Genomic DNA, 1132616 nt, shown 5'->3' with positions numbered 1-1132616 from the left:
AGGGACAGGTGGTGTGACACTCAGTCCCGGCTGCGAATTACAAAGCCAGTCTTCTCCGCCTATTAGTTACCCTCCAGGTGCAAAAAAGCTAAAACAACCTTAGATTGCAGCTGGTGATAATGAAGGTGTTGGAAGCTCAACTACATTTATCCGTGGAGTACCCTGGCATAATATCCTTAATACTAAAATACAAATTTTAATTTATGATTGTGCAGTTGATAGGGGCTGATTGTTGTTGTGTATTATTGCATGGGAAATGTAGAGACTATACCATTTAACGAAATTTTCCGAGAGCCTAAGGTGTGCAAGGTTCTGAGACAGACCTTGAGGATGTAAACGAGAAATGAAATAAGGCTGGAGCTTACAGTTGAGGAGGAACTCAGAAGATAGCGTTGGCCCTGTCAATTTTCAGAACCACATTTTCTCTATCTTTTCTCAGGTTTGAGATAGGACACAGAAATAATTGTGGGATGTGTTTTCAAACTCAGGAACAGAAGGAAAGTTGTAGTTATGTCAGGAACAACATACTCTAAGAATGACAGAACAAGGGACTTCCCAGGTGGTGGAGTGGTTAAGAATCTGCCTGCCAAGGCAGGGGACACAGGTTCCATCCCTGCTCCAGGAATGATTCTGCATGCCATGGAGCAACTAAGCCCACAGGCCACAACTATTGAGCCTGTGCTCTAGAGCCTGTGAGTTGCAACTACTGAAGCCCCGGCAACTACGGAAGCCCCCGTACCTAGAACCTGAGCTCAGCAACAAGGGAAGCCACCGCAATGAGGAACCCACACACCACAACAAAGAGTAGGCCCCCCGCCCCTTCACTGCAACTAGAGAAAGTCTGCATGCAGCAAGGAAGACCCAATACAGTCAATAAATAAATAAGATGACAGAATGTGTGAGAATTTGTATCTTTCTCATGAATTAGGAGGAAACGGTGGAAATTTGACAGTATCACAGATAGTGGATAACCCCACATCCTAGTCTGTCAGAAAATCCTGTGAATACTATCTTCAGAATATGTCCAGAATCCAGCCACTTCTCACTATCACCACTGCCACTATTCTGGCTCAAACCACCACCATCTTTTGTCTGGGTTACTGTTGTAGCCTCCTATGAACCTCGTATTTCCACTCTTGCCCTCTTCACATTATTCTCAAAACTCAGTGGCCAACTATGGAAAAGAGTTGGGAGATTCCTTAAAAAACTAAAAATGGAACTACCATATGACCCAGCAATCCCACTACTGGGCACATACCCAGAGAAAACCATAATCCAAAAAGAAACATGTACCATAATGTTCACTGCAGCACTATTTACAATAGCCAGGACATGGAAGCAACCTAAATGCCCATCAACAGATGAATGCATAAAGAAGATGTGGCATATATATACAATGGAATATTACTCAGCCATAAAAAGGAATGAAATTGAGTTATTTGTAATGAGGTGGATGGACCTAGAAACTGTCATACAGAGCGAAGTAAGCCAGAAAGAGAACAACAAATACCGTATGCTAACTCATATATATATGGAATCTAAAAAAATGGTACTGATGAACCCAGTGACAGGGCAAGAATAAAGATGCAGATGTAGAGAATGGACTTGAGGACACAAGGTTGGGACAGGGCAAAGGGGAAGCTGGGACAAAGTGAGAGAGTAGCATTGACATATATACACTACCAAATGTAAAATAGATAGCTAGTAGGAAGCTGCTGTATAACATAGGGAGATAAACGATGATGGGTGATGACTTAGAGGGCCAGGATAGGGAGGCTGGGAGGGAATCGTGGGAGAGAGGAGATACGGGGATATATGTATAAATACAGCTGATTCACTTTGGTGTACCTCAAAAACTGGCACAAGAGTGTAAAGCAATTATATTCCAATAAAGAGCTTAAAAAAACAAACAAAAAAACCCTCAGTGGCCAGCATGATCCTGTCAGATAATGTCAGTTCTCTGTGAAAAACACTTTAACGGCTTCCTTTCTAACCTATGAGGTCCCTTATGACCTAGTCTCCTGCCATCTCTTTGGTCTCATCTCCCACTGCTCTCCAACTTGGTCTCCTCCAGACACAGCTGGCCTCCTAGATATTCCTCAACTATGCCAAACACTGTTTCACTTCATGACCATTGTAATTTGGGACTTCTCCTGCCTGGAATGCTCCACCACCCCCCACCCTCAGCAGCCACCCTGGCCTTAAGTCCACAGGACTAGCTCCTTCACTTCTCAGGACTTAATCTAAATGTCACTCCTCAGTGAGACCTTTACTGGCCACTCAATTTAAAATTCCATTCCTTTCTCAGATTTCCTATCCCCTTTCTCTGCTTTAGTTTTTTTTCCTTATCATTTAACATTATGTAATTTATTATATATTTTACTGATTTATCTTGATTATTGTCTGTCTCCATCCCTAGAATAAAATTTCCACAAATGCAGTGATTTTTGATTGTTCACTGCTATATTTCCGGCAACTAGAATAGTGTCTGACACCCAGTATGTACTCAATAAATTATTTGTAAGTTAATGAATAAGTAGATAATAGAAAGCATGTATTTTCAATGATAATTCAAAGAAAAACAGAATGATATAAAATGGGCATGTAGATAAGGAACACATCTTCAGGTTAAGCACCTGATATAGTAATAAGCAATGAATCCTTTGCATTCAGAAGAGCAGTTCTTGCAACATATGTCCTAAGGAAAAAGCATGTAAATGAACTTTATATACCTAACTTCCTTGCATACCTTCCTTAACTTCCTTATATACTTAAAACTCTGAAACCTGCTTTCCAAGTTTCAGGTTGGAATGCATAAATGCATCTGTTACCTCTGCAAATTTCTAATTTTTCAAGTCACTGCAGTTTAAGAACTGTAATTCTCAAACAAAGACCCTTAAAAGATGTTTCCAAGTCATATGTTCAGCATCTAAAGAATTTACTCTGAATGTTTTTACTAAAGCATGCATAATCAGATTGTCCATTTTCATATTTTGAAGAAACCAAGATGTATTATTTTATTAATTCCACAGCTATTTATTTATATATGAGACAGGGCTTAGTGCTTTTAGAGTACATAAAAGACAATACTTATCCTCAAGACACTTACTGACTAGCATGGCGGGGTTATACATAATACAAGTTAGATGATGACGTGCACTAAAGGTATACCTCCCTCTTCAACATTTCTTTAAACTTAAGAATTCTAAACATAAACAATTTGATGCCCCTGTAGTTAGCCCATCTAGAATATTATTTCATTGCTTACTTTAAAAACAATTTTTATGTTCAGCCTACCAGTATTTTCTTATGGATCATTTTGATTTATAAACATCTTTAGTGATAAATACTATACAAAGGTGCATATCAATTCATTCAAAGCATTTTTAAAAAGCTATTCTTTGTGCACTATTAGGCGTGAAGTGCTCTTGCTAACAAATTCATGAAAACAAAGAGTTTATCTCATTTCTTACAAAACTAGTACTGCCATCAGCTTCTTTTACCATTCCCGCCTTTGCAATTATTCACCATTATCAAGCTTTGTGCATCTGCTTTGTTAATTACTGATTCATACTACGCCTGCTTAGTATTTCCATTGGGTACAGCATCTGCAGCTGTCCACTTGGCTGCTTTTGAGTCAGCATTGTTTTTACATATCCGCCAGAACAATGAACAATTCCATCTTTTTCAGAAACTTTCCTTTATACCTATTTCCATATATACTCCACTTTCAAAGCACTGATTGCAAAATAGTTACAAATTTATAAAACTGCTTTTAATAATTTATGTTTATCTCTAAGGATACACCTCCTTCCTTTTTAAAGTTTTACTAAAGTTTTTCAATAATAGCCAAGAATACTATTGTAGTTATCCTACTGCAGCATTATACTTCACTTTTTTAATGGTTATTTTTATGTTCACTACCAGCATTGTATTGTGGATCATTTCAATTTCTGATTATCTTTAATGATGCTTTCCATTAAATTTTAGATACAAAAATGATAGGAAAATAGATATTTTCAGAGAAATATTGGTTTTTTATGTGTGGTGGGATTTTATGTTATGGGTAAGGAGCTTATATTTTTCAATGACTTTTGTTTAACTCATATGTTAATGTGTATATTCCATGTACAAACTATTGGTACTTGGCAAGCTATTCATAGTCAATGGAGTTTCAGGACAAAAAAGTCAGTCAAAAACATCTCTGTAGAAAGACAGGATCAGATTTTTTTTTTTAAGAAAAAAGATCAACATCTTCCTTTTTAAAGGCTTAGAACACATTTGATCATTAACCTGGGTAGTAAAGACTAATAAAGAGGAAAAGAGATGGTGAAGACTGGAGAAGTTTGCTAATAAGCACTACTAGTGCCGGTGGAGAGACAAATAACTATAATATTTCATCTCTATAGCAAAAGTGCATTTTGTTGAAAGCAGATCAAGTATATATTATGCTTGAAACTGAGAAAAACTAATTTCTTCAGGAGAAGTTATCTCAGTAACTAAAAAAAATACAGAACATTAAAATAATATTTGTTTACTTTTAGATTTCAGATGAGAATTTTAAAAGAATGAGGGGAGGAGAAGCTTCTAGAAAATACTTTTGACTTTCCTCCCTGTTCTCTTGGAAACAATTTACAACATTCTATGTCATTGGAAATATATGAACTGAGGAAAATTAATCTGCAGCTTGCCATTATAAAAGAACAGAGAAACTCTGGTTGCAACATTCCAGATTCTAACAAGCATTAAAAGAAGCCTCAGGGCAGCTGTAAACAATGTTCCTTGACTCATAAAAGAAAAAAAAGCCAGGGAAAGTTGGTTTCTGTAGCTTAAAAAATTTTTTTCCAGGGCAGTTTGAATGCTTTTGGGATATATGTACTGAGAGAATGGAATGTTTTCAGTGTGTCTGTTTCAAGAGAATGAAAAACATGAAGTGGAAGCCAAATCAAAGAATGCCTTGTGAAACTGCCTCTGTCTTTTCACCTCAATGAAAATAGAACAGCATAAAAATCCTGGGAAACGCTGTGATATTTTTTTGATAGGATGTTTTGTTGTAAATGACTGAGGGTGGAAGGACATTTTTTATTAATCAGACAACAAAAATATTGCCTACCTTAATTACATTTTGAAGAAATCAAGATGTACATTAATTTACTCCTTCCACAGATATTAAGTATTTATGTTACTACTGGTAGTAAATATGTAAATATGATATACATATATTAGGCACTCTTTGTGCACATACATCAGGGATGCTGTGGTGAGTAAATCAAAGAGAGTCCCAGTTCTCCTGGAACTTACAGTGGGAGAAACAAATAACAATCAAGTAAACAAATGATGTAATATCAAATATAAATAAGTGCTACAAAGTACAGTAAATCAGGGAAGTATACTAGAGATGGTGACTTGGAGTACGGAGGGGTCAGGAAAAGCCTCTTTGAGGAAGTGACTTTTGACTTGAGACTTGAAGGATAAGAAAGAGTCAGCCATGAGACATGGCCCCTGCTTTGGTTACGGGGGTTGGAGGGGGAGAGACAAGCATTCCAAGTAGAGGGAATTGCAAAGGCAAAAGCCCTGAGATTAGAGTGATCTTGTCCTGATCCTGGGGCTATGTGAAGGTCAGCGTGGTTAGAGTCCAGTGAGCTGGGGGAAAGTGAGAAGATCTCAGAGGTAGGCAGGGGCTAAGGAAAGGAATTTTGGACTTTTTTCTAAGTACAATCAGAAGCCACTGGTGGATTTAAAACAGGGCAGTGACATAATGTGGCTTTTTTTTTAAGAGATTGCATTGCCTGCTCTGAGAACAATGGATAAGAGGATGAGAGTGGAAGCAGAGAAACCAGACAGGAGACACCTGCAGTAGGTCCAGTGACAGTGATGATGGCTTAGAGTGGAATGGAAGCTGTAGAGAGGGAGAGAAGGAAAAGATATATTTGGAGGCAGAGTTGATGGTAGGTTGGGTATGTGGATAGAGTAGGAGGAAAGGAAGAAGGAAGTGAATATGACCCATAGGTTTTTGGCTTGAGCAACAGAGTAGAGTGGTGCCATTTATGGAAGTGGAGAAGATTGGGGAAAGAATAGGTTTAGTGGGCAAATTCCATTTTGGATTTGTTAAGTTTAATACACTAGTTAAAAGTCCAAGTCAAGATTTCACATAGGTGGTTGGGTATTAGTGTTCAGAGTTCAAGGAAGAGATCATACCAAAGAAATAAATTTGGGAACCATCAATATACAGATGGTATTTTAACTGAATGAACTGATGAGATCACCTGCGGAGTGTGGTTAGGTAGATAAGAGCACCCACGGTAGCATTTAAAGTTCTTAGTTACTTAGCTGTGGACCAGGGGAAAAGGAGCCAACAAAGTTACACACACACACAGATCTTCTTCAACTTACGATGGGGTTATGTCCTGATAAACCCATCCCAAGTCAAAAATGCATTTAATGTACCTAACCTACCAAACATTATAGCTTAGCCTAGCCTAGTCTACCTTAAACATACTCAGAACAATTATATTAGGCTACAGTTGGGCAAAATTATCTAACACAAAGCCTATTTTATTATAAAATGATGAATATCTCATGTAATTTATTGAGTACTGTACTGGAAATGAAAACCAGGTTGTACGGGTATTGGTTATTTACCCTCCTGATCACATGGCTAACTGGGAGCTGCATCTCAGTGCAGCTGCCTAGCATCACGATGCAGCTTATTGCTAGCTCACGAAAAGATCAAAATTCCAAGTACTGTTTCTACTGAAAGTGTATCACTTCTGCATTATTGTAAAGCTGAATCATCGTAAGTTGAAGCACCATGTCAGGGACTCTGTATGTACACACACACACACACACACACACACAGAGAAATGTATACATAACTATATAACTATAGCTGCATATGTATGTATATGTGTGTATGTATATTTACAGCTTTTTTTCTGAAGTGTTTAGCTTGCAGACATGATACCCCTTTACCCCTAAATACTTCAGAGTATGTATATGTAAATATATGTGTACAGTTGACCCCTGAACAACTTGGGGGATTATGGGTGCTGACCCCAGTGCTGACAAGGACCCACGTATAACATTACACAGCCCTCCATATCTGAGGCTCTGCATCCATGGATTCAACCAATCACAAATCATGCAGTACTGGAGTATTCATTGAAAAGAATCTGAGAACAAGTGGACCCATGCAGTTCAAACCCATGTTATTCAAGGGTAAATTGTATATATATATATGTAAATATGTGTATATCTATATACATAGATCGATCTATCATCTATCTATCTATCTATCTATCTATCTATCTATCTATCTATCTATCTATCTATCTATCTATAGAAAAGAGTGTGAGAGAGAACAAAGCAAATGTAAAATGTTAATTATTGGGAATCTAGTTGAAGGGCATTCTGGGATTACTCCTTTTTTTTTCTTCTCTATGTGTATGTATATAACTTTTGCAACTTTTCTTTAAGTCTGAAATCACATCAAAACAAAGTGGAGCAACTTGAGTACTAAGTTGGAAAATGAACTCACTGTGGCCTAGGTGAGCAATCTTATAAGACATGATATTCAGCTGGACTCATATTTGGATAACCAAAGTTGTTGGTAGGGCATTCTGGTAGCAGGATCAGGGTGAAAAAGCCATGAGTGTAGCACAGTAAGATATGTTCAGGAAACAATAAGTGACTGAAATCTGTTCTTTGAGCACTTTCCTTGGCATTGAACATCAAGTGGGCTTGAAAGCCACTTGCAGAGTGGAATGGGATGGGAACTGGAGAGAGACTTTGATGATAAGGATTCAAATGGATAAAAATAAAAGGATTCTCAGCAACATTAAAGGTTCAATTAGTTGGAATAAATGTGAAATGAAGTTGGGTCGATGCTCAGCAAGCCAGGAAAAACAGAAAAAGTAGAAGGTTAGATATCGGCAAATTAAATGCAGCAAGAAGGACAAGGGCCCAAGGAGAATGGTATTGATATGGTTTCCCTTGAGGTCTGGCTGGGTAGGGAGCAGGTGAGGCATAAAGGAGGCTGAGCAGTGTTTGGAGAAGAGACCTGGGAAGGGCCAATGAGAGGTTCTGGAAATCTTTGACTAGTCACAAGCATCTTGGTTCCTCATCTGCTATTTTAGGGGGCTGAATTAGGTGATCCCTGCCAGCTCCTACCTTTTTTTTTTTTTTTTTCTTTTAACCTTGCTTGGTCACCATTTAGGAATAGATGAACTACTTAGCATGTGGCCTCATAAAAAAGCGCAGGGTGGGAAGTCAGTGTTAATACATAGGCATGGGTACAAATGAACTCTAACTTTTTACTTTGACCAAAACTTGGGAATGGAGAATGAACTGAAGATTAGAGTTAGAGGGGACTTGCAGTTTTTAGTAGGTGAAAGCACCAGTGGAGAAGAGATAAGGATTTGAGATTATAATCAGGAGGCCAGTTTCGGGATTTGAAATCTTGGAGATGGAGCACTTCCTGGTGGTGTTTAGCATCCAAGTGTGGCCATACATGTTGTGGACAAGTAGAAGAGAGGAGGAGGTCAGTAGAGTTGGAAGGTGTGCAGAATGGTGAGGTCAGAGTGTAGGAGGCTGTGGTCACTGAGAATTCATCAGCAAACATTTTTTGAGGGCCTAGTACCTGCCGGGCATGAATGGTGCTGAGGAATGGGGATGGTGTCAGGCTGTGAAAAGCAGGGAAGAAAAGAGGGAAAGCAGATGTCATGAACACCAACATCTGGAAGGGCTAATAAGCCAGGGGGGGAACCAAGGTCTGGAAAGAGTATGTGAGGAGAAATTTTTGAAGTGTTTGGCAGATAAAGAAGTTCATGACAGATGTCAGTGGAGTGAACCCTCTTCTTGTTTCAGATTTAAGGGGAAGATCTTGGGACTTCCCTGGTGGTCCAGTGGTTAAGATTTTGCATTTCCACTACAGGGGGCACGTGTTCAGTCCCTGGTGGAGGAAATAAAATCCCACATGCCCAAAAAAAAAAAAAGATTTTATTTTTGATGTTCAATGAAGAGATTTTGATGTTTATGAAACATGGACTTCTGCTATTTTTTAATATTTAAGAGTTTTTTTTTATATGGGATTGCTAAAAAATTAAAAAATAGGTTCTGCGAATACAGCTATGAGAAATTTAGGCATGGAAAAGTAAAGATAGCAATATGTATATTATAGTGTGATAAGTACATAAAAGAATTCTTCATCTTTAAGAAAGGATTTACGTAGTCCTTTAAATATGAATTCTCTTAGTACCTATTAACCATTAGAGAAAGTAAAAAGATTAGAGCTGTATACATTTTGAGAACACTCCATTGAATAAAAGAAATATGACCAGTTATATTGGTTTTTGGAAACAATAAAATATGTTAGGAAGCAATCACACAATCTATTTTTCCTCATTTTGGAATATGAAACATTTTCATTGATCAATTAAAAAAGAAAAAAAATCTGATGCTAAAGACAATTAAAACTGTTTAAACCCTTAAAATATGATGCTAGTGACCATTACTAGCAGATACTGTAAAAAATAAAATAGCCCTTTTAGTAACATGTATATAACATCTTCTGACGGTTCTTATTTTTTCATTATAATAAATGTGTAAAAGAAGTGGCCCTTCAGCCAGATAACCTGAAGTAGAGAACTTGACCTTAATCCTTCTTGCCACTGCCTTATGATTAGATCTTGGCCTTTTAGATTCCTGTAAAAATAAGAATGTTTAGATCATTGTTTTATTCTGTGAATGAAATGAGAATGTGTGTGAATGTACTTTGAAAATTTAACTGTATGTACATAACATATGGAGTGTCCTTACTGAAGTAAATGCTTTCAACTTTTTGTGTTTTTCAGCCCTCCGTCAACTTATCTGTGAAAACATGATTACTATTTCCTTGGTTGAAAAGAAAAGATCTTGAAAGGGGCAAATATTCATCTCCTAGGGCTACCATTAATCTCTAGTTGTCTCTTCTTCACAGCTTTGATTCTATTCTTAAATTAATATGATGAGCTGTGGTCTTTACCTAAATAACTTGGGAGATTGTGGTTTTTATTTAAATAACTAGAGAAGACCCTTGATGACTTTTAGAATATTAACACTATCAGGCCAAACTGTATAATCTGCCAATAGTCATGTGAATATATTATTTTCTTTCCTAACTTAGTAGTTAAAAAATTTTTTAAAGCAATTTTAAGAGAAAAACATGGTTGCTATTTATTCAGCACTTTACATATAGCTCAAGAGCATATTTACATTATTATTGTGTCTTTGGTGATCAAAATAAATAAATTAACTGAAATGCCAAAATCATAAACAGGATTTGAAGTCAGGCAGATCTGGTTCAAATTATTAGGTGATTGACTTAGACCAATCACTTAGCCTCTCCGTATTTCAGTTTCTTCATCTCTAAAAAAGGAATAATAGTTATCTTACATTCATTCATTCAACAAATATATACTGAACTCGTGTGTCCTGAAGGTGCTAGGTTACAATTACAAACATGACAAGTCCCTGCCATTTCATCACTTACAGTCTAGTAAAAGAGGTAGATGATAAACACGTAACTAAAATGATCCCACATAAGTGGCATATGCAATAAAGAAAATATAACAGAATAATAGGATAGAACAGAATAAGAGAACAGAATAACAGAATAGGAGGGGTGTGGCCACCTGATTGGACTAGTCTTCTTTGAGGAGGCAGCACATTTGAGCTTAGACCCAGTTAATGAGCAGCCAGCCATGGGTAGATCTAGGAATATCCAGGGGATGGAAAGTTCTTGAGGCAGGAAGCAATTTGGCCTATTTTTATGACTAGAAAAAAGGCCTATGAGGCTGGAGATTAGTGGGGGAAAAAATGGAGAGTATTGTGATATTTGGGGAATATTAGGATACTAGGAGAGGCAGGCAAGGTTCAGATCATGTAGTGCCCTGTAGGTATGGTAAAGAATTTGGATATTATGCTAATTACAGCAGAAGTCATAAACTGGCTTGAAACAAGAAATTGACACTGCACAATTTACATTTTAAAAAGCTCCCACTCTGTGAGTAAATTGCTAAAACTAATGATTGCTTAATAAGTTTGCAATAATCATGTTCCTGTATATCAATAACAGTTTAAAAATATAATTTAAAGGATATCATTTATAAAAGCAATAACAACAAAAAAGATACATAGGAATAAATTAAAGAGTTTAAAGATCTTTATGGAAGTACATTATAAACATTTTTGGAAGATATTAAAGTAGGCTTAAATTAATGAAGATATATCCATATTCATGAATGGAAAGCCTTGATATTACAAAGCTGTCAATTTCCTCCAAATTATCTGATAAATTCAGTACAATTACAATTAAAAATCTCAAGAGGATTTTTTTATTCCTTTGTGGTGCTTGACAATCTGACCCCCAAATTTATATGGAAGAAAAAGGGGACAAATTAACCAAGTCAATTTTTAATTTGCTCTATCAGATATCAACACATAATGAAAACAGTTCGATATTAGGTGAGGAATAGACTAATAAACCAGTAGAACAGAATAAAGAGCTCCTAAATAGACCTACATACACAGGAAAAGTTGGTATATAACAAAAGTGGCATTAAGGTCAATGGGGAAAGGATGACAATTAAACAACTACTACTAAGACATCTGGTTATCCAAACAAAAAACAAGATTGGTCCAGAAAATTTAAAGACAGAACCTTGAAAAAGCCATGCTTTTTATAAGAAAATATGAGAGAATATATTTACAACCTCAGGGTAGGGAAAGGGAAGGATTTCTTGGGACATAAAAAGCACAAACCCTATTAGAAAATATACATATATTTAATTACATTAATAGTAAACATTTCTGTACACCCACGACATCCTAAAGTAAAAACACAAACCATAAACTAGGAAAAGGTATTTACCAGCCAAAACACCAGAAAGAGTTATTTCCCTGGAAAATAGTAAACAAACAACAAAAGCCTACAAATCAATAAGAAAAAGCAACCGCACAGAAAAATGGGCAAAGGATATGAATTTGAAATTCACAGAAAAGGAAAACTGAAAGGCCAATAAACACATGAAATAATGTTTGCTTCCATTAGTATTATAAAGCTGAAGGGAATATAAATTGCTACAGTCATTTTGAAGAGCAATTTATTTTTAATTTCTGGCAATAATATTGAAATATATTTACTGAAATGATCATCTAATTCCTAGGTATATTACTCTAGAGAAAGGTTTGCATGTATGTATAAGGAGACATAAGAATATTCATGGCATCGTGGGGTCTTTGGAATGAAAAATTGGAAATGAGCTAAATGTCCGTTAACAGGATAATGGACACATAAACTACATGTATGTTAATAGAACAGAGCAGTGATAATGAGTAAAGTGCAGCTATGCCTGTTAGTGAGGATGAGTCACATAAAAAGAACACTGAGAAAAGAAATCAATTGCAGAAATTTATACTTACAATAGAAATAAAATGTATGTAAAACTACATATTGATATGGATATATATGCAGATGTAATGAAAGTGCATGCGTTTCATGGGAATGATAAACATCAAAATCAGAATAGTTTTACCCCTGGGGAGTAGAAGATGAATGCGATTAAGGAAGAATACACAGGAGACTTCAATTATAAAATTACATATTTTTTAAGCTAGGTGGTAGGTACACGGTTATTTGCTCTATTTATTAATTTTTTGGTAGACTGGAAATATTTTATAACACAATTTTCAAGAGAAGAAAAGTAATTCTAGCTTACAAACTGAAGCATGAACTAGCAGAGGGTAAGAAGAGAAATAGGGAGAACTGCTGGGGGATAGTTGCAGTATTCTGAGAGTAGACTTGAGTCTCTAGCACAGCTTCTGGCATACAGTAGGTGTTCAACAAACTTCAGTTACTGCGCGGTGGTTGCTATTACCATTCTTATCAGGGTAAAGACAGGGAGATTGTGAAGAAAGATAAACTAAATGCTTGGGGTAGTTATATTGAACTACATGCTTTGTTTATCTCTTTTAGTCTTGACTAGGATCTAGTTATAAAGAATCTAAGGCTCACAGAGGCCAAAGCCGGAAGGCACAAGGCTTCATAAATTTCTAACGACTCATTTTCCAATGTTGTGTAAACTTCCTCCTGACCACCCCTCCACCCCCCACCCCCCCACCGCCAAAACACCCACCACTTTCTTGTCCAGCACTTGAAAAAAATTCAAGCATCTTTTCTCTTTGGTTCATAAGCAGCATATTTTGATTTCGATATTAATAATTCAATACACCAAACACTGAGATAGGGGCTTATTACTTATTACACAATACTTTTGTATCTCTTTCAATTTTTCATCCGATACTCCTAACAACTCTGAGGAAGGCAGGGCAGTTGATTTTTCCTGTTTTACAGATGAGTAAACTAAAATCCAAAGAGGCTAACCTGGTGACCATGAACTTCATGGAATCATATCTTAAACAGTTTGTGATTGTGTGGCATTCTTCAGCTTTAATTGTATTTTCAAAGGAGACTATGACTCCCCAAAAAGGTTTAAAAAATAGAGTTACATGATTTGCCTAAAGCCTAAGGTCACATGGTCTTGGTGGAGCCAAGACCTCAAGGAATTTCTTCTTATCCCACACTCAGAATTCTTTCCATTACAACGTATAGCACCAAAATTCAAATTAGAGATATTATTGGTGAAATGCTTTTTGTAACATTTACTGACTGCTAGGATGGAAACGTTATTAAATATACCGAAACTTTTTACTTGGGAGAAATAGTTTTGTTCTGTTCAGCCGTTGGGCAGTCACTCAGCAATCCACTCAGTGTTACAGACGAACAAGTCAAAACCTGTTTATTGTCTCTATAACAAGCCCTAGTACAGGCTTATAAGAAATGAATGTGATACCGTAAGTATAAAATGTATTTTACAATTCTCAGTAATCTATAGAGAATAATCACAAGACACAGCTTGATTCAGTGGTGGAAAGCAGACGGTGAGCTGAGAATGGCATTTTCATTTCTCCTGGACCAGGTGCTTAATGTCTCAGGGTCTCCCTTCTCTTAGCTGTAAAAGGGAGGTTTAAAGTGGGTAGCTTCTCAACTCTAACACTGCAGGCAGTTAGATGGGATTAAAATAAGAAGGGATGACAGGAGTTTTGTGTATAAACTCTTCACACCCTGTCTGTTAATGTTAACCTTATTTTCCCAATTAGAAAGGCCAGTTCCCAAGGCCAAAGGCCAGTAGCTAACTGGTCATCAGCCCCAAGTCTTCAGTGGCCCAACAGATCCCTCAAGAAGGCCAAGCCTGAGTCCCCCTTGGAGTGAAGCGGGGGCAGGCGGGCAGGCAGATGGAGAGAAAGCTATGTAAGGTCAGAGGTCCAGTGGGATTTCAAACAAAAGGGCCCTTAATCCTAGATTTAGGAACGAAGGAAAGCGGAAACGTCCAAGCCCAGGCTTGTGCAGGGACCTGCTAAAACAGGGTGGGGTGTGAGAGCGTCTGGGGTGGGGCTTTGGGCCGGGAGGCAGTTGAAGGGCCGAGCGCAGCACCCACCGCCGCGCCTCCGTCCCCCGGGCTAGGCTGTCACTGAAGCGGTACTGCCACCCTTGGGAACCTCCCGGCCCCGGCACGGCCACGTGATCCAGCGCCGGGGCGGGGAGAGGCGAGCTCGGCCCTCGCCCCGCCCCGCGCGCATGCGCGCGGCTCCGGGCGCTGAAATTCAAATTTGAACCGGCGCTGGAGGCCGAGTGTGACACTGGAGGCTGTCGGGGAGAGGAGAGCAGGTTGGGAGAGTTCCCCTGCCCCGGACTTCTTGTTTTCTCCAAGTGACACACTGAGCCGGCACTCACTTCTTTTCTTTTTCTGAACTTGAACCACCGTTTCCGTCGTCTCGCAATCGACACGCGAAGCCCGGGGCGATGGACCCGTTTACCGAGGTGAGAAGACTTGCGGGCCCAGCCAGCCATGATCCCTCTCGGCCCCCACCCTCCCTTCCCACCTTCTGTCAACCTCGGCGCCCACCGGGCGGAGAGCGCGTGCGCGCGCCTGCGCACAGTGTCGTGCGGGGCCGGGCTGGGGAAGCCGGGAGCGGGCCGCCGGTTTTCTATGTTCTGCCGCGGCAGTTCGTCTGCGGTCTTCTTGTTCTTATCCTGCAGATAGAGCTCTGAGGGGAAGGTTTTGAGTGTGTCCTCAGTAGCAGCAGTGAGAAAACCTCCCGTCAGCCCCTGTTGGCATATGCCCCTCTGGCATGGCTCCCTGTGCCTTCCGAGCGTGAGGTGGGCCCTGTCGAAACGGATCCGTTTGGAAGTGAAAGCCTGGCGGACTTGTAGGGTGGAGTCGGGTGGCCGAGTGACTCAGTGCAGTGTGTGCAGCCGCCGCCTGGAAAGGGAATGGAATGTGATTTGCGGGGTTCGGGTGGCCCGCAGAGGAGCCGTGCATTTAAGGATGCTGTGAACTAAATGACAGCAAAGCGGTAAAATAAGCCGGTGTCTGAAACCATTGTATCCGTTCCTATAAAGTCAGTAGTTCCTTCAGATTCTGTTGCTCAGCTAGCAAAGAAGATTCATACCTGAGATGGACACTAATTGAAAAGAAACAGTGCTAGCCGGATACGTACAAACCAAAATTAATAGCCTACGGTTTAAAATAAAACAGTAAAGAAATAAACCTTTTCTGGGTATGTTTATGGAGCACAACATTACAGCAATACTTCACTCATCTTTTGTTCTTTGGAAATTAAATATGGATTAATTACATCGTTATTGTGTCGATTATTTGTCTAGCTTTGGATTCTTGTTGCAAATGGACGTTGACACACTCAGGAATTTCGTGTGGCCGGTTGTCCACTCCCTTTTCTTCCAGGACAGTTCCTCATTTTTTAGGTTGTTGTGCAAGTTTCAACTCAAAAAATAACAGTTGTTACGAAGCTGGCCTAAAAATGTCTCTACACTAGATTGAAAAATTGAATGGGGAGTAGTAATACCTTTCTTTTCTTTTCTTTTTTTTTTGAGATGTAGTTACAATCCCGTAAGTCTGAGATATTAAAAGTTTCAACAATTAGAGTTTACTTGTGCTCAAACACTACAGTGTTTAGTTTTGTTAACAAATTCTCAGTCATCTTTGGGGGAAAACATCTTGTTAACCATAAATATTCTAACAGAAAAATCCTGAACACATTTTTGTATTAGCTTTAAAGAATAGAGCTGGTCGTGTACCACATATTTTTCACTTAGTTAAAAATGAATATATTCATAAAAGGAAGTTAAAAAGGATATATTATGTTACAACTTAGGATTTTTTAAAATATTAGCCCTGTGTGTTCTGAATATTTTCATTCTCCTAAGTGACAGGAACAAAGCATTTTGAAAGTTGGCTGAAAATTGTACTTTATTTTACTTTAAAATGTTATTCTAAAGCTAGTACAAATCTCAGTTGAAAGAAACTTTTATTTAAAAGAAATTTTTCATTTTAGAATGTGCTCAGAAATATGTATGGTTTAATATGTATGGTTTTCATTATACAAAGTTAGATCGGTTGCATTTGAAATAAACAGCTGTGACATCTTTTCCTTAATTGGTAATGAGTGAACAATTTGAATTGGTTCCACAGATTAGGTGCTTAATTATAGCATTCATAACATTTTTGCACAGTGAAACTAACTGATTCAGTTCCTCATCTGAAAAAAAAATGAAGGTCTGTTAAAATGACTTTTTCATGCAGAGTTCCTTATCAGAACCATAGAACATGGAAAATTGTTTGAGAGAACTATTTTCTCAGTTTTCCCAAAGGTGATTCTTAACCATGCCATCCTACAGGCATAGGAGAGAGATTAATTCATTACATTAATGCTAGGGCATTAGGGATTAATTCTCTTGGTAACTCGGGTTGAGAAAGGCTAAAACCATCCTAAACTCTTGTTTCCTCAGACAAGGTTGTTGTGCAGTGGTTCTCCTCCCTGCTGTCACTAGTGCTGTTCTGGTACACTCTTCCTCTCTCTGCCTCTTCTGCAAACTCTGTTTTAACCTGCAGCTCACAGTTTGATGCCCCTTTTTCAGAGGGGAGATCACCTTTCACAATACTCATCTCATTTGCATCTATTTACCCACTGAGCATGTTTTCTGTTAGAATGTAAGCTTCATGAAGATAGGACTGTTGTTTCCTATTCAGAGATGTTTCCCTAACATGGAGCACATCCAATAACGTTTTGCTGAATTGACACGGAAGAGAGCCATTCCGTGCAAATTATTTTACAGGCAAATAATTATATACAACAGTAACTGTTAGGGCATTTCAGCAATATTGTTTTCTTTATTGTAGAAAATTTCAAATATAGCGCATCCACCACCCAACAGCACATGGCCATATTGTTTTACTGTATCCCCCTCTAATCCCTCCCATTGAATGATTTGGAAGCAAAGTCTAGAGATCATGTAATTTTATACATAAATACTTAAGTATTTATCACTGAACACTAAAGACTTAAAAAGAATCATCATAATGCTACTATCACACCTAAAAAATTAACAGCAGTTCCTTAATATGATCAAACATTGTCAGTGTTCAAATTTCCCTGTCTCATGTTTTTGCAGTTTGTCTGTCTGAATCAGCATCTAGATAGGGTCCACAGGGCCATGTCTTCCTAATATTCTTCATGGACCAACCGGAGATAAAAAAAAAAAAACAAACCCATCTTGATTTATGGATGAACAAGCAGTTAAGGCACATATTTATTATGATAATCAGCTGATAGTATTTAAAAACTTATGTTGATGGTATGAATTTGGTTAGTTCTGCTGATAAGTTCTTTAAAAGAGCCATTGGATTTAGTTAAAAGATAGTTTATAGCAAAGTAGTTAAGAGTCCAGACTCTGGAGCCTGGTTCTGAATCTTGTCTTGCCACTTCTTAGCTGTGTGACCCATGGCTTGTTATTTAACCCCTGCCTTGGTTTCTTCATCTGTAAAACAGTAGTAAAAACAGAATTTTACCGAATCATATTTTGAAGATGAAATGAGTTAGTGTGTGCAGATACTGAAAGTATTCTATATTAAGTCCTGTGTAAGCATTAGTGATTGTTGTACTTGTTAGCTGGGTTTAAAGCCATAAATTTACTACTCAGGATGCCGGTATTAGCCTTTTAGTCTGAAGATCTGCTCACACATGATGGTCCCAGTCCAAGACTAGCATAGGGAAATCCAGAGCTAGGTATGCCAAGTCAGAACTTTCTATGTAGGAACCTTAAAAGAGAAAAAGCTACAATTAAAATACATAAAGCATCTTTTCTTGTGATATAAATAGACAAACATACTATCACTGTTTTGGATAGAGTTTCTCTAATTTTCCAAAATTAAGTGAAATCTCTGTGAAGATCTGGGAAAGAATGCTGCTAGAGCATTTTGAAAATAATAAGTTAATTGTTATTGAGTCTCCTCTGTTTAAGAAGGCAAGAAAATCAGTAATATCTCCTAAAAAAATTTCTGTCAGAGATAGTTTGAGGGATTTGGGGCAGAAATTGCTTCAGGACTGTATGCTTCAGTTATCTTAGATTCATCCATGTGCTTGAATCTTATTTCCTGATTATGTTAGTAATTGTAGGTGGTTTTATTTTTTTTTAATGCCTCTGTTATTTGAAGGAGGTGTGATATTTGAAGGAATGTACCTTATAAATAAAAGATCCCTTGAATTCCTCATACACTGTTATAAGGAAGGGTGACTTACATTTATTGAGCTGTTGAGTTGATGTATTTTAGATGCATCATTTCTTTTACCAATTTCTTTTATTAATATAATCTTTGGTTCTTATTAGTTTTATATTACAGATTAGGGAACTTTTTTGCCAATCTAATTTGTTTTAATCTTGAATTTTTTGAATCTAATGTAGCGATAGAACACTTGTGTAGGTTTGAATGGCAAAACCACATTCTTTTGTGACCCATTGCTCATAGTAACTGAAGATATACTGACTCATAAGTCTTCTAACTGACCAGAATGGAATGTGGGTGTGGCCATGAATGAATGAATATAATTAAACTCGTTTTGTATCTTGGGAGTGATATATTTTATTGTGGGGGAAATTATCAGACATATATGAATTTGTGTAATCCTATCACTTTTGAGTTTGTTGAAGACTTTTTTTTAAAGTGTGAAGGTCTTGTGTTTTGGAAGGCGTTTGGCTCATAAATTACTCTTTCAGTGACAGCATTTAGATTTAGTGTCACTTCTTTCAATGAGAAATCATTCCTAAGTAGAGAGTTGTGCCTTCTTCCAAATTTAGCTCATGCTTCTTTTGCATACTCAGAGGGATTAAAAAAATTATTCTATTTTAAGTAAGCAATTAAAAAGGTCAGATGGAGTTTAATTTCTTAGTCTGCACTGACTGCTATATCTGTGTTTGCAGGGCAGTGTATAGACTCCAGCGAGTAATCTGCATATCTCCTTCTATGGTGTTCATTTGAAAGAGAATGAATTGTTTTACAGAATTTGGTGTTTGTTATACCACACTGATTCAAATAGGGTATACGTTAGGGTTAGAAAACAGTAGTATTTATGATTCTGTGGAATGGCCAAGATTGCAACTTAAAACTATTTTATTGTATATTGATATTTAATTAAATAAAACATATGATTATTTTGGTTTATTTTTCTCTTAGGAAGTGTCATGTTTTCAAAGGACTATTATGTCAGCTATCTTTTGCTTTTTACCATCACCCCAAATCTTAACTGTTTTGATGCTGTAACAAATTACTACAAATTTGCTGGCTTAACATCACATATTTATTATCTCCTGTAGGTTAGAAGTCTGATGGTTTTGCTGGTTCGGGTCAAGGTGTTAGCGGGATTGCTAGGCTCCAGGGGAGGCTCTAGGGGAGAATCTGTTTCCTTGCCTTTTCCAGCTGATAGAGGCCACCTGCATTTTTTAGCTTGTGGTCCCCTTCCTCCATCTTCAAAGCCCCCAATTCCATCACTGTGACCTCTGCTTTGCTTGTCATATCTTCTCTGACTCTGACCTTCCGGGCCTCTCTTCCCTCATAAGGACAATTGCCCTTATGAGGCTCACGTAGAAAATCCAGGATAATCTCTCCATCTCAGGGTCATTAACTTAATCATGTCAGCAAAGTCTCTTTTGCCATGTAAGGTAACATATTCACAAGTTCATGGGATTAGGACAGTGAACAACTTTGGGGGACCATTATTCTGCCTACCATAGTGGTTAAAACAACCGCCACGTTATTTCCCATGAGTCAATGGCTTAGCATTTGGGCTCAGCTGGGCTGGGCTTCTGGTGTCCCCTGCGGTCATATAGGAGTCTGCAGTGATATACAAAAGATCTGGGACTAGATGATCTAAAATGGCCTTCCTCTCAGGTCTGGTGATTGATGCTGGCTGTCAGCTGGGCCATGTGTCTAGCAGGCTTAGCCTGGGCTTCTTCATGTGGAGGCAGTGTTACAAGAGTAAGAACCGAAATTGTAAGACCTCTTGAGGCCTGGGGTTGGAAGTCACATACACAGTATCACTTCTGCTGCGTTTTAATGGTCAAAGTGAATCATAAGGCCATCCCAATTCCAATACCTTTTGATGGAAGCAGAAAAAAATTTGTGGCCATTTAAAATCTCATACAACTAATAACACGTTTTATTCCCCCTTTAATGTTCATACTACATCTGTAATTAAATTTTGACATGGAGGTGCTCATTTGGTGAATCTTAATTATTTAGGATTTCACTTTTGAAATGTATTTAGCTATTATTTAACTAATAACCTGACGGCAATTAGCAATTTTAGAAGATACATGCATTCTTTGAACCTTTGACTAAACTTGTGTTTTAATGCTCTGATATATTGTATATGTAGAAACTGCTTGAACGAACCCGTGCCAGACGAGAGAATCTTCAGAGGAAAATGGCTGAGCGGCCCACCCCAGCAGCAAGGTCTGTGACTCACGCCAAGCGAGTCAGGGAGCCGCTTTTGGAAGCAAATAACCAGCAGCCCCTATCTGGTGGTGAAGGTAAAAGGCTTTGTGGGGAAAAGTAGAATTTGCATTTTTTAAAAGGAGATAAGCCCCAAACATTTTATTGTGCATGCAGAAGAACCAAGGTCTTTGGGAGACAAATGTAATAGCCTCTGGGGGAAAGATCAGCCTTTTATTGTATTCCAGGCCTATTTTATTTGGTTGGCCAGAAAGTTCATTTGGGTTTTTCTGTAAGATTGGAAAAACCTGAACAAATTTTTTGGGCAACCCAATATTAAACCTAGAACCTATTAGGCCAGAGCAGAATTTCTAACAAATATTTCAGATTAACTGATTGAACTTTATTTTCCTCATTCCAAAATTATCCTTAGAACCCCTAAGGGAAGAATAACAAAGGAGCATTGGAGCACTTATACTGGCTGTGGTGTAGAGTTTTTCTATCCCACCAGTGCCAGAACAGCTGACCACCAGGTTCAAGTATGTCTCTGGCATGAGAAGGGCAACAAAAGGTAGACCTGCCTTCAAATGCTTGAAATTTAATGAGCCTTTTCATCCTCGCAGGCTGGGCACAACGTATAGGTTGTTAATCTGCAGAACTGGTGAAATGGTGAAATTAAACAGAAACAAAATTAAACAACCCCCCCCCCCGCAACAAACCCAAATGCACCTGAAACTTGTCTTATTCTTTCCTAAATCCTGGCATCCTCAGCCTACATCAGTCAGCTGGCTTAATCTTTTCCTAGCATTTGGAATAATCTGGAGATGATAATTTTCCTTAGTGGAAATTTAAAATACACACAGAAAAAGAGTATTACAGAGGGCAAAACCAATATTACAAAAGAGATGAGGGCATAGTTCTGGCTTCCAGTTATTTTGTAAGCTAACCATAGAATGAGAATTGATTTTTGTGGTTTAATACATTTTCAAGGGAGGGAATACCGTATATATTACATATGAAAATAGAGGCCTGGCTCCAGTCCAAGATCTCTTCACTGTGGCATGGGTTTATGCAGTCAAATATTGAGTACTATGTACTTGAAAACTAGTGATTACAACTGTATTTTTGGTGCTTAAATGGAAATATTTACTATTTTATAGAAGAAATGTAAACTTGAGGAATTCTTTATTTCCAGGTAGTGGAGCTTGTTAAATAGGAACACTTCTAAAAAGTGATTAGAAAAAAGTAAAAAAAAAAAAAAAAGTGATTAGATAAGTTCATTGAAAATATACCCTTAAATGAATTGCAGAAGATTGGGAAGTTTCATGATGTACATTTAATTAGATTGATGTTTATGAGGGCAATGGTGACTTCCCACTAATGATACTTCCCACTAATGATACTTTGGCTACTATGAGAACAAGAACACATGTTTAGACAGCCAGTGAAACTGACCTCCTATGGAATTTACATCCCTACCTTTTAAGTACTAGTTTTCCAGGACATATATTAAAACTCGTTCTTGGGTAAAAATTATATGCCTTGTGTTTGGATAGCTCCTTTTTTAGGAATTTTTAATTTATTTTATAGGTGTTCATGGAAGTTTAAAATGTAAAATATTGTTAAACACTTGTGCCGATGAATTTGTTTGGTACTGACCAGATAATACAGTCCTTTTTTTGATTCTCTGCCTCCTAAACCTCAAGCCAGGTGCCCTTCTACCCTTGTTTACTATTGTTCATGAAAGGTGGTTTTTAAAAGCAGAAAGCTTGTTTCTACTGTCGCTAGCTCAGCTGTATCACTTTAAGCAGGTAACTTGCATTCTGTAGGCCTGATTTTTCTTATTTAAAAATGTGGTGACTGGGCTGTATGATCTTTAAAATCCCTTAGAACATTTGCTTATTCTGTGTGTGTGCACTTTTCATTTCCTAGTGTCTTAAGACCACGTAGAATTTTATACATGTATCTTGAGGATGTTATCTGAAGATTTTTTTCGTTAAGATTTTTTAAACCATAAATTATATGTTTGCTTAAAGAGAAATCTCTCATGTCAGATTTCTAAGTTACTGAAAGTAGAATTTTACGTATTTCTTGTGAGTAAAATCATTTAAAGGAATAGAGAGAAATTGTTTTATTAATTTTTATCTACTGTAAGTTTTTCATGCTGTGAGAAATTACAGGATTTTTATTTTTTATTCTTTTGTCCTTTTTAATCTAGAGAAATCGTGCACAAAACCATCACCATCAAAAAAACGCTGTTCTGACAACACTGAAGTAGAAGTTTCTAACTTGGAAAATGAAAAACCAGTTGAGTCAGCTTCTGCAAAACCTTGTTCTCCGAGTCCTGTGTCTCCTCAGGTGCAGCCACAAGCACCACAAGCGCCAGCTGGTGTCAGTGATTCTGTGTCCCCCCTCGGTGTGAGGAGAGGGCTAAACTCAAGATTGGAAGCAACTGCAGCCTCCTCAGTCAAAACACGAATGCAAAAGTTGGCTGAGCAGCGGCGCCATTGGGATAATGATGGCGTGACAGGTATAAACTGTGTGAGTGGTGTGGTCCTTAACTCGGTTTCAGTATGATGCAGCTGGGTATGTTGAAAATTGTATATATCGGTTAACACATGAAAGGTAAATGCTTTTGCTCTATATGCTGAGTATCCATTGCTCGCAAATGGTTTGTATATCAATATATATTTATCAGTTGGTTGTGTTCTCATTGAAGTAGATGATGATGAGGTTCTTAGACTGGTTCACAAAACCCTGATCTTGTAACGGAACTGTCTTATATTTGCAATAAAAACAGTAGAGAATAAACTATATTCTTGGCATTATCAGCATTGCTGACCTTCAGCTGTATATTCAAGAAATCCTATTTCATGGATTCGCTAATTAAATAAACTTGAGTGACTAAGGTGTGCAATGCTTAGGGGAGAAAGAAAAGTTCAAAAAACATTTATCGAGCACCTACAAAGCATGTTTTCATGCTAAGATGCTGGAGACAGATAAAGTGACCTGATCTTTGCCTTTCATGGGCCTGTAATCTGATGGAGAACTTATCTCCTACCTTGTTACAAAAAAAGCCTTGGGATGACTTACAAAAATACCTATATTAAAAACGGGAAAAATGGAGAAATCAAAGTGAAGAGAAGGAAAAACAAAGTGAAGGGTAAAGTTAGTTTAAATACAGGCCGTAAGGTCCTTCTCGCTTGCTCGAGATGGTTTTGAACTTGCTAGCAGCCAGTGCAGAGAGGTGAAGCACTATCAGTTACATGACTAATGTTTATAAAATTAAAAAAAAAAAACACCCCAAAACAGCATGATTGGCACTAAGACCTAGGAGAGCTTTCTTCCCTGGGTCCTAAAGATAACTTTGTGGAAGCCACTAAAGGTGTAAGGTTTCTCAAGGTAGACAGACAGCTGGCTCCAGGCTCAGTTCAGTAAAAGCAGTTCTACAGTGAGCCAGCACAGTGCAGGCAGACAGCTCAGTGGTGGCTGGGCCTGACCCGAGGAAGCGTTCTGCAAGCTTTGGCTTTCAGCCCAGCTCCTATGCATCAGAGTCATTCAGACCATTGGATTGGAATCTCAGTGCAGTGGAGCCCTGCGGGGTGCTTTTTATCTTTTTCTCTTTCTTCCTTCTTTTTCTTCCTCCCTCCCCTCCCCTCCCCTCCCCTCCCCTCCCCTCCCCTCCCCTCCCCTCCCCTCCCCTAGCTCTGTAGGTAATTCTGACATGTAGCCAGAATTAAGACCAAGTGATCTGAAGGAATGGATGGGCTACATGTATTTCAGGCAGTCTTCCACACATATCAATTCTTCTAACTGAAATTTTAATAAGTATTGGATAGCGAAGCATTTAAGATTATTCCTTCTGGCAGTGATGATAATCTCAAGAGCAAACACTGTGTGAAATGCTAGGCATTCTAAATATTTTTAAATTCTAACATAGTATAGCATTTAATTCTTACAACAATCTTATGACATACATACTGCTTTTTCTTCATGCTGTAGAAGAGGAGACTGGGTTCGGAGAGGCTAAGACACCTGCCCACAGTCAGCAGCTAAAATTCAAACCCCAGTAGTTTGACTCTAGGACTCAACTTTTATGACCTGCCTGATGTTTTTGGGTGTGTTAACAGGGTGCTGATAGTTTATGTTGTCAATTATAGCTATTTATTTTAGTAGTGGGTGGGGCTAACCATGCTTCTTTATAATGTCTGAGGAGGCTAACCAGTAAATGTGCCTGAATAGAAGGATGTCCCATTTTGGTTTTGTTGGAAATATCTATGGGCAGTGGAGTGGAGATTTTCCTTTTAAAAAACAGAAAGAGGGTTGTGATTTAGTGCATGATCAAGAGAACAACCAAGGCCCTAAACATTCTAGAGAAGAAAGCATTGCAGCAGTGATTTTGAATATGTTGAAAGCAAATGTTAACAAATGCCTACCTCGTCCTTGAAAATAAATCTCATTAACGCATCTTAGCCTGTCTAATTTTAAGCACTGAAATTCATGAATAAAGTGTTTGCAATGAATGATTTAGTGAGTACTATACAAGATTGTGGGGATAGCCAATTAAAGGTTTGAGGGATTATACTAAAATATAATTCATCTGAAGCCTTTCTTTCTGACAAAGAATAATTAGAGGAGCTAGAGGTCTATTAAGCTCATTCCTAAAACATGAGAGTAAACTGTCATCTGCTTAGAGGATAGTGCTTATTCTAAGGAAAATGATGAAGGTACACAAGAAGGTATTGTAGAGAAGGTGGTTGTCAGGGAAGCTTTTCTGGAGGAGGCAGAGGCAATTAACCTGAACTTTGAGGGGCAGCTAGCTTCAGACAGTGGAGATATTCTAGGCAGAAGCAACACAGTGTATAAAAAGCACAGAGGTACTATGAACATAGTGTGTGTATAAAGAGTAGGTATTCTGGTATACAGTTCATGTGGTAGAGAAGCAAGAGATAAATCTGAAGAAAGAAGCAGGGTCTAGAACATATAGAATTTAACCAGGAGGTGATGGGGAGGGACTGAGAGAGTTTAAGTAGGCAAATGTTTTAGAAAGATCACTCTGGCATCAGAATTGAGGTGGGATTGATTAAGTTAGAGATTCAAAGCAGGAAGACCATTTAGAAGGCTAATGTTGTAATTCAGGCATAATGATGAAGGCCTGTGAAAGTGAAGAGGAGGCTGGACTTGAGAGATTTAAGAGAAACAATCTGTGGGACTTGATGACTGGGTGGTGGGTGGTAAGGGAAAAGGGAGGAAGAGGCATGGTGAAGAGGAATGTGTTTGGGGTAGTTTCTTTTTTTTTTAAATTTTTATTTATTTATTTATTTTATTGGCTGTGTTGGGTCTTTGTTGCTGCATGCCGGCTTTCTCTAGTTGCGGTGAGCGGGGGCTACTCTTTGTTGTGGTGCACAGGCTTCTCATTGTGGTGTCCTCTCTTCTTGCAGAGCATGGGCTCTAGGCGCGTGGGCTTCAGTAGTTGTGGCACATGGGCTCAATAGTTGTGGCGCACGGGCTTAGTTGCTTCGCGGCATGTGGGATCTTCCTGGGGCAGGGATTGAACCTGTGTCCCCTGCATTGGGAGGCAGATTCTTACCCACTGCACCACCTAGGAAGTCCTGGGGTAGTTTCAACTTCAGATATATTATTTGGGGTGCCCGTGGGATAGTCAAATGGAGGTAGTTGGTAGTTGGAAGGAAACTATGAAGGATAGGCCCAAAGACAGAACTAGTAGAGGATGATGTCACAAATGGAAATACAAGGCGTGCAAAGTGTGTAGGCTTCTGGTGAAAGTAGCAAAAACAACTTCAGGGCAGTGGTGTAGGCAGAAGGCAGGTTGAAATGAGTTGAGTGGTGAGTGAATATAGTGCAGGGAAAAAGGGACAGTAGTTAAAAGGGGGTGTACATTGATGAGAGTATGTTTGGTTTTAGTTTTAAGATGAGAGAGGCTTGAGCATACCTATGTGTAGGAAAAAAGTGTGTAGAAAGGAAGAAGAGGTTATTTGGAGCAAGATCCCTGAGAAGGTTTTGGAGGAGCAGAACTGAGCATTCAGGCAGAGGTATAAGCCTTGGACAGTAGGAGAGAGATCTGTTCCATTGACTGAATTTGTGGAACAGAAAGTGCCATGAACTTTGGCTGCCCTATATACTCTTTATGAGTACGGGCCTTCATAAGTTAAGCATTGCTTGTTTGAGATTTATCTCCAAATGAAAAACATATTAGTCTAACCGTGTGCTAGCCAATACCATAACAACTAGCCATATGTAGATTTTAAATTTAGGTTAATTAAAATGAAATGAAGTTTCTTATTGCTCTTACCACAATTCAGGTGCTCACTAGCCATGTGTGGCTAGTTGTCACTGTGTCAGACAGCATGCATATAGAACATCTCCATCTTTGCAGAAAGTTCTGTTGTACAGCCCTGGTCTAATCTGTTTTTAAAACAAATATGTCAAATATATAATCTTAAATTGTGCAGTGTTATGACATCATGAATGAACCCTGAAAATGTAACCTAAATGTATGGTGTCTTATAGATTCATAATCCATCAAATAATTGGAAAAAAAACAGATGTAACAAAATATGTATTTTATAATTTGGATTAAGTATCTGATTTGAAAATATATTGTCAAATTTAAGCAGTTTGGTAGTTTTAGGCATATGAGAAGTTTTTGGTTTTTTTTTTTTTTTGAGTGATCCCTTTATAACACACACCTATAACTCATGGGTTTTAACTTTTAAAACATTTTCAGATGATATATCCGAAAGCTCACCCATCTCAGCAATACCATCAGAGGAAAAGACTGCCTCTCCTCCCAAATCATCCCTTTCAGATGCCTCAACAACTCCAGTTGGGAGAAGGGGCCGTCTGGCCAACCTTGCTGCAACTATTTGCTCCTGGGAAGATGATGTAAAAAACTCATCTGCAAGGCAAAACAGTGTACAAGAACAGCCTGGTACCACTTGTTTATCCAAATTTTCCTCTGCAAGTGGAGCATCTGCTAGGATCAATAGCAGCAGTGTTAAGCAGGAAGCTACATGCTGTTCCCAAAGGGAAGGCGCTGCCTCTTTGAATAAAGCCTCATCCTTGAGTGCTGTGGGTGCGTCTTTGAGTAATGTTGCAATTTCCAGCTCTGGGGTAAGTAAATGTAATTTTGGTCTTTGGAAACCTTTTTGTTGTTGTTACAAGTAATAATTTATTTATATATGTAGGTATGTATTTTATAACATATATATAGGATGTTTATATGTATTTTTAGAGTATTTCATAGAAAGTAAAAATCATAAATTTGGTATTGTATCCCAAAATAAATTAGCAATTGACAACTAAATGACACTGATTTAATGTAATCCCAAAGTATATACTATAGAATGGTGTAGCCTCTTAGTCATCAGGGAGAGCCTGAAAATTATTTTCTCTATTAGAATGCTCCGTGTATGTGTATAAATACAAGAAAGACATCAAATATCTCTGAAAACTAGTAGCTGTAGTTTACCTCCAGAAGGCAGTTGTCAAGGGTGAGCACGATACTTTCACTGTATATCCTTTTGAAATGTTTGAATGATTACCTTGCGTTACCCATGTGTTATCTCAACGGTTTTTAAAAACGATATGAAAAAACCAAAAAAGAAAAAAATGTTGTGTTTCAGAGCCAGGTTTTGGAATTAGACAGACCTACATTCAATCCCAGCCCTGCCACATAATTAGAAGTGTAGCTTTGGATAAGTTACTTAATTTTACAAAACTTTATTTTTCCATTTGTAAAATGGGAAAGAAAGGGTTATGGGAGGATTGAATGAGATAATGTGCATAGGGCACTTAGCATGGTGCTTGGCACATGGTAAGTATTTAATAACTTATAATTCACCTTTGAGTTCATTATATGATTTTGTCAAATTAATATTGACAATTAAAATACAAATATATATGTAATTTGACCTAATACAATTAACATTTATAATGGTACTAGTGTGATAATATGAAAGAAATTATTTTTTAAAATATTGAGTGACCCTATCCCTCATAATAAATTACCCATCAGTGTCTTATGCAGACTAAACTACATATTATAATTTGAATAATAGCATTTTCTAGGTTAATTTTTTTTCAAACCTTTCAAAGTGGTTTGATCTGTTAGAGAGCAAGACAATTTTTTTCATGAGTTTACATAAAGGCTACCGAGCATATAGGGTTTGAATTGTCTTTTTAATAGGATTTGAGTGCTTTTTATAGAACTACGCTTTAGATATTGTGAATGTTGTTATTTACCCTAAGTATTATCATGTTTCAGAAAGTTGCTTCTTCTCCAGTGAAATCTTCTACTACATCCATCACCAGTGCTAAAAATTGTGAGGTAGAAAATCCTGAACTACTTCAAAAAACCTCTGTTAGTCCTCTGAAAACAGAGGTATCGAAACCAATTGAGAAGTCAACTGTATCCCGGACAGTTCGGCACAAGGAAGAATTAAATAGAGATATTTGTCTGCTATCTAAACCGAAGGACAAATCTGCAACACCAGGTTATGTATTTTTAAAACATCTGAAGTACTGCTGACTGTTTTCAGGGTGTCTGTTCTTAGCATTTTAAATATCCAATTGTGAATGGTACAGTGTTGGTTTGCCAGGGCAAAGCCCGAATGTATCAAGTGAGATGTCTTCAAAGTCAGCTTTAATTGATCAAATGAATATTCATTAATGTAGACTAGCTCTGTTACTGGTCAAAGTGTTTAACTTGTTACTTTTTTTTTTTTTGTCTGCGTTGGGTCTACATTGCTGGGCGGCACGGGCTTTCTTTAGTTGGGGTGAGCAGGGGCTACTCTTCGTTGTGGTGCGAGGTCTTCTCATTGTGGTGGCTTCTCTTGTTGAGGAGCGTGGGCTCTATGCGTGCAGGCTTCAGTAGTTGTGGCACCTGGGCTTCATAGTTGTGGCTCGCAGGCTCTAGAACGCAGGCTCAGTAGTTGTGGCACACTGGCTTAGTTGCTCCACAACATGTGGGATCTTTCCGGACCAGGGCTCGAACCCGTGTCCTCTCATTGGCAGGCAGATTCTTAACCACTGCGCCACCAGGGAAGTCCTCTCCTATACTTTTTGATGCAGATGTATGTGGAGAGCGTATATAACTGGAAATCACATTTTAAGTCTATAATGGAGAAACATTCCTATAACCAAGTGTGCAGAGCTGTGCTTCTCAAACTTCACTATGAAAGCACCCTTAGTAGCAAAGGGAGGGAAATATGTATACAAATGACTCTACTCCCATTTAATTTATATATATGTATGTTATGTGTGAGTGTCTACATATGAAAATTCAATTTTGTTAAAGTAAATTGATGCTCCAGGAAGTCCGTATTTATCTCGTGGTGACTTATACCTTCTGTTATACGTGCTGTTGGTTGAGGACTAAAAACTATGGTTCAGGTATATGGTAATATAGTTTACTTTGAGCTGTGTTCTTTTTTATTAGAATTGCTTTTGGAAAGACTGTGTTGATTCTAAATTTTAACTTCTTGAAAATACAATCTCTCCAGAAACAATAGTGCATGATATAAGAGAAGTAGATGGAGAGATGAGAGTGGGGAAATGCCATTAGTTATGGGGTAAGTAGAAACCAGCAGTCAGTTTCCAGATGAGCCAAAATGAGAATTGGAAACAACAGCAAAATCCCCCCACGGAATTGGACCATGACTCCTAATTTTCTAAAGACTTGTAGCGTAGATATAAACGACATAAATAAGAAGCATTCTTTTCACTATTCTTGGCTACTGAATATACCCAGAATCATTAACAGGGTCTCAGAGATATTTAATTTACATACTTCTCTGTATTCTTAATGGACTCTAGTTTGAGATATGGGATGAAGTGGTAGTAAGTGATATGTTGAGTCTTCAAACTATGGTCATGGATCAAATTCTGCTCTTCACCTGTTTTTGCAAATAAAGTTTTATTGGAACACAGCCATGCCCATTTACTGTCTGTGACTGCTTTCATGCTTCAATGCAGAGTTGAGTAGTTGTAACAATGGCCATATGGCCTGCAAAGCCCAAAATGTTTACTCTCTGGCTATTTATGAGAAACTGTTTGCCAGTTAATCGTATAGGTAACCTCCTTTTATGTAGTACAACCCTAGCATTCTTATAATGGAGATGATTTTATATCCCATTTGTTCTATTTTAAATGTATCTCATACTAGTTCAAATGAGTACTATTTTAAGACTTTGTAAAATTAAGACATCCTTTGATGAAGTAAATTATCCCTAATTTTAATTTTTGAAAGAGAAAAAGGATTTAATCACTGGATTTTCATGTTAGACTTCCTAAAAGCAAGAAAATAAATTGGGCTGTAGAAATGTTAGTAGTTGGGTTATCATGGCCAGGATAACTGGTGGTTAGGGTATATTATTAATGCACATACAGTAAATTTCCTATCATTTAGGTTCTGATTATTTAGTTTAAGGGTTTTCTAATCCCCACTGTCCTCTCATTCTACCTTTAAAAATTCTTCTTTTTCATCTTTTTTTTTTTTTAAAGAATTAAATCCTATAAAACATTTTAGGACATGGAATTAAATAGTGTAGTAAAAAAAAATTTTTTTTTTAGTTTTTTGAACTATTTTCCCTCTGTTTACTTTCTGAATGAATATTCCTAGTAGAATCAAAGCATTTTGGTGCTGAACTGGATTTTAGAACTTTTCCCATAGAAATCATAATTGTTGCTTATTCTAAATAGCTTCCCCAAAATGTGTGTATTATCTTTAGGAGGAGTGGGAATTAAGCCTTTCCTGGAACGCTTTGGAGAGCGTTGTCAAGAGCACAGCAAAGAAAGTCCAGTTCGTAGCACACCTCAAAGAACTCCCATTATCACTCCAAACACAAAGGCCATACAAGAAAGGTTATTTAAGCAAAACGGATCTTCATCTACTACTCATTTAGCACAACAGCTCAAGCAGGTATGGCTTAGTGCTTTTAACATTATGCATTGCATGGTCTTAGCACAGAAATCTCGAAGTCAAACTGTGAATTCTGACTCCAGTCTTTTTGACTGGAGATAAATAGCATCTTGATTCTCTCTATCACTTATTTCAAAGTAGAAATATTGTTGTCCTATATTCCATGTGTATTGTGAATTTTTTAATCTTAAAACTGAGGACAAAGTTAGTCGTATTTGAATATTATTAAACATACTTTTGGCTCCTGTGTAAAATAGAAATTTTGATGGTTTTAGGAACGTCAAAAAGAACTAGCATGTCTTCGTGGCCGATTTGACAAGGGCAATTTATGGAGTGCAGAAAAAGGCGAAAACTCAAGAAGCAAACAGCTAGAAACCAAACAGGTAACGTAAACAGAAAATGTAAAAGTGAACTTGCTACCAAAGTAGTGCTGGGATATAACTTGTGGTTCTGTATTGTAAAATAATTCTTTATATACTCTCTTGTTCCAGTTAACTATTCAGCTTTCCATTCATAAACTCCTTAAATGTTCATACCAACTTTGTTTCTCTTGTGATATTTTGCCATTTAGTGGAACTTTTAGCCATGTTTACTGATGACCTACTTAAAGTCAAATTTAAAAATTATTCTCATTCAGTTGATTACAGACTCCTTTTAACATTCTATTTAGATGCTGGTTTTCAAATGTTTCTTGGAATCTACTTTTCTTATTAATGATTATATATCTCTCCCCAAATACCATACTTTTAGACTATCTGTAATTCTTTGTCACCACATACCTCCCAGACTAATATTACTTCTGGTCAAATTTCATTGATAAGCCTTCAGCAAAATCCCTACTGTGTTAAACTGTCTTCTGTTTCATCTACATCTCTACTGTGTACAAAATACTGTTAGGAGAGATATACATATATATATTTTACTTTCAATTTTATTGAGATATAGTTGGCATACAGCACTGTATAAGTTTAAGGTATACAGCACAATGATTTGACTTACATACATCATGAAATAATTACCACAATAAGTTTAGTGAACCTCCATCATCTCACAGATGTAAAATTAAAGAAATAGAAAAAAAATGTATTTTCCTTGTGATATGAACTCTTAAGATTTACTCTCATAAGATACAGCAGTATTAATTATGTTAATCAGGTTGTACATTACATCTCTAGTACTTATTTATTTTATAACTGGAAGTTTGTACCTTTTGACCACTTTCATCCAATTCTTCCTTCTCCTACCCCCTCCTCTGGTAACCACAAAGCTGATCTTTTTTTCTAGGAGTTTGTTTGTTTGTTTTTTGAAGTATAATTGACCTACACCACTGTGTTAGTTCCTGCTGCACTATACAGTGATTTGCTGTTTCTGTACATTACAAAATGATCACTACAGTAAGTCTAGTTACCATCTGTCACCGTACAAAGATATTACATTATTATTGACTGTATTCCCAGTGCTGTACATTTCACCCCTGTGACTCATTTATTTATAACTGGAAGTTTGTACCTTTTAATTTTCCTGTGTTAGGATATATTTTTAAGCTAAAAATAATAGAACTATATTTAACGTGGGTACCAGTAGAAATAGAATAGTGCATTTAACTGTATTCTTTGAGAAGGATCTATTTGATTTTCTTTTTTTATCAGTCCCCTTGCTTAACAAATCATGTTTCCCAAGTTCTGCTCTCAACCTTTTTTTTTATCTCACTTCTGGAACATCTCTTTCCTGTCCTCATGTCTAGCTTCAGTCAATTGCAGAAGTGCTGATAATGCTTGGCTATTCTGCCCTCACCTCTCTCCTGAACTCTACTTGAGCTTTGGTTGGCTGGCAAAGCTTTCCATGTTTGCTGGAGTATCTTCCTCCCTTGTGTGGTCTCTGTTCACTTATCTGAAACAGTCTGACAGTCCCTCCTTAGCTCCTTCCTCTTGTTACTGTGTCCTCCCTCCTCTGGCCTCTAGCACATGCACACATAAGCACACACACATCCAGGGATACATCTTCTAAGTATGTCACCAAGCTGCCTTGTCCTCTGTATTTTCCCCTGCCATTGCCTTAATCATTACCGTAGCTTTGTGTGAACACCCTGCTTTTAGTCTGGCTACTCTCCAGTCTATCTAACCCACTGCTGCCAGAAAAATATTTCTAAACAGCAGATAGGCATGTATTCCCTTGCTTAAAATCCTGGAGAGCTTCCCATAGCCATCGTCAGAAAAATGTCTAAAGTGCTTAGCTTGATATCTGGAAGCATTCAGAAATCTGGCTTCTCCTCACTGCTCTGCCTCATGTGTGCTTCAGTCCTGTCATGCAGACTATTTTTGGTTTCTCAAATGTACTTATGTTTTCAGATGTCTTTGTCTTTACCTTGCTAGTCTCTGGTGAGCTCCTGCTTCATTAAGAACAGGTCAAACTTTAATTCCCTCTGGAAATTTTTACTTGGCCCGTTTCCCAATCCCCCTCCTGCTTTTCTGGGCCCGTGTCATCCTGTTTTCACCTCACTGGAATATTTATCTTCCTATAATTGTTTTAACTTTGCTTTCCATCACTGTCTATGAGACTCTTATTCATCTTTATCTATGTTCTTGGTGTTTGGCTCACAGTAGGAGCTCAATAAATTTGTCTTTGGAAGAAGAAATGAATGGGCTAATCCTTCCTATTAGCATAGAGCAAGCTATTATCTGTGATCTTAAAACAAAAACAACTCTTTTGATCTCCTGTACCCCTCCCTTTCTTTGCCTCCTTTTCATCCAGACTCTTCCAAAGGAGTGTCTCTACTTGTGTCTTCCAGTTTTTCTCTTCCCTTCTCTCTTGATCTCTCCACTTAGCTCTCAGCACTGCCCTTATCAAATGCACCAGTAATCTTCAGTAATCAATTTCCAGGTGTTTAACTTGACCTATTAGCAGCATTTGACACTGTGAATCTCTTCTGTTTGAAGCACCTTCTTCATTTGGTTGCCAGTATATCATAGTCTCATGGTTTTCCTTCAACATGTCTGGAAAATATAGAGCAACAGTTCTTAAATGATTTTTTGTTTGTTTGTTAAATGATTTCTGATAAACCTGTGGAATCCCTCCCCAGACAGTTGCACATATGCATGTAAAGAAAATTCTGGACATGATAATGGGGAGTTCAGGGGTCTCCCCACCTCAGAACTTATCTGTGGTACCCACAGAAAGAGCAGCCTAAGAGATGGGAGGAAAAATCAGTCAAGTGTGGTGTTACTAAAGTCAAGGGAGGAAAGAGCCTTTCAGAAGGAAGGAGTGGTCAGTATTGTCAAGTGTCTGTTGTCAGACGTAGACTGGACTGAGACCACTGGGTTTTAAAATGAGCTAGTTGTGACTTAGCAGAGCCTTTTAGTGAAGTGAGGGTAGAATGCAGGTAGTAGTGGGTGAAGAGCAGAGGCCAGGAGTGTAGGCAGTTCTCACAAGTTTGTTTCTAAAGGGGAGGGTGCGAGGAGGTGGTGGCTAGAAAGGGGTGAGGAAGTGGTGTGTGGTTTGTATTGTGGTTTGTATTGTATTGGTTTTGCTTGTATTTGTTTTGAGCTCTCTGAGGAGACTTAATTATTTTTTCCCCAGTATGTGGCTTTCACTTGAATTGGTTTATCTAAAGCTGAACTCTGATGTGAGTTTCCATTCTCTCTTGCCTACTGGCCTCTAAAAAACATTTTACATACTGTAAATTACCAAGAACATGAACTAGCACCGAGGGTTTTTGTGTTCTGAACATGGCTGGACCCTTTCACATTTATTATCTGTTTTGTTCTGAGGAAGCTTATGTAGAACAATGACTCTTGTTTCATTTAATAACATGTAAAAAAGATAAAATTTATAGTTTTGAGAAATAAAATTTCTCTCTTCATTTGCTTTTTGCAGGAAGTTCACAGTCAGAACACTCCCCTCAGAAAACAAGTTGGTCCAAATACCCCATCATTTCCAGTAACAGAAAAGGTGACAGAAAATCAGACACCAGCAAAACCTTCTAGTATAGAGCACACAGGTAAGAGTTTTCTATTTCTACTTCCTTAAAATGTAGATTTCAGTCTACCATAGTTTTGGAAATTGGATTGGAAAGCAGAAATGCTGTTCTAATGTAAAAAGATTCATTTCTTCCTTTACTTTTTCACCTCTAGCCACGCAGTATGCTTCTTCCTTAGTTCTCTTTCCAGAGTAAGAACTCATACTCTTGAGAGTGTAAATTACTATAACTATTTTTTGGAGAAAAATTCAGAAATATCTATTGAATTGTAAAATGTGTGTGCTCTTTAATTCAGCTTCTTTGCAAGTGTTTCTGTAAGTTGAATTCTTAGAACTAATGTACACAGATATATGTACAAATATATTAATTGTAGCACCATTTGTAATAGTAATACGATTTAAATAACCTAAATGTCCATCAGTAGAAGACTCTAAATAAATTGTGCTAAATCCATGTAATTAAGTATTATGTAGCTACTTAAAATGAATAAGGTGGCTTTGTATGTGATGACATTTAATATATCATAGTTAAATTTTTTTAAAAAGTGGTAAAAAACGTATTACTGAAATTTGCCATCTTAACAGTTTTTAAGTGTACAGTTCAGTAGTGTTAAGTATATTCACATTGTTGAGGAACAGATCTCTGGAAGTTTCATCTGGTAGAACTGAAACTCCATACCCATTAAACAACAACTCCCCTTTTCCCCCGCCGCAGCCCCTGGTCACCAGCATTCTACATTCTGTTTCTATGAATTTGACTGCCTTAGATACCTCATATAAGTGCAATCACATACTATTTGTCTTTTTGTAACTAGCATATTTAATGTCCCAGGGTTCATCCATGTTGATATGTCACATGTCAAACGTGTGATAGGACTACCTTCCTTTTTAAAGCTGAATAATATTTCCTTGTGTATATATACCATATTTTGTTTATCCGTTATCCATTGATGGACATGTGGATTGCTTCCACCTCTTGGCTATTGTGGATAGTGCTGTTATGAACGTGGGTATGCAGATATCTGAGACCCTGCTTTCAATTCCTTTGGCTGTATATCCAGAAGTAGGATTGCATGATCATGTAGTAGTTCTATGTTTAATATTTTGAGGAACTATTATGCTGGTTTCCATAGTGGTCACACTATTTACAATCTTCACCAACAGTGCACAAGGTTTCCAATTTCCCCACACCCTTGTCAACACTTGTTATTTTTTGTTTTCTTGATAGTTGCCATCCTAATAGGTATGAGTTGTTAGCTCATTGTGATTTTGATTTGCATTTCTCCTATGATTGGCGATGTTCAGCATCTTTTCACATGCTTGTTGGCCATTTGTATATCATCTTTGGAGAAGTGTCTGTTCATGTCCTTTGCCCATTTTTAAACCAGGTTATTTGATTTTTTATTATTGAGTTGTAGGAGTTCTTTATATATTCTGAGTATTAACCCCTTGTCAGATATATGATTTGCAAATATTTTCTCACATTCAGTAGGTTGCCTTTTCATTCTGTTTATTATGTTCTTTGATACACAGACTTTTTATTTTAGTTGAGGTATAGTTGATTTACAATATTATATTAGTTTTAGATGTACAACGTAATGATTAAACATTTTTATAGATTATACTCCATGTTAGTTATCATAAAATATTGTTCCATGTGCTGGACAATATATCCTTGAAACTTACTTATTTTATACATAGTAGTTTGTACCTTTTAATCCCCTACCCCTACCTTGCCCCCTCACCCACAAAAGTTTTTAGGTTTAATATAGTCCTATTTGTCTCTTTTTGCTTTTGTTGCCTGCTTTTTGTGTTATACCCAAGAAATCATCACCAAATCCAACATCATGAAGATTTCTTTCTCTCTATGTTGTCTTATGGGAGTTTTATAGTTTTGAGTCTTACATTAGGTCTTTAATCCATTTTGAGTTGATTTTTGTATATGATGTCAGATAAAGGTCCAACTTAATTCTTTGCATGTAAATACCCAGTTTTCCCAATATCATTTGTCCTTTCCCCATTGAATTATCTTGGCAGCCTTGTTAAAAATCATGTATGTGAAATTTTGACCATATATGTGAAATTTGATTTCTGGGCTCTCTCTTCTTCTCTGTTGGTCTGTATGTCTATCTTTATGCTAGTATCATACTGTATTAAGTATTAAGCTTTGCAATATGTTTTGAAATCAGGAAATGTCAGTCTTCTAACTTTGTTCTCTTTCAAAATTGCTTTGGATATTCAGGGTCTCTTGAAATTCCATTTGAATTTTAGGACAGACTTTCTATTTCTCCGAAAAGTGCTGTTGGGATTTTGATAAGAATTGCATTGAATCTGTAAATTTCCTTGGGTAGTATTGACATCTTAACAATATTATGTCTTCCAATCCGTGAACATGGGATGTCTTTCCATCTATTCGTGTTTTCTTTAATGTCTTTCATCAATGTTTTGTGCTTTTCAGTGTACAAGTTTCTTAATTTCCTTTTCAGATTGTTCATTGTTAGTATATAGAAATGCAGCTGGTTTTTGTGTGTTGATTTTGTATTCTGCATCTTTGCTGAATTTATTAAGTCTAACAGGTCTTTGTGTGTGTGTGTGTGTGTGTGTGGAATCTTTATAGTTGTCCATATATAAGATCATGTTATCTGTGAACAAAGATAATTTTACTTCTTTTAAAATTTGGATTCTTTCAATTCTTTTTCTTGCCTGTTGCTCTGCCTAGGACTTTTAAAAAGCTATGTTGGATAGAAGTAGTGATAGTGGGCTTATCTCTAGCTTGTCTTGTTCCTGATCTTAGAGGAAAAGCTTTCAGTCTTTTATTATTAAATATAATGTTAGCTGTGGGCTTCTCATATGTGGTTTTTATTATGTTGAAGTAGTATTTTTCTATTGCTAGTTAAGTGTTTTTATTGACACTTTTTTTAAAAAGTGAAAAACAAAATGCAGAATAACATGTATAGTATGATCACTTTCTGATGAAACGAAAGGATAAATACATATGTATACACAGGGGGAAAACTGGAACAATCAACAATAACCTGGTAATATTGGTGTCCCTTTTCTCCTGGTGGGGAAAAAGAGATCAGAAAGTTAAGAGAAGACAGGTGCTTTGGAGGATTCTCTACTTTAACATTTCTTGATTTGAAATGTGTAATTTTATAATCAGAAAAAAGACACATAAAATTCCTTAACTGAAAAATTTTAAGTTTTTATGTATATTCATATGGTTTTTCCTAAAAATTTTTTAGGTTTTACTGAATGTGAAATGACGAAGTCTAGCCCTTTGAAAATAACATTGTTTTTAGAAGAGGAAAAGTCCTTAAAAGTAACATCAGACCCCAAGGTTGAACAGCAGACTGGTTGGTTTTCATTGTTTTCATTCTTTGTTTCTTGTTAACTGTGGACAAACTAGGAGAATTAATATTCTCATATTTAAATATGCAGTGTTCTATATTTCAAAATGTCTTTTGATTTTATAATACTCTTTTTTTTTTTTTTTTTTCAGGTAGGAAATACTCTAGCTTTCATAAAATACAGTACTGTTATCTTTAGGTCCCAAGGCCCTGTGAAAGTCTGGTTAAGGCTATCACTCACTTTCACAGGGATAGGAAATGTGCTACCCTTCTACACTCTGCATGTATGATTAGAGGAATCAGTGGCCCTTGAAGATTATTTGTGAACCTTGCCCTAAGTGGTGTTAATATTTTCCTATTATTGACTGCAGTGTGAAAGGGCAGTTCCCAACAGTAGAAAAAAAATTATTTGAAAGAATATTTTTTGTAAATCTGAAGCTTTTGGCTATTATCTTGCAGTTTGAGTTCTTAATATTCTTCCTTAAACCCAAAGCATTGAATCAGCTTTTGATAGTTTCCACCTTCATTACTTAGAAAACGTTATTGATACTTAATAGTACTCTATTTCATTTTGTTTCTTTGAGCTTTTTTCCTGTTTATTGAGTAAGCATATGAATGAATGTTAGGTTTTCTCTGTTATCCCTTTAATTCTTAAAGGTCTGAATCACAATATTCACCTACTGAAATATTTTTCAGAAGCAGTACGTGAAATTGAGATGAGCGTGGTTGATGATGATGATATCAATAGTTCAAAAGTAATTAATGACATCTTCAGTGATGTCCTAGAGGAAGGTGAGCTAGATGTGGAAAAGAGCCAAGAGGAGATGGATCAAGCAGATGCAGAAAGCAACGAAGAACAGGAAGATGCCCTGAATATCTCCTCAATGTCTTTACTTGCTCCATTAGCACAGACAGTTGGTGTGGTAAGTCCAGAGGTAAGAAAGGACTAAATGTAAACAGGCCAGGATATAAAGAAACTAAGTAGAATTGGGATCTCCTTTTGTTTTAGTTGGTGCATAGGAATTTGGCATGCTATAGCCAGGGGTATTTTGCAAACCTGATGTTAATTCTCTTAAAAGAGAGCTTAAAACTCTTCAGTGGTTTCCTGTTGGCATTAGGTGAAATCCAAACTGTAACATGGCTTAAGAGGTTAGACGTTTGGGCTCAAATCTTGGCTCTGCTATTTACTGATGTTTATTGGTCAGGTTATTTAACACCTTTGCCACAGTTAAATGTTAAATTAGGTTAAAAACAGTACCTATATCATGAGGTTGAAGTGCATATTAAATCATTAGCATATTAGTATTTAGTACCAGACAGATAACTAACATTTATTGAGAGCTAACTCTACTGTTATTAGCTATCACCTTAAATTGAGTAACTGCAGTTTTTTTCTAAATTGATTCAATTAGAAATATTCTTTAAAGAGAGTTATAAGTGTAGGCTTCAGCTGTCTTTGAACTTTTATTCTTACACATTTTAGGAACTTACTTTAGTTTGCCTTGTTTTTATGATGAATTGGTCGACTTATTGGATATTTATTTTTTAGTAATAGAAAAGTCATTCAATTCCTCAGATTTCTCATTTAGAATCAATGTCATCCATAAAATCTAATATCTGGATGTGCCTTCCTGCAGAATTTAGTTTCTTCGCCGAGATGGGAATTGAAAGACACCAGCATAAGTGATGAAAGTCCAAAGCCAGGAAAATTCCAAAGAACCCGTGTTCCTCGAGCTGAGTCTGGTGATAGCATTGGTTCTGAAGATCATGATCTTCCTTATAGGTGAGAACATCTTGGAAGACATTCACTCACTAAGGGTCATGCTTTAGATTGACATAACAGGTTTTGCTATTTATAATTATAGTGTTATTAATATTAATCTTTATAAAACTTTGAAATAGCTTTGGTCCGCCTCTCTTTCACCCAGTGGCATTTTCCATTCTAGTTAAGTGTTCTACTGATATGTTGCAATATCAATATTAAATTCTGCTGATATGCTCAATAAAGGATAGTGCTTAGTGTGTTGCTGGACTTCTAATAGAGTATAACTTATTTCCTGAAGCATTGATGCATATAGATCTCAAAGAGTCAAAGAAACAGACCGTCCTTCAATAAAGCAGGTGATCGTTCGGAAGGAAGATGTTACTTCAAAATTGGATGAAAAAAAGAATGGCTTTCCTTGTCAAATTAACATCAAACAGAAAATGCAGGTATGTACTGTGGAAAGGGGATTTGGAATGTTGATAGCATGAGATGGTGAGCTCCTTGAGGACAAGGGCCCAGCCTTATTCATCTCTGTATCCTGAGTGACTAGGACAGTGTCTGGCATTTAGGAGCTCAGGAGCTCACTCCTGAATTCAGTTTGTGAAAAGCCTCTTTATTGGAAAAGTTGGAAATGTGTTTGATATTGCTGAAATATTTATTTTTAAGAATGTTAGTTATATACACAAATGAGCCTATCTATGAAGCAGAAACAGACTCACTGACGTAGAGAGCAGACTTGTGGATGCCAAAGGGGAGGGGGATGGAGGAGGGATGGATTGGGAGTTTGGGATTAGCAGATGCAAACTATAATATATAGAATGGATAAACAACAAGGTCCTACTGTATAGCACAAGGAACTATATTCAGTATCCTGTGATAAACCATAATGGAAATGAATATGAAAAAGAATGTATATGTTTACTGAACTTTGCTATACAGTAGAAATTAATGCAACATTGTAAAGCAATATACATCAATAAAATAAATTTTAAAAAAAGAATATTTGTCATAGATATCCTTAAAGTATAATTATAAATTAGATGATGGTGTAATGTGAAATGAATTTTGCTCTTGGAAGTTCTTTTATGCTAAGGAAAGCATTTAAAAACTTATACATGTAATTGAAATAAAATGGATCAGGTAATTTCTAAATCTCTATTTTGTTGGATATAGCCCCAATTATAATTTTAATGAGTTGAAAGAATGTTTATATTTTGATTATTATAGCATGTTAAATGTTTTTGGTACATAGTCTGGAAACTTGAACAGTGAAACTGTAACGTTTTGCCTTTCCTCTCTGGAGATTTTGGAAATTACCCAGTTGGATAAATTATAATTAAAGTTTAAATGAAGTGAAAATGGTGATTAAAATTTGAGTTTTTTCTCCTCTTATTGGTTTCACTAGGAACTCAATAATGAAATAAATTTGCAGCAGACAGTGATCTATCAGGCTAGCCAGGCTCTTAACTGTTGTGTTGATGAAGAGCATGGAAAAGGGTCACTGGAAGAAGCTGAAGCAGAAAGACTTCTTCTAATTGCAAGTACGTGTGATACACCTGAAACAATTCAACACAGTTTCAAACCAGGAAAAACTCATTTTGTCTAGTATATTGAGAAATTTCTAATTTTCGAGAAAGGTTTTTTGGATAATCTGTTTCAGCTGATCTGTTTTTTGTTTGTTTCTCATAAGGTTTGTGAAAACACTGCATGTAAAATAAAGTATAGTTTTCATGAAAGGGTGAAAGAACCTGGAATGCATTTGAAGAAATGTAAAGCGTATGCTAAGAGTGATTACATGAATATATTTATGCATGTGCGCACACACACACACTCTATCTCTGTACCTGTCTATATATGTATTGCTAAAGACAAGTATGTGAATTTTGTTGTGTGTGTATGTGTGGTGATGGATGACAGGGCATGTTAGGATGGAGAGGTTAACCATACAAGAAAACTGACCAAAAGTTGAAGTGTTAAATGATAAGGATTTTGTGAACAGTTGAGCTATCAAGGTTTTACCTAACTATCTACCATCTATTTATAAGAAGGAGGAGTTACTGATTTTGTCTTTGGTGTTGTGTACAATTGCCACGAGTGCATTTTCTTGAATTGGTTTCATTTAGAAACAATTGCAGTTTTAATATTTGAAATATTAACTTGCATATTTCTACATAGCTGAGAAGAGAATACTTTTGATTGATGAGTTGAATAAATTGAAGAATGAAGGGCCTCAGAGGAAGAATAAGGCTGGTCCCATATCCCAAAGTGAGTTTGTGCCTTCCAAAGGATCAATTACTTTGTCAGAAATACGCTTGCCTCTAAAAGCAGATTTTGTCTGCAGCACAGTTCAGAAACCAGGTATGGTGATTTTTATTTACTTCTAGATCATATGTTAAATTATGAACCTCACCTAGATTGGAATTGTGCAAATGGGAACAAGTAGAGCCTGCATAAAGATGCAAGGCTTGTATCTCGGGCTTTTAGTTCCTTTTATGTAGATGTGTGTGTAAAAAAACCAAGGGAAAATTTCATGTATTGTCTTACTGATCCGTACAATAACAGACATGGCTCTAACTGAAAATAAGGCTTATTAAACATAATATTGAACATAGAATAAATTATTAAGATGAGTTATTCTGACACAACAGACCATTAAACTTTCATTAATTTTATTGTGGCAAGTATTAGGCATCTACAAGAACTTACTTTATTCTATTTAAAATTCATTCCATTATGGAAATTTGTTCTATGAATCCTGAATTACTGGTTGTGGGAGTGAAGAGCACCATAGTGTAGATACTTATTTTGAAATTTTATTCCCTTTATCCCTCTAGATTGAATAAATAAACTTTTCTAAGCAATGTATTCTACTTAAAATCATATTTAAACAAAGTGGGTAAAGGAGGTTATGGCACTAGTATCTGAAAAACAGGGCAGGATGGTAACTTTCACAGGAATATAGTATTTTAATCTCAGTTTTGAAATAATAAACCAGATTTACCTTTTTGAGATATATACTATTAGCTAAAGAATTTCAGGTCAATAGGTAAAATTTGAAGTCAGCAGAAATTGAGGAATGTGTAGTGAAGTTATTTCAATTCACAAAATAGGAAGAGACCTTGATGATGCTATTCCAGGAATATGTCTGTCTGCCTGTGTCTTGTCTTTTCCTGTCTAGAAAGTTGACTTTAGAAAATTTTAAACAAATTTTATATAAATCAGTTGCAGTATTACTTTATTCGTTTGGTCTTCCAGAATGCTGATTAGCTAAATCTGATTTTGCTTGTGCTTATTAGGTAATGTGATTATTTCTTACAGATGCAGCAAATTACTATTTCTTAATTATACTAAAAGCAGGAGCTGAAAATATGGTAGCCACACCATTAGCAAGTACTTCAAATTCTCTTAATGGCGATGCTCTAACGTTCACTACCACATTTACTCTGTGAGTAAATCAACCTTTTGATGGTTCAAACATATTTTCCTTTTTTAATAGTGTTAATACAGTCTAAGCATACAGGTAGAATTTATAAATCTTTGAAATGTATGCTCATGGTTTTTGTATGGACAAATAACCCATTTTTCAATTTGTGGATTTAACTCTTTTATGTTTCTGATCTTTTCTTCCATTGAGTAGCATGTTTCTCCTATGTGACTATAGGTATTTCATGTTTTGAAATGTTTTAACATATATATTTACTATACACACACACAAAATCTGAATCACAATTTTTTAATATATGCTTTAAATCTCTTAATGTACTTAAAATTCAGTCTCAGTGAAAGACATTTGTATTAGTGTCACAGATTTATTTTGAAACTAGAGGCAAAATCTAGTTTGGAAAAAAAATTACTTTTATTTTATTTAGGATCTTGAGTTTTAAAAACTGAAGGAAAAAAACAAAAGCAAAAAACTGAAGAGAATGACCTGTATTATAGGAAAAAATACTGTTTTTACCAATTTTTATATTCTTGAGTAGTTTATAACTATTTTTTTTAGTTTTAAAACACAGTGAATTCCTTTATTTACTTTCAATCTTGTAACAGTATTTGTGGCATCTTTTTTTTTTTCTTATTGGAATATAATTGCTTTACACTCTTGTACCAGTTTTTGAGGTACACCAAGGTCCATCATCTGTATTTATACACATATCCCCATATTCCCTCCCTCCCTCGACTCCCCCCTGTGGAATCATTTTTAATGGCATAATTTGGTATTTTTATTTTTCCAGGCAAGACGTGTCCAATGACTTTGAAATAAATATTGAAGTTTACAGCTTGGTAAGCAGTTAAAGCTTTTTAAAGTGACTAACAATGTATTTTTCTTAAAGATACCCAATTTTAAGTTAACTATGCTTTGGATTTGTGTGTAGATACAAAAGAAAGATCCTTCAGGCCCTGATAAGAAGAAAAAAGCATATAAGTCAAAGGTGAGAATGAAAGAAACCTAGTAAAAATATAATCAGAAATAGGAGATATAATGTTAGTTTAAAATTGTGTATGCTTTTTAATATAATAATTATCAAGCCTTTGGGTTGTTTTTATGCCTCAAATTTCTAGTTACTGCATTTAATAGGTTTGAAAACTGAGAATAAACTTACAGTGAGTGACTATGACCCTAAGTATAAGCTACCGACACACTCAGGCTAGATAATTCTATTTTCTCTGTATCTGCTTGACAACTAATTTAAACTTTTCTCAAGCTTTTCCTCTGAATTCTTGTCTTACTAACTCCTCTAAATCAGACTTAAGAATGATGTGGTCGCCGTATGAGGACTAGAAATGGCTTTGTTTTTCTCCTTCCTAGCCTTTGCTCTTTTGTTTTTTCTAAATCATCATTTAAAAGAATTTTATTTAGCTTTAATGGAAAAGGAATAACAGCATGGTTAAAGCCTTAATAAAGGACTCAAGTATAATGTGTTGATATTTAAGAATTATTTTCTCTGTGGGAGAATCTCAAGTTTGGTTAGTTTTAAGCTCTGAATCATAATGTTTAATAGGAAATATACTAAGTTATCTTTTCTTCTAGGCTATTACTCCTAAGCGACTTCTCACATCTGTAACCACAGTAAGTAGAGTTTCTAAAAAGTTGAAGTTGCTTGAGAAATCTTCATCTTACACATATGATTATAAATTGGTTAACCATTTCTAAACCCTAGCACTTTGGAAATCTTTAAAATATCCTAAAAGGAAAAAATAATATTTTCTGAAATGTAGGCCTTACAGTGTTAAAGAGTTTTGTACTTAATATTTAAATCTTTGTTATCAAATAAAGAAAATAACTTATGTTCTTCTCCACACCTTTTTTTTTCTTTTTTTTAAGAAAAGCACCCTTCATTCTTCAGGTGAGTGGATCTTGAACTATTTGAAATGTTAGAATAAGGAAAAGAACTAAGTAGTTGCATACTTAATATGTATAGCCATCTCATAAACACTTTATGAGTGTTTATCTTAGTCTCCTTTGAGTAGTATTTTCTGTATGGTTTTTAGTAACATATAAGATTACTGGCAAGAATACCCTGCTGTCTGAAACCACCACAGGCCATCAAACATCACATTGCTCAGGCTCTAGCAGGCAGTATGTATAGCATACCTAGTCACTTGACAACTGTAGCAGGTAGCATTACTCTTCAGCCTAGCTTCTCTTGTTCTGTAGATTTGTTTTATACTGTCCATACTGAGGAGTTTACCTCTTTTAACTGTACTGATCATGATTGGCATTGTATCATGTCAGAAAAGGATCTTTCTAGTTCACTGGGAACTTGAGTGCCATTAAGCCAGGGAAGACTTCCAGAGTGGCATTAGGCCTAAATTTTCCAAAGGGGATTAGGATTGAGCTGGTTTCACTCACCTTTGGACTTTTGATCTCTGTTTCTTGGCACAAGAGAATAAGAAGATAAAGTCCTGCTACTCATTATGTCATCCTAGACTACAGCAATGAAGTTTTTCATATCTTTTATAGGAAAATTGCTTTTTATGTACACATTTTTAGGTTCTATATCTTTAAAAACACATCTGTCTCAAATGTTAAGGAGTGCCCATACCTCACTTAAGTTACATGTAAATACTTAACAGTTTTCTTTCATTAGGAAATATGCTGATGTTTTCTTATTCCACCCCCCACTCAGCCCCCATATGTAGAGATAGAAGAAAATAAAGCAGTTTTTTCCTGTGGCAGTTTAATTTCATTCTATTAGGGTGGAGTGAGTAATTGTTATTTATAGTTACTAAAGGCACTCTGAATTAAACGTCATTTCCTTTTTCTTTAGTTATGGCCAGTCTTAGTGCTGTGCGTACCAGCAACTTCGCCCTTGTTGGATCTTACACACTGTCATTATCTTCAGTAGGAAACACAAAATTTGCTCTGGACAAGGTAATCCAAATTTATTTATTTATTTATAGAAAAATTAGTTAAATGGAAATGCCCCACCCAGTACTTTCAAGTATTTGAAATCTTTGAATATGTATGTTTTTAGAATTGTTCATTTTAATTAGACATGGGTTTATCTGCATGATATATTTTTCAATGTTGGAAGTACTTCTCCCCTGTATCTTAATAATTAAGTCTTCAAAGCAGCATATACTGGTTTATTCTGTGTCAATTCTGACTAAGGAAGTATTGCTTCTTGCGTATAGATGTTAAGCTTACAGTTTTAAATATAGTTTCTTGCCCGTTTGAAACCAATATTTTGAAATGACTAACATTTTTTGGACTTAGTTTTGACAAGATAGGGAAAGATAGGCTAATTTCTTGGAAAGGTACTCATGAATCTAAGGGATTTTCTTCCCATACTTTCCTCTCCGAGTTTAAGACTTCGTAGTTCAGATCTGTGTAATATCACTACTGTATTGAGTGCTTTTTCACCACACTGTAAGGACTAAATATTTAATAGCTAACAAGACGATTTTAAGTAGTAAGAGCAGTAGAGGCAAAGTTTAGTCCTAGGTTTGGTTCCTGCTGTATAATATGGACTGTTTAAAAATATTATGAGATTTCTGTAGTCAGACTATAGAGATGTTTAAAAAAATTCATGTAACTTTTTTTTATTTATTTATTTATTTTTTTAATTATTTTTTTGGGGGGGTACACCAGGTTCAATCATCTGTTTTTATACACATATCCCGGTTCATGTAACTTTTAATTTAGTAATTCAGCTAGTTTAACAAATTGAGTGATTCTGGGTCTTTTTTTCTCTTTGTCTTTTATTTTGTTTGTTTTAGATAAATTATGATGTAAAAGAGCGAGAGCTACTGGGCTATATGTTCCAGGAAAAGGTTGCCATATTTTCTTTGCTTGAAACTAATGAGCTTAAAAATCAGTTCTTATGTATTTGTTTTACTAACCACTCTTGTGTCTTCTTGGTTATTTTGAATAATTAAGGACATCATGTAAATTATTCTTTCTTTAGACCCTTGTAGATGGGCATCTTTTTCTTTACTCTCATAATTCTTTAAAGCTTTCTTTAAAAGTTCCCTAGTTTTTTTTCATGCCTGTTTGGTATTGGGGCTCTTTTTTTCATGTTATAATTCTTTAAGATTCTATAGTCACTTCAGCATTGATTTTTCTGGGTACCAAAATGCCAAATTAATAACTATGTCTAAAACTAAAATGTATTCAATATTGTTGATCTCCTCTCTATTGAAAGAACTATTGGTGATGTTTTAAGTAAAAGTTGAAAACTTTTATGGTCTTAATTGGCTAATAGGTATGTTGCTATGTAGATGATGCTCTGTTCATTAATTTTAAAATTAAAATTCATTTAGTGGTAAAATTATACTAAATAAAATCATATATTTTAGAAGGTCTTTTTAGGATTTTTAATATCTTTGTGAAGATCAATTGCAAGCATTTTGTGGATTTATAGAAATGCTAATTTGCAAAATGCTGGATAGTATATATTATTTTTTATTTTAAATTCTTAAAACAAGATTTGCAAATTAGGTAAACATAAAAACTAAGGTTCTGTGAACTGTATGCCTTACTCAGTGTTGTCACATAGCCAATTTCTATATATGTAAGAGATTTCATCGATCTCTAAAATGAAAGAAATTTCAATAACGTTAAATATAGACTGTTCTTTAAAAGTTTTTTTCACTGCCATTTTAGTTTAAAATGTCACACAAATTAAAAATAAATTATATGTCCATTCTCAATAACTTTTTTGAAATTATAACTTTAAATATCCAACCACCTGATCTGAGTGTAAAATCAAATCACGCAATTTAATTGATTGTGTCCAATACTGTAAAGTCTCTTCCTGAATCAAATACAATACAATTTAGATGTAAAATTTGTCACAAATGTGCTTTTTTGAGTGGCAGGGGGAGCAAATATTTGTTCTAATATCTTGTAGTTGATTTAGGAGAATATTAAAATACTTAAATTTAGATGTTCTTTAAATTGGTGGGAAAAATGGAAAACCTTCCATACTCACATAGTAATCCTATTTGATTAAATTTGTGAGAGTAAACAAGTCTCCCATATCCTGCCAGAGACCATCAGTGCAAGGGAGCATTTGCTTATTTTACTGGTATCTTGACCAATGAAGACAAGTCCTGGGGTTATCTCTGAGATCCCCTTCAGAATGCAATTTCTTTTGAGGTTAACCCAGAGTGTTTGCTTTACAAATTTAGGATACCACTAAATTTGCTTTTTCATTTGAGGTTATAGATAGATATCTGATGTAAAGTCTGCCATCCTGGAATTTAAATTATGAATCTCAATGAGTCACACTCTCAAATCCTTTCTTTGAATAGAGAATCCAAAATAGTCATAGTTTTTACTATACTTATATGGATAAAGGGAGAAGCATATCCTACAACTCATCTTCTGACTTTAAGAAATCTCATAGATATTTATACCTTCTAGGAAATAGAAATGTCAATTTAAATAGTATTAGGGCAAACAACTGTGTAGAATTTTGAGGTTGTAGGAAGAGTAAGTAGGTGTTCTGATGTGTCCAAAGCTATCCTGGTTTATGCCTGTTAGTCTGGTATAATTATTAACAGGTATAATTATTCTCGCTCAGAAATATCCTGGCATATAAAAAATTACACAGTCATCCTGATTATAGGGTACATTTTATAACTCTTAACAATAATCTTTGAGGTGTTGATAATTTTAAAAGATCATTTTGTTAAACAGAAAACAGAATAGAATCATACGTTTTCACGTCTCCCAACTTGACAGGGTGTAGTAACATGGACTGTTCCATGAGTATTCTCAGTTCACTTCAGGACAAGCTTCTAACCAAGAATATTGTCTACTTTTCACGGCTGTAGAGTAATAGGGAACATTTTCTCCTCAACTTTCTGAGATTCTTCTTACCAGGAGCATTCTCTGGGCTAAATGGTAGAATTCTATTAAGTAGCATTGAGAGGCTAAGGAACTTAACACGGACAGCGTGGAAAAGAAAATGGCAAGGGAATTTATAACAAGTACAATAATGAGGCATATGATGTTTTGACTCTACATTATACATGCATTTGAAATTCAGAAAGTTGAAGGTTTATTTTATGGAGTTGGTCTATTGAAATCTATACTTTTTGGCCAAAAATCTCCTCTTTAACTTCTCTTTCTTAGGTTGGTTGATTAAATTTTTGGAAACTGACCTTATAGTAAAAACTTTCAAATTTAGACTGAACTAAGATTATTCCAGCCAGGGTGTCATTCTTTTTCACTGGGCAGCAGGAATGACAGAATAAAGCATCCCCGTTCCTATCTTGACCCAGAAGTCAATATGACTTTAAATATATGGATGTTACCATTTTACCCTAATGATACAACTTTTCCAATTGAATTTTCCTAATATTTGTAATCTCTAATTCACATTGAAAATCATTTTACATTATCACATATACTTAAGCAGCTTTTATAATTTAAAAGATACTTTTGACATGAGGTCTCTTCACTATTAATATACTGATAAGAATGATTTACTTAAATATATTTCTAATGTGACTATTTTAATGCTAGACAGAAAGCATAATTTTATTAGGAAGAAAATATCAATCCCTCAAACTTCCAACTAGTAAGAACAACATGTCTCAATTTTAGGCACTTAGTTTTTGTTTTGTCAATTTCTGCTTCATGTATTTTAAAGCTGTGCTATTAGGTGCATAAGTATTTAAGATTATTATATCTTCTTGATGAATTGTTAACACTTTATCTCTGGTAGTTGTCTTTATCTTAAGGTCTATTTTGTCTGTTATTAATAGAGTCATATCAGCTTTCTTATGATTAGTGTTTATATGGCATATCTTTATCCATTCTTTTTTTTTTCCCCTGGCTGTGCCATGCAGCATGTGGGATCTTAGTTCCCCTACCAGGGATCGAACCCATCGTCCCTCCAGGGAATTTGCTCTTTTTCCATTCTTCATTCTCAAGCTATCTGTGTCCGTCTATGTCAAATTTGTGTCTCATAAGCATATTTTATGGTCATATTTTGTTATTCAGTTTAACAAATTTTTGTCTTTTCATTAGAGTGTTTAGTACATTTATATTTAATGCAATACTAATCTGGTTGGGTTTAGTCTACCACAGAGCAAGCATACGTATAGTCTACAGGCTAAATCTGGCTCTTGGCCTGTTTTTTTGCTGTTGTTGTTAAGTTACTTTTGTCACAATTAATGAACCAACATTGATATATTATTATTAACTAAAGTTCAGCAGCCTGTTTTTGTAACTGAAGTATTTGATACAGTCATGCCCGTTTATGTATTGTCTGTGGCTGCTTTCATGCTACAGTGGCAGACTGAATAATTGTGGCAGAGACCATATGGTCTGCAAAGTCTAAAATATTTATTGTCTGGCCATTACACAAAAAGTTCACAGACCCTGGTGAATTTTTTGTTCTTTGTTTTTTATGTCTCATCCATTCTTTGTCCATTTGTTTTTCCTTTCTTGACTACTTCTAATTGAGTATTTTGGTAATCATTTTTATCTTTTCTATTGGCTTTTTAGCTATACCTTCCTGTATTCTTTCTCAGTTATTGCTAAGGATTACAATATGCATCCTTAGCTATTATTATTACTATAGTCTATCTTGAGATACAGTTATTCCACTTCATGTACCTTACAATAGTTAGACCCTTGCAACAATATAATTCCATTTCTACCCCATTATATTTTACTACTACCCTTGTTATAAACCCCAATGCACTGTTATTTTTTAATCAATTTTTAAAAGAAATTAAAAAATATATTTTAAAGATGTCATTTATATTTATCAGTTCTTATGTTCTTCATTCCATCTTGTAGAGCCAGGCTTCCATCTGGAATATTGCCTTCTCAGGAAGAAGATTTTTTTGTTTGTTTGTTTGTTTTTTAATGTCTTGTAATATAGGTCTGTTAGAAATGAATTCTCTAATTTTTGCTTATCCAAAAATCTTTCTTTACATTGTCTTAATTTCTGAAGGATATTCTCCTTGGATATAGACTGCTAGGTTGGCAGGTTTTTTCTTTCACCCACCCCTTTATTTCATTCATTCATTTATTTATTTATTTATTTTTAAGCTCTTTTTTAGAATATAATTGCTTTATACTCTTGTATCCGTTTTTGAGGTACACCAAAGTGAATCAGCTGTATTTATACATATATCCCCATATCGCCTCCCTCCCTGTCCTGGCACTCTTAAAGCATCACCCATCATCAACTTGATCTCCCTTTGTTATATAGCAACTTCCCACTAGCTATCTGTTTTACATTTGGTAGTGTATCTATGTCTATGCTACTTTCTCACTTCGTCCCAGCTTCCCCTTCGCTCCCCGCCCCTCAGCCCCGTGTCCTCCAGTTCATTCTCTACATCTGCATCTTTATTCTTGCCCTGTCTTGGGTTCATCAGTACCGTTTTTTTAGATTCCATATATATGAGTTAGCATACAATATTTGTTTTTCTCTTTCTGGCTTACTTCACTTTGTATGACAGTCTCTAGGTCTATCCACCTCATTACATATAGTTCAATTTCATTCTTTTTTATGGCTGAGTAATATTCCATTGTATATATGTGCCACATCTTCTTTATCCATTCATCTGTTGATGGGCTTTTAGGTTGCTTCCATGTCCTGCCTATTGTAAATAGTGCTGCAATGAACATTATGGTACATGTTTCTTTTTAAATTATGTTTTCCTCTGGGTATATGCCCAGGAATGGGATTACTGGGTCGTATGGTAGTTCCATTTTTAGTTTTTTTTTTTTTTTTTTTTTGGGGGGGTACACCAGGTTCAATCCATTTTTAGTTTTTTAAGGAACCTCCAAACTGATTTCCATAGTGGCTATATCAACTTACATTCCCACCAGCAGTGCAGGAGAGTTCCCTTTTCTCCACACCCTCTCTAATATTTATTGTTTCTAGATTTTTTGATGATGGCTATTCTGACCTGTGTGAGGTGATACCTCATTGTGGCTTTGACTTGCATTTCTCTGATGATTAGTGATGTTGAGCATCTTTTCATGTGTTTGTTGACCATCTGTATGTCTTCTTTGGAGAAATGTCTCTTTAGTTCTTCTGCCCATTTGTGGATTGGGTTATTTGCTTTTTCGGTATTAAGCTGCATGAGCTGCTTGTATATTTTGGAGGGTAATCCTTTGTCCGTTGCTTCATTGACGAGTATTTTCTCCCATTCTGAGGGTTGTCTTTTTGTCTTGTTTATGGTTTCTTTCACTGTGCAAAACCTTTTAAGTTTCATGAGGTCCCATTTGTTTATTCTTGATTTTATTTCCATTATTCTAGGAGGTGGGTCAAAAAGGATCTTGCTTTGATGGATGTCACAGAGTGTTCTGCCTACATTTTCCTCTAGGAGTTTTATAGTGCCTGGCCTTCCATTTAGGTCTTTAATCCATTTTGAGTTTATTTTTGTGTACAGTGTTAGGAAGTGTTCTAATTGCATTCTTTTACATGTAGCTGTCCAATATTCCCAGCACCACTTATTGAAGAGGCTTTTTTCCATTGTATATTCTTGCCTCCTTTGTCAAAGAAAAAGTGCCCATATGTGCTTGGGTTTACCTTTGGGTTCTCTATTCTGTTCCATTGATCTACCTTTCTATTTTTGTGTCAGTCCATACTGTCTTGATCACTGTAGCCGTATAGTATAGTTTGAAGTCAGGAAGCCTAATTCCTCCAACTGCATCTTTCCTTCTTAAGATTGCTTTGGCTATTCAGCGTCTTTTGCGTTTCCATACAGATCGTAAGATTTCTTGTTCTAGTTCTGTGAAAAATGCCGTTGGTAATTTAATAGGGATTGCATTGAATCTGTAAATTGCTTTGGGTAGTATTGTCATTTTCACAATATTGATTCTTCCAATCCGAGAACATGGTATGTCCCTCCATCTGTTTGTATTATCTTTGATTTCTTTCGTCAGTGTCTTATAGTTTTCTGCATATAGGTCTTTTGTCTCCTTAGGCAGGTTTATTCCTAGGTATTTTTTTCTTTTTGTTGCAGTGGTAAATGGGAGAGTTTCCTTAATTTCTCTTTCTCCTCTTTCGTTGTTAGTGTATAGGAATGCAAGAGATTTCTGCGCATTAATTTTATATCCTGCTACTTTACTAAATTCATCGATTAATGTTAGCAGTTTTCTGGTAGAATCTTTAGGGTTTTCTATGTATAATATCATGTCATCTGCAAAGAGTGACAATTTTCCTTCTTTTCCATCAACACTAATTTGCCTAGGTGTGGTTTTCTTTGTCATATTGGGTAATTTCTTTATCATACTAGATTTCAATGAACTTTATGGAGCTGTAGTTCATGTATTTCATACTTTTGGCAAATGCTCAGAAATTATCTCATCAAATATTTCTTCTGCCCTGTTTTCTCTTCTTTCTAGGACTCCAGCTAAGTGTATGTTGGACTCTTGACTATGTTCCTACAGGTCTATGACACTCTTTTTAATTTAATTCTTTTTTCCTTTGTGTTCCATTTTGGATCATTTATAGTTACCAGCCTATGCGTTCATCTATCTTTTTTTCTAGTGTGCCCCAGTTTCCTGTAAAGCCCATCCAATGAATTATTCAATTTCAACTTTTTTTTTATTCTAAAATTTCCATTTGGATCTTTGTTAGGGCTTCCATTTCTCTGTTGAAATTCTCCCTCCTCTCACCCATTTCTATCTCTTCCTCTAAATTCTTGAATAAATTATAAATGTCTTTGTCTGTAATTCTGAAATCTAAATCATCTGTGGATCTGCTACTGACAGAATTTGTGTTGTTTTCTTTTGATTAAAGGTCACCTTTTCCTGCTTTTCATGTCTTGTAAAACTTTTAAACTGTAGGCTAGATGTTATTTTATAAAAGAGCAATAGAGACTGAAGTAGGTGGTAATAATACCCTCTTGTCTCTCAGACAGTATAATCAAAAGTTGAGCTGAGATAGGGCTTTAGTTAGTTGGGTTTAACTCATTTCAAATGCCTTGAGAGTGAAGTTAGGCCCCACCTTTCAGCAGAACTTTGAGATCTAAGTTCTGAAAGTCTGCAAGATTTCTTTTTGTTTTCCAGATCTGTCTCTGGCTTGTGGCATTAGCATTTACTCAGCAAAATTATGGGGAGTCGGGGAGATTGACAGGTAGGGAGGGGTATCTCTGCCCTTGGGCTCTTTGAGTTGCTCATCTAGGTAAACAGTCTTCACTCAGCTGTTAAAGGCTTAACTGGTTTTTCCTTTTCCCTGCAAAATTCATTGTCTTTGGCCAGTATGCTCCTCCGTCAGTCCTTGCTCCCAGGGAATAAAGTGGCCCCCCCTGATTTGGCTCACCCAGGAAGGGTACATTCTTTTTTTTTTTTTTTTTTCAAGGCTTGATTTATGACCAAAGTGTGATCTATCCTGGAGAATGTTCCATGTGCACTTGAGAAGAATGTGTAATCTGCTGTTTTTGGGTGTAAGGTCCTATAGATATCTATTAAATCCAGCTGATTTATTGCATCATTTAAAGCTTGTGTTTCCTTATTAATTTTCTGTCTGGATGATCTGTCCCTTGGTGTAACTGGGGTATTAAAGTCCCCCATTGTGATTGTGTTCCTGTCGATTTCCTCTTTCATAGTTGTTAGCATTTGCCTTATGTATTGAGGTGCTCCTTTATTGGGTGCATATATATTTATTTTTTTAAGAACTTTTATTGAGATGCAGTTAACAGACAATAAACAGCATATATTTAGAGTGTACAATTTGGTATCCCAGTCTCCCAATTCATTCCCCCCCAACCCTCTCTGCTTTCCCCACTTGGTGTCCATGTGTTTGTTCTCTATATCTGTGTCTCTATTTCTGCCTTGCATTTCCTCTTTCATAGTTGTTAGCATTTGCCTTATGTATTGAGGTGCTCCTATATTGGGTGCATATATATTTATTATTGTTATCTCCTCTTCTTGGATTGATCCCTTGATCTTTATGTAATATCCTTTCTTGTCTCTTGTAACATTTTTTATTTTAAAGTCTATTTTATCTGATATGAGTATCGCTACTCCAGCTTTCTTTTGATTTCCATTTGCATGAAATATCTTTTTCCATCCCCTCACTTTCAGTCTGTATGTGTGCCTAGGTCTGAAGTGGGTCTCTTGTAGACAGCATATATATGGGTCTTGTTTTTGTATCCATTCAGCCAGTCTGTGTCTTCTGGTTGATGCATTTAGTCCATTTACATTCAAGGTAATTATCAACATGTATGTTCCTATTACCATGTTCTTAATTGTTTTGTTTTTGTTTCTGTAGGTCCTTTTCTTCTCTTACATTTCCCACTTAGAGAAGTTCCTTTAGGATTTGTTGTAAGGCTGGTTTGGTGGTGCTGAATTCTCTTAGCTATTGCTTGTCTGTAAAGCTTTTGATTTCTCCATCAAATCTGAATGAGATCCTTGCTGGGTAGAGTACTCTTGGTTGTAGGTTCTTCCCTGTCATCACTTTAAATATATCATGCCACTCCCTTCTGTCTTGCAGAGTTTCTACTGAGAAATCAGCTGTTATTATGGGAGTTCCCTTGTATGTTATTTGTTGTTTTTCCCTTGTTGCTTTTAATAACATTTCTCTGTCTTTAATTTTTATCAGCTTGACTACTCTATGTCTTGGCATGTTTCTCCTTGGGTTTATCCTGCCTGGGACTCTCTGCACTTCCTGGACTTGGGTAGCTATTTCCTTTCCCATGTTAGGGAAGTTTTCAACTATAATCTCTTCCAGTATTTTCTCAGGTCCTTTCTCTCTCTTGTCTCCTTCTAGGACCCCTATAATGCGAATGTTGGCACGTTTAACATTGTCCCAGAGGTCTCTTAGGCTGTCTTCAGTTCTTTTCATTCTTTTTTCTTTATTCTTTTCTGCATCAGTGATTATCACCATTCTGTCTTCCAGGTCACTTATTTGCCCTTCTGCCTCCATTAATCTGCTATTGATTTCTTCTAGTGTATTTTTTTTAGTTTCAGTTATTGTGTTGCATATCTCTGTTTGTTTGTTCTTTAATTCTTCTAGGTCTTTGGTAAACTTTTCTATCTTTGCATCCAATCTTTTTTCAAAGTCCTGGATCATCTTTACTATCATTATTCTGAATTCTTTTTCTGGAAGAGTGCCTATCTCGTCTTCATTTAGTTGTTTTTCTGGTGTTTTATCTTGTCCCTTCATCTGGTACAAAGTCCTCTGCTTTTTCATTTTCTCTATCTTTCTGTGGCTGTGGTTTTCAGTTCCACAAGATGAAATACTGCTGATACTGCTTGATACTGCTGTCTGCCCTCTTGTGGAGGAAGCTATCTGGGAGCCTCCTGTGTGCTTCCTGATGGGAGGGACTGATGGTGGGTAGGGTTGGGTGGGCGGAGCTCAGTAAAGCTTTAATCTGTTTGTCTGCTAATGGGTAGGCCTGTGCTCACACCTTGTTGGTTGGTTGGCCTGAGACCACCTAGCACTGGAGCCCACAGGCTCTTTGGTGGGGCTAATGGCGGACTCTGGGAGGGATCACACCAATAAGCACTTCCCCAAACCCCTGCTGCCAGTGCCCCTGCCTCCTCAGTGAGCCACAGCTGCCCCCCACCTCTGCAGGCAACCCTCCAACAGCAGCAGGTGGGTCTGGTTCAGTCTCCTATGGGGTCACTGCTCCTTCCCCCTGGGTCCTGGTGAGCACATTTTTTTGTGTGCCCTCCAATAGTGGAGTCTCTGTTTCCACCAGTCCTGTGGAGGTCCTGCAATCAAATCCCACTGGCTTTCAGGGTCTGATTCTCTGGGGATTCCTCTTCGCGTTGCTGGACTCCCAGGTTGGGAAGCCTGACGTGGGGCTCAGAACCCTCACTTTAGTGGGTGGTCTTCTGCAGTATAACTGTTCTCCAGTTTGTGAGTCACCCACCCAGCATTTATGGAATTTGATTTTAATGCAATTGCGCCCCTCCTACCATCTCATTGTGGCTTCTCCTTTGTCTCTGGATGTGGGGTGTCTTTTTTTTGGTGAGTTCCGGTGTCTTTCTCTCAATGATTGTTCAGCAGTTAGTTGTAATTCCGGGCGCATATATATTTATAATTGTTATCTCTTCTTCTTGGATTGATCCCTCAATCTTTCTGTAGTGTCCTTTTTTGTCTCTTGTAACATTTTTTATTTTAAAGTCTATTTTATCTGATATGAGTATCGCTACTCCAGCTTTCTTTTGATTTCCATTTGCATGAAATATCTTTTTCCATCCCCTCACTTTCAGTCTGTATGTGTGCCTAGGTCTGAAGTGGGTCTCTTCGAGACAGCATATATATGGGTCTTGTTTTTGTATCCATTTAGCCAGTCTGTGTCTTCTGGTTGATGCATTTAGTCCATTTACATTCAAGGTAATTATCAACATGTATGTTCCTATTACCATGTTCTTAATTGTTTTGTTTTTGTTTCTGTAGGTCCTTTTCTTCTCTTACATTTCCCACTTAGAGAAGTTCCTTTAGCATTTGTTGTAGGGCTGGTTTGGTGGTGCTGAATTCTCTTAGCTGTTGCTTGTCTGTAAAGCTTTTGATTTTTCCATCAAATCTGAATGAGATCCTTGGTGGGTAGAATATTCTTGGTTGTAGGTTCTTCCCTGTCATCACTTTAAGTAGATCATGCCCCACCCTTCTGTCTTGCAGAGTTTCTACTGAGAAATCAGCTGTTATTATGGGAGTTCCCTTGTATGTTATTTGTTGTTTTTCCCTTGTTGCTTTTAATAACAATTCTCTGTCTTTAATTTTTGTCAATTTGACTACTCTATGTCTTGGCATGTTTCTCCTTGGGTTTATCCTGCCTGGGACTCTCTGCACTTCCTGGACTTGGGTAGCTATTTCCTTTCCCATGTTAGGGAAGTTTTCAACTATAATCTCTTCCAGTATTTTCTCAGGTCCTTTCTCTCTCTTGTCTCCTTCTGGGATCCCTATAATGAGAATGTTGGCACGTTTAACATTGTCCCAGAGGTCTCTTAGGCTGTCTTCAGTTCTTTTCATTCTTCTTTCTTTATTCTTTTCTGCATCAGTGATTATCACCATTCTGTCTTCCAGGTCACTTATTCGTCTTTCTTCCTCAGTTAATCTGCTATTAGTTCCTTCTAGTGTATTTTTCATTTCAGTTATTGTGTTGCATATCTCTGTTTGTTTGTTCTTTAATTCTCCTAGGTCTTTGGTAAATTTTTCTTGCAACTTTTTGATCTTTGCATCCAATCTTTTTTCAAAGTCCTGGATCATCTTCACCATCATTATTTTGAATTCTTTTCCCGGAAGATTGCCTATCTCCTCTTCATTTAGTTGTTTTTCTGGTGTTTTATCTTGTCCCTTCATTTGGTACAGAGTCTTTTGCCTTTTCATTTTCTCTATCTTTCTGTAGTTTTCAGTTCCACAAGATGAAATACTGCTGATACTGCTTGATTCTGCTGTCTGACCTCTTGTGGAGGAAGCTGTCTCAAGGGTACATTCTTCATTGGAATTTGGTCCATTAATTTTTTTTTTTGCTGTACAAGTTTTTGACAACTTTAAGGAAAATAAGATATTCTTAGTTTATCCATTGTTTTCTTATTGTTACAGTAGAAATAGTGGTCTTTTGTGACCTTTCACATCCTAATTGTAAGCGAGCTCTGAGCACCTAATGGAAGTAGAACTCCTTTCTGTGTATCCCCCTAACCAAGCACACTAGGGTATGTTTAATGGATAGAATTTGGATATACTTTTGTGTGTGTCTCTGTAGCTCGCAAATCAGCCATGGTTGGGAGTGAAGAGTCATTACATGACAGTAATTGTATCTGGTATGGATATAGGACATTCTAGACCTTCTTCATATTGAACTTAAATGTCTTTTTCAGATAGATTTCAACATTGACTTTCACTACTCGGTCTATGCTTGTGGCTTTCTACCCTCTCTGTAGTGCAGACTTGTGTTGGATACAGGGTCCCTAATTTTAGAACTCTGCCTGGAAGTGAAATGGTACAAGCATTTGATAAAAATTATCATCATGAAATGTATTAGCTCTATATTACATACATTATAGAGCAACTTTATTGTTATCTATGTATAACCTACTAGGTAATTATTACTCAGATAACTTTTGTTCTTTGGGGGTAAGTTTATATGTGTGTGTATATATGTGTGGTTGTATATGTATATGATGTGGCATGTATCAGTACTTCATTACTTTCTATGGCTGAATACTATTCTATTATGTTATATACTACAGTTTGTCCATTCATCTGTTGATGGACATTTGGTCTGTTTCTTTCTTGGCTATTGTGAATAATGCTGCTATGAACTGGTGTGTATGTACCTGTTTGAATACCTGTTTTCAGTCTTGGGGGTGTATATCTAGGAGAGGAATTGTGTTGTTATATGTTAATGCTGTCTAACTTTTTGAGGAACCACCAAACTGTTCCTCATAGTGCCTGAACCATTTGACATTCCTGCCAGTAATGTGGGTTCCAGTGTTTCCACATCCTTGCTAATGCTTGTTATTTTCCATATTTTTGATTATAGCCATCATAGTAGGTATGAAGTGATACCTCATTGTGGTTTCGATTTGCATTTCCCTAATGACTAATTTTTGGGGTTTTGGGTTTTTTGTTTGGTTGGTTTTTTTGTTTTTTGTTTTGGCTTAAACAAAAGAAGTTTATTTTTTTTACAGTTCTGGAGGCTAGAAGTCCAAGATCAAGGTGTTGGGAGGGTTGATTTTTTTTCTAAACCCTCTCCCCTTAGCTTGTAGACAGCTGTCTCAGGTATCTTCACATTGTCTTTTCTCTGTGTGTCCAAATCTTCTCTTTTTATAAGGACACAAGTCACATTGGACTAGGGCCCATCCTATTGAACTAATTTAACCTTAATCACTTCTTTAAAGACCCTGTCTCCAAATATTGTTGCATTCTGTGGTATGGGGAGTTAGAACGTCAACATTTGAATTTGGTAAGGGATGGGCAGGGGACACAATTCAGCCCTAACACGGTTTCAGCTATAGCATGAGTTTGGGGGTTATAAATGTTGGAAACATGCTTGTATCTAAGGAATAAGAAAAACTTTGTAGGTACAGAATGAGTCAACTTTAAAACAAGCAATAAAAAAAGTGCTTTCAATAACATATTGCTGGTTTTGTATTTAGCTTATGTTTATCTTGGTTCAAAGCAATGTGCTTCCAATAAAAGAATCAGATTCTTTTTACTCATTCCTCCTAAATGGTTCAGGACACAATGGCAGCCTGAGGTTTCCGTTGAAATCTTCATCCTTATCCTCATCTTCATGATCAGTGTCATCATTATTGTCAGGCTAACAGTTATTACCTGACAACTGTTGATGCTGAGCATCTTTCCATGTGTTTGTTGGCTATTTGTGCATCTTTGAAAAAACATCTGTTCAAGTCTTTTGCCAATTTTTAAGTTGGATTGTTTGGAATGTTTTGTCTTGTTATCACTGAGTTATAAGAGTTCTTAATGTATTCTAGATACTAAACCATTATTAGATATATGATTTACAAATGTTTTCTCCTGTTTTGTACATTGTCTTTTCATGTTCTTATGCTTTGATACACAGAAGTTTAAAATTTTTTATTGTGATAAATAATACATAACATGAGATCTACCCTCAACAAATTAACTGTACAATATTATTAACTATAAGCACAATGTTGTACAGCAGAGCTCTAGAGTTTTTTCATCTTGGATGACTGAAATTCTATACTCATTGAATAGCAACTCCCTTTTCCCCTCTCCTACCAGTCCCTGACAACCACCTTTCTTCTTTCTGCTTCTGTTGAGTTGGCTACTCTTGATACCACATACAGATGGAAGCATGTAGTATTTGTCCATTTGTGACTGGCTTATTTCACTTAGCATAATATCCTCAAGGTTCAAACATGTTGTAACACTTGGCAGGATTTCCTTTTTTATGGCTGAATAATATTCTATTGCTTGTGTGCACTACATCCTGTCACCCCCACTCCCACCGCCCCCCCCCGCCCCCAAACCCAACTCCACCTCCTTTTTTTCGATAGGAGTATTTGGGTATTATTTGACAAAACACCATTTTTTAAGCAAACACTTACTGAATCTCTGGATATGATTTGGCAATAGGATATGGAAACAAACATGAGAAAGACATGATAGTTGATCTCAAGGATCTGCTGTGCAGAGGTGTGGGGCTGTGGGTTATGGCGCATAAAAAAATATACATTGGGAGTTTCAGGGCCTAAGAGACAAACTTCAGACTCTGAGAACAGGATCTGGATGGCTTAGGGTGATTTTCATACACAGAAATGGGGAGAAAGGAGACTATACCCCATTTTCTTTGTTCAGCTGTTAATGGGCATTTAGATTATTTCCACCTCTTGGCTGTTATGAAGAATGTGGCAATGAAAATGGGAGTGCAAATATCCCTTTAAGATCCTGATTTTGGTTCTTTTGGATAAATTCCCAGAAGTGGGGTTGATTGATTATATGGTAATTCTACATGTATTTTTTGAGGAACCTCCATACTGAAAAGGTTTTCATTTTGATAAAGTTTAATTTAGCTCTTTTTTTTCTTTTGTTGCTCATGCTTTTAGTATTATATCTGAGAATCCATTGCCAAATCCATGGTCATTAAGATTACTCCTCTGTTTTCCTTCTAAGGGTTGTACAGTTTTAGCTCTCATATTTAGGTCACTGATCCATTTTGAGTTAATTTTTGTATGTGAGGTGAGGTAGGGATCCAACTTCACTGTTTTGCATGTGGCTCTCCAGTTTCCCCTGCACCATTTGTTGAAAATGTTGCCCTTTCCTCATTGAATAGTTTTGGTACCCTTATTGAAAATCAGTCTGGCATATATGTATAGGTTTATTTCTGGACTCTTAATTCTATTACTGTGGTCTATATGTCTATCCTTATGCCAGTACCACACTGTTCTGATTACTGTAGCTTTGAATTGGTTTGAAATTGGGAAGTCTGATTCTTTCAACTTTGTTTTTCTTTTTCAAGATTGTTTTGGTTATTTGGGGCTTCCAGCAATTCCATGTGAATTTGAGCATCAACTTTTCCATTCTGCGGTTCACTGTTCTTTATTGCTAAATAATATTATGTTGTATTAATATGCCAGTTGGTTTATTCCATCTTCTATCAAGTATATTCTGTTGATAGGGAATGAATAAACACATGTATTCTCTTCTTATAACTGTGTTTTCTTTATCACGTTACTTGGGACTTAGGGTTCTGTTTTTAATCAAACTCTACATTGAATGAATTTATTCTTCAAAAGCATTTGTTGCTAAGGAACCAGTGGCTTTTTGGCCACCTATTTTATATTCCAGCTTTAGAAAATACTGTGTTTTCGAGGCATAATATTTTCTATTCATGATTTATACATGTTTTATCAAGAAAAACTATTTTACAAATAATTTACTTTCTTCACAGGTACCCTTTCTATCTCCTTTGGAAGGTCATATTTATTTAAAAATAAAGTGTCAAGTGAATTCAAGTGTTGAAGAAAGAGGTTTTCTAGTAAGTTACATCACTGGATCTATATTTTCTTTTTTCCATTTTGTGAAGTGTAAACTTGGTTTCACATAGGAATGAAGGTCTGTGTGATTAAGTGCTAAGTTGATTCAGATTTGTTGCATGTCCACTATATGCCAATCACTGTGCTGGTGTTAGAATATAATAGCCCACAAAAAACAGTCCCTCCACTCAGAAACTTATAGTGTAATAGGGAGAAATACAAGTGAACAGTTAAGTACAATACAGTACTATTGTGGGAGAAAGCATAGAGTGCGTGGGTGTAGATTGGTAGGACACCAGGTCTTAGGTATGGGTGAGAAGGCTTAAAGAAAGCTGCTGGAAATAACTTGTAAATTGCTAGCTGAACAAGTTAGCCAGACAGAAGAGGGAGAAGTGCTCCAGATGAAGGGAAAAGCATGTACAATGGCCTGAAGGGCCCTTCCCTCTCTCTCCCCCACCAGAGAAAAAGATGATACATTTAGATAGTGGCAGGTATTTCAGGGTAGCTAGAGCTTAGAAGTCTGAGTGTGTGTGGAGGAGGGGCAGTAAGTGGAGTGACTGGGGAGGACGGTGTGGTTAGGGGAAATGGGACCAAGTGTTAGAGGACCTTTTAAAGACTTTCAACTTTATCCTAAAGTTGGTGGGGTACTCTTGAAGGATTTTTAAGCAGAGGACTAACATCAGATTTGGACTTTAGGAAATTCATTCTGACTAACATGTGGAAGTAGACTGGGGAGTGGTGGCCCTGAAGACTAGTGAGGAGACTGAGTTACTCCATGAGAGAGGGGATGGGGGCTGGCATTCAGGGTGGAGAGAAGCACCCATCGTGGAGAGGTGAAGGAGGAAGAAGGGCAGACCCTAGTGGTTTGGCAGGGGTGGAGAAGCAGAAGTAAGGATGTCACCCAGATCCCCGTCTTGCACAACTTGTTGGGTGGCAGTGATTCTGCTGAGATAAGGGACCTGGGGAAGGAGCAAGCATCCATATTTGGGGTGGAAAGTATTTTTCCCCCAAATTTTATTGTGGAAAATTCCAAACATACAGCCATGTTGATAGAATTTAACAATGAACGCCAGTATACCCAGCATCTAGATTTTGCCTTTAACATTTTTTACTGTACTTGCTTTATCATGTATCTACTACCTAGCTATTCTTCTAGCCAATCCTAAAAATATCATAATCTGGGCGGAAGAATTTCAAAGTATATTATTGATATTAGCATGTTCCCCTGAATCTTCAGTGTATATCCCCTGAGTTCTGACACAGGCATACATCTATGTAACCAAAATTTCTATTAAGATACATAATATTACCCCAGGAAGTTCCCTCATGCCCCTTGTCAGTCAGTCCCCACCCAAGGTAGGAAGTTTTAATGAGTTAAGTTTTAAACAACTTGAATTTTAGATGCCTAGAGACATGTTTCAAAGGTTGCGTTTGGAGCTCAAGATAGACATTTTAGATGAGATGACGGTTTGGAAATCTGCAGCAGAGAGATAGTCATCAAAGTGCAGGCTCAGTTGAATAACCAGAACTTTAACATTGAAGCCACAGATCTAGGAAGAGAAGCTCTCAAGGGAGACTACAGGGAGGACAGTGGGGAATTTAGTGTCGTGGTTGCCAAGGGAAAAGTCTGAAAGAGGGAGTGGTCAAGTTTGATAAGGATCTATTAGAGACTGTTGGACTTATTTATGAGGTGGTCATTCTGGTCTTGCTGAGAGCAGGAGCTAGATTGCAGATGGTTATAAAGGGAGTGGAGGGTGAAGGAATGGGAGTGCAGCAACTCTTTGAAACAAAGTTTGGCTGCAGAGGGGTGCAGAGAATGTGGTAATTACAGAGGCATGTAGGGTGAAAGAAGGATTTTGTTGACATTTTATTAAGTTTGGAGAGACTTGAGCATCTTTAAATTCAAATGGGTAACTTCTAATAGGGCCAAAGAGGGCAAAGTTAGAAGCAATGGGGAGCCTGCACTAGGGTTAAGGAATAACCCATGGAACAAGGTCATAAGAGTGGAAACAAATAAGACCCAAGCCACGGTTCATGATCTTGTACAGAATTATACTTTTTCCATTGTCAGAGGAAAAAAAGTATGTGTGTAGTACTGTGTACTTCTGTGTAGTATACACAGAAGATTGTGGGTGTGGTGCAAGAAGTAGAGAAAATCTAATAGCTTTGGTTTTCTTTGTGAAGCAAGAATTCGAACTATACAAAAGATACCGCAAATCAATTTGCAGTTGCTGACAAAGGGCACAGAAAGAAGAGCTAGATTGTATAGAAAGTCCAAGGAGCCAAGGTGACTGTAAATCAGACTTCATAGCTTTTTTCACATGTAAATCCAGCAGGTGGCACTAGATATTCTTAGAAAACTGTTTTTATAAATTTCTGACTTGAAGACAGTGTTTACTTACTGACCTTTTCCTTTAGTGTAAATATTTCCATATTTTACTGTAGATACCTTTAGCACCTGCTAGACTCTTATAACATTCATTTGCCTAAAATGTCTGACCTATTTAATTTTTGAGCTGGGCTCTTAACTACCTTAGAGTTAGATCTTTTCAGATTTACTCTGTCTTGAATCCAATAGCACATTCTTATCACGTCCGCACTTACAGAAATGTGGTAAAAGAAAGTTACTCAGGACTCCCCCAAATAACTTCTGCCCCCTGTCTAAGCAATGCCTTTTATTACTTCTAACCTCTATAAAAAACAGAGGTGGTAATTGAAATTAACGTTGCTTGGTTTAGTTGCTTGGTTTAGTTTTCCTTCCTGATGCGCCAATGACAACTGAAAGGAAGGAGACTACAACCATTCTAAAATGGTGCTAGTCTAGCTCTGCCAAGACTGATGAGCAGCAGGAAAAGTTCGTTCTGGTTTAGCTAGAAGTTTCCAGTTCTGCTTTGTGATTGTGTGTTGTCATTTTATTTCTTTGGCCTTCAGTCTCCCCAGCTATAAAAATAAAAAAGCTGTCCCCTTGTTATTTTTCTCTGATTATAGTATGGGGTAATGATAAATTGTATTATTTTTATCCATCAAATTTTTCCTTTTCAATTACCTTTATGATGTAAAAGGTGAACATAAACGCAAAAGGGAGCTGGTGAGTCCTTTGTGCTAACTTTGCGCTCGAGATTGAAATAACGAGATTCCTGACCTTGATAAAGAGTAGAATAAAAATAAATTTAAATACTTTAAAAAAAAAAGAAAAAGAAAATTGTGCAAGTAGATTTTGAAGTATGAAATATGTCAACATACTGAAGTTTAAGGTATAGAAAACATTTAATTGACCGTCAGGTTTCTAAAGTCAGTATTTCATCGACTTTTCCAGACCATATTTGAAGATGTTAGTGGTTTTGGTGCCTGGCATCGAAGATGGTGTGTTCTTTCTGGAAACTGTATCTCTTATTGGACTTATCCAGATGATGAGAAACGAAAGGTAATGTAATATTGATGGTCGGTGGTGAAAGCCCTGACTGACTTTCAGGTCATATTTCATGTAGGTGCTCCCTGTGGCCCCCATCAGACAACCAAATTCCCCATTGTGTATATTTACTAAGCCATTAAAAATATTCTTGTTGAAAGACGAGTGAGTGTGTGTATGAGTGTGTATTTGTGTAAAAATTTTATATCTTATACATTCCCTGTGATTTGACCACTCTTAAAAATACTTTAAGGCATGTATTTTTCTTTTTTTCCTGGAATGTTTCATAATATTTTTTAATTGACATTTTTAGTCAGAAATATGTTAAATTCACTTTATGTGTAATTAACAGTTGATTTACCTAAATCTGGGATAAAACAGAAATGGAAAACCACCATAGGAATATAGTGGTTTTGGTTTTGTTTCTAAAATTTGATAATAGAATTTTATGTAATACATTGCATCTTATTTTTAAAGAATTTGATGTTATTGGCCAAGTATGGTAATTTATTATCCAAAAACTGGGAAATAGAAATAAGCAGAATTATAAAGTAAAATCTATAACAAATAACTACTGTTCATATTTTGGTTGTGTATCCTTCTAAAGTTTTAAGTGAATAATATGTAATAATTGTATATCCATTTATGAATCTTTTTTAAACAGAAAGTATCATGTTTTTTATAACTTGATTTTTACTTGATTATATCCTGATATCTTTTCACATCAATAAAATGTATCTGTGATATTGCATTAGATAGCTATATATATTACATTGTAGCCATGTAAAATTTTATTTTAAAATTTATTGTGAAATATTTAGAACATTCAAAAAGACATTAAAGAAAAAGGTAATTTCCATCCACTTCTGTGTTATCAATCCAGTTAAAGTTCCTCATGTAATTTTCTCTCCCTCATAGAGATAACTCCTATCCGGAAATTATTTTGTTCATATGTATTTCTTTAAATTTTTATTATATATTATATATAAGCAGTATATTATTGCAGTTGCATATTTTGAAGCAATATTCAAATAGTATCATACTGTATATACTATTCTGTAACTTGCATGTTTGGAGTTAACATGATTTGTGAAATTATCTAGGCTGGTGTGTGTGGTAGCTCTAGTTTGTAGAGCTCTAGCCACCTTTCCTTATACTAAAGTATTTTATTAATGTATCACAATTTATCCACTTCTCCTATTTATGGACACTTAGATTATTTCCAAATTGTGACTGTTATAAACAGCTCTGCTATGACATAGCTACACGGATCAGAATTTCTTGAGTTTGTATCTAGTAGCAGATTTGCTGTTTTGTAGGGTTTTGCACATCTTCAGTTTAGCTAGATTTTGTCCAGTGATTCTTGAAATTTATTGTACCATGTTCCATTCCCATCAGGAGTAGGAGTATAGGAGCATTCTCAGTGTTCCACATCCCACCAACACTTGATATGTCAGCATTTTAAACTCTTGTCAGTGTGAGGGGTGTGAAATGTTCTTTCACTGTGTTTTTATTTTGATTTTCCTTGCTTAAGCATTAAGAATAAGTATGTTTTCTTATGTGTTTTGGCAGTTTATTTCCCTAGTCTTTTGCTTGTCATGTTTCAATTTATCTTTATAGTATCTTTTCATAAACAGAATTTTTTTAATGCTAAGATAAATCTGTCAATTTATTGCTTTATTGTTTGCTTTTTTGAGTCTTAGTTAAGAAAACCATCTCTATAATTATAATGATATTCTCCTGTATCTCCTTATAACTTCTAAAAATTATAAAGATTTATATTTCACATTTAATTTACCTAGAATTAATTTTCCCCCCCAATCTGGAAACCCAATTGTACCAGCACCATTGGATGATCCATTCTTTCCCCACTGATTCACGTGCTGTTTCTAGCTTGTATCAAGCGATCGTTATATATGTAGGCCTATATTTAGGCTTTCTATTCTGTTTCCTTTGGTCTGTATCCTTCAGTCTCAATTACCATAGCTTTAAAATAAATCTTAGTGTCTGGTAAGGTAAGTCTCCTAACTTGTACTTTTATTTGATAATGTATTATTTACTCTTGCCCTTCTTTTTACACACACGCACACGGAAAAATATGTACCTATATATTTAACTTTTTATAGTTGAAAATGTTCAAATGTACACAAAACAGAGGGAAATATATTGAAATCCTGGCTTCAATAATTATTTTCATGTTTCTTTATCTCTCCACAGCACACACAGTTTTTTGTTCTTGTTGGTTTGCTGAGGTATTTTAAGGCAAATATCACACTTCATATTATATCATTTAACCTGTATGAGTCAAGGCTACCGGTTCCTAACATTGGTTAAGGAATGTTAACATCCCCAAGGAAGCCAGATTTCACTCTGACTTATTTTGCCCTCTCTTGCCCTCATTGCTTTTGGTCTTTGAATGTTGCTTTTACTTTCTCGTGAGTTCAGTTATCTAGCATTTGGGGGGTCATGGGAGGACTTTCAGACTATTTAGTCTGCCATACTTGCTGCAGACATAATGTTATTATTTGTTTAAATAGTCCCCTATTACTGTCATTTAATTTGTATCAATCTTTTCACTTTTATGAAAAAACAGTAACTACACCTATATAAACATCTTTGTGTACCTATATATTTACTTAGGATAAATTTCTTTTAGGTGAACTTGTAGGATCAGGATATGCCCATTTGGAATGTTTTTGATTGCTGTTATCAAATTGTCTACCAGTAGTAGACTGTTTTTTGCTTTCACCAGCAATGTATGAGAGTTTCTGTTACCCCCCCGCCCAACCAGTCAACATAGGTTATTACCATTCTTTCCAGACTTGACCAATCTAATGTTTAAAAATGGTATGTTTCATTCTAATTTCTTTTTAAAATTACTAATACAGTGAACACTTCTATTGGCTGTTTCTAAATTGTGCCCCATACTTGTACCTTTTCCTATTTTTCAGGACCATTTAGTATCATGAATTTTTATCTTTGACTGTCATACCTTAGAAATGACATGGCTTCCGACAATCCAAAGCAATAGTTTAGCCTGGTCTTTTACAAAATATTTACAGATGAAATACAATGTCTAAGTTTCTGTTTATAGAAAGGGAGGAAGTAGTGGTCTATATACGAAAGGTGATTGAATTTGTTCCTAATTGTTAGAGCTGATTAATGGGTACATAGAAGTTCATTATGCCATTCTTTTTGTTTTGGATCTGTTTCAAGTTTTCCATAACAAGAGTTTGTTTTTTAAGTTGGCTTAGAGCTCCAGTTGACATTTTTGGTTTCTATTTTTATGTCCAGCAGGAAACAATAATAAATATTAAATATGTTTCTCTAAACTCAGTGTAATTAAATTTTAACTTTTAAATTAATGGCTTTTTAATTTTAAGTTTGTATCAACTTGAATACTGCTCAGTGCTTACTGACTTAACTGGTCTTGTTTATTTTCTGCTAATCATGTTTTCTTTTTAATTTGATTTTAAAGAATCCCATAGGAAGATTAAATTTGGCCAATTGTACCAGTCGGCAGATAGAACCAGCCAACAGAGAATTTTGTGCAAGACGTCACACTTTTGAATTAATTACCGTCCGACCACAAAGAGAAGATGACCGAGAGACTCTGGTCAGCCAATGCAGGGATACACTGTGTGTCACCAAGTATGTATTGGGCTATAAATATTTCTATCAACTAAGTAATTGATTGCCCGCTATGTTCTTACCACTGTAAGAAATATCAGAGATGATTGTTGTCTTTGAAGAGGGTACAGTCTTTTTTTTTTAATTTATTTTAATTTATTTTTTATTGGCTGTGTTGGGTCTTTGTTGCTGCACGCAGAGTTTTTTTTTCCCTCTGGTTGTGGTGAGCAGGGGCTACTCTTCATTGTGGTGTGTGGGCTTCTTGTGGTGGCTTCTCTTGTGGAGCATAGGCTCTAGGTGCATGGGCTTCAGTAGTTGCAGCATGTGGGCTCAGTAGTTGTGGCTCACAGGCTCTAGAGCATAGGCTCAGTATTTGTGGTGCGTGGGCTTAGTTGCTCTGTGGCATGTGGGATCTTCCTGGACCAGGGCTCAAACCTGTGTCCCCTGCATTGGCAGGCAGATTCTTAACCACTGCCCTACCAGGGAAGTCTCAAAGAGGGTACAGTCTTAGTGAGAAAACAGAACACACACACTTCAGTAAGAGAGTAATCTAATAGCTAAGTTAATATAGTTAAGAAAAACACAGAATTCAAGTTATATCTTAGTTTATCATGTTTTCTAGTATACTCACAGTATAGCCGTTTGCAAGGCAGTTAGTTAATATTCTTTGGATTAAATATGAAGATTTCGTGTGTAATTGAGAAGTCAAATGTTATTTATTAAAGAGACTTGACACATCCCTTCCTGTCCATTCCCAAAATACCCTTGATTAATCAGGTGACTTACAAAACAATTTTATTCTACTCTGCAAATTTCTGGTTGGAGATTAACAGTGGGAGTGTCACTTTTTGTTAACCCTAAGCTTATTCTAAGAGGCTAAGATTCTCTTGCTTGGATGCCCAAGAGAAGCTTGCAGGCCAACTTCAACTTACGAAATTGTGATTAGGGACAAAAGTTAGAATACGACAAAATCTCTGTTTTAGACAGAACAGGAGAGGCAAATTGGATTTATAGTCACTTTCTTTAGTAGCTATCCTGTCCGTGGTCGCTGTCAGTGAGGGAACCAACCAAAACTGAGTCCCCAAGTACTTCCTGACCACAATGGCCCTTTTTAAACATTACTCACATTTTTCATATAATCTTATCTTTTACATAAACCCTCCAGACTTCAGTGTTCTCCTATAGTAGAAAGAGTTATATCACATATTGCTCTATAGTTCACTTGCATGCAGTTTTTCTCATTATGACATTATCATAATTTGAGTGGACACTTTATCCAAGCATTTGAGAGAGGCCCATTCCCAATTCAGTCTTGGCTGACTCTTTAGCTTTGCTTCTTAAAACTTATTTCACTTTTTGATCACATATTTTGCAGAGTATATGTGTTTTATAGTTCTGCATTCTCCCTTGCCATATTTATATGCTTATCCCCAGGGCCTTTTTGACCTATGCCTTTTATCTAAATTTAATGCATCTCATTTTTATTTCTACTAACTAACCTTGCTATCTTTCCCTCCTTCAATACAAAATATTTATCATCTGGTCAGTATTGCCTACTTTGAAATATAGATTACACATTTGAATTAGAAATGCTTCATCACATGGGGAGGCAGTATTATACAGTTGAACTTTGAAGTCAGCAGACCTAAGTTTGAGTCCTGACTCAGTGACTTACCAAATGTGACCATGGCAAGTTACTTAACTTTGCTGGCCCTCTGAAATCTCCTGTGTCAGAAGAGAAGAGTAAAGTCCACAGAGTGACAGTAGAGGTTAATGAGTAGACACACTTAGCATGGTGTCATGCATACGGAATGAGCTCAACGAATGGTCACTGTCATTATTGTAAGTGTCGTGTTCTCTCTGTTGACTAATAGATGATCAACTCACTGCTTATTCACGCTTATACCATTTCTAGTACCAATGGGGAGAAATTATAGAGATGTAGAATGAGTACAATACAACATCCTTCTAACACCTGGCTGTCCTCTAGAAGAATGGTCTGGCTTGTGAGTTAGGGAGTTCCCCTTTCCCCGACTCTTGCCTGCCCCATCAACTAGTTATTCAACTTGTAGCTAAATATGGATGCAAAGACAAAATTCCTGATGTGAACAAAGAGATTAGGACAGACAGAGTCTTGGGATCTGCAGATCATTTATAGTAAATACTATGCTCTGCTAACACAGTGGGACAAAAATAATGGGAGACAGTACAAGATAGCATTATCTGTAAGGCCAGGTGAAGGTCCATGCATCTGTGATTCTGGCTCTTGGGGAGCCTGAGTCTGAGGGATCTGGGGGGCTCCCGTTTTCAGGCCTGTGGTGCACTTGCCTTTCTAGGAAGTGACCCACACTTGGTGGCTGTCTTGCAGCACCAAATTGCCCAGTCAGTTCACCTGTACAAGATTAGTTACTGTCTTTGGTGTGAAACTCCATCATTTCCCAAATGTAATCAGTGTGTGTTATGGTTCAGCTAACCAACCTATAAGACAATTTTCCTTCATTGTAATTGGAGAAGCACTTTACTATGGGTTTCTTGATTTAGCATCCATTAAAAGATGGTGAAGAGTTACTTCTTTTACTGTTTAGGCTTTTTTCTCCCCCTAGCAAGAGTACTTGGAGATACAGAATGAGGGAAAGGATCCTGATCTTTTTGTTTGTTCCTGTAGGAACTGGCTGTCTGCAGATACCAAGGAAGAGCGGGATCTCTGGATGCAAAAACTCAATCAAGTTCTTGTTGATATTCGCCTCTGGCAACCTGATGCTTGCTATAAACCTATCGGAAAGCCTTAAACTGTGGGACATTTCCATGTCATATAGAGGTTTTCTGACCTATGCCATAAATGTATCTTAAGAGCATCAGTTTTGCTGGTTGCATTTTATGCTTTAAATACAAAAGGGTATGTGCCAATATTCATTCACTACATATTATGCAGTATTTATATGTTTTGTATGTAAAACTTCACCTGATTTCTCTTCTGTTATTATAAATGATTGGAAGAAAAAATTTATTATCGTTGATTTTGCTAAATTTTAATTTAAAAGCCTCATGTTCCTAGAAAATTATTCATGATAAAATATTTTAAGTAAGGAATTTTGAGTTGTCATCTTGGGGCTGAAGGTCTCAAAGTAGAAAGGTCTTCCATGGTTGGAGACAGAAACCTCCAACTTGATCATTCTTTCTCTAACTTCAGTATTTTTTTCTAAAGGTTGTGGTCATTTATTGATCGTGATATACCTTGTTAATAGAGTACTGAAAAAAATTCTAAGGGACTTTTCAGAAACATTTAGTAATGGAGGTAAGAATTTTTTCAAAATAGCAAATGTTATTAGTTTGAAGCTTAAGGCTGCCTTCAAATAAGAGATATGGATATAGGGGATATTGTGTGAGATTTGGGGGTTAAATGTTTTATTTAGAAGACTTAATAATCACATGGTTTACATTTACTCAGTTACTATAAATGCTGTGTGGTGCACATTTTCATGGAATACAGGCTTTTAAAAATAACTATTTTTGCTATATAGCTTACCGACTCTTCAAATATACTTGGCAAATTAGTTCTTTCTGCTCCTGTAACAAGAACAAATGTAAATTGAAGAATCTTTATATAAGAAAAGTAAACTTTACCAAGCCGCTATGGACTAATACTTTGCTTGCCTAAATTCTGTCTTTTTTTTTTTCTTCCACATCCATGTATGACGGTGTCTAGAAACCCATTATGAAAATCACTTGAAAAGCTGTTAAGTCATGTATTACTTTTAAAAGCCTAATGCCTTTTTTTAAATTATAAAATATTGTAAATGTAAAGCATGGTCTCCACTTTAAGTACACGTTCAATTTCTTCTCTGAATTCTTAAAATTATTGATGGTCTCATTTATAAACACTAAATTCTGTCACCTCCTGTCATTTTATTTTTTATTCATTCAAATGTTTTTTCTTATGTATATTATAAAAATATATTTTATGGTCTACCTAAATAAATACTTGCAAATGGCTTAAGGAATCAGCTGTTTAAGAAATACTATTAAATGTGCAATGCGGCTGCTCTGCACCCTAGGCTGCGAGCTTCTTGAAGGGATTGTACTGACTTCGTGAGGGTATTTCATTCCTCTTTTTACCTCTAGCCCAGTGCGCAGTTCATTGTGTGTTCTTAGAGTCACTGTTGAATGAGGACGTGGATGAAGGATCCGTTTCTCAGGTATTTCAGTAGAATATGGTACTTGGGCACACATTTGAGGAGATGGAGGATGATTCCCAAGTGCTCAGCAGAGACTGAGCAGATAAGTAACATCACCAGCTGAAACAGGGTATAGGTTTGGTGGGATTGATGACAGGGTCCCTTTTATTTATTTGTAGATTTGTGCTTATTTTTGAATAGGCATTATATGTTGTTATACAAAATTCAGAAGACACAAGTTAAAGTGAAAAGTATGTCTTTTGCTCTTGTCACAACCACTTTTGCCAGTTTTGCAGTGTCCTCCTAGAGAGATTCTGTGCATATTACATCAACATATTTCTATTCTTTTGTTCATTAAAAATATTCCATAGTTTGTTGTAAGTTAAAGGAAAAAAGCACAACAGTATTCCTTAGCAAATATTATATCTTAGTATATGTATAGAGGGTATATAAATTTTAGTTTTAGAAGAAATTTAAGGTGATTGTGGAACTTATGTTAGAAATACCTCATAAAAAGGAACCCTCTTACACCATTGGTGGGAATGTAAATTGATACAGCCACTATGGAGAACAGTATGGAGGTTCCTTAAAAAACTAAAAATAGAACTACCATATGACCCAGTAATCTCACTCCTGGGCATATACCCAGAGAAAACCATAATTCAAAAAGATACATGCACTGCAGTGTTCATTGCAGCACTATTTACAATAGTCAGGACATGGAAGCAACCTAAATGTCTATCAACAGAGGAATGGATAAAGAAGGTGTGATACACACACACACACACACACAATGGAATATTACTCCACCATAAAAAGGAATGAAATTGTGCCATTTGCAGAGACATGGATGGACCTAGAGACTGTCATACTGAGTGAAGTAAGTCAAAGAGAAAAACAAATATCATATAATATGGCTTATATGTGGAATCTAGAAAAATGATACAGATTAACTTATTTGCAAAGCAGAAATAGAGACACGGGTGTAGAGAACAAATATACGGATACCAAGGGGGGATGGGGAGTGGGATTAATTGGGAGATTGGGATTGACATATATACACTATTGATTCTATGTATAAAATAGATAACTAATGAGAACCTGCTGTATAGCACAGGAAACTCAGTGCTCTGTGGTGACCTAAGTGGGAAGGAAATCCAAAAAAGAGGGGATATATGTATATGTAGAACTCATTCACTTTGCTGTACAGTGGAAACTAACACAACGTAAAACAACTATACTCCAATAAAAATTAAAAAAAAAGAAAAATATCTCATAAGCAGTGGGAAATACTGCTCTGAGAATTTCAGTATCCTCTGCCTAGGGGGATTTTTGAAACCATTGGAGTCGATAAAATCATCCAGGGAGCATGATGTGGAAAGGGAAGCAAGAACAAAAAGAACATGATCTTTAGCGGAAAAGTGAAGAAGGAGTGGCTGATGATTTCCTTCCATGAGAGAAATACAAGAACAATGTCTGCTGAGACCAAAAAAAAGGATCTTAAGATTTGACCACAAAATCAAAACATGGGTTAAAAAAACAACTGAAATTTGGAGTGGTCAATTTGATAAAATGGTTCAGATGAAAAAAGGTTACACAGAGGAAAAGAATGACAGAGTTGACTACATAAAAAATTTCCTTCCTATCAAATTTAAACAAAGTTCAAGCGAGGTTAAAACATAAGTCCTAGACTAGGAAATAATATTCACAACATATTTAATAATCAAAGAATTAATACACAAAATATATAAACAGCTCCTTTGACTGGCTATCATCATTTGAGCATTTACTATATACCAGGTGATATTCTTGGTATTTTGCATGCATTAGCTCATATAATCTTCACATGACCTTATGAAATAGGCATCAAATGAGGAAACTAGAACTTAAGTAACTTTTCTAAGGCAGCATGCTTGTTAGCAGATGGGAGACCAGGATTTGAACCTGGAATCCACATACTTTATACTACGTGGATGTTTCTCAAATTAATAAAAGGAAAATTTAACTTTTAAAAAAGAGGGGCAAATAATACTAGTAGGAAATGCACACACACATATATGCAAATCTGAAGAACCAACAAATGTAAAAATGATATTAATAAACAAAAATACAAATTTAAATGGCAGTGGGTTATTGGCCCTTGAGTTGTTGGAACTAGTCAGTGTTGCTGAGAAACCCATATTCTTGGGTGAGAATAGAAACTGCTACAGCCTTCTTGGATGGCAACTTGGTAACCTCCAGTAATCTCTGTGCTAACACACAGGATCAGATGGTCAAATCAGGCTTGCAGCTATCAGAGATTTTATCCATATAGATCTTTACTCATAATTTCAATAACATAGCAATCAAGGCACTGGCTAAGCAGGAAGTCTGCGAACTCCTGCATACCTCCTGGATCTTTTATTCCTACTTTGGACGAGTAATAGGTAAGATCTCATGTGAGGTTTGTGGGACATCTCACAAAGCAGGGAGCCTGGAGGTGAGGCAACATTGCCATTTTGTATCCTATGTAGTTATATAACTTGTGTGACATTCTCCGTTCTCTGGAGTCTTGCCTCATGAATCCACAAATTCTAAGTTTATTTGCCATAAACAATTCTTAACCAGCCACATCCTACTGAGAGCATTCCATAGATGAGATCTCTTAGCAAATATCATTAGTCTATTAGCCAGGAGGTCCAGTTTTCAGGACATTTACAAGGAATTTATGTGTCACCTGCCTTCTCTCTTTCCTCAGAACCAAAGGCCAGGTACTTTAACTCCTTCCTCCCCACTATCCTCAGATGAAATTTCTGGTGAGCAAAGATACGAAAAAGGATGATCATTATGACACTGTTTTTAAAGGGGAAAAATAGAGGTAAACTAAAGTTCCATCAGCAGGAAAGAAAATTGGAAACAATCTGCAAACCCATTAATAGGAAATCACAGTGCACCCTTTTTACAAAATGCTATGCAATGTTGAAGAAGAAAAGGATATATATATATAACTTTCCAGAACAACTCATGGGAAAAGGAGATATGACATGCAACATGTATATGTAACATGTGTAATATGTAGATGAAAGTGTAGAAGGAACCACACCAAATTTTATATGGGAAAGTGCAATGGAAAGGGTGGGCATTGCACTGGTGGAGAAATGTTTTGACTTTTGACTCTGTTTCTAGAATGTTTGATACGTTTACAGTGAAAATATTTTCATGTTGCTTATGTTCATGCACTTATGAACTCTTTAAAATTTAAAATCAGAATGAAACAGAGTAAGTGGAAGACTGAGTAGAGTCTACAGGTCATTGGATTGAGAAGGGAGGCACATTGGGACAACAGTTTGGTGGGGAAATATTGAGGGAGGATATTTGTTACTACACTGATGGGGCAGAGCCAATGGTGAGGGAGGACTTGAGGATAGTGGTAAAAAGGAATATAAGAGATGGGGGAGGATGAATTTGTGAAGCAGGATGAAGGGTGATAGGACCCAAATGATAGGTGGAGTTTAGACCCCATCCCAGCAGTCAGCATGTGTCATAGAACTGTGTGAATCAGTATTGAAGAGCACCCAAACTATGCAATCATGTAGGACTGGACGATCTGTAGGCTTTACTCTCTCTCTCTTTTTTAATTAATTTATTTATTTTTATTTATTGGCTGCATTGTGTCTTCGTTGCTGCATGCGGGCTTTCTCTAGTTGAGGTGAGCGGGGGCTACTCTTTGTTGCAGTAGGTGGGCTTCTCATTGTGGTGGCTTCTCTTGTTGTGGAGCACAGCCTCCAGGCATGCAGGCTTCAGTAGTTGTGGAGTATGGGCTCATTAGTTGTGGCTTGTGGGCTCTAGAGTGCAGGCTCAGTAGTTGTGGCACACAGGCTTAGTTGTTCTGCGGCATGCAGGATCTTCCCAGACCAGGGCTCAAACCTGTGTCCCCTGCATTGGCAGGTGGATTCTTAACCATTGTGCTACCAGGGAAACTCTGTAGGCTTTGCTCTTTACTCATGAAATATGCTGGCTACTGGGAGCCATGTGGAGGCACGGGCAACTACAATGTGGAAAATTGCACAACTGTTTCAAATATGAGGCCAGAGCATGACCAACTATAGCAGAGAAGGAGACTCTGCAAAAGCATCTAGGGCAGTAGTCTCTAAACCCTAACAGTTTATACCCTAAAAAGTATCTGAACCCTAAAAGACTGTATGCCCCCTGTCCCATTTTCAGAGACCACCAGCAGACCCTGCCACTACTTCCAACTCCTTCATTTTGGTGAAAGGGGAGATGTGAGAGCCACCTGACTTGCAAAAGGTTTTGTTATTCTGCCTCAAGAGTCCAGGAAAAATGCTATTTGAATGATCCCTTTTCTTTTAGTTTTGGGAGGTTTTTACATATCAGGAAAATGACGTGGACTCTACTGACAACAGTATGTGAGTCTTGTTACAGCTGCTCAAGGGTGGAAGTCTTAGTTCCCTCATTGGCCTTTGCTTGGATAGTGGTGGAGTCATGTTTTGTTCTGTGGTGTGTGGCTGGGATAAGGTGGTTGTCATCTAAGTTTTCTATCTTGCTAGCCTGCCTGTTTTCTGGTCCTTCAGCTAAAAAGAGAACCAGCTTTTCTTGCTGCCGTTGGCCTCTCTGGTTGCCAGTTTCTCCAGCATCCAATCCAGAATATATCACACGAAAACTAGAGCACTCACCATCATGTTGTTCCTTGGGTCTCAAGTTCTCTAGATGGGCTACCTTTTTCTTTCCACCTTTCAGAATCTTCTGGTGTTTATTTTATATATAACGCCCAGGGCTTTGGCTGTACTTACAGGGTGGAATAGGGAGAAATGCATCTATTCCATCTTGGTCCCACTGATGGAGTTTTAACAGTCTGTAATATCCAGAGTTCTCAAGCACATCTTGTGGGCTTTATTATGTTAACTTAAATGATCCTATTATGGAATAAATTTTTTTCTTTAATTAATTCTATCAAGAAGTGTCCCCAAAATGATGAGTTTTTTTTAATTGCTTAGGCAAGTTTGATAGATTAAAGTGTGTTTGAATATCTTTCCATGTGTTTAATTGGTCCTATGTATTGCTTCATTTTGAATTCCAAATTTGTGTCATTTGTCCACATTTCGATTGTTCTTATTATTTCTAAGTTTATATGTTAGGGAGATTAATGTTCATTTATAGGTGGCTGCATCTAAGCTCAGTTCCTTTACTAGGTGAGCATTTTTCAGTTGCAAATTGAATATTCTAGTACCTACCACATAATCTACTGGGAGCATTAAATAAGACAATAAATATTAAGGCCTCAGACCAGTAAAAAGGCAAAGAGCAAATTCCTGATAAGTGTCAGTGATTGTTTATTGTGGAATTAGCTGCCCACGAAGGTCTGGACAGAGGCAGACATAAATCTGATTAGGCTAGCTGTCTTCCCAACACCAAGATTTCTGTTCTTGCCATCTGAAGTTAGAAGTTGCTGGGAATTTAAAAGTGTCTAGAAATTCCCTCAGCAACAAATAACACTTTATGGCATTTATTGAAGTTTTGTCACAGAGAAAATAACAGTAATGATACAGTTTTAGAATTGCCTCCACTCTTTAACATCTTTTTCTTGTTATCAAGACTTCCTTGAGAAGTTAAAACAACTTTTACTCTTATAAAAGTGGAAAATGGATTTAATCTGCTTTCTTCCAAAAGTTAGATTTTTTCTGTGAGTGAAGTGATTAAAAAAATATGTACTTCACAAGATTCATAGGTTTGGGTGTAGTATATGAGGTTTAACAAAGTGGGAGACTCCAGGCTGGAAAGAGGAAGACTTGGTATAGAAAATTTATTCTTATGGGAATACTGTAGATGTTCCATATTACCTATTATTTTGCTCAGTTCTTAGAAGTGTTATGTGCCCCTTGGGACTGATAAACAAGGTTCAGTTTGCTTGAAATAAACATTATAGGGAGAGAACCTTCCCACCTCTGATAGATTGTTGTGGAAATATGTAATGAAATCTTAGAATAATGTGAAGCCCCAAACAATGTAGTCTAAATCAAAGCCAATATTAAAGTTGATGAGAAAGAGATACCAGCGCTTTAACTATCCCAGTCAAACGAAAACATTTAGAAATGTAGGAAATCTTATATAAGAAATCTTCTGAGAATAAAAATCAAAGGAAAAACACAAACAGGTCAAATCATTTACTTACTTTTTGGCTAGTCTGTTGAGAAAGGAATAGCATAATGGAAGAACACACGTTGGCACAGAATTCCAAGCTAGGAAAGAAAAGAAAGACTTAAGCATAAGCTCCTTTTCTACAACCTAATTCTATGCTTAATATTTTCAAACTACTTTATTACTCTGAGCTGCTGGTTTCCTGATTTGTAAAATGAAAACAAAACTCTGAAGGTTTTGTGATTTGAAAATCTTTTATGAAGCTTGACCTGGGCATGCAGCTGTCGGCCCCTTAGTGGAAAGTTATTGCTCCTTAAGTGACGTGATGATCACACTGAACATGGTGTGTGGTACACAGTTGGACTCAATAAATGTTTACCGAATAAATTGCATTAAACCAATTAAAATCTATTGCTAATTTGAATGTGGCCTGGCATAAATTACACATACAACTTGCCTATAAAATTAGCAGGTAGCATTAGGAGATCTCTCAGGGTCATTACACAGAATTCTAGTGCACCAAGTTTAAAAAATGTATTTTAGCAGTGGCCCAGAGTTCCTTTGGGGTAGCAGATATCCTTGTTTTGGAAAATGCCTTGAAAGGTGCGGTGAAGACTATAGTGATCCCCTCTTTCTGTTGTGAAAGAGTTCAAAGAATGTCACGTAGCTGCTCAGAATAAAGACTACATTTCCCAGCCACCCCTGCAGGTCATAGTGGCCACGGACTGAGTTCTGGCCAATGGGATATAAACACAAAGTTAGTAGCAGCTTTTGGGAACCTTCCTTTACAGACACTGGCCTGTGCCCTTTGCACTTCTCTGCTCCATCCTTCTTCCAGGTGCCAGCACCATATGACTTGAGGAAGAGAGCCAGGCCCTTGGGTGTGGAGCCACCTGGGAGCAGAAATGTTCTCCATCTGTTTGTACCAATGGCAACTATTGTCATGATCTGAACCTCACGTCTTGTTGAGCCTTGGGATACATTTTCTCTTTGGTCCACAGTCTTCTCTTGAGACTTCCTCTTCAAATCTGCCTTCTGTCATTCCTCCTGCCCACCTGCTCTTGGCAGGCAGTTTTCCATGATTCTCTTGCATTTCTGCACAACTTGCATTTATCTTGCAAGTTTGTACTAGACTATCTTTCCACGGATGTTGTATAGTGGAAAGCCTTGGAAGATAAAGACTTGTCTGCCTCTGGAGCAAAGAACAGGTTTACTTACAATCTTGGAAGACAGTGTGTTTTTTGAGAGCAAAAAGCAGACATAATGCTCATTATAAAAGATGCAGTTTTCTTAAATGCAGGGTTCTTCTCCTGCAATGTAACCCAGAGCATGTGCAGGTGTCCTCTGGTCCTCTTTGCATTGTCCTATGGGAATTAGGGCTTGGGAAACCAGCACAAATGCTGATACTCTGATTACCATTATTGCTGTAAGTAATACAGTCCTTTGTCCCTAACCCAGGACTGTGTCTTCCTTCAGCATCCATGAAGTAGAGGCCTGTTGACTGGTTAGCCTGCAAGAAGGATAAAAATCTCAGACCATTTGTCTGTCTGAGTTTGTCTTATCTGCTTCAGTTTCTAAACCCCAACCTAGGGTAAGTATGGAGATGCAAGAAAAACAACACCCCCCCCACCCCGCCCACCGCCCTCAAAAAAAACACCCAGGTTGTGAGAGGCAATGCTCATCGAGGACTGATTGAAGGACAAACATTTTTAATGTTACCCTTGGGACATGTGCTTTCAGTTCAGGCACTTGTAGTAATTATGTTTCCATTTTTTTGCCATCTGCCTATTTTGATGGACATGATAAGAAAGAGCAATGGGGAATTTACTGTTGTATACGTCGTTGGTCATTGGGATAATTTCAAGGACACCAACTACAACATTATGTGGTGTCCTTTTTATGAGTGCCCACGGGAGAAATTTGTCTCAGGTTTTAAGAAAAGCTGCATTTCTGTTGAACAGCTGTGGTGTGTTTGTCCTGTGGACACTATAATTCCTGTAACTGATGGTGTATCTCAGTTGGAAGAAGGAGTCAAATTTGTGGTCTAGCTCTTAGAATTAATTGAGGCCAGAGAGTAGGCATTTCATATACTGTTTACCCCAGGTTGTTTTCTTCAACCTATTTCCTCATTTATTTATTTTTATATTGTTGCAATATACCTATTTTTCCATTTTTATTTTAATCACATTTTAAGGGTCTGATATTTCTACAAAGTTTATTATAAGACCAGCACCTCCTGTCTCCCTCCTTCCCCTCCCCATGGCTTCTTCATCCTGTCTCTTCCTCCTCTGTAGTTTAAATCCTGGTTTTGGTGAAGCATCTGAGAAAGATTCTGGGAGACACAATCATGAGAGCTAACTGGTCTGATATCATTAGTATACCATCATACTTCACTGGTAATTTGGCCAATTATAGAATTCCAGGCTAGACATAGTTTTTCCTTAGACTTTTGAGGACTTTGTTCCTTTGGCTTTTGGAGTCCAGAATTTCAGCTGTAAAGTCTAAAGCCTTTCTGATTCTTGAGCCTTTGATGTGACTTTTTTTCTCTCTGGAAGTTTTATTGGGTCTTTGCTCCACTATTCTGAAATTTCAGGAAAATGATGTGCCTTTCAGGGGGTCTGTTCCCATCCACTGTGTTGGGCATTTGTAATGTGAGAACTCATGTCCTTCAAAGAAGGACATTTCTCTCTCTTTCTTCAGTAATCTCCTCTCCTGCATTTTCTGAATTCCCGATCTCTTTAGTGATTTTATTTAGATTTTGGAACTTCTGGGTCAGTCTTCTCATGGCATTTCATGATTCTGGTCTTCCTTCTCTTTATTATTAAGTTCTGTTTCTTATAGGATCTCAATGTATTAGTTTCCTATTGTTGCCATAAAAAATTACTATAATCTTAGAGGTTTGCAACAGTACCCATCTATGATCTTAGTTTCTAGGAGTCAGAAGTCTAGGCATAGCATGTCTCAGCTGGGTCTTTGCTTAGTGTCTCACAAGGTGGAAATCAAACTGTTGGCTGGTTGAGCTCTTATCTGAAGGTTTGGGGAAGAATCTGTTTCCAAGCTCATTCAGGTTGGTGGCAGAATTCCGTTCCTTATGGTTGTAGGACTGAAGTCAGTCCCCTTTTCCTCACTGGCTGTCAGCCAGGGGCTGATCTTTGCTCTTAAAGGCTGACCACATTCCTTCTCATGCTTTCCATGAACACCTGAGGCCCCTACACTGCAGAGCCCTCTCATGCCTCAGATCTCACTTACTCAATCTTTTGAATTGCTCTTCTGTAGTTAAAGGCTTGTGTGATTACATTGGGCCTTACTTGGTAATCCAGGATCATCTCCCTTCTTTAGGATCAGCTGATTAGTAACCCTAATTCCACTTGTAAGTCCCTTCACAGTAGTAGTTAGATTAGTGTTTGCATAACTGGAGGGTGGGGATCTTGTGGGGACATTTTTGGAAGTCTGTTTATGACATTCCTCAACTGTACATTGCAGCTATCTTGTTTTCTGAATATTCCTTATTATTATTATTTTTTAAAAATAGCATTCTCTTCTTGGGACCTGTGGAAAATATCTTCTCTTCCTTTGAAGATCTTAGTGAGATTTTTTTTTTTCTTTTAAGTTCCCTCCTGCCCGTCGCCCTGTATTTTCTGTTTCCTCTAAGTTTCCTTCTTCTGTTTGTTTGTTTGGGGCTTTCTTTTCTCATGTTAGAGGCTGTCGCCAAGTGTTCAATGTCAGTCCATGGCTTTCTGTCCATGTTTATGAATGAGGGACTAAATGCAGATTGCACACTCTGTATGTAGCAGGCTCCACTGAAGTATCATGGGGTGGCACATTTCACTGGGGGGCCTACAGTGTCAGGATATGTGGGATTTTTCTCTATGATGGTTAGACTCTCCAGAGAAGAATGTCCAAGTCCTCAGTGGAGGACCTGGCTGCCACTGAGGGAGGGGCCTGGGAGCCCGTCCACATTCAGTGGACAGGCTTCCCAAGTCCTCCTGTTTCCAGTGTAGTACCTCAAACTTCACTCTGCCTGGTGTTCTGGGGCAGAGTTCTCCAGCTCACCATTTTCTCAAAATAAAACTAGACCATTTTGATGAGGTCAGGGAGGGGATCTACTGTTTCTTAACAGATTTTTCAAGCCATCCTCCTGTTTTCAACTCTGATTTTACCCTCAATTTCAGAGGTACCAAGTGCTACTTGTTTCTGAGATTTTGTGAAATTCTGCAAGCCAGTGCTGGTGATTTCTGGGCTTCCCATTCTCTGATTTGGCTCCTGGCTGTCTTGAGTTGACCAAGCCATCTTCTTTTTTACCACTTTCCACGTGCTGTTGCTGCTGTTTCCACTCCCACTGACTGTGTAAATTATGAGTCTCTTTTTTTTTTTAAAGATTTTTTTTTGATGTGAACATTTTTAAAGTCTTTATTGAATGTGTTACAGTATTGCTTCTGTTTTATATTTGGGTTTTTTGGCTGTGAGGCACGTGGGATCTTAGCTCCCCAGCCAGGGATCGAACCTGTACCCCCTGCATTGGAAGGTAAAGTCCTAACCACTGGCCTGCCAGGGAAGTCCCTTATGAGTCTCTTTAACACAGCTCCATCGCTGTCCTTTTTGTGGGCTTCCACAAAAGAGCCAAGGTAAACACATCTGTCCAATACACCATCATTTCTCAGAAACTCCACGCCTTCGATGTAGGGTTTTATTTTTAATGGAAAACCTTAAATCCTTTTTGGAATGTGATTAAAAAAATCAATTTGCTAAATTAATTAATCATGTGTCTGGGAGTCTGGGAAGTTATTTAGCTTCTGAGATGAATTTCATTTTCTCATTTGTAAACCTCCTGATAAGTTTGCTATAAAGATACAGTGTGACAATATTTGAGAGTACCTAAGACAGTACTTGACATGCAGGCAACATTCAATATATGCTTGCTGAATGAAGGAATAAAATGCATTCACCTGAAACTAAAAGAAAAAAATATATTGGGAAGTAGATGTGGTGAGCCAGGGCTTGATGTCCACATGTGGTGCCCAAGGCAGAGCAGCAACATGGCACGCCTCCAAACCAGCGGACTTTCCATGTTTGCTCAATGTTTATTCAGTTGGTGGTTGAAGGGAAGAAATGAATTTTCTCTTTAAAACACTGTATATCTCTTTCTTTCAAATTAAGGGCTTATTATTTAGACTAAATATAACACAATATTTTAACTTCCTTAGAAATGTCTTTTATCTCACAACTCTTCCACCACTCATAACTCCGTAGCATTATTCGTGTTCACTAACAATAAAAAAGTACGAATGAATATAGTTGCAAAGTTTCTCTGACTTTCACAGTGGCAAACGTTTTTAATTTTTTTGGTAGATATTGTATTCCTTCAGTTTTATTTTTCCCCGAATCAGACAATGTTTTGGGAGGTCTATTAGAGGAAAAACATATACAGTAAAGCAGGACCCTCATTCTTTGTCGATAGCACCAGGTCAAAACTTACCAGGTGCCAGAGATTCAGGTGACTTTGTCCTCATTATAGGACTGTCAGCCTATCCGCGTTCTATCACTGAAGGAGAGGCTGAAACAGCACAGAGCAGTTGGCCTGTGGGAGGATGGCTTTTCAAATGCCCACTTGTACTTTGGGGAATTGGTGAGAATAGGACCCATTAGTTTCCCAATAAACAAGAAACTATAGGTAGAAATCTGAGCTAACTGGCACAATATTTCCTCCTATTCCAATGATGTCTTAGTACCCATTATGGGGTGGCATCGTGGACAGCTGCCAGCCTGGCTTGCCCCTTGATCTAATTCCACCCTCAGCCTCTGAGTTTTTTACTTTCCCCACCTGGTGCCCAGTGTCCTGATAATCTCTGTCCTGCACTCGATGAAATAGCTATCAGTGACTTCATTCACACTCAGGTATAAGCGTTTGATAACAGCATAAAGACCTATGTTTCTCATCATGTTTGGAACTTTAGTAAAGTTCCATACTTCCAGCTATACAGTCGGCATTTATAGGGTGGATTTTTAGTTATCAGCCCAAAGAAGAACATTGGTCAGAGTGACTATTTTCCATTGTCTTTGAAATGCAGACTGTAGACCCCCCTCTTCCCATTCTCTGGCCCTGCATCACTCCATTTGCTCCGAAAACACCTTGGATCACGTAAAGGTAAGCTCCAGGGTATGTTTTCCATTTAACACTATGAATCACCTTTGATCACTTCCTAACTCCTTATTCTGCCCCACAGCTAACTTTCCAAATACTGTTTTTGCTACTTTTTCTTCCATTTTCATCTCAGCCTCTCTTTAAGTTTATTTGGCTGACTCTATTTGGCTTCTGTGGGCAGTAATCCTAACTTTCCACTCTGGCTAAGCTTCCTCAGATGAGCATCCTCCCTGATTTCACTTGGGCTCCTATCTTGACTTACCCAGGTCTTATGAGTGGGGCTTGGGCAGCATGTGAAGCCAAGCCAGGATATGCACTGGAGAGCCCCAGTCACGTAGAACACATTAAATGCTAGGGTAATGCTTAGACAATCTGTCTGAGGGACATTGGCTTATCTTCTGGGCTGCTGAACCAATGGTGGTATGTACTGCTAGATGCCTACCAATATTCACTCTTCTTTTCTTGTATTAGAACCACTGTATAACTTGGCAAGGGGTAGGTGATTTGAAGGAGGGACAATGTGCTCAACTAAATTTAAGACTACATCTCCTAGCCTTCCTTATATCTAGATATGACCATATGAGTTGGTTCTAGTCAATGATATGTAAGAAAGACTCATGAAAAGGGACAGACATTAGGGAAATGTTTTTTTCTCCTTCCAGCTCCTCAGAGTAAATGCAAGATGACTGGAGCTGCAGCAGCCATATTGGATCAAGAGGATAGAGACCGTGTCCTGAGCCTAGTAAAGCATAAAGATAAAATCAACGTAGGTCTCTGGTAGATTAAGGATGTCACCACACCTTAGACTATCTCTGAACTTCTCTTATGTGAAGATTATAAACATTTGTGGGTTTCAGTCATTGCCACCTTGGGTTTTCTGTTATATGTAGCCAAAACCAAGCCAAACATGTATACCAACAGCTTCCCTCCCCCTAATTTGATCTTGTTGCCACCTCTGAAAGGGGGAGGAATGCCTCTATTAATGATGACAGCCAGAGTGTTGGGTTACTCTTCTAGGCTATTGTTGCCACCACTGCTGTTGAAGCAAAATTGAAACACATTGTTTTGCTTAAAGTTATAACAACATCAATGGCCATAGCTTCCAAATCCCAGGTACCCCAAAAGTTGGCATCTACCAACAATATCTAGGCACTATTCCTTACTTCCACCCTTTACCTATTGAAGTGCACACAATGTTTGCACACATGCAAAGATTTGAAAATCACTTTATCAAAATACAATGATTTGAAATCACTTTATCAAAGTCAATGTAGGAATAGACCTTTAATGGGAACTCGTAGATGTGTGCTGAGAACAGTCTATTGTTCAGATTTATTCTTCCCCCAGACTTCGACATTTAATTTTTAAAAATTTTCAAAAATATAGAAAAGTTGAAAGAATGTTACAATGAATTTTACTCATATCCCTACCAAGAAGATTCAATAGCTGTTAATATTTTGCTACATTTGCTTTATCTACACTTATATACATTTAAAGCTAAATCTATATCTGGAGCAACTTTTTTGCTTGCCATTTGAAAGTGAGTTGAGACATCATTTTTTTCACTCTTCACATATTCTAAATTTCCAAATTGTGTTTTATGTGATCATGAGAGGGCCAAAGGCACATTTCCCAAGTGTTTTCAGCCCAAGAATGTGTGTAGCTTAGAAGAAGGTCTTCAGCTTTGGTGTGGGTCAGATGAAGGAAAAGTATGAAGAAGCAGAAGAAGCAGTGTGACAAAGTGAACAGCAAGGGTATCTGTATTTTGTTGGCCTAAAATAGGGAAATATTTCCTTTGTTCCTAAAATACTGAAAATCCAATGAAACTCCACCAAATCAATTCAAAAACAGCTGAGCCTATAATGTTGACTCCTGGATAATTCTACAAAGCCATTGTTAAGTAAGGTGACCAACCTGTCCTGGTTTGCCTGGGACTTCCTTGGTTTTAGCATTAAAATCCTAGGAGAGCCCTCTGTCCTGGACAAAACCAGATGGCTGGTTACCCTACTTAAAATAATTCTCTGACTAAACCTCCCTACAGAAGAGTTGGCAATTTTTTCTCCATTCACTTAACAAACCCTTACTGAACAGCTGTTGGGGTGGCCCCTGGTCTGTGTAGTTGACTGTGGCATGGTCCTCGCTCTGCAAGGACTTGACACTAGCCCCCGTATTTGCCATGGGTAGTTAAAGACAAATCTCTGTGTTTTAGAATAGAAACTTCTGTTCTCTTCAGAGTTGCAGGTAGAAGAAAGAATGGGAATGGCTTTACGGAGAGAATAATCTGGATACCTAAATACACTTTGTTCAATTGTGGGGGGATTTAGCTGTCTTAACTTTACATTTCCAACCACGGTTTCTTAACACAGAAAAGTTGGTCAGGAAGGTAAACTTGTGGCCACAATCTCTTATTGTCTCCTGAGAGCCTTCAAGCTATTAAGTTGCCCAGTGCCCTTTGACGTAAAAGCAGGTTTTTCACAACCCAATAGTCCATTTGTGGAAAAAAGCCAATGACAGATTCCTGGAAGGTTGTGCTTATGACTTAGAATCAGTGTCTCTGTCCCTGAAGAAGGTGACAGTGTCACAAGTGCCACATTCTAGGCTTTATGGCCTTGGTAGCTTATTTACGAAAGGGTGCTACTTCTGAGGCAGGAACGTGTTGGCAGCCACCAGGTCTTCTTCTTTTAAAATGCTGAGGGCCGTCTGATCACTGCAAAGCGAGGTGTTGGGTTTCTTCATGCTCCTGTTTCCAGCTCCAGCCCAGCACCCGGCTGGGAGGAGAGTCTCACTGAAGTTGTTGGATCACATAGATTTGGATAAAAAAGGGAAAAAAAAATTTAGATCATTTTACTAAGTATAAAGCACAATTCAAAAATATAAGACACAAATAACTTTAAACTACAGCATGTTGTGAGCTGGTGAGATTGTAGGGAGTAGATGATAATTCCTGGTGAATTTATCTTCTGCTCTGATTTGATTAGGCTTCTGTCGAAAATAATTAAGCAAAGATGCAAAGATTACTACTGTTCCCTTGTTTAACTAAACAAACAAAACTCCCAAGCAAAAATGTGAAGAGCCTAAATTTGCACATTTTTACCTCTCTTGAGCTACTGTGCATTCCGCCTCTGTGGGTGAAAGGCCAGTTCTAAGCTTCAGTTTCTCAAATTCAAAACCTCGGAGGAATCCTATTACTAGCTCCCCTTCACGGAAAATAGCAGCCTCTGTTACAAAAGCTTAAGAGCTGTCAGTAAACTCTCGCTTGGGGACAACGACATTCACTCACGGAGCCTGTCCCGTGCTCTTGTCTGACTCTCACAACTACGATTATTCCCTGCGGACAGGGCACTACTATTATTCCCACTTAATGGATGAGGAAGCTGAGCCTCAAGGAGCTTATGCGATTTGCTGAAGCTCATACAGCTAGTAAGTGATTGAAGCTAGGTGTTTTAGTCCCCAAATCAGTGGTCATTCCATCAAGTTCTCCTATTTTACACTGGAGACACGATGACTGATAAAGCAGAGTTTTTGAGAAGGTAAAAAATTGTTGATTTAAAAAAAATGCACAACATGAGAGCTGCAAGTTTAGTTTTATTTGGGGCAAAGTGAGGACCGCAGTCCGGGAGACAGCATCCCAGTTAGCTCTGAAAAACTGTTCTAAAGAGGCAGGGGGGAAGCTTAATATATATGTGGTTTTGGTGAAAGGGAAAAACATGCAGTCAAGCACATATTGTTTACAGAAGGTGGCTGCTCGTCACGAGGAGCAGTCGTCACCATGAAGGATTTTAGTGTTTTTTTTAGATTTGAGGAGATACAAGCATTGGGCTCATAAAGCTGGCTCCTGAAAATATCTGCCTATCTAACGACCTGTTCTGCCAGTTCTTCACAGAGCACGGAGTGCCTCCTTTCAGCTCTCCACCCTGAACACCTTTCAGGGGGGCGTTGGCAGGCAGCAGCTGCAGCAGCACAGGACTTAATCTTTGTAGAGGTAGATGGCGAGTGCCAGCTGTAGTTGACAAAATCATGACTCTTAATATAAGATGAACATATGTCAAAGGTTTTCTGTAACTCACTAATTTTTTTTATATATATTTATTTATTTATTTATTGGCTGCGTTGGGTCTTCGTTGCTGCACACGGGCTTTCTCTAGTTGCTGCAAGTGGGGGCTACTCTTCATTGTGGTGTGGAGGCTCCTCATTGTAGTGGCTTCTCTTATTGTGGAGCACGGGCCCTAGGCGCGTGGGCTTCAACAGTTGTGGCAGATGGGCTCAGTAGTTGTGGCTCACGGGCTCTAGAGCGCAGGCTCAATAGTTGTGGCGCACGGGCTTAGTTGCTCCGTGGCATGTGGAATCTTCCCAGGACAGGGCTCGAACCCGTGTCCCCTGCATTGGCAGGCGGATTCTTTACCACTGCGCCACCTAGGAAGTCCATAACTCACTAATTAATGAGGGAACTGATAAGACATTAAGGCAGTTTAAAGAGCATTCAAGAAGTAAGATATTTCGAGGCAGTGTTTGGTGAGGTTGCTGGGTTAGATACAAAACTGGTGAATGTCCAACAGGACAATAAACTAATGTCTTTGAGGTTTTCTGTTGTAGTGAGCACAAATTATGATCTCCACTGAACAAAATTCTACAAATTAACCTCTGTCCCCAAAGGTTTGTGAAATAGCCCAATGAATTAGGAAGTTAAGCCCAGCATGAGACTACAAAAAACCTTGTAATCTTCTTTGCCTATTGACGAGTTTCAGATAATTTCAGATGGTCTTTCAAATATGACTTTTGATTGAATTTGACAGATACATAAGAAAAAAAAACTGTTTCCTCCCTTTTAAGGAAGAAGGTACTTGTGCCATTCTCCTTACACACTGTAGAGTTTCCTTTCTTATGCCATTACTGTTGTTGATACCTGATACAGTACTATTGTTGACAGGTGATACACACGCCAGTTCAAAACCTGCAGGAAATCTGTCATCAGCTTTCCTGTGTAAAGATAAAGCTGTGAAAAGCCTTCACATTTGGTAAGAAAACTGAATTTTGAAACACCATATGATTATGACCCAAAAAGTCTTATGTTCTTGTAGTAATTCACTAAATTTCTAATTAATTGAAATTCTAAGGACAAAAAGTGGATCTTTTCCTATATTAGACAAATAGTATTTACCTGATTAGATTTCTCTGCTATAGTGGAAAGACAGACCAGAGTTGGACTATCTGACTGGTGCCAGTTATGTTAACTTATCTGAACCTAGTTTTATGATCTCTAAACTGGTAATAATGGTAAACCACATGCATTCCTCAGTTTAAAAGTATTATTAAGTGTTTTTTTAGTCTCTGTATCATAAGTAGCAAAATGTTTAACCAAAATATAACTGGACCATTTTGATTTTTTAAATATCTTGCTATTTTCTGATAAGATCCTCTTGGGGGATGTAACTGCGTTGACCAACTAGCCACAGCTGATGAGAGTCCATCCTTTTAACTGCTCCAAAACGTTAGAGGCTACCTTATAAAAGCTGATACGGTATGTGTGTGTATTTGACCTGATAGAAGATAACCCCAAACGTTACGGTATTATTGCTCTGAAAGAAGTTAATTGGTTTTATGTTGAACCTGACGGTCTGATTTTTGCATTCATTTTCTCACTACTATAGCCTTGTTTCTCGAATGCTCTTCTTGCCAGCTCTTCTGTCTTCCTGTTGATCCCCTCATTAAGTAAAGTAAAGCTTTGCTTTATGTTTCCTAATCGTAAGAATAAGGTTTTTTTTTTTTGTCAGTTTGAGCATTAAGCTTTTAAAAAACTAAATAGAAACAAACAAAAAACCCCGACAACCCAAACTTGATTCCAGAATCTTTGAAGAATAATACAAACTTTCACCGAATATTCCCAGAGACAGAGTGGAGGGCATCATCACGCCAAACTGCCAAAATATGCCTGTAAGTTTCTCTGTCTCCCCAAAGTCCCAGACATGTCTGTAGCTGCCTAAATTCTGTTTGTCCCTCTCCCAACTCACAGTCCCCACAGTCCCCAAGCTCTGCTCTTCTCACCTCTCCCCTCCTCTGGCAGACACACCCGAAGGCGACCTCCACGGAATGACATTGAATTGCAAAATCTTCTCCTTGGGTGAGTGTGGAAGGAACCTGTGACTTGTTTCTAAGCAATAAAATACAGCTGATGTGATGAGATGTACTCCCGAGATATCGTTTCATTATCTAAGACTGTTTTAGCGGATTGGAAGGAGACTCTCCTACTGGCCTCAAAGAAGCCAGCTGCTATGACATGAACTGTCTGCGGAGACAGCTCTAGGAACTGAGGGCCTCCATCCTGTCACCACCAGGAACTCAATTCTGCCAACACCCACGTGAGCTTGAAAAAGACCCCAAGTTCCAGGAAGGAACATAACATGACTAGCTCTCCATGCCGCCACCCTAAGCCAGCGAAGCCAGCCTGGACTTGATCCTTTGTGAGTAGATCAAGTGAGATAAATCCACAGTGAGAAAATAAATAGGTGAGGTTTCAAGCTGCTTAGTTTGGGTTAATTTGTTACAGAGCAAAACCCTCTAGCCTTTGCATTCCCATAAACTTCCCCTTCTCAGGAAAACTAAAGGATCTTCCTCACCACCACACTCCTGAAAAGCCAGGGAGAGAGTGTGTGTGTGTGTGTGTGCACGTGTGCGTGCACACACATGCATCATAAACATCATAAGTCTCATTCACTGCCTCACTATATGAATCTGCTCATCCCCCTGGTAAAATCTGTGGACTAATAACCATCCAGATGCCAGTAGGCTGCTCTCCAACACGTGTGTGTATTTCTGCTTCCACAAGCAAATGGCAGAAGAGTCAATGTTGTTTGTTCCCAAATCCGATCATATCAGTTGTAAATGTTATTGTAAATGACATAGTTAAATATGACATAAACTGAAAGAGGGAAAAGGGAATTTTTTTCCTATGAGAACTATGAGAGGTTCTATAATGAAACTGCTGTCATATTAAATAGAAAAGAGGAAAATAATAGAAATCTAGAAGGACATTGCTCTGAGATTACTTCACAAGTGTCTTTAAATTCTGGTTCTTTTTAGGGACCTGAACATTGCACGTTGGTTGTTTATGTAAGGAAGAATCTGTATAACTCATTTGGCACACTTCTGCTCAAATGAAAGGCCTTGTCCTTACAATACGTTTGATGAATGAAAATGAATATTTGAGATGTGTGTGTAATCTTTCATAATGCTTTCCCCACTTTAATTGACTTTTTCAATTATTTGATTGTGTTAGATAAAAGGGCTCCTTTTGAATTTTAATTTTAACATTTTTCCCACTGTCACAATAAGATTACATACAAGAAATTCTGTTTTTTAAGAAAAGGAATGTTTTGAGCTTACTGGCTAAAAGTATATTAGGAAAAATCTAAGACCTTGTCATAAAGCTAACTCTTGAATTCTACTGTTTATCTTAGAGGAGCAACAAAAATGGCTGAAAAAAAAAAAGTTAAATGATAGGTTTGACAACAAAACAGGAAAGTCATCTCCAGGCGGTGGCTCTTGATATATTTTCAAATGAATAACATAAGCGTTGGAAGATACTAGTATTGCTGACCCTGGCAAAGAATAACTGGCTGTTGTGAATTAATTTATAAAAGGTAAATAACAGAGGATTCCCGGAGAGGACTTCCTCCCTCCCTCCCTCCCTCCCTCCCTTCTTCTTCTTAGATCTATGGTTTATAACCCCTATTTATCTTAAGGCATAATGAGATTCCAAACTTATTCCTGATGGCCAATATAAGCACCTACAATGATCATATCACTGGAACTAAAACTCCAGACAATTGGTTTACCAGTGGGGACCAGTTGAAACTGGGACATTAACTTCACTTTTGCTTTGGATTTATATAAAGAAGGGCTCATGACTATTGCTAAGAGCATTAAGGATCCGAATTTGGACACTGCTTGAAGGGTTGCCTGTAACATTTCTATCTGTCTTTAGGCAGGCCTTTGGAGAAGACAAATACCTCTCTTAGCCAAGGGAGTATTCAAAGTCCTGCTCCAGAATCTGCAGAAAGGAGGCTATTAGGAAGTGGGAAAAGAGCATAGTAGGAGATTTGCTTCTTTACGAATACTCATGAAATTGGCTTTCCAAACAATAGACTCCTTCTTGGGCTCCAAGCTCTAGACACCTGCCCCTTCTTGCCCTGGCCCACCTCCAGCCATGCACCTCCTCTGTGAGGCCAAGGGGACATGCCCACCCACAGCCTGCACCTCCGCTCCAAGACCACGCTCCGGGCCTCCGGGTCCTCGGAATCCCTACCCAAAAGGCCAGAGTCTGCCTGTGGGGGCTGTGCGAGACTTTCTCCCTGGTCACGCTCCCAAGGATCGACCATGATGCCTGTGCTTCCTCCACTCTGAGGGGTGGCTGTTCGTAGGCTGACATGAATAGAGCTCGGAGCTGTGGGTGTCTGCATGTGTGAATGCAGGGCCCCCTGAGTTTGGTACTGAGGGAGCGAGAGAGATGGGGGCAGCTGCGGGCTAGAGGCTGCTCACCACCTTCTGATGTAGAGCTCTGAGGAACCCACAATTTCTAAATTTAGCCTGGAATTCCAGGTCCTGATGAAGGTATATTTATCATGGCATTAGAATAGAACATATGCCCTTTATTTAGCAGCTTGTTGGCTAAATTTATATTTTACATATACTTTTCTATAAATGGTACATAGGTCTTCACTGTACTTTGTCCCACACTCTGCATTGCTGATAAAAATACAAATTAGTACAACCCCTACGGGGCAAGCTGGCAATATCTATCAAAATTTGGAGACACTGCATTGGGAAATGTTCCCAGTGTTCTCCTTACTTGCTGCAATTGATAAATCTTTCCTTTTCCTCCTCCCCCAAATCTATCAAAATTATAAATGTGTACCCTATGGCTCAGAAACCCCACTTCTGGAATTGCACAGATGGATTTGTACAATTGCAAAATAAAACCTATACAATGCCAGTTTGAAATAAAAATTGAAAACGACACATTCATCAATAAAGGGTAGTTAAATAAGTGAGGGTACATCCTGATGGAATATCACGCAGCTGTAAAAGAAGACGTGGAAGCTCTCTGTGAACTGATGTGAAAAGATTTTCGACATTTGCTGTTAAACATAAGAGTAAGCTACAGAGAAGAGAGGGAGAAACAGTGGACTCATATTTGCTCGTACTCGCAAAAAGGAAGATTGGGAAAAATGAGTAGAAGTTACTACTTGCGTGTATATGGGGGTGTGAGCAAGATTACATACCTTTGTATGTTATTTTTATTTTTCAACTCCATGAATGTCTTACCTATTCAAAATATAGGTATATGTTTTTCATATTTTAAAAATAAAATGTTATTTATTTTTATTTTTCTAAAAGTTAACAAACAAAATACTTTCCATTTTTATTTCTCAAAGGAAGAAATATACATATTATAAAAGAAAACTGATTTCCAAAATGTGGCTTGAGCCCTGGAACTCTCAATGAAATGAGCACCTGTGTAAGCCAAGGCAGGCGGCCCTGCCACTGGCGGGAATCTCTGTCCTTACCCGGTCCCAGGCAGGCGGGGGCTCCTGGGCCCACCATAACTGCACTGTACCCTCACTCTGCCCCTCAGTCCTGGGACCCTCCCACCTGCTGTCCTGCCTCTGCTTCTCCCCTCCTCATAGCTCCCCTGACCTCCTCTCCACCCAGGGGCTCAAGCACAATCTCCTAAAGAGGCCAGAAGAGGGGGCCCTTGAGCAGCTTCTCCTAAACCCAGGGCCTGGTTACCCTCTTGGAATGGGGTGGGGTTGGTTGCCAGGAAAAAGCTCTGAGAGCACAGTCTCCTTCATTCTGATTCTTCTGCAGCAGCAAGCACTGAGCATGACTGAAAATCAGAATAAATTCGTGTACTTTACATTGATGAGGAGCTGCTCTGGGGGAATCTAAAAGCCTCTTCACAGCCTTTTTGGCTGAGAACACGGACTTAAAGAACTCTCCTGTTTCCAAGAAAGCCACTGTTGGGAGGGAGTTGGCTACTTCTGTTCAGCACCCAGGAGGGGCCTCCGGAGGCCTGAGGGAAGTGCATGGAGCAGGACTGTATCCAGGAGGCCTGGGTCTCTGGCCACCGCCCTGGTGGCAGCTCCCAGCCCAGGCCTCTGAGGGGTCCATGGCCCCATCCTGGGCAGAAGCTGTTGGGAGCAGCACAGAGGGAGCCACTGAGGCCCAGAAACTCAGGATAATCTCCAAGGGATGCTGACTCCCTCTTCTCTAGGACTCAAAGCAGCATGGGGAGGAGGGGCAGTCAGTAGGAACACGTTTGGTCTAATGAATTCCTTCCTACCCAAGGACCTGTGAGTTTCCCTGCTCTGAGGGGGCATGGGGGCTCGAGCCTCCTTGGCTGTGTCTCAGAGGAGAAGTTGGAATTTTAACGGGGATGGGGTGTGTGGAGGGTTGTTACTATTGCTCCAGGTGAGAGCAACACTGGCCAGGGGCAGGGGATTTTTATGCCATTTTGCACATTCAAATATTGTATGTTTTAGTTTATATCCTATTTGTTTTCTCCTTAGTTCATCACATCCTTCTTTTCTGTCTCACTGAAGGATAAAGAGCAGGCCTTTAACAGACTCCATCCAGTCTCTTGTCTGCTCAAAGGGAACCGAGTGCAGGGATGTAAGCCTGGGACTGGGCATTGACCTTCACTCACGACGGGGCTCCTGCTTGTCAAGGTCCAGCTTCCTGGCTGTTGCCTTTGGTCTGAGAGACTGAATATACAAAACAGACAATGACCAGACTACATGTAAGAATAGAACTCTGGCCCACAATCTGTAGCAACCAGCCGAGAAAACCAGCTCATTATCTGCAATAAGCAGCCCGGGAAGCCAGTTTGCTATCTATGAGTCAGACTTGTAGAAAGTCAGACCATATCTCTAGTAACTGCTCCAGGAAGCCAAACAGTAACGCCTGTAACAATTGACTCCAGGTGGCCAGGACTTGATTAATAACTGACAGCTTCCCTAAATTTGGTCCCCAATTCCAATTTAGGACCAACCTGAGAAAGCTAAATACACACTCCTAACCAGTCTTAGGATGCTGTGCTTCTAGTTAGCCTGCCATAGCTTCCCATGCCAACTGCCTCCAATCAGGGCACACCTGGAGCCTTCCCCTTTTCAAAATCTTTCCCACTCCTCTGCCTGCCTTTGAGTCTCGGCCAACACAAGTGAGAGAGGTGGTTGACTCCCTTGCTGTAGCAATCCCTGAGTAAGTTGCCTTTGTCTGTTTCATATTTGGGTAGCCTTTGTTTATTTCCACGATTGCCACAGTTTTCCAAATCTCCCTAATTCTCACATCTAACCCAAAGGCAACCCTTGAATGCTAACAATGATTACTCAAAATATTTGTGTCTTTATTATTTACTTGATACACGTAAATTCTTTTTAAACTTTTCTGAGGCAGAGTAAAAGGATTAAAAGTATTTGAATGTTGGGAACCTGGAAGTATACACACGTGTGTATGTAATTTGATTCTTATAAAATAGTTCCTTATAAAACTTTTTCATGTGTGTTTTCTTTTAACGTAAACATGACAATATCTCAGTCTACTGGTGTGAATTTACGGAGTTGATTATAGACATTTTGGGAGGAGGTCGGTACTGGAGAAAGTAACACTGGTTTGTTGATCAATAACCTCTTTCAGTTTAAGGACTGAGTTTATAGCAGCTGAAAGCGGTACTGGCATACTTGCAGTTTTCAGTTTCACCAGATGATGGCGCCCATAGTTCTCTGATAGGTTTGCCAAGCTGCTTCAGTATCCGCTCAAGCGGCATCTGAGAGAGATTTTAAAGACTGGTTACCTACACTGTTAACCAAATTAAGAATTTTACTATTAATTCAGCTTTATATGCAGTTAAAAATGAGTATAAATGTATAATATCGTAAGAACAATTCATGTCAAAGAATTAAGCAGCTTGAAATGAATGGAAAGGTACTTATTTCCTGTAACTGTACTCACACTTTAATTTATATAACTTTCAAAAACCAGTTTCCACAAATCAGATCTTTCAAAATTTCCATTTTCTTGCCATTTGCTGCTTTGTAGGCCAGCCATTTAATATTAAAACTTGCTCAGAAGTTGTACTCTTTAATGCACATACTAGCTCATCAGGTAATTCCTCTAATTGAGTTGTTTGCTCCTAAGCTGGGCGGCAAAGTACAAGTTGCTGGTCTGTCTTCTCGGCTTTCCTGGTGGTCTTGAGCCAAAGGTATGGTCATTTTCTTGTCTCCTCTTCCTTGACTCCCCTCATTTGTTCAATGGTGTCTTCTGAACAAGAGCGACCATAATTATTTTTCCTTCTTAAACTCTGTATCCTGGAGACTCAAGGACTGCTTGGAGGTAGTAGAAGGCTGTGCTCAGAAACTGTCTTCTCTTTTGGAAGATGACCCCAACCTCACTTACATCACAATCAAAAGCAACCACAATCAACTCACAAAAACTCTTTTAACATAAGTTGAATGCATACATGGGGGGTCTTGATGTGCCATGAAGTGGGCCAGGAAATTTATAAAGTACTAATAGAATGAGGATGTCATATAGGTTCATAATCCTCTATCTGAAATTCTTGGGGCCAGATGTGCTTTGGAATTCAGAATGCTTTGAATTCATAAAGTTAATCAGGTGTACATACCACATACTATGTAATACTCCAGAAGAGTATAGGGCAACTCTCCATAATCAAAACATTACTACTTCTGCAAAGAAACATGAATGTTCACATTAAGTAGGATGAAGACTAAATGGCCTCATGTCAGGTCATGTCAGGTTTTGCCTCCAAATGAGTTAAGAAAAACTTTTGGATATAGGAGTTCTTTGGATTTGGGGAATGCAGATAATTTATTGTGGAGCTATTTCAACTAATCCTCACAGATGTCCTATGTTAACCATAAGGATATAAGAATATGGGGAACCTGAGGGTCAGAGTGATTAACTAACTTTCCCCAGGTCACACAGCAGAGCCAACATTCAAACCTTGGCCTGACTCTAAAAGGCAAAATATTGCATTGTCTCCCACATTTACTGAAAATACTAAATATTCTAAAATACTAAAAACACTTTAACTTTTTTGCCAATTTTGTTTTCTTCACCCATATTTTCACTATTCTTTATTTTCTTTGGGGTCTGTGACGGAGAATATGATGGCATAGTGAACTGTTCCACCATGATGAATGGAGGTAAAGCCCCACCCCGCTGGCATCTTCATGGAGCAGCCTTGCCTGGCTGCAGTGCTGCAAAGCAAACAGTCAACACTGCAAATGTCAGATTTTCCAGTGGTTAGAGATTCCCGTTGTGCCCTTGATCCACAAAGCTAATCAGCCTTGACGTTGTCAGCAATATAATCCAGCATCTAATTAATGTCTCACACTTTCTTTTGCAAAGTTTGCACCAGCCTGGCCCCCATAAAGGGATTTGTTTCTTTTTTTTTTTTTAAGAACATTTATTGAGATACAGTTAACAGACAATAAACAGCGTATATTTAGAGTGTACGATTTGGTGTCCCAATCTCCCAATTCATTACCCCCCCAACCCTCCCCGCTTTCCCCACTTGGTGTCCATGTGTTTGTTCTCTACACCTGTGTCTCTATTTCTGCCTTGCATTTCCTCTTTCATAGTTGTTAGCATTTGCTTTATGTATTGAGGTGCTCCTATATTGGGTGCATAGATATTTATAATTGTTATCTCCTTTTCTTGGATGGATCCCTTGATCTTTATGTAATGTCCTTTCTTGTCTCTTGTAACTTTTTTTATTTTAAAGTCTATTTTATCTGATATGAGTATTGCTACTCCAGCTTTCTTTTGATTTTCATTTGCATGGAATATCTTTTTCCATCCCCTCACTTTCAGTCTGTATGTGTCCCTAGGTCTGAAGTGGGTCTCTTGTAGACAGCATATATATGGGTCTTGTTTTTGTATCCATTCAGCCAGTCTGTGTCTTCTGGTTGGTGCATTTAGTCCATCTACATTCAAGGTAATTGTCGATATGTATGTTCCTATTACCATTTTCTTAATTGTTTTGTTGTTGTTTTTGTAGGTCCTTTTCTTCTCTTATGTTTCCTGCATAGAGAAGTCCCTTTAGCATTTGTTGTAGGACTGGTTTAGTGGTGCTGAATTCTCTTAGCTGTTGCTTGTCTGTAAAGCTTTTGATTTCTCCATCGAATCTGAGTGAGATCCTTGCTGGGTAGAGTATTCTTGGTTGTAGGTTCTTCCCTTTCATCACTTGAAATATATCATGCCACTCCCTTCTGGCTTGCAGAGTTTCTACTGAGAAATCAGCTGTTAACCTTATGGGAGTTCCCTTGTATGTTATTTGTCATTTTTCCCTTGTTGCTTTTAATAACTTTTCTCTGTCTTTAATTTTTGTCAACTTGACTAATATATGTCTTGGCATGTTTCTCCTTGGATTTATCCTGCCTGGGGCTCTCTGTGCTTCCTGGACTTGGGTAGCTATTTCCTTTCCCATGTTAGGGAAGTTTTCAACTATAATCTCTTCCAATATTTTCTCAGGTCCTTTCTCTCTCTTGTCTCCTTCTGGGACCCCTATAATGCAAATGTTGATGTATTTAACATTGTTCCAGAAGTCTCTTAGGCTGTCTTCAGTTCTTTTCATTCTTTTTTCTTTATTCTTTTCTGCATCAGTGGTGATCACCATTCTGTCTTCCAGGTCACTTATTCGCCCTTCTGCCTCAGTTAATCTGCTATTGGTTCCTTCTAGTGTATTTTTCATTTCAGTTATTGTGTTGCATATCTCTGTTTGTTTGCTCTTTAATTCTTCTAGGTCTTTGGTAAACTTTTTGATCTTTGCATCCAGTCTTTTTTCAAAGTCCTGGATCATCTTCACCATCATTATTCTGAATTCTTTTTCTGGAAGGGTGCCTATCTCCTCTTCATTTAGTTGTTTTTCTGGAGTTTTATCCTGTCCCTTCATCTGGTACAAAGTCCTCTGCTTTTTCATTTTCTCTGTCTTTCTGTGGCTGTGGTTTTCAGTTCCACAAGATGAAATACTGCTGATACTGCTTGATATTGCTGTCTGCCCTCTTGTGGAGGAAGCTATCTGGGAGCCTCCTGTGTGCTTCCTGATGGGAGGGACTGATGGTGGGTAGGGCTGGGTGGGTGTAGCTCAGTAAAGCTTTAATCCGATTTGGTGGGCGGAGCTCAGTAAAACTTTAAATCTGCTTGTCTGCTAATGGGTGGGGCTGCGTTCACACCTTGTTGGCTGTTTGGCCTGAGGCCACTTAGTGCTGGAGCCCACAGGCTCTTTGGTGGGGCTAATGGCGGACTCTGGGAGGGCTCACACCAATAAACACTTCCCAAAACCCCTGCTGCCAGTGCCCCTGCCTCCTCGGTGAGCCACAGCTTCCCCCCCACCTCTGCAGGCAACCCTCCAACACCAGCAGGTGGGTCTGGTTCAGTCTCCTATGGGGTCACTGCTCCTTCCCCCTGGGTCCTGGTGAGCACATTTTTTTGTGTGCCTTCCAAGAGTGGAGTCTCTGTTTCCCCCAGTCCTGTGGAGGCCCTGCAATCAAATCCCACTGGCTTTCAGAGTCTGATTCTCTGGGGATTCCTCCTCTCGTTGCTGGACTCCCAGGTTGGGAAGCCTGACGTGGGGCTCAGAACCCTCACTTTAGTGGGTGGACTTCTGCAGTATAACTGTTCTCCAGTTTGTGAGTCACCCACCCAGCATTTATGGGATTTGATTTTAACGCGATTACGCCCCTCCTACTATCTCATTGTGGCTTCTCCTTTGTCTCTGGATGTGGGGTGTCTTTTTTGGTGAGTTCCAGTGTCTTTCTGTCAATGATTGTTCAGTAATTAGTTGTAATTCTGGTGCTCTTGCAAGAGGGAGTGAGCACACGTCCTCCTACTCTACCATGTTAATCCTATCTCCGGGATTTGTTTCTTTGAATGGGGACTTGAGAAGTCACTTGGCTTAATAAAATTGTCAGCAGGCCAGGGAGGAACTGTTGGCTTTATTCTGTACATTTTCTGAGGATGGAAATGAATTAAGATAATTGCATTTTAAAACTGTGCTTTCAAGGTAATTCATGAGCCATGTTCTTTTTTTTTGCATCCTAATTATCCTTTTTCTCTTTTCCTTTACGTCTTTCCTTCTTCCAAGTTATGAGCCCATTTATACTCTAAAGTTTAGGAGCTTACATTCTATTTTTTCTCTGATGTTTCTTTCTTGTAATTAAACCAATGGCTTAGCAATTCCATGAACACAAAACTCTTTTTATATGCCTGTAAAAATATTACAGTTCACAATAAACTGTGAAACATTTTGATGGATTCTTCCAGTGACCTTTTATAGACTTGCAAGATTCATTCAAAAAATGATTCATCTATAGGTGTGCATATATCTATATGTCATCCTTAAGGTATTAAAAAAATCACCCTTGACTTATTTTTATAAAGGTTAATAGCAGAACAGGTATTAATGCATACACACTTAGCTTCCCTGTCCATAAAATTTATACAAATCATATTGTACTTTAAATATATTACAATTTTATTTGTCAATTATTCCTCTATAAAACTGACCCCCCCACAACTTCATACACATTTGGATGGCTGTTATTTAAAATGAACAAAAAATGGAAATTAACAAATGTTGGTTGAAGATGTGGAGAAATTGGAAGCTTTGTGCATTGCTGGTAGAAATATAAAATATTGCAGCCATTGTGAAAAATAGTTTCGTGGTTCTTCAAAAAGTTAAACATGGAATTATCATATGATCCAGAAATTCCCCACTCGAAAGTACATACTCAAAAGAATTGAAAACAGGGACTCAAACAGATACTATTAGGCCAATGTTCACAGCAGCATTACTCACAATAACCAAAATGTGGAAGCAACCCAAATGTCCATCAACAGATAAATGAATTAGAAAGATGTGGTTATATACATACAAGCTGAATATTGTTCAGGTCTAAAAACGGATAAAATTCTGATACATGCTAGACATAGATAAGCCTTGAAAACATAATGCTAACTGAAATAAGCCAGACAAAGAAGGACAAATATCACACGATTCCACTTATATGAGGTACTTTGAATAGGCAAATTCATAGCGACAGAAAGTAGAATACAGTAGAGGTTACCAGCGACTGGGGAAAGGAGGAAATGGGGAATTATTTTTCAATCAGTACAGGGTTTCAGTTTGGGATGATGAAAAAGTCCTGGAAATAGATAGTGGTGATGGTTGCACAACATTGTGAATGTACTTAATGCCATTGAATTGTAAATTTTAAAGTGGTTAAAATGGAAAATATTGTATATATTTAAACAGAATAAAAAATGAAAAACAGGCAAAAGAAGAAAGTTTCCATTTATTTCAATTTAAAAAATATACTTAGGGCTTTATTATATATATTTTTTTATTGAGATATAATTTACATGTAACATTATATTAGTTTCAGGTATACAACATAATGATTCAATATATGTATATACTGTGAAGTGGTCACCACAATAAGTCTAGTTAACATCCATTACCACATATAGTTACAATTTTTTTTTCTTGTGATGAGGACTTTCAAGATCTCCTCTCTCAACAACTTTCAAATACACAATACAGTATTATTAACTACAGTCTCTATGCTGCACTTTACAGCACCATGACATTTATTTTATAACTGGAAGTTTGCACCTTTTAACCACCTTTACCCATTTTGCCCATTCCCCACTCTCTGCCTCTTGTAACCAACAATCTGTCCTCTATATTGATGCGCTTAATTTTTTTTTTAGATTCCACATATGAGATCCTACGATATTTGTTTTTCTCTGTCTGACTTATCCCACTTAGCATAATGCCCTTAAGGTCCATTGATGTGTTGCAAATGGCAGAATTGTCTTCTTTTTTTACAGCTGAATAATATTTCATTGTATGTATATATAACACATTTTCTTTATTCATTCATCCATCAATGGACACTTAGTTTTCTCCCCGTGTCTTGGCTATTGTAAATAATGCTGCAGTGAACATGGGGGTGCAGATATCTTTTCAAGCTAGTGTTTACATTTCCTTCAGATAAATATCCAGAACTGGAATTGCTGGATCATATGGTAACTCTAGTTTTAATTTTCTTTGAGGAACCTCTGTACCGTTTTCTATAGTGGCTGCACCAATTTACATTCTCACCAATAGTGAACAAGAGTTCCCTTGTTTCTACATTCTTACTAGCATCTGTTATTTCTTGTCTTTTTGATGATAGCCATTCTAACAGGTGTGAGTTGATATCTCATTGTAGTTTTGATTTGCATTTCCCTGATGATTAGTGATGTTGAGCACCTTTTCCCATCTGCATGCCTTCTTTGGGACATATTACTTTAGGGCATAATGTTTTCATGCCCTAAGAATCCTCTGTGCTCCACTTATCCATCCCTCCCCCACCCCCAACCACTGGCAACTATTGATATCCATAGTTTTGCCTTTTACAATATGTCATGTAGTTGGAATCATATAATATGTACCCTTTTCAGGTTGGCTTCTTTCACTTAGTACAATGCATCTAAGTTTCCTTCATGGCTTTTCATGGCTCAATAGCTCATTTCTTTTTAGTACTGAATAATATTCCATTGTCTGGATGTACCACAGCTTATTTATCCATTCACCTACTGAAGGACAAATTGCTTCCTAGTTCTGGCAACTGTGAATAAAGTTGCTATAAAAATCCAAGTGCGTGGGGGCAGGATGAATTGGGAGATCGGGATTGCCATATATGCATTACTAATAAGAAAAAAATATCAAATTGTACACTTTAAATATATGCAGTGTATTGTATATCCATTATATCTCAATAAAAGTTCTTAAAAAAAGTCCATGTGTAGGTTTTTGTGTGGACATAAGTTTTCAACTCTTGGGTGAATACCTAGGAGGAGGATTGCTGAATTGTGTGGTAAGAGTATGTTTGGTTTTGTAAGAGACTGCCAAATTGTCTTCCAAAATAGCTGTACCATTTTATATTCCCAGCAGTAGCGATGAATGAGAGGTCCTGTTATTCCACATCCTCACCAGCATTGGGTGTTGTCAGTGTTTTGGATTTTCATCATTCTGATAGGTTTTCAGTGGTATCACATTGTTTTAATTCGCAGTTCCTTAATGACATGTTGTTGAGACTCTTTTCATATGCTTATTTGCCATGTGTGTATCTTCTTTGTTGAGGTGTCTGTCTAGATTTTTGGCTCATTTTTAAATTGGGTTTTTCTTTTTCTTCTTCTCAAGTTTTAAGAGTTCTTTTGGATAAGAGTCCCATATCAGATATGTATTTTGTAAATAGTTTCTCCCAGTCTGTAGCTTGTATTCTCATTCTCTTGATGGTGTCTTTCACGGAGCAGATGTTTTAAATTTTAATGAAATCCAGCTTATCAATAGTTTTTTTCATGGATTGTGCCTTTGGTGTTGCATCTAAAAAGTCTTTGTTAAACCCAAGGTCATCCAGATTTTTTCCTATGTTATGTATTATGGTTTCGTGTTTTACATTTAGGTCTATGATCCATTTCGAGTTAATTTTTGTGAAGAATGTAAGGTCTATGTCTAAAGTCTTTTATTTGCATGTGGGTATCCAGTTACTCCAGCACTGTTTGCTGTTGTTTTCCACTGGCTTCTTTCAGAATTTATCTTTTATTTTCTGCAATTTGAAAATGTTATGCCTCTGTGTAGCTTTTTTTTGTGTGTGTGTGTGGTGGTGGTGGGGTGCTATTATCCTATTTGTTGTTCTCTGAGTCTCCTAAATCTGTGCTTTGATGTCCAACACTAATTTGGGGGAAATCCTTAGTCATTATTGTTTCAAATATTTCTTCTGTTCTTTTTTTCTCTTTCTTCTCTTGGTATTCCTACTATGTGTATATTACATCTTTGCCATATCTGAGTTTTGTCTGATGCTTGCTCTGTCTCTTCAAACTATATTTTTGTTTTTTTCTGTTTTTTGGGTTTTTTTTTTTTTTTGCGCCTTTTAATATGTCTTCTAATTTTTTGTTGAAACCCAGACATGATGTACTCAGTACTAGTTTCCATGGAGGTTTCTGCTCCAGTAAGTTGTAATTCTCTGTATCTGTCTATCTCTCCAAATTTGTGGGCAGTGATTTGCTCTGTGACCTCAAATTTTCTGACAGATCTAAGAGGAGTTGTTGGTTTTCAGTTTGTTCAGCTTTTTACTTGTTATTAGGATGGAGTGACAACTTACAAACTCATTATACGCCAGATCAGAAACCAGAAGTCTCTCAGTGCATTTATTTTGTATTTATCTAATTATGATAGAAGTTGAGCATATTTTCCTATTTTCCTATGTGTAAGGGGCATTTGATCCTTCTGCGAACTTTGCCTATTCATATTCTCTGCCAGTGTCAACTCTGAATTATCAGTTTTTTCTTATTTATTTTCAAGAACGCTTTATATGTTGGGGAGAAGATTAGCTTTTTTTTTAAAAGCTCTTTATTGGAATATATTTGCTTTACACTCTTGTACCAGTTTTTGAGGTACACCAAAGTCAATCAACTGTATTTATACACATATCCCCATATTCCCTCCCTCCTGCGACTCCCCCCTCACCCTCCCCGTCCCAGTCCTCTAAGGCATCACCCATCATCGAGTTGATCTCCCTTTGTTACCCAGCAACTTCTGACTAGCTATCTATTTCACAGTTGGTAGTATATATATGTCTATGTTACTCTCTCACTTAGTCCCAGCTTCCCCTTCGCCCCCCGCCCCCCCAACCTCATGTCCTCCTAGCTCTTTGTTTTTGAAATGAGTTGCATTCCCCCTCCTCCATTCTTCCATTTGTCTTTTGGCTCTACTTATGGTATATTTTTGCCTTACAAAACTTTTTACACTTAAGAAGTAGATTTATAAATATGTCAATGGTTTCTAGAATCTGAGTCAGGTGAGGATTCTAAAGGATTTTGAAATGCATGAAGGCAAAGAGGAATTATTTACTAGTATTCAAAACACCATCTTCCATAACCACTGCCTTTTCCCAAGGGAGTGGCATTCTTTGTCTTAAGAGTAGATTACTTGGCAATCTTCCTAATGAATCCTGCCGTGTGAAAAGATAGACCTCAGAGGAGTAAGGTAAAGAGGGGACAAATAGTTTGCTCTGCATAATGAAGTAACAATAGGTACATTTCCAGGAGTACCTCAGACAAGGGCTCAAGGGAGGAGTTGAGGGTGAGCAGACCTGACCAGTATGCTAGGTGGCAGTGAGCCTGGAGCAGGGGACCCAATGGAGGATTTCCAGGTGGGGTGGGGGTAGGGCGTTGCAAGCCAGGGATGTGGGATGCACAGCTTTATGCTGTCTTCTATACTGGTTACGCTACAGTGCAACCTCCTGCATTACTCCCCGAATATTAGAAAGTATGCACAGACACAGTTAAAATAAAGAGAGTGGGGTGAGGTAAGATCAAGAGAGCAGAAGCTCCAAACAAATTTCCACAGAGGCTGATGAGAGCCTGGAGCCTGGGTGAGTCAGGAGTTACTGTGAGACAAATTCTTTCCCCCAATAGCCTAGAGCCACAGTTTGCCAAACTTGGTTATACACGAGATTCACCAGAGGGATGTTTTTAGAATCACAAACGCCTGGATTTCACCCAGACCAATTATATTAGATGCTCTGTAGGTAGAACCCAGGCATCAGGAAGCTTTAGAAAGTTTCCCGGGTGATTCTGATGTACAACCAGTGTGGAAAACTATTGGTTTAGATCAGTTCTTCCCAAACTGAAGTGCTTCCCAAACGATTTGAAGTGTGCAAATAAATCACCTGATGATATCGTTATAATACAAATTAAAAATCATTAGCAGGTGGCCCAGATTTTGTATTTTTAAGAAGCTTCTGGTCTGAGAACCACATACCCTGAGTAGCAAGGGATGTAGGTAGCTGACATGTGGGTTACTGGTATTGCTCAATTGCCTTCCAGGAGGGTTCTAATTTACTCTGAGTTGAGACTGCTCCGTGTCCTTCTATATCCATCCTCCCTTCTCTCCTGGTAGCAGAACTTCCTATTTTCAGCTGCACACTTGGCTAGACCGAATTTTTAGCCTCCTTTGCAGCTGGGTGGTGATGTGACTATCCTTGACCTACTGAGGCGCCAGTAGAAGTCACTGCGGGGGCAGGGGGCGTGGCCATTCCTCTCCCCGCCCTTCTTCCCGCAGGTCCTGGTGCAGCCAGGCCGCAGCTGCCCAGGAAGACTTCTTGAGCCACGAGGTGGAGGCTACTCGCTGAAAGTGGCAGCAACGAGAGAGAAGGAGCCTGGGTCCCTGACAACACGGAAGTATTGCTCTTGCCCTGCACCACCTACCACTGGAAATCTTTTATGTGGGAAATAAGCTTCTCTCTCTTTTTTTTTTTTTTTTTGGGCACACTTGCTCCGCGGCATGTGGGATCTTCCTGGAGCTGGGATCGAACCCGTGACCTCTGCATTGGTAGGCGGATTCTTAACCACTGCGCCACCTAGGAAGCCCCAAGCTTCTCTCTTTTTAAAGCATTGTTCTTTTGGATTTCACTCATAAGCAGCTGACCCTAACCCTAGAGATACTTATGCCCTCTGGCAGATTGTGTGTCTGTATCTTCCCAACCATGACAACGGGCTGAGCTGGATCTTGAAGGATGAGTAGGAGTGTTCCAGTCAGAGAAGGGAGGGAAGGCTGAGGAGACAGCAGGTGGAAAGACATAGAGCTGTGAGAGGGCTTGGCCTGTGTTTGGTTCACTGCTGTTGTAGAACAGCCCCTGGAAAACTCAGGGGCTTGAGATGAGAAGAGTGGACAATATCCCATGGTTCTGGCTGGGAATGCCTAGCCGGCTGCATCCGGCTGGTGGAGGGCTGGACTGGAAGTTCAAGAAAGCCTCTTTCACACCTCTGACCTTGGTGTGGGCCGGGGGGCCCGGGTTCTTCTGTGTGTCCTCTCTCTTCTACATGGTGTCTCATCCCCCAGGGCCTCTCTCACAGCAGCATAGCCTCGACTTCCCTCCAGGGTGAACGTGGCATCTTGGCCTCCTTAGTGTTAGGCCTGAATGTGTCTGTCTCACCTGCGCCTCCTTCTCTGGGTCAGGCTGGCTTGGAGGGGCGGGCATAGATGCTGTGGAAGGAGCAGCACACACGGGTAGGGAGGGCAGCCAGTGGAGACTTACCCACTGCCTGTGCTTGTAACCACAAGTTTCCTGTGGCCAGGATGTAGCCTAAAACAAATGGGTGGGAAAAGAGAGAGCCTGCAGAGGCCCGGGCTGTGTCTGTGGATGAGTTCCGGTTTTGCTCTGCAGACAAAGCCGACTCCAGCCAAACCACACCCTGGTTGTAGAGACAATGAGAGTTGATGGATCACTCATGTTGTACAAGCGTTATCTTACATGATATAGGCGGGCTCACCTTGTGGCTAACAGCATGGAGCCTGGAGCCAGACGGCCTGGCTTCAGATTTCTGGTTCACCATTTATTAGCTGTGCAGTCTCCAGCAAGTTACTTAATTGCGCTCTGTTTCTGTTTCCCTATCTGTAAGAGCAGATAATCATGGCAGACCTGCCTTATGTAGTTGTGAGGATTAAGTGAGGAATACATCACGCAGCCCTCTGTAGGCATCAGCTCTTGTCGTTAATGCTCCCAGTGATGCTGCGAAACAGGTATTCTTGCTCTCATTCAAAAGAGAAAGTAACTGAGGCACCAGGAGCTTAAACCCAGACAAGTGACTCCAAAACCTGGTGCTTCCTGAAGCTCCCACTGATTGTGTTTTGATGTGTCTCCCAACTGCAGGAGGCAGCAGGACAGAGTTTTGTTCTTTCCAGGAGACTTATACGAGGCTGGAGTCTCCACCTCTTACTCCTCCAAAGCTCTCTGCTCGCCTAGCCGCCTCTCCCAATGGCCAGGCCCCGGCTGATATTTGCAGAGATACAATGTGGAGATCAATGTAAAAATGCTAACACCTGGGGTTTCTCTGAGCCTGTGCAAACTGTGCACTTCAGAGGGTAGAGTCCTCAGGGGAGACTGAAAGCCTCTGGGGTCTGGAGTGGCCTTGAGCATGGGCTGCCATGGAGGCCCTCGGTGCGCCCTCTCGCCCATCTTTCTGCTGCCGTTTATTGACTGCAGCTTTGTGAATCCGTGAGTTACATCTGCAGCGCTCTGGGGCCGAAAGGGTTCCTGTAAATGGTCCACGTAATTAATTATAAATGAAGCAGCCAGCCAGGAGCACAATGCCCAAAGAAATCCCTAGCAGGCCGCATTGTGTGCTCTTCATTTCTCCTCTGCATTTCTCTCCATCCAAGAGCCTCAGGAGTGTGATCCTCTTTAACAACAAATTCATGATGATGAGGCCATTATTTTTTGATACTGAGGCTTTAAGAGGCAACCCAGAAAGAGGCTTTAAAAGCAACTTCTCCCCATCCCCCCTTTACCCCAAGCAAAGGACCCGATTAGAAGAGCCCTGGCTTGTATGAATATTTATACTAGAACTTCTGCCAGATCAGATTTGAGGAGTTCAACCTGCCGGGCAAACATGGATTCAGTACTCAAATTTAATGAGAGACTGACATGTTAATAGCATATTGATACATCCATTCATCAAGAAATCCATACATGTGTCTCGGGGCCCAGGAGAGGTGCTGCTTTTGCCATTTTCAGTTCTCCCAGAGAAGCTGTTGCTGCAATGAGAAGAATTCTAAAGATATCCAATTTTATACAAAAGATGGGTAGTAAAGATCCTAGTCTGAATATACCTGGGAAATTCTTCTCTTGACACTGCTGGTGAGTCTGTTAGAGGCTAATTCCTCTAAACAGCATCTCCCAAGGTGTTTCTGTAGAGCACGACGACCATGGAGTGTTAATAGCTCTCGTAGAAGGAGAAGGGGCTCTAGGTCAAAAACGTTGGGTAGATAATGAGCCGGACACACTTCTCTACCACAGAACTTTCACCCTGTGACTGCCTAGGAAGCAGAGAAATTCTGCTGTGCTTGAAGACTTTTTAGACTGTGGGGTTCTTCCTTCTCAAAGTAACACATCCCAGAACATACAACTTTGTGTGTGTCATGCACCCCCTTGTCAGACTGGGAAGGCTGCGGATTCCTCCTCAGAATAACATTTTTAAGTGCAAAAAATAAAACACATAGGATTACAAAGGAAAGCGTTTGTATCGAAACCAAATATCACACTACTAAAAATATTTTGAAATATTTAAAAATGGGCATACATTAATATATGTACTTTTTTAATGGGTCTAATAATTACAGGTGTTTCAAAGTACTGATGGCCATAAATGACATTTCAAATTATGGTCATTCCTCATTATTCACAGATTCTATATATCTGTGAATTCACGTACTTGCTAAACTGTATCTGGAACCCTCAAATCAACGTTTATGGCACTTTTGTGGTCATCTGAGCAATGAGAAATTTCAATCGCCCGACCTGCACGTTCCCAGCTGAGGTTGAAAAAGGCAGGACTCTGCCTTCTCGTTTCAGCTCTCACACTGTAAACAAGTGTCCTTTTCACAGTGTATTTACTGCTGCCTTTTGGGCATGTTTATGCTTTTTGTTGGTGACTTCACTGTTTAAAATGGTCCCCAAGTGCAGTGCTGAAGTGCCACCTTGTGTGCGTAAGTGCAGGAGGCTGTGATGTGTCTTATGAAGAAAACAGATGGGTAGTTAAGCTTCATTCAGATGCCAGTTGTAGTGCTATTGGCTGTGAGTTCAATGTTAATCAATCAACTATAAATTAAATAAGGTGTCTTTAAACAAAAACCACACATTAAAAAAAGATGGTTGGTAATAGTGTTGTGACCAGAGGCTCACAGGACTGTAACCCCATATTTCCCCTAGGAGCAGTGGTTCAGCATTTGCCATCCAAGGTGACTATAGAACATAACTGCCCTGAGTAATGAGAATTGACTATATCTGCAACAAATGTAATGTGATGGGAAAATATTTGTGACAGACAGCTAAGAATACATGTGTAAATATACAATGTTTTGTAAAAAATACAGTGTTTTATTGCCTTTGTTCATAATTAATGGAAATGGTGAATTAGAGGGTAGTAAAGACAGTTTTCCCCGTTCAAGTTCATAGGCACTCTTAATTCCGGGGGAGGGTGGTACCCATAGGCTTCAGTTCAGAATCCCTTCTCTAGTGGGACTAACTTGGGGAGAGGGTAGAGTGAGACAGCTGGTGCAAATTCCTGGGGGCTCCAGTCCCTGGTATGTAGCATATCAATACAAGTCTCAGATAAGATTTTTTTAGCTGACTTGCTCTTGCTAGGTGGTCTGAAATTTTTTTGCACTAGGGGCTGAACCCAAAAGTCTCTACCAAATAAAAAATGCCCAGGGGTGGGGGTGGGGATAGAAGTTCTTGATAATTATTCATGTGGAAAATGAGGAGCCCCATTTCAATAGCAAAAGGTAAGAGATCTTTAATCTGAAAATAGGAGAAACAAATGACAATATAGTATTGGGATGTTTAGATGGAGATCATGCCCAGAAAGGAATCCCCTGTGTTGATTTCTTTTCTTTCTTACCCTTCTCACCACAAGGAGTGTGATTCAATGGGGCTAATTCAAATATGTCAAAAAAGAGGCCCCTTTTTTTTTTTTAATTTCCTAAATAGCAAGATATAAGGACATGTGCCCTGGAGAGCAACTGTAATATTTTCATTCATTCATTCATTCATTCATTCACTCAGTGCTACTTATTGCACCTCTCATGGGCCAGGCATTGTTGTAGGGCTGTGGATACAGGAGTGAACCTAACTGGCTAGGTTCTCATCTCCTGGAGCTTCTGTTCAGGTTCTGGTGCTTCTCTCCAGGAGGCCACTCCAGGAACTGGGGAAGGGGATGGAGAGGGATGCAAACCACCCCAAGAAAGCCCTTCAGGTGCCTGTCAAAGGACAGCACACACACACACTATGATTCTGAAAAACTGGAGGCTGAAGACAGTAGCTCAAGGGGCACCAGCGCAGAAATACGGGATAGAAGCTGTCCCCCATGGCTCTACTACAAATCCTGGACACTCAAAAACTATCAGAAGTATATACAACGTCTTATAGGGACAGAATGTCCCCAAGCCAGAGAGAAAGACATGGTTGAATTTCAAAGAAAGAACACGTCTGGATTGGGGTATAGGAAAATGGAGGCAGAAGTAGACAGGCCTCACCCACGGGCTCCTGACCCAGGGGAGCGGGCCGGGCCTGGCCTGGGACTCCAGTTCTTGTGGAGACAATAGTTGATACCTAGTATTTTGTGCAGTAATAGTATTTTGTAAAAAAAGTGAGATGGGAGCACCATCTTCTCCCACCCCTTGATTTCTTGGTGCTTTGTCCCAGGAATGAGGTCTGGGCTCAGACCTCAGGTACCTCCATCCTCCCATCTGAACCTTTTCAGGTGGAGAATGAGGAAGATGGAACTGGTTAAATTATCCCCAAGATGGGGGTTTCATTCCCTAAGAGAATTTAAATGTGAAAAAGAGGCAGGGACAGAGAAGACATCTAGTGGGGGAGACATGAGGTGGTCAGACTCAGGAAGATCCAGCCTGGGAACCCCCTCCCTAGACCCTCCAAGTCTCCCTATACACTCCCTCTAGTTTCCCTCAACTTTAAAAATAACTCTGTTCCTTCAGGGCCTTCTGGAAAAAGATCAGGGCCTAAAATGAATTCTCCGTCCCGCCAATAACAGCAAAAGCGGTACAAGATTATCGGCTTCACTAGTACTTGGAAATAAAAATTAGGAAAGCAATCAAGTAACTTGAAAGCATTTTAAACAGAGGGGGGATTGATAGAATTCTTTCTAAAGCAATACAACATTTTAGCGCAGTGTTCTCTGGGTATGTTTGGAGACTGAATGATTAAGATTTCAGATTAAAAAAACAATAGCAAAACAACACTACAACAAGTGTTGGTATTTTAGTCCTTAGAAATGAGATGTTGGAATTCTGGAACTGGGAAGAGACGTATATATCAGGTGTCCACAGCCTGACACCTCCACACCTCCCACATTCAGTCTATACTCTGAGTTTGTATTTCCTGCTTGAAACAAGCAGCCTCCTTGGGGCTTGTTGGTCCCCTGTTGATCTACCTCCTGGGGACATGCACTGGTCATGCTGAGTCAAGGATTCTGCCCAGGTGACAGAATTTAATGGGTTGACAACATTTTAAATGTGTTTCCCCACCCCAAAATGATGTTCACACAAGCCTGGCAAATTAATCTTGTGAGCAGAGATGGATTTACCATAAGTCTTAGAAAGATGACGTTTTAGGATTCCTTCCAAAGCCCTGGAAGGGGCCCCAACAATGAGTTTACATGGTCCTGTGCTTTGTAAAATTTGCAAAAGTAAGATACTTGAAACACTATTGCTTCCTCTCTGTCACAATTTCCCTTATATCTTGTGGCTCTGGAAAAGCCATGGGAATTTTGGGGAAGTTGAAATGGATATCCATTTAGGTTGGGTTTAGATTGGACTATTTACATGGTTAGCTGTCATTTCTGTGCACAGTTAGGTTACTGCTTGCCATCCTGGTGCAGGAAAGGGCTTCCAGGTACGCCTCTGTTGTCCACCAGCACCATGACAAAGGTGCAGGGCTAGGGGTCAGATCACAGTAAGAGAAAGTGTCCTACAGCTCCCAGCACAGGAAGTGGGTGTCGAGGTGGACAAGCAAGGTGTGACATGCACAAAGCCGGAAGCCAGTCTATGTAAGGTTTTCCAGTCATTGATATGATGAGTGGGAGATTTCATTCACGCTGGTGCCTAGTCAAAACAGAAGTATTCATACCTCCCTATCAGAAATAAATAAATTTAAAAATAATAAAACAATGAAGCATACACAATTATACACACACTGTTGTTATAATTTTGTCTTTATTGAGACAAAGATTTGGGTGCAGGTGGTTTTTTGGGAAGCTATCCCCAAAAGTGGGAAAGGGGAAATGAGGAGAGTGACATGAGAAAGGAGGAAGAGTCATTTAAGGCCATTGCTCCTGTGTGCAAAGGAGGATGATTCTACCGAGATCCCCTGAGAAGCACACAGAACCGAGCACTAAAGGAAGAGGCTGGTCCCTTTATTCACCGGCTCCTGGTACCCCTGGCTGGAACTGCCTCACACCTCTGGGCTGTGTCAAGCAAGCTCCTGAGGGCAGAATGTAGAAAGATGGGCCTGCTTGAGGAGCGATGCTGGCAGCACAGAGACTGCACCCCATATCCAGGGCTGCAACCAGAGATGGGTGGAGGAAGTGACACTGATGAGAACTGCGTGCAATAGAATTTATCAGAATTCCTGTGCTTATCTGGACACAAAGCTTTACCAGCACTACAAATTGGGTGTGTGTCTTTAATAGCTTCTACACAAAATAAATTTGATTGAGGTCTTCTCAGTTTGACAACAATCCTAAAAATTTACATGACTTTACCATGAGTTGCGTAGCTGAAAGAAACTTCTAAACTATCAATAATAAGCAATGATTTTCTTCTGTTCTATCTGTAGACAATCATATCACAAAATCATTATTGTAGGAAGTGATCAGATTATATAGCCAGAGAATGTAAGAAAATCTTTGAAAGAAAGAAAAATTTTCATTTTTTCCTAGACTTTGTGGAGCTTATGGTATTTGTCAACTTCTAAAAATTCGTAACTTGTTGTGATTTCTTTTCTCATTCTAAATAAATATTCAAGTTTGTACCTAATTTTCTGTTTATAGTTTTGTTTTCTGGTATGAGAGCCCTTGGCAGCCAGCCAGCAGCCTTCCTAGGAAGAGTCATCTTGTATAACAAAGGGAGTCCAACTCGAGGATGGAAGATGCCTTAGAGGACTGGGGCGGGGAGGGTGGGGGGGACTCGGTGGGGGGAGTCAAGGAAGGGAGGGAATACGGGGATATGTGTATAAAAACAGATGATTGAACTTGGTGTACCCCCAAAAAAATAATAAAAAAAGAAAAAGAAAGAAAAAAAAAAAGTGAAAAAAAAAAAAAAAAGAAATCGACCACAGTGGAAGGATCAGTTCCCTGGCACACCAAGACCCTGGGTAAGTTGCTGAACATCAAATATTTTTTATTTGCTTTTAGAACTAGCCATTCAAGGGTGTAGATAAATACATTCTTGCTTGGAACAGCACCCCAAGCACTTTATTCAAGGTTATTTGAGGGCTAGAGGGGCACTGATCCCAGAAGCACGTACAGTCACACCATCATTTAGATAGGATCTTTTTTTTTTTTTTTTTTTAGATAGGCTCTTTTTAAAATTTTTTTAATTTTTTTTTTTAGATAGGCTCTTAAATGAGAGAAAAGCACTTTGCAAAGATGCTGCTGAAGAGGGTCCTGTGAGTTTTTGACACAGCAGCCCCCATAACTGTTTCTTGAATGAGTTTACCCAAGTTTCTGCCTCCCTGAGCTCCCCAGGAGCTCATGTCCTGGGGGACTTAGTGCCCCCCTTGGTCTCCAAACACCTGCTCAATCTGGGGGTTGAATGGATTCTCCTTTCCCAGGACCTGGGGCCACTGGAGCTGTACCTTCTTCCAGAAGTGGTCTGCCAACAGCTGTAAAGCCACCTGCAAGAGAGGACCCAAAGGAGGAGTAAAAGGGAAACTATAACAGCACACGTGAAATCTTAGAGGTGTGGAAGAGAATGGTGTAGTGGGGAATGACGGGTGCCTGGCAGGGCTGGGGTCCTGAAGGAGGCTGTAGAGCATGAACAGTGCGGCTGGAGTGCCAGGGTGAGGAATGTACAGGCTTAATTCACAACAGGCCTGTCCCTGGCTCTCCTGCCCTGATGCCCGCTCTCTGGTTGCAATGTCGTGCGTCCCTTTATTCACGACGTCAGCAGGATCCATTCTTGGTTGCTCAGTCCTCTGGCTTGTCATTAACATGCCTTTGATGAGGAGTCTTTCTCTGCAGATAATGCCCTCATTTGGCACATGGGGCCTTCAGGCCCCAGATGGCTACATCTCCACGGGGGTTGGGGGGTGGGGGGTGGTTAACGCTGAATGATAAGAGAGATGTGAGTGTTGAAGGCCTCGGAGGGGGACACATTGTTCATGATGTCCCTGACTTTATTCAGAAGCACATGGACATTGTCTTCAAAAGGCACATCCTGTTCATCATTCCAATAAGCAGCGCCACCAGCCCCCTGTGTGATGCTGGGCAGCCCTCTGTCGCTCTCTGGGCTGAAATTCTCTCACTTGCAAAATGAGTAAATGATATAAAAGCTTATTTGGGTCTAAATTGTGTGTAAGATTTTAGCAGTTAGAAAAAAATAGAACTGGTGGAGTTGATACATTAAATATCCCCAGTATTTTAATATGTTCCTGAGCCTGCTGAGGTAGACCCCAAATTCCATCCATCCAGCAACGTAATCTTGATCACACCCATGTGGTGTCGAACACAGACACACACATGCACCCCCCCCACCTGCCACCAGCACACACAACACATACCCCGCCCCCCCCAAGTCACTCTCAGACCTAAAGAGCCTGACTGTCAAGCCAGCAAGTTTTCAGGTAGGGTCTGATCATCTCCCATACACTAAGCAGTCCATGTCTTTGAACACAGAGGACTTGTTTTGGGCTGTTTTTCTTGCTGCTTCTCAACAAAATACGCTGCTTCCAGGTCTGTGGAAAACCACTGGCTCTTCTTTGTTTCCTGCCTTTCATCCTGATATACCTAAGCAGTCTTCCTAACAATTATGCGGCACAAAGGCGTTTGTGGTCATTGGTTTCCCAGTCTGAATTAATAAGGGAGGAGATGGGGATGAGGATAAGCAGAGGAAAGTTAGAACGAAAGAGCTCAGATTCGAGCATGTGGTAACTATTTGGTTTGAAAGCCATTAGTTGGCTGTCACTCTAATAGAGATTAAAATATTCATGAGTGTGCATGGCTAACAGTTTGGATCTAAAATGAGAGTGGCACCGGCATTACTAAACTAGACACTTGTGATGAAATGAGCCACTACAGTTATTCATTCATCTGAGAAACAGTTATGAGCACCTACTGTGGGCTTCTTACAACCAACCTCCTGTTGTAACTCCCATGATGCACTGCACAGGGTAAGCCATCTCCTTACTCCAAGCGAGCTGTTCCTTGAACGCAAATATCTTTTGTGCTTCCCTATTCACAATTAAAAATGTTAATGCAATAGCTATTCATTTGAGAGAAATATTAAAAGACAATTAAGCACAAAGAAAAACAGAATAAAAGTCATCTTAATTGAATAGAGATAGTCGTTGTCAACATTGAGCCTTTCTGAGGCACACACACACACACACACACGCACACACATTGCATCCTCTAAATATTTTATAATCTGATCTTTTTGGTATAAGTTACACACAGTGAAATTAACTCTTTTAGGTAAACACTTCCATGAGTGTTGACAGATGCATTCAGTTGAGTAATCATCCCAACAATCTCCAACCTGCTTTTATTTACTTTGCTCTATATTACAAACATATTTCTGTCACGAAAGGTAGCTCTGTATCATTTTTATTTGCAGCACGATATTCCATCAGATAGATGCAAACTAATTTATTTCACTGATGGAGATTTTTGCCACACATCTCCCTAACATTTGTCCTCAGGACAGGGGTGGAGACAGGTTCCTGCTGCCAGTGTGTACATCTGCAGCCCAGGAGGGGTCCACAGGCTGCCTCATTTACTCACCCTACTAGACATATGCATGGAATGAAATCTGGTCCAGCAGGATGCTAGGTAGGGTATGTGGAGTCTGGTTAAGTGGAATATTCTGGTGAACAGGGTCAGGCCCTTCCTTGTCTTTTCCTTTGCAGTTGACTCAACTGCCTGTGCTCTTGCAGGGCCCCAGCCGCAGAGCGTCCACATGGTTGCCATGTGGGCAGTGTTGCTTTTGTCCAGGTGCCACACAGCAGTAGCAGGTGTGGCCCTTCCTCTGGGTAAGTCCACATCTGATGGACACTGGTGCTGTTCTGCAGGCACCCCTGCAGCCCCAGTGCCTCTTGGGGGAGTTGCCACCCACCCATCTGCCTGCTGCTGCTACTCAGAAGCTCGTGGTGGCAGAGCCATGTGACGGTCATTGGTCCACTGTGAAGTTTTCTCTTTGAAACTCTCATAGAAGAGGTGACAAAGCAGGGCAACTTAACACCCCATTGTCTTATATCAGTTTTTGGTGAAGCAGTTCTTTCAGCTATTACTTGCAGCCCCTGATCTCCCTAGGATTCAGTCATGAGTCCACGGAGAGGTGTGTTGGAGGGGACCTGATGCTGTTTCTTGATTTGGTGCTTGGTGACAGCCACCATATGGCTCTTAGAATTTCTCTCCCTTCTGATGACAGTTTAAAATTGAGCCACACTTCTTTGCTTAACCATATTTGTACTTATGATGAGTTCTTCCCTAGGAAAGTACCGCATCCTCCAAGAAAATACACCACGTCAGATCCGGCCCACATGCTCACGAGCTGCTCACATATCCAGATGTGACAGAAGCCCAGCGGTAGTCATGGCTGGACATCACCCGAGACACCTCCACACTCCCACTTCGTAAGCTAATTGTATATATTTTGCTACAGAAATGGAACTCTTTAGTAAGACAACCATAAAAACAAACCCTAAACAGTAACTACATTTTTATAATATTTTTAAAGAAAAAATGCAATTCAGAGCAAGAGTATATAGATTTTACCAACAGTTTATCATGACTTGATACCTTTTAAGTTGAACTCTTGCTAAATTTAACTCTGGGGTGCCATCAGACCAAAGTAAAAAATCTACTCTGAATTTATTTTTCTTGCAGGAAGAATACTTCCAGGCTGTCTTGTAAGATTGCTTTTAAACACCTGCAGGGAAGCCCTCACCACAGGGAGGGCACAGAAGTTTTATTTCTCTGGCCTCTTTGATCTGTCCAGAAACACAGTCTATTGCACCTGGTTACTTTTGGTCCCAATTAATTTTAAATTTGTAAACTTACAACATAACAGTGGTGTAAGATGTATTTAAAAACATTTAAGCAAAAATGTAAGTTTCCTGCTCCAGCCCGTCTGTGCTGATTCATTGTGTCGGCACCAAAACCACTGCTGCCAGTTGGTGTATAAAGCAAACTGAACAAACATGGTCCCTGATGCACAGGTGGGCCAGCCTGAGTGAGGGTTCCCTGACCCAGAAGGCCCTCCCTCTTCCCTCTTCCTACTGCCAACGTAGCTGCCTTTTTTGAGGGGCTCCACCAGTCTGCCAAGGACCTTGGGTTCCCAGGGACTTACATGTTGAGACAAATAAAGACCTACTAACTTATTTAAAGCCAATCCACTGATTATATATCAGAGGTCTGCTTCCAGCAGTGTACAGGGGTCACAGTTCAAGAAAGAAGAGGGAATTGATGTCATGGAAAACTCACTGCCTGCAGGAAGAGTTTTAAGAAGATGTTTTGAGTTGCTACTTGCATGAGGAGAGGAGGCTGTTTTGCAGAGAGCTTTGTTGGGTGAAGCTTCTATGGCAGGAGGTGTTAGGGATGTTTAGCTGGGTGGTTCTGGCATAGCCCAGGAAACCAAACTTGACGTATGTTTGTGGCTCTTTCAAAATTTTCTATTTACTATTGTCTGATTTTAGGCCCAGAGGCCTTTTAAGTGCCTTTTCAGATACTCAACTCTGAAAAGATTTTTAAAAGTGGGTGTTTGAGCAGGTAGAACTGATGCAGCTTCCACAGGCCACAAATCTGGGTCTTGGGTCTTTGCAATGATATTTCTTTTCTAAGACAAACTTTCTCTGCAATGTGTCAGCAGTTTGACTGCTATTCCCAACTCTCAGATACACCTGCTTTCTCCAGAGGCATCTAGTCTTCTCCTAGGTCTTCTTTCCAGTTGGTCCTGCTGTGATGGGCAATTGTTCCCGCTTTGTGGCAGTCACACCTGTGTAATCCCTCTCCTTTGAGTGTGGTGGGACTTGTAACTTGCTTTTAACTTCTAGAATATGGCAAAGGTGATGGAATGTTACTCTGTGATTACGTTGTGTACAATCTGTCTTGCTGGCAGACTCTGTTGCCATTTTGCACTCATTGAGGAAGCAGGTCACTCAGGTGACCTCTGAGCAACAGCCAGCTAGGAACTGAGACCCTCAGTTCAACACGCCTCAAGAACTGCATTCTACCAACAAACATGTAAGTTTCCAAGTCAAGCTTTCTGATGAGACCCAGCCCTGGCAGACACCTTGATGGCAACTTGGGAGAGACAGTGGAGCAGGATACCCAGCTAATCTGTGCCTGGCTTCCTGGCCACAGAAACTGTCAGATAAGAAATGTGTCTCCTACACTGTTGGTGGGAATGTAAATTGGTGCAGCCACTATGGAGAACAGTGTGGAGGTTCCATAAAAAACTAAAAATAGATCTACCGTATGACCCTGCAATCCCACTCCTGGACATACATCAGAGGAAAACATGGTCTGAAAGGATACATGCACCCAATGTTCTTTGTAGCACTGTTTACAATAGCCAAGACATGGAAGCAACCTAAATTAAATTCCTCTGTCCCTCGACAGAGGAATGGATAAAGAATATGTGGTATAAGTATCCAATGGAATATCACTCAGCCATTAAAAAGAAAGAAATAATGCCATTTGCAGCAACATGGATGGACCTAGAGATTGTCATACTAAGTGAAGTAAGTCAGACAGAGAAAGAGAAGTATATCACTTATATGCAGAATCTAAAAGAAATGATACAAATGAACTTATTTACAAAACAGAAACAGACTCACAGACTTAGAGAAAGAACTTGTGGTTACCAGGGGATAGTTAGGGATTTGGGATTGACATGTACACACTGCTATATTTACAATGGATAACCAGCAAGAACCTACTGTACAGCACAGGGAACGCCGCTCCATGTTATGTGGCAGCATGGATGGGAGGGGAGTTTGGGGCAGAATGGATACATGTATAAATACGGCTTTGCTGTGCACCTGAAACTATCCCAACATTGTTAATAGGCTATACTCCAATATAAAATAAAAAGTTTTAAAAAAAGAAATGTGGGTGGTTTTTAAGTCATTTGGTATGCAATGATAGATAACGAGAATACCTTCTCAGTCTTAATTCTCTTTGATCTTTTTCTTCATAATTTGATCCCTTGGGCCAATCTCATCCCTGCCAATGTCTCCAGCTCTCAGCTAGAAGCTGGTGATTCCTCAACCTGTGTCACCAGGCCAGACCCCCCTCCTAAGATCAGAACCCACAGATTTGATCGAATGGCTGGATATTGTGCAGGCACCCCAAATTCAGAATGTTCAAATCTGCTGCTTCTTCTGAGTTCCTTGACCTGATATTTTCACCTCCCTTCATCCAGTTGTCCAATCCTGTGAGTCATCTCCCTGCTACCCACCAAATCCAACCAATCAGCAAGTCTAGCATTATATACTCTTTTATACCCCACCCCCCTTATATTGAAGAAGATATTTCTTGAAATTCTGGTTCTGCATTTTGGGAATGAGATGACAAAATAAAGCGGTTGTCAGTCTATTGATATACAGGAATTTTTCTATGCTTATTTATTTTCCATTAAAATATAAATAAAGAATTTAGATGGTGAATATAATCTGGCTCAAAAATTAATATCTATCAATCATAAATTCGAACTGTTCAACACAGCCCATGTATATACTTAAACTTGTCTCCCTGAGAAAATTGGAGCAGTTGAATCAGTAGTGATTACACACTCCTCCTGCTTCTCTGGCAGAGTTTTAGGAAGAAATAGGCCAATAAAAAATTAAGCCTGCTCAACCCTTGGTGGTGAGGGGCCAGGATCAACTGTTTTTGCTCAGCTGTACAGGAATTGGTGAGGGGGCCCTTGAAAGAGGTCTGAGTCTACTCTTTTGGTTGGTATTTTGTCTGTGCCCTAAGGATGAGGCCCTGAGACTCAGCCTTGCCCATCTGGCTCTTTCAAGACGGAAAAGACGTGGACTCCCATAGCTGCCCCATGGTCTAGAAGGATCCTTTAACACTGCTTCTGCTGTAGGGCATGCCATCGGGAGGAGAGTATGCAGGAACATCGGAGGCTCCTCTTCAAGGCTTCAAGTCACAACCCTGTCTGGATGGTGCTTACATCTGTATCTCCAGCTCAGATCCCTTCCTGAGCTCTAAGCTTGTATATTATCTGCTGCAAGGACATCCTGTAGGCTCTTTAAATGCAACATGTACCAAACCTCAAACCACCCCATTTCCCAAAAAGTGTTCTTGACCTCAGCAGGCAACGGAATCATGTATCCAATTTCCCAAGTTACAAAAGAAGTGTGAGGCTTAGCATCTCTTTCTCTTTTACCTTGACATCCAATAAATAACCATATACTGTTGATTCAACTGTCTGACTCTCTCCAGTACAGGCCTTTCTCTTTCTCCTCACTCTCACTACCTCTGTTCAGGCCGTCACCCTCTCATCACACAGAAGCGTCCTCCAAACAGGTCTCCCTCCTTCTGGACCAAATCATTCTCCACACTGCTACCACAGGGATCTTTTTAGAGCACAAGTCTGGGTATTTTTCCTTCTTGCTGAAAAACCTTCAATGGCTCCCCATTCCCCACAACTGAAAAGGTCAAACCCCATACGGACCTTATGTGATTTGTCCCCGAATATCTCTCTCTCCACTCCACTCTCACGTTTTATGTCCTAGTCACACTGAAGCACTTTTATTACCTCCAATGTGCCATGCTTTCTTTCATATTCAGGTCCTTGCCCTTGTACTTCCCTTGGCTCAGAACATTTCCTGCGGCCCCTCCCCTCTTCCTTTCACCTGACTGGCTCATGGTCTTAGTTGAGTTCCCTCCTCTGAAAATCTTTTCCTGCACCCCTCTCTCCCATCCCACCACCCCTATAATGCTCCCACAGCACCCGTGCTTACACAATTGGAAGCACTGACTACTTTACATTTAATTATCTGTTGACTTGTCCTTCTCCCACTCTACCCTGTAATCTCCTTAACTGGCAGGGGCGGCTTCTTGTTCACCCTTGACTTATTGTGTTTGATACCGGGTAGGCACTCCGTAAACACTCTGGGATGGCAATTTGCCATCTAGACTGCTCAGCCTAACATCCGTGACAACGAGGCGGGCTTTCGGCATATCCATCCATTGTCACCCACTTGAGATGTGGCTCCACCACTGCTGCCCACGCTATCACCCACCCCCAGCACGTGAACAAGTCTCTCAGGAATGACATGAGATTATGACACATACCGATTTTCAGCTTTTGACTGTTCTCAACAATCAGTTATCGGCAAAGCTGTTTGAGTGCAAGAAAGAGCCCCAATTTGACAGACCTTGAACCCTAATACTATTCTAAGAGTCAGGGACAGAATAGTCTTTTGACAGATCAGACGAACATGTCCCGAGGGATACAGCAAAGCTGTCTTTGACCCTCTTCTTCTTAGTTTGTCCCTCATTACCCCCTCTCTGACCATCTCCTCTCGTCCCCATGCTCTGTAAAGTCAGAAGGGTAACGTCCTGTGGTGTACAAAGAATGACAAGAACTAATACCTAATTATTGCCAGAAATAAGGTCTCCACATTACGTACTCTAAAACCAAACACATCATTTTTTGCGCAGGCAGGGGTGGGGGGGCAAACTCTAATATTTTACCAGCTTCTAGCCAGTCATTCTCTTGGATCAACCCATCCACATGATACACAGGAAACTTAGATATTCTGAGGTGCATTATATAGATTTTTTGGGTTGTTATTTAACACAGTAAGATGCACGTTTAATACTCACTTTAAAATTTACCCAGCATCTGTGGGACTCCCCTGTCCACCTATCTGACCATGGCGTGGCACTCTTTTGAGACAGTTCTTAGCCCTGCCCATGGGTACTCGTGGGACCTGGAGCTCAAGGGGAGGGAGAACTGTGGTTCCCTCCAGGCTTCTGAGGGGATGACCAGCCCTCCCCGTGGCCTGGCTGACCGTGGAGATGAAGGCTCTCAGGAGGGGCCCTTGTCAATGCCACAAAGGCTGCGTCAGGAAGCCTCCAGCTGCAGAGGATTGCCTGTGGGCAGATGGCCCATCCCTCCTGCAGGGGCCTGGCTTTCAAACTCTTAGAAGTGGCAGAGCTACTCCCCCACTACTTTTTCTGTTTTTTATGTAAAGAAATACATGGGCAAGTCCAGTATGTAGAACAGATAAAAGCGAACTTCCCTGGCTGCAGCCAGGATGATGGACAGGGTGAGGGCAGGAGGGGACCGCGTCCCACCCTCCAGCTCCCCTGGCTCTGTGAAGAGGCCAGAGTAGAGCTACTTTCCAGGATTGGTCCTTGAAATCCTAGGTGAGAGACAGCTCTCACTGCACAGTGTTGCTAAGGACACTGTTCTTCTCTCATATAGTTCTTCTTTTCTAGAAGGATCCATAGAAGAAATATCTCACAGGGTTCACTTCTAGGAATCCTTTTGATTATTTTGAGTACTTATTTTTTATCTTCTGAAGACCATGGCTTATGCTCCTCTTTGCATCAGCCTCTTAGAAAGCAGGGGGCTGATTTTGTGTGCCCTCGTGGGCAGTGGCTTAGGACTTCCTGGGACACATTATGAATTGTAGACATTAAGTTAGGAATTCAGGTATCATTGCTACCTTATTTTCTTTTTACTCTGATTTTTGCTTATTTTATTTATATTTTATCAATTTAATTTAATTTATATTTACTTATCTTCTATCTTACACATGTGCGTACATCACCTCAAATTCTTTCTGGAATAAAACAGGATAAAAATGAACTCATGGATTCATAATTATATTAAAAAAATAACACAAGAGATAGCCTTCAGCACTTACCTCATTAGGGTGGAATCCATCCACGGGTTCGACGAGCTGCCAGGGCTGCCCGCCTTTCTTTTGCCACTCCTCTGTGACTGCAGGGTGCGAGCACACGCGTACACACACACACACACACACACACACACACAGAGGGTTAGAGACATGCTTTCACAAGCAACAATCAACACCCAAGAGCAAGGGCTGTGAAGTTGCTCCTTCTGGGCTGATGCGTACCCAGCCACGTCTGCCTCTGAGTCATCATTTCGGGCTGGGGGCTTTCTGAATAGAAATGATCTTTCCATCGTGTCATTATTTTTTCTCTAACTCAGGAAGAAAAATGTGTGAGAGTGTTGGATGAATGTGGCTTGTAGAGTGAGGAGGATGGTGAGGAAGGGTGAGCTCTAAAATATTCAACATCGAATTAAGTCCATCTCATTTCTCAGTGGCCAGGAGGACAGAATTTCAGGAGCAGGAGGAAAATATTAAACATTTTGCTAACATCTCCTTTCACGGGCTGCCATTTCCAGACACGGCCTGCATATGTCAAGCAATCCTCATTAAAACTCACACAGTTCGTCGGAAATGTAATTACCTAAAATGATCTCAACATCACAGTTCGAGTGAGTACGGCTACAGAGAAAACATTAGGAGCCCCGAAAGGATGAACAGTCATAAAACTGTCCTTCAACCGAGGTGACACCAGGAACGTCAGTTGCTCCAAGGCAACAGCATAATGAACTCTACATTATAATATCATACAGTCAATAAGAGCTCCTCAAGGAAATGTCACATCCCGGGAGAGCCTGCAGAGAGGAGACTGTGAAGCCTACCGCTCCCAGTGGAGCCCATGCCCTCACTTCCCTGGTGTCCAGAGAGGGGGGCAGGCACAGCGGAGAGTCCTGCAGTCCTTCCCTCTTCACTCCACAAAAGCTCAAGGCAGGGAGCTGTGCCCTCTTGCCCTCTTTGTTTCTCTCTCTTTTGCCCCAAGGGAAGGAATGGGAATGCTATTAGGGGCTTTGACTGGAAGAGAAGCTGGACTTTCCCGGAGCTGAGTCAATACTATGCTGCTTTTGTAATTAGTCCTCATATCACGCCAGGCCGTCCACACTTGCTACCCAATCCCTGTCCCCAGAGGGGCTGCAAATACGGCCGCCCTTCTCAGAGCACAGGAAACAATTCCTGCTGGTGGTTTGGAGTCCTACACTGGATCACCAGTTCCTGTTGGCTTTTTCCCTGCCAGAAAGTCCACCACTGAGCCACTCTCTTATACTTTGTGTCTGGGTTTTATTGGAGGTTGCTAGAAGAAGCAGCGATTGGAAAGTGGTCTTTGCATTTCTTGTGAAACTGAAATTGAGGGCATTGTCTACTGTATCCTCTGCATGTGGTCCCAAGGGAGAGATTGCTTCATGTTGGTAAACCGTGTATCTCTCTGAAGAAATGGTATGTTATCTGCTCTTCTGATAGGAAGCTCAGAGTGACAGTGATGCTGCAACCACACGAACCCTTATGAAGGCTGATTTGTCCTGCTGAACCAGCTTGCAAACCTCAACAGTTTCCTGCCGCTGGCCATAGGTACGCCGTGAAAGACAGAGCCTTGGGGGAAGCTTGCCTAGCTCTAGCTTCAGTTTGACTGGCTGTTCTGTTTTTTAGGCCATGACCTTGGAAGCGGATTTTCTGCTTCAGGTTCAATTCTGGCTGCTCCCCCTTCCCCTCTGGATCTGACACTTTGAAGCACCTGTGGGTCCCTCCTGTTCTCCTGGGTACGTCATGCTGTTCCAGCCCAGTGCTGCTCATCCTGGCTCACCTGTCACACATCCCCCATGCGTGGTTCAGGCTTGATCCCATGATGTAGGATATTTTCTCATATGATTATTGTGTCTGTGAGGGTTATTAGTCATTGAGTATCTGTAGACCTCAGAATTATAACACTTATAGGAAAACTGAGTGACTCACAGGCAAGAGTTTAAGGTTTTACCTGTATTAGTAGTGCTAGACAAAGTGACCCTTTTTAGTGTGTTTATCTCAGGGTGAAATTTTGCTTTCTTAGAATAAATGCAATACCAGATGGTGGTCTCAAATTCTTCCCTGCTTTGGAGTGGGAGGTCCAAGCCGGGTATTATGGTAAGTTGGTCAGTTCCCTTCCTACCTGGGACCATAATTAAAAATAGGTAAATAAATTCCCACTTGTTCTTTGGAACAGCTGAATTAAAGCTCTTGAAAGATCATGAATGATCTCTTTGGATTTGGTACCGGATGTATTTCCTTTATTTGTAAATTCAGAGAAACTCTGCTAACGACCAGGTTTTCAGAGCAGCAGTAGAAATCATAGAAGATGCATAGAACATTTGGTAGCTCTGTGAGGAACAGCAACATTAGCAGATATCTAAGAAGAGAAATCTGGATTCTGGTCAGCACCATGAAGTCACTGGTCATTTTTAAAAACATATGCTTGGGGGAGGGGAATGAAGAATCAGGTTGACGCCAACTGAGTTGCCTTAGAAGCTGAGGGCAGCTGGTGGTATATTTAAAGTGTCAATGAAAAAATGGCCTTGTCAGCCAAGTGGCATTTTCCTCCCTCTGTTTGGGAGGTGTGGTAGAGATGAAGAAAAAGGACATCACCTGCTCAAGCTGGCATTTCTTGAAGGGAGAAAAAAATTGCTGCCTCTCTTTAGCTCATAACCAGTTGGAGGATGAGTCAGCAAGAGAAAAAGAGCCTTTGAGGTGAGCAGTCATCTTTTGGTGCTGAACCGAGGCTGTGAGAGTGGAGAACAGAGAGGTCTTGTGTCTACCCTCAAGGGACAGGGACCCTCAACTGTCGTTTGCTCTGTCACAGGGTGTAAAGTTGTAAATTGCATGTGAAAAGTGATATTTGTGATGCAATAATCAGGTCAAATACAGTAAAAAAATGAGAGCAGAGATCTTCATGTGACTAGTGAGACTGCAGATTTAGTAAGTGACTCTGTAGGGTTTTTATTTCTGATAAAAGGAGACTGTGTGATAAAGAGATGCATTTCTACCATGGCTTCCTGTGAGGAGCTCAGAGGACGCATAGGCTCAGTTGGTGATGGGGAGGGTTAGACATTGAAAAAGAATAAACATTTATTATCCATCCATCATAAGCCCTGGAAGTATGTAGTAGGTGCTTTACATATAGTGATGGTGGTGGTGGTGGGAGGATGTCAGCTAACAGATATCAGAGTCCTCACTTTATGACAAGTGCTGTCTCAATCCTTACATAAATCCCACGGTTTAGTTATTTCTACATTACACAAAAGGAAATTAAACCTGAATGGTTATTTCATTTGCTCGAGGTTACACAGCTATTCTGTGTCTGAGTTGAGATAGGAATACAGGTCTATCTGGTTGCAAATTCTGGGCTCTTTGTATAATAACACATTCACCTACATGAGGTAGGCCAGATTTCCAGGATGATGAGCTGCCCAGGATAACCTCTGTGAGAGGTTATCCACGGAGATGGATCTGGGAGTGCATGTGCCCTCTGCCTACTCTGGAAAATGCTAAAATCTCAAGGTAGGCATTCCCTTTGCAATAGTCTAACATTGGGTGTAAGTTAAGACCTTACCACAGTTCCTGAAAACTAGATAAAAATTCCTTCTCTTTCAGCAGTGCACATGGTGGCATGTAGCTATTAAACACGATGCTATGTGGGATGTTTCTGGAGGCAGGTCCCAGGGTACCATTTCCTCTGCCTCTGCTCTCCCTCCCACTGTGTCTTCCCTAGTGGAGACTAACTTCATATGCAGAAGGCAAAGAAGGCCCTGTACCAAAACTGGACCTTTGCATGTATTTTTAATAAAATTACAACATCTCAGGAAATTCCTTGAACTGTTGATGAGAATTGCCAAACAAGGAGAGATGCCTAGGAGGTTTCTCAGTACGGTGACCAACAGCCACGTTGATGTAGAATGTTCAGTTTAACTGCACTTTTTGCTTTTTTATTGCATTTATTTTTGTTCTGAGGATAAGAAGGTGCTGAGGAACCTCTGCTTCTAAGCATGTGGAATGCTGGCCAGCATGGGGTGCAGGAGAAAGCCCTTCTCTCTGTATCTTTCATGAAGAGAAGGACTGTTCTGTTTTGTTAACAGTTATATTCCCAGCACCTACACAGCACATAGCAGGGCTTAGTAAAAATGATGACTGAGTGACCAAGTTCTTAATCTTGGAGCATTATAGGAGCCCCACTTATTAAATTTTAATGTGTGTATGGTTCATCTGTGGATTATGTACAGATGCAGACTCTGATCAGGTGGGTCCTAATTAGGAGTGGGGCCTGGGGCTCTGCCTTGATAACCAGCCCCCAGGTGCTGCTCATTCTGAACCATGTGTTGAGTGGCATGGGTATAAGGGATGGTGCTCTTTCCTGGGTGCTGGCTACGTACCAGGCATGGCATGCAGGAGGCTTACACATTATTTCCTATAATCATCACAAAGATCTGTTTTGTAGATTTGATAACCCCATTTCCAGGTCTGGAAAGGAGAGTTTAGAAAAGTTCAGGGAATCACCAACAGTCCCAAAGATAATAAATGACAGAGCTAGAGATTACTATGGAAAATGAAAAAGTCTCAAGTGTATGTTAGGCATTATTATATTTTGAAAAACTTTATCTATATCCAAGGTTGGTGATGATCAAATACCACTTGGTGGTGCATTTGTTTACAGCAGGAATTCATTAAATGAGGCTTTAATTCAGCATTTTAATGAGAGGTTATTTATCAAAATGTCTCTCCCCATGAAAGAAATATGTATCACCTAGGCAGGAAATCTAGTTAAGGGAGATCAGTCTTGTTGAAAAGATGTTCAGAATTGAAGTACTAGAGTCTACAATGCAAAACGTGTCAGCTAATGTCATATTTGATAATTCATGATAGCCATCTGCCTCATCCCAGATGCCTGGGCTGGGGGAGTTGGTGGTGGGTACATAGAGATGATAAACTCTGTATGAGAAATCATCCATCCTTTACATACACTGTAAAGCTTTTCATTAGCATCATCTCAGCTGGCAGTCAATCAACAGAGGCTTTTCTCGTGTATAACAATTGCTGAGCGATGAAAATGGGACTGGAAGGATTAAAGTCAATAGATAATAATTTTTCAGAGTCAAGATGTGAAGGATAAATCCAGTAATCACGCCTGCTTTCTTGTGGCCCCTCATCAGCGACCCCAGCGTTTGGACAGAATGCTGGAAAAGCAGCAGTAGTGTTCTTTCCAGAAAGCTGGGATCATGTGCTGTCCACTTTGCCACAGGCATCTGAAGCCCCTCCCTTTGAGACTCTGATTACTTTCACCATGCGTGGGGTCTGCGAATCTGCCTTGTTTCGAGTCCTTGGGTAATCCAGTGCCCACTAGGAGAGGCACTGTCTTATCCCTCATTCCTGTCACCCTCATCTTAAGCCCATCTGTAAGCGGGGCATTGCTAAACAGTCAAGAATAAGTTAGATGATTCCATTGACCTGTTGGCTCCCAGCCCAAAGCTGTTTCCAACTGCTCACCGGCTCTATCGCTTCAGGGATTCTAAAATAATGGTGAAATGAGGCGATGCTACGCGTCCACCTTTCCAGAAAGAGTCTCACATTATCTTTTTTCAATACTCAGGGCTATTAATGTGTCAGAATGGGCAGAAGCGACCCTGCCCAATCTCCGGCCTGTTGGCCTGTAAACAAACACCTTGCCCAGGCAGCCTCTAAATGGCAGCTGCTGCTTTTGTCTTGTGTCAATACCTAAACCAAGCAAGACTTACTTTTTTGGAAGTCAAAATCCATGTAGAAGAGATTGAAGTGCGTAAATTTCTGGCTGGTGGCCATTTTTTCCAGCGTTTTGGAGAGTTGTTTTGCTCTCTGAATGCAAAAGAAACAGGGGGAATTTCATGAATCCTAGACTTGGGCTTTAGGGAGACAATTCAGGCAGAACAAAGAAATCAATAGTCCCCACCCCCACCCCCACGGCACGTCATCAGCAGAGAGCAGCTCTTCCTATTAAGTTCCGTTCATGCACAACTGGCCAGTGAACATACAAAACTGCTAAAATTCATTAGGAACCAAATCAGAGCAAATTAAAGTAATAAGATACCACTTTCTCCCCATGGGATTGGCACAGAAAAGATGAATAATCCTGATAATAAAGAGTATTGCCATGGGATCTGTGATTGAGAATGTCAATTTATTTAACCTTTCTAGACAGCAGTATGGTGATATGGATCAAATCCTTACACATGGCATACTCTTTGACCCAATAATTTTCTAAGAATTTGTCTTAAGAAATAGACATGGTATACGAAGACATACATCTTTATAAATACAAAGATTCATCACAATGTTATTTATCATAGTGGAAAATTGGAAACAACCCATATGTCCAACACCAAAGGATGAAATAAATCATGGTGCATTCATATGCTCTATATTCTTAAAATGATTACAGAATTATGATGCGGAAGAATAATTATGAACATCAGAAGGCATAATACAATATGTGTATTCTGACACTGTGTAGGCAAAAAACCCAAACTATCTATGAAAGTACTATTGGAAAAACATACATATAATTTAATTTTGGGTGGTGGGATTTTGAGTGATTTTTGTTATTGTTTTTTGCATTTGTTTTACATTCTCCAAGATTTTATTAAACTGAAATATATTTCCTTTAAAATGTTTTAATAAATTCCTTACAAAGAGATGATTTACCATCTGTGAAAGAAACGTGGGAACCTTTCTGAGACAAGAAAGGAAGGCTCTAGGGCATCTGGTCCTCTCTTACCTTGGGAGAATTTCAGTTCTGCGTACACCTAACCTTGCTCACTTCTTTGCCTCTACAAATACACCTAGGACCAGCTTTCAAAGGCATGTGTGCGTGTGTGTGTGTGTACACGCATGTGTACCTACAGGAGAGACAGGTATACATAGAGACGGGTGACCAAGAAACACAGCAAGAATGATAGACTCAGCAAAGCAGAAGGAGAGAGACAGGGCGCCCCACATTCTCTTGGCTTCTCAAGCATCTGGGGGTTCAATTTTTTTTATTCCCCAGCTTGGAGGCCATCACCCTGCCAAAATCCCAACCCCAGTGAAAACCCTGCAGCAAACATAGGGAGAGAAGGATCAAAGACTGTATCAAAGGGCCTGCAACAGCCCTACCTCTGAAGTGAGAGTCCGGAGCGTCTTGTTGGAAGTCATCCAGCTGTGGCAGGGGCTGACCTGAGAGCAGGAAAACACTTTGATTATAGAAGAACAGTGCTGGGCACAGGAACGTGGCCTTGGAGCAAGTCAGTGTGAGCTCACCTGGAGACAGTTGAGGAAGGAGTAGAAATGCGCGTAGGTCACGTCCTTGTTTAGCTGGCCTGGAAGACAGAGGGATCTGGCATGTTGCATGCACGCAGATATAGCAGCCACCTAGGGACCCTGGTGGGTGAGCCTGCCTGCCTTGCAGAAGGCTGGCACCTCCAGGGACCTGCCCTGGCTTTGCATTTGGCTTTGCTCTTGAAGATGCCTGTGCTTTCCTTCTTTCTGAGCCCCCTAGAAATTCAGACATGGAGCTGGGGACAGGCCCCAAGGAGTTTACTCCCATCCTGAGCTCTTGCCATGGGCTAGGGCAGGGTGCGAGGGGCCTGACCTTATCTGGACCCCAGGTGGAGGGACACAGGGCTCTGTATGGACCAGAACACCACTAACAAAGGACCTGGCAGCGCAGTGGCTTTCTCCTGGCAATGTAGGAAACGCCACGTCCCCGGGGGCCCAAGGAGCATTCCAGGTGGGAGTTGACCAAATCTGCCTTTTGTGTTTATGAAACACTCAAGTCTGAGCCGATTATCCCATGCGGAGGACCTGGCAGGACACTGGTGTATCTGAAGGTCTGGTCATGCGCTGTCCTGCAGTTTGGTGAACTGGTTTTCCGCAAGTGCTTGTGCAGCCGTCGGATGGGGGAGGCTAGCACCTTACATCCCTCCATGACCCAGTGGTTGTCTTATCTGAGTCCTCATTAGCAGATAGACTCTATTTTTTTGGTGCAGGTTAAAGAAGTACAGAAGCATAAAGTGGTGAGCGCCAAATGCGAGTTCACACAGAGCCTTTCCAAACTTCAGCCGTAGACCCAGAATCTGGGGGCGGTATTTACTTTCTCTTCTCACCTCCCACCCCTGCCCCTTCCAGCGTATCACCCCCCCACCCCGCCCCACCAAAGAGGCAATTCAACTTTCATGCTGTGGCTGAGACACAAAATCCAGGCTCTCCCAACTCTCAGGGGTGAATGACTGATGCCTTATCCGTGAACACTTCTCTCATGCTCCAAAAAATAAAGGAAAATAATAGGGCCTATCCCCGAGCAAAGAGAAAGATTGAAGGTGATAGAACACAGTCTTATTTTTCACTTATACCTCAGATCGGTTAGACTGAAAGATAGATTCAATTTTCTTGTCATAGAGGAAAAATATGTTATCTCTCTGTGTGGGTGAGTGAATCCCAGGACTGGAGAACCACAGGCTTATTATTGCCATCAAAGTCACAGTGACATGCTGGGCCTTCTCTGTGCTCCAAAGGTGTCTGCATTTTCACATTTGAGATGAATCCCAAGCCACTGGCTTCTGTCTTCACTTTCACTCTATGGGCTCCACACGGAGCCGTGAGCCCCATCTTTTTCCAAGATCCTGGTTTCCATTACCGAGGCTGCTTTCCCTCTGTTTTGTGTGTGTGCTTTTGTAATTTGCCTCTTTTCTGTATGTGCGCTGCCTGTCTCAGCTCAGCCTGGCTGCAGCGGCTGACACCTGCAACCTGCGTTCCCCACCGTCCGTCCTCCACGTGCAGGATGACTTGGCTCTTGCCCCCTGCTGGGACAGCCCCTGAGTGGCAGCCTTCCCTCTGTCATCTTGTTTCTTTGATGGGACTAGGGTCTTGTAATTGACCTTAGGGAGCTTGGCTGGGGCCCTGACACCCTGCTTGGCCCTGACTCTCACCCGGTAGGCTCTCTCTTTCTTTCCCCTGCCCAGTGGATGAAGTCTCTTCAACCTGCGGGAGGTGGTACCTCACGTCTGGCCATAAGTAACACTTCTGCACCCTCTCCCTCCCCACCTGCAAGACTGGACTGCTCTGATATCCAGAGGGACTCGAGTTTATCTTGCTCCTGGATACTGGAGACTCCTCTGCTGGCTCCTCTTTGGGGGCTGAGCTGAGCCTTATAGCATTCCAGCTTACTCCCCTCCTGCTACTGTCCTACTGCTGAGGTCCCAGCACATGTTAGGGTGAGACCACAAGGCATATCCTCCTTCTGGACATTCTCCCAATCCCTGTTCCTTCCCCTCCATCTCCATGCTATTCTGGCACTGGCTCTAACTGGACCAGGTTGATGGAGGGGAAATTCTTAGCTGAGCAGGCAGGTCTGTGGACAGGATAAGGGCACATTAGCTGTAGTTAGAAGAAAATTGGGAAAGGTGTAATGGGTTGGTTTCCCTTTCTCTGGTATTTCTGCCTGTTAAAGATTAGGGCGTCTCTGGGGCTGGTCATGTGGAAGGTTGGCTGGGAGAGCTTGTGATGGGCTTATGGTTGAAAGATGGGGAAGAAGGAAAACAGTTCCTATGCTTTTCTCCACTGATTGGAACTGTCAGTTAGACATTCGCTCTTTCTTTTTATGTATTACTTTTTATCCCTGTTACTTTAAAGGCATTTTTCCGTATCAGGGAGCCCTGATATAAAGCCTGATCCTACCTACATGTCATACCTACATGCAAAGAGGTGGTATCTATGACTCCCTGGTTACAAAGTGAATCTGGTGAAGAAAGGTGGTCCTGAATGCCCAGGACAGGGGCAGGAGGGATGTCCCGCAATGATCAGGAACGATCAGTGTGTGTGTGTGTGTGTGTGTGTGTGTGTGTGCGCGCATGCATGCGCACGTGTGTGTGCGTGTGTGTGTGTGTAAGGGGTGGGAGCCTGTGGGTTGGCCCGGCGGATGCCATATGCTCCCTCTGAAGATCAAGGGTATGTTCTACCCCAGCTACTATAGAAGCAGCTCGTGTCTCAGTCGTGTGTAAGTTCTTCAGGGCAGAGTCTTTGGCATTTATTTAATGATGGGACCATAATTGAAATTTTAGCTACCGTAAGAGCTTAGTACCAACAAAGATCAGCCACACCTTCATGAAATACCATCTGAGTGTATTAAACCTTGGTAAAACCACATGAATTTAGAGAGGGAGGAAGCCAGTAATAAAATAGAAGGTATACTACAAGGTATTTTAAAATACATTAGGTTTCAAGTTTAAGAGTAATTGGGACAAAACGAAGTTATTGCTGATGTTTGTGGCCGAGGTGCTTCAAGAAAGGCTGACTCGCAGACTTCTTTGCAGCCAGCACGCCCAGATTTCTTGATCATGGCCTGACCCTTTGGATAGCTCCTGGAACGCATGTGGCTTGTGCAGCTGTCATCGGCCTTTGGTAATTTCACTGTCAGGATCTATATGCTGTTTGTCCTCTCAGAGGACAAGGACTTCCTCTTAGTATTAATTTCACCCTCAAAGCACATAATAAGTATCTCAGACATATTAATGGAAAGATTGCCCTCCTCATAGACTGTGCCTGAGAAGACTCATTCCTGGTCAAACATAAACTTTCTTGAAAGATCTATGAAAGTATGATCCTAATGCGTGAGACTTACTTTCTGGTAATTCCTCAAAAAGACAAAACATTCTCACCAGGAATTTCAACTGCCGGTAGAGACTGTGGGGCTGCACAGCCCTTGGCAGCCAGGCAGTGACTGGGTGGTGACTCACAAACAAGGCTAAGAGCAACGATGCTAAGAGGGACTCCTAGCTCCTTCCTCCCTGGCAGGAGTCAGCAAGACACCCATTCTTGTCCTGGGCCTCCACTACCTGCTGAGCTGATGCTGTGGCATTTAACCTTCTCTTTCCTGAATGGTCAGCCTGAATTCCCACCTGTTCTACTGAGGCAGCAGAGAATATAATCACTGACTCAGGGCTTCTCCCCCGACCCCTTTTGCTCCCTGGCCTCTTTCTTAATCCTTGAGGGTGGCTAAAGTCAAGTCTACAGAGTATCATCATCATGTTTCTTGGCTCAAAGGCAGAAATAAATGGAACCCTGCCCTGCTTTATTTGCTTGTATGACCCTTAGCACAGCGTCTCGGAAATCAGACTCGGGTGTTTGGCTATTGATTAAGATGAGATCCACCCTAACCTGGGCAGAGCAACCAAGCCTTGAGGACCCAGCATTAACCTGCTTCACTGCTGGTTCCTGGCTCATGGGAACAAAGATCCGAAGATTGGATGTGGAGCAGGGGGCAAAGGAGACAATGTGAGGGCAGCAGCCCCCTGTTCAAGCTCCTCATCTTACGTGAGTCAGAAGCCTGCCAGAGAAGGAATGAGGATGCTGGGTAAATCCCACCTACTTCCCCAGTCTGTCTAGGAAGGACCCTGATGCTTCGTTGAGGAATTTATGATTTATTTCCCATGGCAACCAGGCAGCAGCGATAATTTAGGATATGAATAATAACTGAAAAACATTAAACAAATTTTAGGAGGTTTCAACTTTCTCCCTAATTGGATTCCCTTCCCCCCAAACTAGGGTTGTTTATATAGAACACACTTGTTGCCCTTTTTCTTTTTGTGCTGCGAAATGCTAGTCTAGATCAGCAGCTGGAGGGAGGCTGTTTGAGGATAAGGCAGAACCTAGAGTGGGGTTTCTCAGCCTTGGTACTATTGACATTCTTGGTTGTGGGGGGCTGTCCTGTGCATTGTAGGATGTTTAGGAACATCCTTGGATTCTAACCCTTGGATACTAGTAGCACCCCGTCTCCAGGTGTGATATGATAATGGGTGGGGGTGGGTGGGTTGCCCCTGGATGAGAACCACTGACTGAGAGAGTCCACCAAGTGATTGACAAGTCCCTTGATCAATCACCTTTTTCCTTTCCTTGCTTTCTTCCAAATTACATGGAGTCATTTTTACATACTATGGTTGAGTCAAAGGAACAGCCTGGCATCTCTGAGAAAATTTATGGAGGCACTCTAACCGCAGTTCATGGAAAGGGAATGGGATTTAAAGTCAGAAAACCCAAAGTCAGGTCCCTATTTGTGTGACAGAGTAAATTGGGAGCACATCTTCCCTGCCCCCAACTTCCCTTCCCCAAGCATTTCTTTGCATGGGAGAAATTTAGGAATCTGAGAACATCTGTTGGGGGAACTGAACTTTTCATCCTCAATGGCTCAAAGAGACATTCTCAGCCCAAGTGGTTGTCCTTCATGTGTCCAAGGCAACCCAGAATGGAGTCAAGTTCACTGTGTGATCATGTTATCATTTCTAAAGGGCGTGGTCAAAGCCATGTGAATAGGAGGAACATGCTTTCCTCATAAGAGGCTGGACAGTGTTTTCTTGGAATAATATTTGTGGCACACTTGATAATTGAAGAGGAAAATGACTTCAGTCTCATTGGTGGGGAGCCTGGAATGTGGACATCTACCATTGTGCCTCAGTGAAGGGATCCTAGTGAAGGGGCCAGAGCCCTTTGAGAGCTGATTAAAGGGTCCCTGCTCTTTTCTCATGTGGAGAGGGGTGGAACTTCCTGAGGGAGGCAGTAGGCAGGTTGGCTTAAACAGGAACTGCAGGAGGAGGACAAGAGGGAATTGAATAGACACAAGGATGTTATATATGCAAGGGAAAGCTCTCTACTTCCACCCACTAAGGAAGGCACAAAGGAAGGAGTTTCAGGTCTTCCCCCTCTGAACTGCTCACCTGGCTCATAAGGAACTGCTTAGATCTCCAGAGCACTATAGTGCCTGGGTGCTATTGCTTGGGTTGGTCTAAGGAGGTGGCTATGGCAATACCAGGAATGGGGCAGCTTCTTTCCATGAGAGACTGGCCCAGGTGATGTTGATATGGGGCTGAGGAGATGGTGCTCAGGCCTCTTCTTGTAGATGCCTATCAGAGGGGCCTGAGGCCAGCACTCCTCATCCCCTCTCCCTGCTTAATTTTTACTAGTAACAGTTATCACCCTCTGACTTTTAGAGTCTTTCTCCCATTGGAATATAAGCCTATACTGGCAGAGATTTTTGACTATTATGTTCACTGATGGTTATACAGAGCCTAGAACAGCACCTGGCATATAATATTTTTTGAAAGGACATTCCTTCCTTGAAACACAGAAAGAGAGCCCTGCTACACCCAGCTTACATACACAATCAGCTGTGCAACATTTGGCAAGCTACCCAACCTCTCTGAGCCTTAGTTTTTTTCATCTATCAAGTGGAATTAATGGAAACATCTCAGAATTATTTTAAGGATCAGCATGTCAGCCCTTCCCAAGATGAAGTACTACTACTTTCACATCTGTAAAACATCTGGCATGTTAGAAATTCTATTAGACATTTCTTGGAACTTTAAAACATTTCAGAGCCAAGGAGTCCAAGAGAGTGTAGAAGCAGGGAGCAAGCCCTCTGGAGGACCGTGTTCTACAGAATTTTAACTGGCCACCAGGGTGCACAGAATTCATTAGAATCCTGGCCACCAGGGGGCACTCACCACTGAGGTTTGGAGAAATCCTTCCCTTTGTCCCCTTCCTGTCTCTTGTCTGGGCTTCACCAGCTCCTTCTAGATTTCACCTTCAGTGGTGGAGTTTTAAACTCTTACCTTTCAGTTTATCCTAATTCTTTGCCAGATAAGATCTGCCCTTTCTGACTTTGCATCTGGTTCTGGCCAACTTTGGATACTGCCTTTAGATCCTCTACCTGGGTGCTCTTCCCTTCATCAGTTCTGGTGGCATTTTAGGTGTATCCTATACGGTTGAAATACATATATTTGAACTGTGAATACATTGACATTGTTAAAGAGTAAAAGCATTTCTGATACCGAGAGGATGATATCTGTTGTGCAAATTATCCCAGAGAAAGGTTCCATCTGCTAAGCCATATAAAATAACATGGCTTCCGTTCGGCAGGTGGGAGTCTAGATACTGCAGAGTGTGCATGACCTTCGAATACAGTTTCTCAGGAGTGGTCATTTCTGGGACAGGATCACTGTTCCTGTTGGTAAAAGAAACAGAAAAAATCTTAGTAGATTATAAGGATAAACGCGTGCAAATACAAGACCCATTTCCCCCTGCCTCTGACACGTGTGCGTGTGCGCACGTACACACACACACACACACACAGAGTAGTTATTGGTGTCATTTGCAAAATATTTCTGATTTCCAGACTCCTCTGTGGTTGGGTGGGCCATTGACTGGTCTGGCCTATGCGTTGTGAGCAGAAGTGACATGTGTTGTGTTTGGTTGTATGAGAGCCTCTAGGATGCCCTTTCTCTTTGCCATGACTCTGGGCAATGTTCTCGAAGGCAGCTGCTTCACCAATCTGAGTCCTGGAACAGAGCTCCATGGTGATCCCTGATGGACAATGTAGCGCAAGTGAGTAAATATTCATTGCTTTATGCTACTAAGATTTTAGGGGCTGTTTGTTTCTGCAGCATAATTTCACCTATCCTGACTGTTATACACAGATAATGGAATCAAAGGTCTCTGCTATTGCTTATTATTTGTTTGACACTTTGAGCTCTGCAACTTGGTCTTTAAAACTTTTCACGTGTATTACAGTCAGGGAAATGAAATATCACTGAGAAATGAAGTGACATTATATATACACATCCTTCCTTTCTACAATGAATTTGAAATTTCATGAATTTCTTGATGAACTGCTATTCCAGGCTATACCCTGCAACAATATCTGTCAACAGATAATTTCCAATTTTTAATCACTGCCTTTCTCTATATAGTAGTGCTGTGCTCATAGAGGATATTTGAAATTTTAAATTATATTTTTATCTTCTTGTTCTATAAAAGAGTAAAAACAGAAAAAGAAAGTTCTGAAAGTAGTTATAAGAGCATGGTCCTAAAATCAAAGAATTAAACCAAGGATGTAAATCATAAGTGAGAGTAGCAAAGCTTTAGCCTCAGTTAGACATTTATTGAATGGTTATCTTATTTTCATTTGGTTTGGAAAAGAGCAAAAGTGAGGATTGTACAAACTGCTGGAAATACGTCACTGAAAGTTCCATTTAAATCTCCCTCCCGGGCTTCGCTGGTGGCACAGTGGTTAAGAATCCGCCTGCCAATGCAGGGGACACAGGTTTGATTCCTGCTCCAGGAAGATCCCACGTGCCTCGGAGCAACTAAGCCCGTGTGCCACAACTACTGAGCCTGAGCTCTAGGGCCCATGCTCTGCAACAAGAGAAGCCACCACAATGAGAAGCCCGTGCACTGCAATGAAGAGTAGCCCCGCTCTCCACAGCTAGAGAAAGCCCGCACACAGCAATGAAGACCCAAAGCAGCCAATAAATAAATAAATAAATAAATATATTAAAAAATAAATAGATAAATAAATAAATAAATCTCCCTCCCTTCCTGCCTTCCTTCCCTCCCTCCCTCCTTCCTTTCTCGCCCTCTCTCTTTCCTTCTTTCTGTTTAAATGGCAAGGTATAAATACGGATTCTAGAATATTTTTAGGCTTTAATATATGTCTATAATTGTTCATTTTTGTACCATTGACTTTTGTACAAGACTTCAGGAACATATCAAATTTGAATTAAGATACTAACCTGTATTAACCTGGAAGTAGAATATAGAATTCTCTTTAGGCTTTAAACTGCCTGTGTTAACCTAAATGGAATCATTCTGTAAGTGATTTTCTATTTTAAGTCCTTAAAATTCCAGATTTACCTAATGATCCTGTAGTGGATTAAATAGCATCCCTTAGTATGTGACCTTATTTGGAAACAGGGTCTCTGCAAATGTAATCAATTAAGATGAGGTCACACTGGATTAGGGTGGGCCTTACATACAATGACTAATGTCCTTTTGAGAAGTGGAGAGACCCGCACTCAGAGGGAAGAAGGTCATGTGAAGCTGGAAGTAGAAACTGGAGTTAAGCTGCCACAAGCCAGGGAATGCTGAGGATTGCAGGGATCCACCCGAAGGATGGAAAGACCAAGAAGGATTTTTCCCTAGACACTTTAGAGGGAGCGTGGCCCTGCTGACACCTTGATTTTGGACTTCTGGCCTCCAGCACTGTGAAAGAATACATTTTTCTTGTTTGAACTCACCCAGTTTGTGGTGCTTTGTCACTGCATCTCTAGGGAGTTTGATACAGATTCCAGGCCAGAAAAAGTAAGTTCATTACTCACAAGCTGGACCTGAGACATAAGAGACATGGGAATAGGGGAACAGAAAGAAGCCCCTAGGGGTATCCACTATTGTCAGTTTTAAGGGCGCCGCTTCTAAATGGATATTGGTGTTGTCATTTTGGAAGGAATTTTTCAAAACGTGTCAAAATTTGAAGTTAGCTTAACTTTGACCTTGACATTTCTCTTTTGGGAAGTTGTCCTATCAAAACATTTCCACAAATGTGCAAAAAAGTACATACAAGTATTACAACATTTCTTGGAATACAGTAAAGTTGGGAAAAGCTAAAAAGCCTGGCTACATAAATTATAGTAGATCCATGCAGTAAAACTCTATACAGCCATTAAAAAGAATGAAGTCACTAGATACAGGTGGTAGCTGCACAAGATTCTGAATGTACTCAATGCTACTGAACTGTTCACTTTAAAATGCTTAATTTTACATTATGTGAATTTCACCTCAATAAAACAAAACAAAACAAATTTAAAAAATAATCTGTGTATTAATGCAGAAAAGACTGCTAAAAAGTACTGTTGATTGAAAAGAACAAATTACAGAGCAGTGAGCATAATATTATTTCATTTCAAAGAACATTAATCAGTCTGTAAATTAGAACTTTCATAGAAAAAAATCTGGATGCAAATACAGGAAACTGTCTCTATTGGTTAGCTTGGAGCAGAGTGGTGGGGAGGGGGTGGCAGGGAGTGATTCTGGGGAAACTTTCCCTTCCTACACCCTGTATTATTTCAACTTTTCACAACAGATGTTATTTTGTAATCAGAGAAACAGTCAAAATGAAAGGGGTTCTCATATCATTTTTATTCTTTCTAAAATGAGGAAGAAAGCTAAGTTTTAATGGGAGGGGCAGAAAACATGGTAATTTTCTGTCATTTCCCCTCTACCTATTTCACTTAGTCAAATACGTAAAATTACTTTTCACATCGCCGCTGCCCAGAGGGTGACAGGCTGACCATAGGTGTGAGGGTCACACGGGCCGGTCTGTGACGAGCAGCATGTCCCCACACGGAGGAAAAGGTGGAGCGAGTCTGATGTTTGAGGCATTGGTTGAGGTTGGTGCATGTGCTTCTACATTAGGTAATAAGCTCCCTGGGCTCTCTGGTAGAGAGAACGAGAGATAGGAGGAAAGAGGAGAGGATGTCCCATTTTACAAAATCCTAGCATGTAGAATAGAATGCTAAATCATGTTTTTCATCACTTTGGGAAAAATTACAGAACTTTATGAATAAAAAGCTCTAGAGCCTGCATAAAAAGCACTCAGAAGGATTATTTGAGAATAGGTTGCCTACCTACTAGGGGCAAAAGGCTGGTAAGGCTTTGTCTTGATTTGCAGATGCACAGAAGCACTAGAAGGACCTCAGTTTGTGAAGGGGATTCAGGCAGCCTTGTGGGTTTGTTCAGACCAGGAGAACCCACCCAGAGTAACCAGGTTTTATCTCCACTGTGTGTTTGGAGTGCGACAGCGGGGGTAAAACAAAGCAAATTGGTAAAGCTAGCATGCACATCTATTAACTTTTGTTTTGGCATTTCAGCTTTTCTTTTCTTTTCTTTTTTTCCTGCTGATACAACAGCACTTTGGCACAAAGCAATTATGCTAAGCTAAGGCTCTCCAACCACCTAAAGGCAAGATGAGTTAAGATGGAGCAAAGTCTCCTATATCCCTATTTACTGATAATTTTTTGGTTAGAGACACAACTCTGATGGTAAACAAAGAATCTCAGCTAATTTGCATTTATGAAAGGGCACCCTGCAAATTAAGCAAGCATAAACAAAATGGCTAACTGCTAAGTGAAATCAGAATGGAAGCCTTGGTGTTCCTGCTGGGAACATTCTCCAGTCACCTTTGTTCCATCATGTACAGCTAAATAATTTACACATGGGCATTGCCAGGTAAACCCTGTAGTGTGCAGAGCAAAATTAACCAATTCTTGGTTTAGGCAAGAGCAAAAGGGTCTAAGTGACGGGTGGTGGGTCACCTCCTCTGGACGCCATAGACGGTCTCTCTGACCTGTCCCTGTAAAATTTTCAGTGTCATTTTGATCTGTGTACACTCTCTCCTCCGGTGATTTTTGAGGGGACTTAGTGCTAGTATTTTGGAACCAAAGAGTCCCGGTGGTTTGGGAAACACCTCCTAGGCCTTCCTTGTTGTCAAAGCCTAAATGGGCTGAGCTGGAAGTGTCTAAACCTCTTCACCTGGGTTCTCTGGAGCCTGCATCAGGTCCACTTTGCCATTCCGGGTCTGCCTGCTACCGCAGTGCCCTGCACCCTTCCTCACACACCAGTGAGCTCATGCCAGTCACGCATGGAGAGGTGAAGGGATGGGCGTGCGGGGCTTACACGGGAGAAATAAGACAACCAGGTTGAGAGGCATGATGCTCATGCGAGGAAAATAATGAGAGAGAAGATGGTACCCAGCACCACGTTCTCACATGTCAGGAACACGCGGGTGGACTTGGAACAGATAAAAGACCTTGCTTTTGGGGTGGCTCAGAGTCTGTCCTTGTCCTAATGACCTGTGCCTGATCCTGCAAAATAAGCCTCAGGACTTGGGTGCAGGGCCAGCCGTGATCATTTCATTACCCTGGCAGGTGTTCCAGCCAGATTTCACCTGGCTGATGGCAGCTGTGTCCTCTCAAGGAAGACGGCAAACAGCCTCTGCAGAAAACGTTGCCCAGAATCAGAGCAAAAGCCCAGAGACTTCCCGTGGTTGAGTACTCAGATTTCATCAACAGCTAGCTTTCGTGCTTGCGAAACATCCAGGTGATAGAGGTAGCCCTAGGCCCACCAGCTGTAATCCCATTACTGATCTTCCACCCAGTCTCCTTGCGGAGGCATCTGGACATAGACTGGGAATGGGGGGGTGGGGGAGAACTCACTGGGCTCGCATTACCTGCTGCGTAGAGATCCTGGGTCCCCTAAAAGAGAATGTGGCCTGGAACATGCTGGCTGATTGAGAAACTCCTCATTATTCCTTTGGCCACCCACACCTCCACCGGGGATGCTGGGAGAGAAAATTCCTCTGTGCAGCAGGAGTTCTGTCCATTCCCCTCTCCGCTGGTTTTCTACCCTTGATTGGAGAGAATGGACTGTGGCCTGGCAGTCCAGGCTCCTTGGGGTCTGTGATCTGTCAGCACCTTGGCTGCTTCCTGTTACTGCAGTGCTGAGCCACTGTCCTGGGTGATGTCTGAAATAACTGGCATTGCAGAGAAACGCTTGGGAGCCGGCGACACAGACAACCTCTGTAGGGTGGCCCTGGCTCTCTCCATTAGGTGAAAAATGTTCAATTTACAATGTCTAAGTCCACTATAAAAAATGGAACCATGTCTATGTTTGTGGCTAGTGTTAGATGCTTCTATATTTTTATCACATTTCCAGTAATTACAATGTTCTTTTCAGGGATGTCATGTTGGGATATTGGGGAAGGCGTGTCATCGTTCTTTATGATTTGAGGCTCTTGAGGCCATTCCTATTTCTCATTGCTGCCCTTGCTACCCACACCTCTGCTGCTCACTCATATGTGCCCTATTTCCAGGATTTTTTCTCCTGTATCACTCACATTCTACAGCTTTTGAAGGCAATGATAGGAAAAGCCCAAGGAAGTTGGGTTAACTTAGGCCAAATTGAATAGAGTTACAACGAGAAAGCTAAGTTTGTCTATTTTACCTTTCTTCTGGAATTCCTGATGCTAAAAGCTGTCTTGCAATCATGACCTTCATTCATTTAACAAGTATTTATTATCTACGTGAGTTTAGAGAATTGAGAAAGAAGCATGTAGTTGCATTATTTTAGTAAGTTAGCATCATCATAAAGAAAAAAAAAAGAAAAGAAAAAAGTCAAGCAAATATCCTAAACGTTTTTTCAGGACAGACTTATTATGCAATTCATCGCTGGCTTGAGCTTTTATGAAATCACTTTGCTCTTTTGGGGTAATCTCCTCCACCTTGACATCCTGGCAGATGGGGAGGTATAGTTGCCATCTGTCTTTATTTTTCTAACCCCTCCACAGGATGTTGCAAAGTGGGCACCGCAGGGACATCCCACACTGCCAACTCCATTCTTTCACCCAAATGCTTGCTGTTTCTCTGCCCAGATCCCCGGCAGGGAGAGAGGCTGGCACAGGTCTCTGGCTGATGTCTGCCTGCCCTTTGGCTCTTTGAAAAGGAAGAGCAGGACTGGGCTGGGGGGGCCTCTGCATGTGCAGCTTCTGCTGAAACTGCAGTTTCAGGGGTTTTGAGCTCTTCAACGAAAAGACTCTTTCTGCAGGTGTTTTTTACCCAGTATGACCAGCGTGTTCTCTGTCCGCTCTAGGGGGACAGGATCCAGAGGTTGGAGGGGCACTGGCTGATCTGACCATAGGTTTGTTCCATTTTGTGATGGGACTGGGCGCTGAAGCTCATTGCTTCTCCAGGTCAGGGACGGTGGCCTCTTTGCCATTGTATCCCAGAGCTGGGCACAGAGCTTGGCACATCATAGGCGGTTGGTACATACTTTTAAAAGTGCATGCATGAAAGACAGCAAAGGAGGCAAGTGTGGACCATAGAAAGAGCACAGGATTTAGTCAGAGAACCTGGTTGGACTCTCAGCTTTGCTGCTCAATAGCAGCAGAGGCAAGTTCCTTGGCAACTAACCTTGCCAAACCCCACTTTCCTCATTTGTAAAGTGGAACAATCACATTTGCTTCTTAGGGCTGCCATGTGGATGAGATGATATAGAGAGTGGTGTGGCTCTTGGCTCATGGAAGGTTTTGGGGGCTGTTTGCTACTTACTGGAGAGTTCCAGGTGGCTCATCACAGAGCTACCTTGGGTCCCCAGCATATAGCCTTTGCAGACTTGGGATCCTGGGGACAGTGGTAAACCAGCCTAGGGGCTGCCAAGGCAAGGCATATCAGTATCTCTGGATCACAGTGTGTTATCTCCTGCCCTGAACTCACTTCACTGATTAGGTCTACACCTCCTTCACCATAAGAGTTCTGGCACTCTCATGGAGGTGTCCATGAGATACCTTTCATAATATTGAACCATGTTTTTAGCACAGGCTTAGAAAGCTTGGTGAGCAAAGTATGAGAAAGCAAAAGATGGGCAGTGAACAGGGTGGCCTGCTTCTAGCACCTCTCGGGTTGGAGTCTGGCTCTGCCGTCAGTCAATTAATTGGGCAAGTCACATCACCTCTCTTGGCTTTGCTTTTCTGTTTTCTAAAATGATGGGTGGGTGGTGACTGGGGAGTTGTTTTAGATCTGATCTCACCTTTTTTTTTTTTTTGGCCATGATCACAGGACAGATGGCATTCACATGTGTGGCATGTTCTTAGGGGTACGCACAGGCTTTGAGAAGCCTTCCAAAATGTTGTGGGGGGAACAAAGGCATTCAACATTCTGAAATCACTACTGATATTAGCAGTTTAGCAAAACTACTTTCTTACTATGCGCCATGGGCATAAATGGGCTTGGCTGTGAATTATGTGCAGTTTCTTTGCAAAGCTCCAAATCTATGCTGTCTCGACCACACGGGTAAGTAAATCAGAATATAAGTGAGGAAGCTGTTCTTATGGGGTAGCTGTGATTTTGCCTTATTTTATTTAAAAAGTCATGATTCTCAATCTTGGATTTTTGGCTAGCAGTAGTGTATTTCTCGTGGTATAACTCAGAGTTGATCATGACACACTCATTTGTTATGAATCAGAGCAAAGAATTAATGGATCAGATATTTTTGAAAGGGTCTTTCTGCTTTGCAGCTTGGTTATGTTGATTTCACATGTGTCTAGGACTTGCTAAGTTAGGGAAATTCAGGTCAGCAGCAGGCTACTGTAATGGCGTGGATCAGGAGGAGAGGAGGGGGAAACCCAGAGTCGAAGCGTCTCCCAAACTTTTCTCAGTAACTCACCCATTGCAGACGTCATTTCCAATCATGGCATATATGACAATGGCTGGTTGGTCCAACAGCTGGTTCCTAGACAAACTGAGAAGCCGTAGATGGAATCTGAATGTCAAGCGCTTGGAAGCCTAGCTGTGAAAGAATCTTTGTACGACCATCCCCTTAGTAACTTTTTGCTATTTTTCTTTCATTCCAGTATCACGTTCCCATTTCCCCTCTTCTCTATAATCTTTAACTCACTTCTCCATTAGGAAAAGACCACATAAATACATAGAACTAAGAAGAGATTGAAGTCTCCAGTAGGGGGACACACTACCATATTTATAGCATCTTTCACAGCATTTGTCATCAATAAACACAGGTCAGTTATCTGAGTTACTTATGTCCAGACGTGTAAGACATTAGTACAGCTGTGGACCTGTAGTCGACTTTGAAAAATCAAAGGTTTCTCAACGTTTCTATTCTGGATACTCAAGGCCTTGCTTCTGAAATTTAAGTCCAACATGAGCACAAAATTGTTTTCTAGTTCATAAAGCAGGAATAAGAAACAATCTTTTTTTGTCTTTTTGAGATACTTTGGCCAGACTTAAGTTTTACCCACTTTGTCTGCATTTTTATGATCCTTTTTTAAGTAAAGTAATGTAAATTAATCACGTCCTATGGTCATTGGCCCAAGAAGTGATAACTTCCCAGTGTTTGGAGAGTGACTGACAAGCCCTAGATGCTCAGTATAAGTGGTTACTGGGTAACAACAGAGAATTTTTATTCATTTTTCAAAATAGAAACCCAACTTAAAAACAGCTTCTCATATCCCTCCTCCTTCCACTTACGTTTCTATAAATCTCTCCAGGCTTTGGGACGATGCACCTGAATAATTAAAATTAAGAAAATAATTAAAGTTAGTAAATTCAAGTCAGCACTATCAGTATGAGAGTCTGACTGACTGACATCATGGAAGAAGGATCACTGCACAGTCACAGGTCATCCAAACCATCATGCTGACGGGAATGACATCATCCTGCAACTCTCCTTAATGGGTCTTCTATTTATGTGGCATTATATTAACATAATCATAACATTTTCTGGTTCACAGGCTTTAAGGCATTTCCTAAGCATGAATAGGTACATTTTCTAGTAGATATGAGAAAAAGATATACATCTATTAGCAAAGATAGAAACTACCCAAAAATTAAGGAATGAGTTAAGGGATGAGAGGCACAGTAAAAAGGATTATTTGAGAACTGCCCATCTCTCTAGAAATCCCCACTTAATTGCCTGCTGGTATTCCTGCTCACTGCTGAGGCTCCTCCTGACTGGCTGACCTGTGCAAGGTTCAAATTGTAGAGTTGATATGTTTCAGCTCTCGTAGTGACATGCATGACCATCCTTCCCCCACCCTTGTTACCACCTGTAATGCATCTCTTATATGAAAATTGTATGTATTGAATACTCATTTTATTGCAGACACTCTGTTAAGCACTTATATTATTAGTTCATTTAGGCCTTGGAACCACAGTATGAGATAGGCATAGTAGTATTCCCATTTTATAGATGAGGAAACTGAGGCTCACTTAAAAGTGACTTGCCCAAAGCCACACAACTAATCATTTGGAGAGCTGCAATTCAAACTCAGTCCCTTCTGTGAGGCTGAGCTCTGGCTCCCTGTGTGACATGGCTTCTCTAGACTGGGCGTCTAGAAAGAGTGAACCTAAACAGGTTTACTGTTTCTTTGTCCCCTGGAAGATAGTCTGCAGTAATTAGTGAGTAATCCTCAGGTGGGTGGTACAATTCAAGGGGCAAGGAAGATTTTCCTGTAGCTTCCAGGCTTGGAAGCTTGCGGGAAGGCCAGTGGGTGTTCTTGCAAATTCACATAGGAGAAAGGGCAGTGCACAGCCATGAGGAGCATGCTGGCCTGTGTCCCCTCACAACCATGTGACCATTATATATTTGTGCCACATCTTCTTTATCCATTCATCTGTCGATGGACACTTAGGTTGCTTCCATGTTGTGACTATTGTAAATAATGCTGCAATAAACATTGTGGTACATATGTCTTTTTGAACTATGGTTTTCTCTGGGTGTATGCCCAGTAGTGGGATTGCTGGGTCACATGGTAGTTCTATTTTTAGTTTTTAAAGGAACCTCCATACTGTTCTCCATAGTGGCTGTACCAATTTACATTCCCACCAACAGTGCAGGAGGGCTCCCTTTTCTCCACACCCTCTCCAGCATTTATTGTTTCTAGATTTTTTGATGATGGAACCCTTCTGAAATGAAACTGAGCTATTTGTAGTGAGGTGGATGGACCTAGAGTCTGTCATACAGAGTGAATCAGAAAGAGAAAAATACCGTATGCTAATGCACGTATATGGAATCTAGAAAAATGGTACTGATGAACCTAGCGGCAAGGCAGGAATAGAGATGCAGATGTAGAGAACGGACTTGAGGACACGGTGGGGGGGAGGGGAAGCTGGGATGTAGTGAGAGAGTAGCTTTGACATATACACAATACCAAATGTAAAATAGATAGGTAGTGGGAAGCTGCTACAGAGCACAGGGAGATCAGCTCGATGCTTTCTGAAGACCTAAAGGAGTGGGATGGGGAGGGTGGGAGAGCATATGGGGATATATGTATACATACAGCTGATTCACTTTGTTGTACAGCAGAAACTAACACAATACTGTAAAGCAATTATACTCCAATAAAGATGAAAAACAAAAAACAAAAACAACCATCTGACCATGCGGAGACTGCCTCCTTTTCCACATAGAACTAGATGCAAGCTGTAAGGGCAGCACTGATGTTCTCTTGGCTGATTCAGGAATGTTAGTACAATAAAGGAATATCACTTTATTTCCTCTCTTATTGTGGTAAAATATACAACACATAAACATAAACACTTTAACCCCTTTTGAGTGTGCAATTCAGCGACATTAAGTATTGGGCTGGCTGAAAAGTTCGTTCAGGTTTTTTCACAGTATCTTTCAAAAACCCTGAACGAACTTTTTGGCCAGCCCAATACATTCATGTTGTTGTGCAACCATCACCACTACCCATCTCCAGAATTTTTTCCATCTTCCCAAATTGAAGCCCTGTACCCATTAGAGAATACCCCTCTCTCAGTCTCTGATAATACTATTCTACTTTCTGTCAGTATACATGTAACTACTCTGGGTACTTCGCATAAGTGGAATTGTACCACATTCGTCTTTTTGTGTCTGGCTTATTTCATTTAGCATAACGTCCTCAAAGTGCTTCCATTTGTAGCATGTGTCAGAATTTCCTCCCTTTTAAAGACTGAGTAACATTCCATTGTATGTACATATCACATTTTGTTTGTCCATTCATCTGTTGATGGGCATTTGGGTTGCTTCTACCTTTTGCTATGGTGAATGTTCTGCTATGAACATTAGTGTGCAAGTATCTGTTTAGGTCCCTACTTTCAGTTCTTTTAGGTAATTGAAATAGTTGGACCATATGGTAATGCTATGTTTAATTTTTTTGAGGAATCGCCATACTGTCTTTGTTTCCTTTTCGCCGTGAGGTGGGGTAGTACGAAACATGCACGTGGACATACAAATTAAAGGCAGTCAGTCCATCTCAGCATGCATGCGTTCATTCACCCTCTCCACTCACTTGCTGAGCACTTGCCATGTGCCTGACACATAGTAGGGAATCAGCAGATGCGTGGGACACAGCCCCTCTACCTGCGGGTTGGCATCCGCGGGGGCAGACACGTAACGGAGTGCCGGTGGAAGGTTTAATGCAAATCCAAACCCAGAAAACGCAATGCGATTTGAGCCTAGTATGTCTTCCCAGAGAAGGTGCCAGACTTCACAGCACCGAGCGACCCACGGAGAGACGCACAGTATTTCTGGGTGTGCGATGGCTCCTCTTGTTCCCGAGAAGGAAGGGAAGGAGCGTAGCCCTTGGGAGCCTGCGGTGGCTCCCTCCTGTCATCAGCCGGGCCCTTCATTCCGTGCCAGCCCGGGGACTCTCAGCGGCCCATTTTCAGTAAGATCATAAAGCAGAAGGTGTTTAATTCTCACTCTTTGATTTTTCTCTTAATGAGACATGAAAACGAATGAAAGCTCAAGCCATGAGTGGGAAAAAAAAATGAAAGGACCAGGTCAGGCCAATAATTTCCCTCATTATCCAGAGCACAACTGGGAACGTGAGGTGCGGAGCCCCCACAGAGCTGGAGGAAAATGGAAATGAAAGCCTGTCACGGCATGCCACACGGGCGCCCCCTGCCCGGGCCCACACCCCCACATCCCTCTGCTGCTCAGGACAAAGATGGCGGGCCAGGGGCACCGGCTTGCCGCGGATTTAAAAGCAGCCATGACAAACGTCCACCCAAGGAGAGAGGAAGTGCCCATATGTTTATTTTTTCCTGGTGGGTGTTTATAACAGGAGCACAGAATTTTATTCTCTCCAAAGTTGTGGCACCTTCCGTAATTTCCATTTCCTTTTGGAAACCTCAGTTTTATGAGATTACGTAATGAGTTTACATAATTCCCAAGTCACTTCCCCTTCTTAGTCCCCCCTTCCTGTTGTTCTGCTATCCCTTTGCCAGCCCCATCACCATTTACTGTCTCTCCCCCTCCCAAGCCCTATTTTCTCTCTCCTCCTGTATATAGACTTCCTCTTGGCTGCTGATTTTGTTGCTGCTGCTGCTACGATTACAGAAAATACTTAGTAAAGCAGTTGGAACTGGAAGGTGTGAGCAGGAGAGAAAGCTCCTAGCCTGTAGGATGTGAGAAAGCAAGGTGAGCATTTGAAGAACTGGCGCTACCCATAAGAGGTCCATACCTGGTCTCTACAATGATCGTTCAGAGAAATGGAAAAGTTTTGACTATGAAATAGGGACATTTATTTATTTGTCAAGGTGATCCAATGGAGAATCTACCTGTCCTCAATTAGGAAAGAACAGAGTCCTTATTGGTCACAAAAGTCTGAATTCTGGCTCGTTCAGTCCCTTTTAAATAAGACATAGTGCTTTGCAAGTACAGAAGGGTTTCCCATAATCTCAGCATTTACTGCTTTCATGAGTAAATTTTAACTTACATTTCCACTGCTGGATCAGTGTTGACCACAGCAGCAAGTTCTTCATATTCTGGACATTTGAGTCAACTGGTAAGACACTCTTAATGGTCTTCTAAGTGAGCCTGTAATTTTTTGTTTCTGTGCCTGGCCCAGAGTAAGTGCTCAGTCTCAACTTCTTCATGGAAAGAGATGGGGTATATGATATATAGTGTAATAGGCTTTCATAAATTAATTCATTCAGCAACATTTATTGAGTGCTTACTATGTGCCAGGCATTGTAATAGATGCTGGGAACACATCAGTAAATACAAAAGATATTGTCCCTATTCTTATAAAGCTTAAAGTTGTTAATAAGTAATGAACATCAAGTGTTAGGGATTCCAAGGAGCCCTGAAGAAGCGGTGAAGCTGAGTATGGAAAGAAAAGTAGGTGTTTCTTCACTTGAAGTCCTAAGAGAAGAACTTGGTAGCTAATGCCCTATAAAATACCTGATGATTTCCACACATGACTCAGAAACAAATCTCTAGTTTAGTGCCATCTTTGTTATAATTCTCTCAATAGGACAGGGGCATAATCCAGGTTTCGAGTCCTGAAGATTATATAATTTGGAGGACCTTCTTTAAGGAAAAGAACACAAAGCACAAAAATGAGACCTGATCTAAAGAGAAGCCAGGGTGGAAAGAGACAAAAGCCTTAATCAATTGTGGTTAAATATCTCAAGTTGGTAAATCCATATGGTCACCAGACAAGTGAGGCTACAGCCTCACTAGCCCTATAACTCTGCCTCTTGGCAATCTGTAGATGTCAAGTATAAAGTCTTGGAGCATCAGTGCTGGGTGGGACCTTTGACAGCATGCAATCAGGTAGCCCACTTTACAGAGGAGGCCCAGAGAGGAAAGAGACTTGCTCAAGGTCTAAGCAGCATCTCAGCTCGTAACCCATTTCGGGTACCAATTTCATGACAGACATTAGTAATGACTGAAATAGATGATTTCAGCTCTTATATGAGAATATGAATTTACAAGATCTAATTCTTATACGCGAACTTGTAAAAAGGACCACGAGGTGTATTTTACAACCACTGCTGTAAAGTTTTTTGTCAGATAGTTCCAACATCTGACATCTGTTAGTTTTCTTTTCCCACGTGAGTTGAGATTTTTCTGGTTCCTTGTATGCTGAGTCATTTTGGATTTTATCCTGGGCATCTTGGGTATTAGAAGACTCTGAGCCTTGCACTTTTGTCTTATTAGGCAATCTACCCAGTTAGGTTCAGGTGGCAAGTTCTAACCAGCCTTCTGGTTATGATTTCAATGTCAGTTCCACTCTCAAAGCCTCTGTAGTAGTCTGATTTGTCTCATGTCTGTGCCACTGAGTGGTCATTCTGGGACCTGGGCAGCGGTCTATGTTCAAGTTGAATTCTCAGAGTCTTTGGTATGCAGTTAAGGATCAGATCCATGCATGTGTGGCTCAAGAGGAAGCCCAGGGGTTCATACACAACTTTCTGATGTTGCTTTCCCAAGCTCCTCCCTCTCTAGGAGCTCATCGGTCCTTTCTAGTTCCTTGGGGTTCCCCTTTGATCCTTAAGCCCCAACGTTCATTCCCCTACTCTCCTATGTGCTTCTCACCAATTAACTAGAGATGAGAGGCCAGGGTGAGAAAATAAGCAATAAGGGATGTGCCCCACCCTCCTGGGAGCACAGCTCTTCTAACTAGAAAAGCTGTCCCCCACCCAGAATTCTAGGCACCTCCTCACTGCTGCTCTGTCACTGGAAGAGACTTCTTTCCCATTGCTAGAGTGAGAATTAGAGGGTTTCTTCTGATGCCATCTCTGCGTGCCACTGTCCTCTTCTGGGTTTTGGGCAGCACTGAGTCTAGGTTGGGAGATATCAGAGGACAACAAAACGCCAACCTCACTGCTGGTTTGGCTGAACTCCTCATTTCTGGTTTCCTTCTTCAGTTGGCTACTATTTACTTTCCAGAGTCCTCCAATACCTTTTCCATATATTCTGTCCAGGTTTTATAGCTGCATTCGGTGGGACAGACAGGGTGGAGTCTGCTTACTCCATTATACGTGGAACCAGAAACCTGAATGCATTACAGAGAGTATAAATCGCTCGTGAAAAATGTGGTGTCATACACTGACCTAAAATAAATCTAATAATGTCACTTAACTCATTATATTTTAAATAATGCAGATTTTGCTTATAAATTTAGGAAGCATTTTGAAGAGCACGATTAGTATAATCCAGTTAAAAAATCAGCCATGAGAAATTTAAATTCCTTTTTTTCTCTAAAAATGTTTGCTTGTAAAAAGCAGAAATATTCAGACTAATACACTGACCTTCAGCTCAAAATACTAGGCACTTAATAATTGTTTGTTGTGGCAATTTCTGATGGTGTTTCTATTACTGAAAGTGCTTTCAAATTCACAGGTGTGGTTCTGAAATTCTGTGACAAACTAGATAAATGATTCCCCCAAACATATATTTTTAAAAGAATATAATAGCCTTTCCAGAGCGGCTCTAATCTACCTCCTAGTCTCAAAATTTGGCATAGCTTCACAAGTATCCTTCAGCCATGCTGAACTTGTCTCTCCTTCTTCCCCAAAGATATTTTGCCCTTGGAGCATCTATGTACTGAGTCACCATCTCCCCATGGGTTTTGGATTCCTACTTTTTTCTGCAAGGCTCTCTGTTCAAATGTATCTTCTCTGAAGTTTTCCTCTCCTTCTCCAGGCAGAGTTAAATGTCTCTCACCTCCAGAGGCCTCAACCTACCTCATTTTAGTGTCATTTTTACAAGAACCATAATTGTTTCCTTTTTTGTCTCTCTTTTCTGTTTACTTATGATCTCCTGGAAGGCAGAGACTTTGTCTTGTTCACCTTTCTGTTTCTAGCATCTATTGCAATATTGGAGAGGAAACAGACGGAATGGTGGGGCAGAATCAAATGGAAAATGAGGGGAAGGGAAGTAAAAGAGAAGACCAGAGGTAAAAGGCACATCCCAAGATGCTTTGAAACTGACAAAAAACTGGCAAGTTCCTTCAAACTATCAACAGGAGTAACAGTGAACTTTCCCTATGACGTTCTTTATCTCAAGTCCTAAACAAAAGGGATCAATTGAAAGGAGACCCCTTAGGACTTCAGGAGCCCTTGCCATTAACAATTACATACAAATGTGTAAGATATTTGCTTCTGAATTTGCCCTCTGCAGGTGTGCTGATTCAAGAGGTACAGGATGAGAATCTTGACCTAACAGAAGAACCAAAAGCATACACTCTTCATATTATAATTGCTGTCAGATGCCCTGCTCCTACTTAGATGAATTTCATGGAACAAGCATAAGGCAGGAAGGGCTGCATAGATAAATCCTAAGAAATAGTCCCCCCGGAATCAAAATGTCTCCATTCTTTAATGATTCTTTGAAATTCCAGAAAGTATTAAAAATTGGAATGACGTCCTCTAATAAAAGGAGGGAAATGTGTCCCTCTGCTTAAAATGTGTCACACTGAAAGGCTTCTCTTTCAAAAGTTTCTATTACAATTAAACATCGTATCTTGGAGATACTTTTGGTCTTTGAGAGAGAGAACAAGTTTTGATGCCTGTAGCCCTATAGTGTATCTGTAAGCATCTGCATTTGTCTCAAGCATCTCAAAAACTGGTATTAAAATATTTCTTTGTTGTTGTGACCACACTGAATCATGGCTCTCAAACAGAAATGTCCTAGTTGTCTTGCTATAAATAATTTCTCTTATCTCCTCTCACCATCTTGGGTTGAGACCAAATATTCTACCCAGTGGTTAGGTTCACCAAATAATTACTGGGGGCCTATTTCTGTTTGGCAAAGGTGACTTCTTTGCTTCTTCCAATACTGTGGCTTTAAAAAATTGTCTTGAAATTTTCATTTTGAAATTATTTCCAAAAGTCAAAATATTTTACAAAAAGTTGCAAAAATACAACAAAGGGTTTGCACATACCCTTTCATCCAGATTCCCTAAATGTGAACGTCTTTCATAATCATAGTACAGTGATTAAAATCAGGAAATTCACATTGGTACGATATATTGTCTACAGACCCGATTCAAATTTTACTAATTGTGCCACAAATGACCAGGGCCAGGATCCAATTCAGGATCACATGTTGTGTTTAGTTTCATGTCTCTTTAGCCAATCTGGGCTGATTCCTTAGTCTTTCTTTGCCTTTTATGACCTTGACACTTTTGCAGGGTACTGGCCAATTATTTTACAGAATGTCCTTCAATTTGTGTTTGTCTTATGTTTCTTCATGATTTAATTCAGGTTATGACTGAATACAGGCAAGACTACAGTAGCAGTTGCTCAGTTAAAGGTACAAACCCTTTTTTTCTTCTAATACAGAGATCTTAGGGGATGGGAGGGTGTATAATAATAATAAGCTCTTGTATGAATAATTGAATTCAGCTAAGCCTGGATTAATACTCATTTGTAGTTTTTCTCTTCATCCTTCTTTTACTTTTTCCTTGCCTCTTTTCCTTTCTGAGAGGACCACTTTTGATAAAGAAGGCTGACACAGAATGCCGGATCAAGGTATCTAAGTCTGATATTTAGCTGCATCCAGGGCAGGTATTGGTTGTCCTAGACAGCAAGATGGTGGCTTTAGAGGCTAGAATCCAAAAGGGGGACAGTGTGGCATGATGGGGAGCAGGGACAGACATGTTCTGGTGTATCTGGTAGGAGACAGACACGAGTTTCCACTCTTCCAAGCTAATGGTCCTTGGGCAATTTAACTTTTCTGAGCCTCAGTTTTCACATCTGTAAAATAGGGTTGCTGTGTGGCTTGAATGGAGATAGAGCATGTAAAGTACTTAGCATAATGCCTAGCTTAGAGAATGCACTTTCTATGGACTGAATATTTGTTTCCTTCCAAAATTCATACACTGAAATCTAATTCCTATTGTGATGGTATTTGGAGATGGGGCTTTTGAGAGGTGATCAGATTGTGAGGATATTGTGCCCTTATAGGAAAAAATGTCCTTCTAAGAAGAAGCCAGAGAACTGGCTCGCTCTCCTTCTGCCATGTCTTCAGGGGATGCAACGAGAAGTCAGCAGTTTGCAAACTGGAAGAGGACCCTCACCAGAGTCTGCCCATGCAGGTCCCCTGATCTCAGACTTCCAGCCTCCAGACCTGGGAGAAATACACTTCTCTTTATATACTACCTACTCTATGGTACCTTGTTAAAGCAATCTGAACTAAGTAAGCAGTACTAAACATTAGCTAAAGTCTATAAAAGTAATAATAACAATAGTAACTCAAACCACTCTCCAGCTGAATCTGCCCATCCTGTTAACTGATACCCTGGAAGACGGTGCCCTGACCACCAGTCTTTGGCAGCATTCATGGATGAAAGACCATTAGCTGCCTGGGGACTGGAAGGATGTCAACCTGTTCCTTCTGGCTTGGAGTAAGCCCTGAATAGTGGTGTCTCTGTGCCCAAGACAAGCTCCTTTGACAGTTCTTGGGCTTGTTAAGGAACCAAAATCCTCTCGATCAGGTCTAAGTAAAGGAGCAGGATGGATTTCTTCCCCATGTCTACTCTTGTTAGAACATTTCCCAGAGGCAGCTTCTGTCCTTCTGCTGGATGCCCAGGACCTGGTCAAGTCTTTGAAGCTATTCCTCAGTTTCGCACCTTCTGACATGTTGTGCATCGAAGTACTAGTTCACTTTCCTGAGAATATTTGCTGACCATTATACTTGGGACAGGATTGAACTCTCAAACAGCCACAGGAAAATCCATGTGTGAAGGGAGCAGAGAAGAACTGTGGCCAAACACACAGCACATAATTCACCTGAAGGGGAGGCCACTACTTAGCACCAACCCGTGGTTGCCAGGCAGAGTGTGGCTGTGTTGCCAGAGCGACTGAAGATAAATAGGAAATTGGACTTTTATGTAAAAGCTCTTGATTTTTAAATATCAGCAATAAACTGTATTAAAAAACAAATAATAAAATAAAACAAACATGGAGTGAGCCAGAGGATTGCCAGTCTAAGATGCTCTAATTTAGAGTGTCTAAATCGTAGAGCTTGGATGGATGTTGATTATAAGGTTTAAGTCCTTTATTTTAGGGAAACTGAGGCTCAGAATATGGAAGGGCTCACTGAGGTAATAGAGCCAGCCAGTGAGGGGTCAGGACTTGAACATAGTCTAGGTATGCATTAGCATTTAGTCTTTTTAGTCTTTTTATCCTCTGTGTCTATGACAGTGACTGGCACTCAGAAATAACTGTAGAATTAATGAAGGCATGAAGGACCAGTCTGATGAAATTGGGGCTCACCTCTCCTGATCTTTCACTGGAGAGCATCAAGAGAGTTGCATTATCTTGTGGGGTATGAATAAGGTGGTCTTCTTTCTCATGTGATTTACATGTGAATCACATGTGGTTCATCTTTGAGCTGTCATGTGTAGGAGGAACAATCCAAGAGTCATGAGAAGGAGCCCTGAGCTGGCCTCACAGTTGTCATGGACACAGCTCCCGCATCATGTAGAACTCCCCTCTCCTCTTCCACCTCCTCCCCTCACTCTGATTCTGCTCCAAGGCCTCCTCTTCAATTTGCTTTAGAAACTCTTCCCTTACCCCTTCGCTGCCTGACTTTCTCCTTTCCTCCCCATCCCACCCACTTAGCCTTCCTAAGACTTTATCCTGTAGATGGTCTGAATATGAATACCACATGCTGCCCTGAATGTTGCCCCCATTTTCCTAGTGTCTCCAGGTCTGTCAGATTCTCTCCCATTCTCCAGATGGTTTAACCAAAGGCTAAACAAGGGAACCAGCAAGATGAAGTTTTTTGGGGGGTGTGAGGGATGGAGGGTGGGTAGAGAAGATGTTCAAGATCGAATTTGGTTTGTGGCAAGGGGACCGGGGTGGGGCTGGGTAGGTGAGGCTGCAAGCACATGCACTTTCACAAATGTTAAAATTCTCCCTTTTTCTTATCTATATACTTGCAATTAGTCCCTTGCTCCCCACTCTCCCACTAAGTGGGTGAGCATATGGGTACACAGAGCGGGGCAACCTCTCACTGTATGGATGGCCGCCTCCAAGAACACGTGCTCTTCAGCACTTCCGACTTTCTGAAAACAAAACAACCCCAAGGTTTTGCCAAACTTGCAAAAAAAAAAAAAAAAAAAAAAATGAGGAAGGCTGCCAGCAAAAAAGACATTCTATTTCAAGTTAGTAAAGTCCTGTTTGCAACCTGTAAAGAGATCCTTGGTGCAGCCCCTAAGCCAGTCAAAGCGCCCTCCTCTGCAGGCTGCGTGGCCAAGGAGACTTAGGGCTGGGATTTGCTTGTTTCTTAAAGTGGATGAGTCTTGTTTACTTTAGAAGTAGATGCCTTATGAATTTTTATTTACTTTAAAATACATATTGATATTGAACCTCATGTTAACATTTGTTTTTCTTCTACACTTTATTTTAGATGAAGCATAATCTTGTCACTCGTGGTTTTTGCCCACCATGGAGGGATTCAGGTTGGCAAAAGATTACTGTGTGTGCTTTTCTTCTCTTCAAAGGTTAAGCATAATTCCTGAGAGTTATTTAGTTAAAAAAAAAAAGTGTGTCGGGTTGACAAGTCCCTGCTACGTGCAGCAGAGGCTGCGCTCAGGGCTGGGGGTACATATTTGGTTCCTATGCCGCTCACCCTCACCATCAGACTGGGAAGCCAGACTTAAAGCAAATGACTCAGCTACAAAAAAGGAAATGCAACAACGCAGGCAGGGATAAAGGGCTTCACGGAGGGCTGAATAAAAGCTAATATTTACTGAGTCCTCCCTGAGCATGAGGCCCGAGGTCCGAGACCTGTGATGAGGTCCCAAAGGCTGGAACATGCAGCACGGGTACAGGAGGTGATTTGGGGTCCACAGCTGAATTCTGACTGGCATCCACGCTTGAAGCTCTAGTCTCTGAGGGGTGATCTTTGCTGGGGAGAAGGTGGAAGCCCTCATCGCGCAACCAGCCAGGGCTTGTTCTCCAGCCCCTTCCATCCACAGCTCCCGTCTCTTGCCCTGCCCATCCTTAGGGGTCCTCCACTGCCCCACCCTCAGCTCTTACACCCTCACCTTAACCCTGCCCTTGCCTGTTGTCTCCTCCAGCCTCTCTAGGGGAGCCCCGAGCCTGCCTCCCAGGCTGCACCCACCTCCCATTCCCCAGGGCTCCCTCTGCAGTCCCCTCACTTCTTCTCTATCACTCACCCCAGCTCCCCTCTGTCAACCTTCTACTTGCCATCTACCAGTTTCCATCACTGCCGCCTCCTATCTCTAGCCCAGCTTTTTCCTCCCAGAGGACGCCCCCTTCTTTCTGACAGATTCTCTAGGTGGGGCTGGCTGCCCCTCACCCATCCTCACTACTTCCTGCTTGCTACGGTCCCCAGGGGCCAGGAAACGCAATGCTAGACGCCTCTCTTTCTTCCCTTGAACTCTGGGAGCCACAGGCTTTCCCATCATGGACATGTGTCTTTTAAATTAATTTTTGATTTTTCTTTCTTTTTTTTTAAGCTCTTTATTGGAATATAATTGCTTTACACTCTTGTACCAGTTTTTGAGGTACACCAAAGTGAATCAGCTGTATTTATATATATAAATCCCCATATCCCCTCCCTCCTGCAACTCCCTCCCACCCTCCGTGTCCTGGCCCTCTAAGGCATCACCCATCATCAAGTTGATCTCCCTTTGTTATACAGCAACTTCCCACTAGCTATCTATGTTACATTTGGTAGCGTATATATGTCTATGCTACTCTCTCACTTCATCCCAGCTCAAATCTACTTGCTTCTTTAAAAAAATTTATTTTGAAAAAGTGACTGATTTTTTAAAATGCTGAGTAAATAACAGGCAGGTGGTGGGTGGAGTTAGCAACAACGGTGGATGGCCAGGAAGCACTCTATTTCCGCATTCAACCTTACCACAGCCCAGTGAAGTTCAAGTATGCACTGCTATCACCCCCACTTTGCAAAGGGGACCCCATCCGGATTTTGTGATGAATTCCTTCATGTCATGTGATGTAGTTTAAGGCATTGACTTTATTGGGAAAAAGGCAAACTTACAAGGCTAGGTTTGTCCCCTGAACCCCATCATCACACTGAGTTTGGGTGCAACCTTTTCCCCAGGAGAATGGGGTGAAGAATCCCACTGGAGCTGGTTTGTTGTCTAGGCAACCACGAACGAGATCCCGGCATTGCCTTGGGCAATTGTGGTCATTGAACCGTGATCTCCATTTTATAGATGCAGAAATGGACCAGAGAAATATAACGATTTGTCCAAGTCACGCACCAGTTCCAGGGCCTAAATTCAAAACCAGTCTGCTATTTTATGCGCAAAGGGAAAAGATTTTATGAAGCAACAAGGAGGGGAAGGCATCTGCTCTCTGTTCTCTGGGCTTCAGCTTGCATCTCTGAGAAGTAAGGTGGTGCTCTGTGAGGACCCAGCCAACCCCATGGTGTTTTGACCCTCTCCCCCTTCACTGCACCTCCTCCCCCATCCAGGCCACCATATCGGCACGTTAGGAGCTGCAAGGGCTGCTGCAACCCACCTCCTCTGTGGATTGTAAAGAAGGTTTAGCAAGAATCTTGCTGTGCCTAACCTCCCACGTCAATGAATTAATACCCAAATTAAAATGACTTCGACAGTTTACATTTACAAATGCCTTATAATCACTGGCAATGGTTCATGGTAGAGGTATCTACAGAAATTTTTGAGATCTTGCATATAAACCTCAAAAGGAAATTAACTCCTATTACACGATTTGTAAGAAACGCTTTCATGTTCCATTCAACTCTTTCTTCCCTTTTTCCTCTTTCTCTCTCGCTGGTTCTGAAAAATAAGTGTAGCCATAAATATGCAGGCTGTAGAAAGCTGACTTTTTCTATATCTAATAAAAACCTTGGGGAGTAATTGAAATAACTTGGCGCTGGTAGCCAGGTTACATGCTGCATAATATCAAAGGAAAAATCCGTAGTGAGGAGAGGAGCAGAAAACAGGAAAAGTGGCTGGAGAATAAAGCCAGAACATTAAATAATGAGTAACTATGAGAAACGTAAAAAAATTTTTCTTTAGAATTACATCCTTAGAAAAATAGTCAAGAAGCATCTTCAAAGAAGTTATACTAGACAAAGTGTACACTCTCTATATTTCTAAGGATCGTGAATTTAAAGAAAATAAAGGAAATACCACCCCCCTGCTGCAACTCCACCCTGGCATCTATTCATTAGATAAAAGTCTGACAGAAGCCATGGGTTTCAATCAAATTTTGACACGCATGTTTTTTCATGATTAGGATCTCCTCCCATCTCCTTTTTCTCTTTTTACCTTCACAATCTGAATTTTAAAGAAATGCTGTCAAGACAGTGTACCACAAAAAGAGAGATGTCTACTATAAATTGTACCAAGTACTTTTCAGAGAATTTTACTTTGGTCTTTTTGATTTTACAAAAGATGGCTGCATTCATTGTGGGAACAAAGTGACGTTGAGATGACATGTCTGGGTCTTGTGAGAGAGAAATGCTGGTGTTATAGGCACATGGGGAGAGAGCAGCTTCCAGCCTGTGTTTCTGGCCAAATCCTATTCCTTATTCTGCACCCTAACATGTACCCCTGGCTGGGGACCTTGGGCAAATCCTTACTGTTCTTTCTTTTAGTTTCCTTCTAGGTTTTTGTTGTTGTTGTTGTTATTTCTATATAAAAACCAAAATCTGTGGGAAACAGAAATGTAAAAAAAAAAAAAAAAATGAAAGCAATCACTCCTAATTTATCAAACATAATGATTTTGGTGTATTTTCTACCAATTTTCCTATGTATAGCTAGTTTTTTCTTTTCTTTTAAAAATATAGTAGGAATTAAATTATGCCATCCAATTTTATATACTGATTTTTGTTTTGGTGGTGTTTTGTCTTTTTAAATAGAAATATATGGACTTTTAACCCTTATTTTTCTAGAGCTGCGTAATATTCCACACGGGTATTTTTGTGTTCTTTGTTTTTTACAGTCTACACTGACAGAGAGCTTTTGACAGCACTGGAGATGTTTGAATATCTCATCAAAGGAGAAGAGAGAGAGCAACGAGGGGTCAGCATTCACTCTGTGTCTGTGACCATTCTCAGCCAGGTTCGATGACACCTTTCCAATAAACTGTTGGTCACATTCACATGCAGAGAGACAAGGCTGATCTCTTCCTGGGGGTCAATCTCAGACCACAGACCAGTGACTGTATTGTCTTTGTTGGTGTCTGAGTTGAGCGAGACAAGCTGGGTACAGATTCTAGCTCCGCAACTTCCTATTGCTGTGACCTGGACAAGGTTCTTGGTTCTTGCTACGCCTTTGTTTTCTCAGCTGTAACAGTGAAGATATCATTACAAATTCTCAATTCTGAGAAATCTATTTTAACACATTTGATATTGGGTTGAGAGCTGCAATCAATGTGTACATTATCATTTTTCCTTCCTTTTCCCTCCCTTAACAGTCTGCAGAGCTAATACAATCAGTGGTATCTTAGGACTGAAGCAACATAATATGTAATATGTAATAGAATAAATACTTGCTTTATATTTTGTTGAAAGGATTAGGTGGAATATATACATAAATTGTTCTTAGCATTTGGTTAGAGATCAACAATCAGCTATTACTTTATTAGTAAGGAAAAATTGTGTTGTCCTTAGAATAGAACATTTGTTCTGTGTGGAATATGTATCATAAAAAAGACATTATTCATAGGTCATATATTTAGATAAAACCTGTACTGCGTGGAAAATTCCTTAATGCTCTTGTTGATTAGAGACGGCATAGGGATGGCAAATAGGTTTAACTTTATGTGCCAAGTCGAATCTGTTGACGATGATTGTCAGGTGTGCTGTGTTGTGAGCCTCGCTGAGGCAGAATCTGAGTGTAGCAGACAAGAGTGCCAAGGTGGATTAGTAACATCTTCCCCAGGCTTCGGAAGATGGAGTGGCAACACTCACACTAAGTGTTTGCCATCTCTATATTATGTGTCACAAAACATTAGTTGGCAGCTCATTAGGCACCAGCCAGGCCATGGTTTATCAATCAGGAGTTTCATCAAAATCTTGTGGACTGAATTTGGGTCCAAGGTGGGAGATGAGAACCACACAGGAAAGAAACAAGCCCAGAAGACACAGATGTGTGAGAAACATGGGAAGCTGATCGAGACCTGAAAGTTATGACAACACACTCTGAAGACACGTTCCTTTTTAAAATGGCTTTGGGGGATTTCAGCCACAAACTCTTAGTTATTTTTCTTAAAACTCTAACCCCAGTAGAAATGTGGGAGACTTTGCACCACAGGGGAGGGCAGAGTCTTTGCAATGATTTCGCTCAGCGCTTGTTCTGCTAATACTCACTTAGGTCTTGCCTCCTGGCCCTGATGCCCTGCACCTTGGCCTTTCTAGAACTTTGCTAATGGATGACTGAGGCGCCCCCGTGGTCTTTGCCTTAACTGTATCTTGTCCTGTTCTCTTTTGCTGTGGGTAAAGGGCTCTAAACCCTGGGCCCTTCTTTCAAAAAAGGAAGTGGTATTGGAAAGGGAGACTGTTCATTTTATTCTATGTTCATTATAATCTACTTCTCTGCTTTCGCAGTGCTTGTGAAATAAAACCAATCAGTAAAGACACATTGGTGAAAGTTTAAATGGAACGCTACGTACCATTTTTTGCAATATTCTGGTAGTCCCTGTGATTGCAGTGGTTTCTTTTCCGTAAACGAAGGTAAATAGAGTTTTCTTTAATTCTGAAACAAATATATATGTGCATATTTAATGTTAGGACATTCGCACGATCGAGTTAAAAGAAAAATGCTTTTATTGTGATTTTTTAAATGTGAAAATGAACTCAGGAAATCAAATCTCTGCACATTTTCTCTAAACTGTCAGTACATTATTAGGAGTTGTTACAAGAAACAGTTCTACAAATTGGGTTGCACTGATGTGATAAGATTAAACTTTTCCTTATTTTATGAAGACCGCCAGTCATCCCTTTCTGACCTTTTAACCAAGAACTGCTGTTAAGTCTCTTGAGCAATTGGCCATTTTTACCAACTCGGTTATTTTGAAGCTGACCATGTTCCCTTTCTTCTCTTGGTTGTTGTAAAGCTGTGGCAGACACTCCTGTCTTTCAGATCCATTTCAGTTCAGCCATTTTAATAGAAGTTTTAGTAGGACATGTGTCTGCCTTGAATGATAACTGCTTTACTCAGCTTCCCTTGCAGCTAGGAGTGGCCACTTCACTAAATTCTGGACAATAGGTGGAAGTAGAAGTACCCAGTGACAATTTCTGGGAATGTATTGGCAGGAAGCAATTGGCAGGTGACCCTTGCTTAGTCCTTTTCCTCCATTCTGCTGCCTATGATAGGAATGCTGTCATTTTGGACTACGGGGATAAGTTCTACCCTTAGAAAGCAGAAAGATGAGCTGGAAGGGCCCTGGATCCCTGAGGACCAGTGGAGTTGAGCTCCCGTATCAGATCTGGATTGCACATGTGAGAGAAATAAACTCATCTGTCATCTTATTTAAACCGCCTATACGCTGAGTTTCTCTGTTACTTACAGCTGAATCTAATACTAATGGACACAGATTTTAGAGACAAATTTTCAATCAGCATCAGGCTATAATTGCACATATTTTAAGTCACTTTCTTGGCTTCTCTTTGTCCATCTTTGATTTTCTATCTTCTTTTGCCAAACTTTAATTTAAATGTAATTTAATGTTATATTCTCTATACTTTTATAGGCTTCCTAAAATCCCTTTTGCAACAAGACCAGGTATAAACTAATGAATAATAATTAAACTCAGACATATTCCATTATTTCTCAAATGTATTTTATCTTCTTTTCATTATAATAAACTTCATATCTCACAACCTTACACAAATCACCATTTATTTTTAAGTGTTATGTAAGTCTCACTCACTGTATTACAGTGCTTGCCAACTGTCTCAGTGCTTCAGGTTTGGGCATTTGGAATGTGCTGCAAGTAGTGTTCTTTCTAAAGTCTGAGAAAACTAATAATAATAGAAAACAAACTTGTGGTTACCAAAGAGGAAAGAGGGAGGGAGGGATAAATTAGGAGTTTGGGATTAACATGTACACACTACTATATATAAAATAGATAACCAACAAGGACCTACTATTTAGCATAGGGGACTATACTCAATATTTGTAATAACTTATAAGGGAAAAGAATGTGAAAAAGAAACTAAAACAACACTGTAATCAACTATACTTCAGTTAACCACCCCCCCCCCCCCGCCAAAGAAACTACTACTAACATTTCTTAATAGAAGACCAAGGTCTCTGAGCAATATTTGAACTGTGGAATTTTTGCTTTGTGGTAGAGGTTTGAGGTGAGTGATTTATTTTACTCTTTAAAATCAAAGCTACCCAAGCACACAGTTTTAAAAATCAAATTCATTTTATTTGAACAATGTTTATTGAGTCTTACTATGTTCTAGGCACTCTTCAAGGCACCTGGATCATACTGGTAAATGAAAAAGACAAAGATCCCTGCCCCTGTGTTCTTGACATTTTGGCAGGGAAAAAATCCACTAAATATCATGAGCAGGCAAATTATGGGGCATGCTAGAAGACAGTAAATGCTATGGAAAAAAGAGAGGCAGGGGAACTGCCACTTTAGGCTTAGAGTGGTCAGAGCAAGCCTTATTGAAAAGGTGAATGTGAGCAAAGTGGTGAGCCTTACAGAAAAAAACAGTTGAGCTCTTTATGTCTATAAGGCCTGTAGTGATAAACAGCAATCTCACACTCCGTTCCTCCCCATTGCTCCATCCCCTGCAATTAATTTCAGCCTCATTTGGCTAAGTCTTTTCATATTTCCTCTCTTATCTCTAAATAACATACTTTCAAGGCTACTTCTTGATGTTTAGTCTTTGGCATTATCTATTCACTTCCCACCACCAAGAGGAGGATTTAGCTATTCACAGCAGATCTACGATTGCTTTTTCTTCTCTTCACAACTCTTTCGTTTCCCTAGAGTTAATAGCTGCCTTTGTTTCTTTGTTTAATTTTCTTAAGTATTTATCATCAATTCACCCTTAAACCTTTTCACAGTTGTTTGATCTCTTTTTAATATGCTCTGATATATCAGATAGTTTATTAATTTCATCTTCTTCTGGATATCTTTCCTGGATCCTCTTGCCCTCTCACTCTAGCGCACAGCAGATATCCTGGGAGCTCCCTTCTTCATATCGTGGGGATTCTCTTCACTCCTTCCTGACTTGTTAGATATCCTATTTCCTGGAAGACCACATTTTTCTTATTCTTGATGGAGAGTACTTTTAAGTAACGTTTGAAGGTTGTGTGTGAAGTAACATTACTTTTTTTGCATTTGTATGTCTGAAAATGTTTTTCTTTTTGACTTGGTGAGGTGTAGGGTGGTGAGGTTTTGCTGGTGAGGTAGAGGGTGGGCCCAGAAACACAGTTTGCACTGTAAATACAAATACAAATAAGGACTAATAGGACTTGTTGGGGAAAAACTTCAAGTAGAGAAGTAGCATGGTTCACCTGGTCCCTGAACTCTCATAGAAAGGTGTTTTTGACAGGACATAGCTAGACTAGACGCATCTAGCACACCCTAAAAATTTTAAGGAAAAATAGGTTCTGGTGTTTATAAGTTGCTATATAATAGTAATAGTAATAATAATAATAATAAATTTCTGAGATAGGTAATTGTTTTATTGAAAAGAAGTTCCAAATGAGATGAATCAGCTTCTTGCTAAGTACCAGTAGGAAAGAGGAACTAGGTCTCCAGAATTATCAGTTTGCCTCTTGACTGGTGTAGTAGATTTAAGGATGGCCTCATTATCTTTGACAGCCCTACCCTTAAATCTTGGCTGTCTTGTTACTTCTTCGACCGATAAGATATGGTGGAAGTGACACTATGTCAGTTTGGGCCTGGCTTTTAAGATTCCTGGCATCTTTGGTCTCTTGGAGCCCTGGCCACCATCTAAGAAGTCTATCTTTCTGGAGACACCATGTAAAAAGGCCTTACAGGGGAAGCAACCTTACAGTGGAAGCAACCTTACAGTGGACATCACCTATTGATGTCCTTCAATAGGTGAACAGACAAACCATGGTACATTCATATAATGGACTGTTATTCAGGAATAAAGGGAAGTGACTTATCACACCATGAAAAGACATAGAGGAAGCTTAAGTGCATATTGCTAAGTAAAAGAAGCCAATCTGAAAAGGCTACATACTGTGTGATTCCAACTATGTGACATTCTGGAAAAGGCAAAACATGGAGACAGTAAAAAAAATCAGTGGTTTCCAGGGGTTAAGAGGAAGGAGGGGGTATTAATAAGTGGAGGACAGGGGCTTTTTAGGGCAGTGAAACTAATCTGTACGGTACTGTAATGGTAGATATATGTCATTATGCATTTGTCAAAACCCACAGAATGCACAACACAAAGAGTAAACCCTAATGTAAACTATGGACTTCAGTTAAGAATAATGTATCAACCTTGGCTCTTCATTTATAACAAATGTGCCACAGTAACCCAAGATGTTAATAATATGGGGAATTGAAGACGCGAGGGAGTATATGGAAACTCTCAGTACTTTCTGCTCTAATTTTTTTCTGTAAACCTAGAATTGTTCAAAAATTAAAGTTTATAAAAAAAAAAAGCCCTACCTGCAAAGGTTTACCCAGCTAAACCCAGCCTCCTGGTCATCCCTTCTTAGGCACCCCTTCACGTGGGTGAAGCCCTCTTGGACTCTCCAGCCCAGCACTAAGTGAATACTGTCGTGTCCATGGTCAATGTCACATGGAGAGGAAGAATTGGCCAACCAAGCTCTGCCTGAATTCCTGACCTCCTAAACTGTGAGGTATAAAAATGGTTTGTTTTAAGCCATTAAAGTTTGGAGTACTTTTTACACAGCAATAGATATCCAGCATTCTTATAGAATTCTAGGTTAATATCATTTTCCCTCAGAAGTTTGAAGGACTCGATCTGTTGGCTCCTGGCCTCTCAGTGCTGTTGCCTGAAGCTGTTCTGTACCTCAATCCTTTGAGAATCTGCGTAGCATCTGTTCTAAGTGTTCTGAAGCATCATGATGACAGGCTTGGTGTGGTTCTATTTTCATTCAGTGTTAGACACCCTTTCAACCTGGAAATTCATGTCATTCAGTTCTGAGAGGTGTTCTTGAATTGTTCCATTGATGATTTCTACCTTTCTTGGAACTCCTATTATTTGGATATTGGGTCACCTAGACTGGTGGTCTCATTTCCCTGGTTTTTCTGTCCTAGTTTTTATCTCTTTGTCTTTTGTTCTGTTTTCTGGGTAATATCCTCAACTTGGTTTTTCAATATATCTATGAAATTCATCTTATGTCGCTAGTATCATCTCCGAATGATCTTTTTTGGTCTCTGAATATTTCTTTCATTTTGGTATAATGTTTTTATTTCATGAATGTAATATCTCCTCTTATCTTTTTGAAGATACTCATTTTAGTTATTTTTATAAGTAGGATATTAATTAAAGTTAAAAAAATTCCCCCTTAGAGCACTGTCTCTGTTATCTTGTTTTTCTCTTTGTTTTTGTGTTATTTTTCACATTTGAGGTTTTTCTCAGATATCTGATGATCTTGGGTTGTTGGCTTATGTTTAAGAGTGGAAACTAGTTTAAAACTCAAAAGCTGATTACAAAGTGGGCCTGCTGGATGTGACTTGCTGTCCATGGTCCTCACTAGAGGGTAGGCTGGCTGGGCCTTTCTCGGGGAATCCCTGCTGTCAGAGTCTTTGGGGCTTTCCTCTTGGGATGTGCAGATTCCCCAGAGAAGGGTCTTCTAGTCTCCAGCTGGGTTGCCAGCCCTCTGGGGCCGGGGACCTCAGATTCAGCATGCTTGTGTCTTAGGAAGGTGCTCCTACCTGCTTTTGTCTGGTGTCTCCCAGTCCAGAAGCTCTTATGATTTTAGCATCTCCAGAGAAAAAACCATAGTCTTACATCAGAATAAGGGAAGGGAAGAGATCTGAGGATCTAACTACTTCTTCAGCAATCTTTCAACCAATACCCATTTTTAACCTCACTTTCATTTCGAGAGCTACCATATGAAGCCAGTTCCCAGGGCTTTTGGGGTTCTGCAGTGTAGACTGGGTTGCTTCTCAGCTGTCCCTCCTCTTAGTTTAGAATGCAACTTTCCTTTTTTTTTAATTTTTAAAATTTTATTTTTATTTTATTTTTTATTTTTATACATATTTATTAGAGTATAATTGCTTTACAATGTTGTGTTAGTTTCTGCTGTGCAACAAAGTAAATCAACTGTATTTATCCATATGTCCCCATATGCCCTCCCTCTTGACCCTCCCTCCCACCCTCCCCATTCCACCCCTCTAGGTCGTCACAAAGCACCAAGCTGATCTCCCTGTGTTATGTAGCAGCTTCCCACTAGCTATCTATTTTACATTTGGTAGTGTATATATGTCTATGCTACTCTCTCACCACGCCCAGCCTCCCCTTCCCCAACTGTGTCCTCAAGTCCATTCTCTACTTCTGTGTCTTTATTCCTGCCCTATCACTAGGTTCATCAGTACCATGTTTCTAGATTCTGTATATATGCATTAACATATGGTATTTGTTTTTCTCTTTCTGACTTAATTCACTCTGTATGACAGACTCTAGCTCCATCCACTTCACTACAGAAAACTCAGTTTCATTTCTTTTTATGGCTGAGTAGTATTCCATTGTATATATGTGCCACATCTTCTTTATCCATTCATCTGTTGATGGGTATTTAGGTTGCTTCCATGTCCTGGCTATTGTAAATAGTGCTGCAATGAACATTGTGGTACATGTGTCTTTTTGAATTATGGTTTTCTCAGGGTATATGCCCAGTCGTGAAATTGTTAGGTCATATGGTAGTTCTATTTTTAGTTTTTTGAGGAATCTTCATGCTGTTTTCCACAGTAGCTATATCAATTTACATTCCCACCAACAGTGCAGGAAGGTTCCCTTTTCTCCACACCCTCTCCAGCATTTATTGTTTCTAGATTTTTTGATGATGGCCATTCTGACTGATGTGAGGTGATATCTCATGGTGGTTTTGATTTGCATTTCTCTAATAATTAGTTATGTGATGCAACTTTCTTGAATCAACTAAGTCAGTTACCACTTGTCCTTCTACTTTCTGGCTTCCAACATTTTGTGGCTGTTGGCTCTTCGTGTTCTCTTTGTCCTTGTGGACAAATTCATTTACCATCATTTTAGTGGGGTTTCTCAAGGAAGAGAAGTAAATGCTTTGTTCAATCTCTATCTTACCCAGAAGGCTGAAATGAATACTTTATACACTGCATCATTTATGCCCTCTGCCTTGACTATTTTATTATATTTTGAAAAAGCAAATAGGAAATGGACATTAGATCTGAGTTCAATACTAAAATAATTTCACGGTCAATAAAGAGGGGTTAGTTTCCTTTGGGAAAGTAACTGTTACCAATATTTAGCCAGAAATGTATTTTGATAATTCTAAAAATGGAATTTATGTACTGAAATATTATTTTGCTCTTGACCTGATCATGGAGAGTGAGTAGTGTGGATATTAATATTATAGATACAGTTAGTTGCACCTTTCATTACAGAAAGGACATAGAAATCTTTATCAACAGGCGAATAGTTCTATTACTATTTCTGACATAAATAGCATCTAGAATTTAGGGATTAAGATTTTGTAATACTAAATACTAGAAACTATTTCACCTAATCAAAGTTGCTATTTTCTTTCACCCCCATTCTTAATACATAATCTCTGTTACAAATTTCAGGAATTGCATTTCTCACGCAGTGCTCTATCTTAGAGGGATCAATACAATATGTTGAGAAGCTTGTAATACAATATTTGAGATGCCTATAAATTGAGAAGATGGCTTAATAGAAAGTTATTTATATACAAGGTCAGTGGAACTAGTAGAACTTGAATTAATAGGCTAAACTGAGGACACCGTGCACAGTGAGGGTAACTGTGATCACCACTGTGGTTTCAAACCCCCTCCTCTCGCTCCCCTCTCCCTACTTGGACTTAAGTTTCCCATCTGGTCTTTATTTCTCTCTTTTTCCTCTATTGTGCGTCAAAACCCAGTCCAGTGGGTTAGAAAGAGGTGACAGCTTCAGTCCTATAATTTGAGGGGTGCAGAGAAGGAGTGCTTGAAAGTTCCCTTCCTCACACCTTCCCCAGCGTCTAATGTATGGACGTCCTCAGATTAGGAGTAGGTTTAGAGAGTCACCATATTAAGTTCCCAGTTTTATCAGCTCCATCTATTGTAGGGCCTGGGAAGTATAGCCGTTTCACTGAGGACACACTAGTCACATTTATATTTCTAATACCAAAATTCAAAACTAATCTCAGAATGTCTACTAGTTGCTTTCCCCAACAGGGGCGCAGGTAATACAAAAAAAACTTTCTCTGGGAGCCTTCTAATGACCTCCTCACCTCCCCCCCCCAAACTCCATTTCACTATGGCTGAAAGAAAAACAAAACAAAAGAGAGTAAAATTAAGAACAAGCCTCGAGAATAATGCAGACAAATTAAAAGGGTTGTTTTAAAACTGAAAAAATTATCACCTCCTCTATAGATTCCTAGCAGAACCCACTTGGAGAAAGGCAACAAAACAGTTTCCCAAAGAGCTCAGCATATCAGAGGTTTTTGGGATAAACTGAGTGAAATATTATTCAAGCAACAGTGATGTATCAGATCCTGATAAAGTTTCTAAGTCTACTTCTGACTCTCTTCAGCAGCACACCTAGTTTGGGTATAAATTCTGAGACCCTATGAAGCTGAATGAGAATAAATCACACACACAGAAAGACTGGGGCTTGGAAGGCTAGCAACAGGGTGAGTGAGAGATAAACGGTAACATTTGATGTGAAGGGTTAGGACAGGGGAGTGGATTGCGATAAAGCTGGATAACTTAGAGACTACACAGGCTTTATTCAGGGACCTCTACTGCTAGGAAGTTTTAAGAAAAGGGTGGATAACTTTCTTTCCAATGTGGATGGAGGTCAGGCCAGCATGGGGCCAGGGAGATGGATTAAAGAACTTTTAAAATTCCTCCTAGCTCTTTGAAACTAGCCACATCCCAGAGCCCTGTGTAACCCCTAATACACTGCATCACAGAAGAACCACAATTTCAGCATCAGAGAGAGATAAACATGCAGAATATGACTCGTTGTGTATTCAGAGAGTCTGGCAATGGGCTAATTATGCAGGGGGGCTTGCAAGGGTGAGGATGACTGCAGAGGAGGTCCTAGGAGTTCAGACATGAAAAGATTAGCAAGACAGCATGATGGATTTTGAATTTGGAGCAGCAAAATAGTACAGGGAAATAGACTTCATGGGCATCATGTTCAATAATTCATGAGCTGTTGTGCTCGCACAAGGCTTCTCACCTGTTAACGTTCCACTAAGATTCCCTGCTCTGCCTTCTCTGAGCTTGTGGCCTTATAGCTTTCTCCATCCTGGCTTTTGCCAGCCTCAGATTTGATTCTAGGCCACTGTATCAGGGTAAACATGAAACTGTGATTGAGGGATTTAAGCCTGTGGATGCTTATAAATCTGAAGAGATCATTTGTGGCATAGAAGAAGATTGTTTTAGTAATCTCAACAGTATTTCTCAAAGGATGTTCTGTGCAATGCTAGTTTCTTGAGATGTATTTTTCTCATAAAACACACATACTTTCTACATAGTTCTGTAGTCAGATTAGTTTAGGAAATGTTTTATTTTATACCTTGGAGATATACAAAGCTTTGGGGGCTTGTTGAAGGCTCTGATAAACCTTACACTGAATAAACTTGTTTCCCTTTATTTAACCCAGCATTTCCAAACTTATTTGACCAAGGAATCTTTTTGAAAAGTGTGCTTAATACCTTTTAACATCCTTTGGAACTAATGTTTCACAGAACAGTTTTTGAAGAATATTGATGAACTATCTCTGTGATCTATATTTGAGCATCATAAGATGGCCTAAAATCTCAAGTTCAGTCAGTTACAAGAATCCTACTTGAAAAATTTGGAGGGTGTACATTTATTCTGATCCATCTAGATAGCTGCAAAATTATACCATTCCGGTCAAAAATTCACATCAATGTTTAATTTAGCTGCTATTGACCAAATAACAGATCTCTCCTTTGTTTTGTTCTACCTGACTACTGAATTGATAATTTTACTTTAAACTTATCTTCTCCAATTGGTTGATTGTGCAGTTATTTTAATATTGTGATGAATGTTGCTAATTTCTCGTAGAACATTTATTATAGAACACACTTAGAAGTCCAAGGGCTTAAGCTACACTGATTTATTTTTATCTGCATCCCGTTATGCAGCTGGTGATTCAACTCTTGCTGTTTATACTCCTCCTCCCTTGTCCCTGGTGTTTTCCCTGAAATGTTAATTCTTGCAAATCTGATTTGATTTAGGCAATCTGAGAAGATGCAAGGGAAGGAGGTTTGTAGATTGTACTGCACTCTGTAAATGTAAAGTGATGTCATTATAAACTTAGTCAGTGATTCTTTTATTGAGTACCTGCTATGGTGCTACACACTGTGCCAGGGGCTAGGGCTCCAGTGAGATGTCAAGTCTGATTCCTGCACTAGAGATGCTCAGAGTCTGGTGTGGGGTGGGTGGAGTGGGGAGACAGTGAGTAAACAGTTAGGACAAGGGAGATGACATTGGTATTGACGGGGCAAAATAGGAGCACAAGAGAGAACCATATAGTCAGATGGGGGTTAGTAGGGAGAGGCTGTCAAAAGGAACTGACGTCACCCTGACTGGTGGTTGCTGAAACATGAAAGGGGGTAACTAGATAAGACAAAGATGAGGTTAAATGCCTATGAAAAATTCTCAAACTCACTAGTAATCAAGAGGTTACATATTAGAACAGCAGTAAAATATTTTTTGTTAGACTGGAAAAAATTAAGAAAATGGGCAATACTTGGTATTGACAAAGCTGTGGGAAAACAAGTATTCTTATACAGTACTTGTGGGACTGTAAATTGGTGTAGCCCTTCTGGAAGGATTATAAAAAATTAAAAATGTATACATTCTGATTCAGCAATTTTTTTCTAAAGACATTCTCACATGTAGTCATAAGGAGAACCATAGAATGTTCATTACAGTGTTATTGGAATTAATGAGCTTTTGGAATTAAGTTGATTGTCCATCAATAGGAGAATAAAACAATCATACTATGAAATACCATGCAGAACTGCACAAGAATGGGAAGTGTTTCAAGAAGTATCATTAAAGCACTAATTTATAGTATGTTATGTACAGTATGATGTCATTTACAGGAAAACCCCAACAGAGCATTTATTTCTTTATGCACAAATACACAGAAAGGGTCTGTAGGAAGTGACACTAAATTGATAACAGGGCTTTCTTCTGGGAAAGGGAATGAAATTGGGAGAGGGCTTTGGCTTTTTACATTACATACCTCAGTATTTTTTGTAAAATAAAAATGTATTCATGATGTGAATAAATAAATTAAAAAATAAGTAGGGTCAAAGGAGACGTCATCGCAGTGGAGAGATGTGTCAGTACACAGCAGGAAGAGTCCTGGGCTAGGAGTCTCCAGATGGTCCTTCCTGCCCCAGGCAGCACCTCCCTGTGCCTGCATTCCATCCCTTCCTGCTTTGTCTAAGACCTGTTCCTTCTTTTGTCTGCCTTTCTCCCTCTTTTGCTCTTCCTATCTCTATAAGCATGCTGTGGGATTTCTCATCTAAAAATGTCTCCTTTGTCTCTTACTCCCCATCAGCTATCACCTCACGTCTCTGCTCCCTTTGACAGTAAAACTTGCTGTGAGTTGTGTATGCTCACCTGCATTTACTTCATCACCTCCTGAACCTATTCTTTCCAATCAGACTTCCATCTCTGCCCCACTGAAACATTTCTGGTCAAAGTGTCCCGGTGATCACCGTGCGGACACCCAGTGGTCCTTCTCAGTTCTCATCTTCCTCTTCCTCTGGCACCATCTGGCTGATAGGCCAGTGTTTCTCCCTTGGAAACACTTTCTTCGCTTGGCCTCCAGGACACTAAATGCTTCTAGTTTTCGTTCCCCTTTGAGGGCTGTTCCTTCTCTTCCCTAACCTCTACATGTTGGCCTCCTCCAGCCATTGTCCTCAGCCACATTTTTCACACGCCTTCCCTGTAACAGAAGTTTTCAAATTTTTGCTCTCAGGACCACTTTATATTCTTAAAATTGCTGAGGAAGCCAGAGAGCTTTTGTTTATGTGAGTTATAGCTGTCAATATTTACCTAGTAGAAATTAAAACTTAGAAATTTGAAAGATCATTTAGTTATTAATCATTTAAAATAATAATAATAAACCCATTACATGTTGACATAAATGAAATGTTTGTTTTCTGAAAAAAAATATTTTCCAAGCCCTCCCCCTATTAGTGAGAAGAAAGGCATCATTTTACCATTTTGCAAATCTCTTTAGGGTCTGACAATGTGGATAGAAGACAGCTGGGTTCTCACATATGCTTCTGCGTTGTTTGTTGTGATATGTTCTTTTAATGGAATTATATGAAGAAAATCTTGTCTTAAATATACATTTAGATAGAAAGGGAGTAACATTTTAATATCCTTTTTAGATAACAACTGATAGCCTTCTTTGATTCTACACCAAAACTCAGTAAGCAGTTGTTTCTTAAAGCCTGATTAGTTGCAACATGGAATCTGAAATGGACTTTTTGCACCATGTTACATTCAAGTGCATTGATCTAGCTTGTACTTTGAATGGACCTCTCACCAAGGCATGATTTCATATACCACACAGTGGTCATGTAGAAAATATTGGTTGAGTGAGTTCTGCAGATGTTCCAAATGTTGATACATCTTATGATACAATATTGAAAAATCATGCTTGTTGCTAGCACCATGTATCTCATTAGAAAGGACCTGGAATATTAAGAAGCTGTCAAGTTCATAGTAGAAGATACAACTTTTCAAAAATTCTAAATTTTCTCTGAAAGCTCAAATTTTATGATTGGCAACCAAGACTGTCAGTTGTTTTCCTTGAAGTGGCAAGCTCATTTCCTTCATTTTAGATATAATACCTGCCATATATCCAAGTCTAAATAACTATAATTTGTTTCCAGTCTTTTTCAATAAGAAAGGTGTTCCATGAAAAACTAATTCAGTTCACCACTCCCTCACACAAGTGCTTTTCCTCAGGACAACCGTCATATTTTGTTATGCAGCAGAAGTGCTCTATGCATATGTTCCGTTTCATCAGATGAAATCATTAAAAATCATGTACTTATTTTAATAAAATTAATGATTTTTTTCCTACTTTATAAGTGACATTTTCCAGGGAAGATGTCCCGCCTTTTTTAATCCAGGAGGTGTGGAGGTGAAGACCACAGTGACTACTAGCTTAGTTTGATGCTACTGCTTTAATTCATGCTCAGATGTCAGTAGTTTTTTATGCGCCATTGCTTTTTCACAATTGGTTCAAATGGCTACACGGTGCAAAAGGCAACTACTATTTTAGCATTGCTGTGAAAATAGTTTTATCCTGTGAAGCCCCTGAAAAGGTCTTAGAGACCCACCCCCAGGGGTCCATGGACCACACTTGGAGAATCACTGATGCAGACTATCTCCCACTCCAATCAGCCTCACCCAGTCTCAAAATGACCAACTCTCTGGCTAATTATTTGTTTTGCAAAGTATAATTACAAGATGGCTAATCACTTGCAATTATATCACATGTAATTTTTTAATAATGGATTTAATAAGGTTATTAAGCCCATTAGTGCTTCGTACTTACATGTCTTTTTTTTTTTAAACAGGAATTTAGGTTAGCAAATCTCAGCTGCAAATCCCTTCTCTCCAATGTTATGTGTTTAATGCCCCAAGTGACTTGGTTTGGAGTTATACACTGCTTTTCATATAATGTCTATTGGGTTGGAGAGAATAGGTAACCTTTAACACTCAGCTTCTGGGACACCTCTCATCAAAGATGTGTGTTTAAATGTCCTTGAATAGCATTACTGTGCCACTTATAACAATGGCTTTGTCTATCCTTTCTAAGCATTTGCTCTGTTTCTGGCCCAAAATAGCAAATTTAAGTCAGAAGCAGAGGGAGCAACAGTTACTCTAGAAAAGTCCATCCAGTTTGCACCCACTTATGTTGACCCACTGGTCTCACTCTTATTTCTCTAGCTTCGTATGGTAACTTTGGTCATCGTTTTTGGTTCTTTTGGCTTCTGTGACTTTTTAAAGGCTATCTGCAGCCTCTTACTTTTTTGTTTTTAAATTGTGACTGTTGCTCTGTTCTTCTGCCTCCCAGCTTTGAAGAACTTCTCTATCATTGAGCCCCGGCAGGCAGAACTCCACTGACTGGACCGACTCCTGGCCTCGCGTTCAGAAGGGGATTTGGATAACCCTTTCACCTGTAAACACAGACGTCTTCCTACTCTACCACATGAAACTCACAGTGCTCTGGAATTTTAGATTTTGCTTTTTTGTTCCTCTGGTTTTATTGAGATATAATTGACACACATCACCGTATAAGTTTAAGGTGTATGATGGGATGATTTGACTTACATCCGTCATGAAATGGTCATTACAATAAGTTTAGTGATCATCCGTCATCTCTTACAGATACTGCGTAAAAAAACTTATTTTCCTTGTGATAACTCTTAGGGTTTGCTCTCTTAACAACTGTCACATATAATGTATAGTAGCGTTAATTATATTTATCATTTTGTAAATTACTCCTTAGTACTTATTTATCTTATAACGGTAAGTTTTTACCTTTGTACCTTTTGACTGTCTTCATCCAATTCCCCCTCCCCCTCCCCTCTGCTAACCACAAATCTGATCTTTTTCTTTTGTTTGTTTGTTTGTTTCCGAAGCATAATTGACCTATAACACTCTGTTAGATCCTGATACACAACATAGTGATTCGATATTTTTATGCATTTCAGTGATCACCATAAGTCTATTTCCCATCTATCACTAAACAAGGATATTGACTGCATTTCCCATGCTGTTCTCTTCATTCCTGTGACTTATTTATTCTGCAACTGGAAGTTTGTACCTCTTAATCTCCCTCATCTATTTATATCTTGCTTTTAAACAAGAAGTTCTTCCTTCCAGAAGTTTTGGTATTGTTTTTTTATCCTTCTGCATGGGTTACTGGGCCTTGGCTTCTTTAACCTAAATAGGATTTTCCTGTTACATTAATTGCTTTTGAAAGTGATCTGAAGACAAATAACTAATTTTAAGCTTTAAAAAATACTTTTTTCTTCTCAGAGTTCTCCCTATTGTCAGGGTGCCAGCCCCCAAGCTGCCAACCTCACAGAGGGTGGTTTTGTTTTTTGTTTTTGCCTTTTACCTACTCAATTTCTTTCAGAAAGCACATGGTTTTAAGGGATATTACTTTTTGAATTTTCCGAAGCCTGAGAATCAAGAGAACAGATTTTATTAAGGTTGACTCAACTGAAGGATGTAAAGATTTGTAGAACTAGGTAGTTAAGTTTCTCTTTTAATACATGCATGTCATTTCAGTTAGTTACACTCACCTCATAAAGGAGATATTAAACTTTGAGGGGATAGAGGGCATAATGGAAGAAGGAAAGGAAAGCAACTATCTTCTCTTCCAAACGACATCTTTTTGCTTTCAAAGGTGCATTTCCCAAAGAACACTGTTAATGCCCAAAGTATGAGGCTGATCACAGATAACAGGAGGCACGTTCCAAGATCCAGCTGAACAGAGAAATCCACAAATTCTATCCATGTTGATAAGCATTTGGACTCAAAGGGACATTGCTCAAAACACCTACGGCAGCTGCCACATCTCTCACAAACGCTGCTTCTAGCTCAATATTCTATCTATTCTCCTGATTCTACCAGAAGAGGACCCCCATCCTATGCCAATCTCTCTTTAGTAATTTTTACACATTTCATAACTCTTTGTTCTTTTAAGGAGATTGGTCTAGCACAGGTTATCTGCAGGTATAATTTGCATGAGAGTATATGAGATAGTTTAACAGCAGCTACTGCTGCAAGGGACATACTGAATGGTGACACACAAGGACTGTTACGCTGCTGTGTTTTTGCTTAATGGAGGATCCATTGCAATTCTGATTCCAGACAGAGAATTTTCTTTTCTATCAAAAGGAGTTAAATATATTCTTCCCCATTCCAGCTAAATGGCAGAGAACACAGGCACAGTACACAGAAACAGGTGGCAAACCAGCAGTAAGAGAGAGATGACTAGATAACTTGGGCCTCTACAAATGTACAGAGGAAAAAAGCCCTGCAGGGCAGGTGGCCAATCAGCTGAGGTGCGTACCTCCTTGGAAATACAGCCGGTAAGGACAATGCTTAGAGTCAACGTCGAGCAAGTTGCAGACTGTTTTGTAAACAGCAATACAGAGCCTAATACAAGAAGGTGCTAAGTCAGCATAGACTAGCTCAGAATAGAGATGATTTTCACATAAGCCGCACCTAGGTGGTTCCTTCCTTTGTGCCGTGGGTTGAGAATCTCTCTGCGGAGCCCTCATAAGAATTATAAACCATTTGTGTCTGAAGACTCACAACTTTTCCTATCCCTTTCACCCTACTGCCTTTCTCCTAAGGAAGATCTGTCTGCCTGCTGGGCTGTGATGGGATGATGGGTGGAAACTGCAATGGGATTGGTGAGCTGGCAGGATTCCACATTGATGAAGGAGGAACCCTCTGGTCTGAGGACAGAATAGATGCAGAAAAGGAGAGGGACACTGGCTCCCACTGCCACTGCCCAGCAAAAACTGAAAGCAACTGAACAGAGTCTGCTTGGGAGCAGGTGCTAAGTTTGGGTGGAAACTTTTGGAAAATTAGATTTAGGAGACGTGGGGCAACTATTGGTGGGTATGAGCTGTAAGTGGAAAAAGACGAGGAAACAAGTTTTCAGCATGTTAGCTGCACATGAGAATGGATTCCCCTTTCATTCTTTGAGTGTCTCCAGTGAAGGTTTAAACTATTTAATAATTAATCTTAAACATCAGACTGGTAACTCTTCAATGGCAACTTCATGAGGCTTTGGGGCAAAAGGTGAGGTTCATATGTAAATTTAAGCTTCCATTAAAAGTACGGTAAACTGTACCCGTTTCTCATTCATCACGAACTCCTTTTGTTATTGTCATAAGAGTCTGGACTTAGAGAAATTTCCAGGTACTTTTACACATAGATAGCTGGATCGCGTGGGTACTTAAGTAATATTGTCTCAGTTTTGATGTTGACAGTGGGGAGATAAACAAGACTGTTGTCCAGAACGCTGCTTCAGCCGGGCTATCTCTGGACATGTTCCAGGTGACAAAGCCCACAACAACTGCAGCTGAGGAAAGAGGGCCTGTGGAAGGGGCTCAGGGACCCAGACCACTGGGGGTATGGGGGCCCTAGGAAGTGACAACAGGCACAGGATCAACGTCTGAAACAATGCATGCCAGCTCTCCACGTGGGGTGGGCGTCTTTGGTTCTTGGTCATCTCCTCATCCTAGAGCTACACTCTCAAACAAAGAGAAAGTGGCTAAAGAGGGCCACGTTCCTGCAGGTAGAATGAAAACAGCACATAAAGGTTGGAAGTCATGAGTTAGGAGTGCCTTGACTTACCAAATTATTCTCTGGTACAATACAACACCAGGTTCCATGACAGAAGATCCTACAGCTTCTTATTCAGGTGTGGCTTTGGTCGAGTTTCTTAGCCTACCTACTTAGCCCTTAGATTCCTCAGCTTTGAAATGCAGAAAACAATACCACTCACCTCACAAAGAGATGAAATGAGAAAAATCTCTAAATGACTCTCAGTACAGTGCTTGGCATGTAGGGGATGCCTCATGAAGGTTACTTCCTACTATCTCTATTTATAATACTGTAAGTATTGTTATGCTAATGACAAGGACTAACCTAATTTTTTTACATGATTGAACTTGAAAAATCTACACCTAAACATGAAAACATGTCTTCTACTTTCCCTTATAAGGGAAATTATGATTTCTACATAAATATGAGTGCGATTTCCTGAAGTTTGGTTATCTTTTCTAGCTTCGTCTCTACCTTTTTCATTGCCCCAGTCTCCTAAGTCCTTTTGGGTTTGGGGCCTTTGCCTAACACCCCCAAAAGGAGGTGGCTGTTGACCATTTCCACGAATTCTTCTTCCATTGGCCCAGGTAGCTGTGTGTTGACAGCTGTCTTTTGGCACATCTAACTGGTATTATCATTGTTTGCACATTTGTCTCTTCTGCCCTCCTTGATTTTTTTAAAAGTTAATTAATTATTTAACTTATTTTTGGCTGTGTTGGATCTTCATTGCTGTGTGTGAGCTTTCTCTAGTTGCGGTGAGTAGGGGCTACCCTTTGTTGGAGTGCTTGGGCTTCTCATTGTGGTGGCTTCTCTTGTTGCGGAGCACGAGCTCTAGGCTCAGTAGTTGTGGCACACAAGCTTAGTTGCTCTGAGGCATGTGGGATCTTTCTGGATCATGGCTCAAACCCATGTGCCCTGCGTTGGCAGGTGGGTTCGTAACCACTGAGCCACCAGGGAAGTCCCTGCCCTCCTTGATTATAGTTGACTGCAGAGACAGGATGAACCTTATTTATCTTTGAAATATCTATAGCATCTGTGCCTAATTAGGTAGTAAGTATTTAATAAGTATTTTTAAAATGAGTGAGTAAAGGTAACAATAAATTATTCATGATATGCGATGTCCTCTATTCAATAAAAAAATGAAGTGCTCTAAACATAAATGGCTCTCTCCAGGCCCCGAGTCAACACCCAAGCACACATAGCACACTGGGTTTGTGTGTCACTCAGACTGGCCATGCATCGTCTCTACTTTTAAATCCAGAGCATTAAAGCCAGGATGATTCTAGGACCTGGAGACTTGCCTATTACCTTTTAAAATGTTAGTATATGAGAGTAAGCAAGTAAACTTCTTTGTGTCTTGAGTCAGAAAAATTTAGTGATGTGCTTGAGTATTTTTCATCAGAGGTCAACTCTAGAGCCCCTGAGCAGGAATACTCCCTCCTTGCCAGCACGGATAAAATTTAATTTGCATGACACTTCACTGCACAATAGACTCTATATCAGTGGTGGGTTTGTTGTATGTCACTCATGTTCTAGAAGCAATTTCTAATAATTCTCATTTCAACATCTCGGGAACAAGCCTCACCTCCTGTTGTTTCCTTACATAGGCATATTGAAATGTTTGAGGGTGTGCAAACATACATACCCACTAGTGGAGTCCAGAAATCCAGTAGTGCCAGAGACTTGGGGCCAGTCGAGCTCATTGGTAAGAGCCATTGGTAAATTGGAGAAGGAGTGCTAAAGGAAAAATAATGTAGTAATTATCAAAATGATCACTTGTTTCCTATAAGGAGTAAGATTATCTATTGCGCAGGCATTGCTCTCTGTCTGCCTTTCTCTTACTCTTTCTTAATCTCTTTCTTTAAGGGCCTTTGCATTTAAAGCATATGCCTCTTAAGGTTAACCATCATCAGGAAATTCACAAAGATCAGCATCATTCATGAACTGGCTTCCATTCAGCTCCTGGGAAAAATGTAGAAAGCATGGCATTCATAATCATCCCTCATTTGAGAGAGATGCTTCAGTAGACTAGCAAACTTTCCACTCTTTAATTTCTGAGATTTTTCCATTTTTAAGGCTAGACAATCAGAGAATTGATTGTTTGGAAAATAATAATACCCAAGCCTCCAGCAAAAATGCCCTCCCTGAGTTCAAAGCTATGCCTTCAGTCATTAGGATGGTGCCTCCTGACCTCCTTGGGTGGGTGGGGGTCCTCAGACACCTTTGAAATACCTACTTGTGGTTCCTTTCTTCATGAAGATGCACATATACTCAACATGGCCTATGATTTCAAGGGGTTCACAGAACTCCTGCACCTCTTTCACAGACTCCTGTTCAAGAACTCCAGACATGGAGTGCTGACAAGATTAGAATTCCTTTGAACCACATTCTATGACTTGTGCAAAATCACAGAAGAAAAATGTGCCAGCTATGTCTCCTAATTGTTCCTCCTCCTCTGGTCTAATTCCTAGAGAAAGCTTATCTACACTGACATGTTCAGAATAGGGTTGCCAGATTTAGCAAATAAAAATACAGATGCCCAGTTAAACTTTTTTGTTCTATAAACAAAATGTGGTATATACATTCAGCAGAATACTATTCAGTCTTAAAACAGAAGGAAATTCTGACACATGTTACAACATGGATGAACCTTGAGGAAATTATGTTACGTGAAAGAAGCCAGTCACAAAAAGACATATACTGCATGGTTCTATTTGTATGAGGTATCAAGAGTGGTCAAATTCAGAGAGACAGAAAGTAGAATGCTGGTTTCAGGGACTGCGGGGAGAGGAAATGGGGAGTTGCTATTTAATGGGTAGAGAGCTTCAGTTTTGCAAGATGAAAAGTTCTGGAGGTTGGTTGTATAACAATGTGAATATACTTAAAGCTACTGAACAATATGTTTAAAAATGGTAAGATGGCAAATTTTATGTTATGTTTATTTTACCACAATTAAAAAATGAATATGCAAAAAATTGAATTGAAATTAAACAGGGAATAATTTTTAGTATTAGTGTGTCCTGGGCAATATTTGGAACACCCTTATACTTAAAAAAAATTTGCTGTGTATCTAAATTCAAATTAACTGGGTGTCCTGTGTTTTACCTGGGAATCCCAGTTTGGATAAAATCCCTGAAAGGCAATGATCCCTGTTGGCCTTGGCTGACCGGAAACCTTGATGCCTGGCAGCAGGTAGTAGTTTATCTCAGGAAAGAGTGTCATCTCTTCCATGTGCCCTGTGTTTCTCAACCTTGAAAACCCATGCCCCCTCTGCATGAACAGAAAAGCCTCAAGTCCACCTCCAATCTTATTTTAAAATGAAAAAGAAATTAAAGATAATGCCTAAAGACAAATCACATCAAGGCAATTGTAGTACTGAGTATGACTTTTCAGGAGGACTATGGTCCTGCTCCCTCTCACTTTCTCACCCACGATGATCCTTATCTTGTCTCCTAAAGAGAATCTGAATCTGGAGGCTATGAGGGAAGGAAAAGCCACATTTCTCTCTCCTTAACCATTCAAAAATGTACCTTTACTGTTTTCTCTCATTAAAAAGTAGTATGTGCTTGTTATAAAAATTCAAACATTATAGTAATTTACAACGTGGAAATGAAAGTCCCCCATCACCTCCCCTCAACAAATAGCTATTACGAGATAACTGCTATTAACACTTTGTATTATTTGTATGTATATAACTTATAATCAAATCTACTCATTCTTCCTACTGTCAGAGTGTGTGATAGTTCCTGCTATCATACAGAGAATGAGTACTCAAAAGAAATAAAATAAAATTTGTATTTCTCAATTTTGTACTGTTACTTGTTGACTGTGTTCCCCCAAAAGTTGGGTTGAAGGCCTAACCATCGACATCTCAGAATGTGACTTTATTTGTAATTGGGTCATTGCAGATGTAATTCGTTAAAATGAGGTTGGAGGAGGAAGGGTTCCTAGTCCAATATGACTAGGGGATCTTATAAGAAGAGGAAGAAGAGACACGGATACTGGGGGAAGACCACGTGAAGAGGAAAGCAGAGAGTGGAGTGATGCTTCCACAAGCCAAGGAACACCAAGGGTTGCCAGTGGTTACCGGAAGCTAGAAAAAAGGCATGGAACACATTCTCTCTCAGATTCCTCAGGAGGAACCAACCATCCTGCTGACATCTTGATCTCCAACTTCTGGCCTCCAGAACTATGAGAATGAATTTCTGTGGTTTTATGCCACCCAGTTTGTGGTACTTTGCTGTGGCAGCCCTAGAAAACGAGGACCTGGCCTGAATTGGACAATTTGCTTATAGTTCTTGTGATTCAGGGGTCCAAGATGTAAACCCTTCTATTGTGCTGACTTCTCAAAGTAAGTCATATAACAAATATATTCCACATGCAGAGGTTATCCCATGGTGCCCTGCACTCTTTTCCATGGCTCTGTGAGCTTCCTTCACTCCCCTTTCCTCAATTACCTCCTCCTTGCACATACCAATCCCAAGGTCTCCAGCCTTATTCTTATTCCAAGTGTGATTTCCAGCACAGTGGGGGCTGGAAGTGGATGGGAGCTGGTCAAGAAGGATGGCTTCTTGGGATACATCTGTGTTTTTTATTTATTCCTGTCAAAGGAGCAGAAACAAACTCATGGAAAGGAGTTTCCCAGTAAGTCCTGGAGGACCATGCAATTCCAGTGACTGGCACTTTGTCCCCCCTTAGCAGGAAGCACCCAGGACTTTCTGCTCAAAACTCCACCATGGTAATGGTGGAGTTTTGAGCAGAAACTCTCTTTTAGTTTCTGTTCCACCTGACACTATAAATCAAATGTTTTCTCTGTTTTTTTTTAATCTTATTTTTTTCCCTAGGTCTTTCTGCTTACAATGTGTGTTTGCTGTAGGATTTGAGAATATTCAATTCTGCTGGAGAAGACAAGAAAAACAAATAGGATAGATGAAACTCATAAGATGTGTTAAGTAGAGATAGTGAGAAAGCAAGTGGTTTGAGAGATGCAGGCAGAATTTATGAGCTGTGTGAAGTAAGTTAGCAACCTGTAAAAACATGTTAAAACCTAAAAGAATGATACAACACTCCCCCATACTATTCTCTCATCTTTTGCTCAGTCATCTGCACAATGACAACCCCAAATTTGGGAAACTGGGTTGGAACTAGGCTTCTAATTCTGGGTGGATCTGCTCTCCTTTTCAGAAGAAGGAGTTAGGCAAGAACTCTGCTGACATAGGGAGGTGTGTCTGATACCCTCTGCAGCCTGGAATAACTACGGCAGGGATGGTAGTTCTGAAGTGTGCCAGCAAAATGGGGAAAGGGCTCTACTCTAGAAATTAGGAGATCTGACTTCTATGTCTGGCTCTACAAATACAGTAAAACTTCATGGTTTGGATATGATATACTGGAAATGGGTTCTATGCTTCATGCAGCCACCATTCTCAATCAGGGGTGGGTAAAAAAAATTTATCCCCCTGGTGGGGGAAGAAAAGGCGTAGGACGGATGAGGAAATGGCCAGCAACCCTATCTTGAGAAGCGGGGTCTCTATGTCCCCAGAATTCTCCCAGCTCAATCTCTCTGGATCAACCTGAAGAAATGGTCTCAACTACCTGGGAGAATCCTGGACTCTGCTTTCCAAGAAGCGCTCACCAGCCCTGGAATCATCCCCACCAGGAGTGGACAGCAGCTGGTTCTGAATTACAGCTGGGACCTTGGGTGGATTTGCATCCCATAATTTGAGCCCTTGAAGGCCCAGGAAGGTCAACTGCATAAGTGTATCCTGGTTATTTGATTAACTTTGAAAAAATGCAAATCTGTGTTTTCCTGATTACATATTTTAGGCTTCACTTATGGTGTTATGGCAAGGTTTTACCGCTACTAGCTGTGCAAAATCAAGGAAAATGTAGCTTTACCAGTGTTCCAGTTCTGATGTCTCTGATTATTACCCTATCTTCTTCAACAAGACTGTTGGGAGGATCAAAAGACAGTGAGAGAAGCAGGTTGTCAAGCAGAAGCCCTACACTTTGTAAAGCATCATATTTAGGATGGATCACCTAGTATCTCCCTTTCCAAGCAGATTGTCCCAGGTTTTATTGCCAGATAATAGAGAAGATTTGAGCAGACAAATGGAAGCCTCAGCATATTTTTTCTTCCTTAGTAAATTTGATAGATAAAAATGAGAAGTAACAGTCATTAATAGCAAAAGTTTTATAGACCCTAGCAAAAAGAGAATGTTTAAGTCATATCACATTAAACACTAAAAGCCTTATTCACGCAACATTATACTCAAGATATTTCAGGCATTTAAGGCAGGAAAATGCAAATTAAGATCTCCCTCATCAACTCCTGCTTATTCCTCTTGAGCATTTATGTTCTCAGGAAACTCATCTTAAATGTACCTTAAATGTACATATGTGGAAAGACAATATTTACTAAAAATTTTTCCAAACTTGTAAACAGCATCAGAAACTCAATGAGTATTAAATAAACTACTGCATTGCTTCAAATTTTCTTCTGATTTTATCAATGACATAAAAATGTTTTATGTCATAACTGGCAAGTGTATACCATTTTTGTGTAATATTTTCATTTAACTTTACTTTGTGTGTGTGTGTATGTGTGTGTGTATTTCCATACTTTGAGAAATCCCACTGGTTCTCATTTTTAATTAATATTTAGTATATAAAATATTTTGGGCTTAGGAATATTTTAAGCCCTAGATTCAACAAGCAACTTATCTTTGGGTTTCTTAAAGCCATCTTAAGTGAGAGAAAGAGAATAATGACACCCACCACGCATTCGTCTGGTTCTGCCAGCCCTTCAATGAATGACAAAGGGAATATTCTTGGTACCTTTATTTCACTGTTTATATTTGAGCCCTCCCCATGAAGCAATGCCTTGCACAGTGTATTCCCTTTTTGAATACTCTTAAATGAGTTAGACCTAAATTGACTATATTTTCAAATAGTACAAAATCACTTGGAGGAATCTGCAGTTACCTGCTGTTGGGAAAAAGATGTGAAAGATACCATCATCAGTTTAAAAAGTCTTTTAAAAAGCTTATTTCCCAGGAACTAAACTCTCAAAGCAAAGAGGTTTTGTTGTTGGCCTTTTGATAATGGAGCAAGGGTCTCTCGGTCTGGGAATCAGAGACAACGGCTACCTGCTGAGCATTCATCCAGAACACGGCCAGTCCTGTTTGGTCTGCCGTTATTTCATCTGTCCTGCAGGTGGCGCAGGTGAGGCTTTTCTCTCGCCTTTTCATCCCACAGTGCTACCCCACTACCTCCTGCCTTGGCAGGCCACGCCTCACCCCCGCTCCCCGCCTTAGTGTCTTTTCTTATAGGAATACCAAATTATGAAACTTTAAGGGTCTTCCTTGATTCTCACACACATGTTCTGGTCCCGTTCTTTAGGCTTTGCTATGTGAATAAATCCTATAAACGAAGGTACACCCGTTTTTGGTGCTTGAATGTGCTGTTTCCCAGGTAACATTTGCATTTTAAGCCAGGGTGGGGAAGGGAACATAATATCAAGTTTCCGAGACAGGAAACTTACACTCAACTTCATCCAACGACTCTGTGAGGCAGGGCTTAGTCTTCCTCCCTCTCTATTCCACAAACACTTTTTGAGCAGCTACCAGGCATCAGAAGCCAGATACTACCTCTTAAACAAGAACAAGTACCCAATGCCGCAACCTTAGAAATGCTGAAAAAGGCCCTTTTAAGATGGCACCTCCTGTCACTGGTTCTGGTCCGCGGAAGATTTCTGTGTTTTCTGTCGGTGGAAGAATTCCTTACACTGGGCAGCAGGGCCCAGAAAAACTACTGCAAAGAGAACTTAGAGGGAGTTTGGATAACTAGCCAAAGTCACAGAGCTGGTGAATAGGGAGGCTGGGATTTGGACCCAGGTTCTGGTGGAACTAGGAAAGGAGAGGCTTGGAGCAGGCAGGGCCCCTCATGTCCTCAGCTTTTAATAGCCCTCTTGTATCTGGTCCTTGCTTTTCCCTTAAGCTGCTAGATCTCCTGGAATCACAACATTGGCTAAGCTGGGTTTGCTAGTTGTTGAAAATGAGGCTTCCTGGTTGCCTGCTGTGGGGATGGTCTCTCAGACACTGCCTCGGGTAAAAAGTTTAGAGACCTAGAGATGACTCTAAAGTTGCCTCCAACTTTTCCTCTTCCATGTTTCTCTTTTATGGAAGCCATGCATAACTTGTAAAGAATGAGAATGAGTGTTTGGGGGATAAATGCTGAAATGATTGTGGACCCTACACAGACACCTCCATACACACGCCACTCACGTTCCCAGGGCCTCTTGTGGCCTGACACGTGCTGGGGAAAGGCGGCCACAGAGAGCAGTGCACCTGGCTGCTCTGCACGTATATATTCCAGCAGGGCCTGGCAGATGAAGTTCTGGGAGAACAAGGAGATAATATATCATCGGGTTTCTACCTCTGTCATCTCAGGCTTAACTAGACCAGGCAGCTAATGCTTTGATATAGACAACTTCAAGAACATAATGTAACTCTGAATTGGATTTGTAAACTTTAGAATCTCATGTGCAACGAGATGAGTCTGCTGTTGAGGTCCCTGTGGCCCTATAATTCATTAAATACAGAGAGCAAGAGAGAAACACAGCAAGTGCCAGCCTGGCAATCTGTTGACCACTGTGCCTTGTTTGTGGATCTCACAGTCTGGAGGGGCACTGGAAATAAACACTTCCTAGCTGAGGAACCTGGAAGACGTCCCTTAACTTCTCTACGTCTCACTCAGTTCCTTATCTATAGGATGGACAAATAACAGCATCTATATCACTGGGTGGTTGAGAGGATTAGAAAAGATAATCTTTGCCCAAAGTTTTAACTTGTAAGGGCTCAGTAAAAGTTAGCTGCTAGTGGTATTGATCAAAAGGCCAGGGTAATCGAAAGGATACCTATTCCACGTGTGGAGATTTGGGGGAGGACGCTTGAAAGAAATGATATCCAATGTAAGTCCTGTGAGGTTAGTAAGAGGGAGGCAGCCGAAGAGGGGCAGGGGAAAAGCATTTAAGCATTGGCTATGCCGTGTGCTAAAGGCTGAGTTCATCACATTACATACCAACAAACTCTACCCCTCCCCCAACCAACCCCAAACACCAATTATGCCAGTTATCTATTGCTATGTAACAAATTACCTCTGAAGTCAGTAGCCTACAACATACTACATATACACAGATCAGTAACAATAATGGCTCATCTCCTGGGATGTCTATTCAATGCGCATTTAAACTTCAACTTGAGCTAAATAAGTAATTTTCAGAGGAAGTGGGTAGCATTTCATCTTTGACCCTATGCCAGTCCAAAAATTTGTGGAGCATTGAAGATATATAGTCAAATAAAGAATTCTAGCAAATATGACTAGTAAATATAAAGAGGACAGAATGGCAGGCAACAATCTTTCATCATTTTGCCTGAAAATAGCTCTTTTTATTTTTTTATTTTTAGCTTGTCAGCTCCTTTTAGTCTTTTTCCTTTTCCCCTTTCTATTATTTATTATTTAAGCTCTAACCCCATGATTTATTTATTTAATGAATGGAGGGATGCGTTTATCTTAACTGCCCCATATCCAGTGAAAATGCTTTGTGTAGTTGGACTTTTTCTACAGAATTCAATTCCTTCCATCATTATTCCCAGAGAAATTGGAGAACTGTATCCAAGTTCATAAAAGAGAGAAAACGAGAGTTCAACATGTCATGTTCTTAGTCAAAGAACACAAATCAATCTTTCGTGGGGCCAATGAAAAAGATTCTTTGACTAACAGAAAAAATAACTCCTCTGAGGGCCAGAAACAGGCAACAAAGGGTGCATATCATAAAAGTCCTCTCTTGAGATACCATCATTGGATTTTGTTAAGTTTTGGTCATTTCTGAAGCAGTCAGGCTGCCATTTCTCTGAGGTGGGATAGTTTTCCTGTTTTGAGAGGTAAAATCCAGTCTTTTAGTCTAGAAAAAGCCCCAGGCCCACAGTCAAGCTACAGAGGTGAGGACAGGGGAAGCCGTTACTATGGCACCTAATGACCAGGCCTGAGCTGGGCTCTCCAACCCATGATCTCACTCATAAAAATGATCTTCTTTTCTTTTTCCTGTTTCATCTCACACCAAGAAGCTGTCAAAAAACCTCACTCTTTCTATCCTTCCAACCTGAGTTGGTGCTGCAGCCTCTGGCCAGGGTCCCTCCCTCCTCACACTCCCCCCACCGTCTGCAGAAGTGTACCCCAGAATCTCATGGGGAGCTTCTTTAAAACATGGATCCTGTTCGGGTAGGTTTGCGGCAGGGCCTTAGAATCCTTATTTTTTAAGAAGTGCCCTAAATGGCTGCAGTGACGGGCCAGGCTTGGGAAAGGCTGCTCTTCAGGCTACTGCAGCTATTCCACATCATCCTCCATGGGGCACCACCCACTGTCCCAGCCTCTTCTCCCAGCTCATCTCCCACCACTCAACCACCTGTGGCCCCTCAGACCTCCAGGCTTGTCACAAACTTTTCCTCCTCCATCACTGTCTTCATTGATCAATTGCTACTCGGTGGTCAAGCATTAGCTAAATCCTGACCTTCTTGACTGCCCTGACTTTCCTCTGCTAGGTACCCTTCTCCGACTCTCGCCACACCTTATTATATGAGAGGAAAGCACATTTCCATCTTAAGTCACTAATTTGGAGATTCTTTCTTTCACAGAGGCTGAGCCTATACACCACTTGATTAACAATTAGTCTTATAAGAAGGGCTGACTTACCCTCCCTTCTTGCTGGCTAATACGTTATCAGTATGAGATCATGACCTCTTTGGTTCTCCTTTTTTTTTTAAGAATTGAATTATAGTTAATATACAATGCTGTGCTAGTTTCAGGTATATAGCAAAGTGATTCAGTTATACATACATACATACATATACATATATATATACACATACATATTCTTTTTCAGATTCTTTTCCATTATTGGTTATTTTAAGATATTGAATATAACTCTTTGCACTACACAGTAGGTCCTTGTTGTTTATGTATTTTATATAGAGTAGTGTGTATATGTGTATCCCAGACTAATTTCTCCCCCCATCCCCTTTGATAACCAAAAATTTTTCTTACATCTGTGAGTCTATTTCTGTTTTGTAAACAAGTTCATTTATATCATTTTTTAGATTCCACTTTAAGTGATAGCATATGATATGTGTCTCTGTCTGACTGACTTCACTTAGTATGATAATCTCTGGGTCCATCCATGTTGCTGCACGTGGCATTATTCATTCTTTCTTATGGCTGATAATATTCCATTGTGTATACATATTCTTTGGTTCTTCTTGATCTACTTTCTTTTGGGTTCTTTATCAATTAGGTTTTAAATTCTTGGTGAAGCTGTCCTCAATGTCTGCTTCTGGAATCTTTGGAACTTGTATTTCATAATTTTCCTCTAGGAGTGATGGTTTAGCTCCTACTTCTGACCAATTCTTCAGTCATAGCCTTCACTAGGAAATCCCCAGGAAACCATACAGAAGCCAGTCTTGACCCCCAGGCCTTGGCAAGGGCTGGGCTGGGTAATCTCTTTCCTCATCATTCCCCCAGGAGTGGCATGGAGGGAACTCGTCGAAGGAATCAATGAATGAATGCTATGTAGCAATCCATTCCAACCATCCAAAATTATTTTTAAATGCTAGAATTGTCCTCTTCCCACATGCCAACTGATTCGAGATTCTACACGTTTCTCCTATGAAGAGTCACTTCCACGAAACGTATTTTATGGCTGAGGAGCTTGAGGGAGAGTGTAGCAAAATGGGAGATATGATTAACTAGAGGGCAAGAGATTGTTCTCTGGTCCTAGCAACACACTGGGTTGCACAGGTGTTTGCTGACTCACGCTGCCTCTCTAAGCAGAGATCTCTATCTAATGTGCTGGGGGAGCAGGCATGTGGGCTGAGTAATTATAAATGCCTTTCAGAAGTATGGAGCTTAAAATAATTCCCTCTTGTAGTTTTTCATCACAACCCGTGTTTATGTCTTTTTAATTCTTGCAGAAGGCAGTGAGGGCTAAGATCACCGGTGTTTTCAGAAGAATGAGCCTGCAAGAGCACCTGACTTTGCTGGCAGGTAAGAGACCCAGATGTTCACCTTGAGCAAGAAGAAAAGGGCATTGAATTGATCAGGACTCAAGACAACAGCCCGTCTGGCCTGTGCCCGTGAACAGGGAAAAGGAACACAAGAACATTCTGTTTCTTGTGGCCTGATTGCTCTTGGAGAAAAGGATTCATGGTGCACAGAACTCTCTTTTTCTGACGGAATAAATGAGAAATAGCTAGGATTGGGGCTTCTGTCCTCATTGTTTAGCATCTTTAATCTGCCAGCCTGCAGGATGTCTGAGGAGCAGAAAATGTAATTTTGTCCAGTTTTACTAAACAACAGCCTTTCCTCATCTGAAAAAAATAATGTAAAAAAGTACTCTAACTCTTAATATTTCTGGAGTTGACATGAAGTTAGTGGGGGTAGAATGTCCGTATTTTATTATGCACCATGAAAATCAGCCTTTATGCTTAATGGAAGCTTTATGCTCACCGATAAATCCAGAGAGCGGAGGCAGAGCGGGTTAGTGGGAGGCAGAGCGGGTTAGTGAGAGGCAGGGTGAGAGCTCAGATACTGCCTGTGTTGTCTGTGGGCTAATAAAGAGTAGCCTAGCCTGATTTACAAAATCATCTCAAAGAAAGGAAAGAAATGCATAGGGGCTTCAAAGCTTGGAGCCGCTTTGCTCTCGGGTGAATATGCATTTTCTGCAGCCAGATTAAGGATTCATTTTGTCCTTGACACAGCACGAAATTCAATCTGTGCCTACTTACCCTACAGACAACAGCCTGCCAGGGGTCGTGCTACGATTTTATAATAGTACAGGCAACAGCCTTCGCTAGCAAAATAAACATTTGGGAAATTGTATTTCAGAATTGCTTCTCCTTCCTTCCTCTCCCCGCCCCCTCCCAACCCCCAGCCCGTCATGCAATTCTGGTTCAGTGAAATGCCGCATTTAATATTTTGGAAATAATTTTCAAGCAGATGGGAGAAGAGGCAGGAGGGCAGCATCTATTGTTGGTCTTGATGATCTATCTACCCCCCTTCTTTTGTAACAAAACAACTCAAGCAGTGATCGTTTTTCCTTTGAAAGGAAGAAAAAAAAGACAGCATGAAAGTGTTTTCAGATTTGCTCTTTGTTTTTCTTTGAAAACTTTCTAAGTTGAGGTCTTCTGTGTGATATGGGAAGCTTATTTTGAACCTGACTACTAAGGACATCTTGAAGAGATGCTAAGGTTTTTTTAAGGAGGAAGAGGGCAGAAAAGTCTTTCTGCCTCTGGCAGAGTGAAGCTCAGAACGCTTTGTTTCTGTGGAACCACGAGGGTGATTCTTCACACTCTCTTTATTGAACTACAAATATCTTTCCAGATGAATACACTCCTAATCTAATTAGCTGTAAACAGGCCTCTCGGGTGCCACATTGCTTTAACTAGAGGATGGCGTGAGCAGGAAGGGAGAGGGGCTGGTACAGGAAAGATACCCAACGCTGTGGATTCCTTTTCGATGTGCACAGTTGGGATAGGGTGATGTATCTACAGGAGTGTTTTCTGCCTTATAGGGAGACAAAAGCAAAGACATGTTGACTAGTCTCATGAAGGGCAGAATGGCCTATTATGAACAATGAATACTTGTTTTTCTACAGCACTTACTGCTCCTCCCAGAATACGATTTACTACTTGGCACAGCAAAGAAATGGCACCAAACAGGCTGGGGGTTCCTGAAGGGTCTTGGTTGATAACATGCATTCCCACCGTCAGACCCCAAGAAAGACCACCCAGCCAAATGTTCACTTTGGAAGAGGCGGTCCCACTATGGTTCCTCGTGGAACCTGAGATTGTGGAGGGTCTACAGGGTGAGGTTAAGGGTCAGCAGGTACTTTCATGTTTCACAGTCAGTGGTACAGAATCCAAATTCAGAACCTCTGTCTGCTGAACAGGGTGGAGAAAGGTCACACAGCTTCATTTTTAAAGACAACTTCTGGTTGTTACCCTCTTCTGTCATTTTGGGAAGGATTCCTGAAGGCAGTTGAGGAGGGGACCATCTGGCATTTGGTGAATAGCGGCCGGTGGGGGTGCTCCCTGGGTGAGGCAGGTCCCAGGTTCATACGGACCTAAAGAAATGAGGCTCTACTGGGTCAAGGCCATGCTGACCACCAACCAGGCCTCTGGTTCCACGGGGCCCACGGGGTTGAATAATCACCACCGGCCTCTGACTGTGGGAAACAGCTGTCACCTGCCGGTCACCCAGCCTCGAGCCAATGCATAAGATTTCTGCTGCACTTCAACCCCCTTAGATATCCTGCTTTCTGGTGCCCAGTGCTGACTGGAACTGATTCCAGACTTGATATAAAAAGGGTTTGAGCGATTGTGCTGGGTAAACACCAATGGCCTCCAGGCTCCAAGCCCTCTCCTCTATTCTCTGCTCTGCGCTATGGGGCTGCACTCTGCAAACTACACTTCCCAGACTCCTCTGCGTCTCCCTGCCAATGAGAGGTGCAGGTGGGAAGTGGGCGAGTGGGGGTGAGAGAAGGAGAGGAGGAACTATTTTCTGGTGTCTGGTTGTGGTCAGCATCCCTCAGCAGCCTCCAGCCTCCTATGCTGCTTCCAGCTCCTCTCCACACTCCTCAGTGGTTCAGTAGCAGCTGGTCTGTGTGCCTTCAGCAGTCAGAGCACAGGCTCTGCAGTGGTCCAAGCACCAGCTGCACCCCTCCCTCTAGCTTCTGGTAATATCCCTTCCTTCTTCCTCTTCCCTAGTCCTGGAGTCAGCAGCTGCTTCTTGCAATGATTAATATCTGATAATTTCAGCATCCCCCTTTCTGTTCCAATACCTGTGTAATAAGTTCTCTGTATTAAATCCACCACTGTAGCCAATCCCCTATATTAAATCCCCTCTGTTGGAATGCTTTCATTTTCCTGACTGACCCCTGATAAATGTTGACTCTGACAGTGGCAAGAAACGCAGTTTAAAAGGGTTCCACTTGCTGAATTAGCCAAAAGGTTGAAGGGTTTCTCCCTTTGTGGCGACATCACTAAAAGCCTCTCAAATAGGGGAACCTGTGGGCAGAGTGAGGGCTGAGGACAGTCTGATGGGCAGAGATACTCCCTTAGGGAACCTCACACATTCCAATGTGCTCCGGAAATATTTGGGTTGAAAGACTAGCCCATACCATGCTGATGGCTTCCCCATTTCACCCTATAATAGTTTGTCTTAGAGTGCAAGCTCTTCCCTGGCATTGCTACATGTGAAGAATTTTGAAAACTACACTGCAGTACCCCCAAACCACATCTTTCTTTTGTAAATCCTCAAAGTTTGGACATTGGAGGCAGTGGGAAAACTCTATGACAGTGGTTCTCAAAGTACAGTCTGTGGACCCCTGGGGATCTTTGAGATCCTCAGAGAGTGTTCTTGAGACCACTATTATCATCGTAATACTAAGACTTGATTTATCTTTTTCATTTTAATTCACTCGTAAGGGTACAATGGAGTTTTTAAGAGGCTACATACATGGACACAGAAACAGACTGAAGGCAGAGCACATATGGGAATCTAGCTGTCTTCTATCCAGATATTAAAGCGATTCACAAAATAAGATAAGAATGCTATTATTCTACCTTTTTTTTGTTTTGGAAAATAAATTTATTTATTACAGAAATATGTTATTTATGTTAATGTGTTTCTTATTGTTATTGTCCAATGAATTAATAAATCCCATTGTGGAGTTGGTGCATTCTCTTCACCCTCACTAGTCACTTAAATTTCAAGCTCTATCCAGCCCCTGGTCATCAGGAGTTTAACCGCCACATTGAGGTCAAATCTAGGCCATCCTCTCCAGGATTTTCAATGGCCCAGGCCGGCTCTCCCTTCCTGGGGTCCGTGTCCTTGCCCCAGGACACACACTCTTTCTGTCCTGCTGCCTCAGTCACTACCCTTACATCACTCACAAGAGTGTCAGACTCCAGTTTTTTTGACCCTAGTCTCCAGAGACACCTGTCCAAGTGTCTTGGTGACTTCCTACAGGGAGGGGAAGCATCCCACCCTACCCCCATGGGGACAGCTGAGCCCCACTGCCATCCCGACAGTAGCCATTCCCAGCCTCAAGCTGTAGGTTACAGAAATGGTTTTCACTCCCTTCTTCTGCAGGTCCTGCCGAAGTCCTTCTAATATTTGGCTGTGGAAGGTGGGAATAGTTGGCTCACATTGTCTTGGGGTCTCATTTAAAAGTTAGGTAGAAATAAATAGTCCAATTTTTAACATGTGTTATAAAATCATCCTGAATTTCTAAGCTCACATACCTCATGTCTGCTAGGCACGGTACTTACACATAACCTGATTCTCTGTGCAAATGAAGAGACTCTATAGATAATAAGTTTTAAAAACTGGAAGTTTTTTTTTTTAAAGGAGCATTTTAAAAAATGTTCCATATATGAGTGAAATCATATGGTACTTGTTTTTTTCCATCTGACTTATTTCACTTAGCCTAATACCTTCAAGGTCCATCCATGTTGTGGCAAATGGCAAGATTTCATCTTTTTTTTTTTTGAATAGCTGGGTAGTATTTCATTGTATATATGTACCACATCTTGTTTATCCTTTCATCTACCAATGGGCATTGGGTAAAGGGGGTCAACTGTAGGGTGACAAATGGAAACTAAATTTTTGGTGGTGAACATGCTGTAGTGTATACAGAAGTTGCAATGCAATGTTGTACACATGAAACCTACATAATGTTATAAACTGATGTTACATCAATTAAAAAAATAAGTTAAAAAAAAGGAGTGTGATCTATATTAGCCAGAAAATGAAGCCATGAATCAGCTTACTATCCAGTCATGGATTATGGGTTGTACACTGAAAAGGATACTATGAAACACTGACAAGTGTAATGAGTAAAAAGACTAACTAGATGTGTAAAAATGATTATTATTAGTACTAATTTTAAAAAAAGGAGAATTGCCAACTGCATACCTGCTATTCTTGTGACTACATAGTGTGTATGTGTGTGTGTGTGTGTGTGTGTGCGTGTGTGTGTGTGCGCGCACGCACATAGTGGAGGTAGAGCACTGGGGAAGAATGGAAAAATACTGAGAAATGTCTAAGATAGTGGGGGTAATTTTTTTTTAATATTCCCAAAATTGGTTCTAATATTGACTTCATATCTTCTTTTTTCCCCAAGAAGAAGAATATTAAAAGAATATTTCAAAACCAATCGGATACTCCAAAATGTTAAAATAATTCTCTCTGGGTGGTAGCATGAGGGGCATTTTAATAATTTCTTCATAATTTCTGTATTTGCTTATTTTTATCCACTGAATATTTAACATTTCTAATTAGATAAAAGCAACAGAGCAAACATTCACTCTTTTCCCTCTCTCACTATTGGTCTTGGCCACGTGACTTGCTTTGGTGAACGGGTCGATGGTGGACGTGATGCAGCAAATACATTTGTGTGGGGGCCCTGCCTCTTGCACTTCTGATGTTGTCATGAAAAGCACATGCTCTGGATAGATTGCCCAACCAAATGAGAGACTTGTGGAGCAGACCTGGACCCAACCTTCAGCTTGGAGCTAAGACCAACAAGAGCCCAGTGTAGAACAGCTGTGTAAGTGAGAAGAAATGATGGTTGTTTTAAGTCATTGAGATTTGGGGTGGTGTATACAGCATTATTTTGACAATAACTCAGTGACAAAGCTTCATTTTCAGTGTCAACCTTCTGAGCAAAATCTCTTTTATTTTTCTTCTCCCCTCTTTCATTCTTAACAAATGGTATCCCACAGAAGTGGCCCAGGCTGGGAGTACCTGGGCTAACTTTTAGCTTGGAGAGGACTGTTAACCTGGAGAGACATTTTAAGAACCCTAGGACATCAAAGGCTTGAAATAGATGACTAACACTAAAACTGTGGTGTTGTCTCTACCATCAATAGCATTGTCGACATACTGATGAAATTCATGAATCCCAATTACCCTTATGCCCGATGTGGGCTCCTCATCAGCCCTACATCATTGCCATTCTCATAGTCGTTTATCAGCACCACTTATTTACTGCCAAAAAGGGATGGGTGTGGGGTGGGAAATAACCCAAACATAAACCGACAACTGCTGATCTGCAGTTCATTTGTTGTGATTTCAATTCATTGGTTCTTACAAATAGCAAATAAAAGATTGCTGCAATCCAAATTCCAATCATCTGGACTCCAGGATGGGGCTGGCTGCTGGGTTTGTGGGAGTGATTTCTTTAAAATGTCTTCTCAATGGATTGTTCGTTCTCTTCCCTAGAAACTTAGCACACTGCAGAGCGAGCTGCCAGCTCCAGTGAGAGGCTGTCCTCCCTGGGAGAACCTAAAGTGAGAGGCACCCATCACCTCAGCCTCCAGAGGCCAGGTGTGGGATAGGAAGGTCAAGCATGAGGACATCGGCCAGCTGGCTAGCTACCACCACTGCACTGCGTGAGCTCTGTGTCAATCTACTTTTGTCTGGTTTGAATCCAACACACAGTTTCCAAAGTATTTTCACAGACCTTAGCTCCCTGAAGTACCTGGCCTTGCCTGAGATGGTTCCTATCATCATCTACAGAGTTTCTGGTTAGGTGGCTTGATCAAGATGACAGGAAATGGCTCTGTACCTCTCAGCTGTGTGACCTTAGGCAGTCTACTCAACCTCTCTGAGTACTTGTCTGGAAAGTGAGGCTATGTTGTAAAAACACCTACCTCAGAGGGCTTTTTTTTTCTTTTTTAAGACTTTTAAAAATGTGGGCCATTTTTAAAGTCTTTATTGAATTTGTTACAATATTGCTTCTGCCTTATGTTTTGGTTTTTTGGCCGCAAGGCATGTGGGATGTCAGGTCCCAGACGGGGGATGAAATCTTCACCCCCTGCATTGGAAGGCTAAGTCTTAACCACTGGACTGCCAGGGAAGTCCCTCAGGGGGCTTTTATGAAGATTAAAAAAGTAATGCTTTAGTATTCTTTAGCTGGTTTCCTTACCTATTTGCTTAAAAACCAAACAAAGCAAGCCCTCAAATGTTTGGTACATACATAACAAAAATTCATTGAAGAAAAATTAGAAAAAAAGCTACCCAGAATCCTAGCATCCGAAGGCATCAGTGTTAACATACTGATCTACAACCTTCCAATTATTTTCTTTGTTTGCATACACGAACACACGTATATATTCATAAAACTGGCCCATATATTACCATCTTGTAGCTTGGTTTTGTCATGTAACAAATTATCATAAACATATTTTCTTGCTAAGAAATGTGTCTCTAATATGTGTATCAACAGTTGCATAATATTTCATTTTATGTATACAATATATTTTTACATATCTAATCCCCCCTTTTTATTTTGAATTTCTTTTTTCATTTTTGCTCTTATAAATAATTCTGATCTATACTCACGTACATAGATTCTCGAGCGAATGACTGCTTAGTTTTAAAGAGAAATCTTCAGAAGCAGAATTACTTGTTAAAATCACGTTTTTTAAAAAATTAATTAATTAATTAATTTAATTGGCTGTGTTGGGTCTTCGTTGCTGCACACGGGCGAGGGGGCTACTCTTCGTTGTGGTGCATAGGCTTCTCACTGTGGTGACCTTTCTTGTTGCAGAGCACAGGCTCCATGCGTGTGGGCTTCAGTAGTTGCGGTACATGGACTCAATAGTTGTGTCTCACGGGCTCCAGAGCACAGGCTCAATAGTTGTGGCGCACGGGCATAGTTGCTCCGCGGCATGCGGTATCCTCCTAGGGCAGGGCTTGAACCCGTGTCCCCTGCATTGGCAGGCGGATTCCTACCCACTGTGCCACCTAGGAAGTCCCAAAATCACATATGTTTTAATGTCACTTTATACATATTGTTAAGTTGCCTTTCAGAGAAGTTCTAGCAACTTAAACTCTCATTAGTGGTGAAGGAACATGTCCCTTTCACCATACTCTTGGTAAAGGTAGGTCTTTATCACTTTTTAACTTTTGCCTGTTTGACAGATGATAGATGATATCTTGTTGTTTTAATGTTTTTCTTTGATTACTACTGAAGATGAAAGTGTTTCTATATTTGTTGGTCATGTTCTTGATCATTAAAAAGTTAAATTGTTTTTTCCTTATTGATATGCAGGAACTCTTTGTTATTAGAGGATTTAAATTTTGTCTTACATGTTATAAATATTGCTCTAGTTTTTCATTTGTCTTTTAATTTAAGAATTTTTGGACACTGCATACATTTGAAGATTTTGTGTAATTGAATCTAGTAATACCTTTTTTTTGGGGAGGGTCTTGCTTTTATAATACCATACTCAGAGAGATTCGAATAATTCTTAAAATAATTTTTTTTTCAGGAAAGCATAAATCTGTTATGTTTTCTGAATCTTTGACTGACTGAGAATAAGTTTCTGTGGCCCTCATGTAGGAACAATATCTTGGCAGTTGCAGCATTTTTGACACTATCCTCAAAATGTTGTAGAGGCCATTCCACTATTTTCTGAAATTTACTGTTGAAAGATGTCTGATGTCAAAAGGATTTTTCCTCCTAGTATGTCCCCTGGTTGTTTGTTGGGCAGAATGATTGAGAGATTTTTCTTTATATTTTGAATAAAATGGAAAAGCAGACATGACGAGGAGAGTCTATTTTATACTCTCTGGAGTTTCAGTGGGGTTTTGATTAAAGCCAAGGATTTCTTCAACTCAAGAAAATTATCTTGTATTGTTTATTTGGTCACCACTTCCTCCCTGTCTGATGTGTTTTCTTCTTCTGGACTTCCTATTCAATCTCCAGGACCTATCTCATATGCTTCTTACATGAGTTCCAGAATTTCCTTGGTTGGCTGACTGGTTTTCTCACCCTGTTTTTTGCATTGTCCAACTTGCTAGTCAGTATGGCCATCACATTTTTACATCAGGCAATTATAATTTCACTTAAAATTAGTCTTGCCAAATCGCAGATTGTTCCTTATTCTTGAGTATAACCTCCTCAAATTATTGTTGAGAATCTGAGTTTAATATCTTACAAAATTCACTTTCCTGTAGCAAGCTTTTTTCAAGAGTTCTCTTCTTTGGAGACCATGAACATTTTTTCTATGTTCCAATGCCTCTTTGTCTGCTCATCCTGCAAGGGAGGTCTGTGTCTGCCCAGCTTTAGAACATGGGAGAGCTTCAATCAGAGAGTGTTCAGGTGCGTGTCTGATTTCTTCAGTGTGAGAAAAGAGGTCAAGGAAGAATGTATAATTCCTGTAGTTTAGTTTCCCTCATCAGTGTTTCCATTTCCTAGGAGGTTGAAGAGAGAACCACGTCCCGATGTGGCCGTACGACAAGGGCTTCCCCACTGTGCCCAGGTTTCCTTTCCACCTGGCAGGGGCACCATCCTCCTTCTCTAATTGACAAGATAGCTCTTGTTATGCGCCTGTTGTTTCTATCACATTGTTTGAATTGAAATGGCTGTGGATGTGCCTTTTATGGAAGATTGTGCTGAGAAGGGAAATTTGCACCTGTTTCAAATTGGCATCACATTTATAGAGAGCAGGGGGAAACAAACACAAAGGCCAGCACATTCGGGATGATTACTGCCAAAATGACTTACCCAAGACATCTGAGAAGCTGTGATCCAATCGGGAGGGATGTGAAAATGAGCCCCAGCTGAGTCTGCCAGCAAAATGATCCCCCGGGGCTGTGAACCTAGGTGGAACAATTCATTTGTATTATTTATGCACTCAAGTAGTTTGGAGCCTCCAGATTGGGTGGCTAGGTGAGCACATCCCCTGGTGCGTATTCTGTGACTAGAGCATCATAACATTGATGCACTGCCACTGTGTGGGTGCTGGGGAGTGAGGGGCACAGCGTTTAGGAGCTGAATGAGATTTCTAGGCCATTGAAACTGCCAGCTAAGCAGTACAGCTGCAGGTGTGTTTCCTAGCTCAGCATAAAACAAACTGCTGTGCAACATCTTGAGGGAATGATGGATGGAGAAAAGCATCAAAACTTGATCCAAACTCAGAAATACACCCTAAATTTTGGTTCTTCTGAGAATTGCTTTCTTGGAAAACACACCCATTTCTGTTATAATCCACTTTAGGAATTAGTAATCTTATGGAGCAATTTTGAGTTTTCAAAGGTGTTATGGTCTCTTAAAATCTTTAATCTATATACACAAAAGCACTGGATGGATGGTTATGGCTGGTTAATGGGGAGAGGGAGAGAGAAAGGTCTCTATGCAGCCCTATATGTTTGGAGGTTAAGAATCACTTAATCTGATTCGGAGGCCCATCTACACGAATCGTTCATCTGGGGGCGATGCATGTGCTCTTCCAAATTCCTTAAGATCCTGAAAGAATCAATCAGTGCCTCCCAGAGTCAGCGAGAAGAGCCTCCTCTCCCCACTTCCGAACCCCCCGAATCAAGCCCAGGATGGCCCAGCCTCCTTCCAGCACCTCCCTATCTTGGGACAGCTAGCACTTGGCCACACAAATGGGGACCGAGAAGGCCCAGGACATTGAGGAGGGGTTGGGATTTGGGGAATCCAAGAGGCTTCCCCCAGTGACCCCAGGGCCTCACACCAGGATTTCTCCTAGATTTGACTTTATTTATTCATTTGTCTCCTTGTTAATGCATTCCTTTATTCATCCAACAAGCATTTCTAAACTGCATAACTGTGCGTCGGGTCCTCACATTTTCTCCTTCTGACAGCTTAGAGACGATTAGACTTTAAGTTTATTGAGGGCAAGGACTGTATCACACCTGCCCATAAAAACTCAGAGCCAAGTACAGCCCTGGTGCATAACAGGAATAGGAGTTCAGGAAATATCTGTTGAATGAATGAATGAATAAAGCAATGAATGAAATGCTTCTAAATGTTAGGGGAAAGCATTATCGAAACATAAAACAGTGGTGCTACCATAGGGTCTTGTTTGAGACTCTTTGGGCATAACCAGGACCATGTTTTTAGTACTGTGTGGGTGGTAATAGGTTTCTCCTAAGGGTACGGGCAGTCCAGGTGTCTGTGGCATTTGGGCATTTAGAATACAGAACTTTTGGTAAGGTATTTTTGGGAATTCTCAGTGGCTATCACTTGGAGGTCTCCTTCAAGTCACCCAGTTATGAGTCTTTAGCCCAGCTGACACAAGGACTCTGTCAGTACAAGTCGAAGACATCTGACCTTGTAGTGTATTGAGAAGGACACAGAGAAGATTGAAAATGATCACCTCCACTTATTTTCTTATTTGGAGAAGTGCTGGATTTCAGTTACCTTGTTATCTATCTTACTACAGCCTTTTCTAATATTATCATTAAAGTTTCCAGTCCCCCAATAAAGGAATCAAACAAATTCAGTTTTGCTTTGTCTAGATTCTGCCTCATTTTTCTATAATCTTTTTCATGTCTTTTTCTAATTTGTTGCGAAAATAAATGTAAATTGGTCAACATTGTAGCATCAGGCACTTTTTTACTTGGGTGGTCTGTTCACTTCAATTTGACTCAGGCTAGGAAAGAATATTCTATTGGAGTAAGTACACTGACTTTTACAATTCATACCTTCACAGAATTTCTTCTCGTACGGAATTCCATCTTTTGGATCAACACCCTTTAAAAGAGAAATGATGAGATTAGCAGTTTACTTTTAAATTTATGAGACACATACACAAAATCCTTCCCAAATGGCTTTAAAAGCACAAAAGCAAATCAGTAGATAAAATCCCTTAAAGTCTCTTGAGCCCTTAATCTAACATAGAAGCATGTAAGTGAATTGGGTTTTAAGAAACTGGTGGCAGGAATAAGGAGAGATCCAGAAACTGGACCACCTTGTTCGGAAGGGTGCAGGGCAGGGCTCTGAGTGCTGGGAGTGCCACTGGGAGGGAGCACTGAGGATACATTCCATGACGGACACAGGGGCAGAGTGGGTTTAGCAGTCTCTGAGCTGGAGCTCTAAGTGTCCTGACATCTCTAGTGCCTAAAGATTGATGCTTCTAGAGCAGTGATTCTCAACAGGGCTGATTTTGAGGCACCCCCCTCCCCCACCCCGCCTCTGCCCCACAGCCATCCCAAGGGACTTCAGGCAATGCCTGGAGGCATCTTTCATTCTTAGGACGAGGGGAGGGGGAGCTACCAGCATTTAGCGGGGAGAGGCCAGGGATGCTACCTGACCATCATACAATGTACAAGGCAGCCAAAACCATAAAGAATTATCCCAAATGTTGTTATGATGAGACTGAGAAGCCAACCAAAAGCGAGGTTGAGGCTGTGAGTGGGATGGAGTCACCATAGCTGAGGGTACTACCTAACATTTAAAGTTAAGTCCGTGCATTCGTGGAGCAGCTGGTCTTTGGAAGGTTCAAGCAGTGTCTGGATAGCTTTAAAATATATGTATACATAGTTTATTTTTATTTTGTTTGTTTTTTTCTTTTGTTTGTCAAACTCTGGTCTGGAGAGCACTGGCATTGCACTAGATATTAATGGTAATAACCGTATTCTAGGAAGAAAGAGCCTGATGGTCAGAGATGTATTAGAAAACAGTGTGTTCACTCTCTTGGTCTTGGGGGCTCCCAACATGCATTAAAACATTAAAGATGCTGAGAAATTCAGAAGTGAAGAAAACTGTTCAGGCTTATTTGACCCAGTACTTTCTAAACTTGGCTATAGTTCGCCTCTCCCCATTCCTTTTGACCTCTCACTCAACACTCGAGTTCTTGGACACAGTTTGGGAAATGTTGGACTTGGTGGTTGTAAAGTCCTCTCTGAGTTTATGATTTTGTGCTTCTGTGGGTCATTTTTCCTCCATGGAAAGGGATAGGTATGAAGGTCATGTGTCTTTCTCCTATTACTGATGATAAACTCTGAGCTCCCTGGGCTCCTGGTGGATTTCCATTGGTCTAGCACAGTCTCTTATTGGCCTTCCTTATGCAGGCGGGATCCCATATCAGAGGCAGGGATGGGGTCATGGAACCAAGACAGCAGCTTCACACATTAATAAACCCCCTGTGTCCTCCAACATGACAACTAAGCTTGCCTTTATCAGAACAAGAGCTGCCTTAGTGGTCTTGACACCCTGATACCTTAAGAGCTAGGGGAGACGTCTTCCTCTCCTCATGAAAAGGTGGTGTGACTGATGGTAGGGTGGGTGGTGTGGGCTACACTGGGGTACAATCTGTCTTGCTCTCCATAGCCCAGAAGCCATGGACAGTCAGTGTCCTGGAGAGAGGAAACTATTTACAGAAACTTCCTCCTCTTCATCCAAGCAGACAAATGAGGCAACCATTCAGAGGCAATTTATCTTGACTGGGGAATCTTAAACTTCAAGACTCCTTGTTTGTATGATCCCTGCCTCTTGTGTGAGTACTGGGAGCAGCTGGGAGCTATAGAGTGTTTTAGGTGGAAAGGAGCCAGGCTGCACACGGAACAATATTTCTACATAAGCACGCCTGGTAAACTGGAAAAGACATCTCAAAAGAAGGACTTGAAATTCCAAGACTCCAGGAATTTGTTAGGATTTATTTCATTGTTATAATTAATTATACTGTTATACTTGATTTTGTGTTTGTATTTGGCATTTTTTTTCTTCACGAGGACCCTTCAAATTCTATAAACTCAAAACCTCACAAAGTTTAGGTCTTCTGCCATTGCCGTCCTCAGATAAGTGTTCGGCTTTTCTCCTTCCTTCCCTTTACTGGAAGCTGCTAATCTATTATTCATAGGGAACGGGGGCACCAGCCTTAGATGCCCCAGGATGTGGGTAGTGGCGTAACTACAGGTAATTTCCACTCTGCCTGACTAGCCTTATGAAATAGAAAAACACGGCTGCAATGCAAAGGTGACAGCACGCGGTTTGCTCCATGCGGTTGCTGTAAAACTTTGCTAACACCACTCTCCATTTAATTTCACACTGTTCCAAACAGAATAAAGGGATTAGAGGTGAGTGACCCTAAGCAAGACGTCTAGTGGCTGTGACTGAGAGAGCCTCAACTCTCATTCCATCGTTGACTCTCTCCACATGTGATTGGATTCTATGCCCCTCTTCCAAACAGCAGAAAAAGAGTTAGTTGCATCAGTCTACCATCTTCTTCCTTAGGTCTGAATAAAGCAAAGAGGCAATGGGCTTTTAAGGAGGGCGGAAAGCAAGAGAACAGCGTTAAATGTGACTTTCATTGCTTACCCAAATGCCATTACAGTTTGAATCCTGATCTGCATCCCAGTTGTCTGGCCTACGAGGAAAACATCGACATTGGTCTTTGGCATGTATTTATCACTCTGAGTGTCAGCTTCGCAAATGAAGGAATGAATGAATGAGCGCTACACCAAGTGCCATTGATAGACAACAGGTTCTTCAAGGAAAAGTGCCACACACCACTGTGTGCTGTGGCACACAGAAGCCTCACTTGGCCTCTTTTCCATTCTCTTGGCTTCGGATATTTGCCAGGAACTGTGGACCAAATGTAGTCTTTTCATGATGGACTATATTCCTGGGTGGTATTGTTGTGGAATGGTGCCCAGGAGCATAATGAACGCATCTGCAGTCCATTTTATTTAGACAGGTGACACCACTACCGTTGTGCCTCTGAAGTCCCAGACATCTGGCTAATGCTTTGGCCCTGTAGTCACAGCTAAGATGAAGGCTGGCATATCCAGTCTGAAGCCTGAGATGTGATTGGCTGAACATCAGCCTGGGACTAAAATGTGACCTGCACTCCACTCACTGCAGCCCTCGCCTTACTCCTGGTGGAAGAGGCAACTCGTCCTGGGCCCAGGGTTGCCTGTAGAACTCGTGCCGGAGGCTGGATAAATGTCCACGATAACCTGTCTACTCACTTGTTTCTCCCACTGGACTGTAAACTCCTAGAGAGGAGGCCTATTTCTATCTGTTCACCACCCAATGGGATGCAGAGTGCTTGGCAAGGCTCGAGGAGCATTTTTTTGGGCAAATGAATGAACAAACACTTTCCATCAGTTAGGACATGGAAGTCCCTTCTCTCTGTAAGCACGAATCCCCTAGGCGGTGGGAGATAACTGTGCCTCCTGCCTCACTTTCAGGAGGTAATTTTCAGAATCAGTGGCCAGGAGAGACGGTTACCTTCTGCCCGGGTGTACCATCTTGTTGTTGTCATCACAGTCTCTCCCTCGCCAGTGAAAGCCCCGCAGCGTCTGAAATTGAAGAGCACACACAGGAAGGGTCAGTTCTGCTGTGGCGTCATCCACGGTGAAGGCCAATCAGAGCGGTCTGAGGGGCACTGACATCTGCTGTTCTTAATTCAAGTACAGTCTAGGAACACTAGAGATCCCTAAGAAGATTAAGATGAATATGCTAAGACCTCCTGTGTGAGGTGAAATGCAACGTGGTACCCAGGCCAATCACAGGCATAGTGTGTGTGTATGTGAATGTGCGTGTATATGTGTGTTTGTATGTGCTGTTGGGTGTGTGCTGATAGTGAATGTGTGGGGGTGCATGTGTTTGAATGTGCACATATGTGGGCATGTGTGTATTCGCATGGGTGGTTATGGTAATGCATGTCTTACACACATGTGTGTTTGTGTGTATGTGTCTATGTGCATTTCCACAGACGGCAGGACCATCCAACTCCCTGAACTTTCCCTATTAATCAAGAGTCTTCTCAGGCTCCGAAACAATTGGTTTATTTGGTCAATGATTAATCATTTTACTGGATAATTAAAAAATCTCTAGCCAAACTGGTTAATTGTGTGGATTTGTTATATTTTTGACATGTCTGATGTGAAAGAATCGAGTCATGATAATATCAAACAATGTTTTTATTCTCACATTTCCAGGTAGAGCATCTGGGATCCCACCAACTTTGGAGAGTTTGCAACATCTGTTATTTGCTCGTTGAATTTCACAGAGAACATTGTGACATCCTAAGTGTTCTAAATCAAACGTGTACACAGACATAAAGACACACACATACACACACACATATCCTCTAAAAAAGTAAGCTAAACTGTGTGTAAGAATTTTGAAAATAATTCACAACACTTTTCAAGATAACTGTTAGCCCCATGGAGAATTCCAGCTGCTAATGGCTTCAGGAAATGAAAACAGTCTAGGGCTAAGATCCACTTTGATGATCCATGTGTTAGTAAGATACCAAAAAGTCTGTAAACATCATAAAATGGTATATTATCAAATTAATAATACCTTCAAATGGCATCAATCTTGTCTTATTAAAGGAAAGAAATTTATAGGAAGAGATGCAATATTTCATGAACATCGGGTTACTCTTAACAATACTTACTGGGAAAACACTGTATTTGTCTGAATCTGCATCCACGTATGGCAAGGAATTTTGTAGAACGCTAGAAGAAAGAAAACAACACACCTGATGAGCTACGACCAAAGAAATTGTGTTTGTGAAAACAGAGACATTTTTAGATATGGTTGTGTTGAGTTTATGTGACAGAACCCTGTTCCAAAAATAAAATTAAGGACCAAAATAAAAAATTTAAAAAATAAAATAAAAATAAAATTGAGTACCAGCCAAACTTTGTTCATCCCAGTTCTCCACTCAACAGAACAATTTTCTCTCTGATGTTTTACTTGACTTATACTTGGAAGTAAAATATAACGAACTCAAGTTATAGAGAGCATGGGATATGGCTGTTGAGGTCCTCAGGAAAGATGGAGACTGAATTTTTGGTCCAGTCAATGAGCTCAGTACTACAGATTTTACACATCTGTGATAGAAGTCTTTTCTTAAGATTCTCCTCTTTTAAACCACTTATTCTGAGAATTGTGAAGTCTTTAGTTGTCACTCCCATTTAAGAGCCTGGGAAACCAAGGGCTCTGATGTGATTGATGGCCAAGCAATTCATGCCAAAACCATGGACAACTCCCCGAGCAAGCGTTTCCCCCGAGTCCTCACTACCAGGTTTTCCCAGCTTCCAAATGGCGAATACTGTTTTCCCTCTAGGAAAATCACTTATAGAGTAGCAAGAAAGTGCTGTCATATGGCAGGATGAGGTTATTCTTAGACCCTAGAATATAGAGAGTAATGTTACCCTTTATAGGATTTAGTAAATGGTCTTTTGAGTCAAGAGCTTCTCAGCAGTTCTGAGAGCCTCAAGGCAAGTGAATTTAGCCAGAGCCAGCATGGAGCCTAACTGGTGGTGTGAAGTCTGTCTTATGAGCTCTGGGATGGTGGACCCATTGGAAGTCCAGTTATAGACCTCTTGGGAGATGACATCTCCTGTAAGACTAGGTAGTTTTTTCCCATGTACATATTTGACCTTGACCTCTTGGATAGCTGTTTTATGTTTCTAGTTGAGGAAGGGAGGAAAGGAGCGCACGCGCGCGCGCGCGCGCACACACACACACACACACACACACACACACACACACACACAGAAGGAGAGGGAGAGAGAGAAAAAGAGAAAGAGAGGACGAACAGACCCAAACAGCCGTATTTTCAGTCTGAGAAAAGGTGCTGGGTGAAAGGTCTCACTCAACAATGCCAGAGCTATCCCTTCCCACCTTTGCCATCTTGGGGATGAGAGTTTGTCCTTGAAGGGAGGAACAATGAGTTGTCTCTAGAATTAGAAATTTAGCTCATTAAATTAACCTTTACTTGCTTATTTTAAAGGCTCAAAGGGACTAACCAAACCATATATTCTAGACACGAGAGGGTAGATTGGTCATCCTAAGTCGCATAAATTGTAATTTACATAAACTCCACAATCCCTTATTCATAGCCCTCAAGTTCAAACAGCTCTGAAAACCAAGAGTTGTTTCTTATTTTCAACTTTGCAGCTAATTAATTTGGTGGCAAAACTTGACCCAAAACTTGACCCAATTCGTAAGCTCTACCCTGCTTACTGTGACTGTCCATATATTTCACTGCTGAAATACAAATGTGTTTGATCAGGAGGTGCTGGGGGTGTTAGGTGAGTCATGGTATATGCGCCACATGTTACATTCTTAAAATCTGCGAAATTCTGAATTCGAAATGACATCTGCCTTCGAGGTTTTGGATAAAGAATTGTTGACTTTTACTGCTATTTCTTCTGCAAAATTATATTCAATTTGATAGCTATGTATCCTTACAGGTATCTGGTTGTATGCTGAAATATTCATTCATTCATTCACTGCACAGCTATTTTTGAAGACCCTTTCCTATGCCATACACCATGTTAGATATTAGGGATGAATATAAGATACATTTCCTATGCTAGAAGAGCTTAACGATGGGTGGGAGAAAACAATGCATCCATAGACAACCACAGTGCTATGGAGAAAATTCTACCAGAGGGTTGTGCACCCACAGGGAAAACATTTCTAACTCTATACAGGGAAGGAGGCGATCTTAAGGTGAAAGCTAAAGGATGAGAAAGCGTTTGCAAAGCAAGTAATTGGGTGATGCGGTGTTCTAGTAGGAAGGAAAGCCCCTTAACCTAGCTCTAGGTTCTGCAATTAGACTTCTTGGATTTGAATCCCAGGTCTGCTGTCTACTTGGCATGTAACCTTAGGCAAATTATTTAATCTTTTTGTACATCTGTTACCTCATTTGGAAATGAGGCCAATGTCAGTACCTGTTTCCTAGGGCTGTTGCAAAGACTCAATGAGTTGTTACATGTGAAGCAAGGAAGACCTGTGCTAAGCATGTGATAAGTATTCACAAAACATTATCTCTTTTCATTATTATGTGCTATGTTAACAGTTATTCCAAGGATGGTTTCTAGGATTGGGCAAACAGGAGTCAGGTGTCTACGCTTATGATAATTTAGTTTCTGGAGACATCCCGAATTCAATCCATGGACTCTCTGGATTTTCAGCTTCCCAGCTACACAACGTTCCATCCAGGTATGCGTGCCTGTTATTTTTAGGTATTTTTACCATAAGCACCATTGCAGCAAGCATTTTTGCTGCAAATGTTTTCACTACGTAACTAATTGGCCATAAGAGAATTTTGCCATAAAAGGTGAAATGACTGGTTGATAGCTTGATTTATATCATACAAAAATCATGACAGATGGTGATGATTTGCCCCAAGAGCTGGTTTCTGATTTTGAAACACTACAATGGAGGAGAAAGTGGCTGAGGGCCTGAAACTTGCAGATTTTAACTCACATTTCCCATAGAACTTTGGAATGTTTATCAACAGACATGTTACAAGATGCCAAAGACACACAACAGTGTAGCGACTTTCACAAAGCAATAAAAACAGGTATAAATACACATCCTAGTATTTGGAAACTGACACCTCTCCTAATGAAGGAAGAAATTTTAGCAAAAAAGAAAAAGTGTGATGCTGAATGAGGAGAAGCCTCAAGAAGCAAAAACAACGTGCAAAATACTAAGAATAAAAGACCAGGGAGACAAGTGTTTACGTACAAGTCACGAAATAAGATCAGTCACTTGTACAGTATTGCCGTGAAATCTACACAGACAAATATATTCAGATATTTTGTATTTAGCAATAAAGTCTCTTTAATTTTGTAATTTTCATGTTTCATGATGTCCTTTTAAACTTCTCTCTTTTATTTTTCATTGTTTTCGTCTTTTATACAAAAATTGCCTCATGGCTAACTAGTTACGTGGTGAAAATGTTTGTGGCAGCAAAGATGTTTAAGGCAGAGAGACCTACAGCAAGAATACCTAGAACCCAGTTACCACGCTGGCTGGTGCAGCTGATCACCTGCTTGCTGCTCCTGCCCTGTGACTGTCTGCGGTCGGGCTAGCAGAGTTGACCCAGTGAGCAATTGTGATTGCAGCGGAATGTCACTGGTTACATAATAGTGAGCTATTCAAGCTCAAAGTGCCTAAAATTATGTCATGAAACTGGGGCATGACAGCAAAAGAAAGCTAGGGAGAATAAAGTTTCCATGTGTATCTGCCTCACATTTGAGTCCCAGGCAGTGTTCCAAGGCCAGCGTGGCTGTTTCATATGCACGTGGATGTGTTACATGCATCCCTGTAAGACGACATCAGAGCAGAGAAAACCATGGGAAGATACATCCTGACATCTTTACGTGGCTCACCTTGTGGTAGGGACAGGGAATGATGTGGGTGGAAAGGGCAGACATGGACAAGAAGGAACAAATGATAAAAAGCAAGTCATGATGAATTTAAAACACAATTAACAGTGGATATGGTAGTCTGTGTGAATTTATGTGAAATAATACATACGCAGGTTCCTGCATTTGGAAATTCAATAAAAAGAATAAATTATTAAGAGGGACCCTCCTGACCTACCACTGCTACAATAGAAAATAGGCAGTATATAGGCACTGTGAATTCTGATCAAAACAAAACAACGACAAACTTGATTGCCCCATGGTAGTAGCCTGGTATTCTATACGTTTGTTTTTCTAATAAAGTAGTGCTTTTTCTTTATTTATTCCCTCGTTTCTTAACTGAGTTCCTACTAATGCTAAACACTGCGGTAGGAAACAGGGATTAAAAAGTTTACTAAGAAATGGTATCCCCGCTCTCCAAGAGCTGTCAGTGGGCGTGGGAGACTGATGGGGAAGCAGCCAGAGAAGCACAGGGTGCAGGAGCAGGCACCAATGTGCGTGGAGTACCGAGGAGGCCAGCCAGGCGGCCGAAGCTAGGCTGGGGGCTGGAAAACTTCCCACGGTGGAGACACCTCTGCTGTATTTGGAAGGCATTAGACAAAACAGGGACAGGGAGAGGCATAGAGCCAGAAAGGCATTCTTACTGGAGGGATTTTATGGAAGGATTATGTAACAGAAGACACATAGGTCTTTGTCTCTACCACCTGCTGACTGTGCTAGTGACAGAACTGACTTGCTCATCTGAAAGCTGGGCTCCAAGTCAAGGGACAGACAATGTAGTGACTCTAAGCCTTAACTTTATAACCAGGCTGCCAGGTTCAAACATCATATTTACCCATGACTAGCTCTGTGACCTTGGGCAAATGACTTTACATCTTTAAAAGGGGATTAAAAAATGGCATCTGCCTAACAGTGTTGTATATTTATAAGAGTTCCTGGTGCAGAGACAGTATCAGATAATTTTTACTTATTATTATTACTTAGCCACAGGTTGTTTTAAAGAATAGATGACGCTGCATTTACATGTGCTTTATAAACCATATAGCACTGAATAAATTGTAAGATGGTATGAATTATACTAGAAGCACAATGATTTTTAGAAAGAAGAAAAACACACTGCTTTTGCTTTTTCATAAAAGAATATCCCTTTTAAATTGGGCCAGGAAAATCCCTGGCCACAGATGCCCTTGAATTCAGTTTTTCAAAGGTGATTCAATTGAAGAGTTGTCATTTTGGGTCCTGGGGGCCCACGTTTGACTCAGGAAATGCAATGATGCTTTCAGCAAGGAGGGGACAGGGGTCTCAATTCAACGAGAGCTAGGCTTGATGAAACGTTCGGGGGCCTGGGGACCTGGCTGCATCTTAGCCTCCCAGCATCTCCTTTCACATCCGATATTTCCCCTCCACTCCTTTTATCCTGATGCTCTCTACCTCCACCTCTATTCACGAAGAACGGTGTTGATAACTGTTTCTGGGATCCAGGCCAGCACTTTGCACAGCTGGCTTGCAGCAGCTCATGTGGGCAGATGAACCAGGAAAAGTTTTTAAACTCTTGGATCCCTAAGAGGCTCTGAATGTGGGTCAGAAGCACAGCCTCCTCCTCTCCTGAGATACTTTCAAAGCAGACAGGGATGCTCAGTGGGTTTAGCTTCCACGAGGCTCATGAGATGAAGGATGGAGGAATGTAGGAAAAGTGCCTCTATTGTGGGTTGAATTGTGTTCACCAAAAAGATATGTTGAAGGTCTAACCTCTGCTCCCTGTGAATGTGAACTTACTTGGAAAAAGGGTCTTTGCGGATTTTATCAAGTTAAGTTGAGGTCTTTAGCGTGGACCCTAATCCAATATGACTGGTTGTAAAAGGAAAAGCCAGATACACAGGGAAGATGGCTACATATGAAGAGGGAAGCAGAGGTTGGAGGGACACAGCTGCAAGCCCAGGGTTGCCAAGGATGGACAGCCACAGCCAGAAGCTAAGAGGAAAGGAAGGATTTGACCCAGAGTCCCCACGGGAATCTCCGAGGGAGCAGAGTCTCAGAGGACCTTGTCAACACCTTGCTTTCAGACGTCCAGCCTCCAGAACTGGGAGACAACACATTTATGTTGTTCCGAGCCATTTAGTTTCGTTTGTGGTATTTTATTACAGCAGCCCTAGGAAACTAACACAGCTTCTCAGTCCAGATGTGTGGCCTGACTCTCACCTCTAGAGAGTTCTTCCCTCTAACCCCTCACAATGAGAGCCACGATAGACCAGAATGCACTCAAGTGATAGGAACTGCCTGCGGGAGAGTGGGAATAAAAGCAACAGGGGCCAGGGCAGATGGTGTGGTCCCAGGGAATGGCTCACAGCGAAGGAACATTATTTTGAGTCATGAAAGCATCATCTGTACATGTAGCATCTGTGGTCTGGCTTCTGAACTAGAACGTGAGTGCTGGGAAGGACACAGTCAACCAGGAGCCTAGGAACGTGCCACGCTGTCCCACCAGGTCTCAGGCCAAGGAGTCTGCATTTTTAAAACTTTCCAAATGGACCTATAGCTTGAGTTTAGACAAGGGGAAACTGAGGCTCAGAGACATTAAGTGGCTCAGTCTTCAAAGCTGGCTCAAGAGGCAGCATTGCACAAGAGTCAAGAAAGTGGATGTTTCCAAGGAACAAGTGGGGTCCAGTATGCCTGGGGGTATATCTTCAGTCCTCGTGGCTGGGAGAAGTTCCTTCTGTAAGACTCAGTTTCCTTCTCTGTGAAATGAGAATAATGATAATCCCTACTTCATGGAACTATAAGAACTCAGTGCAGAAATGCGTTGAAAGTTCAGCATCTGGCCCCTGCAACAGTGCCGTACACTGCCTGGCTGCAGCCGCTGCCGCAGTCACAGGGGAAACAGCCGAGGGGAAGGTGGCCCTGTGTTACTTTGGCTCTTGGTCCAATGTGCCGCTCAGGACACTGTTCCATCTTTTAATGTTTTGGACAGTGATTACTACAACACCCAGCACAACCTCAGACTCAGAGTGCAGCTGGAGCATGGGCTTTTATAATGAGACAGGAGGGCTTGGAAACTCTGGACCATACCTCTGCGTTCAGAACCCTGTTCATACATATTAGAGCTAGATTTTTTTAGGTAATATATTGGAGTCTGTGAAAACAAAGGTCCCTTTTCAGCCTTGTGAGTGCCTTGCCTTAAAGATGCTCAAAGAGTCCCTACTGTAAGAGGTAGCTGAACTTGTTTGTATCTTACACAGCAAGAAGGAGCTGTCATGTCCCCAAGTGCGGTGCGAGCATGCACTGAGCCACTCACAACCTCACTTAGAGGTTCCAAGATGCTAGTATTCAGCGTATTTTCAAAATAATTTGTTCTGTGCTGATTTGCCTGCTAGTTTCCATACAAGTCATGAACAAGAAGCACTTTCACCTTCAGAAAGATGTCTTTTAACTTGAAGATCATTTTAGTCATTAGAAAACAGAGACAACCAAAGATGCTATCACCTGCCAGTGGTCAGGAAGGGGAACTTGTATACGTACAATTTAATCTTCTGACAGATCTTGGCCAAAAATGGGAGTGAACAAATATCAAAGCCATTTCTGGAATATATCTGGAGAGAAAAAAAAAGTGTTGTTTAGTTAAAGGGATGATTCTCCAACTTCTGAAGGCCCTTCCTCTTCTCTTGGCTCCACAGTTTGGATTTCTGGACTCTTCCTTCTGCAGAATCTGGGCCATTTTACTTAATCAAATTTACATCTTGCTCCTGTTTCCATGCTCTATATTGATTCCACCAGTGTGCCTTTGTTCACGCTGGCTCCTCAGCCTGAAGGCTCCCCTCCCTTCCCCCAGCCAGCTAGTTCCACCTTCACCTCTTTTCCTCCTCTTCCCAAAAGGGTCTGGCCCACCTTGGTCCTTTCTACTCAGACAACATTCCTCTCCTTACTGTCCTCAGTGGCTTTAAAAAAGGATTTGAAAATAAAGACCTGTCTCAAATAAAATAATTCCATCCTGTTATGAGATAAAATAAAGACTAAAAGGCGAGATACCAGCTTAGGAAGAAGGAAGAAGGAAGGCTCCTTCCCTGGGGGATGTGGGGTGGGAAGGAGGGATGTATGGATGAAGCCCCTCCAAGCTTCCTGAACAAACGGATTTCAAACAGCAGTTTCCATAAGACTTTAGCTGTGGGATAAATTAAAAGCCTTGGCTTTTTACTAAGCAATGCTTTTAGAAAGATTGAGGTTCCCATGATGCTTTTCTCAGACAAAAGGAAAAAAACAACAGGGTAGAAAAAGTTAGGAACCAGCATTTATCAACAAAGGGAGAGATAGACAGGAATCCCCTGCTTTTCAAAAATTTGCTTCACGCCACTTTGCTTCTATGAAAGACCTAGGTTACTACCTATTTTCATGAACTGAAAGAAATCCAAAGAAGACTTTTGCTTTCACAAAAAATGCAAAAAGCAAAAATAATGTTCATCATTTGTTCTGCAGGAGCCAGTGGAGAGGCAGCGAGCACCCTGAAGAGTTGAGAGGGGCACCGCCCAGCTCCTTCCCCAGGTACCACACTGAGCATCTCAGCATCAGGCCACCATAGCTTTGAACTGTGTCCGTGAGACTCTGTGCTTAATCTTGATTTATTTTGTGCATCTATTAGCAAGATATGTCCTAAGGTAATTGCTTCTTAGCCTTAGGAAAGACTTCATAGCAATGCTCTACTTTTGGATAGCGGGGAAACCTGTAGTGATTCCTGCTACCCTGAAGAGTCCTTCAGATGGCTGTGAGTGGTATTAACAGTGTTGGTAATATTTTAACACTAGCAAAGGTGAACAGGTAACCTTTTCTGGCTATAAATAAGGTTTTTAAGGATCTTCATGATGTCTGCCCAACTTTCTAGGATGAGGAACGGAGCCACTAGCATGCAAGATTTGGAGACAGAAAAGACTGTCCTTGTTGTCACGGAGCTTACTGTCTAGTGGAGCGTAAAGGTGGAGACCCCAGCTCTTAGGATGCTCTGGGAAGTCCGTGGTGGTCCAGGCATTAATATGGCTTTCTGGGAACTAGAGGAGGAGGCAGGCGAGGGCCCAGAAATCAAATAGGAAGGAGGCAGGTGGGAAGGAAGAGACAGATGCACTATGCTTTTCAACTCCAAGTGCAGCTTGCAGACTTGCTACAAATGTAATTTGTTGGCTCCCCTCAATCTACTGAATCAGAAAGCCTGGGGTAAATCCCAGAAATCTGTGTTTTTATAGCCTCCCAGTCATTCCGATGCTCACTACGTTTTGAGAACTACTGCTCTAGGTTCTAGTCGATGAAAGTGTGACCACCAGCCAGGAGCATTGAGGCCATCCAGGAAATTTTAGGAATAGAGTCTCTGGTCCCACAGTTGACCTGCTGAATCAGAATCTGCATTTGAACAAGGTCCCGGGTGGTTGGAGTGCACACCAAAGCTGGAGAAGCACGGCTGCTGGTGGAGGGAGCACCCTCACAGTGCTGTGGGCGTATGAGCAGGGCTGGCGTCTTGGGGGGACCGCTAAAACTTCGACCTCACTGGAGCTTAAGGAACTGGGAGAACACGGTGAACCATGGAAGGAAGGAGACATTAGGACAAGCCTAAGATGCTGCACTACATGCTATCTTGAGGGCAGTGGGGGATCCTGGAAGGTCTTAAGCACAAGGATCACATTTGTGTTTTGGAAAGATATCTCTGCAGGTGACATGAAGGCCTGGAGGAAGCAAGGTGAGACAGAGAGACCTGTTGGCAGATAATGGCCCCAAGACCTGACCCCAGGGTTTCTAACCTCGGCACTATTGCCATTTGCTCCTGAATAATTCTTGGTTGTGGGATATAAGGTGGGAGGAGGGAGATGGTGGTGCAAAGGAGGGGTGTTTAGAGACCTGGTCACTGATTGAGATGAGCAGTGTAGATACACTGTGAAACAAACACCAGCATGCAATTATACCACAACACTGGTGGCAATTTGGAAAGAGACACATTCTAAGACCCAGAGTCAAAATCAGATTGCATTTGAATGTGTGAGCTACTCCTTTTAATATTTACTTTAATCTGAAGGCTTTGGTCTAACTAACCTAATGGCAATGCAGATTTTAACACTGATAATAACCAAGATATCAAAAAATGTATACGGACAGCCTAAGAAGCGCCACACAAGAGGTACAATGGCATCAAATGTTATAACTGCACAGCTGTTGACTGTCAAAATGCAGCCTGAAGGCTGCAGCTGCCTTTGACATTCGTTGTGCAGAAATTGGGTCTAGGATGTGGGCAACAGATGATGCAACTAGTCCAGGGACCCCCAGAAATCCTTCTGTTAAGACAGAAGTTTTGATCATCCAGCCTTTTCATCACACAGCGTGGGAAGAACTAACCTCTTCTTACAAACTTGCAGAGGGAACTTAGATGGACACAGAGCTGCATTGCAGAGGTTCTCACTTGCATGTCCCTTTCAATTCAAACCTTATTAGACAGAGGCAGAATGTGGGCTGTTATTAACTCAGCAACGGATTTAAAACACCACATCTGGCTGCATGGAATCCCATCTGAAATGAAAGTCTCAAATCTGCGCTGTCCCTGGCCACAGGAGTCAGGGCAGCATCCTTATTTTGTCATCTATTTAACCCGCTTCTGCTTGCATCTGGAGCTTTGGAAGTTAAATGAATACAGAACAACAAACGGGTTCAATAAATGAAAATGTGGTGAATGGGGTAAGTAGGGAAGCGTAACCTCTCTTTTGTACACAGCCAACTTAAAATTGAATTTCTGCCTGATGAAGAGCTTTTAGACTATTGTCATATATTATTTTACTTGAATTTAATGTGGATTATTTTACTTGGGGCAAGTTTGAACAGCAGCAGCTTTTAAAGGCTTCCCAGATGGTTCTATTGAGTAGGTAGGTTTGCGATCAGGGCCATCACGTACAGTTGTGTAGGTTGTGCACTGCATGCTTCTAATATTCACGTAGCCTGTGATGTGAATGGTTCTTCCTGAAATTCTGAGTCCTGAGGAGGGCTGGTTGAGAGCTATTGGAATACCGGGAAAGGGTTGAAACTTGGAAGAAGCCTAAACCTGGATTTAAATGGTGGGTTTCTCACTTACTAGCTATGTGGAGTGAAGGAATTACTTAACCTGTCTGATCCTTAGTCCTCTCATCTGTAAAATGGGGTTCATAACAAAAATATGCTATCAACTTTGTAGGAGTTTTTGTGAGAATTAAATAAATTGATGCCATAACTCAGGTATTCTAAACCCTTAGATGCTCAGTGTTCTGCCAAATCAACTAAGACCCCCCTGAGGAGTATCTCGGGGCCTCTTTGAGATGCAGATCTTCTCTGGAAAGTTCCTTTCCCTTCAATAACACTTAATTCATCCAGTCTGGGTTCTCCATCTGATGGGCTGTGCAAATGACATGCAACCTACTGTGTGTTTCTCTCTGCATCTGGCTAGGTCTACAGTTACATCAGCCATCACAATGGAATTAACTGCAGCCAATATCTTCTGAGCAGCTTTTCAGTGATGCTTATTTGCATTTCCTGATTATTTTTTCCTTGATAGCTTTAATCTAGAGAGTAAATAAATTGGAGGATGTTTTTGAGGAGGTTTTTTTTTTTTCTTTTAATTGTCGAATTGTTCAGTTGATTTTCTTTCTTTTTTTTTCTTTTTTTTTTTTTTTGGCTTCTCGAAAGGAATGATTGGAATCCTGCCCCATGAATTATGTTTGCAATTCTGGTGACAGAAATGAAAAATTGTAAAATCCTAATTAACCTTTGAGTTAATGCCAAGGCAGTTTGTGCTAGTGAAGTAAACAAGGCCCTGAGAATAAGTTTTTACATACATGTTGAGAAGAATAAGAGAAAAATGGTATTATTCTCCAGTCTGTTTAGAGTTCTGAAAGTGGTGGTCGAGGGTTTCATGTGATGTTTCAATTTCTTATTCAATCACTTAAGCAGATTAGCTGAATGAGCTATGGCCGGCCTTTAATTAGTCACTGAATTAAATAATAATTGATGATGCAGGCATTGCAATTGATTAATCAATTGTGTAGAAATGCCCGCGTATTCCCATCCAGCATGCATCAGCCTTGTTCATAAAAACCCATGTGCCCCCCACAAGTAGGGTTGCCAAATAAAATATTGTACTGGACCTACTTATACTAAAAATTATTCATTATTTATTTGAAATTCAAATTTAATTGGGCATCCTCTATTTTTATTTGCTAAGTCTGGCAAGCCAAGCCATGAGGAATTTTTCTCCCTTTCATTTCCATGTTGCCAAATCAATACTACTTTGAATATATTGCATCAGGTGAAACATGAGCTAGGCCAGCAGGGAGAAGCCAAGGACGAGGGCCTTGTCCTCTCATCTCTGATGAATGCTTCCTTTCTGCCAGGACCACTAGTATTAGGGAGACACTGTTGTTTAAAGGTTTACCAGACTTCCCTGGTGGCACAGTGGTTAAGAATCTGCCAGCCAATCGGGACACGGGTTCTATCCCTGGTCTGGGAAGATCCCACATGCCGTGGAGCAACTAAGCCTGTGCACCACAACTACTGAGCCCACGCGTCACAACTACTGAAGCCCATGAGCCTAGAGCCCATGCTCCACAAAAAAGAAGCCACCGCAATGAAAAACCCCCACACCGCAATGAAGAATAGCCCCTGCTCGCCACAACTAGAGAAAGTCTGCACGCAACAATAAAGACCCAACACAGCCAAAAATAAATAAATAAATAAATAAATAAATAAATAAATAAATAATAAATCTTTAAAAAAAATAGAATAAAGGTTTACCTCTAGGGCCCAAGTCAAATACTTGACTAAATGATAAATGATTTGAACTAGGCATTCTATTAAATAAAACTATGATTGCCAAAAAGGAAAAATTAGGGGAAAGGAATATTAATGGTGATGATTTTAGCTAGCATTTACTGAGTGCTTGATAAGTCCCAGGCATGACACCAGGCACTTCACACACATCAACTCTCTTAGCCCTGACATCCATGCTTTGAGAAAGGAACACTGCTATTGCCCCTATCTCACTGATAGGGAAACTGAGGCTCAGCCTAGATAACATATTTAGAAAGTGGAGGAGCAGCAGGATACAGCCTCCTCCAACATGGTCTCCTGGAGGGCACCAGTTCTCAACAGTGAGTACCAGAGGATATTTGGCAATGCCAGGAGCCATTTTTGGTTGTCATGACTATGGGGGGAGGTTGCTGGCATCTAGTGGGTAGTGGGCATGGATGCTACTAACATCCTACAACGCCCAGCACAGCGCCCACAGCAAAGGATTATCCAGCCCTAACTGGGGTTGAGAAGCACTGCTGCAGAGAGAAGGGAGGAGAAAAAAGAGGAAGGGGCTCGTATTCCTACTTCAATCGCAATTCAGCTGTGGCATGTTGTGCTGTGGGCTTGCGTCTGGAGTAGCCCCTGGCCTTAGGAGTGTGACAGCAGGGGTCAGAGGGAGGTGACAGTGCTGAGGAAAAGTGTGGCATTCGCCCAGTCGGTCGCTTACCAGAGCTGGGGATTTCTTCACAATCTGTCTTGCCTTCTCTAGTGCAAATTTCCATGTCTCCTATAAAAATAAAGTTAGACAATATTACAACTTGTGTCCCATTTTTCCTTTCTGCATGTTTTCCAAAGTTAGGTTTTTTAAGCTTGTAACTTAGCAATAAAAGAATTATTCCATAGCTTTCTGATAAAATAATTCACAAGAAAGCAATTTCATGTTAATAACTCTCTTTATTAAGGGATTTGCTCTGTGCCAGATGCCACGCTAAGCACTTTGCAAATATTATCTTAGTTAATCTTCACAGCAACTCTGAGAGATATGACCTTTTTACAGATGAGGAAATTGAGATGCAGAAAAGCTAAGAAACTGAAGATCTCAGCGCCAGTGTCTGACAGTCACACCACCTGAACCTCTGTCTTCCTGCCTGCTATGCTAAACTCAGTAACTTGTCTTTGGATCTGAAAGCCCCAGAGCAGGAGGCCGTCAGCAAACAACCTAAGTGCCTTGTGCTGCAGGACTGAAGACTGGATGACAGCTTACCATTAGAGCTGACTCCATCTCTTGTTCATCTCCTTTTCTTCTGGTTTGACATCCCCATTTCTAGAGCATCCAAGGACATCTTCTGAGTTTATGTTGCAAGTATAAAGAGTTAGCTAATTATTACCAATAACTATTGTTATGGAGCTCCATATTTGTGTATTTGTGGGAGGGTTGGGAGAAAAGTCACCTGGGGCAAGAGGTGGAGGAGTTGGGGGATGGGAAGCATTCGCTGACAGCACTGTATCCCAGAACTTTTGTCCCCACTCCTCAAATGTCCTGACCCTGCATATTCCTCCTCGGGCTGCCTCCCATATGGCCCTAATAGAACATGGGTGATGGTCTACATGCCTGAATTCACACTCCAGCTCTGCTGCTGACTTAAGGATTCTGCTGAATCCTTAAGCTAGTTATTTTCTGAGCTCCTCAGTATCCCCAGAATTCCTTGACATATAAGAAAGCCCTATTTTCATTATCTGCAAGGTGGGAATTATAGCTACCGACCTCATAGGGTGCTGTGAGGATTACAGGACATCATTCATGTCAGGCCTCTAGCCCGGGGCCTGCCCTGATGGCCCCTGCTCAGTCATTGACAGGTTGATTGGAAAACTATCTTTCAGCCCCCACTCTCCCTTCACCCAAATCAGTAGGGAAGCTGAGGTTCAGGGAGAGTGCTATAGTTCTCAGTCTAACTGGGAACATTGCTAAGCAATGTTCGGGTACTGGGATGGGACTTGGAGATGGCTGGTCAGCAGGAGAGGCCTCTTGGGAGATGCTGGCCTTTGCTGCTCGTGGATGTTCAGGACTTGAGTCCCTACTTGACTACTTTGCATGTTCTTCACCCCGGGAGATGCCTTTCTCCACCCTGGAGCTCCGTGTGTTCTGAAGACCTCAGCCACATTGCGAGAACATGACAGGAGGTGTGACTGCTCAGTAGGAGCCTGGATTGGAGTGATTTTTCCAGGAGCTTCTTTAGGAAGGAGGGTGGCAGAGCCGGCTGCAGCTTGCCCTCAAGGGGCTGGCTCTGAAACCCTCTCCCTAGTGTCTGCCCCAAATCGTATTCCACTTGCTCAAGTTCAAAGGATGGCAAGCCGTGGCTGTTGCGTCAGAGGCAGCAGGTCCGCTGACATCTAAGAGCGCATGTTAGCAACTTGAGAAAAGAAGCTGTTCTCCAGGTAGGTCTGGTGGCCAGGATGCCCTTGTACAGTGTATGCTTCTTAAACCATTGAAACACTACTGCTCCAGTTGATGAGCAGTTTGTCCCTGAGTTCCTGAATGTCCCCCATCATTGCCCTGGCCATCCAGCCTCTCCCTAGGACTCCCCAGACCTCTTCGTGATCAATGTAGGGGCCAATGTCATGGTACAGCCTGGTGGGCATCTTCAGACCTTGTTCCAACATGGAACATAGTTCCAACAGTGTCCATTCTCATTGGCTGGCAGCAGGGTCAAGACAGTTCATTACAATCCTCATTTTTAAAACATTGATGTCTTTAACAGAAAGACTGCTTGGGAGAGGGCCCCATTCAAAACCTGACCTTACTTGACTGCAAGTTTGTCCTTTTCTGAAATTTTGAAAAATCCTGGAAAATTTCCTATTGTATCAAGTTAGTATCTCTGGTAGGGTCATTATAAGACACTAGATCCAGGTGCAAATTCATGTTGTGGTGTCCTTTCTGGCTGCCCTTGTTAGCTTAAAGTTCATTCTCCACAATATTGAAGGTGGAGTTCCTCTGCCTTAATTATGGGTCCCCTGCTTCCCTGCTTCAGAAATACCCCTTTGTATTTTAAGGCCCATCTTAAGCATCTACAGGGCCTAGCACAGTTCCTGCTACATAGTAGGTGCTTAATAGATATAGACATAAAACAAAAGAAAACATTTATGATATTGTGCTAAGCAAGGAAAAAACAGGCTATCAGATTTTACACACATAGAAAAAAAAATCCTGCAAAGAAATATGCCATAATAACTATTGTTGATAACTTTTCCTTTTGGTTCTTTTCTGTTTTTTCTAAAGAGTCAATAATGAGCACAAATTCCGTGATGCATATATTTTAAAAAACGAACCCAATACATGTTGCCCTGTTTCTTATTAAAAAAGAAAATGATGTGTTCCCAGCTCAGGGATGTGGTGAGGACCCTGGAGATCTGGGGCTGAGCAGACACCACTGCCCTCTCATAGTTTCGGGCTGGCAAGGAAACACCAGGAACAAGTACAGTAAACACAGTAAACAAAGGTGAGATGAGCAGACAGAGGGCGTTGGCAACATCGTTTTAGGAGAGGCCACTCAGATGCCCTTCAGAGAACTGATCTGATTTTAATCCAGCTCAGCGGTCAGGGGAGATCAGTGTTTAATGAGGGATAAAGACAAGCAAAAAACCCCGAAAAACAGAAACATACAAACAGAAAACAAACAAACAAAAAAAACAAAAAGAAGAAGGAGGAGGAGGAGGAGAAGAAGAGAGAAGGGCTTCACCAAATGCCTTCTGATCCCCTTAGTGGTGGGCACTATTGCTGCTTCTGGGGTCCTCCCTGGCTGGAACCCTCAGGGCAGATTCATCTGGTCTTGGCTTGACCAGAGCACCACTGTCTCCCACAGTTTAAGTGCACTAATACCAACATTAAAAAAATAATAATAAAATAAGTGCTTTTAAAAAAATGCTTTGGTAAAGCTAAATCCTACGTATTGGAAAATAGACACTGTAGGATACAGTGGAATGCAGATATAATAATAGATTCCACTCAAAGGCCAGACATGCCACTGTTTGATAAAAAATTATAAGCAAAGGAGCTTCTTACATTTGTCTTCCTACTTAATAGAAATGGTCTCAAAGCCCTTTATGTCCTTTTCTCTGAACTCTTCTAGTCTGCCTTCTACTGGAGTTATTGATACACCTACTGCCTCCAGTGGGCAGTCAAGTCCTTGGGGATGGCTCCTTTCAAACCTGGCTCCACTTGTAAATCAACTTATGCCATTAAACTTGGGGGTGAGGAATGGCGTATCCTAATAAACTTCTGGAAGAGATCTGGAGTAGATCAGTGATCTTTTCCCCACCCCCAAACGCCGTCATAAATGCCTATTCTTTGACAATAAAAAACTCAAGTCTAAAATCATTCCACGTCCCAGGGGCTTTCGCCTTTGTGGCAGCCTGTCAACTGCTGTCAAAGTATGACGTGAACAAAAGGCATTTTCTATAATTTTCAAATCTACTGCTGCTATAATTGATAGCAGAGAATCCGATCACTAAAAATTATTCCCTGTAGAAACTCATGCCTAAAAATACTATTTTTCTTTATTTTCTTCACTCCTGAGCATACCAGAATTCAACTCTTTAACATCATAGAACCTGAGAAGGCCCAATTTGTGACTGTGTTCTGTCCAATTCACCAATATCCTGAAATGTCAAGGGACCTTGTGTTGGGTTCTGGAGCTTCCCCTGCGCACTACATTCTCTGCATGTTTTCCCATCGTGGTCCATATAGTGCAAGTGTGCTTTGGCTGAAACATTCGAATATTTAGGAAATGCCTTTCTAAATAGTATTCCTTACCACAAAGGGGCTCCGATCCTTGAATATGTTAATATGTGCTGTGGCTCTCCCAGGGGGGCATTTAGTTTACAGATTTCCCAAACTTTTAAAACTTAACATTTTTCTTTTCTGGCACACCGATTAACATCTCCCAGAGCGGGAGGAAAAGCAAGGGTTTTTGTGTCAAACAGGTCTGAATTGAACCTGGACTGTGCTACTTATTGGCTCTGTGACTTTGGGTAAGTTATTTATCACTCTAGCCTCACTTACCTCATCTATAAAATAGGGATAATAGTAATTATTACTTAACCCTTTCTACATTGTAGTCTTACCACAGTTTGCTGTCAATCTTGTCTCCCCGGCTATAAAACTCTTGACAAGAAGGATTGTGTGTCATTCACTATTACATCCTAATATATCATTCATGGCACAACACATACTTAATAAGGACTTGTGGAATGAATGAATGGAATGAATGATTGCACAAAGAAGTGGCTGGCTGAATGAATATTTCTTTCTCCTGTTATTATCAATCATATGCTTGCGACTTCGCTTGTCCCTGGGTTATGTGAAATTCCACACCAGTGCATAGGTGCTTGGCATGCAGAGCCGGAGCTCTCCAACAGCCATGTGCTCCTTCGCATTGTCATCCACACTCCAGGGGAGCTACACCTGCCATTCTCCTGAGCCTTGGTGACCTCATCAGTCGTATTATCTGGCTGTGTTAAAATTTCAGGCATACTTGCTTCTTGGGAAACAGCGTGGCAATGGTGGGAGAGGTACTGGAGTCCAGAGACCTGAACCACCAGCTCTGCTTGCAGATGATCATGCTTAAATTATCTAACCTCTGAGCCTCTGTTTTCTATCTGTAAAATCGGATGTAAAGACACAAAGACATTCATTAAAGCTGATTTGTTTGCTTGTCTTAACGACAGGCAAAGGGGGCACATTGTAAGCAACGTGAAAATGAAGATGATTGCTACCTCTCCTTGGTAACCTTTTCACTGTCAGCAATCTAGCCTTTAAGCCATTGTTTCTAAAGTATGAGGACCACGCTTCCATCTTCTGAAAAATTACAACTTCAGAATGGAGGGTTCAACTGTACTCAGTGGTTGAAGAGAAAGTTGGAGAGTAGATTGTGAGCCGGGTAGAAAACTCTCCTGGTTGGAAGCCGTAATGATGTTTCTGACTCCGAGAGCAATCATCTGAGACATAAGCAGATTCTCCATCAACAATGGAGGGGCTTCGTTCTGGAAGCACTCATTTGATCCTGCAATTTGTTACGGTCAAATCTTTTCAGCTTCTCTTTACTTTCTCCCTTTGATTGTAGTGTTTCCTCATTCCAGCCTCAAATCTCCTTCAGAGTCTATTTAACACTCTCATGAGTGAATCACAGAGGAAACCATCACACAGGCTCACACAGATAGAAGCCCTCAGCCTAGGGGCTTACAGCCCAAACAAGCAGGGGTATGTATATTGCGTTTCTTGAAAATTCCAAGGACAGCATGGCATGGCTCCCTAGCAGTCTGCAGAAGGTGAGAGGCCAGCCCTTTGCTTGATCATCAGAGCACACCGTGGCAGATACCCATGGTGGCTTTGCTTGTATAAGCTTTTATCAAACAGTGGCATGTCTGGCTGGAATTTGCTGGTTTAATATTTTTTTATCCACATTCCACTATAACCTACAGTGGCTATTTTCTAATACATAGGATTCGGCTCTACCAAAGCCCAGAATGATTTTCATGTTCCCATACTTCCCAGCTTTATGACTTTTAGATATATAGGAAAAAATGAAGTCAGTTCATGTCATTTTCTTCTTCAGGGGACCAAAAAGAAAAAAGAGAGAGAGAGAGAGAGAAAGAAGAAAGAACTGTCTGTAAAGGTAACAGAAAACACCACCACTTTTGATTGCATTCCCTTCCATCACGAAATGTCTTTTCTTCATACATATTTTGTCATCAGCTAACTTTCCTCCTTTTCTTCTCCTGGACCAGTTCTGCATTGTGAAGCTATCAGTATCATCAGCACATTTAGTCATACTGTCTCTATCCTTTCCTCCAGGAAACACCTGTTAAAAAGAAGTCTAATTTTAAATAGCACTATTCCCACATCACAACTTTTCCTGACATCATTATTCTTTGATTTTACTACCACCAGCACCACCACCATCACTACATACTTATAGAGGTTCTTCTCTGTATCAAGTTCTCTGTCAGGCACTGTCAGGCACTGTGTATACCATACACCTACTCAGCAAGGTAGGAACATTTTTCCTTTTCTTTAAATTATTTAATTTATTTATTGGCTGCGCTGGGTCTTCATTGCTGCACACAGGCTTTCTCTAGTTGCGGTAAGCGGGGGCTACTCTTCGTTGCAGTGTGCAGGCTTCTCACTGCGGTGGCTTTTCTTGTTGTGGAGCACAGGCTCTAGGCGTGTGGACTTCAGTAATTGCAGCACATGGGCTCAGTAGTTGTGGCACGTGGGCTCATAGTTGGGGCTCGAGAGCACAGGCTCAGTAATTATGGCGCACGGGCTTAGTTGCTCCATGGCATGTGAGACCTTCCTGGACCAGGGATGGAACCCATGTCCCCTGCATTAGCAGGCAGATTCTTAACCACTGCACCACCAGGGAAGTCCTGAACAAACAGTTCTTAATCTTACTTTATAGTTGAGAAATCCACAACCCATTACTGTTTAAGTGAATTGTGCGAGCCATCACAAAGAATACTTTTGTTTCATTTTGACAGTTTCTTCCCTAGTATCTGGGCATGTGCACAAGTTCTCCATGGCTGGACTCCGTGGGCTTTTCTTATTGTTTGATATAGTCATGCTCTTTAAACACATGATCTCTGGTAAATAATTGGGTTCATCAGATAGAAGGTGTGGTTCAGTCGTTGGGCTGTCTTGGGTCAAGGGCTTTGCAACACACTATTCTAATTTTTTACTATTATTCTATTTGCATTCAGGTTCCTAGATCAGTCTTGCCTAACGTGACACAATTAATCTTTCTTTATCTTAGTTTCCTACTGTTGCTATAACAAATTACCACACATTTAGTAGCTTAAAAACAACACAAATTTATTCCTTTTTTTTTTTTGGCCGCGCCATTTGGCGTGTGGGATCCTTAGTTCCCTGACCAGGGATTGAACCCGAGCCCCCTGCAGTGGAAGCGCGGAGTCTTAAGCATGGTACCACCATGGAAGTCCCCACAAATTAATTTTTTTATAGCTCTGGAGGCCAGAAGTCCTGAATGAGTCCTAGGAAGCTAAAATCAGGTGTCCGCAGGACTGGGTCCCTCTGTAGTTTCCAGAGGGAGAGTCTGTTTCTTGCCTCTTTGGTTTCTAGCAGCTGCACACGATGCTTAGCTGATGGCCTCATCACTCTGACCAATACGTCCATTGTCACATTTTCTTCTCGCATGCTGTTCCTCCTGCCTCTCTCTTATAAGGACCCTTGTGATTATCTTGGGGTCATCCAGATAATCCTGGATAATCTCTCCATCTATAGATCCTTAACTTAATCATTCTTGCGAAGTCTTTTTTGCCATGTAAGGTGACGTGCACAGATTCTGAGGATTAGGATGTGGGCCTCTTTGGGGAGGCCATTATTCTGCATACCGCACTGCTAATCCAACAAATATTTATAGGGCTTTCCCTGGTGGCACATAATCCGCCTGCCAATGCAGGGGACATGGGTTCAATTCCTGGGCTGGGAAGATCCCACATGCCGTGGAGCAGCTAAGCCTGTGTGCCACAACTACTGAAGCCTGAGTACCTAGAGCCCATACTCCACAACAAGAGAAGCCTGCACACGGCAAAGAAGAGGACCCCCTGCTCTCCGCAACTGGAGAAAGCCCGTGTGCAGCAACGAAGACCCAACGCAACCAATAAATAAATAAATAAATTTATAAAACAAAACAAACCAAAAAACCCCAAATATTTATTGAGCAATTAATACAATTAATATACACATTGGAATGTGCTGGGCTCTGGGAAAAGCACAGGGAACTTGAGAAATAAATCAGCTAGATTATCTGCTTTCATGGAGTTTACACCTGAACAGAAGGGGCAGACATTAAATGATAATTTTATGGTTGTTTATCTTATTGTACAACTGCTTAATTACAATTGTGATAAGTTCTGGAAGCACGGAATGCCATGAAAGGAGAGGAATCCTAGAGGACGTAACTTAAGTTGGGGTATCAAGGAAAACTTCTTAGAAGAAATAACTTCTGATCTGAGCTCAGATGTGGGTGATTAATGAAGATGAGGTCCAAGAGTGGAAGCTGAGAGACCAAAGATTAAAACTTTAAAATTCAAAGTATCTTTTAGAACTGTTCAAATTCACTAGGGTCATTAGCTTTTCTTGAGCTAAGGGAAGAAAGCATATTCTCAAGAGAGAGGTATATTTGTCATTATTTTTTAACTTCTCAAAAGCAGGCAAGAAACATTTCCAAATTTGAATACCGTATGAGTATCTTCCTTGGAATTATCTGATTTCTTCTACTTATCAGAAGTCAAGGGTAACTTAACATTTGCACTATTAATGCTATCCACCGAAGATTCCTGAGATCTCTAAGAGCTTAACGACACCCAAATAATAGGCTTTAAATAACTCTAAGTAGATATACACTCCAGGATTCCAAAAAATGGCTTAAACCGAGATACAGCTTGGAATGTCTCTCAAATTCTTTGAAATGCTGGGAGAAAAGATTGAATAGCAGACTATACACCCAAGTATGGTGTTAAATGCTGTTCTCAGTTCTATTAGAGTTTTAAACCTTCAAGTCTTTAGGGAGCAATTTGATTTAGTGGTCTCTGATATTTACAGCCTATGTGTTTCTGTGATAATTTCTTGTCTAATGATCTTCAAAGAGTTTTGTGGAGGCAAAATACGTAAGAGGTAGATGGAATCTCATTTAATTTACACTTTTTTAATTACGAGGAAAGGATCATCCTTTCCCCTACATTTTTGGCCCTTTGATCTTTTTTGTCTATCATTTTTTTGTGGCCTTGGCTCTGTTTTTTCTTTTTGATTTTGTAAGAGCTCTTTGAATCATACAGAAAATAATTCATAGTGTGGCATATTACAAAAAAATTTTCCCAGTTTTCCATTTGTCTTTTGACTTTGTATATGCCAGGTTTTTACTAGTTAGATGTATTCATATTTCCCTCTGTGACTTTGGGATCACAAATTATGAATAAAATTGCTCAGGTTTTTCTTCTTTTATGGTCCCATTCTTTATGATTCAACCCTTAATTCATTTGGGATTTATCTTGCTATAAGGAGTAGATAAGCATCTAGCTTAAATTTTATTCCCAAATGGCTAGTCTTTAATCCCACCCATTTACTGAATAAGCCAGTGTTTTGCCACTGATTTGAAATGCTATTTTTTATCAAAAATAAGAATCTCCAATGCATTTGGGCTTATTTTTAGACACTATATTCTGTTCCAATTTAAGCTTTTAAGCTGACTTTTTTGCATCTAGATGGCTATGTTCCCCTGTAATTTATCTCATTGCTCATGATTTCCTGAGATGTTTAAAGAGGAACTTCAGAAACATTGTCACGTAAACAACTCCACAACCAACAATTTGCTTGAATTTTGATTTCTATAAAATTGGGATAATGGAATAACTTTGCGATTGTGTGGGAGGATTTTAGATGATGTATGATAAGTACTTAGTCCAGCTTTTGGTATGTTGTAGCCACTCAAATTGCGGTTGTCAATTGCCTTTTATTTTTCAGCCCCTGATGTGTACCTATCATACAATAGGGGCTTAGTAAATGTATATTATGAGATAAGAGAATGACTGTCCATGCCTTGAAAGCCTATCAGTTTCAGCCAAGGCTCTTTTCACCCTAGGATCATTTCTGGCCTCAGTTATCAAGGATATGATTGTCTTCCAGGCACAGCTATGAGTTTATTAAGTGAGGTAATTTGGAAAACTTTATTAAGCCTTCCAGAATACTAAGGTACATACAAAAAAATGTTCCAAAGCTGTAGGTTATTCTTTCTTGGATGTATGTTTTCTTCAAAAATAACATTTAATTTTTCTAATGTTTTGCCAAGTCACAGTTGAAGAACAGCCATCACCCAAGAAGAATATTTCCTTAACCCAAAACTGATAATTACACAAATGGCTTATTTTTTCTTTAATAATTGTTTTCTTCCAGGCCTGGGTTTGTGAGAAAACACTCACATACTATATAGAGTTAGGGTGGAGAACAGGAGAAGAGCAAATACAAGCTGGGTAGGTTGACCAGACAATTGAATGAGAAGAGAAGCTTAATTTTTTCTATTTAGTTCAGGTTTTGAGCTACTATTTTGCTAGTGTTGTCCACGGTAGTAGCCTTGGAGGCTCCAATGTAACAATGATGACAGAGGAAGTAATTTCCTTTCCTTGTTTGACACAGAGATTCTGTTAAACTGAGTACACTTAATTCATTTTTATGTTCTACGTACCTGCCACAAAAAAGCCAAGTCATAATACAGAAAGATTAAAGAAATGTACCCAAACACACACACACACACACACACCCCATGTTGAACAAAACTGAGCTCAGGATGAGAGATTACTTTTCTTGAATAAAAACTAAGGAATAATTGCTGGTTGCTAGAGAGCATTTTGGTTTTAAATAGAGGAGATGATAAACTCTAATCCTCTTGCCAATTCTATCTTACTGCTTGTTCATTGATTTATTTTATTTTAAAAAAATTACCATTTATTGAACATATACTTGATTCCAAGAAGTGTGGTAGCCTCTGAGAATATGCCTCCAAAACTCATTCAAGTTGGGGGCTCCTATTATAATGAACTCTAGGCTGTTGCAGTAGGGGAATAATGCAGAGGTGCATTTCTGGAACATAACTATGGCCTTGGTCAGAAAGGAGGACTGGAAAGGACAGAATGGATGCCCGTGATGAGTCATCTGGAAAATCAGTGGCAGGAAAGGCCCAAGTCTAGGTAGATGGATCAAGACATCTTTTTTTTTTTTTTAATTAAAAATTACTGTATTGCTAAAAAATGGGATCAAGACATCTTAAGGCTTAGGCTGGGTCTGTTAAAAAGATAAAGAAGAAGATGCACTGGGAGTACAGATACCAGCAAGTGTTGGGAAGCAATGTAGACAGAAGGAGCATTATAAAGGCGTTACTGTCCTATTTTATAGAAAGAACTGGGTTCAAATGTAAGTCCATGCATTCAATACCCATCTATTGGGCACCCGCAGTGTGCCAGCCTCTTATACCCATACCAGGCAGTGGGGAGAGACAGCTGGCTCAGGTATAGTCCCAGCCTTACAACTGCAGTCCTTCACTCAATCTCATAGAGACAGACACTTAAGCCAATGACTAAAATACTACACGGAAAGTGCAATGATAGCTGTTAGGACATGGTATAACAGGGACAATGAGGAAGTCTAATCCTCACTGGAGTGGGAGCACAGGTATCCAATGGTTTCTTGGAGAAGGTGACAATGGAGCTGGGTCTTAAAAGATGACTCGGGGAAAGGGCATTACAGGCACAGGGGGAAACAGAGCAAGGGTAGGAGGTGAGACCCAGCCTTTGGACAGGCTAGCTCATGGAACTCAGGCTTTGTCCCGGCCTTGATGGATGGCTTTAGGGATTTAAGCAGGAAAGGGAGCACGGTCAGATTTGCATTCTGGAAACACCACTTTGGTGTGTGGATTTGAGGGTTTCAAGGCTGGAGGTAGAGGTATCAGTTACAAAGTTGCTGCAGGACTCCATCCTAGAAATGATAAGCCCCTGAATTAGGCACATGGAATCAAGGATGGAGAAAGGGGACAGACTAGAAAGAACCATTTAGATGGGTGAATGGTGATTTCAAAACTGAGATACAGAATATGGGAGGAATAGCTGATGTGGGGAAAAGCCAATAATAGTCCAGTTTCTGACGTTATGCTCAAGGTGTCTTTGGGACCTACAGATGAAGAAACTCAGCTGGAAGCTGTAGGCACTGGCTGAAACTCTGAGGAATGTTTTGAGCTTTATTTGTGAAGCTTAATAACAAGAGCAAACATTTTGTGTGATTACAATGATCAGTCACTATTCTAAGAATTTTCACACTTTAATTTATGTAATCCTCACATTAGCCCTTGGAGGTAGGCTCTACTATATTCCCCATTTAACATGTGAAGAAATACAAGGAAGTTAGGTGATATATCTCAAATCACTCAGAAAGTACGTGGTGGGGCCAGGGTCACTGACCCCCCCACAGGCTGACATCTGAATCTCTGTGCTTAGCTGCCAGGCTGTCCTGCCTATAATCACTCAGGGAGAAAGCCTGGAGTGAGCAGAGTCTTGGCTGGGTGGGTCCTGGTGCTTAGGAAGGGAAGGGTAACCCTCAAAGAGACAGAGTAGTGCAAGCAGAACCAGGAAACGGCAGAGGAGTTTCGAGAAGGGAGTGGCAAGCAGTGTCAAAGGCAGCAGATAATGGATAGGAATATTTTTGGATTTGATGTTTAGGAGGTCATTGGTGGCCTTAAGGAGTGGTATTTCATTAGAGTGATGGGGTAGAGGCCAGCCTGCAGTCGCTTGAGAAGCAAATGGGAGGTGAAGAAAAGCTCTCCTCTTTTAAAAAGTTGCTGGCTGCTGCTGCTGCTGCTAACTAACCCGGATTAGTACTTATTACACGCAAAGCACTGTCCTAAAACTCAGTCCCCTGCCCACCCCCAGACGATATGTATGTATGCGTATAAATACACAGAGAGATATATATGAAATTGTTAAATATTCATAACAACCCTATGAAGTCTGAGTATTAGCTCCATTTTATAGATGAAGAAACTGAGGCCCAGAGCGACTGAGCAACTTGCATAAGGAGAAACAGAGAGTAAGAAATGCAGCCAGGCTTTGAGCCCAGGGGGTCTGACTCTAAGATCTGTTCTCGAAACCACCATTTTGAACTGCTCCTCAATTAGAGGCAGGAGAGAAATTTAGACTGTAGCTGGAGAGGAATGGGGGTCCTGGGAGGTTTATTTTTATATTCAACTTTTGGAATGGGAGAGACCTGAGCAGGTTAATAGGTATCCTCATTTTCTTCCTTGGGTGTAGATAACTTCAATGCCATCTTGCCCAATTAGTATAGTGTTATGAGGAAATGCATACAAAAGGAGTGCACTCTAAATAGATTACTTCTAAAACCTCCAATTTCCTCAGCCCTTCTAAGAGGCCTTATTCCTAGGGGACTGGAGACTAGAGACCGATCAACAGAGTTTGTTAATGAATCCGTGAGAAGGGGCAGAAGGCGAGGAATCAAGGATAATGCTGGGGGTAAGTGGAGACACGTGACTTTGGGTGTCTGGGAAGCTACAGATGACAAAGAAAAGGCCAGCAGCAGGAGCAGAGTTGGTACTTTCAGGCTTGTTGATGGCAGCTTTCAGGCTGGGGCCAACAGTTCTCACCCTTCAGTGTTTATTTGAAGCTTTGCAGAAGTGCGGCATCTCATCCCAGGAATACTGAACCAGATGCACTGAGGTGGGACTCCACACATATTTCTGAAAACTGCTTCACATTCTAAAGTAAGCTAGACCTTTTACACTCTGGTATATTCCACTGAGACCAGATAAACCTTCACAAGAGAGGAGGTAAGGCAAATACATGCTCACAACTGCCCTTCCCAACTTATCTTTCATTTAATAAATCTTATGAAGCACCTACTATGTGCCAGGCATTGCACAGTCCTGGAAACATGATGGTAAGCAAGAAAGACATGGTCCAGGGGCTTCCCCGGTGGTGCCGTGTTTGAGAATCCACCTGCCAATGCAGGCGACACAGGTTGGAGCCCTCATCTGGGAAGATCCCACATGCCGTGGAGCAACTAAGCCTTTGCACCACAACTACTGAGCCTGCGCTCTAGAGCCTGTGAGACACAACTACTGAGCCTGTGAGACACTACTACTGAGCCCTTGTGCCACAACTACTGAAGCCCAAGTGCCTAGAGCCCGTGTGCCACAACAAGAGAAGCCACCGCAGTGAGAAGCCCATGCACCACAACCAACAGTAGCCCCCACTCGCCACAACTAGAGAAAGCCCATGTGCAGCAACAAAGACCCAACACAGCCAATAAATAAATAAATAAATAAATAAAATTAAAAGAAAGAAAGAAAGACATGGTCCCTGTGCTCAAGTGCTATGCAAGAAACAAAGTGTTGTGTGAGAGCATCAAGGAGACCTTTTGCGGATGGGCTTTTCAGGGAAGGCCTGTGTGAGGTGGAGGTGGAGAAGGTGCTGACCGTGCAGAGAACTGGAAGGGTTCCGGGCAAAGGGCCCACGGACTAGGCACTGAGGCAGGTAAGGCCTGGTGCGCCGGGTCAGCGCTCGCGCCATTCCTTCCCGAGGAGACCCCAGCCCTTCTCCGCTGAGGTTTCTGTTCCTCTTTGCACCCTCTGTGAGAACACTTGTCTCTTCATCATAGTTTGTTTACAAGGCTGCCTCCCTTGCTCAAATCACTATTTGCATCGTAATTCCTGCCTCATTTGCTGGGATACTGTCCCACATAATTCATTCTCTATAAATATTTGCTACCTGAAAAAAAGAAAAAACATTCCTTCTGTAGAAGCTGTAGGACTTTAGGCAAATCTTTTGATCCTCTAGGTCTCAGGAGACTTATTTATAAAATGGGGGAATCATACCTGTCCTGCAGATTTGTGATAGTTAAAAGAGGTAGATTATTCAGGGTGCCTCGCAGTGGGGCTGGCACACAGTACGTGCTCAAGAAATGTTTATTGAGGCATGATTGACTACCTGAGTCACTGACTATATGACTTAACTGGTAACGAGAAAGTTGGGATCCTTGTGCAAGAGTCTTGGAATTAAGCTCTTCATAACACTTCGTTAAAGCTAAAGCCAGAACTGTGTTTACTTTCTGACACTGAGAACTGGCAACTCTGAATATGCTTCGTAATCTATGCCAAACACAGGTGTGCTGATGTGAAGAGATGTGGGTCTGAAGTCTGAAGCCGCAGGTTGAGTTCAGGTTTTACTCACTAGGTATGAGACCTGGGTCAAGACCTTAAGCCTCAGATGTAAAATATATTTGATAACTATACATATAAAATAGAGTTTGGCCCTGTGATACTATGCTAAAGTTGGAGACATCAATACGAACTCATGTCCACACACACACACACACACACACACACAGATGGATAGATTCATAGGTTACCTACATATATACACACTTTACTAAACTCTCCTCTAGGAGTATTTAGAAGCAATTTCATCCCAGTAACAACATACACATCCAGCAACCAGATCTTAGTTTCTAAACACCATTCTCCAATGAAAGGAACCAACTCTCCTTAGAAAACGGTGGATTTTAGGGTTGGGGCCGAAAAAATACAAGATGACGCTGGGTTATCTGGTATTACCAGAAAGTAAGGAAATTCTAAAGAAAGAAAGGAAAAAGAAGAAGAAAAGGAGAAAGGAAGAGAGAAGAAAGACAACAAGCAAAGAAAAAAAAAAAAAAAAAAAAAAGGAATGGAATGGGCCTGTGTCAAAAAGACAACCCGAAAGAGCTCACAGTAGCCAAAGCTGAAAAAGTCTGAGCAAGAAAATAAGTAACATAGTACTATCACTTAAAGTATAAAATACATACACACAAGTCTGTATTGACATAAATGAATACTCAAATACATAGATAGGGAAGAAGAGATACATCTTTGCAGAAGAATACCAAATAATATATGTAGATACTCCCTTCTCCAAGAGGTGAGCTTACAGCCCCCATCCTACTGAGTGTGGTTTGGACTTAGTGACCCATTCTAAAGAACAGAGAAAAGGAAAAGCGAAAATCCTGACTTTCTTGTAAGGAAACCTGGCAAACGCCACCTTAACCAGGTGATCAAGGTTAATGTTCCCCTGGATGTCCTGTGGGTATCATGTACCCCTGATAAAATGTGATGAGAAGGGTACTTAGCCTCTGTGGCATTCCTTAAAAACAAACAAACAAACAAAACCCTCTGTCAATGTAAAAACATCAAACAAATCCAAATTTGATGGACATTTAATGAACATACTTATTTTTAACCAGTACTCCTGAAAATTATCAAGGTCATGAAAAACGAGGAAAGATTGAAAACCTGTCACAGACTAGAGCAGATGAGGGAGACACTAAATACAGCGTATGTCCTGGGTTAAATCCTGGACAGAAGAAGCACATTAGCAGAAAAACTGGTAAAATCCAAATCAGGTCTGGAGTTCGGTTACTAGCCAAGTATAAGTGTAATGCTGGCTTCTTTAGTTTTGACCAAGTAATGTTAAAATGTTAACATTAGGGGAAACTGAACTTGGGTGAGGGTGTATGGTCTGTGGCATCTTTACAGCTTTTCTGTAAACCTGAATTATTCCAAAATAAAAACTTATTTAAAAAAACGGAGTGTGGGGACAATTAGACGATAAGGTATCTGAAAGCACATTGCAAGCCCACAGAGGTGAGCACGTCATTATGGATGGAAGGGCACTGTCCATTGCACAGAATGAAATTTAGTGATTAATGAATCTTAGAAAATGTTAAATTTCCAGTCCATCTATAAGTTTTTTCCTAAACCTTACTACCTTCCATTAAAAGAGATGCCAGATATTTTATTTGACACAATGTTTAAAAAATATAAAATCCTGAGGTCAGATTGTTTATTCCTCAGCTGAACAAGAATTTGTCCTGTGTCACTTTCTCATAGAATGTGCTAACTTACTCCTTTGCAAACCCATTTATGTCAGCTTCCTGGTAGTTTAGATTCCAGGGAAACACGAATTCTGTGCGCCTGCACACACGCCCACACACAGCACTGGGGAGCTTCTGGTTCCTGCAGAAATCGGATTTACTGTGGGAAAAGCTGTTGCAAAGTCTGGATTGCTTTCCTAAGGCAGCAGGTTTCTTTCACATTCATTTAAATGGGTTGGAGGCCCCAGGGAAATAGGAGAATCTATCTCCACTAGCGCACACATTCTGAATATGATTCTCTTTTGATGTGGATCGAAGTGGCATGAAGTAAGTCTCGAGTATGCCTTAGAGATGTTGGTAAAGGCGGCCTGTCCCTGCAGCTCAGGGGTGGTGAGGAAGGGGGTCTGTTCAAAGCCACGGGGTGTGTTTGGGGATCTCAGAGTTAAGGGACCCAGGAGGGAGCAGCATAAAACTGAGGAGGCTCCAGGCTGCACCTGGCCCACTCGGGGCTCGTGCACTGTAACCCTCTGATCTAAAAACGAGCGGTTTAAAGCAACGGAAGAAACACAGAAGGAAACCACATCCAGTTTTCAGTTGCAGAGCTGTGGTGTCAGGATGGTGCTTCTGTACATGTGCACACAGACACACACCGGCCGCAGGCAGGGCCGTGCTTTGTGTGCAAATGAGAGAAGGAGTGATATAAATAATTCCCCCAAAGTAGGTAACACAAAACCATCTGGGGGGTCTCCACAAGACAATCTGCGATTTTCTTTTTCCTCTCCTCTCCTCTTCTCTCCCTTCCCCTCCTCTCTCCTTTCTCCTTGTCTTGTCCTCCTCTTCCCTCCACTCCCCCTCTTCCCACTCCATCCTCCTGGTGCCCTGAACACTGTAGATTGTTTCTTGCTTTAATTAATAATGGATGGAGTTTGTCATTTTTTGGCACATGGTAGAGAAAGATATGAAGATGTGACTAAAGGACTGGCAAGAAATGGGCTGGAACTTCATCTTCGCTGTAGATGTTGAACATGGGTTCATTGCAATCCCTATATGCCGTTCCACCTTTCACTTTTGGCCCCACTAAAGTCAGAAACCTGTGGCTCTACACTGCAGGACTTCCCCCCTACAAGCCCCTGGAGCAGAGAGACCCCTTTGTCCCTCTGCTCCATAGCATGCATTTCACAGGGACAATGGCTTGCATCACACTACATTTTACTAGAATCTGAAATACATGAAAAGCAGGACATTGAGGGTGCGGAGTCTTGCTTATGAGGAACTAGCTGGCCCAGGAGCAGCTAGCTTGACTCAGAGTAACAATACCCCAGGGTATCAGTGAGGCATAGGGCACAGTGGTAAGAACTTGGGCTTTAAGGACAAACAGACCCAGGGCTGAATCCTCTCTTTGCCACTTACTAGCTGTGTAACCTGGGCAAACTCCTTGTATTTTAGTCTCAGTTTCCTCATCTGCAAAATAATTACACCCTTAAGAGCACTGCCAAATGAGATCACGCATGTGAAGTGCAGAGCCTGGTACATTACTCACATACCAAGTATGTGCCTGGCATGATGGAGGCGACAAAGATGAGCAAGATGCAGAGCTGCTGCCTGGCGCATTTACCTTCGGATAAGGAAATCTACGCAAACTTAGCATCGTAGTGTCTCTGTGCCTCCCTTTCCTCATCCGTAACATGTGGGCGACAACCATACTTATCTGAGATTAAATGATTAATATACATGAAGCATTTAGAACAGTACTGGCACATTGTATTACTCGAAAAGGTATTTCATGCTGACGGCTGAGAGGAGCGTTAACATTTTGTAGAGAGGATCAGGAGTTATTTTACAGAGATGGTGACAGTAAGATGAGCTGGAAGGATGGGCTTGGTGTTGATGGGGAATTCTGGTAGAAAGAATGATTAAGAACAAATGTGTAGACTGGGATGGGGAGGGACTCGAGGGAGGGTGGGGGGGAGTCAAGGGAGGGAGGGAATACAGGGATGTGTGTATAAAAACAGATGATTGAACTTGGTGTACCCCCCAAAAATAATAAATAGATAAATAAAATTAAAAAAAAAAAGAACAAATGTGTAGGGGTGGGAATTGATGTGGGTTTAAAGGGGAGCCAATCACTCCTTTTTGGCTACAGCATGAGATATATAAGGATAATAGTAGAGGTCCAGGAAGGCTTTTTGAGTATCTTAAAATGCTAAGTGAAAACGTGTATTTATTGCGTAGGCAGTGTGGAGGTCATAGGCTGAGGGAAATAATATGATCAGAGGTATCACTGGGAAAATCAGTGTGGCCATGAAGTCAGGACAATTATAATTTCCATCAGCAATGCAAATGAGAAACTAGCAGCACTTCATTTGTTCATTCAATGAATTTTTTTTTGTTATGTATAAAACATCATCCTAGACATTGGGTGTACAGAGATGAACAAGATAGAATCTGACCTTCTGGAGGTTACAGCCCAGTGGGAGAGCCACACAGACAATCACGCAGGTATAGCATTCAAGACGAGGCAACTTCAAAGAAAGAGCCTACAGGAGCTTTGACAAGAGGACTGTGTAAAAAGAGTCAGGGATGGCTTCCTCATTCTTTAGGCAAAGATTTTGGGGTGGGGTGACAAGATTGTATCTATCTTATAGAAAGACAGTTCTGGCATCTGTGTGGAAAATTTATTGGAAAGAGGGCAAGAGCAGGTTTTGTTGGACTAGTTGGGAAGCTATAGCAGGAGTAACATCAAAAGATGGTCTTGTGAATACTTCATGCAATGATACTGTTACTTGTAGTAACACAGATGACTCTCACAGAGGAAAGAAACCAGACACAAAAAAGAATATACTGCATTCTTCCATTTATGTGAAATTCAAGAATAGAACTTTATATAAATGAACGAATCTGTGGTGGTAGATTTTAGAGTAGTGGCTCTAATAAGGGGTTATTGACTGGGAGAGTCATGAGGAAGGCTTCTGGCGGGCTGGAAATTATATCTGTATCTTTACTACTAATTCACACCTGCTTTGTAGGTGTAATCTGTGTGCCGTGGGAATGAAAAGAAGGTCTGATATGTACCATTAAAAAAAATACATACTCAAAATGTAATGGTAAGGGGGAAGAGTAGATAAAAATTTGTACGTACGATATTATCATAACTCTCAAACAAATTAACATAATTTATTTAAAAATTAAAAGAAAAGCATCCAATATTTTAACATTGGTTATTTCTGGTGGTGGGATTTCAGCCGACTGCCGTGAAGAGACACCCCGAGGGGACTGTCAAGAAGCACCGACACAAAGGTTGAGACCCCGACCAACCTCTCTGAGTGAGGGACGGGGCATGTGAACCCCAGTGCTGGTCGTTCCCAGAGGAGTGACTTTCAGCAAGTTCTGCAACATTTTTAACCCTCAGTTTCCTTAGTCTTAGAAAAGGGGTCATAATGGTGCCTCCGTGCCTGGGCTATTTGGGGGACTAAACAAGATGAAGAGTAAGCACAGTGAGTGCTGAGTAAATATCAGTTATTGCTCTTGAAGGAAATGGTGGAGGCAGAAAAGGATGAAGCCGTCCACATTTGTACCAGCTGCCCCTCTTTTCTGGGTCACGTGTAGAGACGGGGGTTGGCGATGGGGATTTGAGGAGGAGGGTAGAGGTAACTGACCAGGGAGCACACCTAGCTGGGGTAGAAGCTGAACATTTCTGAGATGAAATCCTCCAACTTCCTCCCAGCCAGAAAGGATGGTCAAAATGGTTCCGAGTTGGGAATTGAAAAGGGGGTGGTGATGGGAGGACAAGGAAATGCTATTTTGAGTATAAATTCTACAGAGTATAAAAATGATGTCATTTTAAATGGGATAGTTTAAAGTTGAACATTTTGTGACTATGTATAGCTATGAGTGTGAAAATATATAAAATGATGTTATTTAAGGAAATCACAAAAACCCATATCACTTGCCTTTGTATATACAGACATGTTTCTTCTGTACATTCAAACAGTGAATATTATAATACTATATTCACATGCTATTTGAATACACAGGAAAAAAAATCTTTAATTAAAATTTAAAAACTCTTCTAGAAATCAGTGGAGCTCACAGCTTCTCAGGTAGAATTAAGAGACATTTAACTGGCACTGAGTCAATGATCAAGGTAGCATGAAATGCACGTGTACCCCAGGTATTTGCAACTTTTTCTACCTGCTCAAAGAGACAGGCTTATGATACTTACTATTGCCAGTCAGCAAAAGCGTGTTCATTGGTTAGGCCAAAAAGTGTTAAAATGACTTTATTTCAATAAGAATAAAAAGGAAGTTAGAAATAAAACAGAAGCCTGTTGTGCTATATGTAGAAAGGCTACAATCCTGGGAAAGGGGGCATAGAATTTTACTTTGTTTTATTTTATTTTACTTATTTTATTTTCATAGGAAGTTTCTGAAAATCATTATTTTGAGGCCTAACCAGATCTAATATTGTACTCTTATTCATGGCATGAGCAGGAAATTGTGTCAGCATTTGCCTGTCTTCATCTGCATTCCAATTAAAAATTGTCCAATATGATACAAGGCACACACAGTATTCTGAAGAGCTATCTCTGAGTAATAATGATACTGGTAACAATTATATTAGCTACCTTTTTTATTAATACGTATTCATGCAGCAGGTATTGTGCTAAGCATTTTATATGTATTAGTTCACCTACTTCCCCCAACAAATCTATAAGGGAGGTATTTTAGGTATTTTATTAGTCCCATTTTACAGATGAGAACAATAAAGCTTAGACTAGGGGGACCAACTGCCCAAGTTTTCCCAGGATGTGGGACTTTCAGTGTTTATACCAGGAAAGTCCTGGGCAAACTGCATGAGTTTGTCACTCTGAAAAAGCAACTTGCTTGATTTTTAAGGGATGGAAAGGGATTTAATCTCTTCTCACCTTGGCTGGCCAGATTTCCTATGTACTGCCAGCCCAGCTCTAGATTACAGTCTAAAATAAACAGCAAAGGCATTCTTTGGCAGCGGGTGGGGGAGTGATCTAAGTTGAAGTTTGGGAATATTATTCCAGGCGATGTAATGGAAAATATCATTTTGCCAGTCCCTGTCCCCAAATCACTGAGCCAGTGAAGTTGAACCTCCCTTTACAACATTTCCGAAGGGCTTGCATGTCACCATCATCTGACATTCAGAGTGAAAAACCACTCACCTTGGGAAGAGGATAGAGGTGACAGAAGGGTTGGCCAGGGTCCCGTTTACAAAACTTCAGGGCGTGACACACCACATCAGCAGTCATATTGGCTGTGAGCCTGGAGGAAAACAGGGCAAAACAAAGGCTATTTAAAAGTTCTCCGGCATTAGGAAACAGAAGTTATTTCAAATGAAGGTAAATCCCCAGAATGGATTCTAGCATGGCCTTTGAGTCCAGGCCCGTGTAGCTACTGGATCATAACGGTTTCCTGCCACTTGCTCTCTCCTACTTTTAGAATGAGGTCCTGGGGGCGGGGAGAGGGGGCCCACAGCACTGGTCTGTGAGCCAGACTCTCACGCGGACACCACGATGCTTTTCAGGAGAAGCCACAAATACAACTGAGAAAGGAAAAGTGGACAGGGGTGTAATCTGATGGGAACAATATTTTAAAATTTGCTGAGACTTATAGCAAAAAATATTTATGATATAGCCTTAAACACCTAAGATGATTTGCTTAGATGTAATCCAAATCATCTCTTTTCCTTTTAAAGTAAATATATTTCTTTACCTTTGACTTTCTCCCCTGGGGATGGTGTAAAGCTCGTGCTCTTCAAGCATTTTGGTTTCTGTCTAGGTTTGAAGGGGCTAACACAAACCTTCCATATTCATTTTCTACCTGCCACCCCCAACACTCTTCTTAAGCCAAGAAGAATGAGTATACTGTGCTGCTTCAAATGAAGGAACAAGTCATGTGTGGACTTTCAGTAACTTTTCCAAGTAAATTATTGATTCAAATTCAAACGACAACAACAAACACAAAGAATCCAGAAACATAGGTTGGTAACATCTAGGGACTAATCTTGGAAGGACTGTTATAGATTCTAGAAGCTACGTTTGGGGGTTTCTTCTCAGCTCACTTGATCACTTAATTGTCCCCCTTCACCTGTAGGGGTGGATTCCTGGCAACTGTGTCTATACTTCATATCTATTGCCAGTTGATTGGACCTCATTGGACTACAGTTCAAGTAGGACCGATCATATTCTCCCTTAGGGAAATTTGGAATTGGTATTAAAAAGTCTGACTTCATTCTGAGCTGTTCCAAGAATAGCAGGAGTTATAGTGACTGGGGACTGCAATGTCGTTTCCTGCCATGTGGACAGAGCATTTGGAAACCTAGTCTGTAGGATGGGGTTCAGGGGGCAGAACCCAACGTGTGCAGTGAGGAAGACTGTGTTCCTAGTGGACTCCCAGTCCTGTTCCAGCTCTGTCTGAAGCCTGAATATTTTCCTGCCTTTAAGTTCCGCGACATGCTTTAGGTTCCCTTGTAATAAATCTACTCCAATACCCTCCCCCTCTAACTAGTACAGTGACTATCTCTGTAACTACTACAACACTACCACCTTTCTTCTCTCCCTGACCCTCCTCCTCCTCCTCTTCCTTCTACTTTGTAAGCAAAACTAAGTTGTTTCTGGGGGTTTTTTTTGACTGAAGGCAGTCACAGCCCACACACGGGCCAGCTGTTGAAAAGCACTGGTCAGCTTGGCAATACTTGGTCCCTGTGATCAGGGCCGGGTTGTTAAGTCATTGTTTCTGCTCCCTGGCTTCATTCCTGTTTCTGCTTTATTTCTCCAATAACCATTCCACAGACCCTCCATTAGGTCGTCCACTCCTCCAAGGGAGTTTTCTACCTGGACATGCAGAATAAACAATAAGATTCAGAGAGGTAAAACAAAAACGAGGTGCAAAACAAAACAAAAATACATACACACACACACAAAAACCCAGAAAAGCACCCTGGTTTCACTTGGTGTGCATAAGTAGCACTTTCAGTGGTTGCTGAACATTAAAGTATCTTTAAAATCTCTAATAATCTTAACTTTGGACTACCAAAAAAAAAAATGTGCTAGGAAGGGCCTTGAGAGTTAATTTATATCATGAACCTTCTTGCAGAAAGAACTGCCCCATATTAATGAAAAGCCTATTGGAGAAAGAGGGTCCATCTCAGAGGTCTTTAAATATTTTGATGTGATCCAGCAATCCCACTCTTGGGCATCTATCAGGAAAAGATGAAAACTCTAATTTGAAAAGACACACGCACCCCAATGTTAGTAGCAGCACTATTTATAATAGCCAAGACATGGAAGCAAGCTAAGTGTCTATCAACAAGTGAATGGATAAAGAAGATGTGTCATATATATATGTGTGTGTGTGTGTATACACATATATACATATATATATGACTAAAAAAGAATTAGACAGTACCATAAAAAAGAATGAAATTGTGTCATTTGCTGTAACATGGATGGACCTAGAGATTATCATACTAAGTAAAGTAAGTCAGAGAGAGAAAGACAAATATTATGATATCACTTATATGTGGAATCTAGAAAACAGTAAAAATGAACTTATATACAAAACAGAAGTAGACTCACAGACATAGAAAAGAAATTTATGGTTACCAAAGGTGGAGGCGGGGGAAGGGATAAATTAGGAGTATGGGATTAACAGATACACACTACCATATATAAAATAGATAAGCAACAACGTTTTACTGTGTAGCGTAGGGAACTGTAATCAGTATCTTGTAATAAACTATAATGGAAAATAATACAAAAGAATAAGTGTGTGACTGAATCACTTTGCTGTACCCCTGAAACTAAGACAATATTATAAATCAACTATACTTCAATAGAAAGAAAAGAAAAAAATATTTTAATGGTCACTAGTATGTGAAAATATAGGCTGGGATCATGGCCTTCAAATTTCATTCCAGCTGCATGAGACTAACAATGTGACTGGCAAGATGGCATTTCAGCCTTTTGTGAGCACCTGAGTTAAGAGGGGAATGTGAACTCACCATGAGTCATCTGCTTGGCTCCAGGGTTCCTTCATGGGAGGTAGAGGGGAAGGTAACTAAGCTGTGGGACAAGCTGTTTGTGACACACACAAAGTCCATTATCAAAGTAATGTTACCAAGGGTCAGTAAATCAGGAGAGGGTGGCTGTTTTCACACATCTGTTCTCAACTTAATGGTTCATTTATTTAACTGATGACTGCTGTCTTTGTGGGGATCTGGTATTTAGTGGATTCAGGAGGGTGATAAATAGGGCTGTGCCTAATCTTTTTTTTTTTTTTTTTTTTTTTTTTAACCGTAATGCCAATATCCCATCTGTGGCAATTCAGAACCACCAGAGCCAACTCATCATCTGGTGTCCAAGACCTATTCTCTTTCCCCTGTAAATAGAGTACAATTTCAAGTAAGTGAACTTGAATATGGGAGTGAAGATGGGGGCCCCTCATTCACAGAGTGAGCCTGGTGTTCTCTGAACTGAAAAATAGCGGAGGGGAACTGGGCATATGGTTTCCCTCCCAAATCCTCTCAGATCAGAGCTTTATCATCAAAAGGCTGGAAGTGAGAAACACTCCTTTGGACAAGAATAGAAAACGCTGATCCTCATACGTCCAGACACGTGTAAGACCGTGAGAATGTGCAAGATGCAAAGAAGTGGCAAAGCAGCATGTGTTCTCTTGACCAACCTTGGGATAGAAGGCCTAGGCTCCACATAATTTGTGAAGTCCTTAGGAAATCTCCAAACCCATAATCACTATTTCCAACCAACATTGCTTTCTTTTTCCCGGAGTGGCATGAAGACCAACATGGTCACATTTCCGTCTACATCCTTTGACTACCTTTACAGGTAACAGAGTTGTTCAGGAGTGAGTCATGTGGGCAGGAAGGGTCAACACATTCCGCGGAGCTAATTAACAAGTTTAATTAGGATCATGGCCGAGGAAGTCAGTGCTGACTGTCATTACCATAAATCGAAAGAAGGGAGCAAGGTCAGGGTTAAGTTTGAACAGACAGGTAGAGTGATAGCCTATGGCGGGGAGAGGACAGGGCCTTTCACACATGGACGCTCTCACATTTAGACCTTTGACATCACTTTCAAAGGAGGGTGTATACATAAATATATAGCTGCAGAGATCCACGCACAGCATTGAGAGGAGGTCTTCCTCACACAGCTTAACACTTTTATATCACTTCTGGACCATACTCTTTAGAGTATGCTATGAATTTAATCATTCCCAGAAATCTTGCCATTATCTTGTGAATAGCTCAGTTGTATTACTTCATGTTTTTGCTGTTTAAAAATTCATTAATTACATTTACGCTGTATCAAAATTGTTATAAACCCTGTTTTGCATTTTTCTTCTAAAAGTGTAGTTTAGTTAGTAGTTTAGGCCTCTCCTGATCTCTGAGAGCTCCTAAGTTTGAAATGTAAGACTTTATGATTGAGAGCATAAATAGATACCACAAAGCAAGGTGAGATGAGCCGAAGACCAGCAACAGGTTTGCTATGGCCACATTGGGCGCAACGGAGGTCAAGACCAGTGGGACCGAGCACCTGGCTGCTGGCTAGGCTTGGCTGCTCCTGGATGTAGCATCGCCCTGCCTGACCCAGGTTCTTGGGGGAAATGAAATGCCCGAGTGCTCGGGTGTCCCACTTCCTAACAACATCCTGTGGTTTGCCTGTGGGCAGGAAATGTAATCGCTGAATAATTAGTCCATGAATCATTGAGAATTGACTGGCATGACATAATGAGGAAGGATGCCCTCTGGGTTGGGAAACACATTTAATATTGGAGCCTGAAATTCAAGGAAAACTAAATCATAAGATTGTCATTTTCAGTGTCTACATCAACCCAGAACTGCATGTCATTGATTAAAACAAGCTGTAAGAAGAGGCCACCATGGGAAGAGAGATTTCTATCAGCAAGCAACTAATATGGGTCCTGGAAAATTATACACAAACAAAACTAATAGTGGTCGGGACCATGAAGGGGGATCATTTATTACATTTGTCTTTCTTCAAAGTGGCTTATCCCATACTGATGAGAATTAGTCATCTTAAGACTGAATCATCTCAAAAAAAAAAAAAACTTTCCTCCTCTCCCCACTACCTACTCAGGGAATGACCCTCTTTCAGTGGCTTGCTGGGCCTATTCTTTCTCAATGCTCTGTCCATTTGTAGTTTGAGATGGGGACTGTTTCTTGTACAGTCCATACCTGTAGTACTTAGTACAGTGTCTGTCCTCTCTTTGGTCTCATGCTTCACTGGCTCTTGCACTCAGCACCCTCCAGTCAGGTACAGAAGAGCAATGGGTTTCCCAGAGAACCAGGCCACTTCCTTATTACTCCCAGCACATATGGTAGCTAATATCTGACATCCCTTTTGGGTATCTGTGTGTACTGCCCTCTTTGGCTTCTGTTCCCTGCTCTAGGCCCAGGAAAACCTCTCTGGCCAAGCTGATGTTTCCCCCAGAGCACCTGGCTCAGACTAGGTGTGTAAACAGATTCATTGACTAGGCTGTATTTCTTTCTTTCCCTCTTTTTTTCTATCTGTTTTTATATGTTCAAGTAATTTTCTTTGGATCGGTCTAGTCATAGTTTGTCTGTAGTAATAATTTTGTTTTTAAAAAGAATTAGTCAATTTAACAAATGCTTATCAAAGGCTTTCTATGCTCAAGTATTGCACCAGTCCCTGGAGATGCAAAGTCCCCTCCTTCTCCTTCCTCCCTCCCTCCCTTCCTCCCTTCCCTCCCTCCTTCCTTCTTTCCAGGTGTTCAGTATTTTGCTTAAGTATTTTGCTTAAAATGAATAAATGCAGTCTTAGTTCTCAGAAGTCTTTCAATCTAGTTAGCAACTCAAAAAAGTAAATGGAGAATTAAATTACAAACTGATGTGATAAGTGCTAGCTGTGCTAGTGATTTGCACATGATAGGAAGAATGTGTGTGTCTGTGTGTCTGTGTCTGAGTGTTGGGGGTATCCATCTTAGCCTAGGGAAGGCTTCCAGAGGAAGTGATCCTGGAGTTCAGGTCCAAAGAAGTAGGACTTGTTTGGGGTACAGGTTTTGGATGTGCCAAACTGAGGGAACATCTCATGCAAATGTCCTAAGACGAAACCCTTCTGATGTGTGGGGAGAATTACAAGTGGTTTGAGTGTGGTAAGCTGCGGAGCAGCCAGGAGTGAGACTGAGAACGTCCTCAGGGGTCAGTTCATAAACAGCTTTATGTAGGGGGCTAAGGAGTCCTGCAGAGGGTATGAAAACTTTTATGTTGGAGATTGCCATAATTAGTTTTGCATTAAAAAGCTATTCGGTCAGCTGGAACGTGGACTATGGACGTGCAGGGCAATGGGCAATCCTGCAGAGCTGGGGTCCCATTAGGAGGCAGAGGCTGTAACAGAGATATGCGCTAAGAAGACGGGGTCCCTGCCTTCCCAACACGCCCCGTCCAGGGCCCGTGAAAAGTCACCGACCACAGTAGAGTGAGGTCAATATAAAGAGAGGCAGGTGCACAGCAAGAGGGAACACGGATCATCCCTCTGGTCGGTATGACCTTAAGTTCCTTTGTCTTTAGAATTATGTAACCGCAGGCTACCCTGTTGTGGGGGTAGCTTCTATGAGCCACTCTGCTCTGAGGCTAACGGCATATAAAAGAGGAAGCAGGTAAGAATGTTCATAGCAGCACTGGTCATAAGAGAGGAAACCAGAGGACGCCCCAAACACCCATCGATGGGAGAGTGAAAGGATAGACTCTTGTAGAGACACAACGGAATATTCTGTGCAGTCAGCGTGCATGAACTACAGCAGGGACAACTCTATGGATGAATCTTAGACATAGAAATTTAAGTGGTAAGGGTCGTGAGCAAAGTGATCCTCTCTTCAGAAAGTCAGGAAATAACTCCAATTTAAAAATATGCTTTGAAGGAATGTATAAAATAAATACATTATTTATTATAATGGGTTTTAATATTTATTATATTGTCATATATTATTTTTATGATTATAATATATTAATAAAATACATATATATATTAAATTACAGAAAAAGGAAGGCAAGAGAAAGACGAACACGGGATTTACTACTCACGTGGAGAAAAGCATGAGAATGAAGAGAAGGACCACGTGGTTAGGGTCTGTTATCGTCAAGGTCCTAGACTTTTCTTTGGGTGGTAGGTTTGGAAGTTACAGTATTCAAAGTAACCAGGTAAATAACTAAATAAGAAATACAAGGAAGCCATGCACGGATCCTTGATGAGAAAGTGCCATGAACAAGAACACGATTTATTTGATCCAGTGCGCTGAGCTCAGAAAAGAGAAAAGAAAGAAAGGAAGCAGACAGATAATGATAACGGCGCACAGGTGGGATCCTGAGGGGCTGCGGCTGGGGAGAAGGCCAGGAAAGCAGTGGGCGGGAGGAGAGAAGGGAAGAACCTGAGAAGCACGTGGCCGAAGGACCCAGGAGGGAGTGTAGGGAAAGCTCAGGAGAAAGTGTCAAATGCCTGTGTCCAGCCACTAGGATCCCATCTTTTTTGGGATGGTTGGTGAAATTCTTTCTGAAGGCCTCTTGGAGAGAAACTGAGCCAGGTTGCCACACTATAATTCAAGGGGAGCCTTTGCCTAGGATGACAAAGGATCTGAGTCAGGCTTGAATTTTCCACTATTAACAAGAACTGGATAGAGCTCGCATCCTTGTACAATAAGTACGTCCTGCTGGAAATGGAGCCAGCTGCCTCCCAGTTTTCCTCCTCCCCACCATGTCCCAGCAACAGAATCAGATTAACGTGCTGGCATACTCACAGTTTTATTATGTCTCGTCCAAATTTGCGTACCACTAAAGAGCAGGCGGTCTTCAAGAACAGTTTTTCTAAGAAAAAGCAGGGGAAATTATTTTTTATTATGATGAATTTAACACATGAGTTAATAATGATCTTTACTAGGAACCGAAGCTGAGTGCTTAATTTATCATTAATTCAAGTGATTAATTGTAAGGGTTTTGGGGAAATGTTACAGTTAACATATCCCTGAAAATATCATTTCCATCTCAAGTTTATGTAAATGCCACTTTGTTTACTGTACATGCTAAAGACCACTAATTTTTGATAAAAATACAGTTAAATTCTGGAGTCTCGTTTTCTTTTGTACAGCAGGGAACGTCTGAATGTTGGTGAGGATCTCATTTGTTGATGATGAGAGAAACAGGACTTGCTTTAAAATAAATAATCTGAAATATTGCTTTGTTAAAAATATTCTTTGGTGTTCATTTGGAGGAAAAAGACTAGACTTTGGCTATTTAGTTTTTGTTGTTGATATTCCAGAGATTAAAGGATACTGACTGTCATAGGTGTCTCTGTATTGCCATCTGCACTAGAGAACACACACACTCACATGTAAACCCACTACTTAAACAATCTCCTTCCTCCTGCTTCCCCTGTTATGAGAGCACAGGAAGGCTTTGTGGCTTGATCTGTTTGCACAAGGAAACCTGTTAACTCTCCGGTCCTGTTTCTCCAGTTTGTCAGCCTCAATGGAACCCTGATAATTCCATGGAGGACTTTAGCATGGTTAGGACAGACAGGAAACCCTCCCTGAGAAGAATTTTTGTTGTCATGCTTACCTCAAACTGGGCTACCAGTTGCTTGGAGAGCAGGGTAGTGAAACAACATGATAAATATGAGAACTGTCTTAGGTACGTCACTTTTACTCAATGGTAAATAATGTAAATATTACTTTTATATTAAAATAGTTTTGTGAGATTTTTTTTTTGCAGTAAAGCATGAGGCTTCAAATACATTATGCTTTTGAAGTAGGAACTTAAAAATAATCTCACATTACTATTGACCTTACAGAAATAAAAAGAATGAGAAGGAAATATTATGACATCTTCCTGGCAGCAAATTAGGTAACTTAGACGGAGTGGACAAATTCCTAGAAAGACAAACTGCCAAAACTGACTTAAGAATAAATAATCTTTTTTTTTTTCAGTCTTTTTTCCAGATCTTTATTGGAGTATAATTGCTTTACAATGTTGTGTTAGTTTCTGCTGTACAACAAAATGAATCAGCTCTATGTATACATATATCCCCATATCCCCTCCTTCTTGAGCCTCCCTCCCACCCTCCCTATGCCACCCCTATAGGTCATCACCAAGCATCTAGCTGATCTCCCTGGGCTCTGCAGCAGCTTCCCATTAGCCATCTATTTTACATTTGGTAGTGTATATATGTCAATGCTACTCTCACTTTGTCCCAGCTTCTCTCTCCCCACTGTGTCCTCAAGTCCATTCTCTGCATCTGCATTTTTACTCTTACCCTACCACTAGGTTCATCAGTACCACTTTATTAGATTCCATATATACGTATTAGCATATGATTAAAAAGACAATCTTAATAGACATATAACAAGGGGTTAAATTAGTAATCAAAAATGTCCCATATAGAGAAGCCCAAGACCAAATAGCTTCACTGGTGAATTACACCAAACATTTTCAAAAAGCATCTGAATGGATATTCTACAAAGAAGTTATACAAATAGCCAATAAGCACATGAAAAAATGGTCAACATCATTAGCTATTAAGGAAAATGTAAATAAGAGCCACAGTGAGATACCACTGCATACCCACAATGATATGCTAGAATAACAATGACAGATAATAACAAGTATTGACGAGAATGTGGAGAAATTAGAATCCTCAGATTCTGCTGGTGGGAATACAAAATGGTACAGCCACTTTGGTAAACAGTCTGACAGTTCCTCAAATGGTTAAATATAGAGTTACTATGTGAGCCAACAAGCCCACTCCTAGGCCCAAAAGAATACAAATATTTATATACCCACACAAAAACTTGTACATGAATGTTCATAGAGGAATTATATAAAATAGTGAAGAAGTGGAAAAAACTCAACCCAAATGGCCATTGACTATTGAATAGATGAGCAAAACGGGCTATCTACACACAACAAAATATTATTCAGCTGTAAAGAGTAATGACTTTCTGATACTACAACATGGATGGACTTAAATACATTTGCTAAATGAAAGAAACATATTTGTACAATTCCATATATATGAAATGTCCAGAATAGGCAAATTCACAGAGACATAAAGTTGATTAGTGGTTGCTTAGGGCTGGGGACAACGGATGCTTGGGGAGTGACAGCTAAGGGCCATGGGGGTCCTTTTTGGTATAATGAAAACGTTCTTAAATTTGTGGTGGTGATGGATGCACAACTCTGTGAATATGCTAGAAGCCATTGAATTATACACTTTGAGTGAATTGTATGGCATGCGCATTAAATATCAACACAACTGGTATAGAATAAAAACAGCACCCCTTGAATGCTCCTCTTTAGGGGTGTCAAGAAGTTCTGATGCCCCAGGACTCAGAGACCAGGGTTTCAGCACTGACTAACTGGCTCTGACCTTGGTCAGGCTGCTTCCCCTTCTAGGGTTCAGTTTCCTCATCTGAAAAACGTTAGCGTAGAGTTCAGTTCCCTTCACTGCACTGTCTTGGAGGCTGGGAGGATTATGTAACCCACATTCAAAATTACATGAACTTGCAAAGCACTTTGGAAATGAATTTCCAGTATCATTAATGCAGAACTAGTTTAGCTGAGAGCAGAGCAATTTAAAAATTGACACCAGGGTGTTCTTTGATACACTTGCAGTGCTGCCTGAGAGGCAGAGAATATTTTTCTTCTTTCTGGTAAAATAAGAGGTGTTTGCATGTGTGTGTGTATTTTTTTCTAGAACCTTGTTTTGCTCAAGTTGAAGTGAGTGGTGGCAAGAGTCTCCTCGCCCTTGGCGCAGGGCCATCTGAACAATCAGTTTCTTCACATGGATTCTGTGCTGGTTAAGAATGAGAGGCTCCTGCAGAGATGGCTAATGCGGGACATGAGATGGACCTCTGAGAGCTAAACTCTAGATCAACACAGAAGGGTGCAGAGCAGAGACAGGCAAAGTTTCTAGAAAAAGCCAGATAGGGCCCAGTTAGCTGTAATCAGATGGTAACCTGTTATTGCTACAGCTGAAGAAAAGACTGACACTAACATAGTGCTAGTAACCTATCTGATGTAAAATGTGTACAGTTAAACTGTGCCTGGGACCAGGAAGGTACAAGAGCAATCCAAAGGACTTGGAACAGCATAGGGGGAAAAAAAAAAGTGTGGCCATTCCCAAGGGCAAAGGAAGGTTAAAAACGGAACAACTGCACAAGCATCATACATTAGGTGTATCCATACGTGTGGGTGTAAATAAAACCCAGAACATTCCAGGCTGTAAGTCACCCTTATATTTATCATCACTTCATTTCTCATAAGAAGCTTTTGGGGGGTGGTGGTGGTTATTTTTACCCTCATTCTATGGGAAGGAACTTAAGGTCTAGAAAAGCAAGGCTTGCCCAAGAGCGCAATGGTTCAGTAAGAGATTAATATCTTTTACCCCCAAAGTCCAAACCGTTCTTAGTATGCGTTTCAGGGTACTTAGGACACTTTATTTGATGCCTCCTCTAGCTCAGGTATGGCAGGTATATGCTAACGACTGCTTAGAAATTTGAAGCACAGTGAGAGGAGCTGACCCCTGAGATAGTTTTGTGGCTAGGTGTTCTGGGCTGCATGTAGATTTTCAGAACCTACAGAATGTGAGGAGAGTTGCCGTCCTCCTTTGACGCCAACGTGAGTTTTTAACTCTCATACCCCATGGAGATCAGTTTTCTGCCCTGGTGCCCTAAGAAAGTGAAGTTCCAGCAGGACTCTGAGGGCATATGAGTCTGCTGACCCCTAGTGAGCACGATTCCATTAATCATTTCTCCATGAACAATTCTGAGATTCTTCCAAGGTGTTTACGAATGAAGGCCAGAGGCAAAAGCAGTGGGTGAAACTGAACGTCAGAAATACTTTGCTCAATTCGAAAAAATTGTCTTCGCAGGCACAGGAAAGGCCAGCATGATTTGCTGAGTGATTATTCTCAAGAATGTTGCTTGCATGCTTTCTCTTCTAAGGTGATGTTTAATGTACGTGTTTAGCTTTGGAGGTAAAAGCAGTACTCCTTAAAAATAATTTTTAAAATAATAACTGTTGCTGTGCGTAATTTGACGTCCCCTCTCTTCCATTCTCCTGACGCACCAGACAGCTGGCAATACCGGGTGCAGGCAGGCACTGTGAACTAGGCCTGTTATGTTTTCCAGTAGGTGAAATCTTTCGCTAAGGGTCAGACTATCTTTGTCACGCTATACAATTCATGTGACCATTCTGTACACTCTTCCGCATCCCCAAAACGGAAGGAGTAACGCTGACCCTTCCTTTATGTCCGCCAGGTGAAAGAGCCTTTAATCTGAACTGAGTACTTTATTTCCGTCCAGACATAACATTAATTAATAAAATGAAAATAACACGAAGTAGTCTTATTAATCCTTTAAATTTCCTCCAGTTGAAAGGTAACCCACTATTGAAAATTGTAATCCCTACTTTGCTTCCCTTGGTGAAGTGCCAACTACTATTTTACCAGAATCTGACTTTCAGCCTCTCATTTTACTTCAGCAGACTCTAAAATTTTCTGTTATGAGTCAGAAGGAGCCAAGATGGAACCCTGAACACCAGCAATCTTGGTTCGAGTTGCTTTATATTTTGCTGGTACATTAGGACAGGATCACCTGAGAAATAAGATTTTTCACTCATCCTTTCATCTTTGAACAACACACCTTTGCCTAAAAAGAGAAAATCAAACTCAAGGTACAAATGGTGATTTCTGTCCATGTGACCTATTACACAGAAATGACAGCCAATCAAAATGTCTTAAAAATAATTATGACTATTTTTTTTACTTTTTATAAAATGGTAATAACATTTTCCTCTTTCTCTAATTCAGAGATGTGGAAATATAAAGTAAGGTTATAATATAGATCTCGAATGTCCAATTAAAGGGGGATGGATAAATAATATATGGGATACTTATATGGTGAAGGACTATAGTAATTAAGTGGCTTGACCTAAGTCTATATATGTCTTGACATGAATAGACCTTAAAAATACAATGTTGAGTAAAAAGCAGAAGTTTCAGAGTGGTATATACAGTAAACTTTGATGTAAAGTCCCCACAAGGGAGGATTCTGGGAAGATGGTGGTGGAGGCAGCAGAGTTTTGGAATTTCACTGAATCTCTACCAAAAAGAAAAAAAAAAAAAAAAAAAACAGAGCTTCTGGATAGGAAAACCAAAACCCCAAGGACAATAGTTACAACAAAACTAAATATCTCCACGAGCCCCAAAGTACAATTAAGGCAACGATAAACCACTCACAACCATGAGACTTAGGGATTATCAACATCAGTGTGGGAGAAAGCTAAAGGAAGCAATGAGATGAGTAGGAGAATCTCCAAAATAGCCCAGAGGTATTGATGACAAAGTATGGTGGGCCAGTTAGGAACCTCAGCTTAAAATGGTGTTGCCCGCTGCAATAGCAGATGAGTGCAAGGGACTCAAGATTAGAAGGACTAAGGGGCTTGAGTGGTCAGGCATCTATTGTACAAAGTCTAGAAACTGATCTACAAGAGCTCCCTTCCAAGACAGAGCCCACACTGAAAAGAAACTGCTGGGTTTGGAACCAAAATTGAGTTGGATAGAAACAAAGTGAAGAGATAATCCAGGTAAAAGTGGGCAGGGGTACAGAATCAGAAAATCTCAAAATGCAAGCAGCCATGTGTTTATGTATTTATTTATTTATTTTAACACAACATGAAAACAGTGGGAGAAGGAGTTCTGTGCATTTGAAGAAGCTACCTTGAGCCACTTCTCTTTCTAAGAGTTTTGGAAAACTAATTTCACATAAAAATGAGCAACAGAAATGTATCTAGGTCAACTCCCATACAAAGTTATTATAAGAAGAAAAAAAAAAAGAATAAGGTACAGAATTACATCCTTACAGATAGCAAAAGCATGCCAGAAGATCATGCCAAAAAAAGGATTAAAACATAACAGTATTTCAAAATGAGCGAGAAGCATTAATAAAATGGTATGACATGAAAGAACAACAAAAATCATCAGAATTGGAAAAACTCAGATATGGAATAAAAGAACTCAGAAAAGAACACAAGATTATAAAAGTAATAAAATGTAAATTAGAATGAACACAAAAAGAAGGGAATATAATAGCTGACATCTTAAGAGAAATAGAAGATGAAAAAGGAAAATTTTCAAGATAAAAAATAAATGAAGTGATAAAAAGTATTCATTCAAGAGACAGGCAAAATTATGAATACAGGCAAAGAAGATTTAAAATATGGATTTTAGAAATCCCTGACAAAGAAAACCAAATCAAGGAAACTGAGCAAATATTAAAAACTTTCCTGGAATTATAAAAAATGTACTTGAGACCACAAATTAGTTTAAAAATGAGAGAATGAGAGCACACTGTATGCCTGAGAACATCAATCTACAATAACCGACACCAAGACATAGTCTAGTTAGATGACTAAATTTTATAGAAGAAAAAAACAATCCTTTGAACTAGGCAAAAACAGCAAGTGACATAAGAAAAAGAAAATTAGATTATCATTAGGCTTTTTAATAACATATTTAAGACACTTAGGGAAAGAAATTGTGTGCCAAGGATTTTTATATCTGGAAAAACACTGACTTTCAAGTATAAAGGACAAGCCTGCTTGTTATCAATGTGCAAGAATTCAGAGAAGATTGTTCCCCTGAGTCCTTCCTGAGGCATGAACTTTAGACAGCAACTCAGCTAGAGAGATATCTGCATAAGGGCTGGTGGTGAACATCAATCTTACAGTTGCTGATAGAACTAAAACTAAAAGAGGGTGAAAAGGCAATGTATATATTGTATGGAATGGCCACATAATCAAATAATACAGTACAATGATTGAAAAGGGTGGAGAAATGGGAAAATCATATTTGAAAAACAATTTTTAGCAGACTTCCCTGGTGGCTCAGTGGTTAAGAATCCTCCTGCCAATGCAGGGGACACAGGTTTGAGCCCTGGTCTGGGAAGATGCCACATGCCGCAGAGCAAATAAGCCTGTGCGCCACGACTACTGAGCCTGTGCTCTAGAGCCCACGAGCCGCAACTACTGAGCCCCGTGTGCCGCAACTACTGAAGCCCATGTGCCTAGAGCCTGTGCTCTGCAACAAGAGAAGCCACCACAATGAGAAGCCCGAGTGCTGCAAGGAAGAGTAGTCCTCGCTCGCCATGGCTAGAGAAAGCCCGCACACAGCAACGAAGACCCAACGTAGCCAATAAATAAATTAAAAAAAAAAAGGAAAAGAAAAACAATTTTTAACTGCTCTCAATGATTATACTTATAAAATATATTAACAGTAGTAGTGTTAGGATTGACATCCCAAGGCTGTTATGTGTATAAAGAAGGATAGGTAAATGAGTAATTGTGAGATATTTTAATTCTATCAACCCCCTTGTCCTTGAGAGTTAGGACTTTGAGTGTGGAAAGAAGAAGATACAGCTATGATACAGAAGAAACTAAGAAAAAAAATCCTGCAGTCCAGAATTTGAATTTGAAGTGTCAGTATGAACTCATATATTTTATCTTAAAATAATATCTGTGAATGTATGTATGCATATTTTCTATCACTGTCAACTGAAGAAGTCTAGAAAGAATGACCAACTGAATAGCAATGACATTCCTATGCACCCAGATTGTGGTCCTAATACTATTTCCCACTAAGAGAAAACAGAACTTCTAAGAGAAATGACTGATTTCAAGTCTGGGGTTGGAAATGTATAAGATAGGATAGAAGAACTTGTCACACCAGTTAGTGAGGAAGCTATCTAAGATTATTTAGACATGTCAAAAGGACCCAGGAGCCAACATGAAGAAGTTCCTACTGGTCAAAGATGAGACAATTTGAGCTTCAGAGGGATAATAATGGGAGTAGACTGAAACTCACCAAATGTGCATAAACTCATGAGTTCATAATGATACTTTGAAGAAAACCAAGTGACTACTTTGGGATGATACTACAAAGGCAATGAATTATTTGAAAACTGGCAAGTAAAGCAAAAGAGTCAAGCATTTATCTTGCCTTTCTTAGAATGAATAGTACCATTAGCAACTGTGGCGAAAAACATCTCTAAGCTATGATGAAGATGAGGGAAAATGTCTCTAATATATTTCCACTACTAAATGAAATAAAATTGATAAATTAGAATAACACCGTTTTGCAACCTCCAATGAACTAATAGACCTAGTCATGGGGTATCAACAGCTGCTAATGCCACAAAAATAAAAGAGAAAACCACTTATGATGGCCTCCTGATGAAAGAAAAGCACCATCACTTATAGCCTTCCCAAAGAAATAAAACTGGAGTCTGATCAAGCCTCTGAATCCAGCTGCCAATTTTCAGGAAATACAGAGCACAGAGAAACATATTCAATTATACCACAGGGATGCCATCAGCAAAATGCAGAAACTCTACAAGGCAGATTCCACAGCTAAATTACAAGGAAAAGGAAGGGATGGAAAGGAAACTGGTAGATTAAAATCGACTTAAAAGACAAATTAAAAATTTAAAAACTGGGCAAGACTATGGTGTTTGGAGATACCCAGTTGGGTGATAAAGCTATAAAGCAATACAAGGAAATGATTATAGTAATACGCAGGATGTTGTTTTTATTTTTTTAGGGGGAAGGAGGAATTTATGATGGGATGAAGCATGTGGCTGGGCCTTGTGGAGTAGCTACCTATCTGTTCCTTCTTGACCTGGGCTATGTTTACAAGGGTGTTCACCTTTCAATACCTGATAAAGTTATACATTTATTTTGTGTGCTTTTCTACATTTGTTTCCTTTTACCAAGGAAAAGCTAAAAAATTAGCCACAGACAATACTACACATTGTCTATGGATTCATACAAATGAATGTAAAAGTATAAAATTTTCCAGAACCAATACCCATCAAGTTCATATGAGTGGTTTCCTCTAGGCAGGTGGTAGAAAATGGAACTGGGGGTGGGGGAGGCCAAAAGGCGTTTCAAGTTTATTTGTCACATTCTAATTCCATGAAAGAAAGATGATGTAACTATGCCAAAATCTTAGCAATGGTCAAGATGGGACATTGCAAACACATGTGTTTGTGTATTATCCTCTCCCAGTCTTTATTTTTGAATTCTAAAAATAAAAAAGAGCTTATGAGTGTACACTGTGACTATATGTAATAAATTCTCTGAAAATGTTTTGATGCCATTGACACAATGTCTGTTAAATCAAAGATAAAATCGTCGAGTCCAACTACCTTACTTGAAAATAATAATGTAGGTATGTTTGAAAAATTAGTTCCTTAACATTAAGTGAATGAAAATTTGACTGTCAAAGAAGTTTATTCACTGTGATTGTACACCTAACTGTATTCTATAGGAGAGAGAGTCAATATTGTCCTTCTGCTGACAGTAAAAAAAACTATATGATTTGTTTAGACCATCAATCATTTCCTTCTTTTGCAGAATGTCTAAGGGATTTTATTAAGATCCAGTTCAAATCAATGGAATGTCCCCAGATTATTTTCCCATTTGGAATTTTAAGATCCATTGTCTTCTCAGCCTAAATAAAGCTCTGTGTTAGAACGGATGTGGGTGCATCTGAGAATGTGTATGTGGTTAAATTAACATCAATCACTAAATATTATTCATTATTCATAATTTTGACCTTCTTGGTACTTAAGACCATGATCACCAGGTGGGAAAATCATTATAAATGTGACACATAAAACAACAATCAGCTTTTCTACGTTTTATTACCTAAATTCCACAGTAATCTCATTCTGCCATGACAGAAAATGAATGTCAGGGGGAAAAAATTGCCTCGAGTGTTTTTTTGTGTGTTTCTTTTAATTTCTATGAGCCCCATAAGAATATCAACTCACAGAAATAACACAATCAGATTTTCCTCCGTAAGCACATGTAGAGGATAAACTCACGCATGATGGCTTATGAGTGAAAAAAAAAAGCTGACCCACAGTCAAGTGAGCCTTTCGGTATTTACCAGGGAAGTAGCTGCACAGTCTCTCCATCGAGGTCTGGACTGTTGAGTTGTGAACTTGAGCAAGCTGTTCAATGATAGACACCATCAGCACACACCCTGCAGGAGAGCAGAAGAGAAGTCAGCCGTGTCACATGGAAAGCTGTGCTGGAGGATTAGGGAAAGAAAGGGGGTATGTGTTTGTCCTTAAAAACACAAACCTTTCCAAAACAGAGAACTTTTCTTTGCCATGCTTTTCATAATCGACTATGTGTGGGGATGCACTGAGCTGCAGTGTAATATGAAGTGTGGTAAGAAGATTGTGCGTTTAGGGGTCAGAAAGACTGGTTATCAGCTTACGTTTGTCACTTGTAAGCTATGTGACTTTGGGGAAGGAATTGAATCTTGCTTTATTTCCATTTCTTTTCGATCACGTGGGAGAGGGGGTGCCGTTTACAGGAGACAGTGTGTGGAAGACAGCCAGCACTGAGGAGAAGCTCAGTGGACACTGGCTCCTTTCCTGTCCCCTCTCCCTCCCTTCTGCGATAGACGGTTGCACTGTGAATAGGATCATTCCTGCCGGACACATTCTCAGCCTGTGACCTGGGGTTAGATTTTTAATTGTAGAAAAGCAGTGAAAATTGCCCAACATTTGGAATCAGAAGACCTGGGATTGAGTCCTGCCCTTGAATCTTGGACTCACCATCCATCCTTTCTAAGCCTCGGTTTCCTCAAATTAACAGTGCAACTGAAGGTGCCTTGAAATCATAACACTATTGTAAAATATTATTTTACCTCCCAGTGATACAGCACTCTGCTTGAAAGCATGTACCAATATAAGTATCTAGAAGGAAACTTGGATTAAATTAGGAGTATATTCCTTAAGCTACCTTGATGTATAATAAGTGTGAAGGCTCAGAACTGCTAGGCTAACACCCTAGAAAGTTTCTCTCACCAGGCTTGACCTTCTAAATTGCTAGGGAAGCCCAAATCTCCTTTATCCAAAGGGAGGGGACTCCCTTCTATACCCAGTGGGTTGGTTGGTCAAAGATCAATAAATCTGAGAAGAAATTGTTAGGCTTCACTGAGATAAGAGGAGTGGCACTTATTAGCAGAGATTGGCTTCCAAGGAGGCAAAAGAAGGATTACATCCAAAATAAAGAAGTTCCAGGGTGCCTGGCCCAGCAGTAAGCTCCCTATTATCCATCTGCTCAGAGAGCTGGGAACCCAAGTTCACATACAGTGTCATTAAAACCAAATTCCCATTAGGAATCCTTGAGGCAAAGTGGCTGATAACAGATGTGAATAGTACAATTGGATGTTTCAAGACAGAAAAAAATTAAACCCCCCATAAAATGAGAACTTGCCAACAAAGAGGGAGAGATTTTCACCTTTCTAGACACTGCAACACCCGACCAGGCTCTGGCCTCGGTTGTTCTGTACCCTGCAGTAAAGCTGGGCAAAGCTGGGCTCCCCAGAGCCGAGAAAGTTCAATCTTGATAACTATAGTCTTACAGCTCTGGAAGCACCTACCTCTGGGGCGTTTACCAACATCCATTACCAAGGCTGATTAGATGTGCTTTTAACCTCATCCATGCATTGAGGGTTTTATTGCATTGCAATGAATTCAGTAGCTGGTACTCATTAGCACTTTACAGTCTAAAGAGCATTTTCATATATATTTTGTTTTATTTTAAAAACTTTTCAAAAAAGATAGATGTCATGCAATCTCATTTTAGAAAAATTTTAAAATACACAGCAGTGTAAAAAAGATAAACGTCACTTAAGTCACCCAGAGATAAACTAATTTCACTTTTATTTTAAATATATAAAATATATTTAATATATGGGAATATTTTCCACATTTATAATATACTTTTACACCTTGATCTATGTCTCTGCTAATCACTTGCTAAGTTAGGTAGAGCTAAATACATTGTAATAACTGCAATTGAAAATAATTATGAATAATTACACTGCAATGTGACAAGAGGATGCAGTGTGGTATAGTTGAAAAGGGAAATGCTTTGGAATAAAAAATAAACTTTTTTTTTAATGAGGTTCAAATACAGGATCAGTCACTTAAAATGGTGAAACTCTGAGCAAGTTACCTACCCTTCTGGAACCTCTTTTTAAGAGTTTAGAACCTCTTTTTAAGAGTTTAAAGTTAGAGCATAAGTTCCTTGAGGACAGGAATGGGGTCTTGCTATCTCTAATTTTGAATGCCTGGCACAAGGGTCTGGTTTGGAAGGAGATAAGAGATGTTGGCTGACTTGAAGCGAACCGACTGGAGAGCCACCGAGGGACACTTCCGTTGTCACTTGCTGGGGGCCTCCATAGGAAAGGGTTAATGGCTGTCACTGAATTTGTGTTCTGGCTCAGTCCTCTCACTGATGGCATTGCTCACTCTTTGTTCCATCTCATTACAGGACATGGCTCCACTTCTCATCCTGGTGTGAAACAACCAGCACCCTCTCTTAAGTCAACCAGCAGATTCTATAGCAAATGGTCACGATGTGCGGTTCAGGATCAAAGAAGAACGTGGTGGAGATTGGGTCGAGATCTTATATAGCAATTACTTCATACAGAGTCTTATCAATGAGCTGCAGTATTCGGCACCCAGAATGGACTTGAAACACAGGTACCTATTTGTTTTCATCCTTGTAGTGGAAGGATGAATGCAAAGAGAATTGTGCTGCTTGAGACCAAACTGCTTCTTTGTACTTATAGATATGTGCTTTTATTTTACTCAGAGTAACCCAACAAGGACTCATGACTTTTGTGGCTCCTTAGCGCTGCTGGTTAAAATTGGAAATTAGGTAAATAAAAAGGAACCAAAAAAAAAAAGCTGTCTCTGAAGATGGGGTGGATCTTGCCACTATTGCCATTCTGCCTAGTGAAGAGTTATTATGATCAAAAGCATCCTGCAGAAAAGCAGGTAATGGGGCTTGAAATATGTAAATGCCCATGCTGGGCTCAGCTTTGATGAGTTCTGCTCACTTGGACATCCCCACCCATTTCCAGCGAGCTCAACTCCCCTTGGATTGTTAATTTAGGGTCTGCAGTGAGTTGTGTCCTGAATCCTTTAGCCGCTAGAATGGAGAAATTGACTTTGCTATAGTTTCTAATAAGAGCTTTTACTGTCTTGACAGGCTAAAAAAATGTTTTCTTTGGAGAAATGCATGGGCAGAGTAATTCCTCCCATTATAGACTATTCTTTGGCTGCTAATAAAAGGCCTGGGTCTGCTAAAGCAAGTTTGTCCAAGCTACTGTTCATTTAGGAAGTGATGAGAGTGGGTGAGAACTATGTATTTTGCTCAGTGGTCACCATCTGAAATCTCCCATATGGAAAATCTCTCCTCACCTGGCAACTGAAAATAGTGAGTATAATAGAAACAGACACACTTGATATTGTAGGAAAAGAAGCAAATAGGCCAGAATACAAACACCTGCCGCAGGAATCTGCTTCTAGACACACATCTCAGGTAGACTGTGGAATGTACCACGGAATCCTTTTGAAATGAAACAGAACTCTTGAAACTCTAATTATAATCATATCCGTGCTGGCTGGAAATTTGACCGACTGCAGAGAGCGGTCTATTAGATTTCCCATTTGTCTGAAACCTACACTTCATTGAGAAGCCTCGAAAGCACCTGGCAGTTGTCAGAACCAGGGTCAGTGTGACTACACTTCCTTTTTGACCCTGAGTTGGGGCATACATAATTCATCACATGGCTAGAATGTTCTCTGCAGATTTCAAAGAGTTTTGCATACATTATCATCTCATTCAAACTTCACAACAACTCACAGATGTAGGGATCATTCTACCAGCAATCAGAGGCTCAGAGAGGTTAGATGTCTTGCCAAGTATGTAGCTAGTGAGCAGGGGAGCTGGGACTGGAATACAGTACCAAGTTCCTTCTCAGTGCCCGCCAGGCACCATGCTGAGCTGTGAGTACACGCTGAGAACAAACCGATATGATTCCTGCCCTCTCAGAGATTATACTCTATTAGGGAAAAGAGACTGTAAACAAGTAAGCACGCATGCAATTATAAATAATTTGGGGTATTATGAAGAAAAGGAACAAGGTGAAGTAACAGAGGGCAATGAGGACGAGGGCGGTATAAACCTTAGCTAGAGCTGATAGAGAGAGAAGGCTTCTCTGAAGAACACACACAAAATGGCTAATATAATGGAAAGGAGCAAACAGGGTGAGGAGCATGGCAGTCTTTGTAGGCAGGAGGAGCTGGTACCCACTTGACGGCCAAACTGGGAAAACCTGACATTAGGAGATGAGGTGCAGGCATAGGAGGAGGTCAGGTCTGGAGGGTTTGTAGATGGCAAAAGAGGTAAGGAATCAACCTGAGAGGAATGGGAAACTGTGAGTGGGCTTTGAGGAGTGGGTTGCTGCTATTTGATCTGTGTCTTTAAAATATTATGCCGGCTGTCATGAGGAGGAAGGACCTTAGAGGGCAGAGGTGGGGGCAGAGAGATGAAGAAAGGCTATTTTGGTCCTGGAGAGAGATGATGGCTGATTGGATAGAGTAATGAGTGGCAATGGGGATGGAGGAAAATGGATAAATATGGGATCTGTTGTGGAGGTTGACCTGATTGGATTTATTAATAAATTGATGAGAAATGTGAGGAAGAGTGAGGATCAAGGATGACTCTTTTGTTTCTGGTTTGGGCCCTAGAGAGGCATAGAGTACAAGTTTTAGAGTTACACCACACCTGGACTTGGGCCCCTCATCCCTGTTGGACCAACATGACATTATCAAGCGTATTCCCCAATCTGAACCCTCTCTCTCCACTCAATGCCCCTCCACAAACACCTAAATTCTGTTCTTAGATTTCCCTAATTGGGTGGGAACAGGGAATATAGTTTTATATGTTGTAATTCTAATCAACAACATTTATCCCAGACCCTTCTCATGTTGGAGAAAGAAAAGAAAATAAGAAAGAAAGGCAGGAAAACAATCACCTAAAATGATCCTACTGCCAGCCTTGTTTCCTGAAGATATTAGTTACCAAGCCAGAGATGGTAGCACACAGCCCAGGTGTGAACACTGCACCTTCACTTTTTCTTCAGCTTTCTCTCTCAGTCTAGACATGGATAGGGAGAGGGGGTAGGAGAAGAAAAGAGAGTGGAAGTGAAGAAAGAGAAGGGGGAAGCTATGGTACAGCAGAGAGTGAAGAATTTGGGGGTCAGACAGACCTGGGTGCAAATCTTGCTTCTATTACCTACAAGTTGTTGTATTTGGCAGGATGGTTAACCTCTCTGAACCCAGATTTTGGTATCCGCAGAATAGAATAATAAATCTCCCTTGTGTGGTACATTAAAAATGGCCACAGACTTTTTACACTTCCTCCCATGAAGAGGTGATGTCTATTTTTCAGGCCTTTGAATCTGGCCTTGTGACCTTGCTTTGATCAGTAGAATGCAGAAGAAGTGACAGCATGTCAGATCCAAACCTAGACCTCAAGAGGCCTTGCATCTTCCATTTTTTCCATGTAGAAGTTCACAGTGATGAGCGTGAGCTAGCCTGCCGAAGAGGCTACGTGAAGGGAAACCCCAGTAACAGTACGCCAACTACCAGATTTGTGAATGAGGCCGTTCTAGATATCCAGCCTCTCTCACACCACCATCTACCAATGAGTGCAGCAGCAGACGTGAGCCTAGCTGAGACCAGCTAAAGGATCACCGAACACTGCCCAGTCAAAAACTGCCAACCCACAGGATTGTGAACTAATAAATGATTGGTGTGTAAGTGTGCAGTGGCTTGTAATTCAGTAAAGCCTATCTGAAACACCTGGCAAAAGTGTTATGAGGATTAAGTGACACAGCACATAAAATGCACACCACATGATGTGCATTTGCCTGGCATGGAGCAAGCGTTTAACAAATGTTAGTTTTTGTCCCACCTGATGAGGCCACCATAAGGCAAAGATGCATTCTCCATGACTCTTTTAAAAATAGAAGCTCAGAAACTGTTTTTTGAAAAACATGTTGTATTATCAACAATCTATTTACTTTTCTATGGTTGAATTTTGCTTTATTGCAGATATCTTGTATTTTCAATATATTTGGGCAGATTAGGCTCTGTGTCCTAACCCAACCATCACCTGGAACGTTGCTTTTATGAGAAAGTGCTCAGTGAGTTCCAAACTGCCAGCTCTCTGAAGAACATCGGCAGTGAGAGAGGTGCTATATTGGACAATTACTCGTGAGATCAAGGCTAAGGACATCCAAAGGAGAGCAGAGCCCAAGCAAAAGCAGCGAGAGGAAATTAGCAGACTATGCTGAGAAATGCAAAATGGTTGGCTTGGCTACTTTAGAAATATATAAAAAATTAATAATAAACACATGAGAGTGAAGAGCCATTCCATCCTGTTCTCATTCAACACGTACTGACTAGCACCCACTTTGTGCTCAGAAGCTTGAGGATACAAAGGAGAATAAGAGAAGACAAAGGGCAATAGGGAACACTGGGGATTAAGTGCTTGGTGGAGGGAACTGTTAGTGCTTTGGAAGCACAGAGGAGGAAGAAACTAACTCTGCCTTGGGTAAGCAGTGACAGCGTGCCGGAGGAGCTGCCTGTTAAGTGATGGGAGGATGTTATTCTACAGAAAAAAGGCAGGAAAGGCCTTCAAGAAGAGAGGGGTAGCATTTCTAAAGACTTGGACATGAGAAGAAGAGTTGGCCAAGACTAGAGTCCAGGCTCCATGGGGAAGGATGAGCGAAAGAGTTAGGAAGGCATTAGATCATGAGGAGGCTTGAAGGTCAGGTGACAGAGCACCGGCTTCATGCTCTAGAGTGCAGACCAATGGTTTTCAAACATTTTGCTCTGAACCCCCCAAGGAAATTTGAAAAACTATCTACACTTCTACATTTTAATGGATGTTAAAATATTATTAATGGATATCAATTTTATTAGTTGCAAGATTCCAGGAAGATTGTAAATATTGCAATAGAAATATTACATTAATCTTCTATATGTTTCTAAAGGAATCTAAATATTATAGTGACTTATACCTACTCTCACCAACTTAAAAAATATATGATCAAATTCTTCTTTCACAGTGAAAAATTTACATGATAATTCCTCTCCTTGAATTCATATTTCATTGAAAAGTCTCCTTCATTGAATTTTTCTTCCACTAGAGTTTTATCCCAACGTGATGTATTTTTATGGTTGGAAGTATTTTTTCACACTATTATAGTTCTTAACACTAAAAATATGTATATAATTTAAACAAAAACTTTAATTTCTTGTGAATAAAACACTAAAAGTATTAAAAAATTCTTCTGGATAGAGTTTTCTTTATTAGTAAAATTAACTTATTAAGCAATATGTATTGCCAATTTGATAAACAATTTCTAAATAATAAAGGTAAAATTTTCTTGGCATCACATCTTTTAATGAGATGGTTGGGCTATTTAAATTAGTACCTAAATCTGTTGAAAAATATTATTTATTTATATAAATAGACATGTTCATGTCAAGTATCTTGTCTGTTTTTCTTTTTTTCTTTTTCTTTTTTTATTGAACTATAGTTGACTTACAATGTTGTGTTAATTACTGCTGTACAACAAAGTGATTCAGTTATACATATATATATATACATTCTTTTTTAATATATACTTTTCTATTATTGTTTATCATAGGATATTGAATATAGTTCTTTGTGCTATACAATAGGACCTTGTTGTTTATCGATTTTATATATAAAAGCTTACATCTGCTAACCTCAATGTTTTTATTTTTCATTTTTAAAGAGGTAAGTGCTGAGAAAACATGCTTACTTAAATAAGTAAATGAGAATGGAAGGACTTTTTTTATGGTACTGTCACCCAATTCTTTAACTCCTTCTGAGTTAAATGTCAAAAATCTGAGAGTGATGGATCATTGAAAATTATCTGTCTCCCTTCAATTGTTTTGAAAGCAAAGAACTAAAAACCACCTGACTTGCAAAAACATTTGTTACCCAATCAATGGAGTCTTTCACTTTCTCAATTTATGAGAAATATAAAAAAAAGTTTTACTAAGACTTAGCTTTTAATTTTACCTACTACAATTTTGTTTAGAGAGACCTGTTAAGACCTAATATACTCAGAAAGAATTGGCAAGTTGAAATATTATTCTTTTCAATACACCTTTGCCTATACAATATTTTAAGTAAAATTCTTTATTTTACTGCATACTTCATAGATATTTTTGTCAAATGTTGGTGCTGTAGATTTAGTTCACTCAAACTATGAAAAAAGTCCTCTGTATAAACCCACAAAATCAGATCTTATTATCAAAGAAATTAACCAATCAGATTTTCTTTCAGAAGAAGTATGACTTGATTTTTCCAATTACTTCTATATTTGAATTCTAAGATAGAGACAGAGGATGGATGGATAGAAAAAGATGGATGAATGGGTGAGTGTGTGGATGGATGAATGAATAGATGGATGAATAGAAAGAAGGGTAGACAGGACTTCCCTGGTGGCACAGTGGTTAAGAATCTGCCTGCCATGTAGAGAACGGACTTGAGGACACGGTGGGGGGGGGGGGCACACTTGGGGGCACGAAGGGGAAGCTGGGATGAAGTGAGAGAATAGCACTGACATATATACACTACCAAATGTAAAATAGATAGCTAGTGGGAAGCTGCTGCATAACACAGGGAGATCAACTCCATGATGGGTGATGACTTAGAGGGCTGGGATAGGGAGGGTGGGAAGGAGTAGCGGGAGGGAGGGGATATGGGGATATACATATAAATACAGCTGTTTCACTTTGTTGTATAGCAAAATCTGACACAACAGTGTAAAGCAAATATATTCCAACAAAAAGCTTAAAAAGAAAATAAAGTACCCCCCAACCCAGGAAATATCTAAAAAAAAAAAAAAGAAAAGAATCTGCCTGCCAATGCAGGGGACACGGGTTTGATTCCTGGTCCAGGAAGATCCCATGTGCAGCAGAGCAACTAACCCTGTGCACCACAATTACTGAGCCTGCGAGCCACAACTGCTGAGCCCATGAACCACAACCACTGAAGCCCACATTCCTAGAGCCTGTGCCCTGCAACAAGGGAAGCCACCGCAATGAGAAGCCGGCACACAACAATGAAGAGTAGCCCCTGCTCGCCACAACTAGAGGAAGCCCGTGCACAGCAACAAAGACCCAACGCAGCCAAAAAATAAATACAAATAATAATAATAAATTAAATTAAATAAATAAATACAAGAAGGGTAGACAGATGATGAATAAATGGATAGACAGGTGGATAGACAGATACGTTTTATCCACAAACTCACTTGCTGACTTGAAATGTTCTCACCTGCCAGCAAAGGCTTATACTGAAAAATGTCTTACAAATGTTTTGTTGAAAGAAAAAGATGTTTAACTTTAGATTGTCTACTTACCAGTTCAAATTTAGAAATTAATCAAAACAATAAAACAAGATCCAAACTCTATAAATAAAAACCTAGATTGTTTTGAAAGGAAATATACCTGAATATCAGCAGTGATCATCTGAGTTTTGGGATTACAATTGATTTTATTTTTTAAAAGTATTCTGTATTTTTAAAAATGTCTATGAGTCATGTGCTCTTTTATAACTAGAAAAAAACTAATAAATTGTATTTTATCAAACAATTTCTCATTGAATAAGCTTTTTAATAGTTGCCTTCTACCTCAATATGTTTTAGGAAAACATGAAAAGACCTTTGGACCTTTGTTCTTTCAGCTCTCTGCTAGGTGTTTTCACAAACTATATCTCATTTAATCCTCACAGCACCCTCATGAGATTGGGACCTCCCATTTTACAAATGAGAAATAAGAGGCTCAGAGAGATTAAGCAATATATCTAAGTCCTTTCAGATAAACTGTGATTCAGCTGCTCACTGGCTAGCTGGTGATTCCAATCCAGATCTACTGAACCTTGAAATTTATACTCTGCTGAGTGTTACACTACATACATTAAAATTTTGGATTTTGAAAGTGAAAACTCTCAATCATGTGAATTAAAATAGTCATTGCTATACCGAAGTCTATACGATTTGTGAATATTGTTTCCCAATATTCTTTTCACTTTCTGATGATGTTTTCTGGAGAACAGAGTGCGTAAATTTAATATAGTACAAGTTACCAATTTTTTCTTTTTGTACAGTTCTTTTGATAGCATGTCTAAGAGTCTTTACCCAATCCAAAGTCACAAAGATTTTCCTCCTGCACTTTTTCTAGAAGTTTTAATTTTAGCTTTTACTTTGACCTCTATGATCTATTTTGAGTTAACAATTGTGTATGATTTGAAGAAAGGAATTAGATAGTGTCAGTTTTCCAACAGCGTTCTTCAAAATTTTTTGACTATTCTGGCTTCTTTTCATTTCCATATAAATTTTAGGATTAGCTTGCCAGTTTCTGGCAAAAAAAAGGATGATACAATTTTGAATGGAATTGTGTTTTGTCTGTAGGTCACTGTGGGGAGTATCGCCACCTTAACATTACTGAGTCTTGTGATCCATTAGTGGGAAGCATCTCTCCATTTCTGTAAAGCATCCTTTAACTTTTCTCAGCAACATTTTATAGTTTTCTGTGTAGAGTAATTTCTTTTGTTAAATTTATTCCTAAGTATTTTTATTATATTGTGAATAGAATTGTTTTCTTAATTTCAGTTCTTGAATGTTTGGTGCTAATATAAATAAATATAATTGATTTTTTATATTAATCTTGCATCCTGGAGCCTTGTTAAACTCTTATTAATTCTAGTAGTTTTACTGTAAATATCTTAGGATTCTCTACATTCAGGAATGTGTTGTCTGAAAATAGACAGTTTTACTTATTCTTTTATTTGAGAGCCTTTATTATTTTTCTTTCTTTATTAAACTGAGTAGAATCTTCAAAACAATGTTAACTACAAGTGGTGAGAGTGGACATCCCTACCATGTTTCTGATTTTAGGAGGAAAGCATTCAGTCTTCCATCATTAAGTAGGTTAGCTGCAGGGTTTTCATAGAAGCGCTTTATCAAGTTGAAGTTCCTTTATCTTTCATAACTTGTTGAGAGGTTTTAACATGGGTGGGTGGTGGATTTTGTCATAATTTTTCTATTTCTATCGGGATGATAATGTAGTTATAGCCTCTATTCTACTAATTTGGTATATCTTATTAATTGATTCTCAGATGTTAAAACAACCATGCATTCCTAGGATAAACCCCACTTGGTCATGGTGTATGACCCATTTTATATGTTGCTAGATTCAGTTTGTTATTATTTTATTAAGGGTTTTTGCATCTATGTTCGTAAGGGATATTGGTCTATTATTTTCTTTCCTTGTGATGTCTTTGTCTGGATTTGGTATTAGTGTAAAAGAACGATCTGGGAAGTCTTCCTCTTACATTTTATGAAAGAAAGAGAATGTATTCAAATGAGTTGGTGAATACATTCAAGGTTGCAGCTAGTTCTCCAATTTCCCTCAGTTTTCACTTTTCTTACGATCTTTCAGGTCTTCCCAACACATGTACAGTTTCCCAGTCAATCAGGGATATTGACAGGGAGACCTTATCTTAGCCCTTCTATGACACTCATATTACCAGGGTCTCCCTACTAAATTTCTGGCTGATTTTCCATGTCCCATCTAGGGACAAAACCTTGAGCTAGTAAAGCTGCAGTTTCTCCTCGTTAATTCCCAATGGAGTCCATCAGTTTTAACCAACAAAGCCCGGTATCTTTGAATCCTGGTTGAATCAAGTCTGCTGCATTAGCAGTAGACCTGCTGGTTTTTGCAGCCAGTTCCACAGTGATGAAACTACTATTCTCATTAACTAAGCTGAGGGCAAGTGTGGATGGAGCAGACTCAGGCAAAAAGGTCACAGTTTCACTGTTCTTCCTGAAGTTCAAGCAGTTTTTCAAGAATAAACATTCCTCAATTGATTGTGTGCCATTGGTTGATTGTTAGTGTCCTGAAGAGGTCACTTGTGACAGTCTTTCCAGTTTTATGCTTGGCCTTTCGCACAGAGGACTCACCAACCCCTCATGCCATCATAATCAGAATTCCCTCTTGCACTTGTTTATATCTGAAGGAATCTGGGGGTTATGTTTAATAAAATAAAGGGCACGTTAACCTGCTGTAATTGGCATTTGAATTTTGTTAAACTGTGGGAGTCATACTGTAGACGATGGACTTTGTCCCCGTAAAGAGTTAGATGGGAACTTTGTCCTCTACACTAACATTGAAAAACAACTACTTTATGAGAGAAAGGATATGGTAATGGAGTAATTTGTTTTCCTTTCCAGATTCTGAGTATGAAGTCCAGGAAAAAAAGTTTGATTATCAACCCCCTCTCCCTCAAAGGCAAAAGCAAAACAAAACAAAACAAAACAAAACAAAAAACCCTTCAACCCACAGCTTACTCTTTATCTACTAATTTCCACGATATAGTCACGTCTATTTGGTGAGTCACTTTGGGACTAAGTCACAAAAATTCTCTGCAATACTCTCTGGTGTTTAGTTTGAAGAAATGCTTTTTAAAGCATTTCTGTGAGTGATAGGCATTGAAAAAAAATTACAACTCATTTGTAACCTCATCACTCACAGATAACCCTACAACCACTATTGCCATTTTGTTGTTCCTCCTATCTGGGAAGAGAGCTGTATAAATAGAGAGATGGACACATTATAACTCTATGGGGATTTTACTCTGCTTAATGCTTTGCAACATTCTTATTTCCCCCTCTTTCTCATAGTACATTTAAACTATGATCTAGTTTACTGCCCCCCTTCCCTCCAAAAGAGAAATTTATTCACTTTTTTCTTGAGGAAAAGCATACTGCCCTCTTGGAGTCTTTCAGCTTTGCTCATTTTGGGACCTTTCCCCAGAATTGTGGTCCTCTCTCTAGCGTGTCTCTGTGGTCTTTCTCTTCAGGGTTATGACCCAGAGCAATCCAGGAAAAAAAAGAAGGCAAAGATGAATTCAGTGAAAATTAAGATGAACAGAAACCTACCATCTGTGCCAAGGTTGGGGTTAAATTCTGTGATAATCTAAAAATCAAAATAGGGGATTAAAGAGAGGGGAAGTGTGACGAGTGAGGGACAAAATGCAGATGGGGCCGCAGCTGCAGCCGGGAACCAGTGGGCGCCTGGCTGCACCTTGAGGGTCTGCAGGACCCGCCAGGCTGGAGGTGAGCAGCGGGTCCGCAGGGGGTGACCGTGGACTCTGTCGACACCAGCCCACGAGCTGCACCAGCCATGACACGCCACTGTGGGAGCTCTGAGGGCCGAGGACCGTAAGCTTCAGGTGATATACAAGCCCTCCCCGAGAACTGAGCGCAACCCTCAGAGAGGGGAGACGGAAGAGAGCCCTCAATTATCCGGAGAAGACTAAATCTAAACACCCGAGTGGAAAGATGACATGTTTTCTGCCCTCAGCAGCAACAGTGGTGGCTTATGAACAAGTGCTCAGGTACAGAGAAATAGAGAAAATGACATTTCTGTACATGTACATTGTGATCACAAATTTTCAACCTTCTCTGCTGGCTCTGTCTAAATCTTTCCTATTTTTTTCAGTGACACTGTCGTTTTACCATTCAGGCTGGCTGAAAGCTTAGGATCACTTCTTCCTCTTTATCATTCAAATTATAAAGTCCTCTCTGACCACTGTGCCTGTGATGTGGGGGTGGGGAGAGGAGATGTTAATGGACTCGGAAGGCATTTTATATATTTAATCAAACATGAATCAGATAAAAGGATTGTTTTTTTTTAACTCTTTAAAAACTTCCTGAGCACCAAATAGTGCTTAAAAAAAACCCCAAAACTCAATTAATTTAAATATCAATGACTTAGAAACATAAGGATTGCTTTGCCCCTAAATCACCCATGTAAAGAAAATGATGTTTTGCAAAAATGAACATGACTTTTATTGATTTCATAACATTTGAAAAGTGGCTGAAAGAGGCCCTGACTGTTCCAGCACGGTAGAATCAGAGTTTGCTTAGTGATCAAATGGAATGTACAATTCAGTGCAAAGGAATTATGGTAAATTATGGTAAATTGTGGTAAATGGGAAAGAGGCCATTGCGGCTTTGCATAGCTTAGTTCTGATTTTGGAATATGCTCAAGGCCATGCCCTCCAGATCTGCTGTCTGGTTCCCCACTGCAAAGGCTCCTCTTGGTATAGGAGCTGGGAGTGTTTGCTTACAATGGGGGATGGGGATGCTGGCTCTATCATTCAGTAACTCCTACGGTGGCTCCTTGTGGAGTATCTCTCCAGTCACAAAGAGTCCCCACTTCCGTGACAGCTGCCCCCTTCCTCCACGACCCTGGCAGCCACATCTGCACTGTGAGCTCTTCTCACTCTCCCCTGCCTCTTATTCAGTGATCTAAAGACTTAGCCCAGGTTCTCTCTGCCAGGAGGTTAGACTGACAACCAGAAGAAGAGTCCATCTCTGTGTGGGTTGACCTCTTACGCGGAAACTCTAGACTGTGGGAGCCAATGAGTTGGAAGGCATGTGGTCCTGCTTTTCATCTGAAAATTGTTGGGATTCATAGAAGCCCAACTGGCAATTCCTCCTCTTCTCCTGCCCCCTCCATGAGGCTCTTCCTCTTACCACCAGCTGTGAGTGAGTTTACTTCGCTGCTTCCTAAGACGCTTGCACATTTGGCCAGTGACTAAGGGCATCCTCAGGTCCCCTTTCAGGAGACACCTCCCACCCCCACAGTTGCTGGGGGTGTTGGTGCTGAAAGCGCATACTCGATCCACAAAATCATGGTGTGACAAAATGGTTATTTTAAAATTTCTTATGCAATAATAGATAACCAGAACAACCGCATCCTGGAATCCCCTCAACACCTCCTTCTAACTCTCCATGCCTCATTGGGAATGGGGCACGGAAGGCAATGAGTATCTTATGTCGACTTTACAGAGGTGGAAGGCCAAGTGTTTCAGATGCCACAACCATTCTAGAAGTAGAACTGATTTCACTAAAGTCTTTCTCAAGTGTATTTCCATTTGACAAGCTTTAGGTGTTTGTTTTGAGAAAATAGAAGGTGGTAAATAATTATTTGATGGAACCAAATAGTGGGTGGGGATAACCTCCCAGGCATGGATCCAGTGGGGCCACAGTCCTCTGCTTCCAGTCCTGTGGAGGACAGATTTGCAGGGAATCTGGGTCTTAAGGTTTTAATTTAAAAGAAGACTTTGAAATCAGAGTTGTGTTCCTTAACATGCATAATGACTGGAAATCATGGTTTTTCAGGAAATAGGACTAATTCAGATATTTTTCTGTACTGTCTCCAGAAATAATTTATATGGGTCACAATCTGTGTCCAACTTTTCATTTGTAAAAGAATGGCCACCATACTTATCCCTTGTGTTCTTTATCTGGCTTCTTAAACCAGGATTTTATTTTGAGATCTGCACATTGAATAATTACTACTCAGGCTTCTGAGTATCCTTGTCTCCATGCACTGACCCATTGAAAGCCCTGACCCTGTTCTGGAATCTCCAGGTAAAACATGAGTTTCAAAAGTCTTACCCTACTTTTGCTCCTCTCCAAAACAAACAAAACAAAACAAACAAAAACACCAAACAACAACAACTTGGAAATAAAACACTTCAATAAAAGATAAGTGAAAGAGCCATATCTCAGTCAATATTCAATGTTTCTAGGTGACTGTCCTTTTATTGCCAACTCCGGACTCACTGAGAGAAAGAAGAAAACAAAGACTGTTGAATCCTTACTGTGTGCAAATACCATAAATTTACATGCATGACCTCAATTCTCACAACATCCCCATGAAGTGGGTATTGTAAGCCTGGTTTCAGTAGGAACACAGAGGCATGGACGTGTTAAGTAAGTTGCTCAAAGTTTCAGACTGTAAGGGACGGAGCAGAGGCGGAGGCGGTAGCAGTAATGCAAAGGTCAAAGTCCATCTTCTTTCTACTGTGTAATGCTGCCCACTGTCCTGAAAGGCAGTGAGAATTTCAGACTCTTATAGTTGCCCATCCAGGCAGAAAAAATTCCAGTCACCAATGAGGTGGAAGACTTTTAATTCAGACTAGCAACTGTATATAGTTGCATGCTTCTATACACACAGATGCGCATATAGTGTGAACGCTTACCCTAAGACTCAAAATGTTCTATGCTGGTGAGGTTTTTGGTGCCTTATTTGGAATCTTGTAGCTATGGATGTCATTAAATGGGTGATTTACTATGTAAGCCAAGTATTTGACCCCATGATGTCCACATTAAAAATACATAGAATATTTACGTACCTATACAGACACGGCCATTGGAGTGTCTGGTGCTGGGCTGGTTGTCATAGGCTGGAGAGGCCGAGGTGTGAAGGGTCAGGAGAAAGAACACAGGAGCAGCCGTAAGGATTTTCCAGGGAGACTTCATCTCGGAGCTATTGCACCAGGAGACACCAGCCTGGCCACAGAAGCTGCCGGCTAAGGGATGCTGACGTTGAGGCCGAAGAAAAGATCAGTCTCTCTCCCCTTCTATTCTGTCCTCTGACACACACACACCACACTCACATACACACTTTTCACTACGGCAGAACACTGAGAGAGGGCTGCACTGGCCTGGGTCTGGGAAGAGCTGGAGGAGCCCCTGGCACCCAGTTCTTCTAAGCTACGAACTGCAGGAAAAGGAAAAACCCAGGTTGCAGCGGCGGCAGCAACACGCCTTTCTTCACTTGCCGGCTGAAGTCCGTGACCGTGAGCCCCAGGAACCTCGAGGTCTGCCGGAATCGTCCCGTGGCCTCGTTAGGAGGCCCTTCCTCTTTTGTTCTTGCAAAACAAAACTAAACTCAAAATAAAACCGAAGAAGAAAACCTCAACCACAAACACCCCACCCTTTAGCAATTTGATCAGGAGTGTTCACAGACTGTAGAAATTATAATCCATTATATTCAGAAGTTATTCAGTTTTGCTCCAGTTTTATATGATGAGGTTGGGCTTCTTATATTGTTGCTAAAGAATATTCTGGTCAAGTAGTTATTTTCCTCTGGAGAAATTGGATTATTCCCTGAAGGGTCGAGTTTTCTCAAGGCTGTTCATTGGTGTTCAGAAAATGAACGATGGGACAGTAATGGGGCAGTCAACACGGCTGGATTTTCAATCTAATAAGAAAAGAGATGAGCCGAAATTAACGAATTCATATTTACTTGGCTGTGCACGACGCATCTCTTTCCTCCAGAATTTCAAAGTGTGTTTACATCCCTCACCTGTGAATGCTTTGTTCATTTTTAAGAGACTGATTTTGTATTTTGAAGATGAGAGCTGAACGCTAGGTTTCCAAGAGGAGACAAAAATAAAAAACAAGCAAACAAAAAAACCCCAAATTAAAAACTAAACCAGATCTTAGATAGAGAAAAGACATATAATCTAAACGCTTTGTTCTAAAATAAGATACAGCAAAGTCACAAGCCATTCTCTGACGAGATAAGGGGCAACGTGTCACAGTCTAGGTAAGCCTGGGGGATCATGCAATTAATAGTCTCCCTGTTTAGGCTCTGAGAAAAGCTAATAATAAACTTTATGAAATATTATAAAAGGGAGCAAAATTGGTAGAGATTTCTCCTCCTGCTTCTCCTCCTTCTTTTACTTAAGGAATAGCGTTTTAAGCAGCAGGTAGAATTTTAGAGTTGTGTTCTTTCCAGGATGTAGGAAATACCAATTTTTATGGTTTGAAGACTTCTTGTGTAAGCATCAGCTTAACAAATGGCAATTTGTCAAATCTCTGAATCTGCAGCAGAGATGTCACACACCGGAGTGTTTCCCTACTTAAGCCCCCAGCACTGGTTGGGCCAACGAATGCCATGGGTGTCTCTGGTCACCATAGGCCCCTGGCTTCCTTTGAGGCTGAGCTACTGGTTCACAAGGTCTCTGATCCTGTGGCCAAGGGAGGCTCTGGAGGTCACCAGGACCAACAGAGGGGTCAGGGCCAAGAGAAATTCCAGAGAATTCCTGGGGAGGCAGGATAGTTGAGTTATTCATAGTACTGACTACAAAGACAAAAAGACACTTGTTCAACTATCCTATCCATTGTTCCCTTCTGAGTCATGTATTGGACCAGTGATGGAATCTTCCCATACTTTAGTTTCCTCATTTATATTGGAATAATAATATTTGTCAGGGTTGCTGGAAGGACTAAAATAGATGATGTATTCATATTATAAAGCAGTGTGCCCAGCAAGAAGTGTTTGGTAAATCAAAGCTTTGGTTATTATTCCAGCAGGAGTAGGATGAAATCTGCACCCCAGACCAGATTTCGAGAGAATTCTAAGACACCCATGGTAGTTGCAGGCCAAGATATAGGAAAATGACACTGGCTGCATTTACTGATGGCCACATTTATTGAACACCTTCTGTGTGCTGGGCAGCCCTCCAAGAACACACAATCTAGTTTGTTAACCCACAGGTGGGTGAGGAATTTTCACAGCTTTGGAAAGAGTATTTATTCCAGGCTCTGGGCCTCCTGAGGGCCTCCTGGTCTAGGTTCCTAGCTGTGAGTAGGACTGGGACATCTCAGGGTGAGAGGAATTTCTCACTGTTAGGCTGTGTGCACGTTTTAGGCCCATGGTCATGTGTGTGTGACTCAGGCAATTCCACCCACAAGCACCCCAGGGGTGGTGGTCCTGAGGCAGCCTGGGATGCTCGGGTTTCAGGCGGGGCTGGCTGCACTGGGAATCCCAGGCCTAGCTGTGCAGCACTGAGCCAGTCCCTTACCATCTCCAGGGCTGAGATTCCTCAGCTGTAGGGGAATGTCATGGTAGTATTCAACATATAGTAGGTTCTCTAAACGAAGGCAATTTTCATGCTTGAAAGGTAATTTCTTACTTGGCAGGGTGGAAAGAGGAACACAGAAATCAGGAAGCGATTTTGCTAATTGATGCTGAAGGGAGTTCATGTGCCCATATACCACTAAACAAATCCTCCCTCCAGTCGCCTAGGTGGAGGTGGAAGGCTCCTACCATTTGTAGAGACATCCCTCAGATGGCCTGGTCTCATCTCCCCCGACGCGGCTGCCTGTGCTCAATGAGCACTGAGTGCACATGACCTAGGATCTCTGCACAACTAGCTGAAAGGCCCTGGACCTACCTACAGTTTCTAACAACTTGTTAGACCCTGTATAACGTCCCTTGAGGATGCCTGCTGTCTGATGCTCCAATTCTGATTTTCTCAAAATCTGCTCTTGGGAAATGAGATTTCTTCCTTGAAGCACTTTGTTACTTGGCTCAGAGAGTTTCGACTCAAATCAATGTCTGTCCTGCTGCTACAGAAGGATGAGGGCTTATAATTCTCGAATGTTACACCAGTGATTCCGGCTTGTTCTGTTTGAATATGCTTCCTAATTATTTTTCGAACTGCGTTGGCCTCAACCATCTCATTCACAGAAAGTTCTTTAATCAGAAAACAAAGAAACAAACAAACACCAAAAAAACTGACCTGGGTGACAGGACATCTTGCAAAATGTGGTACTGTCAAAAGCGCCTCTTCTCTTTGACTTTCTCCTCTTTCCAACATCACGGGTCCCTCTCCTTATTTCTGGCTTCCCGGAATTCTCTGCGGTGACCCTCAGTTCACACCAAGTCCAGATCCTTTGCTGACCCCTCCTCCCCAGTCAGAGCTTATTTATTCTACCTCCTATCTCTGTTCTCTGCTAGGGAAGCAGTAAATTAACCCACGACAAGGGTGCATGTTGGCTAATTAAGAGTTCTGGGCTTGGGATCAGGGGAACTTCCATCTTCATCATGGTTTCACCACTTACTAGCTGTGTGTGCCTTGGGCAAGCTGACCCACCTCTCTGTGTATCAGCTTATTTAACTACAAAGTGGGGTATGTGATGCCAATATTATTGGGAAATTATGAGAATTAAAGAGACAACATGAGTGGGAAAAAACCTAACAGTAAATGTTAGGTAAATTTAAAGCTAAAAATGAACACTATCCTTCTCAAGTATTGGAATTTTAACACGTTTTGCTTTGTATATTTTCTCAGAATCTTTCAAGGGATGTCCTCTTTAGTAATGCACTTTAGATACAAAGTAGAAATTCAGAACACCCCAGAGAAGTGGCCAGGTGGGTAATATCCCTGGTAGGAGAGAAACTTGCAGAGGTAATGCAGGAAGTAACCACATGGTGGGAGAGAATGTGGAAACCCACCTCCCAAAAGGTGCACTGGTAGCTTCCAACAGGAAGAGACCCCCTCTGGAAAATAAGCCAGTGACCCTGTTAACAATGTAGCAATGGCAGCAGTGCAGAGTGACCCAGACACACAATGCAAACTGTGCTCCAACACTCCTTTCCCACTCCCCTTAAACCCCACCCACTTATTCCTGCACTCTGAGGTTCTTAAGATTTTTAGAGATACATTCACACTTGCTGGCAGGGGTATGCCATCTTAAGGAGAGTGAATTCTATTAAATAGAACTTCTTCTGTCTGCCGGGCACCTGATAGTAAATTTGGGAAAAGGATCTATTAAAGGCACGTCAGTTGCTTTTTATAAGTGAGGCAGTAGAATTTGGACCCGATGCAGTAGGAAGGAAGTGGGAGCAGAGAAGGGAGAAGCAGGATCAGATGAGACACTAGGCTTTTCCCAGCTGAAAAGCCAAGAGAGAAGTGCTGGGAGGTGGAACGGCAAAAAGATCTGAGCTAATAGGAATTTCTGATATAGGTAAGTCGTTTGCTCTGCCACGTGAGAGATGATACTTTGCCTAGAGCCTGAATAGATTCTTGTGGAAATCAATGAGGAAACGAGTTTCATGTTTGGATCAGAGCAGGGAAGAGCAAAGAAGGTACAGGTAGTAACAGGTGCTGAGGCAGAGGGACCAGAAATTTACCTGCTCAGGGATTCACGGGTATCTTGCAGAGGGCTTTGGTCTCTCACATGCTATAGATAGATTGTCATATGCTTTAGATTCCCATATCCTATAGACTTGGGGGAATGTGGGCTTAAACTACTTTTACCTAGATCTCCAAAGTAAAGTTGAGTTTGAATGTACATAACAGAAAAAAGTAAAATAGACATAGCTGAAATAAGCTTGAAGCTAATTCATTCATTCCTTTATTCATTTTTAGATAAAAGAAGTCCAGAAGAAGGCAGTTCAGGGCTGTTATGGTTGTCTTATGGTGTCTTCAGGCACCTAAGCTTCTAATTTTTTGTCCTACTATCCTAGAACTAGTAGGACAGAAAATTTTAGACCTAAAATGGCTAAAATAGCTGCTAGGGCTCCAGCCATCATGTCTATGTTCCAGAGCAGCAGTATAAGAAAGCAGAAGAAGGCTAGTGAAGCTTATACATTTCCTTATGGAGAGTTTCTCCCTGAATCTCCACCAACACTTCTGCATACATCTCGTTGACCACACCTGGCTACAAGGGATGCTGGGAAACAGAGTCATATGACCACTCCTAACTAAGGGAAGCTGGGTCAGGTAGTCTCTATTCTGATGGCACATGCTCAGCTAAAAATCAGGGTTCTAAACAGAAGAAGAAATAGAATTATTGGGAGGCAACTGTCTACTATGTGTATTATACATAAACATACGTGAATATTTTTCCTTCTCAATTGAATATGTTTGATTACCTTGCATTCTGAGTTTTGGGAAGGTGGAATGAGGCACACTGGCTTGTCCTGTTCTTCCCAGTGGGGTTTTCTTTGAATTATGGGCAGAAGATGCTCCCTGAAGGCGCTTTTCTCTCCAAGTCTTGTCCTGGACAGCTTATGAAAACACACATTGGCAAAAACCCTCATGAAAATCACAGCTAAGACTGAAATGAGGCAGACTAACCTGCGGTCAAAGGACTATCGCAAGACGGTTCTGACTGACTGCAGAGTTTGCTACTACATTAAAAAAACATGGATTAGTTAAATCACTTCTGGGGATATTTTCATGGAGAAAACCTAAGTAAAATGCACTAAGCTTCAAGCTAACCGTGATCAAAATGCTAAAAGCAGCTTCAAGGCTCATGTGGAAGGTGCAGGACATTGCAGTTGCAGAAGGCTAGAGCAGTCATGGTTGAATGGTCTGAGAGGTGGAGTGACTAAATATAAGGTGACTTTGAGAACGTGCCTTGAGCTAAGTGTAAGTATTTTACTGCATAAAAATATGCACATGGTGAGCAAAGAACGATTTATTAAAGGCTACTTCGGAGTTCTGCATTTGGTTCAAAGGTCTCTCCTTGATATTTCCAGGAACCGTGTCAAAAGTTAGTGGACAGACAGTAAAGGGAGAGGAGAGAAGATCATGAAATTGCTTCACATGGTGCCTGGCACAGAGCAAGTGCTTAAAATATTGCATCCAAATCCACATCCAACCTCCTGCCAAGTGCTTCCAATGGGAGGGTGATGGAAGGGAAGAGAGGGTGGGGATGAATATACTTTTATAAATTTTGGAAAATTAATAACCAGAATAAATATATCCCTACATGACCTTAGTTAAGATAATATGGGCTTTTAAAGAAAAAGAGAAATACAGGGAGTACAATTAAAGATAAAATTGGAGTTGAAGAAAAATAGTAACTTAGTCAAAACCACAATAGATCACATTATCCTAATGCTTACAATCCATCAAAGCTCTCGATGGTCCACCAAATAAAGAGTGAACTCCCTGGAAAGGCTCACAAAGCTTTTCATCATCTGGAGACTTCATCCCTCCAGCCACATTTCTAATCACTTCCCCTTGTGCCCTATGTTCTGGTGGCACCAAATTACCAGTGATGTCTGGTAATATGGGTCAAGACATGCCTAGCTATTCATGCCTCAGTGCCTTTGCATGAGCTTTCACTCTGCCTGAAATATCCTTCTCCTTATCTTCCAGGATAAACTCTCCTTCTTGTTCAAGTTCACCTCTTCTCAAAAGCCTTCTGCGTCCCTTGCCAAGCACAAGTGTTTGTTCCATCCTCAGTACTCCCAGGATACTTCAGGCAAGCCTCCACTGGCCCTTGACTCTGTGGCATGGCTATTAGTGAGGGCAACTGGTCCCCCCCGCCCCCCACCAACAGATGCTGAAGGCAAGTTATTTAACTCCATCACTGTAGAACATGCACCTGACTCATGACAGGTATTCAGTAAATGATCATGGTGGGTGGGAAAGAAGCAAGCAAAAAAAAAAAATTTAAAGATATTATAAGAAATACTATGAAAAATTTAAAGATATTATGGTAGTACAGTGGAACAGATGAAGATTTTTAAAAAATGTTCTCAGGAGTATTATGCAAAAGGAAGAGCATTAAAGGCAGTAAATTTGGGGTTCAGAACTAAACTTTAGTGCAAATGCTGCGGAATCAGATCAGCAAAGGATGCAATAAGGACTGAGCATCCGAGTTAGGATTTGAGAGGCAGTCCCACAACTGTTTAGAGAGAAAACAAGAAGCAAGAGTGTTATGTTGTCAGGGGGTGAAGTCTAGATTTCCTCCCAGTTTGTCATGGTTTTTGTAATAAGACGGCAAAGTTGATTTCTCTGCGGACTGCAGACCTGACCAGTTTGCTCTGACCAAGAGTGAGCCTACTTCAGACCCCATCCCTCTGTCTTCTGGGACTAGACTCTTGAAGGCCATTGATTAGACCATCCGCTCCCTCAGCTTTTCTGGAATACATTTCAGGAGTGATTTACCTCTTCAGAGGCACCACCTCCTCAGTGCTCTGTAGCATCAACACCTTCACCCTCCCAGTATTCCAAAAAGAATGGGACCATCTAACCACATGTTTCCCATAAAATGGCTCCTTTGAAGGTATCTTCCTGCAAACTGGCAGTTAAGGCACCCAGCTGGTGCCTTGTTTTAAAAGCTCTGGTGAGACATCTCTCCCAGGAGGTTAGAACACCTTATGGCTGCAGGACATAAGATAAGAAATCCACTTAGTTTTTGAGTCAGAAAATTCTTTTCCGCTCCTTGATGTGAGAAAGTGCTCAGACTTTAAAACAGACCTGCGGGTTTAGAAGGCGGGCCTGACTCAAGACACGCATGTGGAAATGATCCCTGCCAGGCTTATACCAAAGACAATCCAATTGGCACATAGCACCGTGAAGACGTCCTTGAATTCCACTGTGCAGGGAAATAGTTCATTCTCAGTCAGAAAGAGCAGAAACCTATCATCCTGTCATTGTTCGCTTTGAAACTTAGATCTTTTATTTCCATGGAATCAGAGGTCCTAAATTACATGATTATGAATGGAAAGAATCAGGTAGTGGCCCTTTCTTCCCATTTTCTTTCATATGTAAATTTTAATAAAAAATAAGGAAATACTACATTGATGAAAGACAAATTTTTTCAGTGAACAGCTTTCAGACTTTCAGCATGAAAACAATTATAATAAAATATGAAAAATTTTGATTTAATGCTAATATGTGGCTTTTAATAAAGCCAGATACATTCCTTAGTAGTGGTAAAACAAATTAAAAAGTTAGCCTAATTTAATTGGACCCACAGTCTTCACAGAGGTCCAGAAAACTCTTTTTTGAGTCATTCAATTCAATGCATATTTATTGATTACCTATTATTGATCAACTTATGGCCAGACAAGGTTGTAGCTGTGGAAGTTAAGAAAACTCACAAAGATTCCCACCCTCAGTGAGTTTATATTCTGCGGACTCCCAGTGGACTCAAAGTGCCATGTGGCAAATCAATTTATTTAAATATAGCTAAATCACTTTTGCTTTTTGTCATTACTCAGTCACATGATTAGAACAGGCAACTGTATGGAAAGCCCCTCCTTGGGAAACTCACAAACCCACTAGTTCCACAGGGCCAGAAGCTGGCATTCTTTGTATTACTCTGCCCTTGAGCAGGTACTGAGGCAGATCTCCAGTTTGCATAGATCGGTTCCTATGTTGACTTTTAAGTACATTTCATAGATAAAATGAAACAACTTCTTGTATCAGTAAATTAATGACATGAGGCCTTTACTCTGTTCCTTATTGATCACCTGATATAAAATATCTTCCATTTTATAGAGTCACAGACACCTTTGGGAATCTGATGAAAGCTATGGATCCTCCTCCTTGGAAAAAAGCACATACATGAACACACTAAATTTTACATGCGATTTTTAAAACATCACGGATCCTTGAAACCCATTTATTTACTTTCTGGGGGTTCATGGATCTTAGGTCAAGAACCCAAGGTTTGGAAGATCTTACTTTTCTCAACTTCTTATTCTGTATTCCGCAGAAGTGAAGCTCCCATGAACTGGCATTTTCCTCTTTAAACTTATCCCCTTGGATTGAGAAATTGTGTAAAGTTTGGGGCACACCTATTTGCATATTAGCGTCATGATGTAAGCTGTTCCAGTTGAGAAAGAGCGGAACAGCGAACTTCAGCCCTATGTCTGGCTGCTGTCATGAGGCAACGTGTGGGAAACCCAAGACCAAGGGCTGAGCTTTCCCCACTCCAGATGCCATATACTAGCTTTTATTTCTTCTCTCCGGTTTGTAGCAGTAAAGCCAAAGTTCTTTTGTATATTTACTTTACAATATCCGGGTGAGCTTTTTTATTTCAGTCTGTATTCCTCTTTTTGTTTTTCCTAAAATCTGCTGAATACCTTATCTTGGCTATTCAGAGAACAGGTAGTGGGCTGTCTCCCTTTTCCCTGCCATGAGGGAATACTTTCAGAGGATAAAATGGTGACATTAATTTAGAATTGGTTATGAAAATCATTTTTCAGTGCGGTAGCCTGGATAATGGCCCTCCAAAGATGTTCATGTCCTAATCTGGGAATATGTTACCTTACATGGCAAAAGAGATTTTGCAGATGTGATTAAGTTTGAGATCTTGAACTAGGGAGATTACTTTGAACTACCTGAGTAGGCCCAACATATTACGAGGGTCCTTACAAGAGAGAGGCCGAAGGGGTAAAGTAAGAGTAGGAGATGTGACAATGGAAGCAAAGGTTGGAGTGAGGTGAAGAGGGGGTCGCAAACCAAAAATGCAAGCAGCCTCTAAAAGCTGGAAAGGCAAGGAAACCGATTCTCCCCTAGAAGCTTCAGAAGAAACGCAGCTCGGTCAACACTGAGTTTAAACTGCAAAACCCAGTTTGGATTTCTGAGCTCCAGAATTGTAAGAAAATAAATTTGTGTTATTTTAACCTACTGTTTGTTATTATTTGTTACGGCAGCAAAAGGGAACTAATACAGTCATTGACTACGTCATTCGAAAAGAACAAAGAGGTGAAGTAGGAGCAAGATTAACCTTCCTGAGGAAACTACTTGTGCTGTGTCCCCTGAAACATCTGAACTGCAAGGTGCCTGGAGTTTGTCCAAGTGAACCTGCTTGTTTCTCCTCCCTGACTGACTAGATGGCCACACCTTCACAGGTTTTGTGTGCACTTCTCATAGTCTTTCTGTCTCCTCCCTCACTTCTTACAGTGTCCATGCTTCCCTGCTCTCATTTGATACCTTCATCCTTTTGTGGGCTGAAAACCAAACAAATTATGATTCACTTAAAAAAAAAAAAGGCTTTGAATGAGAGCTCAAGGAAATCTATCAAAGGACCACAGGATCTTTAAAGGTTTTACTGTGGCACCTATTTTGACCCTAAAAGTTCTGTAGTTTGGCATCTATGTTCAGAAGAGTTTGATCTTCTGGATAAGCATTCCTCTGTATTATTAGATACAAATCTCCCAAGTAATTTTATATCAATCAGTAATTACCATGGCGCCATGCCACACGCAGGTGAAGAGAAAGTTAACTGGAAGTCTCATTCCCTTGTGTTGCCTTGTGCATCCTGACACAATCTGAACCTCAGTTTCTCTCCTGTAAAATGAGCTTCATAGCACTTTCTCTCTTCTTTACTTGATTCTTACAACTGCCAGATGAGATATTATATGAAAGCACTTTTAGTTTTAGCTGCAAAGCCTGTAGAATAATGTTTGATATCAAAAGTCACAGCAAACGTTTTATTTTTCTCTACTAGTGTTTGGATATATCAAGGTTTTCTTTAGGTCGTTTGGTAGAAATTCATTCTTCCATCATTCATTTGTTCAGGTAATACTAGATGAGCATGTTTATATTTTTGTTTTTGGTAATCGCTGACTCTTCATTGTCCTACAGCTTTCGTATTGATTGAAACCTAGAGGATTTAGCACATAACCTTTGCCTAGGGTGGCCAGGCCTCGAGATTCACTGGCCTAGGTAAGTGGAAGAGAATGACACAAGAGGGTTTCAGATCAGACAAAAAGGAGAAGGGGAAGCCTGTCCCTTCTAAGCCAGCAAAGTAGAGGAGGAGGACATCAGAGACAGATGATCAAGCAGTCGCATATAATACAACTTCTCTTCCTGCAGCCAAACTGAGGGTGTTAGAAAGATTGCGGGGGCAGCCGGGAGCAGGGAGGTTTTCGCCCTGCTTGCTGTTGGAGGCTGTGAGTGGACACCACCCCACAGAGGGAATCTCTCAGGTGCGTGAGGTGCCTATGGCAGAGTAAAAAGTGTGATGCAGCAGATCTGGGAGGGAAGAGGTCTGAATTAGAACTCCCTGGTTTCTTTCCCACCACCCTGAAATCTCATTTCCCCACACCCAGATGCCATCTTGAAAAGGAGGAAGCAGGGGGGTCTGGGAGGTTGAGTTTTTAATCCAACAGACCTGATCACCCCAGACAGAGAACTGAAACTCATGGAGACTGAGATTTCACTCATTGGCATGTTTAAAGCAAAACCTCCACGCACATTATCCACACGATGAAAGGAAGATTCCATCATTAGTAGAAAATAAGGAAGCTGTATCTTATTCACATAAGTTGGCAGTGTGTGCAATTTTTGACCCCAGTTAACATGGCAACAGTAACAAGAATGAAGGGGTTTGTAATGGGGGGACCCAGTCCTTGCCCTTGAATAAAATCAATTAGTTCAGGCTTGTGAGTGACCACAGGCTGAAGGACTAAAGGCCATAGAAGAATTATGCCCTGGAGAATGGAAGAATTATCCCCAGGAGAGCCAGGGAGCACAGAGCCAAAATGTGGCTCCGTCAGGCAGCAGGGGGGCTTCTCCGAGGGGGTTGGTGTGGTTACAGGGGGCAGGGAACGCGGTCACCTCTTACAGGGAGTGAGGCTCTCCGAGGCCATGAAACTGAGCTCTTCTGCTTGTAAGTCACAGGAATCCGTGGGAACCAACTTGAGCAAAACCTAAATTTCAATGGAAGAGTATTACAGAAGCTCCGGGTGCCAAGAAGATTCCTTGCTGTTGTTTTTCTCTGAGGCTCCTCTTCATTCTTCCCTTTGGCTTTGGACTATCTTCCTTTCCCGTGTTCAGCCCCGAAGGCCACCAACACGCCTGAATGAGTGTACATGTTGCAGGGTCAAGTTTCTCTTTGTCTCAGTCCAAATTCTTCATTTACCTCCTCTAGACCCATCAACTCTGGCTGGGAGAGAGTGCGATCCAGTGCAAAACCGCTCCCAAAGCCCTTGTTGTGGATGGGAGGGGAGGGGCCAAGTATGAGCAAGAGGGATAGGCGCCTCCCTCCTACCTGGTACTCTCGCCACTGAATTCAGCAAATTCTAGAGCGCAGGTAGAATGGCTGGGAGGAGGGAAGTGGCGGTGCCCAGGAGAGAGCCCGGTACCCATGGACTTGGGAAAGCGGAGTTAGCGCTCTCCTGGCTGTAAGTCAGGAAACGGAGCTGCAGGGGGTGGCTGAAGGACCACGGGCACATTTTATCTCACTTTTTTATTATATCATCTTAAAGAAATTAAGTGAAACTGTCAGTGAGGAAAACAAAATTAATAGTGGGGAAATAATCCAAAGACAGAAAATTGGTTAAACCTTATACTGGGATTTCACAACAGGTTGGTATACTGGTTTTCTCACAGCTTCTTAATGAGTCTTAGGGAAAAAATTGTGGTATAATTTTAATGTGATTTTCATTGTTGTATTCTCAGGTCATCCTGAGAAGTTTCTCATGATGCTAAATTGTTCGTTTTTATGAGAAGCTTGCAAAAATAAAAGTATAAGTACTGGGGTGTCTGAGAATTTGGGGGAAGGGGTGGAGAAGGTAAGTGTGGGGAGAAAGTGAGAAGTGGCCAGAAAGACGGGCTCTCGCTCTACTCCATCCTAGCCAGAAATGGAAGTACTTCTGTGTCTGGTTTTTAATTGATTCATTGTTAGAGATCCATTCACATTTCAAGATGAAAAGTGTAAAATATTTTGTGTCATTTTTATGGATGTTTTAATTTTTCTGCCTTCACATTTTGAGGTATGAGATTGCCCACAGCAAAATGTGCGGATCTTAAATGTGCAGTTCAGTTAGTTTTGATACATGTATATTTGCGTAACTGTATCATTTTATTTTTAAATATATTTTCTTCATATGACCTAACTCAATCAACACTAAAATAGCTTTGGCATAATAGTCAAGATTCATAAATCAAATGAATTTTCATAATTTGGAATTTCACAAGGTATATTGAAGCAACTGTGTGAATTTCCATTTTAATGCCATGTTCCCTACACCAAGCACACAACCATGCCTGGTTCATAGAACATGAATAAATTTCTTCTAGACTGAAGTAAATTGTTGGCTTTACTTGTAAAATTAAGTTGCTCAAGTCTTTGCCTTCGGTAATAAATAACTCTAAGTTTGGCAATTTTGTTTGAGTTATTTTTTAATCACTTTTTATTATAAAGGTAAATCACTTTTATTGTTCAAAAAAGTACAAAGGCTTCCCCTCAAATGTCCTCATCAGCAAATCTATTCTAGATATAACCAGTGTTTATAGTTTGGTATATACTCTCCCTCTCATTTTATGCATGTAAATTAAAAAAAATATTATCATACATTTTTATAAACTGTTTTCCCTTTACATTTACAAATAGACATTTGTCTCATGTTAACAATTATACTTCCACACTTCCATTTTAAATACATGCATATAGTATATTGCATGGAATTTACTTAAAAAATACCCTTTTGTTGAAACGTTGGATTATTTCCATATATTTGCCATTAAAACCCACACCATGTTATATATTCCCAAAGTAAAAACATTTTCCAATCCACTAATTATTTCCTTAGGATAAAATTATACCATTGCAATTGCTCAGTCAATGTTATACACATTTTTTAAAAGACTGTTTTTCATATAGTAAGGTTTCCCATGAGAAATTCTTTGCCAATTTGGGCTTCATCAGATGCATAGGATAGGTCTTAATTCTCCCCTCACTTTACCAACAAAGGCAGAAAATATGTCATTGCTTTAATTTATATTTCTTTTGTAACTGTTGAGGTTGGACATTTCCCCCTTATGTTTATTCTCTCTACATATATTTTTCTTTTTAAAAATGCCTGTTTATGTCTTCTTTATCTTTTTGGACGACTCATGTGTTTCTTACTGATCTGTAACAGCTGTTTGTATATTATATATATGGAAACCATTGCACTTTTATATATGTTACAGACACCCTTCCCTGTTTATCATTTGCCTTGCATCACAGGTCAGCCCTTCAGAGTCCCAAGCATGGTGTGCAAAGCAGGAAGGAGGATCTGAGAGAGCTGAGGCTAGAAAGTCAGACACAGTCCAGCTTGCCTAAGGGCTGGCTGCTCATTAAAAGGACCTTGGAGGCTCTACTGAAGAGGGAGAGATTTAAAAATATCTGGGGAGTGAAGTCTTCAGGTTTTGCTGACTAGATGAGGGATGTGAGAGTGAGGGCCTTCTGCCCAAGACAGTGAGGTGGAGAGGGATGCCTTGAACGAGGTGAGGGCCACCAGGTGGAAGCAAGCTTGGGGGGAAGGTGATGAGTGTTCTATAGAGTTATCGTCCTGGCATCGTCTGCAGCACCCAGGTCTAATGGGCCTTCAGAGCCCCACAGCGGAGCTCAGTCCCTGGCACATAGTGGATGCCCAGTGGGTCGGGTTTACTTGAAATGAATTCATTGTCAGCCTGCATCTAGTAGGATGTTCTACACTTTGGTGCCTTTTGATCTCTGTGCTTGGTGCCAGTGCCTCACAACTGATTTTAATAATCTCAGTTCTGCCTCTTTGGAACCTACAGATCCCAAAGAGAATAAAGGTTACAGATGACATTCCATTTACATCTAGCTGAGGGCCAGGACCTTCCTAGGGGCTTTGTTTCTTTTCTTTTTCTACTCTGGGGTTTGTGTGGCTTTCCTGACTGAGGTAAGTGTTTCTATGGTTCTGCATGGATTTCCGGCTAGAATCCAACACGTGGCTTTCGCCCCTTTTTAATCTTCAGCAACTTCTCTGGCTTAGGTGGAGCCAAAGAACTCTCTTTGTGAACACTGTGAACTCTCTTTCAGCCTCAGAGGAATTGGATGGTCCCTAGAGAAGGCACTGCTCGGATCAGCTGTGGCACGAAATGCCACCACCGCACAGCAAGTGCAGGGAGCGGCAGGTCATCCCGTGGGTGCTGGTGAGTGAGAGAGGCAGTGCTCTAACTCTGGGGGAAAACAAATACCAGGGGGCTGCTGGGTGAAGGGATGCGGTGGCGAGTATAAGAGCGATGGCTCTAAGCAGAAAAGCTTGTGGGAAATTCAGAACGAAAGCTACTTAATTCTATAGTTTCCAATATTCACAGCTATTATAAAGCTCACATTTGGGCTAATTCTACAAGTTATTAATCATCCCCTACTAGCTGTGCTGGATCTGTGATCACATTAGAGCTCCACGAGCAATTAAAACTCCCCCTTTGCATGTACAACGGCCTGACTATAAATCTCAGGAGGGCTGGTTCATGTAGAAGAGGCGGCCACCTCAGTTCTCTACCTGAGACACCCAGAAAGCCTGCACACATCTACTCTCCATTCATCCACTCACAAACAGCTCTAAAAATTAGGCAACCTGTGGGCAAGCAAGCTTCTTCTTAGGTGCTAGAGAAGGCTTGGAGGTGGGAGGAAGCAATGTGGTCTATCCCATAAGTAAACTTTGCATCCCTTTGATATTTCGTACTCCCTCTTCTTTTCCCTTCACACTTAAAACATTATTGGGCACCTACTTTGTGCTATGCCATGCCAGCCATGGACAACTCAGAGATGAATTAAAACACAGCCCTTGTCCTGGAGAAGCCAATGGGCAGGAGGAGGCCAGAGGCACATCAGAACTTAGAATTCAGTGCCACTGTTGCTGTATAGATGCATGAAAAAATCCCACCAGATCACAAAAAAAAAGGATGCAGGTAACTCCATGTGTTGGGGCTGCACAGAGGTCTGTGCAATGCAGACTTGTACAGGTAAGAAGGATTTCAGCAAGAGGAAAGCATGGAGGGAGAAGCTGTGAAGGGGAGGGAGCTTCGTATACAGATACACAGAGGATTCCTGAAGACAGTGGCTGGAGCACAGGGTGCCCAGCAAGAGAGGGCAGAGCTGAGAGTGGAAATGTAGGAAGACTGCAGCATGGGAAGAATTTAGAGCCACACGTGTGCATTTTCTGCTGAAGAAAGGAGACGTACTGCCCCTTGGGTCATTAGGTTGTGTGTAGAGGGGGCTCTGGAAGATCATGCAGAAGTGCACAAGGCATCGAGGGTTACTTCCCATCCTTTAAACAGACAGTGGCAGTAAAAACTGAAGAGTTTGTCCTATTAGTTTCTCATTCCATTTCATTTTCAACATCAAATATTTATGCAGTCTCCGTAGGGAAGTGAGTCCCACAGTCAGTGAGGGGTAGGAGATACAGAGGTTAATCAACAAACACAGTCCTTGGGTCTTTATGTTTACAATTTAAAATGGAAACACATCAGAAGAATTAATAGTAGGACAGATATGCAACATTTTTGTTAATCAAATGTTAGCTATAAGGCTTTGCTATGTGATTTTGTTTGCACCTTAGCTCAGTGGCTTTCAAATATTTTTAACCATGACCCAAAGTAAGAAATACATTTTATGCTGTGACCCAGAACCCATAAGAAAATTTCATCAAATACTATTGAGATGTACTCTGATATTTTATATCCTCTTTTATTTTATTATTTTTAAAAAATGCTGATCACTGACCCTCTAAATTGATTTCGTGACCCACGGCTGGGTTATAACTTGTGGCTTGGAAACTCCTGCCTTCCCATGTCTTTGAGGGGGTGATGTGTGTGTAGGGGAGGAGAATGAGATCACGGGGGGGGGGGGGGGGAGGGGAAGAGGGAGTATGTCCACAGTGAGGAAAGGAGCGGTGTGAGCAATCACTGAAGTAACGTTCTGTGCCGAAAGAGGGGAGTGAATGACCAAGGGGACTTCGCTAAGAAGGGGGATTTAGTTGCTCCAAATTAGGAGACAATTTTTTGATATCTGGTAAAGGTATAGAGTAGCATGGATAAAACTATATGTGGAACATAATATAGTTTTAAAGAATAATGAATATTTTTTTAAAAATGATTGAGTGATGAAATAAGTGTGAGAAATGTTAAAATTTATATTCCTAATTTGGAAGGCCACGTAACATATTTAAAGAGCTGAAAACATTTCCAGCAACAAAATAATTTTATCCTTTTTAAAAAACCCAGGATTTAATTTGTTACATTAAAGAACTGTTTCTGTTCTGTCTTATTACCATCTCGCAGAGCAATTTGGGAAATGCAGGTAAAGACAGGCATCATTGCAGAAGACAAAGCTGAAGGTGCAGAGTTGAATGGGAGAAGGTTTGTATCCATGGGGGCCTTCCTACTTGCGAAGGATCTAAGCCAGGCAAGTATTTTCTCTAAAGGGCCAGGTAGTCAAGACTGTAGGCTTTGGGAATTCCCTGGTGGTCCAGTGGTTAGGACGTGGTGCTTTCACTGCCGTGGGCCCGGGTTTGATCCCTGGTCGGGGAGCTAAGATCCACAAGTAAATAAGTAAATAAATAAGGAAGAAGATTGTAGGCTTCGTTCACTGTTGCAGCCACTGAGCCCTGCTACTGTACTGTGCAAGCAGCCATAGACAATACCTAAGAGAGTGAGTAGGCTGTGTTTCTGTTCAGCTTTATTTATGGACATGGAAATTTGAATTTCATATAATTTTCCTGTGTCAAGAAATCTTATTCTTCTTTTTATGTTTTTCCCAACCATTAAAAAAATATAAACACCGTTCTTAGCTTGTGGGTTATACAAAAACAGGCAGCAGGCTGGATCTCATCTGTGAGTCATAGTTTACCAGCCACTGGTCTGCATCTTTAGGCTTTGCCTCTTGGCAACTCAAGGAAGAGTCCAAGAGTCCAAGTGAGGACCCAGGGAGGCCAGGAGGCTGGCATTTGGGGGAGTCCATGCTAAGGAAAGCTGGCGGGAGGACAACTGAGCAGCTTATATCTGGGTTACAATTGTGTTATAACAATCAGGAGGAGGGAGACTACTATTACGAGTCAGTTGCATTAGTTATTGTAACACTGGCTGCTGAAACACCCCTAAACATAATAAAAGCCTATGTCTCACTTTCCAAAATAGGCGTTTCTAGTGATCAGCTGGTGGCTCTCCTCCAAGTGGAGATGAAGGGACCTATGTTTCTTCCCTTCTGTGGCCCCATCACCTTTATCACTCAGTTCTCCAGGCACTGTGGTCCCCGGCATTAGTCTAGAAGGGAAAGAGCTTGGAGGATCTTGTGTGGGAGGTTCTTATGGATCAGGGCTGGAAGTGTCAGGCTTCACTTCCGCTCACATTCTATTGGCCGGAACCCAGTCACATGGTACAGCTGACAGCAAGGGAGGCTGGGAAATACAGTCTTACCTGTGTGGCCAGGAAGAAGAGGAAATGCATTTGATGAGCACCAGTCAATGAAGAAGTAGGGAAGGCGTGTTCCGATAGAGGAGGTAGCATAAATGAAGGCACGGAGGGGGAGAACGCCGAGGTGAAACAGGAAACTGCAAGCCATGCTTTGCGGTTGTCAGAAGTGTTTGCGGAAAGGAGAGGTCAGAGATGGGACGCCCGTGGTACAGTGTTCAGCCCTAACCACCCCCTCCCCCAAACTCCACCTTGCACAGGACAAGAGAGGGTTGAGGCATTTAATGTGAAGAGTGAAATGAGGATTTTTATGGGATGGGTGGGAGGTGCTCTCTCCTCTTCTCTTGTCTGCCTTCAAAGCAGTGAGATCAGTGATGGCAGAGTGGGTGTGGGGAAGAAGAGGCCAGGAGCAGCGTGATCAGGCTCAAGTTCACTTAGGTTCCAAACCGCTAGGCTCTGCCTCGTCACGTGCTTCCTGACAATCCAGTGTCTCAGTGCAATGGACAGAGACTAGGAGCCCACGCTCCAGGTGTAAAGAATCAGCATTTGGTTGGCATATTCTCTGCCTTCTTTCCCCACAAAAGCTTCAGAGGTACCAGTGGATGACTGGACAGAGAAAACGGAGGCAGGCACACCCACCTCGTGCTAAAAGCTTTCTCGGCTCTTGCTGTGCTGTTTTACCTCCTCTTTTTTTCAAATGCCTAGAGAAACAGTGCAGAGCCTTCCAGGGAGATTGCGACATCCTCCTGCGAACACGATCCAAGCCCAGGGTGAGGTGTATTAGAGGGTGAAGGAACCAGCCATCTGCATTAACTAAGTCTAGTCAAGGAAATTGTTTCTGTCTGCCTGGGCCTGACAAATCAATCGATCTATCTCACTGTTCCCTGGGTTTCCTGAGAGCAAGCTCTCAGCTTTTCTGTACAAATATATCTCCGTATTGAGCTTGAGTAATAGACAGGAGGTTATCAGCGATCATATGAGAAGAGATCCTTTCTCTAACATCACTTCTCAGCCCTAAACTGCTCTTATCCACGCAGCTTAAAGGGAGGACCTGCCTTTTTACACTAAGCTTCCCTCCTTTCATGATGTTGTCCCTGTTGTTCCTCATAGGCTGCACAGTTACACCACTAAAGGACACTGGCTGATGCCACCATCTCCCTTCCAGACCCTGTTCTCTCTCCCTGCATCCCCTTCAATGATGTTCACGCACCTTCTTCTTAGCCTCCACTCCTGCCTCCATCAAGTCACAACCGAAACGTCCGAAAGCCACTTGAAATGGTCCAGGCAATCGTGGACAGGGCCAGCTATGTAACATGCAGGCCCCTGTGCAAAATGAAAATGCGGGTCCCTTGTCCAAGAAGCAGGGAAAAAGAACCATATGTTGATTTTGTCATGCCATGAGTAATGGGAGAGGTTTAGTCCTCCTGTTTTAGATTGCTAGGGCTGCTATGGCATCTAGTTATAACAAGATGCCACAGACTGGCTGGCTTAAACATGAGAAATGTATTTTCTCACAGTTCTGGAGGCTGGAAGTCCAACATCAATGTGCCAAAAAGTTTGGTTTCTCCTGAGGCCTTTCTGCTTAACTTATAGTTGGTTATCTCTTTGCTGTGCCCTCACATGGCCTCTTCTCTGAGTGTGGGCCTCTCTGGTGTTTGTTCCTCTTTTTTTTTTTTTTAGTAAATTTATTTATTTATTTTATTGGCTGTGTTGGGTCTTTTTTGCTGTGCACAGGCTTTCTTTTTAGTTGCGGTGAGTGGGGGCTACTCTTCCTTGTGGTGCGCGGGCTCCTCATTGCCGTGGCTTGTCTCGTTGTGGAGCACGGGCTCTAGGCGTGTGGGCTTCAGTAGTTGCAGCACATGGGCTCAATAGTTGTGGCTCACGGGCTGTAAAGCCCAGGCTCAGTAGTTGTGGCACATGAGCTTTGTGGCTCTGCAGCATGTGGGATCTTCCTGGAGTAGGGCTCAAACCCATGTCCCCTGCATTGGCAGGCGGATTCTTAACCACTGCACCACCTAGGAAGCCCTGCTCCTCTTCTTACAGGAACACCAGTCTTGTTGGATTAGGGCTCTACCCTGTGACCTCATTTCACCTTAATTACACTTCTTTAAAGGCCCTATCTCCAAATACAGTTGCATTCTGATGCACTGGGGGATAGGGCTTCACCATATGAATTTTGGGAGGACACCATTCAGTCCATAACGCTCTCCAAAATAAAATGTGATGTTGTCACCAAATGAAGGGGAAAACGCTGCCAGGCAGGCAAGAACAACAGATGGCCCCAACCTTGCTCTCTGGACCCTCATCATAGCACACATGTGTTTGCTCGAGCCCTTCTTTTTTAAAAACTGGTACAATTTTGTTTTTTAATGGTATAAATGTATTAGGGTTGAGGGAGGAGATTTAGAGCCTAAAGCAGTGATGATTCTTCTCGGTTAATCTCAGACCCATTCCCCGCCCCCCCCCCCGCCCCCCCCCCCCCCACTGTAACACTACAGGCTGAGAGAAGAGAAATAGATTCTGAGCAAAGTGGGGGAGACTCAGGTTTATTAACTCGACCACATGGACCCATTTCAAGTGTTGGTCACTTTTCCTCATTAATCTTTAGGGTAAATGATACATTGATACTTCTGTGAGGCTTATTAGAACAACTAAAAAATTCTTCTACTGGCTCTCTCTCTCTTCTTGACATAAATTAAATCTTCCCTGGTGCCTCCCTCTTTCTCTCCTCTTTCTATAACTCAGCTTTGTCCGAAATCCTCTCTTTAAGACCTATGAAGGATTAGAGATTTATCACTAGTATGTCAGCTCTTAGGTTACTTTCTTCTCTGTCTAGCTCTTCCCCATTATCCACACTCATTATTTGCATTCAGCAACATATATTTATTGAACACCTACTTTGTACCAGGCATTGTTCTGGGTAATTTGGAGACATCAGGGAACAAACCCGATGAAGATGTCTATGTTAGGAGAGCTTACTTTCTACCAGAGAGATAGAGAGAGAATACACCATAAATACAATAAATAGGTAAATCACATATGGTAGATGATGATGATGCCTTGGGAAAAGAAAAGGTAGAGCAAGATAAAGAGGATGGGGAATCTCAGAGCTTGGGGACATATTGTTATATTGAGTGCTCAGGGTGGGTCTCTTGATGAAGATGATGTGTTGGATAGTCTCTGTTAGCCCTTCCAGATCTATTACTTGTCTTTCATCCTGCTCTGTGCTCTGGGAGGATGACCTATTTGGACTGCACCAGTGGACCCTGTTGCTCTCTGACTTCCCATTGAGTTGGGCCAAAGAACGATACTGGCAGGGCATTGGAAGGCAGTAATGCATTGAAGTCAAGGTATTTACTCCTCTGGCTACCTCCTCGCTAGGTTGCAGGTTTGCAGTGGCTACAATCCTTACTGAAGTTTACAGCTCTTTCTGGGTTCCTCCCTTGCGTTCGATGGGGTGCTCCCACTGTTGCTAACCCTGTGGTTCTTCTCTGTCCTTTATTGGTTTCCATTAAATCTGCCCACATCTTTGTAAAATGTCCCTTTATTACACTCTCCAATTACCCCAGTTTGAACGTACTACTTGTTTCCTGCCAGAATCTTGACTTACATAGTAATTAGTACTGAGAGAAGTGCCCCCAGGATACAGCCTCTTAAAATGAGATTCTGTGACTGGGTTGCCTGTATTTGAGGAGCGTATAGATAACCTCCACAATGGGAGGAGAGGGAAAGGGATGAGACACTGATGATCCTTGGCATGCAGAAGTGTCTCCTCTTACCCAATTCTCGTCCTCTGGTTATTTTCCCACTCCCTGAAATTATAGCGAGAACTGAGGTATGCAACTGGCAGAATACTCACATTAGTTCCCCATGGTGTGGAATGAAGATTATATTGATAGGAAGAGCCAAGTAGAAGCCCCAAAATAATCAGCTTAAGGCCATGTGGCATCTATGGAGGAACTGCAAAGATTAATGCCATCATCAGAGACTTAGGAGGTGCAGAGGTGATTATCCCTACCGCATTTCCATTTAACTAGTCTGTTTGGCAGGTGCAAAAACCAGATGCGTCTTGGAAGATAATTGTAGATTGTTCCAGACTTAATCAGGTGGTTATGGAAATCACAGTTGAGGTTTTGGATTTGGTATCATTATTGGAGCAAATTAATAATCACTCCCAGCACCTGGTTTTTAGCTACTAGCATGCAGATGCTCTTGATAGACAAGGGGAAAGGTGGCTGTCAATCACTCTCCTTCCTCAGCTACATTGGTGCTTGTTCAATGAGCCCGTGTATAGAGTGGTAATAGAGACAAAGGTTGAGGCTCAACATGGATTTCTCATTCCCAAGGTTGATTTAGCGAGAGCCACTACTGATTGCCCAACTTTCCGACAGCAGAGGCCAACTCCAAGTCCTACTTAAACACCATTCCCTGAAGTAGGCAATGATTTATCCTCACGGGAATAGATATATATATATATATATATATATATATATATATATATATATCCCAGATACACATTTGCCTTCATTTCTCAGAGTTCTTCTGCTGGCATTCCCACTCATGGGCCTACAAATGGTCCATTGACATGGTATCTCACAAAAAGTTGCAGCCATCTAAGGTACTTATTTGGTGGTGAAGGAGGTGTTACAAAGGGCTCTTGACTTTGGCACTCACTACTCTCTCCTGTTACCCAGAAACAGATGGCTTGATAGATTACTGGAATGGTCTGATGAAGATAGTTCCTTACAAGAAGGTGCCCTCAACCAGTGGACAATATCTGGTGCCATCTTCCCTGGAACCAGAGTGCACGGGGCTAAGAACCGTGAGAAATGAGAGTGGCTGGAGTATGTTTGATGGTATTCTTATTTCAAGATCTGTATTCTAGGAAAGAATATTCTGCCAAAAAACAGAGTCCTAGTTCAATTAAACTGGGGGCTGAGCCTACTCCCAGGCCATTTTCAGGCTCCTCTTACCACTGAACTAACAAACAAAGAAGGTGGGGAGTCATCACTGTAGTGGCTGGGGGAATTGATACTGGGATCTTGTAAAACTAATTTCTGAAAAGACTAGAATAAATTCACAATCAGCTGAAATATATGTTTAAGCAAACTGAAGCCATCAAAGTATCACAAAAGGAAGTGGTTAATGTAAAATATATCATCAAGGACTTCTTCTTTGGAGAAACAGAAGGTAAAGTCCCTAGAGTCAGTAGGTAATTATACTATTCTCTCTGTTCCAAGAGAAGTATCTTCCAAGATGTTCTCCCATCCTGGCGCATATTCCTTTGGAATCTGCAAGGTTTCCACAGCCATCTTTGTCGTTTGTTCTTCATATTCAACATAATCTTTATTCATAGCCACATCAGGGTTTGATGATTGGACCATAAAGTAAACATCATGCCAAAAACATAAAGGCTTTAGCCAAGATAAGAAATTGCCAAAAATTCTTGTTTGGGGAAGAAGGTAGTTTTTTTTTTTTCTACTGGCATTAATGTTCTGCTGCTCTTTGCTGCAGGATGCTTTAAGCAGCATGATTCTGCAAAAACACTGCACTGACTTGACATCAGCAGGAATTATCACTGAATCCCTTGGCCTGCTGGGTATTGGTCTGCCAGACATGGTGTGACTGAGACTCAGTGGTGTCAAGGTCATGCCTCAGGAGGAGTAAAGCAGTATCCGTGAGAAGACAGCACTGTCTGGAAGTTGGGTTATTGTCCATCATTGGAGACAGACAGGTTGGCAAGGGGATGATCTGGCTGTCCTTTGGCTGAGTGTGTACAGTCACATCCAGCGAATCTGCAAAGCTGCATTAGGAACCAAGGGCAAAGGAAACCTGTGATTATACCAGCTAGACTAGACCCATGGCTATAGTGGTTTCAATAGTCACATGAGTGCTACTGCCAGCTTTTACGATGGAGCTACTGCCCAGCCCTGCCATGCTTGGCCAGATCCTACAAATTTAAATGGACTTTGATGATTATGCCCTCACTATCGATATCTTCTGACAAAGGCAATATTGCCTGTTGCTTGCGGCTTGAGTTAAGTATAAAAATCCTAACTCTAACATCTACCAGTTGTGGGTCCCAAGGCCAGTTACATAATATTTCCCAAATTCTCAGATGCTCACAAGAAAAAAAAATGGGAATCATAGTATCTACTTCACAGGGATGTTTTAAAGATTAAATGAGATCATGCTTGTAAAGCACCTCCAATAGCATCCAGGACATAACAAGGCTCAGTAGACTCTAGTGGTGTCGATCAGCATGGTTACCACCATGAAGGCAGTTCCTCCAGAGGCCAGACGGGCGGAAGATTCAAATAGCCTTGGGACTGGTCTTCTTTTTCATGCATCTTTCACAAGCTAGGCTGGGCAGGAGCTACACTAATAGAGATGCCAAGATGGTGAAAATGAGAGATACCTATTTGAGTCATTGGCATTGAGTATAGTCAAGACTATGAGCACTGAAGACCCACCTGTATGAGAAAAGGAAGAGATATAACATATGGCATGAATACTCTTAGGAAAATGACCAAAGTTAGAGGAACCAGAGGAACCAGAAGAGGCAGAAGAGGGGAGAGAGACAGAGAGAGAGAGACAGAGAGAGAGAGAGAGACAGACAGACAGACAGACTGGGAAGAGAGCCTGAATGGTATTTCCAAAGCTAAAGGAGAAGGGATTTACAGAGGTAGTGGTTAGTAGAAAGATCATGTAAAATAAGGACTGAGAGAGTTGTTGAATTTGGTGGGAAGGAGGTCTCAGTCTCATCAAATGAGCAGTTTCCATGTAGTGGCACATGTACCAGTCAGGGTTCAATTAGAGAGGCAAAGCCAGTAGGATACATATGTTGATTATAAACATTACAAATTGCAAGATATGTATTATAAATTATATAGTAATTATAAGTATTAATATGAATGTATTAATTATTGATTAGCCTAGCCTATCAACTAGTGTTTCTAAGAACTTTGGTGAGAAAGTGGGAAATGTCTGCAACAAGAAAGAGAAAGAACCTGAAGAAATATATGCAACGGACCATTCCAATGAAGAGCAAAAGTATGAAACTGCGGTTAGAGAGGATACGTAGAAACAAGACTTCGGTGTTGTCAAGGGAAGGACTTGGTGCTGGGAAGGGCAGTCCACTGTGGACCCTGAGGCTCCCTACATACTCCTACTGGCTATGCCCAAAATGGAAGGCTCTGACCACTCTCTACCTAGAACACGTCTCAGAGTTGTGTTTGCAGTAGGCAGTCTTGAGAGAGAAGGTAACATCTCCCCCAGACAAAGAATAGGCTTGCTTCCACTTGCTATGAAAGCAGCAAATCCTCTAATTTTCATGTCCCTCTCCCGTACTGTAACCATGACATGTGTGGGTACCCACCATGGGCTCTTTTCATCACAGTTGTGAGGCTTGGTGAGAGCGTTGGGGTTGGTAACCAACATAAACCAACGTAAACCTCTGGCTACTGCTTCTGCCGTGAGTAATAAAGTCCTTGGTCCCTGACTAGGAGTTTTGTGTCTTCTGCCGGCACCCATAGAAGAGTAACAGTCTAGATTATTCACTTTTAAGTAGGGTAGAATCCCAGACCCTTCATGATTCTTGACATGCAGATGAGGAGACACAAACTCCTATTAACTACTGAAAGCACTAGACTTTAAATCTGGCAGAAAACCACTCGTAACTAACTTTTAAAAATTTAAATAAATTCTGGGATTCTTTAAAATATTGATGGATTGGTTCTTATAATCTGGAGTGAAAACTAGGCATATCCTCATCTAACCCCCAGAATCTACCTTCACCTGTGTTATCAGTGTGTGGTCTAGTGGTTCCGTTGTAGAATTGTAAGACCTGGGCTTGAATGTAAGATTTGAGCCTTATTTTCCTCAAATATGAGACTGGGACACTAATACCTGACCACCGCAATGTTGCTTCATGGATCAAATGAGAGTTTGTGTGGTACACAGGTGAGATACTGTGGACACCTCACAAACATTGGTTCTCTCTTCTGTCTCATCCTGCTCTTAACTCATACACAGCCTTAGAACTGTTTTCTAGTTTTTGCACAGAGTTTGCATATGTTTCTACTTAAACCAGTGACGTTCCGTATTGTCAGCTCTTTAGATACCTCATAGAAGAGTCAACCATTAACTGAGTTCCATATTCTTCTCTCAAGAGTTCAGCTACTTATGGCTTAACATTACCCTCTAGTCTCAATTTCAATCCATAGTCTTTTAAATGTGCTGCTTTCTGTGTAATAAATGCCATTGGCAAGCACTTAACATTTACAAAGAGCGCTCACATTTCTCATCTCAGGCGAGCGTCCCTCAGTGCATCGTGTTATATATTACAGCGGGATCAGAGTCGTCCACTCTGCAGATCATTAAACGGAAATGTGAATGCTGTCACCCAAGATCACATCTTACCAAGGTCATTGGTAAATGGCGGAGCTGGAACATAAACCCTGGTGCTCTGACTCTGAGTCTGGTTCTCCTCTCACTTTGTCTTGCTGCTTGCTGCATCCACTCTTCTCTCTTCCTTTTCCTGTTTTGCCCGCCTCTGGGCTGGATTTTCTGAGGTCTCTTTTTGACAACGTTTTTGCAATGACCCTGTGTATTCGCCAGGGCTCTTTCAATTTCAAGCGACAGAAAACCCACTTAAAAAAGATTTATTGGTTCATGTACAGGAAAGGATGGGGAGTAAGTGGTGTCGGGCAGTGCAGGATCTGAGGGCTCACAGGTATCATTAGAGTTTTTTCTCCTCTCCATTTCTCTGCTCTGCCTCTTTCTGGTTTTTAGCCTCATCCACTTCCTGCAGTTGTTTCCTTTTTGTGGTAGCAAGTATGGCAGGCCATCGCTTCTATGTATGTCTCTACTGCATGCTCCATTTGAGTCATATGCCTATTCATGGGACCAGTCATTGCCCAGGGAGTGATTTATTGTGACTGGCCAGGTCAGTGTCACATGTCTATTCAATCAACCAGAAGTTGGGGTTCTCTGTCTGGCAGCTCACCAGAGTCACCTGATTAGAACTGGAGAAGCATGGCTCAGAGGAGAAGAGTAGGGGAAGGGGACGCCTGAGAGCAAAGCAAAACAAAAGAAAAACAAAACCCCACAGATGCCAACCAAACCTTACATTCTAGATTGTCATAGATAATTCACATTTCAAATATTATAAAAACTGATATATATTTTCTTTGAGTTTTCACTTGAGGTTTTATTTTTTGCAATAAAGATTATCCACTAAATTTTATGTGATTTAATTTAATACCCGTGAAAGCCTTTTCATAAAAATAAATTAAAACTCAGGAGAAAACACATTTGTCAGACCACACATCCCAATTTGGAGCTCAGTAAACGTGGTCTTGGTAAGTGAGGACAGCAGGGTCTCTGGCAGGAGTGTCTGTCATCCCTCCACCTGCCCACCTACGGGACTCCATTTCTTGGCGGGGAAGCCAGCCTGCCTGAGCACTCATTGAATATATATTTAATGGTGTGACATTTACACGGTGCCAAGGAGACTTTGAAATGACTAAATTTAAAATAGATCTTAATACCTAGAGCAAGAGAGAGAAAGCAGAAGGAAATGAAGTACATTCTGTGAGTTTAAAAGACACGTTACAACAGAGCTAAAATCAAATATGCCTGCAGATTTCCGAGAGACATTTATTGTTTCACTTTGTCTTTTTCCCTCTCCAGCCCAGACATACTAGGCAAATTAGTGAGCGATAATAACAATGATGGTATTATTAATGGTAATTAACTCCTGTTTATGGAGTGCTTACCATGTGCCAAGCACTCTACCAAGATCTTTAGATATAATATCTGATTCAATCCTCAAAATCACAGAATGAGTATTATCCCTATTTTATAAGAGGAGACTGAGGTTTAGGGAGATTAAATATTTTGTCCAAGTTCATTCGGCTGATAATACTACTTCTATTAGTTTCCGATTTCTTCTTTAACAAATTGCCACAAATTCAGTGGCTTAAAACAACACAATGCCATTCTGGAGGTCAGAGTCTGAAATGGTTCTCACGGGGCTAAAATCAAGGTGTGGGCAGGGCTACACTCATTTCTGGAGGCTTTAGGAGAGAATCCATTTTCTTGCCTTTTCCAATTGCAAAATGCTGCCCATATCCTGGCCTCTTTCCAATCCAAGCCAGCAACATTGGATTCAGTTTTTCTCACATGGCCCTCTCTCTGCTTCTCCATCTTCTGCCTCAGTCTTCCACTTCTAAGGACCCTTATGATTATCTTGGGCCAACTGGGATCATCCAGGACAATATTCTTATTTTAAGGTCAGCTGATTAGCAACCTTAATTCTGTCTGCACTACTACCTTCCTTTTGCCATGTAGCTGAACGTAGTCACAGTTTCAGGGGTTTAGGACATGGACATCTGTAGGGGCTATTATCCTGCCTTCCACAACACTGTCCTGGTTATTCAACTCCTGACCATTCTAGTTTCTTCCTTACTCCTGATCCTTGAACTAGGCTTTTGAACCCCTAGCCCCAGCTCACTCCCACAACACTCTGAAGATGCTGGCTACACTTCCAGCCTCTGGCTCTTTAGGCTCCTGGTACTTCTGCTAAGATGGTTCAATCTCAGACACATGTACACACATTCGCAGATACACACAAACTTCGTCTAGGGAAAGTTGGAACATCACGAGCTTCCCTGACTCCTCACTTAGCACACATTTGTTGAACCCCAACTATATGGCAGAGGTAAAAGATAGACCCTGCCACCAGAATGTTCATAGTCAGAGGGAAGACACATGGGACAACCAGTGATCACAGGACCTTGTGGTAAAAAGCACAAGGTGCTGTGCGGACAGAAAGAAGTGGGGTGAGGAGGACCATGTTAAGGAAGGATTTAAACAGATGGCAGCATCTGACCAGAATCCTAAGGCACAAATAGGAGTTATTCAGGCAGAAGACAGAGGGGAGGGGGACAGATTTAGACAGAGGAAAGAGCAGGTATATAAACATGGAGGGTAAGAGAGCGTGGAGCACCTGGAGAATTCAACAAGCCTGGTATGGATGGAACACAGAATCCAACTGGAGATGAGGGCAGCAACGGCATGAGGGGAAGGCATTTAATTAATTAGAGACAAGGTTAGAGTAGAGCAACAAAGGACCCCAAAATACAATACCCAGATAAGACAGATTTTTATTTCCTTCTTACATGACTATCTTGCTAGACTAGGTGGTGGGTAATTCTGCTATATGAAGACATTTGGGAGCTATCTCATCCCTCTATCTTTGCACAGGTGAGGGTGGGTCACTGTCATGTCTGGTTCCAGCTTAAGGGGTTACAAAGTGAAGTCTGGGGCAAGCAATTTCCTTTTAAACAAGTAAGGCACAAACTTCATCCCATGGCCACATCTATCCTTTTGGGAAATGCAGTTATTAGCTGGAGAGTGCCAGGAATCTAGAGGAGATGGGTTATGGGGGACAATAAACAATTTGTCACAGTTTGAGAGGAAGGCAGGGCTAGGTTAAGACATTAATGGCCATGTGACAGCATTTAAATTTTAACCTTAAAGCAATGGGATGTCGTTAAGGGATGACAGATTTAATTTCAAAAATGCAAATTCCAGCATAAGCTAGGACAGTAGACTGGACAAAGATAAGATGAAGATATGGGAATTCCATTTAAGATGTATTTAGCAGTAACCCTGGGCAGAAATGATAGGCAAAGAAAAGAATCGATGGAATTGAGAGCTAGTTGGAGAAATCGACTAGGCTTGATGATTGCTTTACTGTGGAAATTGGGGTAGAAGAAGGAATTAAAGATAATTCTAAATTTTCTGTCTGAGTGAATGGAGGTGGCATTCACTAAGATATCTAACTAAATGGAGAAGTAAATTTGGACAGAAAAGAAATAAAATGAGGCAGTTAGATTTATTTTTTAAAGCTCAAGAGATTGATCTGCCCTGAAGATACAGGTGTGACTCTGCCCAGCGTATAAGTGGTCATCCAAACCATGTTCGTGAATAAGATTTCTCAAAGAGAGAGCATTAAGTGAGCAAAGGCCCACTTAGAAAGTTCCAGAGATGGGACTTTTCAGAACAGAAATATTTAAGGTGGCAATGTGGAGGAAAAGCACTCCAGGAGGAAAACTGAGAATGTGCTTCAAGAATAGCAGCAGGAAAACCAGGAGACAGCATTTTGCGGAAGCAAATATAGGAGAGCTTAAAAAAATGAGGATGTGCTAAATTGTTAAATTCTGCAAAGAAGTCAAACAAAATAAGGGCTGACGACACAGCTGATGGTTTTGGCATTAAAAGTTCGTCTGTTTGGTGACAAGAGTCTCAGCGGAATGTTGATACAGAAGGGGGTGGAGAATTGGAGATAAGAAATATAGACAATTCTCCAAGACATGTGGATTTGATTGGATGAAGACATATAGGGTGGTAGCTTCTTCTTTTTCTTCTTCTTTTTTTTTCAAACATGGAAGAGCCAGGAGAGGGAAAGATTGAAGATAAATGTGACCAAAGAGTAATTAATGAAATAAAATGATTAGAAGGACGGAGAGAAATCAAAATGGAAGAAATCAACTCAGTGACAAAAGATAGACCAGAGCAATAAACCAAACCATTTTTCCCCTCAGTTGAGACACTTAGAGAAAATGCTAGAGCGGCCATCAACTGTCAGCGTAAAGGTGAAAGACAGTAAACCGAGGGAAGTGAAATCCATCCGTGATCTAAGGATTTATTTCTGGTTTGGAAAGTTAGCACAAGGTGCAGGACATAAATCAAAACCTGTATGATTAGGCAGTTTTCATGGTTTAGTCGATTAACCACCAGGCAAGATTACAATATGAGTTGAGTCTAAGTATTACTATGAGAAGTAATTAATTCCCTGCAGGTACAACCAGAATTCGCTCTTAACAGAGCGAAGAGATGAATTGGAATGTCAATTTGCTCTTTTCCATTCCTCTTATACCCCTCCCCCCACAAGTGTTTTCCCCTAAAGTGGATTCCGTACTAAATCATCTTAATGATGGGCCCTCTCTGACTCAGTTGTTTCTCTGCCTGTGGCATCCTTTTCCGCTTTCCTAACTCACCGAGTTTCACTCTGTTGTCTAAGCATTTCTCTGGGGAGCTTTTAGGAGTCTACATCCTAATTTCATTTTAGTATCTTCATTGTGTTTTTTGCATTATATCAATAGTCTGTTAGTTTTAGACTTTGCCTCATGGTACCAAGTTGATTAATATATGATTTTCAAAATATAAGTATGCATACATGCAACAAAGCACATCACAGTCCATAGAACAAAGAAGCAGTTTGTGTTTGCCTACAGGCTGCAAAACCATGCAGTATAGTAAGCATTGAATCTATAAAGATGATGGACTTGGTTCCTGCCCACCTCAATGATGTTTGTAAATTTCCCAGAACAATGCTGAGTTCATCACAGGTACACATTCAAATGCTGATTTTCTTTCTTCCTACACTCCCTCACAAAGTTCTCTATTAAATGGGGGAGACAAACATAAGTAAATACTTATAAAAGAGGGGAAAGGAGCTTTAGAGAGATGGAACTCCATACGCAAAGGAGCAGACACATGAAAAAGCACATAGCATGCAAAGAAGAGTGAGTAGAAACAAGTCCACTCTGCAATGTACTCCAGAGCCTTGTAGATTTGGGGAAATCATTTTACCAAAGTTTATTTTTGGGGGGGATGGGAGGGCACCTGGATTAAGGTATTTTGTTTCAAGAGATCACCAAATAAGGATCTAGGCTATTAAAGTTTGCAGCAGAGGCCATTTTTCTTTCTTTCTTTCTTTCTTTCTTTCTTTCTTTCTTTCTTTCTTTCTTTCTTTCTTTCTTTCTTTCTTTCTTTCTTTCTTTCTTTTTTTTGCCAAATATAGTCTAGATTTCATTCCTCAATGTTTCTTGGTGGCAAACTCATTGGTAGCATTTGGGAAACACGCTCTGGTGTATGAAACCTACCTACTAGCCTTGTAATGCTGGTCAAGTTGTAAAACCTCCCCTCCTAAATTGCACAAAGTTGTTTGGATTAAATAATATAACCATATAAAGTCCCTTGGCACATAGTAAGTGCTCAATAAATGGTTGTCATTTTATTGTTATAATTATCATTATTACTAAATTCCTTTCTGGAATCTGCTTATGATATGTAATTATCTAACCAGTGGAAAACAGTAATAGGAATTTCACTTAAGTACTTAAATGCTGGAATTTCTCATCTTCTTTTGCAATTGGATTTCCCCCCAGCTTTATTGGTGTATAATTTACATATTTACAATAAAATGTATGTATTTTAATGTAAAATTTAATGTTTTAGAAATTTTATTCAGTCATGTAAGCATGCCAAAAATTAAGATATATTTTAATTGACCTAAAAAAAATTTCTCATGCTTTTTTTAGTTGATTCCTTCTCTCAACCTCCAGCAGCAGGTAACCACTGTTCCGACACTATAGTTTTGTCTTTTTTAGAATTTCGTATAAATGGCCTCATACTGCGTATAGTCTTTTGTATCTGACTTTTCACTTAGCACAATGCTTTTGCGATTTATTCACTTTGTTGTTTTATTGGATGTTCTGCTCCCATTTGTTTCTGAGTTATATATCATAGTAAGGATGTACAACGACTATTTATCTACTCACCAGTTGGTGGTCATTTGGATTGTCTCCAGTTTCTGACTCTTATGCATAATGCTGCTGAGAATATTAGCAGACAAAACTTTCTGTAGATGTATGTTTTCATTTCTTTTGGGTAAATGTCGAGGAGTGCGATTGCTGGGTCACTGTGGCAAGGGTAAGTTTAACTTTATAAACTCTATCATCATCCTTCCCAATGTTGCTGTATCATTTTGGATTCCCAACAGCAGCGAATGAGAGTTCTAGTTGTTCTACATTCTTGCCAACACTTGAAGTTGACAGTCGCTTAAGTTTTAGCCATTCTAGTGGGTGTGTTGTGCTATCTCATTGTGGTTCAGTTTGCATCTTTTCATATGCTTTTGGCCATGTGTGTATTTTCTTTTGCTAAGTATCCATTTAAATCTTTTGCCCATTTATATCAGGTTATTTGCTATTTTATTAACTTGTAAGAGCTTTTAAAAATGTATACTAGATATAGTCACTTAATCACGGATATGGTTTGCAAATATTTTCTCGCAGTCTAAGGTTTTCTTTTTAATATTTCTAACAATATCTTTTAAAGAGCACACGTTTTTAATTTGGATGAGGTCGTTATCAATTTTTAAATGGTTCACACTTTTTGTGTCCTGTTCCAAGAAATCTTTGCTAAACCAGTATCACAAAGACGTTCTATATTTTCATATAGAATTTTTAGTGCTTATATTTAGGTATTTGATCCATCTTCAGTTAATTGTTGTACATGGTGTGAGATAAAGTTTGAGATTCTTTTTTTCCAGTTGTTCCAGCACCCTGTGTTTAAAAATCTATTTTTTCCCTCTTGATACCTTTGTCAAAAATCAATGAACTACATATATATATATATGGATCTCTTTCTGCATTCACTATTTTGATGTATGTGTCTAATCTTATGCCAACATCACAATATCTTAATTACTGCACATTTAGAGTAAGTCGTCTTCAAGCTGATAATGTAAGTTCTTTACAGTTGCTTTTGTTTTTTTCAGAATTATTTTGTTCATTCTAGCTCCTTTGCATTTACCTATAACTTTTTATAATCCACTGGTCAATTTTTTCAAAAATAAATCCTGCTGGGACATTTATTGGGATTCCTTTTATTCTATAGTTTAATTTGAGCAGAATTGTTTTCTTAACAATATTGATTCTTTAAACTTATTAAAGTAATATATCTCTCTACTTATTTAGGTCTTTAAAAATTTCCCTGGTTATCTTTTGTATTTTACAGTGTACAGGTCTTGAAAATCATCTTTTGTCAAACTTATTCCTAAGTACTTTTTTATGCTACTGTAAATGGAGTTTTTTTAAAAAATATAATTTTCCAATTGTTTGTTGCTAGTGTATCAAAATACAATTTATTCATGTGTATCAGTCATGTATGCTGTGATCTTGCTAAATTCTCTTATCAGTCCTATTAGCTTTTCCTGCTGCTTCCTTAGGATTGTCCATGCTCATGGTCATGTGATCTGCAAATACATACAGTTTTATTCCTTCCTTTACAATCTGTCTGTATTTATTTATCTTTCTTACATTATTGCACTGAGTAGGAGCTCCAGTATGATGTGGAATAGAAATGATACGAGTAGAATTGCCTTCCTCCTGATCTTAGAAAACAAGTCTTTCAATATTGAGTACTGTGATGGTTACTTTTATGTGTCAACTGAATTATGCTAAGTTACCTAAACATTTGATCAAACTTAAGTCTAGATATCACTGTGAAGGTATTTTTAAAGATGTGATTAACATTTAACTCAGTAGACCTTGAATAAAACAGATTACCTTCTGTACCATGGGTGGGCCTAACCCAATTAGTTGAAGGCTTTAACTTACTAAAACAGGTCCTCTGAGAAAGAAAGAATTTCGCCTCCAGACTGCTAGCAGACTTCAGCTGCAACAACTCTTCCCTGGGTCTTCAGCCTGCTGGCTTCCCTGTAGATTTTGGACTTGTCAGATCCCGTGGTCATGTATACCAATTGCTTTAAATAAATAAATGTATGTGTATATGGTGTGTGTATGTGTACACACACACACACACACACACACACACATATACATTCTATCAATTCTGTTTCTCTGGAGAACCTTAGTGCAACTTTGATATTAGCTGTGGTCTTTTCATAGATGTCCTTAAGCAGAGGAAGTTTGCTTCTATTCTTAGTTTGCTAAGATTTTTTTTTTTTCAATCATGAATGGGTTTGCATTTTGTCAAATGCTTTTTCTGAATCTATTAAAATGAAGTATTTGTTCTTTAGCTTGTTAATATGATAAATTACATTAATTGATTTTCAGATGCTGAACCAGGCTTGCATTCTCAGTAAAAACTCATTTGATCATAACTTACTATCTTTTAAATATATTGCTGGAATCATTTATCACAATTTTGTTCAAGGATTTCTATGTTTATGATCATGAGAAATATTTTTCTGTGATATTTTTAGGATATCTTTGTCTGTCTTAATATTGAGGCAATATCACAGAATTAATTGGAAAATATTCCTTCCTTTTTTTAAATCTCTAAAAGAGTTTATGTATGATTAGCATTATTCCTTACTTATATTTTTGATAGAATTCATCAGTGAAGTCATTGGGGCTTGAAGGTTTCTTTGTGGCAGGGTTTTTTAAATTACAAATTGAATTTCTGTAATTGATACAGAGTATTCAAATTTTGTATTTATCCTTGGGTCAGTTTTGGTAATTTGTGACTTTCTAATTTTTTACATTTCATTTAAGTTGTCATATTTATTGACATAAGTTATTCATAATATTCCTTCACTATCCTTTTACATCTGTAGGTTTTGTTCCCATTTTCACTCTCAATGATAGTAATTTTTGTCTTTTCTCTTAATCAGTCTAGCTAGAGATTTACCAATTTTATTTGTCTTTTCCGAGAACCAGCTTCTGATTTTAAAGAATTTTTCCCTCTATTTTATGTCTATTTTCTATTTCATTGATTTCTATACTTATCTTTATTATTTACTTCCTCATATTTAGCTTTAATTTGCCTCTTTGTTTAATTTCTTAAGGTAGGAACTTAGATCATTGATTTTATACCTTTCATCTTTCCCAGGGCTCAGTGAAATTTTTCCGTAAATGTTCCCATAGTAAATATGTTAGGTTTTGCAGATCACGTATGATCTCTGTTAATTCTTTTTCCTGTTCTCCTCCTCTTCATTTCTTACAACTATTTAAAAATGTGGAAACATTCTTAGCTCACAAGCCATAAAAAACAGGCTACATGCCAAATTTGTTTGAAGGGATGTGCTTTACCAAATCCTCTTCTCTTCTAATATAAACATTAAAACACATCTTTTCCTCTAAACACTTCTTTAACTGCAACCAACAAGTTTTGATATAATGTATTTTTATTATCATTCAAGATATTTTTAATTTCATTTGTGATTCATAGAATATTTAGAAGTTTTTTTTATTATTTTTGAAATTTAAAGGAGTTACCTACTGTTTGTGGTTTCTAATTTAATTATGTTATGAATATATTATACATATATGATTTAAATCTTTCCGAATTTATCTAGGCTTTTTTTATGCCCAGCTTTTGGTCCATCTTGATGAATAAATCACGGCACTTAAAAAAAATGTGTATTTTGTAGTTGTTGTGTGTGTGTTTTATAAACATCAATTACTGTATAGTGGTGATAGTTTTGTTCAGTTCTGTGATTTTACAATTTTCTTACCTAGTTTTTCTATCAAAGACAGAAAAATAGTGTGGTAAAATCGACAATTATGATTGTGGAATTGTCTGTTTTTCCCTTTGAATCTATAAATTTTTGTTTCATGTATCTTGAAGCTCTGTTATTAGACATATACTTTATGGTTGCTATGTCTTCCCAATGGATTGCGCTTTTAACATTTTGAAGTGTTCCTTTTTAGTTCCAGTAATCATTTTTGTTTTGCAATTTCTTTTCCCTGATATGGATATTGTTACTTTGGCTTCCTTATGTTTATTGCAGCTTGTTATATCTGTCTTTTTTTAAAAATTATTTATTTAATTTATTTATTGGCTGCATTGGGTCTTTGTTGCTGCACACGGGCTTTCTCTAGTTGCTGAGAGTGGGGGCTACTTTTCATTGTGGTGCACGGGCTCCTCATTGTAGTGGCTTCTCTTGTTGTGGAGCACAGGCTCCAGGCACGTGGGCTTCAATAGTTGTGGCACACGGGCTCAATAGTTGTGGCTCACAGGCTCTAGAGCACAGGCTCAACAGCTGTGGCCCATGGGCCTAGTTGCTCCACGACATGTGGAATCTTCCCAGAGCAGGGCTCGAGTCCATGTCCTCTGAATTGGCAGGCGGATTCCTAACCACTGCGCCACCTAGAAAGTCCATTCTATCTTCTTTATGGCTCAACGTCTGTCCCTTTTTACTTCTCTGTCCACTTTTCTGCTGCCTCCGTCTACTTCTCTACAGATCTGTCTGCCTCATAATATCTTCAGCTTTATAACTTTTGCTCATTGCCGACTCTCTGGGTTTCCTGCCTTCCTTCACTTATTTACTCCACAAGTAATATTACTATTGCTGCTGTTGATACTACTACTTGTCTTGCACTCTTAATACCACTCACATAGCACCTACTATGTGCCAAACACTGTCCTAACGCTTGACATGAATTCACTCATTTAATTTGTTGAATATCTGCTACACCAGACACTGTGCATTTGAGTGTGAGTCTATGAGGACAGGGCTCTTTCACTCTTGCTTACTACTTTAACCTGAGCACTTACCACAGTGTTAGGCACGCAAAAGGTGCTAATAAATCTTTTTTTGAAATTCATGAGCCTCTAGCTATTTTGCACTGAAATCTCCCAAAGAAAAGTTCTAGCTAATTTGATAATCACTCTGCAACAGACAGGCTCCCTGCCAGCAGAGATGTTAATCAAGCAGCTCTCTGAGGCTTGGGCCATTTGTACCATCTATAGTGAATCTATGACTTGCTAGGTTGTAACCAGGATTAGTGGGGTAAGTAGTACAAAACGCATGGTGACCTATGAATTCTTTGGATGGGAACAGTAAAGAGAGCACGAGCCACCCACTAGAGACATTCAGCCGTATACAGAGGCACTCTCGTGCATATTTGTGAAATGTATTACACATAGAAGAGGGTATGGGATGCATGTCTCCTTTCATTTTTACCACTTTGTATTCATTAGAAAAAAGAAATGTTCAATAAAATATTAACTAGTGCCTCAAGATTACCCTGTCAATATTGCAATGTGTGGGGAAAGGGCTTTGGGTAGCAGACAGGACCCAGGTTTCAGCAATGGATTGAATGGATTGAATATATAGATCCTATCCCTTCAAAACTGAGCTTAATCTATGATTATTGTATTTTTCTGTAATCACAGCTGCAGCTCAGAGGTAAGAAGGTTAAGCAATTGCCCTTACACTAAAATTTTCAGATAATAACAATAAAGCTGCTATCGAAGTAACACGCAGTTATAAGGATTATCTTTCACAGCATTGTGTAAAATGGGGAATATTGGAAAGAATCTGATATCCAACAATTGAGAACTGGGTAAGCAAACAATGGCAAATTCATGCAACAGAATGTTTTTCAGCTATAAAAATGATGCTGTGGAAGGGTAGGCAATAACTTGGGAAGATATTAAAACATTAAGTGAAAACAGTAAGTTATAAAACATCTACTTCTGATTAGATTTTTGCTAGGAAATACCTACCTATTCACTTAGCTACCCATCAGTCACCATCTACTGAAGGATATAGTCCTTCAGTGTATGAACTGGTTGTCTCAGTACGGAAAGATTATGGGTCATTTTATGTTTTATTTTCCTTTTGCTTACCTTTATTTATACAGTATTTTTTTTTCTTGGTTGACCATTTCTTACTTCTTAAAATAAGAAAAGTAAATGGAATGTATTATAATGAGAGAGAGTAAGAGTGAAACAGAGTGAGTGCCAGCATGCTAGCGAGAGTGTGTCTGGGAAAGAAGAAAAAGTGCATTAACTCAGAGATGGACTGGTGTCTCCAGGCTGCCACCTACCCTAACCGTGAACATGAGCTGGCTTTCACCCTGCCTCCTACACTAAAACAATTCAAACCATGTTCCTGACAGCTTGACTAGGATGACTAGTCCTTTTGTTTATGAAGTGTCTCCCTGTTGCTTGTACCTGTAACCCGAAGTCAACTCATGCATATATCTGAACTCCACTTGGACCCCACCTCCCTCAATCCATGTAGTTATGATGTAAGAAGATTTTGTTCTAAAAGTAGGAAGTTGGACCATAGATGATTTACCAGACTACATCAATTTTTTGATTGGTTAGGACCGCTTACAATACACATACATACACGTAGAAACTTCCAGTCCATAGCAGAGGTACAAGCTAATTGCCAGTTGTCATTTACTAATGCTCTTAATTTTTTTCTTGACAGCTAGATGAATTTTTTCAATTACATTACCTGCCCCTGACATATAGTATGTAAACATGAATGTAAATTTTTGTATATTGAAACTTATATTTAAGTGAGGTCTCAATAATTGAGATTTTCACATTTGGGGAAGTGATTTTTATATTTATAGCTTTATTCTTTAATGTTAAAAATTATACATTCAAAATTATTTTAAAGCTGGTTTTCTAATTCTTTTCATTTATCTAACTATTTCATTTGTTAGGATAATGAAAAGTGAAATTTAACTTGCCTGGTTCAACTGAAGAGTTTAATGAAGACATGGTGCTATGGGCTGAATGTTTATGTCACCCTGAAATTTATATGCTGAAATCCTAAACCTCAATGTATTAAGAGGAGAAGGCCTTTGGAAGTGGTTAGATCATGAATGGGATTAGTACTCTTACCACTAAGAGAGATTCCCTCATCCCTTCCACCATAAAAGGCTACAGCAAAACCAAACCAAACCAAAAGCAGCTATCTAGGAAGTGCACTCTCACCACAGAATCTGCTGATGCTTTGATCTCAGACTTCCCAGCCTCCAGAACTGTGAGAAATAAATTTCTGTTATTTAAGCCACCTAGTTTATGGTGTTTGCTTATAGCAGCCCAAATTCACAAACACAAATGGTTTACTAAGATGTGGGCAGAATTGAAGAAACCAAAAAGGATATGGAGACAGCCAGGAACTAACAATGTAAGAAATTGTTATTATTAGCCTTAGACCTAAAGGGGAAAGAGGAGGAAATAATGTTTCTGGAACCCAGTGAGAGCTGGTATGATGGAAGAGGGGCCACCCCATGGGAGCTGTGGTTGTGGAGGGCACAGCCACACCAGAAGTGAAGTGCAGAAGGAGAGGGGAGTGGGAAGAGGTACTCGTGTTTCTCTTTCCATCTTGCAACCTCCCATTGCCTGTAGCCAATGGGCAGCCATGCAGCAAAAATGCCTGGATGATGCAGTCTTTATGGGGGTCAGGATGGAGATCAGCTGAAGAGGCTGAAGAGCAGAGAATGAATGGTAAGGGGGAGATGAAAATAGTGTATTCACTTAACAAATAGTCTTTTTAACTGATTGTTATGTTCCAGACTTTAGGCTAAGTGTACTTGACACGCTAACCTTTGTCTGGGATTTGTAAGTAGATCTACTGGGCACAGATCTAGAGGCAATTTCTTTTTGCTTGAATATGATTTTTCTTTACAGCACTTCAATAGGGGTAGCTCTGTGTGGATTAGACTTCCAATGAGGTTTGCTACCTTTTGCTTCTGCTTGCTGTTCTACATAATAGCACACATTGAAAAGCCGTAAGTATAGAACAGGCACAACTTCTTATAATTAAGCCGAGGAGTAAAATACACAATTGAATTTTGGAATTTTACATAAGGGAGTTTTCAAGGCTCTTTGTTGGCTTTAAAGAAAAAGCACAAATAAGGACGCAGAACACAGGAGACAGGAGGCAGGAACAAAAGCAAATAACTTAATGAGTTATTCAAAGGGGAATTCACAAACTCTGCTTCCTGAAGCTTTAATGAGAAAGATGAAGGCATTTGGGTGAGTAGTTCATATTATTACCAGGAATGTGTTGTATGGAGAAAGGCAAAGGATTCTGAAGAAGAAGGGTGCTGATAAAAATTCTAAATCAGAAATTAAAGAACATCATCCAGAGCTACACAATCCAGTCTGTGGAGTATTGCAGGGACTTGCATTTCTCTCTTCTACCCTCTGGCAACTTCAGAGGCCATTCCTTTGCTTTTTAAAGCACTAGGCTCTCCCTTTCACTGATAGAGGCTGAGCAAAAGAATTTAGATAGTACAAGTGTATCTTGTATCACAGTTGATTAGTTCCTTTGTTACTTTACATAAATTGGTGTTTCTTAATGAATGTATGAAGCTTGGGAGTTAGAATGTCCATCTTCTGATTCGGGTTCGGCCACTGTGTAAACTTGGGTGAGTCAATTTCTCAGAAGCTCAATGTCCTCATCTGTGAAATGGGGGTGATGGGTGGGGGCCAACTGGAAAACAGAGGTTTCCCTTGGCTTTGGGAAATCATTGATTACATGAATTGTATAGAAAATTGTAATGTACATATCTGTGTTCATGTTCCCACTTGTAAAGAGAGTATCAGTGTGTTTCACTAGATTCTCCAAGAACTTTGTGGTCCCTAAAAACTATTACGTTAACTTAAATAAGAAAACATTAGATAAATCCTATTTTAAGCTAAAAACTTCTACAACTTCATAAACATCTTTGGTTTAGATTGTAATTTACAGAGCTGCCTCAAGTCCTTCCCTTGAGCTTCAGTTGGCTTTGCCAATTCTAGGTCTAAGTTTCTACTTTCTTCCCCATTTTAATGATCTATAAACACGTAAATCAAATTCTTAACAAGGACAGAAGCCATCAAATACATGAATATAAACATTCACATTTAAATGATTATTTTTATGATGTGAATATATATGCCCTATTTTATCTGTTATAAAAATCACCATTTTAATATTTGGTTTCTTATAACTTGCAAGGAATGGCAGCTTGAGATATTTAAAAGAATTTCAGAGTAAAAAAGATCTTGCAGCAGCGTTGTCCAAAAGCACTTTCTGAGATGATGGAAATGTTCTGTAAGCTTGTACTGTCTAATAGGGTGACCACTTGTTATACCTTTGAGCACTCGAAAGGTGGCTATTGCAGCTGAGGAATCAAAATTTTAGTTTAATTTAATTAATTTAATTTTAGTTTAGTCACACATGACCTATGACTACCATATTAAGCAACACAGTAATAGAGAATGTCCCGTATGACCCATACCGGGAGCTGAAAGTCTCATAACCCCCCTAAGGCAGGGGTTCTCGACAGCAACACTATTGAGCGGGGCCAGAGAATTCACTGTGGGGAATGGGGAGGAGGGCTGTCCTGTGCATTGTAGGGTGTTTAGCATCCTCCCTGGCCTCTACCCACTAGGTGTCATTAGTACCCAATCCCCAGTCGTGACAATGACTTCAGACATCCCCAAATGTCCCCTGGAGGGTATAGTCACCTCAGTAGGGGAACCACTGCCTTTGAGTCAGTTGTCCTTGAGATTTCTCTTGAAAACTTCCAGGGACCAGGCATTTCACCAGGTAGACCAATTCCATCTTGAGTTCTTGAAATTGTTAGGTTATTCCATATATATGGCTGCCCATAAATTATTTTCTCTCCTCTTCGCACTTGTTGGCAACTTTGGTAAGCTGTTTGTTGAGAAGGAAAGTGGAAATGAACAAGCTTGTTGAAATATGTATTAACAGGAAACAATACATAGTGGTTAAGAGTGTGAGCTCTAGACTAGAAAGACTGGATTCAGTTTCTAGCTCTGTCAGCAATTAACTGGGTGATCATTTGCAAGTTAATTCAGTTCTCCGTTTTAAAATAAGAATAATAATAGTAATCAGAGTAGTTTTAGGATTAAATAAAATCACATTTATAATATGCTTGGTTATTATTACTACAAGTAATAACAATGATACCATTTTACTTTCCTGTTGTGCTAATAGTTGTTAAATATTTTATCACATGTGATCCTCCCAGTGATTTTGTTATTCCCATTTGATAAATAAAGAATGCTGATGCTCACATAGTTTAAGTGATATGCCCAAGGGCACGCTTGGTAAAAAAGCTGGGATTTAAATCCAATTCATCCACTCATATGTGGAATATAAAAAAAAGTTAAAACAAATAAACAAACACAAAATAAATGGACAAACTAAACCAAACAAAAACAAACACATAGGTACAGAGGACAGAGTAGTGATTACCAAAGGGGAAGGGGTGGAGGGGGAGGGTGAAATGGGTAAATCAGATCAACTGTATGGTGACAGATAGAAAATACACTTTGGGTGGTGAGCACATTACAGGATATATAGAAATAGAATGTTATACACATGAAAATTATATAGTGTTATAGATCAATGTTACCTCAATAAAAATAAAAAAGTAAATCCAGTTCACCCAATACCAATTTTAGTGTTCTTTCTGCCATACAAAAAGAACTCTGCCTGATCTCATGATCTGACATTCTTTGTGAGATATCAGTCTATGTGCTCCAGGTACGGAGAGTTTTACACAGTGATCAGGGATTTATGTAACCCTTGGAAAACCCAGGGTGCAAAGGTAAGAGAAGCCACCAGCCAAAGATCTCAGCCTGAAACACTAAATAAAGCCAGAAGTTCTCAGGAGCCGGTGGGAAGCTCCATCTGCCCAGGTGTCTAGGTACAACCACCTCTGCAGGATAAAGGCCTCTGCTTCTCATCTTCCTTCCAAGTCTCTCACAGATGCTCTAACCTGGATCCTGTGGGGAATGGCATTCTGGGAAATGTAGTTCCTGCTTTGCTTCTGCAATGCAGAGCACACCTAGATGGGGATGGTGGCAAAGCTGAACTGACAAGCAAAAATCCAGCACACAGCCAAGGGATTCAGTCAGTCACAGGTAGATTATAGGAGTCAGGGTGACCTGTGGGAAAGTTCTTGAGTCCCCTTTGGCACCATAGTTATGGGTGGGCAAATTCCTTCACCTCTCAGGCTCCTTGCCTATCAGGATTATGGAAAATAACACTAACTAAATGATTCTCACAGAGTCTGGAACACAGTGAATGCTCAGTATTGGTTCTTGGTCCTGCCAGCTTCAAACAGACTCATGTATTCTGAGGGCTATTTGCCCTTAGCATTCTTACAAAGGGCAAGGCAAATACTCTTTGAGCAGAGATGACTGGTGCCCCAATATCCACTCCTCCTTTTTCCATAATGATAGAGGCCCAGAGGAAGATCACATTTCCAGCCTCTTGTGAAGTCAAGCCTGGCCATAGTTTTTCACCTGTGGCTGTAGGTGAGGGAGTGATACATGCAAATTCCATGCCTAGTCTTTGAAAGGAACTGGACCTACACCTCCCACCTCTCTCTCTTTTTACTACTTGGGGTGCAGCCACATTGATGAGAGCCAGGGCAGCGTTTTAGACCATGTGTGGGCTGGCAGCCATGGACTGAAGGCAGCAGAGCACCAAGCAGAGGGAACTGGGCTCTTTGTGCCTCTGGGACTGCTGCGTCCACCAAGACAGCTTGGGCTCAGACTACTAGGTAAGTGAGAAATAAACTTCTGTCTTGCTGCGATCCCTGAGGTTTCTTTGCTGTAGCCTGTCCTCTAACTATAAACAGTTGGATTCAGACACTTCTCCATGATTCCTCAATTATGATATTACAGCAGTTTTCTGTAGGGGTGTGAACGCTCACTTGAGACGGATTTCAAGCCAGAATGGCCAATATCTCACTTAGCCAGCTAGTTGTATTTTGAAAGACAAACCCTGAAAATGGTGGGGGAACAAAAGAAGTGCAAAAATGGGAAGAGGCGTGAGCGTCAGAAACGAACTCGGAGCTTAGATGCCCTGCAGGGGAAGCAGCGGCCCTTTAAAGCAGCAAGGTTCTCTGCCCAGGATGACAGGTGGGCTGATAAGAAGTGCACAAGTCAGTGATATTTCCTGGTTTTCATGAATACTGCTGGTGTTAAAAAAAAAAACAAACGACTGATAGAGCAAAACTTCCCTCAGCTGATGCCTGGGTGATCATCTGTGCTTAGCCAAGTAGCACACATGCTTCCACCAATAATCATAATTTAAAGATTGCAAGTGATAAAAGCATCACACTGAAATATCTGTTGCATTTACAGACACGAAGAACTGGAAGGTACCGCCACAGTCATTGGGATCTTGGCTGGCACGTTTATTGTGGCATTAACTACATCGTAACCTCGTCAGTTGTATAGATGTCCTTTCTCTAGACTGAGCCCTCTGTGAATTATTTGCCTTTGTACCTTCTGCTCCTAGGAGGGTTGATAAATATTTAAATGGTTGAATCTGTTCAACCGCTTCACTTTGTAGTGACTTGTTCAAAGTCAAAATTAATAATAGAAAAAAAATCTGCTTTCTTTTTTTCTTCTAAGTGGAGAGTTCTATTTCTATTTTTCCCATGGCCTGGATGGTTAAGACAAACCTCTTATTAGGAGTGCTATAACCCAAATCCACGTATACACACAAGCACAAAAAACACAAACCCCAAACAGCTATAAACACAGCGGCCCACACAAAATATGTGCAAACACACATGTGGGTTTCACACTTGAATTTCAGGTAAACATTGAGTACTTATTTAGTAAGATCTAAATATTGCATACACAAATACATGTGAGACACACTTATACTTAAAGTATTCTTTGCTGTTTATCTGAAATTCAAATTTAGCTGTGGGACCTGTATTTTTATCTGCTAAATTTGACACTAACACAAACACTCATAGATACACCTTAGAAATACATACAGACACACATAAGCAAGTACACACACAAATATATTCACACTCCTAACAGAGTCTGCCACTACCAAAGTGGTCATTAGAACACGAGTTGGAGAGCTGGGGAGGTGTCAAGGAGGCTTGGGAATGAAGCAGAAGGCTGATTCTCTGCTTCTGGTGATCTGCGTGGAGGAGGTAAAGGGGATCCTATTCTTCGGTGATAGAAGTAGCTGCTTTAGAAAGGACGCACCACCCCCGAAGATACACACACACACACACACACACACACACACACACACACACACACATCTCAGCATCTGTAACATCCATAACAGTTCCTTCTGCATGATTTTGTAAAGAGATTCAAGCTCTGGAGAGGAGCTTTTTTTCCCCTAGAAATCTATGATGCTGAGTTTACAACTATGCTTGGCAATGAGTGATAGGTGGGTTTGCATGAAATTCAACCTATGTTTAGGAAGTCACCATGTGCCCCTAACTTAGCCTATGGGTAATTCATGACTCGACTTCATTGCTCCCAACCCCATGACCATTTTCCACTATACATCCATTAATGTCTGTTGAATTCACCTCAGAAATGTCTTGGTTAGGCTTTTTGCCCTCCATTCCCATGGCCAAGGGCCTTCCTTAGCCCCTCACCATCTCTCACCTGAGGATGACCTCAGTCCCTACCGCCTGACCCCCAAACTACCAACTGATTCATCATCTGAGAAATTACCAGAATGAGGCAATAATGTGCAAATAATAATGCTCCTCCCTTCCTCGAACTACTTTGATGGGCATTCCATTTTCTGCATCATATACCCAGACACAGCATGGCCTCCAAGGCCCTTCTCTATCAGAAGCCATTCTGACCTCTGTTTCCACCTTTCACCTCAGACATTCAGTCTGGCCCCACAAAAATGAATTATTTTTCTCAGGCACTTCCATTGCTCAGCCTTTCTCCCGTTATTCTTCACCCCATTTCCTGCCTAGTAAATTAATTACACTTCAGATCAATATAAATATCCTCTCCAACCCCATCCCATACTGCCATCCACTCCAGTAGAATTAATCACTTCCTCTTCTGGGCACCCAGAATTTTGCATATATGTACTTCTTTCTCACTTACCATTATAATTATTAAGAAAGATCTACAATCCACTCTCCTCCATAAACTTGTGAGCCCTTCTGGGTCAGAGGTTAACTCACCCCAATTCCAGCATCTCGAAGAAAGGTTCATGAATTTCTGATGCTGAGTTCTGACTTTGCTTTCTTCTTTTGATTCTGTGACCTATTCCAGTAGAAAAATAGGATTCTCCCAATGGAGAGCTCCTGGAGGACTGGGGAATCCTTTGAATATATTCCAGAATCAGCTTTTTAGTTTTTTTGCAACTCGCAAGTTTCTTTAAACTTAACAGAAACACTTCATTTATTTATTGTAAATCTTTCTCCCTTAATAATAAAAGCATTAAATGCTATGAATTTCTCCTGAGTCCAATTTCACTAGAATGTGGTATAGTTATCATTAGTATTTCCTAAGTAGCAACTGCACTTTTGATTTATTCTTTGATTCCAGAGCTATTTAGGAGAAATATTTTTTGAGTTTCCCAAAACTCAAAACTTGATGATTTTTGCCTGTTTATTTATATTAAGATTTCTAAATTTTGTGGCTCCATCACCAGCATCTAGCATACTGCTTGGCAAATAGTAATGCCCATTAAATAGTGGGTGAATAAATGAATACATGAGAAAATGGCACCTGTAGAATTTCTTGAATTTGTTGATGTATTTTTAGCTAATTTTGGTAAACCTTGTAAATGGTTTAGGGATAATTTTAAAGAATGCATTCTTTTGGTAGGGTAAAAAGCTCTGTTTATTTATTAATCAACTTAAGTGTATGTTTCAGAGCTTCTAAATCCTTATGTATTTTTGTCTATTTGATCTCTCAGTTTATGAGAAAAAATGTTTAAAGCATTCCATCACATTTTGATAAGTGCCAAAAGTACTGTAGAGATTATTATATTTCTGGGCAAGACTTAATGTGAAAACATTTTTTTAATACATTTATTTATTTATATATTGGCTGCCTTGGGTCTTCATTGCTGCACATGGGCTTTCTCTAGTTGCAGCGAGCAGGGGCTACTCTTCGTTTTGGTCCACAGGCTTCTCATTGCAGTGGCTTCTCTTGTTATGGAGCACAGGCTCTAGGTGCGTGGGCTTCAGTAGTTGTGGCATAAGGGTTCAACAGTTGTGGTTCGTGGGCTCTAGAGCACAGGCTCAGTAGTTGTGGCGCGCTGGGCTTAGTTGCTTCGTAGCATGTGGGATCTTCCTGGACCAGGGATTGAACCCATGTCCCCGGCATTGGCAGGTAGATTCTTAACCACTGCACCATCAGGGAAGTCCCAATGTGAAAGTATTTTAAAAGCAACAGTATAGAGGTTTGATGGCCTCAAAAGACAGAGTCCAACCAAAGCAAGACGAGGCTAAGCAGATAGTACCCAAATTGCTTTACTCTCTCTGCTAAGAAAGAAAAAGAACTGTTTTTCCCTACTTGAAACTCCCAGGTTAGTCTAGTTTCCTTAAATAGAAGGGGGGCACAAGAAGTTTGCCTTGACAAGCAGTTGCCGTTGATGGGCTCTACCAGGTGGCGAGTTCAAAGAGTTGGAATCATGTCCCCTTTTATTATTTCTCCTGGGGTGGAATTAGAGGGCCTAAAGATGACATCGAATCATAATGCTATCAGATTTGAAATGCTAAGGGACCATCTTTATTTGTTTGTTTTTTCTTTTTCTCTAATAGAAACATTAAACAGCAAGCAAGCATCATTTCCAGACAGAGGTAGAGTGCTTGAAGGAATTTGGCAAACATTACATGGTCTCTCTGGGAAAGAATATGAGGTTGGAAAAACTGCCACAGTTTATTAATTCCATTTGTTTTCAAAGAGAAGGGTGGTTCTTCACATGGCAATCCTAAAGAGCCCCAGTGCATAAAAAGAGATTTTCCGAGAGTTTTCCTATAGCACATCCCAGCTGTGGCTTTTTGTTTTTCTTGTCTTTTTGTCTTTCTGTTTGTCTATTTGTGGGTTCTGTTATTTGGCATGGAAAGGGGCACACCTGCTGTATTTCCATTGTGAGTTGTAGTCTTATCCATTAAAAATAGGTTCTTTTTTTATTTAGTCCTTTTGCCTTAGATTCTGCCTTGTCAGATAATATTCACTTGGTAGATCTCTGCCCGCTTCCTTCATTTAAGACCTTCTGGTTATTTGCTATTAGATGTATCTCTTAAAAAAAAATCTGGTAATAATGTGAGGACACTTGTTTTGTAATAGGGAAAGTAATCTGTATTGTTTGATCTCATTCTTGCCATCTCTAAGAATTTAATTTTTTTCTGTTTCTACAGTAACATATGCTTTTTCACTTTTAATGTTGTATATTTCTATTCTTCTTTGTTTCCTTCATCTGCTTAGAATTAAATCTATTTATCCATTGTTCTGTTTCAGATTTATAAATTTCAATGTATATATTGATTATTCTTTTTCTTAGATCAATATCGATAAAAGCATAGTCATGTATTCTTATTCATTTTGAAATGTCTTTGCTATAGCTTTGGCTTTATGCCATTAAAATTTGGGGTTCATTCTAGTTATTATAATCACTTTCTAAATCATCCTTAACTGCACTTTTAATTTCTTCTTTGATTTCAGTGTTATTTAGCTGTGTTTTTTCAGTTTCCAAGTAGAATTTTAAGAAGCCATTTGCTATTAATTTTGCAGTTTTATTGCACTGTCATGAAAAATCGGCTAGTATGTAGTCTCTTGGAATTATTGAGATTTGCTTTGTGGCCCTAGATACCAATTTTCATAAATATACTCTGGACAGTAATAAGTGCAATTCATGTTAGAATGCTAGATGAATGGAGAGATAGTAAAGATCCAGGCTTCTAAATTATATTAACTTTTTCATATCCTTAGGAATTTTCTCTACTACTCTAGATTCTAGAAGAGGCATGCTAAAATTTCCTATTAGATGTATTTTTTGCCAATTTCTCCTCCCAATATAATTTTAACATTTTAATGCTATGTGATTCAAAAAATAGATTCAATCACTATTTATGAGTATTACATCTTTATTATAATAAATACACTTCAAAAATATAAACAAACTCCTTTTGTCCCATTTAGCAATTGTTTCTCTTTATTTCAACTTTATTTGGTATTATTATTGCCATCCCTACATTCTTTTTTGGCTCAGTGTGTCTTTACCCAACTCGTATTTTTAACCTTTCTTGATAAATTTTAGTTAATTTTAGTTGAGTCTCTGGAAAATCCTATATACTTGAATTTTTTTATTTAAATTGGAATTTTTTTGTTTTTAAGACTTCTATTTAATATATTCATATTCATTTTAGTAATTAATTTCTATCACTTCTATTTTGTCATCTTATTTTGTACTTTTATACATTTCCCCTCATCTTTCACTTTTTTCTTTTCCTGCTTTTTTTCACATTGCCAAATTTCCCTACTTTCTTTTTCTATTTCTTTAGAAACTAAAATTTGTGATTTTGGTCTACCAGTGACAGTCTTTAAACTGAAAAAGGTATATTTTCCAATTAAGATATTGTGTCTTTTAGATACCTGCATAAACTGTGGGAGATTAGCAGCCTCACATTTTCTCCTTCTTTCCTACCGCCTCTCCTTGATTTTGCCAATAGACGGTGGACTTTTCATCCAGGTTAATAATAATAACTTTTAAAATGTCATAAACATTAAATGTAAAGAACTATTCATTTTTAAAATTGAAGTGTAGTTGATTTACAATATTGCGTTAGTTTCAGGTGTGCAATGTGATTCAGTTATGTATATTTTTCAAATTATTTTCTATTATAAGTTATTACAAGATACTGAATAGTGTTTCCTATGATATACAGTAAATCCATATTGCTTATCTATTTCATGTCTAGTAGTTTGTATCTGTTAATCCTCGACTCCTAATTTATCCCTCCCCTCTTTCCCCTTCAGTAACTATAAGTTTTCTATGCCTGTGTGTCTGTTTCTCTTTTGTATATGGATTCATTTGTATTATTTTTTAGATTCCATATAAGTGATATCATATGATATTTGTCTTTCTCTGTCTGACTTTCTTATTAAGTATAATATTCTCTAGGTCCATCCATGTTTTAAAGATTCTTCTTGGCATTTGCATTAAGCTTTACTCCAAGCTAATATTAATTTAGACTAATTCAAAATTTTACTTATTTTATTGCTTATCACCATTAATTTCCTAAGCAACCTCCAGACTCCAGTTCTTGGCTTGGAGAATTTGTGAATCAGGACTTCTTCACGTAAGTTTGAAGGAAAATATGTGGATTCTATGCTTCTTAGTTCTTGCATGTATGAGACTCTCTTCTGATGCCCTCACAGATGCTAAATATCACTTCATCGGATGCAAAACCCTTAGGTCACAATATTTCCCTCTCAGATGCTCTGGTTATTCTCTGTTGACTCCTGGCATTTGAAGTTTTTAAAGAAATCTGGTGCCAACTGAGCTATTTTTATATTTGAACAACCACCTGTTTTTAATCCTTGAATGCCTGTAAGACTTCTTCTTCTTTTTTTTTTTTTGTCATTTAAGTTTAAAAATTCTACCATATAAATGTGCATTTCTTTTGCCTGGTATTAGAAACCCTTTTGCTCTGAGCTTCTAGTCTTTTCACACCAAGGAATTTTTCTTTATTTGTTTAAAAATTGCTTTCCCTCCTTTGCTCTGTCCTGTTTCTGGAATTTCTCTTTCATATAAAACACACACACACACACACACACACGCACACACAATCCCCTGGGCTACTTTTCAACTTTTTCCTATTTCGGCACATTGTGTTAATTTCTTTAACTTTTTTTGGCCTGAGTTTTGGGAGCCTTAATCTCATCTTATAAACTCACGTGTGTCTATAGTATCCCATCTGCTGAGGGAAACTTTTATTGTATGTTTAAAGAGAACAAACTATTGACTTACTTTTAATAACACACAAAGAGCAGATTAATTCCTCTCATTGATAAAAGTTAAAGCAAGTCAAATAAAATGAAAACTGCCCTTAACATTTCCCCAACTTACTTCCCTTCCCCAAATTTAAAAGATGTATATATGTTTCCATATTTTTTTCCATGAATTTACATCCATATAGGAATGTATGCTCATTTTCCCACTATTATTTGCATGGAAAATTTCTATTCATACTGTTTTGTATTTTGCTTTTTTTCATTCAACAACAGTTAGTGGAGGTCTTTCCACGCTGGCTTAGGTCAGGTTTCCCGGGAAACGGAAGCTGAGACGGAGATTTGTGTGTAGGAGGCTCATTAGCTACTGCTCTTCAGAATAACACCTGTGGGAGAGTAAAGGGAGCAGGACTGATGAGAAGAAGGTCAACTGCAACGCAGCCACAACAAAACCCGCAGCTATCTTGCAGGGAGCTGTGGAGTCCCAAACTGAGATTGGGGGCCTTTATCCACACTTGGACCAGAAATTGGATGTGAACTGCTCCCAGAGGGGCCATGACCTGGTACAAGTTAGCTTCTGCTTGGCCAAGGACAACTCCCGGGGAGGGATTCAGCTTTGAGACATTAGCAGGGAATCCTCTAGGCAGATGAGGAAATAGTCTCTCCATCCTGAAGGGGGAACACAGACGAAACATTACAGCACCCACCACATATACCAATACTTACAGGTCTAACATTACTAAATGTGTGTGTGATAACTTTGGGAATAAGTAGATCATCCAAAGAAGAATACTCTGTTCTAGTGACTGCTCGTTGTGATAGTGGACCAGAGGGTGTACACGCTGTCCATTTTGACTGAGATGCTACTGATACAATAAAAGTATTTAACATGAACATTTTCAAACACCAAAAGGTAGAGAGAAAAGAACAATAACACCCATTTGCCAGCACCTGGGTTCAAGAATTTTCAAAATATTGCAGCATTTTATTTACTCATTTGTAGTTGTTGCTGTCGATTCTCTTCTGACCTAGGCAGCCCCTTCTCTCCAGGCTTGTTTTATGTGGGGCAGTTGTTTTCAAAAATGTCCTGCAGCCTTGTGGTGTCAACTGACGTGTCCTTTCTCCCTACACCCATGTTTTCTGTAAGTGGCTAACTTTTAAAAGATTCTGTAAGATTCTGTTTCACTTGGTTTTGGCCAGAGTCCACTAGAGGTGGAGCTGTGCGCTTCCCATGGCATCACATCTGGAGGTGCAGAATGCCCAGATGAACTGCTTTAAGTGATGCTAAGGTGATCACCAGCACCATTCGTCCTCACTTCAGCCTGAGCGTTCCCTTTACAAAGTTCTCGGCAAATTTTGCTCCCACAAAGCCATATTGTCAGAATTAGCCCATGCATTTAAAATCCACTAACCAAGTTTCTCATGTCCAAGTTATATTTTCTCTCATCATCTTGATCCTCTTTCAACAGGATAACATTCTCCTGCATCCTGTCAAGATGCTGAAAATACGTGTTTGAAAAATGTATTTGTATGTGGCTGTTTTCAGTTTGTTGTGTATTTTTCTTAATTTCTTATATAAAGCTCCTTTCCTCTGAACCACTGAAACTTGTCAAACATCTGGTGATTTTTCTTTAGAGAGAGACGTCTCTCTTGCCGAAGTAGGGATAGCTGTTGTGATTTCAGTCCCCGTAAAAAGAGACAGGCATTTCAAAGGTGGTGGAAGGGCTACAGTCAGGTGGTGAATAAACTGCGCTCTTGGTACTTATGGGTGGAGATCGGCCGCTGCCCATGTGCCCCAGCGAGTCTCCTTGCACGGGGGGGGCTCCTCTCTGCTGAGATTGTGGGTACTGGGGGCTCTGAACTTGACCTCTCCACCTTCCAGACTGTTTCTTAATTTTTTATATTTTTGTCATGGAAATTTGGGAGGAAAGGGAGTTAAATATGGGGTCTCCCATAGACCTCATCAAATTTACCAGTTTAAACAAGGAAACCATTATTTATCAATATTTATTTAAAGGCAAGTGGATCAGTGAGCCATAACTTTTGCTTAAAGGCTATACAATGCTCCAGTTAGAACGTGTGTCAAAAGAGTGTAAACAACTCCTGTGCAGTGTAAGTTTTATTGTCTTTTAACATATTTACTTCTTCTTTCTCTCATGTGTGGGCTTCCCAGGGCCATTTCACAGCTCTGTCTTTCACAGCAAGATGAAAACTTTTACTGTGGAATAGAGGTGTTCATCATCTCCCTTACACATCTTAATTCCCCACTGAGCTCCAAAGTCACCAATGGTCTTTACTTTTTTTTTGTAAGAGTGGAGCACTACCTGAAGCTCATCTCTCTGGAGACTTTCCTGTCTTTTCCTCTGTTGCCTTTAAATAGCCTTTAGTATGGTAATGTACAATGTCTGTCTCCCACTGCTCCTAATTTGGGTTTTAACTTCATCTAAGTAATTGATATAATCTATCAATAAGAAAGCCAGATTGATATATCTATATATATCTATCATCTCTCTCGCTCTCTCGCTCTCTCTCTCTCTCTCTATATATATATCATCTATCATCTGTCTGTCTATAAAGTTCCTGACACTATCTATCTATTTTTTCCTTTTGAAAATATTCATGAAAATAAAACATAGATGTCACCCGTTAAGTAGGTTTCCTAAGTCACATCCATCCATTACTGTGCCACGGGCTGAGAAATACTTTGCACTGGGTCTTGCTTTCTAAGGGACTAACCCTAAACCATTTAATTTCAATCCAGTATCATCTTTACTTTTTCAGAAAGTCCCGCCATAATATGACTGCATGATGTAAATATGGCTAGTGGACTCACAAATCAGGGAATCACGTGACCTACCCACTGTGTTCTCATACAAAGGTCAAGATTACACAAACCCCTAAGAGGCCGACATGGCCAAGGGAAACTTTTAAAAAATCATCGTAGAAAATGAGAATGAGAAGTGGAAATAAGTTGGACTTTGGAGTCCAATTTCTTCCTCAGATTTCAGCCTTGCTGAGTCTCAGTTTGCCCTTCTACAGAGTAGGGAAAACAATATTGCCCAGAACAGGTCAAAGGAGGGTCTCAGCTAAATATCTGCCCAAATCCCCATCCTCCGTAGTTGTTAAATTTTTTTTCCTGCACAAATAATTTACTGGAATCTGCCTTACGGCTTTTCATTGTGAAAGTAGTTTTTAAAAAAATGATCTTTGTGAGCACTGAATGTGTGTCAGGTTCTGCTTTAAGCGTGTTACCCGCACTGCTTACATGTATCCTCCTGACAATCCTACCAGGTTGGTACCGTCATTATCCCTGCAGAAATAAGTGAAGACCAGCCAAGTGGAAACAGAGGCTGTTCCGGCCTCCTGCAGAGAGTCGGCCCCCATCGCCAGCATCCGGCAGAGACTCCGGGGCAGTCAGGGGCATGGGGAAGCTATCAAAAGGAGCAGCCTTCATGTCTGCTCTGATTCGGGGATGTGGGCCTGGGGATGCAGGAGTTGGGCTACCGAGAAGTAGGGAATCTCATGTGATTTGTTTGGGGGAATATATAGCTTTCTCTGGTTGGTTGTGAGTTGAAAGGAAGGACAAAAAGCTAGGGAAGCTGGTGGTCTTGGCTACATCCTGACAGTTCTGGAGCAATTGCTTGCACAGGTGCTGGTTTGGCTCCCTGGGCGGGTTGCCATAGAGGTAGAAGGCCAGGGTTCTACTGTCATACACGGTTTGACCAGTTTTTGTTTATTGTCTCTCATTCTTACATTACAGTTGAGGAACAGAGAACTTGAATTCTGGCTCCTTCCTGGCTACTGGCCACAGCATTGTAGCCAGGAAGGGCGGAGCTGGGATTTGACGCAGGTGAGTCTGATGCAGAGCCAGAGAGCAGGTCACCAGGCTCCACTTTGGTTCTGCCTGTCACCTGGGGCTCTCTGGCTCCTTCCCTTGCTAGTATGTGATTCAGAGCACGTGGCTTACTCTCTTTGCCTCCCTTTCCTCATCTAACTGGAAGAAAAAACAGCCATCTTCCTTGCAGGGTTTTTATGAGAATTTAAGGAGATAACAGCTGTAAAGTACCTGACACGTGATAGACACTGTGAATATGTGTCCTACTTCTGAAAGAACAAAAATGAACTTTGTAAAAATAGGTAGGTTTGCTTGTAAGATAGATAATTATTTACATTCCCAAATCTTTTTATTTGTTTGTTTGTTTTTGACAAGGACATTTGGGAAGTTTATTTGAAACATATTTCAGGCAGCTTTTCTCTGAAAAGAATAAGGTTTACGGTTGTACACGCCCACTACTGCTTTTAATAAAATGTCTAAAAACGTACCCATCATTTCTTCAAATCTTTTTCGTTGAAATTGTCACAGCTTGACGCCATCTCTGCTATTTTCCTTACTCTGGCAGCCCCCATAGAAGCATCTGCTTTCTCTTTACAGAGCCAAACCCTCAGACCATGAGCTGGTCTGATGAATTAGAAATTACCGTAGCAGGATGCCATCCCCAAACACAACAGTGAATCTTTTTTGTCCTCTCAATAACTAGCTCGTATCCCCCAAGTTAAAGCATTTGGCCTTCATAGTTGGCTTATTTCAGGTCCAATCGGAGACCAGTAATTTGCCTGGCCACATTGCTGGCTACTGGAGGGGCTGCCTGAGCTACTTGGGGAATAAATGGCCCAAACCAAACGTCTGAGAATCTTGGGGAATCAAAATGCAGAAACCTTGATATTTATAAGAAAATGGCGTTGAGCTCACAGGGACAGAAAGCACAGGGGCATAAAGGTTGGATGAGACTTAACGAGTTATTCAGAGCTGAAACCTACTTGTGGCTTTGCAGACTCTCTGTGTAACCTGAGTGGATCACAACCTTCTAGAGAACAGCACTCACCTTCCCAGATTGCTATGAGGTTTAAATGGAATAACAGATACAAAGTGCCGTAATAAACTCCACCCACCCCGAGAGTGGCATGTTATTTTCCAACAGCCATCTTACCAAATAGTACAAAGATTCCATAAGGTAATTTATCAGTGTAGACCACAGCCAGAGGCATAGATTTAGCTAAAGTTACCATAAGACCCTTTGATTTTCTAGAAAACAAAAGTGCGAGTCTGGTTCTTTAAGCTGGGTCTAGATGCGCACTGTGCACGGGGGGTGGAAAGCAGCCAGGTCAGCGGGCTCTGAGAGACTATCTGGGAGAAGATGAGACTGGCTTTATTCCTGGTGTGCTCTAATGTATTGGGAGGAGATTCAGAGAATTGATGGACAGTCTGGGTAAACACAAAGAAAACTAAATTTAAAATCCACAACTATTTGTTTTCATTTCATGGAAAACACATAGTTGTGGATATTCCATATAGCTCATTGAGAATAGTGTTTATATGGTTATAATGTCAATATTAAATATTGAGTTAATAAAAGTTTTGATTCAAGTATAGTGGAATTTGAGGAGAAATGTGTATGAGAGAGAGAGGAGAGAGGTAGAAAGAAGAGTAAAAAATAACTAAATCCTTTTTTCTATAGTAGGTAGTGATTTACGCTGCCTAACACAGGAAAATCACACGCGGTGCTAAACGAGTATGTCACTTATTGAAATACAGCTAAAAAACAAGAGCAACCGTTTAAAAATTTGCAAAAGGTAGTCTCCTAGAAATAAAAATGTGGGATTGTGGGTGACAAATAGGGGATTGTTTTGGTTTGGTTTGATTTTGGTAATAATTCTGGTAGCACTATTTGACTCCATATGTATACATGTCTAACTTTGATAAAAGTAAAAACTAAGTTATAAAAATTATGGTATTTGATCTGGAGAAGTTCAGTGACAGTATCCTTCTTTTCCATGGTAATTTATTATTCTGTATGGACTCCAAGACTGAGTAAGGGAGACAAATTCTTCCTGCATGTGATCACACAAGTATATGTATTGTGCGTGTGTGTGTGTGCGTGTGTGTGTGTGTGTGTGTGTGTGTGTGTGTGCACATAGGCATCTGTGTGTTCATGGGCTTGCTAACATGTGCTTGTTCACTTACACGTGCTGCAATGAAGGGAGATTCATACATATTAATGCAGACTGCCTTGTAAGAAGCGAGAAGGTAAATAATGTGATGCTTATTAAAAAAAGACAAGAAACAATCTAAAATAATGGAATTCATTACAGGAGCCATAAGCAGAGATTACATTTAAAAAAATATAACTAAACAGTTCTTCTTTAGAATGTAACAGCATTGCTTAGATGAAACAGTTGAGGATATGGAAACGAATAATTGTTTACTTGGCATTTATTTTCTATAAATAGAGAGATCTGATAATTATCATTGTTGAAAACGATCTATTATTCATTATAAAACTTATAAACAGGATTAACAAGTTCTTGTCAGTTTCTAGAACAAATCAATGAAGGAAGCACTGAAGGAAATAAATATTTAAATGCCATCTGATATTTTTAAAAAGAAAATTTGTATTCAAAATGTGTAAATTGGGTTTATTAAAAATGAACAAGAGTCTTATAAAGATTTGTGCAGTAGCATGGTGTTGAAGACTTCTGCATACTCCCAGAAAGAAACAGGCTTTGTCAAGATAGAATTCTGGAAGGGAAATGTGCACTTGATTTGAACCCTGGAATTTTAACTCTCACTGTCTGCTGGGAACCACATAGACCTAGAACTTTCTAGCTCAGGTGGGATGGAGATGACCAAGGATGAACCCACCCATGAATGAAAACCACATATGGCTGACATACATGTACACACATATATTTAATAAACTACCAAAAAATAGGCAGTGAACTGTGATGTTAATCCCTGGCTACTTCTCTCTGAGAAAGTAATACAGCTATCCTTTGCCAGTTCCTTTCCTGGGTTTTAAACATTGCACTTGACTCATAAAGAAGATGACCAGTTGTTCTCCCATAAAACTTTATTAAGACGTCTTAGTATTTGGTTGTGTTTCCTACAAATACCATGTTTACATTCTGGATCTTCATCACTGATTTCTAGCATGGGCATTGCTTGCCTCCAATTCACTTGGCTGATACTAGCCGTGGGTGTAGATTCTGTGATTTTCTGCTCTGGCTGTGACACTCCATGCTCTCAGCTCCGATGACCACGTGCTTGGCGTACTGTAACAAGTTGAAGGATGCTTTAAATTCCTTTAGGAGGGAAAATCCATTTCTGGGGCTTGGAGCTAGAGATGAAATCTTGTTGTAAAGAAACACGGGCATCAAGATATTTTCTATGCAGCACCATCACAACCTCCCAGGAGCAGAGATTCGGCATGACACTGCTCACACATTCCAAACTTGGTATCATCCAGCTTGCAGGAGAATATTTAACCGGTTCTCTTTTCTTCTTTCCAAGCTGGACAGATGATTGTATAATATCAGCAGTTGGCAATTTCTCTGAGGTGTGCATCCGCATTGGTTTACCCATTCTCCTGTCCTCATATTCTGGCAACAGAACTCCCTTTACAGTTGAGAACCCATTCTATGAGATTTAGGAGTCTGATTTCCCCATCTTCTTGCCCCACAGAGAAAGGAAAAAGATGCACATTAGGCATTTAGAGAATAGAAAGAGGGGGAAAGCCAGTGTGGCAGGAAAATCCACCCATAGGATTTTACCCAAGTAAGAAGTTGTAGAAACAGGCAGCATCTCATTTGCTTCCAGGACCTTGGTCTTAGCACCTATGAATTCTTTTTTTAAAATTAACTAATTAATTGGCTGCATTAGGTCTTCATTGCTGCACACGGGCTTTCTCTAGTTGCTGCTAGCGGGGGCTAATTACTCTTCGTTGCAGTGCACAGGCTTCTCATTGTGGTGGCTTTTCATTGCAGAGCATGGGCTCTGGGCACGTGGGCTTCAGTAGTTGTGGCACGCAGGTTCAGTAGTTGTGGTTCATGGGCTTAATTGGTCCATGGCATGTGGGATCTTCCCAGACCAGGGATTGAAACTGTGTCTCCTGCATTGGCAGGTGGATTCTTAACCACTGCACCATCAGGGAAGTCTCAGAATATAGGAATTCTGATATGACTTTTAATGGCTCTTTATTACTTCCTACTTTTATTTTAGCCTACCCCGACTGTTTCCAAACTTGTTTGATGATCAGGCTCAACTGAAGAACTTTAAAATGAAGAAGATTAACAAAATGAATCCAAATATTCTGGAATGAGATATAGGAAATGGGTATTTTTCAGAAGCTGCCCAGAAGGTTCTTAACAGCCAACTTCATGCATAAACAATGGCATCCATTAATTAAATCATGAATTAAGTAATCAAATGTCTGATCACTGCAGAAATGTGAACCTCTGACAGAGTCACGTGATGTTTGACAGCATCCATGTGCATGCCAGCTGCAGGGTCTGCCTTCAGCTCATGCTAAAGAGAGCAAAATAAACTCCACTTCCCACTTTACTGAGAAGGCTGAACCTAGGACAAACACTGATGTTACAGAATAGAGATGCTCCAGTTGCAGAGCAGAGAGGCCATATCTTAGAATAGAACCTGGTTGAGGATAAAAGTAATTGGTGGTTAATGTTTTTGAGGCTGTATTGGAGAGAAGTAAAATCTCTTTATCATTGAAAGTATGCATAATTAAAGTGAACAGTGAAATAGTTCATAAACTGAGGATGTGGGACTTTGCTTCAAAACAGATATCTCATGGCAGGTGACCCTGGAGTAAGAATAGAACAAGACCCACCACAGATGGCTGGTAGATGTTAGACTATCCAGACAGGAGAGGGAGCCAGACCAGACCAGAATGGAGAACACTCTTTGCCACACGGGTAGCCAGCCTCCAAGATGACTCCCAGTGACGCCTGCCTTCTGGTATTTACACCCTGGTGGAGTCCCTCCCACACAGTACCTGGTTGGTCTGTGTGACCAACAGCGTATGGCATAAATGGTGATATGTCATTTATGAGACTAGGTTGTGCAAGGCTGCAGCTTCTATCTTGGACACTCTCTCTTCTGCCTGTGCTCTTTCTCTCTCCTAGACCATCTGCTCCAGAAGGAGCCATGCTGTGGGCAGTCTTCTGGAGAGACCCACATGGGGAGGAACAGACGCCTTCTGCCAAGAGCTGTGTGAGTACGCTTGCAAGTAGATCCTTGAGCCTTAGTCAGTTCTTCAGAGACTGCAGCTCCAAATGACACCTTGGATATAATGTAACCTCATGTGAGTCCTTGAACAGGAGCCACCTAGCTAAGCCACTCCTTGATTCCTGACCCTCAGAAACTATAAGATAATAAATGTTGAGTGTTTTCACTTGCTAAGTTTTGGAGCTATTTGTTACAAAGCAATAGATAACTGATACATGAAGCCAGCTCCACGATGAGGAGGGTCTATACACTTATTATCAGAAACTACTCTCCATCTCTAGAACTTATATATTGATGCTTTAGTCAATTAAAAAATTTAAAGTACATTATTTATATTGCAGAATGTTGGCCAGTAATTCTTACCTAATCTATTTGTCACTATGATTCATTTATTTATCAAATATTGAATCACCTACAATACCAGATCCTGTTTCAGGCTCCATGAATAAGGCATGAACAAAAGTGACAATGTCCTTACCCTCATGCAGGGTTCATTTTATTGATGACCATAAAAATTAAACACACAACTTGAAAGGTAACTTCATGTAGTGACAACTTTCATGAAGAAATAAACATATATATTTCATAAATAAACATAAATAAACATGTATATGCTGTACACCTGAATCACTTTGTTGTACACCTGAAATTAACACAACATTGTAAATCAACTATACTCCAATAAAAAATAAACACATTTTAAAAAATTTAAAAACAAAGAAATAAACATGTGAGCCAGATGAGAGTAACTAGCTGTAGGGCAGGGGTGAGGCAACATCTCTTGATAGGTTGGTTGGGGAAGGTCTCTCTGAGAAATGGAATTAGAGCTGAGATCTAAGGGTGAAAAAGAGTAAGTTGAGAAGGGCCTGGGAAGAGAAGCCCAGGCAGAAAAGAGCAAGACCAGGGCCCTATGGTGGTAAAGTGGACTGGAATGGAATATCATCCTTACAGAGTCCCTTCTACCTGACTGAGGATCTCTAGACATTGTGCCCAGGTGAGTAGACTTCCCCTCAGCATGTTGCTAATTCACAGCACCCATGTGCTTGCCTTGGCACATTGCTAATCAAGATTTCTCTTCCCTCCAACATCCCTGGTGTCCTTTCTGAAGAGCAAGAGGAAATATTCGTTTTACTGGGATACTGTTTCACAGACTAGCAAAGAGATGGTATTATCCACTTTACTAGACAGTGGAACTCCCTGATGCTTCACACATGGTAGTTTTTAACAAGCATTTTTTAATATTCTTAGCTCCTTATCTATCTGTTTCTTCCAAACTTTGAGGAAATTGAGAGTTTTGGAGACAAGATCAAGCCATTCTCTTACTCAGTCTCTGGGGAAGCAATTCCATGGCCCTCAATCTAGCACTCCACACCTGCTGTGTGGATTAAGGAGTACTGCTGGGGCAGACACATGTCATTCTGACCCGTGCCTCTCATTCCCTTGCTGTCGCTAATTCTCCCCTTGGTCCCATTTTGTGATTCTTTCCATGCTTCGTAATGAAGTGTGCTCAGAAAGCTTCCCATCCTTGGGAGACGCAGCTGCTATGCTTTGCGAGGGTGTGAGACCCTCTGATGTGCTGGCTAGCTATTCTGAGCACCCAATGAATCATTCCTTTCTTGACAATCTGGTTGTGCAACTCTGCCTGATCATATTATTTAGCAGCAGATAATTTGGAGGGAGAGTAGGTTTTGCATTTGCAGCATGATGCAGTATCAGAATCAATCATCACTATTAGCTTGCTGCAAATACTGTGTATATCAGTGTGAGCCGGGAAGGCACCATGACCCTTGGGGAGGAGCTGGCGTCTGTACAATCTTTCTGTTCCATGTGATAGTGCAGTGCATTGAAAATCTGGCTAATTTCTCTTTCTTGCCCCCTAGGCTCCCTGTGACATAAATTACAGTGATGTTCAAAGTGTCACCAGATTGGTAATTGAAAGGACACTTGGCATGTTCAAGAAGGGTCCAGATAGAGAGACAAATCTATTGGAACATTGTTGAGCTATTCTTGCTAGAAATTTCCTTACTCCTGCTTGGATGGTTACAAACTGACTAATAGAGTCATGAAATATGGTTTATATTTAGACAAAAATCCGGAGATTAAGAAGTCAAAACAAATTGTTTCCACAAATGAGGATGATGCACAAGCTGGAAAGGAATTTGAGATACAATCAGAACCACAAAGTTGAGAGAAAACCAGATTCTTTTAAGGCTAACAGAGAGAAGTAATTGATTTCTGCTAGGTGTCAGCAGGTTGTATGTTATGATTTGTTCCTTTGTTCTTATTTCCATTTAGGTGTCTCTAATATATCATGTGCCTTTCTTGATGGGGCCATAATGGAGATATATTCACCATTTAGTATAAATTTGATCATTAATAAACATTTCAATATCAAACACATCAATATCAAGGCTATTAAAACACAATCTTACGAACTTGCTGTAGGAATAGCTTTCTTAAACATGGCATACAAAAAAATTACTAACCATAAAGGAAAACATTTGTAATCAGGACTACATTAAAATTAAACATTGAAAAGACACTTCAAAAAAGAAGGCTTTACAAAGCAATCTTGAGAAGGAAAAATGGAGTTGGTGGAATTAGGCTTCCTGACTTCAAACTATACTACAAGGCCACAATGATCAAGACAGTATGGTACTGGCAAAAAATAGAAAGGAAGATCAAAGGAACAGAATAGAGAACCCAGAGGTAAACCCAAGCACATATGGGCACCTTATCTTTGACAAAGGAGGCAAGAATATACAATGGAAAAAAGCCTCTTCAATAAGCAGTGCTGGGAAAATTGGACAGCAACGTGTAAAAGAATGAAATTAGAACACTTCCTAATACCATACACAAAAATAAACTCAAAGTGTATTAAAGACCTAAATGTAAGGCCAGACACTATAAAATTCCTAGAGGAAAACATAGGCAGAACATTCTATGACATCCATTAAAGCAAGATCCTTTTTGACCCACCTCCTAGAATAACGGATATAAAATCAAGAATAAACAAATGGGACCTAAGGAAACTTAAAAGCTTTTGCACAGCGAAAGAAATCATAAACAAGACTAGAAGACAACCCTCACAATGGGAGAAAATATTTGCCAGTGAAGCAACGGACAAAGGATTAATCTCCAAAATATACAAGCAGCTCATGCAGCTTAATACCAAAAAAGCAAATAACCCAATCCACAAATGGGCAGAAGACCTAAAGAGACATTTCTCCAAAGAAGACATACAGATGGCCAGCAAACACATGAAAAGATGCTCAACATCACTAATCATTAGAGAAATGCAAGTCAAAGCCACAATGAGGTATCACCTCACACCAGTCAGAATGGCCATCACCAAAACATCTAAAAACAATCAATGTTGGAGAGGGTGTGGAGAAAAGGGAACTCTTCTGCACTCTTGGTGGGAATGTAAGTTGGTACAGCCACTATGGAAAACAGTTTGGAGGTTCCTTAAAAGACTAAAAATAGAACTACCATATGATCCAGTAATCCCACTCCTGGGCATATACCCAGAGAAAACCATAATGCAAAAAGAAACATGTACCATAATATTCATTGCAGCACTATTTACAATAGCCAGGACATGGAAGCAACCTAAATGCCCATCAACAGATGAATGGATAAAGAAGAGATGGCACACATATACAATGGAATATTACTCAGCCATAAAAAGGAATGAAATTGAACTCTATGTAATGAGGTGGATAGACCTAGAGTCTGTCATACAGAGTGAAGTAAGCCAGAAAGAGAAAAACAAATACTGCATGCTAACTCATATATATGGAATCTAAAAAGAAAAAAATGGTACTGATGAACCCAGTGACAGGGCAAGAATAAGGGTGCAGATGCAGAGAATGGATTGGAGGACACGGGGTGGGGTGGGGGTGGGGGACGAAGGGGAAGCTGGGACGAAGTGAGGGAGTAGCATAGACATATTTACACTACCAACTGTAAAATAGATAGCCAGTGGGAAGTTGCTGTATAACAAAGGGAGATCAACTCGATGATGGGTGATGCCTTAGGGGGCCAGGACAGGGAGGGTGGGAGGGAGTCGCGGGAGGGAGGGGATATGGGGATATATGTATAAATACAGCTGATTCACTTTGGTGTACCTCAAAAGCTGGTACAAGAGTGTAAAGCAATTATATTCCAATAAAGAGCTTAAAAAAAAGAAAGAAGGCTTTAAATGGCCAATAACTATATGAAAACATGCTGAACTTCATTAGTCATTAGGGAAATATTTAAAAATACAATGTGATACCAGTTTACCTCCACCAGAATGTCTAAAAATGAAAAAAGATAATACTCTCTGTTGACAAGGATGTGAAGCCACTGTAACACCCATACACGGAGGGTGAGATTGTAACTTGATATAGTCATTTTGGAAAGCTATTCCATAGTATCTATTAAAAGTGAACATACATACACCTATGAGCCAGCAATTCCACTGCTAGACATATAACCAACGGAAATGTTTACATATATTCACCTAGAGACAGTGAAGCACTATGAGAAAAAGCCACAAATTAAAACCCAAATATCCATCAACTATAGTGTTTACACAATGGAAAACCATATAGCACTGAGAAAGAATCAGCTATAACTACAGGCCACAACGTGGATGAATCTTACAAATACAGAGTTGAGTGAAAGCAAGCAGACACAAGAGACAGCATGGTGTAGGATTTCACTTGAATAAATTGCAAAAACAAGCAAAACTAATCTGTAGAGTTAGAAATCTAGATAATGATTCTATTTGGAGGGTGATTAGGGACTGGAAAAGGGCCCAGTGGGGCTTCTGGGGTTCTGGTAATGTTCTGTTTCACAATCTGAGTGCTGGTTCCTCACTCGGTAAGAATTCATCAACGTGTATAATTATCATTAGTGCAATCCTTTCTGGGTGTATTCCATGATAAATTAAAAGCTAACATTGAAAACCCTTCACAGATGAATGGATAACAAAATGTGGTATATCCATGCAATGGAATATTATTCAGTCATAAAAGGAAGTGAAGTGCTGACACATGCTGCAACATGGATGAACCTTGAAAATGTTCTGCTGAGTGAAAGAAGCCAGTCACAAAAGGGCACGTGGTGTATGCGTCCTTTTATATGAAATGCCCAGAGCAGGCAAATCCATACAGACAGAAAGCAGATTAGTGGTTGCTACAGACTGGAGGGAGGACACATGGAGAGTGATTACTGATGAGTACGGAGTCTCTTGTGAAGGGCTGAAAATATTCTGGACTTACTGATGTTGCACAACCTTGTGAATCTACTATATCACTGAATCGTATACCTAAAAAAAAAGAACCTTATCACGTGTGATTTATATCTCCATTTTTATAAATCCTCTGCAGTGTTGGCGTATTATATGCATAAGCCTGCATTTCCACAACCATCAAGGCACGTGCATTCTTTAGTGTATTGATTAGCTGACACAATCTGTCTGGATCATTCACATTATAGATTCCACATTAGTTCTGACTATCCTGGGTCAGAAATCTTAAATTTTTCGTTTATATGGAGCATGGCATTGTCATTGAAAGCTTTGTGGACCGAACTGTTTTAAATATTTAAAGCTAAACCAGTAGATTGGGGCTGGTCAAGTGTTATGTGCATTGAAGAGCATTAAAGCCCTGCTATTTCTAATAATGTGTTTTTCATATGCCCATAAACACATCTGTTATAGAATGTTTGTCTATAATAGCTCATCCAGTAGGAAAAAGTTAACACTTGCCTAATGAACAGACATAAAGTTCTCAAAGTTGTTCATACTCTTTGACCTAGTAATCCTACTTCTAGGAATTTATCCTAAAGAGATAATTAGAGATGCTTACTCAGAGTAAATGCCCAAACAATAAGGGAAGAGTAACGAGGGGTGGAGGCAGGACATTGCAACACACAAGAACAATTCTGGGCACAGAGCCTGAGGGAGTCAACCTGCTCACGCCATCCCCACCCCCCCCCCCCCCCCACACACACACATTCCCTGGAGTATAGAGAAATGCTGATAATGGGATTTCGTAAATGTTGAGCCAGACAAGCCAAAGGCACTAATCCAAGTAGTCCACCAAGTATGTGACAGCAGATATCCTCTCCCCTCCCTTTTCTCCTGTCCTCTTCAGTCTTCTTGCTATGCTTATCCCAGTTGCTCAGGGATCGACCCTGGCTAAAATCCCTAAAGACAACACTGACGAGCTTTTGGCCTTGATCAGTTAAAGTCAGCCGGTGAGCTTTGATCCGGAAATCTCTCTAGAAGTGGCATGGGGCTGTGTAAATAAATGTTTGGAAATAGGACAACGAAAGTTGTTGGAGTGTTGAAACAAGGACATCCTCACTCATTCGTGTCAATGAACTCTGCCAAATATTTGATCTCCATCCTGTAGACACGTAGAAGCTAAGTGAGAGCAGCGGAAGGAAGAGAAATTGGGCAACCTCACCCCTCCTTGTTTAGCTTCTTATTCTTTGAAGAGGAACATGGCAGGGCCAGAGCAGGTGAATTTCCTAGAGTGGTACTCCACGAATTCTAACTCTGTCTTAATGTAGCAGGAGACAATGTCAGTATTTTAGAGGCTATGTACTTGTAACTTCCTCTGCTTTCTATCTTAAAGTCAAAAGCGATTCGGATAGCATAAGAAAACATCCAAAGGAGTGTGTAATAACTTTAAAAATTATTTGATTAAAACAATTGTTTAAGTGTAGTAAATATTTATTATTTAAAAAGTTATATTTGCCCCACCATTCTGTCTCACTCCCCAGAAGAAACAATTATTCATAATAACGTCAGTGGTTTTGTATATACCTACATGTGGCTATAGATAGATAGATTTTCCTACAATAAAGCAATTGTTCTCAAACTTTAATGTAAGTGATCATCTGGTAAGCTTGTTAAAAGGGAAAAGACGTCTAATTTCTGTTTTGCATGGGAAAGAGGGGAATTATTTCCAGAATCTTAATGTAACAACACAAACAACAACGAACAGTGGGAGCAGTGATAATGTTAAGAATAAATTTAAAAAAAGAAATTAAAAAGGGAAAACCTAGTAAAAAAATGATTGTGAGAGACAGGCTAAAAATTTAAGGGTAGAAATTTTGAAAATGAATAAAAGAAATAAATATGTTTTAAATGAATCAGTCAAAGGATTAAAGTAAAAATTCAAACACGCAAGGGGCTGGATTTTTAGAGATAAAAATTTAAATGCCTTCAGCTCAAAAGCTAAAATGAAAATCAAAACAGATCCAAATTTATGTAATGTAAGTTAGAGTGTTAAAAATAAAAACAAAGAAAAATAATAAAAAGGGAAACTCTGGCTCTGAGATCAGAAGGTTAAATGTTGAATGGGAAAGCAGTTAAATAAGACTAGATACTTCAAAAGGAGGAAAAGCACACCAAAATGACATAACAAAAACACATTATAAAGTTGAGATATTAGAAATAACGATAATAATATCAACAATGAAAAGCGTTAGCAAACAAGTTGCTGCTGGGGGAGGCTGTGGAAACTTCTGGGCTCCAGGCAGGGGTCTTTTAACTGCGAGACTGAGGTCTTGATCACTGAGCTTGACGCTCAGAGCTGCAGCCCAGATGCTATTCCGGAACTCCAAGGCCGAGTCCCTCTTGTCAATGCCAATTTTTGGTGGGTCTGCAAATGCAATGAAGAAACCAGGAGCCTCCTTCCTCTCCTTCTATTTGCCCCACAGCCCAAAATCTTACTTTAAGACCCTGGCCTGCCATTTCCTTATAGGTCACCTTCCCTAATCTGTGTAGACAACGGAGCAGGGATCCGGCGTGTTGAAACAATCAAGGTTGTGGCAGGGAGAGCTCGTCTTCTCTCCTGGCACAGGTCCTGGGGTGGCTCTGGGTACTCAAACCTCCATGACCTAAATTGAATCACCCATCTCCCCCCAGACAAGTTCTCCCACCTCGAGTTCATTCTGCTGTTTAATGTGTAACCATTGCCCTAAGCAATGAAGCAAGCCACCTCACAGGCACTCTGGACTGCTCCCTCGAGTTCCCTCCCACAACCAATTGGCTACCAGATGCTGCCTCTTCTACGATACCTCCCAAATCTCTCTCTTATCTTCATCACCTCTATACTTCTCAAGCCCTCACTGTAAGTGAGATGGGTCTGAAGAGATAAGCAGAGTTTTAAGGTTCTTGTTTGGGTTCTGGGAATCCATGAAAACAGTAGTGTGCAGAGATGTGCGCTCTCTCAAAGGCGAGGATAAAGAGGAGCTGGGAAAACTGAGAGTCAGAAAAGAGACTGATTAGCACCGGACCCAGGCGGATGTGCAGATGCCAGAATTAATTCCACAGCACTGGCTCTGCCCGGTGCTGCCCCACTTGGCACACTTTTCTGAGTGTGGTGTCATCTTAAGCATCAGAGGTGGACCGTCCGCCAGCTTCTCCATTGATTGAAGAGGGTCTGGAGAGACAGTCTGCAGAGTTCCTGTCTTGCTTAACACATGTTTTATTCAAAGGAGGACCAAAAGAATTGAGAGACAATGGAAGGCTTGGGGCCAAGATGCTTTTTAATAATCGGTGTCAGTCCCTCTCGCCTTTATCCTTCCACAATGGAGCAGAGGCGGCACAGATCACATATTACTGCTATTAATACAGGAGGCTTCACGTCAGGGGAGCGCAGGATACGACCCAGAGCCTTTTCTCTTACTAATCTGATTAGATACTCCATCTTCAGCTATTCACGGATTCAGGCCAACACTTAGACACCACGGCATTTCTGGGCTCCTGAGGAAAGCACTGGGGCTTACTTTGCATCAAAGCACTTTGAGTTTAAGACTCTGTGAACTGACCGTGTCTGGAGGGGGTTACAGAGGTGGGAGACGAACACGTGTCAACAGAGACTTCTGGCAGCAAATTCCAACATTGACATCTCCAGGAAAACACCGCCGCTTGTTTGAAAAGCAGTTCCACGTGAATGTCGTGCTGACGGTAATCAGATTTAAAATTAGCCTAAACATGCCTTCATCAAGGGAGGCTTAATTACAGGGCCCAATCAGTAGACAAAATACTGCGATGACAATTTTGCTGACAAAGTAATTCTAAACAAACCATTTCAAAGTGGGTAAAATCTTCTCCTTGGAGTCACTCAGGTTTTGAAGTCACTCAAGTCTTCTTCCCTTCAAACCCATCTCCTCATGCTCCAGGCTTTCTGATTTTAAGTGCATAAATTTAGAATTTGTAAGATTTCCTTTCGCCAAACTCTAGGAGCTCTTATTTTTTTGGCTGGATGTAGCATTGTGGGGTAGGGCACACTCTGTTTACCTGTTCTGTGGTCCTGGGCAAGTTACTTATCTTCTCTGAGTCTCGGTTTTCTCACCTGTAAAGTAAGGGAAAAAGGCTTATTTTGAAAGACTGTCCAGAGGTTTAAAATAAATGAGGTGTGTGAATCCATTTCTATTTCCTTTCTCTTTCCCAAACCCAAATGGTTCTGGGCGCTCTCTGCCCTGATGTGCTGAGGGACATAGCTGCTAGAATTTTTTTGTTGTTGTTGTTTAAATTTTTTTTTAAGCTCTTTATTGGAATGTAATTGCTTTACACTCTTGTACCAGCTTTTGAGGTACACCAAAGTGAATCAGCTGTATTTATACATATATCCCCATATCCCCTCCCTCCCGCAACTCCCTCCCACCCTCCCTGTCCTGGCCCCCTAAGGCATCACCCATCATCGAGTTGATCTCCCTTTGTTATACAGCAACTTCCCACTGGCTATTTTACAGTTGGTAGTGTAAATATGTCTATGCTACTCCCTCACTTCGTCCCAGCTTCCCCTTCGTCCCCCGCCCCCACCCCACCCCGTGTCCTCCAATCCATTCTCTGCATCTGCACCCTTATTCTTGCCCTGTCACTGGGTTCATCAGTACCATTTTTTTCTTTTTAGATTCCATATATATGAGTTAGCATGCAGTATTTGTTTTTCTCTTTCTGGCTTACTTCACTCTGTATGACAGACTCTAGGTCTATCCACCTCATTACATAGAGTTCAATTTCATTCCTTTTTATGGCTGAGTAATATTCCATTGTATATGTGTGCCACCTCTTCTTTATCCATTCATCTGTTGATGGGCATTTAGGTTGCTTCCATGTCCTGGCTATTGTAAATAGTGCTGCAATGAATATTATGGTACATGTTTCTTTTTGCATTATGGTTTTCTCTGGGTATATGCCCAGAAGTGGGATTACTGGATCATATGGTAGTTCTATTTTTAGTCTTTTAAGGAACCTCCAAACTGTTTTCCATAGTGGCTGTACCAACTTACATTCCCACCAACAGTGCAGGAGAGTTCCCTTTTCTCCACACCCTCTCCAACATTGATTGTTTCTAGATGTTTTGGTGATGGCCATTCTGACTGGTGTGAGGTGATACCTCATTGTGGCTTTGACTTGCATTTCTCTAATGATTAGTGATGTTGAGCATCTTTTCATGTGTTTGCTGGCCATCTGTATGTCTTCTTTGGAGAAATGTCTCTTTAGGTCTTCTGCCCATTTGTGGATTGGGTTATTTGCTTTTTTGGTATTAAGCTGCATGAGCTGCTTGTATATTTTGGAGATTAATCCTTTGTCCGTTGCTTCACTGGCAAGTATTTTCTCCCATTGTGAGGGTTGTCTTCTAGTCTTGTTTATGGTTTCTTTCGCTGTGTGTTTAAATCTTTTATTGGATTATAGTTGACTTACAATGTTGTATTAGTTTCAGGTGTTCAGAAAAGTGAATATATATGTTTTTATATGTATATATATATATATATATATCTCCATTCTTTTCCAGATTCTTCTCCCATACAGATTATTACAGAAAATTGAGTAGAGTTCCCTGTGCTATGCAGTAGGTCCTTATTAGTTATCTATTTTATATCTAGTAGTGTGTATATGTTAATCCCAACCCGATCTCCTAATTTATCACTTCCCCTCACATTTCCCCTTTGGTAACCATAAGTTTGATTTCGAGATCCATGAGTCTGATTCTGTGTTTTAAATAAGTTCATTTGTATCATTTTTATCAGAGTCCACATATAAGTGATGTTCGTCTTTGTCTGCTTTACTTCACTTAGTATGATGATCTCTAGGTCCATCCATGTTGCTGCAAATGGCATTATTTCATTCTTTCTCATGGCTGAGTAATATTCTGTTGCATGTATGAACCACATCTTTTTTATCCTAGTATGCTGCTGGAATTTTTTTTAATGATTTGCAAATAGGATGATTTTGCTTGGTGTCAGCAGACAGAAGCATGTCCCCTGTCCCCATCCCTATACTGTGTTTAGTGATTCTGAACTGGGAGAATCTTAATTGTGCCCCCTGCCCAAGGTAACATTTGGAAATATCTGGAGACATTTTGGGTTGTCACAACTTGCTGGAGGGGGGTGGGGGGGGAAGAGGTACCACTAGAATCTAATGGGTAGAATCCAGGGATGATGCCAAACACCCTACGAAGCACAGGCAGCCCCACATTACAAAGGATTAACTGGCCTTAAATGTCAGTAGTGCCAAGGCTGAGAAACCTGGCCCTAGGGGATGGTATATATTCTTATTCATGAGTTCCTTGAAGGTAAGGAAGGAATATATATATGTCTTCTTTTCTCATAGAGAGGGTTTGAAAGAGAGTTAGGAAAAATACCCAAATGGGATTTCTCTTGTTACTGAGTGTAGGCGGAAGGTCTCTGTTCAGCCTGAGGTGGCCTGTATTTCTTTCCTGTTTGGTCTTCAAGTTGGTCTCTGTTAACATTTCTCTAATACCCTGCATTGTCTCATTTCCTTTCAACTTGAAGTATTTCCTTCAAATTTCTGAATTCGACATATGGAATTTACTTATGTTGTTATCCTTCTCATCTGTTCATACTGGACACTGAGAAGCACAGAACCATGCACACAGGAAACTTAGAGAGATATCTTGGTGTGTGAAGTTGAGGCTGCCCAGACTGACCAAGGGACTTTTCTAGAAGTCCTGTTAGTGGCCACATGAAATAAGATGCTAAACATTAGAAGAAGCTAAGTAGAATCACTGGATGAGACCCCAAGGAATCCTGGCTATAATGAGGGCAGGGTTGTATGGACAGACTCATTTTCCCTGGTTGATTCCATTCCATTGATGATACAAATACATGTGGTATGTTCCCAGCTATACAGCACCTCTCTCTCTCTCTCTCTGTATATATATGTGTGTATATATATATATATATAAAATATAAGGAGAAATGCTTGGACGGGCCGTATATTAAAATGTTAATGCTGGGTACCTTGATTAGACGTCATTTTTTCCTGTATACATGCTTCTGAATATTTCAAATTTTCTATGAGTATTTTATAAATTGAATAACAGTAGACACAGTTTCAAAAAAATTTGAAGAGCCATTTTCAGCACATCTGCCTGAACCTTATATTCTGAGGATTTCTCCCCCTCTGTAAATCACAAGTTAGATGTTGGAAGCTGCTGCTAAGAGATAAATTGCTCTCCCACCGCCCCAGCTGAGAGTCATGTCTGGGTAACAGCTGCTTCAGTAATGACTTATTTGGTGATAGATGAATTCCTGGTTGCTTTACAGATGTTGAAATCACTTTGGCCAAATGAAATCGCATGTATACCTGTTCATTTCTCCTCACTCCTCTCAAGGCGGGTGTGGGAAATAGCCCACAGTGGGGCAGAAAGGATGGCGTGACCTAGACTTCCTGTCCAGAGGCAGCGTCAGCCTTGGGTGCTTGCTCTTGGAGAGCTGCACAAAGCTGGCAAATGCACCAATGCAGCAAAACTGCCCCACAGCAGACTCTGCTAGGGTATGAAACTCCACTCCCATCCTGGCTCTTACTCCCTCTTTTACTTTGCTTTCTGCACTGAGAGCAGATTGCTCTTTTCCAAATGTAAACAGAAAAATGCAAAATCCAGTCTTGAAAAGGAATGGTCTCACTTCTCAGAGGACCACTACTCTGTAATGGGGGAAGTGCTGGAAAGCTGTTTATAGGAAAACCCACGGATGCTCTTTGTCACAGGGAGCGATTGATGGCACTCGCTGAAAAAGCAAATGGACGGCTCTTTTTTGTATTTGGAGGGATTCCTCATAAGTTCTGGGCAAATATGTTGGAATCTAACCTTAAAGAGCTACCCTGGCAGCTTTCAAGAACCACAATGATCCCAAAGAAAATGGGGAGGTAGCTAAAAAAACTTAGCTAAGAGCAAATATAAAAGAGAGAGCTGGGCCAGGAAGAAAAGAGTTGTAGAATCCAAGGTAAATCAATCAAGGTGTGTAGGGAATTTAAAGAACAGTGAGGAAGTTCTTTTACAACTTATGAGCAGGGTAAGGCATTACAGATCCCTGGTGAAAAGTCTAGGAGAATTGATGCAGCTGGAGAGACCTGGTCAGGTGTGAGGCTGAGCAAGTGACACGTGGGCTGAGGGACCACGACAGTGACCGCAGGACCTTAAGCAGGCTGGTATATGGTGCACAGCTCATAAAGCTTCTAGAGAAGCCTCATGTTTCAGAGGTAAGGGATTCCACCAGCAAAATGTAATGACCTGCTTCCCCCCATCCAGGAGAGAAGCGTGAAGTCCCGAGTTTAGGATCAAAAAACTGAATAGCATAAGCATCAGAGGGTGAGGTCCACCACACATTGTCCTTTTGAGTCAGTAGAGGGCATGGAGTCAGAGAAAGTCCCAGGTTCAACTCTTTCCTTACTCTGTGACCTTGGGCAGTGACCTAAACTCTCTGAGCTTTGGACTTCTCATCTGCGAAATAGATAACACCACCAGCCACCTGGAGAGGGAGATGATGTACTGCAAGGAAAGGGTGTAGCCTGATGCCTGCTGACCAGGTGGTCAGTATGTGGTAGTCAAAACCACACAGGCACCACACTTCTCATGTCCAATAAAGGCAGATACAGAGAATTTCCCGTGATTTCTGGTGCCGAAAGGAATACCCCTTGGCTTCCAACCTTGCTCCTGCTGGTTCTGCCCGACTCCTGCATGTTGAATGTTTCCACTTTTAGCTCTATTGCTGCAGGTTGGGCCACTGATCTTGGTTATCCAGGTAATATCCTGGGTCTGGCCACTTGTTCACCATCCACCATTACCATACAGGAAAGTGGGGGTAAGATCTAAGTGGTGGAAATAAGACTTAATGGCACTTCACAAAGAAAAAATGTGAAAGGTATACTGACAACAAGATCCACATGGTCAGCAGCTAGCCTGGGAGGAGGGATGGAGTGTGGCCCGATTCTCAAACTCAAAGGGATTCAAGTGGACATGTGTTTGAATTTTTGGCATCAGAAAGGTCTAGCTATGAGTATTTACTATTTACAATTTTTTGAATATTTACTGTACTCAAGACACTGTCCCGTGGAACATATAAACATAATTTAATATAATCCTTCATTAGTTGTTATAAAAGAATTGTATAGATAAAGTTTTACAAATCAGGAAATAATTAGGTCACACAGCTGGCAAGCATTGGAATTGGAAATTGATGCAGGATTTCACAGCTTATATTTTCTTAACTGTGCAACCATGACATTGCTCCAAAGTCAGGCTTTTCCTCAACACACATGTACATTCTCATTTTCTCTCTCTTTCTCTCATATGTATGTGGGGGTTTTTTTTTTGGTATCGTATTTTGTGCTTTTGTTTTTCAAAATTGTATTTACTAGCATCACCTTGATAAATCTCTTAGAGTTTTTGGTCAGTAGTATTACCTGGTTCCAAAAGTGAAGTGAAGTGAAATGAAGTAAAATGAAAATAAAATAAAATCGATTGTAATCTTAGGTTTTAATTATGTAAAACTTCTCTGCAAGTTCAGCAAAGTCTTGTTTGCTGGACTGTCACAGTTATAGAACACTGTGATTTGTTTCAAGTGACATTTTAAGTGGAACACCATCAAACCAGAGTTTATTTATTGAAGGTGAGCTACAAACCATGCGTCTTAATCTGTTCAGGCTGCTATGAGAAAATACCACGGACTGGGTGGCTTATAAAAACAGAAATTTATTTCTCACAGTTCTGGAGCCTGGAAGTCCAGGATCAGGGTGCCAACTAGGTCAGGTTCCAGTGAAAGTCCTTTACCAATTTGCAGTGACATTAGATATTTTCATCAGTCATAACATGGTAAATTACATCAACGTTAAAGAGTATTACAAAATCACTTTCTTTTCCATAGCTTTTTATCTTCGATTTTACTTGCCTGATATTTATTTTCTCCTTTCCTGCCATCTTTTCTCCCCATGTGCACCGCTGTGATTTTGTATCTGTTGGTGTATCTTGCTCATCGCTGTATTTTCAATTATTCCATGTCATTTTATTTTAGGCAGATATCTTGTACCAGCATTTGTCCAGATTTTGCTTTTTCAGGCAATCTGGGAAAGATCTGGTCTTGTTTCTATTTTTGTATTTATACATTAGGCTTCAAAAGTATATCCTTTTGCCTTTAATTTTTCTGTCTTTGCAATGGTGATCAAGTTTCACTTCTTTAACAGCACACACATATATTCTTTTCGGAACTCAATTTAATCCTAGTAATTTGATTGATTGATTGATAAGCTCAGCCCTCTTAAAAGTGAGACACCTTTACTTCCAGCTGTAAAATAAATGTCACACGATGTAATGTACAGCACAGGGAATAGAGTCAATTATATTGTAATAACTCTGTATGTGACAGATGGCAACTAGGCTTATCGTGGTGATCATTCTGTAATGTAGAAAAATATCAAATCACTATTTTGTATACCTAAAATTAATATAATATTGTATGCCAATGAAAATTCAATAATAAGTAAATAAATAAATAAATGGATGGCTTGGAAAAGGAATTAAGGAGAAGCTGGAACCAGAGAACTTGGATTCAGACTCTAGTTTTGCCACTTCTGTTTTGGCCAAGTAACTTCTTCTAGTAAGGTGTTACTGCTGCCTTTGCAGAATGTGATAATGATATGGTACTTACATAAATTTAAAAAAAATTTTTTTAAAAAGCGAGGCACCTTGGACACATGTTTCATCTAGTCTCCCTGCCTCTAGATCCACTTTTCCACAACTTGCCTTTTGTGCTGCTGCCGGTATGAAAGTGGTGATCTTAAAATGCAAATTGTCGTCACTCTATTTACCTAAGTATCTATGTCAGTGTCCCCAGCTCCATAAAACATATAGTTCCAACTTCTTGGCCTGCCATTCAAGGTCCTCACTCTCTTTTCCAAGATTATCTCTATTTTTCTCTCTCCCACACTCATGTCTGTTCCAGCCATAACCCATTTTCTCTTTCTATTGCCTCATGCTGTTACCCCTTCCAGAAAAGCCCTCGATCAGTCCTCTTAGAAAGTGCTGATAGAGCGGGTTAGGTGCCTGGCACTGGGCTCAAGGTAGGGCACAAGAGTGGTGAGAACAATTGGCCAGGTGCCTTCCTTCATGGAGTTCCCAGCAAGTGAGGATGTCAGTGGAAGCTCAAACAATGACCACAGGGTAAGTAAAAGTGACTGTGGGAGGACAGAGCAGGAGCCCCCAACCTTGATTTTGATGTCCAGGGAAAACAATGACCATACTGGGACCCAAAGGATGAGTAGGGAGGGAGCCTGGTCTTCATTCTTTTGTCACCTGGTGGCTGCCTGCTCATCCTTCCAACCCTCTCAAGCCTCACTCCCTCCAGGCAGAAGCAGTCACCTCCTGCTCTGTGTGCTAGCTCAGTGTTCCCTACATTCTGGTCCTTTTAGCCACGGATTGCATTTATATGTCTGTCCTTCCTGCCCTAGGCTATGAGACTCTGGAAGGCAGAGTCACTTCTTTTTTACTTTGTATCCCTGTGACCTGCGCATAGTGCGTAGTGAGTGCGTGATGAAAGTTCAAGGGGATTCAGTTCCTAGATCCTGCTCTCCTGTGCCCAGCACCTCTCCTAGCCCTGGACCCACCTCGCGCATTCCCGAACCTCTTTCTCTGGCCAAGCTTTCCTTGGTTGCTCGACTCCCAGACTCCTCTTCTGATTCTTCTATGACTTTGTCCCTAAACTGATTCCAGAATTCAGAAGGCACCTTCTCTGGTACCTGTTTGCTTCCATCCCTCAAGGGGATGTGGGGGTAATTCTTTTCATTCCACAAAACAGAGTGACAGAAATATAGCACCTGCTAAGAATGTTTATTGAAGGTGTTACGTGCTTTTAATGGCATGTTCTCTCCGAGATTTGGTGTCTGGGAAAGGATATTTTCTTATGAGGTGATAGAAATTTAATTTAAAAAATGAGAGCTATATGTCCCAATTTGCTTCCTTTTTTACACTGGCTTCCAGGAAGCCCAGATTTAGATTAATGTTCAAGTATATCAGCTACACATCATGTTTCTGGTAGAATTATCTCCTTCCTTCATCTGGGCGTGTTCTGATTATTTTTCTGAATTAAGAAAAAAAAACACAACACAACTTGAAGTGTTCATTTTACATTTTACGGTCAGAAAAAAATGTAATTCTATTAAAAGAAAAATATAGGGTGTAACTATATTTTCATATGGAATTATACCGTATATCCTCCACCTACAAATTCACAAGTTTATTTTAAATTGTGGTTTTATTGCAAGTTACCACAAATATTTCTTTCAAGAGTATGTTAAACTATACTAAAGATCATTCAATCACTGTGTGTCGTAAGGAAAGGAGAGAAGGTGAGGGAAGGAGAGGGACCAAAGGGATGGGAAGCGATTCGGTAACTGAATGATGACAATTTCCAGCTCCCTCATCCACAGGCTCCTCAAGTCATGAGGTTTCCATTTGATGAACGAGGTAAAAGGCTCCCATTTCTTTGACTGGAGAAGTCCAGCAAACTGTCTCCTGATCTCCCCTCGGTATCTTTTCCTAAAATCTCCCGTTCCTCCTCTCTTCCTGATTTTAGGTAACAGCCTGGTTATCTGCTTACTCACCCATCCCAGAAACTCAGACGTCATTGGCATTCTTCTCTCTCCTACACTTAAAAAGCAGCTAAAGCTACTCTTTAATGACTTTTCTCTTCTCCCCTTTCCCATCGTTTATACCGAAGTCTGGGGTCAAATGGTTCTTGCTTGGGACGATGTCAATCATCTTCTTGCTAATATCTCTACTTTCAGTTTCTCCCACTCCAATCTTTCCCCCACATGGGTATTTTGTCTTTGTGATATTTCTTTTTTTTTTTAAACTTTTAATTTTATATTGGAGTATAGCCGATTAAGAATGTTGTGATAGTTTCAGGTGCACAGCAAAGCGACTCAACCATACGTATATATGTACCCATTCTCCCCCAAACTCCCCTCCCATCCACATAACATGGAGCAGAGTTCCCTGTGCTACACAGAAGGTCCTTGTTGGTTATCCATTTTAAATATAGCAGTGTGTACATGCCAATCCCAAACTCCCTAACTACCCCTTCCCTACACCCTTCCCCCTGGTATCCATAAGTTTGTTCTCTAAGTCTGTGAGTCTGTTTCTGTTTTTGTAAATACGTTCATTTGTATCATTTCTTTTTAGATTCCACATATAAGGGATATCATATGGTCTTTGTGATATTTCTGAATGGCAAATCTGACATCACCCCTCTGACTCTTTTCCCCTCAAGTAAAATACCTGGCTGACCATCTCAGGTTTTTCATGACTCCCGCCTCTTACGTCCTCTGCAGTCTTCTCTCCCTTGCCCACCCATGTGCATCCTACATACTGGGCATACTGAATGCTTTACAGATTTCTTGAAGAGTCACCAGTTTTCCTGCCTCCAGGCTCTGTTTGTGTGTTTTGCTCTACTTGGAATGTTTATCCCTTGCATGGTGAACTTCTTCTCTCTTTGAAGCCTTTTGATTCAAGTTTCTACTCCTGTCTTGGTTTCCCTTACCCCATTTTCAAGAGTGTTGATTGAGCACAACCTCCTTTCTACTACTCTAGGTTGTACCTAGTTATATAGTATCATGTCCACACTGTGTCCCAATCATGTGGTTTTATATTTGACTAAATTACTTGATTATAACTTCCTTATTTTACAAATTTTTATTCTTGTTACATTCCTAGGGTCTAGCTCTAAGCATGTTTTTAATTATTATAGAATGTTTTATTTCCTTTAAGTAAAAGGTTTATATTAATTGTAAAGATTTCATAACTAAGACAAAATGGATAAAAGGCATGTATGTCAATAGGGCAACTGCTCAGTTCATTACAAAAGAAGGTAGGTAGGAAATGCTTTAGTTGCTAACTGGAAGGTGGTTTAGAATCATTTTGCAAACAGACTCAAGAAGCATTCAGCCTTGCATTTTTTCTCCTGCAATAATCAGATTTTCCTACCTTTAGTAGTCACTTTTGAGTTTGAGAGTGCCAATTCATTACCCTCCCAACATATACAGGTTCTGAATAAGAATGAGAGGAATTAAAGTATATGTAGATTAAAATTCAACGATCAGTTTTATTTCAGGTAAAGCTGAATTGGAGAATGCAGCTTGGACTTAACAACAAAACTGGGCTCGTCCTTCAGTGCTCCCTCGGCTTTGGCTGATTTGTCCAGGCTTAGAAACCTGTAGCAATGGGAGCTGAGCTGGTTGGGAGAGGCTCACTGGCTGGGAAAGTAGTCTTGGGCAGCCTAGGTTGAGAAGATGAGGTGGCCGAATGTGGACAGCTACCCTGCACCATATTGCCGCAAAATGAAAGAATGATGTCACACTCTCAGGATCTCACTAGTCCTTGAGAGAAGAGTCTATGGGGAGGTAGCAGAATGCTCTCCTTAATATCCCTGAAAGGGTTAGTTTCTATTTAATGCATCAAAGCAGGAGCACCAGAAGAGAGAAGGGCTGGTTCTTCCTAGCAAGTGTCATAGGGTGGATCAATCTCTTAAACTCAGAGTCCCAGGACCTCAGATACCTTGGTCCAAAGAATTCACCTTTTTATAGATGGAGTCTGGTAATTCCTAAGTAAAAAATGGTATGACTCTGTCTGCTTTCTTTTACTTAACATTTATCATTTTATCAGGATGATGGGTAGATCAATAAATGCCCCTGATGTGAAGGACATATGTGTTAATATCATCAAAGCTTAATGTAAAGGAAGCTTCAACTTGACACTCAGGTGCGAGTGCTCTGATGGGAAGCATAATCGCTTGGGAATTACTACGGATTATAAAGGAGGTTTTTTTTCCCTGCGATTTACGGAGGGCTCATGTCATCTCAACCCAGGTCAATTTGTAATTGCACATCTTGGTGACAATAAAGAGCAGTGACCTGAAGGCATCTAACACTTCTGTCGTGAGTCGAGAGTGGCTTGTGCTGTGAATTCTGCATCACTTGGACCTTTACGATATCCCTTCCAGCCCTCAGAGTTTATGATCCAGATACACCTCCAATGGAACTAACCTCAGAAAAAATCCTTTGCTGGGCTCTGACCCATATTTCATTAATTCGTAGTTAGATTTATTTAGTTCTGGCTTGATTTATTTCTGGTCTATGCATCTGCATTCTTTTCATTTGCTAACTGTGCTCCTTCAAAGTGTGATGTGTTTCACTTGGTCAGTTCTATAAATTACATAATGGTAAGGAAAAAAAATAAGAAAGTCGCTGTCAGGAGGCAACAGTGTAAAAAATGCATAGATCATATTACTACACAGTGGGTCTGATTTTTTTAGATGACTTGAGCTGGTCTTCTTAGAAGGATCATTCTTTACTGATGCCCAGAGCCTATGGTGACCCAGCAATGGTCAGGAGTCCCCTAGGCCAGTGCTTCTCAAACTTAATTTGCACATGCATCGCCAGATCCTGCAGGGCTGGGGTGAGGCAGAAGATTCTGCATTTCTAACAAGCTCACAGGTGATGCTGATGACTGAGCAGCAAGAACCTAAATTACCAAATAAAAACACCAGCTCCCCAACTCATCACAATTAATTTTATTCCACAGCATGTTTAGGGGAGTGTTATTCTCAGGGATATGTTTAGGATTCAAATAATTAAAAAAAAAACCTGGAAAGTACACACATTTCTGTATCTCTTCATTAAATATATATCTGTTTGGCAAAAAATGTTAGACTCTTTTGTACAAAAACAAAGCAAAAAAACAAAAAACAAAAAACAAACCAAAAAAACCAACTACCCCCCCAAACCAACAACCCTGAACCCTTGCAAACTGTCAATACCTTTAATAATTACAACGATGTAAACCTGGATGCTTGACCATCCTGTGGAACCTGTGTTGCAGCAGAACCCCCAGGAGAAGGACCATCAAACCCTTAGATAGCAACCGCCTGTCATCGAGGCTTTTAGATTTAGTACGTAAGAGATGGAGCGAGATGACTGATTTCACCATTTGTGCTTTCAGCTAAGAGGCTGGATGGGTGTGTGTGGCAATGAAGAAGGAGGTCTGGGCTGCGGCGGGGAGAGGAAACCCAAGACTAGCTGGGAGGCAGGAAGGGTGGTACCGGTCCCAGGGCAGACGTGAAGTGGGCATGGGACCCACAGACTGTGTCTGGAGACCCAGTGCTGGCGAGAACTAGGATGAGGCTGCCGCTGCTGTTCTTGGAACCAAAGAGGAACAGGGCAGGCAGAGGCTGGGAGGGCGAGGGAGGGGGCTTGGAAGCAGATTTCAATTCACATGGAACTGGTGGTGTGAGCGGACTCGAGAGAGAACGGGAGCGAGGAGGTGGTGTTTGGTCTTCTCAAGTAGCTAGGCTGTTTCTTCCAGACACAGGCCTCGGGGCACACCCCTGGGTCTGGCTGCAGGTTTGGGGGTGGTCTGGTCTGCTGGCTTTCAGCCTCCAGGAGGAGAGGACTTGCCTGCCAGGATGAAGATGGAAGGGCCGTTTGGCTCTCTTACTGGTGGTGGTTTTGCTTTTCTCCCACCTTAGGCTGCAGCAACGGGAGGTGACCTAAAGCAACGGAATCTAGAAACAGAATCAGGGCGGTGAGCAGGTCGCCGGGGAGGAGCAGGAAAACGCCGCGGCTAGAGGAGGTGAGGCCAAAGAAGTGTGGACCACAGCTTCCCTTTGCCACAGCGGATGCCAAGGCGTGGGTGCGCTTTCATTCTTCTCTCCTGTTAGCTAGATCTTCCAGTTTTGGAGGAGGGGGCTTCTGGGCCCGGGCGCTTCAGTTACAGTCATAGACGAAGTCATAGTTGCTGGGCTCCTTGGGGATGGGGGGAGGTGCGTCGGGGATCTGAATGTTTTCCAGGTCCAGGAGGCGCAGCTTGATTTCCATGCTGAGCAGTGTGTCCAGGTCGTTTCGTGTCAGGTCACTCAACATGTCTTTCCCCAGCAGGGCGTTCAGCCCGTCTGTCCAGATACAGTACTGTTGGGAAAGAAGGTGACAATGAGAACTACTGGTGACAATTACAAGAGGAGTAACAACAGCTAACACTTCCTGATCAATCAACATGGGCTAGGCTCTGTGCTAAGTGCTTTGCCTACATCATCCTTTAATAGTCACAGAATCTCTACACACTTGACACTTCTGTGAGCATCTCTGTTTTACAGACGAGGGGACTGAGGCGATGAGAAATTGTCACTTGGTAGTATGTGGAGTGGGTGGGATTTGAACTTATGCAATCTGCCTCCAGTGCCAGCACTCTTCTGTGCAAATAATGCCTCCCTGCATAGCAGCAGGAGGACTTGAGTATTTTGTGCCTGTGCAACACAATATCTCTAACATCCCACCAGTGAGTCAATGAATTGAAGGTATTGGTAGAATATATCCCAGCACTCCCGGACTCAGCATCAGGTCAAGCTTGTTTCTTTCCGGACTCTAAACATAGTTCCTAATCTAGTAGTTAATCTCTGCCTATCCTGTCTGATTCCCAGCACTCACAATGACAGCCCAATCCCACCCTAGGGCCAATGGTAGCCCCGCCTTTGCATTTCTTAGCAAAAGGTCTAGGAAATAGCTGAGTGCTGCCCAATGTCTGGTGGGCAAAATGGCTAAAATTATTCGGTGATCTTAATGGAAGGTGGTTTGGCTGCCAGTCTAGGGAGCCCTTCTGCCTGGGTCCCCAGTTTCCAAGGTTTTTCTCCTCCAGGTCTCTGGAGCTTGGTCCCTGGGGACATCACCTGTTTTGGAAAGCACTCCATAGTACCCAACTAAGAATCTGGTTATTCCCCTCTCATTAAAATTAATCACGTCCTTTGACTCTCTGGTAGGCTATGAACTGTGCTTTGTTTATCTGAGGACCTGCCTTGCTTTTGTCAGTTTTCCTCCAGAGGCTGAAACCCTGCCCTGCCCTGGTATTAGAGCCATGGTACCTGGTGGAAGAACTAGCCTCTGCTGCCAACGTCTCAGAAAACTGCCTGCGTTCTGGATGCTCTGCTCAGCTCCCCTTTTAGGACTAGTCCTATGTATGGGACTAGGATGTCCTAGTCCTATATGGGACTCCTTTGATAGCAATTTCTCTGCTCTTCCTTCTAGAACATACTCTAGACTCCCCCCCGCCCTGCCCCCTTTGCCTTCATTGGGTCAAGTTGCAATTCCAGACCCTACTTAGCTTGGCCTTTGCACTGTGGTTACCTGGGCTATGTTCCAGGATATGATAGCAGATCTCAACATAAAAGTACTACAAGATGGCAAGCAGTATACAAATCTTAAGTCATAGTGAGGTGATAGAAATCTACCATGATGCGCATTGGTGGTACCACTTTTTAAGCCAAAGAGGTGTACCATGGGTGTATTACGAGGCCCATGTCTGAGTAGTGCAGCCCTGAACTGTAGAGCTTTGGTTCTGCCTTGGCTATGTGATCTCAGTCAAAACATTTAACCTGTCTAAACATCAGCTGAGTGCTAAGGGCTTTCTGGAAGTATTAGCGTCCTCATGGATACCTTAGATAGATTCCAAACACATCTAAACATTTGTTTCCTCATAAATAACTTTGATGAAAATAGATACCCAGGACCTACCCTGCAGATACTGATCACATGGATCTTGGGTCAGGAAATTTTACTTAGAAAAGCTTCCAGCTAATTCTGATGTACCTCCAGATAGGGGCACCACTGAACCCCATGCTCTTTAAGGCCCCTTTCAGCTCTGGTACTGTTTCATTGTAAATCCCTAAGTGCTGGGGATTACTGCTCTTTGTACACAGCCTTCCCAGTCCTGGCTAGCTTCTTAGTACAGGTTAATTTAACCCGCAGGAACACTTCTGTGGTGCTTTTCTTTCAAGAAGCAGCAAGTACAGAAAATTTTATTAAAAAATACATCAACCAATAAATAAAAACTCTGTAGTACTGAATCTGAGTTGGAAGCATCAACATGAATTTATGATGTATTTTGTCCTTAAAAACCTTAACTCCAAGCTCTGTCTACAAAAAGACCTGAAAATAATGACCAACCCAGTAGTAATAGGCATATCTAATGTCCAGATTCTGGTTGCTAAATACCAAAAGGAGCCAAATTTCTATAGAGAAAAGGCAGGAAATGTACAAGATGAACCTGGAATATCTTGTCATGCCAGAATGCCTGAACGCTGCCAAAGGCATCTGTCAATAGGACTCAGAAGCCAGCCAGAAGGTGTTCCTACTTGCTCTAGATAAGACCATTTGGACACTGATAATGGCAATAACTGCAACCTACTGAAATGCGAATATGTCAAATCCATAACTTCATAATGATACTCAAACACCAAAAATCCTTCATTGGTCTCCTTTGAAGATGATCGTCATTTTGAAAACTGGTAAAGGGACTCAAGTGTTTATCCTGCCTATCATGTGTGCACTATTTAACCTCAGGGTAACCAAATAGTTGATGCGGCCAGTTTCTCTTTGTGCAACTGTAATAGAATTGGAATATCAACCTTTTCCAACATCTAATAGATACAAGGATCTAGGCAATAATCATCAATGGCTGCAATCATCTCCAAAAGAGAGACCACAGGACATCCTAGAAGAATACAACACAACTGATGCTTAAAGTAGAGCCTGAATTTGACTCGCCATCTAACTATCACTTAACAGGAAATACAGGAGGCAGATAAACATGTGAAATGATAGAGCAGGTTATGGTAGGCAGAATAATACCCTCCTTTTAAATAAGAGCATGTCCTAATCCCTGGAACCCATGAGTATGTTAGGTTACACGGTAAAGGGAATTAAGATTGCTAACCATCTGATCTTAAAACAGGGATCTCATCTGGGATTATCTAGGTGGACCCAATGTAATCACAAAGGTCCTTAAAAGTGGAAGGGGAAACAGAACAGGAGAGAGAGAGAGAGAGAGAGAGAGATTTGAGTGTGGAAGAGGAGGTCAGAATGATGCAGTGTGAGGACTCAACCCGCTGCCGTTCCTGAGATGGATGGAGGCAAGGACTGAGCCAAGGAGTGTGAGCGACTCTAGAAGTGCAAAGGGTGAGGAAACGGATTATCCCTTAGTCCAGAAAGGAGTTCAGCTCTGTTGTTACCTTGAGTTTAGCCCAGAAAGACCTGCATCTGACCTTTGACCTCCAGAACTGTAAGATAATACATTTATGTTATTTTAAGCCACTAAATTTGTGGTAATTTTTTACAGTGGGCAAGGAAACTAATACAGAGAATTAAAATCAGCAAAATCTAGACTATTGGCAATGCTACCAAACAGATGAGCTGGTTCTTTCAGTGAATAAATTGCAAGGGAGAAAAGCACATGCACACGTTCACGAGAGAAAGAGAGAGAGAGAAGAATGAATAGATTTAAGGAAACTGAAGAAACACGTGAACTAATTGTTATGTATGGATCTTATTTGGATTCTGATCTGAACAACATATAAAAGAAAAAAACACAGAAATGAAACAGAGAAATCTGAAAACTGACTGCATGTCATGGTATTATAACATTATAAAATTGGGTGTGATCATATATGGTAGTTATGTTTGACTCTTTATTATTTAGAGATACCCATGGGAATATTTACAAATAAAATGATATGATATATGGACGAGCTTCAAAAATACTCTGGGGTGTGGCAGCTGGGTGTGAGTCAGGGTGTAGTTGAAATCTAATTGGCCATGAGTTGATAACTGATGAAGTTGGGGGATGGGCGTTGGCAGGAAGTCGTGAGTCCAGGTCCTGCTTTCGTCCTTCCAAGCTACACAGTGCAGGGTCCAGAGAGAAGACATTTCTGGAACAAGACACCTACAGTTTAAATCCCAGCTCTATCACTGACTACTTGTTTGGTCTTGGGCAAGTTTTTTAACCTCTCTGTGCCTCATTTTTCTTTTTTATAAAATGGGAATAGCATTAGTTTTGTTTCTTTTAGAGTTATAGAATGAGGATTAAGAGAGGTGAAGCACATAAAGCACTGACTGGTCCCTGGCATGGAATATTCCGGTTATAATTACTATTATCGTTACTATTGTTGAGTTCTTCAATTTTGGGAGGCCTCTCTTTCCTCCTTTGACAAATGAGGATGTCTTTGACGGAACTTTCTATTTTATGAAGCAATTATGCAAATAAAACGAGGTGATAGATATGGAAGTGGCCTCAAGAAATTAAAAGTATTCACAAGTGCATGGTATTTTTCTCCTCACTGCAGCAATAAAAAGCGGCAGATATGAATAAAAATTTGGCAGTCCCAGAACATTTATCCTTATCTGGAATTAATGTACACTGGGAAAACCAGCCTTGTATAAACTTAAATAGCACCCACAGTTCTATTATTTGAAGTTGTTTCATATACATCTGTATATATCTTGAATACAGTGGCCTGTGTACAACCACAATTTCATTTAAAAAGAGAAATGGTAGGACACAGTATCTATTTTCAGGAAGATGAAGACAAAGTCATCCCCCTCTGTGAACAAAATGTCAAGCAACACAGAATTATATTTAAGCACCACTCTAAATGCAGGATTTGCATCTAATCTTTCTTCTCTCTTTGGGATATACAATTTTATTCAAAAGCTTCAAACCAGTGAAAAACAAATACAGAATAACTTCTAAATGAGCTAAGTCTCTCAGGGGAAATGGGGAACAAAATTCAAATTCTATTAAAATGTTCGTTCCTCTCTAAAAGCTTTTTATGTAACCACATAGGCAACAAAAATTTGAATGATATCATCTAAAAATAAGAGTTTCAAGCATGATGTTGGGTTCTAGTTTACGGGAGAAAAAGTAAAATCAACCATAGCTGCTACTTCATCTTACAAATGCACTTTCCTAGATTTATGCTAAATATTTTAAATATAGCTGACAGCATGCTTCAAGAAGAGAAACAAATTATACATATAGCAAGATGTCAAAAAGGAACAGAAGTGTCTCAAAAATAAAATTCCAACAGCATAGACAGCCCTAAACCTCTTAAAATAACTTAAAGAAACATGGTAAAAAACCCACTTCATCAAATGTTTTAAAGAATAGAAATAAGTTTATCATGGGAAAATTCTGACCAAAAACTAAATATTCGATTAAAACCAAAGCTATAGCCAGGGCTGATACTTCCTCTAGGTCAACAACTATGCCCTTACTGAGTATGAAGCATTTGTACATTCTTCTTCTTTACTGTAAACTCTTTATTTTAATTTTATTTATTTATTTATTTATTTATTTATTTATTTATTTATTGGCTGTGATGCATGGCATGTGGGATCTTAATTTCCCTACCAGGGATCGAACCTATGCCCCCTGCATTGGAAGCACGGAGTCTTAACCACTGGACTGCCCAGGAAGTCCTTACCGTACACTCTTGATCAAGCTAGGAAGAAGCTGAATCTTTTATAACTTGCAGTTTTTTGAGAGGTTTCCATTCTATTTCAAGTCAACAAGAGGTACCTTTTGTCATGACTTTTCTCAGGTAGACTTTTTTTAAAAATGAAATTTTTTCTTTCCAACATTTTTTACCTGCTTGTTTTTCTTGAGAAAATATGACACTCTCTCATAAATTAACCTCACTGAGACCCTTACCTCATGCTTGTCAGGAGCTATGAAGTTCAGTTGGCAGTTTGAGTCATACAAGATTGAGAAAGCAAGTTCAAGCACCTCCTACAAGAGATTAGAGAAAACACCACATTGAGGAAAATTGACACATTTGTTTTGCAGTTACAAATGGCTGCAGGTTGAACACAGAATAATGTCTACAGTGTGTCAGGCAAGAGGAGCAGCAGTGAGGCGGATGGGAGGAAGGAGCATGTTTTTCAAGGTTCACAACACAGTCCCTTCTCTCTGTTCAGGGGAGGTATGCATGAACCATCTCATTTAATTCTCCAGACAGTACATGGAGCAAGTGTTATCATTCCCCTTTTAGGGGAAAGAGCTCAGAGAGGTTAAGTGAGTTGTCCAAGGCCACACAGCCCCAAAGCTGTGCTACTCTTCTATCTTCAGCATCTCCCTCCCAGGGAGACCATGGAAAACAGTAAACTCTTTCTCAATCAGCAGCATGTTGGGCTGCTCTATCTTCTAACATTTCCAGGTTGACAGATATCCATAGGGGTATAAACCTGCTAAAACATGGAAGCTACATAGGAGGTAATGAGGTTTATGAATGAAACCAATATCTGCAGGTAATGTGTCTGCCCTTTGACCTCTGAACTACTGTAGAACAAAGGCTACACAAAACCTAGTTTTATCCTATGGTGGCTGCAGGGTATAAAGGAGAGCATGGGCCCAAGTGGCAGAATAGCTGGGGTCGTTCATTGGTGAGCGTCTGTTCCTTTGAGTGTCTGAGTTCATTCACAGTACAGACTATCAGACCCAAAGGACCAAGGACTAAGTGATGCTGTGATTTCATTGTAGCTGAATGACCTTGGCTGAGATACTCAGTGTCATGTCTAGTATGTATGTTAAAATATGCTTCTTAAATTATATGCACTGTACAACACTGGGTACAATGATTATTTTATAAGACTGAGCAGTCAGCAGGGTACAACAACGGAAGATGAGAGTCATTGCATATCTCAACCCCGTAACAACACCTAACTTGCAAAATGAGCCAAATGAGTCCACATGGGTGCTGTGCATCACCGTAACACATGTGCTAGCCTACCTTCTTCCTCTGTGTCTTTATTAGGCACCACTGATGACTGCCCCTTTCCCTCGTGCTATGATCTGGGAGCTGCACTCTCAGTAACTACCCACAGGCGTTTTTTCTTAGGGAGGTAGATCTCTCCACATTATCCTCTTCCTCAACACCTGTCAGAGGATTTGCCTTTGGCCAGTAACACAGCAAGAATTCCCCAGAAAGAAGACGGAAGACCGAAAGATGAGATTTCAGAATTTCAGATGAGAAAGACTTCTTCTAAGTAAACTCCAAAGGCCCACCATTAACTGGATGCCTCTGCTGGCACAGCCAACCATCAGGCTAGTTGTGGCTTTTGTGGATTTCATCTGTGTCCAACTCGCCTCTAGCCATCCCCTCATTAAGGGAAAGCAGCTCCTGCTCTGAGCCCAGACCTACCAGTATCTCATACTCTCAGGGCATCCTCGCCCTACAAGAAATAGAAACAAATGAAGGAAAGCATGCTGAGTCATAGAATGGGATGTATTCTGCAAAACTACCCTCCTCTGCATTTTTCATTTTTTTCTTCCTTAGTATTCCATTCAAGCCTGCTCAGTAAAGATCAAAAATATTAAAAAAGAGTTTGCCAAAAAAAAAAGAAACAAAAACAATTTTCCCATAAGTTTGGCATCTCTTTCGGGTCTTTTAGTTTATAGAAATAGTCACGGGCCCTAGCAGTGGTACTAGGCATACACAATTGGTGTCATCCTTTTAAAAAAGTCAGTAAGGCAATCCATAGCAAGAACCAGGGGTCCCACTCCTGGGGTTATTCTTAAAAAAATTCAAAAGGAAGCAAAAGCTGTAAACACCATTATCTGTAAGAACATAATGTGAGAAACTGAGTGTCCTCCCTTCTTTGAGTAAACCATTAAAAAAAAATCACAAATTAGCAGCACAGAGGAATATATGCAGTCAGGCGTTCAGTATAACTATGAAAATCTGATCTTAAGTGAAAAAAGCAAGAGAACATTATATACATACAAATCACAATTATGAAACCTGTCTACCTGTGGTTGGAAACTAGAAGCGAATGTGTGAAATGAAAATAATTATGTTAAGGTGCTGGGATCACAAGCGATTATTTTCTTTTAAAAACCTGAAAGCATTTTTTCAACAAAATGTTAAACTCTAATCTCATAAATTCATAAAAATTGTTCTTAGATGAGAAACATTGATATCAATGATGTTAGTGTCATTCATTAGGAAAACTCTCTGACTCATACTTGAGAGATTGGAGAGAAAGGAGAGGGCGGGCTTTGCTTCTGGACACCCGGTCAGTACGTTACAGCAGCAGCAGGTGACCTTCGGAGGTCAGTAGGAAAAGGTGAAATTGACAATGGATTTCCAGCTGACATTGGACCATGACGGCCGCTTTGCTTAGGGCAGGTGCATGGCTAATCATCCCCTTGCTTACGACAGCAGGTGTGAGCATCACCAGAGCCCAGACGTGGCCTCTTGACTAGGTGCTGAAGTCACTTGAGACCAGAGTGTCAGCATGGTTGCCCCCTGGGACACTTTCTCTTCCTCAGGGCATGGAGCAGGAAGCAAGAGGGGGCCTGCGAACTTTGGGTTTTGCCCTTCTGAGGCATTTACAAGTGAAGACGTCAATGAGCGGAGCTGTCATGACCTAGGTTTCTGATAAACACAGGCAGGAAATAGGAAATTCGTGAGAATGTCAATCCCCACTTTAATTTCACCAAAGCTGCCTGGGAGGAGTTGGAGGAATTACTTGTCTGACCCGCATGTCTGCGTTAAAGGCTGCTATCACTTATAATGAGTTTTATTGACGTCTCTGGCCGGCTGTCATTGAGGCCTTGGTGGAGGTCAGCTCTCCAGCACTTAGAGCAGGCAGGCTGCAGAGATGGTAGAGACGGCCTCTCAGGCTAACACTCCATAAGCTGCCACCTGTCCAAACTGTCTGCGAGGGAGAGAGGGGCCAGGGTGTGGTGGAGTAAGCAGTCGTGGATCTGGGGCGGCGTCCCCCTCAGGGGCTTCTCATCACACATCACAATGCTTTCTTAGACATCTGATGCTCTGGGCCTTGCTGCTCACTACCTAAGGTCTTTTATTCCCTCTGGATTTAAGTCAGTGAAAAATCACATCCAGGAGCAGCTTATTTCCATCCTCTGTTCCACTAATGCACATCTCCCACCCCACCACGTAGAGGAATGCCTGGGATAGGCGAGTTCTGGGGTTAGAAGATATAGGAGGAACTGATCCCATGGCCTCTGACCCCATGCTCAACCCACGGGCCCTGGGACCAGAGACAAAGGCGTGTGTGGTCAGGGGATGCTCAGAGAAATTCTGGGCATAATAGTGCCTTGGTTTGGGTATTGCCATCTTCCAAGGGTCAAATGATGGGTTGACTGAATACGAGAGTAGAGTCTTATACAACATATTTTTGGTGTATAGTGTTGGCTGCCATTCCTTACATTGTTTTGGGGTGACGCCTCATTTGACCATCTTGCTTGGCATTCACTTTAATTATGCTGGTTCTCCAGCATCTATCTAGGCCATCTTTTTATTTTTTAAAAAATTTATTTATTTATTTATTTATTGGCTGTGTTGGGTCCTAGTTGCTGTGCTCGGGCTTTCTCTAGTTGCGGCGAGCAGGGGCTACTCTTCGTTGTGGGGCGTAGGCTTCTTATTGTGGAGCACGGGCTCAGTAGTTGTGGCTTGTGGGCTCTAAAGTGCAGGCTCAGTAGTTGTGGCACATGGGCTTAGTTGCTCCGCGGCATGTGGGATCTTCCCGGACCAGGGCTCGAACACGTGTCCCCTGCATTGGCAGCCGGATTCAAAACCACTGAGACACCGGAGAAGTCCCTAGGTCATGGTGAGGTCAAAGCATCTTGATTAAAGATGTAGGATATAACTTGGAGTGTGTGTGTGCTAAATATGGCCAGAGAAATAGATTTCATAGCTATGAAGCATTGTTTCTCATTTGTATACCTATGAGTTTGCGTTTGTATTTTAGAAGGCAAATCAGTCATTCATATAGCATATAATAAGAGGATTTTGTCTTCTGTAAGCAACTGTAATGTTCTCGTCCCCATCTATCTTAGCATTATCAGCCAATAGTTCCCCAACCCATTTTTTTCTCTCTGTTGTCACCAATCCTATGCTCTGAATTTAATGTATCTCAGTCAGAGGATACTCTTTCAGGTGTCAAAAGGCCCGGCGTGCCTTTTTACATATTGTTTCCTCCTCCTAGAAAGTCTTCCCTTCACATTTTCTTTTCAAAATGCCTTAGAGGACTGGGATGGGGTGGGTGGGAGGGACTTGAGGGAGGGTGGGGGGGGAGTTGAGGGAGGGAGGGAATATGGGGATATGTGTATAAAAACAGATGATTGAACCTGGTGTACCTCCCCCAAAAATAATAATAATAAAAAAACAAAAAACAAAAAAAACCACAGCTCAGACATCATTTCCTCCATGAGGCTTCTCAGGTCTCCCAGGCTCTCTTTGTATTTAAATTTACTGGGGCATAGGCAGCATTGGATTGTAATTGCATGTTGATACTTAAGTCTTATATCTGCTAGACACCCAAGGACAGGGGCCAGGTCGTATTTATCTTTGGATTCCCAGCACCTGGCACAGGCCTGGTATAAAGAAGATACTCAATACATTATGAGTATGAATGAGGAATGAAGTAAATTTGAATAAAAGACTTTTTGGTTAAGACCAGGGGTTTGAAGCTGATGCTAGAACATCAGCTTCTAGTATAATCTGCTTCTTATTTCAGGTACAAGAATCATGCTGGAAAAATGAAAGCTGAGCTCTGGACATGGTGAGATGGAAGCTTCTCTCATGTCAAATATATTCCTATCCCTTTCACTGAGATCTGGTCAGATCTTCCCTCTGGTGATTACATGTTAACTGTTGAACTCATAAGGCCCAAATCAGTGGGATAAGTACCAGAAGTGCCCACTTTCAAAAATACAGCAACAAATCAACTTTATTTTATGAATCACAGAAGTTTGAATTTAGAATCCTAATCCTTGAAAGTCAGATCCTCCAGTTGAATTTCCATTCACCCATGATAATTCTTTTCGAGTGATAGAAATTTCCTAATCTCTCTGTGAAGAAGTCAACAATTTTTGTGTCCATAGAAATTTGTCTGTTGCACCAACCTCTTCTAAACATGTTCGACTCTAAGCTCCGGAGAACAGGGCCATGTCAGCCTGTGCATCACTCTGTGCCCAGAACCCATTCTGTCTCAGGTGCTCTAATGCTGACTGAGTGAGTGACTATGGACAAATGCCTCTGCCTCAAGGAAAGGATCGGTTCCTTTCCTTTTCTATTTCCAGGGCCTTAGACTGTGCCTGGCATGTCAGATGTTGCATGAGTGAGAAGTACTATCAGTTACCAACATCTTGCTATTAACAAGTGTCTCCCTTAAAGATGCTAATGTCCCAGTTTCCCCTGTTCAGTAATGAAGCTAATGGACTGTGATGTGGCATAAAATGTTAGAACCTACTGTCTCCCTGGTAAAACTGCAGAGCCAGCAACACGCCATGGTTGCTGCCCACTGCCGTGCACTGGCAGACCCCCTGTGCACACATTTTGGCCAACTCTCCTTTTAAGCTGCATGTCTCCACTTTCCTATCCAGAAGTCCCAGAGGTAGGGGGGAGCAGGCCTCCGAGCACTGGGGAAGGGGTGTGGGTGTGGGTGGGTTGAGGAAATAAATTATTAGAACAGTGGGTTTCCTTTCTGCCTTTTGACGTTTTGCCTGATGAACCAGATGTACGAACACTATTAACACTATAAGACAATTTTCACATACATACAAATGAAAGAGCCAGGCTGGTAGAGATACAACTCCTTCTCTCAGTCCTCAAGGAGCCTAGAAGAGCTGGGAGTGGCTGGAACATCTTGGCCAGTGAATCCCAGGAAGTAGCCTCCATTTGAAGTCTTATTTATGTGTTGATAGCAGTGTGTCCCATTATCCATCCATCCACCCATCCATCATCCATCTGTCCATCCATCCAATTTTCTATGTGTCATTAACAATTTTTTAAAACAAATGTTGGAAATGTCATTTACTTAGTTTGTTTTGTTGATCTCCCCTAAAGGGAGAAGAATCTCATACAAGAAGGCCAAAATCACCCACACATATCCTAGGCTCAAATGAGATCATCATTTCCACACCCGTTTTGATACTGGTAACTTGTATCTTCTTTCATTTTCTCTTGGTTAGTCAGGCTATACATTTATCAATTTTATTTATCTTTTCCAAGGATCAAGTTTTGGTTTTGTTGATTTTCTCTACTGTTTTCTTGTTTTCAATTTCATTGATCTCTAATATTTATGTCTTTCCTTTTGCTTGCTTTAGGCTTAAATTGCTCTTTTTTCTCTAGTTTCCTAAGGTAGAAACTTTATTGATTTTAGATCTTTCCTCTTTTCTAATATACACATTTAATGCTATAAATTTCCCTCTATGCCTGGCTTTCACCACAACCTACACATTTTGATAAGTTATATTTTAATTCTACTTAGTTTAAAACATTTTGTAATTTCTCTTTAGACTTCTTTGAACTATGGGTTATTTGGAAGTATGTTCTTAAATTTCCAAACATTTGAGGGATTTTCCATCTATCTTCCTGTTATTTATTTCTAGTCTAATTCCTCTGTGAAGTAGAACAAACTTTGTATGATTGCTCTTCTCTTAAACTTAAGATGTATTTTATGGTCCAGAATGTAGTCTATCTTGGTGAGTGTTTCTTGTGAGCTTGAGAAAAATGTGTATTCTGTTTTTGGGTGGGTTTTCTGCTAATGTTAATTGGATCAAGTTGATTGATGGTGCTGTTCAAGTCATCAATATCCTTATTGATTTTCTGTCCACTTGATCTATCAATTACTGACAGAGGGGTACTGAAGTCTCCAGGATAATAACGGATTGGTGAATTTCTCCTTTCAGTTCTCTGTTTGTCTCATGTATTTTGATATCTTTGTCCATCCCAATACTTTCACCTATCTTATTTTTTATATTTAAGTGGGTTTCTTGTAGAAAAACATATAGTTGGTCTTGCTTTTTGTCCACTCGGACAATCTCTGTCTTTTAATTGGTGTATTTAGACCATCGATATTTAAAATGACTATTGATATAGTTAGATTACACCTGCCATGGCTGTAACTCTTTGCATGTGTTGTTTCTTCTTTATTGTTTATTTTCTCCTTTTTTATTTTGTCTTCTTCTATTTTGAGTATCCCAATTCTTCCCTCCTGTCCCTTGTGACTTTACCATCATTCATTTCACTAATCCATATGCTATAATAATCTAACACATTTTACTATTATTATATTAAGCAAAGAGTTATCTTTCTGATGAATTAATAAGAAAAAATATTTTTATTTTACCTTCACTTATTCCTTCTCTGACACTCTTCCATTCTTTATGTAGATTCAAGTTTCTAACCTATATAATTTTCCTTCTGGCTGAAGAACTTCTTGCAGAGTAGGTCTGCTGGCAATGAATTCCCTTGGTTTTGTTTATCTGAGAAAGTATTTCTCTTTCACTTTTGAAAGATAATTTCATTGCATATAGAATTTTAGGTTGGCGGGGTTTTTTTTTTTAACACTAAATATTTCACTCTACTTTCTTCTTGCTTGCATGGTTTCTGATGAAAAATCTACTTTAATTTTAATATTTGTAATTCTATTGGTAAGGTGTTTTCCTCCTCTAGTTTAAGATTTTCTCTTGTCTTTCATTTTCTTCATTTGGAATATGATATGCTTAGGGGTGTGTGTGTGTGTGTGTGTGTGTGTGTGTTTGGATATCTATCCTGCTTGGTATCTTATAAGCTTCCTGGACCTGTGGTTGGATATCTATCTTTAATTATGGAAAGTTCTTGGCCATTATTGATTCAGTATTTCTTCTATTCCATTCTCTTTCTTTTGGTATTTTAATTAAACATACATTATACATTTTAGCAATTGTTCCTCAGTTCCTTGATGTTCTAATTTTTTTTCACTGTTTTCCTTTCGGCATTTCATTTAGGAAGTTTCTATTGACTCATTTGCAAGCTCACTAATCCTTTTGTCAGCCATGTCAAATCTACTGATGAGCCCATTAAAAGCATTCTTTACTTCTGTTACAGTACTTTTTATTTATAGTCTTTCCTTTTGATTCATTTCTAGAGTTTCCACCTCTCTGCTTACATTACCCATCTATCCTTGCATGTTGTTTACATTTTCCATGAGCACCTCTAATCCTTTTAAACACAGTTATTTTAAATTCTCTGTCTGATAATTCTAACATTTGTGTCGTATTACAGTCTGGTTCTGATGATTGCTTTATTTTTTCAGGCATTTTTAAAAATTGATTTTTGGCATGCTTTTTGTTGAAATCCAGACATGCTGTATCAGGAGAATACAGGTAATAGGAAGGAAGACACACAGACCTTTAGAGTGATGATTTATGTTAACCTAGCAAGGAGTTGGGATATGTTAAATGTTTGTTATATCTACAAGTGCCAGAGGCTTCAAATGCCTCTAGTGTTTCTGTTTTCGTCTCCTCTGCTGACTTTGAACTTCCCTAAGTACTCCTCCTCAGAGAGAGGTTGTGTCTTGCAGAACTTTCAGTTATAATCCAGTGTTACTATTTCTGAGTCCAGTTGGTACAGTGGAAGGATCTGGTGAGGGATAGCGCTCTATAATTTTCCAATTAAAACTCCATCTTTTGTGGGTCCCCTGTCTTGTGGCTGTCACCTTCTCAAGTGTATCTCCAGTAGTATAGCTTTCCCAGTAGTATAGCTTTCCCAGCAGTATAGCTTTCCCAGTAGTAAAGCTAAGAATTTCCTATTGATTTCCTTGAGGTTCTGTTGATTACATCTCTCCCACACCCAACCCCGCGGATGAGATAAGAAGTCTAAGAAGGGATGCAATCGGAGAAATCCCCTTTCCTTAGCTGGGATAAAGGTCTGGAGAACAGGACTTTGTTATGGAGAAGGCTCTGTCACATTCCATGGTTACTCACCTCTTTCCCCTGCCAGAGCCATGATGGGGGTGGGTTGTGTGCGGAGGGGACTCTCTCTAAGATCTTCACTGAGAGAATCTGTTAGAGTCATTGGAAGTAAAGCCTATGAAAGTACGCCCCCTGCCCCCACAAGACTGCAGCCCTCAAGAAGTTCTCACTCTCATGCTAGCCATTATCAGAATTGCAATCTAAATGATCTTACAGTTTATGACTCCAGTAGATGCGGCTTCAGGGGAGCAGATCTGGCTGTGACTCTCTGGATGTCCCTGACTCTCCAGATTCCATGGTGGTGGTCTCCCCTGTAACTTCAATCCTCTTGGTAGTTCTAAGAAAATTGTTGATTTTCACTTTATTCAGCTTCTTCTTACTACAAGCACAGGAGTGACAACTCCTAGGCTCTTTACATGTTGGGGTGAAACCAGAAGTTCCTTCACACCTGTTTTATATAATTATCTGTCCCTACTCAGAGTGCCTGAGCCCTGGCAAGTTGCTTTGCTGCCAGCTACACCCCTCCTCACCTTCTTTAGGTTACAGACTGTTGTTGCTGCCAGTTTCCCCACATTGTGTCCTGCTCAGCTCCAAGTGTTATATAACCACGGGGACCTCAGCTGGAGCTTAGCAGAGCCGGTGCTCCCCAAGACTGTACTCTGATATCAGGTGGTCTTGAAGGAAGGCAGCCCCATTGTAGGCGAACCATGAAGGCAGGGGACTTGCTGCTTTAGTTAAGGATGCTCTTCTGGAATCTGATGAGCTGCTGAATCCCTGTTTTCCCACATCGTGGAGAAGAAAGAAATGCTGTGTAATAGATGCCCTACAGACCCTAAGGCATGCCCTTATACAGCTCAGTGCTTTATATGATAGTATTGTGACAGGCCTGACACAGAAGGAATTCATGTGGACTTGAGGTGAGTTATACTTACGTAACTTAAGAAACAAAGATCTTGTATCCTTGGCTTTTTCCTCTCCCTTTTTCCTTCCTAAACAGTACTTTTGTAGTACTTTTGATTTTCCTTAACCATAGACAGCGTAACCTTTGCAGACTTGGCTTCGCCTTTGTCTTACAATGATTGAAATTACAGGGCAGGCATTATTCACTTCAACCCTGATTGATAAATAGGATGTGTATAATGTTTACACTCGTCTTAGATGCTGATGCAGCACAATAAAGCAGGAACATATTGATCTATGTGATTTTTGCTACCAAGGTGTCTGAAGCATCCAGATCAATCTGATTAACTTTGTTCATGGATGGATACTATGGATGGTTACTATGTATCGCAAGATGCCAAGAGGCGACAAAAACTGGCTCCCTGATGGCCCCTCGAAGGGCAAATGCCTCCAAATTGGGGGCAAAGGAAATTCCTCCATCTTTTCAGATAATGCTGCCTCCTATACCCTCTGTTATGGAATGTAGGCTGAACAACATGACGGGGAGGGTGGGAAATACTGCAATGTGAAGAGTATTTAAGCAATATACACCTGTGGGAACATTTTCTCCCTTAAGCTGGGTTTGAACTGTTTCACAATATTTCCCATGATGTTGAGGAAGATCAGGCCTTTAAAAGTTTTCTAAGATTTTTTTTGAGTCATCTGGTCTCTCTTTCCTTTCCCAGACTTCACTGAGATCCCAGGGGAGTATCTAAGAAAGAGAAAATGGAAGAGAAAGGGGTGGAAGAGCGGAAGGGAGAACATGAACATAAACAGGAGGTAGAAGAGGCCCAGAGGATGGATGGAGATGCGTGGAAAAGGCTTGAGAGAAGACTGGTGACAACAGTGAGAGGGCAATTCCTAGGGCTGTACGTAGACAGGAAGTGAGAGAATGTAAGACATGGTGGGGATTGGACAAGGGATCAGTGAGAGAAAGAATAAGACTAAGAGATGTAAAAGGAATGAGGAAAGGAAAAGGAGCTGAGTTTGAGATGTGTAACTGTGTGTGCATGCGCACGCACACACACACACACACACACCCCAACCACACAAGCGTAGCTGCCAAAGAAGGGCTTGGCCCACTGTAGTCAATAGCTATGTTGTGCAGACAGAACTACTCGCAATAATTTGGAAATCATACCTTGTTTTGTTTATGGGCACCTTTCTCTTTCATATGAGGGCAGTCCTTTCCCGTCACCACAGCTTTGATATCTGCCACCGGAACTGCAATTCATAAGAGAAAATGAAAGTAACTACATCATGTGACAGCTTAAGCGTCCATCAAGTAGCAGGACTAAGCATCGAGTCTGCTGCTATGGCTGCCATTCCCAGACACTACCGCAAGAAGAAAAAAGAGGTGAAAAGAAAAGAGAAGTCAAGCAGTGTCCAGGGCTAAGAACTAAAATATATCCTTATATCCTGGTAAAAAGCATCACCGGGGAGAAAAATCTATGTTCATAAGTAGAATCTGGTTCAATAAAACAAATACCTAAAAAAAGACCAAAAACAACAAAAACCCTACCATATTTGCATTAAAAGTGATGGTATTAGAAGCATCTGTAAAAACAATACTAATAGCGGTACTGATACTGATTTTATGGAAGGCATCTATGTGCCAGGCACTTCCTACAGATCCATATCTCTTGCTACAGTAGCTACAACTCTTTAGTTTCTGAGTTTTGGATAATGAGGGGAAGTAACCTTATCACAAAAAAATTTATCTGAATCTAAACCATCCTGAACTCTCACTCTCCAAATTCTCCCTCTGACCGTCTCATTACTTCTCACAACCCTTCTGTGAGGCAGGTTTTAAGATTCCTATTTTATGGACAACGAAACTAAACTCAATTAAATAAAGGGAACATTCCTTTCTTAGAGGGAAATGGTAGCTGGTATTTTTCTTGGAAATCCTGAGAATAATGCACTTAGATAAAATGATGTTCTCTCTCGTCTTACTCAGGTCTTGGGGGAAGATAAAAGATGTGGAAAGGTTTGGGCCTTTAAAGCTTTTGTTAAAATCATCTGTTGGAGAGAAGGCAGTAAAGTGGTTTGGAACCTTAATTTTAAAAACTGCGAAGTCATCTGTCCCTTTCCAATTCCTCATCTTTCATTCCCGCAAGGGGCTGTGAGTCTAGGGGCTCACTTAGGATCTGCAGAAGTTTTGGATCATCAATTCCTTAGACTCCTCTAATGATGACGACAATGAGAGATTTCATAATTAAAGTTCACCTACTTTTACTGGGGCATTGGGTTGTAAGGGTGATATTTAGTTGAAGATAAAATTATAAAATATATAGAATATCAAAATGATACAACAGGAACGGTCTTTAAAAGCTAACATTTTTTTAGGTACCCTAAATTTGCTAAGAACTTTGTCCAAATCCGCGATACTTTTAGAGCTCTTTCAAACCCTAGAGAAGAGTGGGGCTGGGATGAACTCCTCCAGGATTCTCTGCAGGCACCCCCTATCTGTCCCACCACATCTGCCCCTTCAGCTTGCAGTCCTGATTCTAGATCTCTTTGGTAGACATGACGTGTAGTCACTAACAACTGCCTTTCCTCTCCTTCTGGGAATATGGGAGACTATGTCCCAGCAACTTTTGCTGTTAGGTGGGGTCATACAATTAGCTCTAGTCCATGAAATGTGAGAGGAAAGGGACTCTCTCTTGGCTGAGGCAGTGAAAAGTCCACGCCCACCAGCCTCTCTTCTCCAGCCACAGGGACTGATCAGGCCACATGGTCCATCCAGATGGCACGCCTCTGGGGCGGCAAAGCGGCCATCAGCCCGTGTCCCTGTGGTTGTGTGGAGCAGTCCTTGGAAAGCCCGTGTCAATTACGTAATGTGAGGACTGAGAAATAAACTCTTGTCCTGAGCCACTGAGATTTGGGAGGTTATTTATTCTGGTAGCAAAATGCAGCAATGCAGCCTCTCCTGAATGACATGGCCCTTGACCTTGGACACCTTTCCTCCTCTGCCTGGCCGCTAGGGATTGGCATCTTCTTGTAGACAGTCCTGTGACTCCCGAACTCGCCTTTGATCACGGCCACTGACTTCAGTTCTCCTCAAACCCATTTTCAGAACCAACAATCAGCCCTGTTCTCAGTGGCCGATCTGGCTTCCCAATCACTGCCCCGGGAGGAGGTATTTGTGCATTTTGGGAAGCTGGGTTTACTTTGGGTTCACTTGTCAATAGAAAATCCACTACCAAAGAGAATTTGTGATATAATAAACATACCGACTCCAAAAACCTTCTCAAGCTTCAGATAGAGTTTGAGTCACAAGCACCCTGTAGAAAGCTTTTGTTATATAATATGTAACATGGTCAATGAACTAGAGAGAGTGCCTACAATCTACAAATAGTAAGTTACCCCTTGGCTTTGAAAACCCATCACATGGAACAAGACAAGAGTAACACTAAAGTCTGTTGTGGGAGCAGTCTTCAGAATCTCTAAGGAGAAGGAATCAGGGGAGAAAAGTCACTCTCCCACCCTGCTTGTGGCATTATGTATTTAATGTAGTTTATACGCATTGTCCCCTGTCAAGGAGACAATCTGCTATATTACTCACAGGATTATGGCTAGAAGGAAAACACAAAATTCTAAAAATACAGCATGGCTTTTAAAGGTTGCTCTTTGCATAGTTTGTTTCTAGATGCACTGGAAGATTAGGCATCAGAGGGCTAAAATGCTGTCCTCTCTAAACCCACGAGCAGAATCAGACTCACATCTCTTGAATCTACACTCTAAGAAGGCAACAGATGGCCCTTGATTACTTCAAAGCAGGGCTAGTGTTTCCATCAAGACTTTTTTTTGTAGGAGCAACATAACTAAGTGGGGTTCAGAGATAGGAGAACCAGGAGGGTCACCACTGATTCCCCACCCCCCACTCTAACTCCTTGGGGCCTGGCCTCATTTCCTTCAATGCTTTTTTCAGTTTGAGCTGGATTGAGACAATCTAATTCAACATTCCCATTTTACAGATGGGAAGGCTGAGGCCTAAAGAGAAGAAATAAATTATGTAACGTCACAAAGCTAGTGAGAGACAGAGCTGGGACAACTGCTCTTTCTTCTATTCCACAGTCCCTTGCTAGGCCAAGACTTTCCCCTATCTTTGGAAGGTGTCAGCCCCCCAGATCATGTTGAACACAGCTTCAGAAGTGGTTATCACTTCAGATATGTTTAGGAGACTCTTTGATTTCTGGTATCTATGGAAGGCACTTTAATTGTGACTTAAAACAAAAATGCCATTCAGAAAGTAAATGCAGCCACCATGATAAAAATTGTTCTAACTTTCACCCCTGGGAGCCAAGTTGAGGCAGAAATCACCCCCAGGAAGTAGCCAGTAAGCCATGAGCATTTGTTGTATACACAGCTCCATCACGTAAGCTCCTATGGTCAGAGTCACAGAGGAGGGGCAGGCTGATCACAGCACAGTTGAGTAAAGAATCTGGCCTCTAACTTGACAGCCTGGAGTGGTTGGAAGGGCTGTGCCTTTAGAATCACAGAGCCTGGATTTGAATTCTAGATGTACCTACTGGCTATACCACTTTGGGCTTAAGTTCTTGGAGCATAAGCTTCTTTCTCCACAGTGTAGAAACTCTAACATCATCCATCTCATAGGCTTGCTCTGAAGTGCTGGAGCTAAGATCGTTGCTGACTTTGAATCTAGGTGGTCTGGAGCAGTGGGGAAAAATCTGGGCCACGGAGTTGGACGGCTGCATTCAGAGTTTTGCTCTATTATTTACTAGACATGTGACCTTCAACAAGTTACTTAATTTTCTGTACCTCATTTTCCTAACCTGTAAAAGAAGGGCAATGATATCTATCTCTTCAGATTGTGGGGAAGATAATTTATTATGTAGGGCTCTTAGCACAGTGCCTGGCATAGAGTAAGTACTCAAAAAATGTTATTTGCAATTATTCTCATTATCAATAATCAAAGTTAATTCTCTCTGCAGACTGAGGGGCCTGAATTATTCACCAGGCTTCAATGACCCAAATTGCCTGCTGTGCTTTGCTGTGGCCACTATGCCTCTTCTCTGCTGTAATAGGCTTGATGGCCTTGTGTGAGGGCGTGAGCCCTCTCCTCCTGGCCCCTTTGATGTGGGAGTGAAGAGCGCTGGCCTAGATTCTTTCAAAGGGAGGCTCTGAGGGGCCCAGGCGCTGCTGGAAAGCAGAGGAGTCTGGTGTTTAGCGGGGGTGCTGAGAGCCTCTAAACCTGGTGGGAGGAATGTGGGGCGGAGGGAGGTAAGGAGATGTGGATTTTCAAGGGCCATGTTTCCTGCCTCACAAAAAGAATATGAGAAGAGAGATTTTCTAAACCTTTAGGCACGAAGACAGCTAAGAAGAGGCCCTTAATCGCTACTCACACTCTCTGGATTAAGAGGATTCAATTACACTATTTGATTCATCAATATCTCAATATTCAGCACTGATTAACTTAAGGAGTGGAAGACAATTTTCCCCTTGGTCTCAAGAGAGGGCAATCATACATGGCGAGAGCAATGGCACTTGAAATGAATTAAAGGAATGTGTCATTTTCTAGTGGAATGAGGTTTTTGACTTTTAAGGGCTCCAAGAGGATGGACTATTTTGCCCTAGGCAGAACGCACAACTGGAATTAAATTCAAACCATGTGGCAGGCCTGAAGCAGCAAACTTTAGTTTCCTAGGCTGGGACCTTCTCATCTCAAGCCCATAATAGTTTCATTTCAATTTATTACATGAACATACCCCCTCCCTGGCACACATGTGCATACAGATATAATCTCCTCAACACACACATCCTCCACCCCCCACACACAGCCTCCCACATGCACACACCTGCACAGGTATGCATTCTTGGTTTACTTGCAATGGATAAAGTGTTTACAGAGCAGCTCTTCTGGAACTCTGAATTACTGGACTTCAAAGGCCGCAGAGGAAAGGAGTGAACAAGTTTCACAGCCATCATCGGAGGGACTGTTGCAACCCTTTCCCAGAACCAGCATCACTCCATGGCTATGAGCAAAGGTGTTTGGAGATGTGTAGCTCTGTCCTGGCTCTTCTGCAACCACCCTGGCAAGCTGGCTTTCCCTGGCATCAGCACTCCGGTTTCCAGCTCTTGGGGGTGCAGGCCCCGGGAGAGCAGGCGGGGCATCGTTTGTGGACAAGCCATCCCTACTCAAGGCTCAGGTGCCGTCCCTGCCTTGACCTTCCCTAGGGGCAGGGCTACCAATTTCCTGAGCGGCAGAACCCAGAACTGGAGAGAATGAGAGTCCTGCATTTAAACCTGCAATCAACGCCAACCTAGCGCCTATCTGTGGGTTGAGAAGTGGATTCAAGCCCTATAAATGTGGAGATAAATTATACATCCAGTGAGTGGGAGAGATGATCCACTGGGCCACGTGGGTTAGGAATGAATCCAGCTGTGTGCGGTTTTTTTTTTTCCTGCCCAGATACTTTCCCTATTTCCTGGTCAGGTTAAGAACCAGACAGTGAAAGACTTCATACAGGGCTTGTGGTTGCTTTGACCTCTAACTCTTCATTTTACCACTTTAGAGCAGTGATTCCCAATGGCTGGCCTCTGGACTGTTCTGAGTTCATGAGGGAGGTTTCATCAGTGAGTTTTTCACCAGTTAATAGCAAAAAGGAAAATGAAGACACTGCTGTGAGGTTTTCATATAGCTAATTTAATTTAGTGCAAGGGACTGTCCTTTATTCCAAGATTAGGCCTTTCTGGTCTTTCCTCTTTTGGGGATCAAGAGCTCTTTTTAAAATGAAAGGAATGTGATACTAAATTTTACTCAGATTTCCTTTTTAATAGCCTTTATGTCTGCCAAATCTAAAAGCTGGCAACCCACTATCAATTCACTTTTCTTGTTCTTTTAAAATTTTTATGGATTGATGAAAGCCAAATGTAGGCACTCACTATGAAGCGTATAGGGCAATATCTAGCCCCACAATTCGCACTTTGGGTGTGTGTCAGAATCGCCTGGAGGGTCTGTTAAGACAGAGATTGCTGGCCCCATCCCCAGAGTTTCTGATCCGTCAGGTCTGGGAGTGAGGATCTGAGGATCTGAGAATCTGCATTTCCAGTAGGCATCAGTGCCGCTGCTGCTGATGGCCCAAGGACCACACTCTGAGAACCACCAGCCTCGCTCGTCCGTGCTGGGAGGGGAAGGCTTTCTGAGACCTGAAGGGAGGGTCCTTACTACAGGCAGAGGCCTGGGATGACCCCATAGCAGGAGTGCACAGACACTGCCCCAGACCCTGCAGTACTGGGTTTCAGATTTCTTTCTCTACCTATTAATAGTGCTAATAACGTGGGCTGAGGAGGCAGTGCTCCCATAGAGGAAATAAGATTGCTTTCTGAACTAAATGACACTACAAAGACCACACTGTCCCATTTTTAAGCTGGAGGAAGAGAGAACGTTCCAGGCTGTCTGTCTGACATGTCAGCACAGAGCCTGAGTGTGTCAGGAATTTGCCACGCGTGGTTTATTTCCCCCTGTGATGGCCATGAGCTGCAAAGAAGACAGTACAGATGTGATTTCCACGGGCCCCGGGGTGACAAGTGGGAAGGTGCTAGAACTTGGGCATAAGGATTCTGTCTGAGACTTGCTTATATGACTCACGGCAGGGTCAAGGTGACTTCTAAAATTTATTTAAAAGTGTCTTTACCTTTTTCTCACTCTTTGATTTCTCTATGTGAGATGTCCTCTGAGGCTATGTCTGACTTTATCTCATTTCTCTTCCAAATTGACCCATTACCTTTGTGTATTTTAATGTTTCTATAATACTTTGTTTAATTTGTACCCGTAACGCTGTCTAAAAAACCCTGGAGCCTGCTTTGGTGTTGGGCTAAAATAATGGAGCACATCACCGGCTCTTCAAAACAGACGTACAGAAATAGCAGATCGATTTGTATAATATGTATTTCGGGGAATATTTAGCAAACAATAGAATGTTACTGAAGTAAATTAGCCATATTTGGACTTGCCATTAGCTCTACATTATACGCGTGGAACACACCAAACTGTAATGAATACAAGTGGTGGGGGGTCAAGCATATGATTCATGTGAAATTATGCGGGGTCCTCAGAAAAAGACGCTTGACAATCAGGTTTATGTTGGTTTTGCTCCTCAGAACAGCACCTGGACAAGTAAGGTAAAAGTGGGTGTTTGAACCCCAGGTTTACATCTTTTAGGAAAGATAGGTGAGCATTCCTTCTACACCCTCCCCTGTTCAGTCCCAAACCCAAAATCCGTCAAGGTCTTGTGTTTGATGAGAGAGGGCTCGGGCCAGGACTTAGCAAGATGAGACATATCCAGTGGGTTTACTTAGGGTGACAGTCTTTCTGCATGATATTCTATGACCAGGAAACGAACAAACGACCAAAACTCAGGCCCCCTACACAGGGGAGACACTTACGTTTGTCCTGCAAGGAATCGTGGGGCACTTCTCCCTGAGGACTTTCTTCCAAGTCTCCATAATGCAGGACCTTGTGGTTTGGTGAAAGCCGACAATACCAAAACTTGTCTGGGGAAAAAAAAACACAAATATACCAGGTGAGTGATTCCGGTTTCCAAAAAATACTGACATCCTTATTTCCTCATAATCTCGCCTGGGAGAACACACAGTTCCTTTGATTTTAAGTCTTCAGGAAGGAATGAATTCTAGAGCTCTGGCAGTCAGTCCCTTCTTGATTTTGATATTTAGTTAGCTCCTGTCCTTCTTGGCACCAGGTATCACTGGGAAAATAATCAAATCCTTTGAGGACAATGGCAAGAAGGTTTCTGGGGTGGCAGCTTCCAGAGGGTTATTTCATCAGTATCTACAATGACTAGGGGGTTATTCCTTATTCAGGTGGGCCTGATAAAAGTGGGGAGAGAGATGAAGAAAAAACAGCTGTTGCAGAATTTTCCTGCTTCCACTTTCTTCTGTGAGATTTTAAGACTGATGAGATGGTTGTGCTGTATCTCAGTTGGCATATCAAACCCCTCACCCCTGAGGCCTATACACACAAACTAAACAATGAATACATTGTTGGGAAGCTAGTGATACAGGCAAGGGGTAGAATTCATGAGGAAATATACTAATAGTTCAGAAATTTATCCAAGAGTGAGGATACTGCAATCATCTCCTCTCTAATTCCTAGAGTTTAGTTCTCTTAAATAGGCATGACCAGTACCTCAGGATCATTCTTATAAATAACCCCCTCAACTTGACTTCCTCTGCCCCCTGCAACATAATACAATTTTTTAAATAAGCTTGTGAGGTAGTGAGAAGAAGGTGAAGAGTGCTTTTTCTAGATAAGAAACTTAAATTGTAACAGCGATCTTTGTGCAGCTCTCAGGGCTATGCTTAGATGCTGCCTCCTCCGGGAAGCACTCTGTGATTACTGCAGCCAAAGGTACTCTTCCCATCTTCTTAGCTGCTCCAGCATCTCCTTCAATCATTGTTGCTCCCATGTTAAGCCCCATTATCTGCCATAGACCCTAGGCAAGCAACTTGCCCTAGTGGGTGCACTGTGAAAGGTTACTGTCAGAAGAAGAGGACTCCAGGACACTCATCAGCCCTGACAGTGTGGATAAGCCAGGGCTCTCTGATGACAACCACTGTCTTCACAACCACACTGCACCAATCCCTCGGCACAGTGCCTGGCATGTAGAAGCTACACAGTTGGTACTGGCTAAGTTGATAAATGAAGACCCAAGGGGACTCAGTCAAGATGCTGAAGGCACAGAGCATCCATGACCTGTAAACCCCTTTGTGACATTATGCAATTGGCAAACATAGTGGCCTTGGTCAAGTCACCCCATTACTGTGTCTACAAATACAAACTGTTTTGAAGCCACTCTGACCAAAAAGTTCGCTATAACGTTTAAGAAAAATGTTCTTCTATCTAAAATTGCTTTCACTGTAAAAGCATGTTTTAACTACAATTCTTTTTGTAGAGAAGACAGTTTTAAAACTGGAGGAAAAAGCCACACAGTGAACAAAGAAAACACCCAAGCTGGATCCACAAAAGAAAAATGCCCCTGTGATTCCTTTTTCATCTATAAACAGGATTTGAGAATTCCTGAATGTAGTCAGAATATGGCAATCCATATATTTAAAAAAATCTGAACTCTGATGGAAAAATTTGAGAGGAAAGAAGAAGTTATTTGATGAGTAGTAAAACATCTGGAGTTGCTAAATTTTCAAAATTCTGCTTCATACACACACACGCACTCAACACAGGTCATTTTTCTGGGAGAACATTTCAAAGGGAGAAAATAAAGTTATTCTTTGAATAATTCATAACTGTGTCATTTAGGCATTTTTCCATGAGGAGAACACATTTTGGAATTTGACTTGTAATTCACAACAGGGATTGCAATTCCAAAGGAGCGGGCCAAGCTTTCGCCACAAGCACCAACAGTGCTCTTGGGGGCCTGGCATGAGAAGCTGTAGAGAGTTCTTCTCCCCAAAGACCCTTTCACCTTGTCTAAATGAACTGTGAAGACCACAGAGCAAGCTGGAAAAATCTGCTATACAGCTTTCCTTCCCCTGCTACCTCTGAGGTGGGACTTTGGCTAAGCAAGCAACTGAAAAAAGGTGACAGAAAGCTGGGAAGGAACTCGCTGAGCTGTAGTGCTTGGACACACTGGTCTTCCTTTGAGAAAGGTCTTACTTAGCCCATTCTTTCTAGAAATCTCTCACTTCTGAAACTGGGGAAACTCGAGGGACTGGCAGTGGTAACCTGAAGCCCAAGAGTCCATATGGCCCAATCAAAGAACATCAGTCATCCTCAATATATTTGGGGGAACATTAGGAAATTTAAGTGGTACAAACATATATTGTGGAGTAAAATGCACAGATTACATTCATTTGTAATACTTTAGAAATTTGCTGCACGTACTTTCATAAGTTGTCTATTTAATAGGTTAATCTATTTAATAGGTTAAGTCTATCTCGCCAGTGAATATCTTTCTGCAGAGTGCCTACAATGCTCACAGCACTCTACTGAGTGTAGCAAAGATCATTCGGATGAAAGGCAGACATGAGGGACAAAGCCAAGAAGCTCAAGGAGAAGGAGCTCCCTCAGCTTTTAGTGGCAACTTAAAGAAATACAGTGGAAACACTTGTTTCCTAGGACTGGGAATAGGGACAGGGACACAGCAGCTCTGCCTGTACTGTAGGGGAAACAGGAAGAGGGAAGGTCTCTTGAGCCACATACTCCTACATTCAGAAACTATTGAAAACAGTGGCTATTTATCAGGGTTCCGGGAGGCAAAACAACCCATCTTCCTTGCAATGCTGTGGTCACTGTTTGTTTAAAGAAACACAAGAGGCTACCTGGAACCTTGCCATAACAATATGGTATACAGTCGACAGGTTTTCCTCCTTCCAGAGGCTTAAATTCTTTTGACTTTCATGACACCACCGTCTTCTGGTGTTCCTCCTACCTCTGGCTACCTCTTCTCTTAGCCTGTAGGAGTTCCTCTTTCTCTGTCTACTACTAAAATAGTAGAGAGCGAAAGATCGTGCATCATTGATGTGAGTGATGTGTTCTGCTCTTCCCATCAAATTGGAAGTCTTGGATAGATGATAAAATATTAGAAAAGGGACTGAAGGGCTTGGGAAGGTTGTTTTGACTCATAAACAAATGGGTGGACACTCAGCCAGTATCTCCCTCAGGATAAAGGACGGAGTCGTTAGCTCTGGGAAGGTTTAGAGGCATCGTAACTTGTGTGTGTCTGTCTTGAAGGCAGAGCTGCTATAAAGGAGAGCAGAGATGGCAGCTCCGACCAGCACAGCACACTGACTAGTTGGGTGAGACAGTTTCAGTGTCAGCCACCAGCGGCAGCTTGATTTGCAGTTTCTTTTATGGTAAGAAAAATGTGTATTTTCTATTCAAAACCCAGCATGACGTTACTAGTTTCCCAATCCCTCTGGGCAATGAATGAGTGGATTGTGTCACTAAAAGCAATTAGCAGGAAGCAGTGAGAACATTAGCAAAGATTGTTTACTAGCATTTAAAGAGAAAACAGGAGCTAATATAGAGGTCTTTCAGTCAATTACAAATGCTAGTATGTTAACAGCCATCTTTTCCTTCCCCAAACTCAAAAACTGAAAATATGGAGATAATTTTGTGCTTCACTCTTTTTCTGTGTGTGTGTGTGTGTGTGTGTGGTGTGTATGTGTGTTTGTGAAGGATGAGAGAGAGAAGCTGGTTTCAAAGCTCACAGACTGCTAAGATCTCCAGGGCTGATTACAGTTATTCCCAATGTCACAGAGATCATCATGGAGCTAATCACCCATGACAACTGTAATTCTTGCAGCAACCTCCGATAGAACTTTCTGCAATGATGCAAATACTCTGTTATCAGCTTTATTCAATAGTAATAGAAGAGATGTTGAATTTTCTTTAATTTTAGTTAGCATAAATAGGCGCAGGTAGCTACACCGAACAGCGCAGCTCATCGTCTGTCTTCATATTCAGGCTGGAGACGAGTGTGGGGTCAGCCAGCAGGTGTTTATGGGAGACAGGCAAGCTGGATAATAGCTCCCATAGTTGAGTAGGAAGTGTGGCCTGTAAAGTGAGGCGCAGGGCACAGCAAGAACTGAGTCCTGATCAACTCTGCCCTGGACTCGGGGGGTATCTTTGTCTTGTGTGCAAAGCCCACAGTTGGCAGCTGGCTGCTGGCTCAGGGGGCTCCGAGAGTCCTGCGTTTAGGAGACAGGTGACCTTTACTAAAGTGAATTCTTAGGGCACTTCTTCTACGATTTTTGGGTCTTTTCTAGGTTAACCTAAAATGTGCAAAATCTTCAGTGTGCTCAGGGGAAGAAATGCTTCCTGCCTGGGGTCAGACCTTTCCAGGTCACAAAACAGGAGGGACCCTAGTAATGTTTTTATTTACTTATTTATTTATTTTTAAATTTTATTTATTTATTTTCTAAATTTACTGGCTGCATTGGGTCTTTGTTGCTGCGCATGGGCCTCCTCTAGTTGTGGAGAGTGGAGGCTACTCTTCCTTGTGGTGCGCGGGCATCTCATTGCAGTGGTTTCTCTTATTGTGGAGCATGAGCTCTAGGTGTGTGGGCTTCAGTAGTTGCAGTGTGTGGGCTCAACAGTTGTGGTTCACAGGCTCAGTAGTTGTGGCGCACGGGCTTAGCTGCTCTGTGGCATGTGGGATCTTCCCAGACCAGGGCTCGAACCCGTGTCCCCTGCACTGGCAGGCGGATTCTTAACCACTGCGCCACCAGGGAAGCCTCCCCAGCAATGTTTTTAAAGGAAATGTCATTTTCCAGGTGATGAGATACAAGATCTCTCTGTTGGTCCAGTAAAGGAAGACAACTATAGATACAGAATGAAGGTCATGCTGCCTTTCAAATCTTCCTCACTTCACTGAACATTCTTCAGAATGAGACACTCTTGTTATGATTCACAATTCTGCCTCCCTGGAGACTCTGCTTTCACAGCAAAGATAACTCCAGAGCCCGCAAGTCATTTTAAAGATGGTTTGGCCTAACTGATGCTTTGGAGTCACACAGACCTGAGTTACACACCTGGCCTTGACACATCAGCTATGGCGTCTTGGCCAAATTATAAAAAGCTTCGGGACCCCTACGGTTCCTTTGTTAAGTAATACTAATAATTATATGAGTAAAACATATATAGAGTATCCATCATGCACTTTTCACAGAGCTGGCTCTCAAACAGTAGTGCCTTCCCAATCTTCTAGTCAGCAGTAGCCCCTCTCATTCACCCTACTGGTCCCTCCACACTTTGAGAATAATGATGATCTGTTATTTTGATCTATTGAAAAATGTCTTTTTCCTTAAAATAATCTGGCTTTTCTTCTTTGGAAAATACACATTTATTTCTATCTGCCTTTTTGTAAAAATGAGCTATGATAAGGTTTAATTAAATATTAAAAGAAACTTTCAATCAAAGAGGAAGAAACAACCTGCTCCCCAGAAGGGTCCATATGGTTAGTGAAATGGCCTGAAGGTACCACTCAGCTCTAAGTCAGGTCTTCTGAGTGTGCTGAAAGCACAAGGCAGGCACATCGCCCTTGGCTGCAGCGTGGGAGCGTGCAAACTCCGCTGGGTCCATGTTTCACTCACCACTGGGTTCCAAATTAAGTTTGTCATGTTAATGCTTACAGAAGGGAAACTGGTCAACATAACGGACAGTGTCTTCAACGAGAAGCAAAAGTTTCACGCTATCATTTCTTGAAAATGACACGCCAATGTGTAGCCCTGGGCTCTTATCAAGACTATTCAATGCAAGTGATTCTGAAAAACCCTAACCTCTGAAAAGAAAGGAAAATAGGAGGCAGTTCCTGAGACTGTAGATTCTCATGAAGCAAATAATGGCTCAGACACAGACAGCTTCTGGGATTTCATCTTGACTCTCTTGAGAAGCCCAGGGAACACGGAAGCAAGGCAATCTCATTATGAAGGATTGTGAACAAGAGGTTTTCACACTCCACAGTGAGTGCAGGACAGAATGAAGCATTATGTGACAGCCATTGCCAATCTATGGCTTGTGTGTAAAAACCTATATTCTGAGTAACTGTAAGTGAAAATTAATATTAAATATCATTAGTGAATGTTTGACAATGTGCTGAGCACCAAGTGCTATACATGCACGATTTTATTTAACTCTTGCAACAATCTGATGTAGGAACTGACATTATCCCCACTTGACAGATGAGGAAACAGAAGTACAGAGAGATTTATTGGGTTGCCCAAGGCTACCCAGCTAGTGAGTGGGGAGGCAGGGACTGGAATGCAGCTGGGTGTGTCTCCCGTGATTTACTCCCTCTCAGTTCTGCTGTGGCCAGAATTCCCAGAAATCCAGACTTGTATGTATCTATATTGGACTAACCAAGTAGCAGAGCTGCAGATGAGGCAGGTGGAATGATGGGGAAGTAGCACCTCGGGGGTCTTCTAGCCAAACACGGCACAGTAAAGGGCTCTACACCTGCTCCTCTCCTTTCCAGTCCTGTGGGACAGGACGCTCTTTCCTATTTTCCCCTATACAGTTAGTAGTTAAATCCACTCATCTGTGACTGCCTCACTGTTGGGCAAGTTTGGGGGAGTGTGGTCACGCACGGCCCTTGGCGCCTGTGCCTGCCCTTGAACCTGGGACGGCTCCTGGCTGCCCCCGTCTGAGCTCTCACCTCTCCCGAAGGGAGTAAGATGATTTTACACCATGTCCTCATTAATGTGTGTAAATCGAAATGGAATGTTTTGATGGGGTGATAGGAAACCAATTTCAGCACAGTCTGCTTTGCATCCCTATTTTTAAGCACACAGAGTTAGCCACCAGATTTTAAATCAATTTACCAAACACCAAAAAGCCTTCCTTTCTTCACTTGGAAGGATGATTTTATACTAAACACAGATGGTCGTGCTCCCTAGGGAGTTTAACTAATAAGTTTATAATCTAGATGCTAATATTTTTTTGCTCAGTAGGTAATTCATTTTTAGAAAACTGGAAAAAATTGCATATTTGGGACTAACACCTCTTTAGCCAAAAAAACCGTAATTATGACATCTAGAAAGAGGAGTATTCAAGTGGAATCTACCCATTTCAGCCTAGAAAGGGAGTTGTGGAGTAGACTGGAAGGTGAAACTGGGTTCTCTGAATTAGGTTCCGAAGGATTCTAGCTAGGCACGAGGGGAGGCGTTTGCTGGCATGTGTCGATTTGCCATTTCTCCCCTCCCCCCATTTCTGTGCCTTTTGCCCGATGTTAAATAAGTAAAAACGTTATAAATCACCTTATGTGGGCAATATATCCTGAATATTGATTTTGCCAAAGGCAGTGAGGAGATCAGGGCATATAGTAGACAATCTGGCTAACTGAACTATTCTCCCACTTCACAGACGAGAAGTTGTGGCCCTGAGAGGTCACATGTCCTGCCTAAAGACACCCAGGTGGTTACTTACAAAATTGAGAAGCTTAGAACCAAGTCTATGTACCCCCAGCTCACTGTACTTTCTTATAGGGTCTTCCAGAATAAAACAGTAGCTACCATCCCTCTCCCCTCTTTTTTAAGCTGCTTTATAAGAGCTGCATTCATGACCACCTTTCCTCCTCACAATAACTTTAGGAAACAGGCACTGTTAACCACACTTCAGATGGGGAAACTGCCCAAGGTCCCAGAGCTGGACAGGGCAGAGGCAGGATGGCACCCACTTCGTCTGACTCCAGGGCTCTTGTCCTCCCCCCTGTGCCACACTATCCTCTTAGAACAGCATTCACTCTGAGGAGGGTGCCCAAGTGCAAGGACTGCAGTGAGGAAGGAGGGGGTGAGCCGGTCCCCCAACGGCTGAATGGGAGAGATGAGTTCCTTCATCCTAGTGCACGTCTCTGTCAGTGCCAGCTGTAACGCAGCCCTTTCTTATTCCGCCCGTTGTCCTCTCCTGAGGCCCAGCCTGAAGCTCACTCTCATGGTTTCTCACCCTCTGGGAATGACCTGCATTTTCATTCGTCAAGGAAGTTCTGCTTTTGGACATTCCTTAATGTGATTTTTAATGGCTACATTCGCAATAGTTTGAATGTACTCAATATTCAGCACAAAGCCATTAAAACTAAACAGCCGGGAGGATGGCTCGGCATAAACACGAAGTGATGTTTGTCATTAGTGGGTGAGCTCCATGTCTGAGCAGGGCCTCCATCGGGTTCCAGAAATACCTGCCAGGGTTTCTCTGGGGCCAGAACTGACGTTTGCTCTTGGTACAGTTGCTAATGCTGATGCTTGTTCCTGGCGGTTCCCTCATCTCTTCACCTTTCCCTGAATCTCACCTTTCAATTTTATTTTCTGACGATTTGTTTCTAGGACAGTATGATATGATATGAGTACCTTAACTTTACAATGAGCAGTATGTCACAAGCAATCAAAGGACTTTACTTCTTCGGCTAAGAGACAGCTGGAAAGGCTTTCCACCTACTGGAACTAGTCTAATGGCACCCATTTTAATTTGATATTTTGGGATTAAAATTTGTAGAGACAATTCAGAAATTTGTCTTGCAAGATTATGAACAGTGATTCTATCCCACTTTGGTTCACCGTCACTTGTATCCACAAATAAAATAATTCTGACCCGGAAGAGAATCAGTATGGGGATTTGAAAGTAAGGGCCATCCATGCTGAAAATTTCAAGATCAAATCCAACAGCGGGTGCCAGCTCTCAGATAGCATAGTGAATCGTTAAAAGTTAGGGCCATAGAGCTGCTGGAGTATAAATCCCTGCTCTTCTGTGACTCTGGGCAAGTTACTTCATACCTCATTGCCTTAGTTTCCCTATCTGTAAACTGGGCATAGTCACAGTAGCTACTTCTTAGGATTACTGGGAAGATGAAATGCATTAACATAGGTAAAGTGAGAGCATGGCATGTGGTAAGCTCTCAACAATGTGAGCTGTTTTTGAACCACTACTGGCAGACTTCAGGCGTGAAATGGCCCAGATGGCTCTTCAGTTCCATGGGTCTTCTGGCGATTCTAGATTTTGATTCTCCCTGGGTGTACATGGGAAATCAGAACTTACCTGGACTGCTATTCCTGTCCCGAGTACAATGCTGCATCCCTACCTTTAAACCAACACCCATGCCCATGTGAGTCCCCAGGAAGCGGGCCGCTGTTCCTCATTGCTGGGTCTGGAGTGGCCCCAGACAATACCTTGCCTCCGCCGGCAGTTGAGTTTCCTGAAGCAGGTCCCTTCCACGAGGCGGTTCAGGCGTTGCTGTTTGATCAGCTCCAAGATTTCTGGCTGAATCTTCTCCTTTAGTTCCCTGTGAAACGATAAACACATATTTCACAGTGCACCTTGAGAACAGCACGTGGCTGAAAGGGCACCATGGGCAGATGGGGCAGGCGAGTGCGAGCTGCATCGTTTCACGAACAGCCTGATACCTCCCTACGTGGTGCTGTAGAGAAGCGTTTACTAAGCATCAGTGGAAAGGGTTATCTGTTCTAATAACACGATAGATTCTCTGACATTTACAGAATACCCACAAGAGTACCAATCACTTCAGTGACGTTTTTCTAGACCAACGTCTCCTGAGAAATTTCTTCTCTTGGTTTACAACGTCCCAGGTATAAATTTATGCAAAAATTCACTCAGCTCTGCCGAGACAATGAATCTCTGGCCATAATCTACTCCCTTCAGCAGATAAATTCCTAGACTACATTTGTGATCTGACCAAACAGGGATATCGGACAACCACACGATGACTATTCCACAGCAAACACAGTATCGTGCAAAGCACAGGACCACATTTTGCTTTTGATTCTATCACTTACAAATAGGAACAACACATCATCCCAGATTCTAGCCCACAGAGATTGGGGTAATGAAAGGATAAATTGAGGATTACTTGCATCTTGTCTCAGGCTAATACAATGTAATTTAGGTTTAGATGCACTCTGCTGTAAAGATATGATAATATAGTGCAATAGGTTTTAAATCTTTTTATTTCCAAGAGCAGAAATTTTTTTATCATACAAAATTTTCTGTAGTGCCCTAGCATTTGAGTCCAGTAAAGCTAGAGTTGTTCTAGTTGATGATGTATAGAGAAACCCAGAGTCCAGCCCTCAGAGAAGTGTTGAAAGCACTGACCCAAACTCAGAAATGAGGACTTCAATCTAGGCTCTGCCCATGATTGGCATTTCATGTAGCTCTTGTAAGTCTCACTTTCCTCATCTGTAAAATAGGAATAAGAATCTTTCCTTTCCCAAAGGAGACAGTGCGAGTGTGAGTGAGCCGTAAGCACTGGGCAGGAATGCAAGGTGTTACTGAATTTGCTTTGATAACACTCTCTCCTTTCCTCAAGCCAAACATTCCCTGTGCCCATATTACATTGTAGTCAAGGCTCACATTTTCATCAGCTTCAGCCTTAAGCTGGGCTCACTCTGGATTGCAAGCAATCTATCTTCACATGGTATTCTGTTTCCAGGTGCGGAAGGCACAAACACTCGGTAAGTGTGTGCTACGAGCCAGGCAGTGTATATGCAATTTTAGCTCATTTGACATCCCTTCCTTCCTCCCCACAAAAACTCCGCAACTTTTGGGAACAGGTATTAATATCATCATTTCCATCTCACAGATGGGGAAACAGCTTACAGAGGTGAAGTGCTGAATAGGGGACACACTCAAGTGTTTCTGGTGCCAACTGCTTCTATTTACCCATGAGAAGAAAAAAAAAGGAATGAAAAGTAATGTAAAAGGATCTGGCCATCTAACAAGGTATTCTAGAAAGCTGTTAATATATATTTTGGGCTTAAATGGCCTCAAACGCTCTGTCATTTGATCCTGTTCCAACTAACTATTTATAAAACCTAATATGGAAACTCAGCCCCAATGGTACAGCTCGGTGCATTCGCTTTACTTGCATTTGCTTTTCTGATGCAGGTCTCACAGGGTCTCATCTCAGGCTTTCAGATGACTAAAACTATCTATTATCAGCATTCAGCTTTTGTAGAATGGACTCAGAAAATTGTAGCTTTGATGAACCTTGCTCTGAAAGGAGAATAAGATGGGGAATTGCCAGGGCATTCACATACAACAATAAATCACCGCTCCTGGCTTCCAAGCTGGGGCGACGGGGCGGGGCAAATCATGGGAGGGAGAATCTGGGAATTTCATCAATTCTTAGGTTAGAGATGTATCTTTAAATAATAGTTTTACTAGGCTAGAGTTTAGTTATTAAAATGGAGATGAAGATGCAGAGACGAGGACCAAAAGGAGGAAATAATTGAAAGAACTTAAATGATTTATGATTTTACTGTAAGACCCAGATGTGCTCATCCTGACACACTCCATTACGAACCATCTTCAGGGATGGATTATTGGAATAAGTAGATCTGCTGCTACAAGTCGCCTTTTCTTGTTATGAACCCCAAAGGATTTCAAAACATGATTAGGCAATATTAGGCGGTGAGGAAAATGGAACAGCTTCCCCCACCCCCCCCAAGTGATAGCCTCTTCTTTCCCTGCGAATGGACTCAGTAGCTACAGAATTCACTCGTATTAGGGAAAAAAATGTATGTAATCCCTACATGGTGTTTCTGTGAATGAGATATGACCTCTGGGGTAATCCAGCTAACAACCATGGGCGCGACTTGGGTTTTGAAATTCTCAGCTTGGGGCCAGTGAGGTCAAGGTCATGGATTTACTGGCTTTACTTTGATAGCTATTCCTCTAATTCTATCTAAAAACCCTGTAAATAAATAAAAAGAGGAAGATTAAAGGAGGCAGAATAAAGGAGTGTGTGAAGAGCAATGTAAAGTCTAGCACTGCTTCCAGAAGAAAATTCCAAGTCCAGTCCAGGCCCAGTGAGGCCAGTACCCCATGCAGAGGGCAGACAGCACCACTAGACTGGTGAGACTCCTTCCTGGACCTGGGGTCTGCCCCGCTGAGCTGCCATCTGCTGTTCATCTAGAACAGAGGCTGGCAAACTTCTTCTGTAAGAGGCCAGAGAGTAAATATTCCAGACTTTGTGGGTCATACACTCTGCTGCAAGGACTCAACTCTGCCATGGTACAGGAAAAGCAGTCAACAGCAGGTAAACAAAGGAGTGTGGCTGTGTTCCAGTAAAACTCTATTCACAAAGACGGAGAGTGGGTTGGATCTGGCCTGAGAGCTATAGCTTGCTGATCCCTGATCTACAAGGGCTCTGGGGAGACTCTGGGCTGAGCAACAGTGTAATTGTGGAACACTTCGCGAAATCTTGCACAGGGGCCATGCTAATCTTCTCTATATCGTCCCAGTTTTAGTATATGCACTGCAGAAGTGAGCACCTCTGTATCCTCTTTTAACATGCTATAGTCTTATTTACCACGTTTATCATCTATTTCTCCCCACCAAAATATAATCACTACAAGGGTGATAATTGGGTTTGCTCTCTTCACTGCTGAATTACCAACACATGGAACAGTACCTGGCAAGTGGTAGGCACTTGATAAGTATCCGTCGAGTGCACTGAACACTGGCATTGGCTATGAGGGCCGTGAGCAAAGCTTGTGGCCAATCTTCAGCAGGGATGCAGTTTTGCAGGATAGGTATTGGCCTTATTTCTGGCTCTATTTACTTTTACTTTTTCTTGCTCACCTACTTTTATTGTACATTCTGAGACAAGACAGGGAATAAACAAATATATTCACAGTGTCAGTTTTACCATTTACATATTGATCGCGTGACAACTTGTTAAATTCTGGTTATCAGCTCATAGTAAGAGCGACCATTTCTCTGAGTGGATGTTATGTACAGGGCACATGCTAAGCATTTTTCATGCACTACTTCAATGAGTCCTCCTAACAACCCAACGATGTAGACACTTCTATTAAATTCATTTTTACACACGAGAAAAACAGGCTTAGAATGGGTGGCAGAACTTGACTAAATAGCCACATTTGCAAGTGGTGGCCTTGGAATCTGGTCCTAGGTCTATTAGCCCCTGGGTCTAGATTTTCCACATTTTGCTTCTCTGCTTCCCTGGGGTTTGTCCCTGCAGCTCCTCTTCCCTCAATATCATGGTAAATGACCTAGTTTGGGACTATTCAGGCTTTTTATATCCATTAACTCGGATTAATTGTGTGGATGGACTCATCTCCCCCTGTAAAGTCACACTAAGCAGAAAATAACAAATACCTCCTTCTGAAATAATTAGTCAAGTGCTAAGAAATAAAACAGAGGTTCTTCAACCCACTGAACACACAGCCTCCCAAAATATTTGTCCATACGGAGTTTGCATTTTTCTTCTCAGGAAATATAAACATTTTATAAAAACGAGACATGTGCCCAAGAGGTCTTCGTGGTGCTGAGATCTGCCTCTGTACTATGTGCAGCAGCCAGGCGATGGGGAGAGGGCGGCCAGCAGGGTTCCACACCAGCGGTCAAGCCCCGGCCAAGCCACTGTCTCTGTCTGCAAAGTGAAAAGCTTGAACTGGATGACCTTAAAGGTGCTTTTCAGTTCTAACATTTGAATATCCTAACCCCCGAGGTTGGGTTAGATGCATCTCCTGTGTGCTCTTGAGACAACCCACCTGCTTGTGCTTCCGCCCACCCGGCACTAAGCATAGTCCCTGATAATCCCTCCAAAGGCCAGCTTTAAAGCCTGGCACAGGGACAGCCAGGTGTCTCTGTTCTCTGTCTGTCCCAGCATCACGGGCTGGACCTGGCAGGTAGGAGTCACTCAATACCTATTTGTTAAATGAATGAATAAATCAATGAATGCAAACAACTATACATGGTCTATGCCTTTTCTTTCTTGACTTGGGTTTATCCCATGAGTCGCTGTGACAGCATTTAGACTTCATGCAACCACACAGCGAGTTCCTGTCTAGCAGATCATCTGACAGACAGAGCCTCACTGGAGAAGAAGCTGGAGGCTGGTACTTTCCTGCCTGTTTCAGGGGCTGAGATAATGACCAGGCTGCTTCATGGCCTCCACCGTGAAATGCTACAGCTCTGACAAGTCTTTATGACTTTACAGCAACTATACCCAGGGCTGCAGTGGACCATGGTGCTTTTAGGTTCCGTGGCTGAGTGATGATGCCAATGTCACAAACATACAGAAGATTTCCTTTATATTTGCATGGCTTCTCTCTACATGATAGGCGTAAAGATAAGAGTTTCTTGTAATAAAGGGAAAAGAAACTTCAGAATGTCACAGGCAAGGTCTTGGGAAGTAAAGATATGAAGCCAAAGCAGGTGCAAAGTGTTCATACTTGACAAACAGTTAACAGTCTTATTCGGAACAAAGTCATGGTCAGATATTAATTTGGAATTACTTGCTCTTAACTGAAGTGGTTCCTCAAGTCTCTCTTTAGGTTTTAAGATTTGTTGTCAAAAGGATAATAAAATCTCTTTGTGTTCACACATCTGCTGAAACAGACATTGTGAAATCCAACATTTCAGTACTGTAGGCCCTGGGATGGGGCAAGGCGCCACTGTCCCTCCTTGCAAGAGAGACTCTGCCTGCATCAGGGATCACCTCACATCGGTCAGAATGGCCATCATAAAAAAATCTACAAATACTAAATGCTGGAGAGGGTGTGGAGAAAAAGGAACCCTCCTACATTGTTGGTGGGAATGTAAATTGGAACAGACACTATGGAGAACAGAATGGAGGTTTCTTAAAAACTAAAAATAGAGCTACCATAGGATCCTGCAACACTACCCCTGGGCATATATCCAGAGAAAACCATAATTCAAAAGTATACATACACCCCTATGTTCATTGTAGCACTATTTACAATAGCCAAGACATGGAAACAACCTAAACGTCCATCGACAGAGGAATGGATAAAGAAGATGTGGTACATATATACAATGGAATATTACTCAGCCATAAAAAAAAGAATGAAATAATGCCATTTGCAGGAACATGGATGGACCTAGAGATTATCATGTTAAATGAAGTAAGCCAAACGGAGAAAGGCAAATATTGTATGATATCACTTATATATGGAACCTAAAAAAAAGAATGATATAAATGAACTTACTGTAAAAATAGAAATAGGCCCACAGACATGGTTACCAGGTGGGGTGGGGGGATAAATTAGGATTTTGGGATATACACACTGCTATGTATAAAACAGGTAACCAGCAAGGACCTACTCTATCGCACAGGGAACTATACTCAATATTGTGTAATAACCTATAAGGGAAAAGAATCTGAAAAAGTATCTATCTATCATCTATCTATCTATCATCTATCTAACTATCTATCATCTATCTATCTACCTATCTATCTATCTATCCATCTATCATCTATCATATATATATATCCATCTATCCATCTATCATCTACGTATCATATATATATAACTGAATCACTTTGCTGTACACCTGAAACTAACACAACATTGTAAATCAACTATATTTCAACAAAAAAAATTTTTTTAATTAAAAAAAAAAAAGAAACTGCATCTCCAAGGAGTCAGTCATTTATTCAAAGTTCTTTCTGCTTGATATTTGGGGCTTACCCTCTTCTAGCTGAGGACCAAAGCAAAACCCCAGCTCTGCTGCTCATGAGAGCTGCCTGCAGCCCAGTGTGGGTATGGTTTAGGTTTTACACAGATGTGAGCCACCAAAGGCCCTGAGGCAGCATTTCCCCTCCCTTGCTGCCTAATTTCATCCCCACTAAAGCCTGAAGTTCTGCTCCACAGCTTCTAATGGTGCTTATTAAAGCTTGAAAACAAACACAAAGTAGATGCTATAGCTTGGCTACGGTTTTTTTGTGCACTTTTTTAAACTTCATCTTAGTCTTGCACTTGGCAAAGGAGCTCTGGTAGGGTAGATTAAGAATTAGCTAAGGGATCAGTGGGCTGGAGTTTAAGTCCTGGCTCACCCATTTGTCAACAAGGTCCTCCCCTCTCTAGACTATATCCTGGTCCTCGAATGGGAATAAGACTTGCCTACCTCACACGGGTATGAGGAAATGAAATAGCATGAGGAGGTGCTTTGCAAATTGCCAAGCATTAAACATGTCAGATATATGAAAGCAAGAAACAGAATGGAAGAAGAAAGGAAAAGTATTAAAGAATTAGAGGTTTAACATAAGTTTCATGACACCAGTGATGTAAGCTGGCTTCATAGGAAAGCTCAAAATAAGCTGTATTCAGTCTTCCAAGGAAAGAATGAGAATAAATGTCAAACACTTTCCTTACCCTCAGTCCTGTTTCCTCTTTCCTTCCCTATAAATTATAAAGGTAACAAAACTGACCCAGCTCTTAGAAAAGGACAAGGGAGGATAAAGAAGCCAAAACTAAGAAAAGATAAAGCAAATAAAACAGTCTAAAACAGTGTCCATGTTCAAGGTTTGGAACATCTTAAAGATGGAGATTGGTGAAGTTACACAACTGTTTCAACTGCATTTGATGCGAAGTCCTATAGAAAGAGGCCCCCTGATTCTCTGCCTTAGGCCTGTGGGTTGATAGTCACAAGAGCCATATGAGACATTCTGACTCAAAGCAGAGCCAACGGGGCAGGGAGAAGGCGGGTCTCTCTCTTCCCGTCAAGCTCGGTCTCCCTCCTTCCTACCCACTCTCGACACTTCAGTGTTCATAATGCTTTCATTATTGGTAGGTCTCACTCTGGCTGCGGAAGAGCATCTTGCCACTCAAGGGTACCTACACAGAATATAGCTTCATGGGCCAAAAAAAATTGTTCCAAGTATTAGAAAAGGTTCCAAACTTTTCAGCTGCAAATCCTTAGGGGAAGTGTCAGTAACTGGGTCACTTCTTGGTTTAGATCCTCCAGCCAGCACAGGTCCCCACCTCCCCCCTAGCCCACCCCTGCCCAGCCTTCCTCAAGGAGTTGTTGAGACTTCAGGAACTGAATAGAGGTGTTCTGCTGGCTTTCTGTAAAGAGCTCACAACACAGCCCAGCTGTGTGATAGGCTTTCTCTCTAAAAATGGTGTTTCCGAGCCTTTGACAAGGTAGAGGGCAGGGGTAACTTACAAAATTGGGCGAGACTGGAAATCTTCCTGGTTCATCCTCTCAGACTGGCGAATTTTCAGGATCTCAGTGTAGCTCAGGTTCTGCAGTTTGCTCTTGAACTGGTCCAGGGAGCTAGGCTTGGTTGTAAGAGCTCTCATAACCTGCTCCTTCACCACCTGCATTACCTGTGAGATGAAAGGAAGACCATCATTTTCCTGGGGATTGACCTTCCCTTTCAGAAAAGTCTTCCACAAATAATGGCTCCCTATCCCCTGATCCCCTTCGCTGGCTCTCTCAGCCCTAACCTTGGGAGTGCTTTTCCAAAGAGTCAACTACCATGATGTTTAGCTTCCATTTTCTCCTGTATTGCTGGAACCGCAAGGAAGGAGGTGGACTGACTAACTTTGAATTGGGGGGTGGGAGACAGGGTGGGAGGATATATACACATTCATTTGCTCGGTACATTATGTGGCTATAAACAATGCAAACTCAAGAATGAAAGAAGTCCAAGCAACAGCTAGAAGTCTGCATAATCACTATTTTTTTCCAGGAGAAAATCGCTGAGACACAATTAACTGTGGAAGTTTAGTTGGCACTGGTTCAAGCGAATGTGAAATAATACCCACACCCGCCCCTCCTGGATTGCTTTCCCCATGTAGTGAAGGCCTGAGTGTTCATACAAATGATGTATTTGGAAATGGGCATGTGGTATTGCCTCTTTGAGCCAGGCACTAAAAAAAGATGTCTATTGAATTGCAACAAACATATCTCATTGGAAGCTTCGAGAGAAAAGAAGAAAATGGTAATTGGCTGCTTCAGGACAAGTCCAGCCCATGAGGAGGCAATTAACCATCGCCTCTATTAATGTGGATTCATCTTCGTCAGATCAGAGCAGGAAAAGGCCAAAAAACACGCAGAGGCATCCTAGAGACTGTAATCTTGCTGCTTCTTTTTTTATCCTCCGTTACAAATGAGAAAAATTGTTACCCTTCATAATGTACCTATTATGTGCCAGATACTATGGAAGGTGCTTTATATACATTCCTTCTCTCAATCCACTCAAATCCATGAGGTAGATATTATCACCATTTACATTTCCATATGAAGAAACTGAGGCTTTGAAACATTAAGTAACTCGTTCAAAATCATACAGCTGATTGGTAGGTGGCAGAGTTGGGATTTGAATCTAGGGCTGCAAACGCTGTATTACACTACACCCCATACCACCATTTTTGGGGTTGTTTGCAACTTAAAAATAAGACAAAATCACAAATGCACCTCACTTATCTGCTAGGTTCTATGCCAGGCACTTTGCTGTTCATCACCTCATTTAATCTTCTTTCCAATACAGTAAAGTAGGTGTTTTAACCACTATTTTAAAGATAAGAAAATGGACTCAATACTCTCTAATAACCTCTATGGGAAAAGAATCTGAAAAAGACTAGATATATGAATATGCATAACTAAACTGCTTTGCTGTACACCTGAAACTAATGCAACACTGTAAATCAAATATACTCCAATATAAAATAAAAAAAACGTTTTAAAAGATAAGAAAATGGAGACCGAGAAGGATTGAGAACTTGTCCAAGGTCACACATATCTAGTTGAATTCTAAGATATCCGTACGGTGGACAGGGCATACACTGGGTGTCGAACAGCCCTGGGGTACCTCTCCTGTCATTATAAATGTGATCTCAGTATGCTCCTATGGCTTCTAATCAGCTGTTCATTTCACAATTCACGCATAGTAGATACTCAGTAATTGCTCACTGACTAGTCCCACCAAAATGTCAGTTTCATGAAATGTTATTGTAACAGAAGTAACAATTTTACAGCATGGAAAAGACTGCAGCAAGCCAGAATTTTCAAACCTGACAGCCAGGTGATGGGAAAATCTTTCCACCTCAGGAGATACTAGGCAGCTGAGATACCCTTCAAACACTGGACAGCCCCTTGCACTGTCTGAACTCTGTTTAATGGTGCTGCCTCTCCTTGGATGGTGTTGGTTGCTTTCTCCAAGTGGACCTCTCTCCTACAGCTGTCCTATCACATAAGGACCTGTCCAATGATCTGCTGGGGTCTAGAGGCATTGGGGGGCAGAATAAGAAAGCGAATCCTCTTTGGTAGCAAAACTAAACACGCCTTCAGAAAAACCTGAGCATCAGGGGAACCCACAAGCCCATGAGTCACCTCAGCTCAGGGATGCCCAATATCCTCCCTCTTTAGTCATCTGCACAGGCATTGGCTGCAGTGCCCTCGTGCACCCAGGGATCCCATGCCAACCACATTTTCCTTTAAGTCACCTGAACATGGCTGAACCAAGGGTAAGATGAGTCATAGGTGGCTGGGAGACAAACAGATCTATCTATTTTCCAGTGATATCAATCCTCATTTTTCCTTATATGCTTCTGACCTTTAGGAATCCGTGTCCACAGTAAGAATAGCCTCTACTGATTAATTTCCAAAATATATAAACAGTTCATCCAGCTCAATATCAAAAAAGCAAAAAACCCAATCAAAAAATGGGAGAAGACCTAAATAGGCATTTCTCCAAAGAAGACATACGGATGGCCAAGAGGCACATGAAAAGCTGCTCAACATCACTAATGATTAGAGAAATGCAAATCAAAACTACAATGAGGTATCACCTCATACCAGTTAGAATGGGAATCAGAAAATCGACAAACAGTAAATGCTGGAGAGGGTGTGGAGAAAAGGGAATGCTCTTGCACTGTTGGTGGGAATGTAAATTGATACAGCCACTATGGAGAACAGTATGGAGGTTCTTTGCAAAACTAAACATAGAGTTACCATATGACCCAGCAATCCCACTACTGGGCATATACCCAGAGAATATCATCATTCAAAAAAACACATGCACTCCAATGTTCATTGCAGCACTATTTACAATAGCCAGGACATGGAAGCAACCTAAATGTCCATCAATAGATGAATGGATAAAAAAGATGTGGTGCATATATACAATGGAATAGTACTCAGCTGTAAAAAGCAACGAAACTGGGACATTTGTAGGGACATGGATGGACTTAGAGACTGTCATACAGGGTGAAGTGAGTCAGAAAGAGAAAAACAAATACCGTATATTAACACATATGCGGAATATAGAAAAATGGTACAGATCAACCGGTTTGCAAGGCAGAAATAGAGACACAGATGTAGAGAACAAACATATGGACACCAAGTGGGGAAAGCAGGGAGGGTTGGGTGGGAATGAATTGGGAGATTGGAATACCAAATTGTACACTCTAAATATATGCAGTTTATTGTATGTTAACTGTATCTCAATAAAAGTTCTTAAAAAAAAAAGAATAGCCTCTACTAAGTAATCTATTTGCATTTTTAAAAGGGCTACCTGGGAAGCAATATGTTATCATAAGAAACAAATCTAATGGCAGGAATCTCAGGAAACTTCAGAAGAAAATGTGAAAGATGACAGATCTATATCATCCACTTATCTGCATTGTCCCGTAGGCACCACTGTTCTCAGAGGACCTGCGTGCCATGCTTGCCCTGTGAAGAAGGAGGCTGCTGGTGACAACAGTGATATAAAGGCATGAAGGCAGCTGTCCTCCAGACCACTGACTCATGGGAGTTTCTAGGATCATGGCTGGGTTGCTCTCTTCACTATAACTCAACTAGTTATAGGCTTACTATAAATCAGACTGTATTGATAGAAGCTATTAATAAAAATTTGCTTGAGAAGCATTATTTGTGAAGTCAACACAGCAAACGCTGCTGAGTGCTTACCATGTCTCTATACTGGGTGAGGCACCAGGAGTTTAAAGATGAGTAAGGTATGGCCCTTGCCTTCTGTGAACTAAGGGTATAACGAGAGCCAGGATAGGCAAAGATCATGAGAGCAGAAGTGTGGACGTGACAGAGCAGATGGACTGACGAACATTGTTGGCAGGTGGGAAGGTATTTCAGAGAAGAAGACATCACATGGATTTTGCAGTAAGAATGGGTAGTCAGTGGTGTGGAAACAGGAAACTACCACATCTCGGAACCTGGGCTGTATCTGAATTGGAACCAGTTACATAAACATTGTTTCATACCCCCAGTGTAATGGCAGAGAGGAAAATTTCCAGTTGACCTTCCACCTGATCTGCTTCTTTTTTTATTCAGGCAAAATGCTAAATTTGGGATGCTTCACAAATTTTGAAATTGTGACCATCTCATATCATGCAGTATAAATAGTGGCTAAATTTGGTCAAAGCAGAATTATAACACTTTGCAGTTTCATGTGAGGGGCACCACAGGAGCTGCCCCTTTGCTCATTTAGAGAAACTCGGAGTTGAGCCGAGGAGATAATTGTCATCTCCTAATGTTATTTGACCTTTTGGTGGGAGGCAGGGCATGTATGAGAGACAAAGATACAACGACTTGAATACCAAAAATGAAGAAGGGATTTTAAAATAGAATCAGGTCAATGCTGAGAGAGTTTTAGAGCTATCTCCACTTCCCTTGTTTTACAGATAAGGAAACAGAAGTTCAGAGGGCCAGGTGATTCCCCTACTTCATGTGTTTCTTAAGGGGCTGTCAGAGATGACAGTCATCAGACCACATGTGACTAGACACAGTGATGATGGTAGTTAAGTGGGCATGCATGAACTGACCAACCAGCATCCTTCTCCAGAATTTTCTGACATGAGACAGAGCTGAAGCATGCTCTCTTCCCCTCAAATTGAGAACTGTAAGCCTGTCCCTTCACATGCAGGAGACTGGGCGATAATGAGACCAATGCCAGTAGAATAAGACAGAAGAAAGTTAGAAGTGTGTGTGTGTGTGTGTGTGTGTGAGAAAAAATGTGTTAATAACGGTGAAGCCATATTCAACCACAAAGTCAGTGGAAACCTGACATTTGCTGGTTTGGTTACATAAGCCTTTTTTCTTAAAATGGTTTGAATGGGATTCTTGTCACTTTCAACCGAAGATCTCAACAAATACACATAATAAAGCATGCAGTAGTACCAGCTTATGGGGCTGAGATTGCCCAGATTGGAGACAAAATAGAAGAAGGAAACTGGATAGAAACAACAAAGCTACTTTGATAAGAAACAACTTAAAATCATCTTCATTTATGTGCTCATGGTTGTACCTTTGCATGGAAATGATGATAATCCGTTATGTAAGTATGGGAAACTCTTCAGCTCCTACTTATATCTTATGCTTAAAATCCACTGTTAGAGTTCCATTTCTCTAGCTTAAGACTTTTATTCCTGCTAGGTGTAAGCATCCAGAAGTGGAACAATCCTTTAAATCCCCGACAATCATTTACACTTCAGTTTGAAGAAAATATTGCCCATTTCCTAAGAGGAGGTTGATAAGACAGAAGAGGTCTAGAGGGCACTGGCCCCAGGGAAAGGGACACAATGGTAGGTATACAGCATAGAACAGCAGCCAAAGACTGGTTTTGCCTACTTCACAGTTTTGTTTGGCACTGGCCATTGACCATTGTTCTATGGTCACTCCGTGTGCCAAGAGCGATGACCCCTGCAATAGATGTCATTTTTTTTAGAAGGGATAAAATAGATGGGTCAAATAGTTATCTATTCCTTTGCAAAGTAGTTTCTACAAGAACTAGAATTAATGGCATAAAGTCTCTGTCAATGCTCTGTGTTTGCAATTTAAGTCAAGACACTCACAGCCACATCCTTAACTCTGTCCTCTTTGGAAACTATCAGACCTTTAATCATTGTTTGAAAAACCCACAGATGGTGTTGCAGAAGCATCAGCAAATCAATGAACTTAAAACTTCTTAATTACAACATGTGCTTGCACAGACATCAAAGAAAACATACTCTTAGAATCTGAACTTGGTATTGACTGATTATTTAATCAAGGTCTGAACCGTGTATTTCTGGAGTTTTCCCAGCACATGTTTGCTATAATAATGTCACATTACAAAAGAAGTAGGGGTCCCACGAGACACCTGTACTTCAAATGGAGAAAACCTTTTGGCTCCTTGGCAGAGTGGGTTAAAGGTATAAGCACTGGGGATCCCTGAGTAGAACGGAGCATGCTGTTGGCCTAACTGTGCTCTGCTTCCATTGTTGTTAATGAGATGTGCTCGTGATCCACTGAGCCGCCACGTGCTGCTGGTCCCATCAGCTCTTCGGCCCTGCCTTTAGAGCCACACCTCTACCCAGCAACATTCATCTATTCATTCAACAGCTGTTTTGTGAGCACCTACAATGTGCAAGGCCCTGTGAGTGAGTGCTTCTGCTGAATGGACTCCTTGTCTGGGAAAGTGAAAGACTTGCACATACTGGCAAGTGATGTCACAGTGGAGCAAGGGCAAGGTGTTCATCCCCCAAATACTTACTGAGCCCTTCTCAAGGGCCAGCAGGCTGAGGGCGCAGTATGGGGACTTTGGCTGGGGCTTAAGGAGAGGCCAGATGTGGACACGATGAGGTGCAGGGAAGGAGCCAGTCTTGGTGGAAGAAACAGCATGAGCCAATGCTCAGAGGGAGGAGAGAATGGCTCTGGGTGGGGAAGAGTGGCTGGTGGTTTCATTTAGCTGGAGAAACGGCTTGGGGCTGTGAGGTAAGTCTGGGCAAACAGTGGGTGGTTTTGTTGGGTAAGATGAAAAATGTGGATTGCTTTTTTCTGGTACTAATGATAAATCACCAGAGGATTTTGGGGGGTGTGATGGAATTCAATAATATAAAGTATGGAATCTTTTTTAAAAATAAATTTATTTATTTATTGGCTGTGTTGCGTATTCGATGCTGCTTGCAGGGTTCCTCTAGTTGCGGTGAGCGGGGGCTACTCTTCATTGTGGTGCACGGGCTCCTCATTGCCATGGCTTCTCGTGTTGTGTGGCATGGGCTCTAGGCCTGTGGGCTTCAGTAGTTGTGGCTTGTGGGCTATAGAGCGCAGGCTCAGTAGTTGTGGCGCACGGGCTTAGTTGCTCCGCGGCATGTGGGAACTTCCCAGACCAGGGATCAAACCCATGTCCCCTGCATTGGCAGGCGGATTCTTAACCACTGCGTCGCCTAGGAAGCCCCTAAAGTATGGAATGTTTATTCCTGGTCCATTTGGGGAAAGGAGGGATGTCAGACAGTATTGTTGCTGGGACTTGAAGGAGGATGGGAGTTACAAGGTGAGGAGGAGGAAGAGGGAATCCAGGTGGAGAGACCGGCAAAAGCAAAGGCAGCAGTAGGCAGTGCGCGACTCAGGTTATTAAAGAACATATGCTTTTGGAGTCCACGTTGGTAGTTTTCAGCAAACAGATGGGTACTGGTTTCAGGATAGTTTCACAGCCGTTAGAGCTCAACACACACACAGTTTTGAAGTCAGGCTGCTTCCTCAAGACATTCAATCCCTCCCAGACTCATTTTCATCATCTATAAACTGGGAGAACAAATGATTTGGGATTCATCAGCTTATTGTTAATGAGGTACAGCCTAACATCCTTTACGGTACAGTATAGATAGCAAACACGAGTTCCCCTTCTCAAGCCTTAGTTTGCTTACCATAAAGTGGAAGCAACAGTACAGAGTTCACAGGGTTGTTGTAAAATCTAAACAAGATGTTGCATGCAAAGTACCTGATACATTCAATGGAACCTACTAGATTCACAACACATGTGAGTTCCCTTACCTTCTGAGAATGAAATTATGTCAGAGGTTTCTCCTATAAACATATTCCCAGATCACATCTCTATCACCTGGAAACTTGCTCGAAATTCAACTTCTCAGGCGCACCCCAGACCCACTGAATCAGAAACTCTAGGAGCAGTGGGCCCAGGAATCAGTGTTTCAATAGCTGCTTCAGGTGATTCCGATGCACCCTCAAGCGGGAGAACCTCTGATCTCAGCAGACATCCAGCACCACTTCTGAGCCTTCAGTATGGCCTTTATAGAGATTCTTGTCATATCCCTGCAAAGCAGTTAAGTTCGTGATTGGTGTACTTTACCGCATCTAGATTGTAAATCCCCAGAGAGCACGCACTGTTTCTTATTTGCACTGTGTCACACAGTGCTGAACAAGTATCTTCCAGACTGCAGTGACTGATATGCTCAATACCAAAGGCTCAATACCAATACCTCAGGCTCCTACCTTTCATCTGTAGAATTCAACAAATGCATCCTTAACAGAATTGTAAGACTGCTAACATGGTTTTCAAAGAGCACTTTTATACAGCCTAAAGAATAACGTCTGTGGCTTTGAGATGGTGTCTTACGGTTACAGAGATCATTCTGAGCTTCCATCCGGAGCTGAGCTGGAAAGGGCTGATCTGAAGCCGAGTGGAGGGTTTCTGGAGAAGCCACAGCAGTATACCACTGAAGGGGGCGAGGGTCAGTGCTTACAAAAAAGTTCAATTTACCCAATCTGTGGTGCCCATTAAATGGATTTATCTCCACGATGAAGAGAAAAGGCTGTCTTGGTGAAGACAGATGCCAGTGTAGTCCGGCTTTAAAATGACTCATGGGGGAGAGTTCTCATCCCTGGACTTTAGGACTGGACCACTTTTCTTCCCAGAAATGTTCTTTACACAAAACAAAATGATGGAAGGCTCACGAGGACCAAAAAATTGGAGGGATTCTGCCTGGAGAGAGGTCTGGGGGAAGGACGACCCCAATTGCTCACGCGTAGGCAGGATACCTTCCTGGAGACTAGCATCACTTTGGGGGGCCACTCGCCAAGGTTAGAACATGGGGACAAGTGCTCTTGCCCAGAAAAAGTTCAAGAAGTTCGGGTAAAAGCTAATGACTAACCTGGCAGGGACAATTATTGACCCAGATGTAGGCTGTCGATGCCTTCCTCCACCCTCCAGAGGTCTTTAAAATTAGGAGAACGGGAAACTAAAGATGGTTATTCTTTGTAGTTTTGCCACAGCTGGGGAGTGGGCTGCCTAAACCAGCCCAGGCGAACGACAGTTTTTGCTAAGTAGTGTCAAGTGTATTAAATGAAGGCAAGAGGAAAACAAAAATGCTTTCTGGGCCCAGGGAGCAGCATTTAAATTTTCTGTATTTATTTTGGGCAGTTTGGCATAGAGCAGAGGCTGGCAAGGTTGGCCCTTCTTTTAAAGGCCAGATAATAAATATTTTAGGCTTTGTGGACCGTACAGTGTCTGTAGGAACCACTCAGCTCTGTTGTAGTGCCGTGAAAGTGGCCACAGACAATAAGTAATGATGAGTATGGTGGTGTTCCAATAAAACCTGATTTGACAAGACAGGTGGTGGGCTGGGTATGGCCTGCAGGTGGCAGTTTGCCAACCCCTGGTATCGAAGAAAGACGCCTGGCTGAGGGTTAGGCAGCGCTCATTTCAAAGTCTGCCTCCGTCCCTCACTTAGCTGCGCAAATTGCTCCAGCTTCTCTGAATTTGTTTCCTTGTCTATAAAGTGGAGGTGAATATCTTTAGTTAGGATTAGAAGACGCACAGCACTTACCCCAATACATTACACCCATCATTATGAGGCTTCCTGTGAATCACGATCTTAAAGACAGCCTATCCAAGGAAAAAAGCTTCCTGGCAGCATGCAAACAACCTCATGACAACCTGGGGGGTTCAAAACATCTGCAGGGCAATTCAAGATTATACTTAGGCTGCATTGACTAGAATTGATTCAGACAGATTAAAGAGTTGTTCTTTCAAAGTGCTCTCAACTCTCCCTCTGAGTGGTTTCAGGGGCTGGAGGATACTTTGGCCATCTTTGCTTCCTCCTGCCAGACCTCCCATGGGACTTTGACCAGTGCAGTCCTCTGCTGAAGGGCCCAGCTTTCCAGGGCCCCTTGGGGTCAGGCTTAATGTAAATGAACAGAAACTGTTATGAAATCACAGAAGGTCAGCTCAGCTGGTGTGCAACCGCCAGCCCATTCTCGATTCACCACGTGTTCTCAATTATACCAGATGAATTTGAAATAGTTTGTTCATTAATAAATGCAAAAAAGTGCCTCTGCACTTCACAGAGGACGTGGTCTAATCCTGGCATGCGATAAGCATAAGAATCAGCAAGTTACTTAAGTTCTTACCACCTCTGTTGCTCTGGTGCATCTCTAACAGCCCTCTGAGCTCTGAGTTCCTGTGGGCATCCCTCTGAGGGGGTGGCGATGACCTAATTCTGAGCCAAAGGCCGGCGCTGTGTGTGACGCGGGCACTGAGGTCACTGTAATGATTCTTCTACAAGTTAGCATTTTCAAACCCAGAAAATACTAAGCTTGTTATGCATCACGTCAAAAGCCAAGATATGTCCCTAAGAGCTGAGAGTAAGAATAGTTCACTGCAGACTGGGACTGTCCATTGGTTTAACGCCTCCCAAGTTAGAATCTGGAATGCAAATTGCTTATAGCCAAGCCTGTTCTCGGGCTGCCGTGTATCCGTGCTCGTAATGCAACTCTGGGTTACATCACGTCTTTGGTGAGTGATGAAAAACTAGGTAGCAACGATCAAAATGATGGAACTGCCCGGGCTTGGGGAACCTGAATGTTCATGAAAGTTGGGAATTTTGCTCTGAAGATTATAGTTTTCAGGAGTGGTGTGATGTTCAGTTACCTCTTAATTATCTGTTCTTTTCTTCTACTTCACATCATTTTCACTGACCCGTCCCTGGAGCCCTGGCCCATGACCTGCCCTGGTTTCCCACCAGCCTCTGATTTCAACTCTGCTCCTTCCAGTCCCTCCTCACAGAGGCTGAACTTTTTCCAAAATGCAAATCTGATCCCATCATTTGCCGGTTCAGCATTGCCAGTGGGTGAAGACCAGCTCCTCTAGTGGGACCACATGGGCCCTGGTGGTTGCCTTCCACCCCTCCCCTGAGCTGATGCCTCCTACTTGGCATCACCTGTCAGACCCCATGATCTAGCCACACTGAGATCCTTTCAGTGCCTTGAACTTCACCCTGTGCCTTCATTCGTGCTCTTACTCCCACCTGTGACTAATGCCCTCCTTCTCATACCTGCTCATTCTTCAATTCTCATACCTGCTCATTCTTCAACTCTAGATATCCATCTCTGACCTGCTGCCCTCCCCCTGAAGGCAATGTAGGACCACCTATTATCCCATCATAGGACTGTTCCATACTGTGTCCTCCTTGGTTACTCTTGTATAACCAGAGTCTGCAGGATCCAATCACATAGGAACTGACAAAATGTCTGTTTAATTTATGACGGATGAACTCAACAAATGATTAAAAGAAAGAAATAGCCTCAAAATCAGTAATTTCCAACCCTCAGTCTACAGCGAAATTTAAAACATACCTTTGCCTGGCTTCACCCCCAGAGATTCTGCTTCTCCTGGTCTAGAATGGGTTTTGGATACTGATCATGTGCTACAAAGCCCCCCAGGGGGTTCTAATGTGCAGCTGGGGTTGAGGCTACTGGTCTAAATGGGGAGGCATAAGAAGGTAGAAAGGGACTATGACGGTTGCCGTTCCAGGGAAAAGAGAAAGGGACATGTCACCTTCCCTCAGAAATGTCAGTGTAACTTACAGATAAGGGAGGCCAGATCTCAGCTCCTTACTGCCCTCAGTTTCCCCAAGGGGTGGCCTTCGGGTACTAGCTACAGTGTGGACAAGATGAGTGCTCTCACCTGGGACAGGTAGGAAGATGGTCAGGAGAGAGTGTCTGCTCTGAGCATGCTTGGGCAGGGCTCTCAGAAGCCACCTCCACTTGGGGGCCAGGCCACTTTCCTTTGGCTTCTTCTTGCCAGGGCAGCCACAGCTACCATGATGTAAGCATCTGCCTACCTGGCTCAGGTGCTGCTTAGGGGCCCGCTTTAGCAAGGGCAGCTGTCGTCTCCCCAATAAGCCCACAATCCCCTGGGCAGCAATCAGCATCACTGTTTCCAGATACAGGGCAGTAGCCCTAGTGTCAACCCTGAGTGGGCAAGCCTGTGGTTATCAGTATCCAGACAGGTCTGGGGAACCTGATGGAGGACAATTATTAGAGAGAGTATGAAAGATGACTTTTCAAACTCATCCTGAGAGCAAAGCAGATGGCACTGGAGCAGTTAGAAAGGGAGCTAGCTGCTTGGCACTGCTGTTTCTTTGCTCAGAACTTCCCCTGGTTTTAGCTACAAATAAAGTAGGAATCAGATGGCAGGAGGTAGTGATGCTCAGGCAGCTTCAAGCATCCTGAGAATCTGATCATAATCCAAACTGAGAGCTCTGAGGGCTTTGCCATCAGCCCATTATACAATGCCTGATCTGTGGTTCTGCGCAGGTGCTAACTGGGTGATTTCACATTCCAAAGTCTACGACACAGGCACTAACAGCTGCCCTGCTCCTCATGAGAAGGCATTTTAATTTAAGGTTTCAGGCATCTTTATAGCCAGCAAAAAAAATATAAACTTTTCAACCAGCAATTCATCTTAAAATCAATTAGTGCTGGGTTTGTTGAAAAACAATGGATATGGAAGAAACATCCTTCTCGTTTTCTTCAGCATCCACAGGAAGCCAGTTCAAAGGAGGAGACAGAAAAGGTGAGGACTGGGATCACTGTCTTCTCTCTGCATCCTGCCCTTGAGGGGAGAGAGATCAAGAGGCCAATAGTCGTGTGACCAAGCTTCCTCTCCCTACTGAAACGGGGAACCAAATTAACACAGCAATCAGCCTGGATTTGCTGGTTAGCTAACTGAAAGCCCGGGTGGACAGCAAGAAGCTATTTTCACCAGTGTCTGAGGATGTAGGCCTCAGGCAAGCAAAGTCCACGCCAATCACATTAGTGGGTGGCATTTAATCCACAGCTTTGAATAAACAACATGTCAAGCACGTCAGTCAAAATATGTGACCATGTGTAGTGAGAGAGGCAGAAACCAACAGGGCTAGTCTTCGGTCAAAGAAGGTTGAAACACTCTTTTCCAACAGGGTTTGGGGAAAATGACTACAAATTTTTAAAAAATTCTGGTTGGTTTTCTAACGCTCATCTACCAAACTCAGCCATACTTTGTCAAGCATGGGTGTTGACAGCAAAGACTCTGGCAAATGTTCTGAAAGTTACAAAGAATGACCTTCCCAATGGGCCAGTCTCCCAAGCTAGAGTTGCTACCAAGGTGCTGTTCTCTTACAGCTACAGCTGTCCTGGCCGACTGTGCTGGGAGTGGGAATGGACTGCCTCTCCTGGAAGCTCCTCAAAAGCAGGGGAGGAACTTCATTGAAGAAGTAACTGAGCCTGAAAGGAGTTTTCTTTTTTAAGTTCCACAATCATGATGCCCAAATACACAGTACTAAACTATAAGCAACTCCCTATGTCTGTTAATGGATAAATGGCATCCACAAATACCCCTTTAAACATCACGGGCTGTTTACCAACAAATCTGCGATCCACTCACTGCCCTTCTTCACTCATTCATAGCTAAAGCACGAAGAAAAGCAGTGAATGGTAACCGTCTGCTCATGTGTTGATCTCCTCCCATGTGTCCCAACCCCTGTGGATGGTGGGATTTTACCCAATTCATTTCTGTGTGTCCAGCATCCAATATGAGTTTCATAAATATTTGTAGAGTGAAAAAATATCAGTGGGCACAGAAAAATCAGCCCCAAACTACTGTAAAGTTAGTCACCATTCAGAAATAAATGCATTGTCTGCTGTCCCACATGGAAGGTGAATCCTGAAGCCTCGCACGTTGGGCTCTCCCAGCATGCTTGCATAAGCTGTTACATAGGAACAAATGAAAGGGGACAATCTGCCCCTCTGGAAGGGAGATTTAATGAACTTTTCATAAGCAGACTGCTCAGGCGAGACCACAGGGAACACAGGGTGGGAAAGGCAAGGTCTGGCTTCTGTAAATCAGCTCTGCCACCAGGCAAGGAGGCTGAACTCAGAGAACTTTGGAATCACTGCTTCGGCATGTCACTCCGGAAGGACAGTGCCACCAAAATGACAGTGTTGGTGGATGCTCCCCAGCAGACGGACCAGGCGGGGGGTGGGGCGTGGAGATGGCCAAGCGGAAGGACTTACATTTGGCAGCGCCCACTGGTCTAAACATATAAGGAAGGAATGTTCTTGCTACCCCTCCCCAAATACTTTCCCCTTTTTAGTATGCACCAAATTAAGAGTGCGATCTTTTTCTTCCCACTCAGTGGTCTGATTTCATAAAAAAGTAATTATAAACTTTAAAATTATGAAATATTTCAAGCAGAAAATAATACAGCAGATACTCAAATCACCCACCATGCTAATTTTATTTGTCAATATTTTGTCGTATTTTTTAGATGTCTTTTTTTTTTAAGATATAAAATGCCATAGGTGTCATCCTTTCTTCATTCTACTCCTGCCAGAAGTATATTCTTCCTGTAGATATTTTTATAATTCTACATATGCCTGTATCTATAAATAACAATGTAGTATTTTGTTGTGCTTTTACAGTTTTAAGCAAATGGTATATCGAATGTTTGTTTCTATAGTTTACAGTGTGGTATTCTAAGTGGACTCTTCTTTGTTGAGAAATTTAGAACACTATGGTATGCATTTTAATTTCCAAATACATTCAGCTGAATTATCAACATCTTCAGAGTAAATATGTTTTTATTTTCTAAATTTTATCTAATAAGTTGTCAATTCCTGGTATTGCATTGGAAGATTTAGAAGTACAGTTGACTGTCAAACAACACGGTTTGAACCGCACGGGTCCGCTTCTTCGTGGATTTTTCTCAGTAGTAAATACTGCAGCACTACATGATTCACAGTTGGTTCAATCCTCAGAAGTGGAGCCATGGATATGAAGGAACTGCCCACACTATATATGTGGTTCTTTGACTGTGCAGAGGGTTGGCACCCTAACCTCCATGTAGTTCAAGGGTCAGCTGTCTATATTCAGTCCTGTATTACCTCAGCTAACATTTATTAGGCATCTAATATGTGCTAATCACTGGCTGAAGTGCTGGCAACACAAAGAACCAGATTCAATGCTCACTCTTTCAGAACTCAAAGGCAGTTAGGGGGAGGCAGGTGTGTAAACAAATAGTAACAGTGGCCTTCAATAAGTGCTCTCATGGTTATGAGCTACAAATATAATTTGGAGGCAGGAAGGTTTTTATGCGTACAAATTTGTTTCTGTTCTTGCCTGACCGCTTCGAGGACCTCACTTCTCAGAGTGGACTGAAATTATGCATTCACTACTGGTCTCCCAGTAGGACCTTGAGGCCTTTGAAGGGAGAGACCATACCTCATTTTTCTTTTTATCACTGGTGGATTTTAAAATTTCTCATACCTGGGAAATTTCCCCCTTAGTCTAGGAAACCGAAGGTCAACTTGACGGTATTTCTGAGTTACATGTTTAAAAAGATGATTTTTGGCCCGTCTCTGTGAAGGCTGGGGTCAAATCCCTGGGATGGTTTTAAGCAGAGGGAAAGAGAGAATTTATAAGAGTAGCAATGATAGATTAACTCTAGTTAACACACTGCTATCCCAACATCCTGCTGTATTTCTCCCAGATGGTTGTAAATTGGGACATCTCATAAATCCCCAGGCTTTTCCTTTTCCATGGCTGGTTATTACAGAGTCCCAGGGCACAAGAGCACTTTCCAAACTAAAAGAATTGTAAGCCATTTATTATCTTTAAAGGAGAACCTGTCAACCACCATGGCTACAAAGCTCAGACAATTAAAATAGCCCAAAGTGTCCTGATTCTGCAAAATCCTTAGAGTCATTTGGTGGTTTGGAGCTAATGCACCCAAGAAAGATCTGAAATGGTTCTTGTGTTTTTCCACTGAATATCTCTCCCTTTCTGTTCATTCACTATATTTCTCTCAGTTGGATGAAAGCAGCTATTGCCATAGTTTCCAGAAATCCACTGGGGCTGCAATGCTTTCACCTGCATGTGATTCGTCCCCCCCTCTTACTGATGGGTCCTTTGGAGAATATAGCAATTTAGTTGGCAATTATAAAGGCATATACACCATCATTCCTCTCTCCCATGACAATGGCAGACATGACTAATCTATCATGGCACTTTTTTCTGCTGAACCAGGACTCTGTCTGCAGGCAGTCACTACCAATCAACTGAATTTGGTATTCACAACAGCACCCATCCTTCATCTCTGAAGGAACCGATGTTGATCAGCAATAGTTAATCTTATCTAACACAACTGACTGCTAAATAACTTTGTATTAGATTTTCTTAAAATTCCAATGCCTCAGACCAAATTACTTGAGAATTAGCTCAAGTTCTTTCAGGGTCTGAACTCGTGTTCAATTTTATGTCCTTGTGAAATTTGTTCAGTCCAATAGCTAAACAGTATTTCTATCTCACGATCTTGGTAACTGAAGCCAATATTAACACCTCTGGAAATGGTGTACTTTCCAGGGTGAGGACTTAGTCATGGGCTTTAGAACAGGGCCAGACACTCAGGAGGGGCTGACACATGTTTGTTGAATGGATAAAATAGTGGGAAGACATGGGTCTTCTTGTTGAAACTGCAGACCTTCTGATGTTGAGCATAAGCACCTTTTCCCTTCTTTTCCAATTTCAATTAGCATGAACATCTGACAGCTGAAAACTGCAGTCCAAGAATTTTCTGGGGATTACAGGGGAGGAAGATGATATCTATTTTGCCCAGTGGTGTCTGCTGATGGGATAAACAGAACCACTGTCTCCTAAAAGGAATGCTTAAGGACCTGCAGGAGCCAAAGACTTTAGAAGCAAAAGGGGACAAGTGTCACTGAAGATGGTACAGAAGATGACAGTCTTTTGAAACCAAACTTGAAACTTGGTAACTTCAATTAGTTGGTAGCCAACCAATTTTCTGTGCAGGTTGGTAACTATGGGCTGATATGCACAGGTGCACAAGGGTTGATGAAATACGGGAAAAACCATGACACTGAAAATGTTACAAAGTGTTTACTGGTATTTGTTCAGACTTCTTTTTCTATCTCATATTGTCAAAGTGACTTTTCCTTCTGTTTCATCTGCTTGGCTTGTAAAATTGATAAGTTCTTGCCCTTAAGGCCAATAATTTTGCCCAAACCAATAACTATATTGTCTAAAAGTGGAGGTGAGGTCTGTAGAAGATCTCAGGAAGGATCCTGGAAGTTATAGGAAAATTTAATGCTAGCAATAAATAAATAAATGGATGACTAAGTGAATAAAAAAAGACAAGCAAATAAATGGGAGTGAGTTACAACTGAAGAGCAGAAGCATCTCTCCACAATACAACCTGCCGTGCCCCTCCTTCTGCATAAGGCACTGCACTAGCCAGTGGGAAATGGGGGTGAGGCAGGCAGAGAGGTACATGACTGAACACATGTAAGACATGATACATATGATATAACTTCAGAACCCTGGAATTTTTGATTGGGCAGAACTCTAGAGGTCAGGTTGCAGCATATACCAAGGTAGGATTAGGTGATTTACTCAAAATCACACACTAGACAGCAGGATAGCAGGGATTTGAGCCCAAAGCTCCTGACTCCTAGCTGGCAGGGGAGACCACTTCCAGCTAGGGTGGTTAGGAAGCACTGTATGAACAAGGTAGGTTCTGGGTGGGGTCCCTCAGGACGGGTATGATTTAGATCTAAAGAGAGAAGTGAGGGGGGTGGGCTTTCCAAGCCGACAGTAAGGCAGTTGCTCAAGATTGCCTTCACTTTAGTGAAAGGTCAAAGGAAAACAGTGAGCACTAAAGTCAGGCAGAACTGGGTTTCATTCTTGGCTCTCTCACTTTTACAATCTATGTGTCCTGGAGCAAGTTTCCGAACCTCTCTAAGCCTCAGATCCCCAGTAAATTGGTTATTATAGTATAGACCCTGCAGTGTGGTGTAAGGATTAAAGGAATGTTTGTTGAGCAGCTTCTATGAGACTCAACATGCATGATGGCTATTGTTTACGCTTATTCGCTTAGGGATAGGGGTAGGAAGCAAGCTGTGGGAGACAGGCCAGGATCAAACTATAGACGCCTGTAGCTGCCAAGCAGAAGAATCTGCACTGTATCTCACAGGAAGAGATGAAAAATTAAGATCTTTGAACAGAGGAACAAAGTCATAAAGTCAAACATTAGTAACTAACCCAGGACACCTGGTGCTTACCTGGCTTTGCATTTTTCTTCTTGTCCTGTCTGCAGTGTAACCTTGGGGTCATCCTGTCATCTCTGTATTTTCTCCTCCAAAATGGATTTGGGCATCCTTATAACTTTTGAATTGAGCATGTTGGATGGGCTAGTGAAAAAATGCCCTCTAAACAAGGGGTTTATTTATCTTTAGGAAATAGACATTCCTAAAGTCTCTGGCCAGGAGTTGCCAATGGAACTTCAGAGATGTTTTCTGTCAGTTCTCTGTCAGTAATCAGGAGAAAAGATCTGTTCTAGAAAGGACAAAATAATGTACTGTGCCCAATTTTGGCATGCCACTGAATGGACAGGACTCCAATCAGCACTGAGACATTTTCTCTATAACTTCAAGATCAATCTATCACCCTCATCGTCCCATCTAAAGGATAGAAAGAGGCAACATAGAGAAATTTTGAGTAAAGAAATGGATGCCAAACCAACATGGTGCAACAAGTGAATGAAATGAGAAGGAAAAATAAGATGTACAGAAGGCAAGAAAAACACTAAAACCCCTTGTGTGTGTATGTGTGTGTGTAAAATTCATGCTGTAAAGAAAATGTAAAGCTATAAATGTTTGCTCTTTGGCATAAGATCTTCAAAAGGAACATCTCAAGATACTGATATGAGTGCCTTTTGTCTGAAGGTGTGGTTGGGAAGAAGGTAGGCTCCAGAAACAAGTTTACAAATGGTGAGACCCAAAGCACAGAGAAATGACAGTTGTACAAGCACATCAGTAACATGCCTTACACAGAATCTGGGGTGCCTACCAAGAAACCACACCCCAAGGCTTTTTTTTTTTTTTTTTTTTTTTTTACCGCAGAACCTGCCTCTTCCCTAGTTAAGACAATCAAAAGTCATACTGATGTTTCTAAATAACTCCCTTCTCTCAAGAGCACACCTCCTGTGCTCCCATCAGCCAAGTTCCAGCTATCTGTCTTTGCCTAACTTGGTTTCTAAGATGGCTCTGAGAACGGCTCACTCCGCACACATCATTAATCAGTGCTAAACTACACAGGCTGCAGCCCCAGCTGAGAGGGCAGTGGCTTGGCTCCTCACCCCAACACCTAATGAACAAGCGTGAGTGACGACCACTGGGGAAACACCTCGCAAAGAATGCAAGTCACCTAAATGAGTCTTGCTATAGACGTTACACTTAGGAAGGCTGTCTGACAAATATTAATATCTAAATTGTTTCAGACATACAGCAATTTTCCAATGAGGTGAAGCTTGCTGGCTTTTATTTAAAGGGTTGAACTGTAAGAAGGTTAAAATTTGGGTCATTTACCGTATATATCCAGCGATTTGTGATACTGGGTAAATGGATCTAAGCTATAACAATTCCCAACCAGTAAAGGAAACTTAAGCATGGCTTTGTCAGTAGTTTTGTTAAAAAGGGACACGAAAAGGCCCTGAATTACAAGAAAAGGTGCCTGCCATGTCTATGTCTTATTAAGAAATGCTCATGCTTTAGGCAAAAAAGACGGCATGCCCTTGGAAAATCATCCTTTAAAGGCAGCACGTTTATTATCTCTAATATTAATGCTACCAGGGATTGGGGAAATCGCAGGAGAAAGATAGGAACCAGTTACTGAGCCACATCCAAAGGAATTTATTTTTGAAATTGCCATAATATTAATGATAGCTAAACCTGGTAAGGGACAAACCCTCAGGATGTTCTAGGGTATATACTGACCCATAACGGGCAGGGTGAAAGAGATAAATGAAGTTGAGAGAAAACTGGAACGCTGAGCGGTAACTAAGTGGGTCGTATTCTGTCTCACTTTATTATTTTGATATATTTCTTAAGGTCCTTTAGCAATATAGAGTGGGGATATCATAAGTCTTACAAACAAGGAGATCTTCAGTAATTTGCTTGTCATCTCTGAGTCTTAATTTCTAAATTAAGTTAGAAAAGCCTAAGTAAGCCTGAACATAGATAGGAGCATTCAGTTAGAAAGTGTAAATGAAAGTATCTAAAATGAACACTAGTTTCCCCTTTGTTTTTCTTCACACTTACGTATGTATCACTTCTACCTTCCATTAAAGCTTATTTTGTACATCTTTGTTAAGTCGCCAAAGTTTCTCAAGGTCAAGATTAGTCCGAGTATTTACCCCCACAGCACTTTGAAGCCCGCTCAGGAGGAGTGCAACAAAATGCTCACAGAAAAATGACTGAAAGGCTCAACCCATCAGATAAGGGGTACCGCAGCACGCACGTTATGAGCTCCTGGGTTCAACACCTCTATTAACACAATGATCACACTGTACGTAATTTATAAATCTACATTGGCCTCTTTCATTAGACTAGAAACCCTCAAGGGAGACCTCGTCCATAACAAGTACTCAATAAATACTAGGTGACAGACTCCTTTAATGCACCTTTGTATCTATTTGGGGGACTCTGTTGCTAGGAAGGACTATTTAGTGCATTAGAGGAGAGGAATGCAACATTCCTCAGCGGGAGGACAAAATGTGTAAAAAAGTTTATTTCACAAGAACATGGATATAGCTTGTAGAAAGAGTTAAAATGTGGAGACGGAAGCTGTGGATGTTTATATTCTTGTGAAAACAAATGTGAGTTGAGTTCTGGACACAGATATAGTTGAACCCACTTGAGCGGAGAATACAGTGGAAGATGCAGCGAGGCTGTCCTCGCAACAGGATCCTCACCTTATGATGACCATGAATAGGGACCAGAAAGACCACATTCGCGTCAGTAAATAGTAACAGAGTCTGAACAACTTGTGTTCTATTAGCTCTGCCTTGGGGGAAGTCTGGGGAGGAGTTTATGACACAGGCAAAGAATGGGGTGGTGAGAAAAGATCTAAGTAGTATACAGAAGAGTTAAAATGAGCCTGTGTGCTCCAGGTTCTAGGTACTGCAATTGCTTGTCAATCTCCTATTTTCTTGTGCTGATAATAAACCCTGTAGTTGCAACTGGACTCCTCCAATCATATAGCAATAGTAGAGGATCCTTGACAGTCAATCAGTATGTGACTTGGCAGCTCAGAGATTTGTATGGAGTTTTAAAGCTCCACGTTCCATTTAAAGCAAGGAGTGTTAACTTGGAGCTCCTCAGATTAGTTGAAATTGTACGTCATGTTTCGTGAACGTGTGCGTGTGTGTTTTTTCACCCACAGGGAATCCATTGCTGTCATCAGAGTTTTAAAGTTGGTCATGATGAAGCCCCAAAGAACCACTGATTTAAAGAGAGTAGCATGAAAAAAAAAAAAAGCAAACCAGAGCAAAAGCTATATTTCTAGCTTTGATACAAACAGATTTCTCTGTCTATAAAATGTTGCCTTAGAAGTGTCCCATAAACACCTCTCATACAACATTTCTAAAACTCAATTTATTATTTTCCTCTTAAAACTGTCCTGCCTGGAGCCTGCCCTATAAAGATTTATGGAGTCCTCCTTTGGACCAAAACTAATGAAGTCATCTTGGACACACCTTTCTCTTCCTTAACCTCCACGTCCAATTGTCAAGTTGTGACTCCACCTTCTCCATGTTTCTCAGCTCTGTGCTTTTCCTTCCACTCCTACTTTCTCTGCCTGTTGAGCTGCCCCATTCCTCATCTGGACTACTTCAGCAGCCTCCTAACTCACCTCCCTCACTCCATGTTCAACGCCTCCCGTCCCTTCTCCACAGTGTTATAAACAACACAAATCTGATCACTTGGATCCAGGTACTCAGTAGCATAAAAGCTAAACTTTTTAATGTCAGAAAAGATGTCCTCCATCACAGGGCCGCTGCCATTTCCCAGTTCAGACACTGCCTTCTAGAAACACCAAGTTACTGGTGATTTCCTTGTTCTTCTATATTGATGTCTCTTTTTGAAATGCTCCCTTTTTAATGGGCTAACTGCTCATCCTTCATGCAAGCAGGCTTGTAACCCCATCACAGCCCTGATCTCATTGTATTAAAAGGCATAGTTCAAGTGAACATCCCCTCTACTTCCCACCATATTGTTGTATTCTTTGGGCAAGGACACGTCCTATTACTTGTGTTAGCCCCAACACCTAGCATATTGCCTAGCCTCCTGAGAATCTGTGGTGTACTCATTTTCTTCTGGTTGGGGGATCCTGAGAGCATGATGGCTGCTCTGAAGGCTTGGTCAACAGAGCTAGCTGTAGGGAACTATCTTGAAGGGAAAACAGTTCACAATTAAAGGCTCTGCTTTTGACATGGAGAATATCAAACCCTGCTTCATTCCATGAGTCCTGCCCCTCTGATACTGTCCTCAGTGTCAGCCAGTGGAATGACAATTCAGTCTTACCTCAATTTTTATATGCACCAGCTTCTCCCAACATATAATATTATTCTTCATCAACACAGCATTGTTTGTGGCCAAAGAAGCTAAAAACTTGCATGTGCTATGTCTAGGTGACTCTGCTCAATCTCCTTATGCATACATTTGTTTTTCAAAACTAAGGCTCTTTTATAAAGTTTAAGGCATCTTGCATCTGAATTCACTTACGTGAAATAGGGATGATAAAACCTACCCCCTAGAGTAATTAATGTAAAACAGACAATACACATGAAAACACTTTATAAAGTGTAAGGTGTTATGCAAACACATGTTCTTGCTCTCCATCATTTTACAATGATCAGAAACATTTGAGTAAACTGCCTCTTGGTGTAAAATGCAAGAACCCAGAAGTACAAGCTGTGAAAAAAACAGTTTCCATTTCACAGAGCACCAGTTTCATTTAAAGATTGGCCCTAGTAATAAAAGGCTCTAGTAATAAAAGATTACATATACCTAGTTTTGGTAATTGTCTTGCCTTGCTCAGGACACTAGTCATAATATATGCATGTGTGAAATAAAACTCAACAATGTTATTCAATATATTTATTCTTTTATTTAAGAAATAGGCAGGGAAAAGAGTGGTTGTGTACTTTGAGGGCTTCTGTTCGGAAGAGTGAAAACAAAGATAACCAAAGCTGACACCACATTTGGCCCCTGTTTGTGTTCCAGATGTACACTCTCTGCGAAGAGAGAAGAAACTTTGAATCATGCAACCTCCTCAGCTTGCAGCCCAGAAAGAATTCATGAATGAAGAGAGAAAGCCAAATTGAATCAACAACTTTGGAGAACCAGAAGGCTGGACTGCTGTTTTCCAATCTTCCTATTTGAGGCAAGACCAAAAATAGCATGGGCTTGTGTTGGAAACCCAGGAAATCAAAGCAGGAAAGATGCTAACAGCTGAGTCATGGCAAATGACCTCATCAACAAGGAGGCTGAATGTGGCTATAAATGACAGATGATGTGGCTTGATCCAAAAGCAGGAGGTAAGGACCAGGGGGAGGGAGAGGACCAAGGCATCAAAGTGATGCCCAGCATGAGACAGATGACTTATGAAAAACTTCCTTCCAAATATAACTGCTTGAATTAAATTCAAAGAGGCTGATTTTTAAAAGATGCAATGTTTATATGGAGGCATCCTTATGCAGTGGGAAGAACCCTGGTTTTGGAGCTGGAAAGCTTTGAGCTCCAAGCTTTTCCACTTAATCTGACACAGTTCAGTTTCATCACCTCTAAAATGGATATAATAATACCTCCCTCCCAGAGTGGCTTAAATGAAATGAGGTACCTAGCATGGTGACTAGACCAGAGCAGGTGTTCAATAAATGTGTGGAGTCTCTCTTTCTTTCCCCATCAGACAAGAAGCTTAGTGTAGCCAATTCTTGTGATGTTACTTTCTTCTCTAACCATTCCCAGTTATAACATCTTTGCACGAACAGAGAGATTAGACATCATCTAGTTCTACCTGCGACCCAAGCGGGTGATAATCTCTACCATCTCTTGACATATGGCCCTTCAGCCCGCCTGCTAGAACAGGTGCTGCAAGATGGAGCTTTAATTGTGAGAAAATTTTGCTGCAGCTGTTAAAATATGTCTACCCCCACAAGGCTTTATAAATTTAAATAATGTCAGTGTTTTTTAAAATGTAAAGCACTATATAAATATAACATAAGCAGAGAGATGAAAATGTATCAGTTTATATTAAGTAGTCTGGTTCACTAAGGCAGAGCTTCTCTCCCACTCTCCCTTTATCAGTAGAATCCCTTTTCAAATAGATCTTACATATCACCCAATACACACAACAAATAAAGGCAAAGCTTGATTGGGTTAAATTGGAGGAAAGGGCCCATGTTTAGCACCCTTCCAGTCCCCAACTCCCTCCCTCATTTCTCTTATATACTATGAGACCCTCGAGCTGTACTCCAAGGCTCCTTGGAGAAAGGCAGCTTGAAATCACCTGCTTTAAGGAGAGACAGAGCCCTGATATCAGCCTTGTACTTTCCTAGAAAAGGCAGAGACATCACAGAGAAAGGACTGGTTTACAGTGTTATTTGAGCGAAATGGCTAAATTTGAGTCCAAGTAGTAATTAGCTTAATGAAGGCCAAAGCTGTAATTACGACCAGCCTGGTTGTAATGCAATTTGAGACACTTTGCAAGAATCGGGGCAGAAAGGAAAATTCAGTGAAATCTGAGAGATACAAGCTGCAGACTGGAAGTTTTGAGAGATCTCTGAGTGAAACCTCACAGAATGTTTTTAGTGCAAGTAATAATTGATTGGTTTAAAAGTATTGTGATCACTACGACTCCATTTATTAACAGCTAATTATTCATCGTTTCAAATCCTGCTGTTAACTGATAGTGTGAGCTTGGGTATCAAGATTGGGGTCGCATTTCCTTACCTACAAAAATAAGAATCAAATCCTTATCCTGGGTGGGAAAGTACTTCATAAGAAAGATCCTAAAATCATTAACCATATGATGAAAAATTGTTGGATTTACCTACATTAAATGGTAAGGATATTTAAACAAAATATTGGTAAGTTATCAGACAACTAACTGGGAGTTAATTACTGCAGCAGCCAGAGCTGACAAAGGGTCAATATCTAGAATATAAAAAGAAATAGAAAAGTGGATAAAGGACATAAAAATGCAATCCTTAGGAGGAAAAATCCAAATAGGTAAGAAGCACATGAAAAGAAGTTCAAATTCACCAGTGATCCAAGGTATGAAAATTAAAACAACAATGACATGCGCTCTCAACCATGAGAATGACCAAATATCCACACCAAATGTTGGAGGGGATGTAGGGAGGTGAGAACACTCACGTGCTCTTTCCATTTAGGAAACCAATCTGAAATTAATATGCATATATCAGATGACTCCAGGACCCAACTCCGGGGTATGCATCCCAGAAATAATTCTCACACAGGTCCCCAAGGGTTACACAAATAAGGATGTTTGTTGCAGAATTTTTTTGTGACAGTGGGGATTGGGAGGTAGCATGGGTGTATATCAACTGGAAGGATAGAAATAAAATGGAGTGAAATGCAGACAATGAAATATTATGAAAATGGGAGTCTACACTCCCAGCTCAGGTAATGGGGATCTACCTGAAAATGTAATGTTAAGTAAAAACTAAGAAGCATTCTTACTTTTTATAGCCTATTTGTATTATAGATTTATCATTTTTAAAAATAACGATATACACATACACAAATAATATGATATATTTTATAAGGACACGTGCATTTGAGTTCCAGCATATTTAGATAGTTCTCTATTGGGAGGGGAACAGGTTTGGGAGCAGGGGTGAGGAGGAACAATAACAAAATAAAAGGAAAATCTTCAAGTCCATTCTCTACATCTGCATCTTTATTCTTGCCCTGTCACTGGGTTCATCGGTGAGGGTGGGGGTGGGGGGGAGGGGAAGCTGGGACGATGTGAAAGAGTAGCACTGACATATATACACTACCAAATGTAAAACAGATAGCTAGTAGGAGGCTGCTGCATAACACAGGGAGATCAACTCCATGATGGGTGATGACTTTGAGGGCTGGGATAGGGAAGGTGGGAGGGAGTTGCAGGGAGGGGATGTAGGGATATATGTATAAATGCAGCTGATTCACTTTGGTGAACCTCAAAAACGGGTACAACAGTGTAAAGCAATTCTATTCCAATAAAGAGCTTAAAAAAATAAAAGGAAAGTCTTACATGGACTTACGGTGATAAGCTATGGACTGAGGAGTATGCAGAACTCAAATCTGAAGGCCGACTCTTAAAATGTTGGTGAGTTCTTGTGAAGATTAAGTGAAATCTATAAAACGAATTTCCTGGCAATATTGGAGGTGCTCAACACCTCTTTGCTTCTCCCATGACTGTTAGGAAATATAAGAGGGATGGAGTTTTCTTTCCTTAGTTTCTCTAATAATTTAATCAATGAAAATAAATGAAGTCTCAAGAAAATGAGGTACCAAGAGTAGGACTCAGATATGGGTATAGAAGACTGGTTCTCAAACCTGGGTGCCTATCAGAATCTCCCAGAGCGTTTACAAAAATTACAGATAACCAGGCCCCACCCCTACATCCCCCAGAACAAAGTGGATCATCATCTCTATACAGGGAGGCAATGGGGACCAGGGCTGGGGTCTGAAGAGCAGAATTTGAAAAGCATTGCCTTCGTGCCTGTCTGTCCACTATGATCTCAGCCACTCATGTTCTTTGGATTATTGCTTTTAAAACCTTCAACATCTTTTGCTAAATAAAGCAGCACTGAATTGCTCAAAAAGAAATATATTTCAAAATATATGACTAGTGTGTACAGTATGGTACTCCATCTGCTCTTCCAAAATACTTGAGTTTTAGAAAATAATGTGTAGATAGGTCTATAAATTGCTACCTCCCACAAAACAAAGTAGATTCGCTTCAGGGGGTATGGGAAAATATTTTTTCTTTTGCTTTATCCTTGGATAAAAGCTTATCTGTAAGAGCAAGCAAACATGTCTTCATTCACTCATTCAGTCATTCAGTCAATACCTGAGGATGGTTCAACTAACCATAGTAATTTGGCATCTGTAATAAAAATAACTTGCACAAATTTAGCAACTTTCCTTCTTCTCGCTCAATACTCAAGCAAGAAAATGTGCATCCTGGGTTGGAAGATCCCAGAAGGCAGAGAATGCCACTCTCTCTGTCAGATGTCACTGTGTGTTCATGGACTCCAGAATTTGGTTAATAATGACTCAGACAATCATTCTTTTCTATGATTCTTCTCTTTCCCACAGCATTTAGTGCCATGCAGTCTCTGCCTTTTCCAGTGCTGTTCAGATTCTGGCTGGAGACCTTTGAGCCTTAAGGCTATCCCTGATAAATTCCTGAACCAATCTCTCTCACCAGTGAGTGAGGCTTGGACTGGCTCAACAGAAGCAGCATTTAGTAAAATAGGACAAATGCGGGCTTTGGAGTCAGAAAACTCTGGGTTTGAAACTCGGCTCTGTCATCTACTGACCGAGTCTCGGTCTCTTCATCCATGAAATGGGATAATGACATCAGCTTTGCTGGGTTGCGGTGAGCATCACATAGTGAATGTACAATGCCTGGAACAGAGTGGACCTGGAAAATACAGAGGTGAGGGTGCTGCTGCTGCAAGTGTATTGCTACAAACCCAGTATCTAATACCCAGGATCTAGTCCTCTTATGCGAGCTCTGGCCCCCCAGTGCTCACAGAGCTCTAGTTCATTTCTCCATGCGTTATGATTCATGCTGGGCTCAAGTAGAAGAGTTTCTGCAATCTGAGCTCTCATGAAATGGAGCCTTCCCTGAACCTCAATACCATCTTAGCTGCAACTGGAACAACCTATCTGGCCATTTCCAGCCCTCTTTCCCTAGAGGCCTAGCCCCTGTCATCCCTAAATCTCTAGCCAGTGTCTGAAACTGAGATCTTAGATTCTGTGGACCATTCAGGGCTATACTGTGTTACTACTGGGAACTCTCCATGGGGTGCCAAAAGCCCACCACCCTCTTTGGACACCAGCAGTAATCTGATCAGGATGCTTGGTTCTTCCCTCTGGGCATTCTAGCCTGGACTAATAAATGTCTAGTAGCTTTCTCCTCCAAGGGCCAGCCTTAGACTCCATCCTGTTGCCTGGCCTCTAAGACCCAGAACTCACCCCTTCTATTCTGTGTAACATGCCCGTTGGCCAAGCCACTCAAGAGCCAACATATAGGGTTCTGGACTTACTCAAAAAAACACTTGTTGAATACAAGAGTCAGTGATTCCATGAAAATGAATGATGGAGTGAATGCAGTGCGTCACTCCTCATTTCCAAATGAGACTTGGATTGATTGGGCAGCTGGTCTGTTGCCCAGTGCAGGCAACCATCACCTGGCACTGCCTCTGAGGAGAGACGCTGACCTCACGTAGCTCTGAAGGACTCATGTTTTCCCATTCTGCTGATTTGTGGATGTTTAAAACAACTGCCACGATGTCCAAAAGTAAAAACAATGTTCTTTAAAACTGAATCATAACATAGTGTTCAGTTTATATCCTAAAACATAATCTCTCACCCAACATATTACTTTACATATCTACATAATGGAATTCATGCATATATATGTGCACATATTTTAATGAATATCAATCGATCATTATGGTTTTATGTATGAAAGGTTTTTTTAAAATCTGGCATAAAACATATGCATATCAAATCACTCTCCAAAATGGTAATTTATGAAAGAATTTTCCATGTTGTTTTCTGCCATTTAACTTTTCTGTCGTTAGATTGATTATCTTGTCTCTTCTGAAGTGTCACTTCTTTTGAGGAGTCCTTTCTGACTCCCCTACGAGTCGCTCTGTTCTCTGTTCACACAGAGCTCTTTTCATAGGCTCAGTGAGCATGTTGAGATGATCAGTTTCCACGTCCTTGAGAAGCAGTGCTGCCTTGTGGTTAGGAGCTGGACTACTGGACCAGACCTGCCTTTAGAACTTAGCTCTGCTACTTACTAGCGATGTGGCCTTATCAAGTTACTTACTGTCTCTTGGCCTCAGTTACTTCAACTGTACAGTGGGGATAATAACGGTAACTCCACCTTAAAGTAATAATAACAACTGTTGTTGCTGTTATTGCTACCGCTCTTATCACTACTACTCCCCTCCTAAGTAGCCTGTGACCCCTTGACAGCTGACGAGGTCAAGAATCAAGTATAGTCACTGGCATACTGTAGGCATTCAGTAACTATCAAATGAGTCTCCAAAATCCCTTATTTTCAACACAGAAAAGTTCTCAAAATGTTCTTCAGTGGAGCAAAGGTCCAGATACGATTCTGTTTTAGTCTGTGTGAGTTGTTACAACAACATACCACGAACTGGGTAGCACAGAACCAATAATAGAAGTCTATTTCTCACAGTTCTGGAGGCTGGGAGTTTAAGATCAGGGTGCCAGCATGCTGGGTGGGGCCCCATCCCGGTTCATAGCTGGCATCTTGTCATCGTGTCCTCATATGGTAGGAGGGGCCTGAGATCTCTGTGGGGACTCTTGTATAAGAACATTAATCCCATTCATGAGGGCTCTGCCCCCATGACCTAAGCATCACCTTCCAAAGGCCCCTTTCCTAATACTATCACCTTTGGGGGTTTAGGTTTCAACCTATTAATTTTGGGGAGATACAAGTATTCGGACCATAGCAGATTCAGGATAAAAATCCCCCAATTGTTGCAGTCATTTATCTTTCAAGTTTGTATATCTCTTGAAAAAGTCCTCTGAAAAGGGATCACATTGACTCCAGGGCATTTTCTGGGCTTCAGCAGTGCTCAGGTAAGGTCTCTTTAAAGAGTGGTAGGACTTCTCTGCATGTGCCAGATATCCTTCCCTGTCTTCTGGAACTTTCCTCATTCTCCATTGAACACTGAGAATTCTCTATATTTGCTCCTTGCTAATTGTTTTTTTTTTTTTTTTCTTGTTCCCTTATGAGAATGAGGCAAATTTCAGGGAAACAAAGTAGGGTATCTATTTACAGGAAAATGGTTAAAAGTTCCAATAATAACAAGTAGGAGGTCAGGTGTCCAACTGTCCAACTGAAGCAATTTAACACAAGAGAGGGGGCTAAGTTGAATGATCTATTCTTGAAAGCAAATCTCCTGATTCATTAGCTATTTTACTACGAATACATTTTCTCTCAACCCCCAAATTCACAGAAGCTCATGAACTTCTATTTATTATTTTACTTTGTATCCTTAAAAAAATTTTTTTTAACTGTTTTTCCCTTTTAAACTCAGATATCACAGACTGAAGAAGAAACAACAGATAATTGAGTTTCTTTTATCAGCCTCCTCCACCAGGCACTTTAAGAGACATTTTATTTATTCCTGGCTTTTGGGAAAATTTCAGCCTACAGATTATTTGTCATTTTTCTCCTTTTGGTCAATTTGTCATTATAATTAGCTTTATTCTTGGATTCTGGGATCTTTTCCTTATGAAAATGAAGAAAGCTTCCCCAACATGACAGAGAAGGAAAAGAAAAGGGAAACGAGGAAGACAAAGAAAAATATGAAAACCTCCATCTTATAAATGACTATGGCTTAATGATTAGCCCGCTTCTGCTGGGAAGGCATCAAGGGGCAATGGTGGCTGAGTTCCAGGCCACAGCACACGCTTCCCTTGTGGATGCTGCACGTGGCTCTCAGCAGGAACCAAGGTCTAAAAGCCTCCCTTTCACATGTGTCTTTCATGACAGCTTTTAAAACGATGGCTGAGGGTTAGCTTAAAACTTCATCCTAATGACATGCTTCCTATGGAAAGCGTTCTTGGAGCCTCTCAATGTACCTTCCATCTTTCTTAAGAGGGATGATAAGTAAGGAGAACCACAATTAAAGTAGTCAAGGAAGGCGAATGGGAAGAGGATGTACTGAAGATGGGCACCTCACAGGCATCCGCGGATTTCACTCTCACAGCCCTCAGTGTGGTCTGTCTGGGCTTCCCTACAGGCTGTCCCTCCCTCCATCAGGCCTTCCCTATTCCCAGCACATGACTATGAGAGCATGTGCAGAGGAAACAATAGATGAGATAGTTATCTCACTGGACTGTGAACCCCTTAGTGGTGGAACTATACCTTTTTCTTTTCTACATCCCCTGGAGGCCAATTAATTAATTAGTAAAAATAAAGAGAGGTTATTCAAACTCCCAGAATAGAACACAACTTTGAGAACTAATGGGTTCGTTAACCTAACAATGAGTGACATTTCTTCTGAATTTGGACCCACATCTTGCAGGAAAATCTTCTATGTCAATATTACATCCTCAGGTCGAAGAATAAAGGTAAAGAGGAAACTCAGTTTCAGTTTAAAGAAAACAGTCCCAATGATGCCATGGCAACTGAATATCACAGAAGAAGGGAAACCATGACAAAAACCCTGTGTTGATTGGATTTGCAGCAGCAGAGGACCTGGTCTGTGGGCTTAGAATTGGCTAGGCTTTCCAAAGAGGAAGAAGTTGGGTGGTGACCTTGGAATTTTCAAGGCATCTTCTGGAATTTAGAACCTCAGTGAATACATTAAAAACAAAACCCAAAAAACAACCACTCTTCTGAAGAACAGCAAATTCTAAATTACTTCTTTGGGACTGGGATCATGCATTAATTCACTCAATTACATTCAGGGGGTTTCTACTTTGTTGTCAGTATTGGAAATTGAGAGAGGAACATAAATAATTGCAATATATCATGAGAAGAACCATACTACACCATAGGTTACTAGGCAGAGAGGTAGCACCAAAGATAAGATCTTTTGAGTTAGGTCAGGAGTGATGTGTAAGAATTTCCCAGGTAGAAGCAAAGAGAGGAGGGCCATTCCTGGCAAAGATATGAAAAAGCCTGGCACGTTTGGAAAACTGAAAATAGTTCTGTATAGCTGGAACATAGACAGTGAGGGAACTGGCCAGAGGAAAGACTGGCGATGACGTTTCTGCAGGCAAATCACAGAAGCCTTCTGTTCCAGGCCAAGGAGGCTGGATTCCTCCTGCAGGCACCACCAAAACCTCTAAACAAAGAGTGAGATGGCCTTCTGAGCTGTGTATCAGAACACTCGTTAATCTAAATTCTAGCTGTTCCAGCTAGGTTTCACTTCCAATTCTCAATTTAGATCATACTAAACATTTAGATCGCAGACTGTTGCCCAGCAGCCCTGGTCTTGGCTTCATGTGTTAGCTCATCTTTCCCAGGAGAAATGTTCTTCTTTCTTCTTTGGAGGTATGTCGGATCTGAGAGCAAGAAGCTTGCAAGTCCACAGGTTGGAGCCTGTGGCTACTCAGTATGAATCACCACCACCTTATCCATAGGTGCTTCGGAACGAGAGTAAAAGAAGTCTAAGCTGTATCAACCAATGAACCAAACAAACAACACAAAATGAACAAAAAAAAGCCCCGAAACAAAAACCCAGAACCACAAAGATCTCAGGACACATAGGTCCTCTTGACACTCGCTTAAACACACACACACACACACACACACGTAAACAAAACCAAATGGAAACACAGTGGAAATGTGTTTCCTCCTGCTGAAACAGCACATTTGGCAAACTTTTCCTTAAGGAACATATAGTTGGTAAATACGATGCAAATATTTCATGACAAGAACAGTATGCATTAAACTTACTACGTCTTGTAGGGAATGAGAGGAGGGTGCAAAGCATTTCTTCTGGGAGGAGATGAGAGAATGGAGGGGAAATGGTGCCCCCACGGGGTGGAGACGGGGATGCAAAGTGGGCATAGGGGAGACCAGTGGTCTGGGGGACAGCGGATCACTGAAGAAAACCTAAATTCAGGGGCCATGGGAAAGGTTGTGTTTTCTGGGCAGTGGTCTCAACTTGGGATAATTTCGCCCCCCATGGAACGTTTGGTAATGTTTGGCCACCCCAACTGGAGGTGGGGAAGTGTTATTGGTATCTGTTGGGCAGAGCCCAGGAATGCTGCTACGCATCTTACAACACACGGGACAGCACCCCACAGCAAAGAATGAGCCAGCCCCAAATGTCGATAGCACTGAGGCCGAGGAACCCTGAACACCTTACAAAGTTCCCTGCCTGCACCCATCCTTGGCTGCACTTTGCATGGCTGCGTTTGAAGACAACTGCCAGCAGATTTTTTAAAAAACACTGTAAGGTCTAAAAATAAAATCATTTTTATACTTCAAGGAACAAACAGAGCGATCATTTTTTTTCATGACTCCCTCAGTGCCTGAACATTTCCACAGGCTGGGAAGAGCAACCCTGTCTTCTATACACAGCTCCCAGCCTCGCGGATCCTCCGTGGGCCAGGCCTCGCGGGGCCTTTCTGGGCTAGCTGCTGCTGCAGCAAAAGATAAGACCTTAGTTTATGAAAGGATGCTATTCCCGGCAGGGAATGGCCAGAAATTTCCAGGAAAAGCGTCCTTCCTCATGCCCAGCATCCCTCCCACCCCATCGTTCATTCCCTGGCATTTGGTCCCTGTATGGCCCCCTACTCACTTCAATTTTCTTGGCCCCGATTCTGGGCCCAAAAGCCCAGCAAGCTTTTCCGCCTTTTCTTTTCACTTTTCCCCAACTCCTCTGATTCTGATTGCAAAGACAGGCTGGAAAATGAATTTTCTAACAAGCAATTTTTTAAAAGGCAAAAGGTCCATGTGCCATTAAGAATTCGGAGCCCGGCCTGGCTATTACCTCCGACAAATCACCCCCTCGTAATTTTCTTTGAACAAATGTCTGTGAGGGCTGCCAGGCTGCAGCAGAAATTTGTTTAATGACGGTCTCTGGAAAACTAAACACTCTGAGCCATGGTGATGGATGCATCTCCCTCCCAGCCCCACCCCCATGGCCTCTTTCCCAACCCAGACCAGCAGCCACACGGAGGACGAAATGCGGATGAACGCCCTGGGCCAGAGGCATCCATCTCGATCTCGATTTTACGTGTGTTCCGTTCCTTCCCATTTCCCTCTGAGTCCCCTTCATCTTCATTCCTCCATCCCCAGAACCCAGCGCAGCACCGGCTTGGCTACAAACGCAGGGTAATATTTTTACTTTCCTGCCCTCCTTTTCCTGACCGAGTTATATAAGGAAGATCCCGGCTGCCCAAGGCAAGGAGGTGGAGGGAGGGAAAAACTCTGAATTCGTGACCGACCGAGACTCTGTCCTCATTTCTACCCTGCTGTGTACGCTTCAGCGCAAGTCACTGTTGTCAGGACAATGGTAGGCTGTTCCACGGGAAGGCAGGACTGTCCCCTTGTTTTACAGAAGAACTAGGCTTGGGCCCAGAGTGACTGATTCAAGGTCACACATTTTGTTAGTGGCAAGATTAGGGCCCAAGTCTCACTGGATTCTGGTCTCTGAAGAGTGTGGTGGGCAATTTTTCCTTTTGTCTGACATGTGGCAGGGTTAGGGTACGTCTGTGCGTGGCCCCCAGAGTCCCATGGGGGAATCGACCCACTCAAACCAGCACTGCTCTTTACCTTTTCAGCTCTGGCTTCACTCAGAATTGCACTTAAATCTCACATGATTAAACCTTCCCCTTGCCTCCTTCTCTCCTTGCTGTGAAGAAGGAGAGGATGGAGAGAAACCCAGTACTCAGTGCCTTATTCTCACTCTAAAGAAGGCTGCATTCATGTGTGCTTTCAAGACAGAGGGGCAAGTAGGAGCCATATGGTCTGCTCTTGGTAATTGGCACTTTCATGTCACACCTGACTTTCTGAAGCCCAGAGGTTGTCCTTCAATGTTTCCAAACTATTATGTTCAAATTCCTATTTGACTCTCATGATTTATAGTTCTCTATGTATCTAATGTAATGGAATCCCGTAATTCATTGTGTTTCCTGCTTTTTAAATTAATTTTTTCCCAATTCCACACACGCTGGAGAAGAAGAAACTTGTTCTGAAGCAGGCAACAAACAATTAGCCCTAAAGAGACTGGTCCCTACGAAGTTGTCTGTAGGTGCTTAGATGCCCAGTCTTTTAGTTTCAAAAATTATAACAATAATACTGCCACTTAAAGAGCATTTACCATGTACTAGGCAGAGTTCTAAATGTTTTATGTGGTTTAATTCATTGAATTGTTTCAACAACCCTAGGAGGTAGATACTATTATGATCCCCATTTTACACATGAGGAAACTGAGGCAACTTACTTAGGGTCACACAGATAATGAGGGGCAGAGTAGGGATCTGAACGCAGATTATTTGGCCCCAGACTCTTTAATCACCAGGCTACCCTGCCTCAAGAGATGCTCTTTGGTTAACAGCCAAGCAAAAATACAAAGAATAGATTGGGAATTTATAAACAGCTGGCAAATTCAAGATTCTTTGCCTAACCTAGTGTTTCCTCACACTTGTTGGACCGCAGAAAACTTCTTCCTGTTATACCTGCTCACAAAATCCTGAACACACATTCCGTGGGAGGTAATTTAGAATCTGCTGCTCAGCAACAATCCCACATAGAAGAATTCTTGATTAAATTAGTGCCAGTAAAGTCCCCCAGTCTTCCTAGGCCGATTCTCACACTGACACCAAAGGGGGAGCTATAATAGCCTTCCCCTGAGAGAAGTCATCGGTAACTGTTGACAGTGTGGCTTCATTATGCTTCTTGCTGTTGAAAAGCCGTGCAGATATTCCAATTAACCTACTAATTTCCCTGGATTCACTCCGCCATGTTTGGCAGAGTATCTAGAAAAGCGTAAAAGATTACACTCTATTTTTCTATCAAACAAAAAAAATGGGGGGACCAGGACTTGGGAAAGGACCAAGGAGTGACTGAGACATTTCATGTGTCTGTGTTCCCCTTTTCTTTCTCAACTCCCCTTCACACAATGGAAATTGCTGTTCTCATTTTCCCTCTAAGTGGATTTTTGTTTCCAATTTAAAGAATCTGAGTGACTGCTGCCAGACACATTTAGGCCCTCGCCACCTTTGGCAACCAAAACCCACGTCCCAGCCAATGGGAGAGAAGCAGGAGGATGGGCCATGCTGATGGACGTGGCATCCTCGGAATATGGCTCCGTGTCTCCCAACTGGGGCGGTTGCTGCTGTTGCTTTTTTAAGAAATCAATTTCCAAGCTTCCCTCGTGGCACAGTGATTAAGAAACCGCCTGCCAGTGCAGGTGACAAGGGTTTGAGCCCTGGGCCGGGAAGATCCCACATGCCGTGGAGCAACTAAGCCCATGTGCCACAACTACTGAGCCTGAGCTCTAGAGCCTGCAAGCCACAACTACTGAGCCCACGTGCCACAACTCTGAAAGCCCACATGCATAGAGCCTGTGCTCTGCAAGAAGAGAAGCCACTGTAATAAGTCCCCGCACCTCAAAGAAGAGCAGCCCCTGCTCTCCACAACTAGAGAAAGCCCCTGTGCAGCAACGAAGACCCAACATAGCCAAAAATAAATAAAAGAAATAATAAAAAAATAAATTAAAAAAAACATCAATTTCCATTTTTCACCTGTGAGAGGGACCCACAACCAAGTAGATTTACTCAAACATTGAAATCACCAGTTGTAAACCCCAACAGACAGCTGTGATTTGGGAGTTTCCAGGTGGTTTCTGAGCTCTAAGAGGGATGTGTGGGCACGTGCACGGACACATGTCAGGCAGAGCACGGATCCAGTGTGATGTATGGGCACGTGCACGGACACATGTCAGGCAGAGCTCGATCCAAATTCTAAATCCACCACGTTGTAGTTGTGCAACTTTGTGTAAGCTGAGCACAAACTTTCTCATAGGTATCTTCAAAGTATAATTTTGCAAATTCCTTTTTGGTGTGGTTTGAGTAATTCTAGAGCTGCCTTTTCTTGTTCCCAGGACCAGAACACCCAAACACAGTACAAGACACAGAGCAGTAAACAGTGAATGAATAAAGCCTATGTTTATGAGTACCCAGTCGTCCCCCAGTGTCACTGGGTGTTCCACTTCTCTCTTGCACCTGCAGTCTACTACATCTTATTGGTGACTGGGATTACACAAAGCCTGAAGCTGGAGTAGCAGATTTGGAAGCTTACAGTACACAGGTAGCCCAGAACTGCCCACTGTGGCACCACATCCAGTTCTACTTTTGGGAGATAGTACCAAGCTGTTTTTTGGTTTTTTTTTTTTTTTTTTTTCAAAACACATGCCCTTCCTCCCATCCAATGAGTATAACTCTAGAAACCAAACTGGAAGTTCTTACTAGAGTATGAATGATTGATAGAGGCCCACAGGTTATTTACATATTTAAAGGAATTGGTTACTTCTTAGAACTGTCATTTCAACTTCTGTAATAGGCTCAAGAGGGAGAGATTTGGGGGTTCAAATGCAGCAAATAGGTGACGGGCTCGCAACTCTTCTGAAAAGCCAGACTTAAATTCAACCTGAATAAATCATAACAATCAGCTTCTGATTATTCAGAAATCCAAACTTCATCTCTTTGTGCTTTATCATTTTCCTTGGGTGTTGGTAAATCTCTGAAAATCTCAAAAGGCAAATGAGGGAAAAGAAGATTCAGAAGTTTCATTTTTTTGCCACTTGTTAACCAATAAGATAAGCTCCTTTGGTTCAAGTGAGGCTTCAAGATTAACTCCAGGATTCATAAATGTGTCTTTCCTCTGCCCCAGAAAACAGAAAGCTGGCTGTCTCTTGCCACCTGCACTTTTATCCAAGAACAGGATTATTTTAAGACATTCTGAATCTCCTCCTACCTTCCACCTTGCAGACTCCAGGGCCTTGACAGTAATGCTTACCCTGCTCCATCCAATCAATAGGACTTCCAGCAAATCATTCAGTGTAACCAGTCAAAAAGAACCATTTGTATAAATCAGGTGCAGAAGGCAATTCCAACAGCATCAGTGACATATAAACAGCATTACATATTTGAAAAGTTGAGTCTCTGATAAGAATGGTGTATTTTGCCATCTTTTTTTAACCCTGATCCAGGAAGCACTGACAAGAAAAGCAGCAGGGCAGTGACACCCTGCAACCAAAAGATAATGTCAGCATCTATTTCAGGCCCTGCTTGGTTCCCACTGCCTGGTTAATAACACCTGCCTCTAGAGTGGGCCAACCATCCCCCATCCCTATTGCCAGTCCTGACCATAAATACTAACTATGGTCTAAAAATGCAGCCAGTCATCCCACCCATTGGGCTGCTTGGAGAGGCCCCAGGGCATCAGACAACCCCTGCTGAAGAGCCCTTTCCTACTAGAGTGAATGTGAAAGCGCTTTTCTGAATGGCAAGAATGTACAAAAGTGTACATTCTGTACGTCTGACACACACAGAGCCGCCCAGTGTGTGTGTACACTTGTGCACATGCACAACCGTGAACCATGCAGGGCAGGAGTTGACAGACAGCAGTGGCAGCACAGTCACACTAGCCACTGACAACCAGCACTCATGGGGCATTTTCTCCAGCCAGCCATTGAGCTAAGTGCTAAGTGCTGCCCTAGTAACAGAGATGTTATCATCTTCACACTACCAAGAAAAGGCAATTGAGAGAGGTTTAGAACTTTACTCAAGATTGCACAGCTAGTAAGTGGCAGACTGGGAATCAAACAGACGATGCACAAGACACCAAAGCCCAGACTCTTTACAACTGTCTCCGGGGACTGACCTCAGTGTGGACAGCGGCAGACTTGGGTGTGGACTCCCTTCCCAATGTCCAAGGCCAGTCATATTGCTGAGCTTTGCCCTCCCCTCCTGTGTGGATGGAAGAGTAGGTGCTGCCATCGCTTAATTCCCTAGGACCGTGTCTCCCGTTGAGCCTCCTGCCTCCCATAGCCGAGTTTTCTGAAAGAAGGTGAATATATTTCAGGACACCAGTTAGACAATTTCTCACTCCAGGTTGGAATTGAAACTGCCATGTAACTATTTCTTAACAGGCAAATACACCATGACCCTCAGCATCACCTTCTAAACCTTTACTGAGCCCCTTAAAGTCCTCCAGCTCAGTTCAGTGTGGTCCAGCTCTTCATGGCTGGGACCCAGTCAATACTTGTTGAGTGAATGAAGAATGAATGGTTCAATCAGCTGATGAATTTAAAAGAGGTTATGTCTTAAAGTCACCGTAGCAGAGCAATATAAAAGTAGCTGGCAAAGGTGTACTGAAATATTAAGTATTAAAGTCTATGGGAGCCAAATCCATCATATTGGTTTCCAAATGCACTTAAAAAAACACCACGGGCTATGAGTCCCCTGGTTACAGGCCAATGCTTATCTGGTCAATGAGTGGCTCCCAAAGTGTAAGTAAGGAGGTTCATCAGCTTTGCACACCCCTTTGGGAACAATTGAGAAAATGAATAGTCTGCGGCTGCATGAGATCCCAGTGACCTAATGAAATAATGCATTTCCATTGGGGCCTAACTCATGTTTGGGGAGTATGTTGTTCATTAGGTAGCATCCCTGCTGTGAGGAGAACTGGTCAACCCAAGGTGAAAAGAGGTGGGAAACACACCTAGTCAGTGAGCAGCCATGAGCGCGATTCCTCTTTCTTTCTCTTGCAACTGAACTGACTACCATGGTGTGAGGGATTCCCCAGCCCACGGGCTAGCTGCCGTTGACCAGGGAGTAGCCATGGCCCTGGATGTGTCTAGGAATTCTAAGTGGGCTATTTGGGGCCCAAGGCAATTTTGTTAATAATATCAGTAGCAGGTCAATGTTGGGCAATTCAAAAGCTATATTTTGCTTCCACATTACAGATTCAGTGAATTTTATTCCGCACTCATATACTGTAATATTTTAGGATGTGCCTTTTTTAAGATGAAAAGAGTTGAAAGCCTACCACCTTACAATTCCCTCACGTTAAAGCTATTTTAAATTTCCTAACCTTTGAAGGTTCATTTCTCTCATGCTATCGTTAAAATTACTTATGCTTTTAATTTGCTGAGTTGCATTTAGTGGGAAGCCTCCCAAGCCACATGTCATGCTTTGTTACTCATTCCTGTGTTCCAGGGCACTGCTCCCCATAAGAGTAAGCCATAATCGAAATGCCCACTAAAATAGGATGAAATCAGCTACCAAGCGTGCTCAGGTACGTCACGTTTTCATGTGTTGTGTTTTTAGAAACATCTCACTGATTTTTTAAAATAAACTTTACTCTCTTTTCCCCTCTCACTGAGAAAGTCTATCATTCTAACCATGTCGTATTTGTAATTTTAACTCTTTTCCAATCAGCCAAGTGAAAAAAAAATATCAGAGCATGTTCTCCACTATGGCAAGGGCATGCTTCCTCCCCTTCTGCACAAGGAGGGCATATAGGCAAATTCAGTGGACCTTTTCAGACAGACTCACCTGTGAGGTGAGAATGTGGGCACTTTTAATTTCTTTCTCTCTACCCCCATCTCCATCATATTATTAGTCATTGAAAGGGGTCAGAATGACAATGAGTTTCTGGCTTTCCTACTGCACTTGATCCATTAATGTCAACAGTTGATGCTTTTATTCTTAATGCAGAATTTGAATAATGTGAACACTCTGGACACTAGCACACTACTGAGCACCCTCCTACAGTGAGAAAGACTGATGCAAATTTGGAAAGCAAAAGGCAGCTTTTGGGGATTCATCCCAAAAGGTCCATCTCCTAGGACTAGTACTAGGCTGCCTGAGCTGTAAGAAGCACTACTGGGAAGGGGGCCTGTCAGTATGAACTCATGGCCTTAAATAAAGCCCATTTTCTTAAGGTCTCAGTTAATCACAACACTAATATAGACTCTGCAGCGCTGTTGTAGCATTAAATGACAAACACACGGACAGCGCCTAATGGCACATCCAACACATAGCAGGTCCTCAACACATGTAACCTGAACACAAATCCAAAATGTGAGCTGTGACCTTGGGCACGCATACGGTAACCTCCATGAAAAGGAGAACAGTCTTACCTACCTTACACATTCCTTTCATGACCGTCTGTATGTATCAATTAGTAACTGAGCAAACTGTATGTGCCAGGAACTTTTGTGTATATGTGTCTCTCTTTAAGGATGTGACTAAGCATCAGAAAAGTTCTCTATGATACAAGGTATTGTTTCAGGTAACCAGATACTATACACAAGAAGTTACATGGGTCCAGGTGGCAAACATGTGCTGAGATGCAAGATGACCTGCTCTTTAGAGGGTAAACCTCATTCACTCATGGAACATTTTTTGTGGGTGTGTCAGGAAGCAGGCAAGGCACTATTAGACCCAGTTTAATGAAACACAGCCCCTGTCCACACAGGGTTCCCACACCATTCTCAGCTCAGTTCCTTCAGAATCAGTATTAGTTTCCTTCTTTTCCTTCCCCAAGGAGATCTCTGATTAACTGGGAGACAAATGAAAATCAGTTCAAGGATTGGGTGATAAGTGCTAAAAGAAAGGAGTGTGCCTGATATACTTCTGTCACTTTCACATTTCATGGATGGAGGGGGAAAACGTGTATTAGGATCGAGCCATCTATCTACTTCTAATTGGGTACCTTGAAATGCACAGATTAAAACTATCATAAGTTCAGACTCCATTAATTGAAAGTTTGTGTAATTTAGAAAAGGATTGATTGTGCTTACTCTTGTAGAGGTAAGGAGGGAAAGAGAGTGCTAAGGAAATACTAAGTAAAAGAAAGTTGGAAGGTTCTACAGGGTATATGTTTCTGTTGATTGAAGAGAGTGGGCTCAGAGGACCCAGAAAGCAGAGGCAGAGGGCAAAGACAAGAGCTGATTTCATTCTTTTCTTTATGTCTTAACATCCAGTAGTCTCTTGGATGTTTCTAAGATGAAGTTTCCCCATAATTCTTCAGTCTGATGAGTCAACTTGACAACACTGTCCTGTGACATCCATCCATCTTCGAATGCCCAGCCCCAAGCTCAGAGGCTGCCACAGAAAAGACTCTGTAAATGTTTGTGGACTGGACTGATGAATGGGAAATGCCTGCTTCCCACCTCAGGGTTCCTCCTGGGGCTGCAGAGACAGTGGATGGAGAAAAGCCTTCCCAGAGCTGGTGTTCCAGCCAAGGCTCAGGGATTTTGTCTGGATTTGCCCCCCAAAGGCAAAAACAATGATTTCTGCCTTATTTTTTTTTTACAGCAGCCCAGAGAGGCACTACTGTGATAGAGGCACATCAAGGTGCCCATTTGGCTTCATTAACCCTGGTCTCAAAGAGTGTGTGGGGCTGGAAATTACCTTTTATGCCACTCGCCGTACTTGCAGAAAATTTACCAGTCCAGGCTGCAGGCTGGGAATGGCTGTATTCCAAGTTCACTTAGATATGACTATTCACAATGTCACAGACTTTCTATAGCTGGAATTTTGTAGGAACAGAGTGCAACTATGACATTTTCAAGGACACTAATCCATTTGGTTCAAGACACCCCAGCTAGCAACGACTAGTCACTTTCTTCCAAGTCATTTTCTTCTTGAAGAACGGGGAGGACTCTAAGTCTATGTTCTTCTCTTGGAACTCGGGTGTGGGAAGATGAACTGTAGCTCCCACCAACCTTCAAGGTGAGAAGTTAGTGGTGAAATCACAATTGTATGAACACCAGTGACCCAAGCTTATCTATCCATACCTTAAAAACTCTCTGTGAAATACTTTCTGTGCTCCGGTGAGCTACAGTGAGAGGTGTAGGACCTCTAGAAGCCCTTGGGAGAAGAAAGCTCTGGAATCAGGGCAGCAGGATGACGATAACCCTCTCATGCAGGCAAGGACTCCATCTCTGTGAGAAGGGCGATTCCGTGGGAATCTTCCAGACACATGAAAAACGTGGGCAGTCCTGGGGTCTCCAACTACTAGGCAGAGAAGGCAGGGAGCTAGAGAGCAGAATGCAGGGGCAGGGGACAGTCCCAGCCACACCAGAGGCCTCATGGTTTCAGGGCTGTGATTTTTACACTGTGTTCAAAAGGGATGGAGGGATTCACCTCAGAGGACCAAGGGCTAGGACATCAAGCGTCCCCTCCTATTTGAGTGAGAACAGCTCTGCTTTTAAGAGTTTTCCCTTAGACTTCCCTTTTCTTTCTCTTTCTTTCTTTCTTTCTTTCTTTTTCTTTCTTTCTTTCTTTCTTTCTTTCTTTCTTTCTTTCTTTCTTTCTTTCTTTCTTTCTTTCTTTCTTTCTTTCTTTCTTTCTTTCTTCCTCTCTCTCTCTCTTCCTTCCTTCCTTCCTTCTTTCCTTCCTTCCTTCCTTCCTTCCTTCCTTCCTTCCTTCCTTCCTTCCTTCCTTTCCCTCCCTCCCTTCTTCCCTTCCTCCCTTCCTTCATTCTTTGAAACATTTTGACTGTGGAAATGTTTCACATTTGCAAGTCTAGCTCTCCTGGTAGGATCCCAGGAACTTTGGGTGGATACAGGGCTACTTCACTACTGTGGGAGTGAAGCCAGAGGTTGAGGGCAGGTCTCACTCTTGGAGGAAATGTATAACAACAGGAAGAGAGAGTAAGGTCTTGTAGAAACTGGGATAACATGACAAAGAGCAGGAATGTGGAGAAGTGGGGACAACTCTGATGGCAAGTTGCATTCCTGGCACCCTGCAAATCAGGCTTACTATATGCACATTTAATTCAGCCCTTCCCCCAACAGAGACAGCGGGATCCAGGCTGTTGAAGTACTTTCCCAGGAGCCAGAGTGGTCTGAGGAGTGGACAACATCTACCTTTGTTTTAGAAACTCTGCAGGTAGGGAAGGGCACCAGCTTTACAGCATTCACACTATTTCCCTTTCCCTGAATAAACCAAACCAAATCTGGTGGGAGTACCTTCCAAGGGAAAAGAGAACCTTCAGGCATGGCTAGGTAAGGCCAGGAGCTGTTTACTTCGGGGCATTATAAAAGTTAATAACTTTCGGAATATTTATGCTTTGGATGCAAGTAATTGAAATGATTGAAATGGAAATGAAAACATGTGCTTTTGATGATTAGGAGATGAAAAAAGAAACAATTAGCATGAAGGTTAATAACAGGCAAAACAGTTTTTTTTTCCTTGACAATACAGAAGCTCTCAGAGGAAACGTCCTTGAAAAACTTTTGGATTTTGCAATGCTCCACTGGTGTCGCTAGACAAAACCTGAAATAGCCAAGCGCCAGAGAAATGCTAAAGGAAACTTTCAGAAGTAGTTCAACTAAGGGTTAGAGACAAAGACCCAGGCCATCCCCAAGGTCTGAGAGTGAGGACATTCCTTCTTCACTGCTCATCACTTACGTGAGATGCTGGGCACGCAGGAAAGTTTCAGTTCTTCCATCTCAGACATTAATTGTTCCTGCCCCACCGTAATAGACACCACCACCGTCTCATCACTTCAACTTTCTCCTGAGAGGTTGTAAAGGTTTTACTTTCTCTCTCCCAAAAAAGAACCCAATACCCAACTGGTCTAACTGTAATTTGGAAGGAGTACCTTTCTCTCCTCTCTCTCTGTCTCTGTCTGTCTCTTTCTCTCTCTCCTTCTCTCTCTCAGATATCCTTACTTGGTGAGCCAGCCTACCTGCTATCTTGCTCAGAGTGCATTAAAGCACAAAAGGAAGCTATAATCCAGTAGTTCTATTGAGGCTGTCTATTCAGGTGGGAATCCATCCTCCCAGCAAAAGCCCTCCTAGAATTCTCTCTTGACACTCAACACCTCAACAGCCTTTTTCATTCACAGAAGCACATCACATGAGGCTCTTGGCACTCTTATAAGAAGGTGCACAATCAAGGGTGTGGAGACCAAGTTTCTAAGAAGCCAAGATAATATAACTACTCCAAAAAGGACACACAGAGCTCAGCCACTCCAGCAAGGGAACTGGTGGTAGCCTGCTACATGAGAAAGTCAGAACATTTGGTGTTGAATGTCAGTCTAACACTCACAAGCTATGATTTTGGAAAGAAGTGATTAACCTCCTTAAATCTTAGTTTTTCATCCGTACACTGGTCCTGCTGAGGTGGACGTTACTGGCGACTTACATAGTGATCGCTTTCTTCTCCTTCCTAAGAGGACCCTAATTTTATTCAGATATCCACCTACCCTCCGCACAGTCCTTGAACCCAAGTTAATGCTTACCTTGCCACTCTGACTGCAGGTGCAGATCTGATTGGTCTGAGATCCTTCCCCCCCCCACCCCGCCTTTTTTTTTTTTTTTTACAGTATTTGGTTCAGAACATGGTGTGAGTTCAAATTCAAGCCAAGGAGACAAGCAGAGGTTTGCCTGCATGCCTCTATAAATGCTCTTGCTCCTTCTGGCATTAGATCCTAAAGCGACTTCTCTCTCTTTCACGGGATGTGGTGTGGGCAGTGTCCAGCACTAAAGCTGCCACGCAGACGAGGGCCGAGCCCAGGGAATCACAAAGCTGTAGAGCCCGAGGAATCCAGAGCTGCAGCCCCTGGACTAAGTCAGCCCTGAAGTCCACATCTCTAGCTTCTAGTTACAGGAGCCAATACAGTTTCTTCTTGTTCAAGATAATTAACAACTGCAAATTTTCTGTTACTTGAAAATTAAAGTATATAAAGCAATAGATGTCTATTAGAATGTTGAGGAAGATAAATAAAAAATAAAAAAGGGACGTGCTGGGCTTAACATAAGACTAAGTACAGGGAATGTATTCAAAACATGATAGTTCCTTTCACTGTAGTGTCTTTTCTGGCTACACTGCCTCACCTCGATTAAGGGATTCCCCCAGAAGACCCATTTTGGTTTTATTCAAGCACAGGGACATCACTGGCATTATAAACGTCGAGAGGCTTTGTTTGTTCATTGGCATGTCTAGGAAGTGAGGGTGCTGAGGGCGGGGAGAAGAACTATATCCAGAAAATCCTTAGTGTCTGTTATGGGTTGAATTGTGTTCCCTCAAATACAAATCACAGTCCTGACGCCAGCACCTCAGAATGTGACCCTACTTGGAAATATGGTCATTACAGATGTAATTAGATAAGATGAGGTCACACTGCAGCAGAGTGGACCCCCAGTCCAATATGAATTGGTTTCCTTATGAGCAGATGGCAATGTGAAGACATAGGGACACAAGGAGAATGTCATGTGATAACAAAGGAAGAGACTAGAAACATGCAGCTGCAAGCCAAGGAACTCCAAGGATTGCCAGCAGAATACCAGAGGCTAGAAAGAGGAAAGGAAGGCTTCTCTTACAGGTTCCAGAAGGAGCATAGCTCTGTTGATACCTTGATTTTGGAATTCAAGGCTCCAGAACTGTGACATAATAAATTTCCACTGTTTTAAGCCACCTGGATTGTGGTGCTTTGTTATGGCAGTTCTAGGAAATGAATACAGTGCCTATTCAGAAACACTTAATGGAAAGAAATCAGGAGAAAAGCAAGCATTTAAAATCATCTCTCTTTTTAAAAACTTTAAAATGTTATTGGGTGTCCTCTATTTATGGTAGTTTACGTCAGGTTGCTGAAAGTCTAAAATTTTGTCTCTAAAAGCATCCCAGTAGCCCTTACTTAAAGGTACAATCAAATGAAATTAAATGCAGCAGTCAGGTGTATAAAACAGATAAAAGTGTGGCTCCTACAGTTGAAGGAAGCTAGGGAGATTCAGACCTGCTGAGCCCTCCAATAAAATCATCAGGGTGCCAAAGCACTCAGGGCGAGAAATACTGTTCTAGGGGATGCAAACAATGGGTGCTTATGGCCACTTTCAGAAGTACAGTAGGAGTTCTCTCAAGTGACTGCTGTGTAACTGACTTGCCATATTAAGAAATGCTCTGCTTCCTTTCTGTTCATATGCTGACTGACACCCAAGCTGATACTACAAGCTAATCATCTAATTGCTGGTACCCTGTGCTTCCGCTTCTACCAGTTGTGATGTGAGATTCTGATCTGCCAGTTATACTTGTTAGTGTTTCTGCCAGTTATACTTGTTAGTGTAATTATGCAATTTGGTCGCATATTATATACACTGATGAAATATGGGTGTGAAAAAAAAATGCTCTAAGTTGCACGCTTTAGAAGACTGGGGGAAAAAGTTGCTAAAACAAAAATCAAACCCTCTGTCGAGCCAGGCATGAGTGGGTCAACCACAAAAGACTGGACCATTCTGTACTTGGATTGCTTCCTAAATGCATTCAAGATCTCATCCCACTTTAAGATAAACTGAAACTGGAAGTTGCAGATGATGCCTTTTAGGCATGGTTTATCTAAGAATGGTCGTTAAAAACTCCAATCAGCAAACCTAAAAAATGCTTTGGTTTCACATTAAAAATTGGTGAATTAATATGCATTTATATGTTTTAAGTTAAAGCAAAATATTTAAGATACATTTATATCGTTATGATTAATCATAACCATTTTCATGGTCTTTTTTTTATTAACTAATCAGCTGCCAGCTCCTGCTGCATGGGGTAAAAGGGCCCTTACTGCAGTTGCTTGATTTGTGATGCTGTGTTCTTGGATGGACAAATGGACAAAAAAAAAAATTGTTTTTTTACCTTAGTTGTCATCAATGGCCACCTAGAATGTAAGCTCAAAGAGGGAGGGAATGTTTGTCTGCTTTGTTCAGTGATGCTCATTTTTTAAAAAATTCTATGTTTCAAAACATCATAGACATTGTTAACTTCTAAAAAAGGAACATGTGTTTACTTGCATAATTTTTAAAGCTATTAAAAAAGGAAAATGACCCATAAATCACTTCCAGTTGGTTATAATTATACCCTACGCATGAGTTTTAGGAAGGACTTTGCTGATTTCCTGGCCATATCATACCTAGGTCAAAAAATCTGTCACTTACTAGAGACAGAAGTCTTAGACCTACTCCCAGCCCTAAGCCAGTCATGTGAGGGCCAGAACCCTTAGAACAGCTCTATCTACAGGCTCTGCATGTTTTACCTCCTGCAAGTAAAAGTCTACAGAGTGTAAATCCCACTGCAACTTGGATTTCTGTTTTTATTCCATTCACTTACCAAGAGCTGTGTTTTCTGAACATCCTCAAATATGATGTGGTAAATAAAACATATCAGCAGTACTGCAGTGGTTCCAGACTGTCTCATATGCACACAAGTGTCCCCATCCCCATTCAGATTGCAGTTAAACTCTTTCCCTGGGGAGCTGCACCCACTAAGAGAAAGCCAGGCCAAGAAGGAGAGAGCAGGGAGTGCCACAGCCCACCCTCCTGCTTTTAGGAGACTGGGAGACTCAGGCCCGAGGGGCCAAGTGGCTGGCCCATGATATACACGGCATGGTATCTGATCTAGAATGAGAACTCAAATCTCCTGTTCTAATCTTCACCATACTGTATGCCCCCAGCAAAAGAAAACCAGGAAGAAGAATCAAAATGAGTGTGAATGCGTTCTTAGGGCCACCCTGTCCTTACATGTGGCATGCACCCAGTAAATACTGGTTGGTTTGACTTGCTGACTCCACAGGTGGCAAAAGGCTGCAAATCGTTCGGTGTGTAAATCGTCAAGACTTTGTAAACGAGAAGAATCTGGAGTGGCATATGCTGCTGGCATCCTCCTAACCCCATTAGCAGCTGGGCAAGTGGAGAGCAAAGAGACAACCATTTCCCAGTTCTGAGGCTGTTCTCTCTGGAGGGACTTTCTAAAGGAGAACACTGCCTAAATTGGCAATTAACCCAAACTTAACAAGGGCTTACAGTCACAGCAGGGCATATCTGGTGAAAGCAACCTCAGATAGAACAGGCCATGGAGAGCCTTCCACACTCAAATTGTAGGAGGGAAAGCGATTGGCTGGTGGCCTACAAGTCTTTTATTTATGAGGCTGATTATCTCTACAGTGGGCCTTAAAGAGAATGGAGAACCACAAAGGCAGCCACTGAGGCTACTCTTCTGGATGGTTAGTGTTTGTCTCTTTGTTAGCCCCTGAGAGGGTGACACTTAGTGATCTGAAGCACAGGCTTGGGCAAGAGACATCACCGTTTGAAATACTGGTTCTGATGCTGGGCAAGTTATTTAGCATCTCTTAAAGCCTCAGTTCCTTCATTTGTAAACTGAGGGGAAAATGTAATAATAACAATAATAACAGTAAATGAATAATCTTAAGGAGATACAAAAAACTCTCACCAAGGCAATCATCTGCGAGTCTAGCACATGCTTGCTCTTTGCTAGGCGTTGTGAGGCTCTAAGAAGCACAGCACAGAAGGAGTTTCTTCATGAGCAGGGGAGCTAAGCCAGGTACACAGTCAGCTCTTGGGTGAGGTGGAACACCATACAGGCACAAGAGAGGCACAGCTAACGTGTGATAAGAGGTTGGGAGAAGGAAAAGACAACTTCTAGCTGTGGAATTCAGAGCAGCCTTATGAATAAGGTGGTGCAGGCCCTCAGCTATGCGGTTCATGAAATATCCCTAACCAATGTAAACTCAATTCCAAATTAGTTTCCAACTATATAGTATATTCTTGGAATACATTCCATTACTCTTATCCATATCAGTAAGAGAAAAAAAAAAAAAAAACAACAGATTTCTCAAATATCAGCTAAGTAAAGACCATATAGGAAAAAACCCTACTGCTTCAGTCACCTTCACTTACTACTTTATGGTATGTATTGACACTCTGTACAGTACTTGGTATCTGGCATTACCTATGACACCATGCCTTTCTACTAGCACAAGTATAAAAAGCTAAGGGTAGTTTCTTTAGAATTCTTTGCATCCGCATTTTTCAGAATATGCTTTGGATTATGCTAGTTCCATGATATGCTAGGTGGGGTAGGGGAAAGGCAGTTGGATAAGAAGGAAAGAATTTTGTGATGTATGGTTTTGAGAAGCTTCATTTTTTATATCCCCCTCCTGGAGGCTCACTATAGATATTATCATATACGAGTTAAATCTATTCAACTTACTAAACCTACGATATCACAAACATATGGGTCATGTAAGACTTTTTATCTCCTAGCTTAGCACATACTAATTTTCTAGTTCATCATGGAAACTGTTGCCTTGAGCACCTGGCATGCAATGCCAAATAGTCATTAGAACAGCATGTCAAACCTAAACCCATTCAGGCAATCTGGAAGGAAAGTCTGTGGCTTCCGGCCTTGCGACCTTGTGACCACGCCCAGGGAAGATGATCAAACACGCATTTCCAAAGGGCTTCACTCACCCTTTTCATCTTCTCTGCAAAACACCCGCATGCAACCTTTCACAACACCTTGTGAGGTGGGCCTTCTATCTCTCTCCTTTTCACAGGTGAGCAAACTAAAGCTCAGAGAAGGTAAACCAACGTGCCTATGACGGCACAGCTGGGAGGTGGCAGTACTTGAGTTCTGTTTCCTAAGCCTTCCTGGTCACTCTACCCCAGCTACACTGGATTCACAATAGTGCTAGAGGGCCAGCATCACCTTAGTTTAGTGCTGGGTGATTCTAGGGAATAAGGGTTTTAGGGACAGAGGTAAGTAGGAATCTGTAATTTACACAAATCCAATGGACTATACAGTCATCATCTCACCAAGAGATAGTCAGAGACAGATTTTTTTAAGGTGCAACCGTTCAAAGCACTCCCCAGTTAGGCCAGATCTCCACACATTGGTTCATAACCTGGTGGACACTGACCAAAGAATCGCAGGGTCACTGAGTCACACCCAACCCTGACTCACTAAGTAGTCACCTCCTCTGCCACATTTAGAGAATCTTTCCTGTTCTGCCAGGAAGAGCAGCTGCATGTTACTTCTAAGACCCCTCAGCTATACCTGGAAGAAACAAAATGATTTTTCCGAAGCATCGGTTAACAGCCCTTGAAATAGAAACATGAAGTAATTACAAGTGACAGTCCTCGAACTGTGCTAAGCCTCAAAAGCGGTGCTTTCTTGGTCTCAGGAGACAGGTTGGTGCCACTACCATCTGAGGAAACTTACGATGTGGGATGGGAATTTCAGGAGAGTTATGGAGAAGACGTTTTCCTTGCTGTAGACAACGGATCGTCTTCGTTACATGAAAACCATAGGTTTACACCATGAACAAGAAAATAAATGGCATGACCTATGCCTCTTAAAGGAAGGACTTCCGTCGATGGTGGGTTCACTGTGTTTTAGCTTGAAGGAGTCATAACATGAGGTCACACGTGGCCTTGAATGCTAATTAGGAGATTTACTGCCCCAGCCAGGCCACTTTTAGGCTCTGTGAAAAAACCTACACGCGTGACAAACACTTGCTGAGAAAAGGAACACACAGTACAGGAAGCCTAGGGGTTGTTATACTAACTGGTAAGATGCTCCCAGAAGGAGGGAGGAAGACGCCCAAAGAGCTGGAAGAAAAGAGGTGGTTGTTAGAACATACCATGGAGAGCTTCCAGAGTTCGCCTACAGGGATAAATTGCCATGACAATCCACCTTCAGATCACAATAGCAGCAGGCTGGCCTAGCAGGACAGGGCACTGTGACAGGGACCTCAGCCACCTGTGGAACCTGGATTCCCTTCTCAGAGGTGCTCCCTATGAGTTAATATCCCCTTATTCTCTTAGAGCTCCAGGTTCTTCATTTGCATAGGGTTGGTCAAAAAGTTCGTTAGGGTCTTTCATAATATCTTACAGAAAAAAACAGATGAACTTTTTTGGCCAACCCAATACATCAGGGGCAGCCTGATTGCATGGTTAGAGGATGGTGAACACGCAAATGAGAATGAAACAAATCCACCAAAGTCCTTCCAATGTACACATTCATGATCACTTACTTAGAGGGGTTATGTAGTTCTGGGATTGTCAATGATATTTTTTCTTTAACTACTGAAACAGTTTCAAAGTAGCATTGGTGCTTATATAAATTCAATCTTCCTTGCCCCACATCCGCTCTTAAGCTCTGCCTTAGCTAAAGTACTACACTAGTCCTAACACAAGGTTAATCACCTTCTCCTTGTCAATAGCCCCTCTTGGTATTCTGGATCATCATTCATTCAATTGCTTCTGTCATCAAATTTCATTAACTGATATTGCCAATTTGATTGGAGTTCTGGGGGCAAAGACAGTCTTGGTCCTACTTCTATCCCTAACATCTGGTATAGGATCCAGTATACAATCACTGCCTAAGAGAGTTTGAATGAATGAATGAATGGAGTATATATCAACATCTTGAACTAGTGAAGTGTATTATATGCCTTACTAGGTAAACAAACATATTACTTTGGATTTTGGGGAATATTTTGCAATTTTTTTTCAATTAAAGAACATATGTTCATAACAGAAAAGAAACAAAACCTTAACTCCAGCTCTGCACAACACTCACCTCCTCTCCCTCCTGGGGTCTCAAAGGCTTCCCTTCTGGCTTTGTGTGGAAATTGGCACAGGTCCCCTCTTGGTGAGGCCATATGTATCAGACAATAGTTGCGCAATCCTTTATGAAGATGCCGATGATGTGGCTGATTTCATAATTAATAAAATGATCAAGGAACTGGTTCAGAAAGGCACAGGGAGAGTAAGAGAGTGGGATGGAGGGAGCAAGCGCCCCAGGCAGGGCATCTTTTCTCAGTGCCATGTGATATTGTCATAAGCACACACTGAACACGTCTACCATACCGTTCGAGGCACTTTACATATATTAATTATTTATTCATCACAGCAACACTCCCCACTTTAAACATAAGGACCTTTAGGCACAAAAAGGTAAGGAATTTGCTACAGATGGCAGAGCAGGGAGGTGAACCTGGCAACGTGGCTCCAGAGCTCCTGCTTGTAACGGCGACATTATACTGCCTCCTGGACGTCACGATCCTGAGAATTTGATGATTATTTCCATCTGTGTTTTAAAAATGAGGAAGCTGAGATTCAGAGAGACTCAAAAACTTGCTCAGAGTCTGCCGATTCACATAAGGAGTGCACAACTCAAAATGAAGTCTGTCTGATTATAAAGTTCGTGTACTTTCCACTATCCTACTGGGGCCTCCTGTATAATATGCTCTCTCCTTCTCACAGCTTTAGTGGAAGATGACTCATTATTTTCTATGCTGAACACCGTGCTCAGCTATACTATTGACTATCAACCTACAATTTTTCCCAGGAAGAATTTTTCCAGTCTCTTCCCCAACACGGAAATGAGATTCCCTGATAACCAGAGCTCATCAAGTCAGCTCCACTCCCCAAACATTGACCAAACAGCCTCCTGGATGCCAGGGATACTGTACAGCCTGCTCGGGAAGCAGAAGGCACTGGACAAGACTGGCCTAGGGGGCGTTCAAAGCCCTTACTGGAAACATTGGCCTTTACCATGGAGGCAAGACTTGGGAGAAAAAGCCCCAAACCCCAAACCCTAAAAAACTAGTAGTCCTTCTGAATGTGGAAGGATAACTAGAAGGTAATCCCCGAAAAAGAAAAAGCCAAAGAAAACTGTGCTAATGGTGATCGGTTGCCTAGGAGAGGAATGAAAAGTCCTGAATTCACTCTGTGAACACAGAGCACAGCAAATACACATGCTATACGTCATACTGATGTCTGACTCCTGTCTGCGTTGCTCTCCTCTCTCGGGATAAGGCTAAAGGGAAAAACCACAGACAGCTCTGCTCTGGGTGGGACACCAACATCGCTTCATTATTCACATGTTATTTCCTCCTGCAGTTGTCTGCAACATTGTTCCTCCTAATTTCCTATTTCAAACTGTTTAATTGCACCGTGTCTATTATTATCCTTTGCTTTCTCAAAACTTTTGTAGAAGGGGAAAAATAATTATTTTTTGATCACTATTGCTCTCTTAGGCACTTCCTAGAATTGGACTCAACTTATATGATTTATACCTTGTCTAGTTCCAGAAGGGACTAAAGAGGCTTACAATAGAATGCACTAAACCAATGAGCCCGCAGAAATAAAAAGAAGCAGGAAAAAACAGCAGGGAGGGAGGGAAGTACAGGCATACCCCAAATCAGAGCCCAGCCACAGCGACAGAGCGTTTAATTTAGCACGAAGCTTTCTGGGCATCCTTAGAATATTCATTTAGAACGCCATCCCTTCAATCCGCATTATTTCAGCTATGGGGTCTTAGCCCGATATTTAAGACATAAGAATGCCTCCATGTTTTTCCAGCAGTGGCTCACTACATTCCCGTTGGCTCTTGGATGCGGTGACGTGGCCACTGGGCAAATTTCCCCATCGAGATGTCTTGCTGGTGTCAGTGATTCTCCCCCCCGCCCCTTCTCTTTCAGGTCAGCATCCAAGGCGTGTCCACACACAACAGCCCAACGTCTGCCCTGAGCCCTTGAAAGCACTATTTTTAGCAATGCAGCCACATAGCACACAATCCAGAGTGACTATGTGTCTCACGTCACCTGATTTTCGTTTCAATAGGACCAACTTAAATTAAAACAGGCCAACCTATCTCCATATCACACAAATTCCCACTCTGACTGCAAAACCTGAAAAAGTGGCATTTTAAAGAAACCCCTTTGGAATCCTGGAAGGAAAGGCACGGGGCGGGGGGGGGGGGGGGGGGGGCAGGTTATTGAAATGACTGATTTCTGCCTTTCCCCGCCTCTGCCTGCCAAAGGAGGATGGGACGGGGACAGGCTGCCGGCACAGCAGAGGCGGCCTGAGCTCACAATGAGAACAGCAAAGCTGACAGCTGTGCTTTTCTGCACTGAACACCCTGGGAAAATCAACGCTTGGGCAGCCCTGCTGCCATCTGTGGAGTTTCTACAGCAGACAGGTTATTTATAGAAACCTGTTTGTGCAAAGCCAATATTTACCTGTAGGGGCTGTCAAAATTTACAATTCATCTATGCCATTAGCCTGCTGTTTTCCCGTCAATAATGGAAATTTCCATCACCAGGAAGAGAGACTTGGGGTAGCTACAAGGGCTACACTCCCTCCCAGTAGGTAGAGGCATGAGTAGTATTAATGGCGACAGGGAAAGTGTATCTGCTGTCCAAGTGGCCACTGGACCCTCCTGCTATGCTGTGAAGATAAAGGGTTGTCAGGACAGAAAAGTGGAATTCTCCCAGTCAATTCTTTGTGGTTGAAGATTCAGAGCCACCCCCGGCTAAAACCAAAATGGCATTTGCTGCAACAACCTCTGTGTGTGTGTGTGTGTGTGTGTGTGTGGTGTATGTGCATGTGGTGTTATGTGTGTGTACATGCATGTGTGTGTATACAGGGGTGTTCGTGTTGCTCTGTGACTTTCAAAGGAAGACTGATAACCATAGCAGGGGTGGGGGTGGGTGGTTTTCCATAAAAACCTACAATTTCCTCCTGAAACCATCAGGAGCTTCTGTTTTTCACTGAAAACAGCTTTCTCTTCTACTTCTCTAATCATCCTCTCCAGTGTCTTTTGTGAGTTTGCCTTCATCTGCAGGTCCCTTAGATGCAGTTACAGACGTAGAAAACAAACTTATGGCTCCTGGGGGTAAGGGAGAGGGATGCATTGGGAGATTGGGATTGACATACACACACTCCTATATATAAAATAGATCACTAATAAGGACCTACTGTATAGCACAGGGAACTCTACTCAATACTCTGTAATGGCCTATAGGGAAAAAGAATCTAAAAAAGAGTGGATATATGTATACGTATAACTGATTCACTTTGCTGTACACCTGAAACTAACACTACATTATGAACAACTATACTCCAATAAACATAAAATAAAATTAAAGAAATAAATGCAGGTGCATGGTCCTGGGTCCTCTTTCTCTTCTCACTCTCCACCTTCTCCCTCAGTGGTCTCCTTTATTCAAATGACTTACAGTTTTTCTCATGCTTATGACACTAATTTTATCTCCAGCCCATTCACTTACCTTTGCTCATTAGACCCTCTAGCTTTGCATAGGACATTGCTTCCATGTGACGGTACCCAAAGCACTTCCCACCGGGTTCAGAAACTGAACTCATCTCTCCCCCAAATCCTGGTTTGCTCTCACTCCCCTATTCTCTATCTTCACTCTCAATTATGTCCAACAAATTATCCAAATCTGTGGATTCCACAACCTAAACATCTTTTGACTCCATTCCCATTTTGGCCACTACCTTGATTTAGGCCCGTATCATGTCCTTCTTGCATTAGGCAACCACCTCCTAAACGGGTCTCTCCTCTGGTCATCTGGGATTTTTCAATCCAGAGAGTTCTTTTTCTAAAGCATAAATATGACCATGTCTTTACTTGACTTAAAATATTTCTGTAGTCTTCATACTCCTGGGACAAGGCCCGGACCCCACAGCAGGTTGTACAAGGCCCTTCTCAAGCTGACCTGGCTACCTCTGCTGCTGTACTTCTTGCCTCTCACCTGCTCACACGCTGACCAGTGATCTGGAAGCATCCACAGGGGAGCATCCATCTTCCTCCGCCTGGAATATCCCACAAGCACCCCCACCCCCAGGATTGCCCTCCCCCTTTGGGATGTAGCCCGAGTATATCAATTAAATAATATGATAAGATTCATGAAAGTAGGGCTCAAGGGACAGAAGATAAGCAAACACTTGTCTATGACAAACAGTCAAGTGGAGGATTATGTGTTCTTTGACTTAATTGTCGCAGCTTCTATGACAGTTCCTAGCATGCAGTAGATGCTTGAGAAATGCAGATTGAATAGATAAGTGGTAAAAAGTGGTGAAAAACATAACTAGAATGAATAAGATCTTGATTTTATATGAAATTTATCTTAGAACAGCTTATAAGCACTTTAGAGGACATTCTGTCCTTAAAATTGTTTGGTGAGATAGATGGGGGAGAGGGAGAGGGATTTGCTTCCATGCACTGATGGGGAAACTAAGGCAACATGCGGGATCCAAATGCACATGACTGTGTGCAGAAGAAGCCAGACTCCTTCAGCTTCTGAAGGAGCAAGGAGTACTTCATCTGGCATCTGGTTAGTAAGTCAGCCCTGTACAGGCGCTTTGCATACATTATCATTTTATCATTACTTAGAAAGGTTCTACAACGTAGATGAGAAATACAGAATTTTCATTATGGCCAACTAGATGCTCCATAAATGGGCTGGGCTTACTTACCTCTGACCTGTCTGTCTACCACAGACCCCAGCTCTCCCACATCACCTCACCTGGTGCCTTACACATCAGTGGAGGGCAGGGGATATTTGTTGATTTCCACGGAGACTCAGACAAAAGCTGGAATTACAGGTGGGATTTCTCGGAATTTTCTCATCTTGTTCCTCTGACAAGAGACCAGCAGACAAGCACCATTTCCCAGTGTGGACGCCATACCCTCTTCTGGTGGCAGGCATCCAACCACGCTTTCTTATTCTGTCCTCGTCACGTGGTACAGCTCAGGGTTTTCCCACCTCAGCGCTACTGACATTTTGGTGCAGATAATTCTATGTCACGGAGGCTGTCCTGTGAATTGCAGGGTGTTCAGCAGCATCCTTTGCCTCTACCTGCTAGACGCCAATAGCAAACCCCACCCTCTCCCACCCCCACCCAAACGTGACATAACTGTCTCCAGATACTGCCAAATGCCCCCTGTGGTATGTCTCTCCCCCTGTTTGAGAACCAATGGTCTCATACATTAATCGCATAGAACGTAAACATCCTTCCGAAGCAAATTCCCAGAGTTCTCTGACTAAGCTGATTCTACTGGATCAGCTTCTCAGCTTTTCAGGTCATGGTTCTTTTGGTCAGAGTTCCCAAGCTCTCTATCCACCCCACGCTTCTTTACATCTCCTGATAGCCTCCCTGTCTATCTCACCACTTTTTTCAGAGTTTAATTCTAGAAGACGAAGCCACCGGCACATCCCAAACAGTCACAGTAAATGAAGAACAACATACTATGCACAGTGTACAAACAATAAGGCATGTGCACAGTTGGAGGTGATTGACTCCTGACTGGCTGGATTGGCTGACATGCCCATGATTCACAGGTGTGAGAGAGGAGGTGACATTTCCTTTAGCCTCATGAGCGAGACTCAGGAATTGAGCAGCCCACAAGCAGCTTTTTATGTAACCGGCCCACCATCTCTGCAGGACATGCGAAGAGTTTAAACATCTGTTTTCCTTCCTATTCCCTCCTGCAGTTCGCTGTTCATGGCGGGTAACTGGGCAAAGGGTCGCTCACCACGGAGCCTCAGATTTCCCCAATTTCCTCCTTTGCTCCTGGCCACTCCTGTCTTCTGGCTTCTATCTTTTGGTTCAACCCCCACTGGATTCCAGGGCAGGCTGTGCTTCCTGGCTCCAGGCAATTCACCTCTCTTTTCTCTACTTCTTTTCTCCTTCCTAAGGTGAAGGTAACAGGTATGCACCTCTTAGCAAGGCTGGGGACTGACTCGGTCCTTTTCCAACAGGAACACGGCTCTACATGCAGACATAGCCATTTTGGTATTCCTCAGACCTTCATGCATACAAGACACTGTGCCTTAGGGACACAGTCCTTATGGGGATCAGTTCAGGGGCTCTTCTGTCAGGGGTCTGGTTTGGACTGAGGATGTAGCCCTTGAGTTAAGCTGAGGATAGGCCCCAGGAAGCTGTTACGGTGGGGTGCCTGCCCAGACAGGCTGGGGAGGAGGGGTGTCTGAGACAAAGGCCAGGAAGGCATGTTTACCCTGCTGCCCCTCCAGAGCAGTAGATGACGGCTCCGTCTGCCCACTTACACAAGACAGAAATGGAGGAGTCGGTTGTGACCCCTCCCCACTGCATAACGACTCCCCACCCACAGCCAGACCATCCACGTCTCTCTAAAATACATCTTGGAATTACTTTCTTACCTCTATCTTCTACTGACCAGTGTGTCAGCCTCCTAACGGGTCTTCCTATTTCCACTCTTAAGCCACTCCAGTCCAGTCTGGGCTCAACAATGGAGATCATCTTAAAAGTTATTCCGATCAGTGCGTGGTATTGCTTATAATGCTTCAGTGGTTTCTCACGTTACCTAAACTAAAGTCCAACCCCCTCACCCGGTCTATAAGAACCTGCGTGATTTGATCCCGACCTGCATCACACACATCATCTTCTGCCACTGTCCGCCTCACTTTGCTCTGGCCAAAGCAGTCTTGATTTCACCTCCCTGAACAAGTGAAGCTCTTTCCTGTCTTGGGTCTTCTGCACCTCCTGCCTGGAATATACTTTCCTCTACACACTTCCACATAGCTACTTTGTTAAACACAGACCGCCTGGGCCCACTCCAGAGTCTCTGAATCAGAGGTCTGGGATACAGTCTGAGAATCTGTATTTCTAACGGGTTGTAGGTAATGCTGTTGGTACTGGCCCAGGGACCACAGCTTTCCCTGACCACACTGTTCGAAAGAAGGTTTCCCCACCTCTGGTAGAATCTGTCTCTGCCCTTTTGTGTTTACTTCATAGCACTTCTTATATTGAGACCATTTTGCCTTGTTGACTCTCGTTTTGCTTTCACGTGTCTTCCCTGCTAGACTGTAAACTCCATGAGGGCAGAACCATGTCTCTTTGGCTCAGCATTGAGCCCTGGTGACTGGTGTAAGGCCCAGCACATAAGTAGATGCTTGATAATTACTTCTTCAAAGAATAAGAACACAAAGGGGGATTTAAAGGCCAGAGCAAGAGACTCTGAACTCAAAGACCTCTATATGAAATTAGCAGGTAGATTGGAGCAGGAGCTGACTGGGAACCAGGGAGGAGGGACTGGGAACCAGGGAGGAGGGTCTGGGCACCAGCAGCATGTGCCCAGGTGAGGGGAAGTGACTGGTGAACAGGTGTGTCACTCTGGCAAAGCCACAGCACTTACACGCTCAGTGTCAGGCAGAGGCCCATTTCCACCCCGGGGGCTGCCATCTGGCTCAGGGTAGAACACAGATCCTGAGAAGAAGCTCCCAGAGGATCCAGGCAGATTTGAACGGAAATCGGTCAAAGAGGTCATCAGAGGCCCTTTAATTAAATGTTCTGCTTGGCAACTTCTTAGTGATCTTTCCCTGTCCCTGGGGGGTCAAACGTAGCACGTGGTCATGGGAGGTGAGAGAGAGATGCAGCCAGCCACGGAAGCTTCGGTGGCATTTTAATGAATGCTCCAGAGAGAGAGCGGGGTAGGCAGACAAGAGCAGTGAAAGATGACACTAATGAATCTTATCCAGCTGTGCGGGTTTATGTGATGAATGCCCAGCGCAGAGCAAACGTTTGATTAATAAGACATCCCCTCCATACCATCGCTCTCACCTTCGAGGCTCCAGGTAAATGGGAGATTGTAAAGGGACTGGGACGCTTTTAAGCAAGGTTGAAAGAAAAAGCAATCACTCTAGGCTCGGTTATGAAAATGAATGGAGGGAAAGTAGGAATTGTAATGGTGCTTTAAAAAAAAAGAAAAAAGAAAAAAAAAAAGACCCAACACATTCTTTCCCATCACAGAGAGTCTCAAGACAGGTCCACTTACATAAGAGAAATTCTACTGGCATGTGAATAGATGGGGAGGAAAAAATATAGACATCATAGAAGACTGGTGTTCTTTCCACTCTTGGAGGAGACAAATCTCTTTGTTACCCCCATAGCATTGCTTAGGGGACCCAAAGAAAGATGATGGTACTTTCATGACATTTCCTAATCATGAGGTCAGGTGCCAAATGATGGAAAATAGGTACTGCCCTCTTCACATAAACATGAACATCATACAAAAGCCCCCAATTAGCCACACAATTATTTTTTAGATCTGCAGTTAATGTCTGAAAGCCCTGACTGTTACAATCGGTTAGATATATTTGCTTATTACACAAGTATGTAAATTCAATGTAATTAAGTTAGAAAGAATAGAGAGCAATATTTTAAACACTGATCCTTAATCCTCCCAACTACAAAAAAAAACGACTATTAAAATTTTTGGTGCATACCTTTCTAGAAGTTTTCACGAGAGTAGTTTTAGTATAATATTGTACATATTGTTTTAAAAACCTTTTTGATATAACAACATAAACACTTTTTCCATATAAATATCTTTGCTGATGCATTGTCCGCTTTCAGGAAAACACAGTTTTCTATTTATTTAACTTTTTTCCTATTGCTGAACATGTAGGTGGGTTTCTAATTTTAGCCTGTATGAAATGGACACATGGAGAGTCTGGCATCTCATCCGTGTGTGTGTTACCATGGTGCTGAATGAATGACTAGATTTCACTCTTCCTTGCTCCAGACCTGGGACTGTATGGGGTGTGTGTATGTATATGTGTATGGTCACCTCGAGGGGAATTTTGGAAAAAAGAGAATTAAATGCTTCAATACAAAGTTACTATCTTTATTCAGAAGCTAATAGACTTGTACTGAAAAGTTTTTATGCTCTTGACTCCACGCCTAAAACTTAGACCCTTGCTCTGACTCCTAGGCAGGCTTTCCAAAGACACTGCTGTTGCTCATAAGGGCGTAAACACACAAGCTGCTGGGAGGCAGGAGCGCATCACAGTCTGGATGGAGAAGCCCACGCAGCAGGCTTACATAGAGCATTAAGCCATCTTGCTTTATCTTCATAGCGATGCTGTGAGCTAGGTGTGTCATCCTCATTTATGGCTGAGAAATGGAAACTAGGAAAGTAGAGGAATTGCTGGAGGTCACAGAGCCACTAAGTATCAGGATTAGGGTTCAGACTCAATGCTTAGAGCACCTTCTACTGGTGATGGCAGATGCTCTCGGGGCAGGGCTGGTGGAGAAGGACGGGAGGGACGGGCATCTCTGGAAGGCAGTTAGGCTGATTCTCACCAGGGAACGCTGCTGCCAAATGAAGGATCAACATGACGGGAAGGGGATGAGCAGGCCCAAGGGCAGGAGCCTGTGCTCAGTAGCAGGTAGGGTAATTGAGTCTTCGATCCTCCACCCCAAACACAATCACAGGACCTCAAAAAGGTGGTGCCTTCTTGATGTGGCTTAAGGTAGTGAGGCAAACTTCAGTGTGGCATCCGGTCAAAGAGAACCTCGGAGCTCAACAAGGGGCATGTGCACGTTCTCTCGGAAGGTAAGAATCCAGGGTTTCATGAATAGGCTGGGTGCCTTCCAGCCTCATAATTCTGGGTGAATGTATCTTTTCAGATCTTTTGGAACCGCTTCTTTAAAAATGGTCTTCTTGAATCACTTTCTTTGGGATCACACAGGGTATTTGCTTAAAAAGCAGATTCCTAACGTATCCCTATTAAATCCTACTGAAATTCTGCAGGTAGTTCCCAAGATTTGGCATTTTTACAAATATACCAGGTGAGAAATGTTTCTGGACCCTAAAATTTGAGAGTCATTCTCTAAGTTCATGGTACAAATTACAACCTTGGGGGTCTTTTTTTTTTCATTTATTATTTTTTTTGACATACAATAAACCGCATATATTTGAAGTATACAATTTGATTTTTTTTTCTTAATAGTAATGCATATATGGCAATCCCAATCTCCCAGTTCATCCCCCCCCAACACCCCCTGCTGTCCAAAGTTCACAACCGAGAGATCAGTGTCACTGTCAACTCTCCCATCTATACGTGCTGTCTGATGTCTCAAAACAATTCATGGGTCCCCCTACACAGAGGAAGGAAAAAGCACCAGGAAGCCACGTGACTTTAGTCTGGGTCACATAGCTACTAACTGTTCACACTAGGAAATAAACCCTCCTTTCTTGTCTCAAATCCCTCTGCTTCTCTACACTATCTCATCTCTCTTGATTCCCACCATTTCACCCCTTGGTCTCATTCCCCAAAGATGGAGAATCCATTTGTAAGAACAAATTCCCAAGTAAATGTGCTTGGAAAAACAACATGTTGAGCCGGTATAAAGGCTTCCTTTATGAAAACACTCACCACACAAATTATTTAGACTCATCATAGAAAAATGGTCTAATTCCATATTATTTCAGTAAAATAATTTGATTTCTGAACGCCTCCGAGTAACAAATAGAAATGAGTGTTCTTCATAATGCCTCGGAAACATTTATACATCTTTTCATCTTCCCTAAATTTGTCAAAGGTACGGTGCAAAGAATCCCGATCCGAGTTGTGACATCTTTCTGCCCCCTGCTGCCTCCCGGGTCCCAAAGGCTACCCTATTCATGCCTCCAGTCCTCTGCTTGGACTGTGGCTTTCTCTTTGAATTCTCTCTCAGATGATCTCTACCCCATTCCGATGAATGTGGCAAATTCTCAATTATCTTCCAAAGTCCCAGCTCCCCCTCCCCCATCCCTACCCACTTTCTTTCTTCCTCCATGAGGATAAACTGTTCTCACAACCTCTACTTAAGTCTAATGGAATTCAACAGGGTAATTGGTTTATGTCTGTCTCCACTGCTAGACCATTTGATGCTTGAGACAAGATCCTTTTTTCATTTTTATGTTTCTCTCTCTCTTAGTCAGTGCCTGATGCATAAATAGATGTCTGACAAATTTATCTCTCAATATCTGTTCCCTTTTTCAAAACTTCTTTTGTCTAGGGTGTCCTTAAGGCTATAAACATCTTGATTCAGGAACAGGTCAGAACAAAAATCAATAATTCTCTCCAAATTCTGAACTTGCCTTTTTCTCCTTTTTGAGAGAAAACAATTAAGTCAGAAACTTTCCAAACAAGGCCTTGGTCTCTTCTATATACAAGAAGTAATTTTAGACCCAAACGCCATCAGATCAATGTATTAAACATTTGTAAAGGACAATTCTGAAATCTGCTAGATTGCATATAAGAAAAAAGGGCAATTTACCCAAGAAGTCTTATTTGTAAAATAAAACTGTAAGCTTAAAAATGCACCAAGTCATACAAGAAAACTAATTAGACCTTACGACTACCAAGTGAGGTCATCTTGCAACAGCCTGTAGAGACAACGCTTTTGAGCGGTTGTTGGAAAGACTATCATCAAAAATATGTGGTGCCTGCATACAAATCATCAGCCTACATACAAATCATCAGCTGGGCAATTTTTCAATGACTACTTTGAAAAGGGAAAAGCAGGAAAGCTAAACTTATAATAGGTAAATAATGAGTGGTCTGTAGGTTTGATTATAATGCAGGGGAAACGAATGACAAGAAATAATTAGCTGAAGCAAGTGTCTCCTGCCCTTCCACATTAGCTACTTTCTCTGGTAGTCTGAGTTTCCCAAGTCCCAAATGTCTAGTGGTGAGCAAAGAAAAATATCATTTCCAAGTTACATTCCAAGTAATGCTGTCAATTTCCCACCAACTGTGATCTCCCCAAGAGATAGCCAAAGCTATTGAAATGCTGTCAGCCTTGTTTCTGTGGAGAGGATGGCACCAGCTCTTTTCCAATGTAAATTTGAAGTGCTCTCCGTAAAAACAGTATGTGATGAAGAATTCAACCAACCTAGTAATTCTGAAATACGTTCAGGCAAAGACTCCCCCAAATCACTGGATGGTGATTTTCTAACCTAGAGAAGATGATGGACAACTGAGGCAGTATGGTTGCTGGAAACCTTGAGGTTGCTCTTGATAGGATAGAGGCAAAATCCCTAGAGCTCTGTAGCCCCTGTCAGACCACTCTCCTTGCATCCAAGAAATCCTCCAAGTGTTCCTGACTTCTGGTGCAATTTCTGGCTCTCCCTTCTCCAGTTCTTCCCACCTCCTCATGAGAACCACCAAAGAGACCAATCCCAACAAGCAACTACTTCCGGTACTTGGTATCCCAGTCTCTCTGAGACTCCACCAGAATCAGCCTGTCACGCTTCTCAATCCTGTGTACCTCAGTTATGACTCCAGCTCATTCCCCATCACCCAGACCCTCACAGATCTGCAGTCCCAAAGGTTGTGCTTGTTCCCTAATCTGCTTGAAGCTCTGGCCACCCCTCCTGTCATTTCCAAACCTTTCCAGTGTGCCCCCTGAAACCCAAGGTCTGTCCTCGGTAAATTCTCCCGTATCTTCTCTAAGCATTTATTTCTCTTTCTTGCCCTGATGGAAATCTGGCTGACTTTCCAGGAGTTTGTTTCTCTTGTAGACCTCTCAAGTTCTTCCTCCTACCTCCTGGTCCTACTGATCTTGGAAGCTGGATAGGCTGTCCACCTTGCTGCTCCTTGCTGCTTTGAGACCGCTGTCCTTTCTGCTCCCTAACCCCTGCCCAGGTCCTCTGAGATGCCTGCCATCCGACTATACTACTCACTATCCTGCCTTATATTATTTACTCTCTTCCTGGTCATGCCCACAACTTATTAAAGACTTTCTTACCCTTCTTTCCCTTTGCCATTGTTTTGTTACCATTCTCAGCAATTTCAATATCCTCACAGAAGATCCACCCGACATCTAGCTTCTTAGTTCCATGGCCTCTTCAACCAATGATCTTGTCCATTATACACCCCAAAACCAGTCTTTGTTGTGACTGTGTCCTAAATATTGCTGATACAGAACATTTGCCAAAGTCTCAAGTTTACAACTGCTATCTCATGTTTCCAACTCACTCTTTCTAACATCTCTATTCCAAACATTCTTTGAACCTACTGTGACTTTTGACATTGCCATCATTTCCTTCCCCATTCGTGTCTTTGCTTTTTTACCTAATTTCTATTCCATTATAGTTATAATGACTCACTCACATTTACTCCCAAATACCCAGCACCTCTTTCCTGCATCATATTTCAGCAAAACACTGATCTTCCTTAAATCCTATTCTCTGTCTCTGCCCATCTGCGCAGTTAAGTGACTGGAGGAAAGCACACAATGGTGCTATCTGGTGTCATTTTAAGTCTATTACCTCAACTAACAAGTGAGTTCTTAGTTCTGTTGGCAATCCTACTGTACTTCCCTAGTTGATTCACTCTTCATAGCTTCTCCTCCATTTGCAAACCTGCAAGGCTCCACCCCTTCCTTCTTAGTTTTTATCAGATTGATTCTCATTCCACTAAGAAACTAAAACCAATCACAAGAGAACTCTAATTAGGCAGTGAATTAGAGCTGAAACTGCTTTAATCATGAGCACCAATGACCTCCATAAGGCCTGTCCTGATAGATAATTTATAATCTTCATTCCACAATAGCATTTGAAACAGATGATTACTGCCTTTTCCTAAATAGTCTTTTTCCTCCCGACACTCATAATACCACATTTTGTTGCTGTTGTCTGTGTGCTTCCTATTTTCTTCTTAGTATCTTCTGTTGAGGTTTTTTTTTTTTTTTTTTCATCTTTCTGATCTCTAATTGCTGAGAGTGCCCTGAGTTTGGTCCTTAGACCTCTATCTTCACTCACTCCCTAGATGAGCTAGCAACTCTCAAATTATGTCTCGGGTCCCAACCTCTTCCTAGGAGTCACATGCATCTATTGCACTGTTCTCTCCACATCTGCACTTGGATGTCTTTCAGGCATCTCACATCCAACAGGTCCAAACTCAACTCCTTCTTCCCTCATCCCATCCCAGTGTTCCTCATCTCCATAAACGATGCCATCAAAACCCAGAGTCCTCCTTGGTTTCATTCATCCTCTCCTACCCCACACCCAATCTATCCCATCCAGTCAGCATACCCTACTGGCTGTGCCTGTGACACAAATTCAGACTGTGGCTGCTCTTTGTCATCTCCAGCCCTCCCAGCCTAGGCTCAGCCACCACCCATCCCGTGCCTGGTCAGCAGCAGCAGCCTCCACATCGGCCTCATTTCCCCGTGACTCCTCTGCAGTTACAGCCATCCTTTAAAGCCCATCAGATCCTGTCACTCCCACGCTCACACTCTCCAAGGCTTCTGTGTCTCACTCAAAACAAAAGCCAAGGTCCTTACCACAGAGTACAAGGCCCTGCGAAACCTGGCCCCTGGCTAGCTCTCTGACCCAGTCCCCTAGCACTCTCTTCCTTATTCACTGCCCTCCAGGCACACCGACTGCCTTGCTATCTTTTTAAAACACCAAGCTTGCTCCCATCTCAAACCCCTTGAGTCTAATCTTCTCTCTTCCCAGAACGCTCTTTCCCTGCTATAATTACATAGCTTTCTCTCCACAGCTCCAGGGTTACCTCCTCACAGAAACCGCCCAAGAGAATGCCAACCAAAAAAGCGGCCCCTACCTTTCTCTAACCCTTTAGCCTTGTGTAACTTTTTCCTATGACGTTGTTACTACTTGACATGACATTATCTATCCATATAGCTTGATAAATGTAATTAATTATATTTTTATATGAATTATTATCACATAACTAATTATTGGAAAAATAACCATATACCAAACTGAAAATGATACTTTAAAAAGGCAATTTGGGGACTCCTTGAAGTAGATAAGATTTTGATGAAGATCAGTGCTATTCAAGGTGTGGCTGTAGAGCAGTGCTAGTCTATGAACTGCTTGAGATCCAACCACATCAAGATAAAGAGCTTGCATGAAAATGCAGGTCAGTGCACTGCTTCCTTCATTCGAAAGTCTTACCAGGGAAAAGGCATAAGCTGAACTAAACTGTGTGCTTAATGACATAGCTGACTTACATTCTGTTGCAGAGGAGTTATAAAGAGCTCACTGACCAGAACTTGAGTAACACTGATGTAGATCATCTAGCCCAGTGTCTCCCACAATTTCTTACCTATGGTTTTGAAAACTATTTTTTAATCTCTGAACATACCTGGAGATAATTAAGTGTGCTATGAGGAAGTCGCCCCTTCCACATATATAACATATACATTAGCGACAATTTTGGAATATATGTATTGATGATATGTATCAAGAGGAGGAGAGAGGATAGATATGAAAGAAGACAAAACAGATTTTCTATTGAGAATCATGTTGCAATGTACACAGCATGATAAATTGGATAAATCGGGTGGGCTAGAAAAATAGGTAATCTCTACTATTACAGGCTTCCTTCAGGTTGAAGATCAAATTTCTCTCTCCTTTTATATCTCCACAGAAGAGTATATTACACAAATTCTTCACTCTGGCGTGCAGACATTAACTCAGCAGATATTTACTGGTGCCTACCATGAACCTGGGGCTGGGGACCCAGTTGGAGCAAGACAGAGATTCTGTCTTCACGAAAATTACATTTTCGTGGAGACAGAAAGAAAAGTAACCAAAATCGTGTTAAAATCCCAACTCTGTATCTTCCAGGAGTAATACTAATGATATTAATGACTATATAAGGTGTTCATATTACCTGGCACCAAAATTAGGGAGCTTTAGTCCACCAAACTCCCTGAGGATTAGCAAGTGATGAAATAAAATAAACCTCTATTATAGCAATATCCTCTTCAGTCTCACAAGTGTACTTTTTCTTTAAAAACTTCATTAATCCCAAGAAAACATACAACTGTTCCAAAATCTTTTTCTTTTCCTTTTTTTAAGTTTGATGATATTTATAAATATCATTCTCAAGAAGAAATGCAAAGAATTCAGCAGCTTTAAAGTATTTCTCTAAGAAAGCTAAATTTTAAACATCTTAATTAAAAAAAAAAAAAAGTTCCGCATGGTCCTTTAACAAGATTTAAACAAAATGCCCTCTTGCTCCTCTACCCCACAGAACAATACTTTATACTCTGGACTTTGATGCAGCCAATCATGAAGTAGTCTCTGGAGTCAGTCTCTAATTTCCACTACCTGTTTTGTATTAGCCAAGAAGAAAAAAATCCTGACTCAGCAGGAAAAAAGCTTTCATGTCTTAAAAATTGTGTCACTTAATTAAATTAGGCTTCCTAAATAGAAATGATTTTCTAATCTACACTTGCAAACATGCTGCTCTTTGGCAGAATGCTTTTGAAAATGTTTCCTAAAATACTCACTTTGTGCTGGATAATTTTAAGCTGTGGCTAAGCAAAGTTTCCAGCTGTAGCTGGCCTCCTGTTCTAGAGTGGGTTCCAAGCAGACCAGTGCTTACTCTGCGCCCATCCTGTGATTCATGAAGGGCCAAACTGCTTGCGCTGAAATCACAGAGGAGGTTTGAAATATACAGATTCTCAGGACTCAGCTCAGGTGACTTGGCCCAGAAACAGAAGCCTCTGTGCCAAGCTGCAGGGTCAGAATCTTACTAGAAAGCAATGTGGCACATTACAAACTTTGAGGTAGAGTGTGGCATCCTCAGATTTACATTAAAATGAAGTATGAAAGATGGATTAGAGGGTGAGCCAAACCCAAGAGGAGGAGAGCATTTAGGAAATTCTATAGGAATCCAGGGTCAGTGATCAGGGCCAGATAAACCAAGTGGGAGGAAGGCAGTGTGCATTCAGGACATGTTTTGGGAGACAGAACTTAAATAACCTGGTGACTAATTGGATGTGGTAGAACAGAAGGAGTTGACAGTGTTATCCATACTCTGGCCTGGGTTATTGATTTAAGGTAATTAACGGGATTGGGGTGGGAAGAAAGGAAAAACAAATGAAAATCTAAAATTCAGGGATTCGTTCAGTGCTTTGAAGCCCCCTTCCTTCTGTATAAAAGATAACTCAGCATTGCCTGCAGTTAGAGTCAATCAGCAAAGGTCTGAAGGAAAAGGTTTGGGTATGTATGTGACTCTTAGAACTAGGATAGTTACTCCAAATCACTATTCTCTCTGCTTCTAGAAAAATATTACAGAAAATTGAAAAAGAGTGAAAAGATGTATTTTAAAGATTGTTCATCCAGCATTGATTCTAACATTGAAGTAACCTATGTGTCAACTCTAGAAGATTGGTTAAATAAATAATGACACATTTGTATACTAGAGTGCCAGGTAGCAATTACTAATGACATCAATGTCTCCATGTTTAAAGAGATGAGAAAAGGGGACCACAGAACAGTATAGATGATGTGATCCTCTCCCAATACACACACATAGAAAAATGTCTGAGAGTACATAGAATAAAATCAACGGTGTTTTTATTTGGATAGATGAATTATAGGTATTTTTCCTTTAGTGATGCCTACATTTTCTATTATCATCTATAAACATGAATTAGTTTTATATAAAATATATTATTAAAAATATTCTTTTTCCTATTAAAGAAAAAAAAGCACTATTCAATTTTCATAACAGTCAGTTTTTTACCTACATATTTGATATTCAAAGTACATGTGTCTCTTCAATTAACAAAGCAGGACACCTGCATCCCAGTCTCTGACAAAGAATCACGTTTGAACTGAATGAGGACCAGTTCCTCCTTGTGAGATGAGTGAGGGCAGAGAAAGCCAGCCTACCAGAGCCTGCTCTGTTGCCCTGCCCCTGAGTACTGTGTGTTAAGTCCTTGAATTATGGAAAAGCTATAAACCTGGCTGGTTACTTTAACTCTTGCCTCTAACCATGAAATTCTTGCAGCGCCATACTTTAATGCTGTACCAGTGACTGACACAAAATTCCATGAAAGCCCTTTTCTAGAGACTCTGAAAACTAACTTATATTTATTTTATATATCTTACTTTGCAGTATAGTTATTTGTGTAGGTTTGCTGTGCACCTTATTAAACTGCAAGCTCATGGAAGGCAGAATTTATGTCTGATTATGGTTTATATTCCCTAGAGTGTCAATAGTTTGCATATATTAGGTATTCAACATTCATAAAGAGAATTATTGATGTTTCTTGTGTGAGACCCAATGGAATACATTATGTTTCAAATTTATTTTAGAAGTTTCTTCCCTTAAGAACGGATAGGCTTCCCTTTTAACTAATCAGAATTACATAAGCCATCATTTTCTTTTTTTTTTTTTTTACCCTAGCCCTGAGGAAACACAGAACTACATTTTAAATTCCCAATCCCACTACCTATTACTTCATTCTCCCTCTAAATGGTCTTGAGCTTTTATTTGAAAGGACCTGTGTTTAGGCATCATATATGTAAGTTACCTCAAAGCCATTTAGGAAGTTGATGGAATAAACATGTAAAGAGCTTAATCATAAGTGGTTTAATAATAAATAATTAAACCAAGATTAAAAGTAAATTTAAAATAAAATGAGAAATACAGAATTTCTGTCATGGCCCAGCAGATACTCCATCGACAAGCTTCCTTACCTTTGACCTCTCTGCCTGCCAGAGCCCCCCGCTCCTCCACATCCTCGCTGGGCTCCAGCTGCCTACCTGTCAGACATGCCTTGAATACCCTTGCTGCCGGGCTTTTAAGAGTTTTCTTTGCCTGGAGCACTCCCAAGCTCTGGATGTGGCCACTCTTCCTCAGCATTCTGGTTCCTTACCTGACTGTTCTTCCTACGTTAGCCCTCTCCCTAGAATCCCACCCTTTGTCCATCACTCTTTATTTTCTTCATAGCACCAACTCCCTCCTGGTTGCATGGCTGTCCCCCTCGCGGTCTCTCTGAGAGCAGATCTTGGTCCTTCCTATTCACTGTTGCATCCCCAACGCCTAGAAGAGGGCCTGGCTCATAACAGGCCCTGAAAAAAAAATCTGTCCCACCAAAGAATGAATGAATAATTAAAGGCATTTCCCTCCCTAGGTTATAAAGAATAAACCTACTTCTTTCTCCCAGAAGACTGTTTTCAAACTCGACTATGGGGAGACGTAAGAGAGGCATTGGAATAAAAAAGCTCAGGGGGCAATATCTGAGATGTCCAACCTCATTTCCATCACAGAGCTGTACTTTCATGTGCTTTATAAGTAGCGGTCCACTCTGTTTACAATAAGGATTCTCTGGCTAAAATAAATTTTGAAAAGCAATGATCAACATAAATAATAAGACTGCAGAAGAATCCTGTCTCTACTTAGTACTAAAAATTGGAATCGAGTTGCTATAAAAAACATAACCCTTATTACTATATGTTGCAGTGTAAAGATGGCATTGGAAAGATTCAAATGCTACTGAAATCCATTCAAAACATCATTTCCTCTATATTACATTAACATCTCTTTGAAGCATCACATTTGCCTGTATGATATGACCTTAATTGGAACCAGGCATATCTCCCCACATGAGGAGTGCTGGGTTATTAAATATATACTGCTGGATAGAATGCTTACATTTTCATGTCTTGATCCCCCCATACTGCCTCTGTTAGTATTTCTTTCTTTCTTTCTTTCTTTCTTTTTGTTACAGAACGCCTTCAAAGAAAAGCTCTGAAGGAAAAATGAATACAGTTCATTTATTTTTAAACTCTGCCAAATCATCTCAGTCAGGCAATAGAAAAGAAAAGAGGAAAGTGCTTGGTGTAATAGAGTCATATTTTTTCTGCAGCTCTTCCATTAATTCTCAGGACCTCTGCCTGCCTTCCTTTCAGAATGCAACCCCATTCAAATCTTACATTATCTTGCCACTTTCAGCTGTTCATTACTGCAGAAGTCATGCCACAATGGCATTCTGCCAACCTGAGCTTTAATGTCACTTTTATACGACCTAACTGTATACCTTGGAAACCACTTGTGAAATGGGAACGAGACCTGAATCGATGGTTAGCTCAAAGGTTATTTATATTTGGAATCCTTTGTGTAGCACTGAATATTAGGACTACAGGTTTTTCAGGTGGGACTCCATAAAACTCAATCCACATACGTTGCTCCTCAAATAATGCCATTTCACATGATAAGAATACTTCTTCTAGAAGCAGAGGCAGCAATGGACATCGCCTGTCTGTGGTTCTTCAACAAGCAGGCTTTTCCTCTCTTAATCAATAATGATGACAAACCTATTCTCTAACACTTTACACGTAGGTGATAAATGATTTGGGTAATGTGTTGATACTAATATGAATAGCCTCCTCTTCCCTGCAAGTACTATTACAATGAATTGAATAAATGTGCCATTTGACAGTTTTGGACAAGGAAGTGGTGAAAAGGGATCACTGAAGACTGCAGAGAAATAATGAAAAGAAACTTTGACCATGAAACAAATTATTCTACAAAAGGGACCAGAATAGAAACACTGGTTAGAATTAAGGCCAGTTTTATTTGAGACCCATTAACCATCTGAAAAACATGATAAGCAGCGTGTTGATGAAGTCAGCAGGCTGTTCTGAATGGGCTGGCAATCTAGGAACTGGAGAGAGAAATCTAAAGTGTGGAAGATGTTTAAAAATATGAATGGAGAATAATGAAGCAACAATGCTCAGGTACAACCGCCTTGTTTGTAATTTACACTCCCATATATTGACAGGTAGCATAAGGAAGAAAGGTAGCAGCAAACGTTTTCACAGGTGCTCACTGTACAAACACCTCTGACTTCTATGCTTTTTGGAAATTAATACTAAGTTAGTTTATAAGAATTTCTTCTCACATTGCCTATCTTTTCTAAATCATACAAGGATATATAACCTAGGTCAAGAGACCCAAACTTGAGTATTTTAATTATATGGGATGCTTGCTAGAAGAGTAATATATATTCTGAGTCACACTTCTGACGTGGAGCCCAGCAATATGTTTCATTAACAAGTGCCTCCATTAACCCAGGCTGGCATCGGTTTTCAGCCCTGGCTCTTGTGTAAGCCATTTTAGGAGATTTGTTAAATTGCCGCTAGGGGCAGCGTTTGCCAGATCTTGTGTTTCTGGTAAAGGGAGTGTGCTTATTGCTTCTGGAAGCTCAGATTTGCAGAAAGAAAGGATAAAGGGGCTAAAGGAGGAAAAGGAGTCAGTGTTCCTGAGTGAGTAAAAGGTATTTTTAGTAGAGATTTAAATATCTGGCAAGGAACAGCTGACTTCCTGGGGATTAATGATAAAAGGCATGTGATGGAAGCACTGGGACATCAATGACCTCAGGTTTTGGAGAGAGAGCATATCCTAGCTAGAACCTTCTCCCTCCACCTCTCATTCATTCCCCCTTCAAGGAAATGGGAACCACACACACTACCCAGTGAACATTAGAGTTTGTGGCATCCTCAGTCTTGATGTACATACATGCTTTTTGTATGCTTTACCCAGTAACAGTAGCATTTTGTCACCCATCAAACCCATTAATGTTTTAGTCACTTAATGCCTGTTTTTACCTCATTTTCTATGATAAGTTTTTTAAATTCATGTTTCCTCTATATTTTCTTTAATAAAATTGTCAATGGTTATTAGTTATTTAATAGAAGTAGTTCTTGGATTCACTTATTGTTTCTATTATTTCTCTATTTTCTAGTGCATTATTATTATATCTTTCTTCTTGGCCTTTCTTTGTTCTTTTGTTGTTTTCTAATTTAAGTCCTTAGTTCATTTATTTTCATTCTTTCTATAAAATCAATGATTTTTAGGGCTATAACTATACCATTTGAGGACAGCTTTGGCTGTATCTTGTAAGTTTTGGCATGCCATGTTCTTATTTTCACCATCTAAATAGCCTCTTTTATTTCCTTTGACTCAAGAGTTATTTAGAAGCCTGTTACTTTCAGAATTTACTAAGGACATTTGGTTATGTAACACATTTTTTTAAAAGTTGCATGGATACTTGAAAAGAAGGCATATATTCAGGGTAATATACCTAGTGGTTGACACTTAATTATGTTTTTAAAATATCCTATATATTTTATTTGAAACATAATATAGTAATAATGTAATGATGTTTTATCACAGCTATATTTTTGTCCATTCTTTTTTTCCTTCACTTTTCCTTTCTCTTTTGATGATATCAATATGTTGTGAATAAAGATTCATGACTATTTTTATTATTTTAGTTTAAACATTATATCTACGAAGTGATTCTCTGTCCCATTTGATGCTTTTAGGCTTAATTTCTTCTTTGATGTCCATATTGCTGTTCCTATTTTCTTTCTCACCAACTATAATTTTCCTTCAAAATTTTTGTCTATCATTTACTTAGGTGGTTATTTTGTGAATAGAATGTGATTATATATTGTTTTCTAATTCAGCTTAAGATTTTTATCTTTTCTCAGGAAGTTTAACTTAGCATGTATAGGGCCACAATGAGTGGTAGTTGTCATCTTTCATTTCCTTTCTAGCTCTGTGCTTTAATTTGGTGCACATCAGAATCACCTGAGTAAGTTGCTGTTGGTGGGGGGGGGGGGGGGGGGGCGGTGTGTGTGTGTGTTATTTTTAAACACACTTAATTAAGCCTCACTTGCATTTTTGGTTTATAAAGTTAAGGTGATCCATGGGCTGGGTCTCTCAATTTTTAAAAGAATCAATAGGTGATTATAATGTGCGCCAAGGAATGAGAATCACTGCTTTAAATATTTCCAGAACAAACTCTAAATTACATTTCTCCAATAATTAAATTAAAAAGTAAACACACTTTCCTACATTGATAATATTGTAAAAGGTTTTGATTTTTACTATTTTATCAAGATTTATATTTTTTTAAGAATTCACTTTGATGATTAAGTTAAATAAATATAAAAGTCAATTTATACTTACAGCAAAAATAAGTACAGAATAACATCATATTAAAAATAAAAGTCCTCTTCTGGGTTCCCCAATCTCATCCTCTAGCGTTACCCATTCTTGACATTATCTTATTCATTTCCCAGACTCTCCTTACATGTATATAAACACATATACATTCACACACCCAACACACACACAGACACACATAGACACACATACCAGGGATCATATGCTGTGTATTGCCCTCCTACCTTCTTTGTTCACTGAGAAATATTTCCTGGTCATTTTTCCTGTCAAGCATAGTTCATTCTGTGTAATTAACTCATATTATCATTAATATGGTTTGGGGAAGCCCATGCAAATGTAGAGTGCCGTGCTCTTCACCGTGGGATATTTTTCCAAACATACTAGTGACTAGTGACATCCTCCTGAAGCTCTCAATTTTGTTATTAACTAGATAATACTGTTCATTATGGTTTACTGTCTTGTAAGCTTTTCACTCTTTTCTAAGATCCCTGAGAGCAAAGCCTAGACTGTGTTCTCTTTGGATTCCTCCCATTTACCAAAGACACTGCTAGGTACTTAGTATTCCCTTGATAAATGTTTTGTTGAATCAATAAATATTGATGACAGTGTAAAAAGACCACACTTTTACTACTTTTCTGAAATGAGAGTTAAACTATTTCTTATTTTCTCTTTTCTCAAACGCAAGAACAAAAACCAAAACCCAGTGACTTAGGTATGTGGTTGTTCAATGTCAGAGCTGGTGACTCAGTCTAGAATCCTTTCACCAGAACTCTGCCCTGTGGGATCAGGAAGAAGCAGTGGTCACTCAGAAGAACACAGATGCATCGTGTAAGGCTGCCAGTGAGAGGAGACATCAGGGGAGAAGCCAACAGAGCTGGACACCAGGATGGGCACACCATTCCAGCTGTCACTACCAAGTGGATGGTCCCGCCCCATGGAGAAGTTCCCTGTAGCTACTGAGGACTTACTGGTGAGGCTATCTATGATTTTACAGTGTGAGAATAATTTCGACTGAAGGGAGCTTGAAAAAAATTAGCTGAAGAGGTCTTCTTTAGCAAAGAATGAAAGGACTAAAAATTTTGAGTTTCACCAAACACTATCTAAGAGGATATGATTATTATCTACTAGTACTTAGCAGGCCTTAGCACCAAGGTGAGGGATGAACTATATAAGGTGCTTTATAGAGGTACGAGAAACTCTTGGCAGTTAGTAGTAATTAAATTACATTGAGAAAAATTCCTTTTCAGCTGGGCATCTAGGAAAGTCTCTTTTATCTATTACGCAAGGGTCCCAAAGGATATGCTTAAGTCATTTAAAGTCAAACTGGGCCAGTTATTTCAGGACATAAGAGAAAAAATAATTTTAAATGGGCGAGGGGGGTGGTGTTAGGAAGGGAGGAGAGAGCTAGTTTAATTAGTCACATTTTTCCTATTGCTTTGAAGGGTTGTAGACACCTCATTTCCAAATCTAGCTGCGAAAGACATCATCAAGATTCTAGTGACTCAGAAAAGCAATATCATCGAGAGACCTAAGTAAGCTTGGAGTTATTTACCCTTCCAAGAATTTACTTGGAAGCGTGTTTGGTCAGCTGTGCTTGGCTTCTGTGACTAGCTGTATTTGTCCAAAGGCTAATTAGCTCGAAGGGTAAAAAAAGATCATTGAGTTAATCCATAATCTCGAGTGACTGATGAAATCTAACTGCCAACTGGTACCAGAGCAGACACTTTTTCTTTAAAGGATTAATAAGGGATGCTGGCTATTCTCAAATATTAGCCTTTCCAAGAATAAGACAGGATAAAATGAGAAAAGATGATCAGAGATTTTTTTTTCAAAACCCCCCTTCAAATATGTATATGGTAATTTCACAAATAAAACTTCTAGAATTCTAGAGGAGCATGCAGGTAGTACTTACTAGGTGGTTCACAGGTCTGGGGTGGTCTTAGGCAAAAGGTGTTCTTTTGGTTTCCAATAACAAACATTTCATTGTTGAGTATTTACTATGTGCCAAACACTAAGAGTTTTATGTTATTAACTCAGTTCGTTCTTACAATAACCCAACAAGGCAGGTACTATTATTCTTCTATTTAACGAGTGAGGCTATATGGGCCCGAGGTCACACAGGTAGTGGGATTTAAAACCCAAAAGCTCTGGCTCCAGAGTTTTTGATCTTAAATGCTCTGATGAACTGTCTAAGGGAAAGGAAGGAGACTAGGGGCCAGGGCCAAAGTCTCCCTGGTTCTAGTCCCCCATCCTTAGATGTATTCTGATAACAGCTTGTATCTTCTCCCTGTCTCTTTTCACATTGTTTTCCCTCAATGCATGTCTTACCTCTGTACCCAAACTTCCCCCTTTTTTTAAGGGACACCCGTCATCTTGGATTAGGGCCCATTCTAATGATCTTGTTTTAACTTGATTACCTCTGTAAAGACCCTGTCTTCACATAAGGTCACATTCTGAGGTGCTGATGGTAAAGACCAGCATATTTTTTTGGAGAAGGACACAATTCAACCCCTAACACGTATCAAGGTTGGCTAGGCAGGTTTAAACGTCTGCTTGTCTGGTACACCCCACAGTCAGTGCAGCTGGAGCACAGCACAGGCTCCCATCAGGCCTGCAGGTACATCCTGAAAAGCCCAGCCTTCTATTTTCTCAAAGGGCACTGCTGGCTGACAGAAGGGCGAATATAGGGCCTTGTGAAGGATTTTCTGATCTGTAATACTGAGCCCAGATGTTTAAAAAATCACTCTTTGGCACTGTCCTATTAGAGTCCCACATTTCCATCAGCTAGCGCTCAAGGCTGTGGGAGAACAGCTTGATTGAAGGGTGAAGTACACACTTGGGGCTCAGTCTGCCCCATGAGAAGGAAACAAGCTCTCATACATCATAGGATGGCCTTGAACTATGGAAAGATACAACCCTGATCCTGTCTTCTATGTCAGTGGTTTCCTAACTCTCTATTTTTAAAAATCTACATACTCCCTTACACACTATTAAGTTGACTTTTGAAATTTTTTTTATCAGAGTTGAAATAGTTGCCAGGAATATAATTTTCAGTGTATTACAATATGTATATTTAAAAAATAAAATGGTTGCATCACTTTTTAAAATATATCCTTGGATATACATACAAGAGTGATTGGATAACCATAATTGTTCATTTAAACATATATGCATAAACTCTTCTTTAATAATTGGAAATTTTACATCCTCATTTTTCTCCTTTAATACAGGCCAGCAAACTTTTAATATAAAAGGCCAAATATTATTTTAGGCCATCCAGGCAGTCTCTGTCATATCTAATCAACATTGCTGTTGTAGCATGACGGCAGTCACAGGCCATACATAGAAAAATGGGCCTTGCTGTATTCCAATCAAATTTTATTTACAAGACTAGGTCATGGCTTGGATTTGAGTCACTCTTGCCAACCTCTGTCCCAGAACTCAAATTCCCATTGTACTTCCCATTTTCCCCATTCTATACAGAATTTTATCATAATAGAATTTCATGCTTAAATGTCAGCTCTTAATTATGCTATCATACTTCTATGAAACAAAAACATATATATGCATTCATATGTGTACATATATCAACTTGGAATGGATATATATTTTGGAGTCAGATAGATCCAGATTTGAACTTCACCCTGCCACTTACTATATGAATCATAAACTAACTTTTCTCTGTTTCTTTATCTATAAAAGGGGATATAATGCCTTTTAACATTGCTCTTAGCACTGTACTGAAACTATGTTAGGAAAATGGATAGAGACGGAGAATCAGCAGTAAAGACTCCCTGATTCCTGACCTCCATTCAGCCTTTGAGTATTTGGGGATGCACTTTTTGGTAAAAACTTGTATCCTGATAGACCATGGCATGTGGTTAATTTAAAAATAACAGTTATACTAAAAATACTTCTTAAAGGTTTTGGAAATTCCATTAAGAGGACCTATGCATAGGCAAAGTGCCTAGCACAGAGAGGGCACAGTTCATATACCCACCAGACAAGTGTTTCTGACATTGCTCTGGCCTTGAAGCAAGTGACTGGGAGTGAGCTTATGAAGGACAATTAACCAGGGATGGGAGAGAGAGACAGATCACCACACACAGTTAGTGTGATATTGCATAGTTACCTACAGTGCTGAGATTTTGGGCTAAGAGATTTTCCTATCCACTGCTATTTATACCTCTACCCGGTGACATGGAATTGCCACAGTTCTCGATCACCAGAGTTGCATTCTTTTTCCTTTGACAATTCTAACAGTTCATAAACCTTTGGTAAAGTGAAAAAAATTTGGTTCATCCAAATTTCACCTTGTAAGTTGTTCTGCAAAACTAAGATAGTGTACAGTTCTTGAGTTTGCACTTATAGTTCAGATTTTCTTCTGTGTTCATTTCCAGCAAGGCCACAAAAGGAGGCTGGGAGGAAGGAAGGCAGAAGGTAGGGCAGTTATTGGCCAATTTGTTTTCATCAATTTCCTTCAAGTTGTTTTCAAACAGCTCTGACAAGGCCCCAGTTTTTGAAAGTGGATATTTATTCTCTATGTAAATGGGCATGGAAATAAATGCATAAGCGAATGCATGAATGAATTAATGAATATATAAAGAACTAGTCTGTTGGGAATTGTTCTTATCATAGCCTCTGTATTCTGGGCAATTCCAACTTTGACACTAATGGCTGCATGAAAAACAAACCTCTGTGCAGGTTAATCCATAGATCTTCATAGATGATCTATGTTCACAGATAATACCAAGGCCTAGTACTCACACACAGTAGGCATTCAGCAAGTATTGGTTGTTGAATAAACTGAGAGAGCAAGGCAATGTGGCCATCATCCCTTGTTAACAAAGACATATTAGCAAGCCAATTAATTTCCCTGGGCCTCACTTTCTTTACCTGTGATAAGGTAGCTGCATGCTGCTGCCCTCCTCTCCCTGCCCATGGGACCACTGAGCCCAGATGTAGAGCCCTGGGCAGCCATCACCAGTGCACCCAAGCTGTCACCAGATGAAATTTATTTGCCATCCCAGGACTCAGGTTTCCTCAAGATCTAGGATGCTATGGGATTACAGTAAATAGATCACCAGATGTTCTAAAGGAAGAAATCACTCCTTCTTCCCTCTTGACAGAATATGTAATTCAGGGGGTGTGAAGTGCATGGCTGGCGGTTGTGGAGGTGGGTAGGGCAGGGGAAGAAAGCTATCAAGAAGTGGCTGAGAGCTTGCATATAGAAGAATCCAAAATATGCATGTTTTTCAAAGCTTTTATCATGTTTTCAAGAAGAAGGACAGAGTTGGTGCTGTATGGCAAAGGCTTGGCTATCCAGAAAGATTTACGGACCATCTGCAGAGACCAAGAACATCTTGACTTACAAATGCAAAAGCCACCAATTATTTATGGCAGTTCACAGCCTCCCTGAATGCCACAAAGCATCTGCCTAGAAGCACAATATCGTTTGATCTTTACTGGCTTCCAAAATCAGGAAAGTATATATCACTATCCTGGAGCTTCTGGTACTCTGCCTCCAGAAACATCTTCCCAATTATCCCTCCTCAAAAAACAAAGCTGAGCTGTTAGGAGATATTAGATTTGAAATAATAATAGTAATACTTTATGTTACAATCCACAAAGCTCATGGAATATGTTAATTCATTTGTTCTCTAGACATTTCTGCATGTCAGATTAGTGTAGATAATATTGAAAATCTATATTTTATCCATGAAGAGAAAAAATACTAAAAATTGGAGAGGTAACATGGAAAGACCCAAATCTTGCTAATGGCTAAGCTGGGAACTTTACCTCAGGCTCCTGGTCCTAAGTGAAGTGCTCTTTTCTCTCTGCGTGGCCTCCAGTGCTAGCAGGAGTTGGGTAGTTTCTGAGGATTTAGGAGAATGGTCTGAGAGCAGAGAGCATGCACCCTTGTTGTCCAGTTAGAGACTCTTCCATAGCCAAAGAGCTGAGCTAGACATTCTACAAGATATGAAAAATAAATGGCTTCTACCCAAGGAATGTAATCATACTATTTTCTCATTACATAGTACATTACAACATACTAATCATTCACACAGACATCCCTCTAATTTTCATTCAACAGCCCTGTGAGATATGCACCTTTATTTCCATTTTTACAGAGAAGGAAAACTAAGATTCAGAGAGGTTAAGTAGTCATCTACATAGTGCTTGGGAAAGTTAGGGTGGACAGGGATTGCCCATAAGGTGGTCTTTGCAAATCTTGCTGGGTCTCATTTGCAAAGGCGTTTGAGCCTGGCTCATGGAATCTAGAATGGGGGCTTTGCCCCTTGACCTTCGCCACTCTCTAAAGCTGCTATCACTGTTGTGGGTACCAGAGAGAGTGTCAATGGGCAGTATCAACATAACACCCCTAGAAGCGAAGTCTCAGATTAAAGCCTTAAATATTGAGGAGTCTAGATCTAGGGACAGTACCAGTGTTGGTGGCTTTCAGACATTTCCTGCTTTGATATTACTTTTTGTAAATGATAAAGCCTCTGAAATTCAGATTTCACATTGCTGGCCCATTAGAGATGAATGGATTCCACCTTACCTGCTGGGACCTACTGACTGGCTGGCTATAGTTAGAAATGATTTGCCCCAAGAGGCCCTGGCTGTATGAAGCCCATTAGCTGATGGGTGCTTTATTCCAACCAGGCAAGTGGATGTTAGCATGGCCTCAGATGCTATCTCAAACATTCAGCTAGAAGAATTCCAACCAAGTCAGAATGAAATTTTATTTCATTATGCTTCCAGGTCTGGGAATGATGCCAGTGAACTGCTCTCCTTGACAGGTCTCTCATCACTTATAGCTCAAAGGAAGAGAAAAGTGAGCTCCCAAAGCACCAGGCTGCAGCTCTCCTTGTCAGATGGCAACACCTCCATGGAACAGCTGAGCAAGGGAATGAGCAGAGAACTGCCATTCCCTTATCCTTGGAACCCTGCATACTGATGATACTTCCCTGTCTGTTCCTTTCCAAAGTCTCACACAAGGCACAGGGCTGAGGAAAGGACCTAGGAAAGGGATGAAAAATCAGTTTCAGCTGTAAGCCAATTCCGATTGCTTGGCAGTGGTTGACTTAGTGCTGTGTTAAGAAGGATTCCAAGGCTCTAGCTGGGTACAGTGGGAAAGACTGCTATGACCGATGGAGCATGGGCCCTGGAGGATAGATTGTTTCGAAGCTTGACACATGCATGACCTTGGAAGTCACCAAGTCTAAACTTCTCTTTACCCATGTGAAGATGCTGAGGAACATAAGGGTTAAGTGACTTGTAAAATTTAATTCTTAAACTAGAGACAATCCAAGACTACTGCTCTGTCATTTATACAAATACTTTCCTAGTCCTGGATTTCTAGAACATCACAGATTGTTTGAAATACTCTAGAAAGTTAGTGAACTTCAAAATCCTGTGATAATGCAAAGACAATTATTATAATGATAATTTTACTTAACGTAGCATACAGCTATCTCCCAGTGTCTCTGCAACCACTGAAATCCCACAGCACTTCTTTCTGCTCATGATTGAGTGGATTAGCCCTTGGCTTGGCCAAATATTGGCAGATTCACAAAGCAAGTCATCTTGCTCTTAAGATTCAATCCTGCCTATGGTTTAATCTACTTGGTTTGCCACTGTTGCCTCAGAAAAAATGACTAAGTCACGCCGTGAAAGGAAAGAAGTTGCAAAAGACCCACACAATTTAATCTAACAAACATTTGTTGAGTGCTAAAGTGCACAAGGTATTCTCCTTGACAATTCTGTCCAACATGCTAGAAATGGATAGAGTTGAACCAGAAGGCATCCCTGATACTAGGGATGGTATTGAACTATATGGATTTTTTTTTCTTTCTAAATGTTTTGTGTTATTTCTAAAAGTGCTCTTTATTAATGGAAGCTTTAAGAGTACCTAGCTTGGAGTGAGCTTTATCCTTCCACTTGCAGATTTGGTTGAAATCGTCAATGCTGGACATCTGTAGGAGGCTGGGACTGGATGCCTCTAAGAAGGCTTTACAGCATGATTTTGATCTAGTTATTGAAAAGGTTGATTCTGTTTTCATGGTTGATTTTATATTAAAAAAAGAAAATTTTAGATGATACTATCTGATATTGAAGGTAAAGATTTTAGGACCAAATTAACTAGAAGAACTATTCAGTCAATAATTTCTAGCTAAACAAAATTAGAATAATTGAATAAGACAATATCAATTAAATCATCTCTTAGCCTCAATTTATACTTTTCTTCATAAAGAATTATCTGTTATCAGCAGAGTTACTGTCTTAATTTTGTTTGCTTAGCTTATTATTAAAAGGAAACCCACGTTCCCTGAACATACTGAGTAGAAGAAGATAGTTCCAAAGCACAGAGAGTGGCAAGGCCAAGATATCTGGGGACTGAAAAATGCCACAGATGGTATGTTGACTTTCTGTAATGGGAAATGGCACCAAACAGTATAGGGGAATTAAAAGGTGTGCCATTTAATTTAGCCAAGATTTAGCCACATGCTGGGTTTGACACATGCAATGGTTAAAGGCAAAGGTAAACACATCTGTGAATACTAGTGTTCTGTTTCTTTGCTACCAGGGCAAGTCTGCCAGGTCCTTAATGGAGATAAAAGAGAGGAAGGTGTCATAGCCTGATGAGGAAGTGAGGAAAGTAACTGGCCTAGTGTCTGAGATGAGTTCTCCCAGGGTCCAGCACTACACTGTCCGGTAGAGTAGCCACTAACCACACATGGCCGTGGGAACCTTGAAACATGGCTAGCGTGACTGTGCAATTGAGTTTTTTGTTGTTGGTTTTGCTTTTTTGTTTGTTTTTGAAGTTTTAAATTTTATTTAATTTTAGCTAATTTAAGTTTTAAAATTGATTCTTCAGTTATTGGAAAACTCTGAAGTATGTTTAGAACAACTTCCGTTCCTGAATCTACTTTTGTAACTATAAATCTTGTGAAATCTAAATACAGACTTCCCATGAAAATTCAGTATCCAAATTGTGTTGTGCTGTAAGTGTACAATATATGTCAGATTTCAAAGATTTAACATGAAAAACTGAATATAAATATTTTGTTAATTTCATAGTTGCATATTGAAAGAATATATTGGACATGGGTTAGACAATGTATATTATTAAAATGAATAGATCTGGGGTTTTTGTTTTTATTTATTTTTTAACCTTTTTAATGTGACTACTAAAAAAACTGAAATTACATACATAATTTGCATTGTATTCCCGCTAGACAGTGCTGGTCTAGAAAGGGATCTCCTGTGTTGTCCCTGTAGGACATCATTTACTGAATAGTTATTAAAATTGTCTTCTACACATGTACATGCATGGTGTAACAGTAGAAACTACATAGTATTAGGCATGCATAACAAATAATCCATGTTTTAAGAGCTGCTACTAAGATCCCTGCAGATTCCTTTTCCATATAGCAATGTGAGCTTGCTTATGTGCTCTGGTCTTTCGTTTCTTTATGTGTCAAATTGGAAATTTTGAGATCAATAGTTTTTCTTTTTCCTTCTAGTAGCCTAACCTTCCCTTTCATTTTTCATTAGTGAGTCTTCAGTGGGGACTGCCAGTTTAGAAAACAGATAGAAATGGAGATGCTCTGGTTAAAGTGGGAGTTGAAAACTCACCACCTCCATCCACATAACCCCAGCCCCCTCGAGGACCCCAACTCTAATGGGTATATTTTGAAATCTATGTCACTTGATGATTTCCAGGCCTAATCTGAGTCTTCAGTTGCTCCATCTTTGCATGTCCACAGTCACTACCTGGAATTTCTTTCTAAGCTGGGATCATCACTCCTGTTTGCCAGGTCTTCATAAAGCATGGTAGTGTAGCCCTGGTAATTCCCACAGCCACTGCGGGTCATGCAACCCCCAAACTGGCTGCCCTATTGTTCTGGTCCTTCATGACCCTCACTATTGCTATGGCAACTGCAAACCATTCCCGACAAATGCAAGTAAAGGGCAGCCATGGAACTGGTGACCTTCCACCTTTCACAGATGGCCCAGGAGGAGCTGGTCTCATATAGAAACTGACCCAGTTCGTACCAGTCACATAAAGGCTCTGCAGAAGAAGGTGGCACATCACACAGGAACACAAGGGGGCAAACAAATGCAGCATTTAGGTGATAGGTTTTTACTTAATTCAATTTTTTTTTTCTTAAATGGCATTATTAATAATTCACCCAACCACCCCAAAGTGCCTTTCTAATTTGACTTACATTACAGTATAAGATGACTGTTTAATTCAGCTCCCTGTGGCAGGACTCCACTAGCCAGACTGATAGCCTGGGAGACCTCCTTCCCCTACCCATGTAGACTTTGCCCACCCATGAATGCAGCAAGCAAGCAAATCAACGTGTGTGAAAACACCAAGCACTTGCCAGTTTCTAGCTAGATAAACATAAACAAGTTCTTTAGATTTTGGGGACTCTGTTTCCTCATCTAGAAAATAGGGATACAGATAGTCCTGTTGGGATGTTATAAAGATTCAGTGTGTAATTACATCTACATAAAATTTATTGAACAGTGCCCAGCACAGAGTTAATGCTTAAGGCAGGTTAGTTATTCCTGTTGTGATTGATTTTATTTCAATTGCTGGGAGAACTGAGGAATCCTATGATTCCAATTCCCAATGCTGAATTTCAGGGATTGGATTCAGCATATTTATATTTATTTTGACTTATGTTGGGAAGCTCCGACGGTCACTTGAAAATCTAAGGGAATTCACTTTTATCTTTCCATTTATCTTTCTAATGTGTCCCACATCCCACAAATGCCAGGAGCAGGCAGTGGGAAGAAGCCTTCTCTCCCGGGAGCAAACAGAACAGTTACAAGCATGCGTTAATTCTGGTCCCTGAAAGAGCATTTTCATTTCAAGTCTCATAACTCTAGCTTCACCAACCCACCAAACTCAGGAGTGAGAAAACCACCGTGATCTAGAATCATTTCCAAAACTTCTTAATTGAAACCTTAAGTGAGAATGGTCAGGACTTCATTTAGGTACTGTATCCACTCCTTAAGCCAGCAGTTAATTGAGACAGGGCTGTGGCAGTATTCAGTGGGCCCATTTGCAAAAAGGAGATAATGAACTTGAGAGCACAATAAAGTCTTGGCTAGTCACCCAAGGCAGAGGTCTTACTTAACCCTGAAATGGGCTGTCACCAAATCTTATGTGATTAGGCATAAGTGTATTTTCTTCAGGACAGGGAAGAGTTTCATAGCTTTCAAATTCTTAGACTTCCATGATCCAAAATTAGGCTAATAACTACTCTTAATTTTTTTTTAACAGTTTGACTGCTTCCATAAAAGGCTGTTTCTTCTCTCATTCTTGCCAACAGGTGCCAGCACTTCAGTCATGTCAAGTGACACTAGTGGGGGATAGAAGAGACCAAAAGAGGATGGATGGTCATTCTAATGAGATGACTGTCACTTAATGCACTAGAAACCAGACCTCCTCCAAATTGTGCCTGTATTGAGGTATACTGAGGAGTGAGATGCAGCAGGGAGAGATGCTCACACTCACCTCCAATCAGGTGGAATTCTCAATCCAGCACACCATCTTGAGCATCTTGGGATCACAAGACAGCCTACATTTCTAGAGAGGTTTCAGCTAACAAATAGGACGCTGACCTGGTCTGGCCACGTTTCCCCTGTGTTGTGTGCAGTCACCCAGAGTTGGGAAACTCTCTATCTCCTCCAGAGAGTCAACCCCATCTCTTCACTGATCACAAAAGTAGAAGGTCTCTCCTAAATACCCAATCGCCCTCACCCTGCTTTTGAGTCTTCTACAGGCAAAGCCTTCCTAGTTCTTTTGTTTCTCTACCCGTTCATCACAGAGCCCATTTAGGACACAGCAAATTCCATTGTAGGGCCGTGTGAAGACCCACAACACTCTTCTGTCAATAGGACATTGCTTTAAAGGACAAGCCAATAAGATTTCCCATATATGACTATTTCACGTGCATGTATTTATGAACCAGATGATAATGTTTTTTTTCTCTTTTCTTCTCTCTGTTATTTGAACTCAAGTGGACTGTAAATAGAAGACATCAAGTGTGCCGTCAGTCTCCCTGGCATGTAACAGAGGAAATCACATTTAAAAAAAAGTAACGGTGGAGAAGCCTCAACATCAGCAGAGACACTGGGGAGAGGTTCTTAGAACTGGAAGCCCCAAGATCAGCCCCCACTCTCTGCACCCAAACCGAAGGCAATGCCTCTCCTCTCCATGTTAGAAAGGATCATAGTTCCTCTGAAATCCTACATTTGAGTGTAGTGCTTGAGTTCTGTCTTGCCACATATATTTTTAAGTTTGCAGCCAGAAGGGTCCCTAAAGGAAAAGAGTTTCTCCTTTCACATGCTGCCCCTCCATTGCCTGTTTACAGCACTGCTTTCTTATTCTTCCTTCTTCTACCCAACACAATTGAAAATTTCATCACCAGTATCAGAAAATTAAACCCCCGGGAACAGAGCAGTAGCTCAGAGCATCCCTTCTCTGGCAAAGAGCCAATCCTTGAATACAACTTTGCAAATCCTCTCTGGTTTAAAAGGATGCAAAACGGAGTCATTTAGAAGCACGGTTTTTGACAGCTAGAATCTCTTTGACTGCACTCTAACTCTTTCTGCAATTAATTTTTTAAAAAGAGAGAGAACATATTTCAATTTGGAGACTGGTTTCACAAAAGAAGAAAGGGATACAACCTAGCTCAGTTGCACACTTCCCGAGCAGAGAACGGCAGCGCACCCAGAAGAGATGCTTCTTTCTGTGGCTGAGGGTCTGAAGAAGTGTTTGACAGACCATTGTAATAACATCTCTTTTCACAATACAAATACCAGCAACACACTCACGCAGCTCACAGATCAGCTCCATGCCTGCACCTTCCTCTTCCCAGCAATGCACAGGGTTGACTCTTATAAATTTAGTTTTAAGAGCATCTTCTTTTGAAATGGATCAGTGCCCAGGGAGACAATGCAAAACTCCACTTCTCGCACTGATCCTAACTAGACAAACCAATGTCCCAGTGTAATACACAGTCAACTACAAATCCAATCATACCCACGCGATGCATGCAGCCTTTGGAATACAGACACTCACACACCACGGGAACCCTAGAATGCTCGTTCTTCCATGTGCTTGTTCCAATTCACAGTTTTCTCGGCAGACAATAGGACGAAGCTACATTTTAGCTCAGGCTGCTAATACCAGCGGACAGATGTGTAAGACTGAGGTTTACTCACCAAGCTCCCGTAAGTCCATCTTTCCCAACTATAAATACTGCTTCTGAGCTGCTGTTGCCACCAAATGACTTAAAGTCGACCCCCAGAAGAACAACGTGCTGGAATACCAGATGGTTCCTGAGTAAGCTTGTTCATGAAACAGGTTTCCAGCTGAGCCATGTGAATGGAGACCCGCCGCACACCTTTGAATGGTATACACTTCAAGTCCAGAAGAATAAGCATGTAGCTTTGCTTATGTTTATGGAGCTGGAGCCCAGGGGTGCTCCGATTGGCAGGAATTGCAGAAAGATCAGCCAATCAAAGGGAGCCTCCATTTCAGGGAAACTCCTGCTCATTTATTTAGCATCTTCAGAGATCATCGGCTTTTCTAGGTAGAGCTTTTCTCTTATAGTATCACAGGAGAAAACAATAACTTCATTTAATCTTAGTGCCCTATGCTCTTTCATCAATACAGAGATAGCTCCTCTTCTTGGTACTCCTCAATACTCTCCCTTTTCTTATAAAGAACTAAAAACAAAAGAAAAAGAGGAAAAAGAAGAATAAAAAAGAGCTGATGGTGGGCTGGAGGTAGTTCATATTCATCAGCCTCCACCTTTTTGGGAGAAAGGAGGGGGGAGCTCCCGGGCTCAATAATTACTGATTCTGTTGCCATGGAAACAGACTGGCTGCAGCGAGTTGGATTCCTGTAGAACAGCTGCTGCCAGGCCCATAATCAACTGCAATCTCATCTCTCCCCCTCCCTACTTTTATTTGATTGTGTTTGCTTTCTCCCTCCCTTTCTTCACATACAGTATTTGTCCAGAAATGTCATGCAACAGCCCCACTCTGTACACACAGCACACGCACGCCAGGGGTGCTCACATACCCAGCAATGCTTTCCTGCAAGAGTGAATCCCAGCAGGGTTCCCACGGGAGGATCCATACCCTGATTCCTACTCAGGATGTAAACAAACACACACAGCCCCTCCTGTGCCTCCACCTCTGATTAAAATTTACTGTAAGTTATCTAAAGACCTTAAAAGTATCTTTTAAAATATTTGTCATCTGACAGCCCTAAAAGCCCTCAAATAAAAGTCTGTAATGGCATTTCTCCGAGGGCACTCTGGTGGTTCCTAGCAAACCTTTGGAATAAAGGGACTAAACCGGGTACTTGCTTAAGAAAGCTTGCACAAAGCATTTAAGCTCAGCTTCTTCTCTGTATTAGCACCTCTCCAAGGCACCCTGAACACTGGGGAGGCCCCTGGGGATTTCCTCGGCCCATTTACATTCCCTCTGGCTCCTCCCTCGCTTGTTCCAAATTCTCCTGCTTGCATGACCAGAGTTAATGTCACACTTTGGATATGCTGCTATATTTCTCTCTAACAGCAGGGGTCGCCTCTGAGCAACAAATGGCTGCTTGGTCTGGTCAGACCCAGGATGGGGATCAGATGGTGGTAACCTCACACGTGGGTCTGTGGGAAGCCCTCCGTTCTACAGAAACTGACTGAAAATGGCAAATGTCAAAGAAGGCTGTGATTCTGGCTTAAGCTGTGAGAAAGGAATTATTCTCTGTCCCATCATCATGAATCTCAAGGAGAACATTTTCTTTCCTAATGGTCTCTGCAAGCCTGGGGCCCTCAAACGCAGACCAGGCTCCTGAGCGAGCTGAGGCCGGCTCTCTGCGTGTCTCTGGCTCTTGGAGCCAAGGTGAACTATTCACTACCACACACCCAGAGTCAAATAAGCCACAGTAGCCCTGGACCTCCTTTATTCCTGAACGACCCTTGGTCCAAACCATCTGTCCCCAAGTGCTCAGTTCTGGCTCAGCAGTCTTGATGTTGTATTTGCCCTTTCAAGAATCTGAGTCCTGGCTTTCCGTTTTGTCTCTTTGTGCCACTGTGAGCTTGGGAAGGAATTCTCACCCACGTTCTGCCTCGCAGGCACCCAGCAGCCTTTCTCAGCTCTGTCCAGACTCCCTCCCTCCACACTCCAGGGGCGTCGACATCTCAGGTTTCCTCTACCACTCTTCTGGAACCTTCCTAACATCACCTGTCTACCTTCTTCTGCCATGGGACACCTACCCTTTGCCCTCTCACCCTCCTGAGACTGTTCAAATTGCCACTGTTTTTATGCAGAAACATGTCATTCCAACCAGGTCTTCCCTGGTTGGAAAGTTAACCAAAATTTAATCATTTGTGTCACAAATATTTAGTGAGTGTTTATGTGCCAACAACAACAACAAAAAAAAACAAAACTGTGCTAGTGACAAAACAAACTGGCATGCTTTTTGCGTTACAGCACAATGACCCTAGCAGAGGACACAGAAAACTATTAAAATGTAACTTCCATATGGAGATGAATGAGAGCGATGTGCTGTGAGCACAAATAATGAGAAGACGGAACTCAGTGAGGTGAGGAAGAATAGCTTGGAGGAAGTGATATTAGAGCTAAGATCTAAAGGAAGAGTAAAAGTTAATGAATTGAAAGTGAGGGGAACAGTGTCTCAGACATAAGGAATAATACACACAAAGGGCCTGCTTAGATACACACTGCCTCTGACGGAGGGTGGCATCTTTGAAAACCTGAAAGAAGCCAAATGCGGCTGATCAGAATGAGAATGATTAAAAGGATGGTGTGAGATGAGCTTGGACAGCAAGCAGAGGCCACACCTGCACGGTCCCAGAAATCGCGTTCAGGAGTTTGGTTTTTATCCTAGACACAATGACAAGACACTGAAGTACTTCACTAAATGACTCCCTGCCCCCACCCCCCAAACACACATACATACCTCAATATATTCCCCAGTTAATCTCAACAACAAGTTAACATGATACCAATCTGATTGAAACAGGCTCTTTCAAGGCATCCATAACTTGTTGGCCTGATCTAGCTAACATTTATGAAGCAGTGAATCGTCCACGTAGCACTTGATCTGGATTAACCAATTTAAGCCTCACAGCAACCCTGTGAAGCATACAGTGTGAGGAAACGGAAGCATAAGGAAGTTAAGTAACTTGACCAAGGTTACAAAGATAAAAAGCGGCAGAGTTGAGATGCGGACAAAAAGATTCTCACTCCGGCTTCTTTAAGGGAGATGTACAGGGACACCTGGATCAGAATCACTTGGACTTCGCGTTCCTGGGATCGCGTTGCCTCCCTCCTAACCCACAATCTCGGGAGTGGAGCTGAGGAACAGTCTCCCAAGCTCCCCAGAGGATTCTTATATACACCACAGCTTGAGAATCACTGCTGAGAGAGGTTCAGGTGAAGGAAAAAAAGACTAACCCTAAATTAATCTTTAATGGATAAAATGGAGAAGGGCATTTTTTTTGAGGGGGGAGGGGACCTCACGACTCCAAGCCACCCCAAAGGACCCATTTACGTCAGAACAAGGTTACCTTCCTTTGATGGATTATCGGTGTTCAAGTGGAGGGTGGGTACTGTAGCACATTCAGCTTGGGGCTCAGTAGCTATGCTGGTGAGCATGTATGTGAAGAAAGAACGTGGGCGCTCCTGAAGACCAGATGCACCAGGTAGTTAGAGATGCTATCAGATGTGCCAGCAGGAAAACAGGTAGATCACATATTATTGTGGACTCTATGAACTGTGAACTGTCATAAATGTTCTCTGGGTAATTTTTTTTTTTTTTGAGAAAATTCATTTTTAAGACAAAATTGCAAGGAACACAGAAAACATTTTGTAGCCTTCAGTCTGATCCACCCCTCACCCCTACCCCCCACCCCCCACCCCCATTTGAAAGCTAGCAAGCAGGCACTCTGGTTCACCTAGCTAGTCATGGTTTTAGTTCTGAAAAATAAGCAGCTTCATCTACATTTCCAGAGGGGTCGCTTTATACAGAATAGCTACAAAGCCTTTGGAAAATCTTCCCAAATTTTTTCCTGTGGAACTTTGTCTAGTAGTTTTGTTACTGAGATTGCAGACTGGGTTAGTTAACTTGGCCATTATTGGGTGTTCTTCCCTTTCTAGGCTATGTAATGAAAAGAACATGTACAAGCTTAGAGAGCTGCTGATGGATGCAAACTATTATACAGAGAATGATAAACAACAAGGTCCTACTCTATAGCACAGGGAGCTTTATTCAACATCCTGTGATAAACTGCAATGGAAAAGAATATGAAAGAGAATGTATATATAACTGAATCATTTTGCTGCACAGCAGAAATTAACACAACATTGTAAATCAACTATACTTCAATTTAAAAAAAGAGAGCTGCTGCTGAACCTCAAAAAAAAATGGGAAACCTAGATTTTATTGGCTTGATATTTGAATTTCTGCTTATCAAGTCCCCAAGAACCAGTATGAAGCATACATTTAATGGACTTGCACTCTAGAGGCTCAAAATGTATTACTGGTACCATATCATCAGGCTTCCGAACACATTCAGATTTATTATGTGCTGTCTACAGACAGGAAAATCGAATCACAGCGTCAAATACCTGGAAAAGTCAGGGAGAAATAATCACGCCCTGGGCATCTGAATAAAATCAGAAGAAATCTCTTTCCATTTCACCCCCACATTACAGCCTGTACTCTCTGATCTGTTCCAGGTAGGCACTGATGGTACCATTTATCCTGCATTTTCCTGGGGAAGATTCAAGCTAATTAAATTCTATTCCTTTCCATAAACATGATTTATTAAATGTATGATTACCAAATGTGATGTAAGTCATATAACTTTGTAATACTTTAAAAATAAATACACAAATCAAAAAAGAATTCCATTAGGTGACAATGTATTGAATATTTGGAGATCAGAAAATATAGTGACTATTGTGAAGTAATTTCTAAACTTTCTGTCTACACTTTCCTTAGTCTACCTACAGGTTTTAACAAAATGAGCACCATTTATACTGGGCATTTAAAAGAGAGCTGAAGAAGCCTCCACTTACTGAGTTATAAAGAGGTGGCACTAATAGCAAATTCTTCTATTTGCCAACTCCTGGTCCCAACCAGATTACTTCCACAAGCTGGGCATCAGTTTCATCGGGATGCATGTTCACTGTTGTCAATGAATGTGATGGTAATGAGCTCCTTAATTCATGACATGGCTACACTAGTCCAATTTTTGTTTGGTTGATTCATTCTTAAGAGGGAGGGAGGTCATTAGGGTCAAATTGAGACACAAGTAAACTTCGAACAAGTAGGATGCGTAATGCACAAGGCTTACCTCCAGCTACATCTTAGCCTTCCTGAGGCACCCCGCTCCCTGCTGAGCCTGTGAACATGAGAACACCCATACACTGACTTCACTTCCACCCTGTCTAACAGAAACAGGTCCAGTACAGACTGGACCAGACCATATCCCCCAAGGGTGTGAGGTCAGAAGTAAGGATTCTGTCCTAACAGATCAGAAGTGTAATTACTGTTGGTCCATTCAATAGCTTTATTTCATTCCAGAGATGTTGAGAGATATTTCTCTAGTTGGTTGGGCTGACCAGTATATAGTTAGCTCTGATTTTTTTACGTGGTGTATTTTAAAACCAAAACATGCAAAACCTCAACAAAACATAGTTCAGATAACTTTTACATATCTTTTTATCCTCAAGGGGAGACAGATAACCATAATAATATTCCGTAGACAAATACCCATCCACAGACAGCTGCTTCTCTTTTTCTCACCCTCGTGATGAGGTGATGGAGCAGAACTGACAAGGCCTGCTATAATGTCACTGTATCTTTAGGTCCCAGGATGCTAAGCTCTATGTGATGTAGCCTCAACGTCCGTGGGAAGATGAGAGAAATAATAGCAAATGCATACACAGAGCCTACAATGGGCCAACAGCATCATAATGCCCATTTTCCAAAAAGGATACTACGATCCACGATGTTTAAGCCGAATGTCCACAGTGGCCATGCAGTAAGTGGTACTCAGGATTCAAAGTCAGGTGTCTGTCTGTGAAGTCCCATGAGCAGCATACTACACCATGCCTCAGAACTCCCATAAGAAAGGAGTCTAGAGCCTGTGAGACAGTCCCCCTAGCATCCTAAGACTGAGTTATATTTTGTAACTCACATTATGAAGGATTAGTGTGAAGAAGTTTATGTCCCTGAACTTTGCTACTTTTTTATTTCCCTTAAAAATGCCTAAAATATAAGCCAAACCTACAAACACAGAAATAAAACCAGATCCACAAAATGCAAACATCTCATAAACAAGTCTCCAACCCATGTATTCCTTCTTCCCTCTTCCAGAGCACTGACTTCTGACAGGTAGTAGCCATGATTTGCCTTCATAAGGCTGGAGAGTCAAGTTCTAGAAGTCCTTGGGGTGTGAAGGACTTTACCAAATGGAATGAGCTGACCTGAGAAGAACGTGGGGGCCAGAAGAGCAAGGCCTCATATGATGCATCTCTTATAATTCTGACTGACTTTAAAGGAATAGTTGGTGAATTCTGAAAGCTTATGGCTTTGCCAGCTCAAATTTTTCAAATATACTGTGGAAGTGCATTCCAGAATTGCAGGCTGATGAAAAGTCATGCCAAAACGAAAAATGAAAATGCCAAAATCCTCAGCTCAGCCTTGCCAAGCATGTCCACTGGCAATATGGTGGAAAAAAACTACTGGGCCAATGGTAGGTTATTCTTTAGAGGATGCAAAATGGGAAACCGCTTCTTCACCATTAGGAAAAGGGACGCTTCTGGGCGGTCATAACATTCTTCTTGATTTTCAGCTCCAATGCATAAGTAACCCTCTCCCAATTCTGAAAAACATAGATTTTCACATGAAAATAATTCTACCTTTTGAGAAAAAAATTAGTTTCTGATATTCTCAATAAAAGGACCAATTTCATTGCAGTTGGTGGAGATTAAATCTATTGTTTCATCAAATGGTTAACAGTTGACGCCCTCACTTTCTCTACTCTCTGCGCACAGACTCGCAGATAAACTATGTGTCCTGGGCTCCTGTTATAGCAGGGATTACACTGCAACAGAACAGGTAAATGCGGGATAAAGGGGAAGGATGGAGGGTTTGCTGGGCAAAAGGGAAACCAGGAAGATCCAGAAGATAAGTAGATGCAGTTTACTCAGGGAAGGAGGGAGGAAGAGGAAAGCACAGAGATTCAGTCAGTCAGTTTCCCGGAGGTCATGATCTGAGAGGTGGAAGGGGATGGGCAAAGCAGGAGAGTCTGAGGGCCTGGAAGAAGGTCCAAGAGGTCTGTACAGATCCAGAAATGAAACCGCAAGGTGAGGACACCCAGAGGACCAAGGGCGTCACCCCATGAAATTCTAGGCGGAGTCCTGTTTGAACTCAGTTATTTTTACTTTGTCCCTTAATAAACAAGCTGGCTTTGTCAGAAGCCAGTCACATCACACCACGTACCCAGCATTTCAATATCAGCAACAACCCAGCACCTCTCTAGGAAAGCCAACTCCGAGTGTGACCACTCACAGCAAACCGGCATTGCCACCACGTGGACAGGCTTATTCTTAAACTCAGTCCTTCAATATCATCAGCTTGTAAGAGCCAGATTGCTTGCAAACTGTTCTCTATTCTAATTCCAATTAAAGAAAGCTTTGAAATGTGAACCATGACCCCTAGGCAAATGATATTAACAGGTTATTCCCAACTCTCACAAAGAATGAGCTTTGCAATCTAATTTGTGCAGCAATTAAATTCAGACCAAAGTATAATTTTATTTTATTGCTCAGTACTTGCCTGCATTTTTTAAGCCAGTAATTGCAGGAAGGAGTTAATTTGATAATATAAATAAAAATTGGCCCCGAAGGGCAATAACCAATCCGTTTAAATGCAAAAATGCTCTCCCTCCAAGGCATCCCACAGCAAATATGAAACATGATTTCCAAAGTGCATTGCCCATAATTCTCTTAATGCAGTGACAAGCATGAGAATTGTGAAGCAAATATTTTAAATAATGACATCTGTTCACCTGTGAATAAGTGCTCTTGTTTATATTTTGGGGGAATCTATTGTGTGTCAGGCATCTCAGTTCTGTACATACACTGAAAAAATACCTTTCACAAAAATGTCCAGTTTTTAAGTAAGGTATTGGGCCTCCACTCATTCAACTAATGTTTAAGAAGTACTTATAATGTGCTTCTTCATGTTTTTTCTTTCAAGTCTTGGGAACCCAAGAATACAGCCTTAATATCTTGAAAGCAATAGAGTTCCATTTGCTAAGTTTTCTCTTCATGTATTCATTTTATTTCATGTCTTCTCCCAGTCACTTCTGTTCTGCTCACCTGGTAAGCTTCTATTCATACATTAAAACCCTCCTAAGTAGAGTCCTTCTCCTATATAATCCGTCCTTTGAATTATTTCCATATAATATGTGGGCTTTTGCTATTGCACATGGCATGTTATTTTGTAATTATCTCTTTCCAGGGCTGTGCCCAATGCTGTGAACTCCTTAGAGTCAGATTTATTCACACAACACTAGGAATACCATCTCTACATGTCTCTGATACCTTAGCCAAAATTACAAAATCTTTTTGCAAACCTTTACACTTAGGGAAGTGATAAAATTCTTCTGAGTACTTCTCTGTCATTCTACCCAACATCATGGATAAAGTTATGAGATGAGGATATCTTTGAAAACATCTCAGTGACTCATCTCATGCTTTCTCCCATCCCTTCCTCCTCCCACTCCTGCATCCCCAGACTCAGAGAGAAGAGGGTGCACTGGAAAGCAGTCGGAAACCTCCCCTTCGGAAACCCATTTTACAAGCAGCCCAGGTGCTGGGACCTGCTTTGTCTGTGATCTGGCTCACTTTTTCAAGGATGTCACATCTGCTCAGAACATTTTTCCAGTTAATGAGTCTTCCTCAAATGGAGCCTCAGAGGTTTTGATCTTAGTACCAGTCAACTTCAGGCTGAAGATGCAGGGCACTGGCTCAGCTGGCAGAGCTGGCTCAACCCCATGCTTCATTTTAAGGAAGAATAAAGAAACTTAGCCTGAATTTATAATGTGGAGTGTGCAGGTCAGATAATTCCCTCTAGACCTGCACCAGTTATCAGACCACAACTGGAGCTTAGTGACAGTTCTGTATCCCCATATTTTAAAGTTGTTTTTTAAAATACGACTGTAAGAACATACATGTTCAGTAGAGAACATGCTTAACATTATAAACTTAATAAAAGAGAAAAAATTAAATTAATCGCACTGTGAAGAAGAAACCATTGTTAAAATCATTCAAATTTAATGTTAAAACCTTTTTAGTTCGTATTTTCACTTGGTTAAGATACAATGGTGCATCCTGTTCCCCCACTACATATAACATAATATTAAAAAATGTTTTCTTATATTTAAACACGATTCACAAATGTTATTTTAAATGACTGAAAAATTTGACATATAAATAAATGTGTCCATAAATTAACTTATCATGTTCTCATTGCTGACTTGTTGGGTTAATTTTCATTTTCTTGCAGCTGTAAATAACGATGACATGAACATCTATACACAGACCTTTCGTTTTTTCCCCCGGAATGTCTATGATTCTACATAGCTGCATTGTATTGCATGGCTTTATAAATGAGGTCATCAATTGTCTGCGAATTTCCCAACAGGAAATTTGTCCCAATATGTTTCTTAAAATTCTGCTGAAATGTCAAGGTTTCTGCCAACAAAGTGGTAGCAAGGAACCCTTTAATGTCACTGTGGATGCCAATTTCTCCTTTCCTTTTTGCAGTCTTCCGCCCATTATAAACAAGGGAGGAAAGGATGGGAGGTAATCAGCTTCACAAAGAACTGGAGGCTAGGTCTCCCAGGCTCAGCCACAGCCTGGTTTGGATTGTGAATGTGTTTGTAGCATCTAAGGCCCTGGTCTCTCCGCAGGAGCACAGGCCAGCACGAAAAATCAATTGGCTTTTGTCTGGCACTAAATACCACCAAAATAAAATCTAAAGGTGTTTTTAAGGCACATACACACACACAATTTCTTTTCTTTCTCCCCTGGAAGTGCCTTAATTTTTTTCCTGGTTCAAGAAGAAATTGTCACTCTGAAGTGTCACTCCGTCTCCTGTCTCATTTTAGCCACACAATAATACTTTTCACTTAAGAATTAATTTGTTCTATACTTTGCAAAGTTTGTTCTGGGATGTGCTTTCTCATTTTAAAACATGATTATCTTATTAAAAAAAGAAACTTATGAGCTTTTTTTTTTTTCCATTAGTGGCTGGATAAAAGTGCAATCCACACAACGTTTGTTGAGCACCAGTGTAGTTTTCCGGCGGGCATCTTGGGATAGAAAGGTGAGACATAATTTGTCCTTACTCTCAGGAGCAGAGTCAAGAAGAAGAGCGTGCAGATAACTAACTATAATCTAAGATTGAGGTTTTAAATGGATTCTTCCGGGATTCCACAGTGTTGCCTCAAGGTAGCCATGAGGTGGGATAAGGGGTGGTCAGGGACCCGTTTGAACCAAGTTAACTGGCTAAAAGAAGTTTTCAAACTCAGGTATGGCCAAGCATGTTACATGATACAAGAAAGAGGAAAATAAAGTGTAGCTAAAAGAAAAAAAATTAATTATGCCCCTTCCGAGGGGTTCTGCAGAACCCATGGGCTAGGCCTTGAAGGATGGGCAGAATTTCAACAGAAAGAGTGAAGGATCTTTCTTGTTGAGGGAACGGGTAAAGATAGAGACCTGGACATGCAAGGCATACTTGGGGAGCCATCAATTAATGTGATTAATTACAGGTTAGTAGGGGGTGTTTTGCAGGGTACAATCAGCATGTCATTTAGAAAAGTGGTTCGCAATAGAATAGAGGAGCTTTTTTGCTATCATGCTGTAAGAAGAAGAAGCTGAAGGTTTTTGAGTACGGATGTGTTGTTAGAAGAACTGTTCTAGAAAGGTGTTTCTGGCAGCTAGGGGAAAGAAAACTTATAGATGGGCTGAGTCCAGATTCAGGGAGAACATTAAAAGACAAACATAGTCTCCACATGTGCAGCAATGGTGGCAGGAAGCAGGGTAATAGCAGTAAAAGCCAGATGACCCTTTCTCCTACACTGCTGGATCCATAGACTCTGGGGACCTGTCAGGAGAAGAGGTGAGGAAAGCCAGGCATCAGTCCAAGGTTCCAAGTCTAAGAGATGAGCTGATGGATGCCTGAAGATGAGAGGCTGTGGGCGGGGAGGAAGAGGTGATAGGAGAGCAACAAGAAGGACCAGGGGAATGCCTACGCTTAAGGGGTCAGTGAGAGGCGGTCGCAGTGCTTTAGGAGTCAAGGAATGGAGAGGATCTCAGGAAGCACAGGTGGGGGCACGAGCCAATGCTTTAGGGCCACAGAACAGGATGAACATGGGGAACAGGCTGTCAGACTTGACACTCGGGAGGTGACTGCTGACCTAAATAAAGCAATTTCAGTAGGTGGACTTGGGTGAATGTCAAACCACAACAAGTGGAGGAGGTGGGCAAGGAGATGGCAATCTCTCCTGGAAAATTTGGCAGTGTAGGGAACAAAAGAGACTGTAAAGAACTTGAAAGAGGAACAGGGGTGAAAAAAAGCATTTTTAAGGATAGGAGAGGTTTTTAGGTGAAGAGAAGAAACTGAAGAAGGAGGAGGGAGGACGCCAATAAGTATGAAGGAGTAAGGGATAAAAGATTTATTTTTATAAAATTTTTTGATGTCTTTTTCATCAGAACGGAGATTCATAACAATGTGACTTCTTTCCAGTCTTAAATTAGAACAACTCAACGATTTCTCTCATTCCCCACGTGCCTCTTAGAAATCATATCTTTTGTGGCTAAAGAGGTTTTCAAGTATTCAAAATGTGTATTAGTGCGTTTTAGAGTCATATTTCTCTTCTTGAGCTGTTATATTTTTAGTTACCTTTAAAATTTTTTGGCCTAAAATATCACTAGTAACTGGAACAACAATTATTTTATTTCTTCCTTTAATATGTATAGTGTATCGTATATATATCTTGTGTATGTGTTCATTTCCAAAGCCACAGTAAGATAGTTTTTAAGAAGAGAGTGGCTAACAGGGTCAAGTGCTCCAAAGAAGACAAATAAGACTGAGATTTAAAAATGTCCATCAGAGGTCATTCTTGACGTTGTCAAAACTGGTGGCTTTTGTGACTAAAGAAGTTTTCAAGTATTGACAATATAATTTAGAGCTTTTTAGAGTCCTATTTCTCTCCTTCCGCTGAGTTATATTTTTAGTGAGGGCAGAAGACAGGTTGCAGTGGATTAATAAATTAATGGGAAGGAAAAAAGAAATGGTACATAGAGACAACTATTTGAGGAAACCTGGCTTGAGGGGGATAGAGAATTGAGAAGGAGTTTTTTTAAATGCAAGAGATTTGAGTACATTTTTATGTTGGTGAGAAGACAGCACCCAAGAAGATGAGACTGATGATGTGAAGATTAGAAGGGGGACTGGTGAGTAGAGTCCTGGAGCAGGTATGAGAAGGGAGAGAATTCAAAGCACAGAAGGAGGAATCCGTCTCAGGTGCCACCTCTGTCTATAAAGGAAAGGGGTGGTGAGTGCAGGTGCAGGAGAACTGCCCAGGGTCATGTACTAAACTAAAGCCAGAACTGGACTAGAATTCACGCCTCCCACACCTCATCTGGAGACTGTGTCATCCTCATGGAGGTGGCCCAAGTGCTTTATGTATATTAGGATAAAATATAAAGAATTTTCAGTTTTGCAATTCAGAAACAATCAAATATTGGCCATTTCATATGATCAAGTTCATATTGGCTCATTTAACCCTCCCAACAACTATATTAAGTTTCAACTATATTATTTCATAGATGAAGAAACTGAGAAGCAGAGCAAGGTAATTAATCCGCCAAAGATCACCCAGCAAGGAAATAATGGCGCTAGGCTTTGAAACCCACTCTTTGGGTTCAGGGTCAATGCTCCTGACTTATTGAACTTATTGACTGAACTTCTTCCTTCTTTATGAGTTTCCAAACACTCCTCTGGATGCCTCAGCCATGGGAGGGGGTTGGGAGTGGAGAGGTGAGGGCAGTGAGCGGGTGGAGATGGGAAGCCAAGGCTGAGGCTGGGTCTGTGGCAGCTTCTGGGCTCTTTTATCAGCCAAGTCTGTCCTAAAGAGTTCTACAACTTGAAAGTTTAATGAATACAGAATTTTGGTAAACTGCATCAAAAAATCATCAATATCTTTTATTCACAGTCTTCTGTTTTCTGGTATGGGCACCAGTGAATTTCACCTGTATGAAAAAATTCCAAAACAACGCTACATTCCTGACTAACTGATATCTGATTAGTTGAGGCTTGGAACAAATATCCAGAGTTGCCCAGTGCCCAACAAAACAAGCCATGTAGCTTTTTCTAACACACTTGAGGGCAACAGCATCTCCACTTTATACTTACTTCTTATCGCAATAGACACGTTAATAGGAAGAGCATCTCTGAGATGCAGTTCTTATCCTTTCCTGCTTCTGCTTTAAGAACACACAGCGGTCTGGGAGCTTTCGGACAGAATCCCATGCTCTGTGATTCAAAAAATGGAAATTTGGCATTATATGCCAATGACATTTACTTCTGTGGCAGCTCAAGCGGCAAAAAGCCATATGCCATACACCTCGAATCCAGCCAAGCCACGCAAATGGATATGTGAAAGAGAAATAAGGAAATCGGGACCAGAAGAGTTCCAGGGACTTGCTTGCCTCCAGCACTTTAAACACACAATCACTATGGCAAGAATCAAATCTTCCTACTCTTAAGAGACTCTTGAGGAATGCATTTTTTTTTAATTTAAGAGAAATTTGGAAGGTAAAGGTAAAATACAAGAGATAATTTTTGCAAACTGCATGATGTCATGCTTACTATTTGACAGGCTATACAGGCGCATGTTTCTTGGATGCGCTCAGGGAGGGAGCAGTCATCTAAATGGGATGGACTGCCGGGAGGCACATCTATCTTCTGCACTGGAAAGTCTCTTGGTGGCCATTTTGTGAAAGGATAAATGCCATTATTGGCATTATTTTCCCCAGTGGCCTGGAAACAAGACTGGGGGTGGGGGGCGGGGAGGAGGAATAGAGTACTCCCCAAATGACCAAGGCATGTGAGTTAAGCAGATCTAAGAGTGATATAGGAAATGAGTGAAGGTGAAAAAATAAAACAGAGGAATTTTTTAACTGGGGGGGGGTCCAACCACTGTGCTTGGAAAAAAGAAATTCAGTTTATTTTGCAACTGTTCAGTGTCTTTGAGGCTTTCCAGTCATCTCACATAAAGCTACAGATGTGGAAAAATAATTTTCATTTTTATTAAGAAATGAATGGCAAAATCCATATGTACTCCCTCAAAGTTTTGACATTTGAAGAAGAGATTTGGAAAAAAGGGTCTAGAAGTGTTTCTCAATAAGGTCTGCTGGAATTGGGGGCAAGAAAATTCTTTATTCTATAGAATTACAGAATACTTAGTACCTATAGTCTCTAGGAATAGAACAACAGTGACCATCCCACAAAAATGGTATAAATTAATTCAGCTTATTGGCCAGGTGGGCTATTATCAATACTGAGTGAATTAAACATTTCTGGCCATTTATTCATTCAACATTCAACCCCAAATAATTGGGCAGATACTACTAAAAAATATCAGGAGGACATTAAGGTTTAAAGCTATAGTTCCTGCTTCCACTGACATATTTACTTAATATAGAAAGATAGATTTGTAAATAAACTACTACACTATAGCTCAAAAATATTTTCTGAAAGAAATTTTGAATTCCATGCTGTGGAGACAGAGGTGCAGAATTTCACTCTTAATGAAAGGGTAATCATCTTACTGAGGTGGCACTTGTGCAAAATCCTAAAGTAGAATTTCAACAGGCAGATGCAGGAAGTCATTTCTGGCAGAGGGAAGGAGGATGAGCAAATACCTCAGCTAGGAAAGCATGATGGCATAGGCAAGGAAGAGTGGGTAGTTCAGGATATGCAGAGCTTAGGACAGGTGCAGGGTGAAGACACCGGGATGAAGCAGGAAAAGTATGTTAGGATAGTTAAAGAGAAATCTGAACAACTTGCTAAGATTATGAAACTTTATAAGGCAGGCAATGGAAAGCCACAGATGTGGATTAAAATCAAGTATGGTATGGTCAGACCTGTGCTGAGGACATTCAGAAAGTGGGAAGGTTTTGAAGCTTGGAGATAAGTTACTGCAATAGTTGGTTTCTTAGTCAGCTATTACCAGTGCTGTGTAACAAATAATCCCAACAGCTAAGAAGCTGTTCTCATACTCACAGGTATATAGGTCAGCTATGGTAGCTGTTTTAAGCTATAATTCTGTGGGCTAGCTGAGCAAACTGTAGTCCATATGCCTCATTCTGGGACCTACAATGAAGGGGTAGTGCTGCTCAGGTTATATACTTCATCTCATGATGAAGCCAGAATACAAGAGCCCAACCCAACCACAGGCTTCTGTTCATTTCATAACCATGAACATCTCACTGGCCTAAGCAAATCACTTGACCAAGTCAAAAGTTGAAGGGCAGGAGAAATACACTTCACTCACCATGAAGTCATGGCAAGGATGTAGAGATATACCACTCCCATGGAGCAACAAAGAACTGCAACCAGCCATTCAGTCTACCAGATTTGGAGAGAAGAAGACTATCTAAGCCAAGGCAATGATGAGAAGGCAGAGGACCTAACAGTTATTGTAGTGACTTTGGTCACTGACTGTCTTCACAAAGAGGGACTAGTCCATAAACTTTCAAATAGAAACTCACCAGACTGCCATCTCCATGAGGGCAGGGAACCATCTGTCTAGTTTACCTCTGTATTCCTAGTGCCTGGGGCAGTGCCCACTACATTGTAAACACACAATAATATTTGTTGAAAAGATGGACAGCATTTAAAGTTTAGGTTGGATAGTAACACTATTAACCAAAAGTGAACCACTGATGTGGCCATGCTGTGTCTATGATGGATGTGGGACAGGAACACTGAATATATTCTATATCCCAGATACTGAGTAGATCCCGAGAATACAGAAAAAGCAAGGCTCTACCCACTAGAAACCTGACAGTTAGACAACTGAAGTTCACTGTGGTAAATTCTAGGTCTAGGTATTCACAAAGACAGAGCAAGGGGAGCACTTGAAGGAGATCTGAATGGGTTCTTGCCAAAAGCAATAGTTGAGGGCTTAAGAACTTTCCTAGGGAAGGCGTTGGCTGGGTGTGGGAATGATATTTGAATTGATTACCTACCTAAATGACTTCCTCCCATATAGTTTCACTGAGCACGCATTATTATTTTTAATTTTACCAGGACTGCATGGAAAATACACAGAAACAACAAAAGAAAGGAGAGAGGAAGGACAGGAAAAGAAGAAACCAGCAGTTTGGAATTCTCATCTCTCAAATTCAAGTTTTCATGTTGATTTTTCTCTCTAAAACAATCGGCTGGAGAAACTGCTGTAAAATTGAGCCTCACTTTTGTACCCTCCTTTGCCTCTCAACTTTTGCTCCTGCTTTTGACCTGTTAGACCTGGTCACTTATGTATCTACGCCTGGAGATGGCGTGGGCAGGCCAGCATCTGGTGTTGAACCATGCAGGCAAGTGCTTTAGTTTCTATTTGGGAAAATGAAGGTGGATAGTCTTTGACCCATCATCACTCACCGCTGCTCAGATTAAAAGCATGATTTTGAAAAACCTGTACAAGCATACAACTAGTGTAAATGAGCAATTGAATTATGCATGTTTAAACAATTAAAGAAATATTTTAACTCCTGACCCCCATGATCTGGTATTTTTTGCAGGGAATATTTGGAAATCTCATTTGGGATATTCTAACTTCTCCCACCTCTTGTATCGGAGTCCTAGCAAATGGCTTCTGATGCTACCATCTCATTCTGACTCTTCAGTAGCTAGGGCTCCTCTTTGCCCTCCATCCGCCACCGCATCTCAACATCTGGTACCCTCAGTTGGAGAGAAGGAGCACCTATATGATACTACCTTAGGTACTTCTGTTTTTACCTTAGGAAACACATCCCTCTGTAGGAGTGTGTTCTCAACTCCCTTTTAGCATAATTTACTTTACAATTTCATGATATTTTCTATTAAATTAAAATGGACTTGGCAGTTTTTGAGAGATTCCCAACTAACGGTACTGTTCTTAGATTTCCAACTCTGTTTCCCACCTGCCCTTTAATTTAAAATGCCTAAATCTCATTATGCTTAGCTTAAAATGTAGGTAATTTCCTTTTAATTGGACATACACTAATAAAATGGTTTCTGTGTCATCATCAAATCCCTCACATAATCCACCATGGAATGTGGAATTCAGGTCATAGGAACCAGTTAGCAATTCACACAGAGCCCCAAAGTGTAGTTAATAAAAGAGAAAAGAATTTTCAAAATCGTTGAATAGAGTTATAGAGAGCAGTTAACTTAAAGAGTTGTCATTATTTTCATGTTTAGGGATGGTCTGCAATTGAACCAAGGAACTGATGTACATGGGATGTAACATACAACATAGAGAATACAGTCAATAATATTGTTATAACTCTGTATGGTGACAGATGGTAACTAGACTTATTGTGGTGGTAATTTCAGAATGTATAAAAATATTGAATCACTATGTCATATACCTGAAACTAACATGATACTGTATGTCAATTATAATTCAGCAAAAATACACGTATAGTTTAAAAAGGTACTGATGTATCTCTGTTCAGCAGAAGAACCTATCAATTCTTTGCTTCTTTTCACTGGTAAGTCTCAATTTAGCACATATTACACATTCAAAGAAAGATACACTGACTCTAGGGAGACCTTGGAAATAAGAGCCCTGAGCCACACCCTGTGTGGTACATGAAGGAACCCCCAAGATGTGTATTCACTATTGTTAGGCTTGTCCCAAAATTATTCATGAGACTTAATGACAGTAAATATTTTTATAAATGCTCCAATTATATTGAATGTCGATAAAGCAAAATATACTAGCAGTATTTTCAGCCAACTAAACCCAGTCAACCTTCAAATACATTTTAAACAGTTTAACCATTTTTATGGAAATTACATGAACAGAGTCACCAAAATCTAATTCTACCTGGATGACTCAGGATCCTCATATAAAACCCCTTCGTAAGGAGACACGTCCAGGCTGTTAGTGGCACGACCCCAGGACAGTCCCTGGAAATGAACAACTTTACGGTCATCCCTGTTTTCTCATAAAAGTTGCACAGACCCTGTGCAGCTGGGATCATTAAGACGGCACTCTGAGATGGACATTCCATTGTTAATCATTAAGTCTGAGGGAGAAGCCTGAAAATGTTTTGCCATCAGCTTTGCCATGAGTATCCTTTTCCTTTTCAGAGGTATTTAGAGTCCTGTGTCACCTGGTGTTTGCACCAGGCCAGACTGAGCCAAGTAGTTTATGTGCCTGACACGGTCCAGGGCCCGGAGCCCGCCTAGCCATGCTAATGTTCCTGCCCCTGCCTCACAGATGAGGAATCTGAAGCTGAGAGTGCTGAATCCCTTGCACAAGGTTATCCGGCTGGCAGTGGGGGACCTGGGCTTTTAAATGGCCAGTGTGCCCACCTCTGAGATTCAGCTAAGCTCCTGCACCACCTGCAGCACATCTTTGGGCAGGCTCCGGAGAGCGTCCCACACCTCCACAAACCTGCACAACAGGGCTTCCTCCTCACTTAGAAATTTGTCCCCACTGTGGTCAAAATCCCCTTTTTTTGTGGCTAAACCAAAGTTCAATGGCTCTCCATACAGAGGCATGGGAAAATCTATATTTAAAGATATTTGAACTAACGACCTTGGGAAATCAAAGCAGCTCAATTATACTGCACAACCAAGTGCAAATTACTGTTTGCCTGTTGAGATCAACACCTCCCATTTGTATGGGGCAATTTACAAAGCCCACCTTTGAGGGCCTAACTCTCACCGTGATTCAAAGAAATACCTTTGCTATTATTATCATTCTTGTTATTACTGCTACTCAGCTTACAGATGGGAAGGGACTTGGTGGCTAAAGGACATGCTCAAGGTCACACTGCTGGTGAGGGGCCAGGCTGGGGCTGCCAGCAGAGTTTCCTGCTGCTCTCAGCCTGGGTTCTTTTCTCTCCACCTTGCATTCTCAGTGGGGCAGAGGACAGTGCACCTGGGGCAAAAATTGGTTCTTGGAGGAGCAAAAATTCTTAGCCTTCAAATGTATAAAGCACACCTGTGCATACATTATATAAACAGATAACAACATATCTGCATAAATTTCAGGAGGAGGGTGATTAGGGGAAAGATATCTATTAAAGCTCCTTAATGGGGTTGTGATGCAAAAGAATTGGAGAAATATTGCTTCACACCACAGCGGTCTCTCTGTCTTGGTCAGGACCATGTTACCTATAATTAATATATTTCCTCTTAGAAAGTGTACACTCTGGAATCTATTTAAAAAGATACTTCTTGAAACAATAAATTAGTGCAGTAAGTCTCTTTCTTGGTCTTTCCGCTGTCCCTAGACCACATAATTGATATTGATGAGGACATGCTGTGATTACTGTCCAACGGAAAGTGGCAAATTACATGAAAAAGGGTAACACTACCTTAAGTGGATACCTTAAACACACTCAAACACATTCAAACACACACACACACACACACACACACACCATTTGCTACCTATCCAACAAGAAACATCAAAGGAAAAAAATAAATCTATTCATATAATACATTTGCTTCAAGAGGAGATTCAATTTCCTTCATGCCAAACCTAAAGATCTTTGTGAAACATGAGAAGCCTTTTGAATAAATACTTGTAAATGGCCCAGACAGCTGAAAAATGGATAACCTCATACGACATGAGGGCCCTTTAAAAGACTTCTCCTCTACTTAAATATTCATGTTTCAATTAAAACGTACACCTACTTTATTAACCACACCAGGCCTGGGTTCAGATCAATAACAGCAGCACTAGATGGAATTCTAATGAAGATAAACAACGCCGAGTCCTCCCCAGCTCCCCCTGGGCACAGATGCACAAAGCCTCCTTTCACAACTTGCTCCAAGATATTTTACAGTCACCTGCCTCATGCAAATGAGGAGATTCATGTTTATTCATGGTGAGAGTTACAGACCACCTTTCATTCCCTAGGCCAGCTCAGCTAACCAACAGAGCGCCTTCTGCACCACTAGGAGGTTGCGCTGGCCTAGGAAAGGGACTTCTGAATATCCAATTGTCCCCTGAAAAGCATACATAGAAAGTCAGTAAGCTGGAAGCAGTTTGGGAAGAAAACATATTTCCCTTTTTCATTCATGCAATCACTGCCTTTGAGCTTTCAAACAATCTCTTTTCTATACCACACCATAATTCATTAGATGTGACTAGTTAGAGGTTATTTTCCATGGAAAACCTTCCAGGGGACTTCTCAGGATGTTTCCTCCGTCCTGTGTCCTGCTCTCCAATTCTTGCTACTGAATTGAGATTTTCACCCACTGACTCGGAAGAAGCTGGTAGCTTAGCCAGAGGCAGCTGCAGCTTTGTTTGATGGGCCTGGGTTCTCCCCATGCACAGCCTCTCCTCTTTTAAGGGATGGTTTCTCATCTGTGAGCCTAAGAATATAAACTCTATCGTGTGTGCTTTGCTTATTATGCTGCCGGGTAATGTTTATCTCTCCAGAGTGTCTACATTTTTCTTTTCTTTTTTTAATTTATGTTTTTTAAATTGGGGTATAGTCGTTTTACAATGTTGTGTTAGTTTCTACTGTACAGTGGAGTTCTCTATGCTATACAGCAGGTTCTCATTAGTTATCTATTTTATACATATTAGTGTGTATATGTCAATCCCAATCTCCCGATTCATCCCACCCCTTGGTGTCCAGATGTTTGTTCTCTACGTACACCTCTGCCTCTATTTCTGCCTTGCAAACCAGTTCATGTGCACCATTTTTTTAGATTCCACATGTATGTGTTAATGTACAGTATTTGTTTTTCTTTTCTTGAATTGCTTGACACTGTTTGACAGTCTCTAGGTCCAGCCACGTAGCGTGACTACATTTTTCAAATCATTAGTTTCTTCTGTTTGGGTAAGTTGAAAGCATAGCGGTCATCTCATCTTGATTTTTAATACCCACTTTGATAGCATCTGAGGTAACACTAATGCTATGAGCAAATATTTTGATGGTATCTAGAAGGTTCAGCCGTACCTGGAGAGGTCTGGGCAACTAGGTAATTGCTGGAGAGGCCTGAGCTCCTGCCAGACATTAAGTACATGAAAACTGTGGGACCTGCTGCTAATTTTCAGGCTGCTACTCAAGGCTTGTCCCATGGAAAACTAAGGTACCTAATAAAGTTGTTTGGAGAAAGACACTGTCAAATTTCCAGCTTAAACCTTATTTCCAGCAAAGTTAAATGAGTTGTTTAATTCAGTTCAGAACTTAATTGAGGGTACACAGACAGCTTCACTTTTCTTTCTTCCCCCTTTTTAACATAATGGCCAAAAGATGTCTTCTTGTGAAAAGGGCAATTTACTCATATTTTGCAGACGGGATTTATCTCATTACATAGAAAAGGAACGCTTTATGACTACATACACTATTTTACTTCCTCAAAGTCTTTTTACACTTATTATGTCAATTTAAGATCACACCACCATAAGAGAAAGTGATGGAATACTGGTATCCACCTTTCTGTTTTTAAATTTTCAGGCATAGAGCTCCTGAGTAGCAGAGTCAGGATTAGAACCTGGGCCTTGCAGACCGACAGACACACTACTTCATCAGTGCACGCCATGAGTTGGAGACATGTTACGTGTGTCAATTGATGGTAATTCTCTGGACACAATTCACCTTTAGTGATCAAACCTACCTTACTAAAAATCTTCATCGATACCGTTGGCTCCACCCCAAAGATTTAATTGGCATGTGGTGCATTTGGGCACTGGGATAACAGGGCTTTCAAAAGTCCTCCAGGTGATTCTAACGTATAGGCAGGTTGAGAAACGCTGCTACACACAGATAAAGATTTTGACGTGTATACCCTTGTTCGAATTTTTAAAGTCGAACAGTCAGCCACAAAAGCTTTAAATGAGATTCCCATACCTGAAATAGCCAAATCACCTGCATCCTCTTTCCTCACCGTCACCCCCCACCCCCAGCTCAAAAATAAAGGCTCCAAAGAAATGATTACGGGGCCACTTGCATGCCGAGATATCCAGCTGTGGTTTAGCTCCTCTCTAACACCCATGACAATGAATAATGCATGCTCTGAAATATTGGTAATAAGAGGCAAAAGCATAGAATACAAACTCAGTGGCCTGAATCAATGGATTACTCTGCAAAGACAGCTATATTGAGAAACTGAAAGTACTTTTTAAAGCATAAATATTTTAATCACTCTCTAATTCTACTTCTCTTGAATAAATAGAAAAAAAAAATCACATTTGCTGCTTCCTAGATCTGGAGGAGCAGGAAGAGAGCTGCTTTTCCAAACACTCACTTCCAGCAGCAGCATTAACTACCAAGCTCTAGGTATCTACCAACTAATGTCTCCAACAAGGTGGGTTGTAGAAGAGATTCCTGTGTCTGCTGGAATCTGGTATTGTTTGTTGGAAAAAAAAAAATCACAGTTTAAGATTGAGGGATACTGCTTCTCCAGCAATGAGCTAAAGAAGGCATATAGCCTTTCTTATAGAACCCTGGGTCTCAGGTCAAAGATTAAATCCACCATCTATGCTTCCATTCAAAGTGACAGAAGCCTGAGAAGACGTCCAAGAAAGTTCAAAGAAACTGTATCTCATCCTGGGCTCTTTTAAGATACTTCTGAATTCCCATTTGGATAATCTTAGGAAACAAGAAAAACGTTAAATCTACCAGTAACACCAAACCCACATCTGTTCCTAAATTCAATCTCTTCTGCTACCAAGTTAATAACAAGAAGAAAACAGAACTGGTTAAAATTTCAACTTTTCTCTCTTTTCCAATTTATTTTCTGGTAAAGAAAAAAGTGGCTGATAGGCAGCAGGAAGAAATCAGAAAAGACATTCTTCACATTGAACTGGAGGCCCTCACACAGGGTCCTTTTTTTTTGTTGTTAAGACAAAAGAGACAAAAAAGAGAAATAAAAGAAAAAGGGCATAATTATATCTATATTTGAGCAACCACTAGCAGAACTGGTATTATGCTAGTCTAACAGCAAAAAGAACAATAACAAAAAAGCTCATCTGTCCATGTTTCATTAATTTAAATTGATACCCACAGCTGTAAATCTAATATACTTACAACTTAAATACACATTACGGTAAGCAAAATAATGGCCCCCTCATTGATGTCCGTATTCTAATCCCCATAATCTGTGAATATATGTCCTTTTATGGCAAAAGGGAATTTAGGTTGCAGATGAAACTGAGGTTGCTAATCAGCTGACCTTAAAATAGGAAAGATTACCCAGGATCATCCAGGTAGTCCAGGGTAATCACAGGGGTCCTTGCAAGTGAAAGATGGAGGCAGAAGAGGGATCAGAGTGATGAGAAGAGATGCGGAAAGGACTGAACCTGCAGTTGCTGGTTTTGAAGATGGACAAAGAGGGCCATGAGCCAAGGATGCAGGCAGTTTCTAGAACCTGGAAAAGCCAAGGAAATGAATTCTCCCCAAGAGCCTCCAGAAAGGAACATAGCTCTGCTGACACCTTGATTTTAGCCTAAGGAGACCCATTTTCTTTGGCTTCTGAACTATGGAACTGTAAGATAATAAATTTGTATTGTTTAAGTCACTAAATTGTGGCAAAATGTTACAGCAGTATTAGGAAACTAATACACATGTGACAAAAAGTATATAACCGATATACTTTACTGGTTACAAAAGTAAGGCATGCATTGAAAAGAAAAAAGCAAACATAGTTAAGGTAGAAAATTTAAATGCCTTGTCATACCCATTCTTGATCCTCTGATGTTCACTCCTGACCCGTGGACATGTGGAGTGGGACTCTCTGCCTCTCAGGCCTCCAGCTGCCTACCCACAGCCATAAACTTGGCAATAGATGTGTAATATCAGAATTTGTTTATGATTGTCCAATGCAAAAAGACGGTACTAGGGCCACAGTAAGAAACTGTACTTGAACCTGGCTCTTAGATCTTGTTGCAGAAAGTTTTTGCAGTCACGTTAAGTTAATTACAAAAAGGTTTCGGCATGACACTTTGTGGGGCTTGCTGTCGCCTAGCAGGACCACACCCTGTGCAGGGAGAATATCACCTCCACCAAGCCAAGCACACAGCCACGATGAACAACACGGATCTGAGAGCCATGCTGGCCTCCTCCCTCCGGCCCTCTCTGCAACTCCAGACTAAGGCCTCTGGTTTCCTTTGCTAACAATGTATTCTTGGGGCTTCATGACCTACACTTATAAATTCTACAGAAATTAAGTGTCTAAGTACTCATTCCCTTGAGTCATTCCTTTGCAGGAATTTGGTAATATTTTCTATACACCTCATCTGTGCATATGTTAACAGCAATAATATTTGATTTTGTCATTTATAGAAACGCAGATCTCTGTAATTCTGGAGGAGCACGAGAAATGAAATCCCCTCAGAAAGCAGATGGATAGCTGGTGCCAGAACACATGAGAGTCAGCGAGGTCTCCTGCTCCTGGAGGAGTACGTGCCCCCAGGACACAAGAGCTGAGGACTGGATGGCTTCCAGAAACAGTGCAGCACAGGAAGAGTCGAACTGAACCAGATGCAAAGTAGCCACAGCAATTTCAGAGACTTACTGATTTAACTCTCCGCTTTTTTTGACTTGATGGAACAAAGGTCTCCATGCTCCTTCTTGCCACTCTCCCAAGGATAATTTGCACCTGAATTGCAAAGTCCCTCATAATCAAGTGAAGTACACTTAGGAGGCTGCAGTTACAGTCATAAGCGAATTAATGGGCTTCTTTCCTCCACTTCCCCTCTTGAATCATGTCTGTCTTTGGGTATAGTTATTCAGACACTTGCAGCTGTAGCGCGCAAGTTACAGATCAGTGTTTTCCACAGAAGGGAGTTGCTGGGGGCTATTTCAATGAGTTAAATAGATGGCCCATACAAATACATAAAAGGATTGCAGATCACTTAAATAAGCCAGCACACAGATTGAAAAACAACCTAAAATTTTTGTAAAAGTGATTATAACTGCAGTGAACAACAATAGGATAAACACAAAGATGTAAAATAGGGCATCAACATCACAAACTGTGGGGGAGGGGAGTAAAAATGTAGATCTTTTAGAATGTGTTTGAACTTATATGATTCTCAGTCTGAAGCAAGTCGATACAGTTATGGGTTAACATACCCGAAAACCAGGGTAACCACAAATCAAAAACATACAACAGATTCACAAAAACCAAAAAAGAAAGGAAGTGAAGAGGTGGCCCAGAGTGACTGGGATGGAAGGGCGTTCTCTGCTACAACTGCAGATAAGATCACGACACTGATGGAGGCTGTCAGGTTCTAACCTTGGGAAAGGCTTGGGGAAGCGTGTCCTTTTCCTGGTTTTTTTCTTTTTAACCAATATTGGGTCAAGATGCCATGGACTAGAAATATGGTGGAAAGGAAGGACCAGATGTAAATTCAGAGAAAAGGGGACTGGGAGGCAAAGACCAATAAGAATATCAAGTGATGCTGGATTCAGTTACTATGTTATGCCCCAAGCACAAGCCCATGAAGGCCCCATAGGATGACTGTGAGACCAGACCCTTAGACTTTTAGAAACAGTTATGTCCTCAGTACCAGGTCAGCAGGCATGGGTGAGGGGGCCAACCAAACCCGGAGCCATATACAGCAGCAAACCAGAATGACTAAAGACCTAAGCACGCCTGTCCCAACCAACACTTATTTCTAGCCATGTCACGATTGCTAACAAGGCTTTGATCTAAGGATAAAGATTCCGTTAATCTTGAAAAATGTACATGATGCTCCCGCTTCCTGTAAGTCGGTCAACATGCTTCTCTCCACCCAACATTCACTCACAAACAGGAATGTGAAATTCACACTCTTCCAAAAAGCCAAACGCTTCCTGTAAACCAAGAAATGTTCCATATAAACTTACTCAACTCCCCGAAAGAAGTTTCGCATTTTAACAAAAACTCTTTGTGACACAGCAAAGGGCAGTTATCTCGACACATCCATAACCCACAAAGAAATCGAGTGACCACAGCAGCCCTCCTCATCTCATTCTCTCCCTGGAAGCCACCTGCATAGGTGGAGGGGAGGCATTTTCCCCACTAAATCTTGTAATAATCAGGCATCCCGGACCAAGGCCTTTAAAGGAAAAAGTTCATCTTATCAAGATTTCTCAAGAAAGGGTCTCGGCTGGTGGCTCCTGCTTAGTAAGCCAAAAGGAACAAAGCTGCTCTAAGCTTATCCCTAGAGAGATAAGAGCATCATTGGCACGCAGCTTCCTGTCTGTACAGGCAAGCCTTTCTTTCTCCATCCTCAAGGCCACCTAAAATCAGAGTCATCCTCATTCTTCTTCCACACACAGCGAAGGGACCATGCAAAGGGTGGGGGCTCCACTGGGGAAGCTGCTGCCTCTGCCTCAGATTTTCCTTACCTTGTTGAAGTCTTCAGAGGTTGCCCTCATTTCCTTCCATGTCTTGTTCAGGAGCTGGATACAGATGCAGAAAAACTCCTCGAAGGATCTGTCGTGGGTGAAGAACATTGGGTGGAAATCGTTGCAGGTCTCACTAGCTGGAGGAAAGAGGAGGGAAAGATGGGAGGAAACTTGAGAAGGGGAATGAGAGGATACGGACACATGCTCCAAAGGCAGATGATGGGAGGCATGTTTGGCTCAAGCCACAGTGGAAAAAAGGCCTTTTGAGAGGGCAACCAAAGGTTAGTCACTGTGAAACTTTGCAGTTTAAGGTCAGATGGTCAGACCTACCCTTAGGCACATATTTTGACTGAAGAGAGTGAGCCTCTAAGTCACCCCATGACATGATCCTTATGGCTGTGCTCCAGGATCCCTGGTGTTGAATACGGGCTCTGCATCTGCCTTCTTGACCTTACAGAGATTATTCAAACTGCCCTGTCAGTCACAGCTCCTCCATCACCCTTAATTTCCCATTTCTCAACAGAATAACTGGCAGATGATGAGCTTTCCCGAATACACAATTAATTGTAACTTTGAAAATAGCATCCTTGATTATTTCTCCAGGGGGCTCTTTTCCCTCTTATGGCAGCAAGCGGAGGACATATGAGATCATTAACCATCTGATACCATTAACCATTTGTTTTACATTCCCAGACACAGATGGCTGGAGGTCAAAGCAACCCAAGTGGTTTTAAAGGCTGCAGTTGGTTCAGCCCTGGACCAAACCCTGAAGTCCGTCAGACCCCCTTCAAGCCACCCCATTACAAAGCTCCCTTTGTAATGGTCAGACCCAGTGCTCTGAGTTCTAGGTGTGGCCACCTCTCTCCTTCTTCCCAGAAAGGCACACCAGCCCCTCCCTTCTCAGCTGTCTGTCAAGCTTACATTTTTTATAGCCCTTTTATGGTACATACATTTGATCTTTAGAATGCATCTTACTGTTCATGTCTTAACAGATGACCACAGCAGCCCTCCTCATCTCATTCTCTCCCTGGAAGCCACCAGCACAAGTGGAGGGGAGGCATTTTCCCCACTAGATCTTGTAATAACAAGGCCAAGAAAGTAGGCTTTGTAACCCCCCAAAACAGGATTCTAATTTTTTTTAAAATATAAGTTGTTACGTACAGTGAAAGAATTCCAATTTTAATTGGAATCTATTTAAAGACCAGTCTTCAAGACCCCAAATGGTAGACTTTTAAGCCCTGGAGGCCCAGGATGGGAGGAGGGGGTGGGGAGGGAGTAGGGTTTACAGCAGAGAACTTTTGTACTTGGGGAAAACCCTGATGCCATGGCATAGTTGAACATGGATTCTACCTAGAGGTGATCCTCTGGTGGAGGCTGCTGGTGAGTGAACCCTGATCAAACCTAAGGGGACATGCTCAGCTTTGGTAGGGACACACTTATACACAATCCTCTTCTATCTTCACCCTTTATGACAGTAAATGCTGTTTTCTTCCAGAGAAGGTAAGGGTATAGGCTAGCAGCAGCTTGCAGTCATGCAGAAAAGGTTTGGGTCTGAGGGCAGAAGACTTGGGTTCAAGTCCAGCCCATGACAATGAGGAGCTACTCACTTCCCCTTTCTGAGTCTTGATTTTCTAAACTAAAAAAATGGAAACAAAATCTCCTCTGCCTTCCCCATAGGCTTTGGAGAGGATCAAATGACAGGATTCACAAGTGCTTTGAAAGGATAAAAATTGGAGCAAGGCGATGGTGAAGACAAGGGATGTTATGCTGGCATAACGTTTCCAGGAACATAGGTTGTTTTTTGATTCCCCCCAGTTCTTAGTTAAGCCTGTTACATCTCAGAAATTAGAGACAAGAACATATAAGTCACCCCACTCCAGCTCCTGTTACCGGTAGAGATGGCAAAAGTGAAGATCTGACCTGATACACAAAGCTATTTAAGGAACTTGAAAAGTAAACAGAGGAGGATTGTGTGTTTGCTACCCTGGGCAAGGAGCTGTCAGTCTCACTTTCATAAGCACGGAAGCCCATAAAATTTACAAGTCTACAGAAGCACTTTAAACCACTATGGCCATACAAAAACTCGCTGTTAATCACATTATCGCAGTATCTTTTTCGGGGCTCGTGTGATTATATGTGTACTTTATGCCCTCGTTAAAGGGGACTACTGGAGCTGAGCTAGCCAAACAAAACTGAGACCAAGGAGCCCTGCTTTTGTTCGGGTGAAGAAGGAGGGAAACAGCCTCCTTCATAATAGGGATGCGGGGACAGAAGAGTGTGTGTACCTCACCAAAGGCTCTAGAGGAGTTATCTTCACAGCAACCCCGGAGCTAGGCACGCTGCTTGTCCTCATTTATATAAAAGAAAGGTGACACTTGGAGAAATTAAGCCTTCCATCATGAGCCTTTTTTTAAGGTGGCGCCAAATAAGCATTGGAAACCCACAGGTTAGCTGACCCAGCACCAGCTTCCTGCCTTAGTTGACATCAAGAGCTCAGGGCATTTCCTTGTGATTGCTACTTTGAAAACTAATTTCTCCACCCACTCTCCTAGATCTCCTTGGATTCCTCCTTCAACAGCAACCAGCATCTTGCCCTGCAGCCCAGTGGGGCTCACATAACAGCTAGCGTCTGCTGATGGACAACACCCGGCCAGGGGACAGTACCAATAGCGGCCAAACCGCTGTCACCAGCCACATGTCAGGCACTGGATCTCCGTTACCGTTACTTACTACATCAAGCATGCAGGGAAATAACATCAACTTCGTTTTTTAAAATTAGAAATAGGAGCGTTAGAAAGGTTATGGAAGTTGCCCAAGGCCTGACTCTCATGAACAGGTTCCTTAATTCAGACGTTTAAATAAACAGACAAAAACAGGCAGATAGAAGTTTATCACCGCTTTTTAAGGAAAATAAAAACACTTTCTGAGGAAAAAAGAGAGTTGAATTTGTAGGCAATGATTTTATAAATGAAATTTAAAGAGAAATTTTCAATGAGACAAAAATAGCAAGACTTTTTAAAAACCAAATTGTTTTTAAGCACACTATTTTTAACACAATGAGATTCTCTTTTATAAAAAAGAATCAACTTACTGGTCTTTTAAGTTTGAAATATTAAGGTATTTTCAGGGCTGAGGGTAAAATGGGTTCTTATTAATTTACTGACATCTAATTCATTTATAAATAGGCCAGCTTTGAAAGCTTCTATAGTCCACACACCCTCATTTTAAAAATAAAAAATAAGAATGCAATACACTTATGTAGCATTTTGCATTTCAAAGGAGATTTGTTCCCATTTTCCACTGCATAATGTGAGGTGAGTCAGGTATCATCACTGGAGACTCAAAGAACAAGGGCTACTGCAGTGCAGCAAGTAAACAATGAAAGGTGAGTACAAAGAAAGGATTCTAGTGCTGCCCTAAGACCTTGAGAAGGTCACTTCAGCTCTAGGGCTCCAAGTTTCTTACCTGTAAATGAGATGGCCTGGTAAGGTTCAAGCCAAGTCTAAGATTCTAAGCCTATACACCCCCCCCCCCCCCATGTAATGTATTTTCAAGTCCCTAATGTCCATCAATAATTATAGAACTTGGAGATTACACCTCCATTGAACTTTATGTCCTAAATTATTATTTCCTTGAATGATAGGATAGCTACACACTTCAGTTAGGGTGTTAGGGCATCAGAGTGGCATTTGATAGGCTTAGAAAATGTTGGATGAGCTAGTATTTACTCTTCCTTTCATAAGAAAATTGTTAGTTGTTTTCAGCCCCTTTCAACCTATTAATATCACCTAATGCAGACCATTATATAAGAAAATTACATGACTAAAGATAGAATGACAAGATGACACAGGCAAATGCACATAATTTCTGCTCTTTCATGGGAGGTTTCTCAAATACAATTTTTGAGATGCTGAAAAGCTCTGTTTCATGCTTTCGACGACCTTTGCCACACTGAGACTATGAACCCATTTGCAAGTGACTAGAGGGACACACGTTTTGGAAGCACTAGGCCAATTCTGAGTATTTTTACCACAAAATAATGAGCTATTTCAACAGCAACAGTCTTTGGAAATGGTGCACTTTGAAAGAGAGATAAGCACTGGCCTAATACAAAGGGCACTTTGCTTTAAAATTCTGAGCTACAGAAGGAAGGGGATAAATCATAAACACAAAAGCATTTAATACATGAAAACTGCCAGAGTGGTTGTAAAATCTTACTAGGTATCCACAGCGTGGAAACTCAAACTAGAACTATTTGTGGCTCTAAGGTTAGTATGAATAATATATTGATGAATTCTCTGATGCAAATGTTTATTTATACCTTTGCAGAAAACCTTACCCTTGTGGCCTTTGAATTTTCTATTTTTAGACCGGGTATTCTTTAATAGCTTGGTTGTGGAGTTTTGGTGCTGTGTGGGAAGATGCTACAAGTTCAAAACCTTTTGTAGGTGGGAGAGGTGAAAAGAGGTGACGACAGTGAGGGCAAAGAATGTGAAGCTCCCCCACTGCGGAGCTCCACCAGTGCAGAAGCTTCCACCTCTGCTATTTCAGGACAGGGGATCAGACTCTTGAAAGCTGCTCAGCGATTCCCAGCTCCTGAAACCAGTTTATTAGAACTCTGAATATTCTTTTCTAGCCTCTTTCATGCCTAAAAATAGCATGAAATCGACACTACAAAGACACACCATCTAATCCAATGCTTCATTGTTCACGTTCCTTCTGGGCCTTTTTTTAAGGACATGGAGAGAGAAAAAAATACCAACTTGTGTTAGGATTGAAAATCAGACTCAAGCATCAAAAGACAGCCCATTCACCAAGAATGACCTGAGGCCACATCCCAAGCACAGAGTTCTGTGTTAATAAAAGAAAGGAAGTTCTGGATTGAGGTTTGCCTGGGTGCAAATCTTGGTGTCACTACTTAACAGCAATGTGACCTTTATCAACTTACCCTTCCTCTGGGCCTCAAGGTCTTCATTACAAAAAAGACAACGAATCTTGCATCTTATCTCATCAGATTGATGCTAAGATAAAATCTAAAGTGATACATGATTCACATATTAACTGAGATAAAATAAGCCTCAGTAAGTGCTAGTTGTTACCAGTTTTAATAGCAAAATAATTATTATTGTACTCAGCTGAACTGACAAATTTGGAGGAATTATACTTGCAGATAGAAAGACATTATAAAACTATAATAATTAAAACAGCTTGATGTTGGTCCATGAATGCAAAAACAGAACAACAGAATAGGATAAGGAGTTCAGATATAGTTTTGTATATACAATCACAAGATTTATGAAAAAAGTGACACCACAGTGAAAAGGATTTTCAATAACTAGTGCTGAGTCAATTATATATACATCTGAAACAATGAATTATGACTTCCTATCTCACACCATCTACAGAAATCAACTCTAGGTAGATTACAGGTTTCAATGTGAAAGGAAAAACAATGAAGCTTCTATATAATACAGGAGAATATATTCGTAACCTAGAGGTGGTCAAAGATTTCTTAAACAAGACCAAACAAAAATCATTAACCCTAAGGAAAAGCTTTGATTGGTTTATATTAAAATTAAGACCTTCTGTTCATCAAAAGATACAAAATGGATGGCAGCTTCAGAGTAGGAGAAAAACTTGCAACATTATCCACAGAAAAACTGGTATTCATGACATATAAATACCCCTATAAAAGACAGATAACCCAATAGAAAAACAGGTAAAATGTGAATAGGTACTTCAAAAAATAGGCTAAGTGGCCAATAAACACATGAACAGCTTCTTGGCTTTTTTAATCACCAGGGAAATGCAAATTTAAACTACGATGAGATACTTTCAAACATCACCAGAATGGTTACAACGAAAAGATGACAAAAACTAAGTGTGGATAAGAATGTGGAAAAAATGGAATTCTCATAAACTGTTGATTGGTGTGTAAATTGGTTCAACCACTTCAAAAAGCAGTTTAGCAGTATTTAGCCAAGCTAAAATACTCATACCCAACGATACAGCAATTCTACCCAAAGATATAAACCCAAAAGAAATGCATACACAGGTGCTGCATAAGAAAGATACCTGAATGTTCATAGCGGCACTGTTTGTTATAGCCAAAATCTTGAATGTCCATTCATTACATCAGATAAGTAAATGATAGTTTATTCATATAGCAACATATGTACTACAAAGATATGATATTTTAAAATTATGCTGCACACAATAACATGAATGAATAGGAAACACAATGTTAAATAAATAGAGCCCACTACAAAAGACAACATCATATGTGATGTTATTTATGTAAAGCTCAAAACGGAAAATTTGTCTATGGTGGTGGAAACAGGATACTGTCTTTTGGAGACAGGAAGAAATTGGGGGAAGGGCAGGTCTCTAGTGGTTGCATAATACTCTCTATCTTGAGCTGAGGAGTAGCAAAATGGATAGCTGGTGACTGGAAAATTCACTGAACTGTTGTTCTTTCAAGATATGAACACTTCTATTCATTTGTTTCACTGACATAAAAAAGTTAAGTTTAAAAAGTAGAATATGAGCTCTCTAAGCAAACAAGAAGGAACAATAACATTTCAGACAAAGTAAAAGTATTGCAGATGGTTTTGATGGGCTTTCTGAAGTAGTGCTGTATTTGCTCTGCCTATCACCTCTAGAGCCAGGGACTGGCAATTCATGTAGCCAGGTTTACTGGCTGCATAAAAAAGCACATAACCTGTCTATGCAGGCATCCTAGTCCAATCACCTAAGTGGTATCAGCCTCTAAAGTTGTTCAGGGGTACTTCTCCACACCTGGACTTTAGTTCAATTTCATCTTTTAGATGGATATAAGAGTATACGTGTGCATTTTCTTTTGTGAATGGGGATCCTGACCTCACTGAAGGGTACTGCAGATGCTGATGAAAAAGCTATAATAGATTTGACTGGCTGTATATGAACTCTATGAGTCACAAGTCTCTTTTAAATTAGTTTCCTCCCTTCCTCCCTCCCTCATTTTCTTCCTTCATTCATGTATAGGTCCTTCCTGCCTTCCTTCCTTCCTTCCTTCCATGCATGTGCATGTCCACCTATCTGTCCATCCATCAGTCCATCGATCCATTGATCCAATCATTTATCCATCTTTTCATCCACCCATTCATCCATTCATACATCCAACTAGCAAGATGGTTAAGAGCATGGCCCTGGAGTCAGTCTGCCTGCGTTTGGACCCTGGCTCTGCCACTCATTATCTGTATGACCTTGAGCTCCAAGAACAAGGAGAGGTGAGTAAAAAATGAGGCTGAAGAAGCAGGCAGGAATCAGATCATCTAATTCTTTGTAGACAACATTAGGGAGTGTGGGCTTCATTCCATCTGCAATGGGAAGCCACTAACAGGGTTTAAATAGGAGTGAAATAAAGTAACAATTTCCTATCGCCCTTCTTCCCCTACCTTTTATCTCTTTTTAATGGAATTAAAATTCGGGTAATTTGAGGATTCCTGTTATTCTGGACTCCACTTACTTGATATTTCAGTGTATTAAGTGATGAACCACATAAAAACTTCAGGGCTAAGTGGTTAGGACTGCAGCTAGAATTTTTCCTCTATACCTTCTCAACTAAGTCCTTTAATGTCACCAAGTCTCTATTATTATGATGATAATAACAGTAATTTATATCTGTAGAACTGAGTAAAGATACAGTGAGAGGATTCCCATAAAACACTTAGCACAGTGCCTGGTATATAATAAGCAGTCAATAAATGGTAGCTATAAAATATTGTGCAGAATACAAATATGATGTGTAATTTTCCCCCAAATCTTGAATTTAGCACAAGGTTTAGCTTGTGCGAAATCTTATGCACATTAACGTCCTTTTATGAAGGTACTGGTTTACCTGGAAAATTATAGAGCAGCATCCCATCATCTTAATGACAAAATGTGCAGAAATTCTAGGAAATTAAAATTTCTGATACCAGTGAACTAAGTGACTCCTAGGAGTTGGCTTATAATTGAAAAATGGTCTTACTGACATGCTCTCTATTTGTGCTTTTTCTTGGTCCTCTGGCCAAAACAACTAGGACTTGCAGGAAAATGGAACCTGGAAAATGCAACCTAACCTGTTGGCAAAATAACTGTTTCTGGATCCACTTACATGTCTATGAAATATCTTTCTTAGCCCAAAGAGAAGAAAAAGAACAAGAAAAAAACGAATTCTTTGTCAAGGAGTATCAAGTTTGTGGTGTGCATTAGTAACATAAAACCAATTGTGAAATATATGTTACTCACTTTTTGGGTGTGGTGTGGCTACAGCATTGGGAGGTACAGTGGAAGATAAGGAAAGAGGAAAATTCTAGTTGGGTGCTAAACAGTCCAAGGCAGGGCAAAGGAGAGCACATCCAAGAAGCGATTTCTGCATGCCCTGATTGAAATTTCCTTTATAAGGAAGATTATTCTGAGAAGCGACACATTAAGAGACTGTCATATAGCAAATTTAGCACAGATATAAATAATTGCCTGTTCAGCCATGTGAGATGGGCACTCGAGGGTTACGCTGGGATAGAGGCTGATTAATGAGCAGCTGGGATGTGCCTCACTGAAGACCCGCCAAGTCCTGTGTGCCATCACGTGACCATGGATGACATCTTCACCTGAGGTTCCGAGCTGGGCAGCTGGCAAAAGGGGCTAAAAATAAGTAACCCTAAGTCTGATAAATATGAAATTAAGGAAAGATGACACGCCAAGCCTTGCTCATCACACATGTTCTTTCTTGTCTTTGGTACTCAGTAAATGACTCACCTTAAAAACTCAGTGATTACCTATAGGTGTTAGGATAAAATGCCAACACTTTAGCAAAGCATTCAACACTTCCCAGTCTGTATGACTGAATGCTAAAGTCAACCATAAAGTTATCAAATAAACCACCCCTGCTTGTATCTGCACATGTTAAGCTCTTGGGTTTCCTTCTTCATGGAGCCCAGTGAGTCATCCTCCCAAGCCCATCCCTTTGCTAAAGACACTTCCCTCGAGCCTTGCCCGACTTCCACTTCCTTTGTGTTTCCACTGACCTTTTATTTTCTCCACCTGTTTGGAATGCCCGCACTTGATTATGAGCCTACAAAAAACAGGAATCCTGACTTAGTAATTTCCGCATTCTTTGTGGTTCTCACATGCCCGCAGTCCCTTCCTTGGTTTCCTTTCTCCTTGTGCTTCCCTCGACATGCTTTTCCTCTATGTGGTTTCCATTATGCCCCCCTTCATGCACTGTTAATAAAACGGGATGAGGGATGTCCCCCAACTTTTGCATAACACGTGTCAGTACTCCTGCAGTGACAGGGGTTCTTTGGAAGGTTCCACACATGCTCCACCCGCTGCTTTAAAATAAACCGTCCAAGCTGCAGAATGACCCAGTTCTCTGCCTTCTCTCCCCCAATTTTCTGAAATCCAAGTATAGGTGTTATCTAAATGAAAAAATGAGGAACTTTCTAAAGGAAGCAGATTAATTACACAAATGCAACAGAAAAGAAAAAACAACACCACCAAATCTGATATGTACCCAAAATACAGTATGTAACCCTCCTCTGTAGATCACCTGCCAACAACTAGCCCTGCCAGGGCGGGGGGGAGGGGGCCCTTTCCCAATCCCCATGAGCCGCATTTACCACACGTGGCTTTGAGCAGCAGCACTGCGACTTAGTGCTCATCGGGGGCCCTTGTGAGAGTCTGTCACAAAGCACGTATGGCCTCAAGGACTGCAGAACAGTGTTAACAATGTGCCCCCCCCCCATGGTGGAATTAAGGGAGATATGGGGGATGATAAAAGAATAATCCACTGACAATCATGCTTTTGCCAACATGGGCTTTGAGAGGATGGAGATTTATATCAGTGTACAAAACAGAGTTAAACCCCTAATATTTTTGCCTATATATAGTTCCATTCTATCCTCTTAAAGAAAAGTGCATGATAAGGAGTACAGCTCTCTCCCACCCAGGATCAAGTGGGCAGGTTTGTGCAGAGGGGCCAAGAGGTCCTCTCAGTTCATGAACGGAACACCAGGCCCCAAGAAGCATATCCTTAAGCATCGTGTTAATAATTTAGGAAAAGGTCAAGCTTCACACAGGCACTTGACTGAGATTTACCAAAAAAAGAGGAAACTAAAGGATAAGGTATTACATATCAAACCAGTAACAGCTGGCTGGAAAATTTGAAAAGGACATAATCTGAATTATAAGACACTTGGGGAATCTACTTCAGCAAATTAGAAGGTGAGCAGCCTACAAAGGTAAGTTATTTACTTCAGAATATTGCAATGACCATGTACAAGAACTGTTCTAAGCTCCTTATGAGTATTTTCTCATTTGATCTTCATAACACTTCCACAAAGTAGGTAGAGCTATTATCATCCCCACTGTATAGATGAGAAAACTGAGGCACAGAGGAGTGATGTAGCTTGGTTCACAGAGCTGAGAGGCAGAGCCAGGGTTTAACAATAGTTTGGGTCCAGAGTTCCTGTTATCAAGGCACTCAACACACATCAATTTCCCTCTATGGAGCATTTTTAAAGCAGAAAGTTAATACTTTCTAGAATGCCTATTTACTGTGATTTAAAAATGAATTTAATTCCATTTCTTTCTTCTCTGATCCATTATTTTAATGAAGACTTGATCTTGCTAACTAAGGTAACTGTTGGATATGCAATTCTTACAGTTGGTAAGAGCATTGATCGCATTTTCTAACTTATCTACGGCAGACTTGTATTCTTGAAAATATTACTGTTTTAATGCCAGGGGAAAAAATCAACAATTCATAGACTCTTAGGGACCTTTTATTTGTTCATTGGCTTAACAGATCTTTGTCTTAATAAAGAAGATACAAAATTCATCTCTTTTAATGCAAGGCTAATATCCTGGAAGAGTAAGAAAATCAAGCTAATCAGACCAATTTATTTTTTATCAAGCAATTATATAGCACTTAATATATACCAGCCAACGTTCTCTGTGTTTTACAATTATTAAATCATTTAATTCTCAAATGAGACAGGTTCGATTCTCATCTCTATTTCACAGGCGAGGAAAATCGAGGCACAGAGAGGCTAAGTGACTTGTTTGAGGTCACACAGCCAGAGAGAGGCAGAGGCAGAATACAAGTGTAGGAGGCATTCAACCTGCAAAGGCTGTTCTCTGAAACAAATATGTGTGTAATTAGTGTACTTGGAGGTCTCCTTGCTCCAGTCGCTTTTGAACTGCACAGTTGCTGCCGCGGCTGTCCTAACCGTTATGCAGCGAGAGCTTCCCCAGTGTTCACGGAATAAGGCAATCGAGCCCCTTTGACCCTGACGGATCACACACATACCCACGGCTACCCCAGGTATCTCAGATTTGGAACAAGCAGCCTAATTATATTACTTCCATCCATTAAAAATATCCCTATGCACTCTGATTTCTTTAAAAAAATTATGTTAGATTTCTATTTCACAGAAACAGCCCCCCAAACAAACAAACAAACAACAAAAAACCAGGTATCAGTGTGTTGGTGGTATTTTGGGAAGTAAATTTGAGCCAAATGTGGCCCATTCACCAGGGTGTGCCTCCAGAGTGCACTGTCTTGAACACACAGACATCCTAGAAGTGAATCTGGTTTTGCAGTTCATAAAATTATTTTCACTATTAAACAGCACTAATAAAATTAGGTTCAAGCTCTTGTTACTGCTTTAATGAGACTAGTTTTTCATCTTATAGATTGTGGGCTAATTAGCATTCCAAGCAATGAAACACTGGCTTCTTGTTCCTGGGCCTCTGGGGTGGCCACATGTATAGATTCTGCCTCAGAAATGTGTGTCTGTGAAGAAGTCCGTCTTAAATCGATGCAGAAAGATATATTTTAACCCTCTGTTATCCACATTCTTCTTATACTGAATGTCTGCTACTTTTTTCCCCCAGTCTTGCTGACATACAATGATAATTAACTCCTGAAGTTTCTATAACATCCTTGTACTTTCAGGTGGCTGCTATCCAATCACAGACTGCCTCCAGTGGCGTGTGTCCTAAACCAGATTCAGCAAAGGTTATTTTGGCCGTCAGCTCCTTGGTCATCATCTCTCTCTCTCTCTTTTTTTTTAAACCCTTACCAAGAAGAGGTCATTTTAGATAAGAACACACCTACATGAAAAACCGAAAGAAGGCTGAGGCGAAATATAAGACGTTTTTAACTTCAGGAGGAAGACTCTGAGGAAAATTCTCAGCCCTTACTTCCATGGGACGAAAGTGAATGCTCTCAGACACTTTCATTCCCCTTCTTTGCAGACAGCCATTTTGTTTTACTTTTTGGTCACTAGATCTTGTTCTTGATATTTTGAAACAATTTTCTCCACCTCCTATGACAAATACATTCAGGAACTTTCATTTTATAAAAATTCCCCACTTCTCTAAAAACAGAGAGTGTTTCTGATATACCATTGTCTTACACATACACATGATCAGGACATCTCATGTGGTCATTGAAATGTACATAAGGTACCCAATATGGCACCAAGTTTCCTGGTTTAAAAAAAAAAGTTTCCTGGCACCAAGTATATCTAGTGTTTATATACACATGTGGATTGCTCAGGAATGCTTTCAGGATTATTCGACAGCCATTAAGGCCTCAGAGGGGGAAAAAATAATGACAACAGCCCACTAGCACTGGATACTTGTCCTTCTTCCTGGTCTCACTGCTCTTTCTTGTCTCCTTCATAGACTTGTTTCTTTTTGTTTGTTTGTTTTGCAGATGGCGGTGGGGGGGGGGGGGGTGCCTGTTTCTGCCCAAGGTTCTCTTTCTTTTTTTCCTCTCTCTTCACTCTTGCCCTAGGAAAACTCTGGTCTTCTAGCTCCCATGCTCACACTCGCCAAATCTCTCCTTTGAGCCCAGAAATTTTCCCTGAGCTTCAGACAACCAACTCCTTACTAGACATGTCCACCTGGATGTCCCTTAGTCACCTCACATTCAAAATGACCCCAACTGAACTCAGTCTCTCTATCCAGGCTGGGTTCCCCATCTCAGCTGCCTCCTCTGCTCAGTGGTCCAGGGTAGCCTGGACTCCTCTCTCAGTTGCCTTAATATCCTGAATATATCTCCTCCTTTCCCTTCCTGCTGCCACCGGGCTGGGTTCAAATGTTCATCACTGCTGTGCCAGATGGTGACAAAAGGCTTCAAAATGGTCTCCCATCCTCAAGACAGATTCATTATCCTCACTGCCCCACATGAGGAGTTCATGAAAATCTAGCTATAGCCACGGCAAGATACAGACAGAGCAATAACAAGCATTTAAACCTATTTTTATTACTGCTTTATCATAGTGAAAAAATCAAGCCACTCTGCTTAAAACCCCCCAGATAAAACCCCAACTCCTCCCAAAGTCTTTACTATGTGTATCCTGCCTAGCCCTGAATGCACCAATTTCACGTTTTTATGTATTGAGGTGCTCCTATATTGGGGGCATAGATATTTACCATTGTGATATGTTCTTCTTGGATGGATCCCTTGATCATTATGTAGTGCCCTTCCTTGTCTTTTTTAATAGTCTTTACTTTCAAGTCTAATTTGTCTGATATGAGTATTGCTACTCCAGCTTTCTTTTGACTTCCATTTGCATGGAATATCTTTTTCCATCCCTTCACTTTCAGTCTATATGTATCCCTTGGTCTGAAGTGGGTTTCTTGTAGGCAGCATATAGAAGGGTCTTGTTTTTGTATCCATTCAGCCAGTCTGTGTCTTTTGGTTGGAGCATTTAATCCATTTACATTTAAAGTGATTATTGACATGTGTGTTCCAATTACCATTTTCTGAATTGTTTTGGGTTTGTATTTGTAGGTGTTTTCCTTTTCTTGTGTTTCCTACTTAGAGAAGTTCCTTTAGCACTTGTTGTTAGGCTGGTTTGGTGGTGCTGAATTCTCTTAACTTTTGCTTGTCTGGAAAGCTTTTGATTTCTCCCTCAAATCTGAATGAGATTCTTGCTGGGTAGAGTATTCTTGGCTGTAGGTTTCTCTCTTTCAGGACTTTCAGTATATCCTGCCATTCCCTTCTGGCCTGCAGAGTTTCTGTAGAAAGGTCAGCTGTTATCCTGATGGGTTTTCCCTTATATGTTGTTTGTTGCTTTTCTCTTGCTGCTTTTAATATTTTTTCTTTGTGTTGAATTGTCGTTAGTTTGATTAATATGTGTCTTGGTGTATTTCTCCTTGGGTTTATTCTGTATGGGACTCTCTGTGCTTCTTGGACTTGGTGAATTATTTCCTTTCCCATGTTGGGGAAGTTTTCCACTAGAACCTCTTCAAATATTTTCTCAGACCCTTTCTTGTTTTCTTCTTCTTCTGGGATGCCTATAATTCGAATGTTGGTACGTTTAAGGTTATCACTGAGGTCTCTGAGGCTGTCTTCTAGTCTTTTTATTTTTTTATCTTTTTCTTGCTCTGTGGCGTTTATTTCTCCCATTCTATCTTCCAACTCACTTATTCGTTCTTCTGCCTCAGTCATTCTGCTGGTTAGAGCATCTAGAGTATTTTTAATTTCAGTTATTTTGTTATCCATTGCTGTTTGTTTTTCTGAGTTCTTATGAACTGTTTCTTGTACTTTCTCTAATTTGTTATCGAGATTTTGTATCATTTTTACTATCATTACTCTAAATTCTTTTTCAGGCATTTTTCCTATTTCCTCCTCATTTATTTGGTCTTGTGGGTTTTTTTCCTGCTCCTTTGCCTGCATGGTGTTTCTTTGTTTCCTCATGGTTGTCCAAGCTTTTGGGGTTGCTTGTCCTGGTGATAGAGGTGTTTATAGAAGACTGTCCAAGCCTCAGACTAATGTCCAAGTATTGGAGTAGACGAATATTCAGTCTGCTGGTGTTGGAGGGTTGCCTGCAGAGGTGGGGGGCAGCTGTGGCTCGCCGAGGGGACAGGGACACTGGCAGCAGGGGTTCTGGGAAGTGCTCATTGGTGTGAGCCCTCCTAGAGTCCTCCATTAGCCCCACCCTCACGTTTTTAAAAATAAAACTTCCAGAATGTATTTTTCAGGGGAGAGGGAGGAAACGATTTCAAATTTTGAGAACAAACAGAATGACCAAAACAAATCAAATCAAATCAACTGTTTACAAGACTTCCAGACTTGAACATACGTTTTTCCTCTGCCTGAAACACCCTTCCTCATCTCATTCCCCTCCTCAGTGGCAACTCCAAAGGTCTTTCAAGACCCAGCGCAGTTGTCATCACCTCTGTGGGATGTCTTATTCCCATTACCTATAGGCTGACACATCTAAGTGTCTCCATCTCAACCTCCATCAGTTCCCCAATTCTCTGTCTGCTTTTGTGTCTCCCCATAGAAATTCTAAGACCCTGGAGACCCGGGACTACGCTGTCTCTGTCTTCATACTTAGGGCCTCCAAAAATGTTTGTTGAATGCCTGATTAGACGTGAATTGGTACTTGCCCCTTGTGCCATGGGGTAATGTTACTGAAGTTGCAACATTCAAAGAGTCTTCATCTTCTTACACTGAAATATTGTACAGAAATTGTATATTCTTACCAGTGCCAGTTAATCACTAAACATTTCTCCCCACTGACAAAACAAAACATGACCACAGGAGAAGGCTCCGCAGAGTGCATGCCCACACATTTCAATGCCTGGGCTAAAATGAGCGTGTCAGTGTGTAGGACTCAACATCATATTGTACCAGGAAACGCGCCCTCCCATATTTAAAAATACACTTGTTTGGCTTGATTCAGCTGCTCCTCATTCCAGGCCTGCGTGAGTCACTGAAGAAACATCCCATTAGAGTGCATCCCCACGGACTGGCTTCCTTTGTATGTTTGCAATGAGTCAGGAGGTATGAGTCACGGTTCACTCTTATGACAAAAAGGACCTGCTCTCCCTTCCCTTTCTTTACCAATATCTTGTGAGCTTCATCGGCACCTTTCAGAAATATCTAAGGGAGCCGGGGGCAGCTTGAGAATCAGCGTTGTTTAGTTTTTACAAGCTACTCTACTTAAAGCACCTTTCATCAGAGTGGCAGGATACTTTGGAGGTCTGACATCCAAAGCTCACCTGGGAGGCCAGCATCTGGCCCATGTTGCTCTGCCCTGTCATCAATAGGAGCAGGAAGACTCGAAAGAGGTAAAGACACTGAACAAGGTCCTTCTGCAGGGCTGGCACTTTAAAACTGCTCTCCCAGAGCCACTGTTGATAAATGGCTGGTTGGCTACTTCTTCTTGGTTATGATATGCAAATGCTTGGCTAAGGAGAGAGACATTCTCCAGAATAATCAATGGTCAAGTAGTGAACATGAAGCAGAGTGGAAGGACAGCCAAAGGACTGCAATCTTCTAGATGTCATCCAAGGCACTCAGAACCTGCCAATGGAAGAATTTTTAAGCTCCATGATAGTTATAAACAACAGAGGTTAATTCCTTTCATTCCATTCCAGAAAACATTTTAAGTGGCTATCCACAGAGGGAAATCAGGCATGAAATCAGCAGCAGAATAAAGCACAGCGAGGTATATACCACAAAGGAAGAACATGCAAGGGTTATGAGAGTCCAGGGGAAGGGTAGGCTTATTTTCTTAGAGGAATTGGCATTTGAATTGGACCAAAGGTTGGGTAGAATCTGATTCATAGTTCTGAATGTGTTTTTCGTTCAGAACAATTTCCCGGTCAGGCTCATTTCAAATTCATTTACATTCAGACTCCAAATTCCATAATCAACTGCTCTGGGAAGCCATTTAAATGCATGCATATAAGTCTGCCTGCAAGGGAGATGCTTCTATGCGTCTTTCTATCAGGGATAGTTTTACAGTGGCCGATAAATGAAACAGAGCAGAGACTCACTAAGTCCAGAGCGCTCTGCTTTCCAGGGGATCCTGTGCAGTGAATTCTGCCTCTGCTTTAATAGAAGGTGATAAAAATACTTGCCACCCACTTACCTCAGAGGAACACTGCAGGGATGGATAATGTTCAAAGCACCTTGAATTTTTTAGGCGAAAAGTGCTCTATGGAAACAAAGCTTTGTTATCATGAATGCTGGGTAAAAAGGAAGCAAAAACAATGTCTAGAACATGTGTTTAGGCAGGGGGAGAAACCAGACACTAGATTATAACTTTCGAGAAAGTCAGCATTCCACAGGCAAGGCCTGAAAGTCCTTTCTCAGGAGGTAGAATCATAACTATTCAGGGTGCACGGACTATATGAAGAAATGAGGCAAATTTGGTATCTTTGATGGTAGAGGTTTCTGATAAGAATAAAGAATCAAGAAAAGAAATTGCAAGGCAGCTTGCCCCATGATGAGGTATTGGGGACATACATTTTGGAGGGCAAGATAATAAGAATTGATTCTTAAAAAGCCGAGAGAAGAACACACAGAGGACACAGAGAAAAACCTTTCAATGCCCAAGGCCGAAATGGATGAGTGATCCAGAATATTCAGTGATGCAGAATCAAGACGACAGAAGATAAAGGAAAGGTGTAAACAATTAGTGAGTAACTGTCTGAATTAGATTATAGCTCTGTGTAGAAGGAAGAAATGAGACTCTTGGAAGGTAAAGTAATAGTCTACTCTCTGGTACCAAACAGACAAGTGTCTTCTGGGAGAATTACTTAATTTCTCACAATTTCACACAGCTGAGAGAATCAAAGGAGAAAACAGATTAAAAGTATCATCAAAGATGTTCTGGTATCAAACAAATGTCAGGGATGGTGATAACTGAGCTGAGTTGGTGGGAATGGTGAAAAATCAGGAGAAAGTCCACAAAGGAGAGTCATACATTTTGTTGGTGGAATTTTTTCTTCTTCTTAAAATACAAGCATGATACTGAAGTTGCAGGGAAGCTTCTGGAAAGGATCTAGTAACTCAGAAGTGATATAACCAGCATTTTGGACTTCCATGATAGGGAAATTTTCAAGACAGATTTTCAACAAATTGAAAGATTAAAAAAACAAAGATCATGTTGGGAGCCTGAGTTTGTAAAAATCACAAGAGAACAAAGTGGCCAATGTAAATGGGAAGCTGGAGAAAGAAGGTGGTAACATGGTGAGGAGTAAGGGCTTTGCTGTTGAGAAACACCCGTGGGATTATTATGGAATAAAAGGTGAGCTTCTAATAAAATAACAAAATGAGGGGTTAAAATTTATTTATGGCATTTTCTGCATCCACTAGTTAGTCTCACAGCAAATAAAATGGAAACTCTCCTATGTAAAAAAGAGTAGCATATGCCCTTTAATGTTTGAACAAAAGAAAATCTGCAGCAGAAGACATGTCTCATGGGATTAGGTTTGACGCCAACAGTTGCTGTGCGTTATGTGGGAGAGTCACACGTGTTTTTCTGTTATTTTCAATAACCTCAAAAGCTTTTTGTTTTTGCTCCAGGGTGATATTTATGTTTGCATTTCCTTCCCTAGTTTAGCCAAAAAACCTGATTAGCCATTCTTTCACTAGGTTCCAGCCAGTTCTGTCCACTAACCTGTATGACCGAGGAGCCTGGAGAATAACTGAGCTGCTACCCAGGAAGACATAGCCATTCCCTGTCACGAGGACTCAGCAAGCAGGGCCAGGAATCAGGCCACCAGATGGCCTGAGCAGACGAACCCAGGTTGGCACGGGACCTGGTGACAAGGACTAGTGAGGCCAGCTTTGTTTTTGGGAAAATTCAGACAGAAAGAGGAGGGAGAAGCTATTGAGAAATGAGCTGAGAAAGATAACAGTTTGTGAGACAACGCATAGGAATCTCACATTAGCCTGGCTCCCCAAACCCAAGTCCGAGAAGTCGGAAGTCAGAGTCGGGCTGCTTTCTAAGTACATGAAAGAGACAGAGGGCAAAGGATCAGTGGAGCAACCTTTTAAATTTTTAAGTATCTATAGATATTTCTCTGTTCCTATCTGTTATGTTCTGAGCTTCCCCCTAAATATTTTTCATGTAGAATACAGAAACTCTTACTAACAAGAGGGGTCGTTTTCAAAAGGTTTCTTGTTTTTGCTTTAGGGCATCATCTCATTTTGACTGAATGAATCGTACTGCAATGTACACACAGGTATATTAATCTATGGCTTCAGGATATGGCTAATCTGGGCAACTGACACCCCCAAAAGTGTTAGTATTGAGTAAAGGAACTACGGGAATTATGGAAAGGTCAACCTACTTGAAAGACACTGACTGGACATTACAATCAAAGGGACAATAAATGCTTCCAGAGAGGATTGTCCTGATTTATCAGATACAATGCCTAGGTGGACCCATCTGTTCTGTCCATCATCCCTCATATCTCAAAAAGACAGACTCCTCAACTCACCTGCATGGCCTGTGCTTTTCAATCAGGACCACTTCAATAGAAGCCAAGGAAACAAGCATAAGGCCATGAGTCCCTTGGCAACAACTGCCCCGGCCCCTCCACAATTACGTGTACCGTTGCACTGCCCCTCCTCATTTGCTCCTTGCTTAAGACATTCTTGCCTTTTCTTCTGCCTTCTTGGCTCTAACCCTATGGGGCACAATGTGCACCCAGCCTCAGGTTCATCCTCCCCCTGGATGCTTTTGGTCACTGACCTGCCTGTGCAGACTCATGTCCCCTGGAACTCCAACCAGGTGGCACCCTGGTTTCTCAGAGCAATTTCTCTCATTTTAATAGAAACCCTGTGCAGGCAATGAGTTAAGTCCATTTGGCTGGTGACCCCAAAGATGTTCGTGATATTCTGAGATGGACTTTCTGGTATCCCTTAATTCTTACTATTAAAGTTGTAGCTTTTTCTGAATAGTCTAAGTGTCATCCACACCTTGGTAGCAACAGAGGCTGGAAATAAAAAGGTAAGACAAGTTTCTCCCTTGCTTAGAGATTTTCATTCTAGTATCACTTTTCCAAGCTCAGGAAACTTTGAGATTCATTTTTGTTCTCTTCAAAGGATTAGAAAAAGTTCTGGATGAGATTTAGTGAAACAAGTCATCACTGCTTCACGTAATTAAGTATGATTTAGTTTGCAAGGACGCTTACCTGGGCACAACACAGGCTCACAAAATGGGTGGCCCTTTATGTCATACATTGATCAAGGGGTAAGATGTACAGATTTATGACATGCCATGGTCTGAGGTAAAACGGTTTGTTTTGTTTCAAAATGCTGATGTTCTTTCAATAATAAGAGCCACGTTCCCTCCAACCTCCCAGAAGCCTCCTTAGCACTCTGTCCATAGGTTCTGGGGAGGAGGAGAGACACTATACTACAGCTAGTCTACACTAGCTGGCTCCCTGCACTGAGTCTCCACTCTGGGTCCAGCTGATGTGGGTGGGTAGGTTGCTCAGCAAGCTGTGTCTTGGCCCCTTTCTCCCACAAAATTGGGAAGAAGATTCATCATTCCATTTTTACTTAATATTGACCAAGGAATGAGGGGAACTGAAAAGCTGTGAGGGCAATTTTGACCTTTGAAGTTAAAGAAGCACCATTAGAAGTAAGCACTTCAGAGCACAAAGGATCATTCAACAGCATCAACAAAGAACTAGGAAGGGAGAAACGTTCTGGTGGTCACTGTGCATTCTCCCTATAGAAATGTTCCCTTTTTAGCTTGATCCTAGTCGATTCTAATTCAACCTGTGCCTAATTCTTCTTACTGTCATCACTTACAACCCACATGATTTACTTGGATAAAAGAAATGAAAAAAGAATTTTTTTTTGGTTGTGCTGCGTGGCTTGTGGGATCTTAGTTCCCTGACCAGGGATCAAACCTGGGCCCTTGGCAGTGAAAGCATGGAGTCCTAACCACTGGACCGCCATGGAATTCCTAAATGAAGTTTTCATTTTACTTATTTGTTGACCTACACTTATCTCCTCTGTATGAGCAACATAATGTTGATTTAAGATAAAATATGGGCTCCAATATGAAATAATTTAAAACTGCAATGACTTAAAATTTTCATTTTACTTTGGAAAGGTGTTACATTATAGTGCTGTCCAGAACTTCCTATGATCATGGAAATGTGTGTGTGTGTCTAGTGAACACTTGGAATGTGGCTAGTATGACTAAGAAACTGAATTTTTAAATTTTACTTATTTCTACCTAACAAATTTAAATAGCCAGACATGGTAAGTGGCTAACATATCGAACAACACAGTTTCAAAAGATGGATGTTCAGCTTAGACAACTACTACCAGGCAAAATCATCCTCAGAGCACAAAACTAAACTCAAGTAGAAATAATCTGAGATCATTTTCCTCAACAGAGGCTCCTCTGTTACAGGTTGCACAGGTGACATTGTTGAAAGTAGCTGTGAGCCCGTACAAAGAGTTCTTGCATAGGTCCTCCAATCCACGACCAATGGAAGTGAATCCACATGGAAAGGAGTTAGCATCATTATGACAAAAACATTAACTGACATAGAAATAACAAAAATTTAAACACTGGCACACCTGGCTGTGATTATTATGTGCCTGATGTGATAAGCAACACTGTAAGAGTCACAAACCCCTCCTCCCTGCCCCCCAAGATATGACTTCACGGATGGTGGGCCCTAGAACAAAAACGCCAGTCCCAAACTGGAAGGAGCATATGTTTCTCACACCATGTTGCCACCAGTTTGTGTATTTCTCTGCCAGAGAAGGAGGAATAGATCATTCTGCTGCCCACCTCATTAGTCAAAAATGGTAGGTATAAGAAACAAATGCTGGGGTTGGGGTGGGATGAATTGGGAGATTGGGATTGCCATATATACATCACTAATAAGAAAAAAATATATCAAATTGTACACTTTAAATACATGCAGTTTATTGTATGTCAATTATATCTCAATAAAAGTTCTTTAAAGAAAAAGCAAATGCTGTGCCTTCCTTCTGCTTGTATCATTATGATTCTATATAAGTCTAAAAGCTATTTGGGAATAAGAAGTTGGGGAGATCAGAGAAGAGAGTAGCGTATATAATAAGGTAATGTCAACATTCTGTACAGGAGAGGAAATAAGGAGACACAACACTCAGGTTACATGGCTGCACGACCTTGGCTGTCCCCATAATGTCCTTAGGGGAAAGGAACAATGCAAAGATTAATGTTGCCATTTGTCATTTTATAGCCAAAGCCTGAACACAGGAAGGCCTTATTCATCATGCACAGACAGCAGGCCCGTGAAATATACAAGGTATATTTCAAACAGGAAGGTCTTTGCCTGCTTTGCTGAACTGCTGTGGGCTCTTGACTTATCACTGGAATAGTGAAGGTCTGTGTGTGGCAAAGGAAAGCAGAGAGGGGCTAAAAGAGGTTTCTATTCAGGCCTGGAGAGGACACACACATTTATAAGGTTTGAGTGTGTGTGTGTTTTGTGTGTATAAAGATATATATTTCTCCCTCTGTCTAATTTCTCCTAGAAATTATCAGCCAGAGTAAGGGAGTGGGGAGTACGATAGAAGGCATTATTTGAAAAGCACTACCAAGGAGAAAAAATAGGTAGATTTTTTGACATAAGTTTTTTAAAATGCAGCTAACAATATGAAGTCACAACCCCTGAAGTACTGGCCAAGGAAAAGAGAGAGTAAAAATATGAGTATTGAGCTATGCGCGGTGGTGACCCTGTCCACAAGAACAGTTAGTAAGGCAGAGCAGCTACCTGCCCAGTTGCACATCCTGAGAAACGCTGTCTGTCGAGTTACCCCAAAGTGGTCCTGGATGTTCTTGATTTTGTTTTCTATCCTGATGAATCACTTGTAGCAAATTACACTTTTGAAAATAAAGAGATTTATGATTTACACTTCACAACATACATAACTGCTTTTATGTATTCTCGACAGTTCTATTTTGTTCAAGAGTTACATGTTCCCTGGGACTTTTAGTTTTCTGTTTTATCTTACATTTCACTGTAAAGGCATATTCAGAGCCAGGCGTTTTTGTAAAACCAAGTTTGTTTGGGGAAGTTTTGTAGTAATTAATCAGAAGTTTCCATACCAACCCTATTCCTGCTGCTAGGCACTGATTTCTCTTAGTTGAAGCCTGATTTCCTTCTTCCCTGGTTTAACCTGAAGGCAAAGCAGAGCACCAGTTGCCACGTTGGGGATATCAGGGTTATGGCTTAATGTTTTTGGACCCAGCAACCTGTAATTCCAGGCAGCAGTTGGTGATATGGACAAAAAATGATGCAGGTTATATGGGGAGAGGCAAGGAGAAACCTATCACATGTGATCAGAAATTCAGTTCCAAAACCTGAGACACCCTTGCTTCTGCTCTTTCCCTCATATCCCACACTCAATCCGCTGCCAGTGCAGAGGAGTCCCCTCTCAAAGGCCTGTCTCTAAAAGTTGACCTGAATGGGTCCACTGCTCTCCACCCCCAGGGGCAGGAAGCCACTGTCCTCTCATCTCACCAGCCTCTTAGCCAGCCTTCCTCATTTCATTTGTACCCACTCCACCTGCTAAAACCCATTCTTCACACAGCACCCGAAGTGATGTTTTAAAAAAAACAGATGTCTGTTCTCTATGTCTACATCTCTATTCCTGCCCTGCAAATAGGCTCATCTGTACCATTCTTCTAGATTCCACCTACATGTGTTAATATACGATATTTGTTTTTCTCTTTCTGGCTTACTTCACTCTGTATGACAGACTCTAGCAGGGAATGGACATGTAGACAAAGGGAGGGAAGGGGAGAGGGGGATGAATTGGGAGATTAGGATTGACATATATACACTATCATTCGTAAAATAGCTAGTGGGAACCTGCTGCGTAGCACAGGGAGCTCAGCTCGGTGCTCTGTGACGACCTAGACGGGTGGGATGGGGGGAGGGGAGGTCCGGGGGTGGGGGGGATATAGGTATACATATAGCCGATTCATTTCATCATACAGCAGAAACTAACACAACATTGTAAAGCAATCATACTCCAATAAAATTTTTTTTAAAAATTAAAAAAATAAAATACATCAGAGCATGCTCTTTCCTGCATCAAACCACATGCCGACCACACTGGGAATGAACCCTATTTGGAGGGTCATTCTACAAAGCCCCAGGAGCTCTGACCCCTGCCCACCTCCCTACCTCATCTCCCCTTACCCTAACCACTCTGCCCTGAACCCTCCCTGCAGACGCACTTCTTTCTGTGCCAACACTCACAAATCTCAACTCCAACTGTAAGGCCTTTGCACTAGCTGTTTCCTTGGTCTGGAATATTCCTTAATTTCACTTGGCTACTTTCCTTCAGACGTTCAGGTCTCAGCCTAAATGTGACCTCTTCAGAGAGGCCCCCCTGAACCACCCAATCTAGAGTAGCCTCCATGCTGCTCTACCATATCACCCTGATTCACTTCTGTGCATAGTGTGTGTGTGGTTTTTTTTTTTTAGCTCTTTATTGGAATATAATTGCTTTACACTCTTGCACCAGCTTATGAAGTGCACCAAAGTGAATCAGCTGTATTTATACACACATCCCCATATCCCCTCCCTCCCGTGACTTCCCCCCACCCTCCCTGTCCCAGCCTTCTAAGGTATCACTCACCATCGAGTTGATCTCCCTTTGTTATACAGCAACTTTCCACTAGCTATCTATTTTACAGTTGGTAGTGTATATGCATAGTGTTTTATACTACTTCATATATTCTTCTTTGTATAGGTTTTCATTTGTTCTTTGCTTATCTCTATCCACTTGAAGTAAGCCCCAGTCGAGCAGGGGCACTGTATATTTAGCTTACTATTGAGTTCATGATGCTAAGAACAGCATGGACACCTAGAAAAGACTGTGTATGTATTTGGTGACATCACGCTGCCCACCATGGGAGGTACGGGAGGTCTGCTCTCCCCAAGCAATGCCTCGGAGCCTCTCAATCACTCCATTCCCAGCTTCTTCAAACCACTACTAGAACAAAGAAACAACCACAGCAAATCATAAGCAATAGACCAGTCTTCTTTCAGCTAATAAAGAGCATAAATATGAGATAAACTGATGGCTTTCCTGACTATATTAACAGAACACTTCAGATTTTCTCTCCCGTGTCCCTGAATTTTATTAAAGGCAGGTAGGCAGCTCCACTGACCATGGTTCTCAATCCTGGCTGCACACTAGAATCATCTACCTTAAAAAAATACAAGTGCCACAGAAAAGAGATGAGTGGTTTCCAGGGTCAGGGGGTGGGGGAGAGGTTTTCTGAAAGGGGTACATTGAGTTTTGGGGGTGATACAAATAATTGGTGTTTTGACTGTGGTGTTGGCTGCATGACTGTATGTGTGTGTCAAAACTCAAAGAACTGTAAACACAAAGAGATAAACTCTGCCTTACGTAAATTACACCTCAATAAACCTAATTGCAAAAACCTACTGATGTCTGGGCCTAACCCAGATGAATTAACTCAGACCATCAGAGCATTTCCGAAAAGCTCCCTAGTGAGTCTAACATGCAGCCAGGACTGAGACCAATGCCAGTCTAGAACTTGTGGCAATAGGACAGTCACACGAAGAAGGGGGAAGCCGGCACACAAGGGGCAGGACTAAAGGCCAGCTGTGCTGCCAGCTCTAGGGAAAGAATTCAGGGTTCTCAGTTTTGAGGTTTGTGAACTATGATCTTCTGTCTCTTCATTACAGGGATGCCGTCCCCATTAACCAATGAAAGACTGGAAACAGTGAGTCTTTTTTTTTTTTTTTTTTTTTCTGCACTGCTCAGGTTGTAGGAACTTAGTTCCCTGACTAGGGATTGAACCTGGGCCCTCAGCAGTGAAAGCTCAGAGTCCTAACCACTGGACTGCCAGGGAATTCCCAAGAAAGAGTCTTTTCCGTATGCATTAGACAGACTCGGTGGGGGTGTGTGTGGTGAGGCCCGGGATGTTTGCAAAGGAAAAGTGCTACAACCCACTCAGTTTTGTTTTGTTTTTTCCAACAAAGACTTAAAAGAAACAGGTGCCTGTTTGGTTTTGTTTTGATTCTTTTTTTTTTTTTTTCTGGTATTTCAGCAAATGGGCTATTTTGGGACAGATGTGAAAATCTCCCTGAGGTACGGATTAGGAAGAGCTCTGTCCCGGCCACCTTACTACTTCCCTCCAACCTCTCTGAGGGCGAGTGTCCTTACTATTAAACAAGGACAAAGATTATAACAGCCATTGCTCTCCCTCAGATCACTCGGGAGGCTCAGAACAGCCAACCTACATGAAAGTGATCTGTCAACCGTACCGCATTAAACCAGCTAACGTGAATTGCACGTTTACTGTGCTAAGCATTTTCACATCATTATATATTAATCCTGACAACATTATAGGTAAGACTATTACTGTCTGCCATCAAGAATGAGGACGTTATGGCCTTGCCACCCCCTCCACACTACCAAATCCAGTGGTATGTGCCAAGTCAGCCTCTCAGTGCTCCTGAACATCACTCACGTTTGACCTGGTGCTCACTTCTCCCCTTGTGGGCAAGACATCACTTCCTCTTGGCTCTTCGGACAATTGATCTTCTACTTCACTGGTCGCTCCTCCTATTCTTAACCTCCAAACCTAGAGCTCAGTCCTGCACATCCTGGCTTCTCCACCTCATTTCCTGGGTGATGACGTCTCCTCCAGGCTCTCGGCTCTGGGTCCCCTCCCTGCAGCCAGACGCATATTATCCACTGTGTACCCGTCATCACCATTCGGATATCTCACAGACACCTCAGACAAACAGCCAAGCCCGGATTCTCGATTTCCGTCCTCAAGCCCTCCCCTTCCTCTGTCTTCTCTTTTGTAGTAAATGGCCAAAGGCCTTGAGGCATCTTTCACTCATTTTTCTCTCAAACCCATAACCAATACACCAGCAAACCTGGCTGGCTCTTTCTTGAAAATAAATTTAGAACCTGACTACTGGTCACCATCTCCACCACTACCTGGTTTAGTCAAATCACCTCCTGCCTCAAGTGGCCTCCTAACTAGACATCCTCTTCCACCCTTGCTATAGTCTCTTTTCCACAAAGAATCCAGAGGAATCCTTTTATAATGTAAATAAGATTATCAGTACAGAAGAGAACAGAATGTAAGCTCCACAAGATGGGCCTCCGTCTCATCTGTTCGTTTTGTCCCCTCAGTGTCAACACAGGCTGGCTGGCGCTTAGATGAATATTGGTTGAGAGGATGCATGAGTTCATGATGGTCACATGTCCTGCACCAGGTCGCAGTCCCGACCTAGGATCTGCCGGACTCTGTGCCTTTCTTCCCCAGGTGGTACGGCCTCTTGGGTGGAAAAGTAAGTCACAGCTGTTGAGATGACCACGTCCAGCTTTAAAAAGCTGATTTACTGTTCATCTCCACCTTCCACAGAAATGTTCTAGAAAAGTTCCTGTGAGATAAGCGGAGCCTCAAGTTAGACACTGAACTTTGCTACTATGTCCTTGAACACACGTACCTTGTTATCACCCTCATCACAGGCGTCGTTACTCATATCATTACGCTGAATTCAAAAGCTACGAAAGCCGTTAAGAGAAGAACACTTTTATCCATACTATCTTCTGGGTCTTCGTTCTGACATTATCCTAGGATTTCAAGTAACCCTCAGCTGTTTACAAGTATAGGCTCATTCTGAGTCTGCGTTTGAAGCTGAGCCTTCAAAATATTCAATGGTACCAAAGTGGATAGAAATGTGGGTAAAATAAAAAAAAATAAGTTTGAATTAGCGAAGTAATGCTAGAAGGGATGTGCATGAGGATGGCTGGCACTTGGTCATTTACTGCAACTGTTTCAGGCTATTTTTTAAACTTCTGTGCTAGGTTTTGCCTGTGTTTTGCTCTGACAAAGTGGCTACACAGCTGAGTTCTGGGATGGAGGTAACATTAGTCTCCCCGTATGAGGCTATGAATGCTTTACTAGGATGATCAACAGAGACCCTTAGAAAGAGTAACTCGTTTAACCCAGAGACACACATAGACACACTATAAGCTAGGACTGGACTCTGGGCCACCTAGAGTATAAATCACTGATTAAATATAAAGTGTGTTCTGGGTAGGCTCGTGGAACAGAAAAAGAACATTAGGTAGAAATCAAGGAAATCTGAACAAAGTATGGACTTTAGTTTATATTACTATTATTAATGGAAACAAATGTAACATCCTAATGTAAGATGCTAATGATGGCAAAAACTGGATACTGGGTATGCGGGAACTTTTTATACTATCTTTGCATTTTTCTGTAAATCTCTACTAAAAAATCAAGTTCATTAGAAAAAAAATTAGTGGCACAAGAAGCTAAGATTTTGCATTGTCTACTTACAGCCCCAAACTTATATCATTATTATAAAATCCTCTTTATTTTGATGACAGTACATATTTTTTTTCAAATGACAACAGTTCAAAGGCTTTCTAAAAAAGGCTCTCCCCCCCTACATTGCTCTGCAGCAATTTCCTTGTCCTTTATTCTTTATTAAATCTTTAAAATAACCACTTATTTGGGAGGAGGAAGAATTATTTATATATTTAGGCACTGCCTCATTCTACAAAGAAAATAAGGGAAAGGGAAAATAGTTAAATCAAGTCTTCCTTTGTCTAGTTTCCCTAAAATAGCCTAGGATTACAAAACAGTCTATATTTCCATGATAAAAAAGTATATTTTATGCAATATTTCAGAGTTAACAAAGCACTTCCCGACACATTATCATACATTAGGTAACTACTGTGAAGTTTAGAATTATCTCTATTTTAGGGGCAAGAAAACTAAGGCTCTCAGACGCAAAGTAAAACCTTCCAAGCCATGCAGGACTGTCTGCTCTCTGCAGACATCATGATCTCTCTTGCACCCTCCTGGCCCGGGGGGCCACCGCTGTCACACACCAGACGCAGCCTTCAATGGATTAAGCCCACAGAAGCATCCTGCCAAATTCTAAATCAATCCTCAGTTTATAATCATGATGTCCATCTTTGCATATACACCACTTCCCTGCTTCCTGAATATAAATAAGCAAAGACTCAGCTGATCTTTCCTTGTCACCTAAAACATATATTTTACCTGTCTCCTTTTAAAATTATACAGCACATACAACTGTCCAACAATTACACAATTTCAACAGACTACCTCAAGGTCAGCTTTGGAAAGAGAGAAAACTCTTTTCTATACATATACAGTTATATTTGTTAGAAGTCAGAACCATCTCAGATGACTCTGCCAGAAACAGCAAGCATTCTTTGTATTTTTCCCACAAGGAATCTCAAGACGTTAGTACTTACTAATGTGAGAAAAAAGGGCCCAGGCCTCTGCCCAACCGCCTTCTTGTTGGAGAACACAGAGCTGTGAGCATCCCACTTGGAGCTGCCTTCTGGGCTTCAGATCAGCTGAGGAAAGAACCCTGGTGTGTCTGCTCTCATTAGAGCAGCAGTTTAGGTTTGATGTTTTTGATATTTTTATAATCATCGAGGAATCAAATGGGGGAATGCGAATGATGAAAACAAGACAAAACAAAAATCAAAGCATGAGACAAATCAAAGACTGAGGCAGACGTCTGCAGTTAACCCTGACGCTCTGAAACTCATGGAGAGATCAAGGGAAAGGCAACAATATGAACCTTGCATGAGATTTTGACAGATCGGGAAGGAAGATCTTTGAGAGATCAAGGGAGTTTCTAGAGCAAAATAACAGCTAATGTAAATTTGCTTTCTGATTTTTTTAAAGGGAACCTGGGAACTCTATGCAATTTCAACAAAGCACAAAGGCGTTTTCAAGACCCTTTCAGCTTGTGGAAATGGCTGTGAAATGCTGGAAACAATTCACTATGTGCTCACTAATGAAACAAATTCTCCTTCCATGTTTACAAGTCACAGATTGACATGTTAAAAAATTATGACTTAGGAGCAATCAAACATTACACTTAAAAAAAAACAGTCTGCACAGTTTGTCATTGGTAGTTGCTGTTGCTGCTTCTTCAACTTGCAAAGGAGAAAGGGAAAGCACTAAGCCATAGAAATGAATGTCTAGAGGGGCAGGGCTACGGCCGGCTCTCCTTTCTGTCCCCAGCCTCTAGTACTTTGTCTGCAAAACATGTTTATTGAATACAAATGACCCGACCTTCTGTTTTAGAGGCCAACTGAACAAAATAGCTTGTTAAATACAGAAATAGCTTATTAATCAATGCACCTGCCTGTCACAGAATTTCCTCTCTATATTTTTCTGATTTTTATTAACTTGTGTAAGCTTTGAAACACACAACTGAGAGAGCTGGACTGACCACAAAGGCAAGTTCAGGTTCAATAATGGACAAGATTGCCAGCTTGGTCCCAGTTTTAGCTTATGAGAACTTGAGGTCTTAAGGGAGTATAGAGGAGAATAAATACCCAGCGAGTACCTGCAGCTACCCAGTGTCACTTGTCCCCCGTGGGATTAATACATCACCATTCAAGGATCTTCCCCAATAAGAAAATTCTGGCTGCACCATAGCGGCAAACTCTTCCTAGCTGGGTCATGTGGCCTATTCTAGTTAAGTACCATAAGTATAACCATGCCTGCCACCACAAACAAGTCTGTATTGTGTCTAAATTAAACACACCTTGTGCATGAGTTCAAGAGGCTTTCTTAAATATAGTATATGAACTTCAATGCTTAAACTTGGAGTTATTAATCACCAAGAGACTTTTTTGCACTCAGTTGATGCTATCAGATAAGTATGGAATGCCCCATCACAGTTTTCTCTTTCCCTATCCTCTTACTAAGAGAAATAGTGATTTTTTTTTTTTAAAAAAGGTACCTTACAATAAGAGAACCTTGCTTTCTTTGCTCAGACTATATATTACTATCTTAAATATTTATTATGGCAGTTTATCTGAAAAATTATCCTACTTTATCAAAAATCATTGGTTTTGCCTTACTGTACTAAAATTTCACCTCTTGACAAAAAGTTGTACTGATTTAGGCTGGAGTTTTTCAACCTCAGTACTACTGACATTTGGGACTGCATAATTCTTGTTGAGAAGGCGTATTGAAGGACGTTTAGCAGCATTCCTAGCCTCTACTCACTAAATATCAAGTAATAGCCCTCCTACCAGTTGTGACAACCAAAAATATCTACAGACATTACCAAATATGCCCTAGGGTATAAAACCAACCCTGGTTGACAGCCATTGATTTGGCTATGAAAACCTAGTGAAAAATCTACTTTATTATATGTATTATGCACTCACAAAGTAGCTTTTCTTAAATTATAAAAATGAAATGATTTCTCTGTACTGTAGCAACTGATATTAATTCTTTTATAAGAAAGCAAATGAAAAAAATTCTCCTGTGGATTTGCACAATAATTACGATTATTCTGTTATTTGAAATGCTGAAAAGGCTTTTGGTATGAAAGAGTGGAAGCCTTTGCCTTGGGATCAGCTCCCCACCCAGCTCACAAAATAAATATGTACAAGGACCTATATTTCAAAGTTGTTATGCAAAGACTTAGCCTAAACACATGTTTAAGAACATTTCATCAGGCCACACACATCACAGTGATTCCTGTCTAGGTCCCTTAACATTTTTAAGGTGCTTCCCATGCATTGTCTCGTACTCATGTAGCCACTGTCTTCTGTAAGATCTTTTTTAAACAAACAAACTTTGTCTGATTGACAACCACACGTTTGCATAAATGAATTAGCTGATTTTCGTCTCCAGATCAGCCCAGGGAAAGAGTAAAGAAAGGCTAATTGAGAGAAAACAATGAAATCAATTTCCTTCAATACAGTTTTGGGGGAAGAAATATATCCTGAAATGGAATGATGAAGTTTTCTCTCTCAAGGGTTTCTTACAGGCTCTGAACCTTCATACTGAAGACTTACTTCTACTACCACTGTCAGTACCATCAAACGCCCTCATTTCCAATGACTAGCACTGCTGGGGGCTTTCTCTAAGTTGAGCATTCTGGTAGATATTTTACCTACATTATCCTAATTATCCTCACAAAACCATAGGAGAAGGTATTTTTATCTCCATTTTAGAGATGAGAAAACTAATGTGTAGAGTATTAGATAGCTTGCCCAGGGCCATCCAACTATTAACTGTAGAGTTATAGGGATCTGACAAGTCTTCTTGTCCTCAGTACCTGTACTATTGGAAAATACCACCTTTTCATCTGTTGAAAAATTAATAACTTTACTGATATACAGTTTACATAACATAAAATTCACCCACCTAAGTGTGAAATTTAATGGGTTTTTTTTTAGTGTACTTAGAGAATTGTGCAACTATCATTATTATGTAATGTTAGAAGATTTTCAGCACCACCAAATGAAACTTCACACCTATTATCAGTAACTCTCCATTTTCTTTTTGTTTTTAAATCTTATTTTCCCATCTTCTATCATTCTGGCTACTGAAAAAGATTTTGTTTTCTTTAATAAATTTTAAATTTAGAACCACAGCAATCAGTTGACACTTGCTTCTCCAAGTGTGGCTTTCTCTTGGGAATATGTCTTACCATTTTCTCTAGATCAACTGGAAAAACCAAGAGCTTAGGTCAGCAGCCCTATTTGCCATATCGAATCATGGGGTTCAAACAAAGCTGCCCTCTGGACCTCTTCTAAGGAGGAGATGGATCCGTCATAGACTTTACTTAGTATGACGATGTAAGGCCTTCAGGGACAGATGATTACCTCGGTGTTTGGCAGGAATAAAAATTACTTCCCAATTCTATTTTTAAAAGTGCTTAACATAGCCTTGAAAGAGAAGATGGAAAGAGAACCAACCGCTATTGTGTGCCTACAATGACCCAAATGCCTTAGAGCAATTCTACAAGGTAGTTAACACAACCTCTATTTGATAGATGTAGAAGCCAAGTTCAGAGGCTGACTAGCTTGAAGTGTTTCTGTAAGAGTCTCATCTGTGCTGTGGAAGAAAGTCGAACATTTGTTGCTGATATTTAGCCTGCTCTAACTGAGGTTAACTACCATCTGAGGAGATGATTTAACCACAGAAGATAGCGCAAATGGAGGGCCTATTTTACTCTAAGTGCTTTGGGCAGGATGCCCTGCTATAAATGTGGAATTTCCCATGAGAATTCTTCCTTTGACATGTTCAGCTTCTTTCCTCCTCTGGCTATTACATACTGCTTGATCAAATATTGTCTTCTTTCAGAGTGGATATAAGTATCACCAAAATGTGAGAAAGAACTGCAATGCTAAAAAGGGGGGAAGATGATGAGAAATGGGCCTTGTGTACTTGGCCTCTTAATCACATTGGGTAAGATATGCTATTAAGAGCTTTTCAAATGGACACTGGGACACTTTTGCTCTGGAGAATATTTTACTCAGGGAAAAAAAAACTTTCAAAAAGAATTAGTCAATAAGTGGACCAGCTCTTTAGCAATTTGTATAATTGTTCTAAGTCTAATAAATCTGACCTTGAATTTGACCAGATGTTAAAAAACTGGTCTAAATTTTGAATGAGCATAATTTCTTTCACCTCAAAGTTCTTTATGTGAATTATTATTTAATCACAAAACCATACAGGATGAATCTTGAGGATTAACTATATCATTTGTTATATTTCCTGAAACCATGTTTCTATTTTTTCCCTTAATTTTACCAAACTCACATGTACCATGGAAAGCATTTACTAAGTGTATAATTGGGTACAGCAATGTTCTATAAATTACAACTAGCAAACTTTGAATGAATCCTTTTCTCAAGGAATTTTACATTTAAAATCTAGCTATATAATTTATGAATCAAATGGTTTGGCTTCTGTGAAGGTTTTTATATAAGTTAGTTATCATTAAATATCAGAGATTTTCAGACTTTTTCTCCATTATGCTTTATGTTCCTTTTCTCCATTAGTAGTTCCTTTTCTTCCTTTTAATCTTAGGTTTCCAAAATTTTCTCATTTGAGCTCAATCCTAGATCTCTGGGTCAACAGAGAACAATGCTGATATCAGTCAATTTTTCTGTGTCTGGTGAGAGCCCAGAGGAGAACAGAAGTACCTTTCCCCTGCTAGTCCAGCTGTGTCCTTCTCTCATCTGCAGAACATGACTGCCTATGCTGAACAGCCTGAGTTTATCAGATCTCTACTTCTGTGGTCAAGTGTTCTGTCAGTGCAGTTCCTCTAGTTGTCATGTGATGACCTTTACTCAAGGCTCTTCATTTCTATGCAAAACCATGTCAAGGTAAAGAACTTATATCTCCAGCCACCAAGAACAGGGCTTTATATGTATGGGAGAAACAAAGAGTATGAAAAAAAATTCCAGTTTTAATAACTAGTTTATCAGAGGGTCAAACCCTTAAGACCCTCTTTCTCAGCCAGATACTCACTTTATTCGATATTTGCCTTCATGTCTAAGTCTACCAAGAATGAATGAATATATACAATGAGATGATTTTCCATGTTATTAGAAATGTGATTGTTTAATAGGTCAAGAGATATCTATGAATGTCATGTTTCACCTACTGCAGCTCTCTCAAAATCTCAAATCTCTTCCATAACTCACCTCTCTCAAGAGGTCAGTGGACTGGTGTCAAGGCAGGCTTGGTGCTAATCAGATTTAAGAAAGGCAGGCAAAATTATCAGAAGGCTTGATGTAAGGGTGTGATCTATATGGTCTGGAGCCATAATACTGAAGGTTAACAACAGGCAATAGATGCAACCTGAATTGTTGCAGGGCAGAGATAAGTAAAAAAGCAAACCATAATCTGCCCTGCTTCAGCACCACGGAGAGCACCAACCACATGTACCGCTTCTGGAGGTTCCCTAATGATGACTTCTACTCACCTCCACAGAGAAAGCCTGGAACCAGCATCTGAAGTTCATGGGATGTTCAACAAATGTCTTGGGGGTGGGGTGGGTGTCAGGTAGAAATAATCCAGTTCTTGGTTTTTCTATTCTTGGAAGTAGTTTTTGTTAGAATATTCCTTTAAGAATCTGCATTTCCAGACATGGGGGGAACTCATTTTTAAAAATTTCATAATTAGCAACAACCATGAAAGATTGTCAGGTAAATTTGGCTAAACCAGGAGCAATGCCTCACAACTTTTCAGTACACTTTCATTTGTTTAAACAAAATCAAACAACAAACAAAATCCATTGATCCAATTTCCTAAAACTCCATACACATTGGTTCTAGTTTACCTTTAGAGTTATATTCAGTAAATCAGATACTAATTCACTTGACAATCCTTGAAATACTTGAAGAAAGTTCTTATTGCTCCTCTTGGCCTTCTCTACAAAAGGTAATCATACCCCATTTCTTCAACTGTTACTTACAGACATTATTACTTTATTCTATATATGCTCTTATTTGCCAAGGACCTTCCTAAAATAGGCGCCCCAGCATAATCCCTATGTTTCATAATAATCCCACTGTTTCAGCCTACGAGGATACTTAAAATTCTTTATGAAGTGCAGGAATTGTCTGAGGCAAGTATATTTATCATGAGACTATTAACTCTCCTTGGATTTGGAAACTCTATTTTGGTGAGTGCAGCGTGAGACTGCACTGGTTTTACTTAACAACCATTTACCATGGGCTTAAATGACAAAGGCATCAACTAAAATGCTCAAGTTCCTTATCCAGAAAGATTGATCAAAGTCATCTCCTTGGTTTTAAACTTCTGCAATGGATTTTTTTTTTAATTGAAGTACAGAATTTTGTCAAAGTTAAATTATCTTGATATTTGTCCCATCGTTTCAGCCTACTAGGACACTTAAAACTCATTATGAAATGCTCCTGTTGATTTGGGTATTCTGAAAAGTCTAATAAGTATAGTTTGCATGCCTTTATTCAGATTATGGATTCAAATCCTTAAAAGATACAGCCAAGGACAGACTCACGTACGCATCAAGAAAATGATTCTAAGAAATATTTGAAACATGCCCTCTCTTAGAATCTAGATACACTTTATTTAAGGCACCTGTCTAAGTTATCATATTTAAGACAGAAAAGAAAGTGATTTTTGGTAAAAATTAAATTAGGGAACCCAAATGACTCCAAGTATGTTACTTTCTCCTGTAAAAACCAAAAACTAGGCCTTTTCAATAATCCATTTAAAATTTTTGTCAGTGATAATAGTTTTCAGAATCCACTTTTAAAGATAATGAAAATGATAACATTCATTCTCAGTCCCTTAGCATACACTGATTAACTGCCAGCCACAAAGATGCATAAGAAATGGATTGTATTTTCAAAGATATGGGAAGTATGGGGAATTAGTTATGGGCACAATTACATTGGGGTTAGTAACAAAAGGGAAAATTGCTAATATTTTATTAAGTACTTTAGGAAATCATAAGAGATAATGTGAAAAGAAAATTTTTAGCATTTTGCATAATCTCAATTCAAGTTAAATTTAAGAATTTGTGTTTATTCAAATTATGCTTAACACACCTGAGGGATTTGTATAAGACATATTATGTAATATTTTACAGAATCATAGGATTTCAAGACTGGCAACAATGTTCCCCTCCCTTTGCAAATAGCAGGCAAAGATGCCTATAGTAATTTGGAGGAAGGTACTACTATGTAGCAATCTCCAGTTTCTGGCACCTCTCCCATCTTCATTGAAAATTTGCTAAAAATTTCAATTTTCCTTGCCTGTAAATGTGAAACAGACAAGCTTCTTTGGTTCAAACATCTTTCCAACCGTTCATGCACATATTAGCATATGTATTGCATTTCTTGTCCTAGCAATAATGCTACTGCTTATAAACAATAGAGCTAGGCATTTTCCATCACCCAGGGAACAGATTTCTAAGGAGCTTATCCTTTAGCTTCCCCAAGATACCCATGTCTTCCTGTCAGCCATGTCAAAAGCAGTTGCAACTCATCCCAAAATGTGAACACTGAACATTAAAATGAATATGAGAAGATGGCTTCTGTGGCCAGAGGACAAATACATAGAGACAATAACAAGAAACAAAGAGCTGGAATGTCTACAGAAAAATCCTGCCCAGACTAGAAGCAGCAGAGTATACTGCACAAAACCACAAGCTTTAAAGATCTGGGTGAACTCTATCTCCACCACTTATTAGCTACAGTAATTTGGGCAAACTGAATCCCTCTCTGAGCCTCACTGTCTCATCTTTTGATAACTGAGACTACAGCAGAAGCCAAAGACCCCTGGGTCCTCTCAGGTATGTGTGTGAGTCTAGAATCAAAGCTTCAGCAGTCAAGATACCAACCCACAGCTATTCTCCCCAAAACCAACAAAGCATGGTCTCTACCATCCATTTGCAGGATCTGCTCCAACAAGCCCATGAGTCAGTATTCAACAGGGTGTTAGCTCCAGCCCTGCAGCAGGTGGAATCTCTCATTAGTTCTGTCTCCTGAGATTCTGAGGGTGAGAAATTGTCTGGGGAATGCACCTGCTCACCAAATCTGTATTGTCTTATTAGTCACAGGTCCTGCTGTGCCCACAATTGCATTACTGTGTATAGCTGAGCTGAGCCCAATTCTAGAGGGCCCCATGATCATCATAAGCCATGTGAATGGTGCACCCTTACAGGTGGGCAGTATCCAACCACACACAGTGGGCTGCCACCATCTTTCTAAGGGGGATGCCTGCTCATAGTCTGGGCTGAAGGAGCAAGCCTAGATTTTCATGTTGCATTCTATATAATCCATTAAGATTTAGCATTGATCTTAACATTAATCAGCAACCAATTAATCACAAAATAGTCAGTAAACAGCAGTGCTTTGAGAGGAGCAAAAGAAATGTAAAAACTCAATTCTACCTGGAAAGAATTTACAATTTACAATAGTCTTGTCTCTCTCTCAATAATATTTCAAAAAGATTTTAGTTTGAGTAAAATTTGTGGAGTAGTTTTCATACTTTGGAGGAAAGGTGATTTATGAACACAAGCAATTTTTATTGACTATAGATCCCGAGCCAGTTCTTTATGAGGTCAGTGTACCCACAAGGAAAAAATGCAGTGATTAAAAAGCAACAACAGTTGCAGTTTCTTCTAAGTGACTTTCTTGACAGGAGCACCATGCAGGGTTCGTTTTTCATGCATCAGTTCACGGCGAGATAACTAATTTTGGGAGTGCCATCCTTCAGAATTCCTACTGCACCCACTGTAATCAGACCAAGCACACCTCCCATGGAAAAGCTGAAACTGAACTGTGGTCCACTAGATGGAGGGTCATTGCCTGTTAGAAAACAAAACAGAATATCCCTACCATAAATTAGTCTATTTAATCTGTCAGTTTCTAAATTCAAAAGGGATGATACAGTAAATGAAAGAAATATGCGCTTGCCTCTGGTTCTTTCTAAGCAAGCAGATTTGACTATGTGGTTTAGTTTGGGTTGTAAGGCACCAGGGTGGGATTCCACTGGACACAGAGGAAAGTTGTTCTTTGATTAGCAGATGGAATGGTTCACCAACAAAACAGCTTCTTTTGACCTTGTGTGGGTGCGTATGTGGTGGTGGGAAGGTAGGAGGAGAAATACAATGATACACTTGGGATCAGAACAGTGGAGCCTAGTGTGAAGGCTGGGGGCTTGGAGACAGAGACCTGAGTTCCATTTGTTACCTGGACCCCTTTTTGCTGTGCAATCTTGTGCCAGTCACTGGATCTCTGAATAATTTCTCTCATCTATAAAATGGAGATGAAGATGGTATCTGTTTCATGGGATGGTTTAAGTACTAAATGAGATAATAGATGTAAAAATTCTTGGCAAAATGTCTAGTACATACCAAGTAATAAAAAATACTGGTATTCTATTTTTGGTATGTGAGGTATAATATTAAGAAGAGGAGGAGAAGGATGATTAATAAATGACTGTTAACTGGACTGAAACAAATGTACTAAGACAGATGTGAATTATGATCATTTGGAGGGAAATTATATTACCAATGGCACATTTTACATTTTTTTATTCCTTTTATGCATTCTTTGGTGGGTTTTGCATCCTGACTCTGATTTAAGGTTAAAATCAATGATAGTACGGGGCAAATTTGTCAAGCTTTTGAGAAAAAATAGGTTTTAACAACCATTTATGCAAATATCTAACTTTACAGAAGTAAAGAAAATGAAGTGTTAGAGATTGGCTCTTTCAGTGACCTCCATCAGGCACAGCTTGATCTTCATAGGTTAGGTGTCTTGCTACGTTACACCAGGCAGAAAATGGTAAAACCATTTGGGAGTAGAAATCAAATTCTCCCAAAGCTGTGAGGCTCTCATGATATAGTCTACAAAAGAGATTCTTTCCTGACCTTTATTCTTACAAGACTTTCATCCTTCCTGCTTTGAGATATCTCTAACACACGGAGGCTGTTACCCAGCTCGGTAACACACCCCGAGCCTAGCAATTGTAGAGCATCAGAGAAGGAGGAGAGGCTAGTCTAAGCTTTTGATGTACATGAGCACAGGCGTGTACACACACACACGTGTGCACAGTGAGCTGACCACTGTGTCTGTTAGTGAGGACACTTCTCACATTTCTGAGCTTCATCTGGAAAGCTGGGTTTGGGGGGGGAGTTGGTGCTGGCAGTCCTGTTAGATAATGATGTCTATTTTGAGCTCTCAGACCAGTAGACACTTTCTTTTAAATTTGGGGACTGACATAGTGTTGTCAACTCCCCTTTGTGTCAAGCAGAACCGTTTAAGGAGTCCTCTACCATCACCACCAACATTTAATAAAAAAACAAGTCATTTTTAACCCTAAAAAAGCTAGTAGGACACAGATACAGAAAAAAAGTTAGTTCCTCTGTGCTACAAAAGACAGCTGGCAACTTTACTAACACACACAAGCACATACAATACATTACATTACATACCGCTGGTTGCTGAACAGTGAAAATTCTATCCCAGTCCCTTAGACTCCCTTATACTAAAAATCCCTACTGATTCTCACTCTCTTTGATTCTGTGGGGCTGGTTTCACATACATGTTAAATTCTCCAAGATATATCACTTACCCCAGATCAACAGAGCTGGAAAATTTTTTAAAAATCTCCTGCTCTTCTCGGGGACTTCTAAGCTGGTTCATCATATTTTCATTGTACGTTTAAAAATTCACGTTAAAAACCTGAGAGGCAGGGAGCCGTGTGGCATCTGTTATGTCTCCTGTCCTTGAGGGTACCTTTGTGCTACTCCTTCCCTTTCCTGCCACACTGGCAGGCCAACCAGAAAGTGAAGAAAAGGAATCCTGCCAAGCTTTCATCAGACTATCCAGAGGAACTGATGGGAAATGATTTTGTGTTGCCATAAGGGTAAATAAACAACTTCTGCAGATTCAGCTAGGGCCAAACACCTTTTACCAGAGCATGATGTGACCTCGCCTTCAGAGAATCTCAATACTGGAACCCCTGGTTCTCCAGGACCAGGACAGCCTCTGAGTATTGAGTGTGGTATACAGATACCTCTAAAAAACCAAGAGGCCTGATTCCACATGGGCACTATCCCTAGCCAACAACACTAGGTGGAAAGATTCCTCAAAGATCGTGAACCACTGGAAAGTCTAAAATTGGTGGTCTAATTTCATCTATACCCTAAAAGGATTTTTCAGAGATTTTTGAAACCCATGGTAAGTTCTTTCTTTTCTAGGGGGACATCCAAGAAAGGACAAAGGGGAACTGTGGGGAGGGGCTTAAGACTTCATGCATTGTGCTGATATCCATGAGGCATCCTATCAGCTTGAGGTTTCCTACCAGGGCCACCTAGGGCACCTGAGGTCTCCCTGTGGTGAGAGTCTCCAGTAAGAGCTGGATGCTGGAATCTTCCAAAGCCCAGTGAGCCACCCTGAGACAGCTCCCTTAGCTTCCCTCTTCTGTATTTTCTGTCTTGATGAATTCTCTTAATAAACCCAAGTGGGGGATTCTGATCTGCTCAGGGAAACTACCACATCAGTTAGGGGGCTTTTACAGGCAGATGTTCTGGGAGACAGGGAGGCTGAGGAGCCACAATCCTCTGTAGTGCCTGTTGTCATGAGTGCCTTAAAGTGATTTCAAGGCAGGAATGTGAGCCTAGGGCCAGCATATCAGCTCTTTGCACTTCCACCATAAAAATCGAAAAACTTACCCTTATTGAAAACTAACAGTATGTGTGTTAAACTTTTAGCACAGAGTAGTAGAAGACATTTTATGGCCTATTAATTAGCTGCTATATTTTCCTCTTTCATTGTATGGCAGAAGCCATTTCTGTGTTTCATTGCTTTTCAGTACTGCCATCCATAGTATCTCGCAGAGCCAAAAAATGATTCACTATTATGTTAATCATTAAGAATTATTCTAACTGGCAAGGAGATTAAGCCTTTAACTCCCACTTAAGGAAATGTGGCTTTGAAGTCATGTGAAGGAGGCTCTAGATAGCACAGCTTAATTCTAGGAAGATTTCTTTTTTTCCTTTATTATCCTTCTCCCCCCTCAAATTTTCCTATATGAGACCTCAGGACACCAGAGCAATAATGATAGCAATGCCTTCCATTTTCCCATTAGTTCCCAATAGCTCCAAACTACCAATCTGAGCGGGAAATGGAGAAAAGGCAAATTAGTGATGAATAAATGACTTTCCCAGGCACAGATTTATACCTCAGCTGCCTGCTGGCATGTTAGTTTTGACAACAGTTACTTTTAGAGGTTTCTGTGATACCACCGCAGGAAGAGACTGGCAATGAGGAGAGAGACGTACAAGAAGAGATGTGTACTGAGCACCTTCCATGGACTAAGCCCTCTCTTTGGGGCTTTCATACCTGTCATCTCTTGTGACCTACACAACAGAACAGTGAGATAAGAATCATCAACCAGGCCTTTAAAGGCTGGTACAGAAGGGCTTATGAAAGAACTCATCTGAGGTCACAGAATCAGCAAGAGGCAAAGCAGGGGTTTAATCATTTAACTCGGACCCTGGTGCTGAGAAAGCAACAGGAATGTCTTTAATGAGGCATAGTTCCTTTCCCTTTGTCTGGTTAGAAACGGGCCTGTGAAATTCTACAACAATCAACAAAAATGTGAAAAACTTCAGTCAACAATTCTTTTGTGCTTTACAGCCTATATAATATTAGATCACTGGCTTTATTTTATTTACAGCATAACTAAACCAAGTACATTAATTTGTCAAAAATGTGGGTTAACGCCCCACATCACCAGTTCCAACCCAATCTGGTGATGGGCTGGGGACAGGGAGGCACAGGAGAGGAGAGCAGAGAACTCAGACACAAAAGGTTTCTGGCCTCAGAGGCTCCGCAGGCTGACATTCAGATTTCCTAGAACACATCTGAATGACTGTTCCGATGAATGACTGGTTTTGACCTCCACAGTTTGCTTACTGTTTACATTTTGTTTTTGGAAAGTGGATACCTGCCATAATATCAGGTTTGTTTTAGGATAAAATGTTTTACCCTCAGTTTTCAATGGCTAACAGAATAGACAACTCAGAGAACCAGAAATATTAAGAATAATGGTGGTAGGGGGATGATTTTGCATGGAATTCAGGTAGGATAGGGATTTTAAGGAAGAAGGGATTAGAAAGGAACAGATTTAAATGGTGATAAAGGCCTTGATCTGCCACCCACCGTTTACTACCAGGAGATATTTACAGAGATAGCCTCCCTGATGTACTAGATACAGTCAGTATTTACAGATGGAAAAATATATGTTCTAAAGAGAAACCTCATACAGCAAGCCTAACAAATGGTCAAAGAAAGTGACTAGGGCTGCCCAGAATTCAGTCTCATGGTGGTAGCAGTTACTGGCCCATCCCCTTCCTCCCTCCATCCCTTCCTCTCTCCTTTCCTCCCTGCCTCCCTCTCAACCTCCTGTCCTCCGTCCCTATCTTCCTTTCTTCCTTCCACAATGCTTTCTTGCCACCATATATAGAACAGACACTGAGCTGGACTCGTGGAGAACAAAGGGGTAAAGCAGACAGTGGTCTTCAACGACGCACATCGATAAATGAATGAAGTCATTTAGCAGTGGGGTGACTTCGGAAGGCTGTACTGTTTGCTGCATTTTACTAAGAGCATGGATGATTTTTAAATTAAAAAAAGGAAGAGAAAGTATGTTTGGATAAGTACAAGAAAGACATAAATACTCAAGGGACTTTATGACTCAAACATTTAGATTAATTACCTTAAGAGTTTCCTCATTCTAATATTTTTTCAATCAGGGTTTTATTCTTTTAATCCCTAATATTCTGTGACTAATATCATCCCAGGTGTTAGATTCTTCATCTAAATAAAATGAAAATCACACTGAAAGACTACTCGTGACTTTGGATGGAAATAAACCCTGGCCGCGTTATGTTTCATTCTATGGAAAGTGTTCAGCATTCAACCTGCAGCGTCCTAGTTGACACAGCAGCATCCTGTAATTACCCCTAAAGGCCATTTGATTTGATAATATATTCACCACCATGTATAATTTACATAATGTTTCACAATTATCCATTAATATGCAAATGTTAGGCTAAAGATTATGTGGCCTAGAAATGCAATGCAAGTACTTCTCTGATAGTCACACTCTGTGTGCATATAGATATCTAACCCACGAGGCCTTTCAATTTTAGCAAAGAAATGATTCACGGTGGTGGAGACGAAAGGTGAATGAGCACAATTTATCACTGTACACAAAGCCATGTGATGTTCAATCAACAATTATTCAGTTTGAGGCACCAAGCTGGATACCCAGACTATGAGGAGGGACAATATTTTTCTCTCTTTCTGCAAGGACCTCCATGACGTTAGAAAGCCTGTCAAAAGTAGCACCAACCAAAGGCAGGAGGTAAAGGTTAGACACAGGCATCTTTTGGATATGTAATTACCATCAAAATAACGTGCCAGGTGAACACTGTGACACAATAATCAGATAAACCAGTTTGTGAAATTCAGTCCTCCTCTCCTTTCCCCAACAGTAATCCATCTAAAAAGGGAAAAGGAAATGAAAGTGGGAAAAGGAAGACATACCTATGTCACTATAGCATCACTGTTGATGTGCTAAATGTACTAACGCCAGGAAATTCAGTTACTGTTCCCATAGCAACTGTAGCTTGCCTCCTGGACCTGGCAAATTAAGTTATGAAAATTAATCCTAGTTAGAGCACGAGGAAACACTGCCCCTAAGCAAGGGAAACCACAGTTAGGTTGATCTTCACATTAACGGAGTAGCCAGCTCTCCTCAAGAGGAGGACGAGGGGAAGACACTCACATTGGTAACTCACGATGGGTTGTTGCTCAGGGGAAACAACACTTTCATTAGTAAGTCACTAGAGGCTATTGTTCAGGAAGAGAAATGTTTCCTTCCACCAGCACCACTTGCCCAGGTGAGGCTACAGTGCATGCAGGCCCAGGAATTTCAGAGAGATCGAAGAGAACAGACACCTTTGCCCTACACACTAACGGATGCAATTTTATGTCATCCACCGAGGAAGAAAAGGATCTACAAAATGCACACTGTAACATACTATTACTTGTGAATGCCAGTTCCCTTTAAGTTTGATGAGAGTCCAAGAGAGAAAAGGAGGCACGGATCTGAAACTTGTGCAAAGGTCAAAGTTTTGCCTTATATGATTGCCAATTCAACTGATGACGTTCACACCTGAACAAAATCTGATTGTATTACCTGAGGGGAGCTGAAGATTGCATTTTAAATCAATAAGTAGCTTTTAGGGAATAACTAAACCTCTACTAATATTAATCCAATTAGGATTTCTTTTTATGTCAGCACTCATTTTCAGGTTCAATAAAGAATCTAAATCTTTAAAAGAGATACTAATAAAAGGTTCTAAACTGAGTACTTAACAAAGTTTAAAAAATTATAAGACATGCTTATGCTTTCCCTCTCTCATGAATACAATGAACCTGTATAGTAAGTGAACTGCAAAACTGTCAACTGATGTCAGCAATATCCAAAGGTCATTCATACAAAGACGTTAAATGACATGTTATTTAATAATAAATATTCTAGAATCAGGATCACAGTCTTTCTCTTCACCACAATTTCTGCCTTCATCCTGGACTACTTTTAGATCCACATGTGACCCTTGCCTCTGTTATCTTCTGGTTCTGCCCCTCCCCCTCCTGCCTCTCCTTTGCGTGGCCCTCCTCTTCCTCTATATGGTCCCAAATGAAGGTTTCCTATGGATATGCTTCCTGGACCTTCACGCATCACACTCCAAATTCCCTGCAGACAACCTTACCAATGCCGTGATTTTACCACCAACTTACAGGGCAATGACCCCCAATTTATCATCTCTAGCACAGACTTTCTTCCTGTGATCTCTGAATATGTATCTATTTTGACAGTGAAAACACTACAATACTAGCAGACTGGAGGAACAAATCAAGAAGAGGAACGTTGCCTGCCTCGAACAGCAGTCAGGCTATCTGGGAAGAAGGGAGAGTCAACCACATAAGCTGCTGAAGGAAGATCTGGAGCCAAACCTGAAGGGCACTGAGTTTTGCAGGTACCACTGGGAGTGGCATGTCCCTTAATGGAAATATGTATGCATTTATGCCTGATGCTTTTGAATCTAGTATTTAGCAATTTGAGGGCAATGGCAAGAACTAGGCAAAACGGAATCTCCCTTGGTACAAAGTGACTCTCCAGGAACAAACACAGGGACCCTGGATGCAGACACTGGGGTGTCCATCAGCACCCAGAACCCAGGCCTTCTGGGGCCCTCCTCTGAGAAGGCACTGTGGCTTCAGGTCAGCAGGCCTTAGTGCCTCAAAGAGCTACTGACACCGAGGAAAGTGGACTCAAGGGCTCATATCAATTTTAAGGTAGAACAAAATTAAGTATAAAAACAAAGAAACGGGAGGGAAACGTATTTGTGATTGGCTCCCGATACTTGAAAATCCACTTGCATTACCCAGTTAGGAAGAACTAGTAGGGTACAATCACCCGCAAGAAGATTTACAACTGATTGGACAGAGAGGCCAATAAAAAGGACTTGGGAATAAATTCTCTATCTGAGCAATTCTATGGGCAGAAAAATTCTGCACAAGCTGTATTTATGAGGCGAACTTTGTCAGAATTTAAAGAGGATCCCATAAAAATCAGGATCCACGTATTCTACAGAAACACATCCATTCATTTTTAGATAAAGCTCTCAGATTCACAGATGTCACCGATTACTGGGGGGCAGCAGGCAGCCCAAACATCCATCTGCAGATATGTTGCTTCGGAAGTAAACATTTTTATCAAACGGTGCTAAGGTGCTCCATCAATTGAAAAGAATGTGAATAATCAACATGAAAAAGATCATTCAGGGCACACACATGTGCTGAGCATCCTACAACTTTCAGAAGGTCTGTAGGATGCTGGGGTACAGTGACAAGCAAGATTTCTAAACACATATGCACCCAAGACTGGCAGAAATGCAAAGTACACTAACAATGACTATTGGGGTGATTTTTTTATATTTTATATTCTAATTTTTAATTTTCTAATTTTTCTATGATGGAAACTGTTTCACCATCAGAAAAAAAAAAGCAGAGAGGTTTAAGAAAAATGTCACGAGACATAATTTCAGAAATGACTTTAGATTGTTAAATTAAAATATCTTTGCTTTTCTCTCTAAGTTAGCTCTATTAACTTTAGAATCAGAAAATGAACAAACCAAAAATAGAATCTGTTAGTCTGGAATATCTTGAAAACTCACATAAAATTTTTTTTTAAAAAGCAGAATTTTCCTCTATTACTAACACTGTGAAGGTTTAAAAGCTTCCAAGAAATGACGGTTACGTGGTTGATAAGTAAGTTCCTACAGGCTCTCCTTGGACTGGATTAATTCACAAATCTCCAAAGAATAAGTTTGAAATGAAGACTCTAGGCAGGTTATCCTCCCTCAGAAGTAAAACAGCTCAACCTCCATGTGATGTTATGAGAATTCCAAATTCAATATAATGGAGGTACCCGGGACATTTACATTTGAATAGCTGAGACAAAACTCTGGGCTAAGAGACTGGAGAAGGCCAAGAGGTAGCAAACTGCCACAGACTGTCTGGGCATGTGACCACTGTATTGAAGAGGACCTGAATGTGGGTCACCTATTCCGCTGTGACACGTGTGAAAGTTCACGTGCCTAATTCCCTCCTGGGTGTGCCCTAAATGAAGGTGGGCGGTGCTGCTATGTGGTTCCCAACTGTTGAGATGAAATTCTATCCCATTCTCTCCCTCCCAAGAAAGTATGGTAGCATGTAAGGGTGAGGTTGTTAAAGAGACATTCTTGACATTTCTATAGCACTCACCCATAAGCTTCGGTACTTTACTCACTATCAATAACAAATTATTTGTGACCACTCGCATGTGACAATGTCACAGGGGAAAAAACCAGTGTATATGCCCCTTGTCGTCAACATTAATTCCCAGGACACAGTCACACTTTTTCCATTGCAGTTGCCAGTATAGCTGCAATGCCCCCGCCACTAAGGCATGCAAATTTTAACATCTGTTTGAGTAAAGCATAAATAAGAAAACTAACCTTACAAAAGAACAAAACAGTTACAATACAGCTAGCTCAGAAATCAACACGACACACAATATTTAAACTTGCAGAACTGGTGGAGTAGAGCACTGACAGAATGAAACTCAGGAACGTTCAGGCTGGTTTACAAAGGAGGAGACGGTGCTGCTGACAGAAGAATGGATATCTTGAGGAGTCCCAGAGAAACCCCCTTTAGGTCTTGAGGTCTGGGCCCCTCAAGCAAATATTGCTCAATAATGATTCTGCCCCGTAGGTCATCAGATGGTTCCCCAAATTATTTAAAGGCAGAAGATCTTAAATATTAAGGTGGCTGATAGAAATTAATTATAAAATACCGGTTTGAATTTAAGTAACAATTCTGCCTCTGAAATATAAAAGTGTTAATGACCTCATTTTAAAACGATTGATGGGTCAGGTCACTTGTTTCCAAATGCCTGGTCTCTCCAATTGAAAGTCAGGACGGTACCATGACAGTCTGGAAGTGACCTCTCCCAGGATATGCCACCCATCACTCGTCTACTGTTGCAGCTGCTGTTGTCTGGGGAGCCTCCAAGTGTGGAAATGGCTCCACTCCAGTTCTACACTGCCTGGCGTGATGAGAATTACTATGTTTACTTTTTACTACATCATTTGGACAGAGTCTCTGCCTTTCTTCCCCACTGGGTCTAGCTAGGGAAGATGGGGATTCATATGAAAGCTTGCTTTATCCATACCTTGCAATTCTATTCCTAAGACTGATCTATTTAGAAGAAAAAGTATCTGTTTCTAGCTCCAAACCACTGGAATTAGAAAGTTAATCTTCAATCAGACTGACAAAGAAAAACCAAATTCCGCTCCATCACTTCCCAGCCCCTTCATGTATGAGACAGGATAAAAATCCAGAGCCAGATTAACTAAAAGCAGCAAGGTTTGTGGGCTGCAAGTATGAAATGAAATTCCAATTCTCAAACTGTGCCTTAGTGCAACAAAGAAATGTGAGCTACTAATAGGTGCTGAAATTTCTAAAGTCTCACATCTCATAACTTTTCCCAAATTTTTAATTTATTTCATCACAAGCATTTTTAGGTCAATCTTTGGGAAAATTATTTCAAATGGAATTTATCTCCAATTTCATACCAAAAGTTAACAAGAAAATTGATCTCAGACTTCGTAATCAACTTTGCTAGAATGTTCCTACTCACTGTTAAAAATTATGAATTGGAAGAATTTTGGAATCTGATTGTGGGTTATATTCTATTTTGCTCCATCTCACCAGCATTAAGTTGAAAATTTTCTTATGTGAATGTAGTCCGATTTCACCCTTTTTAACTTTGAGAACATGAGTTAATTTGTGTGCTCACTCTGCATATTTATATCTAAATCCTAGATTTGCTTGGAAATGTGAATTTTATCAGTTGTCAGAGGCAACTCAACATGGGATGGTGAGATGGGGAAAAATCAAATTATATTCACACAAAACTTAAGCTGGCTCCCATCTGGCTAAACTTTAAGCTTAAAATAAATGCAATTTTCTCTTCTTCACCTCATCCGATTAGACATGGAAGACATTCCTCCGGGGGGTGAGAAGATAGTAATCAGGGAGGTAAAAGAGAGGAAGCTGAAACTGCATCACTTTAAATCCTCATTACCCTAACTTCATGGCACCATTTGATGGTAGAAGAGGCTGTACTGCTTAACTCCCCTCACTCTGCAGTGCTTCCAGAGCCTTCCACATCTTGCGGGAGTGTGATAAACAGACTTAAAGAGGATATGGTAGGATGAGAAAAACTCATACCAAGATGCAATCTTCTTTTATTCTTTATTTCTTTTTCATCGGTAAGAGAGGGCTTAGACCTAAAAAAGGGCTTATTTATTAACTTGGTCAGTTCACTAAAAATCACACCCTTTCTTGACTTCCATGGACATCTGTGAACTTTGTTTAAGTATCAAATTTGGATAATATCTGTAAATTAGGAACAATGATTAGCAAATGAGATGGGTTTACCCTCACATTGTCATCTATAACCCCTTCTTTTGTTGAGCAAACATTTCTCATCTGGTTCTGGCCATTATTGACTTCTAGTTAAAGATGATGCGATGTCAATAAAAGTTCTTAAAAAGAAAGATGAGGTGATGAATTTCAGAGTGAGGGATGTAAGTTTCGTTCTGTTGTCAGGGAAAGGTTCTGGTCCATCCCGTGGAACTGTCATAATACGATTAACCAAAGTGTGGTAATCCAGTGGAGAGGGACACATGCCATCTCTCTTCTCAAGTGTGACATTCCTTTCTGCATGCTTCACAAAGGGCGGGGGGACACTCTCATCGAGGAATAGCTGTGTGATTTTAAAAGCTGAATGGGTCAGATTACTGAAGGCTTATGGCAATCAGGTTAGGTTTAACTTCACTAGCTCCCCCGCCCCCCCACCGCCTCCCCACCCCAACCCCCTATTGGCTAAGGACTGTTGGTCAAAGGCAAAATAAATTGTCAAGAGAACACTTTTGGGGGAGATAAAAATAGCCTCTATCCTGACTGCGGTGGGACATGATTGTATACATGTATCAAAACCAAAGAACTGAATACCTAAAAAGGGTGAACTTTGCACTAATTATACCTCAATAAGCCTGACTTAAAAGGAGAAGGGAAACAAAACAAAACAAAGCTCACTTGGCATTAAAACAGTACATGACAACCTGGATGACTCGAAAACATTATACTGAGTGAAAGAAGCCAGACACAAAAGGCTGCATACTGTATGATTCCATTTATGTGGATTGTAGGTAGGAGAGAATGAATCATTCATCTCTTCCACCCACATACACACACGTACACACCTCATACACACACGTACACACCTCATACTCCTTACTGCACTTTCAGTCCTAGAAAAAAAATTCTATTTTTCCCAAAGCTGGCCTCACGCTTTCAAGAAGAAACTAACAAGGATTTCATAACTGTATTTTAGGGTCTTGCGCGGGACTGTTGTTCAAGAACAGAATCAATATTGGACATTTTGATTAATTCTCCTAGAGAGAATTCCAGAGAGAGCTCCTTGATGCACTTTCCGTATATTACTCCCCTTTCCAAACTTAATTTGGCTCCAAATTTTAAATAAAGAGGAGATTTTAAGTTTGGGATCATCTTCCTTTATTTGGCACAACTTTTAAAAAATACTCATTCTACTATATCTTCTCTACTAACATCAGTCAAATCAGGCACCTCTTGGATCCCCTCAATTTCTCCAACTGATTAAAATAAACAAAATTCCCTACAGGTAAACCTAACATTGTTTGTGTTCACATTTCAAGCATTATATTAGGTCAGACATTACTCTGGAATGTTACCCAGCCATTAAAAATAATGAGTTCTATAATATCACACACACACACACATACACACACACACACACACACACACACACGATACATTAGTATATGCATTAAGAAAGGACTAGAAGAGCCCATCAAACCAAGGTTATTGCTGGGAGCTGGGACTCAAGAAGAAACAAACTGAGGATGGAGATGGCTGGTTATTCTCTTTATTTTAAATCTCCTATATAATTTCAAGTACTTTATAATATCATGTGCTACTCTTTTGAAAAAAGTATTACATAAAAAAAGAATCTAAAACCTTAAAAAATTAAATACTACTCTTTTGGCAACTCAGTAAAAGGAAGAATGTCCCCCAAAGTTGTTGAAGCGCCTACAAAAGGGACTTTTTTAAAGGTCCCTCTGACAATAGGGTTTGGGTCTCCACAACTTAATTTCAGAATGCAAGTCAATGCATAGCTCCTCTAAATATTTTAAAAACAGTCTGAAATATCTAAAGTAAAACAATCACCCTATATATGTTCCAAATTAGAACCACTCATTCTCATTTATTTCAAAGAACTGATCTTCTTGGTTCCTATCTCAAAAACATGTGTCACCTGAAAATGTCATTGATTTCTCTTATTTATATAACGTAAGGCATGCACAGTCCTCATGTAATTAGGAAAGAACCAATTATTCTGGTACAAAAATATAAATGGCCAATACATACATCAAAAAGTTTGATATTTCTCATAAAACAGCCAAGAGTGAAACATTTTGAACTCTCAAGTGAATGATGAGATTTCTTGGTTTTGTTGTTCTCTTTATCACAGTAATTAGTGTGGTGAGTGAGACTCTCTCACATTCTGCTGAGGGGGACTCAAACATTGAGATAACCTTTCAGAGGGTAGTCTGGCAACAGGTAACCAGAACTTAAGGGTGTATACGACTAGAAATTTCACTTCTAGGGGTTTATTCTAAGTAGAAGACTAAAGATGAATATAAGATTTAATCTGCAAGGATGATCATCTCAGCAATGTTTATGATAGTGAAAATTAGGAAAAACCACAACATATAAAAATAGACATCTGTTATATAAATTATTATGTGTCTACACAGTGGAATGGTATCTAGTCATTAAAGAATATATCTCTGAAGGATATTTCATGTAAAGAAAGATGTCAATTGTATCTCAATAAAAGTTCTTAAAGAAAAAAAAAGATGTTATAATAATGCTGAGTGAAGAGAAAAACAGAATTCTGAACTGCAGAGGCAGTACCATCTCACATTTTTAATATATGCATGTACATGTGAACATATATATTTACAGATAATATACAAATATTATACAGTGAGGATGCAAATATAGATAGAGTAGAGGGTAGAAGGACACACACTCCTTTGCCTATAGCTGTTATCATGGGGTGGCAGAATAGTGAGTGGCTTTAATTTTCTTTAAAAATCTTTCCCACTTTCTGGCCATAGTACCCAAAGAAAACTACAGATTTAATATAATCCTTATCAAATTACCCATGACATTTTCCACTGAACTAGAACAAATAATCCTAAAATTTATATGGAAACATAAAAGTCCCAGAATTGCCAAAGCAACCCTGAGGAAAAAGAACAAAGCAGGAGACAAAACCTCCCACACTTCAGACAATACTATAGAGCTACAGTAATCAAAACAGCATGGTATTGGCACAAAAACAGACATATAGATCAATGGAATGGAATAGAGAGCCCAGAAATAAACCCACACACCTACACTCAGTTAATCTTTGACAAGGAGGCAAGAATATACAATGGAGAAAAGACAGTCTTTTCAGCAAGTGATTTTGGGAAAGCTGGACAGTCACATGTAAACCAATAAAATTAGAACACACCCTCACAGCATATAACAAAATAAACTCAAAATGGCTTAATGACTTAAATATAAGACACGACACCATAAAACTCTTAGAAGAGAACATAGGCAAAACATTCTCTGACATAAATTGCACCAATGTTTTCTTAGGTCAGTCTCCCAAGGCAATAGAAATAAATGCAAAAATAAACAAATGGAACCTAATCAAACTACATGCATCTGTACAGCAAAGAAAACAATAAATAAAATGAAAAAACAACCTATGGACCAGGAGAAAATATTTGCAAATGATGTGACCGACAAGGGCTTAATATCCAAAATATACAAACAGCTCATATAACTCAATAACAAAAAAACAAACAACCCAATTGAAAAATGGGCAGAAGACCCAAATAGATATTTCTCCAAAGAATATGGACAGATGGCCATCAGACACATGAAAAGATGCTCAACATCGCTAATTATTAGAGAAATGGAAATCAAAACTACAATGAGGTACCACCTCACACTGGTCAGAATGGCCATCATTAAAAAGTCTATAAAATAGCAAATGCCAGAGAGGGCATGGAGAAAAGGGAACTCTCCTATGCTGTTGATGGGAATGTAAATTGGTGCAGCCATTATGTAAAATGATATGGAGATTCCTCAAAAAATTAAAAATAGAGTTGCCATATGATCCCGCAATTCCACTCCTGGGAGTATATCCAGACAAAACTATAATTCAAAAAAATGCATGCACCCCAACGTTCACTGCAACACTATTTACAATAGCCAAGGCATGGAAACAACCTAAATGTCCACTGACAGATGATAAAGATGTGTTCTGTATACACAATGGAATACTATTCAGTCTTAAAAAAGAATGAAATAATGCCATGTGCAGCAACATGGATTATCATATTAGAGTGAAGTACTAGAGATTATCATACTAGTATCATACTAGTAGCTAAACATACTAGAGATTATCATGCTAAGTGAAGTAAGTCAGAAAGAGAAAGACAAATACCACATGATATCACTTACATGTGGAATCTAAAATAAGACACAAATGGACTTATCTCCAAAACAGAAACAGACTCACAGATGTAAAGAACAGATTTGTGGTTGCCAAGGGGGTGGGGTGGGGGAGGGATGGATTGAGGGTTTGGGATTAACAGATACAAATGATTATACAGAGAATGGATAAACAAGGTCCTACTACACAGCACAGGGAACTATATTCAGTATCTTGTGATATACCATAATGGAAAGAATATGAAAAATAATGCATATATATGCATAACTGTATCACTTTGTTATAGAGTAGAAATTAACACAATATTGTAAATCAACTATACTTCAACAAAATAAATTTAAAAACACTTTCCCATTTTCTAAAATTTCAACAGTGGACATGCACTGTTTTTAAAAACATATTTTTAATGTGCTGATTTTATAATCTTTATATATATGTATAAATGTGATATGATTCTAGTTTTGTGTAATTTTTTGATAGAAAAATGGCAGAGAAAAATTAAGGACAATTATTATGTAATCATTTATTTAAAAAATAAAAAATCTGATCCTCTATAAAATATATAATATCATAAAGGAAATTTAGAAATAAAATACATGCTATTAAAAAAATATACAATATAAATAAAATATCACTTGTCTAAACAATGATAGAAACCAAAGGATAACTTTGGGGGAAATAGTCTTACTAGTCTTTTATTTTGTTTCTATAGAACACTTCTTTGTTGGACAGCTTAACATGATGCATGGAGATTTTGCTATCTCTCTAATAAATAGTTTTATTCATGTGGCTGCACTGATGTTAGAATATAAGTTAATGAAGAGCACATAGATAATTCCACAATTGACATTTAGATTATCTTCAACAGGTCAGCAAAGTTCCAATGCCTAGAACAAGGTGTGGGACATTGTATTAACAGATGCTCAACAGACACTTGTCTGATGATTCTGTATGTTGATCCTTCTAAGGAGGGAGAGATGATGCAGAACCGTGTATTTTTTTAGTACAGTTCTTGAACTGTGGTAAGTGCTCTACAGAAGCACACTGAATTCGAATTATTCAGGAGGGTCCCCAAAGGTTTTGTGCCAATAACCTGGACCACACAGGCTGGGTTGATTTTAGACCAAAAGCAGCTGTGAGGGAAAGTGCCGAAGAGCCAAGGCACAAATGAGGTAGTTTGACTTGCTTAAGGAACTGCAAATAGGCTATTTCTAAATAAAATACAACCTGGTTGTGGCAGTTAGTTTAGGGTTTAGGGTTGTTTTTGTTTGTTTGTTTTTTGGGGTTTTTTTTTTTTTTTGAGTTGTATAGAAAGTCAGGTTAGAAAAGAAAGCAGACAGAGGCCAAATTATGGTGCCTTTAAAGCCCTGAAGTAATAGGGGATTTTCTACAGTCTCGGGCTTGAGTGGGAGTGAATAACTATGCAATGATTTTCTTATTAGTCAGGGCCTCGAAATTGCTTTCTCATGCCCCACTTATTGTTATTCACGTTCCCTCGATTGCATGAAGGGAGCCCTGGAGGAAGGAAGAGCATTTATCATTTAGCCAGACATTTCTGCTCGGGTTTTAGATACAAGTGTTTACATAAATGGTGGTTAATGGCTTTCCATTTGGAATTGTTTACAACAGAATACTGTCTTTCGGATATAATTCTGTTAAAACACTGACATAAATCAGAAACACGAAAGCTGTTTTAAGGCTCCAGTCATTTTTGGCACAAAAGATGGACACTGCCCTTTCATTAGAAGACGTATCTTGTGGCTCGCTCTTATGCACATGTAGGAAATATCACACACACAGTTTTCATTTTCTAATCTGTAGAGAAGCCCTTCTAAGAGGAATGAGCCTAGAAATGTGGGGATATCACTGAGTCAGAAACGGTACCAAGAGAAAAGCCGTGAGTAGGAATCATGCAGGAGAGCCCTATGGGAAATGATCAGCTTCCCTTGTATCACTGTGAGGTAGGCAACTCATCCATTAAGATAAACTCTGATGGAATAACACATTTGAATAAGAAAATGTGTAATGCATGCATTAATGTGAAAACAGACAATGCTCTACGGAGTAAGTAATTTCAAGGTGAACTGCCTTATGATGGGGCAAGGGAGGGGGGCTTTTAAACTTTTTCAACCACGACCTACAGCACAAAACACATCTTGTATTGCATCCCAGTATACATGCAGGTGAAACTGATATAATGGAACACTTGTCTTTGCTGCTTGTGAAGCACTCTAAAAATTATTTTATTCTGTTTCTTTAAAACATTATTCAAAATTCACTAAAGCAATTTCATTACCCTGATGAGTCACTATTCCCAACTACTTCAAGAGAGTAATCCATTTGACTGCCTCCTTCCAGATATTTTCTTCCTATTTCCTCAGATAAAATGCTTATAACCACATTTTATGAACTAATTAAAGTGAGAAAGCAGATGACTCAAGGTCATGACCCAGAGGAATTTTCAAAATGATAGAAATTATGGTATTATCTTAAGCATAAATGCAGGCAGCCACATAGCATAAGAAGTGCTAATTAAAATTTTAAAAAAAGGTCCAGACCCAAAGGTCCCCTTCTTACCAGCTTATCAGCTGCAATGACCAAAGTTCTATGAAAGAAGCAAAATGTGTCAACAGCTAGAGGGTTAGATTTATTTTGGTTTTGTTTTTTTGTTTCAGTTTGACACCTTATCACCTGAAAACCCAATCCTCTAGCTAGCCAAAGTAGCCATAAACGTCACTGCCTACGCTTCTGACTTTTTCTCAAGGTCAAGAGCAGCAAAGAAACTTGGGCTCCACTCTCACATAAAGAGAGCAAAGACCTTGCTCCTATTGGTGATGATCCAGACACAGCAGGACTCACCTGCTGGTTTCTGACCCCCATTCTGACTGATGGTGTGCTATCAACCTGGGGCAGCCCCACCTCCATCCAGCAGGCAGGCCCCAGCAGGGCAGAGGGCGAACCCTGGTGGGCCAGATTCCCAGTGCTTCCCTCTACTGGGATGAAGGTAACAGGCAGTGTCTGCTGAGCTCTTCCTGTCTGTCAGGCACTATGGCTAAGTCCCATCCCACAAGACTGTCCGAATTATGGTCCCAGAGCCAATGGATTCATCTTTATAACAAAAATTGTCTCCCCTCCGTTCTATACGGCACCCACTAGCTGCCCCCGGTGCAGCCTCTCTGCGCTTCTCATCTATGCTGGATTAATGGACAACTTTATGTAAGAATCTGGATGGAACTGTACTAATTATGAAGCAGATGAAGCTGAAGGGAGAAAATGTGCAAAGACAGACAAGTAAATGTCATTTCCATGTAGTGTGAGATGTGCTTCAATGGGGGAAGATCAAGGGTCAAGCCCAGCCCTGTGGAAAGTTGCTGTCAGGGAGTGGGGGCTGAAGAACGAGTCTGAGGTAGGGATGCAAAGGAACAAAGGACGGATGTTCTAGGAAGGAGACGATGTGTATGAGGTCCAGAGTGAAAAGGAAGAATGTCATGTTGGAATTTCGGGAGGGTGAAGGTGGTAAACCGAAGTTTGGAATTTACCCTGAGAGAAAACAGGAGCCAACAGGAGCCATCTCATTGTAATAAACAGGATTAAACAGATCTGATTTATATGCCTTACATAAAGCCCAGGTTGCAGGATGGAGCAGGGATGGATTAGAGGGGGCAAGTGAGGAGGCAGTACCATGGTGATCTGAATCAGGATGATGTCAGTGGAAACATGGAAAACTAGGGAGATGGAAGAAATCTTTAGTAGTCAAAAGGTACAAACTCCCAGGTGTAAGAAAACTAAGTTTAGGGGATGTAATATACAGCGTGGTAACTAGAGTTGACAATACTAGAGTTAACAGTATTGTATATTTGAAGAATGCTAAGAGAATAGATCTTAGAAGTTGTCATCACACACACAAATTTGTAATTATGTGAGGTGCTGGCTGTTAACTAACCTAATTCTGATCATCATTTTACAATATACATATTTCCCTTCCCAAATCATTACGTTGTACACCTAAAATTAATACGTTACATGACAATTGCATCTCAATTCTTTTTAAAAAGAAAGAAACCTTTAAGTGCTGACTTGACAAGACTTGGTCACTGACTGGCTGTGGACATGAGGCTGTGACTAAAGATGACCTCAAGTTTTGCGGCACACAATTGGGTGCGTGGTGGCCCCAGGGATCAGGAGTAGCAGCAAGTCTGGGGGCGGGGGAAGCTAGTGAGTTTTTACTTTTACTTTTCTTTACAGCACGAACCAAGTCTTCCATTACAGCCCTCTGATTGGGAGGAAATGGGATGGAACATAAGAGAGGAGAGGAATGTATCTCCTCTCTTTGTGGGTAAAGTGAAGTGAAACCGCTTAGGGGCCATGAATATTTATAAATTCAGTCTGACGTTTTTCTCTTTTTTTGTCATAAGCCATATCTATTCTTTAATAAAAATATTAAAAGAATAGAGAAGCATCCTCAGGGCCGATCTATCCATGGGGCTTGGCAGGCACAGTCCTGAGGGTCCACGGTACTTTCGAGCCCACGAAATTTCACCTTAATTGCTTTTAAAGTCAGAAGAAAAACATACATAAGATAATAGTGAATATATAATAATGAATCCAGCCTGGGTTACAGTCATCTTTATAACAATGCAGACTTAAAATATGCATTTTAATATTGTTTTACAGAGGAAGCTGCCCACAAAGGTGAAAGCATCTGGGGCTCGTGAAAGTCATAACGTGGCTGTGGTATAGATAACTACATATCATGTCTAGACCTATAGGCCTCTACATATACAATACATATATGAAATATATGTCCATCTATCTGAATATCTCCCTACGTATCATCACCCCAGATCCCACCACCTCAATTAGGTTTCTTCTTTTACCCCCAATTTTTTCAGTAGTTTAAAAAAACTGTGTTAAACCTTGTATCTAAATCTACATGACTGCTCAGTGGAGTGCAAACGCTTCACCCTTTCTATGGGTAAGTTGTAAAGGAATAAAAAGCTTTAAATTTTCAGACCATTTGACACAGAGCTTCTACTAAGAATTAATTCTCAGGAAATAATCAGATGGAATTACAAGGATGGTCATCGCAGTGCTGTTTCCACTAAAAAAAATGGAAACATCCCTAAATATTCTGTAATAAGAGTCTGGTTAAATTAATTAGAGTTGATCTACTCAATGAAATATTAGGCACCCTTAAACAATGACACGTGTAATTATATATTTATTGTTGTAGGAAGATAGCCACAATATATGAAATAGAAAGAATAGGATATTTTAAATATTATGGTTTCTTATCATAATGGAAAAGATACATACCAATCTACCTTGGTGGTAAGATAATGGATAATTATTAGTTTTGCTTCTCTGCATTTAAAATTTTTTCAACAATGAGTATATATTACATTGGGTTAAAAAATACTAAAAGTATGTATTCTTTGATTCAGGTTCTGTTGGTAGCCATTTAACTATGAAAATTACTAAAGCTGTGTGCAAATATTAGCCACAAAGATACAGTTCTCCATCATCAAGTCCCACACGCTGAGTAGGATTTGTCTGTACTCACTGTCCCAACCCCTTTGCCCTCTCCTGCTGTTAACCCACCCAATCAGGCTCTATTCCCCACCCCTGCATTGAAACCACCCTTGCTCAGGTCACCTCAGACTTCCACGTTGCTAAAATCAATGTTGAATTCTCAATGCTTAACTCCACGGTCTGCAGCATTTCATACAGATAATCTCTCCTTCACCTTTAACTGAACTTTCTCTTGGTTCTCTTCCTACATCCCTATGATTCTGCTCCTAGTTCTTCCTCCTCTGCCCAACCTTCGCCTTTGGGGTGCTCAGGGATCAGTCCTGGAGCCTCTTCACTATTTTCATCCAATCTCATAACTTTAAATAGTGTCTATATGCTGATGATGCCCAAAGTTAAATCTCCAGCCCAGAAGCATCCTCTGAACTCTAGACACACATATTCAACTACAAAGTCAACATCCAAAGTCAACATTTGGATGTCCAAAAAGCATCACAACATTAACATGACCAAAACAGAACTGCTGATCTTCTATGCCCTACATCAACCTCAATGACAACTTCCAGCTTCTAGTTGTCCATCCTTGGCTCCTCCTTTTATTTCCTGGAACCCAACTGCTTTTCAGTATCTCCACTGCTAACACTCTGGTTCAAGACACCATTATCTCTCAGCTTGCTCTTGCTAGTGGAGTGTATTAACTTGCCTTCCCCTATAGTCCAATCTCAATAGATAAACCAAACCATTCTTTCAAATTCTAAGTCCTATAATATCACATGTATGCTCAATCCATCCCATCACTTCTTTTTTTTACTCAGAGTAAAAGCCAAATTTGTTACAGTGGCCTACAAGGGCCTGCAGAATGTCTCCTCCCTCCAACCCCCTTTATCTCCTGCTACTCTCCCCCAGGTTCTCTCTGCTCCTGCCACACTGGTCTTCTTGCACTTCTTTTCCAATGCTGGATACTCCTGCCTCAGGGCCTTTGCACTGCTATTTCCGCTTTCAAGAAAGCTCTTGACCAGATACTATCTTGGTCCACTCCCTCACTTCCTTCATATTTTTGATCAATGTCATCATCTCAGTGATGCAATGCAATGCATCCTTCTTTTTCTGTCTGATCTGTCTCTGTTGCATTTGTTAACCATGTGACATACTTCTCCATTTGCTTATTGTCTGTTTTTCTCCAAGTAAAATATATGCTACTTAAGAGAAGGGATGGTACTCTGTCTTATTTTACTGCCAGAGCCCCAATGCTAAGACTCTTAAGTATATTTACTGAGCAAATGTTCATCCTGACGCCCTTTATAAAAACAAAAATTTGTAAACAATATAAACATCTGTCAATAAGAGACCCACAGTTTCAGAAAATGGGATACTATTTATATCTATATCCACAAGATGGCCATATATACGAAATGGAATACTATTCAACTGTTGAAAGTTTGCATAAACTACAAATGAATATATTTACTGAAAGGAAAGAGGTTTATAACACCTTAAGGGAAAAGAATCAAATTACGAAGTAATATGCATGACGTTAGCTCATTTTTATAAGGAAAATTTGTTAAAGTAGATGCATTAAGGTAAACTCCTAATCCAAAATAAAAATTTTTTAAATGATCAAAACAGTCAATCCCACGAAGTCTTAAATTTGAGGTTTTCTCTGATAATATTAATGACACAGAAGAGCAGCAGGATTAGTTCTGACCTGGCCACGTTGGGATGGTCTGTGCACATTTGTAGGATTTTACAGACTCCATTGCAAAGCAATTCCTCAAACCATTAAATAGCCAATAAAAGCCACAGAACCATTAGAGCTGTACTTCTTGGAGTGGGGATAGGTATGACTTGCAGAAATGTTAAGTAGCATTTGGATTTAGGCTTGTGTCTTCTTCCAAGTTTCAGGATTATTTAAACGCGCCTGTTTCCAAGTAAAGATGGGTGAGGCAGCTGCTTCAGCCCCCGACAGCCCCGCCGCATCATGGAGCGAGGCAAGAGCCACCAAACCCAGCCGAGAGGATGACAAGGTGGGAAAAGACATGGTGAAATCAGCTAGGCAGGGAAGAATGAAGTGAGAGGAATGTTTTTTGCCATTTCCTTTATCTTTTCTGGCAAAACTAAGGTTTAATTCTTCTCAAATGACTCTTTGCTGGCAATAAAGTTGATATTTCAAAGGAGGAAAACATTGAGAGGGGGAAAAGCACATTTAACTACATTTTATATTCAAAAGGTGAGAGCAATCACATCTGCAAGTTTTTCAGTTCGTGCTGGGTGGCTGACATGGCTAGGAGCCCCTCTCACGAGGTCTTTGGGCAACTCTTTAATTCTCTTGCATACAATCCACTAACCAATCTAGGTTATATACATGTCACTGGAGAACTGATGATGGCAAAGTTCTAATTAACTAATGCAGTGGTTAGGGTCACTTTATTGGGTTGATAAAAAGGACTCTGCTTAACACAGCAGTTTTAGACCTGGCGGCCACCTGGGCAATAACAATGTTTTCATCAGAGGAAACTGAGGACCACACAGGAGACAAGATTTATCTAGAGCTGGTCAGTAGTGGATCTAGAACTAGATTCCAGGTCTTTTAGTGCCCAATCTAGAGCTCTTACCACCCCCTAAAGATAACTGTGTAACCATGACCCAAATTACCATGGGGAAGGGACAGGGGGTTCAAAAGAGATTCCCAAACCTAGGAGAGGCCAGTCCGGCTGCCTAGGAATGCACTGGAGAGTTTATAAAACACGCCGATTTCTGGATTCCACTGCAGGAGTTTATATACCACGGAAGTTCCCCCAAGTAAATCTGATGCATGGCCAAGTTCAGGAATCACTGGCCTGGATTATACAAGACAGAAGAGCAAAGAAACCAGCAGATTTCTATGAAAAAAAATGCAAGTCATTCTCCTTACTCACTCTATGAAAAAAACGACATGGAAATATGCAATTATAAAGCTCAAAATAGCTTCTTCAGGAGAAAAAAAAAAAATGATTCACACTTCTAAAGATGCTCAGGCCACAGCTGCAATCTGTTCTTGTGGCCAAAACCCTTGGAAAGCCCAATTAAGGGAAGCCATATTGGGCTTGACTGCTGGGACCCAAAGCTGTGTCCTGCTCTCTGGAGACAGGGAAGGACCACACTCCAGAGAGACACACAGGCAGCTGGCACTGACCTTTAAGGAGCTGGCAGCTTGGCTTCCTAATCTACAGCTGCCATCGCATGGGATCTGGCTCCCTGTGGGTCCTAGTGACTGGACGCACCTGCCTGGGCAGGAGGCCTCTTGGGAGGAGCAGTTTACTGGCCTCTCACTGGAGTCCAAGCTCTGGACTGGTCAAAGTCTGCCCTGTTTCCCAAGCAAGGAGGTGGGCAGAAAAGAAGAAGCAAGCTGAGAGCTGTCTGGAGGCAGATGGGGAATATAATAAATTAGGAAGTCACACAGCTGTGTGTTCTGAAACACAAGATTGAAAATAGATAATTTTTTCCTCTTTGGGGAACATACTGTAGTGTTGATATTTTCTAATTCAAATTTGGACCCAGGAGGCCTTCTCACAAAATTACCCTGGGGAGGAGGGCAGGGGGTGTGGGGAGGGATGAAGAGGAGTCCTTTTGTGTAACTCATTCTCACCTACGTTAGAAGAGAAAAGGATGTTATTTGAGAGGTTTTGGGGTAAAACACAGCGTTCATAAAAATTTAGCGATGTCTGAAAAATGTTTTTGGAACTGACCCTGAAGCAAATAGAAAGCTACTCTTTTCGTGCATTAAATACTTCTTAAATGCAGATTCCTGTAAAACACCAGGCCAGAGGCTAGCATGGAACGGAAATTCACTCTGAGTCTAGTCCTCGAAGTGCTTACAGTCTGCAGGGAAGACAAGGCATTCTTTAAAAAATGAAAGCAGTGGTTGATAATTCTGCACTGTAGTTAAAAGTAAACAGCACAATAATATCCCTTAATCGTTAACTACATCTAATGTCTTAGTGACCACAGTCTACTTAATCTTTCCCAAAGTCTCAGGTCCTTCATTTGTAAATGGAGATGCTTAAGGGTTAACAGAGTATTGACCTCACAGAATTGTCTGCCAAATAGAAATCATCTAATAAATAGCAGTGGTTTTGTTTTTTAAATAAATTCTTTCTGCTCATCTTTAAATCAACAAGCGGTTTTTGATTGAAGTTCAAGTGCCAGGGTTGGGAGATTCCACTGGTATCTATCTCCTAATCTATTCTAGCAACCAGGAAAATCTCTCCATCTAAAGGCCTCAGATTAAGAATGAGAAGTTTTAAAAGGCATCCTTAGAGCTTCTGTCCTTCGCTGCTTTCCCAAACAATGGGGACTCCCTGAGGGTCCAACACTGTAGGAATTGTGTTAAAGACCGAAGCTGTGGGTATGCTCCTGGGTTTTTGTTTGTCTGTTTTTGTTTTGCTCATGTATATTTTGGTTTTAGAAACCTTATAATTTAGCAGTTCATCACCATTTCAGTGCAGTCTGGTATCCTGATTCTGTAGTTTTAATTTCTTTCTTTTTCTGGTCTATTTTATTCTGCTTTACCATCTATTTGAATTTTCCATCATTCTGCATGTACTTTCCCTCTAATTTCATGCCTCTAAATTCATCCCTCCCAAATTAATATTCTACTTTTACAGCATCCTAGGACCTTTTAGCTCATGACCTGGTGCGACACAATCCTACAACAAATGCTTAGGAAGTGTGATTAATGCTCTGGAGAAAAATAGCCTGTAGGTCCAACCCAGGGTTTGGAAGAGACAGACATCTGCAGAACTAGGGGAAGATGGTTTTCACACTTCACATTTTTGGAGTGAGACTAGTAACTTTAATACTAGATTGATTTCCCAGATGACGAGTGAAGATACCGTACATGCAAACAGCCTGCTTCAGCTACTGGGATCACTTTACTTTTATGGTTTTTTTAAAATGATGTTTCTACTTATATAAGAAGCTGCATGTCCTGAAATCCATAGCTTTTCATATATATAATCACTAGATTTTAGGTAAGCCACATCCCCAGTGTCATAGAAGAACAGAGGGAAGGTGATGACACTTTCATCATATACGCCCCTGACCTGCACCGAGGAGGTGGCAGGTAGCAGTGAGCCTCTCTCAGACCTCCAGCAGCGAGCAGATGTTCTGAGCTAGGCTCCCGCCACTGCTTCCACTATGATGCTTTATCCAGTGACACCCCAAACCTTCCTCCCCACACCCATCCTAGGAAGCCGCTTGCTAAGCGGGGCTCCTAGCACCTTTCGCTCTCTCTAAGAGACATCAGGCCAGAGCTGGATCCAATTTAAAATAATTTTTATTTATTTTGATTTTTTAAATTATATTAAAACTTTTTCTGCCACAAAACACATTTTTTTCATATTTTCCAAATATTCCCTATTGTGAATGTGTGTGTGTATAGAGAGAGAGAGAGAGAGAATGGTAAAGGAATTATGGCAAAATGTTAAAACAACAGTAGGCAAACCATGGTGAAAGGTATATATGAATGAGTTCTTTGGACTTTCTTGCAAAAAAAAATTTTTTTTAAAAAGATATATTTTTATTTCCACTGATTTTTCATTGCTCTGCCTTATCAATTCTTCTTTACCAATTTTCACCTTCTTATTCTTCCAAATGAACTCTACAATCATTCTGTGAAGTTCCCGTCCTAGATCCCATTGGTGTTTTGGAACGAGATACGAGTCTGCACACTGACTGAGGAACTTAGATCTTGATCAAAAACTTTATTCAGGTCTTTCCGTAACATCTTACAAAAAAACCCAAATGAGCTTTTTAGCCAGCCGAATATCAGTGTTTTCCTATCAGGAAGAAAACATTTGCTTATTTACTTATTTAAAAATTGCGCTGCATATCTTAGTAAAATCTTACAGTTTTCTTCACATTAGTCCAAGATGTTTTCCATTAGGATTATTCCAAAGCAGTTTACATTTTTATTGCCACTGCTAGAAAAACCCTTTTTATCCATTTTATAATTAACTAATTACTGCTGACATATGGAAATGCTACTAAGTTCTGTTTATCCACTATGTAGCTACTCTTCTGAATTATATTAATCCTAACAGCTTTTTCTTTGTTTCTTCAGGGATTTCTAGATAGATATTTTTGTTTTCTATAATTTAAAATACTTTGTTTCTATCAATGCATTGTTGTACCTCTATTTGTGTCTGGTGAATATCAGCATCCTTTGCATCCTACTCTAGTTCCAGTTTTTAATGGCAAAGCTGTTTTGTTATTACCATTTTAAACATCATGTTGGCTTGTTGCTTTATAGTAGTTTTAAAAATGATGCTAAGAATGTATCCTACTCGATCTTTAACAAGTGAAAAAAATGATACAAATGAACTTACTTACAAAACAGAAACAGACTCACAGATTTAGAGAACAAACTTATGTTTACCAGGGAGGAATGGTAGGGAGGGGGAATAGGGAGTTTGGGATTGAGGTGTACACACTGCTGTATTTAAAATGGATAACCAGCAAGGGCCTACTGTATAGCACAGGGAACTCTGCTCAATATTATGTAACAACCTAAATGGGAAAATAATTTGAAAAAGAATAGATACATGTATATGTATAACTTAATCACTTTGTTGTACACCCAAAACTAACACAACTTTGTTAACCAACTACACTACAACATAAAATAAAAAGTTAAAAAAGAAATAAATATATTAAATGTTATCAAATACTATTTTGGATTCATTGAAATTAACATTTCAGTTTTCATAGACTTTATTCAGGTAAGATGGGCATTGATCTGTTTTCTATTACTGAGCTCCTGTGGCTTCCTGGGACAAACAAATCTTTGAGCCAAATTCAAGATCCATCGCTAGTAAATACAGGCCTTTATAACATGCACTTTGCAAATCCATTTTTCATAATCCATTTTCAGTGTTATTTTTATTTGCCTTGGTTTTCAACATTTATTTATTTTCAAATTATCTTTATGATTTTCTATAAACCACCTCAACTTGTAGGGGAAACAGGAAAACAAATTAAAGGGAAAATACTCTTAATGCAGTAGAAAGTTCAACAGAAGAGACAAAGTGCAACAGGAGTTTAGAGGAGGATGTGATGCCTTCCTACTGCGGGGGTCAGGGGAGGAATCAAAACGGTCACCCACATGTGATGTTTAAGATGAACCTAGAGGAAAAGTATTTCTATAAGGCAGAAGAAGACAACAGGCAATGGTGTTCTTTCAACGTGTCTGTTTCTCTCTTCATTATGAGGCTGGGCAAATCTACCAGGCTCCCCTCTGAACCTATAACCTAAGAGACAACAGGAATGGATACCGATTGTTTCCAGTTATATATCTTTCCAGAAATAATGTAAAAAGGGGCAAGTCCTTAAAAAAAAAACCTATGGTAAATATAATTTCATCTATTCATAACTGAGATGTGCCTGATATAGTCTTCAAAGTGCCAAGTTTAATTTCTTTCAGCAATCATTTCCTATGGAGACAAACATTACACTGTGATTCAGAAGGATCTACAAGGACTGTCTTCTGAAACGCCAACAAACCACCACAGAACTTCAGAGTCTTATGACGACCACTAAATGCACAGAAAGAGTACGCTTTCCTATGCGATGGGATACATTTCTGTGTCCCTGAATCTGTGCATATTTGAGTGAATGTTATTTCCTTCAAGAAGACAGCATTTTACAGTGAACAAAACACTTTAACCTACATCCCTCATCTGAGAATCAAATGAGGATGAGGATGAGGATGAGGATAGGGATGAGGATGAGGATGATTTTCCCATGTTATGAATGGGAGACTAAGGAGCAGGATGGCTTAACTATCCTGACAAAAGACAAAATCGGTTATGTCTATTACCCAGGGCTTCTGATTCTGATTACAAGAGTCAGATCCTCTGTCTTGTGGTACTACTATTATAAATCCTAATATCGGTTTTAAAACTATTCTAAACAACCACACTGGAATGACTTTTGTACTCTCCTATGACATTTTAAATTGGGGCCAAAAGCGCATGCAACTTTTTAAATCCAGGCTCAGGCCTAGAATATTTTTTGTTTGTCTGTTTTTACACTAAACTTAAGGTTGCAGTAGAGTAGGAAAGCAGAAGTAGAATATAAACATTTAAGACAGAGTCAAGATCTGAGAGGTTTCAACTTTCCATGGAGCATAGGTACAAGTTAGTATTAGGAGGAAAAATGTCCTTAACAGGTTTAATTGTTAAAAGCTAATTTTCTTGAGTTTCCTTTTGCCAGGCTGTTCTAAGAGTGGAAGTGATGGATGGTACTTCTCAAAGTACGAAAACACCAATGTCCCAGAGTTAAGTGTCTATTCTAATTGCTGTGCACTCCAAAGAGTCCTTCAGAATGCTCATCTGTGTTATTTTTACTTGCTAAAGCAGAGGTGTCTTGGTGATGAATTAACATGATGCTTCACTCAGCACCACTGGTGTGTTATAATAAATATTTCCACTGAAAGACAAAGCGAGGAAATGTGGAACATCTTCATAGTGTATGATGTAGATTTCATTCTCATTTTTTAAAAAGAAGTAGAAATTTTAATCTAATTATGTATGGTCAAACAGGTGAAGACAGCAAAATTGTTTCAGAGAAATGTGAAGGCTTCAATCACAAATGTATGTCCATTCTGCCCTTCAGAACACACCTGAGAATAACTCACACACAAAAGCATAGCTGAGGAAGAGGAAATATCCATTTGCTAAAAGGAAAGTAAGGCAGTGGAGCCCTAGTAGCGTAGTGATGAAAAATGAAATACATTATAATCAAACTTCAATTTCCATTTTTCTGCAACCTTTGATATTGCTACTTAAAAAAATACAGTGCTTTTCCCCAACTCCCAATAAAGGCAAAATGACAGAGGGCTGTAATCTGACTTCAATTTGTTATAGTTTTTTTTGCAGCAGGAAGGACAATGCAGAAAACATTAAAGTAAAGGGACAGAATTAAGGGTTTCAAGTAGCTTTTTCCCTTATATTAACAGAATCCAATTTTCTTCAGCTCTCTACCATCCTGTGGCCACTCAGGGAAGGCTGGCTTCAATCTAGGGAGAAGCTAATGACTGCTGTGACCTTCAGAAGGTTCCATTTCCCTCTCAATGACTGCGTTAGGCACAGACCATAGTGTTAGCCAATGATACATGAAAGTTTGTTGTAGGGTTTTTGGGTCTATGGCCATACCAGCCTGAACGCACCCTGTCTCCTCTGAAGGGCTCTTGGAAACATTTTTGCACACCTAAAGGAGACTCACTGCAAGAGGCAGCTTCTTTTTGTCCATGGGGAGCTAGGCAGGCTGTACCTTGTGATGGTAGCCTCCATTTTGCTACCAGCATGAGGACAAATTTGGTACACCAAGCATGGCAGAACCAAAAGATGGAAAGACCTTGGCTCCTTGGTGACATCACTGAACAGATGACCAACCCCAGGACCTACTCAACTCTGAAACTGTGACCCTCAATAAGTATTCTTCTTACACTGGCCACTTGGAGTTGGGATTTTGATTACTTGACGCTGAAAGCCTCCTCACTGACCCCCAACTGATGATCTGGGCCGGGGCTAGAGGAAGGTACGCTTGTCCCCGGTCCTGCCACTGCACATGGTTATGCTTGCAAGTTCTTGTCACACCCAGAAAACATAATCCACTTCTAGAATTTTATGCACAGAACTAGAACATTTCTTCCTCTTAAAATCCTCCTGCTGGTTCCCACTGCCTGGTAAAGTCCAAACTCCTCTGCACTACAAATCCTTATAATCTGAACCATGGCTCTTCTGACAGCATCTCCTCCATTTGCCTGCTCCCTCAAGCCTTCTGCTTCAGCCACACTGAAGTGCAGTCCCTTGGTATCGGCAGGGGGTTGGTTCCAGGACTGGCTGAATCCAAGGACATAGAACCTGAGGATGTGGAGGGCCAGCTGCACAATTCTCTGAACTTCCCGATCTTTTCACCGACAGTTCTCCCTGCCCAGAATTTTCAACAGCTGCTACCAACCGTACATACACACGGGCCTGCCTGGTTATTCTTCTCATCATCTTTGTGATTCCACACACTCAAGTATCTCTTGTTGGAAGATGTGACATCTTCCAAGATTTTCTCTTCCTCAGCCTGTCTGGAACCCCATGAACAGAAAAAACTGAACACTACCTCCTAGTGACATTAATATAACGTAAATGTAATTTACAAATAATAAGATATTTGTTTATGTGAAAGACTCTCCAGGTAGCATGTGAACTGCTTGAGGATGCAGTGTGTGTTCTAAGTCCCTGTCATCAGGGATTAGAGCCTAACTCATAGAAGAGGAGCCCTAGCTATTGAATGAATGAATGAATGAATGAATGAGAGACAAAAAGAAATATTCTCATTCTGACTATAACTGGAATATAACTGAATGAGGTGCTACCTACTCAAAGGATAAGTAGTTAACCTATCTGTATCAGGAATCAAGTTTTCCTTGCCTCCCTCAATGATTTATTATTGCTTTGCAGACACTACTGCAATAATAAAAATAACAGTAACATTTTTAGCTCCCCTTAGGAGCAGGGTTTCTTCATAAGGATTCATAGCTGTAAGGAGTGTCTATGCATTTGTCTGTGTTATGCCTCCCTTCTTTGGTAAGGAAACCACTTCCTGCTTCCCCCCATCCTCTCCCACCCCCACACTCACAAACACACCTCTTCTTTTGAAAACTTGCTCCCTCTGCTTCAATCCTGTTCTTCTAAGTGGGGCTCACAATTCTACAACCCAGGCCATGGGGATCTGTGACTACATCCAGGACCACAGCACTCTTTCTGGTGATTTTTAAAATTGAAACTAAGAGACACAAATTCCTTGCTCTCAAACGATCCTCATGAAGAAAGCAGGTTTTAAAAAAATTTTAGTCAAAACGTAGAGAGTGAAGAAACAAGGGATATTGTTCCAGGTTCTGGTTCCAGCTGTCACTTAACCCAGAGCACTCTCCCTCCCTCGCTTAACCTGCAGTTTGTTTGTGAAAAGTAAGATCCTATCACTTGCAAAAAAAACTGCTCATCTTCCACTTAAAGCAATCCATTATCTCATTTAACACTCCCAACAACTATGTGCAGCAGATACTACCTTTACTTTACGGATAAGGAACCAGAAGCTCAGAACAGAAAAGAAGCATGCCCAAGGCATCTGATCAATAGCTGAGCTGTAATTCAAGATGGGTCATTCAGATGCCAAAATGCAAACACTCGACTTTCATGCCTCTTTCTGCAGCATTCTTTGGGCAACTGAACACCAGTTTGAGCTCAGCGACCCTAGACAATGGGCAGTAAGTGCCAGTCTTCTCTTCATTAATAAACACGGATGCTATTGATCTTGATTAACTCCTGGGGGTGTTACAGACTTCAATTAAATAACCTTGGTAAAGTGCTCTAAGAATATAAATAGGTATTGTTTTTTAGACCACACTATTAAACAATTGTATCTTACAATGCCAATAATTGGGATGCAGAAAAATAGAGCTCTTTAAAAAGTAATCTAAAAAGAAAAAAATCTGTGCATAAATATTTGGTATTAGTAATTTAACTGAACATTAGAATGTTTGCTTTAGACACCAAGATATAATTGGTATTTTGGAAGTGGGTTTCCTCAAATGACCTTAAGTTAAATCAAAAGGGAAGGCATTTCTAGAAAATTGAATCTTTCTACTTTTGTAGAAAAAAATCAGTTAGAATTTTAATTGGGTACTTCTCTGGTCTCAGTACTTGCTTATAGATGTAATGTGACCATGATCTTCCAGGTCAATTATTAACACAAATCATGAATTTAGGAATGGAGAAAAGCAAACACACACAAACCAAAGGAAGATAGATTTGTGTGTGAACCTAAATTTCCTCAGAAGAAAAATAGATATCTCCTCCAACATAAGGGTTCACTCAGATTTACTTTTTCTATTAGTCATTTATTTAATATGGCAATGAACAAAAGGCAATCCATTAAAAAGCAATTTTCCTCTTACTACAGGGTGTTTCATCACTTGATGTCTGGCACTCAATCAGAATGTAGCAATCCTTTAATATTTTATGAGCAGAAAACAACTTATTTGGGCACGTAGCCTTCAGAAACATGGGAGTCTTTGGTAGGCCTTGCAAAATGTCAAGGATGGCCTTTGCAGCCCGTGGAGGATGAATACAGGTCAACCTGAAAGCTCAAACTATTGAAATGGGAAAATTATGCTTTAGAACAGATAATGGGTGTGTGTGTGTGTGTGTATACATTATAACTAATAGGAAAAAATGTCAGTTCCAACTCATTCTTACACTTTCCCAAATGGAAGACTGATTCTGGGGGACAGAGACCATACCTGGTTCACCTTTGTACCTGCAATGTCCAGAATAGTCCCTGGCACATTGTAAATAATCTGTAGATTTTTATTAAACAAATGAGTAAGTGCATTTGTCATCTTAGATGAAGGAAGCTTGCCATGAGTATGCCAGGTCTCAGCTGTTCAAGCCCAATCTCACTGCAGAGACCAGACCTGACCAAGGGCTGAGCAAACTGTGGCAGAATGTTGAAAGCCTTCTCTGCAGCAGAAGGCCTCACCTTCTGGAATAATACATGGTGCAAAGACAGCATCTGGGGCACCTCCAGAGATCCCAGAGGTATTCGCCTTCATCTCCACTCTGTTACCTCAGCCCATAGGTATGGGATTCTATCCTGGTTCCCGGCTTGGCTACCAGGTCCTCAAAAGTCTGGGAAGGCTGCGCTATACCAGCTAGAGGTCAGCCCCTATTCTGTACCAATTCCCTCTCCCAAAGCACAGAATGACATTCACCTGAGCAGCACTGTGTTCTCAGACTTCTGCCACCAAGCTTCCCAACCGCCCACCCGATGGGGCCCCACTGACAAAGAGGAGAGTCCAAATGAGATCCACATTCACGTTGCCCACACACAGTCTGAAATGTGGCCATCTTGTCGAAGTTAGTTTCCCTAGGTTGAATACTATCCGTTCCCAGGGTACTCCTCTTACGCCTACCCCTGCAATTTCAGCCACCGCGGTTACCTGTGATTCACCCGAAATGAATGCAACTACTCAAATCATCACCCCAAATACTACAGTCTGGAGAAAATGTATGAATATAAGTGCACAGTGAAATTTGCGAGTCTATTACCCCAGGACACAAAGGTCACAAGTGGCAGAGATGGAACCCAGCTGCCCCTTGTCCCCAATATCCCCCTTCTAGTTCGTCATATCTCTGTTCTGTGCTAACTTTTAACATGTGCTTTGGGCAAAGGAGAGGGAGCAGAAAGCTGAGTATGGCAGTCAAAGCACACAAGCATATACTCTCTACTGCCATCAAGATGAGAGCAGATAGCCAAAAGCAGGCCCCTGGGGAAGACGAAATGAAAGCAGGGCAAGAAAAGGACACTGCAGGGCAATAACCTGCACTGCAGGGCAATAACCTGCAGCCAAGAAGAGCATGACTGTTCTCCAGTTTCTCAAAATCCTGGATGGTCTTGCAGGGCTTTTTAGCAGGGACTTTCTACAGTTTCCCCATCAAACTGAAATAAATGTGAAATAGTTACGGTTATCAGACTGAGGATTCAGGAGGATTTGTTTGATTTAGGACTTTAATCCTTCAGTGGAACACACAGTAAGCTACACAGCAGACATCAATCTCCACAAGTTAGTCAAACGAAGAGTAGGAAGGATAACTCACGTCAAGGATTCAGGTAAAATGAAATGTTAACATTGGTGGTAAGTGAACCCGAGCAGATTGACACGCAATCCTCAGATCAGGCTGCTACTCTGTTAATGCAAAAATGCCCTAATTTGGGCTCCTAAGTAATGAACTTTCATGGCAATTCCACATCCACTTCAGCTTCTTTCCCCCACACACCCACACAGGAGGATGATAACATCTGCTGTGCGTGGTCAAATAGGCTCATATTCTTAGTTTTATCCGTGTTAAGTTCTAATTTTCTTAATTTACCTTAGCAGTGCCGGTAGTCAGTTCTGAACTATAAATAAAATATAACCCCCTTGCCAATTTAATCTTTAGATCCCTTCCCATTAATCATTTCAGACCATTATTTTAAACTCTCAAGCAGGTAACTAAATATTTATGCTTTCACAATAATACCAAACACTAGACATTTCTCTGGTATAAACAGCCTTCTCTGGTGCCCATGCTATTAAGCCTACAAGAAAAGATTTATATGTGTGTCGGCTCTATAGCTATTGGAAAGAATGGAATTCAGCCGCTATAGACTCAATACTAACAATGTTTGCAGGTCAGATTAAATGAGATTTGCCTTAACAGGTTAAAGCCAAAGTATGCCAGTGAGGAAAAGGCAAGAAAATTATCATGCTCTCTATTTCTAGATTCTAGAAATCCTCTCTAAATTTTGTAACATAAGAAAGAAAAAGAGCAATAAGCCTATCTCTGACCACATTTTTCATGATCAGCTAGCCCACTTCCTTCAATAATTCCTTCTTTCGTAGAGAAAGCATTCTAAACAAGAAAAATACCAGAAGCAAGAAGATTTCATTAAGGTATGCAATATTTCTTTATATAAGAAAGATATTTCAAAAAAAAAAGAAAAGAAAATGATCTACTGATATCTTAAAAATTGGAATTTTTAAAATCTATAGATCTTTTTCCTAAACAAAGTAACATACACTCACTTCTTAATACACACCTATTTTCATAATATTTGAAAATCAGTCACAATACTTGCATGTTTTTCTATTCCTGTATATTTTAATAACATTTGTTCCCAGGGCAGACATGCAGAAACATACTGGAAACCTGAGCCAAACGATGTTTGGTCCATGGGGATGCCTGTGCTCAGCTGTCAGCACCTTGGGAGCCCTGCGTGTAGGTCAGGGAACTGCCCTGGAAGCTGGGTCTCTGCCAAGCTTCACACCCTGTGGGAAACAAGTGTACTTACGCAGCTCGCCCACTTTCAAGATCTCACACAGCATCTTGGTCAGCTCTATACTACTGCGGCCAAAGGGACATTCATGCTTATCTTCTCGGCTACTGTTCTCAAGCACAATCTGCAAGCAGGAAAGGGAACAGGTCAGAAAGGAAAGTCAGTTTGCAGAAAACATCAAAAATGTTGGCTCTACTACAACAGAGAAACAGATCCACTCCAGACCACCAAACTAGGGCTCCTGAGGGCAGAACAAAATTGTACTCTACGTATATTCTCTGCATATAGGACTGAAAGCTCTCATGTTTTCCAAATCTCCTAAAACCCTTTTCAACTCTGTAAGAGGATATTTTGCTCCTTGGTTTCCACTTACACAGAGGTGCCCATGGAGAGTTTTTTTTTTAAATAGTACTATAAGGACATTTTTACTTAAGTGACAAAACCACTCTCTTGTTCTTCCAGTCATATCTTCCCTTTCCGGGGAATAGCAACTCTCCTTCTATGATTTCTGCTCCTACATTTTTTTTCTTTTTTTTAATATTCTTTTCCATTATGGTTTATCATAGGATACTGAATACAGTTCTCTGTGCTATACAGTAGGACCTTGTTGTTTATCCATTCTATACATAAAAGCTTACATCTGCTAACCCCAACTTCCCACTCAATCCCTCCCCAACGCCCTCTGCCCTGGCAACCACCAGTCTGTTCTCTATGTCCATGATTCTGTTTTTGTTTCTTAGATAGGTTCATTTCGTTCAATCGACAGCAGTAACTGAGTACCTATTATCTACCAAGAAGATGCCTAGGCCCATAAAGTGGAAAACAAGACCAGGGCTCTGACCTATAGGAGCATCCATTCTAATCAAGGGAGACAGATAAAACAAAAGAGGTCATTACAGTTTACAACAAGTTCTACGGAAAAAAAAAAAGTAACGGTTGAGATGGTAAAGACTAACAGGGAAGGCTTGGGGAGGAGAATGTAGATAACCAGATGACTACAGGTAACCAAAGGATGAGATAGAGCTTGCCATGTCAAGGTCTTGGAGAAGGAATATTCCATGCAGAGATCAAGGACAGAGCCCCTGAGTTAAGTAAGATGTGTTTTGGACACAACCTCTGCACACTGCTTGGTCTACCATGTGGAGGGGTCTGGAGCTGTACAGGGCAGTGTTCAGGTTCCTGGAGCCTGAGCGGGGCGGAGTGAGTCTGATTGTGTAGAGGTGGGCCAAAACCACAGCCCCAGGGCTGCAGAGTGGCTCCCTCAGTTATAGTCGGAATACCCCAGGTCCTGAGGTGCTAACCAGGAGGTTTAGACACGTGAGCGATGTGACCTGATTTGTTTTGAAAAGATCTTCAGGTGTAAGGAATGGATAGTAGGAACTAAGAAAGTGCAGTCCTTCTGGAGGGCCTGCAGCGTCCCTGGCAGAGGTGAGGGTGGCTGAGACCGAGCCTTCGCAGTGCACTCAGCACACGGTAAGTGATCAAAAAAAGGCAAGGAGTACACACAAGGAATGAACAGGGGAAGGTGTTTAGGAAAGAGAGATAAAAGAAGACTATTTGGAAGGAGTGAAGAGGAAAGAAGGAGAAAATAAAAAGGGGAAGAAAGAAAAATAAATGAAAATGCTGTTTTATTGACACAGACTGGGTTCCAAATAGAGAGGGAGCATAGTATAGGGTGAATGGTTTAAAACCAAAGGAGCAGAATTTCAGTACAAACATGTTGCCATTGTTTTCTGCACAAACATCGTAACAATGACACCCATACACACCCACACACATAATTATTATATGCACGGATGGTACCGTACAAATCAACCCTTTCCATTTGGGGATATTCCTTCCAGCACGGCATTTTTGAAGGCTTCACCATTGTTGCTTTATCACCCTTATGATCACCCAAGAAGTCGACGAACCATCCCATTTTGTGGGACTTGTCAACCCACGCAGCCCATGCTCACCTAAATAATTATGCACTGAATATCAGCATGAACCTAGCCTTTGCTGTCCTTGGGATCACGATAAAAATTCTTTCTTACAGTCTCTTTAGCCAACATGTGCTCTGAGTCGGTGGTTTTCCCTCTGAGAAAGCTGATCATAAACTCCAACTAAATCCCTTCTCCTGCCACGCAGGAAGGACCAGCACTGGAGTCCTGGAAAGGCTCTGCCCCTCTTCATGGTCTCTTTTGGAAATTTGCCTGAACGTGAAACTCACTCTCCTGAGCCTGAATCACCCCCTTCCTCTTAGGAGAATTCTTTCTGGTTCTAACCAGGAATCGCAGTTCAGGAAAGCAGGAGTGAAGAATATCTAAGGTCCCATCAATCAGTGAATCTTTCTTTCTCTTCGCAAATGTTTGTGCCTGAGACAGTCCCCTCAAGGAGCAAATCTGAATCTCTTGATGATGGGGAAGTGAATGGGGAAAATAGAGCAAGAGGACAGAACTTAAAGAAGAGACAGGAGACAGGTAGTTTTCAGCCAGCCCCAAGCTCCCAGTGAGGACATTCCCTGGCATTTCACATTAACATTCTATTAACATTTCATGAACACATCAATATTTAATGAGGCTGTGATCTGAATACACTGTAGGTGGAATTACTGCAGCCAATAAATGTTCCGAAAACATTTCTAAGGCACTGTTTATTATCAGGCACTAAATTAAGGAGTAATTTAAGTAACCAATATGTAAATCAGCTTGGAAAAGCCCTTCTCTTTACTCTTTAATGCACCATCCATCTTATCATATTTACCCACCTAAAGAAAAATAAACTCTCCTTCTTGACTGGTTTCTTAAGACAAGGCTGACACAAATCTTTCAAGTTGCTTGTGTGGGCTTTAAGGTCAACATTGTCTTTTCTCTGAATTTTTTTATTGGAGTATAATTGCTTTACAATGTTGTGTTCGTTTCTGCTGTACAATGAAGTGAGTCAGCTGTATGTATACATATATCCCCTCCCTCTTGGACCTCCCTCCCCATCCCACCCATCTAGATCATCACAGAGCACTGAGCTGAGCTCCCTGTGCTATACTGCAGGTTCTAGCTATCTATTTTACATACGGTAGTGTATTTATGTCAAACATAATCTCCCAATTCATCCCACCCTCCCCTTCCTCCACTGCGTCCACACATCTGTTTTCTACGTCTATGTCTCTATTCCTGCCCTGGAACTAGGTTCATCTGTACCATTTTTGTAGATTCCACATACATGCATTAATATACAATATTTGTTTTTCTCTTTCTGGCTGACTTCACTCTGTATGACAGACTCTAGGTCCATCCACATCTCTACAAATGACCCAGTTTCATTCCTTTTTATGGCTGAGTAATATTCCCTTGAATATATGTACCACATCTTCTTTATTCATTCTTCTGTTGGTGGGCATTTAGGTTGTTTCCATGTCTTGGCTATTGTAAATCGTGCTTCAATGAACATTGGGGTACATGTGTCTTTGTCACATGTACCCCAGTTCAGAAAAGGCTATGATTATGAATGTTACTAATAAGATATTACTATAGTGAGAGATCATTCTTGGACTAGACAGTAGTGGCTTTTTCTTTAACTTAATACACTCATATATCTATTTTCAATTTCAACATTCTGGTATTAACCATGTTTACCTGAGATATTTTGAATTCTATCTGGAAATATCAAAGCATATTTCTCATCTGTATTTTTTCCCTCACTCTTTGGTTTTAAAAGCAAACATACTGGAACAGAAGCCTCGATGGATGGAGTACATATTTAAAAACCTGCTATTATCACTCATTTTAGAATACTTCATTCACCGAAAAGCTGTAAACTGTCTATGTATTTTATAAAACACTGAGGGACTTCCCTAGTGGTCCAGCGGTTAAGACTCCATGCTTCCAATACAGGGAATGAGGGTTCAGTCCCTGGTAAGGGAACTAAGACAAGGAACTAAGATCCCACATGCTATGCAGTGCAGCCAAAAATTAAAACAAAACAAAACAAAACAAAAAACCACTGGATATTTGTGCAATATTAAATATAAGACATTTGATTAGATACTTTACATTTACAGAGTATATTTACATATTTTCTATCCACTGATCCCCAACAAGTCCATAAGATCAATAAGGCAGATATTATTATTTTCTTAAGAAAGCTGAAATAAGAGGAAGAGATGACGTGCTTAGATCATAGCCTAGGTCACCCCTGGAATACAATTTCTAAGTTCTTTAATTTCTAACTCTCTTCCTGCCCCATTATAGTTTACAAATTGCCTTCACATACACATTGCCATGAAACTCAATGGATTTCATGCCTCAAGAGGCTAAGGGAACTTTGATCAATTTCCTCTGTCTCACTGAAGTGGGCCTATAAATCCCAGTCCCTCCTAGACAAAGGTATAAGTTTCTCTCTTATCTCATTTATCCCTGAGGGTCAGTAACGATTGCTCAGGGTTAATGACTTTGTGTGGAGGGTCCCCACAGGCTTTACTTCCATGCATTTTGAATTCTTCTTCTCAGCTGGTACAGATGACAAACCTACCGGCTTGGGGTCACTCCCAAGTGTACATTAAGTGCCAAGTACAAGGCCAACCACACTCTAGTACCCGGCCTTCTCTGGCTCCTGGGGCCACCCTTACCCTCTTAGCTTCAGCATCCTGTTGCTGACCTACATTCAGCTGGTTGTCCCTGTCACACTTTCCTCCACTTTCTCCCGAGGGCTCCTCATCTGGGGTGAGTCCAGTCCATTCTGCTTTCTCTGTAGGCAGCCCTGGAGCGAGCCTCAAGGGCTTCTTCCACTTCTTCTCATCTGTGGAGGCTTCTTGTGCAGGTTGCTTTGACTCTGAGGGTCAAATGAAGCCTAATGGTCTCCTCACAGGCCACCAAAGACAGTGTGTGAACTTGGACTGCGTTCTCTCCAAAGAGAAGGGATTGTCCATCTCACCCCAATTCTGACCCAAAGCTGCTACAGGAAGCATGGATAACAGAGAGAGTCTGGGCCAAACTAGCATAAGCTTGCACGAGGCATTCCGACTTTGTGTGAATTGTACACTAGTTCCATAAAGCCCACTTCACAGGACTGTTGTGCATCTTAAATCACAAAACAAAGGCAAAGTGCCTAAAGCAGACTTGACAGAGTTGGTGTCTATTATCGCTTTATTGCCCTCCCTCATGTTATTGTGGTGAGGCCCCTGGCCAACATTTACCTGCAACTAAACCAAAATCATGACTGCAGTGAGACTGGCTCTCTGATGACGGGCCTCTGGGGACAGATGAAAGAATGTGGAGGCTCTCCGTCGTTCTAGCATGAGAATCATAAAAACAGTGTCACCGCCTACTTACACCAGAAACGCAAGATAGGAAGTCCCATGTGCTTGTATTCAAGCAGGAATCTTCCACAGGAATACGAGGTTATACGAGTGCAGAGAATGAGCAAGGACCCCAAAGAATAAGTCAAGCCTGATAGTTTTGGCAATAAAGTCCCAATACTAAACGGTCACAGCGATCATAGGACACCCATCTTTGGAGTCTTGTCAACCCCACAAGATCTGTTAAAACCTGTGTCTTGACCCACCAGAGGAAATGCCAATCTTCTCCCATGTTAAACCAATAAATAAAAAATAAAAACCTTTATATCAATGAGCCCCCTCCCCACCCCCAACACAGGGGCACTTTTACATTAGTCACAGAATCACGGAACACCCCAGAATGAAGTGTTAGTCCTTAGATCTCATCATCAAGACAGAGACGTCTCCCGAAGTCAATGTGTAAGGCCACGGTGGGCCTCCTCTCACAAACACTTGGGGGCCAAGAGGGAGCCACCTTCTACTTGCCCCTTGGTACTAATGTGAATGGTGACTGGAACCAGAAAGTCAGAGAGAAGCGTTAGAAAGAGCACTGAGCTGCTTCAAGGGGGCTGCGCAAGAGCTTAACCGTGATCATGAATTTTGAGCAAGTCCCTAAAATCAAACAAACATGTTGAAGCCCTAATATGATTTTAAGTGGGCAGAGAACAAAGAACATTAAAATTATAGAAAGTATGCCAAGCAGAAACATAAACCGGAACAAATCAAAATTCCAGCCCCTTAGTCCAGCTGATTCACCACCCCTTCTTCACAGAAAAGGAGAGTGAGCCCCAAAGTAAAGAGCTTTAAAGGCACAGACAAGAGGGCAGAGAAAGAGAAACAGCAGCTAACATTTATCAAGAGCAATTATTTCCCAGGCCTTGTTCTAAGTGCTTTCACGGATTATCTCATTTAAGATACATGTGCTACCACTGCACTATCCACTTTACAGATGGAGAAACTGAAGCAAAAAGATGTTGTATAATTTGCCCAAGGTTCACACAGCACAGAAACAAACAGACCCAGCTCGGGAACCTAGATGGCCTAATCCTAGACCACACATTCCTCGTTACTGCTTCCTACTGAAACATATGATACCTACTCTTACTGAAAAAGGAGAGGGTGAAATAATAATAATAAAGCTTTGATCAGGAAAGTCCTTAACATGGTAACAGATGACTAGATAACGTGGCTCTAGACCGAGATGATTTTCCTGGATTTATTTCTAACAGACTTGGTGATTTGATACACATTCCTTAACCTGACTTTTCTCCTATAAAATGGGAACCCGTAAAGGGTTGTAAAGATTAAATGAAAACAGGGCTTCCCTGGTGGCACAGTGGTTAAGAATCCACCTGCTAGTGCAGGAGACACGGGTTCGATCCCTGGGCTGGGAAGATCCCACATGCTGTGGAGCAACAAAGCCCGCTTGCTACAACTACTGAGCCTGTGCTACAGAGCCCGTGAGCCACAACTATTGAGCCCATGTGCCACAACTACTGAAGCCTGTGAGCCTAGAGCCTGTGCTCAGAAGCAAGAGAAGCCACTGTAATGAGAAGCCTGCATACTACAACGAAGAGTAGCCCCCGCTCACCACAACTAGAGAAAGCCTGTGCGCTGCAGCGAAGACCCAACGCAGCAATAAATAAATAAATTTATTTAAAAAAAAAGAATAAATGAAAACAATAAAATGGAGATAAAGAGCTCTTAGTGCCTGAGATATCTCATATACTCAATGAGAAAGATGATTGGTTTGCTATTGCTATAACAATTACATGAGGTCTTTTTTTACTGAAATATTCTAATAACTCTAGGGCAAAGATGTTGATAAAAACCACACACAACAAAAAACTAAAACACAACTGCTATCGAAATTATTAATCTTGCTCTTTGGCAAAGTAAGGACTCAGGTGGAATAAATATTATTTTGGACTTAGATGGGTTCCCTGAAGTTTTTTCAGCAACATTTTATTTATTTATTTTTTTAATACATTATTTATTTATTGGCTACATTGGGTCTTTGTTGCTGTGCACAGGCTTTCTCTAGTTGCGGAGAGCAGGGGCTACACTTCACTGTGGTGCACAGGCTTCTCATTGCCGTGGCTTCTCTTGTTGTGGAGCATGGGCTCCAGGTGCGTGAGCTTCAGTAGTTGTGGCACATGGGCTCAACAGTTGTGGCTTGAGGGCTGTAGAGCGCAGGCTCAGCAGTTGTGGTGCACGGGTTTAGTTGCTCTGTGGCATGTGGGAGCCTCCTGGACCAGGGATTGAACCCGTGTCCCCTGCATTGGCAGGCGGATTCTTAACCACTGTGCCACCAGGGAAGTCCCTCAGCATCATTTGAGAACAATGGTTCTCAAACTTTAGTAGGCATCAGAATCATCCGCGGGCTTATTAAACACAGAGTGCTGGGCTGCTCCCCCAGAGTTTGATTCAGCAGGTCTGGGATGGAACATAAGAAAATATAAAAACAAGTAAACCCAACTGTAAATTCTTCTGAGGCACTGGGGTGGGGGAATTGAGGGAGGGAGTGTTAGCAAGGCATTTTAGAGGTCATTTAAAAATTATTTTTGGTAGCATAATCTTTAAAAAAGAAAAAAGCTTCTTCCCTGATCCTTAATTGGCCCTTTAGAGAGAGATCGCTGTCCGTGGGACGTCCAGGGCTGAAGAGCCGGGCCTCCCGGCCTTTGGAAGGACCAGTGACACCAAGTAATCCAGATGGAACAACCAGGTAAGAGAGAGTGCAACAGATCACAGTGAAAAGACCACCCAGAGAAGAGTTTGCAAAAAACTTAAAGAGCTGTTTCCAAGGGCAGAAGGACAGTGCATCCCAGGAAAAAGTATGTACAAAGCGTCAGATTGGTGACAAAACAAAGTGGAAAGCACACACATGGAACTGAGATAAATAACAATCTGGACAAATGAGGAGAATGGTATAAAACCCAGCTAATGAGATGAAATTCTTCCAGAATAAAATTAGGCAATTGCACATACAGAGGCATAATAAAGGCCATAAATATAAAATGGCAAGAAATTGACTGGGTAATGGTGTAGTAATTAAAGCCTGGAGGTTCATAATAGACCTTGAATTGAACATTAATCAACCAAAAAGTGATGCTGCCTGCACTTTGATATAGTGTGACAAAAGCAGGATGTGTGAAACACAGCAAGCAATCACATCCACACACTGCTGACAAATTCTCCTTTTAGGTATGAAGTCGGATAGCAAGAGGGGAAGGATTAAATAACAGCAGGGATGACTTGTGTTTGTGTCTGTGCCTGCACAATGACCCCGATGTCACTGGGGGAAGCCTAGGCAACAGCCCTGTTGACTGTTCCAAAGGCCAGAGAATAGCAGGAAAGATTCCCTAGCTCATGCCTGCATCAAAGAAACAAGGTTGGAAGACCTCTCCCGTGTCAGTACATGTGTTCCTGGGCCCAAGGATGGTGCAGGTGTGAAGGCACCTGTAGTGATCCCTAGAGGCTTGGAAAGGTAACATCTGGTTTATCTAAAGCAGTGGTTCTCTGACCGAAGCATGCATTAGAATCATCTGGAAGCTTATTAAAACTCAGTGCTGGGCCCCACCCCCAGAGTTATGATTCAGCTCTTCTGGGGCAAACCCAAGAATCTGCATTTCTAACAAGTTCCCAGGTAATGTGGGTGCTGCTAATTTGGGAGCACACTTTATGAATCACTGCTTTAAAGCTATATCACATCTCTATTTTCAGTTTCCATTATTAGCAAACCTCCTGCTTTTAAGGATGTGGAAAGCAATGAGAGTAGACAGAAGAAGAAATAAATCTGAGTTTTTTGGGTTTGTTTTTTTTCCTGTGACTGATAAAAAAATATCATTAATAAGAGTTAAAATCCACAGAAAGAGAATGCAGATTGGTAGTGGCCAGGAGCTGGGGGGTAGGAGAACAGGGAACAACTGCTTAATGGGGACTTGGTTTCCTTTCAGGGTGATGATAATTTATGTCTTGGAACCAGATAGGAGTAATGTTTGCACAGCACTGTGAATGTACTAAACGTCGCTGAATAGTTCACTTTGAAATGGTTAATTTTATGTTATGTGAATTTTGCCTCAATTAAAAAAAGAGTGAATATACATGGACTGATTACAATGTACAAACTCTCAAGTGTTTTACTCCTCTAGTCCTCACAAGCCATGGAAGCAGGACATGTTACAGATGAGGACACCACACCTCAGACATTGAGTGACATGCCTGCTCACTAGCACTAAAAATGTGATGCACTGGCATACTGGGTCCACAAGCGAGGCTTCTACATGATTTCCACACTGTGGTTTGAACTGTTTCTTGGGTGACATGAAACATGTCTATTTCCAAACTGGGGTTTAAGACTGACCAGATATGGGCACTAGAGGTGATGATTTGGAAATGGCCCAGGATGACAGTCCTACAGGACACCCAAGGACAGCCACACCCAAGAACAGCTTCACACCCAAGGGGGTGAAGCATGATGGCCTTACAGAGTCCTTCAGTACACACTGATGGATAAGGGCTCCACTGCATACTGCTTAAATGCAAATCACATGCCCTTCCTTGCATTTATTTGTGAAAGCTCACATTTTAAATTATACTGCAGATATACAAAGGACAACTCTAGGTCGGCTCAAACTTTAAAGCACTCACCGATCACCTGAAGATCTTGTTAAAATGCAGATTCTGATCCAGTAGCCTGGGGTAAGCCTGAGGTCCTGCATTTCTAACCAGCTCCCCAAAGATGCTGATGCTGCTGGTCTAAGGACCACATTTTGAAAAGCAACGTATGATATTATACTTCCCCAAATCTATCATCGGAATTCTAGCCTCACTGTTCTTTACACCCTTTGATTGATTCATTCATCCAACAAGCATTTCTTTAAGCATTGATTATTGCTAAGTAACTTGCTAGATGCTAAAAATACACATAGGAATAAAATACCATCTTTAGGGGCTTGCAATCTACTTAGAAGACATTCCAGGATGGGATTTGTAGGACAGACAGACTTTCACCTGCTATGTACCTCTTTGTGACCTATATTGTTTGCATTTTTTTATAAGGAAGTATGACTTTCTGGGATGAAGGTGCATGTGAGATGCAGTGGGCAGGCAGGCTAAGCTTCATCAAGAGAGTGAAACTTCAAGGAGAAGAAACTGATTCCAGACTCTCTTCTGAGGCATCTTTTTAACATTCCATACCAGAGGTGAGCTACGGAATGTAATAAAGATTAATTGCAACTGGGAAATGGATGCCGGATGAAGGCAGAGAAGCCCCTCTGTATCTCGGGCAATATTAGCAATAAATCACACGATTGCAAGGCAGAATTTTGACTCACTCAACGTTGCATTCCTGAATACAAATGCCTCCTGTCTCCTTCAATGGAATACAAAGACACCAAGATGTTTGGCATTGTCTGACAGTCACCGCTGAATGAAAAATTAGGCTTGACATTTCTCAAGCCTGATTTCTTACTGAGAAATTGTCACCACTGTCTTACCAGTTATTGCAGTCTTAAAGCTATGTTACATTCCACATATATTTGTCTGAAACATATTTGGATATAACTCGCTTTACTAAACAAACACATTCTAGGAGAACTAGTGACAAAATTGATTCCTGCAAGTCAGATCACACCTCGTTTTCTCACTTGGCTCACAGATTTATAAACATACTCTGGTTTGGGAGAATGGACATGAGGGGATGGAAAAGCGAGGAAGAGAGAATTATTTCCCATCACCCTCTTCTGGACAACAATAACACAGCCTTTGCAGAAACATTTTCAAACAAAAGAATGTCAATTTTCCAATTACACACATATTAAATTAGCTATAATGGGAAAATTATTTATTGAAACCTAATTAAGAAATTAGGCCGTACACTGTTTTACTTCAAGTTAAAGGCATGTGAAAAGGAAAGCTTTCTTCTATTAAATCTAGCTTTTTAAATGGAATTCATCTCATTATATCTAATTCTATATAAACATCCTAAATTTTGGCAACTTTTGCCAAACAAGAGATCTCTGCTGTGAGACAGCCTCCTCTAGGGGTAGGTCCAGATGTGGTTTCTTTCTACGGGAACTGCTTTCCCTGACACCCCTCTCCCTACCACCTCCCCTCCTCCTGTGCCTGTCCTTCTCCTTTGGACTCAAGCCAATGTCACTTTCTCCATAAAACATTTTTTTTTTTTTGTCTAAAACCCCACAGTCCTTTATATCTTTCCCACAGCAATTCTCACTTTCTGCTCCAAAGTGTGGTGAGATATATGTGTCTACTGCCCCCGGTAGGGTCAGGGCCTTGAGGTCAGGGACCACATCTCAATCACCTGGGCACCTCCCTCGCTGCAGCAGAGTCAGCATACCCTAGATGCTTATTAATGAATAATAACTGAACAAGTGAATGAACAGTAAAGGACACAACTTTAGCCTCTAGTTGAGCTGCCAGTGCTTGCTGAGGGTCCAGTGGTCTCTGTACTTTACGGTGAACACTAACGTGCCTGGTTTTAATGAGAATTTCCATAATCTATTATTTCTATACATTCACGTACATCCTGAGTTCCAATCATCTTCTTATCCCCTGTCACCCACATCCCCCATCCTATTTCACTGTGAATTTTGTCAGAAGCAATGACTTCTATGATGCTCCCAACAACCTCTGACCTCACTGCTTCCTTCATGGTGGGGGTGCTCAGGACCCAGAAGTTACTTGGAGTCTGGCCATGTGGCTAGGAATCCAAGCTGTGGAGGAAAACACACTTAGGAACTCTCTGAGTCTACTGCGTATGCAGGGACAATGTGGCCAGATGAAGGACAAACTCAGGAGGGAATTCTCTCTGGGCCAAAGCCTACATTTCAAAGGCCTGCTTAGGGAAACTGTGTACTCACCTTCTTTGTGCATTGGGAAAACAAACATTTACAGCGCATTGGAATGTGTGAAAAATGTCCTTAGTTGTATGTTTATGGAAAACACTTGGCAAGTATTTGCTATAAATGCTTCCTCTAAATGTTGAGAATGAAAACCAGCAGGAGAAAATGTCTGAGAGGACAGGGAGCCAGCTTCCATAGCAAAGGAATGTCCCCTCCACATACCCCACAGGGTCCACTCCTCACCCTTCTGCGACCAAGAAAGGGGGCCCAGAATCCGCGTTTGGATGGTTCGGGGCAGGGGAGGAGCAACCTGCCAAGGCCTTGGGGCCCGGCATCCCTCTAGAGCCCTGAAAGAGAAACCTGTTCCTGTTCTCTGAGTGGCTGTGCTCCCACAGGACTTCCTTCCACTTTGTGTACACTGGGAACCAGCGCTGATCTCAAGTCCCCTGTTCCTGGAAACAGGCACTCAACGTGAACCCCATTTTGCTTGCCTGATGACTGGCCTTCCCCTAAGTTAACTTTATGATGCTTTCAGGTAAAACATGAAAAAATGGGAAGAAAAGAGACTCAAAAGTATTGCTTTATAGCAAGATTAATGAGGAAATTTCTCCTAATTACTCATAAGATACGGATGAAGGGGTGAAGAGAGTATTGCAGGCCAAAGCATGGCGTGCTTGTGGTTTTCCCAGGAATCAACCTGCCAAACAGCCCCAAACTGCCCTCTGGAGTGAACCAGTCCTCTCTTATGCTACATGAGGTGCATGCTGGGAACCACAGAGAAGGAGGCTACTCTTGTTCCTAATCAGCCAACTTGATAAATAGCACTAAGTGTGTAAATATTAGGGAGATAAACGATCTCACAGTTGTTTTATCCCAAAAGACTACTTTTTCCTTCATTTCAAAATCCTTTCTTTAAAAAAAAAAAATGACACAAATCCTAATGTGCTTAAAGCTGCCAAGGTGAAGAGGTGCAGCTGCCTGGCTGTATCTGCATTTATATGGGTGCTGAGTTCTGTCCTCTCACACCCTTGTGTCCAGACTCCTCCTGCTACCTGAAGGTCCTCTCACTGCATGTTGCTTGAGGCTAATGACAAACATCTCACACAGCAATTTTTATGCTCATTTACAAAGTTATTTCCTTTAAGTACATGTCTACAAATGGACATAAGTCAAAAGATCTCAATAGTTTGATTACAATGTATATTTTAAATATATTTTACTGATATATTGATAAACCATCATTCAAGAAGCTTGTGTCTTTTCAGACTCCCCAAAGCAATGGGAGAGAGTTACTATTAAAAATCATTTCACCACCAAACTCCAAAACACTAACACCACCAAATGCTGGTAAGGATGTAGAGCAACAGGAACTGCTAGTGAAAATGCAAAACGGTACAGCCACTTTGGAAGGCTGTTTGACTTTTTTTTTACAAAACTAAACATATTCTCACTATTCAATCCAGTGATCACACTCTTTGGTATTTACTCAAAGGAGTTGAAAACTTATGTCCACACAAACACCTACCCACAGATACTTACTACAGCTTTATTCATAATTGCCAAAACTTGGAAGCAACTTAGATGTCCTAAAGTAGATGAATGGATAAATACACTGTGGTACATCCAGATGATTGAATACCATTCAGTGCTAAAAAGAAATGAGCTGTCAAGCCATTGAAACACATGAAATAAATGCATGTTACTAAGTGACAGTCTGGAAAGTCATGATAGTCATGATTCCAATTACATGACATTCTGGAAAAGGTAAAACTGGAGATAGAAAAAGATCAGTGTTTGACAGGGGAGGATGGGGCAGTGAAAGATAAATAGGCAAAGCACAGACAATTTTTAAGGCAGTGAAAGTAGTCTATATAATACCATAGTGATGGATATATGCCACTGTACGCACCCATAGCATGTACAGCAGCAAGAGTGAACTGTAAGGTAGACTATGGACTTTGGGGGATCATGCTGTGTCAGTGTAGGCTCGCTGTAACAAGAACCACACTGCTGTGGATATTGTTAGCAGGGGAGGCAGTGCGTATGCGGGTGCAGGAGGTAAAGGGGAAATCTCTGTACCTTCCCCTCAATTTTTCTATGAACCTTAAACTGCTCTAAAGAAATAGTCTTAAAAAATAATTCATAGGACCAATCTGAGCCTAGAGTGTAGAAGGAAAATCTACGTGTCCTTGACATTCTTCTCAGATGGCAAAAGGAGATGAGCAGTAATCACCAACCTGTCCCAATTACCCCACAGCTTCAGGCTGCCTCCCCAGCCATGGCAGCAGCCACCCCTGAGTCCTGCCTGAGTCAGGATTCCCTGGACCTGAGGCAGCTGCACCTTCCGTGGCTGAGTCCATGAAGATGGGGGATTCCTCTGTAGGCTCTTTAGGGAAGAATCCCTATGTAAGTACATGTTACTGATTTCAATTATGAAAATTCTGGATCCTTGAGAAGTTTGCTAGTTATTTCATTCCTCCTCCTCCCACCACCAAGGCATTCCAGTACAAAGGCCCCCTGCACCATCTGGGGCCTCTCTTCCTGCCCAGAATCACCTTTTGTCAGTCCTTCTAACAGTAGGTTCCCAGGGCTCTATGTCCTTCTCTGGCTCCTGCCCAGAGTGAGTCAGTAAGAGAGAGAAAGTGTCTCTCATTCTACTCCATCACTGACTGGCAAGGTGAACTGGGCATGCCACTCACCCACTGAAAAGATCAGGACACTGGGGTTGATCCCACAGATTCTATACAGTTCATCATATTGCTGAGAAGGCAGATGAGATAATGTGTGTGAAGGTAAAAGCACTAGAGGAAGTGAGTAACTTGTGTGCTAGAGCAGGCTAACCAGCAATGGTTCAACTACCAAAAAGCTTTTTGCAAGCTACAAACTATTGATAGATTGAAAGCAGCCATATATACCACAAAAATTGGCAAATCTATTTTGTTTTGTTTTAAAGTTTATTTACTAGCACAACATTGAATCAAATGTAAAGTACTGAAAAGTCATCATCAGAACTGCCTGGGTCCAAATTCCAAGTTTTCTTTTTACTATTATTTTTCATTATAACGATAGACAAGTTACTTAACATCCCTGAGCCTCAGTGTCCTCATCTGCAAAATGGGTACAATAGTAGTATCTACCCTGTAGAGTAGTGATAATTCAATGAAATAATATATGTGAAGCATGTTCATAACAGCACTCGGCATACATTCACCATTCAATACGTTTTAGCTTTTATTTGCTCCTACCATATACAAAATAGAGCCCCAAGCTACAGGCTATCAGCAGAACTGACTCCTCTGCCAAAATAATTAACTAAACTTTGGTCTTCTTAGTCATTTTCTCATACAGAACCCATGTCTACTCCTGTAACATACACATATTCTCATGGCTTTTATAACTGAGATTTCATGTGAGGCTTAATACCATGTAGCGCATCAGCCCTAACAAACTGTGGCCATTTCAGTGACACCATCCATTGAAAGGCATATTTCTTCCAAGTCTGGTTTCAGTTTTGATTCTCTGACAAATATCACATATGGCCATGAAGGACTTCAGAGGGGAAAAGAGAGAAGCAACACCGGTCAGGCATTCGACATATCAACTCTTTAGTCATTCATTTAGTGAATAATTTAAATAGCCCAGTGCTAGACAGTGAGGACAAAAGACCAAAAGGAAAAAAAAAAAGAGGAAAAAGGTCCCTGCTCAAAAGTGTCACGTTTGAGAGGGATAATGATCAAATAATAAAACGTAATTATATAATTCCAAATTGAGTTAGTGCTATAAAGGAAGTAATAGGAAAGAAAATCAGTAAAAAGAGGAGCCTTCAGGATGAAGTCTTAAAGAATGAATAACAGTTACAAGGGCAAGAAGTATGAGCAGAGAAAAGGGGCTGAGACAGCGGGAACAGCATGTGCAAGGGCCCTGTGGCACAGAAGCATCATCATTCAAGAAATGAAAGTTCAAATTGACTTCCCTGATCCCAGTAATCACAAGTTTGTAGAGAAGTATGAATAACATATATCAGGGTCTTCTAAAAGCTTACAAGCACAAGGGCCCTTGTACTCACGTACAGAGTAGCATTTGATACACCAGCCAGAGGGAAATTAGTTGTTAGGGCTGTTATATCTGTTACCAACAGTGTTTCAGTTCCTTTATAAAGTACAAGAAAAATACTGTCTATTATTTATGTTTTATATTAAATTTTGGAATCTTGGGTTTTACCAAGGTAGAGGAAAAGTTGATAAAATTAAGGTCAATGTAAAAATAAAGTTACCTGACAATGTTAAAACTCCTGGGTGTATCAGGTGTATTGCACAGTTCCTAAAGGGAAAGCTATTTTTACCGATTACAATGAAACATTTGAGAACACTACCACCTAAATTCTATTATACCAATACAAAATGCCTTCTGATTTGGTAGGCAGGTTGCTAATACTGGCTGGACTCTGGTCACACGAATAAAGTTTAAAAATGAAAGTCAGCAGTGATGCACCCAAGTATAAGCATCAGCATATCTGGGGCAAGGCCACTTTGGGCCACACCAACACAGCTGCTAATTTGGTCTCCATTCCAGAATGGACAAAAGCCAGAGGACAGCTGCAGCCAGGGAGGTTATAGCATATTCCAGATAAAAATCTAGTTCTGTGGTTTTTCACCTTGGGGTGACTGGTGATCTGGCCAGAAGGCAAAACACCAGAACCCACTCAATTCAGAAACCCATTTAACAGATATGTGCTGAGTGCCTTCTGCGTGTCTGCCACTGCGCTGGCACTGGGGCACAGGAGATACGCAGTACACAGTCCCTGCCCTCATGCAGCTTACACACTTGTACAAGTAAACAGGAAATACACAAAAAGGTACATTCAAAGTATGTAAACAAGCATTACAGTTGGACCAAAACAGAAGAGGTAAGATGGACAGGGAGTAAAGGGATGAAATTATAACTTTATATTTGCTGGTGAGGAAAGGCCACCCTGAGCCTAGAGGAAGCGAGGGAAGAAGCTACGTGGCTACTGGGGCAGGGCGCAGATTCCCTGGAGAGAAACCAGCAAATACAGACATACCTTGAAGGTATTACAGGTTAGCTTCCAAACCACTGCAATAAAGCAAATATCGAAATAAAGCAAGTCACACAAATGTTTTGGTTTCCCAGTGCATATAAAAGTTATGTTTACACTATACTGTAGTCTATTAAGTGTGCAATAGCATGATGTCTAAAACAATAGCCTATGTACTTTAATTAAAAAACACTCTATTGCTAAAAAAAAATGCTGACCAGCATCTGAGGCTTCACCAGCATCTGAGCCTAATCTTTCTGTTAATGGAGGGTCTTGCCTCAATGCCGATGGCTGCAGACTGATCAGGGTGGTGTTTCTGAAGGCTGGGGTGACTGCAATAATTTCTTAAAATGAGACAACAATGTGATTTGCCCCATCAATTGATTCTTCCTTTCATGAATGATTTGTCTGTACCATGTAATGTTGTCTGATCGCATTTCACTCACAGTAGAACTTCTTTCAAAATTGGAGTCAGTTCTCTCAAACCCTGCCACTGCTTTATCAATTAAGCTTACATAATACTCTAAAACCTATCTTGTCCTTTCAATAATCTTCACAGCATCTTCATCAGGAATAGATTCCACTTCAAGAAATTACTTTCTTTGCTTATCCATGAGAGGTAACTTTTCATCTGTCAAAGTGTTATCATGAGATTGTAGAAATTCAGTCACATCTTCAGGCTCTACATCTGCAGTGACTTCCTCCACTTAAGTCTTGACCCCCTCAGAGTCATCCAGGAGAGCTGGAATCAGCTTCTTTCAAATTCCTGTTAATGTTGGTATTTTGACCTCTTCCCAGGAATCACAAATGTTCTTAATGGCATCTAGAATGGCAAATCCTTTTTAGAAACTCTTCAATTTACTAATCTTTTAAAATAAACTTTATTTATTTATTTATTGGCTGCGTTGTGTCTTCATTGCTGTGCATGGGCTTTCTCTAGTTGTGGTGGGCTACTCTTCATTGCAGTGCCCAGGCTTCTCACTGCAGTGGCTTCTCTTGTTGCAGAGCACAGGCTCTAGGCACGTGGGCTTCAGTAGCTGTGGCATGAGGGCTCAAGAGTTGTGGATCGCAGGCTCTAGAGAGCAGGCCCAGTAGTTTTGGTGCACGGGCTTTGTTGCTCTGCGGCATGTGGGATCTTCCTGAACCAGGGCTCAAACCCGTATTCCCTTCATTGGCAGGTGGATTCTTAACCACTGTGCCACCAGGGAAGCCCCTCAATTTACTTTGCCCAGATCCATCAGAGGAATCATTATCTATGGCAGCTATAGCCTCACAAAATGTAGTTCTTAAACAATAGGACTTGAAAATGGAAATTACTCTTTAATCCATGGGCTGCAGAATGGATGTTGTGTTAGCACACTTGAAGAAAACAACCTCCATCAGAATTCTTGGGTGACCAGGTGCCTTGCTGATTGGCAGAAATATTTAGAAATGAATGTTTTTTTCTGAGCAGTAGGTGTTCACAGTGGGCTTAAAGTATTCTGGAGACCAAGTTGCAAACAGACATGCTGTCATTCAGGCTTTGTTCTTCCATTTATAGAGCACAGACAGAGTCAACTTAGCACAATCCTTAAGGGCCTAAGGATTTTCATAATGGTAAATAAGCATTGGCTTCAACTTAAAATCACCAGCTGCATTAGCCCCTAACAAGAGATTCAGCCTGTGCTTTGAAGCTTTGAAGCCTTGAAGCCAGGCATTGACTTCTCCTCTCTAACTATGGAAGTCCTAGATGACATCTTCTTCCAATAGAAGGCTATTTTGTCTACACTTAAAATCTGTTGTTTAGCGGTCACCGTCATTCATTATCTTAGTTAAATCTTCTGGGTAACTTGCTGCAGCTTCTACATCAGCACTTGCTGCTTCACCTTGCACTCTGATGTTATGGAGATGGCTTCTTTCCTTAAACCTCATGAACGAACCTCTGCTAGGTTCAAACTTTTCTTCTACAGCTTCCTCACCCTCTCAGCCTTCATAGAACTGAAGAAAGTTAGGGTCTTGCTATGTATTAGGCTTTGGTTTAAGGGAATGTTGTCACTGGTTTAATCTATCCAGACCATTAAAACTTTCTTCAGGACTTCCTAGGTGGCGTAGTGGGTAAGAATCTGCCTGCCAATGCAGGGGACACGGGTTCAAGCCCTGCCCCAGGAAGATACCACATGCCGCGGAGCAACTAAGACCGTGCACCACAACTATTGAGCCTGCGATCTAGAGCCCATGAGCCACAGCTATTGAGCCCATGTGCCACAACTACTGAAGCCCATGTGCCTAGGGCCCGTGCTCTGCAACAAGAGAGGCCACCACAATGAGAAGCCCACGCACCACAATGAAGAGTAGCCCCCGCTCACCGCAACTAGAGAAAGCCCGTGTGCAGCAATGAAGACCCAACACAGCCAATAAAATAAATAAATAAATTAATTAATTAATTAATTAATAAACTTTCTTCATATCAGCAGTAAGGCTGTTTCACTTTTTTATCATTCATGTGTCCACTGGAGTTGTAGTTTTAATTTTCTTCAAGAAGTTTTCCTTTCCACTTACAACTTGCTGTTTGGAGTAAGAGGACTAGCTTTCAGCCTGTCTTGGCTTTTCACCTGCCTTTCTCGCTAAGCTTAGTCATTTCTAGCTTTCAATTTAACGTGAGAGACATGAGACTCTTCCTTTTACTTAAACACTTAGAGGCCATTGCAGGATTATTAACTGGCCTAATTTCGATATTGTTGTGTCTCAGGGAATAGGGAGGCCCAAGGAGACGAAGAGAGATGGGGGGAATGGTTGGCCGGTGGAGCAGTCAAAACACACGTCTATCAAGTTCACCATCTTATGTGGGTGCAGTTCGTGGTGCTCCAAAACAATCATAATAGTAACATCAAAGACCACTGATCACAGATGATCGTAACAAATATAATAATAACTTAAAAGTTTGAAATACTGCAAGAATTACCAAAATGTGACAAAGGAACACAGAGTGAACAGATGCTGTTTGACAAACTTGCTCGATACAGGATTGCCACAAACCTTCAACTGGTAATAAAACACAACATCTGTGAAGGGCAATAAAATGAGGTATGCTTGCACCAGGCCCAGAGTTTGGAATGCACCTGGGAGCTGCAAGGTAGATGGAATGCTATGAACTGAACTGTGGCCCCCCCCTAATTTGTCTGTTGACGGTCTAACCATCAGACCCCCAGAATGTGACTATGTTGGGAGATAGAGCTTTTAAAAGAGGCAACTAAGTTAAAATGAGGTCATCAGCATGATGCCCTAATTCAATACAACTGATGCCCTTATAAGAAGAGAAAGAGACACCAGGGATGTGAGTGCACAGCAGGATGACCACATGGGGACAGAGCAAGAAAGCAGCTGTCTGAAAACCAAGGAGAGAGGCTGCAGGAGAAGCCAACCCTGCAGGTACCTTAATCTCAGACTTCCAGCCTCCAGAATTATTAAAGGATATATTTCTATTGTCTTAGCCACCCAGTCTGTAGTGCTTTGTTATGGTGGTCCTAGCAAACTAATACTGAGGAGAACTTCATCAACTTGATAAAAAAAATCTATAAAAACTCTATGGGGGGACTGAATTGGGAGATTGGGATTGCCATATATACATTACTAATAAGAAAAAAAAACTGTACACTCTAAATATATGCAGTTTATTGTATGTTAACTGTATCTAAATAAAAGTTCTTAAAAAAAAACTCTACAGCTAACATCATACTTAATGGTGAAAAACTTGACTCTTTCCCTCTAAAATCAGGATCAAGGCTGGATATTCCTTCATACTACTACTACTCAACATCTTATTAGAAGTCCTAGCTAATGCAATAAGATAAGAAAATGATATAAAAAGTATACAGATTGGAAAGGAAGAAATAAAACTATTGGTGCACAGATGACATGATTGCTTATCTAAAAAAATTCCAAAGGATCAAAAAACAAACAAACAAAAAAAAAACAACTTCCTGGAACTAACAGGCAGTTATAGCAAGATTGTAGGATATTGGCTTCATTAAATCTAACAAAGTACCACATTCATGCAAGATGTTAATAATACAGGAAATTGTGTGTGGGAGAGGGACTAAAGGGGATATATGGGAACCCTCTGTACTTTCTGCTTAATTTTTCTGTAAACCTAAAACTGCTCTAAAAAAATAATGTCCATTATTTAGACTAATTAAAAAGGCAATGAGGCCTATAACACCTTCCAATTCTAGACACACAGAAAAGAGGGGATTCCCAGAAACCTTTCCTCTCTTCAAAGGACAGGCAGATGTGAAGAGTAGCTCTTGGAACTTCTGCCCTACAACATGGTGCAGCAATTACAGCAGAAAGGGGAGAAGCCACAGCAAACCCCCAGCACAGGAGCTACTGAGCCCTTTGCAAGGGAAGGTAGAAAATGCATAATTAAAGGGGGAAGCTTGGTCAATGACAGTGGAAAGGAGGCAGCTTGTCACAGAGAAGGTACTCAATAAACATTTATTTTTTAACTAGCATAGTGACACACACACAAAAGATATGGGAAGAAAGAATGGGAAGATGTTGCTGGATCTAAGATAGAGACCCCAAGATAGCAACTGTTGACTAAGGGTTTTGTTGGTCCCCTAACAAGGGACAGTGTCATCCACATGTAAGACAGTCTGTAGTTTCTAACCTTGCAGTTCACATTGGACCTAGGTTTGCACTGTGTCAAGTGCATATAGTTCATTCTACTGGTTGGTTACATTTTTTCTCAAGCAATCCATCGACGTGTTTTAAAACCCCACTGTGTTTTAAAGTTTCAAGAAAACAAAAAACCCTTCAGATATAGCTAAGTAAAAAATTCTAAACCTAATACCCAGCTTGGGCTGGTAGCAAAGGAGAATGAAACAAGTAACTACCATGTTTTAGACTTGCTTCAAATTCCAGATACTGAAGCCAGTACCAAAAGAACTCAGGCAGCGAGAACTCAGAGTACAAGCACTGCTATATCCAGCAGTCATTAATGGGTGTAGAACCTGCCTTCCCTGCCTCAGATGATGGGTCTTCTGAGATAAAACCAAGCCCATGCTGAGCAATGATCTCATCCTGAGGCCTGAAGCGTTCCATTCAAATCATTGGCTTTAGAAGTCAGAAATTCTGCTTTCCAGCGCAATTAGTAAATCTAATCACATATATTCACACTCTCAAGGGGTCCTGATTGTTTGGCAGTAACAGCTTGGTTATTCACAATCAATGAAATTAATGCCACTATTTTTAAAACATGAAAAAACAACCTACATAAAAACAAGCCTCTAAGCTGTGGACCTTGGTCAAAGAAAAAATAAAAATAAAAAGTAAAGAATAAAGTATTTACACGAATTATTAGACAAAGATTCATTTTAAAGTCCCAGCAAGGCTTTGCCTTGAGGTCCTTGTTAGTCTAAGGATTCTGTGCTCCAGACCACCTAGAAGGAACATGTCACTCAAATAAAAAAGGTTCCTTTACGTGAAACTGTATGTTTAACTGGCAACATACAATTTCATTTAAAAAAAATTAGGAGCAATTGCTGCTGAAGCCATTTCAGGGACAAGGGGAGGGAAGGATCTGTCAGCACTATGGGAACAGGAAAAATGATGTGCCACCAAGCTTTATCCCAATCATTTGCTTCATAGTTAAGTTTAATTACATATTACACACTGTCTTGTAATTATGTCGCTTGGGAAACTGCCAATTTCCTCCTTGAAATGTTAAAAGTTCCTTAATTTATTTTAAAGGCTCAGCATTGCCTCCATCAGCACCCCCTCTAGTGCATGAGGGACACTTGGTTTCTGTCCCCCTTTAAGTGCAGGCTGTGGGCAGCAAGAGCTCTATTCCGTGGTCTGGCACACAGCACAGGGGGCTGACAGTGCTGGGGGGCCCATGTATTTATAATAATATCTGATGATCTTTTTTTCTTTAATATTTACAGCCAGAGAATTTGAGAAGCATGCCTAATCTTTTCCTCTGCAGTTGGGAGGTTGAAATTAAACTCCTTTATTTTCAGCAAGAGAAAAAACACCCAACACGAGATGAAGCACCTCCTCTCTGGGAGCTGATAACAGGATGGAAAGACAATAAACTTTAAGCGCAGAACTATGAAACCCCCAGGAGACAGGACAATAATCGGAAAAGGAAAAGGAAAAGGCAAGTGAAAGAGGTCAAGCACCTACTGTGTGCTGAGAATGCATTCAGAACCTCACAAAGATCACCAATACCGTGGCCACTAAGTCAAGTCCCCCAAGTACCAGGCAGATAACTGGAATTCATAAAGCAGCCAGACGGAATATAACAGGGAGTCCTGGTGCTCATGGTTATTTGGAGGGGGAGTGTAGGCCCTGCCTACAGGCAATTCAAATTCTCTTCTTTTCAAAAATACTGTGCCAGTGGATAGACCTAGAGACTGTCATCCAGAGCGAAATAAGCCAGAAAGAGAACAACAAATACCATATGTTGACTCATATATGGAATCAAAAAAAAACAAAAAAAAAAAACAAAAAAAACGGTACCGATGAACCCAGTGACAGGGCAAGAATAAAGATGCAGATGTGGAAATGAACTTGAGGATACGGGGTTGGGGGGTGGTGATGAAGGGGAAGCTGGGACAAAGTGAGAGTAGCATAGACATATATACACTACCAAATGTAAAATAGATAGCTAGTGGGAAGCTGCTACATAACACAGGGAGATCAACTCGATGATGGGTGATGCCTTAGAGGGCCAGGATAGGGAGGGTGGGAGGGAGTCGCGGGAGGGAGGGGATGTGGGGATATATATATAACTACAGCTGATTCACTTTGGTGTACCTCAAAAGTTGGTAAAAGAGTGTAAAGCAATTATATTCCAATAAAGGGTTTTAAAAAAAATAAAATAAAACAAAAATACAGTGCCAGTTGAGCAAAGTACATCCTTAGAACTTACTTGAACTGTGGCTGCAACTCCTAGATCAATCTGTGAACTCCTAAAATGCACAGCGTGTGGATACAGCAAGCAGACTCTTTGGTCTTAAATTCAGCTCTAGCACTTCCTTAGCTGTGTGTAATCCCTCCTGTGTCAGTTTCCTCATCCACAAAATGGAAATAATAACAGTGTTAGCCTCACAGCGGTGTGGTGAGATATTAATGAAAGTGTTTAGCTTACTTGTCATCTCACAGCAAGCTCCGTGTTTGCTATTATAATTATGTTTATGCCCTCTGACACAGGAAAAGTTGAAAAGAGGTTCCCCAGAATGGCTTTGAACTTGAGGTAGGCCTCAATGGACAGAGAGATCTATGTACTGGAAGGAGGTACCAAAGCTACCTTATCTTCCCACTTCTGGAAGCACTGAAGAGAAGATTACAAATAATGTGTGTGAAGTACTCAAAATATAGTAAAGACAAAATATGGCAGCTTTCTCATGCTAAATCATCTTACAGCATTTTCTTGTCAGTGCTGCCTCAAGAACCAGGCCTTTCATGTCCGAGCAGTGAGTTACGGTCTAAATCAATACTTCTCCCAACTATTTGTAAAAAGTATTGTTAACTATGTATGCATCATGAGGAGGAGGAAAGGTTTTAAAATAGCGTACACACACTTAAAATTTTTCATCTGTTTAAAAACGGCTATCATGAAAGGACCTTGAGGAAACATCTTTTCCCATAATCTCATTTACTTGACATATTATAAATATTTCTGTTCTGATTTGGTATACTACAAACACACACATGCCTTGGCTCACAACTGCATGAAAACACTGAAATAAATCTTGCTTTTGAAGGCATTTCTATTTTCCCCTCTCAGGAAATTCGTTCTCTTCTATCACAGTCACCCAAGGTGCAAAGATATTCCAACTGGATGAGATGTTGATTGTAAATTATGAGGGATGTTGAGGCAAAGAATTTCAGGGCACATAAATAACAAGTCATTTCCAGAATTTCGTTTTAATTTTGTTACTAGAAGCCTCAAGCTCTTATAAATCGTGTAGTTAGTTCAGTAACAACCTCATTAAGGAAACATTTTATTGGGAATTCTCTGGTGGTCTAGAGTTTAGGATTCCAGGCTTTCACTGCCATGCCCCAGGTTCAATCCCACAAGCCACATGGTGTGGCCAAAAAAAAAAAAAAAAAAAAAAAACATTTTATTTATAACATAGCACCACACTAAATAAAATATACAAAAAGGGTCAAGTTTGTTCTTTTCCATATTGGCTCAACATCAGAATATTTCTCTAAGAAGTAATGCCACTGTTTAAAATTAGGTCACTGGAGAAGGAAGCAAGTCCTACGTGATCATGATGTAGTTAAACAGTATGATAATTTATAAAACAGTGAAATGTTACCTGCTCAATATATTGTAGAAAATTGCAAATAAGTGGGAAGGTGTTGTATAACAAAGGGAGTCCAACTCGAGGATGGAAGATGCCTTAGAGGACTGGGGCGGGGAGGGTGGGGGGGACTCAAGGAGGGGAAGTCAAGGAAGGGAGGGAATACGGGGATGTGTGTATAAAAACAGATGATTGAACTTGGTGTACCCCCCCCAAAAAAAAAATGCAAATAAATATCAAGTAGAGGTTTTATGACTTGACAGACGTGCCCAGGATAGATCACATCTAAAAATTCAGAAAAAAATTAAAAAAAAAAAAAAAACAAGGCAGGATTGGGGGGTGGGGGAAGAAAACCAGATAAAACAAAACAACAACAAAAATTGTACTCTCTTCCTTTGCTTGCTGTTTATTTTCTGTTATCTAAGAACTGGACCCTGTTGTTCTTACTGACCACTATGTCCACTGGGCATGGCCCTGGCCTGGCAGCTAGATGTTTCATAATATTTCCTGAGCGAGGCAATAACTAAATGAATGTGAATGTGGAAAGGGATTTTTCTTCCTTTAGTTTGATGCTTTTTAACATCTGAGAAAATGAAATGTTTTTTATTTTCCGTGTGAAGATTTTTTTCCTCTGAGAAAGATATAAGCAATAACAGAAACATCTCATTTGCATGCATTTGGCTGTTATTGCTGCATATCTAAATAGCTTATCTGACTTTTTTAAGGTCTGGGATTAATGCAGAGCACGCTTCTGTCTGGCTATAATGTCAAGAGGTTCTGAACCTCCCCCGAAATTCTGAAATACTTCTGCATATCACTTCTCCTGTCACTAGTCTGAAACTAATGACCACATCTGAAATCTGGAAAGCCCTGCAGTGATACCTTCACCAGGCTCCTTTATTCCTTTAAATAACATGACGTGAGTGGCAATCAAATATTTGGTAATATGGTAATAAACAGGAAAAAGACAGCCTTGGTTTTCAAAGGATTTACAATCTAATAAAGTAAATGTGATATTGTATATAAAAGTTTGTAATAAAGTGGAAAGGGAAGGTGCTGCCTCTTTTCCTTTTAGGAACAACTTTCTGACCACACTAGATTTAGGAAGATCATAATCCAACACAGACACTTGTTTGATGGTCCCATCAACTTCCTGCGCCTTCTAAGCATTCCTCTTTGACTCTGTCCCTTTACCCATCATGTCAAAAAGAAGAGATCTGTTGTGTCTATCACACTTCAAGCCCCGAGACAAGAGGCTGCAGACTGGAAAGAGCCTGAGATTTGGAAGCCAAAGATGTAAGTTCAAAGTCAACTAGTCCACTGGCTGTTTGACCTAGTAGACCTCTCAGCACCTCTTTAAGTCTCAGTTCCTGAATCTATAAAATTATGATAATAACACTTGTCTCTTAGGCCTTTCTTGAAGATTAAAGTAATATATGGAGCACATCTCCTAAGTTACCCAACCTGTACTAGGAGCTCATTTTCTCTGATCAGAGGAAGACAAATATTGCCATGAAGAATTAGCTTCATCCTATAATGACTCTTTCTTTTGGTTGTAGAATTTTTCTTAGGTATTTTTTTCTAATCCCACTTCCACCTCAAACCTAGCCACTGTGTGTTTGGAATCCTTAGCTTTCTTCCTCATGACCCCCTGCTTTGTGGCTGAATCTTGGCTCTCACAATAGCCAGTGTGAGTCTTGAACCAAAATAAAACCAAGTCATTTGGTCTTCTCAGTAGCTTCCAGTGAATAATTAAATACACCAAGAATATATGTTCTAAATCCAAAGAATTTATTTATTTATTATTTTTTAAATTTCCAATGGAGTCACTAAACTTCTTTCTTCCAAGGTACTGAGAATTGTCCTTCCAGGGAGGAAAAAAAAAAAAAAAAGAGCAAAACAAAACACAACACACAACACGCTCCACTCTGTACTATTATCCTGTCTGTGAAACAGTGACAGCAGAATCATGGGGGTGCGCCAACCGCCGCCCTCCACCTCGCATAGAGAGAACCCTGGGGGCGGGGGAGACCTGGGAGATGAAGCATCTCCAGAAAAAATAAAAGCAATTACTCCCAAAGTAAATAAAGCTCAGAAGTCTGAAATCATGCTATGCCTCCAGATTTTACTCCAGGCACTATGGTTTACAATTCCTCCTCGCGTTCTGTGCCTGTCCAAGTGTGGGTTAATTCAATTACATCTGATGCTCTCATTAGTACATGGTTACAGAGTTTACTCAAATAATACATGAGAAACCAGGTCGCCCGTAAATAAATTCATGTCACAAAAATATACTTCTATGTAATCGTTAAAAGGAGCAAAGACCACGATTCCCAGATGATAAAAGTGAATTGATCACTGACAAGAGATCATTAAAATAAAAGCTAAAGAAACCCTTTAGTTAATAAGAAATCACTAGGGCTTCCTAGGTGGCGCAGTGGTTAAGAATCCGCCTGCCAATGCAGAGGTCACGGGTTCGATCCCAGCTCCAGGAAGATCCCACGTGCCGCAGGGCAACTAAGCCCGTGTGCCAAAAAAAAAATAAGAAATCACTAAAATCCACTATGTGCCAGGTACCACCAGAGGTAGGATTGTGGGCCAGGGGTGGTCCCCAAAGCATTCTGAACTCTATTTAGAGAGATCATTCTAGCACCTGGCCTGGAAGGCCGGGTCAAAGATTCCAGACTTTAGCTAGGAGGCCATTAAGATAATATTGTAACAACAACCAACAACAAAAAGATAAACAGGTTAGAGAGAAAGAGAAAGTTAATGATGTAGGATATACACAATCTGGTGTCTACTTGGGTTTTTGCTCCGCTGCCCATATCTCACTGCCTACTAGAAACATCCACCTGGACAGATGCCCCACATGCATACAGGGTCTGGACGTTTCCAATGACCAACCTCTCAGACCTACAGATCGAGTTCATCAATGACATCACCATCCATCCACTCAAGCCAGTATCTCCCTCTTCCTTGCAGAAAATCTAGTTTATCTTAACTCCCAAATAATTCATTCAAACTGCCTCTCCCAAATGCCACAGCCACTACCCTCATTCAAGTTGCCATCATTTCTCTATAATTTTCCCAACTTTATTTTTGCTGCTAGTCTTGATTTCTCACATTTGTTTTCTGGCAGGAGAGTGCTTTTTCTAAAATTAACCCTCATCATCTTTACTTAAAATAGTTCAGAACTTCTTCACTGCCTTTGGGTTAAGGCCCAAGTGAACACCTTAAAATGGCGTGGAGGGTCCCTAACGAACCAGCTCACATTTGCCTCCCGAGCCATGACTGTATGTGCCACTCCCTGTCTTCACCATGCTGTACTATTTGTGGCTTCTTGAACAAAACACACAGCGTTACGCCTCCGTTCCCATGTTTCCCTCTACTTGGAGTACTCTCTCATGTTCCCCTTCCCCTCACCTGATAACTAGTATTATCCAACAGGTCTTAGTGCAGATGCCACTTCTTCCAGGAAGCCTCTGTGCCCCCAGTATCACTCCTGACCAATCAAAATCCATTCTAAGTGGCTTGGAAAGTGCTGGTATTTAACTCTCCCCCCCCCCCCCAACTATGCCTCCTTTCCATCTCTAGACAGTAAAATCCTCAATGACAGGACTCATGAGTGACTTGTTCCTTGGGGAATCTCTATCCCCTCCCTCACTGCAGGCCATTTGATAGTTACTCAGTAAACACGTGCAGTCTGAGTGCCTGAAAAAGAAAAAAGATCCATAGACAGAGTCGTGAGGATCATGTGCATTTGATGGGCAGGCAGAGGGAGAGGAACCCATCAGAGAGACTAAAAGAGACAGCCAAGGAGAGAACCAAGACAGACAGCATGGGCTGCAGGCAAAGAGGGAGAACTGGCCAATGGAAACAGTGTCCAGGGTCAGTGGGAGGGCAAAGAAGATGAAGGAACAGGAGAGGGCTCCCCATGTAGCAGGACAACAGCTTCCAGAAAGCGGTGGATGCAAAGCTCTGAAAAGTGAGCAGCAGGTGAGTTAGAACAGGGGGCAAGAAAACAGCTTGGAAAAATATACAGTGTTTGAGAGAACACGATAGCTCGAGGGGATGGATGTGTCAAGGGCAAAGAGGGAATGTGTGTGTGTGTGTGTGTGTGTGTGTGTGTGTGTTACAATTCCTTTTAAAAATCTCAGCCATAAATCTGACTGGCAAAGTGAGACCATATGTTTAGGTACAGAATACGTGTTTATTGAAAGAAAGATATAAATAATAAATGAATAATTGCATTCAGACAGGAAATTTACCTCATCAAAAAAGCACATTTTATCCAAATGTAAACTTGTTAAAAAAAACCAAGAGCCCATCTTTATGTTTCAGAAGAGACCACTCAGCTCATAGATCAAAATTTAATTAGCTGTCTGGGATGACCATTTTCATTGTCTCCATCACTGTCTCACTACCACTGGGATATCTGTTTTCATAGTCACCAAAAAACTTCCTTGTAGAATGCCTCAGACTTTATATATGATTCTCTAACCCCATGCATTCATGTAAATAGCTTTAGCTTTCCATGCAGCATTTAATGGCCCCAAAGTCAGATGGAACACAACACATCAGGAAAGGAACACTTTTGAGGAAACAACAGACATCTCAGTTACAGGAATGTCTAACCAGAAAGAAAAGTGTATGTGGACAAAAAAAGCCACACTTTTATTTCCTATCAGATTTAAAGTTCTGTCAGGTTGCCATGATATTAATTTCACTTATGACAGTTTAGAGAACACATTGAAGAAAATGGGCTTAAAATATTAAATTACTCTTCTTGAGACATACACTTCTCATGCAATTAACAATACATTCAGCATCAATACTCTCTAACTTTAGAAACATTCATCCACAAACATTAATCAGTTAATGCTAAATTCAATTTCTACTAGCCTTCTTCTCACACTTCTTTTCTGAAAGGCTATACTACATGGTATCTCAGAAAATTAATTTACTTACTGTGAGAGCAGATTATATTCCTAGAAAAAAGCCTATGCAGTAAATATATATACATATAAAACAAATTAAACTCTTATGAAAAAACCATTTTCTTATGGAAAATTGCATTTCTTACCAAGCACCTGAGAAGTGCGTAATATTCTTCATATAATTACAGTAGAAATAATGTTTCAATATAAGTCAAAGCTTGTCAAATTGCATATATAGAAAAACAGATAAAGTTAAAATATAGTGCTTACAGCGAACTCAGACTTGGCCCTTTTTCATAGGGGTCTCTACTGGGTAGGACAATTTTTCATGGTGCCGACTGTCCCATGTCTTAGGGGGTTGTGGCCAGTAGCACCCCAATGGGCATGGAAACTACAAAAAAAACATGCCCACACATTTCCAAATGCTCCCTGGGGAATAATGCTCTCTAGTTTGGAGAAGAAACCGTAGCCCCGTCAAAAGGAATGGTCCCATTTACATTACCAGGTAACAACAGTGCCAGGTCTTGAACCCTGGTCTCCAGAAAGCCAGTGCCAAGAGGGATCCAACAGAGAATATCAGAGGTATAGACTCACATCTTACTCTGATTTCAGCTTTACTCTTCCTGCGTTAGGGTATTTTCTAAGCTTATATCTAGTCATCATTGCAACCACATGCCAATGCCCTCATCCCATTTATTCATATCCTTCTTCGCCTCAATCGTGGATCTGTGTCCCTCACCAGGCTGAATCTGGGCTCCTCTCCCTGGGAACAGGGGACAGGGGTCAGCACAAATCCAGGGCCTCCAGTGGAGCAGCCTTGATGCACAGGCCTTCCCTGTCACTGTCCCTGTGCTCCCGTTCATTCACACTTTGTCCTTCCCCACCCTGCTCTGCACTGGCAGGTGGCACTTTCTGTTCTCCTTCGGCCCCACCCACAAAGGAATCTGCCTTGGTAGCTGGAGTTTCACTAATCTATTATGCAATGAGAGAAGGCATTTCTCTCCCTCCCCATCTCTCCCACACTTCCCTTTCTGTTTATCTGACTGTATCTCCAGCATTAGCTTGAACAGAGCAGTACTAGACAGAATCCCGGGCCTCTTTTCAAGAAGTCGGATATGTCTAGATGATTTTTACTAATGATGGGACCGTGCAGGTTTTTGGTAGATAGTTCATTTCTCTTCTTTGTTATTTAAGACTAAGAGTTTTTGTCATAATCAAATATTGAACTATATAAAATATTTTTCCAATATCTAATATATTTTTAAATGTCATCAATTGAAAAAAATTAAAAGTTAAAAATCCCTATTTTGGTGCTCCTTAATTTCATTTAATTTTCATTTTTACTTTACCAAGTGAAAAAGCCAAACTCTGGGGCTACTCATTTAAAGGTAATCCCTCCATATCCATAAGTTTGAAATTCGAATTCAGTAGGAAACCTTTAATAGCTGAAAGGGGCTGCGTGCTTACCCGGATATAGGCATCCTGGTGATGCTTGGCAAAATAGAGCATATTGTCCAAAGCTAACATTCCAGGAGGAGTCTGGGTAAAGTCCATGGCGGGGTTGACATGATTCTGTGATTAAAACAAAATGTTTGATCAGGTTAATTCTTCAGCAGATTTCACCAACCACCAGAGGTCTGATTTCCCTCCACAAGACCAAAGTACCACAAGGAAAGCTCCCAATAATCAGGTAAGATGACATGTGCTATCTCCATATGAACCGATCAGGCTGGCAATGGGGGCTTCTTTTTGGAAGAGCAGCAAAACCAGCTTCTAGACCTAGGGTTGGGAAACTCAGCTGAAAATCAAAATATGGGATTATTCTTAGACATGTGACACTGCAGGAAAAGAAAATAACGTAAAAACTGTATTTCTGGTGGCTGTGCTCTAGTAGAACCAATAGCACTGGGGAGAAAGATGTGGGATAAAGCCACGTCTCTGCCCTTTAACGTTCTTTGCCTTAACTTCCTCATCCTCATGTGTTAAGTATGGACACACCTGTCCATGGTGTTTGTGAACGTTCCAGACTTACACAGTCTGTAGGTCTCTGAGCACAGGCACTCTATAAAATTCAGATGTCCACAGGGTCCTAACATCTGCCTACACCCAGGGAGTGTTCTGGCCCTGTGGTCACCCACACAGGGCCAAGATCCACAAAGACAAACAATAGTTATAAATACACCCAACAAATTCTCCAGGTGCTGGAGGTCACTCAGTAAACACCACAAGGCTCTCCACCACTAATTGTCAAAAATGATGACCAAGATCTGTCCTGAAAATTCAGATCTAAATGGCTAATGATTTAAGGGAAGTCATTTTTCTGTAAAAAAGTGGAAAAGAAACATTAAAAAGATATTAAAGAAAGCTGCTTTTACCTCCTAATCTAGGTAATTTTTATGAAAGGACATATTTTTGTTTCATTCCTGAATACCTCTTAATAAACAGCTTGGCTCTCTGATTTGCCAGGGAAATTCTGGTCAACTGTAATTTTTTTCTAATTTAAGTACAGGAAGGATTTTTGTTCACTTGTTCAAGGTTCAAACAACCCAAAATTTCTACATTATTCAGGAGTACACAGAACCTGTCTTTTCCTTGCTGACTGGAAATCTTTTTTATGAGCTAATAAACAACATCTAAAATTATAGGACACTGGTGCTGCCTGCTAGCCACAGTCCCACAATTTCCAGAGCACCCCTGTCAATATCTGTAGAGCAAGTTGGGTCAGTGTAGTGACTTCAATATTTTATTTTAGCATTTTATCCTGATTCGTTTGTTAAGATGTTGGAAAATTTTTAAAATACCAAATATACTACTCATGATAAGAAAGATACATTTCATAAAATAAATATAATTGTAACAAAAACAAAATCACTGGGCACATCAAATACAGTGGAGTTCAGCTTTAATCTGATACTCATTGGTGTAAGAGGCTCAGACCTGTAATAGTGAGGGGAAAATCAAAATGCTGGATATGATGATCAGAGATTTAGTCTAAAACGTTACTTGCAGGAGCTTCCCTGGTGGTGCAGTGGTTAAGAATCCGCCTGCCAATGCAGGGGACACGGGTTCCATCCCTGGTCAGGGAAGATCCCACATGCTGCAGAGTTACTGAGCCTGTGCTCTAGAGCCAGCAAGCCACAACTACTGATACTGCATGCCACAACTACTGAAGCACGAGTGCTCCTCAACACGAGAAGCCACCGCAATGAGAAGACCACGCACCGCAACAAAGAGTAGCCCCCGCTCGCCACAACTAGCGAAAGCCCACGCATAGCAGTGAAGACCCAATGCAGCCAAAAAATAAATAAAATAAAATAACTTGCAATGGAACTTTTGATAATATTTTCAGTTCTTTAGAAAAGAATAGTGCAACTTCCCTCATTATGCATACATTTATTATTTTGACTCTGATACATTCAATTTTCATGAACACGAGTAACATAAAAGTGCTGGTATTTGCTTAGTACTTTCTGGGGGTTAGCACTAGTTTGGGTTTCATATGTGTCATCTCATCTGATAGGCGGTGGGCACTATTGTTACCCCCATTTAATTTATTTGTTTTTTTTATAATATGATCCTTTTTTTTTGTTAATTCTAGAGTACAAAATTTCAAAATGTTAAATGGTTGCATCTAGGTAGTGGAACTACGGGAGATTTTTATCTCATATTTTTTTCTTAGCTGTATTTTTTTATTGTAGTATAGTTAATTTACAATATTATATTAGTTTCAGGTATACAACATAGTGATTCAATATTTTTATAGCTTATATTCTTTTTAAAGTTATTATAAAATACTGGCTGTATTCCCTGTGCTGTACCATATATCCTTGCAGCTTATTTATTTTACACATAGTAGTTTTTACCCCTCTCCTGTCCCTCCCTGCTTCCCTCTCCCCACTGGTAACCACCAGTTTATTCTCTACATAGCTGTGAGTCTGCGTCTTGTTTTGTTATATTCATTATTTTATTTCATTTTTCAGATTACACACATAAGTGATAGCATACAGTATTTGTCTCTCTCCACCTGACATTTCACTAAGCACAATACCCTCCAGGTCCATCCATGTTGCTGAAAATGGCAACATTTTATTATTTTTAATGGCTGAGCAGTATTCCACTGCATATATATACCACATTGTCTTCATCCATTTATTTGTTGATGGCACTTTGGTCTCTTCTGTATCTTGGCTATGCTGCTATGAACACTGGGGTGCATGCATCTTTTTGAATTAGTGTTTTTGTTTTCTTTGGATATATACCCAGGAATGGAATTGCTGGATCATACAGCAGTTCTATTTCTAGTTTTTTGAGGAACCACCATACTGTTCTCCACAGTGGCTGCATCAATTTTATTGATGAGGAAACCACAGCTCAGATGAAATAAGAAGCTTGCCCAGGACCCTGCCACTTAAATTTGGCGCAGCAGGCAATGTCTTGCTTGGACAATATGTTTCACCGTGCTTCTGTTCCTACTTTTTTCCTAACCACCAGTTTATAAGTTGAATGCATCTATTTTAGTACTGCTTGTATTTAAACTTTATATAGCCTGAGAAAAGTTTATTTGAGAAAAACGTAGGCTAATCAATACTAGCCGCTACACAGCGTGGTCCAGCCAACAAAGGAGAGTGTGCCAAATATAAGAGAGAAAAACATGACATTTATTTCACAGCTATTTCTAGTGTTAGTCTATGAATCTATTCCAAAACTACATACACAAAAAGGAAATCAAATGAGAAAAAGTAATTTCTCTCAATCTAGTTTGAAAAAGCCTCCAAAGCCATGTGTTAGTGAAGTTGACCAAGGAGAAGCCTCCGTGGGTTAAGGATCATCAGTCTTGTTTGAACTGTGCTCCCAGCATCCTCTGGAAGCCTCTTTCTATCAATTACACACCTCCTTAGGCTCACAATGGGGGTATCCAACAGGGCACTGCTGCTTTCAAAGGTCTTACAGTTAAGAAACAGTATAATATATGTTTAGGGTTCTTTTAAAGATCCATATGGCTATTTAGCAAATAGTCTCAATAAAATAATGCTTGCTATGTGCCAGGTGCTATATAAAGCACCTTGCACATGCTATCTCTTAGTCCTCATAAAATTCCACAAGGCAGCTCCTATTATTTTCTTCCTTTGACAGAGGGAACCTGAGGTACTGAGCATCTGGGTAGCTTGCCCAGAGTTTAGAGCCAGTATATGGTGGAGCCAGAATTTGAACTCACAGTACAGGGTTTTAGTGTCAAGTTCTTGCTCAACCAGAGACCACTGGGAGTTTCACAAAGATGTCCAATGCAGGTTCTCAGTTGCTGTGGTTCTCTTCAGTCAACATGTTTTGCTCAGGTGAAGAGGGTCTGTGTTCCATCCTTTTTAATGAAAGTTATAATCTCTCCATCCCTCCCAGACATAACAGACCAAGGTCTCTCTCATGTTCAGTAAACCAGGTCTTATTGTCTCTAACAAGTAGGCTTTTATTAAACAAAAGCCAATTAGAAAATTGCCTTTGATTTTCTATGACTTGCACTAAATTATGAAGGGTCACTGCATTTTAGATGAAAAAAAAATTTGCAGTTGTGGGTGAACTATATTCTTTTTTTTTTTTTTTTCCTGTCTCTCTTTTTAACTCTAGGTATCATTTTCCCAGCCTCTCTCTCCTTTACATGATTGTTTCCTTTTTCTCTTTTGGTTTTAATAGTCAGTGAAATAATTTTACAAGCATAGATTTTGATAACAGAAAAAGTATAAGAATTACTTGCCAAAACATTTGAGAGCTTTCTATACTGTGACAAAAATACTCTGAGGACCTGGAAAGGCCAACAGCCCCCCACTGCTTCCTTATTTATGAGATGCGCTGGATACAGATTTCCTTTCTTTTCTTGTTCCATGTTATTTTTTTCCACCTGTCTTGAAATGGAAGCTGCAAGAGCTTTGATAAATGACTTGAAAATTTCCCTTGTTTTACTGCAAAGCCCGTGTACCTCTGTACATCCTTCTGAAATGCCATTTGTTACAGCCTGTAGAAGTGCTGCTCCGTGAATCACATCAGACAGCTCTCAGCCCCTGGAGAAAGGGAGAGCAGCCAAAGGCTTTCCAAAGCACCAAGGCTTTTCACTTTGGGAAAATGGTACCAAGCAGCTGAAGAGAGCATGCTTTATTTTATAGTGAGCACCCTATGTGGGATTTGTGTATAGTGTTCCTAGAGACCTATTTCTCTTCTGTTACTCGCATGCCAATTTTTTAGTTGAATTATGTCAGTCACACAACCAAGGTCTAAGTAAGACAGAGAACCTTTCAACCTGTTCCAGGCCTATACGCCAAGGTCATTGGAGAGCTGGAGTGGACCTCAAATATAATCTAGGTTTGTCATCTTATTTTATAGCTGAGAAAACTGAGCGTCTGGTGAACAGTGGTGTTCAAACTAAAGCAGACACCTGAATTGAATCTCCTGGAGAGTCAGCTGAAGAACCAATTGCTGGTCTCACCCCCAGAGTCTCTGATTCAGGAGGGTTGGGGTGAGGTCCAAGAATCTGTATCTCTAACAAGCTCCCAAGTGATGCAGATGTTGCTGGCTGGGTACCACACTTGGAGACCCGCTGATGGCTGGAATGGCTCATCTCGAGTAATGAAGGTAATATCAAAGAAAGATCCAGAATCCAGATCCATTGATCCCTTGAATCGCATGCAGTTTGTACTGTACCACGCTTTGAACTGACTGGTTCCAAGGTACACTGCGTTTTAAATACACTTGCTGTTTATCTGCTTTGTGCTTTGGCCTCTTATTGAGAAAACTGAAATTTCCTTATTCATGAAAAGGAATTATAATTTAGAAGCCTCTCACTTCTCCTGCCGCTCAAATTTCTGACTAAAGTAATATGTATTAGTACCTCCACAGGGAAGGTAGGAAACTGTAATCAGTCAATATTTTCTACTTTTGAATGCTTCCTGGTTGGGGAAGCAGTGCCAGCACTAGCCTGAATGATTTTTAAATGATCTGTGTTTTTCAATTACCAATGCCATGCTAGTCCTTCATTAGTGTGGATAATAAAGAGATGATTACAATAATGCCTGCCAGATGGCATATCGCAGGGAAAGCCTTTGAGGATTTAGGAGTTAATATTTGTGCTATATGAGTGCCTACGCTTGGTGAACAAATATAGCATTAAAAGCAACCTTTAAAACAAATCACATTGAGTGAATATTCATTCAGTCTAGGGAAAGCCCTATTAAGGCTATTTCTTGAGGCTGGTAGTTTAAGGTCATGTTCTCCGACAGCAAGAAGAATTTGATGGCTGAAGCAGATCATTTGGGAGCCCTGCGAAACTACACCGCACCCAGGAGAAAGGTGCGTGTGGACATTTCAACAGGCTCCCGGAACATCACTTATCCACCTTCGATGCCCCCGAACATCCCCTTGGGAACTTTGCAACATCCCGATGTCCAGGCTGTACCCAAAATCAGTTATATGAGACCCTTTGTGGTTGGAAACCATGCGAGTGGACTCTTAAAACTCCCCAGGTGATTCCAAGGTCCAGCCAGGGTTGAGAACACTCCCAAATTACCAGGTCTCACATTTGAGCATGATCAGAATCTCCTAGGGGGTCTGTTCAAACAGATTGCTGGGCCCCACCCCCAGAGTTTCTGGTTCAGTAGGTCTGGGTGAGGCCTGAGAATTCGCATTCATACGTGTTCCCAGGTGCTACTGATGGTCTCTAGATCATACTTGAAGAACCTCTGTTCTAAAGTCACAGTAACCCAATGCAAGAGCATTCTAGGGATCTACACCAACCAACTGATGGAGATGGAACTTTGATTCCCTGTATCAAAGTGTTTGGTTTGGGAGTGACTTTTATTGGGATGCCTGCTTTAGGGAGGACATGCACTCTCCGAGTGGACAAAGGCCCAGCACTCTCTCACCTGCCTGCTTCACACTTTTATGCAAGGAGGTTCTTGACAGCATCCGACTTTGTAACCCCCAACACGGATCAGTGTTCCAAAGGGTCCTAGACATAGCCTTTAGACATCTTTGGATTCTGTCCTTGGTCTCTCTCCATCAAATTCAATAAAAATGAATAGTTTGGATGAATACAGAGAAGGCAGCCTATTAAATTTGACCTAAGAGTGGGCAAGAAGGTGAGTATGCTGAGGAGCAGAAAAATGACTGTGACCATGTACAGGTGGGCATCATGCCAGGCGCTCCTTAAATTAATCTTCCCAACTACCCAATGAGGTGAGTTATTACCGAGGTAAATGTTATTCTTCTCTTCCTACAGATGAGGGTGAGAAATTGTGACTCGTGCAAGATCATGGTTAGAAGTGGCAGAGTCATCACTTCAACTCTGTAGCTTTTTTCTTTCCTATTTAGGTTCAAAAGGTCTTTGGAGAATAGGAAGATGGGCCCCATTAGCAAGAAGAAGCTTAATCAGAGAAATGTAACATCCCATAAAAAGATTTTTTTTAAAAATTCAAGAACACATCTACTACAGAACAAGGGAAATCTGGTGCACAAATAATTCATGAGATCCCAGCTCCACATCATTAAAATTTGATTCTTTTAGGAAAAGCACAAAGGATGTGCATGAAAGAAACACCCAGGAAGATGCTAAGGGTTCAGGTCAACAGATTCCAAACTACCTGGCTTCCGTGCTGTACCTCCCTCTCAGCTGTATATTCTCTTCTTGCCTGGCCTCTGAAACAGCTCTGCTAGTCCCTGTAATGCCATTCACCCACCTGTTACACTTTCATTCTCCTGACCTTCAACCTGGCTCCATTTTCCCTCCTTTAGCAGGTCCACAACTAATCTTTTGGGGAATACCTCTGGTTCAGTTGAGCTCTGGGACCACCCCCAACTGCGCGCTGTCTCCAGGAACCCCCTCCTTGGGTTCTGCAACCTAGAAGAGTCCACAGCCGATCCTATTATTAAGAACCAAGAGTTGGACGTGGCCGTATAAGTCCAGGAGGAGTCAATTCTGAGTGGCAGTCAGGAGGCTCTGACAGGCTGGGTTTTATGAACAGGAGAACAGCAAGAAGAACAGAGGAGGGTTCCACCAACCAGGCCCAGCTGAGGCCACATCTGGACACAGCACACAGTTCTGGGGGCCACACTTTGAGCCAGGTCCTGACACACAGGAAACCACGCACAAAAGCGTGGCCAGGAAGAAGCAGAAATATCTGAACAGAAAGGCACGTTAGAAAAGTTGGGAAAAAAACTTTAGATATTTAGCCCAAGGGCAAAAAAGTGTATGTGGGGTGGTGGTGGAGGTAGGTTGGGGGCTGTGGGCTGGACCACTGCGCTCCTTAGGCATCTGATGTTATTGTGTGGGCAGCTACAGGAAACAGGACTAGCAGGGAAGTGCGTTTTCAGAAATACTGAAGCAAGGACTGGATGTCCGGCAGGAATAGTGTCCAGAGAACCAAAGGGTAGAGAATTGGAGCAAACGACCTTTAGATACCTTGCAGCCCCTGGTTCATTCCTTCTCTCATCAAATACATTTGGATTTCTACTACTGTGCAAGGCACTATGGGAGACAGACGTGACAAATTTCATCCAAAGATTAATTCAAAACAAAACAGTACTTGCCTTCAAGAGACTTCTGTCTCAGAAGTGAATTATTAAAAGCCTTAACAACACAGCTTTGAAATATGCACATGTGCGCACGTGCGCACGCACACCCCACACACACCACACACACACACACACCCCACACACCCCGCACACACCACACAGGCACAAGTCACTTCACACATGCACATTGCGGAAGCTCTCACGCCGAAAATTCCGGATTTAAGGCAAATTTCCTTAGTTCAAAAAACAATGCCCTTTTTAAAAAAAATTACTCTTCAAGCTCGGAAAAGGCCGTGCAGTGCATTGTACACAGTTCATGACAATCTGGACGCACGCTCACTTCATTATCTTGAAGGAGCAGAGTTGAGACTTACTGAATGAAAGAGTAAACTCCAGTATCGTTCATTTGGTATGTTGATTCAACAGTCAATACACAGAATTACCATGAAAACTCAATTAAAATGACTTGGGAATAAATCTCCTTTAAAATGAAGCTGGTTATGGTTAAAAAAAAAGAGCCTTCGTGAATAATGAAATAATGCTGTCAAGGTTTATAAGGATATCTGCAATTTTTCTACTAAGCTGAGTGCATGCCGGATTATGAACAACCCAAGCATCATGGCTCACACAAGCAACACTGTACTCTTTCTTCCCATAACTCCTAGTTCCTTTCTCACCACTGTTTTTAGAACTCCCTTTTGGTCTACCTTTTGTAGTTTTAAAACAGGAGGTGAACTAGCACCAGTTATGAACAATGGGTTTCTCTGTCTCCTTTTTTCACCCATCCCCACGAAGAGCACAGGCTAAAAGGCCCATCAAAGGACATAGAATGTGTGCTATGATCACTCCAGGGCTGGCCTAGCCAGTCAAGTGGGAAACCTGTTCCCTCTAGCCCAGCAAAGCTCCCCAGGCAGCTTCTAGTAAGGGAACCACCATGTACATGGGAGACGAAAAATCTCCTCGCCATGATGGAGCCAGGAGCTCCTGCTGCTACAGATGGACTCTCAAGAGGTCAAAGGGATGCAGGGGCTTGTGTGCTGCAATCCTGGCCTCCTCCAGGGCCTGGCACTGCATGGTGCTAGTGTAGAGACAGTGATGATGGTGACATAACACCTCTAATCATGGAAGTAGCAGCTCACACATACAGCACCTACTTGGTGCCAAGGACTGTTCTAAGCCAGGGGTTATTTCTGCCCAGGGAGCAAATTGGGTCTGCCACTCAACTTTGTAGAGTCGTGAATTTAAAAGTTTTGTGTATTTTTTTACATTTTTAAATCTTTTTTTAATCAAAAGGAAAATAATTACCTCCGACACGTGAAAATTACATGAAGGTAAAATTTCAATGTCCATAAAGAAAGCTTTGTTTATGTATTTACTTATTGTCTGTGCCTGGTTTTGCATTTGGCTCACAAAGTCTAAAATATTTACTTCCTGACCCTTTACAAGGAAAGTGTGCCAACCCCTATTTTAAGTGTTTTGTTCTCAAGGCAACTCAATGAGTTAAGAAAATCAGTTTCTCCTTATCCAAAGTTAAAAATATCAACTAACAAAGAAATGCTAATGTTTTGCTACCTGGACAACAGGAGCCCTTTGTAAACGTTCAATGTTTTGCTCCCCTGGGTCATATCATAATGATTTTAAAGATTCCCAGGTTTTAACTGGACAGAATCTTGTATCTTGCAAATGTTATGTTGAGATGAATGTTTTCAGTAGCCTTAGCTTGTGACTCAAGGCCCCATCATGGTGTCTCTGGGCCCCTTCCCTCTGTTGACCAAAGGCAAACCTCAGAGAGGGCCTTTTATACACTTTTACATAAGACTTTTATACACTTTTTTTATTACTTTATACACTTTTATGTAAGACTGCCTGCAATTTTGATGAGTTAGGGATCTGGATTGTGTCTGGTACGTGTTCTCCTCCTTCCCCCTTCAATGCAGCTCTTACAAATGGCAAAGTCTTGGCTTTTACATTTGGTGACTGCGGTCTCTTGTCCACACCAGAATAAGTAGAATTCTTATGCCAATTTTAAAGATGAAGAAATTGATGTGGAAAGAGGTTAAGGATCTTGCCCACATTCACACAATCATTGTGCTGGAATTTGAACCCAGGTGTCCAGAGCCCATTTCTTAACTACTATTCTAAAAGGGAACAGGCTACAAACACAGTGAGGGGCAGGGGGAGGAATCGCTTTAGGGAATACTACATAGCCTTTAAAAATTATCTTCATAGAGTATTTAGTTATCATAAATTAAAAAATAGGAATATAAACTATATGTTGTAGTCTGTATAGATTTTCAATAGTAGTATATATTCCTTGGCATTGTGTATTTTATATAGAGTATTCTCTATATATTCTTATTACATTATATATATATTACATATTTATATAGGCAATATCAAGATATATACTTAGCATGTAATTCTGAGGTTTTTTTTTGAAAATGCTTTTAAAAACTGGAAGGAAATTTATCAAAGTATTAAGAGTAATTATGTGTGGAGGTGGGAAGATGGAAGATTTTTTCCCCTACCTGTCCATATTTTTCTAATTTTCTCTAATGAAGATGCATCGATTTTTACATGTATTTGATTAGAGGTGTGCCCACTGTTCTCTAAAAGGAAACAGAGACCCTGCAGAAGAACAGGGGAAGCAGCTTGGGTTCCCACCCCAGACCCTCCCAGGAAGTCACTGGAGGCCTCCCTGCAGGTCATGTCCAGCTGCGCCCAAGGGATGCACTTGAGCAGAAGGGCTCAGCTCCAGCTGCCCAAGTAAGTCCTGTGCAGGCAGATGGACAGCTTGGATTCCTGCCCCAGACTCTCCCAGGAAGTCGCTGGAGGCCTCCCTGCAGGTCATGTCCAGCTGCGCCCAAGGGATGCACTTGAGCAGAAGGGCTCAGCTCCAGCTGCCCAAGTAAGTCCTGTGCAGGCAGATGGACAGCTTGGGTTCCCACCCCAGACTCTCCCAGGAAGTCGCTGGAGGCCTCCCTGCAGGTCATGTCCAGCTGCGCCCAAGGGATGCACTTGAGCGGAAGGGCTCAGCTCCAGCTGCCCAAGTAAGTCCTGTGCAGGCAGATGGACAGCTTGGGTTCTCACCCCAGACCCTCCCAGGGTGTTGCTGGAGGCCTCCCTGCAGGTCACGTCCAGCTGTGCCCACGGGATGCACTTGCGCAGAAGGGCTCACCTCCACCTGCCCAAGTAAGTCTTGCGCAGGCAGATGGACAGCCTGGATTCTGCAAACAGCATTTCAGAAAGTGTGTGAGTTCAGACACTTCCTTCAGATAAAGGAGGCCAGGAAGAGGTACTTATCTGATATGAATTCTCAGAACCAAAGGCAATATCAGGTCCTGGGCCTCCTGGGCTTGGGGTGCTGCAGGGTATTTGCCCCATTTGCCTGCCTACCAGGGTACAGCCCTCTGGGCTTAAAGGACGCCTCTCCTTTAACATAATCCCCTTAAACCAGCATAATCGTGGAGGCTGACGGTTCACACCACACTTCACTACATTAGTCAGGAAACTGTATGATCATAGCCTCAGCCTGGAGGAGTCACGTCACCACTGACTGGGCGATCCTGGGCCAGTCCAAGGGGGATGACCTGTAAATGCTGAGAGCTGGACAGTCCTGATGGGAGCTTTCAGCTCCAAAACGCTCTGAGCTGTACATGTTCAGGGTTCATAAATATGGAGGCTGAACCATTGAAGCTGCTAACATCTGACCGTTTTTGACCTACAATAATGGAATTTCACATGGTTCAACCTAAAAATGGTTGCGCTAAATACATGCAATTACCCCCCAGTCATCTTGAAAATTCTTGAAAGGAGATGGCTTTCTAAAGAATGTAATGGAAGCAGTTCCTAAGGGAATCAGCTGGGGCTGAGGATAAAAAGACCTGAGAGAGCGCCCTAGCTTTAGTTTGAACATCAATATTAACATTGATTTTTAAGGGAACTTTTCAAAGTGAACTTTTTAAACACAGCTCCCACCTCTGTGAAATCAGCAAAGACCAAGGGGAAATATCTCCCCTCCTGGGTGTGACTCAGAGGGGCCAACAAAAAGCAGGCAACCTCTGTTTGGTTTGGGTTTGCTCACATAAATCTACCCATCTGCAGATATAATGACTGGGACTTTCTCAGTCCTAAGAATAAGGATCTGAATAACAAGAATTTAAGACCATGACCCACCAGAGAGCAACAAACCTTGAAAGAGGATAAGAATTATTGGAAATGTTAGATAAATAGCATGTGAATGCCAAGTGGCCCCTAACCTTAGCAAACAGATTAAACAGAATTTAAAACTTCCATGTTAAAAAAAAAAAACAACAAAAACTTCTCAGGTGTCTTGCAAACCTCAGATGCTCTAGGAACTTTGTCCCGAAGGCCCCCCGCACGTGGAAGGATCTGTCAGGTAACTCAGAGGCTGAGGGCAGCTGGAGGGGCAGGAGAAACTGGAACTAACCTCTTTAAATTGAATTTATTTTTCGGTAGTTATTTTACGAACTTCAACCTCCTCTAACAACTAGGTCTTTGATAATTATACCTTACAGAAAAAAATAACTTTAACAATATACGTTATGGCTTTAAACTGATGTTATCACAAAACATCAGTTTGTGGAGAAAATTTGACCCAAAATTTCCACAGCCGTTTTTCCAAAATACAAAAACATGCAGGGAAATAATATGCATCTGTATCACGATAAGACAGAGGAGGAATGAAAAGGGACCAGGCGCGGAGAGAGTGGGACATAGACTGAATCTGTAATGTCCTGTTTTCTTAATCATGCCCCCTCCCCAAGTAAAGACATTTGAAGACAATATAGCAAGATGTTATAATTAAATCTGGGTGGTGAGTACATACAGGAATCTTTTTATATGCTGTTATGTTTCTCTGACCGAAATAGTTCATAATTATGATTTAAATTTAGAAAGTCTACATATTATTAATTTTATTTGACCAGAGAAAACTAATGTAGGTTTAATAACTTTAGGACTTTGCACCTGAAATATGATGGACTAATCAAACATAAGATGAAAAGTGGTTGTTGCCGGAATTGCAAATGGGCACTAACCCTTCATACTGACGATGCTATCTCTCTCCTCTGCTGTGCACTGGCATGTAAAGGAGAACTGAAATGTATTTTCAACAACAAAAGAGGAAGCCAAATATTAAAGAAGACCGTTGGAGATCAGTTTTCATATTACCTTTTGTGAAATTCAGTAGATGCCTCTGTTTCTCTTAGATAAGGAATATTAATAGGGATATCTCAATCCTCCACAAACGAATCTTTCTTGAACGGACGCAGTACATACATGAGCCGTCTGTAAAACCATTCAGCACATATTTATATAAATTCCTCCCTCATCTAAAAAGAGCATGATTTCCTCTCCTAGTCCCCATTTTCTAGTCAAGGATCGATTTTTTCTTCAGCACCCTGATGGGAAGGAGCTTTACCGAGTCCTCAGGCATCAGACAACAGGCAGAGGGGGCGGGATGAGCCTGCGCGTTCACAAAGTACTCACTCTTCACCAGTAACGCTGGCGTGGGTGGCCCCAGGTGCAGAGGCTGGGATGGGAAAAATCAAGGAACAGCTCAAAGGAAGCACAGCTGGCCCCCAAAAGACCCTAGAGAGGCCCACCCTGGGAGTACAGCACCCTGCTAGAAGGACGCCTACCTGGGTCTTGTGCCCACCATGTTCACGGGGCCTCTCCTCCAAACGCTCCACCCCAAATGGCTTTGTGCAGGCAGGAAAGTCTCTGGTCCTTCAAGCCGGACAAGGACTTCATCAGGAAAGAGCCTGGCTGACCACAAAGGGCCAAACAAGCACACGCGGGGGCAGCACGGCGTGGCGGTAAGCGGCCCAAATTTGGAGAGAGGCCAATGCAGGTTCCAATGCAATCTTCAAAATTAGTTGATGCTCTCAGAAATTTCACTTTCTAAAACCCACTACTTCACCTATAACACTATGTAAGTATCACCTTTCTCATTGGCCTGGTGAAGGTCAAACAAAGTGATGTATAGAAAACGCCCTGAAGAGAGCACCAGTTAAGCCCTGGGGAAATGCTAGCTGTGCGTCATTCACTTTCCATCTAGAGATGCATCCATGTCCTCCCCTATGAAGATCCCTTGTTCAGAAATCCTGGTCCTTTTTCTAGGTCTGGCTCCCCTCAAGACATCCGGGACTCTGAATTCATAGGCTTCAGATGCCATTAATTCCAAGTTCAGCTTTCTCACGGGTCCCATGGATCTGGTTCCTTAGACTACGCTCAGCCCACACCTACTCAAGGATCTCACCAATACTGTGCTAAAGGGACCTCCTTCCCAACACTGTTGAACAGATCCCCACCCCAGGATTCTGCCAACAGGATCAGACAACGACTAATGAAAGAATGAAAATTTCCCCGAAGATCCTGTGGGATGTTGCACCTTCCGCATCTTCCTGCCTTCGAGCATGGAAATGTTCACTCTCCCACCCTCACAGTAACTTGTTCTATTTGTAGGGACTTCTGGCAAAGAAGATTCAATAGCATTTCTCCTGTTCCACTCATTTATACATGCAGCAACATTTTACCTGACTTCCTGGTGCCAAGTTACATAAGATAATGCAGAACTATACTTTGAGTATTCTGTCACTTCAAAATTAGCGTCCCTAAACCACTTCAAATATGAGATACTTTAATTATCATCTTAGGAAAATGGCTTAGGCACACCAGATAAGGTGATCAATGCAATGTTCAAATACATAGGAAATGTCACGCCACTGATTTGCCTGTTTCATTGATTGGCATTTACTGTGAAAGCTGCTTCTAAGACATTCCAGAAAGCCTTGAAGTAATCGAATAAATGTATATCTCAGTTAACCATGATGCCATCTGCCTTACCACTCCACGTCAGGAAGCATTCCTTAATGGATAGAGAGGCAGAGAGAAGAAAGGGAGAAGGAGAAAAACAGGACTGATTGCAGGAGAGGTATAATGAGAGAATAATCAGGATGTGGCAGGGTAATTTGAATTAAATAAATGTCATGTCTGATATTTCCTGAAGGACCAGGGTGATAACTCCAGGGAACCACTACATACATGGTTGAGGGCTTAGAAACCCCACTCCTGGTGCTAAAGGAGTAAACACAAAATCTGCCTCTGTAGGGCACCCCTGCACCCCCGGGGTTGTTTCCTGAGATGGCTCTCAGGCTTCTGCATACAATTCCAGCTTTGGCTAGAATCCCACAATTCCTTACACAAACCCAGCTCCACCTCCTGAAATTTCCCCATCCACACAAGTAGAATCATTTGCTAACCATATTGGAATCAGTGAATAAGTCTAACTCACATACAGCCTTAGCAATCTACTTTCGAACCTGGTAAACATGCATTACCGTGCTTTCAGGTTACTTGTCAATCTGCAAATATATATCATAGTACCTGGTAATAACTCTGTTTCACATGAGAGATTAAAATTTTGACAAAGGAAAATGGTCAAAAATTTAATAACAGGGGTCCTATAAAAAATCCAGTGTCTAGGCTCTAGTAACAGTAAGTAGCCAAATCAAACACAAGGGTGCTCTCCTGGAGAATTAAATCAGCCTTGGACAGACATTTGTTTTTTAATGCACCAATACTACATTGAAAGGATATGCCACTCTACTTTTTGCCTCCTTTCCAAGTTTTGAATTTTTTTCTTAGTAACTTATTGACTATAATACTACACATTTCAAAGAAAGGAAAAAAAATAGCTATGACTTGAGCCAAGCTGGGTTGCAAATGTAGAATTTTTTCTTGTTTTTTCCCTTTTTCAATTAGAAGATCATCCTTAAATCTGATCTCTGAATTTCTTAGCGTAAAACAAATAGCTGACTCATTAGGGGAGAAAAGAAAAGAGTTTTTAACCTGCCACTTAAATATTCAAACTGACTCACTTCAGATGTTCTGAAAAAGAAATGTGTTGTCAATATTTGTGAGCATACGAAGGAAGGGAAGGTTCACACTTACGAATCTCAGACATTTAAAATCTCAAAGTTTAGTGCTTTTGACTTACGGCTTTGATTTATGAGGGCTGCAGAAGTCTACAATCTAGAGATAATTCTCATCTGAAAGATTAAAAATTCTAGAAATCCTATTTTTAACTAATAAGATTCAGAATTAAGGTTATCAACTCTAAGATGCACTTGTTTTTCACATTTTCACAGTTCTAAACTTGGGTAGAATTTCATAATCAATGGCATCTTTCAATTGCTCTCTACCAGACATCAGTCACAAAGTAATTTTCCTTGTACGAGCATGAGTGAATATTAAAAACACCAGCATCATGATAATAGAATGGGTATCAGAGTCTGCAATAAAAACTTGGTGACAATCCTGGAGCTTTTTTTAACCCTAGCACCCAATGGTTGTGGGAAGGGCTACTCGCTGAGGCAAACCAAATGCTGCTTCGCAGCATTTTCGGCCTGGGGCAGCCAAAAGTGTGTTAATGTTACAAAATTGCAGAAGTAAGACAGCTGAAGAGTTCAGTAACAATCAATGACTTTAAATTTGTTTTCAGGTTCTTTGTAAACTGCATCACCAATGCACTTGATGGCCCAGGGGGCAAATTTTGTGAAAAAATACAGAGAATGAAGAGTTGAGGTGGAAGTGATTCAGAAGAGTTGGGTCCATGGGTAGAAATTTCAGGAATGAAACATATCTAATTTATTTTCCTGCTATGTATTTTCGTGTGTTTACAAGAGTATGAAATGATTAGCATCTATGTATCAGTAAGTCTAAAAGAGCTCTTTAAATAAATATAATATTTTTAAAAATAAATAATAGGAAGTATTGGTTAATAGTTCACTGGCTAGGCTTTTCTTCACTCTTAATTGTACATAAAATGTATATCTACTAATTCATGGCATCTTAGACAATGAAATATCGTCATGTAAGTATAGATACAGCCGCAAGATTTACCCAGGAGATTTCTAGGTAAACTTATTAGCTAAATACAATCCATTAGTTTATTACTATAACCAGGCCTTACTTTCTCATCTAATACATTTTAAACTGATGGGAACCAATAAAGCACATCTAGCATAAAAAGCTACTTATACTCCATCAGTTCCTAAACACAAATAGATTCAAACTAAAAGATAAAAATAAAGAGATGGGCAACAGTGTTTGCCTCTGGGGAAGAGAGAAGGGAGGCTGGAGGAAAGAGGTGGAAGGAACAATTTTCACCATTTTTTACCTTCTGCACCTTTTGAATTTTGTACTATTATCTACTCAGTATATAAGTAAAGTTAGTAAGGATTTTTTTTTCAACAAAAAGTTATTTCACCATTTAGAAGATATAAATCACTGAACAATGATAGAAGTTAGGACTTAAAAGAGCCTCCAATGACCATCCTGTAAGAAATTCTCAAAGATGGAGCTGAGTTTCTAGGACGTAGAGCACTTAGTAAGTACAATGTCTAGAGGAAAAGAAAAAGGAATTCCATATGGAGAGTTTTAATTTTAGATGGCTTCTCTTGTCAGTTTCATTTCTATTTCTCCTCTCCTTTGAAATTCTATAAAGGGTTGAGGGTAGAGAGAGAATTGTCTGTGCTTTCATTTAAAAAAAAAAGTCATTTCATACTGAAATCCTCTTCTGAGACACTTATGATATTTCAGAAAAGAAATTTACTCTCAATATCTAGGAAGTCTTTTCTCAGCATTTCTTTTCACATAAGAAAGGCTACGTGAGACATTCCAATGCATCCCTAGTTTTGTTTCCTTCCCACACCCCATCCAAAATATCACAACACCAAAACCAGCTTACTATCCTCCCTATCTTCCCATAGATCCCATCAGCTAAGCTAAGAAAAGGTAAGATTTGATGTGACATTTATGTAAATTTTGGATCTAAAGCGGTACTAATAGCCTTGATTATGCTATTAGAGTCTACAGCAAGTGGACAAATACCTTATCTTAGGTGGAGGGCACATCACCAACAATACCAGAAATAGAACTCAAGTTAACTACTCAAATTACTATCAAGTCAGTGCACATATATGCTGTGCCTAGAAGGAAAATGGCCATCTTAGTTAAAATGCTGGAGCTAAATAAATACTTAATGTATGCATATAAGTACCATATGCTTGATACAGCAAACACAGTTTTCCATGGATTGTTTTCACTGAGCTCAAATCTTCCACAACTGGAGGAAGCTCCTAGCAGGCTAGATTTTCTACTGTGCAAGGAGTAGAGGGCAGGAGGGAACACAGATCCTGAAACAATGAGAAAACTGAGTCGAAACAGACACACAACAACCGTCTGTTATAGAAAACAACTTTCACAAGACTTGACTTTCCTCTCTGATGAAATGTGAAATAGCATTTCCTGTACCTTAATTTAATCTGCCTAATAAAATGTCTCGAAGGATTACATCATCTGCAACTGTTCAGAATATAAGGCAAACTCATTTAACTCTAGAGACACACTCTTTGAAATTAGATCTAGTGGCCTCAGTAATATCCCCCTATTCTCAGACCTGGCCAGCATGGACACATGGGAAGGCATCCACGTCTTTTTATACCCCACCTGGAAGCCACCTGTGACCATCTGAGGGTGCAAAGAAAGGGACCACTGAGCTGGTAGAAGCCAAGTCACAATGGCCCCCTCTGATGGAAAAAAGCAGTGGAAAGGATGACTGAAAATCATTCTTATTTGCCTTTGAATGTGCAAATCTGCCTTTGATTTTACATGGAGCCAATTATCAGAGAATTCATTTCAAAGTAAATAGTGAAACTAAATTGTAAAAGCTCAACTAGTTCCTAGCCCATGCTGACCTCCTCCATCCCCATGGTGGCACCTTTCCACAGGAAGGCTCAACACATAAACCCAAGGTAAACTTCTGTGATGCCATCTCATGTTAAGCTCAAAACCTATTCAGAGAAGAGAGAAGAAATGTTTTCCTTTTAAAAGACCTCTCTCTCTCCTTTGGGCTCCTCTCAGGACCGCCCACATCCCCAAACTCAAATGCACAGCGGAGACAGCACCTGCTCTGTTGGCTTTCCTGAGGCTGGATGAAGACAAACTACAACAGTGGCGCCCTGCCCCCAACTCCCGGAATTCCAAGAGCTACTAATTGACTACATGGCCATATCTGCTCATCTTCCGGTGAAATCAAAGTCATGTGGTTCGTGTCCTGAATAACATCTTAGTGATTACTGGAAGACTGCTGACACTCAGCCCCTGAATCTGTCCGAACCACCTTGCTGAATCCCTTAATTAGTAAATGAAACCATGATGGGGGTGGGGTGTGTGACTCTTCTGTCTTGTACCCCTCCCCATTCTACGTGAACTTATGCCTCTCAAGCAAGTGAGCGTCATCCATTCTGTGCTTAATAAACCCTTCCCACTTCTTTTTTTCTATGTACGTGCCTGGCAGTCAGCTCATTCTCTGTTAGTCAATACACAACACGGAAGGCTGAAAAGGACTGAGTTCACTGCAACACTCAGCAAGGGAGGCAAACCTACTTCACTAAACGAATCTCTATGCAAGGGGTTTGGGGTTTGGGGAAATCTATTCAGAAGTCTAGTTTAATCACCAAAAATTAAGCCTCCCAAGGTTCATCTGGAAAATAAATTAAAATGTGTTCTGATTATTTCTAACAGCCAACACAGATGCTGAGCCTAAAGAGAAAAGGGTCAGTTTGCCTCTGGGCTCCTGGACACGGGGCCTGAAGCTTCAGAGCTCGTCCGCCATCTGCACTGAGCAGCTGTCTGGGGGTGCGTGTCAGAGCTCTCCTAACCCAGCATCAGGCAATTGAGTTCACATGCCACTCCTGGCTAGACACCCAGGCACACCCCAGGCCTACCAGGTCCCATGGGTAAGATGCACTTCAGGCATCCGTAGGTAACATTATTCATTGAACTGCACTCACTTTATGATCTGTGGCTGGCACACTGTTAATTACATGGCAAAGGGAGGTCAACATCAGACGGAAATGGAATCCAGCTGTCCCACAACATGATCAAGTCCATCTGAGGCACGGAGCCATCACCTTAAATCACTGCCATAAGCATGAGCTCCTGAAGCCTCTCCTTATCAATGAGCCACAAAATGCAGTCCTCGAATCCTGCAGTTTTTCACGGTGAAATGACATTCCCTTAGCACACTCAAAATTTAAAGCCTATTTTCCCAAAGGAAAAAGAAAGGAATTAAAAATGGCAGAGACTAAGAGGGAAGGGTGTTCTAAAAATGAAGTGGGGGAAGGGGGGAGAGAAAAATGATATAGAAAAAGAAGAGGAGGGAGGAGGACTTGGGGGAGAAGGGAGGAAGGAGGAGAAAAACAGCACTGGAAACATCAGAAAAGAGGCAACAATAGAGGGGGGAAATGAGGATGAAAGGACAGAGAGAGTAAAAGAAAAATAAACTTGGGGTAGTTTTTGAGAAGAGCATATTAATAAAACGTGTATCACTTCCAAATGTTGAATGTGGGCTTCAAAGCAAGTTGTCATGTACTAACATTACCTCACCCAGAACAAATTAGGAAGTACCCACAGCTCTTTAAATTTGTCCAGCAAATTTTCAGTGTCCAACTGGAGTGGAATAGCAGTGGTAACTCATCACAGAAGGCACTGTTGGGCTGCAGAGTGAATCGTCCCCTTAGCACAACTGAAACCAAACAGGTATTAAGAAAGGAGACCCTATCAAGGCTCATCTTCAATCACCTCTCTTAACTCTACAGGGACACTGCTTTCCCTCTGCTCCATGCCCAACTCAAAACCCCCAAAATGGCCCATGGGCACAGCAGTGTCTCTGCTCTCCATGAAGAAGAAAGTAGCTATGTTTAACTGTAAGTTGGACTATAATACTTAAAAATGATTTTCCACAGCAGATTGAGATTCCGGTTAGACATAAAAGAAAACTTTCAAATGATACTTGGAATGATATACAGGACACCAAGCCAGCTTTTAAAATGGTCTTCGATATTGTTGAGAATATATTGTTACTAGAAATAATTTCAGTATAGATTACAGTGGGCCGGCAAATGGATTTCCAATTGGCCTTTTAAATCCCAACAATTTGATAAGTTCCCCAAAGACTCAACGGCTGCCTGCTTTCACTATCATTTCCCAAAAGCACATCTTCAGAACCCCAATAATGATTTCACATAAAAAGACTGTTTCCGAAATAGACATCCTTATCATCACCTGATCCCAAGATATTGACAAAGTGTCTTTTTTTTTTTGGCCACGCTGCATAGCATGTGGGATCTTAGTTCCCCAACCAGGGATCAACCCCATGCCCTATTCCCAATTGGAAGTGTGGAGTCTTAACCACTGGACCACCAGGGTAGTCCCAAAAGTGCCTTCTTATAAATGACATTATGCTAAAAACAAGCACAAACAAAACACGGCATAGAGTCTGAGAACAATGAAAATCTTCAAGCACTTTGGTTAGTGACCTATCCCAGTGAAACAATTCAAAAGAAAAGAGAAAGCTGCAAGAACAAAGAGGCAGAATAGAATAATATTTATAAATAGAGAAATACTGCAACATTGTGTCCAGCAATTAAAAATATCTAAATACATGACAGTGTGTCAACTCGACGACATCAACAGTCATTAGGATGATCGTGATATAACAACATGAAAAAAATCCTTATGATATAATGCTTCAAGTAAAATATGAAAAAAATCAGTCCTTTAGCATTACTATTATGTAAACATGTACACATATGATCAAAAACTAGAAACAGAACAAAAATTGCTGGTTCGTTGTAATGTGAACATAGAACTAATTTTTCTTCCATTTCCTTATTACTGTTCTTCTGATGTTTGTGCAATAAACACATATTGAAAAAAAATTAAGGAAGGAAAAAAGGGGAAACAGTTTACAGCTTTTAGAAGAGTATACAATCGATGTCAGACAATAAAGATGGAGTATACAGCTCAATGAGAAAGCACAGAGATGGAATAGCAATTAAAAATGATGAAGGAAGAGGTACAGATGTATATTCTAGTGGGGAAAGAGACCAACTCAGACACAGACACTGCATGTTAAAAAACTAGATAGAAAGGGAAGGAAGGGTTCTCAGTGGAATTGAAAACAGGAGCTTCAAGGAATTAGGAGAGATCACCTTTCCAATTAGAAAGCTCACTCATCAGTACTCTAGACACAGCATGCTCTAGTAGAAGCCTGGGAGTGTAGCAGAGCTGAGATTTTCTTCATTCTGCCCTGTCAGAAAACCTTCTGAACATATGCGGCTTCTGGAGCCCACGATACTCAACGGGGTGGCAATGGCTGCCAAATACACTCACACATCAAGCACGAAACAGCAGCAATTAAATACATCGTCTGCGCGAGAAAGTACAGGGAAGCGGCATGGAAATAGTGCTTATTTCAGTAGTTCTCGAACTTCAGAGATAATTAAATTTCTTTGTTTTTTCTCCCAATTGGAAGCATAGGTAATTAGCAATATTCAAGCTACAGCACAATAATTTAGAATGTGTTCTGGGAGCCATAATTAGAATTAAATCATAGGAAGTAAACAAGGGTGATCTTCTTTCTAACGATTAGCTTTATAAAAAGAAAATTATGTATCTGCTTTCTTTCGTGATGTGTTTTATTTTATTTGTCACTCTATGTTCAGGAGGACTTTAAAGATTTTGTGCATTATATACAAAACATTCTGTTGTACACCTGAAACTAGTATAATGTTATATGTCACTCATACCTCTATAAAAAAGAGGGGTTTCTCAAATGTGTCACTAATTAGGGAAAGCTCAAGAGCGACAATTTCAGCTACTGGTGGTCACACACTGGTTATGGTTTGTGGATTACTTAGGCCTTTCCTCATTTTGATTCACTGTTTAAGTTTAATATTTCTAGGACCCAGAAATTTCATGAGTGAAGGGAAATGAGATAAAATCCACACCCATGCTATTCCCTGTATTTGAAGGGAAAGTTTTACATTAAGATTAAAATCAACGTTCTGAAATATCCACAGACGCTTTGAGCCAAACAAATCCCTCTCTCTGAAACTCAGAGTCAAAGTTCGGCTTCAGAAGGCAACATGGAACTCTCTCAAGCACTTCTACGTCTTTTGCATGATTTGTTCCAGTGCACGAGTCTAGTTCACTAAGAATAACCTTAAGAGAAATATCAACCCTCCTGCACTGTTACTGGGAATGCACATTGATACAGCCACTATGGAGAACGGTGTGGAGGTTCCTTAAAAAACTAACAATAGAACTACCATATGACCCAGCAATCCCACGCCTGGGCATATACCCTGAGAAAAACATAATTCAAAAAGATACACACACCACAATGTTCACTGCAGCACTATTTACAATAGCCAGGACATGGAAGCAACCTAAATGTCCATTGACAGATGAATGGATAAGAAGATGTGGTACATATACACAATGGAATATTACTCAGCTGTAAAAAAGACTGAAATAATGCCATTTGCTGCAACATGGATGGACCTGGAGATTATCACACTAAGTGAAGTAAGTCAGACAAAGACAAATACCCAATGATATCATGAGAAAATATCGGACAAACCCAAAATGAGGTACTTTCTACAAAATACCTGTCTAGATCTCCTTTAATAGTGTCATGGTTGTTATAAACAAGGAAAGACTGAGAAGCTATCACGGGTTGGACAAGGCTAAGAAGACATGACAACTAAATGTATCCCAGGATCCTGGAAAAGAAAGAGCATATTAGTGGGAAAACTAGGAAATCCTAATAAACTCTATAGTTTAGTCAATAGTATCAAACCAATGTTAATTTTTAGTTTTAAAAAATATACTGTGATTGTGTAAATGTTAACATTACAGCTACATGAAGGGTTACAGTAACTCCCTGTACTATAGTTGCAACACTTCTGTTAATCTAAAATTATTTCAAAATAAGAAGTTTAAAAAAGCAAGAGAACAACAAAAGAATTTTTCTTAGCAGGAACAGACTGGTAAGGGGAATTTTGTCCATGTGGCTTAAAAATAATCCAAATTTAATCTGCATATATTTGCATATAGCTCTTTCATTTCAACTTCTACAACAAAAGCCAAAATCCTTTTAGGAAAAGCTGAGTTATCAAATACAGCAGGATGGGGAAAGGAAAAGCAAAGATTTGGGAGAGGCTGGAGGAGAAAAGAGTAGAAAGGCAGAGTCACTTCCCTGGGTCTGCTTCTAATAATAGCTATAAGACTACTGATAAAATAGTATTAAGAAATTAGCCATGTACCAAAATTGACATTGTCGATTTGCTTTTTACTCTCAGGGCGGTAACGTGTATTTTCTTGGCAGAGGGAAATGCCACTGCCTAGGAAATAAAATGCTCCCTCCTCCCTGGGACGGGGTACAGGAGTCGAACAGGCAGCCTTCACCATGCCCTAGAAGCCTGGCTTCATCAGCCTAACAATTTACATTGCAAATTGTCATTTTCTCACTCAACATCTGACAAGTGAGTGAACATACAGTAAACTCCATTTGGCTCCATGATATCAAAGAACAATGATTTTAACACAAAGGGCTACACAACATGATTCTCAGTCACTGCCTTCCAGTCTTGAAGCCATAAACCTCCCATTAAACAATTCCTGAATTCCCATGCTGCAGACTGCTGGTGGTCTCAGGGAAACTAAACCCAATATCACTGGAACCCTCAGGGTTAGGGCATCTTTACAAGGTAGAGCTAAAAAATGCCATCTACACACAAATGCCGGTTTTTGAAGAGATAGTATGAGATAAACAATGTTCCTACATCTAGCATTTGGAAATCAGGACTCACTTTTCCATAGTATGGTATGAAATATAATGAGAACTTGAATCTAATCATGAGAAATATTAGCCAAACTCAAACTGAGATTCAAGGTACAAAATAACTGGCCTGTATTCTTCAAAAACCATCAAGGTCAAGGAACAGAGAGAAAAGCAAAAGAACTGCTCCAGGTTAAGGGAAAGCAAAGAGAACGGCACCTAAGTGCAACACATAACTGTGGGTCTGGACAGAATAAAATGGTTTAAAAGACATTTGTTGAAATTCGAGTAAGGACTGGATTACGAGATGGTAGTTATCAAGGTTAAATTCTGAGATTTTGGTAACTGTGCTAGGTACCCTTTTCAGAAATATATTCATACTAAAGTTTTAGTGGGAAATAAAGTTTAACTTGCAGTTGAGATGTTGTTCAGCACGGCAGTACTGGCAAAGGGAATGGGTGCTCTCAGTAGAGGAAAGAACTCTCTAACACACAGAACACATGCTTTCACATAAAGAACCAAATATTTTAATGTGTATGCTTACAAGGTGTATATCCTCCCTCTCACTGTCCTCCTCTTCAAAAACACCCACCGAAAACTGGTTTGCACTCACGTTGCCCAATTAAGATTGGGTCATCCAGCTTGGAAGACAAGAGGTGAAGAGCGACCAGGTTGAGGGTGAACCTGATTACAGCATGCCATGACCCCCTCTCCCACTCGCCCACTAGGTTGGAAACTACATGAAGATGCTGCCCCCTGGTGTCAGCAGGAGGCAATTAGCGCAGCACAGTAAAGATGGGAGTTTCTCATCTTCTAGGCAGTTTTATACCATTGGCCACGCATCTTCCACACCGCTGCGTTTTACACACTGGCAAATACTGGAGGGCAGATTCATATAACAGTCCCATAGCTATTCACTTGCACTTCAATGTGCCCTTGAGAGTGAGAGACAAAAAGGCAGCATAACAGCACTCAGGCCAGAAGGAAGAGGTATACGTACATAAATGAATTCCATCATGTGCTTTCATAGCAGGAAAAGGTTAAAAATGATTACGCAAGAAGCTAAACCAACCACTCATGCTCTACAACCACCTTCTCATTTGCATTCCTGAGTTCTCTTCACCTTTCATTTCAGAGAGATGCAGTATGTATGGGTCACTGCCAAACCACAGCGGCATTGCCGTCTGTGAGACGTTACCATCTGTGAGGCTCTGGGCAGGTTATTTAACCTCAGTATTTTCACATAGAAAATAAGGGCAAAACATCAATTTCGCAAACTGGTTGTGAAGATTGAATGAGGAAAGTATGTCAAATACCCAGGAGAGGCCTTGGTACAGGATAATAAGTAGACAAAAGATGTCTAGTTCTTATCTCCCCTCTGGGGTTGGTGATCTGTAAAGAGAAGTCATACCTCTGCTACTTGCTCTTTTTTTTCCTTCGAAGACTTCCAAAAAAGAAAAAAAGAAAAAAGTTCCAAAACGGCTCACACACAGAGGCTAGACTCAAAATGCAATGACTAAGATGCATTTGGTAAAAGCGATTGGTGTACAGACATACTTCTGTGGCACCATTTTAAAGGAGAATATTTTAGAGATGGACATCGTAAAACCTGCCCAGAGGACTAATAAAGGAATTGAAGTTGCTAAAGTGATAGAAGATGGGACACAGGTGTGGACGGGTAGGAGGAAGAAGGACAGGTCTATTTGTGATTGACCCTTTCATTTTTACCATGATTAAATACACTGCAAAAATAAAACCTGATGACAGAGAAAAATGGCAAACATTCTGCCAGTGTACTCAGTAAATAATATTGTTTCAGTAATTATGTAATTTCTTGTAAGTCACCTGAAAGCATTTCAATAAAAACATGACAATTCCAAGAAAAAGGCAAGGAGATAACAGCAGAAACTGAGGGACCCAAAAGCTTTGTTCATTCACTCAGTGCCCATTCGTTTCACTCCTATTAGGGAAAGAAAGACCTAGAAGCTGACCTCTTATTATTCAGGGCCCATCGGGAGAAAGACAAATCAGGAGATGAATTGGAATTTGCTCTATGAAAAGAGACAAATTTGTGCATAAAGTATAGAAGTAGCACAGAAGAGAAAGGAGTCAAGGGTCTATGCTATACTCTCCAATTCCCTCAACTTTCTCACTTCACTACACACATTCCAGAGCTATCTCTTTTTCTCAAGGTTAAGGAGAATAAAGTTTAGAAGAGGAAAAGATGGACAGAATTGCTCTATTCACTTCTATTTCATTAGTAAAAATGTAATAAAACAAGAGAAAATGCTTTACTGTTGTCCTTACAAATAATAAGAGCTTACATTTGCAGAAGATTTATTACGTACTGGGAATTTCAGAGACTGTATTTTTTATTCTAGAATGTCCAATTCATTCTTTCCTATTGTTTTTATTTCTCTACTGAGACTTCTAATTTTTCTGCTAAGATTTTCATTCACTGAAAATATGGATTGCTTTTTTTCACTGTGGACAGTTTTCAGGATCATTTTAAACTCCCTGTCTATTAATTTCAACATGTGGTTTATCCTGGAGTTGGATGTGATAGATTTTTGTCTCCATACCTCATATTTCAGGGAATTGGGGATCGTATTCCCAGCATTATGAATGTTACATTGTGGAGACTCTGGATTCCGTCATTTTTCTTTCCTGAGTGTTGTCTCCTTTGTTTTAGAGGATAATTTTCTTGTCTGTGCTTGAACTGCAGATTGTTTAGGGGGCTGCAGCTCTGGTCTCAGTTCAGACCTTCTGTCTATAGCTAGGCTGCTTTGAGTCCGCTCCATGCATGTGTGGTTCCAAGGTCACAGACAGGGGGAGGCAGAGTTTGGGAAAACTCTCTGGCTACCGAGGTGGTCTGGCTCCAGGCAGTAGAGCTACAGTTGCAGATACCTGTCAATATGGGTACCTACGAATCGCTTTACTAGTGAGGGCAAAAAACCTAAAATGTGGCCTGGGAAACCATGCTCCCTACAGGATAAAAATATAGCAACCCTAGACCAAAACATTCATCTAAATCAACCTGCATTTGTTGAAAGTTCTACGTATGTTTAAGTCCATCACAAATCACTAAGTCACCTTTTTTCTCCTGTTCTACACATGTGACCAGTTTTTATATCTATTACACAAAAATCCTCTCACCTTTGGAAGTCACAACATATGAAGATAGAGGATCATGTCTCCATTCTAAGTAGGATAAACAGAGAATGGGGTACTGTGAGGCATTTCCCATTTCCTCTCCCATCATATTATTAAAGACTTTCCAAGAGAGTTATTCTGAATGAAATCTGATAGCCTGAAGGCATACAAACTGCATCTGATGTTGAATTTGTTGTCAATCTCCATTTTTAACACAGCAGCAGTCGAACAGAGTTTTAAAATAGAAACCATTTCTGTGCTTTTTAAAGCAATTACAGTGGGATTTGATACGGGTCCAGCATATTTAATAGGGAGGTCTAACTAGAATCACTTATACAAAAGATGGCTTTGATAATACTTGTTTCCATTTACTACTTGTTAAAGTAACTCTGTGTTTTAATAATTACAAATTAAGTGAAAATTGTCCTAAAAAAATAATAAGTATTTATGTGACCTTCAAGTTCCAAAACAAAGGTCCACTTGCTGGGCAGGGAGCTACAGTGGACAGGCTAATCATCTACAGCCCACGTACATCCTCCTGTTGGAGAAACAGTTCTGGATGTAGCCTGGAAGGACCCCAATACCCTGGGCAGGTCTGATTGGGCCAAGCTGGTTATTTGACTCAAGCTGGACAAGATGTCCATCCAGAAGATTTGAAGTACTTCTCTTAGAAGCCATGAGTCATCAATGGGCACAGGGTTTGGCATGTTATGTAAAGCTAGGCATGGAACAGCCATTTCCCGCCACGTTCATGCTGAAAAAGAAAAAGCGGTCTGCAGAGACTTCCCTGGCCGTCCAGTTGGTTAAGACTCTGCACTCTCAATGCAGGGGGTGCGGGGTTCGATCCTGGTCAGGGAACCGGGATCTCACATGCTGCACAGCGTGGCCAGAAAATAAAATAAAATGAATCTTGAAAAAGAAAGAAAGGAAAAGCAGTCTGCAGAAGTGACCAACGAAGCAGATAAGCAGAGAGATGCAACACTGCTGGCCTGCAGTCAGAGGAAGATGGAACAAGGTGGTACCCTGAGGCCTAACTGGATGGCAAGAACTGGATTACTGCACTATCCTTAGCTAAATGAGTTATAATTATTTAAAGGGGAAAGTGCTCAGTTCTGGACGGTGCTTCTTGTTAGAAAGACAAAAACACGGGCCAGTGGAAGAAAATTAAAAAATAATAATAATAATTAAGAGCAAGAGAATATTCTAATAGGCAAATAGAAAATGTGGCTGTGGGGATATAGAAAAAAGGCATCTTAGGAGATTTTTTAAAGCTTGTAAAATTAGTAAAGACAAAAGTCTTCAGAGCTATTGAGAATTCAGTCAAATGGGCACTTTCCAAGGCTAATGGTGGAAATGTAAATTGTTACAGTGTTTCTTCTAACAAGTTGTGCAATATGCATCAAAATCCCTAAAAACACAGCATGGCTAAATCTTGTTGGGGACAAAGGCATGAAATACTTGGAAGCGGCCACAGGAGCCACCCCCATGACTGGTCCTTCTGGGAGAAGTTTCTATGAGTACATACAGAAAAGGCAGGCTTCGTCAACAGTGTAGCTTAACTCCTGTATTTTTAAGATTTTCACTAAGTTTCTGTCAGATAAAGCTAAGCATATACTAAGATGGCATAGTAAGTTCTACTACATTTTCACTAGAAACCTTAAAATAAAAATTCACTTTGAACATGTAAAAAACCATAAGATCACATTTTAGAGAAAGCATACTTATTTATATAAGCATAGACAATATCTGGAAAAGATATGCACCCAAATTGTAACTATTTTATTTATATATGAAGGGATATGGCTTATTTTTTTCTAAATCACTTTGATTATCTATATTTATGAATTCCCTGCAGTATGTCTTGCTTTCAGAAATAGAATAGTTAAAAAAAGTGTTCAAATAAAGTAGTTAGAAAACTGTGAATAAAAACCATTTCAAGGAAAGCAAGAAGAATTTAAAATAGCAAGTACAAATAAACAAAATTATAAACAAGAGCTTCAAAAATATCCTTAAATTTTGACCCAAGTGTCTAATAATGTCTCCAAGGAAATAACTCTAAATGTGGACAAATAGTTACGCACAATACGTTCACTGAATCATTTTTGTAATTTATTTTAGAATATCCTTAATTATATGGGAGATAACCTAAGTGAACTATGGTTCAATCACTTAATGCAGTGCTACCCAGCCACTACACATGATTTTCATCAAGGTTTACTTGTGACAAATGGAAATGATAGGAAATTGAACATGAAATTAATCTCAACTATGTAAAGAACAGAGTTCATAGAAAAAGCAATAAAGGAAATCTACTAAACAGTAGCAGTGTTTGCCAGTGGAGGGTGGGATTACAGGTGTTCTTTTTTGTGTGCTTTCCTGTGTGTTTTCTTTGCTTCTTCACAATTTCCTCTCCTCACCAAAGTTTCCACAATAGGGAAATATTAAATTGACTAGCAGAAAGAGAGATTGTGAAAAATTGGAAAGAGAAAGTCCATGAGGTAAAAGTACAAACAAAATAAAACACTGCAGATACAAGTTCAAATCTGGACAGAGAAATTTTTCGAGGGCTTAGAAGGATTCAACCTGATGAATAATTATCCATTTACCATGTCTGCTCTTGGAAAAACTGCCAAGGACTCCATGAGTTCTCTGACTTCCCTCTTGGTTTCTCCAGGAGGAAGAAGAACGCACATGAGATGTAAGGCTGGGGGTGGCCAAGCAAACGTGAAGCCCCCATACCTGATGGGGATTACAGTGCACAACCCGCAAAAGGATGCTCCTCCATCCGAGGCCTCTGGCTGCCTGCACTTCTGTCAGGCTGATATTTACACAGAAATCTCTCTTAAGATGGAGGTAATTTTTTCTGACATGTAAACTGAATGAACACAGTAAGCTGTTACATAAGCAGCAGTGGAGCTCCGAAAGGATGGAGCTGTCGACCACTGGGGTAGGGATGTGCTCTGCCAGAATCAGGGGTATCAGCGAAGGACACAGAGCCACGAGCCACCACTCAGGGAGGGTCCCTGAAGGACCAGGAGCTTGGGGAGGGAGCACCCTTGGTAACCAGCAGCCTTAGGCAGTAGACTCACACCCAGCACTAAAAATAGGGCAGTACTATATACACAGTGTTGAGTCACTACGAAACACCAAAAATAGGACAATGCAAAAGGCTTTTTATAGGAAGAGTATCAATTTTGTTTCCTAGCTCTTACAAACAAATCAGAGAGTTCCTGCGTTACGGACCATCCAATCTCCAATCTTCTCATCACTTTCCCTCCTGGTGACAGATGGGCACACACATCTGTGCACTCACACATGTGCACATGCACATGTGCACACATGAACTTGTAAACCTATCACGCATCCTCTGCTCAGAAGAGCCCACCCCGCGTATTCGAATCGTGCTATAACAGTACTCCTGCCGCTGGAAGGCCTACAACATCCCCGCCTTCACGCAGGAAAAAAAAAGGCTGCAAGAATCTACTCCAAAATGGCATCTTCTTTAGGCTGCCACCAAAGTGACATCCTCATCTTTAACCATATAATCTCCTAATTTAAAATGATCAAATAGGATCCAAACACCCGGGCACAAACCTTTCAAGGCCTGTCGTCAAAGGAGCATTTTGTTCACGTTCTCCAGCTGTCCACCCCCTGCTCCCTACCCACGCCCCTCCTGCTCCTCCAGGGCTCATCTGTGCCACTCCTTCAGGTTCCCCTCCAATTCCTGCACATCCAAGCACTTCGCGTCCTATAACGCCCATCTCCAACGTCCCTGCCACATGAGTCATCTCTAAAATAGGAAAAACAGTGGCTGTGCCTTGTGCCTTGTAGAGAGGAAATGCGACCCTGCATGGGAACCATGTGGCCCAGGTCCCAAGAAGGACTCAAAATGCTGCTGCTGGGGGGGTGGCCGCTGTGGCTGTTTTGTTCCTGGTATGAACCCAACGGAAACCCCAAGGGGCCAACCTAAAAATGATAGACTCAGCAGGCTAATCAGTTTGATAAACATTTCAAGAGAAAGGGCAGGAATAATGAGAAAGCAAAGGATTCATAAATACCCATTACCCTTTCGTAACTACGTTGTCTCCTATCTCAGGAGCGTGTGTCATTTCTCACTGGAAAGTTTGTGAGTTTGCAAGAGTTCACGGAGAATTCCTCCTGTTCCCCTTTCTCTCCTTTTCGGAATGAACAGGTACTGGAAGTGTGCCAAGATGCCTGTGCCGGGACAGCTGTTATATAACCGTGTTATTCTCAAACTGGTTCTGGTCCCTTCCATCGGAAAGGTTTTGACAGCCTTCCTACACATACAAAATGCCATGCCCGGACTTAGGATCCCACGTCATGCAGCCAGCTCCTGGTGTGTAAGTTACTTCCTCCCAGACATAAAACAGGTCTGGATGGCGTGTTCACACCTCCTCTCCCAAGGTCACATCACACCGAATTCAGAGCTATGAGACACATCGACAAATGGTGACCATTTGGAAAGAAGAAAACAAAAGTCTCAGGGAAAAGGTTGAGAACAGAAGGCCCACTAGCTTGACGTGGAGCTGTTCAATGGCTGTCAGAGGCAGGGTCTACAGCAAACGGGAGACGGATCGGGGTCTCTGAACTGCCATTTCTTCACCCATTGGCCTGCACCTCAGAAGAGCCAGCACTGCTCTCCAAGGTGCTTGATGTGATCCTACCAGGGGCAAAATCACAAGGCAGAGCACAGCAGGAAGAGGTGCTGGATGTTTACGACAATCTAGTGTAGGTACCAGAATCCCATGACTGCTTGTCCTGTTTTAGACGCTGATCAAATGCTCTGGCTCTAGTGTTGTCTAGCCCAAGTCCAAGGTACTCTAAAGGGTTATCGTGGGTGGAGTCACCTACTGCAAAGTGCTTCCTGCTGTGAACAGCAGAATTTCTTTGACTTATGTTGTGATGTGGAGTCCGCCCCCTTTTGAAAATTCTCACAGGAACAGACACCTACGAGGACCGAATCCCTAAGGACATGCTTCGTGAGGGACCCACATGTGAGCTCCTGAGCTGCTACTCACGGCAGGGGGAAAAGAACCACCTCTTCATCAAAGAGACTTTTAATTCCTGCCCTGCCAAGCTCTTTTATAAAAATTCTCTAGAATTCAGGGACTTTGGGAAGTATCACCCCTCAGATTAGCTCCACATTGAAGCTACATATTTCTACTCTCTGACTCAGCTGGCTATGACCAAATGGAGACCTGTCCCAGTCAAAATGCAGACCCTGTACTCATCATGGCCATCAGACCCAAGCGGTAACGTCAGTAATTAGAATTTATTAAAATTCTCTCAATGCCAGGCAGGCTTCTAAGAATGCGACTTCTGTTAGCTCATTAATCTCCACAACAAAGCTTAGGTAGGAGCTATTACTATACCCTTCTTACTAGTGCACTACTGGGATATAGAAAGGTTAGGTAATTGTCCAAGGTCACACGGCTGAGGAGCAATGGAGCTGGGATGGAAAATCAAGCAGTCTGGTCCCAGAGGCTGGGTTCATAAAAGCTGTGCTGTATTAGTCTCAGGTGAACCTGACTTGTTTCTATGCCATAAGCCCAAATCCGCTCTGTATCACCCTTGCACCTGCCGGATGGTGCCCTTTTGTTCCAAAGTTCCATGTACGAAGAAAGGATGCTGCCAGGAAAGGGCTACTCTAAGGGGTTAATGACTAACACTGTTGCCTCCCTCCGCCACTGTCTTGTTTTAAAGAGGACAAAGTTCTTACGGGTTTTAAGATAACAATAAAAGTGTAAGGCAGAAGGTTTTGGCTGGGGCAAGGTTCTTCAGAACCTTTTAAAAATTACTGCAGTAAGTACTCCACCTTCTCAGAGCTGTGCTTTGTAAAAACATCTTCAGGCCCAGAGAGTAAGGAATACACATGTCTTTGTTAGGGGCGCCCCCTAGCGACCAGAAACCAGATTCAGCACTAACAGGCGAGAACGGCCTTTCTCAGGCACAGTGGGTGCTGAACAGGAAAGGAGTGGGGAAAACACAGAGCAGGAGACACCCATCTCCTCAATCAGTTTCCAGTAGTCACCTCTGAGAAATTCTGCCTAGAGTTAAGATGAATTACACTACAACACAAGAGGAGAATGAAGCTCCAATATTGTCATGGCAATGAATCACATTTCATTTGTTTTTAAGTTTTCCTTTACAGTATTTCCTTTAAAATTATCCAAGCATTTCAAGAGCACAGTTATTCATGTGTCCCTTGTAGGACGGATGTACTTTTCACCATTTTCACACGACATCTACAGCAGGTAACTGCTGGCTCTTTGGAGGATGATTCTGAGATGAGATTATCCCCAGTTCTCACGGCTCCTCTGTGTCTCCCCCACCCCGCCCCGCCGCTAGGGAAAGGGGAAGGGAAGTAACCCGTCACATAGGTAAAGTCACCAACGTGATGGAAACGGCAGTGACAGTACAAGCCCTGCTGCAAGAGGCAGGCAGTGGAAACAGGCCCCCTTGTCACCTCTGACAGTGACAGAGCATGTGTGGGAGCTGCCCCTGCAAGCCAGCCACAACGCACCGTTCAGATGGTCCTTTCCCACTCCAGCCGGACAGCAAAGAAGGGACAGGGAGAAAAGATCTGCGAGTGCTCTACATGGGGTTCCTTGACGTGTCTCTGCATCATTAGCAAGTGTGATGACCCTGCCCTGAGTTGGAGGTGGCCCTAAGGGGCTGCAGATACCAGCACCAACAGCGAATCGCACAGGAGCTCTGTCTGGTGATCGGCTCCTCTTGGTTCAATGATGAGGAAGTCAAACCCCACAGCGGATCTTCTTGGGTTCTGCCAGAGACTTTCCAAAGCTAACTTTTCCTTTTCTTTATATGCAGCTACAACCTCAACAAAGCTATGGTCTCCATGCTTAAAATTAAATGTGAAGATGGCGTAATGCTATATGCTATATATTATTTACCAAAAACAGCCAAGAAAGACAACACAGAGCCCACCCTGGCCATCGTGGTCTTCTCTTCGCCTGTAATGAGGAGTCACCAGAAAGACAGGACTTTCACCTGCCAATCAAGGAAGTGACCAAAAGAACTTCCAGCAAGTTTTGGCTTAAACTATGGGCAGCCCCGAAGAATGCTCTCCTTAGGCTGCTTTCCCTTTCAGCAACCCCCTTACTATTTGTTGAACTGAGGAAGGGAAAGGCAGAGATCCTAAGGCCCCCTGTCTTGGTCCTATAGCTGATAAGCAGAGATATAATGCAATTGGGTGTCCCAGTGGCTGGTCCTCAGAGGTTGGGGGTTGGGGGGGTGGTCTGGTTGGGAGTCCTCAATGGCTGAGGTTTTGCGCCATCTGGTGGCTGATTCTGCTCAAGCGTCACTAATAACTGGAATCTCCAGGCTGTTTAGTTTACATCCAGATGGAGCAAGACTAGAAATGATTAGGACTGGGGCTTTGCTGCATTTTGAATAGGGAAAGGAGGTTTCTGATCAGAATGGACCAGAGAACAGTGTCAATGAGGCAGAAAATAGAAGATCTTGTTCTGAGGAATAGGTGCTTCCAGTATCTGCCTGTGAGCTCATCCAGACTGAGCCTAAACGTTCAGGGGTCTCAGTAATCCCTCCATCTACCTCTGCAAAAGGTCCCTCAGGTGGAAGGGACAGGCTGGAGCTGGGTGGACGGGCTACACCTTGCCAAGGCTTCCTCACAGTGCACCCCAGCCTGCACTGGGACCTCCTGAATTCCGTGTGGCTAAAACTGGCAGAATTTCAATAAATGACTGAAAAAAATATTAGTTGTCCTTTTGCTTGTACACCCTATTGTTTATGGGTCATATCTTTAACTATTCGAAAGCACGATACCTGGTTAGGAATATTATCCCAACTATTTAATCATTCCTATGGGAAAATGTGATTTTCTTTATTAAAATCTGCTTTAGGGGATATGTGTATAAAAACAGTTGATTGAACCTGGTGTACCCCCAAAAAAATAAAATAAAAAAAAAAAATCTGCTTTAACTTGTGGTTTCCAGAGATGCCTTTTTGCAAAGGGGGGTTCCGGACCACAAAAACTAGGTAAATGTTAAAATTTACTTTCTGTATATGCTGGGGTTTTCCTAATGCTGTCCATGTACTCCAAGGGACTGAACCACATTCTTAGTGACAAAACCTTTAAGAAAGTCCTGTTAGGAGTGATGCAGAATTGTAAGGCAGGTCCACCATAGGCTGAGTTCTTATCTATGTAGAATGAGTTTAGAATGAAAACTGATGGTAGAATGAAAATTCACCTGATTTCAGGGATGCAGTATTTTGGCACAGCAGCAGTTTCAAGGTTGCTTCTTGAAATAAATGACTCCAGTCACAGTAGGTTATAGTACTCCCCCCAGACTGTCCTAAGCAGTGCCCTGATTTGCAGACATTTGTTAATGTCTCACATGCCTGTGAGCTAGTGAAGGACTGCCTTTCTCTTCCCCACTTAACACATACGGGACACCTGGCTAGGATGAAACTAGGACCACCTGGGATTCTCCACTTCATGGCTCACCCCTGCCTGAAAGCTCCCCAGGGACTTAAAGTACATTGCTTCTCCTTATTTCCTGTAGTTATGTTCTATGAAGTCACCATAAACCCTGAATTAACAAACACGGAGCCATTGCTCCTAGGGGAAATACAGGGTTAGGTTCCTTCGAGCTCCTGGGCACAAGATTTTTGTCAACCGATCAGTATATAACCTTATTTTATGTGCAATTCTGTTTAAAGACACATTATTTAACACATACTGTTGATTCATTAGCACTGCACTCACAGCAACAGCACTATTGCAGCTGTGTGAACCAAATGTATCTAATGTACACATTTTCTCCTGAAGGCCCTTCAAAGGCCCTGACACTTAGGAACACTGGACAGCACTTCAGCACAATGCTTGGGGGCCATTTTAAACAGCAAAATCCCCAACAGAAAGCACAAATTTTCAGAAAACGTGGCCCTAGGCTAGACTGCAAAAAGGACACACGTTTAGAAATGAGCTGAAACAAGAAGGCAGGGGGCCACCCTGGCTGACTTCATGGGCCTATCCAGGAACTCAACATTTTTTGCCACTATATACATCTCTGCAAACAGCTATGAAAGCACCACAATGACTGCTGAGGAGTTACAAACAAACTCTAGTGAAGAGGTGAGTCTGCGGATATGAAATCCATGACAACTAACTGCATATTTCAACCCTCCGAATTTAAAATTTTCTATGATCTGTCTCTCACTTGCAAAGTCAACTCTACTTCTCTGTCCCCGGGCAACATACACACTGCCCATGACAAATTACTTGTAGTTTCCCAAGCACACATTATTCCTTCATCTTTAACTGTCACTTTGATCCATGCATTTTCTCACTATCTTCCTAGGACAACTTACAACTCTCACATTCCCCCATCACTGTCTGTCACAGGTCATGGAACACTGGGCGACATTCCATACAATATTAATAGTGGTTAATATAATAATATTAATCATCATAACAGCATCCAAATTCACAGTCTGCTTGCTATGTCCAGGCACTGTTCTGTATGATTTATAATTATCTACTCGTTTAACCGACACAACAAACGTATTGATAGAAACAACTAACACGCCCCATTTTAAAGATAAGAAAACTGAGACACGACAACGTCAAGTACCTTGCCGGAATCACTCAGCCTGTGAGGGGCAGAGTCAGGAACAGCCCTGGACCAGCTTAATCTCAATGTCACACTCTCCCAGGAGCTGTTGAATTCTAGCAGCATTTAGACTAAGATGCTTTCTTCTGTGATATGGGAACAGGGATAGAGATGGGGATGCAGGAAGAGATATATAAATATGCATCTCATTTCACTCCCTGCCATCTGTATTTGAGAAAAAATATATTAAAATGACACCAAGCACTGCATATGTAATTAGGTATAATTATACTTGTGCAATTATGCATAGTTATCTTCTATCACCCAAGAAGGTAAAAAAATCTTTTAAAAATTTTAACATAAATCTGTATTAATCTTTTTTTTTCATTTTTTGTATTTTCTGATGCTTTGGGATCTGGAGTCCTTGCTGACACTGGAGGGACTGCCCTTTGCAGGGTGACCTACTTCTTGGAGATAAGAAGCCTGCCTTTCATATGCAAACCAATCAATTCAGATCCTATTCCCCAACAACCTCCTCTAGAGGCTTTTGCGCTCTGGGCCACCATCCCTCTGCCCTAATGACCACAGCGCCAGATACCGGACAACAGGAGGTGGCACACAGGCTCCAGAACCCAAAGACATTATTCGAACTGGCCAAATCTGAGCCTGCTTACCCTCTATGCCTTGGCTTTCCCATGAAAACCCCAAGAAAGGTCGTTGCCTGTGTTTTCCCCTTGCTCCCTCTGCTTCCTAAGCGACCCCGACACCCCTCTCGTGTCCCTGTGTGATGTGACATGCTCCCTCTTCTCAGGAACCAGGAATAACAAACTGTCTTTTCAACAGCAACCACCTCCAGGGGCAGTGCTGGCCTTATCATACCTGAATGCAATAAAACCTACCTTCTAAAAGAGTCCTAGTTCTGAAATAACATTCTTGCCATTACCCTTTCCCATCTTCACATTTTAGTCACTTTTTCTTTTAAGACAATCTGAAACTCTTAAGGGAAATGTTTCTCAAAACACTTCATATTAAAGCACATTATGTGGTTCAGAAACAGTTTCTTTTCTAAAATGAGGTTACTTTAGTCCCAGTCAAGCTAAAGAAAAAGAAAAAAAGGCAACTCAGAAAAAAAACCTCAGCTTTGTCCGATTTTACATCTGCCTTGGCCCAAGAGGGCTCAGAAAAATGAACTACAGACATCTCCTTTTTAAGGTTTGTCCAGTAGACTGGACAAAGGTAACACCCACAAGCAGAGAAACTGTCCATTTAACATCAAGGTAACTACAGTCCGAAGGGTCTCTGGCCAGGAACACAACTCTTGGCAGAGTATGAAGACCACGCTGCAGAGTTCCTAGTCATCATACTCAACAGGGCACAGTCTGTACACAGGCCTTTCCCCATTCACAAAATAAAATCATTCTAAAAATGAGAATCTGCCTTCTATCACCTTGAAAAGTACACATGCCCTTCCTTATAAGTTCCAATAAGATCAGTATTAACCCAGACAACCTTGAGCCTTTCCTCCTACCAGGAAACCTACAAAGGTCTGTAGGTTTTGCAACTAAGAAACCATTAACAAAGAGATCTTAAAGGAATAAGCAGCTTTGTTTTAAAAGCAAGTGCTTTTCTGTGTTATGACTGGGCATATAAGCCATTTAGCCACTTTAGATTGAGACGTTAGAATGATTTCACCAGAAAAATCCGCTCTGTTGGGATGCTGCACTGAGAAGAAATGTGAGGCCCATCTGCCTTCTCAAAGGTGCTGTGCTTTATTATCCTGTAACAAACTGCTCTTCTTGCCTTGTTGGAGCAACGGCCCCGCTACTTTGGAAAACTTGAAAAGCTATGATTTCCTTGTTCTCCAAAAAGCAAGGAAGGGAAATGCCATTTGCTGGGTCCATCCGCCAGGCCAGGCACAGTGCCAGTTGCTAATAGATGGTCTTGCAGGGCCCTCCAGCAGGTGCAAAACAGAAGAGCACCTGCCCAGTTTCACACTGAGGAAACTGACACCCGAATAGGTTAAATAACTGCCCCACTGGCCAGTTACTAACAAATGGTTTATTATTAGTAAATGGCTTGTAAGTAGGAAGGATGGAATTAAAATCTAGGCCCACTCAACTCCAAAAATTTGTCACTTAACGCTTCCTGGGCCCTGCCTACTCGGGAGACAAAAAATGAGAAATAGTGATCTTATATGAACTGGACTTTTCTTCAAGGAGATCCAAAAGGTTATCCAGATCTCAAATTGCTCCTGATGAGGTAACAGGCAGGAGGTCAGTAAGGATTTAACAGGCAAGGTTATTCCTCCTTTCGAAGCACAGAGAGAATCTTGCGCCGGGACAGCTTCCAGCATCCAGAGCTTTTGTGGCCATGATGCCTGAGGTCCTCAACCAGCTTTCTGCATTTTGCACAATGGCCTATAGGTGGCACAACGAGCACGTGTTTCCATCACTGACGCTTGTCTATTTCTAGTGACTTAGTCAAAAATGAAAATCACTGCTTGTGAAAGTAGTTGCAACATTTCTAGCATTAGAAATCATTACTAACTACTCTTTCCAGTTTCTCCATTCTCGGATGCAAGATCGTGGCCTGGAAGAAGTTTCAGAGGAAGGAGTAAAATTGAAAAATCAAAAAAGAATGAGGGAAAAAATAAGGAAACCAACATTCAAGGTCTTTGCTTTTCCTAAAATGACTGTTCAAGCCCTTGAAGTGGAGATCACATAAGTACTAAGACCTTAAAACCACATCAAATTAACTGATACTTTAAAAATGCATTATTCTTGATAAAGTACTCACGAAGCACAACACTCAGTAGTTACTGAAAACTAAGTCACAGATATACCCTAACAGCAAACTGTGGAAGGAATTAACAATCATGTTAAAACAGATGGAGCTCCATTGAGAAAATTCATTCAGTCTGGCTCATGGGGTACCCTGGTGATTTCACAGAGGACCAGAGCATGAAAATAAAAAGGAGATGCTTCATACCTCCCAGCTCCATTATGTATACCCTTCCTAGAGACCTATGATAACCCGAGAACCTGGGATAATCTGAGTCCCACCAAGCGGTCTTTCCCCAACTTCCCTCTCTTCTCCATCCCTCACACACATGTCCAGGAAAAGAAGTAACACTGTGCATTCTGGGCTCCAACTGCTCCCAACAAAAACCACTAGGACCTGGGGCAGAGAAACATCGAGTCCAGGGATCAGTACGTGTAAAGAGCTCATTCTGCATTTTCTACATAGTTCAAGTGCCCTAGAAATCCAAGTAGTATCAAAAGCAGGCAAATGAAGTGGAGGTAACTCAGGTGTACCTATTACTGGGCTCTCCACCAGGACAGAATATCAGGATCAAGGGGAAGCATTTTGAAATGTACATGCCTTGGTCTCTTCCCTGGCCATTTTGACATGACTTGAGGGTAAGAGAGATTGGATGATTCTGCAAAGCTTTGCACTGATTTGGATATGCCTCCTCGCTCAACACACAGAAGTAAAACCCGGAAGGAACTGTCAGGGAGGTAGCATGTGAGGTGCGTCCACACTCCTGCGGCTAACTTCCTGGTAAATGGACTCTGCCAACACACAGGTGGGTGAGAGCAGGGCCAGGGACCACCCATGAGCCTTGATCACTGACATACACCAAGTACAGGGACTCTCACCTGCTCCATCAGTCATGGAACATTTTGCTAAAATTTAGAAAAATAGATTCAGCTAAAAGATCAAAGAGAAGTTCAAAGTCAACATCTGGGATGTGACAGTATAAAAATGATGTTGTAATACCTCTGTAAAGCAAGCTGCAAAGCTGAATACAGTGCTTCACAAGTATTCCAAATTGAAAAGACATGTTGACTACCAGTATAAAAGGAATAACATCAAATTATTAGGTTTTTTTTTTAGTTTAAGAAACATTATTGGAGAGGTTTATAAAAACAGTTACTCTGATCCACAGCCGGTTAAAGCGGAAATTAATCATTGTTTGTAGAAAGCAATTTGATGATATCAAAAGCTTTAAAAATATATACCATAGAAATGTCAGTTCCATAGATTTATCCTAACAACATGATCATGGAGGTACATAAATACTGGGTGTAAAAATGTTAATTATAGATGATTGAACCTGGTGTACCCCCAAAAAAATAAAAAAGAAAATAAAAATTTAAAAAAAATGTTAATTATAGACTTATTGGTAATTTCAAAACACTGAAACACTCAGTAAAAGAGCTTGGTTAAATAAACTGTAGTACATCTAAATAATAGAAACTCTTCAGCAATGAAAAATAACACATGTAACTGATGTGGAAACATTTTCAAAGACAATTCCCATGAAAGACAAGTTTTCCCAAATAACAATAAGGCATGGATACCAATGTGTATAAATAAATATTAATATGTGTGTGTGTGTGTGTGTGTATTCAAGGAAAGAGTATTTGCAGCTATAAAATAATGCCTGGTAATTTCTAATCACTGAAGCTGAAAATTTCATTTATGTTGCTTATGAAGGAGGTAAAAAAAGAAATCCAAATTTATACCTGCAGAATTTGAGATTAATTAGCTAAAGGTCATATAGAAATGTGATGGTGATAAAAACAAAAACGGACCAGAAGTAGAAACAAAATTAGTAGGTTATATTCAGGACAAGCTGTGTTCTGATTTGCAAAGTGAATAAAAAGAAAATCTAGGAGATATCTTATTAGCATCCGTAGCAAGTCAAAATTTTTAGGAAAATATAAATTGCATAAATCACATCGTGATTAAATTTCAGAAGACTCTCAATTTGACTTTCATACAAAATCGAGGTATGTGAATAATCCAATCAGTAGCCCAATAATAAGTTTCATCCCATGGTTGCCATCACCTATTTAATTTAAATAGAACCTTAAGCCTCTTGTGAAGTAGATTTAATGAAGTCTAGATGCTTTCTGGGCTAACTACTCTTGGTTACACTTAATCAGAACTGAATAAACAAACTCAGCATTAGTCACACTTGTGCAAGTTATTCCATTTCACTGCAGCCAGAAGAGATTTTCATGTGATCTTGTTTAAAGAAGCTAAACATCTGGCAAATGTGGAAACTATTCTGTAAAGCACAAGAGGACCACACGCTCGGAGGAGATATCAGCTATGTGGCTGAGGTCAAGCCCTGGGATGCTGGAAGGAGAGCTTACTGGAGATGCCTTACTTACAATGAAGCCAAGTTTTTTATAATCCCGGGTGTACATGGACTTGCGCTTCTCCATGCTGCCGCTGCTGTTATTTGGTTCAGACTCTGCATCAAAAGCAATTCTTCGAAGTTCAAATATGATGTCCCGCTGAGCCTGAAGGGGTTAGGGAGAAAAAAATGGGAGGGGGAGAGAGCTGCCTTCAATGTGTGACGTTACATCTACTTCCTCATTCCCCAGGGTCTAAATGAATCACTGCATACAGGCAAAAGAAAAACAGATAAAAGGCAACCAATGTTCTAAGTTACAGCTCTGTATACTTCTTTTCCTCCTGCCACTCTCCTCACTGGTCAGCCCTGGCTTTATTCCACAATTATCCTCACAGCCAAGCCACCTGGAACACTGATATCAATTGCCTTGTGAAGTTCTAAATGAGAGCCCCAAATATGATGGAGGGCTTGTGATTGGAAAAAAAAAAAAAAAAAAAACTTAGAGGACCGGGAGTCCTGTACTGCCAGAAAAAAAGTGAGAGGCACATAAGGTTTATGTACAATATGTAAGTGACAAGGGATCCCTGACTCCACTGAGAAGTGACTTCATAGAAACAAACCTTAAAAATGGTTACAATTATAAATTTTCTGCGATGCATATTTAACCGCAGTAAGAAAAAAATATATCGTTTAAATAAAAGGAGGATATTTCCAAGGAGGAAGGGCTGTTCCACCTTAAGATGCATTGCCTTTCGTACTGGAAGCGGTAAGACAGTTGCATCTCTCTGGGATGATTGCACTTGGCCTTGCCAAAAGTGTGGGGCATGTTAGACGGCCGCTCGAAGCCTCTCCATCATTCTAATCGCATGGCCTCACGCCATGAATGAAGTGCTGCGGCGGTTACACACTTCGCATGTACATCCACATCTGTGAGAGATCAGACCCTCACGTGCCAATAATGAGTGTTTTCCTTTCCAAAGCTGCAGCGCTGTTTAAGTTGAAAATGTGCTACAGCAGGGCTCCCAGCTGTTTACTCTTACTCCGTCCCCACACAGTAAAGTTCCCCCAAAGCCTTTTGGATCAAGGCTTAACTTTTCATGCACAGCAGCCAGAGACCTAGAGAGAATGATAGCAAAGAGCCAACTGACAAAGATGTAAGCCCAGAAATCAGATGTAACCTGGGACCTCACCCGTGGCACTGATCACTGGAGAATGGAAATTGCTCCCTCGGCCTGCAAAATCGATCTCACACAGAGCTACCAGGTGGCCCGTGTGTTCTGGGAACCTGATGCCAAAGCGATCACCATTGAAGGTATTGGGGCCAAGGGCCAATGTTTGTAGCATGTGACGTCAAGCTTTCTCATCCAATAAAGAAAGAATACGCATGTGTTTGATGCATAATGAAATAATTCATTTATTTTATTCTCTGATCCTAGATTCGCCTAAATTTTAAGTCCATCCCCCTAAGTTCTGAGATAATACTAAAATAATACTATCATCATCTAAAACTTCCTGCTTTCTAAGTAGCCCAAGAAAAGACTTTTAATGACACTCTTTCCCTCGTGTGCTTTTACCACTGTCTAACGAGCACTCACCTGGTCCTGGGGGTCCATCTTGGTCATCATCCTGTCTTCCAAAAGGTTAAAGGTCAGCACCTGCAGCACGTACAGCTGGTGTGCCATTTCATTGTTGATGGCCCGCTGAGCTCGGATGACATGCTGGGGAGACGGTTCACAAGTGAAATGTTTTTAAACAAAGGAAAAAACAAAAAGTGAATAGCCTAAGTTACCCCCCAAGGTGGTGCCAAGCAGACCCTCAGAAGTCCTTATCTGGGAGCATGGGGGATGGAGGTGGATGGGACCACCCTTCAGCAGAAAGATGAGCACACAGGTGACCCTGGAGCTTTCCTTTACATTTCAGGGCCCAATAAGGTTCCTGATCTTTAGGCCAGAACTGGGGAAAAGACCTACTGTGTGCAGGGAAGAGTAGAAGTGGGGAAGGAGGTAGAAATTCAGTGGTGATGACAGCCATATACATCAAGAGAAGGTGTGCCTGAAATAAGAGGAGCTCGAGGAGAAATGCGGATTTTTACAACAGAGGCACCCCTTGCCGCAGGAGCGAAGCAAATGGTGCATGTGCATTGTAAGCAATTTTGCCATCATCTTACCCTACAACTGTCTCTGACAAGTGTTCCCACTTCCGAATGGGGAAAAGTTTAAGAAGCAAAGTACCTATCAGGTTTGTAGTTAACTCGCTGTGGAAACTATACAGTAACTACTGCCACCACAATGCAGTGAGTGAATTTATGTATATTACTTTTTACTCACCCGTTAACAATGCAATTTTCTAAAAAATGACCCTTCCCCTTAGAAACAGGAGCAAAATGGAACAAATACAAAGGGAGTGGCAGGAGACTAGATATGTGGCCTCTGTCCCCACCAGAGCTGGGTTTGAAATGGGATTCAACCCTTGAGCCTAATACACACCCGCTATGGCAGAGACCACGGTTGTACCTTAAAAATGCCAACCAACCAGTCAACGTGATGAAACACCCAATTCAAATGAGTTATTTTAAATGTGCTAGACCCAATTATGTCTTGCTGTCTCTAAGAACTTTCTCTGGGTGTCCCCCAATCTGGCTCTCAGCACCATGTTGAAATACTGAACTAAATAAGTAGGGGTGGGGCGAAGGATAGAAGGAAGTTGCCAAACCAAAATTAGGTGGCTTGGGGAGGGGGTGGGAAGCAAGGCAATGGGATGGGGGGAGAATCAAACCTCATATCCTCCAATCTTCCCAATAGAACATTAATTCGTAGTATATGTTTGGTATCCAAAGTGTATGGGTACTAGAGTATATAGGTATCTATTTTATTAGCAACTCAGAAGTATCTGCACTCCAAGTTTTTGCCAGAGAATACCAACCTTGAACTTCTAGCCATCAAAGTCTCATTTAAAAAGTTCCATTGAAGCAAACTGATCTTTGAGACATGGCAGCTACAGTCATTCCACCCACCCCATCTCTGGGTATTTTAACTCCATTTGCCACACCAAGGCAATACCAACAACAGGCTAAGATCTTAGCTCCAAGTTTCTAGTCCTTCATCTCCCCACTCTCCTCTCCCTGCACAAACACCTTCACTGCACTGTGCTTTAATATTGCTGCTTCCACTTTTCTTGAGAGCCAGTATAAAAAATAACTATATTGTGAATCCCTCTGCAATTTCTACAAATCCATTCTTGGACCAAGAATCTATAAGAATGCTCTAACAACACCCATTTCAAATTCCAGTTCCAGGGGGGAAAGTATGTCATCCCCAGAAGAACTGGAGTACCTCTTTTATCAAACAATGAAAATTACACTCATATGGTTTCTTTTTATCCTTAACAGCCAGGAAGTCTAACATCAAGCTTGATGACAAATTGTAGTCATTATTATTGGCTTTGGGTTCTAGAATATTTATTTTGATTGTCCTCATAAGGTTTTTCATTTTTAATGGCCTCGCTGTATTGGAATGCGTGTGTGTATGTGTGTGTATAACTGTAAGCTTGCAGAACTCCTTTTCAGAATTACACAAGTGCAAATCATTGTGGGGTTTTTTTTGGGGGGGGGGGTTGCTTTGTTTTTGTTTTTGTTTTTGTCTTGTTTTGTTTTGGTAAGCAGAAGAATCAATCACACATGCTTCTCTCAGCCTTTGGTTAAAAGTCGAGTAGCAGATAAGGCCTCAGGAAATCTTGCTATTTGATTCCTTTCTAAACATTCACAACATAACATGTAGAGCTTCTTCTCCACTGAGGTTTCCTTTTTGTATCACCCTTAATATGTGGATTTCACGTCTGTCTCTCCTGCCTTTCTCTAGCAAAGGGTCAAAATTTCAGGACTTCTCTCAGAGTCTGATATGTTTCCAGCTAGTTTCCTCATTAAAAACAGTATAAGCTTGTGAGTCAGAAAGAGAAAAACAAGTATCATATATTAACACACATATGCAGAATATAGAAAAATGGTACAAGGCAGAAATAGACACAGATGTAGAGAACAAACATATGGACACCAAGTGGGGAAAGCGGGGAAGGTTGGGGGGAATGAATTGGGAGATTGGGATTGCCATACATACACTACTAATAAGAAAACAAATACCAAATTGTACACTCTAAATATATGCAGTTTATTGTATGTCAACTGTATCTCAATAAAAGTTCTTAAAAAAAAAACAGTATAAGCTCATACTGGTGGATTTTTTAAAGTCAGGGAGCCCCTGATTTCCTGAAATGCAAAGCTAAAGCTACGGTGAGTATAATAAATCTGCCCCACCAGACAGGGATTTCCAACCCTTCCTGCCAGAATGTCTTTCTCTCTAGAGCAGTTCCAGAGATCCCCTCACCTCCCTCCAATCGTGAGGCCATTCCTGTGAGAAAGCTTTGTTTATTCCATTTCCAAAAGCACACTTCTTCCTCCTTTCTAGTTCCTACTGCTTCACCACAGAAGCAAGTCACAGAACAAACCACAAAACCAAGCCAAAAGAGGAGATAAATAAATACACCAGACCACTCCTCCCCAACAAGCTGATCACAGCGCATAGGCACTCACTGTTAGGATGATGGAACGCAGTTGCTTCTGAGCCAAAATATTCGCCATCTCCTGTTGAAGAAAAACACACCGACAAAAAAGATTCGATTAGAAAGATACATTTCCACATGGCTTCAAATGACTTTATCCTTGGGTGTGCTTCAAAACTGGATATCAGCAGTATTTGTTACCAAAGATAGGACTTAAATGGACAGCGGTATTTGGATTACACTTTGAATGTCGGTTAGACAACAAAGCAAAGTCTAAAAAGCACAGGAAGGAAATCTAGCACCTGCAAATTTCTTTCTTTTTTCTTTTATTTTTTAGGAATTTCCTCCTTCCAGGAAAAGGTGAGTGCTGAATAAAAATCAAACACTCCAAATGAAAGCGATGCTCTTCACTGGAATGGTTCATTAGCTTTTATTAGGCTATATACATGCAAGGAGTTTTTACTACAAGGCAACATATGTCTGCACCGAGGAGATTCCAATACCAGAGGGCCATCACTTTAAAGATCTAAGACTTCTAAAAGCCATTTCATCTTAATCTGTACAAAACCAAAGAGTGAGTAGTACATACCCCAGGGCTTAATCATCTATGCAAATGAACTGAGTGAAGTTTGAGCAAAGGACAAACATCTGGGCAGATGCCAAGCCCTAGGGTCCACACTCAGCATTCCTGGGCCTCAGTTCTGCAGGCTGTGCTTTGTGCTTTGGCCTGCCTGACTGGCACAGAGGATTTGCAGGCTATTTTATTAAATGAAATGATTCACAGAAGCCCTTTCTAAATATTGTCAAGCAGATATGAAGGGGAAATTAAATAGTTGAACACAATCTTGGTACAAACATTCAAAAGGAAGAATACTGCTCATATTCAGGAAGTCACTTGAATGTTGTTTTTTGGTCGGGGCAGGGGGTACTTTTAGTGTCGCTACTCTTACTGAGTAGAGAAGAAACTAAGCTATGATTTAAAAACACAACCGTCAATTTGATCAAGGTCAAAATAAACTTGCACAAAGCAAGGAGAACGCAGAACACGGGGAAGAAGTACAGAGGGGAGCACAGGCAGGGCTGGACGGGAGCAGAATGGGGGTGCAGGGCCTTCTTTGTGCTGATGAAGGGAACGTGGGGACTTACAGTCAGAGGACAATCAAGGATGTCAACACTGTTCTCTACACCAACCTAACGGCCATCGCCACCACAGAAAGGAGAGCCAGAGAGAGAGAAGAAGGGATGGAAATTCAGAGGACTTTGTTAGATGTTAGAGCTTAATTTTAATGCCCCTGCTGACCCGCTGCATTGAAAAGAAAAGCACACAAATACTCTAAGGTGATCTAAAAGGACTAGATGGCATCAAAGTCAAAATCCAATACTACACTACTATACATAAAATAGATAACTAACAAGGACCTGCTGTATAGCACAGGGAACTCCAGTCAGTACTCCATAAAGACCTATATGGAACAAGAATCTAAAAAAGAGTGGATATATGTATATGTATAACTGATTTACTTTGCTGTACACCTGAAACTAACACCACATTATAAATCAACCATACTCCAATAAAAACTAAAACCACAACAATGACAAAAACAAACTCAATACTAAGTCCTCTTCCACCCTCTTGAAAACAAGGAGGCAAGGATGAGGACACCTTGAGAAACAAGTTAAACGACAATCCAGAGGGAACTGCCCTTCCACAGGACGCAGAAAGCCGTGACTTCTTCCTGATGAAAACAGAAAGGTCCATCGCTCTTTTCTTGGACCAGATGAAAACAAAAGGCCCAATGTTCTTTTTATTTCTTTTCTTTTATAAAAATGAAATTATTGCTTAATTGACACGCAAACAAAAGAAAAGGAAACAAAATTCTCTGTGCCTATATTAGGTTATCTACTTACAAAGTTTTAAAATAAGTTAGAAGGGACAATATATTTCCAGCATCTACCAGAGCAGTTATTATAATGATCCATTTACAATATAACATTTATCTTCTGCATAAGAGTATGGTCCTCTCAAGGGCACAGAAACTGTCCTTTTCATCTTTGCATTCCCAGCCCACAGCACAATGGCTGGCACAGAGTAGGCAATAAATGTTTAATGAAACATTCCACTACCCTCCTAAAGGATCAGGAGCTTGGTCAGAGAGAAAAGAGAAAAATTTTGGTCCACATCATGGCTTTTTTGGTCAAATGTTAAGGAATTGTTTGAGTGACCTTGAGAATCTATGGAGAATGTTTTGCACCATCAGGATGGTATAAAAGCATAGATGATATAGATATGGATATGAGTACAGGCAGACCTCAGAGATATTGCAAGTTTGGTTACAGACCATCACAACTCAGCAAATACCTCAGTCAAGTGAGTCACACTAATATTTTGGTTTCCCAACGCCTATAAAAGTTAAGTTTACACTATACTGTAGTCTGCTAAGTGTGTAACAATGTACATGCCTCTATTTAAAAATACTTTATTGCTAAAAAATGCTAACATCCTCTGAGCCTTCATAGAGTCGTAGTTTTTTGCTGATGGAGGCCTTGAAATTTTGCAAGAATTACCAGAGACACCATGTGAGCAAATGCTGTTGGAAAATGGTGCCAATAGACTTGGTTGATGCAGGGTTGCCACAAAACTTCAATTTGTAAAAAAACACAGTATCTGGTAAGGGCAATAAAGCAAAATGCAGTAAAACAAGGTTTGCCTGTATAGATATACTGACATGGAAAGATGTCCACAAAATCTTGTTTACTTTTAAAAGTATTAAAAAACAAACAAACAAAAAACAGTGCAATGCAGTACGATCACACCTAGTGGAAAAATGATGTCTGCGAGAGAGTCTTTGCACAGAACAAGGCAGGAAGTAGGACCGTGACAGTTCCACAGGAGTGAGCAGTTGTAGTGGTTCCCTCTCTGGGAATGCAATTATAGATGTCTCTAAAACTTCTTCCTTTGGAATCTGTGTTTTCTGATTTTTCTACCAAGTCTTTTAACTAAAAAACATGGTTTTTTAAAAAAATGCTTATCAAAACCATAAATATTTGTAGAGAAATTTGGAAGAGATCTGCCAACTTCTTTACCATGATAAAATCCTTTGTGATTTATTATCAATATAGCAAATATGGTCAAACTGTGCCACATCAGTCTCATAGAGCATAATTTTATAAGAATAAAAAAAGGTTTTATTAACAGAATCCAAACCTAATGTAATGGTACCCCATTATATCTGCATTGTTAGCATTGCCCTGGAGTCAACACAGACTGGCATCTAATTCCCTAGTTCTCCAATTCCAATTCAACAGATTAACAGTAGTTTTAGTATAACAGAAAGATACAAGGTGTATGCATCTCGCTTGTGTCTAGATGCAGAGATCCAAGTGACATCATAGCACTTGGCATGAGCATGAGCTTTCATTTCCTCTAGTCTAGCCACAGGGAAAAAGACAGTCTCAAGAGGTCAGGTCAGCATTCTGGCCTGGCTCTTGACCCCACTCTACAAGCAGCCATCAGTGGTCTGGCCAGGCGTCCTTGGCCTGCCTAGTAGAAGGATCAAGCTTCTCAATGCCCATGTCAAGCTTGTGTATGTGCTGCTCGTGTCAGGGTTGTGAACATGCCCAGGCAATTTGCTGGGCTGATGGGAATTATCATAAGCCCGGTATTTTGCTATAAATATAAAAGGAGCAGCCCTACCCATGATCCCACTTAAGATCTGCAAAGCCACCCTTAAAAATCCAGACTGGAACACAGGCTTGGGGAGGACAGGCACCTCCTGGCTTCAGCCAACACCAAACCAAAAGCACAGGAAACTATAAAGCCACTCTACTTATTGTGCAAACGTAGGCGCTAGGAATGAGCAAACAATCCTACGTGGAAAACAAACCAGAAACCATCACATTTAGTCACTGAGGTTTAAAATCCTTGGCAACGAAAAAATAAAGTAAAAAAATAAAATTCTTGACACAGTATTCAGTAGCATGCTAGCTTTGTAAATTCTTCTAAAACAATTTATTGGTAACTGTCATCAAGCTCCCCAGTGCACTTTCTAAGGGGGTTGAGAGACCTCATATTTCCATCCAGTTTTTAGATGAAGTAAATTGTGACCAAGGTAACAAATATGTTATGTTGATGGAAAAAAAAAAAGACATGAATGGATTCTGAAGTGTGAGCCAAATTCTAGGACATGCAAAAACCCACTTCTTTCACAGCCACTTTATCACAGTCCTTTCCCTAGTTGAAGAAGAATCAAAGATCAACAAAGGACAGTATCAAAGGGTAGATTTCACATAGGTACATTTAAGGGGTTCCCTCCTCTTGTCTGCACAGAGGAGAGGAAATGAATTGCTCAGTCTTCCTGGCCACATGCACACACAGAAGCAGAAATATCACCAAACAAAGAGCCTCTCTCACAGATGAACCTGGCAGCAATTTGCACGTTCTCTGTCCTGTCTTCTCACCTTCCCATCTCACACCTCCCTAGGGAAAGTGTGACAACTCTCAAGGTCTAGGTTTCCTCATCAGGAAAATGGGGACCATCCCTCCCTGGTCCCAGTGAGTATCCAGTGAAATGACAGAAGATCACAGGGGCTTCTAACTCTGTGTCCACCACAGAGGCACTTTCATCTTTCTTTCATCTCCTTGTTCTGGGCTCCTATGTTGGGTTTCACATACTGCAGACAGGACCTTGCCTATCGCCACCTAGTTCCCACTGGGTCTGTAAATGATCCCAGGCTGGCTGGGCAAACCACAGAGCAGCAGGGAGCCCAAAGGAGCTCCTGGGATGGGAAGGGGAGGGCTCTCTCTGCACCAAAAGTTGCCAGCCCTGGGCACAGTCTTTAAGACAAAAGAAATGCAACTTACCTGCCTCCTCTCATCAGGGGCCTTCAGGAAAAGTGCATTAATCACTGCAATGGTATAGGTTTGGATTTCTTGATCTGTCCTATAAAGACACAGAATAATACAGAAAGTCAGAAAAGGCTACCTCTGAGTTAGAACACGATAAGGCTCCTGATCATCTCCCCACCAAAAAGGGTGAGAGAGAAAGCCAGGACCTAGAAAATGCAGACCACACTGAAAATGTACTTCAACCATCACGAGGCTGGAAACACAGTGAGGGGACAATTACTATTGTTAACCGGACAAAACATGCTCAGTGGATCACCCAGACGTATAGGTGGACGACTGGTTCTCTCCCCTTCTTCTCTGTTAGAGTCAAAAACATGGACCAGGGGATGTGTGTGTGTGTGTAATTTTCTGTCTGATGCATGAAGTATATCTGGGAATAGTCCTGGGTGTCCCCACATGCCTGGGCTTATTATAAGGGAAACTGCTTTGTCTCCATGGCAATATTACATATTCTAAAAATCTATTTCCAACTAGAAACTTTTAAATAACAAGAAGAACAGGTTTTTATGTTTACAAATTCGCTTTTCACAGGAATGAAATCAGAAATTCCAAATGAAGCCAAGATCTAATGTTAGCTGTGTGGTAAATAGTAAATAAGAAGGACCCAAGGCATAAACAAAGAGCAGAGGCCTGTGAACTACATTTAGAGACAATTTTGGAAGATGCAGAGCTTAGAACACAGCCTTTGGCAGGATGAAATTCTAAGCCCAGTGCCCCACAGGCTGGCTGTGTGGCCTTGGACAAGTTCATGGGGTGTCTCGACAGTTTCCTCATCTGTAATACTGGGTAAGAACACACTTATTTCAAGCGGCTGCTTTTAGGATAAAATGAGGTAATACACATAAAATCTTCAACACGGCACTTGGCAAATAAGAAACTCTCTACTTGGCAAAGCACACTGTATATACAAAACGATGCCCTCGAGATTCAGAGGAAAGATACAGACTGTAAAGTTGATGCAGTTCACATTCAGGGACATGTGAAATTGTGATTTCCAGAGAGATTTCACACAAAATCATCACTTTAGAGCATGTGTTAATTTTCCCTGAGGCCACAATCCATAGCTTGTGTGACTTAAAATTTTATATTCTAGTCACCATCCCCCCTTCAAATAACAGAAACATGTAATGCATTTTGGTAGTTTATATTATAAACACATAGTTGACATTTTTGGTATATTGAGCACTACTGAATATTCTCTCACATCCCCATTCTGCACCCCCAGCCCAAACAGGCCAATCAGGTTTCCTCTTGAAAACTTGCCAATGTGACCTGAGAGACCAGGGGCGGCAGTTACTGGGAGCCAAGTCACGTTACTGCCAGCCAATACGCTAGAGAAAAGGCCTGTTGTGAGGACTCCAAGGAGGCCATAGTTTCTGGCCTTCCCAAGGCTTAGCTACTTAAGTCATTCCTCAGTTCTATAAAGTGCCCCAGTATCCTTTCAATAAACTCCCTGTCCTAGCTCAGGATGCTTCTTGCCACCTGCAATCCAAAATACTTTAATTGATAAAGTGGCATCGTACAAGGGGGTCCTTCTCAGGCTCATATCATCAGGGGCAACCTTACTAGTTACCTAAGGGTGGCGAGAAGGAGAGCTCCCCCAAAACCCAAGGCTGCAGGGCAGCTGTCTCATAGCTCAAGTCTCTTCAAAACGTGTATATTATAAAACACACAGGGAAAAGGTCACCGTAATCACCTGGACCTGAAGAAAGAAGCCTGGCTTTAAAAAATCCTAATTGACTGTGAAAATTCTCATTATATTACAGAAAGCACTATTTTATATGATTAAGGATAAAGACTGTTGAGAACTTAAGAGAACAAATTGTCTTATTGTGTCTTATTAAAAGTAAAAAAAAAAAAAGTAAAGCTCTAGTGATATCTACCAACATTTATCAGAACTGAGTGCCTACCAAGGCACTGGGGACAGACTAGTGACAAGGACAGGCAAGGGGCACACCCAGCGGCAAGTCACTGTGCCATGTCAGTGTGATGGCGGACAAGCATGGGGCATGGTTTGATTACATACCAAATCAAGATTCTTTTTCTGTATATTTAATCAAACCAATACAAAACCCTTCCCAGGGCATCATGGAGGCTGTCTACCTGAAGCATCTTCCCTCCTCACTGCAGAGGCATCAATCTTGCTTACCCTTGAAGATGGGGAATGAGTTGGCCGATAGTGATCTCCTGCGCCACCTTCTGGTAGAGGTCGTGGCTATTGAGCACCATGGACTCCAGGATGGCCAAGGACCGCTGCAGGATGGAGACGTCTATGGCCGACTTGTTGACAAAACTTGCTATCTGAAAACCCAAGCGAAACACGGCTGACTACTCATGGTAAGCAGAGCAAAGAAGCAGAGAAGAGAGCAAATCAAGTAAACTGGGAGCTCATTTAAGACACACCAGACACCGAGGATGAAAATTACCTGGAATTACGTCAGAATAGCCAGAAACGTATGGAGTTAACAATGATTGTTCACCACCTCATTAAAAACCACTTTTTATATCCTATTTCTCTAGTTCAGTAACAAGCAATTTTAAAAAGGAGACAGCTTCAAAGAATTATTGTCTGGTGTTTCTGGAATGATTCTTCTGAGTTTCAGCGTTTAGGGGCAGATAATTTCAACACATATATTGTAAGAACCCTTGTGTTTCTTTGAGACAGTAACTTCAACATACACTAATAGCCATTCCCTTTCATTTCCAAGCTACTCCTTCACCCACAGGATCCATGGCTTTTATGTTCTTATTATGCTACTGTTACATTCTTAAGGGACTCACATAAATCACACTTGTCAACACAATTCAATTGGCAACTTTTCAGTCACCGGCTACTCTCCTTTTTATTCCTCAATGAAACACTCTTTCCCCCATTCTTCCAATTTCTTATGGTTAAAATAAATTCTTCTCATCTCTCTGAAATTTAGCAAACAGGAAAACATTTAAATTAGAAGTGCTAAAAGTTAAAATAGTCCTTTAAGCTCTAAAATACATTCCCTAAGGAATTAATCACTAAAGCCTCAAACATAATAAATCACAATGTAACCGGGAAGTAAAATAAGGGTTAGAATAATGGAGCACAGTAACCCAAACACATGGGGACCATAAAGGTTTTATTTTAGAGGCCTTGTTAAAAGTTATTCCTGTCTGTTGACAACTCACACTAAAATGTTGTTATTATATCATTGTAATGACTGCTTTCTTAAAAGCTAAATAATTTGGTTCTATGACAAAATAACACTTACTTCACCCTGCCCCCCGCCCATGTCAACACTAATGTCTCCCTTTCTGCTGTCCCATAGACCCCTTCTCCTCATCCCCTCTCCATCCGTGTACAAGGTAAAATGCAAAAGCACCATGACAACGTACAGTTACCAGCTCAACTGTTTTTAGCCCAATGACTCCCCAGTGAAAGCTGGAGTGGGGGTACACACATCAGTACCCTCTCTGCCTCCAGATACACCTGGGCCTCAGGGAGCGGAAAGTACATGATATGAAGAAGTGAGGTCACATCATGATTTTGTATTCCAAAAAGCTATTACTTTATAATACAGGCGACAGGAAGAGTAGGAGAACTTTAAGATTCTCAAAAGACTGCTTTAGCTCCTTTCACAGCTAATAAACTTCTCCAATGTGTTTACTGTTCCTGGCAAGCCCTTGCCTTAATCCTCACGGTCTGGGCCTGATCCCCTATCAGATCTACCATGCTAAGGTCACTTTTCTTTCTCGAAGGCCATCTTTCTCTCACAAAACTCCAATGACCCTCATACCATGCTCATGGTTTAACACCTAACTTAGATCTCTTCTAAATAGAATAGAAATTCCTTGACTTCCCTACCAACACCACCCCAACCATTTTTCATTGTCCCAGTATAATTCTTGGCACTTATTAGAGAACTCACCACAAAGTGCATTGACAATACCTTTGACTTCTCTGCACTAATTCTATTCTCCTTCCACGCTCCTTTTCTTGTCTCCGTTTAGTAAATCTGGACGTAACTTTAAGACTCCTGGAGAATCTTCCAGCTGAAAGCTTATGGTCAAGCTCCCTCCCCCACTCTCTAGCCTTCATCCCCTCTTTGCATTCATTCTAATAATATGTATTGACCATGTGCTATCTGGAAATCAAGAGATGCGCACACCCACATGATTTTTAACTTCAAGGACTTTATAATCTAGCACAGACAGCCAGATTAAAAGGCATTTACCATGAAGTATGTTACGTGCTTATTTTTGGCATCCAAAAGTATACCTTCACTTAGACATTCCAACAAAGCCTAAAATTAAATGGGCTAAAAATCAATCTCATTGACTTCTTATTCCTCCTTTCTCAGGCATACCTTTCTCCAAGTTTGACATAATCAATAGTGATTAATAGTCCCAGTTCCTTACTTTCTATTTCTGTGGACACATTTGCAATGTCTCCCCTCTGATACATGTTCAGTTGTATATACACAACACTGGGCCACGGTCCAACTCCTTCCTGGGTTACTAAGACAGCATCTTCTTCAGTTTCCTCTATATACAAGATCTCCCTCTAATACAAATATCCTCTACTTCCATAAATATCCTTCGACAGTATTTCCTTTCTTGAAATAATCAAAACTCTCAATGTTTCCTGATAGGAAGCACACTTTCTTATAATGGGTTTTAAAGTCCTCTACAAGTTATTAACTCTCACCTGCTCCCAACAGGCTTACACAATGGTGGTAAAACAGGTTATGACCTTTGCTTTAATTCAGACATGGTACCCCACCTGCATAACCCATTTTCAGTTGCCATTTTTATATATTTGTCTCTCATGAACCTAATCCCTTACCTTCATCAAAGTATTGTTTAAAATTAACCTTTTCCATTACTTCAGCACTTCTTTGACATACAGATCCCATCATTTCATCATTTCAGCAATCCTAAAGCAGTTTACAAAATTTTGCGTAACACACTAAGCTGAGTACTGCCTGCAGGACAGCAGGCACACAACTCATTAGAGTCCTATACACAATTCTGTAAGAGATACTAGTTGTTTTTTTGAAACTAACTTCTCCTTTGCCTCATTTGTCAATAGTTTTAATTATACACCTAAACAACCCAATATTGTCATCTAATGAATACTAAAAACCAAGGCATCAGGGCTTATTGAATAAACACGATGACTGTAGACAGGCTCTTCACTGGTGCATGGACAAATTCATGAATGTATAAATTAAATGTTATTTTCTACATCTAGTTTAAAAACTATAGATAGTAGTATAGCTATAGAAGGTTAAAGATTGTCTGGTTAAAATTTAATTTCCCTTGTCTTCCCAAAAATCAATAATGACTTCCTTTGCCTTTATTTTTCCCAGCTCTGTACTTTTGGCCAACACAGGTGAGCTGGCCTAAACTAGCCAAAGTACAGCTTCTTGAAAGTAGGTCTGTATCAAAGGGAAAAAGAAGTAGGAGGAGCTAACAATAATTATATATATTACATCCACATGCTTCCGCTCATTTAAAAGTGCTACCTAAGTGAAAAAATAGGACTATTTGGGTGACCCTTAAGAAGCTAAGGGGTGGGACTTCCTAGGTAGCTCAGTGGTTAAGAATCTGCCTGCCAATGCAGGGGACACAGGTTCAATCCCTGGTCTTGGAAGATCCCACATGCCTCAGAGCAACTAGGCCCGTGTGCCACCAACCATTGAGCTTGTGCTCTAGAGCCCGTGAGCCACAACTTTTGAGCCCGTGTGCTGCAACTACTGAAGCCCATGCTCCTAGAGCCCGTGCTCTGCAACAAGAGAAACCACCACAATGAGAAGCCCGTGCACCACAATGAAGAGTAGCCCCCACTCGCCGCAACTAGAGAAAGCCCATGTGCAGCAACCAAGACCCAATGCAGCCAACAAATAAATAAATAAATTTATAAAAGAAAAAAAAAAGAAGCTAAGGGGCATCACAGTGCATGAATCAATGAGACAGATTATTAAAATCACTTCTTTGAATCACTTAGACTGAGATCTTAAAATTATCCTACGTTATCAAAACTGAAAAGACCATGGAGAACATGGAGCTCCACTCCCATATTTTAAATTATCTGGGCAGAGGCCCATAAATCTCTCAAGTTTTTAAGAGGCAAAAATTATTGGGTCTCTAAGCTGAAACTGGCTGGATGTTTATCCCGGCACTGAAAATACTGCAGAGTGAAACAGGCCCTCCTGCAGAGCTAAGGTTTCAAGAGCATTTGTATAAAACTTTCCTTCCAAGAAAAGGCACTGATGTTATACTTGGCTAGGGGAAAACCAACTCGTAATGCAGAAAGTTCTAGGTTGTGTTTTTTTTTTTTTTTTTCATTTCTTTCTTCTCCATGCCTTCTGACCCTCTCCCTAAGTAGACAAGTCTTTAAAAAACAACAACATTATATATTGGCATTAAGGGATTCCAAGTTTTAAAGTGTTTATGAAATGATATTATTTATTACAGAAAAAGTTTGTAAACTAGAATCTAGATCCACACATAACAAAATAGATAGTAGAGAAGGAGACCAAGGCTGGCAGGGAGAAAATATTTCTCCCGAGTAGTATGAATTTGGCATTAATAGAAAGCCAAGTCTGGACCACAGAGATAAGCATCTTTTGTCGGCACATTTCCTAGCTGATTTTTGTCTAGATAAAGCTCCATTTAAAAGACAGTTGCCTGTATACAATTCCTGGGTTGTCAAAGTGCTGAATTTGATCCAGCTAATGAATAAAAAAGTTAACCTTATAAAAACTATTAATTACAAAGTCATTTTCTGATGACCATTTTTTGAATTCACATAAGGAGTTGAGATCTAAGTGGTGAATGCAAAGGAAACAGGATGACTAGGAATGAGGATGGCATATATTAAACATGTTGCCTTTTGAAAATATTTAATTTTTCATTTAAACTGCCAAGACTGCTAGTGTTTGCTTCCTTAGCTCTAATATGACTTTTTATTTAATTGCAGTGAATGAAAACTGTTCTTATAAGCAATTAGAAAATTAGATTACTGTCACTGTCTCTAACCACATCTCACATCAGTTAAAGAAAGACAGCTTTGTAAAAGTTTTAATTGAAATATATTTAAATACAGTGGCACTGTATTCTTTTTTTCTTCTTCAAGTTTTTGGGTTTAAAAAAATGCTTCCAAAGCAAATTTCATTCATTCATTTCACAGAAGTGTATTAAGGTCTTACTCTATGCCAGGTTCTGAGGGTAGAGACAGGAAGAAAGCCATGGTTCCACCCTTCGAGGACCCATGGTCTCTTGGGAGAGCCAGCCAAAAGAACAAAAAGTCCTCAAAAATGTGATAAGTGCTGGCAGGGGCGTGTACAAGACCCAAGGAGAATGGAGAGCAGAAGAAATCCATTAACTCTGCACCAGTGAGGTCAGGGAGGGCTGAACAAGACTGCTTCAACAAGTCTATTCTTCAGGAGCTGTTCTTTCCATCACTTAAAGCACAGGTGCACGATGATAGGGGAGGCAGCCTTGACCCAGGGGGACAATGACACACCACTCTCCATAAACCTCACTCAACCTCCCCAAGCCACTGTGTCCTCCCCTCCTGACCGAGAATAACAAGACTGACTGCTCTGTTCTGCAAAGGATTGCTGTGGGGATCAAGAAAGATAGTGTGGGTGAAAGCATAACATAATTTCAAGGAATTCGTGTTCAGAACAGCATTGTTTTTATAGCAAAAGATGCTCTAATATCATAAAAGCAAAGCAATTCGGATGTAGAAAAGAAAGGCATGCCATAAATTCAGAATAAATTTTAAAATTTTAAGTATAAAAAAATCTGCAAAACAGTATTTTCAGATTTGAACTTGCTTCTCTAGGACTTTTTTTTAATTGAAGTCTAGTTGATTTATAATATTGTGTTAGTTTCAGTACAACAAAGTAATTCAGTTTTATATATATGTGTGTGTGTATATATATATATATATATTCTTTTCCAGATTCTTTTCCATTATAGGTTATTACAAGATACTGAATATAGTTCCCTGTGCTATACAATAGGTCCTAGTGGTTTATCTATTTTTATACAGAGTAGTGTGTATCCATTAATTCCATACTCCTAATTTATCCCTCTCCCCTTTCCCCTCTGGTAACTATGTTTTCCATGTCTGTAAGTCTGTTTTGTTCTGTAAATAAGTTATTTGTATTATTTTTTTAGATTCCATGTATAAGTTATATCATATAATATTTGTCTTTCTCTGTCTGACTTACTTCACTTAGTATGATAATCTTCTAGGTCTATCCATGTTGCTACAAATGGCAATATTTCATTCTTTTATGGCTGAATAATATCTCATTTCTCTAGAACTTTTATCTTGGAAAGAGAAAATACAGCAATTCATTCTCTGTGTTCATAGTTTAACGCTTACATTCCCTGTAACCACCAAAGGAAAGTACTTCCTAACACATCAGGATTTCCTTGGCTTCCTCTTCTACAGTCATTTCTCCTTTTTTATAGCAATTCATACCACTGAAAAATAGAGGCAAAAAGAAGCTTCATCCTTCTTTGTGTGTTTTCTAGGTGGTTCCCATTACTTGGTTCTCTTGGCTTTATGCCCTTACTGAGGAAAAAAGGATTCAGAGGTGCATCAAGAAGGCCCTAGGTTCCCAATCAGCTCTCCTCTGAAAAAATAGGCAAAATCGTGAAGATGTTCAGTCTGTGAGGCTTCTGTTCCCAACACCCTCATTGGGCAGACTAGGGCTCTCCTATGCTCTTCAGTTCAAGGTAGTGTCTCCCTCCAGGTATTGATTAACTTCAAAAGGAAAAAAGGTAACTTCACAGTGGGGAGACCCAGAAGATGCCACCTCAACCACGTGATCCAGGTCAGCATCACCGTTAATAAGACATGTCAATATCTCGTACCCCCATGTGATGCTCTGAAAAGGACACAAGATGACTTCTCTAATAGTCTTGCCAAAAATGCATAACCTTTATCTAACCATGAGGGAAATATAAAAAACCCAAACTGAGGGATAGTCTATTAAATAACGGATCAGTATTCTTCAAAACTGTCAAAGTCATGAAAGACAAGGAAAAACTGAGTAACTCATGTTGGAAGACACTAAGGAGACATGACAACTAAATGCAGTCTTGGATCCTGGATCAGGTCCTCGACCAGGGAAAGGAAATTGGTAGAAAAGCTGGTGAAATCAGATAATGGTAATAGGATTGCACCACTGTTAATTTTCTAGTTTTGGTAATAATACTATTATGCAAAATGTTATCATTAGGAAAACTGGTTGAAGGTCATATGGAACAGTCTGTACTATTTTTTTGCAAATTTTCTATAAGTCTACCATGATTTCAAAATAAAAGTTTTTAAAAATTCAGGGAACATACTGGATTTTGTTTTGATTTTCCAGCTTTCGCAGACTCTCTGAAATTCTTTATTTTAGACAACCCTCCCCAGGAATCTAGAGCTATAAGATAAATGTATGAATTCCAAACATCTCTTCATTCCCAATAACAGCAGGAAGAAAGATGCCAATACATTTATAAACCATTTCACAAATACAATGAAAGGAAAAACAAATTAATCAATAATAATGATTCTTGATTTAATACTATATTTAATAGTTATAAAGTCAGGGCTATTCATGTTTGATTAGAAGACTGGAAACAGAACTGTAAGTTAGCAGACATGTCTTTGTTATTATTCAACTGCTGGGAATGGTGGGGGCCTCTTCTGCTTTCTTTCCCCAAACCAGGGCTACCTTTGCCTGTACCTTTGCTAACTTCCTCCTAAGGAAAGTAGGAACCAATCCAACTAGTTGATCCCGGAGACATCTGCTGCATCAAGATTACAAGTAAGCAGGCTGACTCTGCCTAAGAGGCACGGACCCAAGCACACTTGCTTTTACATTCCTGCTTCAGAGTCAGTCACGTAGCAATCAGTATATTTTGCCTCATTCCCTTTTCTTGAACACCTGGTTGAGAGGAGAAGGTTCAGGAAGGACAGTAGGAACACTACTTAGGTCTTGAGAACAGCCAAGTCCAGAGCAGGGGCTCCGCAGACGCCTCTCTGGTTTTAACGACATTTCACCTTGATTTTCCTTGACTATGGGTTCTCACGTATTATATCATCCCTGATGATCCCAGTGGGAAGAAAATGTCATTTTCCAAATAGATTTTAGGCGCTCTGATCGCCACATACATAATACTATCAAAACCACACTCACCCTTTAACACAAAGAACTAAAGGAAACTACTCTAAAATATGCTCAAAGCAGAGAAGAAATATCTGTAAAAGAAGGAAGTGATCTGAGCTTGGGAAGCACAATCCGAGTTACCTTCTTAATGAATGCCACTGAAAACGTATCCCAGGACACTATTCCATGGTCCATCAGCTCCACGAAGGCCGTCAGGGTGAAGGACAGCATGTCTCCAAAGCTGGAAAACACAAGACGGCAGAAGGGTGATGGGCCCAAGAGCTGAGCACAAGGAAAGACAGAAGTGAGCAAGCTTTAGAATGACGAATACAAGCAGAATTGCAAAAGATCTTTGGGATGAACAGCTGGGCCACAGACAACGTGATTGCAAACGTGAGTCAGTAGGAAGGAGGCAGGTAGCTTCACAAAGCGGAGCCAGAGCCTACGTGGGACAGACCTGGGCTCACGCTCGCACTCGAGTGAGCCGTGTCTTTCTGGGCACGTCCCTAATCTCTCTGACCTCTCTCTTCTCTGCTTAAAAGCTGGATAGTGAAATCCCTTTCACCACAGGCTGCTTGTAGAGCACTTAGTAAAGTGTATAACATATAAGCATTCGGTAAATGATAGCTTAAAAAAACTGCTCAGCAAACAAAAATTAGGAAGAGGGCGATGTGCTTTTTAGTATCTCTGGGTATGCAACAGGGAAGGTTATAAGTAATTCTATTAACCGTATTAGCACTTTGCAAAGGATTCAATTGGTCTATATGTGTGTGTGTGCGTGCATTTACACACAAACACATAGATACAGATATATATGTAAGTAAGCATATTCATTCCTATATTACACTGGTCAGCATTTTATCTTTAGTTAATAGGCTTTATATAATATCTTTCTAGAATATTATAGATAATAACTGTTTGTTGGCCATAGACTTGCCGGGATTCAAAAGCCTGTAGGAAGGGTCTCATGAGTGGGTTAGAAGTCCAGAGATCAGGCAAGTTAGGATAAAAGAACTACCTTCTAAAAAAGCTCCACCTGTGACCCTTATCAGACAATATCCTGATTTGCAGTGCTTTCAAAACAACACTGAGAATCTTTTACAGAAACTCACCTCTATTCTAAATTATCACCACAATAAATAGTAATTTAAAACTCTCAAGATAAGTACCTCTCTTCAGGTACATTGAATTATGCCTTCAGGATCTCCACACTGTATACAACCACACTGATGCATAAGCTTGATTTTTTAAAAATACAGTTATTCAGATTTTTAATCTGTAGATTCGTATATATCACAATTGCTACACTACAAAGTCTAATAAAGTGTTTAGATTGATTCTTGCCATCCATTTTCAATTAATAGAACCGAAAACAGACTCATATTTCTTTTAAAACAGTTTTGCAATTTCCCTTCTTCCTAGTGTTCTCAGCCCAATCTCAATAACAGAACTGGAAAATTCTGCATCATCCCCAAAGCTGTGATGCTGTAAAGAAACCTACCAAAGAGGAAGCGGCTCTCAGGAAATGACTGTAATCCAAGGCTGCCAGAGATCAGAAGGGATGAGATGCGCTAGATAGAAATGGTTAAGTGGGTGGTTTCTGGAGTCAGACAGCAGAGGCTCCCCCTCCAGCTCTAAGCGGACAAGTCACTGACACATTCTATGCCTCTGTTTTCTTATTTTTTAAAAATGAGGGTGACAATGCTGTTGGTAGTGGTGGTGATACCTAACTCAGAGCATTGCTGGGGAAATGAAAGGAGCTACCATACTTACAGCCCTCTAAGCAGTGTATAGCACATGCAAGGCAGCATGTGAATGTAAGTTACTAACATTTTGCAAGGTGGTATTTTAAAAAGGTACACAAAGCTCATCATCTTCAAATGTCTGTCTTCACTGTATCAAGAATTCTCTATTCTTGGAGCCAGAAAAAAAATTACAAGGAAAGCCAAATGTTTCAAGCAAGAGAGAAAAGCAGCAAGTATTTTTTTAAGGCTTTTCCAAGTCACAGGCAGGCAATCCCAATCTTACAGGTGCCCCCTAGGTGGCATCAGAGAATCATGCCCCCAAAAAGAAGTCCCAAACCAGAAAACTCAAGCTTAGTTTAAGAAAACAAAAAAAGTAGAAAGACAAGTGGAAAATGGATTAAGAAGACTAGCAAGAAAGGTTACATAAAAATTCCAGAACAGCTCTTTCTACAGACAATGAGTCATAAGAAAATCCAAACATTAACTTGCAAAAAAATAAATAAATAAATAAAGGAAATTGCCTCAGGAAAATAAGAGAGCCAGGAAATAAAAGCAATTAGTAAGCTTTATTAACAGAGTATGTAGGCATTAGTATTACTGTGAAAACATTATTACACAATAATGTAAAGAATTATTAGTAAACAATATTAGCTAATTTATTATCTTATACCATCAGTGGTAAACAATATTAGTGATTTTAACTTAAAAAAAAGAGGAAAAACAACCACCAAGTGATAGCAAATGGATGGCTGCCATTTGTTTACACCTGGCATGCTGGGACCTCAACTGCTGAAGGATGTAAAGGATCTACCAGACATTGGAGGATGGCATTCACGGCCTCCGCACAGTGCAAAAACACGGCCTCAGTGCTGTCACTAAGAGAACAAGCAATGGAACAGGCGGCGAAAAAGGAGTCACATACCGCTGGACTCAAACTCTTCTTTACATTCCCTGTAGCTGGGACTAGAGATGCTATCAGTTTTTACTAACTGCCTTAAGAGCGAAAGATAGATTGTATTTATGCTCTCTAATCATTTGAAGGCAAAATGCCTCAGTGCCTCGCTCAATGGACTCATAGTCCAAATGGCCTTAGTAACATCTGGGGATGGTCCCTCTTCCTTAAATGCTCCAGAGCTCTGCCTACAGGCTCCTCAGACAGGCTCCAGGGACCTGGGGAAAGGATGGAGAAAAAGGGAAAGAGTATCGTTTGGTTTCCAAATCTCCAAGCTGCTTTTGGGGCCAGGATTTCAGTCTCCATGGGTGTTAGGGAGTTGAAGCGCCATTTCTGAGACTGCAGCCAGGGCTTTCTGTGCTTTGCAATCAGCTGTTAGTGTGAACGACTGATAAATGAGAGAAGCTTCTTTACATCACACCAAGGTGCCCAGAGGAAGGATCGCACTCTTGGTTCATCTAATAACATTTTATACAAATGCTATGTAATTTATATTTACGTAAATATTATCTAATAACATTTTATGTATTTAAGTATATAATTATACACTATGGATATAATGTTATTAGACATACTATATATATTATATATAATCATATATGTGTATATGTATCATATAATACATAGACATAAACATGTTATTAGATATATTATGCTTGTATGTTTATTACAAAATATATAATACACATATATATACTACACTATGTATAGTGTATATATAACATACACAATTCATTATAACTGGTTGCTGGATGACATACTAGGTTTCCATGAGGGAGAATTTTTTCCAAAATTCAGCTTCAAATCCTTAGTTGCAAGGAAAGGATGGCCATGCTGAAATTCTATTACCTTCCAAATCGAGGGACTCAATCACCTTATTTCAAATGAGGCAGCTATAAAGGCTCTTATTGAACCCTGACACAGATGTTTATTTCCACTGCTAGAGGAGTGATTCAGGCTCTGAAGAGGGAAGGCAGGAGCCAAGGCCCTGTCTCTGAAATCAGTGCCGGGTGCAGAAGATCAAGGCTAAAAGGATTACAAATATAAGGCAACCACATGGCACATGAGGGGAGCATTTTTATTTGTTTGGTTTATTTGTTTTTTATAAAGTGCTAAGCTAAAAATTTTGCAGTACCGACTGCCACAAATTACGCCGACTGCGAACTTTACATGCTGGTCGAGAGCCATGTCACAGCCAACACACCATGTGTGCTGGAATGATTCAAATAAATGTTTCTCATCAATTCAGTAGAGACCATCTTCTTTCCAACAAAATTCAGCCAATCTCAAAGCATTTAAATTTATGCTGGTAATGTTATAAAAGAATAGTGCTTCCAAATGCCTCCATTGGGTGTAATGCCCAAGAGAGAAGTACAGAAAAGATGAAAATAAAGACCGCTTTTAAAGTTATTAATAAATCATACTGAATATTTCCCTAATTGCCAAAATTAATGAATGTAGTTCTACCTTGCCCTTTGAGTTTTTCCTAGTATTTTCCCTTGTTTGTGGTAAGACTTATATACACTGAAATGTATGGATTTCTAAGCTGCCCTTTATTTTTTTTTAAGCTCTTTATTGGAATAAATTGCTTTACACTGTTGTGCCAGTTTTTGTTGAACAACAAAGTGAATCAGCTGTATTTATACAAATATCCCCAGATCCCCTCCCTCCCCGCGACTCCCTCCCACCCTCCCTATCCCACCCCTCTAAGGTATCACCCATCATCGAGCTGATCTCTGTGTTATGTAGCAGCTACCCACTAGCTATCTATTTTACATGTGGTAGTGTATCTATGTCAATGCTACGGTCTCACTTCATCCCAGCTTCCCCTTCACCCCCTACCCCATGTCCTCAAGTCCGTTCTCTACACCTGCATCCTTATTCTTGCCCTGTCACTGGGTTCATCAGTACCATTTTTTTAGATTCCATACATATGAGTTAGCACACTGTATTTGTTTTTCTCTTTTTGGCCCTACTTCCCTCTGTATGACAGACTCTAGGTCCATCCACCTCACTACAAATAGCTCAATTTCATCCTTTTTTATGGCTGAGTAATATTCCATTGTGTATATATATATGCCACATCCTTGGAAGCAACCTAAATGCCCATCAACAGATGAATGGATAAGCTGCCTTTTAGACATTCCCTTACCCTTTAGAATCACAGCATTACTTACGTCAGCATACATTCTTTTGGCTCCTTTGTTAAAAATTTAACTGTGGATCAATTCTGGACCCTTTATTCCATAGGTCTGTTTGTCCTCTACAGCTATAGAGTACTGTGTACTAACAAAATTTATAGGAAGTCTTGAAGTCTCTTAATGAAATCTTCCAACTTTATTGATTTCTCTGAGTTTTTCCAGACTGTCTTGGCTCCTCTAGGTCCAATGCATTTCCTTTAAGTTTTTAGGATTGGCTCGTAATTTCTTTTTAAAAGATTATCTTTCACTGAACCTAATTTGAAGAGAATTGCTATCCTAACTATATTGTGTCTTTCAATCCATGAAATGGTATATTCTCTAATTTCTTTCAATATATTTATTTTTCAGTGAACAGATGTTGCTGTCTCTTGTCACGTTTATTCCTAAGAATTTTATGATTTTTGACACTTTGTAAATGGATATTATAAAATCTGTCCTTTTCCAGTTGTTTGCTATTAAAGTATAAAAATACATTCCTTTTATAGACTCATGTTGTATCTTGAAACTTTGCTAAATTCAGTTTTGAGATCTAGCAGTTTCTTTGTAGATTCCTTAGGATGTTCTACATAGTCAGTCATGTCTTTATGAATAGAGTTGGTTTTCCTTCTTCCTTTCTGATCATTATGTCATATTTCTCTCTTGACTTACTGCTATGGCTAAAAACTACAGTACAATGTGGAACAGAAGTGCAAAAAGTGAACACACTTGCCTTATTCTCAATCTTTTGTGGGAGGGGTGGGGATTCAGTCTTCCAACATTAATTATAATGCTTTCTTTTTTGTAGATATCCTTTATCAGGTTGAGGAAGTTCCCTCTATTCTCAGATTGCTGAGAATTTTCATGAATGAGTGTTGGATGCTATGAAAATTTTTTGTTCTGTATCTATTATCTATTTTCTGTATCTATAAAGATGCTTTTTCTCTGTAAGTTTTCTCCTTTATTTTGCTAAATGCTAAATCACAGTGACTGATTTTCAGATGTTAAACTATTTCTGAGATAAATCTTTACTGGCCACAGTTTTCGTACATTGCTTGATCATATTTGTTCATACGTTTCTGGGGAGTTTTGCGCCTCTATTTATTACATGGTCTATAATTTTTATTTCCTGCATTGGCTTTGTCAGGTTTTGGTATCAGAGTGAAACTGGCCTCACAGGCCTCATAAAATGATTGGGAACTGTTCCCCTCCACCTCTATCTTCTGAAACCATATGTGTAGATTTGATATTTCTTTTGCATATGTATAATAAAATTCACTAGTGTAGCCGTTCTTTGCGTGCAGGGTTTTGATAATGAATTCAGTTCCTTTTTTTTTCTTTCTTTTTTAAGCTCTATATTGGGAATATAATTGCTTTACACTCTTGTACCAGCTTTTGGGTACACCAAAGTGAATCAGCTGTATTTATACATATATCCCCATATCCCCTCCCTCCTGAGACTCACTCCCACCCTCCCTGTCCTGGCCCTCTAAGGCATCACCCATCATTGAGCTGATCTCCCTGTTATACAGCGACTTCCCACTAGCTATCTATTTTACAGTTGGTAGTGTATCTATGTCTATGCTACTCTCTCACTTCGTCCTCAGCTTCCCCTTCGCCCCCACCCCCAACCCCATGTCCTCCAGTCCATTTTCTGCAACTGCATCCTTATTCTTGCCCTGTCACTGGGGTCATCAGTACCATTTTTTTTTTTTTTTTTTTAGATTCCGTATATATGAGTTAGCATACAGTATTTGTTTTTCTCTTTCTGGCTTACTTCACTCTGTATGACAGACTCTAGGTCCATCCACCTCATTACATATAGCTCCATTTCATTCCTTTTTATGGCTGAGTAATATTCCACTGTATATATATGCCACATCTTCTTTATCCATTCATCTGTTGATGGGCATTTAGGTTGCTTCCATGTCTTGGCTATTGTAAATAGTGCTGCAATGAACATTATGGTAGATGTTTCTATTTGGATTATTGTTTTCTCTGGGTATATGCCCAGGAGTGGGGTTGCTGGGTCATATGGTAGTTCTATTTTTAGTTTTTTAAGGAACCTCCAAACTGTTTTTCATAGTGGCTGTACAATTTCTTTGATAGATGTGGGTGTTCAGATTTGCTATTGCCACATGGGTCAGTGTTGATGTGTCAGTTTGGTCCTATCTCTATGCTGAGATGGAGTATGGAGAGCAAGAGGTTTCCTGGAAGATAGGTGGTGCTTGTGAAAGATAAAGAGGCACAAAGCAGACCGTGAGGTAGATCTGATGCTGTGAAAGGATAAAGGAAAGAGGGCACAGATGTAGATCTGACAGTCCCAGCCAACCCAATAGGAAGCTCAGCATAAACATGGACCATTAGAGGGGTACCACAATGGGCAGAAACGGCCAGGCCCTGGTATGTGCACCGGGCTCACCATGCTCACTGTGCTCACTGACTAGGGGCTGCCTAGAAAGAGTGTGTATGGTCCTGGCTTGAAAGCTGTCATGGATCTTGAATGTGCTATAGCTGGAAGCTATCAGCTAACTGTACTCCACAGGGCTGATTAACAAATTCTTTCTTGAAGAGAGATTAAAAATTAAAAAGGAAATTAAAGAGTGTTAAAATCTCCAACTATGATTACAGATTTGTCTATATTTCTCTTTAGTTGTCAGATTTTGCTTCAAGTACTTTGAAGCCTTAGATTAGGTACAGACACATTTAACATCTATGTCTTTCCAATGAGCCAACCACTTTTTATTGTGAATTATCTCTCTTAATCTTTGATAATATGTTGTCTTGAAATCTTGTGTCTGATTTTAATAAAACAACAATTTTATTATTATTTCCATTACATGGTATATGTTTTTCCACTTTCAAACTACATGTTCTTTTGTATTTATAGTATATCTCTTGTAAACAGCATATAGCTGGGTCCTGCTTTTTCAAATTTGATCTGAAGCCTTTTAATTGAAGAACTTCCTTCAATTTCCTATAGTGTTTTTCTGCTAACAATGAACCATCTTAGTTTTCCTTTATCTGAAAGTGCTTTTATTTCACCTTCATTTTCAAGATAGTGTTATTAGAAAAGAATTCCAAGTTGACAAATTTTTTTTTGTTTCTTTCAGCACTTTTAAGAGGTTGCCTTCTGGCCTCCACTATTTCTAATAAGAAGTCAGCTCTCATTTTAATTTTTATTTTCTTAATGTAATAGGTTGTTTTTCTCTGGCTGCCTCGAAGGTATCCTTTTTATCCTTCAGTTTCAGAAGTTTGACTATGATGTTTCTAGGCATAGTTTTCTATTTATCCCACTTGGGTTCAATGAGCTTCTTAGATCTATAAATTTATGTTTTTCAACAAATTTCAGAAATTTTCCATCATTATTTCCTCAAATATTTTTCTGCCCCATTATCTCTTTCCTCTCTCTCTGGGACCCCAATTAAATGTATTTAAAATCAATTGTTAATATCTCACAGGTCAATTACTCACTAACCACTTTATCTAGGCTTCAGGTGGGGTAATTTATACTGATATGCCGTCAAGGTGACTGTCTCTTCTGCCATCTTTAACTCCTACAGTGAATTTTTCATTTTTCTTCTTTTTTAAATCTTTTTCAAACCCTTGTGTCAGGGCTAACTTTCAATAGGTCGCAGTGAGGGAGCTGCTACTCTGCTTCGTACGAAACCCCGACAGCAGGTCATCTGCGAACAGTTTCGCACCAGGTTCCCCACAAATGTGCGGTGCGTGACGGGTGACGGGGAATTTTTCATTTTAAATATTATACTTTTCAGTTTTATAATTTCCAATTGGTTATTTCTTATCATTTTTATTTCTCTGCTGAGACTCCCCATCTATGAATTTAATATGCTAATGCTTTTCTTTAGTCTTTTAATATATTTATAAACATTGTTTTAAAATTTTCATCTGCTATTTCCAACATCTGGGTCATCTCAAGGTAGGTTTCTACTACTTGTTTTATTTCTTCTCTTAAGTATAGGTCATCTTTTCCTATTCCTTATATACTTAGTAATTTTTTTACTGTATTCTGAACATTGGGAATGAAACATTGTCAAGGCTCATAGTTCAGCTTTGTTCTTCTGAAGAGTTGATTTTTCTTCTAGTAGGAAGTTAACTTGGCTAGAATCCAACTCCAAACTCTGCAGTAAGTGGCAGACTAAATCTCTTCCCACTTCTTTCCGTTTCCAGTTGCTAGTTTTACCAGGCCCCTCTGGGGTTCCCATACACACGTATACTCACACTTCAGTGATCAGTGGTAGATTTGGCAGAGTTTATATACAGATATGCGGTCTCATACCCTCTGAGCCTCCTTTCTTTCACGGATTCCCTTAATTATCTAGCTGCTGCTCTGCCAGCCCCAAACTGTTTCCTCTTAGTAACTTACCAAGACTGAGGGTTTTTGTCACCCCCGGCTACCTGGATGAGCAGAGATCCTCAGGCAAAACCTGAGAACACACGAATCTCATCCAGGGCCGATTTGTTCTTTCTGATGGACTTACTTCTTTCCATATGCTTTCGGTTGCTACCCGGTTCCTTCAAACACTTGTTTTTAGGTGTTTTCGTTTGCAATATTTTGTCCCGAGTTTATAATTGTTATCTAAGGTATTTAGTCTCATTAAGCTACTTTGCCGTTGCTAGAACCAGGGTGCTGAGCATTGATTTTGTCTGTGATTGATAAATGGAAATAATGATTCATATTTGGTCACACTTCGAACACCTCTATATACCAAAAGATTAAAACTATTGGCAGATAAATTTTAAGAAATTATTTTGGCTTCAGAGCCCCAAATTCTTCTGCATTAGCAAATTCTATGAGGTTGTTAGAGAAAAAATTACTGTGAATCCCAACACCACCTCATTTTAACTTCTGCAGCAAGGAAATAATGCTAATTTTACTGATCTTGTGTGGTGAATAAAAGTGTGAATTAGAAGCAACGAGTGTAAGCATTGAGACAGTGCCCAGGACAGAGTAAATTTCATAAAAGACAGCTCCTACTGCCATTACCATTAAGTGCTTCTACTATATTAAAAATATATATCAAAATTAGATTTATGATGCTTTACCCTAAAAACTCAATATTTCTACTTTACTAGAATTTAATAACTGAAGGGCTCTTGTAACTGATACTTTTTTTTCTAGTGGGAGGGGTAGGGAAAGATGAATGATTTGAGACCTGTATCATCACTGATCAGGGTTTTCTCTGAAGAATTAAAAATTAAGGTGCACATTTTCAGATACTGTTCAGTCTTCCTTCTCAAACTGAAACTGTATGAAACTTGGCAAAATGGAACTTTATTAAACCTATTATAGAGAGTTTGTTAGAGCCTATTTGTGAGGAGGGAATACTCTAAGAAAGAAGTTCTGAGATCTCCAGACACAATTATCATGCAATTCACAGATATATAGGTGACTGAATAATTTCTCAGACTGAAAGTAAATAATCTTCATTGCATACTTCAATCCTAAATATTTTTTTAAATGTAGATCTTTTTCTTACCAAGCCATTGAAGAAAATCAAAGACTTTTGACTGTGAACATCACATAGGCCACAAAAAAGAAAGTTTTTGTTTAAAGTAATACATAAAATTCTGCCTTGCCTTGCTCCAGGAGAAGGGTAGCGACCCTGATGTGATCATTTTGTGGCTACAAACATAAAATACTCTTTCTACCACAAAGCAAAAGGAAAAGGGAAATACATTTTTAAAGAACCTGTTTATAAGAACATCAAAAAGAAAGCAAAAAAAAATCACTTAACTCAAAATATCTAGACACATAGCTACACAACCGGTCAGAAGACAGGGTTTAATTAGGCAGAGAAGAAGGAAGTGTTATATCATTTGTATCAACTGATCAGAAATTCTTACCAAGGCTTCATGATCTTCTGCAGTTTCTGGTACCGTCTGCAAAATTCAAAAACAGTCATGTAAGGAGCATGTGTGAAAGCAATGATTTTTACAGAAATTACATATTATGAAGAAAGCCCAGGATGAGATACAGGGCAGATTTAACTGCCATTAATGGAACTTAATTCATTTCAAAACATTTCTCAAAGTAATAAATTGGTGTTTTTTTGGTGTTTTTTTATGATATGAAACAATCAAAAGACAGGGATTAAACTACTATAACCAACCTATTGCATTTACTTATGAGTAAAGGCAATAAGAACACTCCATTTGGCTCAGAATGGGTATATATCCAACAGGGGGAAATCCCTAGATATAAGGAGGGGCATATTTTCAATGAAAAAGTCGAGCCAAAAAGCACTCGTCCAGTTGTTCTTAAGTATATGCTCAACAATGGAGAAATAGTTGATTATCTTTCGTAAAATGCTCACTAATTCTACTTTCTCTTTTCTTAAGAGGAAAAAAAAACAAGCTTCTTCTGAAGGAAGACACCGTGAGACACTGCAGTAAGTCTTGGACCACGGGTGGAACTCTGGGATAGTGGTCTGCAAAAAAAGTCCAAACCTTGTCTGCAAAGAAAAGGACCATTATGCTTCTTTAAAAAAGTAAAGATTAAGTCAAGAAGATTAGGAAACAAGTGATTCTAACCTTATCAAACCACGTCCCATTCCTCAAGTCTGCCAAATTTCTCTGGCATTAAGTTCTTCCCTCTGCTAGGGGAATACCCTTTCCCTCCTTGTCAGACTAGCTAAGTCCTACCCCAAATTCATCTGATTCTAGGCTCCTCTGTGAAGCTTCCCTGACTTCTGATTTCTCTTCCTTGACCAGACTGAGGGTGGCGCCCATGTCCACAGTGCTGAGAATACATCCGCTGCATGACAGGTCATCTCACGGTCCTTCCAGCTCCCTGGAGGCAAAGGCTCACTCTGTAACTCAACTGCTATAATGTCAGGCACACACAGAGTAGGTACTCAGTTCGGAAGAGGTTAAGTTTCACGTTTTTGGCCACATAAAATGTAACCACTTCAGAAACCTAACTGACCACGAGGAGATCAGATCTCGTATGTGATAAAACTGGGGAGTTAAAAATGTATGTAAAGTGATCTTCCTCTTCCTGCTCCCTTCCTCCTCCTTTACCTGCCTTTCTTAAAAAAATGTGTGTGTGTGTACTTTAAAAATGCACTACCTAAAAGTTGAGAATTATGTCTTATTCGAAGGACTTTCTGAGGACTTAAGCCAAGAGGGCAGCCTCTCAGATAGCCCTGAGGGACTGGTCCAAAGCAGCAAGGGAGGAGCCAGGACACAGTAGTTTTTGCAACAAAAACCAGGTAGTCAGAACATCAAAAGATTACTGCTAAATAAAGAAAAAACAGACATCTTAAATTAACAGATTTAGTGCTTTTCTATATATGAGAAAATGCAAGAGTCTGGGCTCACTGAAATCATTCCTTTAACATGCCACCTTAGCTCTCTAGGGCCAGTATCCTGCTTTTCTCCATTCTGAATCCCCTCGGCAGGGGGGGGCAGCTGCAGTGGCTGATGGCTTGATGGGCACAATGTCCTTTGTTTACTGATATGACAGGCAGACATTTTCCATCCACATATATATTAGCTTCCTTTCCTTCTTCAAAGAGCCACTGGGCAGAGTGAAAGAAGTACGTGGCCATGGAGAAACGGGCCTGAGCAGAGTTTGGGCCCTTTTGTAGGAGTTAAACACTATCCTCCACTAAAAGGAACTAGGGCTCCTTGGAGAAATGTCTAGAGCCAGGGCTGGGGCAAGGAAAGATTTAGACAAGCCTGGAACATTTCGTTGAGCCAAAAAGTACAGAAATGCTCAAAGAATAATGGGAGACAAGGCAGGACACAGAAGACAGCTTGATGAAGTTTCCAAAGCCATATCTGGGACAAATTGGGCACCAAAATAAATAATAATAGTGATAGATTATAGCCTAATGAATAAAACAGGGAACAAAAGGCCTGCATCACTTTAAAGAGTGGTGTGCTGGTATTATTGAAGAACCAAATCTCTGGGGGAAAATAGACAGACCTGACTTGTACCACTTTCCATTTCCCATGGTGTAACTACTCCAAAATTATTTCTTAATTATTTACAAAGGGGGGAAATAACATTACAGGGAGATATCTGGAAGGCGTTATCTTAATAAGTGGTCAAAGTGAACAACAGTAATAAGACAAAGAAACACCATGTGCCATTCATAGGATGTGATGAAATAAACACAACCATATGTGATAGTCTAGCCAGACATGTTTTCTAAAACAAGAAAATATTGAATAAACCTGTATAAAAAAGAATTTGTGTTTCACTGGGAAACTATGCAGTGTCTACAGCCTACTCTTCTGGGTTATCAGACTCTAGCCCTGCTGTCTTTAAATCGTGAGTAACTGATGGATATGTATATTTTGTCCTGCCTTGTGGTGATTTAATTGACTTCCTCCCTGCAGGTGAAAAATCAATTTTGTCTCCATTGCAGTTCATGTCAACATTCCTCTGTTTCACATAAATTTGTACCCTTTTGGCTCTTCCTCTGAACCGGTGAAAACATCTACCTGGTTCTCTCACATCGAATGAGTAAAATACATTCTTTTAACACATGATCAACTTTATATTTGTATGAAAGCCACACTTTTATCTTTCCCTGATAATTACCTTTTAATCAATTACCTTTCAATAAACCCCAACTGGAGAATATTCTAAAAATGGCTGACCCATAATCTTAAAAATGTCAAAGCCATGAGAGAAAAGGAAAGACTAAGGAATAGCTCCAGATTGCAAGAGATTATGTTAGGGAACCGCTGACTGAAACTGCCCGCCTTGGCCAGGCACGGAGAGAATCACTTGCGTGAGTCACGTGACGACAAGAGGTCCTGATAAGGAGCAAGGTGCTGCCACCAAAAACTAACTGGAAGAATTCAGGAGGGGCCAAAAGGAGGGAGGAGACGCCAGTCCACATGTCCTATCAACCTCCCAGAATCTTTCTCCCCAGAATCCACCTTGGCTGAGAGATGCGCGCGCCGCCAGGAAGGCCCCTGAGTCAGACCAAGTATGGGCACAAGCAGAATGACTGGCCGGAGACGACCCGGAAACGAACACGTGGTCACCGTAAAGCCTGAGACTGTGAGCCGTGTGGCAGAACAGCTCTCCTGGGCTCCCTTTCCCCGCGGCTCTCTGCCCGGGTGCCCCATCCCAATAAAGCCTTTTGCTTCGTCAGTACGTGTGTCTCCCCGGACAATTCACTTCTGAGCCTTAGACAAGAGCCCACTCTCGGGCCCTGGAAGGGGGCCCCCTTCCTGCAACCACTAGGAGAAGACAGGACAACTGGGTGCAAGGGGCTCTCTGGAGTTAGAGCTTTGTAAAGGATACAGACTGGACAACTGGCGAAACTTGATCTTGTAACTTTTCCATTAGGTGTGGAACCGTTAAATGAATTGAACAGGGAGGCGTTTAGACTGAAGCGACCCTAATGCTCTGGTGGCCTATATAAGCAATCTAAAACCCTAAACCTGCAAAGGCCTCCAGGTTAGGAAATGGAAACCTAAGCACAAGCAAGTAACCACAAACAGCCAACTAGACTTTAAACTACAGCCTGTCCAACAACCCCCTTGCTTTGCTTCTGCTTCTTCTCTGTAAGTCTCCCCCTTCCCCCACCAGCTCCTGTGGGTAGCGTGTTCCTAACCACTTCCAGTCTGGCACTCACCAATTCTGATTTTTGCTCAAATACACTCTAAAGCATTTTAATATGCCTCAGTTAATCTTTTAACAAAACTGCTACAAAATTAATGCTTGTGGGGTATGTGTGATGTATAAAGCAGCCACTGCAATTTTTCAAAATAACTTTCTGGCCTAGGGCCTGAGCATCCTTAGGTTTATATATGTGTTCTACGCCCCGTAGCAGACCCTGGCCTTAGAAAGTTCTCCCTGATGGAGTGCAGAAAGAAATTCAGTGCCTAAACAGTGTTTCTTACTTCACCCCTTCCTCACTTTGGCTTCAGAGTAAACATAAGCAGAAGAGGAAGTTTTTGTTGTCATGTCTGTTTTCCTAACTGAGGTTCTCTCTCTCTCTCTCAATATGTACCCACTTAAAAAAAAAACAAAAAAACAAAAAAAAACCATCATCAGGAGAACAAATGATTCTTGAAAGACTGATGTTTCACAGTGATCAGAGGCCTCTCACCTCAGCCCAAGCTATGGCATCTTTTCCCCAGCAGAAGATAATCTCTTCTTTAAACAGACTGTGTGAGCCTTTCTCATTTCCATTACCGAAGTGATGGACAAAGACACAGACACGAAGCAAAAAGGGATGGCGAGGCCGAGTTCAAGCATAAGGAATTTTCTGCCACACAACTCCCGACAAAGCCCGAGATGGTTGGCCCCTTTGGCGTTTGTGATGCAAATTTCTGGCAGGGCCCCAGAAGGGCTGCTGCAGTTGGAATTCCGTGAGCTCTGCCGAGTGCAGCTCCAGGAAAGCAGACAGAGGGAGCTGGGAAGACGCGGCAGGCTTCTCAGCGGGGGCCCACAGACCACACAGAGCAGCTTCTCTTTGGCTCTGGCTAGGGAGCTGCTCACTCCTCCCCGTGGCCTCTGTCCGAGGTGAAGTGCAGGACACGCATGGTGTGACTTGCGCTTGGCGGCTGGCAGAGAGTCGCTGATCAATTTGGCCTGGCCTGGACCTTCCCGAACAAACAAGGCTTATAAGAGACACAGAAATCTCTGAAGCAAGAGCATGAGTTAGAGCCGATAATCCGTGTTCCTGGAGGTTAACAACGTTACTTTCAAAAAAGAAATTCATCTTTTTGTGTGAAGAGAAAATTTCAAAAAAGGTCACACAAAGTCTCAGACTGTCATATGCATGGTTGTATTTCCCACACATACACACACCGCCATGTGGCTAATCCAGTGTCAGGAATATTCAGCACTCAAATAACATACACTTTGCTAAGTGAACAGAACCTACAAATCCATTCTCAAGTGTGGGTGCCAGGCCAAATCAAAGCCAAGACATCATTTCAGGATGTTTATTTAATTCAGGTCATAACTCAATGTTTACACCTCCTGAGAAACAGTCACAGCTCTGATTCTGCCCAGGAGAAAACAATCTGAATAATCAAAGTTTAATATGAAACTGTTCATGTGTTGCCAATGACAATTTTTATAAACAAAAGCATAGCTATACATACACACAAACATCCTCACCTGTGTCATCTGTATGGCAGAATGCGGAAGGGACCAACAATTTACACAACACGTGGTTTGTTTTCAAGACAATTACTTAAGGGCTTTACATATCTCTAAAATCAACTCTTTCCACTGTTCCAAACAGTCAAATTTTGGAGAAATGACTTCAACAAAGCAAATAAAAACTACTTATAAATTCTCCCTATTAGTGAAAACTCCTCAAATACCTCACTGCTATTCTTCTTAGGAAAGCTAGAATCCCCGAGGAAACGCCAGCGCAGTATTGCCCAGGGTGTTAGGAAAGGAAATACTCCCAACATGAATGCTAAAGTGCAAATTAGGACACATCAGCAAGCTATGGGGCTGTTCTTAACTTTAAAACAGCTTCAACATGTGTATATCCTCTGAATCAGGAATTTTATTCCAACAGAATAAATATGCACAAAGTTCTGCTGAAAGAAAAACTGATGAGAGAACGTTCACAATCCTGAAAAAACTGAAAGCGGTGTAAATATCCAGTAATAGGGGAACGGTTCACTCCATCCTGCGTATCCTTCAAATTATCATATTACATTGCATATCAATTGTACCTCAGCAGAGCTTTAAAAATGAATTGATGGGCAGATAACAAAAATGATGAGGGGAATAATATTTAATAACATGGGAATATTGTTAGGTACAAAAAACAGGCTACAGAGAACACGAATATTATAATTGTACTTTTGTAAAGCCTCTGTATGTGTGTGTGTATCTAAAAGAATATACAAAAACAATATACACCAAGATGTTAAAAATATTTGTCTCTGAAAAGGCAGATTACAAATGATTCTTATTTTCCTCCTTCTGCTTCTTTACATTTATTTTTTAAACAATCAATATCATTTTTTTTATTAAAGAGAGAAAGCAAATTCAAAAAAAAAAAAATTGAGCTTTTGTAAATACATGAATTTAGCTTTGCTCACTCTTAACTTTTCCGCCCAGGGCGGTGCTACCACTTACTCATATTCCAAGGGCATAATTTTCCTGTCATGTTGCCAAGTGGGAAACTGTAAGGATCCTGCCCTTTCATTCTTGGAAATGTTCCCCCTATTCTTCTGATGGTTGAACAGCACAAGGGCACAGGGTAAACTGTCCAATTGTCTATGTGCATAGCAGTATAGACAAAGAACACGGTGTTTTATTAAAACCCAAAGAAAAGCAGTGTTAGTCACTAAAATGGATGTAGAGTTGCAGGTACAATTTTTTTCTTTCAAATAAAATAAAATATATCATTTCTGAGAAATCTTTTAATACCCATCTTAAAAACAAAAAACAAAAAACATCCAAAAACCACTGCCCATTCCTTAATGACACCATTTCCTAGCTCAGGTTGGGGAAATACATTTCCCCACAAATTTATTTGCCTCCACATTGATGTTTCAAGCTGAAACTAGGGATGGAATTTCAAAATTCCACAAGAATGGAAAAATTAAATTCAAGTTTTAGACACTGTGTTCTGCCAAAGTGACACTCCCCCTTGCTCCTTTGTTGCTAATTTTTTCCTGTAGTCTCTCCTGGTACCAGCTGGAGAGAGACCTTTAAAAACTCAGCCTTGGGTAATGGCAAGTAGACAAATAATCTTTGAATCTCATTACAGCTCAAAGTAAGGAGAAAAATTCCAGCTACATTTCTTCAGTGTTTCCTAAAAATTTCCACAGGTCCTGCTCAGGAAACCTCTGCCTTTCCCAGCTGGAAGCCTGCCCAGGAGTCATAAGTAAATGCCTTCCAAATTGCAGGATCTATTTAATTTGTGCAGTTTCTCTTCCAAAGATTTCCTGTTAATTAATTAAAATCTGGTTAAAGTTTAATTGAGAAGTCGGGTTTCCTTATAAGAAAAGTGTCTTTCTCTTTTCTTTTTCATCTAAGCAAAAAATCTGAAAATAGCTGTACATCAAATGAGCAGCTTCTTAGCATGAGTTGCAGGACCCTGCAGAAGGAAAGTAGGAGAGATTGCACAGCTCCGGTGCCCTCTTTCCTTCATCCCTAAGAGTAGCATGACCTATAACTTCTGAAATATGGTGATGAGGACACATACCAAGGTGATTCGAAGAAACATCATCCCTTCCCAGTAACACAGTGTGATGGGAAAGTGTGAGAGACAACGCAAACCAGAACTCACCCGAGATCTGGTCTTGAGTTCTGTTCATCTGTCTGAAATCTGGCTGCATGTAACAAATTGGGATGGCTTACAGATTATAAATAATTAAAATATTAATGAAGATGATACACTATAGAAAAAAAAAGAATTCAATTACTGTGGTTCACATAAAGTAAATTCAGTATTGACATGTGAAACAGAGATGTAATTCAGACCTGTTACCCGCAATGCTCCGTCTTTGGGCCACTCTGTAAGTCAAGATGAATTATAGAGTAAGGCAAGGGCACAGGTGAAAAGTACTAATGTTGACAGGACAATACATAGTATCAGTTTTTACTCTTTCTTTTCTCAAGCACAAGTGGGAGTGTCCCTTTGATGAGTGTTATGGGTTGCACTGTTTCCCACCCCCAAATTCATAGGTTGAGTCCCTGCCCCCAGTACCTCAGAATGGGACAGTATTTGGAGATAGAGCCTTTAAAGGGGTGACTAAGTTAAAATGAAGCCATTAGGGGGTGTCCTAATCCAATCTGATTGGTATCCTTATAAGAGGAGGAAATTTGGATGCTGAAGCCAGAGCTCCCAACAAAGGCAGACCCTCTTTCTCCTTTTCCTTGGGTGAGTCTCTTGGATCCCTAAACTTATTTAACTTTCCTCAAGCTGTTTCAACCCCAATCCCAATTTTTCAGTAACCACTTTGGATTTTGATAACACCCAGAATTTGAGATTCCCTGCCCTACTCCCAGTGGATGTCTGCCAAAAACGTAATAAGCAGAGTTTTAAGTCATCGTTAAACAAATAAATGATACCTGTCTGCCATGGACCCTTTCCAGATCACACAGTCCTGCTTGCCAGTCCTCCTGGATTTGACTCCCCACCGCTCACTCCTAGATATTTTCTCCACTTGTCTATGAAGTAAGGCCCCCCAACTCCAAACTCTAGAGAACATTCTTACACAAGAGATATTCTTGCTGTTATAAAACATGCTCTCTTTGAATGAGGAAAAAAAAAAGAATCTTTCATTAGTGCCAATTGCAGAGGCTAAATAATGCCAAGTGTAGGAGGAGACAGGAAGGAAGAGGGGGAGGAGGGAAGGAAGGGAGTGGGCCGAGACAGGTCTCTACCATGTACAGTCATCAGGTCATTCTCTAAATCACCATGTCCTGAAGAGAGATTTAAATGACCCAGGTTTACACCCCTGTTCTCAAATCTATTTATTCTTTCCTAACAAATACCGATCCCAACTCTGCACATGATTTATCTGGCATATGACTATGTAGTTAGCTGGCTCAGCACTCGCACGTGCTCTAACTGGCATGCTCTAACAGTCTTCCCCAGTAGCACCTGACCATATGGAAATGAGCAGTTTCCCGTGGACCCTCCCCTGGTATTCTGTGGTCAAGGGAATTACCTGTCCACACATGTGAAAGCTAGACCCATCTGGCTCTGTAGACTCCACAATCACACCAGAGAATCAGACCCTTCCCTGAGAAGGTGAGCTCCCCAATCAGCAATGCCCATTCCTTTCTTGCTCAAGGTAGAACCCAAACTCCTTCAAGACCCATTCACTGACACCTCTGCCCTGCCCCTGTAAGGTGCCATGATCCGTAACTGGTCCAACATCCAGACTCCCAGCCCTCAGCCCTCACGAGGAATTGTACCTCAACAGAATTCTGCCTCCATAAGTTTTTGGATGGCAAGGTTCACACCTTTTAAAATTTTCCCAGCTTCCACTTTTCTGCACAAAATGGGTACCTAATAAATGTTTATTGTACTTAATGGTAAACAATTAAGGACATGTATTTCATCAGTCAAGTGTTAATTTAAAAAAAAAATTACTTCAGGGATGTTATTTCTACCTGGTTTAAGACTTTGAAACATGAAGAGGTATCCTTACTTTAAAAAAAAAACGGAGTCAGGGACGGAAAATTTTTCTTAGGAATAAGCAAAGGATGTGAGGGATTTATATTTCGAAAAATTATAATTTTTGTTGGAAAGGCCCTTAGAGATAATGACCTAATATTTTTCCTTACAAATCTAAAATTTCAGAGATTGTCTTAGATACCGGCTAGTTGGTGGGTGGAGAACATAGTGATACTTAAATTACAAAACCACACCCCACACGCTATCTTGAACGCCATTTTTTTTTCCTGAGCCTAGACAATTTTCTGGTATTTAAAACTAAAAACTGCAAGTACCAGAAAAGTAACAAATACCCAGAATGTTATAAAGGACAGGACAGCCTGGACGTCTAGATGAAAGGTGCTTACTCAGTGCCGCTTTCCACCATCTGTGTGAGGAGAGAGATGCCATCCAGATTGATAAACTCCTGGGCAAACGTGACATCCCGGGAGAGGCTGGCCAAGTCCTTCAGGGCCTCCAGCTTGGCGTCCATACTTGACGACTGGATTCGCTCATGGAGCTGCTGGGCGTTTTGAGCCTCACCGGGGACAAAAACAAAGCAGAGTGTTCACGGAAGAAACCACAACAGACAAAACATTAACATCTCATTGAGAAAAGAAGACTCAAAGGCCAAAAGCAGCACAAGCTTAGATGAGCATTACAAACCAAGGGCGGGTTGCCAACCATGAGGACTCCACCTTCAGGCGATGCCTGTCAGTTTCACAACGGGAATCAGCCTCCATCTTTTGACAGGACCCATATTCCCATCTCGAGGAAAAGCAAGAGCCCAAGAACAGTAAAGCCCCAGAAATGGAGTGGGTGTGGCAATGAGGATGGAAAATGGGGAGAATGTTTACTTTTTAAGTAAAATTATTATCTATAAATGACAAAAAGCTATTTGCTTAATTAAGCAATTACACAAATTTATACAGCATGTTCACCCATTCAGTCAATATGCTGAGTGATAACTGCCTACACAGAATGTCCAAAAGCTTCATTAGACATCCAAATAATCTTCCAGGGTTACTGAGACTCTTCCAGCACAACATCATGGGGCTTGTAAATTCCACTTTTCAACAACATGTGTTTCACTTACATTAGCTATTTACTGCATGAATTTAAAGCAAAATAATTAGGCAACAAAATTAGCAGCTTTGCCTGGAATTAAAGTTCCCCTTTTTAAGGCATTTGCACGTGGCTTCTACATGCAGGACAGAGAGGGACAGAAATATACTGGAGGAGCTGAACTTCTAGATAATAATGTGTCTTCTGTATTTCTCATTCACCCAGTAAAGGATTCCATATCTACCTGTCAACTGGTACCTTTCTTACAGTCAGTAAGAAAAATAAAATAATAAATTTTTCTGCCTGTGTTTTTGCTTAATAGAAATAACCGAATATCTTTGTAGTTATTAACTCAAAACTGCAATGGTTGAAGCACTCTGCCATACTCATATTCTCCTTCAAAACTTGATATATTTCAGAGAAAGGGGAAGAAGGGGTATCTAACCCCAACAATGAGGTATCTTCTATCAAACAGAAACTGATTAGAAACATCGGAAAAGCCCCATGTGAACTATAACAGGGTTAAGATTGCAGAGGGGAAAAACAGAATCCACACAGGAACGAAGAGCAGAGGGACTTCACCCCAAGGGCCCCCTGCCTCCCTGTCCAGTTCCCTTTCACTGTCACCTGGAAGCAGTCTTAAGGAGAGAAGGGGATTCAGCAGGGAAACCAATGCAATTTTTCAGCGACCAAGACAGATGAAACCCATGCTCCTATCATTTGGTCACAGACATATACTGTGGTCTCCCATGTAATTATAACTAAAACTTGACACTTTGCATCAGAAACTAGAATAGAAGAAGGAAGCAAAGGAAGGTGCAGCAGAATAAGAACCTTCCCTACATACTCACTGATCCCCAGATAGCTGACAAATGGCTCAAACCCTAAATTCCATTTTTTAGAAAGGGAGAATCACTTTATCTTTTTAAATTGTTCAAAGATGTACCACTCTCCAAAATTTTTAAAAGGAGATATAGCATTAACAGCAATATACAATATTTAACCCAAGTGAATCACCTTGAATTGCTTGAAAAATACATTTTTTTCTCCCAGTCGGAAGTCTGCATTTACTATAGAGATTATGATAATAATGAGGACAGAAAAGTGATTTCGTTGTCATAATTAATACTAATTAAGAGTGGTTGGTGCTGTTAATACCAGTAATAAAAAGAGCTGACAGTTACCTAGTGTTTTTGGGTTTTGGCCGCTCTTCGTGGCTTATGGGATCTTAATTCCCTGACCAGGGATCGAACCCAGGCCCTCGGCAGTGAAAGCATGGAGTCCTAACCACTGGATCTCCATTCCCACCTAGTGTTTTTTATGAGCTGCTATTTGAAATATCTTCCTGAAGGAATTTATTCAATCTATTAGGCAGATGTTATCATTATCTTCATTTTAAAAAAGAAATTGAAGTATAGAGAAGTTAAGCAAGTTGCCCTGGGTCACACAGCTTGTCCATGCTGGACCTAAGATAGAATCTGGGCAACTGGACTTAGAACAGGCTCTAAAGCAGTGCACTGTGTCGTGCATGAGAACTCCCGGGATGCCTTCTTAAAACATGGATCCCTGGGCTCCACCCAAAGTTTTTATTTCTGTAGGTTTGGGGTGGGGTCCCCTAAATTGTATGTTTAACAAGCTCCCAGGTCCTGCTGCTGCTGCTGCTGGTCCTGGCATCCCATGCTGAGAACCACTGTTCTAAATCTCCCAGGATACTTCATCTCAAAGTGATGACGGAATGTGTGGCCCAGCTCCACAGGGCACACAGGCTCTGTCTGTGTCTTCTAATCACCACCTCATCTTCTCCAGCTGGGGCACGACAAGCCCCTCTTGGCTTCCTGTAACCAAAAAGACAATCCACTTGCCCTTTTCAAAGTGTATACTTCTCAGCAGAAACTTTGCTAAGAAAATGGAAAGAATGAGTCAATAATTGTGGGATATAGGTAGATGAGATTTATTATACCATTCTTCCTGCTTTTGTATGTGTTTGAAATGTTACCTACTTAGAAGTTAATGAATGAATTAATTGAAAATAATAGAAGTGAAGAGAGACAACAACAGAAACCTGGAAAGGACAAGTGTCCCAAGCAGAAGAATTAAGACTGAACAGTCCCTCACAGACATAGAGAACAGCCCTGTGGTTGCCAAGGGGGAAGATGGGTGGTGGAGAGATGGACTGGGAGTTTGGGGTTAGCAGATGCAAACTAGTATACATAACATGGATAAACAACAAGGTCCTACTGTATAGCACAGGGAACTATATTACATTCAATATCCTGCGATAAATCACAATGGAAAAGAATATAAAACAGAATCTGTATATATTATATATATATATATGTATAACTGAGGCACTTTAATACACAGCAAAAATTAACACAATGTTGTAAATCAACTATACTCCAATAAAAAAAACTTTTTAAAAAAGAACAAACAGTCCCAAATCCTAGGACCGCTAATCAGTTGCTGCTGTGGAAATTGAAAATATTTTACCAGCACAGTCACACACCAGTATAACAAAGCGATACTCTAACTTGCTGGGGTCTCAGCCAAAGAGTTACTCCCAATAACAGTGACAGAGCCTCCTCCAGATTGTGTCAGACTGCAACATCCAGTTCATAGATGCAGTCGCCCGAGAAGTTTCTGCGGAACCATCCACCCCTCTCCTGCACTTCACCTACTGCCTGAAAACAATATGCCCTGTTTTCATGCATCTGTTCTTGTCCTTCAGGGCAGACTTCCTCCTTCCCTGGGTGCCACTGTCTAAGGAGCCAACTCTTCATAAAAATGTCACCTTCCTGAGGCATTTGATGTTCGGTAAGTTTTCCTCGTGGTTTCAAGACATAAGTAAAGCACTGGAGGGGCCACATCACTCAGGAGGATGGGAGGACCGTGGCAAGCTTGGTGGGCTGCGGTGGCGAGCTCCCTGAACTAGGAGTGAGAAGCCGGGGCTACTTCCAGCCTGTCACTGGTTAGCTCTGGCACCTCGGGGAATGTCTCTTCATCTCTCTGGGCCTCATTTTCCTCATGGGTACACTGGGGAACTGTGATGAGATCACGTCAGGGTTCGCCCAACCCACAGAGTTATAGATTGTTTCTCAGGTGGGCAGCAACCCTCATCATGAAGTCCGCCAGGAGAAAGGCTGCGCCATAGATGTGATGGGAAAATCGCCATCCCTGATGTGATGTTCCGTAAGATGTTATGGAAAAACCCAAACAAACTTTTTGGTCAACCCAATACTGCCTCAAACTGCTGGGACATTTTCAACGCAATATTTTTCCAGTTGGAACTGGGTCAGGTAGAGATATGTATTCTTTTCACCTTTTTTAACTTCTAAATAACATGGATATGAAACTTTTATTAGAAAACATAATGTGAGAATAAGTGTTATTATTAAGATACCAGGGTTTTGTAAGGAAAACTTACTTTTTTGGCATCAGTTATTACCAAAGATTACTCGGCACATAATTTTACTTGGCCTATATTCAGGCTAGTCTTTACAGTTATCCGTTTCCAAGCTCTGCCCCTTCAAAATCATAGACAGAATCCTCACTCACTGATTCAACACATACTTCTGGAAGCTTACTCTGAGCTAGGTACTGTTCTATAGATTTAGGATTCAGCAACAAATAAGAGGCAAGGTTCTTGCCCTCCTGGGGCTTACGTCCTTGAGGTGGGGGGGGGCACACAGTGAAACAAATTAACAGTAAGAAACTAAATATTGATGAGTTCATAGCAAAACCTAAAAAGAGGAATGAGATAGAGACTGGTGGCTTTTTAAGATGGAGTGGTTTTCAGGGACAAGCAGCCTAAGAAAGAGACATTGACGCAGAGATCTGATTGACAAGGAGTCAGCCACATTGGGGTGGCGTGGTGGGGTGGGGAGGCTGGGCTATATTGCCCATATTGCCAGTCTAAAAAGGCCATAGGTTTACAAGTTTCACAGATATTTTCAAATATGCCCAAGGAGGGTATTCTGGGCAGCAGGAAGAATTAGTGCAAAGGAGGAACAGGAGGAACAAGCCTGGCGTGTCTGGAGGGACAGGAGGACCAGTGTGTCTGGGTTGCAGGGCAAAGGGGAAAGTGGAAGGAGATGAGGACAGGCAAGCAGACTGGGCCTGGTGGCCTAAGGAGTTGAAGGGCAGCAGAGGTGGAGGAATCCTGGGTGGTGATGAGCTTCCCTTACTGAAAGGATGCATTTAAGTATCTACACATATGTATGTTACCTTTAGAGTTCTTAAAATCGCATTTATATTCAAACACTGGATAGGACCATAGGACAATGGTTAAATAACTCATGATATAGTCCTAGGATGAACTCTCATATGGAATTAAAACTGAAACTTTGAAGAGAATATAGGATAGCATGGGCACATCTTCATGATGGGATATTAGGAGAAAGGCTAGGATGCAAACACATTTTATTGTTTGAGGAGCAGAGGTATATGTGTATGGGTGTGGGTGTGGGTGTGTATCTGGCAGGACATAAAGGAGAAGAAGGAATATGTCAGATTTGCTCACCACTTTATTCTCCATACCTAGAACAGTGCCGGGCATTTACCAGAAGTTCAAAAAAAATTCCACTAAATGCATGAAGAAATAAATGAATATATATGCACACATATTTGTATAAATACAACCAAAGGAAACAAAGAAAGGGATAACCCATTGTTATTTATGGATTGTAATATTCTGCATAATTTTTTGTAGCAGGTCTCACTTTTCAAATATTCCATGAGTCTGCAATATTTTTATATTTGGGGGAAAATCTTAAATTATTAAAAAATATATAGCCTTAGTTATGATTTTTCAAGGAGTTAGCACAAATGAAGAGTCTAGTAGCTGTATGGGTGACTGTATCAGATAGTAAGTTATATTTGCTGGCATTGTTCTAAGGATAGAAAACAAGTTTCACTTCGAGTTACTCAAACAGCTCAGTGTGGCTGCCTAATGTCCTGAGCTGGGCTCAGAGGAAAACATCCTCTGAGGGACCACAAGTGGACGCAGAACAGGTACGTATGGTAGAGGTATGCCAGGCATTTACCATCTCTGTTCCTTAAGGTCCTAATTAAAATTTTTCCCGAGCAACTTCCAGAATGGTTCTGGGTCCGTGATACCAATTAAGAAGTAGTCTAAAACATCCATAGGTTTACAAGTTTCACAGATATTTGCAAATGTGCACTCAATATTGCCCAACAATCCAACTACCCTTTCCTAGAGTGTCTGCTATGTCCCCAAAATGACTTCACACCTTTTCTTCTCTCCTTAAACTCCCCCATCCCCTGCTTCCCTCACACCGGTGATCTTGCTTCACATTTTATTGAAGAAATCAAAGCAATCAGCCAGGAGTTCCTGCATCTTCCTACTTTAAAAAGCACAGCCCGAGTTCCTTCATCTTCCTGGTTCCAAGGGCACGGCCCGATGTCTCTACCCTCATGCTCTGCTTCTTCTTGATTCTATGTACCTGGCCCGTGTTTCCTATCCAAGGTCAATCCTTCCCCCTAGCTCCAGAGCCATTACCCGCTCACTTTCTCAGGTATTTCGCTTCTATTGATATTTTGCCCCATTTCATCCATACATCAGTTTCTCTCTCTGCAGTGGATCATTTCCAGCTGCAAACACCTCTAATAGGTCCTGTCTTAAACAGAAATGTACAAAACTCTGTACATTGAGCAAATCCGCTTCCAGCCAGACCCTCCTTTCACGGCTTCCATTTTCCACAAAGGTTCTGGAATGAAGAGTGGGTGTAAAGTTGCCACTCGCCTCACCTCACATTCTCTCCTCTCCTCACCTCCGTGAGGTTTCCACCCTCACGCCTATCTACACAAAGAGCGTCTTCATGCTGCCACCAGCACCTCTGTGCAGCACGCCCGCCTCGCTCACCTGCTCTTCCTCACCTTCTCAGCAGCCTTCAGCACACCCAAGGGCTCCTTTCTTTCTCCTTTCTCTTGGCCGACTCCTCCTCTAAACCTGAGAGTGTGCCCAGGCCCTGCCTTCTCTGCGGTGGGCAACCTCACCCAGCCCACGGCCTTCTGCACCATGTACCTGTGACGGCTGGCACACCTGTGTTCTCCACGTTGCCCAACACACATTCCTAACTGACACTGGTTGACATGTCCCCATGGACACAGAACAGGCATCTCCAACTCTTCACTTCCCGCTTTACCAAACTGTCTATTCCAGTAAACAGCACTACTGCTTATTGTGCCCAAAGACTGGGGACATCCTCACAGCCTCTCTCAAGAAGCACCACATCCAAAGGATCAGGAAGTGCTAGGGCTTGCCCTCCAACACTCCTTCAGACCCTCTACATCCCTACAACGCAGGCAACTGCACCTTCTTCATCTCCTGCTGGGACTGCTGCACTGATCTCCTAAGCTGTCCCCCTGCCACCTATAATCTGTTCTTGGGCAGCAGCCAGAGTGATCTTGTCACTTCTCTGCCCAGAGCCTCCACCGGTTTCTCTCTAAGTTAGGCTCATAGAGCAACGGCAAGGAACAGAACTTAAGATATCTTATAATTCTTTTTAAGTTTCTCAGCTCAGCAGAAAATTGGTTCAAAAAACAATAATGGTCCTATTGTTTAGAATCTCTGATAACCTGAATCCACAGAGGGACAGAGATAACACTGCTTTTCTTTTTGCCAGAGTAACTGGCCCCCAAAATCAGTGAGACAGGCCCTCTGACCCAGATGCCTCTAATATCAGTTCTCCGAACGAGAGAGAGCAGAAAGGCAGGGTTACGTTTAAAGCTGACAAAGCAACAGTAGATACTTGATGAGCAGCTTTATTTAATACATCCACACGGGCCAAAATGAGGGATAAAAGGCAAGAAGAGTTCCGATCATATACAAAAGGGCTCTTAAAAATCGAATAGTTTGGAATACTGGAATGGTTTTAGCATAGAAGGTTATGATTCACTTCCTGTATACTGTAGTGACATTAGGGTATTTATCTGTGTATTTATTTAATTAAAAGTAACACCAGCACATGGTATAGAAATACATAAGTACTACCAGAAGTTATAAAATGAAAAATAAAGTTAGACTGTTAACAGTTTCTTGTGTTATCCCTTGAGAATCATTTTTATTCTTTTATCGACCTACACCTCCTTTCCCTGGCATAACGGCTGTCACTCCATACACAATGTTCCGCAACCTGCATTTGCACTTAATAATAAAATTTTGAGATGCCTCTGAGGCAGCACATGACACATTCTTTTTTACAGCTACACAGTATTCTATCACATGGTTATTACCTAATGCATTTAACTAGTCCCAACTGATAGTTAACAGGCTTCAGTTTTTGATTACTGAAAGTAATGATGCATAGAGCCCTGTATAGATGTGTATGGGGTGTGTGTGTGTGTGTGTGTGTCCTGCAGTGCTTTTGTGACTCTTTCTATTGGATAAATTCCCAGCAATAAAATTGTCAGGACAAAGACATATGTATTTTAAGCTTGGGTGGATACAGTTAAATTGCCCTCCAAAGAGGCTGCACCAATTTATACGCTTGATACCACAGCATCCTTGCCTCACACCTTGATTATCTAGGAGTGTAGATTTTCGTCTCTTTTGAGAGACGATTAAGTTAGATTGAGTTTCTTCTTTCATATATATCTATATCCATATAGATCTACACAGCTATATTTATATAGATCTATACATGACTATATAGATCTATACGTGACTATATAGATATAGCTGTGTAGATCTATATAGATATATCTTTCTCTCTTGAGATATGTGTATATATCTGCCTGGCAAGATAATATATATATAGAGAGAGAGACAGAGACAGAGACAGACAGACAGACAGACAGACAGAGATCATTTTTTGTTTATAGCTTTTGGCCATCTTTTTGGGGGGCAGTTTGTTTATTTATTCATAAGGGATCCTGCAAATTGAGGAATTAGCCCTCTATTTACCATGCATGTTGCCAATTGTTTTTTTTTAATTTGCTGTTTCTGATTTTTTTTCTGGAATTTTTTCCAAACATGAAGATTTTGTGGGGTTGTTTTTATTTTTTGATAGTCAAATTTATCAATCTTTTTCTTTATGACTTGGTTTTGTGTCCTACTTAGAGTGGCTTTCCACACTCCAAGACTACAAATATACTTACTGCAAAAACTTTCTAAAACAGAAATTTTAGGAAAGTGAAAACAACAGTCTGGGAACCCAAGCTTCTTTTAATACGAACAATATCCAAAATTTATGTAAAATATGCTTCATGAAACGGGTGACCTCAGGTTACATTTCCACAGGTATTACTGTCATGGCAGGTACAGGAAACACTGTGTAGCTGCACAATCTGAAGGGCTCCAAACCCTGAAATTCTTGGAAAATCACACACATTTACACACATTCCCTGGGTGTGTTCATGGCTAGATTTTCATGATACTGGGGAGATAAATAAGGATATGACACCTAAAAAAGACACGTGTTTAAGATGGTCACTAGAGAGATTGTCCAAAGATGCACAACGTAGAGGAAGACCATAGCCAAGTGTTGGGCTTTTAAAAGAATAACGATGCAGATGTTTTTTTAAATCTTCTCTTATTAATGCCCTATTTTGTCAGGAACAATCCAGAAAAGATAGCTCTATAATAGAGGAGAACTGAAAATAAATCCATCAACAAAAATATCACCATTGATAGAGTGGAGGTGAGACTCAGCACAGCTGCACGTTACCTAAAACAAGAGTGTGCATGTGTGTGCCTGCGTGTGGACATGTGTGCATCCTTGTCTGGCTACAGGGAGAGTTTAGCTGAGGTAGGTGAAAGGACTTGTAAAAGCTAGCACAGCACCATTTGCTAGTTTCATTATAGTACTCAACGCTTCCCAGCAAATCTGATAGAGAAAGTTATTCTTTTAAATGCGTTTTTATCATGTATGTAAAAAGTGAGTTAGCATATGCTGACCCACATTTTTCAGTCAAACAAAAATAATGATAATAAAAAAATCTACCAGCAACAAGTGAAGTTTACAGATCCAAAATGTCTTGCTTATAGAGTAATTCCCAATTCTAGACCCTGTGGTCTAGAGAAGGCCTAGAGAAAAAAAAATAAAATAAAAGTGGTGCCTTCCTAATTCTGAGATGCAACAAAAGGCAAGGTGTACTCTTTCTGCCCATCAAGCAGATGAATAATTTCAGCAGGATAAATAGGAACTACAAAACCCAAATGAAACTATGGTCTCTAAAGGTCAAGTGAACATGAATTCATGCTGACTAAAGTAAGAAGACCAATGTTAAGGCAGACAAAAATGTCTCAGCTCATCGTGCAGCCACTGAAAAATGAGTGTGAGTGATAATTTCCATTAAGTGGAAAAGAAGGCACCGAAAGACAGTTCAGCCAACTCCAGCAGCGTATGCTTATGAAGCTCACCACTATGCTTAGGCTCAAGATGTTGCTGGGTAAAATGTTTAGGAGTCCGTAAGCCTCTCTAATGTAATTTTCAACAAGAAGAATTTGTGGTGGTTACAGTACCCACAATTTAATTTTAGCCAGATGCTTTTCCCAATTTTTAAATTTATTTTTAGCCTACCACATGGCTTCAGTGGAAACTGAAAATGAGAGCTAGACACAGTTTTCATCACATATGCAGAGTGAAAATAGTAACACTTGGTGTATTTTGTGCAGATTATTTTTTAGGAAAGCAATAAAATGCACTGTGAAAAAAACACAGTTTAAATATGCTAATGTTACTACCCAAAAGTATCTATAAGCCAGCAAGAAAGATCAAGGCAAGCGACACAGTTGGCTACAGTAATCTAAATATACTGCAGCATTTTGTTTAGCAGCTTTTATTTGGAAGACTTTAAAGTGTTTTTTTTTTTTCTAGAATCAGCTGTCAGTGAAACAGCATAAGTGGCAAACATTTCTTAAACTATATTTTTGTGAATTGTCATAATAACTGACCAAAACTAGAAAATTCTTAAACACTCTCACTCTTTCACACACAGACACACCCTCTGACTTTAAAGGGAAATAACAGGCTGTCTCTGGTTTTGTTTGCTTTGTTTGTTGTCTGAATTTATTCGGATTGCCTCAGGTGGATCTGTGGGCAGGTAGGTAAAACCAATCAGTACAGCTGAGTTATCCCATCTGTAACAGAGAATTGCTGAGATGACCACAGAACTCAAACTTTGAAGTCAATCTATTTGCACATAACCTGGAACAAAAACTTCCCTTTCTGTAAAGGGAAACAGAAGGAGGGGCATTCCTGCTAGTCCAGAATACGAGGACACGCCAAAGATCCTCTGTTTCACACAAAAGTCACGCTGAAAAATTAATATCCCATAATCCTATATAACAAACTGCAGATCAAAGACTTTACTAGAAAGCTACAAACACAGATCAACTTACTGGAGATGTGGTTAATCGAAGGATAGTGCCATTCTTTATTTCATTGCGATTCTGGAAAAGAAAAGAAAAAAAACTTTGTAAATCTTCAAGTGGAAGCTTGGGAAAGAAAACAAAGGCAAATATAATCTAGCAGAAACTCTATATAATAAGCATTCTCAAGACTCACTTTACCCTCACTTGAGTAATTTCTAGTTATTTCTACAAAGAACTTTAAACTGGGTCTCAGATGTATTTGTTTTTTCCCTTCAATTCTTTTTTTTTAATTTTTATTTTATATTGGCGTACAGTTGATTTACAATGCTGGGTTAGTTTCAGGTGTACAGCAGAGTGATTCAGTTATACATACACATATACCCATTCTTTTTCAGATGCTTTTCCCATATAGGTCATTACAGAGTATTGAGCAGAGTTCCCTGTGCCATACAGCAGGTCCTTGCTGGTTATCTGTTTTAGTCATAGTGGTGTGTATCTGTGAATCCCAAATTCCCTAATTTATCCCTCCCCCACCTTTCCCCTTTGGGAACCATAAGTTTGTTTTCAAAGTCTGTGAGTCTATTTCTGTTCTGTTTCCTTACAGCAAGTCATGGACAGCATTTGGTACAGAAAAAGTGAATATAAACCCAGAGAATAGGAATATGGAGCCCTATATCAAAAAAAGCAATTTTAAAAGGTTATTAAGGGAATATGATCCAGCAATACCATTCCTACATATACACCCAAGAGAACCGAAACTATATGTCCACACAAAAACTTGTACGTGAATGTTCACAGAATTTTATTCACAACAGCCAAAAGTGTAAACAACCCGAATGTCCATCAGCAGACAGCTGGATAACAAAATGTAGTAGATCCATTCAGTGGAATATTATTAGGCCATAAAAAGACATGAAGTATTGCTATACGCCACCACGTGGATAAATCTTGAAAACATTAAATGAAAGAATCTAGTAGGTGCAAAGGCCACAGATTTTGTGATTCCATATATCAGAATAGGCCAACCCATAGAGACGGAAGCAAATCAGTGGTTTCCAAGAGCTGCGGGAGGAGGATATGGGAGTAAGTGCTAATGGGTGCAGGGGCTTTTTGGGGGGTGATGAAAATGTTCTAAAATTGGCTGTGGTGATGATGTCAGAAATCTGTGAATATGGTAAAATTCAATGAATTGAACACTTTAAAAGGTGAGTTTTTTGGTAGGTGAATTATATCTCAATAAAGCTGTTCTTTAAAAAAAAAAAAGATTGGCAAGGAACCTGGTTTCTTAACGTTTGCTGGTTGCTACTGCATGTTGCCTTGAAGTTAAGAACAAACAGCAGAAGTGAGCAGATCCCAAATTGGTCCACCTGCACTTGGCAAGTGTATTTGAGGTGAGTGTTCTGAAGCTTTCTCTTAGCATCTTTGGCACTGAAGGGAGAATTTCACTGGCAGTTTTCTTTTCTGCCACCAAGCATGCACCATGCTCAGCTTTCAGGAGTTGACCTTCTGGGAGTCACACCACTGCATCCCCCTGGCGCACTGAGGCCTGGAGGTTAATGAAGTGCCTTGTGGGTCATTCTCCTGCACTGCTTCAGACAAGTCACAAGCTAGAATTTGCTCAGGATGCGGCAGGCACACAGAGGTAACAGGAAATTTCTCAGGATGAGATGCCAAAAACACATAGAATGCTCACTCTCTCCTTCAGCCAATTCTGACTACTTACTGGAAAGTGAATTTTCTAAAAGAATTACCTGAAAGCAAGCAGGCTTCAGGCCAATACTCTCTCCCAAAGAAAACCTAATCTGAACGTTTTATACTGAGTTTAGGCAGGCCTGAAAGCTCCACACGACTGGGTCCAAATTCCTCGGGCAATTTCAGCCCAATCTAGAGCATCCCAGCCAGACACCCTGGGCCACCTCTTGAGAAAGCAAGGTCGTCATTACTGGAATTGTGCAGGCAAGGGCTGAATGGCTACCTGGCAGCCAGGCTCAGGTATGAGATGGTGAAATGAATTTCAGTCTTTTCAAAAAATCTCCTTTCAACTCTAAAATTCTATGCTTTTATGAGAATTGGAGAGGAAGACCATAATACTAATTATAGAATATTAAGGAAGCCAAATACATAGCATACCTCTTTGCTGGTCAGGTTCTAAATGAATTGAGAAATAAGAGAGTCAGAGATGAAAGACTAAAATATCTCCTTTATTAGTGATTATGGAACACAAGGCTGAGAGAGAGAACCGGCAGACAGCTAACTGAACCCTCAGCTTGGCATGCCTGTTGAGGTAAGACTAAAGGCATGTTCCCTCCCGAGAGGAAAAGGGGGCCCAGTTTATTCTTCTCTCCAAATAATGAACCAAGTAGGGGAAGAGGATATGAAGAGGCCGGTGGAGCGGGGGTGGTAGGTGGGTGGGTGGGTAGCAATGATCTCTCCTCCTGAAAATTAGGAGTGATACCGAAGCACTCCTAATAAAGGCAATAAACTAAAATGTATTGAAAGGCACTGGGGTGAGGGTTTTTGGGTTTTGTTGGAGTGCTTATGTAACCATGATAATAACTTTATGCTCATTTTAAGGATAAGAAAAGCTGCCAAGAGGATAAGTTATTTGCCCAACATCAAGGAGGGGGAAGGGAGGACTCAAGCTCATCAGGGTGGGGAGAAGATCCAGCCTCAGAGGCGGTGCTCTCTCTGGAAAAGGGAGGAAGCCTAGATCTTGCATTTACCTTTAGAGGGGTGAGCTCATCACCTGATCAACATACACAAGAGAGAAGAAGTAAGAGTGGTATTAACAAATGCTCTGCAGATTCCCAGGTGTTCCCTGGGCACGGGGCACTAGGTGGGAGTATGGCTGGGGTGACCTCAACCAGTTGACTTCCAGGGCCTTATGTGGACGCCTGACCTCCTGGGACCCAAGTGCGAGTTCTTTGAAGAAAGGGTCTTGAGGATTGTTTGTTTAAAACAAAAGCGCTGTTAAAACCACTGACAGGCGGGGCTGGGTTCAAATTCCCTCTGTCTTGCATCAGCTATGTGTGCTCAGTGTGAGCTACTGAACCACTCGGATCTAAGCTGTCTCTTCCCTAACATGCGAAGAACAAGTCATTGCTTAGAGAACGTAGTAAGAACCAGAGGTAACAGATGAGCTGTGCCTGGCCTAGAACTAGAGAGCGATCAGGACTGTTACACCGAGAGCAGCACGCATCCCTTCTCAGTCTGCAGTTCATTTGCCCTCTGTCTCTTCCTTTTCCCTAAAAACACTGTTTCTTAATCAGTGTTTTGTATTTTGGAATAAAAAAGATAAGTAGAAAAGCCTCTAATACATGCATTAAAAATGTTAAGGTCCCAACAGAAAGGTAGATCAAACTCAAAGAAATAGGCAATGGTAGACATCTGCTTCAGAGACTATTCTATCAGGAAAATCACCTGGATCCCACCTCGTGTGCCATGGACTGATGACACCTTTTGCTCTCTAGGGATGCCTAACCTGAGATGTAAACAAAGGAAAAGGCTCGGACTTGCTCTCATTTCATAGGTTCCATCCAGACAGTGTAGAACATCACTTAAGAGTTGTGTTTCCAGATAGGACAGTGTCAACTGGACCCACATTTCACTTCTTACATGCAGAATCTGGTACAAGTGACGTAGCTGCCCTTTGTGTCAGCTTGTTCAGGTGTGAAATAAGGATAGCATTTGTCTCCTAAGGCTGTTCTGAGGATTAACTGAAATAATCCATCTAAAGTGCTTAGAACTGAGAATGGCACCTTGCAAATGATCATGAAAAAAAGTTAGCTGTTTATTGTTAAGTGCATTAATAATAACGTCCAAAAAGCACATTGCTGTGAGTGCTTGTTTTTAGCTAGTCTCTCTATATGTAATCCAATCAGTAAAAATAATAGTGCCATCTATATTTGCCTAAATCTAAGACTTTAGGAAGTCAGCAGCACATACCCAGCAGGACAACAAATGTTAGCAACTGTCCGCCTCTTCCATCCGCAGACCAGCATGGCCGAGGAGGAGGTCTGGCACACAGTGTGCTCCACCTCAAAGGCTGGGGACCTGGCCCTCACTCTTTTATCATACCCTGGGGCCTCTGGGTCTCTTTCAAAGGGGCCTTCTTTAATGCAGTTCTCCAAGCATTCAATAAGGTCTGTGTGTGTGTGTGTGTGTGTGTGTGAGTGTGTGTGATTTTACTTACTTACCCTGAGCACTGGCTACCTCCCTCTACCCCCTGACCATCACCTCTAGTTGAACCCTGACCAATACACCTCCACCCACCGAGATGCTGCCACAGCTTTGCATGGCACTGTTCTCCCTTAGTGAGGTGAGTAATACACCTGACAGCTTTGTCTCATCAACAGGTTATGTCAGTGACCTGTGGGAAGCAGCTTTAAACAGGACCAATTCATCAGCATTCAACAGTCAGGGTCACTTTTCTTGGGTCAGACAAGGAACACCACTAAATGACACATAAAGGCATGTGGGGAAGGAACAAGAAAAAAAAAAAAAGTGAACTCCCTCCAAATAGGGAGGGGGATTCAGCAAAAATGAAGAATGTACCCATCAACTCACAGAGCCAAGGAACTGTCCCATGCCCCTCTCTGGGAAATCAGTCTTTAACCCCAGATTCTCATGGGATCTTCATACCATCGTCTTTAGAATTACTATGAGTACTAAAATGCAGATTTCTGGGACTCCCCAGCCCGCCAAGCCAGGTACTCAGGGACCTGGGACACTATACTACATTTTCACTATGCTCCCAAGTAATTCTGATGCACAATAAAGTTTAGAATCATCCTGGTCTAATTCATAATTCTGTGCATCACATTTAGAGTAAGTATTCTGAATTTCAAGGTAATAAAGTGAGGCAAACAAAACTAATACCAGCTCCTCAAAAATGAGGAGAAAGCAGCAGAAAGAACATTTCTGCAGGGAAATGTCCTAACGGCACACAATGTACGGGAAGAATGACAAGGGGCCCAGTGAGAGCCTGCTAAAGCCCCGCTGTCACATTTACTCCTACCCAGCAGTGGCAGACTGTACTAGCCCCTGACATTCACAGGCGTCGCGATAGGATGTCTTTGTGTTTCTTCACAGAATCAGCTCAGTGACTCGGCCTCTGTGTGGATTGGATAATAAGATCCTGCAGAAAAATGTCACTGTTGTCATATTTTTCCCTCTGAAATTTGTGTATCTCAGTATGCCAACTTTCTATGTAGCCAGATAAATTATGAATTATTCCCTGGTCAAAATTCCAAATTCTACCCCCCTTCCTGTTATTGAGCAAGGAAAGAAAGAGGTAGGTCAGAGTGGGAGGGGGCACTTATGTCCCCACAAGTCCAGGCAGCTCCAGAATCTTCTCTTTGGCTCCGTCTCTCCTCCTCCTTGCTCTGTCTTTGTCTACCACTGTCTCTCTCTCCTGATGTGATGAGGTCCTTACTCTAGATATATTACTAGGAAATAATGCTGTTCTTCACATGCATTACTCGATCATCACAAAGACTGATTTTGCATGTAGACCTGATCCTTTCTATCCTTTATGTGTCCATTTGCATGATCTTCAAATCTTTAGGCTGAAGGAAATAACCGAGGACAGCATATGACATTCTGGTTGCTAGGTTACAGAGCAATGCCTCTAGACAGAGGACTACAGGTCTAACATTTGAGAAGGAGGATAGAAGTACCCTAAAGTAAATCTGAACCCCCAAAAGCCAGGAAAAAAGGGCTGAGAGGTAAGGTGGGGAAAAAGGATAAGGAAGAAAGGGTGGCAAACTCTTCTAAATGTACATTTCACATAACTAATATTTCAGCTTTCCCTTGGGTCCTTCCCATCAGGGACCACATTCCTCCCCCAACCCCTCAGCCCCATATGGCTTTAGCAGTTTATCACCGCCCATGGATGAAGGATCTGGAATTGTCTTCTTCTCCACTCTTTTTCAAGCCCCTAACTAGATTCTATTCTCAGTTATTGCGTTTAATTATTTTACTTTTCACAGCACCCACGTACCATTTACACAATTCCCCAAACCAAAAGAAGACAGACAAGACAGGTGTTAAATAAGATTCTGTTAACTACCTTTTTGTGCTGTGTAGACACAGACCATGATGGGGGAGGCCTGTTCCACAGGAACACCTAGCTCTCTTTCTACGTGTAATAAGACCTGGGTAAAAGGAGTGGAGAGAAGTGGGTAGACAGCCCGCAGGAGCCCAGGGAGTCTATGGGATGTGGTGAGCCCGCAGGGAGAAACAGGAGGAGAATGCCTGTCCCCTGTGGCATTTTAATCAACTGCTTGTAGGAGACAGAGATAAAGAACAATGTTTTCCTGGAGGAGAACACGCTTATCTTAAAGGAACAGGCACTATTAGATGTTCACTGCTGCTTAAAAAGAGGCACCCTTTTAGAAAGTCAGGGAAGATGCTTGCTTCCTCAGCCAATTTCACATGGCAGGTGTGAGCACACACCTGCCTTTACCTGGTGTCCAGGCCCTGGGACCCAAAACTAAGGGTAGAATAGACCCAATCCATGTCTATGTCCCTCTAACATCCTAGGATAAGAATTGACTGAGTTCATTCTGTTAAGAAGTAATGGACTTGGGGTACCCCCCAAAAAAATAAATAAATAAATAAAATTAAAAAAAAAAAAAAAAAAGAAGTAATGGGACTTCCCTTGTGGTCCAGTGGTTAAGACTCTGCACTTCCACTGCAGTGGACACAGGTTCAGCCCCTGGTCAGGGAACTAAGATCCCACATGCAGTTCGGTGTGGCACCCCCTCAAAAAAAATGAAGTAATAGAAGGTCACTATTTAGTTGGTGAATCTTGGAATCTGCCTTGAAGTCAAGAGTAGCCAGTCCCCTTGAGCATAGAAGGTGAGGGGAGTAATTTTGACAATACACACCAGCAAAGACACAGTGTGAGTGTCAAAGGATGAGGATGTGTCTTCATAAACTCTCTTTCACTACAGGTGCTGCACTGGAAGAACAATAAGGTGGTGAGGACGACTGACCAGCAGGGGTCTAGGAGCATGGAAAGTGTAATGAACTGGAAGGAAGGAAGCCCCAGGTTGAACCTGGGCCAAATGACTTCCCATGTGACCTTGAACAAGTCCACTGGCTTCAGTTTCTTCATCAACAGAATGGAGGCAAGGGGCCCAGCACCCAAGGTCAATTCTCTTCTCTTCTCAATACAATAAGCAAAGAGGAAACATTTAAGGCTTTTGAACATTATGACCAAGGGGATGTTTCAGAGAAATAAATCTGTCAGCAGCAGTGAATTAGAATGGAAAGAGAATAAGTTAAGGAGATTGGGCAAGTGGTGGAGGGTTCCAACAACACAGCTGCCTCCAACACCGCAGGGCTTGGCACTTGCTAAGCTAGACCCCAGGTTCCGACCACAGGACTCCTGGCTCAGAGCACATCTAGTCTCGGAGTTAATGATCCAATAGATAAACCCAAGAACCGAAAAGCTAGTAAGAAATAAGTTCTATGATAAAAATACGTGCCTTTCCTTCAACACATAACTTGAAAGACAGTAAATAGAGACACATTTTTCATGGGTGATTTTGTATTGTTTAATAAAAGCCTTAAAAATCAAAATCAAATTTTATGAAATTTTCCTTTGGAAACATCAGAGACACATTTTGTGAAAGATGTCCACTGAAGCACCGCTTATAACAGAGAAATACAAATGCAAGCCCAAGTGTTTCAGTTATTCATTTATTGTCTCTCAACCCCAAATCCAACATTCTTGGTCTGACTTTGTATATTGGAGCTGCACCCTGCAAGCACTTCCGCTTTGCTATCTAGGAGAATGTTAAGCTTCACCAAAAGAGAGTACTGGAATGATCTCGCCTGGTCATAGAAAGGCTGTTCTCTTTTGAGCCATCATTTTATTATTATTATTATTATTATTATTAAATGTAGAAGTCCACATCCTCATCCACCCTCAGGCCCTACTGCTCCTACCAGAAAGCCACTTCTAAGCAGTTCTGCTTACTCAACATTCCAGCAACAGACACACTCCCATAGTTCAGCACAGGCCTGCATCCTTCATCACCGCGGTGATGTCCCTGTGGTAGCCATGCCCTCTTTGAAGAGCCTTGGGGAAGGGACAGTGCCCCCTCTTGGTCTTAAGTTCTTAAATTGTCCTCTCCTTCTCAGCTGCTTTGCTACAACTGCTCCTTCTGGGGACCCAGCAGTTTTTACCTCTTTGCTCGCAGTTAACAGATTCCGCTGGTGACCGGTTTTTAAATTCAATCTTCCCGATTCAAATAATGATAGGTTTCTGTATCCTGAATGAACCCTGACTGATAAATCGAGTCTTTCAAATGTCACTTAATAGGAAGGAAAATTTAAATAAAAATGGTAAAGTAGGCCAGGGATACATAATATAGCCATGAAAGTATTGGTATGAAAGAGTGCTTAATAATATGAGAACACGTTGCACTGTACTGTGAAATGTGTAAAAGGAAAATAAAAATGGAGTCGGTATTGCTAAAAGAGCTCTCTAAAATGAAGCTGAGGGCCTTTAAGGACGTGTGACCTATGTACATCTCAGACTGGATGGAATCTGACCTTTTGACCTGATGAAGACATCCAGAAAACCTCAGAAATTCAAGATACTTATCGGACCCTTATCCTAAAATAACTTGTGATGGTCTATCTACTTATTGGACCCCAATCCTAAAACAACCTGTGGTTCCTTAAGGACAAATATTTTCTGATTCAGGTCAGAGTCAACCACAATTCTCATTAGGCAACTTTTAGCAACCTCGTGGCTTTTTCTCTTTATAAGCCCCTTTATAAGACTCTCTTCCTCGGAACACTCTTTCAAGGTTACCCCAATCTGTGTCTTCTGAATTGCAATTCTTTAAGACCCCAAGCAAACTCTTTTCTTATTTTCAGCCTCCTGCATTATTTTTCAGTTAGCAAATGAAAAATGTAGGTTGCAGTGTAGTATTGCAGTATGAGTCCAAATTGATGTAATATATGTGTGTATATACTGATAAAATGCTGGTGACCAGGTAGATAATTAGGTGAACAATGCTCTTCACTTGCAACATGTGAAAAAAGAAAAGAAATTAAGAAATACGCCTGATACTGTGAGTATTTGCCCAACCCAGCTAAAGAACATCGGTTATGTTTCTAGAGGAGAAAGCAACCTCCCTGGTTGTGGACAGAAGGACTTGCACAAGCTTGCACGTCAACCAGGTCTTGTCCTAACAGTACCATTTTCTATCCATTTGAGATACAGACTTGATCACCGGGCCCTCCTGCTATCAATTTTAACATACCCCCCAATCAAATGACATGTGCAAATGTTTAAACCTGGGTTGCAATGGGCAAATTAGAGCCTGTGGTCTCAGAAATCCACAAAGTGCTGGAGAAAGGAGCTGTACTTACAGGAAAGAAGCTCATGCTTGCAAAAAAAAAAAAAAGATTTTAAAGGGCCATTTCAGTGGCATTGGCAGGGATCACTAAGGATGCTGCTACAGCTGGGAAAATACCGACTCCATGGCCTATTCTGGGCAAAGCCAATGCAAACAACAGACTGTGGAGTGAGAATGAGATGTAAAACTTTACAGCGGAGGAGAGCTCTGGAACAAAGTGGGATGGAAACATCAGATAAGGAAGAGTGACCAAGCTTCCCGGCTGGCTTCAAAGAGACAGTGTGGTGTCACCTGGCCTCCTGAACACAACCTGCTGTGATGTGAGCCTCCCCAACACTGGTGTCAGACGGGCCTGATTCAAGCCTTGGCATCACCACTGGCAGCTTTGTCACCTGGGCATTTGGCGCAGAGCCTGGCACATAGCAGGCGCTCAGTGAATACTCGGTAAGTGAATACATGAGCATGACAACACCTCCGAGCCTCCCTCACTGCTAAGTGAAGGCCATCGCACCTGGACCGCATGGTGTTGTCATGGGGATTAAAATTAGACAGTAATAAAGACCCTGTCTGGCACACGGTAAGGAAATATGATTCATAAAGGAGAGGCAGCTTAGGTACTAAGTACTGAAACTATGAAAAACCGGCCAGATCAAGAAGGTGCAAGAGAAGCTCAGGCAGAGGAAACACAGGTCAGGCCATTTTGTCCCCCTGCCTGAAACACTGAAGGGCAGGAATGCTTTTTCCTTTCTTTTTGCCCCCTGGTCATGGATGTTTTGGCAGTCTGGTGAAGCCTATGGGTCACTTCTATAAGTAACGTTTTTAAATGCATAAAATAAAATACACAAGCCTGCAAAGAAACCAACAGTTATCCATTTTTTAAAACTGTACCATAGTAATATATATGCAGCAGGTATCAGCAAACGTTTTCCAGAAAGAGTCAGATACTAAGTATTTTAGGCATTGCAGGGCAAGAAATTTTCTGCTGCAACTATGATACATAAATGAATGGGCATGGCTGTATCCCAGTAAACTTTATTTACAAAACCAGATGGCAGCCTGGATTTGGTCCACAGGCCACACAGTTCACTGGTGCCTTTATTAATGCATGAAATAGCAAGATACATTATAAGCGCTAATAAATACTATAATTTCTAATTACAGTAGTATAATTAGAAACGTAATGATCATAAATGACATTTTGAGATCACTGCAATAACACTAATAAATGAAAATATCTATGATTTCTACTATCAACACAGATACTGTTTATACTATCGTGGCTTGTTGTCTACATTCATCATTGAAATAATGTAAAATTTTTATTTTCATATAGTGATAACTTTCTTCCTATACAAGTTCACAGACCATAGGTTAAAACAGAGACTTTCCGCTGTGCTTAAGAGAAAACCCGAATTCCTACCACGGTTTAAAAGACTCCTGATGAGGCCCGGGCCAACCTCTACCATCATATCTGATACTGCCCCACTCCCCAGCCCACTCCCCTGCTCCCTCTTGCTCCTTATCACACCAAGTTCTTCATGCGGCAAGGCTTTTGTACTGGCTGTGCATTTTCCTGCGATGCAATGACCTGCCTCCTTGTTATTCTCAAGTCTTGGCACAAACGTCACCTCTTTAGAAACACACTCCCTGTTGCTTTACAGCAATCTTGGCCACAGAGGGACATCCGGGGCCTTGCAGAGGCATGCAGATTGCCCCAGAGCTGGCACAATCCCAATGTGAAGACCCAGAACCCAGACATTAACTGTGGGTGGCACAGACTCTGACAGTAGAATTACAGCCTGAGAGCAGGAGTATAAGTTTGTTTCTTGGGGCTCACAAAATTGGAGGAAGAAGGGTCTTAAGCCTCCACTTCTGCAAACCATGCCCATTCTCCTGTAGCCTTATTTCATCTATATCTAGTTATTTGGAAATTTAAACCAAGTCAAGCCGTATTTCTGGTCCATTCTTGAACCTGAATTACATGGCTAGCCTAGCAGACAAAGCTCGATAGCAACACCTGCCTACCACACTCTGCCTCCAAATCTTTATCATGTTACCCCATTTCTTTCCCTCAGAGCACTCACTCCAATCTGAAAATAAATACCTTGTTCATTTTTTAAAAATCTCTTCTCTGTCTCTACCCACACCCATGAGAACATATACACAAGAGGAATGGGTATCTTCAGGTTTTATTCATCAACAGTGCCTAGAACAGTGCCTGGCATGTAAAACATGTTCGACACATACTTTCTGAATGAATGGAATGGATATTTTAATCATAATAGGACCTAAAGCAATAGAATATATTGCTAAAGCCAGAATATACCTGTCAGCTAAAACTAACTGGCCACTTATGTCTTCAAAGACAGGAATACTGTCTCTTTCTTCCTCCTGCAATGCAGATAAATATCTGACCATCTATACTTTCCTTCCCTATTCTACATCCTTCAGTCAACCACTGGCTATTTCATGCCTACTATGAGGCACTTGTATCATTAAACATTTTTTAAAAGGGAGAACTGAGATATAATTTCTCATGTTTCACTATCAATTCTTGTGTCCTCAATAATGTCCTAAATGGAAATGAATCATATTCCACCATACTGTTCACCTAAGCCAGAGCATCTGGCTGCCCTAGCACAGAAGCAGAGTTACAAACAGCCCCAGACATCTACAGCTGAGCTCTGCGGCTCAAAAGACCATCCAGAACCACTCCCAGAAACTCATTTGTTTCAGTCCTGAGAAGAAGGGCCCAGTTATGAGAAGAGGCCAGATAGAGGCCTTAGAAAAGCAGGATCTGGCCTCAGTGTTGGAAGTGAAAGTACACAACAGTACACACTAGGGAAAGAACGGGCTTTAGCTTGAATCCCACTAGAGGTTCCTCCTTTCTATCCCATCTCTTCTTCCTTCTTGCACTAGAAGAAAAATTAGAGTTTAAGTATACTTCTCTAGCGGAGTTAGTATGGATGAGAAATGGAGGAGGAGGACATTAAACAGTCAAAACTTTGAAAGTATTACCATAAAACTTCTAGAAGAAGGCATAGGCAGTAAGCTCCTTGACATGAGTCTTGGACTTTTTAGATTTGACACTAATAGCAAAGGCAACAAAAGTTAAAAAATAAACACATGGGACTAAATCAAATTAAAAAGCTTCTCACCACAAAGGAAACTATCAACCAAATGAAAAGGCAACATACTGAATGGCAAAAAATGATTTACAAATAATTTACAAAGCATGTATTTGAAAAAGGGTTAATATCCAAAATATGTGAACTCATACAAGTCAACAATAAAAAAACAAACAATCCAATGAAAAAAAATGGGCAGAGGAACTGAGTAGACATTTTCTTCTGAAGAAAAATGGCCAAGAGGTATATGAAAAGATGCTCAGCATCCTTAATCACGAAGGAAATACAAATTAAAAGCACAGTGAAATATTGCCTCACACCTATTTTCATTGGCTATCATCAAAAAGATAAAAAATAACAAGTCTTTGCAAAGATGTTGAGAAAAGGGAACACTTGTGCACTGTTGGTGGGAATGTACATTGGTGCAGCCACAATGGAAAATAGTATGAAGGTTCCTCAAAAAATTAAAAATAGAACTACCATATGATCTCACAATACCAATTCTGCATATTTATCTGAAGAAAATGAAACCACTGACTTAAAAAGATACATGTACCTACATGTTTACTGCATCATTATTCACAATAGCCCAGACATGGAAACAACCTAAGTGACCACTGATGAATGAATGGATAAAGAAAATGTGGTGTGTGTGTGTGTGTGTGTGTGTGTGTGTGTATATACAATAAAATATTATTCAGCCATTAGAAAAAAGGAAATCCTGCCATTAGCAACAACATGGATGGATCCTGAGCATATTATGCTAAGTGAAATAAGTGAGACAAAGATAAATACCATATATCTCACTCATATGTGGAATCTTTAAGAAAAACAAAAAAACAAATTCATAGATACAGAGAACAGATTAGATTGGTGGTTTCCAGAGGTGGGGAGGATGGGGTGGGCAAAATGGATGAAGGGAGTCAAAGGTACACATTTCCAGTTATAAAGTAAATACATGATGGGAATGTCATGTACAGCATGGTGACTATAGTTAATAATACTGTATTGCATATTTGAAAGTTGTTAAGAAAAAAATTTTTTGTTAATTATATATGGTAAGGGATGTTAACTTAGAATTATTATGGTGATCATTTCACAACATACATAAATATCAAATCATTACTCTGTACACTTGAAATTAATATAATGTTATGTCCATTACATCTCAATTTTTAAAAACTTTAAATGTATTAAGTTCATCTACATCTTAGCTTTTCTCCTCCTTTGGCACTGGAGCACCCACCCTGCACTTGGACATCTGGGCCTTGCGTTTATAAGCTGTCTCTCTTGTTGGGAGGACGAACCCTAAATTCCCTAAGCGCAAGTGAAGTAGTGAGCAAGAAAAAGAACACAATAAGTCAGTTAGGACAGGTGTTTTCCTTAAGAGTTGATCGAAAGATAACTGCCAGAGAAACATTTCTTTTATAGACTTATTCTCTGCTATTAATGTGTCTATCCAGATGAATTAACTAATTGATATGAAGTGACTTCTACTTGGTGAAATAAATGCCTTTTTCACATAGACACTATAATGACATTTTAGTTTTTTACTATAAAAATATGCTACGAAACAAGATGACACACATCAGAGAAACATTAACTGATCTAAAAGAAAAGGCTTTTAGCAAAAGGTAAAGATTTAGATAAAACTGAGTCAAAATCCAGGCTGTATAATTAATCATATACAATCATCAAGTTAATCTCTCTGATACTTAATTTTGTGAATAATTAAAAAACAGGAAATACACTGATAAATACATCTCAGTGTATTTGCAGAAATTAAGCCCAACAGAAAGGCTTGTATACAGCAAACCCTTAATAAATCATACATAAAAAGTTATAGAGTAGAAGTGCTTAAAAACAGATATGATTTATGACAGATACAAAATTATGAGGTACTTAGGTATATATCTTACTATATATATATATACAAGAACTTCGAGGGAAAAATTATAATACTTTGTTGAAAAAGGTTAAGGAACATTCTAATAAATAGAAAAATACATTGTTTTCATGGATGAGATAGACAATATGCTTATGAAAGCAATTTGCCTCCAAAATTAATCCGTAAGTTAATTCCTTTTTAATCAAAATTTTTACAGGATTTGACAAACTGATGCTAAAATTCATTTGGTAAAGTAAAAGCCTTATACTACACAGGGTGATTTTGATAAAGAAAAAGACACATTCATCCCACTAAACATCAAGTCTTGTTATTGAGTTGTAAGTGCTCAAAGCTGTATGGAAAGGAAGGAAACAGAAAGCCATAAGATGCCTATTTTCAAGGAAATTTGACTCACTAAAGAGGTGACAATGTTAATCACGGGGGTGAGAAGATGGGCAATGAATTACTCCATAAAAGGTGCTAGGAGGAAAAAGATAAAATTAGATCCCTACCTAATACACACACACACACACACACACACACACACACACACACTTTCAAAACAGATTAATGATCTAAATGAAAATTGAGTTTCTAACTTTTGAAAGAAAATAAAAGAGAATACCTTTACAATATATGACTAGAGGAAGTGCTTTTAAACAAAACATAAGAAGTCCAGGCAATAAAGGGAAAAGTGATCAATCTGATCATATTAAAATGGTCTTATTAACTTCTGTTTGACAACAGACACCATAGAAAATCAAACAGTTATGGACTAGTGGACTAGGGGAAGCTATATTAAAAAGAATTGTCCATATCCTATAAAGAACTCCTATAAATCAATGAGAATAAAACACTTCCCTCCCATTATTGAACAAAGACGGTACAGGCAGTTTGCAGAAGGGAAATCTGAAGCCATAACAAACATAGGAAATAGGCTCAGCCTCAGCAATTAGGGAAATACACATTAAAGCCACAAGAAGTCGCCTGCCCCCCCCCCCCCATCCAGCTGGCTGGTGTTAGCAGGACTATGACAGCAAGCACAGGGTAAAAAGAAGGGAAGAAGAACTCTACTTTGTGGGTGGGACTAGGCTAGCAGAACTGCTTTGGAAAGCAATTTGGCAACTCCTACTAAAGTTACAGATTCAACCCAACAGCTCCCTACGTTCTATTCTAGAGAAATGTTCAAATGGGGTCACATGACCACACAAACAAGGACAATGAATATTTGTGATACCAAAATTGGGGAAACAACTGCTTATCAGCAGAAAAAATGGATAAATCAACTATGTTTTATTCATACCATGGGACATTATTCATCATTCATCTCAAAAATATAACTTTGAGTGACAAAATTAAATTGCAAAATGTTACCTTCAGTACACCAATAATTTAACTTTTAAAGCATAAAACAATTCTCTATATTATTCATGAATACATACATATGTAGAAAATCTATAAAACATTCATGAGAATAATACACATCCATTTCAGGCTAATATTTACCTCTGGGGAGGGAGGAATAAGAGGAGAGACAGGAAAAATGATAGAATAGCATTGCAGCTGGACTTGCACTTTTCTTTTTTTTTAAGAAAACCTGAAGCAATAGGAAAAATGCTAACATCTGTTAACATCTAGATGATTGGGTGTATGGGAATCAGTTATATCATTTTCTGTACTTTTGATATGTTTGAAATAGTGCATGATTTAAACGTTTTAAATTATTATTTAAATAACCTCTGCTTTAAAAACAATCACTAGTGCACAACTCATCCATCTGAATCAAAAGAAGTGGCTGGATTTCTTATATCTATGCATTATTTTGTAATGAGGGAACAATTAAAGATAAACATATATTTAAAAACAATGTGCTGACTATAAATTAGCCTCGCACAGTCCCGCTTGTCTTTTCCCTGCCAACAGTTACATTCTTAAAACAACCAAAATGCAGTCTTTTTAAAAAGCGCCTATTAGTCAAGCCAGTGGTTTTCAAATAATGGAATCTTTTTGTTCTAGAAAGGGAAAAAAAAAATCTCTCAGAACCTAAAATAGACAAAGAGGTACTGTATTAATATTATGTTTTATGAGCTTAGATTTGTAAATGTATATTTTATTAACGTAATCAGCAGGAATAATGAGGTTTTTTATTAACATAAAAATTCAATATCTGACATTATGGGTGATCATTACAATAATATAACAAGCTTCCACTTTCAATTTGCTTTTGTGTTTTGTTATTTAAAGTAGAGAAAATCTGGATACATTCACACAATGTGCTCATTTTCTATTGTTACAAAACAAATGACCACAACCTTAGAAGCTTAAACAAATGTATGATATCACAGCTTCTAGGTCAGGAGGGTAGCACATTTTAACTGGGTTCTCTTCTCAGGGTCACATGGGGCTGAAATCAAGGTGTCAGTTGGCCGCATCTTTATTTGGAACTCAGAGGCCACTTCCAAGTTCATTCCAGTTGCCATTCAATTTGTTTCCTGTGGTTGTTTGGCTAAGATCCCGCTTCCCCCCATTTCCTCACCAGCTGTTGACCAGAAAGGACGCTCAGCTCCCAGAGGTTTCTCTCAGATCCTTACCCTGTAGCCTTCTCCACAGCCTGGCAATTTGCACCTTCTCAGGCAAATAGGAGAGCATTGCTTTAATGCTTCACCTTCTTTAAAGGGCCCATCTGATTAAGTCAGGTCCACAAGGATAATCTCCCTTTTGATGTACCTAAAGTCAACCCAAAATCAAGTGATTATTGACCTTAACTGCTGCCAATCCCTTTGACAGGCAGTGTGATATAATCACAGGAGTGACATCCCATCATGTTCACAGGTCCGGACCACACTCAAGAGGAAGGATTTATATGGGGCATGCAACAGTAGGGGATGGGAATATTGGGACCACCACAGAATTCTGCCTACCATACCCAGATATGTAGTTGTTGATGGTAACCTTTAAGTCTCAGGAGTTTCTCCAGATGCTTGGAAAGGGAACAATAGGGCATATTTTCTTTCAAATCTGTATAACTAACATCTAACCTCAACTTTCATTCCTCATAATAAATATTGGAAGTCAGGCAAAAAAGCACCCCAAAATTACAGAAAAGAATAAAACTAGGTCTTTCCCCGTTATTGGATACCTGACATGCACCCAAGCCGAGAAGCCTGAACTATCCCTTATTATGTGTGAACCAGGCACTCAGATGCCGCAGCAGTAAACTTGCTTAGATGATTTTACTGGAGTGGGAGGATTCATGCCTGATTTAAAATAAAACAGTCCAATCTTCCTGGTCAATGACACATTTATAAGAAGTGTAAATATATGCACAAGGATGAAGGAAGTGAAATGCTTCATACTGAGGTCTGCCTAAGTCAATGTAACCTGGCAGCTTTAGTTAGTAATAATGAGGCTATTATTACTGTTATGTTGATTTTTTATTCATGATGAAGTAGTTCAAAATAATAGGTTAAAAGACTAGATAAATTTAAATACTTCTGCAATTCCTGAACCATCTGTAAAATGCCCTGAAATGGAAACTTCTTCAAAATAATATAGAAGATCTCAGTTTCAGTTCCAAAGATGACACTCATAGTTGTGTGACCTAAACTAACTCCAAAACCCCCCAAGACCCCTCTGAGCCCTAAATGCTTAAATGAAATCACCCATGAAAGTGCCTGGCACTCAGGAGGGCGTCAGTAAGCGGTGGCTGCATAAGTCAGCATCACCCAGTTTAACTCCTCATTAAACTTCTATTGATACTTTGTAAGGAAATAGTTAACGAATTATACAAAAACTCAGTTTAAGGAATGGACACAAGCATTATTTAAAAAAGAGAGAGAGAGAAGGAGGAAGAAAGAAAAAAAGCAAACAATCTAAAAATCCAAAGAGAAAGAACTGATTTTAAAATTGAGCTGAATATTCTCAGCCATTAAGAAAGTTTGACGAATAAATAGGAAATATGACTCACTGAGGAATGACCATGGGCTAAGCGCCTGGCATAGTGTTTTGCCAGCATTATCCCATTTAATCTTCATTACATTACGAAGTAGGCAGAGTATACTAACATGTTAAGATGCCCGCTATACATTAAGTTAAATGCAAGTTATGGAAGAATGTGTATACTGTGATCCCATTTTACAAAACAAATGCATACCCAAACTCAAATATGCTTGAAGTATATATACCACTTGTTTTCTCTGAGCACTAGAATTCTAATAATTAAAACAATTTTTACTCTTCTTTTGTACTTTTAATATGTCTCCAATGTGCTTATCTGTTTGTGTAAATTTTTTAATGAAATTTGAGACTTTATATCTGTTTGCTTAGGAGTAGCAGATACTGAAAAAAGCAAAGTTTTATGTAAGTTGCATTAAATTAGTAAAGTGGCACCTCACTATTTTTTTATATCTAAAAATCCAAACCTAACTACAGTGCTTGCAAGTCTAAAGCTTCAAGAGGGAAGGCATTCGAACACAGAGGAGAGAAAGAAACGTAGATGAATAGACACTAGGAAGAGAAATTTTTTAAAAGATAGCCAATGACCTAAAAAAGGAGATGGGGGACTTCCTAGGTGGTGCAGTGTTTAAGAATCTGCCTGCCAATGCAGGAAACACCAGTTCGATCCCTGCTCCAGGAAGATCCCACATGCCATGGAGCAACTAAGCCTATGCACCACAACTATTGAGCCTGCACTCTAGAGCCCACGAGCCACAACTATTGAGCCTGTGTGCCACAACTACTGAAGCCCGGGCGCCTAGAGCCTGTGCTCCGCAACGAGAGAAGCCACTGCAATGAGGAGCTGGAGCACTACAACAAAGAGGAGCCCCCACTCGCCACAACTAGAGAAAGCCCGTGTGCAGCAGCGAAGACCCAACACAGCCAGTAAATAAATAAATAAATAAATAAATAAATAAATAAATAAATAAATAAATTTATTTTGAAAAAAAAAGGAGATGGTAGTGAGGAAAGATGGAGAGAAAGAAAAAGTTATAGACTAGAAGGAAGGAAGGAAAGAAGGACGGAAGTATCGGCAGGAAGAAAAAGGGCCACAAGAAAACTGAAAACAAACATTAGGGAGAAAAGAAAGAATGAGAAAAGAGAAGAAATGCATTGAGAAAAAAATAAGAATAGAGGAGGAACCATCTCTTCCCATTCATCTCTAAATGAAATGGAAAATCTTACATAGATCACAATGAATCACTTTTAAAGTTATTTTTTTTTCCCCTGTAAGAGTGAGAAGTGATTGAAGAATGTACTTGATAACCAAGGTTAACCTGCCCTACACCAGCCCTAGAAACTTGATAGGACTGCAATGAACACACCAGGTATTTTTCAGCTTTCTCTTCAGTCACAGTACCAAGCACAAGACTGTCTTTGAAAAATGAAGAGTAGTTACTGGTTTACAAGTAGAGTTGATAGTAACAAAGCACTTATTTTTTAACTTTAATCTTCAGACATGGTAAAGGAAATGAACCCATTTCCCCAAAAATTATACTCAAAAGAAGGTGTAAATATCTAAGTGCCTAATTCCCTCTAAATTCCTCTGAACACTTGTTCAATCTACCCAGGGTCCCCTCTCCACCCTTAAGGAAAAGAAGCAATACATTGTTCCTCCTCCTTTATCAACGTGGAAACTAGTCTCATTGCTGCTCTATGTTTTAATGATGTAAACTTTCTTCTATTTTTCTTATTTTAACTACATTTTCTTCTTGCTCTTAGCTTAAAAAGTTGAAATCTACCAAAAGATATAGTTTAATCTTTGGATAACATCTAGAAAATAGTAACTCTAACAGCTTTTCCCTGAAAGAGAAAGGTAAAAGGACGTGGCATATGGTGGTTTAATTAAAAAACCCCAAAGTCATTTGCCATTCTTTCCATAGAGAGGAGGAGCCCATGTCTTCTCCCCTTGAATCTGGGGAGGCTTGTGGCTACTTTCAGCAACAGATGACAGCAGATGATTCTACAGAACTTCCAAGGCTAGGTCATAAAGAGCCATGCAGCTTCTGTTTGGTTCTCCTGGAATATTGGCTCTTAGGAAGTGCCCTCTCAGGGAGCTTCTAAGAACACTGCCACCATGCTGTGAGGAAGCCCAAGCCACGTGGAAAAGCCACAGGTCAGCACTCCAGTGTACAGTCCCAGCTGAGCTCAGCCTTTGAGCCATCCCAGCCTGGGAGCCAGACATATAAGTGAAGAAACGTCCAAATGATTCCAGCCCCCAGGTATTAGTGCCTTCCCAGATGAGACTCCAGACATCACCAGAGACAAGCCATCATCCTTGCTTTGCCATAGCTACATGCCTCACCCAGAGAATCAGTAAGTATCATCTCCACTGATAATGGGTTTTTGTTTCACGTTACTAAATATGGGGTATTTTTAATGTAGAAAGAAATGGAACTATGGAGATAAAAAAGAAATGTCATACAATAGTTATTAGTGTAACTTAACTCTGATCACAGTGGAAAGTGTGGGCATCCCAGAACCCCAAATGTCACAGAGTGCCGCATGCAGAAAACAGCTGCAGGCACACTACCTTTCTTGGGTTGAAGCAAGATCTCTTTCCTCTGCCCTCTCCCTAGTCTTTCTACCACACTTTGTATCTTTTCTTTATTTCTCTTCTTTCTTTTGTTCATCCTTATCCTTCAAGTCTGCCCTTAAGTCACTGATGTACTGTTTTAGTGGGCATTCACCCTTTCACTGAATAAATATTTTTTAAGCACTGTTCTAGATACTGGGACAGCAAAGGGGTGAGGATCCTTAACTTTGCCTGTGACCTTGCAGAGCAAAAAGTGTAATGAAATGTTTTTCACACTGTGGATCACCATCAGTGACAGTCATGAAGGCATCCTAGTGGGTCCTAGCAAACATTTAAGAAACAAAAAACAAAATACAAAATAACAGACTAAAAATAACAACAACAATGAAAATGCATTTCAGTGACTACTGTTTCATGACTTTTTTTATGTTACCTCTGGCACACACAATGTATATACTGTGTCTTCATCTTAAAACTTTGAAAAATGTAGTCCAAGCCTAGAGTATAAAAAACATAAAAGGGATCATGCTTAGGAAATTTGCAATTAGGTTTCTGGCTTTGGAACACAATATAAGAGTCACAGAGCCATTCTCAGAACTAATCTCCTCTACTGAAAATGGGTTTTTGCTTTTTACTCTTGTCTCTGTTTTGTTTAGAAAGGGTGTTCTGGTGTTTTTAGGGTCATTTTTGGTAAACAAGCGCCTGCCTTTGCAGGAAACCCATGTGTCATTCATTCTGTATCTGAGCATTACACAGTTAAATGTTTCAGTGCTTGAGTCAATCTATTCATTGGTTTAATAGCTGAACTGGAGAACATGGAATTATCATGACCTCTGGCATTTATGTTTGCCTGCGATTCTAGAAGCAGTCGTATCTTACCAAATACAAGCTAGGGAGCCTAAGCAAAAAAGTTAGCTGCCTGTGTAATCATCTTGTTATAGCCTCTATCCAACAGTCAGTGGCAAACATTAAATAACATGTCATAAAACCCACTGACATCTGAGTAATGCTGGTGGCAGTCAGTACCCTCCTCTCCCCTGCTCCCTCTCATTTATATGACTCAACTGAGACTGCCTTTTTTTTTCTTCATCCTGAAATAAGTATACACCCTTCCAAGTTCTCTTTGGAGGAAAAGCACCAAATGATTTAAAACGATAGCTCCCATCCAGTTCTCAAACTCTTAATTAGAAAACTCTAAAAACACCCCAAAAATGTTTTAAGAGACTTCGGAAAGGCTAATGCCAATTTAGTTTGAGTCACTAAGAGCAAAGATACCAGCTAGGGTCACATTCCGGGAAAAGAAAACAGCTGACTGAAACCTCGTGCCAAGGGCTGGATAGCTCCTGGGGAAAGTTAGGATAGTTTGATGCATGCATGCATGTGCACCACTGCATGTGTACACTTCAATGTTCACAGATTGGGCTTGATGAATTGAGAAAGGGCCGCGGACACCCAAGAGTAGTACCTATCATTCTATCCCAAACGACATCCCAGGAGCTAAATACCCAGGTTTGCCATGTGGCTATCACCCTGCCCTTAGCTCAATCCCAGCCTTTTGTCTTTGACAACTGAATTGGGAAAAATCCAATATATTCTTCAAGTCAATATTAATAATATAAATAATTTTTTGGTTCCTGGCTTGGGGAAACTCAAAATGTAGGTCTGGGGGGAGGATGATAAAACTTTCTTGGTTCATAAGTGGGCATGCTGCTACAGACTAAATGTTTGTGTCCCCCCAAAAGTCATTTGTTAAACCCTAATGCCCAATGTGATGCTATCAGGAGGTGTGGCCTTTGGGAGGTCATGAGAAGGGAGACTTCATGAATGGGATCAGTGCCCTTATGAAAGCTGCCTCTCCCTTCCTGCCTTCTGAGGGCACAGTGACAAGACGGCCATCTATGAACCGGGAAGCAGCCCCTCACCAGACAGTGAATCTGTCAGTGCCTTCATCTTGAACTTCCAGCCTCCAGGACTGTTGTTTGTAAGATACTCAGTCTATGGCAGTTTTGTTAACCAAGCTGAAAGGACTAAGACACAGCAAACACAATATGATAAGTTCCAAAGTGCTTTTCCTGATGGTCAAGATTCTTGCTACAACCTCTGTTCTTAGTGACTTGCTTTCACCGTTACGTACATACAATTCCAACCGCAAACAGTTGCATTCAGTTGTTCCTTGGTTATTGGAAAACGTGTCACCACAGCAGAGTGTGAGTATCCTAAGTTTCTCCTTCATTTAATGAGCAAGAGTGTGTGGGGTGGGGACAAGATGCTGACGAGGTTTCGTAGCCATTGCCCACGTTTTCCTTCGTGAAAACTCTAAAGCACGTATGTAAGCCTAGAATTCTCTCTGCTCTCCTGTGAGCACTGCTTCCACAGAGCCAACTGCCTGAAATAAAGACCCGAAGATAGGTGAGCCACAAGAATATTAATGGATCCCCCAGGGTGCAATAAAGTAAAACTCACTTTCTCGGAATTGAACAACAAAAATCACACAATCTGGGGTAAATTATCTGTCAAAACTACGGTCTGGTTCTTAGAGGCTGTTGTTTGCTGCGATGAAAATAAAAATGATAATACCAACTTTGAAACTGTATTATTCTTTGATCACCTGCCTAATGATGAATTATTCGTATGAGATACCAGAGGGCATCTTATTTTTCCCTCCCATAGCTATTGCTGTGAACTAGAGATAAATTCCTCCAGCTGACTAAGTTCTCAGAAACCGGTCATTTATTCTAAAGAAGGAGTACTTACATCCATGGGACTGGGTTTAAGTATTGTCTTGGGAAATCTCATGAATCTAAAAATTGTCATCGACATCCAGCACAGTATAAATATTATGTGTGTGTATGTATGTACGTACTTATTTTGGAAAAGATAATCAGTCGTGGGGTACTGAAAGCCAACTTTTTAACACTGATTTAAGACTCCAAGAGGAGCATTAAGATTCATTTATTCACTCCACGATTTCTCCACTGTGAATAATCTGAAAGTGTAAGTGTATATTCTGGTAATTGAATTAACCAACATCATATATAATTTATTAAGCAAGCAATTGTACCTTTTATCTTACAACGAAAACTGCATCACATAAAATCCACAATCTTCGCACACCTACAGAATATGTTCAAGGAACCACATGAGACACTGTCGGGGCCCCAGAGGTGGGACTGAGCTTTTGATTGTAAGGCACTTGCAACTCCAGGGAGGGGAAAATGCAAATTAGCACACCAGTGGTTAAGTAACACTTCAAGGCAACAGTAAAGAGATGCAGATCCTGCTTAGCTATCAAATGAACCTAAGAGACAAAAAACTAAAGAGACAATAATTCCTGCAGCAGCAAAGAAAGGAAGAGATTTAGAGCTGAAGGACTGAATGAAGACACTAATCTCCAACACTGGGGTTAAGATTATTTTAGGCAAGCAGCCAAGGTTTCTTCCAGCTCAGACAATTTATGATTGGTAGGGAGAGGAGGGCCAGCTGTCCCAAAAGGGCAGTTATTTTAATGGCATTACTTCCTGTGTGTGTTGTTAAGACATCTCCCGCAGAAGCAAGGAGTCTGTCATTTCATCTCTTTATCCCCAGCATCTAACCTAGGACCTGAAACAGGAGGGTTGGCAGGACTGAATTCCAGGTGAGTAAAGCTACACTGGTGAGACAGAGCAAGGTTTATCTGGAGAACATTGAGGCCATTTGGCTAAAGCAGAGAGAACAAGAAAAAGAGGGCAAATTGAAAATGTTGACTGGGGCTAGATTGTGACACACCCTGCTGGCCAGGTTAAGGAAGGAAGCTGGACCTCGTTCTCCCTCAGCAACAGTGGAAGCAGAATGAGGTGAAGCGCAATGGGGACCCCACTTCGGGCAGCACACAGGACCACAAGCAGATAAGAATTCACAATATGGGTTTTCTTCTGCAGATAAAAAAACACTGCCTGCCGTTTCAGTAAACAAAGAACATTGCCTGCCCTTCTGGTAAACAACAAACATTGCCCACCATCAAGCCATCAGCCACAGCAGCCCCCCAGCCCCCCTTGGTGTGCCCTGAGGGGGATTCAGGACAGAGAAGAACAGGATACTGACCCTAGATCTTTAAGATGCATATCTAAGGACTAATTTCAATGAGGCCAGACTCCTGAATCCTCCCAAATGCAGAAAGCACTGAAGTCATTAACTTGAGATGCCTGTTTTTCGTGATTAGCAGTAATCTTTTGATGTTTGACTAAATGTTTTGGGGTTTCTTTTTTTTTTCTTTTTTCTTTCTTTTTTTTTTTTTTTTTTTTTTGTTGGATTTTTTGGTATGTTTGTTTGTTTTTGCAAAAACTCCTATATACCCTGGCTCCTCCCTTACCTCTTTGGAACAGTTCCTCAGAGCCATCTGGGAGGCTGCCTCCTGTGTTATAGTCCTCAGTAAAGTCCCTGAATAAAACATAACTGGCAACTTTTTAGGTGGTGCATTTCTCTTTAGCCGACACAGAGCATGCAGGAATAAAGGTACAGAGGCTGCTCATAGTTCTAATGGGTAATGTTCAAACGTGGCGCTAGTACCACCTGGACTGGTTACAAACGTTTGAAGTGCAGCCTCCATCTACTGGATCCACATCTCTAGATCTGAGGCTGTGATCTACATGTGCGTCTGAGAGCTGCTGGTTTGGAACTTGAAAATACCCTGAAGAGAAATGACGCAGCTTACTATCTAAAAAATAAAATACTGTACAACTCTGTAAATATACTAGAAACCATTGCATGGTACACTTAAATGGTAGTTTTTATGGTATATGAATTATATCTCAATTAAGATGTTAAAAAAAATCTCAAGCTCCTAAATGTCCATCAACAGATGCATGGATAAAGAAGATGCGGTACATATATACAGTGGAATATTACTCAGCTGTAACAAGGAACGAAATTGGGACATTTATAGAGACATGGATGGACCTAGAGACTGTCATACAGAGTGAAGTGAGTCAGAAAGAGCAAAACAAATATCCTGTATTAACACATATGCAGAATATAGAAAAATGGTACAAATCAACCAGATTGCAAGGCAGAAATAGAGACACAGGTGTAGGGAACAAACATCTGGACACCAAGTGGGGAAAGTGGTGGGGGGGGAGGGGAATGAATTGGGAGATTGGGATTGCCATATATACATTACTAATAAGAAAAATATCAAATTGTACACTTTAAACATATGCAGTTTATTGTATGTCAACTGTATCTCAATAAAAGTTTTTAAAGAAAAAAAAAATCTCAAGCTTATCATGGTGACTGGCACATATGAGAAGTCAGTACAGGTTTCTTTTCTTGAATACATGCGTGCATGGCTCTTTTCCCTCTTTTCCTCCTGACATGGCTGGGTTTTTTTGATGGCCCTGGATTTTGAGTTGGCAGATCCAAGACAAGCAGCCAGTCCGGAAGAGTCCAGTGCTTTCTAAAGGCTGGTGACAGGCATACAAGCAGCCAGTAGGGCAGGGAGCATCCCTGCCAGAAGTCAGGGTCAGTTACAAATCCAAAAAGAAAGCATTCAGCAGCAAGGCACATGTGAATGTGGAGGCTTTAACAAAGGGAGAGCAGGCAGCAGGGTGTGAGACAGGCAAGAGGTGGCGCAAAGGGACAGCGTGAGAGAAATGCGGCGAGTCAGGAGCCCCAGAAGAGCCAAGGGCCAGGGCAAGGTGAAAAGCAGGAGCATCTTTCTTTGCCCACTTCTGCCTGCTGAGAGCCAGTCCTGGAGGCACTGGCCCAGATCAGCAGGTGGCAGCCCACGCTGGTCACACCTGGCTGAGGGCTAAGAGGTAGTCACAGTGGCTTCTACTGAATAAACCCAGAATCTTACCACAGGCAGCAGAAAGCGGAATGTCGCATAGGATGTATGGCTGGGTTAGGAAATTTACAGCGTTCCTGGGCTCTGGTTTACTCAAATTAAAATGCCTGTCCCAGTGGAAGTTCTTTGATCAAGAGTAACTGAGACCCAAGCACAGCGGTTTCAGGGGCAGGACTGAAAATCCACAGCAGATCCTCTCACAGGGATGCAAAGACAGGAAAGAGAAAGCAGAGAGGAAATCTAGATTGGAAACCTCTCCCTCTCCCCCTCCTCTGCCTCCCTCACAGGCCTTCATCCCCACTTATCTCCATCTTTTCTGCAGACTGGTTTTACTCTGTGTACTTACGGCTGAGGCTGCAAAGCCCCTCGCTCAGCTTGTAGGAAGATGCATCTGCCCTGACACCACAGCAGCTTTGACTCCATCCGACCTTCCTGTTCTGGCAAACACCATCACCCAGCTCACCTCTCAATTTCAGATTCCCAGGAGAGGAGAACCGGGCCGGGGTTGAGGAGGGGGGTCAGCTAAGGTGTCACCTTCCGGTCCCCTCAGCTGTTGGGGGCAATAGAGAAGGGACACGTGGCAGCAGGCCATCGGCTGCTCCTCCTAGCAGCCAGTGGAGGGGCAGCTCCCTAGGAAAAGACATGCCTTGGTTTGCTTCGTATTTTGTTTGGTGGTGGTTGTGGTGGTGGTGTGTGTGTGTATTACTTTCTTCAGGGAAGAACACATTCCAAATATGAGGCTTCCTTAAACTACTTAACATTACAGCACTTGTATTTATCCTTTCTAGTTAATCCCCCACCTCGTAAATATTTTCAGTGACTTTCAAATATTTTTGACCCCAGGCTAAGAGATAAGACTAAACACATGTTACATATGAATGTAACATGAAACAGGAATATACATGAAACAAATATTTCGCAAAACAACACATGTAACACACTGATCTTTTTCTATCCCATTATAGTCCATTTTTAATGCCCCTTCAACCTACTAAATTGACTTAACACCCACTAACAAATGATGACCAAAGGTTTGAAAAACCTTACTATTACCTCTGTTGCCCTGTAATTTTATCATTTAAAACCAATCTTACTCTTTTCACATTATACTCATATGGAAGAAAATTCCCCAATCCTTTCCCAATAATACCCCAAACCCCAAAATATGTTAGCCACTTTTAAAAGATGAACCAAGTGGACCAGAGACATTTAGTGCATTGAATTGTTTTCATTACAGTGTCCTTGAGCCAGTCACGTGGCATCCCTGTGCTCAATTTGTTTAGTAACCAATAGGGATTCATGCCTTTGTGTTAACCAGCCCAGCTGAGAAGCACCGCCCACTATCTCTGTGCAAAGCCAACGTCCCCACACAAGGATGGAACCAGATCCCTTGGGCCCACCAGCCTTGTTCCAAATAGAAAAGAAATTCTGCTGGCAATGGGTATATCTGTGGGGAATTTCTAAGGCAAATTACTTCATTCAGCAATGCTGATGCTATTGGGTTATTGGGTCATGGGTATAAATAGGATCAAATGTTTTTGGAGGACCAAGAGGTAGTAGAATGAGGACTGTCAGTAGAGGAAACCAGGGAGGTAAAAGAGAGGATGGAAAGATCGACTTCCACCTCCAGCACCAAGAACTTGTGTGCCTTCCATCAGCAGCACAGCATGATGAGAACTGCTGAGAGTCCTGCCTGTCCCACAGCCCAGCCCAAGAGCGCAGGACACTGGCTCTGGAGTCAGATTTCCTGCATCCATCACTGCTTTGTTACTTACACCCCTGAGCCTCAGTCGTGCCCTCTGTAGAGTGGAGCAGGTAACAACAAAACCTGGTTCACGGGCTTCCTGTGAAGATTCAAGTACAACAAAGAGCCCAGGCGAAGCGAAGCTTTTAGCCCAGGGCCTGCCACACATCAAGCATCCAACAAATGTTTGTGACAGTTGTTACCAAGCCCCAGCTAATGCCCCAGCTGGCCTAAAGGTGCCTAAAACTCACAAGAAGGGTTCTGTCTTTGAATAAATACTTTTCCCGTTAGTCCCTCAAAATTTAGTTCAGACATGGTCAGCCCTCTCCAGGAACTTTTTGGATCCCTCTTCTCTTCTATTATTACTTGGTTCTTTCCTCTTCTTCCTAAAAACCCATGCCCACTTCAAGGTTTTCTCCCCGACTACACCCTGAGATCCACGGATGCAGTGAATGAAAGAGTTTCATCTCACTAAGCTCTTTGTAGAGCCCGGCGCTCAAATCACCATAGTTGAACTGAATTTCACATGATAATTGAGTAGTCTCCTGACCCAAGTCAGACACACAAGTCGCAGGGATACACAATCCCTGTCTGCCCAGGGATTCTGGGAAGCTCAAGGCCTGTTGAGAACAGAGAGCACCAAGGAAGTGGGAATGGCATTAAAAAGGGGTGCCCTTCAAATGACCCCACTTCCTTCCCAAAGGTTCCTGGGGCCAGCTTCACAGACAGGGCCTGGATGAAGCATGGTTACCACCATTTTTACAAAATAAGAACTTATAGAAATAAGATACTGCCAAGGTATATCAGTATACTTCACACATTCTAAAGTAGGTCTTAGCACAGGGGGACCAAATGCCATCGTGAAATCGTGAGAAAACTTCAATCATGAGAAAACTTCTCCTAAAGGTGCCCTCCACCATGCCCCGTGCCTTCTGAGGACCTATCTGTCTGCATGCTCAGGGTTAAGGATGACAAGGGAATTTTCCTGTTTGCCTAAAAAATATGGTATTAATGCAATGATACCCAGACCAAAGGCAAATGAAAGTGTACTTTGCTAATCCCCAGTGAGTGGAAGATTATCTGTTACAACTTTCTCCAAGCCACCCTCTTAAGGAATAAGGAGGTCACAGACTAAAGCTGGTAACCAGTGTTCACAGGCCGTAACTTCCTATATTTATTGTCCCGAGGCAATTACCATCAGGATCACTGGCCTGGTGTTAGCAAAACAAAGTGGCATCATAAACAAACCAAGGCCCAGGCAGCAGGGACAGAGGGTTTCCAGGAGGCGGCATAGACAGCTTTGAAGGCAGACCTACCTGGATTCAAGGCTTAGCTTGACAACTGCCCATTTGTATGACCTAAATCGGTTGCTGCATAGTCTCTTTGGGTCTCACTTTCCTCACTGTAAAATGGAGATAATAATACCTGCATCCTGAGACTGGAATGAAGATAATGGACTAAAACGCTTAGCCATCTCTCTCTATAAAATTCTTTTTCAGAACACAAATTCCACTGGAATACTTAAAGTAAACAAATGGGACTACATTGAATTAAAAAGCTTCTGCACAGCAAAGGAAACTGTTGACAAAATGAAAAGGCAACCTATGGAATAGCGAAAAGTATTTGCAAATCATATATCTGACAAGGGGTTAATATCCAAAATATATAACAAACTCACACAACTCGATAGCAAAAATTTTTTTAAAAGTCCAAATTAAAAAATGGGCAGAGAATGTGAATAGACACTTTTCTAAAGAAGACATGCAAACAGCCAACAAGTATATGACTAACCAACATCACTAATCATCAGGGAAATGCAAATTAAAACCACAATAAGAAGTTACCTCACACCTGTTAGGATGGCTACTATCAAAAATAAAAAAGGGAGAGATAATGTTGATGAGGATGTGAAAAAAAGAGAACCCTCATACACTGTTGGTGGGAAAATAAATTGGTATAGGCACTACGGAAAACAGTATGAAGGTTTCTCAAAAACTCAAAAATAGAACTACAATAAGGATCCAACAGTCCCACTTCTGAAAACAAGATATTGAAGAGATATCTGTATTCCCATTTCCACTGCATCATTATTCACAATTGTCAAGATATGGAAACAACCTTAGTGATATCAATGGATGAATGGATAAAGCAGATGTTGTAGATATATACCATAGAATATTATTTAGCCATGAGAAAGAAGGAAATCCTGCCATTTGTAACAACATGGATGAACCCCGAGGGCATCATGCCAAGAGAAATAAGTCAGACAGAGAAAGACAAATACTGCGTGGAATCACTTATCTGTGGAATCTAAAAAATAATAATAAAAGTCAAACTCATTGAAACAGAGAGTAGAAAAAGTGGTTTCCAGGTGCTGAAGGGTTGGGGGAAAAAGAAAGAAGTTGGTAAAAGGGTATAACATTTCAGAGTATAAGATTACTAACGTCTCAGGATCTAATGTAAAAGATGGTGGTTAGTTGATAACACTGTATTGTATAATTAAAATTTGCTAAGAGAGTAGAACTTAAATGTTCTTACCCAATAAATAAACAGAGGTGATGGATATGTTAATTAACTAGGTGGGCATCCTTTCACAATGTATATGTATATCAAATCACCATGATATATGCTTAAAGATCTTACAGTTTTCTTTGTCAGTTACACCTCAATAAAGCTGAAAAGTACAAAGTTCATTTTTTATTTTGCATTCTCTCTCTCTCTGTCTCTGAGACACGGCTCTGAAATATGAAAGTCTCTGGGGTGGAATCTGAACCTGTAAGTAGCTGCATCATAACTTTCTCTAAGGCATTCGCAGGCTCTGCTTCTGCTGAACGCTGCTTAACAACATGACATTTTTTCCTCCTGCACTGAAAAACAGAAGTTAATGGCCCAATAAGCAAATGAAGACAATTTCAGAAAATGGGCTTGGATAACATGATAAAAGCAGGGAAGGCGCCTTCCTGAGGCTCTTGGAAAAGCATCGCAAGCATCCATCAGTTACAGAATATGTTAGCTTGTCCAGTCAGGGCTGGAGAATTTTACTTCTTGAAAATTACAGGCGATATTGTGTCTCTGCCAGAGGAAAGGAGACCACCTCACATACAAGGAAAAGTCAGTACCTAAGAACATGCACAAGTTTCGAAAAGTAGTCACCGGTTACCATGGTAACACAAATATTGCCTAACAACTCATTGGGCTGTAAGTAACCAAGATGATGCTAAATATGTTACTTAAAAAAATGGGCAATGGGCTCTGTTTTTAGGAATATTTGCAAAGAACTATATGCACCTAACCGCAGACTGAAGGCGGCCCAGATTTGCCGCTGTGGGCCCAGGATTCAAGGTCCATCTCCCGCCCTGTGCGTATCAAGTTCTGTGTCACATGCATACGCTGTGCCCAGTGACAGCTGCAGGAGGAAGAGTGATGACATTTTATTTACAAACAAAGAGCTACAGTTGGGAAAATGAGCCTTCTCACTCCCTAAACTTTTAGTAAAGGAAGAATCCTCGCTACTGGCAATGAAGAGACAGACAGATTGATGACAGATTTAGGTGGCACTCCCTTTAAATTCAACATTAAGGATGTCCTCAGGCCAAACAAGATCTCTCAGAAAATAACTAGGATGCCCAATAAAATCATAATTTTCCCATTGTTCTGAGTGGTTTGAATTTTCTGAGTAGATATTAATGTTAATTAGAATAAAAGCATAAATAATATATGAATTTTTAAATTATTTTAAGAACTGGCTGCATACAAACACACTTCTAAAGGAAACTTAGCACATGACTTCTGTTTATAGTGCACAGTGCCCAGGGTGCTCTGGTCCCCTCTCTTCAGAAAAGTCCCCAAAGCAACATTCCTCCAAGTGGTCCCCGGTACCTGCATCAGAATTCCATGGAGGGCTCTTAAAGTGCAGAATCCTATGTCATATCCAAGGCCTGCTCATTCTGAGTCTCTGGGGTTGGGATCTGAAAAATCTACATTTTAAAATGATTCTCCCTGTGATGCTTATGTTCTCCAGTCTGAGAATTCCATCCTTAGTAATCACCAATACACAGGTCTCCTGAGAATGATGACAGAAGACGGGACAGACCCCAGGGGACACGAGCCAATATAGTTAATCAAAGGCAGAGCGATCTGTGACTCAATGGCTTTGGGGGCACAGCCTAGGGTAAAAAATTCACACAATATACTTGCATTATTATACATGTGTGTGTGACATAAATTTTTCAGAAGCAACACAGATGATGTACTCTGACCTATTCTACTCTATTTTATTCCAGTTTTTAATGCTATGGACACCAAATTGATTTCAGTACCCACTAAATGGTGATGTTTGAAAAACCCTATTATAACTCCTGTTGTCCTATTATTTTATCACTTGATAATTTTTAAACTTTTTCATATTATATCCCAAACAGCAGAAAGCCATCCAACCTTTTCCAATAATAGCCCAAAAGTCACAATATTTAGTTGCCTTTGAAAGGTGAACCAAAGTGAAACGAGACAGTCTTCTGTTTAAGGGTATCAACAGCAATACATTCAACTACTAACATTTAACTTTATTTATGTCCTCTTTATCTCACAGAGAATAGCATGCAGATTATATAAATATAAAAAGAAATGAAAAATCTTAAGAAAATGAAGCAAGGGGGAAATAAAGATAAGAAACTGTTTGCGGAATGAATCAAAGCAACAAGTAAAAGTAATAACTACAACACAGGCCAGGAAATCTAGTCCACTTGTTAACGCTCAGCTTGCTGGCAATCACTGTGCAGAAGAAAACATGATCGGTTATGAAAATTCCAGGGTCCATCTGGGAAGAATAAAGCAATTTTTGAGAAGCATTCCCAGGCCTCTGGCTGTCCGCCCTTGGAGCTGGACTGAATGCCTGTTGCTTCCCTCCCTCTGCAGGGTAGAGCGGGCAGTCATAGCGGGGACAGGACGCTGTTACCACCTCCACCTTCCTCCACCACTTGATTCATGGGGAAGCTTACGGTCACTCTAGGGACGGCCGGTTGGGACAAACAAAGCCAGGAGCCACAGGTCACCCGATTCTCCCGTCTCCCAGAGCAGTTTGTATTCCCATCTGCCCAGCGCTGCCCACCTTGCTGTGATGAAAACTGTTCACAGAGCCATCCCTTCCCTCCCCACCAGCCCCAGAAGGTTATCAGTTCCATGTGAACAGTACTGGCTTCTGTGCATTTTCAGGGAGCTTGCCACAAAACTGACCTGCATGCTAAACTCTTCTAGTAATTCCGCAAAGAGAAAGTGATAGAAGCACAAAGTTCGGAACTTGCTTCTTGGTTCTATGGTTTACTACCCCTGAAATATTGGCCAAGCCATCTGACTTCTATGATTCAGTTTCTTATCTGTTAACCAAAGCCACTGTGGTTTCTATCACAGGTTAGTCTTGAGGACAAAATCAACAAACAAATATATAATGTGCCCGGCCCAGTTCCTGGCACATAGTAGGTGCTGAATAAATACTAGTTTTCCCTTCTCTTTTCAGGGATCTCTAAGACATTAACTGTACTTGTGGCCAGAGCCACTGTAGTCTTCACAATTCCCTCCTTCTCTTCCAAGCTTCCTAAAGAGTTAAAATCACCCAAGAAGAAAGCAGTGTTCCCAAGAACCACAGAACACTCAGTGCCTACACAATGCCACCTTCAAAATGGTTTCTTGCAATTTCAATTACTTTAAGCAGGGCTTAGAGGTTATCCTGGAAAAAAAAGTCTGAGAAAGGAGAGCTAGACTAAGTCATTAAGTATCAAACAAATGCTTTAACCAAGCAATAAGAATGAGAGGTAATTAGTAAATTCACTGTTAGAAGGCAAATGCTGTTGCTAAAACAGGATGCAGAAACATATTTGGTCTTCATTCCTGAATGGGCTAAATATCCCCTTGCTAGTACTAAAGTAGCAGTTGTTTGTTTTGCAGACTCTATTTTCGTGGATGGTAGAGATGTAAGATTTAGACCAACATGTTTAGTCCTGAGTAGAGAAAACATCAGTGATGTTTTAATTTCCTTTAAACGTGTCCCAGATTAAATAATGTGGTTGACTTACCTTTTCTGTGATGTAGAAGTTTGAACTATCAGCATGTTGCAGTGCGAAGTATTCATGGTTGGCAAGGGACCACCTGAAAAATACAAGCATAAACTGATCAGAAAAACAAGGGTCATTTTCTTTTTATAGTTTGATAGAGTTAGATGAACTAAATATCCTGTGACTGGAATTGGGCCAGTACCCAAGATGCCCATGGTGCAGTTCCTAAAACAAAATGGCATTACCCCCCTTTCACGACCCTGAGACCAACCACTTCAGATGTGGGTCATCTAGGTGTTATTCCAAGCCTGTTGCTCACTCACCTTTAGGCATTTTATCTTCATGGCTTTGAGGGAGGGGTATTTAAATATAAAGTTCCATTCCTCCCTATTATGAAGGAGTGAGTGGAGCAGAGAGAGGAAAACAAAGGGAATGCGTGCAATTTAAAGTTTTGATACTTGTTGCATTTCAATTGTCTCTGTAGTCTACAAACCCCAGTCGGCATGCTTGCTGTAGATTGGCATGTTCCAATTAAGGATCCCAGGTCTTAAATAAATTCTACTCACAGTTCTGCTTTAAAAATAAAAAACCTCGTGCAACCTCCATATGCATGTGCTCTTCCTTTGGACTGTCAGAGCAGCCCAAGAGGAGCAGGAAAGCTCACTATCACTGTGGAGTTCCACGTGGCAGCACAACCACGCACCCACCTGTCTTTTAAATTATTTTATCTTCAATGGGGACCTGAGCGGTCCTCTCATTTTATACCAGATGAAGTGTGTACTTAACCTGGGCAACTCAGACTGTTCCCTGCTGAGCAGGATGAATGAACCACAACTTTTCAAAATAAATAAAATCACTTCCAGGGTCTACATATCAGCCATTCTACACTTTCTACTTTTGAAGGAACAGAGGTAATTTTTTTGGTGGAAAAGGCATGGAGATCTTACGTAGTAATTCTTGGTGTCTTTGAGCAGATCCAGTAGCGACCCAGGGAATAATATTGAACAATTGCACGAGAATATTTTATTTGCCTTTCAATTATTGGAGTGAAGCTCCCCAGATAAATCCCGAGTGATACTTACCCATCGCAGACTTCCTTTATTATTGCAGACAGTGGCTTTTTCTGAAAAATAGAAACAAAGGAAATACTTTCTGTTAGTTTCATTTCATCATTTTAAACTTAAAAAGAAGAAGAAGAGGCCTAATAAAGAGAGGTCTAAGTAAGAAGAATTTACATTCGCTATTATCGGTTCTTGTCAGTGAGTCTGCTGTTTTCCTCAAGGTGATCATCGACCAGCCATGACCACCAACTCTATTCATGATTTCTCACCCTCGTGGTCCTTTTTTCTATCCTTAACGTTGCTAGTTGAACGAAACTTACATCACATTTATGTTAGCCACATTAAAATCAGCATGAAACATAGCTTTGATCAAAGATCTCATAGGCAATGAAAAGCTGCAAGGTCAAATGATAACCAGAATTCCTCAAGAGTAGTACATGAATCGGGCAACCAGCAGCTTGGCTTTATGCAAACAAGCCTGGATGTGGGATATTTTTATGAGAACATGAGGCAAATGGAGTATGAAGCATGGTGACATTGTTCTTACAAAGACATTAGAATTCTCCCCACAACTGTGGCCCCGGCAAATGTCAATCACGCAGCAGCCTGAGCAGGGCACACTCAAGTAGCGGGACTATGATACCATGTGCTGTGGTGTCAAGTGGCGGCTGACTACAGCTGTGCTCTTAGTCTAACTGCCACAGCTGTGCTCCGCCTGCCTCCAGATAGAAAGAATGTAGTGAAGAGACACAAACAGCTCGCCTGGAGATGTCGAAACTCTTTCTGCTTTGGATGCAAACAGAACCCGGCTGTCTCTTGGGACAGGCAGTAGTGTGTCAACCAAAGGAACACATCACAGACAAGAAACAAGTGGGGAAGAGAAATCAAAGAAATACAACACGTGGTCCTGAATTTTCAGATACAACCATAGAAAAGCATCTAAACATGTTCTCTTCTGTCCCTCTGAGGGGCACTGCGGTATGGAGGAAGGAATTCTGAATCAAGCAGAATCAGTTCAAATCCTAGCTGTGTCAACCTGTCTGCAATGAGCCCCACAATTTCCTTAATTTGCTGAACCTTAACTAGCTTTCCTGTAAAATGGGCAGAGGACCTACCTACTCCTCAGGGCTGTTACAAGAATTAAATTAAATTAAATGAGAATTGAAACAAAGGACAAAAGACAAAAAATGGATAGGGCTCCACTTCATTACCCTCTCACATCACTAGAAAAGCTTGATTTCCTCTTTGCATCCTTGCCCTTGGACCCGATACTGCTGGGTCTGCCCTCTTCATTAATTCTGAGCACTCCTCATAGTCCTTTATAAGGGCCTGTAGGCCCTGATAAAAGCTCCAACACAGTCCTCGGTGTTCCTCCAGTGCTCTCCCTCCCTCCCCCTGGAGCTCTAGGGTCTATGACTAAACCTACCACCATATTTTCAAAAGAATATCTGCCTACAGCTACAGCTATAAATGCAGTGGGCAGAAAAGGAACCTAAAACTGTTGAGGGGTGGAAAGATGGCAAGTATTCCTGACATTCTGAGTTGGTCTCCTTTAGAATAAGATTAGAAACGGAGATTGGGTTCTACAGTGAGGTTACATGTTACACAACTCCTAGACTTTTGCAAGAACTTGTCCATTGTTTATGGTTCTAGCTGTGAGTCAAGGGACAAATGTGCTCTCACAACCAAAGGACAAAGGAGCTTTAGGAACAAAACTTTTCCCATAAGATGAAGATTTTGCACTTCCAGGTGCCACAGTCCTCTCCAGGCTATCCGTATTTCATGAGGACCTACCGGTCTCCTATCCCTCTAATCTTACTTCTTGCTCCCTCCAAACTGAAATATAAATAAAAGGGCCAGATTTCAGACTTAAATTACATCGAAAGTACAGATCAGGCCAAGAAAGTACTGCTACTGATGTAAGAGAAGCCATTTAAATCACAGCTTTCAGAATTAGAATTCTTAATCTAGGTAACTTAGAGGAATTTCTTGGATTTTAATTCAGGTCTAACTCACAGATTCAGAATCAAATTTGAAAAGACAGAAGACTTTTGGGCTTCTGGAACTGTTATAGCTAGAACATTCTGAAGTTAGATATATGAAAGGAGTAAAGACTTTGGAAGAACAAAGCTTAGAGGTTTAATAGAGAAAGATTAAAGAAAAACTTTAAACCACAGAGGAAAAGGAATCACAGTTAACTGAACATAATGCACTCATAATGCAGCTTCACCAATTAAAATCGACGTTACGTAAGGACAGGGCTGTTCCCACGGCCCGCTTCCTACACCTGTCCCCTCTGTTCTCTATCTCATCCAATGAAACACTGGCCCCACCATCCAAACCTAATTCCAATGACTTCTCACAATTCTCATCTGCCTTAATCCATCCACTTTATATAACAACATCATTACTACCTTCTTTTTGAAACACTCTTTCCAGAGCTGCTGTATTTCCTTCAATATCCTATAGTTAATATCAATAATCTTTCAATAAAATTTGAGATCCTTCATTATTTCTCTTTTACCTTTAGATTCCTAACTACAAATTTCTGTTCCTATCTCTTCTGCTTTTACTTAATTGGTCAGTTCCTCATTCACTTCAGCAGCTCTAAGCCTGATGCCAAACACTCTTGCAAATCTCTGACAGTTTGTTAGAAATAGCATGTTAAGTCTCCTTCAAGCATCTTATTAAATACAAAAACAAAAAATCATCACTCTCACCATTCCCTACCCATCAATCTATCCCAATAATAGCATGCCCCCAGCCACAATTTCTGTCTCATTATGACACTGCTACAGCCCAGAGCATCATTAACCTTTATTTCTTCACTCTCCAGTTCTGATTTGTTACAGGTAATGTAGCATTTTCCTCTGTGACATTCACATCATTACTTCTCACCTCCTCCTAACTACTCTTCTAAAACCCTGACACTTCTCCTTCCAACTCCTACCAGATAAATCATACCCCAATTCCATCACCCTTAATTCTGCTTCCTCAGTCCCAGTGTCTTTCCTGAGTACCAGTCCATCATTACTAGCACTAACTACTTGCCATAAATTTCCAATCAAATGCTCCACTGGCCTATCAAACTCAGATTCCTATCTTTCAATAGTTCCTGCACTTGCCTTGCCTATTTCTGGCAGTTCTTCCACGTACATTTCTAGAGAATTTATCTTTGCCATTTCTATTCTGTGATATACAGATCTTTACAAGACACTGAGTCCCATCATTACTTCCTCCACAACCTCTCTCCCATTTATCCTTTACAGATCTTATTACCACCTTTGGTTAAGAATTCTCAGGATCTTGGCCCCAGATCCTTGCAAATAAGTCTTTGGATTTCCAGTTTCTTTGTCTCCAATCCCCACATTGACTATAATTAGGAAAAATTACACTTTCCCCACAAACTTTACTCATATCATTCTTTTGCTCCAGTACCCTTCATAGATCCCCAGTGACCATCACCTATATAGCATAAATCCCTTAGCTTATCGTTCAAGGCTTTCCACAATCTGGTCTCAAGCAATCAAATCTTCTACTAATGCTGTGCATGTTCCCCATGCTTCTAGATTAGCGGATGATTCATCCAAAAAAAAAATCCCACCCCCATACTTTCATTTAATGCCATTTATTGAAATGTCTGTCTCCTCCTTTCTGTTCCAGCTCTAACAATGAACCCTTACCTACCATTAATATCCATGTCAAAGCCACCTCCTCTAAGGAGATTTCCCCAGATAGAGATCTGCCCCTCTGCACTTAGCACATTGAACGAATCACTCCTAAGGACTTAGCATATCTGTCTTATCTTCTTGTCCCTTGAGAACAAGGCATCTTAATTCACCTTTGCAAACTTCTCCACCCCTCAAGATTAGTTGCACAGTACATGGGTACTAATACGAGGAGACTCGACATATTTCTGTTAAACAGAAAATCCACACAGTCACTAACTCTCCTTTCAAAAACAAACAAACAAAAAAGGCTTGACTATAAAAGTAAATGATTTTGAAGGATAGCCGGGATTAATCAGCACACATCCCACTTCCTACCACGTAAACCACTGCAGGGTGGCTCTAAGCACCTGCTCAGACACACAAAGGTGGTCACTACTCCCTGCAGAGGCCACTCAACGATTCACAGCTTGGAAGGGAACTGAGCCAGCCAGCAGATGATGAGTCTAATTCAACAGGTGATGAAACAGATACCAATCAAACCATCCGTGAGCAAGGCCACACAGGTGAGCAGGAACTACTCCTACAGACAGGGGCTGAACGAGATACCCCAAATACACTATTTGGGCAGCAGTGCTTTTCTCATTTTCTATACAAAGCCCTTAATTTGACGTGAGCCCCTTGCCTGGCTTAAATTCTAAGCCAAAGTTCAGCTCTATGTTTTAGTTAACATTTGCTCAGGTTACATAAGATGTTTCCGTCAATGTAGCCAGTTCTTTATGACTTGGGAGTAGGGTGACAAGTGCAATGCCTTGGTAGCTTTTTGTAGACCCGCAGAATAATCTGCCTTTCACCTCATTGACAGAAAAGCCCAGGAAAAAAGAAAATTTGACCTAAAAGGATGAAAACTAGTTCTTCTCCATAAACACTAAAAATAAATTCTATACTCTATATGAATATATCTAGATGTAGAATATTGAGGCAAAATTATTCTAATTGCCTGTGTGTGTTTTCATAACTTACAAAAATCGTAACTAAATCCCTTAAGCTTTTTGTTTTGAAGGTCAAAACAGCCTTCTCAGACTCAGCAGTGAGCTGAGATGGGAAGAGCAGTAATGTTTTTAAGGATAACCTGGAGGGTTAGACAGTTACCAAATTTCCACGTGCAGGAGATCAGGGATTATGTGCACTCTCTACACCGTTCCCTTTAGCAAGGAACAAGAGGTCATCTTGCAGTATACAGAAGTACTTCTCTTTATACTAATCTGGGAAAATCTTAACGATGGCACAAATATTTTTATTTGTCAAACAAAGTATGCATTTCCATATGAATCCGCTTGGCAAAGTACCATGTGCCAACAGTTATATTCAAGGGGTAAGCTTTTTTTGTTGTTTTTTTTTTGGAAATTTACTCCTCCCTTTTTATTTTTACTCTTATTCTCCAAAAGGATTCCTATTTTCAACTTAATTTATCAAACAGTAAGTCCAGAAAGCAAATTTCTTATACAAAAAGATTTGTTTATCTACTTTTCATAAAATCACCTAGATTCCTGAGAATGGCCAAATTCCCTAGTAATTCACTTGTGGTCAACATCTCTGCCTCTGTCCTCACATGGTCTTCTCTCCTCTTCTTATAAGGAGGATTTAGGGCCCACCCTAAATCTAGGGTGATCTCATCTCAAGATCCACAACTGCATATGCAAAGACCCTTTTTCCAAATAAGGTCACCTTTGCATATTTTGGGGGTTCCGACTTGAACATACCTTTTGGGGCCACCATTAAACCTACTGCAATTGGGTAAGAAAAAAAAGATTTTTTTAAGGATTAGAGAGAGAAGAGAATATACTCTTTTCTCCCTAATCCTTAAAGTGGGTGTTGGTCCTTCACTTTCCTTTCTAAACTCTCTCTTGCCTTTAAGGAAATGCCAGTGTCGTAAGTTCCTGAATCCACGCCTCCCACTGTGACCCCTCTTCTAAGGTCTGGTCCTGCATTGCCAACAACCCCTGGTGTGGATCCACAGGGATGTCCTGCCACCCCTTCAAGATTAACACTTCATCTCCTTCCTCACTAAACCAGATCCTCCTCTTGCCTTTCTTTTATCTAAAAAAAAAAAAAAAAAAAAATCACTGTCCCACCAAAAGCTCCTGGGTTCTTTCAGGCATGAGAGAACCCCAAGAAGAATTATCCTTGGGAGTCCCCAGTTGTTTATTTCAGAGGCTGTGGAGTCCAGCTTGCCTTGAGGCATGTTCCCCAGGCATGGCACAGCTGTTGTGCCTTATCTCTGAGTGCAGTTCCTGTTCAACCACTGGTTCCTGCCCACTGGCAGGGCACCTGGCCTGGGGCTACTACCCAGCCCACACGCTCACCTCGGAGCTCTCAAGTCGGCTGCTGCCCACATTTCTACCTTGACAGCAGCGCGTGGAGGCTGGTAGCTTCCCCATCTGATGTGATCGATACATGCCTGGCAGCAACGATGGATTGTGGGCGGCAGTTCCCACCTCTGATATCCATTTCTGAGGCCCATGTCTGTCCTAAACTAAGCATCATCCCCAAAAAGAAAGCTTGGCTTCATTGAGAACTTATTCATTTAGAATGTTTTTAAAGACATGAGGGAAAAAATGCTTATGAGCTATGACTGTAAGTGAAGGGACACTAAAAAGCATTTGGAATGCTGAATTTTTACCAGCTATTTGCTTTTCTATATTTTATCCCAACTATGAGCACTTGAACGACTTTAGAAAATGACTTTCTGGGGTTGAACCCCAACTTCTGCAGTGCCCGATTTTGTAGATTTAGGCTTATGACTTCTCTCTATGTTTCCATTTTCTTTTCTGAAAATAAAAGCAGTACTTTGCACATTGTAGGGTAGTGAAGATTAACTGAAAGGATATGTAAAACGCTTGAAATTGCATCCGGTACATAGCAAGGCATTGGATAAATGTTACCTATGAATAGGTTCTTTCATTTCTTATATGCTGCTTGGATGTTTCGCAGGTATTTTTTTTTAAGTTGGTTAAAGAAATTAAATACATGAATGAATGAATATCCAATTCTTCCTTCCTCGTCGAGTGACTCCAGCCCCCAGGGCTGCCTTTGGCACTCATTTCATCCTGTTCTTTATTCTTCAACTCATTTTTGTTTCTTCTGCCAGCTAGATTATATGTGTTTGGAGGCACAGACTGCCTCTGAGACACCTCTGTCACCTCCCAAGAGAGTGGCTGTTAGGCCTGAAGGCATGCAATTAATGAACATTTTTGATTAAGAACACATCTTCGTTTTTCAGACTTTTAACTTCTTTCCCTTTCTTCTGACTGCCTCTGAAGTTCAAGCAGGAGCCAAAGATGGAAGACAGACAGCAAGAGGAAGACAGGAGCCATCCCCTGTCACCACCACGCAGCCGCCCTTCCACAGGGCCATTGTCATACAGCTCTGTAACTGCAAAACCATTTTCCACAAAGATTTAAAATTTTTGGTACCAGACTATTAAAAAAGCCTTTCTCTAGTGCTTTAAAAGAATGTGACAGATGCTTTATTTTGACACTCTGAGGTGGTACAGTACAGCGCTTGGGATTTTACTTTGCTTTTATAGATGGAAAATTCATTGAACATATTCTGCACAGTAGTCATGAGTAATGTTGGCCCAGAAAGAAAAGAAACCCAGCTTCCAAATGTCAGGACACCTCTGAGAAGGGCTATGCATGTTGACTACGACTTAGCCTCTAGAATGCGACTTGGAGAAACTTTCATGTGCAATAACCCTTCTAGTTCCCGGAGGTGCCTCCTGACACTGTGTCAGTGACACCAGTCATTTCATGACAGCTTTATTCTTCCTGCAATGAGCCCGATGACTACTCTCCACGCTTCCGAGCCACATATCTTTAGGATGGAGGAATCCGACGTGTCCTGAGAGGTGTGTATGCAGATTCTGTTCTCCTAATAGCTGCCTAAATAATCTGAAAGTTAATGGCAAAAGCCACACTTGCCTGAGGCAAATTTAGCTGGTTCTTGGAAAACTAGTATTTTGACAACAGTTCCAATGCAAATCACTGACACAAGATTCCAGTGACTGTCAGAAATGACAAAGGAGGGGCCCACAACTACATCTCCAAAGTAGTAAAACCATGTATTGCATTAATTTTAAAAACTGAAAGATGACAGGCCATGCCATCTTCTTCTTGACAAATGATCTGTGTCAAAAGTGGTTTACTAAAAATGACTTGTTTCAAGCTTCATGAAACTAATTAAATATTAGAGTCAGCAAGACAAGCACCATCTTTGCATCATAAAAATCACTGGACTTGTAAATGAGCAACGACAAAAAATAATTAGTACACTCATGTATTAGTGGGTTAAAGAGGAGTAGAGACACCTCTTTCTCTTGTAGGAATTCCGATATACTTCTACTCAGTAGGAACTGTGTTCCCCTCCAATTGGAAGTGAAATGGCAATCTTAGAAAATGACAAAAATGTAGAGATGAACAATGCAAAAATAAAGCCCTACTCACATCAATTACCTATTCTGCGTCTCCTTCAGCGTCTCCTTCCTTTTCCTTGACTATTTTACATTGTCCTAACATCAATTGTTGCTATGGATATAAAAGTTTTTTCCAAATTGCAATATTTCAGGCAGCAAAAATAACAAATTTCCCAATTCCTATGTTCCTCTCTACCTTCCTTAATATCCGTCTTTTCCAAGAAGTACTCCCAGATGACTGGAGCCTGGCTGGCAGGCTATTTCATTCCACCACAACTTGAGTCAAGTGTCCTCTTTTTTGTGGAAATGAGTGATTCACACTGTGACTCAATTCAGGCCTTAAGGTCTGCCTACCTTCACTCCTGTGAGACAGTCTACTTATTTGTGTTAAGTTCATATGTGAAAGGTTAATCCTATTTATATGCATGGTATGAAAGTAAAAAGTCAGACAGGCTAGGTAGGATAAACAGAAATGACTGCTGACTCTGATGGATAGGGTGATATCAGACCAGGTGAGTAGATATGAAAAAGCCCGATAAGCTCTGAAGGCAAAGTAAGGTTCAAGTTCAATTTAAACACGGGATTATGAAAGTTTATCAACTGCAAAGAAACTGAGATTGGATGTAGGAGAGCTGTTGAAAGAATACTAAGAGGAACTAGTGGCAAAGGGAGTATTAAGAAGTCAGTTTACTTTTTAAATTTAGGCTCTTTCCCTCGTTTACTACTCGTCTTGCTTTGCCATGTAGTTGCTTACTTGTCTGTGAGTGGAAAGCACTAATTCCTTTTCGTCCTCCTTTCTTGAGTGGTGATGGATGTGCTGAGATATCTGCCAGCAAGCAGTGGAGGAACACGAGCTTCCAAGTCTCAAGTATATGTCCCATGAGTGTGACCACGGCAACCTGAGGCTGAACCACAGCCTTGAAGGATAATAAAACAGGCTTTTCTGGAAGAGTCTGGAATATGCAAACAATGGCCACAACCTCATGCACTTTCTAAAACTCCCCTAACTTTGACATATCATCAACCCAGATTTTCATTATCTATCATCACTTGGCCAGCCCTTCTGGTAATAATGATGGCAATAGCTACTATTCACTGAATGACTGTCATAGATCCCCTGCAAGAGGATGTTACTAGGTCTACACTACAAATGAGAAAACTGCATGAGGATCTGGAGATGCTAAGCTGGCTCAAAGCCTCAGGACATATGGGGCAAAGCCAGAATTTGAACCCAGACATATAGAATTTCAGAACCCTTGCTCTTTAACTCTGTCCCAGATCTGGAGTATTAGCAACCATCAACAACAAGCCCAAGGGCCCACAGCTAACACCTGAGGGGATGGCAATGAAATTCTGAGCATCCTTTTTTGAAAAATGTTACTTAAGGCTCAATGTTGCAGCACTACCAAGAAAATAGTAGATGGTCCTGCCTCACGCACTAGCCACATAAATTATGATGAAATCCTAAATCAACACTAAAACTTTTGATACCAGGGGGAGAACTCTCTGCTCCAGCTTTCTTCTCACTTTTGATGCTCAGATCAACACCTCCAGCCCTGACTTCTCTGTAGTCCCCTTCTGTCTCAGGCCATTTTAACTGAGTGTGTATCCTTCCATAACTTCAAATCCAAATCTTACTCCAAAATTCTCTTTTCCATTTTTCAACTTCTAGTCATCATTTTCTATTTTTCCAGAAAATAACCTTGCAATTAACATTACATCCTCTCTCTCCTTCATGTTGTTTGTTCTTCCTTAGCCCTGCCAGGTCAACCTCAGAGGTTACTCTCTAAACTTCTTTATTCTGTCCGTGGGTACAGAGACACCCAAGGCATGGTAAGTGGCTGTTCGTGTTGAATACAGAGGAGTCAACAATGTCATACGCGTGAATGAGAGAAAGTGGCTAGAAAGGCAAGCTGGAGGCAAAAAACATCTAAGTCCCGTAAACAACTCTTGATGATTTGGACTCATCATAGGTTCTTAAGCAGTAAAGTGACACAATCAAGTGTGCATTTTCTAATGATAGGTGATTACACTGGAGGCCAAGAGACAAGTTGGGCAGTATATCAAAACACAAAAGAAATTTGAAAGGAAGTCCAATCATATAGATAAGCTGCCTTATTTTCCTGTACCCACTTGTAACTGTTCCATGAAGAATGTGACTCCACCTAAATATTCCTCCACTGGTGTTTTCTGTCTTGGCAGCTGTCACCACCATTTGCCCAGTAGTTCACAAGAAATCTCGTTATCATACTTAATGTTTTGCTCTCGTTTACCTCCCTACGTATAATCAATCACCATTTCCTGTCAATTTAATCGTCTCATATGTCTTGATGAGACATACGTTTCACTTCTTTTTGTCTCCTCTGTCACTATCCTAAGCCATGACATAATAATCATTTCTCACCTGGGCTACTGCAAGAGCTCTCTAACTGATCTCTCTTACTCCATTTCACCTCTCACAAAACAATTCTCAAACAATTCTCAAATTGTACTTCTAAAAGTACAATCATACCATCTCACTCCCCTGCTTAGAAAGCTTCCCTTTTTCGTGACTCTTGGACAGAGTGTTAAGTCCATATAGCTCCTCATCAGCAGAGCCTCATACAGCAGAGCCTCTACCCATCCAAGCAGCCAAGCCCAGAGCCCCTGTGGAATTTCTTTCAATTCCAGAGAGGTAAGATAGCAGCCAGGATCTCCTCAAAACTCGCCTCTCCACCATTCCTTCCGTTCTTCTTCTTCATTAGTAGGATTGCCAATTAGAGGCAAGATGGAACTTCTTAACGTGTCCTTTCAACACAACTTTACATTCAGAAATATTTTTCATTCTTTATCTTTTGGAATATATTCTGGATGTAGTCCTTATTTTCATCTTCCAAGTTACTGGTTCTCTCTATAGCCAAACGCACCATAGAGTAACTCTATGTGTTATACTGTTTTTCTTCCTGTTGTAGGTTTTCAGTTTTTTGTTTGCTTTTTTACATTTTACTTACTATATGTATTTTTTTAATTTCTGAGATTTTTATTTGTTTCTTTCTCATATTCATCTATTCTAAATTTATGTCTACCTACTTGTGTGCATGATTTCCTGTTTGTGTAGATACTAGTCTCTCTCTTCTGAAGTTCTTCCTTTGAGGATCTATGACACACTTATTTTTAAGTCCTCGCTTGATCTATGTTCCTCCACACTGACCAGAGGAAATAGGAACACCGAGAGCAGCAGCGGCAGGCGTGATAAAGGGAGACCAGATGCAGGTAAGTTTTTGAGGCAACTGATTAGACAGAAAAGCTGAGAAGAGTCTAGGAAGACATGTAATTTCAGCTTCAGCAAACTGGGTGTTCACAGTCACCAAGCAAAGAAAAATATGAAGAAAAGCGAAACTGTACATGCTTTGGGGTGGGAGGAACAGTGAGGACTGTTTTGAAAACGTTGAGTTTGTGGAGCAAGGGGCATCTAAATGGGAGAGACGAGTAAGCAAGTAGGTAGTTATTCATATGTGTCGGAGGTCAAGAATGAAGTGACGGCAGAAATTATGAGCTTTTTATGGTGGGGAGGATGATGAATGCAAACAGATCACCACAAACTTGTCCCAGGGTAATGATCCATCTATAATCATTTTGAAAATTGATATAGCTTATCTCAAAGTCATTCGGTAGTCTTTTGATTACGGATGACTTTGATGGAAGGACAAAAATAGATCTTCATAAAGTCAATTCATAAGATGTAATAATATAATTAGAATGCATGGTGGGAACAAGAGAAGGGATGTTCTTCTCATCAGGGCTGCTCCTTTCATAATTTAATTGCATCATCAGACAGAAAAAGTGCAAATTTCACCCATTTCCTTTGCTCCTATTGTTGTGATTTTACCACATATCAGGCCCTGTCCTAGCCATCAGGAACACACTTGGCCCGTGCAGAACATCACACAATGAATAAGTGGAGCCATATAAGATGTTACAAGTGTATACAACAAGGGCCTTCATCTGATATGAGAAATCAGAAGACTTTCAAGGAGCTTACACTCCATCTGGGATGAAGAGTGAACAGGAGTTAGACAGGCAGAGAAATGAAGGGGTGGTAATTTCCAATTAAGAGAAAAATCACATTTGTAAAGGCTCTGAGAAGTGTGCATTCATGAAAGGAAAAAAAAAGTCAATTATAATGAGAACCAAGACAGAGGTGTTTGAGGGAAGCCACAGTGACTCCAAGCAAAGCTGGTGATACAGGCAAGGGCTGAGGAGAGCAGGGTCCTAACAACCACAGCAAGGACGTCTGGAGTTTATTCTAAGTGCAGTGGGAAAGTCACTGAAGAATGTTAGGCCTGAGAGAATGCACTGGAGGGGAAGTAAGGGTGGTGACCGAGAAGCCAGCTAAAGGGGCAAGTGGCAGTGAGGACGGAGAGAGGTGGACAGAGTCCAGAATCATTTAGGAGGTAAACTCCACAGGACTTGCTATTTGAGAGACTTTGGGGAGGCTGTCCAGCACCATGGTGGTACCACTGACCTAGAGGACCCACGAGTACACCTGATGAAAGTTCTAGGAAAAAACAAACTAGAAAAGCGCATACTTTCTTTTCTTTTCTTTAATTTTTATTGGAGTATGGTTGCTTTACAATGCTGTGTTAGCCTCCACCGCACAACACAATGAATCAGCTGTACAGATACCCCCACATACAGATACCCCCTCCCTTTCGGACTTCCCTCCCATTTAGGTCACCACAGTGTATTAGGTAGAGTTCCCTGGAAAAGCATATATCGTCTTTCCCTGAGGCTGCTCTCATTCTCTCAGAGTTCTGGACACACTGCACAGGTCTACATACCCCTAAAGACAAAGTACAAGCTGCCTTTGTCTAGAACAAAGCACCTTTTTCTGGGAACCCGGGGTCCTGATTAATGCTGAAATCTACGTATTTATATACCCCACCACAAACTGCCAGTTGACCTAACAGGAAAATGAAGTACAAAGTGTGACACACACAAAACGTTCTAGAAATGTGAGATGTCTTAGTCACCAAAATCTCAAGAAAACATGGTTGATAAAAGCTTTGTCCTGAGTTACCCAATGTGCTCTTAGTGACAGAGTTGGGGAAGGGAAGTAGAATGGAGGAGACCACCATCCCTACCTACCTAGAAAGCAAACTGAAATCTGCAATTCATTTTCAGAAGAAAAAGCAGAACACTAGAGTTCATTCCAATGCAATTAAACTGGGTTCTCAGCTAAGGGGAGACATATGTTTTCTGTCTTTCTCTTCTAAAGCATGGCAAACTCTAAGATTTTGTGAGGTTACATACATTCTCACACACAAAGGGAGAGAGCTAAAACCAGAAAGAGAAGTTTATATTCAGTCACTTTATATTAAAGGAAGTTTAGGAAATAGTTGTTACAATACCAAATCCAACAGTTGCAAAAATCTGATGAGTGATGACTATTCCTGTCCCAATATCATTCTACCTGATTATGACAACACAAAAAAGCAGCAGTGCAACATCACACAGACTTTAGCACACCTTTCTTAAGTAGAACAAAAGGAGCTCTTGAAGGTGTTATGTTCATACTCTCCATAGAGTAAGAAAAGGTGAAGAACTATTAGGACCATTTTCCTGATGGAAGCACTGAAGTACTCCCTAAACATTACTGTGGGAGCCAGAGGTATCACCAACAGATAGAGTTAGAAATGTAGAGGACCTCAGAACAGTAATTTCTAAATCTGGGTCCAAGAGCATCAGTATCACCATGGAGCCTGAAAAAACAAGAATTCCCAGGCCTTGAACCACACCTACAAATAATCCTCTCTGTGTGTTCAACATGTTTCATAAGCAATTCAGATGCAGAACCAAGCCTGGGAGCCACTGATTTAGTCCATCCTCAACAAGGGGAAATTTTTCCACCATCCAGGGGATATTGCCAATGTCTGGAGACAGTTTTGTTGGTCACAAGTCGGGGAGGGAATGTTACTGGCATCTAGTGGGTAAAGGCCAGGATACTGCTAAAATCCTACAATGCACAGGACAGCCCTCAAAAGTAAGAATTACACAGTCCAAAACGTCAATAGTGCTGAGGTTGAGAAATTCAGTTGTAATCCAACCACTAAGGAAAGAACAGTCCAGGAAAATTACATGACTTTTTATTTCTGCAGGGCAAGATTGGAACTTCACTTTCCAGAAATTCAGTTTCATTTCCTTGATTCTATGGGATCTTTATTATTATTTATTATTATTATTATTATTGTGGTAAAATACACATAACACTAAAATTACAATCTTAACTATTTTTAAACGTACTGTTCAGTGGTATTAAATGCACTCAAATTGTGTATTTTATGTGATTGCATCTGAATTCAGGACTCTTTATTTGGAGCTCAACTGTCGTTTTAGTTCACCAGGCTCTCAATATTTAAATGTCTTGAGAATTATGGGTTTTAGGCTGAAGAGATAACTTTAATGCATTTAAGGAAAAGTTTGTATTATTGGTTCCAGTCTTGCTTGAAACATAAGAAACTTGTTCTATTCTATGTATGACTCTAAAAAAAAAAATCATAATTGGCTCCGAATGTTTTCCATTATTAAGCAGGGTGCTAAGTGATTATCTCACTGAATCCCCATGACACCAGAAAGGATGTGTGAATATTGACAATTCTTCCTTACAAAGCAGGAGGCTTGTCCCCAGTCACACAGCACTTAGTAGCAGCCCAGATTTTGAGTCTAAATAAGTCCATCCAAAGTCCATGCCCATAAACACCAGGCCAGCCTGCCTCTGCCAGTGTCCAGCCCCAAAGAAACCTGCCAATCAGGGCTCCTTCTCCCTTCAGGTGGGCTCCTAATAGCCCAGACCACTCGCCATATTTTCCCTAATTTTTAAGGAAATACAGTCTTGGTTTTCATAATACAACATGTCCCTGGAAGTTACACTGTCAGTGGATGCAGTAGGCAAGCTGGCAATGGCATGGTGTCTCTTCAAACCGCCATGAAACTGAGCCATGAGAGATGGAGAGACCCAAGCAGAACTCCCAAACACAGGAAATAAGCCAGAAAGAGAACTACAAGTACCATTTAGTATCACTTATATGTGGAATCTACAAAAAAAAAAAAAAATCATACTCACAGAAACAGAAAGTAGAAAAGTGGCTGCCAGAGGCTGGTCACAATGTACAAATTTCCAGCTATAGGATGAATAAGGCCTGAGGATCTAATGTAAAACATGGTGACTATAGTTGATGATACTATATTGCATGATTGAAATTTGCTAAGAGAGTAGAACTTAATTGTTCTCACCTTATGTCAATTATATCTCAATAAAGCTGAAATGAAATAAAAAGAGAACTACCAAACAGATTTATGATTTAGTAGAAACTGCCTGGGTTTTAGTGTTACCCAGTGCTGGACTCAAGTCAGTAGCTTCCTAACTGTGTGATCTCAGGCAACTCAATGAGCCTCTGAACAATTATGAACTGGGAAGTATAAAGCCTGTCTTGCTGGGCTGTAGGAAGGGGATGAAATACTCTACGCAGGGCACTTACACTGCCTGGCATATAACATGTGCTGATTAGATGGTACCTGCTATTATTACTACTACTACTAGTGTTATGTACAGAATGAGTAAAACTCCTATGTAAAGCACAAAAACTTCAATGCACTTTACGTATTGAGCTTTAAAAAATGAGTGAGCTTTATGGGTAAATCAAATTTATGCATACTGAATTGTATCTTAAATATACCACAGAAATAGGATAGCTGAGGGAAAACTGTGGGTAATCATTTTGTACACGCTTGCCTAAAAACACATGCATCTATGTTTCTTCAAGAAAAATAAAATCCACAACCATGTACAAGAAGGGGTTGTTATTGAAATTTTTTCTGTTTAGAGAATGGAGAATACCATTGTTTTATTCTCATCTTTACTACTCACAATTCAAGTCAAAAGTAGACCCACAGAAATAGAGATCAATGTGATGGACCACAGGATACATATGTAGCATGTAAAACAGGCTGACCACCAGGAGCTTATAATAACATCTTACAGTCTATTTATAATCTACAGCTTATAATCTACTTCAAAAGACATGGGCACATGTAAATAACCTCAGGCACAGGTTATATTAACTGTAAATAAAATCTACAGACAAAGAAAATGGTATAAGAAATTAGAAGGATGGAGAAACAACTGCATTATGACATGACCAAAAAAGACTTGAGCAGAAAGAAGGCTGTCTGGGTGCTACCAAAGCCAGGATTTAGAGGAGTGGAGAGGGGAAGAGAGGTCAGGAGGAAACCAAGCAGGCTGGCTGTTAGAAAGAAACTACAAGACATGAAAAACAAAAGTACAAAAATGTGCAGGGACACACTCCTAAAGGGGCAGCTTCTACAAAGCAAGAGGGTACTTGAGAATTGCACATAGCACCTGCAAATGTCTTGAACCTGGGATAATGTAAAGGGAATCATGGCAGGACATGAAGGCAAGCTAAGGAGTCTGACTCAAGTCTCAGGGTCACTAGAAAGCTCAAGAATCATCCGTGACTTTTTCTTTTAATTGTGGTATACTTTTTTCAAACAAAATCTTTTCCCAAAGCATCCAAAAATGAAAAGAGGTCAACAGCAGCTGCTCTGGCAGGAGTGGGCATGGAGAGCCTGGAAGCCCATGGTGAACACCCCTCGCCCCTGAACCATCTGAGAGACATCTGCAGAACCAAGGTTGAAAACTGTGCATCTCCTCCCAGCATTCTTTCTGGGCCTGAACTTGCAGCATAACAGTCTGCTCAAATATTTGTCTGATGCATATGGAAGAGAGATGATCAGGGCTCCTTGTCTGCCAAGATGGCCCATGCTGGCTTTTCTTTCTTTCTTTTTTTTCCTTTTTAAAAATTTATTTATTTATTTATTTATTTATTTATTTATTTATTTATTTTATTGGCTGTGTTGGGTCTTTTCTGCTGTGCACAGGCTTTCTTTAGTTGCGGTGAGTGGGGGCTACTCTTCATTGTGGTGTGCGGGCTCCTCGTTGCCATGGCTTCTCTTGTTGCGGAGCTTGGGCTCTAGGTGCATGGGCTTCAGTAGTTGCAGCACATGGGCTCAATAGTTGTGGCTCACAGGCTTAGCTGCTCCGTGGCATGTGGGATCTTCCTGGAGCAGGGCTCGAACCCGTGTCCCCTGCATTGGCAGGCGGATTCTTAACCACTGCGCTACCTAGGAAGCCCCTACGCTGGCTTATTTTGATTAGAGATGAGATCTATCTCGTTGTATGAAGAAGATAGAGTTTGTACACTTGGGGGCATAAATAACACATCTATTGAACCCTACTCTACATGAAATAACTTCGAAGATGGTAACACTTATCAGACCCCTTCTTTCAGGTTCACATATGAGCAGCTTTACCAACAATTTGTTTGTATTCTGCAGGCAAATGAAGGTTTATACAGGGAAATAATGCATCCATTAAACAGAGAGATGAACTGATGACCAGTTAGTAGGATAAGCTGGTGACCAGAGTTGGTACTATTCAGATAGAAGTTACACTTGAAGCCATGAGAGAACATGGAATCTGAGCCAACAAGTGTCACTGGTGACCACACAGACCAGAGGGCTAAGCATTGAGATTGTGGCTGATTTAGAAAGAAGGAGAAAGGCATGGAGCCATGTAGGAAACCCACAAAGACTAATCAGACAAGGAGGGAGAATCTCAGAACTGAAGCTTAATGCAGGGATGGGGTAGTTTCAAGAAGATAAGAATGAGCAGCTTTGCCACGTGTTACCAAGACAGCGAGGCCATCCAAGGCAGAATGAAGAGCACTTGATTTAGCAAAAGGAGGGCATTGGTACCATCAAAGAGGGCAGCACCAGACGGAGGGAAACTGTTATTCATCCTAAGATTAAGTGGATTCCAAAGCAACATGGATGACATATACTGACAGCACTTAAATCAGCTTGGAATGGAAAGACAGAAAACAAATTACACTCTAGCAAGAGAGTTACTAGGTCAAGAGGAGGATTTTCCAAGGTAGGTATAGAAGAGCTTAATGTTGAAAGGAAAGGAGAAAGGAACAAATGAAGAGGATTTTGATGGGCAAAGTCTCAGGTAAGGGGAAAGGACAAGTTAAAACACAGGTGGAGCAAAAGAGATGAACACAGGCTGAATGCCTTAGGAAGTGAGGGGGGACCCCCTCTTCCCTCCTCTGCTGGCAGTGGAAAAAAAAAGACAGCATGGCAGGAGACAAAGGCATCAAGTGGTCTGTGAAGGTGTGCAAATACATAGCAGAAAACTTCTGAGTTGCAGATAGGAGTGGTGGCTTTCTGGTTTTGGTGTACTCCTTGTAAAGAAAGGCGTGTGGGGCCGGACAGAGGCACAAGAACCTGGAGGACTGAAGAGCGTGTGCAAGGAACAGAGGAGCTGCTTCACAGAATACTGGTGGGTGAAAATATTGTGGAGGAGTACTAGGGAGCCAGTGAATATTCCATAGCATGAAATGGCTGTAGTCCAGTTAGCATGCTGCCACTTGCCCTTTAACTTTCTCTCCTTCCTAAACATTTACAAAGCTAGGCAGAGAAAGAAGGAGAAAGGTGGGAAATGGTTCACGATGGAAGGGCAAGTAAAAAGGAAAATCAGAGCAACTCATTTTCTAATTTGATGGGAACTTGCTTAAACTAGCAGCAATAATGCCTTTACTGAGTAATTACTCTGAGCTGGGCAGTGTCGTATGCTCTTTTCATATATTTTCTTTAATCCTCACAACGATCATAAAAGTGGCAAATTATTATCTCGACTTGACAAGGCAAAGGTACTGAAGCCCAAAGAGGCTAACTGGGTTCTCACAGAAAGGATGCTCCAGGGCCCACACGCAGGTCTCGGTGTCCCAGGGTCTGCACTGTGTCTGCTGGGATACACAGCCTCTCAGCATGATGCCTCTTGTCAAAGTGCTGGGGGTTCTACACTCCTGACTGAGAAATACGCTGTTTAGAAAATATGAGGTTAACAGGAAGAGTGAAAGAGGAGCCTTTTTGGCTCTGCTTATCCAGACAGTCATCACCTACAGCCTCAAGTGGCTCCCGAGGTTGAAACCCAACAACAGACAGTGAAGGCAGGAGCAGAGGCCGCCGCCGTGAGCTCGCTGACAACTCTTTCGAGAGCCTCATACGATACAGCAAGCTCCGCTTGTAAGAAGCTCCTCGGGGCTTTTCCCGTGGAGTGGAAACACAGAATTGTCTCCTCAAAATTTAGAACAAAGATAAATCAATCCATTCCAAGCAGACATGCCCTTGAACCTCACCAGCTCTGGCTGAGCAGAATAGAGCCCCACTCAGGAAGCTCCCTCTTCCGGTTATTCATTAATTAAATATTCACTTCTTAAGGAAGGTTGTTCACCAGGCACTAGAGAATCAGTATTCAAAAATGGAGTAACTCAGGCTCATGACTGTTTCTCATGAGCCCCTGCGCGATGCGATATGGGTGGCCCTGCGTTGGACTCACCACCTAGTGCTCATCACAAGCCAGATTAAGGGCCCATCCCTGGCTGGCAGAATCACAGTCTCTGCAGCTGGGCTGGGGATGTGCATTTCTCACAAGTTCCCTGGGTGACTCTTGGGCACACACAAGGTTGAGGACCACCGGTTTAAGCTGATAGACAAGGACAACACAGTGTGACAGGTGGAGGGATACTGGAGGTTTGGAGAGAAGATGGGGTAGCAATGCCTGACCCAGCTTCCAGAAATACCTATTAGTGAAATGGTAGCTAAGAGCAAAGGAGCAAAGGTAACGTGCAACGGGAGAGAAGCAGGTTCTGTGACCTTTACTGAACAAGATAGAAGATTAGGAGAAAACTCCAGTAATAATCACTGCTTAAGTCTTCCTTGCTTATGCAAATACATTTCCAATTCTTGTGCACACTTCCAACTCAATCAAGAAACAGCACCTGATATCAACACTGCCACCCACTCCGACTTCAGAAGCTGCAGGGTAAAAATGAACTGGGTCTCCAACTCTTTGTGGAGGTCTCCATATGGCATTAGCAGGAGGCCTACAATTTAGCCAAGAGTTTAAAAGTTCAGTCTTCAAAGTACAGGAAGCCTGGATTTGTGTCCTGGTCTCACTGACTAGGAAATCATCTATCTTCTGTGAACCTCAATATTAGCATGTGTAAATCTAGAACCATCACTAAGAATAAGACAAAGCAACTTCCTTTGCCTCTTGGTATGATGTCCTGAGGAGGACACAATCTCATCTCTCTGGCCTGTCTGCCAAAATTGCAAAACCTGAATCTAATAGGGAGGAAACACTGGGAAAACCCAAACTGCAGGACATTCCACAAAATAGCTGTCCTGTACTCTACAAAACTATCAAGGTTAGAGAAGATAAAGAAAGACTAAGGAACCATTCTAGATCCATGAAGACCAGAGAGACGTGACAATAAATGTAATATATGATCCTGGAGGGATGTCAGACTGTGAGGAAAATACCTGTCAAGGCCCTTATTGAGATGACTGATGAAATTTGAATAGGGGTTTGGGCTTTGAATTAGATGATAATGTTGAACTAATGTTCAATTTTCTGGTTTCTATAAAGAGACTGTGGTCATCTAAGAGAATGATTTTGTTCTTAAGAAGCACACATTGAGCATTTAGGGCTAAAGGGAGATGATGCCTCTAAATCAGCCTCAAATGGTTCAAAAGGGAATATGTATACTAGAGAGAGAAAAAAATAATAAAGCAAATGAAGAAAATATTAATAATTAGTGAATCCGGATAAAAGATAGACAGGAGTTTCTTTGTACTAGTCTTGTTATTTCTGTGTGTGAAATTGTATCGAAATAAAGTTATTCCTCAAAACTATCAGGCCGTGGACTTCCCTGGTGGCGTAGTAGTTAAGAATCCACCTGCCCATGCAGGTGACACAGGTTCAATCCCTGGTCCGGGAAGATCCCACATGCCGTGGAGCAACTAAGCCCTCGAGCCACAACTACTGACCCCGCATGCTGCAACTACTGAAGCCCAAGCGCCTAGAGCCTGTGGTCCGCAACAAGAGAAGCCACCACACGGAGTAAAGCCCGAGCACCACAACAAAGAGTAGCCCCGACTCGCCACAACTAGAGAGAAAGCCTGTGCACAGCAAAAAAACCCAACACAGTCAAAAATTTAAAAACAAACTACCAGTCCATGAAAAACAAGGGAAAGACTTAGAAATTGTCCGAGACGGAGAAGACAGAGGAAACATGCAGTTGGTATTCCTATGCTGGATCCTGTAACAGAAGAAGGATGTTAGTGGAAAAACTGATGAAATTCTAATAAATTTTGTGGTTCAGTTCCTAGTAATCCCTCGTAGTTTTGGCAAATGTACCACAGTTATATTAAAATGTTAACATTAGGAGAAACTGAGTGAAGGGTATACAAAAACTCTCTATAGAATCTTTGTAATTTGACTGTAAATCTAAAATTGTTCCAAAATAAAAGAATATTTTAAAAAATTAAGATACACACACAGCAAAGGCCATCCCCAAAGGCAGGAATGGGATACTGACTCCACAGGCACCTATGAGTGTGTGTCAGGAGCTGCTGTCTTAAAGGAGAGGTTTCCAAATACCCTGGGCCATGGCAGAACCAGAAGGAAATAGTTTACCTGAACCACTGACTAAGAATCTCTGGGGACAGGGCCCCGGAGAACATTTGAACAAGTGTCCCAGGTGGTTCTGATGTGGCCTTGGGCTTGGGCACCAGAGATTCAGCTCAGCATTTCTCAGACTTAACTATACAAGGAATCCCCTGGGGGTCTTGTTAAAATGCACATCTGGGTCAGGAGGTCTGGGTAGGGTCTGAGACTCTGCCTATCTACTGAGCTTCCAGGTGATGCTCAAGTAACTGGTCCTCAGCCCCACCTATGCAGAAGGCAAAGCAACGAGACAGAAGGGGCCTGGGTCCACGACACTGGAGCATCATGCCATGTGCACTTGAGAGGCCAACTTCTGCCTCTTCGAAACCATTGTTCTCTTGGGTGGTAGACAAACCTTATCCTAACAACATTTAGTCTTCACCAAGTAGTCCCAGCCATATTTTAAAGTAATATTCAACGTATATCCTCTCTCAAACAGCACGTGAAAAAAGGTGAACAATTGTTGTCTGACACAAATGTATATAAAATTACTGGGGCGGGCTTCTCTACTTTCACTGGTTGCTTCTAAAGTCCACCAAATCTGCCTCAGAGAGCAGTTAAAATGACTATGACATGCTGGTCTGAGGACACCTTTTTTAACAACAAACCTAAAAATTTACACTTGCTTACATTCGTGCTCAAACTCAACTAATTCTGATTTGACCTTTATAATCTGTTTTAATGAATCCTCTGGATCCACACAATGCTGTGTAAATCTTGCAGTGGTCTTCAACTAGATAATGAAATCTGACCAGAAAAAAAAAAAAAAAGATAGCTCATAATCATAAAATAGTGTCAAGAACATAAAAAGTGGAGTTGCCATGGTACCCTAATTTTGAAAATGTAGAAAGCCATCTAGAATCCTATACTATATGCTTTATGAAACCCTTAAGCATACACCAGGTCTCAATCTTTTTTTCCCTTTAAATCATTTACTCTAGAAGGACAAAAATAGCCTTCCTGAGATAGCTTGTAATCAATAGTAAATGAAAGTTACATCATAAGACTCAGTACGAAAGCTAAAGGATGCCTCCATAGGTAAAACTATTTTAAAAACTCTTCTCGGTATTTTTTTATTCAGTAAAAATGGACTGAGTATTTATTACATACCAGACAATATACTAGACCCACAGTGCATTTTCCTCTAATAATAAAATTACAACTGGCTAGAATCTAAGACCCACCCCTCTATGCTAATTTCATGATCAAACTATTAATAAGACAAAGTAGCAACGTACTTGGCTGCTTTTGCAAAAATCAAAGAGAAAAGTGAGTCCAAAAATTAAGTTTTGTGTTGTCTGTCTATGATAAAACCATCTGCACACAGTCATGAGTTCCTGCAAGGCAGGGCTGGGACAGCCTCCACTGTGTCAACTGCCCAGAGTCCAGCTTCCTTGTCCCTCCCACCTCCCTCACAGCTTCAGACACAAACCCTGTATTGACACACTCCAAGTAGATGTTGGATGAGTATAAAAACCCCATCCATCGCCACTGCATGTGGTACAGAAATCAAACTACACTGCAACTATTATCGCACCAATTTTTCAACACAGCCAGAGAGAGAACAGGAGAAAAAAGAGCTATCTGAAGTCTGTGAAAATTCAGAATAGAAGGGAAACTAAAATAACCCCTAAATGACTGCCAGTGTTACTAACCTGGTCGATTTCCATGAGCTTGGGGTAGGCACCCGGCCATTCTATGGCCACCTTGACGATGTCCGCAGGTGGCGGCATTGCAAATCCCTGGAATGTCCAAAGCCGGTGGAAGTGTGATCCTACGGTGTAGACGGCTGCACGTGTCTATACCTAATGAGGAATGACAAAAAGAGAAAGAGCGGTTGCTCAGTACAGATGCAGGGCGGATTTTGCTTTATCACTTCCTGTTTTCACTGGTGGTTTAAGTACAAGAAATGGCTCTGGGTGCAGAAGACACAGGGCGCCAACTGCACCACCCACTGGTGACTCCAGAGGAGAGAAGACAAAGGAGGGGAAGGTACCACTGCCCTGGAGTCCGAGCCACCAGGAGACGAGGCCTGGTGAGGGGATGGCCTCCTGAGTCCTCAGTGGGAAGCAAGGTGTCCCTTACTGCCCGATTCTGCTCTGAATGGTGCCCAGGGTCTGAATGAGCCTGGCTCACTCTGCCCAGAAGTGCATGCAAACTCCTCATGCTCAACAGCCTCCGGAAGGACAGATTGCCCAGGAAGTCATGGTCAGGAAGCAGCCTTTCTTTCAAGTGTTTTCTGTGTGTCACAAATAGAGCTCCGCACTATGGCAACCAGGGGATCATGAGGAAGGAGCAATGCCCCAAGGTTCACACACATGCACACACGCACTCCGTCCCCAAGGCCAGCTCACAAGACATGAAGAAAATTAACCGTAGCGGTTAATACAGCATTCAGAACAGACCTTGAATTCTCACTGGAATGAATAGTGTTGCTTTACACAAAGGAGGTAAGATGATCCTCTGCCGCCTCTCTCTCCCAGACTCGTGCATTTCTTTTAGGATGACTTTTTCTAACTTAATATTTTCGAACAAATAAAACATTCACGTGATTCAAAACGAATGTGTGCACATGTGTGTGTGTGTGCATGTAAAGACAGTGTAGAATCTCCCTCCTCCCGAAGTGATTCACTCACCCAATATCCACTGTTATTAGTTTCTTATGTCTTCCTCCAGAATTTCTTCACATATATAAGTCACATGCAAAAGCATATTATATTTCCCACTTTCTTTATATAAAAGGCAGCATTCTATACCCTGTTTTTTTCATTTCATGTATCTCCTAAATCCTTCTGCATTAGTACAAATATTGTGTCCTGCTTCCTTCTTCAGCTGCATAGTTGTTCTTTGTATGGAAGCATCTTATCTGAAGAACCAGTACCCTGCCGTGGGTCACTGGATGATCTCTCACCTTGGGCTGTTATAAACAAGCCTCTGGGGAATAATCTTATGCATACATCATTTTGCTCATGTGCAAGTATATTTTTGCAGTAGATTCACAGAAGTAAAACTGTTGGGTCAAAAAGCATAAGTAATTTTAGATTTTGATAGCCATTTCCAAAGATACTTCCATAGTGAGGGTTGCACCAATCTACCCTCCCTTTAGCAATGGCTGAGGCTGCCTCTTTACACAGAGACTCACCAACACATTGAAGTTTTACACACCTGATGTGCTGAAAAGAAAAGTATCTCAGTGTATCAATACTTTCAATTCTATTTCTCTTACGGTGAAGGAGGTTGACCATAAAGACACAAAGTCCCATGTCTACTTTTCTGTGAACTGTCCAGATACCTTGCCATTTTTCTACTCGGTTCTTGGTCTTTTTTTCAGAAATTGATCTCTGTATGAAGATTCTAATCAAACATGTGCCTTTAGTTTTTCATCAAACCAGAGTGGGCCTTGTCAGTTACTAGCCCGATCTCAGTGGCGGTTGGAGGTGACTAAGATGATAGAGATAGCAGAGTTAATAATGGCAGCTTAATGGCAGTTAAGAATAACAACACCGGCAGTTATATAAATAACTAACTTCACCAGAGCTGACAAGTAAAGGAAATGAACCAAGACAGAATTGCTGCCCCTTTGGCCAAAGATGACAAAGATAGCCTGGTGTGAGACAGTCAGTGCTAACCAGCAGGAACAAATCTCCAAGGCAGTGGTTCAGCAGCTCATTCAACAAATAATTATCGAGGCCTACTCTGTGCCAGCCTTGTTCTCAGCACTGGGGACACAGCAGCAAATTACGTGTTAGGTGGCATCAAGGGACATGGACAGAAATGAATCGAGGAAGGAGAATCTGAAGCATGTGAGTGTATCTGTGTGGGAGGGGCAGGACTGCAATCTTAAATACGGAAACCCGGGAAAGCTTCAGTGAGAGGCAGCATCTGAGTGAAGACCTATGAGAAGTGAGGAGGTGCGCCATGTGGACACCTGGAGAAGTCATGTCACAGGCCAAGGGAACACGTCGACTGAAAAAAATGCACAACCTAAAAGTTGAGAGTTCTGTGTTATTCAGTGGACATTCTTAGGACTTCAAGTCCAGGAGGCAGCATCTCAAACAACCCTGAGAAAATTGCTCCAAAGAGGAAGTGGGGAGCCAAGATAGATAGGGGTTTTTGCAACAACACCAGGAAGTCGGAACAAAAGATTACTGTTAATAAAAGAACACTAGATTTCTCAAGTTAAAGAATCTCATGCTTTTCTATGTACGGGAAGATGCAAGAATCTGGGCTCACTGAAGTCATTCCTTTGATATGCACCTCAGCTATCTGGGGCTCACAGTGCTTCCGAACTCAGAGTTTCCTCAAGTTGCGCCATCCAGGTTGGCTGCAGTTGGGCAGGGGATGACTGCTAGAGAGCAGGCATTCTTAGTTTCCTTCCTGAGTTCCTTCAGGGCTCACAGTCAAGGCACTGTAATGTGGTGGCTAGATACTTTATTTACCGATACGCAGGCAATATTTTATTTTTCAAACAGCAAGTGCAAAGGCCCTGAGGCAGGAGCATGCCTTATATGTTCCTGAAACAGGTAAGTGGCCAAAGCCAAGTAAGTAAGAGCAAGAGTAAGAAGAGAATAGGTTGCAACAGCTGTTGGGTCATAACTTGGTAGGTTCATTCATCGTACTCTTGATCTCCCTAGACACTCCTGCCCTAACTCTTGGTCATAACCTCTAAGGAAGAAAGTTCATGTCCATGTGCTTCTATTCAGAGTATAAATTGGTACAGCTTTCCAGAGGTACTTTTGGCAAATTGTACCCAAAGCCTTAAAATTTTGTATTCCCTTTGAGTGATTTAAGTTTTCTAGGATCTTTCCTCAAGAAATAATTATTAACTTAACCATAACAATGCCAATTGCTGTTTGGTTGTAATTCCCAAAACTTGAAAACAACAATATTCAACAAAAAGGACTTGTTATGTAATTATGGATCTCGTACGTGCAAACACAAGCAGACAATCTGCACTGGGACAGATTTCTTCATAGTCTATACACTCTTTTAATTTGCTTTAGAATGCCAAGGACAGTGCCTTTTATCTGTTCCAAGTCACTTCAATTCAGGATCCAGATTCAATTACATATCCTGGAATAAGAGTTAAGAAAACAGGCCTTAATGTGAAAACAGACTTGATGTAAATATCAGGTAACACTATTCAAAACAAAGAACACATAATCTTGGTGGTTAAGAGAATAGATAATAGAAATAAAAATGAATGCAGCTTCCTCCCCACTCTACACAAAATGGTCTAGAATTACACTGAAACAGGTCATCTCGCCTTCCTGGAATCAAAGGACAAGCGTGCTTTTTTCCCCTTTAACTGATATTTATTTCTCAAAGACTGTTCAGACAAAACCTGTCAAACAGGTGCAAATAGAATAATGCGGATCTCCCTGCGTCTCTGTGGAGAACAACACAAGAGCAGTGTACAGTGCAGCCATTGAGAGCAAAGAGGCTAGGGAGCATCCCTTGGGAACTCACTTAACAAGCCCAGTTAGACCTCATCAGTTTTCCCCACATTAACAAACAGCACAGACAGGGTGCAGCCAGGCTCCCGTGGGTAGAGTCAGGTGCACAATTGCAGAATGAATAATCCGGTCCACATCGTTATCCTCAGAAGTCCACATTTTATCCTCTTGAACTTATATTTCCACCAGGGAACAGTTGGCTCTCAGGCTTCTATATATAGTCAGTCTTGCTACTGATGAAATTCAAAAGAGAAAGTTTCTAGCTCAGGTTTTTTGACCCTTGGCACTGTTACCATTTGAGGCTGTAGTCCTTTGTCATGGGGGCTGTCCTGTATATTATAAGATGGTTAGCAACATCCCTGGCCTCTGCCTGCTAGAGATCAATATCCCTCTTTTGTTGTAACAGTCAGAAATGTCTCCAGATATTGCCAAATGTCCTCTGAGGGGCAAAATCATCCTCCAGTTAAGTTGTGAGCTACCAAATTCTCTGGCCAGATTACTAATGATCAGGGCAACCCAATCATGGCTGAACTGACACAAGACAAATAGTCTCATCAGGTTCTCCAAGAAATATCAACACGCAGGCCCAGTGCTTGGGCAGGCGTAACTGAGATGGAAACGCATTTCTAAACTTCAGTCAACAAACGCAATCTTCTAGAGTCTTTGCTTCCCCAGGCACGGTGCTCATGGCACTTGAGTCTTCTGGTCAACCTCCCCTTACCACACCTGGAGCACTCTGACAGCAGGGTGCACATCCTGATTACAGTTACATCACCAGGGCATGCAGGCATCTCACTCATGGTGTCAGCTGAATGCATCCTTTCCAGGACTGACATCTCATTAGAGCTACTGACGATAAAACCAAGTCTAGTCAAAATTGCCCAGCAAATATAAGCTGCATGAATTTGTGTAATAAACTGCTTGATACAATTCTTATGCAAACTAAAATTTAAGAACCACTAAAGGGAAGTACAGCCTAGACCTTCCAATCACTCTGCCTTGTGGTTCTCCCTACCTGGGGAATGAATGGAGAATTCTACAATGTTCCTGCTTGCCTGCTGATTGATTTACTTTATTCCAGTACCAAGATTCTACAACCTTGATACACATGTGCCCCTTGCACTGGAGGGACCGAACGCAGCAATACACGGTGGGAGGTTGCTATTTCAGATTCTCCATCTCCATTAGGGAACTGACGGTCATTCTGAGAAAAGCAGAGGGCCAAGGAGGAAGCTTTACGGCTTCGGAAATGGGGGAACACTGTGCAAGACATAAGCATTCAGAAAAAAGAGAAGAAAAGAAAGAATGGAATCAAATGCAGAAACCCAATATTCCATTTTATGAGTATGCTGTGCACAGAAGTCTCATGTGGCGACCTCACGAGTATTTCTGCCCATTTACCTGCCAGGTGGGGAAGTGTGCAATTAGATACTCTCAGCTTACCATACGTTGCAAACTTGCATAGAAAAGTGCTTTCACAGCATCTTGAATTGTCATCATGGAGGCTATAGGACAGTTAGCAGAAAGGGGCAGGGACGACCTAAGAGCAGGAACTGGATTGGGCACTTGAAACACACACTTTCCCACTTACTCTTCACCTCAGCCCCAAGCAACAATTGGCACTATCTGCAGTAAATGAATGAAGATACTAAATCTCAGCAGTTTGAATAACTTCCTCCAAATATTTACATACTCTCGAGATGATGGAGGCCTCTCTATCATGATACCTGTTGCGGGCTACTGTATTTCCCCCTCCAAATTCACATGTTGAAGTCTCAACTCCTAGTACCTATGCATGTGACTGTATTTGGAGATTGGGCCTTTAAAGAGGTAATTAAATTAAAACGAGGTCATTAAAATGAGGGCAACGCTAATTTCATCTGACTGCTGTCTTTTAAGGAGAGGAAATCTGGACCCAAGGACAAAGGGATGACCATTTGAAGTCACAGCGAGAAGAAAGCCATCTATAAGCCAAGAAGACAGGCCTCGCTTTGCCAGCCCTGCCAACACCTTGATCTCATGCTTCCAGCCCCCAGAACCATGAGACAATAAATTTGTGTTAAGCCACTCAGTCTGCAGTACTTTGTCATGGCAGCCCTAGCAAACTCACAACATCAAAGACAGAAAACATAAGGAAGAGGCTGCTAGTTTAACACAAAGATGCTTAAAACCTTCTGCATTCCAAAAAGCATGATAAGAATTTAAAGACAAACAACAATCTGAGAAAATATTTGCAACAACTGTGACCCACCTTGGCATAAATATCACTAATAAAGAACTCATAAATTTATAAGAAAAAAATACTTGTCCAACCTAAAGGGAAAAAACAAAGCAATTCACATAAGAGGAAATATGTGATCAATAAATACCTAAAAACTTCATGCTTAATAGTAACTAGAGAAATTAAATTAAAAAATATCTTTGTTGACTATCATATTGGTAGGAAAGAACCACATTGATTGGTGAGAATGTGTCATAATAATCTCGTAAATTGTTACCATCAAGAAAAAAAAGTAAAAGCAAAAGCCTTTTAAAAATAAAAAGAAATATTTTTAATCCATAAAATTTAGAATAATAAATTTCACCTTTATAATTTCTATTCTGATGAAACCACTAAAGCAGTGTTTCTTAATCACTGCACTATTGACATTTTGGACCAGATCCGTCCTGGAAACTGCAGGATGTCTGGCAGTATCCCTGGACTCTAGATGCCAGTAGCACCTCCCCAGTTGTGACAATCAAAATGTCTCCAGACATTGCCCATTGTCCCTTGGAGGACAAACTCACCTATGATTGAGAACCAGGTCACTCAGGTGACTGATTCTAATCTTGCTTTTTAAAAAAGCTTTTTATGGAGACCAACTTGACAAAGTGGATATTAACAGGCATACATATAATATTTTCACTGCAAAAAAAGGAGATGAGATATAGAGCAAGGATCAATTGAAGAAAACCATCAGGAAAGGGAATTTGATATCAAAACATGAATACCTTGATACCACTTGAGGATAATTGGGTAACATTTTACTCCAGCATATTTCCTTCATACACAGCTCGCTAGCGAGCTCTTGTAGCTTTAGTTTTTGTCTGTCTAGTGGTCTAGTGAGCTTTTCCATCTCCTTTCTTCAGGTAGCAGGCCCTGTCCCACTGGCTACTCACCGAGAGAAGGCATGTGGCCGGGACTGGACAATAACAGCACCCATCACCCCGGCAACAGTGATTGGTCCACAGGACAGACATGGTCCAAGGAAATTGATTTCTGGGGATTGATTTATGAGGCCTGGAAGGAGAGAGTTCTCTCTTTCTGCAGGGCTTGTTAAGCTGAAGCTGTCAGCAGCCATATTCCCTCCAGGTAGGGAAGAGTTGTCTGCTACAGGAAGGAATGAGGCAACAAGGCGCAAAGAAAAGTAGAGAGCAGAGGCAGGAGGGAAGAAAAGAGACCAGGAGTCCTAACTATGTTGAATTTCTGTCTCCTACACTTTTTCCTTCCGGTCTCTGATCTATCCTAATATTCTTCCTAGATTTATGAACTCTTAAATTTCCTGTTATGCTAAGTGAGTTTGAGTTAGGTTTCCATCACTTGTAATTGAAAAACTCCTAACTAATAAATTAGCTCTACCATAACCGTTCACTTCCCTGAGTTAGGATCTTGCCATTCCCTTAGAAATGACTGGCACACAAAATGCACGGTGAAGTTACACAATCTAACCTTGAAGCCTAGTGGGAATGATACTTTGCTCCCCAACTCTAAAGCTCTGATACCTGCACGTCCATATTTCTGACGGAGCCCTCTCTGCCCTAGGAGCTGCCTTTGCTCTCCTGGACTGCTAACAAAAGTCATGCCTGCATTTGAGGAATTAGTCTTAGTCCAGCATTTCCCACACAACACTACTTCTTTGAGATATTAATTAATGCAGTGCAAAAAAAGTCAAAGCTCTGGTAAAACATCAAATGGATAATAGCTAATAATAATAACTAGTTCATATACTTTTTATAACAACCTTATGAAATAGGTACCATTTACTAAACCATTTTACAGACAAGGAAATTGAGAGGCAGAAACATTAAGTAAGTTGCCCAAAGTCTCATATCCACCTATGGAGCCCAGCCAGAACTCAGGCCACACCTGCCTGATTCCATAGCCCATGGTTTTAATCACTATACCAGATTTTGAAAGGGGTTCATTACAGGACTTCTCGGGCCTTTAATGTAACGTATGTGTACTGTGAAATCTTCATATGCAATATACAATATTTCCCAAATGTATCTGTCCAGAAATTTTTTATTTTTTTCATGGCGCATCCAGTAAACACTGATTTCTCATGGGACACACTTTGAGAAGTGATGCTTGGAGACCATTTGCCTCCATCACCTCTCAGGAAAAAATGAATTGTTGAATTGTCTTGGCCAGAAATATAGTGGAAAGTGGCAGAGACGACGCTTTCCTTTAGTCCCATATTGAATTATCATCACCTGCGTCTACGGGATTGTCTCCAGGAAAACAGCCCAGTTCTTTGAGTAACTCTTTACAATTCACACAGGAATTCAATTAACCACAGCTTCTACTGTGCAAACCATCAGTAGATAAATAACAAAAGAAACAGATTTGCATTTCTGATAGCTAGAATCTGAACACCTCACTTCTTGCTTTGAACCTCTGGAAGGTGATTCAGGGCACATAAACTTTTCTGGTTCCAGCCTGCCTCTGAGCTTCACACCTCCAGTGCACCCTTCCCCACCAACTGTGTCCCTGCACCCCACCCCCACAGGCACAGGCAATAACTGTAAGTCAGACATGGCAACAAATAGGTTTTCCCTTAAGATCATCGACACGGTCCTTTTGCAGTGGCTGACAACAGCATTGCTTAAAGAAGGCAAGCCCCAGACTGGCCAGGTCAGGGTCACTCTCCAAGTAAACCAGGATCTACTGAGTGCAGAGGGCCAGCACGGGGTAAACTGCTGGCTGCCTCTCTCCTCATCAAGCCACTGGCCATTTCCTGAGCTTGCCAAATTCTTGTGGCTCCTGCCTCTCTTCATAATGTTCCCTCTGAGTTCCAGAATGTCTCTCTCTCCCCTTGGGTTGGCTTCAAAACGTCCCACCTAGACGTCAAAGCTAATTTCATGTGCTCCCTCCTCTGAGAGATCTCCTTGACCCCAGAGCTTCCGAGGCTAGAAGTAACTGCCCCAACATCTATCTTCTTAGGTGCTTGCAAAGCACCAAACAGAGCACCTTTCCACACCTTATGCTATTAGTTTACGAGTTCCCCGAGGGCAGGGATCATATATCTTACTCATCTCTGTACCTCTGTTCCTGACCAGATGGCATGGCAAACAGCAGCTCAATAAATATTTTTCAGACAAGTAAATAAATAAACGAATGAATCACTCTTTCCTTAAAAGCAAATACAGAGGTTTTTGTTTTGTTTTGTTTTGTTTTGATGTGAGGGATTACTCAAGCCAATGATGCATTTTTAAAGTCCTGAATTCCTTGCACAGAAAACCTTTAGAAGCTTCTTCAAACAGCAGCTACTCATTTGTCCCACTGGACAGAAACAGAAATGGAGAAGCTCAGAGGTGAGAGCAGGGTTGATTCCAGATTGGTCTTCCTCCCAGAGAAATTCTGTCAAAAACAAGATGAGATCAGAGTCGCTGATTCTCATCCCTTCCACTCTGAGCTCTCTCACACGTAGAGAATCAGCATCTCAAACGGAAAGTTCATTATTTTCAAACTAATGTACACACTTCCTCCCTTGTTCTGGTTTTGGGATAGTTGTTTTTCAAATTCCTTTTCAGCTGTTGTAATGCCAGTGACTGCTCCCCTCCTCTCCCCAGCATCTCCCCCAGCTCCCCTCCTCCGGCAATCCCTGTCACTCTGTGATGTGTGCTGACATTCCCCAGTGGGGCAGGCAGAGCTCAGACTCGGCTCCCTATCTCAGGACCCAGACTCGAGGCCACAGGAAACGCTGGAGCGTTTCCACCATCCTGTGAGCCAAACACTCAAAGTTTCCAAACCTGCTGATCAAAAAACAATACGCGAAACTTCTCTCTCCCTCCCTTTCCAGCAACAGCAGAGCCCTAAAGGCCACCCTAGGAAACTCGATTGCATCAGATTAGCAGTGAGGGCCTTCTGCAGACGGTGGGTGCTGGGCTGTGCTTCCACAGGCTTTCACCTGACAACTCAGCACAGAATTAGTCATCCTGAACGCCAGTGCCTGATGCAACGCTGCACACACCACGCACACAGAATGGCAATAGCCTCTGCCTTTTTCTCCCTCCTCAGGCCCTTTAGGTTTCATTCTTCAGATGAGCACGGGCATGTGAGTGAGTGTTGTCAGATGTCCACCTCGGGTAATCCTGGTTCTCCGTGTCCACAGCTCTGTGACTCTGTGACTCCGGACGAGTTACATAACATGGCTCAGCCTCAATGCCCTCATCTGTAAAACTGGAGCAATGGTACAACCTTTCTCACAGAATTGTTATGAAAACTAAAGCAACTATAACAGGGTCTGCTACAGCATTATCATGATTATAAATTTACCAGTCATGTGGTACCTGGATGAAAACACTGGGTGATGCTGTCCGTCCATAGTCTCATCACGTGGTAATTCTTTTTCCCTTAAGCATCATAATGGAAGTGGACAAACTCTTAGGAGAGTAAAGAATGATAACTCAGCCTGATCGTCCAAGGAGGTCTGATAGATGTGGACCTTTTCTGTGGGTTTTAAAGGATGAGCAGAACTCCCTGGATTATAGGAGAGAAGTCTCTTCCTTCTAGGTGTGTAACTGGGTTTAGAGGAATTAGGAAAGGAAGGTTAAGGTTAAGATCCTGGAAGGATCGACCTGCACTGCAAAGGCAGAGAGTCACAGAGAACCGCCTGAGCAGATAACCTGCTGAAACAGAAGAAACCCATTTTCTCTCCTGCCCACAGGCCCAGGTCTCCCAGGAAAGTTCTCTGAGTAGAGCAAGGTGACCAAGACGCGACTTCTTCTAGATCCTCTCTCCCCGAGGAGAAGTGGACATGGTCTTCAGTATGAGGCAGTTAGTCCCCAAAGAAGGTCCAAAGGGGTGCTCTCTGCAGAACAGGGGGCCTGCCCCAATTACTGCACAGCTTCCCCAGCTGTATGTCCTACCAGCTATGCGGAAGCTGGGGTTTCAGTGGGGACGAAGGCACAGTGACCAATGATTACACAGCTCCTCTCCTGGCTCTAAACAGAAGAACCTCGAAATGTTTCTTAGGAAAGATTCCATTAGAAGACACGAATTTCCCCCATTTTCAGGGTTTTAGATAGTTTATCCCACTGGTTACTAGGCACAACCCCACATGTCCCAGCAAGACAAACAAAAAACAAAAGCCAGTGGGTTTTTTGCTTTTATCTCTTTCACCTTAGGAGGTGCTATCAAAATTCCCTGGATTGTAGGAGAGAAGTCTCTCCTTTCTGGTTTTTATCTGGGTTCCCTCACAAGTTTGCTGTAGTTTGTCTTAAGATAAAATACTATCAGGGGACACGCTATCAGCAGGGACAGGTGGCCACCCTTTGAAGAGCTTTTCACACAAACACCAAGATAACAGTGGATCCAGTGGGCCAGTGTTCCTTGTGGATGGGGGAACAAAAGGATTGCTCTTCCATAGATATATAGATGAGTCCAGAAACTCCTTCCCAGGTTCATTTACAAATAAAACCAGGGTACAAACTGGGGGAAAGGTGGCCTGCAGTTCTACTCTGAAAGCCATTATTACTGATTACACCTTGAGGTTACTGACATCCAGAAGATCACACTCTGGATGGATTTTTTTTTTAAATGTCTTTCCCCTTCACCTTGCACTGAGCAGAGCTTCCTTACAACCTGTTTGCATGCCCTGGGAAGCGGTGAGATTAAAAACTGATAAGAGGAAGATAGAGGGATTCCAACTCAGTGCTGGCAGTTTGCTTGCTGAGTACCTTTTAAAATTTATGTTGGTAAATTAACAGGATGCTGATGATTTAAGATTCTTTTTAGTTAGCAGACGCAAATTATTATATGTAGAACAAATAAACAACAAGATCCTCCTGTATAGCACAGAGAACGACACTCAATATCTTGTGATGAACCATAATGAAAAAGAATATTAAAAAATGTATACATATATATAACTGAATCACTTTGTTGTACAGCAGAAACTAATACAGCATTGTATTAAATCAACTATATGTCAATTAAAAATTTTTTTTAAAGATTCTTTTTATCCGTACTCAGTTCTGGCAAACTTGGGTCTCAACCTGCTAATACCTACTTTGATAAGGACTCAGTCATACAAAAAAACAAACCAACAAACCAATAATAATAAAAAAAAAACCCTGCACACATACAAGAAAACCTAGCTAGATTACTGAAGGAGATTGTGAAAAAAATTAGAAAGAACTGCTATGCCTCTTATGTTCCTACTGTAATATATTTTGCCTTGCCTAGAAAAAAGGTCAGATATTATAAATCTTTGTGGAACACTTAAGTTCTGCTGACAGGTCTGGTAACGGGGTCAGATACTGGAATCTAATTATCTGAAGCATGAATTTAATGAATGAGGTCAAAGAAAATCAGATTCTTCTTGATACCTAAGAATTTTACTTTTTTCAGCTTTGCAAATCAAAGCCAATGACTCCAAACTTTATAGAGGCAAGATGGCATAAGAAAGAAGATGGGTTTTAGAGTCAGACAGATCTGGATTTGAATGCAAAAATATGTGATGTTTTAAGTCAGGGTACATGATAAGCAGATCTACATTTTGCCTAATCCTATAGGAGAAGAGACTGGAACGGGGCAAAGATGGACTGGTAAGGCTTGGTAAAACTGATGGCAATGGCTTGGGCTGGGGTGGTGGCCTTGTAGATGAAGGAGAAGATGAAGGAGTTGTGAGCTATTTTTTGAGATAAAAATCAATGGAAATTGATGATAAACTGGACCTAAGGGAAGAGGGAGAAGCTGGAGTCAAGGGTGAGCCAGGAATCTGACATAGAATAGATGGAGACGCCATTACTGAGCTAGGAATGCTCCAAAAGGAAGATGCATCGCAGCCAATTTGTTGACCACTACCAGGTAGACTCACCTGGAGGACCCAGTGGTAAAGTCCAAGCCCTTAGTACAAGAGACATCCCTCTTACCTCTTCTTTGTAAACCTAATCTGCTTTACTGCAGATTACCTCTAAAACTCATGGCCATTTGCTTCTTATTAAGTTGCAAGGCAGCAGAGTATGGCAGTTATGGCTACAGACTAGACTCAGATTGCATGTATTCTGATCCTAGTTTCACTGCCTCCTAGCCTGAGGCCTTGGGAAAATTGCCCTCTGTGTCTCAGTTTACTCAACTCCAAAGTGGGAAAAGTCACAGTAACTATCTCACAGCTTTCCTGACATGAGTAATAAGATGATGAAGGTAACAGCTAATGTTTATATAACTTACAATGTGCCAGGTACCCTACTGAACAGTACACCTGTTCTAACTCATTCAATCCTTCCAACAGCTCTCTGACATAGGTGTTAGTTTAATCCCCATTCTAAAAATGAAGAAATGGAGTCACTGAGGAAACCAGCCACTAACTTGGCTGGTAAGCAATCTAGCCAGTCCCAAGTCTGTACTCTAAACCATTACACTCAACTTCCTCTGACTTTAACACACACAAAGTGCTCGGAACAGGGCCTGGCACAAAGTGAGAGCCAGCCACCATTAGCCCTGTGAATCAGCAAAACCAGGCCTTTACAACCTATATGGTTCACAAGGAAGAAGGAGGCTTTAAACACCTTTTCCATCATGGGTCCCTACTGCATCTTCTCACCTCATGTTTACATAATACTGATGGTGACTTTCTGAACTTACTTCTGACTTTGACCCTGGGGACAGGAATCACACAGCCTGAGCTTTTCAGACTCATCACAGACATACTTCTTGATGCTGTGACAGAACCTGCAACTTGAAAGGCACTCTGAGACACAGCCCTGCAGGAAATACACCCCATGGCTACGATCACAACTTGCGGTGAGTTTAGACAGGGATCTTTCCACAACCTCTGTTTTTTACCTTTTCACTTAATGAATGGATAAACTTTGTGTGAGTTTATCCTTTTCTCCCCCAGAGAAAGAACAGAGGGATTCTTTTATACGCAGGTAACATGATTTTATTTCCACTAACAAGGAATAATCTTAATTGACATCTAGCTCTGTCAGAGTACAGCCTCAGCACAAGTACTCAAAACTGAAATAATGACTTTTTGGTAGCAGGCCTCAGCATTTAATGAGCTTATTATGGCAAAGAACCTAAATAGCAAATCAATTCACTCAGGTACAAGAGAGTTCACTGGGAAGTTACACAGCCTAAAATGAAAGTTTATGAAATTCCGTTCAGATTTTTTTTTGAAGAAAAATAAGGTAGACATTTCAAACATCTACTTAAAAATTTTCCAGGCAAAAATTAATTCAGCCATACATTAAAGCATAAAACTCTTGGGGGCCAAGAGACACAAATTATTTGAGAAAAATCCAGGATCTTCTTGAGGGTACTCCTCGGCATACCCACCAGGAGGTAGGGTGACTGCCTATTCAAAAGTGGGATCAAATTAAGCTCCTCAAATTTCAAAAGGATTTCAACCCAATCCCCAGATCAACTGACTAGTTAACGCATATGTGGTTGCAAGTAACTGCCATGAATAAAGAATAATTGCACTCTCCACCCTTATCAGTAAGAATAATATTAAACTCACTGTCCTCTACATAGATGGTGACTGCATTGTTTTCAATAGGAAAATGTTATAAGCAGGCATAATGTTTACTAACAGTAAATTGATTTAATCACTTATGGTAAACTTTAAGATGGAATAAGCAATGGTGAAGGATAATATCCTCCCAGAATGCCAAACTGGAACCCTCAATACATTTTTCCCTTAGAATCAAATTATCCAACCAGGTTTTATCTCTGTCTTTATTAATACAAAATGAGACTTCAGACATACTCAGAGGACACTCATATGGCTGTGTGTCTAATATCAATTCTGCCCAATTAGTATTGAATCTATGACTAAAAGGGTTCCAAGTTTCAGACAAAAATCTAGAATGTTGAAACAGACTTATACTTAAATTAAGGATCTTTTGAAGAGTTTTACTCACACCACTTGACTATTTTTGCTTTCACCTAAACGTTCATCCAATCGGGAAAAGAGATTTCTTTCCATATCTATTTGTTTGTTTCAAAAAATCTTTAATGTATAGGAAAAATAATGGATGAGTTCTTTAAGGCATGCTTTAGTGCTTTAATTCTGGTCTTTATTTCTGCTCTGGAATTTTTTTCCAGAATCCTTACTTTTTAGTAATTAAACCTTAAAAAAGTTCAAGTCAAACAAGATTTCTTCTTCCTTTCATTTCACCATCTTAATTAAAATCTGGCAAGTTTTGCTTGAGAAAGTGGAGCACACTAAAGTGCTTTTGTAGACACATCCTGTTTTTCAGGTGCAAGACAGCTCAGGATATATCCTGTTCCATCACCATTGATGGAAAAATAACTCAAAAAGTGAATCCTATTGAAGGTGGGTCAGGAGAATCTTCTCAACAAAGCTCAACAAAGCTCAGAATGTTTTTATAAACTCATACAGCTCACATTTGGAACTTGGTAAAGATGAACTCTGAATGGTGTCCAAAACATCTTTATATTTGACAGTTGTGAATGACTGTCATAACTTGAAAGGTGAGAAATGCAGGTAAGCTTTTAGCTTTTATCAAATAAAAAGCTCTTCACTCCCACAGGTTTACATCTGAGCTTGCATGAAATGGGAAAGCAATCGTAGTTTTCTTGTCTACTCCCATCGATTGGGAAACACATCCACTTTTACTGAAATGACTTCTAATATCAGGGCACATTTCCACATTATGTTTTAAATTCTATGATGTGGGGACTTCCCTGGTGGTGCAGTGGTTAAGAATCCACCTGCCAGTGCAGGGCACATGGGTTTAATCCCTGGGCCTGGAAGATTCCCACATGCTATGGAGCAACTAAGTCCGGTGCCACAACTACTGAGCCCACATGCTGCAACTACTGAAGTCCACATGCCTAGAGCCTGTGCTCCACAACAAGACAAGACACTGCAATGAGAAGTCAGTGCGCTGCAACAAAGAATAGTCCCAGCTCGCCACAACTAGAGAAAGCCAGCATGCAGCAACAAAGACCCAACAAAGCCAAAAATTAATAATAAATAAATAAACCATTTTTTTAAAAAGTTAAAAAAAAAAGATTTATTTAAAAAAGCAAATAAATAGAATAAATTCTATGATGTGGTCCTAAATTCCTAGAGTAATCAAAGACTGTGAAACTTCACAGAGAAGAGTCTTTAAAATGGGCACCTGAAAATAAAAGAAGTTGTTTTGGTGAACATTGATCAGCTTCCAAGCTTGCAGCAGGGGATCACGTTGAGGTGTAAAGAGACAGGAATGAAGCCAGGAGCTCAGTGCTTAACAGGGAAGAGATGCATCCAAGCTCCCTCCAGTTAGTGTTGGCCAGCCCCAAAGCAGCCACAGGATCAAAGACAGCAGGAGATCAGCTCAACACTGGTGCCTGGAGAAACATTCCTCATTAGAAAAAGCAGAATTCTGAGACTACTGCAGAACTGACAATTCTCAAATACCAACTATTCATCTCAGTCATTAATTCTTTGTTGTTGTTGTTGTTGTTGTTGAGGCAAGCAATACGACTTTACTCAGAGAGCTGGCAGACCAAGAAGACGGCAGACTAGTGTCTCTGAAAAACCATCTTATGGGGTCTGGATGCCAATTTCTTTTATAGAATCAAAGAGGGAGGTGGGGGGAGTAAAGTAACAAGGGTTATCAGTCTTGCAAAACATCTCCTGGAATGACTAGCCTCAGGGAAGGGATGTGTGTTAACTTCACAGATGGGTAGGGTTCCCTGAGGCAGGCCATTGTGTATGATTAAAGCAATGAAAAGCAAAGGTTAAAGGCAAAGAAACAGATCTAACATGGAGTCCAATTTAGTTCTTCCCTGTTACAATTCCCCACTGTTAGTGTCCATTCCACAGTCTTGGGGGAAAAGGGGTGACAACGTTCTAACTCTTCCATCCGATGGATCTTTCCGGGAGTGTCCGTCATCAGTGTCAATGTTCCAAATGTTGAGATTTGTCTTTTGTTCCACTTTGGAAGTGTCTACTTTCCACCTGCAGATTTAAAAATATTTACAACCTAAAAGTTGAGGGTTATCAGGAATTTTGAGGGCTTCAAGCCCAGGAAGCCGCATCTCAAGTTAAGGAATATAGCATTTTTCTATGTATGGGAAGATGCAAGGTTCTGGGCTCACTGAAATCTTTTTTTTTTTTTTTTTTTTTTTGACATGTACCATAGCTACCTGGGGCCTATATCATGTATTTTAGTATCCTGATTTTTCTCAGGGTTCACCAGCTCACATTGGAGGGCTGTAGTTGCTGATGACTGATCCTCTCCTCTTGATCAGGAACTTGACCAATATTTGGCAGACATTTCATGATCAAATATTGTCTCAGAGTGCTGGGAGGCTCATCCCAGGTCAGGTGAAAATTCTTGATATGCCACTCCAGGTGCTAATTTCTGGATTAGGCCCTATTGATAATTAAAGATTCTCTGGATCTTCTGTCTAGTTATGATCCAGGAGACATTTTCCTTATTGCTTCTTCCCATGCCTAGAATCACATCACTACAATTATTTTGATCTATTTCCTTAAGATGTTTAGCCATAGAAGTTTTGTTGGAAGCCTGGTTATATACTGGGTGCTGTAAGAAACAACAATCCTATAAAATAGAAAGGATATAAGTAATGCAGTAACATTGACAAGGGCACAGTGCAGTAGGGAGACACAAAGCACAAACAATTGGAAACAAAGAACAAATTAAAACAATCAGTCATTAATTCTTAAGACCAAAACTTTGATCTCAGTGGTTGTAAATGTTCAAACCCAGTGTGAAGACACAGACAAAAAAAAATGTGGCTTCTGAGGTAAAGTGAAGAGCTGAAGAACTAACCAACCAGTTAATCAATGCAGACCACCTGAAGATTCTTCTTTTCCTCAATAGTAGACTCTTTTCTATCACTTATAATTATTCCAACTCATCTCTTCTCTTTTGCTAAGCAGAAAAAGTATCACCATAAGCACCATTCTCCTTCTGTGTTGTCATATTAGTAATAGCAACTATGTGCAATGATTTTAAACTTCACAAGTATAAAAACGTAAAATAGTTGATATTCACTGTATAACCTACTGAAGATTACAACTACTACATTGATAAGAAAACATCAGATGGATGTGTCACCAAACTAAGATTTCATTTCTGTCCACCACTTACAGGGACCTCTCCACCAATGAGGTTCCTATAGTTATTAAAATGACTTAGAAGTTTTTTCTAACTTCTAAGCAGAAAACCCACTCATACTCAAAGAGGCTAAGGATGAGAAGAAAAACTCAGAAAAAGTATCTTTACTTTTGCCCCTCAATTTTCATAACTGTGCCATTCCTCTAAAAGCCAAAGGAAGAAATTATAGTCATATTTAGGTGGTCTCAAGGGGACATCCAGTGTATTTTTTCTTCAAAGTTAGATTATGTTGCATACAACAAAAATAAACATTATTAGCAATAACTATTTTATATCTGACTTTAGCATTAGCTATTTCTCATGTATTAAAACAGACAAACCAAACCGTCCAACATTCATCTCATTTCATCACACATAGAATCTCTGTGAGATAGGTAGGCAAATACTGTTACACAAGTAGGGGACTGAGGCATAGAAATTAAGACCAAGCTCAAAATCAGATTAGTTCCAGTCTCCTAACACCTAGTGTTCAGGACAGTAGCTGAAGTAAGACAAAGTTATGGAATCATGAACGAATCATTTACACTTGACTAAGTTGTATGTTTTCACTTGCGAGAGGAAGTCAAATTTTGAGAGTTTCTAACTCTCACACTAATAAGCCTCATCCACTGAGCACTTCAAGGCTGGGAAGACGTCTTACACCTGCCCTTTTCTAAGTTTCATTCCTCTAGAGTCTCTGCAGAACAGCAGCATCTCCCAGCATGATGCAAAGATGCCCCAGTTCAGTGACAGCGTTCCCCAAACACCTCTAAGGGAAAAAGAGAGATTCTCTATTTGTTTCATAAATATTAACAAGGCTCTTCCCTACCAACAATCATGGAGCCTGGAGACTCTGACACAAGAGTGAAAGAAACTCAGGCTGCTGCTCTCAAGGTGTTTACATTCTTATTCTCAACAATTAGATAATGGACTGAAGAAACCACTGAAAGAGTAAAAGAACAAAAAGATAACAGATGCTAGTGAATTACTTTACACCTACCTAGTTCCATTATGTCAATAAGAATAGGAAAGCAAAATCTACCTGATGAGTTTTTACAAGCCCAACATTTTCTGGCCTCTGCCTCTTTCTCTGTCCCCACCTCCTACTCTCCTCTGTTTTGCTCATTCTCTTCAGACCACCCAGGAAGTCTTGAAGTTTATCAGATTTATCACACTTTCCACTCACTGTTCCCACAATTTCCCATAAGTGGCATGTTCACTGACTTTAGGACTCAGTCCAAATGTCACCTCCTCAGAGAAGCCCTCTGTACAGGACCTAATGCCAGTAAAATTGGAACACACACCACAGCACACACATTCCCAGTCATCCTCTCCCTCTCTCTCTCACTCACTCTCCTTCACTCATCACTTATCACGACCTTGCAGCATATTATACACTCTCTGTCTGTTATTCACAATTCCACTCCAGAGTGTAAACTCTATGAGGGTAGGGATGCTGTATTCCTCACCATTATGTCTCTAGTCACATGGTATATTCTCAATGACTATTTGGTGAATGAGGAAGTGAATAAATTAATAAATTGATCAGATTTTGAAGAAGTCATTTATTTCTTAGATGCTTTAAGATAATTCCTGAGAAATACAGTGAAAAATAACAGGTTACAGATTAAATTCAATGTGTGTGACCTGGAGACACTGGGGAAGACAACAGAAGAAAGAACTGGTACTTAAGGATAGTGCAAATTAAGTATCACCAGAGTGTAGCAGGAAAAAATGGTGGGCATCAGACCTGGGTTCCAGTCACAGTCATGGAATCAGAATGCTCTAAACAAGAAAAAAATCTGGAAATAATAACCAAAATGAAGTAATATACATGAAAGTATTTTTTAGCATATGAACAAGCAGAAATAAGCATCCAGCAATCACTTGTTACTCCCCCTACCTTCCCCTCTCCACTAACATCCACTGCAGACATCTTCATCAATCATGAATAATAAACTTAACTCCTTTCTGCCATAACTAAACAGGGCATCAGAATCACCAACACATTAGTAAATCATAATTGTTTTAAGCCTTTTAGCAAAGTAGACAAATTAGGATTAGAGCAGGATTTTCTTCCTAAAGGATGTCTACAAAAAACAATAATCATTCTCAATTACGAACCATCAAGCTTTCCCTTTAAAATCAAAAACAAGGCAAGGAACTCAAATAGCACAACCTCTATTAAATACTGTACTGGAGGTCTCAGCCTACAGAATAAGACAAGAAAAACAAACATGCATTACAAGGATTGGAAGGAAGGGAAAGCAGATTTGTCATTATTTGGATGATATGACTGTCTACTAGAAACCTTAATAGTATTAGTAAGATGTTTGTCAAGGTTTCTGCATATAAGATCAAAATACAGAAGTGATTTGCATTTCTATACACCAGCAACAAAGCATTAGAAACAGCGGTCTTTTAAATATACAATACAATAATAAAAAAAGAGACTTAGAACTATATCAAATAAAATTTTCACAAGATCTTTCTGTATAAGATAATAAAATTTATTGAAAAGTATTAAACACCAAAATAAATGGGGAGATATCTAAAATTTATGAATAAGAGGAATCAACATTGTAAAGACATCAACAAGGACATGTAACATACATGAAGGTTGCAGAAAGGTCTACAGATAGAATCTTGCTATATGCTAAAGCTGACACTGCAGACCAGTGTGGGGGAAAATGAACTCTTTACTAAATGGCTCAGGAACAATGAAGGAAAAAATTAAATTCAACCCCTACATCACAATTTACATTAAATGGAACCATTCCTGAGATTAAGTACTAAAATAAACAGAAAGATAATCTTAAAAAGTACATACAAGATTATCTTAATTATCATAGGTGAAGAAGGATACCTTGCACAAGATATAAATAGCCCAAAACATAAAGAGAATGATCAATTCACCTACAATATAATTAAAAACTATTTATCAAAAGGCACCATAAGAAAAATATAATATAAAAATATGTCACATATTGAGAAGATATATGTAACATAATGGACAAAGAGTTATTACATATAATATATAAAGAACTCCAATGAATCAATATGAAAAGAATATGTACTCCAAAAGGCATACCCAGGCATTTCATCAAAGAGAAAATATGAAAGTCAATAAACCTATGAAAAGATACTCTGCTTCATCAATAATTGGAGAAATGCAAAGAAACCTCAATATAACACCATTTTACACCCACCCACAAGACTAGAAAATTTATACAATCTGACAATCTCAAACGCTGATGAGTATGTGAAGAAACAAAGTTACATATAGTCCTGGGAAGAATTTAAATTAGCACAACTACTTTAGGAATATACTGGCATTGCCTAGTAAACCTGTAGGTTGTACACTCTAAAACACAGCTCCTCCTCCTGCGTATACATCCTGGAGAAACTCTTGCTCATCTAGGAGAGGTGTACAAAAATATTATAGCATCGCCCTAACAGCAAGAAACTGCAAACAACACAACATTGTAAAGCAATTATACTCCAATAAAAACAAATAAATAAAAGCAAACAAATAAAGAAATATGAAAAAAATACATAGAGTTTGCTAAGTAGAATAGAAAAATAGAAAAAAAAAAGAAAAAAGAAAGAAAAGAAAGAAAGAAAGAAACTGGAAAGAACTCAAATAAATGTCTACCCCAAGAGAAATAAACTGTGGCATATCCATAAAGTGGAATACACTATAAAGAGTGAAAATAAACTACAGCTATCAATACATGCATCAACATGAGTGAATCGCAGAAACATAATTTTAATGTTGAGCAAGTCACAGAAAAAGTCATAAAGAATAATTCCATTTTTTACAAAGTTGCAAAATTTAGCTTATACTTTTGTAACTCTAAAAATAAAAAAAGAAATCTTTAATAAAATATTCAAGACAAAGCTTATAAGGCTGAGTGAATGAAATGGGATCAGGGCTTCAAAGGCACTGGTGATGTTCTGTTTCTTAGGCTGGGTGGTGGGTGCCTGGGTATTAATTTTATTATTCCTCGTTAAACAATATGTATATTTTTACACATCATCATTTACCTATAAAGTATACTTAATAAAATTATGAAATTCCATCATAATTTATCAAAATAAAAATGTTAAATTTTGGTATTTACCTAGAAAATTCACTTATATGAAAGGCCAAATTTTAGCATAATAACAAAAGAACGATGCATTCCTTTACTAAGTATTAAATAATGGGAGTGCCTTTAAACTTTCCTGTGTATATTTAAATTAACTATGTCTTAAGAAACTATGCATAACGCAGAAGAATCTATAATCTGGTAAAGAATGAATAGTTTCTTTCCTAAAGAAGTAAGAAGCATATTTTCTACTGATGTAGAATTTAGAAATCTTCAGATATAAACAGCACAGAATAACTGCAGTTTCTTCCTGGTTCTCTTAATCAGTGGCATGTTTCTTATTCCTTGCCTGAAATTCCCTCCTCTCATACACCTCCTGCATCACTCCCTTGATGAGTTGATGGCCTGTCGTGTGATTATTAAGCAACTCCGTGGGAAGATGGGCTGGGGGTGGGGATTCATACAGAAAGAAATGAGAAAGCAGTTGAGATGTAGGCTCAGAAATACCTTCTTTCCATGTCCCTGTTACTAAAACTAATAAATAGTAACTGTCAAAAGTAAAATCCTGAAATGACTTAAATTGCTACAAATACTTGCTAGTAATTGCCATTTAGTCATTCTCTTGACCTTTTGTAGTGAGTATAGGATGAACATTGGCTCTTCTCAGTTTCCGTTAAAAAAAAAAAGAAAAGCAATGAACTTCTACCTCCAAAACTCTCTGATTAATCACAAATAATCTAGTCCTGATCCCTAATTTTCAAAAATAAGGAAACTAACCAGAGAAGTTAAGTGACAGAGGCTACAAATATATCTTCATATGTTTAAGACCATAACTTCTGAGGTCAGAGGGCCTGGGCTGGAATCCTGACTCTGTCATTAACCAGCCAGGTGACTCTGGGCAAAATACCTTCCCATAAGCTCTCCAGGCCACAGTTACTAGTCTGTAAAATGGAAATAATACTGCTACTTCATAGGGTTACTATGATGATTAAACATCCCAAGTTCTCCCATGAGAACCTGGCACACAATAAGTGTTCAATAAATGTTTATTATCTTTATTTCCTAAGGTCATAAAGCCTGGTAGTTCCAAGAGAGAATTTTCTATAGATTTCTATTTTTATCCACCTAACCCTGACCTACACATCTCAGTTTTCAAGTTACAGCAGCTTAATAATTAACATTTTTTATAACTTTGAATTGTACTAAAATACTTTTCTCTCCTCCCCAGGGCTAACTGGAACATATGCAAGTATATTTCAAACTAATAAAAATGCAGTAATTCAACAAACAATTGTCAGTCTACTTTCTGCCAATCCCTTCAGTCTAGTTTACACATTTAATGGGTGTTTTCAGCTGTGTTTCTAGATAAATCCTTCACTCACTAAGGGATCTGGCAGTTGGCGCTTCTCTTCAGCACTCTTTTTTTCATAATTATCTTTCTTTTCAACGTGGCACAGAACAGAAGGGAGCTTGAGATTATCATGAGACACGTCTCCAGTCAGACAGGCTTTTATGATGGCAGATGAAGCTAGAAGCCCATCCTGAGCCTTGTAAAGATCCCCTTAGTCTTCCACCCAGACCCGCAGTGATGAGAAATAGTCACAGTACACTGTAACATCTCCAGGAAAAGATCACCCCAAAGATCATCACCTCAAATCCTGCCTCACCATCTGCTTTACAAGTCAGCATTTCATATGACAGCAGGAGAGTTGGGTGTAAAACTGAAGATGGTGCTAGGGGAGGTCTGTTCTGGGAAAGGCATGCTTATTTACCCTAAACCAAAAGCAAATAATCTAACTAAGCCAATATGCAAAAGGGGTCGTTTAACAAATATAGATTTTGTGGCAAATCCCTCTGTTGAGTATTTTGCTTCTTTTTTTTTATTACAAGAAGTCTACAGCTTATTTGTTCATGGTGCTATTTTAATTTAAGCAATGCTTTTTCCTTTAAACAACTTTACTCGTTATCATAAACGTTTAATGGCTATGCAAACAATTTTTACTCACTGTAAGCCAACACAACTACCGATAGAAGCTCAAAACATAAAGAGAATCAATGCATAATTGCCAATTCTCTCCTTTCCCTGCTGCCTTAGGAGGCCTGCTCTGAGCTCAACAAAGCCTCGTGTTTAAGGCACTAACAAAGCAGGAGCATCCAATCAATGAGAAAATAAAACACAGTTTGTTACTTAATAGCTCTAAAAACAAGCTGAAGACTTCATCACGGGAAAACGTGAACTGTGTTAAATTTCCTGACACTACTTTATGATTTATTTGTCATTTAAATTACATCTGTCATTTAAATTATGGGTACCATGTATGACGTTCCCAAAGAGCCACCTGGCCCTGACCCAGGTTCAGTCTGCTTTTCCCAAGAGCCACCGTTTATTATACCCTGAGATCACATTTAAAATATTTAACACAGACACAGGGTGCACACTGACCAATCAGAATGGACTCTGGCCATGAGAGACCAGTATACCAGTGAGTCCTGGCTGAAGGCCAGTGCCTTAGACACCCAAGCAGCCCCAGGAAGGGAAAAGGAGGAGGTGGCTGCTGCAGCTTTGCTATTGTTAGGCAACCATTTGTATCTAACTGTATCAGCATCGAGCTCCCATTTTTCCAGGTTGTCCAAGAACTTAATAATAAATTTTTGAAAGTCTTGCTAAAGCTCTGTATACTATATCCAAGGCATTGTTACCACCTGCCAGATAAGCAGAACATTACTTAATTGTTTTTAAACAAAATCTAGAGCTTCTACATAGTAACTTTTGGTTCTTTGCTCCTACCTCCCTGATTCCTCTAACAGTTTCTCTCCTTGGAAGCAAAGCAGTACTCAAAAGTACACATAATCACACCCTAACAGGCTACCATTTCCCTGCTAAAAACTTGGTAACTGAAAAAGAAGGGAAAATTTTTGTTTTTACGAACCAGTAACCAGATATCAAATTTTTCCTAATCAAAATGGACCAGTTCATGCAGCCCAAGAGGGAAAGGCTGAACCAACTCAGCAAGGTTTAGGATTATACCTTTGAACAGAGACCCGACCTTATAACCACTGTTTTTTCAAAATTTTTGTTTACCCAAGATCAAAAAGTTGCAAGAAATCTGTAAACCTGTAATTCACAGCATCCCTTAATTATCCATTAGTTAAAAATCTCCATACCCACAGGATGTGGCAGGTCTTACAAGTCTCAAAAAAGAGAAGCTGCCAGGCCATGTGTCTGTCTTTGGGTCGGCAAACTTAGATCACTAGAAACAGATCTGAGTTCAGGGATGAGTCAACTCTGTGGCCTCACATAGTTAAGCAAATGAGGGGTGAAACACTAGTACCTCCCCAGGAAAGGGAGGGCCATGACCTTTTGTGACCTGAAAGGGTTACAGATCCCAACACTCCTTTGATAGGCAGAGCAGATCAAAGGGTAGAATATGGGTAAATTTGCATAAGGATAGAAGAGTTGCCAGGAAAAAAGGGACCCATCCTTTTGACTTTCAACTTAGGCTCTCTGATGGGCAGGGATAGTCCTGACCAAAAAGGAACCTAGAGTCTGAAGGTTTAACACCAAAGTGGTATTAAAATTACTTTAAGCTGAAAACAGAACAATCAGCAGCTACAGAAAAAAAACATTATCTAAACTTATAGCGGAGCCTCCTTAAAACACAGCTGCCCCTGACCTCCCCTTCAGAGGGAAGACTGACCCTTACCACCATAAAGTATGAATTCTGCTTCCATTAGCATCAACAAGCCCAACAGAATTTTCCATACTTTCCCACTGAAGCCCTAAGGCTCCTACCCTTTTTTCTTAATTTGATGTATAAATCTTTACCTCTGGATATTTGACAAATTACTCCTAACTGAGTACTCCTGCAAGCACAGGTAAATAAGCCTTCTTTTTCCTCCTGTTAATCTGGCTATTGTCAGTTAAAGGGCAAGCCCCAGACCATTAGAACCTGAGTGAATAGAGGAAAAGTTTTCCATTCAACAGGTCCCAAAGACAGAAGGAAAAGTCAGAAGTAAAACCCAAGTTCAAAAACAGGATCTGGAGAGTCCTTCCGCAATCCATTCATGCTGGCCCATGGAGCCTGCACCTGAGCACAGCTGAGCTCACATGTGTACATATAACTGTGACATTAGAACCTTGGGCTGTGCAAGGATCTGGGCCGGTTCTGGCTCCCAGTTCTCTTTCATCCTGGCATCCTGAATCGGATCTGAAATGTGGAGCAGATAAACCCCTAAAGTTTTCAGATAGTGGCAGCACTGAAGAGATGGGGTGTTATTGACTTCCAACTAATGTGCACAAAAGAATGTTCAGAAAATTGATAAAAAAAATGAAAGAATACTGACCAAATTTGAATGCCAGTACACACAAACCCACAGAGAGAAAATGGAGAGGAAAAAAAAAAAAAAAAAACACAAATATTCTAAAAACTGCTATGGCTAGGATAAAAAAAGGGAAGAGAAACTAATATTTACTGGTGGTCTTCTATGTAAATACACTTACATCTAATTTGCTATATTCTTGACTCTGCTCCCCACATGTTTCTCCTTCAACATTTCCCCTTTCAGGAAGTGGAACCTCTATTCAAGCAATCTAAGAATCATTCCTCTTTTTTTTTTCTTATCCCGTACACTCTATTCATTGTCAAGACGAGCAGATCTGACCTCCTAAGTCTCTCTGCCAGTCTTCTTCCACCTTCACTGCCACCACCACCTCCGCTGGGGCTTTTTTTAAAGTTTTATTGGGATATAGTTGATTTACATCGCTGGGACTTCTGCAGTAGCCTCCTAACTGGTCCCTTGCATTCACTTGCTCCTCCCCCCACTCCCAATTCCATTCATTACAGAGAACTTTTAAAATATCTTACCACTTCCCAACTCAGAATCCCTCAATGGATTACCAGTGCTTCTAGAATCTTCATCGTGACCTTATCTTGCATCATCCTCTCCTTGTTTATTACTTTTCAGCCACTAAGGTCTTTCTGGAAAGGGTCATGTTCCATCCTACTTCATTCTCTACTTGGAAAGATAAACTGAAGCTCATCTTCTGATTGTTACTGAAACGCAAGCCCGTGTGCCTAATGCACAGTGAAGCCAAACAACATCAAAACGTCAGAGTTTGGAACAGAGAAAGGTTTATTGCAGGGCCATGCAAGGAGATGGGCGGCTCATGCCTTAAAAAACATAAAAAAATAAAAACATCCAAACTCCCCAAAAGCTTTCAGCAAAGCCCTCTTACAGGAAAGGTGAGGGAGAGGTGTGGTTAGTTGTTGCAAACTTCTTGGTATCAGATCCTTTGTTCTTGAGGTCAGGTCAAAGTCAGGCACCAATGTTCCTGTAAATCTCCACCAAACAATGTTACTCTCTGTTCTGACAAGGAAGGGCAAGGTCCCAAGCGCAACTTTCACCCTTCAAGGTCCAGGCCTGGCTAAAGGAAGAGGGTCCCTGCTGGGGGAGGGGGTGTTGGTTGCCCTGCCCCAGAGCTGGAGGGCTCCTGGGGAGAAGACTGGGATCTGCCTGTTGCCTCACTTTCCACCTGACGACCACCACTCCGCCAACCACTGTGTCAATGCCCCTCTAACAGTTACTCATTGACGGTTGCTCACTTGGGGGTGGGGCCCGCGGTGGCGCCGACCAGTGGCTGAGCAGGACCTCTAAACCCGCTTTAACCCCCCACGTCAACTGTCTCCCCGGTTACTGCTGCCTGGTAACGGGATGTGGGGGGAGGCAATGGCCTAATGCAGTGCGGAGGGCTGTGTACTGCAGCACTCTATTACGTGATCTCGGATTCAAGGCCACCTTTTCAGAGACCTCTTCCTTGCCTTACTACCTGTGGATGAGAAATGCCGCCTGCCATCTCAGTAAACAAAGAACGTTGCAGCCATCTGCCTATCGGCCACTACAGCGGCCCCCAACGGTGCACCCTGAGAGGACTCAGGATGGGAAAGGACAGGATCCTGGTCCCAGATAGTTAAGGTGCGTATCAAAGGGATTATTGCAGTGAGCCCAGACTTTTCCATCTTCCCACACACAGAGAAATGCTACATTCATTAACTTGAGATGTCCGGTTTTCTTTAATTAACAATAATCTTTTGATGTTCTGACTACTTGGTTTGTTGCAAAACTCCTATATATCCTGGCTCCTCCCTTACCTCTTCAGAGCAGTCCCTCAGAGCTATCTGAGAAGCTGCCTCCTGGGCTTGCCCTCACAAAGTCCACTGAATAAAATATAATTCTCAACTTTTAGGTTGTGCATTTTTTTTTTCACACCCAACTTCAAAGTTAGATATTTACTGTCTACAATTACAACCTATAGAACTGGTCGTAATTTTCTTTCACAGAATCGGTCAAAATGTGACAATATACTTATTTGTATACTTATTCATTCATGGCCCCTCTTCCAATAGACAGTAAACTCCATGCAGGCAGGGGGGACATCGTGGTTTTGTTTGCCACTGATACCTATTGCCCAGTACAAGACCCAGCCCCATAGGAGAGGATCAAGAACTATTTGCTGAAAGCTACTGAAATTAGATATTTTGATCTCCACATTACCTGTGATTGGATGACTACATGACCCAGTTTGCTTGACACAGTCATTGTTTATACCTGTTGAACTAGCATAATGACCGATAAATTCTCACTTTCGTTCTGAGCTTTACAATGAGTAATATAGTCACTCTACCTATAAGGATGCTGAGATTCGAGAGATCAAGTAAGGATTCAGTTCTCCTTATTCGTGGTAGTTATGCTCTATAGAGTCTTTACAAACAGTGAATTAGCAAATGCTAAACCACTGCTCCAAGGGGAAATGCAGTGTTACGTTCCCTCGAGTGAGTGACTGGCCACAATACTTCCTTCAGCCAATCAATAAATAACTTGGTTTCATGTGTGTTTCTGTTTAAAGACACCTTATTTAATACATATTGTTGATTCATCAGCATTGAACTCATGGCAACAACACAGTCACTCACGCCTGTACAAAGCTAATTAGCACACACATTTTCTCTTTAAGGCACAGCACAGCTTTCTTGCATTTGGGAACACAGAGAACACTCCATCACTATGCTTTGGGCTAATTTTAAACAGCAAAGTCACAAACAAAAACATAAAAATGTGGAAAACGTGGCACTAAATAGACTATGAAAAAAAGGACATCTGTTTACGGTGCAAGAGTTGAAACAAGAAGGCAGAGTGCCTTATTTGACCTCAGTTGGGAACTTGTTCACTGGGTAACTCCAAATGTTCACTGCTCTGTTCATGTCTGTGAATGACTGCAAAAGCACCATAAGCACTCATCTGGGGTTACAAATAAATACTCTCGAGAAGGCAAATTCACAAATATGTAATCCCCCAATAATGAGGATGGACTGTAGCTTATCTAAGGTTATACAGATACCTTAGAGGGAGGACAGACCCCAGAAAATGTCCAACTTCAGAGCCTACATCCATTCATTACATCAGTATTACCAAGGAAGGAACTGCTCTTTCTAAAACAGGGTACCATTACTCTAGATAGATTGGTTATAATTATTAAAACTCCTGGACTGCCAGTTTATCAAAGTTCTGGTGGAAAACACAGAGAGAAGCAAAACTCTTCTTCACAGAATGGACACAAATCTGTATAAAAGTAGTTAGCAATCTACGACTCTACACTACTGAAGAGTTAAACTGCAGGAACTAGCTACTAATAAGTGACAGTTCACAAGGGAGCCTCAAGTTACTTGTAATAACAGTGGGTGATTTCACAATGGAATGTAGGTCCTAAGATTAATAGAAAATGTAAATTTGTGGGAATATAAATATTTTTAAGAGTCAAAACTTGAAGCATCCACAAACTAATGTCCAGGTAAATTGACATGTAGACTATGAGAAATGAAGTATCTGTGCCTCTTCCTAGACCACAGGGAGGAAAGACTCTTCAACAAGGTTCCAGTACATGATCATTCTCACTCTTCAGGAAATCCCCTCTATGGTTTTTCACTTAGTAAATTTTTATTTATTCTTTTAAAACACATTCAATAACAAGGATTGAGATCAGCCTGTAAGTTTATGAACAGTATGAGTAAAAATACCTTAAATTACAGACTAGTTTTCTATTTAAGAATTTAAAAGACTATTTAAGAATTCAGCATTAGAAAAATACTTCCTACTGGTCCACTTTATCCTAACTGGCTCTTTTAGCATATCAAGACTCACACTGCTCTATGGATAGAAGGTATAATGTCTGAAATATTTTTAGCTATTTGATATGAATTTAAGGCAATCTCAAAATCACTTGCCTTATAGTTTTAAAAAAAAAGAGTTTTCTTCCTACTATTTAGAAACTACTAGCTTAGAGAGGGTTTTGAAATTTGGGAGAAAATTAAATCTCTCTCCTAAACTCAATTTAGAGTTCACAATTTGAAATATTTTCAGACTTACATAAAAGTTTCAAAATGATCAAAAAAATAAACAACCCAACTGAAAATGGGCAGAAGACCTGAATAGACACTTTTCCAGAGAGGGCATGTAGATGGCCAACAGGCACATGAAAAGATGCTCAACATTGCTAATCATCAGGGAAATGTAAAGCAAAATCACAATGAGATATCACCTCACACTTGTCAGAATGGCTATTAGCAAACAAACAAACAAACAAAACAAAAAAACATATAAATAACAAATGCTGGCAAGGATGTGGAGAAAAGGGAACTCTCATACAGTGTTGGCAGGAATGTAAATTGGTGCAGCCGCTGTGGAAAACAATATGGAGGTTCCTCAAAAACTAAAACTGGAACTACCATATGACCCAGCAATTCCACTCTAAAAAAAAAAAAAAAAAACTAATGTGAAAAGATGCATGTACCCCAACTTTCAAAGCAGCATTATTTACAGTAGCCGAGATATGGAAGCAACCTAAGTGTCATCAACAGATGAATGGATCCATAAAATGTATTATATCCATAGTACTCAGCCATAAAAAAAAAGAAAAAAAAGGGGGAAATTTTTCCATTTGCAACAACATAGACGGACTTGGAGGGCATTATGTTAAGTGAAATAAGTCAGACGGAGGAACCAGTACTACATCATATCAGTTGTACATGGAATCTAAAACATACAACAAACTAGTGAATACAACAAAAAAGAAGCAGACTCATAGATACAGAGAACAAACTAGTGGTTACTAGTGGGGGTGCGGGAGCAACAAGGGGTGGGGGAGTGGAAGGTACAAACTGTTGGGTGTAAGAGAGGCTACAAGGATTTACTGTAGAACGTGCGGGATACAGCCGATACTTTGTAATAACTATAAATGAAGTATAATCTTAAAAAATTGTGAATCACTATATTGTACACCTGTAACATATAAAATTGTACATCAACTATATTTCAATTTTAAAAAGTTCCAAGATGAATATGAAGTATATCCTTCACACAGATTCCCCAAATACTAACATTTGTTCTCTTTTTTGTTTTATTACTTTTCTCTGAATTGGGAAGGAGTTCAGAGTACACCACCCCAAAATGTGCCACTCTAGCATAAGCATTGTTTTGACTGAGGGCAATTGCTTACAAAGCAGACACAGAACGAGGTTTCTACCTTCTGCTGATCTGCTTGAAAACACAACAACAACCTTATCACCTGAGATGAGATGGCACCAGATGGGCCTGCACAAACAAACCTTACTAAACTGACCCTTATCCTCCATTAGTTTCCACATATATACATACCTTTCCATAGTCTGCCACCCTTGGAAACCTAAAGCCCCTTTGCTTTGTCCTATCACTTTTCTAAAATGTATTGTTCTTTACTAAGATGCTATACAAACCCAAGTTCCAGCCACCCCCTTGAGCCACTCATCACTGAGTTTCTCCCTTGTGTATGCATGCTGCTTGTGTCAATAAACTTATTTGGTTTTCTCTCATTATTCTGTCTTTTTCAGCCTGCTTTGCAGGGCCCCAACTGGAGAACCTAGGAGCATAATGGAAAAAGAATAGTTTTTCCTCCCCTATAACTGTATATAAGTTGTAGGTGTGATGCCCCTTTACCCTAAATAGTTCAACATATATTTCTGAAGATCAAGAACATTCACTTACAGGGAATTCCCCGGTGGTCCAGTGGTTAGGAGTCTGCGCTTTCACTGCCGAGAGTGCGGGTTCAGTCCTTGGTCAGGAAGCTAAAATCCTGCAAGCCGTGCAGCGCAGCCAAAAAAAAAAAAAAAAAGAAAATCACTTACATAAACACAGCACAATTATCAAAATCAGGAAATTAAAACTGATACAACACTAGTATACGATTTACAAGGCCTATTCAAATTTCACTAATTGGCCCAATTATTTCCTTTATTGTACAAAAACAAAGAATTTGCTTCCCTGGTCTGGGAGCTGATCCAGTATTGCTTACAGAATTGAGAATCTGTCTCTTTGGCCTCTTTCAATCTGGGAGAGTTGCTCAGCCTTTGCCTTTTATGACCTTGACATTTTTGAAGAGTATAGGAAAAATCTACAAAAGTTACTTTACAGAATGTCCCTCTTTGGGTTTGTCTAATGTCTCCTTGTCAATGAGATTCTGGTTATGGATATTTGGCAAAAACACGACAGGAGTGACGTCACACCTCATATCAGGAAGCACATTGTTTTGTCCCATTAAGGGAGGTGTCAACTTTGAGCAATTGGTTAAGATTGTGTCTGCTTGGTGATTTCACAACTTTTTACTTATTTACATTACAGGGCATCTGATACGAAAATCTCAAAACACTTCATTCACTTCACAAATGAGTCCACTTATATAGCCCTACTGCTTGTATTTTTTGTTACATTTTCAGACATGTTATTTGGGGGGGTTCATCTTTACTTCCTACCTATTTAATTATTTCTTTTATTGCTGACTATAATGTTTCTGTGGAGCCCTGTGACCGAAGTCACAAGACAAGTTTCCACAGAGAACCCGACCCTCATAGCAACCAAATTCTGGAGTTATCACGACCCCCCACAGCAATCTTTGACTCATGACTTGGGCCAGCCGACCCCATATTAGGGAAGGTATTCACCATATAGGACCCTAGCCTATTACCTACTGACACCTGTCGCCTTTGGCGCACCGACCAATTGATTAGTGCCATTTTCTTAGCAGGAATTTTCCTTGTTTTGGGGTTATAAAAGTTGGCTACAAGCCCACCCTGGTCTCCAGGAAGTCGGCCCGCTGCTTTCCCAGTGCCCTTCCCGCCATCTCTGTGCTCTGTTCTCAGTAAACTTGCTCTTTCCTACACTACTCTGTGTCTGGAAATTCTTTTCCAACCCACACTCGTGCCACGACAGTTTCTATTAGTTTTCCTTTCTTTCTTATAACACGTGTTGCAGGAAAAAGTGTCTGAACAACGATCATTTTAAGCAATGTTCAAAATGATATGAGTTTTAGGTAAATTTTGAAATATCTAGGTTTTGTTGGCTTCTTGTATATTTTACTTGTGGTATGTGTGGAATACGTTGCGTGGACAATCTACAGGATACCAGAACCTGTTTTGGTTATACAGACTGCCTTCTTCTCCTTTCATCCTCATATGGCAGAAAGAAAAAGCCAGTCATCTTCCTGGCCTCTTCTTATAAGAGCACTAATCTGAGTCATGAGGGCTCCACCCCCATGATCTAATCACCCTAAAGGCAGCTCCTCCAAATCCCATCACATGGGGATTAGGTTTTCAACATATAAATGGGGGGAACATAACACACATTTAATTATTTACACTCAAACATGATAAATGAAGTGATACAAATGCAAGTAAAAAGCACAAGTCATTAGAAAAGATACAACATTTAAATAAGAATGATCAAAATTACATTGCAGAAAAAAATTTTATTTGTCAGGAAAACACTAAGGTCTAGATCTACTCAAAAGGCTACCTCAGAAATTTGACCCTGACAAATTAGTTCTTTCACTCTAATTTGTAATAAAAACAAGCAAGGGTTGTACACACAAAAAGACATGAATGTAAATGCACACAAATCTGTTTGAGCGTGTGACCTTATTCAAATAACATTGCAGGTATCATATTTGATAATATATGGAATTATCTGATAGAGTACACATTCCACACTTTGCTTTTTTTTTCTTTTTTTAATTTATTTTATTTATTTATTGGCTGCATTGGGTCTTCGTTGCTGCACATGGGTGCATGGGTTTAGTTGCTCTGTGGCATGTGGAATCTTCCCAGAGCAGGGCTCGGACCCATGTCCCCTGCATTGGCAGGTGCATTCTTAACCACTGTGCCACCTAGGAAGTCCTAATTGATTTCTTTTCTTTTTTTTTTTAATTTATTTCACACCTTGCTTTTTTAATAAGCACCATCAACATGGCCTAGGGATTAGTTCAAAGGTTTGATTTAATATTTTTCCTGGAGCAAATGCATAAGTCTCCTTGTACAGTGCCTAAAAATCTACCTCTTAGCTGGTCTTCCTGATTCTACCCTTGCCCACAATAGTTAATTCTCCAGAATGATCCATTTAAGATATAAATCAGATCATGTCACTCCCCTGCCCAAAACTTTTGGAGGCATCCCACCACACTTAGAAAAACATTCAAAGCCCTGTCTACAGTCCATCATCAGCCTCTATGGTCTGGCCTCCGGCCCCTCTCTGCACCTCCTTCCGTGTCTCTCCCTCCACTCCAGCCACCTTGGCCCTGCTGTTCCCCAGCACACCAAGCTTCTCTGCCTAGAACATCCCCGCCTCCCAAATTCCCCTGTGGCTCCCTCCTTTTCTTCATTCAGGTTCTAATGTCGCCTCCTTAGGGAAGCCTGCCTTGACCCTCACCTAAAATGGTGCCCCTGTCCTTCCTACCTCTTCCCTCAACTTTATTTTCTTGCTGATGCTTCTCAAAGTGGGACATCATCTCAGGCATTTATTTACTTCCCCAGTAGAAAAGAAGCTTCACATGAGCATGAGTGTTTGGTTCACCACTGCATCTTCATCTAGAAGAAGGCCTGGCACATATATTAACACCTAATAAATATGTTGAACAAAGCAATGAATGAGTGCCTAGCTTTCCACGTGGCAAAATGCACACTCGCACGCATGTACACACACCCCCACACACAGAATATGGAGGGTAGAAAAACTCTGTCCTTGTATCAAAATGGCCTTGCATCAGAATGGAGTTTTGAAACTCCAAAAGTCAGGTCCAACACCTGGAGCTGCCAATACACTAGGCACTTGCAGTGTTCAACACTCCACCGCTGATTCTGATTCAGAGCCAGGAGCCAAAGACCTCTCCCAAAGGCTAAACTGTCTATTAACTGAAGATCTAGGCCCCTCTTCAATTTGAGGGCCCCTGGGCAGAATTTAAGATGCTGTGCTTTAGTTGCCTGCGCTTGGCTGGAAATAACTTCACCTATAAAGGCAAAGCCTGAAGCCCACAGTCCTGTGGGCCACAAGGACCTCATCCCCAGCCCTGGAGCCTGCTTCTTTAAGAAAAAAGAACACTTTCTTAACTAATGTGCTTTATTTGTGAAAAAAGGGTGTGCAGACCCCAAGAATGCAGGTCTCCTTTTCTTTGGAAGCCTGATGAATGTTGTGATTGTTACACGCCGACTGCTGCAGAGGAAGAGAGGGATAAGCAAAGAGGAATCAAGGTTTGGAAAATGGACTTAAGGTAGCAGCACAGATTGTTCCTATCTAGGGAGCCTCACTGAAGAGGAAGGGATGGGAGAAGAGGAGCACAGGTTTCCTGATGTGTCCCCCCATAGTCTGACGCTGGTCTCCCGGGCCCTGAACTCAGTGCCTTCACACACAGTGCCTCTCATGGAACCCATCATATTATAGACTGAATATCTGCATCTCCAAATTCCCTATGTTGAAACGTAACCCCAGTGTGATGATATTGGAGGTAGGGTTGGTCAGAGGTGATCAGGTCCTGAAGGTGGAGCCCTCATGAATGAGATTAGTGCCCTTTCAAAAGAGACCACGGAGGGCTACCTCCCCTCTTCTACCTGGTGAGGACACAGCAAGAGGATGAACTTACTGCCCTGACAATTCACACGCACATTTGTCTGTTAAAGGCCCTGGAAAAGTCCTTCAGTAAAGTACTCTTTTGGCCTTTTTTTCCCCAATGTCTCTCAAATTTATGTGACTGTGGAACCCTTTAAACATTGCATTGGTTAATGATCTATGGAACACACTTTAGGAACTATCTTAAATCTTTGTGTGGAATGAATCATGATGAATTAAAGCCTCGTATGAGGGTGAAAGTGTCAGTGCTCAGGAGTGGACAGTGTGATGTGGGGGCATGGTCTCTCCTTGAGCAAATGCCTGTAGAAACTAAAAATGAAATATAAATTATCATGAATTGCAATTTTTAAAAGTGTTCTAATAAACAATCCTGACTTTTGTTCTACAATCTGTGTAGCTGACTTTCTGTAATATAATAAAATAGTTCACGTGCCACCCATACTTTGCAAAATGACAACATTTCAGCCTTCTGGGAAGTTGAGATTGGGGAAAAGAATATCATAATTTGGGGCATGACATGTTGTGACTGGGGAAACCAGTCATCCTGGCTCCCCACCAATATCGAGTTATTGCTTAGAACTAAACAGAAGTTGGAGAAGGTAGCCTTGGACCTCTCCCCCCACCCCCACCCCCCAGCCATCTGAAATCTATTCTGCACATGACGTGGTACTGTATTTACACAAGAGACCACACAAAATACAGCTGCCACCTGCTCCACACAAAATATATTCTGAATTGCAACAAAAACTTTGGAAAAGGATAACTTTAAGTAGCACACAAAACAATTCAACACACACTGTGGCTTCTAAAAATAGAAACATGTAATTTACATATTTTTGAAGCAGGACTTTCTCAGATAGTTCCCTGAACACAGGGAACCATAGGCCATTTAAATACTGAAAGTCTTGAGTTTTTCAGGTTTTCTCTTTTGAGCAAAGTAGACTTTCTTTTTTTTAAACTTTTAATTCAAGAAAGAAATTACAATGCAATGCCAAAGCACTACTTTCCACAGCAGCAAATTAGAGAGGGCTAATTTGTGGACACAGCCGTGCCCTGTTATCTGTACCCTGTCACTTTAATTTAGCACAACCAAAACCTCACCATTTCTTTCGTTTTTACTTCTCCACATAGCAGAATTTTAGCCTTCATGCTGGGTTTCAAAGAGTCCAAAATAAAACCAGCCCACATTAAGCAAAATAGCACATAAGACCCTTCCTTTATGTTTGGAGAAAAAGACTTTCAAAGTTCAGGAGGAGGATGTTTTTTTAAAGGCACTAGGTAGTGTTGATAATGGTTTTTAAAGTCTATTTTAAAACATTGAGATTTATTTTCCACCATTGCGTTGACATGAACGTGGACAGACACACATATTTCCTCAAACACAGCAATGAAGTTGTTATTTGAAATCTGTACTCTTTAATCCATTGTTAAAACATCTCAGCTATGCAAGAAACTCTGAGTCACAAATTATCAAAGTTAAAAGATACACCATCCATCCTGCATTAACAGAAAAGAATGATAGCTTGGGCTCAGGGCTAGTCTCCAGATTCTCAATATTCTGCTCTTACAACAGCAAACCCAGCTATCCCTCAGCCACAGGAAAAAGACTGTCAAGTTGTAGTAGATCCAAATACTTCCACCTCCACCTACGGGCATGCATAAAGCATGAAGCTCGGGTGTCCCCAGGATCCTTTATTACCTCTCTGGCACATGCAACCCTCAACAGGGAGAACTGCTCTCTGAAACAAAAATGAATCATTGTAAACAGAAATACATGTTTTCCACAGCCCCACAGGTGTCACCCAACTTACAAAATCTCATTGCCTTCCTTCCCCATACCACCAGCCTTTCTCACCTCTTGAAATTCAAAGCATATTCCGCAGCACTTTCATCCCCCAAGGAGCAAAGCCTTAAGTATCTTTCACCTGGGCTCTCATTCCACAAATCATTTGGTTAGAAATATTAGTAACAGTGGATGGCTGTGTATCGGCTATCACAGTGGCAAGTTGTAAAAGTGCACCACAGACATACAAGTGTAGGCTCTTTTGAAACTCAAATGGTAATTGGAATTCAGAGCTAGTGGCGCACCGTAAACCTGTACTTTGCAGCTGTCACTGGGAGGAAGAAGTCTGCCTTTTGATTGAGCAGGGACCCAAAGCCCATTACATAGAGCATTTCCTTACGCAGCTGTCAGCCTCCAGCCACTTCGCCACTTGGAGGACAGGGATCAGTTTCACATCAGTTTCACATCCAGTTCCCACCCCTCTCGCCAAGGGGGATGGCTGGCAGAGCTGCAGAGGGCAGAACTCTTTCCATCAAATGGGAAATCTGACTGACAGAGGCACAGCTCAGTGGGACACCCCAAGGAACACATTTCTTGTTACTGCCTGCCTTTCCCCACCACCCTCAGCCCCCCACTCCCAGATGCAAGGAGGCCTAGGGACAGAGTGAAAGTGAAAGTTACAGGTCCCTAAGCAGACCGCAGACCCTACCTGCTTTGAATACCATGTTTCAGGTGATTCTATTTCTAATCCTTTTCACTGGTCCACAGAGTCTGGTACTTATCACAGCCCCTGACCCAGTAAAAAAATCAAACAGATGGCAAAGACTAGTGCCAGAATTCACATGGGGCTTTTTGTTTTGTTTTGTTTGCAAATGGAAACCAAGTCTCTGTTCCTTGAGCCTTGCAGGTGCTTGCCACTCCACCCTCTAAGCCACTGTTTCTGTCCACCAGGTGCTAAGGGCCATGAGCTCTTCATGAAGCAGCACTTTCAGAAGAGAGGATGGTCTGGTTGCTGACATCTGCCACAGAGCACAGATGGTCAAGCTAGGACTCAACAGCTGACCTGCTGACCGTGTAGATACCCCAACTGAACACGTGGTTCAATGCCCACAATGTAGAACAGCAAATCAGACCCCTGCAAAAGGGGTCATTATCATTTATAAAGGCATTTGTATGAAAGGCCTTATCATGGTATGGGCAAAGGAGTAAACAAAATATAAAATTACACTAAACTGAGGACCCTGAAGTTGGACCAATGTGGGCCAGTCCAGATATGTATGTGTGCTTCCTTTGTAAAAATCAAAACCACCTTCTAACCTTCCTTTGAAGAATACAGGGTTCATGCCTGAGAGCTCCCTTGGTCTTCACCACTCACAGAAGGATCCTGACCATCTTGGCTGGTCTGTAACCAATGAGCCATACAGACCCATTGTTTCTGGGATGCAGGCAGAAGTACTTGCATTCCAGGTTTCAGGTTTCCAGCACCTCTTCAAAAACAGATTCTAGTACTCAAGACCCTCAAGTTTGGGGCAACTGCAGTAACACTCATCAGGAAACAAACAGCTTTTACATAAGGAGCCATTTGGGACCACTAGTTCCAGGGCTAAGTACCCCAGGGGGCCTTCACGTGCCTGGAGGAGATATGGCCACCTGTGGGAGAAAGAACAGCAATCCCTCCAAGGGAGGGGGGATTGAAGGGGCAGGGCTGGGAGGGGTGGGGTCTTACCCCTGAGACAGCACTTCTCAGTTGTAGAAAGTGAACTGTAATCTCCACGCACATACAACAGCCCTGCATGGACTTTGCACCAAGGAGCAAAATTCCTTTGGTTCACAGCATGGGGGCACACTGGTCTCAACAGGGAAATAAATACCCATTTGGGCTAAATCTCTAAAAGAAAGTCTGTAACCCAGGGAAGTTAAATAGAAGATAATATATTCCAAGCAGGTAAGTAAGCCTCTTTAAAAAAAAAAAAAAAAAAGAATAAAGAAAAAAAAAAGGACTTCCTTCCTTTTACATGGCTCCAGACTTAAAAAAAATAAATAAAAACAGAAAGAGGGAAGTTGCTACTCTAGTGTGCAGCCTCTAAGTTCCCATGCGGCCAGTAGCAGCAAAAAGGATCTCAAAGGAACCTGAATAAAGTGGTAAATGTCCCTGAAGGTGAACATATGACATCAACCCAGAAGGAGTCAACACAGAATCACATACAAGCGAAGACATTCAGGGGTCAACACCTGGATATTATCGTACCTAAAGAAAGAACACAAGCAGAGAAGTGGCCAACCATGAAAGCAGACAAAAACTGGAGCTTGGTAGGCCACCGCAGATCTACCCAAGGGAGGGCAAGCCACCCCCACAGACTCACGCCTCCATGTAGCATTGCCAAGTGCTAGGCTCCCTTGCAGAATGCAGGAATCAGGCTGCCCTGGCCCGATGCCTCTGGATGCTCTGATCACGCTGGTCAGCTACTCTCGCTGTGATTCCTTATTTACAAAGCAGACTCCTGATTGCCACCTGGCTCCCCCCTTTAAATTTACTACAGGAAGGAAATCTGCTAGTCAAAGAGTGCCAGTTGCCCTGAGTACATTTCTCACAGTAAATCAGGAAACTGGCATCTTGCTCCCCAATCCCCAAAAACCTGCTAATTGCACCTGCCCCTGGGAGGTAGCTCTGCTTTCCTGGAGCTGACAGTCTGTCTTCTGAGTCTGTTTTCACCTGCTGAGAGCTGTTGAGATGCAGACTTGCTCTTGGCTATGCCCCTAGGCTTCACCACCTCTTCACCCCTAAATCTTCTCAAGGAACACCAAGGCCCCTCTTCTGCACATTTCCATCAGCCTATAATGCAGAATGGATCTCATCAGGACAACTTGTTCATGAGAAAAAGTCCAAGTTTGTTTCTTAACTTTTTTCTTTTAAAAGAAATTTTTTTTTAATTTTCAAGCAATCTCAAATTTACCAAAAAATATTACAAGTCAAGTACAAAAAATATATATCTTTCTGAAACACTTGAAAGTATCCTGTCAAATAGAAGCCCCATCACTCAGTGATACTTTAGTGTGCATTTCCTACAATAGTGACGTTCTCCTCCATAACCACAACACAACCACCAAAATCAGGAAATTAACATTTAATACATGTCACATTTGCTCCTGGTCCCCATTCAAATTTTACCAAATGTCCCAATAATGTGCAAAAGGATCCAGTTAAGAATCACACTGTGCTTTTAGTTATGTCTCTTTAGCCTCCTTTATTCTAAAACACTTTCCTCAGTCTTTCCCTGATTTTTCTGACCTTAACAGTTTTTAAGATTACAGGCTATTTATCTTGGATGAAGGCCCTCAAATTGGCTTTGTCTGATGCTTTCTCTGATTAAATTCAGGTGATGGATTTTTGGCAGACGATCACGGAAAGCTGATGCTACATCCTTTCCCTTGAATGTTATCAAGTGGTGCACTATTTTGATTTACCCCTTTGCTGGTAATGTTCACTTTTTTCCCTGGCTTGTTTGTGTGTGTGTGTGTGTGTGTGTGTGTGTGTGTGTGTGTGTGTGGTGTTCAAAGCTCCACAAATCCATGAAGACTGGTCTGCCTAACCCAAGGACAGGCTGAGCTAGGGAGGCCCTGGGCATACCTTGGTCTGTACCTTCTCTGCCCTCTACCACAAATAGTGCTCCACTGCTCTGCCTCCTCCTTGGAGGGGACTATAGTGATGGCAATGACAGTGACTTATAGAGATGCATTTACAGAAATGGGATGCAGAGAAAAGGAAAGAAGAGAGATGAAATGCTTTTGTGGATAAACAACAATTCCTTCAGTTCTACTCAGACAATTTTTCCATAGAGGTAAGTTGCATTCACTTCTTCATGCAAAAAGGTCCCATTTCACTCATTCATTCACTCGACCTACAAACACTTGTGGAGAGCCTCTCCCTGTTAGGCACAGGGACAGCAACATACAGTGGACACTGCCCTACTGCAAAGGACAGCATGGTCCCTTACAGAGATGTTTTTAAAAAATGGCTACGGTGCAGTATTGGGAAGCAGAACCTGGTCCAGGTTGAGAGGGAAGCAGTCCAGCACAAGGACTAGCTGGCTCCACACAGTCTGGCATGTTCCACTGAAAGCAGATGTAAATAGATCCCAGATCAGCCTGAGAGCAAAGGTAAGCTGCGGGAGAGGGGAGACTGGAGAATGAGGTGGACAGGGACTGGGTCAGAAAGGCCTTGGTAGGTCTAGCAAGAGTCTCCGTACCTGGTCCCTTAAGCCACGAGGAACCACTAAAGGGTTTGAAGCCCAGGAGCAAGACCATGCAGATATTTTTACAATCCGAGGAACCATCTACAGAGAGGAAGAAGCGGGAACAGAAGGGAAGTTTAGTACACAGAATATGGTGAGGAGAAAATTGTAGTCATCGGTCAGACCAGAGGCTAATGAGGGTTACACTAGGGCAGGAACAATGAGGAGGAAACAGGGGCCAGATTCCATACAAACACAGGATGCAGTATCCACGGGACTTTGCAGGCACATGAAAAGTAGAGGATCAAGATGTATCAGAAGGGCCCAGGGCCTTCTGGATGAAGAGGATGTGAGTGGGGTGACTTTAATCAGGATCCTGAATATAAGAACAGTAGGTGTTGCTAATGACACTTCCAGGCACAAAACCAATTTCCCAACCTCTTAAATCCGGAATCCTAGGGAATTTATACTCATCTGGGTTAGGAGAGGATTTCAAGGACTGTTTCCTGTTATGGATAAATACCACAGCATGCTGAGTTTCAGCCCTAGCATTTTAATTACATTTGAGTTCCTAACGTTACCTACTGCAGTGATTATTGTGAGCATAGCTGGGAGTAATTTTACAGTAAGAGAAAGAGAGAGAGAGATGTTTAAGACTTGCTCATCCTTGCCTCTCTCGCTGCCACCTACCACTTATGTTTCCTTAATGATTTCCCAAAATTTTGGAGTTGAGGCAGCCTATTGTTGACTTAATGTCATAGCATACCTCTCATGTATTTATTTTTAAGTAATGTAAATTATAATCAATTTTGTTTTGAGAACTTTATAAGATCCTTGAGAAAAACTGAAAATATCCTATGGTGTTCAAAAGCTAAGCTTAGGAACTGTACATTTACACAGTGAAAGGTGAAAACTCAATGTCTGGCCAAAGTCTAGAAGCAATTATGGTTCTTCTCCCCTCCCAATGTTTTATTTGTTAGACTAACGTAAAGCAAGCACCTCTGCTACTTCTTTTATACCTACTTCTCTCTATGCACCCAATAAGTAAATATTCAGGTCTGAGGTAAGAGATGGGGACTTTCCAAGTAAAATTCATCCAATGAGTCAAAATAATTGCATAGACATTTTACACAATTTACTTTTGATTTACAGGGAGAAAAAAAACCCAACAGCACCATAGTTCTTTCGTAGCAATCTCAGCCCTTTTTCCTTCACTTCTTTCTTTCTTTTATTTATCTGTATTCTTTTGTGCATGGTATTGGGTCACCCTCAGCCACACGTTGTCATCACTCTCCTTGGTGAGAAGCATGTGAGTTTTTCTGGGCAACACAGTGAAGTATAATCAGCCATGGACCTTGATTCATATAAACCTGGGCTGATTTGATGCCTCCACATTATACCCTGTCCATACTGAACTAAGTCACTTGAACACACTTGAGCCTCTGTTTTTTCCTAAGCAGAGTGGAGACAACGATAAGCTCACCTAAGAAGATTTATGTGACTATTACATTGCATAATGCATATAACAAAGATTCTCTCCTTGCCAAACTTTAGTCGGGCTCCTCTGAGCCTTCTGCTTCCATCTTTGTCCTTGTAGAGTCCAATTTTAACAAGAATCCTGCTAAGTCAGTTTAGAGAGAATCCTCACTCTCAATATCTGATCAAATTCCTCATCATCCGGGTGAACTGTGATCACCCTGGCCTGCCTTCAGCAAGAATCCTGTTGAGTCGGTTTAGCAAGAATCCTCCTTAATGTTTCCCCTTAGTGATTTTCCTTCCACTGACCACTCCCCAGCCCTGTTCCTTGGCTATAAATCCCCACTTCCCCTTGTTGTATTTGGAACTGAGCCTAGTTCTATACTGAGGCCTTCTTTTCCCTTATTGCAATGGTTCCTGAGTAAAATTAGTTTTACAGCTTTAACTACTGTCCAGCTCTGGTTTTCCTTTTGACACAGGTGAACGACTCTAACATTGTTCCTAGTGTAAAGTAACTTCCAAAATATTATAAAATGACACTCATAAAATAATTACATATGAAAGATGTATTTAATTAAATGAGAAAACAAAGAGAACAGAAATAGTGCTTCAAAGGATTACAGGAGAAGAGAAATATTTATATATAGTCACTGAAAGAAAGAATGTTGAAATCAGATTGCTAAAATACATACAAACTTTGTTTAATGCCTTGCAGGGCATCAAAACTATACTTTTGGGATTACCTTTTCTAATGAAAAGAATCAGTTGCATGGTACCCTTTTCTATAGGTATTCATATACCCTTACAGACTTGTAAAATATCTTAAATAACAGTAAATAGTAAATCAAAGAAAAGCAAAGGAAGGCACACAGGCCTAGAGAATTAGATAATCCTTGGGTAGGGACATATAATCTGGTATGACTTTGAAGGGACACACAGTCATCCTTTTGCCTATTTGCCTGTTTCCAAGTTTCAGGCATACACACACACACACACACACACACACACACACACACACACACGTATATATTGTCCTCTATAGTAGAACATCACAGGTACTCACTGTGTTGGTCAGAAACTAATTATTTTGAGAAAGCTGTATGCAAAATCCTATAGGACTCAGGCAAAGAAGTAATAAGAGGAAAATTCATAGCATCAAGTGCTTTCTAGGAAGAAGAAGAAAAGGGAAAATAAAAAGTGACTGCATCATATTATGAAGGATTATTTGTGTAAATCTGATAGCATAACCCTAAGAAAGACAGAATGGCATAGACTGAAGATAGCAATTTTCAAAAGAAAGAAACAAACTGGCTAGAAATATAAAATTAGTCATACTCAAACTCTAATGAACAGGGTAAAATGTCTGCAAAATGTATAGCCAATTGAATTTTATTTATTTAAAACAAGAAATAATATAAGACCCAAAAGAAGCTCAAAATACTTTTTTTTACAGCCTCTCATAGTATAAAGTTTCTTAATTTCATTTCTTCTTTATCTTTCTATCCCTTGACTAGCAATGCTTAAAATACTTCATGCTCAAAATAGGAAGATTCAGTTATCAAAATTAAGAAAGTTGAAGGAAGGTTTAAGCTCATCTTTGAATCAATATATGAGGTATATATAGGGTAAAAGTAATGGCTATAAAAGATATCTGTAAGACAGTCCCATTTGGTAGCACAGGTGCACCAACAGAGTTATGGACAGCACATTTGCAAAGACAGAGTTGAAATCCTACAGGTCCATTTACCAGTGATTTTCCTGTAGGCGGCCCATGTAACCTCTCTGGACCTCAATTTTCTCATGAACATGTCCGATAATACACATTTCATTAGGACTGTTGTGAGCATTAAATGAACTCACAACCACACAAACTCCAGTACAGTCCCTGACACATAGTAGACACTAGTAAATAAGTACTATCTTTTTTTGCCCCCAGGGTCATTTGGGGGGGCGATGTATAAATACTCGAAAAGTAGTAAAGGACTTTTGAATTGTATTCTCAGTCACCTAGGAAGTAAGAAGGTTACTATTTTTTTTGTTTTATTTTCCCTTCCTACCTCCAGGACCTTCAAGTTTCTTTCACATGAAAATTTAATCTATATATTTATTTAAAAGTAAGTGTTCAATTAATCATGACAAGCTTTTTCTCCTGAAGCTCTCTTCACTGCTTAATTCAAGTAACAGGATAAGGAAACTCAGATGGGAACCAAAAGGGGACTCATTTCACCAACCTTGTTTATCTCCCTGCTTTGTTTCCATTATTTTATTTACCTCCTGACATATGATTCCTAAACACTTGAAACAAAAGAAAACTTTTCTAAGTAAGGAAACCAAAGGGCAAAATTTTCCACCCCCAGGGAAATGACAAATAAGGGCAATCGATCAGAAGATAGCACAGGCTCCTGTGTATTACTGCGATTGTCACATCATGGTTTTCCAGCCTCATCTTCACCCATAAATCCCTCTTGGAAAATGGAAAAAAGGATGATCTTAACTGAGGCACACTGATACTTCTTGGACTCAGTCCCCTGATAGACTCATGCCTGTGCCCTGCGTGTGAGTCCCTCCCTCACCACCCCCACCTGCAACCCAGAGGCACAGTAGTGCTTCCTTCAAGTGTTCTTACTCTATTCCTGGCTCCTCTCTGGGAAACACCACACTCAGCTTAAGACTCACCTCCTAAGAGAATCATCCCCACATCCCTGGCATATTCTAACCCAGTACCGGCTTTTGAGATACACTGGATCACTAGAGGGTGCTAGTCCAAACACAGCTTCACTCATGCTAATACTTGGTGTGACAAGGAGCAGCCCCCTCACATATACCCTCACCAACCCAACAACTGCTGGCCAGGCATCTGCCCCTGACACCCTCTAGTGTGGACACCACATTCTGTCGCTTGGCTGGACAAAGGTCTCGTCCCCAGCTGGTTTATGCCCTCTTATCTGCAGTCCACCTCCATCCACGAGGCACATCCATTCCAGGTTCTGTCTCCTCCTCGATCTGCCTTTCCTTGATGTCATTACCCACCCAGGCTCTGCCAGGACAGGACAAGGAGGGCTGGGATCATGTCCTTGATTCAACTCACTCAACAAACTCTTAGGGGAAAGGAGAGTAGGAGGAAAACAACTCTCCTCCTAGACTTGGGGAAATGGAGTGTCAGGGAATTTTGATCTCAATTTTGTGTAGAGATTTTCAGTCAATTAGTCCTTGCTGGAGGGACCACCGATTTTGTATTTCACCAGGGCCCTAACCCACTCTCAGGAAACTCTATGGACAGTTATAGTGTGCCAACACATCACACCCTCTACCTTAGCCCCAATGTCAGCCCAATGCAGACAGAGAGGAGGAATCCAAGTACTCTGACTATGAGCCCCTGCGAAAGTGTGTGGGAAAGGAGGAAAGGCTGAACTTCTTATCTTTTTCTTCCAGTAGACAAACATTCACCATCCTTTCAGACAAGGCATGGCATTGTGATATCTATAAAAGGAATAAGCTGAGTGACTCTGTTTGGGGGGAATTTTATAAATCCACAGAGGCCAGAAACCATATTATCTAGAGTTTCTTGTAGTACCATTACACCAACATCTTGAGCAGATTTTCACATGTCCTTAAAGGACCCATTTTCTCTAAAATTCTCAATCCTTAATTTGCTGTGACATCAAATGGGGATAATACTGTAACTCCCACTCCAGGTATTGGCATAAACTCTCTTCCCCCTAGGGTTGATATGAAAACTAAATATTTTAAAGTATGCAAATTATTTGACCCAAAAACGTGTTCCAAAAATTGATAATTCTCTTTCCCCTGCCTATCGGTGAGAAATGCCAATTAATTATAGAAGTGCAGAGCAACTGATTTAGTGGTAAATGTTCAGGCTTCTGGGGAGACTACAGCTCCAACTCTGCCATTTCCCCTGCAAAATGGAATAACTTCTACTTTGGAGGGAGCTATGCATCCTAATGAGCTGACACAGGACTATGTAGAACATCAGGTGGTATATGCTCACTTAAAACTGAGGCCCTTTGTCTTGCACACAGCAGGGTTCCTCTGTTGAAACACTGTACCAATAAGACCTGAAAAGCAACATGCAGCCCAGGATTAGGGGGGCATTCCTGGATGGAATCAGCATCTGCATGTTGTCCATATATTATAAAGTTCTGTGCAAACTATGAAGTCACTGGAATTATTTCCAAAAAAAAAAAAAGCAAACTGTAGATTCACCAATTCATCCTTAGGGGGCACAGACGTTGTATCTTTGTTTGTTTTTCTTTTTTTCTTCCAGTTTCATTGAGAAATACTTGACACACAGCTATATGAATTTAAGGTGTACAGCATAATGATGACTTTCACACATCATGAAATGACGACCGCAATAACTTTAGTGAACATTCATCTCATATAAGATACAAAATTAAAGAAAGAGAAAAAAATTTCTTCCTTGTGATGAGAACTCTTAGGATTTATTCTCTTAACAACTTTCATATATAACACACAGCAGTGTGAATTATATTTACCATGCTGTACATTATATCCGTAGTACTTACTTATAACTGGAAGTTTGTATCTTTTGGCCATTTCATCCAATTCCTGCTTCCCCACACCCCACCTTTGGTAACCACAAAGCTGATCTCTTTTTTGTGAGTCTGTTTGTTTGTTTGTTTTTTGAAGTCTAATTGATCTACAATACTATATTAGTTCCTGTACACAACATAGTGATTTGATATTTCTATACATTTCAAAATTATCACCACAATAAATCTAGTTTTGATCTGTCACCATACAAAGATATTACATAATTATTGACTATATTTCCCACATTGTACATTTCACACCTGACTCATTTCTTTTGCAACTAGAAGTCTGTACATCTTAATCCCCATTTTTCTCCTCGCTCATCCCTCTCCCCTCTGGCAACCACATGTTCATTCTCTGTATCTATGACTGTTTCTATGACTCTGTTTCTATTTTGTTATACTTGTTCATTTGTTTTGTTTTTTAGATTTCACATATAGATGGAATTATACAGTATTTCTGTATAATTTCTGACTTATTTCACTTAGCATAAGACCCTCTAGGTCCATCCATGTTGTAGTAAATGGCTAGATTGTATACTTTTTTAATGGCTGAGTAATATTCCATATATATATGTGTGTATATATATATACACACACACATACACATATATTCCACATCTACTTTATCCATTCAGCTGTCGATGGACACTTAGGTTGCTTCCATATATTGATTATTTTAAATAATGGTGCAATGAACATAGGGGTGCAATAGCTTTTTGAATTAGTGTTTTAATTTTCTTCAGATAAATACCCAGGGTTGTATCGTAGTTCTGTTTTTAATTTTTTGCAGAATCTCCATACTGTTTTCCATAGTGGCTGCGCCAATTTACATTTCAACCAACAGTACATAAGGGTTCCTTTTCTCCACATCCTCGCCAACACTTCTTATTTGTTGTCTTTTGGATAACAGCGATTTCAACAGGTGTGAGGTGATATCTCACTGTGGTTTTGATTTGCATTTCCCTAATAATTAGTGATCTTTTCATCTTTTCATGCACCTGCATGTCCTCTTTGGAAAAATGTCTATTAACATCCTCTGCCCATCTTTTAAACATAGACCTAGTTGTGGTTTTTTTAATGTATCTCCTCTTCCTAAAATTTCATAAAATCACTTCAGGGAACAAATATTAATTACAAAGTATTTTAACTGAAATAATTTTAAAAGCCCACAACATTTTTCCCTGTAAATGAAATAGCTACATCAAAGATAAAATGTCCATCTGAAAAGTCCACAAATTTCCTATAAACATGCAAAGAGTTCAAAGAGAACAGAAGAGAACACAAATCATCCTTTTCAATTACTCAGGGATATTGATTAATTGTGTTTGAAAAGATCACGGAAGATCAAATTTTTCACTTTTTAGGGGTAACACTCAGGCTGATGACCATCTTTTTATCTTCCACCTCCAGACCATCTTCTTGTCAAAGAAGAGGTAAGGTTTAAACCACCTTACAAATGGCAAAGTCCTTCTTTAGGACAGAGGACAAAATCTATGCACAACATGTGCATTTGGTAAAATTTTCAAGGCCAAAATCCTAAGAATTTTATGAAGCACTTAGGAGGAGACTAATAACTTTGTCTCACTTTCGTCCAAAAGTTTGACTCTTAGAATTGAAACATTCACCATCATTTAACGGGTGCTTTCACTCTTAATTTTAGCTGCAGGGGCCCTATCCAAAGGAAACCCTCCAGGAGCCCTAAGCTGTGAGGAAGTTGGAAGTATGCTTATCCAGAAAGATGTGGGAGGCCAGAGCCTGGCTCACGCCCCCTGCCCCCACTCACTCCCCCTGCAGGGACCTTTAAAGCCATCCTCAGAAACTTTGGGCTCAGGGAAACACAGTTTGAAAGTGACTGATGTCACATATCATATCACAGATGAATGAGGATGCTGAGGCCAAAAATAGTGACAAGTAGCTCCTGCAATAGTCCCTGAGATAAATGACTGAGGCCTGGTCAAATATTTGAGGGGCTCAGAAAAGCCACTTCCTGGCCTTTGTGCAGCTAGAGTGCCTAAAGGACCCATTTGAGGCCATAAAGACATCAGAGGAAATCTGCTAAAGGTCACTTTTCTAATATAAGAGACAAAGGGAGAGGAGATCTGCTGGTGTTTCCCGTTCCTCTTTCTTCCTGCCAAGGGTATGAGGACATAGCGCCTGGTGCTACAGCAGCCATCTTGAGACTATGAAATGCGAACAAAAGACAAAAGGCTAACATACTTATGGGTGAGCAGAAAAAAAGATCTTGGGTCCTTGATGATTTCCTTGAGCTACTTAATGAAGCTGAAGCCACCTGGCCCTGACTTACGGTTAAGAAACAATAAATGTCTTTAGAGTAAGAGACTGTTTGTCAGGTCTTCACCTACCATATTCTACTTAATACAAAACACTTCTCTAAGTATTTCAGAATCAGTGTGCTACACTTGAAGCAGCACCTGAATTTTCCCACAAATTATTTCTACATTCTGCTTCCAAGCTGAAGTCATATGGAAAATTCAAAAGCAAAGAGAAGAGATACAGCCACCTTGGAAGACAGTTTGGCACCTTCTTACAAAGCCAAACATTTAGTCTATACCATACAATCCAGCAACCATGCTGGTGCTATCAAGGCATAAAATAATGTGGGTAAATCTTAAATGCATATTTCTAAGTGAAGGAAGCCAGTGTGAAAAGGCTACAGATGGTTTGATTCCAACTACATGACATTCTGGAAAAGGCAAAACTCTAGAAATGGTAGAAAGATCAGAAGATGTGTGGTTGCCAGGGGTTTGGAGGCTGGGAGCACAGGCAGAAGGGATACGGAGGGGAAAGAGTGATGAACAGGTGGAGCACAGGGGATTTTTAGGGCAATGAAACTATTTTGTAAGACACTGTAATGGTGGCTACGTGACACATGCACATACCAAAACCCACAGAATGTACAACACAAAGAGTGAACCTTAATGTAAACTGTAGGTGTTAATGGATCATGTATCAATATTGGTCCATTAATTTTAAAAAATGTACCGCACTCATGCAAGATGCTGCTCACAGGGACAACTAGGTGTAGAAAGGGGATATATGTTGGAACTCGCCACACTATCTGCTCAATTTTTCTGTAAAATCTAAAACTGTCTTAAAACATACAGTCTATTAATAGAAAAAAGAAAAGGGGAAGAGGGGGCTGGGAGAGAGGAAGAATCCCTAAAATTATAATAGTTTTCTTCTCAAATCAGTCCAGAGAGTCACCCAATTTAAAGAGCGTACGGGAAGGTGTGAACGTGCATCTTCCATCCTCACCTTTTCACAAACCACCTCTCCCCCTTCCACCAAGACCCATCTCTGAACTTGACCTTGAGCGGTTCTCTGCCTTCACTTTCACTTCACTCCAAGGAGGAATGCACTTTACTGCTGCCCCCTCAGCTTTCCAGGGCATCCCTAGGGTTCCCATGTTATTTCTACCCCTGATAACGACCTCTCAGGAAAAGAAGGCACCCTTCAGACGCTTCTCTGCATTAACAGAATAACAACCTAGTAAATAATAAATAAATTCCCCAGGTCCTTCAGGTGGTTTCCATAAGGGCTCTCTTATACCCAAACATTGTCCAACCACTCCCCATCTGCAGGGCCCAGAATTCCAATCAGTGTTGAGATCTAGCTTCTCTGCAGAAATGCAGCAAAGATTCTGAATTCAGCATGAAAAAAAGGAGGTCTCACACTCTAGTTCCCAACGTTTCCTGGATCTTTTTTTCATAGTTTTCTCTGGGGTCTGAAAGGCTAACTTGAAAGTTCAGTACTAAATAGACTGAGGCTGTAGCTGGATAATTGTTACTTGATGAAACAACAAAATATCTAGTAAAAAAAAAAAATTCAGCTATGACTTGGCTTAGATTTCTTCCCCTCTTCTTTTTTTTCGTTTCTCATCTCTTCTGAATAAAATGCAAATGGGCACACAATCAGGAGTCCTCACTAAAAGTGTGGACGCTATGAAACTGGCCCCGAAGAAGGCATGTGCTGAGCAAACATTCCCTGGGGAGAAGTCACTGTGGTAGATCAGTGAAGCGTTGGGAATGGCGGCCACCAGCTGGGGGGCTGAAATGCTTGTGTTACACAGTATAACTTGGGGTGATAATGAGATTTTATCCGAATGAATCATTCCCACGAGTAGGGCATGGGTGTTTTTAATACATCCAGACCAAACAACAACAAGAATGAATAATCACTAACAATTCTTCCCAAAAGGTCAGGCTTTCTCACAATTCCCAGCCTTTGCACATACTGTTCCCTCTGCCTGAATGCCCTCCCCTCCCATCCCAACCCAAGTCTCAGCCCCACCCACACCCCCCAAGTCTTGTCACACTTACACATTATTCAGGATACAGCAGGAATGTTCCACCTTTGAGGAAACTTGCAAGTTCCCCAAAGTGGTTATTCAGTTCTTCCTCTCTGTCCCCTACCGCCTGTACCTGCTTCCTTTCTCAGTGACTATCTGTTTGCATGTCTTTGTCTCCACTTGACAGAAGCCTCCAAAGACAGGGCCTTCCTCTCAGTCCTCTTTATAGCTCCAGCAACGTGACAGTATTGCTGCCCATAGTAGGTCAGCAACAGATGTCTACTCAGAACACAAACCACAGAAGAAATGAACACGTAAATGGACTTTAGTGCATCCTGCACGTTTTAAAAGCCTCTAAACAGTCTCTTTCAGCAAGAAATATTTTTCAGCTTGACAAAATACTAACATCCATTTTATGCATCATTTAGCATAAAAATAACCTCACAGAGTTTAACTCTGGGGAAAGCTGGCTTATCTGCAGTTATTCTCTCAAATCACAAAATAAAACAAATACATTTCCATGTTGTTTTGACTGACACAAACACCCTTGATGAAATAGGTTCCTTCATTTCACATCTGAGGCAAGCACATAGCAATTAAACTTGCCTGTGCGTGGGGCACTGAAATCATGTTTGGCATGCTTACTGGGTCTCGGGATGCTAGGTTCATTAATGGGAATGAGGTTTTCGGGAAGATAGGCTTATTACAGTTGGGGCGGTTATAACACGGACAGGCAGGACCTCTTCCAGTGTGGGGGCCTTACAGAGGAAACCACGTGTCCCTCAGGGGACAGTGCCCCAGCTGCTCTGCCCCAGAGGGTCAACTATGCTGGTCTCAACAGTTGGGCTCTGGCAGGCTGGCCTCAAGAGGGCTGACCTCAGGAGTGCGGATCAAAATTCACTGGGAAACCCATCCAAATAAGGAAAATGTCGACACTTCCTTCCCTTCTTAGTAATTCCCAGGTCCTCTGAGGCAGCAGGCAGAATCATGAAATTAAACTCAAGGTGTAGAGGAGATGAGGGAAAAAAAAAAAAAGGCCTTAGATGCTACTAGGATCTTTTGCTCATTACATTTTAGGGTTCATTCCACCATTCGTGCAAACACTGTGTGCCCTCCTTGATTTAGGTCCTGTGCCTAACACAGTAAGTTCAGTAAAGAGCCATCTTCTTGGGGTGGCTGGTGAAAAAAATATTGCAAGGAGGAAATTATCAAAATCTTTCATTTTTTTTCCCTCTATACATTTCCTGCCTTCCTTGCAAATGTGAAAGGTTTCCATTTGATTAGCTACTGAATTCAATATGACAAAACAATGAAGGACATAAAACAATGAGGCAGAAAAATATTCATAGTGAAGGAAAGTAAAGGTAAGAAAGAACTAAGAAAATATTCTTAGTCTCGTTTTTCTCATCTTTAAAATGTAAGAGTTGACTAGAAGACTCCAAAGGTCCTTCCAGGTTTAAAACTTGCTGACTCACTAGTAATCAGGAAAATGTAAATTAAAACAGCAGTAAGATACCATGTTCACCTTGCAGATGAACAAAGATTAAAGAATTCTACAATATCAAGTGTCAGAATGTGGTGTAAATAGTATCGCATATACTGCCAACTGGGAGTATGAATTAATATAACTTGTTTGGAGAACAATTTGGCCATTTATGGTAAAGTTGAATCAATTCTATGGGGCTTTTATTCGATATCTAGGATGATCACATACATATTCAGGGAGACATAGATAAAAATAATCACGGAGGAATAATTTTTATGGCAAAATTAGAAACAACTTACTTGCCCATCAATAGATAAATAAAATGCAATACTGTCTAAAGGTGACCCAATATATAGCAATTAAATATAAATAAACCATATTTATATACATAGCTGAATCTCCAAAACATTAACAAATGGATAAAGCAAGATGCAGAACAATGTACACATACTATACCATTATGTCAGTTAGGAGATAATACCATATATTTTTCAAGGACATATGTGTTTGTTTATATATGTGTAATATAAAATCAGTGGTTCTCAAACAGGAGTAGCTCCTGTCCCCTGGGGATATCTGGCAATGTCCGGAGACATTCTTCTCTGACCAGACTTGGGCAGGGGGTGCTACTGGAGTGGGCTTTGGTCAAATATTCTGGGAACTTCCTACAATGCAAAGAACAGCCCCCCAACAACAAAAAATTATCTGGCCTAAAATGTCAATCACACTGAGGTTGAGAAACTCTACTCTAGAATTATGCAATGAAGTTGTTTTTGCGTATTAATTATTTAACTAATAATCTCCCAGCACAAATTTAAATTTCCCACCATATGTAAACCTCTTAAGTGGCCACTGGCAGCAGTCTGAGGGCAGTAAACTCCAAGACACAAAATGCTGTGCTTCCTTTTCCTTGAAAGAAAAAGAAAAAAGAATCACCAGTGGTTTCTGAAATACACTTTTCTCTCCTTTGAAATGAGAGGTTAAAATGTTCCCAACATCCTCAGTGAATATCTTTCGTGGACTCCAGCACTATTGTGGAACACTGTTCACCAGGCCTGAAATAGGCTCACATTCACGAGGACTCTCCCTTCCTTCTCCCGCCTCGTGCTGTCTCTCTCACGACTCTCCCACTTCCTCACAGTGCTATCTTTTGCTGGTTAGTAAATACCCATTCGTATTTCTTCTTAAACATTATTTGTAAGTTATGTTTCGGTACATTGAATCATGTTTTAAATGAACTAAAGTAGGTCATTACTTAAAGGAATTTGCTAATAAACCTTTTGCAACATTATAATAATATACACATATATAGTGAAAATAATAATGCAGGTCGACTTTGCTGCATGAGGACTTATGACTATACTTCAGGATCTACAGCAAGGCACACACGTATTGAAGTCAGGCCTGTTCCAAGTTCCTGAGGTGTTCTCATTTTATTCAAATTCACTAAACCGCACCCTTTGTGTTACCCAGTCAATACCTTGCAGTGCACTCGGCAAAATCTCTTTATATGCAACTTCTAAGGAGAAAAGATCCCTGTTCCAAAAAGTATATGAAGATACACGTGCTCATTCTAACTAACCTGGGACTAGAGCCCTAAATACCAACGTCAAAAGGAAGATCAATCAATCAATAACCTCCAAATTATACTGATGCAGAGACAAAACTGCCCCAATAACTCTAGGGCTATTTTTTAAAAACATATGTCTGACCAGTGGTCACTAGAGATTAGGGCCAGACAGGGCTTGGGGGAGCCTGCAACTACAAAGGCAGAGCTGTAGGGAGTGTCTGTGGTGATAGATCCGTTCTCTATCTTGATTGTGGCCATGGTTACATGAATCTACACATGCAATAAAATTTCATAAAATGGGATACACACACACTAATAGAATGAGTGCATGCAAAAACTGGTAAGATTCTAGTAACACCTATAGTCTAGCTCAATGTATTGTGAAGTGTTAACTTCCTGGTTTTGATAATGTTCTGGTTAAGTAAGATGTTACCATTGGGGGAAGCTGAATTAAGGAACCTCGCCGTATCTTTTTTTTTTTTTTTTTCAATTTCTTATGAGTCTAAACTTAGTTCAAAATAAAACTTTTACAAATAAAAATTAAAAACATGTCACATATGAAAAAATTACCAGCACTATGTTTCACTAGGAAATCACACATTAAAACAACAAGATAGTACAACATACCTATAATGACAGCTAAAATCCAAAACACTGACAACACTACCTGCTGAGAATGTGGACCCACAGGAAGTCTCTCATTCACTGCTGGTCAGAATGCAAAATGGGAGAGCCATTTTGGAAGACAGTTTGGCAGTTTCTTACAAAACTAAACATATTCCCACCATAGGATCTAACAATCACACTCCTTGGTATTTACCCAAATAAACTGAAAACATGTCCACACAAAAACCTGCACAGAAATGTTTATAGCAGCCTTATTAATAATCGCCAAAACCCCAAAACAACTAAGATATCCTTCAATATGAGAGTGAATAAATTGCTGTCCCTCCAAACAACGGAATAGTATTCAGCTATAAAAAGAAATGAGCTAGCAAGCCGTAAATAAAGAAACAAACAAATAAATAAAAACATGGATTAATCTTATATACCTATTTCTAAGTGAAGAAAAGGCTATATACTGTTCGATCCCAACTGTATGATGGCCTACAAAAGGCAAAACCATAGAGACAGTAAAAAGATCAAAAGTTGTCAGTTGGCCCGGGGCTGGGGTGCGGGGGGGGGCGGGGGTGGGGGCGGAGGGAGGAATGAAAAGGTATTTTACAGGACAATAAAACTATTCTGTATGATACTGTACGGGTGGTTACCTACAAAATGCATAGAGCTATACAAAACAAAGAGTGACTCCTAATGTAAGCTCTGGACTTTGGTTAGTAATAATGTATTGTTATTGGTCCATCAATTGTAACAAATGTACCACAACAATGCAAGACATTAATAATAGGAGCATGGTACAGGGAGAGAGGGGATGGAACTTTCCGTACTTTGTGCCCAATTTTCCTCTAAACCAAAACTGCTCTAACATAGAGCACCTATTAATTTAAAGGTAAGGTAAAACACTATGTCAAGTCTATTCACAAGAGAAGCCCACTTTGGTAAAGAATAGTGAATACTACATTAAATACCTACAGCTTCATAGAGTTTATATCTGTACCATAATTGTATCCTCATATTCTTCATATGAAAGAAACGGCCGCTATGCAGCAAGGATTAAAACTATGCTTGTAAAACTGCTCTGAAAGCAAGAGCCCACAAATAGAAGTATAACTCTAAAACTATTCAGGTTACACAATAGACATACGTCTATTGAGGTTGAAATCTCCAGTTAGAATCCAGGCAACCCTGCTACCTGATTACATGTAACTCTCTAAGATATGTTGGGGAAAAAAGATGGCAGTTAACACAGATAAGCCCCTACCTCTCTCAAATGTACTTCAAAGAGATTCTGCTATTAGTGGGAGGGGAAAATAATAACAGCAGAGCCATATTTGCACACCCATGTTCACTGCACCATTACTCACAACAGGCAAGAGATGGAAGCAAACTGAATGTCCACTGATGGATAAAGGGGTAAACAAAATGTGATACATACATGGAACAGAATATTACTCAGCCTTTAAAAAGAAGGAAATCCTGTCACATACTACACCATGAATGAATCTTATGGACGTGACATTAAGTGAAATAAACTAGTCACAAAAGGACAAATACTGCATGATTCTATTTACATAAGGAAGTCACACTCTTGGAAATAGAAAGTAGAAAGTAGAACAGTGGTTGCCTAGGGCTGGGGGGGTGGGGAGCAGAAGATGAGGAGCTGTTGTTCAATAGCTACAAAGTTTTAGTTTTGAAATATGAAAAAGTACTACAGCTCTGTTATACAGCAATGTTCCTGTAGTGAACAGCACTGAACTGTACACTTAAAAAGGATGAAAGTGATACATTTTATGTTACATTTTTTACTACAATAAAAAAAAATTAAGATAACGTCAGAGGCATGACTTACACAGAACATTATGGAAGTTTAAACATTGATTACAAGTCTGGTTATGACACTGAAAGCCTGAGTAAAACTCTGACTCAGCAGAGGGCAGAGTCCAGTGCAGAGTCAGCATCCCAAACCCAGGAGAAAAGGACTCCAGGAAGCTGACACACAACAGATTTTGCAAAAGACAAAAAGTGAACAAAACAAGTTCCCTAAAACCTACTGGATACCAGAAGTTCACGGGGGGCACTTTAGGTTGTGACCTCACTTGGAATTAATGCTGATTTCCGTTAAATATCTTCTCAGCTACCAACAACAATGAAAAGAGCAACATTAGTGAAGCATGAGTTTTGTGCTGGTTTACAGGCATCATTTCACTGGCGCTTCCAACAGCCTTATGTGGCAAATACCCTGGTTATTTATTGCTGTGTAACAAACCATCCTAAAACTTAGGGCCTTCAAACAACAACAATCGTTTACTTTGCTCACGAAGCTACAATTTGGCAGGATTGGGCAGGCATGGCTGGTGTAGGCTCCATGTGGAGGTACCCAGGGCAACTCCCATGGGGCTTTCTGAAGGATCTGCTTTCAAGATCTCTCATTCCATTCGCTGGAGAGTTGAGCTAGCAGTCAGCTTGGAGCTCAGTCAGGCCTGTGGGCCAGGGGCCTCAGGTCCTCCCACTTAGGCCTCTCCATGAGCAGCTTGGGCTTCCTCACAGCATGGTGGCTGGCTTCCAAGAAGGAACACCACAAAGAAAGATGGAGATGCATAGCACTTTTATGACCTAGCCTTGCAAGTCATGTAGCATCACTTCTGCTATACTCTGTTGGTCAAGATGGTCACAGTATTCCACTCAAGATCAGAGAGAAGGGACATAAACTCTAACACTAGATGCAAGGGCTGTCAAAGTGATATTGTATGAAGAACATGAGGGATGAGAGAGACTGGTTTGAACATCTTCAGAAAATACAATCTGCCACAGTAAGTATCATCCCCATTTTGTAGATAGGGAAACTGAGTTTTGGTGAGGAAATTAACTCTGCTCCCCTAAATCACACAGCTATTAAGTAATGGAGCCAAGATCCAATCCAGATATATATGACTCCCAGAGTCTGAGCCCTTAATTACTCTTAACTCTTCTGCTTCCCACTTCCTCCACAATTCCCACTCTATTTACTTCTGCTTCAAAGGTCTTACTTTCCTTGCATATGAAGGGCTTATTTCATGTAATTAACATAAAAATAAACTTGAACTTCCCAACTATAGCGTTTACTGACTGACACATAGATAGCTCTCTAAATGTTCGCTAAATTAGATACGTCTTCTTTCCTGTACTAAACTATGAACTCCTTGAAAGAAAGAAGTTGAGTAAAACCTAACATCTACATGATATTTGATTCACTTCCTTGCATAGAGCAGGAGTTCCATAAGTACTTATTTGAAATGTACCTACTTGTTTAAATGTCTATCTCTCCCACCCGTCACCAGACTGTGAGACACCAAAAAAGGCAGAGACAGAGGGCTAGATGCCTAGATCACAGTAACCTCCACACCCCACACCCCACCCCAACATACACACAGCCCTACACAGTGGGCCCACAATGAGTGAATGAATGGCACATAAGAATGAAAATAGAATGATCAATAATCCAGGTTTATAATTACTTTCCTGATCCAAACAAGAAGAAACTGATAGAGATATGAGATCCCATCATTGCACCTGCTGGCCTAAGCCTAAATGATGGCAATCTGTCTTATATTTTGGTGGAGAAAGAAGAAACAATGGGTTGCGTGTTGGGAGAGAAACAGATAAACCTGCAAAGGGAAGAAGACATAAGTGGGAAAATTTTTCAGCTGCATGAAGAAAAGAGGCTATTTATAAGCATGTTCTCTGACACTTTTTGACACCCTCCCAGCTTGGATGCTGAGGTCAGTGCAGATACACACAAGGAGAAGAGGAGGAAGGAAATTCATGGTTACTGATGCTACTCCACGCCAGGCACTCTGCTAAGTAAGAGCTCAGGCTTCCACTCCCACGAATACATTTTCACATAAAACCTAGAACAGCAGTAACAGGAAGTAGGGACAAAAAGCAGAATAGCATTTTTCTGGCTCATAGAAAATCATTTTAAGAAATAATTGTGGAGATACAGCAACTAATTCTACCTTAGAGATATTCTAAATAGAAAATCCCACTGGTGTTAATACTGATTGTCAATGGATGAATTCAAAGAGCAGTCATCTCTTGCCACACACACAGGTTTGTAAAAAAATAAAGTCTCCCTTCTTTCATTTACCACTCAGCCTCTGGTTTCTTATAGGCTTTCTATATATGCTACAATACTTCTTTATTTTAAAAAGAAATCACCGCAGCAAGCTTTACGCTCTTTCTTTTCCAGGAATAAGTGGGTAAAGTAGATAGTAGCAGTGAAAGTGGAAAGTGAGAGTGGAGAAAAATTAATATCTTCATGCTTTTTATCCTCAAAATTCTTTAAACAAAATTTAATTTTGCTGGCTTTTGACCTTTAAATGTGTTAAATTAAAGAGAGGTAATGCACTCTGCTTTTCTAATTTCTCTGTTGTATTGAGTCTCTTTTCCTGCAGTCTACAGAAATGGCTTTTTTTTTTTTGGAGGGGGTGGACTTTAGCAGTATATTGTTGTATTGAGAAAACTAATATTCATATACGACTATTGAGCATATTTTTCCTTATCTGATTCATAAAAATTTCCCCTGTTACTTCTGGTAATTGTGAAAAACACTCACACCAAAGCACACACATTCTCCATTTCTCAGAAGTTTGCCTCCCACTCCAGCAGCGATACTGAGATGGTTTGAGGTCACATGGTCATGGATGCCTTTCCTTTTGATATCACATGAGAATGGTGGGCCTTGTCTTTCACTGCTGTAACCATTGCTTTAAGTTCAAATTAAAGTGCCCTCCTCACTCACAACCATCTCCCACCACCACCCACCAAACAAACATTTTGAATAAAACAATACTAACCATCATTTGGTGCCATGTTCAACCACATTATTTAAATTAACAGAAAATAATTCTTACAATTAGAATGCATTTGACAAAGCACTTCTAAATCCCTGAATGGGGGAGAGTTCTTTAAAAGAACTGAATTCTCAAAGAAAATCATAAAGGAATTGTTTGGGTCCATGGCATGGTTTTCAAACTGAGTGCTATTCTCAGGGTCCAAAGTGTTTGTGGGGCCCTCCTGGGTGCTGACAGGAGGCTGTACCCCTCCACCGCCCCCCAGCCTGAGTCACTTCTGCTTTCTCTCTCTTAGGTAGTAAGTTTCTGCTACAAGATACCTTTTGAATGAATTACTGATTTTCGTTATAAATAACTAATTTAGTAAATGAAAATATGCTTTCAACATTATTTATACCATAGTTTACCAATTAAAACAGTCTAGCATGCCAACTAAGATGAGTAAACACTGTAGTAGAAACAACTAAAGGAAAACCACTGCAATGCAACTATTGTTTGTGCTTCTGTCATTTCTTTTTCAAGAGCAGTAGTGGTGTTAAAATTACTTGGGCACATTCTTTCACACTCCTCCCTTTAAAAAATGACTCCTAGTTTTCCCTCCCCTTAGACTGGCCTTTTCTAAAACACAGAATGTTTAGGAAATGATGCTTTGCGATTTCTAAGAGGAGACCATGAAAAGGATACAGCTGGCACGTGACTATCTCTATCTCAGAAGTTCACTCTGGGAGAGGCCAACGGCCACTTCAAAAGCATAAGCACCAACTTACCAGCCATGTGAATAAGCCACCTTGGAGCAAATCTTCCAGCTCCACTCGGGCCTTCAGATGATGTGCAGCCCCAGCTGACATGTGTCTATGGCCTCAGGCCAGACCCTCAACCAGAACCCCTCAGCCAAGATGCTCCTGGATTCCTGACCCACAGAAGCCACAGAAGATAATAAAGACTCAGTTTAGTCACTAAGTTTGGGGTAATTTGTTATACAACAATGAATCACTACTACAAGACTTCTTTTTTTTTTTTTTTTTAAACTGCTCCACAACATTTAGACTCTAACCAAAGTAGATGATTTATCCTTTCCTAACTCTTCCTCTGCCTGAAGTGCTCATTCTTCTCCCTTACCCCACCACACAGGACTCCTCATCTCCCCAGGAATCTTTCCCTCCTCTCAGCCCCTTAGACTTCTTTCTGTGCCTCCCTCCACATTTGATCCTTTGTATTAGTTATTTGTATGCTTGTCTCATCTCCCTGGCCAGTCTGAAAGACAAGGAAGGCTGCACTTTTAAGCAAAGTCTTTCAATCAACTTAGACTCCACACAACATACCTTGCACAGAGCAAGCACTCAGTTCATTTACTGAAGAGAAGGAAATACCAGTTGGTACAACGTGGCCAAAGGGCAACCACCAAATGAACTAAGTCATCTGAAGGCATTTCTCACTTCTCAGAAGAAATCCCCAGGGCCAAAAGTGAGTGTCCATGTGACACGCCCTTAGTTCTCTTTTTCTTGCTATCTAAAACCCCAGCCTGTCCTTCGGTGAAATATCCTTCAGCACTTTTCTGAGAAGTGAGGGAAAACCTGCAAGCAGTACTATGAAAGGGTGAACTAGGAGAACGCAGTGTACATCGACTGGGATACTTTTTTTTGCAATATAATAAACTATTTTTTCCAATTCTTTTATTTATTTATTTATTTTGACATCCAATAAACTGCATACGTTTAAAGAGTACAGTTTGTGTCAAAATGATATTAAGTGTAAATATGAATCATGCAGCCATGAATGGGTAACGTCATAATGACACTCATTTTGCTAAGAAAAATCTTGTTTAATTTTCTTGGAAAAGAATTTTTTCTTGGATGTTAGCAGCCAACACTGATATCTCATCAGGCCTATGGGATTGCTGTATGGGAAACTGAAATATGCAGAATGCTAACTCTGAGAATGCTGCTGGAAATTTTTTCTGTGTTTAGAGGTGAACTATAGAAATATTCACCGAAAACATCTGAGGCAGCGGATATTCTACGTGTAGAATATCAACACATACAAGGTGTAGAAGAGAGGAGATTAATGTCTTCATTAATTTAAGTTAGGGGTACCCAGGTCACTGGCCACAATGGACAGTTGTCGGCTGCCTCTCAATCACCCATGCTCCCATTCGCTCCTCCTAAAAAGGATCAGATTTTTGTCCTGCCATTCTTTGGTGATCACCCAGCTCACCAGCTAGGAGAACTTGCCCCTTGCCCAGCTCCGAAGTTCAACGCTGGCAGAGAGAGAAAAAGAAAAAGAAACCAAACCCTAAATGACTTAGGGAGTGGCTGAATCAAGCTCTTAATTAATTCTATATCTCCCTATACCTCTAACATTTTCACTTATAGAAACTTTTATTGTTTAAACCACTTGGTACGGGGTCTCCTGTTACTTACAATCAAAGTAATCCTAACTGCTAGACTGGAAAAATCTAAAACAACACATCATGGGTGCATTACAACAAATCTTATCTGCCAGAACAAACAGACAATCAAATAATTGGCAGGTACCTTCCAAAAACACTTAATATTCCTTTTTTTTTCTTCTTCTTGGAGATCACAGTGCACATGGCATATGTACATTAAAGACCCGGACAATTTTCTGAAATTAAAAAAAAAAAAAAAAAAAAAAACAACCAACCAAAACTTATTTAACTTTTTAAACCAGTTATCTAAGTTGATTTGACTTTGCTATTATTGATTACATAAAACCAAGTAACATTCTATGTTCTGAAACTCGTACTTTGGGCCATAGTTTTCATCTTGATAACAACTAAGTCAGTCTCAAGGTTATCTATGTATGAAGCCTGTGAATTTCTTAACTCCATGCTAATGTATCTTGCAACCCAGAGCCCGACTGGGGTATCTCCTACTGCTTTCAGCTACTGCCTGTGCAAATTAGCATGATGTCAACTTGAACAAAACAAAGTAAGCAAAGGGAACCAATCCACTGGCCTGAAATTCACATTATGTGAAAACACAGAGGCCTTTTGAATCACTGACAAGTTCTACACTGCACCTGTAGTTCTCGCCTCGAATGCAAAGATTTGCCTGTATCTGCAATATCAAGAGTACGGGGTGAAGGAGCAGGGGCTCCCAAGCCCAAAGACCTGTGTTCAAAGCCTGGCTCCCCCGCTTGCAAACATGTAACCTTAGCAGGTCTGCTTCCCCAGGTCTCAGATCCTCCTCATAAAATGTGAACTCTAACAGACATTACTCAAAAGTCTAGTATGGATATAAAAATTAAATAATAATAATCTCTCTAAAGCAGTTAGCACAGTGCCTGGCACATAATATGTGCAATAATGTTCACTGCTGTGTTGTAATAATTAATACTGAAAAGTAATTAATATACAAACAGGTTATCTTCCCAAAGATACATCAGAGCTTCAAGGGAAAAGAAACATGAATTAGAGTCATAATAACTCTCAATATGAAATAAATGGATCCCACTTAAACACTAAACCTTGACTATTCACTTTGGGAAGAAAAAAGAAGGGAGTATATTAAAAATAAACAGCCCCTCAACAACTCCTAAACCAAACAGCTACAGCCCATCTTCAACACGTCTTAGAGCAAAATTCCCAGAACACCAATAGACCCACATACAAATTAGGTTCAAGGTATATTCCATAATGAAACTACCACCTTTCTAACGACCAGCATTTCAGATGATCAGCGCCACTAAATAAGCATGTAAACTCAAGCCCGTATTTTCAGATTTGCAACTGACTCGTACCAGAAATAAGAGAACTAACTATAGATAATTCCTTTATTGGACTTCAGTCTAAAGCTAAGCTTTATTTAGGCCTTCAACTTATAGCATCTATTTCCTAAATCAGATGTGCTGCCAACTGTAAAACTGATGACACCAATCTCACGGAGACGAATCAGGGAGAAAAATAGCAATTTGACTTGCAGTCAGCTCTTAGGTTTTACCTTGATGGATAATACAATAGACGTATGTATTCTCCGAAGGTATGAACTATGGTTTAGAATCTTGGGAATCCCATTTCTATTGAATAATTAAGCCAGCAGAATGTGGTTCAAGTTTCACACCGTGACTATGCTACTTGCCAACCTAACGTAACCCCAGGAAGGACCCTAGGCCACCTTGCACAGAGCCCAGGCATGCAGTAGCATTCACACAGACCATGATATGCACTGTACCCTGGAGCTGAGTGGTGCACAAGCCAGGTGTCTTACACAGGACTACCCTAAAAGGATAGACATATATGCTCAGACCAGCCAGGGGCCTAGATTTTCTAGAACTTGCCCAATAAGTTTACCTTGCATTCACTGTGATTTGCATTAAGCAAATATTTTAGCAAAATTAGTGGTGAAAACAATCTTGGAAGCAAAATTTGTATGCAGTGAGTCCTGTGAGCCGCAGCATCAAAAAGTGTTAACTTCTGCTTTACCAGAGTGTTACTCTGTGTGTGGTTCCTTCACTTCCTCAATTTCTCCATGAACTAGCTTGTGAAATAATAGGACTGGAAGTGACTGACCATAAAAGCTCACCCCTACTGAGCACTTTCTATAAGCCAGATTACCATCCCAGGCCTTTTCTCATTTAATTCTCACAGCAATCCCATTAAGAAAGGCACTATTATTATCTCCACTTCACAGCCAAGAAAGCTGTGCTGGTGGCCACACCATTGAAGTGGGCACCCAGAACTGGACCGTAGGCAGCAGTTGTGCTTGAATTGTGTCTCCCCAAAAGCTATATTGAAGTCCTAACCCTTAGTATCCATGAATGTGACCTGACTTGGAAATAGGGTTTTTGCAGATATAATCAAGTTAAGAAGTCATTAGGGTGAACTCTAATCCAATATGACTGGCATCCTTTCAAGAAGAAGAAAACATCATGAAAGACAGATACACATAAAAAGAAGATGGCCATGAGGAGATGGAGGTAGAGATGGGAATTATGTGGCAGAAGTCAAGGAATGCCTGGAGCTACTAGAAGCTGGAAAAGCCAAGGAAGGATCCTACCCTAGAGACTTTTATGCTCTTAGCATTCAGAACTGTGAGAGAACAAATTTCTGCTGATTTAAGTCACCCAGTTGCAATTTGTTAGGGCAGCCCTAGGAACTGAACCCAGCAGGCCAGGCTCTCACCGGCTACTCTTCTCCCTGTCCACACTTCCACTTAACCTGACCTGTCTGTTAAAGAAGAGAAATGAAAACTGCTACTCCACGATACCATCCCAGACTTGAAACTGTTACGAGTAGAAAGTGCAATATATTTTGAACTGTCTTGAATAGCATTTTTAATCAAAACTGAAATGAGTATCCTACCCTGCTCCCCAACTTCCAGCCCCTCCAGCAGCTCCGCTGTCCTCCAAGCAATTAGCAACTTAAAAAAAGATTATCTTTTCAAAGCACAGTGTCTGGTGACCTGGCCCAGATCATCACAATGAGGTAAGACCCATGGGAGATTCCAGAACCTGGAACTGGATCTGCCCAGGCCCCAGGGGTGAGCAAGGCCAAGAGCAAGGAGAGAGGCAGCTGAGGTAGCTGGGAGTACATGGCTCCAGCAGAACTCTGTACCTGCTAAATATCGAGGCCAAGGATGCCTTAGAGTCAGCTCAAGTAACCGGGTCAGCATCTGCAGGTCCGACTGGGAATAAGAAGCATCCGGCAAGGCCAAGTGTGGAGAGGGCCAATCAAAGAATACACAGGATTCCCAGGTACAGGCAGGTAGTTGGAATCAGGGAAGCCTTCATGTGGACGTATAAGGCGGTGTCAGTCAGCAGGCCAGGGCAGGAGGCAAGCTTCAGCTTCTGTAGTAGAGAGCCAGAAAGCAGGAAGGAGGGACTGGTATGAGCCCAGGGCCCAGCTCTCACCGGGCTCTTTTGGCAAGGATTCTGGCACTTGGAACAAAACAGAAGCCAGGAACAGAACACCAGTCAGCCGGGGAGAAGAGCATCCAGGGTGATCTGATCAGGAGGTGCTGGTCTCTGGTCCTAGAGACTCCTTCAGCAGCCCCACCCCCAGGTTCAAGGGCTGGGCCTTCAGGGGGCATGAGCAGAAAGCAGGCAGGCTCTGACTCAAAGCTTCACTCTAAAACTTCCGTGAAGAAATAATCCAAGCCGATACTGTTAAAATACTTGCAATTAAACATCTAAATAGAAAACTATATTAACTGAGAAGAGAGTAGTCTTTTTTCCTTAGTTACAGTGCTTGGCGAACAGCAGAATTAATTAGGGGAACTTGAGGCAGGAGATGGAGATTTCTGTGAAGATACTATCTGGAAATATCAACCAATTCAAAGTTTTTAGTGGTTGGGTAGGTTCGTTTTGTTTGATCTGTTTTCCATTGAAAACGGATTTTTCCTTTGCTGTTCTGTCAGAGTTGTGAAGATAAATGTGACGTGATCACACTTTGGAAACAATAAAATATTAGGTAAATTTAAGGCTGTAATATTGCCATTTATAAAGCAGGATCAGCAGTATCATTATTTAGATAAATATATACAACTTGCCAGATGCAGAAACTATAAAGATGAGAATAAAGTTTGGTCATTTGTCTATTATCCAGAGATGACCAATGCTAAGGTCTTCCTAATTTCAGTGTCTTTTTATTTACTCATTATTTACATAATTCAGATCATACTATTTCATATCATTCTGTTTTTACTTATTATATGATATGCATTTTTCCTTGCACAAAACATTTTATCATCATTTCTAATTACTGTAATCGTCCTTTGCATGGAGACAGATTCAGGCATTTACCTGTCATTGGACAGTTAGAAAGCTTTCATTTTTTTACATATGACTAATGCAGATTGAGCATCTTCAAACATAAATCTCTGCCTAATGTGATGATAATAAAAAAAACAGACAGCATGGATTAAGCTTTTATTAAGTCCTAGGCACTATGCTAAGCCCTTTCAACGCATTACCCAACTAATCGTGATAGAAGCACTGAGTTCTGTAATCTGCTACACCAATTGTATAAATTTGGGGGTGGGGTGGGGTGGCAGAATTTTTAGTTTGGAAAAGCTAAGGAATGTGGAATAAATGGTGGCTGGGTTCCAAACACCCTGGATCTGTGTCTATACCCATGTCCCCAGCCCCTCACAGGCACGCAAAGTCAAGACTACGGAATTACAGCAGAAGGCCAGTCACAGGCTCTCACCAAGTACAGCCTACTGGCTTCCCAGAAAGGCTGGAGCAATTTTCACTCTGCAGGTCAGTGTGAGGCAGCTGGCCCAGCACACCCTCACCAGCACTAAGTGCTCCATGCGGGCACCAAGCAAGTTGGGAAAAAACACATTTTATATGCAGACCTCTAAGAACATTCACCATGTCACTAAGGAACCTTCATCTGAGGGGCCCTTCACCTGATTGAGTCCTTCCCATCCTCTTTCTAAGTAAATATTCCCTTGTGTGCTGAATTTTGTGTAATTTTCTAATGTGAGCCCCAAACTTGCATAAGCTTCAGACCCCACAAAACCCAGATCCGCAACTATCTAGGAAGAACATTTAGGGCTGCGGCAGAGATGATACTATAAATTCAATACGCTGATTGCGTTTTTCACACGCACATAAGTACATTTCCCAGTTTCCTCTGCATTTGGCCACACCTGTGATTGAGTTCTGGCTAAAGGAAGGCAGATGATGGGCAGTGTGTTGGGTAGATACTGCCTAGGTTGACCCCACTGGGCTTTAAAGTGATCAGAAATGACAGTCTTACTGTGCTGTCATTGATATTTGGGGGTTGTAACGGCATTCAGCACTGACGAAGGGGACTAAAAGCAAACGCTTCAAAAAATCTGCCACACCTTTGATGGTTCTCATCGCATGCCTGTGTCACAATGATCTCGCTAACTTGGCATCTTTCCTTCTTATTTCTAACCAAGCAAGTAAAACTGATTTGCCTCAAGTACACACACACTTGTATCTCACAGCCTTAGATTTCATTGCTGGGAACTCCTCTGCCACGTGGTATGCAAAAGTAAAGCCAGAGCCATAAGCCAGGTCTTCCTTTTAAAAACACACTCTGAGCAGTAGAGGCTCAACTCTTAACGAGGAGACAGAGTGAGTGGCAGTTACACAGTTTCCACCAAACACTTTAGAATCCTGAGTTTTCTGCAAAGGAACACAGATGTTCATAACTCTGACAACAGCCAGAAGCTTCCTGCCAACACATCAGCCCATTTCAAGAGAAAAACAGACACAAATACCAAATATATGCCAAGTTCTCTCTAAATAGCTTTTTTCCCCCTATTTCCTTATTTTAGCCAACTTGGCTCTTTCTACTTTGCCCACTACATATTTTCTGATTTCTTAGTGCACATACATTTTGCGATTATCAGCCAAGAGGGTTCAAGATTGCTGTACCCTTCAGAAACCTACTCTCTTCTACATCCAGCAACCTCCTCAAGCACCTTAATAAGATAAACATCACAGTTCATTTGGGCCACAGTGCTGTCTCCCCAGAAGCCAGAAATCTTTCCCTGTGAGGACTGTCCTCCAGATTTCAAATCTGAGCAAACTTAAGGCTGGAAACTCTCTGCTATAATCACACCTTCTAAACTGCAGGCCATTATGAAACTATCATTTCAATTCAACCCCAGCTTCTTTGGGGTTGAATATGTAGCAAATGAATGAACCTGCAAAAGGAAAGGATGGAAAATTAAAGGCTTTATCAAAATTGGGAGGTGCAATGGATTTTTCTGAATGCTCTTCCAAGAGGCAAAGATGAAAGAGCCATGCCTCATAAACAGCAGCAGGAGAGGGCCTGCCAGAAGGGTTAACCACTTTCATTAGCCAAAATTGGCCCCTGCACTTGGGGCTTACAAATGCACTGGGATTTAACCACAAGGAGTTAGAGCCAAAAAGGATGGGCAGTAGTATTTCTGACCTGAATGAGAACAGGGAGCCAACCTATGCTCCCAAAATGCAGACAAGAGGTGCCTCCGTCCCCATACAGACGATGACCTTTAAAGATTGCAACTCACAAATCCAATTGCGTTGTGCAACTGAGATATTTGTGGCCTAGTCTGATTGGTTAGCGCTAATGGTTAGACCATCTGGCTAATAAGATTACAGCCAGTCCCAGCATAAGAAAATTAGCTTTCCCCTATTTCAACACTACAGACTCATCCTTATCCCAACTTGAAACAATTTCACAAAGCAAGCAAATAATATTTACTGATTACCAATTACACATATAGCATCTGGAGAAATAAATTCAATAAAAAGAGGAGTTTGCAATGTTTATCAAAGTCTTTTCCACACCTGAAAGAATCTTATTTCTGTGAGTTTACACAAAGAATTTACATCTCTCTGGCCAAGAGGTTGGGTATTATTGGCTTAATTCATCAGGTTTTCCCCCTTTTGGCCTAAGGGACCTGGTACAAGTCCCAACACATCAACAGCATTAGCAGAGCGAAGCTCATGTGGTTTTCCTGCCTCTTTTAGAGGATTCAGCTGTTGGCAGGAATATACACTTTTAGGGAATTTTGTTTAGTCATGAAGCAATTGGCTTTCATGATTTTAAATGTTTTGGTGGATTTTTAAATGCTTAAACAGGTGTACAAATAGACAGATGAAGCAGACAACACCTGCCTTCCTATTTAGGAAAAGGGTTTTGAATCAGTTAACTGATTGTAAAAACTCCAAAATGTATTCTAGTAATGATGCTCTATAGGATTTCTTTGGAAATAAACAAAATTGGACAAGCATGATGCCACACTAAGTTAAGTCACAGGATCTACAGAACCTCCAGAGGGCACGTCAGAGTTACTTTCCAGGTGTGGCAGGCATCACTTAGATACTTTCCTATTTATAGTTCCTAATAAAAGCTACCATTTATTGGGCACTCCTCATGTGCCAGGCCTGTTAAGCACTACACAGCATCCTCTAGAGGTCTGTATCATTATCTGTGTTTTATAGCTAAAGAAACAAATTCAAAAACATCACAGAACTTGCTTAAATTCTCATATCTAGTAAATGGAGAAGGTGGGATTCAGGCCTGGTTCTTTTGAGCTCCTGGTATCACGCTCTTTGACCTGCACCAATGTCTTCCACATTACAGCTTATTTCCTAAAAATATGGGTGGGAAAAAGTCCACCATTTCCCTTTAAGTCATTTTTCTATGCAGTCAGGCATTCCTCTCATAGCCTACAGTAAACTCCTACAGATACTATTAAGCCTGTGTCTCTTTACCTAACTTCTTACAGCTTTGCTTTCACTTCTGAGGCTAAATAAAAACTCGCATCTTTCCATTTTATATTGCTTCTCAAACATCTATCCCAATTCTTAACCTTTTTATATAAGTATTTTTGGCCTGTTTTGCCCAGAAATAAATGTCTGAGTTTGCTGTGGTCCATAAAGCCACGTAGAATGAAATGATTCCTTCTCAGGGAAATACCCTCTTGGGGAAACCTAGATTTCCATGAGAAACCTAGAAATCACAGACTGTGTCAGATTCATTTCCCTTGGTCTTCTTTTAAATCATGAGTGCCCTCTACCAGAGAGGTTGCATTTCTAACTACGAAGAGACCCCTATCTAAAACTGAGGATGCCCTTCTTCTAAATTAAATGATCTGCCTGAGAAGAAGTTTTGCTTACTGACGGCTATGCCGGTGGATCTCATGGGTGAGGGCCCCTCTGAAGCAGGGAGTACCCTGTGGTGTGCAGAGCAAGGTCCAGTGTGGTACTTCCCCCTTTCCCAGAACGACAAAGCAAGTGGTAAAGAGCCATGAGCATCAGATCCTCATTTCCTCCCTCAGTCACAAATCCCTTAGAGAAGGAGATATGCAAGTGGAAAAGCTTTTGCTTTGTTGACCTTCCTCATCCTCCCCCCGGGCAGCTCAGAACCTCTAGCCCAGCAGACTCACAGACCCCTTGTACTGCACCAACATTAGCCATTTTTTGTATGCTTGACACATATGATGCAACAGAAGCTTTACATCCTTCTGTGAGACCTTTTCATTATTCATGAGCAGAGATTAGAAGGTCACCGTGTGCCATATAGTTCAGAAAATCACCAGATGGACACATTGCCCGATACCCACAGGTAGTTCCTCCAAATTTAAGCCACGAAGGACTAGCCATCTGATAAGATTGTGTGTCCCATCTCTATCATAACTAAACAAACTATATCCTCCCCAGGAATCTGTCCATATTAGCAATTTGGGCAGAGCCTTAGAGATTCTGGCACTGTAGCAACATGGCCAAAAGCCCAGGAATCAAAAAACAGATGTGATATGAAAATTCTAGCCAGTGAAACAATTTAGCAATGCTGAGAAACCTATAGAGATGATTTTCCAACGTGACTGCTTTCATAAATAATCTGTCTTCTAATGACTGACTAAGGTCAATAGTTTCAGAACTGGGTTTTTTAGCAGGGATGACCAGTATACTCACTTCAATCTAGGGACCTCTGGAACATTTTGTTTTTTAAGGTCCCAAAGAGTAATACACAGCAAAATTAATAGCAATTACAGTTATATACACTAGATGTATAGCCACTGAATGAATTAACCAATGACACAAACTCTGCCAACAACGAGTTTTGACTTTGGCCAAGTCATCATGGACCTCAGATTTCTCATGCGTACAGTGAGTTAAAAGGATTGGGTGAGATCCCAGATGGGTGCTCCACAGAATACTGGTTCTACAAAATATGATAGGTCTTATTGGAGAAAAAGGGAAACAGTAGTTAACTGAGTTTGAAAACCATCATGTCACAGAAGAAAACAGATTTCTGACAGCAGGCTCCTCAGCATTTAACGTTCTAATTCATAAAGAGAATCTCCCCAAAAAAGCCTTATGAAAGTCACCCACTCCCACAAGGCTACAAAACCCTTAATTCTCAAGAGTCCCCAGGCAAGTCTCTGGATGCCTGATACCTAGCAGTTCAGCACTTTTAAGCTCTCAATAAAATTTGCTCCGCAGGCCTTCAAATCTCCTAACTAAAGGATTCCTTCTTCAAGGTCTTCTTTGATGCTAACTATTCTCATTGACCTAAGATCAGCTGACGTGCTGTCCATCTTCCCCTTCAGCTCTGCCTCTTTCTGGCTCTATGACCTTGGCCAAGCTGTTCACCCTTTCTAAACTTTGAGTTTTCTTCTCTATAAAATAAGAATATTAATAGCAGTTAACTCAAAGGACTGTAATGAGAATTAACTGAGATAATATGTATAAATCACGTTGCATCACACACAGTAAACACTCAACAAAAGTTAGCTGTCCTTGTGTAACACACTGGATTCCTGTTCCAATGTTACCACTAACCAGACTTTGGCAAGTTGGTCCCTATCTAGACTAATCACTGCTGAGAGGCAGGCTTTGGATTACATGAAATTTCCCAAACTGTAGCTCTTCAAAGACTATTTTCCAGCCCTATTTTACTTAATATTTCTCTTAAAATTATTTCACCTTAGTCTCATCCTATGCATGAAAATCTGTGAAATCATAGGTTTGATGCGCTTGTTATATTTTTCCAGTGCATTAAAATGAATGGACAATTATTTAAAGATCTTCAAAAAGCCAGCAATAATACCTAAATCATCTTCAACACCACACACTGGGAAGCAGTAACTTAGGATCTCCAAGATCCTCTCAATAAAAGATGACATATCATCTCTCCTGAAAAAAATCACAGTCAGAACTTTGCAAATATTAACCCCCTCAAGGAAGCATCATGGTTCAGACCATCAAAGGGGTCCTTTTTAGAAACTAGATTCAAATCATTTAACAGCTGGAAATCAGAGATGACAAAGGGCACGGAGTTGCCGGTGACTTTCCAAAGTAAGAATGGCATTTAGAATTCTCTCCCAAGTTCAGATATATGTACTCTCTTTCTCTGTCAAGCAAATTAATGTGTGTAGTTATTTGGAACAAGATGGTTTTCCAAAATGGACAACTATTCTCTAGTTCAATTCACAAGAAAAAATGACATCTCTAGGATATGCTACGTTAGCTGAGAAGGGGGGAGACTTGTTTTGGGCTAAGACTTTTTCAAATTCCAAAACTGAAACTCACAAAAAGCATAAAACAGGCATGACCACACCCAGCCAAGAACAACAGCACCTGTTCTACACTCTCCGCCACCCCCCAGAGAAAGCACATGTTGAAGAATTCTAACACTCAGATGAAATAACCCCCAGTCACCTCACCCCAGGTTGGCAGTAACCAATGCTGAAAATGTATCACAACTCACTCCAATGTAATGTCACCCTCCTTCAGATGTCAGCAAAACCAAAGCCACTATGAGATGGAAAAAGACATAAAGAGTATTGTAGACCGGTCATAAATAGAAAGACCAAGGATACTATTTTGTAAGCATTTTATGGGCCCCAAATATTCAGCCCTTTCATGAGTAGAAACAAGTATAAGTGGTAGTCTATAATATCTTTACTTTTAACTGCAATCATTCTAAAGCCCTTTTAATAGCTGTCACTTATTCATTTCCAGGCTGTAGCAAACTATAGTTAGAGGAATGGCTGCCAACAGCTTTCCTTCTTCTGTGAAAGGCCCGCTTTCTCATTCTTGCAAGGCCTGTGGTTCTCCTTCCTGGCACATCTTCCAGGAGCACAAGAGTCCTGTTTAAAAGGAACAATAAAGACAACAGTGCCCAGGTCTGCCAATGCAGAGACCTTGGTGACGCCAACTCTGTCTCACAAGGCCTCTGTCTATTTTTTCTTGGGCTGAAAAGAGGAGAAAAATCAGTTTTCCCCATACATGCTCCAAAGGCATTTTAACAACATAAAGGATGCATGTTTGGGAAGGCAGGGGTGTGTGTGTGTGTGTGTGGTGTGTGTGTGTGTGTGTGTGTGTGTGTGTGTGTGTGTGTGTGTGTGTGTGTTAGAGAAGGACGGGGACAGTGCTTTCACTTGAAAGGAATTAATATTCCAGGTATTACTAATAGCATAAACCTCATCCTCTCAGGACACACATCCCAAGGAAAAGAGAACTGGGTCAAAGGCACAAAGCTGTCCATAAAAAAATAAAATATTTTTGAAGCTAAAATGGTACTTAATAAGAAAACTGAGTGATCACTTTTGGCACCTGGAAAGTGGTACAGCCTGTCCCCAAATATTAAAATTATATGAATACAAAAATAACTCTTCAGAGGAGCTTTCAGAACTCAGGCTAATGCATCCAGTTATGTTGCTTCTTAACAGCCTTAATTAAATGGAACATTCAACTCCGGGCGGGGATGGGGCAGAACCAGCGAGCAGCAGAACATACGCTTAGATCCCTGTCACATCTGTGTCACCTGGACAATCAGGAAGCAGAACTTTACGATGACATTTCTTTCTTTAACACTGGTTCTTTTTCAAGTCAACATGTAGCCTAAAGACCAAAACAATCAAATGAGGCAGCACATAGGAGAGACCCCTAGGAAATATTCTTCAGTCTTTATGTTTTCAAAAATTCAAAGACTCAACAGATGAAAGTATAGCAATACACAAATTAATTGCTGCTCAGAAGATGAGCTTTTCACTTTTTAATTAATGTCTGTCCTTAACCCAAAAGCAGAAGTAAAACATATAATGTACAGTGCTTACGTACCTCCATGGCGAAGTGTTACCTTTTTCCCTCAGGCTTTCTTTATCCTCCTGCGAATGTGTTTAAATTTAAGATGCAGGCTTGGCAGTGTGTGTAGCTCAGTGATGCAAATAGTGTGGGATGGCGCCACCCAGAACTCGGTGAGTGGGAGGGCAACCAGGAAATCAGCTTTCCTTTTCTCAGTGTGACTCTGTTCCGTCCAGAGGAGGATTTGGGCACACATATTGTCAGTTGTCTTTTCCAATCGGGGAAGGGAGGAGGCATAGAGAGGGAATGCCAAGTCATATATTGGAAGTACTTGTATTTGCAAAACACCTGAGTTTAAACTGTTAATGCCCAATTTGTCTTCCTCCCCCTACTTCTCTCAGTGATACCACGTCCATCCTGGGGGGTCTCAAGGCTCTCCCTCTGTAACAGTCAAATATTTGAAAGGAAGGGACCAGCATAGATGAACCAACTCAATAGGCAACGGCAAATCTGTTGGAGAGATTTGTTTGAAACGTCTCTTAAACCTTTCCCAGAAGTGCTGACAGGCAGAGAGAAGGGCTGATCCTTAGTTTCACTACTCTCTCATCTTGCCATCTTTGAAAATGGCCCTTTGGGCACACTCTACATGTCATGCAATGAGCAGGGCACAGAGAAGGCAAAGACAAATATGGTACCCTCATTACATTCAGGAATTCCCAGGCCAACAGAGGAGACAAAAAAGTAAACAAGCACAAATTGACAAGTTTTGTCTTTTACTTTTTTTTTTGCACAGGTGCATGAATTAATAATTCTCTATGGAGGGCCAATCAACCAGGGGTCAGAAAAGATTTTCTGAAGGAGACACTTAAAAGGACATTATGTTGTAAAGGATGAGGAACAGAGCTATAGGAAAGAGGCATCTAGAAATCATCCAGGGAGTCCCCAAAGGGGCTTCATATCACAATTAGCTAGGGCAGGAAGTCTTCGTATAAATTCAGATTCTAGAACCCACCCAGAATCAGAATTTCTGGTGTTGAGGGCCCGCATTCTAATTTTTTGTAACTGCTAAGATGATTCTGAAGCAGCTGACTATCCATGGACTTTTGATTGGATCCATCGATTATGTCTAGACCCCTTTCTTCCATATTATACAGATAAGAAAACTGAGGCCATCACGGTGGGCACAGATTACAGTCAGTTTCAGTCCCAGGACCAAGACTCTGACTTCTTGATCCTGCATTCCATGCCTGGGCTACCAGAGCCCACAAAGCTCATGAGATACAACATCTTCCATGAAGCAGGACATTGACCAATGGTGACAGTGGTTGGTACCTGCATGAGAGTACCAGCCACACTGCATTACTGGTGTGGCCATCACTGCTTCCTCCCCGCCTGGAGGGAGGCAAGTCACTCCCTATGTATCACCACTTCCCTGGCATCGAGTGTTTAAAGAATGAGTCAATGAATGAAGTTCACAAATGGGGTCCACAAACAGGACTCCCCGCAGCATCAGGGAAGTACTGAGCAAGTCCCCTGACCTAGGAACCTTATTTTCTCTAAAAAGAAGAAAATAAAACCCAGGAATCAAACTCTGGTAGTGGAAAACACAGTGAACTTTAAGTTATAATGCAAAGAACAGAAAACGTCATGAAATTTTTTTTGTAGACATAACGTATTCTAATGAAATGGCATTTTTTTTCCTACAAAAGTTAAAACTGAGCACGTGTTTCAGAGTCAGCAAAACTGAAGAGTGCAGAAAGATACAGGAATGGTGCATCTTGTGAGTTCATTTGTGACTCCTAATTCCATCCCTTCTAACCAATCACTGCCTTTGAACACACAATTTTTGAGAGAGGTTCAAAAAGTATATATCCTTTCACACCTATTGCACACCTGCTGGAGTCAAGGAACTCTGTTTCTTGGCAATGTGTGTTATTTTATCATGACATTATATGGACACCATTTCCATTTATACAAGAGGAAATGGAAGCTATGAGAGCTTCATGAATTTGCCCACAGCAAGTACGGAATGAGTAATTTCAAACTCCATCTGTGTAGCTGTGGAGATCCTGCCTCTGTCACTCCCCCAGGGTAGCTCAGCAAAGTGTCTAAGGCAGTGAGGGCGTCAGGCCTCCAGCTCGTCAAGGGCTCTATTTCAGTACCTTCTAGTGTGGCGTGGTTCCCATATAGACAGTAGAGTCAAAGCAGCAATCAGAGTAGTCAGATTTGCACAGACCTATGGCATTGACTAGTTAATCATGTTTCTAGAAGTAAAACAGATAGTAAATTCTTACTGGATCTGTAGAAGCAGAAAAGTTCTAGATCAAGGGAACGAAAGTCTGACCTGAACAATAAAACAGAGTCATGGCCCCTCTATCCATTCCCCAACTTGAACCAGTTTATAGACCGGAAATCCCTTAAATGAAAGGGAGCCTGGGTCCCCTTGAGGAAGGACCCTGCTACATCGCCAGAAATATACACTGTTAATCTTTTTCCCAGTCTTCTCCCAAAGGGACTGGGCAGCCTTTTACTAGGGAGACTGTGCAGTGGGAAAAAGGAAATAATCAAACCTTTGGGGAATTACTGGTCACAGACTCTGAACTAACACTAATTCCAGGAGACCCAAAATGTCCCTGGTGGCCCACCAGTCAGAGAAGGTGCTTTTGGAGTTCAGGTGATCAATGCAGTTTCAGCTCAGATCCATCTCGCAGAGGGTCCCCGAACCCACCCTGTGGTTATTTCCCTGGCTCCAGAAGGCATAGCTGGAATAGACACACTCAGCAGCTGGCACAGTCCCCACATGGGGGAAGCAGGAGTTGTTTGGTTATTTAATTGAAGGAGAAAAGGGCTGTGGAAGGTCTGAGAATATAGCTCCAACAGCCCAAATATGCTCCACTTCCAGAGTGAACTCAGAACACTTAAGTTTGGGGTTTACTCTATGTGCGCTGTTTGGCTTAAAAGTAATGGGCTCAGCTCAGCACTTGAACATCAGGATAAATCGTTCCAGCAATGAAGAGCCACGACACCTATCAAGTTTCAATTGCTAGCTGAATCCTTTGATAGCTGCTAGAAAAATAATGTGCAATTTTAGCCTACAAACATAAATTATCAAGGCCACGGTGCTCTCAGAATATGAGAAATGAAATGTAGGTAACCACATATGTGGTAAGGATACCAGCCCCCAGTGTGTGTCATGAATGCCTGGTCGCCCACAGGCACTGGGAGGAAGGAAGAGAGAAACAGATTCTCCAGATTCAACACTGGCTGAACTGTGGATGAAGGCACAGAGGGGGTAGACGTTTCAAGGTTTAAGCCAAGAAATGTTTTCTACATTCTTCCAACTTATGCTCTTCTAATATCTCTGCCCCACACACTTTTTGGTGACTAGGAGAGAATTACAAGCAGACACACAAGATATAACTACTTCTGCAGACAGTAATGCGATGACAATGTTGGTGGCCTCCTCTGGAACGTTCATTACATGCAGGGTAGAATTGGGTCCAGTGGAAGGACAGTAAAGCAGTGACCAATGCCACCACAGGATGAGGACACTGCAAAGCCAGCGGCCCTTTGCCTCCCACATCTGACATCTGGTCTGGCCCACGCCTCCAGCACAGTGACCTCAGGAGGGACTGGTCTTCAGCAAAACTGAATGTGATGAGAGTACATGCCAGGCATCCCTGAATCACGTGTCCCTGGGGCCCTGACTCAGGGACAAAGAAGCCATTTTAAAGGGCTCTTCCAAAAGGATGTGGTGCTCACATACGTGTATCATAGTGCTTCCTCCTGCAAACATTGACTGAGCACCTATTATGGGCTCAACACTGAGAATATCTGTCCTCAGGACCTCCAGTCTACTCAGGAACAAAGACAGGAAGCGGAGTGTAAAGAGGCACTATAAATGCCAGCACGGAGAAGCGCTCAGTGTGTCCCAGGAGGAGAAACCAGAAAATCAGGGAAGGCTCCCTGAGGAGGTGACTACTGAGCTGTGTCATGTGACCAAGGCGGGATGTGGGTTCAGGGCCTTCACTCTGTCTTCTCAGCACCAAAGTGCTTAATAAATAAAATTAAAAAAAAAAAAGTGCTTGATGCCTTTTCTGTGATTTTTCTGCTCTGTTTGCTCTTAATATTCATTTCAACCTGATTTCATCTGAGAAGGAATTCTGGGCTCTTACACTTCCTGGGGAACAGCCATGAGCCCACTCTCTTCCTCACGACCTGTTTCTGAGCAGGATTTTAAGAGGGCACCAGAGAACAGGGGAGTTTTAAAGGAGACGCCCTCCCGAGAGTAATCCTCCTGGTATCCCTGGCCCTTTATGTCCCTGGAAACAATTCCATACTGTGGCAACTATGGGCTGGCCTCTTCCCTGTACAACGTGCTCAGTGTCCTGCTCCAGATGCGAAGTAAGCAAACTCCATGGAAGGGCTTCTCACCACCCTCCTCATCGGGTCAGGCTTCCCCATCACCTCCCTGCCCCACAGCTGCCTTTGGGGTTTATATAGGAAGATTCTTACTACATGGCGACAAAATGAAAAGTAAAATATCAGAGACATAGAAGTAGTGAGCCACAGATCTGAGAAAACAGCTGCATATGAAAGGATTAGGAAATAAATTAGAAGAAACTCAAAGGATTTAGAATCCATTTCAGGTGCACTGGAAGAAAATCCCGCCAGTGTGGTGAGAACTGGTCCAAGTTAAAACCCAGACAATAAAGAGGTTCCCTCCTTTACCGGCTGCCTGATAATGCTCTGCCTTGAGGTTTATAGTTCTTACTTCACTCCTTAGCACTTTCTAGGACGAGGCTCCTCAAAGTGGAGTCAGGACCACTTGCATCAGAATCACCTGAGGGACCTGTTAACATGCAGTTTCTGGGTCCCCAGCGATTCTTAGGCATTTTGAAGTCTGTGAACCACAGAACTAGGTACTTTATCATTCTTAAGTGGTTGCAATACCCATGCTAAATCACTCAGTTAAATTGCTCTTTAAAATTTGAAGAAGACACCAGTGGCTCAATTGATTCTTTTAGAAACTGTCAAGATTCTAAAAGTAATAATGGTGCAGTCACATTGTGACCAGTTTTAAATGATGTGAAAGTTACACACTGAAGTCAGAAAGATCTTTGCAAGACATAAATGTGATCACATCACTCCCCTGGGTAAAACACTTCAGTGATTTCTCATTGCTCTTTTGATAAAGGCCCAGACCCATGGCCCCAATAAGCCCACCTTCCCAGCCTAATCCAGGCCTGGAGAGTTGCCTGCCCAGCATTCCCGTCTTCAGTTCCTTTAACATCTAAGTCCGCCCTTCACATGACCTTCACACACGCTAACCATCCACAGGGAGTCTTCTTTCCCCAATAAAGTCTGCTCTTCCTCTTCCCAGATCTCCCTGATTACATTAATGCCCCTGCTGTAGGCTCTCCCAGTATCGGCCCCTCTCCCCCACAGCCCTTGGCACAGTTTAAATGTTACATTTATTTGTGTGATCCTTTGATTAATGTATATTTCCTCCACTGGTGTCTAAGCAGCCCATGACATCAGCTACAGGACTATTTCTTTCCCCTAGGAAGGAGACCCACCGTTGTTTATGTATCACCTAGCACACCCATGGTACATGGCTGGTGCTCAATAAATATTTGTGGATGAACAAAGGAATTAAAGAGTATTTCAAAAGCAAACACTGGAGGCAAATGCAGACCACAGTAGTCACCAAGAATTTAAAATACACTCTGATCCCTCTCCTATGACTAAAGTCCTATGGCAGTTTTCCTTCCCCTGCTTCTGATCCCTGATACCTTCTTTTGTATTTACCACTTCAAAAGGATGAGCCCAACTCTTCCTGATGCAATTCCTGGATTTTGAAAGAAGACTGACATTCAGCATTAAAACTACTATTATATCATTTCCCTGGGCCTTGCACTGATCTTGTTATGAAAAATTACCCTAAAGTCTGTTCATTGTCTGAAAGACATATGTCAAAATAAAAACAGACCTGGGGTTTTCCATGATGACTTACTTCTTATATTTTTGTACACCTTTATGCATCTTATCATTCTCAGCTCCAGTGCTGGTTCTCAGACTGTTGCACGACATTTTCAAATGCTAGAATTGCTAGCAGCATATCTGAATGATTTCGAATGGCCCTAAAGAAGTCAGCAATAATTACAACACAATTTCTACTACTACGGTGGAATGATGTTTCACGGGGATATAAACAAATCCACCATTCCTGCCCTCTTCTCTCTGCCAGCTTGCTGGTGGTTGGCCCTGGCTCAGGTAATGAACGGTGTGCTGCCCTGACTGTGCTCTTTGACACGTTCCTGAAGCAAAGCTCTCACAGCAAATTGTTCTCCATCCTTCACCAGCTAAATACAATATTCCAGTGTAATGGGTTCAACTGAGGCAAAAATGAATTGAACAAATCAATGGAGAATTGGCAGCAAGAGAGTATAGCATTTGGTACACTGCAGAAAATTCTTGGATTTTGAAAGAAGAGTGAAATCAACATTAAAACTGCTATTATACCAGTTCTCTGGGCCTTTCATTGATCTGAGCAGCCAGCCTCCCTGACATGTAAATTTCCTCATCTGTAAAATGGGTCCAAGGTGAATTTAATATGTTTGAACCACTGTTAATCTGATACATATTTTGGTATGGATATAATTCTCCAGTGATTTACTATAAATCTATATTTCACTATATAAATCTTTTTTTATGGGTCTTTAAACATTTATTTAACATTGGATCCTATTTAAAGCTCCACACTAATCCTGATACATAGTAAAGAGGCACTGCCACACAACTGACAATCTAGCAGCTGAAAAATCCATACTTATCACCCTACCTGGGAGAAGAGAAAGTGACTGGGAATTTTATTGTACACTGAAGAAAGTGTATAATTTGTCAGGTACCAAGCAAGATTTGATTCTAGTGATTAAATAAATGACTTTTCATGACTACAGTAATAGGGGTGCAGGGACCATACTTTTCCAAGCACAAGCTTGGAGAAGTGGTTTTCATTCGGCACTTTTCTCTCCTACACCCATGCTTCATGGCAGTTTAGTGTCTACATTGACGTTTATTTTTTTTTCGACCCACTCCATAAAAGCCATTACCAAGTGGCGGGTACATGAGCTACTGCCTAATGAGCTGGTGAGCCTGTCAGCTAGTCGTTGCCTTCCTGAAGGAACAGAAAGGAGAAAAGGCATTCAAATAAACTGGCAATGGCCAGAGAGAATGAATAGAAATGGAAACAGGTGGCTTCTACTTATGTGGCCATAAAATGAATCGTCCAACCTGGAGCACTTTTGAAAGAGAAAGTTGGTACAATTAATCTTGCTGGGATGACAAAGCTATACTGGGTCTGTACACTCAGGGTTATAGACATTCTATTTTTATTTTTCTATTTTTCATCTCCAGAATATTTTCTAATCTGATGTATAGGCTCAGATAAAAGAAGAAAAATTAACACTTTCCTACCACCCACCTGCCAAGGAACACTTGAACCATCCCCTACTCACAGGAAGTTCCAAATGATTCAGAAAGGGACATTTACAAAGCGTTATTGGAACCATTAGGCTAACTCCTTAACATGCAACATAATCATATGAAACCCAGTTCAACCGAATTAAATTCCTGCCAAATGCTCTTCCACCGTTGCTCCACAGACTGCGGGTTTCTCATTGGGCTCCCATCCACGCTGGAGAAGTACAAACAGCCCCCAGAAGACTGCATTCAAGGAAAAGGAAAGACCCCCCAAGGGCAACCTCCATTCTCTCTACCCAAAGTAAAATAATAATAAAACAGTAAAATCCCAGGTTAGTTGCCAATGACTGGGGGATAGAGGTCCATTTACAAGAGGTTTTATTTGAGGACCCCTCGTTGCTAACATGATTCGTTATGTCAGTTGTTTTAATTCACAATCAATGGTAATTTTCCCTGACCTGCATTTCAGCAGTTTACTTCTCCTGTATTCTTGAAGGAAAGATATGTAAATCAACCTAACAGTCTAGTCAAGATTTTAGGAGGAATTCCCCAAGCTACTTAAAGAAGATAAAATTATACGTGTATGTCTTTAAATAATTTTAGCAAGATATTTGAATTAAGAACTTGAATAAAAATGATTGAATTAGTGCTAATAAATGAACAATAGTAGCAAATTCAACCCAATGCTTTCAGGGTGTCCTACCTTACAATTATTATTATATTTAATTACTTCAGCAATTCCAAGAGGTAGAGACTTACATTATGCCCATTTGAGAAGTGCAAAAACCAACCAAGAAAGTCCAAAAGATAATTTGAACCCTCAACCAACAAGTATGTGTTTATTTAGCTTTAAAACTCAAACACTTTTCCCTTTTTCCCAAATCCATTCAGCCACCAAATCTTTTATTTTTGTTAATGTCAGTATCCTTTTCTTCTGGCCTGCATCCAGCTTGTGGGCAGAGGGGTTGGCCCTCTGGAAGTTGTCTCTTTAAAGGAAGAGGACTGGCCCACTACTCAGACTTGAAGATGGAGTTGCATTTACACAGGAAGCACGCTGCTTTATTTGTTCATTTGACCAAGATTGTATGTTTACTCAGGGAGGCCTAGAAGGAAGGGGCTAAGAGCTTCCATCTTTCCTTGGCACCTCCCTCCTGCTATACCATCTAATCTATCTTCCATATGGCCTTGGGACTTATATTTCTTATTGAATTCCAATTGTGTCTTTTCCTTGCCTAAAATCCTTTAGCATTTTTTTCCGCTCAATCCAAATGCCCAGCTCCCAGAAGAGTTGAAACAAGGCCTCTCTCTTTCTCCCCACTACCCTGATGGCTGTATTCCCTGGACTTATCAGGTTCTTTCTTTTAACACTCAGCTTTCTAGATCCTTCTCAGTCACTTCATCGTGAACTCCTTCCTCTGTGATCTACACATACTCTAAACACACATTTATCACACTCTATTATGACTATCTATTAATGGACCTGTTTCTCCTACAGCCCCCCTCACCACACTGCTTATATGAAGTGGGTCTTATAAGGACCATCAAGAGACTTGAATACAGGACATAAAATGTGATCAAAAAGGCTGCTGAATAAATGAATGAATGAGTGAAGTATTATGATGGGTGCTGTAAGCCCACCAATATTTCAATTTAAAAATATTTATATGCTTATTTAAGTATAAGGCACACATTTTAAATATATACTACAATTAATAAATACATCTTTATTATGCTTCTCTCATATTAATCCAATTCTCAAAGAATGGACAGTAGAGAAAGTAGTTCTAATGAGTTGAAGTCACTTCTTGGCAGTAAAGTAAGTCTAAGGACAATGGAAACATATTCATTCCTTGAAAAAAGTTTTGATTTAATGTGATTTATACTGACTTGCTATAAAAGTGATAAGCACTGGAGAAAATAGCATTTAACAGGTGATATAATAGTTTCTTTGCTCCTAAAGACCTTTCAGTATTAGGAGAGCTACATGGATGTGTGTGTGTGTGTGTGTGTATCTTTCTCACACACGCAGACATAGACAACACACGTTTACTATTTAGTGTATGAAAGGATCAGTACTATTTCCCCAAATTGAAAATTTTGAATACTTGGTCAACTTCTTATGGAGTGGTCCACAGTTGGAATAACTAGGGCACATGGTCCACTGTAAAAATGCTATGAAAATGATGGGGCAGGACACTGGTGAGGGTGGGCAGGAGTCAAGTGAAAACCAGCCTTACTGAGTGTTATTGGAATTCACTCTTCACTCAGCCAAAAATATGCAATCTAACCAAAGTCTCTCCACTGGCTCTACCTCCCAAGCCACATGCCTTCTGGGGGCCAAGGGCAAAGCCAGCTGTGGCTCTGCATTTGGATTAAAGAGCCTGAAAACAGAAAAAAAAATTATTTTGAAATGCATTACGCTTCGAAATTAAGGCTAATTGTGTGTAGCAGCCTGGAAAATATAGCTCATCCAGGATTGCTCAGCCACAGAACCCCACAGCATAAAACGCTGGCTTTCTAAATGCAATCTCAACCTTAAAAAAAAAAAAAAGGCACAAAGGGCGGAAGGAAGGGTGGAGGTTTGCTATAGGGCTGTGACTTATAAGAAGCCGGCTGCCTTGGGGAGACACAGCTAGTACACAAGCTGGCAATGTCTCTACATCCCTTAAGCCACTAGATGCTGCACTGCTACAGCAGCCCAATAGGAAAAGTAAATAAAAGGTTGACAGATAATTACATAAGAAAACAAATGTGGCAAGATTAGGACAGAATCTAATGGACAAAGTGGAAAAGGACTCCACATACTGCAGTACCTTAAAGCAATGTCCTGGTCACACTAATGGAACATCCATATCTATTACTATCCAACTAGCCAAGGTGTATTTTACCAGCAGAGGAGGCATTTCAGCCTGTTAACTCATTCCCAAGCAGACATTTCCTTAATCTTGTGACCAAGACCTCTGAATGAGCCCAGCTGAGCTTTGCGACCACCTTCCTCATTTCATTTATTTTACTCGCATTATGTGGAGGTTATAGCGAACACAGTAACCAGGGGCCAGAAGTTCAAGACCTTGTGAGGAAACTGAGACACAGAATCACTAGTTACAGTTGTTCTTTTTTCCCCAACCAGAGGGTGCCAGGAAGAAACACACATGAAATTCAGACTTGAAAGCAATTTGGGTTAGGAAGGCAATTGCAATTACAAGAGGAAAAGGAAGCTAGAGAGGAAATTTGGAGAATTAGAGGAAATAAGTGAACATAAAGGATGAGACCATTCATCTGTGAATAAACCACCTTAGGGCAAAGGAATAACCAGTAAACAGAAAACTGGGGCGCTTATAACTGCTGTCAAAAGTCTAGCATGTCTGATAGCCCACAATTGTTCTAATTTATGCAAGAAAACCAAACAAAACAGTGGTTCTTACTAGGGGAAGGAGGTTAGCAACTGGCAACATATTTGGTTATCACAACAGGGTGCTGCTACCCGCATCTGGCAGGTAGAGGCCAGAGAAGTTAGTAAACATCCTACGATGCACGAGACACCCCCCAAAGCAAAGGATTATCCAGCCTCAAATGTCAACAGCACCAAGGTTGAGACCACCTGATATAAAGGGTCAACACAGAATGGGCAATAGCCTGCAGGAAGAAACAGAATCAGTAGCCTCTGTATCACCCAAGGGAGAAACCATCCTGGTTAAAGACTCCAGTCTCTGGTTCCCAGCTGGTATTAATATATGGGGCAGGAGAAGTAGCAAAAATTATGTATAGCTGGAAACGCTCTGTTAAACCTATTCCCTCCCCCAAACTGGTACCCTCCTCCCACCTCCACCAAGTGGTTCCATGCTTTTGCTTTCACCATAACTCATCTACAGAGAAAAAAGAATGCTGGCTAAAGAATATGTGTCTATTTCCCTTGGTAAACATCATTCTCATTTTTGATTAATGAATTGCATTCTGGTTTATACGCTTCAATATCATGAGCTTGGGTGACGAGCATGCAGTCCCTGAGAGAAGGATCTCTGACTCCCAGGACTAAAGAGGTCAGCTTTGGAATGGGATATCCAAAGACAGGCACTGAAGAACTTGGCCTCAGTGGTGGCAGACCAGTCCCTAGGTGCCATGGCAACCCAGAGCACAGCCGTCAGAAGCCAGGGCATTTCTACCAGCATACAGGAGTGAAGGGCTCCCTGGATGGGCAGCAGCGTAGCTCAACATGGGGAACTATGCTGGCCTCAGACCAGGCTAGTCCAGGAGAACCAACAAGAAGAATTCAACACAGGCATCATGGGGCATAGCAAAGAAACAGCAGAGGAAAAAGAGTCAGAAAAGGTGGGTGTAGGCTCAGATCTACTCTCCAAATACACCAGTGACAATTCATTTCTCCAAGCCACTTCTATAAAATGGGATAAGAATACTGTACCAGTTCCTCCCCACCATTTCCGAAACAGCATCCCAGGAGGAAGCATGTCAGCTGTCAGCACAAGGAGGAAAATGCTGCATGGATCCTGTGACTCCAAGCCCGCTGGAGCAATGCTCAGTCAGGGCTTACTCCAACCTGATGCCCTCATACCACCGCTCCTTACCCAGCAAGTACAACCCACCCAACCACAGCAGTCCTGGAGTCCAGCATGTAGTACGTTTTCCAGCGTTTTCTACTGAGGAAAGTTTTGTTCCCTGCATTGTGTTAGAACTAAAATAGCTGAAACTGTAGCCTCAATTTCTAAAATTGAGGTTCCAATAATAATCTTGCTCAGATTCTGGAAATCAGTGTTCGTGGGGGCCTAGAACACTGACTGAGACTCATCATCTCCTTCTATTTATACATGTGACTAATTTCTCTACTCAGTACTAGGCCAGGTTGTTGCGTGGTTAATTCTGTTTGATGAGCTAGCATTCCTTCTCCCACATGGATTCCTACTGGATACTTGGCTGTTCACCCCAACTTAGGCCAGTGACAAAATTCTGCTCAAACAGACCTGCACGTATCCTGCGAAAGGTTAGAAAGCGTAGTACAAAGTCACAAGTTAAATTAATCATGGATCATAAGCACAGTTTGAGAGCTTCCGTTCTGCCTATTCTCCATAAGTTCCAATTGTTGACACTCAGACAACCCAAATCATCCAGGGAACTGAAAACTGCAACCAGTATTGCCTTGTGCTTGCAGGCTGGCTTTGCTGTACCTAAAAATGCTGTGCTAGGCATAATCAAAGGCTTTCATGGGCCACACGCATTTTATGTAAGCCACACTCTGTCCCCTGGATGGCCAGTCTTCAAAATCCTGATGTTTTAGGACAGTGCTGAAGTTCTCAGCCTTTTTCTTCTTTGGTTGGCCAGTCCCAAGCCCTGGTCAGCTAAGAAGCTTAATCTAATTGTGTATCACAGCAGTGTGGCTGCCACCAGAAGAGATTACTTCTGTCTTTGCAAACCTCTGAAAGTAATTAAAATCATGCATATGGGGACTGTGAGGCGTGAAATATGAAAGGAAAAGTTCAGTGGAGTAAACTTCCAAAGATCCCAAAAGCTTAAAGACCTCAAAAGCTCTAAACTAAAACTTGGCCAGAAAGGAGTATTTTCACTCATTTTATTCTAAGTTAAAGAGTTATTACAGATACTCTTCCGCCTCTCCATATCATTAAAGTGAAAAACATACACTTGGATCTCCAGCTTCACCAAGATGGCAGCCTCAGGGCCTAGCAGACCATAAAGTTCTATAAACAGTAGTATTTTAAACGTTAAGTCAATGGCTGATGCTTTTACTACATCTGATTCAACATTTGGTAATAGCATCTCTTGCAGATTAAACCAATAGCATTTTGTAAGGGAGGCGGGGAGCTAACTGTTTTTTAAAGTATGGCCCTATGAACCACTTATATCAGAATCCCGGGCAAATGTTTTAAAATGTACATTCCTAGGGCCTCCAGAATTATTAAACCAGGCGTTTTTCATCATGACCCACATTAAGTGATACATTTGACATTAAGATTTGGGGTCTGTTTTGTAAAACACTTGATTTTCCATCGTACTCTCTTCTATTTCATGTTTTCAACTGCTGGTATGGGCCTAATAAATTGATATTATGATTGATATTCCTGGTTGCAAGCCTAAGCTTCAAAAACACTAGACTAGTCGACTAGAAGAAGCAGAACTGGAGTTGTGTAATGAGCAGCAAACACTTGAGGCTTTGTGATGCAGAGAGAGTTTAGTAATTCCCCACCTTTTCTAAGTTCAACAAAATGAATGTCTTATAAACCAAACTATCCACTTGGATCGTTTCAAGCGCTGAAAAGTGGCTGCAGGCTTCAGTTGGAAACCTCAAGGGTACCCACTGTCTAAGATCCAGACAGGAAATGTCCTCCATAGGAATGGTTACCGCTAAACCTTCCGTGTTAAGAAAGATGATAATGTCAGCAAAGTGTGTGCTCAGAGCCCCTTGGCACGCCCCCAGCCACATCCTCTCTTCAAGGGCTTCCTTGAAGCACTCCGTTCCTCCACCTTTCCCCACCCATTCACACCCAACACCCAAAGGGGGTATATTATTTTAAAACACTCAAACACTGCCCTTTCTCAATTTAATAGATGCTTATGATTTAGCAGCACTGTAGAAGACCCTCATCTGTTTCCTCTCTTTCATTTTGCTTCTCCTGGGCATTTCTCATCTCTCTTCTCCCCAGCATCTGCCACCCAATTCCTTTCTGTCTCCCTCTCCTTCTTCCCTTCCTCCTCTCCTCTCCTTCACTCCCATCTGCTGGGGGAGTGGAGTGGGATACAGTAGATATCTCTGATTTCACTCCACTCATAGCAATGCCCTTCTTTCCAGGGGAGTCTTTCTTTGGCTAAAGCAACACACGCTTTAAAAAGACATTCTCCAAGGAGAGTGATGAAACAGACACCAGATCTGAAGCTGCTGTGTGTTATTAATAAGCTGTACTGGTTTTCCACTCTCCCAAGGAATCACCTCTCTGATCCTTTCCTCGGGCTGAAATTCTGAGACGAGTTTACTCAGGGTAGAATGGGATATGCAAGAAGTGTGGCTGGACATGGAGAGAGGACAGGGGAGAAAAAGAAAAAGCCCATTACCTGGACTTCTTACTTGCCCCTGATGCTGCAGTATTTTCCTGGTATATTTCCCTGGTGAGCCTCTCCCATAAGGCATATCTTAGCCAATCAACAAGTATTTATTGAACACCTACTATGTGGGAACCAGTACAGGTTCTGGACCTGTAATAAGGCAAGGTTCCTGTCCTTGTGAAACTTCTATTCTAATGGGAGAGACAAGGAATAATCAAACAAACAAATGAATATGTAATGCCAGAGAGTAATAAGTGCTAAGAGGGAAAACTGAGTGATTTAAAAGGACCAGGGAGTGGCTGGTTGTTCTTTTATATGAGGTAGTCAGGGAAGCCCTCCTGTAAACTGACAACTGGGCAGAGACCTGAAGGAGGGAATGGAGTGAGCCATCTGGACATGTGGGGAGAAGCTCCTTGTGCAAAAGGAATAAATTGTGCAAAGTCCCTGGAGAGAGAACTTGGTGAAAACGGAGAATGTAAGGCAGTCAGAGTTGCTATAGTCAAGAAGGGCAGGGAGATGAGAAATGGGAAAGGGGGGAGGGGGGCGTAAGACCATCAATAGGACCACCCATCCTGCAACCCAGTGACTGCTCCAGGTCCTGAATTCCACCAGACCCAGGTCTGGACCAGCCTCCCAGCCTGCCCCTCCTTGACACCTCCAAGCTTCTTCCTCAGTTCCCTACCCTCCTGACACCATTCCCCCTGCAGAGTCCCAACAGTCTAGGTCATTCCCTCACAATTTCCCCAGAGAACATCCAATCCATCTAATTAGAAACAAACAAAATTGGGTAATAAGTGTAGTAAGAAAGCAACATGCACATCTAACCACAGTCCTTAAGAGAAAGGAAATGTATTGTAGTAAAGAGCAAGTTCAGAAGGTCAGCTACATGGGGAAAAAAAAAACCTGCTACTTGGCAGCTGGGGATCTGATCTTCTAACGCACACTCACCAGTTCTGTAAACTGGGGGACAATAATCCTTGAAACAACCTTGGGAAGTAGGTATGAAGGGGAGATATTATGGAAAACCATGACCAGGGAGGCCCGTAGTAATAGTTGCTGACACCTTTTCGATTTAAAAGTGAACCTAAGTGGCGTTAGCCCTGTCTAGTTCCCAAAGTTATCCTCAAAGAGCTGATATATAAATACAGGTCATTAATTACTTTTATTTTATAGACAAAAACAAACCAACAAACAAACCAAGAACGACAACTGAGAAATGCTTCCACTGCCCCACCCACACCACCCTCAAGTCACTGGCAGCAGTAAATGGGGAGCCTGTGGCCTCTGCCTCCAGAGGCAGAAACCCTTGTAATAGGTTCTCTGAAATCTTAAATATAACGAACTAGATCCGCATCATTTATGGCCAGTGGTCTTAGCAGGCCCAACGTCTGGGGCACTGGGGCATCACAAAATATGCCCCGCGAGTCTCCGGAGCTGTCCAGAGGCCCGCAGAGGCGAGTCACGACGCGGGGGCCAAGTGCTCGGCTTTAGGTCAACGCAGGTCCTGCCGCCAACACCCCCTGCTTCGAGCAGCCAATTGCAAACAGCCCCTAGGTGGCAGAGGGTCACTCGGCGGGGAGTCCCGGGCTCCAGAGCCCCTCGAGGTCTCTCCCTCTCTCACACACACGCACAGACACACAGATACACACACACACACACACACACACACGCACACACACACGCACGCTCACCGCCCTCGCGCGCGCCCGCGGCACCACACGGACTTCCCAACCCCAAACACACGCGCGCACCCCCCGGCCGGCTGAGTTCTGTATTTCCTCTTCCTCAAAGCTCCTGTCGCGATCTCGGCCGCCCCTCTCTGCTCGGATTCCAGGGCCCCCCGAGCTCGGCTGCCTCCCTTCTCTGAAGGCGCGCCCGGTGCGCCCCCTCTCTGACGCCAGGATCACCCATCAAAGTCCCCCACCTCCTTTCCCGGTCCCAGCGGGGACTTCACCGTGTCCCCGAGCGGCGGGTATTTACTAACTGTCGCCCGGGGCTCCCAGCTGCCCCAAACGCCCCCTCGCGTCCCTCCGGGCCCTCCACGCCTCTAGCCCATCACCGCCCCCTCCCCGGAGCACGCTCGCCGGGGGATCCCCTCCCATCTGCGAGTGCCAGAGGAAAACCGGGAGTCCTAGCTGCCAGTCCCTTCTCCCGCGCAGCCTCTCGGGTCTCCAATCCCCCAATCCCACACTCTCCCTGTCCCCATTCCCGCGGCGCCAGCAGCACAACCCTCTGCCGGCCCCCTCCAGCCCGCCCTGGCCGAAACGTCTCTGCGGGTTCCCTGGCCGCGGGCCCTGCGCTCCCTCCTCGGCGCCCCTCCCTCCCTCCGCTCCCACTCCCCGCCCGCCGCCCCCCTGCCCTGACTTCCCCAACTGCGGAGCGCCCCGGCGCGCCCCCAGCCTTCACCCCGCCGAGCCCGGCGGCCACCCCCGCCTGCGCCGCGGCGCCCCCAGGGAGGAAACAAAAGTGTCCCCGCGGCGCCCAGCGTCCCCCGGAGCTGGACGCCTCCTCCTTGCCCCAACCCCAGCTCCCGGCCGCCCTGAGGTCAGCGAGTCAGGGCGCCGCGCCAGCCCAGGAAACTTTACGAACCTGCCCGGGGTCTCAGGACTGCGGCGGCAGTGGCGAGGGCTCCCAGCAGTCAGAGCTCTGGCGACCCCGCGATCACTGAAGTGGGACCGGAGGATCTGTCGCCCAACTCGGGGCCACGGCGGGGTGAGCGGCTCTCCCTCTATCCCTTGCCCATCCTCACCCGTCCTCGCCCGCCCGAGCACACGCACTTACACTCCGGGTCGGCCGGCTGCTGCGCCGCCGGCTGCCGCTGCTCTCACTTCCTCTTCCTTCCTCCTGCTGGCCAGAGACACATTTTGCATCTGCAAGGCATCCCAAGATTAGCCGGGAACTCTCCTCCCGAGCGGACGCTGCGGAGGGGCCGCCGTCGCCCCCCGCACCTGCGCCGGGACACGCGTGGTCGGTGCGTACGCCTCCCGCCGGCGCCCTGATGCCTGCTCACTGCTCTTTGCCTGGGGGGTGGAGGTGCCCACGACTTTTTGAAGTCCCCCTACTTAAAAAGAAGAAAATGGCAAACACCGTGCACGCCTCAGTTCTGCTATAAATAATATGTGTGCAAAGCATGACTTCTCGGATGAGCTCACACGCGGCGTTTTACAGGCACTAATTAACTCCGTCACCCTCATAGCGCCACCTCCGGGAGGCCGAAAGTGCGTGGCATCTTTTTATAAGCTTTCAATTTTGGCAACTGGTTTGGAATTTTGAGGGGAAACTTCGGTGGGCTGTTGTAAAGCTACTTTAAGAGGCTAATGTGTTTGTTTTGACGTTCTGCCTCGTCCCCTGGACTGCGCGACAAAAACGAGAACGTTTCCTCCTCCTCACAGTCACCTGTGCATTTACTGACCAAGCGATTTATTTCTAATCAATTAAGCCAAGGACTCCTTAATTTTGCATAACCGTGCACAAAGGAAGACGTTCTAGCTTCAATTTGGTATTTAGAATACATTATTTGATTCATACAACCTACTTCAATCCTTTCCAAAGCAGAAATCAAACACGTTAACTCCGGGTAGCTTCCAGGAAGGAAATGACAGTTGTTGGAAGGTTGCAGGAGAAACACCTGTCCTCTCCAAATTCAGAAATATCTGCGCCGGCTCTACCAGAAAAGGCAAAGGCAGTTGCTGTGAATTTCCTGAAAATTGCCTAAAGAGGTAAGTCGGGGGCAAGGACGCATTAGAAAGTAAGGTGGAGGCAAAGCTGCTCTTTAGGTTTCAATCCAACCCCCAGGCCCTGCAAGGAGATTTAAATTTTAACCATTTGCTGTCCATTAGCAGCCAAGAGCTTCAAGCAGCTGTTAAATGCTTGAAATGTGGCTAATGCTGAGATATCCTGTAAGTGTGTAAAATAGACACTATACTTCAGGTGAAAAACAGAATGTAAAATAGCTTGTTAATAATGTTAAGGTTGATTACATCATTCCAACAAATGATGTGATGACTCAGTTGGGTTAATGTATTGGGTTAAGATATAAATGAATATTATATATACTAATTTAAAATAATTTCACTGGTTTCTTTTTACATTTTTAATGCGACTATTTGGGGACTAAGATTACACACATGGTTCTCATTAGTGGCTTACATTATATTTCTAATTAACAGCCCTGATCTGACCCCTTATTATATGCACAACCCCAGGAGGCAGCATTAGTAGCAGGAATACTCGGGTCCAGATCATTATAAACCAATAACTTAACACAGGATGATTCCAGGAAAGTAATTTCACCTCTTTATTTCTTCATCTGTAAAACAGTAATGGTACAATAATAACAGTCAACAGGGCAGCTATCGAATGAGGTAATTTAATAAGCAGTCAGTAAACGAATGATGATGAGAGGCTTGTAGTGATAGGTACGAATTTGATCCACAACTTTCTAGCTAAGCCACATAAAGACCTTTACTTTAGTGCAGACACCATGAATACTCAGTAAATGTTAGCTATCGTAATTGTTCCAAGGATAGACAGGGAACTTTGCACAGCAATTAGACAAATCCTCCTCCCTGTAACCTTTGGCCCCAGCTCTGCCCTCTGCAGTTAACACGGAGCAAGTCACATCCTTCCTGCAAGAGATAACCTTTAGATCTTGGACGGTAGCCCTAGAATTCTACCTAAACTTTCTCTTTTGAGGATTAAATATTCTCAGTTACTTTAACGTGTTTTCATATGAGAGGGCTTCAAATCTCTTCCTCCTTTTTTTGAAGGACACCTGTCTCTGCCTTTTAAAAAGAGTTGTCATATAAATTAACTAACTAACCATTAAAAACAATGTATATGGCCTAAGCTCATCAATTATTTTTCAGATACATCTCACGGTTGGTCCCAGTGCAAGGGGAAGACTGGAAATTCTTTGCTGTGTTATGGTTAGGCCACATCTGTGCTTATGAGGTTAGTCCTGGAAACCAAAGTTTCTGGTCCACCGTCTCTAAGTCTCTTTGCACTTGATTCAGGCATCCAGTGTCTCCCCAGGTCTGCAGGTTAGGTTAGAACACTAGGGTCCTGGATGGCATCCTGCTAAGAAGCTCCCTCCACCAGGGCGGGGAATCGGCATTCTTTGGGTCCATGGTTTCATTCGGTTACTAGTAACCCTCTTAACTGCGCTATTGCCAAGCCTTGTTTTTCTATTGTATTCATAAAGACATCTCAGAGGTGTCAAATGTCTTAGAGAAATCCACCTTCCCCCTGGGCTAGCTGGTGGCCTGCAGTGGGTACTCTGTGTAGAGCAGGCAGTGTGGTGGTATCATATAGAAGGGCTCCATCTCTGGACTTGGCTGTTAGATACAAACTCCAGCATTGCCATTCACCAGCTGCATTACCCTATGCAAGCACCTTAACTTATAGACTAAAACCTAGGCCGGTTGAGTGAGGATTAAATGAGTTGATACAGTAAAGCTCTTAGAACAGGGCTTGGCAAGTAGAAGCACTCACTAAATGTTAGCTTAGCTATTATTATCTATGAGTCCTCTCATCAGCAAAGAAGAGCAACATCTCCTCCCTTTTCCCACATATCAGTTTCTACCCATAGCAGAGGGAAAGAGGTAATATCACGCACGACTCTGGTTTTCTTTCAGCTCGTGGTCAGAGCCTGGGCTGTGTAATGCTCAGGTCATGCTGTGTTAGCGAGGAGAGAGTTTTATGATACGGATCAGAACCCAGGTTTCGCTCACCACCAGCACTTGAAGTAAGCCCACCGGGGCAGGGCTAGCCTCTCTGCGGATGGGCCAGCCTCACCTACATCTCCAGCAGTTAGGAAGGTGGACTCAGGATCTCCCCTGCAGGACCACCCACCTCAGTTTCAAGATGGCTAGGAGAAAAGAAGCATGGCAGAGAGAGCTGGCTGAAGAACAAAATTCACTGAAGCCTCAAGTCTAAACTGCTTCCCGCAACCATGCTTACAAAACAGCTTTGCATTGTTGATGGATAGAGAGGTAGTTGGGCGAATTACCCAGATTTAATAACTCGATCCTGTGTTTCCCACATCTTTATTCTTCCTTGTGTTTACAGAACTCCAAGATAAGGAGGGATGAGTACCCAAATGTCACTATGAAACCCCAAACTGCAAAAATGGCCTGTTATATTTTTAATCAATGATGACTCATGTTGATCAACTCTTTCCTTCTGAAGCATTTACAAATATGCAATTCTAATTCATTTTCAAAAACACTTATTGGACTGCAAATGGGTCCTGTGCATTTAATAATACATTTCATAATTTGCTTCAGAATTTTGCCTCAAATCAGCTTCAACTTCCTTAATCTATAGCTTAAAGAATCTATTCTGTTTTCCTGTCTTAGAATCAGGCTCATGTTGTCTTGACTCCAATCTTGAAACAGCTCCAGGGGTAGAGAGAGTGACCTCAGCTCCAGGAAGCTGCTGTACCAGAGATAACAAGGTCTGGGTAGTAGGCAGACACCTGCAGTCCAGAGCCACTGGGGTCAGCCCTGGGACAAGCAGAGTGACAAGGAGGTCTGTGTGCAAGGGCCTTCCTTCTCTCCATTATTCATTAATTCAGCGTGCACTGAATGCCTTAAATGTGAGCCACTATGGGAAGAAAGGAGGCTACGATGGTGAGGATGAGAAGCATGGGGCGCCCCCTCCTGGCACTTCCAAGCTACGTAAGAAGACAGAATATAGTAGAAGAATGTATTGATAGTAACCAAAAGTTGCAGTACCATATGCGATGCTACCATCACCTGTAAAAGCCTCCCTGGGGAGGCTCTGCTAGAGTTAAAACCTAAAGGGTGAGTGAGTATATGTTAGCCAGGATGGGGGCGGGGGAGGAGATGGGGAAGGCAGTGGGCTGGGTAATAGAAAGGGGTTCTCAATCAAAAGAAGCAGTTTCTACAAAGGTGTGCAGACATCCTAGTGCAGGCGGAACATTTAAAAAGTGAATCTGACTAAAGTGTGAAAATATCAAAATTGAATCTAAGAGCAGAGGGCAAAAGCCAAAATTTGAAAGCCCTTGGCAGTTATATTGAGTATATTAAGGATAATGGGAAGGCACTGAAAAGTTTTTTGTATTGTTTTGTTTTCCAAGCAAAATATTTTAAGCAAGAGACTGTCATGGTTGTTTTTTTTATTATAAAATTCATCCTACTGAATAGAGAATGGATTAGAGACAAAGAGGCACATGGGAAGAACAGATAGGGAGTTATCGCAGGAAGCCAAAGCTAGAGAGGATGGAGCCTAAGTCATCAAAACCAAGGGGCTGGGGAGAACTGGAGAAACGGAAATGTTACAAAGGAAGCAGAGGGCACCTAGAACGGGCGGTCGTTCATCCTAGTTGCAGAGGCCCACAAACAAGTGATCTGCTTTTGCCTTGCTGCCTAGGCCCAACCAAACACTTGAACTTGGTTGGCCTTCTTGCAGCCTTGTGCCTAACATAATACCACCCGCAGCACTTGCCCCCAGGTCAAAGACAGGCTCGAGGAATGGAAGGATGACTCTCCTCTCATTTGGCTACTGCTCATTTCTGTGACACTATTATTCTGGGTTTGTGCCCAGCAGGTCCCCATTTCATAGTCAGTATTACTGGCCAGCGGTGGAGAATGCCCATCAGCGCATGTAAACTTTAGTCTCTGCACCGGCTCCCTTCTGCTTTAGCCATCCCACCCTGTTTTTAAACAAAAAATATCTCCATGGACTGCCAAGTCATGCATTAACCAAATGCATTCTCCCATTTGGATTTGTGTTTAGGAGGGCATTTATCAAGACTTTCAGATCTATATCCACTGTCTACTGCCCCTTGCCCAAAGAACAATGGCCAAAGAAATAGCATTGATCAATAACTCAAGGGATCCCTACATTGTTACAGAAAATACTGACAAGAGGATTGACCCACCAGTCTCATCAGAGCAAAATCTGCAAAGTCTTCAAATGTCCAGGCTTGTGGAGTTTACAGATATCGAAAGAATTCGCAGTTCTACTTCTTAACAGCCTTGTGACCGTGAAGAAATTATTGTATTTTTCTGTGAGCCTATAATATGGAGATGATTAAATGATGATACTTCTCTCAAGCGATGCCTAGCATATAGTAAATACTCAGTAAATGGAGCCAAGATGAATGTTAACCACTCTGCACTTGCAATGGCTATTAATCTTTTCTATAATGGTCAGGTGAAAGTACAGTAATCTTTATTTTTTCTTTAAAATTTTTTAAGGGAAGATACATCAATTGATTTTTTTAGGTATAAAATAGTAAATGAAAAGTAAAACTCCCCTCGCCTCCACCCACCCTCACCATCTCCAGTCCTAGTCCCTAGAGGTCAGCACATTTAATCATTTCTGTTTTTAATTATTTAGTGCCATGGTTCTAATTGTCTATACTATTATTTCTTGGTTTATCAACTCCTTACAGTGTCTATTTACTCCTTTCTATGAAAGATTTATAAAACTTTGGCTTACCCCTCTTTCTCAATTCTTATTTCTTTGATTGTAGCATCACATTTTGGGTTTTTATTGATGAATGACGTGCCACACAGACCTTCTGATACTATCATTCATGTCACTTCACTTTCTCTCATTCTTTTTATCCTATGAGTCTTTATACTGTCCTCTAGGAGAATACCCTGGCTCTGTCTTCCAGCTCACTAATTCACTCTTTAGCCTTGTCCATTCTTCTCATTAATTTAGTTTTTTTGTTTGTTTCTTTTTGGCGATCAAAATTTTAATTTCCAGATTCTCTAATTGACACTTTTTATAATTACCTCTAGTGGATGCTGTGCGCACCACGCAAACGCCTCCCCCTCTTCCCTTTCCACGCCCCACCCCCACCTCAGGACCCAGGTGCTCAGTTGTCCAACACCACCCCCTCCCTGATCCCCACAGGCTATTGAGAATATTGGTGTTGATACCTCATGCCTGAGTACATTTCCCTGATTTGCCCTCCCTTGCCCAGTTCAGAATATCTCTTCAAGGCCATACCAGTTCTAGAGACAAAAAGAGATCAGCTGAGGTTCCCTCCCATTTTAATTTTCCTCTATATCTGATGCAGTCTACTCTCCAAAACTCTGGTGGCCTTTCTTTCTCCCTTCCTTCTTCCCTCCTTCCCTCCCTCCCTCCCTCCCTCCCTCCCTTCCTTCCTTCCTTCCTTTTGTGGTGTGGCTACAGACTCTTCTTTTTAGCCCCAGGAGATTGGGACTAGAGGAGATGTGTGTAATTATGACATTATATTTCCAAACTTAATACTACTTTTACATTTTCAATGTTTATTACATTTATATTCTGCTACCTTCTTTCCTCACACTATAATGAAAGTTTCTTTATACAGTCTATTAGTTGATTCTAAAAATTTTAAAGCAGAATTTACAGTATTGTATTATATATTATTACACATGGCAGAACCAAACAGCATGACTGCACTGAAAGAGAAGGAATATAATCCTATGTCATTAAGCCAGTCACCCCGAAGAAAGTGTCAGGAGTCAGGATTGAACAGATTGTCTCTTCTGAATTCTGTCAGTTGTCCGCATTTTGGGTATATTTTAATTTACTTCACAGAGGCGTCACGACTGTGGTTTTTCCCTTCTTGAAGTCTCAAATTGCTAAAGCATATTAAAGTCTCCCATGTCCTTACACATGGAATCCACTTTACTCTTGAAGGCATTCTCCACTGAGCCTTCAGATTTTCTATCCCATTGTCACCTACTTCCTCACGATTTTCCCAGAATTTCTTCTCATTACCCTCTAGTTATGTCCCCCGTTTCTTGACTACCTCCTTTTCTTCTGCTTTCTAAGACTTTTTTTTTTCACTGAAATACATAACCAAATTATTTTTTTTAGAAAGTATGAATGGAAGGCAAACATTTCTGAGAATCTTCATGTCTGAGACTATCTTTATTTTGCAGCTACATTTGATTGGCAGGTTGGTAGCCTGCAGAACTCTTAAAAACATGGCTTCCAGTCTTGCAGCTGAGAAGTCAGAGGTCCTCATGTACCTGTGTGTGTGCCTGTGTGCATGTGTGTTTTCATTTCTAGACGCATTTAGAATCTTCTCTTTACCCTTGACATTCTGAACTCTTGTCAGGATGGAAATGGGTGTGGGTATTTTATCACCAATCCCTCTTGGCCCTACATAAGCCTTTCGAAAGAAGACTTGTCCCTTCAACCAAGGAAAATTTCTTTCTGTATTTTCTTTTTCATCTCATTTTTTGTACTCTCTTTTCTGGAAGTTCTACCTAAATCATTATTGGACCTTCTGTATCACATCTCCTGACTTTATCCTCTGACCCTTTTAGTGAATTCTTAGTATCAGCCATCGTGTTTTTTTTAGTATTTCTGACTGTTCCTTTTTTCATAGCAAAATGTGGGGGGCAAAATTATGTTTTTTGAAGGGATCAGTCCTGAGCTATTTTATCAAAAGCAATCAGAGACTTAGATTTACCTGCATTGGCCAGCTGATGCAGAATACTGGGGCTGATTCCACTGAATTGATATTGGGTTGGCCAAAAAGTTCATTTGAGTTTTTCCATAAGATGTCACAGAAAAACCTGAATGAAATTTTGGCCAACCCAATATATTTCTCCCATAATGTGCTCTCCCTGAGCCTTAGAATCTTGTCTGCTGGCATGAATTGGGGTCTACCAAGTCCTTGTAAAAAGCTATAGGAATATGTGAAGATATATCTTTTATGTGAGACTCCATAAGGACAACAAAAGGACAAATGGAAGATGACTGAACTCATGTTGAATAAAAACTATACATATTTAATTGTTTAGTTTACATACTTATATTTTACAAATGCTATATAGTTAGACCCTGGCCTTAACCTCACATTTTTTTTGTATGAAGCACTGAGTCTAAAGGTCTCTCTGGAGTTTCTCTTTAGTCATCTGAGTTGTAACTTGTCAATTAACTTAATCTAGGGCCTACAGTATTAGGAGGTGAAATTCTCCCTTCTGTCTAGAACTATTACTAATTAGTATTACTAATAATGTATAGGGTCCAGGAAAATCCTTTTATAGAATAGCAAACATTATGGATTTGCCTGTTGCCTATGGTGTCACTGTATTTATCCCTCTATCCTTTGTGCTTCTGGAGGAGTTAGGAGTGATGAGCTTCAGCTTAAATGTTTTTGGCATGAACACTTCATGAGTGATACAGGTACTTGACGCCACATCACATCCCTATATGTACTGCCAGTCTGTGCCACTCTGGGGAAGGTTGTCACCACCAACCAGATTGGGCCAGTGGAAAAGTACACTTTCCTTTTACAACAAATAAGAAATCTGTAGGAGGAAACTTTATACTGTACAAATATCCTATTCCAGAACGATCTTCTCCCCAGTGATTTTAGCATCTACTGATAATTCTCCCCAATTACAGTTTAATTCCAGCTGGCTTCCTATTTACTTTTAGTTTATTTTCCGAATTCTGAATTTCAGTAACTATATCGCACTTCTCTTTTGCCTCCAAGCCCCCGTGGAATGGATGTTTCTCCCAGCTCTCACCTGGATTTGTTTTGTTCTCTTTCAGACTCAGCTCATGTCTCTAGTCTTCCATTGTCTTTGCTCCAGTTTCTGTCCCTAAATCCCAGGTAAGTACTCTCTCCTTCAAAGGCGGAAAGAATTTGGCATATATATTGTGTCATAAGGGCTTATTTCCATCCGGGCCTGCCATTCACTATATCAGTACTACATGCTTTTCGGAGGGATAGAGAGGGCTTCCAGAAGGACATTGGTGGAAAATATTGCAACGTATTTTATCACGAAAGTTCCCAAGAAAAGCAAAGAAATTCTTCCTTGTTTGCTTTCTGCTATTAGAGGTAATTTTGTGTCTTTACCAACTAGTGGGATCAGAGAATTTTCCTGTCAAAAACTACACCTGCAATCTCAATGCCCTTTCTTTCTCCATTTCCTGGGCTAAATTCTCCTGCAGGACCCGAAGAAAGGCAGCACACACAGCTGTGTAAAGATCACAGGCCAAAGAGAGGGAATTTGCATATTACCATCTTGATATCAAATAGATGAAGCTCACATCCTGGTGTTACAATGCTCCAATCAGCCTTCTGCAGTGTGAAGCTTTGATAAGTTTTTTTTCCAAGTCTCCTCTATTTTCACCTTTGAGGTTCATTATTCTTCTATACCTTGGTTCTTTGGGCCTCTATTCCTACTTTACTCTTTTTCCTATCCTCCATAAACAAATTTATTTTTCACCAGTTTCTTGATTTCTGTGAAAGTAAGGCCCTTCTATTCTGAGCAGTAGATTCTCTCCAGGTTGAGGGTTTAAAATGTTCTCTTAAACTATGAAAAGTTTTCTTGTGCCCCTTTGCAGTGAATCTCTCCCCTCCATTTACCCAGCTCTAGGTAATCACTGATCTGCTCTCTGACACTGTAGGTGAGCTTTACATGTTCTAGAAATCCATATAAACAGAATCATAGAGCATATACTCTTTGATGGCTTGCCTTTTTTCACTATGTATGACGTTTATATCAGTAGTTCATCTCTTCTTACTGCTGAGTAGTATTGCATTGCACAGATATATCATTATTTATTCATTTATTTATTCATCTGTGGCTGGCTATTTGAACTGTTTCTAGTTTTTACCTATGATGAATTAAACTGCTACAAAGTTTCCTGTAGCTTGTGTGTGAACATATAATTTCTTTTCTCTTGGGTAAATGTCCTATTTATTGATTACGGCAATGATTCCAGGATATACCAATTTGTCAAAACTCATCAAAAACTTAAACTTAAAATTAGTACGTTTTGTCCTTCAATAGGTGACAGGCTAAGCGAACTGTAGTCATTCATACCATGGAATAATACTCAGTGATATGAAGGAACGAAATATTGATGCTCATAACAACTTGGATGAATTCCTAGGGAATCATGCTAGGTAAAAAAAAAAAAAAAAAATCCTGCCCTAAAAGTTCACACACTGTATGATTTCATTTAAATATCATTCCTGAAATGACAAACCTATAGAAATGGAGAACAGATTGGTGGTTGCCAGGGGTCAGCGATGGTGGATGGGCAAGTAGGGGAGAAAGGAGGTGCGTGGCTATATAAGGGTTGCATGAGGGAGCCTTGTAATGGAAGTGCTCCTCTTTTCCACTGTATCAATGTCAACATCCTTGTTGTAATATTGTACTATATATATATTTTTTTTTAATCTTTATTGGAGTATAATTGCTTTACAGTATTGTGTCAGTTACTGCTGTACAGCAAAATGAAAGAGTCACATGTATACATATATCCCCATATCCCCTCCCTCTTGAGCCTCCCTCCCACCCTCCCTATCCCACCCCTTTAGGTCATCGCAAAGCATCAAGCTGATCTCCCTGTGCTCTTTAGTTGCTTCCCACTAGCCATCTATTTTACATTTGGTAGTGTGTGTATATCGATGCTACTTTCTCACTATGTCCCAGCTTCCTCTCCACACCCCCCCTCCCCCCTGGTGTCCTCAGCTCCATTCTCTATGTCTGCATCTCTATTCCTAACTTGCCACTAAGTTCATCTGTACCATTTTTCTAGATTCCGTGTATATGTGTTAGCATATGGTATTTGTTTTTCTCTTTCTGGCTTACTTCATTCTGTATGACAGACTCTAGGTCCATCCACCTCACTATGAATAACTCAATTTCATTCCTTTTTATGGCTGAGTAATATTCCATTGTATATATGTGCCACATCTTCTTTATCCATTCATCTGTCGATGGACATTTAGGTTGTCTTCTTATATAGTACTATATTTTATAATTGTGATATTGTGATATTTTACTATAGTTTCACTCATCTACTAGCTTGGGTTAACAGTTCATAGAATCTTTCTGTATTATTTCTTACACCTGCATGTAAATTATCTCAGAATGAAAATCTAAACATTTTAGAGGTGAATGTTTTTAAAAGGTATTTAAATTATGCCTCATTCAAGCTGATTTTTGTTTTAAGTTCTCTTTTTAGTCTGTAGAACTCAGTTGCCCCCTCCAGAGACCAGTCAAAATTTTCCTAAAACACTGTTCCTGCTTTGTCGAGGCACATGACACGTGAATCAGGCCCTCTGAGCCATTTCACTCTTCTACTTGTTTCCTTACTCACATCCTCTCCAAGAATCACAATCACATCTTCCAGCTTCCCCTACTGGGTCACCATATACAACTTGGGGTCAGCACACCTGTGCTCCTCTACTAGCTTGGTCTCTCCAAAGACATATATACCTGGAGAAATTTAGCTCATCTATGATTCTATATACATTGATTTTTTTTTTTTGCATTGAGGTCCCAGATTTTAATTGGCGGTTACTTTCTTAAAGATCCTCCATGACATCAATTTTATTTTAAGATCGAAGTCTCAATTTTTGGAATTCTTTGTCAACACTCTATATTGTTAGCCCCCAAACATGACCTTATCTCTTTTTCATTTCAAAGGAAAAGGGGTGGGGGATTAAATGTGAAAAGATAAAAGTGTAGTAAGTTTACTGTTAATTGCCAATTTTAAGGCTTTGAACTTGATGTGATTCTTGTATTTAAAAAAATTTTTTGTATTGCTAAATACTTGGATAAAATTTGGAGGAACCACATTAGGTTTTATGTGAATACAATAACATTTATTACCAAGTACAGTAATTACTCACTTCTGAGCATGTGAATTTGTTCCCCTAACGGGTCTAGTATTGGGGGCATGAACAGGGAAAGTAAAGGGAAAGTGAGATTCACTATACATTTGCCTGAAGGCAAAAATCTTAAATAGTATTTTGTTTCCATGAGCAAAACGTTTTACATGAACCTAAAGAAGGTAAGCCCTCTTTTTCCGGAAAATACACCATGGATTTGAAGATAAGTTCGAGGTAGATTACATGAATAACATAATTATGTTATCTTGAGCACTCATAATTGAGGTGAGATCTTCTTCAATTTGCACATGCACTTATGAAAATAGGAATTTTTATAATATTTGGGGAAAATGATCTGTGGTTTATTCCAAAGAGAAAACAGTTTAGCAGTTTAGCATTCTAGGCAGTGGGTTGTGTGTATGTTACTTTTAAGTAAGATAGAAAAATAACTTATTCTAGATATTGATACTCCTTGTCTGAACTTTCTAATGAGGAGAAGCAAGGATTAAGTAATGGAAGGGCTTTTGTCTGTGTTCAATTCCACAACAGCTAAAGGAAAGATATTTTATTATCCCCATTTTAAAGATGAAGCAGAGACTCAAAGAGGTTAAGTGACTTGCCAAATTCTTACAACTATAAAGTGACAGATGAGACTTGAAATTAAATTTCTCAATACAGAGCCAGGATCATTCTGCTATAATATTTTATATATATATATATATATATATATATATATATATATTATATATATCACACCACACCTCTATAGCAGACATTATGGGGACTGTTGAAGACTTAAGTTTGAATCTATCAGATGACTAACTATATTTGGAGAAAAGTGCCTGTGCAGTCATTGATATGAAATGTAATTAGTATATTACTGGATATGACTAACCTACCGAACACAGAACCTGCACTAATTTAACATGAGGCACAGACTTACTGAGTGCTGTTTTGGATCAGGGACTGTGTATGAACAAGCCCTGGCCCTGTCCTGTTTAACAGTATTCCGTATAGGAAAGGAAGAGAAGAATCGAACTATTCTATTTAGTAAAATTTACTTTAAATAAGGTTTGTTTTGGAAACCCCCACCATGATAACAATCTTACAAGCATCACCAGGAAAAGACGATATATGGATGAAAGTGAAGAAGGAGGCACTCAAAGCGTAGAGTATTTAAAGATATTATGAAGCCATTTCAAAGTTCATAAATACAGATTTACTTCCTGATACTTAATCACTTCACAGCATTTCATCATATGAATTGTTGGATGTTTAGTTTTTACATTTTCTCTATTATATATGGCAATTCAGTGAACATCTTTAAACATACAACTCTAAACACTTTCCCTATTATTTCTTTAATAAATTCCTAGAAGTGCAATTGTAGGGTCAAAAGATGGATGTATTATGTATATTGCTGCATTATCACCAAGTTGCTCTCTGGAAGTATTGTACGAAGCAGTACACTCATAACTGAGCCTTCTGCTTCTAGTTTTGTCTCTTTCCAATCCGTACTGCACGTTCCCAGGCTGAAGTTCCCCTTCCAGTAAGCTACTTTATTCACGTCTAAAACTTCAGATTCCCCATTACCTATAACTAACTCTAAATTCTAATACCAGTGCCTTCTGCTGTCAAGGTAGCCTATCTCTTACAATTTTATCTTTCCTACTTTTCTATATGATTACCAGGATTTAGTAAAATATTTCACCAAACATGCACTTGTTGGAAAAGAAAGGCCTGTGTTCTTTTAACATCAGTCCTGTTACACTTTCAATTTATTGATCTCTTCACTCACCTTTACCTATTTTATTTCTTTCTCTGAGAAAGAAGTGTTGACCCTCCTTCATTCCATATTTTAGTTTAAATTTAAGTAGAAACTTAGCTGTGTAAGTTAAACCCAGGAGACCACTGAGGAGGCTCTTCCAGTAGTCTAGGAGCTGAGTGAAAAGGTCTTTCCCTGCAATCCATCCTCCTCCCTACCACTAAATCTCCATTTCTAAGATGTGAATGTGATTATGTCACTTTTTTTTAAGCCTCCAATAGTTCGTCACTGCATACTAACAATACTGCGAAGTATGAACCACACACAGCCCTTACCAGCCCACTTTTCAGCCTCATCTACCAGAATGGAGGCACACATGTGTCTGGAAACTCCACACCCACCTGAACCCTCTTCCTCCCAAAGACATCAGACACTTTAACGCATCTCTGCCTCTGCTTCTGTCCATCCTACAGACAGAAAGCAGAGACACAACTGAAAGGCAAACTATTAGTGAGGGAGATATTTGGAAATATTTTTGTTGCAGGTGTGATAAGGCGTTACTATTCTTGATATACAGTGAACTCAAACACATCATTAAAACTAAACACATTGTTAAAACTAAAACTCCAAAAAGCAAATGAGCAAGAATATTAACATATAATTTATAAAAGGGGAAATGCAGCTTATGGAACATTAATGAAATTTAAATAAAAATCTCAAAGAATTCAAATAACTAGGAGTAATTGTTTTCCTTATCAAACTAACAAATGTATATATTTTTTAAGTTATGATTATAGTGGTCCAGGGGTTAGTGAGACAGGCACCCCTATACATTCCTTGAAGAGGTAGAAATTGCTGCAGTCTCTCTGGAAAGTGATTTGACAGGAGCCCTAAAACCATTCATGTCTTTTGACCCTGAAGTTTCATTTACTCCTGGTGATGTATACTTAAAGAAATAAAAAGAGAGAAAGACAAACATAGTTGGCACAGATGTGTTTACCCCAGCTTAGCTTATAGCTACAACAATCAAAAGTTGCATGAAACTCAAATTGTCAACAATAGGGCAATGCTTGAATAAGTTACAGTTATCCATGTAATGGACTATAAGTGTTCATTAAAATGACCTGTATGTATGAAGAATTTTTAATGACGTTGGAAATTATATCATGTGGTATGAAACACAACATATCATTGAATGAAAAAAAGAGATAAACGTTCCTATGTACCTTACATTTCAACTGTGTAAATGCATATCAAAAAATATCAGTGCTCTCAGAGTGAACTGTGTGTATTTGTTTTACTTCTTTTGTTTGTAATTTAAACACTGGGTACCTATTTCCTTTAAAAATTGCAAAAAAATTTTAAAAAAACTATGCCTTGTATTCTTTCATGCTAATGTCACTCCTATGTCTATCACTTCTATGGCACTTGGCAACTAAGCCAAAGAACTCATCTCTCCATGAAGATCAAAAATTCCTCAAGAGTTTATGCCTCTTCTTTTGCAATGCTGAGTGCTTAGAAAAACTCAAAACCATTTGTGAGATGACTAACTGCACAGATGATTGAATGACTGTCTGCCTTAAACACCTCTTAGAGTTGAGTTGTGTCACTTTGCTCTCCGAATGTGTAGAGCAACTATTGATTTGAAGAACCAAATGGGTTCCTTTTTAAGGGGGCATCCATCCTGTGTATGCTCACACTTCCTGTGTGTCATTTCTTTATGCTTATGCATTTGGTAATCTCTTTAGTTAATGTATGAAACTCAACTTTTCTACCTGGATGTTGCCATAACGACTGGTGGAGGTTTGTCAAATATTTGGGGGAACTTTCTTTTTAAACATGCCTAGAAGCTACTGCTATAACCACACTTTCATAAATCCAGTAAATAAAGCATGTACTACTACTTTTATTCAGACACTTCTCTTATGACTATCTGGGGCATATTGTCAGAGACCTTATTTAGAACATTAAGTCTTAAGTATTCCAAATTTAGTAGGAAGTTTATAGCGTTTCCTAAATCCCTCTCCTTAAAAGGGAAGGAATCATACCTAAGGCTTCCATTCATTTATTCTCAGCTACCAGTAGAATTATCCAAATTACTGCTAAGGATTATTCAACAAAGACATTCATCTTGTTACCAAAACTATTAGTGAAGTGAGAAAAGCCATTTTTCTTTAAATGAGGGTGGCTAAGATTCTAGTTTTTATCCTAAGTCATTAATACCATCTTTCTTGTCTCCATCTCTTGTTTTGCAAAGGTTGGGAGTACAGACTCTGGAGTCAGAACTTGGGTATTCATTCTGCCTCTACCCTTCACTAGCTCTGTGGTCTGGTGTAATCTCTTAACTCTCTTGGATTCCTCATCTATAAAATGGGATAGTCAGAGTATCTGTCTCATATGGTTGTTAAGAGTATTGAATAAAATAATATATTTTAATTGGAAAATTATAATTCCCTTTAAGATGTCAGCTATTATTAATTTAGCTGTGTAGGACAGCACAGAAATGAACAAAAAAATACTGTAACTGAGCAAGGTCTCATGTCCCCATGGCACCGAAAGCCAAACTCTGACAGCAGGTGTTTGCAGCAAAGTCAGGATTTATTGCAGAGCGCCAAGCAAGGCAAGTGGGAAATAAGCCTCAGATCCACTCCAACTTCATCTTTGAGTTTGGGTTTTTTTTAAAGGGGAAGAACAAAGAGGCTGGGGTTAATCATCGTCTTGTGACATCTCTTAGTTGTAGTTTTGGGAGTCAGGATGCCTGCAGTTTAGGAGTCTCTGGTCTGGTGGTCCATGACTGGGGGGGGGTGGGGGGGGTGGAGGAAGTGATGGGGGCGGGGGCCGGTTCTGTTAGCTCATCTTGCCCAGGAGAAGCAGTCTGAGTCTCAGTACGTTAAAGATGTAATCAACAACAGCAGTGTTATTCACCTGACTCTGGATATTTAGCATTCAGTTAGCACAGGATTGAGGTCAGAGGGAACAAGAAAGGGAATAAAATTTTGGATAAAGATGTTAATCTTAAACTTGGCAGGGGAACTGAGTCTTAGGGGAACTCAATTTCAATATGTGGTTAAAAGAACAGTTCACCCAACCATGCCATTTGTTGTAAATATTGCTGTTTGGTCAGTTGATTCTTCCTGTATTTTGAGCAGTACGGAAAAAGAAGTATCATAGTGTGTTCAAAAACTTATGTCCTGTATGTGTTATGGAGACAGGCAGAAAGTGATGTCTCTGCTCCCCTTCACAGCAAGATTTGTCTCAAAGGCCAACTCCCTCACTGTCTCTCCTTCCTCACCTCCACCCCCTCTACAATCTATGCCAGCCTGACTTTTGTTCCTGGCACCCTATCAAAACTGCTTTTGACAAGGCGGCCGACCACCTAGGATTTATCAACGCAGAAGAGCATCCTCTGTCCTCTTCACTCACTCTGCCAGCAGCATTCCACCTCGCGGGCCATTTCCTCCTACTGAAATACTCTGCTTTTGTTTCCCTTCAAGCCACACTCCCCCTCCCTCCATTACTAACCTTTCTTGCTTGGACTCCTCTCTAGTTTTCTCTCATCCAAACTCTGAATGATTGGTTGCCTCAGGACTTGACCTGGGTCCTATTCCATTCCTTCCAAAATAATCTGTTCCTGTCCCATAGCCTGAAATACCATGAGATGTGACTATCCCCCAAATTAAATCTCTGAGCCAGACAGTACTCTGAAGTGTGAGCTCATCAATCTGCCTACCTGCTCCACTGTTCCACTTTCAAACACATGGTGTGTAAAACCCAACCCCCTACACACGCACTCCACGGCCCACCTTCTTCCCAACCTCGATAAAGAGCACTAGTATCCACCCAAAATATGTCTCATAACAATCCACTTCCACGGTGATCTCCTAAAAATAAAAATGAGGTAATGTCACTTCCCAACTTAAAACTTTTGAGTGGAAATTCATGGCCAATGGAATTGAAACAAAATTCCTTGCAGGCTGCAGGAACAGTGTCACTGGGGTCCTCCTGCCTGACTTCAGCTCATGCCACTCTCTTCCCCTGGGGGTGATTCTCACCCTCTGCTCCAGATACACTGGCCTTTTACTTTTCCTGGAACAGAGCAAGCCTGTGCCTTCCTAAGGGCCTTTGTACATGTTCTTCTTTCTGCCTGGAAGATGCTTGCCTGGTTCTCTGCATGGCGAGCTCCTTATACTTTAGACCTTGGGCTTAGTTTCCCCTCAGGTAGGTTTGCCTTGACCATCTATCAAAACAGACCCTCCCACACTGCATGTATCATTCTATTTTGGCCACCGTTCTATCAAAACTAATCCTTATCTTATTAGATAAGCTCGGGAGCTACTTAAGGATAGTACCTTGTCACTCACTGTTCATTACCTGTTCAATGCTGTATCCTGGGAGTCTGGTAGAGGACTGAGCACACAGTCAGCTCTCAGTAAATTGGGTTTATAGAACACTTATATGTCATAGTACTCTAAGAATGGGGCTAGGTATGAAGGAGACACAGTCCCTGCCCTGCTCGAGAAGCACTGTCATATGACCACACAATGTGCAATGGAAACTCACGGATGAAGAAGCTTCATGGGGGAGGTTACATCAGAATTCAGATCAGTATAAATACAGTGGGGGAAAGGAGGCTTGGACCAAGTGAACAGCGTGAGTGAAGGCCTGAAGCTGTGGAAAAGCATGTCATGTTTAAATTATTAGCTCAAACAAGTTTTCTGAAGAGAGTAAAATTAATGCAGTGCTATAGAACTTGGAATAAGAAAAGTCAGGACCTAAATAAAATCAGATGAGGGAAAAAGTTTTAAATGTAAGCAAAAAAAAAATGCAATTTTACAACTATGGCTCATTTAAGCTACTGGTCATTAAAAGCATATATAGTAACAAACACCACCTGGGTTTTGGAGGTGTGAGTAAACTTTAAAAAAATATATGGGGGGAGGAATAGTTTGAAATAGCTCAAGATGCAACTAAAGAAAGCCAAGGCTGTGAGCTCAGTGCCTTTTGTCCAATAATGGCAATGAACGTGGTGATGGCAACAACCATGTGGCAGAATAATTCCATTTATATAATTTCCTTTCACTTCAGTGAGACGAACTGATATCCAGGTTCTGGAATCGTAGTGGGAATAGAAAAAGAAATAATCTTGGGCCTCCAAGAGACCATAGTCTAATCAAAGGCAAAGGTACATGAATAATTGCCAATCTAGGATTTAAAGAAAAGAAGAACCTTCTATATAATCTCAGTAAATGTTCAAAATAGTTGGCTAAAGCAATGCAGATCTTTCCAAAAATCCAACTGAAGTTTGCACTAAGACCATTTTCTCACGGGATATTTAACTGAGTGCAGACGAAGACAGGTCCAACGGTGAATGGCACAGGATAGACAAATGCTGGTTATGGAAACTAGTTGGAAAATGCTGATGAATTTCTTTTCATTTATGTATGAGAGACATCTCTTTTTTTAAGTACAAAACATTTTTTATTTAAAGTTAATATATATTTATTTTAGAAAACACTGAAAATTTAAGTGAAAATAAATACATGCCTTCTTCCCTGGAACCCTCTTTCATTTTACCCGAATCTGCATCTCCTGAAATGTAATTTCTAAGACCTAAAATAAAGTCTTTTCTTATTTGCAGCCTTCTCTATTTCTTGATCAATGATGGTAAAGTTTGTAGAGTTCAAAATGCTAAAGTTCCAGAAGTTGGTTCTAGAGTCTTAATTCCGTTTTCTCCACTGATAACCCTAATTCTTAATTTTAAAATTTGAGGAGGAGGTTTCCCCAAGAAATTTGTTGCTGAGCCCCTCTCTTTGAAAACTTCTCCTGGTTTAACAAAACAACATCTTTCAGGATCTCACTGAGAACATGCCTTAGAACTTTATGGGAATTCCCTGGGGGTCCAGTGGTTAAGACTCTGCGCTTCCACTGCAGGGAGCACAGGCTTGATCCCTAGTCAGGGAATTAGCATCCCATCTGCTGCGCAGTGCAGCCAAAATTTTATAAGAAAAAGAACTTTCAAGCACTAAAAAAAAAAAAAAGAAAGAAAAGAAATGCATGCCTATTACAAATAGATTTTCATAGGCAATTTTAAAACTAAAAGCAGGATCACATCACAATGTGTTTGCATTTATCTTCCCTGATTTGAAGGTCATGTTTTGTGCATTTCATGTTGCTCTTGGTTGTTTTTAAGGTTTTTTTTAAATAACATTAAAAACTGTAATCTTCTTACATCAAATCAAGAATGAAAAGCAATTTTCTGAGTCTTCATATGATATGTGAATTTAAAACCTTTTTCCAATCATAATTACCCTAATTCTTGAGTTTTGTAACACAATTTTAGGTTTTGACTTCAAGTTTTAAGAATTAAATTATTCTTTTGTCATATATATCTTCTTTTTCAAAAAGTTTTTGTAGACTTGTCTTTGGTATTGTAACTAAGTTCTCAACAGTTATTTGCACTAAGTGGTTCCTGTTGTTATCAGCTGACCTTTTCACATCATAAAATCTAGTCACAGGTAGTGTCACAGAGGCCAACCTGATTTTTATCCTTTGCACATAACCCACTTTTTGGTTTATAGGCTTGTATATATTTTTTATTTCTTATACTGTAGTTCTTGTATGTCAAGTATTTTGTCAGGATGTACCTAAGTTTTCTAGGAATGTGTCAAATTCCCCAGCATTTTTGGTCTGGGAAAGTGTCACACATTTGTGTCTATTCTTGCTCTTATTCCGTTCCCATCATTGTGTTTCCTTCCTCAGGTCTACCACAGAATTGCTCAGCTGACTCTAGGTTCTCTGTCCTAAACACTCATCATCCTCTTTCTTATCGTTTTTTATTTCTTTATTCTCTTTCTCTGTTATCCTGAAGAGTTTCTTAAACTTGCCCTCTCTACACATTTGATTTTCTGACAATTTTGGATTTTTGCAAGTAAGTGTTGTGATTTCAGGTTCTGCTATTATTATTTTTTTTTTTAAGCTTCCTCTTCATCCCTCACTCCGTGTCCTCAAGTCTGCTCTCTACATTTGCATCTTTATTTTTGCCCTGTCACTGGGTTCATCAGTACCATTTTTTTAGATTCCATATATATGAGTTAGCATACGGTATTTGCTTTTCTCTTTCTGGCTTACTTCATTCTGTATGACAGACTCTAGGTCCATCCACCTCACTACAAATAACTCAGTTTCATTCCTTTTTATGTCTGAGTAATATTCCATTATATATATGTGCCACATCTTCTTTATCCATTCATCTGTTGATGGGCATTTAGGTTGCTTCCATGTCCTGGCTATTGTAAATAGTGCTGCAGTGAACATTGTGGTACATGTTTCTTTTTGGATTGTGGTTTTCTCAGGGTATATGCCCAGGAGTGGGGTCGCTGGGTCATATGGTAGTTCTATTTTTAGTTTTTTAAGGAACCTCCATACTGTTTTCCGTAGTGGCTGTACCAACTTACATTCCCACCAATAGTGCAGGAGGGTTCCCTTTTCTGCACAAATACCTTCCTTATCTCATGCAGTTGCCTTTTCATCTCAGACTCTTCTATTTCTATTTTTTTCTGGTGCTTCTCTGTGAAAGTTATATCTTTTTTCATCCTGTTGAAGTTGACATTTTTTAACAATGTCCTTTGGTTCTTGAAATAAAGCCATTTTGGGGGCTTGTTTTTCCTCTGGAGTTTTTAGCATCATGTCTGACATTCTTCATTCATTGTTAATACTTTTTCTCCCCCATGGGCATATTTTGTTTTTCTTGCCTATCCATCCCAGAGGAAGTAATCTATATATCCCCTCTTGGGTTCCAGCAACCAGGGTGTAAACAGTACAAGAAGAAAGCAAGCTCTTCTTACCATTTGGCAAACTGGCATTCATTGAATGAGCCACTGATTATATTTTTCAGTTCAATTCCATCAGTTTTAGCGCTAGAGAGAATTCTTTCCAAACTCCAATAATACGTTGGTAGGAAATCATAGTTTTTGATGTTGTTGAATATTCCCCCTTCTTTTGACATCTTCATCTGTATTTTATTTTGGGAAGTTAAGAGCCACTTGGGGCCAATCACTTGATGTCATTTTTTTCTCCTCCATGAAAGTAATTTCCTGCAGACCCATTTCTCCAAGGCTCTGAACTTCTACTGACTGATAAGAGCTTCTACTCTTGATGTACTAGGTTGTATTTTCACCTTGCAATAGAGAGAAAATCTCCGTTCTCATCAGCAGTTTCTAAACCATCCTTTTCCTTCACATTGTGACAAGTTCATGATCAATAATGAAATATATTCTTCCTGAAGCATTTTTCTTAGTATTCAGAGAGGGCAAATCCCCAGGGTAAGGATGAGGATGGTTCCCAAGCAATAGAAGCGGTTTATTCACGTTCACTGGGGGACCCTTTTTGGTTTTGAACTTATAGGGAGCCTGACCTTCCAAAACCTGGAGTTCCATGCTATGATGGAAGTTACCAAGTGAAATGCTTTACTAGCCTAGTAAACTGAATATATGCAAGTGCCTTTTCTATGAACCATGTCTTTCATTTTCTGTTTTCATATGCTTTGACATCTAGGGCCTTACAGACCTTGGAGGGACGACCCTTCCCAGGGCGAGACAATTCCCAGAGACAGTGAGCAACTGGCCAGTGAGCACCTCTTTCAAAAACAAACCAACCAATCCAGAGCCGTTATCCACAGTCACCGCCTTTATCCAGCTTTCACATGCTGAGCCACTATCCACTTGCCCTAATCACCACAGGGTCAGGTACTAGACAACGAGGGACAGACGGGATGCCCCAGAGCCCACTGAGATGATCCAAATTAGCCAATCCTAAGTCTGCTTCGCGTGCCAGGCCCATTCTTTCCTGCAGAAATCACAATAAAGGCTCTTGCTGGCAATTTTCCACTCTCCTTCTGCCTCCCGACCAAACCTGGTCCTTGCCTGGGTAGCCCCTCATGATATGGTGTGGCCTCTCTTCTTGGCACCTGTGAGTATAACAAGCTGTCTTTTCAGTGGCAGTTGTCTCTGACCCGGAGTCTTGCCACACGTAAAGCAAAAGAATAAAGCCTTTTATTTTTTAGGCCATGTCGTGCAGCTTGCAGGATCTTAATTCCCAGACGAGGGATGGAACCCGGGCCCTCATCAGTGAGAGTACAGAGTCCTAACCACTGGACCGCAGGGAAGTCCCAACCCGTACATGTTAAAGCACCTTGAAAGGGCAGAATTAAAACCATTTTAACTTCCTACTTCATATTTATCCTTCAAAGCTGAGTAAGTAAAGGAATAATTTAGAGATGGAGTTAGGACAGGGAGAAAAGAGAAAGACAAAGAAGGCCCCAGAGCTACCTTTCCCTCCATGTGGACTTACATCTCCAGTCAGTACTCATGATTTCGATGCCCTTTCCTAAAATAAGTAGGTTCTAGAATCAGCACCAGGAGGTTAGTGAGTATTCTGCAGCTTGTCTGAATAGCGGGAAGCAGGCGGTGTAAGTGTGCAGAGGGCAGTGCCCAGCTTTGCAGGTAGAGAGGTGCGTGCCAAGAGCACTGCTGAGCGGGGCTGGTCTCCCTGTTGGTTTCAGCTCATCGTGTTTCCCCACACTTCATTCTGTTTGCCTCTCTTTAGTCTCTAACCTTTCTATTCTGACATTAAACACAGTATTTCTTCTGTTGCCATTTAATTCTTTATTTTTTACAAATTGAATTCTCCCAAGTGCTTACATTAATGCGTGTCTTTAAGAAGTAATTATTTTTTCTTCCTAGCAGGGTCAGCAGAGCCGACAGGGACCCCAGCTCTGCCGTGGCAAATGTGCATACTTGTTCGCGCTGGCTTCAGGTCGGCAGGGAGAGGACGCAGGGCTGATTCCTTGAAGGTCACGAATAAACAAAGTTCCTTTTTATTTTAATTCCTTTGCTGTTAAATGGACTGTTCTTTCTTTCATCCAGCTCCTGCTTTTATTCCTCTAAGTTCTCAGTGAATTTCATGATTAAATTCTTTATGACATTATTTATTCATCAGTTATTAAAGAATTCCATGCCTAAATTCTCTTAAAAAACTAAAGTGCAAGTGTGATTAGAAGACAATTGAAGTCCTATTGTTTTTTTTAAAACTAATTACATATAAACATTTAAACAATGAATATTAATCGAGTGTTGACTCTATGGCCGGGCACTGTTCTAGATACTGGGTACACATCAGCGAACAAAATAGAATTCTTTCTATCAGCATTTAAATTTAAGATCATTTCACCATAGCATTGGTGCATCGAAGCAATATTGCCAAAAATATAACTATAGAGATAAAAATCTAAATATCCAATTTTTTCTACCTAGGTTGATCTGAAAAGATTGGCTCATTCTAATGCTTTGGCCTCCCAGATGGAGTAAGGCAGAACACTTGTCCAGATTATGGCTGGGAGAGATTCAGATCCCTGAGTCAGGGTGGAAGAGATAAGGTTTTTTCATCGGTTCTGCCAAAACTGGTTTCTGCCCTACAAATATTGAAGTCTACTAATCAATTGGAACAGTTGCCATACATATTCTGGTAACGGGTGGGCAGGCTGTCTGAAGGTTCAGTGTTCTGAATCCCCATGGATGTTTCAGTGGGAAGCTGGGTGAGGCCAGGTCAGAAACTGCTAGTTAGATGCCACATGAAACCAGCAGTGGCTCATTTTGGAAGTTAGATTTCCAAAGCCTGTTTATTCTGCAAACAGCAGAGAGTCCATTAATACTAGAAACCCCATAGTCTAAAGTTACATGATGAAAAATCTAGCTTTATATCTGACCGAATAAGGTACAGACTTTTTTTTTAATAGCCAGCAAATCTTCTTGTTATGTATTTGTGTTGGAAGGATTAGGGAGAATCATGTTTCCTCCAGCAAGGTGTTATGGCATTTCTTTTTTTTTTTTTAGTAGCTGGTCAAAAGTGATGGGAAAGATGGGCTCTCTCTCATGGTTAGAAGTGTTAGTCTTGTCTGGCCAAAAGAACTAAGTCAAGGATGAGGGCAGGGCAGGGCGTCCTCAGCTGAAGCATGGCAGATACTTGTGTTGTGCTAGGCACAGAGCTGATGCTTTTTGAATGAATAAATGGTGACTTGTTCTTGAAAGTATGCAAAATGCCTCTAGGACCCTCCCAGAAATATTTGGGGTGAGGGTCCTTTATAGGAAGCAGGTCCTCTGTGAACTGGTGAGGTTTCCTCTGTTAGTAATGTCAGGACCTGAATGTGATCTATTTTTTGCCAAAAACTTTGTGAGGATGCTTCTGTGAATTAATATGGTCTAGATCCCTAGGTTTCAATACTTGTTTTAGCAGAAGCTCTGCTAAATCTCTTCTTTAAGTAGAAACTCTGTATTTTTAAAAATTTATTTTATTTATTATTTTTAAAATTATTGGCTGCATAGGGTCTTCATTGCTGCGTGCTGGCTTTCTGTAGTTATGGAGAGTGGGGGCTACTCTTTACTCTTTGTTGTGGAGAGAGGGAGGGCTACTTTTCATTGCAGGCTTCTTATTGCGGTGGCTTCTCTTGTTGTGGAGCACGGGCTCTAGGTGCGTGGGCTTCAGTAGTTGCAGAGCATGGGCTCAGTAGTTGTAGCTTGTGGGCTCTACAGTGTGGGCTCAGTAGCTGTGGTGCACGGGCTTAGTTACTCTGTGGCATGTGGGATCTTCCCGGACCAGGGATTGAACCCACGTCCCCTGCATTGGCAGGCGAATTCTTAACCACTGTGCCACTAGGGAAGTCCAAAAACTCTGTATTTAGAACAGGTAAAAGTGGAGATTCTCTGGTGGAGGACCTGAAGCATGTCCTTGGGCTCTCTCCTTCCAGCAGCCTCCACAGGGCACAGTTAGCAAACACTGGTCTAGAGATCCATTCTGGCCTAATTATCTAGATTCCGTGATCAGGTTGAAGTATATTTGACATTTGCCCTTACTATTCCTAATTCAGGAGTTATGATTTGGTCATTTGATCTCATTCTCAAGATTCACTGATTTTCTAGTCAAATTCTGGGAGATTACTCAACAAAAATACGATCAAGTTTAGGCGCCAGAGGTTGAACACTAACAAAGGCCGTCCAGTAGTCAGCCCTTTGACACCACCTTTACTTTGAGGCTTCTAATTTTCAAGGCAAATGTATGGGTGATCAAAGTTCTGCTTGAGGAGGAAAATCTCACTTATGTAAGAGCCCATCATTGAAATTCACAGCATGGTGCAGGAGTCTTAGGGAATGGATTAGAGGATGGGACGGGGTTCTTGTGAGCATTTTATTTTCATTTTGTTCCAGTCATTTAATTCACTAACAATTTCATTAATTGAGTTTTATTTGCTAAATAGTTTGAGCTTTCTAACAGTGTCCAAGATCATGCTGATTGCTTCTTTTTTCCTTTTTCTTCTCTTTCTTCTTTTCATTTTTCTTTTGCAAAGTGTTGTTGAAATAATTTGCATACATTACCCATTTAAATTATGCAATTCTTTTGGTTTTTAGTATACTAACAGAGTTGTGCAACCATCATAACTGTCAATTTTAGAACATTTTTCATCACCTCAAAAGGAAACCCCGTATCTTTTTACTATCACCGTTATATTCTCCACAGACCTATGCAACCACTAATCAACTCTCTATCTCTAGAAATTTGCCTACGTGGACATTTCATATAAGTGGAATCATATGAAATGTGGTCTTTTGTGACTGGCTTCTTTTACTTAGCACAATGCTTTCAAGGCTCATCCATGATATACTGTGAAATCAGTACTTAATTCCTTTTTATGGCTGAACAATATCCCATTGTGTGGATAATCACACTTTGTTTATCCATTCATCAGCTGATGAATATTTGGGTTGTTTCTACATTTTGGCTGTTATAAGTAAGGCTGCTATTAACATTTGTGTACAAGTTTTTGTGTGGACATATGTTTTTATTTCTCTTGAGTATACATCTGGAGTGGAATTACTGGGTCAAATGTTAGTTCTATGTTTAACTGTTTGGGGACCTGCTAAACTGTTTTCCAAAGTAGCTGTACCATTTTACATTCCCACTAGCAGTGTAAGAGGATTGCATTTTCTCCATATCCTCACCAACACTTGCTATTATCTGACTTTTGGGTTACAGGCACATCTCATTTTATTGTACTTCACAGATAGTGCATTTCTACAAATCGAAGGTTTGTAGCTACTCTGAGTTGTCAGATGATGATTAGCATGAAGTATTTTTAAATTAAGGTATGTACATTGTTTTTTAGACATAATGCTATTGAACGCTTAATAGACTACAGTGTAGTGTAAACATAACTTTTATATGTACTGGGAAATCAAAAAAATTGTGTGACTCCCTTTATTGAGATAATCATTTTATCTCAGTGGTCTGGAATCAAACCCACAATGTCTCTAAGGTATGCCTTTATTGCCATTCTAGTGAGCGTGAAGTGGTATATCATCGTGGTTTTGATTTGCATTTCCCTGATAACTAGCGATATTGAGCATCTTTTAATGTGAGTACCGGCCATTTGTATATCTTCTTTGGAGAAATGTCTATTTAGATGCTTTGCCCATTTTCAATTGGGTTACTTGTTATTGCTGGATTATGAGGGTTCTTTATGTATTCCAGAGGCAAGGCCCTTATCAGGCATGTGATTTGCAAATATTTCCTCCCATTCTGTGGACTGTCTTTTCATTTTCTTGAAAAGACAGTATCTTTTCAAAGTAACTAAGTTTTTAATTTCAAAGAGTCCAAGTTATTTATTTTTCCTTCTCATCTTGCTTATGTTTTGGGGTCATATCTAAGAATCCATTGTCCAACCCAAGGTCACAAAGATTTACCCTTATGTTTTCTTGTATGAATTTCATAGTTTTGGCTCTTACATTTAATCCTTTGATCCATTCAGAGTTAATTTTTGTATATGCTTCTTATTTTTTATTATTTCTGTCTTCTTTCACTTTAAGGTCTTCAGAGATGCAAAAATCAAATTTGTTTAAAGCAAATTGGCTGAATAACATGTGGAAATACCAAAAAGCTGGTTATTAGTGTGTTGAAGAGGGAAATTTAGGCAATGGGGTTAGTTGGTTTTGAATTTGTATAATATATTATGTGATCCACACATTTAAAGCTTTTTGGATAAAATTGTGGTCAAATATTATTCAGAATTTCATCTTCACTTCCTCCTTGCAAATGAACACTCCTCCCATTTTACTTATGAATATTCACACCTTGTTTCCATTCTTGCTATACAGGCATTTCGAACCTTGCGACTTACATAACCCAGCTTTTGTTTCTTATTAAAAAAAAAAAATCTGCTTTCTCCATAGAGCCCTCTCTCTCTCTCTCTCTCACACACACACATTCACACACACACACACACACACACACACACACACACTGCTACCTTTCCCCAATATGCTCATGTGTTTGCTGGCACAGATGTCCCTGTAGTTCCCCTCTTCTTGTCACTCACCTTTCAAGTTATATACACATCTGAGGTTTCTCTGTTATTTTTACAGGCACGGTTCAGCATGGGGGCAATCTGGGTGATAAGAAAAAAAATCACAATGGAAAGGAAGGGCAAGTTTAGATAACACACTAGAGTATTTAGTCATTCCTTTGCCTTTTAGTATAGGAATGTAGGATTTAGCCATGGAGTAAGCATAATGCATAATTATCACATTGGGATGCCAGACACAGACGCTGCATTCACTCTGTGCAGAGAGTAAAATCTGGTTCATGGAAAAATGCAGGTTTTGCATTTTTCCAACAAAATTAGTGAGTGGGGGTGGAAGGAGACTGGCATTCTGATGATTATTTCAGAATACTAATGCTTACCAGAGGCGGTGGCAATGTTAGCAGGTCTCTACTGGAACAGAAAAGTGAGGGAGTCCCCTTCCTCTTTAGACATCTTCTACGGCAGCAGCCCAACAGGTACTTTCTTTTTTCAGTTGGAGTATAATTGCCTTACAATGGTGTGTTAGTTTCTGCTGTACAGTGACGTGAGTGAGCTATATGTATACCTATATCCCCTCCCTCTTGGACCTCCCTCCCACTCACCTCCCATCCCACCCATCTAGGTTGTCACAGAGCACCGGACCTGAGCTTCCTGTGCTTTATAGCATGTTCCCGGTAGCTGTCTATTCTACACACGGCAGTGTATATACGTCAATCCTAATCTCCCAATTCTTCCCACCCTCCCCTTCCCCCCTGCGTCCACATGTCTGTTCTCTATGTCTCTATCTCTATTCCTGCCCAACAAGTGATTCTTTTGTACCTCTATGGAAGAAAACATTGTCCAAGTGCTCAAGGAGAACCCAGCCAGGAAAACTAAAGCCATACTCATGAAGCAATTGGAGGACAATTCAGCATCAGATTGTGTGATTCTGAATATGAGGGCTGAAGGAGTACAGAGGAGGGAGGTCAGTGAGCCTTAGAGGTGGGGGTGGTGGAGTGTTGAGAAGCTTTCATGGAGAATGTGGGTTGGGATTGGGTTGTGAAGAATGAAAACAATTTTTAAAAGGAAAAGGAAAAAAAGAAGGGCCACGCCATATGCAAGAGAAGGACAGAAACTCAGCCTTCTGATGGACCAGGCACTGAGCAGAGCCTCGTGACGATCTCACTTTGAGCGCTTAACAATTCTCAAAGTGGGTGTAATTCCCCCTTCGGGTTTAATGACTTGATCCTGCTCACACAGCTTCTAAGCAGCAACATGGTATTTGGATCAAAAGCCCTGAGTCTTCCCCAGCAACACACCCTATGGCTGCAGTCCTACAACCACAGAGACTGCAGTTATGAGCACTGGTCTCTGTATCAACTCTAACTCCTCCCTACTGTTCTCTCTCTGACCTACCAGCCAACAAAGAGATTGAGAATCACTGTTTCAAATCATGAGTTCCCAATTTGCTGCTCCTTAGAATTATCTTAGTAGTTAAAAAAGAAAACAAAATTGTGACCTGTTTCTAAACCCCACTCCAGAGCTGATGAAGCCAACTATCCAGAGATGAGATGCTTGAGTCATTTCCAGTTTTCCTCCATCACCTCACATGGTACCTTGGATAAAGTGGGCATCAATAAATGGCTGTCAAATGAATGAATAATTAATGCGTTAGCTAAATCATTGTTTTATCTACTAATCTGATGATTTTGAGTTCCTTGTTGCCTTGGTTTATTTCTTCCGTATTACACCATGGTCATTTTTTGTGGAAACATCTGTTTCTGAGTGATGAAAATGAGAACTTTGTGAGTCCTTTGTGAACCCAAAGTACATTTTTTTATATTGAAATACAATTGACATACAATATCATATTAGTTTCAGGTGTACATCATAGTGATTTGATATGTATACACATTTCGATGTGGTCATCACAATGTCTAGTTACCATCTGTCCCGGAGTACATTTGAGCAGGACTTAGAGAAAGGCAGATGCATGTCTCTGGCTCTGGGTTCATACACACCCCAACTTTCCCCTCCTTGTTACTCTGGCTCTCTTTTCATCCTAATCAAAACCACTATGTTATGACCAGCCTTGACTGTTTCTCTTCCCAGAATTAAACATCAGGGGTTTGTTTTGTTTTTTCACCCTCTTTACAGTTGTTGTGCTGTGGAATAGAGGGGTGATTGATAGACCCTTGCTGATTTTCCTCAGCTGGCCCAAATGACCTCTGGTAGCTGAGTTTCGTAGTGGGGTGGAAGATGGAGATAGGCAAGTAAACTCACTTGATCTTTATTAATCCCATTTGTAATCTGATGTATGTCAAGTTCTAGATGTGTTTTGGGTTGGATTGTGTTCCTCGGGATGATTTAAACATTGCTGGATTTGGTTCCAAATTGAAGTGCTTGATAAAGTGGTCCTGTGATTTTTCCATCGCTTTCTTGCATCCACTTCAGCGTGCTGCCAAGGCTTCCGCACTGTATCATCAGATTCTCATATAGACAGATGATTGGAGAAGTGTGACACCATGATTAGAAATACTGGAGTTCTCCAAGTTTAAGAGTGCTTCAGTCATAGCCATAATTATTAGTGCAATAAAAACAGGAAAAGTGTAATTGAGATTCACCCCTCTTTAGCATCCAATGGATCTGAGATGATATTTCAGCCTTGCTTCATTTTCCCTTCTGCGTTTATTATTCCGTTATTATAAAGTGTCACTTGGCCTATAAAATATTTTGCCTTGCTGTCAAGTTTTATTTGGTTCAGCTTTTAAGTCAGGAGCATTTGTGGCTGATCGCTCCAGTCTGTGCCAAAGGAATTTTCCAAGCTATAGTGTTTATTAGTTTTGTAAATACACACATTGTTTTTAAGGTAGTTTGGGAACAAACACTCCCTTAAAAAAATTCATACTTAAGCAAAAGACACACATTCACAATTTGACTCAGGTCTGAGGGGAACATCCTTTATCATATAAACTGAGCTTTAAAAATGGCTTTTAGAATTGATTTGGGTGGAAGAAAAAGAGCCAATAATCTATGCCATTTGTGGGACAGTTAGTCACCAGGGAGAATAGCAAACTGTTTGAAGCAAAATAAAAGCGTTCCATAAAAGCTTTAACACACATGAAATGATTCAGTTTTGCCACATCATCCTGGTCTGCTCCACTTTCCCACCCACCATTTCAATTTCAGTGACCTTTTCCTTATCATCCATCTTTGAAAACTGTCATCCAAATTTCCAGCTGCTTCTCCAGCATGTAAAACCCTAGCCAGCCTGGTGGAAGCTCCAACTGTTGCCCTTTCCTCCTACTGCTTCTTCCTAAATAGAAACTCTTCATTAAATTAATTCTCTCCGTATAGTTTGATGAGCAGCAGCCTGTTAGCAGGAGCACATCCTTAGTTTCTGAAAGAGAAACAAATTAAAATACGGACTGTTTTGAGATGAAAAACCATTTTTGTAGGAAAAAAATCCAAGAAGAGCTCTGGTTAATTGATGCACTCAGTATGTTTTAGTTCATGCTTATGAGATTTGCATGACCACACAAATTTAGCGTTCTGTCTACAATCTACCAGATTGCTTTTCCCATAAAATAAGCCTTCTTTATTGCTGATGTTTGCAGTGCATCCCTTCTAGGCATAAGAATAGACATGAGTTATTTTTGAAGAAAGCCAACGATTCCCATCAAAATCCAGTTTTCAAGTGTTTTGTCAGTAGACAAGGTGGCTTACCATTACCTCTAAGGACATCAGCACTTTTGACAAAAGTGTAACAAGTTAATAGATTTTCCTAGTCTTCAGGAAAAGGGCCTGGCTTTGATGAGGTTTTATCTTTGCTACATTCATCGTGGATGGAATTCTACCTTTATCACAGCTCTGGACATGCTGCTTAGACCACCCTTTAGAATGTGTCACAATGACCACTGTCAGCTTTCAGTAAAGACAATACATGAGGACCCGTGATTTATGGCCAGTACCACCCTGAGCTGTACGTAGTTACGGATTCTCTGCATTTCAGACTCCCTTGCTGTTAACCAGCTTGCATTAGCGATTGCTCACTACAATTGAATAACTATATTTGAAGTTGCAACATTACTGTGTGAATAAAGGCTAATGCAAGGGAAAGAACCAATGGAGAAGGAAAACTCCAAATTAGATGTACTAAAAAGATTCTACATTTTTGATTAATTTACAATATAACTGGAGGCCTTATGATGGAGCCCCAGTCAACTTCTTACTGAAAAGTGAGGATTTGGGCTCAGAAAGCATTTCACTTGATCATTACCACTGCCCACGGGTGAGAAGTGATAGATAGCAGAAGGAAAAGGGAAGAAATGTGGTGCCAGCTGAAGGAAGGAAAAAAATCTGGGGGGGAATTTAACGTCACAAAAAATAGGTCACGTGGAAAATCGTGGACCCACACATGCTCTATGATCTGTTCTTGCACTTACATCAGTCTTGAATACTTCAGACCTTCAGGGCAAGAAAGGAAGGTGAAGGTGAGGATCAACTTTTTTTAGGGGATCAACTTTATGGTTGAGTTCAAACGCCAGGAGGCAGCGATATCCCTAACTCAGTCACACAGACGCCCCTTTAAGGGCAATTTGCAAAGGTGGGTTTCTGTACTGGGTCCAATTGTCTTGATAAATAGTGGAGCTGAGGAAAAACTCCTGGCAAGGAACTTGTGGTAACTGAATAGATCCTCAGGCTGGCTGCTTGGCAGGGGCCCTGGGCAGCGCCCCCTAGCCAGAGCTGCCCCCGCTCCCAGCGCTGGACACTGCATTCTCACTTGACAGGAGTCTCGTATCGCCATTGGCAAGAACAGTTGCATTCAGCCTTCAGTGTGCCTGGGAATCCACTGAGGTTGGCTTGCTCCAACTCCCCCCGTGCACAGAATAGACTGTGATTTAATGTGGATTTTCATTTCTGCCCTCAACAGAATGGGTTTCCTGCATGAATCACCTTTATTGTGGCTTTACCCTGGGCCACTTAGCCATGTTATAAATGACCTTTAGAGGCATGAAATAAATCTGCTGCCCCTTTGATTCACCAATTCTACAAACCAAAAAAGCGTAGGCTTATTTAGCAATCTATTTCCAGAGAGGCCAACAGGGCTTTTGGTAGGTTGACGGCAGAAGACAAATGGGCAGTTTCAGGGCAGCCTGTGAAACGGCTTGTGCGAGAGCGCCTTGTACTCCCTGCCCGGTCATTTGTCTCCCCGGATTCTGTAAGCAGATCTTCTTCCACATCGGAATTCATGCTGTGTGCAGCATGCAACTATCTTTTCAAAGTTCCAGTCTTTTTCCACCTTCAACAGGTTCCTCTGCCACCAACTGGGGACAAACTTCCTTTATTTGGCACAGCATTTCTGGGCACGGTGGGCCAAAGTGAGTTCCAGGAACTTCCAGGATCAGCTTCATTAACTAGATGAAGCTATTGACTCCTTTGTTTCCCTCCTCTCCTGCTTAAAGAAAAAGGCAAACATTGCATTTCAGACAGGTGCCTCCAGAACAACTCTTTCAATGTTTTCCTTTAGAGTCCTTCGTTTTTTTAAAAATAAATTTATTTATTTGTTTGTTTGTTTATTTGTTTATTTATTGGCTGCATTGGGTTTTCATTGCTGTGCACGGGCTTTCTCTAGTTGCAGAGAGTGAGGGGCTACTCTTTGTTGCGGTGTGTGGGCTTCTCCTTGTGGTGGCTTCTCTTGTTACCAAGAATGGGCTCTAGGCACACGGGCTTCAGTAGTTGTGGCATGTGGGCTCAATAGTTGTGGCTCATGTGCTCTAGAGCACAAGCTTAGTAGTTGTGGCACACAGGCTTCGTTGCTCCTCAGCATGTGGGATCTTCCCAGACCAGGGATCGAACCCCTGTCCCCTGCATTGGCAGGTGGATTCTTAACCACTGCACCACCAGGGAAGCCCCTGTCCTTCAGTTCTTCACATCAGTGTCTCATTTCAGGACCTATTCCTAGTTACTCAAGGCATTTTGCAGAGAGTAAATTTTCTGGGTGACAGTGTGCACTGTCCCCATGCTGACAGGGACCCGCACCCGCTTGGGGCTCTGCTCAGAACTGGCCTTGATCTTCCACGTAAGATTGCTTTGCTTTTCTCTCTATTGCACACTCTGTTCCCAGAACCCAGCAGTCCTGTGATCTGTCCTTTCAAGATTTGAAACTGATACATATATGTAAATATGCAGAGGCAGTAGTCAGGCAAGGAGCAGGGCTAATTCCTCCCCGGCAGGAAGGAATCTCGGGCTCACCCTGTCACCTGCTGAGTTCTTGTTCAGGGAATTAGTGGCACCAGAGGTAATTGGGATTCTTCTGCAGGAGGTTGACTTCCATTTCTAATGGGGCTTTTCAGAGGCAGCTGCCCCTCAGCTAGATTCCTGGAGGAGGGCATGTGGTTGACCCTCTGATTCAGGTTTATGGACACACTCTGCTGTTGCTTGTGTGCCCATCTCACACATCAGTGATTCTTCAAACCAATGGCCAGTTCCCCAAGAAGAACTTCGATTGGATGAAAGCTACCAGCTGCAGAAATCAGAAGTTCATTTCCCAGGCAAAATGGAAATTTGGCAATAGTTTAAGACTTTTTTACTTTGAAATAATTATAGACTCATGAGAATTTGTTAAACTACTACAGAGAGGTCCCATGTTCTCATCACTTTGCTTTCCCCAGTGATACCATCTTATACAATATAGTACATTAACACAATCAGGAAAATGGCAATGTTTTTATAGCAAGAGAGAATGGACATTGAAGCCTCTGAGATACACTTAGTATTTGCAGTTCTGACCCACTATTTGCTTAAAGAAAGGCTATAAATTAGTCACACATAGACATTCCATGTGTCATGAAAAAGAAGGATTCCATCAAAAGCTATTCCAGGCCACCTTGAACTCTATTCCCACAGAGAAAAAATTCCAAGCCAAAGGTGGTACATTATTCTGGGGTGCGGGGTCCTTTATTCCAGAAATAAGAGACATTTGAACAATCTTAGTTATCTTTAAAGATAAGTGGTCTTGGCTAACTGGGTCACTCCTGGCATCTTTTTGTGAGATCCCAATTCCCCAGACATCTTGAACACGATGTTGGCTGAATGAAGCTTAGGAAGGGTGGAAGAGTCAGTCTTATTAATAGTCATGTACCTAAGATGGGCTGGCAAAATGTGGTTGACATTTATTTATTATAGAGGAGTTAAGAGCGTGAAACCTGAACTCAGACAGGTCAAGTTTAAGTCTCAGGCTTGCCCCTTACCAGAAAGTTAACTTTGAACAAGTTACTTGACTCCCTAAGCCTCGTTTTTCTTATGCATAAGAGGAGGACAACATAACACCTGAAAAATCAGTGTCAATTGATTGGTAACTCTCAGGCATCTAGTAGGTGCTCAATAAATTTTAGCTATTGCTATGAATAATTATCTCTGATTAGGGTATTCTGGGAAATGATTTTTATCCCATTCAGTTTCTTGGATTTATTTTCAGATCTGGTCCAGATAATCTGTGAAATGTCTTCTAGTCTTGTGGTATGAAAAGTAGCTGGATGAGAAACCATTTTGATTCCCATTACAGCTATTATTTTAAACTGGCAATTGCGCACTATCACATAATGCATTATAAATCCTGTATAACTTCCACATTATTGACTGTTTGTTGATAAGTTATTTCCATTATAAAATAGTCTAAAATTGGAGCAAAAAGCAGTTGCAGGATTTTAAAACCTATAGTCAGTAAAACCCAGGTCCATATAACTGAAGTTAATGGATCTAGATCTGTACTTACCTGGACATTAACTTCTTAAAAATGTAACAGAGGCCATTGGAATTGCTTGTGACAGCTAGTCAAACATAAGAAACATTCGTTGTTTTTGAAAATTTTTTATTTGTTATGAAAAGTAGATCTATCTGTTACCATGGTTGTCTGTGTCTTGTTTATAATTGCAGGTTTTCTTCTCCTGGCACATTAGTAACCAACAGCAAATCTACCCTCTTCAACATCAACTGACTTCAATTACTTCAATTGACAATTAATTAATACATCACTGAAAATTGCATGTAAATAATTTTAGGCTTAGATTTTAGAGTGGATGGAGAAAGTTTGCACTGTCTCCCCCAAATATGTTCTTTTTAAACAGATTATTGTACTCCCAAATATGTAGACACAAATTAGTAGAATGAAGCAAAAGTGGTTTATACCAAAGCTTTTATGTAAAGAATTATCAGCAAATAGTGTTGGCAAAACTAAAGGAGCCCTAATTGTGGCATTAGGAGGCTGGGTTGCCATTTAATGGGACACTTTATAAACAAAGATGACTCTACAGCGATCCAGCTCAGAAGGCAGATATTTCTGGTTAGAAATACACCCTGTTAGGGCTTAAATTTTAAAAGTAACACCTCATGAGTAGCTCTAGTCTTTCGGTGTCTTATACTGAGAACCAGCCCAAGGGTCTTACACTGCCAGGAAGGGGGAACTTACATTGGTGACACCAAAACAGAATGCCCGGAACCAAAACCCAATCCTTTGTATCCCATTGTCATCAGCAATGTGTATCTATGCTTTCTTTGTTTTCCCCTTCTAGGGCAGGAGGGGTGGGGGGGGGCAGACAAAATTGAAATTTCTATGAAATTTCTACGAATTGTGTTTTCAGAGTACCAAAAATATTAGAAAATATTTGTTTTCACTTTGATTCTAACAATGCAGACTCAGACAAATAGAAGAAACCTGAGACTATCAGCAAGATTTTCCTTTTCAAGGAAAGGGCATAGTTTTTAAAGAAAATCTATGTAAACATCGATCTGATATCTGGATATGGGACTACTTTCTGAGCATAAAAGAGATGGAAGGAATCACAAAGAGAACTATCAATATATTCGACTGCTTAAAACTAAAGAACTTTCACATCCCAAAATACCATGAATACAATTAAATGCCAAATAGAAACAGTATTTAGCCACAATAGGCACAGACACAGACAAATGAGAATGTTTTAAAATAATTTTAATTAAAGTAAGTTTCTATTAAAAAAAAAGTCACTAAGTAGCAAATGATGGAAACTCACAATTCACACTGGAAGAAAAACATTTGGCTAAATAACTATATTAGGAAAGCACATAAAGTTGTTAATATTAAAATAATGAAACTTAGAAACAACAATGAGATACTGTATTTTCTTCTATGAAATTAGCAAAGAATTAAAATACTGGATATAAGGTATACCTTTCAATGCTGCCAAAGATTCCTTCAGTATAGTGAGGGCCAGGGCTCTGGCATCAGATCATCTGGGTCCACAAATCTGGTTGCATGACATTGGGGAAGTTATGTAACCTCTTTGTGCCTCAGTTTATCATCTGTAAATAAAATAATACCTGCTTCATATTGTTATGGATAAAGTTAAATGAGATAACACAGGTAAAGCATTTAGTATGTATCTGGCACATAATAAGACTTCAACAAAAAAGGTAGCTGCTGTCAGCTACTATTAGAGTCTCATTCACTGCTGGTAGAAGTTTAATCTGCTAACTGTAATAAAACCAGAAGGCAATATGGCAATCCTTAATCAAAAGCCTTAAAAATAATCAAGTATATTTTTAGGAAAGTGTTCCAGGAAAGTAATCTGATGTTCACAAGCATTATGTGCAAAGATGGTCATAAAGACAAAATATTCCAAATGATCTAAATGCTGAAAAATAGAAAAATGAATTTAACTTGATTATGTGGCATCTCTCTATGGTAAATACAATATGGCTACTAAAATTATGGTTTTTTTAAGAGGTTTAATGATATGGCATATGCTTAAGAAATAACATTAACTCTAGGGCTTCCCTGGTGGCGCAGTGGTTACAAATCCACCTGCTAAGGCAGGGGACACGGGTTTGAGCCCTGGTCCGGGATAATTCTGCATGCCGCGGAGCAACTAAGCTCGTGTGCCACAACTACTGAGCCCACGCACTGCAGCTACTGAAGCCTGCCATGCCTAGGGCCTGTGCTCCACAACAAGAGAAGCTATGGCAATCAGAAGCCCGCACATCGCAATGAAGCGTAGCCCCTGCTCTCCACAACTACAGAAAGCCCATGTGCAGCAACGAAGACCCAACGCAGCCAATAAATTTAAAAAATTAATTAATTAAAAAAAGAGAAATAACATCAACTCTAAAAGCAGCATATGAAATTATATTTACAACATCCAATTATATGAACATAGATATAAATTAAAGATATAAATACCGAAAAACATGAAGGAAACAACAAACAATTTAGTGGTTGTTATTTCTGGGCAGTGAGATTATGGGTATTTTCAAAAATATACTTTTCTGTGTTTACTTTTTCTACAGTGAGGCTGTGTCATTTTTTCCTACACTTAAGATGAAACCTGAATTCAGAGAAGAAGATCTGAGATGGCATAGTGGAACATGTCATTTACCCCTCATGAAATTTAAAATATGTTTTCAAAACTATGTGAGGGGAAACGAGGAAATAAATCAGTAGAGACACACACAAAAAATCACATTTATGTTTTGATCCGACTGATCCCTGTAATGGCAGAACCTAATCTCTACCCACAGAGGAGTTTCTGTTTGTAACTATTGTCAGTCAGTCAGTTGATCAACAATGTTTATTGCGGGTCTACTGTGTGCCAGGCACTGGGCCAACTTAGACTGTGCTGAGCAAAGCAAATTCTGTCTTCACCCTCCTGGACCTCATAGTCATGTGGGTATTTAGTAATTCCAGAAAAAAGTCTCAACAAGCAAACCCCATGTATTTAGAGATTTACACATTTACTGGAGTTGTTCTTTAAAAAAAAAACATAAAGTGCTAATTTTTTCCATTAGAAGAAAATTTTTTTAAAAATCACAGAAAGTAAGAAGTTCAACATGTCTGAGATGCTGGCATCGTAGATGTGGCTAGAGGAAAAGTTAGCACAAATCTTGGGGAGGGAGTTAATGTTTGAGGATCCAATGTAGCCAGCTGTTCTCCAGGTCACAGAGAATGCCATTGTTTGTTCTTAGAAACAGCTGCTTTTGTTCACCAACTCCCCCATCCTGCCCCAGAGAGAGCAGACAAACAGTTCCAGTCCTGGTGTACTGCTGCTTTGTGAAGTACCCTATCCCTGCTTTTGTTGGCATTTCTACTATTTAGTGACCTTGATAAAGATAATTAAGCAATGAAAGTAACTCAAATAAAGCAAATGCATATGAAGTCATTTCCCAAAGTGGAAGAAAGAGCTCCTTTTTCACTCTGCCCGATTATTAAATACACACTCACATGTGTGCATTTATATGTATATATACATATATACATATATGCATAGAAAATAATACAGATATGCTTTCTTATAAATGAAAACTCTGAAGCACATTTGGATTTTTTTAAAGAAAAAAGATACACTCTACTGTTTTTAGGATTTATATAATTTGAGGGGATCACAAAGCTTTTCTAGAAATGTTATGATTATAACCAGAAGTAAAGTAGATTAGGAAGATTTGCTTGAAATAATAGTTCAAATACCCACGATTCAACTACCTGCAGTTTCATCTTTTGGAGAAACAATCAAGAATGAGAAAATAATCAGAAAGCTTTGGCAGAGTAGATATTGCAAAGTATCTGCCACTTCACTAATGCAACATTCCTTAACTCCACTGGGCCTCTACTCTCCTTCTTACTCAATACACATGTCTAACAAACTAAATGTGGTTATCAGCCTCCCAAGACTTCTGCAGATTAGAAATAGAAAGAGTCCTCCCTACTGCTTTGATGTATGGATAGCAATATGAAATAACAATTGAAAATAAGGAAAAAATAAGAAAACCATACAATGTAGGCACAAAAATTCAAAGGGCAAAGATGACTGGGTTCATGTACTGTAGGGGCAAATAGTCCTCAGTGGGCCCTGAAAAAACCACTAGTTCAAACTCTGTACGGGATACATTTTCACACCGATTGTGCTGCCTTAATGCCATGGTTAAATTCTATTCTGTATACTCAGTTGAAGTTGAAGGGTTAATCTTAGTATATTATCCACTTAAAAATATTTTAAGACAAGTGAGTTTAAAGGAGCAAGATTTTGACTCCACCAAAAAATTCTTATTTAAAATAAAACCCAGAAATCGTGTTTTAGGAGGTTCTAGAGAGTGCACAAATATACACGCACGCACACATTCCTCACAATAATTAGCTGCAATTCAGGAAGATGCTTTCCTTTGTGACTCAAACTAGAGGAAAAAAACTGCTTTGGTTTTTTAAAAGGGATTTTGAAAATACCCACAGGGAATAAGCAATACATTTCTCTAAACTCCAGAGATCAATGTAATTACTTCAAAAGGCAGATCAATGTGGTTCAACTTCTGAATACCTAATATAAATACCACCCATTCCTCCCAGAAGGGATTCGTTTTCATTGCATTCTATAAAACACATTTTTCCCATTCTACAAAGCTCAAACTGCTTTCCAAATATTTTATTACATACAGGGTTGAACCTGCCACTCTGAATTTTCTTGGGGTGATAGTAACTTACCAGAAGTTTATCTGGAGATTTTCGAGTGAAACCTATAACCACTGATCTTCAAGATACAAGCTACAGGAAGCTGAAAACAAAGTTTCTGAACATCAAGAACTTGTCAACCAACTGGGGTTTCTTACTACTAGACAGATTTAGAGCCATCTAAATCGAGTTCTCAGGAGTTTTGCATAAAAATCATATGTTAGAAAAACAGATTTAGGTCTCTAATTCATCCTCACCAGTCTGATGCAGTAATTTGGGGGTGTGGCAGCGTGCCCTAGGAATCTGTATTTTAACTGGCTCTCCCGGTGGTAGGTGGTAGGTGGCTTACTCTTAGAGAATCCCTGCTGAGAGGTCTCCCCAGGGCTATCTGAACCACTTTTCCATGCCTCTCTGACTGTCTCTCAGTCTGTTTTCTTTATCAAACACATTGGAATTCTATAAAAGACAGTTACCTCTTTCCAGGTTATTTTATTCCTGTCCGTTTCTTTTGACCTTGCTAAGTCAAACGTATTCATCCATTTGATAGCTTTTTTTTGTTCTTGAGTACACCACCTAGCGTAAAAGGTGGTAATTACGGGTTCTTCTGAAAATGCAAAATGATTTGAATGCTGCTTTAGGTAGAGGTTTTTCTGTCCAACATTTCAGGAAGATATGGACTCCCTATAATCTCCTTACAGTATCTTTAAATCCTAAGCATTTAGCAAATGTATATTTAATCAAATATTGTAAATTATTATTTCTGAGACAAACATTAGGTGTAGGGTAAAATTTCTTAAATATTTAGACACATTTCATCATTTTGTATATGATGTGCGTATATTTTATGGTACACTGGGCTCCTCTGTATAGTTAGTATGTTCAACACGTGTACAATTTTGTGTATAATGTAGTTATGCCTACTTCGTGGGACTTAAGGCAGAGTGTTAACCTGCTGAACTGTTACCAAAGTTAACAGTTGAGTCTACATTTGTGATAAGATGTTGGTCAGAGAGATTGCTCTGTGCTTGGTCAGCACTATGACTCTCAGCTTGTTCCTTCTCCTTGGTAACAATTTGTTAGGTGACGTTGGTATGCAGTGGTTTTAAAGATGGGCTGCCTTTATGAGGGATGCAGGGAAATTACTGCTTTAAAAGATTGCTTGACAAATGGCACCAGGCAGAAAACTTAATTTTGTGCTGAAGACGAAGCCACAAACAAATGATAGCGTAGCATTTCCTGTACTAAGATTTCATGAATAAAGTAGAAGCTAAATTGTCCTTATTCCACACAAAATTGTAAATTAGGAGTGCATTTTGGTACCTATTCCCCAAACTATGCCTTAATTTAAAAAAACCTAAATGGAAAATATATTATAAATATGATACTCTACACAAATATGAAATAAATATGAAAATATGATATTAAAAATAAATATGATATTATAAAGAAAGGGGGACTTCTCTGCCCTTTCTTCCCTCCTATTTGTGAGGCATCATTGTCTCCTAAATTGTCTCCATTAAGTGCCACCCATAAGCAAGACGGTTGTCACAGATGAGTGCTTTTCAAAATAGTTAGCAATCCATTTACACTCGCCCCAAAAGAAGAAAACATTATTCATTGAATTAGGACTGCCTATGAAAGCAGAGCAGAATTCTTAGCTTTGGAAAAAATAAGATGGTTAGTCCTCCAACAGAGTACCACTTGGAATGTGTCTGTTGCTTCTGGTTGTGCTATGGTAAGACTGTAGTCCACTCCAACAATAATCTTACGTCTATGCTGGGACATCTAGGTCTGACCTGTCTGCCACGTTAGCAAAAGGGCTGGTTAGAAAAAGTCATGCAGCATTTCTCAAAATGTTATGTCTACAGAACTCTACTTTGAATGTTCAGAAGTGTACTTGATAAAACGTTGTCATGGTCAGATAACTACTGGAACCATTGTTTTCAACAATGTCTGCAATGTTCTTAGCGTAGGATATCTCAGAATATTTAATTTCAATTTACTTTTTTTCATTGAGTAGCTCATGAAACAAACGTTTCTAGGAATTTGCTTTAGAAAATGTTGGTTTCATGGGTTATTTTAAGTCAGAAGTATTTTGTGCACATACACATACGACGTGAGTGAGTGTGTTAAACATGAATTTGAAACAACTGAACCATTGTTCTCTGTGCTCTGTAATTTACTACATAGTTTACTGTTACTTTGAGAATAATGACATTTTTAACTGTCCATTATAAAATGGAAATAATAACTTCATGGTGAAATCTTGAGTTAGGAATTGCTGCACAGCACATCAGCTCTGTCCTGAAGACCTCAGCTAAGTGGGAGCTGTGGAAATTAAAAGTGAAACTTCCTGATGATGGAGTTGGGAGGTCAGAAGGGGGAACTCTCATGCACCTACCACTTGTGTCAGTACCGATCCCAATAGGGAGAGACGTACCTTATATCTCTGGCAGAAAGTGTCATTACTTTACTACCCCCAGCAAGAAAAAGAAAGGTTTTCTTCATGCCTGGCAACAGTTCAGCCAATGAAAAACCGCTGTACTTGGACTTTCCAGTTTCCGCCAATGAATTTTTTGTTTATAAAAAAACATTTGCCCTTCTCTCCCTTGCTTTACCTGACATGCATGAGGTTCCCCGTAATTGCATGTCAGCAATTCTTTGCTGCTCCTAAGTGAACCCTGTTTTGCTGGTAAAATAACTGGCTCTTTTATTGTTTTAAGTTAACAGAGCAGAAACTGACAGGAGAAGAGATAGTGTCAGTGTAACGTGAGAGGTTTTTGAGCTACTGCTACAGAATGCTCTGGAACTCCATAAAAATGGGTTTTTACTTCATTCAGTGGACAATGAGTCTTGAAGGAGATAATGCTTGTGTACTGAAGAATAAACAGGAGTTAGTAATTCAAAGAACTGGAGTTAGGTGGGGCACATAAGCCTGAGGAATAGAAGAGCCTCAGGTATAATAGGTGGTATAACAGGTGGGAAGTTTGTTTTATTAAGAAGGAAAGGGGGAAGATGAAACTGCAAGTAGGAAAAGGCCGGGTCATGGAAGGAGTTTGAACACAGTGGTTCTTTCTTTTTTTTTAATTGTATTATGACTGTCATTTAAAAACAAACAAACAGAAAGCAACTTTGTATGAATTTTGCTGGAAAATAGGAGAGTCTCAGGGACTGCTAGCCAGATGTGATTTTTAATCAATTTTTTTGAAAATTTGTTGCAAATAATGAAATCTGGAGCTATTTATCGCTTTAGAAATGAGCACAGCTATTTATTTAACACTTTCCACAGGAAAAGCTTAATTTTTAGAAGCATATTATTTAAAAAATACCACTGTACATAGAATACTTTATTCTGATGTTTATATCCACTTGGACCTTGCAATTTTGAAGTTAGTGTTAATAGTTATATTGACAACTGCTTGACTTTTTTTCCAGCTAAAGTTGTGAGGCTGGGGAAGACTCTTTATGAAAGGTAGTGTGCGTGTGTGTTTTGGGGTGGGGAGGGTAGGTGGCTATCTTATAAAATCTTGCTTAAAATAGGAGATAAATTTCAGTTCTAACTGAAGATTGCCTGACCAAAAATGAACCAATGGTCAGCCATTTTTCCATCCATAAACATGCCAGAGATTCTATGATAAATGGAGAAGTTGGCATTTCTGGTTTGAGCCAAGAAAATAAAAAGGCCAAAGTATCAAGCACACAACATTCTGTAATAACAATCGCATTCTGCAAGGTCACCGTGTTCAAGGACGCCCTTAAGTAGCTGCTGGCTCTTACTTGACTCCAGGTTTTAAAAACACTTTTGTCTCCAAAATGACAGCATTGACATAAGCTATGGTCACCAGAGCGCCTAAGGGTGAATGTCAGCTTGGCATTCACTAGAGGTGAATTATATATATATTGTTTTTAAGTTTTTAAGTTTTCAAGTTTAATCACTATCCCATTTCTCTTGATTTAAATGAATGAAATGTCACCTTATTTATAAGATTATACTGTTTTAAAATGTTTTAATCTAACATAAATGAGCCTTTATAAACCAAATGATTTTTCAACCTACATAGATCTTATTCAAAGAAACCTGCAAATTAGACATTATTATCTCCTCATTTTATAGGTGAAAAAAACTGAGGACCAGCAGGTCCCAGGCCCTTGGGGGGTGGAACACAGGAGGTGAACACTGTTCCTGTGACAAGTCTTTGGGCTACTAATCCAGGGCTCTTTTCATCATTGCAGTGGTCTCTGAATCTAGACTCTGCTAGAACTTTTTTCTGTTTGATTGGAAAGGCTTCCTTTGTCTTAGTTTACACAGTAACAGCTTAGAAGATATCACTTTATTTTAAAACTTTATAAAATCTGCCTAACAACATTATAGTACATTTATTTAATATATGGGGATAGGGAAATATTTTAATGCTAAGACCCCTCAGACCCCAAAATTGGTATAAAGATTATTTTAAAGTAAAGACATTTTAGATCTAACAGATGCAGAAAGAAGCCTTCCTTTGTCACAAAAAGCAGAAACTTCTAGGAGTGAGGCTGCCAAGAATCCCCTTCCCTGGGGAGCTTTATAGCCATGAAGAAAAAAATCTGAAAAGACCATGCCCACTTGCATAAACAGATACTATCACAAACTTTCTTATTTCCCATTTGTTCTCCTAAAAAACCATTAGTTCCTTCCATAGAAGATTCTTCTCTCCCTCCTCTCTTCCCCCACAATTAAGTTAGGTATATAAACTCCCATTTTTAGCTGTTTTGAGAGCCATTTTTTTGTGTGTCCTCGTGTGCATAAAAATAAGCTTTTCTTTTTCCTTGTTAAGCTATTAGCTTATGTTTAATTTGCAGACCCCCAACACTAAACCTACAAGGGTAGAGGAAAATATTTCTGTCCCTACAGCATTAGCTCAAATCAGATTCTTCTTATTTTTTTACTGTAATAAAGAGCACATAACATGAATTAGATGCTTATCTTTTTATATATTTAAATCCAGTCAACATTTTTATAGAATTTGCAATAGAGCTGTACCTTTTTAGATATATATAATCATTCCTTAAGATACAATTCATTGAGCACTACCTGGTGCCAATAAGTGAGATAAGTTGTTTCATACTTTAGCCCAGTCAGTTTTCCCAAATCTTTAAGGTAGATATTAGCTCCCTAATGGCATGAAACCAATGAAATATGGGATGCACAGTTGGCCATAAGGAAGGCAACCATGTACCAGTGGTATATTTAATGATAGATAGGATGTCCACATGCATATAATAAGATGGTGTAATTCTCCCTTTTTACCCCTTCCCAATTGGGCTTGTGTTTGGGCTTTACAAACCAAAAAAGCAAAACTTTGAAAATGGTTCCATTAAGGAATCATAAAGTAAAGCTCATGAATCAAGATCCAGAGAGGTAAAATGATTCAGCTGGGAAGAATCCTTGTGGTCCTCAAGTGCCATGATGAAGAGGACCAGCTCTTCTGGATGTAGGATGCAGTAAAAAGGGCACAGGTTTTGAATAAGATCAACCTGACTTTGAATCTCAACTCTTACCTACTTGCTGTGTGACCCTAGGCAAATACTGATCTCCTAGAGTCTCAGTTTCCTCATCTGTAACATATGAATAATATCCTTTTCAAAGAGTTACTAGAAGAACTAAATGAGGTAATGTGGTAACATATCCACAGGAGGGTGATACTCACCAAATTCAGGGTGGCATCTTTTTTTTTTTTTTTGGAGGGGGCACCTGGATATGAACCAGGAACATCTTGAAGGATGGCATCTTTTCAGGGAAGCAGGGAAGGAGAGGAAAAGGACTCAGGAGGGCAGCAAAGGGAGCTTCTGTTTTAGCTGGAATATTTTGCATCTTTTATACACATGCACAAAGATCTGAACCAAAGAGAATGCAATATTGGCATTTGTTAATCTGGAGACAGTACTTGTTAAATTATTTTCTGTATTTTTTTTTGTTTGTTTTCAAATTTTTAATTAATTTTTTTAGTGTCCGGCATATAGGGCACAAGAAATGTGGATTCCGATCCTTTTCCACAGCCCTTGTTAGCAGTCTGGAGTCTCTATTCAGATGAAGTTAGCTCAGCCTGCTGTGAGCTTGAGCTGGAGTGGACTGTGCCCTGGGGAGCTGGGCACCCACCTTCCACAATGGAGTTCAGCAGACAAGTTCACCCTCCTGGTGTATACTGGATGAACACCAGCTCCCTGCACTGCCTTCTTTAGCTTTACCATTCAGTGCAGAGAGGGTGTTTTATGTGGTCTACATTCTACAGCCAGATTCCATTTTCCATATGGGATTTTCTACCAAGGAAAGCTGTTTACATTTTAATTTACTGTAGCTTGCAGCTCCTGCCAACGCATGTGTCACTGTGATTTCCGTATTGGAGGCTTTCCTTCACCACAGTGATGTTTATTTAGTCTGTACAATTTGTTTAGATTCTCCTCATGGAAATTCGGGATTTAGGGTTCTGAAAATAACTCTTACAGAGCTTCTAAATGTGGTGAACTCCACATGAAAGTGGATTTTCCTGAAGCTTATTGTAAACCAAGCGATTATCGTGTACAGAAGGGCAACGGAGCTTAAAGACGTCGACCCATCTTTATGTTGCCACAAATATTCACACAACACGCAGCACAAGGGAGCTCAACGCAGAAGATTTTCAGGCTCTGAAAGAATTCAGGGCTATTCAGTTGCCTACTTCTTCTTTTTTGATCTCCTAGCTTCCCATCTCCGTGCCCTCCCACTCTCCCCTCACCTTGACTCCAAGAAAGGAAAAGGGAACGTTCTGGAGGTAGAAATTGAATGAATTAAACCCATCCTAGCACGCGTAGCGATGGGCTTCCGCATCATTTCTCTTCCATAGAAAAAGGCTCATTGTTCACACACACTGACCTTTGAGAGCAGTATTCTTCCACTGCCAGAGAAAGAGAAAAATAGTTCTTTTTCTTTTCTTTCTCTATTTTTGGGGGGGGGGGGGACGGGCGGGGCAGAATTGATGCAGGGGACACGTGGCTGTCAGCTCACTCGGGATATGCACAGAGGAATTTCAGAATGTTTTAGACGTTATAAAATTGCAAGTTAACAGCCGGCAGAGGTATTTACGGAAATCAGACAGTCTTTCAAATCATTTATCACTGCACTTACAATTCCCACTGCAAGGCAGGTGAAATCATAACGGGTATTTGGAACTTGAGTCATATTCGATGCAGGAAAGAGAAAGCTATCTGCATCCAAATTATCTGAATAAATGGAAGAACCAGAATTGCCTGGGCAGATGCTGCCGCCGCCGCCAGTTTTAACAGGATTCCGAGCAGCCGCCAAGGGAGGAGGCAAGAGCTAACGCTCATTGTCATTAAATAAAAACTTTCCTCGGGAATTCACAAGCCAGCCCTGCGACTCCCAGGCTGTTTGAAACCAGAAGTCAAAAAACAATCCGCAACCTTAAATGCGACAATGCAGCGTTTGGCTTCCTTTAAGAGAGAAGAGAGAAAACCCTCGTCATAAAAATGCTACTCTCTTCCTTGAAAACGATTCCCTTGGTGTTTTAAAACAATAAAACGGCAATATCCTTTTAAGCCAAAAAGCAATCTCCCCAAAGTAATTATTGCGCATCAAGGATAACTAGAACTATGTTGTAGGAAATCAAGGTAAGGAGAAATTCAAGGGAGGAGGAGAAAGATAATTCCCCAAAGGGAATGTGCATGGCGGCATTTTTATGGTATTTGGTTATGGAAGTGTAGCTCAGCTGCATGGAAGGAAAACACCTAAATACCTGAATCCCATTAATTTTACAATAGTGCTTCAATTGGATTTCCACCGAGACTCTGTGCAGTTCTTACTGTCCTTTCTGAGAACCCCAATACAATTATTCATAGAGTACTTTGCAAGGTAATCTGGGTAAATGATACACACCCAAAACAAAGCAAAAAACACTAGTTAAGTTGGAGCTTGGAACCACCAGAAAACCCAGTACAGAGAAGTTATCTCCATGTGATAATTTAAATGATGTGATCAGTTAACTCAGTTGAAGTGTTGTTTATCCTCTGTCCTCTAATGTGGTTGTCTTAGAAAGACTTTCACTTTTAAAGACAGTAACGTTTAATTAAGACAGCAAATTAGAAAAGAGATCATGAAGCTAAAATTCAAGGCGTAGTGCCTCCTTGACTCTCTTCTGCCCTCTGCTGGGTACTGTGTGTCCAGGGGGAAAAAAAGCCTGTGCATTTTCCCACCTCCGTTGTTGAGGTAGGTCTGGATGTGACAGATACTTCTATTCTGGTGAATCTTGTAGGCAAATATCTCGAGAGGGATTCAGGTGTGTACTTATTTTCTTTTTCTATTTTTAAAATTATGATAAAATATACATAACATACAATTTACCATTTTAACCAGTATACTGTTCGGTGGCACTAAGCACATTCCCATCATTTGGCAACCATCACCACCATCCATCACCAGAACCGTTTCCATCTTGCAAAACTGAATTTCTATACCCATTAAACACTAGCTCTCCATTTCCCTCCACCTCATGTCCGGAACCCCTGACAACCACTATTCTATATTCTGTCTCTGTGAATTTGACTACTCTGAGTATATCATTTAGTATTTGTCCTTTTGTAATCAGGTGTTAATTTTTATTACTTATAATGAAATGGTAAAAGTATATAAAGGTAACAATGAGGGAGATGAAACAGAAAGTATATAATTAGCACGTGTTTGACAAACTTGGTCAGACTCTGTCCTCCCACAGAATGGCATTCAGACCCCAACTCGCCCTCTCATTGGCTAAAAGACCTCTGACAAATGACTTCTCTCAGGAGTGTTGGGAGCACCCAAGGAGATGATGCTTTAAAGCCCTAGCCTGATTCCTGGTGCCAAATGCTCACTTTGTACATAATAGCTCTCGTTGGACTGATGAAAGGTGTCTGGGCTTCCAGGATGGGGCTCTGGCTTTTTGCTCCATCCCTCAGTCTTATTTTTGTCTTTCTTTTTAAAGATACACTTGTTATGGGTGAGGCCCTTTCACTCTTTTCCTTTGTAATCCAATTCTAGGCTGAATAATGGCTTGACTTTCTGGAGACATCTTCGCTTATTTCCACGTTTTCAGTTATCATCTTCCTGAAAGCTTGGGACATTCCAGAATAAAATGATCTTTTAAAATAACTGAAATAGTCTCTGAAGCAGCAGCGCTGGACTGCTGGGGTCCCCACTGCAGCTCTGCCTTTTAAAGTCAGGATGAGCTTAAGAAAGTCCCTTCTCTTCTGTGTGCCTTAGTTCACTCATCTGTAAAATGGGGACTAACAGTGCTTCATAGGTACTGGTGAGGATCTGACAGCCGGGTACATGTAAATCACTTAGACTAGTACCTGACTCTGTGATTAAACAGGACCAGCATTGTTAATGCCTTCTAAACACAAAGTTCCAGTATTGGCTTGATTGGTAATGAGATATGTGGAGGACACAGAAGGAAGTTGGGGTAGAAAACAGGGAAAGAATAGAGGTACACGAGGCTCCAGGGAGGGACCAAGCAGAGTCTGACACAACAGGGGTTACCTGTCATCCCCAGCCTGGGTCTGATACATTCATAAATTGCAGCCTGTTCTCTTTCCCCCGAAGGCTGACTTGGCTGTAAATGACCTTCTCAGGGCAACTTGTCTTGGAATCATCCTTGCCCATGGTGATGAGGGGACATGAGATGCTTGTAGGACATTTCTGTGATTTAAGGGTTTATGGACTGAATGAAGAGGTCCTTGTTAAACACTTGTCTTCCCTAAGAACATTTGTCCTTACTCTTTTTCTTCTAACTCCTTAAAGGATACAGTTTAACCAAGAAAGTTACTTGATGCAGTGCTCAAATACCTTGTTCCAAAAAGCAATATATCTAATTCACCCAAAATGTCTCATTTAGGGATGCAATTCCTAACATCCTCTTCTGTAAAATGGAGGTGATAATACCTACCTTACAGGGTTGTTTGAAAGATTAGATAGAATTACCTTTGTGCTAAGCAGAGAGATTGGCACAACAGAAAAGACTGATGAATACTTGTTGCTGCTGCTGCAGATGAAGGTAATGGTGGTAACTGAGGTGCACACCCTGTGAGGACACTGAGACAAGCATGTGGATGGCCTCCACCAGGCTTAGCACCACACTTGCAAACAGTGCTTTTCCAATGATGAAGTAGAGTTTACAAAGTGCTGGCATACACCTTATTGTATTGGATCCTCCCAACAGCAAAACAAGGAAGATTTGGGTCAGAATAATATTCAACCAGCCACAGTGTGAGCCCTGGAGCATGGGGGGCGGGGAGGGGGAGTAAGGAGGTATACAGGGAGAGACATGGGTCTTCCCTGTCTCTGGATTCTTCTGAAGTCTTGGTAAAGTCACCAAGTATTTATGTGTAAAATTTCGTTAGACTTTAACATTTGGGAAGGAGGGACTCAATCCCTTGTTTTTCAGACACCCCCATGCTCCTATTTGCCTGACACCCTCTGCTCTTTCTAGGTACTGAGCCTCCCATCGCAGGTGTTCACAACCCATTGGTGACCTGAACCACCTTGACCTTGCCAAGGAACAAGCTCAGTCAAGGGCTTGTCCCAGGACTGTTCTTGTAAAAGCCAATCTCAGAATCAAGAAAAGGCCAAAGACTTTCTCTTTTGGAGGCAATGGGAAATCCTTTTGAGTCACGTGGCCTGGAGCAACCTCCCTGAGACTCAGTTTCTGCATCTGTAAAATGGAAGTATTAACTGTCTTGTCTGAGAAGGATTAGAGAGCACGCCTGCACATATGTTAGGAGTGCCATAAATGGCAGCAACTCTCATTACACCTGCACCTCCAGGGCGGAAGGGTGAGGGGGTGGAGAGGGAGGGAAAGGAGTTGTGTGGCAAAGATATTATAGGCTGGGGATGATTTCTGTTTATTCCTATTTTCTGAAATCCATCTCCTATCTTAGAACCTAATTTAGGTTATTATGAAAGAAAAATAAAACATCCCACTAAACACATACTTTCCCCAGGCTTAACATTAAAGCGGTGTGTGTATCAGAGAGTAAGCTGAGCCCTCTGTAAATGCCCGACTCGAGTCCCGTGTTCCAAGGACACCTCCACAGCTCCGTAACATAGATCATCCCCTAGGAAACCCAGAAGAGATCTGCAGGCTTCGCAGTGCTCGTGTCCTCTCCATTTATAGCTGACCTAATTTTTCTCTAGACGAAAGATGCACATATCGCGCGGCTCTGCGTGCAAGCCGACTCTGATGGTTGGAAATTGATGGTTGGAAACTGATGCCCCTTCCGTCCTGCCGCCAAGCCCCTAGCTTCCTGCGCTGTTACCATACACCTGCTCTGGCGGGGGTGGGACTAAGGAGATGGAGAACATTATATTCTCTTAGTGGTTGTTGGAGAATTCCTCTTAGGGAAGATCTACCTTGGTGAAGAAACACTTTTAAGATTTCTACTTGGAGGAGACATAGCTCCAGGGCTGGAGAAAGGAAGTTCGTGGAGGGGGAGAAGCACTGTCTTGGTGGGGGTGGTGCACAGGAGATGAGGAAGAGAGTGGGGCGAGGGAGAGGGCAGATGGAGTGGGCTGCGTAAGGCGGGCCCGCCCTCACGTAGTCCCAATCTTAATGTATGTAACAGCCACAGACGGCTTGTTGTGGTGGGTTTCTTATAGAAAACTGTGATAGGTTAATGTTTGGTTGTCACCACATGAAACCAACACAGTAAAGGAGAATGAAGGGCCTGGAGCAGCAGGAGGTGGAGAATGTTAGGTCCAGGAACTTGGGGGAGAGCGTTAAACTTTCCCCGGCTCGGATGTTATCAGCCTCAAGACAACATCTCCGTTCGACTCGCCTCCCTCGCTGCTTCTGCCTTGCTTCCTGTGCACGCCGACACTGGCCTGCTTGCTGCGCAGGGCCTTGGTACCTGCTGCTCCCCCATCCCAAGGCTTTGCCTCTCGCTCCTGTCTCCCTGAATGCGACCTGCCCCAGAAGCCGCTCTGCTGCCTCATCTGAAACTGCACCTGCCATTATCAATTGTGGACACACCTCCACTTTAATTTTTGCATAGCTCTTGTTCCTCTTGGACATCTAAAATATATCAATTTACTTATTTCTCAGCAGTTTCCCCTGACTAGTAGATTCGGTCTCTGGGGCAGGGCACTTGCCTTTTCTGTTTATTTCCACATCTCCAGTTCAAGCGTGCTCAATAAATATTGGTTGAAAGGTGACATCTGGGGGCACAGTATTGAAACCAGAGTCCCTCCTCAGGACAGATCATATTCAGCCTGCTTGGATGGGCACCAAGCTCATTTCTCAAGGGCTGCCTGCTGACCTGGAAGATGGTGTGCTTATTTTATCTCTTTTCTCATTCTCCACCCTCCTCAACATATTTTTGCTGTTAGAGCTTTTGGGACCCTGTTAATCCTTTTCCTACCTGTTCTTGTAGGTATCCCTGCGATACGCAAAGACCATTTCATTTCTCCTCTTCACATCACTGACCCCAAGCTGCCGAGCCTTTGCCTGCCTGGGCACGTGCATATTTCGGTGATCTCTTGTCTCCTGATTAGGAATTAGCAGCTTGGAGTGATCTGCTCTGGATTTGAATCCTAGCTCTTAGCTGATTAATGATGAGACCTTGGAAATTACTCACCATTCTCAACCTCAGTTTCCAAATCTGAGTCAATGATTTTATTGACCTCAAAGGATGAGTGAGATCCCGCCCAGAGCTCCTCCCTGAACCCGCACAGGACTTGGTAAGCAACAGTCGTTGTAGTCATGCAGCCTCTAGAGCACCTGGAGAGGTCCCATACAGGAGGATGGAGGAAGGGTGACATCTCAGTCTACCTTCTCTTAATAAACTTTATCATGAAATATGCTGACGTCCGCCAGGCATAGTGGAGAACGTCCAGCTCGTGTCCTCAGCATCTTCCACCCTCTTCCTGACACTCACACTCGTCGTGACTCATGGCCCCCTTCCTGCAAGTGCATTCTGGGTTCTGCCCCCTGGAAGGTGGGTTTCCAGCTTATAAGGGAAAGGAAATAAGAATATTTCTCTTTTTTTTTCCAGAACACCCAGAGGTGGACTCTGAGGCAGGAACCTAGGTGCTAGTGGCTTATTGGTAGGTGATACCAGGAAGCAGAAGCAGGGAGTAAAGCAGTGAGACAAAGAAGGAGAAAGTCAACAGTGTGTCCATGCGTGCGGGGGCTGCAGGCACAGTGGACACTCAGATCCCAGGAACTCTGGAGAAACTGTGGAACACACCTCAGAGCTGTGCCACCCAAGGATGGGGAGGTGGGCGTTTATCCTGGGTCCTTCCAGAGGTGTTGACCTCCATACTCCCTGGTTGTACCTGTGTGCACCCCGCTTTGCCAGGAAAGCCCCAGGCAGAGATCCCGAGATATGCAGGAGCGCAAGGTTGGAAGCTGTTAGTGGCCAGGTGGTCAGCCTCAGCCACAAGTCAACATGGAGGCGAGCCGAGGGCACAAGGGGCTTGCAACAGGTTGGATTTCAGGAAGCATGCAGTTTGGAAGGGAGGTGTGGAGGTAGACAAAGCTCAAGGCCACAAAGCTCAGGTCTTTGACCACAAATCTGGGCCAGAGTCCCGCAATTGAGAGCTTGTTTTTCCTTAGAATAAAAAAATAAGCATAACCCCACTCCTATCCTGACTCTAAAATATGATGTACTCACCCATCTAGGACTCTCAGAATTGTTTGGATCCACCACTTGGTGTGACAATAACAGATCTGGTTTCTCTTAATTTATCATCCGTAGTGGCAGTGGTGGCAATGCTGATAAAAAGTCATGAAAGTCATGGCAACAGTGGGCTGAAGCCTGGCTCCCCGAATCCATTATGAGCCGTCTGGATTTGAGGTGACTTCCAGTAATGTATTTTCTGGTGGCCATTGAGGGAGGTGTCAGAGGGAAGATCTGGAGAGGACTATGGACATGGATGCTTAGGTTTTGCTGGCAGGGAGGATGGCACTTCATGGGCTTGTGGAAAAGAGTCTTAAAGTGGTGAGTGTGTTCATTCAGTTGCTCAGAGGTGATAAAAAACCCACATTTCCCTAGAATTTTTCCCTGGCTCCCCTAAAACTCAGACTGGATTAATAGCTGTTGGATATTATCTTTAAGCATTTTTGTTGTTGTATCTGCGCCAGTGAAAAAGGTATCTTGTTGATACAAACAGCTGCAATGACGATACAAGTATCTCTGGGTCCTGAGCATCCTTAGAGGACCCAGAAGTTCCTGTGAATCATCTTATTAGCATTACACATCTGCCTTCACCTCCATCGGCCCAGGGCGCATTTGCACTTTTATATCACATTAATGGTTTCTTGGCTAATTTTTCTTGAGCTCTATGCTATGCTGCAAAGATTTCCATGATTTCCAAGCTTGAAAAAGCAGTTGACAAATCCACTAAGGCAAGGTACCACCCACGCTGAAAACTATTTGTGAAGTGGAAACTCTCTCTCACCGTCTGTGATTCATTCATTGATGCTTTGACCAAAATACCGTGTCACAGGTTAACAGAGGATATGATGGGGAAAGATGGGCAAGAAACATGCTCTTTTTCACAATCCTGTGTTTGGGGAGGTGGGATCGTAAAACTGTGCTAGGCTTGGCAGCTCAAGGTGGGCTTTGTAAAATGAGGAGAACTTGGTGGCTTTGAGTGAGGCCTTGAGATACCATGATTAAAATTCTTAGTCCTAGAGGGATTGGCAAAGGTCATCAAAGCTCACTCCAACCCATTAGGAGGGAGGAGGGAAGAGAGAGAGGGACCAGTTTTGTTCTTTTGGTGGTTTTAGTTTAGGGCCAAGCAGACCAGGACATCTAATCACAGTTTGGGTCTTGGTTATTGTGTCCTCAGAGATAGTAAAGTCATTTTATGCTAATTTTTATTATAGCGGGAGCATGAGTTCATTCTGGAAGTGAAGGTTTGGGTTAGGCAAGGACAAAGTGTTTGGAGTATGATATGAAACGTGCTGATGCAAATATTCCCTGACTCCTCCTGTAGGTACTGGCCACAGTCCCTGAGACGGGGGCTTCAAAGGAACCAAACACTGGAATCCTTATAAGAAGCTGCCTCTGTGTCCATCAGGGCAGCATAAGTAATTTTGGAAATTGAGGGGTAGGGATTAAGGTGGCAGCTACATAAGTGGTTTCCTCTCCATCTTTACGATCTCTTACACTCCTGATTGTCATTTTAGAGCAATGTCACCTACTCGAGTATTTCAACACCACGGGCAGGACAGGGGCAGTCTGTCCCCTACCACAGACAAGGAAATGGACCTGAGAGTGGTTGCAGTTACTTGCTTTGGGCAAAAAAGTTGAAAGTGCCAGAGCAGGGCACAGAACCAGGGCTCATATTCCAGTGTGTTGTGCTTTCTGCCAAGTGGTAATGACTTTTTGTCTCCTGTGTTGTTCAACCTTGCTTTCCATTTCTGTATATCCAGATTCCTCTCTCTCCCCCTCTCTTTTTCTCTCTTTCTCCCTGTCTGTCTATCTACCTACCTATCTTTCTACCTATCCATACATATATACATGTGAAATAGGACCTAACATGCAATTAGTCTTTTGAACAAGGAATGAAATGGACTGCAGGACAGTAGTCAAAGAGCTATTGCTAGTGAAATATTTCTTTCATTTATGCTACACAGATTCATCAACTTGTTGATAATTCACCCAAAGCATAATATGAGCTATCTGTCAAGATGGAAATAATTAGTGAGAACTCAATAAAAGAGGGCAGTTTTAATTTAGAAAGAAAATTAAGAGCTTTAGACATTAACGAACTCATGCAATTAATGTTTGTTGCTGTATATAAACAATTAATGTACTAAATACTCTGCCCATTAAAGCCAGTTTAGCAAGGTCTCAATTTGAAAACACTCAGTTGATTATTTGTTTGAGTGACTGTGTGTACTAGAGTATGATGTTATTAAGTGAAAATGAACTTGAGATGATAGGCTGTTATTAGAAATTGTTATTCTATCATAGAAGTAATCAGACTCCAGCCTTTATTATTAAAAAGCAGAGAACAATAGCCCTAGATGGCCAGGAGATAATGCCATTTGGCCTCTAGGGAAGGCATAAAGCTCCTTTGCATTAATTGCAGGGCACCTGGGTCAGAGGAATCTAATTTAAATTGATCTGACTACAAGGATATTTAATGACTCTGAGCACTTGGAGGTGGACAATTTTGAGAGACATGGAAAAGAGGTTTTGATTCCAGGTCAGAATGGAAAGTTTTCCCTTTTCTTTTCTGCAAATCTGCTCTCCTTTCTCCTGGGACTCCTTCTGTGAAAAGTAGAGGGGCTGTGACCTCTCAACAAGCTGTTTCCTCTTCCTCTCCTCCTAGCTCGATGGGCCTGTTGGTCAGATTCAGATTCCACCTCCCTCTTCCTCGCTTTTTCTTGGCATGGTGTTCCTTGGAATGACCTTACCTGGCCATTTGAGTGGCCGTAATTAGAGGGCTAGACTATGAGTCTGGGCCTCCAGGAAATATATAGAAGAAGCCTTTCTTGCAGCTTTGCCCCTAAGTCTTATAACTGCCAAGCGTAAGCAAGAGAGTCACTGAGTCTCCATTAGAGGCTCCATATTGGGTCTGGTCCCAGAGCCCCACTTAGTGGTAGAGATCCTTGGCCTTGTCTTATGCTGCATGTGTGGAACCATGCTGCATAGTTGTCTGTTGCTACATAAGAAATCGCCCCAAACCTAGTGGCTTAAAGCAATAAACATTTATCGTCTCACACAGTTTTTTTGGGTCTGAATCCAAGCAGCTTTGCTGAGTGTTTCTGGTGTGGGCCTCTCGTGAGGCTGCAGTCTGATGCGGACTAAGGCTGTGATCATCTGAAGGCTGGACTGGGGCTGGAAGACGAGTTCCGAGATGACCTTCTCTGTGGCTATTAGGAGGAAGTCTGACTCAGTTTGTTGCTGGCTGTGGGAAGGAGTCTTAAATTCCATATTCCTTTTACCTCTCAATAGGCAATGTTTTCAAAAAATGGGCAGAAGACCCAAATAGGCATTTCTCCAAAGAAGACATACGGATGGCCAAGAGGCACATGAAGAGCTGCTCAACATCACTAATTATCAGAGAAATGCAAATTGAAACGACAGTGAGGTATCACCTCACACCAGTTAGAATGGGCATCATGAGAAAATCTACAAACAGTAAATGCTGGAGAGGGTGTGGAGAAAAGAAAACCCTCTTGCCCTGTTGCTGGGAATGTAAATTGATACAGCCACTATGGAGAACAGTATGGAGGTTCCTTAAAAAACTAAAAATGGAATTACCATATGACCCATCAATCCCATATATATACTCTGGCATATACCCAGAGAAAACCATAATTCAAAAAGACACATGCACCCCAATATTCACTGCAGCACTATTTACAATAGCCAGGACATGGAAGCAACCTAAATGCCCATCAACAGATGAATGGATAAAGAAGATGTGGTACATATATACAATGGCATATCACTCAGCTGTAAAAAGGAACAAGACTGGGACATTTGTAGAGACATGGATGGACCTAGAGACTGTCATACAGAGTGAAGTGAGTCAGAAAGAGAAAAACAAATATTGTATATTAACACATATGTGTGGAATCTAGAAAAATGGTACAGATCAACTGGTTTGCAAGGCAGAAATAGAGACACAGATGTAGAGAACAAACATGTGGACACCAAGTGGGGAAAGCAGGGCAGGGGGGTTGGGGTGGGATGAATTGGGAGATTGGGATTGCCATATATACATTACTAATACGAAAAAAATATCAAATTGTACACTTTAAATATGTGCAGTTTATTGTATGTCAATTATATCTCAATAAATGTCCTTAAAAAATATAACCAAAATAATTTTTTAAAAAATAGGCACTGTTTGAGTGTCTTCCTGATGTGGCAGCTGGCATTTGCTCAGAGTAAATGATTTAAGAGAGAAGATTTAAGAGAGTAAACAAGGAGGAAGTTGCAATGCCTTTTATGACCTAGTCTTAGACATCACACACCATCACATGTATTTGTTAGAACTTGAGCCCACACTCAGGGGTAGGGGAATTAGGCTCTGCCTTTTGAAGACGGCGCATCAGAGAATTTGTGGGCACATTTTAAAATCACTCCACAACCCAAAGACTGCGAATGCTCACCAACCTCTGTGTGTCTCCTGTTATGCTGGGCACAAAGCTAAATCTTAGGTGTTCATCGCTTTCAGTCCGGCGGGATTCTGTGACTGAAATGGAGTCAATGGAATGTGAGCAGGAGGGATGCATGCCTCTTGCAGGCCTGTCCCCACAGAAGCTCATGTTGCCCTCTGTTCTCTCATCCCCTTCCATATGTCTCCAAGGTCACTTCCCTCCAGAGTGACCTTGGAGACATATTACAGATGCTGCCTCCCAGCTCCTGGCATCACAAGCTGGAAGGAGTCCTGGAGTGAAAATCAGAATCTCTCTGTTGTCAGCAATGGTCTGTGATCTGAGAAAGCAGTATACTTTTATCCGTTTAACATGCAGATTTCTGGGTTTATCTCTTATAGCAGCTAGATTTATTTACTCTAACAGAATATCTTCAACACGGACTTACAGAATTGACGTAGGATATGAGTGTGAGTATACGAAAACCGTGTAATTTCTTACATATCAGCATGGAAAGTTTTGGGAAAAATATAGATTATGATGTTAGTGGTAATTTGGGGATAGTTTTCATTTCTTTTGAATATGCCCTCATTGTCTTTTTGAAGACACCTCCCTCCCTGCTTTCTTCCTTCCTTCCTTCCTCCCTCTTTTGTTGTTGAAAATCATTTTTAGATATATGCTTTTCTACATTTTCAAGGAACGTTACCTTTCCATATGTTTCAAGATATTATGTGAATCATCTTGTGTTTTTCACTTTTTGTTTTCGCATACTTTAATAGGAAAATATTTTTCTAGGCAAACAGATCATATGCTTGGCCCTAGAGGATATCAAAGAGACTCAAAGAAAAATAAGGAAGGGTACCTACCACCTGGGTCCACCATCTCAACCTGTATCAAGACATCCTAACAATAGGGAATATTAAGCCTCACATCAAAGGGATACTGGAGTATTCTGGGGATGTAGAGCAGGGAGCAAGTAATACTGCCTAGAAGAATCAGAGAAGCTTTGAAAAGACGGGTAAATATGATCCATATGTTGAAGAATGGGTCATAATTCACTCAACAGAGTAGAAAAGGAGAGAGTATATGCATGGTTATGGAGACGAAGAAAGATTGAAAGCGAGTAGTTTGGGATCTGGATCGTGTGGGGTGATGCCCGAAGGCAGGGGGTGATGGCAGAGGGGCAGGCAGAGGCCACCATGAAGGGACTCTGCCATGCTGATGACTGTAGCTTTTACTCTGAGGGCAAAAAAGGAGCAACCGTCAGGAGGATGTGAAGAGTTCTGCATTCTATAAAGCTCTCAGAGGGCACGGCGGCTGTGTAGAGGATGTATCCAAGAGGCTGCTGGAGAAGGGGTGATTTCCCACATTCCTGAGGGGCTCCTGTAGATTCAACTGTCCCTGGACAAGAAGCTACCAATTATTGTGAAAATACACTTTAATGATCTTTCATTCAAAAGAATCCAATTATCACTTACATGTGGAATCTAAAAAAAAGGTACAAATGAACTTATCTATAAAATAGAAATAGAGTTACAGATGTAGAAAACCAACTTAACGGTTTCTGGAGGTAAGTGGGGAAGGGATAAATTGGAAGATTGGGATTGACATATACACACTACTATATATAAAATAGATACCTAATAAGGACCTACTGTATAGCACAGAGAATCTACTTTGTAATGGCCTATATGGGAAGAGAATCGAAAAAAGAGTGGATATATGTATATGTATAACCGATTCACTTTGCTGTACACGTGAAACTAACACAACAATGTAAATCAACTATACTCCAATAAAATTTAAAAAAAAGAATCAAATTAACCATTTTTCTTTCTTCTATGTAAATGTAAACATTTCTATCATATGAAGCATTTAAGACAACCCTGGATTGCTTTTCCAGTTAAAAACATATTTTTTGCGCTTGTACCTCATTTATAGGCTGCCTTTGCCTTTGAATAATCTGAAAATCTCCTCAGTGGTTAAAGCGGTGAGAAGCATTTCGTTTCACCTTAAAGCACTTTCATGCCAATTTCACCTCTGCGTCTCCCATGTCCTGTTCTCTGCACTTTGGGGACATTAACATGCAGGTCAGTGTGTGTCTGTCGCCTGCGCTCTGCCTACTGGGACCTGGGGAGGTGTGTAAACCTGCCAGTTCCCCTCCCAGGACCTCGTATTCTCAGCCCCATCGTGGCATCTGCCAGACCGTGTTTGTTCACTGGGGCTTTTGGCAGCTCCAGTCACTTGTGAAAATAAGATCATTTGTGTTAGACAAAGAAGTGCTGCCAAAATGTTGAGCTTTGTGCTGTGTCAGGGGGCGGCAGGTGCTCTGCATGGAGCATTAGCAGTTACCTGATGACAATTTTGTTACTTGGGTAAGTCCTTTCTCCATAAGCCCCTTTTTGCATAGGAGCAGAGATACCCAGAGACTGAAATTCTCTGGCTGTGTTCCTTGGTGCCTCGCGGAGTCTCTGTGGCTGAGATTAGACGATGCCTTTCCTGTCGATGATTCTTATTCTACAAGATGCTTGAAATCAGCAGGAAAGGAAGCTTCTCTTTGAAACATAGAGGTCAGTGGGTGAGGAATAATCATTGGGGCAAAAGGTGTCCCAGAAATGTCTTTCTCTGAAGAAGCCTATGGGAAATTTTACTGCATTGTGATTTCTCTCTATTGTTGAGTGGACCTGTTTGGACCTGTCTATATTAGTCTGCTAAGGCTGCCATCACAAAATACCACAGACTGGGTGGCTCAAACAACAGAAATATATTTTCTTGAAGTTCTGGAGGCTGGGGTCCAAGGTCAAGGTGCTGTTGGATTGGTTTGTGGTGAGAGCTTCCTCCCACCTCCTCACTGTGTCCTCACTTGACTTTTACCCTGTGCGTGTGCAGAGAGAGAGGGGGTTCCCTGGCGTCTGTCTCTTCCTCTTCTTATTTTTATCCACCCTGGATAAAATCCATTAGTCTTACAGCTCAGTCCAGCCCAGTCTTCATCCCCCTTTCTTCCTTCTTCTCGGTCTCTTATGTTCACAATGAACTCTCAGTGACCTCTGCAAACCTCAGGCTTACTGACTCGTCCCCATCTTCCCTTGCCTTATGGGATGGAGAGACTTTGCATTCTGTTACACTGTGAAATTTTCAAGGAAAATATTGAAATATCCCCCAAATAAGAGATAATTCTAATCCCTGATTAAAGGGTCTATATCTGCATTTTGTTTTTATTTTTGTTTTTCTGGGTCACATAATTTATTCCCTCTCAACAGAGCACTTAAGTGGTCCCAAAGGGTTGGAAATCTATGCTTCCTCAACTACAAATTGGGGCAATTAGTAATACCAGCTTTGCCTATCATTAAGGTTGGTGACAAAGATTAATAAGATAAAGTTGAAGGAGGCACTGTTTATTTGGAAAAAAATATAAAAATGTAAGGTGATGGGCTCCCTAGGTGGTGCAGTGGTTGAGAATCCACCTGCCAATGCAGGGGACAGGGGTTCGATCCCTGCTCCAGGAAGATCCCACATGCAGCAGAGCAACTAAGCCCATGCACCACAGCTATTGAGCCTGCGCTTTAGAGCCTGTGAGCCACAATTATTGAGCCCATATGCTGCAACTACTGAAGCCCATGCGCCTAAAGCCCGTGCTCCGCAACAAGAGAAGCCACAGCAATGAGAAGCCCATGCACCACAACGAAGAGTAGCCCCCACTCACCGCAACAAAAGAAAGCCCATGCACAGCAAAAAAGACCTAATACAGCCAATAAAATAAATAAATAAATTTTAAAAAACAAAACAAAACAAAAATGTAAGGTGATGTTATTACCTTAGGAAATTTACAGGGAACAGCGAAGTCCAGAAAGTCTTTGAAGTCAAATGCATTTCTTGAGTCCAGTTGCTGAAGCACAGGGAGGACAGTGAGTGCTGGAGAGGTGGGGCTCTGGGGAAAGGGCTGGAGGGTCCATATTGGGGACTGGTCAGTGGCCCAGTAGTTGGGTATCTAATCCAAACAGAAAGAACTGGTTGTGTTAAAATCTTGTGGACACCAGGGCAATCTAAGACTAGTTTGGAGCTTAGTCCTAAGGGAAATATAAAAGGAGACAGGCATTCTCTTGCTTTTTACTTGGACTGTAGGATGGGTTTTTTTTTGAATTGGGGAAAATATGGTGCTGTCATACTTGTGGCATTAGCAAGCCTCATCCAGGATGTCCAGAACACAGGTAGAGAGAAGGTCCATACCACATGTTAGTAACCACCAGGGCCTTAAATATGTGATATCCCAAAGGGTTCCCTGCCATAAACGGATTCTGGGGACGCCTGGCATCAGGTTGTAAGTTCTACAGCAAGTGGGAAATAGAGCTAATAAAAGGATAATCATGACTGTTAATTTGACCCTGCTTTGAACTCCAGCCTTTATTCTGGCCCAGGGACACACAGATTATAAATATGATACCTTATATGTTGAGACACACACACACACACACAAACACACACATACACATACAAAAATGTATGTGTATGTGATGATAATCTGATTCGTCACTGAAGTAACCAAGAGCTATGATTTGTGTCAATTACTCATTCTTTTTTTTGTAAAGGCTGATGCCTGTTCAGTACATCCACACCTTTTTTTCAGAGTACTATTGACACATTTTCTAAAATAAGTTGACATCCCTGGTCTCTGTATGATCTTCAGGAATATTTGCTCTGGAGTTAGACAGCCCAGTTTAAATCCTCATGCTTCTACTTACTAGCTCTGTAAGCTTGGGCAAACTACTTAATCTCTCTAATCCTTAGTTTCCTCATCTATAAAATGGACAAATAACAACACAATGGCAAAAAACACAGTAGTGTTCTGAGAGTGTGCAGAGAGGGGGCAACTGATTATGATGGGGTGTCTGTGAAGTGTTCTTGGACTGGCCAGTTCTCAGCAGGCAGTGAAGAGATGGGGGAGAAAGAAGCCTGGGAAGGGAAATTGAGACCAGATCAGAGAGGACTCAGGACACCATCCTAAAGGGTATGCATAAACTCTGAACAACCCTAATATACACTCTTTTTTAAAAAAATTATTTAGTTAGTTAGTTAGTTATTTTTTGCTGCGTCAAGTCTTTGTTGCTGTGTGCAGGCCATCTCTAGTTGTGGCAAGTGGGGGCTACTCCTTATTGCAGTGCACGGGCTTCTCATTGCAGTGGCTTCTCTTGTTGCGAAGCGTGGGCTCTAGGCATTCGGGCTTCAGTAGTTGTGGCTCACGGGCTCTAGAGCACAGTCTCAGAAGTTGTGGTGCACAGGTTTAGTTGCTTCACGGCATGTGGGATCTTCCTGGACCAGGGATCAAATCCGTGTCCCCTGCCTTGGCAAGCAGATTCTTAACCACTGTGCCACCAGGGAAGTCCCTACACATACTCCTTAGTTACGGAGTTGAGACTACCTAAACTCTAAGAACTTGTTGCTGTTTTCTGTGCATGCACCTAGATGGAAAGAATTTGTTATTCACAATGTAATAGAGTAATGCACTCTTTACCGGATCATGTACAGCTCAAGTCATCCTGCACAGCTGTGAAACAACAGGGGCCAAACGGATCTCTATATCTTTCCAAGGCAAAATGGCACTCATCTTCCCACCCACCCACCAGTGCACCCCCCATCCATGCCACAAATACCGTCTACTCTGTGAAAGGCTCTGCCTGTGGGACTGCAATGTAGATATGAATAAAATATGATATCTGGCCCCAAGCAGTGCCCAGCCTAGTTCAGGACATGTACACACAGCAGATGTGCCACAACCCGGTGGGCTAAGTGCTTTAGGAAAGGTCAGAATAGAGAGTCATGGGGTCCCTGAGGGAGTGTGGGGCATCACTGAAAGAGAATTTGAGCTGGGTGAATAGACGTTTCAAGCTGGCATCTTGAATGTGAATTGCATGGAAAATAACACATCTTATTTAGCTGTACTGACTATTTGTTTTCATGACAAAGGAGAGAAAGCAGTTAAGATCTGCTCAGAGCCCAAATGTGCCAGGTACTCTGCTAGGTGCTTCGTTACAAGTCTCCTCATTTTACTTTTACTCCACTGTGAGGTAAGTACTATGCTTATCCTCTTTTTACTGATGAGGAAACTGAGGCTTAGAGGTGGTAAATGAATTAAGCTCTCACAGCTAAAATGGCTTAAGGAGGAAATAAAAGTAGCTTAAGTTCTTCTGTTTGGGTTTAGGGATCATAATAATAATAACAATAACAGTGATTTATTGAGCACCTACTGTATATCAGCTATAATTTTTATGATTAATTTATGTAATTCTTACACTCACCCTGAGAAGTAGCTGCAATTATGATCATCTCTATTTTAAATGAGGAAACTGAGGCAGAGTGTTTAAATGACCTGTCCTGTACCATTCAGTGACAGGCAGAGCAACATCTTGCACCCCGGCAGTCTAGCTCCAGGACACTTTCTCCTGACCTGTAGTTTTGGGATCCATACAGGGGTGAGAAGAGCCCAGCTGATCTCACGCTACCCACCCCTCTCTTCTCCAGTCCACGCTTGTCTTACCCAGCGAAGTGAAATCAACTCATAAGAGATGTTTGTAGATAAAAATGTCACAAAAGTACAGTCTAGGGGATGTGCTGGACAAAGTGTGTGTGTGTGTGTGTGTGTGTGTGTGTTTGTAACCACGACTGCAGTGATTTACCATTGCAATAGAGCTGATGGGTTTGTGTACATAAAAGCGTCTCAGGCTGCTTTTTTGCACCGCATCCTTTTTCCTATTAGCTGCCTCCCTGAGTTACTGTCCCGATGTCAGTACAAACTCTGCAGTAGGGAGAATTGTCCTAGCTCATCTTATCCTGGAAATTGTTCTGTATCTGGTAATGTTGACTCAATGCCAATGACCAATCTACAGATGATCTAAATCATGCTTGTGTGTGTATGGAGGGGAGGGGCAGCTCAGGCCTCAGCCTGAGAATTGACATGTCTTGGGAGTGAGGGCAGGACTGAATTTGGAGCAGTGCTTCCTCAGCTTTAGCATGCCCACGAATCACCTTGGGATCTTGATAAAATGCAGACTGATTCAGTGGGTCTGGGAAGGGGCCCAAGATTCTACATTTCTAAAAGGTCCTAGGTGCTGCTGCTGCTGGTCCAAGGACCACACCTGGAGAAGCAAGGTCAACCTGTTATAGACAGAATGGGTGCTGAGCACCACTTTGACTGACAGGCTAGCAGCCTTGAGAGCAGCTGATAGAAGAAAGAAGAGCATGTGAGCCAGAATGTAGTGAAAGCCAAGCCATTCTGCCCATTTCTCTCACCCATGACAGCTCCCAGAGCTCCTGAATAGCATGGGATGATCATTGATATTCTTGAGAAGATAACGTTCTCTTGAAAATCAGGTCATTATTTTCTGGATTATACATTGAATACATTTGGAAGGTGTGAAATATATGGTAAAGATATTTCCATCAAGAATTGCTACATTAAAAACAAAAAGTGGGAGTTGCAGGTAGTGAACATCTGTTGGAAAGAAAAAAAAAATACCCCTGTAGATTTCCCAAAGGGTTAGGTAAATAAAGCATTATTTAAATTTGTAAAGCCATTTGCTAAGGTCTTGTGGTGTCATGGGTTCTGCTGTGGTGAGAGAAAATTCCAAGAAAACAACAGATGTTCCTCCTTTTGCTGGTTGTCCCCAGATCGCTCACCCATTGAGTCGTCCATTGCTCTGGAAGATGGTAGATTCCGATTGGTCAAGTTTCTGAATAGAGTCAACTATTTTGATAACTTCAGATTTTGAGAGAAGAAGTTTTTGGAAAATGGAAAAGTCTTCAATATGATGGAAGAGCCTGTTCACCTCTTCAGGGATATTCAGTCAAGCTTGATTCATCGGTCGAGGAGGATGTTCAAGGCAGACAGGAAAGCTTCGACTCTAGTATTTCAGCAGTTTGGCTGCAGTGGGGTCAGATATGTCTGTGAACAAAGATCCAACAGGATGAGAACACTGTCATAGATGTCAGCACATGATGGGTCCATGTGGAAGAGAAGACAGGGCCCTTCACACTGCACTGTAAACCACCATGCCCCAGGAACTGAGCTCACTTCCAAAGAGACAGGTGGGGAGTGGGGTAAAATGTTATACTGACCATTTATCCAAAGGAGAGTCAGAGGGAAAATCCAAAAGAGAGAGGTTTACCTCAAAATGGAAAGTTCTAGATTCTCTCAACCACTGAAAATTGGGAGTTGAGAACAAAATAAAATGCAGTTATTGCAAATAGTTTCATTTTTACATACCCAAGTTGGTGACTTTAAATCTTGTACCTGAACTAGAATTTGGTAGTCTGAATAAAGTAACTGCTAAATAAATCCCCATTTGTATCCAATGGATTTTTATTGAATTCTTCGTATGGGCCAACCACTGTTCTAGGTGCTGGAGAGAAAGCAGTGAAGAAAATAAGTTTCTGCTTTCTTGGGTGGGAGGGACAGCCAGTAAACAAATAAATCTATATGCCAGGTGTTGAATTCTATGAAATCAAATAAGGTGGGTGTGGAGTGTGCACATGATGTGTATCTTTGTGTGGTGTGGGCAGGGGTATGTTTGTCTGGATATGTGTGTGTGTGTGCGTGCGCGCGCATGTCTCCATGCTGCATGTTCTCTTGTACGATTTTCTATTAGCTGATCTGGGAAAATATCACAGATAAGGTAGTGCCTTATTTTGGAAAAACTGAATCACTCTCTGGGGAAGGTATTTCAGGTAGAGAAAACGGCAAGTGTCAAGGTTTGAGTGCACTTGAATGAGGGAATGAGTGTATTTTCCCTTAAGAAACATCACATCCCCTTTCCCCCAAATGTATTGTTTGGTTTTGCCTATTTTTGAACTTTGTACATTTTCTTCTGTGACTTGCTTTTTTCCCCTTGCTTAATATAAAGCTTTTGAGATTCCTTCATGGTGACATGTTGCTGTAGTTCACTGATTTCCCTACTGCAACCTACTCCATCGAACGAGCACACCACCATTTATCCATTCTGTCGTCGACATTTTGGGCGGTTTCCTGTTTGTTTACTATTATAAAAAATGCTGCTATAAAATACATTCCTGCATACTTTTTATGAAAAATTTCTCTTTAAGGCCGTGCTTCCCGAGCCATCACGGCACATGTCAGAAAAGATGGTATTTGTTCAGCACACTGGGGTGCGTTGGAGGGTATTTGGGGGCATCTCTGTAGGTACTGGTGAAAAAAGACCTATTTTTATGTTTCATAATTATGTTAAGAAAGTGATTTTTTTATATTACATAATTATGTTAGGAAAAGTATAACACTTCTACATAGAATCTTTTCACATTTTTTTAGACTTTATTTTCTTTAAGATTTATTTCATTATTTATTTATTTATATATTTTTGACTGCATTGGGTCTTCATCGCTGTGCACGGGCTTCTTTAGTTGGGGCGACTCAAGGCTACTTTTCCTTGTGGTATGTGGGTTTCTCATTGCGGTGGCTTCTCTTGTTGCGGAGCATGGGCTCTAGGCCAGCAGGCTTCAGTAGTTGGGAAGTGTGGGCTCAGCAGTTGTAGCTCACAGGCTCTAGACTGCAGGCTTAGTAGTTGTGGCGCACGGGCTTAGTTGCTCTGTGACATGCGGGATTTTCTAGGCCCAGGGCTCGAACCTGTGTCCCCTGCATTGGCAGGCGGATCCTTAACCTCTGTGCCACCAGGGAAGCCTTCACAGTTTTTAAAAAGAGAAACTTGAGATTTCCTCCTTAAACATCCTTTTTTTAAAAAATCAGGTTTTACACATGAAATGGTTACATGCAATTTTGATCAAGGTTTTAAATGATGATCTCTTTAAATTTTTGATACTCATCATGGACAAAAGCCATTACTCTCAAGGTTGGGAACAAAAATTTTAAAACCATGTAATAATTCAAGAAGGCTACTTAAAGAACCAAATGGTTCTTCCTTTCCTTTCATTGACAAATGTTAGGTTGAAAAATCCCTTGATGATGCAACTGGATTTCAAATTCAACCGCAATTTTTTACATCAACTGTTACAAAATAATGAGGAAGCTCTTATTTGCTGAGGAGGTCTGCCTGGTTACAGCAATCACCTTACAGCTATATGGATGTTGTCCAAGGGTACATCAGCTGCAATCTGCTGGAAGCCCTCTGACGAAAGCCCCACCTCCTGAGAGTCCCGCCATCTTCAGTCCCACAGCCTAGAAAGGCCCATCCTCAGCTGTACAGTTTGAGCAGAGCTACCCAACTGGTATATGGAAAGAGGTTATGGCCGTGCCTTGGGTCAGATGGGCTGCTGGAGGACTTTGCTTTTTATGTGGCACTAGAGGTAGACATCCAGAGAGGAGAGGACCACTCTCCTGCAGGCAGTGCCTGTGGGAGGGGAAGCTTGTGTGGGGTTTGCTTACCATGCTTGCAGCCTGCCAGGTGTCTCAGCAAATCTGAGCCTTGTCCACTGCAGCATCCTCCAAGGAGCAGCCAAATTCAGATGTGTGTATCACTGGCTGGAGAGCTTGGCTGCACACAGGAATCATCTGGATGTTTTAAAAAATACTGATGCCTTGGTCTCACCCTCAGAGATTCCTATTTAATGGTCTGGGTACAGCCTGGGCACAGGATTTCTAAAAGCATTCCAGGTGATTGTGACATGCAGCAAATGTGGGCATCCACTCTTAGGAGAGGACTTAGGCTGTAGGGTTGTGGGTTGAAAACCCACAACCTCTACTTGGCAATACCTAATTGTGTTACAAAATGTTTATACACACGAACCTCCCACTAGCAGTGTATCTGAGTCCCTAATCATTGCCATCTAGTCATGCTTGGTATTTTATCAACTTCGTAGGCGTGAAATAGCATTTTATTGTGATCTTAACTGGCATTGTCTTGTCTTCTAACAATGTCGAGTATACTTTCATATGTTCATTAACTTTCCTATCTTCTCTTCTGTGAAATACCTGTGCAGATCTTTTGATAGTTTTTTGTTAGGTTGTTTGCTTTTTTCTTATTGATTTATGGGATTCTTTTATTCTGGACATGAATCTTTGGTCAGTTAAATGTGCTACAAATCTCTTTTCCCAGGTGGTGCCTATCTTTTCAATATTTTATGTTATCTTAATGAATAGAAGTGTTTAATTTTAATACAGTTGAATTTATTAATAGCTTTCAAGAAATGTTTCACCTATTTTTGTCTTTAAAAAAATTTTCTGCTATAAAGCCATAATGATATTCTCTTATGTTTTCTTCTAAAAAATTTAAAGTTTTACCTTTCATGTTTAAGTCCTTAATTTATTTCTGTCTATAATTGATCTTTGTGTACAAAAATGGGGAAGCAGGACTCTATTTTCATTTCCTTCCAACTGTCCCAGCATCATTATTAATGTATTCATTCTTTCATCATTGATCAACAATAGCCCGTTTCTCAAGTCAGGGGATAAGCTATTGCATGTCAGTCCCATGGCATACGTGATTCAGATTTGTACTTCTGAAAGCTCTCACCTATTCACTGCTGTTTTAGTCCTCACAAAAATCATATGAAGAAGTATTTTTCTCATGCACTTTTTATAAAAGGGAAAACAGGCCCAGAGAGATTGCCAGTTGTCCAAGGTCACACAGCCAGGGTTCAAATGCAGGCTGGTTCCAGAGTCTGTGCCTTGACCACTGTGCTGTGCTGCCTCTGTAAATGACTACGCATTCTGAACCTTTACAGTTCCTCACTCATAATTATTAATCTTTAATGCCTCTACTGTATTGATAAATGACATAGAAGTTTAAATACACGGATTAGGAAACATAAGATAGATGATTCCTAAATGATGCCCTTTAAAAAAATCCCTCTATTTTTAAGCATTCAAACAAACAAAGAAATATACAGAGGCCTTTAATTCTCAGAGTCTCCATTCTCAGAGTCTCCTAGTGACTGTAAACATCCTGTCACTCAAGCTGGCAGGTCACAGAGTCCACAACGATACCTCCTTCGGCCAAGTTCACCTTGAGAGTTAGCACTGCAGCTCTTGGCTATTTTCAAAACCAGAGAAAAATATCATTTCTCTGTTTTAAAAAAGGAAAACAACTTAGAAGAGACCTGGTTCCTCTAAGCACTGACTGGGCACGAGAGGCTGGAGGCAGATGGGGGTGGGTTGGGGAGGGGTGGACCAGATGCCAGGGGGGAGGCAGGACTTTGGTTCAGAGGCGCCCATTGGGCTGAAATCAGGTCTCTGCTGTTGGAGGGGGCGGCTGGAGGCCCGCTGAAGTCAGAGCATGAGGAACATCTGTTTCTTTCTCTTTTCTGAAAGCTGGCAGGCAAGTAAACTGATCTGAGACCAGAGGGCTTTTGTGTGTGATAATTGGGTTCTCCTGCAAACAAATTGGTGTGCAGCATTGGCTGTTGGCAAGTCTAATGACCTTTCGGATGACTACAGAAAAAATTGCCAAATGCCTCTAAAATAGCTGTATATTCTGACGTCTTTATCAAATTTTTCTAAGCACTGTTTCCTGAAGAAAATCAGTGGAATGATGCTCATGCCTGTGAAGCCTTTTTAACCTCCCCCAAGAAGATATTCTGCCCACTGCACCTTGAAGAGGCAAGGGACCATCTACCTGTCTCCAACTTCCACCTCTGCTCCAAGGGAGACCTGGTTCACAGATGTTGGAATCCCAGCTCATTTTCCACTGTCTTTATTGACACCAGTTGCTGCCAGGGCTGGTGGGCAGGCAAGAGTTGAGTTTTTAATGCCTTTCTCTCTCCACCCCCACCTTCCCAAGATGAGAAACAATCACACATAAACAAACCCATCCAGATGTGGAGGATGAAACCAAAAGTTAAAATTCCAGACCTTTCTGGGAATCACTATTCCTGAAGATGGGGTGAAAATAACAAGAGTTTGTTCTGCAAATAGAATGCATTTTTACATTGAAATTCCTAAAGACTGGAAAAAGATGTGTTCTTCCTTTTGTTTATTTTTCCATGAGGCTGAAAATTAATGTCTTCCTTTATGTAGAGAGGAGAGGACTTTGGAAAGAAGAAATGGGGTTGGACTGTGGAATTAGCAGTAGAGATTGGTTGGCATTGGGGAGAGGATTCCTGTTCCTCAGTGGTAAGGCAGAAGTGAGTGGCCATGGACCCCACTCTGATTTCCTTGGGTAGATGAATTTAATGTAATCTTGTTCTCTTTTGGTCAAAGCAACTAATTAGAGGCTTAACTAAATATGATTTGATTGTCATATTTTTCAGATTATTTGAAAATTCACAAATCTCTTGTGAAACAAATCATGTGTTTGGGTCAGAAAAATGTACACTGTGTCTACCTGAGGCCTTTCTATCCAAGAGCCCAAAGGTGGGCTTGTCCAGGACCTGCTGGCAGTTAAAGTCAGGGTCAGCACAACACTGCCAAGATAGCCTTTCTTCTTCACAAGGGCTGGGTGAAGCTGCAGACTAAAGCCGGGGGATGGGCTGGGGTGGGTGAGGCCATTCATAATAAGAAAGGTAGCAAAACGGGTGCAAGCAGCCAAAGGGGCTCGCCATGACCCATGAGACCTCAGCATCACCTGGGGACTCAGGAGAACTGTAGTCTTAGCGGGGAGAAGTGACAGCTCGTGATTTGAGATCCTCTTCTCATGAGCCATATTTCTCTCTAACAGAGGAGAGTTGTGCATCTCCCGTGTTGCCTTTGTCATTCTATCACTTTAACAAAAATGTATAAAACCATTTACTCTGAAGACATGGAAACCCAGAGACGTTAGACAAATTGTTCTAAGAAGTATCACTTGTTGATGGTAGAGCCGCGTCTCAAAAGCTGAGTCTCAGGGCTCCTGATATAAGGGCACCCACAGCAAGACACTACTGAGTGCTAACTGCCTCATGTCACCCTTAGGTCATTTTGCTGTAGGAGCTTAGCATTTTATACCAAGAAATGACAGGCTGGAGATGGGGAGGACAAAAGAACATATAATAAAGGTAATATTTCTTTTGTTAGTAGACTTCAGAGCTAGCCAGAAGGGACTGGGGAATAAATAATTAAAACCATGAGACATGTCTAAACCCAATTCTTCCTGATCTACATGCAGCTGACCTCTGTGACTAGACATGCAGCTTCCATATGCCTGGTTTCCTCTCGGTAGTTTTGCTCTACGATTCTTCCTGCTGAAGGAAAGATGTTTATTACACTGTCCAGTGGCACTTAATGCAAATTTGAACTATGTGAATTTGAAATAGCGTGGCGTGGAAGTAATAACAAAGTCTCAATTGCTTACTCAAATTTGAAAAAAAAGCTATAAATTCCTCAAATTAAAAACAAATTCACATAAACTACTACATTTAGAATGGATAAACAACAAGGTGCTACTGTATAACACAGGGAACTATATCCAATCTCCTAGCATAAATGATAGTGGAAAAGAATATTAAAAAAAAGAATGTATATATGTGCAAAACCGAGTCACTTTGCTGTACAGCAGAGATTGGCACAACATTGTAAATCAACTATACTTCAATAAAAAAAATTTCACATGGTTTCAAAGATCTGCATCTTTTGTTCACACTATTGCCAGGTGACAGTGTCAGTTTAGCTACTTAATGGAAATACCCTGCTTTCCCCGTCAGTGGGCTGTAGATCACCCTCAGGTTTGCACGCACTAGAATTTCTGCAAGGGGTTTTGATCCCTTTTGCACTGTTATTTTAATATTCATTGCTACTTAAAGATTTAAAACTTTCTGTATCACATAACAATATGATCCAAGATGTCACTGTCATATTGCTTCTGCAAGTGCTGAAAATCAGGTCTGAAAATCAGTAACTTTGCCATAAAAGTTACATAAAATGCCATTACACAAACCAAACGGCCACTGAGATAAGCCAGGCAGTAAACTTAGTGAGTCCCTAAAGGGCAATATTAGAGAAGATACTGAGAAAAGAAAAAAAGAAATATTAAAGAACAGCATGATAAATACATCTTGAGATAATCTTCCCTCCACCTTGCCCTCAACTATTGTTTTTCCTTTAGAAAAATTAATTATGAAAGCTTTATATTATGTGAGGTTTGTGAGAATGCATCCTTGACATAAGTAAGGATGCACTGTACCTAAGTGTTATGGGTTAAATTGTGTCCCCTCCAAAAGGTATTGGAGTCCTAACCACCAGAACCTGTGAATGTGACCTTATCTGGAAGTAGGGTCTTTGATCAAATTAAGATGAGGTCATTAGGTCAGTCCCTAATCCAATATGACTGGTGTCCTTATAAAATGGGGAAATTTGGATGCACGGACAGATACGTACAGAAGGAAGATGACGTGAAGACACAGGTAGAATGCTATCTGCAAGCCGAGGAGCACCTGAGCATAGCACAAGCTGGAGGAGAGACATGGGACAGATTGTCCCTCACAGCCCTCAGAAGGCAGCAACCCTGCTGACTTCTTGATTTCAGAGTTCTGGCCTGCAGAACAGTGAGATAATAAATTTCTGTTGTTTAAGCCACTCAGTTTGTGATACTTTGTTTTGGCAGCTCTAGCAAACTAATGCACTGACTGACCTTTGTTTAAATAACTCATTTTTGAAAAGGATACAGAGGTTCCCAGTGTTTTGGCCAACAGAGATCCCTGAGAAATGCCTACCTGTTAGGTTACCAGTCCCGAAAGGAGAGCCTTTGCTTTCTCATCAGTCATTTGCAGGACTAGTTCATCGGATAAACTTCTTCCAGGCTGATTGACTTTACAGTGGAAAGTGAGGCCTTTGACTGGGGTGAGAAGATTGCAGGGGGAATTTGGAGCACTGCCCAGATGACAGGCACACTTCCCAGCATCTGGCTCCCACTTACAGCAGAGCTGGAGTACATTGTTGGGAACCATCAGGAAGGTTGAGGTTTGCCTAAGGAGGTCAGAGGCAATATCAATAACATGCATTTTGGTCAAGAGCCAGGTGTGTACAGGTCCAGAGAGCATGGCTAAATGGAGAGGTGAGGGCAGAGGTGGGTGGGTTGAGGGAAGGAGTCAGAGCTGAAGTCGTGAAGGCGGTTCCGTGGGAGGTACCACAGTTTAAGGTGCTACACAGAGCCGGCACCCCAAGGAGGGTGAGGCTGAGTTTTTTGTGGACAAACACCAGGTTGGTGGGGATAGAAACAGAAGCCCTTTCCTCTGAGCTTGGTCCAAGGTGACTGGTAGGGCCATCTCAGGTAGAAGGGAGGGATCCATGCAGCCTGGGCTGTCTATACTGGGAAATGTTGGAGTTACATGTCTAATCATTCACAAAGCAAGATGGCTTCTTGGGGTGATGCACATTTCATACCTCGGTTCGTGATTTCTGGAGATAAAACCAAGTATCAGTTAGGCTGCTGTGATTTCTGAAGCCAAAGTGCCTCATGAGGACTCTGTACAGGATACAAAAGAGAGTTCATCAAAGAGATTGGTATCCAGATGCATCTCCTCGTCCTGGAATGGCTCAGACCCCTTCTCATCCAGCGGACACCAAGTTTTTGTTTCCATTTCTTCCACAGTCTTCACCCCCCCCCCCCCAGTCATTATAGGAGCAAACATGGAGGCCAGCAGACATGGGGGGCGGGGGGGCGGTAGGGGGTTGTGTGTCTTTGGGGGAGGGTAGTCTTGACAACAATCCCACTAGTAGCATTGGCAGTCATAGTGACGAATGCTTCCCGAGGACTTTAGATGCGCCAGGGCCTCAACTAAGTGTGTTGGTTCCTACTGTAATCGTGCAAGGGAACTATTATTATTCCTTCCCCATAGACAAGAAGTCAGTGTTTCCCAGACAGTAAATACGTGCTCCACGTCACACAGAAGATAAATAACAGACTCTAATAATACACGGTATTGGAATAGCATATAGTAAATAGAATCTGCAGCCTGGGTTTTCCTCACCAGAGCTCCCATCATAAAAGGAGAGATTTGAGCCACATTAGTCCCTTGCCACAAGCTGTGACGGGGATGGGGAGGCAGAACTCACAGGACAGCTGGCTCTGTTCTTCCTAGAGAGGTCTAGGAAGCGGCTGTGGAATGAAATGAGAAGTGGGGGGTAGACGTGAAGTGTAATCTTCAGGGGAGGGAGAGAAGCCTGCTGTGTCGTGACATTCAGATTTCCTCAGTATGTGCGGCAATACCCATCACTAGAGAAAGGTAAAGCAGGGGCAGTAGCGCCAAAAGAAACTCATGATGTGGTCCACTTGTTCTTAATGTGAATTGCTGTTCCTGTAGATTGAAATCCTGAGGTCAAGATGAAATTTCAGAAATGGCCCCTTTGTCCATTATTGATTGCAAATTGGAGAGGAACGTTTCCTTCTCAGACACTGTTTCAGGGAGCTTGCTCACGTCTGAGTTCCTCTTTTGCGTCATTCCTCAGCTGCCGGATGCTGGCCGAGTGTGGGTGATATTTGCCCTTGCAGTCAGAAGCTGTCATGTGGGTGATAACGGGGAGGGAGCTCTCTAGCTTGAAGGTATGTTCTCCAACACAGCCGGGAGCATTCTGTGCAACTGGAATTATGAGCAATGATTAGGCTGGTGGCTGAGTTGGACTATAGAACGTGGCTGAGGTCAAGGCGGGCCTGAAGGGTGGCCTGCATGAGGCCATCTGAAGGCCGAGGTGGTGCAGCAGAGGGGAGGCCCAGAGGAATCCAGGCAGGGGCTCCTTGCTTGGGCTGCAGAATCATCCAGCATCAAGGAGAGAGTCTGAGGGGCAGTGGAGACAGGAAGGAGTGGCGGGGGATCGGGGCCAATGTCCTCTGCAGAAACCCATGACCCTGCTTCTTCCTCGGGCCTGAGCCGTTCTGTGGCCCCCCGCAGGCTGCTGTGTTAGCTTCCTGAGGTTGTTGTAGAAAGGACCTGAAACGTGGTGGCTTACAACAGCAGACACTTATTTTCTCACATTTATTTTCTGGGGGCCAGAGGAGAATCCTTCCCTGCCTCTCCCAGTTGCTGGTGGCTGCCAGCCCTCCTTGGCCTCCTTGGCCTGCATCACACCAACCTCTGTCTCCTCGGCCACAGTCCCTCCTCCTCTTCATATGTCATCTCTCCTGTCTAAGGACACTCATCGTTGGATTGAGGACCCACCTGAGCAATCCAGGATGCTCTCATCATCTCAAGATCTTTAACTTCACTACTTCTGCAAAGACCCTTTTTTGAAATAAGGTAACATTGACAGGTTCTGGGCATGAAGAATGGACAAATCTTTTTGGGGACCACCATTCAACCCATTTTAGGTTCCAAAAGAGGAAACTATGAGGACCTATATCTTTGTTTTTAAAAAATTTTTTTTTATGTCTGTCTGTGTCACACGTATTGCCTGGGCTTGAATTTGTGGGTGGCATTTAGTGGCAGGCGAGCCAAATTTCAGGATGTCTTTTAGCCAAAGCTACGCTCCTGGGTGACCTCTAGGTGACTGTTCTCTCTCTGGAGCCTCCCAATCTAATCTTCTACAGCTCCTCCTCTACCTGTGCCCTTCATCCCATGGTGGGCACATTGGACTCAAAAACTATGAAGAATGCAAGGGACTTCGGAGATGATCTAATTCACATGGGTTCAAATGTTTAGCACAACTATAACCGGCTCTACCCCAGACTCATGACACATAATAATTACCTATTGTGACACCAGTCCAGCTGGAGCCTCAGACTTCTCAGGCCTCTCCTCAGAGCAGCCACTGCCACAGGTTAGAATTAAAACATGAAGGGAAATCTCTTTGTGATCTCTGACCCAAAAGAAGTCTCATTTTCTGGATAAGGAAACTGAGACCCAGGGAGGATGCAAGAATTGATAAAAGTGGTGCTCTACCCAACACTTCATTTCCCACCTTAAAAAAAATCATAGTAAAAACCCCTAGATTCCCAAATTATTATTTGTTTCATCTTCATAATGCCTAGGTGTTGACCTGATGTTATTTTTATTTTTTTAACAGCTCCCTACCCCACGCAGACACATGGAACCTGTTACACTACCAGCATGACTTATGACATACCACACAGCCATTCTGCTCTGCAGCTTTCAGGGCCCATCTGCTAACCCATATAAAACAAAATTTATATTAAATGGTATTTTAGAAAAATCATCACGGCCTAAATTGAACATCATTTGTTAGGAAACAAAGCATATGTTGCCAATTTTGTTTTTGATTCTTGGCTTGGGGCCATTTGAGTCTTGGGGGGAGAAGGCAGGCCCTCTCTTGGGGGCCCCACTGTCCCCTGCAGTGTTGTCCCTGACACCTTGCGGCTGAGTGGCTGAGATGCTGACCTCCTTAGAAATTTGAACTGGCCCTGTTTAGACCTATTGTTAGAAAAGCACAGCCCTAAAACATCACGTTCAACTCAGCTTCTCCAATAGATCTTTGGACTGCTACAATTTGGGGGAAAATTGGCAGCATCAGCTTGGGTAAGGGTTAGGAGAACAGGAGTGAACATATTGCGTTTGGGGAAAAAAATGAAGCAATAAGGTTAGAATCAATGTTTAGGTTGGTTTATTTGCTTCTAAGGGACTTGTCCATTTGACCAATGGGATGAAGGGGCCCTGAAGGGGGTTTGAGGCAGAAGGGACTGCAGTTTGCAACCCCTGAAGGGCCAGGTACAGTATTCCGTATTAACTGCACAGCAACCCTCTGGGAGAGCTGTTCTTGCTCCCACTCGACAGAGCAGGAAGCCAAGGGTGGGAAAGCTTGTTATTTGCCCGACATCAGTTAGTAAATGGCAAGTGAAGTAACGCATTTCTAGTGTCTTCTTCTAATTAAGGTATACTGAGAATAATCTGTAATAATTGCTGGGGCTGTTTTCCTTCTTGAATACGGCATTTCCCTAGAGGAAGAATCTAGGAGTAAATGAGATGGGACCAGTCATTGAAAGGAGGAGTCGAGGAAGACATCACTGCAGGCTGAGGGCTGAGATGGAGCACAAGATATGAGAGGACAAATTACATGATGAAGTGTATTCCCCTTTGTACATCCCAAACTGGAGCTTGTTGAATTCCTGAAGTCCTTCTTTAGCTCTTCTGATAATCTGAATGCAGACTTCACTGGAATTGTTTATGTTTTGATTATATTTTGAGAGATTATTAGGGCTACCATACTAGGTGTTAGGCAATAGCTAAGATTAGATATCTCATTTAACCCTCACAATAACTTGGGGTGGTTGGGGTAGGTATTGTCATTTCCATTCTACAGATTAGGAAACTAACACAGTAGGTTACATAGTTTGTCCCAAGTCCCAGTCCTAGGGCAGAATGGGATTTACCTCCAATCTCCCACCACAGTGGGAGAGTTATGACTCTCCAGTGTATTCTAGGTAATATCCTCTGGTTTGACACTCCACTGAAGGCAGGAAGAGTGGCTTGGTTTTTCTTTTTTTTGTTCATTTCCCTTTAATTGGGGAAGAACGTATCATCAATGAGTCCCTTTCTTTGTTCTCTGCTGCCTTTGTCCCTTTAATAACCACTGTCCTGACTCATTCCATTTTGGTTTGGATTTCAACCAATTGAAACCCAATCCCTGATACTCTTAGTTGAGACAGAGCATCAAATATTAATCCTCCAGGGAAAGTATTTTAAAAAGGAGACTCTGGAAAGGCAAAAGTCCTTTAAGACTCAGATGTTTACCAGCAGAAACTGAAGCAGGCTGATGGGGAAGATGCTTTTGAGAGGAGAGGTCTCAGGGCTTCAGAACAGGTAGAGGAAAAGGTGTGGCTCATGGACCTGCAGCACTGACCCCACTTGGGAGCTTGTCAGAAATGCAGAATGTGGGGTCTGCACTTTCACAAGATCCCCAGGTGATTTGGGAGCATGTACATTACAGATAGACAAGCACTGGTCTAATCCACACTCTGACTTCTTTGTCTGAACTCAGGCGATGGGCTGAGCTCAGAGCTGGAGCTGAAAGGTAAACTTGAACCACCTTCTTCAGGTGATCGGCTGAGAGGGAACTTCAGGCAAGAGCAGCAGAAAATCAGATGGTGGTGTACAAGAGCTGGCAGTTTGTTGGGAAACACAGTTGACTGATTCAGAACCAAATAAATGGGCCAACCTCATAGCGTGGTGGCTGAGTTAGCAAAAACCTACCCATCAAATCAAGTCCAAAGTGTTTTAGCTGTAGATAAGCAATATCTAGCTTTTCCCCAGTGAGGGTAAATGTAAAATAGCCTAAAATTTGTATTAGCAGTTGGTGAGTTGGCCAGATCCCTTTTCCTCTGGGAACCAGTGCATTCATTTCTCTCACAGCTCAGTTCATGAATTAACTATTTCCCCTGGAACTGAAATTGGAAGAGTTTCTCTGAGCAAAAAGCAATTTCATTCCCCTCTGATTTTTTTTCTAAGTGCAGGTTAGCTTGAAGCTCGGTGCTGCCCTGCTCTGCAGAGATGCTCTAAGCTGACCTGTTCCTCTCTCTCCACAATGTCATCTTGCAGATAAATCAGAGCCTAAGAATCAGAAGAAAAAGCAGCCCTAGAACTTGGCATTTTCTCAGCTTATCACACTGAGTTTTTGGCAAGTCTTTTAAACTTTAAATGTTTAAAATTTTCCCTAATATAATATCATTTACCTCACCATCTTCTCCAGTGGTGAAGGTTAATGAAATGATGCAGCTGCCTTGATCTCCTGGGGAGAAAAAGAAGCCTATAAATTTATCACACACAATGACTAGGGATAGACAAGATTTTTAAAAGAAAGGATAAATCATTAACACAATTACAAAGACACATTAACCATGCTGCCACCAGGCTGGTGCTATTTACAGGTGTGGCCATCAGTTATTCTGATGAGTGAGGGCCGGCTTATTGAGGGTTCTGTCTCTAACACAGCTGGTGCTTCCATTCTGCTGCTGCACACCTTGTTTTGTGTCCCCATTGCCTTCCGAATTACATCCCAAACTTCCATTTTTGTGTTTTGACCTTTGCTCACTTCTTCAAGCTCAATTTTTATCACTGCCTATCTCTCCTTTTGCTGCAAGGCCATTTTCCATTCTCTAACACACCAGGCTCACTCTCTCTCTCCAGGGCACTTTCTTATGACATTTAGCATTCTTTTTGCTCAGAATACTCTTCTTCTCCCATCTGCCCAACATCATCACCTGGCCAGTCCTCATGGTCCCTTAGGTCTTAGTTGCTTCCTTAGGAAAGCATCTCAGGGTCTTCCAAGCCTGGGGGGAGAGGGTGTCACATGGTCCCATTGCATCATGTGTTTAAATCTTTCTAGTATTCCCCTGCCTGTTCATCTTTCTCTTCCCTTAGATCAGCGGTTCTCAGCCTTGGTGGCACATTTAGAATCACCTGGGGACATCTGAAAACTCCAGATATCGAGATCACACCCCAGTTTAATGAAATTACAGTCTCTGGGAGGGGGATTCAGATATCAGCTCTCCTGGTGATTCCAGGGTACAAGCCAATTTGAGAACCATTGTACTGGGCTGTAAGCTCCTGGGAGTGGGGAGAGTCACAACAATTACCGTAATGTTTGGTATGTAATTGGCACGCAATAGAACATGTTGAACAAAAGAGCAAATGAGGTGTCAGGGCCTCAGCTTTGCAGATCCTGAACTTTGGTTCCTGAGTCACCATTGGAGGATCAGGTTGCTAGGTACCTGAGGCCCTGAGATTCATCTTCGACAGAAAGCAATTGATTTTTTTAAAAATGTAAAAATGATACTTCTCCCTTGTTCCTTTTTAAAAATATTTATTTATTTATTTATTTATTTATTTATTTATTTATTTATTATTGGCTGCATTGGGTCTTCGTTGCTGCGTGTGGGCTTTCTCTAGTGTTGGTGAGCAGGGGCTACTCTTTGTTGCAGTGCGAGGGCTTCTTATTGCAGAGGCTTCTCTTGTTGCAGAGCACAGGCTCTAGGTGCTCGGGCTTCAGTAGTTGTGGCTCATGGGCCCCAGAGCACAGGCTCAGTGGTTGTGGTGCACAGGCTTAGTTGCTCTGCGGCCTGTGGGATCTTCCCGGCCTAGGAATCGAACCCGTGTCCCCTGCATTGGCAGGCAGATTCTTAACCATTGCACCACCAGGAAAGCCCCCCCCCCCCCCAATTGATTTTATTTTCCGGAACTGCAACCAAGTTAACCAGATACTTTTATCACCCTTCCTCCCCCGCTCTCAGCCATTAGCTCATTCTTTTCCCAGTAAGAAAACCTCCTTAGAAAGCCAGATTAAGATTGTATAAGAAAAGGGAAGGAAGCTGAAGGTCTTACAGGATGTTTTTATTTGGCTGTGATGCTGATAAACACCAACTTTCTAGTACAAAAATCCCATGGATATTCTTGGTATTTGACATAATTTGTCTAAAAGGGCTTTGAAAACCATAAAACAGCATTGTTGTTATTACTGCATTTCGCTTACTCCCATAACAAGTATTCAGAGGGTCTTCGTGATTGCACTAGGTAACAGGAATATGAAACGGAAAAAGGGCCATTGCTGCTCCTGTGGGGAGAGTGTGCTAAAGTATCCTCAGAAAGGGTCATTGGCATCCTGGTAAACCCAGGAACTCAGAGAAAGGAGTGCTGTCCAGCTGCGTCTTCCCCTGGAAGGTGCGTGCTGCAAGGGGAGAAGCCATCCTACGTACATGCATTTCCTCAAGGCCTCATACAATTCCTGGCACATAGCAATTACATCAATTGTCAAGATTAACAAATTATGGGCCGTTTGGTAGTTAGGATTCTTTGAGTTCCAGGTACCGGAAAACCACATAGATTCATCTAAGCATAGAAAGATTCATCGGAGGGATCAGCGTAGTTCAGAAAGTCAAAACTAACATCAGAAAAAAACCACAACCTAGGAGCAGAGTCTCAGGAAGGCCGTACCCAGGGCTTTTCTCAGGACTTCTAACACCAGGACCTTGGGCCCCTGGTGTCACTCACCTCTGCTTCTCTTGTTTGTGACAGGGTCTTTCTCTCCTCCTGCAGGTGGGCTTGGGACAGGGAGTAGGCCCAGGGGCAGCTGACGGCTCTGGACTCACATTTTCCTAATGTTAACTGCACCCCACCCCCCCCGCCGCGCCCCAGTGGAAAAGGCTGTCTCTCCCGAGCTCAAGTTACACGATTCCATGGGAAGGACTCTGATGGCCCAGGATGAAGATATTGCCAACCCCTGACTAGTCACTGAGGCAGAGTGTGTGTGTCCACTTGTAAGATGACCCAGGTGTAGGAAGAACAAAGGAAGGCCCCCAAAAGGAGTTGAGATGCAGGTCAAAAGAGTCTGAACAGAATTGAAGAGACTGAATAGAGCTGCTGTGGGAGGGCTGAGTCAAGAATACCAATGATAGTTGGGCAGATCACCAGGCTGGGAAAAGGGGGTGGGGGTAGACTTCTTTACATTGTCTCAATTGTCCTGTTGCAGGCTAGTGACCCAGGAAGAGACGATGACAGGAGGCAGATGTTCTCTCAAAACAGTACTGTTTGTAGGCATGTAGTTTTTACGGGAGACCCGAGTCCATCAGATAGTGTTTCCCAGCTATGAGAAATAGGACTAACAGGCTGACGCTATTTGTTGCAGATTTTTAGGAAGTCCTGCATGCCTCTCTGTAGGCAATTACAATTACAATGAAGGAGAACACTGAACTTTTGCAAACCCTAGGCTAAAAGTCCATCTGTTTAGAAAACATGCTTACTTGCTTTTATTTTTCTGCCAGAATTAGGATGCTGTTTATCCCATGGTGTTTCAAATCTGATAAGTTATGATCACCCTTTGGGGCCTGAGAGCAATAGCAAAAGGGTGGAAATGGCTACCCTGCCCTGGAAAGGGTCATGCTGGTTACTCACAGAATTTTGGTTACTTCGAAGGCCATCACCCACTGACTGGGGCTCCCTGAAGGTCAAGAAGCCCTCCTTTACCCAGGAGTGCAGGTGCTATTTAAATATTACCTGGTCTTCATTTAATAGGGGATGGGAGAGTGAGAACCTTGAACAAGTTTCTATTCCTTAATGTCCTGAAGCTTCCATTTTAATGCAAGCAAATGACTCCAACGTACTCTTGTTTAAAACAAGGAGGCATTTGACCTGACTTGTCTTAGACCAGTAACATTTCCATGGTTCCTTCTGATGATTCAAAGTTTCAGAAGCAAAGCAGAGAGTGCACTCCACTCAAAGTGGAGGACTAAAATATGCCTCTGGGAAGAAATATCTTGTGGGATTTGGGATACTGAAGGAAGGAATGACAGGGGAGGGATGATGTCCCTCAAGGTTTTCATGTGGCCCATGGGAATTGGGGCTAGCAAAAATGATATGAAGGCAGTGGTCATTGAACCCTGCTTACATGAAGCCAAACGGATTAGCTGCAGTGGGGACAATGCACAGAAAGCCAATTTTCCAGGATCAGGATAGATTCAGAACAGGTCCGGGACCCTGGCATAGGAAGAACAAAGGAAGGCCCCCAAAAGGAGTTGAGATCCAGGTCAAAAGAGTCTGAACAGAATTGAAGAGACTGAATAGAGCTGCTGTGGGAGGGCGGAGTCAAGAATACCAATGATAGTTGGGCAGATCACCAGGCTGGGAAAAGGGGGTGGGGGTAGACTTCTTTACATTGTCTCAATTGCCCTGTTGCAGGCTAGTGACCCAGGAAGAGACGATGACAGTAGCATTCCTATAGCTCATTTGAAATAGGACTGCCTCTCTGCAGCAGGCTTCACAGACAAAGTTCCCATACAAATTACCGCTGAGTGTTTGCCACATTTTAAATAGGGTTCTTTGGTGAAGCCACAGTTCAGGGTAGCAACAATTTTTTCTGATTGCTATTTAAACAAACACTGCATCTATGCTTTTGCCCTCTGCTAACATAATTGCTCTCGGGGGCAAACGATTTTTTGCTTAACCAAATGAATTAATAGATCTGTGACTCTGTTGAGTGTAGCTCTCCCTCCTACCACTCAGATAGACACAGGGTTTGAAAGCAGGGGAAAAATATAGAGAGAACCAAGTGGCTTTGCATGAGAAATTGAGTTGAATTCAGAGTTTGTGTGGACAGAGAGAGGGAGGGGGTGGAGGAGGAAAGGGAATCAACTGAGTGCATGGCGGGAGGCTGGGCCTTGAGGGAAAAAGAAAAGCAGCAAAAAAACGTAGGCTGGCCCTCCTGGTGGTAGGACTGGCCAGGGGACTTCTAGAAACAGCAATGGCCACCTTTCAGTTGTCTTACTTTATTGACTTCAGGAGTAGAATGTTAAAGTGCCTTACTCATTTTAAAACCATAAAGGAAAACAGTGTTTATAAGTTTGATTGAAAATATTCCATTTTATGGGTGGAAGACCGAACCAGACATTTCTCCAAAGAAGACATACAGATGGCCAACAAACACATGAAAAGATGCTCAACATCACTAATCATCAGAGACATGCAAATCTATAATGAGGTATCATCTCACAGCAGTCGGAATGGCCATCATCAAAACATCTACAAACAATCAATGCTGGACTGCCACTATGCTCACCAGTACCATTTTCCTAGACTCCATAGCAATTATACTCCAATAAAAAATGTATTAAAAATAAATAAATGCTGGAGAGGGTGTGGAGAAAAGGGAACCCTCCTACACTCTCGGTGGGAATGTAAATTGGTACAGCCACTATGGAGAACATTATGGAGGTTCCTTAAAAAACTAAAAATAGAGCTACCATAGGACCCAGTAATCCCACCACTAGGCATATATCTGGAGGAAGCCAGAATTCGAAACGATGCATGCACCCTGATATTCACTGCAGCATTATTTATGATAGCCAGGACATGGAAGCAACCTAAATGTCCAACAGCAGAGAAATGGATAAAGAAGATGTGGTACATGTATACAATGGAATATAACTCAGCCATAAAAAGGGGTGAAATAGTGCCATTTGCAGAGATGTGGATGGACCTTGAGATTGTCATACAGAGTGAAGTAAGTCAGAATAGAAAAACATATCATGTAATATCGTGTATATGTGAAATCTAGAAAAATGGTAGAAATGAACTTATTTTCAAAGCAGAAATCGAATCACAGGGACCTCCCTGGTGTGCAGTGGTTAAGAAACTGCCTGCCGATGCAGGGGACATGGGTTTGATCCCTGGTCCGGGAAGATCCACATGCCACAGAGCAACTAAGCCTGTGTGCCACAACTACTGAGCCTGCACTGTGGGGCCTGTGAGCCACAACTGTTGAGCTTATGTGCTGCAACTATTGAAGCCCACGCACCTAGCCTGTACTCTGCAACAAGAGAAGCCCCCGCAATGAGAAGCCCGAGCACCACAACGAAGAGTAGGCCCCTGGCTCACCACAACCAGAGGAAGCCCGCTTGCAGCAACAAAGACCCAACACAGTCAAAAGTAAATTAAATAAATACATTAATTTATTTTTAAAAAAGAAAAGAAAAGAAATAGAGTCACAGATACACAGAACAAACTTATGGTTACCAAGAGGGGAAGGAGGGGTGGGATGAATTGGGAGATTGGCACTGACATATAGACACCACTATGTATAGAGTAGATTACTAATGAGAACCTGCTGTATAGCACAGGGAACTCTGCTCAGTGCTCTGTGGTGACCTCAATGGGAAAGAAATCTAAAAAAAAAGTGGATATGCATGTGTATGACTGATTCACTTTGCTGTACATCAAGAAGCTAACATAACATTGTAATGCAGCTATACTCCAATAAAAATTAATTTAAAAAAGAAAAATATTCCATTTTCATTTATGTCTTTTGATGCTCTGTAACGTGAGCCCCGCCCCCAATCATTGCCCCAGGATCTTTGGTCAAAGTGACTGCACACACTTGCCTTGTGTAGGGAGTTTTGTGGGAGTCAAGTAGCAGAGGGTCATATTCCATGTTTGGTCTGTGTCAGGTATAAGGAAGGGAGCACCAGCAAATGTGAGGAGAGCATGATAAGAGGATTTGGCAGGTACGGGAAGTCGGAGCAAGCAATGCCTGGGAGAAACGTGGAGGGGAGCAGAGTTCCCACCCGCTGGGCAGGGGCCTTGATGCACTTTTATCTTGCTTTTTATTATTTTTAAAAGATATTTCAACCTTTTATATTAAATAAAAAGTTTCAACATCCTGAAATGTTGAAAGAATAGTACTCTGACTTCCTTAAGCCCACTACATAGAGTCAAGAATTATTAACACTTAGCCACAGTTGCTTTACTTCTCTTTTTCAATGTATGTTTTTAATTTTTGTTGTTTACCTTATTTTTTGAGAAGCCATTGGCATATAAGTTGCAGGACATCATGACAGTTGAACTCTATAGACTTAAGCATATATTTCCTAAATAAAAGCCATTGTCTCTTAAATATTAAAAGGCAAGGTCAGGCCTAAAAGCTGGGGAACTTGGAAATCACCAGTGGTTGGCAACTTAGTTACAAAGCAGAGGACAGAGAAAAGGCCTCTATTGCATCTCTCAGGGAGTCTGGCCCCAGTGTAAGAGAAGCAATGTGGGGAGACAACCTCTCACCCCTTCCCTATGCCCACTCCCAGCAGGTTTATTTTGTAATGTGAAAATGGTTTCCCAGAGAGATTCATCCTTGTCACAGCACCTCTCCCTCCCTCTCTCTCTCTCTCTTTCTCTCTCTTCCTTTTCTTCTCCCCATGGCTATTTTCCCGTGTTCTCTTTTCTTGAGTCTGTTTCTTACTGTTACTCTGTGAAGCATCTCCTTGTCACTGCCATCCCAGGCTGAGTCCAACTTGGGCATCCTGTGTCTTTGAGGACCAATGTGTTTGGGGGAGGGAAAAGTGGGAGAAGGGTGGCAGGGGGGCAGAGGGAGTGGTGCCTGGGAGGAAAAAAAGGTACTGGACACCACTGAGCTCAGAGAAGCCCCTGGCACTCACTTGGATGAAGGCTGTGTTGGATATAGCCTTTCCCTCCCAGTGTCTATCTCATCTCTGTCTTTCTTTCTGGCTGTCTCTGTCTGAACTTTATTTCTGCCTATCTGTCCAGTCTACCTCCTCTCTTTACCATTTTTTTCCTTCCTCATGTTCAAGTGATGCTGAACTTAGAGAAGACTATTGAAGCAGGGACAGGATATGCCACTCAGCAGTCTCTGCTCTTTCGTTCAGGATGTTTGTGTCCAGACAACGTCTGAGAAGTGTTTTGGTGCCTTTTAAAGGAAGGCATCACTTGGCTGTGAAGAATACTGTTGGGGATAATGAATAAGGAGAAGGACATAAACCACTTCGTAATTTTATGTTTGTTTTCATTTGGGTGTAAGTGCTCAAGGAATAAATGAGGATCATTTCAATGGGAGGGATGCTTTCCTTACCACATTGCTCTCTGTCTCCCTATGGCCTTCTCAGGAGGATGCAATCTCCTCTGTGCCAATTAAGGAATTAAGGAAGACACAGGCTCTGCATTTCGAGTCCTGCAGAGCAGGTCTGCGAGCTGTGAACCTGAGGGCAGTGTGCACAGCCCCTGGGGTCTGCTGGAGCGGTACAAGGACAATTTGTCAAGAAACTGGAAGTTGTAATGGATTGGGAGATAGGGATATCAAAGCGTACACTCTAAATATATGCAATTTAATGTGTGTTAACTGTATCTCAATAAAATTTCTTAAAAAAAAAAACTGGAAGTTCAAATGGCATCTAAGCAGGTGCATCTCCCAGAGCAACCACTGAGGACCCCGTAACATGCCTTTCAAGCCCACAGCTCACCTCAAAACACCCAGGCCTCTGGGTATTGTTGCCCTGGACATGGCTGGCACCCAGGCACAGATGCTGTGCTGAGGCACATGAAGGAAAATCAATGGGACTTTTTCTATCCAGCATCATTTCATCCTCCAAATTGGGTCTAACATAAACACATGATCTGGTTGGGCAGGAAAGTTCTGAATCAGGTACCAGAAGTCACAGGAGCCACTTACAAGACAGCCATGCTGGGTTTGCTGCCTTTGAATTTTGTATTAATCATTGAAATGTGATTTTCCCATTTTCCAGGAGAAACCTCCAGAGGATATTAAGGTTAGTTGCAAATAAAGTTACAGACCCATCATCTTTAATTTCAGTGCAATTGATATTTATTGGAAGACAATTATGTGCCCTGCATTGTGCTGGGTCTGTGGAGAGACAACCTCAGACATGAGACGGGTGACAGAAGTTCAGAGAGAGTGACAAGAATGGGGAAAGGAATTGGGAAGCCCTCCTACAGCAGGTGGGTTGGTAGGAGCAGGGACACGAAGAACACAACGGACTTTGGTTTGTGTCTCCAGAGGGAGACAGCTGGCAACATGAAATGCTGCAGCCTAGAGCTGTTCCTGGAAGTGGAAAGTAAGATCAGACCAATAGTTGAGCCGTTTGGTGGGAGGCTGTGAAAGCCTTTCTGGGAGTTTGGGTATTTTCATCATGTCATGGGGAACCATTAAAATTTCCTCTGTTTTTTGAAATCTGCATGAACTGAGTTTCCGTGGAGGGCTGACTTTTGGAAATGGGGATTTTGTTGTATGCTTACACTTCAGTAGAAAATGTAGAGCTTTGAGGTTAGAGAGACTTGAGTTCAAATATGAAACTCTGAACATTCACAGAGAAATGAAATAACCCTGAGGGCTGCGCTGTCCCTCCCTCTCTCATCCCCTCCCTTCTCTGCTAACAGACTTAACTTTCTGAGTTGTATTTTTCTGCAGTTGGGTCAAATAATACTTACCCTGTGTGAAGCCATCAAACGTCTAACATGAACTCACTTAAACGGGACCCCAGTCATTCATTCCCAGGTACAATGTTTACCTTGACCATGTGTATTTGCCAAAAGGCCAATTATTCATTCTTCTCATTGAGCTCCTTTTCTGGGTTTCAGTTGTCCTGGATGGACTCAAGCACCTTGCTTTATCAATCTTTTCCTAATGATTCTAATTAAGAGTATGCATTTGATATAAGGGGTGTGTCTCTGTGTGTGTGTGTGTGTACATGGAGTGCAATGGGAGTTTATTTGTGAGTGATGGGGCGGTGAGACAGAGTGGTCCAGGCAACACTGTGCTTGCTGCCGAGCGCTACCACACTGCCTGGCCATTGCCAGAGCGGATTTAACTCTGGTGCTTGTTCCAGGCCCTTCTTTGCTGCAGATACTCTTTAAACCAAACATTCTAAACAAAGCCTTGGTAGGTGTGCAGCCACCTGGATGAAAATTCTCATTTCAAATCTGAAAATAAGATGTGCTGCGGTATCAACAGCAGAAGCAGAAGACTTTCTAACTGAATTTTAGAATTCCAGCCAGGTCAGGTCTGTCAAGTTTTTTGCCTCAAGCTTTTGGCAGGGAAAATGTTTCAGTGTGAGCACAGGCAGGGCAGGTATTTTACAGACTTACCAGAGACCACATTGTAGAGGTTTGAAAGGTGTGCCACTTGACTGTCTCACTCCAGAGAAGCTCCTGTGACCATGCTCCCTGTCTTCAGGGCACTCACCTTGGCTTTAATTATACACTCATCAATGTGATTTCATCTTCCCCCAAGACCACAAGCTCCAAGAGAACAGAGACTCTGTCTAGCACCGTGCCTAGCACAAGACTTTCCATTGTGAGGAGGAAGAAAATGGACATTCGCTCACTATATGTATACTTATGAGTTCGTGCCTACTAAGTGCTAAGCAGACAACAAATATATCGTTATCAAATGTAGCTGGAGAAGAACATGAATGTTTGTGTAATCTGGATTTGTAAATTTTATATCAAGCCCTAAATAACTTTTCTCCTCTAAATTGATATTCTAAATAAAATCTCTTTATTTGGATTTTGAGTTTGTTTACCCTAGTGCTCTAATAATAATCTTGCATGCAATTGAGATATACATATACAATAAAAGAACAGGGCTGTGGATTTTTTTTAACCTCTTTATTGGAATATAATTTCTTTACACTCTTGTACCAGCTTTTGGGTACACCAAAGTGAATCAGCTGTATTTATACATATATCCCCATATCCCCTCCCTCCCACAACTCCCTCCCACAACTCCCTCCCACCCTCCCTGTCCTGGCCCTCTAAGGCATCACCCATCATGGAGTTGATCTCCTTTTGTTATACAGCAACTTCCCACTCACTATCTATTTTACACTTGGTAGTGTATATATATCTATGCTACTCTCTCACTTCATCTCAGCTTCCCCTTCGCCCCCTGCCCCCCCAACCCCATGTCCTCCAGTCCATTCTCTACATCTGCATCCTTATTCTTGCCCTGTCACTGGGTTCATCAGTATCAGTTTTCTTTTTTTTAGATTCCATATATATATGAGTTAGCATACAGCATTTGTTTTTCTCTTTCTGGCTTACTTCACTCTGTATGACAGACTCTAGGTCTATCCACCTTATTACATATAGCACCATTTCATTCCTTTATATAACTGAGTAATATTCCATTGTATATATGTGCCACATCTTCTTTATCCATTCATCTGTTGATGGGCATTTAGGTTGCTTCCATGTCCTGGCTATTGTAAATAGTGCTGCAGTGAACGTTATGGTACATATTTCTTTTCGGATTATGGTTTTCTCTGGGTATATGGCCAGGAGTGGGATTACTGGATCATATGGTAGTTCTATTTGTAGTTTTTTATGGAACCTCCAAACTGTTTTCCACAGTGGCTGTACCAGCTTACATTCCCACCAGCAGTGCAGGAGAGTTCCCTTTTCTCCACACCCTCTCCAACATTTGTGGTTTCTAGATTTTGTGATGATGGCCATTCTGATCGGTGTGAGGTGATACCTCATTGTGGTTTTGACTTGCATTTCTCTAAAGACCAGTTGATGTTGAGCATCTTTTCATGTGTTTGTTGGCCATCTGTATGTCTTCTTTGGAGAAATGTCTATTTAGGTGTTCCTCCCATTTGTGGATTGGGTTATTTGCTTTTTTGGTATTAAGCTGCATGAGCTGCTTGTATATTTTGGAGATTAATCCTTTGTCCGTTGCTTCTTTGGCAAGTATTTTCTCCCATTCTGAGGGTTGCCTTCTTGTCTTGTTTATAGTTTCTTTCGCTGTGCAAAAGATTTTAAGTTTCATGAGGTCCCATTTGTTTATTCTTGATTTTATTTCCATGATTCTAGCAGGTGGGTCAAAAAGGATGTTGCTTTGATGTATGTCATAGAGTGTTCTGCCTATGTTTTCCTCTAGGAGTTTGATAGTGTCTGGCCTTACATGTAGGTCTTTAATCCATTTGGAGTTTATTTTTGTGTATGGTGTTAGGAAGTGTTCTAATTTCATTCTTTTACGTGTTGCTGTCCAATTTTCCCAGCACCATTTATTGAAGAGGCTGTCTTTTTTCCATTGTATACTTGTGCCTCCTTTGTCAAAGTTAAGGTACCCAGATGTGCTTGGGTTTACCTCTGGGTTCTCTATTCTGTTCCATTGATCTTCCTTTCTATTTTTGTGCCAGTACCACATTGTCTTGATCACTATGGCCTTGTAGTATAGTTTGAAGTCAGGAAGCCTAATTCCACCAACTCCATCTTTCCTTCTCAAGACTGCTTTGGCTATTCGGGGTCTTTTGTATTTCCATACAAATCATAAGATTTCTTGTTCTAGTTCTGTGAAAAATGCCATTGGTAATTTGACAGGGATTGTGTTGAATCTGTAAACTGCTTTGGGTAGGATAGTCATTTTCACAATGTTGATTCTTCCAATCCAAGAACATGGTATGTCTCTCCATCTGTTTGTATCGTCTTTGATTTCTTTCATCAGTGTCTTATAGTTTTGTGTCTACAGGTCTTTTGCCTCCTTAGGCAGGTTTATTCCTAGGTATTTTATTCTTTTTGTTGCGTGGTAAATGGGAGTGTTTCCTTAATTTCTCTTTCTGCTTTTTCGTTGTTCGTGTATAGGAATGCAAGAGATTTCTGTGCATTAATTTTGTATCCTGCTACTTTACTAAATTCATTGATTAGTGCTAGCAGTTGTCTGGTAGAATCTTGAGGGTTTTCTATGTATAATATTGTGTCATCTGCAAAGAGTGACAATTTTACTTCTTCTTTTCCAATTTGGATTCCTTTGATTTCATTCTCTTCTCTGATTGCTGTGGCTAACACTTCCAAAACTATGTTGAATAATAGTGGTGAGACTGGGCACCCTTGTCTTCTTCCTGTTCTTAAAGGGAATTGATTCAGTTTTTCCCCATTGAGAACGATGTTGGCTTTTGGTTTCTCATGTATGGCTTTTATTATATTGAGGTAATTTCCTTCTATGCCCATTTTCTGGAGAGTTTTTATCATAAATGGATGTCGAATTCTGTCAAAAGCTTTTTCTGCATCTTTTGAGATTATCATATGGTTTTTATCCTTCAATTTGTTGATATGATGTATCACATTGATTGATTTGCCTATATTGAAGAATCCTTGCCTTCCAGGGATAAACCCCACTTGCTCATGGTGTATGATCTTTTTAATATGTTGTTGGATTCTGTTACCAATATTTTGTTGAGGATCTTTGCATCTATATTCATCAGTGATATTGGCCTGTAATTTTCTTTTTTTGTGACATCTTTGCCTGGTTTTGGTATCAGGGTAATGGTGGCCTCGTAGAATGAGTTTGGGAGTGTTCCGCCTTCTGCTATATTTTGGAAGAGTTTGAGAAGGTGTGTTAACTCTTCTCTAAATGTTTGATAGCATTCGCCCGTGAATCCATCTGGCCCTGGGCTTTTGTTTGTTGGGAGGTTTTGAATCACAGTCTCCATTTCTGTACTTGTGATTGGTCTGTTCATATATTCTATTTCTTCCTGGTTCAGTCTTGGAAGATTGTACTTTTCTAAGAATTTATCCATTTCTTCCAGGTTATCCAATTTGTTGGCATATAATTGCTTGTAGTAGTCTCTCATGATCTTTTGTATTTCTGTGGTGTCCGTTGTTACTTCTCCTTTTTCATTTCTAATTCTGTTGATTTGTGTCTTCTCCCTTTTTTTCCTGATGAGTCTGGCTAATGGTTTATCAATTTTGTTTATCTTCTCAAAGACCCAGCTTTTAGTTTTATTGATCTTTGCTATTGTTTCCTTCCTTTCTTTTTCATTTATTTCTGATCTGATCTTTATGATTTCTTTCCTTCTGCTCACTTTAGGGTTTCTTTGTTCTTCTTTCTCTAATTGTTTTAAGTGTAAGGTTAGGTTGTTTGATTTTTTTTTTTGTTTCTTGAGGTAGGACTGTAATGCTATAAACTTAGGGCTGTGGATTTTAATATTTTTAAAGACATTAAGCAAAGGCTGCCCTTTAAAAAAAACCAAAATATTTAATTATTGGCAAACATCTGTTTTCTCAACTATAGCACAAAGATTTTGTTTTCTGTAGAAGGAAATGAAATAAACGAAATATGAAGGTAAGCATGAATTGACTGAGAATCACTCAGAAACCGACGAAAACTAAATGTAGGGAACAAAGGGTGTGATTCAGGCAAGAAAAATTTCTTGAATCCATTGAATCCATGCTGAACTAGAAATGGAATAATGACATGAATAAAGCTTCATTGACAAAACATGAAATTTATTGAAATGGATGGAAAAGGCAGGTTATGAGATCAAATACAATTCACTTGTGCTCAAAAACAACTTCAGTGGCAATGTTTCATACCACAGTTAATATAAAATAAGTCATTATTTGAAAAGAGGAAAGAAAGCATACCTTAATACATTACATCAATAATGCATTTTCTAGAAGCTCATCATGTTCCTTTCCATAAAGGCCAAATAACACAGAGAAATCATCTTTTATGTCTGCTTCTGCTTTCCTGCCCAGAAGGGTTCATTTCATTATTCTGTTTTGGCTCAACCTATCAAAATTCTTAAGGGGTTTCAATGCAGATGAATCCAGGCACTCTACGCAACTATCTAAAATAATTCAAGACAAAAAGAAAAAGTAAAGTAAAAAACCTGTTTCTATTTCCACTTTCAACCTAATCCTCGTAGCAAGGTGCTTTTTGTTTTAATTATCTCATTTCTTCACTTATTTTTGACTTTATAGAAATGTCCACAGACTACGAGTACACTTTTATTCTGTAATTTTTAGCACTTACTACACATCAGGGGCTGCTGAGGACGATCCAAATTCCTAAATTCTTGGTCTCCTTAGCTGGAAAGGAGCACATAATACCTACCTCATAAATCTTGGTTAGTATTTGATGAGATAAAGTAAATGAGATGTCCACAGCAGGATCTGAAACACAGAGGCTGATTCCATTACTCATTCATTACCTCCTTTGACAACAATAATTGTTGATTACTCATTAAGTGCTTCCCTACAGGAATTTGGAATCTAGTGTGTGAGAAAGACAAGTAAACAGAAAATGGTGTGCGATTAATGCAGTGGTATAGGTGTGCACAGGGCACCTGACCAACCAAGTTGGGTGGTGAAGGTGGAGGGTGGGGGTTGGGGGAGGGTTCAAGTAGAAGGTGTTGTGGAAGTCAGGAAGAGGCACGTGGGCAGGAGCAAATGCCCAGAGGGGGAGAGTGAGCTTTGCTATTTTTAGAGAACTGAAGGTAGTTCTGTTCAGCCTTGGACTGTGGTAGAAGAAATAGTAAGAGAGATGTCTCATGGCAAGTAAAGGCCTGATCATTAAGAAACTTACAGTTGTATAACAAAGGGAGTTCAACTTGAGGATGGAAGATGCCTTAGAGGACTGGGACGGGGAGGGTGGGGGGGACTTGAGGGAGGGTGGGGGGGGGAGTCGAGGGAGGGAGGGAATATGGAGATATGTGTATAAAAACAGATGATTGAACTTGGTGTACCCCCCAAAAATAATAAATAAATAAAATTAAAAAAAAAAAAAGATTTTAAGTACCCACCCCCCCCAAAAAAAAAAAAGAAACTTACATAATTTCTAATGAACTTTGGAGTCTTTTATGAGGGCAATAGAGAGCATCTCAGTGTTGTTTTGTTTTTTTTAAAGAAATAGTATTTGTTTCTTCAGATTGCAGAAGTTACAGCTCTTCATTAAAGGGAAGTACAGAAAAGTTTATAAATGAAAACATAATGAAAATCTTCCACAGTCCTCTGATCCTGAGATAACCATCGTTGATATTTTGGTGTAACATTATTCACAATTGAGACAATAAATTTTATTGCCTTTTGACATTGGTATAAATATTGCATATTAATTGTAAGAGGAAATTATAGAGAACTGAAACATAAAATACACCAAAAAATTCCTTCGTATAGCTATATATAACAGCTCATTGTATATATTCATTTGAATCTTCTCTATGTGTCTATCTTGTTCTTAGTCTCTGTTTGTCAGTCTCTATAATGTTTCTTAACCTGTATGTTCTTTTTAATATATCAGGAGAGTATTTCCATATCACAAAATTTCATGTATAGTATAATTAATAATGGGAAAATGAAGTATTTTTGTATAACAAAATTATTTAACCAATTTCCTGTGAACATTTATGCGCCTCCAAATTCTCACTCTAAATAACATATCATGACAAAAATTTCATAGCTAAGACTTTCACAGATCTCTAAAACTTTTTATAGAATAAATATTAGCAATGGCATTTAAGGTGTTTAATATATTATATATTACATACTGTTTATAATACATTGTGTATTATATACTGTTATATTGCCCATTGAAAAACAGTTTCAGTTTTTCTCCCAGTAGACACATGTGCCTGTACCCCAGCCACTGATGTCATCAGGTTTTTTAATAGTTGACAGTCTTACATGGTAACTCATTATTGTCAATTTGTATTCCTTTGCTTAATAATGAAGTTAAACATATTTTCATATATCAGTTGGTTAATTTTCTCTCCTCTTCCGCACTGTTAATGAGCCATTGCCGTTCATTGTATTAATTATTATCTTATTAAATCTTATATTAAGGAGAATTACCCTTTGTCGTATACATTGAAAATATTTTTGTCAATAGTTTTTTGTTGAATTATGTTCATAAATATGTTGCTGCCTGGAAGCTATAGCAAAAAACTTTCAACGTTTCAATAACTGAATTCATCAATCTTTTCCTTTCTGCTCCTTTGTGCTCACGACGTTGGGCTTAGAAAGGCACCCCCCACTGCATGATTGCCTGAGTATTACCCATGATTTATCCTGGCAATTACATTTCTTCATCCACGTGGAATTCATATTTCTGTAGTATGTGAGGGAGAACTCTAATTTAGTTCCTCCGCCCCTGCCTCCCACTGTGCTTAGCCAGCATCACCCTGTATATTGATCAATCCAAACTTTCATCCTTCATTTAAAATGCCACTCATGGCTGACACTGTCATTGCTATTCATAACCACTTCTCCATCTTTTCTGGACTAAAGGAATGCAACTGTTGGGAGCAATGGGCCCATATTTCCTTGCAGCTGACTCTGTGTGCCAGAGAGCAGAACAGCTGAAGCTCCTGGGACAGCTCACATTCTCTGAAGTGGTGGCCTCACTGTTAAGTGTTGTTTCACCTTTTTCCTTCCTTATTCGTGGATCGTGAGGTGGATCCTGTCAGTTAGTGAGGTAGCCATCTTCCCACCCTGAGGGCACATCCCCTGCTGTGGATGGTGGGACAGGAGGTCAGAGGAGTCTAACCCCAGGTGATTCTCTGGAATAATCATTCTAGCTCTTGACGGCTTTCTTGTGAGAAACTGAAATTCCTCTTTGGTGAATTCCCCACAATTGGATTTCTGTTTCATGCAGCCAAATTTATCTTAACTGATAAACCACTCTTACAGTGAATATATTTTTATATATACTAGCGGGTGTTTCAAGGCCTTCTAATACATGTCATTGACCTGTATGCCCTTCATTATTCTGATAGCACAGTGTGTTAAATAATGTGGCTTTACATCTAGGATTCCAAGTCTTCCCCCACTCCATCCCTGATTGTTTTTCTTCAAAACATAACTTTTTTCTTTTCCTTTGTTTTTGTTTTTTTAATGGTGAACACTGCTATTCACACAGATGGCTGCAGAGACTTTAAATTATCGTCCAGGCACACACAAGCATACAACCCAGACCAATTAGCCAGATCCAAAATAACCTGGCTTCTTACCACAACAGCCCTGTAAACATTACAACCCTTCTCTCCGCCAAAATGACCCTAATCTCACCGGAAAACAGTTACTGTCAGGGAATCAGAAATCTGGATTTGTGGACAAAAGAAAAGTGAAAGCAGGAAATTCTGTGCCTCCCACTGGGCTGCTCTGCTTTCCTTACTCTTGCTTTTCCTGTCCCTCTTTTTCAGCCTATGCATGTTTGCTCTCAGTAGGTTTGAATACTCCATCTGAAACTTCTTTGGAGCTCACCACGGTGCTGGTCTGCTTTCTCCCAATGGGAGTCCTAACAGTCATTTGTCCCAGGGCTCAAAGCCCTCCACAGAACCTTTCCTTGGGATGGGTTTAGTTTGAGCATCACATCATACTCTTTCAGGGTGATGCACTAGCCGCCCAATAACCAGCAATTCTGGTCGGGTTGGGTCATCCCTGTAAGGAAACATCCCGGTGCTGTTGACTCCCCCTCATCAGCCTTCTTGCTTTTCTTCTACTCCATTTCTTTAGATAGCTTGATATTCGCTTTGTTAAATTCACGTTGTCTCTATAGCTATCAAAGTCTTCATTTATGTCCTTCATTGGAGTTGAAGTATTTTGTTCAGGACTAGGATACTTCTTTTACCTTTTTCCTATTTACTTCTATATGTTGTGGTTATTGAAAATAGGAAACATTTTCCATTTCCTAATAGTTTATTTTTTATTAATATACTTTCGATCTTTGCTGATTATTGCATAGTCTTATGATTTCAACATTTTCTGGTTGGTGCTTTTGAGTTCTCTTCTTGATAACCAGTCATTATAAACTAACACTATATTTTTCCTTCCCTGTATTTGTGCATGTTATTTCTTTTCTTGCATCAGTACCCCAGTGGGAATATAAGCATTCTTACATAAGCGTGCTGAGTCTTTTTTTTTCTTTTTCTGATTTTAGCAAAAATGCCTCTAATCCATCATTGTGAAATTTTATGTTGGCTCTTAGTTTTGAGGTACACTCCCATTTCTAGTTTTCCAAAGTGTTTTAGCAAAATGAGCTTTTTTCATTTTGTCATTCCCTGTTCTACCATCTATCAAAATGATCACCTGCTTCCCCCCCTTTCATCTATTGACATTGTTGAATGTTTCTCAAACTGAGTTGTAAAACACATTATTTCTGGCATTAAGAAAGATTTTATAATCAACTAAATTTGGAAAGACTGGAGACAATTGCTCCTTCTTATACATGAACAAATTAAAGGCACTGAGAAGACTTGCAGTCAGGAAATTTCTTTGACTTTTTTCAATTCAGCCTTTTCCCTTTTTCTTATCCCATCATCTTAGATTCCACCAGACATTTGAGAAATGCTCAAGTAGTTAATGAACTTATTTGAAAGTATAAAATAGATAATTGAATTTCTGAAATTTATAGTGTTGAGTTAGATTTTCTATTTTATTTTATTTTTTTTAGCTCTTTATTGGAATATAATTGCTTTACACTCTTGTGCCAGTTTTTAAGGTACACCAATGTGAATCAGCTGTATTTATACATATATCCCCGTATCCCCTCCCTCCCGCGACTCCCTCCCACCCTCCCTGTCCTGGCCCTCTTTTCTATTTTATTTAGGGTTTGTGCATTAACATTTATACATGAGGATGCAATATGTTTTGTTTTTACCCTCTGTGTGTTATTTCTATTAGGGTTAGGAATCAGGATTATGTTAGCTTTTTAATATTAATAAGGAAGTTTTATAAGCTCAAAAGGAATGTAAACAGTAAGGACATATTTTTTTTTAATCTGAACAAACTTGCCTGAGAAATGGCTCCCCGGGGGCAGCAGCTTTTGTGCTTTGACAGCTTCATCTATTTCTTTCATGATTATTGCTCAGTTCAGGTTTTTTCCCCCTTTTCTTGATTTAATTTGGTTTCTTATTCTTCCTAAAAGGTCATCAATATCAATGAAATTTTCAGAGTTTCAGCATATACATAACATTCCCTAGAACTTAAAACAAAAACTACTCTTTGTATTTTTAGTTATATTCTCTTTCTTATTCCAGATGTTTCATATTCTTATTTTCTTTATTTTGATATTGATTTTTCAGAGATTTGTTTTGATGACTGGTATATTCAAAGAATCAGTATTTATTTCCTACAAAATTTTTGTTTTGCAATTAGTTAGTTTCTGCTTTTATCTTCATTAATTCTTCTTACCTGCTTTCCTAATGTTTATTTATCATTGCTTTTCTAACTTTCTCTTTAGAATATTAGGGTATATATTTGTATTTAATGGTAAGTACATTCAAGGCTATACATCTTTCTCTTAATATGGGTGTAGCTGTGCCTTGCTGAATGGCAGGACATAAGCCTCCCCAGGAGTCTGGTCATACTTGGAGGACATTTAAGCTCAGGTGGGAAAACAATAGCACTAGTGATCTTAAGAAGGCTCATTACATTTTGGAAACAGCAGAAATTCTCTTCCATGCCTCTTCTCTCCATGCGCAGCTAGGTAGTTAAGTGTTCAGTTTCTGAATTTAGACTGCCCAGGCTGGCATTTCAGCTTTGACACCTAATAGCAGAATAAGCTACTGAAGGTGCAGGAGGACTTAATGCAGCTCAGAGGCTTATACATGGCTCCTTCCCCTCCAAACTTGCTGGACTGCCTTTTACTCTGATGAAGCCAGCACTGTGTGGAGGCAGAGCAGCTTGCGAGGTGGTATCCCCCCAGAGTCCCAGGTAGGAAATGGGAGGAAAGCCCCTCTGCCCTTGGCCTTCCCCTAGCCTACTCTGGGACTTTAGACCAGAAGAGGAGATTTGGAATCCAAGTGTCTTACTACTTTCTTGTCCTTCATGCACTTTCTTCTGTCTATTTTAGGGACCATAGTGCATTTTTTTTTTTCACACTCTCATCTCCCACCTTCTTTACAGCTCTCTCCCTTCTCGAACCAAGTCTTTTGTATTGGCCAAGATGCAGGGAGACACAATGATTCACAGTTAGAAAAAAACAAATCAGAAAATGTTTTTAAAACAGTGTACCCATTACACAGACACCAAGTACCATTTCTCTGTAAAATACTTATGTACATTACTTCTTGAATTCAGAGAGATCAATGACAAATTCATCACCAAGAAAAAAAAATCCTATTAAGTAAACTAAAAAACTGATTTACCAATTAACAATGGCATACCTTTAAATGTGAACCACTCTCTTCAGTTTCTCAATCAAAGTTTAGGTCTATGATTTTTTTTCTCATTAAGAGTCAAAGGTTTTTCTGAAAAATTTTGGCTATGAGCAATTGATTATGTACTATACCATGAAAAAAATATTTTCTTTACAATCCAGGTGACTGAACTTGAATAATTTAGAAGATTTACATTTAACCATAAAATATAAGTCCTATCAAATAATATTAGGGTTTTTAATCTGTGTTTCGTATTCTATTCAAGGGTCTGTTTTGCTTTTTTTTCCTTAACTGAATTATGTTTAACAGTGAGTTAAACAACTTCTATTGAAGGTCAGTCAGTAACTTTTGACAAATAGAAGTTCATTTCCTAACTGATTGGCCTCTGCGCATAAACAGTTCACTCTAACATATTTGAGCATTGAAATGTGTCTGATATATTTAGAGATACCCAGCAATGACCAAAATAAAGATAAAGGCAGAAATTAAGTAATAAAGAATATCATGACTCCAAAAGTTGGGCTGTTGAAAGACTACTAGTATTGATAAACTTTGGCAAGACTGATAAAGACAATGAAATAAGAAGACACAATTTCTAACATTAAGAAGCATAAAGGAACATCAATACAAGATCTATAGGTATTGAAAAGGTGATAAAAAAAAACAATCAACAAGTTTGTGCCAAAAAATTTAACAACTTAGTTGAAATGGAAAACTTCCTTGAAAAAAACACAACTTACATAAAATAACATAAAATTAAACAGAAAAAAGTGAATAGTCCCATCTCTATTAGAGAAATTAAATTCATAATTAAAAGCTTTCTTTCAGAGAAATCTCCAGGCTGTTATGGCTTCAGTGATGAAGTCTTACAAACATTTAAAGAAGAAATAAAACTAATATTACCCAATGCTTTCAATAAACATAAAATAAGGAAACATATCAAAACTTGTTTTATAAGGCCAACATAACCCTGATAATAAAACAAACATATTAAAAGATATTAAAAGAAAGGAAAATCACAAACTTATAGTGTCATTAACTTAGATAGAATTCTTAACAAAACATTGAGATATCAAATCCAGAAATATATAAAAAAGATAGTACTTTATAAACAACTGAGTTTTATTCCAGTAATGCAAGCTTAGTTCAACATTTGAAAATCAATGTAATTCATTATCTTAACAGAATAAAGGAAAAAAACCATATGATCATTTCTATAAAAACAGAAAAACACTAAACATCTATTTAGGACAGCATCTCTTAGCAAATTAAAAATAAAGGGAAGCTTTTTTAACCTGATCAAGGACATCTGCAAAAAAATCTACAGCTAATATACTTAATGGTAAAAGACTTCTTTTCTCCGAAAGTTTAGAGATAAGGCAAAATTTCCAACTCTCATCACTTCTATTTAATATTGTACTGAAAGTCCTAGCTAGTGCCATAAGGCTTGAGATGAAATAAAAAGTATACAGAGGAAAGGAATAATTAAAAACTATTTTTATTTATAGATGACATGATTATGTATGTAGAAAATTCTAGACAAATCCACAAGAACAACTGAAACTAAAAAGGGAATATAGCAAGCTCACAGGATAGAAGTCAAGATGCAAAGTTAATTTTATTTATATGTACTAGCAGCAGCCAATTAAAAAATCAAATTTAAAAACCAATACTATTTAAAATAGAGTCAAAAGTTCAATATACTTACAAATGACATCTAAGACTTCTATGCTGAAAACAATAAAATATTGCAAAGAGAAATTAAACAAGGATATATTTCTATCCTTATGCCAATAGCATACTTTATTAATTAATATAATTTTATAATGATTTAAAATCATATACTTGTAGTCTTCTAACTTTTTTCTTCCTTTTCAAAATTACTTTGGCATTCTAGGTCCTCTGTATTTCATTATAAATATTAAAATGAAATTACTAATTTCCACCAAAATGTCTGCTGGACTCTTGAAAGGGATGACATTGACTCTATTAATTACTTTGGGAAAGATTCATATCTTAACAGTATTGAGTTTCTCGATATATTAACATTGTGTATCTTTGCAATTATTTAGCTTTTCTTTAATTTCTCTCTGCACTATTTTGTAGTTATCAGTGAAGGGGGTCCATTTTTGTTTTCTTTCATTTTACGTTGTAATTCTTTACTCCAGCAATGAGATAATCATCTCTCAAAATCCTTCACATATTTATCTGTTTGATCAATTCCTCTGGATATAACCAATCTCCTGTCATTGCTGCCCCACCTCTTCCTCCATGAAGATGCATTTTTACAACATGCTACTTTTTACTCTTGTGCTAGGGTTTCCCCCAGTGCAGACATCCTCCTCTCCCTGCTTGGGCTTCAACACTGCATGCCAGGCCAACCTTGTGTGCATGTGAATGACCTCCTCTTTCTGCTTTGGCCCTGACATTTCATACGTTGATTCCCAAACATGTAAATGTCCACCTTCCTTTGTTGAGTTCTCACACCTAACACTGGGTCATCCTAACAACACACACACACACACACACACACACACACACCCTTCAGGCTCTAGCCAGACTCTGATATCCTGTGTAGGGCCTTTCCTCTCTGAGCCTTCTTGCTCTGCTCAGACCCTGACACTCTATGCTCACATGGGGACACTTCACTAAATAGATTTGATAGTGTATTATTCTGGAAATGGAGGGAAAGGAAGAAAAGAGGAAGAGGAAGAGGAAGAGCAAGGTGGACATTTTAATAAATGATATTGGCATAACTAGATACCCATTTGGAAAGAAACAAATCAATCTATCCCTCTACTGTATACTAGCATAAATTCAAATTTATTAGAAATTTAAATGTGAAAAATTATATAAACACCAGAAGAAAACATGGATGAATTCCTCTATGGACTAGGAGTGTGGAATATTTTCCTACTTATGACTCAAATTCCAGAAACAACTTTTACATGATAAGGAAATTAAAAAGATAAATGGCTTACTTGGAAAAATACTTCAACTTGTATCACCTCATGTATAAAGGACTTCTAGAAATAGAGAAGAAAAATATCAACAAATCTTTAGAAAAAAATAAAAGTAATGCAAATAGTCCTGAAGTGTGAAAAAAGATGATCAACCTCACTCAGAATATGAGGTATGTAAATTAAAATTTCACTGAGGTATCATTTCTCACATACCAGATTGGCAAAAATCCAGAAGTTTGACAGCATGCATTGTCAGCAAGGCTGAGAGAAAGGGAAAGCTCTAATTCACTATCAGTGATATTTAGCAAAATTACATATGTATTTACCCTTTAACTCAGCGATCTCATTTTTAATAATCTATCCAGAAAATACAATAGTAAAAATATGAAAAGACATATGTTCTAGACTATTTATTGTAGCACTGTTTCTAATGGTAAAAGTGTAGAAACCAGCCAAATGTAGAGTACTAGAGGAATAAGCCCTAGTAGATCAGGACATTGGAGGACCATGCAGTATAAAAAAGATGCGAAAGCTCTCTGTATATCACTATAAAGGGATTTCTAGCATTTTTTATTTAATGAAAAAAGCACTCTGGAGACAAGATTGCAAACTATGCTAACTTTTACCTAAGAAAGGGGAGGATTCAAATATATATCTATATTTGCTAATACTTAAAAACCAATGGAAGGATAAACTTAAGAATAGCTATCTCTATGGGTAGGGAGAAAATAAATTGGAAAGGGTAAATACAGAAGCTAGACTATTTTTTTGCATGTATCTTATTTAGTAGATTTGATTTGGAATCATATATTCTTTACATTATTATTCACAAAATTAAGTCTAAATAATAAAAGGCAAAATGACACAAATGAAACTAACTCTGTATTGAGTTGGTGGTTTTACCAATGAGAAAAAAACTATTTCAAGTGATTGTAAAACAGTGATTTGATAGTACATCCTTTGTGGAATAGATCCTATGAACTAAAGAACAAAATTTAAACTGTTTTTAGTCATGTTATTGTTAAGTGTTAAGCAATGTTAAGGAATGTTAAGTATTTTTAAGTAAAGTTAAGTGTTAGTGTTATTGAGATTTTTTTCTAAACCATTGTGTGTATAATAGGGGTGTGTATGCATGCATACATATATATACACACACATATAGTATATATGCATACATATATATATATACTATATAATATATACATATATATTAGGATAAAGCAAATAGGTAATTATATTAATGCTGTTGAATCAATATTTTCAAAATGAGAAGAAAGAGATACAAATATAAAATCAAAGAAATTGTGTAAAAATCTGTAGGCCTAAATTTGAATTGGAAATAATATGAACTTTAGAAAACCTGATGAGTTTTCTCTTCAAAAATTACATATTTTCTAAGTTTGTCCGCTGAAAAGGACTAGAAAATATTACTAACTCAGAGCAAAGATTATCCCAAGCGTCCAGACCGTAGTTCCTGAATACTCACTTCCATAAAAGGAACAAGAGCTCTTTGGAGAGAGGGCTGATTCCAGGTCTGTGGTCGCAAACGTACAAAATTAGCCTGAAATCTCAATCTTGAAAGTAAGGAGATTATTGAAAATCACTGGAGCCATATCAAAAGGACTCCAGAGGCAACTTGAATTGGCTTCTACTTGTCTGGAAAATGGGATAATTGAACCATCAACAGGGATAATAACTACAATGAATGGAAGCATATGGAGCACGCTTAAATCCATGAGTTCATAACACTTTGAAGAAAAGCAAACAAACCTGTGATCACTATTAGAAGATGCTGGGGAACCGATTCATTCTGAAAACTGGTAAGCAAAGGGAAAGCGTTTACCCTGTAATTTGTATAAAAACTGTAATGAAGACTATATATACATACATATTCATAGTCTACTGATAAGAAAATGTTCTTTATAAAAGAATTCTAAATGATAAATGCAGAAAAAAATGAGAAAATTAGAATACCAACATTTCACAACCCCTAATGAAAACTGGATTTAGGCAAAGAGTATCAAAGACTATTAAAATCATTTGGTGAAAAGCTAATAAAAAAAACTTTATAGTGGACTGCTCAGGTTGGCAACACTTGAATCTACTGATCAATTTTAACATAACAAAAAAGAGAGACAATCAGGTACTCTATGACTCCTAAAATGATGCAAAAGGAAGTACAAAATACCAGCTATGAAGCATTCTTGCCAAACGTGGAAAATGAACCTATCAAGCCTCTAACTGTACAGGAAATACCAGGGACAAAAAGCGTGGTAAACAACACCCTGGTGACGTATCAGTGAAACCCAGTATGTGGAAGACTCTACAGAACAAATGATCCACTTTCTTCAAAAGTAAATAAGATACAAATACAAGTAAAATTACAAAGGAGGGGAGAACTATTGACTAAAAGAGATATAAGGGATATATCAACCAATGCAAGATATGGACTCTGTTTGAATTTTGATTCTAACAAGCCAACTGTAAAAGCAAATAAATAAACAACAACAACACAAAACCAACCAACCAACAAACAAACAAAGAATAAAAACATTTATGTGATATACTGTGAGACTGGAGTACTAAGAAAGATACTATGGAATTATAATTTTTAAGTATAACAGTGGTATTGTGATTATGTTAAAGAGTCATTATCTTTTTGGCTTGGCACATGCAGGGATGAAATATTATAACACCAGTGATTTGCTTCAAAATAATCTAGTGTTATGGGAGAAATGGTGGGGGGTGTAAATGAAAGATTTTTCATATGTTTAAAATAATTGAAGTCTGAGCCATTGGTGCATAGATTTGTTGTATTATTCTTTCTACTTTTGTACTTATTTGGAATTTTCCATTGTGAACAAATAAACTAAATCTAGAGGGCTTGCCTCTGCTGGAGCCAAACAGATTTCTTGGGCAATGTCTTTGGAGGTAGGTGCCACATAACAAGCATCTCCTTATTTTTATCTATTCAAATTTATTTATCTTTTCACAGTTAGCTAAGAACTTACCTCAGTGATTAACACACTCTTGATTGCCTTTTACTTCAACACTTTCTACCTTAGCACTAAGCACAGGTAATTTTTTTCATTTTCAGAATTTTATTCCAGCTATAGTTCTCTCTTCTAAATCATAGTATATATAAAACATGTCCTCATAAATCACCATTGTTTTTGCTTGTATATGGTTGTTTGCATGTCATAGGATCCCTCTTTTCATTCATGTGATCTTTTTTTAACAAGCATTAATGTTAATACAATGCTTGCTATATGTCTTAGCCTGACATAGGTGCCTTAGGGAACACGGAATAAACAGAATTACATCCTTCCCTTCAAGGAAATGGCATAGGCAAAATAACCGGCACATCACAGGAGAGCTACAGAGGTTGATGCCTTCCCTTCCTGCGTGCCTGGTGTTGTTCAGAAGGGCAGGGTACACAGTCACAGAACAGAGAGAACAACTCATATTATCCTGGGTGTCGTATTCATGCTGCCGTCATAGGTGGTATGTGAATTACATTAAACCTAAGGATTGACCATAACATATCTGAAAAGCATCCTTGATTTTTCCCAAGACTCCGTATGTTGTACTCACTGTTCCAGTGAATACTTCTTTTATAGGGACAATTTACCATCACCCTATGTGGAGTTGAGGCTTAGAAATATTTATGAGAATGATTTTTTTTGGTGGGTCATTATCAATACTTTATTCATTCAATAAATGTATGCATGCCTACCATGTGCCTGGACTATACTTAGTACAGTGATATAAAGGAGAAGAAAACAGTCTTTATTGTTCTGTAGCTTATGATGCTGAGGAGAAGACAAATGTTTATCAAATAAACACGCACACAACATATAATTGCAACCTGTGACAAGTTAAAGAAAATGCACAGTTTTTGTTTTTAGAATGTATAACAAGGGGACTCAACTCTCCTAAGCAGCTGGCTGAGATTTGAAGACCGCCCAGGAGTTGACTAAGATGTGGGATTGTGCAGAGGCTGGAGGGGGGAGTCCCTAGCAGGTAGCTGGCAGCGTTGCAGGGTGTGTATTCAAGACCTTGAGACAGAGAGGACAGCCTTTATAAAGACACTGAGGCAGAGAACAAAGGGGAGAGTGCCCAGAGGTGCCATTTCAGGCATTGTGAGAAGCAAATTATAGATAACGCTAATCTCAGATATACATGCAGACCTCAGCACAAAGATAACCAACTCAGCTCGGCTGTTACATATCCACCGAGATGAGGGAATGTTGTGGGCTGATGAACAGAGGGGGTCGCAGGAGAAAAAGATTGAGTTTTAAGAAAGCAGCATGCATTTGGGGGAATGTTTTTTCACTCATCTCTTTTTCTTTCCCCTGAAATCCTCTGATTCCAACTGTTTACAGTTTTCAGAAGCTAGTTAGTTAGATATGATAGAAACATCTAAGTCACTGTCTTCTAGCAGAAGAGAGAAGATCATACTTTATTTAAACCACTAAAATGTATTTTAAATCCAAATCAAAATAGAAAAATGGCTTTCAGAGGTATCTCAAGCATTGGGCCAAAAAATCAGGTTGAGATAAGGAAAGAGGACAGAACAAAAAGAACCTAGGTATTCAGCATTTATCGTGTATTTGAATAATGACTGAATGCATGAATGCATAAATATTAAGTGCTTAATATGTATATAGTATTTGTAAAATATTTGTATATATAATACATTCCATATACATATACGACTTCTTTAAATGTTCCCAACTGCCCAGTAAGGTCATCGATGTAGTTTTTATTATTTTTGCCAAAATTTTACTGATCAGGAAAGGTAACTAATTCAGGTTACCTGGTTAAATATGTGTTATTTTTACTAAACCTCATAGGACAAGGATTGTGTATGTTTTCTTAGCTGTTTTGTCTTTCTTGTCCATACTGGCCATTTGGCCTTGGCCCTTGCCTTGCCGCCTGTAAGAGCTAACAGCCCATATCACCCAGTGTCATGGTAGTAAGAACGAATGTCCTCCTCTGCCAAGGCCAGTCAGGAAGCAGGTCTTTGTGTTCTTACGGTATAGGCACTTATGTTTGCAGAAGAGGCTGAATTTTTTGTAGATCTTTTGCAAAGCTTTGGTTTTCCCTTGGGGCCTCACATGTATATACAGGACAGGCTCTGCTTATGAGTTCTTTATCATCAATTTTTTATTAGGTTTTCATATCTTTGGTGAGTCATTTAGATTACAAGCTGAAAAACCTATTTTTAAAACTGAAGTCAAGCCAACATATTATCCCCCCAAAGTGTCTTTTATTAAAAACAAAATACACACACATGCCCTACACATAGAAAAAAACCCACACTGCCAAGAGACTCATCAAGGCCTTATTGTATATTAGAAGAGAGGCACTATGTCTCCAGGCAGCATTCTCCTGCTCTCCCTGGAGACCACCAAGAGGAGAAAAGCACCGTGAAAGTCATGGGAGCTTCATGGGCAGTGTAATAACAAAGGCTGATTGTAGCCTTCTCAGGTGAGGAGCAGTCCAGAGAAACAGCATGATTCAGACCCAGGAGCTGTAATTTTGACTTTACCACTGACTGGCAAAGGAGACTTTGCAAGTCACTGAATTCTTTGTGATCCAGTTGCCTCATCTAAAATTTAAAAACAAAATATATTGCTTCTTCCTTCCTAAGCATCAATTATTGAAACTCTCAACAGGAAAGACACATTTTCCAAGTGATTGAATTTGGATGCTCCACAAATGACTTCGAGAATTTAGTAGTCATTAGACGATTTAATATTTGGCTTTTCTGAGCCTCATGTGTGAAACAATTCTTAGCTGAGATGAGCTCATGTATTTGAAACACATACCGTGTAATCAAAGGGTAAACACACTGGCACCCAGTAAACATTTCCTATACAATTGTTAATAAGACAGAGCATGATGTAATGATTTTTATAAACCACATGGTTTGGAAACAGACAGGCCTGGATTGGATTCCTAGTCTGCCCCCATTTAACCTTGGTACAATAATAAACCTTGCTGTTTGAACACTTTTTAAATGGGGAAATAGTTCTATTGTGAGGAGTAATTATGCAAAGTACTTAGTGCAGTGTCTGATGCATAGGAAGTACTCAAGAAATAGTGGCTTCTATCTATCTAAATATTCATGCGCCTATCCATTATGTGTCTATATCTACAGTGTAGCTTATCATATTCTGCAATAACTGCTTCTCTGAGACCAAATCACACTGGAATATTGACTCACTGAATTCATAGAGCTGCATCCAAAGCTTAACCATTTTGTGAAGAGGAATATTAAGATGAAAACATGCAAGAAAAATACCTCCTCTTCTCCTTGAAATACTACCAGTTTGGAAAATTAAGAGCTTTGTGCATACATTGTGCTATGGAGTGTACAAACAGTAATAGTTGCAGTATTTGTGGGTAATTATTAACATTTATCATCTCTGCTTCTTTGCACTACAATTTCAGTTTTCAGCTATAAATCTGGATGTTTTATTTTTTATTTGTGGTAATAATTTGGCCTGGTATCTTTGGAGTTCACTCTTTTGCTATTACTATTAATTACAGATAGTATCACTGAGAAAAAAACACTGGAGTTTTGGTGCCCTAAATGTCTGAAATCAATTTATGAAGCTGGGACCAAGCCCCATACTCAGCACATAGTAACTGTTAATGTTCTCTTTCCCCTCTAACCTAATTTGGTTGTCAAGGAAAGATATGTAGCGTGATTTAAACAAAAGGATGATTATCTGAATAGGTGGAGTCGCATCACAGCCAGCAAAATGGCCTGTCACACTTGTTTGGTTATATCTGGAGTCTGCGTAAATGCGTATATATGGCTATTATATATAATGTACTTGACTTAAAAATATTTCCACAGAGGGTTTACTGTAGGTGCTTGATCTTTACTTTCCCTAACTTTATTAATCAGTCTTTTCCCTGATTTTTACTTACCTAGAATTGAATTGAATTGAATTGAATTAAACTCTTATTGGAACAAAAAATTTATCTGTCCAAAAGATATCTGATTTTCAGATCCTGAAATTTCTACAAATATTTTGCAGAGCTTATCACATTAAAAACTCTTACCTTTTAATACTGTTACAGCATAAATGCTAACTATAAAAATATGTTAGTTTTGGGACTTCCCTGGTGGCGCAGAGGTTAAGAATCCACCTGCCAATGCAGGGGACACAGGTTCGATCCCTGGGCCAGAAAGATCCCACATGCCATGGAGCAACTAAGCCCGTGTGCCACAACTGCTGAGCCTGTGCTCTAAAGCCCAAGAGTCACAACTACAGAAGCCTGCATGCCTAGAGCCCGTGCTCCACAACGAGAGAAGCCACCACAATGAGAAGCCTGCCCACCACAATGAAGCCCCTGTTCGCCACAACTAGAGAAAACCCACGAAGGGCAACACAGCCAATACAAAAAAATTTTTAATAAATAAATAAATAAATTTTAAAAAATACATTAGTTTTGATAGTAGTATTGAATTCAGCACCTAGTTAGCAGAACTGTGTGTATGAAACAGAGCAATGCACTACCTACTAATAACAAGATAACTAAAACATGGGCTTTGACTTCAATGAATATGAAGTCCTAGGGTAACCATAGTCAATTAAAAATTCTAATAAGCCATGTCAACTGCATCTGCTAGTACAGAATTTTTTTAAATAGTATTTTTATCATTGACTCAGCAAAGCATTTTCCCTCTAGGCTATTTCTGAAAGCACACAAAAAATTAGACATTAAAATATTTGACAAAATGAGTTTCAAATGAGATAATCCCAGACACAGAAATGTAGTTAAACACATTTTGTAAAGAAATTGGTGACTAGAGTGAAAGTCATAAAATTAAAAGGTTGAATTTTGCTGATGGAGCTAAAGCTGACACCTGAAGTATAGACTATAAGGCTAAAAGCAAAATATCCCATTACTTAGTTTAATGATTAAATAGACATCAGTAGGTTTAATCCCATTGATTTGGCAACCTGAGAATGAACTCATATTTACAAGAAAACCACAGCTTATTGTTTTTTTCTCTTGATTGCTATCTGTTGTAATATCTTGAAGATGAGAGAAAAAAATTGCTTAAAATTTCAGACTATAGTTGATAACACTGTATTTTATAATTGAAATTTGCTAAGAGAGTAGAACTTATATGTTCTCACCCCAAGAAAAGAAAAGATAAATATGTGAGGTGATGGATATGGATGTGTTGATTAACTAGATGAGGAGAATCCTTTCACAGTGTATACATGTATCAAATCACCATGATGTATACTTTAATTATCTTACAATTTTATATGTCAATTATGCCTCAATAAAATGGAAATTAGAAAAAAAGTTCAGACTTTAAGTTAATAATGTAATAGCTTTAACCATCTATTCTGAAATTAATGGCTTTCTATTTTTTATTAGGAATCCTGAGCCCCTGTGCTGTTTCCCACTCCCTAATTCTCTGCCAGAGACTTTGAGTTGGGGAAGGAGGTTTTAAAAGATACAGCAAGATTTCAGGTTTTAAAAGGTACAGCAAGATTTCCTGCTTCACAATAAAACAATTAAGGGAGAATTTCTGAGAAGTTGCCAAGAACAATCAAGAAAGATGTTGCTTTTTCTGCAGAACACTCACTGAAGAATAGCTTTGCATCTTAGTCAATAAGCAGATTCTCATTATTTATTTAAATTTATATGGCAGTTATTCTCTGAAGGGCTCATTAGAGAAAATTATTCCAAGATCATATACATTTACAGATATGCTATTTATCCCTGTTTACTTTCTTGTTTTATCAGATTTTACCCACAAATGTGTCTTGAATCTAGTCACATTTTTCTATCTCCACCACCATAAGTTTTTTCTTTCTTTCTTTCTTTTTTTTTTTTGGCCATGCTGTGTGGCATGTGGGACCTTAGTTCCCCACCAGGAATAGAACCCACGCCCACGCCCACCCCCACCCCCACCTCCCTGCCCCCGTATTTGAAGCATGGAGTCTTAACCATTGGACCACCAGGGAAGTCCCTCCACCACCATAAAGTTGATCCACACTATCACCATCTTTCACTTAGATGAGTGACATTGCCTATAAACTGGGTTTCCCACCTTCACTCTTGTCTTCTCCATCTGTTTGCTACTCCACAGTTCCGTGATGACCTTTCTGCAAAGAAGCCAGCTGGGATTTTGATAAAGATAACCTTGACTCCATAGATCAATTTGGGGACTATTATCATCTTAACAATACTAGGTCTCTGATCCATGAACATGAATGTATTTCTATTTATTTAGTTTTTTCTCTAATTTCTTTCAATGATGTTTTGTAGTTTTGGCAGTACAAGTTTTGCAATTCTTTTATTAATTTTACATCTAAGTACTTTATTCTTTTATTCTTTTTGATGCTATTAAGTGAAATTGCTTTTTTAAATTTCATTCTCAGATTGTTCATTGCTGCTATTGAAATACAATTGATTTTTATAGGTTGCTCTTGTATTAACTCATTAATTAGTGGATTCCTTAGGATTTTCTATATAAAAGATAATGCCACTTGAAACTAGAAATAGTTTTACTTCTTTCTTTGTAATCTGATGTCTTTTATTTCTTTTTCCTGTCTAATTGCTCAGTCTAGAACCTCCAGTACAATGTTGAATACAGGTGATGAGAGTGGTCATCCATGTTTTGTTCCTGACCTTAGAGGGAAAACCTTCAGCTTCACCATTAAGTATATTAGCTGTGAGACCTTTGTAGATGCCTTTTATCAGAGAGAGGAAACACTTTCTATTTCTAGTTAAATTTTTTTCATGAAAGCATGTTGAATATTGTCAAATGCTTTTTCTATATGTGTTGAGATTATCATGGTAGCTGCAAGTGATTAGTTCCAGAATCCTGCAGATACCAAAATCCAGTAATGTTCAAATCTCTTCTATAGAATGGTGTAATAGAGTCAGCCCTCCATATCTGGGGGTTCTGCATATGCAGATTCAACCAACCTTGAAATTTGATTTATGGTTGCTGAATCTGAGGATGTGGAACCTGCAGATACAAAGAGGTGACTATAATTTCCATCCTTTTTCCTTCAATTCTTAAGATTACATAACCTCTATCAATCTTTGTGTTTGCTAATTCTTTCTTCTGTCCCCTCAGATCTGCTGAACCAATTCAGTGAATTTTAATTTCAGTTACTGTACTTTTCAACTCCAGAATTTCCATTTGGTTCTTTGTTATATCTATTGATATTCTTTATTTGGTGAGACATTGTCATCATATTTTTTTTTTACTTCTATAACATGCTTCTTTTAGCTCTGGTATTCATAATGGCTGCTTTGAAGCCCTTGAAGGCAATTTTTGTTGTCTACTCTTTTTTTCTGTTTATAGGCAACACTTACCTGTTTATTTTTATGTCTCTTCCTTCTTTGTTGAAAACTGGACATTTCCAATAATATATTGTTGCCAACATGAATACCAATCTTCTCCCCTATCTTCTTTGGAATTCTTATTGTTTGCTTGCTTATTTGCTTAATTATTAATTTAGTGACTTGGCTGGACTAGTTTGGTGAAGTCTATTTCCCATGCAGTGTACATGCTCAGATGTCACTCCCTAGAGGGTGCAGCCTTGGGCATGTGCATAGTTTCACTGACCACCTTCTCCAGGGATGAATATGGTTTTAGCTGGTTCTCTTTGACTGTTTCTTTCCCTGAACCCCCTATTAAGCTTCAGGCTGGTTATCACACCAAATTGTTAGTCTTCACTATTTACCAGCTGATTTCTCTATTGTTTTTGACATCACATTGAGTCATAAATTGCTCCACAATCTGATTCAATTAGAGTTGGCCCCCTTTGCAGAGGTAGTCTTTAAGGCTTGATTTAGCCCAAGAGAGCTCTTCTTAGCTATCTTGTTCTCTGGTTCTCTCTGTTATACTTTTAACTGCTCTATGATTTTCCTTGTTGCTATCAAGGCAACTCCTCTTAATTGCTCACCTCCAAGAATTCTATTGCTTCTGTCAACGTCCTTGAGCTTGAACATCCCCATGCTCTGTTACAAACAAAGAGTTACCTTTCCTGATTTCTCTATTTTAACTTACATTACCTGTCACTCTCTCATTTGCCCTACTTTATTTTTCTTCATAGCCTTGCATAGACCTGACATTACATTACATATTTGTTTATCTTACTGTCTGTCTCTTCCATGATAATATAAGCTCCCTGAGGGCAACTTTTAAATGCCGTATACATGGTTCCTATGCCATATCCATAGTTCCCGGAATTCTGCTTAACACACAGTAGGCATACTAATCAATGGTTGACTAAGTGATTTAGTGAATAATAAAGGAATAAACAAGTCAACAAACACCACTACCTGAAGAAAGGAAAAGGGAAAATTCACAGTAAGAGTCAAGTAATTGCATATAGATGGCTATTCAGAAAGCCAAGAAGTCTATGATTAAAAAAAAATAAAATAAAACGTTGAGAAAATGAAAATTACAGTGAGATGAGTAGGTCTAATGCCCCAAATGAGGAGGAACTCAATAATAATGATGATGGCATGAATGACAATAACAACACAGCTAACAGGACCTAATGCTGCCAGGAGGCTGAGCCCTACGCTATGTTTGAAGCCATTATTTCATTTAATACACACAATGATGCTTTGAAGGAGGTACTGTTTTGCAGATGTGTATAGTAAGCACAGAAAGGTTAAGGAGTAAATGTAGGGCAGTATCACAACTAGCAAATAACAAAACTGGGTGTCCAGACTGGGCAGTGATATTTCAGAGACTATTTTATTAAGTAAGCTATGATAGTATGCCTAAACATATGTGATACTAGGAATTAAGGAAATGGTTAAAAATAAAGGAAATAAAATCAGAATTTTCATAGATCCCAAGAGCTATGGGTAAAAGTGAGGTTATGTTCATATTAATTCTCAAATTATTTTGGCTTATTACTTTATTCCTGTGAATCATGTCCCCTGTGAAGTCAACTTTCTTCAATACCCTGCCCCCCCCCCAAAAGTTCTGAGAGATTCCCACAAGGTATCTTATTTGCCTCACAATTATTACAAATGTGGTCTAGGTACTACTGTTTTTCTGTGCAAGTTTGCAATGGCTTTACACCACCTCTGTTGGAGCTCCTGGTCTCTGTGTGTGACCTGTCACTAGTCTGTGGTCCCCATCATCAATGCACTATTTCACAGGGCTAGTATCATGATAGTTAATGGGTTGTGAGCAGAAACAAGGACCATGCTCATGGCACTCACTCTGTGTTGCACTTTATATATGGTCTTGAAAGCCAAGCAACCCTACTCATGCCCAAGTCTGAAAGTGTTCCTCATAAAAAGAGATCTTTCAGCCTCTATAAGACTTAGAACTGAGTCCATGGACTCAGTCTTGGGAAGGTACTTGAAGTTTCTTCCATCGGCCCTTTTTAAACCTTTATGTAGTCATGTAAACCTGCATGTACAGACTCCTTTCTTCTCTTAGACCAAAGCAAAAGCACTAGCCTAAATGGATCTATATGAACAGATACCCTTTAAGTGCTGTTTGCTAACCATCATCAGACACTGTTGAATTCCAGCACTGGTACAGCCTCAGCTTAAATTGGTTGCCTCTGTTTGTCTCCAAAGCTGCTGCTCCTGACATTATATTTTGTTTTCACTTTTAGTTAATTTTCCAACTTGTATGTTATCTTAAGTTTGTGGGCCACAGGGAAGCAACCAGAAGAAGCAAAATGCAGACATGTTGCTTGTCCTCTCTAGGGTTCTAGTCTCTAAAACTCATTGCTAGAGACTCCTGTGGAGAATAGTTACTGAATATGCAAATGATCACTTGGGGAAATGCCTGAGGCTAGAGGAAGGGGATTGCAAGAGTGTGTAGTTTCCTCACATTGTATTGGGAGGGAGTAATGTCTTAACTCCAAAGAATTAGAGCAGTTGTCAGCTCTGATGGAGGGTGTGGTGAAAACAATGTATACTCTGAAGTATTAGAGTCCTGGTTCTTTCACTTCAACTGATTTCAGCAAACATGCAATGAGTGCCTACTGTATATGTCAGCCTACTAGGCACTACTGACAGAGATGAATTAACCATTATCCTGAAATGATACAGCTCAAAGTCTAGATGGGGCAAATCACTTAAAGTATAAAAAAATAGATATAATGATGTATTAGATCAGGTGTAATACAAAGATACCTATTGTTTGAAATTATATCAAGTTAATTGTTCTTGAGCATCAATTGAATTTTTATATATAAAATTGATCATAATACTTTACAAGATCATTTTAAGGCTTCATAAAATATAAATATATGTATACACATACACACACACACACACACACGCAGAGTAAATGATAAAGCACATCCATACGTCTTTACCAAATTTTGCCTTGTGTTTAAAAGGTTAAATAACCTCTTCAAACTACTGCTGTAAGTTGAAGGATGCAGCACTTGCACCTCTTTCCTTTTCTGTCCCAAGTTTCACTGACAGATCTCAAATATGTATTTTAAAAGATATAGTTTCCAACAGTGAAGGAAAAAAAATGAAACTCTGCTATCAGTAAAGCAGAAGTCTTGAGGCATTGCAATTATGAATCAGAACTAAAAGAATACAACCCAAAATACAGGCTGGAGAAAAACATCTCAGATGGGATTCTTTCCTCTCCAAAGAGATCCAGAGAAATTTTAAAGTCAGAGTCAACAAATGCAAGCAAGGCAACCATTGGGGTAACTCATTAAAAGTCTTCCTTCAAAATAGCTGGGCTAGTTGAGGGCCACTGCTTCTCCACTTACACCTCCCACCAGTGAGTTCCCTGGGGAGACTGGGATGGACCAAGAGGCAGGACAGAGGCAGGGATAAGGCTCTACCTTTGGGTGACAGCTAGGAATTAAAAATGGAAAAGGAGCAGTAGATGCCAGGCTTTACCCCTAGATTAAAGCCAAGGCAGAACTTTCTGCAGAGAAAGTTCTGTCATAGAGATTCCCAGAGAAGCATTTGGTTGACAAGAAGAATGGAGAGCCCTACTCTACTGACTTGGCCTCCTGCCCACTCTGCCCAACCTTATCACAGCCCCTCCTCTCAACAAACACCACTAGTCCATGATCAGGACTTCTAGTCACAGCAGGGGAACGGGAACTCTCTATGGGGATGAAAATAGACTCACGACCAACAGTGTTTTGTGTCTAAACCCTCAACTCAAAATAGGAACATAGAGTTCTAAATCTTCAAAATTTCAAGAAGACTAATAGTATGAAACAGAGTCATGAATATCATGAAGACAAAGGAAATATTCAAGGAAGCAGAGTTAATGGAGGAAAAAAAACATTAACAAAAGAGAATTCATAGATGTTATAAATTGAGACAGAGTTCTTGGAAATTAAAAGAAAACAAGAGATGAATTGAATTGTAAAGCTGACATGAGTAAAGAACAAACTAGTGGTCTAAAGGCTTGAAAGAAGAGTCTCCCAGAATTCACTGCAGAGGGAAAAGTAGGCTGATGTAGCTTGCAGGGGTTGGCTCTGACGCTATGCAAAAAAAATTATTGTCTGGGGCACTGCCACTATCAGCAAAGTTGATGTTTGCTCTGTATTTCAGAACCTAAAGGCCAAGAAGGGGTTTGAAACCTCAGTCCAGGTGGGTTTTTTTTTAATTAATTAATTTATTTTATTTTTTATTTATTGCCTGCATTGGGTCTTTGTTGCTGTGCGAGGACTCTCTGTAGTTGTGGTGAGCGGGGGCTACTCATCATTGCAATGCGTGGGCTTCTTATTGCAGTGGCTTCTCTTGTTGCGGAGCATGGGCTCTAGGCATGCAGGCTTCAGTAGCTGTGGCGTGTGGGGTCAATAGTTGTGTCTCGCGGGCTCTAGAGTGCAGGCTCAGCAGTTGTGACACACGGGCTTAATTGCTCTGCTGCATGTGGGATCTTCCTGCACCAGGGCTCGAACCCGTGTCCCCTGCATTGGCAGGCGGATTCTTAACCACTGTGCCACCAGGGAAGCCCCAGGTGGGTTGTAGTATTACTTAGATGGGCTTTGTATTCCATAGAATTCATTTTATTTCTTGTTATTTCCTTCTCTGTATTATGGCTTTATGGCTGACCAAGAGAATGAGATCCTGAATGCTTTTGCCAATGTGAATGGACCATCAGCCTCCACCATCCTTTGCTTGAAATTCTTTTCTAAGATCAGCCAGGCAAGTGATGTGAAAGGCCTCCTAGGGAGGGTAATTTCTAAATGTCTTCTGCTGGATGGCTGTATAATCAATATAATCTGGAACTCAGGATAGCTTTCCTGTACCTGGTACCTAGTGAGGAGGAAAAGGCAAACTTAAACTCTCTGCTCTGCTGCGGCTCGTAACCCATGGTGGATATAAAATGCAGATGTATTTTATTAGGGAAGCTGTTCATTTTATGACAGCAACTCTGAACTGTTTATGTAATTTAAAAAAAACCAACAATCTCATACAGGAGTTTGCCACAAGTTCACACTGCAGTGTGATGCTTCTGCAAATGTTATGGGAGTGTGCTGTAAGGTCGTTAAAGCGGGGCTGGGTCAGCGTGTGTCCCCAGTGAGCCACCTGCCAAAAGCAGCCAAGTTAGAGACTTGTCTGAATCTATGCCCCAAGATGGGTCTTATCTGAAAGAATTTCTCTAATGTGATAAATACATGCTTTCTGCCTAGACTGCTTATGTGAATAAAGGTGATTTTTTTTTTTTATGACAGAGTTCTCTACAATTACCACGGCACAGACACTTTTAAGAGAGATTTACCTAAGGCATTATGGTAACCTAAATGGGAAGGAAGTCCAAAAGGGAGGGGATATATCTATATGTGTATGGCTGATTCATTGTGTTATGCAGTGGAGGCTAACACAGCATTGTAAAGCAACCATACTCCAATAAAAATTTTAAAAAAGCAAGATTTACTATTTTGGGTGGGAGAAGCATGAACAGTCAAAATGGGGGTCAGTTTTATTTTGGAATATTTTAAGGAAAGTGTTGGGAAATTGATCAGGGAATAAATTTCAAAATCTCTAAATGTGTGTGTTTCTAAAAGCCTACATATAATGAGACAATTTTGTTTGCAATGACTCAGTTATGGTAGGAACTGTTGACTGATTTAGCAAGACCCTAAAATTTAAAATGGGTGAGTTTACAGCTTAAAATTCATTTCAGAGCAAAGTATCCTTCAAGATTATAACTGGCTATGAGTACTCATACTGCAATTCACCATCGCTCAGGCTAATTCCTCAGAGGTCTGGGAGATTTTATGCACCGTGGCTGGCAAGAGAACAGTCGTGAACCCCACTGTGTACCTATTGAACAGATGAGAGCCTTTAAGTTGAAAGAGAAATTTGAAAAGTGTTAGGACCAGTATCCAGATGAGATGTTTATTCTGGCAAAATTTTTAAACTAGAGGTTCTGCCCATTTTATATGCTCAAAGATAATGCAGAGGAAGAAAAAAATGAACCAGATAAATTTCAGAAAATCTACACCTATTCTCCCACAATTTTCCTGGCCAAGAAGTAAGAATGGCAGTGCTTTAGTGAAATGTCTGAGGTGGTTCTAAATGTTTAACCGTTAGACCAAGATTCCAACGATTTGAAACCTTTAGCAGTCTGAAGATGGATCAAACTGGATTTTACGTTATACTCTTCAGAACCGCTGTTTGTTACAGAACGCTGCATCTAACTACAATTGTTTCTGTTAATAGCAGAAGGCCAAAAACTATGGCCCACAGGCTAAATCTGACCTGCTGCCTGTTTTTATAAATTCAGTTTTATAGGACCACAGTGATTGGTGTATTGTCTATGACTGCTTTTGACTTATAAGGGCACATTTGAGTAGTTGTGGCAGAGCTCATATGGCCTGCACAGCCTAAAAGACATACTATCTGGCCATCTACAGAAAATGTTTGCTGAGCCCTGCCTAAACCATCCCATAAAATGACACATGCTTTCTGAAGATGCTTGTTCAAACTAGGACACAGAGTGGTAAATAACAATGTCCTACAAAAGATAATGAGTGCATCAGTATAGATAAAACTCAGCTCAAACTAAAGTCAACTTTGTTGTAAGTCTGTCCAGTGGAGAACCTAAAACCTGCTGGGGTCACTATTGTGACACTGCTCTTATGAGGTGTATCCACAGATATCCCAGTCTACTGGCACCATAGCTATAGGAGATTTAATTCTCTGTATATCTACATAGTTGTGATGCAGCATCAGCTGGTTGGAGACAAGCCTGTGCCACTGAAGGGCTGTGCCCTGGGCTGCAGTCAGAGACATGACACGATGAGCATCATTTTTCACAAGTCTCACTGAAAACCATCAGTGAACAACCATCCTTTCAGCATCATCACCTCATACAAAAGGCTGACCAGGACCAAGATATATCATTTAGATTTATATTTTCAGAAAGGTGAAATATTTAATAAATAGAAAAGAAATATGATTTCCTATAGTTATCCTAGGGCCACTCCTATCTAAAGCAAAGTTTTTGAGGAGAGTGATGTCAGCATGGTGGTAGCAAGAGTCATTCCCTTTTTCTCCTCTTTTTGATTCACAACTAACCAGATGCCCATAACCCAACAAAAGTGCCTCTGCACAGTACACCAAGACACCCAGGAGACCCACCTTTCCACCTGTGAAAAGTAGGTGGATAGGACCTCAGAGGAAGATGTAGATCCAAGGGAGTCATAGCCCACCCACTTGCCACCAAAAGGAAAAAGGTGATCTGGAGGGTGCAAAACTGGGCATTCATGGGAGATAGAGAAGTTGTGGAGGTGCAGCCCACTTGACAGAAGAACTCAGCAAGCCAACGGAACAGGATGGAAATGAGTTTGCAGGCAGAGGAAAAGAAGGAACAGGCCAAGGCAGCCTCGCAACCCAGACCAACACTGCAACATACTGGGATTGTGGTGGTAGCAGCGGCTACCTCTCTGGCAAAGGAGGTGGAAAGTGGAAGTGTGTAGCATGGAGAGTCAGTGCAGTAAAAGAAACCAAAACTTTGTGTTATAGCACCATCTTCTGGAAAGCAAAAGAAAAGTTTCTAATTGCTAGACTATTGAACTGTCAGAATCAAAGTAAACAAAGCCTTCCTTCCGTAAATAAGAAAGGTATTTGCTATTCACATGCAACAGAAGAGGCACATTTCATCAAACACTATGAAAAATCATGTTAATACAGTATCTCAAAAAGAAAATGACAGTTCCTTAGCGGCAAAACTGAAATACATGAAGTATTGCAATCTAACTGATAACAGTTCAAAATAGCTGTTATGAAGAAATTCAACAAGCTACAGGAAAACTCAGAAAGGCAACTTAATGACCTCAGGAATAAAATTAATGAACAGAGGGAATACCTTACCAAAGAGATTGAAATTATTAAAAAGAACCAAACAGAAATTCTGGAGCTGAAGAACTCAATGAATGAGATGAAGAATGCATTAGAAAGCATCAGTAATAGGGCAGATCTGATGGAAGAGAGAATACATGACCTGGAGGACAGAAATTTAGAAATGAGTCAGTGGAAGAGAAGAGAGAACTAAGATTTTTAAAAAGTGAAGAAATCCTGCGAGAGCTCTCAGTCTCTAATGGGAAAGTCAATATAAGAATAATGGATGACTATAATGAATAATATTGTATTGCATATTTGGAAGTATCTAAAGAGTAAATCTTTAAAGACCTCATTACAGGGGAAAAAATGTATCTATTTAAGGGGAGAGATGTTAACTATACTTGTGGTGAACATTTTGCAATATATATATATGTATATATATATATATATAAATATCAAATCATTATGTTGTATATCTGACACTAATATAACTATTAGTTATATGTTATTTATACCTCAGTAAAAATTTTTAATAAAAATAAAAAAAATTAGGAATGATGACATTAGATGAACTTGATTCATAGTTGTGTCCTCATCACAAAACATCCCATTTAACTAGCTATTTAATTGTCTGAGATGGTGTGTAAGAGGAATATATGTATTTTTAACACTATCATAGCTTGTCAAAACCTGGGATCCTATCCTGACCACTCTCCCTACTGGGAGATAAATTCAAACTAATTTAGTGATGACAATTTAGTGGACAAGATGACTATCTTTCTAGTAATGAGGAACTGGAGGAGCAACTGAGATATCTACTGAGCAAAATCAGTAGATATCTACTGATTTTATGTGCTTTGGGTGATACTGTTCCTAGAAAAGCAGAAGCAGGGGTTCTTTGTGTGCTCTACCTCCTGTGCTGGCTGTGGAGAAAGAAGTGTGAAAGTGAAAAGATAGCTTTCACATCTTCCATTCAGATTGTCATGCACCTACAGGACACTTTGGATGTGACACTAAAAAATATATAATGCACATAATAATAGCACTATTCTGTAAGGTTATCTGAGGACTATATAAGATCACGTGAAGAAGATACTTATTGAAGGCATAACTATTCAATAGATGCTAGCTAACAGGGTTACTAATCATTATTAATCATTAATGCAACTCTGACTAAAATAATACCAAGTAATAATAGTATTGCTGTCCTGGGTATATACCCGAAGAAAACGAAAACACCATCTCAAAAAGATATATTCACCCTAGTGTTCGTAGAAGCATTATTTACAACAGCCAAGATATGGAAGCAACCTAGGTGTCCATCAACTGATGAATGAATAAAGAAGATGTGGTTTGTATACACAATGCAATACTACTCAGTCATAAAAAGAATCAAAGTTTGACATTTGCAACAACACAGATGGACCCAGAGGGTACCAGGCTTAGTGAAATATGTCAGACAGACAAAGACAAATACTGTATAATGTCACTTATATGTGGAATCTAAAAAATAAAAGAAATGAGTGAAAAGACTAGCAGATACAGAGAACAAACTAGTGGTTATCAGCTGGGAGAGGGAAGGGGGAGGGGAAAGATAGGAGGAGGAGATTAAGAGATACAAACTACTATGTATAAAATAAATAATAAAATAAATAACCTACAGGGGTATATTGTGCAGCCAATATTTTATAACTATAAAAGGAGTATAACCTATAAAAATTTTGAATCACTACGTTGTACAACTAAAACTAATATAATATTGAGAATCAACTATACCTCAATAAACTAAAGTATTACTGTCAAGAATAATCTTGAGCAAGTTATCAAAATATTTCTGAGTTTTTTTCCATCTGTAAAATGAGACTAATGATTCCTACCCACTAGAATTGCTGAGGGGATAATATTAAAAATATGAAATTGTTACTTATTGATTAGTTTTCATTAAGATATAGTTCACATGTAATGTTATATTAGTTTCAGGTGTAGCACGTAATGATTTGATATTTGTATATATTGTGAAATGATCACCATAATAAATCTAGTTAACATCCATCACTGCACATAGTTACAAGTCGTTTTTTTCTTGAGAAGAGAATGTTTAAGATTTACTCTCTTAGTAACTTTCGAATATACAATACAGTATTAACTATTTCCACCATGATGTACATCTCAGCCCCCAGGTTTTTTTATTTTATATAAAATTCCTAGTATCTGCTTGGCACATACTAAGCATCCATCTATCCACACATCCGCCCACCCATCCACCCACTAAGCAATCATCTAGAGTGTATACAATGTGTTTTGTGCTATTGTACTAAGTTTTGGTCAATTGGTTGTAAATAAATCACAGTCCCTAATTTCATGGATCTCATCTTCTTTGAACTGTATGCAACATATGGATATTGGATTAAACAAATAAGTTTATTATGGCAGAGAAATTAAGGTTTTGGTGTACAAGTTACAGATGATAGCAAATGAGAGACAGTGTGTGTGTACGGGAAGACTTGTATTCCCAGGTGAAGGAATTCAAAGACAGAGACACTGTCTAGCAGTGTCCTAGCTCATGAGATGAGGCCCATGAATGATGCTGCACAAGCAGATGACAGGTTCCCCAGCAAAGATGGAATCGGGCAGCTTCTGGAGCTATGCTGTTAAGTACAATGCCTGGTACAATAAGAATTCATTGAATAAATTAATAAATTTATCCTTCAAGAAAAAAATGTACTCTGGAGACGCAGTGACCAAAATAGAGAATTGAGACCAAAATGTTAAGTAAACAGAAAACCTGGGGAGTTTTTTTTCAATGAGAATGAAACTTTGGGGGCTGCTAAAGGAAAGGTTCATTACAATTGCCTCTTAAACTTCTCTGGCAAGAGCTGGCCATTCTCAAGGAAATTCTCTGAACCTCTCACTTGAAGAGTGAGTGTTAGGTTACCAAGGAAACCATCATTGATGATAAGTTCCAGGGTAGGGTTCAATCAGGTAGGGAGGCTTCTTGGTCCTGAAAAAAGCCAAATATAGCCTCAGCTACAAGAGGCAAGCACAGATCCACTAAGGGGAAGACAAAGTCAAAGAGTCAGGAGGTGAGTGTACATAGAAATGGATGATGAGGCAAGAAATTAAGATTAAGATCAAGAGAAAAAGCCCAAAACTATTTCTGTAAACAGGGTGGGGATGTGTGAAGCTGGTCTGGCTTAGCCTGGAATAGAGGTTTTTGGTGATCCAGTTACTAGATCTATTTGGGGTGTGTGCTTGTGTGCGCACATGCACGCGTGAGCGAGAGAGAGAGAGAGAGAGAGAGAGTGTATTAGTGGATAAATACATTGAAAACTGAAGTTCTTCCCCAATGTTCTAAGACTTCCTGCCTAAGTCAAAATACCATTAGATTTCTTATCTATTTATAGGAGGGCAGTCTCCTACAGTGCAAGGTCTGATACTCTGCTTCTAGAAAAACAAGTTCTGTTTTAAAAATGGCACCATGAGGCTTGTTTCCTAGGAATTACATAGGCCTTGAATCTCGTCCCTTGCTGAGAGGAAGCATAGATTTGAGGTACATTTATATTTCCTCGTAAGAGTCATTTGTCACCCTGGCAACTGCTCTGAAATGCCTTATAATATCCTGACACGCATACAAATAGGACTCCTTATACTGTGAGAGGCCAAGTGGGTGTTGTTCGTTATCCCGACAGCAGGAGTATTATGGTGTAGACTTCAGGGCGGGAGCCTCAGTTTGACCATCGGGGCGTCACCCTCACCATGACCGTCACCCTCACTGTGGCTGCCATCATCATCACTACCTCTCCGCATGACAGTATTTCTCTGCAGGTGACAACTTTTTTTTATAACTAAATATAGTGTTTGAAGGCATTAAATAGCAAAAACCTTGGGCCTTTGCACTGATGGGGATGTTCGATGGTCTCTGTTTCAGAGCATTCTGTATGTGGAGTTTGACGTTCATGGAATACTTTATAGGGCAAATGCTGCTTTAGACAAAGTCCATGCACATCATCAAACAAATCAAAAGGAAATTCTGTATCAGAGGCCTAGGCAGTTAGCCCATTGTCTTAAGTAGCAAAATGAGGCTCAGAGAGTCTAGGTGGTTTTTCTGAGGATACTCAGTTTACTAGGTGAAAGGGAACTGAACACAGCTGAACTTCCAAATCCTTGTGTTCTACTGTGAGTAAAGAGTCCACATTCTAATTCACGTGGCCGGAAGGGTAAATTGTGACAGGGATATCTTGGACAGGTTACCAGAATGAAGATGAACAATCTTCATTAGACATAGGTTATGTGGTTTTCATCCACGCATTCAGCAAGGTCGCTGCTGGCCATATTGGCATTCTGGAAGCATAGGCTGGGTGATATTTGGAGAATAGCTCTAGCTGAAAGATACTCATGAATGGACTAGTGCCCAACTGGAAGCTTTCAGGTGGCTGATAGAGGCCTTCAGTTATGTTCTGGTGGACATGTTGAACGAAGATGCAGTGGTCAGATTTTGGATCCAAAAAGTTCTGGAAAAGCCTGGAGCAAAGTAAGTTTAGTAAAGATCAATGCAAGGGTCTTCTCTTGGGTCTAAAAGCACAGGATGGTGGAAGATGCACTAGTGGGCAGCTTTTAAAGAAAGCACCATGTAGCAAAGAGACATCATTTCACAGATCAGAGTACGCTAAACGCATTAGATGCCATTTTGGATAAACCCTGAAGAAAGAAGAAGTTAAATAAACTGAAGGGTATTGAAGGCAGAGTGGCCAGGAGGGTGGAAGAACTGAAAGCCACACCACACAAATATTATTTTAACAGAAGACAGCTCCGGGCATTGAGAAGAGAAGACATACTGGACAAGTCAAATGTCATCAGCACTTACAGCGCTGTTGTATAGAAAAGGGATTAAGTGGTACAGGGGGAACTGAACATGTGGGTAGATGGTATAGTGAGACATTCCAGCTTGTAAGTAATGAATAACTTTAAATGTCAGAGCTGTCAGCGAACAAGTAGACTGGCTCATTCCTTGGAAGGTATTTCTAGTTATCAATGCCTATCTTCAAACACTGAGAGTCTGTGCTTCATAGATCCACCCCTCCCTGCTCTTTAAATATTTAACATTTTATCATCACCATCCTCATTTTTATATGGGGTGCCAATATTGGACATCATTCCTTTCATGTGATTAAGATGATTCTGAAGATCTGCTGCAGAGTTCAACCAGAGTTTATTTTACATATTGATTTAATAGGTAAGAGCTGGAAGCTCACAACTGCCACATGCACACTTTTTCTTAGTGAGCTCTAAATATAGATTTGGAGCTAATTGTTCTGGCACTTATTGCAGTGGGGATGAAGCACTGACCAAACATATTTCAAAGTGAGGAAGAGGATGTGTTCCCATCATATCCAGGAAAATGAGCAACAGCATGCAAGGAACTTGGAAAAGGAGGGCATTCCATCTGAAGCCTCGAGGAAGAAAAAGATTGTTGGCTGAATCCTTATTTCGAAAAAATAGAACTTTCAAATAATTAGTGTTAAATAAAGTATAGCACTGAATTTCCAGTGTGGGTCATTTTTTCAAATAAAACTTTGTTATTTCAGTATAATGTACAGACAGAAAAGTGCACAAATTATAGCAGTACAACCAGATGAATTACCAGGAGCAACCACCCAGATCAGGAGATAGCACAGGAGTCCGCCTTCTTTCAGCTACTCCTCCCATTTATTCCAGAGGTAACGACTACCTGATTTATAATATCACGTCAGTTTTGCCAGTATTTAAACTTTGTATGAACGTAACCACACAGTGACTTCTTCTGTGTCCGGCTTCCTTTTATTAATACATTGTTTGCAAAACTCATCTACGGTTTTGCATGTAGCAGTACTACATTCATGTTCATGGTAAGAGCAATTGTATACATCTCACTCTATTTTTTTGGATAATATGTTTTATTTTCGATTGACATCTGGGTTATTTCAGATTTGGGCTGTTATACCTACTGCTCTTGCAAACATTCTTGTAACCTTTTTTGAACACTTACATATGCATTTTTTGTTGGGTGTGTATTTAGGAAGAGATGTATATACTTAGCTTTAGAAGTAAAGCTTTTTAGTTATGCCATGTTTCCACTCTTTCTAGCAGTATATGAATATTCTATTCACTCCACACTCTCTGCAACACTTGGTATTGTGAGTTTTTAAATTTTCAGCTAACTGGTGTATAGTTAGTGGTATTCTGTTGCAGTTTTTATTTGCATTTCCCAAATAACTAATAAGGGTAACCAACATTTTGTGGGTTTACTGGGAAATTTTTGCAAATTGCCTGTTCATGTAATTTGTGTCTACTAACTTTATTGTATTATCTGTCTTTTTCTTATTGGTATATATTTGATATGAGTCCTTTGTCAGTTATATGACTACAAAAATCTGGAAATTTTATGTATAAAATCTGGGCTGTTGCAAATGAAGACAGTTTCATTTCTACTTTTCCAATACTTATACATTCTATTGATTGTCTAGCTTCATCACACTGGGTTAAGATAGATCCTAGATTAGAATACAAGGTTGAATACTATTCTAATAGTCAGAAGTCACCCTTGACTTATACCTGATATCAAAAGAAAAGCTTTCAATATTTTCCACTGAAGCATGATGTTTGCTATAAAATGTTGTAAACATCCTTCTATTCTTAGTTTGTAGGCCTTTTCTAAAATCATAGATGGATGTTGAATTTCATTGAATGATTTTTCTGCCTCTATTTGAAATGAATATGATTCTTCTCCTTTATTCTATTTATTTGGTGAATTGAATTAATAGATTTTCACGTTATACCATCTTGCCCTCCTAGAATAATTGTATTATCATTTTTATATATCATTGGATGTGCTTTGCTGACATTTTGTAAAAGGTTTGTTCCTATACAAACAAGAGAGTGGGTTCCCTTAGGTCCTTTAATGTAATGTTATTACCAGTATTTGCTACAAAGTTATGATGACCTCAAAATATGACTTGGGAAATTTTTCCTTTTTATCTGTCTCTGGAATAGTATATGTGAGATTGATTTTACTTCTAAGTGTTTGGAGGAATTCACTAGTAAAACTGCCATGCTTAGAAAATTGTTTTCAAAGGATGTTAGTTATAGCTTCAATTTCTTTACTACATATTAAACTATTTGTATTTTATATTTCTTCTTGTGGTATTTTGGCAGTTTTGGAAAATTATGGCTTTTTAAACCATTGAATTATTTTATTGAAACTATTACCCTAAAGCTGTTAGGATATCCTCTTGTTTTCATTTTCTTAATTGTGTGATCTACACTTAAATCCCTCCTTTGAAAAAAATCATTCTTGATACTGGTGTTTTGTGCCCTCTTTCTTTTTTCTTGACCTTTCAGGGTCAGGAAAATTTTATTTATTAAATTTTAAAATGAATTTTTTTAAACCAACTTTTAGATTGATTTTTCTCTGGTACATGTTTGTTTTATGCTTTATTGACTTTTTCTTTTTTTCTTTTTGGTTTCTATTTGCTCTCCCTAGGTTTTTTTTTTTTTTTTTAACTTATGGAGATGGATGTTGGAGAATTTATTTTCAGCTTCACTTCTAACATAAGCATTTAAGTACGGTGTTAGTTGTGTTCTGAAAGATTTGACAAGTTGAATTTTTACTATCATTCAAAGAAAAAGTTTCCTAATTTTCATTTGTATTCATTTTTTTAAAAGTACCTATATCAAGTACTTTTTGAACATAAGAAGGTTTTAATATTATCTTTTTTGTTATTGATTTCTAGCCTAACTGTACTGCTGTCAGAAAATATACTCTGGGGACTTCCTGGTAACACAGTGGTTAAGAATCCACCTGCCAATGCAAGGGACATGGGTTTGATCCCTGCTCCCGGAAGATCCCACATGCCATGGAGCAACTAAGCCCATGAGCCACAACTACTGAGTCTGAGTGCCACAACAACTGAAGCACACGTGCCTGGAATCCGTGCTCCCGCAAGAGAAGCCACTGCAATGAGAAGCCTGCAATGAAGAGTAGTCCCTGCTCTCCACAGCTAGAGAAAGCCCACAAGCAGCAACGAAGAACCAATGCGGCCAATAAAAATAAATAAATAAATAAATACATAAATTTTTTTAAAAAAGAAAATATACTCTGTATAATTTTAGTTTTTAGATCTTTGTTGAGATTTCCTTTATACCTATCACTTAGTTAATCAGCTTTGACATTTGATGTGAGTTTTGCTTTTGCTGGGTATAGGGTATGTATATTAGGTCAACTTTATTGATGGCATTGTTAAAAAGCTACTATATCCATATGGAATTTTTGTCTGCTGGGCCTATCAGTTACTAAAAGATATCTATTAAAATCTCCTTATGATAAGCAACCTAAATGTCCATTGACCGATAAATGGATAAAGAAGATATGGCACATATATACAATGGAATATTACTCAACAATAAAAAGGAATGAAATTGAGTTATTTGTAGTGAGGTGGATGGACCTAGAGTCTGTCATACAGAGTGAAGTAAGTCAGAAAGAGAAGAACAAATACTGTATGCTAACACATATATATGGAATCTAAAAAAATGGTATTGATGAACTCAGTGGCAGTGGCAGAATAAAGATGCAGATGTAGAGAACAGACTTGAGGACATGGGGAGGTGGGGAAGGAGAAGCTGGAACAAAGTGAAAGTATTGACATTTATATACTACCAAATGCAAAATAGATAGCTAGTGGGAAGCAGCTGCCTAACACAGGGAGATCAACTTGATGATTGCTGATGACCTGAGGGGTGGGATAGGGAGGGTGGGAGGGATGCTTGGGAGGCTCAAGAGGGAGGGACTATGGGAATATATGTATAAATATAGCTGATTTGCTTTGTTGTACAGTGGAATCTGACATAACACTGTGACACTATTATACTCCAAAAAGGATCGAAAAAAAATTCAGAAATGACAAAAAAAAAATCTCCTTATGGTAATGGAGTTGTCCATTTTCCTTTTAGTTGTCACTATTTTGCTTTATATATTTTGAAACTATATTATTAACTGCAAGAAATTAAAAATTGTAATATTTTAGAAAGATTGTGCTAGTTATTATAATGAAATTCCCATTGTTTATTGCCAATAATGTCTCTTACCTTATTGTCTAATTTCTCTGATAAATATATAGCTATACTAAACTTTAAAAAAATATTTTTTCATGTTACGTATTTTTCATTCTTTTATTGTAGCTTTTTTTGTTGTATTTTAGGTGTGTTTCTTTGAATCAGCATTGAGTTGAATGTACTTTTTTCCAACTGATAAAAAAAACTGGTTTTGACTGCTCACTTACTTACATATTATTATTATATTAAGAGTTTTAAAGTTACTCTGTTTTCTACTTGTCAACCAACTCTTTTCCTTTTCTTTGGGCATTTTTTTGGATTAATATTTTTATCATTTCTTTTTTTTTTTCTGTTTTATCTTGTTAATTACACATTATGTTGTTATTCTTTTAGTGGCTACCCCAGAGATTATGAGTACTCTAGACCGATATTCTAAAATATGAGGGTGAGTCAAAAATTTCCCACAGTCTGTCTGTAGAATTTATTTCAATTAAATTTTAGAAAAGACAAATACATAATTTTTCGACGTAATCTCCTTGCTTTTCAATACACTTTGTCCGTTTGTCAACAACTTTTCGTATTCCCTCATTAAAAAACGTTTTAGGCTGAGCTGCAAGCCACAAATGCACTGATGTCTTCACTTCTTCGTTAGAAGTGAATCTTCATTCTCGTAGGGCTGCTAACACTAGTGTGACCTTCCTTGAAATTCTCTATCCATTCACACACACTTCCTCGAGACAAAACACTTTTTCCATACTGCACACATAGTCTTCAATAAATAACGGCATCAGGTACACCCTCAGACCACAAAAAATGAATCACTGCACACTGCTCTTCTTTTGTGCAAATTACAAGTGGGGCATCTCTTTTTGCTCGCACCAAAGTTACAAATGAACTGATGTAACATGTTCACACCTGCACAACAGCAACTGGGGAGACCGTAGCCTTGAACGGAAAGTGCTGATAAGACCGTGCGGCCAACAGAAGTTTTAATATAACCAGAGTGCAGATAATTTTTGATTCACCCTTGTAAATTAGTACTTTTACCACCACCAAGAAGATGAAGGGATTTTAGGACACTTTAATTGAATTTACCTTCTTCTCATGTTTTATTCTATTGTCATGTATTTTGTTTCTCCCTATAGTTTGAACCTCACTAGGCATTATAATTATTGTTACCATTATTATCTTCGAAATTGATTTAGGTTTACCCACATATTTACTCCTTCTTTTGCTTCTTTCTTTCTCCACGCAGTTCTGGCTTCCATCTTGGATACGCTTTTGCTCTTCCCGAACAACTGTTAAATCGCTTAGTTAATGTCTGCAGGTTACAGATTATCTCAGCTTTGGTTTGTCTGGAAGTGTTATATATTGCCTTCAAGATAATTAATATATTCATTGAGTAAAGAATTTTAAGTTGGCAGTTATTTTCTTCCACAATTTTGAAGGTGTTCTTTCATTTCCTTTGGGTTTCATTGCTGAGAAGTTTGTTTTTACCCTTATTGTTGCTCATTAAAAAATAATTTTCCCCCCTCAAACTGATTTTAAGATTGTTTCATTTTTTTGGTTTTTAGCAATTTTTCTAGATATAACTGGGTGCGGATTTTCTTCAGTTCTACCCTGTTTGAGGTGCATAGTGTTTCTTGAGTCTGTGTCTTTTTTAAATTATGTAATTTTAAAGTTTATTACCTCTTTAAATATTGCTTCTGCCTAATTCTTTCTCTCCTCTCTTTCTAAAACACCAATTATGGGCATGTTAGAACTTTTCCCTTTGTCCTTACATTAAAAAAAAAAATTAGATCTTTTCCTGTGTCTTTTTTTCCCTCCTCTGTTCTTCAATCTGATGTTTTCTACTGAACTATTCTAATTCTCATCTTCTGGGTCTAATCTTCTATTAGTTCCCACCAATTGGGTATTTAATTTTAGTTATTTTATCTTTAATTTCAAAATTTCCATTTGATTTTAAAAAGATAGATTTCAGTATAAGATATAAAAACTCTATATTTTACCTAATTTCTTCAGACTATTCATCACAGGTATTTTATTTTACTTTTTTCCACAGTTATTTTAAACTCCCTCAATTCTGTATCTCCTTGTGTATGTTTCTACTTTCTATTTATTTGCATGACTTTGGTTATTTAGTCTTATCTTCTTACATGCCTATTATTTATTGAAATTTGGACATTGTGCATAAAAAATATGAGAGCAAATTTGTTGATCTGGATAGTGTTATCATCCTCCAGAGATTACTTTTGTTTGGAGTTGGGGGTTGGCTGTTATAATGGTGGTGAATTCCCTAATCTGTTCAATGATTATCTAATTAGCTACTAATTTAGTTGATTTAATTGGGCTTCAACCTTGTGACAGCACAGTATTTCTAGTCAATGCCTTCTCCTAAGGTGTAGCCCTGCAGGGGTTCTACCTAAAAGCTTAAGGTGACTATAAGCATCACCTCCTTAGTAATTTCTAGACTCTGATTTTATTCCCTAACCCAAGTATCCTTCACTTCTGAGCTTCCTAGTTAACCTTTTCTGCTTGATTTTTCTGCTTCTTAGCGGCTAGTTATAAACAGGAGCACCTTGAGTAAAAAAAGAGTCGAAAATCAGGTTCACCTTTTGTGCTTCTCTTCTCCTGGGGATTTGGTTTCTCCAGGTTCTGACTGCCTGGCCAGCTTTCTAAAGCATTCAAACCAATAGAATTTATATTCTATTCAATTTTTTAAGATATTCTCAGAGGGTGGGTTTGTCTATAATAGTCTTCTTTACCATTACTAAAAATTGAAATTTCTCCAGCATGTTATTTTGAAGCATATAACATTTTTATTCCTATGACACAAATGGTGCACACCTGCTGAAATTGAAGACTTTCCAGATGTAGAATACTTCCCTTGCAACTGAAAAAACAAAATCAGGTGCATTTATAACATTATGTTTGAAATGAGAAATGTGAACAATAAGAAAGAAGAACTGCAAAATGTGTGTCTAAAATATTAGTGTTCCAGCTTTGCAAAGGAAATCAGAAATCATCTAAAATTACCAAAATTATAATTCTAATTAGGGCCTTTAAAGTAGAGAGAACTCAGGGATGGTACAAGTTTGATGCTCCCATAATTTTTTTTAAAATAAAGAAATGTCAAATTAGAGTTTAAAAATAGGAGTGGTGTCTAAAATGTTGATATTTAATAAATCAGCATTTTAAACTCACAGATTTCTATACATTATTATGTGATTTACAAGATAATTATAATATTTAAAAAATATTAATTTATAGAGTTGTATAAAGTGGCAGGAAAGCTAGAGCAGTTTGAGGAACTTATTTTTCTTTCAACATTTGCAATATACCTTTATGATTTTATGTGTAGCTTCCTTTGAAGATAATGTTGAGGGTCTAAAAAATGAGGCTGTGGACACACTCCCCTCCTCTGGCATTCTAGCAGACTCTGATTCAAATATCCTCTTTCTTAAATCTAATTAAATGAGCTGATGTTAGTGTCATATTGTAGTCAATATTATATATCAACGACAGAGCTAATCATCAAAATACATTGTAAGAGTAGGAGTCCTAGGTCCCCAGTGGGGTACAGAACAACTCTGGAAATTTTCTGAAAGGAAATAATATATATATATTTTTCCACCCTATACACAGCACACAGTTCATCTTCTCTTTGTGGTTTTGATAATATCACTATCTTTTCCCCCCATTCTCTACAAAATCATTTGAACAATTTTTTTAAATGGATTCTCGTAGTAGTCTTAAAACCTTAAAAAATATTTCTTGACAGTTGGTCTTCCTGTAATTTTGCAACTTGGACTGTTCATCTTTAAGAGCTTGGTTTTTCAATGTTAGTGTGTTTGAAATAGTCTTGAGGTTTTGTGGTTGCTGTTGATTCTCTGCAGAACTTAAAACACTAGCTTCCTTTTGTTTGGTGAACTGGCCAGGCCCCGTGACTGCGTGCAGACCATGGAAGTATCCTAGCACCCTTGCTATTAGAAAATAATCGTATTTGGAATTCAGACAGGTGGCCCAACTCTACATGTTTCCCTGAGAAATCTGGCTTTTTCAGGTAAGTGCAAAAGACTTGGGCTGGGGGGCATGTGAATGGAGGTTATGCCAGACTTGCCACCATAGTTCTAATTCAGAATCTCTAGACAGTCTTACTGTAAAAAACAAGCTTATTTACTCTGACCACAGCTCTTCCTTTGTAATACACACTACTCTGAGGGTGACACACAATTTTTATTAGTAGTTAAATATGAACAAAAATGTTTTCAGAATCAATCAAAAAAAAAAGGACACTGGCTAAAAAATTCATAGACGTCTTTAGGGGATCTGGTATTGCTTTCACATGTTATTCAAATGTTTATCTTTTAAGCAGTTTTATTTTTTTATTATGAAAATTTTTAAACTCTATTGTTGGTAATATTGTCTTATGTAGTTTGAAACCATTCTGGCAGCCTTAATCGATAGAAGAAAACAATCCATAGCAATCAGGTCCTTTGAAATTTCTAAAAGAATATATTCAAGATAGCATGAGTGATTTTTGTGTTAATGGTTATCATAATTCTTTGCATTCCATTTTTACAGTGCTACATGGCAGGGGGAATCTGAAAATAACTTTTAACAATCACTTAACTAGAAGTTAACAACAGCATCTGTTCAAATATTTTCCTTTAAGTTAGTTCTTTTCATACCATTATTTCCTTTCAAAAGAAGTATTGCACTTCAAACATGTGGAATGGAAAATAATGCAATGTTTTAAAAAATAGTCAGTAATGCACAACCTGAGTTTGACAGCTTCCTCTTGCTTCTTTAACAAATTTGTAACATGATTTTGGTTAGGTCATTTAGTTCTCTGGATTTCAACTTCTTGCAAAAATGTCCAGTTATTTATCTAAGAAATTGTTTATTAAGCACTCCAGACTTACAACTCCTTGTTTTCTTTTTTATTGGGTTTAAATCAATCAATTAGTTAATATTTTAATTGATCAATAGGAGTAATGAGAGACCAGTGGATGAGAAATCAGGAGGTATGAATTCTAGTCCTCTGTTTTCTAGTAATTGGCTGAGTAATTTGGAAGGTATTTTCTAACCATTCTAGGGCAAGGATTGGCAATTTTTTTTCTTTAAGGACTAGATAGTAAATAGTTTATGTTCTGCAAGCCAAGAGACAAAATTGAGGATAATATACAGGCTCTTACATAACTGTTTAAAATGTAACTATTTGAAAATGTAAAAGCCATTCTTAGCTCAGATTGTACAAGAAGGAGAAATGAGCTGGATTTGGCCTCAGGGCCATAATTTTCCAACCCTGGTTCTTGGCAATGATTTTTAACAATTATAAAATGGATGATATAGACTAGATCATGTGACCCCAAAGGAGCTCATGGATGATATTTAAGGTAATCCACCCATCCCCTAACATTGTATACAAAAACCTCAGTGTTTGTAAATATGTGCTTTTTTAATGGGAAAAAAGTTCCACAGATTTCATTAGATTTTCAAAGTGCTTTAAAACCCAATTAAGATTAAGCACCACAGGACTAGCTGGTTTCTAAAAATACTTTCCAAATATAAAATTCAAGGAAATGCTTATTGAGTGTCTACCATGTCTAAGCCTCTGTGTTGGCACTGTAAGAGATGTTAGCCCATTATGACTAAAAAACACATCAAAAATATTTTAAAGAAGATTTGAATATGCACAAATCACTGATATCCTTCCAAGTAACCTTGAGAAAAATTCTGTAATTGGTCAAACACTTCTGAAAATATTACTTTGCCAAGTGTCTTCAAATCTATTATGAGTTATGTCAAAATATTCATCAAATATTCTCATTGTCCTATCTTGTTTTTCATGACAATGGTATTATTCACGATAATCACAATCAAACAATCTAAGCAGAGACTTTTTCCTAAAAATATGATTTCCTTAAGGGAAGGACTATGCTTTTTTTTAATCTTTGTATTCTAGAACGGCGTTTGTCACATACAGGGTACTCAACATCGCTGGAATGAATATATGAATGAATGAATGAATGAAAAGATAAAGACACCATCACTGAGATTATGTACAATAGACACCGAAGGCATCGAACCCCAAATGCTCTAAAAACGGTAGTTACTAAGTCCAAAGATTGCTTTTCTTTTCAAACTTTGGACATAATTTGGATTTCAAAATACTTGGTCAACTAACGATTGCAGTTCCTGAGATTAAGTCATTTTTTAAAGAGAGAGAAGTTTGTTAAATTTAATTCACGTTACAGATTTTCCAGTAACCTAGCCTCTGGGATTGGGGGACTGGAGAGTAAAGTTTTGTTAATGAATAGCCGCATTCTCAGTATCAGGTAGGAATTTGTACCAGCTGGAGCATTACATATAAATGGAAGGTTTTCCTGGGCAATCCAAAAGTCAGATCTAATAGAGTTTAGGATATCACTGCTCCCTGGTAAAGAAATTTAGCCTGACCTCCAATGCCTGGTTAATTGATGATGTCAAAATCTGAGCACCATTGGCTGGGGAGTCCTCACAGTTACAGGGGGTGGGAAATGACTTGAGATACAAACATACCTCTCTTCTCTCTCTAGGAATAATTTCATTTTCTGGAAGAGAAATTCAATCTACAATAGCTGGTTTATGGTTCGTTCAATTCTCTAGGGAAATCTAAATCCTAAGATTCAAAAAAATTTAAGAAATGTTTAATGAAAAGCTACACAGCTTTGTATAATCTGGTGCTATGCCTGAAACATGCTTATTCAAAAGAGTGCGTCCTACTTCCTCCGCTCTCTTCACCCCCTCTCTGCCTCAGAAACTGTGAAGAAAATAGCAACTTGTTGTTCATTTGGGGGTATGCTTTTAGAGTGCGCCTGTGTAGTATTTGTGCTTTAAGTGGTACCATTTGTCCAACTATCAATATTTAGAGATTGTGCTGAGGTCATATCCCTGGATCTCCTTAGAGATTAAGATTAGTCCCAGATAGAGTCCAAAAACCAAAAGCTTCATACATGGAACCTCAAATATGTAACTCACTTGTGTTCTTGGTCCAAGGTCTCACTTAAGTGATGACAAGAAGCTCAGTCCCCTCCTGAAGCTTTCTGAGACCTGGTTTACATGTTCTACAAATCCAGGTCAGTGGGTGCCCCTCACTCTGACTACTGCCCTCAGGTCCATCTGCAGCTCATCTCTCCACCTCTCTGGTCTACTTTATTCCATCAGGTGGACAAAGCCCCTCCGGTTTCCTCTCAGACACAACTAACTTGAATCTGTGACACACTTTTTTGGGGGCAAACTCTTTCTTAAAGGACCAGATAATCAATATTTTAGGTTTTTAGGCCATGCAATCTCTGTTGCAACTACTTAGTTTTCCAGTTGTAGTATGAAATCAGCCAGAAATGATACATAAATAAATAGGCATTGCTGTGATCAGATAAAAACTTTACAAGAACACGTGGCTGGCCCATGGGCTATAGTTTGCTGGCGCATGAACTATTTTGAAGGCTCGGTAACAGCTTAAGAAATTACAATGTTTTAGACAGAAATGAAAAACTCAGAGTTAGAGATTACTTGCTAGAGGCATCAGCACTTCTTGCCAACAGCCATTCTCAACACGCCTGGTTTGAGGCCATGCCACTGGGGCCTACTTATCATCTGGGAAGAGGTCTTCTCTCTTCCTTATCTTTACATCCACAAATTCAAGTCTCTTCCTTCCTATGTTGATCCCCAGTTAGAGGATGTCAAAAATAAGTTCGTATCATAATTATATCTGAAGAGCAAGACCCATTGAACAGAAATGTGGTCCGTCTAGATCTGAAGCAACTTCAGTACTCATAGTGGCACTTACCTTCCATTTGTACAGCTAAAAGGCTCACCAAAATTATGCTTTCTTGACTAAATAGAGAGTCCGCCCTAAAAAACTCTTTTCCTGTTTCTTCTTAAAATTTTGGTAAAGTATACATAACAGAAAATTTACCATTTTAACCATTTTGATGTGTGTGGTTCAGTGGCATTAAGTATATTCACATTATCATGCAGTCATCGCCACTGTCCATCTCCAGAACTTTCTCATCATCCCAAACTGAAACTCTGCCTACCTCTTAACTAGTAACTCCCCATTCCTCCTACCCCAGCCCCTGGTAACCACCATTTTACTTTATGTCTCCTTGAGTTTGACCATTCTAAGTTATTCACATAATTGAAACCATAATATCTGTTCTTCTGTGTAAAAAGCAAATTCTTGCTTCTATTCTTAGAATCACATGAAGAAAATAAACTGCCTGTCTATTCTGGCTTCCAGCTATCTCTGGTCTAGAAATATTGGGGACTAGTCTGAGAACACCTGACTGTATACTTTTCATAAATTATATCCCACTATGTTCCAGTCTGTTTCCTCTGCATCAACTATTAGGACATCTCATCTTTCCCCAAATGCACACTGCAGATTATTTTCTTTGGAATATTGTGATCCACGCCTTTAATGCCACCAAATTACAAGGGTTTTAGGAGCTCTGTGAACCAGGGGCAGAGCAATATGTTTATTTATTATTCACAGCAGATACAGTGGCACTCATGTAATTAATTCATCATAGACTGCATAAGATTATTTTAGTGCAGGTCTTATCTTTTCCTAAACTATAATCTTTTTGCAAAGTCATGACCCTATCTAGCAGACTGTATTCTATGCAAGGGCTTAATTTAGAGAAACTTTAGTTGGTATTTGAACATGAGATTCAAGAATTAGGAAAAAATTTGTCACATTCATCAATTCCCTCCCCCTTTCTCCCTCTCTCTCCCTCTTTCTTTCTGTCCACACTCCATTGATCATAATCTATCCTACAAACATCTCTACCAAGAGCAAAACTGTTGAACTGGTCTGTTTCAGATCCCTTCCCCTGAAGAAAATTTGACATAAAACTCCTTAGTTTCTCTTAATTGAGTTTCCAGGAAAAAAACTTTAATAGTAATATAGGAATTATTATATCTACTTCACTCTTTATAATATTATAGAGACAAAGACATACAGAAATATTCAGATGTTTATGATCTCTGCTTGCCAGGAGACAATAATATAGTTGGAAAGACACAATTTATCCATATAAAACAAATGCAAAGGTCATAAATCATTATGAAACTCTATATTTGTCAAATGCTTTTCAGCTTATAAGGAGGAGGTAGATATATTAATCTTTATTTTACTATTAATTTTTTTCAGAAAATTTAATTAAAAGAACTTAAAAGTTTAATGTCAAATTTTCTTTATGGGAAAAGATCTGGAACAGACCAATTCTATGACTTTTCTCTTGGCAGAGACAATTACAGAAAAAAAGTGGTTAGATAATCTTTATTAGATTACATAAAAGGAAAAAGAATAAATATTACAAAACATTAGTCAAATGATTGGATAGGTAACTAGTTTTTTAGAACAGGTCTTTTAATACCATTAAGACTTATTAGAAAAAATTCAAAGTGTTTTATCAAGAATGATAATTGCTTCCCAAAAGAACATGTGAATTGGTTTGCATAGAAAAGCTATCTCAGGCCAGGTTTGAGACTCTTTTTCCTTTATATTGCAAATGATGAAATTAAGGCTTAAGGTCACCTGGATAGATCAGACAGATCAGGAGACCAGGCAGATCAGGGGAATGAATTTTGTCTTCAAGTCCTGCATTTTCCCCATCAGCCTCCATACTGAGGCGGGAGTTGCATGATGCGGACTCTGAATGCTGGGGTAATTGAGTAAGGAGGAATGTCCCTGAAGATGGAGAGGCCTAACGGTTTGAGACTCTTAACTGAGACTTGATGTGTGGATGAAATTTAGATAAACAACGAGGAATATGATACTCGGTGACATTAAAGAAGTGATTCTCAAGGTGAGTCAAGTATTGGATTCACCTGAACAAATTGTTAAGGGCACCAATATCAAGGTCTCCCCATAGATTCTGATCTAGGGGTCTGAGGTGGGATTCTGGACATCAGTGGTTTGACTGATCTCCCTGGGTGATTCTGAAGGCCTGTGGTTAGGTGGTTGGTTCTTTCATATTCCATATTCCTAACCTTGTATTTTAAGTGCTAACAGCAGGGACATAACTAACAGCTGCTCCAAAAGGCTTAAGTCTGAGAGAAGGAGGAATGGAGAAGTTTCCAAGATGTTCAGAAAGACAATCTATGCAGCCTGGCCCCACTGCCCAGCGCTGTGTGATACATACAAGAGAAGCTATCACAGGGGAAGATATAGCCTTTATTCTTTACTAGATTGGCTTTCTTTATTAAAAATGGTGATTCTCTCAGCTGTTATACACTTCTAAGTGACACACACAGCTGCCATGCCTTAGACCTTGGTATGCTTCAACAATCCTCAGCTCCTTATGTCAGTAAAAGGTAGATCACAAAATCTAACTCAAAGGAGGATTACGAGAATCAAAAGAAATAACGTTTGAAAAATGCCTAGGACATAGTATTATTCAATAAGTATTACTCTTCTTCTCTCCTACCACCATTGTACAGTTTATCGTTTCTGTAATACAAATAAAGCAAACTATTCCCACCTCACTGTCCCATCTGTCAACGACTCTCAGCCAAAGACCACAAGGACACCTGTAGTTGGACAACTTGGTTTTATGACTCATTGCAGGCAGGGAGAGCACACACCATTGGGAACCATGTGCACTGCAGGTAGGCAGCGCTACAAACAATCTGTTATAGGATTTGGGCTTCGATGGGGTGATTTAGGGGAGGTTCTAAGGATATGGGGGTTCATTCTGTACTGGATGCTGTCAGAAGGCAGAAACAATTTTATGTTCAGTGAAGAAAAAGAAGTCACTAATTTTAATCAGGAAAGGGGGTGTTTGGTATTTTATGCATGGCCCCATGACCTTGTTTTTGTCTTTGCTCAGACAAAATTATACAGGGACATTGTTTCGTCTCATTTTATCAGAGTGACTGTACCTGAGTGGCCCCCCCTTTCTTTTTCTTTCTTCTGAGATGAAACAGAATGTAGGAGAATAGCTGATATTTATTTAAATAGAGCTTGAACATTTGGGGGGCACTTACTACATCCAGCTTAGCTTTAATCCTCCCAACAATCTCACATGTATATTACTTATACAAGAGGGGATTTGAAGCCAGATCTAACCGACTTCTACCTACAGAAGTTTCCAGTCTTTGGGCACCATCGGAGACCATGAATAAATTCCTGCCCGTCATCTAAATGGGTTGTATTCAAGCTTACTTGCAATGGAAAAAAATCCTTAGATCTACAATCATAGACTGGCGACATTTTTTGTTGTTGTTGTAAAAAAAAAAACAGATAGTAAATATTTTGAGTTTTGTAGGCTATACCGTTCCTATCATGACTACTCAACTTCCACTGTAAGAAAGCAGCTATAGATCATACTTGAACAGATGTACCTGGCTGTGTTCTAGTAAAACTTCACCTATAAAATTGGTTGGCAGCTGGGATTTGGCCCTTGGGCTGTAGTTTGCAGACCCATGCTCTAGATTACAAGTAGCCAGAAATCCTGAATCAATTTGGATTTTTAAAAATGTAGTTCACATTTTGAATAATTAAATATGTGTAAATTGTTAATTAAAAAAATTGTAACTATGTGTAATAGTTAAATATTTGTAAATATAAATGGGTTTATTCAGTTTGGAGGTTCCTTAAAAAACTAAAAATAGAACTACCATATGATCCAGCAACCCCACTCCTGAGCATATACCCAGAGAAAACCATAATACAAAAAGAAACATGTACCGTAATGTTCATTGCAGCACTATTTACAGCCAGAACACGGAAGCAACCTAAATGCCCATCAACAGATGAATGGATAAAGAAGATGTGGCACATATATACAATGGAATATTACTCAGTCATAAAAAGTAATGAAATGGAGCTATATGTAATGAGGTGGATAGACCTAGAGTCTGTCATACAGAGTGAAGTAAGCCAGAAAGAGAAAAACAAATACTGTATGCTAACTCATATATACAGAATCTAAAAAAAAAAAAAAAAAAAAAAAAGGTACTGATGACCCCAGTGACAGGGCAAGAATAAGGATGCAGATGCAGAGAATGGACTGGAGGACACAGGGTTGGGGGGGCAGGGGGCGAAGGCGAAGCTGGGACGAAGTGAGAGAGTAGCATAGACTATATACACTACCAAATGTAAAATAGATAGCTAGTGTGAAGTTGCTGTATAACAAAGGGAGATCAACTTGATGATGGGTGTTGCCTTAGAGGGCCGGGAAGGGGAGGGTGGGAGGGAGTCACGGGAGGGAGGGGATATGGGGATATATGTATAAATACAGCTGATTCACTTTGATGTACCTCAAAAGCTGGTATAAGAGTGTAAAGCAAGTATATTCCAATACAGAGCTTAAAAAAAAGGGTTTATTTAATCTGGAGTCTGTTTATTTAAATAAACTGCCAGTTTCTAGTCATGATAGACAGTCAGGGTGGTGCCTCAGACCATTTGCTTCTTTGATCCTGAATGGTGAGAACTGGAGCTTGAGGGGCCAAAGGGCCTAACAGATAGTCCGTGCTTCCTTTCATTACTCCTTAAAGGATAACTCTTGTTAGCTGAAATGAAGCTCAGGGAGTTGAACACTTGTCCTCAGTTATCCATATTTTGGTAGAGCTGGTGTTAAGCCTCACAGTCTTTTCACCCTATGCCTCAATTTTAATAAATTATTGAATTGATAGCTTGGAAGCATTAAGATGCTTGGGTTGCTTTCTGAATCATCGAAGAAAAATTATACAATCAGAATAAACTTAGTGTAAAGTGTATTTTGTTACAGGTTAGCTCTGAAAAATTTGGATTGGGGTGAATGTGGAAACTGAAATTCAGTAACATAGCATTGGAAGGGCATTGCATGTTCAGCCTCAACACCCAATTACCTTTTCATAGATTCTTCCTTCAGCAAGGTGTAACACAGTGTCTGAGTTAAAAGCGAAGATCATCAAAAAAAAAAAAATGGTACTGATGAACCCAATAATAGGGCAAGAATAAAGATGCAAATGTAGAGAACAGACTTGAGGACAAGGGGGTGGGGGGGCGAAGGGGAAGCCAGGACGAAGTGAGAGAGTAGCATTGACATATATACGCTACCAAATGTAAAATAGATAGCTAGTGGGAAGCTGCTGCATAACACAGGGAGATCAACTGGATGATGGGTGATGCCTTAGAGGGCTGGGTTAGGGAAGGTGGGAGGGAGTCGCGCGGAAGGAGGGGACATGGGGATATATGTATAAATACAGCTGATTCACTTTGGTGTACAGCAGAAACTGGCGCAACAGTGTAAAGCAATTATACTCCAATAAAGAGCTTAAAAAGAAAAACAGAAAAACAAAACAAAACAAAAAAAGAACAAAGATCACCTACCATCCACATGTCAGATTGTCTTCAGTTGTGACTTGAGGGTGGAAAGATGAGGTGAGGCATATGGCAGGAGATGTTCTACTCTGAATCTCCCCAAGCACATGTGATGCCACTGATCTGGTGAAAAGAGATTTTTAATTAGAACCTCTCATTCTTCATATGTGCAGAAAAAAATGCAAGTGTGTATGGCTAACTGACATATGTATTTGTATGATTTCACACTTAAAATTGAATATCACTTGATATTTTTCATGTAAATTGTCATATAATTTATACATTAATTTATACTGTTTACCCAGCTCCTACATACATCTACGGATATAGCCTATTAGGCAATATTCTTTTTTATAGAAGAGTCCAATCTATGTTCTTCTCCTCCCATAAAGATTAATTTAAAACCTATTTGCCCCAGGAAATCTATGAGTAACCCACCCTGCGTGCTTCATTCTTCCAATTCAACCAGGATTTGTACCCTCAGCTTAGATTATGAAGCAAATCTGGACCCCAATGATGCATGAAACTATGTCATTGTGATGGGACATGGTTATAGTAAATATACTCCTAAGAATTCCATCTGAAAACTTAGGCACAATAAATCTCACAATTCACTTGTGATTTAGCAAGTTAAAAGTAAGTCTGCCAACGACTCAAAATGGAATATGGCAGAAAGAGAATGTATTAATATTTTTCCTGAGTCTCTTTCTTTCTCCAACTTCTTATTATATATTACTTTGTGACATAATAATATTATATTGCATTATATAGTAATAATAAATATAAATAAATAACAATTAAGAAAATGGTAGTTTATCTTTTTTTTGTATGTTTGAATGGGCTGTTGCCAGAGGAATGCAGGGAGTCCTGCTTCGTGACCCAAGGGGAGACCTCTGATAAGCACCGTCACTCAACTCAGCTCTCTCCCTTTTATTTCACCCCTACCTAGAGTTTTCAAATTTAGAAAACAAAAATACAGGACTCCCAGTTAAATCTGAATTTCAGATAAATGGTAAATAATTTTTTTAGCGTAAGTATGTCCCAAATATTGCAAGGGATACTTATACAAAAATAATTATTTGTTGTTTATCTGGATTTCAAATCTGAGTATTCTGCATTTTATCTGTCAACTCTACACACAAATCCTTAAGGCACAGCTTTCACATAGTGAGGTTTCTGGTTTGACAGAATTTGATTCGATTTCCTGTTCAGCCACATATGAGCCCTTAGGCAACCTACTTAACCTGGAGGTAATAATTCATATGATAGAGAATTGTCAAAAGGATTGCAAGGAGAGAATGCAAATAAATCTCCTGGGTTAGGGCCAGGAATAGGCTCAGCAAACATTGGCCAATGTGTATTTCCTTTTCTTCCTTCAACTTCCTTCAATTCTTCCCCTCTCCTTTCTGGGAAGAACTGGGTGCTACTCCCTTTTCCCTCACAATAGGCTGTACCTATTTCATACAACATTTATTATACATGACTTAAGGCCTGTTTTGTAATGACAATAGATACACTAATTTCTTCTTTCCTCTCTTACCTCCTTTCTTTTGTTTTTTTTCATTAGAGTTTGCCTCGTATAGCATTTTAATTTTTTTTCTTTCAAACTTTCCAGTTTCTTTTATTTAAGATGTATCTAAATAATGGACTTCTAATAGATTTTTAAACATAAAAAATCTGATCATCTTTTTTAACTGTAGAGTTTGGTCCACTTAAATAAACTATTAATGAAATGTGCATTTATTTCTACCTTTTAATTTTTTGCTTTCTACTTGTATACCTTTTTGTACGTTTCATTTTTCCCCTCCCTTCCTCCCTTCTTTCCTTATTTCCTTCCTTCCCTCCTTGTGTTCTTTTCTTTTGGACTAATTGAACTTGCTTTTTCTTCACTTCATTTTTTTCCCTTTAGTAGTTTGGAAGATATACATTCTAGTTTTATTCTTCTGGTGGTATTAAAGAACTGTGAACTTCCATGTAATTTAAGAACCCTGAAGTTAAACAATGTCTTACTTTCTTTCTAAACAATATGCAGATCTTAGAACACACTGACAGAGAATCCCGCTCCTATTTAGCCCAATATTTTCATATTGTCTTGGATTTTAACGCAATAAATTAGATATCCTTATTATTGTTGTTTTATACAACATCTGGTTAGATTTACCATATATTTAGTTTCTTCAACATTTTTTTCCTTTGTAACTTAGACTTTCCTTCTTGTATAACTTTCTTTCTTCCTTAAATATATCATGTACGTGTTCCTTTAGAAAGAATAAATTGGTATCACTCTCTTTCAATTTTTGTTTGTACGAAAGGTCTTTTTCTTGCCTATGCTCTTGAAAGACAATTTTGCCGTGTATATTTTGTAGGTTGATGGTTATTTTCACTCATTGTTTAAGGTAATATCTTACTATATTCTGGCCTCCACTGCTTCTTTTAAAAACCCACTTGTCTCTGTAAAGGCTTCTCTTTTTGGGTGATCTGTCTTTTCTAATAGGCTGCCTTTAGCATCGGCATATCTTTTAGCTTGGTATTCTGCAGTTTCGCTATGTTGTGTCTAAGTATGGATTTCTTCTTATTCACCCTGCTTAAGATTTTTTAACCTTACTGAATCTGACAATTGATGTTTTTCATCAAATCTGGAAAATTCTCAGCCATTATCTCTCAGAAAATTGCCTTTACTTTGCTTTCTCTATCGTCTATCCTGGAACAAGTTTAACCTCCATGTCACTTCTCTTTTGTGCTAAGAAAGGTATACAGTGTGTTTGCTCTTATTATTTTCCTTTCTGAGCTGCATCCTGAGCAATTTTTTTCATAGCTATTATATAATTCACCAACTTTTATTTTATTTGTTGAATATGTCTTTTGAGATTATGGTTCTATTGGTATATTTTTCATTTTCAAAATACAATTTTGGTTTTTTTTTCAAACTTTCTGATCAGTTTTTAAAAATCATTTACATTAAATATTTTATTTCTTTATATATTTACATTTGCACTAGCATTTGTTTCTACATGTACTTTCAGCCAGATATCCAGAAACCCTGGGACATTTTGAAAACTGCTTGTACTGGCCTCTCTTCAATTTATTGGGAAAACATTGAGAGAGGGGATAGACTGAGTTCTCTGACTTGATAAACCTGATTTGAAATGACAAAAAGATGCGGGCCTGACAGAAAAGAAACCAAACCCTGAGGCTGGGAATTCAATTTGAGATTGAGACAGTGGTTTTCATCCTGGGATGCCCATTGGAAATACTTGAAGAGCATTTGAAAAATATGGACACCTAGGCCCCTTCTCAGAAGTGGAAGCCATGCATCAGTGTTTCACAAAAGCTTCCCAGGCAATGCTACCGTGCAGCTGGCACGGATGCATCAACCAGAGTATCATGGAAAACAGCAACAATAAGAACAACAACAACACTCTAGGTGTTCCAAACGGGGAGGAATTTAATGTAGAGGACCAGAGTCTGCAACACCATTGGAAGAGCTGCAAGAATAAAGATTAGGGGCAGCTGCTGATATTTTTCTGGAAATTAGGAGGTACAGGAACCTCAGAAAACCACCACTGAAGACTATAGATATGTATGCTCCAAAGAGGGTGATTCAGAGGAAGACTGAGACCCTCCACTAGAAGGGCTTGTCTGTTCTCTCCTAAACCCTTGGGCCTGGATGCTGTTGACACTGGAAGAGTCATGACTTCTCTTCAGTTTCACCTTCAGATTTCCATGGGGATACTTATTATTGGTGGCATCTAACAATAAGCCCTCCGGCCAGGGACTCTAGGCAATGCAGAGAAGTGGGAAGATGGGGCAAATTTCTCAATAGATTGAGAATCAATGGTTTGGGATGGATAAACTTCCAAAATTCAGAACACAGAGGGACTCAGGCCTATCAGTAACTCTGAACATCAAAATGCTTGTAAAAGATCCAAGAAGGTGTCTTGAGGTTAAACTCTCCCAGAGGAGAGAACTTTTCTTAGTCCTCCAGATTTCTGTAAGTACCAAGAGGAAGTGGAAATATCTTGTATCCCCTACAGGGCTTTTAACTTCCGACAGCATTAATGAATTCACAAATGAATTGCAAAAAGAATCTATAGGAAGAATCTTAGTCACATGAATCAAAAGCCATACCTTGCAGAGACAGCTGAATCCGGTATTCAAATGGAGAGATTTAATGATGGGTGCCATGAAAATGCAACTATAAAAAAAGGAAAATGCATCTGATACCAAAGCTCCTGTTCTTTGTTCTTCACACCATTGTCGCTTTATAAGCAAGTGACAATGTGAACATTATAAGGCTCTTTTCTTTCTTTCTTTCTTTTTCTTTCTTTCTTTCTTTCTTTCTTTCTTTCTTTCTTTCTTTCTTTCTTTCTTTCTTTCTTTCTTTCTTTCTCTCTTTCTTTTTTCTTTCTTTTTAACATAAATCTTATAGAGACCAGCATGTATGAAGGAAAATAAGAGAAAGCCCTTCTCTTGTTGGTGGCTCTTCTCCTCTTCCCTGAGAGTGAACTCCCACCTGGTGTGTTCCCTAGTTCTCTGTCACTGCTATGGTCTCTTCCTCTTCCTCTTTATCTCCTGTGCTTCCCCAACCTTCTACTCTTCTTCCCTTTACCTCCTTCCTGTTAAAGTGTCTGGTAGTGGAGCCAGGCAAAGATGTGGTCAGATCTGTGTGGGGTTTCTCAGGGGTGGGGTAACCTCAGACTCTGTGCCTAGGGGAAAAATACCACCCTAGAGTCAGACAGCTGTACCTTGAACCTCCTAGACCTTCTTCTGTAATAATAATATTGAATGTTTACTGCTTGCCAAGATGGTCCTAAATGTAGTGCTTAGAACCATGATTTGTACATATTTAGTACCTTAGTATAGCACCATTACTAAAATGTTCACAACAGCCTTACAAAGTGAATAATCTTATTATTCCCATTTTACACATGAGGAATCTGTAGGTTTTAAAGAGATTGAATAACTTGCTCAATTTCAAATAGCTAATATTTGGATCAAGTGGTGAGCATCCCACTGTGTTCTGAGTTTTCCTTTTTATAACATGTTAATGCCTCCAGTTCTGCCACTGTAATTTAAGAAGGACATTGGCAAACTAGAATGTCCAAATAATCTGGCCATATGAGGAAGGTACTGGAAACCATACCATCTTTATCACCATGATCAGTGATGAACATTTATGGAGTGCAGTCTCTATTCCAAGTCCCATGATGTGTTTTTATGTAGACTATCCGCATGTAAGTGAAACATTTAGTACAACAACTTTATGAAATATATAACATTATAATTATATGATTGACAGATAAGAAAAATGAAGTATGGGGATATTAATAAACGTGCCCAAGATGGCCCAGCTGGTAAATAATAAAGGCAAGACTCCAGTGCCAAAGCTTATAATCCTACACTATGCTGGAAATCTTAGTTACTCTCCTAAATAAGAAAAGATGGCAGTGTACAGAAGTTGAGAGAAAAGAGAGAGGACAGGAATATTCAGTTGATGAAGAAATATCATTTAAAAAGGAAAAACATTTACATTGTAAATATCCCAAGAATAGAACTGTAACTATGGTGGGGTTGTTAGAGGAAGGTAGACTTCTGTACATATAATAAAGAATTTTCCAGCTATTATTTTTCTCTAACAGTATCACAGACTGCCTTGAAAAACAAAAACGTGAATGCTATGAAGCTGAAAGTGTCTGTCTGGATATGAAAGAAGTTTCCTAAATTGAAAAGAATCTTGGAATGTGTATGACCTCTTATATAATATGTGACCTCTAAGATGCTTTGGATCTAGAAGTTAGCTCATTTAAACCATCACGGCAGCCCACAAATTTAAGGATATAATTTTATTAGTGGCCACAATGAAGTGGGATGAGGAAAAATGGCTGAACCTAGGTAAAGAACTAATCTAGTCATTGAACTGAGCTCTGAATCTAGTCTTTCATTCTGTCAGCATTTTTTTTCCAAATTGTCTCCTAACAAATTACTTGGCAAAAAAGTCGGCCAAAAGCAGTCTGTGTTCCAATTATGCAGGCAGCTGTTGTTCTTCCTGAATTTATTTTTGAGTTAAGAGACACATTTCTTCCTCCACACTTTAATGGGAGTTCTAATAGGGTGGTGAAAAAGGGAGGTATCGTTTGCAGGGAGTAGTTAAAGCTGAAACTGCCTTCATAATACCTGGAAAAATGAGTAATAATGTCATGTCTGAGAAGAACACTGTGCTTGCAGCAAAGGCATGTGTCCCTCTCGGGAAAAGGCAGATGACTTCAGGAAACTAATGAGAGACTTCAGGAAACTAATGAGAGGGAACAGGGAAGCAGGTGCAGGGACTGACCCTAGATAGACAGGGTTCTTTCCTTGTATAACCCTTGGCTTCATTGCACAAGAGGGTTTCAGCAGCAACAAAATATCAAAGTCCAAATGCCTTGCTTAAAGTACTCATTCAAATAAGTAATAATAATGGCAATTTTTCATAGATTACAATGCATATTCAGTTATAGTATCTTATCCACATCCTCTCAACATCTTACCTACAAAGGAAACTGTAAACTCAGAGGCTTATAAAGACTGTTTTATACATTGTGTCTCTTTTATCTTCAAAATGACCTTGAGATGGAAGTGTTATTAAATTATATTTATAACTGAGCCAAGGAAAACTATATATAGATGCACATGATAGATAAACCATAATGGAAAAGAATATGAAAATATATATATATATGTATGCAGAAATTAACACAACATTGTAAATCAACTATACTGCAATAAAATTTTTTTAATTAAAAAAACAGAAATGAGAAGGAAAAAAGAATTATAGGGCAATTTTGCATGATGGAGGGAATATTAGAAGAACTAATAGTTTTAAAATATTTTTATAACAATGAAAATTTATTCTTATTATTGAAGAAAATTTGGAAAACACTGAAGAAGTCTGCAGAAAGAAATCAAAATTATTCACGGTTCACCTGCCCCAAGTGACTACTCAAATATTTGATAAAGTCACTTTCAAGAAATACATATATTCAGATAATACTGTAAAGATTATAGTGTATAAACAGTCGTGTCTTATTTATTTATCACAGGAATTTTCTATTGTATTTACTATTTCTTTATAGGCATTATGGTTGTGGCACAGCAGGTCATGTGGGTGTAGCAGAATTAACTTCTTGTTAACAACTCTCCTTGCGTGTAGTGTGTACATTTTGCACACATGGCTCGTATTGCTCTTAGTAACTCCTAGGAGAGGGATTAGCGCCTCAGAGAGCATGATTGCTATTCGTGAACTGCCAAATTGGTTTCTAGAAATGTGGTCTCAGTTTCAACTCTAATGAGCAGTGTTACCTTATCTTTGCCAGCATTGAAGATTGTCACATTTTATTTCACTCGATGAAAAAGATCTTATCGTTGTTTTGATTTCCACTTATTTGAAAACCAGTGGTTTCAAATACCTTGTTAATACAACTCATTAAAGGCATGGATAAAAGAAGTATCTATAAAGGGCAGTCTTGAACTAGATGTTTCCTGCCAAGGGTGAAGTTGAATCACAAGTAACCCCCCATGGGTGTGGCAAGTGCTTAAGGGCAAAGGAGGCTTGGATATTGAGTGCAAGAGTAGGGGCACAGTAACAGGGACTACAGTGCGTCTGTTGTTTGTGAGCTGACCTCTGCTCCTTCCAACAGGAGTGTTTTTTATCGAGTCATGGAATACCTGTTGTGTGCCCAGCACACCTGCACTAAGCTTTCCCTCAGCATTTGTCTCACACCGTAGATTCTCTGTTCACAAAGCCCTCTCTCAGAAGATAAAATGAGGATGGGTTCCTAGCAGAGAAACTGAGAGTACTTGATGATCTGGAAGGAGCCCCACTGAGGGTCAGCCAGTTGGTCTAGGCCCAGCTGGTTGGTGCTGCAAATCTCAGTTGGTCTTGCTCTGATATTCCATGTCTGCTGACTGAGACTAGGCTCTACTGGATGGTTTGGCTCCACTCCATGTGTCTTTTATCCTCCTTCCAGGACCAGGGGCTAGCCCAGCATGCTCTTCTCAGGGTAATGGCAGAGGCATGGGGAATGTGCAGAAATACCTCCTCTTAAGGTCTAAGTGTGAAACTCTCACACTCTCATTTCTACCTTAGTCTTTTGGCCAAAGAAAATCACTTGGGCAAACACAAAGTCAAGGGGGCTGGAAATACATTCTACTCCTGCAGTGGGAAGGGTATACAGGGAAGGGTAAAGAACTGGGCAAACAATGCCCTGCCACAAATATACACAATGTGATACTAATCAACTCAAACAATATTACACATAAGAAAATTCAGATAAAATATCATCAGATTCTGATGCTAATTTATAATGCTTTCTCATGGATAAACTGCTAAAAAAACAAAAACCGAAAAACTCACGAACTTTAGCCTGAGCCTCCAAGGCATATCTGTTAGGTCTTGTTTAAATTTCTCTTCCTTTTTTTTGCTACCTAGATTCTTCTAAGTCTTTTTCTGGGTTCCACATGGTTCCAGTGTTACACTTGTCTGCGTTGAGACTTCTTATTTAATGGAAGTTTCTGGACTCTATATCTGCAATTGTTCCATCCCTTTAAATGTATGTCGTCTTCAATATATGCTGCCTTGTTGCTAAATAATCTCCAGTTCACTGTACAAAATACCCATTAGTTATTTCTGTGATTGAAACCTTATTTCTCTACTTGACTATTCTGTGTAATTTCAGCTACCATTTATTAAGAAATTCTTAATGCAAGCCTCTCAACTGGACCCTTTACATCTCTTTGTTGTCTCATTTAACAATTCTGCACTGTTGTTAGTGTAATCTCCATTATATAAATAGGGGAACTGAACCCAGGGAGGTTACATCAATAGCTTAAGTTCAAATTGATAATAGTATCAAAATTCAAATATGGTCATTTTTGGCTATAAAGCCAATGGCTCTTCTACTGTTTTCTACATGTCTTTTGTTTCATCCTCCTCTTCCCTCCTGCACCTGGGTTTCTAGATTTTCCTCTGAGATACAGTGAAGGATAGGTTTTATGCCAGGTATTTTGGTGGCAAAAGTTGCTGGGATCCTTTTTCAGTCTCTTGAGAGCCTGTGGGTTTGGCAGGCATGTATTATCACCATCTATAAAGCTGAGGGGGTAATATTTTAAAGTGAAGAGAGATATACAGCCAGTAAGGGGCAGAGCTAAGACCCAGGCTCAGGCTATTTTTTTCTTGTACCCTTTAAATTACTATATTTAATCATGGTAATTAAAAGAGCAATAGTGTACAGTTTTGCTAATGGAACTAATAGGTTAACTTGACTCCAAAGGACTGTATTTTCCTATAAGGCTCTAAAAGATTACAGAAATAGTAATAGAGTGGATCTTCCTCACATTACAACAAAATAAAAGGTAAGTTGGTAGAAGATAATTACTATGCAGGCTTACAGTCTACTAGATTCTAGAGTGTTACATCTGTAATAGGATTTTTTAATAACTTGGAACTCTTGGTAACTAATTGCTGGTTACTCAACTTCTTAGGCAATTCAAGTTAAAAGACAATCAAAAATGAAGCAAACTTGAATTTATCCAAATAACCTTAAATAAATCAGACTGAAATTTCTTCCTTTATACTGTCCTTATTTTCCAATGAATACTTTTCACTGTAAAGGTTTAGTTCAAAAAATTGAGAGTTTATTTTTCTTTATGTTTTAACCTGCCATTTGTAGCAAGCACTGTTACACCACAGTTTGTTACAAAGCTGTGTAGAAACAGGATGTAAGCTGTTAGGTTCTTTGCAATGGCTTCCCGTTAATCTTGTGTCTGGAGCACTAGGAGTCTCAAAAATATCAGAGTCCTGGTTTGGGTTAGCTGTTATCCTCATGAAAGTTGGAAGATGAAGTTTCGTTCCTGAGTATTATTTATCTTTATTTTGAATTCTTCAGAATATGCTATTATAAGAATTTCAGGTTATTGATATATTTCAGGGTTTTACTGTTTTTTTGTTTGTTTGTTTTAAAAGACCTCTATGGGGAAGAAAAGGAAACTATTGAGATTTATGGAGTGGCTGCTCAGTGGCCAGGCCCATGCTGAATGCTTTGCATAATTTATCTCGTATTGGTTTACATAGTTTCTCTCTTATTGGTTCCATATTACAGATGAGGAAAAAATTAGCATTTTTATGAATATAAACAGGATAAAACTTTAACTTCTTAATTATCAGATTTTGGTGGTTTAAAATTTGATAGGGGTTTTTGTCTCCTGTTTTTTTTTTCCTATTAGAATATATTTCATACACCAGACACCTAAATGTCTACTGTCAAGCTACCACTTAATCAGCATTATGAGCCTAATATATGTTGATTTCTGTTATGGTAGTGAAATGATTATCATAACAGAAATCAACAGCACTTGTAGGTCTCAAATATACTCACTCTACTTAGTAAAAACAAGAGAATTTGGGGAATTCCCTGGCGGTTCAGTGGTTAGGACTTGGCACTTCCACCTCATGGGCAGGGATGGGAGGCTGCCCACAGGTTCGATCCCTGGTCGGGGAACTAAGATCTCATAAGCTACATGGCACAGCCAAAACAAAACAAACAGACAGAAAAACAACCAAGAGGTGTGCCTTTGCCCAGCATTCCCAGAAAGAGTCCCGTAATTCTTTCTGACTGGACCACCTGAGGTCATACGCCCATGTCCATCTTGAACCAATAATTGTGATTAGGAATAAGATGGGGGATGAAATGCACTACTCAGTTTACCTTAACCCGAGTTTAGAATCCCATCTTTGAGGCTGAGTCATGGAGTCAACTTCTTGAGAATGACATAGATCCTGAATGGAAACAATGGGCTTTGAGGAAGGCAGAAACAGAGCCTGAGGAGGCAAGCAAACACAACTTTGCACAAATCATTCATTCTTTCAGTGAACCATGTAGACAACAGTCTTGCTAAGATCTATGGGGGAAACTGAACATAATTAGACGTAGTTCCTGCCCTGGGTGTCTATATTTTATTATAGAGAGGGAGGAGCTAAATTAATAACTATAATCAAACCTTGGAGTGATGTGAAACAAAAGTGATACAACTATTAGGGTGGGAAAGATTCCTCAGAGAGGAATAATGGAAAATTCTTGAAGGGAGTGAAAAATGACTTAGAGGGGACTTTCCTGGTGGCGCAGCGGTTAACAATCCGCCTGCCAATGCAGGGGACATGGGTTTGATCCCTGGTCCAGGAAGATCCCACATGCCGCAGAGCAACTAAGCCCGTGCGCCACAACTATAGAGCCCACATGCCACAACTACTGCAGCCCACATGCCTACAGCCTGTGTTCTGCAACAAGAGAAGCCACTGCATTGAGAAGCCCGCACACTGCAACGAAGATAAGTCCCCACTCACCACAACTAGAGAAAGCCCGTGTGCAGCAACGAAGACCCAACACAGCCAAGAAGTAAATAAATAAATAAATTTATTTTAAAAAATGAATTAGAGCATAAAGGATTAGTTAGAAACTTTTTTTTTTGGCCTTGTGTAATATGTTGCTGAGAGAAATTGGGACACAGGAAAAAAATGAGTTTTGTTAGGGAATAGGATGGACAGAGATCAGAAGAAATAATATCCAGGGCTTTAGTAGAAAATGTAGCATCTTAAAGAACAAAAGTTACCCTGTTTCACTGTTTTATTGGGATATGTTTTTTCAATAAGGATGATAAACAAAAAAAAAAATTAGCGTGCGATGAAAAGTATCTTATCTTGTTGGCTGAAAGTGGTAACTTCTGTATTCTCAGGTGAGTTAGTTCTGTTGCTCAGGAATCCGTGCACCGCAAAGCGTGCACTGCAAAGCATGTTTTTCTTTCAGTTTACATGATTCCCTTCTTAAGAATTTCTATTTCTGAACAGAGTTTCAACTTTATTTACTTGTATCTCATTCATTATAAAAGAGGACATAACATTGCTGAACTTTCAGCTAGGTTTTCAATTCAAACTCTTTGTATCTGAGCATTAAAGGGAGGGTTTTCCCTTACAGACTAGAGATGGATAAAGGGCCAAGGGTGATGTGAGCATTTATTAGGGCCCAGCTCTATATAAGCTGTCCAGAAAGATATGTGGAAGTTTCCCTAGCCAAAGAGCCTCAATTTTCCATGATAGATGTTATCAAAATGGAGCAAAGCCATGTGCAAACCATGGCTGTTTCTGATTACAGGTGGGTCTTCCTAATTGTGTGTGTCTCTAAGATGAAAATTTACATCATTTTTAAAAAACATAATAACTGTCGGCAGGGAGTGTAGCCCCAGAAAATGTGGACTGAGGCTTTATGAGAAGAATGAGAAGTTGCTTTCAAATCTACGAAAGGGAAAAGCTATGCTTCTTTCCTCTAGTCTAGAGCATATGGTCTAAAACAAACCAAGAAAACAGAAATACAAATATATCTCTTACTGTCACTGCCCCCTCTCCAAAAGTTAAATGCATTGAGGACATCTCTGAACAACCAGGACTAGACCATTGAGATGTACGGAGGTTGTGTCTTTGCTGGTTGACACATTCAGGCCGTAATGGAGATGACCATGTTGTTCCTTAACAAACCCAAAGTTTGGTGTCTGTTCTTTGTGGTTCGTGCTGTTCCATCCCTTGACATTTTCGGTCTCCTCCTCCTTTCATCTACTCTCTTTCTGCCTGCAAAATCCTTTCCATTTTTCAGTTCCATTTCAAAAGCAGCCACTCCTGTGAAGCCTTCCTGGATTCCCCCTTCTCCCAGTGTGGCCACCACAGTGCCCTCAAGGCACTATATCACTGCACCTGCATCTATTTCTACTACATGCATCCTGCACTAGATTATAAGCTACTTGAAGGCAGGCCTGTGTCTCATGTTACTTTGTGTCCCTCATTCATTACTATATAACTTTATACATCTCTTGGGAAAACATATGCCTCTTAAATATAATTATTCAAAGACAATAAATATACCAGGAAATGGATCCCCTAGTCTCATAGCTTTGCAATGTATTCCTTCTTCTCTCAGGGAAAAAACAGATCTATTATATTGCAAATTTCCACCATTAAAAAGTTTATATCTAGTAAGGGAGATTAGAAGCCTTAAGTTCGACAAGTAATCAACAAAATATTTAGTGTTTGCTGTGGACCTAGAATCATACTAGTCATGGGCTAAATAGTCATGATCACTGCCCTCGTGGAGATTCTTGTCTAGTGAGGAAAATGGTCAATTGATATACAAATTAACAGATATAGTCACAGTTAGACATTATATTAAATGCTATGAAGAAGGTGAATGATGATTCTAGATAAAACAGAATCTTCAGCGAAAATATGGGTTAGAAAGTCTTTTCTGCTGGTGAGCTTGATTTGAGACCGGCAGAGTGACAGCCATTCAGGGAACTTCTTGAAAGAGCCACCAGCAGACTAAGGAAACAGGTCATTTGCCAACTGGTACCTCAGCCACATAAATCTTGGCTCTTCTGAGGTCCCATGGGTGATAGAGAATATGAAGATATCTCTGACTCATAGAAACTTAGGGAATTTTTTAAAGTTTTGGATGCCTACCAATGGCATGGAATTTGAAGATACAGTTTCTCAAGCAGAGCTCAGATTCATAACACTCTTTTATTTCAGACTTCCTTGATAAGCGGCGGGGAGGGGTGTGTGTGTGTGTGTGTGTTGGGGGGGTGCAATATAGAGGCATGAAGAGTCTGTTTTACTATTTGTAAATGAGGAGTTTCATCAGATGTTCTTAACTTTCTTCTGTCATCTGTGAAGGCAGTGGTATGGAACATGGCCAATTTGTACTTGAAAATGTTCACACAGATCCGGGTGGTTCTGACATTACAGACCCAGAGGTTCTGCCACATTTCAGACTTTTCTTCTGCTGGTGATCATGTAAACACCAAAATAATATCCACCTGTATTAGTTTCCTGGGGGTAACATAACAAATCATCACAATCTTAGTGGCTTAAAACAATGGAAATTTATTCTAACACAGGTCTGGAGCTAGAAGTCTAAAATCAAAGGCCCACAGGGCCACACTCCCTTGAAGGTTCTACGGGAAATGCTTCCTTGCCTCTTCCAGCTTCTTAGAGGCTCCAGGCATTCCCTTGCTTGTGGCTGCATAAGTCCAATCTCTGCCTCTGTCTTCACATGACCTTCTCTCCTTCTCCCTGTGTGTCTCTCCTTTGTGTTTCTTATTAAAGGACATTTGTCATTAGATTTAGGGCCCACATGGATATTTCAGGATGATCTCATCTTGAGATCCCTAATTTAATTACATCTACAAAGGACTCTTTTTCCAGATAAGGTCACATTCATTGGTTTCTAGGATTAATAACTAAACATACCTTTCTGGGTGCTGGCCACCATTCAACCCACTACACCATCTTACTCAGAAAACATGGGAAAAACAAGGCATTTCTACTTTGATTGTACATAGTTGTAGCTATAAGTAAATGAATATAGAGTATTAGCCACAATACTAGCATGTCATCTGAGATGAAAAAACATCACCCAGGGGAAAAAGTACTGAGGACAAGCCAATGACACAGGTTTTTTGATCTCCAGTGAATGCTTTTCCCTATTGGCCATTCTTGGAACTTGAGGGTCCAAGTCCTTTTTGAGTATTCTATCTTAAGAATAATTCTGTGGCCAGAATCCAGAGAAGCTACTGATACTGGTATTTAGTTGCTTTAAGAAGCTTAAGGGCTAATCAGAAGCCCAGAAAGAAATGCCTTGGGCTGTTTGGTAATCAGATCATCACAAGGTGGTTCTGTTGTCTGAGTCTAAAGTGGAAGTCTGGGTAAGCTAAGAGATGGAGTTAAGGTAGGACTGCAAGAGCCCCCCTTGTTAAATTATAGAATCTCAGGATTGGTCATCTTATCTTATTATGCAATTCAGTGATGAGTTTTCTGTACAACAATCTACCAAGAAGTTTTCCAAGCCATGTTTGAATATCTGGCTTCTCTTCTTTCACCTGCCATTCATGGTTAATTGCTTCTTCTACCCTTTTTAACTTCTAACATGAATCTCACCCTGCGTTTAATAATGGACAAATTGGTCCTCTTCTTCCTGTACGGAGGGCCAAAATGCTCCTAGCAACTTAGTTCCTCTCTTTGAAAATATTGAAACTTATTCTTTGTCACATGTATCTGAGAGTCACGAGTCATTTTTGTAAGGGACTAAATTGTCCAATCTTAGAATTCACCTTGACTGTGGTCAGACTATGCATTTGAGAGGCAGCTGGGTAACAAATCAAAAAGAAAGGAGTGGGGGAGCTGAGAATTAGATGGGAAACTAAGGAAATAAGTGGTACCTCCTACTACTCTGGGATGTCTGCAAGACTTACTTCAGCCCCTGTGGGACAGGATAGGGGTTAAACTTTCAAGGAAAGAGGTGAGGGGATAAGAGCATGAGGCAAAGCTTGAATTCTTCCAGAGATTCCATTAGAAATAAGGCAACAATGAAGAGAAGCAGGAGCAGCCCTTGGAAACAGGTGTCAAAATGAATAACAGAGAAAGTCGTCCGTAAAGAACTTAAAGAGCCAGGCTGGGATCTATATTTGAGGGGCTTGCTGGTCCTGGGAGGGTCAATGATCAGAGAGACACATCTAAATTAATGCGAGGGCATGGAGTGAAAGACGGAAGAATCAGAATAAGAGATTTTGGGGGTTCAGGGCAACTCGAAACCCAGAGGAGGCTTGAAAGCAAAACCAGGAATTAGGCAAAAAGCAGTCAGAAGAGAGGCGTTGGTATGACTCCAGCCTGGCGCTCTTAGGAGAAGACTGTGTCCTAGCTGCTTAGCCAGGATCCCTGGGCGCAGGGCAGCAGGCACTTGCAGATAGCAGCCCCTCATGTCCATCAGTGGCTAGACATGGCCCTCGCTGGGCTAGATCCATGTGGGGCTGAGCAGCTGGTCCGGCCCACTGTAACTATCTCTGAGTGTGATTTCCAATCTCAAAAAGGGGGAATTATGGACTTATAGTTCAAGAAGTGAAAAGGAATTATGAAAAGGGCTCAGGACTCTATCTTGAGGACAAATCAAATTTTGGTAATTAAACCTTAATGCAGTTTTTTTTTTCTATTATCTTGTAGCCTGATGAACTACTTCTCAAACATTTATTGACTTAGAGAATATCAAGTGGGCCTACTTAATTACTTCTCCAAGTCTTCTGCTAGTATTCAAACTAATTGCCTTTAAATACCCTGGTAACTGGTCATAGAGGTATAAACAAGTGCAGTAGACAAAAAAGAACCAACTATTTAGGAGAATCCCCACCTCAGAGGAAAGCAGGATGGAATGTCTACCTTTCTCACAGGAGGAGGACTTCTGTACAGCTTCAACCCTGTGAACTGGCACTCAGCATTTGGGCCTCAGTGCTGCCACTTGTTAGCTGAGTGAAACTGGGAAGGTTGCTGAGCTTTCTTTAACCTCAAGTTCTTCATCAGATATTAAGGATAAAAATACCCAGATCCTAGATTTCTTGGGAAAATTATAAGTAATGTATGTGACAGTTCCATCATAGTGCCAGAAAACGAGGAAGAACTGAGGATATGGCAACCATATTATCAACAAATTGTGCTAGAATCTACAGTCCCATTGTTGATGAGAAAGCATAGACCCAGAGGCATCTGGGACTGAAGATGGGAGGAGGGAGGACTTCAGCTGATTTGCCTGGCTAATTTCTCAATAGCTTTGACTTGTGGAAAGCCTTACTGTTCTAACATATTTCACATTCACCAAGGTGTGGTGCCTTCCAGCCACAGATGTTGGTGAGTTCTCAAATGAAAAGCCATCTTTCCCTTAATAAAGAGACTCAGCTTTCTCTAAAGTCATTTCCCATCCCGTCTTCCCCAGGAATTCTTGTTGGCCATGGTACCTTGACTTGTTGGCAGATTACATTGAGCTCCAAAACAGAGGTCAATGCTTTTTTCCAGAGCTCTATTTAGATGTGAAGCAAAGACAGGTTTTGAACAGGAGAATACCTGCAGAACTTCTGGAATATTTTTCTTTCATTATTGGCTTAGCTTGCTGAGGGCAGAGGGTATGGTTTCAAGGGGCAATGAGTTCCTTGAGGACAGCATTTTACTTATAGCTTCTTGTTTTGCTCATTTCAGAATTCTGCCCACAAGAACAAGGAATAAAGATTGCTGGCTGATTGGAGTTATTTGGATAAGGAATTTTTAAAAACCTGTTTGATAGAAACAGCTTAAATTAGAAAGCAGGAATAAACTTTTTACATTTTTTTTTTTAAATTTTACTGTTTTTTAAAAGTTTATTTATTTATTTATTGGCTGTGTTTAGTCTGTTGCTGCATGCAGGCTTTCTCTAGTTGTGGCGAACAGGGGCTGCTTTTTCTTGCGGTGCACAGGTTTCTCATTGTGGTGGCTTCTCTTGTTGTGGAGCACAGGCTCTAGGCGCACGGGCTTCAGTAGTTGTGGCATGTGGGCTCAAAGTTGTGGCTCGAGGGCTGTAGAGGGCAGGCTCAGTAGTTGTGGTGCACGGGCTTAGTTGATCCGAGGCATGTGGGATCTTCCCGGACCAGGGCTCGAAACTGTGTCCCCTGCATTGGCAGGCGATTCCTAACCACTGAGCAACCAGGGAAGCCCAAACATTTTACTTTAAATGAATACTTTGTATCTGTCAATGTAAAACAAATTGGCAGTGCAAATCTAGATTTGTAAATATTTTCATGTCATAGGACCACTCTTTTTTTGGATACCAGCTTCTGGAAGTAATCCAAAATATGTAAAATGCTTAATTCACAAAAATAGTTATCATAGAGTTATTTATAGCAACCGTAACTTGGAAATGTCCCATTGCTAAAAATTTGGTTAAATAACATTGAAGATGACCACTTGATGGGATGTAGTCATTTAAAAGTACAGAAGCTTCAAGGCTAAGTCCTTCAATATATCACTAGTGAAAAACATAGGTTGAAAATTGAGGCATAATGTAATTACATCTGTCTCACTAACATAGGTGACTAGAAAGATACTAGCAGAAAATACAATAAAATATTCGCATGGAAAAATTCTGTTCATCTTCTAATTTTTCTTTAGTTTCTTTAGTTTAGTTGCCTCTTTTGGTAATAAAATAAAACACAGAAACACTGGGAAAATAAAAGGAAACAAAACCCAGGTAGTTATCACGAAGGAAAAAAGGGAATGGAGACGAACAAGCAGATAGTTAAGCATAACAAATGGTCAGGGTGGTGCCGAAGAGAAGAAAGCCTACGTGTGATGCTCCTGATGAAACACGCTCCGTGGGAACCATGTGAACGAACATGTGAAAAGCAGCCTCTTCGGTGATATCTTACTTTGCTGTGTTTCAGTTCTTCACTGGGCTACATGCGAGCTTAGAGGTGAGGAAGTTACTAGTATGACTGACTATCAAGTTTTGTCTATCAGAAGCCCTCCTCCCTTACTGGTTACCTGACAGATTGTTTCTGTCTTTCGGGGTGGGCTGGATTAAGCAGGCCAGATCCTGTGGTGAGGGTGACAAGAAGACCATTACAGCCTTGGGCATAGGGGAGTTCCAGGAACGCGCTCCCACGTATCTAACATTTCCTGAGAACACACAATCCTTGGGCATCAAGGTATTTCTTTGAAGCAAGATTTCCCGTAAGGAGTTGAGGGACATAACGTGAGAGTAAGAATCCACAGCACATTTTAATGCCTGCAGATCTACAGATCTGAAAAAACTTCCCCCTGAGCATGGAAAGAACTCACAGATTGCTCATTTTGGAGAAAGCAGATGGTGAAATAGTGTGCTGAAGTGGCTTGCAGGGCCTTGTGGCTTTTACTCTGTACAAACACGAAGGTTCTGAGTTTCAGCCTCATGGGGATCTGACCTCAGCTTTCACTTCTCTATGGGTCACCAGGAATTATCAAGTTAGGAACAAGGTTTAACTCCTCAAGTGATTGCAAAAATAACAGCTCAAACTTAGAATGCTGTTGTTTGTTGAAACTGAATTTTTTCATTGGTGAGGCTGCAGATCTATAACTTTACTTAAAATTGCCTATGCAAGTTTTTTTTTTTTTTGCAGTTTTAGTTGAAGACCCAGGTGATTCCTTTCAAACTTCAGAAATACAATAAGCAAAGGAAAATCACCGCGAAAGAGTACAAATATGAGGAAAAAACAGGGGAGAGGTGACTGTTTAATATGTTACTTAGGTGTATAACTTTCAAGTGGGTTTCTTTAGAGTTGACATTTCTGTTTTGTTGTTTTCTCTGCTTCTATTTTCAGACAGATTTTTTTTTTTTAGCTACCCTGAGGTGGTTCTTAATATAGAGCTGTCATTCCAGAGTCTTTTCTCAAAATATTTTGGATAAAATGCTGTTTGATTTTCCCAGAGTGATTAAAGTGAATGCCCCTATTTGTTTCCAACAGAAATAACAAAATATAAGTTGCTCTAAAGACATCTCAAAGACAGGGAAGCCATTTGTCTACCAATAGCCTTTTCTCATGGTTTGGCCTCTTCTAGCTGGGGCTGGATATTCATCATGGCTCCTATCTCGTATTCTTGAAGAAGGATAAATGAGGGTGGGCTTAGAGCATGGCTCTGCCATGTAGAAGCTGCCTTTTACCTCTCTGGGCCTCTGGAGTCCTCCTGTAATGGTGCTGTGTCATGTGGACAGTTCTGGACTGGAACAGGTTTGCTGAGATTTAGCTAGTGATTGCTGTGTTAGGTAAGGAAGGTCCCTGTATGGGCTGCAGTGTCTTCCTCAGTTTAAATGGTGTATTGGATGCAATCACCTCCAGGTTTCACCCGAATGCTAAGATTTTGTGATTTTGTCTTCTGATCCCTGGCATAGGTGTGTCTCTGGACCTGGAGACACAGTGGTAAATTATACAGCTTTCATGGATCCTTTCTTTCCAGAAAGGTGCAAAGGTGGATGTGGAGGATGACAAGAAAAAAGTGAGATGACAGTGATAAGCACTATGAAGAAATGGCTGGGTAGGGCTTGCCCTCTCATGTTGAGTGCTCACGAAGCTGAGTTGCCCACAGTCCCTTCTGCTCAGTGTGCAGTAGCAGAAGTGATCCAGGGATGAATAGGAAGCAAAGAGGAATGAAGTGTAAGGTCTGAGGGACCAGGGTTTTTATCACAAGCCTGATCAGGTCACCCAAAGCTCCCAGTTACTGGCACAGCAGCCACCATGAGTCATACTTCACTACTCTGCTCCTGACCTTAAGGCAGCCACTTAGCACATTGATCCTCTGTATTAATTCTTTGCCTTTGTCAATAAATATCTTCTCCCTTTTGGTGGGTTGTCTTCATTTTTTGTCCTTTGCTGTGCAGAAGTTTTTCAGTTTGATTTGTCGCATTTGTTTATTTTGGTTTTTGTTTCCCTTGCCTGAGGAGACATATCTGGAAAGATATTGATAAGACCAATGTCAAAGAGTGTACTACCTATATTTTCATTTAGGAGTTTTGTGATTTCAGGTTTACAGTCAAGTCTTCTATCAATGTTGAGTTGATTTTTGTGTATGGTGTGAGATAGTGGTCTAGTTTCATTCTTTTGCATGTGGCTGTCCAGTTTTCCCAATATCATTTATTGAAAAAACTGTCCTTTCTCCATTGTGTTTCTCCATTTGCTCCTTTGTCATAAATTAATTGTCCATGTATGTGTGGCTTTGTTTCTGGGCTCTCAATTTTGTTCCATTGATCTATGTATCTGTTTTTTCTGCTAGTAGCTCTTTTGATTAATATAATTAGTCAAAATAATAATTATGATTATTATAATTAATATTAATTTTCATTAATAAAATCGGGAAGTGTGTTACCTCCAGTTTTGTTCTTTTGTCTCAAGTTCTCTGACTTTCTGGGTCTTTTGTGGTTCCATATAAATTTTTGAATTTTTGGCTCTATTTCTGTGAAAAATGCCGTTGGAATTTTGATAAGGCTTGCCCTGAATATGTAGATTGTTTTAGGGAATATAATTTTAACAATGTTAATTCTTCCAATCCATGAGCACAGAAATCTTTCCATTTATTTGTGTCTTAAATTTCTTTCAACAATGTCTTATAGTTTTCAGTGTACAGGTGTTTCACTTCCTTGGATAAGTTTATTTCTAGGCATTTTATTCTTTTTGCTGCAATTGTAAAAGGGATTGTTTTCTTAATTTCTCTTCCTGCTAGTTCCTTGTTAGTGTATAGAAATGCAACAGATTTTTGTATATTGATTTTGTACCCTATAACTTTACTGTATTTGTTTATTATTTCTAATAGTATTTTTGGTTGAGTTTTTAGGGTTTTCTATATGTCAAATCATGTCATCTGCAAAGAGTGACAGTTTTACTTCTTCTCTTCCAATCTGGATGAGTTTCATTTCTTCTCCTTGCCTAATTGCTCTGGCTAGGACTTCCAATACTATGTTGAGTAAGAGTGGCAAGAGTTGACATCTTTGACTTGTTCCTGATTTTAGAGGACTAGCTTTCAGTTTTTTACCACTGAGCATGATGTTAGCTGTGGGTTTGTCATAAGTGGCCTCTATTATGTTGATTATGTTCCTTCTATACCTGTTTTATGGAGAGATTTTTATTACAAATTGTTGTTGAATTTTGTCAAGTATTTTTTCTGCATCTAGTGAGATGATCATATGGTTTTTATCTTTATTTTGTTAATGTGGTGTATCACATTGATTGATTTGTAGATGCTGAAACATTCTTGCATCCCTGGAATAAATCCCACTTGATCATGGTATATGATCCTTTTAATGTATTATTGTATTCAGTTTGCTGATATTTTGTTGAAGATTTTTGCATCTTTGTTCATCAGAGATATGAGCTTGTAACTTTCTGTTTTGGGGTTGCTTTGTCTGGTTTTGGTATCAGGGTAATGTTGGCCTGATAAAATAAGTTAGGAAGCATTCCCTCTTCTTCAATTTTTTGGAAGAGTTTGAGAAGAATATGTATTAAATCATCTTTAAATGTTTGGTAGAATTTACCTGTTAAGCCATCTGGTCCTAGATTTTGTTTTTTGGGAGGTTTTTGATTATCATTTCAGTCTCTTTATATGTGATCAGTTTATTCAGATTTTCTATTTCTTCCTGATTAGTCTTGCAAGGTTGCATAATTCTAAGAATTTGTCCATTTCTTCTAGGTTGTCCAATTTGTTGGCGTATAGCTATTTATAATATTCTCTTATAATTCTTTGTATTTCTGTGATATTTGTTGTTATTTCTCCTACTTCATTTCTGATTTTATGTATCAGAGCCTTCTCTCCTTTTTTCTAGCTAAAGATTTGACTAGCTAAAGGTTTATTAATTTTGTCTATGTGTTCAAAGAACCAGCTCTTAGTTTGATTGATCATTTCTATTGTCTTTCTAGTCTCTATTTCACTTATTTACACTCTGACTTTTAATATTTCCTTCCTTCTAACTGCCTTTGGACCTGATTTATTCTTCTTTTTCTAGTTCCTTTAAGTGTAAGTCTAGGTTACATTATTTATTTGAAATTTTTCTTATTTCTGGAGGTAGGCTTGTATTGCTATACAAATGTCCCTCTTGGTACCACTTTTGCTGTATCTCATAGATTTTGATATGTCATATTTTCACTTACATTTGTCTTCAGATATTATTTGACATCTCTTTTGATTTCCTCATTGACCCAATAATTGTTCAGTAGCATGTTTTTCAGTCTCTTCATAGTACTGCCATTTTATCTTACATTTTCTGGTTGCTCCATATCTCCATTGTTTCTTTTTCCTTGTGTTTCTGTTTCCATTTTGATTTGGTGGGGGTTTTTTTTTTTAATGATTTTTTCTCAGTTTCCTCTTTTTTCTGTTTTGTGTTTCTGCTCTAGACATGTTTTGTGGTTGCCATGAATTTATATAAAATATCTCATAGATAAAATAGTCCATTTCTGCTGATAATATTTTATCTTCATACCTGTGTGAGATCCATCCTTTTCCTCTTTCCCCTTTGTGTTTTTTTTTTTGTCTCAAATTATCCCTTTTTATATTATGAGGTTTTTTTTTTTTACCAAATTGAAATAGCTATAGTCATTCTTTTCTGCTTTCCTTCCCTTTAACCTGTATACTTTAATAAAGTGTTCAAAAACATACGCTGATATAGAGTTGCAATTTTCTGATTCTGTCCATCTATTTATCACCTTACTCAAAGTTCTGTGTATTTTTGCCATTTTGTTTCAGGTAGAGAAGCTCCTTTCAACATGTTTTATAAAGTGGGTCTTTATTGATGAGCTCCCTCAGCTTTTGTTCATCTGGGAAAGTCTTTATTTCTCCTTTGTATCTGAATGACAACTTTGGTGAATAGAGTATTCTTGAATGACAGTTTTTATCTTTCAGCATTTTGAGAATGTCATCCCATTCCCTCCTGCCTGTAGAGTTTCTGCTGAGAAATTTGCTGATTGCCTAAAAGGGGGTTCTTTGTAGGTTACAATCCTCTTTTTCCTGGCTGCCTTTAAAACTCTTTCTTTGTCATTGACTTGATAGTTTTAATATGTTGTGTCTTGGAGAAGGTCTTTTTACATTGAGGTAACTAGATGTTCTCTTAGCTTCACAGTCTTGCATATCCAGTTCCTTCCCCAGGTTTGGGAAGTTCTCAGCTATTATTTCTTTAAATAAACTTTCTGCTCCCTTCTCTCTCATTTCCCCTTCTGGGATACCCATTACCTTAATGTTGCCACTCCTAAGAGAGTCAGGTAGTTCTTGTAGAATTTCTTCATTTGGGGGAATCTTGATTTTCTTTCCTCTTCTGTCTGTATCATTTCTAAAGTTCTGTCTTTGAGCTCACTAATTCCCTCTTCTGTATGGTCTGCTCTATTTAAAATGCTTTTTAATGCATTCTTTATCTTGTTTATTGAGGTTTTTAGCTCCAGAACTTCTGTTTGGTTATTTTTTAGCATTTCAATCACTTTGGTAAAGTATTCCTTTTGTTTATTAGTTTTATTGCTGAGCTCATTGAACTGCCTTTATGATTTTTCTTGTAGTTCATTGAGTTTCTTCATGATAGCGTTTTTGAATTCTCCTATCAGTTATATCATAACATTCTGTGACTTTAAATTTAGTTTCTGGAGAATTGTCAATTTCTTTTCATAGTACCATGTTACTGTGGCTCTCCATGGTGCCTGATGACTTATTCCTTTGCTGGCACATCTGAAGTATTGAACATCTTTCTTCTTTAGGTAAAGCTTTTTTTTTTTTTAAAGGAACATTGATTTTTATTTTATTTTATTATTTTTTTAATTAATTAATTTATTTTATTGGCTGTGTTGGGTCTTTTTTTGCTATGCGTGGGCTTTCTTTAGTTGTGGTGAGTAGGGGCTACTCTTTGTTGTGGTGTGCAGGCTCCTCATTTTCGTGGCTTCTCTTGTTGTGGAGCACGGGCTGTAGGTGCGTGGGCTTTGGTAGTTGCAGCACATGGGCTCAACAGTTGTGGCTCCTGGGTGCTCAATAGTTGTGGCTCATGGGCTTAGTTGCTCCGCGGCATGTGGGATCTTCCTGGAGCAGAGATCGAACCCGTGTCCCCTGAATTGGCAAGCCGATTCTTAACCACTACGCCACCTAGGAAGCCCCTAGGTAAAGTTGTTTTTGTTTTGTTTTTTTTACTTGTCTCTAAGAATTCAACGTTAGAAATTAGAAGCCTTTCTTTTGCTTTCCAGTAGTTGGCGCTATAATGAGTTTTGGGTTTCTCTTACCTGAGATGCCTCTGGCTATATTTGAGAACTGGCACTTTCCACCCTTCAGTGTCTCTGTCAGAGGTGTTGCCCACTGCCCTCATTATCACTGCTCGTGCCTCCAGGATCACTGGTACCTTGCTGCTGCCAGTGTCACTGGCATCATTGCCTGGGGCACCAGAACAGTGGGCTCTTCCACCAAGCCCAGGATCTCCTGATTTGTAGGCTCCCTCACCATGGGGAAAGGGGAAGGTGATGGGGAGCTGGGATGGTGCAGGCACCTCTGCCATGTCTGGTGTTGTCAGGTTCACAGGCAAAAGGGGCTGCAGGCTAAAGGGGCTGGAGTTGTGGGCACCTCTGTGACTGGAGGGACAGGGTCACAGGCCCTCCTAGCATACTGCTGCCCATTTATCTATGGCTGTGGTTTGCACATCCTCCTCTGCTTCTACTGAGTTCTCTGGGGCTCTGGGTTCAGCTGCTGTGGCTGGTGACCTGGGATTGCAGACACCACCTCTACTGTTTTTCTGGTTCTACCACCTCTGTTTGTTTCAATCCACCCATTTATAGATGTACAGATATGTGGAATTCACCAGCACCCTGGTGTGTTGGGTAGGGGCACCTTTGTTGAGTTGTGGATGTTTTACTGGTTGCAGATTGAAGGGGAGAAACAAAGAGGAGAGAACTCACATCACTGTGATGCTGATATCACTCCCCCACTACTTTATTTTTGGTATCCCATGTATCTTCTTCCATGTTATGAGAACATAAATTAATAGTTCAAGGAAGGTCTGAGAGAGGTAAATTTTCTGAGTGCTCATGAACATACCTTTCCTTTTCTCTCCATCTCAAATGGTAGTTTGGTTGAAAGCAGGCTTCTAAACTCAAAATCATCTTTCAGAACCATTCAGATTTTTTTCTTCAGCATTCAATATGTCAAAAGTATGATGCTGATTTGCCTTAAATTCTTTTATAGAGTATCTGGGTTCCCCCTCCTTGCCCCATAAGAACTTTTAGTATGTTTGGTTTTATTCATTCAACAATTATTTATTAAGAAGGTATTATGTGCAAAGCATTGTTCCCAGTGCTGGAGGTAAAAAAGTGAACAAAATAGAATTTCTTGTCCTCAAGGAGTTTGAACCATAGTGGAGGGAAGCAAGAAGACAAACAATGAAAACACGGTATGTCAGTGATAAATGCTGTGGAGAATAATAAAGTAGAAAAAGAGGATGAGGTGTGCTGGGTGGAAGTGGTCCAGTGTTGACATTTTAAATATGGAGGAAAGGAATCAATGAAGTACCTTTGGTCAGAGATGTGAAGGGGGTAAATGTGCAAATTGTGCAGATATCTGGGGAAAGAACACTCCTGAAGAGGAAACTTCATGTGCAAAGGCCCTGAGGTGGGAACATGCCAGGGATGTTTGAGGGGAAGCAAGGAGTTATTGTGTTTAGTTGGAACATTCCAGTGGAAGAGAGAGTTATAGGAGATAAGATCAAAGAAAGAGAGTGTGGGGGAAGAGGGCTTAAATTCTGTAGGGCCCAATAGACCATTTCCCAAATTTTTACTTGACTGTGAGTAAAATAAGAAGCCATTAGAAAGTTGTGAAGAGAAGAATGACTTAACATTCTGACTTACATTTTGAAAGATCACTTTGGCTGCTGAGTGGGAATAGACTATAGAGGAGGCAAGAGTAAAAGAAGGGCGAATTCACGAATTTGTCATTATATTCCGAGTGAAACATGATGTGGCTTGAATTACAGTTGTAGTAATGTAAGTGGTAAAGAAAAGACACATGTTTGGTTTATTTTATTTTTTGTAATTTTTAATTTAGAAAAATTTTATACTTATGAAAACATTATACGAACAGTACAGAGGACTCCAATATATCCTTAACTCAATTCACCAATTGTAACATTTGCCACATTTACCTTTCACTTTATATATATAAAATATTTTGATCCATTTGGGAATAAGTTGAAGACATGATGCTTTTATCTCTACAACATGCAGTAAATATTTCCTAAGAACAGTACATTCTCTTATATAACCACACACAATGGTTGCCGAGACCAGCTCGGCGACTCGAGGTGAGTGACGGGTGCCGCAGGCTTGAAGAAGCCACAGACACAGACTGAAGAGAAAAGTGGGACGGGGGGCTCAAGACCTCTCGGATCAAGAGCCCTGCTGACTCATCCCAGGTTGCTTTTATTAAGTTCGTGGGCTAACATTCTCAGGTTACACCCATAAACAATCAAGGGCCTCACATGACTGAGGCAATTATCTTTGTTTGCTTCCTGGGTCCGAGTTGAGCAGGTGTGGATCTGAGCTGGGCCTGGAGAGCAAAGCAGCCCTGGGGGCAGGAGACCTCTCTCAGATATTGGGGGTCTGTGCCCCACCCCTGTTGGCCCCTCTGCGACTGAGCCTGTCTTAGGTTGTTCCTCCCTTGAGGAATCTTACCCATCTCTGGCTAACCAGTCATCCTCCAGGGCCAAACAGGGTGATATAAGGAAGGCTCTATGCACCACCCCTGTTGGCCCCTCCTGCGGCTGTGCCTGTCTTAGGTTGTTCCTCCTCTGAGGAATCTTACCCGTCTTTGGCTAACCAGCCATCCTTCAGGGCCAAACAGGGTGATATTAGTCTCCATGCCCCGCACCCTTAGCTCCTCCACTGCTCAAGCAGGACATTCTGAATCCCATCGCTCGGCCCACATACTTTAACATTTTCAAGGTTTCAAAAAGGTTCCTGAATGTCTTCCCACAAATGGTCAAAGTCAGGAAAGCAACACTGATGCATTTCTGTTACATAATCTGTAGACTCTGTCAATTGTCCCAGGAATGTCCTTTATAGAAAAAAAATCTGGTCCACCTATCCTATGTTGATTATTTTGAAGAAGAGAGGATACAAGTTGCTTAAGAAGTAGAGGTTAATTTGGGGAGTAAAAGAGTAATCATGGACGACTCTAAGGTTTTTCACTCAAGCAACTAGAAAGTGGAGTTACTATCACCTAAGACTGGAAAAACTTTGAAAGTAACAAGTTTATGTGTATGTCTGGGAAGTGGGGAAGAAAGGTACAGGAGTTCAGATTTGGATATACTAAATTTGAGATGTTTATTTGACATCCAACTGGATATGTGAGTGTGTTCATTGTGATTTGAAATTCCATCCTGATGTGTCTAAACATGAATTTCTTCAATCAGTTCAGCTCAGCACTGGGTGAGATCCTCTAACAAAAAGATACCATCTTTTTTATATGTAGGAGATGGTCTTCGATTATGTGAGTATTCATTCCATTTTGCTTTCTCCAGAGATGTTGGAACTTCTATATCACCTTAAGTGTTTTGTAATATTCATCTTCAATATTCTCTCTTGGCCATTTTTTTGTTCCATCTGTGAGAATCTTTCTGAACATTCTTACAAGCTCACCAATTGTGTTTTTGGTACATCTTTTATTCAATAACAACTATTATTGAATTTCTTTCACATCATTCTCTTCTCTTTGACAGTATTAATTACATTTAAAGTTACTTTTTACCCCTTGTCCTTTTAGCAAACTAGCTAGTCTGTTAGTTCATTTGCCTGAGGAGTTTGATTTTTTTAAATGTGGCATTTGTTTTCTTTAAATATTTGGTGATTATTCCTGTCTTTTCATTGTTGATTTAATACATAGATGTCATCACTTGCTAATTGATATAACTGATATGTCCTCTCTAACCTGAGTCTTCAATTTTTGTTTAGTTTTTGGGTAAATTCTTCTAGGTGGTGTCAACTTGCACCAGTCTTTATAACATTTAAACTTGATCAGCATATAGCCTGCTGACAGTATCAATCTTTTTGTCCTGCCTTCCTCCAATTCTCGCTCCATTCTGTCACCAAAAGTAAGCTTTTGGAATTGAACTATTAAAATGGCATTTGATATTTTAAAATTTGCATCTCTTACAATTTTCAGGATACAAGCTTCATCTACAGATATTCATCTATTTTTCTACTCATTTACCTAATGTTCCTGGCACATCAGACTATTGATAATTCCCTGAACATGCAACCATGCCTTTTCTCAGACTCTTGTCTTTACTTGAAGTATTCTATTTCTTCCTGTCTGCATCCAGAACTTTAATGCATCCTTCAAGATCCAGCACCTGTTACATATCTATGGCCAAGCATTACTCCATTACTACTACATTTTGATGCCTTCACTCTCCACTGTGTTAAATAAATTGCTCCCCTTTCTGAATTGTGGCATTTTCAATGTATCCATGGGTGTTGTTGTAAATAATTTATGTACCTCTTTCTCCCCTACCAGACAGAAGGAGGTTTAAAAGCAAGGAGAGATATGTTTTATTAATCTCAGAATATTAACTACCTACTATATGAAAGATACTTAAAATGATATGATTTGTTTATTAAACAAAGTGAGGAATACCAAGGTAGATTATAGATGCACTTCTAGAAAGGAGAGGTGGTCCTGGGGCCTGAAGTCTATGCACTCATGAAGATGTGGATTGCCTAAGGCCATTTTGTAGGACTCTGTTTTTTTTTAGAATTCTCACTTTGTAGACTGGCCTCTGATGCTAGTTCTGTCATGGATTCCTTGTAAAACAGCCACAGAAGCCACTTTATGTCTTGCTTCTGATATTGAGGTAATCCTCAGGCCATGGACAATGACCACTGAGGCCCAAGTAGGGTTGTGAGCAAGGTATTGGGAAGAGGACTGGTGAGACTCAAGGAAATAGCCCCTGCCAAGACTCAGGCAAAGCTGAAGAGTTCTCCTGCGTGTGGCCTGAGGTCAGAGAACAATGAAGAAATTGTTCAGGGAAGATGGAGCAATTCTGGTGCTCCAGTGGCGGAGGGGCTGAATATAGACTGATAAAGGCCAGCGGGACAGATTTAGTATGCCATGAGAAGACGTTTACATATCTCTGAGAGGCAAAGGGAGACCAAGGGGAGTTTTTAAGAAAAGAAATAAAATCATTTATGATATAATTTGCACTTCAGTCTCCTGTGTCGAGCTGTACATTTGGGGTCTATAGAGAGAAGGAACAACCTGTAGATATGAAAAAGAATGTTTCAGGAATGGCAAGAAGGCCTGTAGGTCTGGGGCATAAGCTGAGGGTGGGGTAAGGAAAGAGGTCATAACCAAAAGTATGCTTTGAAATATAAGTTGGGATCAGATTACAAAGGGCATGTGTATGGTGTGTGGTGTTCAGACTTCATTCTTTCCACTAAAAGGAACCAAAGAAGTGTGTTTTCTGTTTTGTTTTGTTTTGTTTTGCCACGTGGCTTGTGGGAACTTGGGGGATCTTAGTTCCCTCACCAAGGATTGAACCCAGGACCCAGGCCCTAGGCAGTGAAATGGCAGAGTCCTAGCCACTGAACCACCAGGGAATTCCCCAAAAGTATGGGAATGAGACAGGGCAGAGGAAATTGGAGTTTGAGGCCAGGCTTCTTGCTGTGCTTCAGGGCTCAATCACAGAGATAAAGAAGAGCTCGCTGCCCAAGGCAAGATGTTTCACAGAGGGCCAGGGAGGCAGCCCTGCTCTGGGCACACTCCTGGATCCTGACATCAGTTACTGAATTAGATCCAAATGTGGCCCTTTCAAAGATATGTTTAATACCTAAGGTTAAGGTATTTCACCCATTCAGTTAAAAACTCATGCCTACTATAAAAAAAAATCATATTAGCTCTGAAAGAAATTTAACGTTAAAAACACATACACAAATGACTAAAATAAAGAATTAAAATGGGAATTAATGAAGCAATGAAAGGAGGAATGAGATGCTTAGGTGAAGCATTTTGAGAAAGCAGCTGAGAATGCATAAGGGGGCCAGGGAGGGCTCCTGAAGGAAAAAGAATCTGAGTTTCGACCTCAGGGATGTGCAGGAGGGAATAAACAGGGTAGAATATTTTGGGAAGGGGAAACACAATGAAGATATATGGGTGACATATCTAAATAACATCAGCAAATAAATGCTATAGATATTGTTTTTAAAAATTCCCTGGCTCCTTGTATTCATACTGGATCATCTCCATGGAAGCAGAAACCATATGCCTTACTTTCAGGTCTTACAGAGGTCAGCTGCAGTCTTCTGCAAAAAGTTCATATTATATTAGACAATCAACTGGGTAAACATATTTGTATTATTTCCAGATATAAAGACTTTGAAGCCAGGAAAATATTGGTCAGCTCAAGGCCTGCAAGTGATGACAGCTTGGCTGGCTGGGATCCTTAGAGCCTGCCTTCCTTTTCTTCCTTTTTCTTCTCCCCCTCTCCCTTCTTCGGCTTATTCTTTTCTTTTTTCCTTTTCATTCTCTGTCTTTCCATCCCCAATTTTTTGGATTTCACAAACTGTAGTGATTAAATCACTACAGATATACTAGCCACTTACCATGCAGCAAATACTGGGCTAGTGCTCACACTATTTTTTTCTACAAAAATTGGGTGTTACGTGGAGTCTTTAAATAATAATAACTATTGTATCTCAAACATTTGATCTGGCTTCAGAATCTTTCTTCTAAGTTTCAGAATTTTTCCTCTTCAAAATGTATTTTGTCCCAAAGCACAGGGCAAATTTCCAAACCTGAGCCTGAATATTAAAAAATCCAAACACATAGCATCTAAACTTGACATCCAGGGGAAGAAAGAGAGCTTCTCATTTAATAAGAGACTATATATGATCTGCAAGTGTTTACTGAAACTCACTTGGCAAGTTCTGTATATAACACATGTCAAAGCCCTCAGCTGAGCTTGCCCTTGAGCACTGTGACTGTGGCTGCTGGATCGATTGTTCCAGGTCCCCAGGTCCTGCCTGTGGTCCTTGTCTCCCAGACCCATCTGTCACACAGCTCACTGCTTCTCTCAGACATCCTCTCGGTTTTCCCAGTGGAAGGACTATTCTCATTAGTAAGCTATTATTCTGCAGTGAGGCACTGGAAGCATTTCTGAATGGTTTTTACTATTTTTGTGTGTGTTCAACGTTTTTGAAATGAAGGCATTTCTTTCCAAGATTTTTAAGCTTTGAAATTCCAATTTTGTGCAAAAAATTGAGATATCTCCCCATTCTTTGTGCGTATCCAACTCTAACACATAAAGTAATAGATTAGGAAACATTTAACCATCTAAGTTCAAACAAATCTGTTTACTTTGGTTGACTTGATATTGCTATTGTCACTGAAGTAAACCACTGCATAAAGAAATTTGACAATAAGAAAAATACGGCATTGCTCATAACTCAAATGAGACTTGTCTGCAGATTTCAATGTTTCCACTTCAATTTGGAGAATATAATTCTCTAATGTAATATTGATAAAATAATGCTATTCATCCATGTGCCCGTCTCTTCTCAAGTATCAGGATGTTGTGAACATGCTGCAATGTCCCTGTCCCTACACAGGTGGGGAAGTGACTGATAAGATAGTGTGGTATTGGACATACACAGTCATGGCTACAAGTAAGTTATGTATATAGGAGAATTAAGTGTATCTTTGAGAAAGAATGAAGAAGGAGAGAAATAAAATTTTTATGCCAACTAATTAAAAATTTCTATTAATCACTGAAGTCATATCCCAAATGCAGAAGAATACTTCTTGGATACACTTTTTTTTTTTTTTCTCATTTTTTTCCCCTGGGAAGAAACTGGGCCCAAATCTCTATCTAATCTCCCTTACTCCTATGACTCTCAAAAGCCTTTACTGCTTCATTGTCTTCTTCCTCTAGGGTCCATGCTAGTTCTGTTTGGCTTTCAAAAGCTGATGAGGCATCTTGGTGGAGGAGGACAGTCGTGTGGAATGGAGCAGTCTTCAAGAGAACAAAAAAGAGAAAGTGCCATGTAGAAGGAGGCAAAGAGGAAGAGAGTTTTTTTTCTAAAAAAAGAACATGCTCTAGGAAGAAAGAGCGTTTTAACGTCTCCTTTCTCATTGTGTTACCTAGGCCACAGTGGAGCTGGGTTCCTTGGGAGTGATGTGAGAGTGTGCCCCCTGCAGGCAGACTGAGAGAGTGCATGGCACAGCTTAGCCAAGAGATAAGGCAGGATGCAACAGCTGTGATCTAATTAAGGCAGGCCATCTGGGAGTCTTGCACAATAACCCTGATGAACGTGTATGCAAAAATCCTTGACAAAATATTAGCAAACCGAATTCAACGGCACATTAAAAGAATCATACATCATGACCAAGTGAAATGTATCCCTGTATGCAAGAATGATTCAATATACACAAACCAATCAATGTGATACACCTCATTAACAGAACAAATGATAGAAATCACATGATCATCTCAATAGATGCAGAAAAAGCATTTGATAAAATTCAACACCCTTTCATGATAAACACTCTCAAAAAATTATGTGTAGAGGGAACTTACATCAACACAATAAATGCCATATATGAAAAATCCATAGCTAACATCATAATCAATGGTGAAAAACTGAAATCTTTTCCTCTAAGATCTTGAACAAGGCAAAGATGCCCTTTCTTGCTGTTTCTATTCAACATGGTGCTGAAATTATAATGAAATTAAAAGAGCAATTAAAAAGAAATAAAAGAGCAAGAAAAAGAAAGCATCCAAATTGAAAAGAAATAAGTAAAATTATGTCTGTTTACAAATAATGTTATCTTATATGTAGAAAACCTTAAAGGCTCTACAAAAAACTGTTAGAACTAATCAATGAATTCATTAAAGTTGCGCTATACAAGATCAACATTCAAAAATCAGTTGCATTTCTATATGCTCACAATAAACTCTTAGAAACAGAAATTAAGGAAGCAATCCCATTAACAACAGAATAATAAAATACTCAGGAATAAACCTAACCAAGGAGGTAAAAGACTTGTACACTGAAAACTACAAAACAATGAAAGAAATTAAAACAGACAGAAATAAGTAGAAATACTCTGTATTCATGGATTGAAAAAATTAATAGTTAAAATTACTACTCATAGCATAAGTTATCTGCAGGCTTAATACAATCCCTATTAAAATCTCAATGGCATTTTTTACAGAAAAAAATCCTAAAACTCATATGGAACAGCAAAAGACTCTGAGTAGCCAAAGCAATTCTGAGCAAGAAGAGCAAAGCTGGAGGCATCACATTTTCTCATTTCAAAATATATTGCAAAGCTACCATACAAAGCTGTAATACAAAATATATTACAAAGTAATGCAAATAGTATGGTATTGGTAAATAAACAGACACATAGACCAATGGAACAGAACAGAGAGCCTAGAAATAAATCTATGCATATATGTCAATTGATCTTTGACAATAATACACAATGGGGAAAGGGTAGTCTCTTTAATAAATGATCTTGGGAAAACTGGATGTGAAAGAGTAAAATTGGAGTCTCATCCTACACTACACACAAAAGTTAACTCGAAATGGATTGAAGACTTAATTGTAAAACCTGAAACCACAAAACTCCTAGAAGAAAACACAGGGGAAAAGCCTCTTGACATTGGCCTTGGAAATGAATTCTTGGATGTGACATCAAAAGCATAGGCAACAAAAGCAAAAATAGACAAGTGGGGTTATGTTATACTAAAAAGCTTCTGTACAGCAAAGAAAACCATCAACAAAATGAAAAGGCAGGGGCTGTGGGGAGGGGAAAACAGGGTAGTATTAGTCAAAGGGTACAAAATTTGTTATACAAGATGAATAAGTCTTAGAGATCTGTAGAGCATAGAGATTATAGTTAACAAAACTGTGTTGTATTCTTAAAAATTTGCTAAAGGGATAGATCTTTTGTTAGGTTTTCTTACACCATCATCATCATCATCATCATCATCATCATCATCATCATCAACATCAGAAGAAGAAGTAAAGAGGGCGGGAGGAAATTTTTGAAGGCGATGGACCTATTTATGGCATGGATTGTGGTGATGATTTCACAGGTATATATTTATCTTTAAACTCATCAAATTGTATACATAAATACATACAGCTTTTTGTATGTCAAACATACTTCAATATAGAGGTTTTAAAAAGAGCAATAGGGGGCTTTCCTAGTGGCTCAGTGGTTAAGAATCTGCCTGCCAATGCAGGGGACACAGGTTCGAGCCCTGGTCTGGGAAGATTCCACATGCAGGGGGGCAACTAAGCCTGTGCACCACAACTGAGCCTGCACTCTAGAGCCCGTGAGCCACAACTACTGAGCCCACTCACTGCAACTACTGAAGTTCCCATGCCTAGAGCCTGTGATCCATAACAAGAGAAGCCACCACAATAAGAAGCCCGCACAGTGCAATGAAGAGTAGCCCCCATCTCTGCAACTACAGAAAGCCTGTGCACAGCAACAAAGATCTAACACAGCCAATAAATAAAAAATAATTAATTAATTAATTAAAAAAAAGAGCAATGGATAAGGAAACTAAGTGGATAAATATAAATGTCTACTGATTATCAATTGCACAATACAATAATAGTATTGTGTGGGGTTTAAAATGTATGTAGAATTAAAATGCATAAAAATAATAAAATAGAAGGAGGAAGAGAGTAAATGGAATTAAAATGTTCTGAATTTATATCTATATGAGGGAACTGGCTAGAGTAGTACTTTGTATTAGCCTATAATAGGTAAAAGGATGCATGTTATATCTCTAGGATTACCACTACAAAAAGAGTAGAAAATTTTATACCTAAGAAGTTAATAGAGGGGGAAATGAAATAAAATATATTTGAATAATCCCAAGGAAGGCAGAGAAAGAGAGAGAGAGAGACATAACATGGATGACTGAGTCAAACAGAAAATAAAATTAAGATGATATATTAAACACAGCTTCAATCAGAAGTTCCATCAGGGACTTCCCTGGTGGCACAGTGGTTAATAATCCGCCTGCCAATGCAAGGAATACGGGTTCGATCCCTTGTCCGGGAAGATCCCACATGCCGCGTAGCAGCTAAGCCCGTGTGCCACAATTACTGAGCCTGCACTCTAGAGCCCATGAGCCACAACTATTGAGCCCATGTGCCACAACTACTGAAGCCCATGTGCCTAGAGCCTGTGCTCCACAACAAGAGAAGCCACTGCAATGAGAAGCTGACGCACCACAATGAAGAGTAGCCCCTGCAACTAGAGAAAGCTCGAGCCCAGCAACAAAGACCCAATGCAGCCAATAAATCAATTAATTAATTTTAAAAAAAGAAGTTCCATCAAATGAAAACAGAGTAAACAGTTCAAATAAGATGGCAAGGATTGTTAGACTGAATTTAAGAAACAGGACCCAACTATATGGTGTTTACAAAGGCACATTTTAAATGTTAGAACAATGAGGGTTGTAAGTAAAAGACGGAAAAAGAGGTAAGGTACAAATACTAAATAAAAGAAGGCTTGTAATCATAAAAAGTAGATATTAAGGAAGAAAATTATAGACCAGTCATTCTCATAAAAGAAGCAAAATTCTATACAAAATACTAGCATTTCAAATAAAATGATATATTAACGAGGTTTTTATATCACATCAAAATGAGTTTTATTCCAGCTACGTAAGTGTGGAATATGTACAAATCAATCATTGTAATTCATTATACTAAGCAAAAAAGGGACAGGGGGAACTTCCCTGGTGGTCCAGTGGGTAGGACTTTGCACTCCCAAAGCAGGGGGCTTGGGTTCAGTCCCTGGTCGGGGAGCTGGATACCGCACGTATGCTGCAACTAGGGGTTCACATGCTGCAACTAAGAAGTACTCATGCTGCAACTAAAGATCCTGCATGCCACAACCAAGACCCAGTGCAGCCTAAATAAATAAATAAATAAATATGTTTTTTTAAAAAACAGGAGAAAATCATGATTATCTTGATCAATATTTTAAAAGGTTATAAAATATTTCTACATAGAAAACCATAACACATCACTGAGACAAATTAAAGTTATAAAAATATGGAGGGATACATTATGTTTACTGATTAGAAGACTCATGTTGAAAAGCTATTACTATCTATCTAAAACTATTGGTATCTACAATTTTAATGCAAATCCATTAAAAAAACTAGAAGTTTTATTAAGCAGATTCTAGAACTTATATGGAAATGCAGAAAGCCTAGTATATAGCTCAGGTGATCTTAAGAAAAAGAAAGCTAAAAAAATTGCACTACTTGATATGAAAACTTACTATACTGCAATAGTGATTTAGACAGTGTGGTATTTGCACATGTATAGATCAATAAACCAACGGAACGTACTGGAGACCTAAAAATGGGCTAAATTGACTCATATGTGGTTACCAGATTTATGACACAGTTTAGTGTGGGTGAGGACGGTATTCCCAATTAATAATTCTGAGTCAATTGGTTATCCATATGGGAAAAAATTGTCTCCTTACTTTATATTTAAATAATCAGTTCTAGATGAATTGTATGTCTAAAAATGAAAAAAATAAGTTAAACAGAAGACAACAGAGTACACTATCTTTATTACTTCTGGGTAGGCAGATTCCTTAACAGAACATGAAAGTGCTGACCCTGAAGGAAAATTTGACAAATTAGTAATGCCAAAAACTAGATGTTCTGTTCATCAAAAGATACTAATGAAGGAATGAAAGGGAAAGTGGAAAAAGATATTTATAATACATATCTGCAACAAAGCAGTAATATGTAAGCTACATAAAGAACTACTGCCAATCAATAAGAAAAAGACAGACAACCAAATAGAAATATGGTGAAAGACTTCAACAGGCACTTCACAAAACAGGATATCCAAGTGTCCAACAGATACGTATGAATGTGCTCATCTTTATTATTCATTGGGTAAATGTAGATTAAAACCACAGTGCAATACAACTAAATCTACTACAATGGCAAAAGTGAAAAGGACAGAAAATTCTGAATGTCCTCGAGGTTGTGGAACAACTGAAACTCTCATCTACTATTAGTGGGAATTTATATCAGAAACTGCAGTTTTCACTGAAACTGAACATACACATACCCTATAATCCATCAATTCAACACTTAGGTAAATTTCCAACATAAATGCATACTTATTTTCACAAAAGATATTTATAGCAATGTTCAATTTAAAAAAATTTTTATTTTATATCGGAATATAGCTGATTTACAATGCTGTGTCAGCTTCAGGTGTATGGCAAAGTGATTTAGTTATACATATACATATATTTATTCTTTTTCAGATTCTTTTCCCATATAGGTTATTACAGAGTATTGAGTAGAGTTCCCAGTACTATACAGCAGGTCTTTGTTGATCACCTATTTTATATATAGTTGCATGTATATGTTAATCCCAAACTCCTAATTTATCCTTTCCCCTTTGGTAACCATAAGTTTGTTTTCTAAGTCTGTGAATCTGTTTCTGTTTTATAAATAAGTTCATTTTTTAATCATTTTTTTAGATTTCATATGTAAATTAAAATCATATGATATTTCTCTTTTTCTGTCTGATTTACTTCACTTAGTATGATAATCTCTAGGTCTATCCACGTTGCTGCAAATGGCATTAATTCATTCTTTCTCATGGCTGATAATATTCCATTGTATATATGCACCACATCTTCTTTATCCATTCACCTGTTGATGAACATTTAAGTTGCTTCCATGTCTTGGCTATTGTAAACAGTTCTGCAATGAACATTGGGGCGCATGTATCTTTTTGAAGCATGGTTTTCTTCAGATATATACCCAGGAGAGGGATTGCTGGATCATATGGCAGCTCTATTTTTAGTTTTTTAAGGAACCTCCATATTGTTCTCCATAGTGGCTGCACCAATTTACATTCCCACTAAGAGTGTAGGAGGGTTCCCTTTTTTCCACATCCTCTCCGGCATTTATTGTTTGTTGACTTTTTGATGATGGTCGTTCTGACCGTTGTGAGGTGATACCTCATTGTAGTTTTGATTTACATTTCTCTAATAATTTAAGATGTCGAGCATCTTTTCATGTGCTTTTTGGCCATCTGCATGTCTTCTTTGGAGAAATGTCTGTTTAGATCTTCTGCCCATTTCTTGATTGGTTTGTTTGTCCTTTTGATATTGAGCTGCATGAGCTGTCTGTATATTTTGGAGATTAATCCTTTGTTGGTCACATTGTTTGCAAATATTTTCTCCCATTCTGTGGGTTGTCTTTTTGTTTTGCTTATGGTTTATAGCGTTATTTATAATAGTCCTATAAAGGAAAATAACACTATTGTCCATCAACAATAGAATGGATAAATTGTGAAATATTCATACAATGATACAATATACTAAATAAGATGAAACCATACACATGAATGAATCTTTTAGCATGATGTTCAGTGAACTAAACTAGATACACACAAAAAAAGGACACTGGGTTTATATAAAATTCAAAGTACACAAACCTACTATATGGTTTTAGTTGTCAGGATAGTGATTACCTTCAGTGAGGGTGTGTTTACTATGCTAAAATTCATTGAACTGTATACTTACATCGGGGCACTCTATATAAGTATGTTATTTTCAATAATAATGTCTACATTAATTTAAGTAACTTCATTAGATTCTATGAATACAAAGGTAAACACAATTCTTCCCTGCTCAGTCTTGTTTGGAAGGCAGAAGTGTAACTGAATCATGGTCTGTGTGATAAGGGCCATAACAGAGGTAAGCATGGTTGGTGTGTTCCATGGGGAAAAAGAGGAACGACATACAACCTGAACTGAGAATGGATATTACGAAAGGCTTCCTGGGAGAAATGATGCCTCAGTTGATTCTTAAAAGAGAATAGGAATTAACCAGGTATATCAGTGTTGTTAATTGCAAATAACAGAAGCCACTTTAGCTGGTTTAAGCAGAAGGTGTTATTAGAAGGTAGCAGCTTACAGAATATCACGGAATGTCTGGGACCCAGGATTGGCTGCTACAAAGACATGTTCCATGTAGAGAAAAATATCCAATACTACCATAGGATTAATAGCAGAAACATCATTGACTCTAACTATTGCTTCCTGAAATCCATGATGGATTTCTGGATACCTGTGCCATTGCTGTCCCCAGGGCAACCAGACATTTCCACTACTGTCTTGCCAAATGATCTAATCTCTCTGCACATTAACATCCTTCACTTTTGCCTCCAAGTTTTGCAGTAGTGCAACAAACTAGCAGAAACTAGTCACATACAAGCACTATAACTGCAAAAAAATCTGTATAGAAATTTTCTGGCAGATCAGAAAGGGTTAGAATGGATGTTGAATGAGCTAATTTATGGGATCTGCTGTAAACCAAGTAAAGGGAATAAGAAAGTAAGAAATCCAAAAAGAAGGAAGAACAGGGACTTCCCTGGTGGTGCGGTGGTTAAGACTCCATGCTTCCAATGCAGGGGGTGCAGGTTTGATTGCTGGTCGGGGAACTAGGATCCCACATGCTGTGAAGGACAGCCAAAAGAGAAACAAAAAGAAGGAAGAGCAGCTTTTAAGATATATTGGCATACGGCTATGTGAGTAGGACCAAATTTCTTCATGGCCTCCCCTTCTTCTTATGTTAAGATTTAACATAAGGGGAGGAGATGCACAGCTTGCTTCTCCATGACATACAATAAGGAGTGTGCATGTGTGTGTGTGTGTGTGACTCTGGAGAACTTGGCAAATGATATCCAGACTGGGGCTCAGTTTCTTCATTTGAAAATCAGTATAGTGATACATACACAATGCACAGGACTGCTTTGAGGGCTAAATGAGACTATGTTCAGGCAAGTATCTCATGCAGTACCTGGTACATAGAAGAGATTTAACATAAGCTTCTTAAATCTAAAAGAGAGAGAATGGCAGCTGATGAGAAAGAAGGAGGACCTGAGACAGATGATATGCAACTGATCATATTTTCTTCTTCTTTTAGAAGTTGCTCCTTCTAGGTTAATAGCTGAAAAAGATGAGGAGCAGAACTTATAGTGGCACATTCATCCTTAATTCAGATATGAACACAATGTAATTTCACATTTACCTGATGGAACTGCTTTTCTAGAGAAAAATAAAAGGCAAGTACAGAGATCACACATCACACAGAACCAGTATCACATGAGGCAAGCTTTAAAGTCGGGTGCATGGAAATTCTATTCCATACTCAGGAAAGCAGAGGCTCTCTGGGGCCAGGTTATTATTATTTTTTAATTAGTCTTATTGAGGTGTAAGTTATATGCAAGAAAATTCACCAATTTTAAGTGTACAATTCAATGAGCTTTGACAAATAACTAAAATTGTAACCAACACAATATAGAACATCCCATCATCCCATAAGCTCTTCCACATCCCTTTGAAGTTAATCCCCTCCCCTGTACCTGGGCCCTGAGCTACACTGACCTTTCTGCCATTTAGTTTTGACTTTCTAGAAAAAGAAATCATTCAACATGCAGGCTTATGTGGCTGGCATCTTTTGTTTACTAGTGTTCTCAACCTTATTATTACCCCTCTAAAGGGCCTTTTTAGATCTATTTCCCTAATTATCTCTCCCCCTCTTATGAAATTTTAATACCACAGATATGCTGTCTGTCTGTTTATGTACTATATATACATCTGTATTTTATACAGTAAGGTTTTTCACATCTCCAGAACAAATGTTTTCCCCTTGGGGGCAATATTGCCCTATCAAGAATACATTATTTAGCGTAAAGCTTTTTTGATTCACCAGTATTGTATCAGTAGTTGGTTCATTTTTTTGTTATGTAAGTTTGATTGTATGAAGAGACATTAAAGAAATGAATAAGAATCATTGCAGGGACTTCCCTGGTGGTTCAGTGGCTAAAAATCTGCCTGCCAATGCAGGAGACATGGGTTTGATATCTGGTCCGGGAAGATCCCACATCCTGCAGGAGTAGCTAATCCTGTGCGCCCCAGCTATTGATCCCTCCTGTCACAACTACTGAAGTCCACGCACCTAGAGCCCATGCTCCGCAACGAGAAGCCACCGCAATGAGAAGAAACGAAGAGTAGCCCCCACTTGCCGCAACTGGAGAAAGCCTACTCGAAGCAATGAAGACCCAATGCAGCCAATAAATTAATTAATTAATTAATTAATTTAAAAAAAGAATCATTGCAAACGAGTTACAAAGGTCAGGTACTAAGTGAATAATTCAAGTACTGTTCTTCCTTAAATTTGATCCTCAGTTTTCCTGGTATCAGTAAACAGACCTCTTATCACACAGTTGTTCAAGTAAGAAATCTGAGAGTGATTGAGACACTTCCTTTCCCTTTATTTCCCCATATACAATTCATGTCATATCCTGTCACTTTCACCTCTAGATTATTTCTTGAATCTGGTCTCAAGGGATCAGATTTTTCCATAACCCAGAACATTCTAGACATGTAAGAATTTTGATTTTTACCTTAGAAGAAATGGAAGGCCATTGAAGGAATTTAAATAAGAAAGTGAAGTGACTTGATTGGTGTAATTAAAGAGTAATGTCTTTAACGCTCCAGAAAGCAGGCATAGAAGGACGTTACCTCAACATGATAAAAGTCATATATGACAAAACAACAGCCAGCATCATTCTAAATGGTGAAAAACTGAATGCATTCCCTCTAAAGACAGGAACAAGACAAGGGTGCCCACTCTCACCACTATTATTCAACATAGTTTTGGAAGTTTTAGCCACAGCAATCAGAGAAGAAAATGAAATAAAAGGAATCCAAATTGGAAAAGAAGAAGTAAAATTGTCACTTTGCAGATGACATGATTTTTTTTTAGCTCTTTATTGGAATATAATTGCTTTACACTCTTGTACCAGCTTTTGAGGTACATCAAAGTGAATCAGCTGTATTTATACATATATCCCCATACCCCCTCCCTCCCACGACTCCCTCTCACTCTCCCTGTCCTGGCCCTCTAAGGCATCATCCATCATCAAGTTGATCTCCCTTTGTTATACAGCAACTTCACACTAGCTATCCATTTTACAGTTGGCAGTGTATATATGTCTATGCTACTCTCTCACTTCATCTCAGCTTCCCCTTCGCCCCCCAACCCCCCAACCCTGTGTCCTCCAGTCCATTCTCTGTATCTGCATCCTTATTCTTGCCCTGTCACTGGGTTCATTAGTACCATTTTTTTTTTTTTTTAGATTCCATATATATGAGTTAGCATACAGTATTTGTTTTTCTCTTTCTGGCTTACTTCACTCTGTATGACAGACTCTAGGTCTATCCACCTCATTACATATAGCTCCATTTCATTCCTTTTCATGGCTGAGTAATATTCCATTGTATATATATGCCACATCCTCTTTATTCATCAGATGACATGGTATTATACATAGAAAACCCTAAAGATTCTACCAGAAAACTGCTAGCACTAATCAATGAACTTAGTAAAGTAGCAGGATACAAGATTAATGTACAGAAATGTCTTGCATTCCTGTACAGTAGCAATGAAAGAGCAGAAAGAGAAATTAAGGAAACACTCCCATTCACCATTAAAACAAAAAGTATAAAATACCTAGGAATAAACCTGCCTAAGGAGGCAAAAGACCTGTATGCAGAAAACTATAAGACACTGATGAAAGAAATCAAAGACAATACAAACAGATGGAGGGACCTACCATGTTCCTGGACTAGAAGAATCAACATTGTGAAAATGACTGTACTACCCAAAGCAATTTACAGATTCAACACAATCCCTGTCAAATTACCAATGGCTTCTTCTCAGAACTAGAACAAGAAATTTTACAATGTGTAAGGAAATGCAAAAGACCCCGAATAGCCAAAGCAATCTTGAGAAGGAAAGACAGAGCTGGAGGAATCAGGCTCCCTGACTTCAAACTATACTACAAGCCTACAGTGATGAAGACAGTATGGTACTGGCATAAAAACAGAAAGGAAGATCAATGGAACACAATAGAGAGCACAGAGATAAATCCACACACATATGGGCACCTTATCTTTGACAAAGGAGGCAAGAATATACAATGGAAAAAAGACAACCTCTTCAATAAGTGGTGTTGGGAAAATTGGACAACTACATGTAAAAGAATAAATTAGAACACTTCCTAACACCATACACAAAAATAAACTCAAAATGGATTAAAGACCTAAATGTAAGGGCAGACACTATAAAACTCTTAGAGGAAAACATAGGTAGAACACTCTATGACATAAATCAAAGCAGGATCCTTTTTGACCCACCTTCTAGAATAATGGAAATAAAATCAAGAATAAACAAATGGGGCCTAATGAAACAAAAGCTTTTGCACAGCGAAAGAAACCATAAACAAGACTAGAAGACAACACTCAGAATGGGAGAAAATATTTGCCAATGAAGCAACTGACAAAGGATTAATCTCCAAAATATACAAGCAGCTCATGAAGCTTAATACCAAAAAAGCAAATAACCCAATCCACAAATGGGCAGAAGACTTAAATAGACATTTCTCCAAAGAAGACATGCAGATGGCTAACAAACACATGAAAAGATGCTCAACATCACTAATCATTAGAGAAATGCAAGTCAAAGCCACAACGAGGTATCACCTCAAATCGGTCAGAATGGCCATCATCAGAACATCTAGAAACAATAAATGCTGGAAAGGGTGTGGAGAAAAGGGAACACTCCTGCACTGTTGGTGGGAATGTAAGTTGGTACAGCCACTATGGGAAACAGTTTGGAGGTTCCTTAAGAAACTAAAAAGAGAACTACCATATGACCCAGCAATCCCACTACTGGGCATATACCTGAAGCAAACCATAATCCAAAAAGAAACATGTATCACAATATTCATTGAAGCACTGTTTACAATAGCCAGGACGTGGAAGCAACCTAAATGCCCATCAACAGATGAATGGATAAAGAAGATGTGGCACATATATACAACAGATATTACTTAGCCATAAAAAAGAATGAAATTGAGTTATTTGTAATGAGGTGGACAGACCTAGAGTGTCATACAGAGTGAAGTAAGTCAGAATGAGAAAAACAAATACTGTATGCTAACTCATACACATGGAATCTAAAAAAAAAAAAGAAAATGGTACTGATGAACCCAGTGACAGGGCAAGAATAAAGATGCAGATGTAGAGAATGGACTTGAGGACACAGAGTTGGGGGTGGGGGGGGCAATAGGGTAGCTGGGACGAAGTGAGAGAGTAGCTTTGACATATATACACCACCAAATGTAAAATAGATAGCTAGTGGGAAGTTCCTGCGTAACATAAGGAGACAAACTCGATGATGGGTGATGCCTTAGAGGGCCAGGACAGAGAGGGTGGGAGGGAGTCACGCGAGGGTGGGGATACGTGTATAAATACAGCTGATTCATTTTGGTGTACCTCAAAAATTGGCACAGCAGTGTAAAGCAATTATATTCCAATAAAGAACTTAAAAAAATTTTAAAAAACTCCAATATATCCCGAACAACAACAAAAAGATTAATGTCTTTAGCTTAATGTCTTTATTATTTACTAAATTTATTATTTAGTAAATAATAAATTAGAGTGTGAATAATAATTAGAAGGGACCAAGACTATATAGGGAAAGATCTTTCAGGTGTCCACAGGAAAAATGATAGTGGTTCTTTTATGAATTTAAGGGTGGGGGAATAGAAGAATTAGGAGACATGCTATGTTCTCAGGGGGGTCCCTGGTAAGAACTTAGCCAAGGTGTCACTGTTAGATGATAATATAACTGTGATGAGATAGTCAGATATACTCTCCTATTGCCTGCTCCTGCCTTGATTTAGCCAATTTTTTAGCCAAACTCATCAGTATCCTAAAGGAATTAAGCATAAATATTCTTGGATCATTTGCTGATGAGTTGGAAGGAATTAGAGAATTATAATACAAAAAAAAAAAATCTGTGTATTTAATGCATCCATTCAGCTTTCTGTGCATCTCGGGAGTTGTTCCCCTCAGTGGTTGCTGCAGTACTAGTATCCATGTATCAGCTTCAAATGGTCTGCAATCCAGTTTTATGCAAATAGTTTTGACTGTGTAGATATACACAGACCTTTCGATGAGGTCTTTAAGCTATTAAAGGTCAAGAATCAATGACAACTGTTTTTTCAGTGTAGAGGACACAGAAATGCATATGACAATCGTCTTCATTTTTAAGGCACATAAAGTTAATGTCACATAAACACATAAATTACAGAGTCACATTGCCAGTGCAATGTGAACAAAATATCAACAAAATTCTGGAAGTGTGTTAGTTACACTGGTGCTTTGTTTCTTCCAGGTGACTTCTGAAGTATGGCTGACCTCAGTAATTCCTCCTGTGATAACCCTATAAGCTCACCCCATTTAACCAGGCTCTACTTTGTAGTGCTCATTGGAGGGCTGGTGGGCATCGTCTCCATTTTGTTCCTGCTGGTGAAAATGAACACCCGGTCTGTGACCACCACAGCAGTCATTAACCTGGTGGTGGTCCACAGTGCTTTCCTGCTGACAGTGCCGTTTCGCTTGACCTACCTCATCAGGCACACTTGGACATTTGGGTTGACCTTCTGCAGATTTGTGAGCGCCATGCTGCACATCCACATGTACCTCACATTCTTGTTCTACGTCGTGATCCTAGTCATCAGGTACCTTATCTTTTTCAAGCACAAGGACAAAGTGGAATTCTACAGAAAACTGCACGCTGTGGCTGCCAGTACTGCCCTGTGGCTGCTGGTGATTATCATTGTGGTGCCCCTGGTTGTTTCTCAGTATGGAATTCATGAGGGGTATGATCAACACCACTGTTTTAAATTCCACAAAGAACTTGCCCACACACATGTGCAAGTCATCAACTATATGATCGTCATTGTTGTCGCAGTTATTGCAGTGTCTCTCTTGGTCTTCCAGAGCATCATCATGGTGCCGATGGTGCGGAAGCTACGCCACTCCTTGCTATCCCATCAGGAATTCTGGGCCCAGTTGAAAAACCTGTTTTTTATAGGGATCATTCTTGTTTGCTTCCTTCCCTACCAGTTCTTTAGAATCTATTACTTGTACACTGTGGCAAACTCAAGTGACTGTAATGACACTGTTGCATTTTATAATGAAATTTTCTTGAGTGTAACAGCGATTAGCTGCTTTGATTTGCTGCTCTTTGTTCTTGGGGGAAGCCATTGGTTTAAGCAAAAGATAATTAACCTATGGAATTGCCTTCTGTGTCGTTAGCCACAAACTACAGTGTTCATTACTCCCTTAACATTGAGAGTGAAAACAGGAATGGTTATTTCATTACTTGATTAAAACCATTCCTTAATGCAGCCAAACAAAAAGGATTATAAAATAGAGCATTCATTTCAGCCCTTATTTAATTCCTACCATCTCTAAATGATACACATACAAAGATTAGTGATGTTCAATCTACCTAAAGTTGCAATACTACATTATTTTCCAATATAAACTATCTACTTGGCTATCCAGATAACATGGGTCTAATGGTTTCTGAGTTTTACCAGCTTATTTTAGTTTCCTCAGTTTGAAACATGGTCTTTTCTTAGGCTTTGGAGTGATCTCAGCCCTCTAGTTATTTTCATTCCACTTAAGCTTAAGTAAATTAATCCTGGTCATGATTCTGCTTCAAAGACACAAACTCTACTTGGCTAACCAGATGAGATGACCATTCAGCTCACGCCCTCACAAAAAACAGGTGAGGGGGGAGAAGTCACTTATCTAGACATCAAGAGAAACAGATCTCTTTGTGGCCTTCTGCTATAACAACTTTATCTAGATTTATCCTTTGAAAAGTCAGGTTTAAGGATATGGGATCAACTCCCTCAATATCTCCAAAAATCATTTAAAAGCTTACTGAGTATATCTAAATAATGGTGAAGCTGTAACTTAGAGAATATTCCTGACCAATATGTTGCTAGGCATTAAAATAAGTTCCCAAGGGAAGTGATTAAATTTCCCCCCTTTCTGTTTTTTGAAGGATTTCTAGATGTCCTGGGCCACAGCGTAGATTTCCCTTGGAGACAAAGTTATACTGAAATTTTAGAGTTTCCTTCTACTTTTAAAGTTATGTCTTTAAATAACTGAAAATAACACTCTAAAAAAAAAAAGAACTTTTGAGAAATATATAAACCATTAATTTAGACTATGAGATTGGGCCAAATTGAAACATAGGCTTGTGGATTTTTTTCCCTTGTGTCGATATTTCTACTATTTCCCTCAAAGTTTCACAATCTTGAAACTTTCCAAAGAACTAAGCCAGTTTCATATTTGAACCTTCAGAACCTAAAGCATTTCATGGTAGAAAGAGAAAAACCAAATGAATTAAGGTAACTTTTCTCTCTCCCCAGCAATGTAAATGTTCAGGATTTAAAGATTTTTCTTTATTTGTTATACTCTATGCATCCACAAATTCATCAGATGAATAAGAAAGAACCCTGCGGGTTTTATGATCACTAAAACTGCTGAGTCACAGAAATTAATTTTTTTAACTTTACTATTTTAGAAATTAATTTTGAGGAAGAAAAAGCAACAACATACTGCATACATGACTTATCCAAATTTTTTCCTGTTTTAAATTTTCTCTTATTCATCTTTTTTCTGTTAAAGTTTTTTAATTTCTTATTTGTCTTCTTTTCCCATCTTTTCTTATTTTCTTTCTCATTTGACCCATAACATTTGTAAGAAAATTTCTAAGACCCAAAAAAATTTTAAGAAAATTTGTTACACCCATAAAATGTGTAAGAAAATAGTTATAGTAAAATATTTTAAAAATTAAAAAATTATTTATGAGAATTACATCAAGTTTCTGTTCTTCTATATCCATGTCTTACTATCATAATATCTGTTAGCTTGTAGATTGTATTATAGTCTCTTCCAGACTTTAAATATGTTGAGGTCAGGCATATTTCTCTGTATTATCATATATTATAATAAATGGCCTATTTTTGTGGACCTATAAGAAATGCTATCCCAAATATAGACATACAGTATATAAAATATCTTATTCATTAATATTTACAAAATAAACAAAAAATTTCAATTTTCCAGTTCTTTGTCTCTATTTGCTTTACAAGTGAATCTCATGCAGGAGTGGGGGTGACATTGACCTCTCAGACCACTTTTGGATATAACTTTTATAAGAGAGTACTACTGGCATTTGATGGCTAGGGTCAGAAGCTAGACACCCTGCTTTACTCACAACTAAAAATTATCAGGTCTTGCTCTGTATTTGAATATTCTTCCAGACATCCGTGAATTGAAACATATGCTCATAATAATCAGAGCAGTTAGGTTTTATTCAGTCTTCATAAATACATAGTATTTTCTTGGCATGGTTTTAATTTTCTGAAATTTCCAGAAATGTAGCTACCTTAGATATTGAGGAAAGATTTCACTCTGTTTTCTTCAGAACTTTAATTGTTCATTCCTTTGGAAAATTACACTGTCAGTGGCAATACCATTTGTGGCATTAACATATGACATAACACACCTGTAAACAATATTTGTAGTTGTATTCATGTATTATTGGATATAGGTGCCAACATCAGACTGCCTCATTTTGTCTCCTTTTGTGATCATGTCTGAGCACTTACATTCTGAAATACATATATTTTATTATAAATAACTTTCTCTTTCATTACTCATTTATATTACAGTTAGAACATTATTTGTATAGAAGGCTTGTATTATCTATGAATTTTATTTTAGAATGGTAAAAGTGTTGCCAAATATTTGCAATAGAAAGTAAGACATTGGGTCTGAAAGGATTGAGAACCTACCACTAACACGGTCATGTTTAAAAGGGAGAATTGCCAACTATGACATTGTGGACTGGAAAAATATTCCTGTATTTTGGGAATACTCAACCTCAGTGTAATTCAATTCTAAATTATTTCTTTCATTACTGAAGTGATTAAAAAAATAAATGCAACTTTTAGGAAAATACAAAAAGAATATTTATGTATTTTACCTCTTTGATAAGACAAAGGCATTTCCCTGAGCCTCACAACTCCTAGATTGGCTCTTGGTCAATGTCTACCAGATTTTGAACCCACGGATAATGGCAATTTTTTTAAATGAAATGAGCTTTGTGTGAAATGATTTAAGAAGTGCTGAAAATCCCCAAATCTTCCCCAAGTCCTTCTTAATGGGACTGCCATTAAAACTGCATTCCTAGGTTAATATAGCAGTTCTTCTGAAGGAGAGTAGCAGACCAATCCATTCTAGTCATCAACTCTTGAGTGTGAAGTCGATGAGGTGAACTTTTGTGAAACTGCCCTTTCCTAGATTTGGTAGATTTTGCCCACTTAACCTCTAATGAGATAAGGCATATACCAAGGACTCTCATACCTATTGGGGCTGATAGGAACAGGAAACTCTTCTTGTAATAGGGGCTGACTAAAGCACTTTGAAAATAGTTGGTAACAAAAACCCTATGGTAAAGGAGCACGGTAATGGTGGATTTACTTGAATAATGCTAAGAAATCTCAGGAGGTCAAAGGACATCTATAGATATCAGAAACCAGGCATTTGCCAGGGAACCTGATTTTGGTCTTGGGCATGGTTGAGCTGTATTTCTGTGATAGAACCAGAATGCTAAGCATTTACCATGAAAAAACTCAGAAAAATGAGGAAGTTCTATTTCCTGAAGAGATATATGTGTTGACTGGAACTTCCAGAGATAGAAGCTGGGCCCCAATGTCAAAATGCACCTGATGGAGGCTTCAACATAAGACATATTGTAAAAGCTATAGTATTCAAAACCGTATAATATCAGTATAAAAACAGGCACACAGATCAATGGAAGAGAATAATGAGCCCCTAAATAAACCACTGCATATCAATTAGTTTATGACAAAATGCCAAGAATACACAGTGGGGAAAGAATACTCTCCTCAATAAAATGGTGTTGGGAAAACTGAACAATCACATGCAAAAGATTGAAATGGGACCCCTATCTTGTACCATATGCAAAAATCAACTCAAAATGAATTAGAGATAGATTTAAGATCTGAAACTGTAAAACTCCTAGAAGAAAATATAGGGAGCAAGATCCTTGACAGTGGCCTTGGTAAAGATTTTTTGGATTTGACATCAAAGACAAAGGCAACAAAAGCAAAAATAAACAGGTGGGACTTCATCAAAACTTAAAAGCTTCTGTAGCAAGCAGGAATCCAGCAACAAAATGAAAACTTACAGAATGGAGAAAATATTTGCAAATCATATATCTAATAAGGGGTTAATATCCAAATATATAAAGTACTCACACAGGTCAATAGCAAAAGCCCCAACAATTCAATTAAAAATGCACAGAAGAACTGAATAGACATTTTTCCAAAGGAGACATACAAATGGCTATCGGGTACATGAAAAAATTCTCATCATCACTAATTATCAGGGAAATGCAACCAAAACCATAATGAAATATTAACTCACACTGTTAGAATGACTATCATCAAAATAATAATAATAAATATTGTTAAGGATGTGGAGAAAAGAGAACCCTTGTGCACTGTTGATGGGAATGTAAATTGGTACATCTACTATGGAAAACAGTATGAAGTTTCCTCCAAAATTAAAAATAGAACTATCATATGATGCAGCAATTCAATTTCTGAATTTCAATAGCTAAAGAAATTGAAAACAAGATCTCCAAGAGATATCTATGCTCCCATGTTCATTGCAGCATTGTTCAACAATAGCCAAGATATGAAACAACCTAAGTGCCCATCAACATATGCACGGATAAAGATGTATAATATATAAATATAAAATATAAATATAAATATATATATATAATTCCATATATGTATGTGGAATCTAAAAAAAAAACAAAGTTATAGTTGTAGAGAGTAGAAGGATAGTTATCAGGGGCTGTCATGGTGGGGGAAATGGAGAGATGCTGGTTAAAGAGTACACATTTGTAGTTATGCAAATACAAATAAGTTTAGAGATACAATGTATAGGCATGGTGACTATACTTAATACTGTATTGAACAGAGAAAATATGCTGAGGATAAATTTCAGGTGCACTTGTCACATACAAAACATGATATCTATATAAAGAGAGAATATATTAAGTAACTTGACTGTAGTAATCATTTCACTATGTATATCAAATTGCGTGTTATACACCTTAAATATATTTAACTTTTATTCTAAAAATCTTTTAACTATAGTCTTAGCATCTAACTTCTGTCATATTGAAAATACTATCAATACAAAAGTTTTCAAAAGGAAAAGGCAAACGTGTTATTTTAACACTAGATGGCAGCCCAAAGTAACAAATTGTATCCGCTTTTCAAAGCTTGTTACTTGAGTTTTAAGCTTAATTTATTTAAAAAAGAGGGTGGGGTGGAGAAAAAAAGAAAATGAAATAATAATAACAATCATATATGATTTTCAAAACTCTGCACTAGATTCTCAGGTGTTTCTTTTTTTTTCTTTCTTAGAAGGGATATTTCATAGTAATTCTGTTTTCCTGTGGGAAGTCGACTGAGAAGATATTGTTAAAATATAACTCTTTAGTTATAAGAGCAAAAATAATTCTGAAAGCAAATATTTTGGCTTAGGTCATATTTATAGATTTTCATGCTTTATTTCAATAACAGTGGCTGCAACTAATTTTTGAACCCAAATTATTTGATTCTTGCAAATAATTTGTAGAGTACACAGTTGTTTTTGTAGAGAATTGAGATTTAGGTGACCTATAATTATTATTCTTTAATGACTGAAATTTGCATAATATTTGAATGCCTTTAACACAGGATTTCAGGAAACTTCCCTACATCTAAATCCTGAAAAGGCTGGAGTATATGAACAAGCCAGGACCCTACTGAGATTTCCCCTTCAATGACAGACTGCCTTTGATTAGCTCCGAGAAACTTATTCTTCTGACTTGTAGATAGTGTGGAAATATTTCTCCAACTACTATGCTATGTGATTTATGACTGCTGAAACCTATATCAGCCACACGCACACACAAAAAACAAAACAAAACAAAACAAAAAAACTAAGAAAGAGAAAGCAATTTATCCTCTCTGTCACAAGGTTAAATATGTGGTGTCCATTGGGTGCCAAGGAGAGAGAAGTGTTCAGAGGATTACTAATGTGAAAAACTTGGTTGTTGTTTTAATAATCTCAAGCTTTCATAAAAATTACAAATAGAACACAAATAACTTCTTTTTCTGAACCCTTTCAGGGTAAGTTGCCGACCCGATGCCCCATCACTTTCTAATCTTTTAGTGTGAATTTCCCACAGACAAGATCTTTGTCTCCTACAAATCATTATACAACCTCCAAAATTAGGAAATTAATGTGGATTCACGACTACCATCTACTCCACAGACCCCATTTAATTGTCATATTTCTTCAGTCACTTTCACTCTGGAACAGTTCTTTAGTCTCTCCTTGCCTTCCATGAACTTAACACAAACTAGATTTTTTGTAGTTTGTTCCTCAGTTTGGGTTTGCTTCATGATTAAATTCAGATTATCTATCTTTGGTAGTAACATCACAGAAGTGATGCTGTTTTCTCATTATATCTCACCGCCATGAGGTGGCCTACAATTTTAACTTGTCTCATTACTGATGACATTCACTTTGCTCACTTAATTAAGGTGGTGTCAGATTTCTCCACTGTGGAGCTGTTTTTCTCTTTGTAATTAAGTATTTTGCGGGAAACTATTTTGAAGCTATGTGTAATTCTATTCCTCATCAAACACTGGCCAACCATCATGAAAATATGCTCACTATCACTAGCATTCAGGTAAAAGCAAATACCAAAACTTTTTTATCATAAGATTTTTTTAAAAGTTTGATAAAAATTTCTTAATGGTGGATGAAAGGCAATATTGTTAGAAGGGATATTAGTATTGCTTTTTGGAGTGAAATTTGGAAATAATAAAGTAAGTTTTAAAGGTATATATCTCTTGGTATAGTAATTCTATTTCTATACATTGGTCCTTAAAAAATCCACATGTTGGGAATTCCCTGGCAGTCCAGTGGGTTAAGACTTGGTGCTTTAACTACCTGTGGGCCTGGGTTTGATAGCAGGTCGGGGAACTAAGATCTTGCAAGCCAAGAGGCATGGCCAAAAAAATAAAAAGGAAAAAAGAAAAAAAGAAAAAACAAATCCACATATGCACAAAGATGCATATTCAAGAGTGTACACTGCAGCATCATTTGTTTTAGCAGAAAGTCAGAAAGGAACTAAATGTCTTCAAGGGGGGTAATTAATTAATAAGCTATGGTATATCTATGTTCTGAAATTCTATGAATTAATTGAAAATAAATAGAAGTATATTTTTAACTAGAAGACTTCCATATTATTAAGGGGGAAAAAAGCAAGTTGTATCCCTTCTCCATATCTTTTTTTTAAATTTAATTTATTTATTATTTTTTTGGGGGGTACACCAAGTTCAATCATCTGTTTACACGTATCCCCGTATTCCCTCCCTCCCTCGACTTCCCCCCACCCTCCGAGTCCCCCCCACCCTCCCCGTCCCAGTCCCTTCTCCATATCTTATGCTGTATGCAAACATCCAGCCTTTCAGCAGATCTTGCCAAAATATATCCTGAATCCAACTACTTCTTATCATCTTCACTATTTATCATCCTGTGCCATTCAAGGCCCAGCAAGAAACAGGTGGCTCATTAAAACCAGATAATCTGAGGAGAATATACTGAAGGGATTGTTTAAAGGTATGAGTAGAGTTTAGGAAACTCAACAAGGGATAGTATAAAAATCTCAGGGTTACCAACAGTACAAAGCCTTATATACGTTTAAAGGGGCAATTGATGGGAGATGTTAAAGAACCAGAAGAGAACAGATGTTTGGACAGGGGCTGCCCAGGAGGAGCTATGGTAGAGGAATGGACCAACTTTTGTGACCTTGCAGGGAGTGAGCCAGGAGAATCAGTACCCTCCTCGCTCTCCTCCTGTTCTCCAGTTTCTGCCAGTGTCTCCTGTTGGACAAATCAAACCAGCCTTCTGGGCACAAAACACCCATGAAGGATAGAAAGGGATCTGGATATGTTAACTGAAAATATTCAGCACACACCCTAATCCAAGGCACTATCTTCTCTTGCCATAGCCTCTAAACTCCTCCTAATTGTTCTCAGGCTTTTCTCACTTGCCTCTATGGTTATTTAAGAAGCAGTTAAAGGGATCCTTTATTTCTCTGCTCAAAATTCTTTAAAGCCTTCTCATCACACAATAAAATCCAAAGCTATTGCCCATCTCTCCAACATCATTGCCAACCGTCCTTCTCAAGGTCACTCCAATCTCACAGGCTTTCTTGTTCTTCCTTGAATTTACCCATCAAGTTCCAGCCTCAGGATTTTACACTTGATATTCTTGCCTGGAACATTCTCTCCCCAGATATTCCCATGGTTTTTCCCTCCATTTCACTTGCATTTCATCGTAGAGATGAAAATGTCACCTCCTCAGAGAGACAAACCTTCCCTGATCATCCCATCAAAAATATACTTATTATACTGTATTCCATACCTTGCTTTATTTTTCTGCACATTAACTTTTACTCTCTGACATTATGTTATATAATATGCTTATTTGAAATTTTAAGATCAATTTTCTCTCCTCAGATTGCTTTTTAAAAATTTTTTACATTAAAAACATTTTTTTACTTAAAAATGTTTCTAAATTTTTATACAGTTTTAAAGGTTACTTTCCATTTACAGTTATTACAAAATATTGGCTATATTACCCATGTTGTATAATACATCCTCTAGCCTATCTTATACCCAGTAGTTAGTGTCTCCCACTCCCTTACCCCTCCTCAGCTCCCTACTGGCAACCATTAGTTTGTTCTTCTCTCTTCAGATTAAATGTAAGCCTCAAGAGGAAAGGAATTTTTTTTCTGGTTTGTCTACTGTTGCAAATTCAGGATATGGAATAATTCTTAGCAATACATGCTCATTAAGTATCTGTTAATAAAGGAATGAATGAATGAATGAATGAATCCTACAGAGTGTAGGAGGAAGAAAGAGCTTTTGCAATTCACAGGAATATACACAATATACCACAATATACCTTTTGATATATACATAAATAACTAAAAATAACAGCTTTTTAGTTATGGTTTTATTGAATTACAATGTAATCATGTCACAAAACAATTTGGTCTGTTCAATGAGTAAAATATTTTTATTTTTAGTAATCTCAAAAGATAATATAGCTTTTCTACTCATTTCCCAACAATGGTTGCCAAATACAAGCTACTTTACTACTGACACAGGACTTGGTGTATCCAGAGAAATCAACACTTTCTAAAATGGTCATTATTATTAGCTGATTTATGAATTTATCGAGCTATCGAGCTTTGGGATAGATATAATTTAGTGTTTACAAGCCATTGTTTTTAAAACAGTCTGCTCTGTAGTTAATGGCTTTTGTTCAGACCACAGAAAAAGACTTTAAAAATTGCCCTTCTGAGCTAAAAACAAGGCTGGAAGTTTAAATTATTCAACTCAGTCTTCTTTCAGTGGGTACATGAGCCAGTTCACCCTGTCTTTATTTTCTTCGGCAATCCGAACAATTTTGATAGTACCACTTTAAAGGTAAATAAAGAGAGCTTGCTTTATAGAAGCATGGCATCCATATGAGGCTTACAATACTTTTTAATATGCTCCAAGGAGATGATTCTTTAATGGCAACTATCTCTCTACATTATTTTTGTTTAATGAGAATGATCCTTGCTTGAGCAGGAAAGGAATGAAGGACTTTAGATACTGACTGTGTTTTCTGTTGCTATACAATTATTCTTCATTAAAGAATAAAAAGGAAGATTAAAATCTCACAGTAAACATATTCAGTTACTTCACATACACTTTCCAATTAAGTTCTCACCAAGCCAAATTAGGTATTAGGCTTTTACTAAAAGTAGTTTATGATCCAGGATGTTCTTTTCAAAGCACTAGAGATTTGATTAAATTTAGCAGTCATTTTTGTTTCTATGTTCACCTTTGCTGTATTGCTTATGATTCTCTTGGCTAAGGCAGCTTGCAAAGCTCACAGTAACTTTTAAGTTGCAGAGGGCTCCACATGTACCCAGCATAAAGCCTTTTAACACTCCAGTAAGGGAGAATTCTCTCAGGAAGCAAATCCCCTATCACAGATTCATTTAATCACAAAGATTTATTTCAAAGCATTTTGAAATCTGAACTAGCCCAGTATGTTTACCAGCCAAAACCTCACAGCCCAACCTTTGCATCACTACTCAAACATTTCCTTATATATGAAGATGTTTTTCTTTTCAAGATAATAATGAATAATCCCAAAGTTCTGTTCATTACAGTACCTTGAACATAAAAATAAGTCAGAACTGGCTGAAGACCAGAAAGAGTCAATCGTCTTAAACTGAAATAACTGTGTTGGCAAGACCTTTTATAATTTTTAGAAATTATAGTCCCATTCTTACACTGTGGAGAGGAACAAAGTTGCCTAGGATATACTACTTAGCATGGCAGATTTGGTAGTGGTATTTTCCCAGATCCTCTCTCAAGTAATCTAAAATATTACAGCTGTATTTAAAAGGCCAGATAATAGGGATGTTTGCCTCTATTTACATAATAGTCATTGTTCTGGTTATCTTCTTCTGTGTCACAATCCCAAATCTAGTGCTTTAAAACAACAAGCATTTTGTTATATTTCACAGTTTCATTGGTCAGGTATTCTGGCATGGCTTAACTTCTGCTGCATTTGGCATTGACTTAAGTCACTTAGTGGCATTCAGCTGCCCGAAGGCCTGGTCTGGAGGGTTCAAATGGCTTCACTTCATGTCTGGTCCCTTGATGGGTACGGCTAGAACACAGGCTCAGACTACTGACTGGAGCACCTTCACATGGCTTCTAGAGCATGATAAGCTCAGAGGAATCTGCCTTCCTACATGGCAACTTGTTTCTCCAAGAATGTGTTGCAAGAGGCCCAAGGAGAAATGAGGCTTTTTATGATCTAGCTTTGGAAGTTCCAGAACATTACTTCTGTCACATTTTATTCATCAAGCAAGTCATTAAGGCTAGCCCAGATTCAAAGAAGAAAAGGAATGGGCTCTTTCCTCCATGTCTTGATGGGAGTATGGCAGGGAGGGAGGAAATTGTTGGTAGCCCTCCACTGTCACAGTGGTGCTGGAAACATGATGACTATGAACCAACACCAAGCAGTCCATCTCCAAATGATTACTTTACCAAAAAAAAGGTATCTCTAAAATACTGCAATCTGTAGCAGCTATGATCTTTAATTTTCAATTCTAGGCCTAAATATCCCCTAGTATTTTTGATATCTTGTAATTTTGATACTGAATTATTTTAGCCAAAAATATCCAAGACCAATGTGACCTGGATTTTCATTAGTAGTATTTTTTATCCCAGTGATAGTTTTGATCCTTTGTCAAATAAAATTTTGTAAGATACTCCAGGTAAACATACACATGGGAAAACATAGTACACTGCAGATCAAAAGTTAACAGTAAATCATGCCATCTTGAGCCAACAAGTTATATGCTTCATCACTGGAGCCTTATTTTCCCACATGAAAAGGGGATTAAGATGGTACTTAACTCAGGGGTTGCTCAATAACAGGAACAAAAGAGGGGATAGATATCATTACAGATCCTATAGACATTAAAAAGATGCTAATTGTGTGAACACCTATATGCCAATAAATTTGACAACTTAGATGAAATGAATGAAGTCTTTGAAAAACACAATTTACCAAAACTAGTACAAGATCACAAAGAAAATCTGAATAGCCGTTTCTATTTAAAAAATTAAACTTGTTTACAAAAACTTTTCCACAAAGAAAACTCCAGGCCCAGGTTATTTTGCTGGTAAAGTCTACCAAACATTTAAGGGAAGAAAATGAGATAATCAATGGTCAAAATGATCAACCATCTTCTAAATAAAGGACATTGACATAGAATGGGTAAAAACAAAACAAAACAAAAACAGGGTTTAAAAATGAGCGTCAAACAAATTTTCCACAGGTTCTCTTTAAATCCCACTTTGTAAATGCAGTAAAACAAGTTTAGGAGGAAGAGATAAGCAAAACAAACTTGCTAGAGAGGTGTCTCAGAATAAACAGTTCCAAAGTATAATTTGTTTCATTTTGTCTTACTTAAAAAAATATAAATTGCCACAGCTTATGTGGAACATGATGCTACATTAAAAAATAGGCATATTACTAAGAAAGACAAAATTGAATTGAATTACTCTATACAATGAATTGATACAAGATTTAGGAAGATCAGTAAATGAAGCATAGCGTTGTTCATGTTATAATGTGGCATTAAGAAAATCCACACTGTGTTAAAGTGTAGTGAAAATGACTTTTCATGTCTAAATACATGAGTATGGTTTCCAGAACAATCATAAACAGTAAATATATGTCACCTTGAAGGAGTTAGCAGCAAACATCCTATGGCAATAAGATCGAAGGATAGTCTCAAAGTCTCAAAGTATACTTATATTGCTCCCAGTTCAATTATGAAAATTATGACTCATTGAAATACTTACAGACACTTCTAGGAATAATATACCTGTGAAGGTACAGAACAAAATGTAGGTGGAGTTTAAACTTCATAAAATAAAATCCAAATCAAGAGATAAATCACTCAAGATGAAGATAATTGTCTAGAAAAATATCAAAGGCTTGCCTTAAAAATTTCACTTTAGGGAGTTCCCTAGTGGTTCAGTGGTTAGTACTTAGGTGCTTTCACTGCTGTGGCCCAGGTTCAATCCCTGGTCGGGGAACTAAGATCCCTCAAGCCGAGAGATATGGCCAAAAGAAGAAAAAAATTCAATTTAGAATTTAGATAAGTCCAATATAAGGAAGGTTTAGGAGTAGCCAATACGTCACCTATAGTATTATTGGGTTTTACATTTTTAAATTTTATTTATTTTGTAAACATTATATATCTTGCAAGTGAAAACAGAAGTCTTGGAGTAAATATTTTGTGACTTTCTGAGTGATGCCTCAAATTGAAAAGTGATATGTATATTTTTAACTATCTTAAACTTCTTTGCCCCCATTTAAATCTTTTCTAAGGTTCTCATTTCTTTTGATGTTCTAATTTCTATGGCCTCTTCTCTATTTGCTCTTAAAAGCTAAATCTGAGATACACATTACAGCAAAAACAAACAAACAAACAAAACCCGCCAGCAGAGTTACCTAATAGGCTCTGAGATTAAGCAACTTAAAATTCCTAAGTTCTACAGTAACTAGATCTAAGAAAAATGCAATATACTTCATCAATCATCTATCAAAATATCGCCACAAAAGATAGCATATTATTATCTTTTTCCACAACTTAATTGAGGGCTTACTAGATGCTGAAGGCCTGCAGAGTATGATACCCCAAAATATACCACTTTGACTAAGGATTGTTTTGAGCTGCAGACAATTGAGAAGAAGTAGATACATAAAAAACTGTCCTCTTTCTGCTAGGAATGGAAGGACAATTCTTTTTTTTTGGAAGGACGATTCTTAACCACCAGAGACAACTCCAGACTCTTACCAGCACCACAGGAACCTATATAACAAAACTTAAACAGCCTTTATCTGCCATTAGTACCCGCTACCCCTGTAAATTTACCTACCCACAGTTTGCCACCTCTAAAGACCTAAAACCCTTTTTCCTTTGTCTTGTCACTTTTCTTTGTTAAGAAACTATATGAGCCCCATGCCTTTGAGCTACCCATCACTGAGTTCTCCTGTGCGTATGTCGGAGGGTAGAGGGTATAGGAATTTCTTCTCCCCTACATCGACACAGATAAGTTTTGATCCCCACCTCTTAGGAACTTGCAGTCTAAACAGAGACAGATACATAAAGAGGTATCTACGACAAAGAATGATTTAGTTATACTAATGATATAAATAGAGTGTGCAAGGACAGAGTGAACAATTGACAGGTGCACGTATCTGTGCGTGTGTCAGTGTGTGTGTGAGTGTCTGTGTGTGCTGTTACCTCTTGGAAGAGGTGACATTTAAACCTGTTTTTCAGTGACACATAGGACCAACCAATCCCCCAGGAAGCTCTGGTTCAGTTCTTTCCAATTAACAAAATAAAGACGAAACAGAGATGAGATGTGTGGGACCATTTTATCGAAGTTGAAAACAGTTTCTCCCATGCCAAACACTATTTGTTAAAATTAGCAGTGGCATCTCTACACCTTCAGTGTTATGCTGTTGCTGAAAAAGGAGCAGTTTACCTCAGTGTGACTTGGACTGGCTTTTTTCTTTTTTTCCCCTCACTGAAAGGCTTTGTTTACAGTACTTTTTTTCAGAAATGCATTTCGGTGATGATAGCCACTAATGTGCTTCTGCCTATTGACAAAGAAGACTAGAAATTTATTACTCAGGAAACCGGATTTTTCAGTCTTCTGAGTTCTAGCTCTGTGCCCCTCCTATATCCTACCACATTATTACCCTTTGCATTTTATCATTTCCCAAATCAATGAAACTAAACGGGTGAATTGAAAGTTGATATGCCGAAGGATGTTTCAAACCTCCAGAGCACCAAATTTTAACAATAAAAAATAAATATCTCCTTAACATATTACGTGATGTTCCAAAGAGCAAGAGATGAATGCTTTCTTATTTAATGACTTTCAGGGGATCATTTGAATAATCGGAATAGTGTCTTTTGCCCTTCCCTCCTCACTCCCTCAAAAATTTCTTCTCATAGTTTAATACCACATCATTGAACTGATTTTCTTTTTCATCAGTGGTTTAGATATGTTATAGTCACATATCAGTGAATTCATTTTTACCTAGACTAAGCAAGTTTGAAAGCTCAAAAAAATTAACCTCATTTCACATTTATGATATTCTACTTGACTCTGCATATTTAAACACTATGCTTTTTTATTAATAGAAATCCTAAACCATGCACTAAAAAAAAAAAAAAAATTAGGCTTGCTCTGAAATTGACTCCTGCTCCATTGCTTCTCATTATGAATTATATTTCAGCAACCAAGAAATACACGAATTGAATTTACACATTATTTTCTAATAATTAAACATATTTAATATCTGAAATAATTTTTCTGACATTCTACATAGTAATTTGTACATTAAAATTTATTTTCCATAAATTGTGAAACAACACTGTTCTAAAACTCCTAAGAATTCTGTGTAGAATTTACCCAGCCGGCTTTTGGTTATGGGTCAATTTTTCTGTCAGTCCTAGTTCTACTCCCGATTAATTAAAATCATAAAGCTGAATTGGTGGTTTTTGTGTACTCATATCTAGACTAGTAACTTTCCCATCTCTATATTTCAAGGTTTTTAGAGAATAAAATATGTAAAGAGCTCTATGCCTTTCTAAAAAATGGCACAATGTAAAATGTAAGGAAATACTGCCCTGAGCAGTGCTGTTTCAATTTTTTTTGGAATCATTTGTACCTTTCCTGATTTAACAGAAATTATGGATTCTCTTTCCAGAAAAATGCCTGCACACAAAATTTTGCATTAAATTTTAGGGCATCCAGTGACCTTCCTAGAGGCTTCCCAAAGACCTCCAAGTTACAAAACTAGTCTAGAAGGAATGCTATTTCACCTTTACTAGGTACTGTTTATGGTATGCCATAAAAAGATTTAAAGTAGCATTATTTACATTACAATTCACATTAATAATTTAACAGAGCCTGCCTGAATAACAGGGCAATAATATACTCAAGGAGCTGCAAATTGGTTAATTTATTTGGTGGCTGTTTCAATGCAGAGCCAGAATTAGACCCAGCAAATAGTTCCTGAAATATGGTTTAGTAGGTGTCGTTATTCACTTGACAAATATTTATGGAGCTCCTATTATGTACTAGGAATTGTGTTAAGCTAAAATGAAGCTAAAAAGCTTGTTAAAAAAAACACATTTTAAGGGTATGAAAACTTACATTGGAGGTATGAAAACAAGTAAAGAGCAATAATGATACTAGATGATAGGTATTATGACACGGTAAGTAAAGGCAGCTAATAGAGTAAATAAGAAAGGCATCTGGAAGGGCAATTGAAGGCTTTCTAAATAAAGTAATGAATAGGTCAGTCCTGAAGGATGAATAAGAGTAAGGCCATATCTCTTACAGATGTGCTTAAAAAGTCAGAATTCTATGAGACTTGCTACAAAAACTGCTGTCCTTCATTTCCTGCTCCCTGAAGTCAACCCCTTACAATGATACATGCAGATTCTTTGTGTATTTACTTGTATATCTCAAAATAACACACTTAATTTGCATTTTAAAGTTTTTGCATTTAGGCCTTATCTTTTGATATCCTACTACAGTCAATGAGGATTTTACTCTAATTACCTCTTCTTCCAACCCCTTGTTCCTGGCCTCAGCACAAACATATGCACACATACACAGATCCCTCCCATGCCATACCTCATCTTCCCATTTTGTCAGTGTTTACATTGTATTTACATTATTTTGCCCATATAAACGCAGTTACGTACTAAGATATGATGGCTTGAACTGTCCTATACATTGTGTCAATATTTGTCTGTCTGTATAGCTTTCTCTGTACTTAATATTAATTCAACTCTAAATTCTACCCTAGATATGTAAGTTTCCTCTGAAGATGTTCAACACTAGCAATGTTCATCTTCTCGAAGAACTCTATCTCAGAGCCATCTGACCTACTTCAATTTGGACTAGTGGCTCTCTAGGTTTGTGGTCCAGCTGTCATGTTGGGGCTGTCTTTCACTATCAACTTAGGATTTCCTTTGCTTCTTTGTTGATTTGAATTTCCTTTCTCCTACTTTTAATCTCTAGTTCAGTTGAATGATAAATTATCATCTAGGAAATCATTCTCGATTAACCATTCTCTTGATTGATTTTCTTTTATGGCCTTGTTTCCCTAGGACACATTTTCCATTAGTTTCCTTGGAAAGGGTACAGGGGAGGCAATATTTTGAGACTTTGGAATAGAATTTGATCTCAGAACTCTTTTTTCCCTCATAATTTTCAAATCATTGATCTCTTGCTTTCTCTTCCAGGGTCTGAAGCTGTTCTATTCTTGAACCTTTGTGATACATGTGTTTCCTTGGTGAAAATCTGTAAGATCCTCTTTTTGTGTCTAAAGTTCTGACCCTTAAAAATAATCTGCCTTGGTATATCTATTTTCATCTATTGTTCTGAGTACATGATGGGTCTTTCTATCTGGAAATACATGTTCAATTCTAGAAGACTTTCTTGTACTATTTCTTTTACTGTTTCCTTTGTTGTGAGTTTTTTAAATGACTATAATTTGGACAACCAACTTCCTATATGTATTAGTTCTCTAGGACTGCCAGGATAAAATACCAGAGACTGAGTGGCTTAAATAACAGAAATATATTTTCTCATAATTCTGGAGGGATGATCAAAGTATCAGCAGGTTTGCTTTCTACTCAGGCCTCTCCTCTTGGTTTGCAGCAGACTGCCTTTTCACTGTGTCCTCACATCATCTTTCTGTGTTCTCTAATCCTTAGTGTCTCTGTGTGTGTTGAAATTTCCTCTTCTAATAAAGACTCCAGTCAGAATGGATTACGGCCCACTCTAATGGCCTCATTTTACTTAACTAAATCACCTCTCTAAAGGCCCTATCTCCAAATACAGTCCCATTCTGAGGTACCATTTTTTAAAGGCTTAAACATATGAATTTGGGAGTAGGGGCACAATTTAGCGCATCACACTGGACTTGTTTATTTGAAGTTTACTGTCACTTTTTCTTTTGTGATGCACAGAAATCAACTTTTTTTTCTCTTTATTTCCATACCTAATCTCCTTGACCATCCTAGTCTGTTCCCGGCATATGGCCTCCTTTTCAGAACCTTCCTTTCACTCTTTAGCTATATCTGTCAGCACAAAGTGGAATAGAAAGATTCAAAAAAGAATAAATTGCTTTGAACAGAGTACTTCAAATCTAATATATGATGAAATTCCATTTCATTTTTACTCCATAACTTCTCCAGGCTTTATTTTTACCTTTAATCCATTTATTCATCATTTAGAAATTTTCACTATAAATTTTATTTGACTTGGTATATATAATACTGGCACTGTTAAAGCATGTCTACCTGAGTTAGAGTACCAAGATGCTAATTAGTGACCATTAAAAATAGTCAAATTTATTGATTATGTAGAAACAACAGATTCTTTTTTTTTTTTCTTCCATCTTTTTTTTTTTTTTTTCCTGAGAATTTTATTTTTTTTTGGGGGGGGTACATCAGGTTCAATCATCTGTTTTTATACACATATCCCCGTATTCCCTCCCTTCCTTGACTCCCCCGCCTTGAGTCCCCGCCACCCTCCCTGCCCCAATCCTCTAAGGCATCTTCCATCCTCGAGTTGGACTACCTTTGTTATACAACAACTTCCCACTGACTATTTTACAGTTGGTAGTATATATATGTCTGTGCTACTCTCTTGCTTCGTCTCAGCTTCCCCTTCACCCCCCGCCCCCTCCCATACCTCGAGTTCTCCAGTCCATGAAACAACAGATTCTTTAACATCTTCTTTCAAAGGAAAAGGTGGAATTCATTTTGATGCCTAAGATGAAAATAATCACATTTATGTCATTTTAAAGAGCAGACTGTTGTCAAAACCCACATCACTCTTAATCCAGCACATTGTGAAAAATCCACTTTATAATTTTCCTGCCCTATTAAGGGCCACTAGTAGATAGTTTTAGGTACATTTGTTCTAATTATTTACATTTCTCTTAAATATCAAATAAAGCATACATTTCAAATATACAGAAAAATCTAAATATGTGTTTATTAATATAGCATCCCTGTGTGATTATCAGAGAACTAAAAAGTAGTTTTAATATTTTTATCCCCTTAGGTAATATATTTTACTAAAAATAACTCAAGTAAAGGGAAGAATATGCTTCCACCACAGGGGGCACGGGTTTGATCCCTGGTTGGGGAACTAAGATCACTCATGCCGCACAGTGCAGTGCCAAAATAAAAAATTCATATACTGATATTTTAGAATCTGTAGGTTCCGGCTCCTATAGTGAATATTCATCATGTTTCCATTACCTGAATGTATGTAATCAAGTTCTAAAACATAAGGTCATCCAATGACCTTATATCTGAAAAAAATACACTATATTACAATGCCTGAAGAGAGGACAAAACAGATAAAGACAGACGTGAATGCAAAAGCTAACACTAATAAAATTAACAGCACAGATACATGAGACAGTCAATACTATGGCCCAAGACTCTGGGATCCAGGGCAATCTGGAGCCCTTGGCATAAGAGTGGGGGGAACACAGAGTGGGTCAAAGACAGAAGGGGAGTCTGAAAAGGAATGTCCATTTGAGAGAATGAGTTCTCTCTAATATAAAAATATAAGAGAATGCTTCTTTTCCATTATCCAGAAGGTGTAAGATTCACAGAGACAGAATAGGTGATTAAGTTCACTAGTGATGCAGGAGAACAATGGGTCACCATATTTAACTAGACATTGCACACTATTTATATACATGCCATAGAGAAGACTATTAAAAAACCTAAAACTTGGAACAAAACTACTGAGATTTTGTGGTTGGTGACAGATTAATGACAGGTGTCCTTAGGGTTTCTCTGAGATTGTAAGTGAAGCGAGATTAATATTTTAAAGCTCCTTTTATTAGAATTAAACCTATTCTCACTCCTGTAAAGATTGTTATCCTCTCCAGTGCTGCCTGGTTCTTATTTTCTCTGGGAATAGAGAAGTGGGCCAGTGTGCTATTACAAGCTCAGAGGAGAGACGTGAAACTAGAATTTGTTAGCAAGTGGTAAATGATATGCAAAATGCCATCCTCATTTGCTCACATTTTACTGCTGCAGAGAACTAAAGAAGGCAGCTACCTGCTCTGCCTGCCCCCACTCCACTCCACCCCACCTCAATCACTTATTAAAAGGGAAATTGTCCTTTTCAGAGTTTTAGTGAAGTAGGGGAGCATCCTTCTGCCTACCATAGTGCCTAACTTCAAACCCAAGTTCACTGAATCCAAATCAAGTCTTTCACTGTAAATCCCCACTCCCCCTCAAATGTTCTTAAAACGAACAGCAATCATAACAAAACCATTGTGGGAAGACATTCTGGAACCTTTTTGAAACATTGAAAATGTTGAAGTATGTGGGCCAAGCGATGGGATTCAGAATGTCCTGCTTGAGCAGTGGAGGAGCTGAGGGTGCAGGGCGTGGAGACTAATATCACCCTGTTTGGTCCTGAGGGATGGCTGGTTAGCCAAAGACGGGTAAGATTCCTCAGAGGAGGAACAACCTAAGACAGGCACAGCCGCAGAGGGGCCAACAGGGGTGGGGCACAGACCCTTAATCCTTTTGAGAGAGGTCTCCTGCCCCCAGGGCTGCTTTGCTCTCCACGCCCAGCTCAAATCAGGACCCAGGAGGCAAACAAAGATCATTGCCCCCAGTCATGTGAGGCCTTTGATTGTTTATGGGATTAACCTGGGAGTGTTAGACCCTTAGGCTATGCTGAGAACTCAATAAAAGCAACGTGGGATCAATCAGTGAGGCTCTTGATCCTAGAGGTCTTGAGTCCCCCGGTCCCATCTTTCTCTTCAGTCTGTGTCTGTGTCTTCTTCAAGCTTGTGGCACCCATCACTCACCTCGAGTCGCCGAGTTGATCCCGACAAACCATAAGAATGATGTCTAATCAGAGCTGACCTCTAGACTTACTTTAATAAGCCTCACTCACTCTTTTGCCATTTCAACTAAAACATATTTATATGTAATTTTAAATTCTGCAACATTTTTAAAAATAGTAAAGCAGACGTACCTATTATTTAGATATTAAAATTGTCATCTTTATTTAGTTCCTCACTTTTCTTTTTTAAAGAAATAACACATAATATCTCTCCACTATCACCCCTTTCTGCCTCCTCAGAGGTAATCATTATCCCAAGGTTGGTATGTTTTTATCCTTTATATAGGAATGTAAATATAAGCAACATGTATTACTGTTTTGTGTATTTTAAAATTTTAATTTAGTAGACTGTTATAAAAACTTTTGCAACTTACCTTTTTTCACATAGTTTGGGTATTTATTCATGTTGATGCATGTAAATCTAGTTCATTCACTTCAACTATTATATAATATTCTATTGTTTTGGTTTATCGGGGTGTTTATTTTTTTTTTCAGTGAAGCATGTGATGAGATCCTCAGCTGGGGTGAGTAGGAAGGGGTAGTAGCAGATGAAGAAAGCAGTGTGAGGCAGAATTGGACTGGAGACAGAACTAGAACTACATGATCAGCTTGCCTGGTTCTTAGGCCTTCAAACTTGGACTAGAACTAACCACTGACTCTCCTGGGTCCCTAGTTTGCAAACTGCAGATCTTGGAATTTCTTTCCAAGAAAGCCTGAAGAACAGCCTGTTTCTCTGGAAAACACAGCCTAAAACACTAACAATCCATACCAAAACAAACATTTTGCTCCCAACCTTGTGGTTAAGGAATTCAGGAAGAGCTCAGCTAGGTGGCTGCCTCCACTGCATTTAGAGTCTTGAGTAGCTCGGGCTTGGGAATCAATTTTCAAGGTGGCTTCTTCACTCACGTCTGATATCTCATTCTCCAGTTTCTCCATGTGACTTTGGCTTTTCCAGCATGATCTCAGGATAATCATACATCTTACATGGACCTGGCATTCTAAGAGGAAGGAAAAGCTCCAAAGAGGAAGTGAAAACTGCCAGGCCTATTAAGGGCTGAGTTTGGAATTGGCAATGCCACTTTCACTGTATTCTACTGATCAAAGCAGTCACACATTCTTCCAGGTTAAAAAAAAGGTAGAGAAATAAACTCCACCTCTAAATAAGGGAGTGGCAAAGTCATACTGCAGAAGAGAATAAAGGATGAGGTATATTTTGCAGCCATTCTTTGGAAAATAGAACCTACTGCAGGGATGATGGATTGTGGAAGAGTGGTTGGTTGCAATGTGAGTTGTTCCAATATCTGTGCTAAACAATAGAAGGTGGTGGTCAGAATGAGGAGCTTGAAGTTGACATTTTTCAAGGGGATGCAAGTACTGATAATGACAAAGGTCTACAATTGACCACGGAAATGAGGTGGCTGAAGAGGAGGAAAAGTTCACGGGAAATGAGGTGGTCAAGTACCTGAAAAGTCAGAGGGTGGAGAATAGGAGGTTAAAATGATAAATGAAACAAAGACCCTTTATTGAAGGAATTTATCTCTTATACAGATATATCTTGGTCCACTCCCCCACCTTCTCTATAGCTTTTTCCCTCTGACAACTGTGAATGAGTGTTTTTACCCACCCACCTCACCCACAAAAATACAAAATAACAATCTAAAAGTATGTACTTGAACATCAAATTAGTTGGCAGAACTGTTCAACTTAGCTAGAAATAGAAAAATTTATCTGCACATCAATATTCCAACTTTTAATACATAGCTTATTTTTTTCAAGATCAAAAACATGCAGGAAATTTCCCTGCTTGATGTTTAGATCAATGCCACATATAATTTACATGATGAAGTCTTTCTAAATTTGACTTACCAATCTCCCTGACATGTAGGCATGAAGATAAACATCTTCTTTAGACTTATTTCCTTTTTAATTATCTCAAATAGAAAGTAGGAAATAGTCTGTGGTGGGGACAGCCTTCTACAACAAAAATCAATTAACAGGCGGCATAGCAGATAGCTGGTAAACTCTTTTTACTGTCCACTGGAAACATGAAATGTTTCAAAGATTATATGAAGATCTATATCTTTCCCTAATCATTCTCAAGGTATCAAGGACATTATCTGTTAAGAAGATTCTTGATTTTAACTGACAAGAACCAAGAAATTCTAAGTAGGCAAATTCAATATATTCACCCAAACATTTATTGACTATTACACTGTCAGAGAAACAAAAGTGAATAAACATTCTTTCAAAAAGCATACAGTCCAGGGCTTCCTAGGTGGCGCAGTGGTTAAGAATCCGCCTGCCAATGCAGGGCACACGGGTTCGATTCCTGTTCCGGGAAGATCCCACATGCCGCGGAGCAACTAAGCCTGTGCGCCACTACTGAGCCTGTGCTTTAGAGCCTGTGAGCCACAACTATGGAGCCCATGTGCTGCAACTACTGAAGCCCACGTGCCTAGAGCCCGTGCTCTGCAACAAGAGAAGCCACGGCAATGAGGAGCCCGTGCACCACGACGAAGAGTAGCCCCCACTCACCACAACTAAAAAGAAAGCCCATGCACAGCAAAAAAGACCCAACACAGCCAATAAAATAAATAAATAAATAAATTTATAAAAAAAACAAAAAAGCATACAGTCCAGCAGAAGAAAAAGCCATGGATAACATCATGATATAAAAAAGTGTAAACACTGTTACAGTGTTATAAAACAAAGCCCTGTAGGAACAGATAAAAAACAATTTTGGTAAAAAGGGATGACATTCCAACAAAGTCAAAATATAATTTTAACAGACTGGTTGAATTTAGAGAATAAAAGAGGCAGACACAAAGACAAGTACCTGCCTGGCATGTCTGAGAAATGCTAAGAAGTCCAGTGTGGCTAGAACACAGGATGAACAGAATCACAGAGGACCATATACATCATGGTAACCGTTTTGCTTTATTCTGTAGGTGTTAAAGAGTGATTACAGATTTCTGAGCTAGGAAAGTTAAGTGGTGTGCAGGTGATACAGCCAGATCAATAGTTTAGATAAAAAGCTGACAGCAGAGTCCAGGAAGATCTGGAAGCAGGAGATTGAAAATATAGGTACTGTTAGTTAAAAGGCACCTACAATAATCCACGTAAGAAATAAAGTTGGTCAGAACCCCCAAAATAAAATTTAGTGGTTAATTGAGTTGGGTTGGGAACATTCTGAACTAAATATAGAAAAGCCAAGAAAGTATCTTAAATAACTGCACTTTAGTTAGTTTAAAGAAATACAACTAGTTTAAATTATTCCTGAGTAAACTATAACTTTACATAGGAAATAACTACAATGTACAACATATTTTATAATGACTTAAAAAGGCTATTTACATCTATATTATTTATTTTAAATATTAGCAAAATGCAACTTAAAAATAACATCACATCAACTTTACCAATTATATGCACAAAGTTTATGCAAAAAATTTAAGGATATTTTCCCCCATAGCCACACAATAAGGACACCTCTAATCAACTCTTTATAATTAGCTGACACATATTCATATAATACCAATTAATTTTATTAGCCTAAAAAAAAAGTGAAATATGGCCCCAAATAATTACCATCCATTTACAAAACAATTAGTATACTATCTGCTGTATAGTCAACTAATATTTATTGAGCACCTCCTATTTTCCAGCACCAAAAACACATTAATTATCTTACAGAATTCAAAAAACTATCCTTCAAGATACAGGTAACAGTTTTTTTTTATATAACAGATAAGGAAACTAAGAATCAGCCTGATAGGAATTTGCTCAACACCATAAAGAGTAACATATTTAACTATATTAACTGCCAATTTTACGGGATCATCTATTTTTCACATTTGTGTTGCTATGACTATGTCTCTGCTTTTACGTTTCTTTTTATTTCCAGCACCATTATTTCTCTTTCCTACTTGTCTCCCCTAATGTCATCACCATCTACCTATAATTTCTTTTAATAAAATACCTATAAGTGGAAAGGTATAATACATAAGTATTACACTATCATTCTGGAATTTTAAAATGAAACATGCACACATCTTAAAAAATTACACATATTAAATAGATACAAACTATAATTTCTAAAAAATATTTTAAAAATTAACCTCATTGGAATTTTTGGTTTATAAATAGAACCTTAAATACAGGGTGTCAAGAAGCTTAAATGACTATGTATTACGATGGTCAGCCACATACAAGGTACATATTCTTTCAAGTTTAAAGTACCTCTCCTAAGAAGTATGCTAATGTTTGATTCCTTGTGTTAGTTCAATTGGAATAAAATTTTAACAGGAGTATTTTCCTTTATAATACAGAAAAGTACAGCCAAAGGCCAAGCAACACAGAATTTAATAAATACTGAGAAGAATCCAACAGTTAATAATATCAAATTCTAGCCAGCATTTACTTTTATGTAAGTATAAGATTATCATATAGAAAACTTGTTCGATTAAAAGTATCTTAATAAAAAGGGAAGAAACTATATAAAGAAACAGAATATGTTAGAGATTTAGTTAAGTGCCCTCTTTTTACAGATTAGAGACTCAATCTTGATAAGTAACTTGTCTAAGTCACATGTCAATGGTATAACCAGGACTGATTCCTGAGCCTAACTGCTATTCTGGGCTCTTGTTTACCATATCTGTGTTCTCATTTTATGACTTAATCATATTACTTACTCACTACATTTTTACTTTAAATTTGGATAATTCACAAGTAATGAAACTTCTCAATGACTCTAGTTTTTCTCAAAAAAGAGCATTACAAGAACAAGATGCAGTTTGTAAGATTAGAGCACTTATTTTCATGAAAATAAGAACTTTACACAGGAAAAAGGTCACTTTACACACAATTTGGTTTGGCCAACAAAAAGCTTACATAAAAGTCACAACTTTAAAACCTCTTTAATCTATATCATAGTAACTTCATATGTCGTGAAATGGTTTTCTATAATCTTGACATTTTCTTCAGATAGACAGTTTTCCTGTTTTAGCTGCCTTATAAGAGCTTCCAAAGACTTCAACCTGCCTAGAGTTTGTTGTTCTTGTAACTCAAGAAGAGTTATCTTTGAATGTAGTTTAGAGACTTTCTGCCAAAGATGTTCCTTATTTACATCTTGTCTGCAGTAAGAATGCTCAATTTGTAAAACTTCCGTCTCATAGTCTACATCTTTATATGAGTCTTCAATGTCTATGTCTTCTTCCATTTCTACCGTTTCTTTGGGGGCAGGTAAAAAAGAATTAATTGTAGGTTTGGCATTTTCTGTAGGTACAAAAATGGCAATAACAGATTCTTTATTTGTGTTTAATTCTTCAACTGTTTGAGTAATTGTGCTGAATAAGAATGGATTTTCCTGTGCTGACTTAATTTCCACAGAATTATTTGTAAAGTGTGGGTTAGCAAGATGATTGGTAGTTATTTCAAGCACTTCTTGGGTTTCCAAAGACTGCTGAATACCTTCTGAATTTGAAGTTGTCAAAGTAATAGTTGTAGAACTTAGATTCTCAAAAGATGTGTGAGAACCACCCATGTCTTGGTTAACTGATGTTTCCAAGGTAGATTCTGATTTTCTTCTATCTTGTTTAATTAGATTAAGAGCCAATACATTATTTTGCACACTTTCTGTTTTTGGATCTGGTGGCTTTACCAAGGCAGATGAATCAAGTAATTCTGCATGTTCAGGGAGGACATCTGTGTTAATTGTATTCTTCTTTGGCTCATTTGATGTAAATGATTCTTCTGACTTGGCTTTTAGGCATGCTTCTTTCTCATCTTTCAATTTTTTCTTCTGAGATTTTTTTTTGGAAGGGTCTTTCTCCTATAAAATAATATTTTCAAATTCTAAAAAAGATGTCCTTACTAGGCTTACTCTCTTATTAGTTAGTGCTGACTATTTCAGTACAACTTTGAGCAGTATACTGGCCAAGCAAATTTATTCAGCTAAAAAAATGTTTTCAGTATATAACAGCTCAAAATATACTTGAAAGCATTTTTTAAAAAACATTAAACATAATCAATATACGGAAGAATCTCATATCATTCACAAGACCAGTAAAAATCATAGATCATTAATTTACATTAATAACTTAACCTGATAATTTATGTATGTGTTATGTTTGGCTCCTCTTGAGCTATGACTCAGAATGGTTTAAATTTTTTTAAAATTATCAAATTTTTAGTAAAAGCAAAATTAGTTTTCCTTTTTCTCAAGTATGTGTTTTCCCAGCAGTTACCTTTCCCTCTCATCCCCTCTACCTAATTACCTGCCACCCTGCAATCTGCCATCATGCTCAGCATTACCCCCTTCTCCCCTACTCCCTGCCTCCAATACCTGATTGTCTTCAGGCAAAGAAAATATTGTTGGAATTGCAGTTTGTTTCAAATAGCGAATACCCCATCTGATGTCAAGAGAGTCAGGAGTAAAATGGTCACTACACAGGAACTGGTATTTACTGGGAACCCATGAATCTCGTTTCATATTCTTTAACCATTTTTCAAGTCTTTCTTTGTCATGTAGAGGAAACCTGAAATTAAAAAAAGGAAAACTTTGCTATATTTTAACAATTTTGCCAGATTCCAGGCCTGCACATATAGGTAACCTATGAGTCAAGTGCCACAAAAGCAAGACAACCATCCCCACCATACAACAGCACCTTCATGACAACTACCACATCATCTCTGCAGCAAAGAGGACTAAGATATGAGACGTGTAGCCAAAGCTTTCGTCTGAGAAGAGCAGCTTGTAAAACGTAACTCAGTCCCTTCAAGTAAAATATATATGTTACCACAAAGGATAAAATTTATTCATATTTTCTAGGATTATATTTCCTTTTCATTCTGTTGTGTAGTTTGCCTAGAACTAGTGAAGAGCTTTGAAACTACAAGATCCTATTCAAATGAGTTTTATAGTAATACAAGTCAAATGGTTTCTTGTTTATAATTCAAGTAGTATTAAACTTCATGGTCTTATTTACACTGATATTTTTAAAATAAGGAAACATTAATTCAAACAAATGGTTTAGCTGACATAAAAATGAATACTAAATCTTATAAAACTACTAATATTCCATTCACTTTACAGTTATCAGCCTCAATTTTACTCATTTGTAATTTGGTCCAATATTTCTAGTCTTCTATGGGAACTCTAAAATTCAAGTACTCAAGTTCTGAAAGAGAAACTGACATAAGAACTAAACATGTTAAAAGGGCAGACTCAGATATTTTATAATATGAAATAGAAAAGACAGAGAAAAGCAAGACAGCTCTTTATACGTGTTGTTCCTGTATTGAGTAACCTGGATTTTTAGAACTGGCACTAATATAATATACTACATTGTGTTTTATGGGTAAAATTGGACTAATGGTAGACTTTGACAGAAACCTTTTTTCTACCAGACCAAACAGGTTTGAGTTAAACTGTATTAAACAACAGTGATTTATACTTCTTTTGAAGATTTTACAAGAACACAGTTCAAGACACATACTACATAATAATTTCCTATTTTTAAAAAACAGTAACATATAAAGTTCTCATACAAAAGGCAGCTGTTATTCCTCCTGATCACAACAACCGTTTATGCTTTGTAGTAGCATGATTTTTTTAAAAAATATATATTGATAACTTTGTAAGATGCTAGACAAAGAGTCTGGGTACTTTGCAGCAAATAATTTTTAACCCTGATATCCTTCCACAGAAAACTCAGATTATGTGCCTTTGAAAGTCCTACCATAGATATGATATTCATACAGTTTGAAAATTTTTTAACCATATATATCAATAACTTAGGTTATAAATACAATAGGAATAAGTAGAAAAGGCATCTAATAGCAAAAAAGAATTTTCTTTTAAGAGGACTTGGGAACTCTGTTAGCCATAGATAAGTTCATACCTTTTCTGTTAACATCTAAAATGAGTATATGCCTTTGACAATAATGCTATTTTAAATGTAATTTCATGTATAAGGATGCTGTTTGTAAATTATTTCTACTGTACCTATATGTTATCAAACAATTAAAAAAATAAACTTTGTGAATGTCTTTATTGTTAACTGGATTGCAATGCTTTCTCAACAGCTATCTCTAAGAACTCCCCTAGAATATTTCTGGAACAACTTAGTATCGTTACATTGGTTCAGTTTATTTGACAGGTAATTTCGTTTCTCTCTTATTAATTCTCCCCAAAACATAAAAAAATCACTGGTATAAACTGGTATCATATGCATATATTCACTGAATTCCCAAATTAGTATAAATTTATTTTGCAGCTTGCTATAGTGTTAGTATAAGAAAATTCAATTCTTCAAGTCTGGTACTATTGGGGGAATAAAACTAATTCAATTTTTATTTTGTGGGATATACACGAAATTTTTAAAACTCATTAAAAAAATTCCACTTTCAGTAAATTCACATTGGGGGGAAAAAACTTTATAATTGACTTCCTCTGGCATGATTATTTTTCCCTCCTTAAAAACAGTAATTATGCAGTCCACAAAGATTAAAGAATTTTTAGTCTGAGGTTATGACCCTCTCCCCCAAATCAAAAGCCAAATAAATATGGGAAATATGAGGTTAAATCAAGCTCAACATCCTCCTCCTCAGAGCCAGAGCCATTAATATACTAGCATATATTTCTCCCCCTAAAATATCTCTTAGCAACTTGCGGGAGGGCTTCAAGGAAGATAATCCTGGAAATATTGCCACATGATGGGAATTATTTGGAGATATCATTTTTTTTTCAGTAGTTAAGATAATGGAAAGCAGAGCGTTTTGGGTCTAAAGTCAAATAAGCTTCACAAAATAGCTATTAATTCAAAGAAAGTTAAAGACAACCAGGTTTGAGTTAAATTAATTATATTTGAACGCAAGAAATAAAGAAAATAGAATATTCTAAATATGTTGATTTTCATAAACTCTAAGCACGTTATGTGTGCCAAGTACTGTTTTACGTCTTTACACACTACGTGCGAATTTGGTACTATTAATGTCTCCACTTTACAGATGGCAGTTCTTAGGTAGCAAGGTTAAATAATTTGCAGAAGGTCATTCAGCTACACAGTAGTAGAGACAGGATTTGAATCTAAGTGTGGCTTTGGCACCTGGCCTCTTACTTATTACACAATACTGCATCCCTATTCTTCCAAATAAAAATGAGTACCGCCGGGGTTCCACGAAAACATTTCGTGGCCATAGTAGTTTGGAATACAGGTATTCCCCACTTCTCCAAAGTTCGCCTTCTGCCATTTCACTTCTATGAAAGTTAGGTTTAACGGGTACTGATGCCAGAACAAGATTTTCGCTTTTACAGAAAAAAAAAAAAAAAAAGCAACTGCTTCCTCGCTTAGGAAAGGTTTCACAGTAACGCTCTACGTTGGGATAGCGGGGGAAAGCTGTTAGCCCTTACTTACCCCGCTCTCTGTATGAATGGAGAATATCTAGAGCCCTGAGCAGGAGGTAGGTTATAATTCTAGCTTTGCCACAAAACGTTCAAGGTCGGTTACCCAAACTTCCTGTAAGGCCTCAGTTTCTTCAGGGGAAAATGAAATTAAGTAACATCTACGCGACCTAACTCACTGGAGGTGTAAGTTAACGTTGAGTGCACCTTCCCACCTGGCACGTCTGATGTGCCTGAAGTGGTGGTGAAGGTCTTTCAATGAAATTAGGTCGGGGAGATGGGGAAACGCTCTGAAAACCACGAAGCATCGCGCAAACTTGACCGCCTCAAGAGCCCTGTGAACACCCCGACAGGCCCCTCCGCCTCGCCGCACGCCCAGCGTCCTCCCTAGAACTGTCAGAACATTTCCAGGGAAACCGAACTCCAGCCTTCGCGCCCTCCTCCCGCGCAGCGACCGAATGCTGCCGGAGAGCCGAGGACTAATTTACAGAGCTGACAGGACAGACTCCAACCCCAGCCCCAGACGCCACAGGACTGAGACCCAAAGGCAAGCTGACGCTTCAGCGTAGGGATAACTTACGGGTAAAAACTCAGCTTCCTGTCTTTATTGTTTCGTCCCCGGCGGTTCTTACAGCAAATCGCTGCGCAGTAGCGGGGCATATCTGCGGCGCGGCCACCGGAGACCCGAGCCGCCGAGGGGCGCAAGCGGGCCTTCCTCGTTGAGGCGGGGCGGCAGGTCCAGGCCGTCCGAATCACTGCGCCTGCGCCAGAGTGGGCGGACGGGAAAGACGCCGCAACCCTCGACCCACTTCCGCTTCTGACGGCTTCTGCACGGCCCTTTCGGGGGTTGGGGCCGGAAGTGACGCACAGGCTGAGCAGCAACAACAGTTTTCCACGTGCGCGTAGGGCGCCAGGGTCACGTGGGGAGGCGGGAGCCAATAGGAAAGCGTTTCGTGTAGGTCTTCTCCGGAGGTGGAGGCGCCTGTAGCAGCCGGCCCACCAGTAGGGAGCGGGCTGTGAGGGGACGCGGCGGCGGCCCCGGGAGGAGAGTGAGGTCGGTGTACAGGCGGCGGTGGGCGCGCACCGGCTCCCGGAGGCCGCGGAGGCCGGCGTGAGGGGCCGAGCCGAGAAGCCGCGTGGAGTCGCTGGTCAGCATTGCCGGCGCGTCCGCTCTCTGAAGGAGCAGCAGCAGCCGGAGGGTGCGGATGAGGGACGAGGCCGGGGTCTCGAGGAGGGGGTTTAGGCCTCGGTGTCCTCCACGGTCGCCGCTGTGGCCTCGGGCTGTTTGGTGTTCTTGAGGAAGGGAATGGGAAAAAGGAGGTGGCGAAGCACAGTGTGTGGTGCGGTTTGTTGTGCCGCTGGCTTTCTCGGGCGTCGGGCAGCGCCTCCCGGGGCCGGACCCCGCGCCGCGGAGGAGCCGCCGGCGGCGCCAGGTCTGACAGGGAGGATCCAACCCAACCAGCCACCGGCTCTGGAGAGTAAGGCCCGGGCTGCTGTCCGCCGGGTCCCTCTAGGGAATGAGGAGTCAGTATAACACAGAAAGTCAGTCTCTCAGGAAAGTGTGGGATAGTCAGCGTGAAACTGTGAAATAAGGCTTGTTAAGCCAGGGAGGTGCCTCCTGTCAGTTTTAGACCTACCTCTGACTAGTGATCAACCCCAGGACGCGCTCGGTTTGTGTTTTTTAAACCAGGAGTTTGTACTTGATCCTTGGTACCCGTGACTGTGACTAATTCTCTGGAAAGAAGTAATCCATCTGCTAATTACGCTCCAAACGGGCCACTGGAGAGGAAGGCAGGCAGTTTCCACAAACCAAAGTGTCTTTCATCAGCCGTGTTGTATCATCCTAGGTTATTAAGGATTCCTATGGTACGGTGTTCAAAAAACAGGATCATTTCTTTTTGAATCCCAAGTCCTTTAGGCTGTACTCTCAAGAATTCTAAGTTGAATTCTAGGTTGAAACGTCTCTAAGGTTAGAGAAATATTTTAACGACTCCTGAGAATTTGGAAAATAAGAGTTTATCTTATCTCAAGTACAAACAATGAAAGTTCGTTTTTGGGGGGCAGCCTTCGCAGAAATCTTAAATTCTGTTAATTATGAGTTTTTAACAAAACTCATTTCTCCGCGCTTTTTTGTTTAATATTTGGCATCTTACAGTTTAAAAAAAAAGAGATTACATTCTGTTGTATTGCACTGTTAGTATTACTCTGATTTTGAGATTCTCTATGTGCAATTCTTGGCTCACCTTGCGGAAATGAAAACTGAAAGTTTCTTAGGGAGGGAAATTACTGCTAATTTAGGCATACTGGGCTATTTACCTTGGTAATGTACTTTTTTGCCTTTAAGTTAAAAAGTATTTTAAACCCCTTTAGAATATGAATTCTTGAAGGGAAGATTGAGATCCTTTAAAAATTATTTTGATTTTCCAACCTTTTTACAAGGCCTGCATATGAGTCTTTGATAATAACTGATAAAAATCAGTTATTGAATATTTTTCTATCTATTGTGTTTATGGCCAGAGTGTTAGTGGAAAGGCAAAGCCAGGAAAGGTTTTTCTCAGTTTGCTTGAATTATATTTGCTCTTAAGAAGATTACAACCAATTTAGGAGTAGTAAGTCCTGTGTGGATGAAATAACATGGAAACAGGTATAAGATACACTGTATATGCTTAACATTTTGATACTGCATTAATATACGTTGAATCCTAAAAGTTCATTTCAGTTTCTTTTGAAAGAAAAATCCCAAGATTAGTTCCATGGATAATTTTTTTTTCTTTTCTTTTTCAGGATATTAGAAATGGCCACTCCCCAGTCAGTTTTCATCTTTGCAATCTGCATTTTAATGATAACCGAATTAATTTTGGCCTCAAAAAGTTACTATGATATCTTAGGTGTGCCAAAGTTGGCATCAGAGCGTCAGATCAAGAAGGCCTTTCACAAGTTGGCCATGAAGTACCATCCTGATAAAAATAAGAACCCTGATGCTGAAGCAAAATTCAGAGAGATTGCAGAAGGTATGTAAATGACTGTCTCCAAGGTCTCACAGGTATTAACTAGTAAAGGAGAATGATACCTAAGAAGTTTGTCTGTATTTGAAGGTTTTGTGGAGATGGGTGGGGAAGTGGGATCTACACTTAAATATAGTGAAATTCTCAAGGCTGTTTTCTTATAACAGATATTTTGATCCTGGATGTGTGGAAGTATATACTTCTATTGGCATTCAGATCTAAAAGTGTTGAAAATGTATTTCATTATTTTATTATTTATAAAATTACTTATTGTTTCTATGTCAAAAGAAATTTTAGATACCCAAAACTAAGTTAATTTAAGAAAGTTTTAATGAAATATGGAGATAAAATTTAAAAATAAGAAGCATAAAAAATTAAATACTCTAAATGCCTTGTTTTTTTTTTTTTCTTCATTTGGTCTACATCTCAAAGCCACATTTGTCTTTAAAGGAAAAGTATGAAACAGTTTTTGACTTAAGACTAATTCTAAAACAAATTGCATCTCCTAGCATTAAGTAATTAGTTGTGGATGGAGGTAACTGAGTAGGTAGTTGGAGTTAAACATGTACTTCAACTAGTAAGGAAGTGAAAAATCTAAATTCCTCTTAATTTGCTCATTAAATTCTTTAATACAGGTAATGATTTTACACAAATAATATGAGGAATAACTCGGAAATTGTTGCCCCCGTATTTTTTGGTAGTAATGGTAGCATTTATTTAACACATATTTATTGGATATTTATTAGAGTCAGGCATTGTGCTAACTGCTGATAGTATGCAGTGAGTAAGACAAAGTCTTGGCCTTTTCTGACTTTTATTTTAACTTTTATGTTTGTAGCATTTGGTTTTGTGATGTGAAATCCTTTCATAAAATAGAGAAATTTAAGTGGTTTGGATGTATGTGATTTTGATTACATTCAGTTACTAAAGTTTTTTTATTTCTTTCAGCATATGAAACACTCTCAGATGCTAATAGGCGAAAAGAATATGATACACTTGGACATAGTGCTTTTACTAATGGTAAAGGACAAAGAGCTAGTGGAAGTCCTTTTGAGCAGTCATTTAACTTCAATTTTGATGACTTATTTAAAGACTTTGGTTTTTTTGGTCAAAACCAAAACACTCGCTCCAAGAAGCATTTTGAAAATCACTTCCAGACACGCCAGGATGGTTCCAGTAGACAAAGGCACCATTTCCAGGAGTTTTCTTTTGGAGGTGGGTTGTTTGATGACATGTTTGAAGATATGGAGAAAATGTTTTCTTTTAGTGGTTTTGACACCACCACCAATCGACACACAGTACAGACTGAAAATAGATTCCATGGATCTAGCAAGCACTGTAGGACTGTCACTCAACGAAGAGGAAATATGGTTACTACATACACTGACTGTTCAGGACAGTAGTTCATTCTTTTTCCGTTCTCATTAAACCCAACTAGTTGACTCTTCAGTATCTTTGATGCGGAACCAACTTTTTGTGAACTATTTGACAAGTGCATGATTTCACTTAACTTGATATAGCTAGTAAATACATTTAAATTGCTTTTGACAAATTCAGCATTCAGTTAGTAGAGAAATAGTTAATTATTAATTTCCCTGATTAGGCAAGGTTCTTTAAAAAAGATATTATAATTCTGCCTGGTCTTTTTTCTCTACCTGCCCTTGGGCTTGTTAACATGACCAATTTTATTACCAGGGAAAGAATGAATTTGCCTGATAAATATTTAAAGGTTAAACTTTAAAAGTTATTGTAGATTTAAATTGTGGGAACTTGAGTGGTTTTTTTGGAATGAAACCTTTGCTAATTTAAAATTGCATGCTCTGCAGCATCTCTGACTTGGGTTGCAAAATATATGTGAAACTGTATAATTGAGTCCTTCAGCAAAGGACAGCAAGCAGTGTCTTGGTTAATTTCCACGGAAAGCTTCAGAAAGGTATGGTTTAATATTTACCACAGAACCATGGAGAAGAGTTGAAGTAAAGGAAATGATTGTATTGCTCATAGTCATTTAGACTAAAAGAAAGTTGAAAACTTATGAAATATTGCCAGGAGATTGTTATGTGTTTGGTCCCTGGCTAATGATTTTGTAGTGTTGAAATCATAGCTACTTTACTTACACGTCTTTTCACATTTCTTTCTTAGTTGTTGGCCCTTTAGGTCTTAGTATGGACTTATGTATTTTTTGTGTGTGTGTGTGGTTTTTCTTCCTTGCACTCATCTTTAGAGATTGACTAATACCTCATTCTGTTTATAAAAACAGCCAGTAATTTCTGTGCAACCTTAATATGTGCAATATTTTTAAATCCTAAGAAATGTGTGCTTTTGTTTTCAGATAGACTTATTTCTTTAGTTCTGCACTTTTCCATGTTTATACTCCATATGAGTATTAATCCTATGGATACATATTAAAACTAGTAAATATCTCATACAACTTTGTGAGTGAGAAAAATATAATATTTACAATATGGTGTTCTCTGTTGTCATTTTATTGTTAAAAGTTTATTCAGCAGTTCTGAAGTTTGGAGGGAATATAAGCAGTTGGACTGCTTATATGATCATAGACCATATTCTAGAAGTTACTTTTGACTAATCTGGAAACACTGAGATGACCTTGTTTGATTGCTGTTTAGTAATTCCTCTTGCTTTCTTATCATCCTCCATCCTCCTTCCCTCACAGATTTTGGTTTCTTGAAGATTTTGTTAATTATAATTTTGGTGTATTTGCTTGTTAGGAGCAAGTATTCTTGCAACTTGTTCTTTCCTGTTTAGGCCTGGTTGGGAAAAAGCAGACTTTGCATGAAGCTATATTTGTTAGTAATCATTTGAAATTTGTGAAGAAAGTGAATTTATACTATTGTATTTATGTACCTTATTTCCTGGAAGTTATACCTACTACTTTTGTGAAAATAGCCATACCTTGAATTTTGGTCTGAGGATTATCTGTGGCCTATTAAACAGAACAAATGAAGGAAAAAAAAAAAGAAAAAAAAATTTTTTTTTCAAATCACAATGAACTTCAAGGATTATTTTAATATTGTTAGCATCTGTCCCCTTGTTTATCTTTCTTGTTTTTCCCTTTCTAAACATTTTTTTGAACCCCCCCTTTTTTTAACCTCCCATTTGTCTCTTTGGCATAGTTTCTGCAAGGAAAAATGTACCGTGAATCATACACACTTATGATACAATCTGAATATAAAGAAAGATACTTAGGTAATCTACAGGTATGTATGTGTGAGTGGTTAGCTATTTAAGCAACTAGGAATTAGACCAGTAATGAAAATAAAAATTTCCTCAATAATTTAAAATTTTTCTTCTTTATAGTTTGTACAGGTTGAATGTACAAAGAGAATGGTAAACTCCTATAGTTATGAAATGACCAATATGATAGCTTAATCTACACTCCCTACACAAGTCAACACATATGAAATCTTATCACTTTTTTCTTCTGCATAAAATAGTAATATTTATAACAAGACTTAATATTTTTCTTGAACTAATTTCTGTAATTTTTCAAGTTTTCTGGGTTAAGTATGTCTTGCTTTGGATGCTGTAGGGCATGTGGTAGGCCATGAAATTCTTTTGGTGCTGCAGATTGGTAGGCAGTTTTGTGCTCTAAATTTCAGGTCCAATCTGAGATTAGTTCTGTGAAAATTTAAGTTTGCTCAAGCTTAATTAAGAATTTGTACAATCCTGGGGTAGTTATTCTAATTTTTTTAAGTAAAAGCAAATAAAAAAAAAAGCAAATAAAAAAAAAGAAGCAAATAAAAACACACTAGGGGAAAATGAGACCATTGCCAAACAGAGTAAAGAAGAGATTGCTATCAGCAGTAGGTCTCTAAAGTTTTTATATTCTTCATGTTAATGCTGGCACCTTCAGCTCCAGGTGACCAGTTGAATAAAATCAGTCATGGTTGTTTCCCCTCTTGGTCCCAATGACAGAAAATATAATAATGAAGTCATAAACATGCTGTAAAACAACATCCAGAACTTTTGAGGGATGATATAAAGGAAAAGGTATAAAGCAGAAGAAATAGAATTGAGAGGAAAATCAGAGAACCACAGTCAAGGTGTCCTAGAGAAGCTTTTAAGTCTCAGATTTTTAGGGGGGTGGGGCAGGGGGAAGCAAAGTAAAGGAGTGGGTCAGAGCTCAGTTAATTAATTCATTGAAGCACTGCATTGGAAACCCTTGCCCTTTTCACTTCAGGTAAACTGTTGACAGCTTTTTCTTCAGGTAGGGACTTAGTATAACTCTTCAAAGAAAGAGATTATCCCTGGGCAGGCTCTGTAGTGTGGGTAGTGAGATGCCAAAATAGGTAGAGCAGAGGTGAAGTGAATTTTTACTTGGTGATGGAGATGGTGCTGGTGAGTAATAGCAGCACCCTGTTCCTAGAGTAAATAAAGCCATCTACTTTGGCATGTGTAGGGAACAATAACTTCTGCGTGTTGACTACATACTCACCTGCAGTTGCCTGCAGGTGAAAATACCCTGACAATTTACAACCATAGCTCCTGTTCAAAAAGGAGCTATAGTGCATGCATACATAACTGCTGAAGGAACTTTTTTTGTCATCTATCTGTGCAAGTTGATTTAAGTCCTTCATAAACATACAGAAGCCCAAGGAATTCAGACATTTAAGGAAAACCAACAGTAAGGAAGAGAAACCCCAACGTCCAACCCTGTATTTTACTGACATGCATCAATGAATCAGGCGTAGGTCCTTATTTTACCTAACTTGCTTACTCCAACGTTTCCTTCCATGTGGTGATGGGGTCAAACGGGATTAGATGAAACAATATGAACCCACATTTAGTTTACATCAGGAGCAGCCGGAGTCAGAGGGAGATAAAGCAGATGTGCAGTGTGTATGTCCCCTCCTGTAATTTACTCGTGAATTTTTTTAAGGTCTTATTGGCTTTATTCAGCCATTCATGTGTCAGGCAGCTTTTCACCTAGCTGATAGAAGGGAGCTCTGAGGAACTAAACAAAGCGAAAGGCATACAGACAGGAAGAAGCCGGACAAGGAAGTTACACCAGCAAAAATTTGTGGCAAGTTCACTTTGCTTTAGGGGATGGTAGGGGTCTATCAGGCAGATTACCTCACTAGTGCCAATCAGGTAGTTCCTGATTGACTAGTTTAAGATTCCATTTCTGGGAGAGTCAAAACTGTATGTAAGCCTTGTTTAGGTAATGCGGGGCTTAAGCAACTCTGTACCATGCAAGCCATATTTTGACTCTTTCCTACAAAATTCAGATTCTTCTTCTTATGTCAACTTCGCTACACAAACCACTCTCCAGCTTCTCTTCATTCCTTGCCCTGTGGTTGAACTACCCAGTGAAGGGGAGCAGAATTTGCCACCCCAAAAATGTGCCTCTTTGGCATAAGGGTTATTTTAGGTTGATCATTATAAACAGACAAAAACGTAGGAGAAAACCAAGTAGATGCTACCCTTCTATAAGAGATTTACGTTTATAAGAAAATCTTCTTGTTCAAATGTGTCTCCCTCTCTGGACGAGAAAGAGGAGGATGACTAAATCTCTAGGAACTCTTAGCAATGGAGAAGGCATGGGCTTAAATCAGCACAGCAACCATATCCTTGCTTACTGTGCTTTGCCTGAAAGTCTGCCATCACTGCTCCCCACTCCCAACATCTTTTTCATCCCTTTGTGTCTTTCCCTAGGTGATGGCTTGGGCCATTTCTGAGTGTTACTCATTTTTCCTGGGTATCTCCCATATATACAGGAGGTACATATTATTAAACTTCTGCTTGTTTTTCTCTTGATAATCTGTCTCTTATTACCTGGGTGGGGGGTCCTCAGCAAAGAGGAGGACCCTCTAGGAGGGTAGAAGAAAAATAATTTTTACTCCTACACTGATAATTTGCTGTGCAATTTTATTTATTGTCATTCATAATGTATCATAAGGAGTATGGGGTGCAGGTGCTTACATTCCCTTGGAAGGAGATAATAACCATAATAAAATACTGTTGACTTAAATAGACTGCCAGTAATTTCTCCAGCAAAAATGGGTTTATTTGGGATCAACAAAGAATTGCAACTCAAGGTCTGTAACCATGGCAAACCACATCCAAGTCCCCAGCGAAAATGGAGGGGAGAATTACTTCATAGAGGGGAAAAGGGAGCTGAGAGGGTTATAATAAAGAGTCCATGGCTTTTCATTGGCTGAGTTATGATAGTCTCAGCTGAGCTCTTGTCAGGCAAGAGAGGAAGTCTTTCTTCTTCATGTTGGGCTCTGCTATGGTCATGAGGTATGAGAGCTCCCCGTTCTAATCTACCAGCTCTATTTAAATAATTGAGGTTTCTGTTTATTAATTTTTTACTTTAAGGTGATACACTCTGCAAAAGAAAGAAAATGTAACATAGGGGAAGGGTATTGGGAGGGCAGGCAGGTCAAAAATGGGTTGCAATTTTCAACTAGATGGTCTACTTAGGTCTCATTGAGAAGGTCAATTTGCAGACTTGAGTTATTTGTATGAAAGATGGAAACGTGATAAGTTCTAGAAAAAGCAAAGAAGCCAGGGTAGGTGGAGGTCACTGACAAGGGGTAGTAGTTGGAGATGAGTTTATAAAGATAATGGGGTAGGGGGCAGGACAGATCATGTCAGCTTTTGTAAAGGATTTGGCATTGGAATGTAATGTGATAGCTGAGTTTTGAGCAAATAAATGACTTTACCTTCCATACACTTTAAAAGGATCATTCTGGCTGCTGTGTTGATAGCAGACTATAGAGAGGCCAGTTAAACTTACTTCCGTATTCCAGGATGAGAAATTGATGCAGCTCACACTGCACCAGGAGGGTAGCAGTGGCAGTGGTGGGAAGTGATTGCCAGTAGGATTTGCTTACTAATTGGATATATGCATGAAAGAGGAGAAAAGGATGATTCCAAGCATGGTGTTTAGAGAACCAGAAGGATAATTGTCATTTACTAAGATGGGGAAAGCTGAAAGAAGACATTGAAGAGGGAAGATAGGAAGTTCAGTTTGGACTTAACCAACTTTGGGACGATGTATAGAGGATTGGAGATAGACCTAGAATTTGAAGAGCTGAGCTGAAGATGTGTATTTTGGAATTGTCAAAATATAGGAAATACTTTAAATCATGAGTCTAAATGAAATCACCACGGGAATATTTATAGATATAAAAAGAAACAATCTAAGAACTGAGCCTTCAGCTGCTCTAAAAAGCACAAGGAGAAAATGAGGAACCCACAAAGATATCTGAGAAGAAGCAGCCGATGAGTTAGGAGTTATGTGTCTTGGGAGAAAGTGAAAAATAGTTTGTCAGGGAGTAGGAAGTGGTCAACTTTGTAAAATGCTGCCGAGTCCAGTAAGAAGATGCCGAAAAATTAGGCATTTCTTTTTTTAGCAGTGCAGAAGTCAGAAATGAACTCGACAAGACTAATTTTTATCAGGTGGTGGGGGTGCACCTCATTGGACCATGGTGGGGATATCCGTATGTGTACGGCTGATTCATTGTGTTGTGCAGTGGAAGCTAACACAGCATTGTAAAGCAAACATACTCCAATAAAAATTAATTAAAAAAAAAAGAATGGCAGCAGAACTAAGTACTTTTAAAGAAATTGTTTGGAAAAGAATTTATATTGAATACATTTTTGGACAGAATTTTTAACATGGGTATTTTAAGTAGAGTTTCAATTATGACTTCATACGTAGCAAATAGCTTACTCTTCAGAATGAGGTTCTACAGGATGCTAGTATGCTGTGAAAAAGAAAATCATGTTCAAATAGATTTATGAAATATAGATTGACTTGAATCTTGTTAAATGTTTATAGGGGGTTCAGTATCATTATTTATAAGAAATATATGCTTGGTCATGTAGATGATGAAAATACATTTTTCATGTATTTTGATCATTTAAACAATGCAAGTTTGAACTACACAGATCCACTTAAACGTAGATATTTTTTCAATAGATACTTAAAATTTATTTTAAGTACTGCACAATCTGTTTTTGGTTGACTCTGGTTTTGGAATTGCAGATAAAACTGGCTGACTAAAATTATACTCAGATTTTCCACTGCACGAGGTCAGTGCCCCTAACACCCATGTTGTTGAAGGGTTAACAACTTGGCCTTCATTCAGTTCCTGGTTCCCAAAACCTTTGGAATTTCCTGTGATGAGAGGAATAACTATGTCTCTTGTTATGCTAACAATGTGACTTTTGGACCACACCTAAGGTTGGGGGCTGCTTGCTAGGAGAGGTGGTTAGAGGGTTGGAATTTTCAGTCCAACCCCTAGACTTTTGGGCAAGAAGAGGGGCTGAAGATTGAACTGGTAGCCAATGATTTAATCAGTTCTACCTATGTAATGAACCCTCTATAAAAACCAAAAAAGGAGAGGGTTTGGAGAGTTTCCAAATTGGTGAACACATGGAGACTAGGGAGAGTGGTGCACCTGGAGAGGGTGTGGAATCTTGGTGCCCTTTCCACATACCGTGCTCTATGCATCCTTTCCATTTGGCTGTTCCTGAGTCACATCCTTTTATAATAAATCAGTAAGTAAAATGTTTCTCTTAAGTTCTGTGAGCCTCTCTAGCAAATTAATAGAAGCTGAGGAAGGAGTTCCGGGAACCTCCAGTCTATGGCCAGTTGGTCAGACGCACAGGTGACAATCTGGGCTTGCAATTGGCATCTGAAGCAAAGAATAGTCTTGTAGGACTGAGCCCTTAACCTGTGATCTGACCCTGTCTCCAGATAGACAGTGTCAAAATTGAGTTGAATTGTAGGACACCCAACTGGTATTAAGAACATTACTTGGTGGTGTTGTGGGGAAAACCTCTCCACAATATGTTGGAAATTTGGGTCCCTGACTACCCATTTATTGGGCTTCTCAGAGCTTTTAATATGCCAACCTGTACTGTGAATCTCCAGTAGAAAAAGTATTGTTTGGACCGTAGAATCATTTTTATTGAGTACCATATCCAAGTGTGCCACAGCAAAAGTTTGGTAAATACTGGCTCAAAACTGAATAACAAATCATAATGAATTTTTAGAACATGTGCATGAACACGTATTACATAGTACTTCAAGTAGAGCAAGGATGATAGCATATATTATGCTTATGCTCCCATCGTCCCCCTCCCTTTCTCTCTCTCTCATCTGTTTGAGTTAAATATGACCTGAAAAAGATTATCTGTCAAACCCATTATGATTTTATTTAGTGTAGCTTACATTTCATCAACATGCTTTTCTGCTTTTGATCACCACTCTAAGTAGCATTGTTTTTTCAGAACTATTTGTACCTATAAAAGCCATCATCAAGCAAATTGACAGTATAATTTATGTAACTGAAAAGCTTCTTTATTATTCTTCCAAGAAAATAAAAATTAGTCATTGTTTCTATACTGTATTTTAAAAATAAGACAGTATTTGTGGACAGAAGAGTCAAAGTGTGACTATTAGGATAAAGAGCGAATGATTCTTACAGTCTCATCTGTTTACTTACTGGACTAGTAGCATTAGGAGCTGGTGGTATCAAACAGTTTCTGACAGTGAGTAATAAAATAGTCATAGGCGCGAGCATGCGCGCGCACACACACACTCATACATATTTTGCTTGTTGAAATATTCTTTGGCTGTGTCTGCAAAATAATGGGGTACATGGAAACAGATCAGAATACTAATAAGTGAATACAAAATAAGTGAATAATTTGTCAAAATCTTTCAAGAATCATCCATTCTTTTTTACTCTGCAAATATGCATAAGTTTAAGAAATTACTGATCTTATTCCTAATGTAAACTTTTATGATAAAAGCTCTGGTGAGATGGTCTCATCTTGCAGGGGAACATAAAGGATTCTTTTCTCACCTAACCCCAACCACACCAAAAAATAAATTATTACAAAAGTGTGAGAGGGAGGGAGAGGAGCCAAAGATACCAAGCCTAGAAAAGCAATGTGTAGAGTTTTGGGGGGAAGAGTTGCAGAGAAATGAGCAGTATTTGGTGGGGGAAGTGGGGTGAAAAGAAGTTTCCTACAAAGTAACAAGAATCTGGTTAACATATATCTGAAAAATAATGGCAGATGCTCAAGTGGAATAGTGTCTCCAAAGATCTGAGGGAAAAATGTTTTTGAACTTAGAACTTTGTAACCAGATAAATATTAATAGGTAAATCCAAAATAAAGACATTTTAGAAATGCAAGAACTCAAAGATTGCCACACACATACCCTTTCTGAAAAAAACTACGGTTTTTTACTCTAAATACAGGAAGGGTTACAACATGGGAAACTAGACAGTGGCAGCTGAGTATATACCCTCATGAAGGAAAAAAGAAAACTACAAAGAAATTGAGAGCATACATTAAAATTTGACAATTGTTTCTTTTATTACTCAATTTACAACGAGGTTGTTTATATAATTTTATTATAAATGTTTTTCAATCTATGAACAGTATGCAAAAGATTTAATTATATTTATTGGTTAATGATGTAAAATGTACCTCACATTGGAAAATGGAAGAAGAAAGGAGAGGAAAAGGCTTGGTGTACTAATTCTATAATCTTTTGTGGTAGGCAATCACTTGATTCTGTCTAAAGTTGATAAAGACCAGTAATTAAGTTTTTCAGTTTTAATGACAATCACCAGAAGATCGGCTAGTAGACACTGGTTACATGATAATTTCTGAGGGGTAGGACTAAGAGGCCAGGGAAGACTTATTTTGCATTTTACATCAACCTATTATGTTTGAATTTATGTTTGTGAATGCATCTTTTTTCTGTATTAGTATATTTTTAAAGAAAAAGCCTAGTGTATCAGGATGTCTGAAACTAACAGAAAACCCTAAATTAAATTTACTCAAGCAATACAAAGCTTATTCTCTTCTTTAACAAGGAGTCCAGAGGTCAGGCAGCTTCAGGAGTAGTATTTGCCAGGAATCTGGTTTTGCTGCTTCTTAGCTGTCTTGGCTCTGATCTCTGTGTTGGCTTCATCCCGATGGCTGTTACGAGATATGAAACATTCTCTAGAATGCCCTCAAAAAATTTTTCCCTCCCATCTTATTGACCAGAAATGTTCCACACTGTTGCATGTTCACACCCAAACCAATTGTTAACAAGGGGCATATGACCACCATGCTTGGTTTGGGCTGGTCAAGACCACCCACTGTGGCTGTGACTATTCTCCCCTAAAACTCATGGTCTCTTGGAGAAGTATTGATACCTGGAGAAAAAGGTGCTGTATTAGAGAGGACTTAGGAGGATGGACTGGAAGGATGTATATATTACAAACAATTGAATATTTAAACTTAAAAAAAGACTTCAGTGGTCTTGAATGTTTTTGCTTCCTTTATGATTTATTCTTTACCATTATATGTTTTTAAAGAGGACTGGGCTTTTCTCTCTGTAGCCCCAAATGATAGCTGAGTTTTTGTTTGAGTTTAGGATCTAACTTCATCTTAAATATTATAAAATCTTAGCATGGGTAGATTTACTGTTTATGGTTTCAACTGTTTGGGACAGACCCCAAAGTTTCATAATATAAGAATTTGTGATTTTTCTGAGGTATAATATTGAATTCCATACCTTACTAGTCTGTTATTCAGAATATAGTCATTTAGGTAATAAGTAGGCCTAGCCACCTATCGAACATCTACATATCAAAATATCTTTGAATAGTTTGTATTTATCATTATGTAGGCATTTTAAGAGTGAAATTATTTGCTAAATGGTGTTCACTAAATTAGAGTTATATAAGTCTCCTTCATCAAAGTCAAGGCTCTTTTGTGTGAAGATTGGTTGCTACCATGACCTATTTACCTGATCAGATCTTTTGTACCTACCCCTTTCTGTTCTGCCCCATCCTGCCTCTGTCAAACCTCAATTTTCCTCATTTATTTGAATACTGGCTTTGAATTTTAACTACTGGCTTGTGGGGAGTCAAATCTACACCTGGATCATTTCCCTTAGCCTTGGCCCTGCCAACTCCTTGTTTTCACCTTTCCCCCACCAACCTGTGCTGCTGACATCTCAAAGCCTCATAGTAGTCTTTTTTAGGTTATGACACATTATGTAATTATCACTCACTAAATTAGCAGCTTAAATCAAAGACTTTCCACTATTTAATTTTTTGAACTTAATTTCCTATTATTCAAATATAATTTCGCATAATAATCACTTGAAGAATTAAATGATTCGTTACACATATTAGGGAAAAGTCATTAAAATTCTCTGCTGATATTTTATAGTTTACTTTTAGTTACAACTAAATGTATTAATATATAGGTATTATTTAAAAGAGCAATAATATTTCCTTGTTATTTAAATGAGTTTTACCTAGCATTTTCTACATTATATTACATGTTTCATAATTAGAAATAGAATGAACTGGTGTTTGCTAATTTGTATTGTTTGGTTATCTGTATTCATTCTTCTCATTTAGATAATACTAATTCTCATTCTCTGACACATAGATCAGGAGTATAGGCCCACATAGATCTGAGATATAAGATGTGGAGAGAAAACATATTTCTTTGCTTTTCAGGGAGGGTTTTGATTGCTTCATCTCCATTCCTTTCCCTGTATAGGTAAAGGTGTTATGTTAGTTGGCATAGGCTAGTCTGTGCTGCAGTAATATATTAGTCACAATCATTTTCTTGAATATCGGAATAATATTATCGAAATAAATATGCCTAGTGACTGTATGCTATATTTTTGAAAAAGAAATAGCTGTAAACCAGCTTTTCCCAAAGTGTGTTACGTGTGTGTTCAATGAAAATAAGAATTCTATAGTCAAGTCAATAGTCAAGTAGGTGTTTCCTACTCTCTTAAGACTTCTCAAAGTCTTTAATATGCTAATTTTTACATTGGCTAGCTCCAAGAAGTAAATATAGTTTGAGGCATTTCTAAAATCTATGATCAAAAAGCCTTTTCTCTAGGAGCATCTCTCTGGACCAATTAAGTAAAAGAAGAATTACGTGTAACCCTCTTTGGGAACTCTGGACTAGAAATACCTTTAAATCTAATTAGAGTACAAACTTTTGTGGCAAAGGCAAACTTTCAAAAACTTTACTCTAAAAGCCTTCCATGAATAAATGTTAGCACCAGTGTCCCTTATAGCACTACTGTGGGCAATAGAGAAAATTTATTAGAAGAGTGATTTGAAGAGAGAGTCATGACATTAAAAGTGTAAAGCACATGTGTATAGTATTTCCTTTCTTTGTTATAAACATTATGAAGCTCTGGATTAAAGTTAGATGTTGGTCATAAAGATAGAATACCTATGATTAGGAGATATATTATGCATGGTAATGCATCTTAAGTGATAAGAGCCTAAAAGTCCTCCTTTTCTTATTCTCAGAATGCTCATTGACTTCTCTGTGTTTGTTTGCCACCTGAAAAATGATGTAAAAATTATGAATATAGTAAACTAGTATTGGGGAAATCAGAAAATTCACCTGGATGGAAAAAGTGCAAAGATAAATGCACTCATACTCATTCATAGCTGAGAGTTTTCTTTCTTCATTGAGAAGATGGTGGTAGTCTGAAAGGAACTTGCCAAGTTTCCCATCCTCTTCCTAAAGCAGCAGCTCCACTTTCTCTGCCTTTCCACGAGCCGACTACCATACATAAACTCCCATGTTCTAAAGCCAACCTCTCCACCATGCACTGGATCACATCATCCAGAGCCTTCAAAAATACTTCTTCAGAAATTCTTCCCTCCTGCTCCTGTTATCAATTTTTTGCTTTTCATTTGCTCATTCCTATCAGGGAACAAACCTATTGCTATTTCTCCTACTTTAAAAACAAATTCTTCTCTTGACTCCACTTTTCCAACCAATTGCTGTCTCATTTCTTTGCTCGTCTTTGTAGCAAGACTTCTCCAAAGAGTTTCTTTCCATTCCCACCACTCTGCCAGAACATCTGTCATCAGGGTTATAAATGAAGCTCCACATTGCAAAATCAATGTTAAATAACAAATTGCCACTTCTCAGGCCTCATCTTACACACAGTTCAACACTCTCCTCCTTAATATTCTTTCTTTGCTTAATTCCCAGAACACCAAACTCTTGGTTTTTCTTGTCCCTCATTGGTTGTTGCTTCTCAGTTTCCTTTGCTGATTCTTCCTTCTTCCCTTTGCATCTTCTCAGTCCTGTTTCCTCCCTCTTCTCTTTCTTCTTGTCGCCTCTTCTCTCTTCCTTTCCTGTCTCTTCTTTTCTCTTTCCTCCTCTTCCCTTCCCCTTTCATCTGTTATCTCTCTTCTCTTCCTATTTCACTCATTCCTTTCATGTCCTCTTTTCATGGTTTTAAAGTCATCAATACACCTGCCACTTCCAAATTTCTGTCCCTAGGCCAGAGCTCTCTCCTAAACTCAGATTCATATATTCAACTATCTAAAGTACAGCTGTACTCAGCATATCTAAAATAGAATTCTTGATGTGCTGACTCAAATCTGCTCCATCTCAGCTGATTGTCAATTTATCCTGCCAGGTGCTCAGATTGAAACCTTGGACTGATTCTTGATTTCTTTCTTGCTCTTGCAGTTCCACCCCATAGCCAATCCTGCTGGCTATACCTTCAGAATGTTTTCAGAATCTCACGACTTCTTATCATCCCAATACTAATACCATCATCATCTCTTGTATGGATTAGTGGGTAAAGGTAAATTTCCATCCTTTATTCCTTATAATGTGTTACCAAACGAGCAACTAAGATTATCCTTTTAAAAAGTAAGTCAGAATTTGTCATTTCTCACCTAAAGCTTTCCATTTACTCCATTCTCATTCACAGTAGAAGTTAAATCCTCTGTAATAGTCCACAAGGTCATATACAGTCAGCCCACCCTTCCCCTTAACTCACTAATTTTATCTTCTGCTCCTTTTCGCCTTTGTTCACTCTGTTCCTGACAGACTGGGCTCCTTAATCTTCCAGGAACACGCCAGGCATGCTTGCTCAGGGCTTTTGCACTAGTTATTTCTTCTCTTTGGACCACTCTTCTACCATACGGCCAACCTTTCACCTTCTTCCAATCTTAGCTCAAATGTCACCTTTTCAATGGAACCTCCTGGGCCACCCTATTTCATGCTACATGGTGTCCCTCCTCTTCCACCCTCCCCATCCCTTTCATCTCACTCTATTTTTATTAAACGCCATCTTATTTGCTTACTTATTATGTTATTATCTGTTTCTTCTTGATAGAATGTAAGTTCCATGAGGATAGGAATCTTTGTTTTGTTCACTGATGTGTCGTAAGTGCCTAGATATGTGGCTGACATAGAGTGGATACTCAGTATTTTCTGAATGAATGAATTAAACATTTCAATAAGGTGTATTTCAGCAACTTGATTTTTGGAAACATTACAATATCTTTCATTTATCTCATAGAAAGGGATTAATCTGAATAGGGACATTTTGATTATACCAGATAAATGACATCTGTTCATAAAGATATTGAGACTCTAATATATTCACCCAGCAGATTTTTTTTTCTCGCAAATGATAACATCTATTTTGCTATTAGCTTTTTCTCATTGTTTTTCCTTCAGACATTATAGTGTTAGACAATAATATTCTGTTGAAATACCAGTCCAAGCTGTCAGAGATAGTATCTCATAATAAATTATTTTTAAAAGGAGACAATCAGTTTGTTTATCAATACTGGTAGATCTTTAGATGCTCAGATAACTAGGATATGGCTCCTCACTTATGAGAAGATCAAAGGGGAACTTTAAAAGAACTTTCATTAAGAAGTTAAAATCAGCTGTTAACTCTTTGTATATAGACACTCTTTACTCCATGGGAATGTGTGAGCTTATCTTTCACAAACTTTGAAAATAATAAATCATCCTTCTCGCAACCCCTTTGAGCTGTGTGCACAGAGACCCAAACATGCAATTTAAATTTTACTTTAAAGCTATAATAATGGTGTACTGAAAATGTCCCCTATCTGGTAGTTACAAATAAAAGAATTCTGTCTTTTCCAATACTTCTGGAATATTTTTAAATTGACCATGAAGTAGGTCAAAGGGAATTCATGTTTGGATGATTTATAGAATGTGTTTTCAGCTGAGACTGCTAATGGAAAGAATGATGTGAACTTGATGCTGCGAAGGGCTACCTTATGGGAACAGAGAAAGGGCTTCCATGGAGGACTTCAAAGCCATTTAGCCCTGGATCCAGCTATGCCTGAAGCCAATACTTCCCTTGGACTCTTTGGTTATATGAGACAAGAAAAAGTCTTCTTTTTACATTAGTTACACTGATGTAGTTGAAGTCTAGCAACTGCCACTCAAATCCTTCATGAAGTGTCAGCATTATGGAATCACATTGGGTTGCCCCAGAGAAGGAAGGGGGAGGACAAGAGGACAAAGGAAGCTTATGCTTAGATAGGAAGATGGATTTGTGCTGGCCTCATGGAGAGTGGGATCCTCTGAGATTGGGAGGAAGCGGAGGTGGCAGATTAAAGATGGCAGACCTTCCCCTCCCGCTCAGCTGCCTTGGAAGACTCCATGGAGACAGTGCATGCAAGTCTGTGGTTTGGTCCCTGAGTGTCTCAGTCTTAATAGCCTTATTATAAACCCCTGTGACCAGTCCTGTGGTCATCATACACTGCTTCCCCCAAATTGTGCTGAGGCATGACAGGGTTATACAGTTGCCCCACTATGCTACAAAATATTTTCAGTTTTACTGAATTCCCTAATGTAAAAAAAGAGGCTGGAAAGCACTAGAGAGGATTATATTGTGGGGCTTCTATCATAGTGTCTGTGGTAGGTAGAACAATGACCCCCCTAAGATGTCCATGTTAATTCCCAGAACCCATGAATATGTTCAGGTACGTGACAAGGGAAAATTAAGGTTGCAGATTGAATCACCATTGTTAATCACCTGACTTTTATATAGGAAGGTTATCCCGAATTATTTAGGAGGGCCTAATGTAATCACGTGTCTTTAAATGGGTCCGAGAGAAGCAGGAGAGTCAGAATATGAGCGATGTTATCTTGAAAAAGACTCCATTTGTCATTGCTGGCTTTGAAGGTGGAGGAAAGGGTGGCTAATCAAGGAAAGCAGGCAGATTCTATAAAGTTTGACAAAGGCAAGAAAATATGTTCTCCTTTAGAGCCTCCAGAAAGAAACACAGGCTTGCCACCACCTTGATTTTAGCCTGGTAAAGTCCATTTCAGACTTCTAACCTCTAGAACTATGAGATAATAAATTCATGTTGTTTTAAGCTGCTAAGTTTGTGGTAATTTATTATATCTACAATAGGAAAATAACACAGGATCCTGTAGAGCAGCAGTTCCCAACATTTTTGGCACCAGGGAGTGGTTTCGTGGAAGACAATTTTTCCATGAACTGCGGGTGGGGGGGTGGTTTCAGGATGGTTCAAGTGCTTTACATTTGTTGTGCACTTTATTTCTATTGTTATTACATTTTAATATATAAGGACACAATTATACAACTCACCATAATGCTGACAGGAGGAGGAGCTCAGGCAATGGGGAGCGGCTGTAAATACAGATGAAGCTTCTCTCACTCACCCGCCGCTCACCTCTTGCTGTACGGGCCAGTTCCTGACAGGCCACAGACCAGTACGGGTCTGTGGCCTGGGGCTTGGGAATCCCTGCTTTAGAGGACAGAGGTTCAGTGCTTGATGGAAGAATCAGGCAGCAGAAGGTGAATGATGATGACAGATGTGGACTAAGGGCCAGGCCTGCCCCATTTTGCTGTCACCATCTTGGTCCCAGGATTCTCATACATTTCTCAGAGGGTGGCAGAGTACACCAATAATGGTATTCACTCTCCCATCAGCAGGTAAGGGGGAGATCCAAAGCAGATTTAATTTTATTTGGAAAATGAGGTGCTTGCACCAGGATATCGTGGAACAATGATTGTTTATCAATAGTGTAACATCAATTTTGAATTTTGTTCATTTATACTCTTTTGAAGTCACTATTTGAACCAGTTACCAGTGTCAAGACTTTACAACTGTGTCTGTAAAACCCCCAACTGTCCTTTTCCTGGAGTATTTCTATAATATGAAGTTCATGCATTTCTCCCTTTTGGCATTATTCTCACCAGCAATAGCACTACTCCATCTTTGTTGATAACCATCACTAAGCTTTCATGAGCTCTTTTTCAATTTGCACCCACTTTGAGCAGTAGCCAACTAACTACAAATCTCATCTCTTCTGTTCTTGACCATCTCTCCCACCTCAGTGAATGCTGTTAGGCCCAAACCCTCCTCATCCCCCTTCCATCCTGTTGTCTTTTTATCTTTCTGAAGACATCCTTGTCTTGTTGTCTTGTTATCTTAATGGCACTGATTATCATAAAAGATCATGAATTTATCCTCTGTTAGGATTCTAACTAGTCTTCATACTCTTTAAACCCCACCCATTACAGTTTGTTAAAAGCTTTCTTTTTAGTCCATTCTCTGACCTTTACATACTTTATTTTCTTCTGTTACCTCTCTGCTGAATTCTGTGCATCACCTTAATAAAAATAATTATCATTTGTCTATCAACTTCCCAAATTTTTAAGTTTGAAGTTGATTTGAAACAGTTTCTTTAGTTTCTGCCATATAATAAAAAGGCAGAAACAATTCAATGTCATTTCAAATGGAAGCATACTACGAATTGGGCTGATAAGCTCTGATATTGGTGATACCTGGTCACATCTTTTTTCTTTTCCTAACTACTTTGAATAATGATAGGAACTCCTAGACATTTAATTTTACTTGTTGACTGTGTCTTGGGTGGTCAGGTGCTATTTTTCTTATATCTTAAAGTATTTTCCACATTAAATTGTAACATAAAGAATGACTTTGCAGTCTTCAGTGTTGCCGTTATTTCTTATAAAAATCACTTGGTATCTATTGGTTGAATTGTAGTTTAAGACCTGGTCTTTGTTTTAATTAGATGGATTAAAAAATATATTGCCCAAAGGTGAAAAGACTTTCTTCAAAATGATCATATTTTTCACTTTTTCCCCACTATTAGGAAAGAAGAAAAAATTACCTTTATTCTATTTAGCCTTCTTCCTGAAGGACAGATTTTTTTCATTTAGTTTCACTAATGCATTAGTATTTGTGACACAGCAGAAGCTGGAACATTACAAATCTCTGTAATTGTTTGCATTGCTGTAGGGAATATAATGTTGTTAATATCTATTACTGGACTAAATGAATGAATTAAGTAGCCAGAAACAAATATGATTGTCAAGCATGATTTAGTTGGCGTATAGCTTTAGAACAGATGCCAAATTTAATATGGAGGGTGGGGGAGGGTTTCATAACACTTGCAAATAACATTTGCAATGTCAGACACCTCTGCTTTTCCACTAGATGGAGGCCTTGCTTTGCTTTAAAGCCATGGACGACCTGGGTGCTGCAGTGTGGTGTAAAATGAATAGCGTCCTACAGAGTTTTTCTTTTTCCTTCAGTGTTCCATTGCTCTATTTTTATTGTTAGTTATCATCTGTGCCTTGTGCATGTTTTTGTCCTTTGGCGTTGGCTGTAAAAGAAAGAGAGGATCAAGTTAGAAGTGGGGAGAGCAGGGAAATCAGAGGATAAAACTGGTACTAGCAAAAGCTGCACTGTGAGGAAGGCTGAGGTTTTCCTTTACTTCCTCTCTTTTTACTCATCAGTATCCCCTAACCAGCTCTTGGACACACAGAATACACAGGGCCTCACTTCCCTGGGCATTTCTGATATATTTATCAAGATATACCTTTTCAGTGTCCTGTTTCTTCATAAGGATTTAGAGTCATGTTTTGGTTCTTCTAATACTGTACTCATTGAGGCACAGTACTAGGAACCATCTTATCTTATTCTTACCAAAATTCTGTGAGGGCAAAGTTGTGATCCATCTCTCAGCCAGGTGGCCATTAGCTATTCTGGCAAGGTAATTTGCTAAAAGGTTTTCCAAACTGACGTGTTATGGCTATTCCCACAATATTTCCATATTGTGGTTCCATAAATTTGGAATACATAGTGATAGACATTATTAAAAAATATGCCTAACCAAGGAGGTAAGAGACCTGTACTCAGAAAACTATAAGACACTAATGAAAGAAATCGAAGACAACACAAACAGGTGGAGGGACATACCATGTACTTGGATTGGAAGAATCAACATTGTGAAAATGACTATACTACCCAAAGCAATTTACAGATTCAATGCAATCCCTATCAAATTACCAATGGCATTTTTCACAGAACTAGAACAAGAAATTTTATGATTTGTATGGAAACACAAAAGACCCCAAATAGCCAAAGCAATCTTGAGAAGGAAAAACGGAGTTGGTGGAATCAAGCTTCCTGACTTCAGGCTATACTACAAGGCTACAGTGATGAAGACAGTATGGTACTGGCACAAAAGCAGAAATATAGATCAATAGAACAGGATAGAAAGCCCAGAGATAAACTACGGTCAACTAAGCTATGACAAAGGAGCCAAAGATATACATTGGAGACAAGACAGCCTCTTCAATAAGTGGTGCTGGGAAAACTGGACAGCTACATGTAAAAGAATGAGATTAGAACACTCCCTAACACCATACACAAAAATAAACTCAAAATGGATTCGAGACCTAAATGTAAGGCCAGTCACTTAAAAACTCCTAGAGGAAAACATAGGAAGAACACTCTTCGACGTAAATAACAGCAAGATCTTTTTTGATCCACCCCCTAGAGTAACAGAAATAAAAATAAAAATAAATAAGTGGGACCTAATGAAACTTCAAAGCTTCTGAACAGCAAAGGAAACTATAGGCAAGACGAAAAGACAACCCTCAGAATGGGAGAAAATATTTGCAAATGAATCAACAGACAAAGGACTAATCTCCAAAATATATAAACAGTTCATCCAGCTCACTATCAAAAAACAAGCAACCCAATCAAAAAATGGGCAGAAGACCTAAATAGGCATTTCTCCAAAGATGACATACCGATGGCCAAGAGGCACATGAAAAGCTGCTCAGCATCACTAATTATTAGAGAAATGCAAATCAAAACTACAATGAGGTATCACCTCACACTGGTTAGAATGGGCATCATCAGAAAATCGACAAACAGTAAATGCTGGAGAGGATGTGGAGAAAAGGGAACGCTCTTGCACTGTTGATGGGAATGTAAATTGATACAGCTACTATGGAGAACAGTATGGAGGTTCCTTGCAAAACTAAAAATAGAATTATCATATGACCCAGCAATCCCACTACTGGTCATATACCCAGACAACACCATCATTCTAAAAGACACATGCACTCCAATGTTCATTGCAGCACTATTTACAATAGCCAGGACATGGAAGCAACCTAAATGTCCATCAATAGATGAATGGATAAAAAAGATGTGGTACATATATACAATGGAATATTACTCAGCTGTAAAAAGCAATGAAACTGGGACATTTGTAGAGACATGGATGGACCTAGAGACTGTCATATAGAGTGAAGTGAGTCAGAAAGAGAAAAACAAATACCATATATTAACGCATATATGTGGACTATAGAAAAATGGTACAAATCAACCGGTTTGCAAGACGGAAATAGAGACACAGATGTAGAGAACAAACGTGTATGCCAAGTGGGGAAAGCAGGGAGGGTTGGGGGGGAATGAATTGGGAGATTGGGATACCAAATTGTACACTCTAAATATATGCAGTTTATTGTATGTTAACTGTATCTCAATAAAAGTTCCAGAAATAAATAAATAAATAAATAAATAAATAAATAAATAAAAAATAAAAAAAATATGTATTTATTGCAGGATTTCCCTGAGTCTTTAACAGTGACTTCTGGCTGTGAGAAGTCCTCATGCCCTCACCCATCAATGATATTTCTGCTACCTGAGGGTGCTACCCTTTCTTATGTGTCTGGTGTCTAAGGATCTCTTGGTATAGAACAAACATTCTTTTTGAAGATCAGCTGTTCTGATAAAAACCAAAAAAAACCAAAAACACTACTTAGGATAATCCTAGCTCTAGCTAACATCTCCATAGAATTGTGGGGAAGAAAGGGATCAGGAAGGACCCAAATCTCCAGGACAGTAGATGAGCCTTTGCCATCCCGGCAATGAGTAGGATGGAAGCAACCAGCTACAGCATCTCTTTTGCGTCACCTTTCATTGCATGTGTATTAAAGGGTGAGTACCTCCTGGTACTTTATCTGGTTTAGGCCAGTGGCATTACCTGGAAAATTCTTCTCCTCTGTCACCGATTCCTGGATTATGGATTATGGCTTTCAGTTGTTCCAAGTTGTTCCAATCTAATGGTTCATATTTATTGGCAGTCATGGATATTAATACATACTTTTTCTTACCTAAAGGCTAAATTGTATAAAATATTAATAAATAATGTTTCAGTAAATTAAATATTCCATGTCACAGTGGGGCTCAAAACCTGGGAGAAATTAAGATGCAAGTTTTTCAGTTCTCCAAGGACAAGGATGTTTAGAGCTCTGCAGGATAAAGATCTTTAGAGCTCTGCCAGCAGAAACACTGGAGTCAGCCTCAATGAGATCTGATATCACTGCCCTACTGATTACCTGAATAGATGCTGGCCCAGCTCCCTGGCTCTTTTCCTCTCTCTTGGTGATTTTTTTTTTTTTTTGAATCACATGGTCCTCTTGGCCTTCTCTGGCCCTGACCTTTGGTCAGTGCTAATGTAGTCCATAGATCTCAGTGGCTGACTTTTGAGACAGAAGGTTGGGATTTTGATTTCTTTTTTCCTTGGAAGGTCTCAGTGCTACTTACACAAATTTGTTCATGCCCTCCAGCATCCTTTAGGAGTCTCTCTTGCTGTTTGCCACAATCTCAATAATATATATGTGTATTATTTATTACATTTCTGCATCATTGGACATCTTACCAAAAGCCCAAAGCAAGCAAACAAATACCTCTTATAAAAGAAAGCTAAATGCAACTCTTGGTTTTGCTTCAGAGGAAGGCAGAGGCTTCAAAGGCTGGGAGCAATACAGTAGATGTTGAGTACTACCAGCAAAAGGCAGATGTGCTAAGATGTTGTGAAGTCTGGTTCTGCCCCATTTTCCAATGCCCATCACTGGACTGGGAACTGGGAACTAGAGGGCTGAGTGGGAAGTTGAACAGTACCCGTTGGAGGAGTCGCTCAGCATCAAGGGAACTACAGAGAAGTGGTCCTGTTTGTGAGTGCATGTGTACATGCATGTGTGTGTTTCTCGTGAGGAGTGGTCTCAGAAGAGCCTATCTAAGTCCTCCACAAAACAGTTCTCTTTGGCCATCTACTCAACTCAGTGAGAACCAAAGCAAGAAGACAACTATAGTTGGGCTTTCCTGCCCTTCCCACTCGTCCTTCTCCTCTCACTCTGGTCCCCTCTGTGGGGCCCCAAAGAGTAGTGGCAACTAGAGCAAGGAAAATGAAGGGGTCCACCATATACTGGGCTTCCCACTGTAAGTTTTCTGGCCTCGGGGCCATGGGACCATTTATCCTACAGATGGAGGAAGTAGGGGATGGTATGGGATTGAGGGGAGTAAAACTGCATAAAGAATAAAGTTTTAGTATTAAATTTGGCAAGATGTTCTATTGCCCAAAATGCTTAGAGGTCTTAAAAATTTTTTATGATAAAATATGCATAATATATAATTTACCATTTTAACCATTTTAAAGTGTATGGTTCAGTGGCATTAAGTACCTTCATGTTGTTGTGCAGCTGTCACCACTGTCCATCTCCAAAACTTTTTCTTCATCTAAATTGAAACACTATACCCATTGAACAAAACTCATTCCCTCTTCCCCCAACCCCTAGTAACCACTATTCCACTATCTGTCTCTATGAATTTGGTTATTTGGGTATACTCTGTGTAAGTGGAATCATACAATATTTGTCCTTTTGTGAATGACTTATTTCACTTAGTATAATATCTTCAAGTTTTATCCATGTTGTAGCTTGTGTCAGAATTTCCTTCCTTTTTAAGGTTGAATAATATTCCATCATATTTATATACCACATGTTGTTTATCCATTCGTCTGTTGATGAATACTTGGGCTGCTTCCACCTTTTGGCTATTGTGAATAATGCTGATATGAACATTGGCCTACTAGTATCTGTTAATGTTACCAAGTCCAAGCTTGCTCTGCTCGCCACACGACAGGGCAATGAATCGGAGACGAGGTGTGGAGGCAAGGAATTCAACTTTATTCTGAAAGCCAGCAAACCAAGAAGGTGGCAGACTAATGTTTCCTAAAAACCATCTTATTTGGGCCTGGATGCCAGTCTGTTTTATAGAATTAGAGAGGGAGAGGCTGTGAGGAAGTAAAGTAAAAGGGCCATCAGTCTTACAAAAGATCTCAGGGAATAACCAGCCTCAGTGAGGGGATATGTTAATTTCAACCATTGGCATAGGTAGGCAGGGCCGGTTGTCTGCCTGTGAGCTGAACAGAGGGACTTTAGTTCAACATTCAGGCAGAGGGGCAGTGTTCCCTGAGGCAGGCCAGCATATATGATTACAATAACAAAAGCAACAAAAAGCAAAGGTTAAAGTCAAAGAAACAGATCTGACATGAAGTCCGATTTAGCTTTACATGGTTACATTAAGTTCTTATTTTTGATTCTTTTGGGTCTATACCTAAGAGTGAAATTGCTGAGTCATAGGGTAATTCTGTTTAACTTGTGTAATTGCCAAGCTGTTTTTCTCAGCAGCTGCACCACTTTACATTGCCACCAGCAAAAACGCACAAAGGTTCCAATTTCTTGACATCCTCATCAACACTTTAGAAGTCTTCTATTACTTATACTGACCTGAATATCTACAGAACCAGCCCATGATTTACTTCAGGGGCTCAGAAGAGGAAGCTGTGAGAGCCAGTGTAAAGGGTTGAGTGGAGTGAGAGTAAGGTAGCAGGATGCTATGGGGCCTTCCCAGGAAGACCCCACCCCCCATGTCCTCTGCTGTATCTTTTCTCTGAAGTACCTAGATAACAATATCTAATGCACATTTCCTGAGTTGTTTCACAGAGGCTAAAACCCCCACCAAATGGAAGATGTTGATACAGGATGACAGTGAGCACATAGCTCCCAGGCCTATTGGAGCCTAAGGATTGATAATGTTAACCTCTGTTACCTCACCATCAACCAATCAGGGAGTTGTGCACAAGCTGATCACATACCCTGGGACTCCCCTCCCTTACCCAGTCTTTAAAAATGCTTCCCTGAGAGTCCAACTCAAGGATGGAAGATGCCTTAGAGGACTGGGGCGGGGAGGGTGGGGGGGACTCGAAGGGGGGGTAGTCAAGGAAGGGAGGGAATATGGGGGGATATGTGTATAAAAACAGTTGATTGAACTTGGTGTACCCCCCCAAAAATAATAAATAAATAAATAAAATTTAAAAAAAAAAATGCTTCCCTGAAACCCATGGGGAGATCTGGTGTTTTGAACACTACCTGCCTGGACTCCTTGCTTGGAGCCATGCAATAATTGCTGCACTTTCCTTCACCACAACCCAATGTCAGTAGATTGGCTTTACTGAGCACAGGTGAGCAGACCCAAGTTTTGGTTTGGTAACATGAGGATAGCTACCTTCTGCTTGCTCTCTACATCCTCTGAGGTCCAGTTTGGAAGCAGTCATTTGGCAGTGACTGTTAGGAAGTGGCTGAGGCTAGTCCAGTTTCCTCCATCAACAAAAGACAATAGGCTTTGCTCCTTAAGAACTGAGAACAAGGAGGGTCCAGAGCTCTGGGTCATATGCTATCTCTTTTTATCTTCTGTGCCTACAGGTGGGCAAAGTGAGTAAAACCAAGGCCTGCAAATGAGTTCTTAATTTTGTACAGATTTGTCCTTTCCATTCTTCTCAGAGCTTTAAAAGATAGGAAGAGTTACAGAGCTAGATCCTCACAACTCAGAGATTATCAACCCTCTTTTGCAGACTGGTTATTTTTGTCTTCCTTTTTTATCATGTGGCTAGTTCTGAGGTCAAAATGAAGACTACTAAAACCTGCATCATAAATGTTCACGGTTCCTTTTCCACTCATTGTTCAACTTAGTGTTCCTTGGAGCTTCCTATCGAATACACGGTGGTATATAGGTGCCATCTCCTATTTCCTCAGCTTAATCAATGGTGGAAATTAGTCTTAATTTAGCCCTTTTTATGAACTTACTAATTTCTTCATAAAATGCATGCATAAACTTCTACAGCCATGGTCCACAGTTAAGCAATTAAAGTTAGATAAAATGAAATTTTTCTGACTGATAATAACTGAATAAAGAAGCTAAGGGCCTCAGATGAAACCAAGGTCCCCTATCCAGTATTAACCAACAACATTAATTGATAATCCTAGCAGTTATCCTTAGCACTTTGCAAGCATTAACTAAACGTCACAACACTCTTGTGAGACAGATATTGTTTTCTCTTTTTTTAGAAATGAGGAAGCGATCTTAAAAAGACTAAGAGCCAAATTGCTTATAGTATCTGCCTAAGGCTTTGACTTTTCACAGTCATGGCGGGTGGGGGGTGGGGGTGGGAAACAGGGACAAATAGATGGTTTCTCCTTCTCCACCTTCCCTTCCTCAACTAAAAGGCTGCATGGAATTTCCAAATCATTTTTTAAATGACATTTTTATTATTTTTTTTTCCTTTTTGCCCAGGTCTTTGAAGAATTTAGAAATCATGAAATATCTATTTCTGTAATTAAAATGTGAAAACAAAAGCTGTTTGTAGCAGAAAAACATCCCATTAATGTGATTTCCTTGTGGTGGATTGACAAGTTCAAAGCAGGAATGCATGTTGCCATGGCCACCAGATTGTGTTTGCTCTGCTGGTTCATTTGACTTAGCTGCTGAAGGAGGAGGGTAGCTTTCAGCCAGGAATCACTGAGCATTGTTAGACGAGATTTGTAATTTTTATGTAATACCTTCTCTTTATAGATATACACAGATAACAGCGGCAAACTGTTTACAGTCACTTTAGGGACAGAGTTTTCAGAATCTCTCAGGAATATAAACTGCAGAATGGGGCACAGCAGAATGCCTTTTCTCCCTTCTCAAACATCTCATCTCTAACAGGCTGTAAATAATATTTGTCAGAAAGATGGCGGGTGAATGAATGGATGACTCATTATCATGCACCAGCTGCCTGAGTTAAACTGGGTTTGTGGGGAGAGAGTTTGGGAAAGAAGTTTCAATACAGAAGAAAGGGAAGGGGAAAGGGGGATGTCAGGAGAGAGAAGGAAGCAGACATACTGGAGTGGTTTGTAATCTTTCAGACAGAGGGGCATAGAATGAAAGCTGTCCTGCAGTGACAGAAGCAGAGAGATTAAGAGCGAGTGAGAGAGATTATGCATGCTGCTTTCCTAAAACCACTGAAGTCAAATACACAGAAAGCAGTTACATTTTAATAGCCCGATGATGCTCTCAACCTCCTCTAATTCTCTTCTCTCACTATGTTTGTAGGCTCTAATAGTCAGTGAGAAAAGGTTGGGGAGCTCCCTATCTGGAGGGGCAGGGGTGGTTCCCTGGTGCAGAGCCAAAGAATGAAGTTGTGCTTAAGTTCTCAGAGACAGGTGACTTTCATTTTGAATGATGCATTTTCCTTCCCTGATAAATGAAGCCTCCTGCCAAGGCCTTTGGATCAGAAAGGCTCCTGCTCCTCATATATAGCAGCAAGCATTCACAATGTGAAATGATGGTTCCAGAATAAGAATGGAAGTGGCAATATTTCATATTGGTTTTCTCTCTTCCTTCTCACTCCTACTCTGTTCAGTGTTGTCTAAGCAAATTCTGATGGTGTCTTTTGTGTCTGCATGATGCCTAAGTAAGCAAAAGGCAGGATAAAGTAAATGTCTTCCAAATCTCCATTTATCATGAACACAGATTGTAGTTTCAGCTCTTTTGCTTGATGCAAATAAGTTGACAGATGTATATCATCGGAAGCAAATCTTATGACTGACATAGCTGCTGAATTTATGTCTATATTTTTCCTGGAGAGGGATAAATTGTGATATAAAATTATTTGGTGCTAATGTTCCCTGACCTTTCTGCTTCACTCCTCCGATTCAGCCCCCAAAGTACACCTTTTCAGGTACTAGCCCTAGAGGACTAATGGCTTGGCTGCCCCAGGGTTCAGGGTATCCTGGTGTCAGTTATCTGTTGAATTCCAGATTATTTCTCTCCTTTACCCATTTCCTCCTCAACTTCCTCAACCGCCACCTGCCACCAGTTATATCCTTTTCTCAGTTATTATTTGACCCTTGCAGGTAACTGTTTGATCATGATACTCTGATACACTAATTCACAACAAGTATTAATGGATGATAATAAAGTATATAATTTCTCAAATGTTTCCACTAAAATCCTAAATTCACTAAAGTGAATGAGTATCTCTAATGGGGCTGACGGATGTAGGTTGGGAGGCAGCGGTGTAAGTCTGGGGGAAGAAAGGCCAGAGGGAAACTGCTTTAAAAAATCTATTTTAAATTATTTATCATTTAGGTGACAATACTCTAGCCCATCTGAAATTTCTAGCAGAATACACTCTCTACATGCCTCGTTCATCCTGTGCTTTTGCAAACTTCTAGCACACTGCTGTGCACTTTTGAAGGTGAGCAGAGGTAAATCTTTAATTCAGATGAATCAATCTCTGTTATCCTTTATCCCATCCTTTAAAATTTTTTATTAATATTCATATATTATTAAAGTAATATTTGCTTTTGTAAACTTCAAATAATACAGAGGAGTATCAAGAAAAATGTCCCCTATTCATAATTCCATTCTCTTTGGAGAAAATCACTAATAATAATTTGCTGGTTATTTTTTTCAGACTTTTATTTTTTGGTAAATGCATATCATTATATGATCTATAATTTATTATAAATTAGTTAAGGGTGCATGTATTTTAGCTTTAATCAATAACTTAGGGTTGATTAGTTAATCTTGGATGTACCCCATTCAAGGTAAACATTCCAGGAATGGTCAGTTACCATTGAAAAACTAATCAGAAGGCCCCACTCTGGAGGAACTAGCTCTCCAGTTATTTATTTTTAGTATAATTGATATTAGAAATAATATTTCCTTAGTAAGATTATTAGTGTTCAAGATATGTGGATTGATTAGAAATATTATATAGGCCCTCTGCCATTGATGAATAGGGAATTAGCATTTATTTAAGTGTAATCCTATACCATTTGCCTGGCACTCTAGGTTTTATTCTGTCCTGTGGACACTTCTTTGAGCTAAGAGAAGTGAGTGTGACTGTGTTTGCGCCTGCCTTCTAATAAATCTTTGTCTCCTGAGCAAAAGTCCACCTACTTTCATTGTACCATATATGCACTGGTGGGGCAGTTGTGGGAGAAGAGTCCATTACTATCACCTACTTCTAACCTTTAGAGTCAATAGCTCTCTATGAAAAAGAACCTAATGATTGTGAACAAATTGGGTTGGGTCAGTTCCCAACATGTGTATAATAATATAAATAAATAATAAGTAAATAGACATTAAAGTATATACTCATTTAAAAAACAAAAAGAGATAAGGTTAAAAATACATACTGTTTGCTCAAGATATGTTGTTGAATAAATTTCTAATTATAGGCATTTTGGGTACCTTCAGGATATTGATGGAAGAGACTTTTGGGTAAAATGGACTTTTACAAATCTTCTCAAATTTCTGTCACATAAGTCCTGCTGTTGAGTTATCTCTTGAGAGCAGGCCAGGCATTTAAAAATATTTACTTATCTCCTGATTTTAATAGTAAAATACATTAGTCATGGAAAGATCAAAACAAATCCAGAAGAAAATAAAAATCATCCCTTATGCTCTCATTTGGGTATAACTGTGTTATTGACAGTTTGGTGTGTTTCCTTCTAGTGTGAGTGTGTGTGTGTGTGTGTGTATCTGTACATACTTACAAATAAAATCATACTGTAGGTACAGTTTCATGTTATGTTTCATTCACTTAGCATTATATAGTGACCATTTCTGCAGATCATTAAAATTAGTGACTTGAAAGCATAATTCTGTAATTGTCTAATAATTCCACTTCATAGATGGACCATGGCTAAACCATTTCCCTGTCATTGGATATTTACACATCTAGATTTTTTGTTTTAATATTATCACATTGTGACATATGTTAGACCTAAAGCTTTGTCCTCATCTCTGATGCTAGACTCCTGCGCATAGTTTGGAAAGCATAGTTTATACATGACCTATTTCATCCTTCTCAGTCATCTGTCATGCTCCAAAAATAAACAAAAAGAAACTCTGTGACCTCACAGTCTGTCATTTACAAATATTTGAAAAAGGCTTTTAGGAAAAAAATTAGAATGTTCTAAGGAAGAGTACTGTTGGTGCTACAAGCTATGCTTTTGTTTTGAAAAAAGAAAAAGCCACTTTATTTTCTTTCTGATGGCTAGTTTAGGAAGCATGGGTTCAGGACTCTAGTCTGACTTAACCATCAGAGTAGCTCCTTGCTCAGCACCGTTCTCTCCCTATGGATCTGGCCTGTCCTGCTATTACAGTGCTGTCCACTGAAGTGCCATCCCTTCACTCTGAGCTCAAGTGATTCCTATCTCCTTCATTCCTGTTTTTTTCTTTTTTCATTTTTTTCCCTGAGGGGAAATAAACATTTAAAGCTTTTGTGTGGCCCCCAGCAGGTGCCAATGGCATCCATGGGGCATCCCAGCCGCAGGCTCTACAAAGTAGGAGTGAGGTGGTGCTAACCATCTTGCTTAGTGGTGAAGCAGAAAGAATTCACAGCTCTTCCCTGCCAGCCTTCTCATCTCGTGAGTCTGTGAAGTGCCAGTTTCCCTGGGCTTGAAGTAGATGTTAGGAACATTTTTAGAGTCCTCTGACCCTGGAAGCTGCTAATTAAAGTGCCACCAAGATGCTTCCATTGGCTCTGAGCTGGTTACACATACATTTTAAAGAGCTGACCTTTCCCCTTTCTGTCTCTTGTACCCCATTGTGAGTGCTGTGGGTGGTCAGCAAATAATAACTGATAATAACCCTCTCCTATTCTTTCAGACCTCTACAGAAACGCAAATCGCTGCCTCCAGAAGAAAGCACACAGGCATATGAATTTTTTGTCAGCAGGGATTACCAATGAGTCGTGCTTGATGTTGTTGTATAAACTGTTCAGGTGGGAAGGCTAGCAGAGCAATAAGAGAATACAGTGGGGAGTGTCTCTCTTTCCTGAATGTTCAATTATCAGAGAGCACACGATACACACACGTCCCAACCCACAGAAACAGACAATTACATAAAATGTATGTCAAAATCTCCACAGGGAGGAAAGCTAAACTCTTCAAAATCAAATGGTTATCACAATGCAGAAGACAAAAAATCTGGAAGGTGGTGAGCAGAGTTAAACACTGAGCGAGTGCCAAAACTCATGCAGATGTGTGTTATTTATGTCCTTAATTGTTATTTCCAGTAGGTGTCTGGCTGCCAGTGCACATGAGTTAAGCTCTGTAAAATAACAGATGTCACACATCACAAGAACAATAGCGAGTCGACATAAGCAGCAGCATAAATCTGATTACCTTAGGTACTAGGGGAAAAAGAAAAAGTACACAAAAATGGGTGAGCCTGTGGCTGTAATTTATGAAACAAATGATCCCATTCAAATATGTTCTATGCTAATTATATATCTGCACTGAATATACTGAGAGACAAGCCACCTTGGAATAACAGCCTATTTGGATAACAAAGTTTCCCTTCATTCTTAAAACGACAAAGGAAAGGGGAGAATGAGAGAGAATGAATAAGAGGCAACAAAAGAAGAGAACCAAGTCAGCCATTGCCATTTTGTAGAGAAAGACATGTGGGATGCAAGAAAAAGACTGAGAAGAACCTTCGATGTAAATTTTAAAAGCATCATTAATGATCCAGAAGAGAGAGGACGTTCCAATGAAGCTTATGATTTAGCACCAAATGATGGTGCTGAGGACACCACAGACTGAGATAGTTTACAAAGACTTAAGGGGGCTCAGAGATTTGAGGGGGAAAAAAAAAAGAAAAAAAAGGGAAAAAAAAAATACAGGATACAACTGAGAAAAGTGAATACAAACACACCTGGGGGAAAAAGTCTTAAATAAATATACCCAGTTGGAGAAAAACTGTGTAAAGCCTGGATGTGGAGTGAAAGCAGATAGCAAATCCTATCAGAATTGCAAGGTATTACAACAGCTCCAAAAGATGTGAGTTCCCTCTTGGGGTTTTTAATGCAGAGGTGTCTCATTATGAAGCATTGACAAAGGAACTCATGTCCCTCTTTACCAACAGAATGAGATCTTCATTACATAGCTGACTAAACAAAACTTGTTCACAGTGTAGAGTACGTTTGGGGTCGTGTAAATGTGCACATGTGGTGGAAACTGTTCAGATTCTACCAGTTCTAGTCAAACAATTTAACAGAAATTTGATTATACCAACCTATAATTTTCAAAGCCTAAGAAACTATTTAAGAATAATAGCATTTATAAACACCAGGCATCGTTGTAAGCACTGTGCATATTTAAATCCTCATACCTGCTCCCCACCACCACTCCATAGGTGCAATTGTTCTCCTCCTCGTTAAATGGGGAAACTAGGGTGCAGAGCTTAATGAAACATCCCAAAGTCATGCATTTAATAAATGGTGATTCTGGGATTCAAACCCAGGCAGACTGTCTCCTCCTTCTAGCACTACACACAACTTCTGACTGTGGGTAGAAGAAGGGGCTTACTCCATAATTCCCTTCAATTTGGCAGATAAACTTTATCTCTGAATAGGACTGGAAAGGCTGATGATCTATGTCCAGCCGACACCATTCATCCTCCTGTATGCCTGCATGTCTCCTCACTCCCAAATACCTAATTCCCTTCCAAAGGTGACCTAAGTGGTCTGCCAAGACATGGGGTCAAAGGTTACAGTCTGTGGCTCCAGCACCTGGACCTTTTTCATCTTTGGCCCATTGAGCTGCAATGGTCTTTGAGAGACATGGACATGGCGGAGACTATGAAGAGCCTATGTACATCTAAGTATCCCTCGTGAGTTTTGTCATTTAGTTGAGATATTAAAACTAGTTAATTTTAGAAGGTTATTAAAAACAACTGAATAATATAATTTTTGAAACACTCCATGCAAACATACATAAGTATATATTATGTATGAAACATTGGTTTCTTTGCAGATATTCTTTGTCCCCCCAGAATCGTAAAGTACAGATAGTTGCTCCCATGACAGTGTTTTGAAGGAATCAATAAAGTTGTGACTATCAAAGAATACATTTCTCACTGGGCTGCCATGGTGCTATTCTGTTTTCCTCCCTGTCTTGAGTGTCCCACCATTAGGTTCACAACTTTTTATTGGACAACAAAAGCACACTGCCTCTGAAATAGCATCATTCAAATCCATGTGCAAAACATGCTGAGTGTCTTGTAACTGATCAAGTGCCTTTCCCTCCACTGGTACCTGTGAGCCTCAGAGTCAGAATTGTGACCCAGCCTTGATAAGTATTGCTCTTTATTCTCTCACCATCTTTCCGATTCTTACCGTTTGCCCAGTTTCTTGACTTATTATTTTACTGTTATGGATTGAATTGTGCCCCACTAAAATTTGTATATTGACATCCTAACCTCCAGTACTCAGACTGTGACTATGTTTGGAGACAGAATCTTAAAGGAGGTGATTAAGTTAAAATGAGGTCATTAGGGTGGGTCCTAATCTAGTATGATTAGTGTCCATATAAGAGGAAATTTGGACAAAAACATGCACAGAAGGAAGACCATGTTCAGTCACAAAGAGAAGATGGCCATCTATAAGCCAAGTAAGATGAAACCAATCTGAATTGTGAGAAAATAAATTTCTGTGGCTTAAGCCTTCCAATCTGTGGTACTTTTTTGTGTCCTCCTGTTATGGACTGAATCACGTCCCCCAAAGCCATGAAGACAGGCCCCAGCAGAAACCAATCCTAACAGCACCTTGTTCTTGTACTTCTAGCCTCAAGAACTGTGAGAAAATTAATTTCTGCTCATAAGCCCTCGTTTCTCTGAGTGGGGTTTAGGAGTAAAGTCAATAGAAATGAACCCTGCTTTTGAGAAGGATGGAGCAGATGAACTAGAAAACATAGTCTGAGCTCCAACTGGACACTGCTGTGTTTAGGACATTGCAATGGACTGAATGTTTGTGTTTCCCCAGATTCGTATGTTGAAATCCTAATCCTCAGTGTAGTAGTGTAAAGAGGTGGAGTCTTTAGGAGATAATTAGGTCATGAGTCCTCAAAAATGGGGTGAGTGTCCTTATAAAAGGTGCTCTCCGTCTCTTTTAGCCATATGAGGGTGCGAGTAGTTGGCAGTCTGCAGCCTGGACAAGGGCGCTCATTAGAACCCATCCATACTGGCACCCTGATCTGGGGCTTCCAACCGCCAGAACTGTGAGAAATAAATTTCCATTGTTTATAAGTCAAGCCATACAGTCTATGGTACTTTGTTACAGCAGTTTGAACTGACTAAGCCATGCAGGATCTGACTGGACTTGCCTCTTCAACTCTTGCATGGGAGCCTTAGTGGTGACCTAGCTTAGTGATGGTCCAAAAAGACTTGCTTGAGTGTGAAGCTGCTGCCAGCCACATCCACCCTGAGCCAGAGTGTCCCAATCACAAGGATAATCTTCTTTGGGACTGGGAGAATTGGAGATTAGATAGACTACAATTTTGGTACCACTTATTGATTCTTTTACTTCATCTGAGAAATATCTTTCCCCTTTTAAGAGACTGAGATTGAATTCTCAATAGGTTTATGTGATGAGATCAAAAAGATTATGCTCAACATTTATGCTTGTTTTCATGTCTCCCAGCTCACCCAGAGATCATCCAGAATGAGAGGCTGGAAATATTTACACTGATAGAATTAAAATGTAGCGTGTGGCATATCCAGAGAAAAATAAGTTCTAAGACAGAATCGTGTGCTTGATTCTGCCAACTATAGGTGTTTTCAATCAGTCAAATGAGATATCTGGTATAGGTATTCTAGTATAATAATACCTAGATTCATTATTTAGTTATATATATATCTCATTTAGTATATGTAAATGTTTATTGTATATATGTATATAGAGAGAGAAAGAGAGAGAGAGAGAGAATGAGAGAATTTATTGCAGGGCGTTCATCACAGAATGTATAGGCTTAGATATGTGATGGCTTCTACACAATCCCAGGGTAAAAACAGAAACCGGGCAGCCTGGTAGGTGTCTAGCCAGTGGAAACTATCTGACCATCTTTTACAGGCTCTGCTCCTGGAATGAATGTGACCCAAACTTAATTTTTTTTAAACTATCTTTATATCACTCTTCTCAGTGTTCACAGTCCAGGGAGAGAGGGTCGCATTCCATGTCTTGGTGCCAAATCTCTGCTTAGAGTAAAGTACAGTTCCACTAGGACTTCATGGAGAGGTGAAGAAGTCGTTCCTCTAAAGGGAATTAGGGTAACAGTAGAAAGAGGGAATGAATCTTGTATAGCCAGGCAATAATAATAACAACAACAGTAGTGATGACAACAGAAGTCCACTAGATTCTAAATCCTTCTTGTTTCAGGTCTGGTGATCTACCCAGGGTGACTCCTTTTCAGTGTGTTTCAGGCTGTTCTTGGCACCCTCTCTGAAAGACGGTGTCTACCTCTTGCTTTAAAATCTATGTAACTAATCATAAAGAGTTGTTAGCATTATTTAAGCTCTAGCCCAGAGCATAGTTTTAAGGACTGAATTACCATCTGCTGATGTTCAGGGCATAGTGTCTCATCACTGTCTTCCTAGCTGTACTGGATGCCTGCTTTGCTAGTTTATGGAGGAAGCAGAGTTGCGTGAAGCTGCCCCTCTGCATCTTACCCTGTGTCTGTGTGCTTTTAGCTGGCTGCTCTCTTGTTGTCAGGCTACTCTGCCCCAAGGTTAGGTGATGAGAGCTTTCAACTCATCTTGCTGGGAATGGCATTTAGTTTTGGTTTAGTCACAGCCTGTCCACATCATGTAGGCTAGCATATGTTACTTGGGAAGGAAGAAGATTCTGAGAGTTCATAGTACTCCCAGGAATGATTTTTCTCAAATTAATTAGCTGTCACTTTGCAGGGAAAGCATAGTAGTGATAAACTGTGGGTGGACAGGAAATAGCAAGACGTGTACAGGAAGGCCACCTTCACGGGCCCCTGAGCAGCCCCAGGAATGCAAGGGTCTAGAATGTTAGGGCTTCCTCACTGCACTGTCAGAGCATTTATGTTCATTCTCACCCCTCAGCACTTCACTTCCCTTATTAGGTACCCAGAATCCTTACGCTCTTTCTCAGTTCTTGTTAGAGAAGACAAAAGGTAGTTTAATAAACACCAACACACACCAAGGTGCTAAGAACTAGGTGGACAGCTCTTCCAAGGGGAAATTGAGTTTTTAAATGGTAGAGCAACTTGTACCACAATGGAGTCAACTCTTTTGGTGGGGCTTAGTTAATGTAGTGGGGAGGTGGGGGGCTGATATTATTGGACAATGGGAGTCTTCTTCATATCTTCAAAAATGCACCTTATTGACCATTTCCTGAATCTGAACATGTGCCATCTTAGCTGGGGGCCATACAGCTATTGTGGACAGAGGAAAATAACACTGATTAAGAAGAAGGAAGCCAGCTTCCTTTGGCTGCAAAGCAAGCTCTTTGCTTTAAGGGAAGGGCTAGTGGAAGAAAAGTTGGAAAAGCTGGTTTGAATGGCATTTAGCTAACAAAACAGCCTCTCTTAGCTCCCCTTAACCTGAGGAAAGATCACACTTTTTTATTTTGTTTTTGAGATCACGCTTTTTACAATCATGCAAAAACCAAACCAGTCAATATACACTTAGAGAACCTATGCAGATACACCATAAACTAGTTGAGGGTAATGAATATACTCTCAACTCCTTTGTATAACACCATCCATCCTCATTTATTCAATTCATTTAGCAAACATTTATTGAGTGCCTACTATTTGCCAGGCACTATGCTAGATGTTAGTGATTTTACGTGGTTAAGTTGTGGTTCCTCTCCTTAGAGAGCTCAGAGTCTAGTAAGGAAGACAGATGGGCACAGGATAGTTTTAAAACAATGTGTGAAGTGTATTCTTAGCTATAGGAATAAATTGCTATCGAATCATTGAAGAGGAAAAACTAATTCTGTCTAGCTTTAAAGACACTGTGGCATTTGAGCTTGTCCTTGAAGGACAAGAAGGTTTCTCAGTATCTCATTAGCTCAGCAACCTGAATATAGCAAACGTTTAATAAATGTCACAGTCTAACAATCTCAGAGATGCAGGAAACTAGAATTCCTTGAAAGTCGAGTCCATTGTTTATCTCAGTTTTTGCTTGAACTGAGGTTGAACCAGTTCATCTCATTAATGAAACACCTGTGTGGTTCTAGCATGGCATCATTGGCCATATAATCAATGTTCCTGAGATTATCACACAGACACTGTATAGGAGTTGAGAACTTGACGTATTACAGATGCAAATG

General features: G+C 40.4%; 6 protein-coding genes and 1 pseudogene across 14 annotated transcripts; 3 read left to right on the top strand and 4 right to left on the bottom strand.

Moving 5' to 3' along the window:
• Nucleotides 1–14711: 14711 nt before the first annotated feature.
• Nucleotides 14712–74847, top strand: ANLN (anillin, actin binding protein). Of its 4 annotated transcripts, XM_057733128.1 has the most exons (26): nt 14723–14764; nt 14891–14917; nt 20830–20983; nt 23104–23415; nt 27634–28019; nt 29173–29401; nt 31637–31827; nt 32103–32210; nt 35701–35824; nt 39048–39158; nt 39849–40087; nt 40790–40935; nt 41216–41363; nt 42323–42458; nt 43093–43275; nt 44236–44362; nt 45150–45198; nt 45291–45347; nt 45947–45985; nt 46241–46262; nt 47187–47290; nt 48139–48192; nt 63733–63819; nt 67134–67241; nt 70705–70877; nt 73522–74847. In XM_057733128.1, the coding sequence occupies exons 2-26, from the start codon at nt 14900–14902 to the stop codon at nt 73643–73645; spliced, it is 3429 nt and encodes a 1142-aa protein (XP_057589111.1). In that variant the 5' UTR covers nt 14723–14764; nt 14891–14899; the 3' UTR covers nt 73646–74847. The 4 variants fall into 4 exon arrangements, with proteins under 4 accessions (XP_057589112.1, XP_057589110.1, XP_057589113.1 ...); XM_057733129.1 differs by having other exon boundaries at nt 14712–14917; nt 39849–40075; XM_057733127.1 differs by having other exon boundaries at nt 14712–14917.
• A 42781-nt stretch (nt 74848–117628) lies between these two features.
• AOAH (acyloxyacyl hydrolase) lies at nt 117629–281474 on the bottom strand. 2 transcript variants are annotated; one of them, XM_057732690.1, is made up of 21 exons: nt 281348–281474; nt 265107–265202; nt 254902–254968; nt 247275–247374; nt 225335–225394; nt 219346–219416; nt 212055–212115; nt 210878–210948; nt 209963–210011; nt 207349–207397; nt 205403–205497; nt 185420–185511; nt 166846–166928; nt 149950–149986; nt 149129–149203; nt 140908–141080; nt 134348–134406; nt 134204–134263; nt 132811–132907; nt 127070–127146; nt 117629–117853 (listed from the first exon to the last, which is right to left on the bottom strand). In XM_057732690.1, the coding sequence occupies exons 1-21, from the start codon at nt 281472–281474 to the stop codon at nt 117725–117727; spliced, it is 1728 nt and encodes a 575-aa protein (XP_057588673.1). In that variant the 3' UTR covers nt 117629–117724. The 2 variants fall into 2 exon arrangements, with proteins under 2 accessions (XP_057588673.1, XP_057588675.1); XM_057732692.1 differs by lacking the exon at nt 265107–265202.
• Nucleotides 281475–362985: 81511 nt separating this feature from the next.
• ELMO1 (engulfment and cell motility 1) lies at nt 362986–871319 on the bottom strand. 2 transcript variants are annotated; one of them, XM_057730899.1, is made up of 23 exons: nt 871169–871319; nt 810715–810802; nt 778400–778549; nt 754994–755034; nt 753933–754005; nt 719399–719449; nt 708339–708508; nt 698702–698737; nt 688101–688200; nt 679952–680103; nt 677758–677836; nt 672928–672978; nt 669938–670060; nt 668377–668508; nt 625622–625726; nt 593706–593814; nt 519802–519938; nt 405408–405571; nt 397622–397734; nt 388373–388480; nt 381102–381184; nt 369968–370045; nt 362986–364398 (listed from the first exon to the last, which is right to left on the bottom strand). In XM_057730899.1, exons 3-23 carry the CDS (start codon nt 778475–778477, stop codon nt 364198–364200), a joined length of 2184 nt encoding a protein of 727 aa, XP_057586882.1. In that variant the 5' UTR covers nt 778478–778549; nt 810715–810802; nt 871169–871319; the 3' UTR covers nt 362986–364197. The 2 variants fall into 2 exon arrangements, with proteins under 2 accessions (XP_057586882.1, XP_057586883.1); XM_057730900.1 differs by lacking the exons at nt 708339–708508; nt 719399–719449; nt 753933–754005; ... (2 more) ...; nt 810715–810802; nt 871169–871319 and adding an exon at nt 706093–706254.
• On the bottom strand, nt 400646–400737 carry LOC130852735 (U6 spliceosomal RNA; annotated as a pseudogene).
• A 190093-nt stretch (nt 871320–1061412) lies between the features above and the next one.
• LOC130852248 (probable G-protein coupled receptor 141) lies at nt 1061413–1062324 on the top strand. The gene has a single exon (XM_057733124.1). It carries the CDS (start codon nt 1061413–1061415, stop codon nt 1062322–1062324), a length of 912 nt encoding a protein of 303 aa, XP_057589107.1.
• Nucleotides 1062325–1087452: 25128 nt separating this feature from the next.
• On the bottom strand, nt 1087453–1092914 carry THAP5 (THAP domain containing 5). Its single transcript, XM_057733123.1, has 3 exons — nt 1092749–1092914; nt 1089109–1089301; nt 1087453–1088595 (listed from the first exon to the last, which is right to left on the bottom strand). The coding sequence occupies exons 1-3, from the start codon at nt 1092826–1092828 to the stop codon at nt 1087687–1087689; spliced, it is 1182 nt and encodes a 393-aa protein (XP_057589106.1). The 5' UTR covers nt 1092829–1092914; the 3' UTR covers nt 1087453–1087686.
• Nucleotides 1092915–1093128: 214 nt separating this feature from the next.
• On the top strand, nt 1093129–1097645 carry DNAJB9 (DnaJ heat shock protein family (Hsp40) member B9). 4 transcript variants are annotated; one of them, XM_057733449.1, is made up of 3 exons: nt 1093129–1093222; nt 1094953–1095179; nt 1096122–1097645. In XM_057733449.1, the coding sequence occupies exons 2-3, from the start codon at nt 1094963–1094965 to the stop codon at nt 1096574–1096576; spliced, it is 672 nt and encodes a 223-aa protein (XP_057589432.1). In that variant the 5' UTR covers nt 1093129–1093222; nt 1094953–1094962; the 3' UTR covers nt 1096577–1097645. The 4 variants fall into 4 exon arrangements, with proteins under 4 accessions (XP_057589432.1, XP_057589430.1, XP_057589429.1 ...); XM_057733447.1 differs by having other exon boundaries at nt 1093131–1093316; XM_057733446.1 differs by having other exon boundaries at nt 1093131–1093367.
• The last annotated feature ends 34971 nt before the right edge of the window (nt 1097646–1132616 follow it).

This window comes from Hippopotamus amphibius, chromosome 4 (assembly GCF_030028045.1).
Source record: "Hippopotamus amphibius kiboko isolate mHipAmp2 chromosome 4, mHipAmp2.hap2, whole genome shotgun sequence".
In the NCBI taxonomy this organism is placed as follows: Eukaryota; Metazoa; Chordata; class Mammalia; order Artiodactyla; family Hippopotamidae; genus Hippopotamus; species Hippopotamus amphibius.
The sequence above is the reverse complement of the archived record's forward strand: the minus strand, read 5'-3'. Positions and strand labels throughout refer to the sequence as shown.

Coding starts and splice junctions, on each gene's coding strand:
- ANLN (XM_057733127.1), top strand. Junction 44,363..45,149: donor TTCACTACCACATTTACTCT/GTGAGTAAATCA, acceptor TTATTTTTCCAG/GCAAGACGTGTCCAATGACT. Junction 46,263..47,186: donor AAGCACCCTTCATTCTTCAG/GTGAGTGGATCT, acceptor CTTTTTCTTTAG/TTATGGCCAGTCTTAGTGCT.
- AOAH (XM_057732690.1), bottom strand. CDS start 281,474: ATGAAGTCTCCCTGGAAAATCCTTACGGCTGCTCCTGTGTTCTTTCTC. Junction 254,969..265,106: donor ACTGTGCAGCTACTTCCCTG/GTAAATACCGAA, acceptor GCTTTTTCTTAG/AAAAACTGTTCTTGAAGACC. Junction 127,147..132,810: donor GGATTTTGACTTCCAAAAAA/GTAAGTCTTGCT, acceptor CGCACCCTGCAG/TCACAGAGGAGTGGCAAAAG.
- ELMO1 (XM_057730899.1), bottom strand. CDS start 778,477: ATGCCGCCACCTGCGGACATCGTCAAGGTGGCCATAGAATGGCCGGGT. Junction 668,509..669,937: donor AGATGGACCCCCAGGACCAG/GTGAGTGCTCGT, acceptor TAACCCCTTCAG/GCTCAGCGGGACATCATATT. Junction 388,481..397,621: donor CAACTGCCGGCGGAGGCAAG/GTATTGTCTGGG, acceptor TTTTTTCCCCAG/ACAAGTTTTGGTATTGTCGG.
- LOC130852248 (XM_057733124.1), top strand. CDS start 1,061,413: ATGGCTGACCTCAGTAATTCCTCCTGTGATAACCCTATAAGCTCACCC.
- THAP5 (XM_057733123.1), bottom strand. CDS start 1,092,828: ATGCCCCGCTACTGCGCAGCGATTTGCTGTAAGAACCGCCGGGGACGA. Junction 1,089,302..1,092,748: donor AGGAAGCTGAGTTTTTACCC/GTAAGTTATCCC, acceptor TTTTAATTTCAG/GTTTCCTCTACATGACAAAG. Junction 1,088,596..1,089,108: donor CTTTGCCTGAAGACAATCAG/GTATTGGAGGCA, acceptor ATTATTTTATAG/GAGAAAGACCCTTCCAAAAA.
- DNAJB9 (XM_057733449.1), top strand. CDS start 1,094,963: ATGGCCACTCCCCAGTCAGTTTTCATCTTTGCAATCTGCATTTTAATG. Junction 1,095,180..1,096,121: donor ATTCAGAGAGATTGCAGAAG/GTATGTAAATGA, acceptor TATTTCTTTCAG/CATATGAAACACTCTCAGAT.